Source organism: Bos mutus, chromosome 5 (genome assembly GCF_027580195.1).
Source record: "Bos mutus isolate GX-2022 chromosome 5, NWIPB_WYAK_1.1, whole genome shotgun sequence".
NCBI classification, from domain to species: Eukaryota; Metazoa; Chordata; class Mammalia; order Artiodactyla; family Bovidae; genus Bos; species Bos mutus.
In genome coordinates, this window is record NC_091621.1 from 2,694,050 (window position 1) to 3,847,482 (window position 1,153,433).

General features: G+C 44.6%; 9 protein-coding genes and 1 pseudogene across 15 annotated transcripts; 4 read left to right on the top strand and 6 right to left on the bottom strand.

Annotated features, from left to right (window-relative positions):
* Nucleotides 1–419: 419 nt before the first annotated feature.
* Nucleotides 420–500,337, top strand: SYN3 (synapsin III). The gene is made up of 14 exons (XM_070370203.1): nt 420–521; nt 35,285–35,745; nt 54,865–54,922; nt 90,547–90,638; nt 146,489–146,645; nt 148,441–148,530; nt 436,009–436,071; nt 475,982–476,124; nt 480,887–480,961; nt 483,877–483,979; nt 489,185–489,319; nt 490,278–490,365; nt 494,071–494,359; nt 497,934–500,337. Exons 2-14 carry the CDS (start codon nt 35,435–35,437, stop codon nt 498,064–498,066), a joined length of 1,737 nt encoding a protein of 578 aa, XP_070226304.1. The 5' UTR covers nt 420–521; nt 35,285–35,434; the 3' UTR covers nt 498,067–500,337.
* Nucleotides 150,652–210,752, bottom strand: TIMP3 (TIMP metallopeptidase inhibitor 3). Its single transcript, XM_005898339.3, has 5 exons — nt 210,336–210,752; nt 164,900–164,982; nt 156,806–156,917; nt 155,629–155,750; nt 150,652–154,543 (listed from the first exon to the last, which is right to left on the bottom strand). The coding sequence occupies exons 1-5, from the start codon at nt 210,454–210,456 to the stop codon at nt 154,346–154,348; spliced, it is 636 nt and encodes a 211-aa protein (XP_005898401.1). The 5' UTR covers nt 210,457–210,752; the 3' UTR covers nt 150,652–154,345.
* Nucleotides 500,338–504,746: 4,409 nt separating the features above from the next.
* FBXO7 (F-box protein 7) lies at nt 504,747–524,951 on the bottom strand. 2 transcript variants are annotated; one of them, XM_005893697.3, is made up of 9 exons: nt 524,603–524,951; nt 519,642–519,936; nt 515,702–515,929; nt 514,269–514,410; nt 513,026–513,109; nt 510,740–510,835; nt 508,800–508,976; nt 508,436–508,473; nt 504,747–506,644 (listed from the first exon to the last, which is right to left on the bottom strand). In XM_005893697.3, exons 1-9 carry the CDS (start codon nt 524,719–524,721, stop codon nt 506,255–506,257), a joined length of 1,569 nt encoding a protein of 522 aa, XP_005893759.1. In that variant the 5' UTR covers nt 524,722–524,951; the 3' UTR covers nt 504,747–506,254. The 2 variants fall into 2 exon arrangements, with proteins under 2 accessions (XP_005893759.1, XP_070226305.1); XM_070370204.1 differs by lacking the exon at nt 524,603–524,951 and adding an exon at nt 524,367–524,505 and having other exon boundaries at nt 519,642–519,784.
* Nucleotides 524,952–525,148: 197 nt separating this feature from the next.
* BPIFC (BPI fold containing family C) lies at nt 525,149–582,413 on the top strand. Of its 2 annotated transcripts, XM_070370205.1 has the most exons (20): nt 525,149–528,552; nt 528,944–529,539; nt 529,683–529,725; nt 537,098–537,232; nt 538,302–538,396; nt 546,164–546,293; nt 547,902–548,022; nt 556,023–556,151; nt 557,796–557,951; nt 558,079–558,142; nt 560,249–560,309; nt 562,972–563,063; nt 564,073–564,249; nt 565,400–565,453; nt 567,075–567,245; nt 567,875–567,942; nt 578,381–578,423; nt 580,064–580,127; nt 580,871–580,947; nt 581,812–582,413. In XM_070370205.1, the coding sequence occupies exons 6-20, from the start codon at nt 546,164–546,166 to the stop codon at nt 581,929–581,931; spliced, it is 1,527 nt and encodes a 508-aa protein (XP_070226306.1). In that variant the 5' UTR covers nt 525,149–528,552; nt 528,944–529,539; nt 529,683–529,725; nt 537,098–537,232; nt 538,302–538,396; the 3' UTR covers nt 581,932–582,413. The 2 variants fall into 2 exon arrangements, with proteins under 2 accessions (XP_070226306.1, XP_070226307.1); XM_070370206.1 differs by having other exon boundaries at nt 525,149–525,444; nt 529,683–537,232.
* A 3,441-nt stretch (nt 582,414–585,854) lies between these two features.
* On the top strand, nt 585,855–614,545 carry RTCB (RNA 2',3'-cyclic phosphate and 5'-OH ligase). The gene is made up of 12 exons (XM_005911857.3): nt 585,855–586,021; nt 588,835–588,913; nt 591,336–591,403; nt 592,600–592,699; nt 594,737–594,893; nt 596,466–596,622; nt 597,579–597,738; nt 599,002–599,177; nt 599,986–600,174; nt 600,869–600,979; nt 602,559–602,678; nt 606,144–614,545. Exons 1-12 carry the CDS (start codon nt 585,929–585,931, stop codon nt 606,249–606,251), a joined length of 1,518 nt encoding a protein of 505 aa, XP_005911919.2. The 5' UTR covers nt 585,855–585,928; the 3' UTR covers nt 606,252–614,545.
* A 2,036-nt stretch (nt 614,546–616,581) lies between these two features.
* On the bottom strand, nt 616,582–620,729 carry ASCL4 (achaete-scute family bHLH transcription factor 4). The gene has a single exon (XM_070370207.1). It carries the CDS (start codon nt 618,703–618,705, stop codon nt 618,199–618,201), a length of 507 nt encoding a protein of 168 aa, XP_070226308.1. The 5' UTR covers nt 618,706–620,729; the 3' UTR covers nt 616,582–618,198.
* Nucleotides 620,730–626,202: 5,473 nt separating this feature from the next.
* On the top strand, nt 626,203–650,769 carry PRDM4 (PR/SET domain 4). 3 transcript variants are annotated; one of them, XM_070370209.1, is made up of 12 exons: nt 626,203–626,327; nt 626,693–626,959; nt 631,359–631,492; nt 633,181–633,366; nt 634,979–635,773; nt 640,004–640,153; nt 641,124–641,263; nt 642,181–642,266; nt 643,206–643,333; nt 644,283–644,597; nt 645,718–645,886; nt 649,102–650,769. In XM_070370209.1, exons 2-12 carry the CDS (start codon nt 626,949–626,951, stop codon nt 649,409–649,411), a joined length of 2,424 nt encoding a protein of 807 aa, XP_070226310.1. In that variant the 5' UTR covers nt 626,203–626,327; nt 626,693–626,948; the 3' UTR covers nt 649,412–650,769. The 3 variants fall into 3 exon arrangements, with proteins under 3 accessions (XP_070226310.1, XP_070226309.1, XP_070226311.1); XM_070370208.1 differs by lacking the exon at nt 626,203–626,327 and adding an exon at nt 626,354–626,512; XM_070370210.1 differs by lacking the exon at nt 626,203–626,327 and adding an exon at nt 626,355–626,512 and having other exon boundaries at nt 641,145–641,263.
* Nucleotides 650,770–673,885: 23,116 nt separating this feature from the next.
* On the bottom strand, nt 673,886–694,368 carry PWP1 (PWP1 homolog, endonuclein). The gene is made up of 15 exons (XM_005893694.3): nt 694,149–694,368; nt 691,964–692,022; nt 691,642–691,826; nt 690,016–690,101; nt 689,822–689,918; nt 688,146–688,256; nt 687,198–687,328; nt 686,495–686,556; nt 682,768–682,864; nt 682,031–682,092; nt 679,161–679,272; nt 677,115–677,205; nt 676,896–677,017; nt 675,040–675,145; nt 673,886–674,233 (listed from the first exon to the last, which is right to left on the bottom strand). The coding sequence occupies exons 1-15, from the start codon at nt 694,218–694,220 to the stop codon at nt 674,124–674,126; spliced, it is 1,503 nt and encodes a 500-aa protein (XP_005893756.2). The 5' UTR covers nt 694,221–694,368; the 3' UTR covers nt 673,886–674,123.
* A 21,987-nt stretch (nt 694,369–716,355) lies between these two features.
* ABTB3 (ankyrin repeat and BTB domain containing 3) lies at nt 716,356–1,050,761 on the bottom strand. Of its 3 annotated transcripts, XM_070370211.1 has the most exons (17): nt 1,049,071–1,050,761; nt 844,027–844,176; nt 830,708–830,912; nt 790,946–791,098; nt 768,670–768,835; nt 766,281–766,370; nt 764,235–764,336; nt 762,176–762,269; nt 761,924–762,059; nt 761,053–761,273; nt 759,148–759,326; nt 743,346–743,451; nt 738,989–739,091; nt 735,768–735,849; nt 727,301–727,369; nt 724,923–725,036; nt 716,356–718,520 (listed from the first exon to the last, which is right to left on the bottom strand). In XM_070370211.1, exons 1-17 carry the CDS (start codon nt 1,050,215–1,050,217, stop codon nt 718,311–718,313), a joined length of 3,327 nt encoding a protein of 1,108 aa, XP_070226312.1. In that variant the 5' UTR covers nt 1,050,218–1,050,761; the 3' UTR covers nt 716,356–718,310. The 3 variants fall into 3 exon arrangements, with proteins under 3 accessions (XP_070226312.1, XP_070226313.1, XP_070226314.1); XM_070370212.1 differs by lacking the exons at nt 830,708–830,912; nt 844,027–844,176; nt 1,049,071–1,050,761 and adding exons at nt 791,247–791,320; nt 791,420–791,603; XM_070370213.1 differs by lacking the exons at nt 830,708–830,912; nt 844,027–844,176; nt 1,049,071–1,050,761 and adding an exon at nt 791,247–791,606.
* Nucleotides 1,050,762–1,062,146: 11,385 nt separating this feature from the next.
* On the bottom strand, nt 1,062,147–1,063,349 carry LOC102287702 (voltage-dependent anion-selective channel protein 2 pseudogene; annotated as a pseudogene).
* Nucleotides 1,063,350–1,153,433: the final 90,084 nt, after the last annotated feature.

Sequence of the window (1,153,433 nt, forward strand, 5' to 3'; positions counted from 1 at the left end):
GTGCAAAATCCGTGAGGGTGACAAACTTTGTGTGGTTCCCCGAGGCACGCCTGGCTCTAAGTGCCTAGCACAGGGCCTGAGACATCTGCTGTGGGATTTCTGGAGTCTCCCAAAGGCCAGGGAGGGTCAGGTGACTTTCTCAAAGCTGGTTTCCAGGGACTCTGCACTCTTCACACTCCCCGAGGGGCGTCTAGACGCTCTTGGGATGGAGAATTATTACCTTTCTCGGTTGCCTGAGCTTGGTGAGAGCTGAGTCTAGAAGCACCTCACCACTTGAAGGGGCCGAGAGCCGGGTAGCCGGGAGGCAAAAGGGGCGCGAGGGGCGCGAGGGGCGGGGCCTCCAGTGGACGGAGCCTCCCGTGGGCGGGGCCTGGCTGCCCGAGCCAATGGGGCCCCGCGGCGAGGGGAGACGCTCGCGCGCCACGGGGTGCGGAGGCTGAGCTCCGGGACCCCAGTGGATCTGCAGGCGGGCGCCGCGGCCAAGGCACACCCCCGGCTCCGGGTTCCTGGCGGCTCGCAAGGTAAGCAGAACCCGCAGCGAAGTTAAGACTTTGTGAGGTTTCTGGTAACAGGGAGTCCCCGCCACCTCCCGCCGAGGCTGCTGGTGGCGTCCCGGCGCCAGGCTGCGTTCCCAGGCGCTCCGGCTCTGTGCCTGCGGGATGCGGGAGCGCGGAGGGGCCCGACAGTGGGCGGAGGAGCCGGCGCGGCAAGCTGCCTCCTCGAGTGCTGCTGCCAGCTCGCCGGGCCGACCCTGGGACGGACAGGTGTGCGTGCGGGGCACGCCTGAGGGGCCGGGGAGCCAGAGGGGCTTCGGATAGTGGCTTCGAAGAGAATCTCCACCCAGCGACGGGGCCCGGGGAAGAGCTTGCGGGGAACTGGCGACCGCAGAGGCCGGACGTCTGCTCTGCCTAGATCTGCAGACGCCTCCTGACCTGTTGCCCCCGGAGCCAGGGGTCAGATTCATCATGCCATTTCTTATTTCTAGGTCTCTTGGAGCTCAGAGAGGGGGGAAAAAAAAAAAAACTCAGAGTGGTTCCATGGCCAAGCTAGGACAGAGAAATTAGTGCTTTATGGAGCGCCTCGTGTATTTATTCTGCGTTTATCGGGTTCCTATTGTGTGCCAGACAATGTGCTAAACCCTAGAGTCAGGAAGAAGGGTGTTGGAGGAGTCCCTGGGACTAAGAAGGAGAACAGGAGAAACAGTTATAATGCAGTGTTGTACAGGGGATGTTACCTGGAGAGGAGGACCATGAGCAAGCCAGGAAGGCTTTCAAGAGGAGGTGACTATTGAATGGGGACTAGAGGAGTAGGAGGGTTTGCCAGGGTGAAAGCTGTGTGGGCTGGGTGTGTGTGTGTGATGGGATAGCAGACTGGGGTGTGTGTGTGTGTGTGTGATTGGATACCAAGACTGGGGTAGGGGGTCTGTATGCGTGTGTGTGTGTGTGTGTGATAGGATAGCAGGAATTCCAGAGATGTTCCTGTGCAAAGATGAAAAAGTCCAGTATCCTAACTTAGACCATCAGTTAATCCTATGTCAGCTAATCAAATAGGACTGGGGCTTTTGTGGGGAGGAAATGAGCTGTCAACATGGCAGGAGCTAAAACATGCACAGACCTTAAAATGCAGTCTTAGACTCTATAGATTTTTGTCCTGTGATCAAGGAGGGCAGTGGAAGAATTCTGGCAGCTCTATGGAAATGGATAGAGATTCGAGCAATAGAAAGCTGGTAAGTTGCAGTTAATATTTTGGATGTGGTTGTAAATATTCTGGCCCCTAAAGGCAGAAGTGTCTGCCCCAGAGCCCTGCTCCCTGGCTTCCAGGCATGGATCATTCAGGCATGGAGACGTTGCTCATGTGATGCTTTCCTCTGCAACCTACAGGTCATTTTCATATTGTTTCTGGAGGTTTTGACCTGGACCTTGTTGTCAGGGGTGCCCCCTGGAGGATAGTGAAGGGAACCTCTGCCAGTCGTTTCTGATCTTCTGGTTTTCTCTCTATGGGCTCTTTCTGTCTCATGGAGACACAGCCTCAGCTATTAGAGGCTGTGGTGAAGAGAAAAGTCTTGACAGGGAGTCACACCAGAAAGTCACTTTAGCCATGTGCCTTGGGGACATTATTAACCTTTCTGAATCTCAGTTTTCTTATTTAAAAAAGAAGTCATCATCCCCACCTGTCATAGGTTGGATTCTAAGGGAAGAGACTCAGAGGCTCTGAGAATTGGGTGTAAGTGGATTCTTGGGGAATGGTCTCACTCTCCAAGGGATGGATGGTGAGGAAATCAGGATGGGGGCAGAGGGAGAAGTTGGTCAATGATGGAAAGCAAGAGAGGCCTCAGGTGATCTGAGGCTGGGGGCCAGGCCTTTGAAACCCCATGTTGATCAATTAGTGGGGGCAGACTGCCTCCAGGGAAGGGGGCATAACTTTGGGTGTCCCTTCAGCAGGATGGTTCCTGAAGAGGAGCTCAACTGTGAGCTGTGTGCAGCCAGCACTCCCAGAAACCGGCATGGGGAGTGAGAGGTGCCCTCTTCTTAGAGGGGGTTGCTGAGAGCTGTGCCTGGGCAGCTGCTTCCCAGGGTGGGCTTGGGAAGTGGCCGAGATACCAGAGAGAAGGTGCTTTGCGCTGTGCCTGGTGAAGAACAGAAGCATTTCTTTCTCTCACCTTTAAACTCTTGACTGCACTTGAAAATGGATTTTGGAGTTTGAATTGAGTCGATCAGCTTCCACAAGGAAAGAATCTTTCCTGATAATGACTACAATGACTACTATCCAGTGTCTCTTACGCATATGCATTCTCATTTTACAGTCAGCCCATTGTTTTCTAAAACCCAACAGAGTAGGTGTCCTTCTGCTATAAAGTAATGACCACAGCAAAAAACACAGAACTTGTTTCAGTCTGTGGAATGATTTCATTGGTGAATTGATTAACTAATTGATCAGTAATTAATTCATCAATGTGCACTGAATACCTCCTAAATGGTTGGTACTGTCCTCGGTGCTGGGAATACAGTTTAGTCTATTAGGGGAGGCAGAGACTGACATTAAATGCTTTGATTCCTTCAAAGCAAATACTGAAGAATGGACTGTTGCAATACATAGCCAGGGTGTGATGGAAAGTAATAGGCCATCTTCCCGCTGGAGTCTTTCTCACCATTCAGTTTCAATATAACCTCCTCAGAGAGGCCTTTTGGATCATCCGGTATAAAGCAGATATCCTCCCTTTTATGCCCCCTTCACCACACTTGCTGATTCATTGTATTTACTTCCCTGTAATTGGTCCTCCTTGCTACACTGAGGGCTCCAGGAGGTCATACCTCACTTTATCCCAGCACAGTGTTCAGCACATATTTCTTGCATGAGTGAAGTTAATGAAGGGTAGATCCACTTAGAGGAGTAGTATCACCAAGAAGTGATATTTACACTGAGATCTGAGGGATGCGGAAGGTCCAGCAATGCCAAGGTCAAGAGGCAGAGAGAACAACTTGTTCAAGGACCTTGAGGTGGAGGAATGGAATCCAGCATGACTGGAGAGCAGCCTGAGATGAGTTTGGAGAAATAGATGGGGTCATGGAAGGCCATGCTGAGCTTGGATTTTACTCAAGGTGCAATGAAAACTCAGTGAAGGATCTTAATGACCTAGTAACAACCTGGTGTTACATAATTGCTTGTTGTCTGTCATGCCTCTTGGAGACAAACTCCATAAAGAAAAGTGCCCAGTAAATATTGCTGAAGTGAATGGATGATGTGGTTTATGCAGCTCGCGGGTAAAAAAAGGACTAGGAAGAAGAATGGGATCTTGGCACAAATGAGGAGTTTGGTGAGAGAGGTGTTGGTGTCCTGGCTGCAGGGGAGCAGTGATACTGGAAAAGCAGAAGGAGCTGTATTGGGGGTGTTAAATGGACAAGACTTGCTGATACATTCGATGTCAGGATTATGGGAAAGGGAAGGATCAAGGGTGACCCCCCCCCCCGAGGTTTATGGCTCAAGATTGGATGCCAGCTGTCCATAAACAGGGGAATGGATGAATAAAAATGTGGTATGTACTTACAATGAAATCTTACTCAGCCATAAAAAGGAAGGATGTCCTGATACATGCTGGGCTTCCCAGATGGCATAGTGGTAAAGAATCCGCCTGCCAGTGCAGGAGATACAAGAGATTCTGGTTCCATCCCCGAGTCAGGAAGATCCCCTGGAGGAGGAAATGGCAACCCACTCCGGTATTCTTGCCTGAAAAAGTCCACGGACAGAGGAGCCTGGAGGGCTATAGTCCATGAGGTCATAAAGAGTCAGACATGACTTAGTGATTGAGTATGCACTGATACTTGCTACCATGTGAATGAACCTTGGAAACATGTTAAGTTTAAGAAGCCAGACACAAAAAGTCACATATTATATGATTCCACTTATATGAAATAGTCCAAGTAGCCTAATCCATAGAGGCAGAAGGCAGATTGGTGTTGGCCAGAGTTTTGTGTGGAGAGGGGAAGAAAGGTAGACAGGGCGTGACTGCTAAGTGGTTTCCTTTTTGGATGGTGAAAATATTTTGGAACTGGATGGAAGTTCTGTTTGAACTATACTATGAGTATACTAAATGCTACTGAAATGTATACTTTAAAATGGTTAATTTTATGTTATATAAATTTCATCTCAATTACCAAAAAAATAAAAGATCAATAGATAGGAGCACCAGTCAAAGAGTGGTGGTGAAGATCAGGGGGAGAAAATGTAAATGCTGTCTTGGAGATGTCCAAGACACCCACACAGGGACGAGGGGGACCTCCGGCTATTAAGAGGGGTGTCAGCACTTTGATGCCAGCTGATAATATGGATGAGATCGAGGGAGAAAGTGCAGAGGAGTGCATCCAAACTCCTATCATTCTTTAAGTTGATCCTCATAACTACCTACAAGGAAGTTCTTGTAGGTAGTTATGTAATTCTTGTAGCTTCTGTTCTTATTTTCAGATGGGGAAACCAAGGCCCCCTGAGAATGGGCTTGCCCAAGGTCAGACAGTTTTGTACCTGTGGTTCCCCTGGCTTCCAGTCCTTTGCCTTTCCCGCATCAGGGTGATGCTGTTTAGAATTTGAGTAAGGACCTTCCCTACCTCCCTCCCTCCCTCCCTCCCTCCCTCTTTCCTTCTCTCCACCCCTCCCTCCCTCCCCTCTTTCCACAGTCAAGACTGAGTGCTCACATGTGGCAGGTACTGTGCTGGGTCTATGTTGGTGAAGGTACAAATGGCTGTAATTAATCTTGTGGAATTTACCTGGTAAGCAAGCAGTGAGGCCACTGATGCAGAGGACATAGGAGCCTGGACCAGGGGCATCTCTCCCAGATTTGGAGGTAGGAGGAGGCTTCCCAGAGAAAGTGACAGCTAAGCAGAGATTTGTAGCAGAAGCAGAAGAACTGAGCCTAAGAAAGAGAAGGGTTCTCTGGAAGGTTCATGATCCCTGAACACCTGGTATGGGAATTCCCTTTCTCTTCACTCCCTAGTTCTTCATGCGTCACATGTTACTGGCATTTTCCAGCTTATCCAGGAGGTCTATTGTTTCTATAACCCTGGAGTCAATGAGTAGGCAAATAGCTTGATTTGATTTTGGAAGTTTCAAAAGAGGAGTAAGATAGGGTACAAACAGTCTGACTTTCAAAGCCGGGCTCTGTCTCTGAGCAAATGACTTAGTCTCTCTTTTTATACCTATGAAATGGAGCCAGTCACATCACTGCTCAGCGCAGGAAATAAGTGAGATGATATAGTAATGCATTGGGCATGTAACAAATGATCAGAAAAATCTCATCTCATTCCTTCAGAGAGGAAGCGTTTCTGAATAGGCCAGTGGTTTCCGCACTCTGAACACTGTTTAAGACACAGAAATCCATGCGGGCTTCCCTGCCAGCTCAGATGGTAAAGAATCTGCCTGCAATGTGGGAGGCCAGGGTTTGGTCCCTGGGTCAGGAAGATCCCCTGGAGAAGGAAGTGGCAACCCACTCCAGTATTCTTGCCTGAGAAATCCCGTGGACTATAACCCTCTAGACAGAGGAGACAGGTGGGCTTCAGTCCATGAGGTCGCAAGAGTCGGACCTGACTTAGCCACTAAACCATCACATACTTCTCAAGAATCTGATTTGGATGATTTGGGATGGAACCTAGCAATCTGTATGTTTAGAAAGCACCCCAGATCATCCTGGTAAAAGCATGTCCAGGACCCATAGGCTTGGACCAAATGCTTGAGTCTTTGCTGTGATGTTCACGAAAGGGTTAAGCACCTAGAAGTAGATAATGCCTTCTAGGAATTATTAGCCAATGGTAGTGCTGACTGGTGATGTAATGTCTTTGGCTGGCACTCCATTGGTTAAGTGTATTGTTTCTCTTGCTTCAGCTGTGTGAGGAGCAAAGCTGGAGCCCAAGGGTTAATAATTCTGTGGCAGCACACAGAGCTATTTTTCTCCCAGTCCGCTTCTGCTGGTTGTGAGCGTGGAGCATGGCTCAGCTGGCTGTTGCCCTTCTTCCAGTAAATAGCTGCACCTTCCTCCCTACCTCCTCCCAAGCAGAGCACATGTCTCCATAGTACTACGGAGGGGGAGGAGGGTGATCAGAAGTGTTTAGGGAAGAGAGAGCCCTTTCAAAGTTATACAGGGCAATCTCTCCTTGCCCCTGGGCACGGGCACAGCTCCAGCTGCTCTGGCCTGCAGAGGTCCCACTGGATGAACTGCTAAATGGTCACCTGCTTCTGAGCATTGTTCAACCTGGCAGGATCCTCAGAACCAGGAGGTGAGCCCCCGGTTTTGGAAGGAAGAATGGGCCTGGAGGAGAAGAGCCTTGGGGGCAGCGGGAGGGAACAGCTCTAGAAGGCAGGTTGGCACAGGCTCCATGCAGAACTGCCCCCACATGTGGTGTGAGCTAGGCCAGGACGGTCTCCCTCTCTGTGTTTATTTGCTCAAGAACACCATGTGAGGCTTGGATTAGGGGGCCGCTTGGTGGGGAGTGTGCTGACAAGACACTGTTCACAAGCCTGCTCTTGGTGTAGCTTTCTGCCCAGTGCTTCTGGAAGAGAGATGCTTCTCTCTGTTAATCTGAGGCAGGAGGGGGCTCATCAGGTTAGCAGTATCTCCCCAGAGCCAGCTGTCACCCACGCCCCTCCTTGTCTTATTGGGGCTCCCTCTTCAGTGCTCAGTTGAGTGCCCTTGATGGACTCTGGGCTGAGGTTTCCAGGAGTACCTAAATGGCTTCAGGGATTTTTGATTGTGTCTTTCAGGGGGACCTTTGGATCGCTGGCCCTTGGGTGTGCCTTTGTGGACTGGGTCATGTTCTTAATGTCCCGTGCTGGAGCTCTCCGGGAGCAGGAGGATTCTCTTTGTATTATGACAGCACAGTTGGGGGATTGTGCCGTTTGTGTTTCAGAGGGCGTGCGTTATTGCCTGGACTTGAGACTTCTCACCTTGCTCAGATGGGAACCTAGTGCAGCATGTCTCCCTCAAGGTGTACAAAGTGAAAAAAGTCAAAATGGGGAGGGGAAAGGGGACTGGAGTAACTGGGAAGGGCTGCTAGCAAGAAACTCTGCCCTTCATCTCACAGGGAATTCAGGGAAACTTTGCATTTCATAGACAGACTGTGACTCTACATCTCTTCTGCAGCCCTTGCCAAAATTTGTAAATAAAAAATACCGTTGCTTTTAGAATTTGGTTTTATTTGGAGTGTCCCTATTTTCTTTAAGGAGAGCAGAGCCTGCAGAGGTTTCTGTCTGTGTCTTGTGTGACCCTTGGCGTCTACCACCCCGTGTTCTGGGCCGGGCTTTATTGCTGAAGAACACGTAGGTCCTTGGGCAGGTCCTTGCACCTCTCTGAGTCTGAGTTTCTTCATGTGTCAGTCACAGAGGTGGGAGGGAGTTGAACTAATTGACTTTTAGAGCCCTTCCTCTCTGGCTGTCTATGCTCTGGATCATGAAAAGCCTCAGGATCTGAGTCTGTTGATTAAGTGGATGACTGCTGAGGTGAAGGATGTTTGCACAAAGGGAAACGTAGCATGTGTCCTCTGGGTGCAGGGGGCTTTACACACATTTTAACGCGTCACCCTCCCAGTGGGCCTGGGAGGAGGTAGAATAAGCAATCTAAAGATGTGAAAATCAAGGCTGAAGGAGTTCAGTGATTTACCCAATATCATCACTCAGTGAATGTTGACACTGGCATTTGAACCTGTGCTGGGGTGGTGGTTCATGGTAGAGTAACAAAAGAACTGGAGCTGGAATCTTTGTCTACCTCTGGCTCTTTGCATGCTCTCCATTCTTTTGGAAATTACACAGTGATTTTTCAGATCAGCCAGTTCAGTCAGATTATTGTGGATTATCCACTTTACTGTCTGGGACAGCAGATGGTCCCTGGATCTGGAGAGGACCCTACAGTCCATTGGATCAGGCCCCTCAGTTTATATCTGGGAAAATGAAGGTCTAGAGAAGTTACGTTACCTGTTTTATATCACTCAGTGAGTTGATACATGGTAGAGATGGAGACCAAGACGCCTTACCTTAGGTGTGTGAAGTGATATTATTATTAAAGAGTATTTTTAAACCTTCATTGAGAACTTTGGGATCATTTCAACTGAATTATCCTTATCTCCAGGCCCCTTTGAAGTGCCAGAGAGTGGAGGAAGGCTAAATGAGCACCTCCTGTGGGCTTGACATTGAGGCAGGTCTGAGACATGGATGGGGTAGTAAGTAAACAAAGCTTGAGACCTGGTCAGTTTCCCCAGAGAGACTCAGGATGCAAGCTGTGTTTCGGGAGAGTCTAGTTCATGGGTCAGCAAGCTTTCCTGGTGGGGAGGCAGCTGCAACCCTCACCCTCTACATGTGGCCAGCACCTAATTTGTACATTGTAAGAACACTGGCCACATGACATGTGATCTCTGTTCTTTGTCTTCCTAACTAAGCTGCATATTTCCAGGGCACAGCTCCCAAAATGTAGAACCTGATCAGTGGAGCCGCCTCGTGGGGAGGTGGGTGTCAGTGTCTTGGATGTGCAGAGATGAACACCCAGAAGTAAAAACCATCACTTAGTTATTTAAAAGCGCAATGCAGATATGTGACTCTTTTCTTGATCACTATAACGTTAAGAAAGAATCATCCTAATACCAGGCTTTGAATACGCTAATGATCATCATAGGAAAGAGGGGTTATAAATATTCTGCAGGGCTAGAAAGCAAAGCTAGCAGCCGGGGGTGGATGTGGAAGGGAGTGGGTAGCAGGTAAATGGAGGAAGAGTGGCCTGAGGATGGCAGTGGTCCAGTGGGCAGGAAACTCCTCTCCTTGCCAGCGTCATCAGAAACGGCTGGTAACCGTCAGGCGTTGCTGCCCTGGCAAAGAGTAGCACTTAGTAGCCTCTCTCTGCCTTTCTCGATCTATGATCTCTCGATTATTAACCAGGCAGGAGTAAACAAGAGGATTCCAGGAGGTAGAGAAGAGTTTTGTCTTACTGATATTTAGATTCCAGAGCCATAGTATGGGGGTAGAAATCATTCATAGCCAAAATACCCTTGAAGATATTTTCATTGCCCCTCAAATTGCATTTTGCCTGGTTTCTGTGTATGCAACACTGAACAATAATTCCTGTGCTAACTAGTGGGTAAAACCCTGACCAAGACTAAAAGAACTAGCATATAAAAAAAATTTATATGCAGTTGTTTGAGTTTCACACTGCTCTGTTTTTGAGGTAAGTTCAAAATTTCTAACTGGCATGAAGTGGGGGGTAGAGAATTCTCAGGTGTTCTTGTTTGCTTGCAGGATTGGTACCTTTGTTTTTGGATAAATAGCCCTTAATGCTTCATACATGTAACCCATTTAAAATGATGATGAAAATTAAGTGAGATACTAAACGTGAGCCCAGTGACAGAGCAGATGCTCAGTACACTTTTACTGGAAGTGCTCAGCATCTTGCTTTAGCAGATTTGCTGATGCCGACCTTTGAGAAGTTTTAGTGAAGAATCTAGGTGTCCGGGCTGGCGTTTCCTGTTTGAGGTTGGCATGTCTGCTTGGTTCCTCTGGACAGTGTCCACCCTCATGAATATTGCTTCTAAAATTCAGAGTGGGAAAAGAATCGGGTTTGATGTTCCACAGGCCTGAGTTCAGAGCACCAGTCATTACCTATAGCTGTGTGACTCTGGGCATGTTACCTAACCTCTCTGTGCCTGGCTCTTTTCATGTATGAAAATGGGGCCCATAGAGTCCACCTTGAAGGGTGGATGGAGGATTAAATAGAACTTTTAGAGAGTGCCTGGAACATATAGAGTAGGTGTCCTTTAAGTGCTAATTTATTCCTTCTCCTTGGAATGGTGTTGAGGAGAGGTGGTATATTTTTTCTTTCTTCAATCTCACCTCCAACTTCTTTGCACATATTAGTAGCACTTCTAGATAGCTTTTTAGAAGCCCTGAGGAAACCCCATGTGGCATTACTCTAAGAATGAGGGTGCTTGCAGCCTTGCCCCATCCTAGCTCATCCCAAGCCAGGTACCTAACCAAGTACTGGAAGGCTGCGCTTAGTAGGGAGTTGTTGAGTTAATTCATTTTTAAAACACTGATAGCTTAATTAAATAGTCTGGGCTAAGGCTGCTTTACTTAGGCGCCAAGTGGACAGGTGATTTGAAGGATACTGCAAAGAAGTCAAAGTATGCGGCCAAGTTCAATGCATTAGGAATCTCATCACTAAATGTTCATCTCCTGGGTTTAATCACTGATCATTTAACAATTATTTGTGGAACTCTCATCTTGTGGTAGGCAAAGCCCTAGGTACTGAGGATGTATTGATGAATGGTACAGACAAGATTCCTAGCCTCGTGGATCTTATATTCTGGTGGGAAATATAAAGTGCATATAGATGTGAGTTAGTGATCATGCTATGAATTAAAATGTAAACAGTATAAGGGCAGGGGGGAATGCCATTATAGAAAATTCAGTTTAAGAAGGTCTCTCTGAGAAGTTGACAATTTGAGCAGAGGCATGGAGGAAGTTTGGAAGTGAGTTTTGGAAATATCTGTGGGAAAGAATTTCAGGCAGAGGGAACAGCAGGGGCGCCTCGGGGTAGACAGAGAGACACAGAAGCAAGAGTTTGAGAAGATGTGGCCCGAGAGGTATCTGAAATACCCGCACTGGTGGAACTCATGGGCTGTGGAGAGAAGTTTGGATTCTGTTCTAAGTTGGAGGGTTTTTTCTTTTAAGTTTTACTATTTTTCTCTATTTTCAGCTGTGCTGGGTCTTTGTTGCTACATGTGGCTTCCTCTAGTTGCAGCAAACGTGGGTTACTCTCTAGTTTGCGGTGCACAGACTTCTCATTGCTGGGACTTCTGTTGTGGAGCGTGGGCTCTAGAGCGCAGGCTCAGTAGTTCTGGCTCACAGGCTTAGTTGCTCCACAGCATGTGGAATCTTCCTGGAGCAGGGAGTGAACCCGTGTCCCCTGCATTGGCAGGCAGATTCTTAACCAATGGATTACTAGGGAAGTCCCTAAGTTGGAGATTTTGAACCAGGAGGTTACATGATTTGACTTCTTTCATTCGCTTTAACTTTTTTTAATTGCTATATGGTAAAGTAGACTTTGTGTTGGTGTACAGTTCTATGACTTTTAACAGATGTATAGATTCATGGAACTACCAGCACCTCAGTGAAAATACAAATTGTTTCTTTGTCAGAAACATCCTTCCTGTTCTCCTTTTATAACCATGAATACCCCACTTCTGACATTTGGCAACCACAGCTGTACTTTCCATCACTACCGTTTTGTCCTTTTGAGAATGTCAGCTAAGTGGAGTCATACAGTATGTAACCCTCCGAGGCTGGCTTCTTTCCCTCAGCATAAGGTCTTCATGATTCGTTCATGTTGTTGGGTATATCCAGAGTTTGTTCATTCTCATCGCTGACTAGTGTTCCATTGAATAGACATATCACAGTTTGTCCATCCATTCACCCCTTGAAGGACACTTGTTTCCTTTCCAGCTTTTGGCAATTAGGAATAGAGCTGCTATAAACATTTGTGTTCAGGTTTTTGTGTGAAAATACATTTTTGCTTCTCTAGGATAAATAAATACCTGGGAGTTGGATTGCTGGGGCAGATGGTAAATTTACATTCAGTTTTATAAGAAACTGCCAAACTATTTTCCAGCATGGTTGTAGCATTTTGGCATTTCCTTAAGCAGTGTATAAAAGTTCCCGTTGCTCTGTGTTCTTGTCCGCAGTTGGCATTTTCAGTATTTATTTTAGCCATTCTGATCATTTAGTGGTATCTCACTGTGGTTTTAATATGCCTTTCCCTAATGGCAAACGATGTTGAATATCTTTTCATTCATGTATGTTTTTTCCCTTTTTGTGTCCTTTTCGGTCAAGTATCTATTCAAGTCTCTTACCCATTTTTGGTTGCTTTTGTGTTTTTTACTCTAAAGTTTTGAGTTTAATTCTTTGTATCTTCTTGATGTCAGTGCTTGCTTTATCTGACTGCATCGGGTCTTAGTTGCAGCACTTGGGATCTTTGTTACATCACGCGGGACCTTTCCCTGTGATGCACAGACTCTAGCTGTGGTGGATGGGCTTCGGTAGTTGCAGTGCGTGGAACCCGCATCCCTTGCATTGCAAGGTGGATTGTTAACCCCTGGACCACCAGGGAAGTCCTTCAGTGCTTTCTTGAATATGTGTTTTGTAAATGCTTGCTTTGTTTTTAAGGAATTATTCTGAATGGTGTGTGAAAAGGAAGTTGTAGGGGATAGGGATCAAAATGGAAGGATCAGAGAGTGGACTGTTGCAGTAGTCCATGGGCAGAGATGGTGGTAGTTTGGACTAGGGTTATTGGGGTAGAAGAGGTGAAAAGTGGCAAAAAAAATATTTTAAAAGTAGAGCTATGGAACCCAGTGATGCATGGAATGTGAGGAAAAAGAGGAGTCCGGCATGGTAAGGTTGCTGGAGGTGCTGAGAGTTTAAATATAATTCAGGCATGTTCCCTGCCCTCAAGAACCTCACAGTCTGGTGACAGGAGATGTACTGTAAGCAGTTCGACTGGCATATGAGCAGGTATCTCTCAAAGTCACATGAAAAGGACTTGGGGAGCCCAGATGACAGGGAAGTTGCTAAGAGACAGTGGTGCAAGGCCAGCTCTCTGGGCTGTAGACTTAGTGTGTGTTGGGAGTCAGCTGGGGAGGTTGGTAACAATGCAGCTGGTTGGACTCCCACCTGCTAAAGTAGGAGGCCTATGGTCAGCAAGCACCACAAATCATTCTGTGTTGGTGATTGGCCAACTACACTGTAAGAAACTCCTGGGGGAGCTCACTGGGGTGACTTCACAGAAGTAAGTGTGTTTGAGATGGGGTGTCAGTGTTGAGTAGAAATTCTAACTTGGAGAAAGAGGGAGAAGGGGCAGACAGGCAGAAGGAAAAGCAAAAGCAGAAGCTTAGAGGTGGTAGAAAATAACTGGAGCTGAGAGGAAGTGTAGATTGGGTGATGCTGCTGCTGGTTGACCAAGAGTACATGTCTGTATAGTGATGGGTGGGAGTCCTGTGAATTCGTGTGCTCAGTGAGTCTGAGGGGATTGCAGCAACTCAGCAGCTCCCCATTTACTAATAAGGGGCCCGCCACAGTGAAAGGTACCAAGCAATCCAAGAGTTAGGTGCGCAGAGGGGCAGCTGTGCTTTCCAAGGCTCTTGTGACACAACCTTTGAGGAAAGCTATGGCTTCAGTGGGGCTTCCTAGGTGGTGCTAGTGGTAAAGAACCCGCCTTCTAGTGCAGGAGACATGAGAGATGAGGGTCCAATCCCTGGGTTAGGAAGATCCTCTGGAGGAGGAAATGGCAACTCACTCCGGTATTCTTGCCTGGAGAGTCCCATACATGGAGGAACCTGGTGGGCTACAGTCCCTAGGGTCACAGAATCGGACACAGCTGAAGCGACTTAGCATGCACACACGTGGCTCCAGTGAACGAGCTGGTGGACCGTGCAGAGGTTTGCGACAGGATGCCCTGTACCCAGTCCTACCACGGCCCTTCCTCAAAGCTCACAGACTCTGCATCTCCTTCTTGCACACCACCCTGCCTGCTTTCCAAGGATGCCAGAGCCACATCTTCCTGCAGCTGAACTACCAATTTATTGCACATTCGCTGTGTGCCAAGCTGCGTTCAAAGCACTTTATGTAAATTAACCCATTTCATTCTCACAGCAGACCTCTAGATGAGATAGAATTATTATCTCTGTTTTTGGGTGAGCGGAGTGAGATAGAAAAATGAATGGCAGGCCCAAGGTCACAGTGCTGGGAAATAGAAGAGCTGGCGGGGGTATTAACCCAGGTTGTTCTGACTTCAGAACCCAGGCTTTTAACTGTTACGCTGCATAAACCCTCCAGGGCATCTGCAGAGTATGAGGAGAAGCAGGAGTAGCAGCAATGCCATGCATATCAATAGAATAGCTACAGTTGTGTTATAGAGTAGTGTCACGGTTGTGTTAACGGTGTCGTCTCAGGGTTATTCCACATAGGGACTATTTCAGTGATAAAGTTTCAAGTTATGAAGGTTTTTCTTTTCTGATTTTGGCCTTTGGCTTAAAACTTACTATTTTTATTCTATCTTGTCTAGTTAATAAGAAACAGTATGGTATACCTTTTTTGAGGTTTGAAAGAGTACCACGTGAAACATCACAATACATGTTACCCCTAAAAGTTGCTTTGTTTGGGAATGTTCACCCTTATCCTAGATGACCCTCGATATTATGTTTTTAGAGTTCTTCTAAATCTGTCTTTCTGCTCAACTTTTCCTGCATCCAGTAGATACTCTATTGTCCTCCAGCAAAACTGTGATTTACCGTGTGTTTTTGACTGAAATCGGGGAAGGCAAATGACACTGACAAATATACATGCGTTGTTTCCTAAGCAAGAATCAATAGAATCTGACTAATCACCCCCCCACACACACACACACTTGAATGTGACCCCCATGAGGTCAGAGATTTGGGGTTTTTTCCATTGTTACATCTCCAGCACCAACTGGAAAGGGTTGGCCCATGGGAGGTGTTCAGAAGATACTTGTGAGTCAAAGAAACAGAGTGACTCCATCCCGTATTGTTTCTTCGATGTCCCTAATGTTATAAACTGTTTGAAGACAGGGATTATATCAGATTCACCTCCATACAATCCCATAACAGAGCGAAGGGTTTGTTATGGGCGTGGGAGTGAATGAAAGGGATGCTTTGCTACTCTCTTCATCTGTCTCCTTCATAGACAGACATGCACAACAATCTCCTTCATAGATCACTGTGAAACCCTCCTTCCTGGTCTCCCTGTGTCCATTAGGTTTCCTCCAAATCCCATTTCCATAGCATATAGTGTCAGAATTTTTTTTTTTTTTTAAACACAAATGTGACCACGTCACTGCCCTGCTTAAACACAGCAGCTGCTTCTTGTTGTTTGTCCAAGCTCTTCCACATGGTTCTGAGACCCTTCACGCCCAGGAGGCTGAAGCTCCAGCTTCCTCTCCCACCATGGTGCCCTTTCACGTTATCTCCACTGCTTGCCTCCCACACAGTCTCATGCCTTTGCCTCCAGCAGCTCAGGGGTCCTTCTCCATCTCAGCTACTTGAGGTAGGATCCAGAGAGGGGAGAAAGGCTGAGTTCTAGCCTGACTCCTAGCCAAGATTCCTCACTTGACTCTTCTGTAAAATGGGATGTCTCCTGCCTGGGGCGGGGTCTGGGGGGCTGTGGGATCACTGGATTCTTTCCTCCACCCCTAACCCCCTTCTGCAAGGAAGAAGATGCTGAAGCACTGGGGGCAGGGGAGCCGTGGGGGCTATTTTCATGCCATGTTCTGAGGCCTGTGAAGGTCTCCTTTCCTGAGAAGGACTCTGTCTCCAGACAGTTTCAAACCCCCCAGGAAAGAGTTTGAGAAAACCTTTTTGTGATTAAAAAAAAAAAAAGTAAGTGGAGGGGAAAGAGAGCACTGGTGGGCGTGAAGGCGAGTCCAGCATTCCAGCAACAGTTGGACCAGCGAGCGCAGCAGAAATGACTGTTCTGTGTGGGGGCTGGAGGCCCCACCATGAACATCTCCATCCACGCTGTGCAGAAACCTCCCCTGGTCTGCCAGTGCCAGCAGGAGAGAACCAGAGGGCCGAGCTCTGGAAGGAGTCACGGCGGCTGCCCGGGGATGTCTCGGTGGAAATCTGATGCCAGGATAGGAAGGCTGTGCTTCCCGTGGGCGCGTCCCCCTGCCTGTCACATGTCATCAGTCCTGGGGTATCATAGTGCCTGGCCTGCGGGGGCATTACTGCTGCTTGGCTGAGGCCAGCCGCTTCCCCAGCTCAGTTGCTCCTGAAGAGAGAGGAGTAGGGAAGAGAAACAATCAGACACAACTCGTGGTTAAAGGCCTAGACTCTGGGATCAGACCAACCTTGTTAGACTTCTTCAGCTTCTCTGCTGTGTGACCTCAGGCGAGTGACTGAACCTGTCTGAGCCTCGGGTGCTTCAGCTCTAAAATAAGGATACTAGAACCTTCCTTGTAGGATTACTAGGAGTATGGGACACAGTGAAGGTGCAGGTAAATGCTCAGCTGAGTGTCTGACATGTAGCAAGAATTTTGCCCATATTACTAATATCAGTGGAGGCTGACAAGCATTGTTAGAAATCAGGATAAGGGAAGGCAGAGAAAGAAACCACTTTTCTGTGTCTTGCATCTGAGTTCTTCAGAAAATGTGCATCTGAGTTCTTCAGATCTGAGCTCCTCCTCTTAGAAATGAGAGAAACTCTTGGGTGGAGAAGTGACGGAATGACGTGTGGGGCCACATCCTGACCCCACACTGAATCATGCTGACTACTGGGCAATTTATTGTGCCCTTCTGGCCCTCAGTTTCCTCTGTGTGAAAAATAGATAATAACGAGATTCACATTCGGACTAATTGGTTTAATATATAAATAGGGCTTAAAACAGTACCCGACACACAGACAGCATTGTATAAATACTATTTATTACAACAATATTTATAATATTGTTGCTGTTGTATTTTATTGTTACTGTGATTACTGTTAATGTTATTGCTGTGAATTGCTATTATTCTTATTATTACCATTACTGTCATTTTTATTGTTCGGGTCACACAGGGAGTCCGTGGTGGTAGCTCCCACCTCTTTTAGTGAAAATCTGTGCTAGCGTTGCCCTCACCTGCTCCTTTATGCGAGCATGAGGCTGCCGGGTTCTCTAGCCTGCGAGAGCAGGGACAGTGTCACCATAATTGCAGCTGAGCCCACTGTTCCTGGAACTTTCTGAGCCAGTGCCAGGACTCAGGCTCCCGAAGGTGAAGGACACTGCAGAGGCTGCCAGAGTGCTGCCTGGTAGGTGTCAGGCTCTCATGGAGCACTCCATTGATACCGATGTCAGGATTATTGGGAGGAGGGGGGCCAGCAAACCAGGGTATCACGTGGTTGAAGGGCTGCATCTGGAGATAGACTAGACTGATCTAGTACATGATGTCCTGCCGAGTCCTGAAATCCCTGAGCCTCGGTTTCCTACCTGTAAAATGGGGCTAAGAGTTGTATTTGCTTTACAGGGTTATGTGAGGATTAATGAAGTAATGCTTATAATTAGATTAGCTCAGTGCTTGAGTAAGCAGTCAGCCACGTAGTGGTTACTAGTATTTTTAATTTAGGAGAAAAGTGTTCCCTGGAGAGGGTGAAATGAGTAGTTGGCAAGTAGGCACTAAAAGCCCGAGAATCTTGTATTTTAATAGTGATATTGGTGGAGTCATTTAAAAAAAAAACAAACAAAAAACACCAGCTGAAGACTTGGTGACCTGGACTTGCCTGGCCACTTGAATGCACACAGGTAAGTCTCTTCCTTGTCCATACCTGCCTTCCACATCAGGCAACAGAGTCGTGAGAGCAGGGGTGTCATGGTGCGTGGTTCTGTGTGGTTTCACAGGCATCCCCACCTTCCCAGGTCCAGCCCCTCCAGATAGTTGTTTCTGTTGGGATATCGCCCACACCCTCGTTGGGGTCCTGGGATCCTGGAGTCCTTTGACAGAGGATTACCAAGTTCTCAGGGTGCCAGTCTTGCATCTGAATCTTATGTGAGGTCTCAGGAGAGGGCTGAGGGGGTCTGGTCTGGCAGGAAGTAAAACCATTCCCAAGATAAAGAAGATGCCGCAGGAGGGTGGAAGGAGATTAGGGGTCCAGGGTGAACAGGAAATGATCAGAGAAGAGCTCTGGGACAGTGGCATTGGACTTGAGAGCTGGATGACAAGGCCGAGCTGGGAAGAACATTCTGGGCAGAGGGAATGGGCAAAGGGAACAGCATGTGCAAAGGCCTGGGGGCAGGGGATGGTGCTGGGGAAGGAGGCTGGCTTGTTTGGGAAACAGGAAAGTGGGTGGTTTGATGCAGAGACTGAGTGAGGGAAGGTCCCAGACGATGTTGGCCTGCAAGCTTTGAAAGAAGCTTGAATGCCATCCACAAGGAGGGCACGATACTGGATGCTTGGGGCTAGTGTACTAGGACGACCCAGAGGGATGGTATGGGGAGGGAGGAAGGAGGAGGGTTCAGGATGGGGAGCACATGTATACCTGTGATGGATTCATTTTGATATTTGGCAAAACTAATACAATTATGTAAAGTTTAAAAATAAAATTAAAAAAAAAAAAAAAAGGAGGGCAGGAGTCAGAGCTGGGGAGCAGGTGGGGAGACAGGGAGGCCAGAGGAGAGCTTCTGGTTTGGTGCAGGAAGGCAGTTTGGTACAGGTGAGGGATGAGGGCAGCTCACACACTGATGGTGATGGTGATGGTGATGGTGGAGTTGAAAGAAGTAGATGGATTCAGAGGCTTCCTTGGGGATAAGAGCTGGTGGTGGCCTGGATGTGGGAGGCTCCACAGGGAGGAATCCTAGCATCTCCCCACATTTCTAGCTTAAACCACTGGATGGGGTATCTGCTGAAATGAGGAAGATGGAAAAGGGACAGTTTGGGTAGGGGTGAAAAGTGAAAGTGTTAGTCGCTCAGTCATGTCTGACTTTGTGATCCCAGAGACTGTACCCTGCTAGGCTCCTCTGTCCCTGGGATTCTCCAGGCAAAACTACTGGGCTGCATTGCTATTTTCTTCTCCAGGGGATCTTCCCACGGATTGAACCCAGGTCTAGCTGCATTGCAGGCAGATTCTTTATTGGGTGGGTGAGATGGCAGGAAATCAGGAGTTTGGGTTTGGACCTCATAAATTGAAGATGCCTCATAGCACGCCTTTGCTCTGCGGAGTGAACTTGCTAAATTCCTCATTAGAGCAGCACCTGGCCACCAAAAGCACCGCCAGCCTGGCCGTCTGCCCTGAGGAAGCTCGGGCGGAGGCTGTGGGAGCTGAGTGACCGTGATGAGTGCCTCAGTGGCTACTGCCTGGGCCCTCTCTGTGTCTCCCGGACTGTTTCTGTCTTAATCTCTGTCTGTGTCTTTCCCTGTCTCTCCGTCTCTGTCTCTCTCTGTATCTCTTTGTCTCTCTATCTCTCTCTCTCTCTCTCTCTCTGTGTCTCCTTTTTTAAAATCTATTATTGGAGTATAATTGCTTTGCAATGTTGTGCTAGTTTCTGCTGTGCAACAGTGTGAATCAGCTATAGGTATACACATATATGTCTTTCTGTCTCTGTTTCTCTGTCTCCCTCCTCACCTGTGAATACCTTCATCCACATGTTCCGAGTGACTGGTGTTTCCCTCCGTGTCAGCCCTTCTTTTGTATCCTCAGGTATGCTGCAGACCTGAGCAAGCTTCCCAAAGGTCTCCTTTGTCTCTAGGAAGGTTCCTTATTTAGCTCCATGAGTTTTCTGACCCAGTGCACGGGAATGTGGCAGCTGGTTCCCAGACCTTGGCCATGCTGGCGTCTCTCCTTCACTCTGGGTACCTGGAGCTGCCTGGCACCATCTCTAACGCCAGACTTGGTCCCTACCCCACACCCACAGTGATGGGTGTGTGCCAGCCTCTGCAGGGTCACAGAGCCTTAGTCCTCATCAGTTGGTGAGAATAGTCAGGAAAGCCTCCTCAGAGGAGAAGGGGATGAGCTGAGTCAGAAATAACCAGCTGGAGGACATAGGAAGGCAAAGGGAAGGTCGTGCCAAACAGAGGAGACAGGGGTGTGACACCACTGTGTGGGAGGCAGGGCAGAGAGGAGGGGGAGCCCCAAGGGCATCTGTGTAACTGAGCTAAGGTGAAGGCGCCCAGGAAGACAGATTCCAGGCTCACAGAACCCCAAGGGACCATGATGTGATAAAAAATCAGTAGATCCCAGACAGACCTGGGTTTGGATCCTGATACCGTGAAGGGGCAGTGCTGCCTAGTGGTTACCGCGGTGCCCACCAGAGCTGCATTGCCAGGGTGTGAATCTCAGCCCTGCCCCTTGTCAGCAGTGTAACTCTGAGCTTCAGCGTCCACATCTGTACAGCACGGGTGAGAATAGCACACCTGCCTCATAAGGCTGAAGGAAGGATGCGTGAGTTCATAGGGACAGGTGCTTAGAGCAGTGCCTGACAGTCTGTAATGATCATTTATAAACTGAACACATGTCTTGTTGTCATTGGACTTCAGTTTCTTCTTCTGTGAAATAGGGATGATTGTACTTCCTGGGCAGGGTGCTTGTGAGGCTTAACCACCATCTGCAGGCATCTACCTGCAGTCCTGGCTCCCCACAGGGACTCAGTCAGTGGCAGCCACCACCACCAGCGCCACCAGCACCACCACTATCATGGTCGTTATGCTTCCCTGGCGGCTCAGACGTAAAGTGTCTGTCTGCAATTCTGGAGACCATGTGCGATCCCTGGGTCAGGAAGATCCTCTGGAGAAGGCAATGGCACCCACTCCAGTACTCTTGCCTGGAAAATCCCATGGACAGAGGAGCCTGGTAGGCTACAGTCCATGGGGTCGTGAAGAGTCGGACATGACTGAGCGACTTTACTGTACTTTCACTTTCATACTTCCGTGTCGGCTGGTTTGGCACAGAATTCTGGCTCACTTACTCCCTTGCTCTGCCTTGCAAACATCACGGATCACCCAGCCTGGAGACTGGAAATGAAGTGCTGTCTAACAGGGCCACAGCAGTCCTGGAAGCCTGCCTGCCTTTTGCTGGGCAACAGTGATTCAGGTGCTCTTCTGGCCATGCTGGCAGCTGTGTTGTCTGCTTTTTCCCAAGTGATGCAAGAGGCCAACACAGGGTACTCCCTGAAGCTGGTGCAAATTAGCATCACACAGCTGACTCTGGGCCCGACCCTGACAGGGATACAGCTATGATCAGCACAAGGAGATCTCCATACCATTCCCCGCTCTGTTTTCTCCATTCACTTGGAGTTGAGACTGGAGAGGACAGGACAGGTTCCTGGGTGTCACGGTTGGGTTCCCTGTGTGGCCCTGTCTGTTTGTTATCTAGTCTTCATCTTAGGAAGGCAGCATGGGGTATTTAAAACTGGACCCAGTTTAGAATGAAAAAGCCTAGAAATGATATTGTGCAATATGTCTTCCAAACCACTTGTGGTTTTTACTTTATTTTACAATAAGTTAACATCACTAGACATTTCCTTAATTTACTTTGAAGGGCACACCATGGGCAGCAATGAGAGGGGCCAAAGATGACCATTTAGCTCCAGATTTCAGCTTGTTTGTATTTTTGACAATGACCTTCAGAGGAAAGTCTTGATAAATCAGAGACAAGCCCATGTGACTGTCAGATAATACCAAGCCTGTGTCCAGTCTTGTTTGCTAAATGTCAGTATTCACGTACATGAACATTTTTTGTGGCATTTCTCTATTTGGATATATGCCAAGGTGCGGAGGGTGATTTCTTTTTTTTTTTTAATTGATTTTTATTGGAGTATAGTTGCTTTACAATGTTGTGTTAGTTTTTTCTATACAGCAAAGTGAATCACCTGTCCATATACATATATCCCCTCCTTTTTTTAGTTCCTTCTCATTCAGGTCAACGCAGTGCTACAAGTAGAGTTAAGTAGAGTTCTCTGAGCTGTACAATATGTTCCCAATAGTCATCTGTGTTATACATAGTATCAAAAGTGTTTATGTGTCAATCTCAGTCTCGGAATTCCTCCCATTCCTGGACGCTTGTGCTCAGTCACTTCAGTGCTTGGCCACTTTGGTGGTGTGTCTGACTGAAGCACAGTGTCTGACTCTTGACAACCTTATGGACTGTAGCCTGCCAGACTCCTCTGTCCATGGGATTCTCCAGGCAGGAACAGTGGAGTGGGTTGCCACGACCTCCTCCAGGGGATCTTCCTGACCCAGGGATCGAACCCACATTGCAGGCAGATTCTTTATCCCTGAGCCCCAGGGGGAAGCCTCCTGCCCAGGTGGGTTCTAATAACCTACAAATCCTGTCTCCAAAGCCCCAATTCTTGGCTGGGGATCCACAGTGTCACACCTGTGGGAACCAGAGTGTTGCTTCTCACAGGAGATCTGGGCCCCTGTGAGTGGATATGAACTCATCAAAGACAGCACACACTTTCATGTAGCTGTGGCTGGAACAGAGCTCAGAGGATGAAAGGCCCGGCGGATCTGTTATGTGGAAATGGAGCTGTTCCCTCGGCAGATGCGTGTTTGACCTTTTTTTCAGGAAGTTAAGCATCTCTTAGCTCTGCAACTTGAGTGGCACACTCTTTGAGTTTGAAGGCTCACCCACACTGCCTGTGCTCATCAATATATGGATGAAGCTCAGCCCATGTTGTCTCCATTAATTTTTAAACTTTCTGCCCAGGCAGAAGGAGTTTTAAACAGTTGTTAATTACCCAAACTCTGGTTCCAAGTGGGGGAGGAAAAAGAAAAAATTTTCAGCACTCATTGAGCCAAAGATAGAGAGAATTTATGAGTCTTGGTATTTCTTCGTAGAGAAGGAGTTAACTAAAAAAATGAAATTGGTTATGCCTTCCTGTTACTCCAGGTGTGGCCCAACTTAGGCTTTTATGCATCCACTAGGATGGCTGCTTCCTCTTACACAACTACACATTTAGTCTTCGCAGACAAAAGATAAGGAGGGTTTAATTTTGTTCCTGTTATTTTAAGCAGGTTTACTCAACAAATATGTATCGAGCCCCTATTATGTGCTAGGCACTTTTCTAAGTGCTGGAGATACATCAGTGAACAAATCAGAAAAGAGTCTCTGTTCTTTGGGGGCGTACATTCTATCAGGGAGCAGAGAACCAACAATAAGGAAAGCAAAAAAGTAGAGTATGTAGTTTATAGAAGGTGATGCATGCTTGGGAGAAAGGAACAAGTGGAGTAGAGTAAGAGAAATCCAAAGAAACAGATGGTTTAACCTCAGGTGGTCGGGAGAGGCCTCACTGAGAAAGTGACATTTGACCAAAGATCTGAAGGAGATGAGGGAGGAGCCATGCAGGTATCTGTAGAAAGGATGCTGCAGGTGAAGGAACAATGAGTGCAAAGGCAACTGATGATCAGGAGGTTCAATTACTGGATTTTTTTCCCCCTAATGTTCTAAGAAATGTACCAGGCCTTGAATATTCCTTATCTGATACCCCATTGTCAGAGAGCCAGGTATCAGCCCATGAAACATCATGCCAGCAACATTTACAGTGCAGTTTAAAGGTTAAAAAGCAATTTCCTGTGGATCGATGGAACTGTTCTCTACCCTGGTTGAGGTGGTGGCTTCATGAATGTGTTAAAATGTACTCCCCAAAAGTCAGTTTTACCCAGCATTAACTTAAAAACATGAACATGTTGAAAACCAGTTTAGCGCATTTTATTTCAGTCTGCTTAAAGAAATGTGGAATAGGGAGGGCAGAGATTAGCACCTCCATTTTGCAGACCAAGAACCTGTGGCCAAAATATTACTAAGCTGCCAGAGACAGTCTGGGCTTCCCAGGGGGCTGAATGGATAAAAAATCGTCCTGCAATGCACGAGGTGCAGGAGATGCAAGTTTGATCCCTGGGTCAGGAAGAGCCCTTGGAGGAGGGCATGGCAACCCACTCCAGTACTCTTGCCTGGAGAATCCCATGGACAGAGGAGCCTGGCAGGCTATAATCCATAGGGTCACAAAGAGTCGGACACAACTGAAGTGACTGGGCACAAGAGGCAGACCAGGTCTCAAAGTCTGGTCCATTCAAAGCCTGTTCTCGTGTTTACAGTATCTCGTCTGATACTGCAGACCCTGACACACTGCATCCCAAACAAAAGTGGACCACGCTGCCAGACCTCCTGGCAGTGGGAAAAGAGGCAATGGAGTTCCAGAGTCCTCAAGTTTAAGCTTAAGGCTCATTGTCTCTGTCCAGCTGTGTCCAGCACCAGAGTGCTAAGGCTAGGGTCATCCCTAGTTGGGGGTCTTACACTTGAAGAATCCTTTTTTTGTTTTCAGTAAGGCATTGTTTTTTTAAGTGTGAGGTTCACAACAACTTGCCAGCAAGGTAGAAAGATTTCCTTATACTCCCTGCCCCATCACATGCACAGCCTCCCCCACTATCAACATCTCCACCAGAGTGGTACATCTGTTACAACTGAGGAATCAAAATTGACACATCTTAACCACCCAAGGTCCATAGTTTAGAGTTCACTCTTGGGCATTCTATGGGCTTGGACAAATGCCTAAGGACATGTATCCATCATTATGGCATCATAGAGAGGATTTTCACTGCTGTGAGTATTATACTGTAAGTATTTTCACAGATCTTCTGTGCTCTGTCTCTTCATCCTCCCACCAGTGTCAGATCTCATCCCCCCCCCCCACCTTCCCACCCCCTGCCATAATCCCTGAAGCCATTGACCATTTTGCTAACTCCATAATTTTGTCTTTTATAGAATGTCATATAATTGGAATCACACACAGTACATGGCCTTTGCAGATAGACTTCTTTTGCTTAGTGTGTGGTGCTCAGTGGTGTCTGATTTTTTGAAACCCCATGGACTGTAGCCCGCCAGACTCCTCTGCCCATGGAATTTTCCAGAGAAGAATACTGGAGTGGGTTGCCATTTCCTGCTGCAGGGGATCTTCCCGACCCAGGGATCCAACCTGCATCTCTTCTGTCTCCAGCATTGGCAAGTGGATTTTTTACCACCGCGCCACCTGGGAAGCCCCTTCTTTTGCTTAGTCACATGCATTTAAGGTTCCTCTATGTCTTTTCATGGCTTTTATAGCTCATTTTGTTCTGATTTTCTGGAGCTGGTCCTCAACGAGGGTCCTTCTGCTCAGTATTGTTCGAGCAGCCAGAATGAGCTCGAGTTTGGTTTAGAGGCAAAGGAAAGGTTAATCCTTAAATCAGAGGGTGGAGAGGCGCAAGCTTGTGCACTAGAATACACGCCTCTCAAACACGCCACGGGCAGGGCAGCTTTGTAGAGTTTTTGTCCACATGGAGGGAGGCGGAGTTCTTGCCTGGCGGCTGCCGCTGTACTACTCCCCACTGTTCAGATCAAAATGTGGAGCTCAGTGCTTCTGCACCTGGCCCAGTGTCACCATTTAGAAGTGAGGTGCGAGAGCAGTGCTGCTGCACACGGCCCTCTGCCGCCATCCTGAAGTGAGGTGCCGAGTGCCGCCATCTTGAAGTGAGGTGCCGAGTGCCGCCATCTTGAAGTGAGGTGCCGAGAGCAGTGCTTCTGCACACGGCCCTCTGCCGCCATCCTGAAGTGAGGTGCCGAGTGCCGCCATCTTGAAGTGAGGTGCCGAGTGCCGCCATCTTGAAGTGAGGTGCCGAGAGCAGTGCTTCGGCACGCGGCCCTCTGCCGCCATCCTGAAGTGAGGTGCTAAGTGCCACCATCTTGAAGTGGGGTGCCGAGAGCAGTGCTTCTGCATGGGGCCCTCTGCCGCCATCTTGAAATGAGGTGCCGTGTGCATTATCTCTGCACACAGCCCGCCAAGCTCTGAAGCGTAGGGTGCAGCCACTTTGTACTGGGAACCCTGGGCTGAAGTGCCGGTTAGGGGGCTTGTGCAGGCAGTTTCCTGTGAGCAAGTGAAACTAGACTAAATGCAAAGGAGAAAAAAAGGTTAGACTTGACTTTATTAGGCAGATTCTGTTTTGATTTCTCAGAAATTGTTAATGGACTTTGCCAGTGAGTTTCTTCCTAGTACTAAATATTCACTTGCCTGGATGTACCACGGTCTATTTATCACTTCTGAAGAACATTTGATTTCTTCTGAAGTTTGTGCAATTATGAATAAGCATCGTGGTGTAAACATCCTTGTGCAGATTATTTTTGTGTGTGGACATACATTTTTTAGCTCCTTTGGCTAAATACCAAGGAGCATGATTGCTGGATAGTATGGTAGGAGTTTATTAAGTTCTATAAGAAATAACCAGACTTGCTTCCAGAGTCAGTGTTACCACGCCTTCTCACTGGCCACAAGTGAGGGTTCTTGACGCTCCACATCCTCGTCAGCCTCAGCTGTTGCCGGTGTTCCAGATTTGGGCTATTCTCATAGGTGTGTAATGGTATCTCATTGTTATTTTAATTTTCATTTCCCTGCCAACTGTTGATTTGGGGCATCCTTTTGTGAGCTGATTTGCCATCTGTGTATCTTTGGTGAGGTCTCTGTTAAGGTCATTGGTCCATTTTTTACCTTAGTCTGTGAAACAGTGATAGTATTGATGGAGGGGAGGAGACAATATTAAAGATGTTTGGGGGGACAGAATTGACAGGACCCGGTGACTGAGTGGCTGAAACTGCTGAGGCATAAGGAGGAGCAAAAGGTGAGATTCAAGTTCTGGCCAAAGTGAGTCGATGGTTAGTGGTACTTCTGGGAGGAAGGGAGGCCAGGTACCAAAAATCATCTGAGAATGAGCACAGAAATGAGTCTGGGTGTCTGAGTCAGTGAGACACCGGTGCAGAGATGTCCACTCTCCTGAACAGTTCATGATCAGTTGCTTATCTTCATAATCAGTAGCTGGTGCTGCAATGGGGCAGTTCTCCCTCTATGGAGTTGTTTATGCTTTGATGCAAAACCTGCAGCCATATGATTTATACCGTATTTCTGTTGTGTGGCTCCATTAACAAGTGAGAAGTCTCCAAGCTTTTAAAACCTTCACAGAAAAGTCTTCCCACCAGCTACAGTCTCCAAGAAGTAAGCCTGCAAAGTTGCTTGATATTGTTGTTGTTGTTCAGTCACTCAGTCGTGTCTGACTCTTTGTGACTCCATAAGCTGCAGCACACTAGGCTTCCCTGTCCATCACCAACTCCAGAAGCTTGTTCAAACTCACGTCCATTGAATTGGTAATGGCATCCAACCATCTTGTCCTCTGTCCTCCCCTTCTCCTCCCGCCTTCAATCTTTCCCAGCATCAGGATCTTTTCTAATGAGTCAGTTCTTTGCATCAGGTGCCACAGTATTGGAGTTTCGGCTTTAGCATCAGTCCTTCCAGTGAATATTCAGAGTTAATTTCCTTTAAAATTGACTGGTTTGATCTCCTTGCAATCCAAGGGACTCTCAAGAGTCTTTTCCAGCACCACAGTTTGAAAGCATCAGTTCTTTGGCACTCAACTTTCTTTATGGTCAGACTCTCACATCCGTACATGACTACTGGAAAAGCCATAGCTTTGACTCTACAGACCTTTGTCAGCAAAGTGATGTCTCTGCTTTTTAGTATGCTGTCTAGGTTTGTCATAGCTTTTCTTCCAAGGAGCAAGCCTCTTTTAATTTCATGGCTGCAGTCACTGTTCACAGTGAATTTGGAGCCCAAGAAAATAAAAGTCTGTCACTGTTTCCATTTTTCCCACCATCTATTTGCCACGAAGTGATGGGACCAGATGCTATGATCTTCATTTTTTAAATGTTGAGTTTTAAGCCAGATTTTTCACTCTCCTCTTTCACCTTCATCAAGAGGCTTTTTAGTTCCTCTTCACTTTCTGCCATAAGGATGGTGTCATCTGCATATCTGAGGTTATTGATGTTTCTCCTGTCAGTCTTGATTCCAGCTTGAGTTTCATCCAGCCCACTGTTTTCACATGGTGTACTCTGCAGATAAGTTAAATAAGCAGGGTGACAATATAAAGCCTTGATGTACTCCTGTCCCAGTTTTGAATATGTTGCTTTATGACATGTTTTATTTTTCTGTCTGGTGTGCTTCCCTGGTGGCTCAGACAGTACAGAACCCGTCTGCAATGTGGGAGACCTGGGTTCGATCCCTGGGTTGGGAAGATCCCCTGGAGGAGGGCGTGGCAACCCACTCTAGTATTCTTGCCTGAAGAATCCCCATGGACAGAAGCTGCAGTCCATGGGGTCACAGAGTCGGACAGGGCTGAACAACTAAGCACATGTGGTCACTCTTGCCCTCTAGTGGCCAGTGGAGGCATAGCGTGGGGCTGAGCCCTCACTTGGCCTCTCCTGAATTCTATCCCAGAAAGATTTTATCCCAGGGTCTTCTGACCTTTTGTTCCAATTTCTTTCCTTCCAGAATCTCCCTCACTCCCACCTGGTCCCACCATCAAATTAAGTTTGTCACTGAAGAGATATCCAGTGTCTAGTGGCACAGGAAATCAGTGACTCACAAAACAGGAAGACACCTTGCAAATCATGTAATCCAACTCTCTTCTTTTATACCTAAGGACCTAAGTGATTTTAACAAGCTCCTAACTTGGCTGCTGCATCCATATATGTGCTCTTCAGTCTGTTCTCCACACAGTGGCCAGGTAGATGAGATTATGTGTGTCTCTTGCTTATAATCATCCAGTGGTTTACTTTTCACCCTTGGAATAAAATCAGAATTATTTTCAAGATGGCCCTTCATGATCTGGCTCCTTTCTAGTTCTCTAAACATTTTCTTATAAAAATCTTCTTCTTATTTTCTGATTAAGCTGGCCTTCCTTCTGTTCATCAGATGTGCCTAATACTTTCCTACCTCAGGGCCTTTGCATATGTACTTCCCTTACCCTTTATCCTTACATCTCGGCTTAAAGGTCACCTCTCAGAGAGGCCTTCTCTGTTAATCTCTATAACAGCACTCTGTGTATTGCCCCAGGCCATGAGTTTTTGTTCATTATCTGCCTCCCTTTACCAGATTATAAGCTCCCCCAGGGCCTGCAGTGACAGAAATTACAGAATGAGTCTTTAATGAACACTGGAGTTGGTCAAAAAACATAATGCTTCTAAAGGTGGTGAATTCCTGCCAGTGTAAGGTTGACCAGAGTTCCTAAAGAAGAGATTGTTAAATAATCTCTAAGGTCCCTTCATCTCTGTTTGTAAACTTTTCTATCCAGTATTTGAAAGATGGAAGATGTTCAGATCCAATAATTGCTCAGTAGCTTGTGTTGGACTAACCCTGTCACAGATGATAGTTATAAATTTTGGATAAAGTATTTGAAAGAATCTGAGATTTTTGGAGAGAAATAAAAAGTAGGTGGGATCTGGAGGAGATTTAACCCTTGAAAAAAGGCACCTTCCCCCACTAAGTGAGATTCACATTGATGTGGCTCTTCTCTGTAAAGCACTCCCCAGTCTATATGGCAGGGAGAAGCTAGAACCAGAGCAGGAAGCTGCAGTTTTATTGATTTGACAGGAAGCAGGCAGAGTCTGGGGCTTCCCAGGTGGAGCTAGTGGTAAAGAACCTGCTTGCCAGTGAGGAGATGTAGGAGACATGGGTCTATCCCTGGGTCAGAAAGATCCCCTGGACGAGGGCCTGGTAACCCCTCCAGTATTCTTGCCTGGGAAATCCCATGGACGGAGGAACCTGGCGGGCTATAGTCCACAGGGTCTCAAAGATTTGGATGGGCCTGAAGCAGCTTAGCAAGCACACATGCAGAATACAGGCTATCAGAGTGTCTAGAAAATGAGGAAATCTAAGGAGATGTCTCCCAATCCATGCTCCCAATAAGATCAGCTGAGGCCTCTGTGAAAACTGTATTCCAGTTCAACCCCTCCTTCTGCCCATTTGTGCTTGTCATGCTTGCAGTTGTTAATCATGGAAACACACTCCAGTAAACTTTCTGCTTCCAAATCATCCTGGCAGAGTCAGTTTCCAGGGGAACTTGACTTAACAACAGTCTTAATTGATGTTTATAGAATGTTGTACCCAGCGGCTACAGAATACATGTTCTTTTCAAGTGAAAATGAAGCATTCATCAAGATAGACCATGGTGAGCCATAATATTAATCTGAGTGGATGTCAAAGATGTTGAAGGATTAAACCCCTATAGACTATGTTCATTAATCATGAATGAATCATATTAAAAGCAATAACATTACAATATCTGAAAAAGCACTGGAGTTTGAAAGTTAAAGATATGTTTAAATAACACATAGATCAAAAACAATTAGAAAGAAATAATTTTAATTGAATGATAATGTAAATATAACATGTCAGATTTCTGGATTCAGCTAAAGTGGTGCATGGAGGGAAATAACATTGCTTTAACTGCTTGTATTAAAAAGAAGAAATGTTTAAAATTAATGGTATATTTACATCTTAAGAATGTAGAAAAAAGAGGAAATTAAAAATCGTAAACCCAAAGTAAGAAGAGAGGAAGTAATGAAAAGCAGATATAGGTGAAATAGAAAACAAATAATAGAGAAAATATAAAAAGCTGCAAGTTGTTTCTTTAAAAGATTAATGAAATATATAAATTCTTAACACAGATTAATCAAAAAGAGAAAAAGCAAATGACTAGTATCAGGAATATCAGGGAAAATTACTACAGATCTTGCAGAAAATGAAATGTTAAATGCTATGAACAACTTTATGCCAATAAATTATACAATTAAAATGAAATGGACCAATTGTTTGAAATCATATATTGCCAATATTGAAATAATAAGAAACAGAGAATATGAATAGATTTATAAAAGCATTTGAGGTAATTGTTAAAACCTTTCCAACAACAACAAAAAAATCAGCCCCAGATGGCTTCACTGTTGAATTCTGTCAATAAATTAAGGGGGAAAAGAACCCCAATATTACACAAACTTTCAGAAAATTAAAAAGGTAGGGACACTTCAGAATATATTGTGTAAGGTCAGCATTATGCTGGCACCAAAACCTGGCAAAGACATTGACAAAAAAGAAAATCACAGACCAGATTTCTCATGAATACGGACGTAAAAAATCTTCAACAAAATATTCTTGGCTTGAATCCAGCATTATATAAAGAGGGTAATTCACTATGACTAAGTGGGATTTATCCTAGGAATGAAAGATTGGTTTAGCATTTGAAAATCAATTAATGTAACTCACCACATTAAGCAAATACATGATTTTTAAAAACCTTGTTGTTCAGTTGCTAAGTCGTGTTTGACTTTTTGTGACCCCATGGACTGCAGCATGCCAGGCTCCCCTTCTCTTCACTATGTCCCAGAGTTTGCTCAAATTCATGTCCATTGAGTCAGTGATGCTATCTAACTGTTTATGTCATTCTCTGCCGCTTTTTTCTCCTTTTGCCTTCAGTCTTTGCCAGCATCAAGGTTTTTTCTAATGAGTCAGCTCTTCCCATCAGGTGGCCAAAGTATTGGAGCTTCAGCATCAGTCCTTTCTGTGAATATTCAGGATTGACTTTTCTTTAGAGTTGACTGGTTTGATCTCCTTGCTGTCCAGGGGACTCTCAAGAGTCTTCTTCAGCACCACAGTTTGAAAGTATCAGTTCTTCGCCACTCAGCCTTCTTTATGGTCCAACTCTCACATCCATACATGACTACTGGAAAAACCACAGCTTTGACTATCCAGACCTTTGTTGGCAAAGTGAAGTCTCTGCTTTTTAATATTCTGTCTAGGTTTTTCATAACTTTGCTTCCAAGGAGCAAGTGTCTTTTAATTTTATGGCCGCAGTCACCATCAGCAGTGATTTTGGAGCCAAGAAAATAAAATCTGTCACTGTTTCCACTTTTTCTCCTTCTATTTGCTGTGAAGTGATGGGGTCAGATGCTGTGATCTTTGTTTTTTGAATGTTGAGTTTTAAGCCAGCTTTTTCACTCTCCTCTTTTACCTTCATCCAGATGTTCTTCCCTGGTGGCTCAGAGGGTAAAGCGTCTGCCTGCAATGCAGGAGACCTGGGTTCGATCCCTGGGTCAGGAAGATCCCCTGAAGAAGGAAATGGCACCCCATTCCAGTACTCTTGCCTGGAAAATCCCATGGACAGAGAAGCCTGGTAGGCTATAGTCAATGGGATGGCAAAAGAGTCGGACACGACTGAGCGACTTCTTTCGATGCTCTTTAGTTCCTCTTCACTTTCTGCCATAAGAGTGGTATCATCTGCATATTTGAGGTTGTTGATGTTCCCCTAGCAGTCTTGATTCCAGTTTGTGATTCATTCAGCCCAGCATTTCGCATGATGTACTCTGCATATAAGTTAAACAGAGTGACAATTTACAATCTTGTATTACTCCTTTCCCAATTTTGAACCAATCCATTGTTCCATGTTCTGTTCTAATTGTTGCTTCTTAACCTGCATACAGGTTTCTTAGGAGACAGGTAAAGTGGTCTGGTTTAAGAATTTTCCACAGTTTGTTGTGATCCACACGGTCAATGAAGCAGAAGTAGATGTTTTTTTCTGGAATTTCCTTGCTTTCTCTATGATCCAACAAATGTTGGGAATTTGATCTCTGGTTCCTCTGCCTTTTCTAAATCCAGCTTGTATATCTGGAAGTTCTGAGTTTACATACTGTTGAAGCCTAGCTTGAAGGACTTTGAGCATAACTTTACTAGTATGAGAAATGAGCACAATTATACAGTAGTTTGAACATTTTTTGGCACAGCCCTTCTTTGGGATTGGAATGAAAACTGACCTTTTCCAGTTCTGTGGCCACTGCTCAGTTTTCCAAATTTGCTGGCATATTGACTACAGCATTTTAACATCATTTTTTAGGGTTTGAAATAACTCAGCTGGAATTCCATCACTTCCTCTAGCTTTGTTTGTAGTGATGCTTCCTAAAGCCCACTTGACCTCGCACTCCAGGATATCTAGTTCTAGATATGACCACACCGTCATGGTCATCTGGGTCATTAAGACTTCTTTGTATAGTTCTTCTGTGTATTCTTGCCAACTCTTCTTAATCTCTTCTGCTTCTGTTAGGTCTTTACTGCTTCGGTCCTTTATCATCCTGTCCTTGCATAAAATGTTCCCTTGGTATCTCCAATTTTCTTGAAGACATCTCTAGGCTTTCCCATTATATTGTCTTCCTCTACTTCTTTGTGGTGTTCATAGAAGAATGCCTTCTTATCTCTTCTTGCTGCTCGCTGAAACTCTGCATTTAGTTGGGTACATCTTTCCTTTTGTCCCTTGCCTTTGGCTTCTCTTCTTTCCTCAGCTATTTGTAAGGACTCCTCAGACAACCACTTTGCCGTTTTGCGTTTCTTTTTCTTTGGGATGGTTTTGGTCACTGCCTCCTGTACAGTGTGATGAACCTCCATCCATAGTTCTTCAGGCACCCTGTCTACCAGATCTGATACTTGAATCTATTTGTCACCTCCACTGTACAATCATAAGGGATTTGATTTTAGGTCATACCTGAATGGGCTAGTGGTTTTCCCTACTTTCTTCAATTTAAACCTGAATTTGCCATAAGGAGCTCAGATCTGAGCCACAATCATCTTAATTAATCTAGAAAATCACTTCACAAATTCAACATCCATTCGTGATAAAAACTCTAAGCCAACTAAGACTATAAGGCAACTGTCCCAACCACTATGGGAGGGTTTTGGACAGTTTCTTAAAAAGCAAAAACATATGCCTGCCCATGACCTAACAAATTAACTTCTAGATATTTTCCCAAAGAAAAAGTCAGTCCCTCAACCAGTCTCTCTCTCTGTCTCTTCACCCTGCTCTTTCCCCTTTCTTTGTTTCTCTCTCCACAAAATTACTTAAATAGAACATCCTTAGAGCAATTCTATTCAGAATTCCCACCCCAAACTGAAAACATTTCAGACATCCCTCAAAAAGAGAATGTAGTAACAATTTGTAGTTATTCATCTAGCAGAACACTACTCAGCGATAAAAGAGTGACTTGTTACATACAACATAGCTGAGTCTTGAAACCATTATGTTGAGGGAAAGAAGCCACGCAGAAAGGAATAAAACACAATCACATTTATATAAAGTTCAGGAATAGGTAAAATTAACATACGATGATAGACATCAGCAAAGCCTTTATCCATGAGGACACATGGATTGCTAGAAAGGGACACAGGACAACTTCCTGAGGTGACCGGAGTATAAAAAATCTTATGCCAGCATATACATATATCAAAACTCCACGAGCTGTACACTTACAGGCTGTGCATCTCTAAGTAAATTTTACCTCAGCAAAAACATAAAATAATCTTAAAAAAATAAAATATAGGTGGGGTCGAATTGCATGATTGAAACCATTTTTCTCAGTGAGAAATTTTGATCTTAAATGAATAATTTGGTTTTTTAAAACTTATTTTGCTCTGTTTGGAAAAGGACTTCATTTGTTTAGTAACCTGCTGGGCTGTCCTGACAAAATTTCACAGACTGGCTTAAACAACAGAAATTTGTTTTCTCACAGTTCCAGAGGCTGGCAGTCTGAGGTCAGGGTGCCAGAATGGATGGTTTCTGGTGAGAGCTGTCTCCCTGGCTTGCAGACGGCTGCCTCCCCGTGTGTCCTCACATGGCCGAGGAATAGCAAACTCCCTCTTGTCTTTTTTTATGAGGACATTAATGCTCTCACGAGAGCACCACCCTCATGGCCTCGTCTAACCCCATTACCTCCAAAAGAACCCATCTCCAGATACCAGCATGTTACTGGTGAGGGCTTCAACATACGGATTTGAAGGACACAATTCAGTTCGCAGCTGTATATATTCTAGAAAATGTGGAAAATACAGGTAACTGGAAAAAACAAAAGCCCGTGTAGTCTGGTGATGCAGATATAGTCACTGTTAACATCCTGATGTCTTTTTCTTTCCCAAGTTTTGTTATTTCAACTTTTATGTGGTTGTAGTCATTCTGTATCTATAATCTTATATCACGATCTTTTAAATTAAAACATGAAATTTTTTCTGCATGACTAAAATCCCTTTTTAAGTACTTCTTTTTAATAGCCACAAAAGGTTCCGCTGGATGTGCTGTAGTTTACATATTTGTTATCCTGTGGTTGAACGTTGGAAGACTTTCCAGTATTCTGCTAGTGTAAATAATGCTGTGATAAATACATTTGTCCAAGAGGCTTTTTCTGTAACTCGGATTGCTTTCTTGGGGTAGAATTCCAGAAAATGGAAATTGTAGGTTAAAAGGGTGTGCTCTAATTAGATGTTGCCAAATTCCTTGCCAAAAAGATGTCCTACTTTGCACTGTCCCCAGGAGCAGGGCAAGAACGGGCTTTATTGGTTTGCTCTTAAGAGGCTGAGGTCGTTTCCACTAATGTATTTCTTGGCCTGTTTCCACAGGTGAAAAAAAAGACCGCTGTAGCTGACTTGTGTGGGACTCCCTTGGCTCTTTTGGCCCAAGACCCTACCACTCCCTGTCCCTGGCAGCCTGTATTCTGGGCCTCACCTAGACAGCCCGAGTGGGAACAAGCCATCTCGTCTATCACAGCCATGAATTTCCTCCGGCGGCGCCTCTCTGACAGCAGCTTTGTGGCCAACCTGCCTAACGGCTACATGACGGACCTGCAGCGCCCAGACAGCTCCACCAGCTCACCTGTATCCCCCGCCATGGAGAGGAGGCACCCTCAGCCCCTGGCAGCCTCCTTCTCCTCTCCAGGATCCAGCCTTTTTAGCTCCTTCTCCAGTGCCATGAAGCAGACCTCACAGGCCCCCTCGGGGCTGATGGAGCCTCCGGGTCCCTCCACGCCTGTTGTTCAGAGGCCCAGGATCCTGCTGGTGATCGACGATGCCCACACAGACTGGTAAGCAGCAATCTGCAGTTGCCCTCACATAGGGGCAGGAGAGGAGACGGGGCTTATCTCACTCTTGAGGAAGAGAGAGGGGAAGAGCTGTGCGAGACTCTGTGGTATCAGAGACTGGCAGGAGGGAAGGACATTAATGCCAGGCACCACAGCAGCTACTTTGTGCCACACTCTGTCCAAAGGGCTTTATATTTAAGGTCTGCAGTCTCTCACTTGCAAATCCAAAACCCAAAAAGCTCACTAGAAAATATTTTATAGCCCATTTGCTAGCAAAGCGTGATCTGAAGGAAAGTTAGACTGTAATAGTCTTCATTGTACCACTCACTGTGCTTGTTCATATGATTTGCTGAAAACTTCTTAATACATTTGATATGGGCTACTGCCCAGGGCCCATAGGAAGTTTTATATAATATATGGTATATGTACTGTATTACTTTCCTAATAATAGAAAACGTTAAAAAATCTGAAATAACTGTGGTAAGTCGCTTAACCTCTTTGAGCTTCAGCCATGCTCCCTCATTGAGTGAGGTTGCCATGAGGGTAAAAGAAATCAACAAAAGTCCACAGTCCTTAATCTCAAGGGACCAGAGTACCTGAGTTTGCATTCCTACTCTTCCATTGACTGGCAGTCTGGTTCCAGAACCTGTCTTAACAGGACAGCAAAGGTGGGCAGAAATGATATCCCTTCCAGTCTCTTCCCAGGTGTGCCCCATCCTGATAGACGGGAAGCATCCTGGCTGGGGGGCAGAGACTGGACACATGTGTCAAGGTCATTGTAGCAGTAGTTCCACAGGTAGTTACTGAGCACTGATCGAGTGCAAATAACAGCCTTCAGTTCAGTTCAGTTGCTCAGTCATATCCGACTCTTTGCGACCCCATGAACCACAGCACGCCACAACCCCTGTCCATCACCAACTCCCGGAGTCCACCCAAACCCACGTCCATCACAACGGTGATGCCATCCAGCCATCTCATCCTCTGTCATCCCCTTCTCCCGCCCTCAATCTTTCCCAGCATCAGCGACTTTTCCAGTGAGTCAGCTCTCATAACAGCCTTAGGTACTCAAATGAGTAATGAACAGGCCCTGCACACAGGAAGCTGAATGCAGGTGGAAAAGAGGTCTCTCTTTGGAATTTTTGCTAGAGAAGATACATATTATCAGTCCAGTTGGAGACATAGAATTTGCAGTCCAGGAAGTAAACCTAAATATGGAGACCCGGAGGCACCCCATTTAGGGCAGTTCTGGCAATGGACCCATGGATGGCCACGGGGGCTGGAGGGCAAGGTTTCCTGTGTGTGTCTCCAAAAGCCACCATAGAGTAGGCACAGAGTCAGCATCCAGTAAGCATGTATTACATGAAGCAGTTAATATATTCAGTTCACTGAGCATGCCAGTGCTCTCTTATTCTAACATGGATGTGTGTGCTCACCTTCATTCCTTGAAAAGTGAACTCAGGCTGGGAATGGTTGAGCCTGTACTTTGGAGTGGGAGGTAATTATAGTTTATAACATATTCAATGCAGTCAACATTAAAGCATGTTCAGTAGGTTCAGACTTTCGCCTTTTATTTTCCTGCTATGGAATCACTTCATCTTAACCAGGATGGTCGGGTGCCTGGCCTCTGTTCTGATCTATTCTGAGTTGTTTTCAGTGATGCTTGAAGGGTCTTACATGAAGCATTGTTCATCTCTGCCTGTGAAGTTATGCAGAGCATCATATTTAGATTCTGAGCCAAGGGGTTGATTTCTGCAGAGGTGTTGATTTCACTCACCCCTGCCTGTGCAGTCCTGCTGCCTATCTGCCTGGTAATCAGAATGCCTACATGGCTTTTGCAGTCCTCTGTTTCTCTTTAACCCAACTTGACCTTGATTTTGAGTGTTCTCTGTTGACTGCACCATCTCTGGTTCAGTCAAGGTTTGCCATAATATGGTCTTGGGAAGCGGTATTTGTCAAAAGCTTTACTTTTTGTATGGATCCTGAGCTAATAAATGGCAGCAAGGTGAAGTGGTTAAGGATTCAGACTTCAGAACTATCTGCATTAAATCTCTACCCCATAATAGCTATATGACCTTTTAAAGTTACTGCATCTAAATGGTAAAATAGTACCTACCTGTAGAGTTAATATATGTAAGTACGCTTGAAATCTGAATTACTATAAAAGTGTTTAGGAAGTGTCTAGTAGACAGTAAGTGCTATTTAAGTGCATATTATTATTGCAGACTATTGTGACCTTTTGTGCAATATTAATCATCTTGACTGCAACCTCATAGGCATACTTATTTAATTTCTTTATGCCCAATATTAGGCAGAATAGATTAGGATTTACCCCGCTGTGCTATGGTTTTCTAATGGTCAATCTTCCCTACTAGCTCTCAGGTGATAAAGTTGAGTCTTACTAATTAATCTCTGTCTGCCCCCAACCCAGTGCCCATATGGTGTGTAGTTTAATGTAGGCGCACAGCTAATGACGCTGAAATGCCATAAATTACCTTAGCCGAGTAACATTTGAATTTTGACTTTGGTCTTCAATCTCTCTAATCCACAGGAGTGACCAGTGTGTGAATTTTAGTCTGTGCACCCTGGTGGGGGACACAGTTTTTGGCTAGAGGAATTTCTTCCGGTCTGTTTCAATCATGCTTCATGTGCCCACAGGTTAATTAGGGATTGAGAACAGCAGTCCACTTTTCTTGCCTCTCAGAGGGTTGAAAGTGGAACAGTGAGAAACTGAGCCTCATTATAATGTCACCTGGGAGTTAGCTGTGCATTCATTGGATGTTTGTGACAGAGACTTCCAACCCACACATGACAGCTTCTCATACAGAACTCATCTTAGATTCTTTAAGAACTTGAGAACCTTTGCTGGCTGCCTTAGAACCCCGATTTCTTCCCTGCCAAGTTCCGGAAGGATACCTGTCGTCCTCCCATACCAGGAGCGGCCAGCAGGTGGCGGGCTAGCCCCACTGTCCCTGGCTAGTTTTGGCAGAGTCCGGCTGCCTCTGGGTCAGCCCCCTGCCCAGCGCCTCCTTCATTGTGCAGACTGTCTCCTGAGAGGAAGAAGCTGTTGAAGAGGGAGAAGCCCGCTCACACAGTCCCTTTCTTTCTCCTTTGAGATGGTAATGAGAGGGGGAGATGATGCCCGTCTGGACTGAGCATGAACCCATTAGGAACAATGTTGCTCCCTTTTCTCCCTTGTCAGCCTTGGTTCCTTCTCTCTGTCACCCCTTTCCTGGTCCAGGACCCTGCTGCAGAATCAGGTTTCCTAGAGGGTGAGAGAGTTACAGGAACCTCCCCCTCTTGCTTCCTGACAGAGGCCAGCTTGCAGACTCTCAGAACCAGCCTGGGCCTCCCAGGGATGAATGATACCTGGCCAGTGGCCAGGGGGAAGCGAGGGAGAGGAGGACTGTCCATCTTCTGCGGAGACACACAGGATCCCAAAGCCGCCTTTACTGGAAAGGGGGACTAATGGCAGAGCATTTTGAGATCCCACGACCTTTTGGGGTTGCCCCAGAGGTCAGCCTGGCTACATCAGGGAGGTTGGGGAGCTTTGGACCAGACTCACCTGCCAATAAGATCTGGGTCAGGAGTCCCTCTGAACTCAAGCTGGCACTGTCCTCTGGGATGATGGGTGATCAGTCAGGTTTGAGAACCACAAGGGAAAGGAGAAATACAACAAATGGATTTCAGGCTCATTTTTCTTCGGCCCTCTCCACTCATTCTCTTGCCAATTTTCCAGCGCTTTGACTGGTGTCAGTCCTCTAGTCTTGACCTTGCCTCCTGTATACCTTTCATGTTACCACCAAAGTATCCTCTTTCCAAAATCCAATCTTGCAAGTTCACTCCCATGTCCCATCAGGTGTCACCTATTATAACCATTAGGTGGTACATCATTTCCCTCAAGTCCCAAGTCAGAGTGTAAGCATGTCTGCCCTCCCTCTAGGTCTGCCTCCAGCTCAGCGTCCTCTTTGCTGCTTATTCCACAGGAATAGCAAAGGTTTGTAGTTTTCAAACACACCTCTGCCTTAGCCCCTACTGTTCCCTGCTACCTGGAATGCCTTTCCCTATGTTGTTGTTCACTGGGCCAATCTCCATTCATCCTCAAAAGCCTGCTCAAGTTTCACTTCTTCTCTGAAGTCTTCCCTGACACACCTACCCTGCCAACAGTGCTAATAACTTCCTCCTTTGATAACTTAAAATACACTTCATCATGCCACCACAGCACACATCACACTGTGTTGTACTTGGCTTTAGGTAGCTGTCTCTTCTGCAAGAACAAGGCCTGTGTCTTCCTCTTTTTGTATCCCTGGAGCTCACCGTGTAATATATTTTCAGTTAGCATGTGTCATTGTCCCAAACCATTCCAACCAGAACAGCCTGTATTGGGCATCATGGGGCCTGAAATTCACCTTACTGCAAGAGTCAGCAATATAGTGCATACAGTTGAGGGCTTCCCAGTTTTACTCACCTGTGTATAAAGTCTTGGCTGTTTATTTTTCAGTATGTATGCCCCCTTCACCCCCACATCCTCCTCCCCAAGCCCATCCAGGCTCCAGAGACCTTGAAGGTAAAACTGAGATCAAAGAAGTACACCGAACCTTGTTATGAAGAATCTTTCTGGGGGTCATGATCAATGTTCTTATTTTGAAGAAATCAAACCTAGGGTTCTGGTACATTCTGTAGCAATAATTTTAAAAATTCATCTACTTGTTTTAACAATCTCGTAGAGCTGCCTTACACTGTAAAGCCGTAATCTACAGTGTAAATTATTGCCACAGAATGTACTAGAACCCAAGGTTTGATTTTTTTTTTTTTTTTTCAAAATGAGAACATTGATCATGACCCAGAAAAGGGTTCTTCATAACAAGGTTGGGTGTACTTCTTGATCTCAGTTTTACCTTCAAGGTCTCTGGAGCCTGGATGGGCTTGGGAGGGGGATCCTGGGGTGAAGGGGGCATAAGGCAGCTGAGGCTGGGCCCCCAGCCCCTCCCTCCAGGGGTCTCTGAAACCCTCCCTCCTCTTGCTTCCCATGGTCCTTGTTCCCAGAATGGCTGCTCTTCTCTTTCAACAATGATCTATTGTTGTTGTTCAGTCGCTCAGTGGTGTCTGACTCTTTGTGACTCCATGGACTGCAGCACACCAGGCTTCCCTATCCTCTACCATCTCCTGGAGTGTGCTCAAACTCATGTCCATTGAGTCGGTGACGCCATCCAAGCATCTCATCCTCTGCCACCCCCTTCTTCTTTTGCCTTCAATCTTTTCTAGCATCAGAGTCTTTTCCAGTGAGTCAGTTCTTTGCATCAGGTGGCCAAGTATTGGAGCTTCAGTCCTTCCAGTGAATGTCCAGGGTTGATCCATTGTTACCCTCCCTCTTATTCTCCACCCTTCCCTAGAATTTCCTTTTTCTTTTACTTGTTGAGGAGGAAATGAAAAGGGGATTCTTAGTTTTAAACACCCCTTAGCTACTATCCTTTCAGCCTGGAGTTTATGAGGCTGCCCCATCCTACCATATGATGGTTAATGATACTAATTAGAGCACCTTGTGCATGTCTGGATTCACTGAGAGTTGCTATGTTGTATGATAATTTGTATCCCCACTACCACCCACCCACCCATGCCTACTTGCTGTCTTTGTGTCCCAGAGCCTAGAACAGGGCAGGTAGATAGTGGGTGCTGGGAAACATCTGTTGATTGAATGAGTGATTTGGAGGTGACATTACAGGTAATGGCAAGGATGAAGGTGTGACAGTGATGCTGAGAGTGACCGTGGTGGCATTCTTTAATCCTTTTTCCCTTCTCACACCGCTCAATCTAACTGGAAGTCACACTGGCCACCATGAGAGCATTTACACCATGGAAATGGGCAAATGCTGCAAACCAGGATTTTTAGGTCTCCCTAGAGAGCTAGCCAGTATACCACTGCCAGTCACACTTTCTGATTTTCCTAGGAAGGATTTTACAGACAAGAAAGCAAGGCACGGACATACCATGCACTGCTTGAGAAACCAAAACAGGAGAGGGGTAGGCTGGGACTTTACCAGGAGTAACTTCTTTGCAGGCATATCGGATGGTGACCTACCTCCTGCTGACTGTTTCCCAGGGCTTCAGTGTTTGGCATGATGTAGGTGCTAAGAAGTCTAGGTTGGAAATGAGTGAGCACACAAATGAAGAAACCACGAGCTCTTTGGGAGTACGGTCAGGTCCTCCTCACTGTCACAGGACAAGCACCTGTGCACTTTGCACGGCCAGACACTGTGCTAAGTGGTTTTCCTGGACTCTCTGATTTAACCCTCTCAACAACTGTGTGGAGCACTAGTACTGTTCTCCTCGTGTGAAGAAGGGGACTAAAGCTCCGAGCCCAGGATGAGAGCAGGCACAGTGGCGTGTGCAGCCGGCCCAGGCCGGCCAGCTGACGAGTCTGGCATCCCTGTCCTCCTGTCATCCTTCCCTCTCACACCTGAGCACAGGCCTCGTGTGCTGTGCCCGAGGGCTCTGGAGCCTTGTGTGAGTGCACATACCACACACGCTCATGTCCAAGGGCAGGACTCCCTGTTACAGCACAGTGGCCAAGTGACCTCCTCCTCAGAGGAAAGTGCCCACCTCGAGCACCCTCTCCATCAGTGCCTTTGGGCAGCCAGAATGTTGAGGTGCCAGGGGAAGTGGGGGTTCCTATAGCCATCCAGACACTCGTGAGCTCAGGGTGTCTTGGCAGCCCCTTGAAGCCTTGCTGTGGCCTAATTGGCCTCAGGGTGGCCAGGACTTTCTGCTTCCCACTGTGCCATCTTGTCGGGGGATGGTTGCAGTGGGTGGGAAGGGGGCATTAAATTGAGAGCTGGCATCACCAGCAGAGGCTTTTGGGTAGAGTTCCTTGTTGCTTTAGCCAGTAAAAATAAGGATGTCCAATTAATAATTAGACAAACAATGAATCAGTATAAACATACCCCATTGCAATATATAGATTTGTACCACAAAATTATTTGTTGTTTATCTGGAATTCATTTTTAAGTAGATGTCTGCTAGTTTATCTTTCCACCCTACTTACGGAGAGTGGCAACAAGAGGCAGTGCCCAGCCCTGCTAACATGGGCCCAGTGAGAAGCTGGCCTTTGTGCGTCCTTGCATTCTGGTTGGGTAGCCAAACCAGCCCTCCCACCCCTTCTATTGACCTCATTCTCAGGAAGCTGCTTTCCTGGCCTGTGATGAGGACTGAACAGTCTCAGTCACCAGCAGGGCAGGAACAAAATCAAGTGGACAGTCTCGAGGCAGACTGCCTGGACCCCCGTCCTCTCTCTCACTCATGAGACCTTGGGGGAGTCTGACCTCTGGGCCTCACATTCCTCAGTTGTAAGGCAGGATCGTGGCACCTCTCATGAAGGGTCAGTAAGAGGTGGAGATGATGCCACAAGTGGGGCTGGTATTGGGCTTAGCTGTCATAACAGGCACTGAAATGGTGATGGTGTTAACAGTTGATTGCAGGGACTTCCCTGTGGTCCAGTGGCTAAGACTCCATACTCCCAGTGCAGGGGGCCTGGGTTCAATCCCTGGTCAGGGAACTAGATCCCACATGCCACAGCTAAAGATCCCATATGCTGCAGCGAGAGCTCCACATGCCACAAGGAAGACGGGAGATCCTGTGTGCTACAGCTAAGACCCTGCACAGCCAAATAAATAAAAATGTTAAAAAAAACAAACAACCAGCTAATTGTGATACTAACTGCTGGTGAACATAGTGGCACTGGCAGGCAGTGGGGAGGAGGCCACTTGGCACGTTTCTCAGTTCAGCCGGACGTGCTTGAGGGCTGCGTTCTAGAAGCCCTGGAGGAGGGGTGTCTGGGTGCTGGTGGGCTGGCACACTCTCTACTCTGAAGATGGGAAGACGGGGACCGGGCTGGTTCCCCTCCTCCTAGAGTTGGTAGGGGGGCTCAAGGCAGGATACACACCTGTCTGTTCGAGACACTAGGCTCTAGGAAACAAAATCCTTATGTCTCCCCCGACCCACCTCTTCCCCCACCCCTAAGACTCTCCTTGAAATAAGGGCAAGCCCTGCCTCTTCCCTGTGGGGTAATCCAGAGGTGGAGGGCAGGGAGCTAGGAAAGGCCTGGTGAGAGGGGTCTTGCCATCCTCTTACTCCCTTCATTCACGGATTCACACAAGCCACCCCCTGCAACCTGGGGTGGCGCTGGGCTTCTGGGCTCGTCCTCCCAATCTGGGCACCCCCCTGCCACTCCCCCTCCCTCCGCCTTGGTGCCTGGGGCGGGAGGGGCCTTGGGCATTCCCCAGCAGCCTGGCCTGTCTCCTGGACACCAGCGCCGCTTTCCCAGGCCCGGCCCCTTTTATCAGGGGGACAATGTCCGCACACAGTGAGGGCCTTGTGTGGCACCCAGGCCCCGAGCCCTTTGACTTGAGGAATTTTTCAAGTGCTGACCTCTCTCCGTGAGGTCTCCCCGCCATCCAATCCAGAGGCTCTGTGCCCCGGCCGCTTCCTCCCCTGCTCTTGCACGGCGAGAGGGAAGGGAGGGGAAAACAGTGAAGAGTTGTCTCCTGCCCTGGTAGAGTCTTCACCCTGTGAGAGTGTGGCTAGGAAATCTGGGGGAAGTGTCTTAGAGCAGAAGGTAGCACGGGGAGGAGTCTGATGGACGCTGTGTCTTCCCCAGTTCCCCCTTCCCTGCTGATGCTGTGAAATCTAGGAGCCACTGTCCTCTCCAGGCTTCAGTGCCTTCATCAATCAAGCAATGACAATAAACTGAGATCACGGTCCCCAAAGCACTGTTTCCGTCAGAATGACATTCAGATTATCAGGTACCGCTCTTCACCTTCTGTATAGATAGAGTTCTTTGTTTGCAAGAAAAAGAAATGACTTTGGCTGAGTTAGGCAAAATGGAGGGTTTATGGAACATATGCCGGAGACTCACAGAATGAAAAGAAAACAAGAAGACCCAAGTTTTGGAGAGGTTAGGAGAGGCTCTGTCTGGACCTAAGAGGCAGGAGCCTGTGAACCCTCTCTGGAGAAGTCAGCTCCTATTGTCTTCCAAGCTTTGTGCCTCTCTGCTTAAAAATAAAATTCCTGGGCAAGAACAAACCTGGGTGGTTCCATAACATGTCCTGGGGACACTTGGGGACAGTCCCATCAAGACTGTGTGCAAGAGAGAGGCTTGGTTCATGAATACAAGTGCAGATGGAGGTGCTGATAATAGAAGTCAGAATGGGTGTGGGACAGGCCACACTGAGAGGCTCTTCCAGAACTACTGAGTCAGAATATCCAGAGGAGAGTGCAGGAAACATTTTTTAAATGATGAAGAGCCAAGTTTAGAAACCGTCGTGGCTAGAGGACTGGTTTCATGTGGTTCCCAACTGGGAGAACTGAGGCCGGTAAAGCAGACAAAGAGGGAGATGTGTCAGCTCAGTGTATGTAACGGGAACATCAGCTGAAGACCACGCGGGCTGCCCAGTGAGGAGTGAGCCCCCATCACCTGCAGCTTCCAATACAACTAGGCAGGCAGCCAGGGAGGAGTAATGCAGAAGAACCCAGACTCTGAAGGGGCCAGCCTGCAAGCCCTTAAAGGAGTCTCAGACCTGAAACTTTTCATTTTCCTCTCTCTGCTTTTATGTCTTAGTCATTTTTCCTGCCATTGCCCTGCCTTTTTCTGGATAATTCCACTGTCCAACTTCTGAGTCTTCCCTCATTCTTCAAAATGTGATTTTCTTGCCTAGGTCCTCCTCTTTCAGAGAAGTCCCTCAGATGCCATGGGCTCTCTTAGCAATAGCTGTTCCTGTTCCTCCAGACTTCACCTGTCTGGCTACAGCCTTGCCCTGGGGGGGGCAGGTCACTGGGCAGACATCAGTCTCATTGCAGAATGTCTTTCCTCCTGAGGCCTGTGGAAGCCTGCATGGGATGTTTCCTCAGCAGGAGGGAGGCTGTCTGTGATGGCAAGAGAGGGGACGGTGCTTTGTATCCATTTTTCTGACCTCCAAACCTGAGTTTGGAGGAAGGGCAGTGGTGTGGGCTTCCTGAAGATTTTCACTGAGCTAATTGCCATCTTCATAATGGAATGAGTTAAATTAGGGGTTGCTTGTGCAGCTGCTCACAGAAGGCAAGGTGGTCGGTGAGTGAAGGGGCAGGTGCCAGGAAAAGGCAAAGGCACAGAGAAATATTTCCCTTCTGTAAGGAAGACAGCGGCCCAGGCTCTATGACAAATGCCTCTGCCACTTGACACTGGCTGCAGAGAGACAACAGGGAGCCATGGGGACTGTTGGGCGTGAGAACCGATGCCCCAACTGCAGGCAACAGCTGCCGTCCTCTCAGCCAGCTTTTGCCACGTGGAAATACAGGTCTCGTGATGCTCAGTTATTGATTTTCAGGGGAAGCCAGAAATCTGAATTCTTGATAAATGAATTCTCTGTTTTAAAATCAAAAGTATATAATGTAAGTCCAACAAAATAAGACCGTGGACTCCATGAGGTTTGCCAGTTAGTAATTTCTGATGAAGAGAGGAGTCAGAGTAAATATTCTTCATCTGGGCCTGTCTCCTGGCTAGACCAGGAGCACCAGGATGGCAGGGGGTTGTTTTGTTCAGTATGATTCCTAGGGACTAGCACAGTGCTAAGCACATAGTAGAGCCTGGATAGAGAGATGGAACACTTCCTGGTGGCTCAGACAGTAAAGCGTCTGCCTGCAATGCAGGAGACCTGGGTTCGATCCCTCGGTTGGGAAGATCCCCTGGAGAAGGAAATGGCAACCCATCCCAATACTCTTGCCTGAAAAATCCCATGGACAGAGGAGTCTGGTAGGTTACAGTCCATGGGGTCATAAAGAGTTGGACACGACTAGCCGACTTCACTTAGAGAGATGGAGGGATGGATGGGTAAGCAGATGGGTGGGTAATTGGTTGAATACGTGGAAGGAGGGAGGTGGAGGGAAAGTAACTTCTCTTAGGCTTCTCCTTCTGTGCCTTGCCCTTCTCACCTTGACAGGCCTCACACAAACATCAAACACTTAATATTCTCATGGTTCCCTTCTCATTCTACTCATCCCATCTAAACCCCTTTTACGGATGGTCAGCTATAAGTCACTTACACCTTGGTGTGAATTACCTTTCAGGGTATCATCTTTTTTATGGGCATTTTGCAAGGTTGAGCTCTTAGTGGTGTTGTTTAGTCCCTAAGTTGTGACTGACTCTTTGTGACCCCATGGGCTGCAGCACACCAGGCTCCTCTGTCCTTCACTGTTTCCCACGAGTTTGCTCAAATTCACGTCCATTGAGTCAGTGATGCTATCTAACCGTCTCATCCTCTGCCAACCCCTTCTCCTTCTGCCTTCAATCTTTCCCAGCATCAGGGTCTTTTCCAGTGAGTCAGCTCTTCCCATCAGGAGGCCAAAATATTGGAGCTTCAGCTTTAGCATCAGTCCTTCTAATGAATATTCAGAGTTGATTTCCTTTAGAATTGACTGGTTTGATCTCCTTCTAGTCCAAGGGACTCTCAAGAGTCTTCTCGAGCACCACAATTTGAAAGCATCTTAATAGATAAGCATCTGTTAATGAGTTCTTGATAGATGCTCTTTAAATGTTTGCTGAGGGAACAGCTTAGCCTTCTAAATGTGAACTGTTCTTGTGAAATGAAGGCTGTGGACTTTCAGAATTCTGTGGGAGTGAGGATGACACAGTGTTGTGTCTCTGGAGAGAAGAGGGCTAGGGATTGGGAGGTAACATTCTGGCATAATCTCTGCTGTCAGAGTGAGTGGGTGGCTGACGATTTTATTTGCCTTAAAGGCTGGTTCTGGGGAGAAAGAGGAGCTCCCGGAGTGTAGCCAAGGCAGGTTTCCATCATGCTTGACATGAAGCTGGAGATCCTTTTAGAGTAATGAAGATACTGCCACCTTCCCCTGAATGATTTGTCACTTCCCCAGGTACATGCCCACCTGTTGAACGACAGGAGGGAAAGAGATGAACATAACATTTGCCATGTGTCAGGGACAACATTCATGGGGCCTTATGGCAGACATAGCGATGTGCTTATTTTTGCAAATGAGACTGGTGCTTGGAAAGGTTGATGTTTGTCTGAAGCAGCGCTAGGAAGTAAATAGCAGAGCTGGAGAGGACCAGCTAGTTCCAATGCTAGCAGTGCTCACCCACCTTTTTACCTGGAGGGTGAAGTCCATACCAGCAGCTCACCAGAGAGCAACCACTTGCTGGCACATTTTTGGCAGGTTCCCAGAGGCCTTCAAATCCACATCCTCATTTTATCCTCATGACCCTGTGGGTAGAGCTTCCCATCCTCACCCTTCAGATAAGGGAGCAGAGGCTTATTCAGAGTCATGTAGCAGGTGCCAGAGCTGCCATTTCAAATCCAGGTCTTCTGCTCTGTGCCTGTTGCTCATTTTTCCTGCACGTTGAGGGACATGCCCCAGGAAGATTCATTGGCCCCCAAGTGCCACCAGTACCTGCCTAACTCTTTTGCCCTGTGTGCCTTTCACACATATACACACTCATCAGACCTTCTCAGAGCCATCTTTGCAGCCCTTGATGCTGGCAAAGGATAGGTACCAAACGGATGGATGGATGGATAGATGAATGGATGGATGGATGGATAGATTGAGGAACTGGGTCACTTTACCAGGGAAGCAGTCTTAGGCTCTTAAACTGGGCTGGGTCTCTTTCAGTGGGCTGACCTGGTCTTAGAGCTAATGTCCTTTGTGGTCATTGTACTTGATGAGTCTCTCCCTCCCATTAGATAGTAAACCCCCGGAGGCCAAGCACTGAGTTATCTTCATTGCTATTTCTTGAGAGCCTGCAGGCTCTGGCACACAGTAGATGGTTAGTACAACTGTGTTGAGTATCTTCCAAAGAAGGCTTCCTGACTTTCCTGGATCAGATCTCCCTGCTCCCCACATCCTACCCTGTACCACCTTGTTCATCGTATTCATCACTTCCTTTTCACCTGGTTAGTTTCCTGACTTTTCCAGGAGAATGTTAGCTCCACAAGAGCAGGGACTGTATCGGCCTTCCACCCCATGCCTAGTAAGGTGCCCAGTCCTTACGAGGCTCAGTGAGTAGTGAGTAAATGATGTGAATTGTGAGCAGACCTCCACAGAGGTCTCCTTCCTTATTTGCTGTCAGAAGGCATTGAGGGAACAGTCATCACATCCTTGAGGCCCTAGTGGGTCTCCTTTCCTTACCTTCACAGATCCTTGTACAGATGCAGGGGCCCTTGTCACTCTCAGAGAGCCCCTCCCCTTTCCAATTCCCTGAGGCCCTTCCACTTGCAAAGAGGTACAGTGAGGTTGCCCCATCACTGGAGGGTCCCCTCTGACAGTGGGAGGGGAGCAGGAGGGTTAGCTGTTCCTGGGAGTAAATAATGGAACTAGAATTGGCCACTTGATGCAAAGAGCCAACTCATTGGAAAAGACCCTGATGCTGGGAAAGATTGAAGGCAGGAGGGAAGAGGGTGACAGAGGATGAAATGGTTGGATGGCATCACCAACTCAATGGGCATGAGTTTGAGCAAACTCCAGGAGATAGTGAAGAACAGGGAAACCTGGCGTGCTGCTGTCCATGGGGTCACAAAGAATCAGACATGACTGAGCAACTGAGCAACAACAACGGAGTTGGGTCTCTGAGTTAGAACTCCATGTTCAAAGGCCCTGTTTTTGTCACACCTCCATCCATCCAACCTATCATGTTAGCCTCTTTATCTTGCTAACTGGAAAACCTTGAGTGTGTCCACCTTCAGGGTTCTCCTATGTGATCCGTCATCCATCTCCCCCAGTTTCTGTCCAGGCCAAAAATCAGCGACTGACATGTTTCATCAGAAATGTGAAAATCAGTTTCTAGGGCCAGATCCTGCCTTCGCTGTCCCCCCCCACTACTCCCCCAATAGGCTCCAGTGTGCCTGAGAAGTTTCCTGACCCCTCATCCCTGGAAGGGCACCGCCAGGGCCGAGCCACACCGACTTTACATCCCAGACGGATTTATTAGAAGGGCGCTGCTTGTGCACAGGTGGATCCTGTTTGTGCTAATTCTCCTCTTCCTTCTGCTGCTGCTGCAGCCATGAAAGAACTCAGTATCGCTCCCCATAAATCTCTCTCACACACACCACATCCCGCCTCCCCAAACTAGGGATTTCCCACCCCAGGCGGCACTGGTTTTATAATATTCTCCTTCCTGGTGCCTCTGATGTGGCAGTAAAATATGAGACCACCCACAGAGGTGGAAGCTTTGTAGAATCAAGAGCTTCCCCCACCTCCTCCCAAGGCCAAGGCCTTGACTGACTGGCCTGCGGACTCAGAAAACTCATTATGAGAATAAACATATTAGGGCCTTTGGAAGAGGTCTGCGTTTAGGGAGACAGAGCCCTCAGGCACAGTGGGGTCATCCATTCTACCTGAGGTCAGACAGCCGGGCAATTACACCGGCAGCAACCCCAGCCCCCAAGGCATCTAGAATTCCAGACCAGCCCTACCCCTTCCTCTGCCAGACGGAACTGTTCAGAGGCAGCTCAAGCCTGAATGAGCCCCAGGCAAGGAGGCAGCAGTCTGTGTGGCCTGTCAGGAGACAGACTTCTGACTCCCGGCCAGGCGGGGGGATGGACCGCCTGACCCTCAGCTGCAGCCTGAGTCCGTCTGGCAGGCCCAGCGGTAAACATTCCAGAGATGGGCAAAACAAGTGTTTCTCCCGAGAAGGTGAGGCCAGTGGAGGCCAGAGCTGTTTGGGTGGTGGTGGTGTAGTGCTGCGTGCTCTGGGTTCCGAGCTAAGAGTTAGAATCCTGTGCCTGTGGGATGCTAAAAGGGGACTGACTCCACGTGGTAATGGGTGGGGATTTGTGTTGTGTTACACCATTGTATCAGTAGATGGCAGCAGAGCATCTGGAGCACGAGCTGCACCTTGGGCTATCCCAGGAAACATTCATTTACCCAGTCAGCAAGCATTCCTTAAACATGTGCCTGTGCCCTGGCACGTTGTGCCGGATACGAGAGATGCAGTGAGCTTTGAGACACGGTTTCGGGTTTCCAGGAGCTCCTAGACCAGGTGTATGGGGACAGGGGATGTGTAATTCGAACAAGAATGATATGTGTCGTATGGTGGTTAAGTATAGCACCCCGTGGGGACCCAGAGGAGGGACACCTAACCCAGTCTTATTGGGAGGGTGCTTTCAAGGAAACAGTGGTCAGGGATCTTGGGACATGAGAAAGAGGTAACCAAGCAGAGAAGGAGAGAACTGCACAGGCTCAGACTCATAAAAGCACAGGAATTGCAGAAAGTTGAGCGTGTCCAAAAGGTGGGCAGAAAACCAGAGAAGAAATGGGTCATAGGTCAACAGGGTCTAGATCATGAAGGAGCCTAGAGGGTCTAGACTGAATCCTGAAACTCTTGGAGCACAAGATCTAACTCACCATTGCTGCTTGCTTAGAGGCTCTGTGTGACTGAACCTGTGGGAGCTGCTCCCAGCCCTCCCGCTTGATCTCTGGGGTCAGTACAACAGGAGGAGGGATGCGAAGGACCCACAAGCCTTCTGTATCAACATCGCCTATTGATTATCATCACCAATCTCTCATCTCACTGAGGGGGCGGATCAAAGTGAGGCGGACTGTAATTCCGTTCTATAACCCCCAAGAGGGTAAGATGATGTTTGTGGGTCCCCGCACACAGCACCCTCAGCCGCAGTGTAAACACTTGGTAGTTCTTTGTTGTCACTGATTCTGCTTTAGGCCCTGGGCTGTATACTCTGGAGCTTACTCTAAAGTGCTTTGTACGTTGTGTCACATTTAATCCTCGCAATACCCCGTGGGATAGTTACTGTGATTATCCCCATTTCCCAGATGTGGAAACTGAGGCACATGCAGGTTGAGGGAGTTTTTCAGGGTTTCAGAAAAAAAAAAGAGTGAGGGGTGGCGCTGGGATTGCATCCAGGTGTTCTGGCCCTGAGTCCACACTCTCTACTTACTGTCCTTTGAATACAGGATCAAGTGAATTTCTCACCACACCTTGGCTGGCAGATGTTATCACCCCTTAACAAGTGACCTGGAGGAAACTATGACCTGGAGGGATTAAGTACCTTGTCTTAGAACATGCAGTGAGTGAGTCATAGAGCTAAGATTTTGCCCGAGCCTCTGTGATTTGAGATCCATGCTTTATCTAGTATACCAGTGATTTCATTCATTACCATTCGGCTACCATCCTGAGGTCCCAGGATCATCCAGTACTTCTTGTAAACCCAAGCAGCAGGGACCCCTGCCCTCAGTCCTACTTAGTCCTTTACTAGCTATACTCCTTACAACAAAGGAGGACCCTGAAAGTTATACCCTTTGATCATGCAGTGGTTATCCAACCTATAGAATTCCCTGCCCATGAGGACCCAGGCCTAATTCCAGGGCCTGTGTAGGTAAGTTCCCTGATGTATCCTGCCCATACATGGCATGGGGACTGTTGATGGGTGGGCAAGGAGATAAAGTTTGGCCGCATGGGCTGAGTTATCCACAAGCATGCATAGGAAGCCCCAGGGATGCAGGACAGAGAGAAGGCTGGGAGGAGAATTAGGAAGGACGATGGGAACCAAGAGCTGTCAACCTCCAGGCCACTGTGTTCTGGGTGGATCTCTAAGAGTCCTGAGAAGTTCAAATTCTGACCCTTCCAGGTCATTATGAAATTGTATTGTTCAAGGAAGGAAGAGACGGGCATGTTTTATTTAAATGATTGCCACCTTTATCAATTTTAAATGTTAGGCATATGATACATAGACTTCCATTTGTTCTTTTGCCCCATGCTGTACAAATATTAGAGGTGAGCTTATCCCAGTGTCTGGAGTTTGCCAACATTACCTTTATTCGTGATAAAATTCACAAATAATGTGAAAAGGTTCCCTTTGCATGAGGCTGGTCGAACACACATTTTTTAGAAGACCATCCTGGGAGAAAAAAACAAAATCTTGCTTTTTAAAGTCACACTAACAACTCCTGTTCCCATAAAGTTCTATCCACTTGACGTCTGAGCCAATCATCGCCATAAGAAGAAGTGGCATTAATATTAGAGCTGTCAGTCTGAGATTCAGGCAGTCTTGAAGAGAGGTGAATTCCACTGGAGTTGGCTAAATGTAGATAGACTTCAGGAGCAGACAGACTGCAACTGGTCAGAGAATTTGCAGAAGGATTCTTTCACAAGTGGAAGGTTGAAAAGAGATGGGAACATCAATGTTCCAGAGAAAAGAATAGAAAAGAAACTAAGAAGAAGGTTCTTGGATATAACACTACTGATGAGAGCTCAAGCGTGTGGTCATACCATAAAGAAGGCTGAGCACCGAAGAACTGGTGCTTTCGAGCTGTGGTGCTGGAGAAGACTCTTGAGAGTCCCTTGGACTGCAAGGAGAGCAAATCTAAAGGAAATCAACCCTGAATATTCACTGGAAGGACTGATGCTGAAGCTGAAACTCCAATCCTTTGGCCACCTGATGTGAATGCTTACTCATTTAAAAAGACCCTAATGCTGGGAAAGATTGAAGGCTTGAAGGTGAGAGGAGAAGGGGATGGCAGAGGACGAGATGGTTGGATGGCATCACCAACTCAATGAACATGAGTTTGAGCAAGTTCTGGGGGATGGTGAAGGACAGGGAAGCCTGTCTGCTGCAGTCCATGGGGTCACAAAGAGTCAGACACGACTGACGACTGAATAACTTGTGGTCATACCTAGCTGAATGGAAAGCTGGGATATATTGATACATTTCTTGGTGCCAGTCTGTAAAAGTTGTCTCTGTGGGCAAAGAGGAGAATTGGGATTGGGAGCAAATAGCTGTCTGTGCCCCAGAGAAGGTCTATGGATATGTTCAGCACAGTGCTCAGGTTACAGCAAGTCACTAAGAGCTCTTGGTTTCATCAGACCAACAACCAAAAAGAGCCAATGTAAACTTGTATTACTTCTGCTTTGTGGGAGGTCATCTAAACCCAAGAGCACCCCAACATTTGGTCATGTTTTTCAGGGCTGAGAAAAAGCATTGATCTGGCAGTGAAAGTCCAGGATTCAAGCCACTTAGGCAAAGTATTTCATCTCTCTGGGTTTCAGTTTCCTTATTTATGGAATGGAAATAATAATACCCACCTCATGGTGGTGGTTTTAAGTGTTAAATGAGAAGGGCTGTAGGTTAAGATGATAGCACGGTTTTTGGGTACAGAGTAAGTACTCAAAAAGTATCTTTTTTCCTTCATCTATCTCTTCAATCATTTATTCATTCAGCGTATGTTAATTGAGCTCGTACTGTGTATCAAGTACTCTGGTACATGTTGGAAATAGAATGATGAGTAAGATGGATTGTTCCTAGCCTGGAGGAATTGTGTTATAATTCAGTGGGAAACAGGCGTGAACCCAGTTACTAACTATAACGAATTATAGTAAATGCTGTGATACAAAAGTAGAGCATGAAGAGAGAATTTATATGAGAAAAGAAATGACTAAGGTCAAGATTCGGGTGCTTTTAGAGAAAATGGACAAGTGGATGGATTTGAGAAATAATTAGTATGTAGAACCCATGGCGATAGAGAGAAGGAGCTGATAAGAATGAAGTCTGTGTTTTTGCTTCGAGTGATGGGCAGATGGGATGCCATTTAATGCTGATGGGAAGACAGAAGCAGGGGTGTATAGGAAAGATGATAGAAGGGTGGTTGGATGGACGAAGGGGCAGATGAGGTCTGCTTCATTGGAGAGATGGACAAATAAAGGAGTGGATGGATAGAGCAACATAATAAGTCATTTACAGGTCATATAGGGTCTACCTAATAAAATAATTCTGCATTATTTATTTGTGTAGGATTCTTTATTCCTTTTGATCCTTAAAATAATGTTTAGAAATATATTATGCAGACGTTAATATCTCCCTTTTATAGAGGATAAAGCGGAGACACAGAGATGTAAAGTGACTTGGCAGAACCGAAACCTGAGTCTCCAATCCTCACATCCTGTACTCTTTCCCTTTCCCATGTGATACATATAAATAATGAGAAAATCATCCATCTGGGTGGGAGAGAGCAAGAAAGTGGGGAATGTGTCTGGACATGCACCTCGGGGGGTAAGGCCTTTGGAAGAAGGGAGGAAAGAGTGAAGCAATTGGTATCCTTACTCAGTAGATTTCTTCCTCTCCTTCACAGGGCCAAGTATTTCCATGGAAAGAAGGTGAATGGAGAGATTGAGATCCGAGTGGAACAGGTAGGTTGGAGCTAGTCTTTAGTGCTATCACCATGATCTTTTCTATAGGCAGAGCCATTCCCAGAAGCATACTTGGCCCCCATCTTCTGAAACTATAATGAGTAAGAATTACCAGAAAAATCCTGGCTTATACCTGGAAGATGTCTTAAATTCCAGAATTATTTAGTACAATAGTTTTCAACCTTTCTGTTTTAGCAGCAGAACCTTGATTCAAGAGGAATCTCAAGTAGGGCCCATTCTAACAAATAGAGACACATAGAGCTTCTCTGATGGAAATGGGCATAGGGAGCCCAAAAGTCTGCTCCATTCTGTTCCACCTCCCTCTGTTCCCCACCATGGTCCCTGAGGTGTCTCTTTGGAAGCACAGTGTGGGCGCACAATGGGTTTGAATCCTGACTCCCTCATTTTCTAGGTATTGGGCAAGTGAGTCTGTGTCTCATTTTCCTTGGGATTAAATTATTTAACGCCTCAAAAGAGATTAGAATCTCGACTACTGGCTCTTGTTATTACCACTAGTATCCACACACTTCATTTTATAGGGAAAAAAAAGCACATACTTACCCAAGGTTATAGTGGAAGTCAGTGGTAGAATTAGGCCCAGAACTTGTGGCCTCCAGATCTAGGACTCCTCCCCTTCATTCACTGAAGACTTGCTGGGGACCAACTCAATGCCAAGCACTGTGCTTGGCCTTAGGAGAGCGCATGAGAGCATGGACTCTGGAGCTCAACTCTTGGTTCCAGTCCCAACTAACTTTGTGACATTAGTTCAACAATACTTAAGCCCCCCAAAATTCAGTTTCTTCATCTACCACTGGAGTAGAGCATCAGCTTGATAGGGTAGCCAAGAGGATCGAATGAGTTAGTCCAAGAAAAGTACTTAGACCAGCACAGGGCATACAATAACACTTAGTAGATGTTACCCATTTATCATCATCCTCATCATCAAAGGCAAGCAATAAGATGGAAAAGGCTCTTGCTGTAAGATGAACTCAGAAAAGCACCATAGAAAAATCAAAGGATGTGACTTTTCCAGCACTCTGAGTTTGATGTGTTGGAGGAACAGAAAGCTTTTTGAGCATCAAATTTGAGTTGGCTTAATATTAAAACACCTACAGCTTGAATTTCAATTTGATCCTGTGGCTTTCAAGTCAGTCCAGTGTCTACTGGTTTTCCTTCCATGGCAAAGAACGGGTTATTTTTGTTCACTTGACAAACATTTGTCAAACATCTACTATGCTAGCTAGCTCACATGTGCAGAACAAGGATAGAGAAGCAGAGGCGCTATCCCAAATAACTTGTGGTCTAGGAAGGGAGGCAGGGTAAGTCTTCACAGAACCCAACGCAGGTGGAATCCAGGAAAGAGAGATCCAAACTTAGTGCTGTGGGCAGCAGAGGCCACAGCTATTTGGAGGAGTCCAAGTGACTTCAACGAGGGGGTGGTATTTGAAATGGATTGTAAAGAGTGGCTAGGATTTCAACAAGTGATGATGGCAACAGGAAGAGTGAGGAGATTGAATCAGCGTGAGCAGAGGTGAGGAAAGTGGAAGCTCGGGGTGTGGAATGATTGAGGACACTCTTCCCCTGACCCTAACCTATTCATCCTCCCAAATCCTCTCTCTACCATCTACCTGGCATCTTAGCTAGAAACTGCACAGTCTCCTGGCTGCCTCCTTTTCCCTCCACCATTATACCTGTTCACCACATGCTATAGACGCCACAGCCCACATCCCTCTGGTCTATCCATTCTTCTCTGTTCCCATTGCCAATTCCTTGGCTGAACCATCATCAGCTCTCATCCTGTCTTCATAATCAATAGCCTCCTAACTTCGTATTTTCATCCACTTCCAATTTATTTTTTGTACTAAAACCAGGCTGATCTTTCTGAAAAATCAAAGCTTTAAAAGTGTTAAGTTTAAAATTCTTTTCTCGGACATTCTTTATTTGAGCCCTCCCACCGCAATCTAAATCAGAAAACCTGGTTATTCCCTTACCTAGCACCCCAGTTTTTCCTTTCTAGCCCTTATCTGAGTTTTTAACCACATATTTAGATGTGGTATTATTTGCATGAGGGTAGGGACCATGACTATTTGGATCTCACTCTGTTAAATAACACAGGGCCTGGCACATACTAGAGTGGAAGCAAATATTTGCAGAATGACTAACTGATGGATTCCACAGATTCCAATCTGTTTGTCAGTTTCCAACAGAGATAAATTGCTGTTCTTTAATCTTCCCTCAAAAATCTGAGTTTTCCATAAACCATCTGGTAAATGCTCAGTTGCTAGCTGTCTCACTTCATTCATGAAACCCCAGGAGCATGTTTTAATTTTGCCCTTTATCTCAATGCTGCTTCTGGCCCAACTTATGGGTGTAAATCTGTAAGCAGGAGCATCAGAGAGAGTTGTCCTAAGAATAGCTCACCCAGGACCCTGGGGACACTCAGCCAACCTCTGAAGGCTACAGCCACACTGCAAAAGTTGGCTAATTTAGAGTCATCTTGATTTCTCGTCATTTCCCTCTGTGGCAATCAGAAGGCAAATTATCCAAGAGGCCAATTAGCAGTCATTTGGGCATTTTTCCCTGGAAGATATGTCTTCCTTAACTCATCCTAGAGTCTGAATTGTTTGTCTTTTCCCATCTGGATCGATGGGTGGGTCACATAAGCAACCCCCTAGGAATCTCATATGCATCCTTTAGTACTTAGGAGAAGTCTTAGGATGGAAGCCACTGTTTAGTCTGAGCTGGCCTCACATTTTGGAATTCTGTCTCCCAAGTAAGGGCCAAATTAACCAGATAATTGCACTGTCTGGGTTTTGCTGGACAGAGCAAATGAGTTAGTTGTGGTTGGCCTAAAGGAAGCCTCCGCCCCTTCTCTCCACCCTCTTCCCCCCAGTTCAAAAACTGTTTGCCTCAGCTTTTGCAGAGCCAGGAATCAAGAAACCCTGGGGAGGCCAGTGGGGGAAACTGCCTCATGTTGCATCCCATTACCCAGAATGCCCTGCTGGCTCTGCAGGGCCTCTCAGCAGTGTCCTCGCAGGGCCTGAGAGGTTCCAGCCAGGGTGGCTGGCATGTCAAGCTCTCTTCTGTTTATATTTGAGGCAAAGGATCTCTTTCTCCACAGGTACAAGTCACCCCTCTGTGGGACTCAGCAGTGAGGTTGATGAATGGATTAATACCAAGTAGACTCAAAGTTCTGAGACTAGCTGGCTAGTACTTGGTGGAGCAGAGCCTTGGACTTCATTTTTCTTTAATAAAAAGACCAAAATTATAATAGTCTTTCCTCGGTGTTAACAGAGGTACCAAAGCCTAAGTGGCAGTGCATTGCTCCAGCAGATGGAAAGAAAGGCAGGAGAAGGTAAAGATCCTTCTCCTCTGATTTACGTAGGAATGCCCGTGGCTCCTTTGGAGTCCTGTCCTTGCATGATAGTGGAGTTGAGATGGGCTTCGGTAGATGCATATGGATCCTAGGGAAGGCTGTTGGTTGAAGTCCTGTTCATCTTCTCCTCTTTTTATATTTCCTCAACTTTGTCTGCTGGGAGCAAAGATGGAATTTCCCCCTTAAAAGAATTTAAGCATTCAAGACCATCATGTATATACATCATGTGTATATTTTTCATACCTACTTCAGCCTACCATCCACCATTCTTTCTGGGGCAGTCCTTCTTAGAGTAGATCCTAACTGTAGATATTGTCATAAAGGCTGTGTTATATTTCAAGAAATAATTGTCAGTGAGATAAAGAAGTGGAGGTTGGGTGTTAGTTAATTCAGTTTTGTGGATTGGTAGCTGGCACCCCACTCCAGTACTTTTGCCTGGAAAATCCCATGGACGGAGGAGCCTGGTAGGCTGCAGTCCATGGGGTCGCTACAGTCGGACACAATTGAGCGTCTTTACTTTCACTTTTCACTTTCATGCATTGGAGAAGGCAGTGGCAACCCACTGCAGTGTTCTTGCCTGGAGAATCCCAGGGACGGGGAAGCCTGGTGGGCTGCTGTCTATGGGGTCACACAGAGTCAAACACGACTGAAGCGACTTAGCAGCAGCAGCAGCAGGTTGGACATAACCCCCACGAGGAAATGACTACTTGATGGTAATTCACCTTGAGAGAAATACATCTAACACTTTGCCAAAGAGCTCTGCCCTTGGCTGTGTTGTACATCTCCTTCTCAACTGTGATTTATCGAATTACATTTGCTGATGACTTGAAGTTAATGGGAGAGAGTATGGTGGATTAAATTTGATATGATCCAACTGAGTAAGGATACAATATAAGATCCTATTCAAAAGCTCAGCGGAAGAGGAGCAGGACTGGGGAGACTTAACTTATTAACATCTCATGAGGAGAAAACAAGACCTAAAATTTGAGTTAAACAAATTCTTAATATTTGTGAGAAGAAGTATGGTGTGGAAGTTAGGACTGTGACTCTAGTGCAAGATATACTGGAGATGGAGTCTCAGCTCCATCATGTTTTAACAATAACTGACCTTCCACTTATAGCATCACTAAGTATTAGCTTTTTCATATGAAAAATGAGGATAATAATTTCTATCCTTGGAGTTAATGTGTGGAGTGAATTAGTCAGTATAAGTCATATGCTTGGCATAGTTTCTGACATGTTTATTAAGAGCTCAGTAACTATAGTTATGGGCTTCCCTGGTGGCTCAGTGGTAAAGCATCTGCCAGCCAATGCAAAAGATGTGGGTTTTATCCCTGGGTTGGGAAGATCCTCTGGAGAAGGAAATGACAACCCACTCCAATATTCTTGCCTGGGAAATCCCATGGACAGAGGAACCTGGAGGCTATATATAGTCCATGGGGTGACAAAAGAGTTGGACAAAACGTAGTGATTGAAACAACAACCATGGTTATCTCTGAAAACCTGATGCATTATCAGGGTGCATTATCAAAGTACAGCATTTAGAATTCAGTAAAGTGATGGCACACACACACAGCACACATACACACTCTCATTGTATTAGCCGGACTCCAGTGAGAGATCCAGTTGTACCATCACGCCGGGAGGGGATAGTAGCAGCCTGAAATGCCTCACGAAGAGAGTGGCTGCAGTGAGAAGCAAAGGAGAGCAGTGTAAGGAACTGGAGATGCTTAGTCCGGAGAAGAGAGCCTTTGGTAGAACTCACTGTACTCTGCAAATATTCACCACCTGAATGAGTGGTTGAAAAGAGTTAGAGCTACCATATGTTGAGTATTAATACTTAGAAGGTAAGGATAAATGCTTTTTGCTGTTGAGATGGGCACTGTCATTGTCTCTGTCTTACAGAAACAGGCTCAGGCGGAATAAGAGTGCTTTCTCAAGGTTGCCTGATTTGTAATTGGCAGGAACCTGTTCTTGAACCTAGACAGTCTAAATTCAGAGTCCTCTTATCCACTGCATTTTTCTGCCATTTGCTGCAGATACCAAGAACAATAACCAGATGTATTGGTTAAATGTTTTTGTATGCATAACCTTATTCCAGCCTTACCCCAACACTTTGAGGTGAGTATGAGGGCTCTCCCTATTTGGCAGATGAAGAAACTAAGGCTCGAAATGTTAAACATCCTGCTTGAAATGAGTGATGGAGGAATTCGAACCCAGGATTCATCTGCACGTGTGCTGAACCACCAGCCTGTATTGTTTCACTGGGATTAGAATTCAGGCTAACGGTACAATCATAGAAAAAGATGGACTTCAACTTGGTATAAACAGACATTGTTCAGCAATGCCGAGTAATGATGAATGGACCACATCCCTTTGGTGGGTACGGAGTCCCTGTGTTGGACATGCTTCGGCAGAAACTAGATGGTTAATTTGGGAAATATTTCGCAGGAAATGTATGTACCTAATCAGATACAACTTTCATTATTTTTTCTTATTTTTTTGCATAAAAGTAATATGTTTAAATAGTCAAAATTTTAAAAGGTAAAAAATGGTATCTGGTGAAAGATCTACCTCTAACCCTACTGCCCTTACCAATCTATTTCTCTTTTGGCTAATCATTTAACTGGTTATTGGCCAGTTCATTTAAACATTATAACTTGTTTCTTAGGCAGCTTTCCAGAGAAATTGTAAATGCCGTAATCAAATACACATTTGTGTTTGTTTTCCTTTGCTTTTCATAGATGGTTCTGTTCAGTTCAGTTGCTCAGTTATGTCCAACTCTTTGCGACCCCATGGACTACAGCATACCAGGCTTCCCTGTCTATCACCAACTCCCGGAGCTTGCTCAAACTCCATCGAGTTGGTGATGCCATCCAGCCATCTCATCCCCTGTCATCCGCTTCTCCTCCTGCCTTCAATCTTTCCCACCATCAAGGTTTTTTTCCAGTGAGTCAGTTCTTCACATCAGGTGGCCAAAGTATCGGAGCTTCAGGATCAGTCCTTCCAATAAATATTCAGGACTGATTTCCTTTAGGATGGACTTTTTGGATCTCCTTGCAGTCCAAGGGACTCTCAAGAGTCCTGTCCAACACCACAGTTTAAAAGCATCAGTTCTTCAGTGCTCAGCTTTCTTTATAGTCCAATGCTCACATCCATACATGAATACTGAAAACACTCTAACTTTGACTAGATGGACGTTTGTTGGCAAAGTAGTCTCTGCTTTTTAATATGCTGTCTAGGTTGTCATAGATATCATAGTTAGTCATAGATGGTAGTTGATCAGAAAAAAACATAAACAACTGTATTCAGAGGAGTATTGAATATGGAAGTTTGATTCCAAATGGGTCAAAGGGGGAACTCTTATTGCCCAGAGTTGCAGCAGTCCTACATTCACTGTTATCACTGCCTCGGCTAGAACTGCCACTATTGCCAGTGGGAACATGAGCCTGCATCCCCCTGAGGCTGGAGGAATTGCCACCCACCTGCTTTAACCGCTCCTGCTGTTGGCAAAGCTTTGTTGCCACCATTTGCCTAACCTCAACTCTTACCTGAATGGTAAGAAATTGGTAGAAATTAGCTGGAATTACATGTCAAAAGGGCTTCCCTGGTGGCTCAGATGGTAAAGAATCTGCCTGCAGTGCAGGAGACCTGGGTTCGATCTCTGGGTTGGAAAGAAACCCTGGAGAAGGGCATGGTAACCCACTCCCGTGTTCTTGCCTGGAGAATCCCCATGGACAGATAAGCCTGGCAGGCTACAGTCCATAGGGTTTGAAAGAGTCGGACACAACTGAGTGACTAAGCACAGCACAGTGTGTCAAAAGAACCCGGGAAGTGTAGAGATAGGCTTTCAGCCCCCGTAGTGCAGGAGAGGATAGGATGGGTGTGGGGCTGAGCGGCAGTCAACAAGTGAGCAGTGCAGTCCATCCACACGTACCCTGTGGTTCAGTGTATCTTAGAGTTTATTCCTTGAAAGTATGTGCAGAGCTGCCTCATTCTCATTAATGGTTGCTGAGGGGCTGTTATTTGAATATACCATCATTTATTTTCCTTAACTTTACTATTATAAACAATGCTAAACCTATGTCATTTGAAGCATCTGTTTGTATACGCCTAGGATTCCTATCTAGAATAGAAAAAGTGGTTATGAATGTATTGCATGTGGTGCTTGCTATAATGCACCTTGAAGAATGAAGGACTTTCCCCCAGCTGCTGGAGTTGATACCAGAAGACAGCCCTCAGTTGTCAGCCCTCACTCTGTGCCTCCCTCAGATGAAAAGGGCTGCCTTGCCCAAGGGCGCATCTCCTGTGACCTTGGCTGGCACAGGGAGTAAAGACCTAGCTCCTTTATCCCAATTTGAGACAACTCTGAAGGGCCACCCCAGCTTCAGAGTTCCCTGTGGAGTTGGTGGAAGCATCTGCTGAGACGGCAGTGCAGCCCAGCTGCTCTCTCTGCCCAGTCCTGCCTCCTTGCCTTGTCTTCCCTTCCAGTGGTGGTGATCCCCAAAGTTCTTCCTAATGAACTTCTCACGGGCTAATGTTCATCTCAGAGTCTGCCTCCCAGGACATTTATAATTCTGATAGATATTGACAAATTGCCCTCCACAGTGGTTATACAAATGATCTATAAGGCCCTTTGGGTCTGAATTTCTAGGACTTTACATGCCTCATGGGTCCTGGAGACCACCATGCACAGAATGCTCTCCTGGTTCCAGCCCAAGCATCGATGCTGAACTCTGAAGTGCTTCATCATTTGATCGTCATATTTGACCTCCTTGTGTTTGAAATTCACCAGAGCTTGGTATTTCTCTGCAGGGCTGAATCCGGCAGAACTCTACCCGCTCTGATCCACTAAGCCTTGTTTTGTTAACACAATCCTGCAAGATTTATTTGTTTGGCTTGGCTTACCCTGACCTCAGACGTTCTGTTTTGTATTATTTTTAAAAGCGTGCAGGTCTCCATGGAGGTTTTTTTTTTTTTTCCTTTTCAAATTTAAGAAACAGCTGGAGGAATAAAGAAAAAAAGCAGGTGGGACACTAGGGCTATTAACTGAAACATAACTCATTAGAGGAGCAAGTGTTTCTCTGCTTAACCATAACATTGATTGATGTAGATTTATTACCACTCTTGGTCTGCCTTTAGGCTCACCGACTTAGGAAGACAATAGAGAAATGGAGAAGCAATAATCGTGGTGATAGTAGCAAACATATTGAGCAGGGACTGTATGCTAGAGGCCATGTTACAGCCTTCCTCTGTGTTAATGCATTTACCCTGCATAATATGCCTGTCACTGAGGAAACTGAGGCTCAGAGGGTTTAAATAAAGTGCCCAAACAGAGTCACACAGCTAGTAAGAATGTGGGGATCTAGGGATTTGAAACCAGTTTCAGTCAAGTCCAGGGTCCGCATTCTTAACCAAAGTAGAATGTGTTTGTCACTCAGTCATATCCAACTCTTTGTGACCCCATGGACTTGTAGCCCACCAGGCTCCTCTGTCCATGGAATTCACCAGGCAAGAATACTGGAGTAGGTAGCCATTCCCTTCTCCAGGAGACCTTTCCGAACCAGGAATCAAACCCAGGTCTCCTGCATTGCAGGCAGATTCTTTACCAAAGTATATCCATCAGCTTAAATATGTTGGATCTTGAATTTGTCTTCTTCAGGTTCTTTGCCTTTCCTCTCTTTGCTCGGGTTCTTTGAGCATATCACTCTACCATTGTTTCCTGTCTCACCCTACTCGTTTGATCTACTGGATAAATTACAAGCTCTTATGAGATGTTCTTCCAGCAAGACTCCTCCTTTCCCGACTAACCCTGATGCTCTGACTCATCATTTGATGTTTCTGGCTTATTGCTGCATTGTTCCCCTGTTAACAATTCTGTTTGTTCTTTTCTTCCCCCCAAGGGCTACTGTTTGTCTTTAAGTGTAGCTGTATATTTATAGATTACATAAATAGTGTTAATAGCTCAGACTCTGGAACCAGACCACCTGGGTTGGAATCTCAGCCTAAGTGACCTTAAGCAAGTAATTTGACTTCTTTGTGCCTCATTTTCCTCATATGTAACATGAAAGTAATAATAACAACAACAGCAATATGTACCTATAGAGTTGTTATGAGAATGAAATAAATTATCACATGTGAAAAATGCAAAGCATATCCTGGCATCCAGAAAGTGCTGCCTAAGTGTTAGTAGTTGTTTTTACAGCCACCTTCACATCACTGATCACGTGTTGCCTGAGTAGTTTCTAGGTGTCAGTATGTGGGATTATTCAGAAATGGAAAGAATATAATCCATTCTGTAGAGAACTTAGCTGTGTAGTTGAGGAATAGACGTATATGCATGTCATGTTTATATCTGTGTTTTTATTATTTATACACACACACCACACACACACACACACACACACACACACACACACAGGCTTCCCAGGTGATGCTAGGGGTAAAAGAACTCTCCTGCCAGTGCAGGAGATGTGAGAGACACAGGCGCAGGTTCAGTCCCTGGGTCAGGAAGATCCTCTGGAGGAGAGCATGGCAACCCAATCCAGAATTCTTACCTGGAGAATCCCATGGACAGAGGAGCCTGGTGGGCTACAGTCCATTGGGTTTTCACAGAGTGGGACATGAATTAAGTGACTTAGCACGCATTCACGTGTGTGTGTGTGTGTGTATATATATATATATATATATATATATATATACAAATAATATCTCCAATATTATTTCCCATTGATACATGGCATTTAATTGACACCTGGTATAAACTTCTAGCTTTTCCTTGATAGCAGGTAGCACAGGTCCTGGTCAAAGTGTTCATCGAATGTTGAGTGTATGGGTGAGTGAATGGATGACATGATACAGTCATAGAAGGGTGGAGTCAAAAAGGGACTTTGAGATCATCTAATCCAGAGGTTCACAGAGGGCAAGTGACTATTCCTAGCATACACATCGGATTATTGTTGGAGTTCAAAATAGGGAGACCCTGGGCTTCCATCTCCCATGTCATTGTTTTTCCTACTACATTTACTTCAGTGTTGTCTTTTGTCTTACCCTTTGAAGAAACTCTTGGTCACTTCTGATGGATGTGAGAGTTGGACTGTTAAGAAAGCTGAGCACCAAAGAATTGATGCTTTTGGACTGTGGTGTTGGAGGAGACTCGTGAGAGTCCCTTGGACTGCAAGGAGATCAACCAGTCTATCCTAAAGGAAATCAGTCCTGAATGTTCATTGGAAGGACTGATGCTGAAGCTGAAACTCCAATACTTTGGCCACCTGATAATAAAGAACTACTGACGCATTGGAAAAGACCCTGATGCTGGGAAAGATAGAGGCAGGAGGAGAAGGGGACGACAGAAGATGAGATGGATGGATAGCATCACTGACTCAATGGACATGAGTTTGAGCAAGCTCCAGGAGTTGGTGATGGACAGGGAAGCCCAGCGTGCTGCAGTCCGTAGGGTTACAAAGAGTCGGACACAACTGAGCAACTGAACTGAACTGATAGTTTTAATAGCAGACAAATCTAATTTTCTAACTCTGAAGTTCATATTTTCCATGTTTACCTGTAAGAGGCTTTGTTCTTCAAGAATGGGGGGTGGGGGTGAGCAACAGCTGTTAACAGCTGATGGTCAATGAAGGAGCTGCACTAGGGGGGGTGCTGATACCATGTTGGAGAGCCGTACTGATTCTAAGTGTAACCAGGACTGCTTTGCCAGTTGGGTGATTCTTCCTGGTGTGACTATACCTTAACCAGTGATGAGAAGAAAGGAGCCATGGGCATGAAAGCAGGTCCATCTTCTGCACCGGGAATTGCTGCTCATAACTCCTTAGCCTATGCCTGCCAAGTTCTGTAATTTACCCTCCCTAACTGCCACCCACTCCATCAACATCTGTCCTGTCCCCTCTTAATATCATATTGAAAGTGAAAGTGTTAGTCACTCAGTCGTGTCTGACTCTTTGTGACCCTATGGACTGTAGCCCTCCAGACTCCACTGTCCATGAAATTTTCCAGGCAAGAATACTGGAGTGGGTTCCTATGCTCTCTTCCAGGGGATCTTTCCAGCCCAGGGATAGAACCTGTGTCTCCTGAACCTCAGGCAGATTCTCTACCATCTGAGCCACCAGGGAAGTCCAATATTGTGTTAATAGATAGATGAGACTCCAGTGGAGATCAAGTTAGAGGTTCTGTAAAAGTACAAAGTGAAGTCACTCACTTGAGTCCGACTCTACGATCCCATGGAGTGTAACCTACCAGGCTCCTCTGTCCATGGAATTTTCCAGATAAGAGTACTGGAGTGGGTTGCCATTTCCTTCTCCAGGGGATCTTCCCAACCCGGGGATCAAACCCAGGTCTGCTGCATTGCAGGCAGACGCTTTACTGTATGAGAAGGATAAAATAATAAGCCCTTTAATTTCTTGAGGAATGTGTAATAAGAAAGTAAATAAAACGCCGTATCTTAACCTGCCCCTTTGTTCAAGAAACACTTACTGAGCACATGCTTTGTATGTGGCCTTAATGACAGAGCTCACCACTCTCAAAGGGTTCTCCTTCTGGTGGAAAATAAACAGTGGGGGCTGTGGCTATTGTACACTGGGATGTGTGCTGATACAGAGATCATACAAAGCATAGTGGAGCACAGAAGAGGGAGGGATCGTCAACCTTGCCTGGGAACACTCTTAGGAGAGGCTTCACAGAGGCCTGGGGGCAAGAATTAGCCAAGTGTCAGGACAGGAAGGGTACAGTTGTGCACACAGGGTAGTGAGGTAGTCAGGTATTCAAGCCTTCCCACTAAAGAGTATGTTTGAAATTTCAATTTGTTACATGTCAGGGAAATGACCAGAGTAGAGGTTGCATGCAAAAGGGTGGTGGGAGATGAAGCTGAAAAAGAAAACAGTCTCTATCCAGGATGGGATTTGTATGGCAATGCATGCGGTTAGAAATTGAATTGTGTCCTGGGGGAGTGAGACATATTTTTTGGACTTTTTAAACCATGGAGTAATATGATCATGTTTTCATTTTAGGATGCACATGCTGATAGTGGTTTTAGAAGATAGACTGGGTGGCATGAGACTGGAGGCAGGGAAATTCCGCTCTGGATTGGGTGAAAAAAAACTTCTTATCCTGGAATATTATGCTTGGGGAGAAGGTTCATGGAAAGAACTTCATAAAATGTGTGTGTATCCCTGACTTGGTGTTCTTTAGCCCATTGAGCTTCATTCTCATACCTGTAACTTGTATTTGAGAATAGAAGGGATAACCTGTTTTCCTTAAAACAGAGAGGATGGAACCAAACCCGCAGGATGTGTTTGAGCTGGCAACGCATGAAAGTGACCACCGTCACCCTCATCTTGTTCACCAACAGTCCTGGCCACTTGCTCTGACCCATTTCACACCCACATTCCAGCTTACTCCCAACCTGCTGAATCTCTGGCCTCGTGATTTCTTCAACTACTTATGCTCTTCTCCCCATGCCATTTCTCCAGCTTTGACCTCCAGCTTTTGCTCAGCCATTCTTTATGTTTGCTGCCAGCTCTGCTGTCATCTCTACTGTTTGGGGTCTGGCTCACTCCCTGATGAGAGGAGCCCTGCTGGGTTCACCCCAGCCCTGCCAGCAGGCCCTGCCCGGATGTGCTTGCACACAGGATTTCAGTCTTTGCATTTCAGTAGGAATCAAGGGTTATTAATTAACCCAGGGTGGAACCTATTATGAAACATCCCAGAAAGCTGAAACAAACCAAAGGGACTTCTGAACTCACAGCAGGGAAAAATGCCTTTTAATTGACTTGGATGACTTCACTGCAGAAATCTGTCTAGCTGTTATGCTAAACTGGAAACTAATCTATTAGATTGTCTAAGGAATCTCCCAGCCCACCCTGACCAGAATCTCCTGAGGTGGGGAGTGTGGCCGGCACATAAACAGGACACATGCTTTGAAATGGCTTCTTTTGGATCATATCCAGTGTGGCTGCCTTTTCTAGACCCTGGGAAAGAGAGGAGAAGCTGGTATCTGAGAATGAGCTTATATGTCCTACAGTATGTATATTTAACATCACATAGGGAGCTTCCTTTAGAGTAGAATTCAACCTAAGCTGAACCTAAGAGAAGTCTTGGATCACTTCTCTCAGGGAGTTTAGAGGGTAACATGAGATAATTTCCACAGATGGTGTTGTCATGTACACGACAGCTGTGTAGTCTGGACTCAGAAGGGATTAGTGAAAATAACCAATGTCTAATCACTTGCTCACTGGGTGCTGGGCACACGCTAAGTACATCAGACAGATTAGTTTATTTATCTTCATCACTACTCTATGACGAGCAGATGCTCTACCCCCATTCTCCAGATGAGGAAACTAGGGCTAAGAGAGGTTGGGGGGCTTACTGAAGGCCACACAGCTTACCCGTGGCAGAGCTGGAATTCACAGTTTGACTCCAGATGCTCTTTTACTTGGGAAGGTGTATCTGGAGAAGTAAAAATCTGAAAAAGACTTGGTGAATTTCTTCTTCCGTGTAAGGACTGACCTGTCCATGAGACTTGTTCTGTGGGCTGCAGACTTGCCTACAGGGTCCTCTGCAAGTGAGCCCTGCCTACCTTTCCTTAAGGTTTAGCTCAGGCATTATTTCTATTCTGCTTCCCCTGAGCTGCTTCTGTCCAAGGAGGGTAAGGTGCCTCTTGACCATGCTGTCACATACCTCATGCATATTTCTATCATTCCATTTACCAGATTACTTTGAAATTAGTTGTTCACCTGCCTGTCACTCCCTCTAGTCTCTGGGCTTATAGAGAACATGGACAGTATCTTTATTCAACCTACAAATATTTACTGAGTGTCTACTATGTGGTGAGTGCTAAGACTGAAAAGGTGATTAAAAATAGACATAGTGTCTACCTGATAGAGCTTAAAGTCTAATGGGAAAGACAGATGTTAATCACATAATTGATCTCTAGCTCTCTCTCACACACACACACTGACACTTGCACACACTCGCATACATACATGCATACACCACAATTGCAAACTGATCAGGAGCCATGAGAAAAAGACACAGTGTTACAGTAGCACGATACCACTGGCTACTTATTCAGGTATTTAGTAGGTGTTTCCAGTAACCAGATACCTAATCTGTGCTCAATAAATATTTGTCTAATAATCTGAAGTAGGGGAAAATGCAAAAGCTACAGAGAAAATATCGGATCTACCGTAAGAACTTCCCAGGAAACAGATTCACCCAAATATTCTTTGGCATGGTGAGTGACATAGCTACAGCACTAATCTGACACCAGTGATACAGGTGAACATTAGGTGAACACAACAGGCCAGCCACTGTCTGAGTTTATCTGTATATGCTTAACCCTCACTGTGACCTCACCAAGGAAGTGCTGATGAAACTGAGACTCGAGAGGTCGTGTCTTACGCAAGGCCACCCAGCGGTCGGTCAGTGAAAGACCTGAGATGTGAATACTCCAGAAGCCCTGGTGCACCACTGACCCTGCATCTTAATGCCTGTTTTAATCTCTTCTCTAGAGCCAAGGCTAGTCACCAGGTATTCCTTGCCCAAGGTCATAGTGCTGGTTACAGTAAAGCCAAGCTTGTCTCCTCCTTGCCAAGTCAGGCTGTGGGAGTTCTCAAGGGAGAAACCTGGCTATGGCAGAGGGCAGTGGCAGATGGGAAGTAGAACTGAGTCCCCTTAAGGGGCACGGAGTTGCATCTAGGGGGTTCTGGGTGCATGTTAAAACCAAGAAAAAAAATTATTATTGAAGGTCAGTTGTGTGCCCTTCATGGCTCTAATGCTTCTCTCACGGTGCTAAATTTAGTCTTGTTATTGTTCAGATGACAAGACCAAGGCTGGGAGGGGTAAAGTAGGTATTTGAGGGATTAGCAACAGAATTGTGATTGGAACTTGTGCCTGCCTGCTTTCTTTGGCTCACCTGTTGCCCCGCTGGACCTGGAAAAAAGGCTTGCTTCCTCTTGCCTACAGCACTTTTTCAGATTGATTTTCTCAGGGACCTGTTTACCTGTGTTTCTGGAACTTTCTTTCCTCCCTGAGGTTCCCTTCATGAGCTTCTGGGTGGGTTCTCAGATTGTTTGAGGTGGAACTGAACCAGGTGACCTCTTCACCCACCCCACCTCAGGGCCTACATTTTGTCCAGACAGAGAGGAGACAGTCAGCCCTCCCCTCTGGCTGCCAGGAAAAGCAGGGGAAACGAAGGGGCTGAACCTCCTGTGGCTGGGCCAGCCAAGTGCCAGGAGCCCCACATTTGCATTCATTGGACAGAACCAGGTTTTGATCACGTGTCTCACTTTGCTTACTCTCATACAACCACTTTGGTCTCTCTCTCCCTTTGCTCTCTGTGGCCCAGACTCTTTAATGTCTGTGGGAAGCAGGCCAAAATCTCTCGGCAGCACCAAGGCCCCCCCTAACCAGGCACCACTGCGGCTTTCTCACTGCCTCTCTTCCTCATTCTGCTCACTGGTGCCTCTGAGGGTCTTTGGAGAGCTAATACTTAATTCAGATGATCGCTTATTTATAGTGACTTTCCCTTAGGTTCTGCATCTTGGTTCCCCCACATGTTGTTTCTATAAGCATCTATCTGTCCATTCTTCAACTATCTGTATACCTGTTTGTCCAGTTACCCATCTGTCTAAAACCTAACTCTTACCTCACTGCTTTTTTGGGGGAGGGGTTTTAAAATCAGTTTAGAACTAGGTTCCTTTCCCCCCAAATACCTTCATGAAATTTAGTATTTCATAATACCAATAATAGTAATAATAATAATAAAGTCCTAAATATTAAGCACTTGCTACACACACACACCCCTGATGCTGAGAGTAGGACCATAAAGAAAGCTGAGCATGAAAGAATTGATGCTTTTGAACTGTGGTGTTGGAGAAGACTCTTAAGAGTCCCTTGGACTGCAAGGAGGTCAAACCAGTCAATCCTAAAGGAAATCAATCGTGAATATTCATCGGAAGGAGTGATGCTGAAACTGAAGCTCAGTGCTTTGGCCACCTGATGAGAAGAGCTGACTCTGGAAAAGACCCTGATGCTGGGAAAGATTGAAGGCAGGAGAAGGACAGGACAGAGGATGAGATGGTTGGATGGCATCACTGACTCAATGAAAATGAGTTTGAGCAAGCTCTGGGAGATGGTGAAGGATGGGGAAGCCTGGTGTGCTGCAGTTTGTGGGGTCTCAAAGAGTTAGACATGACTGAGCAGCTGAACAACAGCTACCTCACTTTATCCTCATGGTGGCCTTTGGAGTTACCTGTTTCTATTACAGAAGAAACTAAAGTTCAGAGAGGTCCAGCAATGCAGGTTACAGGATTTGAACTCCTGGCTCCTGAGCAGTCCATACTCTATAAAACAGATTCTCCTGACTTTGCTAATTCACCCCTCATTTCTGGGATACACATCTGCTACCCCCACCACCCTTCTGTGTCGCTTCTGGTTTCTTCTAATCCTTACTTTAACTGTTCTTTGCTTATATTTATTGGGAAATGACATTAAGAATCTGAAAGTAAACAGGCTCATTTCACTAATTCTTACTACTGCTCTGTAGTATTTGTGTGGAGGAAACTTTGTTGCCTCAGAAGATGAGACATCTCAAGAGGGTTTGGTATGATGGACAGAGCTGTGTCTTGGATCAGAAGAGCAAGGATCAAATCCTGGCACCACCTCTTATTACCTATGGAACTTTGAGCATATGACTCCGTGTCCTTGGTTACAGTTTCTTTCTTTGCAAAATGGAGGTAGTAATAGCAATATTACTGTGTTCATCACATTGTAAGATTTGGTTCATTTTAGTTAAATCCAGGAGGACCTTGGATCTGGGTTGACTGATTTGTAAAGGAGAAACTGGCAGATGCATGGAGTGTTTTCTACCTGCCAACTCTCCCCCAACAGACACCACTGCTCGATGAAGGCAGGCTTAGCTTAGGGCAGCTTCATCATTGTCCATGCAGCAACCAGAGCTGGCAGCAAGATGAAACTCACTCGGTAGCCCCAAAGGAACTTTCAGTTCTCACATTCTGTGGGTTTGATACGAGTCTACTTAAAGAGGATAGTAAATTATGGATGAGGTGGTTGGATCGCGCTAGATGAGCTGAGTTGGTAAATACACGATGGAAATAAAACCAAGACCCACCATCAAGAGAGTGCTGAATTCTATTCTGGCAATCTCTGGAGTTGTTCACTAGAGCAACTATTTTCCAGTTGTGCCCCTAGAGCCCTGCTGTTCCACAGGGGTACCTGGGGTTGCAAACATCAAGCATTTTGGAAGAAGAGAGATGGGGAGAGAAAGGAGGAGGAGAAAGAAGAGGAAAAGGGAGAGGTGGAGAGGAGAAAAGAGAAGAAGGGAGAGAGCTTAACTCATTCCTTCTCTGTATCAATAATTCTCAACCAGGGGTGATTTTGCCCCTGGGGGCCATTTAGCAATGCCTGGAAATGTTTCTGGTTGTCCCAACAGGGGGATGCTGCTGACCTCTATGAGAAGAGGACAGGGATGCTTCTAAACATCTTAGAGTACACAAGACAGCCTTCCATAACAATGAATGAATTATCCAACTCAAAAAAGTCAATGTGCCAAGGTTGGGGAACCCTGTACTAGATTGAAGCAACTCCAAGATGATTCCTTTTGTGCAGGGAGCCCTGTGGGCCCCTAGAGACAGGAGGTGGTACTTCAGTTTATGATGATGTGGGCTTCCCAGGTGGCTCTGAAGAAACTTCACCTTCCCTTTTCCTTTTACTCATCACTAAAGGCCTCAGGACAGAGAAGGGGCAGGGACCTTCTCCTTCATTCTTACAAAAATGTCACGGCAGAGGTTTCTATGATTTCCCGAAGATCCCACAGCGAGGAAGTTGCAGAATGAAATAGACACCTCCTGCTCTTGGATCTTTGTAACACAGCCTACCTCAGTCAATGTGAGCCCTGGTTGTGCACCCAGCAACCTGCAACAGAGGCCCAAAGCCAGGTGAAACCCCAAAGGGCTGGACCAAGCCTGGTGTTGTGTAGAGACCTGCGATTTGTTATAGGCGAGTATGATAAGACATGCAGACACAGAAATGACTGTCATGAAGGAAGAATTGTCTCATACTCATAGTCCCCTAAAGCAGGAGGCACAGAATACCACGGTGTGGGGATCCCATGGGGAAGCATCATGGCCAGTCTAGAGGCAGAGGGAGCAAGGGGAAAATGTGGGCAAGAGCCTTTATTATTGTGGTTCCACTGAAAGGAAAAGGCAAGGCATGGTAAGCACATTCTAGATTGACTAATCTGAATAATTTCAGCAGGCTCTGGGGTGTAGGGGCTGTCCCTGGTTGTCTGGCACTTGGCCCTGGGTTGTTGGGGGTCGGGGGAGATAGTGGCCCAGAGTGAGAGCCTACTTGTTGCTGTTCAGTCACTAAGTCTGGTCTGACTCTTTTCCACCCTGTGAGCTGCAGCACGCCAGGCTTCCCTGTCCTTCACCATCTCCTGGAGTTTGCTCAAACTCATGTCCATTGAGTCAGTGATGTTATCTAACCGTCTCATCCTCTGCTGCCCACTTCTTCTCTTGCCCTCAACTTTTCCTAGCATCATGGCCTTTTCCAGTGGGTCATCTCTTCGCATCAGAGCCTGGTAGAGAAGGTCATTACAGTATGGGCTCTGGATGGTTGTCTCACGTTTGACAGGTACTCTCTATGGCACGTCTTTACTTTCTCCAGGTTCTGGCTAACTCTGTGAGAGGTGGTCCATCCAGGTTCAGTGAGCCTGAAAGATATGAAAGCATCAGAATACAGAAAATAAGACCTGGTTAGCACACCTCTCTAACCCCAAAGCCTCACCATACTGCTGCTTTTTAGCCATCTTTTGAAATAAACTCTTTTGTTTCTAACTAAGTCTTTTTTTTTTATTTTTAAACTTTACATAATTGTATTAGTTTTGCCAAATATCAAAATGAATCCACCACAGGTATACATGTGTTCCCCATCCTGAACCCTCTTCCCTCCCCATACCATCCCTCTGGGTCGTCCCAGTGCACTAGCCCCAAGCATCCAGTATCAGTGCATCGAACCTGGACCCAGTATTTAAGCAAATTACAAAGTAAAAATTACTCTTCTGTTTGATGCAGAACCTTTGAACCTCCAGAAAGTATCCCACTCCATAGACATCCTCTTTAGAAGAGATTCTCACTCCCTCCATCCTGCTGCTCTCCTAGCCTTGGGTTCTGCCATGGGTTGGAAGACGCCTAGGGGAGTATTTGAGAGCAGGGATCCTGTAGCCAGATGACTTGTATTTGTATTCTTGATCCATCACCTCCCAGCTGTGTGACCTTGGGGAATTATATTTAATCTCATGCCTTAGTGCTGCCAACTATAAAGTAGGCATAATGATAATATCCAGGAGATGGTGAAGGACAAGGAAGCCAGGAATGCTGCAGTCCATGGGGTTGGAAAGAGTAACACACAACTTAGTGACTGAACAACAACAACAACGATAAAAGGACCTACCTAATGGGCTACTGTCAGAATTAATACACACAAAGCCGTTAGAACAGCACCTGGCACATAGTAAGTGCTTAACCATTATATGTTGTAATCCTAATGTAAATATAATTAGTGATATTAGATTACAAACAGTCTATATTATAATGTTGCTGCCAGAGCTACCAAGGTCACACATACGCTTTTCAGTCCTCTTGCTACTAGCCGTGCTTAGTACCATCACTCCTTCTGTGTCTTCCTCTCCAAAGACCAACACCCCTGCTTCTCCTGCGTTTCTTCATTCCTGCTACTTCTACCATTGCACCCACTGGGATAACCATTGCCCCCTCTGCTGCTGGGCATTGCTGCCATCAAGTGAAAACAATGTCAACTAGATCGTGAGGGTCAAAGAAGGTGTGAAGAAGCAGAAAATGATAGGAGCCACGGATGGGCCACCATGAACATGTTCAGTCTCGTACCCTCTTTGAACTTCCCTTGCTCCTAGTTTAGGGGAGGTTAGTAATAAAGTCCCAGGCCTGTGGGGCCATTATTAATGAAGTTGTACAGTGGTTCTACAATTGTGTTGTGTTTTTCCTGAGCCTGCAGGGTCAGAAATGGCCCATTACAGCTCTTGGTGGTCCTGGATGTGTAGATACCCTCTTGACTCAGGAATGACATTGTTTCAGCAGCTCATAGGGGCTGCCTGCCTCCGGAATGTGGACAGAGAAGCCTCCTCACCTTTGCTTCCCCGCACGGGAGTGCATAGACTGCAGGGGGCTCCTCTCCCCTGACTCTGACCCTGGAAATCCCCATTTGGCAATTAGATTCACGCTGACTCTGGGCTCTATCTGGGTCACACTGTCTTGAAACTGCTATGGCCTCTTGGGAAGAAAAGGAACATCTGAGAAAGGAGAACTCGGCCTTTAAAAATATAAGTCTCTATTGAGGAAAAGGAATTGGGAAAACAGCCCTTTTGCAAGGAGGAAAATGGCTTTGGGTTCTCCTTTCCCAAGCCCAGCCTTAATTTGGAGATATTTCACAGTGGCCTTTTGAAGGGGTGACCAGTTCATACCAAGCTGCCTTAAATGCTTGGAGCAAAAGCCTGTGGGGACTTGCAAATCAACCCCGGGAAGAGAAATTAGCTGTGTCTTGTCTCAGAACTCCCGAAACCAGCTCCAAAGTAAACACATAAGCTGTGCCGGCAGGGAAAGCATGGCCCCTTTTTCTTCTTCATTTTAGAAACTCCATGTGTGCATTATTTTAAATAGGCGCCAGCACACGAGGCCCTTTTAACAAGATTGAAAACAGATGGGGCCTTAGGCTGTTCAGTAGCTCTCAGAAACTGACATGGGAAGTGCTAAGCCATCCTGTGTCCAGGCGACGTTCGTGTTCTTGAAGCACAAGTCTGGCCAGGCCTCTCATTCCCAGGGAGCAGGAGTCTGCTTCCTGCATCAGGTGTGTCAGCAGGGGAAGGAAATATCTCCTTTCACTGCATTTACCCGTGTTTGCATTTACTTAACCCTCTGGCAGCCTGAAAGAAGAGAGGCTTGTGCTAGCCTTAAGACCCCATGCTTCTGGAGCTGAGAGCATTGGGTTTTAACTTATCATTCATGGGATTGTTACTCCCCACAACCCATGGCTCTCCAGAGGCTCCCAATCTCACTGTAAGTGATGGCCAGAGTCCTTCGCATGGCTATACACCCTTCATGGTTAGACTTCCCTGGCCTTCTTCCTGCTCTTGTCTTTCTTGCTTACTCTGATCCAGTCACACTGGCCTTCTCACACTGTTCCCTAAAATCAAACACCAGGAAACAAGTATTGATGAGGATGTGGAAAGATTGGAACCCTTGTACATTGCTGGTAAGAATGTAAAATGGTATAGCTGCTACAGAATACAGTATGGTGGTTCCTCAAGAAGTCAGACAGAATCACCACATGACCCAGCAATTCCAGTCCTGGGTATATAGCAAAAGAATTGAAAGCAGGGATTCAAACATGTTTGTTAGCCCATGTTCATAGCAGCATTATTCACAGTAGCCAAAAGGTAGACCTAAAACCCAAGGTTCATTGACAAATGGGTAAACAAATGTGGTATATCCATACAATGGAATATGATTCAACCTTTACAGTGAAGGAAATTCCGACATATACTACAACATGGACAAACTTGAGGTCAAATAAGCCAGATGTAAGAGGATGAATATTGTAAGATCCCACTTGTATCAGGTACCTAGAATAGTCAAATTCAGAGAGACAGAAAGTACAGTAGCAGTTACCAGCAGTTATGGAGAACGAGTTACTGTTTCTTGGACACGAGGGTTTTGTTGGGGATGATGAAAAAGTTCTGTGGTTGGATGGTGGTGATGGTTGCACAACAAAGTGAATATATTTCATGCCACTGATTTATACACTTAGAAAACAGTTAAAATGGTAAATTTTACATTGCAGTTATTTTATCACAAAGAAACAAACTTTGAAAAACTCAGGCAATCACACCCTGCCTTGAGCTTTTGCTTTTCTGTTCTCTTTGCCTGGAACCCCCTTTCCCAAGGTATCCACATGGCTTGTTCAGATTCTTTGCAGCAGTGTCACCTTCTCAGAGGTACTCGACTGCCCTCTCTGAAATGGCACTCTCCACGCACACTTCTCAGTCACTCTGTGTCATGTCACTTGCTTCATTTTTCTTCACAGCATTTAGCACCCAGAATGCTGACACTCTGGTCCTTCTGAAGTGTCCAGCACTAAGCTCAGGCTGTAGGGGGCAGCAGGGACTCCATATTTGGGGTTTAAAACCAGCCATGTTTTCTGAGGCCCAAGCAGAGGGAGCAGCAGGCCCTCATCTTGGCGCTGGGCTTTACCCTGGTCCCTGGATGTGTGGACTGAATCAAGGGAAGGAAGGTAAGAGGAAAGACCCCTGGGAAGCAGCTCTAGGGAGAGAAGGTGAGGCCCAAGCTGTGGGTAGCAGTGGGTAGAAAAGGAGGGTTGAATGGTTTTTTCATTTCTACAGCACTGAAATGGTGTTGGACGTGTGAAATGAAAACCAAATAAAGGAAAGCATGTTAAGGTAGGATAGAACATTTTAATTTCTCAGAGCTTTGATGGATGAGATGTTCTTGTCATCACAAGTTTCCGTTTGGGAAAAAAATCTACAGAAATAAATTACATCAGCCCTACTTAAGCTCCTTCAGTATCTCTGCTCACCATACTCGACAGCATCATGCCTGCTTCATCTCTAGGCTCATCATCCCACCCCGAGCAGCTCTTCCCAGAGCTCCAGCCTCACCACCTCACCGTCAGCATCACACCCACCTGTGATACAACTGCCAAACATGGACTCTGCTTCTGCACCTCGATCTCCAAGCCCCTGAACCCATTCATCAACCATCTGGAAAAATACGGGGAGACGTTCACATGTGCTTTGTTTAATCCTATAAACACACATTTCTGAGAATTCAGCAGAATGGTACTTAAACCTGTGGAACCCAGCACAACAGTGAAGAGAAGTAGATGTCAAGGGGACACGATTCATCCTTCTTTAATACGTAGCTAAGTTGTGGTCTTAAAATCTCTGAACATTTGCCCGATCTGTCACAAGTTCGTTGCAGGTGGCAAAATTCACTCCTAGGTCTCTCAACCTTATAAAAGCTCTGGAAATGGGGAGAGATGAGGCTCTGACGATCCTACCATTCTGGGGCCATTCCCACCCCTTAAAGCTTCTTTCTCCCCCTCCCCTCCCCATCCTCCTTCCCCCATTCTCCCCCCACCTCCTCAATCCTCCTCCCCATCCTTTGTCTCCCCTTCCTCCCCCATCTCCTACCCTCCTCTTCCTCCCCCTCCTCCCTCTCTCCTTCAGCAAACACTTTCTGTCCTTCGGACATTATCAGAAGCTCTCCCTACCCTTCAAGTTTTCCCTGGCAGAGGGAAAATGACAGTGGATGTTTTACTTTGATTTTCAGATGCTGCTGTTTCAGTCTCTATTCTTGGCACAATAGTTGCTCAAAAAAAGAATTAGTTGTTAAGTTAATGAATTAATGGATGACTCGAGTTCAGGTAACTTTGTGATCTTGGCCAAGTCATTTTCTCTGTTTCTCATCCACTAATGAGAATGCTAATACCTACTCTCGTATCAGGAGGTCATTGTAATGATCAAATTAAAGAACATAAATGTGATATCTAACATTGATTATTCATTTTTCACTTAGGCACCTTGCTAAGGACTCAAGTGGATATTAATTCCATTTAATGGAATCCATTAATTGCAATGCTCACACCTGCCCTAGGAAGGTACCATTCTTTTTTTTTTTTTTTGGAAGGTACCATTCTTAACCTCATTTACAGATGAGGGACTGAGGCTTAGAAAGGCTAACTTGTCTAAAGGTGCACAACAAGTAAGGGGTAAAGCTTTGATTCAAACTCATGGGGTTCAATTCTAAAAACCTTCACATGCCAGCACTTTGTAAACTGCAAGTCACTGCTACTGATTTTTTAAAAAATAATATGGTGAACTCCAGCTAACTTTGGATATTTTATTACCTGAACATTTAGGAATGTAGGTGTTGTCATTTTATTTGTCTCTATTTTATGTGTATTTTGACATGTTTTTACCTCTCCCTTACCTGCCTTCTACACACACACGCACACACACAGAGGAATATTAAGATTTTTTTTGATGAGCATAGGTGCCTTTGCATCTGCCTCCACAGCTGGGTGTTTGGCACGGGAAGTGGGCAGTACTGCCAGGCAGCTCTCACTGACCCAGGGGCCCAGACCTTTGCTCAGATGCCTGGTACTGCTTCTGCACAATATTTCCTCCTCTGGAAAGGTCCATTGAATGAGTCTTCAGACATTCAAAGCCTGTTTTGTCTGCAAGGTGAGTCTGTACTGGTGGAAAAGAGCTCAGCCCCGAGATGCCAGCCAAGGAAGTCACTGAGCCCACCAGGCCTCAGAGCTGAAAACATGGCCTATGCGGGAAACCGACAGGAAGCAGTTCTTGCTGAGAGCAGGCTTTGGGCCGCCTGCCAAGTACTTGGTATCAGCAGGGCAGTTAGAAGGAGCGGAGCGGTGAAAGAGGGACCTGTGGGCTTCCCCAGCAGATGCTGCACACTGACGTGGGAAAGACACAGGAAGGTGTAAGAATTAGAGCTCTGCGAGTTAAGACTTGAGTCACCCCAGATAAGCCACTTGGTACAGTGTGAAGGGTGTCAGCCTGGGTTTGGACCCCAGGATGTATCTTTGGACAAAGTTACCCTGCTTCCCTGGGCCTCACCTTTGACATCTGCAAAATGGGCATCTGTTCATTCAGTGATATTCACAGAGCACCTGTGTTGTTTCCCCAGACACTGGTTTAGGTGCTGGGCTAGAGCTCTGGGCAAAACAGACAAAATCCCTGCCCCTGGAGCTTCCATTATAGTGAAAGAAATGGACGATTAAATATTCACTTGGGATGGATGTAAATATTTACGTCAGAGGGTGGTGAGTGCTGTGGGGGAGGATTAAGCAAGGAAATAGCTTGGAGCACAGCAGGTGCTTTGTAGGAAGGTGCCACTAGGGGCGCCAGGGAGCAGAGGTGTGCTGCCAGGTCTCAGAAACAAGGTTTAGCGGCTGAGGGATTGGAGGTTGGTGTCTGCTTCCTGTGCTTGATAATGGGAAAGAGGCCAGCATGGCATGGCGATGACAGAGTGAGTTGAAACAGGGGCAGACAGGGAATGGTGGAAGGAGGTGTCAAAGAACCTAAATCCTGTAGGAGTTCACAGCCTGCGTAAAGCTTGGGTTTTCTGTGTTTAATGTTTTATTATTGTTGCTGCTGTTGTTTATGCTTTTAACGAGTCTCTATAAGACCCTGTGAAAGAACTTAAGAAGTGAAGAAGAGACTCCCCTGGTGATCCAATGGTTAAGACTCCATGCTCCCAATGCAGGGGGCCCGAGTTCAATCCCTGATCAAGGAACTAGATCCCTCATGCCACAACTAAGAGATCCTCCATACCGCAGCGAAGATCCCAAGTGCTGCAACTGAGACCCAGTGCAGCCAAGTAAATTTAAAAAGAAAAAAAGAAATGAAGAAGATCACAGTGCATGCAGAATGCTGATTTATTTTAAAAGGAATTTGTTAATAACACACTTTCCTTCCCAAGAGTAAACATAACAATCTGTTAGGGATTAGGGTGGAATTTTGATGAAAACTTGTTAGAGGACTCAAGAATGCCCTAATCCTACCTTGACAGTTACTACCACCACCCCTTTTGCAGGTTCCTAGAGTAGACAAAAACACAAGGAGGAAGAGCAAATAAGTTTTAGAGGGCCTAGGCCCACCACCCCTGTGCAGGGTTGCCTGAATCAGCTCCAGACCAAAGCAGTGCAGCATCTTGCTGCTGCTGCTGCTAAGTCACTTCAGTAGTGTCCGACTCTGTGCGACCCCATAGACGGCAGCCCACCAGGCTCCCCCATCCCTGGGATTCTCCAGGCAAGAACACTGGAGTGGGTTGCCATTTCCTTCTCCAATGCATGAAAGTGAAAAGTGAAAGTGAAGTCGCTCACTCATGTCCGACTCCTAGCGACCCCATGGACTGCAGCCTACCAGGCTCCTCCGTCCATGGGATTTTCCAGGCAAGAGTACTGGAGTGGGTTGCCATTTCCTTCTCCTTGCAGCATCTTACCTGTAATGTCCCATTTATGAGTGTTACTTACTAAATGTGCTAAGTTGCTTCTATTGTGTCAGACTCTTTGTGACCCTATGGACTGTAGCCTGCCAGGTTCCTCTGTCCGTAGGATTCTCCAGACAAGAATACTGGAGTGGTTTTTCATGCCCTCCTCCAGGGGATCTTCCAACCCAAGGATCAAACCTGCACTCTTATGTCTCCTGCATTGACAGGTGGGTTCTTGACCACTAGCGCCACCTGGGAAGCCCTGTGAAAGTGAAGTCACTCAGTCGTGTCCGAGTCTTTGCAGCCCGTGGACTGTAGCCCACCAAGCTCCTCCTTTGGGATTCTCCAGGCAAGAATACTGGAGTGGGTTGCCATTTCCTTCTCCAACTTAGACTAAATACGTATTGCTAAATAATTTTGAAGTACCACAAACACAGTTAGGAAAAAAGAGCAGGACATCTGGGTCTCCTTGGAATCAGAGTTCAGTGCTGCAAACTCATGGGAGAGAGGGTGGCTGAGAGCAAAATGGATGCTGAGGGTGGCTTCTCTGAGGAGCTACAAGGCAGGAGAGAGGAAGTTAACATGAGGACCACCCAGTTCAGCAGGCACTCAGCTGGAGAGAAGCAGAATGTCGACTCCAGAATCACACATGATTGCCTGGTTTTCAACCCAGCAATGACCTTGCCCACTGTTTAAGGCAGCATTATGATGTCCTGAGCACTAGATTAACAGTTCCTCCTTATGAGGTGAGAAAGCGTAGAGAAAAGGGCAGAGGGTGAGAAGTTGTTCTAGCATTAGGAAAGGTCCTGGAGGCTGCCCACCTTCTGCCATCAGCCCAGTATCTATGTGTCTCTCTTGTCTCTCTCTTTTACCCTCCTGCAAATTACAAAGGGTGTCTAAGGCCTTGGAAAGGGGCAGACTGTAAGGGTTTAAGGGTACAGTCTGGACCAGATAGGTCTTCACTAACAAGAATTTCCAGTATCTTATCAGCCTCCCTTGGATTCCAGAACAATCTGTCTGCCAGCATCTTGTCTTTCTCAGGAACTCTGGACAACAGCTCTTTGTGTTGAAATCCCCCCTCCTTCAGTCAGGCTTCATGGTCAAGGCTGATAGCTGCTACCTCCACATTCCCACACATTTTCGGTTTCTTGTGTACATTCCAGTCACTCATCCAATTCCAAGTCCCAATTTCAATTTCTTTCGCATTGATCTGTTGGCCCAATAGCATCCTTCAACTTACTATAATAATGATGATTGCAATCACCATTTTCTACTCCATCATCAACAACATTATCATTGCAAATGCAATTATCGGTAACTAAACATGAATACCCCATGCTTTCAGTGATATTATCTGCTTGGCATCACATACTTTCTAGGTTCCACTGAGAACCCATGAAAGACTCTCAGGAAACTGAATGCATTCCATCTTGTTTGTGTGTGATGTGTGCACTCATGAGTGTGTGTGCACGTGTTTTCCTGGAGCTGGATATGTATTTAATTATAAACAGGTGCTTGTATTTCCTTGTGATAGAGGGTGCTATAGAAGAGGTCTTGTTAATGGATATGATTCCAACCATAACTAACTGAGTCTGGAACTTAGAAAGTGCTATGTAAATACTTGTGGTTAAATATTTATCACTCTCTTATAACACAGCCCTTCGTATTTCCCAGTGGTCTCCCAAAGATGACTATACCCTAATCCCTGGAATCTGTGAAAATGATACTTAGAAGGGAGATGATGATGTGATTACAATTATGGACTTTAAGAAGAGTATCTCTGATTATCCAAGTAGGCCAGTCTGACCACAGAAGCCCTTAAAAACAGAACTTTATCTGGCTAGAGAGGAAGATGTGACAAAAGGGAAGTCAGAAAACTTTGGAGAATAAGGACTTGACATGCCATGACAAGTTTGAAGATGGGGAGTACAATGTGACAAGAACTGCAGACAGCCTTAAGGAGCTCGGACAGTCTCCCAGCTGTGATCAGCAAGGAAGTAAAACCTCAGTCCTATAGCTGCAGAGAGTTCAATTCAGCAAACTTGGAAGCAGATTCTTCCCAAAACCTCCCAGAAAGAGTCCAGATGGCTGATACCTTGATTTTGGCTTTGTGAAACCTAGAACAGAAATCAGCTGAGCTAACATGGACTTCTGATGTGTATGGAGCAGTGAGACAATGCATTTGTGTTGTCTGCGGCTGTTATATTTGTGATAATTTGTTGTGGCAGCAATAGAATACTAATACCCTATAGAGTACTGTTCCTTCACAGGGAGTTCAAAATCCTCAGAATTGGCCTCCCACCCACTTTTCTAGCTCTGTTCTATTGTGTTCCTCCACATACTCCATGCTCCAACAGCAGAAGGCATCTCACTGCTTCATTGCCCCAGAGCCCTGCGGCTCAGCTGTGCTTTTGTTCATGAAAACTTAGATTGGGTCTTTCTCCTCCTTTCTACCTGGAACCACCCTCCTCCTTGCTGTGGTCTAGTGGATCTGGCAGTGGGGCAGTTTCAGAAGGTGAATTATTTAGCATATGTAGGTATTGTAGTTGTCCACTCATCTACAAAGTATAAAAATAACACTTCATTCCACAAGTACGTTTTCAGTACTTCCTGTGTACCAGGAACTGGATATAAAGCGGTAAACAGCTTTCTAATAAAAGTATGATTGCTTGGCATTTCTTTTTCATAAGGTATGCTGTGGTAATAGTATTTTCGTTCCATGATCATTGGGAGACACTGGTTAAGAAAGAGAGGTGAAAATGAAACAGACCATGGACATAATTGACTCAGTTGATGATAACTCATTTTGAAGATGAAGAGGATTAAAGTGGAGAGAGAAAGAGGGGTTTGCCTAAGGCCATACACTTGGTTGGTGCTAAATCTGAAATTTAGATCCCTTGACCCCAGACCTCAAACCAGTTTCTTTTCCACTATTCTTTGATTCCTCCATGCAAATGCTTAATAAAAGTCATGAACAGAAAAACTCGGATAGTCCAGCATTTTCAGGTATCGTTGAGATCAGTGTTGAAAACCTCCCACACCCGGTTTTAGCAAGTGTAACAAAATACAAAGACCTTACATATGCTGCTGTGAAAACCTGCCTGTCTTCACTGGTGTCCATGACCCAATAATTTCACTCCTAGGAATATACCCAAAAGAAATGAGAGTGTATGTCCTTCAAAATAGATGTAGAAGAATGGGCATAACAGCTTTTTTAATAGCCAATGACTAGAAATAGTCCAGGTGTCCATCATCAGCAGAACCAATGAATGTATTATTGTACAGGAGGGCATGGCAACCCTCTCCAGTATTCTTGCCTGGAGAATCCCATGGACAGAGGGGCCTGGCAGGGTACAGCCCATAGGGTCACAAAGAGTCATACACGACTGAAGAGACTTAGCACACACCCCTGTGCAGGCACTGAAGCCCTACACAAAAATAAAATGATTTATTCTAAGCCCAACAGCATGAGTGAATCACACAGATATAGTGATGAGTGAAAAAATGCAAATACCAAAGAGTATATACTCTGAGATTCATATGAAGTTCAAGAACATACAAAACTAAGCTATAGAAATAGAAGATACCCAAGTGGTAGCATCATGGTGTGAAAGTTGATGTCAGTTATATTGAAGTTGACAGAGTACTCAGGGAGGCTGGAATTGTTACCAATTTTCATCTTGATATTAATTGCTCATGCTAAGTTGCTTCAGTTGTGTCCAACTCTTTGCAACCCTGTGGACTGTAGCCCGCCAGGCTCCTCTGTCCATGGGCTTCTCCAGGCAAGAATAATGGAGTGGGTTGACTTTTCCTTCTCCAGGGGATCTTCCCAACTCAGGGATCAAACCCATGTCTCTTATGTCTCCTGCGTTGGCAGGTGGGTTCTTTACCGCTAGCACCATCTGGGAAGTTGATATTGATTATGCAAGCACAGATCAATTAAGATCCATCAATCTGTAAAAATTTGTGAAATTTAATTTAGCTATCCCTCTTTTTTTGAGGCATTCTTCTAAGGTTTATAATAGCTTTAATTAATCAAGATCAATGAGTTTGAGTAAACTCTCTGAGTTGGCGATGAACAGGGAAGCCTGATGTGCTGCAGTCCATGGAGTCGCAAAGAGTTGGACATGACTGAGCAACTGAACTGATCTTTAAATAATGTTATACCACTTTATATACAGTGTAAGGACCTTTTAGCAGTACATTTCCATTTCCATCTTTGTGTTCTTGTTACACATTCTACTTCTTCATGTGTGATGAACTCCCATAATTCATACTATTGTCTTGCAGTCAATTATTCACCTTGAGAAGCACTGACACAAAAGGAACAGACTTCCTTCCAAGTCCGAGAGTATTTACAAATGTACTTTTTATGGCAAAATGTAAAGTGAAAGTAAGGTGCCTACAGGCATGGCAGACTGTAACAACTTGACTCTAATTCAAATTAAGAAATCTTTGAAGAAAAAAGTCATCAGAGCACAGGCTCAGTAGTTGTGACACATGGGCTTAGTTGCTTCAAATCATGTGAGATCTTTCCAGATCAGGGATTGAACCTGTGTCTCCTGCATTGACAGGTGGATTCTTCACCATTGAGTCACCAGGGAAGCCCAGCTATAATTCTTTGCCTCTCTTGATATAAAGTATATTTTTCCCCTCTGATTGCTTTGAAGGTTTTCTGTTCATCACTGGTTTGTTAGTAAGCTGATTATTACGTACGCTGGTATGGTTTTCTTCATATTTCTTCTGCTTGGGAGTCATTAAATTTCTTAGGCCTGTAGGTTTATAGTTTTCATCAAATTTGAAAAACTGAGACTGAGGGGAGCTTCTGCAAAGTTGAGAAAGCTCTAGGTAAACTAGGACAAATTGATCATCCTAGATCCAGAGCACACTGTGATCCAGGGCTCGTTTAGCCCCACTACTAAATTTTTGAGAACTCGACTCTTGCTACAAAGTCTTTACACTTACCTGGTGAGAACACGAACTATCCCCAGCCTTGTGTGTGTTATGGAGTACGAGTCTACTCTTTTCTGATAGTTATGTTACTGGCCCTGAGAAATTTCCTTTCGTGCATGCTCATATCAGTACGCAGCCAAAGACTCACAGATCTGCCTGGAGGCCTTTTTCTGTACAGTTGTATCTTTACTCTGCCCTGCAAATTCTAGCCACCTCTGCTGCTGCTGCTGCTAAATCGCATCAGTCGTGTCTGACTCTGTGCAACCCCATAGATGGCAGCTCTCCAGGCTCCTCTGTCCCTGGGATTCTCCAGGCAAGAATACTGGAGTGGGTTGCCATTTCCTTCTCCAATGCATGAAGGTGAAAAGTGAAAGTGAAGTCGCTAAGTCATGTCCGACTCTTCGCGACCCCATGGACTGTAGCCTACCAGGCTCCTCCACCCATGGGATTTTGCAGGCAGGAGTACTGGAGACGGGTGCCATTGCCTTCTTCAGCCTCCCTGAATTCTAACATTTGTCTCTTCAGCTTAGTCAGACTACGGGCACTGACTGCGTTCTCCTACACCTGAAAACTGCCTCCAGGCAGTCAGCTAGGGCAGTCACAGGTAATTTCATGTGTTTTCTTTCTGCAAGGTCATAGTCCTACAATGCCTGTTGTTCAGTGTCTGAAAACTATTAATGTATTTTGTCTGGCTTTCCAAGTTTAAGATGAGAGTGTAAATATAGTCCCTATTACTCCATTGTGGACCTAATTAAGGAGAAATCTTTACTCTTTATATTGTATGCCTTCATATTTTAAAAATTGTTTATGTTATAAATATTTGAAAAGGTTTCCCTTTTTCTGGTTATACCCTTTTTTATGCATTTCAATTTACTCTCACTAAGACAGTTAAATATTTGAATATAATACTGATAGCTGTTTATAGACATCTTCCTCCTATGTATGTCTCAGCTCTGTGCTAGGTGTCTCATATACACTATCTTGAATCTTCACTCACCACTGATATCATTGCCTCCATTTTAGAGATGTCAAAACTGAGAGTCTAAGCAGTCAGTAACTGGACCAAAATCATCACATGTTGAGCAGTTACTTTTAAATGTAGTTGCTTTGAATATTTATTTATCTATACCAGCATGCCTAGTATATAGTAAAGAGACATCATATTAGAAATAATTGGGACCAAAATGTCTTTGAGGTCAAAAGGTTAACTTACATCAGAAAATGCAGAAACATGACTCTCATAGTGGTGCTTTATTTTGTGTGTGTGTGTATACATGCATTTAAGTATGTGTTTGCTGAAGTGGATACAGGAGCCTTACCTAAACCAGTTGACATTCTTTGAACCCTGACAGCTTTGCATGCAATACTAAAATTGGATCCAATTTCCAAAATTATTTTATTACATTCCTAGGATTATTGTAACAAATTACTACAACTTGGCGGCTTAAAATAAAATAAATTATCCTCTCAGAGGCCAGAAATTGGAATCAAGGTGTCAACAGATCTGTACTCCCTCTGAATACTGTGCTTCCTTGCTTCTTCCACCTTCTAGTAAGTCCTGTTGTTCCTTGGTTTTGGGGCAGTGTAACTCCAGTCTGTGCCTCCATCTTCATACAGCCTTCTTTCCTGGTCCCTCTGTCTCCCCTTCTCTTCTTTTATAAATACACCTTATTATATTTAGGGTCCACTCTCATCCAGTATCTGAGAGCCTTAATTATATTTGCAAAGACTCTGTTTCCATACAGTCACATTCACAGGTATCAAGGGTTGGGACTCGGACATATCTTTTAGGGGAATCCATTTAACCACTACAGTCTATGAGAGCTCTCCAGGCCCTGATATTTAGGATTCTACCAGCAGGGTCATCCTGCTGTCTTGAAGGAGAGATGGTTGGATACTTCTATGTTCATTTTCATGGTTGTTGAAATTTTTAGAAAGATAAAATTGGAAAGTGTCGTTTCTTTGCTACTCCAGCTATCTGTGCTTGATCTAGCAGAGGCTTGCTGCCCTATAACCCAGGAATCTACCTCCTAAAATTACTCATAAACTATGACTAGGAGACAACTGCAGACACTCAGATCTGAACCAGATGAACTTCTGACTTGTATATCCAAGCCCGAGGGTGTCTTCTATCCAGGTATTTCTCTTTCCATTTAAGCAGCAAGATAGCCTCTGGGTCTTTGCCATCTAATTGGAGATTTTACCATCCAAGATTCTGACTCACTCCTTTTCTTCGTATATCTTGTGCCCAGCAATTCTGTGTTGCAACTTTGTTTTTTCTCCACACAAGCAACTTTTCTCGCTAATTCTTCTTTGTAATCTTAACCAGTGAAATATCTTGAACATGATGGGCTGAATTTTTAAGGCATTAGATTTAATAACTGGGTCATTACCACTGTTTACCAACCTGGCCTCATTACAGAGGTCTTTGCTTTTCACCTTTCCACAGTATAATGAGGTTATTAATTAAAACAAGAGACACAAGCACTCTGGATTTGCTTTAATGCCATCTGGGAAGATAGCTAGGTCTTTGGTCATAATTTCTGGTAAATGATTCCAAGGGGATACATTTATATCACCATGAAATGATATTTCCCTTCAATGTAAACTTGTTTTTCTCTTTGAGTGGTTTATTTTTAGGTCCCTAAAATTCCCAGTTGCAGTCCACCTAATGCCTTATTTAGCTAAACAGTGGGGACAGTGGGGTGCTGCAGTTAAAAGACCGGCTGGAGCCAGACTGCCTGGGGTTAAATCCTGGCTCTGCTACCTACTGTGTGACAGTGTGCAAGTTATTTGATCTCTCTCTGCCTTGGTTTTTCATGTAGACAAGTATGAGGATTAAATGAACTCATACGTATAAAATGCTTAGGACAGTACCTGGCACATAGTGAGTGTTGCATGTATGTGAGCAGTTATTTTTATTCATTAAATCCAAAGAAATAGCTTTTGGTTTCTGTATAAGTCAGTGTAGTATTATGCATTTTCTAGAGTGGGGTTACAGGTTGAATTACGTCTCCTAAAATTCATGTGTTAAACTCCTAAGGCCCAGTGCCTCAGAATGTGACCTTATTTGGACACAGGTATGTGGAGATAGGATCTTTTCAGAGATAATCAAGTTAAAGTGAAGTCAGTAGGGTGGGTCCTAATCCAGTATTACTGGTAGAATGGCTACAGAGACTTGCATAGAGGAAAAACATACTGATAAGAGACAGAGAGAAGGTGACCATCTACAAGCCAATGCGAAAAACTTGGAACAGAGCCTTCTTGCACTGCCTTCAGAAAGAACCAGTGCTGCCCACATCTTGATTTGGGACTTGTAGCCTCCACAGCTGTGAGAAAGCACTATTTTCTGTGTTTAAGCCACCTAGTGGGGTACTTTGTTATTATGGCAAACCTAGGAAATGGTTATAACATCAAGTCACTACCCCCAAGAAGCATATAATCTGGTAGGAGGGATGTATTCCACAGGAAAGGGCTTCCTAGGTAGTGCTAGTGGTAAAGAACCCACCTGCCAATGCAGGAGACATGAGAAATGCAGGTTCGATCCCTAGGTTGGAAAAATCCCTTGGAGGAGGGCATGGCAACCCACTCCAGTATTCTAGCTTGAAAAATCCTGTGGACAGAGGAGCCTGGCAGGCTACAGCCCATAGAGTTGCATGGAGTCAGACATGACTGAAGCTACTTAGCATACACACATTCTATAGGAATAGCAACAGAGATTTTTAAAGCTTGCTCAACCAAATAAGCCAACAAAAAGATGAACTTAGAAGGATACAGAAATGTCTAATAAAACACAAATGTGACACTGTAGTTGGTACATAAACATGAAGAATACTCCTTAGTGGGGACCAAAAAAAATAATACTGCTTATATCTCTTGTCTCTGCCCCTCTCTTGGTAACTATGGAGTTTCTCTATACCACTACCTCCTATCTCTCTCTCCCCCTGCCTGTCCACTCCCCTAGAGTTAGAGTACCTTCTTCCACCTTCGAGGAGGTAGAAATTAGTAGCGATGTAACCATGGATGTGTCCCCATGCCTCTCTGCATCTCAGCTTCTTCATCTTTCAAAAAAGGGAAATAAATAATATTACTAATTTCACATGAGATTTAAATGTATATTTGGCACATATAAATGTTTCGAGTCATTGGCATCCCCAGTATTTTGTGAATCCTTATTGTTTTGCTTTCTCTTCTAGGCCGAATTCTCAGAGTTGAATCTAGCTGCCTATGTTACGGGGGGCTGTATGGTGGACATGCAAGTCATGAGAAATGGAACCAAGGTTGTGAGGTAAGGAAGACCAAGGTGCAGAAAACCTTCATTCCAGAGGTGTGTATGAAGTACCTTCAGAGCCAACCCCTCTGTTTGTTGCCTGCAACCTAACGCCTGTACTGCACATGCTTTCTTGTATAGAATGTATGCTTCCAAAGAGTTTAGGTGTTATTACACGTTAATGACTAATGCACAAATAATATGGGGAAGCAGCTGAGTACCCTGGAATGATCCCTGGGCTTGGGGAAAGAAGACTTGGGTTTCATTTCTGACTTTGTGGCTCTGTTCAGTAATATTATTTACTCTCTCTTGCCCTCTGATTCTCATCTGCCACATGATGATAGTGAATATGAAAGTAGAAGGCAAGTATGTGAGAACGCCCTATTGTTAATAATTATAAAGTGCTGTACAAATATAAGAGATTTTTTTAAATAGGCTGCATCCTTCTTCCAGCAGTAGGGAAGAATAAATGTTCAGAGACTCTCTTCTCAGGACTTCACACCTAAAAGTACTGGATATAATATAGTAATACTGGATATAATATTAATATATTAATGGATATATAATGGATAATAATGGGTAATTATCCATTATATTATCCAATAATACTGGATATAATAGTACTGGATATAATATTCCCACCTACCCACCCAAATCTGTAATATATGCTGAGCTAGACAGGACATGAGGGAATTCTTCAGAAGCCCAGGAATGTCAAGAAAGTATAAATCTGGAGGAGCAATAAAGAGCATATTAAAACATTTTTATCTAGTTAAGTACTGAGAGAATGATACAGACCAGGTCTTGTGAGGATTCAGATGGAGAAGAAATAGGATTCATATTTAGGAAAGTAGAGACAATAGGAATAAATTTGAGGAAAATGTGGTATTTGTTCTAATGGGCGTTCTATGTGTTTTAAGAATAGGAAATAGTTCTGATACAAACGAAAAACAAAGGGAGTATGTTTAGGAAATTGTAATTCAACTAATTCAGCTATCATTTACTGAGTACCTGCTGTGTGCCAAGGAAGACACTACATGGCTTCCTATTTCCAATAATGGTTGACCAATTCTAGATTATCTGGAAACAGCTTCAAAGCTGGTTGTAAATAATTATACCTTCAAAGCCATCAAAGAGTTGACATGGTAGTAACTTGCCAGGAAGAGAATGATGGGGAAGTGGAAATCCAGAGAGAGAAATGAGTACAAAAGCTTCATTTTTGCTGTGAGTATTGCTAAGTTCAACAAACTTGAAAATTGGTTTTGATAGTCTAGCAGGGGCAAGGGAAAAAGAAATCAATACCCAGGGTTACTTAGGATGTAATGGTAGGGCCTCCCCAAAATAAGCTGAGACCTCAAAGGACTACATCTCAAGGTAAATGTGAACCATAGGTATATGAGTCCTCACAAGTAACTGCAGCTTGCGTTGCACTTTGATTGACCTTCCAGGGAACCTCGAGCATTATTCTTAATTTATGGTAATCCCTACATGCAAGAAGTAAAAGCAAATCCTGTGTAGTGGAAGGCACTTTCATCCTCGGCTTCAAATAATTATGCAGATCATTTTTTGTATAATGTCTAGTACATAGTGAAAAATAATAAGGCACGGACATCATGGATGAGAAGAAAATGAAAGTGAAGTCGCTCAGTCATGTCCGATTCTTTGGGACCCTGTGGACTGTAGCCCACCAGGCTCCTCCATCCATGGGGTTCTCCAGGCAAGAATACTGGAGTAGGTTGCCATTTCCTTCTACAGGGGACCTTCCCAACCCAGGGGTCGAACCCAGGTCTCCCGCATTGCAGGCAGACACTTTAACCTCTCAGCCACCAGGGAAGTCCATGAATGAGAAGAAACAGGAAATATAGACAGCAGAAAGATACCCTCAAAAGACACCATATATTGGAATGATCAGACACACGTTCTTAAAAGAAAAAAATCCTACATATTAAGTTGAAAATCAGATTGGAAGATGTCTGCAATGAATAGGAAACTATAAAAAAATGACAGAACAAATTTTATTAAAATCAAAAAGAACGTCTAGAAAGGAAAACTACAATAACCAACATTATTACAAATGTTGTGTTTAATGACATATTAAACAGCATTGAAAAGGTGCTAATGAAGTGAAAGTATTTTATGAAATAAGCAAAATAAAAATATTCAGGAAGACCTCACTGAGGGAAATTGTAAAGTATGTACTTCAAGAAAAAGAAAATGATCTCATTATAACATAAAGCAGCATGAAGACGTGAAGAACAAAGAAGGTGGAAATGTTAATAAATGTTATCTCCAAAAAACAGTAGTAATAATAATATCTTACGGATTTGAAAAATATATGAAGGATTAAAATATACCACAGTAAGTAGATTCTGGGGTTAAGTAGAATTAAGATATTTTGAGGCCCTTGTATTATCAAAGAGGAAACTGAATATATTGATTATTAATAGGCTTCAAGAAGTTAAAAATGAAAATTAAAGAATAATAAAAGGTTATCTCTGTGATAATTATTAAAAATAGAAATGAAATGTAGTACTTAAAGGTGATAAGAGAAAAATAGAAATAATAAGAGAAGACAAAAGGAAAAAAGCCAATGCAGAACAGGTATTATAAATAACACCACTAATGTGATAAATTTAAATCAATATATATCAACAGGCTGATAATCTGAATGGTGTGTACAGCGGTACTGGTTATTAAAATACTGAAATTTTTCTATAGAAATTGGTAAATAGTCCCTCACCTGAGCCCACTGAATGTCTTCAGCCACCCTTAACCATAGATGGGCAGGGACATTGGACTTCTCTTTGTCCCTCAGTTCACAGCTCTTCTGTCCCCCATCTCGTATCCTTGTTTCTCCCATGGTCAGAGGATACCCAAACATTGTAGGGGAGATTCACCCTTGGAAGCAGTAGTGGATTCAAGTTGTTGTTGTGGTTCAATCACTAAATCATGTCTGACTCTGTGACCCCATGGCCTGCAGCACACCAGGCTTCCCTGTACTTTACTATCTCCCAGAGTTTGCTCAGATTCATGCCCATTGAGTTGGTGATGCTCTCTAACCATCTCATCTTCTGCTGTCCCCTTCTCCTTTTGCCTTCAGTCTTTCCCAGTGTCAAGGTCTTTTTCAATAAGTCAGTTCTTTGTATTAGGTAGCCAAAGTATTAGAGCTTCAGCTTCAGCATCAGTCCTTCTAGTGAATGTTCAGGGTTGATTTCCTTTAGGATTGACTGGTTTGAGATCCTTGCTGTCCAAGGACTCTCAAGGGTCTTCTACAGCACCACAATTTAAAAACATCAATTCTTGGGTGCTCAGCCTTACTTATGGTTCAACTCTCACATCTGTACATTACTACTGGAAAAACCATAGCTTTGGCTATATGGAGCTTTGTCTGCTAAGTGATGTCTTTGCTTTCTAATATGCTGTCTGGGTTTGTCATAGCTTTCCTTCCAAGGAGTGAACAACTTTTAATTTCGTGGCTTTAGTCACCATCTGCAGAGATTCTGGAGCCCAAGAAAATAAAATCTGTCACTGTTTCCACTTTTCCCCCATCTATTTGCTGTGAAGTGATGGGACTGGATGCCATGATCTTAGATTTTTGAATGTTGAATTTTAAGCCAACTTTTTCACTCTTTCACCCTCATCAGGGGCCTCACCAGGGCTTCCCTGGTGGCTCAGATGGTAAAGTGTCTGCCTGCAACGCAGAAGACCTGGGTTCGATCCCTGGGTCGGGAAGATCCCCTGGAGAAGTAAATGACAACCCACTCCAGTACTCTTGCTTGGAAAATCGTATGGATGGAGGAGCCTGGAAGACTCCAGTCCATGAGGTCTCAGAGTTGTACACGACTGAGTGACTTCACTCACTCATCAAGAATTCACTGTCATCAAGAACCTCTTTAGTTCCTTTTCACTTTCTGCTATTATAGTGCTATCATCTGCATCTCTGAGATTGTTGCTATTTCTCCTGGAAACCTTAATTCCAGCTTGTGATTCATCTAGCCTGGGGTTTCACATGATATACTCTGTATGTAAGTTAAATAAGCAGGGTGACAATATATATCCTTGTTTTACTCCTTTCCCAGTTTGGAACCAGTCCATTGCTCCATGTCTGGTTCTAACTGTTGCTTCTTGACCTGTATACAGGTTTCTCAGGAGACAGGTAAGGTGGTCTGGTATTCCCAGCTCTTTAAGAATTTTCCACAGTTTGTTGTGATCCACACAGTCAGAGGCTTTAGTGTAGTCAATGAAGCAGAAGTTGATGTTTCTCTGGAATTCCCTTGCTTTCTCCCTTGCCTAGAATCAGAATATCCCACTGTTTAGGAGGGAGAGCCTGGGACCCAAGCCAAGTCAATGAGAATTCATGTGAGACCTTTGCTGGAATTCTTGGGTGAGAGACATATTTGTTCTGCTGGGGCTGCTGAGCCAGTGGAATGGTCTCCTGGAGCTGCTGGTGGCCATGGCTGTTTGTCCTGGAGGGAAGGATCTGCTAAGAATGAAGCAAAAGCAAAGGAAAACACAGCAAAGATAGAGAATAAGAGTCAGTGACCTGATGATGTTTTTCAAGCCCTTGACTCCAGGCTCATCTCCAAACTAGAGCCAAAAAAAAAAGTTCTTTTTGATGAAGCCAGCTTGACTTGCACATACAGAATTCATGAATTTTTATCTACTTAACCCACACTTTATAGCATTTCCTATGTGCTAGGCACTGTCCCCAGCACTTAACATGTATTGACTCATTTCATCCTTTTCAACAGCCCTGTAAAGTGTGTACTATTACCATCCACTTTTCCCAGATGAGAAGACTGAAGTTGGGTAATGGAATCAAGGTCTCCAGCCAGTAAGGGATTCAGGCCTAGGTACTTGGTCCCGTAGTATTTGTGTCACCACTTACTGGTCTGCCTCTTTAACAAGGGGAAGACTGTTTTGTAGTTAGAGCTGCTTAAAGAGGCAGTAAGAGCTTCCCAGGTAGTGCTAGTGGTAAAGAACCTGCCTGCAGGACACATAAGATACACGGGTTTGATCTTGGGTTGGGAAAATCCCATGGAGGAGGGCCTGGCAACCCACTCCAGTATTCTTGCCCAGGGAATCTCATGGACAGAGGAGCCTGGGAGGCTGTGGTCTGTAAGGTTGCAAAAGTTGGACACAACTGAAACAACATAGCACGCGTGCACACAGAGAGGCGTTAAAGTCGTGTACATATGAGCAGTGCACGGATACCATTAGACAAGTATTGAGGTCCCAGAATCTGAATTTTAGACAGTGGGAAGGGAGCTTGGAAAAGTAAGAAGATACTCATTAGTAAAATGAAAACAAAACTGATGAAAGAAGTGAAAGCGTTAGTCCCTCAGTCATGTCTGATTCTTTGTGACCCCGTGTACTATAGCCCTCCATTCTCTTCTGTCCATGGAATTCTCCAGGCAAGATTACTGGAGTGGGTAGCCGTTCCCTTCTCTAGGGGATCTTCCCAACCCAGGGATTGACCCAGGGTCTCCTCCAATGCAGGCATTTTTTTTTTTTTTTTTTACCATCTGAGCCATCATAGAAGCCCCTATAAAACTGATAAAGGTAAGTATTTGGTCAGATAAAGACTGCGTCCCTGGTGGTTCAGATGGTAAGGAATCTGTCTGAAACGTGGGAGACCTGGGTTCAATCCCTGGGTTGGGAAAATCCCCTAGAGAAAGGAACGGCTACCCACTCCAGTATTCTTGCCTGGAGAATTCCACGGACTGTATAGTCCAGGGGGTTGCAAAGAGTCAGACATGACTGAGCAAATTGCACTTTCACTTTTTAAGAATACTCTATGCTATGCTATGCTAAGTCGCTTCAGTCGTGTCCGACTCTGTGTGACCTCATAGACGGCAGCACACCAGGCTCCCCTGTCCCTGGGATTCTCCAGGCAAGAACACTGGTGTGGGTTGCCATTTCCTTCGGATACTCTAATACTGTAGTAGTGGTGTGTAAATAACTTTTAAGTCTAGTAAAAAGGTTAAAAGGCAAAAGTGTTAAAAATAACAATAGCCACAATGATTCATTAATGAATATACAAAAAAAGATATAAATTGTGGCATCAAAAACATAGACTGTAGGGAGGGGCAAATAAAAGAGTAGTTTTTATATGCAAATAAAGTTAGGTGGTTGTCAACTTAAGATAGACTGTTGTAACTATAAAATGTTTTATGTAAGCCTCATGGTACCCATAAAGCAAAACCCTACAGGAGATACACAAAACAGAAAAACAAAGAATTCAAAGCAAACTACTACTGAAAAGTAGGCTTCCCAGGTATTGCTAGTAGTAAAGAACCTGCTTGCCAGTGCAGGTAGATATAAGAGACCCAGGGTTCGATCCCTGGGTTGGAGAGATCCCCTGGAGGAAGGCATGGCAACCCACTCCAGTATTCTTACCTGGAGAATCCCATGGACAGAGGAGCCTGAGTCCATGGGGTCACAAAGAGTTGGACACGACTGAAGCAACTTAGCATGCAGGCATAGAAAAGTATCAAGTCATGAAGAAAACCAGCAAGGGAGGAATAAAGGAACAAAGAAACTGCAAACCTGCCAAGAAACATTTAGGAAAATGGCAGGGATTTCCCTGGCAGTCCTGTGCTTAAGACTCCATGCTCCCAATGCAAGGGGTGAATGTTTAATCCGTGCTCAGGGTACTAAGATCCCACATGCCATAGAGGATGGCCTAAGAAAATAAAGCAGTAAATAAACAAAATGGCAATGATACTTTAAATAATTACTTTAAATGTAAATAGATTAAATTTTTCAATGAAAAGACATAGGATGACTGAATGAATTAAAAGAAAAAAGATGTTGCTTAAAAGAGACTCACTTTAGCTTTAAAGACATACTTAGACTGAAAGTGAAGGGATGGAAAAAGATATTCCATGCCAATAGGAACCAAAACAGAGTAGGGATAGCTGTGCTGATTTCAGAGAAAATAGGCTTTAAGTTAAAAACTGTAGTAAGAGACAAAAGTGACATCATGCAATGAAAAAGCAATCTATTTAGAGGATCCAACAATTGTAAATATATATGTGCCCAAAATTAGAGCACATAAAAATGTAAAGCAAATATTGACAAATATGAGGGGAAAAGTAGATAGCAATACCATAATAATAGAGATTTTCAAGACCCCACTTTCATCACTGGGTCATTCAGACAAGAAATCAATAAGAACATTAAGCTTGAACTATATGTTAGACCAAATGGACCCAACAGACATACACAGAACATTCCATCTAAGAGCAGCAGAATATACATTGCCAAGTGCATATCGAATGTTCTCCAGAATAAATTATATGTTAGGCACAAAACAAGTCTTAACAAATTTAAGAAGATTGAAGTCACATCAGATATTTGTTCAGACCACAGTTATATGAAACCAGAAATAAATCACAGGAAGAAAACTAATCTAAAACTAAAAATAAGTCTATATAGCAAAGGAAACATCAACAAAATGAAAAGGCAAGCCATTTTTCTAAGGGGTTAATATCCAAAATGTATAAAGAACTCATAACAACTTAATAGCAAAACCAAATAACCTAATTTCAAAAATGGGTGAAGGATCTGAACAGACTTTTTTTTCCAAATGAGATATATAAATGGCCACTGGTCTATGAACAGCTGCTGCACATCACTAATCATCAGGGACGTGCATATCAAAACCGCAGTGAGATACCGCCTCACACCTGTTAGGACGACTGATACCAAAATCGAAAGTAAGTGTGGGTGAGGATGTGGAAAAAAGAGAGTCCTTGTGGATTGTTGGCGGGAGTATAAATTAGTACAGCCATTATGGAAAACAGTATGGAGTTTCCTTGAAAAATTAAAAATAAAGCTATTGTATGACCCAGAAATCTCACTTCTGGGTCATATCCAAAGGAAATAAGATCACTATGTTGAAAAGATATCTCTACTCCTATGCTTATTGCAACATTATTCATAGTATCCAAGGTGTGGAGACAATCCACATGTCCATCAGTGGATTAATGGATTTAAAAAATTATATATATGTGTGTTTGTGTATGTGTGTATAAATGGTATCCAGCCTTAAAAAAGAATGAAGTCCTGCCATTTGCAATAACATGGATAGACCTAGAGGACGTTATGCGAAGTGAGTTAAGTCAGAGACAGATAAATATTGCATGATCTCATTTATATGTGAAATCTAAAAAACTTGCAATTATAGTAACAAAGAATAGAATGGTGGTGACTAGTGTCTGGTGAGTGGGAGGAATGGGGAGATGTTTGTCAAGGGGTTTACACCTACACTTTCAGTTATAAGATGAATAAGTTCTGAAGACCTAATGTACAGCATACCGACTATAGTATATGTATAGTATACTTGAAATCTACTGATTATATCGCAAGTGTTTTTCTAACATACAGAAAAGGGTTAAGTATGTGAAGTGATAGATATGTTAATTAACTTGATCATGGTTTTCATTTCATAATGTATGCATATATCAAACCATGTTGTACATCTTAAACACGTGACAAAATAACGCTGTACACCTTGAATATATACACGTTTTAGAAGAAAGGGGTAGCACTTGGATTTGAATCCAGGTCTCTGGTTTTATGCCAAGTGAGTTCCCAAATGTCTTTAAATCCATAAATTTTGTCCACTCCACAGCACCGGTCCTGTTGAGCCCACCCCAGGCTGACTTGAGTGGACTCTGGGTCTGTGCAGGAAACAGCAGGAAGTAGAGATTTCTCCTGGGTGCTGAGGCTGGCTTAGGCTCATCTAGGGTACAGGATGTGTGTTGCTCTCCTTCAGAAATCTGTTGCTCAGATATGAGATTCTACCTCTTTCTGCTTTTTAATCTATTAAAGTTGATTGTATTATTTTATATAGTCTCAAAAGAATTAAATGAGATGTTATATGTGAAAGTTTGTTCATTCATTCATCCCACAGGTGTTTATTAAGGGCCTATTCTATGTTCCAGGCTCCATTTCAGATATTAAGAATTGTATCAGACATGCGCTAGGCAGAAAACAGAATACACCCCCAAATAATTTAAATAAAGAGATTTTAATGAAGCAATCACTTATAGAAGAATATTGGGACTCAGGGAACATGGGGCCTCCAATAACAACAGCAAGAAGCCATTATCATCATTAGGGATGAAGGGACAAGGAGAGGAAGTAGAATAGACTCAGTCTGGAAGGTTTCATCTATACTTGGGCAGGAGAGCCGTGTAATTGAAGCAGTAGTTGTCGAGGAACTAACTACCTCCAAGGTCTTGGCACTGAAGCACGGTGGGCACTAGAAAGAAGCACCATTGCCCTCCAGTCTCCTGCTTGGGCCTCATTTTGGCCCAGTGAGCAAAAGAGCCCAATAGAACTGTCCACAGAGTTCAGTCTTCTGGGGCTCAGAGCAGGGCAGTGAAGAATGGGGTGGGGGCAGGCGGGTGCCAGAAGAGAATAACTCTCTTAGGAATCTCCGGTAAACAAAACAGCCCACGTCTCTGCTCAAGGCCAGGTTCTACTAGTGTTTTGTAAATGGCAAAGTATTACACATGAATTGGCTAAATCATGGATAATTGTAGTAATTAAATTGATAGCACCCCTTACTCTGGTTTCTGTCAAACACCCAAACTTAGAGTGGACTGCCAGCCAGCTTGAGGTGCTCAAGAGCAACTCAGACAACCCAGGTTGTCAGTAAAGTTGCGTAATTGTATTTAGAGAGCAGAGCAGGGGCCATTCCAGGGCATGTTAACATTCATGCTTTGTGGATGGCTGTGGCCATTCTGGGCCCAGATTCAAGCCTGGCTTCACAATGGAGCAATAAAAAAAAGGGCAGCCGTGTCCATACAGCCAGATGGGATTCAAAATACAGGATAGGAGAAACCAAGAATGAAAAACACCCAAGGAGGCAGACGTTAATGAGGTCCCAGCCTAATTACGCAAGCCCAGCTCTCAGTGTCCCGCATTAGGCAACACTAAATTACAGGCACCCGTTCAAACCACGGCGGCTGATAATGTGTCTCTGCTCATTAGAAGGTCAGACCTCAGAGAGGGTTGAAGAGAGGGAGCCAGCAAGCATAAGTAACACAAGAACTTGAGGAGAGGCACTGAAGACTCTCAGAAATTACCCGCCCCCGTACCCGCTCTAGCTTTAGTGTTTCCAGGGAGAATGTCTGGGGCAAGACGGAGATGTGTGGGCCTGGCCCAGAGGAGAAGTTACTTTACAGAGTCTTAGAGGTCCCGAGTTAGAAGAGTCCCTTAGAGTTTTCTGTGTGTCCTCATTTTACAGATGGGCAAGTTGTGCCCCAGGGGTCAGGGAGGAGGATGTCTTGTCTAAATCATCCTTTTGTGTCAGGATCAGCTCTCCATCCTGAACCTCTGTCCTGAGAATTCTCAGACATCTCACCAAAGAATATTATAAAATCATGTTTATTTCACACATAATTGCTCAAAGTCTTCTGAGCTTCCTGAACTTGAAGTTTCAAATTCCGGATATTCATTCATGCAACAAATATTTATTGAGCAAATTTAGAGTGCCAGGTACCCTCCAGCAAATTACAATGAGCCCAGTTTCTGCTCTCCCTTCTTGGTGCCTGTGTCTGTTTGGAAAAGTGTTTCCTTTAATTCTCTTTCCTTTAATTCTCTTAAGTGGCTACACACTCACTGAGCTTTCCTCCTTTCCTTTCTTTCACGCATTGAAGATGTGCCAGGCACAGAGGATACAATAGTGGACAAAACAGACAATAGTTTTTGTGGAGCTGAGATTTAAGCTACAGAAACTGAAAACAAATTAGACAACAAATATGCAGTCTAATGGCAGGTTGTGAGCAAAGGCTGAAGCCAAAGAAGAGTTCAAAGGTGATTGGTATTTGAGGTGAGTCATCAGGCGAGGCTTCGTGCAGGAGGAGACCTGCATAGAATAAATAATGTGAGCAGAGTGAGCCATGTGGACTTGGGAGAGGCACTACCCTCTCTCTCTCTTGACCCTGAATGGATGTGCACACAGGTGAGGGGCAGCTTTGGGGCCAGAAGAGGCCAAGGAGGAAGGCAGAGACCGCCCCCCAACCTGGTTTACTCATGTGCCTTTCTCTGCCTTCTTCTGCAAAGTTGAATTTGGCACCCCTCCTCTTTGCAAAAAAGCATCGAGGACTTGCCCAGGTAGGTGGCTTCACAGCCAAAAGTCCCCTTACCTGGGCAAAGCAGGCCGCCTGGAGTGGGTCCCAGCTCTCCCTGCTGCAAGCTGGGAGGCCTTGAGTTAGTGTTTCCACCTCCCCAGCTCTTGGTTTCCCCATCTGTGAAGTGAGAAATACCCTTAGTTCCGAGAGTTAAACACATGAGTGGGTAGGACCGTGTCTGTACCTTTCAGGGACAATCTTTGTACCTGCTCTTCCTTTCTCCTAAAGCACTCCACAAATGTCACTATATCACACACTCTTACTTCCTTTGAAGTGTCTGATCAGATGCCACCTCCTCAGAGAGACCTTGCCAGACCATGCCATTCCCACAGTCGAAGCTCAACTATGTAGTCTTTTCCTTCAAGCAGTTGTCACTGCCTGAAACTGTGGATAGGTAAATAAATAGATGGATGATATATAGATGATTGATAGCTTAATAGATTAGATATATTAATACAACATATTAATGTAATATTATTATATAATATAAACTATTATATACCAATTGTATGCTTTATGCAATTAGTTTGTGCATACATGTGCATGTGCTAAATCTCTTCAGTTGTGTCCAAGTGTTTGCAACCCCATGGACTGTAGACCTCTAGGCTCCTCTGTCCATGGGATTCCCCAGGCAGGAATACTGGAGTGGGCTGCCATGCCTTCTTCCAGGGGATCTTCCTGACCCAGGGATCAAACCCACATGTCTTATGTCTCCTGCATTGGCAGGCGGGTACTTTACCACTAGTGCCACCTGGGAAGCACATTAATAATGTTAATGTTATAATTATTATAATGTGTATCATATTAATACAATCTATCAGTATTTTTTATTGATTATATTACAAATATAGATAGAGTATGCTATTATGTAATTTATTTTATTGTGTTGTTTTCTAGAAGAGAAAACCCTGTAGGCAGGGACTTTGTTTTGCTTCCCCTGTATTCCCAGCCCCTAGAACTGTGCCTGTCGCATATCAGTTTCTCAGTAACTATTTGTTCAGTGAATGAAGGAATGAAACAGCCCTTAACTAACAGCTCCGTGTTCTTGCCTTTACTGCTCATCCCTTACAGTGATCACTTCAGGAGATTAGTAATTGCTATTTACTTCTCGTGCCTCCCACTAACTAGACCTTGAGGATCAGGTTAAGGACTGTTTTTATAAGTGGTACCCCCAGCGCCTGGCACAATGCCAAAATCTTTGCTGAAGGCATTCAAGACTGACCGACTCTTCGAATGAATAAGAATCCCACAACTTTGCAAAATAAAAAGCTCACCAGTGAGAGGACTCCAGCCAGCTTGCACCAGGCATGGACTTGCTGACCAGCACACCGCCCACCGCGTTCTCTCCCCAGGAGGGGATGGGGTCTGGGAGGCCAGAGACAATGAGGCATTGAGGGTCCCGGCGGAGCAGCCTTGGAGGGGGAAGGCCCGGTCTATCTCATCGTCCAGGGCCTTTGCCCTCAGCACTGCAGGAGAAAGCAGAATCCCTGGGGACTTGCAGAGGTGGGGCGTGGGAACGGGAAGAAAGCAGCACAAGAGAGAGACAGTGAGAGCCTGTAAAGAAATGCCAGGCTCCGCTGCCCATGCATCTCCAGCCAACAGGCCAGCTGCGGATCTGCCAACTCCCCCAGGAGAGGGAGCGGTGCACTGATGGGGAAAAACAGTGTGGCTCCTGCTTCCCAGGATCATAGAACTGGGGACGAGAGACCTGGGAGGCCCTCGGAGAGCCCCTGCCCTCCCCACACGCACCTTCCTTCCCACTTGCTGCTGCCGCTCCCAGGAATGGCTCCAGTGCTGAGTCCACTCCGCCCTCCCGGGCACCTGCTCCCAGCCTGACACCATCTGGGGGGGGAGAAATTGCCCAGTGTTCACTTCACCCTTTTGATTTGGGCATTCTGTTTTGCATTCAGAAGCAATCACCTTTTACTAACAAGCTGCTGGGTACCAGGGAACTTCTCGGTGGCAGGTAATTTGATCCCCCTTTTTAATGAAGGGATACTTTCTGAGAAGGGTAGGGCCTAGGTCTATGGTCACACAGCGAATGAGCAGGAGTGTGGGGTTCAGACTCCCATGTCTTCACATCACACTACCCTTCCATCTGCGTGGCAGAACTTGATACCAGAAGCAACACTAGCATTGGTGCTAGGTGGCCCTGGCTTTGAATCTACGTTCCCCACTTACTGTTTGTATGACTGCCCAAGTAACCTCACTTCCTGACTCCCACATTCTGCAACTGTAAAATGGAAGTATTGCCTACTTTGAGGGCCAAATGGGAAAGTCTGCTAATGCCTGAAACATTGGGTGCTCTGCTGGTATTCAGCCTGCCCCTTCCTCGCCCTCCCACCCCACGACTCATCCTGCACACTCTTCCTTTCCTGACTCCCAGGGTGAGTCTGGCAGAGGGGAAGGAGGAGACTGTCTAGGATCCCTTCCTCACCCAGACAGCATGGAGGAGCAATCCATTTACAGTTTGCTAAATGTCAGACTCTGTCTCTTCATTTAAGCATGTCTGTCTGCTTCCTGAGGGCTAATTGACCTAGCAGTTCAGTAACTTTCAGCCTTTCCCATGAAGGAGAATAATTTAAGACTCCTCTCCCCACTCCAGCTTATTTATTAAAACACAGATGCTTGTGCCCCGTTACCAGAAAGTCTCTTTCCTGGGTGTGGCCCGAGAATCTGTTGTCAAGCTCTACCTACAAGGTTTCAAGACCAGGAGTCCAAGGACTCTGCTTTAAAATCCATTGTACAGCTAGCCTGTGAAGAAGAGCTGCAAGCAGACAACTAACATGGAATGATCCTTTGATATTAATCTGTATGGTTTTAAAATAAATGTGGAAATTTTAGAACAGTCATATAAAAAAAATTGAACTTGTGTAGAGAAGTTACAGGTTCAAAGTCTAGCTCTACTGGTTACTGACTATGGGGCTATAGAATAGTAATTGCTTCCTTTCTGAGTGTGTTTCCTCATTTGTGTTTGAGGTGGTATTTCTGACTTCATAGAACAGTAGATAGAATCAAAAGAGGCAATGGGTTTGAGCATGCTTGCTAAATTATGAAGTAGAGCGTACACATTAGATGTTAGGCTAAGATGAACAGTTTTTCTGGGACATGTCTTCATTTTGCTAATAAAGAGCTTTTCTATGCTGTTAAGCCTATTTGGGGGCATTCTGGACAATATCTCTTTACCTTCTGCAGTGTTTGTCTTGATGGCAGTGAAGTTTCTAACAAGGAAGTCAGTCCTGGACAATCAACCCTTCATTGAACGAGGGAGCGGCAGAGAGAAAGCAGGCAGCACCATGCCCAGTGGGTATGGGGTCTCCAGACCCCTGAGTTGCTCCTGATGGTGATGATGGGTGTGTAACTTTTTCTCATGTCAGCACTTTTTATTCCCTATCACCATTCCTGCTTCCCTGGTGTCTCAGACAGTAAAGAATCTGCCTGCAATGCAGGAGACCCAGGTTGCATCCCTAGGTCAGGAAAATCCCCTGGAGAAGGGATAGGGTACCCACTCCAGTATTCTTGCCTGGAGATTTCTGTAGACGGAGGAGTCTGGCGGGCTACAGTCCATGGGGTCACAAAGAGTTGGACACTACTGAGTGACTCACACACACACACACACACACACACACATTCACACACACACACACACCACCATTCTTACCTTAGACCAATCGCCTCATTCCCTTACCTGGATTTCTGCAGTACCCTTCTCCCTAGCCTCCCTGCCTCTGTCTCAATTATCAGTAGCTGTGTAACAAACTGCCCCCAAACCTGATGGCTTAAAACCTCAGTCGTTTTATTTGCTTGAGGCCTGTGGGTCAGGAATCTGGGTCGGGCAGGGACGGGCAGTTCTGTGCCTGCCCTCTGGCTTGGCTGGGCTGGACAGTCCTGTCACCTTCATATGTCTCTGGTGCCTCGATGCTCGTCCACCTGTTCTCTCTTTCTCCCCGTGGCTATTGCACTTCCTCAAAGCAGTGTCGTCTCAGGATGTCAGACTTCTCATATAGCAGCTGCTTTACAGAAGGACAAGTTACAAGAGGATAGAAGGTGTAAATATTAATATCTGAAGAGGTCAGAGTTAGAAGCTCCATAGCCTCACTTCTGCCACATGCTAGTGGTCAGAGACAGGGCCAGGGGCAATTAGAGTTAATGAGACCCCACCAGTTGATGAAAGGAGCAGCAGAGAATTTGAGGACACTTTAATTCACCATGGCCCCATTCAATCCATTCTCCACACAGAAGCCAGAGTGATTCTTCTGAAATTAAATCAGATGCCAAGCCCATGAGTTCTTCGCATCTCTCTTAGAGTGGAGTTCACAGTCGTGGTTATGCTCGGTAGGCCCCTGTAGTCTAGACTTCCTCTGTCTCCCCCTTCCTTCCCATCAACCACACCAATCCTCTTTTGTGCCATTCTCTAAACAGGTCATGTGTATTCTCCCCGCCTGAGGGCCTTTGCACCTGCTATTCTCAGCCCGGGAAGGGCTTCCCAGGTGGCGCTAGTGGTAAAGAACCCATCTGCCAATGCCAGAGATATAAGAGATGCAGGTTCAATCCCTGGGTCAGGAAAATCACCTGGAGGAGAACACGGCAACCCACTCCAGTATTCTTGGCCTGGAGAATCCCATGGACAGAGGACCCTGGTGGCCCTGAAGAATCCTATGGACAGAGGAGCCTGATGGTCTATGGGGTCGCAAAGAGTCGGACACAACTGAAGAGGTTTTCTCCCAGATATAAACATGGCTCACTCCTCACGACTTTTGGCTTTGCTCAGATGCCACCACTTCCTTCTCTGACCATCCTATCTGAAATAACCTCCCTTGTGGATCTCTAAGCCACTCCCTGCTTTATATTTTAATGAACAGCAGTCAGCACTACTGCTGTGTCTGTCTGTGGTCCCTGCCTATAAGCTGTTTGAGGGGAGGGATCTTGTCTATTTTGCCAGTCACTGCATCCCTACTGGCTAGCGTGGTGACTAGCACCATTTTGTTTGAATAACTGATTCTTACATCTTGCCATTTGTTTTATTTTCTGCATTTGTACCTATCCTCCCACCCAGACTGGGAGGTCCTTGAGGGCAGAGGTCATGTTTTCGTCGTTGCCGGTCTCTAGCATGGTCTTTGATAACTGTGGGTTGGGTGCCAGGTTTGACCCCCACCCCCATTTGAAACCCCAGCCTTGCTCTTTTAGAAGTTTCTACTGTCCTTCTTTATTCTGAAACATACATTGATTAAAAACTGTATGGCCTGTTACTATTCCTATATTACAGATAAAGAAATTGAGTCACAGAGTGACTAAACAACTTGCCTGAGGTCACATGGAAAGTGGAGGAGCCAGGATTTAAATCTAGGAAGGCTAATTCAGAACTCATGGCTGTAAGGGCTCTACCATACTGCTTCCCCCATGATTGGGTCCTTGGTCACAGCTAATCTGTTTTATGTCATTTCATGACAGTTCTATGCTTACACAACCTACTTCCGCAATTAACTTGGGTTTGTATCTTTTTAATTTTTTTAATTGATTACTTTTTTTTTGTTTGTGACATGTGGCATGCAGGATCTTAGTTCCTCAACCAAGGATTGAACTTGTGTCCCCTGAAATGGAAGTGCAGAGTCCGATTCACTGGACTGCTAGGGAAATCCCCCTTCATTTTATTTTAAACCAGCTCTGTCACTTACATTGGGCAAGCTGATGGGCCTTTCTGTGCCTCAGTTTGCCCAGATACAACAGAGATAATAGTATGTCCTAGTGAGAAGCACTAATTCATAAAAGGCCTTATAATAGGACCTGCGATGTAGTTAGTTTGGTAAACTGTGAGTTTGGGTAAACTCCGGGAGTTGGTGATGGGCAGGGAGGCCTGGCGTCCTGCGGTCCATGGGGTCACGAAGAGTCGAACACAACTGAGCGACTGAACTGAACTGAACTGATGTAGTTGGTAGTCAATAAATCTTAGCTGTTACTGTAATTTATTTCCCCCAAAGCATGAAACACAGCTTTAGCCCTGGGCCATACATTCTTATAAATACTTTTGCCCCTGGCAGTAGACACTGAGACTTTTTTACCTGCTATGGAACACCATCAGAGGATACCCACTGTCCCCCCACAAAGAGCTTTGCGTCCTGACACTGTCTTCCCAGCGTCGAGCTCATTGTTTCACATCCTGCCAGAGTGAACCCAACACATGTGCTGTACCTTGTGTTGCTTTATATTCTTGTCCCTGTACCACAGACGGAGAAACTGGAGCTCTCACAGCTTATGTAACTTGTCCCCAGGGAACCCAGCAAGACAACAGAAAAACCCAGCTCTGTGGTCTCCCCTGCTGGCTTCCAGTCTATGCTCTATACCACAGCCAGACTGAGTTTTTTTCTCTTTTATGTATTTTTGAATTAATTGACTTTATATTTTTAGAGAGATTTTAGCTTCACAGCAGAATTGAAAGTACATGGAATTCCCGTATACCCCGTCCTCCCCACCACAAGTCTCCCCCATTATCCACGTCCACCACCAGAGTGGGACGTTTATTACAACTGACAAGGCTACACTGAAATATCATTATCACCCAAAGCCCATAGTTTACGCTAGTGTTCATTCTTGGTGTCATACGTTCTGTGGGTTTTGATGAATATATAACATATATCCACCATTATAGCATCATACTAGACAGTTTCACTGCCCTAATAATCCCCAGTGCTCTGCTTATTCATCCTCTCTCCTCCCTAACCCCTGGCAACTAATCTTTTTTTTTCTGTCTCTATGGTTTTGCCTTTTCTAGCGTGTCATAAAGTTGGAATCATACAGCATATACTCTTTTTAGAGTGAGCTTCTTAAAACACTGATTTGACCGTGTTGCTTCATCAGTTAAAACCCTTCAATATGTTCCTTGTACTCTTAGACCAAAATCTTGACTGTAGCTGTTGTGGTCTGTCCCTGCCCACCCTGCTAGCCTCCTCCTGCTCTCTCTGCATCAGCCTTGTCAATTCTTGCACAATTCTTCAACCTTCACCTATTCTTTCCCATCACAGGTTTTCACATATTCTGTTCCCTCTGCTTGGAAAGTTCTTTCCTCCCCATTTCACCTAGAAAACTCCTGCTCGCCCTTCAGATAGAAGTGGCACTCAGGGAAACAACCCAACCCTCCCCCATCATATTTACTGTGGCTGGTTCTCAGCAGGCTGGGAGTCAGTCTTCATTGAATAAGTGCAGGCACTATGCATATAGCTATTTAAAGCCCTTACTGTGTCTCAGGTACCATATTGGGCACTTTGCATTTATTACAGATAATTCTTATATCCTCCTTGCATGGTCAGTACATAAGTTATATTTTAGGGATGGGAAATTGGGGCTCAGAGAGGTTCAGTATCTTACCCAAAGTCTTACTGTGCATGAGGGGTGGAGTTGCCATTTGTACCAGCTCTGTCTGAATTTAAGGCCAGATTTTTACAACCATGCCACGCCCTCTTATTTCTCTTAATGCTGGAGCCAGTGTTTGGGCCTCTGTTGGTGGCAGCATACTGGGGCTTTCTGGGTGGGTGGGTGGCTATTCATTTCCAGGGATCAGGGGTCAGGGGAGAGGTTGGTGCCATTTAATAATGTGCAGCGGCAGCTCTGCAGTGGGCAGTCAGAGCATTTGTTCACCATATGATGCTCTGGCTCCCATTCAGCTACCCGGAGAGAGCCATACAGCCATCTTTTATTGCCGCCCTCTGTTCTGAGAAAGAAGGAAGCACAAAGAGATAAAGTGACTGTGTGGCTTGCATTTGCTTTGCGCGATCAGACAGAGCTTCCTGACTGCGCGGCCCCCTTGCTCCTTCGCCTCACCCAGAGCTTTCAGGGCAGGGCTGAGACTAGTCTTTATTTTTCTCATCCAGCCAAATTCAGTCTCTCCCTGAGCTGCTCTCCACCCAAAGCTGAGGCAGGGGAAGAGTGAGGGTCATTGTGTAAGCTTGTACAGCTTGTGAATTGCTCAAAGGCCTATCTGGTGCCCTCCAAGTGAGGGCTAAAAGTTAGCCAGTTCTCCGCTCTTCTTATGCTCTAGCTTGGGGCTGCCTATGTCCTTTCTCTAATAAAGACCATAAGTTAGCCCAGGGCTCTGGCAACCAAACGCCTTTTTTCTGCTTGGAATATGCATTCAGTAGGGTGTTCAGACTCTAACCTTACTGACACCAGAACTCCTGCAAGCATAAATTACTGTAGCCACCTTTAAATATACTTCCTTGTAGGCTCAGAAGTCCTTAAGCAAATTACTAGGAACAGGACCCTTACTTGTAGGGTCAAGAACCCTAGAGTTTTGGCTGAGTGTTAAGACCACAGGCTGCACAGCTGAGCAGACGTGGATTCAGGTCTTCCTTCCATCACCTATTGTGTGACCTAGGGGCACTCTCTTCACCTCTCTGAGCCTCAGTTCCTTTCATCTGTGAAACAGAGTGGTGCTTATAAAAATTAGATGTAACAATTTATTTAGTTGTGAGAAAAGTGGCTAACATAGGTTGCTTACTATGTACCTGGCACTGTTCTAAGCATTTTGTGGAGATTAATTGCTTTAATACTCAGAACAATCTATTTCCCATATGAAGAATCTGAGGCACAGAAAGATTAATGGACTTGCCCAAGGTCACACAGCTGCTAAATTGGTGAAGCTGGGATTTGAATCAGGGCTCTGAATCAGGAGTCTCTATTGACTCTCAAAGTAAATAAGGGTAGAAGTCCAGTCCAGCCCTAGCACAAAGGAAGTGCTCAATAAATAAAAGCCATTACCATTAAGACCCTGACCCTGGGGAAGATTGAGAGCAGGAGGAGACGGGGACGACAGAGGATGAGGTGATTGGATGGCATCACCGACTTGATGGACATGAGTTTGAGCAAGCTCCTAGGGATGGTGACAGACAGGGAAGCCTGGCGTGCCGCCGTCCATGGGGTCATAAAGAGTTAGACACGACTTAGTGACTTAACAACAATAACAATTACTGTTATTAGCAGTAGCAGCTGAAGCTGCCAGAATCAGAAGCTGCCAGTGCTTGAAGTTTTTATAGATCATCTATCATGGCATATGGTTCTCAAACCCACAGAGGTCCCTCCTGATCTCTTTCAGATTATTAGCAAGGCTTATTAGCAGGCAGGATTCCAGCTCCCCCTTTTTCCACTTCTGCCATCTTTATACAGAAGAATCAATCCCACTTTCATCTATTTCTATATTAAAATTCAAAGTAAAATTTTGTTTGAAAAAGAATTCTGCTGCCAGGCAAGAGTTTTAAAATGTGGCTGAGTCTAATCCATTTATCTTTAAATAAAAGTGCCACAGAAAGGGCAAGTACCTTGCTCAAAGACACACAGTGAGTGAGCTGGAGAGCTTGCCAGGGCAGAGCTCTTTCCTGCTTCCCAGAGTAGTGGCTTTTTGCTAAGCCTCGTTCAAGGTCTTGTTTTTTCCCCTCAAGTGCCAACTGGGAGAATATATTTTGTTCACATTTCCCAGACCCCCCTCATTCCACTGCGCTTTCTCCCGGTCTCCGAGCACACCACTTGTGTCTGCATCTGACCTGCGTGCACCCCCTCATGCAAAATGCTGACAGGTGCCTCCAGTCCCAGGCAGATGAACCCCAGCACCACCCTGCTTCACAGAGGCGAGCCGGGCAGGCTGGCCTTACACTGCTGGCTCCACCTCTCACTGTGCTGGTCAGACCTGAGCTCAGGGAGGAGGGAGAGCTGACCGATTCCTAGTGTTAATGGGGTACATTTGAGAAATGCTAAACCAACAGTGTTTGGAAATTCAGGCCAGCAGCCAGGCCTAGAGCCGGCCAAGTTTCAGTTGGGGTGGGAGGGGATGGTTACTCTGAGGCGGAATTAGTGTCTTTTAAAAGCTGGATGAAGACATTGTTTATTCAAGACCCTGGGAGCACAAAGATAAAACATGCATAATAGATTCGGGGTCTTTCGGCAGACAGCTCTTCTAAACTGTCTCCATCATCATCATAAAAGAATCAGGCCCATCCTCTGAGGCCTATTGTGTGGTGGGGCAGCTCTGCAGGAGTCCTCTCCCTGCAGTAAACTGTATGGCACTGATTAGGAAGCTTGCGGTTGGTTCAGAGAGGTGCAGAAACTTGCTCAGGGTCACCTGAATGATGGAGAAGCAGCCAGAATTTAACCAGCGTTCTCGAACTTAGAGATCATTCTTTTGATTAAGACTAGGTCTTAAGGCTTTAGGACCCTGATCTCTAGGGTCAAGGGCAAAGCAGTTTAGCCTGGGTTTGAGACGAACTCTTAGATGGAGGGTTTAGATGGAGACCATTGAGATACTCTAAGTTGGGATGGGCAGCATACTGGGATTAAGACATCCTCAAAACACTCTAAACCTTCAAATTAATTTAGGCTTATAGGACAGGTTATCATGGCAAGGAGACCCCTAAAGTCTTGTAATAAGTGCAACAGAAAGACTGGACATTCCCAGGTGGGGTCGACCTAATTGTTTCTCTAGACTTGACTGGCCTTACCACAGTATGATATGCTCATACTACTCACTCACTGAATATTAATGGAGTACCTTCCCTGGCCAGGCGGGAGGCATTGGCACCTATGGCAGTACAGGGTGTATACAGCCACGCAGAGCTGGAAAGTTATGCTTTATCAGAGACACATAGGGACAGAACTTCAGGTGGCTAGATATTTTCAGGAACTGATTTCGTGATCCCAATCCTTGCATCTCTTCATATCTAGAAAAGCACTAAATCCCTCGAGCACACACTGCCTCACTCCCCACCCTGAATTCCCCTCAGAGGGTGTTGAAGGTCGGCAGCTGCAGCAGCACAGGGTTCAATCTCTGCAGAGGCTGATGGCAAATGCCCTTACTGTTGTAGTTGAGTTCAGTTCAGTTTAATCCCTCAGTCGTGTTCGACTCTTTGCGACCCCATGAATCGTAGCACGCCAGGCCTCTCTGTCCATCACCAACTCCTGGAGTTCACTCAGACTCAAGTCCATCGAGTCGGTGATGCCATCCAGCCATCTCATCCTCTGTCGTCCCCTTCTCCTCCTGCCCCCAATCCTCCCAGCATCAGAGTCTTTTCCAATGAGTCAACTCTTCACATGAGGTGGCCAAAGTACTGGAGTTTCAGCTTTAGCATCATTCCTTCCAAAGAACACCCAGGGCTGATCTCCTTTAGGATGGACTGGTTGGATCTCCTTGCAGTCCAAGGGACTCTCAAGAGTCTTCTCCAACACCACAGTTCAAAAGCATCAATTCTTCGGCGCTCAGCCTTCTTCACAGTCCAACTCTCACATCCATACATGACTACTGGAAAAACCATAGCCTTGACCTTTGTTGGCAAAGTTGTTGTTCAGTCGCTGGCAAATCCTCTTGGCAAGTGCCAATTTGTGGTTGACATTTCCCTTCTAACTGTGGGCATACCTTCACACTCTGCACGCTCATGATGATCTCAGGGTATTCCACAGTGGATAAGGGCAGGGAACAGCACACTTTTTCTGTAAAGGACCAAGTATCAAATTTTTTCAGCTTTGCAGCCCATTTGGTCTCAATTCCCACTACTCAGCTCTGTTTGTGGCATGAAAGTGGACATTTGCAATACATAAATGAATGAGTGTAAGTGTGTACTGATAAAATCTTACTTACAAAAATGGGTGGTAGGCTGGATTTAGCCAGATTTGGCCTGTGGGTTGTAGTTTGCTAACCCATTTTTAGCAGGAAAAAAAAAAAAACCCACATCCAACCACAGAGGATGAGATGGTTGGATGGCATCATCAACTTGACGGACATGAGTTTGAGCAAGCTCCGGGAGTTTGTGATGGACGCAGAAGCCTGGCGTGCTGCAGTCTATGGGGTCACAAAGAATCAGACACGACTGAGCGACTAAACTGACTGAACTGAACCTCTTTTTAAGGGTGTGGCCTCTGGAATGTGGCTGCCTGGGTTCAAATACTGGCTCTGCCCTTTGCTGGCTATGTTGACCTTGGACAAATTATGAAACTTCTCTGTGCTTTAGGGTTACCATTACAAAATTGGGATGATAATCATCCTTCCATTAATAAGGAGGTTATGAGGAATAAAATAATATTTGTAAGGCACTTACATAACAGTGTCTGGCATGTTGACAGCATGCATAATCATTAGCTACCCATAGGGAGAGCAGTGGGTGTGGAAGAGCAATGATATTAATACCTGCCCTGTGGGACCTTAGGGGCTTCCCTGGTGGCTCAGACGGTAAAGAATCTGTCTGCAATGCAGGAAAACCTGGATTCAATACCTGGGTTGGGAAGATCCCTGGAGAACGGAATGGCAACCCACTCCAGTATTCTTGCCTGGAGAATCCCATGGACAGAGGAGTCTGGTGGGCTGCAGTCCATGGGGCTGTAGAGTCGGATACAACTGAGTGACTAACACACACATACAGGGTGTTTAGAAGAGTATGGTACACTTCTTGAACACTCAGTAGTTAGTAACCTCTGTATTATTTTGCTCCTGGCATTATGAGTCACTGATGGGCAAAATGGCAGAAATGAGTAGGGCATCTAAGGAAGAACTAGCTAGAACTGTTTCAGTAAAGTGGCATTTTCTCTTCTTAAACCTTACTGAGCATCAGAACTCTCTGGCGAGCTTGTCTAACATGTGGATTCCTGTTTCCCAGGATTTGGATTCATTACGTTTTTGCCTCCCAAATCCTCTTTTCCAGCTTGCCAGGTGAGTGTGATGCAGGGGTCCCAGGAGCACGTGTTGAGAAACAGCAGATCTTTGGTTTCCAGGGAACAGCGTCTCTCAGGCCTTGCAGCTTCCTGAGAACAAGCAGATCAGCCACTTCCTGTCTCCTTTCCTCCCTCTGTGTCCCTTGAGGAGGCTCTGCTTCCAGATGGGGTCAGTTAGTTTCAGCTGCCGCCAGACCTTTCCCCGGGGCCTCCAGCTGTGCAAACCTTCAGCCCTCTTGTCTCAGGGACTTCCTAGCTTGTGTATTGAGGGCTCTGCTACACCCTTCAGCTGAATGTGGGACTCTTCTGCAGAGGACGCCTTGAAAACCGAGGTGTTCCCAGGAGATCTGGTTCTGTGGTTCTTGATTGTCGAAGGCCAGGATGCCCTTAGAGGTATAACCAGCACCATTCCTTCAAGGGCAGCTGGAAGCTGGGGAGAGAGATGTGCCTGAGATGAGGGCAGAGGCGCAAGGGGAGGATTGCAGGCTCTATAGTATACAGATCATGGGGCCTTAGAGATTCAATATCCATGGACCGCTTGGATCCTGGCAGAGCTCTTGTGAGAGCTAAATGCAGTAAGGAGGCAGAGCACCTAGCTGGTATTGGCACACTGTCAGAGTGTACCTGTGTTTACAGACAAGAAGGATGTGAGGTGGGTTGGGGGAGACCAGGAGATCTCCCCTGCCTGCTCACCCCTCTTCTACCACTTGTACTGTGTATGGCCCACCCTCTAGGATGTTTCTTGGTTTTGCAGGTATGGTTCTCATCCTTCCAGCTAGATTGTAGGCTCAATGAAGTCTCAAGCTAGAACAATACTGTGTATGGGTGCCACTCACCTAAAGTATATTGACCACCACCTTTGTGGAAAGCAACTCATCTGAAAGCTTCCTACACAACATGAGAGACAGCCCAGATGTTAGCCGCGTCGAAGAAACTGCCCATTATTCATCCAAGTGCTTGGTAAAATCCAAAGACCCTACAGCCATAAGGAGGTTTGTTTGCTTGTTTGGAATGGGGTAGAAAAAACTACGAGCTGTAGAGGAGAATGTCTTTAAAACCCAAGGTCTGGTTTTTCTTTGTGTATATAAGGTGGACTGATTGTAGTGGGGAAACAAACTAGATGGCCTAATGCAAAAGAAGCCCATTCCTCACATTCAGTGAGTTACTTAGGAGGCCAGCCGGGCCCCTTCCGTCATGTGGCTCCATCATCCCTGTGTCTTCAGGATCCTCTGCAGGCATTTGCATCTGCTAACTGACAAGAAGGGAAAAAAAAAGTGGAGGACTGCTGTGAGGATTTTTGTGGGCCAGGCCTAGCAAAGCCATACGTCATTATTACCAGTGTTTCGTTTATTCCATTGGCCAGAACTCAGTCACGTCGCTGCGTCCAGACACAAGGCCTGCAGGGAAATATAGCCCAGCTGGGTACCCAAGTGAGCAAGCTTGGGAACAAGTTTGACCAAGTATCTGGCCTCTGCTACACTTCGTAATCTTGAACAGGTCTCTTCTGTTACCCATCTTTAAATGCAGGAAATGAGGCCTGTTTGTGTCATATAATTGTGCTAAAGATCAAGAGATCATAGCTGTTAGAGGACTCAGAAGAAGGGAATACAGGTGAGCTGCTACTGTTACTATCTTCGCTGCCTCCTGAATGTCTGGCCCAGGGCCAAGTCCTTAGTAGGTGTAAAACAAAACATTGTGCAGGTGATGGTCTTCCTCCCAGCCTCCTGAACGCACTCTTTGCCTGATCTAGCTGGCGTTTGGTTCACACACACATCTTTTCAACAGCTCATCCTTTGCAATCAGTCATTGCCGATGGCCCTGCCAGCTGTGAACTGGAACACAGGAAGGGTTTTATCTGAAGCCAGGGACATCCTGAAAGGATGAGGCCTCCCTTCTTGGGTCCCTGGAAGGCTGCCCATTGCACCTCACATTCTTTTCTGCCTAGAGGCCAATGGTAACCATGCTCATTGATGGGTTGCTGTGGCCAGCTCTGGAAGCTGCTGCTAATGCATGGAGCTCGTGGCATGTGTCCTGGAGATCTTGTTTATTCCTAACCCTTCCAAGAGCCCCTGTGTTGCTCAAAAGGAGGAGGAAATGGCCTCAGATACTGTCAGAAATTGATCCCTAGTGGTGTGCCCAGCTTACCATACCATATTCAAATGGACATTATGAATGTTTAAGACAAGAGTCACTCCTCAGACAGTAACAATACTAACAGCTTATACTTAGGTGATGTTTGCTGTGTGCTAGGCACATTAACTCATTTAGTCTTCACATTAACCCTATGAGACAGGCAGAATTATTATCCCAGTTTTATAGTGAAGAACACTGAGACACAAAACATTCACCAGTCTTCCCCATGATCCATCACAGGAACATTCCTTAGTTAAAGCACAGACTCTGTAGTTCACGATAGCCCCTGCCACTCCTTAATGCCACCCAGATGTAGAGGTTGAGTGTCAGTTGCCACTTTGCTGCACTTGAAGAACAGTAGAGACTTGTGTTGCTTAAGACTGGATGCTGGATCCAGATTGCCAAAGTCCTAGCTCTATCACGTTTTAGCTATGCAAGCCTGGGCAAGTTCTTAATGACTCTAAACGTCATCTGTAACATTCATCTAAAATCATTGGCTTTTTTGCCTCCAAAGGCTAAATTTAGTCCAGGCTACTGGTTTGTAGCCTCTGATTGGAGCATATTCAGATGTGTTGTATTTGCCAGTAGAAGTGAACATGATCCTACAACAGATTCCAACAGATGTGGAGATTGGAGCTCGGAAAGAGGAAGTAACTTCTCCATAGTAGATAAGGGTACCAGATCTTCTGTTCAAAGCTGGGCCTGTAAATCTGCCCACCAGCTGTGTCATCCTCTTCTTTGCATGTCTTGTAAAAGCTTCTATTCCCAGAACCTGGTGTGAATGCTTTGGAATGAACAGCTCTAATGCTTATTAGCAGAGTGACCTACATAAGGTACTTCCTGAGCCTTAATCTTTTCATCCAAAAAATGGGCTAGTAACTACTTTCCGTAAGGTTGTGATTTGCAGATATTGACCAATGTTGCATGAAAAACCTGTTTTACCACCTCGCCCCCAGAAAATATCACTGGCATGGCCAACTCCCAACCATCTTGTTGACTCTGTATTAACACTCAATCGGGTTTAGAAGCCCTCACTGGCTATGTTCCCCCCTCAACTTGGCCTAGCCTGGGATTTGGGGACTGCAGGGAGTACACTCATCATATTGTTTTTCAAATGCGCTCTGTCCTTGCTTATCTCCCAGAACTACCCTGGACTCAAGGGTTGCATGTGTCTTGCTCAAAAGTTTATCTCAAGCACTAAGCCCTATGCCCCATGCAAAATAAATGTATGTTGGGAACAGCAACAACTGGGGTAGGCCGGGGTGGGCCAATGGAATGTGCCATCATTCCCTTACCATTGGCAAGGAATTTAGAGCAGAGTTGGAGAGCTGCCAGCTCCCTTGTCATCTGTCCCGACTAAGCTGTGCAGACTCCCAGTTCTTACAGGGATCTCTAGACACCTCTTCAGAGGCAGGCTACATATTCTCTGGCTCTGGCCATTGCTCTAGTAGAGCGTACTGTCTAATAGGGAGGTCAACACGTGATTTAAAATGTAATGGTATGATTATGCAAAAAGCTGACTCATTAGAAAAGACCCTGATGCTAGGAAAGATAGAAGGCAGGAGGAGAAGGGGATGACAGAGGACAAGATGGTTGGATGGCATCACCGACTCAATGGACATGAGTTTGAGCAAGCTCCGGGAGATCTTAAAGGACAGGGAAGCCTGCTGTGCTGTAGTCCATGGGGTCGCAAAGAATCGGACACAACTGAGCGACTGAACAACAACATGGAAAGGACTGGTTGCTTAACAAATGCTGTCCCCATTCAAATGTGTAGGGCATGAATTTTGTTTTGTTCACTGTATATGCCTTAGAAGAGTGCCTGGCACGTAGTAGACAGTCAATAACTAGTCATTGAATGAACAAATTACCATGACATTGACACTGGTTTTTAAAGAATGAATGGAATGTTATGAGGAAATATGCCTAGAGATTTGGCAGTGACCAGGATGAAAGAGAGATGATCTTCTTTGATGATCTTCATCAAAGAAAGATGAAGGAAGATTTGCTCAGAACAAGGATCCATGAGATGGTCCTGGACTGAATGGCAGCTTAAGATTCTTTTTATTTCATTTCCCCCCTCTCTTGACTCAAGTCCATCTTCATGTGTTGGTCTCTCGGTTTTCATTGGAAAGTTCTATTGGAGAAAGAGCCAGAAGGGCACACTCTCTCAGAATGTTTTAGCTGGAAAAGGCCTCAGAAGTTGTCCTATTCTCCCCTCCTCATTTTACCCATAAAGGGACTAAGGCTTAATAGGGGAGTTAACTTGTCCAAGGTCTCAGACTGGTTAGTGTCAGGGCCAGGACAGGAAGCCAGGTTTTTCAACTCCAGGCCTGTGTTCTTTCCATTATATGAGGACTTTCCAAGCCATTTCAGTTTACTTATTTATTTTTGTTTTAAGCAGCAGAATCCTGTTTTTTCCAAACAGAAGCTTATATGGATAAACTCAGAGCTGCCCTGGATAAAGCCACATGAAGGGCCAGTGGTGGGTCCATAATCTCCATCATAGACTAGCTCTTCCCTTCTTATACATACGCTCTTTCTTTGATGGAGACAGTTAACATTTTCTCAGTCTTGTGAAAGTGCATATAAATGCCTCAATTCCCTAACTCCACACTTGCTTACAAAAAGATTTTTTTCTCCTAAGTCTGTTTGTGAAACCATTGCACTGTGTATGATGCTCTTAGCACAATGCCTGGCACACAGTAAGTGCTCAATAAATGTTCATGTATGTCATTTTATCGTGTATTTGGCTCAGTCAGTAGAAAGCAGAGAAGTAGGGAGGGGAGCTGCTGCTTGTGGGCCACCTATTATGTGCTGCACACAGAACTAAATGCTTAACCATAATTTACCTCATTGATCTTCCTAACTAGGTCAATATCACTGTCTCCATTTTATAGCTGAGGACACTCAGAGAGGTCAGCTACTTGCCTGTGGTCACACAGATAGTAAGGACTAAGCTGGGATACTGGTCCAGGTTGCTTGACAGCCCATATCCCTCCCTCTCAGACACACACATACAGAAAGCAAATTCAGTATTCTTTCATTTCATCCAGTCCTGACAACAGTACCATTCCTTCATTCATTGACTCTTTTGAGCACCTACTATGTGCTAGGTACTCTACTAAACCCTGCTGCAAGCATATGCTGTGTAGACAGGTGGACAAACACTGGGTGTGTAGTTACAAGAGTGATGAGTATTACCAAAGGGAGAAAAGAGAGTGACTCTGGACATGTTACTATCCCCATCCTATGAATGAGGAAATAGGCCCTTGCAGGTTCAAGACTTACTTAAAAATCACGGGGTAAATAATAAAAATAGCTGAAATTCATTGTGCGCTCACTACACACCTGGCATTTTTCATGAATTCAAATTCTCTTAATTCTATGAAGTAAGTACTGTAATTCTCTTGATTTCCCAAAAGGAACCAAAGTCATAGAGCATGAAAGTAACTGGCCTTAGTTTACAGGGCTTGAAAGTGGCTGGTTCAGGATTTGAGCCCAGAGAGGCTGGCTCCAGACCCTGTGTTCTCAACCCATTTGAATCTGCGTGTAACTGGCTTCCCTGCTGCTATTTCTGCAAGAGGGGAGAGGTGGAAGCAGGTTCCCCATCCCTGCCCTTCAAGGCATCCTGTGAAACCTCTATGTATAAACTGGATTTGTCATGATTGAGAGCTCTGTTTTAGGAAGGCCAGGATCCCTGTCCTGGGCAGAAATGACCCTAAAGCAGCATCCTGCAGTGCAGCCTGGCTCAGGAAGAAGTGCCTCCTTGAATCAATGGTGCTTCCCAAGCCTCAGATCTCAGACAATTAGAGGGAGTTTCATGCTTCAGGAATCTAGGGCCTCTGAGGAGAAGAAGGCAAGGTTCTGACTTCTGTCTCAAAGAGGCTGGAGCCAGGTCCTGGGGCTCACATTCCTCAGGGGCCCGGGTGCTCTGTGGGTGGGCAGGTGGCTTGTCAGGGTAGGGTCAGGAGTACTTCCTTCACAACCTCCCCAGCTTCAGAGATGGGTGTTTATAGAGAACCCAGAGAGGCAGAAAGAGTTCTCCGAGGGGCAGTTCCCACAGCCAAAGAAGCTGGAGAGAAGTGTGTTAAATGGGCCCATCGGAGGAATATGGGGCTCTTTCCAGGGACCTGGGGTGGAGGTAGGACACCACTGGAGAATTTATGATCTCTGAGTCTTCACATGGGGATAATCTCATGCACTTAAAAAAAAAAAAAAAACTGTTTTAGAAAAGTTAGAGAGAGACCGTGTTCCCTTGCATCATCTCGTGTGAACCTCACAATAAGCCTGTGGCCTCTCATCTGTAAAATGAGAATTATGCTCATTATTTAATGAGATGAGGAGCAAAACGGGGTCAGGTTCAGAGCAAATTTTATGTAGTATTTGCCTCTTTTTCACAAAGTTGTGTGAATTCATAAAAATGATTTAGAAACTTAAAAAAAAAACAGCTATGCAGTATTATCTTTTGCTATATTACTGGGCTTCCTTGGTGGCTCGGACAGTAAAGAATCTGCCTGCAATATGAGAGACTCAGGTTCAATCCCTGGGTCAGGGAGATCCCCTTGAAAAGGGAATGGCTACCCGCTCCAGTATTCTTGCCTGGAGAATCCCATGGACAGAGGAGCCTGGTGGGCTACAGCCATGAGGTTGCAAAGAGTCGGACACGACTGAGTGACTGACATTTTCACTTTCATGTTAGTACAATTAATTCAAATCCTGGAGTGATCCCAAAATACTGTGCTTCATTCTTTGACATATTATTATGGTTTTGTCATCCACTAATTTATGTAAATCTTCCTTGAAGGCAGCTCTTAACCTCCTATCTCTTGTGACAAGAAGGTACTCAGTTTACTTAAGTATGAAAGAAAAATTTTTCCTTTTTTCAATCATGAATGTGCATCTTTAAAGTTTGAGTCATATTCAAATGTGTATATTTCTTGATATTCAAGCTAGACTCTAAACTCCCAAGAGCTGACCAATGTCTAATTTTTAGCTATGAATAATGTTCATTGAGCATTTTTCTACATGCCAGATAATGTTCTAAGTGCCCTACATGGATTAATTCATATGATCTTTCTAGCAACTCTTATCAAACATATTGTTAGGATCTCTACTTTAAAAACAAGGAAGCTGACACATGGAGTGGCTAAGAAATGTTTGTGTGTATGTGAATGGTGAATCTGGGCTTCTGAGCCAAGTGATCTGGCCCCAGAGTCCTCGCTCTCAGGCACTAACTCTGCTGCCTGTCCTGGAGCCCCAAGCTCAGAGCCTTGCAGCCAGGAGGCACTGGGACATGCCTGTGAGTTTCACTTAAGGTCATTCCCTTCTCTGTTCTTTTTCTCATTGTGTCACCTGGGGAAATGAGGCTTAGAGATGTGAGATAATTGGGTGGGTCAGGAATGTTTTCACTGCAGGTAACTGAAAACTTGACATGTAGCAGCGCAGGCAGTAAAGACACTTCTTTTTCTCACATAATAAGGGTCTAGATGTAGGTGTTCCAGATGGAGAGAGTAAGAGAAGTTGCTGTCAAGGATTCAGGCTCTTCTTGTCTTTCTGTCACTTGTCCTTAAAATGTTGGCATTTTGTTCTCAGGTTCAATACCCCAGTGTCTGGGTTCTCCAGAGAAACAGAACCAATAGGAGGAATCCATAAATATTGAGATTCCCCTGTAAAAGGGATTGACTAATCCAGTCCAGTATTCTTGCCTGGAGAATTCTGTGGACAGAGGCGGGCTAGAGTCCATGGGGTTGCAAAGAGTCAGACACGACTGAGCGGCTAACAATTTCAAATATAATATATTTCATTTTATAATACGTACAACATATTACAAATATTGTATATATAAATATATATTGTATATAAATACATATATATACACTTACATATAAAACAAGGAATTGGCTTACATGATTATGAAATCTGGGAAGTCCAAGATCTGCAGTCATCAAGCTGGAGACCCAGGAAAGCTGACAGTATAGTTCCACCTTGATTCAAAGACTGGAAAAGTAGAAAAACTTATGGTGTAAATTCCAGCCTAAATTCAGGTCCCAAAGCAGGAAAAGATTGATGTCCCAACTCAAAGAGTCAGGCTGAGGAAGAGCAGCTTACTTCTGTTTTTCAAAGTTGAGCAAGGGCTTCATTTAGTCAAATCTGCTTTATATTCAAAATCTTAGCTCCAAGGAAGTCAGGGAAAGAAGTTCCCAGCATTCCACCCTCCACAGGACAGGAAGACACACACACTTAGAAGAGGCTGGATTTCAAGTGGTATTAGCTTCCTTTCATCCCAGGAAGTACAAAGAAGCTTTAATACATCTTACTCCAGTTGGGAGGAAGAGCCAGGAAAGTTAAAACACCTCCTGGCTACCACCACAGTTACCTTGTGGGAAAAAGCCTCCTCAGAGACATAAAAAATTTGGAGAAAATACTGAAAATATGGCAAAGGATTACTACCTCATATATAACTAGTTCTTATAAATCAACAAAGATGAATATCCCAATATAAGTAAACATATACATCTTCTTCACTAAAAAGAAGAAATGACCTGTGGACACTAGGTGAAAAGATGCTAAATTTCAATAATTACCAAAGAAAACATGGAAGAAACCAGGAGACTTTTTTTTAGAATCAGAAAGATTTAAAATATTGACTTCATGTTGTGAAGGGTAGAGGAGATTGACCTTCTAATACACTATTGATAAAAGCCAAAATTAATATAAGTTTTCTAGTGTGCATGCCAAGTTGCTTCAGTCATGTGTGACTCTTTGTGACCCTATGGAATGTAGCCCACCAGGCTCCTCTGTCCATGGGATTCTCCAGGGAAAAATATTGGAGTGGGTTGCCATGCCCTCCTCCACGGGATCTTCCCGACCCAAGGATTGAACCCGAATTCTCCCGTGGCTCCTGCATTGAAGGTAAATTCTTAACCACTGAATCACCAGGGACACAAGTTTTCTAGAGGACAGTATAATTTTAAATGTTTATAGTCTTTGACCCTCTAAGTTCCCTACTAAAGGCTTTAGGTAAGGAAAAAGTTTAAAAATTCAAAAAGATAGACATTCTTCCCAGGACTGAATGTAATCATTTTTAAAAATCTAGATAGGCACCAAGATAATATGTAATCAATAAAAAGGTCTACTTATTTACATTTTAGCCAAAAAAGATCCCTGTGGAACAGTAATTGAAAAGACTATAGGATGGCATGGATGTATAATTTCCATTTTATTTAGAAATATATGTATTTACATATTGAAAATATGGAAGGAAACTATTGGAATATAAATATTATCTCTGAACCTTAGGACTACTGCATACTTTTACCCTGTTCTTTATATGTTGCTGTGATGTTTGGTATCTTCTTTATTTAAAAAAGCACATGTCATATTGATTAACAGAAAAATCCCTATAAAACTTCTTTCTCCTTTGATGGGGGTAGAGATTTCGCCCTTAGAAACTTGCTGGACACAGTCACTGCCCTTACCCTTCTTCAGAGACTTTAGAAAATCAAGCTTTCAAGACCCCCTATAGCAAGGGTGTTTAGTACCCAGGAATGGATCTTGGGGTGAAGGTGAGAAAGTTGAGGTGATGCTGGAGGAGCAGTGAGGAGGGAGATGTGCTAATTTTAGCATTGCTGATAGAGAGTTGTTCCAGGTTTCCTATAATGTCCCCTCGCACATGCTTAGCTCTCTTTTCCAGCTCCCCGCCCCCCAGTGACTGCAGGGCTAACGAAATGCTTCAGATCTCTGCTGCTTTAAATAGAGGCGTTTGGCACCCTTTTAGATGGCAGGTCTGGCAGGGCTAGGCTCTCAGCACTCACCCTAGTTAAAAGCTCTGCAATGAAGCTACTTGGATGCCAGCTTTCCATTCAACCTCAGTATCTCTAAGGCAAAACTCCTGATCATCCCTAAACCAAGCAGTACCTCCTGCCCCTAAAGTCTTCCAGCTCAGATCCCGAGGCCTCTTGCGTTCTTGCTCCATCTTCTCTGTTCTGTTACCTCTCTCTCTTTCTCCTTCCTGCCTTCTTCAGGACAGAGATCTAGGATATATTATTTAAAGTATATTCTGTGGGCTTTTTATAGACTACTAGAATTCTGCCTCTTAAAAAGTATATAAATAATAATAACTCTTTTATTTGGTGTCTATTAAATACCAACCACATTATATATGTATTATTTTCTTTTTTTAAATTTATTTATTTTACTTTACAATATTGTATTGGTTTTGCCACACATTGACTAGAATCCGCCATGAGTTTACACGTGTTCCCCATCCTGAACTCCCCTCTCACCATCCTCCCTGTACCATTCCTCTGGGTCATCCCAGGGCACCAGCCCCGAGCACCCTGTATCATGCATCAAACCTGGACTGGAGATTTGTTTCACATATGATGTTTTACATGTTTCGATGCCATTCTTCCATATCATCCCACCCTTGCCCTCTCCCACAGAGTCCAAAAGACTGTGCTATACATCTGTGTCTGTTTTGCTGTCTGGCATACAGGGTTATCGTTACCATCTTTCTAAATTCCATATATATGCGTTAGTATACTGTATTGGTGTTTCTCTTTCTGGCTTACTTCACTCTGTGTAATAGGCTCCAGTTTCATCCACCTCATTAGAACTGATTCAAATGTATTCTTTTTAATGTCTGAGTAATATTCCATTGTGTATATGTACCACAGCTTTCTTATCCATTCATCTGCTGATGGACATCTAGGTTGCTTCCATGTCCTGGCTATTATAAATAGTGCTGCGATGTACATTGGGGTACACGTGTCTCTTTTGATTCCTCATTGTGTATGCCCAGCAGTGGGAGTGCTGGGTCATATGGCAGTTCTATTTCCAATTTTTTAAGGAATCTCCACACTGTTCTCCATAGTGGCTGTACTAGTTTGCATTCCCACCAACAATGTAATAAGAGGGTTCCCTTTTCTCCACACCCTCTCCAGCATTTATTGCTTGTAGACTTTTGGATCGCAGTTATTTTGACTGGCGTGAAATGGTACCTCATTGAAACAATCTCATGGGATGGCAGTACTCCTTAAGATTTAAACAGGCATTTGACAAAAGAAAATATATAGAAAAGAGCCAATAAGCACACGAAATGGTGCCAGACATCATTAATCATCAGGAAAATGCAGATAAAAACTATAATGAAATATCAAATTAAAAAGCCTGACAATACAAGCTGTTGGCAAGGATATGGAGAAACAGGAACTCTCAAAAACTACCAATGGGAGTGTAAAATGGTACTACCTTTTTGGAAAATAGTTTGGCTCTTTCTTACAAAGTTAAATATATATGTACCATATAATCCAACTATTCTCCTATTACATTTTTTTCTCAAGAGAAATAAAACATGTCTACTAAATGACTTGTACAAGAATTTTCATAGAAATTTCATTCATAATAGCTCGAAACTAGAGACAACCCAAATCAACTGTTGAGTGGATAAACAAAATGTAGTATACCCACAAAATGGAATGCTTTTCAGGATGAAAAGTCATGAACTACTGAGAGATATGTATTAGTTTTCTATTCTTGGTAACAAACCACCACAAACTTATTGATGTAATATAATAGGTATTTGTTATCTCACAGTCTCTGTGGGTCAGAAGTGGCAGCGTGTCGATCTTGTGTTTTCTCATTCCAAGTCAAGAGTTCTTTGTACCACTAGAGCTGCCAGACTTTGTTAAAAGCCTTATAACAGATTTTAAGAGTTATCATTGCATTTTAAAATTTATCCATATGCATCAGAGTAAATGCGCTTAACAATGTTGTTCTCTTAAAACACATAATCCTATGAGTGAGCTCTTTGAAAGAACAATGTATGGTCATCCATGAAGATGAAGGCTTCAGAAGGTGTGTGTATACTGTTCATTGCTTGCCTTCTTTCTTGCCTCGTAAATCCTGGTTTATCCAGATCTTGGCCATGTACTTCAGGGAAGCATAGGCCTCTTCTAGTCCCAGCAGATGAATCTTGATTTGTTTCAGGCAGGTATGATCATTCTGTTCCCACTGAGAGAGATGTGTTTCGGAGAGAGGCTGAGATGCAGCTTTGACCACTGAGGTCAGAGAGACACCTGCCAGGGGATGCTGAAAACTACCAAGCTTCTTAAAAGCAGCAGAGGGAAGGGTTTTTCTCAAAGGTATAAGAGTGGGAACTTGGGAGCTACAGTGACTCACTGATGATATGAAGGGACAGTATGAGTACAAAAGTCCCCAAGAATATGAAGTAGAAGGACATGAAATATGTAAGTCCTTAAGGATGACAGTGAACCTCTGATTCCCTTGCCCTGGACTGCCCATCTCAGTAATGTAAGGAATACATTTTCTTTATTGCTTTGGTCATCGCTGTGATTTGCAGCCAAATGTATGCTTATATGTTCTTGCATACATAATATATAAGTAGATAATGTCAAATACTTTTCTTGCACCCAATTCCAGGTACAAAAATTCTTATAAGCCCTTGTATGCACTACAGTACATTCAAAATTAATGGCCGTCAGTTGATGTTATACATTATGTGAATGCTAAGATTAGTTTCATTCTTAGAAATGTTTGTTAACCACTGAAGATTAGGAAAACACCTTACTGTTGTTCTGTAGGGAATTGGTTAAGTAAATTAGGGTACAGCCTTATAATGAGATACTGATCAATACCATTTGTCCTGATACGAAGTGATTTCCAAGATATGCTGAATAGAAATACAAGAGTCGTAACAGTATACAGAAGACTTTGAAGTATGCAGTCGTGGAAAAACATCTGAAGTTCATTGCTGGACGGTGGTACAGGAAAGGACTGAACAGAACTTCTGCCGTATATGGGCCTGCTGAGGACATTAAGCGATCATGGGATAAAAGAGTATGCAGAGTGGTGGTGGATCAACAACATGGCAGTGGCTACAAAGCCAGTGTCTTGGGGCAAAAGCATCAGGGATTGTGTGGGTTTTCAGCAGGGCTGCTGTATGTGGTCTCATATACATGAGATGGTCTATTTTCAAGATACTAAAGCAATTAAAAAAATATTTGTGGAAACTTTGGCCTATCTCACAAATAAAGTGCTACTTACCTGTCAGCCCCAGTGATTAGCTAATATAACTACCAATTGTCAGGGCTCACCATGTGCCAGACACTGGCATCCCTGTGTTGGTAGATTTGGTCCTCCTAGATATGAGGTACGTATCATCATCATTGTCATCCTCCTTTTTTACAGATAGGTAAACAGAGGCACAAAAATTTTGACTAGTATCCTAGGATTATCAGTTCAGTTCAGTCCAGTTGCTCAGTCATGTCCGACTCTTTGCGACCCCATGAATTGCAGTACGCCAGGCCTCCCTGTCCATCACCAACTCCCGGAGTTTACTCAAATTCATGTTCATTGAGTTGGTGATGCCATCGAGCCATCTCATCCTCTGTCATCCCTTTCTCCTGCCCCCAATCCCTCCCAGCATCAGAGTCTTTTCCAATGAGTCAACTCTTCGCACGAGGTGGCCAAAGTATTGGAGTTTCAGCTTCAGCATCAGTGCTTCCAATGAACACCCAGGACTGATCTCCTTTAGAGTGGACTAGTTGGATCTCCTTGCAGTCCAAGGGACTCTCAAGAGTCTTCTCCAACACCACAGTTCAAAAGCATCAATTCTTCGGAACTCAGCTTTCAGCACAGTCCAACTCTCACATCCATACATGACCATTGAAAAAACCATAGCCTTGACTAGACATACCTTTGTTGGCAAAGTAATGTCTCTGCTTTTGAATATGCTATCTAGGGTGGTCATAACTTTCCTTCCAAGGAGTAAGTGTCTTTTAATTTCATGGCTGCAGTCACCATCTGTAGTGATTTTGGAGCTAAGAAAAATAAAGTATGACACTGTTTCCACTGTTTCCCCATCTATTTGCCGTGAAGTGATGGGACCAGATGCCATGATCTTAGTTTTCCAAATGTTGAGCTTTAGGCCAACTTTTTCACTTTCATCAAGAGGCTGTTTACTTCCTCTTCAATTTCTGCCATAAGGGTGGTGTCATCTGCATATCTGAGGTTATTGATATTTCTCCTGGCAATCTTGATTCCAGCTTGTGCTTCCTCCAGCCCAGAGTTTCTCATGATGTACTCTGCATATAAGTTAAATAAGCAGGGTGACAATATACAGCCTCGACATACTCCTTTTCCTATTTGGAACCAGTCTGTTGTTCCATGTCCAGTTCTAATTGTTGCTTCCTGACCTGCATATAGGTTTCTCAAGAGGCAGGTCAGGTGGTCTGGTATTCCCATCTCTTTCAGAATTTTCCACAGTTTATTGTGATCCACACAGTCAAAGGCTTTGGCATAGTCAATACAGCAGAAATAGATGTTTTTCTGGAACTCTCTTGCTTTTTCCATGATCCAGCGGATGTTGGCAATTTGATCTAGGATCATACAGCTTTTAAATGTTGGAACCAGGACTTCAAACAAAGTCCATGTCCTAAACAATTTACTAATTAACTTCTGGGGCTATTGAAAGGATTAAATACATTCATCTATGCTTAACTGGTATTGGCTTTAACCAGTGGTCCCCAAACAGTAGTCCACACATCAGCAATGCTAGATATTTGTTAGAAGTGGTACTTAAATTCTTAGACACGTTTCCCAGGTTTAGATAAACCTGGTTTTACATGTTGATATGTTCCTTGGTTGACATGAATATAAGCATTTATGCTGGTGGGACTTCGCTTATATCAGTTGAAAATAAGTCCATACCAGCTGAACCTTGAGGAAAGATACCTAAGTATTGTAGATGTACTTCCCTCCTTGCTTTCTTGTCCAACAGGTGTTTATGGACTCAGCAGGAATTATCCTGTGATCTATCAATGATGTCCTACATGGACCTAATGGGTACCAAGACCCTACCATTCCCGCGCTGGCTGTGTGATCTGTGCATGCCAACACTGGCTAAGTAATTTCTCCTCCCAACACAGTTGCTTCTTAGGAAAGAGATCTCAAACTCCTTCCTTCCTAGATAACAGATGCTTAGTAATGTTCTTTCACATAGTAGATGCTCAGTAATGTCTCTTGATGATGAAGTCATCGCAGTTCACCTGCTGACAGCTGTCTTTTTAGCAAAAAGCACCTAACAGGAGCTCCAACTGTTAAAATCACCTGGAAAGCTTCTAAAAACGCCAGCCTGGGGCCAATTATATCAGAATATCCAGGGGTAGGAGAAGAAGGGGAAGGATTAGGTTTGAGTAGTTTTGCAAGCTCCCCAGGTGATTTCAAGATGCAGCCACGATGGAGAACCCCTGAGCCAGAGTGAAGACGCCACATTGCAGAGTGTTCACCTGATGCACACCAGATCAGCAGAGGGCCACAGGTGGAGACCCGGTGGGGAAAGCCCAGATAGGCTGCCTCAAAAGCTGCCCTCCACTTCTTAGATTAGGCCTGTGAGCCAAGCTGGAAGCAGCCAGAATCCTGTCTTAAGAAGTTCCTGTGCACAATGGAAGGTGCAGCTGGAAGCACTTATGCTGGAAACCCTGACTGGGTAATAGTCCTGAAAGTATTGCCATATGTCTCCAGCAGGGAGGGCAGGGCCCACGCTTGTCCCTCCACCCCCTACAGCTTCCCTTCCACCAGCAGCTCGGTCATCACCCCTGGGAGCCCCCAGTGCAGCTTCATCAAATGATTTTATGGAGCATCTAGACTTTCCTTGCAGGAAGCCGGGCCCTGGAAATGCAGGTAAAAATCCAACATCACCCCAGTGGAGTTCACAGCCTAGAAGGAGAAATGAGCAGTGAATCAACAACTAGAATGGGACGTGATAAGTGTCAGGATGGAGAAAAGCACAGAAAGATAATAATAATGTGATTGATTGTGTGAGAGCTTTGGGGAGGAGGTTTGAGGGGGCTCCAGCAGTCTTCTGAGGAGAAGTTGTAGAAACATTGAGGCTTTTTTTTTTTCCTTTTGAAATATTCATATATATTTTTTTAAGTTTGCAATAATTTTAAGCATAAAGTTGAACATACAAATTTAACAAATATTAATATTTTGCTATATTTACTTCAGATCCTTTAAGAAAACAGTTCTAAACTATTTCAAGCATAGTAGAAGTTGAGAGAATAATATAACAAACACCCATGTATTGAGGTGGTCTGGTGAGGGGCCAGGCTTCAGGGCTCTGCAGTGGGACATTGGAGAGGTGACTTAACCCTTTTGTTTCTTTGTCTTATTAAAACAAAAAAACTACCTCTACAGGTAATTGTCAGGATTAATTAAGGTAAAGCTCTTTAAAAGACAAAAGTTCCTCACACACACTATGTGCTTAATAAACATTAACTATTGTTATTTATGTACTCATGACCCTGCTTGTCAAATCCACATTCTGCTGCATTTGTTTTATAAAGTGGGCTTCCCATGCAGTGCTAGTGGTAAAGAACCTGCCTGCCAATGCAGGAGATAAAAGAGATGCAGGTTCCATCCCGGGGTTGGGAAGATCCCCTGGAGGAGGGCATGGCAACTCAGTCCAGTATTCTTGCCTGGAGAATCCCATGGACAGAGCAGCCTGGAGGGCTACAGTCCATGGGGTCACAATGAGTTGGACATCATATCGTAGCTGTTTTTAAAGACCCTTCTGTGCACACTTCCCTGTTCTAACTGCTAAGGAAGAATAAAGGTTAGCTAGGAGGTCAATGTCGAAACGTCCACTGCAGGATACAGGGCAGGGGAGAGCCTGACTTCTGAGAAAACCCTCCAGTGTGGTCAGAAAGGAAGGTGATGGAAGGAGGCAGGAGAGGTGCTCGGTGTGTCAGCGGGGGCCGGGATGAGCCCATTTCCCTCCAGAGAGGACCCACCCAACTCTTTTCTCTCTCTCAGGAAACCCCTGGGGTCCCTTTTAATGGCTCCTTTCAAAAAAACACATGGGTAAGTAACCTCACCCATGCTTGCTCCTCAGCCTGGAAAATTCCACCCTGTACAGGCTAGCTTTAAGAGAAGAGAGTCCCAGGGGAGCTGCAGGAAGGGGGCTTAGGTGCCCTAAGTACCCTGGAGGCAGGAAATGAGTGAGTGAGGGCTGTAGCCGGGCCTGAAGCACTCAGCCCCCCTTGGCCCCAAGTCTGTTTCAGTGAACAGTTAGCTTGGGGTAGAACTCCATGGGAACTATGCACCCTACCCCTACCGGTTGGACACTTTTGCTGCCTGAGCTGATGGAACCCCCTGACCCGTTGAGTAGTTAGCCTGATCAGAGGCACACATGGGGTTCATCAGGCACAGACATTTGTGGACAGGGCTTGGGGACAAGTGTGTACTCGCACCCAGTCTCAGTTGGAAATGTGCTCTCCCGTCACTCCTCAGCAACACCATCATTTTTTATCTAACAATGGGCTTTCCTCCCTGCCCCCCTCCCCTGTGCATCTCCGGCATCCGCTCCAACCCTGCTGAGGAACAGCTGCTTGGAGGCCCGTCTCTCATCAGCTGCCTTATCTCCCTGATGAATAATGTTCCCCTTCCCGCAGAGGCAGCCTGGCAGGAGGCCCACCCCCAGGGAGAAGCAGGCTGCTGACGGGCCCTGGAGCCCAGGCAGCTGTCAAAGAGTGGGGTGCTCCCCTGGGCCCTCAGATGGTAGGGACTGAATCCCTGCCTCATAGAGCCATGCCACCCGAGGCTCCACGACCGTGGAGAGCTGCACCTCACCAACCCAGCCATTCTAAGCACACCTCACACCATTTTGATGCAGTAACCAGTCTGGGTGCCAAGGAGACAGAGGTCCATGGGTCCTGCTCCACAAGGGTAGGTGCTGCTTATGGGAAATGTGATTTGTACTTCATGGTACAGAGTTCTGTGTTTCATAGTTCTGTGACCAAGAGAGTGCATTGAACCTCTCCAGGTCTCGCTTTTTCCCATCTGCAAAATGGGCTAATAATAGTGCTGTGTAGATGCTGTGGTTTTCTGAGACCCCCTTTGCCAGCTAGTGTACCAGTCCCAACGCTGTGAGTGCCATGGTAACAGATATACCTCTGGTCTTCTCCAGAGCCTTTGGCTTAAGGTATTAGCATCCCTGAGGCATCTGAAAGGCTATCTCCTTCTGCCACCCTCCCTCTCCCTCTCCCATCAGCCACGTTGGTAACTGACTAATGCTGGGGACACAGAAGGTGAACCTCTTTCCTCAAGATGGGATAACTCCATGGGACTGTGCTCCAGAAATCTCTACAAATCAAGCCAAGACTAGACCTTAGCCATGACTACATCCATCCTCAGCCCTTTCCCCTTCCTGTCCTACTTCTCTCACCCACTTACCCACTCAAGAGCACCTTCTTCCTCCTCCATGGATCATAGGCTTTGGAAGACTGTTTCAGGAACCACTTCTAGGGGACCCAACCCAAGACAAGTACCCACTTCACAGGAGCTCTGTGTGAGGATTCAATAAGATAAAGCTTAAAAATCCCTGTGTGGGTGCCTGCCACTCAGCAAGTACCAAATAGCCAGTGATTCTGATTCTTATAAACTACTGCTATGTGACAGGATGTCACAAGGAAACTCGGGCAGATACGCCAGAGAGGTGGGTGTTGAAAGCCTCAGTTCCAAGACTGGAGTTGGACGCAGGGCCCTAGGAGGTCATGTAGCCAAACTGTCCTTTACAGTGAGGAAACTGAGGCCCAGAGAGGAGAAGCTGAGGTGTCGGAGGCCCACAGCAAGTCGGGAGCAGAGCTGGTACTAGACTGCGCCACGCTTCCCACCCCTTGCCCTCCCACTCACCCTCCTTGCTCTTTTGGTGTCTTGAGATGCTGTGTCCCTGCTAGTTGTTGAAGTGCTGCTGACTTTAGATGGGCCAGGACTCTGGGAAGGGAAGTTGGAGCACACTCCCAATTCCACACACATGGCCCTGAGCACCTACTAGTACTGGACACCTGCCGGGCGCTCAGAGGCTTGGCATTACATACGGACATACCACCTCCTCGTCATTCAGAGATCTCACTGTTTTTAAAGTGTGCGTGTGTGTGTGTTGTTTAACGTTTATCCCAGGAAGTAAATAATACCAGCCTATTCTACAAGGAACATTTTATTGACAGAGCTTTGAAAGAACAGTAAGAGCAGATAGATGGGAAAGAACATTCCTGGACTCACTTTTTATCATATTAAATAAGAAGGATGTACTTAACTTTCATAATAGTCTCTTTCAATAGCCTGCTGTCCTTGTTTTCCCCAAGTATGTGTTGAATTACAAAGGTGAGACAGATTGTGGCTTCTGGATATAGCTGGAGTCCTGTGGGGTTGAAGTATAGAGTGCATATTATTATCCATGTGACCAACCCAGGCTTCCCTGGTGGCTCAGCAATAAAGAATCTGCTGCAATAGAACCAAATATTCACTATTAATTCATTTAAAAAAAATTCCTGGGGAACTTTTAATTGTCAACTTTTGCTTAGATATAAGAAGCAAATGTAAATATGAATATCAAAATCTGTAAAACTTAGAGAAAATTATGTACTGCAATAATAGTAAAGGTTCTTAAATAAAAACTGTGATATACTTAAAAAAAAAAAAAAAAAAAAGAATCTGCCTGCAATGCAGGAAACCTGGGTTCTATCCCTGAGTCGGGAAGATCCCCTGGAGGAGGGCACAGCAACCCACTCCAGTATTCTTGCCTGGAGAATTCCATGGACAGAGGAGCCTGGTGGGTTGCAGTCCATGTGGTCGTAAAGAGTTGTACAGAACTGAAAGACTGAGCATACACGTCCATGTGACCAGAGATGACCACAGTGGAACTGGAGAAGTAGACTTTTTAAAATCAAACCAGACTCAGGATACTGTGTTGGTGATACGGCAATTGGGCTTGAATCTGCACACAGGAGACAGCATCTAAAACCAGGAGAGCAACATACTCAGATGTGTGTCCCATAAAAAATGTCTCTGGGCAATGTGGAGAAGAGACTTGAAAGGCGGGGTAAGAACCCTGCCCCCAGATAGAGGCAGTGTTGGACAGGTGAAGAGTTAACTAGGAGACCACAACCTGTGAGCAGTTAGGAGATGCTGTGTGAGGAGTTTCCATGTGAGCCGAACCCCCTGAAGGTATGGGAATAGAGGATGGGGAGAAATCATGAGGAGGTAGGATTTGAATTGGAATTTTTGAGGGGCAGTTTCCTAAGCATGGGCTTCCCTTGTGACTCAGCTGTTAAAGAATCTGCCTGCAATGCGGGAGACCTGGGTTTGGTCCCTGGGTTGGGAAGATCCCCTGGAGAAGGGAAAGGCTACCCACTGCAGTATTCTGGCCTGGAGAATTCCATGTACCGTATGGTCTATGGGGTCACAAAGAGTCAGACACAACTGAGCAACTTTCACTTTCACGTGGGCTTCTCTGGTGGTTCAGATGGTAAAGAATCTGCCTGCAATGCAGGAGACACTAGTTTGATCTCTGCATTGGGAGGATCCCCTGAAGAAGGAAATGGCAACCCACTCCAGTATTTTTGCCTGGGAAATTCCATAAACAGAGGAGCCTGGTGGGCTCCAGTCCATGTGGTCACAGAGTCAGACATGACTGAGCAAGTAACACACTTCCTAGGCATAGGAAGTTGCATGGACAGAGCACAGTATGAATGGATGGAAGATGAGCGTGGGGGCAGCAGGGCCATGGACCTTGGTGTAAGGACATTCTAGGAGCAAGGAGGAGATGGAGCTAAAAGGAAGCCCAGGCCACTTACTGTAGAGCACTGAGCCGCCAGGGAAGAAGTTGGAACTCCTGCCTGTGGGCAGTGAGGCTGCCAGGGGTTTGAACAGCAGAGTGGCAGGAGGGAACCATTATTTCAAGATTAGTGCAGGAGTGGAATGTAGATGAGGGTGGTGGTGGAAGAGAGGACCCCTCCTCCCCAAGTTGGAGACCATACACTACTAGCTTTCAGGTCACATGTCTTATCTAGAAAACTTTGGTCTGCACATAGAATGTGGCCCCATGTTTTTTTAAAATGAAAGATTTTACAAAAAAAGACTTCACATAAAAGGCAGGTTTCTGGCTTCATTTGAAAACCAGAGGATTTGGTAAGACTGACCCAGTATTTCCATGTGGCCACCACATGCTGGACTTGGGTCACAGTTGTCCTCCGTAGGTGGAGCCTTGAGTCTCATTGGAGTTTTCCCCATAGCAGTTCTGCTTTATTTATTTTTGGTGTATGATTAAAAAAAAATTTTTTTTTTTTTTTGATGAGCCATCAGCCTTTAAGTTACTGAGAATTTCTTACAAATATCTAGAATTGGACTTCTTTAGAAAGTCATTAGGGCCACCTGGGACCTTGTTCCTAGGTGGGCTTAGCAGCTAGAGCAAAAGCTGTTTTCTATTTTCACCAGCGCCCACTTCCCCCAGCTCTTCACAGAGGCCTGCGTTAGCTGCCGTCTGTCATAAAGATTGTGTTCTCCTACAGGAAGATGAAATGTTTCTAGTGTTCAAGTCGTTATCGAAAGTGGGAAAATGAAAGAGTAAGGGGCATGCATGCTTCTAAAAAGAAGGAAGAAAAGTTATGACCAACCCAGACAGCATATTAAAAAGCAGAGACGTTACTTTGCCAACAAAGGTCCATCTACTCAAAGCTGTGGTTTTTACAGCAGTCATGTATGGATGTGAGTTGGAATATAAAAAAGCTGATTGTAGAAGAATTGATGCTTTTGAACTGTGGTGTTGGAGGAGACTCTTGAGAGTCCCTTGGTCTGCAAGGAGATCCAACCAGTATATTGGTGTTTTTTTTCTTTTTCCAACCAATATATTCTAAAGGAGGTCAGTCCTTAATATTTATTGGAAGGACTGATGCTGAAGCTGAAACTCCAATACTTTGGCCACCTGATGAGAAGAGCTGACTCTTTGGAAAAGACCCTGATTCTGGGAAAGATTGAAGGCGGGAGGAGAAGGGGATGACAGAAGATGAGCTGGTTGGATGGCATCACCATCACGATGGACATGAGTTTGAGTGAACTCCGGGAATTGGTGATGGACAGGGAGGCCTGGCGTACTGCAGTCCATGGAGTCACAAAGAGTCGGACACGACTGAGTGACTGAACTGAGCTGGACTGAACTGATGCTTCTAGAAAAGGTTGAAGAGAGCGTTGTAGAAATGAAGACTGTTGCTGTGTTTAATTTCAAAGAGAGTATCTGTTAGAAGAAGACCACTAAGGACACTGCTAGCAAAGACGGCTCACTCTACTGGCCTGATGTTACCTGCTTGGGCTCTGCTGGCATTTAGCTTGAGAATCCCTGGGACAGAGACCATGAGGTCACATCACACTTGGCTTTCAACAGTCTGGATTCTGAGCTTCAAAGAGGATTGAGAGGAGGAACTTGTGACTGGGATTAGGAGATAAGGAAGTGTGTTGAGGTGTGGTGAGATGTCCTGAGCCTAAGGCAATGGGAGGGAAAACCAGAGTGAGAGAGGGGAGCTGGGTACAGGAAAACACCCTAGACACTTCGGGAGTGGGGAGCGGCTCCTTACGTGGGGGGTCAGAGAGAAGACTCACAGATGACTTCAGGGTGATAGATCCTGGGTTGCTGTGGGCCTGGGGGTACTTTGACAGAAGTCAGGAGATCCTCAAAGGGGGAGCCTGATGACTTCGGGTCCAGGAAGGGTGAATTTGAGGTTATAAGGATGATGCTGGTGGCACACTGGTTATGCACATCAACTTGAAGCGCTCCGGTCCATGTGGAACTTGTTCTTACTGTGCTTAATCTCCCAGTGCCTTAGTTTCTTTTTAAAAATTATTCCTTCTCTACTTTTATTTTGGACTTCCCTGGTGGCTCAGCCGGTAAAGCGTATGTATGTCTACAATGCAGGAGACCCGGGTTCGATCCCTGGGTTGGGAAGATCCCCTGGAGAAGGAAATGGCAACCCACTCCAGTACTATTTCCTGGAAAATCCCATGGACAGAGGAGCCTGGTAAGCTACAGTCCATGGGGTCACAAAGAGTGGGACGCAACTGAGCGACTTCACTTTACTTTTATTTGTATTTATTTTTAATTAAAATATAGTTGACTTACAATATTACATCCGTTTTAGATAAAGAACTCAGTGATTTGATATTTTTATGAATTAGTGATGATTTCTTGAAAAATAAGATTATTGATAGTCTCCTTCTTATAGGATCATTGTGAGGATTAAAAAGAACATAATTTTTTTAAAAAGAACATAATTAAAGCCTACAAATGACTCCTGGGACAGAGGAGGTGCTCTATAAATCTGAGTCATTTCCACTATTGCCTGTGAGGACAAGGTGGGTGAACCAACTGAAGAGAGGTGATTTTCCAGGGCAGGGAACCAACCTTGTGCCTTGGAAAAGAGCCAGTCAGGGTAGAAGAAACAGTGAGGAGCCGGGAGGGAACAGCTGGGAAGCAAGGGGAGAGCATCTTCAGTGCAGGGCAGATGGTAATCCCGCTGCAGAGGACCAGGGTGAATTTGCCCCCAGAGAACTCTTGGCAATGCCTAGAGACATTTCTAGTTGTCACTGCTGGGCCTGGGGGTGCTATTGCATCTATTGGGTAGAGGCCAGTGATGGTCCCAACACCCTACAATGCATAGGACGGCCTCCCACAACGAAGAATCATCCAAGTCCAAGGTCAATAGTGCAGAGAGTGGGAAACCCTTCTCCAGAGCCAACAGCTTCCAGGTTTGACTCATGGTTCCAACAACAACAGCTATGGGACCTCGGCAAGTTCCTTAACCACTGTGTGCCTCAGTTTTCTTATCTGGAAAATGGAGATGAAAATAACAGCTCCTTGAATGAGTCAAGATATACGGAGGGCTTAGAATAGAGGCTCACTGAACATTAGCTGTGATCAGAAATCAGGGAAAGGGAGGGTATAGCAGAATGCATTTGATCTTGGAGTTTGGCTTTTAGGAATGACCTCAGTGTGAGTTCACTAAGGTCGAAAGGGGAGTGGCAGCTGGATGCAGAGGGTGGTGGAGATGGGTACGTGGGAACTGGGGCTGTAGGCACATACTGTAGCAATGGGAAAGAGTGGAGGCGGGGCTAGTTATGGCTGCGAGCCCTAGTGAAGGGGATTGTTTTACCTTCAGTTACTTGTTTATGCCAACTAAAATTTTGGTTAATGTCCAAACCATGGTATAACAAAAACGGAAATTTTCAAAACAAAATTACCTGTAGCCTCACCACCTTAACAAATGAGCAATGTTCCATCTTCCCTCCAGTCTTGTCATGTCTATGGTGCTTTAGTCATAACACAGATTCTCTTTTCTATTGTTTTATGTCTGGTGAAATGGTCCCATAAGCATTTTCCATAATGTTACATCATTGTTACATTTATCATTTTTTTCCAAAAATGAAGATAAACCTCATTGTTGTTTCATAGTTGTAAAAATGCTTTGTACTCTTTTTTTTTTTTAATATACAGATAGTACAAAAAAGTCTGAAGAGAATGTAAACCCCCCCCATTTCCCATCCCACCCTTCAGAGATAGCCAGCTTAGTGCTTTTGCTGAACATCCTTCCAAATAAATCTCCATACACTTATCTATGTGTTGATTTGTTAACTCTTTTACATAAAGTTCCGTAAGCATTACTTAACTGTCATTCATTTTCAGCCTTGAAGCAAAGGTTTTCTTATTGTTGGAGTCAGGGTTGTTTTTTCAGGAAGTGAGGAGGGGGCTGTGGATGGATATGCAGAAGAAGAAAGAAAGCCAGGAAGCTGCTAGAAAGAGGAAATACTGCGGGTGTGCAGAGTATTTGTTTCCTGAGGCTGCTATAACTAAGTGCCAGAGGCTGGGCAGCTTACACAACAGAAGTTTATTCTCTCCTGGTTCTGAAGCCAGGAAGTCTGCAATCAAGGTGTCAGCAGGGCCATGCTCCCTCTCAATCATCTAGCTGAGGATCCACTCCTGTGTCTTCCTCATTTCTCGTGGTTGCCAGCAATCCTTGACATTCCTTGCCATGTTGGCAGCAATCCTTGACATTCCTTGATGTGTCAACTCATCGCTCTAATCTTTGGTTCCATTGTCACATGGCGTTCTCCTCTTCCTCTCTCTGTCTGCATCTAGATTGACCTTCTCTTATAAAGATCTAGGCATTGGGTTAGGCACTCTACTCCAGTATGACCGCACCTTAACTTGATTAAATCTGCTAAGACCTGTTTCCAAATCAGGTCACACAGCCAGGAACAGGGCTCAGGACTTCGATGTATCTTTTGGGGGCTTACAGTTCAACCCATAACATGTGGGATCCTCAGGGTGATGGAGAAGAAGGATGGAGCAAGGGTGGAGTCACAAGAACTTCTCTGAAATGAAAAGGAGAAGAGACTGAGATAAAGAGACCGATATTCTGATGCTTAGAAGGGAGACGAGGAAGTCTCCTTCCTCCAGCAACTCGTGTCTATGTTTTATTAACCTCCTAGTAGTTTACAAAGAGAGCCCCGAGACTCAGAGAGAGCCTGGTTGTGTGTAAGCGCCGCCGGGCTTCCCCCTGCCGCCGTCGCGCCATGTGGCTGGCGGCTGCCATGTGGGCCCCGCCAACCCCACTGCGGCCTCCTGCTGTCCGCTCCTCGCCAGATTGCTGGTCGGCCACCACCTCGTTTCTCTTCTGCCTGGACTAATTTCTTGCAGTCCTCGGGCTGGCGGCAAGCATCGCGAATTCCTAAAGCCCTTCCATATGGCCCAGTCAAGGCTCTGCATCTGCCTAGCACACACGTCTCCTCTGTTCTGCCCTTGCTGCACAGTACTGGTCCATAGCCTTCAGGAGCGTGCATTCCCCTTTGCTTTTCCTCAGGACTCCTGTTATGGCTGGTGTGCTCAGTTCTCTTGGTTTCCTTCCCATAGATTTGGTACCTGAGGTGGTATTTTCAGAGGTGGAGGGGGATGGGGAAGGAGTGTGAGAAATGGGAGAAGTTCGGAGGACACCTGAAGTTTCTGCTGGTGGGTACAGATATCAAAAGCCCAGAGCCTTCCCAGCCATGGCTGGAGTCACGTCTGGCTTTGATGGGTCAACATGTGACCAAAGTTAGCAACACTGTCCCTTAGTCAGCCTGGGTCTTTCAGAAAAGTGACTGACAAAATAGCAGTCAGGTGGCTGAGAATAACGAGGCTTCTGCATATTAACTTAGGCCCCAGGTAAAGCCCAGTCAAAATCTTTTCTGGCCACTGCAGGCTTCTGCATATTGAGGGAATTATTAAGCTTCTCCAGTGATGAAAAGTGACTCAGCCTTTGGCCCCCCACTTCTTGACACTGCCTGGAGCACCTGGTAATCTCCCAGCAATGCATCACCTGTCCCGTCTCTACCATTTAATTGTATGTTGTCCTTGATTTACTCTCTAACATCGAATGCCGCTTCTGAGAAAAGACCTGGGGTCAGAAACCCATATAACATAGCTCATTTTAAGTCTAAGGAATAAGAAAACCCAGGTACAGCCTCTAGCCAGGATGTGCCAGCTTGTGTGGGACTGAAGGAGGCCTTCTTGCTCAGGCATGAAAGACACAGGACATGTGCCCAGAGGGCCTGTGGAAGCAGAAGAGCGGGAAGGGGTTCACGAGATTCGTTGGGAATGTTCACCCAACCATATCTCTTGCCACCACCTCATTAGACTTTATACCCCTGCCATGTAACCAATTACAGACTTTGCCACTTCCTCCCAATACCAGTCAGAGCAATAGTGAGGGCAAGCACCAGACCCAATTTAAACCAGTGTAGGCAAAATAGAATACTTAACAGCTCAAGTGGGAAGATCCCCTTGTAGCTCAGTTGGTACAGAATGTGCTTGCAATGCAGGAGACACGGGTTCGATCCCTGGGTCAGGAAGATCCCCTGGAGAAGAAAATGGCAACCCACTCCAGTATTCTTGTCTAGAGAATCCTATGGATAGAGGAGCCTGGAAGGCTACATGAGGTCACAAGAGTTGGACATGACTTAGTGACTAGACCACCACCAATAGCACGGGTAACTCAGAAGATAAGGGTGGCTCCAGTGTCAGGCTCAGGAGGATTCAGGGGCTCAGTGAGGCAGACAGGCTTGGTCTCCCTGTTACAGGTGGGGTCCTTTCATGGAGCAGGAAAACGCTGTCTGTCAGCCCAGGTGATGTCACTCAAGCTTAGCTGGCCACTCAAGGAGGATTGTGACAACCCTTTTGACATCAGCAATGCAATCCTTAGACCAGTTACTGCCAAGAGGAAGCCAGTTCTCTGATTGGAGAGAATTTTATTATGGAGTCTATTTCCCCCCAAAAGAGAAGGATACTGAGCAAATAAAACCGATCACAGACCACTATCTTCTCACTTCAGGGATCCCTGAATTCAGTTGCAGGTGCTGTTCCCTCCACCTGGAAACCCTTAAAATCCTGTCCATGTGACAAACCCCTACCTTCCTTTCTTGACCCGAGCCCTCTGGCACACACGCATCCACACCCTCCCCAGGGAGAGTTGGACCACCTTAGTGTTTTGTATTTGCCTCTGTTGTTTCACTCACTCACTCTTTCATTTGTTCTTTTAGCAAATCCTTATCCTTTAGCATTGCACCCACCTCCTCTCGGACTGTAAGTCTTGTGAAAGCAGGAATGATGTCCCAGTCATCCTAGGATTTCCAGCCTCTACAGTGGTGCTTGGCCCACTGTCAGGTCCTGAAACTGCTGACTACATCCTTGGATGGTGGGGTGACATGCAGGATGTGGCTATTCCCTGACTGGACAGAGAACCTTGGGTGCTGGGTGTGGAGGGAGGAACTGCATGCTGGTGTCTCTAATTTTTCACCTTCCATGCAAATCCCAGGCTGTGTGGAAGACAGTGTGCATTCTGTGCAGCAGACAATGGCAGAATTTGAACTGTCACACATGCTTGATTTGCTCTGATACAGTACTCATGGAGAATGTTTATTTCTCACATATTGTGTCTGAAGATCTTAAGCAGTCATGGGGTCCAACTTGCATGTCCTAGGGTTAAAAATTTCTTGGTGATGCTAACGTACCTCCAGGAACACAGGACTCATTGTAAAGCAGCCGACTGGCTATTGGGGTCCACGTGTTAATTTCCTGGCTACTTTGGCCATCAATCCTATTTCTCTTCTCTAGGACCACAATGAGAGACCATTCGTTCCTTTTTCTACTTTGCATTCACTCATTCTTTCATAATAGTAGTGTTAGTCACTCAGTTGTGTCCGACTCTTTGCAACCCCGTTGACTGTATTTGCCAGGCTCCTCGCTCCACTGAATTCTCCAGGCAAGAACACTGAAGTGGGTTGCCTTGCCCTCCTGCAGGGGATCTTCCCAACCCAGGGATCCAAGCCAGGTCTTCCTCACTGTGGGATTCTTTACTGCTCTGCCACCTGGGAGGCCCTCCTCCTTTCATGTGTTCGAGCGTGCATTAACTTCATCATTCGTTTAAAACTACTGGTAAGGACCTGGGCAGGTCCCCTGTTCTCATTGAGCTGACATCTTTAGAGGGGAGAGACAAACAATAAACAACTAAATATGTAAACTTGAGAAATACAGTTGTCGTAAGAGCTGTGAAGAAAATAGGGCAATATGAGCGTTGAAGAAAATTTCAGTAGAGCTAATAGGACAGGTGTCCTTCAGGAAATGAATTTAAGCCAATAAGTGACAAGAATGAGGCAGCCACACACCATTTGGGAAAAGAGCCTCCAGGAAAAGAAATTAAAGGGAGGAGCAGTTGTCAGCGTGGTTTTGGTGAAGGTGCTGCTGCTGCTAAGTCACTTCAGTCATGTCCGACTATGACCCTGTGGACCATAGCCCTCCAGGCCCCTCTGCTCATGGGATTCTCCAGGCAAGAATACTGGAGTGGGTTGCCGTGCCCTCCTCCAGGGCATCTTCCTGACCCAGGGATCAAACCCACCACTCTTACACCTCCTAAATTGGCAGGCAGATTCTTTATCACTTGCGCCAGCTGGGACGCCCTTGGTGGAGGTGAGGGAGGAGTAAAGTAGAAATGAGATGAAGAGGCAGGCAGGGGCTTCGCAGCCGAGGTAAGGAGGTGAGCGTTTGTCATCAGAAAGACGGAAGCCTTCTGAGGGTTTTGAGCATGGAGCTGATGTATAATTTTAAAAGAGCACTTGGAATATGGAAGCTTGAGGTAGATTCTCAAATCATGGAAGACAAAGTGGAGGTTGCTACTACTTTATTTCAAAGAGTAAGAGAGATGTGGTTTAGAGGTGAGTTCTAGGTGCTCTAGAGAGACAGCACCGTAATATCCGGGACTAGAGTTGGAGCATCCTGAGACAAGGCATCAGAGTGTGGCCATTGGAAGACTTTTACTTCCTCCCAGAGCAGAGTGGAGACCCCAGAGTGAGGCACCGAGCATGCCAGCACCGTTGTGTGGGAAGGAAACTACACTGCTGGGAAGAGGGTGTGTCGCGCTGTCGGAACCGCGGCCCTAGGGGACCCTCGGAGCTTCAAAGCAGAGAGCAAAATCAAAAGGGAAAGACTCGGGGAATGGAGAATGTGTTCATATATTTTGTTAAGATTCACAGTCATAAATAAAAAGACAACCGACTAGTAAAAACATTACCGCACATGACAGATGAAGGCACCGTCAGAGCTCATGTCAATGAGGAAACAGGGAGACCCCATTATTTTTTCCAGTGAGGAAAGATGTGAGAAGACTTCTACAGTAAAGAAAGTACATACGGTTATTAAAAGTATTCAATCTTACTAAAATCATAAAAATACAAACTGAAACAGAAATGGGGTGCAGGGTATATTTGATAATGGTTTATCAAATTGAAAATTGTATTTTGTAAAAACTGCTGAACTGGTGAGGCTGCAGTGAGACAGACACTGGCATATGCCCTGGTGTTGGGAACATTTAAAAAGGGGTGGTTTTCTGAGCACCTTTAAAAAAGTTCATACCCTTTCACCCAACAGTTCCATTTAGACATTATCTTAAAGAAATAATTTTAAATGAGGTCAATTTGTGTGCAAAGATGTGCATGTGTGAAATATTGGAAAGATGCTACTTGATAATAATAGATGATTGGTTGGCTTAATAGTATATCCATTCAGTGCACTATCAGGAAGCCATTATAAATGATACTTCTGAAGATATTTTGATAGGGAAAATATAATATGTGAAAAACAGAAAAATCATAATTAATAGAAAACATAAAATGAATTATGAGTATGAATGCATATTATATACATAAAATAGATTATTGAGTCATAATGTACACATAAGAAAACACAAATAATATGTGCTTATTATTCTAAAGTTTATTAGAATTTTCTGTGTTGAGAATTGCAGGTAATTTTGTTTCTGTTCTCCAAGGGTGGTTTGGGTTTTTTTTGTTTTTTTATTTGCACAATGAGCATATATTATTTTTAAAATCAGATAAAAGTAGAAAGTGTTTATAAGTCAGTGCTCCCTTTGGTCATCAGATCCCTGTTAGAGACACCACGTCACCCCTCCTTCCATGGCTGTTGCTGTGAGATACTGCAGAGTGCAGGGCAAAGGAGGGGCGGCAGGAGGAAATGAGGGACGTGGTACAGCCTCCTCCTGAGCCGTGGTGTTGCCGGGTGACCTGGGACACGTCACTGCCTGGCTATAGGGCTCCGTTTCCCCGTCTGTAACATGCATTGGTGGAACTTGTTCATCTCTAAGAATGCAGCAGGGATGTAGGCATAGCAGCTCCAAGGTTCTAGCCAACCCCAACCCTAACCACAGTCACATCACTGACTGTTTCTGTGAGTAAATGCCACCCACACTCAGATGTCACCGTCCACATGGCCACCTTCAGGATCAGTTACAGCTTAGCCAGGGACACTCTTGCCCTTTTCTTTGGGAATGGGATGTGATGTTTATGTACATCATTCATTCCTTCAACATGTTCTTGTAATGACCCTGATCCTGGGGGCAGGCACCATAAGGCCCAAGCTCAGAGCAATTCAAAAAGTGTCTTTCCTGGGGGCAAGTCTTTTCCCTTTGAGAGTTATTTTAATTTATATTTGAATTATTTTAAAGAACTACAGTGTATTTGAAGCTAAGTGTCTGTGTGTGGATGAGTCAGAGGGATCGCACCATTTTAAGTGTAAACCACCTACCTACTGTGAGTCTTGATTTTCTCTGAACTTAGAAGTGAGGAATCCAGGAGCAGGTGGATCCTTGGCAGTGTGAATGAAACACTGTGAATCTACCTGGATCCTTGTGACAGAGGGTAGAGCATGTGGACTTGGAGTCAGATGACCTGTGTTCAAACGTGGCTCTCCTGCTTCCCAGCTTTGTGATTTGGGGAAGTTCACACCGTCTCTGACTTGCAATGTGTTCCCATCTATAAATTGGAGAAATAGTGCTGACCTTACTCTGGTCTGCTTGTGAGCTTCAGTCAGGATCTTATCTCCAGAGGGACCTGGCAGAGCCTGGCATGTTCTCAAGCCATGGCATCACTACTCTTGCTGCTTTCCAGAGGTTGCCACTTGAAAGGGACAAGAAGCGTTGAAGACGCACTAGAAGGAAACTGCACTGCACCATCATTGTGATCCAGGGCCATGAGGCTGTACAGCCCCGGCCCTGCCATTTACCTGCAGTGTGTCTTTGTGAGCAAGTGACCTGGTCTTCCTGAGCCTCTGGTGCTCATCTGTGAGATGGAATTGACAGCAGCAGCATCCACATCCCAGGGCAATAGTGAGGACTGAGTAACTTGTGTATCCGCCATAGTGCCTAGTAAAACCACAGTATGTTCACTGAATTGTTTGATATGTTTTTTTTTTCCATTTGCCAATTAAATACTTGTTCAGTATAAAAAATCTAGAAAACAACCTTAAAAAGAAATAAAGTGTGAGTTGTTTTCAGTCCTTTTACTTTGCAGTTGCTGTGTGTTTGCATCTGGTCTTCCTCATCCCCACCCCCCCCACCCTGTCCCCGTTCTGAATGGAGGTGCCATCCCCAGCAGGCTTTGGCTTGGTGTCCTGATTGTCCCGTCAGCCCATTAAGTATGTAACACTGCTGTTGGTCCCTCTCTTGGCAGATCCTTCAAGCCGGACTTCATCCTTGTCCGCCAGCACGCCTACAGCATGGCCCTGGGCGAAGACTACCGCAGCCTGGTCATCGGCCTCCAGTATGGAGGGCTGCCTGCCGTCAACTCCCTCTACTCTGTCTACAATTTCTGCAGCAAGCCCTGGGTGGTAGGTGCAGGGCCAACCTGACTCAAAAGGAAGGGGGAAGCAGGGACTGGCCTCCTGGCCCTGAAATGGACCCATTCCCCAGCAGGGAGGCTCAGTAATGAAGGGAGTCTTTTATTTAAAGCAACCGAATAAACAACTTGGATCCCAAACCCCTTCCTGTAGTTATTACCTAACAGATGTTTTATAGCATGGGAGAAGGCAATGGCACCCCACTCCAGTACTCTTGCCTGGAAAATCCCATGGACGGAGGAGCCTGGTAGGCTGGAATCCATGGGGTTGCTAAGAGCCAGACACGACTGAGCGACTTCACTTTCACTTTTCTCTTTCATGCATTGGAGAAGGAAATGGCAACCCACTCCAGTATTCTTGCCTGGAGAATGCCAGGGATGGCGGAGCCTGGTGGGCTACTGTCTGTGGGGTCGCACAGAGTCGGACACGACTGAAGTGACTTAGCAGCAGCAGCAGCAGCATGGTACAATGTTACGTTATAATATTGTCAGTGGTAAGAGGGGGACCCTACTGCTCTCACTCTTTGAGCATGGTGACAACAAGGTCTCTGCAGAACTGGCACTCAGGATTTATTGAATGCACGTATGCATTCATTTAGTAGGTATGGATAGTCTTTAACCATTGTTACTATGGCCTTGGTCTCCTTATCGTTCTTCCCTGACTAAGCTTTTAGGCCTACAACATCCCCGGAAGGGTCCTCAGCGGTATTAGTTCACCATCCTTTTTTTCCCACATAGTCTTGGTGATGGTAGCAAGTACAATTCATTAGTACTAACTGCACTATGTTGAGCCCTTCATATGCATATTATATTTAATCTTAAAACCACCGTGATGAGTAGGTATTTCTAGTATCTCCATTGGACAGAAGAGGAAATTGAGACTTATGTCGCTAGTAGTAAATAGTGAAGCTGGACATTCTCCAAAACTCTTACTTGATTATGGAATTGCTCTCCTTCTCTGGATGTCAGTTTGCTTATCTGTAGAATGAGGGACCCTCCCTCATTTCTCATATTTCTGAGGTCCCTCAAGCCTATTAAACTGACAGCATGTTGCACCACAACGGCAGGCTGCAGCCCAAGAATCTTCCAGTCCTGGCATGATGCAGAGAGTTCCTGTTGTCTGTTCTTCCCGTGTGAGCTCTCAGTATTGAGTTTACCACAAAGTCAGTTTGGCACAAGACTTAGCTCCTCTTCCAGCCACTAGACATCCACATTAGGCCTTACGCTGCACCTGATTCCTTCTTTCTGATCAGAGTCTACCTTACTCTTCCCTGCTTTAGTTCACTGACAGCTCCCTTTGCCTGATGGGTGAATTCCCAGCTCTTTGTCCGCTGAGCATCTCTAGCACACAGCTGTCTCACTGCACACTGGAATGCCCTTCCTCCTTCTCTTATATAATCTGCTTCTGAAGTCATCCTTACCTCTCTTCCAGGTCCCACAAGCCCCTCACTTCCCTCCAGCAAGATGTTATTATCTCAGCCATCTGCCCACAGGCTGTCTTTCCTCCAGACCTGGTCTCATGTGTTCAGTGTGTTGCCCCTGAACACATATAGCTGTGTGTGCTGTCGAGCTCAGTGCTGGGCACAGAATGAGCTCCCAGGGCTGCTGAGCAAGGTGGATGACGGAGGAGACTGAGGACGAATGTCCAGTCCAGGACTCTGGCCTTTATCCTGTGGGCAAGGAGCAGCTACTGGAGCAGATAGGTGCTTGAGGCCTGGGATCCGGTGGGATATTTCTCCATACCAGGTAGCAGTGGGTGACCAATGTTCTGTCATATTCTATCCTAGTTCTCTCAGCTCATTAAGATCTTCCATTCCCTGGGTCCTGAGAAGTTCCCGCTTGTGGAGCAAACATTTTTCCCCAATCACAAGCCAATGGTGAGTACCTTTTTTCACTCTTACCATTTTTGTGGTATGGAATAAATACAGATGTCCATGTACTCAGTCCGTTTGAATGGAGGAGGTGGGCATGGGGGCTGCTCCCTGACCACCTAGGCTGTAAGGAAGAGCTGTGACATCCTGTGGGAACACCTGGCTTTCCAGGGGAAGAGTCAGGTCTCCAGGTGAAATTTCAGGTGGTAGAGTAAATGACAAAGATACACAGCATTCCGTGGGACCCTGGGAATCTTCAGCAAATCGGGACAACTTGAGCTGGCAGTTGGAAACAAAGGTGAAAGATGTTTCTAAGGTAGAATGTTATTTCATGTGAGCCCTGTGCAGGACTTGGTTTCAACTCTTATTTTAATAAAAGCAGTGACATTTTTGTTTCCATTAATCATCAAAGGGCAGTTTGCTCGTGCATCCTCTCTGCACTCAAACTTTTGAATATACCCAAGGTTGTTGCTGGGAAGTGGTTGGAGTTTAGCTTGGAATATGTGGGATAGCCTCCCATTTGGAGGGTGGGAAAGGTGAACGTCTTTTTGGGTGTGAGGTGAGGGGCTCTCCATCCCGCGGCCAGAAGAAGTTAGATGGAAGAGTTCTGGGATGCTGGAAAGAGCCCGTGACATGCCTGCTGTCATGGTCAGTGGTCTTGTTAAACTTGTCAAAGGAATGCAGGGCCATGGCCCCATGCATGCCTTGCAAAGAACACAAGTCGTGGGGTACAAGATGGTTAATAGAGTTCCAACAGTCTGCTTTTAGTCCCAAGTTTAGGCAACTGAGCTTCCAAGTCCTATTTGGAGACACTGATAGGTGTCTCCAAGTGGGGGGACAGTCTAAGCAGGCAAAAATGTTTCTCATTGATTATCTTTCCCTTGTATCTGATCTAGTGAGGTGTCATACCAGCCAGGGTGTGCTGGTTGGAATAAGAAGGGGGCATGTTCCAACAAAGTGAGAAACAGTGAAGAAAATTCAGGATTTATCCTCAAACCAGCCTGAGTTTGAATCCCAGTTCTGCCTGCTTACTAGGCTTTGGATCTCTGTGAGTCTCAGCTTCCTTGGTAGAAAACCATGAATGACAGTGGAACCACTTCATTGGGTTGTTGAGATTTAACACGATCATGTGTACAGGGTACTGTGCTTGGTATACAATGCTGCTGCTGCTGCCAAGTCACTTAAGTCGTGTCCAACTCTGTTCAACCCCCATAGATGGCAGCCCACCAGGCTCCCCTGTCCCTGGGATTCTCCAGGCAGGAACACTGGAGTGGGTTGCCATTTCCTTCTCCAATGCATGAAAGTGAAAAGTGAAAGTGAAGTCGCTCATTCATGTCTGACTCCTAGAGACCCCATGGACTCTAGCCTACCAGGCTCCTCCGTCCATGGGATTTTTCCAGGCAAGAGTACTGGAGCGGGGTGCCATTGCCTTCTCAGTGGCATACAATAGGTGCTCAAAATAGAGTAGTTTTAAAATTGGGGCAAAGCCATACCTTGAAACATTGTCAACAGTGGGATAATATTTGGGTGAAGGGTTTGCCGCCAACCCAGCCCATTGAGGGTGACAGGCCCAGCTGTAAGTTCTGAGTGGGGCCGGGGCGGTAGCGGGGAGGGTGTTGCACGGCTGTAGTGAGTTCCTGGCATTCCCAACTAGGCCAAGTCATACTTGAAATTCCAGGCAGGCATTTGGCATCAAGGACTGCTGTTTGAGCCTCCCTCTCCGACTTCCACTAGGTTGAGATTCTAAGAAAGAAAATAGGCAAGGCTAAGTCAGGGCTCCAGTAGCAGCAGCAAGTCAGGGCTCCAGTCTGGGAATACCCGAACCACTATCAGGTAATTAGATGTTGATCCAGATTCCATAGAACTGGGGCGAACCCTGGTCGTAGAATTGGGGAGGAAGGTCAGGGCTGGATTAGCCGCCGCAGGAAGTCTAGGATGCCTCTCCTGAAAATGCTCCCGCCTGGGGAAAGGGCTGGGGCAGGTGGGTCCATACTGTGGAATTGAATGGAGGGTAGGGACTATTCACAGGCCAGGGGCCAAAGCAGGCAGGACCTGATTTCTGAGAGCCTCTGTGGTCGCCATAACCCCCAACGGCGGTCAGGACACAAAGAAGCAAGAGACTGCAGGTATGTGATAGAAATAAAACCACTTTACTGTTTAGAATAAAGGACACACTATAAAAAGTGAACATTATGCAACATTACAAGACAATATACATTCTCGGAATATAAAATTCATAAATAACATGGAGGAAAACTGTAAACAGTGCTACAAAATTTAGCAACAAATACATTCCTTCCAGACAGGGTTTTCTCTAGTTGATTTCTCTCCATCACTTCTGGCTCTCAGGACAGCAGACCGGCTAAGGAGGAAGGAGGGTGGTGCCTGGGAGAATTTATGAAGCCCCTCCCCTCAGACCGTGAGCCCTTCTCGTGCCTCCCAGGAGCCCGTTTGGAAGCTGTTTATATCCGTCTCCCCAGCACGCGCCCACTGTGTTTTGTTTTTGCTGTCAGAATTTTTAAAGTGTTTTTCTTGTGTAAAACTATTTTAGTGATATTTTTACTTTCACAGCCAGGAGCCAAACGCTTGGGTGTCATTTTTGGTTAACTCATGTTGCTGGTCAGTGAACACATGATGAAGGACAGAGGCAGGAGAGGGTGTTGTCTCTTGGGGACCACAGTTTCTCTGAGACAGCTGTTCCAATAAGTCATTTTTTTTAATTGCTCAAGAACCTTCATTTTTTTGTATGAAAAATGGTGCTCATGGGCTGTAGCCTGATTGCCATTATGTGTCTGGGGCTGTGCAAGGGTAAAAAGCACAGGAGTCTCCCAGTGCTGGCCAGATGGAGCACTGGCCTGAGAGGCGAGAGCCTAGGTGTGGTGCCTCCTGCATAGGGAGGCAGAAGAGATGGCTAGAGGAGGCCAAGACATCTCAGAATCCCAGGTCCCATGGCCCTGGATTTTTAGGTGAAATCATGGCTTCTCAATGGGTTGGACAAATGGACTAGAGGGAAAAAGGAATGGGAATGACTAGCAGAGCGCCCAGGGCCAGTTGATAACAGGGCAAGGATGTGAATGTACTTGCTATTTTTTCTCTTCTCCTTTGTAGTCCAGAAAGCACTAGGATGCCAACGGGGAAGAGTCTAGAGGACTCTCCAGTGCTCGTTGCTTCTAGTTCCCCCATTTACCAATCTAGCTGCCTGCACAGTAGAAGTCTTTACCCTCCATTCCACTGTAGAATTTGATTCAGAAAAATGGTGGCATGTAGGTTTTGTTTTCTTCTTTTCTCTTAAACACAGTGTACACATATTACAGCCTACACATGACATAAGATTTAGCAAAATAAAACGTTCATGAAATGAATGAAATACGGAAGTGTCTCAGCTACATAAATGACTTTAAATTGTACAGTAAGTGAACAGGTGAAATAAACAAAGCTATAGCTTATAGAAAGCTCAAAAACCGCCCTCTGACATCACTTTGCAAAGGACCCTTCTTTGCTCAGGACCTGCTGTTCTCCTCGCCAGGGCCTGGCAGATGGGACTGTGGTTCCACCAACTTTTCAGAGGGAAACTTCAGGTGATTCGGGCTCAGGCCTCACCTCAAGTCTCTCTTTGTGTGAGTGGAGGTGACCCCACCAGGGACCAAGAATAGCCAGATGCCTCATGGAGTCACACTGATGTCCAGTTGTGGGAGGGCACCTGTGCAGATCGGGTTAGGGCTTCTACCTTGTAGGACTTTGAAGTTCAAATTAAGAAAATCTTAAAACACCAAGTCTGGGGCTTACCCCTTAAAAACCACTGGCCTGCTGAACTCAGCTCCTTCTGCTTATGCTGCCCCACTGAGAGCAAAGTCTCCTGTTTCCTGCATGCCAAATGTCCCCACCACAAGGTGAAAGGTACTAGGTAATGAGACCAGTCTGGAGGAAATCAGATGCCTTGACTGCCTTCTCGCTCTGAGGTTCTGCCAAACACCTTGCCTGGGCGTTTGTGTTTGTGAGCGAGACATTACGTTGTGTTGTCTGCTGCTTTTTTTTCTCCCGTTTAAATTGGCAGCTCTGTTTCCTAAAGTGGAATGAACTGAAGATACAAATACTAATAGAGTACAAATACCCATAATCTGAAAAAAAGAGACAGAGCCATCATGTTAAATGTAACCATCCTACCATCCTCAATTCTGTAAAATATACATTATCACCTACTCTTGGCATCTCACTTTCAACACTAAAACTTAAAATAATTTTATTTAATCAGAGAATTTATATTATAGTTTTATTTCAAAAAATACAACAAAAACCCTACAGCTGTTTGCAAAGTCAGGTTTTCCCAGTGACCACCACTTTTAATTCTATGAGGTGAGGGCCTTAGGATGTGTCATTCACTCGCCAGTAAGCTACAGGAAAAGGAGCAAGTTGTCCCCAAACCCAGAAAATGTGGCCATCTAACCAAGGCAGATACTGCAGCTTTCCTTCCTGTGCCCAGGCCCAGACCCACACTAACTCGCATCTCCCATCTGAGCCAGCCAGTAAAGGCAGTTAAATGAAGGCCCCAAACATGAAGCAGGAGAAAAGGAGGACAGAGGTCAGATGACCCCAGTTAGAGGGATGCTGAGGGTGCTCAGAAATTCAAATTTTAATTAAAATGAAAAAAAAAGATCAACTTGGAATGTCATGATTTTCTTCAAACAAGCAACAACAACAAAATAGAAGAGATTAAGCTATTGGCATATTTAACAGCATTGAACAGAATTCTGTGTCCTGTAAAAAAAAAAAAATTAGCTTATGTCCCCATGTGGGTATATGTAAATGTGTATGCAAACACACCCCCCTAGGTGAACTAAAATGCTAGTTTGGAAATAATATCCTCTACCCAAATCTACTTGTTCTCTATCTGTGGATAGTGTACGGTGTTCGTATTTCTCCGATTTATATAAAGGCAAGCTCCTGGCCAGATCTACCAAAGACGTTTCCAGGAGGAAATCTTGTGGGCAGTGAGAAGAGGAAAGACATTCATCTTAGTCTCTCACCTGAGCTTTTGTCTAAGGCACATTGCCTCCTGACCTCAGGCAGATATTTAAGTCTTCATCAACTAAGAAAATTCTGTTATTCTGGCCTGGCTGCTTGCTCCAGACTCAGAAGCATCTGGTCAACCCAAGCATCGGTGGGCTGGGGGAGCTGTGTGTGTGCTGCATCATCCAGACCCTCTTGCAGTTTCTTCCTTCCCTCCCTCAGTCTCATGTGCAGACACAGACAGACACAGTCTGGTAAGGACATGCAGTAGCATCTCCTCGGTGTATAACATCTTCTGCGTACCTTGAGTCTATCTGCTGGCTGCCCTTGACTGATTTGAAACAGTTGGCTTTTCAGCAGCTTCCTTGTCTGTGTCCTTTACGTACTGAGGAAGAGGGTAGAGAAGGGCAAAGGAAGGAGAGTCTGGGAGATGGTGAGATGGGGAAGAAGAAAGAAGGGTAGATATTACAATGCCCTAATCGGGTAGTTTTTCAATTTTTGTTTTCCTAAAAAAATATAGATTATATCATCACGAAGAAGAAGAGTACCCACTCCTCATTCTTTCTGGCATGACACCAAAAATTTCCAGGTGGAAATGGGTGATGTCAAACACCAAAAAGAAAGGGAGGGGTGGGGCCAGGAGGATGGTTCCAAATAAACTCCATATGACAGCATAGATTTTCCTCTAAGTGTTCGAAGTGCTAAATTTGCAAGAAAACAGGCACTAATTTCATTGTCATCATCTGAGAAGAGTTAGTGTCCAAGGGAAGCTCAGTGGGAAGGGAGGGAAGTGAGGTGGGGCCGGGTCTGATGCTCAGGGGTCTGTGGCATTGATGATGCTTTTGTCCGGGGGTGCCCATCCTCGGTACCAGCTACAGTAGCCACCCTTCTGCCGGATGCAAGCATAGTGTTTGGACTGGTAGCCAGGGTAGCCGAAATTGGAGAGCATGTCGGTCCAGAGACACTCGTTCTTGGAGGTTACAAAGCAAGGCAGGTAGTAGCAGGATTTGATCTGCAGTGAGATAAAAGCCAAAGGTTGGTGGGCTCTGCCAGGGTGGACTTAGGCCTGATGTGAGATCTCTGTGGTGGAGCCCAGCCACATCCCTCCCTTAGTGAGGACAATATAAATAACACTCACCAATATTTATTGAGCACCTACTATGTACCAGACATTCTGCTAAGTGCTTCCATCTTATTCTTTAATTCTCATAACTGATTTATCTCCCTTTTACAAACAATAGAGCCTCAGAGAGGTTAAGTAACTTGCCCCAAGTCACACAGCCAGAAAGTGGTAGAATTAGATATTTGGGAGAGCTTTTCCTCTCAAGTGGTAACAGGCAAGCATGGGAGTTCTTAACAGTTGTAGGGAACTGAGAAATCAAAAAGATTAAAGCATAAAAATGTAGAGTCCAGCTGCCGTAGGCTGGAAATCAGACAGTGAGCTGTGTGACTTAGGCCTAGCTACTCTCTGGGCCTTTTGCAGATGTTTCCTCATCTGCAAAATAGGGATAATTAAAACTATACTAGTAGTAATCACTGTTGTCACAATTTTGCAGAGTTGTCATGAGAATTAATTGAGAGACTGGCCCAACTGCCTCCTACAGCAGCAAGGCTGTGGGCCCTAACTCTGTGCTTGGGTCAAGAAGTTGGGCCAGGTTGAAGAGTGACCTTCTGAAGCAAGTGGTATCTGCAGTCCTGTACCAGTTAAGCCGCCTTGGGTGGGGGCCACCAGTGAGTCAGCTGCCTAAGCAAGCCCACTTGGGACTTGGCAGGACTTGCCATTAAGGATCCTGTACCTTCTACAACCTTGAGTCACAGTGCGGAGCGGGGGGTCAAGAATGCTGAAGAGCCCTCATGCCCCAGCAGCTGCCAAGTGGGCAGCACAAATTAGAGCAGAAAGGCATTCTTTCCTCTCCCTCTTTGCTGCTCAGCATAGGTGCAACATTGCTTGCCACCCCTGCTCAGACCTGCCCCTCTGCCCAGGCCTGAACCGCACACCCTTCTCAGCCCAAGGGTCCAGTGCCCAGTTCTGGAGGAGCTGGTGTTTCTAGGGCTGCCAGCCAGTAGCCGCCCCCGTCTGCTATCCCTGAGGCTTACCTTGCAGTTACAGCCCAGGTGATATCGATAGTTCAGCCCCTTGCGCTGGGAGAGGGTGAGCTGGTCCCACCTCTCTACAAAGTTACACAGTCCTGTGTACATCTTGCCATCATAGACTCGGCCTAGAGGAGGAAAGGGACAAGGGGAGAGTTATTTTGCCCAGAACCCAGCCAGAAGAGAAGGAATTCATGCCTACTGAGTAACCTCCTTAGGTCAGGAAATGTATGTACTACGTACTTTACTGTCCCATGATTTTATTTCATCTTCTCCAACACCTTTTAGGATGGATTGTATACCCATTTTCCAAATGCAGAAAATTAAGCTTGGAGAGGTTAAGCGATGTGTGGAAGGTCCACAAACCCAGTGAGCACTGGAGCTCGGGTCAGAGACCAACTGTTCTCTTCTCACATCAATGGCTTTTTGGTCTTGCTTTTGTTTTTTTCCTTTTCTCCACTGATTGCCTAAAGGTGGACAGCTTTAAAAGACAGACCTAATAGGTTGACTGAGATGTGGAGAGCAATAGGTACTAGCAATTTCTTTTTACTTACTGTAAAGCTGAGAAATTGCAAAACTAGGAGATTTTCTCCACAGTCAGTGGTAGAATGGAGACTAAAACCCAGCCTCGTAAAGCAACTGTACTCCAATAAAAATTAATTTTATTTATTTATTTTTAATATAAATTTATTTATTTTAATTGGAGGTTAACTACTTTACAATAGTGTATTGGTTTTGCCATACATCAACATGAATCCGCCCCAGGTATACACGTGTTCCCCATCCTGAACCCCACTCCCTCCTCCCTCCCCATACCATCCCTCTGGGTCATCCCAGTGCACCAGCCCCAAGCAACCAGTACCATGTATCGAACTTGGACTGGCGATTCGTTTCATATATGATATTATATATGTTTCAATGCCATTCTCCCAAATCACCCCACCCTCTCCCTCTCCCTCTCCCACAGAGTCCAAAAGAGTAAAACCCAGCCTCACGTAGAAACTTTAAGCTCCGACCAATGGCCGAGTAAGATAGACTCAACTCTAGATAACTCCTTACAATTCAGCGGGCACATCACCAGGGACCTGAGAACACTGCTGGGTCTACAACTCGTTCATCTTCTGAACTGAGGAGCAGTGGACCTTGGCCAAACCCTGACCTAGATGCCGGAGTTGGCCATTACCTGTCAGCAGGTACTGGTACTTGTTGACCTCAAGCTTAAGGCCACAGAGACTTTCAGAAGCTTCTGTGTGGATGTACTGCACATGGGGCATCTTGGTGAATCCTCGGTACATCTGTGGGCAGAAGGAATGTCATGAGAGGAGGACCAGACCTCAGAACACATGCCATCATTTGGGCTGTGGGATCGGATTTCCTTTATAGGCCACTGTGGCCAGTCACTGAACTACCTACCAAAGGGTCTTCACTCCAGAGGCAAAGACACCTGCTCCTCTCTCTTCTGAGCCACGGTTGGTGCCTTCCCCAAGAAACCTTCCCATCCAGCCAGTCACACCTCCCACTCCATGTTATAGGTGAGGAGCCCAAGGCCCAGACAGGTTACGTGGCTTGTCTAAGGGCACACGGTTGGTGTGTGGCAGAGACAGGAATGTAAGCAGGAGAACTTGTTCTTAACCATTATCCTATGCTGTCTCCCTGGCAGCCTCACAAGCTCATGGCTAAGGGCCTCTGATGCAGGCAGGTGCCATTTATAGCTATCTGCCTCCTTCATCAGCATGTGCTCAGAGCCACCAGTGTGCACATAATGGAGGCTGAAACCACTTGGCGATTCCAGGTCTAGTCCACGAGCGTTCTGCAGGCCCTGATCTGCTGAGACAACTGTTAACCTTGTGAGCTGGCAGGGGTGGGAGGGGGCACCGAGGTGCTGCCGAATCCCATTATCCCCCAGTTCTTAGCCCTGGATGGCTGGTGGTCTCTGGGATTATCCCAAGGGTTTCCAATAAGACAGTGTTTCTGCTTTAGTTCTGGTATGCGTTATTAATTTACTTAGAGTAATTAATAAAAAGCCAGACATCACCTCACTGGTGTATCATCTAAGTGTCTCCCATTCAATCTAATGGGCTGTTTTTTTTCTCCCTGTTTTCTTTTAAGTGGTGATTGCCTGGCGGGGGTAGGTGGTCCATGAGCCGCCCCCCGCCCCCCACCCCCCCAACCCCCCCCAAATCCCCCAACCCCCCCCCACCCCACCCCGCCATCGTAATGGGTTTGTTAGACTCACAGGGTTTGGGAGCTACTTCCTTTTTAAGGGGAGTACTGTTCTAATTGTGTACAACCATCAGTGCAGGTGCTTTTAATTTACCTGGCCTCCCTTTGCAACCCTCTTCTCCCTCGAGGCTCTCCAGCTAAACAAGGAAATGCAGCCAAGAGCAGGGGGTGGGGGAGACTTCTGTTTTCACTCAGTTTTCAGTTATGCCATGGGGGGCGGGGGCATGTCCCATCCTACCGCCCAGTTCCTCAGTGGTGGATGGTGCCTCTCTTGCTCTAATAAGAACCGTACCTAAGAGGGCTGCTATGTGCATGCCATCATGCGTGGCCCTGGGAGAACATCCCTTGCATTTACTCCCAGGCCCAGCAACTTCTTGTTTTGGTGTGGATTACCCTTGCCTTTTTGGCAAGTGTTCCAACTCAGTACTTGCTCTAGGTTTTACAGGACAGCCTACTGGAGCCTCAGTTTATTCCATGTTGGTGTGTTCCCTTTATCTCCTCTCTGGTTTATGAGTGAGAATCCAGCCCCTGCCCAGTAAGAACTCAACTTGTTGAAATCAGCTTAGCATCATTGCTACTTTTGAACTGAAGAACACCTTATTTTAACATGGTTTCTAGCACTTACACACAAAGTCAGAATCTTAATACATTATAAATGACTGAGTCTGACAAATACAGAGCTGCCTTTTAAGGTCAATTCTGAAAATAACAATACATTTGTAGTAAATGTATGGTAAAGTTAGGCAGATTTTTACTCATTTTGTTGTCTTTTTTTATATTAATCTAGCTTAATCTAAATATTGATCCTAAAGTATTATTATGTCTGTAGCCATAGAGACCTAGAATTGGTTTGAAAATTTTAGAAGGGTTATAATAGGTTTATAATGTCCTAAAATTAGAGAATCTCAGAATTGGAAATGTGGGTAATCTAGTCCAGCCAATGCAATGGAAGATTAATGGTAAACTCAGGTTCTATAGACAGACAGCCAGAGTCTATATCTTGTCTCTGCTATTTATTAGCTTCTTGGAAAGTTGTTTACTATCTTTGGGCCTCAGTTTCTTCATCTCTAAAATGGGGCAAATCACCTTATGCAAAGAACTGACTCATTGAAAAAACTCTGATCCTAGGAAAGATTGAGGGCAAGAGGAGAAGGGGGTGACAGAGGATGAGATGATTGGATGGCATCACTGACTCAGTGGACATGAGTTTGAGCAAACTCCAGGAGATACTGAAGGACAGGGAGGACTGGCACACTGCATCCCAGGGGGTTGCAAAGAGCTGAACATGACTTGGTGACTAAACAACAACCAACTGACTTTATAAGGTGTTTTTGAGAATTAAATGCCTTAGAATAGCACCTGGCACACATTTAGTTAAAGTTAGCTTAAAACAAGTTTTACTGAAGTTTGTCATGAGCAGACAGAAGAATTTGGTCCCCTTCTTCCTACATGTCTTGCCCAGCTTCGTCTCTTGGTACAAATAGTTAAAGCTGGTTTCAGAAGTAGGCAGGTTGCTCCTTCCCCACTCCCCACTGGCTTTATTGAGGTATGATTGACAGATAAAAGATGTATCAAAAGGGTAAGGTATGCAAGGGTTATTTTGAAATATGTATATGATGTGATTACCACAAGGAAGCTAGTTAACACATCTATAACCTCACATAGTTACCTTTTTATGTATGAGAACGCTTAACATCTCTCTCAGCAACTTTCTGGCACGTCCTACAATGTTGTCGACTATAGTCCCAATGCTGTGCGTTAGATCTCCAGAACTCACACATACCTCAGTACTGAAAGTCTGTAACCTTTCACCAACATCTCCCATTTTCTGCATCTCCTAGATCCTGATAACCACCATTCCACTCGCTGTTTCAAAGAATTCTACTTTTTTTAGATTTCACAAATAAATGAGGCTGTGTAATACTTTTCTTTCCATGTCTGGCTTATTATACTTAGCATTAATGTCCTCCAGGTTCACCTGTGTTGTCACAAATGACAAATTTCCCTTTTTTGAGGCTGAATAATATTCCATTATAATATTTCATTGCTGTATATATACACACATATATGCATACCCACACACCACACTGGACTTTACAAGCCTCTCGGCCTCGCTTCATGATAGTAAGTACATGAAGTTCCAAGAACTTCTTAACTTCCCTTGGAGTGAAGGAACAAGTAATGTGAGAAAGAAATTTCTGAGTTTGGGGAGTTTTACCCATTTCTTACGGAATGTCGTCTGGTCTTTATCCATATTCGCAGCGTGAACTGTCACCACTATGTCAGATATTTCTGGCTTGCCTGTGGAGGGTCAGCACTGTGCTGGACACTGCTTTATAGCCTGAACTCATTTAAACTCACACTGCTTCCTATAAGCAGTCGCATTTCAGAGGCAGTAGAAACCTGCCTGGAGCACCAAGTGCACGGACTTTCTCTCACAGATCGGGCTGTCTAGCTGGGGAGGCAGAGCACACGAGAGCAGAGTCACAGGCGTTGGGCTGTGGAGGGGCTCCCCCTCCCTGTGGGCTGGCCGGAGGGAGGGGGAGAGCAGGGAGGGGTGGCCAGAAAGGCTTCCAGCTGCAGCTTCAAAGGCGAGATGCTGCCATTGCTCATTTTGATTAGACAAAGCCCTGAAGGAAGGAAGTCCTGGGGGCCAGGCAATCCGATTGTCCAGCAGATCTGTCCTCCCCAGGGTCAGGATGTGCACAGCACATGACCAGCGGGCCTTCCCATGGGACTTTCCCCGAGACCAGCTGGGACATCATGTCCCCCACTTGCTCTCCCCTGTAGCCAGTCTGAGAGCGGGTTTCCTTGGCATAAACTATAGTCAAAGCAAAGCAGGTGCTTTCTCATAGTCCTGATGAGAGATAAGGTCCCCAAAGATTAGAACATCCAATTCTGGGAACTTCCACCTTTGCTCCACAGCCCAGCACCCCAGCCCCAGCTAATCTCCAAGTCTGAGCTCGCAGTAAGCTGCCTCAGCATTCTAACACCCTCCCAGTCTCTCCTGTGCACACTCAAGATATACCTGAGAGGATGACCGGAGGCTCCAGAATCAGCATATGGGAGGGGGTCTGCCTGCCTTTCATCTGGTGAGAAATTAGGGGGTGAGAGGTTGGGAACTCAGAAAAGAAAGCGGTCAGATAGTGCAGCTCAAATTCTCACGTCTTCTGAGTTCCTTTAGCCGTGCTTTAAGGGAGTCCTTGCTTTCCCCAGCGGACTCTCTGGGTAGACTCTAATCCTCTAGAACAAAGCGCCCAGGGACCCGTGCCAAAACTCCTGCAGGCTCCCCTCCCAGGCCTCTTCCCCTTTCTTCCTACAAAGATTTTTTCCATACACCCTTTGCAAGTCAAGAGCTACACTGCTGGATGCTGCTGCTGCTAACTCGCTTCAGTTGTCTGTGACTCTGTGCGACCCCATAGACGGCAGCCCACCAGGCTCCGCCATCCCTGGCATTCTCCAGGCAAGAACACTGTAGTGGGTTGCCATTTCCTTCTCCAGTGCATGAAAGTAAAAAGTGAAAGTGAAGTCGCTCAGTCGTGTCCAACTCTTCGCAACCCCATGGACTGTAGCCTACCAGGCTCCTACATTTATGGGATTTTCCAGGCAAGAGTACTGGAGTGGGGTGCCATTGCCTTCTCCAACACTGCTGGATGACAAACCCACAAACCCAAGCTAACCTCCTTTTGTTTCTAGGGGAATTAGATACAAATGGCGTGTTGCCGGGGAGCCCCCAAAGTGGGCGGGAAGGGTAAATCAGCCTGCTGCTCTGTAATCTTGTAGGCAAAAACTCTAATTTCACTCTAGTCACCAGTTTCTAACTAAATGATCTTGACAGTTGTATAAGCTTTCAAGTCTCACCTGTAAAATAGAGGGTAATGTTTATCTGTTTCATCGAGTTGTTGTGAGGACTGACCCATGCAAAGGCTTATCAGGATGCATGGTACATAGTAAATGTTCTTTCATTGTTACTTGTATGGAGCCTTGTGTTCATTATAACAATTATCTTTGTATCCTCAGCTCAGAAAAGCACAGTGCAAAGCACAGAGAGGGCAGGGAGGAAGAGAGAAAGGAAGTGAGAGAGGGGAGGAAGGCCTACTCCTGCTCCCCTGCCCTGCACCATCTCAGACTAGCCTACCGGTACCTGGAGACCAGCAGAATCCAGTGGCCTCTCTGGATAGAAGGGCAATGACCAATTCTATGGTTTATCCAATAGTGGGCTGGTAGCAGGGACAGAGTTAACAAAGGTACTGGATGGTGGCTGATGATCGAAGTAGGATTTCAGGGAGATTTTGGGGAGTCATGTAAAGAACACCCAGGGTTGGGAAGGAGTCCTGACACCTCAGCTTTGGAACTAGATTTGCCTTTAATGAAATGTGTGATTCTGGGCAACTCATTTCCCTTTGAGCCTCTGTCACAAATAAGACAGGGAATTTTATTTTCTAATGCCCAGCACTCTGATCCATGACCTGGGTGAAAGATGGTGAATGAACAGCATAAGACCAGCATCTTGGGAATGGGTTTTTTTTTCCCTGAAGCAGATAGGTGAGCAAGTATCATTTGGCCTCTAAATGACGCCCAGGGGCTGTTCTTACCCCAGTGAGGCAGGAACAGGACATTGTACCCACAGCAAGGCCTCTGGTGACCCTGGCATCCAGGCCATGAAGGAAGGAGAGGAGCTGGGCAAGCTTAGGAACTGCTGCCCCCAGCTCTTCCCCTCCCAGTGCTCTGCTAGCTGCAGAGCGTCTCTCATAATGTGAAGGGCTGTTTCAGAGCAGACAGGGATTGCATCTCCTGAACCTCTGCCTTTGTCTAATCTGCTTTTGCATCTGCTTGCCAGCTGCCAGTGGTTACACAGTGGGTTTTTGGGTTGTTACTGCTCTTGTTGGTTCCCCCTCCACCCACTCTTCTTTCCCCATGGCTGTCTGAAGACATAAGCTGGTCCCATGACCAGGCTTGGGCAGCCAAGGGCAGCCATCCAGGCCTGACTCTGGACATTACATAACCAGAAGGCTGTGGATGTTTCCAAAATTGAATCCAAAGCAACAGGTTCCGCAAACTCAGTACATCTAACCTCGGGCTTCAGGACGCAGGAATTATGAGGCCTGGAGGTCTGCCTCCGAGATGGCTGGGTACCACCCGTGGCTGTGTCTCTCCCTACTTCTCAGTCCTACCCACGGATTGTTTCCTCTGCAGGGTTTCAGGCTAGTGGGTCTCACCCTCATTCCCTCATTATGTGGACAAGAATTTACTGAGTCCCTATTGGTCCCACTCTAATTGCTGGGAATGCAAATATGAGCACTGAGTTGTACCCAGGCTGGCAGTCCACTGGGACCTGGGCACACCCCATCTCAAACTCCTGACTATAGTTCTTAAACATAGGGACCGCATCTCCCTTGTGGCCTCCAGAGTTCCTGGCACAGAGTGCTGCATGCAAGGAGGTGCTTAAAAAGTGAGGGGGAGGGATGATGGGCCAGCTGCCAAGCTGTTCAGGGTAGAGCCCCAGTCCTCTGTGCCAAAGCACCCAAACTAGCTCCTGCTTAGAAGCAACACAGTCCATGTCCCAGGGCACTTAGAATCCTGAAATGCCTAAGCCAGGAGGGCTCTTAGGAGTGCTAAGTCCAACCCCACACCATTCAGTTTAGTTCAGTTCAGTCACTCAGTCGTGTCCGACTCTTTGTGACCCCATGAATCACAGCACGCCAGGCCTCCCTGTCCATCACCAACTCCCGGAGTTCACTCAAACTCATGTCCATTGAGTTGGTGATGCCATCCAGCCATCTCATCCTCTGTCATCCCCTTCTCCTCCTGCCCCTAATCCCTCCCAGCATCAGAGTCTTTTCCAATGAGTCAACTCTTCGCATGAGGTGGCCAAAGTACTGGAGTTTCAGCTTTAGCATCATTCCTTCCAAAGAACACCCAGGGCTGGTCTCCTTCAGAATGGACTGGTTGGATTTCCTTGCAGTCCAAGGGACTCTCAAGAGTCTTCTCCTATACCACAGTTCAAAAGCATCAGTTCTTTGGTTCTCAGCTTTCTTCACAGTCCAACTTTCACATCCATACATGACCACAGGAAAAACCATAGCCTTGACTAGATGGACCTTTGTTGGCAAAGTACCATTCAGTTCAGTTCAGTTCAGTCACTCAGTCGTGTCCAACTCTTTGCGACCCCATGAATCGCAGCATGCCCGGCCTCCCTGTCCATTACCATCTCCCAGAGTTCACTCAAAGTCACGTCCATTGAGTCCATTAACAGATGGCAAAACTGAGCCCAGGAAAGGGGACAGTTCTAAAGCAAGTGAGCTCAGTGGAGGATGGAGCTGAGACTAGGAGGCGGGCTCCCTAGGTTTAGAATCTGATGTGCTTTTCCTGAAGGCATGCTTCCTGAATGTGTTTCCTAATGCTAATGTGCTCACAAATATGCTCAGTTACATGAATATGCTTAGTAGATGATGCTAACTACTGGGATGTGAGAATACAATTAAACCCAGGAAAATAGGGAAAGGGTGCAGTTCCTACTTTGGCTTGAGGTTCCTGTGATATAAGTTCAATGTAAAGTTTTAAGAGGTCAAACATAGGTTATAATCTTAGTGACTGCTTAAAAGTAGGCATTGTTTAATCCTAAAAAATCAAACCTCAGATGAACCCATAGAGACCATCTAGTCAACATTCCTACGTGCCCCCATTTTATAGATAGAAAGACTGAGGCCCAGGGAGGGGCAGTGACTTAGCCAATAGCTCATCGTAACTAGATAACAGGACTGTCTGCTGTCTGGTTTCAGAGCCCAGCTTCTTAACAGCTGCCTCTGAAGGACTCCACCTGCCCTGGCTCTGGGATGAAACAGCCACCACCACCACCACCCTTCCCCTTCTGCTGCCTCATCTACACCCTCTCCTGCCAGGTAGAGGGGCTATGGCTGGGGATCAGATACCAAGCAAACACACTCTCTAAGTCCAGTTCCAGTTGCCTCCACTGGCCAAGACTCTCTGACAGAAACCTTGCCCTCTGCCCACCCCCAAACCCTCCTGAGCCTGGAATTGGGCTATCACTCACCTTCATCTGCTTGATGGTGTAGACCATCGTGCCAAAGGGCCCCTCCTTCAGCAGTTTCTTCCCTACCACCTTGGCTCGGATCACTGGAGAAAAAGGCAAGACAAACAGGGAGGTTAGGGAGGCCTGAACCATATGAGGGACCACATCTCAGAGCAGGCATCTACCTGCCGTGTGCCTGGAATTGCTTTCTTAGTAATAGTGAGGCAACTGGAATAGATGATTGTGTTTATAAGAGCAAGAATTCAGATAAGAAACCCTGGGATGGGGGAGTAGGGGGCAGGGAGAAGTGGAGGAGAAAAGGGAAGCAGACATCTTTGGAGCTAATTTCCCTAAATGTTCATAATTGCTGTCCAGAAATTTCTAGGCTGCAGTCATCCCTGAAGGAGTGACTCTATGCTTTCACCATAATCCAAAATCTTCTCCTGTCAGTGTTTCCTGCCCTCTCCTCATTGCACCTCTGATAATCCCGTGGTCTCTCAGACCCCTTTCTGAGTTCTTGCTCATTTGGGACTTCCTTTGCATGCCTACGTTTTGCCACATCCTGGTACATCCACAGAGTTGTGATGCACCCCAGTTTCCCTCCATGCCCCAGTTGGTACTGTGATAGGGCCCTTGGTACCCTGCAGTTAGATGGCATGGGATGGCGGCTCAGTGAGGGTGTGGTAGAGGAAGAAGCAGTTGGGAGCAGGGGCTTAGGAGCCAACTGAACTTTCCCCATCCCAGCCCTATTCTTTATGGTTATTATGATTGTGGACAAGTACCTTTGTTTCTGGCCTCTGACTTCTTCTATAAAACAGGATAATAATGTTACCAGTTACCTGAATCAATTAGGCAAGTAATGCCTGTGGAACTCTGGGCACTATGTCTTGGACGGAGTGTGCATTAGGTAAATGTTATTACTGTCATCATCATTATCATCATCACTGGCAAAATGAAATAGGCTGACCATGGAAGGATTGTTACTAGAAAAAAAATAGGTCCCATTTATCACACACCTTCTATGTGCAAAAGTACATTTTACTTATTTACTCTTCACAACTGCCTTACAAGGTCAGTATTAACATCCACATTCCACAGATACAGAAACAGAGAGATGTAACCACTTCCTCTTTCTGAACTTCAGTTGTTTTATCTGTAAAGAGAATGTACCACCTATGTCAGGGAATGAGGATTGGGAATTGGAATGAGGATTAAACAAAACATTTTATGAAATTTCTTATTACAACATCTGGTTGAAGGGAGTTGCTCAGTAAATATTAGTTGATTACGAATATAAAAAGAATTAGAGAGATCCAGTATGACAGAGACTTTAAGACAGGCATTTACTATATGCAGTAAGAACACAGAGAATAGAGGGATTGTCTTGGAGATTATAAGAGGCTTCTTTTTCTATAATATGTGAAGAAGAAGCACCGAACAGTTGTCTTATAGATCTTAAAGACTGAACTCGGAAACTGCAAAGAAGTTGCATTCATTGACTCAGCCAAAGAAAAAATTGTCTAATAACGAGATCTAGCAACAAAGTCAGGGAGATCGAGGTGATGCCATCATAGCGGCAGAGAGTGTCTCCATCAAAGGGAGCTGGATTCTCTCATTGAGTTAACTGCTCAGTCATGTTTGACTCTGTGCAACCCCATGGACTGTAGCCTGTCAGGCTCCTCCGTCCATGGGATTTTCCAGGCAAGAATACTGAAGTGGGTTGCATTTCCTGCTCCAGGGTATCTTCCTGACCCAGGGATCGAACCTGTGTCTCCTGCATTGCAGGCAGACTCTTTACTCTCTGAGCTACCAGGGAAGGACCTTAACCAGAATGGAATGGATTTTTGCATTTATAGTAGCCATGTTTGAATTACAGATTGAACTCTTTCAGTTCTAGGATCTTATCACTCTTTTTTACCTCAGGTTGCATTTAGCCCAAAAAAGAGTAGATGCTCAATAAATGTTTATCAAATAAGTTACCCTTTACACACACACAGACACTCGCGCACACACACACGTACACACACGTACGCACACACACACACACACACCTGCCTACTCTGGTAAATCTGTTATCCTTCCCCATTTTGGATGTCCCAGTGTGTTTCTCAGTCCATCATCTATTCCCCTACTCCAGCTGAATCCTATCCTGTTTCTCCCCAGATGAGCTTAGAGTCTACTCTCCTAGTCAGACATGAAGTCAGGCCCCAGATGATTCAAGGGCCCCTCCAAACCTTAGCTGCCAGGGATGGCAAAACATGGAACCTATTGGCAAGTTTAGCAATTTAGCCAAGGCAGCTCGGTGTGAAAGAGGCAAGTGATTGTTTCCAAGTCTGCTGTAAAAAAAGACAGCTTGGCGAGATCCCAGGCCAAGCTCCCTAAAGATTCTGCCTCCACCTTTGTGTCCAGCTTTGAAACAGCATCCTTGGCAGGAAGCCATCCTCCCAGAGGCCCCAGGGACTATTTCCTCTACATTAACTCCCACAGGCAGGTTGTAACAGCTTAACTGTTGGGCAGAAGGCATCTTTGCCAGGACTTTCCTATTGATTCTTCCTGAATTGATTTGGCTGCATCTTCTGCTGCTTCATTAATACAGAAGGTAAACGAAGGAGTGAGCCATTGGCTTGGGAAGAAAAAAAGCAGAAGGGATTCCTTTAAATAGTAACATCTACGCTTTCCTGGCTCAAAAATGGCTTGCCTTCGTTTAGATATAACATGTCATAAGCAGACCTGTATAAAGCTCGCTACTTCTGGAAGCTTCTGCATGCACAGGGAGCCAGTTCCTTCCTTATCCCTGACATGGTCTGAGCTTAGAATCTTTCATCTGAGAATAGTTCAGGGGAAAGTAAGTTTCTGTAATCGGGAAGCCACATTTACGTTTGAGCTCCATTATGTACAGCCTCAGGCAAATCCTTGTATCCCCAGAGCTCCTTCTTCCTAAATCTGACTGTCTTGGCCCAGTGCCCCTCACATGGCTTCTAAGTGATGTACTTAATACTAGTGAAGAGCAGCATGACATAGCATTTAAGAGCCTGGTCTCTGGAACCTGACTGCCTGGCTCTGAATCCCAGCCCTGATGCTGTGTGACCTTAGGAAAGTTACTATGCCTCTCTGTGCCTTTGTTTCCTAATCTGTGACCATATCTCATAAAGTTGCTATGAAGGTTAAGTAGTACAAACACCAACGACAGTTTGTGGCTCATCCCAAACCCTATGTGTTTGCCGTCACTATTATTAGTATTTCTGCCACTATCATGACTTCTGTGATGTGACCATCCTGAGCATCTTTAGGCTTCTAACATGCACTGTAAGCTAAGGCCTGGGGCTTCTCCTTAGGACGAGGAGAAAGACAAGCTCATCAAAATACTCTAGTCTTGTAAAATTTCATTGAGAGGTGGGGGAACAGACGTTAACTGGTCAGAACAAAGCTTAACAGGTGATTTTAAGCCTGGGGCACCAACTCTATCACAGGTGCCTATCTCATCTCATCATCCATATGTAACCCAAGAGGGACCTCCCAGGATCAAACAAGATCCCATGGTCCTGGTCCAGAAAGACTGAGGCAGGGATGACCAAGCACAGAGGCCACACCAAGTGTTTTCCATACAAAAATAAAATTGCATTAAACTGAACTGAAATAACATTCTGCTCTCACAAATAGATCTGCAAAGTCCGTCCAAAGTAAAATCACTGGCCAACACCAAATCCGCCTATTTGGTCAGTGAATTAATATGTCTTTATTTGCTTCGGTTTTTCCTCTGCAATTCAAATTGTGTGCTATTTTGTACTTTCCTGTTTGGCAATCAGGATGCCCCCAAGGCATTTGTTGGCCTGGGGACCAGAGTGGACAGGGGAGGTGCAGGTCACTGTTCAGCAACAACAGAAAACAGTTTCCAAACTTGAAGTTGGCAGCAGGTCTGACCATTCCCACCACCTTGATGTGGCGGCTGGAAGCCAGCTGCACAGATGGGGTTGGCTGGACACAGGTCTTCTTATTCTCCTCCCTGCTGGGCAGCAGCCCCCACATTGTCTCCCCAGTGTCCTCCGCCAACTGAAGCTACATGGGTGTGAACTGGATAGGCATCCGGGAAAATGGGTTGGGTACTGTTGGAGTTGACAACAAGAAATAGAAGTCCCGTTTCCCACCTCCAGCAAGAACCTTCTAGCAGGAAGACAACATTAAAATTTCATGACTAACACCAGTCAGAGAAGTGGGAGTGAGGTGTAGCCTGAAATCTCAGTCTTGGGGGCCTTTTATACTCCTGGGTTTCTGAGTATATGGAGTTCAAAAGAAATAGTTTAAAAGCAGATAAGAAATTGACCAGGCTATATGTACTTATACCATTGGCATATAGATATTTAAATGTATGTGCTTGTGAGTGCTAAGTCTCTTTGCAACCGCATGGACTATAGCCCACCAGCTCCTCTGTCCATGCGATTTTCAGGCAAGAATACTAGAGTGGGTTGCCACCATTTCCTGCTCCAGGGAATCTTCCTGACCCAGGAATCGAACTCTTGTCTCTTGTGTCTCCTTCATTGTAGGTTGATTCTTTTACCCACTGAGCCATTGGGGAAGCCCAAATGTATGTGGGGCCCTCATGAATATATAATACATCTTAGGATCCAGGTACAAACATATATCTCTATAGAATTATCTTTATTTCCTTTAAATAATTTTTTTATTTATTGGGGTATGAATAATAAGCGCTTACACAAACAAGCAAAACAAGGCACATCCCTTCCAGAAATAATTGTATGCTTCCTGCTCCCACCCATCCATGGTAATATAGACCACAAGCAGCTTAAATTTTAAATGAAAACCAATTTTGATGCCAACAGGGTTCTGCTTCCAATCCAGCTTGCTGGTGTGTCCTGAAAGTGCACATCTGCTGTTCATCAGCATATTCAGAGATTCAGAAAGGGGCCATGAGCTGGCCCTACCTCCTGTCCTCTTCCTTCCACCTCCTATCCAACCATCTTCAATCAAATCCAGACCTTTCTGCCCCAAACTGTTTGGAATTTGGCTAAGTTTGAGAGCAAGGATCCCTTACCTGAATTAATATATACCAAGGGAAGACCTTAGATTCTGCCTATCTTTTAGTATCCTGTCAAGAGCAGTACAGAGCCTCTCCGTGATGTAGGAGTTGATTAAGCCATCTCGTGGTCTAGTGGGTGAGATACTACCTCTGACACACACACACATTCTGCCTCATACCTGTCTCTCAAAGGCCCTTTTGCTGGCTTAATGTACAGTCTTTAGGACAGCAGCAAGAATAACTAAGCCACATCTGGCCAGAAGACAGAATGAACTTCTGCAAAAGCAGAAATCACTATTAATGTCAACCCCAGAGAAGGGCTGTCCTGACAGCAGCAGGCAGGACCTAGGTAGGTACAAAAGCATGGACCCTGGGATCACCCATCTCTTGGGTCTGGACTTAAAGGAAGAGAGGGGTCTAGGAGTTTTAAAATGATGCCCACTCCCATGGAAGCACTCTAGAAATCAGGAAGGGGGGATGTCTGCAATCCAGCTTGTCTAATGGTCACCTGATGTTTATTTGCCAGTTGTCATTCTCAACAGGGTGACAGAGGAAAAGTCCTTTCTGAGGTCAGAGTACTCACAATAAAGGCAGTAAGCAAGAGATTCTACAGCCCACCTGGCTCAGCCACCAAGCAATTCTCACTTCCTATGCATCATGGACAGCCTGCATTTCAGCCTCTGCAAGTAGGGCAGCATCAGGCTCTCTCACTTCTCCAGCTGCCTTTCCACTAATTAACTGTCAGTTCCTTGCCTTTCTTTGCATCACATCAGTAAGTCTAGGGAAGAGGGAAGGTGACAACTACCACGCATGGAACCCCTCTGATGTGCCAAGCAGTGTGTACATGGTATCTCACTCTATCCTCATGGCAACCCTATGAGGCGACTATTATGGTCCCCATCTTCCAACAATGGAAAAGAAAATCAAACACCCTGAAAACAGTTTTGCGTCCCAGGGGGGGTACAACTTGGTAGGCCCCCAAGAAAGCAGACTGGCTCCAGTCTTTTCCACGAGATTTGTACTGACTGTAGAAGAGTTTGTACTTTTTCTGCACCTCCTCCCCACCCGCCACTGTCAGTGCTGCTAAGAATCAGAGAAGACTGTCTCTAGGAGGAGCAACCCCTTTATAATCCCCTCTGACCCCCACATCCTCTGACTGCCCGCTTCCTTTCCAATCACTGACACACATGTCCTCTGATTAGTAACAAGAATCCACAAGTAATCACTATCAGCAGTATAACAGAGTATCATCTGTTAAGCACCCTGTGCTCCCCAGCAAGGCTTTCAGGGAAAAAGAAAAAAAAAAAACTTAAAAACCACAAAACCTACTGATCCATGAGGTTTCTCACAACACTATGAGCCTGAGGTTAATCAGAGTGATTAATTAGGTGAGGCAATGCACATGTAAAGAGGCACTCTGTAACCCTGAAGCCAAACAGATGATTTAAGGCTGTGTTGCTGGTGGTAAGGGCCTGTAGATTCTCAGATGTACTAACCAGAGGGAGACAACCAGGGACCCAAAAGATTCCTTTAATTCAGCCTTTCCTCATCTACTGAGGGTCTTTAGCATCCACCTCCCGTGGCCTTTTCAAGCACCTCTTCAATTATCTGCTGCCTCTTCGGGGACACATTGATGACCCTTTGATGATGTCCTCGTTTGAGGAAAGGGCCTTAGGAATTAAGGGTGGGAGGAAGAGGCCTATGGGATCCACCCTACCTGAATCCTTCTGGTTCCCGGTCTGTTTGTCATGGCCACCCCAAACTCCAAAAGCCCCTCTGGAAAAACTCAGAAGCTGAAATGTCAGATCAGGAAAGCCCTATGGAAGTGACCATGATACACTGGAATGAACGTGCGCAGAGCACATGGCACCTGGATGAAGTTGTTGCCCTATCTCTGTGTGACCTGGGGCAGGACGCTTCCTATCCAACCTTATACATTGGTGTGATGATTACCAAGCTCAAAAAGTTCTTATGATGACCTCGTGGCCCTCCCCAACTCTACCAAAACTGCTCTCACCCATGACCTCCATGGTACTCAGTCCAATCAGCAGAGAATTCTTCACCCTCCTCTTACTCACATGCAGCCTGTGCTATTCATACCAGCTGTACAGCTGACAGCTCCCACATTTTTGCATCCTCCAACCCAGAACTCCCATGACCTTTGACTTATATATCCAATATACCTGGAAGTCTAAGACAACATCTCAAATTCATCCCATCCAAAGCTGAGCCCTAACAGCCCTCACCCACACCTCGGCCTCCCATCAGCTTCCCCATCTCAGGAAGTGGCAACTGTCTCCACACCAGCACACCACTTCCTTCCTACTTTCCTTCACGCCAAACAAGCCACCCTTCCCAGGCCGTTGCCTTTGCAGCACCACTGCTGGAGCACTTTTCCTTCAGTAGCCACATGACCCCCTCCTTCACCCTTCCTGCCCTCCCCTGACCCCCTACATCCCTCCCCCAGGCATTCCCTATATCTGCCGGCCAGCCTTACTGTGCTCAGCACACCAGCCCCCATCTGCCGCATTATAGAGACCTTGTATGTTCATTGATTGTCTCTCCCCACTAGAACGTAAGCCTCATGAGCAAGCAGGGTCTTTGTTCTATAACTACTGTAGCCCGAGCAAGCAGAAGAGAGCCTGGCAGATAGCAGGCCCCCAATATGTATTTGCTGAGCACATGAAGCTAGAAGTGCCACCCACATGGAGGACAATTTGAAAAAAAATAAAGCTCCTCTGAGCAAGTTCTGGCAAATGACCAAGTCTTTCGGAGACGTACACTATCAAAAGGGGCTAACGGCAGGCCCCAGTTCACAGGGTCAGATAAACATCTGTCCAGTAATAGTTTATGGTACTAAGTTCACAGGGATCTGGAGATAAATGAAGCCCTGGAGGAACTTGGAACCGAGTTACTGTGAAATACGAAAGACAGGAAACAAGTGAATGGTACTCAAACCTGGCAAACACAGCCAGTATGCCCCAAAGAGGGGCAAAGCCTGTCCCAGGGAAGGGCGTCAGGAGCTCCCTAGAGGTGGCATCTGATTTGGGTCTTAGCTCATTTCCTGGAGAAGAGACTCAGTTTGCTTTATCTGAATCCAGAGGAAGTATAATAGAAACCTGGACCAGACTTGGTGGGGAGAGCCTAAGAAAAACAGCTGGGAGTGAGCAGAGTCCCACCTTTCTGGGAAGAAGGCCCTGAGAACTTGAGGGGTGCGGGCAGGCAGGGCAGGCTATGTGGAAAAGAATGCTCCTCAGAGAAGTCTCACAAATAGGCTTTTCCTGTATCCTGTCCTGGCCCCCCGAGGGCACTTCTCTCTGTCTATTTCAAAGGCCCTTTTTGTTGATGTCAAAGCCAAGGCCAGACTGTTCAGATGCACTCCCAATCAAGATAGGGAGTCTCCAGTTCAAAGCCTGTCCTGACTAACTCTTTCCTTTAAGTAAAAATATTAATCTTGGTTTTATTTAAGCAGGGTTTTTTTTTTTTTTTTGGCAAGAAATAAACCCCTGCAGCTAAAAATAAACCCGAATACACACACACACACACAGTCAGAAAAATCTGGAGGGCTGCAAATCAATTCAACCCAAGTTTCCATCTCAGGGAAAGCTATTAAAACCCAGAGGATATTAAAACCTCTTTCTGCACAGACTCTTGTTTCTCAGTGCCTGCCTGTGTTCTGAGGTCTGCCCTCCACCCCAGGCAAGGCTGTCCTGTGGATGCCCTGTCCTGGGACTCTTGGCAAGGGGCGGAGGGGGCTGGCAGGGTCCTAGCTCTCCTCACCTTGTAAGCACTGGATTTCTGCATGAGCAGGCCAGGAAACACAAAGGGGCCCCTGCTGACGTCTGTTGTATGTGAGATGAAGGGGCCAGAGGAGGGAGGAAAGGAACACAGTCCCAGAAAGGTCAGGTTGCCTGGAATTTAGAAGTTACTGAAAAGGGAACACAAACAAAATCTGCATCTCACTCCTGCTTTCGTGTTTCAAATGGTGACCTCAATTTTAAACTTCTTAAAGGCAAAATTTAAGAATCACTACCTGGGCACATGCCTAGACGTGGTATCAATACATGTCATTTCTAATCCAACTACTTGTAAAGTCAGCTATTCTCAGTTTCTTCTAGTGGCCACGGCCACCTTGGGGGAAAGATAAGGATCATTTGGCCCAGGAAGAGCAAAGTCCCAGGACTGGCTGGTCCTTGAACTCACGGCTGGCTCGCCTGGAGCTTGATGGCCAACTCTGAAGGGAGATGGTGTTTGTGTGATCTGGGTTTTCTAGGAGGCCAGTAAGGCAGCTGCCCTAAAGTCCTCACCAAGCACAATTAGAGTCACAGAGGCTTTTGCTCTGAGAGTGCAATCAGGAGAGGAGTATCAGTATCCCAAAGCACGGAAAGTGGGAAAGGTTGATCCTTCACCCACAGCGCCCCCTCATTCTCCCAAGAACAAATAGCAGTGACAATCCCATCCTAAGGCTCCCTGGTTTCCCAGCATTGACAGGATTGTTTTGAGGAGCTCAACAATGTATATACTGCTTCCAGAGCTTGGACCCTACCTCAAGACCTGCCCTCTACAGCCTCTATCACCCCACATTGCATTTGCCCCACTACACTGGCCTGTCCTGTAATGCCCCTTGTCTCTGTGAGGATGACTTTCTCCCTGGGCATCTGTCCACACAATCTTTCTTCCTGCACAACTCACTCAGCTGAAATGCCACCTCCTCCTGGAAGCTTTCTGTCCATCCCAGGCCACACCAGTCCCTCTTGTCTTCTGCTCAGCTTCTTTTCTTCCCACATAGATTTCCTAATAATCAGTTTCTTGGTGCTCACTGGCCTGTGTTATTAAACAGTGGGGGCTGCATCTGGGGCTCTAGAACCGAGTACAGTGCCTAGAATGTGGCAGGGGTCCCCCAAGAATGTTTGTTGAATGAAGGAATGGATGACACTACAGGAGGGAATCAAAGGTAATACAATAAAGGGAGACAGGGATGATTTCGTGTTTAGGCTGTTGGAGTGGGGGGGTCCAGAGTCCCAACTCCTAAGGGTCACCCAGACAAGAAGAGGGGTGCAGGGAAAAGTGTGATCCAAGAAGCCAGAATGAGACTCTGAAGATTCACAGCTGAAGAGGTGAGTGACAGGGTCCTGATACAGGAGACACTGGTTAACACGTCTCTGGAGAGGGTCAGCACCCAAACTCCACCCACAGATGACAAACCCAGGGCCTGGCATCCTAACGGAGGTCAGTGGTACCCATCCCTCCTCCTTTGTCCCCCTTCTCCCTCCTCTTCCTTCTCTTCCTTTATCATGAGTGATTGGAATTAATTCATTGACTCATGCTATTCATTCAGATGTATTTGAGGGACTACATGCCTCAGGTCCTGTGCTGTGCCTTAGGGTCTGCAGTCAGCAGGTAGAGGAAGCCCTTATGTCACAGAAGCTTACTTCTATCTTGTGAGATGAGAAGCCAGGTGGTCCTAGTCAGAGAGCCATGGGGGCGTGCAGCAGACACACCCGGCCAAGCGAGGCATATTTTCCATGCTTGGGGTGCTGACAGTCCCGTCCTGACCATGCTTTGCAGAGCAAGAGCCTCAGCGATTCTAATCATGCTTGGTGAACACTTTGAGGTAGTTGACTCACTGGCCTCCTAGAAAGCCAGATCACACTAGCACCATCTCCCTTTGAAGATGGTCCTCACTCCCCAAGTGAGTCAGCCCTGAATCCAGCCCTGGTGGTGCTATGGATATGTCTGGGGAAGGCATCCTGCCTGAGCTGGGATCTAAGAAATCACCACAAGTCAGCCAAGAGAAAGAAAGGAAAAGGTCTTCAGGTAGAGATGGAACCAGAGGCAAAGGCCTGGAGGCAGGAGAGCCTAGCCCATCAGAGTGACAGGAAGCAGAGTTGAGACAAGGGGCAGGGGACAGTGAAATCCAAGAGGTAGGCAGGGATGCTTGGCTTGTGGGGAAGGGGAGCCTCGTTCCAATACATGGCAATGTCATTTCTCAGATGGGATTTCACTCTTTCAGGGCAGTGATGAAGACTTATCACTTTGTCCTGCCAGCAGACCTCATGATAACATGGGCCTAAATGAGTAGGTGCCAGAGCCTCAAGAAAGACCTAGAAAGACCAAGCCTTGCTTGCCCCACTAAGCATCAGACTCACCAGTGAGCCCATTTCAGTTCACATCCTATCTGTGATCTTCAAAGTTAAGATTTAATGAATCTGTCTGCCTCACACCCTCCTCTCCAGCCCATCAACCTCTTCCGGGAGTTTTCCAGGGTGTTTTATCAGGCTCAGCTCCAGTGTGTCCCAGAGTCCAGAGTGCATACCAGCCTCTGGAAGGTTCTATCCCACTCAGTTCAGAGGTGCTGACCTGCTCACTGTCATGCAGGCACATGGGTGAGATGGGTGTTCTGAGCACCCCTCACCCACCAAGTACTCCAGCCCTCCCCAGGGGCCCATGGGAAACTTTATCCCACACAAGAGGCTACCAGAATAGCAGCCTGGTCTTAAACTATGGCCCCTTTGAAGCAATGCCCAGAAAAATACCGTGGCGACGCATGGTTCTCAAGAACTTAGAGCTCTCAGGTCAGGTCACTTTGTGAGACCAGAACAGCTGGCAACATCTCAGGAGTTGTCTACAGTATTTATCTTACTTTCTTGCTAATTGGGATGTGTTTGCTAGGAGAACTGGGCAACTCCAGGATAGGTCCTGGAGCAAGAAAGCCAAGGGACCACCCTTGTTTGTACACCAGACCTGCAGATGGCTCTTTGCAGACAGCGAATCTGCCCCCAAAATGCATCAGAGGCTGGTAGGAGACTTTGTTGTGGTTGCAAAAAACAGCACTGACTGCTCTCTGCTCCATCTCTGGGGACTATACAGCACAGATGCCAAGAAGACCCTGGTGCTTTTATACCTTACTCGTTGAGTAGCTCGTAAAACAGTGAAGGCTTCTCCCTCCTCTCTTCAGCTTCCCAAACTTCAACCGGAAAGATTGTGGACACCAAATGGACACAGCTTGGAGGGTCGCACCGAAAGCAGGTGTTCGCTTGCCCCAGTTCACTCAGAATCTTTTCCCCGTACCCTCAGCTCACCCCAGAACCCAGGGGGAAGACCCTCAGACCAAAACAGGTGTGGGAAGGACTTGGCTATACCTCTTCACGCTCCAAGACAGTGATCAGGGACAGCTAACGCTGAGTGCATGGAAAAATGGCTAGAGATAAGATCTAAGTGCCTTTGAAGGAGGCCAATCTCAGTTTTAAGAAAAATAAGTAGAGAGTGCTAACTGCTGCCCTCTTTGGTCAAAGTGGGTAAGAGCAGAATGACACAGTCCATCCTTGGTATTTTTGAACAAACTGCCCTGGCCTAACACTGTGAATGGGAGGGCTGTCAGCGGTAAAGAATAAGAGCACCTACCCTTTGAACAGCGCTTGAGCCTCTTGTTCATTCAATAAGTATTTCTCGAGTGACTACAACTTGCCAGGCTTTGTGTCCCAGGTGGAAACACATAGGAAATAAAACCTTACAAATGTTATATCTAATCCTTGAAACTAACTTGCAAGATATACAGTATGATTTCTACTGGGTCAATAAAGAAAACATGACTCAGGAGAGATAAGAAATTTTTAAGAGGTCATATGGCTAGGAATTCAATCCACATACACCTGACAGAAAACCTCAGCCACCTTCCTACAACCTGATATTGTACAAATCTGGACATTCACCCAGGAAGTCAAGCGCATCAGAAATGCAGAGAACATGAAAATCCTTAAGACTGAATTATCAGAGAAGGACTTAGATATAAGACAAGATGTTAAGAACTTTGAGGTAGAGTTAACTTCCCCAAACAGAGTTAGCTTCCTAAAGCCTTGTGGTTTGGGGGACAGGTGCACTGGTTTGAGGACTAGGAACAGTAGGAAGGAGGAACAAGCAAACTTTTCTGGATACCTTATCGATAGCCCTGGTCTAACCCTCCTCAGCTGCAAGGCCTCAGGTAGTGTCATTCCCTTTGCATAAGACCTTCTGCTTCCCTTTATCTGGAACTCCTATCCATCTTTTATATTTCAACTATGTTTCAACTCAAAGGGCACCTTCTTGGAGAAAGCTTTCCCTGACCCCTCCCCCAACATCAGACCAAAACAGGACTCCTATTAGGTTTATCATAGTCCCTGGTTTCTGAGTACATGTTTGTGCATTCATTTGAATAATGTGTCCTTCCTCCCCCACCTCACTAAACCGTGCTGGGACCATGCCCTGTTTGGCTCACCATTGTACCCCCAACACCTCACACCATGCCTGCAACATAGTAGGTGCTCAGTAGATAGTTCCTGGGTGAATAGGTGCTTGCGTCTAGTCCTAGCTCCCACTAACCTTCCTCTGCTGTACAGCCATTCCATCCCTATAACTGGCTGTAACTTTGCAAAGTCAGTTCCTCTGCCAGGAGCTGACCAAGAAGAATGTTTGGTTTTGATAATGGAAAGAAAAGAAGAAGGGTGTTCCAGGCAGGGCAACTGTATGAGCAAGGGCACAGAGGTCAAACTGAGCCTGAAGTGTCAGAGGTCCCATGGCTAAGGGACCATGAAGACTTGGCTAGAAAGAAGCAGAGGAGTCCCCATTAGCTCATTCCAACCCCAGCAAATGTCAGGTTCTCTGGGTGACAGGAGCTTGAATGCAGGACTTCTCAGGACTGTCCACAAACTGGGCCTATAGACAATGATGCTACTTCTCTGCGCACAGGTCCTTGGTCCCCTGACCACTCCGCCCCCAGTCCTAGCTTGGTAACCTTACGCTTAACTGTATTTAAGCATATGGATGTCCTGGAGAAAGGATTTCTGAACCCAGCCCAACTCTTCCAAGCTGGGCCAGTACATAATTCTCCAAACCTCAGTTTTCTCATTCTGGAGAAAGGTGAATAGCACATTTGGGAGGATAAAAAAATAAAGATGGAAGCCACCCAAGTCCCCCACTTCCCCCACACCCATCACTTCCTGACACACAGGCTCATTCCCTCCCAGAAGAGTTGCCTGTGGACCAAGTGGGACTGATGAGTATTAGAAACACAGAGAAGCCCACAGGCACTTTCCAGATCTTCTGCAGGTCCCTATCCAGCTGCCAGAATGGCTCCCTTCACCAGACCAGACCAGTCATGTTTACTGGTTCTGTGGACCACCCAGAACGCACCTCTCCTGATGGAGCATCTGTGTTCTCCAAAAGAGGGCTAGCCCAATAAACGGTGCATGTGCTGGATCACAGCCAGCCCTGCTGCTGGATGCTGGGTGACCACGAGTACCCCCATAAAGTGACCTCCCCCCACTCCCTCTGCTGTACATCTGAGGGTGGCCAGGGCTTTGCATTCATGACACGACAACCAGAACTTCCTACTCAATCTGTCCATGGGCAACTCATACTAAAATGTTGGCTGAGATAGTCTCTGGAGCACATCCCTAGTACCTGCAGATGTTGACTCCTGGAATGACACAGAACAAATAGGGACACATTTTCCTTGATATGCCAGTGCTTTTGGAGAATAAGTAATAGGAGTCTCAGAGATGAACATGTTTGCCAGACACTGCCATAAAAAACAGCAGAATGGTCATTGGAGGCTGTGCACAGCTTTCCCTATTGAAAAGAATACTGTTGTCATCAATTATAACACTAATTATAATAGTCATTATAATAAATGCCATCATCCACCAAGCATTTGCTATGCACATTTATGCTCAATATTTGGATTATTCCATTTGAGTTTCATTAAGACTCGGTAAAGTAAGTGCTATCATTAGCCCCATTTTGTAGAAACTGAGGCTTGTAGAGAATGAATAGGATGTGATGGACAAAGCATGCCGGTCCAGGCAGCCTGACTCTGGAGCTGCTGTTTTCCACCACTGGTTCATAAGTCCCTTCCAGAAGCACGTGTGTGACTGCAGTGTAGGGGGACAGGCATATTTCTTAGGCCACAGACTCTAGATTGGTGGAACCTTCACAGTCACTCATCCTATCATCCCAGGGCTAGTCTGGCAACTATGTAACATCGCTGACCTAGGTTCCATGTTGAGCCATTTTTTGACTGTTCTAAAATTCTCTTTTACACTGCCTCTCTGTGGTTTCCTCCAACTAGCTGACATTTTGGGTGTACACAAAACAAGATATCTGAAGAGCATGGCCATGTGCCCTACATAGTCTCCAAGATAAGAATTTGCCTAGATTTTGATGGTTTTTCTCCAACTATGACATGATTCCAAGTCTCCTTGTCTGCCTCACTTGGGGCCTTGAGCTCCCCAATCGAGTTAGTGGAGGATGAATGCAGATTTCCCAGGGGCTGCTGATCAGTGTACAAAGTCAAGAGAGACCTCACCCTCCCCACTCTGTATGCTCTTCCTGATAGATCTACTTTGGTAAAGAATCTGCCTGCGAATGTAGGAGATGCAGGTTCAATCTCTGAATCAGGAAGATCCCCGGAGAAGGAAATGGCAACCCACTCCAACATGGACAGAGGAGCCTGGTGGGCTACAATCCATAGGGTCACCAAAAGTCAGACATGACTTGGTGACTGAACACACACAAATAAAGAACTCCACTTATTCTACTAATTGTTCTTTTTTGGTATGGAAGTAGAGAAATTTGGGGGGTGGCGGCGGGTGGGGAGTCTTATTACATAGAAAGTATCAAGTAGTAGAAAGAGCCCTGGGCCAGGAGTTGGGAGATGGATTCTCTTTCTGGTTCTTCCGCACATGTGCTCTGTGAGTTTGAGGAATCACTTTCTTCTCTGACAGTACTAGTTTATTATTCTGAAAAATAAAGGGCTTAGATTATTATAATAAAGGGCCCTACATGTCTTATAGGGCCCCTCACAACTTAAAGGGCTAAGGTTATTTTTCCATCACCTTGTATCTCTAATTCATTCATTTCCCCTGAGTTCTACTCTATCCATTGGTAATGGGCCAGGACGTCATGCTCTCCCTGTTTACTGGGTCTGTAATCATACTTCTGAAGAGTTGATCAAACCTGAGTAAGTAATTAGGATGCTTTAGGTGACTCTTCTGGCATTGTCGTAAAAGTCCTTGTTAACCGGTTATCTGTCTGGATGATTTGCAGTTGCCAAAACTGGGGACTGCAGCTTGGATGGAACTGGCTCCTAAGTCACCCACCCAGTCCATCAACTGCACAATCTGAGTCACCCTCACCAATCTGTTTTCTTTATGAGCCGTTATCTTATTTTTTGTAGTAACATACTATTTTCCAGGCTGACAGTCCAGTAAAGAGTTTATTTCCAAGAATGTCAATAAACCTGGGATAATTTCAGTGGTTAAAGTCATTATGGGAGCACTGTATGTTAATGCCAGGTCAGGCCTCCTCCTCTGAGTGGCCCCATATCTACCTATAGAAAGAGTCTAAAAATGCTGAGAAGAAGGCTTCTGCCTTTAACCCCCCAATTGTATATTAATCCAAGGTAAATAAAAATGATTCCAGGGTGGCATCTCCATGGGGACTGTGCTCTAATGACCTCACATGTACTAACTGGGGATATGCCACATCCATGAAGACAAAACTCAGTCACCCTTGCCCTGCTGGTTTAGTTTCACAGCAGCTAAGTTAGTGATCTAATAGATGTGTGGATTCTCCAGCCCACTCCAGTGTTCTGAGTAACCTTAAACAACTCACCTCTCCTCTGGGTCCGTCTAGTTCTCCTATAGAGTGTGATGGGGCACCATCTACCCCCATCTTCCCTGGATGGCTTATTTCAAATGCTCCTTGAGCTGCTCAGAAAAGCTGTTGTTAAAATAAGAGGGAGTTTCTTTTCTACCCAACCTGAACCCTAACCTCTTCCTGAAGGGTGTACTTTGAGGCACAGAAGCCTGCCACCTTGATGTCAACTTCAACCTCAATCCAGCCTGAACCCAGCCAAGCTCCATCCTAGCCCCAGAGGTTTCTATTTTTGAAACAGAAGGAATATTCAATATTTTTCACTCTGTCAGTATTTTTACCTTCATCTCTGTCCTCCTCCCTCCCGCTCCCACGCCCCTGGTTGTAGGGTTGGGGGGTGGGGGGGAGAGGGTTTTGTTTTTTTTTTAAAGACCAAACAAAAACAAAACCCGGTCCAGGCAAAGGCCAACAGATCATGATGTTCTGGGCGGATTTTGCTACGTGCCAGCAAAGACTGTCAGCAAGATCTACAGGAAACACCTTGCAGAATCCACTGGGAGAAGCAGAGGCCACCAAGAAGTGCAAGGCAGATATACTCTGGTCTGTGTCGCTGGCTCTTGAAGCTGGGGTACAGGAAATGGCTGTGGGACTCCAGTTCCTCATGGGGGCAAACACATAACTGTGGCAGGGGTGCTGGCAGATCCCTCTGATATTTTCAATTGGGATTTTAATTTGCATATCTCATCCCAACTGCCTGTGCATGATCTGTGCAGAGAGGACCCAATAAAAAAGGTCAAAGGCAATTTCAGAAGGGTCTGTTCCAGAGTTTAGCAGACGCTACATTTTCTGTGAAAGAGAGACATGTCATGTAGTGGTCAAGAACATGAGGACTTGAGCAACAGAGAACCTAAGGTTAACTCTCAGTTCCAGCTTCTACAAGCTGCAGACTCTCAGACAAATCATTTGCTTCTGCGGGTTGTCAGGATGAAGTGAGACCCTGAATGTAAGGAACACTGCATAGTGCCTGGCAAGCCACAAGCTTGACGAACGATGGTGGTAATGGTTGTTTCATGAGAGGCCCCCTTTCCCAAGGCAGTGAAGAGGCTGGAGGACAGCAAGAGAGAGAAAGAAGCGGTTCCAAGAAGAGAGAAAAGAAAATGTAGAATACTAGCCTGAGCCCCACATGGGGCATGGCGAGCTCACAGCCTAGCTGCCAGTCTTCCCTTTATGAGACATCGGCTGCCCCACTTACTCTTGTTCAGGGCATTGTGATTTCAGGTCAGGTTGAGCAAGGGGCAGTGACTGGTATCAGTCCAAGTGGAATGAACGCCCCACAGCCGTTCAGAGAGGCCCAGCAGGAGGCAGCGGGAGGAAGCATTGCTAGAAATGCTGATGAGTAATTAAGTCCTTCAGGGTCACATCTTGGTCCCTGTCTACCCAGAGGTGGGAGGAGTTTGGACGGGCCTGAAGTGGTTGGTCAGAGTGTGGGGGTAGCCCCCAAACCTTCCTTGCAGAGAAGCTGTGTGTATGGGAAGCCAGTCTTGCTGTGCTGAGTGAGGACTGGGAGCCATGGAGTTGGCAGGCCTGCTTGGGCTGGGGTCAGCGACCAGAGCCCGGCATTGTTCTGGCGGAGGGGGGAACAGCCCGCAGCCAGCGTTCTGTGGGGAGGCCGTGGTAGAGCAAAAGGCCAGATGCAGTCCAATTAGGGTCTGAAGGAAACCAGGGCTGTTTTCATGAAACAGGAGGCGGGTGGCCCTGCCATGGTGGGGACATTGGATGTTGGCTAGTCGGAGCACCTAGCACTCATCAGTCATCAGGTCAAGTGGCCAGCCTGAGTGTGGGTGTACAGGAAATGCCAACGCTGCCCCTGCCCCCCGCCCCCCCCCGACCCCCCATCTGTGCTGTAATGAAGTGCCAATTGGGAGCCTGCTGGGCAAAGGGAACATGTCTCCACACTCCATCCGCTGTTTGGTAACAATTACTGGTATTCTTTCAGCACCACCAGGACACAGTACACTGGGGGCAATTCTTTGAACCACTAGGCATGATCAAGAAAGGATCAGATCAAAGATGGCACCAGTTTTAATGTTCATCACAACTCCTGAATCTCTGGCTTGGGACTGGAGTCAGCAGTGGTAGGGGTGGGGGCCCACTAAGAAGTGCTGCCCAGCTGAAATGCGCAGTTCCTTTTTTATCCCTGTCCCCTATTCAGCAGTGCACTCTGGTGTGTAGAATTGGTGCCAGTTTCAGCTGGTCCCTTGTGGCAAGTGCAAGTCCACTATAGAGAGCAAACCAGTGGTCTCTTTTTACCCCTCAAGGCAACTTCTGGGGTAGTGGGGAAGTAAGGAATGATTGATCCCCCAAGATCCTTGTTTTTGTCCTGCCCTTTCCTTCCCTGAGGACCCCTAATAAGAGAAGAGTGCATTTCCTCATGTGACTATCTCCCACAGCTTGGCCCTAACACCCCCCACCTCTGCTGGCCCCAGCACTGAATCTGGAAAGGGTCAGTGCAGTGTGCTAAGGGAGCCAAACACCTGGAGTCAATGCGTGCTAGAGGGTGATGCACGCTGTCTCCCAGGGCCAGTCTGGCCAGTCTGCGGTGGGTAGACAATCAGTCCCAGCTGGGTTGCAAAACCATGGTGCCAGGCACCTGGACCACTAACCACAGGGCAGCCACGGGCAAGTCAACCCCATCCCTGGGCCTGTTTCCCCAACTGGGAAGCAAAGATTTTCCATCAGTTCAGTTCAGTCGCTCAGTCGTGTCCGACTCTTTGCAACCCCATGAATTGCAGCATGCCAGGCCTCCCTGCCCATCATCAACTCCCGGAGTTCACTCAGACCCACGTCCATCAAGTCAGTGATGCCATCCAGCCATCTCATCCTCTGTCGTCCCCTTCTCCTCCTGCCCGCAATCCCTCCCAGCATCAGAGTCTTTTCCAGTGAGTCAACTCTTCGCATGAGGTGGCCAAAGTACTGGAGTTTCGACTTTAGATTTTCCATAGTGGCCCTTAAAAAATCAATGAGTCCATATGGCCCTGCCTGTGGTCTGAGAAGTTCATCTAGGTGGGCAGGAGAGGCTTCTTTAAATTCTGGTCCTTCTTCCCAGATACTCACCAGTCGGCGAGTGGCTGGATTGCTGACCTCCTTCAGAGGCTCTACCGCAGCAGCCGACAGATGGCAGAATCTCCCAGAGGCCTGTGTCTCTGAAAGATCTGTTGCTTCACATCAACAGAAAAGAATGTTGTCCAAGAGGCTGTCTGCTCCTAAGTGGCCCTGTAAGAACCCTCTGTCTTGAGTTTTGCCCACTCTAGGCTGGAACACAGGCATTAAGTTGGAGTCCATCATTGGCCCTTGCTAGCTGTGTAACCTGGGGCAAGACTCTTCACTTGTCTGAGCCTCAGTTTCCTCATCTATCAAAAGAGCATTCATTCCTACATTTAACAAATATCAGGGTTGCAAGTATGTTCTAAGCACTGAACCAGACAAATGAGGTCTCTACTGTCTGGGTGCTTAAATAATGGTAGAGGAGACAAAACAGCAAACAACGATCCAATAAGATGTCAGGTACTAGGAGAAAAGGAGGTAGAGAATGGGAGTGGTGGGTGGTATTATAAGACAGGGTAGTCAGGCAAAGCCTCTGGGGAAGTGACGCCCAAGCTGACACCTTCATGATGTGCAGAAGCCAGCTCGTGAGAATCTAAGGATACTGTATTCCAGGGACAGGGGACAACAAGTTCAAGGGCCGTGAGACAGGGACAAATGTGGAGCACAGAGCATTCAGGGAACAGCCAGAAGGCCAATGTAGCCACAACAAGGTGAGGGGAGACAAAGGCCAGATCCCCTGGAGCATTCTAGAACTCATTGAGTTGGGAGGCCACTGGAAGGCTTTAAGCAGTGCATTACGAAGATCAAATGACACATTTAAAAGGTCAGTCTGGTGGCTTTTTGGAGAATAGAGTGGAGGGAGGACTGGAGTGAAAGCAAGGGAATTGATTATAGTCATCACCACTCCTTCCCTGCCCACTTCCCAGGGTCACTTCAGGCTCCCATGAGATTCATGCTGACACCTAGAGAAGTCCAGAGGCACGAGAAGCAGCATATATCCTCACATGTTTTAAAATCCATTTTTACAAGTAGGAGCTTGCAGGGCCTGGCACCAGCTACTTGGAACCATGTCCCTGTATGGATTTCAAGGAAACAGGGTAGGGCGGCAGATTCTGCCCTGCCTAAGCTAGGCAGCTGTCCGGTCCAGATGAGCTCACATGTTTAAGCCAGGAGCTTTGCTCTCAGCCCCGTCTGACTCCGTTTTCCCTGCTGGTGCCAGTGGGGGTAAGCTAACACCCAGCAATGGAGAGAAGCTGACACTCCATGCACACTCGCTCGCTGAACTCCTGGCAGAAGCTCCTCTCTCCTGGCCTCACTTTCAGGACTGGGAAGGAAAGAGCAGGAAAGCTCAAGGTTTGTTCACTTAGGGATTTTTAATTTCAGAGTGGATGCCTTGTAAGGATCCTTGCAAGGGTCATGATCGGCAGAGCCCCTCTCCCGAGGGAATGTCCCAGTGCTCAGAGGAAGCGAAGAGGAGGAGAGCTTGGAGGCATCCTGGCTTCCAGCCCTCTTCCTTCTGCTGGGGTTGGGAGCACTGCCTTGGAAGCTGGAGCTCTGGATTCAAGTCCCACTTCCACCTCTAGATTTCCTCAAGTATGGAGTAAGAGAGGTAGAGTGGCAGCACCTTCTCAGAGCCGTTGGGGGGCCCAGTAGCAGAGCAGACATGAAGGGGCCGGACTCCATGCCTGCCTTCATTCACTCACTCACAGGCCAGGCCTTCTGGGCTGAATGGTGGACACTGGCATTTAGTAAATGTTTGGGGAATCTGAAGATGCATAGTAAACTGTATTACAGCTAAAATGTAATAACTGTATTACAGCTAAAATGCCAGGGAGTTCAGAGAGGAGAATAATCAATAAGATGACTTGTACTGAGTATACAGTTTAAAAGAAATTATGTGTTAATATCTTGGGACCTCAGTTGCCTGTCATCTGTAGACTGGGGACACTGGAATTTCCCAAGACCTTACAGCTGGAATTTGGCAAAATGAGATCAAGGTATCTATTTTTCTGCTGTAGCTCCTGGTCCACACACTGCCTGCAAGTTTTCTGGGGTTTTACCCAGGCTTTTTATTTTCTTACATTCATTCTTTCTTACAGAAGTAATGCAGCTTTACTAAATTAAATTTGGGGGGAGAAAACAAGGAAACAAAAAGAAAACTATAAGATAATTTTTAAAACCTGCACTGCTCAGTTGCAACTATGCTTCATATTTATATGTTACCTTCAGTCTTTTTCCTCATATAAACCTATGGGTATAGGTTTCCTCCCCACCCCAGTCATAGAATCATACAGAACAAACTTGCTGGTGATCTGAGTTTCTTCTCAGTCCTAATATATCAGTCCATCTGGGTCTGCCTCATTCCTTTGAAGAGCTGTATTGTTGCAGTTATGTAGATACTGCGCTTTTATAAGCAATTCTGTGATAAACATCCTTGTGTGTTCATGCTTGTGTATACATACACATATATACATATAAATGTTTATACACATATATAAACACATATTCACATACACATACACATCTTAGCGTACTTACCTGATTATTTCCTCTGGATCTAGAAGTTCTCACCACTTTTTAAACACATCATTTTGATGCTAATTCAGTCCAAATCAGCACATCTTTCCTACTCATAAGCTAGCTACTCTGCAGACATCTAAGCCTCACACGGCATAACTAGGAGAATCAGGCACAGTTTCTCAGGTCCTGCCTCCTCCCATCCTCTCTCCCATAGCCCCTGTCTTACCTAAGCCAGCCAGTAATCAGGTTGGAAGGACATCCTAAGCTTCCTGAGTCCCATCCCTCTTCTGCCTCGTTGGGGCAGGCCTGCTATTTCAAAGCTTTTACAAGGTTTGAGTAAACATCTCAGGACAGGCAGGGCCAGGAGAAGCCTAGCTGTTTATGTCACAAAGTCAGTGGTTAAGGCCACCACCCCAAACAAGGTTCCTTCCTGCCCCTGCCTGCCCTTGTCTGTTTATGAAAGCTCTCTACTTGCAGTGGGCAATTTTAGTATGCTGCACAGGTGGGCAGCATCGCTGTGGGTCAGAGTGAATGCAAACTGCCTTCCCCGTCTCCCTGCTCAGTGTCAAAAGCAAAAGAATAATGTTGAAAGGAGACGAAACAGACCAGAAAGTTTCTTATGAAGAAACTCATGATAATAATCTGTTTAACTAATAAAAGTAACTTCCTTCTATATGTGTACAGGAAATTTGTACCATACACACACACACCTCTAACCAATCTGAACTTGGTGATTTTGTTTGGCATAAACCTATTATGCATACATGACATGCCAAGATGCTTCAGTTGCGTCTGACTCTTTGTGGCCCCGTGGACTGAAGCCTGCCAGGCTCCTCTATCCTTGGGATTCTCCAGGCAAGAATACTGGGGTGAGTTGCTGTGCCCTCCTCCAGGGGATCTTCCCAACCCGGGGATCAAACCCCCGTCTCTTGTGTCTCCTAAGTTGACAAGTGGGTTCTTTACCACTAGTGTCACCTAGGAAGCCCAACCTATGTATATTTTACAGTAATATGTATTTTCCCTCAATTTTAAAAGGTCTGGCCAGGTTCTCCTGCCTCTGGTTCCCAAGTGAGCTTCAGCCAGGGTGTTGGTGTCTCAGTCCCTGTATGACATGTGATTGTCTTAGGCTGCCCCCCCCCGCCCCTTTCCTCCTCTCCAAAAACAACTGAGCTGCTGCCCCTGGGGTTGCCCAATGAAGAAATGATGATCTGTCCCAGTGCTAAAGGAAGGCCTGGCTCAGTTATTGAGAGATGGCACTGCATTTCAGAGGAATTTAAGGGCTCTCTGACTTGCTATATATGACTTTTCATCTTTCTAGGTACTGACTTCCTAAGATACCACTCCATTACTTACTCTACAATCATCACATGACAAGGGATTGTAGGTACACCCTGTTCCATAGGTTTGAAGAGGGGGGCTCTGAGGTCAACTGACCTGCGTAAGACAGCACGGGTGACCAAGGATTCCACTCAGGTCTTTTCACTCAGAGCAGTTTCCTCCCCACCCCCGTGAGAGGCCATCAAATCTCTTTCGACCTCAGCCAGTCATTGCTGTGTCCACGGCCCAGCATTCAGGGCCCAAGTTCCTCTTGGCAACACTTTTCCTTCCCTCCAGTTGTGATTCCCACCAGTGTTGGCTCACCCAGTCCCAGGGCCAGCCAGGCTTGGAGGGATGCCTGGCGGGCCCTGTGCCAATCCACAGCACCCTGGCCACTTCTGGGCTGGGACAGGGAGGGCCCACTGCATCCTGGTTTCTCAGAGGTTACTCTTTTTGGCAACCCCCAGGTACAAATCTGTCTTATCTATTTAGAAGAGAAGCAGAGGAAACCCACCCTCCCCAGAGCCCCTAACAAGAACACCCCCTCCTATATCCCCTGTGGCAAGTGCCAGCAGGTCCCACCCACTGCAATTCCCACTGACCAGAGGCAGCCCAGCTCAGGTCCTCAGAAGCAGGACAGATGGGCAACAGGAGTTCCCAGGGAACCCACCACAAGACATAGGAGTTCACCCCACCTTGACCAGGAGCCGAAGGTGAGTGCTGGGAAAGCAGGGGGGTCACTGCTGCCTTCCCACAACCATGCTATACACCCAAATCCAGGGGATCTGCTGAGTCCTTACCTTCCCACCATTGTTCTGTTATCTGATTATGAAAATAATGTGTCACCATTGTGAAATTTCATTTTCGAGAATATAACAGTCAAAATTAAAATCACCTAAAGTCTCACAAAGCAGAGATAACTACTGCTGATGTTTTGGTATATAGACATTAAAACTTTCCTCTAAGCATTTATATAAATATTCATATCATTTTTTTTAAACAAACTGGTTTCTTATACTCAAAAGTAAATCTCTTAGGGGAATCTCTCCACATCATTAAACAGAGACTACCTCAACTGGTAGACTGGTGACCACTGTATGGATACACCACAATGAAAGCAATCTCTTTGTGATAGACATTTAGATTAACCCTTTGTGTGTGTGTAATTATAAACAAAGCAGCCATGGACTCGTTGCTTAAGTACTTTTTTGGACTAGATTTCTATAAGTGAGATTGCTGGTTAAAGTGTCTGCACAGCTTTGAGGCTCATGGTTCTTTGTGCCAGCCTATCCTCCAAAGAGGCCACACCAGTCTCTTTTCCCATCAGCAGTCCGTGAAGGTGACAGACCAGACTCCATGAGGATGGGAATGCAAGTGCCAGGATTCTCTGCACGGCTCTGGGCAGACCAGGGACATTATCTGGAAATCCCCAAAAGCATCAGCACAGGAAACAAACTAGTTGTTGGCAGTGGGGAAAGGATGCAGGGGATGGTTCTTGCTTCTCTCAGAGTGATCAAAAGTGGCAGCGTGGGGCTGTGAGTGTTGGGGCGCCCCACAGAGGTCCCTCAGCCTTTCCAAAGTGTCTCTCACCTAGAGGGCGCAGGGTGACAGGGCAGTGATAACTAGCTGGCCCAGGAATGCAGCCCCTTGGAGCTGCCTCTCCTGCTCCCCACCAGCTGTGTGACCCTGGGGAAGGCCCTCTCCCCTCTCTGGGCCTCTGTTTTTCCATCTGAGCTGACATTCTTAATTCTCTGATCCCAGAACCAGCCCTAAAACTAGAGCAGAAATCTCCATTCATCCTTCCTCCATTCACAAAGTCATAAACAAAAGACAGAGCTGAGATTCAACTTCTAGTCTGTTAAACTTAAACTCCATCTCTTTCTAACACCCTCCACTGTGTCTCCAGTCAGACCTATGGAAGGATTCTTCATGTCCAGAAATCTCCTCTAGTGCAGGGCTGAGAGATGGAAAAGCATGAAGTCACCTGGATTTCTCAGAGTGGTCATGTTTGGCTCAGGGGCCTTGAAGCCAATTAATATGTCTCTCCCTAACTTTTATCATCTATAAAATAAGCAGTGAGAGAATTAATTAGCAATGTCTGGCAAAACCTGCCGAGCTTCTTTATCATTCACACAGTACTTCTTGTCCAATAAATCTTTCCTCCTTCCAAGAACCAACATCTGTAGACTTGGATCACAAATAGATGTGAGTGAGCTTCTGTGATCCTCTACCCCAGAATATATCCCAGACTCCCAAGCCCTCCCCACCTCTTACCAGTGCTTCCTGGCATCTGGAAGTTACCAGGTCCTGGTGATGCCAGGACTGGGTTCTCCAGAGTCTGTGCCCATCACTGTAAGCATGTTGCAGAATCAAGATGTTCCAATGAAACATGAATCAGGAAAGATCTCAGACTGACTCTGAAGACTGCCCCTCATCCTAAAATTAAATGAGGTTTTAAAAAAATATACCAATGAGTTGGATGCTTATTGGTTCCTGATTCCAGGAATTGTCCCTAGGTGTAGCTTTTCCAGGTCTCCAGGTGGTGCCAGGAGCTGCAGCAGAATGGTTAGAAGGCAGAGCAAGGACCACACACCCACACCACAGTGGAAAAAGAAAGGAATACTGGGAATGACCTATAGTCATGTCCAGAAGGAATGAGGATGGTCTTAGGCACAGAGCCAGTCTCAGAGAGGGCCTGACTCGGCAAGGGGTCTGACTCCCCTCACTTGCTGAGTCAGGAACAACTCCTGTCGTGCACCTTCATGTGAATCAAAGACATCCTCTCTAGGTGCTGGCAGCCTGAGCCATACACCACACAGAAAGAGGTCCCAATGCTCTTGGGCTCCAGAAGAAAAATGAGTTTCCAAGGAAGCCCTTGTAGTAGGATGGGTACCACAAGAAACCATCACATCATGATTGTAAGAGCTTCCGTGGGCCCATGGGGAGAAAGGAGTCAGGCAGTGAATGGGTTATAAGGAAGTTATTACACTGGCCACTTCAGAACCCCCCTTTTCTGTTTTCTGAACCTTAGGAAACAAAAGATACGGTGGGAAAGGGGGCCCTTTCATGTGCTTCCCTTAAGTATTCATCTGTCCAAGTTGGAAGTGTGGGGAAGGAGCCACAGCCAAAAGAGGGACAGGCTGAGCCGTGGCCTTGACAGAGGGGCTATGGCCAGTTCTTCTCTGTGGCCTCAGTACCTTGTCCAGTGCCTGGAACATAGTAGATGTTCAATAAATCTTTGTTCGAGGAGTGAGTGCATCCATAGTGAACGTATTTGTGGACTTTTACACAGTCCTTTAAAGCTGGGCAGAGGCAGCCAGACTGGGAGATGATGGTGACTGAGGCCCAGGCCTAGTGGTCTCAATGAATGGCAGCTGAAGAAGGAAAGTGACACACAGCCTCTTGCCTGTTCATCTTTCCACATGGAACCAGATAGGGCTTCAGAAGGACACCACTGGTCCTCCCGACATGGTGCTGGGCCCTCTTAGTATCCTAAGATGCCTTCTCTCTAAGCCTCTCAGCCCCGTGGCCTCAGGGGTCTGCAGTCATCAGAGCAGCAGCTCCTCGCAGGCATAACCCAGCACTGGCCCAAGGGAGGCCAAGCCTCCTCAAGCTAACACAGATTATTTCCTCTTTCACTACCTCACTTCTTAGTGGAAAAAATAAGGAAACCAAATTCCCCTGAGCAACCTGAAACCCTGTCACCCCTGGCCAAGTGCAGATGTAGCTCCACCTTCATGCCTTCCACTTAACTCACCTATGTTTAAGCCCACAGGGCAGCCTTGGAGTTATTTATAACCGTGTCAGAGGAGAAGGAGACAGGAAATAGGAAATTATGAAGGAGGGGGTAAGGAGGAGTGACAGGGCCACATGACCCCTCTGGCTGGGAATCCACCGCCTGCCTGGCCAGTGACCTCAGAGCCCCAGGACAGGGAATCCCTCCCCAGCCCACATTCCTCCCCACCTCAGAGTCCTACCTTTTGCTCTTCACCAGCACTGTCCCCTTCCCCAGGCCAAGGTAAAAGCCGAGTCATCCTCAGGCTTTTCCTCAGTCTGGCCACAGTCACTGTGGGCTTTCTGATGGGGGCTATCAATGCAGGGGCTGGGGGCCTAACCCTCGGGGCAGGGAGAGCAAACACCCAGCCTTTTGCCTCTGCCAGCCCCACACTGCTCTTTGCTTCCCCTCTCCCTTTTAAATACCTTGAAAGCCGGGGTCAGAATGGTCAATGCTTAGGGTCCAAGACTTCTCATTAACTGTATCAAGGGTGCCCAAAGGGGAAATGAGTTACTTGGAATCAGACAGCCAGAGTGAGCAGAGCCAGGTCTAGGGCCCTATCCTTCAGGGGCACTGGCCCCCTTTTTCTACACCCCATACTGGCCCCCAGGACCTTGGCTAGTCAAGACTTATTTGGTGCCAATATGAACATACTGGGGACTTCCGTGGTGGCTCAGATGGTAAAATATCTGCCTGCAATGCGGGAGACCTGGGTTTGATCTCTGGGTTGGGAAGATCCCCTGGAGGAGGACACGGCAACCCACTCCAGTATTCTTGCCTGGAGAATCCCATGGACAGAGGATCCTGGCTCGCTACAGTCCGTGGGGTCTCAAAGAGTTGGACATGACTGAGCGACTCAGCACAGCACAGCAGCATAAAGGTACTGGACCCGCTGCAAAGGCTGGGAGTATCTATCCTTGTTTTGCCCAGAGCCACAAACTATGAAATGGAATCCCTAGTTGATCATCTCCAATCCTGTGTGGACTAAGGCAAAACATCCAATCCAGTCATTTACCAAAACATTAGAGGCAGCCACGGAATATGAAAAGCCACTAACTTTCAGATAATTTCACATTGTTAGGCTGTTATTTTTGTTGTTTTGTCTTAACACAGCATCACCAACTCAGGGATTCTCTAGACAAGTGCTCTGAATTGGGTGGGTGGAGGATTGTTTATATAGATGGCCTTAGAGAAGGTCTCTTCTGAACCTCTAGAAATGTGTAGCTTTAACCAGACTCTCAGAGATGCTGCTGTCTGTAAAATGGTAAAACCCCCATCTAAGAGAATTGCAGATCAGAGAGGTGACAGCTCAGGCTAAGACCACATGGGGACCAGGGGTGGGGACACAGATATGTCTCCCTGGCTGCTCATGACCTTCTCTCCACAGTACTTGTGCCCCAGACCTTCAAGTCATAAATGCTTCACGTGGCCACATTTTCCTTCCATCAAGCCCCTAATGGTGTATGCAAGATACTAGGGTTTACAAATCTGATATATGCCTAGGACCAGGCCAACTAAGGTTATAAAACAAGTCAGGGGCAGAGAACGGAAACTTGAATCTGGCCAGTGTTTGGCCTTGAGGGTCTCTCCTCCTTTCCTCTTTTGTCTTGCAGCCCCTATAAGGTGCCCACTAACACTGAAGCAGCCATTTCTGTTCGGCAAGTCCAGGTGAGCAACTTCCCTCAGCAATGATGTAGGTCCTTCTTGGGAAAAATTAATTCCTGGATTAGATACGTTTAGGAAACACTGGGTTCAACAGAGCTAAACAGGTTACCATGCAGCAGGACTTGTCAGAGCCTTTACCCTGCTTATGGTCATTGGGCATCTTCAAAGGAGAATACAGGAAATAGCTTTCCTAAATGTGTCGGCTGAAACAGCATTTCTTACAACTGGTATTCGGAGAATCATGCCCTGGGAAACACTGCTTTAGGCTTTCCCACAGTACAAGGAACTCCTCCCTGCCCCTATTCTCACAGCTCACCTGATAAACAGCAAGAGGTGGTAGTGCTAGGAGTTTCTGCCGGGAAGGCAACCTCAGTTCTTTGGAACCAGACAATGAAGTAACCCTCGGGAAGGACCCTGGAGTTCTGTGTTAGAAGACGGATCCAGGCCTGATGGCAAACTTGGAGGTTCCCACCTTCGGGCTCCAGGGGGACTGGCATCTGCAAAGTGCTCTAGGGAACATGAAATCTTGATGATAAGACAAAAGGAAGTAAGAGCCAGCTTTCCAGCCTGGTGGGACAGCAGGCAACAAGCCAGAAAATAACTCCCTTGTCTTTCCCTGGCGTTCTAACTGCCTGCTGTTCTTCTGGCCAAAAATAAAGACACTGGCCTTGAGACTAAAAAAGTAGACAAATAAAGCTAACAGAGGTCTCCAGCCTGAAGGAAGACTCAAATAACCTCAGTATAAATTCCTTTTTATACGGAGAACAGAGTCACTGGCTAAGGGCTCTCCCAATGACCCATTTTCAGTATTTGTTTATTTCTGTAGTTCACCGCATCGCATTTATTGAGCACCTACTAAATGGGATAGCCTGTGGTCAGGAATACCCATCAATTTCCAGGCAGCAAAGCTATTCTTAGTTTCCTGATGTCTATTTAGAGAGTGTTAATCCTCCCAGCCTCTCGGACCCCCTGCAATTAGGCGCATACCTCTTTCCAACCTGGTACACTGACCTCGCCCAACTGGGAAGGCAGAAAAGACAAGTGTTGTTCACACCCTCCTCCACTGGACCAAGCAGTTGCCCTTCATAGGCTGGAGCAGCCTGGGATCAGCCAAACCAGAGGAGATGTGCCTGTTTTTCCTGGATCCTTCAACCACTGCTGGAGTCCAGAGCCTTCCTGTTCTGATCCTTACTGGCATCAGAACGTGCTGGGAATCAAGAGGGCTGCGATGCAGGCAGTAGAGTGGGATGGTAAAGAAAGACCATGAACAGGAAACAGACATCCCAACTCAAATACCAGCTGTGCGTTTGTGTATGGCTGGGTGACCTTGGGCATAAGTTGTGATTAAAAGCTCAGACTCTGGAATCAGGCAGCTTGGGCTCAAATCTTGACTCCACTATATATGAGCTGCCTTTTAGGTCAGTTACTTAGCTTGTCTCAGCCTCAGTTTTCCCATCTGTTAAGTGGAATGATGGTGATAATAATTCCTAAGTTTATATTAAATAGTAGAATTACTATAATACACATATAAAATTCTTAGAACAGCTGTGAATACATATTAGCCACTTTAAATTTCCTCTAAACTGAGATCACTTCATCTGCAAAATATAAATAAGACTGCTTTCTCATTGGGTGGTGATGAGAGTTTATGGAAATAATGCATGAAAAGTTCTTGGAATAAATGTTTGTTGCTGTCAAATAGTAGTATTATTATCCTATTTCCAGCTTTTATATATTAGGCCAAACTCCTCCACATTTCTGGATCTCAGTTCCCCATTTGTCAAGTGAGAGCAGCAATCACGTGGCTTCCACAGTATTACAACACAGGGACCAGTGGCTGGAAAAGTCACTTGTAGCAAAACTGAGTCAGTAACCCTGATGCACCTCCAGTTTCCCCACATCTCCGTGCATAGCTCATAAAATAACTAGGAGAGAAAAAAGATGGTTCCCATTCACAAATACTGTCTTGACTTGTGCTGTCCTATAATTGAAGTGGCCATGGTTGCTACTAAGCACTTGAAATGGGACTAGTTCAAAGTGAAATGTACTGAGTGTAAAATACATACTGGGTTTCAAAAACTTAAAAAATTCAAACCCCATTGACAATGTTTTACATTGATGACATTGGAAAGATAATATTTTGGAATATTGGATTAAGAACAGTATTAAAATTAATGTCGTGGGTGTTTTTTCTTTTTTTCAAGTGTGGCTACAAGAAAACTTAAAATTACATACATGGCCTGTGTTTGTGGCTTGCAGTATTATTTCTCCCAGAAGGTGCTGGTCTAGCCTTAGTCTTTCTGCCTCCCTGCTTGTGGGTCGCCCAGTAAGAAATTCTTCTCGCAAGGATACCAAAGGAATTTGAACTATTTGGGGTTAACTTTTTTAAACAAAATAAAACACAGATGTTAACTATCCAGGTGGGGCATTAAGTTTTAAGAGCCTCTAGGAATCTCCTCTGGCTTAAAGGGGCCCTGAATAAATAAAATCCGTCAAGCTGCCAAAGTGCCCATGATGTTAAGCACCCAAGGTTCAACATATGAATTCTGGGTTCCATGCCATCTCGTCTCTTCTGTTTGGAAAAGAATGGGCAATAGCTTGGCTGTATTTCCCCAAGACAACCACCACTAGTTAGCATTCTATCTCCTATCCCTGCAGCTTAGAACAGCCTTTTTTTTTTCATTGAGCTGGTCATACCCAACATGTCAAACCTGATTTTCCTTTTTCTCTCTCTCTTTAACACACACACACACACAAGCTAAGTGTACCGTTGCCTGGAAAGGCTAGAAGGCTCTTCCTCCAATGTCTTCATTCATTCAAGACCCTCTTATCACGTGCCTACTATGCCCTGGGCAGTGGAGAGTAGGGTGTGACTCCCTGTACTGAGCAGGCTCACTGTCCAGGAGGAGAAACCAAATGGGAATAAGATAATGGCTGACGTGCATCCAGTCCTCTCAATACACGCCAGGCAGTGGGCCAAGCCGGTAATGCCCATCACCTAAATGCGTTCTCCCACCACCTTAGCAGGTTAAGAGTCCTTTACGACATCTTTCATTTTACAGATAAGAAAAAGGAGTCTGAGAGAACTGACTTGTCCAGGACTGTAGAGCTATCAGTTAATGGAGCTAAGGTTTGAGCCAGGCAGTAAGACCTGTGTTCTTAACCACATCAGAGAGTGCAAGAAGTGTGATAACAAGCATGTGAACAGTATTCTCTGCAGACACAGAGGATAGGTATATCATTTTGCCTGAGAAAGCAGTTAGTCTTATTCATTCAGAGATCCTACAACCCACAGGAGATGCGGGAAATCATCTGGATCACAAAGGTCACAAGGCTGGTGATCCATAGTCTGAAACTAGCCCAGGGATATTTTGTTTGGCTCACACGTGTGTGTGTGTGTGTGTGTGTTTCTTTTTAATTGTGCTGGCATTTAAATATAAGATTTCACGTTAAAATCTTGGATTTCTAGGTTATCTTCAGAGACTGGAAATCTGACAGCACTGGACTCATCATACTCTGATAGATTGGAGCTGATAGCAGCTGTCCCCTTCCAAAGGGAGGTGAACTATTCAGTTGTCCATGGTCAGCACGATTTTCTATCACTTCCCCACTCCCAAGCCAAAGATAAATCACTAGTTTTATCATATTTTCCCACTGTTTTGGTGTTCGTCTTGCAATAAAGAAATAATTTTACTACCCACTCATTCCTCCAAAGTGGGAAAACAAGAGGCTAGGGAGACACATGTATATCTTTTGGTAGATGTGAATAATAATCCAATATGTTTAATATGCAAACATCCAGCTTCCATTGACTGGCCTCTGTGGGCATTTGGGTTTGTGATCTGATGCAGATGAGTGCTGAGGAAACCCAGGCCAAGAGACAATCCATCAAGAAGGAACTGGAAGCCACACCTGCAGCCATTTCCTTAGAACTGCATCTCAGAGAACACGTTGGGTACTGGGGTTCTCTCACATATCTCAGTCTTTCTGCTGGACATTTGTACCAGGAAGCCATGGTTGCGAGATGTCTGGGGGTTCCTGTCCTGTTGTTGGAGAAGGGAGTTGCAGTTACCCAATAGGGCACAAGTTTGATCTGGGTCTTCCAAACCCCTTCCTCATCCATTTAAACAAAAGTATTCTCAGATGACACACTTCTTAATCTAAGCCAGTCTTTTCTTAGTTTTCTCAGATACAGATGTTTAAGGCAAGCCATGAATCAAATTCTGGAGCAAGGGGCTGCTTAGGGAGACCATGGGTCAGGAAGGCCTTGTTCCCATGAGCACTGTCTCAGTCTCACCTTCTCCCTGTCAGCTTTCAGTAGTGTATTAATGGGGTTCAAAAGCATTTTAACCAAGCCCTCCAGTGATCAATGACAGACACTGAAGTGACCTTGACTTTTAATTCTAGCCATCAACTAGTTCTGCAAGTTTGCTATCTTGTTTGGCACATCAGCTCTGCTTCAACAGGAAGTCTGGTGGTCAAATATGTCATCTGATAAAATACATCAACTCATTAGCGGCTTTGTTGAGTCCAAGCTCTCATCTACTTTCATAACCACAGAGATCCTGGCTCTTGTCTTAATAGAGCATATTTGTAAAGAAATTACCTCCTAAAAGGTGCTGTTGATGGATTTAGGTGTTCAATTATTCAGCTAGAATGAAGCGCCCCTTCCAAAGGAACTTAGAGCCAGAAATACTTGACACATAGTAGGCACATTCAGAAAAATATCAGTTACCATAAGTACATGTAGGGAGAAAGTGTACTCATGCCACATAGAGCCAATCCTGCTATTTCACAGATAACAGCCTGAAGTCCAGGAGGGTTGACATCATCCAGGTGATCCTAGGATCCGGAGGAGACCTAGAACTCGACCCCAGGTGTCCTGAATTGCAGCCAGTGCTCACTCCTGGACACTGCACACCTCCCAGCCCTGGGGTAGATGAGGTGAATGGGATAGATGGGGACAGGGCAATGGACTTGATATCCAAGTTCAGTATCACCATTTCCCAGGCCCTCCCATTGACTACCCCAGCATCTACCACCTGAGACTATCAGAGGTAGACATGTGGGAGCAGCCTGAAAAGGGATATGAGCCATCTGACCCTTGAAAAGAGTGTAGGACTTGGCCTTGAAAGACATTGTTTCCACTCCCAATTCCACGTATCAGCTGTGTGGCTGAGTTCCTGAACCATACCAGTTCTCACTGTCCAGCCTTCTGACTGTCTGGTGTGGACAATGACCCCTCACTGTCCTGCTTTTTGAAGGGGGATGTTGTGATCATCAAATAAGATCAGGTAGACTTAAGACTCTAAAATGTGGAGAGTCATGAAAATATAGAGTGGTAACTTTATTTTTCTATGCTGTAGAAGGCAATGTAACAAAGTGGAAAATCATTAGACTTGGGTGGGAAGGGGCACCAAATCATGATTTTGCATGGCAGCTCTCTGGATGTGACCCTGGAAAACAGCCCATCTCCTCTCTGAGCCCCATTTTCCTCACCAAAAATAAAGTGAGCATACCCACTCTGCCATACAACAACATGCATGTGGGTGCATACTCATTTGCTCATTCCAACTGCAGCTCACCAGGCTCCTCTGTTCATGGGATTATCCCCTCAAGAATATTGGAGTGGCTTGCCATTTTCTTCTCCAGGGGATCTTCCCAACCCAGGGATGAAACCCAAGCCTTTTGCACCTCCTGCATTGGCAGGGGGGTCTTTACCACTGTGACACCTGGGAAGCTAATATAACAACATAGCTACTAAAAGCTGGCATCTGTTGAGCTCTTGGTATGTGGCAGATTCTGCACTAAACACTTCCCCGGAATTTCTTTCACTTAATCACCAACCCAGTGTGGTACATACTACTATTCCCCCTATTTTGCAGATAAGGAAACTGAGACCAGAGAACTAACCCACACTAGGTGAGCAGAAGAGCTCACAAGAGGTACTGTGTTTCCAAATTTCAAAGACTGTGAGTCTATTCATGATGATCAAGTATAAGTCAAAGGAGGTCCATCCTGATTCATGACCCGCAAGCACCTTAACCAAACAGCGTGAGCCCTCATGTCACGAAACCACATCCTCAGGAAGTGTGCCCCAGGTTGCCAGGCTCACCTTCCCCATGCCCTACCCTGAGGATAGCAGGAGCCTGAGATTTCTGAATGCACAGTGCTTCTCTAAGGCAACTGGGCTACCTGGTGCCCAGCGCCCTTATTCTGAGATTCCTCTTTGAGGGATCTCTTTGAGGCAGAGGGGGAGGGATAATTGTCAGGCAATATTTTAGGTCTGATTCTGGAATGACTCTAGTCTGCTCTGGATTTCCCCTCCTCTGTCATCCAAGGACTCTATTTTTCTACCTGCTAAGCTTTCTCTTGAGCTCTCTGAAGCCAAATCTTTCAGATTTCCTTCCCTTCCCTACCCGTACAAAAAGCCGGTGGCCACAAACCTGGGAATACTTAAGGTCTCTACTCTCTGCATTGTGAATGCCAGTGTTAAGTGATAGGCTTTACGTGAACATAAATTAGAAGTGGGTGTTGGGCAGCACTTCTATGGCATCCGACCCATCCCAGCCACAGATGGCTTCTACAGGAATCAGGAAAAGTCCTGGCCCCTATACCCCTCCCCTGAACACTAGTTTTTTAGCAACCAAGTAAAAAAGCCTCTTAGTTCCACTACAGCTGGGATAGATACCTTGTGACCTCCCGTCAAATGCTATTTAGTGAGTTCCTTTAGCCAGAGTCAGTACTCATCTGCTCCAGCCCATAAGAGATTAACACAGGAAAACAGACAAAGAAGAGGAACCCATGTCACCTGCTCTGAAAGCCTAGGCAACTCAACCAGGACATGTTGGTTACCCACTGCCTCTGCAGCCCTGTTCCCAGTACTGGGGGGAACCTAGAAAATGGCAAGGGTGGGAGACGTGTGGACCAGTCCACAGGAGGAGAGATGGAAAACTGGTGTGAAAGAAAAGAACCATTCCCAGAGGGTGAACTGCAGTGCTCTGCAAGGGTCCATGAGCTCCTTCTGCACTTCTGTGAACCAGCCCAAATCATACCTTGCCGTCATCCAAGAGCCCATGAGAGTGCTCCCCAGGCTTAAGCAAATACCAGGTTTCTTTGCTTTGGGCAGCAATTAATTGTATTATCTGATTATATCAGAATAATGACTGGCTAGTGTCAGCAGTAACAGATACCATTTAACTAGACTTTGTGATGGAAAAATAATCAACACCCAAGACGTGACGTTGAGATGGATAATTCTTTCCAAACATGAAATCCTTTGAAGGAAAATTAATAAAAACAGTCCATGGTGTTGAAAAGGCAGGGAACCGCTGATTAAGTGGAAAGAGTACTGAGTTAGGAATTAGAAATAGGATGCAAGACTTGGTTTTGTTAGGACTATGGTGTAATAAAACTGGGGTTGGGTAGGGGGAAGCAGGGGCTGCAGAGGCTGGCTGTGGAAGAAAATCCAAGAGAAGCATACAGAGGAGACACCCAAAGTAGGGAGTCAAAAAAAAACAATGTGGGGGAAATTACAACAGGAGTAGCATCTTCTCAAATCCAAAAAGTCCTTGCCATTAGACTATGCCAATTTGGAACACGGATTTTGAAAGTGACTCAGCAAATGTCAGAGGTTCGTGATGTTGTACAGGAAGCAGTGATCAAAACCATGCCCCAAAAAGAAATGGAAAAAGGCAAAATGGTTCTGAGGAGGCCTTACAAATAGCTGAGAAAAGAAGAGAAACTAAAGGCAAAGGAAGAAAGGAAAGACATACCCAACTGAATGCAGAGTTCCAAAGAATAACAAAGAGAGATAAGAAAGCCTTCCTCAGTGATCAATGCAAAGAAACAAAAGAAAACAATAGAATGGGAAAGACTAGAGATCTCTTCAAGAAAATTAGAGATACCAAGGGAACATTTCATGCAAAGATGGGCACAATAAAGGACAGAAACAGTATGGACCTAACAGAAGCAGAAGATATTAAGAAAAGGTGGCAAGAATCCACGGAAGAACTATACAAAAAAGATCTTCATAACCCAGATAACCATGATGGTGTGATCACTCACCTAGAGCCAGACACCCTAGAGTCCCACGTCAAGCGGACCTTAGGAAGCATCACTATGAACAAAGCTAGTGGAAGTGATAGAAGTCCAGCTGAGCTATTTCATGTCCTAAAGGATGATGCTGTTAAAGTGCTGGACTCAATATGCCAGCAAATTTGGAAAACTCAGCAGTGGCCACAGGACTGGAAAAGGTCAGTTTTCATTCTAATCCCAAAGAAAAGCAATGCCAAAGAATGTTCCAACTACTGCACAACTGCACTTATCTCACATACTAGCAAAGTAATGCTCAAAATTCTCCAAGCCAGGCTTCAACAGTACGTGAACCAAGAACTTCCAGATGTTCAAGCTGGATTTAGAAAAGTCAGAGGAATCAAATTGCCAACATCTGTTGGATCATCGAAAAAGAAATAGAGTTCAGAAAAACATCTACCTCTGCTTTATTGACTATGCCAAAGCCTTTGAGTGTGTGGATCACAACAAACTGTGGAAAATTCTTCAAGAGATGGGAATTCCAGACCACTTTACCTGCCTCCTGAGAAATCTGTATGCAGGTCAAGAAGCAACAATTACAACTGGACATGGAACAATAGACTGGTTCCAGATTGGGAAAGGAGTACATCAAGACTGTATATTGTCACCCTGCTTATTTAACTTATATGCAGAGTACATCATGTGAAATGCTGGACTGGATGAAGCACAAGCTGGAATCAAGGTTGCTGGGAGAAATATCAATAACCTCAGATATGAAGATGACACCATCCTTATGGCAGAAAGTGAAGAGGAACTGAAGAGCTTCTTGAGATGAAAGTGAAAGAGGAGAGTGAAAAAGTTGGCTTAAAACTCAACATTCAAAAAACTAAGATCATGGCATCAGGTCCCATCACTTCATGGCAAATAGATGGGGAAAGAATAGAAACAAAATAAAAGGCAGACTTTCTTTTCTGGGGCTCCAAAATCACTACAGATGGTGACTGCAGCCATGAAATTAAAAGACACTTGCTCTTGGAAGAAAAGCTATCACGAACCTAGACAGCATATTAAAAAGCAGAGACATTACTTTGCCGACAAAGGTCCATCTAGTCAAAGCTATGGTTTTTCCAGTGGTCATGTATGGATGTGAGAGTTGGACTATAAAGAAAGCTGAGCACTGAAGAACTGATGCTTTTAAACTGTGGTGTTGGAGAAGACTCTTGAGAGTCTCTTGGACTGCAAGGAGATTCAACAAGTCCATCCTAAAGGAAATCAGTCCTGAATATTTATTGGAAGGACTGATGCTGAAGCTCCAATACTTTGGTCACCTGATGTGAAGAACTGACTCATTGGAAAAAACCCTAATGGTGGGAAAGATTGAAGGCAGGAGGAGAAGGGGATGACAGGGGATGAGATGGTTGCATGGCATCACCAACTCGATGGAGTTTGAGCAAGCTCTGGGAGTTGGTGATGGACAGGGAGGTCTGGTGTGCTGCAGTCCATGGGGCCGCAAAGAGTCGGACACGACTGAGTGACTGAACTGAACTGAAGCAAATGTAGCTTCCAGTTCATCTGTTTCTTCATGGTGTGATCTCAGGTGAGTGATTTCACCCCTCTGGCTTCAGATCACTCACCAGGTAGCTGGGATGGGCAGTCTCCAGCTAATAGGGTGACTGATAATGCAAAAAAGGAGTTTTTTTCTTTGGGATGGTAATGGAGTACCATGTCCAGAAGGTGGGATTGGACTTAATAAGTAATGCAGTGGCTGGTGCCTCCCCTCTTTGGAGGGTTAGATGCGTCTCTCTGGATAGTATACAGCCCTTAGGTCTGCCCAAGAATGAGCCCTTCTAGGAATTTCCCAAGCAGCTCCAAAGAGTTGTTTTTTTCCTAAAGATAATGTTTTTTGACACGTTTAAAATTTGGACAAGGTTTGATGATCCTGCAATAATCCCAAGAAGTGGGCAGGGAAAAGGCACCAAGTGAGATCCAGAGAATGAGACATTAACAAGGGGCACTCAAAATCAAGGCGAGGACAACGGGCAGAGAGAGAACATTCCCAGAGAGAGAATGGGAACAGCAGCACCTGGAAAAGCCAGTGATGTTGACAAGGTAGACAGAGGCCAGGCTGGCTATTGTTGAAGCCATTTTATGACACTTTATCCCAAGGATCCTGAAAGGTTTAAATCAGAATAGGTGAAATTCTCTTAAACCAGCCATTCTAGTTGCCATCAAATGAGACTCTAGCCTAATCTTTCTTGGCCAGGACCCGCTCTGTCCCCTCTTCACTGTCCATCTTCTTCCTATGGCTATCCCACATCCAAGCACCATCCAAATTCAATGAGGAGAAGGGAGACACAGGGCTGAATCCTCCTTCTGCCACCATGAGCCTGGCCACGCCCAGCCAAAAAGGGGACATCTTTGGGTCAGCAATAAGACCCTGTCTTTAAAACACAAGTCTTTAAAACATGAACCTGGGTTCATGCCAAACGCTGGAGACAAGCATCTTAATGTACTGAAAGGCCCATTGCTTCTTATTAAAGCAAAAAATAAAACCATCTGCAGTTGAATTAATCTAAAATGGCAACAAGTCAAAGGCCATTTGGCCCGTAGCACCACTGGTACATAGCGCCATTCTCCCTACAAAAAAATGCTCCTATCAACTTGGTCTAAGTAGCCTTAATTTTGCCCTCTTTCAAAAGGATGAAAGAATAAGCAAAAAAGGGAAAAAACTCAGTAAGTTAATAAAAGTCATAAATTGTTTTCCTGTTTGAGAGAAGTGTAGAAATGTCTCCAGAACAGGGCTAATGGTCTCTCCATCTCTGCATGTTGCATATATGAAAACAGTGGTTTCCACAGCCACTCTGGAGGGTGAATTGTCAGGAACTGTTCAAATGTAAAGTGCACATACATTATGTCTGAGAATTCCAAATTGTATATTTGCCATGGGGAAATATCCACGCATATGAACAAGAGGATGGTACAATGAATTCTTGTCATAGTGCTCTTTGTAACCATGAAAAGCTGTTAGAAACCTAAAATATCTAATAGAGGAATGGATAAATAAATCTATACCTATACCTATACCTATAAGACTCAGGTTCCATCCCTGGGTGAGGAAGATCCCCTGGAAGAGGGCTTGGCAACCCTCTTCAGTATTCTTGCCTGGAGAATCCCATGGACAGAGGAGCCTGGTGGGCTACAATCCACAGGGTCACAAAGAGTCGGATACGACTGAAGCAACTTGGCACTGGTCCTGGCATAAGGCTATTATATTATTAGAGTAATAAAATAGTATATAATGATATGTATCATATAATATTGCATATACTGTAATATATAGATAGTAGTTGACTATATTTTAGACCTAGGCTGTAAGGGTTTAAATATGGGCTCTGTAACAATCTTGAACAAGTTTCATAATTTTTCTAAGCCTCACTTTCCTCATCTGTAAATTGGAGACAGCAGTAGCACACCTGCCTCATAGAACTTTTGAGAGAATTAAGTTAAACTGAGTTGATGCATGTTAATTATTTAGAATGGTATTTGGTGCACAGTAATCATTCCATAATTATTTTTTATAATTTATAACCCAATGGAATTCTGCACATTAAAGAAAATGAAGTATATATGTGTGCATATGAACTGAGAACAACCTTGAACCTGTTGCTCATTGAAAAGAAGTTGAATGCTGTATTGGTATTCCACTGTTTATAGTATTTGCCATTCATGTTTCCAAGGGGAAGGGCTACTGTAATGAGTATTATATATGTAAATACATAGAGAAGGGAGTAGAATTAGAGGAACTGACCAAAAATGACTTTCCCCTTATCTGACTTTAGATAGATGGATAGACATGGATGGATGATGGTTGATGGATAGATGGATGGATACAGTTGAACACACAGATACATATACACATGGACATAATAGAATGTATGCAACTACTCTTGTAATTTTAGAAATGTGGATAAAAATTAAAAGGCCAAGGATGTACAGATTATTATTCCCCTTTTATAAGTGAGGAAACTAAATCTTAACGTCGGCCCATAGCATACTTAAGTGCATACAGCCAACAAGCCCCGCAGGAAGGATTTAAGCCCTGCCCTGCCCTGCCCATGCCATGGCCTTTTTACCGCCCCCCACTGCCCCTCCAGGCCACCCAGGAGTTGACTATGACAAAGGCTAGAAGAAGGGGCCTCCTTGTCCATAGTGACCAGAATGATAAAAGCTAAATAAAATGGAGAATTGTGTTGTTGTTTTTGTTTTTAATTAGTGAACCTGTTGGAATGTGCCATTCAGCAGTGGAGCTGAATGGTTCCTGCTGTTCCTGCAAAACAAACAAAAGTCCCTCCACCCAAGCCACTTCTGTGGCCACTTTTCTAGTCTTATCTATCGAGGGATTGTGACAGGGACACAGAACTGTGGGAGGGACACCTTCTCCAGCCAGCCCGGGACCCAGCCTCCTAACTCTCTGGTTTTCCTCCCATCATACTGGCAGGCTGCATAGACAGGGCACATTACCCTGGGAAGCCCTCACTCATCAGCCCAACCTCAGAAGGGTAAGAGTATTTGAGGCCAAGCTTCAGTGAGACAAACCGAGTCTTTTTTTTTTGTTTTTTAACTTTGACTTGGTTATTTTGAGGGTCTCTTCTAGTTCTAACAGCTAAAGAACATTAGAATTTTTTCTTTATTTTTCTCTATTGATAACCTGATATAATGAGGATGACAGTCATTAGTTCTTACTCTCCTATGATGATGTTTAATTATAACCTCTGGCCATTTCAGCTGTCTTCATATTTCTAAGGAAAATTCCCCAAATCCATAAGTAAGGCATTCTTCAAATGTTAACTGTCCATTCCATCCTGATCCTGGGAAGGGTTGTCTGCCTTACAATAGCAAGGATAAATGGAAGTTGAAAAGTTTGGGAAGAATGGCATAATTCAGAATGGCTTCACCTTTACCCTATAGTAGCTGAGTGAGCTTGAGCAAGCACAGTTTATCTCAAACCCACAATTTATCTTCCATCTGAGGAAAAATAGGTGTGATACCTACTCTTAAGGATACTGAGTGGATAAAAGACACAAAGAGCCTGCACCCAGTGGAAGTCTGAGAGATGTCCCCTCCTCCCTAATATAAGCAGCTCTCCTTTTTTCTGACTTGCTAAGATGTCCACAGGCTGGGTCCACTTCCCAAGTGATTGGTTCCTTTCCAAAGTTGGATCCTTTTTATTTTCCTTAAGTCACCAAGCCCAGTGTAAAGTGTTAATTTTGTGTTTGTAAGCGAGAGAGGATTGATCGGGCTTCCTTAAAAATGGCTTCTTCGCTAAAACCACAACCTCAGATCTGATACCGAAAGAATCTGCTGGCACTCGTCCCTTTCAAAACAATCTGGAGACGTCCAGAGACCGTCCTCCGGAGCTGGCAGCGGGCCCCCAGCTGAGCCTCCCTCTCGAATTCCCCACGGGCTCAAGGAGCAGGCCCCCAACACTCCATTGCGCAGCCCCATTCTTCTTTGCAAAGGAGGGGTTGGCATTCTGAAGTCAAGTTCTCTCCCTACTGCTCCCATCCCTGCAGAAACCACACACTCGCACGCAGGCACCAGAGCACACCCACTGCCCGCCCCTTCCTGAGCTGGACAGAACTGTGGAGCAGAAAGCAGGCCAAGGCTGCCTCCTCATTCCTAGTCCTCCCCTCTCCCCTCCTCCAGAGTCCAGGTTTTGTCAAGAGTTTCAGGGGCGGTGACTGGTGGGGAGGGACCATGGACATCGTGGATGCTTCCAAGTCCTTTTCTCTTCGCCATAGTATGTCTTATAAGCCAGGATGTAGTTTACTCTTCTAAACACTTCACTGGGGTGTAGGGCCTGGAGTTGCCATAGAAACACCTTTTAACTCCTCATCATCCAGAAGGCAGCACCAATTCCCAGGGCTTTGGGGGAGGGGGGGGGAAGGCAAGAAGAGACACTTGTGGATGAGGAGGAAGGAAATGGAAGGCTGTGGGGGGATTCCTTAGAGAGGGGCTTTGCCCAGCAATGTGGCACCCAGCCATGAAAAGAGCCAGGAAGGTTCTGGAAGAGGAAGCTAGTGGGCTGGAGTGAGCATCTTTTAAGGACTACAGTATTGACTGGTAGAGTCATAGGGGTCAAGGGGAATGGGAGCGTCTACACATTTCCTTCAGGGAGAGAACAGGCAGGCTGGGAACCAGAAGAGGAGCTGTGAGCTAGGAGTACTGGGAGCCACCTACTGGACGCTGGCAGGGTGCTGTAAGGCAGTGGAGGTCAACAAGCCAGCAGCTCGCATCTACACCTCCCAGAAAAAGCATTATCTCATCCCTGCCACTAGTGCAGTGCACCAACCAAGGCAGCACAGCTTTGGATCAGGGCCAGCAGTGCCGAGGTCTTTTTGTTTCTTTTTCATTTTTGCTACCACAATGTTCTTGCCTTTCGGTATTTCCTGGTAACTTCGCTTTTCTCTAGGCAGTCAATTGAGGAGGGGGTCATGGGAAGATTTCTTACTAAAATCCCGCAAAATTACAAGAAACTTTCTGTATCAGTCCCAGACACATAGCAGGAAACCTAAGCAGTGGTCAGGCAGGGCCACCATGGGAAGTGGTCTCCTTGTTCCTGTTTCCACTGTCCCCTGGCGAACTTCCAGGGTAGAAACCTAAAAGCCAAGAGCAAGGGAAGGCATGAGGTCTCCCTCTCCACACACATCAGAAATCCAGGTGAACATGCCCGAACCACTGTCAGGCAGAGGACGACGCCCTGACTCCACCTGACGCCTGGACCCAAGTACGTGCTCTTCACTGAGAGGACCAGAGCTGCCACCACCGGCAGCAGCTGCCAGCATCACTTAGGTGGGAATGACACCCACAGGGTGAGGGGGAACAGGCCAAGCAGAATTTGGGTGGGGGCAGTCAAGGGAGACGAAAACCTTGCAGGGCTCTGGCAGCCCCGAAGAATCCTTCCCAGCAATCCACAAACCCAGAGGCCAGTCAGGTTCCCCCAGGAGAAGGAACGGGGCATAGCAAGGACCCCAGGAAACCACTAATGGGGTGACCCTAGGTCACACAAAATACTCTTGCCTGCCAGCCAGACTGACCCAGTCACCACAGCCACCTCCCTCACATCTCCTAGGCTTGCCAGGCCCACCAGCAGCACCCCTCCCAGCCTCAGCTCCCTCCCCTGCCAGGTTCCTGCCTCCTCCCCCTCCTCCCCTGCAGTACACTTGTGGAGGACCTCACCCAGGACCCAGTGGAAAATTTCTTTTCCTCTTTATGACTGTGCTGAAAACACACACGCTCCATTCTTCACCTCTGAATCGACACAGGCAGAGGGTGACTAGACTGTGTTGTACCCCACCCCCAGCCTGCATTTACACACAAACAGAGCAAGGGCCACTAGACTTGCATGCTTTATGAGCTGGAAAGGAGAGGAGAGATGTTTTCCAGCTGCTACTCCCCCTCTGGCCATCGAAGCACAAGTGTCCCGAACACTCTGAAACAAGTTCTCCCAGGACTCTCAAGGCCCTTGTCTCTAATCAAGACACTCAGTCCAGTTTGGAATAGTCACCATGATGTGACCCTTGGCATCTTTGTTCTTTTGGTGACAAATCTGTTTTCCACTGCCCTGTCTCCCTCACCCCACACACATTCAAGGGGAAAAAAAAAAAAAAAGGCCTTCCTGTGAATTCTCACAGCTATGTGATAAGTGATCCCTCACACACGCCACCTCCTGCTTGCTATCAACACTCTCAAATACAGTTCCTTCGGGGAGGGTCAACCCCACAGATTCCTTCTCATTTTCCCCCTTAAATCCACCCAAACTTGGCAGTCCAAGAAGCTCAGTTTGCACTTGGCCTAGCGAGTGTGAGTCTGAGTTGGGTCTCAGTGAAAAGAATGAACATCGTGGGGAGATGGTGAAAACTCAGAAAACTACAAGTTTCTCCTGCAACTTTCCCCTGCACATGGCTGCCAACTTTCTTTCTTTTTAATTTTTTTTTAACTCTTCATCATCCCAGCACTTTAGTTCGCATTACAAGTTTTAGAAATGCTCTCCCCACCTTTCTCCCCCAGAGAGTTCTCCGGTGATAGTGAAAAGGGGAATTTTCCAGATGTCAAAAAGAACAGTAAGGACCTCACGCCCTAAGAGAGCATGGCTGCAAGGACTTCACTCGGCCTCGGTGGGTTTCTCTACGTCTACCCACCTCGGTCATGCTGAAGCATACCTCAGTATCTACCTCCATGGCCTCCCCCCAAGCCCAGGCAATGGAAAGGAGCGGAGGTTGGCGAGGCCACCCGTAGCAGCGCCAGAGTCCCGGCTGCAGCGCGCCCGCGAACGGTCACCGCGGGGGCTCCGCAGGGACACCGGGAGCGCTTACCGATGTCTGAGTTGCAGAACGCGTCCTGGGGGTGGCTAGGCGAGCATGTGCACGCCTCAGCGCCCCAGTCCCCCAGGCTCCAGCTGCCCAGGAGCACGACGAGCCCGAGCCAGGGAGTCATCGCCGCTGCCGTTGCTGGTGCTGCTGCTCGAGTCTCCAAAGTTGCCTTGCGCGCCACGGGCCGGGTCGCTGCAGCCTGCGCTCGCCCGCCCGCCTGTGGGGGGCAACTTTGGCTTGGAGCGCGCCGCTCTCCGAGTGCCCGGCGGGACGGGATGGGGTGCGACGGAGCTGCCTCGGCGCTGGCGCAGGACTGGGCGGGTGGGCAGTCTCTCCGGGCGGAGGAGCAGGAGCTGGAGGGAGCAGAAGGAGGAGAAGCTGTCCGAGCGCCCGTCCGCTGCCCGCTCTGCGCCGCAGCCCCGCGGCCGAGTGATATAGCGCGGGTCCCCCCGGGCACCCCCTCTCGAGCGCGCGGGGCCCGCCGACTCCGACCAATAGCAGAGCCGCATTACCTCATCGGCCCTCCAAAAAGTGGGCGGGGCCGGGGGCGCGGGGCGACGGGGCGGGGCCACCCGTCCAGTTCAGGTCCTTTTAGGGAATAATGCAGCTGTGGGCACGCGAGTGGGTGGGCTGAACGCGCCCCTGGTACGCGCTGGCGCAGGGGCCCTCCGAGTGGCGCCCCCTTGCCCTTCTCGCCTGCAACCCAGCCATACGCCCACCCCGCCCTCTGGGCGCCTCTGACCCAAACCAAAATCAACTACCGCCGACCCCAGCACCAACCCCTTGGCAGGTCAGAGGTGGCCTTGCCTTGGGGACCTTGACTGCGCCTGGTGGAAAGGATAAATAAAGGGTAACTGTGTCTTCTCTGGAGAGAGCCGGGTCAGAGGGGAAAGATCGAGGTTGCTGACATATCCCCTATCCCTCCGTGTATCGCTGCTCCTGACTTTCCTCCTCAGTAGGAAGTCGTTTGCCTTTTGGAACTGGTGGTAATGAAAGGTTGTTTCCCGGGCTCAGCGGGAGTAAATAGTGAGGCCATTCAACAGGCATCGTTCTGGATTCTGGGATGAGCAAAACGAACTCTTTGCTCCCATGGAAGTAGTAGGCAATGCATTAGAAGAAACATGAGTACATAGGGTGATTTACTAAGGTAATAGTGCCCTGAATGATGAATGATGGGTTAGAAATTCTGCGGAGGGCGCTGCTGTCTACGGGATAATAAGCACAATGGCTGAGAAGGTGACAGCCTGGCTGTAAACAAAAAGCCTCAGCCCTTTGGCAGCAGGGAGGAGATAACAGCAAGGGCAAAGTCCCCAGGCTTACTTGAAAAACCGTAAGTTAGGGCACGAGGAAATGGTAACCTCACCTAGGGCAGACAGGTCTCCATCCTTCAGTGAGGAATTAGGGGTGAACTAATCCCAACCGCAAATGAAACTAGATCCTGGAGAACTATCCAGGATTCAAGAATATGAGGAATTATGGATATCTGCTAAAAACTAAGACTATGACTATTTTTCTTATTCAGTAACCTCTTGAGTCTGCCTTATATTAATATTTTCCATACCTCACGTCATTACATCTCACAATGATCCTTTTAGATAGGAAAAACACAAAGTGTTATTCACACTTTCCAGATGAGGAAACTGTTGCAGAAAGGTGCCATTACTTGGCAACCAGCCAGGAACTGAATTCTCTGATTCCCGCCCCAAGAGAGGTGTTTACTTTCTTGGACTTTTTAGTGGCAGTTAGCTTTAACTGTGCAAGTCTTTTTTGGAGCTGGAATCTTGTTTCTATTCTTGCATCTTTCTCACTTTCTCTCCCAACTCATCCCGTTTGGAAAGAGACTAAAATGATTTGGCAATAAAAATGGTAAAAGTTAGGAACAAAAGGACGAGAAGTACCGCTCTGAAGTGCAAGTTCATCCTCTTTCTCAGAAATTCCTTTGTTTACACCTCAGAGAAGTGACACCAAAATGGCAGGAGCAGAAAGCTTCATTGGAAATGATATTTCGAAGAACATTTTTAAAGCTCCTTTTTCCCCCTTAAAAATTTAGCTGTAAGGAGAGGAATCTAGTATCCACAGTTTTCTGTCTTGTTTCCTTCCCAACTTTTAAGACCCTTCCCATCCTAACTTTGACTGTAGCCCCATCCAGAGAGAGCTTTCCTTCTCTCAGTGTTTACTTAGAATTTTACCCCTTGTTCCATGAACTGTAGTTGTACTATTTCCCCAACCACACTAGAAGAAACACTTTGAAGCCTAAGATATTTGAGCAGGCTACATTTTACTCCTCAGGGTATAAATTAGGTTCTCGGGGGACATGGGTATGGGTGTGGCCAGCAACCCTTCGAGTCTTGAGCTGTGGACACTTTGGAGGCCACTCCAAGGATCCAGGTTGAATGAGGGCATACTTGGTAGGATTTGAGAGTTTCATTTATCCCTGCACTGTGCCGGTCATGTGGAAGGTTTTACAGGCCTTTCCAGACCAAATCCACTTTGGATAAGCATCTTACATGTTGAAGCCTTCTCTTCACTCTCTCTCTCTCTTTTCTTTCTCACTTTAAGGTTTTGTCCAAATTACCAGTAGCTTGCCTAGAAAATGAGTGTCAGAGAAATAACTTTTGCTGAACTTCAAGCAGCAGGTTCCTTATAGAAAACATCTGACACATATGATTTTATGGCAGTTACTTATATAAATGTAAGAGTAATCTGATTGTTTTTCTAGCTGAAAGGTAGTAAAATTGCCCTTTGGTTTATTTCCTCTCACTGCCTATCCTAAACTGGGTCAGTGTGTTTGAGTTCAGCTTTTGTTTCAGTTGGAAAGTTCTCCCTAATGTCTAACCCAAGGGGACTATTTTCTGTCCATCCATCCTCAGTCCTCACTTTGAACAAGAGAAAAAGCAAGCTTCATAAATCCTCATAGAGAGGAGCACTACTTCCTGCCTCTGGGTCAAGGGCAGCAAGCAGACCTCATAGCCATCAATCCGGATGTCATTGTGTCCATGGACCTAATAATATGTAAGAATTGCTTTCTCAAGTCCACTTTAGAAGCTAGATGGAGGGGGCCTGGGGCTAATGGTAAATAAGAATGAAGATACCGGCTCCCCACTTTGTCTTGACAGCTAAGGACACTGATAGATTTATAAACCCCAGAAGAACTGAAGAAGTTTCTAAATCTGAGTGGTCCACCCCCTCTTCATATCAAGTTCCAAGATGTTAAAATCTCTGGGAAGTCTCTAATAGACATTTAGAGGACCTGAAAAATGACCTGAGATTCTGCCCATCCTCATTTTACAGGTGGAGAAAATAAGGTTCAGACAGGTGAAGAAATTTCCCCCGAAGTCTCATGGTTAGCTCATGGTAGAGCTGAGATTGTGCTGTGGCTGCCCGATTCCTTACCTGGGCTCTCTTCCTCACACTTGTGGCCCCAGTCCCCCAAACTGCAGTGCATGATCTAATGTTTAGACTCTTATGCAGCCACTCGCAGTCCTGAATCTGCATTTCAAGTCTAAAGATGAGTTTCAGAGTCCCTTTGTACAGTACCCAACAGGTAGAGAACTACACTGCCCTGACTAAATAGTTCTGTGTTATGTTAAAAATCACCTCTGAGCCAATCATAACAAATGCAGCTCTGTACTCCTCAGAGATTTCTCTCTTGTGTGTTTATTTTTCCCTTTCTAAATTATCTAATATCTTTTGAAAGCATTTCAAGTATTTTGCTGCAAAGTGACATATGAACATTTTCTTTCTGCGGGACAAAAAGAGGCTGGGATGAAAAACAGTAGCAAAAGATGTGAGATTTGTTCCAAAGGTTGCTGCAGAAACAATTGTTGAGGCAAGTCACCTCACCTGTCTAGACTCAATTTTCTTGTTCATTGGATGAAGGTTGTAACTCAGCGATCTTCAAGAACCCCCCTGGCTGAAAAGTCTCAGGATCCATGGAAAAGTCTCAAGGACAAGGTGAATGTCTCTGAAGGGAAGATAGATCTTACCATTAAACAAGTTTGAGAACAATTAAATGTGACTAAGACTAAAGCATGTCCATCAATTTCTCAATCAACACTGAGTTCCTATTCTGCTTTCTGCTCTCTCCTCCAAGACTCAGGCTGAAACCAAAGATTTTGATGGTGAAAGTATAGAAGAGATTGAGGGTCTTATGCCTGATAGAGCCCCATTGTAATTACTTGTTTCTCTGTCTTTTTGCCTCTTGCATCATAAGCACTAAAAGATAAAGAAATAAGCCTTTTTTTATCTCCATACCTTATTTCTAAAATTCATTGAACTCCTGTATTGCTTTCAGATCACAGTTTAAATGTCACCTCCTCTAGAAAGCCTTCTCTGATTCCCATCTCCAGTCTTTGTCGACCCCCTCCCATGTTATCCTGTGCTTCTTTCTTTCACACTACTTGTCTGACTGTAATCTGATTGTTTACCTTCCTGGATGGTAAGTTCCTTGAGCACAGTGTTCGTAATAGAGTGTTGGTAACAAAGACGTCAATAAGGATTAGCTGAATGGATAGAATTAATTGGCTCCACCAACCAGTACTGAGATAGGTAGGTGGGTAGCTCCTTGGAGAGCTCACAGGGCTCTATCCCTCTGACCAATGCTAGGGGGCGCTGTAAGCCAGAGAACACCCATTCCCTCAGCCTGAAGCCTCAGCTGGTCTCACTGAGAAGGGGGGAAAGGCACAGTTCCACACTAGTCAGTGGGGTGTGGGTGCCTTTGAGTGGGTGAAACTAACCCCTCCCGTCTGCAGTGGCCACAGAGCTCTCAGTCAGCATCCCGTCTGGGTCCGCAGCTGCCCAGCTTCTCCACCCCCAGGCCGGCCACGTGTCAACCCAAGGGGAGCCGTGCTCTCAAGAAGCTACATACTTGTGAATCATGGATTTGAGGGGTACTGGGGAGACCTGGGAATACAACAGAGGATTCCATGGTCCTTCTCTTTCAGGGCAGAGCTGGCCTCTGAAAACTGAAACTGGAGAAGGTCCTAAGATGTGTGTCATCTCTGTGGCTGTGTAGGGAAACACCTCTCCTCTTTTTTGTCCCTTCTCCTCCAGACCCCAGCCGCCCTGCCTTCCCCCAAACCCACAGTCCATCTGAAAGTCATTGCATTTAAAAATAGTCTCTTCTGAGCAACAGACAGCTCCGGTCCACCCTGCACCGTGAGCCCTGACCGGGCCTTCAGCAGGGCTGCCACCCGGCACTGGGGGATTATGGACCTAAGGTGGCAGGCACTGCAGGTTCTCTCTGTGTCTGGCACCAGCAGGGAGCGAACACCTTGCCTTGCTTCCATCTGGAGCCAATTTTACGGGAGTAAAATTGCAGGGCGTCTCTTTCCCCGGCTCTGCCCCATCCCTGCCAGGGAGTGAAGACCCCTTAGTGTGAGTCTCTGGCTGAATTCACCTGAATCCTGGGGTGTTGGCATTTCTTTTTGCAGGGAGCTACTCTCAGAGATTTTAAACTAGAAAACACATGTGCTCAGTGGAGACATTTTGTGCTCCTTTTTACTGGAGTGGTGGGAGATGGGAAACAGAGCTAAGATTCCAGCACTTGCTCTTTTTTGTTTTTAAGTGACTGTGTACTCAGTTGGTTGACTGTTTCTATGAAGGGTAATATGAAGTGGAAGCAGAACTTCTCCTCCTCGACCCTGTCTTAATGTCTTCCTTATGCCCATGGAGTCCGTGTGTTTTCCTTTAAAAATGAGCAGCTCCTTTGTGGTTTCTTTGAAGGTTGCATGCTCAGCTTTGCACAGAAGACACCCATGAGTGTCTCTGCCTGCCACTCTGTGGCTTGGGAGGGAATGGGACGGTCAGACAGATATAGGATTGCTCTGCTGTCAGACTGGGCTAGAGATCCTGTTTCTGCCAAGGTGCTCGAGCCCTTTTTGGTGGAACCTGCTGGAATTGAATGGAGAAGGCAATGGCACCCCACTCCAGTATTCTTGCCTGGAAAATCCCATGGATGGAGGAGCCTGGTAGGCTGTAGTCCATGGGGTCGCTAAGAGTCAGACACGACTGAGCGACTTCCCTTTCATTTTTCACTTTCATGCATTGGAGAAGGAAGTGGCAACCCACTCCAGTGTTCTTGCCTGGAGAATCCCAGGGACTGGGAAGCCTGGTGGGCTGCTGTCTATAGGGTCGCACAGAGTCAGACACGACTGAAGCGACTTGGCAGCAGCAGCAGCTGGAATTGAAACTGACATGTCCTATGCAATGCGGATACCATTAAACACATCCTTCCTTAAACTTGACTCCTGAGCCTCCGCTCTCTCTGGTTTTTTGCTTTCTACCTCTCCAACTGGGTACAACTGTACCTTCTCAGTCTTCTTTGCAGACTCTTAAGGCTCTTCCTGCCACTAAAATATAGGTGTTTCCCAATTTTGTCCAAGGATCCCTTTTCATCCCTTCCCTTCCTTCCTAGCTTCCACACTCCCCCTAGCTAATCCCACTGTCTCCCCTGGACCCACCTCCCACTCTGGTCTGTCCACTGCTGTAAGCAGCAGTATCCCTCTGAGCTCTTATCTAGACCCAATTTCCCCTGGACAGTTGCATTTGGAGGTCACATGGGCTCCTCAGATCCCTAAGAGTCCAAACTCACTGTCTTCCTCTCAGTCCTTTCTGGTGAGGTCTGAGGATGGCAGGCCATCCCTGCCACTGGCAGGTCTGAGGATGGGAGGCCATCCTTGCCAGTGGCACCATCATTTACCAAGTCCTGTAGATTCTCACTCCATGCATCTCTTCTAACCTCCACTTCCTCCCTCTTTCCACCATGTCTGCCTTGGATTAGCCCCCTATAGTCTTTCCTGACAATTTCAGTTGTCGCATAATTATCCACTCTGTCCAGGGTCTTTCTCTATAAAAGTCAACTTTTGTACTGCTGCTCATGTTAAGTTTTTCAAATATAAATCTGAAGTCATTCTGTCTTTGGCTTATAATGATTCACTTGTTCTCCGTGGCTTTCTGAACAAAGTCTTAAGCTCCCAAGAAAGGCGTACAAGGCTCTGTGTGCTCTGGCTCATCCTGCGGTCCCCAGAGGAGCACCATTTGAGCAGAATACATTGTGACTGCTATCCCTGCAGTTACACAACAGCATGTCCTGTCGTATTTCCCCATTCAACCTATGCTTCCAACCTATGTCCCCATTCTCATCTTCAAGCCTTTTGTGTTCCAGCTCTCAGTTCCTGCCTCTGAGGCTTGTTCACACTGCACTGTTTGCCTGGAATCCACCTTCCACCACTATATTCCTGACCCTCCTCTGGCTCATCGGTCAGGATCTTTATCGTTCCGCATTCAACTTGAATTACCTCATGGATATTTTCCCTGACCCTGTCTCTGCCTTAGCAGATCTGACCGCTTCTCCGAGGCCTCTCCTTCTTCAGTCCCCTCCCACTCACACAGTATCCCCCAGATTCACACCAGGTTCCTCCCATAGTCTGCTAGTGGTTGATATGTCTTTCTCTCCCTTAGACAGCAAGGAAATCCAGCCCCTTCCTCAGCCTTTAGCACAGCATCTGCACTTCATACTCATAGGCACTTTCCAAATATTGAGAAAATAAACTAACCAATGAATAGCAGAGAAAATGGGGGGAGGGATTGTCAATGTATCAGCTTCACAAGTTCATCATAACAGAGGTTCTGGAATCCAGCTTCTCGAGTCCAGAAAGTCAACTGGATACAGCTCCGAGCTGATCAGTCCCAGGAACACTAGGACTCATAGGAGACCAGCAACCCAAGCAAACTGCATTATTTTTGTTTCCCATGAGAGAGATAATTGTCATGTAGAATAGGATACATGTGTCAACATGACCCTCATATTTTTTCCTGATAACCATAGAGAGCTTCACATGAAGCTAGTTTCTCATCAGAAAGAGCTGGAATAGAGGGAAGGAGATCAGAAGGGTATTTCAGCTGAGATACTGTAGAATTCTCCTTCTCACTGAGAGGAATCCTTGGCCACAAGGGTGACAGTGCCCACAACTGCTGGCTAGAGTCCCTCTACCTGTATATTGACAAGGTCATACACATATTGCCAACTTTGGCTCCCTTGGTCTTTCCATTTTTATTCTCCAAACTTGCCTAGACTTTTTCTATACTAGGAATATTATGATCCATTTGGTTTCTATATTTTAGATTATAAGTCACCATCCTATAATGACCCTCAAATTAACAAGTTTGAAAAAAAAATTAACAAGTTTGAGTTTTGGATTTTGAATTCTCCTCTTACCATGTTTTGATTTACTGTGAAGCACTTGCATAGCATGTGGATTTATAGCTTCAGTGCTCAGAAGACAGACAGCCTTCTTTCCACTGCTCTACTGTGAGGCAGTCACTAGCAATCAGACACGGCAGTCTATGTATGCCTCACAGCTTGTATGTCACAGTGTGATCATCAGCTCTTTTATGGAAAGTATATGGTTCTCACCTTCCTGCCCTCCTTCCTTCCAGTTTCCTTAGACACTGACTGGGTATGCAACAGGCACACTAGGGATCCAAGTGAACAAGGCACAGACCACCCTCAAGGAGTTCCAGTCTAGCAGGAGAGAAAGACTTGAAAACAATAGTGGGCGGCATGATCTACAGCAGGAGGGTCAGAGGTGCCAGGAGTTGGGCCACCCAACCAGGGAACGGGGAGATGTTTGGAAGCCCATATTAGAATAAGACAGAGAACCAGAGGTGGGAGAGAATTGTGGGTCATCAAATCCAACCCCTATGGAAAAAGGCCCCAGAGATGTGGGCTTCTTTATGGTCACACAGGATTGCTAGAAAAGACAAGGCAAGGAATCAGACCCCTTAGTATCTCATCATCTTCCCATCACTCCAGATTTCTCTAATTTGTGGCTGGGTACATAATAAATATGCAGTAAATAATTATTTTCCTGTCCTGTAATGTTCATCCACCTTGGGATGATAAACTGGAAAGGTTTCTAAGACCAGAGAAAGGAAAGGGAACTTGCATTAATGGAGTAGCTGCTACATACAAGGCTTTTTCAATACAGTGTTTCCTCCAATACTCACAACGTTAAAAAAGAGGTATTATTTTATGTCCATTTTATAGTCAAGAAAACTGAGGTTCAAAAATTAAACTGCACGTCCAATTTCTTACAAGGAAGGGAGTGGCAGAACTGTGATTCAGACCTAGAGTCCTCTTTCCTAATAAGCACTCTTTCTGGAGACTGAAAAGTCACTGTATCCATAGGTTCATGGCCTGCAGGTGACTTCCTCTTCCTCTTTTGGGTTCCCATTGAGTACTCAGAGCTCTTGATCATTGTGTGATGCAACCAAGCAGGAGACATGGTACCTTTCAAAGGAGGGCCAGTGAGGGAGCGTTTAAGCATCATCTCTTCTTTGACCTGGTTTGCAGGGGAGATGACAGGAGAAATCACAGAGCAGGCAGTATCTGGTGTAAGATCATGGCTTTCATGACTGAGTGAATGATACTGGAAAATTACATTTGTATTACCAAAGAAGGGCCCAGAATCCAGAGGCAAGCTGATAAAATATTGGTCAGTATTTTTTAACAGCTAATGAATATGACTTCATTTCCTTCTGAACTTTTAAGCATAAGATTGAGGCAGTATACCAGGTTTTATCTCAGTTCTGCCATACACAATAGTTGAGTGACAATGAGTAAATCAATAAACCCACTTTCTTTAAATGTAAAACCAGTGGTTTAGATTTTATGACCTCTCATAACTTTCCAGTGGAATATTCTGGAAGGCAGACTGATGAGCAGCTTTGGCACCAAGATTTATAATGTCTATAAACCTGTGTTGTGATCTTTTTTGACTTTTTCACATTGTGACCTTGTACAAGTTCCTTAACTTCTCTGAGCCTCAGATCAGTTCAGTTCAGTCGCTCAGTCATATCCGACTGTTTGCAACACCCTGGACTGCAGCATGCCAGACCTCCCTGTCTATCACAAACTCCCAGAGTTTACTCAAACTCATGTCCTCAGATATCTAATGGTAAAACAGAGGAGCAACTCATAGGATCTTCATGAGGATCAAACAAGGTGCAGAGAATAAGGCTCTGGCACCGTGAGAACCTGTGTGGACCAGGGTGTGGCCCTCCAGGTACAAAGACGAATGAGATCCCTGCGGTTAAGTAGCCTGCTGTCTGATGATCTTTGTTTATTAATGAAGACCATGTTCCCATGTCATATCCCCTTTGACCATATCCGTAATACCCAGAGAAGGATGGGGGAAAGGAGGAAGCAAACAAAAGCAATCCTTGATAGTAATAGCTAATTCCTATAGTGTGCCTATGAAATGCAGGGCATTCTTCTTCTAGGCAGTTTTCATATATTAATTCATACTAATCTTATAGAGAAAGCTGTGAGGTAGATGAGCTTATCCTCACCATCCGGTTTTTCTTCAGGTGTAGAAACAAAGCTACAGAGAGATTATGTAACTTGCTCAAGATCACACGGGAAGGATGCTGCAGTGCTTGGATTAGAATCTAGAGCAGCCTGGCCCAAGAGTCAATACTCTTAACCACCCTGCCAGCCTTCCTCTTCAGGGTGAAGGTGAACATGCAGAAAACAGGAAGGATACAAGGGGCCAATGCCCAATGTCTGTCACTGGGTGGGTCTTCCTTCCCAGAATGCCTTGCACCCATCAATCCAAGTATTGAGGATCAGCCATGGTCCCTATCAGTAGGACAATTAGTAGGCCAGAGAGTACATCAGCAGGCCTACTGAAGAGTAATACTTATGGAGTCAGTGTGATTTCTGCCTTGGGTTGAGCACAGAATCTAGAATCAGAACAGTTACTAAAATTCTCTCTCTTCTATCTATTGAGTTTATCTCTAAACTTATATTTATTCCCTATAAAATGGGGAAAAACATTCAATTCACAGAGGAAGTTTTAAGGATAAAAGTAATAAATACCTAATACTGGCTGAGGATTTATTATGTACCAGGTCCTCTTTTATATGTACTTTACAAGTATCAGTTCAGTTCAGTCGCTCAGTCGTGTCCGACTCTTTGCGACCCCGTGAATCACAGCATGCCAGGCTTCCCTGTCCATCACCAACTCCTGGAGTTCACTCAAACTCATGTCCAACAAGTCCGTGATGCCATCCAGCTATCTCATCCTCTGTCATCATCTTCTCCTCCTGCCCCCAATCCCTCCCAGCATCAGGGTCTTTTCCAATGAGTGAATTTTTCACATGAAGTAGCCAAAGTATTGGAGTTTCAGCTTCAACATCAGTCCTTCCAATGAACACCCAGGACTGATCTCCTCTAGGATGGACTGGGTGGATCTCCTTGCAGTCCAAGGGACTCTCAAGAGTCTTCTCCAACATTACAGTTCAAAAGCATCAATTCTTTGGCGCTCAGCTTTCTTCACAGTCCAACTCTCACATCGATACATGACCATTGGAAAAACCATAGCCTTGACTAGACGGACCTTTGTTGGCAAAGTAATGTCTCTGCTTTTGAGTATGCTATCTAGGTTGCTCATAACTTTTCTTCCAAGGAGTAGGCATCTTTTAATTTCATGGCTGCAGTCACCATCTGCAGTGATTTTGGAGCCCCAAAAAATAAAGTCTGACATTGTTTACACTGTTTCCCCATTTTTTGCCATGAAGTGATGGGACCGGATGCCGTGATCTTTTTTTCTGAATGTTGAGCTTTAAGCCAACTTTTTAACTCTCCTCTTTGACTTCATCAAGAGGCTTTTTAGTTCCTCTTCACTTTGTGCCGTAAGGGTGGTGTCATCTGCATATCTGAGGTCATTGATATTTCTCCCGGCAGTCTTGATTCCAGCTTGTGCTTCTTCCAGCCCAGCGTTTCTCATGATGTACTCTGCTTGGAAGTTAAATAAGCAGGGTGACAATATACAGCCTTGATGTACTCCTTTTCCAATTTGGAACCAGTCTGTTGTTCCATGTCCAGTTCTAACTGTTGCTTCCTGACCTGCATATAGGTTTCTCAAGAGGCAGGTCAGGTGGTCTGGTATTCCCATCTCTTTCAGAATTTTCCATAGTTTCTTGTGATCCACACAGTCAAAGGCTTTGGATAAAGCAGAAATATAAATGTATTTAATTCTCAAAACCATAAGATGTAGCAACTGTTATTATCATACCCATTTTACAGAAAAGAAAGTTGAGGCATAAAGAGTTTCAGAAACGTGGTCAAGATCACACAGTTAATAAGTGGTAGTACCAGAATTGGAAGTTCACCATCAAGCTCTGTGCTTCTTACCATCTCCCTGTACTCCAGTGATAGGTTGAAAACATTTTGCAAACACTAAATGTCACTATTGTCTATTCTCTCATTTCCATGTCTTAAGTCTTTGTTCGCGCTATTCCCTTGACCTCGAGTGTCTTTACTCCTCTTCCGGCTACCTCTTACTTGTCTTGTGGGATAAAAAGTGAGGTTCCAGAGCCCCACATGATGTGTTAGAGCTGCCTTACTCTGGCTTATGAGTGAGAGCTGATAGTTATATTTTCTGGATTTTTGCCAGTCAGTTGTTAAACATAGGCATTATTAAAAATGCAATTGTATAAACTTACAATCAAACAAATTATATGAAAAATACAGTAATGAATATTTAAAACCCATCACTTCCTCATTATTTTATTCTGTTATATACTCTCATCTATGCTCTTGATGTTATTTCCAGCTATTGTACCTATATGACAAAAGCAGTCTTCCCAACTCTGCATTCAGTGACATCACACTGGTAATTTAAAATTGGCCATGATTGAAGAAGATCCATTAGAGCAATTGCCAGATGCTACAAACCAGGCTTTTGGTCTTGAAGAGCTAGTTGCTAAGTATTTACCACCACATCACTGCCATTAATTAACCGTGCTCTCGGACAAGTAACCTTTCTGTTAATTTTCTTATCAATAAGATGGAGACAGCATTAGTGCCTACTTCACAGAGTTGTGAAGAATAAACATGATACATGGGAAGGATTTAGCAGAACTCCTAGTACAGAGTCAGCCATGAATGAGTGGACATGGTCAATATTATTATTAAAGCAAACTTACTGTCATCATTAAGTAATCATCTTGTGCGGGTAGCCTCTCCTTCTATCCACGCTGGGTCCCACCATCAGAGATTATCTGTAACTTGATTTTCATCACAGTACACTGGGATTGTCAGTTTCTATGTCATTTCCCCTCTTTAAGAAGTGAGCTAGCTAGCAAAGTCTGAGTTTTCTCTTCTGAACACTTAGCCCAATGCCTGATGCACAGTAGGACCTCAACAAACTGTTTAGATTATTAGTGAGCAAAGTGTTTAGAAGCTTCTGAAAAACCAGAATTAGGGAACTTGAGGTTTCTTTAATCACATTACAAACTTTAAGAAATTCTTCTCCACATCCAGGCACTGCTGGAATATTATGTTTGGGGTTCATACCTTGGGAGTACCTTATCATGTGGTAATTTTGGAATTTCAGGAACCAAAAGTCCCCTGTTTTGGTGCTCAGACAGACCTACCACACACTGAACTCTTAAAACAAAGTTCTCAGTGTGTATAATATGGAGCCCCTGTGATAGTTTTAGCGTGTCTAGGAAGAATATGACCAGTAACTTTCCAAACCACTTGATCGTAGCTGGAACTGCCTCTGCCTCAAGTATTTAGAGAAAAAAAGATCTTGATGTCACATCAACAAACTCTTAAAGAGATTGCACATACCTGGAGTGCTTTTCAAGGCCTAGGAGCCAGTGATTGCAGGCTGATTTCAGGCAGAAAGGAGGGGAGAGGCCAAAGGCATGTTGAAAAATCATTTTTTGTCTGTTGTTCCTTTGTATGAACTGGTTGCTGGCTTATGCAACACCCAGTAATTAAAATGGCTGGAATGCTTTGCATTTTTACAGCAACGTGAAGGCGGCTCAGAGGCCTGGAGCTGGAGCCAGCTGGAGGCCCAGTGATCCTACCCTAGCTGCCCCTTGGCCTGGCAGAGGTGGTTTGCATCTGCCTTAGGGTGGGGGTGGTAGGGAGTAGGGAGGAAGTCAGAGGGGTCAGGAGTAGTCCCCTTCCCCAGTCAGGTGCATCCACCTCTAGCAGGAAGATACCCATCGGCCACCCACCTTCTGGAAGTCTGTAATGATGAGTGGTGCTGCCGAGAAATGGTAAACAATGAGATAGCTACTCTGTACCAGGTCCTGTACTAATAACGTTATGTATATTATCTGAATTCAAGAAAAAAACTTAGACCATATCACCCGCCTGCTCAAAGCTCTCTGGATCCCTCATGCATTTAGAGTGAATTCTGAATACCTCCTGCTTCCATCCCCAGCATGATGTAGTTCCTGGCGTCATTGCCCCTGCCTCCCCTGCTCTCCCCACTGCTCACCACATTCCCACCTTGCTGGCCTCCTTTCATCCTCTCACCAAACTCAGCTTGCTTCCGGCTCTAGGACTGCCTTCATCTCCTTCCTGGGCTTTCCTCAGTCCTGCCATGGCTGGTTCCTTCTTGTTATTCAGCATCCAGCTCAGTTGTCAACTTCTCAGAGACATATGCCCTGGTTGAAGTAGGACAACCATCCCCAGGCATTTATGCCTCCCACTGCTCTGGGTTTCAGATTTATTTCCTTTTTGCACTTATTGCTATCTGAAAAAAAAAATCTTATTTGCTTATTTTTTATTCATTGTCTTTTCCACATAGAATAGAAATTCCTTAAGGTCAGGGCCCTTGTCTGTGATTTCTCTGGTGTATGCACAGCACCTAGATCAGTTCAGTTCAGTTGCTCAGTAGTGTCCGATTCTTTGCAACCCCATGAACCACAGCACGCCAGGCCTCCCTGTCCATCACCAACTCCCAGAGTTCACTCAAACTCATGTCCATTGAGTCGGTGATGCCATCCAGCCATCTCATCCTCTGTTGTCTCCTTCTCCTGCCCTCAATCTTTCCCAGCATCAGGGTGTTTTCCAATGAGTCAGCTCTTCGCATCAGGTGGCCAAAGTATTGGAGTTTCAGCTTCAACATCAGTCCAACAAATGAACACCCAGGAATGATATCCTTTAGGATGTACTGGTTGGATCTCCTTGCAGTCCAAGGACTCTCAAGAGTCTTCTCCAACACCACAGTTCAAAAGCATCAATTCTTAGACACTCAATTTCTTTATAGTCCAACTCTCATGTCCATACATGACTACTGGAAAAACCATAACCTTGACTAGACAGACGTTTGTTGAAAAAGTAATGTCCCTGCTTTTTAATATGCTGTCTAGTTTGGTCATAACTTTCCTTCCAAGGAGTAAGAGTCTTTTAATTTCATGGCTGCAGTTACCATCTGCAGTGATTTTGGAGCTCAAAAAAATAAAGTCAGCCACTTTTTCCACGTTTCCCCATCTATTTGCCATGAAGTGGTGGGACAGGATGCCATAATCTTAGTTTTCTCAGTGTTGAGCTTTAAGCCAACTTTTTCACTCTCCTCTTTCACTTTCATCAAGAATCTCTTAAGCTCTTCTTCACTTTCTGCCGTAAGGGTGGTGTCATCTGCATATCTGAAGTTACTGATATTTCTCCCAGCAGTCTTGATTCCAGCTTGTGCTTCTTCCAGCCCAGCATTTTTCATGATGTACTCTGCATGTAAGTTAAATAAGCAGGGCGACAATATACAGCCTTGACGCACTCCTTTTCCTATTTGGAACCAGTCTGTTGTTCCATGTCCAGTTCTAACTGTTGCTTCCTGACCTGCATACAGGTTTCTCAAGAGGCAGGTCAGTTGGTATGGTATTCCCATCTCCTTCAGAATTTTCCAGTTTATTGTGATCCATACAGTCAAAGGCTTTGGCATAGTCAATAAAGCAGAAATAGATGTTTTTCTAGAACTCTCTTGCTTTTTTGATGATCCAGCACATGTTGGCAATTTGATTTAGCACTGTGGGCAGGAATACCTTAGAAGAAATGGAGTAGCCATCGTAGTCAACAAAGGAGTCCAAAATGCAGTACTTGGATGCAATCTCAAAAATGATAGAATGATCTCTATTTATTTCCAAGGCAAACCATTAAATATCACGGTAATCCAAGTGTATTTGCCGACCAGTAATGCTGAAGAAGCTGAATTTGAACAGTTTTATGAAGACCTACAAGACCTTTTAGAACTAACACCCAAAAAAGATGTCCTTTTCATTATAGGGGACTGGAATGCAAAAGTAGGAAGTCAAGAAACACCTGGAGTAACAGGCAAATTTGGCCTTGGCATACAGAATGGAGCAGGGCAATGGACCATAGAGTTTTGCCAAGAGAATGCAGTGGTCATAGCAAACATACTTTTCCAACAATACAAGAGAAGACTCTACACATGGACATCACCAGATGGCCAACATCGAAATCAGATTGATAATATTCTTTGCAGCCAAAGATGGAGAAGCTCTACACAGTCAGCAAAATTAAGACCGGGAGCTGACTATAGCTCAGATCATGAACTCCTTATTGCCAAATTCAGACTTACATTTAAGAAAGTGGGCAAAACCAGTAGACCATTCAGGTATGACCTAAATCAAATCTCTTATGACTGTAGAGGGGAAGTGAGAAATGGATTTAAGGGACTAGATCTGATAGACAAAGTGCCTGATGAAGTATGATCAGAGGTTCATGACATTGTACAGGAGACAGGGATCAAGACCATCCCCAAGAAAAAGAAATGCAAACAAGCAAAATGGCTGCCTGAGGAGGCCTTAAAAAGAGCTGTGAAAAGAAGAGAAGTGAAAAGCAAAGGAGAAAAGGAAAGATGTAAGCATCTGAATGCAGAGTTCCAAAGAATAGCAAGGAGAGATAAGAAAACCTTCCTCAGTGATCAATGTAAAGAAATAGAGGAAAACAATAGAATGGGAAAGACTAGAGACCTTTTCAAGAAAACTGCGGATACCAAGGGAACATTTCATGCAAAGATGGGCTCAATCAAGGACAGAAATGGTATGGACCTAACAGAAGCAGAAGATATTAAGAAGAGGTGGGAAAAATACACAGAAGAACTGTACAAAAAAGATCTTCAAGACCCATATAATCATGATGGTTTGATCACTCACCTAGAGCCAGACATCCTGGAATGTGAAGTCAAATGGGCCTTAGGAAGCATCACTACAAAGAAAGCACCTAGATCAGTATTCAATACATATATGTCAAGATAAGTTTTTGCAGCAACCAGGAAAGCTAGACATCATTGTCTTCACCTTCCAGGTGAGAAAGCTGAACCTCAGGGCGGTTAAATAACTTGCTCAAGGTCATCCCATAGGAGGGGATGTCCCCAAGGTCTGTCTGATTCCTAAGCCCATGATTTAGGATCGGTATGCATTTACCTTCCCCCTTGCACAGGTGACTGCATTTCAAGGGAAGGAATCAGGACTGAAGGCTAACTGTCAGTGCTTTCATAATATAATGATGATAAGATCAAGAAATTAGAATGTAAACACGTAATGGTACCCACCCCACTAGTGGTCTATCCAAGTTCTGCCACCTTGATATCTTGGATGAGTTAATTGCCCTCTCTGAGCATTTTTTTTTTTTTAAATGTGCAGTGGGTGTCTGCTTTCAACTCCTCAAGGCAATTATATAACAGTGTGTGAAGTCCCACACACTGAAGTCCCACAAGTGTGGAGAGACTGGTATATTGCATGGAACACTAGGGTGGAAGCCACACCCCAGGGGAACAGTGCTCTTCTGTCTATGTGGATAACCTCGGCACTGAGCAGCTGAATTTAGAAGTTGGCCTTTAAAATCCTTTGGGCTGTTTGAGGAAGGGCAGACTTGGTTAAAATAAGGAACATTATCACTACCTTGCCTCCATGATAGAAACTTCTTACTCCAGAGTCTGACCCGGCCTCACCCCCATCTGCAGGCTTCCTCCTAGCCAGGGAGGATCTGTGTCCTTACTCACCATGACAGATCTGTATCTTTCCCCCACTATTGGCTTTTTAAAAAGTGTTTTATTTTGATGTAATTTCTATCTATAGAAAAGTTGAAAGAATAGTTCAAAGAAATACCAGATACTTCTTGCCCTTAGAGCTTGATTTATTAGTACATTTTCTCTTTCCTCCCTCTCTCTCCCTCTCTCTCTCATACACACACACACACACAGCTGTTTAGGAGGTAGCTATAGACATGATGCCTCTTTATCCTTAAGTATTTCAGTATTCATTTCCCAAAAACAGGCCTCCATCAGCTCCTGCAGTGTGGAGCAACTTAGGAAATGCGGTTTGCATTCCAAACCCCAAGTCTGCATCTTACTAACCATCTGCTGTTGTGCAGGTTTCACTCTTCTGGACCTCAGTTTCCTCATCTGTACACTGGGGGCACTAAGCACACCTACATCATAGGGTCACTGTGAGAAGTAAATGAGATATCCCACGTTTAGCGGTTGGCACTGTGCTTGGGTTGTGAAAAGTATGTAATAAATAAATGGGAGTGTTTTTCCAGAATGCTATGGTTTTTTTCTTCTTTGAAATGGTTCGACTTCTTGAATTTCTTGTCATCCTTCTTCAGGCCAATTTTCATAGGAGAAAGCAAGAAAGGTTCTTTCCTTCATTCCCCTGTCCTTGCCTACTGAACGCTGATGCCAGCTCTAGGGCTCTGCTTTGAGTACTGAGATAGAGCAGCTAACAAGGCAGTCGCAGTTCCTGTTCTTAGCGTTTGTGTTTGCATGGTGGGGAAAGACAGTAAACATGAGAACAAATAGATGGACCATTTCAGCAGGTCATAAGTGCAATGAAGAAGAGAAGACCAAGTGACTCTAGGGCCCCGGAGCGTATAGGGGATTCCTTTGATTAGGGTAACCAGAGAAGACTTCTCAGATGAGATCAAAGTTCTAGTAGATCATTTTAATCTGAGAAAAATGCCTTCTGGGAACATGTCAGGCACAATTTGGTTGCTCAATAAATGTTTTTTTCATGATTGTGTGCACAGTGGGACGCATGATAATTTTAAATCCTCCGGAAAGAATGTAATCATGGGAACAACACTTCTCTACCACTTGCTTGGAGCTGTGCACTTCACATCGGTTGTCCTGTCAGCCTTCTTGCCCTCCCTCTCAAGTAGGTGTCATTGGCCTCATTTTATAGATAAGGAGACTGAGGTTTGCAGAAGCAAGTTCATTTGCCCAAGAACAAAGAGTCAAATGTTCTCTGACTGCATCTTGCACCAACAATGAGTGTCAGCTTCTTACTGTTTACAGGGACAAAGCAGCAGGTTTTCATTTGAGGAAAGAGGGTTGTGCTGGATGTCAGAGGCACTTTTCTAACCCCAGCTCTGTGGCTTGTGAGCCTTGAGTTTCTGTGTAAACCTCCTTGACACTGGATGGTTCCTCACAATGTCTGCAGCTGAATCAGGTGAGTTCACCTGGTTTGTTACTTTCTCTGCCTCCTCTCAGATAGAGAAACGTAATGCAAAGAGGGAAGAGAATTAGGAAAACAAATGAGCTTGTGGGTACCACCTGTGCCAAGGTGTCACACCGCAAGAGAGTGGGTCTGCTGAGAGGGGCACGAAGGGGAGAGATGACTGCCCTGCCTCACAGCATCCAGCCTAGTGCCCTGTGCACAGTAGGAGCTCAAGCCAGCTCTCGTATGGACACGTGTTCTCTTAGGCCAGTTAGAAAAGCAATGCCACTGCTGCTGGCTGCCCCTCATGCAGTGTGAAGATGTTGCCAGGTATGATTTGCTGCTCTGTTCTAGGATTCCTGTTTTAAGCAGGCCAATGACATATTAGGGAGTTTCCAAAGTAGGGTAGATAGGGGCAAGTTACCATTGTGGTTAATTGACTATATTAGTTATCTATTCCCGCTCGACAATATTACCACACCCTCAGTGGCTTAAAACAACATTCATTTGATATCTCATCGTTTCTATGGGTCAGGAATCCAGGCCTGACTTAACTGGGTCCTCTGCAAGGCCACAATAAAGATGTTGACCAGGGCTGTGGCTTTATCTTCTTTACTCAGTGTTTATGGCCTCGTTGCATTTCCTGTGGACTCAGTTTCTCACTGGCTGCAGGCAGAAGTTCACCCTTAGCTCCTTGCCTTGCGATTCTCGGTAGGAGTTCACTTTATGGCACTGGCTTCTTCAATGCCAGCAGAGAAGAGTACCTCCTTCCCAGATGGACACTGCAGTCCTATGTAATGTGATCATGTACACTCGTATATGTATAATCATATCCATCCCATCTCTTTTGCTGTATTATTCTGGTGGAAAGCATGTCATGGTCCTGCCCACACTCAGGAAGGGAACTATGTAAAGATGTAGATACCAAGAGGAGGGTATAACAGGGACCACTTTCACTTACCTTCCAAAAAGAGTGATAAGAATGTTGAAAACGCCAGCAAGCATCATGTGTGGAAAACAGTCAAAAGTACTTGAAAATTTTTACCTGGGAAAAAGGAAAATAATAATAATAATCAACCCTTATATTGCTTTAACTGAGGACTTTCCATATATTACCTCACTTAACTGTCATAGAACCCTGTGTGGTACTTACCGTTATCATCCCCATTTTACAGATAAGGAAACTAGGTCAAGATATGCCAGGCGTGATACAGCTATTGAGTAGTACTGCTGGGAGTTCGACCCAGGCAGTCTGCCTCCAGGGTTCATGCCTGGCAAAAATTATCAGTCATTAGAAGACAAAGTTGTTTCTCCTAAAAAATACTAGGACCAAAGGAGAAAAGCTACCAGGTGGTAGGTTTGGGGTTTACCAGAAGCTCCAAATCCACATTGCCAGGGCAGAATTAGCCGGCACTTAGGAGCAGCTCTCCAGGTTAGACTAGGAAGTGTGCTTCTGCCTACCGGCGTCTCCACCATGCCCTGTTGTCTCTTCATTGGAAGACATAGGTTGGTTACTTCTCATACTGCTGTTTCAAGGCCCCTTGGCCAGGCATTCAGCTAGTCTAAAACTGTGGTCATGGGAGGAGGCAAAGGAGGAGCTGGTCCTCAGTGAACATGCACAAGGCTCAGCAATTGTAGGAAGAGAGCCTTAAGACAAGTATACAAGTATAAAGCAGGTCAGCCTCCACCATGAACTGAGAATAAGGCCCTCCCCTCCCTAGGTCTTAACTCCCTTACCTGTTTAATGGTAGTGGTAGTTCTGGTCCTTGGGAGGATCCAGTGCAATCCTGGAGAACAAACTAACTCCTACATATCCTTCAAGGCCCAGATCCATAGTCTAAAAGAAGCCAGATTCCTGGTATTAGATCTACAAGACTTGAAAACCCATGAGTTTTCCTTCTTACTGTGGAGTTTCTGTTCAGAGATAGTTTTCAAGGGGGAAAGAGCCCAACCCTTTGAGAAAATAGAAAGGGGAGGATGCATGAAGAGAAAGCACCACTGTGAGGTCCGGAGTTCTTTGTGAATACCTTTTTGTTCTATTTTTTAAAGAAAGATATTCTTCAAGAGAGTGAAAAGAAAGAGTAAGGAGAGAAGTATATTCTGCTGTGAGTCTGCTCTGCCCAAGAATCCCAAAGCATCTCCTGGAGAAAGGAAAATGCATCCAAAAAAAAAATGATCATGGAAAACCTTAAACAGCAATTGTGCTTTGGCCCTACCTCAGCCAGTAACAGTAATAATAGTTGACGATTAAATAGTGCATTTATTTTTATTTACACTTTAGCATATATTTATTATGTACCAGGCAAGGATATAAGTACTTTATTATTGATTCCTGTAAGTCTCAGCTCAGCCCTGTGGGGCAAACATATTACCATAATTCCATTTGACAGGTGGGAACTGAAACCCAGAAAGTTTAGGTAACTCAGCCAAGGCCACATAGCTCATCAGAGGCAGAGCCAGGATTCATGCCCTTACAGTCTTGCTCTAAGACTTGAACTTTTATGTTGATATTATATCCTGCAACTTTACTGTATTCACTGATTAGCTCTAATAATTTTCTGGTGGAGTCTTTAGGGTTTTCTATGTAGAGGATCATGTTATCTGCAAACAGTGAGAGTTTTACTTCTTTTCAAATCTGGATTCCTTTTATTTCTTTTTCTGCTCTGATTGCTGTGACCAAAACTTCCAAAACTATGTTGAATAGTAGTGGTGAGAGGGGGGCACCCTTGTCTTGTTCCTGACTTTAGGGGAAATGCTTTCAATTTTTCACCATTGAGGATAATGTTTGCTGTGGGTTTGTCATATATAGCTTTTATTATGTTGAGGTATGTTCCTTCTATTCCTGCTTTCTTTAGGGGTTTTATCATAAATGGATGTTGAATTTTGTCAACACACAGAAATCCCTTGCATTCCTATACACTAACAATAAAAAAACAGAAAGAGAAATTAAGGAAATAATTGTATTCACCATTGCAATGAAAAGAATAAAATACTTAGGAATATATCTACCTAAAGAAACTAAAGACCTATATATAGAAAACTATAAAACAAGGTGAAAGAAATCAAAGAGGACACTAATACATGGAGAAATATATGTGTTCATGAATCAGAAGAATCAATATAGTGAAAATGAATATACTACCCAAAGCAATCTATAGATTCAATGCAATCCCTATCATGCTATCAATGGTATTTTTCAGAGAACTAGAACAAATAATTTCACAATTTGTATGGAAATACAAAAAACCTCGAATAGCCAAAGCAGTCTTGAGAAAGAAGAAGGAACTGGAGGAATCAACCTGCCTGACTTCAGTCTCTACTACCAAGCCACAGTCATGAAGACAGTATGGTACTGGCACAAAGACAGAAATATAGATCAATGGAACAAAATAGAAAACCCAGAGATAAATCCACGCACCTATGGACACCTTATGTTTGACAAAGTAGGCAAGAATATACAATAGAGAAAAGAAAATCTCTTTAAAAAGTGGTGCTGGGAAAACTGGTCAACCACTTGTAAAAGAATGAATCTAGATCAGTTTCTAACACCATACACAAAAATAAATTCCAAATGGATTAAAGATCTAAACGTAAGACCAGAAAGTATAAAACTCCCAGAGGAAAACATAGGCAAAACACTCTCCAACATAAACCACAGCAGGATCCTCTATGACCCACCTCCCAGAATATTGGAAATAAAAGCAAAAATAAACAAATGGGACCTAATTAAAATTAAGAGCTTCTGCACAACAAAGGAAACTATAAGCAAGGTGAAAAGACAGCCTTCAGAATGGGAGAAAATAATAGCCAATGAAGCATTGGACAAATAATTAATTTCAAAAATATACAAGCAACTCCTGCAGCTCAATTCCAGAAAAATAAAAGACCCAGTCAGAAAGTGGGCCAAAGACCTAAACAGACATTTCTCCAAAGAAGGCATACAGACATATGAAAAGATGCTCAACATCACTAATTATCAAAGAAATATAAATGAAAACCACAATGATGTACCATTTCACACCAGTCAGAATGGCTGCTATCCAAAAGTCTACAAGCAATAAATGCTGGAGAGAGTGTGGAGAAAAGGGAACCCTCTTACACTGTTGGTGGGAATGCAAACTAGTACAGCCACTATGGAGAAGTGTGGAGATTCCTTAAAAAATTGGAAATAGAATTGCCATATGACCCAGGAATCCCACTGCTGGGCATACACACCAAGGAAACCAGAATTAAAGGAGACACGTGTACACCAATGGTTATCGCAGCACTGTTTAAAATAGCCAGGATATGGAAGCAACCTGGATGTCCATCAGCAGGCAAATGGATAAGAAAGCTGTGGTATATATACACAATGGAATGTTACTCTGCCATTAAAAAGAATACATTTGAATCAGTTCTAATGAAGTGGGTGAAACTGTAGCCTATTATACAGAGTGAAGTAAGCCAGAAAGCAAATCACCAATACAGTATGCTAATGCATATATATGGAATTTAGAAAGATGGCAAAAATAACCCTGTATGTGAGACAGCAGAAGAGACACAGATGTATAGAACAGTCTTTTGGACTCTGTGGGAGAGGGCCAGGGCAGGATGATATGGCAGAATGGCATCAAAACATGTAAATTATCACATGTGAAATGAATTGCCAGTCTGGGTTGAATGCATGATACAGGGTGCTTGGGGCTGGTCCACTGGAATGACCCAGAGGGATGGGACAGGGAGGGAGGTGGGAGGGGGGTTCAGGATAGGGAACACATGTACACCCGTGGCAGATTCATGTCACTGTATTGCAAAACCAATGCAATATTGTAAAGTAAAAAAATAATTAATTAATTAAAAAAAAAAAAGACTTGAACCTTTGCTGCTGCTAAGTCACTTAAGTCGTGTCCGACTCTGTGCGATCCCATAGACGGCAGCCCATCAGGCTCCTCCATCCCTGGGATTCTCCAGGCAAGAACACTGGAGTGGGTTGCCATTTCCTTCTCCAATGCATGAAAGTGAAAAGTGAAAGTGAAGTCACTCAGTCTTGTCCAACTCTTCACGACCCCAAGGACTGCAGCCTATCAGGCTCTTCCACGCATGGGATTTTCCAGGCAAGAGTACTGGAGTGGGGTGCCATTGCCTTGAACCTTTAACTGCTGTCTATTCAGACCCTCCAGGATTGATTGAACATGGATAAGGCACCATGCTGAGTGCCAAGGAATGAGAGGTAGGAGGAAGGAGGTATGAGGAAAGAGCAAGATCCTAAAAGCTGAGTCTACCAAGCTAAGTCCGCTTTCAGGCTGTGCGACCACAGGCAGGACTCTAAGCAACTGAGTGTTTCAGGTCCTGGTAGTTCCAGTGCCTTATACAGTTAAAAAACAATCGATGGAAGTCGGGAGAAAAGGAGAGACAGAGGGACGGGTAGAGGGAGATAGTGAGGAAGGAAGGGAGAAAAGAAATAGAAGTAACAATATTTATAATAGTAGCCTGCTCTTAGTAAGTGTTTATTTTGTCAGGTACTCCTCAGTGCTTTACCGACATTATATTATTTAATCTCACAGTGACAACCCTATGACATGGTTAATACTACTATCTCCTTCTGAAGGATAAAGAAACCGAGGCATGAGAATTTCATTAGCTTGTTGGAGGTCACGTGGCTGATGAGTTGGGGGAGCCAGAATTCCGACCAGGCAGTGTCATTTTTGTGCCCAGACTCAGTAAAAAACAGTAAATATTTGAGGTCAAGGTGTAATCCCACCCGTATGCAGGGTATTTGGTGGATTATAAAACTCTTTGTGGTGAGGTTTCCAAGGGTGGAGATGGGGACAGAAATTTCCGGGGTTCTCAGCCAGCGATTCTCAGCTAACACTTGGGTGGAAAATGCCAAGGTGATCGGAGACGGAAAATAGAAACCCAGGGCAGCTGACCACGGCATGAGGCTCAGAGGCTCCTTGGTGGCCTGGTCCACTCAGGGGTGGCTCAGTCTCATGCAGTTCTACTCTGGTCACCTGTAATCTTACTCCCCAGGACACACTCCTGTGATACCCTTATCATTTATCTCCCCTTCCCCCCAAGGCCACCTGCAGCCACGAAATCCCAATCCAGTTCAGCAAAACACAAACCAGATGCACTGTCCCATACCCATGACCTGACACCTGTTTAATTGGTGTTCAGGCAGGTAGGCAAAAGAAGAGCGAAATAAGGGAACACATATCGAGGGGCTCATTAAGGGCACATAGGGTTCCAGGTAGATTTGGTGATGCCAGGGACAGAACACAGAAGTTTGCTCAGCCTTGACGAGAGAGGAAGCTCTTTGTTCTGTCTCCCTCTGCCATGTTTTGCTTTTCTGCTCCCATTATCCTATTGCAGAATGGGGCCACCAGTACCTGCTCAACCTTTGTCGAAGCTGGTGTGTGTGTGTGTGTGTGTGTGTGTGTGTGTGTGTGTGTGTGTGTTAGTCACTCAGTCGTGTCCGACTCTTTGCAACCACATGGACTGTGTGTGTGTGTGTGTGTGTTAGTCACTCAGTCGTGTCTGACTCTTTGCAACCACATGGACTGTAGCCGTCCAGGCTTCTCTGTCTGTGGAATACTCTAGGCAAGTATACTGGTGTGGGTAGCCATTCCCTTCTCCAGGGAATCTTCCCAACCCAGGGACTGAACCCAGGTCTCCCACATTGCAGGAAGATTCTTTACCATCTGAGTCACCAGGGAAGCTCATCATAGCTGCTACTGAGGATTGAAGGAATTGATATGGATAGTATCACCGTTGTAATCTGCAAAGTGTGTGCAGCTGATAGCCACATTCTTCCTATTTATGCGTTTCTGGGAGAGGCAGTGTGTTGTGAGGGAAAGCACATTGTGAGAATCACGCAGACCTGGGTTTGCTTCCCAGCTGTGCTACAGACCAGCTGTGTGCACTTGAGTCACTCAGTGTACTCCACTGTGCTAGGATTTCCTAGCAGCAGTAATGTCCACATCAGAGGGTCTCAGGGGAGATGAAATGAGCTGCACCTGATTCCTGGAAGGACCTTGCTAAAGAGGGACGAGTAGTTTGGTGCCTTACATCCACAGTTTTGCACCATTGTCATTCCCTCAAGGCAGCCTTCTCCGACCTCTGGGACCAGATAAGAATCCGCTGTTGCAAGCCGGAACTTGTAGCAATTCTTTGCGGTATACATCACATTTACATTTATTTGGATGATTATTCGATTCCTATCAGCCTTCCTCACCAGCAATATATGGAGCAATATATGGACACCAGCAATGTCTGTCTTGGACCATCACTGTCACCCCAGTGCCTAAGATAAACCTGGCACATAATAGGTAGTCAATAAATGCATGTGGGGTAAATTAATGAAGGAAGTGAGTCGGAACCTAATATGCTGGTGTATTCCACTTTTTTGGGAAAAAAGAGTTACAAATAGGTTTTTGTTATTGGTAGTGAAAGTTCCGGGGTTCATTTTGTTCCAAAGAAATAATTAAGGCATCTTCAAGATTTTATTTAAAATAGTGTCATTATTGTTAACAGAAGGTTTAGCAGGAGCAATGGTGCAGGTGATCAGGGCCTTGTTGGATTAGTCAGGTTCACTTGACAAACAGAACCAGCCACCAGACACCTGCTTTGAGCCCCACAGCTGACACCACCCTTAGGATAAGATAAGGAGAGGGAGGCATTGCATCAGCTGGGGTTGAGGCCACCCAGAACGGAACCTCCAGGCATGTGGAGCTGCCCTGGCATTGTCAGATGGCTCAGGTGTCCTTCCTGGTGTTCCTTCACAGCCAACACACACTCCAAAGCCCAGCTCTTTCCTCTGGTCCCCTCCTGCTGTCTGCCCTTTCCTCCTCCCTGTGCTTTCGCTGCAAATCCCAGCCTCAAGAGCTGCCCCTGGAAAGAGGGTTGGAGCCTCAACTTCCCGGGTTAGCAGATGGGCCTAGAATTCCACCTGAGTAGGCTAGGCAGGGCCAAACGGTCCATAACTGCCTGAAACTAGCGTTCACCTCAGCCAAAACTGAACTTTACTCACTGTCAGAAATCTCCCTAAACCTTTCACAAATCATCTGGGCCCTGATAAGTGCCAAGGTCAACATTTAGCCTTTCTTGTTTTCTCTGCCTCTTGGCTTCGATCTCTTTCCTGAGACAGTGGAGACAGAAGTAGTTTGCAAGGGCGAGGCACAGCCAGACAAACAAAAGGATTTCTTTCCCTTTCTGCATTTGATTTTGGTGGGGAGGGCAGAGAGGGGCCCGACTGCACTCTGGCAAGAGTGGAATCTCCTCCTGGAAGCACAGGTCCCAAACAAGGGGAAACAAAATGCTCTCAGGTCAAACATTGTATGCATAATAATTCTTAAAAACTGTAGGAAACTTTAACATTATTTTTTAAAAAATGAAAAAATAAAAGTGAAATTATAATAATGTTATCCTGTTTTGCTTGCTTTTTAATATGCTTTCTTCGGTGGAGCTACAGTTCAATGCAAACCTTGGGGATTGCGCTCCACCCATTGTAATCCCATGAGAATGTCTCCTATTCAAATATCCTCCAGTCTTTGGGGTCTTGCTGGAATCAGAAGGTTGAAAAATGTGGTCTTATATGGCAGATCCCCTTTGCCTATTGCCTCAGGCCCAGAAAACTGGAAATGAGAGTGTCCTTGTCTTTCAGATGACGTGAACATTGAAAAGTTAATGTTTCTAAGAACCAAGGGTAAAAGCACAGAGTTATCTGCTTCTTGCCATATAACTTCCTGCCTTGAGATGCTGTTTATCAGTTCTTTAACCCTTCTTCACCAGCCAGGACCTGATAGGAGAAAAGCATTTTCTTCTTGGTGTAGAGCCTTTACATTTCTCTATTCCAGCAATAATTTAGTGTTGTTCACAGGTTTTAGGTAGTATCCCCATCAACTTTTTACTGTAATAGTTAACTTTCTAGTGAAGTAAAAAAACTTATTTGAAAAAAATTATAAAAAATATAACTAGCAAATCAGATCCACAAATTCATGGATATTATTGTTTAGATAAACCCAAAACTGACACATTAAAAGGGGAGAAAAAGAGTCAATCCAAGGAAAATACTAAGTATTAATAGTAAACCGTTAGGAGAAAATGGCAAAAATGAATGTGGAAAACTAATGTATGAGCTTTAAGAATGCTGCCATTATTTACTTTCTTTTCTCTCCATTAATTTGTGAGTTCTGTTAGGATAGAGACTCCCTTTTATTCTTTATATCCCAAGCACTAGCATAGTACCTGACACAAAGGAGCCCAGTATTCAGTGAAGGTGGGATGTACGAATACAAAAATGGTGAATGGAGAGATGGGCTTGACATCTTGGGCTGTGACAAACCCACCAAGGGTGTGGTCTTCCCAGAAGTGCCTTGGTAACAAAGTACTTGGCAGGACTTTCCTTCCTAAACGTGCTTCTGTGAGATAACAGTTGGTAAACTGAGGGTCAGGAAGGCTGCAGGCTGTGAAATCTAACGTGCCCAAATGCTAGCTTCCCCCATCTCAGATTGTCCCCACAGAAAGAATGTTTAGCTGCTTGGAGTAAAGCAGGAGCTGAGAATATCGGAATCCACAGTGAGGGCACTTCTGATGGGACACACTGGCTGTGAGGCCTCGAATAGGTCACTTCTTGTCTCCTTCCCTGCAGAGTAAATTCATTACAGTGAAAGAAATTCTATGACTCTGGGAGGGGTTGGTTCTGACCTTGAAACCTACAGGAAAGGCAGAGGGGAGGAGGTATTGATAAGCTGGTGCAAGACCAGATTCAAGCTTGAAGAACTGACACCTTGGCGTTCAGCAATCATCTGTGCAGTCAGCATCATGGGTTGCCCTGGGTGGTGACATCTGTCACTTCCAGCTTCAGGAGTTTTCCTATTTGCCTGTGTAGGGGACGGGGGTGGCTTCTACTGCCGGGCCCCACTACCTCAGAGCAGTGAGGGCAGCCTCTCCATGCCTTTTAGGCAAGCATGTTTGCTTCCACTTGGAATTCTTATGCCTCCCCTAGGACCACACTTCACAGTTTATTAAACACTATTCATGTCTTCTATTACATCTGATCCCCATTGGATCCCAGAGGAGGCCACTCAGGGTAGTACAGAGGGAGGTGGTATCTAGGTTCTCTGAGCCATGTGTTATGTAGAAAGAATACCTCCGGTGGGTCAGAGAGCTCACCTCAAGATGGCCCAGGGCCACCTGTGTTCAAAGTCCAGCTCTACCATGTACCAGCTGTGTACCCTCAGGATCGCCAGATCTCTTCTCTGGGCCACAGTTTCCTCATCTGTAAAACTGGACTATAAGAATATCTATCTACCTTATACAGGGTTGTTGTGAATATTGAATGAATGTTATCTGGCACTTAGTAAGTGATCTATTTCATTATTAATTCCTCAGGTTACTTTGATGATTTAGTGAGATAATGGGTGTATTTATTTCCCAGGGCTGTCTTAACAAAGTACCACAATCTGGGTGGCTTTAAACAACAGAAATTTATTCCCTCACATTTCTGGAGGCCAGAAGTCAGTTTCATTGGGCTGCATTCAAGGCGTCAGAAGGGCTGTGCATTCTCTGCAGGCTCTGGTAGAGAATCCCTTCCTTGCCTCTTCCAGTTTCTGGTGGTAGCCAGCATTCCTTTGCTTGTGGCTCTTCGTCCTCTGTCTTCACATGGCCTTCTCCTCTGTGAGTGTGTGTGTGTGTGTGTGTGAGAGAGAGAGAGAGAGAGAGAGAGGGAGAGAAATCTCTCTCTGCCTACAAGGATACTTGTAATGGCATTAAGTGTGTATTGTTAGTAACTCAGTTGTGTCCAATTCTTTGTGAGCCCATGAACTGTAGCCCACCAGGCTCCTCTGTCCATGGAGTTCTCCAGTCAAGAATACTGGAGTGGGTAACCATTCCCTTATCTACTAAATGATGACATTTAGGGCCCACCCAACACCGCAGTTCAAAAGCATCAATACTTCCGCGCTCAGCTTTCTTTATAGTCCAACTCTCACATTCATACATGACTATTGGAAAAACCACAGCTTTGACTAGGTAGACCCTTGTTGGTAAAGTAATGTCTCTGCTTTTTAATATACTCTCTAGGTTGGTCATAGCTTTTCTTCCAAGGAGCAATCGTCTTTTAATTTTATGGCTGAAGTCACCATCCGTAGTGATTTGGAGCCGAAAGAAATAAAGTCTGTCAGTGTTTCCATTGCTTCCCCATCTATTTGCCATGAAGTGATGGGACCGGATGCCATGAACTTAGTTTTCTGAATGTTGAGTTTTAGGCCAAATTTTTCACTGTCCTCTCTAACTTTCTTCAAGAGCCTCTTCAGTTCTTCTTCACTTTCTGCCATTAGGGTGATATCATCTGCATATCTGAGGTTACTGATATTTCTCCTGGAAATCTTGATTCCAGCTTGTGCTTCATCCAGCCTGGCATTTTACATGATGTACTATGCATATAAGTTAAATAAGCAGAGTGACAATATACAGCCTTGACATACTCCTTTTCTTATTTGGAACCAGTCTATTGTTTCATGTCCAGTTCTAACTGTTGCTTCTTGAACTGTATACAGATTTCTCAGAAGGCAGGTCAAGAACTGTGGTATTGGAGAAGACTCTTGAGAGTCTCTTGGACTGCAAGGAAATCCAACCAGTCCATCCTAAAGGAAATCAGTCCTGAATATTCATTGGAAGGACTGATGCTGAAGCTGAAACTCCAATACTTTGGCCACCTGATGCGAAGAATTGACTCTTGGAAAGCACTCTGGTTCTGGGAAATATTGAAGGCATGAGGAGAAGGGGATGACAGAGGATGAGATGGTTGGATGGCGTCACCAACGTGATGGACATGAGTCTGAGTAGGCTTCTGGAGTTGGTAATGGACAGGAAGCCTGAGGGCTGCAATTAATGGGGTCGCAAAGAGTTGGACACTACTGAATGACTGAACTGAACTGAACTGACGGCCCACCCAAATAATCCAGGTTAATTTCCCCATCTCAAAGTCCTTAATCACATCTACAAATATTCTTTTCCCATTTCAGATGATATTTATAGGTTTCAGGAATTAGGATGTGGTTATCTTTGGGAGCCATTTTCAGAGTAGCACATGCATGGCCTTTTACAAAGTTTGCTGACCCCTGTTGTAGAAGGATAGGGAAGTCACCCCAGACTGGTCAGCTCCCACCCTCTGAGGCTGCCTTCCAGAGGCCCCCTTGACTCATTTACATCTGGCCCACACCAGGGTCTCCATTTTGTCAATCACTTCCTAGGACTATGTATGGTTTTCCTCACTTCTGCCCTGAGGAAAAAAAAAAAGTCAAATTACAGTAACATCTGCACCATATCTGAGTTTCTGTTCCCACTTTTATCTCCCCCATGGCCTAGCACTGTCCTCAGGTACAAAAAGGATGGGAAATTTTTAGCAGACAAGTTCTGTTTTCCAGAGCAGGACTCTTTCTTCGCCTTATTTTACAGGCTTGATGGCTTTTTCTGTTGTCCTAGGCGGGTTTTACCTCATCCCCTCTGGCTAAAACTGCTCTCCTGATAACATATTCCATTCTTATGCAAGCAACCATCCTTCCCACGGTGAACTGTTCTGCTCCCCAAGCCTTGTACAAACCTGGCACCAAGCAGCAGCTCCCGAAGAAATATACTTTCCCTCCCCTTTCCAAGTTTGATCATGCAAATAGACCTATGTTAGTTTCCAGGTTAGTAAAAACTAGCACGAACATAGTGATAAATGAATGTTTACTGTGGGAATGAATGTACACCACACAAACACAGGTAATCCAGTCCATGTAGAGTGTGCATCTTTTTGTACAAGCCACAGCTTGAAAATAAACACAGGACAGTGTTCATGTTTTGGTGGGGTAATTGAAGCGCCAGTTGTGTACACTGAGTCTGGACATCACAGTTCTGGGCGCCATTATGTCCCTGTGTTCCTCCCGTGCAGAAGGCAGACAGGTGTTATTATCTCCATGTTAAAGAAGGAAACTGGAATTCCATGGCAGTCCAGTGGTTAAGACTCTGTCCTCTCAATGCGAAGCCCTGGACCCAATCTCTGGTCAGGGAACTAAGGTTCCAGAAGGCGTGAGGTGGCCAAATAATAAAATAAGATGGGAAACTGGGGTTCAGAATTGCCAGGTAGGCAACTGGCCTATTATTAGAAAGATAGCAGGCAGCAGACTTGGTCCTGGAGCCCATCCCCACCTAGTGTTTCCACTGGCCTGGGTGAAGGCCACTGTGTAACAGAGGCAACGTGGAGGCGCCAAGAGCCTGTCCTGGGAGTTAGGAAATTGTTCTGTGTGTCTTCTCTGCACTGTCTGTCAGTGAACTTTTTCCTCTCTGGTTATTCAGTTTTCAGAATTTTATCATCTGTGTCACGGACAACTCAGGAGGCCAGCATGATTACATAAAATAGTTTTTAAAAATAATAGTAACGGCTACCATTTCACGGGCACTTGCTATGAGCCAGGTACTTTTCTGTGTGCTTTACGTGGGTTAATTTGTTTAATCCTCGTAGCATCCTTATGAGTGCTCTTACTGTAGCCGCTTTATAGAGGAGAAAACTGAGACAGAACTGTTCTGAACATTGATTCGGGCCACACACCTATTGGTTGGGAATATGTAGTGACAGGAATCCATGAGAATGTCTCCTATTCAAATATCCTCCAGTCTTTGGGGTCTTGCTGGAATCAGAAGGTTGAAAAATGTGGTCTTATATGGCAGATCCCCTTTGCCTATTGCCTCAGGCCCAGAAAACTGGAAATGAGAGTGTCCTTGTCTTTCAGATGACGTGAACATTGAAAAGTTAATGTTTCTAAGAACCAAGGGTAAAAGCACAGAGTTATCTGCTTCTTGCCATATAACTTCCTGCCTTGAGATGCTGTTTATCAGTTCTTTAACCCTTCTTCACCAGCCAGGACCTGATAGGAGAAAAGCATTTTCTTCTTGGTGTAGAGCCTTTACATTTCTCTATTCCAGCAATAATTTAGTGTTGTTCACAGGTTTTAGGTAGTATCCCCATCAACTTTTTACTGTAATAGTTAACTTTCTAGTGAAGTAAAAAAACTTATTTGAAAAAAATTATAAAAAATATAACTAGCAAATCAGATCCACAAATTCATGGATATTATTGTTTAGATAAACCCAAAACTGACACATTAAAAAGAGGGGAGAAAAAAGAGTCAATCCAAGGAAAATACTAAGTATTAATAGTAAACCGTTAGGAGAAAATGGCAAAAATGAATGTGGAAAACTAATGTATGAGCTTTAAGAATGCTGCCATTATTTACTTTCTTTTCTCTCCATTAATTTGTGAGTTCTGTTAGGATAGAGACTCCCTTTTATTCTTTATATCCCAAGCACTAGCATAGTACCTGACACAAAGGAGCCCAGTATTCAGTGAAGGTGGGATGTACGAATACAAAAATGGTGAATGGAGAGATGGGCTTGACATCTTGGGCTGTGACAAACCCACCAAGGGTGTGGTCTTCCCAGAAGTGCCTTGGTAACAAAGTACTTGGCAGGACTTTCCTTCCTAAACGTGCTTCTGTGAGATAACAGTTGGTAAACTGAGGGTCAGGAAGGCTGCAGGCTGTGAAATCTAACGTGCCCAAATGCTAGCTTCCCCCATCTCAGATTGTCCCCACAGAAAGAATGTTTAGCTGCTTGGAGTAAAGCAGGAGCTGAGAATATCGGAATCCACAGTGAGGGCACTTCTGATGGGACACACTGGCTGTGAGGCCTCGAATAGGTCACTTCTTGTCTCCTTCCCTGCAGAGTAAATTCATTACAGTGAAAGAAATTCTATGACTCTGGGAGGGGTTGGTTCTGACCTTGAAACCTACAGGAAAGGCAGAGGGGAGGAGGTATTGATAAGCTGGTGCAAGACCAGATTCAAGCTTGAAGAACTGACACCTTGGCGTTCAGCAATCATCTGTGCAGTCAGCATCATGGGTTGCCCTGGGTGGTGACATCTGTCACTTCCAGCTTCAGGAGTTTTCCTATTTGCCTGTGTAGGGGACGGGGGTGGCTTCTACTGCCGGGGCCCCCCACTACCTCAGAGCAGTGAGGGCAGCCTCTCCATGCCTTTTAGGCAAGCATGTTTGCTTCCACTTGGAATTCTTATGCCTCCCCTAGGACCACACTTCACAGTTTATTAAACACTATTCATGTCTTCTATTACATCTGATCCCCATTGGATCCCAGAGGAGGCCACTCAGGGTAGTACAGAGGGAGGTGGTATCTAGGTTCTCTGAGCCATGTGTTATGTAGAAAGAATACCTCCGGTGGGTCAGAGAGCTCACCTCAAGATGGCCCAGGGCCACCTGTGTTCAAAGTCCAGCTCTACCATGTACCAGCTGTGTACCCTCAGGATCGCCAGATCTCTTCTCTGGGCCACAGTTTCTCATCTGTAAAACTGGACTATAAGAATATCTATCTACCTTATACAGGGTTGTTGTGAATATTGAATGAATGTTATCTGGCACTTAGTAAGTGATCTATTTCATTATTAATTCCTCAGGTTACTTTGATGATTTAGTGAGATAATGGGTGTATTTATTTCCCAGGGCTGTCTTAACAAAGTACCACAATCTGGGTGGCTTTAAACAACAGAAATTTATTCCCTCACATTTCTGGAGGCCAGAAGTCAGTTTCATTGGGCTGCATTCAAGGCGTCAGAAGGGCTGTGCATTCTCTGCAGGCTCTGGTAGAGAATCCCTTCCTTGCCTCTTCCAGTTTCTGGTGGTAGCCAGCATTCCTTTGCTTGTGGCTCTTCGTCCTCTGTCTTCACATGGCCTTCTCCTCTGTGAGTGTGTGTGTGTGTGTGTGTGAGAGAGAGAGAGAGAGAGAGAGAGAGAGAGGGAGAGAAATCTCTCTCTGCCTACAAGGATACTTGTAATGGCATTAAGTGTGTATTGTTAGTAACTCAGTTGTGTCCAATTCTTTGTGAGCCCATGAACTGTAGCCCACCAGGCTCCTCTGTCCATGGAGTTCTCCAGTCAAGAATACTGGAGTGGGTAACCATTCCCTTATCTACTAAATGATGACATTTAGGGCCCACCCAACACCGCAGTTCAAAAGCATCAATACTTCCGCGCTCAGCTTTCTTTATAGTCCAACTCTCACATTCATACATGACTATTGGAAAAACCACAGCTTTGACTAGGTAGACCCTTGTTGGTAAAGTAATGTCTCTGCTTTTTAATATACTCTAGGTTGGTCATAGCTTTTCTTCCAAGGAGCAATCGTCTTTTAATTTTATGGCTGAAGTCACCATCCGTAGTGATTTGGAGCCGAAAGAAATAAAGTCTGTCAGTGTTTCCATTGCTTCCCATCTATTTGCCATGAAGTGATGGGACCGGATGCCATGAACTTAGTTTTCTGAATGTTGAGTTTTAGGCCAAATTTTTCACTGTCCTCTCTAACTTTCTTCAAGAGCCTCTTCAGTTCTTCTTCACTTTCTGCCATTAGGGTGATATCATCTGCATATCTGAGGTTACTGATATTTCTCCTGGAAATCTTGATTCCAGCTTGTGCTTCATCCAGCCTGGCATTTTACATGATGTACTATGCATATAAGTTAAATAAGCAGAGTGACAATATACAGCCTTGACATACTCCTTTTCTTATTTGGAACCAGTCTATTGTTTCATGTCCAGTTCTAACTGTTGCTTCTTGAACTGTATACAGATTTCTCAGAAGGCAGGTCAAGAACTGTGGTATTGGAGAAGACTCTTGAGAGTCTCTTGGACTGCAAGGAAATCCAACCAGTCCATCCTAAAGGAAATCAGTCCTGAATATTCATTGGAAGGACTGATGCTGAAGCTGAAACTCCAATACTTTGGCCACCTGATGCGAAGAATTGACTCTTGGAAAGCACTCTGGTTCTGGGAAATATTGAAGGCATGAGGAGAAGGGGATGACAGAGGATGAGATGGTTGGATGGCGTCACCAACGTGATGGACATGAGTCTGAGTAGGCTTCTGGAGTTGGTAATGGACAGGGAAGCCTGAGGGCTGCAATTAATGGGGTCGCAAAGAGTTGGACACTACTGAATGACTGAACTGAACTGAACTGACGGCCCACCCAAATAATCCAGGTTAATTTCCCCATCTCAAAGTCCTTAATCACATCTACAAATATTCTTTTCCCATTTCAGATGATATTTATAGGTTTCAGGAATTAGGATGTGGTTATCTTTGGGGAGCCATTTTTCAGAGTAGCACATGCATGGCCTTTTACAAAGTTTGCTGACCCCTGTTGTAGAAGGATAGGGAAGTCACCCCCAGACTGGTCAGCTCCCACCCTCTGAGGCTGCCTTCCAGAGGCCCCTTGACTCATTTTACATCTGGCCCACACCAGGGGTCTCCATTTTGTCAATCACTTCCTAGGACTATGTATGGTTTTCCTCACTTCTGCCCTGAGGAAAAAAAAAAAGTCAAATTACAGTAACATCTGCACCATATCTGAGTTTCTGTTCCCACTTTTATCTCCCCCATGGCCTAGCACTGTCCTCAGGTACAAAAAGGATGGGAAATTTTTAGCAGACAAGTTCTGTTTTCCAGAGCAGGACTCTTTCTTCGCCTTATTTTACAGGCTTGATGGCTTTTTCTGTTGTCCTAGGCGGGTTTTACCTCATCCCCTCTGGCTAAAACTGCTCTCCTGATAACATATTCCATTCTTATGCAAGCAACCATCCTTCCCACGGTGAACTGTTCTGCTCCCCAAGCCTTGTACAAACCTGGCACCAAGCAGCAGCTCCCGAAGAAATATACTTTCCCTCCCCTTTCCAAGTTTGATCATGCAAATAGACCTATGTTAGTTTCCAGGTTAGTAAAAACTAGCACGAACATAGTGATAAATGAATGTTTACTGTGGGAATGAATGTACACCACACAAACACAGGTAATCCAGTCCATGTAGAGTGTGCATCTTTTTGTACAAGCCACAGCTTGAAAATAAACACAGGACAGTGTTCATGTTTTGGTGGGGTAATTGAAACGGCCAGTTGTGTACACTGAGTACGGACATCACAGTTCTGGGCGCCATTATGTCCTGTGTTCCTCCCCCGTGCAGAAGGCAGACAGGTGTTATTATCTCCATGTTAAAGAAGGGAAACTGGAATTCCATGGCAGTCCAGTGGTTAAGACTCTGTCCTCTCAATGCCGAAGCCCTGGACCCAATCTCTGGTCAGGGAACTAAGGTTCCAGAAGACGTGAGGTGGCCAAATAATAAAATAAGATGGGAAACTGGGGTTCAGAATTGCCAGGTAGGCAACTGGCCTATTATTAGAAAGATAGCAGGCAGCAGACTTGGTCCTGGAGCCCATCCCCCACCTAGTGTTTCCACTGGCCTGGGTGAAGGCCACTGTGTAACAGAGGCAACGTGGAGGGCGCCAAGAGCCTGTCCTGGGAGTTAGGAAATTGTTCTGTGTGTCTTCTCTGCACTGTCTGTCAGTGAACTTTTTCCTCTCTGGTTATTCAGTTTTCAGAATTTTATCATCTGTGTCACGGACAACTTCAGGAGGCCAGCATGATTACATAAAATAGTTTTTAAAAATAATAGTAACGGCTACCATTTCACCGGGCACTTGCTATGAGCCAGGTACTTTTCTGTGTGCTTTACGTGGGTTAATTTGTTTAATCCTCGTAGCATCCTTATGAGTGCTCTTACTGTAGCCGCTTTATAGAGGAGAAAACTGAGACAGAACTGTTACGAACATTGATTCGGGCCACACACCTATTGGTTGGGGAATATGTAGTGACAGGAATAAGGATGTTGCTATAGTATGTGGGTAGATAAGGAGAGGTTTCTCCAATGGAGTGGACACATGAATAAAGATGAGAGAGAACCATATGGCTATATGGGAGAAGAGTTTTTAAACCAAGGGAATATCGAGTGGAAAGGACTGAGATGGGAGCATCCTTGGTGTGTCCAAGGAGCAGCCAGTGAGCAGTGGCGGTGGGAGGAGATGAGGTCAGAGCTGGGTTAGGTGGGGGAGGGGCAGACTGTGTCGGACCTTATAGCTTATGGAATTTTGCTTTAGTTCAGAGTGATTTGGAAGTCACTGCTGGGCCCTGAGCAGAAGAGTGCCACTTGATTCACATTTGAAAGAATTATTTTGTCTGCCATGAGGAAAAGCAGAAGGGAGGCAAGAGCAGAAAGAATGAGTAGATGGAGGAGACTGCAATAATCCAGAAGGAAAATGATGATAACTTGGACCAAGGTAGACATGGTAAAATGTGGTCAGCTCTAATTTTGTTATGAAGGTGTGGGTGGTAGAATTTGTCAATAGATTGAATGTGGAGTATAAGAGAAAGAGGAAAGTCAAGGGTAACACTAAGACTCTGGGGCTGATCAAATAAAAGGAGTTGCCATTAACTAAGATGGGAAAGTCTGCAGATGAATCAGTGAGCGTTTGGCTGTCAGCATATTTAACTAGCAGTGCCTGTTAGGCATCCTAGTGGAGATGTTGAAGAGGCCACTGAATCTGCAGTAGAGAGTGAGGGAGAGATCTGGGCATATAAATTTTGGGAATCATCAGTACATAGATGATGTTTAAAGTTGTGAAAATAAGATCACCATGGGAGGGAGTGTGGATACAGAAAAGCCGAGACCAGAGTGCTTCAAAATAATCCACATGCAATGCAGGAGACGCTGGTTCGATTCCTGGTTAGGGAAGCCACAGCTTCCCTTGTGGCTCAAGTTGTAAAGAATCCACCTGCAAAGTGGAAGACCTGGGTTCGATCCCTTGGTTGGGAAGATCCCCTGGAAAAGGGAAAGGCTACCCACTCCAGTATTCTGGCCTGGAGAATTCCATGAACTGTATAGTCCTTGGGGTTGCAGAGAGTTGGATACAACTGAGTGACTTTCACTTTTCAGAGTGTTTCAAAATTTACAGGTCAGGACAATGAAGAGGAATCAGTGAAGTTGACTGAGATCAAACCGTTGGTGAAAATCAAGAAGAGTGTCCCAGACACCAGATGAGGGGAAAGTTTTTCAAAGAGGGGGCATGAACAACTATATCAAGTACAGCTGATTGATAAAGTAAAATGAGAGCTAAAATTTAATCATTGTGTTTAGCAATATGGAGCTCATACAACACCTTGGCAAGTGGAGAGGTGGAAGCGAGTTCATGAACGAGTGGAAGAGAAGTTGAGCTCAGAAGTGTAGACTTTTTGCAGTAAAGATGATTAGAACAATTGGAGGTAAGTGGAGGATAATATGGAGTCAAGAAAGGTTTTCTTAAGGTAGATAGTGCAATAATGTTTGAATGATAAGGAGAATGATCCAATAGTTAAATAAAAGATGTAGGAAAGAAAGGAAAACTTGGTAAGGCAGTATCCTAAAATTGGTGGGGAAAAGGTGATAGCTATACAAAATGGAAGGGTTCCCATGGGTAGAAGCAGAGTTCATTCAAAGGAACAAGAGGGAAGGCATAGTTGATGTGCTAGAAGGTGCTGGAAGGTGGTAAATGTGATGGTGGGAGCTTGGGCATATCTCTTTTGATTGCTTCTGATATTTTTCATAAAATATGAAGCAAGGTTTTTATCACTGAGAATCTAGAGGGGCAGGAAATATCAAACGTGTTAGCATAAAGGATAAAGTATTAAATACTTGCCTAGAAGAATGAGAGAGTGAGTAGATTGGGGAAGTGTAGTATGATGACAGAACTTCAGATGCGTCTTGAGGTTAACAGTCATATTTTTCTGCAGTCATGTTCAGATGTGGTATGTTCTGACCACCTTTGCAGCTGAGAGCAAGATAAGGTGAGATAGGGTGACTTTTGTAGTGGGAAGGCAAGATCAATTTTGAACATGTGTTAGCGGTGAATAAATTAGTTTTCTACAGACACCAAAGCATCTATCAGGGTCACATACCTAAATCATGGGTTTTAGTGTAAGTATATTTACTTCTGTGATCTGGGAACATAGCCCAGTCAGCACATCATTTGACTGGAAGCTGTCTATTGTTACCAATTGTCAACTAGAGTAGACCTCTGAAGAAAGGGGTCTGATAAGACTAATGAGTTTTTTTGAGGAAGAATAAATTAAAGCATATCTGGGAGTCTTAATCTGGGCAACTAGAGGAAAGCCTCATGACAAAAGTGTGAAAGCCCCATGGAAGCAGGGATAGAAACCCAGGACAGAATCAGGTAACTTTACAGAACAATATTGCATAAGGGTGGGACCGGCAGTGCTTCACACTGGGCATGGCCTTCTGAGCTGCAGAGACCTTGGCTCAAATCTTGCTCAGACCTTGGCTCTCAATCACTGTGAGACCTGAGAAAATGATTCCACTTCTCAAAGCATCAGCTTCGTCATCTGTAAATGAGAATGATACCACAGCCCTTGCAGAGCTTCTGTGAATATCATGTGCGTTCAGCAGGTTGTTGCGGAGGGTCCACTGGATACCTGGCTTTGTTCCCAAGGATGGGGGTTCCTTGGTAAAGAAAACATTCGTGTTTTTCCCTTCTGGAGCTTCCCCTCTAGATGATCTCGACCAAGGATATTGTAAGCACAGAGCTTTGGGCATGAGAAGCACAAGTGCTCAGTAGATGTCGCTTCCACCCTGTCCCTTCCTCAAGTGGCTTCCACAAGGGCTCCTCACCCACTCCACTTTCCCAGCCTCCATCCCCATGGTCTCCGAAACTGGGTGGCTCTGAGTAGCTCCCTTCACTCCAGTCTCCACACCACAAAAGTACAACCTTCCTCAACTTTCAGCAAAAATCCTTGAAAATCAAGGTCTCTCATCTGCATACAAAGCTGGCAGAACCAAGTGCTTGGACCCCCGGGTTCCGGGACAGGAGTCCAGCCCAGCTCTTAATGGGTCATCACTTGAGGTCCTCTGCCCCTCAGGACATTCTTCTCTGGCTTGTGTTGGATGCATGGGCTCAAACTTGGAAATACAGGATCACAAACTCAGTAGTGTGTGAGCCACCCAATCTTTGTATCTGTGCAAAGGGGTGCAGAACCCTCCAGGGTTCCCCTATACCCCTTCCCCAAGCCCTTTTCCAGGTGTTTCCCCTCATCAGAAAACCTTTGCTCCCTCTCACATGTTGGTGCTCCCTCTCACATGTTGGTGCTCCCTCTCACATGTTGGTGCTCCCTCTCACATGTTGGTGCTCCCAGGAGGCCTTTCCCACCTGTGGGGCTCCCTCATCACCATGTGACCCCCCCTCCGCTGTCACCCTTTTGCCTGGATAGGCCTGTCATTTTCTCATTATCATCATCACCCCAGACCCACATTTGTCCGCTGCTTTCCTGTTTCCAGTTAAACCATGTGCTATCAGGAATCCCAGGTCACACTGTTCTGTGGTCTCCAGAGAGGAAAATGACAGCATTGGGGGGAGGGGGGATTCCCACTGAGCAGCCTCGTGGACTTGGCCAGAGATATTCTGGGGGTGGGTTGAAAGCTCTGGAGACCCTGAGGGCAGATGGCGTGGGCGGGCGACGTTTGTGGCGGGTGCATTTTCCTTCCTTGCCTTGTGCTTTCCTTTCACAGCTGCAGTTCCTTAGAGCCCTAACATTCCAGAGCTAATTTTAGGTTCTTGGGACTGGCTTGTTCTAAGTGACCCCGGCCCCCGCCTTTCCCCTCCGCCCAGCATATTCATTCCAGCCTCTGGCTCACACAATCCACACTCACTCGGGGGCTCTCTGGCTTTCATCAGAGAGGAGTAATTGTGACCCAGGTCCCCCCACCAGCTTAAAGACCCTCAGTAAGCAGGAAACTGAATAGAGGGGGCGTGGGATGGGAATCCTGCAAAGACAAAAGAGGGTGGGAGGCGGGGAGCCACTTCCTGCCTCCCGGATAAGGAGATAGCGTTTATGGCATCAGTTGAGAGCTCACAACCTTCTCAGAGCCTTGGAGAGAAGGACTAGAAGGAAGGATGAAGGAGCAGGAATGTGAATGAAGACAGATTGGTGGATGCCTGCAGTCTCTCCACTCTCCCCAACACCCGACTCAATATTTGTACAGCTCGTGAACCTGAGCCTACCTACAAGAGTGGCCAAGGTCAGAGTCTCATTGGCCTCTCCAGTCACAAAGTAGATCTGTAAGTCGCAAGAGACAGATGTCATTTTCTCCATGTTTCTAACTCCACAGCAGGGAGAACCAAGGCCCAGAGACAGAAGTGTCTTCCCCATGGTTGGATCTGAATTCGAGGTTATGCGCAGCCAGAGCTGGACTGAGACTAGACTAGAATTGGGCCTTCTGGCCTTCAACTCAGAGTTCCTTCAGCTAGGGTTCTGGTTTGTTTCTTGTCATTTGAGAGCAGGTTGCCACATCTTTCATCACCATCAGCACCATCATGTGCCTCCCTCCCAAACGTGCTCCCTCACACAGCCTTACCTGCTCTTTACAGAGGTGAAGTGGAAACTCAGAGAGGAAGTGAGCTCCATGGGGAATGATCAGCTACCTGCCTTGGTCCGGGACGGGGAGCCATGAGCGACTTACAGAGAAAAAGGGAAATTGTTTCTGTCCTCACTTCTTGTCTCTGCCAGTTTATCAGGAAAGGTGATTAAGAACTGAGTCTTAATAGGCTCCAGTTTCATCCACCTCATTAGAACTGATTCAAATGTATTCTTTTTAATGGCTGAGTAATACTCCATTGTGTATATGTAGCACAGCTTTCTTATCCTATTATACAGAATGAATTAAGCCAGAAAGAAAACACCAATACAGTATCAGTTCAGTGCAGTCGCTCAGTTGTGTCTGACTCTTTGCGACCCCATGAATGGCAGCACGCCAGGCCTCCCTGTCCATCACCAACTCCCGGAGTTCACCCACACCCATGTCCATCGAGTCAGTGATGCCATCCAGCCATCTCATCCTCTGTCGTCCCCTTCTCTTCCTGCCCCCAATCCCTCCCAACATCAGAGTCTTTTCCAATGAGTCAACTCTTTGCATCAGGTGGCCAAAGTACTGGAGTTTCAGCTTTAGCGTCATTCCTTCCAAAGAAATCCCAGGGCTGATCTCCTTCAGAATGGACTGGTTGGATCTCCTTGCAGTCCAAGGGACTCTCAAGAGTCTTCTCCAACACCACAGTTCAAAAGCATCAATTCTTCGGCACTCAGCCATCTTCACAGTCCAACTCTCACATCCATACATGACCACAGGAAAATCCATAGCCTTGACTAGACGAAGCTTTGTTGGCAAAGTAATGTCTCTGCTTTTGAATATGCTGTCTAGGTTGGTCATAACTTTCCTTCCAAGGAGTAAGCGTCTTTTAATTTCATGGCTGCAGTCACCATCTGCAGTGATTTTGGAGCCCAAAAAATAAAGTCGACACTGTTTCCACCGTTTCCCCATCTATTTCCCATGAAGTGATGGGACTGGATGCCATGATCTTCGTTTTCGGAATGTTGAGCTTTAAGCCAACTTTTTCCCCATATATATGGAATTTAGAAAGATGGTAACGATAACCCTGTATGCGAGACAGCAAAAGAGACACAAATGTATAGAACAGTCTTTTGGACTCTGTGGGAGAGGGAGAGGGTGGGATGATTTGGGAGAATGGCATTGAAACATGTATAATATCATATAAGAAATGAATCACCAGTCCAGGTTTGATGCAGGATACAGGATGCTTGGGGCTGGAGCACTGGGATGACCCAGAGGAATGGTACGGGGAGCGAGGTGGGAGCGGGGTTCAGGATGGAGAACATGTGTATACCCATAGCGGATTCATGTTGATGTATGGCAAAACCAATACAATATTGTAAAGTAATTAGCATCCAATTAAAATAAGTTAATTTCAATTAAAATAAATAAATAAAATAAAAAAGAACTGAGTCTTCTAAAAGATTTCCACTGGGGAAGAACCTTCCAGTGGTTTCATGAGGACCTCCCAGTCTCCCAGCCACTGGTGACTCCAGTCACTTCTCCTGATGTCCTGGATCTTCAGGCAGTACCACATGGCTAACAGCCTGCAGACAGACTGCCTGGATTTGAGTCCCTGATCAGTTTCCACACCTGAAAAATGGGAGTAAAGAGTATAGGGCTCTCGTGAAAATTAAATGAGTTCACATGATCTGTGCAATGTAAAAATTGGTCAAACATACTCATAAGGTTAGAAGACTTTATTAATTTACTGTATGTATGTTATATATGAAGTGAAGTGAAGTTGCTCAGTCGTGTCCAACTCTTTGCGACCCCATGTACAGTAGCCTGCACCAGGCTCCTCCATCCATGGGATTTTCTAGGCCAGAGTACTGGAGTGCGTTGCCATTTCCTTCTCCAGGGAATCTTCCTGACCCAGGGATCGAACCCAGGTCTCCTGCACTGTAGACAGATGCTTTACCGTCTGAGCCACCAGGGAAAGATTAAATAAGTTCATACATGTAAATTAGTACATAATTTAAAACTCTTAGTGTCTAGCACATGATACTTACTGTTACTGTAACTATTATTATTTAACTCTGGTTTCTCTAAGGACCAACCTTGCTCAGGTTCTGTTCCAGACTGTGTCAATAAAGTGACTGTGGAATAAAGCAAGTCACACGAATTTTTTAGTTTAAACTAAACTAGTTTAGTGCATATAAGAGTTATATTTATAGTATACTGTAGTCTACAATGGGCAATAATGGCATTATATCTAAAAAAAAGCTCTGTACTTACCTTAATTAAAAAAATATTTTATTGCTGAAAAATGCTAACTGTTATCTCAGCCTCCATCAGGTCATAATGTTTTTGCTGCTGGAGGGTCTTGCCTCAGTGGTGGCTGCAGACGATAAAGGTGGTGGTTCCTGAAGTGACAGCAACTTCTTAAAATAAGACTACAAAGAAATTTTCCCCATCCATTGACTCTTCCTTTACTTGAACACTTAAGAGGCCATTGCAGGGTTATTAACTGGCCTAATTTCAGTAGTATTGTGTCTCGGAATAGGGAGGCTCAGCGGGGAAGGACAGAGATGAGGGAATGGCTGGTCAGTGGAGCAGTCAGAATAAACCCGCAGCGTTTATTAAGTTCACCATCTTATATGGTTAAATATTCGTGTGTGCATGCGTGCTCAGGTGCTTCAGCTGTATCTGACTCTTTGCAACCCTATAGACTGTAGCCTGCTAAGTTCCTCTGTCCATGGGATTCTCCAGAGAAAAATACTGGAGTGGATTGCCATGCCTTCCTCCAGGGGACCTTCCTGACCCCGGGATTAAACCCTCGTCTCCTGCATTGCAGGAGAATTCTTTGCCCACTTAGACTCCTGGGAAGCCCATGGTTGCAATATGCAGTGTCCCAAAACACTTACAATAATAACATCGAAGATCACCAATCACAGATCACCATAATAGATATAATAATTGTGGAAAAGTACAAATATTGTATGGATTACCAAATGTGACACAGAAGCATAAAATGCTTAAGTGGAAAAAATGGGGCTGATAGATCTGCTCAACCCAGAGTTGCCACAAACCTTCAATTTGTAGAAGGCACTCTATCTGGAAGTGGAATAATCGAGGTGTGCCTGTAATGATAATCTCTCCTGTTTAACTGATGTTTTCCAGTTTACCAGGCACTTTCCCACACTTTCTCTCCATTTCAGTTATTACAGCAATGCTTTAAGATGGCGGTTGTTCTCTCCCACTTTATGGATGGGGAAGCTGAGACAGAGTTGACCTACTCTAGGTCAGCCGGTACGTGCAGAACTGGGACATGCCCCATGTGACTCTCAGGCAAGGGCTTTTACCCTACCTTGATCTGCCCGTCACCAACTGCGTTCTCATATCCTACCCGACTTCCTAGTTAGACAGCAGGTCCCTGACCTTGGTGCTGTCTCTGTCCTTAGGGAAGTGACCTCTGCAAGGTCCCACGGCTTAACACGCCAAAAGCAAAACAGAATCCACATCTCCTGAATTTCCAGTCTGACACTATTTCCTCCACAACCTTTTATCTTACTGGGCTGTTTCCCATTTAGATGCATTATTACATAGAGAAAGCGTTTAGTGTTTGTTTTCCCCACTGAATTAAAAGATCCAAATCCGTTGCATCAGGAATTGTAATATATCACAGCCTGAGGACACAGGGCATGAAGGTTCAATCCATATTCCACCGCTGCCACCAGAGAGCCACGTCATCTCTCTTCCACCGTAGAGTTCAAACCCCTGCCTCATTTCTTCCTCAGAAAGATGGCTCGCCGCAATGAGATGGGGGGAAACTGATGCTGAGATACCCATCCAGGCCCTCCCTACAGAGAACAGGCGTGGGGGCAGCTGCTGAGTCCATACTCCAGCTGTGTGCATCCTTCAGAAGCCCCGCAGGACTCTGCGTCCTGGTCCTCCTCTCCCCTCACTCCTGCCCTGAGAGTCACCTAATACAGTTATTTTAAGGAAAGTTCCACAAGGCAAAACCTCACAGGGACTCTGATGTTTGAGGGTTTGGTTCTTCCTGCCTCCCACTGGAGACAGGTTTTGAGGTTGTTTCGCTGAATCACTTGGCAAAAAGTAAATAAATAAATGGAGGAAGGAAACCCTGCTTAAAAGGAATTCTGTTGCCTCCCAAAAAACAAAGCAGCTGTCATCACCAAAGGAATCTGCAGGACTTGACCTTTCTGGGACTCTGCTTCAGTTCATTCTGGGGTGCCCTCCCCCCAACCCCTGCCCAGAAAGGAGCCCATCGAGCTCTCTGCAGCGTGCTCAAAACTAGGCTGCCCACCCTCCCAGGCAAATTAGCTGTGTACCGCAGGCTCTGATGGCCCAATCTGGCTGCTGTTCTCTGCCCTTCTCCCCTCAAGGTCGAAGAAGAACCAAGGAGTGACCTCTCCCTGTGGCTTGACATCCTGTGAATGTCCTGGCTTCCTTTGGGGTCCCTGCCACCGTCGGTTACTTGTTAACCCGGCTGCCACCAGCCACCCCTTGCCTCTCATTCACATTCAATTACTCTCCTGGGCTTCTGCCCTCCATAAAAATAAAAAGAAACAGCGCTGTAGACCATCAGCTAGTCTAATCCTCTTATCTTACCCTCATGTAGACTGAGGCCAGGAGAGCATCAGCAACCGATCCTGGGTCACATGGCACCTCTGTAAAACGTCAAGGCTAGCACTGAGTACCGAGATTCTGTGGCCCCAACTTCCAGAACCTGGCAGCAGCCAACGTCCTGTGGATGGTAGAGCTGGCTGAGCCTCCTTGTGCCCTGGGAGCTCCCTCATCTACAGTGAAAGGGCAGGGAAATAGGAAATTGGGAGAAACATTCAGGGAGACCCCTGGCAGCCACTTGACCAATTTGAAGTCTGGTCCATCACTGTGGGTTAGGGTCTTCTTTAAGCATCTCATAGAGCATCTCTCCTGTCCTGCCTCAAATCCTTCCGTCACCCCAGGCCTTGTCCACTCCCAGTGTCCCTGGCATTCGAGGCCTCTGACATTTTTCCCATCTTCTCTCCCTGCCTCTGTTAACCCTGCCCTCTGAATTGTGGTGAGGAGTAGAGAAGCCACACCCTGTGCCTGGTGAATGCCCGGAGCCTAAGGGGTGGGGGGTTTGGGTGGATATGCCCATGGGTGCCCAACTCATGACTCTGTCAGCCTCCCCATCTGTAGTAGAAGGAAGGCCCAGCCGGAGAGGCTCTGTCCCACACTTCCTCCAAGACCCTGGACAAAGTGCTCACTGCCTCTGAAACCCCATTCCCTCCCCTCACCTGGCATAGTTCAGCGAAGAGTAAAGCTCTGGCTCATAGGAGGTATCCAGTAGATATTCACTCTTCTCCCTCACCTGGGGCAGGCAGAAGAGCAGGATGTAGGTAGAGAGAGCTCTCTCCTGGGATGCTTAGACTCTAGTGCAAGACTCAGGGCTGTGTGAGGTGCTGGAAGGTGGCAGGCAGACAAGCCAGGCCAGCTAGGGCTGAGCATCCCTCCACCACCAGCCGTCTAGACAAGGGCCTCAGAATTGCCTAGTCTCCAGGTTGGGAGGAACCACCTGTCTGAAAGTTCAAGTAGTCTCATCAGAGGCTGATTTGAAAACACTCTTCTGTTAGTCTTTCCATGAAACAGAGTTTCATCCCAGCCCCTTCGCCCAGGATGGCCACTTCCACTGTCTGCTTCATTGGTGAGTTCACTCTGTGTGTCCCCGGCTCTTCCATATTTAGTCTCACTGAATCCTCCCAAGAGCCCTATGAAGTTACCACCACTTTGCTGTGAGGCAATAGAGGATTGAGAAGGTTAAGTCATTTCCCCCAGGCCATCCTGTGATAATTTCAGCTCACAGCTATTTGCTGAGCACCTACTCTATGCCAGGTCGGCTTTGAAACACTGCAGTAAGCAAAGCAACCTGGATTCCCAGCTGACTCCAGGCCTCTCCTGCTTCCTCTTAGTGTTGCCTCTTCCATCTAGAAGCCACGACTAAATACAGGGCTTGAATAACTTAGAATGATATTGAGAAGTTAGGATATAATCTTTTTGAGTAAAGCTTAAAATATCTCAGTCCTGGTGACTCAGTCGGTAAAGAATCCACCTGCAATGCAGGAGACCTGGGTTTGAACCCTGGTGGGAAGATCCCCTGGAGAAAGCTACCCAATCCAGTATTCTGGCCTGGAGAATTCCATGGAGAGAGGAGACTGGTGGGCTATGTCCCTGGGGCCACAAAGAGTCGGACATGACTGAGTGAGTTTCGCTTTTTAGAATTTCTACCAGTGGTTCCTCGTGGGAGCAGTACTGCCCCTCGGGGTGCATGTTGGAAACTGATGGGAAGACTTCTGGTTGTCATCACAAGCACTGGGCACTGTGAGTACTTAGTGGGAGGTTCAGGGATGTGCACAGGAAGATTCTGCATGGCTGAGCACTGTCCCCACCACCAGGCACTAGAGAGGTGAAAGCCCAGTTATAATTAGCCAAAGAAAGAACCTAACTGCACATTCAGTTCACACATGAAGCATTTAAATGAGGAGCAGTTTTAACAAATACCTCCCCTCCTCTCTTACTCACTCACCACCTCCCATCTCTTTAGGGCTTCCCTGGTGGCTCAGGTGGTTAAGAATCTGCCTGCAGCGCCGGAGACCTGGGTTCGATCTCTGGGTTGGAAAGATCCCCTGGGGAAGGGAAAGGCTACCCACTCCAGTATTCTGGCCTGAAGAGTTCCCTGGACTGTATGTATGGGGTCATAAAGAGTCAAACTCGACTGAGCGACTTTCACTTACTTACTCACTTACTCCCCTCAAAAGGCACTCAACCATATAAATTAAGGGAAGACTGCAGTTTGTTTTTTTCTGAATCTTACCAAGAATAGTTTCAGGAACTTATGTCGGCTTCCCTGGTGGCTCAGTGGTAAAGAATCTGCCTGCCAGTGCAGGAAACATGGGTTCAATCCCTTGTCCAGGAAGATCCCGCATGCCACGGGACAGCTAAGCCCTTGTGCCATACCTGTTGAGCCTGTGTTCTCGAGCAGCGAACCACAGCTATTGAGCCCATACTCTGCAAGTGCTGAAGATCGCACATCCTGGAGCCTCCGCTCTAGAGCAGGGAACCACAGCTCCTGAGCCCATACTCTGCAAGTGCTGAAGACCACACATCCTGGAGCCTCCGCTCAAGATCAGGGAACCACAGCTCCTGAGCCCATACTCTGCAAGTGCTGAAGTCCACACATCCTCGAGCCTCCACTCTAGAGCTGGGAATCACAGCTCCTGAGCCCATACTCTGCAAGTGCTGAAGACCGCACATCCTGGAGTCTGTGCTCCGCAGCAAGAGAAGCCATTGCAGTGAGAAGCCTGCACACTGCAACTAGAGGGTAGCCCGACTCGCCGTCACTAGAGAAAAGCCCTCCCATCAACGAAGTCCCAGAACAGCCAAAATATAAATAATAATGGAAGTTATTAAAAAAATGAAATCATGTCACCCATGGCGACCTTACTCCTGACCTTTGTGTTGCTAATGAAACATCGGAATCAATCCACATTTGTAACTTGAGTTCATGGTGATTCTGTGCAAGCATCAGAGTGTTTCGTTGTATCTCTTGATGTAGTCATGAGTGAATACTTACAAATGAGTGAATACTTACAAATGAAAATACATTATTTTATTATAAATTATTTTTATTTACTTTTATTATAAATTTGATTTCTTTTTTACATTTCATTTAGGGCACCCTGTTAATTTTTTGGAATTGTGTATGTAGGTTAACTGTGAATTTTATTTCGACATGATACAAAGGGCACTATAGGATATGTGTTATGGAAAGGGGCATTGGATATGAGAAGGTGGGAGTGGTGTGGGGTCACTGCCATAGGTGAAAGGTCATCAGCAGCAGAAAGGGAGAGAGCTCTTCCTTGTCGCTGTGCTCAAACAGAGTGGAAGCTGTGCTTGTAGGACTTGGAGAAGAGGTGGAGCATGATTTCCTGGGCCAAAGAGCAGTTTGTCACTAGACTAGATAGTTGATTGGAAAGAGCACTGAGGTTGGCATCAAAAAATGTGAATATGAATCTTGGTCCTGCGACTTCCTGACACTGAAGCCAGGCTCCCTGGCCTTTGTTTCTTCATCGTAAACAGAGCACCTTGACTCAGAAAGAGGTGATCTTGTGGTGTAACGTCCCACGGTGGAAGCGTCAGTCTCCAGGGTTCTCAAGATTCCTTGTGCTGCTCAACCAGCCAATGCAATGAGTCTGGAGGCAGGAGGGCAGAAGTGATAAGAACATCCACCTTGTTTGAACCTGGGTGTGCCACCTAGGAAAGGTCATTTTCCTTCTCCGAGCCTTAGTTTTAGTTTCAGCAAAGTGGTAGTTAGAACAGTCCTACCTTGATAAACGTTATGGTAGCATTTGGGATTTAACAAGATACCATCTGTAAAATGTACTGGAACTCAGTAAGTATCCATAAATGTTAGAGGGTAGTTCTCTTCCTCCAAAACTCCACCTCCCCCCAACTCCTCAGACCAGTTCCTGACCTTTGTCCCTTGATTCCAGAGCCAGGCTCTGGGAAGGAAGGAAGTGGAGTCGTGCTCCAACTTGTCCTGGAACAGCGAGCAGAGGTTACAAGTCCTCCTACACTGGGGAGTTTCCACCTCCTTCTCTGGCCAGCTATAGGGTCTCTGGGGAGCAAAGTGACTAAGATGGGGAGAATTTCTGGAGTCCTCCCTGTCCCTGGCCTTAGGCCTCACCACTGGGAAAAGCAGAGAAAAGTGGTGTCTCAGCCTGGAGATTCTGCACAAGGACCTGGCTTATGGTCCATGGAGTCTCACCTTCCCTTTCAGCATCAGGGTGTGGAACTGTATGGTATGTTCAGGAGCATTTGAGAACTCACTGCAATTCATAATGAGGATCCCAGTGAAGGGCAGGGGGGAGCCAATGGAAAAGCCTGTTTGCCTTACTTGGCCCAGATCTTCAGGTAGCAGATGGTCCGCAGCTGCAGAGGATGGCCTGAGTGGCCTTGGGAATGTTCAGTAGCAAGGACCAGGTGGACATCCCCGGTATGGGGAACTGAGAGGAGGCACAGGCACCTGCCGCAGGACAGCTTCTCCCACAGCGCCCCTACAGGGGGCCTTTGGCAGCAAGGCCACGGGACGCAAGCTCCGCCATATCCAGACATTTCTAGAAGTCTTGTTCACACTAAGATGCGAGTGATTCAGGCTCTTTCAGAAGCCATTTCCAACAGGCATCAGATCTTTCCTGCAGGGGAGTGGTTTGCCAATGATGCGCACTGAGGTTGGCATCATGAGCATCTCAGGGCAAGGGGAGGTTCAGCAGACAGGCTGTGGACCACTCAGAGCAGCACTATGCTGGATAACAGCCACTCGGACCTGGAGACACACAGTCTCACCGGGACCCATCTCCTAGTGAAGACCAATAGTCAGAGAGTGGCATGAGCCACTCCATCCATGGACATGAACCAAGGTGTCTGGGGTGAAAGAGGGTGGCGAGCAGGAAAGGCCTTCCAGAGGATGGGAGGCTTCAGAAGAGTCTTGAGCATGGAAAGAGGATCAGCTGGAGAAGAGGGTAGAGGGCCTTCCAGGCTGGGCGAGCAGTTCCTGCAATGCCTCAGAGGTGTGGACTGTGACCACAGCCCAGGGGCTTCAGGAGCTTGTGGCAAAGTAGAAAGATGAACAGAAGTGCTTTGGAGTCAGACACACCTGTGTTCAAATCACCGCTCTGCCCCCTGCAGCCCATCACCCCAGCTTCGGTTTTTCATTTGTAAAATGAGGGTAATTCCTCACTAGAACGTCAACTTCGTCACAGCAGGCACCCTGTGTCTCTTGTTTTTTTTCCTACAAGCCAAAGTCTGGAACAATGCCAAGCCCAGGTCATCCCCTGGTCTGGATTTCCTGAATGGATGGTTGGATGAAGAACAGTGTATGTGAAGTGTCTGGCAGAAAGCAGATGCTCCTGAATCAAGATGCTTTAGAAGCACAGGGTTCATAGTTCAGGGGGTTCTGTAGACAAGAACGGGATGGTGAGGACGTTGGATGTCAGAAGTTAAGGCTTTTTCTGTAAGCAGTGGGGAGCAATGAAGGCCTCTGATGAGCCCATGAGGCACTACATATAAACCCCTGCTGGCAAGTCAGTTTGTCCTGCCCCCCCTGCCCCCCGATCCCCTGTGCCGGAGCCAGCCCTCCTGAGACCCCTCCCTGGGAAGCTCCCTGCATGTTGTTGTCACAGGGCATTTAGGGTCTTCCCATGAGCCCCCTGGAGACAGTGTGAGTCAGAAATTGCGAATTTCTGGAGATGACCAGATGTCAACCCTTGGGGCTGGTTCTGGGGTTGGGAAATAGCACCTGCCTGACTTGAAGTCATGGGGTCAGCATCCACAGAACCGCAAGACTCATGACCATTGACCCTTCCCTGCACCCTGGCCTCTTCATCCAGCCAGGCCCTAGTAACTGCTTCGCTCTGAGGAGAGGAGGGCTCAGGCTGACGTGGGGCATGGCAGTGCTCTATCTCGCGGGTCTTACTCAGGGGCCCCGAGGCTCCTCTTGGCCTCTTGGTAGTAGTCGTTGCAGTGGTGCTCGTTAGTAGTTATTGTACTGACAGTAACAGTGACAATATTAGTTATAGAGTTTTCTGTGATTTACTGAGGTAGATGGTTGGATGGCAGTACCAACTCGGTGGACATGAGTTTGAGCAAGCTATGAGAATTGGTGCTGGACAGGGAAGCCTGGCGTGCTGCAGTCCATGGGGTCGCAAAGAGTCAGACATGACTGAGTGACTGAACTGAACCGAACTGAGAGATTCTAGGGAAAGAAAAATGTAGGGACATAAAAAACCTAAACAACTGCAATCAGGCAGTTCAGACCTGCACCCTTGTCCTGAGGGGACCAGAGGGAGCCTGGGGCCAGGCTAGCCTTCTACAAGCAAGGCTTTAGTGGTGAGGAAGACAGCTGTGTGTGAAGAGGAGAAAAAAGGATGCTCCAAACTCTGTCAGTAGCCCAGAAAGAGCAGCCACTGGGTGGTTGGGAGACATGAACCTATATTTAGAGAGCATAGGTCTGGTACCTAGTATACAGTCAGTGTATAATAAAGGCTACTGATGCTCCTGGAGTTCCCCTCAGGAATCATCAAGTCCAATACCTAGGGTCCCGCATTCATGTACTCTTCGAACAAGTATTTATTGAGCACCTAGTAATCTTTTTAAGGCTTCCATGGTGGCTCAGATAGTAAAGCATCTGCCTGCAATGTGAGAGACCTGCGTTTGATCCCTGGTTTGGGAAGATCTTTTTAAAGACTATTATCTTTTTAGATAAAGCCACTTTAGGTCCACATCAAATTTAGGAGAAAGGTACAGAGATTTTTGCGTAACTCTTGTCCCCCACACAGGCACAGCCTCCCGCGTTGTCAACATCCCCCACCAGAGTGGCACATGTACTAACAGCACCAAGGAGGAACTTACACCGATATATCACATCAGTCACCCACCCAAAGCCTGTGCTTTATATTAGGGTTCACTCTTGGTGACATACATTCTGTAGGTTTGGACAAATGTACAGTGGCATATATCCATCATTAGAGTATCATACAGAGCATTTTCATTGCCTTACATATCCTCTCTATTTTGCCTATTCCTCTCCCCTCTCCCACATCACACCCCACCCCTGCAACCACCGATCTGTATATTGTCTCCATTATTTTGATTTTTCCAGAATGTCACATAGTTGAAACCATACAGTATGTAGCCTTTTTAGACTGACTTGTTTCACTGACTGATATACACTTAGAGTTCCTCCACATCTTTTCATGAGCTGCTAGCTCATTTCTTTCTAGCACTGAATAATATTCCATTGTCTGGATGTACCACAATTTGCTTATCCATTCACCTACTGACAGACATCTTAGTTGCTTCCAACTTTTGGCAATTATAAATAAAGCTGCTGTAAACATTGGTGTGCAGATTTTTAGGTATGCATGCGTTTTCAACCTTGGGTAGAAACCAAGGAGCGTAGTTCCTGGATTGTACAGTAAAAGATTTTTTAGTTTTGTAAAACACTGCCAAACTGCCTTCAAGAGTAGCTGTACCATTTTGCGTTCCCAACAGCGACGAATGAGAACTCTTGTTGCCCCACATCCTTGCCAGCATTTGGTGTCACCAGTGTTCCAGATTGTGACCATTCTAATAGGTGCAGAGTGGTATCTCACTGTCATTTTAATTTGCATTTTCCTGATGACAATTGGAAAGTTTTGACCAACCTATTGTTTTAGAAGGAAAGTTATGACCAACCTAGACAGTATATTAAAAAGCAGAGACATTACTTTGTCAACAAAGGTCCATCTAGTCAAGGCTATGGTTTTTCCAGTGGTCATGTATGGATGTGAGAGTTGGACTATCAAGAAATCTGAGTGCCAAAACATTGATGCTTTTGAACTGTGGTGTTGGAGAAGACTCTTGAGAGTCCCTTGGACTGCAAGGAGATCCAACTAGTCCATCCTGAAGGAGATCAGTCCTGGGTGTTCATTGGAAGGACTGATGTTGAAGCTGAAACTCCAGTACTTTGGCCACCTGATGCGAAGAGCTGACTCATTTGAAAAGACCCTGATGCTAGGAAAGATTGAGTACAGGAGGAGAAGAGGACGACAGAGGTTAAGATGGTTGGATGGCATCATTGATTCGATGGACATGAGTTTGAGTATACTCCGGGCGTTGGTGATGCACAGGGCGGCCTGGGGTGCTGTGGTTCGTGGGGTCGCAGAGTCAGACACGACTGAGCAACTGAACTGAACTGACGACAGTTGATGTGGAACACCTTTTCATGTATTTACTTGCCATCTGTTTATCTTTTTTGGTGACGTGTCTATAAACGTCTTTGGCCCATTTTTTAATCAGGTTATTTGTATTCTTATTGTTGAGTTTTTAGAGTTCTTTATATATATTGAATAGTCCTTTATCAGATATTTCTCTTGCAAATATTTTCTCCCAGTCTGTTACTTGTCTTATTCTTTTGACTAGTGTTTTACAGAGGAGGAGTTTTTCATTTTAATGAAGGTCAGTTTATCACTTATTTCTTTTGTGGATTGTGCCTTTAGTGGTATATCTTGAAGGTCATCATTATACTCAAGGTCATCCAGGTTTTCTTCTGTGGTATCTTCTAGGACTTTATAGATTTGCATTTTACATCTAGGTCTGTGATCATCTCGTGTTCCTCATTGAGAAGGGTGTAAGATCTGTGTCTAAATTCGTTTGTTCCCATGTGAGTGCCCAGGTGTTGTAGCACCGTTTGTTGAAGAGACTAAGTTTGCTCCACTGTATCTCCTTTGCTCCACTGTCAAACGTTGATTGACTCTACCTGTTGGGGAGAAGCTATTTCTGAGCTCTCTATGCTGTTTCACTGATCTTTTATCTATTCTTTCACCATTGTCATACTGCTTTGATTACTGTAGCTTTGTAATAAGTCTTCCAGCATTGTTCTTCTCCTTCGGTGCTGTGTTGGCTATTTTGGGTCTTTTTTCTCCCCATATAAACCTTAGAATCAGTTTGTCAATAAAAAAAAAAAAATAGCTGTGAGCTGGGATTTTAATTGGGATTGTATTGAATGTACAAGTCAAGTTAGGAACTGGCATCTTGAAAATATTCAGTCTTCCTATCTATGAATGCGGCTAACTCTACATTTACTCATCTTTATGCGTGTGTGTGTGTGTGTGTGTGTTAAATCGCTTCAGTTGTATCTGGCTCTTTGTAACCCTATGGACCATAGCCCACCAGGCTCCTCTGTCCATGGGTTCTCCAGGCATGAACACTAAAAGAGGCTTGTCATGCCCTCCTCCAGTGGATCTTCCCAACCCAGGGCTCCAACCAGAGTCTCTTATGTCTCCTGCATTGGCAGGCAGGTTCTTTACCGATAGTGCCAGCTGGGAAGCCCAACCTACTAAATTTCAAACACTTTTCTAGGAGTAGGACATACAACCATAAACACATCTGGTCCTCAAGGAGCTTACTATCTGTTGGAGGAGAGAGCTGATAAGGAAACAACCTAAAAATATATAGAATACTTTGGTTTTCCATGAAAGTGAAAGTGAAGTCATTCAGTCGTGTCCGACTCTTTGCGACCCCATGGACTGTAGCCTACCAGGCTCCTCTGTCCATGGGAATTTTCAGGCAATAGTACTGGAGCGGATTGCCATTTCCTTCTCCAGGGGCTCTTCCCAACCCAGGGATCGAACCCTGGTCTCCTACATTGTAGACAGACACTTTACCATCTGAGCCACCAGGGAAGTCTAGTGTATTTCCTTAGGGAAGGACTGTTTATACTTAAGAAAGATCAGAACATTCATAACGTACTTAGGCAGTGCCTGTCTTCATGGTAAGTGCTCAATAAATGTTTCCTATTATTTTAGCTAGTTCTGCTGCTGCTGCTGCTGCTGCTAAATTGCTTCAGTCGTGTCCATCTCTGTGCGACCCCGTAGACAACAGCCCACCAGGCTCCCCCGTCCCTGGCATTCTCCAGGCAAGAACACTGGAGTGGGTTGCCATTTCCTTTTCCAATGCATGAAAGTGAAAAGTGAACATGAAGTCGCTCAGTCATGTCTGACTCTTTGTGACCCCATGGACTGCAGCCTTCCAGGCTCCTCCGTCCATGGGATTTTCCAGGCAAGAGTACTGGAGTAGCTAGGTTTAGCCATACCAGTCTAGGACTCAGTAATCACTCCGAAAAACATAGAGCAGGATTTCATTGTTGAAGCATTTTAGCCCCTGTCTAGGAGGACTTGTCATGTGGGCTCCCAGAATTTGTCCTCTTTGCAAACATCTTCAACTCTGATTCAAGATGATGATATCCCGCTGCTATTAATATCCTCTTTTAAGGTAAGCACCAGAAACTGCCCAGTTCTGCCTAGCATCCACTGAGGCCCATGTGCTGCCTGACAAGGGTAAGTCAAGGGTGCAGACCCTGAGAGAGTGCTATCCCTGCCCCCCATCTGCCATCATCCGGACTCCTCCAATCCCAGGGAACATTGGATGCACAAATCTTGTTTTTATTTCTTTTTCCCATCTATTATTTTTAAAATGGGGGTTCCCTGGTGGCTTGCTTGGATCATGAAGAATCTGCCTGCAGTGCAGAAGACCTGGGTTTGATCCCTGGCCTGGAAGATCCCCTGGAGAAGGGAATGGCAACCCACTCCAGTATTTTACCTTCTCCCTGGAACACTGAGTTAAATTCTCAGGGCCAGGAGAGGGGACATTCTGAGTGGGCCTGACCACGTTCTGGTCATTCATTACTCCACTGCAGATGCTCCTCTCAAGATCACAGTGACTTCCAGTGGTTGCTCCTCAGTCTTATCTCATTTGACCTACGGTTGATCCATTCTCCTCCTTGAAACACTTCCTTCACTGGGTTCCTGGGTACCTCACTCTCCACATTCTCCCCTTGCCTCCCTGACTGTTCTTTCTGCATCTCTCTTCTTGTCCCTGATCATCTCTGCACCTCCTTGCACTGGTTGGGGTCTGAGGTCAGGCTCAGCGATGTCCTTTTCTCTTCTCTACCTACACCCAAACTTTTGCTCCTGTGTTGATCCCACCCAGCGTCATGGTTTTTTTGAAAGTCAGAACTTCAGACACATGTATCCAAGACAGCTATCCTGTGTCTCCTGAGGACATCTAATAGATATTCAAGTTCATGTGTCCAAAATGGAACTCTCAGTCTTTCCCTCCAAACTTGCTTCTCTCTCAGCTTTCCCACCCAAGTTAACATAGGCAACTCTGTCTTCCATCCCAAACCTTAGCGTCTCCCTAGACAGCTCTGTCCCTCCTCACCCTAAATTTAACCCACCAGCAATCATGTAATCCTTACTGTCAAATTCTATCCAGAATCCAGCTAGCTCTTTCCTGGCTGTGTCAGTCACCTTCTAAATGATTTTCTAGCATCTGCCCCTGCCCAGTGTCAGTATATTCTCACAGAGCAGAATGAGACTGAAAAACGTGGGTACACCCTTCCACTGCTCCAGACTGTCCCGTGGCTCCCATCTCAAGAATCAGAGTCACTGCTAGGTCCTTCGACCACATGAAAGGAATTTAGAGCAAAGAAGTCCAGGTCCCAGCTGCGGTTTAACATGACCGAGGTGCTCAAACTGCAGGGCCAATGCCCCCACTCCCCCCTGCCTGAGAGGAGCCCCTTCCAGGTATCCACATGGCTCTGTCCCTCACCTAGTCAAGATTTTTACTCAAATGTCACTTTCTCCAGGCCTTCCTGGCCACACTCTTTAAACTTGAACCCATTCCAATGCATAGCATTTTTTATCCCCTTCTCCTGCTTTTCCCCCTGTAGTTCATATCCCAGCTAAGGCACTCAATTATGACATATTTGTATGTCTGTCGTCTGTTCCTATTCCTCATCTGCCTTATTGAATCACTGTATCTCCACCACCTGGAACAGGGCCAGCACACAGACGTATTTAAATAATTTGTGAAAGACACCACTCCCATCCAATCCTGGCTCATTGCCTTGAACTTCATGTGTGAGAGTTGATTCTCATTGCACTGAGGAAAGTTCTCACACTATCTTCCAAATTCTCATGTTCCACCTGAGTTGACCCATGCCATCTGGGGGCTGCTTCCTTACCGGTGGAGGAGCCGGCAAAGATGTGCTTGCCCATAACTCCTCTTCCCAGCTTGGCAAGGACACATAACTCAATCTAAGCACCTTCCACGTTGAGTCATGGTTATCTGCATGGCAATCAGTCTCGTCCTTAAAGACAGTGAGCCCCAGGCACTCATCTTGGTTGTTGTTCAGTTGCTAAGTCGTATCTGACTCTTTGCACCCCAGGGACTGCAACATGCCAGGATTCCATGTCCTTCACTATCTCCCAGAGTTTGCTTAGATCCATATCCACTGAGTCAGCAATGCTGTCTAACCATCTCATTCTCTCTGTCATCCCCTTCTCCTCTTGCCCTCACTCTTTCCTAGTATCAGGGTCTTTTTCAGTGAGTTGACTTTTCAAATCAGGTGGCCACAGTATTGGAGCTTCAGCTCCAGCATCAGTCCTTCCAATGAATATTCAGGGTTGATTTCCTTTAGGAATGACTGGTTTGATAATCTTGCTGTTCAAACGATTCTCAAGAGTCTTCTCCAGCACCACCATTCAAAGGCATCAATTCTTCAGTGCTCACCCTTCTTTATGGTCCATGTCTCAGATCTCTGCATAAGGAGTGTAAAAACCATAGCTTTGATCACATTCGCCTTTGTTGGCAAAGTGATGCTTATAAGGTCATTAATCAGATTAAATGAGATAATGTTGATCATGTGCTTGTAACAACACACTCACCAGGGTTTATCATTGGCAGCCATAATTACAATCAATTTGTAATCCACATGGGTTATAAAGATTGGGCAATTCATTAAGCCACCAGTAAATGGGGAAAATAATCCAGAGCTCGTGGACACCACCTCCCACTTCTTTTCTTGTTCTTGGAAGAAGAGCACAGGACGTGGAGTCCAAAGATCCAACTTTGGCGTGGATATGTCCAGCTGGTCTAAAAAAGAGAAGCGTTGATACTGGAACCTGTCCTACTTAGCTCCTGGATTCCCACGAAACTTGACAAAATAGTAGATGTAGAAATGTTATATAAAGCATAAAATTCTGGAGAAATATTAGTTAATATGTTATGATGGTTCCCCTTTCTTCTCCTCCACCCTACCCAGGCTCTCTCTAGCCAACTAGTCTACCTCCCACCCTTTCTGGCTCTCAGCTGCCCTGGAATCAGCTCCCACAAAGGGTTCAGAGCACAGCACAAAGTGTCCAAAGGTTGCTTCCAAAGCCTGGCTGCAGCCCTTCCTCCTTGAAAATGTCTGGCCTAATGGGAAAGAATTTGGGCTGGCAGTCCAGTCCTGTTGGAGTCCACTGGCATCCATTGGACTCCTCCTCTGTGCCAGGCCCTGGGCACTGAGGATCTGGGGATGAGCTCGATGGTCCCTGCCCTCAGAAGCTTAAAATCTAGTGAAGAAATAGTCACATCATAGGCAACGATAACATGATGCAATACAATTGGGTAGAACTGTGAGCGAGAGCCCAGAGGAAGTCGCTGTACACAGCATGGGGAAATAAGAGAAGGCTTCCTGGAGGACGGGATGTTTTAGAGGAGACACGTCCCAGTCACGTCAAAATATGAAAGCTTTCACCCCTTGGTGAAGCCTTCATCACACTAGCACCTCCTTATCCCAGTGGTCATAGGTTTGTCCACATTCTAGGCTGGAATTTTAACTATTATTGCATCCAGGTGTCATTTTAATAAGGCCTAGAGAACTCACGTGTCTTCCGGAAACACTAGGCAACTTTTATGTGAAGATCGGTGTTTCCTCCTGGGTATCCATTTCCAATCAGAAGTGGAAAGGACCCCAACTGGTCCTGAAAACAAATCCAGAGGGAGATTCTTAAAGCTCCCTCTTCCTATGCCCAGTGTCCTTGCACAGCCCTTTACAATTTACACAAGCTATTATATCCCTCCCAGCAAACTGTGAAGCCACCATCATTTAACAAATTTTCACTTAAGGAAACTGAGCCTGGACAGACTCTTTAAGACGTGATTATGAAATTGAGAAATTGGTTTCAGAAGTCACGGAGCCCTGACTCAACATCATGATTCGAGTTCAAACTGGAACATCCATTTTAATATTTAAATCAATTTTTTGAGAGTTGCTTGAAGTGTTAATTGCTCAGTCATGTCCTGCTGTTTGCAACCACATGGATTGTAGCCCGCCAAGCTCCTCTGTCCTTGGACTTTTCCAAGCAAGAATATTGGGGTGGGAAGCCATTCCCTTCTCCAAGGGATCTTCCTGACCCAGGGATGAAACCTGGGTATGCCGCACTGCAGACAGATTCTTTACCATCTGAGCCATCAGGAAGCTCCTTTTTATTAGTTAGGAGCATGTTACTATATAACTATTTCCTAGCCCTTGCCTCTCTTCTCCTTCTTTCTTATTCTTTTATAAAATTAGCTTCTAAGAGGCAGGCGTTCCTGGTTGGCACCTGGCTGAGTGTGGTGTCTGGATTGGCTCTCCCTTTTCTGCCTTTTGGTTCTGCCTGTCATCTCTCTCTTCACAGCTCACCGTCCTCCTTTCTCTCTGGCTTTCTGTCTCTGTTGCCAGTACTTCTCTGTCTGCCTCTCTCTGTCTTTCCATCATTCCCGTTTCCCTCCTCCATCCAGTCTCTGTTGTGCTGTGTGTGTATGTCTCCTCTCTCTCTCCCTCTTCCTCCCGCTCTCTCTCTGTTTTTTCCTGCCCTGTGTATCTTTCTGTCTTTGTCTTCTCTCTGCTCTTTCTGCCTCCCCTTCCCAGGAAGGCTGTGCAGGTACTCAGAGGTGCTACATAGCTTTGCTCTCACCCGCCCAGGGTTGTGCTGTGGCTGCTTTCTCAGACTCTCGGGGTTCCCAGCCTCCAGTTCCTCAGACAGTGGGAGGGGGAACTGCCAAGAAATCTGACCAGGCCCCTGCCCAAGCTCCTCATTCCCTTGGCAAGAAAGGAAAGAGGAATTGAAAAGAAAAACAGGAGGCATTGGTCAGTGAGAGTCCCCTCCCAGGTCTCCACCCCCGAACATCTGGTCTGAAGAAGGGTGGAGTCTCACCCTCCAGATGTGTGGCCTGAGGCTGGAGCACTTGTGGGAGAAATGGGCGGTGACTTCACAGTCAGCCTAAGCAGAGGGGGCAGAGGGCATGGATGGGAAAACGTAGTAAGTTTAAATGAAAAACAAAATCCACACTCTCTGCCTGCTGTGGATGGGGAGGTGGTTGCTATGAGCTCAGGATTTAGAGGGAGAAGAATAGAAATCCAACATGCCCCTTGTCCCCATTGGCTGGGTTCTAGTCCTGGCCCCTCTTGCTTGTCACAACATGCCTCTGGATCACTGGGTTTCCTTTCCTCGCCTCTAATTCCTTACCTGTAAGGTAAGAACCATGATTCTTCCTTCCTAGAGTGACTGTAATAGTCACTTTTCAAAGGTGCCTGGCCCAGAGGTTAGCAATGCACGTCAATCCCTTCCTTCCCTCTTCCAGAAAGTCTTATTGGACAAGCCCAGCTCCCACTGATTTCCCAACCTCTACTTCCTACAGGTCTTTATTGGTCTTCATCCACCTGCAGGTCTTCCCTCCAGACTGCCTTACTTCTTGGGCAATAGCTGCACCATTACTGTTACTGCTGTTGCTGTTGTTAGTTCTCAGACTGATTTCTGCTGACACCTGTCTCCTTGCTGACACAGCAAGCCTACTTTTTGCCAACAGTATCTCAAACTAAAGGGGAGGTGTTCACATTGAATTTTGGGTGAAAGTGCAGACTTTAGGGTCTGCTAGACCCAGATTGAGGGATTTGACCTTTTCTGCTTATTAGTTTTGTTCATGGGCAATGACTTAACCTTTAAGATGGGGATAATACGGGCCAGGCTGGATTCTGAAGATTGAATGTGATGAAGAGCTTTGCCCACTGAGAAGCCCTTCTTGAATCAGGGGTCTAACTTCCAGCTGTTATGATGGAATCTTAACACCCTTAGCACCTAGTACAGGGCTGGGGGTAACGAGCTGGACATTCAGGGTCAATATGGGATAGAATGAAACAGTTGTCAAAGATCAATTGTTTCCCTTGGTGACTTTCTGTTACATTCAGCTTGGGCAGGGTCTCCTGGGGATGTCAAGCCTCCCAGACTCAGAAGGACTTCAGGAACCATAGGTCTGCCAGCCTATTTCACATTTAGAAGGAAATGATGAGTCCCCAAAGAAGGAAAGAAATTTGCTTAAACTTCTGATAAACATGTTCTGATTTGTTTATTCTCTAGTAATCCAAGGAAGATATAGCATCTCGATTTTATTGATTCCTAACTCCTGAGAATAGGGCGGTGATATACAGATCACTCTCTGACAGCAAGTTTGCACAGTGAAGGGAGAGCAAGGAGCGGCCTGGAATGGCATGGAGTGGGTCGCTCCATTCTTCATCCCTTCATGAAACTGGGAAAGTTCATTCTGTTCTCTCCAATAAGTTCACATGTTCAAGATTACACAGCTAGAGGTGCTCAGAGTTGGGATTCCAGCATAGGTCTGTCTGACCCCAGAGCTGGGCTGCCTCTGAACGAGACCAAGAGGAAAGTACCCCAAAGAGGAGGCTGGGTCCCAGGAAGACCAGCTCACTGCCTCCCTTGGGTGCCTCAGGTTGCCCAAGAGGAAAGGGAAGGTGCCATGGGGCAGCAGTGCTTGATAGCCCAGGTCGACCTTGAAGCTCACCTGTGCTAACTAGAGCCCATGGTGAGTAACAGCTGAAGACTCCTATCACTTTACCCCATGGATACCAACAGCAGATTCTGTCTGCCTGGGATGGGAAAGTGGCTGATCTCTGCTGCTTTCATTTTCAAACATGTAGCCACTTTGGTGAAATTCGTGGAAACCATGAGACTTATATCTTCAACAGCAGGTTGGCACAGCCAGCCAGGAAAGCTGGTCCAGCCATCAGCCTCCCTCTTCTGTTCCTCTCTTCCCTTGAGGATCCCTCCCTCTCCTTTGCCTTCAGTCTTCCCCTGTGCACTCCAGCCATGGAGTGAAGGAGGAGGAGGAGGCAGCCTGGAGGAGATCCAGGTTACCAGCTGGCTCAGGGCACCAGGATGGCTCACAGTTGTCTGCAGTGGCCAACCAAGGATTTTTCTTTAAGTCCTGCTCAGCTGGTGAAGCATTGTGTGTTCAAAATCAGAGCTGGAGTGTTTGGCCTTAGACGACTGTGACTTCGAACAGGGGCGCTCCCCCTCCACCAGTCCTTCGGAATCCAGTTGTAATTTCCTATGTTTCCCAAAGCCACTTGTGAATCATACTTTCATACTCATGCAAAGGGTTACAGAAGGAGCCAGCATGAGAAATTCTGGTCGTCTCAGATTGATCAACTGATTGATACCTGTAGAGGTCTTCGGTTAATCCAAAGGGATTGACTTAATATAATTATTCATTATTATTTAGCAGACAAAATGTTATCATACTTTGTATGGTTTCTTACCATCTCTGTTGCCTCCTTTATAAATGAAAGTTCTGATAATCCACAGGGTCCTAATGAGGATTACATGAGCTAATATGTATAGAATGATTGTAGAGACCTGGGTAACTTATAACTGTTAGCTGTTTCTGCTGTTACTGTTTCTGTTAATCTCATGAGTAGATGTACTATCTGAAAGCACATGGCACATTGTAGGAGAGCTGGCAATATATAACTCTCATTTTGCAGGTTAGAAAATCAGCACAAGGAGGAGAAATAGGCTTTGCACTCACACAGAGCTGCATTCAAATCACAGCTCACCTGCTTCCTCGCTGGGTGGCTTTGGGTAACTTGCTTTTCTTCTTTGAGTCTCTGTTTCCCTACCTCTAAACTGACTTAACACATGTCTCTCTTGCCCAGAGTAGACATTCAGACAACGGCTTCCACAGTGGTGATTATCATGTCACGTCCTGTCCCTCTAGACCTTTCTCTTCTTCCCTCAGCTGCCAAGCCAGCAAGAATCAAACCTTTGATTTGAGCCAGGTCTTCTGTCCTTCTGTGTTCCACTTTTCCAGAAGTTTCTGCAAAACCTCATGATAGCCCAGCCAAGGCCAGAAGCCATCTGGCCTGTGTAGACAAATGCCTGGTGCTTTAACTTCCTGTCTGGCAAAATGTAAAGTTGTGAACTAGAAGGGTAAATATCTGGGTTTTAAAAACTAGTTTCTTATGTACTTTGTCTCATTTATCAGTACAAGTCTGGAGCACTTTGGCTTAGGACACTTGTTATAATCTGGTCAATAACAGACCTCCGGGATACCCTGTGAGAAATCCACCCATATAGTGAAATCTGTCTCCACTAATTTATCTGTTGGCAAATAAAGGGTTGTACTAATGTTCAGCGTTCTGTTGAATAATTTTTTTAAAAGCATGTTCCACAAGAGAAAGGCACACACTTACACAGTGTAATGTTCAAGTACTGGGCTCAACGGACTTCCCTGGTGGTCCAGTGATGAGGACTCTACACTTCCACTGCAGGAGATACGAGTTTGATCCGTGGTCAGGGAACATAAGATCATGCATGCTGTATGGCATAGCCAGAGTCGGAATGTAGGGGAGTAACTGGGCTTAAGAGTCGGAATTCTCAGGTTTGAGTCCCAGCTCTGGCACTTTGAGTAAATTGCACAACCTCTCTGTGCCTCAGTTTTCTTACATATAAAATACGGACAATAATAGAATTGCACGTGGTTGTGTGGGGACCAAATGAGGAACCAATGCAAAGTGCTCAGAGCAGTTCCTGTGTAAGTACTAGCCCATGAGTATCAACTCTGCATCGCTCCCTTCCATCCCATTGCTTCAGTGGAAAACATCTAGAACCTATTCTTGATGCCCAGCAACTAAGCCACCTAGAAATAAAAATAGCTGAATCTGTGGGAATTCCCTGGTGGCCCAGTGGCTAAGACTCCCCACTCAATGCAAGGGGCCTGGGTTCGATCCCTGGTTAGGAAAAGTGTATTAGTCACTCAGTCGTGTCTGACTCTTTGCAACTCCATAGACGGTAGGCTGCCAGGCTCCTCTATCCATGGAATTCTCCAGGCACAAATATTGGAATGGGTTGCCATTCCCTTCTCCAGGGATCTTCCTGACCTAGGGATCGAACCTGGGTCTCCTGCATTGGCAGGCAGGTTCTTTACCACTGAGCCACCAGGGAAGCCCAGATTAGGAAACTAGACCCCATAGGCTGCAGCTAAGAGTTCACATGCTGCGTCTAAAGATCCTGCATGCCACAGCAAGGTTTGGAGATCCCACATGCCGCACTGAGACCTGCTGCAGCCAAATAAATAAATGAGGAAAAAACTAGCTGAAGCCCAAATGGGAAAGCTTTAATGGGTCCCAAATCGTTTCCTTCCATCTGTTTGCCTGCCACCCTCCCTGCATCTCCATCATAGGGCTGTTATATTTAGCTCTCAGAAAAGCCCAAGTTTGCAATGGACCATCAAGGTCATCTCATCTGACCACACTTTGGATATTGGGGTCTGTTTGCTCATTTCCCTTCAAACTGCCCTCCCACCTGCGCTCTAGTGCTTCCAGTGATCAGCACTCATCACACCCTGTTCTGTCCTCTCTGGCTCCCCTGTTATGTCCAAACTCTTAAGACCCTCTCACATGCAAGAACCCTCACGTCATCTCCAGCTGCACCTCTACCCACAGGCCTTCTCCAGCCACACTCCAGGTCTCACCTGTTTGTAGGTGGTGTTGCTCCATTATTTTGCATATGCTGTTCCCACCCTCTTCCCTTCTCTGACTGACAGTTTCCTACCCATTCTCTAAGACTCTGAGCAAAACCCACCTCTGCCAGGAGCCTTGACAGCTCCCCAGAGGGTTTCAAAGTTTCAGTGTCCCATTCTCCAAACTTCTCCAGCATTTCTCATTTTGCACCACTGTCATCTGTTTATGCGTCTGTCTCCCTCACTAGTGACAGCACTTAATGTCCACATTGTGTCCCCTGGGCCTAGTTTTACACCTGCAAATAGTTGTTGTTGCTGCTGTTGTTGTTCAGTTCCTCAGGTGTGTCTGACTCCTTGTGACCCTATGCACTGTGGTGCGCCAAGCTTTCCTGTCTTTCACCATTTCCCAGAGTTTGCTCAAACTCATGTCCATTGAGTTGGTGATGCCATCCAACCATCTCATCATCTGTCTCCCCCTTCTCCTCCTGACTTCGATCTTTCCCAGCTTTAGGGTCTTTTTCAGTGAGTCAGGTGTTCGCATCACATGGCCAAGGGCTTGGAGTTTCAGCTTCAGCATCAGTCCTTCCAATGAATATTCAGAGTTGATTTCCTTTAGGATTGACGGGTTTGACCTCCTTGCTGGCCAAGGAACTCTCAAAAATCTTCTCCAGCACCACAGTTTGAGAGCTTTAGTTCTTTGGTGCTCAGACTTCTTTATTGTCCAACTCACATGTCTGTACATGACTACTGGGAAAACTAAGAAAAACCTGCAAAGTGTATGTTTCCAGAAATTATTTACCCAGTGAACACTTGAGGACTAAATTGGCTTGTAATTCCACCCACTGATACAAGTTCCCTCTTCACACAGCTACCCCTCAGATATGTGACGACCATCTTTATGTTTCCTGGAAACCTCTCTTCTCCAAGTTAACATCTCGAGCTCTACCAGCTATTCCTATATAATGTTGTTTCAAGTCCCCCTTCAGCTCCATCACTCTCCTCTGACAAATTACAGGTCTTTTGTCCATCTCAGTGTTTGTTTCCCAAAGCTACAGCCTGAGCTCCCACGGTGGCCTGGCACTTACAGGGGCAAGATCGTGCTAATTTGTTCAGAAAAGGAAGTGGCTCATCGCATGGAAAGAAGACTTGTCATACAACCAGCTGGACATGTGTTCAAACTCTTAACTGTGTATCCATCAGCCATTTAACTGGGGGTGATACTCAAAATATTTAACAACTGGCCTGGCCCAGGAGTTGGCTGGTCAACTATAGCTTTACAGCAGGGTCAGAAAGCCCCTTCTATGCCTAGTGTTATTCCTTTAGTTTTGAGGGTCACTGGATGAGACTGGTGAGGAAGTAGTCAGGACAGTCACTAATTAGCAAACAGTACAGAAATATCTGGTTATTTTAACAGCTGGAACAGCCATAATTATGTGTACCAGGGAGATATGAGCCCTGGATATAAGTGCATTCAAGTGTCTTCAGTGTTCTGAGCTTCAGTTTCCTCATCTATGATATGGAGTTGAAAGTCGTACCTACTGTTGGGGTCTTTGAAGGGACACCAAAAGTAATGCCCCTCTTCTCTGCCAAAATTCAGAATTAATTAAGGAGTAAGTGAAGAGAAAGGGTAGATTAGAATGACAATATCACCTGGATTCCGGTTTGGCTTGTATCTGCAGGTGAGTGGGCTCCTAACTGAACCCAGGGTTAGACCTACTCACCTTCGAAGTCAAGGCAGCACTGGGCTAGCATTGGCCTCCCCTGTACTGTGGGACCATCTAAGTGTCCAGCCTCACCTGTGTCACACCTTGTGTCCCAGCCACACTGAGCTTCTTGGCAGTTTTTAAACACACCACGTCCTCAGATAACTGCCCCCCTCCCTCGCCTGCTGTTCTCTTTCCCTGGAATGCTTCGTCTTTCCTTCTCTGGCTGACAAACTGTTTCTCATTCACTGAGGCTGGCTTACGTGTCCCTCCTCCAAAGCCTAACCCTATCTCTGAACTTACCTGGGGGCTCTGGGAGTCACACTGAATCCTGAGGGCGAGAGGGAGTCAACTACCCAGAATAACCTGATGGGGTTCATTTTTACGGGAAATCAGACTTCAGGAAGGACTTTATTTTATGCACACACAGAGCTTCATTTTGGCATTCTGCGTCTACCAGAGTCCGGGGAAGAGGGAGTCCACCTATGAAGTGCTTTTCTTTCCCATCCCATGTATTCAAAAGCCATTCAATTCCTGTTTCCCTTTTGAGCCCTGTGTTTCTTCTCCTTGATGAAGTACCATGTGGGTTCTACTTAGTGCCACAGTGTCCACACTTGTGGCGGCAGGCATTTTTCAGACTTGTGCAATTTCAGTACTATTGCTGGTAAGGGAGTTGCTAAGGCCCCAGAATTCTGCCTCCCAGGGAATGTCTTTCCATCACAGATCACTAACAAATTCAGAGCTCACTGGAGACCACCTGTCTCTTATATCTGTAGGTAAGCTTGGAAGGTTAAGAAGAAATTCAGGGAATTAACAGATGCAGAGTATTTAGCACACAATCCCTGGTACAGGGTTAACCTTAGATGAGAGGCAGTAATTGTGGTTATTACTAGTGTGTTAGTCAGGATAATTAATGCTCAGCTGCTGCAACACACAAACCCCTAAAATCCTGATGGCTTACCACAATAAAGACTAATTTCTTGCTTATGTAATATCTGATGTGGATCAGGCAGTCCTCTCCCTTCTGATAACTATACCATCTAGATCACGTAGCCTCCTGGGACACAAACAGCCAGAAAGAAGGGAAAGATAAAGGAAGAAGATCAACACTTAATTGCTGCCTCCTGGAAGTGATACCCCAACCCCTTCATTCAGGCTGTTGGCTAGGACTCGACCACAAGCCCAAGCCTACCTCCACGGCAGGATGGGAAAGATAGGAAGGTAGGGGATACCGGGAATTTGGTGATTAATACCATCTCTACCACAACTATTAGGTGTTTAGGAGTAGATTTGCTCCCTCACCTCATTTCAGGTAAGATTTGGGAGCGATGAGGCTGTTTACAGGGAAGATTCATAAGAATGGTTCACTGACATTATTTAGCCCCACCAATCTTGTTTCCTCTTTGGCAAAAACGAGATACTGAGAATACCTACCTCAAAAGGTTGTTTTGAGGTTTGGATGATGAATATGACAGTACATAGGGCCAGGCTGACCTCTTTTGACCATTCTAGAAAAATACTGGTTTGGCCAAAATTCATTTGGGTTTTTTCGGTAATGCTGTGTGCTAAACCACTTCAGTTGTGTCCAGCTCTGCCACCCGATGGACTTGTAGCCCGCCAGGCTCCTCTGTCAATGGGATTCTCCAGGCAAGAATACTGGAGTGGGTTGTCATGCCCTCCTTTGGTGGAACTTCCCCACCCAAAGATGAAACTCACATCTCTTATGTCTCCTGCATTGACAGGAAGGTTCTTTACCACTAGCGCCACCTACAAATATCTTACCCAAAAAAATCCAAGCTAACTTTTTGGCTAATCCAATATTATTTGTATCAGAAGCTCAAATCAAACTGGCTCATTGGGTCTGTAACATCATTGAACGTACTGAATTTCACATACTCAAACCCTGAACTGTTATTTGCAGGTCTCCCTGTTTTTATTCTTCTGTAGCTGGTTTTTTGGACTTTTTTTCTCCTCAGGGAGCTGTGTCTGCTTGTTTACTGGTGTGTCTAGCACCTTGCCTGGCCCTATCATGTCAGTACATGTTTGGTGAATAACCAATAGGGTAGCATTTGAGTTTGATTTGGAAAGATATGCAGGCTTCAAACAAGTGAAGAAAGGGCCAGCAAGGGCTTTGAGCCCCCTCTGAAGGAGGCTGTGTGATACTCTGGGAATCTGGGCTCTTGGATTCTCAGCATACTAAAAGTTCTGCCTCTGACTTACAATGTAATGTTGATCAGATTCCTTTAATCCCTGCCTCTATTTCTCCATCTGTAAAGTGGGAGACAGTAGAGCATTATTCTTATGGATATAGATTCTGGAGTCAGACAGGCTTTGTTCAAACATTGGTTTCAACTTTCATCTATCGTATCAGTTTAGCTCAGTTGCTCACTTGTGTCTGACTCTTTGCAACCCCATGGACTGCTGCACACCAGGCCTCCCTCCCTGTTCATCACCAACTCCCAGAGTTTACTCAAACTCATGTCCTTTGTGTCAGTGATGCCATCCAGCCTTCTCATCCTCTGTTGTCCCCTTCTCCTCCCACCTTCCATCTTTCCCAGCATCAGTCTTTTCAAATGAGTCAGTTCTTCACATCAGGTGGCCAAAGTATCAGAGTTTCTGCTTCAGCATTAGTCCTTCAGGACTAATTTCCTTTAGGATGGACTGGTTGGATCTCCTTGCAGTCCAGGGGACTCTCAAGAGTCTTCTCCAACACCACAGTTCAGACTTGTATTTTGGGACAATTAGTTTGTCTCTCTCTTTAGCCTTTCCCTATTCATGAAAAGGGCATATTTATAGTACCTACCTAACGAAGTTGTAAAAACTCAGGGAGAAAATCTGTACAGAACATTAATGCTATGCTTGTCTGACATGAATCCAATAATTTGGAGTAACATGTAAATAAAAGTGTGTATTCTTTATGATGGAATACTATTCAGTAACCAAAGAGAATGAACTATTGATACAAGGAACAGTATAAATGAGTCTCAAAAACTGTGCCAAGCAAAATTCGCCGGATGTAAAAGTACATTCTATATAATTTTATTTTTCTGGAAAACAGAAAGAGAAATTAAGGAAACAATTCCATTCACCATTGCAACGGAGAGAATAAAATACTTAGGAATATATCTACCTAGAGAAACTAAAGACCTATATATAGAAAACTATAAAACTCTGGTGAAAGAAATCAAAGAGGACACTAATAGATGGAGAAATATACCATGTTCATGGATTGGAAGAATCAATAGAGTGAAAATGAGTATACTACCCAAAGCAATTTATAGATTCAATGCAGTCCCTATCAAGCTACCAATGGTATTCTTCACAGAGCTAGAACAAATAATTTCACAATTTGTATGGAAATACAAAAAACTTCGAATAGCCAAAGCTATCTTGAGAAAGAAGAATGGAAATGGAGGAATCAACCTACCTGACTTCAGGCTCTACTACAAAGTCACAGTTATCAAGACAGTATGGTACTGGCACAAAGACAGAAATATAGATCAATGGAACAAAGTAGAAAGCCCAGAGATAATTCCATGCACATATGGACACCTTATCTTTGACAAAGGAGGCAAGAATATACAATGGATTAAAGACAATCTCTTTAACAAGTGGTGCTGGGAAATCTGTTCAACCACTTGTAAAAGAATGAAACTAGAACATTTTCTAACACTGTACACAAAAATAAACTCAAAATGGATTAAAGATCTCAACGTAAGACCAGAAACTATAAAACTCCTAGAGGAGAACATAGGCAAAACACTCTCTGACATACATCACAGCCCAATCCTCTATGACCCACCTCCCAGAATATTGGAAATAAAAGCAAAAATAAACAAATGGGACCTAATTAAACTTAAAAGCTTCTGCACATCAAAGGAAACTATTAGCAAGGTGAAAAGACAGCCTTCAGAATGGGAGAAAATAATAGCAAATGAAGCAACTGACAAACAACTAACCTCAAAAATATACAAGCAACTTCTACAGCTCAACTCCAGAAAAATAAATGACCCAATCAAAAAATGGGCCAAAGAACTAAATAGACATTTCTCCAAAGAAGACATACAGATGGCTAACAAACACATGAAAAGATGCTCAACATCACTCATTATCAGAGAAATGCAAATCAAAACCACTATGAGATACCATCTCACACCAGTCAGAATGGCTGCGATCGAAAAGTCTACAAGCAATAAATTCTGGAGAGAGTGTGGAGAAAAGGGAACCCTCTTACTCTCTTGGTGGGAATACAAACTAGTACAGCCACTATGGAGAACAGTGTGGAGATTCCTTAAAAAACTGGAAATAGAACTGCCTTATGATCCAGCAATCCCACTGCTGGGCATACACACTGAGGAAACCAGAAGGGAAAGAGACACGTGTACCCCAGTGTTCATCACAGCACTGTTTATAATAGCCAGGACATGGAAGCAACCTAGATGTTCATCAGCAGATGAATGGATAAGAAAGCAGTGGTACATATACACAATGGAGTATTACTCAGCCATTAAAAAGAATACATTTGAATCAGTTCTAATGAGGTGGATGAAACTGGAACCTATTATACAGAGTGAAGTAAGTCAGAAAGAAAAACACCAATACAGTATACTAACGCATATATATGGAATTTAGAAAGATGGTAACAATAACCCTGAATAAGAGACAGCAAAAGAGACACTGACGTATAGAACAGTCTAATGGACTTTGTTGCAGAGGGAGAGGGTGGGAAGATTTGGGAAAATGGCATTGAAACATGTATAATATCATATATGAAATGAGTTGCCAGTCCAGGTCGATGCACGATACTGGATGCTTGGGGCTAGTGCACTGGGACGACACAGAGGGATGGTATGGGGAGGGAGGAGGGAGGAGGGTTCAGGATGGGGAACACATGTATACCTGTGGCAGATTCATTTTGATATTTGGCAAAACTAATACAATTTGTAAAGTTTAAAAATAAATTTTATTTTTATGAAACAGTAGGAACCTATAGTGATCAACAGATAAGTGGTTGCCTGTAACCTAGTAAGAATGTGTATGTGATATTCCTTTTTTAAAAATATAGTTGACTTGCAATATTTCAAGTAGATGTGATGGTTAATTGTATGTGTCAACTTGGCTGGACTAGAGATGTCCAAATAACTGGTATAACATTCTTTCTGCATGTGTCTGTGAGGGTGTTCTCCAGAAGAGATTAGCCTTTGAATCTGTAGACTGCGGAGAGTAAGTAGCCTTCACTGATGCAGTGGATAACATCATCCAACCCATTCAGGGCCTCGAGAGCACAGAAAGGCAGACGAAGGACAAATTTGCTCTGTTCTCCTGCCCTGGAAACAACAGCAGTGCTCCTAGTTCTTGGACTTTTGAACTCAGACTGGGGAATCATCCTAACAGCTCCCCTGGTTCTCAGGCCTTTGGACTCAGACCGAATTACACCACTGGCTGTCCTAAGTCTCTGGCTTACAGATGGAAGAAGGTGGGCGTTCTTGCCTCCCTAAGTATGTGAGTCAATTCCTACAATAATAATTCCTAATTGTGTGTGTGCTATGTAGTGTCTGAGTCTTTGTGACCCTATGGACCGTAGCCCACCAGACTCCTTTGTCCGTGGGATTCTCCAGGCCAGAATACCAGAGTGGGTTGCCATTTCCTTCTCCAGGGGATATTCCTGACCCAGGCAGGGATCAAACCCGGTCTCTTATGCTTCCTGCATTGGGAGGCACGTCACTATCTATAAAGAATCTCCTTATTTACTGGGGTGGCCAAAAAGTTTGTTCAGTATTTTCCATACGATCTTACGGAAAAACCCAAACAAACTTTTTGGCCAACCCAATATATCCTATTGGCTCTGTTTCTCTGGAGAACTAAAACACGGTCTCACTGTCAAAAGGGCACCGTCGATTTGGGGAGTGATGGAAATATTCTGTATCTTGATTGTGAGAATGGCCACATGAATGTATCCATTTATCAACACTCAAGGGCTTGAACACTTACATTCAAGGCTTTTTATCATATGTAAATTATAGTACAGTAAAATAGATTTTGAACATTAGTGAAACAGTGAAAAGATTAGAGGCTTAGTCTATATGAGTTCTAACCCTGATTCTAGGAGACCCTACCAGGTCTGGCCACCTGCTCTGCCCACCACATAGGGCTTGCTAGCCGGAAGCCCTTATTCTGCAGCCCTCCCTCTGGGCTCACCCTGGTTCCATTCTCTGCCCTTAGGCCAGCCAACCACAGTACTCTTCTTTGTCTGTAAACCAAGATAAGGATGCAGGCTGGAGCAGTATGAGGTCCTAGACATGAGTGGGAGCCCCAGTTAACAGTCACAATGGGATGGAAATGTCGGCAGCCCCACCCTCACCCCCTCTGGGTTTGGGGATACCGTGACCCCTGGGCCTTTCGAGTCTGCTGACCATGATTCTCGAGCCAGTGTGGGAGGCAGCAAGGGAATCAGCTGATGGTGACGCTTCAAGGTCTAGCCATCTTTTTTCTAGTTATGAGCAACTATGTCAGGGATAAATAACTCAGACACCCCCTACGCCATTTTAGGTAATCAGAACTCCCAGGGTCACCGAATTCCCAGGTTAGATATGGAGGGAACCTGGAAAGGGGACAGAATGATATTCTTGTCTATGCTAGGTGACTGACACAGATTCATTTGCTTCCCACTGCAAAATTATGGGTTAGAACTGCTAATAGTAGTAATAGTGATAATAACAGCTAGCATTAATTGAGATTTTACTATGGGTGGGCACTTCCCCAAATACTTTACCTCCGCTAACACTTTTAAGTACTCTATGACACAGATACCATCATTATCCTTATTTGGTTGATGGGGAAATTAAGGTACAGTGAGCTTAAGTAACTTGCCCAAGGTCTCACAGCTGGCAGTTGCAGAGTTGGGGTTAGATCCCAGCGATTCTGATGCCAGAGGTTGCAGAAATCGGTAGCCTCACATCCTGCTCCCTAGCCCACACAGAGTTAATGGCCAGAGCCTCTGGAAACCCTTTTGTGAAACAGCTCACTGGCAGAGCAGATGCAGCAGTAGTGACCTTTCCCTCCTCTCCCAGATCCTGTACCTGACCAGGGAAACAATATTCCCCACCCAGAGCACTAGTTCCAGAGACATCTAGAAATGAAGTCTCTTTAGCTTTTCTTGATTCTTTCAGAGCCAGGTAGGCACATTAGAAGGAAAGTGCAATATATGCTGAGGGCCATGGCTATCCTGAGAAGCAACTGTGATCTGGAGGAATCAAGGCCACGGAGCAGGTGCACGGGGCATTAGGTGAGTCTCCTGGATAAGAAGTAGCAGCAGTTAATGCAAGTAACAGGCTTCATCAGGGATTTAGCCGAGACATATGAGAAATGTCTCATGGACTCGAAAGGCGACAATAAGTTAGGAACAGTCTGGAACCAGGAGATACTGTCAAACCTTCTCTTCATCACTGGTCTCATCCTCACTCTGTGCATTCACTGGAAGTGAGGGTTCTTCTGCTTCTCAAATTAACAAAGCAGGAAGCATATCTGCCCTTCCAGGGCCAGACTCATAGATTCATGATCTGTCTGTCTGCCTGTCAATCTCTTTCTCTTTTCCTGCACTACTTCCAAGTGCCCGGGTAGAGACCTGGATGAAGTTGGTCTGGTGCCCACCCCTGGTCACACCTGTGAAAGCTTGAACAGCCTGGGATGTGTTATACAGAACAGCAGCTGCCTCTCATTTTCTCCCACCCATCCCTACCACTGGAGGTAAAGGCAGGCAGTTAAGATGGTGTGGGGGTAGGAGTTGTCAGTCCGTAGACTCAGAACACTTCCCAAGATATGTCCTACAGATGTCTGTCTACTACATACCATCACCAATGGCATAATCAAGGATCGGGGACTTTTCAGATTTCTCCCATGTGCAGAGGTGCTGCCAAGCTGTCAACACTTAGACCTCAGATGAGGAATTGCATCTGTTCACCCAACCCAGACCCCTAAGGCAGCAAATTCTCTTGATACACCCAGAGATGATGGCAGCATCAGCCCCAGACAGCCTTCTTTCATCTCTGGACCTTTTCTCATTCAGATGCCATCTCCTCTAGAGTCTTGGCTCTTGGTTTGGTGTAATCCTGTCTGCTAGCCCTTTAGATTAATTGTCAGTTCTTGGTTTCTACCTTGTAAATTTCTGTTCTCTCAACCAGGCTTTGGCTAAGAGTGGCCCCATGGTCCTGTAGTGTTCCTCCACCTGCCTAGTGTCATTGGGAAGGCCCCTGTCCACTGCCTTAAAGCTCAGCCTCCACCTCTCGTTGGCCAGCAGCCTGGCTGGGCCAATCTGAGATTCTCATGTTGGAGACTTCAAGAACATCACATGGGCTTTAGTCATTTGTCCTTGGCCAAACTCTTGGGCTTTGGTTCAACATTCTGTGAGTTTGGACTCTACACCAAGCCCTATGCCAGGCAATGGGAAAAAGAAATCAAGAACATAAGGCTGTTGCCTTTGAGCATACCATAGATAAGGCCATAGTAGAACTCAAGCAGACACTGGCCATAGTAAATGTTGGATAGCAAGCAAGAGCCAGCCATAGGCAAAGGCGCTCCTGGCCACAGATAACCGGAGGGGAATTCACAGCAGCCCAGAATGTCAGAGATAATTCTGATCCTGGCATAGGAAGCTGGAAGATAAGAAGTCTTTGTTAGTCCCTCCTCCATGGGTACAATGAGGTATTCATGCTGTTCCCCTCGGGACTTGGGAAGCATTTTAGGCCCAAGAAAGGTCTGTGCGTCATCATAATTGTGTAATATGGCTACCCTCATGCCGCCCCACCCCTTGAAACATCCTGGTCAGGCAAGATAAAGTTCTGTTGATGCTTTAGCTGCTGTGGCCACCATCAATCAAGCATCCTTCAGTGGCCTTGATTGGCCTTTGAAAGAGCTAGGACTCTGGAGACCACTTCTTTTCGTTGATCTCAACCCTTATTTTCTGCTGCCATGTAGAGCGATCAGTTTACCAAGTGAATTGGTACAGACTCTATCAAAAGGCATTGTGGTGTGAAGAGAAGGCATAGCCTCTGAAGTTTGACAGCCCTGAGTTTGAAACATTTACCAGCTATGAAGGCTTGGATGGTTTTCTTGAACTCTCTGAACATTTTTGGGTTTTTTGTTCTTGTTTTTGTCCACTATGTAAATAAAGACTTACGGAAAGTTGTAGAGTTGATGTCAGGATTAAATTAAACCAGTGAATGTAAAGTCCCTAGCACTTTTCCTGACATATCTATATAGATAGATGCCCAATAAGTATGGTCCCCATCTGTTCAGTTCAGTTCAGTTCAGTCGCTCAGTCGTGTCTGACTGTTTGCGACCCCATGAACTGCAGCACACCAGGCCTCCCTGTCCATCACCAACTCCCCGCGTTTACTGAAACTCATGTCCATTGAGTCGGTGATGCCATCCAACTTCCTCATCCTCTGTCGTCCCCTTCTACTCCCACCTTCAGTCGTTCCCAGCATCAGGGTCTTTTCAAATGAGTCAGTTCTTCACATCAGGTGGCCAAAGTATTGGAGTTTCAGCTTCAACATCAGTCCTTGCAGTGAATATTCAGGACTGATTTCCTTTAGGATGGACTGGCTGGATCTCCTTGCAGTCCAAGGGACTCTCAAGAGTCTTCTCCATCACCACAGTTCAAAAGCATCAATTATTCCGTGCTCAGCTTTCTTTATAGTCCAACTCTCACATCCATACTTGACTACTGGAAAAACCATAGCCTTTATTAGACAGACCTTTGTTGCTAAAGTAATGTCTCTGCTTTTAAATATGCTGTCTGGGTAGGTCATAACTTTCCTTCCAAGGAGTAAGCATCTTTTAATTTCATGGCTGCAATCAACATCTGCAGTGATTTTGGAGCCCCTCAAAATAAAGTCAGCCACTGTTTCCACTGTTTCCCCATCTATTTGCCATGAAGTGATGGGACTGGTTGCCATGATCTTACTTTTCTGAATGATGAGCTTTAAGACAACTTTTTCACTTTTCTCTTTCACTTTCATCAAGAGGCTTTTTAGTTCCTCTTCACTTTCCACCATAACAGTGGTGTCATCTGAATATCTGAGGTTATTGATATTTTCCCGGCAATCTTGATTCCAACTTGTGCTTCTTCCAGCCTAGTGTTTCTCATGATGTACTCTGCATATAAGTTAAATAAGCCTTGACGTACTCCTTTTCCTATTTGGAACCAGTCTGTTGTTCCCATCTGTACAGTCCCATCTGTAGGTTCTAAGCAAATTTTGTGAAGTACATGGACATGGTCCCCACCTGCAAGAAATGTATTAACTTTATCATAAAGATAGGGGCTTCTTTATTATAAAGCTGAGTGATTAGACCCACATGTGCAAACAGCCCTATTTGTGGGAGCAATAAGATCTACCCATTAGGATGTATAGGCACAGTTAATCCCCACTTCACTGATTAAAAAAAGGAAACACAGAAAGACTGAGTGATTCATGCATGGCCACAGAGCTGGGAAGTAGTGTAGCTGAGATTCGAACCTCCCCTTTTGGCTCCAGAGCCTGTGCTCTTGCCACTTCACTCTGCTGCCTGCAGCATCTTGACAGGCTAAGTGAGTGTAAGGAGACTCCAGGAAGCAGAAGGTGATGGGAAGAGGGTCAGATTTGGAGTCAGGTAAGTTGGAATCTGACTTTACAATCATGGTGACTATGAGCACGTCACTCTGTTTCCTCATTTGCAAAATTACACCAATAATAACCTCTGCCTCAGGACTTTTCTTTAGAGCCCTTTAGATACGTTGATTCAGCAAGTGAGTGCTGGAAGCCTGCAGTGTGCCAGGCACTGTCCTAGGTATTGGTGATGGAGCCATGAGCAAGAGACATGAGCTGGTCTTGGCATGGGTCTCTGCCTTACTGTCTAATGAGAGAATATGATCATGTACTTAGAAGTACTTCCCAGAGGCTTGTCATTAGTATTAAGCAAGTGAAAGTGCTCTCTGCTCTACAGGGACTTAATAAAACAACAACAAGAATAATAATAACAGTTAGCACGTGTTAAGCATTTTCACTGTGCCAGGCACTATACTAAGCTTTTCACACTGATTTTCTTGTAATCCCCTCAGAACATTGAAGATAGGCATCATAATTCTCTTCATTTTACACATAAGAAAACTAAAGCCCAGAGACGCAGTTAATTAACAGCCAGTTGAACGGTGGAGATGGTTTTCAAACGTAGGCGGTCTGCTTTCAGAGCCTCTCTCTATTCCTAAATATCACACCATATGGTTTCTTTTGCATCTTACTACTGCCTCTGGTTACTCGTGTGCCAGGAACTTGTATCTCAGGAACATATTTAGAAACATCTGGAAGGCTTGTAAAGGCTTTATTGTTTTGTGTTGGGAATGTAGCCCATAAGCCTCCGTCATCTGGTCAAGTATGGTCTTAATTCTACACCTCTTTAGACATAAAGACAGATGCTTACTGCAGGCCTGGAGAGCAGAGCACCCAGGGCACTGACTGGCGAGGCTGCCCAGCCTTGGCAGTTACCTCACCACTGGCCTTTACATCACTGCTGGCAAAGCCAAGAGCCTGGTTTGTGTTCTGAATCTAAAAGCCTGACCATAGGCTTTTATGAAGCCGTATCTTTCTGAGAACTTCCTGGGCATTAGCTCAGTTGTCCTCTATCAACTTCCCCAGAAACTGTGGCTGGCATCCTCATCCCAGATTTATAGATTGTGGAGCTGGAGGCTCCAGAAAGAAGACGTGCCCTTCCTAAGGTCACCTAGAAGAGTTGGATACAGAGATGCCTCCAAACCTTGGGTTTCCTGAATCCCAGTTCCAAGATGTCATCTGAAGTACATTGACTAGAGACTTCAAGTCACACAGCTAGAAGGTTGCCAAGGAAAGAGAGAAAGTCTGTGTCCTTGACTTTTAACAAATATTTATCCATTTGGCTGTGTTGGGCCTTAATTGTGGCACATGGGCTCTGCGTTGCATAATGCAGGGCCTTTTATTGCAGTGCACGGGGTCTCTAGTTCAGATGCATGGGCTAAGTAGTTACAACACACAGGCTTTGTTGCCCCATGGCACGTGGGATCTTAGTTCCTTGACCAGGAATTGAACCCAGATCTCTTGCATTTGAAGTAGGATTCTTAACCACTGGAGCAACAGGGAAGTCCCTGTGTTTTTGATTCTTAATCTAAGACCCTTTCCTCTGCACAGCACTGTGTTCATTCTTCCACCTAACAGGTATTGATTGCTCACCTAGCCTGTGGTGCTGCCAGCACTGGGGATACCATAGTGGATGAGGTTCCTGCCATGGCAGAGCTCCTAGCTCAACACGGAAGATGACACGTTAACAAGGCATCACAACTGTGATGAATGTTAACAAGGGGAAGAAACCACAGGTGCCATGACATATCTTGTCCAGGAGACCAGAAAAAGGCCATCCTAGAAAGGAATGGTTATAGTGACCATAAAGATGATGAAGAGTTTTTCAGGTGAAAGGGAGAAAGGGGTACTCCAGGCAGAGGTACTGCATGTGCAACCGGGGCGGGGGCTTGTTCAAGGGTGAAAGGAGAGTGGAAGAGATGTTGCTGCTGGGTAGGCAAAGGCAATGTGAGGTAGGTTTTGAGATTTGAATTTATTTTCTGTGCTATGTAACATGTTACCACAAATTTATCAGCTTAAGACAACACCCACTTATTGCATCAGAGTTACTGCGGATCAGGAGGTGCCAAAACCCAAATTTACCAGTAAATTCTGAGCAAATACATCATTTAGTGGTAGATACATTTAACCAGACTGACAAGATTATTATATAAAAGTGAAATTAAAACTATCAGAACACCCTTGAAGACTCTTCCAGTTCATCTTCTTCCATAAAGATCTCTAGGAAATCGAACTGATATCAGAATGCCCAAGTATTAATTTATGATGAGAAAATAAGCTCAGATGAGAAAATCCTGGAATCTGCATGTCTATCCCATTGTCTCTCTGAAAGAAGAAACACACGGAAGCACAGCATAATGTTACATGTATGTCTTGCAAGTGTCGGGATGAAGGAAATCCATCCAATGGAATGTTTAACAGTAGTACCAGACTAAGACATCCCAATGCAACCACCTTGCAATAGGTTCATTTGGGCCACTGAGATGGAAAAGAACTGATGTATGCACTCAGAAAATGGTAGCCACAATGAGTTCTTTTTTTAGACACTATCACTCTCTAAGGGCACTAGACTGTGTAACGTTCAAATTCTCTTATGATGCTGATGTGTGGTGATTCCAAGGGCAACTTTTGCTCATCCTGGAGTATCATCTGGAGCCTGAGCACACTGCCCACATCATCAACATCATCATCATCAGTAGCAGTATTGTGGAAAGCAGTCATTTTCTATGGACTACTGCCTATGTTTAGGACACACTGTCAGACACTGGGGCTTCCCTGATTGCTGAGCGGTAAAGAATCCACCTGAAATTCAGGAGACCCTGCTTCGATGTCTGGGTTGGGAAGAACCCCGTAGAAGGGATAAGCTACCTACTCCAGTATTCTTGGACTTCCCTGGTTGCTGACATGGTAAAGAATCCACCTGCAATGTGGGAGACCTGGGTTTGATCCCTGGGATGGGAAGATCTGCTGGAGGAGAGCATGGCAACCCACTCCAGCGTTCTTGCCTAGAGAATCCCCAGGGACAGAGGAGCCTGGTGGGCTACAGTCCATGCGGTCACAAGAGTCAGACACAACTGAGCGAGTAAGCGCAGCACACAGCATTAGGCACTACTGACATTATCTCATTAAATCTCAACAGTAACCTATTGAATAGTTGTTCTCACTCTCAACTTGCAGATGAGTAATGGAGAAACTGAGGTTCAAAGAGGTAGTGTAGTTTCCCCAGGATCACTCCCCAAGACAAAAGAGAGAAAAAGAAGGGACCTCATTACATTCAACACTCTGGCCCTCTGCAGCTTGAATAGGATGGATCATGCTTTGCATGCCTGTCGAGATAGTGCATGTTGTAAATTCAGCCCCTTCTCTCCCACTCAGGAGAGTGGCTCGGATTGTGAGTCAGTGAGAATGATGTCATTATCGGGTAACCTTGAACCCACTTTAATTTAATGAAAGAGGAAGTATTTGTACACTTACTAATTTTTATTCTTAGTAATAGGGATGACTGCTGGCTTTAAAGTTTCCAAACATGTGGTCTTAGGACTTTAGTCCCAATCCATGTAGCCCCCCACTACTTTGGAGTGTCCCCCACAAGGTGCCTCATGTCTGTGCATTAGACAGCCTGTCAGCTGTAATCATCTTTTTTCTCTCAGTCACATTTTTCTCTCTCTTTGTTTGTCTTTCACTTGATTATATGTATCATCCACATGCTGTCTGGAGTCTATGGCCCACAAAATTGGGACCGTGCTTTTGTGCCTGGGTCATGAAGCATAACATTGCTTCATTCATTCAATTAATATTTACTGATGATTTACTTTGTACCTGACACTGTTCTCAGGCCTGGGGAGAAAATGGTGAACAAGACTGATAGGTCCTTGCTCTTATGACTGATGTTCTAGTGGGACGTGAGGAATAGAAAGTTAGCCTTGGGTATCTGAATAAATAAATAAGAAAATTTCAGGTAGAGATGAGAAATACAAAGAGAAGAAATATCCTTGCCTGGGCAAAGAAGTGCTAACTAGGATGGTACAGTAGATGCTGTTGGGGCCCTGTCCCATGTCTCCTTGGTCTACCTGTGAGTTCTCTGGTACCTGCAATGGCCAGTTCCCAGGCACATAGACTTCACCCCACCTGCATCTCTCCACCTTTCCTTCTGAGGGCTTTCTCTGGTGCCATAAGAGTGTGCTCTGGCTATACTCAGAGACTGACCACCCTCAGGTCAGCCTTCCACCAAGAAGGGCAAGAGCCAGTGGATAAAAATGCCAACTTCTTCATATCTGGTGGGACAATTCTGAAGCATGTTCTACATGTTACCTTAGAGGTCCCCAGCAGCACCGAAACAGTTTCCTTCAGGTGTAACCAACTCAGTAACACACCCTGTTAACATACCCATCTTTCTTAACATTTTTCTGACTCCCTCACTTGTGCTTCCTGGGATCACCTTGCAAATAAGCTACCTACACCAGGTATCTTCTAGTATCTGGTTGGGGGGAACCCAAACAAATACAACGTCAAAGACAGCCTCGCTGAGAAAGTTATACTTGAGCTGTGACACAAATTATGTGAAGCAACCAAGATGCAAAGATCTGGATGGGAGGACGTTCTAGGTAAAAAGAAGAGCAGGAGCCTAAAGCCTAAATGAACTGGTATGCTCGGGGAAAAGAGAGCTGGTGTGGCCGGAGCAGGGGGACAGAGAGGAGTTGGTGGAGTGAAATCGGAGAGGTGCATAAATGCAGGCCAGGAGCGGGAGTTTGGATTTCAAGTTTAATGGAAGCTTTGAAGGGTGGTAAGCAGAGGAGGGACCTCATCTGATTTACATTTTTAGGAGATCACTCTGAGTGCTTTCGGAGAAGGCAATGGCAACTCATTCCAGTACTCTTGCCTGGGACATCCCATGGATGGAGGAGCCTCGTGGGCTACAGTCCATGGGATCGTGAGGAGTAGGACACTACTGAGTGACTTCACTTTCATGCACTGGAGAAGGAAATGGCAACCCACTCCAGTATTCTTTCCTGTAGAATCCCAGGGATGGAGGAGCCTGGTGGGCTGCCATCTATGGGGCCCACAGAGTCAGACACAACTGTTGTGACTTAGCAGCAGCAGCTGAGTGCTTTAGTGAGAAGAGGCTGTGGGATGTTAAGAGTAGAAGCTGGGGCACCACTTAAGATACTAATTCTGCTGTGCCCTGAGTCTCATGGTTGCCCTTAAGCAGATCTATCAAGTTTTGCTTCTAATGCCCCCTCTCCTTTGAGGATCTAATCCAGAAAAGCCCAGATGCCATTCTATAGTCTTTATAGCTCCTGTTCTCCTAACCATGCCCTCCCCTCAACATCCTCCACCTTGTACAACATCAGCTCACATATGTGAAAATGGAGATGGATACAGGCATATATGATTCGGGAGAGAAATGGAAGCTGTATCAACAACAGTCAAAACACAGTGCCACATTGTCAACCTGGGGCCCCTACCTTTCTTCCACGTCCTGTGTCACACTCTCTGCTTTCACTGCTGCCCATTCGTGAGCACTCGACAGCAAAGGCTGCATCTCCTGGGCGTGACATAGATACAGAATGCAGAAACCCTCCCAGTACTCCCAAAGAATCGACACTGGGCTTTTTGTGGGAAATCTAGATTTTATCTCATATTTCACCAAGATCCTATCCTAGGATGAGAGAGATGTGGAAAGGAGACTCCTGCCAGGAAGGAACCAGGTCAAGTAGAGCTTTTTATGTCATGCTTAGGGGCACCTGTTCCTATTTGGAGGTTGTGCAAATAATAATAAGGCCCAAACTACCCGTATCCAAGGGTAGGGCTGAGGCAGTCAAGGTCAGATTAAAGCAGTGTCAGGCCAAACATTGACTGCATGTATGAGTTTCTATAACAAAGACACTGCATGTATGGCTTCCACAGCAAATAACAGCAAACTTGGTGGTTTGACACAGTTTAAGCCAGTCTTGTGGTTTTGGAGGCGAGACATCTCAAATGGGTCAGCAGGGTGGTTCTTTCTGAAAGCTCCAGGGGAGAATCCCTCTCGTTGTCTTTTCCAGCCTCTGGAGGCCACCTTCATTCCTTGACTTCTTCCAATTACTCCAACCTCTACTTCCATCATCACATTATCTGTCCCTGAATCCCTCTTTTGAGGACCCTTATTACATTTATCCCACCCACATAATCTGAGATAATCTCCCCATCTCAAGATTCTTAACCATATCTGCACAGTCCCTGTTGGCGTGCAAGAACATACTAGGGGTTAGGGTGGACATCTTTGGAAGGAGCAATTGTTCTGTCTATCACATTCAGTAAGCACATTTTTAGATACAGGAATTAGAAGCTAAATTTTATGTTGAGCTTTATAATAAATAGTTAGATTCTCTTTTGTGGCCTCAGATGGCATGCTAGCACTAGCCAGACAGTCCAGGTGGCAGGAAAAGAGTGTGGAGATGGCTCTATGCAGTGTGTCCCCCTCCTAGAAAATCAAGCCATGTTCTACTGGCAGCAGTCCTCAAAAGCGACAAAACGTAATGCAGTGGAAGATACCCCTTGCAACTGAGTTCTAATCTCCATGCACAACAGGTGTTTGAGGAATGTTTGGCCCACCCAGTCCTCTCAGGGTCTGTCTCCTCACCAGGTCAAGCCCTTTGCCTGGGTTATGACATCCTTGCTTCCCACTATCCTGGCATTTTTAGCAATAAATCAGTTTTCACTTGTTGTCTCCTGCACTTGACTGAGCTCTTTAGGGGGCAAAGTAGCTGGCATTTACTGGCCATTTAATACATTAAAAAGTAAAAACTTTACTGAGCTCTTAACTATTTGTCAGGCACCGTATGTAGAACTGCATATGTATTATCACTTTGACTTCTAATAGCAATCCTATTAGGCAGTAGTCATATTATTCCACATTTTATTAAAAACAGTACAAACAAAAAAAAAAAAACACTGTGCACAGAGAGGTTAAGCAACTTACTTAAGATCATCCAGCTAGGAAAGGCAGAACCTAGGATAAACTCTGATCTTCTGACCCAGTGCTTATGCTCTGGAACAGAAGGGGTGAGTATGTTAAAGAGCTTTGTATTAGGTACAAAATGATGTAAGTTTTTTCCCAGCTTCACCAACTCTGCGCTGGGCAACTTAGGAAAGTTGCTTCCCCATCTCTGGGCATCTGTTTCAACAAATCACAACATGAGGGCCTCACACAGAAAAGAGCGAGTCTGCTCTGACACTAGCTTTCTGTGCTTCTAACACTGGTAGCCTGTGTGGCCACCTCACCTTGCTTTGACCTGAAAACATCATGCCCATGAGATGTGGCGTTTGCTGTCACATGGCTGTGGATGGTCAGCAGCACCAGGGATAGGCTCCTGAGGCCCCTTCACGTGGCGTGGCCAACAGCTCCCGGATCCCCGGGGCCTCCGGTGGGATACAGCAGCAGCCGGCAGCCACAGGCAATGCTGTTTCTGTGGTTTCTACTTAGAATAGTTTCCTATTTCAACCTGCCAGTTCCTTAAAAGCATTAGGTTGAGGTTTTGCTGAATGACTCCGCTCTATTTTCATAAAGGGGTGGAGGGGCTTCTCCTGGGAGCTGAGCCCAGTGCAGAAATTCCACATGAATTAAGAGTATAGAGAGCTTGGAAGTCTGTCTCCTGGAGAAATAATAGTCTGGCGGGTGGTGACTTTCAGGGGGCAGAGAGCCTCTATCAGCCAGATTTAGGGGCCTACCTTGCTTAAGAAGCTGCCCCACTGACTTTCTTGGGGCCTCAGTTTTGCCAGCTGTTACAAGAGGGCATTGGATCCTCCCTCTAGGTTCCAGACACCCCTGGGTCCCTGGGTGAGACCGCTCAGCGCATATTAAGACAATTTCTACAGTAGTAGCTAACACATGTATAGCACTTTCTGTGCTGTTCTAAGCTCTGCATAAAAATTAATATCAATTCTCTTAACACTGGAAAAATCCCCATTTTATAGATGGGAAACAGAAGTGAGACTGACTCATTTGCTTTGCCCATTTTATATGACCTGGAAGTGGCCCAGTCACCATCTGAACCCCAGGAAGTTTGCCTCCAGAACTTACCCTGCTAGCTCTCTCAAAATAAGACCTTCCGGGGAGCAGACAGATGAAAATTGCTCAGAGTGCAGTCAAATTGGACTTGGAGACCAATATAAAATGGGACTGTTGGAACCAGGCTGCTAATCTCTCACAGCCCGTGGGGAATTTGAGGTGATGATGGTCCTGAAGAAGCTCAGAAGCATGATTAACAGTCTGCTAACAGAGGGGTATTTTTATTGTTATTATTATTGTCATTATCCCCACAGAAGTCTGATCTCAATACTTCTACCCGCCTTGCGTCTACTCCCACTATTACCTAGTTCTGCCTTTGTGAGAGAGGAACTCCCAGAGCAAGGCCCAGTGAATCCTGACAGTCTCAAAGCCCCCTCCTGGCCTGGAGTGGGGAGGGTGGGCAGTGCCTTCTTGGCAGCCTTGAGTCAGAGCAGATGGCCCTCTGAGCCTGGTTGCCTCCCCCACAACTCTGAGTTTGTGTGCAGGCCTGTGTGCATGGGTCCCTGTATGACCAGCCTTGGCCACTGCTTCCAGACTTGTATCCATCTGCTTTGTTGGCACTGTCTTGAGTTTCTCAGAGGCATCTCCAATTTAATCTACCCAAATAGAACTCTTGATTTCCCTCCAGAAACCTGCTCCTCCCAGGCTTTCCCATCTTATTAAGTGCCATGACCATCTACCAGACTGTTCAGACTAAAACCTTCCATCTCTCTTCTTTTCTTCACAGTCCATATCCAACCCATGAGCAAATTATGTGGGCTTATTGACTCTGTTCCCCAAATGCTCCCCAATTCTGCCCTTTTCTGTCCCCTTGCTCCCACCTTTATGGGCCAGTGGGGTGGGGGTCCACCACTGTGTTGTACGTGGTCTACCTCAGGTGGCCTCCAACCAGCCTCTCCGTGTGAGCCTTACTCCCTGCCTCCCTTAAGTCTGTTCTCGACACAGCCGAGGACTCCTTTTGAGAACACAAAACCCTTCATGTCAGCCCCTTGCTTGGAACCCCCCATGGCTTCTCTGTGGACAAAAATTAAACTCCTCCCATGATTTCTTGCAGAAGGAAATGGCCACCCACTCCAGTATTCTTGCCTGGAGAATCCCCTGGCAGAAGATCCAGGTGGGCTACAGTCCATGGGGTTGCAAGAGTCGGACACAACTTAGTGACTAAACCACCACCACCGTCATTTCTAGGCCCTTTGCTGCTGCTTCTAAGTCACTTCAGTCATGTCAGACTCTGTGCGACCCCATAGTCGGCAGCCCACCAGGCTCCCCTGTCCCTGGGATTCTCCAGGCCACGAACACTGGAGTGGGTTGCCACTTCCTTCTCCAATGCTTGAAAGTGAAAAGTGAAAGTGAAGTTGCTCAGTCATGTCCAACTCTTTGCAACCCCTTGGACTGCAGCCCACCAGGCTCTTCCGCCCATGGGATTTTCCAGGCAAAAGTACTGGAGTGGGTTGCCATTGCCTTCTCCGCTAGGCCCTTTGAGAGATACTTAATTATGTGGTGTCATGTTGTAGCAATCTCCCCCTTCTTGCTCATTTGCTTCTGCCACACTGGCCTTCTTTCTGCTCCTCAGAGAAGCCTGACTCTTTCTCACCTGAGGATCTTTGCTCCAGCATCCCCTTGCCTGTTCACATTCTACTTTCACATGTTCCTTTGGCTGGCCCTTTGTCATCACTCAGGCTTTAGTTCAGATTATTACCTTCTCAGAGAGACCTCCCCACCCACCTTTTAAAAATGTATTCCCTGCTCCCCAAGCACTCCTCTTAAAGAGATGCCTCTCTTGGTTTTGTTAGAGCACTTACCATCATTTGACATTATCATGTTTATTTATTTGTTCACTTGTGTACCCTCTGCCCCCATTGCTAGAATGAACTTGAAGGCTGAAACATGTGCATGCTTTTTCATCTCTATCTACAGCGTGGAGAGTGGGAGTGGATATCCGGCTCATGAAAAACATTCAAACAATATTTTCCCAGTGTATCCAGGAATACGTTAACTCTCTCATTTCAGTTTCTCCATCAGTAAAATGAAGGAGCAAAAGAAACGTGATAGGATTCTCTTGGTTCTGACTTTGGATTTTCAAGTTCTCATTAGGATGAATGGATGGTAGGTGGATGGATGGATGAACAAATGGGCAGACAGATGAATGATTTCTGAAGGTTTCATTGAAGTCATTCAGGATAAAGGAATATCAGGAGGAATATGGGGACAGGGAAAGAGGGCAGGTAACTCTAGTTTTCTTCTCCTAACTCTACTGAGAGATAGGCATGTTCCTCTCCTATGTCTTCTGCTCACCCCACAGATCACCTTTCCTCATGGCCCCACCAGGGAGATGGCAGCAGCAGCTGCCTGCCAAGAGCTCCACCCAGGAGATAAAAGGAACCAAAGGAATGTGCTGGCAAGACTGGCATCCCTGTCCTCTCAGGGGTGTAAATGGCTTTCCTGCTCCCCCAGGTTCAAAGAGCACTTCATTTCACAGCAAAAGTACAGCTAATGAGGAACAGATTCTCTGGCTCCAGCCACAGCTCCGAGAGCCCAGGAGGCAAAGGAACACCCCCAAAAGCCTGGATGTGAATGTCTGCAGTGTAGGGCCTTCTCCACCCCACCCCCTACCTCTCTGGGGCCACAGCTGCCTCAGCCACATAGAAAAGGGGTTTTTGAGAGGTAGGGATCGGGGCAAGAGCAGAGTCCACATAGTAGTTGAGAGGAGCCTTGGGTAGGGGACTTCTGAGCTGTGGGCCTTCTAACCACACTGAATCTTTTCTTTTTAGGCCTGAACACTAAGTTAGGCAACACATAATAATAATAACAACCTCCTCCTTGTTCTGGGGTCTGGGAAGTACCACCTGTGGGTTGGCACAGTGGGATGGCCACTGGCTTTGAGGCCATAAGATCTAGTTTGTGGACTCTGGGCCTCAGTCTTCTCATTGTCCAGTGAGTACACTAACGGTGATCACTGAGAGTCCCAACACTGCTATCCATCATTCAATGAAACTAATACCAAGGTGAGGCCTAGAGGACCTGGGCTCTAGCCTTGGTTCTCCTGGGTGTGTGACTTTGGGCAGTGAAGGCTGGGGCAGTGAGCCTTGGATAACAAAAAGACTTAAGTCCTAGCTCTTCTCACTTTGCTGGTACTGCTTGGGTTAGTCACTTGGCATCTTAGAACCTCTGTTTCCTCATCTGTAACCAGCACCAATACAGTCAACCTCATGGACATAAGGAGAGGGTAAATGAGAAGAGACACATGAACTACTAGCACTTAGTAGGTACTTGAGGACAGTATCGGAACCTGCTTTGCCCAAAGGTTTGTGACTAAACCAGAAGACAAATCCAGGCTAGATCCATGGTCAAACAATATAAGAAAGGTAACAGTAGTCAAGTGTTTGCGGTGTCCCATGTTCTGTGCTCACAATCTCCGTCTGTCCTCACCAAAAACATGTGGGACAAGTACTCCTGTTTTCCTTAAATAGTTAGAACCAAGATCCAGGAAGAGAAAGTTGGATTGCAGAAGATGTGCTAAGTCACTCATCCCTTCTGCAGAACATCTCCTTGTAGCCTTCTCCCCTCATCTCTAATTGCCTGCCTGCCTGCCTGCTGGAATCCAACCTGTGTTCAGTCTTCAGTGGTCTCAAAGTGCCAGAACAGATGTGTATAGAGGGTTTCCTGGAAATAATAAGCAAAATTATGCACAGCATGTTTTAGAACACAGAGTACTCATTCCTATGTAAGTGAAGAAAAGGGTGAATGTAGGGGAGAGACGAGACTGGAGAGTGTAGTAGGAACTCTGGTGCTATCGGGTAAGTAATGAAGGGTAAAGGAGATCTCTAAGTAAGAGTGTGACACAGTCACATGTGTATTTTACTTTTCTATCTTCGTCTTCACTGATCCTTTCTTCACCTGTATCTAAAACAACATTAGACCTATCTTTTGGGTACTTAAAATGAGTTATTTCATCTTATGGTTCTGGAATTTCCATTTGATTTTTGTCAGTTTTATTTTTACATAAAACTTTTCAAGCTTCTTTTCCATCAGTATTTTATTGAACATATTAATCAGTTCTTTCCGCCTATGTTTCACCTGTGAATCTGTTTATATTGTCTGCCTTTTCTTTTGTGTTTTCAGTACTTTGGTCTTGTCTCCTTGTATGCTTGGATGCCTTTGGGTAAAGTGTCCACCAGTGACCATGTCTTGCCCCAAAAATATCCTAGAATCTTTTCTGTGGCAGAGCATTGAGGGCAGGACAGTGTTCCTCCAAAGAGCATGGGAGACACAGCAGATACCATCATTGGCTTCTTGGGTGGGGCAAAATACAGAGAGACTCTGATGGAGAGTGCAGGATAGCAAGGAGGGCTTCAGAAAGAGGCTCTGAATGAAGTGGCCGACAGGGGTGTGGACTCTCCCGGCTGGGCCCCTCTGCAGTAATTGCCTACTAGCCGGAGCAGGAGCAGCACAGAATCAATCACTTTCCACTCCACCCTGCTCCAGCTGGAAAAGACATCCTGGCTGTGTAAACTAACCTTATGAGTCTAATTCCAAGAAGGCCAATGAATTTGACAGGAAACAACACAAGCTAGTCGCCTTAGATCTTTGTCTGGGCTTGACATGATTGGGCCTGAAATAGCTACAGAGAGCCTCATTATTAGACTTTTAAACCCACAGAAATATACACACACATTTGCTTGTGCAAACAGGAAAGTTTAAGATGAGGCCACCAAAAGGGTGAGACCATACAGGCCCCCACACAGGAACTGAGACCAAGGGTTCAATTTCAAGTCAGATCCCCAGGTCTGGCGAGTATTTGACAGGCCTTGTCACTCATATTCCAGAAATCTGTCTCTACAGCCAAGAATCCTTCATATCTGTTCCCCACTGTCCATCTTGTGTGCTTTGGGAGGCTCTGAGGTGGCTGTTTCAAATGCCGAGTGAACCATCTCTGCCAAGACCTTGTCTTACCAATCACTTCCTTGGCCCCAGCCCTCAGCTTGCCCAAGTCTGACATCACCCTTAGCCCCCCCATCGATACCTCCAGAATAAAGAGCCGCCTGAGAGGCTGTGACTGCCAGACCTGGTCATACTCTGTCTCCATGTTTCTAGCTGACAACTCTCAGGGAAGCAGAATACCCTTCCCAGCCCCATACACAGCTTTTGCTGCTTAGTGGTCTAGCAACCCCAGTTCTCCTCTGATAGGGGTCTGATCATCTGGTATGGGAGGGACAGATGATATCAGGTCCTGGCTCCTCAACGGACAAGGGGGCTCTATCCCTCATGTACCTGGGAGCCTCAAGCAGCCTCACAGGGAAATCTTTCCCCTTGCTGAGTGTCGCATGGATCCAGTTTTGGCCCTGAGGAAGAGAGAAGATATGGAATCATGGGTTCAGGGATCAGATCCGACTGAGTTCACATACCACCTCTGCTGCTCTTAGCGCTATGTCCTTGGGCAAGTTGTTTAACCTACACTTCTTCATCTTTCCATTCATTATGTGAAGTGGAGATACTTATATCCCAGGGTTATATTAGGATTAAATGTATTGATACTTGCAAATTTCTTAAAACAGGGTCTACGACCTGAGGAGTAGTCAGTGGGTAATAGCAGGAGGGGTGAATGGGGAGTTCGTAACTAATGAACCCAGAGCTGCAATCTGGGGAGATAGAAGGCTCTAAAGATGTATGGTGGTGAGGATTTCACAACTTCATGCTATTTAACTATATACTTAAAAGTGGTAACAAATGGTAAATTTTATGTATATATTACCATATTTTTTTTAAAAAGTAGCAATAATGTTAGTATTACTCCACAGGACCACCTGTAGGTCCTCATGGAGCTCTAGGGTCAATGATGTGGCATTGTGGCCAGCTGGAAGGAGGACAGGCCTCCTTCAGTATGGAGTTCAGGTTCCATGCTGGGCTCCAGCACCTTCTCCCTCTGAAGAGAGTTTGGCTCTCAATTCCTCCAGGACTGATACCCAGGAACCTGGTTACCTGGGGAGCCCTCCAAATCATAGACAGACACACAGATGTGTCAAAGAGATGGACACACAGAAACACGCCCAAGGAGGCAGACAGGAAGAGCCACCGAAGGGCTGATCTAGGAGAGAACCTTGGTCTCTGGAGATGGGTGCTCCAGCTGCTCAGATATGACCTTGAAGAAAACTGGGTGGGGTGGGTGCTGAGTGACCTACCACAGGCTCATTATCTCGTCCAGGTCTTGGCCCTGCCCACTTCCAGTAGCCTCTCTCTCCAAAACCTTAGGAGCCCTCCCATGCTCTCAGGCTTGGCTCACAACCACCTCCTGCAGAGGGCTCTCCCTGTTTCTCCAGCCCCCTCTCTAGACTCTGCCCTGAGCATCACAGCCTCAATGTGTTAGTTCTAGCTCAGCTGTGATTCACCAATCACTTTGTGTCTCCTCCTTAAAGATGGGAGTTGTGGATTTTCTTGTCTGCAGTCCTCAGCTGGTACACTGCTTCTAATTGTGCAGACCATACTTCCGTTTTTTAAATGATGGCATGTTGATAAATGTTTAAAAAAAATACATATATATGAGCTATTTCTCATCAGTAGTTCCTAAAGAATGTTTCCAAGAGCACCAGTTCCATTGAATATCAAGAGGTTTTATGAGAATAGAGGGTTCCATGGTCTAAGATATTTGAGAAACACTGAGTTAAGTAAGGTCTTCCCTGGTGGCTCAGCAGTAAAGAATCTGTCTGCAATGCAGGAGACGCAGTTTTGGTCCCTAGGTCAGGAACAACCCCTGGGGGAAGGGCATGACAACCCACTCCAGTATTCTTTCTGGGAAAATCCCATGGAAAGAGAAGCCTGGCGGGCGACAGTCCATGTGGTCACAAAGAGTTGGATATGACTGAAGTGACTGAGTATGCATGCATGCATGAGCTAAGTAAAACTAAACAGGCTTATTTATTAATATCACAGGACATATCAGAGATTATGATGTGCTAACAGTTACTTTGGTGGTGTGCTGGCACCAGCTCTGACCAGCTCAAGAATGCCTATTCTGCACATCTCTTCCCAACTCACACTCATTTAGGCAACATTGGTAACTTGAAATTGACCACAGAGGGAGAATTTACACCACGGAAATCAGCAAATACTACAAATCTGGGGTATATTTTTTTAAGGAACTCATTTACCTACACATACTAAATATAACTTCAAGAAGAGACTGTGGCATGCAGGCTTTCCTAATGTATTTTGCCAGAACATTCCTTTCTTACCTTGAGGGACGTGTTTTGAAGGAAGTAGAATTCTACAAAACGTCCTAAGGGGGAAATTGTTCTATGTGAACATACTTTAACTAAATACCAAAGAGAAGGAGTGATGGACAGGGAAGCCTGGCGTGCTGCAGTCTGTGGGGCTGCAAAGAGTTGGACATGACTTAGCAACTGAACTGCACTGAAAGAGAACTCATGAGTAATTGAGTGTTTGCTGTGTGCTCTGCAAGATGTTGGCACTGCACGTACATTATTTCAATTTTCACAATGACATAGGAATGAGATATAAATAGTACCCAGATTTTACAAATGAAGAAAAAAAAGATCAAAGAATTTTCCCAACTACATATATCTAGGAAGTGGCAGCAAAAAGTTTATTTCAGTCAGGGCTTACAGTGTCTAATGGGACAATATTTGCAACAAGGTTTCGGTAATAGTTTTAGACAAGTTTGTTAAATGATCAGTAGACAGGTCATGAGCTATATTTAGAATCTAGTCATCTAGACTTGGGGCTTCCCAGGTGACTCAGTGCATAAAAAATCCACCTGCAATGCAGGAGACACAGGGGACTTGGGTTCAATCCCTCAGGAAGATCCTGTGGAGGAGGGCATTGCAACCCACTACCGTTTTCTTTCCTGGAGAATCCCATGCTAAAGACTACAGTATATGGGGTTACAAAGAGTCAGACATGACTGAAGCGACAACACCTGCTCTAGAGTTGCCAGAAATACTTCTAGAAAGTAATGAAAAAAGTGACCTGAAATCTCAACTGGCCTGCATCTTCCCTGCTTCCTACTTATTATCTCCTATCGGCAGAATATCCGTGATTTCAGAATCTCCTTGGCACCTTTAAAAAAGTGCTGGTACCTGAACTTGACCTCTTCCAAGATTCAGAACCACTGAAACTGATAGAGAAGGACCCTTACAGACCAGGCAGACTGACTCTTATTATTCTACAGATGGGGAAACTGAAGCCCGAACAGGGGCAATGGCCTGTCTAGAGTCACACAGAAGTCAGTTGCAGAACATCAGACTAGACATTGGGCCTCTTGGTACTTTGATGATCTTTCCTCATAGCATAAAGATTTTTCAGAATTCATTGCCTCAAAGAGAGTATTTCACAGGAAATACAAACTCATTTTGGATAAGGAAGGGTAGGTCACTTTTCCACCAAGTAAAAGCTAACTGTATCAGCTAAGGGTGTTCAGGGAGACACGCTCTTCCTTGCATGTGCTGTCACACGATTCAAACAGAATGAGGCCACGCAGTCTTCCAGTGCTCCCTGCTCTCATCTTGGAGGAAGCCTCCATTCCAGCCTCAAATGACTGGGTTACTGGGAAGGTTGGCTCAAGAGGAATTGTCCAGCAGCATCTGACTTCTGTGATCTGGTCTCCCTTGATATTAACGAAGATTTTGGTTGCTTCTGGGGTTCCCTAATAGCTCAGTTGGTAAAGAATCCACCTGCAATGCAGGAGACCCCGGTTCAATCCCTGGGTTGGAAAGATGCCCTGGAGAAGGAAAAGGCTACCCACTCCAGTATTCTGACCTGGAGAATTCCATGGACTGTATAGTCCATGGGGTCCAAAGAGTCGGACACAACTGAGAAAGTTTCACTTTCACTCACTTGGTTGCTTCCCTGGAACATTTGTTTGCTGAGACACACTGTTAAGTCTGAATGGAAGCAGACTTCCTCCCCACCTGGGCAAGAAGGGTCAAGCATTTTAAAGACAAGGCCTAGGTTATCTCTAAAAATACGCTGGAGCCTGCTGAAGGCAGGAAAAGCAAAACAGGGCTCTGAAAGTGCTCCCTCCAGAACATGGAAACTGGGGAGTGGGGAGATATCTTTTGAATTTGGACAAACTTTTAAGCACCTAAAACATTTTATGTAAAGTATGCCATATTTAAAACTTGAGCATATAACTTTTCAGTCATACTTTTGAAGATGATTTGAGAGTAGAAATTATCTGGTGACTGCATGAGTTAAGCCAGTGTCCAGAAGTATTGACTAAGTCAGTTAAAGGTTGGAGATGGTCTATTACAGTGGTTGGTTTTGACTTTAAAATCACTCATTCATCCATTCATTCAGCCACTCAATAAATATTTACCAAGCATCTGTCTGAGTTTGTGGATATAGTGATAGATAAAAAGAAAGAGAGTCTCTAAACTCATGAAGTTTAAAACCCATGGAGATGGCAGCAGGGTGTTCTCACATAATACAATGGCAAGTGAGCAAATGAATAAGAAATAAACTAGTGGACTCATGTTGTAAAGGATGTGAGCAGGTGGAAGTGATGGAGGCCAAGCTAGGGTGGGGGATATTTTGATGAGAGGGTCATAGGAAGCTTCTCTGGACTACAAAGAAGATAAAATAAGGGGAAGGAGGGACTTCCCTGGTGGTCCAGGGGTTAAAGAGTCTGGCTTCCAATGCAGGGGACGTAAGTTCAGTCTCTGGTCAGGGCACTAAGATCCCACATACTATGGGGCAGCTAAGCCTCTCTGCTACAACTACTGAGCCCACGTGCCACAAGTAGAGAGAAGCCCACTTCCCGCAATGAAGAGCCCACATACGGCAACAAAGATCCAGCATGCTACAGCTGGGACCCAACATGGCCAAATAAATAGATATAAACAAGGGTAAGGCAGAGGAAATGGTGTATGTAAAGGCCCAGGACACAGCTTGACTCGAGGAACATAAAGAAGGGCTGGTAGGGCTGCAGCAGAATGAGAATGGGGCAAAGGGAAGGAGATGATGTTGGGTTGATGAGCAGAGGCCTGGCCCTGAAGGCCTCCTTATTCCAAGTACAGTGTGAAGCTGCTGGAGGCTTTCAAGCTGACAAACACACCAGATTTCCTGAGAAATATATCGGGACCCCAAAATCACACAGCACATAAGCTCATCAGCCATCCCCCACCCCCAGACAGAGCACATGATAAGGGAGCCAATGCACCTTTGCTGTAACAAATTTTCTTCCTCTGCCATTAATTAATTAACTCATTCCTCAGTACCTGCATTCTGTTCTCAAACTCTGCGAATAATAAGCAGTATGTATTAGATTAATCCCAAGGAACTTATATTTAGTGGAGGAAGTAAGCAATAAAATTAATCATTTAGTATGAAATTGTGATAAGTTCTAGATGGAAGATAAAGGCTATGAAGAGTACACAGGGAGATGGGGAGAGGAGGAAACCTCAATAGGTGAGTTAGTCCAGGTCGGCTTCTCTGAGGAGCTAATACTTGAGCTGAAGCCTATATGAAAAGATGCCCCTGGCCATGGGATAACTGGAGATCACTTCTGGCCAAAGAGAGAGCAAGTACAAAGACAGCCTTGACTGAAGGTCAGGGTGAAGTTCTTCCTACTTGACTATAGAGATGGGCTTAAGAAGGACCATGAATTAAAGCAAGAGGCCAAGTGACTTCAGTCAGGTTACCAGGCCTGAGTCAGTGCTGGAAAGGTTGCCATGCTGAAGAGTAGGTGTCAGACACCCCATCGAGGACCCAGCACGTCTTGTCCTGTACCTCACTCATCTGACTCTTTCAATGAATTAAGTCCCGGAAGCATGAATTTCCAGAAGGATGTTCAGATTTATTCAAGATATGCAGGTTTTAAAAAAATTACATGAGAAGTCCATTTTCGCCATTCAGATTTATTGGCAAAAGGAAAATTATGGGTAATATCCAGGAGTGTTGAATAGACTTCTTGGCTTAAAAGGAACTGAGATTCAGTCGTGTGCTGGCAAGTTAATGAGAAGGAGAGGGCATAAGCATTTATTTTGAGGGCACTTGCACAAGAATCCTGAAGAGAACTAGAAAGCCCTTAGGAAGTGCAGGGATGCTGAAGAATCTTGCTTCTCTGTTAAGACAGTTACTCTGCTCCTCTGTCCATCTCTTACAACCATCCCCTCTTCTTTATTCCTACTTTTTTCTCCCATAGTACTGTAGCTGGTGTTTAGCTATCGGACCCCTTTGTCCACTCTTCAGCTTATGAACTTTAGACCTATTTCCCATTGCTCACTGATAAATTCTTTTCTTGTTTCCCAAAGAAGAAATGCGATTGGCTGAGACCATCTCTGCATGCCGCGTGATTAGCTGTCCTTGACCCACTGCTGGGTCAATCAGCTGTCACAACACTCAGTGCTGGAGCGTGTGCAGTTCTCATAACAGTCCTGGCTGCGTGACTATTACGGAGGTTGTATAGGATGACCTACTCATCTTATGTGCTTGGGACTTCCCAGGTTTCAAAACTGAGAATCTCATGTTCCAGGACCCTCCTCATTTCTGGACGAATGGGACAGTTAGTCACCCTGTGGCTGTGGGTGGGGCAGTTCCCTGTGGAGTCCTGGAAGAACAGACAGAGTGACGGACACATTTGGCATCTCAGTGGTAGCCAGCGTTTGGGAAAATCAGCATTTTTATCCACTGATGGTGGGAGTGAAAATTGTTATGACCTTTCTAGGGGAGAAACCTGGAAATATGTGTAAAAAGTTGTTAAAATATATGTGCATTTTTGACTTAGAAACACTTGGGTAATTTATGCAAAATAATCAGCCCAGGGTGCAAAGATTCATGTGCAAAGCTGTTCCCTGAAGCATTATTTGCAAAACTGAAATAATGAAAGTAACCTAAATAACTGCCAGTAGAGAATTAGTGAAATGAACCCGAATGTATCCAGTGAGTAGTTTTCAACCATTAAAAATAATGATGTAGCTTTCTAAATATCAATATGGAACTTTGCCATGAGATATTCTTAACAAGACAAGGAAATATTTATTATTACATGAATAATCACAGTTATGTAAAATGGTGAGGAAGAGCACATCAAAAAATGTTATGGAAATATCCCAGGATGAGATTGCAAATGACATTCATTTTTAAACTATTTCAGTTTTTCTGAGTATTTTGCAATGAGTAATTAGTGTTTCCATATTTGGATTTTTTCCCATTTTTTTAAAAGATATAAAAGATTCCTGGCCCAACAAACCCAGTGAAATAGTGTTTTCATTGAAAAGATGTTTTTATTTTCCAATTTTGTTCTGGTCCATTAATTTTAGAACACATAGGGTTTTGACTCAGGTTCCAACTGATCCACACGGGTTTGGTCTGATTTGAAAACAAAAACAACGTTGACTCCATCTGAATTGCATTTATAGAAAATTAATATTGGGATTTGGTTTAGGATTAGGCCAGTTAAGTGGTTGGTTCCTATTCTTGGTTCATGGTTTGATGCAGTTCAAGTCGTTCCTCAGAATTCCCACAGTAACCCTAAATAGTTGGAATGAAGGCCAAGAGGTTTGGAGCCTGAATTATCCAGAAAATTGCTGTGTCTTTCAGCCTGGAAGGGCCTGCAAACAGCCATTCCCCCAGGGCACAGAGTAAAGCCACAACTGGGACATTTCCAGAAGGCCTGTTGACCCTGACCATGGTGTAACCAGAGCAGTGCTTCCCTGACCTTGGCTCCACTGTAGCTCTTTAAGCTCTGCTTGCCATCACGAGACTGGGGCCAGCCCCACATACAGCCAGCTGGGCTTAGGGGCTTCCCTCGTGCATGCCAGACCTGGGCATGGTCACCCAAAGCAGCTTGATCAGGTCTGTACAACTCTTGGTAGAATTCCTGCAGCCTGTAATGATTCAAATAAAGCTGCCATGCCAGAAAATGGCTGGCTTGAGGATGGTGTGAGTGGTGACCAGAGCTCATTACCCACAAAACATGCATTTTGCTCCTTTTTAATGTCTTTAAAGGTGTGTCCTCTGGCTGTATGGAGGACTTGGTATCCTTCTTTTAGAAGGAGAGGTAAAGATTAAAGGGAGGCAAGTCTGATGAAGTTTAGTTCCTGCCTTAGACAAGTGCTTCTGAGCTTCCTAGGTGGCGGTAGTGATAAAGAATGCAGGAGACATAAGAGAATAGGGTTTGATCCCTGGGTTACAAAGATCCCCTGGAGGAGGGCATGCCAACCCATTCCAGTATCCTTGCCTGGAGAATCCCTTGGACAGAGGAGCCTGGCAGATTACAGTCCATGGGGTTGCAAAGAATCAGATACGACTGAAGCGACTTATCACGCACTTGTGCCCTGTGAAGTGAGCTGGGGGAGGACACTCACTGAGCCACCAGACATGGCCCCCAAAGAGTGCTGGAGGACTACTCACTGATACTTTCCCAGAGACCATCTAAGCCTCAGCCAGGGTGGTTTTACAGCTTGTGTTCTGAAATCACTAGATGGGTACCTCAGTTTCCTCATTTGTGAACCAGAGGAAAAGCACACCTCCCTCCCAATGTTGGCATGAATATTAAATGAAATGATCTCTCTGAAATTGTCTACTGCATCACCTGCCGCCAGTGGCATCTTAAGGGCAGTAGGAATGATATGCCTGGGATACAGGCAGGTGGGGGATGCATCACCTGTAGATATTTAAGACTGTTATAAAGCTCACTAAATCCATTGTCTATGATCCCCACCCATCAGCATTTCTAAATGAGTCAGTAATAAATACCCTTCATCTTTTATGTTGACCCCTCCAACCATCCCTGACCTGGACATGACATTGCCTGCCACTGACTTCACATCATCAATGAGAGATTCTGCTCTTGTATTATTAGATGTTATATGATGATAACACGTAATCTGATGCTCTGCACACAGATGAGAAGCACTGTGGTTTCTCATCTGTGTGCAGGCACTGGCAATTTACAGAATGTTTTCACAGGCATATTCCTTCCTAGTTCTTATACTGGACCTACAGTATATATACAATTGTGCCCATTTTACAGATGAGGAGATAGGGGCTCTGTCGGGTAAAGTACCCTGGGGGCATTTATGAAAATTAGATACAGTGCCTCCAAGCCCCTTTTCCACCAGTCCAGGGCTTAAAGCATTATCTCTAGAGATTATCAGGAGGGAGAAAACAGACCAAACGATTGATTAGTGCTTGGATCTCATTGGTACAGAAAGGAGATTGGAAATGCTCCTAATTCATACTAGGCACTCTCACTTCTTATTGTGTTTGGGCTTCCTATTTAATAGAAACCTCCAGAGGCAGGTACTAGCTTAGCCTCAGTTCACAGGAAAGGATACCATGGCTCAGGAAGATAAAGTTTCCTCACCTGGAGGCACACTTACAAATAAGAGGCAGAGCCTAAAAGTGAATGCTGGTCACTTTGATGCTAATGCCCCTCACCTCCCTTTTGTCCCAGTGGCCTGAGCAGTCGGATGGCTTGACAGCATGGCTGACTGGGAAGGAGGTTAGGATTCTGAGCTTCTGAGCAGGGGTGTTTGGGAAAAGGAATGCTGAGTCCCATGCTTCTCAGAATCACTAGTGGTTCCAAGTTGAGGTTTAGGGGTGAATGAGGTGACTCAAGTATTACCCACATGGCCTGGGTTTTTCCTGACTTACACTAACATGAGTCCCTGATCAGTTGTGTGGCAAGCGCCCACAGCTCCTGGGGTGGCGAATGAACGTATCCGCATCCATTCACGGATTCTGAGCTTGCATCATTGAAGAGGGTCTGGGACTGGGAATCCTTATTCATTCTTTCATCTGTTACCCGTCATGAGTTTTTATCAATATTATCATTTTTATTATTATAGTAATATATGCTCATGTTGCAAATTCAAAAGATGCTGAAGGGAGAGCAGAAAAAAAAAAACCAGAGATCACAGAAAAAGATCACCTTAAAAGGAGAGTGACATTCAGATGTGGGCGGGATGACATAGGAGGCAACAGGATGAAGTTAGTCTCTTACAAAATTGAGTCAGAGAGGCCAGGTGTCCAGCCCTCTGGAGACTGACAAGAACCAAGGAGGAAGAGGAAGGGCCACTGGAGTTGAGATAAGTGATTTGGGAACAAAGAGCAGAAGAGGGAACAGGTCTGGGAAAAGATGCCGGACTCTATTGAAGAAAGGGCATGAGCAGAGCACACAGTGCTGATGGGAATGACGCTGGTCAGACGTCAAAGAGGGCCTCAGCACCATCAGGCTGTATAGTCAATGACGTGAACATCAGTTTGCTGTGAAGGAATTCCTTTTCTACTCTCCCCTCAGATCCTCCATCAGCCCCTCAGTTGTCCCCTCCCTTCCCCTTCATCTCTGCTTTCTGCCCCTCAGCCTCCTCCTTCTGCCAGAATTCCCCTTAACATTTATTTTTGTGAAGATCTGCTGGTCCTGAATTATCTCAGCTTTTGTTGATGTTTACAAGTCTTCCTGCTGCCTTAATTTTTTTTCTTTCTTTTTTTTTTTTAACTTTACAATATTGTATTGGTTTTGCCATACATCAACATGCATAAAGATACTTTCCAGAGTACAGAATCCTCATTGTGACTCTCCTCTGTTTCTGCACTTTATAAATACTTTATTCCATTTTTCTTCTGGCCTTATTGGTTTCTGTGAGAAGCCTGCTGTCATTCTTATCTTTGTTCCTCTTACTTAAGGTGTCTTTAATTTCTCTGGTTTCTTTTATTTATTCATTTAAAATTTGTTTTTATTGAAGTATACTTGATTTACAGAAGGGCTTGTGTCATGTCAACTTAAGTCTCATGCCCTATCTTAAGCAGGGGGTACATCCCTTCCAGGGTGCCTGCTGTTCAAGGCTCGGACTGCTTGGGGGAAATCTGCAGGATCCCCAAGGGATATGCACGTTTGGGATATCACAGATTTTACATAAGCCTAAGACTGTCCTAGTCTGTATGGTAAATCCCTAAGCTAACCCTGAAAGTTGCCCAAAGGAAGGAAGAGGCAAGCCTGTTTTAAAAGGCAAAGCATCTGAAAGCCTTGGAATTCAGAACCCTTATATGAAATTTCAGGCATAAAATTTTAATTATGAGAAGGATCTTTTCTTCTAAAGATCAGAGAACCTAAGTTCTTGGCCTGAGGTTCACTGAAGAGTGTCAGAAAATATCGTCCAATCTGTGGTCTCTACTTTCTGTATCTAAAACTGAGATTGGCATTTATGACATCCCTAAAAATTCTGTATGCTGGGCCCTGGCTCAAGGTGCTTAAAGTCCTAGAATCGAAGTGAAGGGTGGACTGTCCTTCTGATATCCCAGTAAGATATTTTATTTCTTGCAAATATGCTTATACAGAAATCTGAAGAGGACTTTTAGATTAAAAACAAAAATCCCAGCTTGGACTAAACAATGGAAATATCTCTTAGAATCTTAGAACTTTATTCTGAGATGAATCTTATATTATCAGTCTTTCCTCATCTTTTGAAAATGGAAGAAATGGGGTCCCAGAGGGAAGGTGTCTTGTCCAAGGTGACACAGAGAGTTCATGGTTGAACCTAACCCCAGTTTCCCCTCAACACACCACTCTGGATCCCACAAATCTGTTTCTTCACCACCTCCTCCTCTTTGGCACCACCGTCTGTCTCTGCAAGCTCTACTGTCTCTGCAGTGGAACATTCCTACACAGAGGGGATTAAAAGAGCAGGAGTGGAATGCTGAATCTCCCTGCCCATTGGCAGTGGCCTCTCTCTGAACTAAGCCCAGCAGTCCTTGGCTCAGAAGCCAGTAGCCCTGGGTTGTCAGAACCAACTTCAATCCACATGCCAAGGGCCATCCTCACATTGTTCTCTGTCAGGTAAGTCCCCAATCCAAGCGCTCTGAGGTGAGGGCACTGCTGAGTTTGGGTGTTATCCTGGAGCCTTTCTTGGCCAATTCTGTCAGTGTTCCTCGCCAAGCTCAGTGGAGCCTTTGGAGACCCTGGGCCAAGCTTTGTGTAAAGCCAGGCCAAGTTTCAGTGTCCAGCGCCAAGGCTCAATGTCTGATTCAGTGGAGAAAGTAAGAGGTCCAGATGCTTGTCTCCAGTCAACTTCTTATTGGCTTTCTGAGCTTGGATCTAGATGACCTGTTGGAGCCTCGTGATCCTGTGCGGGTAAAATGGAGACAATGTCACCTCCCCATCTGGGAGCACATTATCTAATTTCTCCATCTCATGCAATGAGGGGGTGGTGAAGAAACAGATTTGTGGGATCCAGAATGGTGTGTTGAGGGCAAACTGATATACCATATCTTCCTTGGGTATGGAGAGGATACATAATATTTACTCTCTAGTTGGCTCTCAGTTACCCATTAAAGAGTGATACTAAGAGTATGGATGTTCTAAAATTCTTCCAATGAGCAATGGATATTTCCAAACCCATTCACTAACAACCTAAAGTTCAGTAGCCAACCTAAATGGCTTCCTTGGGTTGGGAAGAGCCTCTGGAGAAGGAAATGGCAACCTGCTCCAGTGTTTGCACCTAGAGAATCCCATGGACAGAGGAACTTATGGGCTACAGTCCATGGGGTTGCAAAGAGACAGGACTGAAAGACTAACACTTTCACTTTCAAAGATAACAGAATTAACAGTGCACCATCTTTGCCCTCAAAGGACTTTTTAATGATGAAGGAAAATAAATGAGGATTACTATTATTTATAAACCACTGGCTTCTACAGAAAGGAGATCCTACAGATAGAAGGACTTTATGAGTACTTGGGCCTGGAATATCTGCAACAGGGTTGATTTGCTCTCTGGAAGAAAGACTGAGACATATTACAGAGGGGATGAAGAAACAGGGACTAGAGTAGATATACACTGGCAAAATAGTGTCCCGTGTAGTAACAGTAAATGAACATTCCTCATTAGCATCTGAGCCAAAGAAATAGGGGAGAAAAGTCATGCTAAGTGGAAATTTATAAAGTTACATGATGTCATACCCCTTTTGACTCCCCACCACCAGAAGTCTTCAGTAAAGTTATCCATATCTTTTTATTTTTCTGAGTAATATAAAGAGATACCAAGTCCTATGTTCCAGAGAGCATGAAGCCAGGACAGAGTATATCCATTGCCACAATAATGGTGTGTAACAAACAACCCTCAAACTTTAATATACAATAGTAATTCTTGTGCTCGCTTCGGCAGCACATATACTAAAATTGGAACGATACAGTGAAGTAGATTCAATGCAATCCCTATCAAGCTACCAAAGGTATCCTTCACAGAGATAGAACAAATAATTTCACAATTTGTATGGAAATACAAAAAACCTCGAATAGCCAAAGGTATCTTGAGAAAGAAGAATGGAACTGGAGGAATCAACCTGCCTAACTTCAGGCTCTACTACAAAGCCACAGTATCAAGACAGTATGATACTGGCATAAAGACAGAAATATAGACCAATGGAACAAAATAGAAAGCCCAGAGATAAATCCACGCACATATGGACACCTTATCTTTGACAAAGGAGGCAAGAATATACGATGGATTAAAGACAATCTCTTTAACAAGTGGTGCTAGGACAACTGGTCAACCACTTGTAAAAGAATGAAACTAGAGCACTTTCTAACACCATACACACAAAAAAACTCAGAATGGATCAAAGATTTAAACATAAGACCAGAAACTATAAAACTCCTAGAGGAGAACATAGGCAAAACACTCTCCGACATACATCACAGCAGGATCCTCTATGGCCCACCTCCTGGAATATTGGAAATAAAAGCAAAAATAAACAAATGGGACCTAATTAAACTTAAACGCTTCTGCACAACAAAGGAAACTATAAGCAAGGTGAAAAGACAGCCTTCAGAATGGGAGAAAATAATAGCAAATGAAGCAACAGAAAAACAACTAATCTCAAAAATATACAAGCAACTCCTACAGCTCAACTCCAGAAAAATAAATGACCCAATCAAAAAACGGGCCAAAGAGCTAAATAGACATTTCTCCAAAGAAGACATACAGATGGCTAACAAACACATGAAAAGATGCTCAACATCACTCATTATCAGAGAAATGCAAATCAAAACCACTATGAGATACCATTTCACACCAGTCAGAATGGCTGCGATCCAAAAGTCTACAAATAATAAATGCTGGAGAGGGTGTGGAGAAAAGGGAACCCTCTTACACTGTTGGTGGGAATGCAAACTAGTACAGCCACTATGGAGAACAGTGTGGAGATTCCTTAAAAAACTGGAAATAGAACTGCCTTATGATCCAGCAATCCCACTGCTGGGCATACACACTGAGGAAACCAGAAGGGAAAGAGACACGTGTACCCCAATATTCATCGCAGCACTGTTTATAATAGCCAAGACATGGAAGCAACCTAGATGTTCATCAGCAGATGAATGGATAAGAAAGCTGTGTACATATACACAATGGAGTATTACTCAGCCATTAAAAAGAATACATTTGAATCAGTTCTAATTAGGTGGATGAAACTGGAGCCGATTATACAGAGTGAAGTAAGCCAGAAAGAAAAACAGCAATACAGTATACTAATGCATATATATGGAATTTACAAAGATGGCAACAATAACCCTGAATAAGAGACAGCAAAAGAGACACTGATGTATAGAACAGTCTTTTGGACTCTTTGGGAGAGGGAGAGGATGGGATGATTTTGGAGAATGGCATTGAAATATGTATAATATCATATATGAAATGAGTCACCAGTCCAGGTTCGATGCACGATACTGGATGATTGGGGCTGGTAGACTGGGATGACCCAGAGGGATGGTATGGGGAGGAACGAGGGAGGAGGGTTCAGGATGGGGAACACATGTATACCTGTGGAAGATTAATTTTGATATATGGCAAAACCAATACAATATTGTAAATTTAAATAAAATTTTAAAAAAGTAAAAATTAACAAATAAATATTTGCTGCATTACAAAAATAATAGTAATTATTTTTTATGAATCTGGGGTCCTCTGGGATTAGCTAAGAGGCCCTTCTGATCTCGACTACTCTTGCTAACATGTCTGGGTCAGCTAGGTGTGGGCTGATTAAGGATAGTCTTGACTGAGTGACTCGGGCATCTTGGCTCTGCTCCATATATCTCTTTTGCTCCAGCCCACTAGCTCAGGCATGTTCTCATGTTGATGGCAGACTTACACGAACTCAAGTGCAAGTGCTTCTTCAAGTCTCTACTTGCTTCAACTCTCTTAACATCCCACTGGCCAGAGTTAAGTCAGATGACATAACCAAACTCACAATCAAGGAGTGGAAAATATACTTTGCCTGTTAATGGACAGTGATTGATAGCATTCCAGGTGGTGGCTGTTCTTGCAGCCTGAGGATTACTTAGAGCAGAGTCCCCACCTGACCCTCCGAGGACATGTAGCATGAGCAAGAAATAAGCTCTCTTTGTTTTAAGATACGAGATTTGGGGATTTTGTTGCTGCAGTAAACCTAGCAAACATACCCTGTCATTACTGGTATAACCATCTTATATTGACTGCTTATAACACGCCAGGTACCATGGTAAGAACTTTATGTACTTTTGTATTTATTCATGTAAGATTACATGTTGACTGTCTCTGTCATGTCCTAGATTAAATTTAATTCATCCTCATAACAACCCAGCAGGGTACATACTATTATCTCAATGTTATAGGTGAAGAAGCTGAAGCTCAAGTTGCTTACATAATAAAGGGCAGTAAGGGGCAGAGCAGGACTTAAACTCAGGTCTGTTGGATTCCAAGGATTTAGCTACTTTATCCTACTATTTTCTATCAATGTGCCTTCCTGGGGACTGTCATGGGAAAAGTAACTTGCCATTAGAAGTGGATTTGAATAGAGTGGTCCACTTAGTTCAGGGTGTTTAAAGTAGGAAAGAGTTTTCTACTTGGTCAGGCTCCCTCACAAATGTTTGACCCACATTCTAGTCCCACTTAATGTCCATGACTTTTAACACCAGCTTGAGTGGCACCAAACCTGGCGTCCCCCCATTGAGTTATGTTTCCCCAGACAGAGATTTTCTTTCCCCAGTGTCAAATCTTACAGCCAGGCTACAAGGAGACACGTCGTTAAATGTTGGCGTGGCAGCAATAACCCTGCTGAGCCACGGGCAAGATTCTAACCAGATCTCTTCCAGGGGAGGGTTGAATAAATGTAGAGAAACGAGATACAAGTCTTGAGCCAGACCGTGATGGGAAGGAAAGTAGAGAGGAGACGATGCAGCAGCCCTGACAATTCTTCTCCTCACCTTTCTCCTAAAGAGAGAAGAGAGATATTCAGTTGAGACGAAGATGATGGGAAGTGGAGGTTTTACCCACTCAGGACAGGAATTCACTCATCTTTTCATTTAAGAAACATTTATTCAGTATCTACTATGCCGGCCATGACGCTGGGCCTGGAACATATCAGACAGTTAAATCTTGGATCCCTTTTAAAGACAATCACAAATTGGTAGGAGGGAGATTGGTAAACAAGTTAAAAGATGTTTACTGTACTCCCTTCTCTGAATCCCACTGAAAACAACACAAGGAATAAAAATAGTAAAGAAAAGTCCATCTTCAATAAAACTAGGAAATTGCTATTAGGCTGAGGTGATTAACTCGTTATCAGAGTTCATTCTTGTCTTTTTTATAACAGAGAGGAGTAGGTAGGGAACAAAAGCTCAGGCAGGGGCCACATTTTCTAGCCTCCCCATTGCATTTTGTTTTGTAACTAGTTCTCATAGTAGGAATGTGAGCAGAAGTGAGCAGGGCCACTTCTGAGCCAAGGTGGTTAAGAGATGCGTGTGCCTTTCCCCTCCTCCTCCTCTTCCTCCCCTTCTTCTTCCTCCTCCTCCATTCCCTTCTTCTCCTCCTTCTCCTTCTCCCTCCTCTTCTTCTCTCTTCCCCCTATCTCTTTCCTGTTGTACTCAGTCACTCAGTCATGTCCAACTCTTTGTGACCCCATGGAGTGTTGCGTTCCAGCCTCCTCTGTCTATGGGGATTCTCCTGGCAAGAATACTCAAATCGGTTGCCATGCCCTATTCCAGGGGATCTTCCCAAGCCAGGGATCAAACCCAGGTCTCCCTATCTCTCTCCAGTTCCTCATGCAAAATACAGAGGTCTCTAAGACTCTACAGATTAGAAAGAGCCGAGGCCCCTGAATCACCATGTGCCTGACCCCTGACCAGGAACATTGGCCTTGCACTCTTATGCGAAGGAGGAATGAATTTGCATCATGCTAAACCATTGAAAGTTAGAAGTGGGGTTGTATGTTACAGAGCTAATGTTACACTAAATAAAATGAGTTAAAACCTGTATCTGCCACATTCAGTGAAACTTGGACTTTATCAAAGAAAGACAACAAATTGCCAGGTTTGCCTAAAACTAAGAAAGGATTTTTAAAGGCCAAATAAATTGCTACTTGCTGTTGAGAGTAGGTATGAATGGGCCATGGAAAAGTGAGATTCTTTGTAGTAACTCAGTTCCACGAGGTGGGTAGGCAAGAGAAAGAGGGCCAAAGGAGGCACTGTGTGGGTGACTGGCATTATTTTTTCAACATCAACTCCTATTCCTTAAATGTCTTTGAGGTGAGGTAAAAGAGAAAGGGAAATAACCATTAGACTTGTAGCTTGTGACCAGAAGAGAGATACACATAAATGCTAAGTGACCAATCAGAGAGATATTGATCTATGCATCCTCCTTGTGACCCACACTGATGTCTTCCCTGGGGAAATGCTTGGAAACCCAATCGGAGCATATTTGATAACAGATTCTGAGACTAGAAACTCAAGGGAAAATCTGCTGGCAGTCCTAGCTCACTGCCTCATCCCACCCCATTACATCGCTGAGAAAATAACAGACCAGAGTAAAGCATATAATGCAGATAGGCTCTTACATAGAATAACAAAAATTGAAAATAGTAGTAAAACTCTTATAGAGGGAAAACTTAGCATCAGCAAGATATAAAATTTATTCAGTTGAGAGGAGAGCCAGTAATACAGAGATAAAAAAATTGGAAATCGATGGGAAATAATAAATACAATGAACTAAGATAGAAGGCAATACTCATGAAATACAAAGGATATGCATACTGGGCATTCCTGAAGAAAAGAAGAGAACAAAGGGATGCAAATATATTCAATGATATTATAGAAGAAAACTTTTTCTGAACTAATGAAATGATGAAATCTACAGAATTAAAAAAAAATAACCTTAATATATTGTGGCACTTTGATGGGCAATATTCAGGTAGTAAAATCAGGAAATATTCTAAGGAAAAAATCAGGCTGGCCTGTGACTTTATCCTTTAACGCTAAAAGACATTGTAGCTTTGCCAAAAATCGAAATGAATCTGCCACAGGTATACTTGTGTTCCCCATCCTGAACCCTAATACAATATTGTAAAGTTTAAAAAATAAAATAAAAAAAAAAAGATAAAAAAAAAATAAAAGACATGGTAGAAATGGGTTCAAAATGCTAAAGGTAGTAAGTGTGTTCTCAAATGTGATAGCCAGTCTGATTATCTCTCATGTATTAAAGTCGCAGAAAGACATTTACCAGCACACAGACGCAGAGAAAATAGCACACAACCCTCATAAGTTAATGGTAGATGTGGGAGGAATCGGGGACTCAATAATGAAATTTAGTCTCCCAAAGCATATATCAAAATTACTAATTTAGGAATGGAAAAGCTAGGAAATGTATGAGTTGCTGGTAAACATTATATTCATTTAAATTTAGAACTAAGGCTAAGCAGCACTGGGGATTATGGTTACAGAACAGAATGTAAATATTCTAAACCACAGCTGTGTATAAAAAGAAATTGCTTAACCAACAACAATGCAGAGGAAAGGATGTGGGGAGACTTATACATGCCTTGATTTTTACATCTTATATGGTGGAGAATTTGTGGATTTTATATGGAATAAATGATGTTTGGTATCAACCTGTATGTGCGTGCATGCTCAGTCACTTAAGTCGTGTCCAACTTTTTGCAGTCCTATGGACTGTAGCCTCCTGGACTCCTCTGTCCTTGGGATTCTCCAGGCAGGAATATTGGAGTGGGTTGCCGTGCCCTACTCCAGGGGATCTTCCCAACCCAGAGATCGAACCTGTGTCCCCTGCATTGCGGGCAGATTCTTTACCTACTGAGCTGGGAAGCTCATCAGCCTGTACACTCTGCTATATTTAAAATGGATAACCAAGCAAGTCCTACTGTAGAGCACAGGGAACTCTGCTTAATGTTATGCGGCAGCCTGAATGGGAGGGGAGTTTGGAGGAGAATGGATACATGTATATGTATGGCTGAGTCCCTTTGCTGTCCACCTGAAACTACCACAACATTTTAAAAGTTTTTACAAGAAAGAAATAGATCTTCAGGTATACCGTTTAAAGCTGTAAGAGTGACAATTTCAAGGACTAAAACAGACTATAAACCTTCCAAACCATTTGAAGAAGAGAGTGGGAGAAAAGAAACCTCATCAATGAGAGAGAGAGAGAGAGAAGAAGATGGGGCAGAAAAGGGAGAGATGGGGAGAAGGAAGGAAGGTAATGAGAAGGGGAAGAAGGGAGACAAGGAGGGAGAAACCACGTAAAATATAGAACACAAAGGAAACATTTTATTTTTTTAATAAAGTAAAATGACAGATTCTAGGCCAAGTCTAGTCAAGTCTATGGTTTTTTTCAGTAGTCATGTATGGATGTAAGAGTTGGACTGTAAAGAAAGCTGAGTGCCGAAAAACTGATGCTTTTGAACTGTGGTGTTGGAGAAGACTCTTGAGAGTCCCTTGGACTATAGGGAGATCCAACCAGGCCATCCTAAAGGAGATCAGTCCTGAGTGTTTATTGGAAGGACTGATGTTGAAGCTGAAACTCCAATCCTTTGGCCACCTGATGCAAAGAGCTGACTCATTTGAAAAGACCCTGATGCTGGGAAAGATTGAGGGCATGAGGAGAAGGGGATGACAGATGATGAGATGGTTGGATGGCATCACCGATTCAATGGACATGAGTTTGAGTAAACTCCGGGAGTTGGTGATGGACAGGGAGGCCTGGCGTGCTGCGGTTCATGGGGTCGCAAAGAGTCAGACACAACTGAACGACTGAACTGAACTGGTCCTCCGTATTTATTGACAGAATTAACACAAACAGAGTATAGTTTTCTACAAATATATAAAGGGAAAAGTGCAGGTTGCGTAGCAATAGCTTTATGTGACTCATTTTCGATCGGACAACTAACTCTACCTACCCACACCCTCATATATGCTTACTTACACATACAAATTTCTGGAAGTTCTCCAACGAAACTGCTAGTAATGATTAGCTTTGGAGGATTCTAGGGGAGAGAGAGAGAGAGAATTTTATTCTTTATAAAGAAAACCTGTGGTTACATCTGTAATTTAAAATGTAACTTAAATAAGGCAGTATAGTACAGAATGCGAAATGCCACAGTGGCAGAACATACAAAGGGTTTTGGAAGGTGACAGGAGGAAGAGCTAATTATGCTGAAGGAGTTAGAAAAGGCTTCAGAAAGTAGATGACATGTGAGCTGGGCCTTAAAAAATAACTGTCATTTTGTGAGGTATGGATCAAGCAGACAAGGTAGAGGCAACAGAGGCAGAAAAGAGCATGTATTTTTCACAAATGATGAGCATTCCTGGGGTGATGGGAGCATGCGGCATGTGTGTGTGCTGGAATCTAGGGTCTGCTCCTCCCTGGGACTGAATACAGGCTAATTGGAAAGACATGCAGAAGGACACAACAGATAGAAGAGGATGATTTTAGGGGGACGACCAAGGCTGTCCATCCTCTGAGCCCCAATAGAAAGACAGGGAGGCAGAGGTAGATTCTCAGGACTTCCTGCACTCCCACTAAGCTCAGCTCAGTTTCCCATGCTCCCCTAGGGCTGCACTGACCCCCACCTTGCCCCCATCCCCACCCTCAGGAGCAGGCAAGGGCTGTTTGGCAGCAGTTTCTGAATCCAAGGATCTTCCAGCTTGTGTGTTTGGCAGAGGCTGTTTTGGTTGTATGTCTGTTTCATTCTTTTATCTCTCTGTAGACCACCTTTTTATTATTTTTATTTATTTATTTGTTCTATCGTACCAATGGTAAAAAAAAAAAAGACTTCTCCAGCTCTAAGGTAATATCATTTCCCTGCTGCATGGCTGCCAATCATCCCACTAGTTTTACTGTTTTTACTCCAAATTCTTAAAGGAGATTGTCTGATTGGCTCAAGGATGAGTATAAGCCAAGGATCCAACGTGGTCCAGTTGGCGCCAGTCAAGGGTCTGAAGTCTAAAGAATAGAAATATGGCCCCGGGAGCTTCCTTTATGCATGTAGGTGAAGGGCAGTTTTTGGAGAATCTCAATCAGCTCAGTCACTCAGTCGTGTCCGACTCTTTGCGACCCGTTGGACCGCAGCACACCAGGCTTCCCTGTCCATCACCAACCACCAGAGCTTACTCAAACTTATGTCCATCGAGTTGTTGATGCCATCTAATGATCTCATCCTCTGTTATCCCCTTCTCCTCTTGCCCTCTATCTTTCCCAGCAGCAGGGTCTTTTCCAATGAGTCAGTTCTTTGCATCAGATGGCCAAAGTAGTGGGGGCCTAAAGATGTCTTGTATGATGAACAGGGAGCCCTGGCGTGCTGTGATTCATGCGGTTGCAAAGAGTCAGACACGACTGAGCAAGTGAACTGAACTGAAAGATGTTTCGTGGAGAAGGAAATGGCAACCAACTCCAGTATTCTTGCTTGGAAAATCCCTTGGACAGAGGAGCCTCTCAGGCTACCATCCATAGGGCTGCAAAGAGTCAGACATGACTGAGTGACTTAGCAAAGATATCTTGTAGCCTCTGTCCCCATCGGTGGGCATGGTAACAAGTGGCTGTGTCCCTTCTATTTGTCCCTCTCTTTCTGACCCAGGCTCCACTTGTGCTTAGCACTCCCTCTCCCCTCTCAAACCTGAGCCTGGGTCACAGCATCCAGATAGCAGCTTAAGCCAAGGGTTCTTCCCCATAACTACCTTCCTTTCTCTTTTCCGTCAAGTCTAAAGTGCTCTTTCTATCTGCATCTCCACCATCACTGGTTTCACTGAGATTGTGTCAGGGTAGATGTAGAAATGCCCACACTTTCCCAGAATGCAAAAATCTATTTCTTTTCTGTTAAGTATGACCTTTCCTAAACCTTGGCAGACACATCAGCACCATACTATTAGGTGGCAGAAATGGGATTTGAACCAGCTCTGCCTGGCTCCATGGCCCAGAGGCCATTCACTTTCCACCTTGACTAACATTCATACTATCACCCAACAAAGGTGCTTTGACAACTTCCTTAGACTGGGCTTTGCAGCTATCATTCTAAGCAGAAACCTCCCCTTCCCTAACCCCCTATGCCTATGATCTTGTAATCCATCCCCACCCCTACCACTCCTAACCCTACCAAAAGCCAGAAAAAGAAAGAATTTTCTTAGTGCTGATTATTTGCTGGGTGTTCCCACCATTAAGCCTAAAGATGTGTTATTATTACTGTTTTACAGTTAAGGAGATGGAGGCATAGGGGCTTAAGTCCGCTTCCCAAGGTCCCAGCATGGAAGAGCAAGGGTTCAAACCTGGCTTTGCTCACTCCTGGCTGTTGTCCAAGACTGCTTCTCACAGGACAGCAGCCCAGGTGTTTACCTGCCAAGGGCTGCCTGAGGACAGCCCAGGACTGCAAACACATCGCAGCACTGGCGGCAAAGAGGTGCTTCCATCCAGGGAGTATATTGGAAAACAAACATGGCTAGACAACCCCCACGTGGGCAGTTTGGGAGGAATGGGTGCCGTGGCAGATGGGACTTTGCCTGAGAGTGAAGTATAAAAATCTTTCTGAAAATCTGGGTTCAGAGACTTGGAGATGAAACATGGGCTACCATCCAAGCCTCAGGATTTAGGAGCTGTTTTCCAAATTCCTATCAGAAATCCCATCATTAAAAAGGATTGAAAGCAGGTCATTACGTCTCAGGCAGCAGACAGTGGGGATAAATAGTTTTCAGGCTGCCCAGCACCGGCTAACAAAGGGGGAAATATTTTTCTTTCCCCAGATGCTAACCAAGTAGCATTCCCTTGGGCAAGACTTCCTACCACTGAAAAAAATATATGAATACCAGTTCTGAGTCAGAAAACAGCAGAAGTCAGATGTCCACCCAGCCATCAGAGACAGAAGCAAAGACAGGACCCCAGGCTAAGGGCTTGAGGATAGGGGCTTATGCTTTCAATTGCTACGAACCTACAGAGTTACTTAATACCCCACTTAACCCTGCTTCTTCATCTGTAAAATGGCCAACATGGAAGTGTTTTTGAGGGCTTCATTGGATGTTCTGATAGAGGTATATAGATATTAGCAAGCATTTACTCAACATCAGTCAAATACTCATAGAGTGCTGTAATATGCACCCTGACAGTCACTGGGGATATAAAGAATTGACACAGTCTTTATTCTGAAAGTGTCCTGACGTCTCATAGAGGCAGTAGATAATGAAACAAATAAAAGCAGTTTGTTGTTGAACTATGATAATTCCAGGTATTATGAAGGTGAATCACAGAATGACCTGACCTCAGAAGGATTCCTCAAAAAGATGACATTTGAGCTGAGATGATAGGAATAAAAAATCACAATAGCTAACACTCATATAGCACTTAGGATGGACCAGCACTGTTCTGAGACCTCGAAGACTGGTTGAGATTAACACTAAGAAGAGACATGGAGAGAGAATTCCAAACAAGTGGGATGGTATAGAAAAGGTCCTTTCGACAGGAGGAAAATGGCAGGTTGGAGGAATTGCAAGCTAGACTGAGGAGGAGAGAGGTACCAAATGGGGTCAACAAGGGAAGTGGGGCTGTGCGGGGTCTTAGAGATTTTGGAGACTGGGCCTTAAGCAGAGAAGTGATGAGATCAGAGAGTAATTAGGAAGCCATTGCAGTGGAAGTTAGGTGGTAGCAGTGAAAAGAAAGAGAAACAGATGAGGGCCGAATATATATACGAGATAGTCTGAATGGATCTTCATGCTTGATCAGTGCTAAGGATGACACACAGCCTTCTGGTCTGGGCACCTCATGGGAAGGTAGTGCCACTTCTCTGAAACAGGGAATGTTGGAGGAGGGGGATGCTGGAGGATGGCAAGGATGGTAAGTAAAGTCCCATTTCAACAGTGGCATGGCAGAAAACTGCTCCGACTTCAGAGTTGGAATCCCTTTGCTGTAGTCTGTCCCTGCTGATATTCAGTTGCATGGCCCCAGATGAGTCATTTCACCACATTAAAGTCAAATGCAGCAATTTGACTAGATTACCTGCAACTCCCCTTCCAGCTCTAAAGTTACATTGGTCTAGGGCAGGCATTTCAAAACAGGTGACGTGGGGGCTGGGTTCAAGACACATGAGAGTTCTAGTTGACGCACACAGAATTTGAAATTGAAAATGTTAGTCATTCAGTCATCTCCAATTCTGTGTGACCCTATAGACAGTAGCCCTCCAGGATCCTCTGTCCATGTAATTCTCCAGGCAGGAATACTGGAGTGGGTAGCCATTCCCTTCTCCAGGGGGTCTTCCCCAACCCAGAAATTGAAAGCCAGTCCGCTGCATTGCAGGGAGATTCTTTACTCTCTGAGACAAATTTTAATCACTGGTAAATTCCCAGCACAATCCCGATTTCTGACTTTTCTTGGAAAAAAAAAAAAAAGATGCACAACATGGAGTCTGAATCACATCCCTAAATGGTGATGGCTAGCGGGAGCTAAGTAAACACTGCTGCTTGGAAAGGAGCTCTGCCTCTAACCCTAGTGCCTGATCCCTCACCCCTCACCCAAGTATATGCCCTGTCCAGGGGATCACCCCTTTTCTAGGGAATGGTAAGGTAATAGATCTAGTCATCAGCTATCTCTCAAGCTTATCCAACCTTAATTGTGTCGTTGTTGTTCAGGCACTCAGTGGTGTCTAATTATTTGCAACTCCATGGACTGCAGCACACCAGGCTTCCCTGTCCATCGCCAACTCCCAGAGCTTGCTCAAACTCATGGCCATTGAGTCTGATGTCATCCAACCATTTCTTCCTCTGTCGCCCCCTTCTCTTCCTGCCCTCAGTCTTTCCCAGCATCAGGGTCTTTTCCAGTGAGTCAGCTCTTTACATCAGGTGGCCAAAGTATTGGAGCTTTAGCATTTGTCTTTCCAATGAATATTCAGGGTTGATTTCTTTTAGGATTGACTGGTTTCATCTCCTTGCAGTCTAAGGGACTCACTCTCAAATCTTCTCCAGTGCCACAGTTTGAAAGCATCGATTCTTCGGCTCTCAGCCTTCTTTATGGTCTAACTTTCACATCCGTGCATGAAATAACCAAATACCATCCACTAAATTATTTTTTTCTGATTAAAAAAATAATTCTTGAAACAAAAAAGAAAAATAAAGCTAGCAATATAAAAGCCTCTAGTGACTTCACTGCCCAGAAGGAAAAATTAACTTTAGGTGTTTTTCCTGCAAGCCTTGTTTTATAAAATTGGGATGATATGATAGATAACATTTCTTTATGATGCTATTTTTTACTATATCAAAACGGACCATTTTTGTACAGTATTAAAGGTTCTTTGGAAACAAGATTTTGAATGTATAATATGATGGATAATTTAAGAAATTATTCCACCAGCATTTCTTAACTTTAAATGTATCTCAACTCTAATATTTCTTTTTTTTCACATTTTTTTAAACTTTACAATATTGTATTGGTTTTGCCATATATCAACATGAATCTGCCACAGGTATACACGTGTTCCCCATCCTGAACCCTCCTCCCTCCCCGTACCATCCCTCTGGGTCGTCCCAATGCACCAGCCCCAAGCATCCAGTATTATGCATTGAACCTGGACTGGCGACTCGTTTAATATATGATATTATACATGTTTCAATTACATTCTCCCAAATCATCCCATCCTCTCTAATATTTCTTTTTTTAAAAATTTTTTTTTTATTTTTTAAATTTTACTTTATTTTTAAACTTTACAATATTGTATTAGTTTTGCCAAATATCAAAATGAATCCACCACAGGTATACATGTGTTCCCCATCCTGAACCCTCCTCCCTCCTTCCTCCCCATACCATCCCTCTGGGTCATCCCAGTGCACCAGCCCCAAGCAGCCAGTATTATGCATTGAACCTGGACTGGCGACTCGTTTCATATATGATATTATACATGTCTCAATGACATTCTCCCAAATCATCCCATCCTCTCCCTCTAATATTTCTTAAGACAACTTCTTAAAAAGGTCAAGAGTAATGGTAGTCCCATGCTATCCATGGAGGATACATTCCAAGACCCCTAGTAGATGCCTGAAATTGCAGATAGTACTGAACCATATATATACATACATATGTATGTATATATATATGTATACTATGTTTTTTCCTATGCATATATACCTATGGTAAAGTTTAATTTATAAAGTAGGCACAGTCAGAGATTAACAACAATAGCTAATAATAAAATAGAACAGTTATAACAATATACTTTAGTTAAACTTGTATGTATGTGGTCTCTCTCACTCCTTCAGAATATTTTATTGTAAAATTTTAATGCCTTTTTCATCTTAACTAAGCACTTACCACACACTATGGCTGTAACTTTTGCAGTTTTGGATGCAAAAAAAAACTAGCATGAATTTCTTCTTCCCTCTTCACAATTTTATGAATAGAAGGTTCTTTCTTACCAAAGATCTTACAACCTCAGCATATAATTTTTTTTTTCTTTCCATATTACATCAAAAACTTGCACCTTCTCACTAAAAGGAAGCACTTTACAGATGCTCTTTGGCATATCCGAATTGCCAGCATCACTACTCTTGTGCTCTAGGACCATTGTTAGGTAAAATAAGGGTTATTTTAACATGAGGACTGTAAACCTGTGGACCAAAAGGGAGTATTATATCCTTAAAGCTTTAAAAGAGTTGTCAAGATGCCTTCCAGAAACTTTTGTCTCCATTATCATCATCCATCACATCTTTCCAATACTGGATGTTACCGCTTTACAAACATTCCCTCAAGCTTTCCAGGTGGAAAATAGGAGACCCATGAGAAAACTCTTTGTCACTACAAACTATGCCTTGTGTAGAACAGAGATTTGCAGGTTTCTACTAGAAAGCCCCAGGTAGAATAGGAAAATGCCCCTCAAAATGTTAGTTTTCTGCTTTTGTGCCATTAAGTCTTTGTGGAAATTACTCAACTCTGGTGAGAAAGCAGTTGTAGACGATATGTAAATGAAGGGCGTGGCTGTGTCCCCAAGTAACTGTATTCACAGAAACCATGAGCCCTGCCATAGTCTGGAGTTAGCCTTTAGCCATAGTCTGCCAACCTCTGCTTTATCTATTCCATTTTCTTTATCATCTTGAGAAGTAGGTGGGACAGCAATGAGTGTGCCTTTTATACAAAGAGACTAAAGCTCAGAGAAATCAATTAACTTGTTCATAGCCAAGTAGCTAGTAATTAGAAAAGCTGAAAATTTGAATCCAGATTTCCTGACTCCTAATCTAGGGCTCTCTCTACTGCATAATGAACCCCTTTTCATTAATGCATAGCAATGTGAGTTAAATAACCATAATGCCAAAAAAAAAAAAAAGATGTCAAAGACATAAGATATTCTTCACAGTGATGTTTGATGATGTAGTTGCTGTTTCTGAAAAGAGCTTAACATTGGTGCAAGGCAGCTGAATTAATAAACTTTTTCCATTGAAAGTAACAGAAGTGATTAAGAGATAAAGGAAATTCTTTGGGTTCGGTGTCTCAGATGAAGCTTCCCTGGTGGCTCAGCTGTAAAGAATCCTCCTAAAATGTAGGAGGCATGGGTTCAATCACTGGGTTGGGAAGACCCCCTGGAGAAGGAAATGGCAACGCACTCCAGTATTCCTACTTGGAAAATCGCATAGAGAGAGGAGCCTGGCGGGCTACAGTCCATGGGGTTGTAAAGAGTCAGAAACAACTGAGGGACTAAATAACCGACAGCATCTCATAGACCCAAGGGCATCGGCTCCAGGCATAGCTGGATCCAGGATCTGAAATGATGGCATCAGGATACCGTCACTCTCTCCTCTCTCTTCTTTGCTTGTCCTTGCACCAGTCTTTATGCAGAAGACAGTAAGTCCTTCACCAGCTCTAACTGTGTTCAAAAGAAATGGCTGCTCATCCCCTTGACACCATATTTCAAAATTTCACAGAAGGAATCTGATTGTCTCTTCTTGGGCCATGTGCCCACCACTGGATCAATTATTATGCCCAGAGCCATGTAGCACTATTACCACTGTTGTCAGGGAACCTACCATCATATGTTTGGTACTGCATTAGGATCACATGGGGTAAGGGAGGGGTTGTTCCCCTTCAGATCAGATCAGATCAGTCGCTCAGTCATGTCAGACTCTGCAACCCCATGAATTGCAGCACGCCAGGCCTCTCTGTCCATCACCAACTCCCAGAGTTCACTGAGACTCACGTCCATTGAGTCAGTGATGCTATGCAGCCATCTCATCCTCTGTCATCCCCTTCTCCTCCTGCCCCCAATCCCTCCCAGCATCAGAGTCTTTTCCAATGAGTCAACTCTTCGCATGAGGTGGCCAAAGTACTGGAGTTTCAGCTTCAGCATCATTCCTTCCAAAGAAATCCCAGGGCTGATCTCCTTTAGAATGGACTGGTTGGATCTCCTTGCAGTCCAAGGGACTCTCAAGAGTCTTCTCCAACACCACAGTTCAAAAGCATCAATTTTTTAGCGCTCAGCCTTCTTCACAGTCCAGCTCTCACATCCATACATGACCACTGGAAAAACAATAGCCTTGACTAGAGGAACATTTGTTGGCAAAGTAATGTCTCTGCTTTTGAATATGCTATCTAGGTTGATGATAACTTTCCTTCTAAGGAGTAAGCATCTTTTAATTTCATGGCTGCAATCACCATCTGCAGTGATTTTGGAGCCCCCAAAAATAAAGTCTGACACTGTTTCCCCATCTATTTCCCATGAAGTGATGGGACCGGATGCCATGATCTTCAGTTTCTGAATGTTGAGTTTAAGCCAACTTTTTCACTCTCCACTTTCACTTTCATCAAGAGGCTTTTTAGTTCGTCTTCACTTTCTGCCATAAGGGTGGTGTCATCTGCGTATCTGAGGTTATTGATATTTCTCCCGGCAATCTTGATTCCAGCTTGTGTTTCTTCCAGTCCAGCGTTTCTCATGATGTACTCTGTATATAAGTTAAATAAACAGGGTGACAATATACAGCCTTGACGAACTCCTTTTCCTATTTGGAACCAGTCTGTTGTTCCATGTCCAGTTGTAACTTTTGCTTCCTGACCTGCATACAAATTTCTCAAGAGGCAGATCAGGTGGTCTGTTATTCCCATCTCTTTCAGAATTTCCCACAGTTTATTGTGATCGACACAGTCAAAGGCTTTGGCATAGTCAATAAAGCAGAAATAGATGTATTTCTGGAACTCTCTTGCTTTTTCCTTGATCCAGCGCATGTTGGCAATTTGATCTCTGGTTCCTCTGCCTTTTCTAAAACAAGCTTGAACATCTGGAAGTTCATGGTTCACATATTGCTGAAGCCTGGCTTGGAGAATTTTGAGCATTACTTTACTAGCGTGTGAGGTGAGTGCAATTGTGCAGTAGTTTGAGCATTCTTTGGCATTGCCTTTCTTTGGGATTGGAATGAAAACTGTCCTTTTCCAGTCCTGTGGCCACTGTTGAGTTTTCCAAATTTGCTGGCATATTGAGTGCAGCACTTTCACAGCATCTTCTTTCAGGATTTGGAACAGCTCAACTGGAATCCATCACCTCCACTAGCTTTGTTCGTAGTGATGCTTTCTAAGGCCCACTTGACTTCACATTCCAGGATGTCTGGCTCTAGGTCAGTGATCACTCTATCGTGATTATCTGGGTCGTGAAGATCTTTTTTGTATAGTTCTTTTGTGTATTCTTGCCATTTCTTCTTAATATCTTCTGCTTCTGTTAAGTCCATACCATTTCTGTCCTTTATCGAGCCCATCTTTGCATGAAATGTTCCTTTGGTATCTCTGATTTTCTTGAAGAGATCCCTAGTCTTTCCCATTCTATTGTTTTCCTCTATTTCTTTGCATTGATCGCTGAAGAAAGCTTTCTTATCTCTTCCTGCTATTCTTTGGAACTCTGCATTCAGATGTTTATATCTTTCCTTTTCTCCTTTGCTTTTCACTTCTCTTCTTTTCACAGCTATTTGTAAGGCCTCTGAGACAACCATTTTGCTTTTTGCATTTCTTTTCCATGGGGATGGTCTTGATCCCTGTCTCCTGCACAGTGTCACTAACCTCATTCCTTAGTTCATCAGGCACTCTATCAATCAGATCTAGGCCCTTAAACCTATTTCTCACTTCCACTGTATAATCATAAAGGATTTGATTTAGGTCATATCTGAATGGTCTAGTGGTTTTCTCTACTTTCTTCAATTTAAGTCTGAATTTGGCAATAAGGAGTTCATGGTCTGAGCCACAGTCAGCTCCTGGTCTTGTTTTTGCTGACTGTATAGAGCTTCTCCATCTTTGGCTGCAAAGAATATAATCAATCTGATTTCGGTGTTGACCATCTGGTGATACCCATGTATAGAGTCTTCTCTTGTGTTGTTGGAAGAGGGTGTTTGTTATGACCAGTGCATTTTCTTGGCAAAACTCTATTAGTCTTTACCCTGCTTCATTCCGTATTCCAAGCCCAAATTTGCCTGTTATTCCAGGTGTTTCTTGACTTCCTACTTTTGCATCCCTTAGGAGTTAATAATAGCTTCCAAGACCACTAATGCAACAAAATAATTTTAAGAGATCTGCATCCACCTCTTCTGTGAAGATGTATCTATTCAGAGAGCCTAAGACTTTCACCAGTGCCTTCTAGACTTGCTCCTGTACTTCCAGCTGAGAGGAAAAAGTGGAAAAGGTCACTTTGTACTCCGTATAAAAGCTATGTTGAAGTGCTAACTCCCAGGACTTCAGAATGTGAAATTATACTTGGAAATAGTGTTGCTGCAGATTAATTACTTAAGTTAGCATGAGGTCCTACTGAAATAGGGCAGATTTCACATCCAGTATGACTGATATCATTATAAGAATAAGGCCATGTGAAAACAGAGACACAGGAATATTGCCTTATGATGATAAAAGCAGAGATTGCAGTGATTTGGATGCAATACAAGGAATTCCCAGGATGGCTGATAAACCACCAGAAACTAGGAAGAAGCCAAGCAAGATTCTCCTGCAAGTTTCAGAGAACATATGGCCCTGTCGATGTTTAATTTGAAGATTCTAGCTTCCAGAACTGTGAGACAATACATTTCTGCTCTTTTAAGTCACCCAGTCTGTCACAGTGGCCCTAGGAAATTAATGTAGGCATTATAGGCAAAATAAATGGTGTAAGTAAGGGTTAAGGTGATAAAAGGAGAAGACGGCCGCAGAGTATGAGATGATTATATAGCATCACCAACTCAAAAAATAAAAATTTGAGCAAACTTCAGAAGATAGTAAAGATCAGGGAAGCCTGGCATGCTGCAGTCCATGGGGTCATAAAGAGTTGGACACTTGGCCACTGAACAACAATAAGATATAAAGTATAGTAGTGGGAGCCTCAAGAAGAGAGGTTCCAAAAAGGAAGGGCTTGTAGAGCTCGCTCACCTACCTAGGAATGTGGATGGCAGTAGAGGTGGAGGTAAGGTACACCAAGGGCATCTGCTTCACTTGTCCTGTCCCTGACAGAGGCAGAGCGGGACCATAGTATTGATGTGGCCATCAGTTCCTGCACTAGCATGACCGAGACAAGTTCACTTTCCATCACGACTTGCTATCAGTCACCGTTCTGGGATTTTACTGGTTGAGCTTTTGCTCTCCTGCAGCCCTCCCCCCACATCTAATTGTTTGCTCTTGAATAAATGACCTTCCTGCTGTTGGAGGAAAGGCCCTAATACAGATGTTTTCAAAGGCTTGGCTCCATCAGTAAAAATGACAACTCCCTGTCACCAGATGCCCAGCAGGAGTCTGTTCTTAACAGAATGTGTAACAGACAACCTCATCACGGTACTTCCCAAAGGCATATTTGCTTAATGATGGCATAGGGGAGTATAGGAGACCTCTACCTGGGCACCTCTAAGAGCTTTCTTCATGTGCCTCTAGAAGGACATGTGCTATATTGGTGTAGAAATAGCACCATCCAGAAAAACACAGAATGACCAGAAATTATGAAACAGAAACACTCTTCTTTCTACTCAAAGCCTTGTTTTCATTCAGGGTTATGGTTACTACTTAAGTAATCAAACTCCAATCTAATGTTGAGGCTAATAAAGATTAGGTACAGTCTAAAAGAAAGGAATGTGAAAGCCTGGCTCCCTCTAGATACTCAGCAATGCCGCTTTCCTTCCTACCTGACTTCACAGGCTTTTTATTAAAGAGATGAATGAGTCACCCTATATCTCATGCCCCGGTTCCAGCAGTTACTTACAGGCTGGTATCCCTACTTCCTCCCTTGCACCTTCCCCACATTCTGTTTATTCTCAAAACAGTAGCCAGGGTCTCCTTTCAAAATATAAATCAGAGTATGTCACTCCTCTATTCAGGATCCCCAAAGGTGTTCCGTATTACTCACAGCAAAAGTCAAAGTCCTGTAAATTTCTACAGCAGAATTTCTCCCTCTCAACATTATTAATATTTGGAGCTGGATAATTCTCAGCATTGGCCACAGGACTGGAAAAGGTTAGTTTTCATTCCAATCCCAAAGAAAGGCAACGTCAAAGAATGCTCAAACTACTGAACAATTGCACTCATCTCACACACTAGTAAAGAAATGCTCAAAATTTTCCAAGCCTGGCTTCAGCTATACATGAACCATGAACTTCCTGATGTTCAAGCTGGTTTTTGAAAAGGTAGAGGAACCAGAGATCAAATTGCTGACATCCACTGGATCATGGAAAAAGCAAAAGAGTTCCAGAAAAACATCTATTTCTGCTTTATTGACTATGCCAAAGCCTTTGACTGTGTCGATCACAATAAACTGTGGGAAATTCTGAAAGAGATGGGAATCCCAGACCACCTGACCTGCCTCTTGAGAAATTTGTATGCAAGTCAGGAAGCAACAGTTACAACTGGACATGGAACAACAGACTGGTTCCAAATAGGAAAAGGAGTTCGTCAAGGCTGTATATTGTCACCCTGCTTATTTAACTTATATACAGAGTACATCATGAGAAACGCTGGGCTGGAAGAAGCACAAGTTGGAATCAAGATTGCTGGGAGAAATATCAATAACCTCAGATATGCAGATGACACCACCCTTATGGCAGAAAGTGAAGATGAACTAAAAAGCGTCTTGATGAAAGTGAAAGAGGAGAGTGAAAAAGTTGTCTTAAAGCTCATCATTCAGAAAACGAAGATCATGGCATCTGGTTCCATGACTTCATGGGAAATAGATGGGAAACAGTGGAAACAGTGTCAGACTTTATTTTTGGGGGCTCCAAAATCACTGCAGATGGTGATTGCAGCCATGAAATTAAAAGACGCATACTCCTTGGAAGGAAAGTTATGACCAACCTAGATAGCATATTCAAAAGCAGAGACATTACTTTGCCAACAAAGGTCCATGTAGTCAAGGCTATGGTTTTTCCTGTGGTCATGTATGGATGTGAGAGTTGGACTGTGAAGAAGGCTGAGTGCTGAGGAATTGATGCTTTTGAACTGTGGTGTTGGAGAAGACTCTTGAGAGTCCCTTGGACTGCAAGGAGATCCAACCAGTTCATTCTAAAGGAGATCAGTCCTGGGTCTTCTTTTGAAGGAATGATGCTAAAGCTGAAACTCCAGTACTTTGGCCACCTCATGCGAAGAGTTGACTCATTGGAAAAGACTCTGATGCTGGGAGGGACTGGGGGCAGGAGGAGAAGGGGACGACAGAGGATGAGATGGCTGGACGGCATCACTGACTCGATGGACATGAGTCTGAGTGAACTCCGGGAGTTGGTGATGGACAGGGAGGCCTTGCATGCTGCGATTCATGGGGTTACAAAGAGTCAGAGACAATTGCCTGACTGAACTCAACTGAACTGAATTCTCTTTTTTCCAGAGGGCTGTCCTATACATTGTTGGATATTTAGCAGCATCTTTGTCGATAGCTCAGTTGGTAAAGAATTCACCTGCAGTACAGGGGACCCTGGTTTGATTCCTGGATAGGGAAGATCCATTGAAGAAGGGATAGGCTACCCACTCCAGCATTCTAGGGCTTCCCTTGTGGCTCAGCTGGTAAAGAATCCACTTGCAATGCAGGAGACCTGGGTTCTATCCCTGGTTGGAAAGATACCCTGGAGAAAGGAAAAGACTACCCACTCCAGTATTCTGTCCTGGAGAATTCCATGGACTCTATAGTCCTTGGGGTACAAAGAGTTGGATACGACTGAGCGACTTTCACATTGTCCTTTATTCACCTGATGCCCATGGCATCCCCTCCTAAAGTTGTGACAAAAAACAGTGTCTCCAAATACTGACATTTATCCCCTGGAGTAAAAACTCTTGTTGAGAACCACTTTTTGAGAACCACTTCCATACACCATCCCAACCCCTGTTACCTCTGTGATCTCATCTCTTACACCCTCTCACCCCTCAGTCCACCATGTTACACTAGCCTTTTGGACATTCCTTGATCCTGCCAAAATAGCTTCTGCATCAGAGCCTTTCTATCAGCTGCCTGCTTGGGAAGTTCTTTGCCTACACCGAACTCCCCAGACTCTTTCCCCAATACTCTGTGACTCTCTTATCTCTTTCACATCTCTGATCTAACATCACCGTCTGAATGTGACTCTGAACAACTGTATTAGAAACTGCATTTATCACCCAGACCCTTAAGACACTCCATTCCCATCACTCAGCTGTCTTTTTCCATGTCACTTATTATTTTCTAGCACTTCATAACTTTTTAAAAATTCTTTTCATTGTTTTCAAGTATCTCCCTTCACTGGAATGTAACCTCTACAGAGGCAGGAGCTTTTGTTTGCTATATCCACCATATGGATCCTAGGGCTTAGAATAATTCCTGGCACGTATGAGGTGTTTGATAAATATTTATTAAATAAAGTGATGTGCCACTGAGAATAGTGGACTAAGTCAGCAACTGTGACACCTCAATACAATGAAGAAAACACAGACTTTCCAGTCAGACAGAGTTGGATACCAGTCTTACCCTGGTCACACACTAGCTGGGTATCTGTGGTCAAACACCTCTACTTCTCTGAGTCTTGGTTTTCTCATATGGTAAATGGGATAATATGTATGCCCAAGGTTGTTGAGAAGTTTAAATGTTGTCTGTGTAAAATATTTAGGACACATCCAGCCACATAGTAGTTGCTCAATAAATCCTAAGATTATTATGTGAAAAGTGAAACATGGAGAGGATCCTCATCAAGGAATGAGTAGAATTTAACAAGTAAAGATGTGTGAAGATAAGAAGGAACCACGTTTTGCTGAACTTCACAACTTTCTTCTGGAAATGGAATAATTTTGTCCAGCCTACATTTCCATGGCTTGGATACTTGACATCAGCAATAGCCTAGACATATGGAAGCAACCTCAGAAGACAGGGAAAAAATAAGTTAGGGAATCCATTGATCCTTGACTTCAGTTGTTAATTTTGAAATATGCTGTGAGCATACGAGACAGAATAATGAAGAGAATCAGACTTGTAGCTTCGCCATTGAAATGTATGACTCTGAACAGATAGAAAAATCTGAATCCAAAAGGATGAAACCCATTTGGCAAGTTGAGTAGAGAGGATTGCCTTCTGGAATAGGGAATCAACCTCGACTTAAGATGGCTTTTTTGGGCAAAGAAGGTAAACCAGTTGGCCAGTCTATGCAAGCAATGCTACGGGATTATTGTCAGCCAGATTACATCCCATTGAACAAGATACACTGAAGTATAGGACATGCTGAGCTAGGTGCTGGGGGCAAACAGAGAAAAGTAGATCATGACCTCTGCTCTGAAGGAGATTACAATCTGATGAGAGAGACAAAGAAGCAGCAAACTCTACTATAATGCAGAATTAAATAATTGTAAGAATTCATGCAGTCACAGTGATCAGAGGGCAGTGAGCAATTTTGACATTAAGAATTAAAGAAGAATGTACAGAAGATTTCTCTTGAGCTCACACAACAGAAAATCAGGAGAAATACGTAAGGACTTGACTAAAATGAGAGATTTATTCGAGGAACCACAGGGAAATGTAGTTTAAAAGTAAATAATCTTAACAGCTTGGGCAACCAAGGACCCTTTACCTTCAGGGATCAGGATCATGTGTTCATTAATTCAGTTACAAAATAATGTAGGTATTCACGTGCTGAGGATATAGTGACAAATATACCTGCCTTCATGTAGCTTATAATATCGTGGGCAAAACAGAAATGAAAGATGTAGACAAACAGACAAGATAATTTTGGGGAACAGTAAGCACAACGAAAACTATAGTGGAGGCTTGGTTTTCCTCCCAAGCTCACCAAGTAGCATACTTCATCTGGGTAGGACATAGAGAGCAAGGAGTATGACAAAAGACTCTTGATTTTCTGGAAAATTTTCTCCTCATTGCAACAGTGGAATAAAGAAGGAATACAATTAGGTCCTCCTCCCACAAGGCTATGTGGAATCTCCTAGGGAGAGGACTCAGGATCACATCTAGACAAGCAGCTTTAAGCTTTCAGCTAAAGAAAAGGAAGTCAGCAAAGAAGATCAAAAAAAGTGGTCTGAAAGTGAGACCAAGCACCAGGACCACGTGTCCTGTCACACAAGTCAGGAGTGAAGAACATTTCTATAAAGCAAGGCACACCCTGAATCAAACACTTGAGAGAAGAAGTAAGAAAAGGTCTCTTGGTGACCTTGATGCTTCACTGTTGTTTAGTCGATAAGTTGTGTCCGACTCTGTACAACCCCATGAACTGCAGCACTCCTCCACTGTGTCCCGGATTTTCCTCAAAGTCATGTCCATTGAGTTGGCGATGCTGTCTAACCATCTCATCCTCTGCTGCCTCCTTCTCCTTTTGCCTTCAATCTTTGCCAGCCTCAGGGTCTTTTCCAGTGAGTCAGCTCTTTGCATTACATGGCCAAAGTATTGGCGCTTCAGCATCAGTCCTTCCAATGAATATTCAGGGTTAATTTCCTTTAGGATTAACTGGTTTGATCTCCTTGCAGTCCAAGGGAGTCTCAAGAGTCTTCTCCAACACCACAGTTCAAAAGCAGCAATACTTTGGCACTCAGCCTGCCTTGTGGTCCAGTTCTCACATCTGTACATGGCTTCTAGAACAACCATAGCTTTGACTATATGGACCTTTGTCAGCAAAGTGATATCTCTGCTTTTTAATACACTGGTAGGACACTTATGCTAGTAGGGCATCTTCAGTGGAATGGTGGGGAAGAAGCGATGGTTGGAGCTCATCTTGCCTGAGCTGATTTTTTTTTTTTTCTTCATCTGGTCTTATTCGTCACATGTAGGAGCTTTAGTTGCATCATGTGGGCTCTCTGTGGGCAGCATATGGGATCTAGTTCCCTGACCAGGGATTGAACCCAGGCCCCCTGCATTGGGAGTGCAAGGTCTTAACCACTGGAATGCAGGGAAGTCTGGTGGCAGATTATTAAAGGATCTTGCCTGTGTGTGGCTAGGATGTCATGTGGGATATGACACCCCACACTTTAAAAGAGCTGGGAGTAGATGAGAAAGGTCTAGAGAGGCGAAGGGACTCTAAGAGCTCCCGGTGAGTTCATGGTTGACTGGCCTGGGCCATCGATGTCTGGACTCACCCAGCACTCCTCTTCCTTTACCTCCTCTGTCTCCCAGTATCAATTCAAAGTCAGTTCTGACACCCTCTTTGTGGTTTTGACCATTGCAACACCAAATCCCTGTATGGAAACCAGACTTATGTCTCCCCATCCGAGGACCACACCCGAGATGCTTATCCAATTGCCAAATCAAAGCCTCTCTCCAAAATCCAACCACACCTGCTTTTCAACCCCTGGGAATCTCCTCCTTCCCTCTGAGGGTTTGCGTTCCTTGTGACACTGCAGCAGAAATGAGCTTCCCAGACAGTGGTGTACATCTCCTGACTTTGTCTACACTGTGTCTTTCACACGGAATCTCTTTCTCTGAGTTCATATCAGCATTTATAGATGTTTGTGTGTGTATGTGTGCACAGATATACATATGAAGAATACTTTTCTGCAACTTTTTTGTCACTCAACAAAGCTTACATGCTTTTGATATGACTCCAGTTCAGTTCAGTCGCTCAGTCATGTCCAACTCTTTGTGATCCCATGAATTGCAGCACACCAGGCCTCCCTGTTCATCACCAACTCCAGGAGGTCACTCAGACTCATGTCCATTGAGTTGGTGATACCATCCAGCCACCTCATCCTCTGTCGTCCCTTTCTCCTCCTGTCCCCAATCCCTCCAGCATCAGAGTCTTTTCCAATGAGTCAGCTCTTTGCATGAGGTGGCCAAAGTATTGGAGTTTCAGCTTTAGCATCAGTCCTTCCAAAGAACACCCAGGACTGATCTCCTTTAGTATGGACTGGTTGGATCTCCTTGCATTCGAAGGGACTCTCAAGAGTCTTCTCCAACACCACAGTTGAAAAGCATCAATTCTTCGGTGTTCAGCTTTCTTCACAGTCCAACTCTCATATCCATAAATGACCGCTGGAAAAACCATAGCCTTGACTAGACGGACATTTGTTGGCAAAGTAATGTCTCTACTTTTGAATATGCTATCTAGCTTGGCCATAACTTTCCTTCCAAGGAGTAAGCATCTTTTAATTTCATGGCTGCAGTCACCATCTGCAGTGATTTTGGAGCCCCAAAAAATAAAGTCTGATACTGTTTCCACTGTTTCTCCATCTATTTCCTATGAAGTGATGGGACCAGATGCCATGATCTTCGTTTTCTGAATGATGAGCTTTAAGCCAACTTATTCACTCTCCTCTTTCACTTTCATCAAGAGGCTCTTTAGTTCCTCTTTGCTTCTGCCATAAGGGTGGTATCATCTGCATATCTGAGATTATTGATATTTGTCCCAGCAATCTTGATTCCAGCCTGTGCTTCTTCCAGCCCAGCGTTTCTCATGATGTACTCTGAACAGAAGTTAAATAAGCAGGGTGACAACATACAGCCTTGACGTACTCCTTTTCTTATTTGGAACCAGTATGTTGTTCCGTGTCCAGTTGTAAATGTTGCTTCCTGACCTGAATACAGGTTTCTCAAGAGGCAGATCAGGTGGTCTGGTATTCCCATCTCTTCCAGAATTTTCCACAGTTTATTGTGATCCACACAGTCCGTGGCTTTGGCATAGTCAATAAAGCAGAAATAGATGTTTTTCTGTAACTCTCATGCTTTTTCCATGATCCAGCGGATGTTGGCAATTTGATCTCTGGTTCCTCTGCCTTTTCTAAAACCATATCTAAAGTCATATTAGAGATATGACTGTAATCCATTCCTTTTAATTATTTCAGGATATTTGTTGGTGCGGATGAAGCACAGTTTTTTCAGCCATTCTCCTACCAATGATCTCCCAATTCTCTTGTGAACAGTCATGCAGGAAACATCCTGTAACGTAGTTTTACTTAGCAGTGCATGGAAGGTTCTTATTCCCCTGGTGCATTCCTACTTAAGAGCTTTAAAGTCAGTTCAAGGATCTTTGCTTCCAAAAGAAAAAATAAAAAAGCATCTCTGAATACCCCCAAGGAGTGAGTCCCACCCAATGCCCCTGAGTCCTATGCGCTGCGTCTCTGTTATAGCCTTTTCAAGGATGTGTTGAAATTTCTCAAAAAAGTCTATTAGCCAGTCAGCCCTTTGAGGGCTGGGACTGTGCTGCTCGTCTCTGCGCCCTCCCAGTACAGCATAAAGCTTGCCGCAAAGTATGTGTCCACTGGGTATTTGTTTACCTGAACAGCAGAAAATTTGGGCTTTGAAACTGAACAGGCTGGAGTTCAAATCATCATGGTTCTGTCACATACTGTGTCACTTAGTCTCTGAACTTAGTCTTCTCATCTGTGTAAAGGGGAAGAAAAATCCCCAACTATGTGTTGTTGAAAGGATGGGATGAGACCCTGTAGTGCTAGGAGTGGCATGAGGATGGTGTTTGAGGATGGACACTATTGTGGTTGGCATGTGCTTGAAGAAGGAGACTAGACTGAGACTTTGGCTTGGCACTGGGCCCCTTCTATGCACCTTTGGGCTTCACAGATAGGGAAACACCCTGGAACCAGCAGGCAATTCCCTAACAAATGCCCAGATAAATCTTGCTGGTTCCAAGATGTCTGGGACCTATTGCCTCTACCTGGATCCTCCTAAATACCCAAGCCCTTTCCACATGGAAATGACTGGCTTCCATTCCCTGTGACATAACTTCATGCGTAAGCCTTGTAGAAGTCACCCAAAACTTCTCTCCAAGTTGATTCGCTGTGTTGTGAAGGTGCAAGACTTGATGAAGGGTGTTCAGTATTGTTTTTGATATGGGTGCCATTGGGGCAACGGTTGGGGAGGGTCTTTGGGGGAGATGTTGGGCTGGAATCATCTGAGGTATGTGCTAGATATTGATCCTGGTGGGGCTGTCCTTTTGCCTTTTTACTCCACCATGCCTTCCTGAGAGTCTATTCTGGGAGCTTAGAAGTGTCTTGGACCACTGGGTAGGAACTGATGATACAATAGCAACCTGAATAAGAGGTGGACAATGCCTTGGCGACAAATATTAGTTCCTGCTGGCCAAGCCACCTTTGGTCCTCCTGGAATACCAACACCTGAGCACTGGTAGTAATCATTCTGCTTCTAACCAATGATGGGGCTCCCAGGGCAGAGGTGACAATCTGTTCGCCTCAGCTCATCCCTGTCTGTGGTCTCACCTCCCCCTTCACCACCAGATCAGGGAGGTTTTCATCAGGTCTGCAGTAAGAGCAAGCAAAATACAATCAGGCAATTAATCTGTCAGCCTTAATTTGGCTCAGCTGACTTTTCGCTTAATGCTCATAAATGTGGTGCCTTCAATTCTGGGTTCCATAGTAACGTCCTTCTCCCAAAGCAATGACTCATCTCTGTAGAGGTTGCCCTTCGGAGCCAGAGAAGAAATCCAGTGCTCTGGGAATGCGATGGGTGTCCAGAGTTGCATGAAACATGCTGTTTATAGCATCTTCAGTGTCAACCGAGTTCCCAGACACCAGCCATCGCCTCGTCCCCAAATCACCCCGCCTATGCTGCCATATCTGAGACAACTGGACAACAGACGCAAGTGTCCGCCTTGTGGTCACTGCCTGACATCACAGCCTCCTGACCCCAGCTCTCCCCAGTGAAGCCCTGAGTTGGGCATGCTTTCAGAAAGAGAGTCTGCAGGAGACAGCATTCTGTTAGGTGTTGTGTGAGGTCTCGAAGCTGAACACCTAGGCTTGGGGGCAGGTGACAAAGAAACAAACCCACAATACGTACTTCCTCCTGAGTTCCCAGCCAGAGCAGGTCACGAAGAGTTCTCCAGCCCATTCAGACTCTGACAAACCCAGAGGCCTCCTGAGACATCAGAGTTTTCTCTCAACCCCGTAGTCTCTGTTTCGATCACATTTTTGTTACTTACCTGAGACAAGATTCTTGAATACGGGAAGGTGGCCTTAGAGTCAGAGAGACCTGTGTTGACGACAGGATCTGCTCCGTAAGGTGTGGTGACAATTAAGTGAGATAATGTGTACAAAGCACTATGAGTTTGGTTCCTTGTGTGTGTGAAGGTCTTAGACTTGTGATGATAATCACACTGTTGATGACAGTGAAACCAGTGTGATGAGATTATCACTGTGTCTGTGGGTGTTCACACGTGTGTGTGCACACGCACACTTATCTGTTATGTAGATGTATATTTCATACAGTCTCGTGTGCCTAGATATGCTATCAGCCTTCTGCCCATCCTGGTCATTTCCACCATCCTGGTCACCCTGTGATAAAGGGGAGTGTTGAAACCAGAGACATTTCTGTAACATCTTCAAAATGTCCAGTCATTCCATCCCACTGATTGGAATGGCAAATCCCCCCATCCTGTGTTTGTAGCCTTCTTTGTTTTTGCACTCAACAAATATTTTTGTGAGTCTCTGGTGTTCAGGCTTTTGTCTAATAACTGTGGCATAAATAGAAAATAACATCAAAAGTTTCTACCCTCATAGCATGAACATTCTAGTGAGGAAGACAATAAATATGCCCACCATGGTCTGGTCTTTCTGTCCAGGCCATTCTTTTTATTGGAACATCCCTTCCCCTCTCCCTCCATCCCTGACCATGACTCAGGGACAGATAAGGGTTACAGAATTGCCTTCTTCTGAACCCCAAGAGTTTTCAACTTGGAAAACCTCAGTCTCTGCTAAGCTAGAAACCTGGTACCTGTGCAGCAGCCTCCCAGCTTTCAGTCTTAGCCACTGCAAATCCAGTGTCCACTGGGGAGGTTTCCAAATCTCACTTATACTCTTGCTCAGTACTCATCAGGGGGCCTCTTTGAGCCCAGGACAAAGTTCAGCTCCTCAGCCACATCCTGAGTGATCAGGCTGGCTCACTTCTCTGGTATCATCTCATCTCTCCTCAACCTATGTGCAGTGAGATCTTCAGTCATATTCAACTCCGGGAGCTCATCATCTTTCTCTCATGCCTATAGGCAGGGTTTTGCATGTATGATTCCTTCTGTCTTGGAGAAGGAAATAGCAACCCATTCCAGTACTCTTGCCTGGAAGATTCCATGGACTGAGGAGCCTGGTAGGCTACAGTCCATGGGCTCGCAAAGAGTTGGACATGACTGAGTGACTTCACTTTCTTTCTTTCTTTCTTTTTCCTTGTGTTTAGAATACCACTCCACACACATGCCCTTTCGAATCCCAACTCATCCTTGAACTCTCAGCTTGAACATCGCTTCCTCCAGGAAGCCTCCCAGGCTCTACAGGTCCTGTTGAGTCTCCCCTGCTGGGCACTCCATAGCACCCAGTACTCCTCTCTCATGGTGATGGATCCTATTCACTTGTTGGCTCATCTGCCTTCCCTAATACAAAGAGAATTCCTTGAGGTCAGGGGAAATCTCTTGTGTGTTGTATCTGGAACATGGAAGACAGGTTCAGTCATTTCACCCATGTGACGCCAGTGCTTTGCATCAAGGCCCATGGTGGTGAGTGTCCTGTGTGGCTGTGATGGGTGGGTAACTCTTGATTCTGCTGCTGGGTCCCATTCAAGAGGAAGGGACAGTTTTCGAGGAGAAGCCATCTGGCTCCGTCCTCCCTGTCCATTGCTGACACAGCATCCTATGTATGGCTCTCTCCCCCACCAACTACCCACTGAGGAACCCCCTTTCTAAAGCCTGACCCCCTCTTTGCCAGACAACGTCCCACCCACCCTCAATCACATGACACTGAGTTTGTTTTGTAAATCTACTCTACAAACAAAAGCTAAGGGTTTTGTTTTGTTTTGTTACATTACCCAGAAGGGGACCTACATCAGCATCCTCATGGAGGTCCAGTCTCCACCACTTAGCTACCATCTGGGGCCATTGAAAGGTGGCTGGGCCCCAGTTTAGCCAAGGGCAAGCCCTGATAAACAGCCAGCCTCGTTTCTCAGCCCACATCCATGTCAGTGGCCAACCCAGCCATGGCCGGATGGGTGGGGACTATCTCCACAAAGCTGTCTTTCTCTGGCCATCTCTGCATTATATGGAATTCCCAGGGAGGGACCTAGGTCTGGATGCCTGACCACGGTCAAAGGGTTCCCCAGGCCCCACCCAATTTCTCAATGTGAGAACCACCCAACTGGCTCCCTCCCCCGTTCTCAGCTGCAGAGAGAAAGAAAGGGCTGTTGAGAGTGGCTTTGAGTTCCCACAAGGAACATGCCAGCTCCAGACAGCACAGCTTTGTGCTTGGGAGAATCTGTCTTCCCAACAGGCAGAGGGGAATCTGTTCTGTAGAGGATCAGAGGGAGCTCCAAGCCTGGCATGGCCATCCCTGCCCCAAGCATTAGCCAGGAGACACCCACCTGCCCTTGGGGAGAGGACTTCTGACCAAGAACTCAACCTTGGAAACAGCCGTTCCCCAACTTCTCTGAAATAATCAGAATTCCTGTCCAACTCACACATCAGAATTTCTCTACTTTAGTAATTCTTAATTCAGAAAATGGCCCCAAACAAAAAGATACCATACATCTTAATCTACATATGTTTAAAGATAGAGATATATATTCCCATAGATTGGCAAGATGTTCTGTATAAACAGGGCTTGTACACATCTTTTTTCATAAGTACAGCTCCTCAAGGGGCTACAGTGTATCGTGTTGACCAGAAAGTTCTTTCGGGTGTTTCTATACCATCTTATGGAAAACCCGAACCAACTTTTTGGCCAACCCAATATTTTGTCTTCTACCACTAATGAAGGAAAAAACCTCATCAGTGGCTACAGTAGATGGACGAGTAAAAGCAAATGAGAGTAGAAATTCCTAGTCATTTGTCTGGACCTTCATAACTATGACCTTTCTCTATATCCGCTGCTGTTCTCTAGAATTTAAGGCTCAAAGCACCCAACAGTTCCCAGTTTGTATAGACCCGTGGTCTTTAGGGATTTGTAAGGGACACTTGAAGTCATCCAATTCAGCGAACTCTGAAGGACATACCCATATGTTTTTGTAGGGAATAAAAGATTTAATGGGGATCCCTAACACCCTAGCCAATACAAGAAGAAACCAAAGATCTTCCCTAACTCAAAAAACTTGGAAAACAACTGAGCAAATTCAAGTTAATATATCGTTTTTGCTTTACAGATGTGGAAAATGTGAGTCACTGGAGAAAGAGATGTACCAAATAGCTTTATGCTGCCAGGGCTAGAAATCAGATCTCCTAACTTCTACTTGGTCCATCACACTTTGCTCTGTTGCCGATAGAATTGTCTTCAACATTCCTGAACATCTGCAGTGGTCACCAAAGAAGTGTGCTGTCCAGCCTCAGCTTTCCAGAAAGTGCATACACACACTTATGCCTTCCTATTCCATGCTCCCTATACTTATCTCATTTATCCATCTATCTCATTATTCATTATGATGGTAACACATACTCATTGTATAAAATTCAATCTCCTCGTGGTATGAGATCCTCATATACATGTTGTCTTACACAGCATGGTTCCTGGCATGACTGACTGGTTTCCAGAGAGAGCAGCTGCACAAAAATAGGCCAATCAGAGTTCTTCCCTGAGAATGGTGACTACAGAATGGAGAAAGAGAGTCATCCCTTTACAATGGCTAAAGCTGTTAAGATGTGAAACCTGCCTAGTGTTGGAACAAAGTCTACAGCAATAAAAACTGAGTATGAAATACAGATAGTAGAGTTAAGAGATGTAGAGAATCCCTGTTTCAAACTTCTTTAGGACCCAACTTCATCTCTGGACTTACTGTAGTTTGAATGTTTAATTTTCCCTTGGATTTTGTACACTCTCCTCTGCTCTTAAATTAGTTGATTAAAGTGGAGTCTCTTCCCCTTGGTAACTCAAAGCCAAAGAACAACAGTGTAACCATATCCTTTCAACTTTTTCGCCATCTACTTCCCAAATATCTGTTCTTTTTTTTAATTAAATATAGTTTACTATATTTAGTTCTAACTTCTAGATTAGGAAGAATAGAATTTAGAATCATATAATAAGTTAGAGGCAAAAGCAGAAACGAAACAAGTCTTACTATCAAGTCTAGACTCCTTCAAAGAAACCATGATGATGTATACTAATTGTTATAACAGAGACTCAAACTAATATGAGTCTCAACAGAGACTCAAAATAATATGCCATCAATATGGTGGAAGTTTAATTTTTTGTACATCGAGGCCCGAAAGAAGGCATTTCAGGATGAGTATGGTGGCTTTGTTCCATGAAGATCTCAAGGACTCAAACTCCTTCTAACTTGTTGTCCTTATTCCTTTCTTGGTTTCCTTATCTGCAAAATATAGATATAGATAAACATGCCTCATGGCACAAGATGGCTACAGACTAATGGTTTGCAGAACCAAAGAGAGTAGAATGAAACTCAGTTGGAGTGGAGATTCAGGCCAAGTGGCTCTGATCGAGAATTCTTGAACAGACCCGTGATTCAGTTGTGTGTTCCCCAGAGACTTTTGTCCCTAAACTTAGCAGCCTACCAATTTGTAAGGGATGACAAGCTAGAAAGTGTGAATGACTCAGTTCTTACACACACTACTCCCACCTCCATTTTATTACAGAAATATCTTCTGGTGGGACCTTCATAAGGGCAAGTCTGATGCACTCATCATTCATTTATTTATTTGACACATAGTTTTCAGAGGCAGGCTAAAAGGACTAGCCCTAGATTCTAAAAGCCTCATTGCAAACCCCAGACCTACAAGTCTAGGAAATTATTTCACCTGTTTATGGCTCTGTTTCCTTATATGTAAAATACAGATTTATCTATCTGCCTCATAGGATTATTGAAAGTTTATGTCAGGTAATCCAGGTGTGATATATAATAGTAAAAATCTATAAATGCTAGCTCTAGCTAGACCTGCTGTGTTCCAAGAGTGTAGGAAGTACAAGGGTGAATCCTTGGAATTATGTGATTTCTAGAAACATCGAGTGCCATAAGCTAGATCCCATGCTGTGATCAACAGCAGCCTCTAAACACTGAGGCCTTTCTTGGAGCAGACACGGAGATCCTAGAGGGCAGAGAGGCATGGGAAGTGGAAAACCATGCTCTCTGTCTCTTCCTTTCCCTCATCTCCACAGAGGCTCACCTAAAGCATTTTGTGTACTCGGCTTTGTGTTTGGATGGTCCTAATCCCATGCCTTTTTTCTATCCAATTTCTATCAGTTACCTCCTTGAAACTAGCAGCTCCCGAAAACAATAGCAACAACAACAAACCACACAGAAATGGAAGGAAGGAAGGAGGGAGAAGAGAAAACAACAAACAAAAATTGTCATTTTTGTTAAAAAGACAGTAACAATTTAATTTCCACAGTCTCATATTTTGTTATTGAGGTGTGGTGGTCGTTTAGTTGCTAAGTCATGTCCAACTCTTGCAACCCCATGGACTGTAGCCCTCCAGGCTCCTCTGTCCATGGGATTCTCCAGGCAAGAATACTGGAGTGGGTTGCCACTACCTGGATCTTCCTGGAACATCCAGGGGATCTTCCTGACCCAGGAATTGAGCCCAGGCAGATTCTTTACCAACTGAGTTACAAGGGAAGCACTATTGAGTTATGGCTAATTTACAATATTATATTAGTTTCAGGTGTGCAGTGTAGTGATTCAAAAATTTTATAGATTATGCTCCATTTATAGTTATTGGAAGATATTGGCTATATTTCCTGTATAATATATCTTTGGAACTTATTTATTTTATACCTAGTGGTTTGTACCCTTAATCCCCTCCACAGTCTCTTTTTAACACTTCTAAACAACTGGTTACTTTCAAAAATTAAAATAAGAATCTTGATGTATACTTTATATTTCTACATCTTTGCAGTGACTTTTTTTCAGACATTTATCTCATTACTCATTATAAAAGTAATACACACTTGTATAAAATTCAAGCACTGGAAAGGAATGTAAGTTAAAAAGCAAGTGGCACATGCATGTATACAGTAGAGCCACATAGTTAATATGCTCAGACGAAAAGGCAGAATGAAAAGACAATGATAAGCAATTTGAAACTGTGCAAGAAGTTCTTCCTTCCTTTCTCTTGGATGAACATATTCTCTAGGAGGCTTCATCTGATAGCCCCCTGAGGGGCAGGCTAGTGTTTTATAATGCAGCGGGTATTTTTCATGCAGCAGGACCCCAAGGTACAGTATAGTAATTACTTTGTCTAGTGCTAAATGAAAACAGTATAAGTTTCTTCCAATTTGGAAGGAAAACATTGAGAAATTGTGGCATTTTTTAAATTTATTTTTTAATTGGAAGATAATTGCTTTACAGTGTTGTGTTGGTTTCTGCCATATAACAACACCAATCAGCAAAAAGCATATATGTGGTTCCCATTCCAACCCTCTGAGTCGTGACAGATGCCAGGCTGGCGCCCTGTGTTACAGCAGCTTCCCAGTAGCTGTCTATTTCACACGGGGCAGTGTAGGTATGTCAGTGCTACTTTTGCAGTTCATCCCTCCCTCTCCTTCCGCTGCTGTGTTCACAAGTCCTTTCTCTATGTCTGCATCTCCATGCCTTCCCTTTAGGTTCTCCAGGCAAGAATACTGGAATGGGTTGCCATTTGCTCCTTTAAGGGATATTCCCTACCCAGGGATCGAACCTTGGTCTCCTGCCTTGCAGGTGGTTTCTTTACTGTCTGAGCCACCTGGGAACCCCCCTTCCTGCAAGGGCTGCATTAATAATATATGATATTTGTTTTTCTCTTTCTGACTTTCTTCGCTCTATATAACAGGCTACAGGGTCAGGTCTGAGAGAAAACCCAACAGGGTACGAAGACAAAAGAACTTAAAATCCAGGAAATGACAAAAACAAAATGAGAATCCATCAGAGTTTCTAGAAAGGATTTATTAAGTTTGTAGACACTACATGGATACAGATCCTGAAGTCCCTGAGAATGTAAGGATGATAAATAGGATATTTATCAGGCATAGCACCCCCAGAGACTAAAAAGTTACAGAAATTGGATGATGCATTTGTTCTCAATTAGCAGATGTTGTTTTTAATGTATTCAATAACAGGTAACAATGACAGAAGCCAAGAGATGCAAAGCAAAATGCATTTTGATATCAGTATTGAAAGCAAGTGAACTGAAGAGGGCTTCCCAGGTGGCTCCGTGGTAAAGAATCCACTGCCAATGCAGGAGATGCAGGTTTGATCCCTGCATGGGGAGGATCCCCTGGAGGAGAAAGTGGCTACCCACTCCCATATTTTTGCTGGGTAAATCCCATGGTCAGAGGAGCCTGGTGGGCTACAGTCCATGGGGTCACAGAAGAGTCAGACACGACTGAGCACACAGCAGCGTGCATAGGGTTCATCCAAGAGATGGTGGGATTTTGTACCGTCTTCTTGATTGGTATTAGAGGTTTTCAAGCATAATTTTTGCTATATGCATTGTTTTCTTTGTGTTATTCTCATACTTTAGAACCAAAATACCAGGATAACATACAATCCCTTCCTTCTTTCCCTCCTCCCTTCCTTTCTCCTTTCTATCCTTCCTTTCTTCTTACCTTCCATCAGTTTTTTTAGAATAGAGTAATACTTTACAAACTATTTGGCAGTTAGTTTTCACTTAACATCTTGACACACTTTTCCATCAGCATGGAATAGTCTGTAGAATTAAATTTTTATTAAACCAGCTTCTGCTGACAGTACAAAAGTACTGCAGAGTCTTGGCGCACATACCTTTGTACACTTTCATGGGTTTTTTCCTTTTTTTGTCAGATAAGTTCCTTGAAGTAGATTGCTGAGTCAAGCATATGCACATTTTAATTTGCTAAATTGCCTTCCAAATATATACCAGTGTGTACTTTGGAGTGTATTCATTTTCATTTCCATGAGCAGTCACAGAGAGGGTCTTACCTGTTTTGTATTTAGCTTAGTTTTCTGATAGAGTGAAGGTCAATCAAGGTCCTGGAAGATGAGAGTCAGGGAAGCCTTCCACGAGGAAGCCCCTGTTAAACTAGACCTTGAAGGATGGCATAATTTTCAACCCAGTTTAACAGGCAAAGGCCATGCCAAGTTTAGGCTGGAATATGAAGTCAAAGAAGCTCCTGGGGCATGGCTAAGTGGGGAGGGTAGTCTAGCCCTGGCAAATTATTGGCGGTAGGATAGTCTAGGCCCCAACCGTCAGCATGACAGGTTCAGTCGCTTAAATAAAATGCACAAAAAGACAAAGGAGCAATTTCATTCTAATAGGGACAAAACAATCAACAGAACCTAAAATCAACTATATGGCATGTTAGATGGTGCTAAGTGATATAGGGAATGAAAATCAGAGAAAGGGGACAAAAAAAAAAAAAATGTGCACCGGAAGGGCAGTAGGTGGACGTTTTCAATAAGGTGATTGGGGGTGGCTTCATGAGACACTGATATTTAATATGGTCTATAGGGAATGAGCCTTGTAGATTTCTGTGAATAGTCTTCCAGCAAAGGGTCAGCAAGGCCCTAAGGTGGGAAGGAGAATGTCTGGAGTGTTGAAGGAGGAGCACAGAGGCCACGTGCCTGGAGCAGAGCAGACAAGAGAGGGGCATGCATGAGACCTGAGGTCCCAGAGGCCTGGGACTGGATGCTATAAAGCTCTGTGGTCCTTGTAAGGTTTGAGCTGCTTTGTAGAGGAAGATGAGAAATCTTTGAGAGGATTTGAACAGAGTGGTGACACAGCTGCCTTATAGTGTAAGGAGATCATTCTGGCTTAAAAATGTGGGCCCAAATGAGGAGATGGGTTTAGAGGTTATGAAAATGATCCAGGTGAGTGATGACAGGGACATGGACCTAGGCAAGGAAGTGATGGTGGTCAGAATTGGTCAGACTATGATATATTTTGAAGGTAGAGCCTTTAAGACTTACCCATAGATTTGATATGAGTTGTGAAAAAGAAGAAAGAATCAGAACAACACTAAGATTTTGTCTGAGAAACTAGAGGGAAGAGCTGCCATTAACCAAGGCAGCTAGCAGTTTGAGGCTAGGGGATATGCAAGGGCTCAGATCTGGATTTTAAACATGTGATTTCTATCAGACATCAGAATGGAGATGTCAAATATGCAATTGGATATGTTAGAAGGAATTCAGGGAGAGGCCGGGGCTAGAAATATAAATAGGTGAGTCATCAGCATGTAGATGGTTGTCAGAGTCATTAAAGTAGATGAGATCACACAGGAATGAACATAGACAGAAAAAGAGATCAGAGAACTGACTCCTGGGGCCCTTGAATGTTACAAAGTCAGGATGGTGGCAGTGGGTGCAGGGGAGAAACCTACAGTGGAGACAGAGTGGGGTAGAACAGAAGAAGGTCAAGCAAAACAAGTGTTCAAAGGAAGAGGGAGAGATTAGGTACTGTGCCAAATCAAAGAAGATAAGGACTAAAATCCCAACTGCATGTTTTTCCCCTAAAGACAATATATTACTTTTAATCTAGTGCTGGTCATGCCTCCCTGGCCTTGGGTAGAAACTATAGCACTTTGCATATCATTCCCCCATATATTGTTTGGATGGTTTAACTTGCAAGGAATATTTTATTTCCAAGTCCTAAAATGGGATTCTTAATAGGAGGGAGAACAGTATTACATGTGAAACTCTGCACAAGGAAGCAGTGTTGTCAGGCAACCTGGGTTGCAGTGGTGGCTTTTCCACTGTGTCTTGGGTGACCTTGAGACCCCCTCTAGTTCTCAGTTTCTTCACAGGCAGTCCGATGTGTGATGAACAGGGAAGCCTTGGCCAAAGAACCACTGTGATACTTTTCATCTCTTCTACTCAAGTCTAAAATTCAGACACTTCCCTCTCTTACACTGAGAACTAGCTACATAATTTGCAGAGTCTCTTTGTTCAAAATGCAAGGAAAAAGTGAGTGGTTTTATAGGTACTAAGATAGAAAGCATTTTAATTTCTTCTACCATCTCTTTCTCAACTTGTCATGGTGTTTTTTATTTGCTACTTAATGTCATTATTAAGTACAAAACTTAAAGAAATAAAATTTTAAATTTGTAAGAATGAATCTTTCCATTTACTTTTTTTTTTCTTTTTGGCCCTGCTACACAGCTTGTGGGAACTTAGTTCCCCAACCAGAGATAGAACCCAGACCCCCATCTGTGGAAGTGTGTTGTTCTAACTACTGGACTGCCAGGGAATTCCCACCATTTATTTTTTTAAAAAACTTTTAATTTTATATTGGAATATAACTGATAAACACTGTTGTGAGAGTTTCAAGGGAACAGCTAAGTGATTCAGCCATACATGTACATGTATCCATTCTCCCCCAGACTCCCCTCCCATCCAGGCTACCACGTAACATTGAGCAGAGTTCCCTGTAGTATACAGTAGATTACCCATTTTAAATACAGCAGAGTGTACATGTCCATGCCAAAGGAGCCTCATTTTAAATAGTGGAAAAGTAATACAAAGCTTAAATTTACTATCTTAACCATTTTTAAGTGTACAATTCGGTTGTATTAATTATATTCATATTATTGTGCAACCAAACTTCACAACTTTTTCATTTTGTAAAAGGAAGCTCTATATCCATTAAACAGCTACCTATTTTCCCCTCCCCAGTCCCTGACAACCACCATTCTACCTTCTTTGTCTACATTTAACTACTCTAAAAACCTCATGTAACTGGAACCCTACAGTATTTACCTTTTGTGGCTGCTTCACCATTTACTTTTATATCACATAATGCCAACTTTAGAGTTAATATGCATTTAAATCATAAGCAGAGTAAATGAAATCATATTTCATAGCTAACACATGCATATATATTTCCTTCTTACAAGAGTAGTGGAAATACAGCTCAAAACTAACACAGCTGTTTTATTTCCCTTCTTGATATGCATGCATTCTCTACTTTTGGCTTATTGATGAGTAAGAAAGGACTGGAAGAAGTAACTACAGGTTGCCTTATCTTTCGCTTTCCTTCTCTGTCATCATTTTCAGCGTAAGTTATTGACTAGTGAGGAAGAATATGAGAGGGTTTCTTGGTTGTTTGTTTCTCTTAGAACATCGTTGCCTTCTTTCTGCATTTGAAGCAAAGCAAGTTCTGGTTCAAACAGAAAGCATTATGTCTCAAGGCTGTCAGCATCCACTGCTTACTTGGCTCTAGATGTCACACATTTACCTGTGCTCACTTTGAGTTTCACCGAATCCCCCTGCATCACAGATATTTGCAGATCCTGGGCTCATGGGGCATCAGTGAGGCTGTTTGCCTTTGGGACAACAAGGAACAGCAGCGGATGTGCATATTTTGACGTCTCCTTTGCTCACACACGTACTCCACTGTCCCATTAGTCATCACGTACAAACCACAAGTTTAAAGGTTCAAATTATTAAGAATTTCAAGATAGTAACACACAGAGAATTAGACCAAGTGAGACCCTTTTGAGTATGAGGCCCTGTGCCACTGACCAGGTCCAGTGCTCAGGAAGCTGGCTCTATTGTCAGTCCCCCGCTGCAAACACCATCCTGGCACTGAGCACACTGCTCCGTGAGACTTGGTTATCCTTGAATGTCCTCCACAGTAGACTGTGAGGAGTCTCATTCAGTCATAGCACCAGTGCATGTTGCATGGTATATATTAGTTGTGGTTTACTCTCTCGGTCATGTCTAACTCTTTCGTGACCCCATCCTTGGACGGTAGCCTGCCAGGCTCCTCTGTCCATGGGATTTCTCAGGCAAGAATACTGGAGTGGGTTGCCATTTTCTTCTCCAGAGGATCTTCCCAACTCAGGGGTCGAACCTGTATCTCCTGCTTGGTAGGTGGATTCTTTACAACTGAGCCTCCTGGGAAGCCCATGGATGGTATAGTAGGGACTTACTAAATGTTGAGGGGATGAACTTACTGTAAGAGCAAGTCACTGTCTAATGCTAACCCAAGGCCACTGGTGGATATTTTCCTTGACCGGTCCCATCTCCTCCTATTTTATTCATTCATTCCTCATCTTCAGTACACCCTCAAGAAGCTCACTGTCTAGGGAGAGAATGAAATAGACAGTGAAACAGTAAATTCATTCTCCCACTCGTGCAATTCACTACCAAGCACAGTGGCTAGTACGATCACATGTAATCTGTGAATATTTGTTATGGGTAAGACACAGTAAAGTATAATGGAGAAGACAGATAATTTAGCATTGAAAACAGATTACAGTGCTTGTATCATGGAAGTTCATTGATGATACTATGGAGGCATAAAGAAAGCGCAGCTAACCCAGCCTCAGGCTTCTAGGCAAGTTTTTCAGAGGAAGTATCTTCTTAGAGGATGACGTATCCTGAAAAGAAAGACTTCCAAAGCAGAGTGAGCAGCATATGGAAAGGCATCAACATATGTAAGAACAGGACTACGTGGGGCAGTTGTCTGCCCCTGGACCTGAGTGTTATGGGAGAAGCAGTGAGAGATATAGCAAGATGTAGGTATTATTATTAGGACTCTGTGACAAATGTGATGGCGGTGGTATAAACAACGAATAAGAACAAAGGAAGGAGCTGTTAACTTCTCGTGAGGGCAATGGCAGTTGGACTCAGTCTGAAAGGTGAATCGGAGTTAGCCTGAGAGAGGCGTATGAAGAGCATCCTCAACCAGCACAATGGCCCTTAGTTTTAAAAGGCCCTGTTGTTGTTAAGAAATGATAAGAATTCAGCGTGGTTCAGTGGGGAGGATACTGAGATGCATTATAAAAATAACAGCTCAGTGCTTAACAGCATGTACTTCGTGACAGGCATTGTGCTAACGCTATTGTTTCAACTCATTTTCCTCTTAATGACAGCCTCATGAGGTAGGTATTTTTATCATGCCCATTTTACAGATGAGGAAATTGGAAAGTTAAGCAATTTTTCCAGGGCCCCATAGCTAGTAAAATGGCATATCTGCAAGTCAAGCCCAGGCCTTTGAGCTTCCAAAGTTCATGCTTCAGAATACTAACTGTACTGGTCCCATAGTTACTTGACAGTAAAGTTAAAATAGTCAAAGAGGGACATCTCTGGTGGTCCCCGTGCACGGGGCCCAGGTTGGATCCCTGGTGAGGGGACTAGATCCCACATGCTGCAACTAAGACCCAGCACAGCCAAATAAATATTTTTTAAGAAAATAGTCCAAGAGCTTTGGAGGAAAATGATGGACTCAGTTTTGGCATCCAAAGAAGGTGCTGAGAATACAGCTGCATATATACATCTGTAGCTAAGAAAATAAGAATGGGCTATAGATAAGATCTGGGAGCCATCAGCTAATAGGTCATTGCTAATACCATGAACATGGGTGTGAATAAAAAAAGAAGGCCTAGGACAGAGCCATATACCACTTTGACGTTTGAGAGCCAGTGGTGGGTAGGTGGGTGGAGGAGCAAAGGCTGCTGAAAATAAGCAGCTACAGGGTTAGGAAAGAAAAACAGAGCGGTGGTGTCAATGGGCACCAATGTCACGTGCTACGGAGTTGGATGAGGATTGCAAAATGGCCTGTAGAATTTGCAGATGACCTAAGTGACCTAGTGCTGACCTATTTCCTAAGACTGAGAGACAGGGGGAAAGGGACCATTGATAGATTTATAACAAAACTTAGTATGACTTCTCATTTTTCACTTGTTGCTGTCCAGTTGCTAAGTTGTGTCCAACTCTGCAAAGCCATGGACTGTAGCACACCAGGCCTCTCTTTCCCTATCTCCTGGAGTTTGCCCAAGTTCATGAAAATCACCCTTTATCAAACTACATTTCCTCACCTGGCATACAGAAAAATGCAGCTGCTGCAGCATAATACAAGATGTAATGAGGCTGTAGGGTATTTATCCAGGAGTTGGTGATGGGCAGGGAAGCCTGGCGTGCTGCAGTCCATAGGGTCGCAAAGAGTTGGACACGACTGAGCGACTGAACTGAACTGAGGATATTTAGCAAGCCACTTCTCTTCTCGGGGCCTCAGTTTCCCCATCTAGAAAAAGAAGGAGAGACAGACTGGTTTTCTCCCTGACCCAAAATTCTATTTTCTGCCATCCCAGATGCTTTTGGAGCATGGTGGTGTTGATGGGGATGGTGAAAAAGGACTCAGGTGTGGTAAAAGCCCCACTTTAACTGCTGCAGTTCCCTTTGTGGTCTCTTCACTCTCAGCCTTGTTTTCTCCCCAGTCCTCCAAGGTGGCTATTGGAGCCAGTGATGAGAAACACATGTTTCTGGGCAGCTCTGGTGTTGCGCAATGCCGCCAAGGGGGGGGCGGGAAAGAAAAAGAAAAAAAAGGAAAAGAAAGGCAGGAAAGAAAAGAGCTTTGGTATTCTCAGCCTCCACAGACAATTCCTCCATTGATGTGTAGTGAGTCACGGCGGGCCGCCAGGCCATCGTGGTTTCTGAATCACTTCCTCCAAGAGAGGCTCTCCACTTGTTCCTGGGCTGGCTTCAGCCAGGGCTGGAATGCGAGGAGGTTGAGCCCTTCAGAATGCCTCTGACTGCTTTCTTCTTTTCTGGAGCTCCAACCACAGAGGTGGAAAGGCCTGGCTAGAAGGAGATGGGAAGCAGGTTGAACCTGCTTATTCCAAGGAGTGGACCCTGCCCCCAGCCACATAATTGAAACTCATGCCCCCTACCTGGTCAGAGCTGGAAGTCCAGTGAAAACCTAGATTAAGGGCCATAGTATTCTCCAGTGGGCGCCAGACTCAGATCTGAATTTTCCATCTCCTCCACCTTTATTCTCTGGCTGATTTGGACAAGGCTGACACCTTTTGGGCAGAGTTAGATGTAAAGTGGATCCTGGTCATTCCTCCAGTGAGTAACATCAGGGTATCTTGGACTGCATCTCTCGGTCTCCCATCTTGCAATTTCCATCTTTGAAGACAAGGATATTAATGGCCTGAGACACCCTCTCCAGGATGATGGTACTCAAGTGAGACTGTTTTAAGTTCTTGCTTAGAATAAACTTCATTCATTCAAGAAAGAGCTTTAACCCTCCCTCTGGGTCACATTTTGTGTAGGCGCCAGGCATTGTAAGAGGAAAGGGATGTGGTCCTATCCATATGAAAGAAAAATGGGAAAGCAGTGATGCAAATTCAGTGTGGCAAGTGCTCAGGTGGAGGGACCCAAAGATCCTACACATACTTGGGGTCAGGGTAACTTAGGGAGGGCATCCAGGAAGGTTTGCTGGATTGGATAAGGCATCATTAGCACCATTTTCCTCTGTTCAGCACCATCGCCCTCTCCCCTCAATCCTGGCTGCAGCACTTTCCAGGTTTGTACTTTGAACACTGGAGATGAAACCCACGCTCAGCCCCTGTAAGACAGTAAGTGGTTCCTCCCCTCCATGCCAACAGAAGGCGCTATTTCCCAATAACCCCAGCAGTTGGGAACGTGCTAGAATGCCGCCACCTTGTGGGCACACTGGGCCTTTCCCACTTCTTTGAGGTGGATTGACCTGGAAGCCATCCTCCCAAGAAACAGGGTCTCTGGCTTGGTTACTTACCTGATCGCAGTTACAGGTGAAGGGTGAAAGGAGCACATTTTAGAAACTCCCCTGAGCACGTTGGCCTGCTGAAGTCTCCCTTAAGGAGATAGATCTGGATTAATGAGCTTTCTTAGAGCAGGCACCATATCTTAACATTCTCTATGTCTTTCATGGATCTACCAGGAGGTCAGGCAGGTAAGAGGTGCTCAACACATAGATGTTAGATGGAATCAATTTATGTCAATAATCAGCCCAAATTATAGCCAGGGCTAGACACTCTTTACCATTTTATTCAACACACTAGCTAGGAGTCCTAGTTTCCCTAGGAGAACCAGTATGTATTGCACCAATATGTCCCCAGTACCTGGCCATGCAAATACGTGTTGACCAAGTGAATGAAATCAGACACTTAAAAGTAAAGTTGTAGAAACAGCAAATGTTGTTTGCTGAAGAGGAGTATGTGTGTGTGTATATATATATTTTTTTCCTTCTGTATTGTCCAGTGGAGCCTCCTTTTTCTTGGGTACATCCCAGAAAGATACAGTGACTATCTGTGGTCACACAGCTGGGGACCTGAAGGCATGTCAGCTGATTCACCACTGTGCTTGCCAGGCAGAGTCAGCTCACACTTACAGGAGAGAAAGCAAGACAGGAGTTGTCTAGAGTTGTGTAGAATTATACCTGGTGGAAGAGTTTTCCACCAAGGATTTCTGAAACACCTTTTCAAAAACTCTAAGACCAGACTGTTATGTGTTAGTTGCTCAGTCATGTCCGACTCTTTGTGACCCCATGGACTGCAGCCCACCAAACTCCTCTGTCCGTGTATTCCTCCAGGCAAGAATACTGCAGTGGGTATCCATCCCCTCCTCCGGGGGATCTTCTCAACCAAGAGATCAAACCCAGGTCTTCTGCATCGCAGGCAGATTCTTTACCGTCTGAGCCACCAGGGAAAAGACAAGACTGGCCTATGCCCCTAGGGAAATGAGGGGTCCTAGCTAGTGTGTTGAATAAAAAGATAAAGAATGTCTCACAATCCAAGGACTATAGAAGGAGCTGAAACACAGGCACTGGGCACACAGCAAGTGATGCAGGAAGTGCCACAGTCATGCTTTGGGGTCATGTGGAGCTTCTGTCTCCCAGGAAAAGCTTGTGAAATAGTGCGACCCGTGTCTTGATGGTGTGTGGACTTGAGTTCCAGGATGGATGATGATTATGTGAAGGGAAAGCAGTCTGGCCCACATGTGAGAACAAAGTGTCTGGCCATCTCCCCAGCGTACCCCCCAGAGACCCCATTCTGTCTGATTCAGCCTCTGCCCTGTGCCACACTCCTCCGCTTAGACCATCGGGGACTTATAGTGCCCGCTGGATAGAATCCATATGCCTTTATCCTCTTTACCAACTGACCACTCTCCACCTCTCTAGTCACATGGTCCATACATTAACACCTTGATCACACTGTCTGCCAGTCTGAAGTGGCTTCCAGTTCTGGCCACACAACTTAGAATCATTGTGACCTTAAGAAAGTCATTTAAACTGTCAGTGCCTTTGTTTCTTCATCTGTGCAGTGGAGATCCCCTTAGCATTTCCGAGAATGGGTCATGGTGAGAATCTACTGAGCTCAGCGTGGGAGGCCCTCTGAACTGTCCCTGGCACGTGTATGCTCTTAGCATGTGGAGCCATAGTCACTGTGACTATCACTGAATCCCCCATCCTTCCTCATGCTCCCACCCCTTCAGATATTCTGTTCCCTGTGCCTGAAATATCCATCTTTACCTTTTCCAGCAGTGGACAACATCTTTCTTCAAGATGCAACTCAATGTCCCCTGCAGCCACAGGGAAAGTTAACTGTGCTCTCATCTTCACCCACACTCCTACTCCATGTCCATCAGAAGTCCCTGAGCCTCCTTGCATGGGGGTAATGGCATCTGTTGATCATGATGCTACATGGATCAGATGGGCAACTCCATAGTCATCCCCCAGGCTGTGCAAGTTACACAGCCCTTGACAAGCTTGAGACGTGTTATTTTTTTAGTTACAGAAGGGATGTCAGCTGCCTAGCTTATGACCTGCCAGGGCAGGGTCAGTCTCTCCCCTGAGCCCCAGCCTCCAGCAGGGGAGACCCCGTCGCATATACACAAGCTTTCTCTGCAGCCCTGCTTGCCCACACTTGCTTCCCAGGTGCTTGGCCCTTGGCCAACCCACTAGGGCCCAGGGAAGTCATGAGCTGACTCTTAGCACACAGAGCACAGGCTTCACTGCCAGTACAGCCAGCCCAGGAGCCCCCACCCTCTCCTCACCCACCACCTTCCTCCAGTTTCTCCTGGACTCTGGGGCCTCCCAGACTGCCTTCCTTTCCACCCCCTCTGCCTTGCTTGGATTCTGTTTACAGTAAAAGTAGAAAGGTCCCCTCCTGTCTCCCCACCCACTTTCTCTTGTTCCTTTGACCCCCGCAGCTCTCTTTAATGTCCTCAATCCATCCTAGGGGGTTTAACAAGCTTTTCTTCGAGCACTCATCAAGCATTGTGTGAAACACTCTCTGCAATGCATTGTGGGATATTCAGCAATGAATAAGATGCATACACTGAGCTCGTGAGGGGAGGGGAAGACATACATTTTTGAGAGTCTGCTCTGTGCCTGCACAATGGCAAATACTTAGGTTATTCCTTTGAATTTGTACCTCTTGGGTAGGTTCTATTATATAACCCCCACTTCACTGCAGACATAGCTGAGATTAGGAAAGTCGCCTGAAGTTACTACTCTGTGGCAAAGATAAAATTTTAAACTTCATCATTTACCTAAACCATACCCTCACGCAGCACATGGCACAGTAAGACAGATGCATGTAATACAGAGATAAGTGGGATTCAGAACCTAGTAATGAGCATTCTAAAGGCAATTTCTAGTCAGATGTCTGTGTTGACTGTCATCACTCATGCCCAAGATTGCTGAATTCCTCCGAATATATTCTTCATCCTGAAAATTGTTGGGGTGAACTACAGAGCTATCATTTTAGTTAGACCCACGGGACTGGGGAGTGGCAAGAATGCCAACAAAAACTTATTAAAAGAATGACTTATATGTGAGAGTTTTCACCTAATGGTTTATGTGTACTCAATTAATACAGCAAGACAATGAACTGGGTTCTGTTATCACCATTTTAGTGATAAACTGAGACACACCAAGGTAAAGAAACTGAGACACACCAAGGTGAAGAAACTTGCCCAAGATCACAGAGCTGGAAGTGGCTAAGTTGAGGTTCGAGCCTGGAGAAGGTGGCTCTGGAGTTTGGCCTCTGGGTAACTTTACTATATTGTATTTAATGCAGCTACTTCATGGATTGGGTTCTTAGGTGGTACTAGTGGTAAAGAATCTGCCTGCCAATGCAGGAGATGCAGGTTCAGTCCCTGGGTCAGGAACATCCCCTGGAGGAGGAAACGGCAGCCCACTCTAATATCCTTGCCTGAAAAATCCCATGGACAAAGTAGTCTGGCGGGCTACAGTCCATGGAGTTGCAAAGAGTCAGGCACAACTTAGAGACGGAGTGCACAGGTGCTCTAGGGATGGGATGCTTGCTGTGTGCTGGTCACTATGCTGGTGCCAGAGATTCAATGGTTAAACAATTATGCATGAAGTTGCCCAAGACATAAAGGGGAAATCAGCTATAAATGAGTGATTTCAATACCATACCATCAGCGCCCCAGAGGCCGCAGGTTTCAGGGTTAGGAGTGGGCTGTGGAATCTGTCTGGATTAATATCTCTGTTCCTCCACTTCCAAGCTGTGTGATCTTCAGCATTTTAACTTACCTTTCTGTGCCTCTGTGATACCAGTACCTACACTTGAGAGCATCAGTATAAGGATTACATAAGGGAATATGGAGTGGTGGTTACCATAGTGTGATATACTGCTTAGGTTTGATTCCCAGTTTTGTCACATCCTAGCTTTGTGGCCTGGAACAGATTACTTTCCGTGCCCCAGTTTCCTCATTCATAGATTGGCAATTATAGTATCTACCTTGCAGAGTCATCATCAAAGAATGGGTTAATACATGTAAAGGGCTTCTCAAGTGGCTCAGGGGGTAAAGAACCTGCCTGCCAACGTAGGAGACACAGGCAGTCGCAGGTTCAATCTTCGGATCAAGAAGATCTCCTGGATGAAGAAATGGCAACCCACTCCAGTATTCTTGCCTGGAGAATCCCATGTACTGAGGAACTAGTAGGCTACAGTCCATAGGGTTGCAAAGAGTCAGACATGACTGAAGTGACTGAGCTTGCACGCATGCAGTGGATGTAACGCCCTTGATTTACGAACATTCGTTGTGTAATAACAGGCAGTGTTAGTTGGGTCTGTCTTCCTGGACATCACCACGTGTTATCCCTGAACACACCGTGCTCCCTCGTGCTTCCTTTGCATGTACTGTTCTCTGCACCTGAAATGCCCTTCCCTCCCTTCTCCCTTGGATAGATGACAGCTCATTCTTCAAGGTCTAACTCAGTGTCCCCTGTGAGCCCCTTCTGTCTTCTGCAGGGAAATTATGCCTTCCTCTTTGCACATAGCTCTAGTTTCTAACACCCACCCTTGTCCCTGACAGAGATATTGGGGCTAAGTTCTAAGAGGAACATAACACTTTTTTCCTATTTGCTCATGGCACTGTATTGCTTGGGATCACAGAGGACTGTGAGTAGCCTCTGCAATTAGTAATTTAAATACTAGATGTCATATAAGGGCGTTGTCAGAAACTGCCACAAAACATAATAGCTGTCTATTACTGAATATGCACTTAATCCACATTTAATATCACTATTAATCTACTAGCTCATGCTACATATTGGCTGATGCTCTAGTGCATGCTGTTTTCTAATACAAGTCATTTGTATTCTGATTGAGTGTGTTTTGTTTGTTTGCTTCTGAGACCCTGAGGAAAGTATAATACAGGTATTCAGCAGGCATTACGAAACCACCTTACAGTCAATTGTACTTTCTCTCACATTTGCGTGCTTATTATCCATTTGTTCACAGGGATTTATTATGCATCTATTAAACAATTATGTATCAGAGAGTCAGGCTTATGCCTACACTCAGATGTGCAAAGAAAATGTCATTGCTTTATTTTCTCGAATTCCATAAGCATCCTTACCCCACAGATGGTGGAGAAACTTGGATATATCAGTAATGTTATCTTGGCCTTTTGTGGTTTGAACAGCCACTGGTTGGTTTAGAAATTCAGTCTATCCCAGTTTTAATTCCCCAGCAGAGCTGGGTGAAGTTGTCTCTTTGTGATGACTTGATCCCTTTAGAGAAATACTCAGTTCTTCCAATTTTCACCCTCCCCAGCCTCTCCTCCCCACAGTGGTATTTGGGTTTATAGAGACCAAGTCTGTCTTTGAGGCACTGGGGGTAGCAAAGAGAGGGAGGGCGCAGGCCTCCCGGCCTCAATGTGGTCTTTGGCTGGTCTCCACCAGGGGCTGCAGGCCTGCCTTTGGCTGCGACTGGCTACCAAGCTTAAGGAGTGGTCAACCTGATCTTGTCCTGGGCATTCAGCTGATGAGCGACACTGGAGCATTACTCTGGCTGTCTATGCTCTCAGCACAGTCAAGGCCCCCAAGGAGCATGGACAGCCACCCTTGCTGACCAAGTGCCGCCTCACTCTTGCTGATGTTTCCAAACCCCTGAGGTATGCCTGCGTTCTTGAGTTGTTTCCAGCCTGGCAGCCTGAATGTGAGTGGCCCCTGGCTAAAGTGTCACTTGGCTGGATGACAGCAAGAGCCCTGCCTCTGGTTCTGTTCCTGGTCACTCTAGAATTGAAAATGTTTCTGGAGAGAAAACTCAGGCTCTCTCGGGCTGAGGCTGACAGAGTATGTGGAAGGGCTTCTGCAAGGAGGTCTATGCCCAGAATTCCAAATAAGGATGCGACAAAAGCCCCCTCCCTCTTCATCAGCTTCTCCTCAACCCAGCAAGGGCCCCTGCCCTGACACTGCCTCTCAGAGGTGATGTCGGCAAACCCCACTTCTCACTGGGCCCTCACCCTGCATTTCTCTCTGTCCTTGACTTCCTCCCATGGGTGCCCTGAGGTAGAGAAGGTGACATTGTTCTCCATCCTCTCCGGCATGGATATCCCTACATCATGTCTTCCTCCTATGGACAGTCACCTTGTGGTTCAGCCTTAAAAGCAAAAGAGATAACCCACCCTGTCCTTTCAAAGAAACCCTACACCCCACTCCAAATCTGTCAATAACATCAAAAATAATTTAGAAAAGTCTGTTTTTACTTGACACTATGACCCTACATCAAGCTCAGAAATTCCTCCAAACGTTAAAAGCTGAATAATGATCCCCTGTCATCCTCATGTGCTTGCTTTTAAACTCTAGACTAAGAAAGTCTGATTTGCTCATCTGGAAAATGGGGAAATAATAGAACCCATCTCATGGGCTCTGGAGAGGGTTAAATTAGACGATGTAGATTTCATGCTCAGCCCCTGATTGATGCTTGGTAAGTGTTTCCTGCTGTTACACTCCTCATCCCTCCCCAGGAGGACCACATACCAGGCAGGTCACAGGGAGGCTCCAGCCAAGGAAATGCAAACAAGAGGACATTCTTCATTGTGCTCAGTCACTCAGTCACTTCCAAATCTTTGCAATGCCATGGACTGTAGCCTGCCAGACTCCTCTGTCCATGGGGATTCTCTAGGCAAGAAAACTGGAGTGGGTTGCCATGACCTCTTCCAGGGGATCTTCCTGACCCAGGGATTGAACCCAGGTCTCCTGCATTGCAGGCAGATTCTTTACCATCTGAGCTGCCAGGGACACCCAAGAATATTGGAATGGGTAGCCTATCCCTTCTCTAGAGGATCTTCCCTACCCAAGAATTGAACCAGGGTCTCCTGCATTGCATGCAGATTCTTTATCAGCTGAGCTACCAAAAAACATTTTGATGGTTCATTGTCCTTGTTCATGGAATAGGTATATCACTTGTTATATTCAATGGACCAGAAATCAAGATGGATGGGAAGGGAAACAGGGAGCACTCCCTCTACTCCTCAGTAACCCAATGAGCACAGGATTTCAAGATTTAAAATCAAGGCTCAGAGATGTTGAGCAATTTTCTCAAAGTTACGAAGCTAGTAAAAGATAGTCAGAATTTTTACCCAAGGCTTTCTCACCACATTCAGTCAACTCACTATCTTCTCCAACCACACTTCCCATCTCCCCACCCGCAAGCTTTCACTTCCTATGTCTCCTGATCGATTAGAAGCTGTCTTTCATCTATGGGCAAACTAAAACTGTTCCTATTGCAAGCCTCCCCATAAAACATAGTACCAGCCTGGTCCCAGCAGACCTTCCAGGGACACTGAGTCTGGTTGGAAGGAGGGTCCCAATATTTTTTTCCTAACTTGTTTTCTTAACTTTTTCTTACTTTTTCTTACCTTGTTTTTTTGTTTTTTAAAAGGGAAGACGGGGAAATGTATCCGGGATGGGAAAATCAGTGGCGGGAAGGCAACTTGATAACTGATGATTTTCTGAGTGCTTCAGCCTGAAGGAAGCCAACAGCTGCAACATATTGGTTACATGGAAATCATTAAGTCATTCTGGGAAGGAATGACAAATGTGTGTGCTTGTGTGTGTATGGTAGACATGTGTTTATGTATGGAGCTTGGTGCCCACAGAGGGAATTGCTTCAATATTGCCTCCAGGCCAAGAGGAGGGGGAAAAAAAAATCGGAAAAAAAAAAAGAAAGAAAAAAAACACAGTGCAGAAGATTCTGAAAATTAAATTCTTGGTTAAGAGTGAAGCTTGAGCTTAAAATTTAGGGGGAAATCATCCGTTCCTTGGCATCCAATCTGAGAGGGACTACCCTTGGCAAGAGGCAGCACAGTGGGGTGGAGCCATCCTGGACAGGGTGTCAGGAACCCCTGGTCTAATTCTTCTCTGTCAGTAACCAGGGTGTGACCCCAAGGAAGTGTCTCCTCCCTTTCAGGCTCAGTTTCTTGAATATAAAATGAGGGATTTGAGAAGGTGGTCTCTGACATCACTTCCTGTTCTGACATTCTGTCAATGTACAATAAATTTTTGTAGCATAAATCCTGTGACTGAACTTCTTACTTCTTAGAATAGAGCTGCCTGTTCCCTTAACCACCACCAAAATGTGTTTCCTTTAGTAAAACCAAAATTTTTAATCTAAATATCAATTTGCCTAGTTGCATATAATCATTCACATTCATGTTTTTGTTATGGCCCCAAGCTAACTCCGCAGAGTATAAAACAATTAAAAGAAAAAATAATTTTAAGTTAAAGTCAGTGCCAGCAAAGGTGCTCACATCACAGACTTGGGTGCACGGAAGGGCTGAATCATGTCATGGCTCATGGGACAGAGAACTAACTTCTCTAAGCTTGGCCTCTGAACTAGTATCACATGGACCTTGAGGTACCACATACTGTCCCTAGTCCATGGCGGTTCTGGCTGTCTGTTCTACATTGAGGGTATGTGTTGGGGTGGGGAGTGAGGGGAGGAGGAGGCAGGAGCCAGTTGTTGGTCAGACCCCGTTTGATCATCCTGTTGACCTTAAAGGTAGATAGAGTTTTCATCTCCGTCTAGAAGTAAGTGGCAGAGTCAGGACCCAAACCAGGTCTTTTACATTCCAGTGTGCTTTTAACCAGATACTGTAATGCAGAACCTCTCAACCACAGCACATTAACCTTCAGACTGGTTAACTCTTTGTTTGGGGTGTGTTATGTGCTGAGTGTTTGTGTCTCCCCAAAACTCACATGTTGAAGCCCTAACCTCCAATATGATGGTATTCGAAAGTGGGGACTTTGGGAGTTAGGTTAGATGAGATCAAGAGGGGGAGACCTCATGATGGGATTAGTGCCATTTTAAAGAAGAGGAACAGAGTGTGAGATTTCTCTCTGCACACTCACATACCCAGGAGTGGCCACGAGTCCACAGTAAGAAAGCAACTGTCTACAAACCAGGAAAAAGACTCTCACAGGGGACCAAATGTGCCAGCACCTTGATCTTGGACTTCCCACCCTTCAGAACTATGAGAAATAACTGTCTACTGCTTAAGCCGCCCAGTCTATGGTAGTTAGTCACATAGCAGCTGACGAAGACCAGGAGGAGGGCTGTCACATGCACTGTAGGCTATGTGGAAGCATCCATGGCCTCTCCCCACTAGATTCAGTAGCGCTCTTCCCCAGTTATGACAAATATGTCTGGATATTGCCAAATGCTTACTGAAGGGGAAATTGTTCCTGGCTGAGAGTCACTGCTCTAATGTCACTTCAAGGGAGGAGGAGAAGATGGCAGCAACAAGGTCTGTACAACATGATGCTCAAATTCAGGTCTAAAAAATGAGCTTCAGAGATGGAGTTAGGTTGGCATCAGTGGCAGTTAGGGAAGCATGGAGCAGGTCAGGAAGGTGGCATGCAGTTCCATGACTTGAGATGTAAACAACCTAAGGAGTCTAAAGCACCTTCTTGGGATGAGATTCCAAGAATGACCAAGTTGGCATTCATGCAATCAGGCCCCAGTGATCCTTAGTTCTGAGACTTTCATTCACTCACTCAAGAAACATGTGTCCAAGGCCTGCTGAGTTCCAAGGACAGAGCTGGCCCTGGGGAGCCAAGATGAATGAGCAGGCATTCTAAGGAGAGAGATAGGCATGTTGACCATGGTACACGTATTAACAACTTCACCCACATGTCAGCTGCAGACCTCCTGACCCTTTAGGATCCAAGGCAGATTCCTTGGCCTCCCTCACATGTTGCTAATCCCTCAGATGGACTCATCTTCTTCAGAACTCACAGCCCACCCATGACTGTTGTCTTCCAGCACATCAACTGCAGCATAAGCTCAACTGCTTCCCCTTCTCCCATCACAGGCAATAATCTGCCACCTAGATGGTGTCTTAAGTGGGCTCTCTGACCTGCTTAGTGAGGTCCCAAGGGGGAGTCTCATCTCACAAGGCATGGCCTTCATCTTCTTGGTCTTCTCTGCTCTCTCATCTCTGCTCCTCAGCCCTCTCCCAGTTCACCAGCATCTCCAGTTTCTTCTACTCTTCTATTCAGGGCATTCCCTACTACCTATAAGGCCCTGGCTCCAGCTGATCCCAGGACCTTAGAAAGATTTCTTTCTATCCTAATCAGTTACCAAAGTATTTTTGCCACAAAAAATTTCCCTCCCTAAGTAAAACTATGGAAGCAGTCATTATAAAGTTATAAAATAAATTCGTATCAGAGTAGTAATTCTTGGTGTTATAATAATATTTTTATTCTCTCTAATATTAAGCATTGAACTAAGTGCTTAACATGCATCTATCCACTTTAGTGATAGGATCAGATCATTACAATGCTGTGCAAAAAACACACACACAGCAAAGTGCTTCCGACTACACTCACAAGGCATCCCCCAACCTTTTTGGCACCAGGGACCAGTATCGTGGAATAGGGGATGGTTTGGGGGTAATTCAGGAGTATCATATTTATTGTGAACTTTATTTCTATTATTATTACATCAGCTCCACTTCATATCATCAGGTATTAGACCCGAGAGGCTGAGAACCCCTGCCTAGAGTTCCGGTCCCAGAACTATGTCTTTCTTTTGTTTCTTTAATTTTATTTATTTGTCTGTATCAGGTCTTAGTATGACACACTGGATCCTTAGTTGCAGCATCTGGGATTTAGTCCCCTGACCAGGGGTTGACCCCAGGTCCACTGCATTGGGAGTATAGAGTCCTAGCCACTGGATCACCAGGGAAGTCCCAACATTGTCTCTTAATAGCTGTATTAGTTTGGGTTTTTCACTTCAGTCCTCTAAGCCTCTGTTTTCTCCTTCATTTATAAAAGGGGGATAATGAAATATCTTCCACTTCAGGTTGTTATCAGGATTGAGAGGGTAAATTAAAGTGGAAAGTGCTCCAAACTCAGTAAACATTGGTTGTTATTGTAATCACTAAAGAATAGAGAGATTTGGGATTGAGTCTGCAACAACTCACAGGGCAGGGGAATTAGAGGAAGAGATCTATAGCCAGAGTTTGCCCCCCTGAATATCTGATGCCCTGAATTTTATGCAGTCAGGTCCTGCTGACCATGCTTTCCCAACACTATCAGCCTTCCCACTTGGCTTTCCCCATTGATTTTTTTCACTCCCACAAGGCTCAGTGAGACACTTGGGAAAATATTTTCCAAAATAAATTTCAAGTCATTATTTGACCCAAACCACCCAATTCTGTGGCCCAACCCTGTCTACTAATGTTACCGCCCTGTTCCTATTTAGACTGAGGTTTATACTGACCAGCCCTTCACCAGGGCTTCCCTGTCCTGCCACCTCCTGCCTGAGTCATCCCATGATGTCACAATCTTAGATTTATGATATTGGCCAGCGTGGTCTCAGGGATGACTATAGACGGGCCCAGACTGAAGCACAGCTGTGAGGCCAGTCACATGGCATTCCACCACCTCCCACCCCTTTCTTTCATGATGTAATGGAAAGAGATGTTCTGGGAATCAGACAGAACAGGGTTGCTTCCAAGCTCTGCTTTTTTCTTTCTGTGTGATCTTGGACCAGAAGGGCTTATGAAGTCTCAGTTTCCTCATTAGTAAATGGGGATGTTGGAGAATCAAATTAAAAAGCCTAAGTAAAAGCACTTGAGCTGGTACATAACACGGGTCATCAGCATCTTAGTGCCACAACTATGATGCCTAACAAAACAGCCCAAAACTCAGTGGCTTTAAAGATAACCATTAATCTTGCTCTTGCTTCTGGGTGGGAATTGGCTGGTCTGGTCCGGGCCTTAGAGAAGGAAATGGCAATCCACTCGAGTAAATTTGTCCAGAAAATCCTGTGGACCAAGGAGCCTGGCAGGCTACAGTCCATGGGGTTGCAACAGATTCGGACACGCCTGAGCAACTAAACAAGACTTGGCCGAGCTAGACTTGGCTCCACATGGACCAGCAAGCTAACCAGGGCACATTGTCAGCATGGCAAGTGCAGAGGTACAGGAGCCCATGCCCAAGCACACAAGCTCTTGTTAAGCCTCTACCAGATATCTACTGGTATCCTGTTTGCCAAAGCAAGTCAGGCGACCAAGCCCAAAATTAAGCACAGGGTACATATACTTCTCCTTTAATGGGAGAAATTACAAAGTTACCTGCCAACAGGTATTGGTTCAGAGAAGCATGGAAAATTAGGAACAGTGATGCAAAATAGTACAGGAGATGGTCAGAAATCTTTGTTTCCTTATTTCTAACTTTTCTCCATACCCAGGGCCTCTTGGTTTCACTTCATGCTCTTAAAACTCACCATGAAAAAGGAATGTAAAATTCACGGCCGTTGTATACACGACCATTGACTGTCGGACAAGCATCTCAGCATTTAAAGAGTGCTTTTCTAACAACAAAAAACCTAATTGCCCACTTTAGTGGTTCCTGTGCAGCAGGCTCTGTGTTCAGCCTCTACTTTGTGTACATTATATCATTCAATCCATGCAGCAACCCCACAAGGCAGGTGGAAGGACATTCTCATTTTATTGCTAAAGAAACCAAGGCTTTGAAATCAGCTCAAGGTCATTTAACTAATAAGTCCCTAAGAGGGCCTTACAAAGTCAGGTTTCCAATGCAGATATATCACACCACTCCATTAAAACCCTGAGGGCAGGGTTCTCACTGGGACCAAAATTTTCAGTCTACGTTTCCTCAAACTTCAATCATCAGTCACCAACTTTACAATTTTTACCATATTTATGTGTTATCTATACTATATATGTATGGAGTAGGAAATGGCAACCCACTCCAGTGTACTTGCCTGGAGAATTCCACGGACAGAGAAGCCTGGTGGGCTATACTCCATGGAGTTGCAAATAGTTGGACTCGACTGAGCTCGTGAACACATACTGTATATAATTCATATAGTTGCTGATTATTCTTTATGATACATTTTAACTTAAATTTGTTCTAGGATAAACTCAGTATGACTACTGTAAGTGAAAAATCAGTGTCTTCTGCCATAAACAAAGGACGGTAACTACTAAAAGATTTACAAAAACAAAGCAACGTTATGATATTCATGCCAGAAACTCTTGCCTGCTGTGAGCACCAAGAGAAAGATACAGGTTTGCAGGTATGGAGAACAAACACTTAAAGAGCACCAAACGAAGACTCTCCTTGATGGAATCTGAAGGCTTGAAAATTGTTTGAAAAGGAAATGACCTTCTCACCATGTGCTTCAGTCTATTCGATACATAGATTAGTTGGTAAAGAATCTGCCTGCGATGCGGGAGACCCTGGTTCGATTCCTGGGTTGGGAAGATCCCCTGGAGAAGGGATAAGCTACCCACTCCAGTATTCTTGGGCTTCCCTTGTGGCTCAACTGGTTAAGAATCTGCCTGCAGTGTGGGAGACCTGGGTTGGGAAGATACCCTGGAGAAGGGAAAGGATACCCACTCCCGTATTCTGGCCTGCAGAATTCCATGAACTAAGTCCATGGGGTCGCAAGGAGTCAGACATGACTGAGAGATTTTCACTCACTTCACTCACTAATCCAAGCATCACCAAAAGTCATTACAGGAACTCCAGCCCAGCTTCATATGTCTAAAGACTTAGAGGAAGAATCCTCAGTAGGTGCTGAGAAAATACCTTCTAGGGACCTTCCTAGAAGTCCTTCAATCCCTCCCCTGCTCACCACTTGGATTTGGTCTTCATAGACCTGAAGGAGAGTTTTCTTGATGGCATCTTCCAAGGGCAAAGGCCAGTATTCTAGTGACATAGAGAATAAGTGGAAGAGAGAAAACTCAGACATGCCAAACAGCTGATCAGACCAGTCCCAAGCCTTTGGCAATGACAAGGGTATACAGACCTGGGCTGATTCCAGTCCAAAGATGTTTCATTAATTCCCCAGCCAAGCAGGAGAAGGGACCTCAGGAGAGTCAGCCCTCATCTTTCATCCTGATGACTTCTTACTGTCCATGCAGATTTGCTCACCAAAAATCTCTCCCACAAGCACAACAGGTCTCCACACACACTTGCTGTTCTCCTGAAATATCCACCATTATCATGTCTCCTCCAACACAGAACCAGAGAGGGGACATTGTTATGTACCATTACTGTTTTCCTACAATATCTGCCTCCATCCTTCCCACCATTTCTTTGTTTCTCAGACTCTGCTCACAAAGGCCATCCTACCAGAAGTGCCTCAATCCTTCACTCATACCTCAGAAAATCTTGCCCAGAGTCTGCGAGGACTGGGAGGCCTTCTCAAGGCCTTCCTGCTTCTGCAGCACTGCCTTTGCAACCTTCCTGTAGCACCTCTTGTAGTACATTCTGTTCTGTCTTTATTCATATATTATCCCTGAAAGATCTAGTGCAGAGAGGTCCTCAAGAAATGTTGAAACCTCAAATATAAACCTCTATTAAAATTGCTAGCATTAAACGAGCATGTGAGTAGGAATCTCAGTCCACCACCATCTCAGGAAGACTCAGATGCAAGAATTGGAACTGGATTTTTCTAAGGTTCAACTTACTTCCTATTTCAACCATCAGCACGGATGTAACTCAGCAATCTGGGGATCTCTCCCCTTCTCCCAAATTTATCCCAAAGATTTGGAGCTTAAGTTAGTTTTGAAGGTTTAGGAGGCAAGAGTCAATGTCAGTGTCATTGAGCCAAGAGATGTGCATTGCTCATGGTCCTCAGTTGATGGTCCGCACAGTTCAAACCTAGTCCACTTCACCTCTGGGTTCCTTTCAGGTCTCTCTGTTGCGTCTGTGCCCTCCTGGATGCACAGGAATCTTTCTGCTCTTCTGAGACCTCATTAGCCACAGGAAATACTGTTGGAGGCTCTGTCCACCTTGGCGTTTCATGTAGAAATCTCTTCTCTATAGTCCTGCTCCCTCCCCCATGATATAGTTCTGCCAGAAAACAGTGCACTTGTCCTCTGGGCACCTGAACGTCATGAGTCCTACTTGGGGATCGCCACCTACCTAGGGCCCATGCTCTGGAAGTAGGTACACCGCCCCCCATCTCCTTCCCCGGACAATGTCCACCTTTGCAGTTTCACCTCCTCATCTCCCCTCTCCCCATGGCCTGGAGAATCCTTCTTCTCATCTGAGGTGAGAGGCCTTGCTCTCACTCAGCGTATTTCTCCCAAGTGTCTCTCAAATCTGTGGTCCAGGGTCGTTTCAGTTTTCCTAAGGACTTGGGTTTTTGAACTCAGAAACCAGGAGGTGCTTCCTCTCCTCTCTGTATTCTGTGGTCACATCCCTTTCCTGAGGCAGTGACCACAGCACAGACTAGCTCCTCAATGGGGGAGGGTCTCAAGAGACAAAAGGACAAACCAGAGTAAAAAAAAGTTACTACTTTTCAGAAATATCATCCAGCCTCACAAACATTAAAGAAACATGAAAGCACATGTTACTTTTAGAGAAATAAGTTAATACAGACAGGTTTAAGATACAAGGGTGTATTTTTCTACCATTCCTAGACCCTTAATGAATGAATAATGTTAGTCTCTCAGTCATGTCTGACTCTGTGTGACCCTATGGACTGCAGCTCGCCCGGCTCCTCTGTCCATGGGATTCTCCAGGCAAGAATAGTGAAGTGGGTTGCCATGCCCTCCTCCAGAATACTGGAATAGGTTTCCATGCTCTCCACCAGGGGATCTTCCCAACCCAGGGATCGAACCCATGTCTCCTGCGTTTCCTGCATTGCAGGCAGATTCTTTACCATCTGAACCACCAAGTTTAGCTCTCTGTTAATTATTCTTTGACTTTAGGAAGGATACTGGTGCCTGCTTAACTTTTAAGAAAAGTATTCTGAAGGAAAGAATGAAAAGTGAAAGAAAGAAAGAAAGTGAAGTCGCTCAGTCATGTCCAACTCTTTGCTACCCTGTGGACTGTAGCCCACCAGGCTCCTCTGTCCATGGGATTTTCCAGGCAAGAACACTGGAGTGGGTTGCCATTTCCTTCTCCAGGGGATCTTCCCAACCCAGGGATGAACTCAGGTCTCCCGCATTGCAGGCAGATGCTTTAACCTCTGATCGGAATGTCACTGTCAAAACTCCCATTTTTACCCTGAGCTTTCTCCTGATCATGCTCCTTCTGTATTTTCTCAAACTTAGTAACTGCTCCTCTCCTCCGCAGTGTCCCTGTCGCCATCCTCTTCCTCCCTAACTGCTTCACACAGTGAGGTTTAAAATCATTCTCAAGAACTGAGCTGGGGACAGAGGTGAGAGAGGCCTGGGAGGTACAGAGGCTCGGTGATTCCAAAAAGAGACCTGTCCCAAGTTTCCCTCCCATTACCTCCCCTTTCCGGGAACAGCCAGAGAAAGAGGAGAAAGTCATCCAGGCTTCGACACCGGGAGGCCCCCACGCAGCCTCCCCAGGAGTGCAAGGAGGGAGCAGGCAGGAGGTGGAGAGAGGCTGCTTGTGCTATTCCAGCGGGGATTTCTTCACTTCCTGGCAGGCTCCAGCACACAAGCCTGTTTGTTTAGGAGGGAAAGGAATGTCATTGATTGCCTCGGTGGTGGTGGTGGTGAGGGGAAAACAAAAATAATCTGCCCAGAGATTCGCTCTGTTTCCTGTGCATGTGTCTGTGTGTGTGAGTGTCTGTCTACAAGACTAGTGAAGCTCCCTGCTTGTTTGGGCCATTAAAGATACCTTTGGAAGAGGTAGATGGAGCCAGAGCTGCTGAAAAGACACGCAAGGGCCCCCCGCACTCACCTGGCAGAACAGCTGCTACCTGGCACCCAGAAGAAGGACCTTTATCCTCAGTTGTAGCTCCTGGGAGTGCCAGGGAGCACCTCCTCCCTCCTCCCCCTGCTCCTCTGCTCTCTCTGCCAAGCCCTCTCCACTGCCACTGTCTAGTCTTCTGGATGTGTGGCTTGCAGCACCCTCCCTTTCTGTCTCTTGTCTCCCGGGTAAACTGGGCGCCTCCCTGAAGGGTAGTAACTCAATCCAGTTACTCTCTTGTTTGCTCTGCCTAGCACAGTCTGTGCACACAGGAGGTATTTGCTATATTTGTGGAGTGAACTCTGCCTTCTATCTTTCTCCTTTAATATTTCTTTCCTCCCACCATCTGTCTTATCTCTTCTTTGAGCATATTCTCTCAGTTAATGCTCTGAGCAAATAAGCACTGTTATCCCCATTTTACAAATGAGAAGGCTCAGCTCAAGGTCAGTTCATTCAGCTAGTGAAATATTGGAACTTTGAAATATTAGGATGTGAACATGGGCCCTTCTGATCTCTTCCCACTACAGCTCTCTCCCCCGAGCCTTTCCTCTGTTCTTCATTTGCCTTCCGTTTCCGAGCCTGCTCTTGCCGACCCACACACAGCTACCAGTTCCTAGAGACTTTTCTCAATGATTTCAAGGACTCTCTGGGTCTCCAGTAGAGGACATAAGAATACCCTTGAGGAATAAGGCTCGGTGGCAAGAAGAAAGAGTGAGAATAAACTTCTCACCGATCTCTACTCAAATCTCAAACCTTCAAAGAGGGTCTTCCTGTTCCTTTTTTTAAAACTCACCTTTTAAAATGCAAATTGTATGCATATTTTATCATGTTCATAATGAATCCACATAATCACACTAGTATAATTTTTAAATAGATAGAAAAATCACAAATAACTAATGATATATTGAGATGCATCTTAAAATGTTTTGACAGGACCCATCACAGTTTTGTGCCTCAGATTATACTTATGGAGTATGGAGTGAGTCCTTCCTATGTGAGATTGTTCACAGGAACTGCTCTGGGAGTGGGGATTCCCACCTCTGGGGGCCTGGGAGGGGCCGTCTGCAGCCCGGTGAATCCTGCAGAGTTTAACATGGAAAAACCAGAAACAGATTCCTCAAAAGTGGGGTCCCCCACCTCCATCAGAGGGACTTGTTTGTGCATGCATGCTGAGTTGCTCCAGTCATGTCCGATTCTTTGTGACTCTATGGACTGTAGCTCACCGGGCTCTTCTGTCTATGGGGTTCTTCAGGCAAGAATACTGGAGTAGGTTGCCACGCCCTCCTCCAGGGGATCTTCCCTATCCAGGGATTGAACCCACAGGTCCTATGTCTCCTGCATTGGCAGGCGGGTTCTTTACCACTAGTGCCACCTGGGAAGCCCCAGGGACTTATTAAGGGTATCTTAATAACAGCTTTTTTGAGTTTTAATTCACATGCCATAAAGTTCACCCATTGAAAAAATCTAATTGACTGCTGTGAGGGGGTACCTTGTAGTTTTGGTTTGCATTTCTCAAGTAATTAATACTGTTGAGCATCTTTTCATGTGTTTGTTGGCCATCTGTATGTCTTCTTTGGAGAAATGTCTATTTAGATCTTCCCCCCATTTTTTGATTGAGAAACCCCGTATCTTTTAAGAAGTCACTTCTCATTCCCTTCTCTTCCTCCTCCTCCCAGCCCTAAGCAGTCACCAATTTGCTTTCTGCCCCTGTGGATTTGCCTTTTCTGGACAGTTCATAAGAATGGAATCATGCAGTATGTGTCTGGCTTTTTTTTTTTTTCATTTAGCATAATTTTTCAAGGTTCATTCATATTGTAGCATGTATCAGTACTTCATTCCTTTTCATGGTTGAATAATATTCTTTTGTCTGGATATGCCATATTTTGCTTATTTGTTTATCCATGAATGAACATTTAGGTTATTTCTACCTTCTGACTAATATGAATAAGGCTGCTATGAACCCCCTTTCACAGCTTTTGGGGTGGATGTAGATATCTAGGGGTGGAATTGCTGGGTCAAGGGCACTTGTTTAAAATGCAAATTTCTGGACCTACAGACCTTCTAAATCTGCCCCTCTGGGAAGAGGCTGAAATAGGCATGTTAGCAAACTCTCAAGGGATTCTGAAGTAGGCTTGAGCATTAGAACCTCTGGGCTCAAGGAGGCCCATGTTCATTTTAATCACATACCAGATGACCAGTTAGAGGGAGGCCAGATGGCTAGATAGCATCACCAACTCAGTGGACATGAATTTGAGTCAACTCCGGAAGATTGTAAAGGACATGAGAGCCTGGCATGCTGCAGTCCATGGGGGTCGCAAAGTCATACACAACTTCATGACCGAAGAGCAGCAGCAACAAGCCCTGGCTGACTGCCTGTAATTTAATAACTATCAGTTGATATTTGTGCATAATTTTGTTAGGCTTTTCTCCTATGTGATATGATGCCATGGAACCACATTTAGTCTACACAACCAGTTTGAGAGGCCAGTATGATTGCACGCATAAAATTGCAAAGAGGCAGAGGTAAGCCAACACCCAGGCGTACCCAGCTTCAGGGCAAAACAGGGCCTCCTGCCTTCGTGAAGGTTCCTCTACACTTCCCCATAATATCTCTTCTGACTCTCTTTTCTAAATCAAAGATCCATCCATGTATGTATAAGAACTGGTCACAGTCTCACAGCATCTGTGTGAAAATGGAGCTATTGCTATCCTTATTTCACAGATGAGGAACCTGAGGCACAGAGAGGTTAGGAGACTCGTGCCAGGTCACACAGCAAGCAGGAGTATCGGGATATAAACCAAGCCGTCTGGCCCTAGAAATCTTGCTTTAACCCAACACTCCATTTTACCTCTGATATAATTTAGAACCTCAAACTCCCCAGGCAGAAGAAAATGGTGTTCTATAAATGTTAATTAATTGTTGCTTTTAATTCAGTTTTCTCAGACTGCATACTTCAACCTCTGCACAGGGTGACTCAGGCTTATGGTGGGGGCTAGACAGGGAAGAATAGCTCCATTTTTATCTGTTTTATAAACTGGGATACTGAGTACAGTTCAATTCTGTCTCCAAAAGGGAACCTCTACTTTAAAAAAAAAAAAATGTAAAACTGCCTGTCTGATCCAATCATCTCATTTTTTAGCTAAAGAAGTTGAGGCCCAGAAATAATGAGCAACTAGTCCAGAGTCACACAGCAAATCAGGGATAGAATTGAGCCATGGTCTGGGTTTCCTAACACCCATTCAAAGAGCCCTGTTGCTCTTTTTAGGGATTCCAGATATCCAAGGGAAAAAAAAAGATGGAAGAAATCAAAGATCCTAAGCGAAGTTTTTTGTCCAGTCCCAAATATATTATTTGGCCATGGTTGCCCACCCATGGTCAAATTCACCATTACTGAACCTCACTGGAAAAGAAGGGAGGTCAAGGTGTCAAGTCCATTCATCAATGGCCTGTCTCAGGGGCACCCACTTTTAAATTGGATCTTCTCTCTCACCAGTGACTGGAGTAGGTGGTAACACCAGGCCCAGCAAAATAATGTTGACTTTCTAACAGGGCTTGTCAGGTTCTCAGCAGGCTCCCTCAGAATGAAAAGATGGCTTATTTTTTCATTAGGAAGATATTCAGAATTCCAGATTCCTCCTATATCAGTACTTTTATGGAAAAAAAATTATGTATGTAGAGTTTCAAGTTCAAAAACACTTGTATTGAGCCAAGATGGCGGAGGAGTAGGACGGGGAGAACACTTTCTCCCCCACAAATTCATCAAAAGAGCATTTAAACGTCGAGTAAATTCCACAAAACAACTTCTGAATGCCGGCCGAGGACATCAGGCACCCAGAAAAGCAACCCAACTCTTCGAAAGGAGGTAGGAAAAAATATTAAAAATAAAAGAAAAGAGACAAAAGAGGGAGGCACAGAGTTCCGTCCCGGGAAGGGAATCTTAAAAAGACAGAAGTTTCCAAACACCAGGAAACCTTCTCACTGCCGAATCTGTGCCGAGCTTTGGAAGCACAGAGGGCAACATAACAGGGAGAAAAAATAAATAATTAAAACTCGCAGATTGCGAGCCCTACGGTAACTCCCCAGCGGAGAAGCAGCGCAGACGCCTGCATCCGCCATTAGCAGGCCGGGACTGGGCAGGGAGGCGCGGCGCGGGCTGCGTCACTGAGAGTAGGAATCTGGCCTGAATACCCTGAGCGCTATCTGAGCAAAATAATTTGGGCTAGCAAACCAGACTGTGGGATATCTACCCCGCGAAAAGCCAGCCCTAACCTAAGACCGCCAGGCCCGCGCACGGAACAAAGGACTGAACAGAGATAGCCGGCTGCAGATCTTCCCCCTCCGTGACAGGCAGCCAGAGCCGGAAGGGGGCAATCGCAGCCCCAGAGAGACATTATCTATAAAACTGTAAGCAGGCTTCTTTGCTAACTAAAACTTCTTGGGGGTCTGGACGGTCAAATCTGCCTGAGAAGGTGCGCCGGTTTTACACCCAGATAATCGAGTGGCGGGGAGGCGATAAGTCGCAGCATTGGCGCTCGCCAAACACCTCATCACCTGAGCTGCTCGGACCTGGGAAGAGCACAAAACGCAGGCCCAACTGAGTCTGCGCCTCTGAGGACTACCCGAGTGCCTGAACCTGAGCGGCTTGGACCTGGGAGGTGCATGCAGCCCAGGGCCAGCCTCGGATTGTTCCCGGCGGAACAACCTAGAGTCCGAGTACTGTGGACAGGAGGCTACACGCACGCGCCCGTGAGCGGGGCAGACCCAGGGTGGCTGAGGCACTGCGAGCGCTCGCCAGTGTTATTTGTTTGCAGCATCCCTCCCTCCCTCCCCACAGCGCGACTGAACAAGTAAGCCTAAAAAAAAAAAAAAAGTGTCCTCCACCGTGCCCTTTGTGTCAGGGTGAAAACTAGATACTGAAGAGACTAGCAAACAGAAGAAGATTTAACAGAGGGAAACGCCTTGGAAGCTACAGGCAATAGATCAAAACCCTGTGGTTACTACGGACTACATAGGAAGGGGCGTATAGATCTTGAGAAATATAAATCTGACCAAGGAACTAGCCAAAAATGAACTGAACCCACAACACCCACAAAAAAATATTAAAAAAAAGTCCTAGATATATTTTTATTATTTTTACGATCATTCTTTTTCTTTCTTTTTCTTTTTTTTTTAATTAAAAAAATTTTTAAGTCCTCTATTGTTCCTTTAATTTTCACTTTTATAACCTATTACTTTGCAAAAAAAAAAAAAAGACCTATTTTTTCTTCTTCAGCAAACTTCATATATATATATTTTATAATTTTTTGACCTTTTTTTTTTGTTTGTTTTTTTTCTTCTTTTCTTTAACATTGTATTTTTGAAATTCCAAACTCTACTCTAGATTTTTAATTTTTGCTCTCTGGTATTAGTTATCAATTTTGTACCTGTACTTTCTTTATAATTTTCGCGACCTTGTTTGTTTTTGTTTGTTCGTTTTTTTTCTCTTTCTTTTCCTTCTTCTTTTCTTTAACATCGTATTTTTGAAATTCCAAACTCTACTCTAGATTTTTAATTTTTGCTTTCTCGTATTATTTATCAATTTTGTAGCTGTACTTTCCTTATAATTTTCGCGACCTTGTTTGTTTTTGCTTGTTCGTTTTTTCTCTCTTTCTTTTCCTTCTTCTTTTCTTTAACATCGTATTTTTGAAATTCCAAACTCTACTCTAGATTTTTAATTTTTGCTTTTATGTATTTGTTACCAATTTTGTACCTTTAAGGACCCAATCTTCAGTACCCATTTTTCACTAGGGAGTGAGGTTACTGGCTTGACTGCTCTCTCTCCCTTTGGGCTCTCCTTTTTCTCCACCAGGTCGCCTGTGTCTCCTCCCTAACCCCTCTCTACTCTACCCAACTCTGTGAATTTCTGTGTGTTCCAGACGGTGGCTAACACTTAGGGAACTGATTCCTGGCTGGATCTGTCTCCCTCCTTTTCATTCCCCCCTTTTATCCTTCTGGCCACCTCTGTTACCTTACTCCTTCTTCTCTTCTCTGTATAACCCCGTGAACATCGCTGAGTGGTCCAGTTGTGGAGTGCACATAAGGAAGTGACTACTGGCTAGCCCACTCTCTCCACTATTGATTCACCTCATCTCATTTGGGTCACCTCTAACTCCCTCCTCCTTCTTCTCTTCTCCATGTAACCCTGTGAACCTCTCTGAGTGACCCTCACTGTAGAGAAACTTTTCATCTTTAATGTAGATGTTTTATCAATAGTGCTGTATAGAAGGAGAAGTTTTGAAACTACTGTAAAAATAAGACCGATAACCGGAAGCAGGAGACTTAAGTCCAAACCCTGACTCCAGGGAACTTCTGACTCCAAGGAACATTTATTGACAGGAGCTCATCAAATGCCTCCATACCGACACTGAAACCAAGCACCACACAAGGGCCAATAAGTTCCAGGGCAAGACATACCAAGCAAATTCTCCAGCAACAAAGGAACACAGCCCTGAGCTTCGAGATACAGGCTGCCCAAAGTCACCCCAAAACTATAGACATCTCATAACTCATTACTGGACATTTCATTGCACTCCAGAGAGAAGAAATACAGCTCCACCCACCAGAACACCGACACAAGCTTCCCTAACCAGGAAACCTTGACAAGCCACCTGTACAAACCCACACACAGTGAGGAAACGCCACAATAAAGAGAACTCCACAAACTGCCAGAATACAGAAAGGACACCCCAAACTCAGCAATTTGAACAAGATGAAGAGACAGAGGAATACTCAGCAGATAAAGGAACAGGATAAATGCCCACCAAACCAAACAAAAGAGGAAGAGATAGGGAATCTACCTGATAAAGAATTCGAATAATGATAGTGAAATTGATCCAAAATCTTGAAACTAAAATGGAATCACAGATAAATAGCCTGGAGACAAGGATTGAGAAGATGCAAGAAAGGTTTAACAAGGACCTAGAAGAAATAAAAAAGAGTCAATATATAATGAACAATGCAATAAGTGAAATTAAAAACACTCTGGAGGCAACAAATAGTAGAATAACAGAGGCAGAAGACAGGATTAGTGAATTAGAAGATAGAATGGTAGAAATAAATGAATCAGAGAGGATAAAAGAAAAACGAATTAAAAGAAATGAGGACAATCTCAGAGACCTCCAGGACAATATTAAATGCTACAACATTCGAATCATAGGGGTTCCAGAAGAAGAAGACAAAATGAAAGACCATGAGAAAATACTTGAGGTGATAATAGTGGAAAACTTCCCTAAAATGAGGAAGGAAATAATCACCCAAGTACAAGAAACCCACAGAGTCCCAAACAGGATAAACCCAAGGAGAAACACCCCAAGACACATATTAATCAAATTAACAAAGATCAAACACAAAGAACAAATATTAAAAGCAGCAAGGGAAAAACAACAAATAACACACAAGGGAATTCCCATTAGGATAACAGCTGATCTTTCAATAGAAACTCTTCACGCCAGGAGGGAATGGCAAGACATACTTAAAGTGATGAAGGAAAATAACCTACAGCCCAGATTATTGTACCCAGCAAGGATCTCATTCAAGTATGAAGGAGGAATCAAAAGCTTTTCAGACAAGCAAAAGCTAGGAGAATTCTGCACCACCAAACCAGCTCTCCAACAAATACTAAAGGATATTCTCTAGACAGGAAACACAAAAACGGTGTATAAACTCGAACCCAAAACAATACAGTAAATGGCAACGGGATCATACTTATCAGTAATTACCTTAAACGTAAATGGGTTGAATGCCCCAACCAAAAGACAAAGACAGGCTGAATGGATACAAAAACAAGACCCCTACATATGTTGTCTACAAGAGACCCACCTGAAAACAGGGGACACATACAGACTGAAAGTGAAGGGCTGGAAAAAGATTTTCCATGCAAATAGGGACCAAAAGAAAGCAGGAGTAGCAATACTCATATCAGATAAAATAGACTTTAAAACAAAGGCTGTGAAAAGAGACAAAGAAGGTCACTACATAATGATCAAAGGTTCAATCCAAGAAGAAGATATAACAATTATAAATATATATGCACCCAACACGGGAGCACCACAGTACGTAAGACAAATGCTAACAAGTATGAAAGGAGAAATTAACAATAACACAATAATAGTGGGAGACTTTAATACCCCACTTACACCTATGGATAGATCAACTAAACAGAAAATTAACAAGGAAACACAAACTTTAAACGATACAATAGACCAGTTAGACCTAATTGATATCTATAGGACATTTCATCCCAAAACAATGAATTTCACCTTTTTCTCAAGCGCACATGGAACCTTCTCCAGGATAGATCACTTCCTGGGCCATAAAGCTAGCCTTGGTAAATTCAAAAAAATAGAAATCATTCCAAGCATCTTTTCTGACCACAATGCAGTAAGATTAGATCTCAATTACAGGAGAAAAACTATTAAAAATTCCAGCATATGGAGGTTGAACAACACACTGCTGAATAACCAACAAATCAGAGAAGAAATCAAAAAAGAAATCAAAATTTGCATAGAAACGAATGAAAATGAAAACACAACAACCCAAAACCTGTGGGACACGGTAAAAGCATTCCTAAGGGGAAAGTTCATAGCAATACAGGCACACCTCAAGAAACAAGAAAAAAGTCAAATAAATAACCTAACTCTACACCTAAAGCAACTAGAAAAGGAAGAAATGAAGAACCCCAGGGTTAGTAGAAGGAAAGAAATCTTAAAAATTAGAGCAGAAAGAAATGCAAAAGAAACAAAAGAGACCATAGCAAAAATCAACAAAACCAAAAGCTGGTTCTCTGAAAGGATAAATAAAATTGACAAACCATTAGCCAGACTCATCAAGAAACAAAGGGAGAAAAATCAAATCAACAAAATTAGAAACGAAAATGGAGAGATCACAACAGACAACACAGAAATACAAAGGATCATAAGAGACTACTATCAACAATTATATGCCAATAAAATGGACAACGTGGAAGAAATGGACAAATTCTTAGAAAAGTACAACTTTCCAAAACTGGACCAGGAAGAAATAGAAAATCTTAACAGACCCATCACAAGCATGGAAATTGAAACTGTAATCAAAAATCTTCCAGCAAACAAAAGCCCGGTCCAGACGGCTTCACAGCTGAATTCTACCAAAAATTTAGAGAAGAGCTAACACCTATCCTGCTCAAACTCTTCCAGAAAATTGCAGAGGAAGGTAAACTTCCAAACTCATTCTATGAGGCCACCATCACCCTAATACCAAAACCTGACAAAGATGCCACAAAAAAAGAAAACTACAGGCCAATATCACTGATGAACATAGATGCAAAAATCCTTAACAAAATTCTAGCAATCAGAATCCAGCAACACATTAAAAAGATCATACACCATGATCAAGTGGGCTTTATCCCAGGGATGCAAGGATTCTTCAATATCCACAAATCAATGTAATACACCACATTAACAAATTGAAAAATAAAAACCATATGATTATCTCAATAGATGCAGAGAAAGCCTTTGACAAAATTCAACATCCATTTATGATAAAACCTCTCCAGAAAGCAGGAATAGAAGGAACATACCTCAACATAATAAAAGCTGTATATGACAAACCCACAGCAAACATTATCCTCAATGGTGAAAAATTGAAAGCATTTCCTCTAAAGTCAGGAACAAGACAAGGGTGCCCACTTTCACCATTACTATTGAACATAGTTTTGGAAGTTTTGGCCACAGCAATCAGAGCAGAAAAAGAAATAAAAGGAATCCAAATTGGAAAAGAAGAAGTAAAACTCTATTTGCAGATGACATGATCCTCTACATAGAAAACCCTAAAGATTCCACCAAAATTACTAGAAGTAATCAATGACTATAGTAAAGTTGCAGGATATAAAATCAACACACAGAAATCCCTTGCATTCCTATACACTAATAATGAGAAAATAGAAAGAGAAATTAAGGAAACAATTCCATTCACCATTGCAACCTAGGAATATATCTACCTAAAGAAACTAAAGACCTATATATAGAAAACTATAAAACAGTGGTGAAAGAAATCAAAGAGGACACTAATAGATGGAGAAATATACCATGTTCATGGATTGGAAGAATCAATATAGTGAAAATGAGTATACTACCCAAAGCAATTTATAGATTCAACGCAATCCCTATCAAGCTACCAATGGTATTCTTCACAGAGCTAGAACAAATAATTTCACAATTTGTATGGAAATACAAAAAGCCTCGAATAGCCAAAGCGATCTTGAGAAAGAAGAATGGAACTGGAGAAATCAACCTTCCTGACTTCAGGCTCTACTACAAAGCCACAGTTATCAAGACAACATGGTACTGGCACAAAGACAGAAATATTGATTAATGGAATAAAACAGAAAGCCCAGAGACAAATCCACGCACATATGGACACCTTATCTTTGACAAAGGAGGCAAGAATATACAATGGATTAAAGACAATCTCTTTAACAAGTGGTGCTGGGAAATCTGGTCAACCACTTGTAAAAGAATGAAACTGGACCACTTTCTAACACCATACACAAAAATAAACTCAAAATGGATTAAAGATCTAAACGTAAGACCAGAAACTATAAAACTCCTAGAGGAGAACATAGGCAAAACACTCTCTGACATACATCACAGCAGGATCCTCTATGACCCACCTCCCAGAATATTGGAAATAAAAGCAAAAATAAACAAATGGGACCTAATTAACCTTAAAAGCTTCTGCACATCAAAGGAAACTATTAGCAAGGTGAAAAGACAGCCTTCAGAATGGGAGAAAATAATAGCAAATGAAGCAACCGACAAACAACTAATCTCAAAAATATACAAGCAACTCCTACAGCTCAACTCCAGAAAAATAAACGACCCAATCAAAAAATGGGCCAAAGAACTAAATAGACATTTCTCCAAAGAAGACATACAGATGGCTAACAAACACATGAAAAGATGCTCAACATCACTCATTATCAGAGAAATGCAAATCAAAACCACTATGAGGTACCATCTCACACCAGTCAGAATGGCTGCGATCCAAAAGTCTACAAATAATAAATGCTGGAGAGGGTGTGGAGAAAAGGGAACCCTCTTACACTGTTGGTGGGAATGCAAACTAGTACAGCCACTATGGAGAACAGTGTGGAGATTCCTTAAAAAACTGGAAATAGAACTGCCTTATGATCCAGCAACCCCACTGCTGGGCATACACACTGAGGAAACCAGAAGGGAAAGAGACACGTGTACCCCAATATTCATCGCAGCACTGTTTATAATAGCCAAGACATGGAAGCAACCTAGATGTTCATCAGCAGATGAATGGATAAGAAAGCAGTGGTACATATACACAATGGAGTATTACTCAGCCATTAAAAAGAATACATTTGAATCAGTTCTAATGAGGTGGATGAAACTGGAGCCTATTATACAGAGTGAAGTAAGCCAGAAGGACAAACACCAATAGAGTATACTAACGCATATATATGGAATTTAGAAAGATGGTAACAATAACCCGGTGTACGAGACAGCAAAAGAGACACTGATGTATAGAACAGTCTTATGGACTCTGTGGGAGAGGGAGAGGGTGGGAAGATTTGGGAGAATGGCAATGAAACATGTAAAATATCGTGTAGGAAACGAGTTGCCAGTCCAGGTTCGATGCATGATGCTGGATGCTTGGGGCTGGTGCACTGGGACGGCCCAGAGGGATCGTATGGGGATGGAGGAGGGAGGAGGGTTCGGGATGGGGAATACATGTATACCTGTGGCGGATTCATTTTGATATTTGGCAAAACTAATACAATTATGTAAAGTTTAAAAATAAAATTAGGAAAAAAAAAACCAAAAAACACTTGTATTTCTGGAGGCATTGAGGGGCTCCTAATACTTTAAAGCAGGGGACTAAACAGTAGGGGTTTTTCTTTTTTTCTTTTTTTTCTCATTTCTTAAATTAAAAAAAAAAAGTAACTCAATTATAACAAAAGTATTAATAAACTTTGGGTTCAGTTCAGGTGATTCAGGAAATTCCTGGACTTGTTTGGGCATCTGCCAAAGTCCATCATATCCCCCTGGTTCTAGAGAGCAGATTCCTAGAGGATAACCCCCAAGCAGTGGGTTTCTGCATAAAGTGACTCAGTCCTCCATTCAGCACGTACCTGCTGAGCACCTGTGATGAGCCAGCCACCAAGCTAGGGGCCAGGAAATTCACCATCAGCCGAAACCCAGGACTTTACCAGGAACCTGTAAAGTTTCTGGCAAACATTTGCTCTGCTTTCCCTAGACAGCCTTCCTTCAAATCTTTGGCCCCACTGTCTCTAAGGATATGCCCTGATTTGGGTTGAAAGGATAAAGGCAGTGGGTTGATGCCGTATCATCTACAAATAAATGCCCCACTCTGTCAAATTCACTTGAGATTAGGAGCCATTTATTTTGACTAATACCTACTGAGCCCTCCAAATATATGCCAAATACAGTATTGGATTTTGAAGATGAAAATTAAAAATATGGAAGATAGTGAATTGAGATAAATAGATAGCTAGATAGATAATTGATTGATAACTAAGGAGCACAGAATGAGTGTTCCTGATAGACATCATTTCTGTCAAGGGTGGAAAGGTAGAGGTGGGAAGAGGGGTCAGAGTCAGTACAGAGGCGGCCATGGAACCTAGCCAGGGGAAACCAAGGAGTGCTTCCCAGAGAGGAGGCGATGCCTGGGGGCAGTCCTAAAGGATGAATTGGGGTTAGATGAGGAAGAGGGTACAAGTGAGCAAAAGGAGAACAGGTGAGCAAAAGCCTGGGAAGCCATGAAATCCCTCGAGGTAGATAGGGAACCAAACACTTGTGATGGTGGAGACTGGCCGGCTGACTTCACGATGCAGTGCAGTGGTCAGACATGCACTTAATCTTGTAGCTGAAAGTCCTTTTCACGGACTGCGATGCCTTTCCATTTCCTTCCACCACGGATGTCCAAATCTCTTGTCTACACCGTCCCACCCAAGGCTAAAGGCTTTCCCCAGCCACCATGATGCCCCCCTTTTTTCCTAATGCCTAAGCACTTGGGAACTGCCTTGCTTTGAGGGCCTTTCTTCATACTGCCTTAGGATTCCACAGAGAAGTCAAGTGCTTGGGCGATAGTGGAAGATGGCCTCACCTTGGTTTCAGAAATTCTGGGGTAGAAACCAGGGACACTGCCATATACTAATTGTGTACCCTGCCCTCTGAGCCTGTTTCCTCAGCTAAACCTTAGGGGCAACAAAATCATTCCAGCCTGACAGAATCAATAGATATGTCAAATCAGAAAATTAATACAAAGTGCTCCATAAAAATAATAGCTAGTGCATTAATTATTACTCTGGACCTAATACTAAGTGCATCGTATGATGTTAAATCTATTAATCCTTGCAACAGCCCTATAGGGCAAAATGCCATCATTTCTCCATTTGATATATGAGGAAACCGAGGTACAGTGTGGAAGAAGTTATTTGCAAAGTCTATATGAATGAGCTGGGATAGAACCTGAGGATTAGAGCTCCTCAGCCAACACTGTGGACACCAGATAAACTCTCAAATGCTAGCCAAAGGCCATGTATTATATTAGTGTCCACAACTGTTCAGTGAACAAATGGAAGTGAGGGCCAAAGACATCCACAGCAGTCCTGGGTCTTACAAAACCTGAGTGCATTACATGAATAGAAAATGAGGCTAAGAAAACACAGCAAAGCAATGATAGCCTTGGCGATTTGGTTTATTTCTCTGCCAATAATATATCATTCCTTGAGTCAAGCTGAAAATAAATAGAAGGTTAACGAGGACTTACCAAAGAGATGCCTGAATGGCTTCTGCCCCAGCATGGAGTCAGTCAGTTCAGTCGCTCAGTCGTGTCCAACTCTTTATAACCCCATGTATTGCAGCATGCCAGGCTTCCCTATCCATCATCAACTCCTGGAGCTTGCTCAAACTCATGTCCATCGAGTCGATGATGCCATCCAAGCATCTCACCCTCGGTGGTCCCCTTCTCCTCCTGCCTTCAATCTTTCCCAGCATCAGGGTCTTTTCGAATGAGTCAGTTTTCACATCAGGTGGTCAAAGTATTGGAGTTTCAGCTTTAGCATCAGTCCTTCCAATGAATATTCAGGACTGATTTCCTTAGAATTGATTGGTTTGATGAGTATCTTGTCCGAAATCCTTGAGAACCAGCTACAGGTACGCAGTCACAGAATCTGAGGGCAGGAAGGAACTGCGGAGACCATCTGGCCCATTCCTGATAGCTGACACACAAACAGCTAAGGCTCCAAAGGAAGGTATCTTGCCCAAGGTCATACTGCTGCTGCTGCTGCTCCTAAGTCGCTTCAGTCGTGTCCGACTCTGTGCGACCCCAGAGAAGGCAGCCCACCAGCCTCCCCCATCCCTGGGATTCTCCAAGCAAGAACACTGGAGTGGGTTGCCATTTCCTTTTCCAATGCATGAAAGTGAAAAGTGAAAGTGAAGTCGCTCAGTCGTGTCTGACTTAGCGACCCGGTGGACTGTAGCCTACCAGGCTCTTCTGTCCATGGGATTTTCCAGGCCAGAGTACTGGAGTCGGGTGCCATTGCCTCCCATTAATTTAGGACTTACAAATACTTCATACTTACAAACACAGTCTTGTTTATGGATGAAAGTGTTAGTCATTTTCCTGAGGTCACAGAGCTATCAGATGTGAGCTCTGGCATTCTAAAAGGCCAGGTAAGGGCTCCAACAGCCATAGGATGCTGCCCAAAAGGGAGACTATCCCCATGTCCAAGTTGCCAGCTCAAGTCTCTTTTCTTAACACCAAGCTGCCACCTCCTGTGTCCTGGGAAATTCATCACCCACTTCTTCTTCCACATCCTAGCTGCCAGTGCTGGGACACCCATGGCTCTGTGATGTGCCTGGTGACATGGGAGCACAGCCATTCACACATTCCAGTACTACTGCATTGTTCAACAAAGCCACTAGTCCAAGAGTTGCTGTAACACCTTTATCTACAAAGGCGGCCCCCATCTGCCAATCTGCAGCGACAGTCTGGCGCCTGGTAAACCAACAGAAGGGGCAATGAGATCCTGGCCCTGCACTATCTGATTTGTTTTTGTAGGAGGTAAAATTAAGAGCCAAAAGCAAGTTCCTCACCTCATAGGCAAATCATTTCCTGCCTTCAGTGACATAAAAAGGGCTCTGACTTGGGCAAAGCAGACTTTAAGGTAAAGGATCTAAAGTCTGATTACTCCAGTGTCAGATATTAGATTGCAACTTATGGCTGTGTGATCTTGGGCAAGTGACTTACCTTTTCTGGGCCTCTGTAACTTCATCTATTAAGCAAAAGTCTTAACAGTACCCACTTCATACAGTGGTAGGAAGAATAAAGAGGTAACCAGTGAAGATGCGTAGCACTTGGTCGCTGTTCATAAAAAAAATGTAATTCCTGCTGAGACCTTAGGAAAGACCCAGCACTTCTGCTGCCCATCTTTGAAAACCCAACGTTGTATCACGTAGTTTCCAAAGGTCTTTCCTGCTCTGAGGATCTGTGAGTTACTTGACTCTGGGTGAATTGTGATTCCCTTTTACTTGTCACTGAAGGAGCTTCAGGCTCCGCAGTCATAAGCTTTAAACAAAGCTGTGCTGATATGCGGGAGAAGGCAATGGCACCCCACTCCAGTACTCCTGCCTGGAAAATCCCATGGATGGAGGAGCCTGGACGGCTGCAGTCCATGGGTTCCCTGAGGGTCGGCCTCGACTGAGCGAGTTTACTTTCACTTTTCACTTGCATGCATTGGAGAAGGAAATGGCAACCCACTCCAGTGTTCTTGCCTGGAGAATCCCAGGGACAGGGGAGCCTGGTGGGTTGCTGTCTATGGGGTCAAACAGAGTCGGACACAACTGAAGTGACTTAGCAGTAGCAGTAGCAGTGCATATGCTCAGATGACTTAACGGCCTGTCAGTAAGTCAGTTAGTTCAGTTGCTCATTCGTGTCCGACTCTTTGCAACCCCATGAATCGCAGCACGCCAGGCCTCCCTGTCCATCACCAACTCCCGGAGTTTACCGAAACTCATGTCCATGAAGTCGGTGATGCCATCCAGCCATCTCATCCTCTTTCATCCCCTTCTCCTCTTGCCCCCAATCCCTCCCAGCATCAGGGTCTTTTCCAATGAATCAACTCTTTACATGAGGTGGCCAAAGTATTGGAGTTTCAGCTTTAGCATTAGTCCTTCTCATGAACACCCAGGACTAATCTCCTTTAGAATGGACTGGTTAGGTCTCCTTGCAGTCCAAGGGACTCTCAAGAGTCTTCTCCAACACCACAGTTCAAAAGCATCAATTCTTCGGTGCTCAGCTTTCTTCACAGTCTAACTCTCACATCCATACATGACCACTGGCAAATCCATAGCCTTGACTATACAGACCTTTGTTGGCAAAGTAATGTCTCTGCTTTTTAATATGCTATCCAGGTTGCTCCTAACTTTCCTTCCAAGGAGTAAGCATGTTTTAATTTCATGGCTGCAATCACCATCTGCAGTGAGTTTTGGAGCCCCCAAAAATAAAGTCTGACAGTGTTTCCACTGTTTCCCCATCTATTTGCCATCAAGTGATGGGACCAGATACCATGATCTTAGTTTTCTGAATGTTGTGCTTTAAGCCAACATTTTCTCTTTCCTCTTTCACTTTCATCACGACGCTTTTTAGTTCCTCTTCACTTTGTGCCATAAGGGTGGTGTCATTTGCATATCTGAGGTTATTGATTTTTCTCCCGGCAGTCTTGATTCCAGCTTGTGCTTCTTCCAGCCCAACGTTTCTCATGATGTACTCTGCACATAAGTCAAATAAACAGGGTGACAGCCGTGACGTACTGTAGAGCTGAAGATTTCAATAAATTAAAAAAATGACACTTCAAGTATCATCTGACTTTTGAAGGCATCTCAAAATGCCTCGTGGTCCAGAGTTAGCGTTTGTGTTGGTGTCAGCATTGCTGTTGAATTCATGGTCAAGTTTGGCCTCCAGAGGCTGGGCAGTGTGATGTGTTAGACATACAAGTTTTCAGGTGAAACATACCTGTATCTGGCTTCCCATTGAAAATTAGGACATGCACTTCACCCCGGGAAGGAGCCAGCACAAATGGGTCTGATCTTTCTTTTGACAGCAGGAAAATCTCATTGAAAGATTTTAAGCAAGAAAAGGTGCCTACGAGGGAATTTTCTGGAGTCATGGAAATGTGTTCTATTTGATCAAGTGGTGGTCTTAAAGCTGTGCATGTTTACAAACAGTTATAGTCAGGAATATCCTATGGAGGAAGGCATGGCAGTCTACTCCAATATTCTTGCCTGGAGAATCTCATGGACAGAGGAGACTGGTTGGCTACAATCCATAGGGTTACAGAGAGTCAGATATGACTGAAGCAACTTAATCATGAATGCATGGAACCATACTCTTTAGAGGTATTTATTTTACTGTATGTAAACTATACCTCAATTTTTTAAAAGAGAAAAATGTGCCCTGACTAATAATAAGAGACAGAGTGGAGACCCAGATCCGCAAAAGGCCAGTATTAGGGTGAAGCAAGTGAGACAAGAATATGCAAGCACACAGTCAGAGCCTGCCTTTATTGTACATGTTGGTATGTTGTCTATCATGAACTTAATTGCAGTGATTTTTATTTTAAAAAACATGGTACTCCAAAATGTATTTTGATTACTGAGTTTGAAACTCCCCCTTAAATTTTGTATCTGAGGCAAGTGCCTTCCTCTCCTCACCCTAGTCCCAGCCCAGGCGATCCAGCCCTAGTCCTCTCCAGGGCACATGCTTTTAACCACTGCATATGTGGCTTCCCTCTTCCATTCAGCAGCCCCATTATGGTTTCAGGAGCTTTGAACAAGAAGGAATATGTAGAGAGATACTTAAACAAGGAGGGGCAGTCCTAAGATGGTGGAGGAATAGGATGGGAGACCACTTTCTCCCCCACAAATTCGTCAAAAGAACATGTAAACGCTGAGTAAATTCCACAAAACAACTTCTGAATGCTGGCAGAAGACATCAGGCACCCAGAAAAGCAGCCCATTGTCTTTGAAATGAGGTAGGAAAAAATATAAAAGACAAATAATGAGACAAAAGAGGTAGGAATGGAGCTCCATCCCCGGAAGGGAGTCTTAAAAAGAGAGGAGTTTCCAAACACCAGGAAACACTCTCACTGCCGAGTCTCTGGCGAGCCTTGGAAGCACAGAGGACAATATAACAGGGAGGAAAAATAAATAAATAAAACCCATAGATTTCGAGCCCGACGGTAACTCCCCCAGTGGAGAAGCCCCGCAGACGCCTGTACCCACCACTAGCAAGCGGGGGCTGGGCAGGGAGGCGCGGGCTGCATTGCTTAGAGTAAGGAACGAGCCTGAATGCCCCGAGGGCAATCTGAGGGAACTAACTTGGGCTAGCAATCCAGACTGTGGGATAGCTACCATGCGAAAAGCTATCAAACATAACAAAATAATAAAAATAACATAAGACACCGCCAGGCCTGTGCACAGAACAAAGGACTGAACAGAGATGGCCAGCTGCAGACCATCCCCATCCTGTGACAGGCAACCAGAGTGGGAAGGGGGCAATCACAGCCCCAGAGAGACATTATCTACCAAACTACAAGCAGTAGTCTTTGCTAACTAAGACTTCTTGGGTTTCTGGATGGTCAACATCTGCCTGAGAAGGTGCGCCGGTTGTACACCCAGACAACCGCTTGGTAGGGATGGGGGAGGCATTAAGTCACATTGACTGCGCTCGCCAAACACCTCATGATCTGAGCTGCTCGGACCTGGGAAGGGCACAAAACGCAGGCCCAACCGAGTCTGCGCCTCTGAGGACTACCTGAGTGCCTGAACCTGAGCAGCTTAGACCTGGGAGATGCAGGCAGCCCAGGGCCAGCCTCGGATGGTTCCCAGTGGAGCAACCTAGTGTCTGAGCAGGGTGGGCAGGGAGGCACTCGCGCTGTGAGCGGGGGCAGGCCCAGTGTGTCTCAGACACTGCGAGCACACACTAGTGTTATTTGTTTGCAGCGTCTCTCCCTCCCCACAGTGCGACTGAACAAGTGAGCCTAAAAAAAGTGTCCTTGAGCGGACGCCTTGTGTTAGGGTGGAAATCACACACTGAAGAGACCGGCAAACAGAAGAAGCTAAAACAGAGGGAACTGCCTTGGAAGTGACAGGTGCAATAGATTAAAACCCTGTCATTAGTACTGACTACATGGGAAGGGGTTTATAGATCTTGAGAAATATAAGCTGGACCAAGGAACTGTCTGAAAATGAACTGACCCCACACTGCCCACAAGAACAGCAGAGAAAGTTCTACGTATATTTTTACTATCTTTATGATTATTTGTGTTTTTTTAATTTTTAAAAATTTTAAGTCCTCTATTATTCCTTTAATTTTCCTTTTTATAACCTAGGATTACTTTGCAAAAAAAAAAAAAAAAAGACCCTATTTTTTGAAAGTAAACTTCATATATATACATATTTTTTTAATATACTTTTCGTGACTTTGTTATTTTTTTTTCTTTCCTTTTTTTTTATTTTCTTCTCTTCTTTAATATTGTATTTTTGAAAATCCAACCTCTACTCTAGATTTTTAATCTTTGCTTTTTGGTATTTGTTATCAGTTTTTTACCTTTAAGAACCCAATCTTCAGTACCCATTTTTACTTGGGAGCGAGATTAATGGCTTGACTGCTTTTTCCCGCTTTGGACTCTCCTTTTTGTCTACCAGGTCGTTTGTCTCCTCCCTCCCCTTTCTCTTCTCTTCCCAACTCTGTGAATCTCTGTGTGTTCCAGACAGTGGAGAACACTTAGGGAACTGATTACTGGCTGGATCTGTCTCTCTCCTTTTGTTTCCCCACTTTCATCCTCCTGGCCAGTTCTGTCTCCTTCTTCCCTCTTCTCTCCTCTGTATAACTCCGTGAGAATCTCTGAGCAGTCCAGTCTGTGGAGCGCACATAAGCAAGTGATTACTGGTTAGCTTGCTCTCCTCTTTTGATTCCACCTCATCTCATTTGGGTCACTTCTAACTCCCTCCTCCCTTTTCTCTTCTCAATGTAACTCTTTGAACCTCTCTGGCTGTCTCTCACTGTGGAGAAACTTTTCACCGTTAACCTAGACGTTTTATCTATGGTGCTGTATAGAAGGAAAAGTCTTGAGCCTATTTTAAAAATAAGACAAAACCAGAACCAGGAGGCGTAAGTCCAAATCCTGAGAACACCAGAGAACTCCTGACTCCAGTGAACATTAATCGACAGGAGCTCATCAAACGCCTCCATACCTACACTGAAACCAAGCACCACCCAAGGGCCAACAAGTTCCAGAGCAAGACATACCATAGGAACACAGCTCTGAGTTTCAATATACAGGCTGCCCAAAGTTATTCCAAACCCACTGACATCTCATAACTCATTTTGGGACACTTCATTTCACTCCAGAGAGACGAAATCCAACTCCACCCACCAGAACACCGACATAAGTTTCCCTAACCAAGAAACCCTGACAAGCCACCCGTACAACCCCACCCACAGTGGGGAAAGTCCACAATAAAGCGAACTCCACAAACTGCCAGAATACAGAAAGGCCACCCCAAACTCAGCAATATAAACAAGTTGAAGAGACAGAGGAATACCCAGCAGGTAAAGGGACAGAATAAATGCCCATCAAACCAAACAAAAGAGGAAGAGATAGGGAATCTACCTGATAAAGAATTCCAAATAATGATAGTGAAAATGATCCAAAATCTTGAAATAAAGATGGAATCACAGATAAATAGCCTGGAAACAAGGATTGAGAAAATGCAAGAAAGGTTTAACCTAGAAGAAATAAAAAAGAGTAAATATACAATGAATAATGCAATAAATGAGATCAAAAACACTCTGGATGCAACAAGGAGTAGAATAATGGAGGCAGAAAATAGGATTAGTAAACTAGATAGAATGGTAGAAATAAATGAATTAGAGAAGAAAAAAGAAAAACGAATTAAAAGAAATGAGGACAATCTCAGAGACCTCCAGGACAATATTAAATGCCCCAACATTTGAATCAAAGGAGTCCCAGAAGAAAACAAAAAGAAAGACCATGAGAAAATACTTGAGGACATAATCATTGAAAACTTTCCTCAAATGGGGAAGGAAATAATCACCCAAGTCCAAGAAACCCACAGAGTCCCAAACAGGATAAACCCAAGGCGAAACACCCAAAGACACATATTAATCATATTAACAAAGATCAAACACAAAGAACAAATATTAAAAGCAGCAAGGGAAAAACAACAAATAACACACAAGGGGATTCCCATAAGGATAACAGCTGATCTTTCAATAGAAGCTCTTCAGGCCAGGAGGGAATGGCAAGACATACTTAAAATGATGAAAGAAAATAACCTATAGCCCTGATTACTGTACCCAGCAAGGATCTCATTCAAATATGAAGGAGAAATCGAAAGCTTTACAGACAAGCAAAAGCTGAGGGAATTCAGCACCACCGAACCAGCTCTCCAATAAATGCTAAAGGATCGTCTCTAGACAGGAAACACAAAATGGTGTATAAATTCGAACCCAAAACAATAAAGTAAATGGCATTGGGATCATACTTATCAATAATTAACTTAAACGTAAATGGGTTGAATTCCCCAACCAAAAGACAAAGACAGGCTGAATGGATACAAAAACAAGACCCCTATATATGTTGTCTGCAACAGACCCACCTCAAAACAGGGGACACATACAGACTGAAAGTGAAGGGCTGGAAAAAGATATTCCATGCAAATAGGGACCAAAAGAAAGCAGGAGTAGCAATACTCATATCAGATAAAACAGACTTTAAAATAAAGGCTGTGAAAAGAGATAAAGAAGGACACTACATAATAATCAAAGGATCAATCTGAGAAGAAGATATAACAATTATCAATATATATGCACCCAACATAGGAACAGCGCAATATGTAAGACAAATGCTAAGAAGTATGAAAGGGGAAATTAACAATAACACAATAATAGTGGGAGACTTTAATACCCCACTCACACCTATGGATAGATCAACTAAACATAAAATTAACAAGGAAACACAAACTTTAAATGATACAAAAGAACTGTTAGACCTAATTGATATCTATAGGACATTTCACCCCAAAACAATGAATTTCACCTTTTTCTCAATCGCACTCGGAACCTTCTTCAGGATAGATCACTTCCTGGGCCATAAATCTAGCCTTGGTAAATTCAAAAAAAATTGAAATCATTCCAAGCATCTTTTCTGACCACAGTGCAATAAGATTAGATCTCAATTACAGGAGAAAAACTATTAAAAATTCCAACATATGGAGGCTGCACAACACGTTGCTGAATAACCAACAAATCACAGAAGAAATTGAAAAAGAAATCAAAATATGCACAGAAATGAATGAAAATGAAAACACTACAACCCAAAACATGTGGGACACTGTAAAAGCAGTGCTAAGGGGAATGTTCATAGAAATACAGGCATACTTCAAGAAACAAGAAGAAAGTCAAATAAATAACCTAAATCTACACCTAAAGCAAGTAGAAAAGGAAGAAATGAAGAACCCCAGGGTTAGTAGAAGGAAAGAAATCTTAAAAATTAGGGAGGAAATAAATGCAAAAGAAACAAAAGAGACCATAGCAAAAATAAACAAAGCCAAAAGCTGGTTCTTTGAACGGATAAATAAAATTGACAAACCATTAGCCAGACTCATCAAGAAACAAAGGGAGAAACATCAAATCAATAAAATTAGAGATGAAAATGGAGAGATCACAACAGACAACACGAACTCAAGCTCTTCCAGAAAATTGTAGAGGAAGGTAAACTTCCAAACTCATTCTATGAGGCCACCATCACCCTAATACCAAAACCTGACAAAGATGCCACAAAAAAAGAAAATTACAGGCCAATATCACTGATGAACATAGATGCAAAAATCCTTAACAAAATTCTAGCAATCAGAATCCAACAACACCTTAGAAAGATCATACACCATGACCAATTGGGCTTTATCCCAGGGATGCAAGGTTTCTTCAATATCCACAAATCAATCAATGTAATACACCACATTAACAAATTGAAAAATAAAAGCTATATGATTATCTCAATAGATGCAGAGAAAGCCTTTGACAAAATTCAACATCCATTTATGATTAAAAAAAAAAAAATTCCCTGAAAGCAGGAATAGAAGGAACATACGTCGACATAATAAAAGCTATATATGACAAACCCCCAGCAAACATTATCCTCAGTGGTCAAAAATTGAAAGCATTTCTCCTAAAGTCAGGAACAAGACAATGGTGCCCACTCTCACCACTACTATTCACCATAGTTTTGGAAGTTTTGACCACAGCAATCAGAGCAGAAAAAGAAATAAAAGGAATCCAAATTGGAAAAGAAGAAGTAAAACTCTCACTGTTTGCAGATGACATGATCTTCTACATAGAAAACCCTAAAGACTCCACCATAAAATTACTAGAGCTAATCAATGAATATCGTAAAGTTGCAGGATATAAAATCAACACACAGAAATCCCTTGCATTCCTATACACTAATAATAAGAAAATAGAGAAATTAAGGAAACAATTCCATTCTCCATTGCAACAAAAAGAATAAAATACTTAGGAATATATCTACCTAAAGAAACTAAAGACCTATACATAGAAAACTATAAAACATTAGTGAAATAAATCAAAGAGGACACTAATAGATGGAGACATATACCATGTTCATGGATCGGAAGAATCAATATAGTGAAATTAAGTATACTACCCAAAGCAATCTATAGATTCAATGCAATCCCTATCAAGCTACCAACGGTATTTTTCACAGAGCTAGGGCAAATAATTTCATAATTCGTATGGAAATACAAGAAACCTCGAATAGCCAAAGCAATCTTGAGAAAGAAGAATGGAACTGGAGGAATCAGCCTGCCTGACTTCAGGCTCTACTACAAAGCCACAGTCATCAATACAGTATGGTACTGGCACAAAACAGAAATCCAGATCAATGGAACCAAATATAAAGCCCAGAGATAATTCCACACACCTATGGACCCCTTGTCTTTGACAAGGGAGACAAGAATATACAATGGATTGAAGACAATTTCTTTGGTCAACCACTTGTAAAAGAATGAAACTAGAACACTTTCTAACACCATACACAGAAATAAACTCAAAATGGCTTAAAGATCTAAACATAAGACCAGTAACTATAAATCTCCTAGAGGAGAACATAGGCAAAACACTCTCTGACATACATCACAGCAGGATCCTCTATGGCTCACCTCCTAGAATATTGGAAATAAAAGCAAAAATAAACAAATGGGACCTAATTAAACTTAAAAGCTTCTGCACAACAAAGGAAACTATAAGCAAGGTGAAAAGGCAGCTTTCAGAATGGTAGAAAATAATAGGAAATGAAGCAACTGATAAACAACTAATCTCAAAAATATACAAGCAACTCCTGCAGCTCAATTCCAGAAAAATAAATGACCCAATCAAGAAATGGGCAAAAGAACTAAAAAGACATTTCTCCAAAGAAGACATATAGATGGCTAACAAACACATAAAAAGATGGTCAACATCACTCATAATTAGAGAAATGCAAATCAAAACCACAATGAGGTACCATTTCACGCCAGTCAGAATGGCTGCCATCCAAAAGTCTACAAGCAATAAATGCTGGAGAGGGTGTGGAGAAAAGGGAACCCTCTTACACTGTTGGTGGGAATGCAAACTAGTACAGCCACTATGGAGAACAGTGTGGAGATTCCTTAAAAAACTGGAAATAGAACTGCCTTATGGAGGAGGGAGGAGCCAAGATGGCGGAGGAGTAGGACGGGGAGAACACTTTCTCCCCCACAAATTCATCAAAAGAGCATTTAAACGTCGAGTAAATTCCACAAAACAACTTCTGAATGCCTGCAGAGGACATCAGGCACCCAGAAAAGCAATCCAACTCTTCAAAAGGAGGTAGGAAAAAATATAAAAGACAAAAAAAGAGACAAAAGAGGGAGGGACGGAGTTCCATCCCGGGAAGGGAGTCTTAAAAAGAGAGAAGTTTCCAAACACCAGGAAACCTTCTCACTGCCGAATCTGTGCCGAGCTTTGGAAGCACAGAGGGCAACATAACAGGAAGAAAAAATAAATAAACAATTAAAACTCGAAGATTGCGAGTCCTTCGGTAACTCCCCCAGCGGCGAAGCCGCGCAGACGCCAGTTCGCGCCATTAGCAAGCGGGGGCTGGGCAGGGAGGCGCAGCTCGGGCTGCATCGCTTAGAGTAAGAATCTGGCCTGAATACCCTGAGCACTATCTGAGCAAAACAATTTGGGCTAGCAAACCAGACTGTGGGATATCTACCTCGCGAAAAGCCAGCCCCAACCTAAGACACCGCCAGGCCTGCGCACGGAACAAAGAATTGAACAGAGATAGCCGGCTGCAGACATTCCCCCTCCAGTGACAGGCAGCCAGAGCCGGAAGGGGGTAATCGCAGCCCCAGAGAGACATTATCTATAAAACTGTAAGCAGGCTTCTTTGTTAACTAAAACGTTTTGGGGGTCTGGACGGTTAACATCTGCCTGAGAAGTTGTGCCGGTTTTACACCCAGATAACCGAGTGGCGGGGAGGCGATAAGTCGCAGCATTGGCGCTCGCCAAACACCTCATCACTTGAGCTGCTCGGACCTGGGAAGAGCACAAAACTCCGGCCAAACTGAGTCTGCGCCTCTGAGGACTACCCGAGTGCCTGAACCTGAGCGGCTTGGACCTGGGAGGTACATGCAACCCAGGGCCAGCCTCAGATTGTTCCCGGCGGAACAACCTAGAGCCCGAGCAGTGTGGGCAGGGAGGCTACACGCGCTGTGAGCGGGGGCAGACCCAGTGGGGCTGAGGCACTACGAGCGCAAGCCAGTGTTATTTGTTTGCAGCATCCCTCCCTCCCTCCCCACAGCGCGACTGAACAAAGAGAAGAAATACAGCTCCACCCATCAGAACACCGACACAAGCTTCCCTAACCAGGAAACCTTGACAAGCCACCTGTACAAACCCACACACAGCGAGGAAAAGCCACAATAAATAGAACTCCACAAATTGCCAGAATACAGAAAGGACACCCCAAACTCAGCAATTTAAACAAGATGAAGAGACAGAGGAATACCCAGCAGATAAAGGAACAGGATAAATGCCCACCAAACCAAACAAAAGAGGAAGAGATAGGGAATCTACCTGGTAAAGAATTCCGAATAATGATAGTGAAATTGATCCAAAATCTTGAAATTTAAATGGAATCACAGATAAATAGCCTGGAGACAAGGATTGAGAAGATGCAAGAAAGGTTTAACAAGGACCTAGAAGAAATAAAAAAGAGTCAATATATAATGAATAATGCAATAAATGAAATAAAAAACACTCTGGAGGCAACAAATAGTAGAATAACAGAGGCAGAAGATAGGATTAGTGAATTAGAAGATAGAATTGTAGAAATAAATGAATCAGAGAGAATAAAAGAAAAACGAATTAAAAGAAATGAGGACAATCTCAGAGACCTCCAGGACAATATTAAACGCTACAACATTCGAATCATAGGGGTTCCAGAAGAAGAAGACAAAAAGAAAGACCATGAGAAAATACTTGAGGAGATAATAGTGGAAAAATTCCCTAAACTGGGGAAGGAAATAATCACCCAAGTCCAAGAAACCCAGAGAATCCCAAACAGGATAAACCCAAGGCGAAACACCCCAAGACACATATTAATCATATTAACAAAGATCAAACACAAAGAACAAATATTAAAAGCAGCAAGGGAAAAACAACAAATAACACACAAGGGAATTCCCATAAGGATAACAGCTGATCTTTCAATAGAAACTCTTCAGGCCAGGAGGGAATGGCAAGACATACTTAAAATGATGAAAGAAAATAACCTACAGCCCAGATTATTGTACCCAGCAAGGATTTCATTCAAGTATGAAGGAGAAATCAAAAGCTTCTCAGACAAGCACAAGCTGAGAGAATTCTGCACCACCAAACCAGCTCTCCAACAAATACTAAAGGATATTCTCTAGACTGGAAACACAAAAATGGTGTATAAATTCGAACCCCAAACAATACAGTAAATGGCAACGGGATCATACTTATCAGTAATTACCTTAAACGTAAATGGGTTGAATGCCCCAACCAAAAGACAAAGACTGGCTGAATGGATATGAAAACAAGACCCCTACATATGTTGTCTACAGGAGACCCACCTCAAAACAGGGGACACATACAGACTGAAAGTGAAGGGTGGAAAAAGATTTTCCATGCAAATAGGGACCAAAAGAAAGCAGGAGTAGCAATACTCATATCAGATAAAATAGACTTTAAAACAAAGGCTGTAAAAAGAGACAAAGAAGGTCACCACATAATGATCAAAGGTTCAATCCAAGAAGAAGATATAACAATTATAAATATATATGCACCCAACACGGGAGCACCGCAGTATGTAAGACAAATGCTAACAAGTATGAAAGGAGAAATTAACAATAACACAATAATAGTGGGAGACTTTAATACCCCACTCACACCTATGGATAGATCAACTAAACAGAAAATTAACAAGGAAACACAAACTTTAAACGATACAATAGACCAGTTAGACCTAATTGATATCTATAGGACATTTCATCCCAAAACAATGAATTTCACCTTTTTCTCAAGCGCACATGGAACCTTCTCCAGGATAGATCACATGCTGGGCCATAAAGCTAGCCTTGGTAAATTCAAAAAAATAGAAATCATTCCAAGCATCTTTTCTGACCACAATGCAGTAAGATTAGATCTCAATTACAGGAGAAAAACTATTAAAAATTCCAACATATGGAGGATGAACAACACCCTGCTGAATAACCAACAAATCACAGAAGAAATCAAAAAAGAAATCAAAATTTGCATAGAAATGAATGAAAATGAAAACACAGCAACCCAAAACCTGTGGGACACAGTAAAAGCAGTCCTAAGGAGAAAGTTCATAGCAATACAGGCACACCTCAAGAAACAAGAAAAAAGTCAAATAAATAATCTAACTCTACACTTAAAGAAACTAGAAAAGGAAGAAATGAAGAACCCCAGGGTTAGTAGAAGGAAAGAAATCTTAAAAATTAGAGCAGAAAGAAATGCAAAAGAAACAAAAGAGACCGTAGCAAAAATCAACAAAGCCAAAAGCTGGTTCTTTGAAAGGATAAATAAAATTGATAAACCATTAGCCAGACTCATCAAGAAACAAAGGGAGAAAAATCAAATCAATAAAATTAGAAATGAAAATGGAGAGATCACAACAGACAACACAGAAATACAAAGGATCATAAGAGACTATTATCAACAAGTATATGCCAATAAAATGGACAACGAGGAAGAAATGGACAAATTCTTAGAAAAGTATAACTTTCCAAAACTCGACCAGGAAGAAATAGAAAACCTTAACAGACCCATCACAAGCACGGAAATTGAAACTGTAATCAAAAATCTTCCAGCAAACAAAAGCCCCGGTCCAGACGGCTTCACAGCTGAATTCTACCAAAAATTTAGAGAAGAGCTAACACGTATCCTGCTCAAACTTTTCCAGAAAATTGCAGAGGAAGGTAAACTTCCAAACTCATTCTATGAGGCCACCATCACCCTAATACCAAAACCTGACAAAGATCCCACAAAAAAAGAAAACTACAGGCCAATATCACTGATGAACATAGATGCAAAAATCCTAAACAAAATTCTAGGAATCAGAATCCAACAACACATTTAAAACATCATACACCATGACCAAGTGGGCTTTATCCCAGGGATGCAAGGATTCTTCAATATCCGCAAATCAATCAATGTAATACACCACATTAACAAATTGAAAAACAAAAACCATATGATTATCTCAATAGATGCAGAGAAAGCCTTTGACAAAATTCAACACCCATTTATGATAAAAACTCTCCAGAAAGCAGCAATAGAAGGAACATACCTCAACATAATAAAAGCTGTATATGACAAACCCACAGCAAACATTATCCTCAATGGTGAAAAATTGAAAGCATTTCCTCTAAAGTCAGGAACAAGACAAGGGTGCCCACTTTCACCATTCCTATTCAACATAGTTTTGGAAGTTTTGGCCACAGCAATAAGAGCAGAAAAAGAAATAAAAGGAATCCAAATTGGAAAAGAAGAAGTAAAACTCTCACTATTTGCAGATGACATGATCCTCTACATAGAAAACCCTAAAGACTCTACCAGAAAATTACTAGAACTAATCAATGACTATAGTAAAGTTGCAGGATATAAAATCAACACACAGAAATCCCTTGCATTCCTATACACTAATAATGAGAAAACAGAAAGAGAAATTAAGGAAACAATTCCATTCACCATTGCAACGGAAAGAATAAAATACCTAGGAATATATCTACCTAAAGAAACTAAAAACCTATATATAGAAAACAATAAAACACTGGTGAAAGAAATCAAAGAGGACACTAATAGATGGAGAAATATACCATGTTCATGGATTGGAAGAATCAATATAGTGAAAATGAGTATACTACCCAAAGCAATTTATAGATTCAATGCAATCCCTATCAAGCTACCAACAGTATTCTTCACAGAGCTAGAACAAATAATTTCACAATTTGTATGGAAATACAAAAAACCTCGAATAGCCAAGGCGATCTTGAGAAAGAAAAAAAATGGAACTGGAGGAATCAACCTACCTGACTTCGGCTCTACTACAAAGCCACAGTTATCAAGACAGTATGGTACTGGCACAAAGACAGAAATATAGATCAATGGAACAAAATAGAAAGCCCAGAGATAAATCCACGCACATATGGACACCTTATCTTTGACAAAGGAGGCAAGAATATACAATGGATTAAAGACAATCTCTTTAACAAGTGGTGCTGGGAAATCTGGTCAACCACTTGTAAAAGAATGAAACTAGAACACTTTCTAACACCATATACAAAAATAAACTCAAAATGGATTAAAGATCTAAACGTAAGACCAGAAACTATAAAACTCCTAGAGGAGAACATAGGCAAAACACTCTCTGACATACATCACAGCAGGATCCTCTATGACCCACCTCCCAGAATATTGAAAATAAAAGCAAAAATAAACAAATGGGACCTAATTAACCTTAAAAGCTTCTGCACATCAAAGGAAACTATTAGCAAGGTGAAAAGACAGCCTTCAGAATGGGAGAAAATAATAGCAAATGAATCAACCGACAAACAACTAATCTCAAAAATATACAAGCAACTCCTACAGCTCAACTCCAGAAAAATAAACGACCCAATCAAAAAATGGGCCAAAGATCTAAATAGACATTTCTCCAAAGAAGACATACAGATGGCTAACAAACACATGAAAAGATGCTCAACATCACTCATTATCAGAGAAATGCAAATCAAAACCACTATGAGATACCATTTCACACCAGTCAGAATGGCTGCGATCCAAAAGTCTACAAATAATATATGCTGGAGAGGGTGTGGAGAAAAGGGAACCCTCTTACACTGTTGGTGGGAATGCAAACTAGTACAGCCACTATGGAGAACAGTGTGGAGATTCCTTAAAAAAACTGGAAATAGAACTGCCTTATGATCCAACAATCCCACTGCTGGGCATACACACTGAGGAAACCAGAAGGGAAAGAGACACGTGTACCCCAATATTCATCGCAGCACTGTTTATAATAGCCAGGACATGGAAGCAACCTAGATGTCCATCAGCAGATGAATGGATAAGAAAGCAGTGGTTCATATACACAATGGAGTATTACTCAGCCATTAAAAAGAATACATTTGAATCAGTTCTAATGAGGTGGATGAAACTGGAGCTGATTATACAGAGTGAAGTAAGCCAGAAGGACAAACACCAATACAGTATACTAACGCATATATATGGAATTTAGAAAGATGGTAACGATAACCCTGTATACTGAGACAGCAAAAGAGACACTGATGTATAGAACAGGCTTATGGACTCTGTGGGAGAGGGAGAGGGTGGGAAGATTTGGGAGAATGGCATTGAAACATGTGAAATGTCATGTATGAAACGAGATGCCAGTCCAGGTTCAATGCACGATGCTGGATGCTTGGGGCTGGTGCACTGGGACGACCCAGAGGGATGGTATGGGGAGAGAGGAGGGAGGAGGGTTCAGGATGGGGAACACATGTATACCTGTGGTGGATTCATTTTGATATTTGGTTTTAAATTATTTAAATAAAAGAACAATAAATAAATTAAAAAAATTAAAAAAAAAAAAGAAAAATAGAAATAAAAAAAAAATCCAGAAGCAATCTTCGAATACCTATAGGATATGTTCTAGGAACCACATGAGACACTGTACAGGGCCCCCGAGGTGAAAAAAAAAAAAAAAAGAACTGCCTTATGACTCAGCAATCCCATTCCTGGGCATACACACCAAGGAAATCAGAATTGAAAGAGATATGTGTAACCCAGTGGTCATCGCAGCACTGTTTATAATACCCAGGACATGGAAGCAACCTAGATGTCCATCAGCAGATGAATGGATAAGAAAGCTGTGGTACATATACACAATGGAGTATTACTCAGCCATTAAAAAGAATACATTTGAATCAGTTCTAATGAGGTGGATGAAACTGGAGCCTATTATACAGAGTGAAGTAAGCCAGAAAGAAAAACACCAATACAGTATACTAACGCATAAATATGGAGTTTAGAAAGACGGTAATGATAACTGTGTATGCGAGACAGCAAAAGAGGCACAGATGTATAGAACAGTCTTTTGAACTCTGTGGGAGAGGGAGAGGGTGGGATGATTTGGGAAATTGGCATTGAAACATGTATAATATCATATAAGAAACGAATCACCATTCAAGGTTCGATGGAGGATACAGGATGCTTGGGGCTAGTGCACTGTATTGACCCAGAGCGATGGTACAGGAAGGGAGGTGGGAGGTGGGTTCAGGATGGGGAGCATGTGTACACCCCTGGTGGATTCATGTTGATGTATGGCAAAACCAATACAATATTAAAAAATAATAATAATAAATAAATAACAAACAAAAAAGATTATAACAGAATCCCAGGGATCGGCTCTGGCAAAATATAAAGAAAAACTTTTAGAAAGTATTTAAATAAATCTGTGCATGACACTAAAAATAGTGAGAGAAGCAGGAGCTGGTGGGGCCTGATCGTTAGAGGGAGGTTAGCTACTCTTGGAAAAAAGGACTTCCCACTAGCCAACATCCCCCCACCCGGTGCTGCCTACTGGACAAAGCCTGAGTTGGCTGTCCCAGGGCTCTGTCCCAGGGAGTCAGCCTCTTTATTAGCTATGTTTGTAATTTTCAGCCACTCAACACAAACATTTTGATGATGTTTTATATATATTGATATTATAACAAGGACAGCAAATGACTATGCATTGCACAGTGCTTCAGAGTTTGTAAATGCTTTTACATATGTTTCCCAGATGTTAGCTGGGCCCCTCTCCTTCCCTTTCAGAGATCTAAATGTAGTTTTCTTGGCTCCTTACCCACTTCACGATCTCCTGGGATATCTATGCAGTGCCGGGAAACCTCCACTTGTACTTCCAGAGGTACTATTCTGCCATCACTGACCCGGGCCCTAACTCGAACCTAAAAGATTCCTGACTATACTTGGTTTCACTAGGATTTGGGGTATACACAGGAAGGGTAGCATCTGGAGACTTCCTGTTGCATCTTACAGGGTCTGAGCTCCTCAACCTCCCCAGATTTCTTGGAGAGCTACAGCTTGTCCAGTGGGCAAAGCAACGCCAGAGTCCCCAAGTACCAGGTCCAGCTGGGTCTAAGTCCCTTCCTAAAGGGCCCTAAAGCCCACCTGGGCCTCTCCTGGGGGAGAAAGGCGCTTCTTCCTCCAAGAAAAGTACCCCCTCCTCGTTTCCATTTCAATTAGAGAAATTAAATGCACACCAAAGAAAACATTCCCAGTAATAGCACTGGTTACAGGATGGAGAAGCAGGTCTCTCTCAGCTTTACCTAAAGATTCCAGTGACTTTTTATCTTCCTTTCTTGTTTTGTTGTCAGAGGAATTGTGGAGCCCCCCTCTCTCAGAACTTCTTTTCCAACTCCTTTTATTCAGCCCCTTTGGGGCACCAACTTGGAAACGTACAGAAACCTCCAGGGTGGGCAGATGACATGGCTACTCCAACCAACCCCAGGCGCTTCCTCCTTGGCCTGTTTCCCTGCCTCTCTCTCCTCACTTCTCCTTAGTTGTGAAGGGCTTACTTTCCAAAAGAAGAATTCAAGCTTTCGAAGTAAAGGAGAACACTATGTGGAACATTTTAGAAACACCAACGCCCCAGGGAAAAGGGGAAAGGCAAAAGGACTGTCCTCGGCACCGCGGAGCCTTTGGAACCTTTGTCTTGCCCACCCACTCTCCAGAGAGCTAAGGGCCTGAGCCTATTGGGCAGCAGGCTGAAGGGTGTGTGCAGACACGAGCTGCATGTCTCATTTAACGTTGTAGAGTCCCCAGGGGCCAGCTGACTCCTTGGCCTCTTGGAGAAATACTCCCTTGTGTTTGTACAGGTGAATTCAGGGATAAGAAAAAGAGACTAGAGTTCATTGCACGCATGTGTTTTCAATATGCGAATCCTATGCAAATGGCTGTCTCAGAGTCTCCCCGTGTCTCCGTGTGTGTTTGTTTGTCTGCATGTCTTTGGTGTGGTGGTGTGCCCCTCGGTCCTCAGATGTGTGTCTGCATAGGGATCTGCATGTTTCTGTTTTCATTTGCCGTCTGCAAACGTGGCTGTCCCTCTGTTGTTAGCAGGGTGTGTCTGTGTGCACAGAAGCCTTGGTTTTCTCTTCTCTGGGTGCCTGAGGAAGGTGCAGGTAAAGGCTGTCTGTGTATCTGGATGTGTAGGTGTGCATGTGTGGACAGCGTCAGGGGTACATTAGGACTCACAGAGCAGCAGCAAATGTACACACTGTCTTTGCAAAGGCAAGTCATCTGTTTTCCTGGTTTTGTTTTTCTCCTCCCTGTGGGCTCTGGACCCTCCTTGCAAACAAAGGGAGCTTAAAAAACGTGGCCCTTCCTGTGTTCCCAAATGTTCAGAATGCTGCGGTGAACTTGAATGGTGCCAGCTCGGATATCCCGCCCTGCCGCTCTTGCAGGAAGCCACCAGCCAGCCGGGCTACCAACACCCACTTACATAATATGACGGGCAGGGTGGGCAGGAAGGGGAGCCACCCGACTCACTGTACGCCAACTCCTGAGCTAGCAGGGGGCCCTACGTGGGAACTGAAAGCCCATGTTGGGGTTTAAAGTGTAGCATCTGGAGGCTTCCCCCACAGAGGAGGGCTCCCTGGGAGTGGTGGGAGGGGAGGCAAGAAAGGAAACCTTCCCATGGAAATTATTACCAACCAGTCAACCTCACTTTCCATTTTCCCAGGTCATTTCTAAGCAGAAGTCAACATTTTATCTTTTTCAACACAAGTTTCTGAATACTATATGTTAGACACTGTGAAAGATAAAACAACTAGGCACTACCTTGCCCAGGATCCATGTCCCCCAGCCCCACTCATGGTCTGTCAGTGTTCTCCAAAGCAACACAAGGAGGTTAGGCTGGATATCTCCAAAGCCTCACCTAGACTGGAAATTCCATGATTCATAGTCTGGCAAGTTGATTACTCCAGACCGCCGCCATACTTCTCACTTCTCCACCAGCCCTGGTTTAAGCAGATAAACAGTGTTCCCTTCCCTCCTGCCTCTGCCCAAATGCTCATGTGCTTTCTTCCCTTTCTTCCTTCCCTCTGCAAAACAAGCTGTCAGTCCTCCTTCACTTGAAGATAAAAATTACTGATAACTCTGCTCCCTTTTTTGCACATCACTGGGGTTCTCACCTCCTACTCAGGAAATCAAAGCTCATGGCTCCACCCATCTTTCCAACCCCGGGGGCCTACACCACCCCCTACCTGCCTCTTTGTGCCAGTCACACCTGCTACACACACCCCCTCCCCACCCTTGTCTGCATGCTCAGTCGATCAGTTATGTCCAACTCTTTGCAACCCCATGGACTGTTACCCGCCAGGCTCCTCAGTCCTCGGGATTTTCCAGGAAAGAATGCTGGAGTGGGTTGCCATTTCCTCCTCCAGGGGATCTTCCTGATCCAGGAAGTGAACTTGTGTCTCCTGTATCTCCTGCCTTGGCAGGCAGATTCTGTACCAGAGCCACTTAACCTCTTCTTTAGCCCTTCCCTCTGCCTGCCTGGATCCTTCTTTCCTTCTCTCACCCCAACCAGTGCCCATCACTTGACATCCTAGTCATCCTTCAAAGCCCATCTCAAAAGCTTACTCCTTCATCAAGTCTTTCCTGATCCCTTCATCCCTTCCCCGATGGATATGAACTGTTTTTTTTGAAAACTTTCATATGAGGCAGCGTATTTGGCTTTTGCTTCCAGTCATTCCTATCTTTGTTCCCTACATAAGATCCTTAAAACAAAGTCAGAAATGTGTCTCTTGTGCTTGAATCCGCATGCTTGACCTTTTGTCGTGGGTGTTCTGCAAATGTCTATAAGATGCCATGAGGGTGCAGCTCTCAGCTATGGCTCAGCAGTAAAGAATTCCTGCTGATGCAGGAGACATAGGAGATGCGGGTTCAGTCCCTGGGTCAGAAAGATCCCCTGGGGGAGGCAATGGCAACCGACTCCAGTATTCTTGCCTGCGAAATCTCATGGACAGAGGAGCCTGGTGGAGGTGTCACAAAGAGTAGAACACAACTGAGGACACACACACACACACACATAGGGGTTGGGTAGCTTGGATGGAATGAATGACCCTGCTGGGCAGCGAGGCAGGCATAGAAGAAGGGAGCAACCTCAGTACCTACAGCACTGGTCAGCGAGGACAACCAACCCTGAGACCCTTATATCCCCCCTACCCAAAAGGGCCTGAGCCTGGGGAGAAAGATCACGAATGCTAAAGTCGTCTCCTTATTCTGTCCAGAGCATAGCTTTTCCCAGAAATAAAAAGCAAGATAGTACAATGGAGCAAGAAGTCTCTGGGCCAAGGATGACAGATTCAAGGGCCCCTAGACTATCAAATGACTGAAGCAGCAGGGAGATAAGTGGGTAGGGTGGGCAGCAAACAGGAGTACACACTGCATCTACAAGGAGCTGGTTCTCCCTGCAGAAACACGGGCACACGAGTGACCCGTTCCCTAAGAATTATTCAGGAAAAGCCTCATGTCTAAGTTTTTATATGTCATCTCCCATTGGCCACTTACTCAGTTTTAAAAAGATGAGCAGCACTGGGTAGTCCCAGTGAAACTGGTCTGCAGGCCACACTCAGCCCCTGCCCTGCCAGACTGATATCTCTGCTTAAATACCTGCCAGGTGACTGGGTAATATGATTGTGACTGATGAGGGCTGCGTTTGAAATTCACTCAAACTAGAGAAAATGACAGTTGTTGTGCTAAAATTGACCTGGTGCAGAAAGGGAGCCAATAAGAGTAAGAGAAACATGTCAAATGACTTCATGGTCTTTGCTCACCTCCTACCCTATCTCCTTGGCATCAGCCATTCGTTGGTCACTCTGAGCACTCAAGGTTGCCACCCCCGTCCAGAGTTTTCCTACTGCAACCTGACACTGCTTTATTCTACTCTAGGGGGAAATTTGTGCTCTAGATGGAATAGACAGATGCCTTCAATACTCTTGATCAAGCACTTTTGGGTATGGGAGATGTTCCCTGGTATATCATGACCTAAAGGAGAGTCAGAAGGCTTGGATGGGTCACCAACTTGCTGTGACTTGAACCAATGACTGCCCTTCTGTGCTGCAGGTTCTCCTCTGTGCAAAGAGTGGGCTGGACTAGAGCACCTCTCAGATGCCTTCCAACCCCTGGCATAGGAAGTGTTAACCCTTGATTAGGCAAGGACTGTGCCTCACAGTGACTGGAGAGAATTCCTTTTAGTAGATCCCAGGCCTGGGAGCCCAAGAAGCAGACTTTGATCCTAACCTACATGGCAGTGGTTTCCTACAGGCAACTGGCCAACAAGCCATGCCTAATTTCTCACATCTCTCTGTGAGGAGCAGTAACCATGCTTTAGCCATACTACAGTACAGGCATCAACTATCAGAAGACTACCAGATAGGTCCTAGAGGTACTGTAGGAATTACGGGATGTTGGCCCAGAAAGAGGCCAGGGCACCCCAGGTGTCCAGAAGGCACCCCACCCCAGCAAATGATTATCAATGAGGATGAATGTATTTCAATATTTTAACAACTGGGGATAGCCCGGCAGGTGTGTATCCACTGAATGTCAGCTCAGCCCTCTTCAGAATGCTGTCCTTCCTTTGTAGAGCAAGGCAGACCAAGATGCCAGCAACAAAGTAGAAAATGAATGCCCCCACCCCCGCAGCCCATGGGGACCTCATGGCGCCCACCCCTCCCTCACAAGTTTGCTTCACTCCCGGGCCCCCACCCCAGGCCTCCCAGGGCATTGGCAAAGAGCAGGCACCATTCCAAACCCTGACTTCATGCTGACCATCAAATCCCCAAGCCAGGGAGGGAGCAATGATGTCATTGTCCCTGTGTTTCAGAAAAGCAATAATCAGACCCAGAAGAGGATCAACTTTCAAGGCAGAAGGCCAAACAGTTTATCTTGGCAAAGGCCTCTGAGGATTGCCTCATAGAAATAAAGGGCTGGCATGCCCGTGAACATCATTTGTTATGAGCTGGGAATCTGCAGTGTCCTTGGACTCAGGAAAACCTCGGGGATCCTGTTGAGATGGAGGATGTCAAATCCAAAACAAATGAGTGTTAGTATCATCTCTTCCTGTCACAAGCCCCTCTTCTGGGCAGAGAGTGGGAGGAGCCTCTTCCAACAACATTATGCCACTCCACCCTGGACCCAAGTCTCCTCTTATAGAAGTATCACCAGTTTCCTCAATTTGAATAAGTTCCATGACAGCAGGGACTTTTTTCACTACCTTGTCCAAGCATCTGGTATAGACTTGTGGTGGTTTAGTCACTAAGTCATGTCCAATTCTTACAACCCCATAGACTGTAGCCCACCAGGCTCTTCTGCCCATGGAATTATCCAGGCAAGAATACTGGAGTGGGTTGCCGTTTCCTCCTCCAGGGGATCTTCCCAACCCATGGATTCAACCTAGGTTACTGCATTGCAGGTGGATTCTTTACCAACTTAGCTACCAGGGAAGCCCTGGTATGGACTTGAGAAATCAATAAATACTGGCTGACTGAATGGCTAGGAAGAAAGAGCAAGGATTGAGAAGTACCCTTCTGGATTCCAGGGATCCCCTGGCATATCTTGTTCTGCCAGCTGGGCTTAGGTAGGCAGGTTGGGATGGTGTGCAACTGTCATTGGTCAGTGCAGATGTGTGTTATATATTTAAAACCTTAAACTACCTTCTCCCTATGGTTCACAGTCTTGTCTTCATGCTTCTGCCAAGCCTTTAATCTTACCCTTAATAAGCTTACTCGTAATGGCCACCTGGTCAATCTTTGATTGTAAATGCTGTTGAAAAAGTCCTACTTGGGGGAAATGTGTTCAGGAGGAACAGGTCTCCCTGCTACCAGCTCTGCTGTACTCTAACCTAAGCTGGATCACATCAGTGACCTTGAGGGTGACATTTCCCCTCTATGGCCTCCATTTCCCCTTCTACATAAAAGGCAAGACAAACTAGAAGTATCCACTGTGCTTAGCTTTTAGGGGTAAGTGTTTGAGCTCTCTTTCAAAAACAAAAAGCTCTCAGAACCTAAAAAAATACAATTCCTCGCATGCACAGAGGAGCATTTTTGCATCCGGTGTCTGGAAGTCCACAGCCTCCTTGCAGCTCGGCAAGGGACCCCAGGGTCAGAACCTTTTAGACTTGCTGATTCGTAAGTTCCCTCCAGCTCTGACTTTCTGGAATGTTAACCAAAGTGTTACTGCGAGAAAACACGTTCCATTCGCCCTCCTCTGAGTCTGTGCCCTCCCACACCTTCTCTCAACTGCCCCTCGGGAACGAAGGAGCTTGGACTTCACTAATGGCCCCAAATACAGCCCCCAGTTTCCTCCAGACCCGACCTCAAGTCAATAAAGGTAGCCCTCACGGAAATGAGGTGGGAAGCAAAAGGAAATCCAGGCAACTCAGCCTAAAAGGAATTTCCTCCTCTCTGCTTCTCCTTCCAATTTGGTCTTTCAAGAGTTTGACAAAGGTGGCGATGGGGGTTGGAAAAATGCTAGGAGATTTTTTTTATTGAGGCCCAGAGAGGGAGGTGGAGATGGATCACAAAATAGAGAGGTCAGGCACAGGAGGCCGAGGAGGGGACACTGAGGAGGCGACACTGAGGAGTGTGGGCGGGGCCTGCGTGCATTCTCTGGGACAAATTGGGCTTTTCCAGCCTGCTGGTTTTCAGATAGCTATTTACGAAGCTGGGCTAATCCAGCCCAGCTGCGAGACTATAAGTAAACAGTGCCTTTAGTGGAGGGTCAGAAGCACCACTTTGCTCCCTGCCGCCTGTACTTAGAAAGCTTACTTCATCTTTTCTGTAGAGGTGGTGGTGAGATGTCAAGATCAGGCAGGTGAAGCTGAATATGCGTCCAGGACTCATTCCTATCTGTTGTTACTCTCAACCGTGACAAGTCTCACCTGGGCATCAGAGGGTCAATCAGAGCCAAGTCAGGATGTTTGTTCCCAACTTCTGAGCTGGGTAATCTTGGGTATGCTTCTTCATCTTCCTGAGCCTCAGTTTTCCCCATCTGAAAAATGGCCGTGATAGTGCTTAACTTGAAGACCTACTGGGCGGAATCAATGAGGAAATGAACGTAAAAGTGCTGCAGACTGTGCTCATCACAGTTGATCCCCAAGACATACTGCAAGCAAGCCCCTTTTAGCCACTCTTTGCCCCTTTGTCCTTTTCCCTGCAGTAGAGATTAACATATATGAATTAGGAAAGAGTGACCCACAAGGATTGTGACTTGGAAAAGACAGCACTACCTTTAAGCTAAAAGCAGTCCCCACCCTAGATACATGGCTCAGCAAATGAAGCATGGACTGGCCTGAGTCCCCAGTCTCACCCTGTCAGTGGGACACTCTAGTAGAGATCACCACCCACACAGATATATGCCAACAGTGACCACAAAACCCAAGCTGTACTGCCCATCCTTGGACTGAGTTTCTTTTTTTTTCTATTAAAACTCCAATCTTTTATCAAAGTCATTGATCTCCTTTGAAAATGTTTCAGTTTATTTCAGTTCACTCGCTCAGTCATGTCCGACTGTTTGCGACCCCGTGAACCGCAGCACGCCAGGCCTCCCTTGTCCATACCAACTTCCGGAGTTTACCCAAACTCATGTTCATTGAGTCGGTGATACCATCCAACCATCTCATCTTGTGTCGTTCCCTTCTCCTCCTGCCTTCAATCTTTCCCAGCATCAGGGTCTTTTCAAATAAGTCAGCTCTTCCCATCAGGTGGCCAAAGTATTAGAGTTTCAGCTTCAATATCAGTCCTTCCAATGAACACCCAGGACTGATCTCCTTTCGGATGGACTGGTTGGATCTCCTTGCAGTCCAAGGGACTCTCAAGAGTCTTCTCCAACACCACAGTTCAAAAGGATCAATTCTTCAGCGCTCAGCTTTCTTTATAGTCCAACTCTCACATCCATACATGACTACTGGAAAAACCCTAAGGGTTAAAACTGGAGAGTCATTTCACTTTGGTATAAATGACTTTCTGGTTCATTCCTTCCCTAAGAAAGAGACACAAAAAGACAAAGGTAACCGAATCCCCACCTTCCCTGACCCTCAGGACATTGTGTGCTGCCTCTTCTCCCTAAAGCAGCAGCTCCCATCCTTTAACGCAGGTGGCCACCAAACAGCCATCCCTGTGCTTTCCTGCCTCACCCATGTGCACTAGGTTAAGAACTTGGTCATCACTTCTGCTGCAGTTTTGACCAAAGAAAGGCCCAAGGCCATCCATCCCAGATTCAAGGAGTACGAAATGAACTTCATCCCTTCTTGGCGGGATCTGTGAAATCACATTGTAAAGGATCTGGCTGCAGGGGAGCCATTAATTGGGACCATCAATGCAATCAGCCTACCAGGAATTGGGACTGTGTCTAATGCTGGTGAAGCCTATATTTTCCAAAACTAAATTTAGGACTAAAGAGTTGTTTGTCTAACATTTTATATAAAGATCAAACAAATCTCATAATTATTTAATATTTGAAAAGCTTCCATATACTAGTGCAAAAAATGCTCCAGTGAGGTTAATATTACCTTGGGAACTAGACAAGAGTTTCAGTCATTCCATTTTTTTTCAGAACATTAACAGAGAAATATATTTAATACTATTTGGAAAAATTATTAATTTCTATAAAACAGTTTTAAATGAAATTAATATTTATTTTTTGAAAGGAGTCTTTACATTTGGGAATTGTGAAAATGTTTATAGATATAACTGCAAGATCATTTTTAAACAAAAATGAATTCTATTTTTAAATGTAGTAAAAAGTTCACGTTGATCGAGGCATCCTCTTAGGTTACGTGATTTCCCCAAATGTTAATAAAATGTGTTTTGTGCTACCTGAGAATTTATATTCTATTGAGGAGTGGATATGTAATAAATAAATGCTACATATAAGACAAAAAGGACTAAAGGGTTGATTATGTGACACGAGGTTTTCAAATGAGGCTGTATTAGAAACTCTGGGATGCATGGTCATAATTATACCTCCACATCACCCTAGTGTGGGGATGGCACTAGTAAAGAACCCACCTCCAGTGCAGGAGACATGGGTCGGAAAGATCCTCTGGAGGAGGGCATGGCAATCCACTCCAGTATTCTTGCCTGGACAGAGGAGCCTGATGGGCTACAGGCCGTAGGGTCGCAAAGAGTAGGACATGACTGAAGTGACTTAGCACACACACAGCCCCACTCAGTGACCTCCCCTGAATCACATACTCAGTGATTATCTGACCAATTCAAAACCTGGTATTTCAGAACAGGGATGGAACTTCCATGTACATTTTGGGATCAAAGGCTAGTATGTTTTAGCAGGCCTTTAATTTTATAGGGCTTCAGACCTAGAAGCCATTTAAAGTCATATCTTTCACTTTATAAAGAATAAAATAAAATCGAGAGATAAAATGACTCAGCCAAGATGATATGGTTAGGAAGACTGGTGTTTCTCAAACTAAGAGACACATGAATCCCCTGAGTACCTTGTTAAAATGCAGAGTCTGAGCAGCAGGTCTGGAGTGGGGCTCGAGATTTAGCCTTTCTAACAAGAGCCCAGGTGACACTGATGCAGCTGAATCTAGAACCACAGTTCTGAACATTGAGCTCTAGACCTTGCAGATTCTAGAGAGGAGATGGTAGGCAGACACCTGCATTTAGATCTTCTCTCTTTTTTTGAAGTCCTTCACCAACAGCACCAATTTTGTTGTTGTTCAGTCGCTCAGTCGAGTCCAACTCTTTGCAACCCCATGGACTGAAGCACACCAGGCTCCCCTGTCCTTCACCATCTCCCGGAGCTAGATAAAACTCATGTCCATGGAGTCGGTGATGCTGCCCAACCATCTCATCCTCTGTCTTCCCCTTCTCCTCCTGCCTTGGTCTTTCCACACCCATTTTATCAATGAGTAAACTGAAATTCAGAAAGAAGGTATTGGCATTGGATGAACTCCCTGAAATTTTACAGAAGGGGCCCACTTCCCTACACCTCGAGGCAGCTCACCAAGAGGTGAGCTCAAGGAGCTATGGGCCGCTGTGAACCTCTGGTTCCTCGAGCTGAGCATCCCCTTCCTTAAGGGACTGCACCGGACTCATGGTGCTGGCCCGAGGGTCTCTATGTCCCCAGGGCTGAGATTGTCCTGTCTAGTTAGTGATTTAGGAGCTTGGCAGCCTCACTTGTTCTATTGTGTGGCCTCTGAACATTCTGTCCAAATGCCTTTTGGCATGCCACGCGTTTTCAAAATGAAAGGGGAGTGGAAAAAATGAACATTGCCCTTGCTCATTTGCCTAATTCAAAAGCATCTAGAAGCTTTTTTCAGAAGTGCGGGTCGGGGGGTGTGGGTTGGGAGTCACCATCATCTGAAATGGAGGAAGCACCTCATCAAGGGTCCAAGAGAGAAATGGAGACATAAGTTTCAAGGGCTGACATTTTAATGGACAGACCTTGGGCCTGGTTTGTTTTTCCCATCCCCTTTCGGGTTAGAAACCACTGCCTTTTTGGAAGCTCTTGTGCTGAGAGGAAATTGCTTTTTCCTAAAGGAGGATCTGAATCTTCCTCGCCCTGCTAGGATCCTGCACTTTCACATCAGTTCAGTCCCACCCACAGACGTTTATTGAGGGTCTGATATGTGTTGGGTGCTATGCAACAGAGATTTAGTGATCAGGGAAATCCCTGTGCTGTACATTCATCCATTCATTCAGCAGCTGACTATTGCTGGGCATCAATCCAGCTCCGGGAATAAGGAGGGAGGAAGATAGCCATGGTTTGGCTACACCTAGTCTAACCAGAGACACAGTCAGTAAGTAATCTCTCTTGACAGATTGCACTAAGTAATTACTTGCTGTGACAAGGAACCACAAGAGAGCGTAATGCTGGGAAGACAAAGATGAAAGAGGTCCTACTCAGATCCATCTTTCCATTCTGCTCCCTGGTCCCTCTCTTAGGTTGGGTCCTCCCTGGAGGCACTGTCTAGGGGAAGCGTGGAGGGGAAGGCAGGTGCTCCCAGTCCTTGGGCTGGGCCCTCCACGTGACCCCAACCCTCACTCCCCAAACACTTACACACACCTCTACTGTTTTCCAGATGCCAGCTACAAGCGTTCTTTCCCAAATGCAACCCTAATGGTGTCATTCCCCTACAAAAATTCTTTCCTGGCCTTCCCATCATTTGAGGGATTAAGTCCAAACCTCTCAGTAGAGTTTACAGGGGTTTTCACTGTTTGGCCCCAATTCATTTTTCAGCCGGTGATCCCGCCTTCCCCATCATTCCTCCTTCTTTCTTACCAGAAGGAACATCCTAGGACTCCCCAGGACCACTTAGAGTGAAGCGGGGCCTTTCTAAAAAATTCTTTTATTATAGAAATGTTCAAACATACACTGAGGCAGAGAGAGTAAAATGATGAAACTTCGTGTACCATCACCCAGCTTCAATACATTCTCAGTCTTGTGCTCTACATGCCCACCCCACCTTGGATTATTTTAAAGCAAATCTAGACTAAATATATTTTTAATCTGAAAATACTTCAGCATGTATTTCTGAAAGATGAGGACAGGGGTTCTTTTTGAGATTCCAGGTTTGTTTTTTAAATTGCAAAATAGGACAACCAAATTTGTAGTACAGTTTTAATTTGTACATTTAACAAACCAGAGCTCTTAACACGTACACACACACAGGAAAATGACTGTATTATATCCTTATTTTGGGGAGCATTAAAGAGCCCAGATTTGAGGTCCTTGAATGTGAAAGCCTGCTCTCCCAGGATCACCCTCTCCTGACCTTCTACCCCTGTGGCTGGCCCTGACATTTTCTGAGTCCTCCGGGAACTTTCACTCCTTTCTGCATTTTCCCTTGTGGATTCTTGAGCATGGAAAGTCCTTTCCTCTGCTTGCTCAGTTGCTTCAGTCATGTCTGACTCTTTGCCACCCTATGGACTGTAGCCCACTAGGCTCCTCTGTCCATGGGATTCTCCAGGCAAGAATACTGGAGTAGGTTGCTGTACCCCGCTCCAGGAGATCTTCCCAATCCAGAGATCAAACCCGTATCTCTTACATCTGTCTATATTGGCAGGTGGGTTCTTTGCCACTAGTGCCACCTAGGAAGACCAACAGTAACAGCACCAGCATTTATGAGGTTCCTTGGTGGCTCAGAGGTTAAAGCGTCGGCCTCCAATGCAGGAGAGTTGGGTTTGATCCCTGGGTCGGCAAGATCCCCTGGAGAAGGAAATGGTAACCCACTCCAGTATTCTTGCCTGGAGGATCCCATGGATGGAGAATCCTGGTGGGCTACAGTCCACGGGGTCTCAAAGGGTCGGACACGACTGAGCAATTTCACTTTCCCTTTCCCTTTTCAGCACTCTGCTCTTTTCTACTCATTCAGAAAGTTCAGTCAACAGATCCTGAACACTTGCTATGTGTTAGGTAAACCGTGAACAAAATAAATACCAGCCTTGCCCTCGTGGAGCTCAAATGAATAGATGTGGAAGTCAACGTATATGAGCAATCACAGCCTTAGCTTTGCTCATAGATTTGTGAAACCCGCACCTCAAAGCTTCCTCTCTGAATGGCTTCAAAGTTAGCCATGAGGGCTTGGAAAGTTAAGGTGAGTTTCAAAAGGAAAGAGGCAGTGGTCTTATGAGTGGGAGGGAGCACCAAAGGTTACTTTCTCTCTTGCTCTGCTCATGGGTTCCCTGTACCAGTATTTCTTGATACTTCCTTGTTTGGACTAGACATGTTTCCCTCTCAGCCCTTCTCTTTATCAACTTGTTGCTGGGATGACAAATTTAGTAAGAATGTGCCAGAAGCAGAAATCCTGCTTGCTCCAATAATTGGACTAACAATCTGGCTTGGGCAAGGGCTGAAGAGCCTGTGGGAAATGAGACAGATAAGGTCTGACACACACAGGAGGCATGTACCTGCAAGCCAGTGTCAGTTTTCCAGTAAAAAAAAGTCCTCTTTCCCAAGTATTATAAATTCATAAGATGCCCAACTATATATTATAATTTTTTAAGATCAATACTTTTGGCATTGCCAAAATATTATCCTTGTTTATTGAAACTTGCTAAGAATTTCATTTGCCTTCATGGTTTGTAGTTATGCAAGCTATGTGCTAGATATACACATATAGCCGATTCCAAGGTGTGCTTAAAATCTGCTTAAAATTTAAAAAATTTCATACAATGGAATATTATTGTTGTTTAGTCACTAAGTCGTGTCCAGCTCTTTGTTACCCCTTGGATTCCAGCACGCCAGGGTTCCCTGTCCTTCCCTATCTCCTGGAGTTTACTCAAATTCGTGTCCATTGAGTCAATGATGCCATCCAACCATCTCATCCTCTGTTGCCCTCCTTCTCCTCCTGACTTCAGTCTTTCCCAGCATCAGGGTCTTTTCTAGTGAGTCGGCTTTTCGAATTAGTTAGCCAGGTTTTAGAATTGCAGCTTCAGGATCACTTTCCAGTGAGTTATTCGGGGTCAATTTCCTTCAGGATTGACTGATTTGATCTTCTTGCAGTCCACGGGACTCTGAAGAGTCTCCTTCAACACCACATTTCAAAAGCTTCAATTCTTCAGCACTCACCCTTCTTTATGGTCCAACTCTCACATCCATATATGACTACTGGAAAAACCATGGTTCAGATTATCCCCAGAGAATTTCTGGTGAAGATCCAGCTATATGTAGCATGTGATTTACACACAAACTCAAATCTTCACAATAACCTTCCTTGCTGGTGTATCTATTCCCATTTACAGAAAACGAACCTGGGAACTAAGTTGCCCAAGAGTGCTCCGATAGGAAGTGACACAACAGTATTTAATCTGCTGTGTCTGGCTTCAAAGCCTATGCTCACTCTTACTCCTCATTCTACAGCATTCCATGAATAGCGCTTCCCTGAACCAGACAGAGGAAATGACATGTCCCTTTGCTTATAGCCCCAAGTAAGCAAGTTCTGTGCAACACCAACGAGTGTCTTTAGCCAAAATATCACATTTATCTTGAATCTTAAGGCATCACACTGTGAACATAAACTGAAGCAAAGCAATGCAGATGCTGAAGGAGTGCAGTTACTGTTTAGCTAATTTCTGAAGTGACTAAGAAAAAACAATACTTTCCCATGTTAGGGATCATCTGATTATAAAGAGGGCTTTTTCCCACTGAGACATGGAGTTGCAACAAGATTGTGAATAGAAATTAATGACAACGGAAAACCTAGGGAACTTAAAATCACATGGCTGTGTCTCTCCATTCAGGGTGGTCTTGATCACCTTGGTCATTCAGACCCTTCCCAGAGCCACCGTTTTGCTGGGATGCTGTCCAAATTGTGAACAAACCCAAGAATCCTCACAGGAGGAGAGCTGGCAGCCCAAGCCTGTTCAGTGCCATTAACCTCACTGGGGTGAAAACAAGAAAAGTGTATTCGCAAATATTGCCATCCTATCGGTGTGTTTATTTTTGACTGTTCCGTTTCTCAGGGAAACAGGAAATGTAAGAAAAAGGAATGTTTGTGTTTTCATAGGGCAGGTTTAATTTAATTTTTCTAAAAATGCTACCGGTATTTTTCCAAGACACTCTAAAAGTAGGAAGAGGTGATGCAGAGAGTTCAGAGGTGGGGTTCTAAGGGCAGAAAGCATTAAGCTTGGCCATGAGGCCAGAGACCTCATTTAGCCAACATTTTCTGGGCCACTCCTATATGCCAGACCTGGTCGAGGGCAGATACAAAAAGAGGGAAAGCTGGTGGGACCTCTGACACCTGGGTGAGTAGTGGGACCTTTAACTGAGATCAGGATATAGGAAAAGGAGATAGCATTTCCAATGGGACATTTACGAGGTTGCTTGGAAACCTCATGTGTATCCTTGGTTGGGTTGGAGGTGCCTGTGGGACCATCTGGGGCTGGGTTTTTGAGGCAGGTCGGTAACTCAGGAGAGGCCTGAAGGTTCAGTGATGAGCAGTAGCAGACACAGACCTGAAACTTCTTATGGAGGTAACAGACTAGTGAGGGAATCAGACGATTGTTCAGCAATCTCATAGGTGAATTTAAAACGGCCAAGTGCTAAGGAAGAGAAAGAGTTCAGCGGGCTGTTAGCTAGGCAAGAAGCTGAGTGCCAGCTTCTTGAGGAAGCAGCAGTGGAGATGTGATCTGATGTGGGGATAGGAGGAGCAGGAAGAGTGTTCCAGGTAATGAGAGCAGCATGTGTAAAGGCCCTGTGGCTAGAAGGAGCAAAGCCAGTATCAGGTCAGAAAGAAAGCCAGAAAGACTGGGATAGAGAAGGTGATGGGGGAGCGTGCGTAAGATGGGGTGGGGGTTGGGGAAAGGCTGGAGCCAGATCTCGGAGCCATGTAGGCTGCGGTCAGTTTTGTCATGACATGTTCTGTCTTGTCTTTCAATCACCTTGGTAATTTGTAGATTTGTCACAGCATTAAAGGATTGGAAAGGATTGCCCCAGGTCATCTTGTCCATTCTACTCCCTCTAGACAGGACTTTCTTAGCATGCAGTACTTAAACTCCAAGAAGATTCTGTCAGATATTACACACCAAGGTTAAGGTTTATCAAGCAGCTTTCAGGATGTTTCTGTTTTCTCTTTTTAATGAATCTTTTTAAATGTCTGTAACAAGCCCTGTTTCTGCACCTCCCCATATCTGTCAAATCTTCATTGAGTCCCCTGCGGACAACGTGGCATCAGGCTTCCTTGCCCTCTTCTCTCTCTTTGTGTCCCAGGAATGACTGAATTCTGTCCATCGGGCCTTGACATCCCCCTCCACACTCCATGCCCCTAAGATCACAGATGTGAAAGAAATGAGAACTAGGATGGACTGCTGTCCCACTGGCTTCCCAGGTGGCGCTAGCGGTAAAGAGCTGGCCTGTCAATGCAGGAGACCTGAAAGACATGGGTTCAATCCCTGATTCAGGAGGAGTCCCTGGAGGAGGGCATGGCATCCCACTGCAGTATTCTTCTTGCCTGGAGAATCCCATGGACAGAGGAGCCTGGGAGGCTACAATCCTTGGGGTCTCAAAGAGTCAGTCATGACTGAGCAACTTAGCACATAGCATGCATGCTGTCTGACTACATGCCAGGCCTTGGACATCCTCTAACTCAATTTAAGCCTCTTCACCAGCAGTGACCATTTAGTGACAGACACCTATTATAATGTCACTTCATCAAGTGATCTTCCTAGGGGTATGAGAAGACTGAGTCACAAGAGTAGCCAATGAGTTGCCCACAGGCTCATAACCATAGGTGTCAGCTGGATGTGAACCCTAGGGGCCTTCTGGCTCCACAGTTGATGCTGCCCCCACTGGCCCCCAAGCTGCTTGGTCATCACAGTAGCCAGTCTTGTCCTAATGAGTCTGCTGGCCTCCACCCACCCTCTTCAACCAAATCCACAAATATACACAGTTCTGAACACATGGAAGTCCTTAATGATGAATAGCGTAATTATCCAGAAGCAGCAGCAGGACAGTGGGCTCAGGCCAAATCCTATTTACTCCACTTTCTTGATGAGTAATACTAGGCAACCATCTTCACCTCTCTCAGCCTTCACTTCCTTCATATGTAGTAGTGTAGCATGCATGCTCAGTCCTGTCTGACTCTTTGTGACCGCGTGGACTGTAGCTCGCCAGGCTCCTCTGTCCATGAAATTTCCCGGCTAAGAATACTGGAGTGGGTTGCCATTTCCCACTCCAGGAGATCTTTCTGACTCAGGGATTGAACCTGTGTCCCCAGCATCTTTTGCACTGCAAGCAGCTTCTTTACCACTGAGCCATAGGAGATGGGGCTAAAAATCATCATCTCATAGATGTGTCAAGAGATTTAAAAGAGACGATATTGGTAAAGTGTTTAGCACCATTCCTGGTACACTGTAAGTGCTCCAAAATGGGAGCTGTTGTTAACACAGCTCCCAGAAGTCTTCCTGAACCTGCTTTGTCTATAGGTACACTCTGCACCCAAACCCTCAGTGGCTGCCCAGTGTTCACAGAAACCATCCTAAATCCCTTCCTTGTGTCTAAGGCCCCCTCAAGCTTGCCACTGCCCACATTTTCACCCTAATTCCCACTGCGTCCCCAGCAAGCCTCTACTCACACCAACCTTTACTAACAAGTTTTCCCCAAATTCTGTCCAACTCTGCCCATATACATATGACGTCATTCCTTGTCATGGAAGCCTTTGTCTAACGCCCATCCAACATATACACTTCCTGCACAGTCACTATATGCCACCCCTTGGATGGAGCCTGGGGATACACCTGTAAATGAAACATGCAGAGCACCTTGTTCTCTCAGCGCACCTACCTTGGATTTGACAGAGGGACAACAAAGAAAATAAACGTGCAATTACAAATAGTGGCTAACTCTATGAAGGGAGAGTTCATGGTGTGATAAAGAAGATTCAAGAAGCACTTATTTTTTTAGACCAATATCCAGGGAAGTGCACTCTGGAGACAGAGCATATCAACTGAACTGTGAAGTATGTAAAGGGGTGGCCTAGAAAACAGTGTTAGGTAGCATCTTTCAGAGAAAAGGAGCAGCGGATGCAGAGGCCGGAGGTAATGAGGCTCATTCAGTAAAGATCTGAAAGGCCCATGTGTTGGAACATGTAGACAGAAGCTGGGGTGGTAAGGAGGGGAAACACAGGATGAAACAACAGGTAGTGAGAACTAGTTCAGGCCGAGCCTCAGAGGCTTGGATGGAGACCCAGCTTCTCCTTGAAACCTTCCAAGGTGTTTTTGGTCCTTGTTTTCCTCCCCCAGATTCTTCCAAGCCTTGCTTTCTCCATCACTTAACCAGGACCAAACACTGTGTTTTTAAATCTCCAGAGAGTCGTGAATATACAGAGAGCTGCCTCCTTCAGTGGGGAGCTGCCTCAGACCACTCAGGTCACAGCTCTCTAATTCCTTGGCTTGACGTTGAGGTTGGTACAACTCTGATCTGGCCTCACACTGCTCTGACTCCAACCCCCCAAGAGAATGCCTAGCAGGAGCCCTGGGCCACCCCCACTTACTTGGTTTTCTTGGGAGCCTTCTGAATAGGGCCCTTATCAGCCTGGGGATCTCTGGTTTCAAAAATGGATTTGCCCCTTCTAACAGGAAGTCAGGCCTCTTGCGCCACTGGGCAGTGCTGAACTCTGGAGCCCCGGGGCATGTGAGCGGGGACAGGGGGTCTGTGAGAGACTGATGCAGGCCTGCCGTCCCCAGGGGAACTAAATAAAGCTATTGTTGGGAAGGGAAGAGAGAAAATAGCCGACAAGATGTTTTTTGTCCTTCATGACCTGTCTGTGTTTGGGGAGGGGCTGGCATGTTACAAATGAGTGGAAATAAGAGTGGCCTTTGAAACCCAATTGAATGGCTTGGGAAGGGAAAGGGGAAGCTTGGGGAGAAGACCTGGGTGGCAGTGGAGGAGCTCCATCGTTTCCTAACTGCCTGACCTTGACAGATGGCTTGCCCCCGATTTCTTATCTATCGCATCAGGAAAGGGCAGAATGCTAACAAATCTGAGTGCCTAGAACCATCCCTGGCCCTTATGAGACACTCAATAAGTGTGGCTGTCATTAACCTGGGAGAGCATATGGTTGGGGGATCCATCCAGGGTGCAGTATGTTAGCATCCTTGTTCTTTCTCGAGCTTTTACGTAGCAGGATGTCTCCAGAACCATCCCTGGCCCTTATGAGACACTCAATAAGTGTGGCTGTCATTAACCTGGGAGATCATATGGTTGGGGGATCCATCCAGGGTGCAGTATGATAGCATCCTTGTTCTTTCTCGAGCTTTTACATAGCAGGATGTCTCCAAATACTGCTGATTCTCCCCTTGAGAAGCTCTTGACTAGGATTTATGACACTAGCGTACAAGCTCAGGTGTACAAAGATATTTAGTGGTATTGATCATAGCAGCAGAGAGAGAGAGAAAATGGCACAAATGGCCATTATAGGAAAATGGCCAAGAATTGCAATCCACGTGCCCTGTGGGATATTGTGAAGCTATTAAAACTATTGTATTAGGAATGTAGCTACTGACATGGGGAAGGGAGTGCAAATGGTGAGCTGTGAAGTGAAAAGAGCCATTTTGGAAAAAATTGATCTCATTCATACATATGTATAAATATTTGCAAAGATGGAGCATAACAGGTATTGGGCAGAAATCACCAGGACAATGAGATCAGTCACCTGGGCTGGAAAGTGGGTTGTTGTTGTTGCTGAGTCACTAAGTCATGTCCAACTCTTTGCAACTGCATAGACTACAGCACATCAGGTTCCCCTGTCCCTCACTATCTCCTGGAGTTCAGATTGATGTCCATTGAGTCAGTAATGCTATCTAACCATCTCATCCTCACCTGGCAGAGGATCAGATGGAAAGTAGGGGAGGGATATAAAGGAAAAAAAAATATTGTGGTAAAAATAGGGAAAAAACTAATGGTTTAATGGTAAGTGAATAAATATAAAATTATTTCTCTAATATTGCAGAATATCCCTTTTTTTAATTGAACATATAAATGAGGACTATAAAGTAGGGTGGACCAAAGCAAACACTGATTTGATTAGAGGATAAAGTTGTAGACAATCCTAGTCTTGAATTTCTATGGTCATTTGAAGATGATATTTCCATTTTTTTAAGTGTCATTTAAAAAACTTTTTGGGAGTGTCCCCACTCTCTCCATCACCACCATCCTACTTCAAGCCCAACCAGTAGCCCTTCAAGTCGGTCGTAACCAATTCCAAATTGCTCTCTGGTCCTTCAGTTCAGTTCAGTCCCTCAGTCCTGTCCAACTTTTCTTGACCCTATGGACTGCAGCATGCGCCAGGCTTCCCTGTTCATCACCAACTCCCGGAGTTTACTCAGACTCATATCCATCAAGTCGGTGATGCCATCCAGCCATCTCATCCTCTTGCATCTCCTTCTCCTCCTGCCTTCAGTCTTTCCCAGAATCAGGGTCTTTTCTGTTGAGTCAGTTCTTCACATCAGGTGGCCAAAGTATTGGGAGTTTTCAGCTTTAGCATCTGTCCTTCTAATGAATATTCAGGACTGATTTCCTTTAGGATTGACTGGTTTGATCTCCTAGCAGTCCAAGGGACTCTCAAGAGTCTTCTCCAACACCACAGTTCAAAGACATCAATTCTTCACTGCTCAGATTTCTTTATAGTCCAACTCTCACATTCGTACATGACTACTAGAAAAACTATAGCTTTGACTAGACAGATCTTTGTCACCAAAGTTATGTGTGTGCTTTTTAATAAGCTGTCTAGGTTATCAGAGCTTTTCTTCCATGGAGCAAGCATCTTTTACGTTTGTGACTGCAGTCCCCATCTGCAGTGATTTTGGAGCCCAGAAAAATAGTCTTTCACTGTTTCCATTGTTTTCCCATCTATTTGCCATGAAGTGATGGGACTGGATGCCATGATCTTCGTTTTCTGAATGTTGAGTTTTAAGCCAGCATTTTTACTCTCCGCTTTCATTTTCATCAAGAGGCTCTTTAGTTCCTCTTCACTTTCTGCCATAAGGGTGGTGTCATCTGCATATCTGAGGTTATTGATATTTCTCCCGCCAATCTTGATTCCAGCTTGTGCTGCATCCAGCCTGGTATTTCACATGATGTACTCTGCATGTAAGTTAAATAAGCAGGGTGACAATATACAGCCTTGACGTACTCCATTCCCAACTTGGAACCAGTCTGTTGTTCCATGTTCGTTTTTAACTGTTTCTTCTTGATCTGCATACAGGTTTCTCAGGAGGCAAGCAAGGTGGTCTGGTATTCCCATTTCTTGAAGAATTTTCCACAATTTGTTGTGATATACACAGTCAAAGGATTTGGCATAATCAATAAAGCAGAAGTAGATGCTTTTCTGCTATTCTCTTGCTTTTTCGATGATCCAGCAGATATTGGCAATTTGATCTTTGATTCCTTTGCCTTTTCTAAATCCAGCTTGAACATCCAGAAGTTCGCAGTTCACATACTGTTGAACCCTGGCCCTTCAGCCTCTCCCAATACAATTTAACCTGCTCTCAGCTGACAGGTCATGCTCCTGTCCCAGAACTGAGCTATTTCTCCAGCCCATCCAAGCAACCTAAATTCTTCCCTTCAGATTTGAAGGCCCCTAGCAATCGGGCCCCAAATTGCCTCTTCCTTCTCAGATCACCAGCTCAGAGACTTGCAAGCTGGTTCTGAAAAGAATGCTTTTCTCAATCAAAGTAAAAAATGGCAAAGGAAAATTTCTCCTAGTATCAGGAAAGTTCATTGTTTTAAACACATTTTCAAAATACTTTTTTTGAAATATCCTACTGTAAATTCTCAGATTTCCCTTGATTGACTTTCTGTGTCAATTTCTACTCCCACTATTTTTGACCATTAATATGTTCCTCTAGTCTCATTTAAGAGTGTTGGAGAAGGGCACTCCGTTTAAATATTTAATTCCACTTAGAAATTATGTCCAAAATCACTTTATTGATGATAAACTCATATTAAGTTTCATAAGATAAATCCTCCCTTCCTTTGAGTCTTCATTCATTAAAGCTCATGAAGAATCTAAACACCCTTCATGGGAAGACCATAGCACTCTGAGCTATTCAGCTCTTGAGGGATGCTAAGCCTTCCCTCCACCCACCCACAAAGCTATTCATCCTTCAGAATCCTTCTCTGAGTCTTCCTTTTCTATGGGACTTGCTCATGACACCACCCACTCAGACTCACCCACTGTACTGCTGGGTCTGCTCTTTTATTGCATCGTTCATCTCTCTGGGAAACCCTGTCTCAATCTTCTGTGTGTCCTACACAACATAAAACAGAGAGCCAGCCATGTAATAGTTCTTATTTCAATTAGTGCACACTGAATTGATTTGATCTTATACTGTTTTATTCATCCTTATGTTTAGGGAAGAGTATTTATTGCACCTCAGAGATGCATATGGTCCCCAGGAAAGTGTGCCTTGGTAGAGAGAGGACTTGATTAAGACTCAAAACACATGAGCTTGACTGGTTCTGTTATTATATGTTGTGAAAACAATCACTTCACTCTGGTCTTCAGTATCTAGGAGGACACATGTATTAGTTTCCTATTACTTCTCTAACAATTTAGCAGCTTAAAAGAATACCTCTTTATTAGCTCACAGTTACGTACATCGGGTAGAATGGCATGCCAAGGTTCTCTGCTTAGGGTCTCATCCAACTGAAATCAAGATGCTGGCATGCCACATTCTCCAGAGCTCAAGTTTCTCCCCCAAGCTCATTCTTTTTTCCCACATAATTCAGTTCTTTGCAGCTATGGGTCTGAGGTCCCCAGTTCCCTGCTGGCTTTCAGCCAGGGGCTGCCTTCATCTCCTGGCATAGGAATGATATATTAAGTCTTTCTCATGCTTCGAATCTCACCTCCTTCCTCTTCTGCCACCAGTCTGAGAAAGTTCTCTGCTTTTAAGAGCTCGTGTGACTTAATTAAGATAATCTCCCTGTTTTAAGGTCAGCTGTGCATATAACAGACCAATCATTGTATGACAATCTCATCACATTCACGGACTCCAGAGATTAGAGTGGGACACCTTGGGGAGTATTCCTAGAAACTCTACCTGCCTTAACATGTTAATATAGGGAATAGGCAAGATGATTCCTAAGTTAATCATCTCTGATGACTCCCTGTGGTGTAGTCTCCTGATTTTCCTTCATTGGGCTTCACTTCACTCCCTCCCCTGCTCTTAACCAGATACTGCCAGGTTGGAGCCTCTGGTCTCTTTCTTCCATCATCCAGCCTCCCTCTTTATCTCTCTCTTTGCCCCACAAAACCAGAGTCATCTCCTTCCTCCCTTCAACTCTACTTCACACTTTGATTTTGAACCTCTATGTGGTGCCAGTTTTACATTCTTTATGTCATTTCTTCTTCCCCCAACTAACCTGTGAGTTGGGCATTATTGTCCCCATTTTGCAGATTCAGTTCAGTCAGCTCAGTTCAGTCTCTCAGTTGTGTCCAACTCTTTGTGACTCCATGGACTGCAGCATGCCAGGCCTCCCTGTCCATTGCCAACTCCCGGAATTTACTGAAACTCATGTCCATTGAGTCAGTGATGCCATTCAACCATCTTATCCTCTGTTGTCCCCTTCTCCTCCTGCCTTCAATCTTTCCCAGCAACAGGGTCTTTTCAAGTGAGTCAGTTCTTCGCATCAGGTGGCCAAAGTATTGGAGTTTCAGCTTAAGCATCAGTCCTTTCAATGAATATTCAGGACTGGTTTCCTTTAGGATGGACTGGTTGGATCTCCTTGCAGTCCAAGGGACTCTCAAGAGTCTTCTCCAACACCTCAGTTCAAAAGCATCAGTTCTTTGGTGCTCAGCATTCTTTATAGTCCAACTCTCACATCCATACAGGACTACTGGAAAAACCATAGCTTTGACTAAATGGACCTTTGTTGGTAAAGTAATGTCTCTGCTTTTTAATATGCTGTCTAGGTTGGTCATAACTTTTCTTCCAAGGAGCAAGCGTCTTTTTATTTATTTATTTATTTATTTTAATTGAAGGCTAATTACTTTACAATATTGTAGTGGTTTTGCTATACACTGACATGAATCAGCCATGGGTGTCCCACCCTCGCCTTCTCCCACAGAGTCCAAAAGACTGTTCTATACATCTGTGTCTCTTTTGCTGTCTCACATATAGGGTTATCGTTACCATCTTTCTAAATTCCATATATACATGTTAGTATACTATATTGGTGTTTTTCTTTCTGGCTTACTTCACTCTGTGTAATAGGCCCCAGTTTCATCCACCTCATTAGAACTGATTCAAATGTATTCTTTTTAATATCTGAGTAATATTCCATTGTGTATATGTACCACAGCTTTCTTATCCATTCATCTGCTGATGGACATCTAGGTTGCCTCCATATCCTGGTTATTATAAACAGTGCTGTGATAAACACATCTTTTAATTTCATGGCTGCAGTCACCATTTGTAGTAATTTTGGAGCTCCCAAAAATAAAGTCTGTCTTTGTTTCTACTGTTTCCCCATCTGTTTGCCATGAAGTCATGGGACCAGATGCCATGATCTTCATTTTCTGAATGTTGAGTTTTAAGCCAACTTTTTCACTCGTCTTTCACTAAAGGCTCTTTAGCTCTTCTTTTCTTTCTGCCATAAGGGTGGTGTCACCTGCATATCTGAGGTTATTGCTATTTCTCCTGGAAATCTTAATTCCAGCTTGTGCTTTATTTGTAATTTTGCAGATGAGAGCAAATTTTTTACCCATTTTGCAGATTAGAGCACATTATTGTGTTCATTTTGCAGATTAGAGCACTAGGGTTCAGAGAAGTTAAATATCTAATCTAAGATTAAACAGAAGGGAAGGTTAAATCTGAGCACAGTTCTTTCCAGTACCTGCCGGCATGCAGGGAAACAATCAATTTGAGAGGGATGGAGAGGAAGAGAGAGCGCAACGTTGCCCCTCACCTCAAGTTCCACCCTAAAATAAGATGGAGATGAAGCCCCAGTAGTGATCTGGGCAGTTTGCGGACTGCAGAGGGTGTCTAGGGTATGTGAGTGAATGGCTGGGGGTGACGATTTTGCTGGGGAACAAGAGCACTTGGTGAAAATGCACCCATGCATTTCACTGTATGCCCCTTGAGTTGGTAAAATTTCAGTCTTTCAGCCTCAAGTGTCGGGATCTCTTTTCCTGCCTATGAGAGCATAGGTGGGTACATCCACTTTGCAGAGCAATTTGGCTACATCTAGCAAATCTGACAGAGAAGGCAATGGCACCCCACTCCAGTACTCTTGCCTGGAAAATCCCATGGATGGAGGAGCCTGGAAGGCTGCAGTCCATGGGATCGCTGAGGGTCAGCCACGACTGAGCAACTTCACTTTCACTTTTCACTTTCATGCATTGGAGAAGGAAATGGCAACCCACTCCAGTGTTCTTTCCTGGAGAATCCCAGGGACGAGGGAGCCTGGTGGGCTGCCGTCTATGGGGTCACACAGAGTCGGACATGACTGAAGCGACTTAGCAGCAGCAGCAGCAAAGCTGAGGCAAGCACTGCCCCACCACAGCAATTCCATACCTGTGCCTGTGTCTTGGTGAAGCTCCCTTACTAGTATTGTTTATAATTGGAAAAATAGAAGTCACCTAAGTGTTCATTAGCAGGAAATGGGCAAATGGTAATGTGCTCATCAAATGGAATACTTGGCAGCAGTTAAACGGGAATCTGAGCTATATGTATCAACATACATGAATCTCACGAACACAATGTACCCCCAAAATTCATAAGAGTAGATTCTTTTGATGCTACTTACATAAGGTTTTTAAATGTGTAATGTCTATTATTGGGAATCCTTTGTAGTAGTTAAATATGAATAAACACAAGGGAATAATAAACACATAATTTATATGACGGTTACATCTGAGATAGGAAGGAAGGAAATGTGATGAGATAGGAGGGAAGGAAATGTGATGAGAAAGGACATCAGGGGCTTCAACTGTATGGACAATTGTTTATTGCTAAAGCTAAGTGATATTCACAGTATTGCTTTTAAAGTCTTTTTTCATGTGAAATATTCCATAATAACTCTTACACTGACAAATATTACCACCAGGAACATGCTTACCACTTATAACATGAAGTGGAAAGAGCAATAAGCAGAATTGGGTATGCATTATACTCCCAACTTTGTAAGAACAGAATAAATCAAAATAAAAATTTAGATTAAAAAAAGAAAAAGGGAAACCGATAATACACCAAAACCATTAAATTTCAAGGGTGATTTTTATTGTGCTCTTTGTACATAATGACATAGTACTTTTTTATAGTTTACAAAATTTTATAGTGAGTACACATTGCTTTTGGAATCAAAAACAAATATTGCCTTTTCTAAAATCTGCATTTGTTAACTCTAGACACTAGGATATTATACATTTTAGCCTGAAATGAGGAAGAAATTTCTTATTCAGCCTCTACTACAGGAAGCCCTTGCTTAGGTCTTAGAGCAAACAAGTCACATCGAGCTTGGAGTCTAACAGACCCATGTCCCAGCTCCACCCCTTCCCAGCAGCTGCCTGAGTCTCGACTTTTTGTGAAGTGTTACAAGAATACCTTTCCTGCTTGCCTCACGTGACCTTGGTGGGGGAAAATGAAATTGGGTCCGGGCCATGGCTTTGGGACCCACAACAGACCCTCTGTGGCAGTTACAGTCGTTCCTGTGTGTCAGACCAGGTGCTGGGCACCACAAGGGAAGACCTGGTTCCTCCTCCCAGAGCATCCAGGGTGTCAGGGGACAGCCCAGGGTTGAGGGACAGGCACCAGAATAGAAACCTGTACGGCACAGAGGGTGGGACATGATTACCTCTTCTGGAGTTGACCAAGTTGTGAAATTGTTACTAAATAATGAGGAGGGATAACCTCTGCCCTTAAGCAACTCCAAGTATACTTCTAGACACCGAACAAGCCTATTTCAAACAACATACAGACAGCATGAGCAGGAGATGCGTAGGTTCAGTCCCTGTCCCCTCACTTCCTAGCTGAGTAAGCATGGCCAAGACAAGCATCTGACCATCTGAGCCCCTCTCTTCCTCTGTATCACAGGGAGAGACATGCATGCCTTACAAGTCTTACCCAGACCCAGACTGTACCACAGATTCTGTGTCAGCCCCTTCCCTGGGTCAGGCCATGTTCTGGTTGCTGGGGTTATGACAGGGAACTAACCAGGCCAGGCTGCTGCCCCATCAGTCTTTAAAGGTGGGACTCCAGGACAGTAGCTCAACACAGCACCCATGCAGTGCAGCCCATAAATGCTTGTTCTCATCTTGATGTGACCACTATTATTTTTCTTCATTGGAAGGTAATTGCTTTACAATGTTGTATTGGTTTCTGTCGTACAACATCGTGAAATCAGTCAGAACTGTATATATGCATATATAAGGGCTTCCCAGGTGGCACTAGTGACCAGAGTGTCGGCGGTGATGCTCTGGGATGCTAATGAGTGGTTTTCTCTTGTCTCTTTCAGCTCACAGCCCCTCACTTCCCCGTGGTGGTTAAGCTGGGACATGCCCACGCCGGAATGGGAAAGGTATGAGAAGCAGCTCTTCCTTCCACTTACGTTAATACTCACGCGGCTCCCCCGGACCACCTGCTCCCCTCTCTCTGTATCCCCCAACACCCCCACCTTAGCCTAGCCTCCCAGAACAGAGAGTTAGAGGAACCCCACATTCCCTCCCTCCCCCCATAACACACCTTCCTCTGCACTCTCATGGATCACCTCTCCAGCTCGGTCCATACTTGCCAAACCCTCCCTGGCTAATCAGTTCCCGTGATTGTAGATTCAGAGAAATGTATGTACAGCACCTTGTAGATGGTTCTTATCATCTCCACAGCTGCGTGTAAGCACGTGTCTTACTCATCGCTTTATCACCTGCAGAGTTAGAACCTAGAAGGTGGTGAATGCATATGGCTCCATGGAGAAGCCCCTGGAGTCAGTCAGTTTCCACAAAAGTCAAAAACATATCCTCCACAGTCACAGCTGACACTGTTACAGAACCAAACTTGGGTCCACTCGCCCACATGCTATAAAGCCAGTCTCCTGACACCAGGTTGTGGTCAAAGAGAGCACAGCATTTATTGTCAAGGAGGACTGGGGGCTCCTGCTTTAAAACCTTGAACTTCCTAAAGGGTTTCAGCTGAGCATTCTTAAAGGCCAGGTGAGGGAGGGGGTCTCAGGGTATGTGATCAGTTTGCACAATTCTCTGATTGGTTGATGGTGAAGTCATAGAGTGGTTAATATGATCAATCCTTAGGCACCAGTAGGTCTGGAGACTCATGATCATCAAGTAGTTTTAATTTCTTCCATTCAGTGATGGTTTTAGCATCTGCAAAAACAACTCAGGAAGTGTGCATCGGATACTGTTATCTAAATACTTCAGAGAGGAGCTACAGCAGAAGATGAGGGGGAGGGGTCTGTCCCAGGAAGGCCCAAGAGGGTCCTGCTCGGTTACAACATATTGTGACACTGTACTGGTCAGATTTTTGCAGTTGCAAGTATAGAAACACAGCTCACGTTAGAGTGCAAAAGACAATTCGTTGATTCAAGCGTCAGAAAGTCTCGGATAGTTCCTGATAGATTCAGGCAGAGCTGGATCCAGGAGCTCAAATGATACTAGACCTATTGGCCCTGTTAATCTCTGCCTGGTGTTTTCTTCGCTTGGTTGAGTTAGACAGCTGTGGATGGCCCGCTCTGGTCCCTAAGCTCACCATCCCAGAGGAAGAAAGACCCTGTCTCTTTCTGGTGCCTCTATAAATCTCATGGAGGAATATTGATCAGTGCCTGCGCTTCTAGAGATTTACTCCTAAATAAGGGGGATGGGGATGGGGAAGTTGGGGTGGAGGGGAACAACAGGCTACCTCTCAAGCTTCTGGCTCAAACAGGACCGTGTGAGAACAGGTAGATTTCAGTGCCTGCGGTCCCCAGTGGAGGAACCTGAGGCCACATGCGAGGCCCAGCACAGCTGTGCGCCAGCAGGGGCCGGTAGAAACCTTGCTTTGTGTAGGCACAGTCCAACCATGAATAACCCTGCACCCTGCACCTCTGTTCTTCCCGTTCTTCCCATGCCGTATGCCTTCTGTGTAACCTCTTCCCACCTAAACTCCATCCCCTTCAAGCAGCAAAGGATGGAAAGGGTCGGACAGGTCAGGGCATGACCTCAGCTCTGACTTTGATGTTAACTGGAGCAAGTTGCCATCTAACTTCTTTTGGCCTCCTCATCTGGCAAATGATGATACTTCTTACAAACATCTTTAAAATGAATCCTTATCAATTATGTCGCAGTAAAACTGGAAGAAAAAAGTAAAATTTTTTTAAAGTCCTCCCTCCCTACTTCCTCTCCCTAAAAAGTACACATTGTGAGGGCAGAGCTTTTTACCTGTTTGCTCCCTACTGTTCCCACTGCCCACAGTGGCCCCAGCTGCACCCTGGCCCCTCAGGTTGCTGGGTGGTTGACTGACTCCCTCTTCACCCTGAGTCTGTTCCCCACTGCCTGTTCTCCCTACCTCTCCTCCCTCCCCTGTCATCTGACTACAGCTCTCTGCCCTCCTAAGGCTGCCCTCCCCGTGGTCCTCAATGACCCTCTGCTGCTAATTCAGTGATCATATCTCTGTTCATATGTGAACTGACCTGTCTACATCATTTGAAGCTGCTGGCCCTCCTTTCTGTCCTGAGATCCATGCCCCTCTCCTGGATCTCTGGCTCTCTCTCTGACCATTCCTTCACCGTCTCCTTCAAGAGATTTCCTTCCTGCCCCATCTTTAGCCTCATCTGTTCCATCAGCACACACTGTCTGAGTTCTCGTCTGCGGTTTCCACTGCAGCTCCCGTCTACACGCCAGCAGCCCTCCAGTCACCCTTGCTGTGCAGCGTCTCGGGCTCTTCTATCTAGTTACGTCCTCTGCATCTCCACTGGTCCGCCCGGGAAACCTCAGACTCTCAAAATCCCAGACCACACCCATTTTCTTTTCAGAGAGCCCACTCTCCTTCCTTGTCTTCATCCTCCTCCTCTTCCTGGGACTGTCTTTACAACAGGAATCCCCAGTCCCTCCATTGTCTTCAAACAGAAATCTGGGAATCACCTCCCCTCTTCTGTGTACACATGGTCATCATGTCCTGTCACTTACCCTTTATTAATGTTTCTCAAAAATGTCCTTTTCTTCTTGCCCCCCTGCCACCATCTTGGACAGTTTTGATAAAGCTAGAAGTTTCCCAAGAATTAAATTCTGTTTCTAAAGCTTAAAATAATCCCAGACAGGAAATAAAAAGAAGGAAATACTTAAAGAGACTGACGCAATGTCGGAGGAGGGGATGCCTCCCAGAGACGCAGGCCCCAGAGGAACTCCCAGAACATGGAAAGGAGGGCTCATCTCCAAGGATGAAAAGTGTCACTGGCTGGAATAAACTGAGGTTTGCAAAAAATGCTGAGATCAAGGGAAAGGGGCTTTTCTCCTTCTGTTTGGAATAAGAAAAGTATCAGAAACGGTCTGGACATGCCAACTGAGAAGATGATGTCATATTCATGGCTGAACAGGAGAAAAACAGGACAGTACCTTTTACAGGACTTTCACCTTCTCTCCAGAAGAAAGATTGTCTGCCTGGAGAGAAGCAAGGAGAACATTTCCAGGAAGAAACTGGTGAAGAGGCTGTTGAATTAACTCAGTCTTCCTGGAAATTCACCCAGGATCCCATGATTGAAGTTCCTGACCCTCCTCAAGTCTGTTTTTCCCCTTTGTTTGTATTGATCGGTGCCTACTCCATGCTGACGATAAGAGGATGAATAGGACCCAGTCCTTGCTCTCAAAAAACTGAGACAATTGCTTAGATAAATAAGTATAACACATGCTGGGGATCTGATGGAAGGCTGTGCAGGGTGTGTAGAGATGATTGAAGGAAGGAGCTTAATTCCACTTGCAGGGTGGAAGGATGAAAAGAGGTTCCACATCAAGGAAACCACAGGGTTTCGTGTGCCTGGAGATCTAAGGAATTCTAACAAACAAGAGAGACTCCAAGTCAAGAGATGGACTCTCTTATACTAAAACAAAGAATAGTGGATGCCACAGGGCAGAGAGATCAAAATAGAGTGAAGTGCTGTGCAGCTTGGGGAGCACTTAGACAGTTAGGAGGTAATCAGGAGGCACAACAGGAGTTCTCAAGAAACCAGAACGGCCAGATCAATGGTTCTTAAGGGGGAGGGTAGTCTTCCCCCAGGGAGCATTTGGTTACATCTGGAGGCAGTTTTGGTTGTCACAACTGGGGGTGGGGGGATGTTAGTGACACCTGGCATCTACCCTGCAGAAACCAAGGATGCTGCTGAACACCCTGAAATGCCTAAGACTGCCCTCCGACACACAACAGAGAATTATCCAGTCCAAGATGTCAATAGCATCAAAGTTGAAAAACCCAGGACAAAACTAATATTGTTTCCTTTGTTGAAAGTTTTACCAGGTTAGAAATCAAAGGAAGTAATGGTTATTATGGGCTTCCCTGGTGGCTCAGACGGTAAAGAATCCACCTGTAATGCGGGAGACCTGGATTCAACCCCTGGGTTGGGAAGATCCCTGGAGGAGAGCATGGCAACCCACTCCAGTATTCTTGCCTGGAGAAGCCCCGTGGACAGAGGAGCCTGGCAGGCAGCAGTCCATAGGGTCACAAAGAGTTGGACAGGACTGAAGAACTAAGCACAGCACAGTGGTTACTACAGAGTTCACCAGTCTGTTCCAAAGGATTGTAATTCATCAGGATGCTAAAGGCTATTTTGTTAAATATGAAAATTCCATGTTAAAGTAAATTTCTAGTGCAAAACTTCTCAGACTCATTAAGTTTGCTCATATACCTCCTGAGGGTAGAAGAACATAAAAACTTGTGCAGAATTTTCCAGATTTATAGGACCAATGAAACGTTTGACCAGTTTTTGAGATGCGTGTCCTTTCATTAACTTGTAAAAACTCTTTGCACATTATGACCATTCACCCTGTGTCATACTTTGCAATGATTTTTCTCCATTTGACAGCTACATGTCCATTTTATTATTCAGCTTTTAATCATTGTAAAGGTTTTTTTTTTTAATTGTAGTCATGTGTTTTGGGAGTTTGTTATAGTAACTAAAGGTGGTGATTTGATCTACTTGTTAGTTATGAGATCTTAGGTTAAGTTACTACCCTAGTATTATCTCATGTAAAAAGAGGATAATAATAGTATCAACCTAATAAGTTGGTTGTGAGGATTAAGAGACACTATGTATGTCAAACATAGCTCAGTGCTTGGAATGCAGTAGACACTCGATAAGTATTAGCTGTCATTATTACTAAGAATATTTGGGCCTGCTTTCAGAACCCCAAATCCAGCTGAAATCAATAAGGGAGTTATGACTAAACAGCATCCTCTGTCAGAAACCATTTCATTTGGCTACAGGTTCAATATGAATCAAATTGTTAAGGAGTTGCCAAAAGCTCTAATCCATAAACACCTAATAAATAGGTGAAAATGGGCTCAACTTTGTTCACCACTAGGGAAATGCAAATGAAAACCACAATGAGATGCCACTATAAAACCACAAGACTAGCTCAAGTTAAAAAGATTAGTAATTCTAAGTGTTGGCAAGAGCTTGGAACATTTGGAACATACCCACAGAGCTAGTGAAATTGTCAGTTTGTTTGATTTTATTTTTCATTAGAGGTTAATTACTTTACAATATTGTGATGGTTTCTGCCATACATAAACATGAGTCAGCCACAGGTATATGTGTGTCCTCTCCCTCTTGGACCGCCCTCCCACGCCCCTCCTCATCCCACCCCTCTAGGCTATCACAGAGCACCGGCTTTGGATTCCCTGCATCATACAACAAATTCCCACCAACTGTCTATTCAAAGTGTCAACTGATATAACTACTTTGGAATATGTGTTGCTATTATCTGCTGATCTGAAATTACAAAGAGTTGCTTTTTAGGTAAAGTGAAGTTGCTCAGTCGTGTCCGACTCTTTGCTACCCTGTGGACTGTAGCCCACCAGGCTCCTCTGTCCATGGGATTTTCCAGGCAAGAATACTAGAGTGGGTTGCCATTGCCTTCTCCAGGGGATCTTCCCAACCCAGGGATCGAACCCAGGTCTGCCACATTGCAGGCAGATGCTTTAACCTCTGAGCCAACAGGGAAGCCCATTTTTTAACTATACCCAACCTGAATGCATGTGTGTGAGTACTCCAGTGTTTATAGACGCTTGTTCATAGTTACCAAAATCTGGACACAGTCCATGTGTCCATTAAGAATAAAATATTAGTAGATAAATAAATTGCAGCAAATTCAGGCAAATGGGAATTTTCCAGAAATGAAAATGAATAAATTACAACTAAATATACAACAACATGCCTGAATCTCACAAACACACCAATGAATGAATTGTCAGATTTAAAAGGATGCCAATGTATATGATTCCATGTATATAAAATTCAAAGCCAGGGAAACTAATCTATAGTGCTATGTGGCATACGTATAAGATTATAAAACTTACGAAAGCAAGAAGATTACTACCTTAAAGAATGAAGTGAAGTAAAGTGAAAGTCACTCGGTCATGTCCAACTCTTGTGACCCCATGTAGCCTGCCAGGTTCCTCTGTCCATGGGGATTCTCCAGGCAAAAATACCGGAGTGGATTGCCATTTCCTTCTCCAGGGGATCTTCCCAACCCAGGAATCGAACCCGAGTTTCCTGCATTGCAGGCAGATTCTTCATCCACTGAGAAATGAGGGAAGCCCATTAAATAATAGAAGTTGCCTTTGTGGAGGAGGGAGGCGTGGTCATGGGGTACAGCCGGAGTGGTTCAAGCCTAGTTGTTGACGTGGGCGGTGCTTATGTGGATGTTTGCTCTGTGATTGGTAGCTCACTGAACTGTCACTTTCTACCAGGCAAGTCTTTCTGTGTGTGTTATATTTCAAGATAAAATAAGGTGTTTTTTTACCTTTATTAGGGCATATTAATGAAGATCTGATTTCCAAAGTAAAGTGAGAATCCTGCACTGCACTGGTCCCTGCATGGCTAGAACATTGTATTACGTTCTGGACTGTAAACAGGCTCTGGATGTTTGAATCATTGATAAATGAATGTGTTCAGGAGAAAATGAGCTGAGTAGTGGAGGGCAGAGCCTTCCAGCCTGGGAGGGCTAGAGACAGTGTGGCTGGCATCCTCAGAAACATGGAGAATTGTCCTGGGAAGGTCGGCTGGATATTTCTGTGTATTAGTAACAGGTAGGAGCCAAAAATGGGACCAAGGTCCGGGAGAAAGGCATGTCAGTTGTGTTGAAAGAGCAACTTTCTAACAATCAGAGGTGAACATTAATGGAATGAACAGCTGCTTTGTGTAGAAAGTTCTCATCAATGCAGAACTGGAGCAAAAATAAATATGTACTAGAGAGTTTCAAGAGAGTTTAAGCATTATTTGAGATTTTCTGCCTGAGATGTTTGAACTTGGTGAAATTGAGACACTTCTGTTTATGTTTTTATGTGGATATGTGAACTTTTTTTGCAACGGAAAGGGTCCATAGCTTCTTTCACCTTTTCACAGGGGCCATGATCCTTCCAAAGTTTAACACACCCTGAAGATGACTGCTACAGTATCTTCCAATGATGAGAATCTGTGGTTTTGATCAATACTATGAGCAGCCTATTGAATGGGATGGTGTATCTGTTATCATCATAGAACTTGAGTTCGTGGCCAACTGCCTATGGGGTAGCATTTGTAGAAAGCAGGGATTCTGATTTTAATCTGGATTTACCATTTACCAGTTGTGTGTTGTTCACTAAGCTGCATAATCTCTCTGTGCCTAGATTTCCTCATGTCTAATATGGGGACAATAATTTCCCTCCTGCAGTTGTAATGATGATAGAATCAATCAGCCCAGGCTTGGGAAGATGCTGGGTCAACACTCAGGGAATGGGAGCTTTAAAAACCCACTGCTAATATAAACTGTTCATCTGATGACTTAACTGCTTATCTCAACTAAGATGAGATAAGCAGTTGCTCATAATAGACCAAAAGGGGAGAAAAATTAAATTCTGGGCAAATTCTTAAAGTAAGCAAAATGGGCTTCTGGCATCCCCAAGAGAGGGCAAGATAACAAACAAACCCCAGCCTGGGAGACGCCTTCTCCTTATTTTGTAAATTCAGACTTTCAGGGCTTGAGTCCCAGCACCTCACTTAGAAGATAAGAACCTGGGGCCCCAGAGAGGAAAAGGGTCTTGCCCAAGGCCACCCAGTGAGGAAGCACCCCACCCCTAGGATCAGAACAGGAAGGGAAAGAAAGTCTTCTGAGATGATTCCACCCCATTACATACTTGAGAGATTAAGAATAGTAGTAATAATAATAGCCAGAGTGATAGTAAAAGCTAATTCTCTACAGAGTTTACTCTGTGCAGGCATTGTTCTAAGTGCTTTATAAATTAGTCATTACTATCTATAAATTACTATCCTCATAACCACCCTATGAGGAAGATATTAATCCTTTCAGTATCCCCACTTGACAGATGGGGAAACTGAGACACCAGGAGTAGGAGGCAGAGTTGGGGTTCAACCCCAGGCAGTCTGGTTCTGGCTTCTAAGTTCTGATAGATAAAGGGCGTTGCCATGATCACAGTTTAGTAAGCCCAGACATGGGTATCCTAACACTCCCCCTTGCCCAGGGTTTGTTGTTCTACTAAGAGTAGCCTGGAGTGATGAGGTGCAGGGTTGAGCTGACCTGTGTATTCTGAGGGGTCAAAGTGACAGCTCCCAATGCACTGTCTCCAGCAGCATCTTGCACACCCTGGCGTCTTGCACACCCCGGCGTCTTGCACACCCCTGCATCTTACACACCCCGGCGTCTTGCACACCCTCACATCTTGCACATCCTGGCTCGACCAGGACCGCTGCTGTCCTCAGCTCCCAGCGACCTGGACTCCATCTCTTCTTTCGCGCTGACTCTCCCAGTGAGATTTCCCAGCACTGTCTGCTTCTTTAAGTGGGAGTAGATAGTCAGCTGACACAGTCATGGAGAGAAAGGACTAGAAAACGAGCAAATGAGCAAACGGAACCCAGGGGAACACTTAAGACATAGAGTGCTCCCCCAGCACCTGGGTGACGACCTGGGAGGAAAGTCGCTCTGTGTTTCATGCTCAGCAGAAACCAAGTCAGGTGAGAACAGGAGAGGCTTCACCCTGCAAGGTGTTCAGGGAAGGAGTGTTCAAGGCCCTGCCGGGCTGTGAGGGGAAGAAGGGAGAGGGACCCATACTCTGTACCCCCGCTCACCCTCCCTCTCAACTCCACCGTCCACCAAATCCCCCTCCCCCTGGATGACCACTGCCTCCTTTACTCTCTGCTTCTCTCCAATAACATGGGCCCTGAAGGCAGTTCCATCCACTCTTTACCCCTTAGAGAAAATTGTAAACACCGTACTCTGCTTCTCAGAGCCTCTGGCACGAGGTTACTCTCTCTCTAAGCACGATATACACCGCGGGTCCTCATTATTCACAGATACTGCATTTATGAGTTTACCTACTCACTAAAAATGTATTCATCACCCTGAAATCAATTCTCGCAGCCTTTTCAGTGGCCATTCACAGACACGTGCAGAGCGGTGAATAATTTGCATGTTCCTTCCCAATTGAGGTCAGCTCTGCCTTCTTGTTTCAGCCTGTAATCAAGTATCCTCTTCTTGAGGTGTTTAATGCCACACTTTTGCATTTTTGTACCTTTTTTTTTGGTGATTTCATTGTTAAAATGGCTCCCCAGCATAGGGCTGGGATGCTGTGTTCCTAATCCCAAGCAGGCTGTGATGTTTCTTATAGGAAAAAAAAAAAAAGCCTGTGTTAGATACGCTTTGTTCAGGTATGAGTCTTGGTGCTTGTGGTTGCCGTTGGCTATGAATTCAATGTTAATGAATCAACTATGTATATTAAAAATTTGTCTTTAAAAGGAAGCACACGTAACAAGGTTATATATTGATGAGTTGATGAAAATGTAGCCATAAGCTTGCAGGAACCAAATCCTGTTTTCCTCTAGGAGCAGTAGTTCAGGATTCACTAATTCAGTGCTTGTTACAATGTTACAGAATGTAACTACTGTGAATAATGAGAACGGACTCGTGTGTGTGTGTGTGTGTGTGTGTGTACATATGTGTATATACCACACACACAAACACATATTCTGTAAAGAGTTCTAAGGGTCTCTTTCTTCCTTTGGATGCCAAAATGCCACCATTCTAAGGACAAACAGAAGCAACTAAAACAGTTATTTCAGTCTGACACTTGCCATGTTGAAGGTGACATCACCTGGATCATCAACTTGTTTTCCTTACAAGGGTTTAAGGCTGAGATATCTACTGCTGAAACTCACTCCTCTAATCCTCACATCTTTCCACCATCCTTGGTTGGCCTGGGCTCAGGAAACCTGGGTCCTCCTGCCAGCCTCATACTCCCTGGGGCCCACAGCATCCCCTTGGGCAAGTCATTTAAACACATGAGTGCAGGGTGTCAAATACATCAAATATACATGATGTTCCTCACCAAGCACTTGGAAAAGCTAGTGAATCGAATTGTGTTAAAAAGCATGAAGCGGCTCATGACTGTGAGATGGGGAGGTAAGCAGAGGAGGATGTGGACTTTTGACTTAGACCTCACTGGACTCTGATCTGGACTCTGCCATCTGCTAGCATTGTGACCTGGAGCAAATCCCTTGCCTTCTCTGGGGTAATTCAGAGCAGATGAGATGGGATGAGCAAAGGCACACCAGCTGTTGCAGAAGCATCAGTGCCTTCAGCATCTCCTCTAACCCTCAGAGACACTCTGACAGCTCTTCCTGATTGCAGCTTTGCAGAGGTTCCAAGAGCTGTTTTGCTTAAACTCACAGGTAAGTGACAGAAGCAGAATTCGAACTAAGGTTGTCAGGTCCCTCAGCCCGCTTCTTCCTGCTGCCTGGGACCCGCAGGAACGCCCTGGTGGAATCATCGCTTCCTGTTTTAAGGCCACCAGCCAACTTAATAAGAGAGTTGATTTATAAAGAATTTCACAGGGTTCCACCCAAGAAACATGTGAGTACCTTGGAGGCCAGCACTGACCTTTGCCTATGAACCACTCTTGTCTGCTGAACTGACTTCATCCCAGGCCTAAAGCCAAGAATAAGCACACTCATGCAAGAGAATGAGAAGAAGAGAAAGAAGACTATCAGCCCCTGGCACAGTGCTTTACAATCAGGGTACACCCCAGCCACCTAAAAGGCCCCATTTTGTCAAGAGGGACAGAGACATAGAAACAGTCTCCTCTGGAAAGATATGCTACCTGCTCAGTGTGCACTGACCGCACCACTCCTCCATGGAAAACAGAATATTTCTGAGCTGACAAACACTGAAAAACAGTAGGATTTCCTCTTTCTTTTTTCTGCTTTCCTGGCAGTGTCTGTTGACCCATCTTGGCTTTGTATTCAAGAAAGGTCAGAGAAGTCATGCCTTAAGAGGCTCCCAGAAGGAGGAGGGGGCGCACGCTGCCTGTTAGAGTGAGACACTGTAATTTCCCACAATCTGATGAGCAGCTCCGTACTTCTACCCCAGCTTGACAGTCAATTTGCAAAGTATTTCCACACTGGGAGCCTGCTTAGGCTCAAGCCATCTTTTGATGAGAGTATTGTTATCATGACACCCATTTAACAGATGAGACCAGCAGAAATCAAGGAGGCAAAATGATTGGGTGTATGGTCACACACTGCATTCTGTGAAGGCTGTTCATTCTTTCCTCTGGTCCCGGAACCCATGCCAGAGGAGGGAAGCCTCCAGAGAGCTCGCCAGCCCATCCAGAACACAGCCTGTGTGTCCACTGAGGTCTTCCTCAGCCAAAATATGCAGGCGCAGCCCATTGTTGCTATTAGTGGGCTAGAGAAGTGATGGCCTGAAACAAGCAGGTGCCCCCATGCTCACTGCGGCCGTGGCCCAGGGCAGCCTCCCACCACGCTTCCTGCAACTGAGAACAGCCACTCCTCTGGCTTTTTGGAAGTGAGTCCACTTAGAGGCAGCTGGCACTGTGGCTGACAGAGGGAAGTGGCAAGGTTGTTTGTGGGAGAAGGATGTAAACAGTGGGCTCACTATGTTTTGGGGTATGTGTGTTGGGGTTGCAGGGGGGCTGGGTGAGCAGAAGATGTCTTATGCACAGTTATCAGTACCTCTACTAAAGCCTCTGAACAAATGAACTGTTGGCAGAGTCTGTACTCTTACCTCGACTCCTCACCCCCAGCCCCAAGGATCCTTCATACACCAACACTCAATCCTCCAGTAGTGAGATCAGAAGACCCAAGGAGGGGCCGCGTGGGACAGCAGATGCTGTCATGACACATCATGACACTCTTGGAAAATGGTTGAAACGAGGATTGAGTGGATCAGTGGAGAAGGCTCCCTGCAGTTGACAAGAAGAGCCTGAGGCTCCCAGCCACCCTGAGGGATCAGAGAGCAGCAGCAAGAGCACCTTATTAGGATGCTCTGGCTGATGAGTGAGGTGAGTGTAGCCCCTGAGTCAGACAGGCCTGAGATCCTTGACGTGGATCCTTGACAGGCCTTGCTCTTCAACATGGGAACTTTGTAGAAAGATGAGTTAGAAGGATTTAGTTAGAGTTAGAAAAGGCAGAGGAACCAGAGATCAAATTGCCAACATATGCTGGATCATAGAAAAAGCAAGGGAATTCCCAAAAAGTCATCTACTTCTGCTTCATTGAGTATGCTAAAGCCTTTGACTATGTGGATCACAACGAACTGTGGAATATTCTTAATAAAGTGGGAACACCAGACCACATTACCTGCCTCCTGAGAAACCTGTATGCAGGACAAGAAGCAACAGTTAGAACTGGAACCCTGAATATTCATTGGAAGAACTGATGCTGAAGCTGAAACTCCAATACTTTGGCCACCTGATGTGAAGAGCTGACTCACTGGGAACGACCCTGATGCTCGGAAAGATTGAGGGCAGGAGGAGAAGGGGATGACAGAGGATGAGATGGTTGGATGGCATCACCACCTCGATGGACATCAGTTTGAGAAAGCTCCAGGAGTTAGTGCCGGATGGGGAAGCCTGGCATGCTGCAGTCCATGGGGTTGCAAAGAGTAAGACACGACTGAGTGACTGAACAGCAACAACAACAATAATGGGTGAAGAGTTACTCTGCAGATTGACTGACATAAAGTACTTTAAAAATTTGTGGATCATTAAAGAGATGCAGTGAAAGTAGTGACAGCTTTTCTCTTCTTGGGCTCCAAAATCACTGCAGATGGTTACTGCAGCCATGAAATTGGAACATGTTTGCTTTTTGGAAGGAAAGCTATGACAAACCTAGACAGCATATTGAAAAGCAAAGACATCACTTTGCTGACAAAGGTCCGTAAAGTCAAAGCCATGGTCTTTCCAATAGTCATGTATGGATGTGAGAGTTGGACCATAAAGAAGGCTGAGCACCAAAGAATTGATGCTTTTGAACTGTGGTGCTGGAGAAGACTCTTAAAAGTCCCTTGGCCTGCAAGGAGATTGAAGCAGTCAATCCTAAAGGAAATCAGTCCTGAATATTCATTGGAAGAACTGATGTTGAAGTTGAAGCTCCAATGTTTGGCCACGTGATATGAAGAACCAACTCACTGGAAAAGACCCTGATGCTGGGAAAGATTGAAGGCAAAAGGAGAAGAAGGCAGCAGAGGATGAGATGGTTGGATAGCATCACTGACTCAATAGACATGAGATTGAGCAAACTCCAGGAGATAGTGAAGGACAGAGAAGCCTGGTGTGCTGCAGTCCATGGGGTCAGAAAATGTCAGACATGACTTAGCGGCTGAACAAAGAGATTTTGATTCACTTGCTCTGGGCCTAAGTGCTCCCTGTATTTTTAAGTCTTTACAGATCACTGGGGAATCTCCTTAAGATGCAGATTCTGATTCACTAGGCCTGAGTGAGGCTTGCCTGGGAATCTGCCTTTCTAACAAGCTGCCAGGTGATGTCAGTGGTTCTAGTCCCTGGCATCTAGTCATACTAGTCAGGGGTCAGCAAACTTTTTCATTATAGAGCCAGATGGTAAACATCTTAACCTTTCAGGCTAAATGGTTTGTTGCAACTACTGGACTCCACACCGAACTAGCCCTAGACAAGAGGTAAATGAATGTGCATGGCCATGTTCCACTGTAAATTTGTGAACACTGAAATCTCAGTTTCATATGATTTTTACATGTTGTGGGATATTGTTCTTCTTTTGATTTTTTTTCCCCAGCCATTTAAAAACCATTCTTAACACATGGGCCTCACAAAAACCCTCAGTCACCCTTCCCATACTGGGCTGTAAACCCCTGGGTACCCTAGCTGCACCCGCTGACTCCATCTCCCCCCTAGCCTGGCCAGGGCCCTGAACAGTGGGAAGCCCTTCCTTCACCCTGCACAATGGAGGGGCCCTGGGAAGTTGAGGTGTTGCCTTTCAGAGCTGACACTTGTCAGGTGCCTCCCTTCCCTTCCATTCAATCTCACGGTCACACTGTAACTCTATAAACATCCGGGCAAAAGAATCAGTGACCCAGAGCTCAATACCAACAGAAGGAGTTCTGATTTATTAAAGAGAAGAGCAAAGGAAAGGAACCAAAAAACTGATAAGCAGGATAATTAGGCAGTTCCCTAAACAGTCCATCAAGCCCTCTGTTGTTCCCATCACTTCCCACCACCCCTTCCGACCCCTGGCAGCACGTGACCCAGGCTGCCAGGGCGCGGACATCCTTTGGACTCTGGGTCTCAGTCTTCAGAAGGATTGGAGGAGGGGCAAAGGCTTTTGAGAACTTGAGGCCAGGACTCTTGTGTTCATTCAACCAACGTTAATGGAGTTGGTGCCTAGCTGTTCTGAGTTAAGGACTCAGTAAATGTTTATTGAATATTTTGGCAAAAATTTATGAGCATTTGTTATATGCAAAGGATGGGCTAGGCCCTGAGGTGAAGGACCCTTGGTTAAGATCGAGACATGAAAAAGACATGGCTCCTGAATGCAGGAAATTTACACATGAAAGACACAGGCTCTCACTAGACTACACTCTAATGCAGGACTTGGCAGATTACCCCCCACAGGTCAAATTTAGTCCTGGACCTGGTTTTGTTAATAAAGATTTTGTAACACAGCCCTGCCTGTTTGTGTACATATCGTCTATGGCTGCTTCTACACTACAACATCAGAGTTTAATCATTTTCATGGCCTGCAAATCCTAAAATATTTACCACCGTACTCTTCACAGAAAAAGTTTGCTGATCTATAGTCTAGAGCAGTGGTTTTCCAAAAATTTGTATAGCAAATCACGATAAGCAATACATCTTATAGGAGGCGGCAAAGATAAAAGAATAAATAAATTACACTGCAGTATGTCAGGTGAGGAGAAGGATTCTGAAGGCAGAAACAGGATAAGAGGAACAGATCGTGAGGAGGGCAGGGGAGTGATCAGGGAAGCCTTTCTGTGCCGTGGCATATGAAGGAAGGAGAGAGTGAGCTGTGTGGACCCTGAGGAAGAGCCTGACGGTAGAGGGAAGAGCATGCGCAAAGCTCCTGGGGTAGGAGTAGGTGCTTGAGGTGAACAGGGATGGAAGTAAGACTGGTGAGCTGGGGAGAGGTGACAGAAGAAGATCGTGTAGACAGCTGACTACAATCAGGGCATAATGTAGTCAACCTTGCAGCAGAAATGCAAGCCAAGGACTGAGAAGAGAGTTTAGGTAAAACCGGACCACAAGGGCTTTCCTGGTGGGTTAAGAATCCATCTGCCAATGCAGGGGATGCGGGTTCGATCTCTGGTCCGTGAAGATTCCACATGCTGCCGAGCAACTAAGCCTGTGCGCCACAACTACTGAGCCCACGTGCCTAGAGCCCACAAGAGAAGCTCCACAAGAGAAGCTACCACAGTGAGCTCAAGCCTGCTCACTGCAAGGAGAGAAAACCCTTGCAGCAGCCAAGACCCAGCACAGCCAAAACAATGAATAACTTTATTTTTTAAAAAACTGAACCATGAGTAGATACACATATATGTATAATTGAATAACTTTGCTGTACACCTAAAAATATCCCAACATTGTCAATCAACTGTACTCCAATATAAAATTAAAAGTTAAAAAAAAAAAACTGAACCACGATGGAGGGTGTATTCATTTGTCCAGAAATTTTGTCCTGTAAGTGTGTGCAGGGATTGTGATGAGACAACTAATAATCACGAGCCCTCCTTCAAGGAGTTCCCTCCCTTATAGTGTCAGAGGCGGTGCAGCCAAATACATTGTAACAGAGGGACATGTCAGACCAGCAGGAGCACCTCTATGGACCAGAGATTTCCACATGACAGGAAGACTCAGCTACATCTCAAAGGATGAGAGACATACTTCAGGTTGATAAAGCTGGGGAAAACATTCTAAGTGGTGGGATCTGCCCACACAAACACGTAAAGGCCCAAGGGAGCATTGCAAGCTGCCAGGTGCAGTGGGAGCAGGGCTTCTCAAGTCCAACAATGTGTTGGAAGCACCCAGAACGCTTTGAAATTATACTGCTCCCTGGGGCCCACCCCCAGACTTTGCCGTGATTGGCTGGAGGAGGGCCCAGGCATTGGCATTTTTTTTCTCCCCAGGAGATGCTAGGTGAAAGAACTTCCCTGGTGGCTCAGATAGTAAAGCGTCTGCCTACAATACGGGAGACCTGGGTTTGATCCCTGGGTTGGGAAGATCCCCTGGAGAAGGAAATGGCAACCCACTCCAGTTCTGTTGCCTGAAAATCCCGTGGACGGAGGAGCCTGGTAGGTTACAGTCTATGGGGTCGCAAAGAGTCGGACACGACTGAGCAACTTCATTTTCACTTTCAGGCAATACTAATGTGATGCCAGTATTCAGAGCCATGAGCTGCAGGGAGACCTGGACGAGTAGGTGAGACTAGGCAGGGGTCAGGAGCAGATTGTAGGTGCATTTTATTCTGTCCTCTACAATGTGGGCTTTATCTTCTAGGTAAGAGACAGACCCAATGGCAGGGTTTGAACAATGATGGGCGTGGTTAGATTTCTAAGGTGGAGAAAGCTCTCTGGCAGCAATGTGAGAGCAGAGGAGACCAGTGGGGGCAAGGAAGGGGAAGATTAGAGTCCCTGGGAGTTATTAGGGAAACACTGTAGCAGTTCAGAGAAGAAACAAGGGTTTGCACCCAGTCAGGAGCCCAGACAGTGGGACAGAGATAAGGATGCAGTCAAGAGATAAGGGAAAAGCAGAACTGTAAGAACTCAGTGACTGCCTGAATGAGAAGAAAACTGAGACTGTAATGATCCCATTGACTGAAATATGAGATAGAAGAGAATAGGCCTGAGGGGGAAGAGAATGAGTCCAGTTTTAAGCATTTTTATTTGGAGGCACCAGTGGAAAATAACAATAATAATAATCACAAGCCATTTATTGAGCACTTACTAGGTGCTGGGCCCCCTGTACTCCATTCATTGTCTTACTTGATTGTCACAACAGCTCAATGAAGTAGATAATCCCATCGTCCCCGTTTTACAGCTAAAGCTCAGAGAAGCTCGGTAAGTGTGAAGAATGATAACTGTTACTGTATATGTACATGCCACTTTGCAGAGTGGGGCACATCGTGAGTGCTCAGAAAATGGCAGTAATATTAATTATTACTATCTTCTCTCCATCACAGGCAGGAAACACAGGTCAAGTCTGCAGGGAGAGGAACCAGTCATATTTGGAAACCCCATGTCTATATAGATGTATATATACTTAGTATATATGTTTGTATATACTAAGAGATGTATACTTAAATGCCTTAATGTGTATTTATGCCATCAAACTCATACTCCATCTGTTGCTGCTTTTTCTTTTTGGCTTTTTTTTTTTTTTTTCAAATTTTTTATTTATTTTATTTTGGGCTCTGCTGGGTCTTCACTGCTGCACACGGGCTTTCTCTGGTTGTGGCAAACAGACTTCTCATTGCGGAGGTTTTTCTTGTTGCAGAGCACAGGCTCTGGGACACAGGGTTTCAGGAGTTGCGTGCTCAGGCTCAGCAGTTGCGGCACACAGGCTTAGTTGCCTCAAGGCATGTGGGATCTTCCTAAACCAGGGATCGAACTCCTGTCTCCTGCATTGGCAGGCAGATTCTTAACCACTGGACTACCAGGGAAACACCTCTTTTTGGCTTTTTAATTAAGCATCTTAAATGCCTCTTGATCTTACCTCTTCTCCAGTCCTACCCACTCCGGCTCCATAATTATTTTATTTCTTTAAATTTTTTTTTTCCCAAAGCTAATCTCATTCTACTCGCATTTGTTCTGTTCTGTGAGCAAACCTGTGTTGCTGGCTGTGCAGCCAGATTAGGTCTTTTTCTTGTGGAAAGAAAGAAAACTTCATTTTTTAAAACATAGCTCCTCTTGCCTGTTCCAATACCAAACAAACAAAGCTGCTATTCATTTCAGCATCTCCCCATCTCTATCATGCCCAGAGTCATTTTATCAGCAGAGCCTCTCGGGCTGTCTCTCCAAGAGCCTGGAACAGCAAATAAGAATGTTCTAAAAGTGAGTGCTATGAAAATATAATCCCATTTAATGAGGCCACCAAGAGCAAGGCTGTTGCTCTCTTGGTGAGTGCAGAAGCAAACGTTCTGTTTAAAGTCATGGTTAGAAAATGCCAGCTTCTCAGCGAAAAGCATCAGCTGGCCCATCACTAGTTAGCGACTCAGGGGCAAGGAGCTGAGGCAGCTGGAAGGAAACCTTAGAAGCCAGCCACCAGTCTCCCGAAGACCCTCTCCTCATAGCTGGAGAGCCCTGCCCCACCATGATATGTCTGCCGTGACCCTGCTCTTCTTGCCGCCTCCCCTCAGTGTCAGAGCTTACTCCATGCTGTCCCGTTCATGGGCTCCTCCGTATCCAGTCGGAGGTGTGCAGCCCAATTTCCTATCCAGCACTTCCTTAGCAATGACCTGGCCTGGCTCTTTGGTCTCTGAGTCCTCTGTCCAGTGAACAATAAAACTGAAACTCTCCATATTTATAGGCAGATCCATGCGGACTCAACTGTGGTCTCCTTGTAGGAGTCTGTGCCCACAAAGAAGGAACCCCCAAGCTTCTCCAGGGTACCTCAAGACTCCGTGGTGTCCAGGTTGAAAACCACTCCTTAGGTCAAAAGAGTGCCCAGAGGTCATGTTCAGCATCTGTTGTTCATTTATTTGTTAAAAAAAAAAAAAGATCCCACTAAGATCCCACTATCCATCCCACTGTATGGATACATATATGTTTATTGGAGAATGCAATGGCACCCCACTCCAGTACTCTTGCCTGGAAAATCCCATAGATGGAGGAGCCCGGAAGGCTGCAGTCCGTGGGGTCGCTGCGGGTCGGACACGACTGAGCAACTTCACTTTCACTCTTCACTTTCATGCATTGGAGAAGGAAATGGCAACCCACTCCAGTATATATGTATATATACATGTGTATATATGGCTGAGTCCCTTTGCTGTCCACCTGAAACCATCACAACATTGTTAAATGGATATACTTCAATATAAAATAAAAAGTTGAAAACATCCCAAATATCTGCTACGTACAAGGAGCAAAGTATACAGCAGTGAATCTAACAGACAAGTCCTGGCTCTCACAGAACTTATGTTCTTGTTGGGGGTATAGACAAGTATAAGACAATGTGAAACCATGATCGTGCAAGAAAGAACGCGCAACAGGTGATGTCACAGAATGCCATAGGGAAGTGAAAGAGCCACTTTACCTTGGATTAGGAGAGGCCTCTCCAAGGAGGACAGAGCAATAGGACAAAGACAATGAGGAGTCAGCTGTGAGACTGTCTGCATTAGGAGCTTCTCTGGAAGAAGGAATGAATACAGAGGCCCTGAGGCAGCATTGCGCTTGGCAGATTCTAGGAACTGAAAGAGTGGAGGGGCAGATGGAAAGGAATGAGGTCAGAGAGATCAGCCAGGCCAAGACACATTGGCCCTTGTGGGTACACACTGACTAAACCCTAGGTTGAGTCTGAACCTGGGTTGAGTTCAGACATTTTGGGCACGTATTACTATGGTGATTTTGTTCCCTGCTCAAAATACAATCTCTGACTTAGGATGGTTCGACTTATAATTTTTTGACTTTACAATCGTGTGAAAGTGATATGCCTTCAGCAGGAACCATACTTGGAAATAATTGGTGAATTTTGATCTTTTCATGGCTAGTGGTATGTGGTTTGATACCCCTTTATGATGCTGGGGAGCAGCTCCAAGTCAGCACACAACCACAAGAGTGAACAACAGACACACTTACAACCGTCCTGTCCCCAGACACCCATTCTGCCTTTCACTTTCAGTACAGTATTTGACAAATCATATGAGACATTCAGCACTTGATTACAGGCTTTGTGATCCTGCCCAGCTGTAGGTTGGTGTAGGTGCTGAGCGCATGGAAGGTGGGCTAGGCTCAGCGATGATGTTCACTAGGTGAGGTGCATTGAATGCATTTTCAACCTAACAGTATTTTCAACTTAGTGTGGGTTTATCGGACGTCACTCCATTGAAAGTCAAGGAAGGTTTGTGATGAAATTTGGACATGTTCCTCCTTCATTCGGGAAAGGGCACTAGGTGGGGGTGCCAGGAGTTCTGACTTTCAGAAAGTCCTCTTCCTTCCTTCCAGGTTTCCTCCCTTCCCTTCCCGGAAGCTGCACCATCAGAAGCAAAGTAACCTTGTCCCTCTAAGATTCCTCTTCTGCAAAATAAGTTGACTGGGCAAAAAAAAAAAAAATTCCTTTTCCAGTGAAATACTACAGAACTTGAAATTATAATGAGTATAAAAGTAGTATTATATTAGCTGTCATTTCATTCTATAACTTTTACGACTCCACCAGAAGAGCATTGAGGCTACTCTGATGAACTTGATCAGCCTCGGCACCCAGCCTCCCTTTATATTTTGTGTCCTTGGAGAGCATGGTTTTGAGAAAATCACTAGTGATTTCTTGCTCCGCAGTATCAGGTTATTCTCTAAATAAACCAAGTTGGAAGGAGAAGCCTTATTCTGCAGACTGCACAAAAAAGGATTGCCCAGGAATCCCAAGTTAATGCATATGAGTGTGCTCTTTGGGTGCTTGAAAAATCAAGCTCTTAAGTATTTTGCTTTAACAAAACAGTAATCCAATTTTTATTGTAACACTTCAAATCCTTCCATGGAACACTGAAAGAGAGTCAGCAAAAGTAGTTTTCCAACCACTGGTGTTCTGGCAAACTGACTCTCTGGGGGAATAAAAATGCCCAAATTTGTAGTGTTTGCCAATTTCTACGGTGTAAGTCCTTCCTTTGGTGACAGCTTGAAGCTAACAATGTTTAATAACTGGCTCACAAATTTTCTAAATATTTAACAATTGCATCCTTGGGAGTTCCTTGATCAGCAAGAAGATCAAACCAGTCAATCCTAAATGAAATCAACCCTGAATATTCATTGGAAGAACTGATGCTGAAGCTGAAGCTCCAATACTTTGGCAACATGATGCAAAGAGCCGGCTCGTTGGAAAAGACCCTGATGCTGGGAAAGATTGAGAGCAGGATGAGATTGTTGGATGGCATCACCGACTCAATAAATGAGTTTGAGCAAACTTTAGGAGATGGTGAAGGATAGGGAAGCCTGGCATGCTGCGGTCCATGAGGTTGCAAAGAGTCAGACACGACTGAGTGACTGAATAACAACTTGTAAGTCAGTATGAGCCAGTTCTAGGATGCTGTCACTTCCAGCCCGCAAGCATGGTCGGTGCTTCTGGATAGAGCCCCCTTGAAGGCCATCATCTGAAACCTGACACCTGCAGTGGCACACAAGGCCCCGAGACCTTGGGCTGGATCCAGGGAAGGGCAGTTAGAATGGGGTGGAGAGAGGGGGAGCTGGTGTCCTTAAGTTCAGGACCTGGTTTGTTGTCAGAAATGGCCAGAGTGTGACCCCAGGAACAGGCAAGCTTAGTCCTTAAGCTAAGTCCTCCCAAACCTACCTGCACTTCACACACCTCAAATCATACTTCCAGATGTCACTCCCTCAGAACTCCTTCTGGACCCAGCTGAAGCAGCCTCTCCCCTTTAAAGCCTTCTATCCTCTCTGCCTTCCTTTGAGCCACCACTGGACCTAGCCCAGCTCCCTCTTACTGTACCGTCTTACTGTTCTGTCATTCTGCATCAGCTTGTCAGTGTTTCAGACTCCTAGAGCAGAAACATGATTGGAGCCCCAGTGCCTAGCATAGACCCTGATATTTTTGTTAATTTCTCAACAAATGTTAATAATGGGATTTCCTTGGCATTCCAGTTAAGCACAGTTGAGACACTGTGCTTCTACCGCAGAGGACGCAGTTTCAATCCCTGGGTGGGGAACTAAGGTCCCGCATACCACAGGATGCAGCCAAAAAATAGAAAAAAAAAACAGACATTAATTGAGCCCCTACTAAGTGCCAGGCAGTGTTCTGGTGACTGAGAATACAGTGGAGATCAAATCAGAATCCCTGCTTTCATGAGAATTTTGATGCTAGAAGGCACTCGATCCATGGTAATTTATTATCTCATGGACACTCCTCTATGATCACTACTCTTAAGACTAGGAGACGAGACCTTTCATTTATTTTATCTTAACCCTAGCATAGAACCCACCCACCCTTGGGTTCTTGGGTTCACAAACATGGCCACCCTTCATAGTCCTTTTTTTCTAAATAGAATTTATTTTTTAGAGCATTTTTAGATTCTCAGCCAAATTGAACAGAAGGTAAAGAGATTCCCATATTCCCACGCCCCCCTTACCTGCACAGCCTCCCCCATTATCAACATCCCCCACTGGAGTGGTATCTTTTTTACAATTGGTGAATTTTATTCAATGCTGAAAAGAAATGAACTATGAAGCCATGAAAAGAAATATGAATGCATATTACTAAGAGAAAGAATCCTATCTGAAAAGGCTGCATTGTATGATCCCAAATATATGTAAAAGGGAAAACTGTGGAGAAAATACAAAGATCAGTGATTACCAAAGGCTAAAGGGGAGGACAGAGCAGGCAGAGAACAGAGGAGTTTTCCGGCATTGGAAGAATCTTGTATGATTCTGTGATGGTGGATGCGTGTCATTATATGTTTGTTAAAACCCATAGAGTGACGCTAATGTAAACTGTAGACTTTGAGTGATAATGATGTGTCATTGTAGCTTCTTTTGATTTTGTATTTTGTATTTTAGTTATGATTTAGGGATATCCCAAGGCCTATTAATGTACCATTGTCATAGACCAGGGGTTGTAGGAGGGGGCTGCTGGTGAGGTATTTATCCACTGTTAACCATTAATATTTTAAGCTGAGGTTTTTTTTTTTTTTTTTACAGGTAGGCAGCTCTGGGAAGAAGGCAAATAGATACAGTAAGCTTGAAATTTCCTGGAGACAGGATGAGAAAAAAACCCAGACTCTGGCCCCCAGCAGCCAGGGTCCTGTATGAACCCCAGCTCCTGGGATGGGGAGCTCACAGATCCGCGTAGGAAAGCCATTCCTCCTGCCTCGTGGCTATTCTGGGTGTGGGGAGCAGAAGGACACAAAGGGAAGGGAGAAACCACAAAGTAGAATTAAAGTACGAGGTGAAGGAAAGGGGACTCTGGGGATTGAGGGGGCAGCCTTCTCAGGCTGAAAATGCCCAATTCTAGGAGAGCCTAGAAAGGCCTCCCCAGGCTTCACCCTGCAGCACCATAAGCCCGAAAGGTGGGGTGAACTGTGGTCATAATTTATAACAAGCCTACAGGTCACCTATTCTGTTATTTCCCAACATTTTAAAAACAATACACAAACATACATACAAACATGCTACCTTTCTGTTTGCTTAAATAAATGTATTTTTAAATGACATTCTATATCCCATCATAGATTATGAGTTTCATGGACAGGACAGTTTTTCCTAACACACATTGAAATAAATAACTAAGTGTTAAAAGTTAAATGTTAGCATCACTGACTCAATGAACATGAACTTGAGCAAACTCGGAGATAGTGGAGGATAGGGATGGTCCTCAGCATGTCCTCCTGACATGCTACAGTCCATGAAGTCGCAGAGTCAGACACGACTTAGCGACTGAACAACACGTAGGTCATCCCTTGGACAGCCAATGCCAGGCACACCTCACTGTGGTGCACTGGTGGAGAGGAGTTGGCAGTCTCAGTCCTTGATTTGTGAGCAACTGTGGGCAAGTCATCTGCCCCTCCCTGTATGTCAACTGCCTCATCTGCAAAATGAGAGGGTTGACCAGATGCCCTCTCAGACCCCTTCACACATTGAGGTTCTGAGTTGCTTGTTGAATAAATGTAGAGTTATTGCAGGCAGTATACCCAGGACAGAACTTCTTAGCACTCTGCCCTCTCTCCTTCCACCAAGGCTTTCCCCCACCACCCTGTTAACACCCGCTTCCCTAATTCAAGGCACATCCTCCTGGGAGAGAAGCCTGCACAGATCCAGCCCCAACAGGAAAACTAAGTGTTTGATTTAGAAGAAAAACATCTCAGCTTTTCCAAACCTCAGCACAGTGCTCTTACTTCTTTAACTTTGGTGAAGTGAGTAATACCCCTTGCCAGGGAGTTACCTCCCAACCCACACAAAAGAAATGTCTCTTTTGTTTTTTGAAAAATGTTTATAGTGGCCTTTAATATCTCAATGTGTCCCAAGGGAGCCAAACAGACAAGGAGTCTAACCATCCCCTGGCAGGATCCCTGCACTCAGCGTCCTCCTCCACTGTCTGGCTGGAGATAGACAACACCCAAGTCCTTCAGGAAAGTCAGCAGATTTGCAAACCCTCCCTAAAAGGGCAGAGTGTGGAGACAGGGGTTAAATACCATGTTTAATGGGCTGCAGAATTGCCCATTAAAGATCAGCAAGATTAGGTATGGCATTGATATACCTAACCCTTCTTCAGCATTGCCCATATTAAAACCACTCCACAGACAACGGGGAGAGAGGCCTCTACACCCAGAAAGTATAAGCCACCAGGGCCACAAAAGTAAAGGAAATAGCTTGAATTCTATTTGTATATGTTGACTTTACAAAATGTCTGGATACCTTGTCCATAAAGGTCCTTATAGTTAAGCACAAGCATTCATAATTTTTATAATGAGGTTACACATGGAAATGATAAATATTTTTAGATATTGAGTTAAACAAAACATGTCCTTAATTCTTTCTTTTTTACCTTTACCTTGTTTAATGTGGCTACTGGAAAATTTAGAATTTACACATGTGCTCTCAGGACAGCAATGCCTTCGACAATCACATCCACTTGCATCCACTCCTGTGGTCTCACCTGAATCAGAGTGACACCCGAGATATTTCAATATAGTGATAAGAAATCTAAGTTCGAATCACAACTCTGCCAATTTGTAGCTGGGTGACCTTGGGCAGGTGACTTAGGGCAAGGCCTGGCGCATAGGAAAGTGAAAGTGTTAGTCGCTCACTCGTGTCCGACTGTTTGCGACTCCATGGTCTGTAGCCCTCCAGGCTCCTCTCTCCATGGGATTCTCCAGGCAAGAATACCGGAGTGAGCTGCCATGCCCTTCTCCAGGGGATCTTCCCAACCCAGGCATGGAACCCAGATCTCCCGCATTGCAGGCACATGGAAGGAGCTGGATAAAAGTCATTCCCATAGAGAGGCAGTCATGTGCAGTAGTCACAGCCAGGAGCTCTGAATCCAGACTGTGGATAGGCATCCTTCTCTGCTCACCAGCTGTGTGACCTTGAAGCTATTCCACCCTCCTCACTGCAGCACGGCCATTGTGCCGGTGTAGAAGCGCCCAGCAATGGCCACCATGTGGTCAGCACTCTGCACACAGAGCTATGGTGGTTCTCTTGCTTGGCCCCCATGACTCCCACATCCACCGCACACATTCCCTGCCTTTCTCTTCCTTCTATCTCAGGTCAGTTCTGTACCACTTCTGGCTTCAGCTGCAGCAATCACTGCTTAAAGTTCACCAGGCCCCCTGGATGGTCCCTCCTATCCATTTTCCAACGTCTGCTGACCTTGGGTCTTAAAACCCAGAACTGTTACATCCCTCCTCTGCTTAAAACCCAGCAGTGGCTCCATGTTATCCATGAATAAAGGCTCCAAGATCCCCAGGACCTACTAAACCCTCTAGGGTCCTCTCTCCCCTCACACCCAGGGCTCGTCACACCCACTCCCTCTCCAGTCCCCAAACATGCAGCCAGTTTTACTCTCTTCTGCCTTTCCCTCCCTCTTTTATCTTCCACGACCACCCGCACCATGTCAGCCTCATCAACGCTAGATTCAGCTCAAGTTCAAGAGTTCCCTGAACTTCTCCCCGAGCCCTCAGTGGGCCTGACCCCAACTATGTGCCTGTACTGTGCCTGTGCAGAATTCCACTGCTCCACTGGCAACTCTAGTGCACTTTCAGCTGCACGCCTGACTCCCCTTACAGACTGAGCATCTTAGAAGTGAGCAGAGTGATGAGGAATTGTTGAGGGCATGCTACGAGCCAGCACTGCCTGAGGACTGGACACAGATTCGTTTCTTCCCCTTACCTAGAGGGCATCTGAGTCAGGTACTGATAACCACTTTACAGCTGAGGGAGCTGGAAGAGAGAGGTTTTTGATATTTGACATTTGGTGAGCCAGAGTTCAAAGCCAGGAGGTCTGGCTTCAGAGATCTCACTCTTAACCTCAATTTACATCTTTAAAATTAGCATATAATTGACACATAACATTGTGTAAGTTTAAGGTGTACATGTTGACTTGATACACTCATGTATTGCAGTATGCTTACCATCACAGCATAGCTAAAACCTTCCTTTTTCCCATCACATAGTTATCATTTCTGTTTTTGTGGTAATAAAAACTTTACCACCTGCTCCTAGCGACTTTGAAATATAGAATACAGTACTGTTGACTGTAGTCACTCTACCATGCACCAGACCTCCAGAGTTCCTTCATCTTCTAGTTGTCTACTTATACCCTTCAACAGTATTTCCCCAATTTCCCCTACCCCCAGCCCCGGTAAGGACCATTCTATAGTCTGTTTCTCTGAGACTGGCTTTCTTAGATCCACATATAAATGAGATCATATAGTATTTGTCTTTCTCTGCCTGATTTGTCTCATTAGCATAATGCCCTCAATGTCCATCCATGTTGTCACAAATGGCAGGGTATCCTTCTTTCATGTGGCTCAATTACATATATATGTATATGTGTGTGTATATATATATATGTATATGTATATACATATACTGGAGAAGGCAATGTCACCCCACTCCAATACTCTTGCCTGGAAAATCCCATGGACGGAGGAGCCTGGTAGGCTGCAGCCCATGGGGTCACTAAGAGTTGGGAACGACTGAGCAACTTCACTTTCACTTTTCACTTTCATGCATTGGAGAAGGAAATGGCAACCCACTTCAGTATTCTTGCCTGGAGAATCCCAGGGACAGAGGAGCCTAGTGGGCTGCAGTCTATGGGGTCGCACAGAGTCGGACACGACTGAAGCGACTTAGCAGCAGCATATACATATATATGGAGAAGGCAATGGCAACCCACTCCAGTACTCTTGCCTGGAAAATCACATGAACGGAGGAGCCTGGTAGGCTGCAGTCCATGGGGTTGCTAGGAGTTGGACACGACTAAGCGACTTCACTTTCACTTTTCACTTTCATGCATTGGAGAAGGAAATGGCAACCCACTCCAGTGTTCTTGCCTGGAGAATCCCAGGGACGGGGGAGCCTGGTGGGCTGCCATCTATGGGGTCGCACAGAGTCGGACACGACTGAAGTGACTTAGCAGCATACCATGCATATGTACGTACGTGTATAATATACACACACATATATCCCCAAATTTTGTTTATCCATTCATACACTGACAGACACCACTTAAGCTGTTTCCATATCTTGGCTATTGTGGAGAATGCTGCCCTCAATTGACTTTTATCTCCTAAGCTAGCATGGTTAATTTTGAAGCCAGGAGTTCAGAGAAGGAAGGCAACTTGCTGGAACTGGAGTCCAGGCCTCTTGGCTCTCAGTGGTCTTTTCTTTGGTTTGGTTGGTCATGTGCCTCTGCCATGAAAGCCCAGGCTGCTGGCCTGGATGGGGAGGCGGGACCCTGGGCGACTGGCAGGCAGACATGGCCTGAAGCAGTGAGACGTCCACAGAGAGGTTGAAATAATAAGCCTGGCTGAGGGAGCATCTGCTTTGTTTGCTTGGCTTGGTGTGTTTTCATTACACAGATCTGGAATCTGATCCTGCCTGGGAGGCTCTGAGGCTCCCTTTATTCTCCTGTTGGGCAGAAAAGAGAGTGGGGTGGAGCAGCTTAGCCAAGAAGTGCTGACAGGGAGGCAAAGCCGGTCAAGTCCAGGGTCGAGACACTCCCTTGTGAAAGCCCAGACAAAGCAGAGTGCTAGACAGGGACCTAGGGGAGACGGGCTCACTGTCAGGCCCCGTCGCACAGAGGGGTGATCATGTCATGGTGAGTCATGCCTCTCCAAGCCAACCAGTGCGGTGCCTTGCCTGAAGGTCACATTCTCAAACCCCAAGAGAAGGCTTACTATGGATGGCTTCAGGCAAGGAAAAGGCAGATGTTAATGAGCCCTGCAAGGAGCCTGCTGCCCTCTCTTCAGCCCACAAAGATCACACAAGGAAGGGGGAAAAGGCAGGAGAGAGGTTCCAGTTGGGTCAAGGGAAGATTCTGGCAACTTTGATAAAACCACGAGTAATGGCATTATTTTGCTATTCATTGTGGAAGGTCTCTTATGAGGAACCACTGATGAATGCCTTTTCAAATTAAGTGTTAAGGGACAAAAAAGTTGACTCTTCAACACAACTGGGGCACTTTGTCAGATAATAGCACCCCTGGGTCTGGATTGAAAGAAGCATGAAAGGTCCTCAACCAGCCTCATGCCTGACTTTACTGCTAGAATACCCTTTTCCAACCAGTCAGTCATGTTTCAGGCACTGTGGGAGGTGTTGTGGTATAGTAAGAGTAAGGAGTTTGAAAAATCAAATGCATTTGTTCGAATAAAGATGTTAAAAAACGTGACTTAGTTGTGCAGGCAAATGGGTTTCCAGAATTAGACAGACTTGTCCATCAGATGCACACATTGCTGGGCTGCCTCAGGCTTCCCTGTGTTGGGCTTGACTCAGAAAACTTACAATCTGAGAAGCGGAGCGGACTAGTGCTGTTTGTGGGAAGACGGCTCCCAAAGACAAAGGAGAGGAGAATGGGTGAGTCTTCTTCGTTTGCCCCATTTTTCTTTCAGACCCTCTGATCTGAATCTGTCACTTCTGAGGAGGAGGAGTGAGCGGCGGGGGCAGACAGGCCAGCAATGTCGCTCCCTCCGTGTAGAAAGAAACTACAGGAGTTTGGAAATAGGAGACTCCCCTAATAGCTTTCCTCCAACCTAAAGGTGCCCTGCTGCTGAGGACAAGGACCTAGAGCCCCCAGGGCCCAGGGAAAAAGGCTGTCTGCAACAACAGCCTTAGCGAGAACACCTTCCCGCAGACAGCCTCATGGCCAGCCAAGCAGGCTTAGACAGCCAGTAGCCAGTAAACGCATCGACCCTGCAAGAAACGGAAAATTCCACCCCAAACTGGCTTAAACCCTCTGAAAGCCCAAGGATTAGTGTCTCAGTGTCACTGAGGTCCTGGGCGCATTCTGTCTCTGCCGGCTGGCCCCAGTCCCAGCTTCAATGTTGGGCAGCTTCCTCGGTCTTACCCCTGCTGCTAGTGGCATTCTGGGATGTTCTCTTCCGTCTCACTGAGCTGATCTATTCATGAGTCCTGCCCTGGGCCATTGAGACAAGAGTGCCATGTTCTGGTTGACTGAACATAGTCTGGATTCACCTCTTGTGTGGGGAATAACTTCAGTTCCCCCTGAAGCCCACGGTCAGGTGGAGGTGGGTAGACAGCTAAACAGAACTGGAGTTCTGTTAGGATTGAGGACATGGGGAATAAGTTTTGAGTAGATCCTGAGATGGCAGCTTGCTTCAAGATGCACATTGGGTTTTGAGCTTGAAAGCACTGCCTTGGGAAGTGAGGGAAGCAGGATTAGGCGGGGGAGAAGTTGAACTGCAGTGCAGTTACAGTAGGGACCTCAGCTGACTCCGTAAGGAGTTCCAGGGCTGAGGTGGCCCTTCAGAATCATCCCAAATCATGGCAAGGGGCTGTGCCATTGAACCCCTGCCCCAGTCCGTCATCACGTGTGGGCCGTATCAGATGTGGGCTGCCCTAGGAGTGTGGGGTAGGCTTGTTGGGCAAGGCATCTCCCCTACCTAAAAAGTCGCATATATGTTTGTTTCCTAACTCCTCATCCAGCCCCATCAGTGCATTCCCTGGTGCCCACAACAGTGCCTGGCTTACAGTAGGGGCTCAATATTTATCAAATGAATGGCTGGATTTGGGAGCCAGACGAACTTTAGCTGGAATCTCAGCATTTCCATATGCCAGCTCTAGGTTCTGCAGCCAATAATATAACCTTGCTAGGCCACAGTCTTTTCATGTGTGAAATGGGGAAGTCACAGTACTTACTATATAGGATTGTCATAAAGGCTATGTGAATTAATACCCAGCTGTTAAAGTAGCACATTAAGAGTAGCCATCATGGTCCATCGTTATTCTTGTTACAGCCATTATTATTGTTTATTCACCAGATGAGTCAATCAGTCCCTGCCCAGTGGCCCCCTCAGCCCCCAGCCTCTTCTTTCCACCCAGAGGTAGAGGGGTGATTCAGGTGGTGGCAGCCTGCCCAGTGAGTCAACTCTGAGCCTCAGCCATGCCAGGATCCCTGGCACAGGCTACCCTGTCCAAGAGGCCCTGGGGTTGAGTCATCTGGGCTACAATTCCAGCTGGGGACACCTCAGCTGTGGAGTTTGGCTGGCAGAGTTTGTCCTCCCCAAGACCTTCCAGGAAGAGACTGGGCACCTGCCCCATTGTACTCCCAGGGGCTACCCTTTGCCAGCTCAAGTCTATCTGTCAGGAGAGTTTGCAAAAGGTCCAAGTGAGGATCTGGGGTGGGGCTGGGAAGGAAAAGTGTTGCCTCCATCCTTTGCTTTCAAAGCAGGGCGGTGTCGTGAACAGATCATGGGGTTCTGATCTCAGCAGACTAGTTTCGAGTCTCCATCCCTCCACTTACTAGCTGGGGCACCTTGGACAAGTCCTTTGCTTCTCTGAGTCTCACTGGTGAAGTGGGAGGTTAAAGGGAGGCTTGACCGAGTGGTCATGTTGTCTGCAAGTCCTGCATCTTCCAAGAAGAGGTCTCAGATTTGATCTCTGTGGTCTCTGAGCTTCAGTGACTCTTATAAAAGGGGAGGAGGAATTCTCTGTCTCCACATTTCCCCCACCTCCCATGGGAAGAGGTAGGGCCAATCTGATATACCATTCCTTCCTTCCTTCATTCAGCAGCTCTCTGTTGAGCACCTGTAGCATGCCAGGTGCTGTCCTAGCATGGGGTGTAGGAATCATGGGCTAGTGGGAGAGGCAGATTCAGTATAAATCAGCAAACAAATACACTTATAAACTTTATTCAGTACAGGCAGAAGAACAACAGGTTGTTAAGAGAGAAAAACATGGTAGAGCTGTTGGAGAAACTTCTGAGGTGGTGGCCCGTGAGCACAGACTTGAGGAAAGAGAATGAGCCAGCCTTGCAAAAGCAAGAGTGAAGACCCTTCCAGAGAGAAGCACATATGCAAAAGCCCAAAGGCAGGAAAGAGCTGGGGTGGTTGAAGAAGTGCCAGGGGACCAGTGTGTGGGAGCATTGCGGACACATGCAGAGAGTCTGAGAGGAGACTAGGAAAGGGGCTGGGCACACGGGGGGCCCACCTCCCGATGCCCCTCATCTCAGGCATCAGCCTTGCACGGCCTGTTCCCACTGCCTTAACACAGTTGCCTAGTTATTTTTTTTTCCAGTTTTATAGTCGTTTACAGAGACACGGCTCATGAGGGTATACCATGGCTGGATTCCCCTAGGGTTGTTTGTGAAGAGTAAATGAGATGCTGGAGATAAACTGTGTAGTACAGTTCCTGGCATAGTTAGTCCTCAAGGAGAAATAGGTATCTTGAAAAAATACATGTAAAAATAATGAGAATATTTACAGCCCCATGCCAACACCCACTTCGAACTGTTACTCTGAGATTTAAAAGAGAAGAGAAGCCTTGGGTTTCAAGTCATCCTCTTTTCCATAATCACAACGAAGAAAGTCGGAGTAGAATCCGTCACCTCATCTGGGAAACCTGCCCTGGCTCCCACCGCAGGGTGCATCAGGGTCCCTGTGTCGCAGCATCTGTCACCCTCTATTGAATTGTCTGGTCACCGGTCTTTCCCATGGACTATGAACTCCTCAATGACAGGGACTGTTCCTTGATTCTCCATTTAATATAGTAGTTAAACAACATTTTATTTCAGATAGGTTTAAGGACTAGTCCAAATTGCTTACTCTCATTAACTAGCCCACATTTAAGCTAAGAGACTGGTCTTGATGAATCAATCCAGAATAGAATTTATGTCATTTAAAAAGCACAGTATCCTTGTAACTTTCCTAAGCTGGGGACTGGTTTAAAGTACAGACCGGTTTATTGGCTATCCCACCCCCGCGGGTTTCTCAAACCCACGTTTCACAGGAGGAGCAGACAGGCTCTTCTCCAGGGACGTTGCACCAGAGGCTTGCGTTATTCACTGCTGGGGGAGGGTGCCTGAAGTAATAACATTAGGCCCACAGTTCCCAAACTGCACCCAAGGCCCTAGGGGAGCAGAGTGTATTTTAAATTTTCAGGGGGACACACAGCAGTTCTCGGCATCAGTCAATCACCATGCAAATTACTAGCCGAGGTGGTTCACAGTTTCAACATTAGATCACAGCGTATTTCTTTCAGTGACATCACATTTTTGCAAAACTGGGGTTTTGGTGGTGGTTGTGCTAAAAGGCAAGTACTGTATGAGAATCGGCATGGAACAGGAAGTGGGGGTGAAGCGTCTGCTCTGATTCTAAGGTCCGGAAATGTATGCAGTGCCCAGCAAGCACGCACGGCTCGTTTGTAAGTGATTGTAGTTATTTATGAACAAAATAATATTATGTACGTTGTTTATTTCAGTGACTAAGCTGGTAGGACATAAACAGTTGGCACTTCTTTTGTCCTTGGCGTGCCGTGAAATCATTCCTTAGATGGGCATCATACATCCAGAAAGTGGGGACTCGTGCATTAGGTTCTTTGTAACTCCCATTTAACTCTTTTAAGCTTTTGGTGCTGAACTCAGGAATGATTTTGAGCTAAATTCTGTGAGCGTGGCTTAATGATGTATGCATGGAACCTACCCTTGAGAGTCAAGGAGCTACAAGGCTGGGAAATATTTACTGGGAGGGAAAACAGATATTTAGCTCATCTCTCTCACTCCATCTGACTAGCTTCTTAATGAGCGTAGACCACTTTGGTATGAGCTGGAAGCGCGCCTTCCTGTTATAAAAAACAGAAAAACAAGCATGCGCTTGTGTGCCAGGGATATGGTTTTATTATCTCGAACTAGAAGTGGCCTGAATATCCAGCTGGCTCAACCAGCTAATTATTGCCGGAAAGAGAGACTACAGAGCAAGTGTTCTGAAGCTACAGTTATTATTTTTGGTAGATCCCCCTGCTTAGCTTTTAGCTTATTCATAAATAAATCAGCCAGTTCAGTAAATTGCCTCATATAGTTAGTTATCGTTGAAAAAAACAAGCTTGCCCCGGTCATCACAGCAGATGGAGCCTGCTCCAAACTGGGCCTTCGACAGAAACCTGATGGAGATGGATTTGGCTGGGGTGAGCTGCTGGTCAAACTCGCCTGAAACATTTTCTAGGCTATTGAAATAGGGCAATGGGCTTGAATGGCTCATGTGTATTTCTATCCATGTTGATTCTGAACCATCTTCTAAGAAGGATCTTGGCCCCATTCCCAGCGTTCACCGCTGAGGGCGAGTGGGATTGCCCTTCCTCCAGCCATGAATCCCTCTTAGCCCTCAGCTTCCACAAAGAAACTTCAAGGCTCTGTTTTCTGCTGATACTTGTGAGTCTCTTCTCTCAGACAGCATCAACCCCAGGGCCACTATACCACCTTTCTCCTTTGCCTGGATTATCTTCACCCAGCTCTTCCCATGACTGGCCTCTTCATTCATTCTTTCAGCAAATATTGAGCCATCTGCTGTGTGCCAAACACTATGGTGGGTTTCAAGGTATAAAAAGGAATGATAATAATAGTTAACATTTGTTGAAAGCCTGTAATGAATGAAGAGTTCTTCTAAACCATTTACATGTATCTCATTTGATGCTGAACAGCAATCAAGTCATCCACATCGGAGATTAACAAGTTACCCACATTTTGCTAATAAAGTAAGACACAGAGAAGCTAAGTACCTTCCCCAAGGTCACACAGCTAACAAGTGAGGGAGCTGGGCTTTGAGCTTGCATTCTTCAACATTTTGTTGTATAGTCTCCTTAGAAAGACACAGGAGGCTCTGGTTTTATTCAGTATTTGGCTTACATTTTAATGGAGGAGAGAGACAATAATCACATTAGCAAATAAGTCATTTCAGCTAGTCAAAGATGATAAGAAAAAAAAATAGTAATATTTCAGTAGAGACTTCTCAGAGTGGCAGGAAGGAGTAGCTACTTGATATCAAGTAGCTGGAAAAGCCTCTGAAAAAAACAGCCATGGGAAGGTGCCCAGGAAAATGATTTCAAGCAGAGAGAATAGCAAATGCAAAAGCAGCAAGGCAGGGACAAGTCGGCCCGAGTGCAAAAGAAAGAGATGACCAGGAACCAGATCGTTAGAAGCTTTTTTACCTGAGCTGCACACATTTTCCTGGGGAGCTTACAAAAATACTGATGCCTTGGCCCATGCCCAGAGATTCTGAGGAAATCAGTCTGAGGTTTTGGCTCAGGCAAGAGGAATTCTAAATGAGACGAGTGCAGCAGTCCAGTGCAAGATGGTGGTGGCGTGGACCAGGGCAGTGGTGGTGGAAAGGCAGCATCTCTTCATCAGCCCTGCTCCCTCCACACCACCCACCTGTGGTCCATGGGAAGCGTTCACATCCTTAGCCTGGATAAACCAAAAGCAGGATGCTCACCTGCGGATAGCCTGGGAAGGATTCAGCACCAGAGACTATCAGTCTTGGTGGGTGACCCACTGAAGTCCCTACTGGACAGAGCACAGCAGAGAGTGGTAGGCAGACATAACCTTTTCCTAAGAAATCACCGTCTCACAGTCTCTAATCTCTGACAGCCCAACCTTATTATGTCAACGTGGGTGAAACTATCAGTTCTTGGCCATAGTGGTGTCTGTCACAGCTCGCTCTGGGAGGTGGCATCTTTGTCTTCTTGCTACAGCAATAGCTGAGACAGAGTGTTCATCGGGGTTGTCCAAAGAAATGGAAACCATAAGAAGGGTATACATAAGGCATTGGTTTATGTGATTAATTTGGTGGTGCTAGTGGTAAAGAATCCACCTGCCAATGTAGGAGACATAAGAGATGCGGGTTCAGTCCCTGGGTTGGGAAGATCCCCTGGAGGAGGGCATGGCCACCCACTCTGAAATTCTTGCCTGGAGAATCCCCTGGACAGAGGAGCCTGGTGGGCTACAGTCCATGGGGTCACAAAGAGTTGGACATGACTGAGATTTTTCTCGCATGTTGGGATGGGTTAAGAAGAGAGTGACTTGGGCATACCTGGATGGCTCGCATCCAGTGGATGAAAACCAGACTCAAGTCAAAGAGCCGATTCTTACCCTGTATGATCAGTCATTGGAACCATTCGTGCACTCTTGGTCTAATACACAGTAGGACAAGTCCCCTGACATGGTATGAGCTGCCTTGCCCCGTAGTGAGCTCCCTGTTATTGCTTGAGGTGTTCAAGCAAAGAGCGCACAGTCTGCTGAGGCTGTAAGGTGACTTTCCCATCCCAGGCCTGGATGAAGCCCACTGAGGAGAATCGGAATTGTCTCTTGGCTCCTCTCTGCAGTTTATCTCCCTCTGCACATGTATGTGCCCATGCAAGCACACACACACTCACACGAGGGAGGTGAATGCCAGAGAGGAGGAGAGTGGGAGAAACCACACAGGGATCCAGCGAGGAAAACAAAGAGGAGAGATGGGAAGGCAGGGGGATGGAGACAGCACTGAGAGGGGTGGGCAAAGCGGGGAAGGGGAGAAGCAGGGAGAGGAAGAGATGGAAAAAGGTGGGAGAAGGGACAGGCGACCGCGGGAGATGCAGAGGGAAAGGGGGCAGAGAGGAGACAGGCGGTACTAAAAGCAGGAGGGAAAGGGAGAAGGCAGTGGACTTGGGAGAGAGGAAGCATGGGGCCCAGGAGGAGGGAGGTGGGCAAGGCGGAGGAAGCAGGGCACAAGAGACAGGGCTGGGCCTCAGAGTGGGTAGGGAGGTGGGTGAGGATGTGAGTCTTCAGAGTCAAGGAGTTCACTGGGCACAAGTCCCCAGAGCAGCAAATGGGTAATCTTGAGTCACAGCTCATTTAGAGCTTCCTGTTTTCAGCTTGTCTCTGTGAACAGTTGGAGGGGTTTCCAGCTAGTAAATACATCGGAGTGCCAAGACTCCCTCCCCTGGCTGTGGCCGTTCCATGGCTGCCCGTCCCCAGAACCTTCTCATGCCACCTCCCTTTATGCCCTGAGCACCAGCCCAGCAGCTCCTCCAGCACCACCCAACAGACCACCTGCTCCCCTCTGCAAGGCCCCTGACTTCACCAGGTTCTCAAGGCTCCTGAAGGAAGCCGTAAGCCTCTTCCAACTACTGCACTCACATTCACCGATTGCACCACTGGCGCTCCACTAGGAAGCTGTAAACCTTTTAAGTGTGGAATCCAGCCCAAGCATTTACAGAGAAATTTACTTTATAAAACAAGTTTCCCTGAAACACAGTTTCTTTGCCTTTTTCCAAGACCCCATATTTTTCCTTCCATCCCCTTGCACTCTTCCCAGTTACAAGCACATCTTTATCCATCCTTCTTCAACTCAACCCAGCAGACGTGTCTGGGCCATCCACAGCATTCCAGACAGCAGGGTTACATCTGGAAACAAGACTCCTTGTCTGCCCTCACGAAGCTTGTGTCTAATGGGGAAACAGACATGGAGCCAGGGGTGGAGTCGGATTTTATGGGGCTCAGACAGCACACAACTTGAGAATAAAATTACCAGCCCATGTATAAGAAACCTGGGTTACGTGTTCAGTCCTGGAGAGGACAGGATGAGTGCCCAACCCAAACACCCAACTCTAGGAGAGAAGGGTTCACAAAGGAAGGTTGAGATAACCATTAATTAATTAAACCACTGCATCTATACTTTCTCTCTTTGCTCTCTTTTGCCTATCCTGTGAATAAATGAATGCATACATGATGCATTCTACAGACATTTACTTAAGGATGAAGTTTAGCTTCTGTAACAAAAACCTAAGATGGCTTAAACAAGCTAGGACCTTCCCTCTCACATAACTGGCTCCTTCCATCCTTCCTGGGGTGTTGCCTTTCAGATACAAAGTCTATGATGGTGCCCTTCCAGCCAGTCAGATGAGGCAAGAAAGAACTGTGAAGCACTCCCTCTTCCGCCTCACACACACACTTCTCTTTTAAGGCAGACCTGGGAATTCAAACCCAACTTCTGCTCAAGTCCCATTGACCAAAACGTGATCACCCAGCTTTGAGGACATGAGCACACACAGGTCCCAGGGAGATGAGGAGGTATAATGTTTATTCTGGATGGCCATGCACCCCCAGATTAAGGCATTTCACAGCTATATAAAAAGAGAATGGATGCTGTGGACAACTAGAAATCGCCGAGACAGCCTGTGGCGTATGTTGTGCTTACTAGGAAACTGAGGTGCGGAAGTAGCTGTGGTCCTTTCCAGGTCCATCCACTGACAAAACTGAATTAAACAAGCTGTCCCTGCAAGCTCCCAGCCCCGTTCTTTAATTTCAGTAACTGACGCTCTTTACCAGATCTCAAATGTTGGCCGAGAATGAAATACTGTGACCACCCAAGGGGTAGTTGAAGGAAGAGGAAGCAATATAGACTGTGAAGAAGTTGCCAGGGAAAAAAGGAAGAGAACCAGAAGAGAACAGTGAAACTAAATTTCAAGAAGTTTAGCGATTTCCTATACCATGGAGTGTCAATGCAGCAAGAGGACCCAAAGAAACTCGATTGGATTCACCAATGAGGAGGTCAGAACTGACCTTTGCCAAGTCATTTTGTGTGGAGTGGTGGGGAATGGCATCCAAAGAGAGTTGGTTTGGGAGTGAGTGGAAGATGAGGATGCTGAGATAGAGTAGTGGTAACTGAGGTACGGAAAGGCAGGAACAACCTGAGATTAGTGCATCCGTGATCATGTTGATTCAAAAGATAAAAAATCAACGAAGAGCAAGAGCTAGAAAACGCATGGCCAACACAGAGTTTGACTGCTTTAACAAAGACCAAAATAACAGTGGCTTAAAGAAGATTAAGGTTCACTTCACTCTCATGTAGGAGTCTGAGCATACACAGTCAAGGGCAGACTAGGGACAATGGTGTGGGAAATCCAGCTCCTTCCACCGTATTAGCCAGTCATGCTCAACGTGCAGCCTCCATCTTGTGGCCCACGAAGGCTGCACCAGCTCCCACCGTCATGTAAACATCCCAGCCAGGCAGAAGGAGGAGAGGGAAGGGGAAGTTTTCTTTCATCTTAAAGGCACCATGCAGAGGTTGCTCACATCACATCTCCTCACATTTTCACTAGCTGGACTTGGACACTTGGCTACATCTACCGAGATAAGGGAGACAGACAAAGTCATCTTTAGCTGAGAGGCCAAATCCCCAGAGAAAACTTAAGGGTCCTATTACGAGGAAGGAGGGAACAGCAAGCAGTCAGAGCCTTAGGGGACCTAGAACAAAGGGTGGTCTCGGCCTTTGGTGGGAGGATGCTTGCTGTCTCCGGGGCGAGGACACACAGAGAGCGGAGAGGAGGTCTACCAAGCTGTTTACGACCTGTTGGGTGGGAGAGCGGATGTGCACTCATAAATACCCTGGGATGGTTCAGAGAACGCTGTGCTTTTGGAGTCCTAGGTTTCATTCTCAGCTCTGTGCTTAGCTGCTCTCTGGCCTTGGACAAGGAGAGAGATCTCCGTTTCCACATCTGTTAAATGGTCATAATAATGCCCACCCTGCCTGCCTCACAATCTTATTTTGAGTCCCAGAAGAGAACTGAGAAGATGTTCTGTAAGTGTGAGGTCAGGGCAGATGTGGGCAGCATCGTTATGGGGGGATGGAGTGGTCTAGGCACTGCTGAGCCTGAAGGGCAGGTGGGAAAGGGCTGGAAGAGGCTGGAAGGACAGCACCACCCCACACACAAGCTCCACACACCCATCCCCAAGGATCTGGCCTCTGCCCACTGCTGGCCAACGAACCCCTCTGTTGTCCAAGTGAGGATGACAGGGGAGGGGGCCCGCAGCCATCCACAGGGGCTGGAGTCAGCCTCTGGTGTGTCTTGAGATCGCCCTCCCAGAGCCTTGGCCTCGTCCCCTGCCCTTGGCCCTGGAAGCTCTCCTGAGACCTCTCGCTGACCCCAGGGCACACCCTGTGTCCCTGGCCTCAGCCCAGTAAACAGCATGAGTGAGTTTCTCCCCCAGGCCTCTGGCCTAGCAGAGCTAGCTGTGTCCAGAGCATGCACACTCCCAACACACTCCCTCCACACACATACATGCCCACACTGCCTGCACACTCAGAAGCACCACACCATGTGCATCACACATGCAAACACCGCACACATATGCCACGAACTGCACATTCCACACACACTTTACATGTCCCCCGCAAACTTCACACACACAGCCCACATGCACGCACCTGCCCATGCACACCACACACACACACACACTTACACTGATCTCTCTCTGTCCCATATCACACCCCCTACCCGGCTCTCCACACTGCTGCAGGAGTGCAGGAGACACAAATGTGGCTACTTTCTTGTTTAAACTCCTCCTCTTCAACTGGCTATCCAGAGCTTCAGGCTAGCATTCTAGCCCCTGCCAAAGCTGTTGAGGCCCACCATGGTCTATTCCCTGAAGACCCTCTTCAGGTATATCCACCCTCCTGCCCCCTCGGCCAGTGTAGACCACTGGCCCACCCCTCTCCCCCCAGCTCCTCCTGCCCCTGGCTTGTCCATCCTCCATCCTCTCCAGAGAATGTACCTGTGTCATAGCCCATGTGAGAATCGCATTCCCTCTCCTGACCCCTGTTCAGAGCCCACCCCTCCTATAAAGACTCCCTCGACTTCCCCAGGTGGAATGCTGCCTTTGGGGAGCAACTTGCATCCTGTGTCTGCCTCCCCTGCCAGGCAGATGACCTTCTCACGGTCACTATATATGCAGCCCTGGGTCCCAGCACAGGGTATGTGCTCAATGAACACCGGGTATGTGGTGCTCATCCCCTCATCCTCCCAACAGATCAAAGTAGAAAACCAGCACGACTACCAGGACGTCACCAGCATGGTGGCTATGGCCAAAACCTATGCCACCACCGAGGCCTTCATCGACTCCAAGTATGACATCCGCATCCAGAAGATCGGGTCCAACTACAAGGCCTACATGTGAGTCCCTGGGCAGGGGCAGGGGCTGGGCGGCCGGGAGGAGGGTAGGAGCAGAGTGTGAGAGGAACCGAGACTAAACCCCATGGCAGAGACCCCACAGGGATATCTTATCTTCCCTTTCTGTCTCCTTTAGTTTCCTTCACCTCTAGTTGTCACACAGGAAGGCTGCTGTTCCATCATGGCTTATTCCAGGGCAAAAAATCTGTCTACCTAAATGAAGGCTATTTCCCCCAGAGAAATAAAGACTGTTGGCCTCTTTGCAAGCATATAGGGGATGTATGTCACAGGAGACATACATGGAAGGGACACTTGGGGACACATCACTTGGGGACACACACTCAAGGATGGCCTTGAGTGCCTTGCTGAGGATTTTGGATTTTCTTCTCTTCCTTTCTGAGCAGAGAAGTGTCATGATCTGACCTGTAACCATGAAAGGAAGGCTTTGGGGCTATGGGCTGCAAAAGGGTTTCCCTGGGACTAATAAGATCAGGTAGGAGATTACACCAGATTTCTTCACCTGCAAGCAGTAAAAACCACATCTGACTAATATGGTGGAATTTTTTAAAGGGAATTTATTAGAAACCCATGGATGATCAGAAACTTAAAAAAACTAACTAACCCCAAATTACCAATTTCAGAAACATTGGGATTCAGGGAAGCCCCAGGAATCTGGGTAGCCAGAAGTAGTAGACAATCTTCGTGGCACCCCATTAGGAAGGGAATCTACCATAATCATTTTCAGGGCTTAACGCAAGATTACAATTCCACGGAAACAGTGCTGATTAGTCCAACGGTGGTCACATGATTATCAGAAGAAGGCAGACAATCCGTATAGAGAGTCCCACCAAGACAGCATGCACCACAGGCAGGGTCATTATCCAGTGGAGATAGAGGTTATGTGACTAAAAGAAAAGGGACGAATGCCAGAAAATTCATCACACATTCAATCCAGGGGTGGTTCATCAGATGATGACTCATGCTGGAGCTGTGGTTACAAGGATGAGTGGGAGCTCTTGACTGCGTGGAGAGCTCTGTCTTTTCTGCTCCAAGGCCTCTCTGTCTTACTTTGGAAAGTGCTGGTTCCACTTGAAATGATGAGACTCCAGAGAGGCAATAAGTGCCTGGTCTCCAAGCCTGGATGGAGTGCTGATTGCATGGTTCCCCCTTTGAAGACTGCAACAGATGGTTCTGGACAGTTGGACAATCTCTCTATGTGCTTCTGTGTGGTGGAGCTGTGCTCTAGGTCAGGGTCAGCAAACCACAGCCCACAGGCCAAGTCTAGCTCCCACCTGTCTCATAAGTAAGGTTGCATTGATCACATACATCTCCATTTCTGTATTATCTAGGGTTACTTTTGCTCTACCTGGATTGCTTAGACTGTAGATTGGCAACTTTTTTCTGTAAGTGGCCAGATGGTCATTTTAGGCTCTGCAGGCCTCCCAGTTTCAGTTGCAACCACTCCACTCTGCCACTGCCTGGAAAACTGGAGAAAATGCAGTCCTTTGACCTGCAAGGAAATATGCCCAGGAAAGGGATGGAGCCAAGGAATACTTCTGGCCTGTCTTGCCAACTGTTCTCCCACCCATGAGCCAGGCCAGACCTGTCACTGCTCTCAGATGCCTTCAGGGCGATAAAGTCACCTCCACACCCATAACCCCTCTGAGTCGGAGAACATTCTAGTGCATGGTCCAACACATTCCTGAGGCCTCCACCATCCCTCATGATATCATTTCCCTCCTCTCCTCATTGTTAGCGTTTCCACTTGACATTGACGACACCTTGTCCCAGTTTCTCTTCTTGAGGATTACCTCATTGCCGCATTCTTTATGCTGAGCCTTTCTGTCCCGACAGCTCCAATTTGTCATTAGTTATGGCGTTTCCTGGACCCTGCATTGGCCCACGTCCGAGGGAAGGGGTTCGTGTCAGACCTCAGTGTAGAACGCCCTCTCCTCCCATGACCGTTCAACGTCCTTTCTGGCCCACTTCCTGCCCTGCACTCAGGCCTTTGTGCTTGTTGCTACTGAGTGTCATTGTGTCTAAGTCCTCTCAGCAGACAGAGCTGGGAAATAAATGTGTGTATCTCAACCCGTGTATACACACGTCTGTAATTATTTCTCTCTGTATATATCCGTCTATAGCTAAAGCTAAACAGCTCCTATTGATGTGTCAGACTTTCAACTAGGGCTCGGTTTTCAACATGATTCACTTTAGCCTTCCCAAGTTGCTTATCTGTAACTTTCCACTCCCAACAGTGAAAAAACCTGGCTTCCCCCATCCTCCCTCCACGTACTTCTTTGTTCAATCCCAGCACATGTGTACAGTTGCAGAACTGTCAGGCTGTAGCCCCATGAGGAACAACTTTGGCAACTACGGTGCAGGACTTACATATGGCTTCTTCTGTTCTTAGGCATCCAGTCTCCACTAATCTCCAAAGGTAGTTAGGTCGGCACCTTTCCACTCACCCCTGCCCTCTTCAACCAGGGGGTCAGCATCAAACCTGTGTCATAAACGTAGGTTCCATTGTCACAGCCTACGTTCCATCCTTCATTCAAGCGGCTGCATCATATTTGGGCCAATCAACTTTTTTCCCCAGACCTGTGTTCGGCTCTGCCATGGAGAGTCATGGTTAAGAGCACAGAGTTTCTCAGATATGGTTTCGTGGCTTCTGTCATTCAATGGGACTGATGATAATAATAATGTCCATCTCATTAGGTTTTGTGAGACTGAAGCCTGTGTTTATAAAGCTTTTAGACCCAAGTCTCAGACATAGAAGGCACTCACTATCAGCTCTCTCTATCATTATCTTCTTGGAAGAAGACCAATCTAGCTTGTGCTCCTGCTGTTGCTGGCATAGAATGCTTTCTTTTCTCATCTACACTTACTGAAAAATAATAGTAGCACCCACTGTACTAAGAGATTTATGAGAATCTTTCCTTTAATCCACATGATGCCCTATAAGCATGGTACTAAAATGGTTCCTATTTACTAATAAGAAAATATTCAGAAATGTTGTCCATGGTTAAACTAGGAAACACTACAACCAAGATTCAAACTCGTACCTGACTCAAGTCAGTTCTTACCTTCCCTTGTCACCATACAGATCCCACTCTACCCTATCCTACTCATCCCTCCAGGTACCTCTCAGTCACTACCTTCTGGGGTCACATAAAGTATCTAAAACGTTGTTTCCCCAGAATGCCTCACACCTCACGTGTACTGCTAACCCTACCATGCCTCTGTTCTGGTTTTAGGCTAGTCTACCCTTTAAGGTAGTAAACAGCTGGAGGAGGGGGGTCATCTCTGCACACTCAGATTAGTCCTGTAGTCAAGACATAGGGTGGCCTGATGATTGTTTGCCAAATTGAATTTAATTGCATTGAGTTGAACTGAACTGAACCAACTGAAGCTTATCAATGTGACTGCAACATTTAACCATTTAAATGTTAAATGCGACACTTTAACCATTATGGCTCCTGTTGGCCACCTGTTCTCAGCATCTGCTATTCTCAGATACATTGTATTTTCTCTTTTAGAAAGACATTGGATAGCACTGGTTCACCCTTGAAGCTCAATCACATGCCTTTCCTTGGACATGAAACAGATCACATTATCACTTCCATTTTGCTTAAAGCCATTCAGTCTTTGCTGAATCCAGATATGCCACTGGATATACTTTTTCTGTATTTCTCTTCAGCAAACACAACCCCTTACCTAGTGAGTTGTTACCTGGAACCTACTACCTGCCAGGAACCCTTGGACACTAGAGGTACAGAGGGATGAGTCAAACATGCTCCCTGCCCTCAGGGAAGTCAGCACACTAAAGCGGTCATTGCAACTGAAAGGAGCTTTTCTAAACATTGGTAGAATGTAGTATAGGGGGTTCTTATTGGGGAAGTGTCATGTCAGAAAGTCACATTTTCAGATGAAACTTGAAAGATGAGTAGGACTTAGGGAGACAAGGATGGAGATGAAGACTCTATCAGGCAAAGGGGAAAAGTATATGGAGGCCTATACACTGGAAAAAATCCATGGGCTTTGGAGCACCCGAAGGGATGTCAGTTGTTGCTGGAGCAGAAAAAGCAAAGGAACTGAGAGGGTGATGAGGCAGGCAGAGGCAGAGGCCTTCCTGCTCTTCACCGTGAAAAGGCAGTCACTTCTCGCCATTGGTTATTTTTCCTACATTTTAGTGCTCAAAAAAGATTCCAGAGTCACAAGGGGCTATACTACCCTAGTTCTTCTAAAAAAAACAGGAGGTCATTTGAAGGATTTAATCTGATAGTGTAGGCATTCATTAAATTCAATTTTACATTTCAAACGTGGCTTAGGAAAAGATACATAAGACCCAAGAAATAAGACAATCAATATAAAGGGAAATAAAAACACACACACAAAAATCTGAAGACAGGATGTGTATCTAAGAATGCACATCATAGTGGGCTTCCCAGGTGACGCTCATGGTAAGGAACCCACCTGCCAATGCAGGAGGCATAAGAGACAAGGGTTCGATCCCTGGGTCAGGAAGATCCCTTGGAGAGGGCATGGAAACCCACTCTAGTATTCTTGCCTGTAGAATCCCAGGGACATAGGAGTCTGGTAGGCTACAGTGCATAGGATTGCAAAGAGTCCAACATGACTGAAGCGACTTAGAACAATGTAAGCTAGATATTTGAATCAGAGCCACCAAACAGCCAAAGCAAAAAAGGAAAGCAGATCAATGACAAGCATCCCTACTTCCCTCACTGTGTCGTTTGTTCTGGTACAGGAGAACCTCCATCTCTGGAAACTGGAAGGCCAACACAGGCTCTGCCATGCTGGAGCAGGTGGCCATGACCGAGAGGTAAGAGGTAACGGAGGCGCTTCGGGAAGGGTACCGACCACAGGGGGAGGTAGACAGGGATACAGCAAGGATCCTGTCATGAATGCTGTCTCGCACTTTGGCCAGCGTCTCACCACCCACAGAGCACTTTCCTAGGCATGATCCGCTTTATTGCCCATAATAGCCTTCAGGGAATGTTTTACAATAACCCCATTTTACAGATGGGAAAGATGGTTCAGAGGGGGATCATGGCTTGTCCAAGTCACAGAACTGATCAATGGCAGAGATAAGACTAAAACCTTGACATCTTGACTTCGTCCAGGGGTCTTTGTGGCCCTGCCAGTTGCTGCAGGAAGAGAGCAGGATGTCCTCACCAGTCTTTTCTGCTCTTGACAGCTGTATGGAAGCATCCCGTTAGGGTACCACAGCTCCCACCTGGAGTGTCCACTCCTCTCTCAGTGTCCACTCCTCTCTCAGCATGAGGAGGGAGAGGTCAATTTCCTGTGAATCATGAATGCAGTAGAAAGGCACACTGGCTGAAAGTCCCTCCCTTTAAACAACACCTGTGAGCCATCTTCACCTGAAGAAGGTCCAGCCACCTGCTTTTGAGGCCAGCAGCACACACACATCCCTTGCTGAGTGCCCAGTGATCTCTGCTTGCAAGCCTTCAGTGACACTGGCAAGGCATGGGCTTTAGGGTCAGAAAGGTCTGTTCAGTGAACATGTATTGAGTACCTACTGCATGTTATGTATGCTAAGCACTAAAGAGGTCCAGACGAAAAGACCCCACCCTTCCCTTTAAGAACTCTGTATCAGTTGCCAGTTTCAGAAAATGGATTAGTTGGAGCCAAAGGGGATTTACTGGCTTGTGGCAATGAAAACTTCAAGGTGCAGCTCCAGGTAGGCCTGTAGAACTTATTCTACCCACCCACTCCAGTATTCTTGCCTAGAGAATTCCATGGACAGAGGAGCCTGGTGGGCTACAGTCCATGGGGTCACAAAGAGTTGGGCACAACTGAGTGACTTTCACTTTCACTGCCAACTTCAGTTCAGCTTTCTTCCATGTTGGCTTCATTCCAGAAGGCCAGCTCACTCATATAGTGATCCAAAGTGGCTCCAGGCTTACATCTTAACTGCGTCAAGTCTAGCAGAAAGATGTCTTTCCCAACTATTTCAATCAAAGCCTGGAATTGAGCCTTATTCACTGATAGGCCTGACTTAAGTCACATGACTATCATGGACCCCATCACGAAGACCCAGAAAGCAGCAGCACTGTAATTAGATACTCCTGTGTCACATCTCTGCCCCAAGAGAATGAAGTGGGACCACCGTGCTGCAGCAACATGGACTGAGACTTAGGGGAGGGATGTAACGCGGGTCCTGCCCTTGTGGAACTCGTTCAGGGCTCTATGCTGAGGAAACAGCATGAACTAAAGTGAGTGGTCCTGCCCCCTTCAGATCTGTGTTACACAGGTTAAGTACCCTTTCTGAACTCCTTCAGCTGTAGGCTGGAGGTAATGCACCCAAGCCAGAGGGCTGATGAGAAAGGGATCTTCAGTGGCAGGAGTGCACTGGAAATAGCAGTCTCCTTCCCTTCCCGCCAGTCCCAGGTGCTACCCCAAGGTGGGTGCCCACCTGTGCTCTCCAGTCTCAGGGGTCCCTGGCATAACTGCACCACCTGCTCTGGGGGAGTGACAGCCTTCCCCCAGTGGGCATTCAAGGGGCAGTCGTGGCCCTTTTCTCCACCAGCTTTCCAGAACGTAAGCCCAGCCTTTCCCCGGGCCTCGCAGGCTGCTCACAGGTGTCTCCAGCAGGTCATTATCTCCCTGGCTCTGCTCAGTCCCAGGCCCCATGGGCCATTCCTGGAGGAGCCTGCTATGGGAGTGGGGCTGCTCAGGCCTGGAATCCACTTTCCCTTCTGCAAATTCATGGTCAGTAGCCTAAGTGCCTCAAGGAAACTTAGCAGAGGAGATGAGAGAGCCAGCTCTGAGAGCACTTCAGCTCATTCCAGGCCTTATGGCTCAGAGACACAAATAGATCTCCAAGCAGGCGTGCCCCATGTGACCCTGGAGAGTGGGGAGAAAAGCAAGAACATTGACACAAAGTCCCCTGTGACTCCAAATCCAGCCACCACGAGGGAAGCCAAGCACAAGGCCAGGAAGATACAACCATCCCCTTGTTGCAGGGTCAGAGTCCAGCACTGAGATCTTCTCCTGCAAAGCAAACGGACCCTGCAGCCATCAAGTGGCTGGAAAGGGAACAAAAGCAGCGGGTCCAGAGGGCCAGGCCCCCGGGCCAGGCTGGAGAGGCCTGCCAGGCTCCTCTGCCTGCGTGCCTCAGGCCAGGGGGAGAATACACCCTTTGTCCCCGCAGGCTGGGCCTGGGAGGGACTTCTGGGGCCCTTCAAGAAGTTTTCCCAAGGGAAAAAGACTTCAGGGGCAGCTGGGGTCCAGGACAGATCCAGCTGGGGGCAGGACAAGCTCCCCAGTACTGGGGGCCAGCAAAGTCCTGGGGAGGGGAAGGAGATCAGGTCTCTGAGATCCCCCCCAACTCCCCTCACTCCTCCCCCTCATCCTGCTTGTCGCCTGCCTGCCTGGCTCCCTCTCTAAACTCTCTCCCTCTGTGTGTCTCTCACTGCCCATCTATATCTCTGCCTTTCTTTTTACCCATTCTGTCTCTCCCACTCCCTCTGTTTCTCTCTGTGTCTGTTTCTCTGCCTTTCTGTGTCTCTCGTGCATCTCTGTCTCTTATGTCTTCCTGTCTCTCTCCATCTCTGAATGGATGTGTTTATGTGTATGTCACTGTCTGTCTCCTAGCCTGTTTTTTCTGTGGGTGTCTCTTGGGGTCTCTCCTTCCCCCTGTCTCTGCATCTCTCGCTGTCTGCTTCCCGCCCCTGCCCCCTGTCCTGCATACTCACTGTCTGTCCGTCCCTGCAGGTACAGGCTGTGGGTGGACAGCTGCTCGGAGATGTTTGGTGGCCTGGACATCTGTGCTGTCAAGGCTGTCCACAGCAAAGATGGCAGAGATTACATCATAGAGGTGAGCAATGGAGTAGGAGTTCCTCCTGGCCGGAACCAGGCCCCTGGGCAGGCATTCCAGAGGGAAGGAGTCCAGGTGTGACCTCCAGAGTGGTCAGCTGTGTCTTAGGTCAGGGCTGGGGCACAAGCAGCCTAGGCCTCAGGGAGCAGCTCCAGAGGCTTCTCACCCACTGCTCTCATGTACCCCCACCCACCCCCTCGGCTGCATCTAAAGCCTTTGTGCCCAGGGGTCCTGCCCTGGACTTTGATGACTTTGGGCATGAGGTTTGATAACCTTCCAACACCTGTGGCCCTAACGGTAGGGGAAGGGCACTGGGCCAAGAGTTGGCAAGATTCTGTCCCCTCTAGTCTGTTAAATTTTCTTAGTATCTAAGCGGGTAAAGAGGACCCACTTCCACAGTCACCGTGCAGAGAGTCCCTCACTGTTCAATCAACAAACATGTATTAGGGGCTCCCATGGGCCTGGTGTGGGGCAGTTCTGGAGATAGAGCGCTGAACAAGACACGTATGGAGTGTGCCGGCTGGCACGGAGGATGGTGCACTAGTCACTGCGGGGCACTGATGGTTAGGAACGGGGTGAGAATAAAGGGAAATGTATGAGAGAGGCTCAGAGGGGCTCAGAGTCCCAGAATCTCTCCCTCAACCTTCCTGCATCTCACAGGCCAACGCGCCCCTGCTGCCCTCCAGAGCTGTCGCCTGTGGGTCCCTGTGGGCCTCCCATTCCCCTGCCCACCCCCATGACTTCCTCCCCAGGCCCCAATCCCACAGTCCTCCTCCCAGGCCATGGCTCCCCTGTGTCTCTCCTGACCTCACAGCCCCCCTCCCCTCCTAACCCTTTCCCGGCCCCCGCCAGAGCCCATGGCTCTCCGTGGCTTCCCCTGAAAAGGCTGCGCTGGCTCAGAGTTCTCTCCCCAGCGTCACGTCTCTCTGCTCACACACCACCACCACCCCCACCAGTCCCTCCGGTACTTCCCTTCTGCGGCCTTCTCCTCACACCACAGCAGAGGGGCGGTGCTGACACACGGCCAAGACACGTGAGGGAGCGCCCTGCGGCTGCCCCCTCCCCTGGGTGTGGGCAGTTAATGGGAAGCACATGGCTGGGATGACCGCGAGAGCCAGCTAATGCTCCAGCCCAGCGTGTCTGCACCACTCCCAGGACCCACAGTGAGCCAGGACCAGTGACCGGAGGGGTGGGAGCCCCGCTGGTCTCCTCCTGCCATGCCAGGAAGGCATTCCTCCCACCCTGAGCCCCTAGACTGACCAGCTCGGAGGTGGAGGGGAGGGAGGCCAGGGTGGGCACAGCCCTTCTGCCCACTCTTGGCTCAAGGAAGGCCCGGTAACTTCCAGGGATGAGTTACCATCTATATTAGCAAGTTCAGTCTTACTCTAGAAAACAACTCTCAGGAGTTCCTGCAGTCCAGTGGTTAAGACTCCATGCTTGAATGCACAGAATGTGGGTTTGATCCCTGGTCAGGGAACTAAGATCCCACATGCCATGTGGCACAGTCAAAAAAAAAAACTCTCCCCTCAAGTCCAGTGGCCACCATACCTGAAATCCCCCCAGCAGCCCCTTCTCAGGGGACACTGTAGGGGCCAGGAGCGGAGCCACCATCCCGCACACTTGCTTCCGAGTCAGACCCAGGCTGCTCCCTGGAGGAATGAGGTGCCCAGCTTCCTGAGGACGCCTGAGTGCTTCAGATCCATGCCCAGGGCGCTGCATCTCCGGAATCCCTCCCTGGCCCTCCTGCCTCTGCGTCTCCTCATGGGACCACCAGACATGAACTCAGCTTTAACACACACGTGGTCACTGATCCATTCACCCATTCATTCACCCATTCATTCACCCATTCATTCATTCACTGTTGAGGTCCTCCTCTGGGCACCAGCCCTCCATTCAGGCGATGGGGATACGGCAGGGTAGCAGGGACTCTGCTCTGGAGCTTCCATTCAGAGAGGGGCCTGCAGTCAGCAGATGAAGGACTCCGGGGCTGCTTCCCCCTCTCTTCTGTGAGTTTAGTTCCTTCTCTCTCACTTGAGCATTATCTCTGCCCCTGAGAGCTCCTGCCTCTCTGAGTTTCCTCAACTTTCACTCATAGGAAACAAAAGTTTGTACCCGTGGGCCCAGGCTCCCTGCCTCCAGACATTCAGAGGGTCAGGGATGAAAGACCTTCCACATTTGAAAAGAAAATCGTGGGTTTGGACTTTTAAAAAACAAGAAAACAACTTCTCAAAAATGTATCAGGAGGGAAAGAATGGCTTTTCAGACTTTTTCTTTTTCTCTCAGAAACGTTACAGAGTGGTTTCCCTTGCTTTTTGGTTTAGAGTAGGGGAAGGGAGATAGGGAGCTTTTTACCAGGAAGATAAAAGGTATTTTAAAAAACAAAGACAGGATCCAAAAATACTGATTTCCTTAGCCACCTCTGTGGTGAGAACATAACATTTGTGGGACATGTTTTGTGAAGATCCTCACAGTGAAATACTCAGGGGAAAGACCCTTGAACTTGTCCTCCATGACTTGTCCAGGGAATGACATTGCTCACTGGAAAAATGCTTCCCTGGGGAGACCCGAATGTCCACTTCCTTTAGCTGTGTCCACCGTGGGGACCGCAAAGTGCTCTGACCTCAGGTTCATTGTGGCGGCTGTTTTCCACTGTAGCAAACGTAGGAAACAGAAACCAGAACAAAAAAAGAGTGGGCAGGCAGGGCCAGGAAGAGAAAGGCCAGAGCTGTGCACACTGAGGCACCACAGCCATCGCTCAGCTCAGCCCATGCTGACTGAGAGACTGTCCACGTGCCGGGCAATGGGATCCAGGAAGCCAAGGACCCAGGCCCAACCCACAGGGAGCTCAGTTTGCTAATACAATCTGCATTCACATCCTTGAGTTTGCTTTTCAGCTTCCCAACCATAGTAGGGCTTCCCTGGTGGCTCAGTGGTAAAGAATCCACCTGCAATGCAGGAGACACGGGTATGATCCCTGGATCAGGAAGATCCCCTGCAGAAGGAAATGGCTGCTGCTGCGGCTGCTGCTAAGTCGCTTCAGTCGTGTCCAACTCTGTGCGACCCCATAGATGGCAGCCCACCAGGCTCCCCCGTCCCTGGGGTTCTCCAGGCAAGAACACTGGAGTGGGTTGCCATTTCCTTCTCCAATTCATGAAAGTGAAAAGTGAAAAGTGAAAGTGAAGTCGCTCGGTCGTGTCTGACTCCTAGCGACCCCATGGACTGCAGCCCACCAGGCCCCTCCATCCATGGGATTTTCCAGGCAAGAGTACTGGGTGGGTTGCCATTGCCTTCGGAGAAGGCAATGGCAACCCACTCCAATATTCTTGCTTGGCAAATCCCATGGACAGAGGAGCCCGGCAGGCTACAGTCCCTGGGGTCGCAAAGAATTGGACATGACTTAGCTACTAAACAGCAACAACTATAGTAGGTGCTTTAGATTAATGCACTCCTAAAAGTCCCAGATGCAAGGGTCTTCGCAGCTGCCCAACCCCCTCAGGTTATAGTTGAGGAAAACAACAGGCCCACAGATGAGAAGTGAGCTACCACGATCATACCACGAGTCCCTAGGAGAACCAGAGCCTGGAAGCCAGGTCTCCCATTCCTAGTTCTTACTCAGAGCTGTTCGGTGATTGTTGAGATGTAGAAGGAGTGCTCCCAATCTGTCCTGGGACTTGCTACTTCTTTGACCCTCAGCTTTCCCATTGTGATAAGGGCAGTAACGGTACCTATCTCAAAGAGATACTCTGAGATTTATGTGAGCTCTCCACCCAGTGCTTCGAACAGCACCTGGCACCTAGTAAAGCCATACAGCTCTTACTAGTATCCTTATCGATATGAGCAGGACTTGTCCTTCCATTCAGCAGGTACTTACCAAGGGCACACCTGTCTGGACACAGGGCCCATCCCCAAGCCAGGGGCTCATGGTCGGGTTGGGGAGACACAAACAGGAGATGGTGAGACAACCAAAGCAAGGATGGCAGGAGTGCCAAGAAGGCGTCGCAGAGGAAGGACCAGCTAGATGTTCCTGACAGATGAGAAGGGCTAGCCAGGTAGAGAGTGGGCAGAGTCAATGGCCTACCTGCCCAAGGACCTGGATGGGAGACAGAACCTGCTGAGTCCAGAGCTTGGGAAAAGGGGAAACCAGATGGAGAATTAGATGGCGGTGAGCTGGGGAACAGGCTGGGTTCCTATAGCTGGGGAGGAGACAGAGAGCCCACCAAGGCCCCACCCTCCACCAACCCACCCAAGACCTTCTACCTCTGTCCATGCCTAGGGAACCACCTGGATCACTGGCCTACATGCCTTTGGGCAAGCCCTTCCCATCTCTGGGCCTTGGTTTCTCCATCTGCCAAAAGAGTGGATGCACAAATATGATCACTCAGCATGCATGCATGCCAAGTCACTTCTGCCGTGTCTGACTCTTTGCGACCCCATGGACTGTAACCCACAAGGCTCTTCTGTCCATGGGATTCTCCAGGCAAGAATACTGGAGTGGGTTGCCATGCCCTCCTCCAGGGGATCTTCCCCACCCAGGGATCGAACTCGCATCTCTTACATCCCCTGCATTGGCAGGCAGGTTCTTCACCACCAGCACCACCTGGGAAGCCCCTGATCTCTCAGGGCCCCTCCCATTACAAGTGTGCCTCCTTTGAGAAGCAGCCTTCTCCCTGTGGAAGAAATTTCTCTGCAGTTTATTCTGCTAGAGTTCCAGAGAACAGGCCTCGCTTCTTCCCTCTTCTCTCCGAATCTTGAGTTGACTGCAACCCGTGTCATTTTTTGATCATAATTGAGCCCCTTCCTTCACTGCTTCCGGCTTTGTGGAAAACCTTGACCTTGGGCCAAAGTTCAGGAAGCTGGCCCCAATCCTGGGTAGGGGCCGAGGTGGGAAAGGAGGGGGCAGAGACCGGCTCCCCAAAGAAAAGAGCAGAAAAGGTCAGCAAAGGCTCCCTGCCCTTGGTCGCATGTCTAAGGCCCAGCAAATGCAGACTGAATTGAACTGAGTCCAGGGAGTTGATTTAGACTGAACTGCGGGAAATCGGCTGTCTCCACGGGGGTCATTTCCAGCCGAGGCGCTGGGCTGGAGATTTGCATGGAGAACACTGCCATCTAGTGTTCACTTCTGTCCTGAGGTCTGAGCCCACCCTCCTGGGATGCGCTGCTCAGCTGCCAAGCTCCCCTCCTTCAGGACTCCTTTCTCGCCCACAGGTGATGGACAGCTCAATGCCTCTGATTGGAGAGCACGTGGAAGAGGACAAGCAGCTGATGGCCGACCTTGTCATCTCCAAAATGAGCCAACTCCTGATGCCAGGGGGCACGGTGCCCTCGCCCCTGAGGCCTTGGGTGAGAGAGTGTATAGTCATGAGAGATGCTTGGCCGTCTGGGAGGGGGTGCCCTGATCCAGAGGAGATGCACCCAGGGAGGAACCGACCTGGAGAGAAAGAAATGGGGTGTGGGTGGGGCTGGGCTTGGGGGAGAGTTTGTACCCCTGCTCCTGACAGGGACATTTGGGAGGCTCTGAGGGGCCTTTCTTCTCTCTGCCACCCTGGAGAGAAAAATGTGGTCTCAACTTGGCTTTGAGTGTCTGCAGGCAGAGATTATTATCATAGAAAACCAGATGTCCCCTCTGTGCCCTCCCTCCCAGGCCTGAATGGTGAGCAGGGTGTGTGTGTGTGCGCGCGTGCACACGCACTTATGCCCACATGTACACACATGCCCTTTGTGTGCTCCCAGGGCACTGGTCAGCAGGGACTCTTGTGTCTTCCATTTGCTCATCTTCCAACCTCTTCACGCTAACACAGAGCTCCTGTCTTCCCTGATCCTCACCATGGGTTACCAGATGATTCTCCAAAGAATTTGCTAGATCTCCAGCTTTCTGGAAAAGCAAGTCTCAAAACCTGATCCCCTTTTTTCCCCCTCAAAACAAATCTGTTATAACAGATGTCAGAAAGATGCTTGTTCTCAAGAAGGCCACTGGCTTGGAGAGGGCGTGGGGCAGCCTTCTCCACTGGAAATGTTCTGTCTTGACCTGCTTGGTGATTACACAGGTGTCTCCACGTGTAGAAACTATTTGTGCTGTGCACATTATGTAAGTTTTACCTCAGTAACGATGGAGAAGGAAATGGCAACCCACTCCAGTATTCTTGCCTGGAGAATCCCATAGACAGAGGAGCCTGGCGGGCTATAGTCCATTACACAACTGAGCACCTCAATAACAAACATGTTTACAAATCCTGCCCTCCCACCCAGGAAGTGAATGGCTGTAGTGGCCACAGCAGTCTTCTTTTCTCTTCTGCTTTAGGCTCCTCAGACTAAACCAGCAAAATCCCCTGGGCAAGCCCAACTGGGTCCTCCGCTTGGACAACCCCAGCCACGGCCACCCACACAAGGTAGGACCCACGACGAGCCACCCACCAAGAGAAACCATCCAGGCAAGGATGCTGAAATGCACTGAGGGATCCACATGTGACTTCCAAAAAGGCACTCTGAAAAACTCCATGTTAATACTTAATTACCAGACTTATTCCCTTGCTCTGTGTGCAGAATGAATGAGACCATGAGGTTGTCACTCCCTTAAAGTCAGGAAAGGAGGGAAGAAAGACCGAAAGTAAATGTATTAAGTACCTAATATGTGCCAGGCCCTATGCTAGGGACTTTCCCATTTATGGTCTCATTTTCAGCTTCCTAACATGTCAGCAATGAAAACAGGGGTATTTCCTTTTTACAGAGGTAGCTGTTGAGGCTTTGTGCAAGGAAGCACAAGAAAATGGCATGTTTACAAGTCTGGTCTTTCAGATCTAGAAAGTGCCTGCTTCCTAGCCGCTAGCAGTGCCTGATTATAGATTTATGAGCCAACCAGCAAGAGTGAGAAAGAAAAATGGAACATTACATAGAACCTTGTCAATTCGAATCATTCCTCAAAAATATCCCAGTATTACTAAGTAAATGCCACCATTTATCAGAGAATGTATGAACTGTTGATGACAAGATGAAAGGAGACTGTGGCAGTAACTAACCCCTTCTCTTGGGCTGCCAGCTGCTCGCGTGTTCTCACGCTCAGGCCTGGGGCAAAAGTCACCCATGTCCTCTCTCGATGTCAGAACCTTCCAGGCACCCTCATGGCTCTAGTGCCAGCTTAGGGCCTCAGGTCAGCTTCACCCCAAGATGCCAGGCCAGGCATTTTCACGGTGATTTTTTAAGGACCTGCTTTAAGACCCATCGGAAAGAAAGCACTGCTATCACACTGGGACCTTCCCAGGCGCCTTTATCAAAGTAATGGATTCATTGCTTCTTGGGAAAATGAGCCTTGGGCAGCAAAGGGCTTCCTCTTCCACAGGTCTTATATAAAACACCCATTCATCCTTCTCGTCTGTGCTTCTCTTCCTGGAAAAGCAGAAAGCGTTTAAGAAAAGGGAAATTGCAGGACTTACACAACTGCGTGCCAGTGAACACTGGGTTCTTCTTCAGGCAGATGAACACGTTTGAATCTACTTACAGTGTCTCCCTCTGGCAGACTTAGGCAAGCTACCTCACTTCTCAGAGGCTCAGTTTCCACAGTGATGAAGGAGGAAATGACATCTGCCTGTTTAGTAAGGGGGAGCTGCCTGTGAGATAATGCAAGAGAAGCAGTTCTAACTAGCAAGGTGTCCCATTGTGGAGGTAGTGCTTAGTAGATGCTAGTAATTTACTGCTAATAACCATCAGTCATGTCCGACTCTTTGGGACGCCATGGACTATAACCCACCAGGCTCCTCTGTCCATGGAATTCTCCAGGCAAGAATACTGGAAGGGGTTGCCATTCCCTCCTCCAGGGTATCTTCCCTAACTCAAGAGTCAAACCCAGGTCTCTTGCATTGCAGGCAGATTCTTTACTGCCTGAGCCATCAGGGACTTTAACTGTTAAAAGCTCACTATTAGAGACTTCCTACGCAATCCAGAGGATTGCACTCCACCTCAGGGAGTGCAGTGGAACTAAGATCCCACGTGCCACACAGTGTGCCAAAAAAAAGAAAATCTGGGTCCAAAGAGATGTCAAGTAGATGGAGAAACAGGATAGGGACCTCAAAAGGAGACAAAAGGGATTATCAAAACCTTTGAGGCCAGCAAGGATGCCAAGAACTTTATTCTTACTGGATTTTTCTGTAAGGAAAGCAGTTATGCTGATAGAAAGAGACACTGCCAGAATAAACTCTTATATTTTTTAAAACTCACTATTAATAATTTGTGTCTTACTAAGCTTCCCTGCTGACTCAGTGGTAAAGAATCCAACTGTCAATACAGGAAACATGAGCTCGATCGCTGGGTCAGGAAGATCCCCTGGAGAAGGCAATGGCAACCCACTCTAGTACTCTTGCCTGGGAAAATCCCATGGACAGAGGAGCCCGGTGGGCTACAGTCCATGAGGGTCACAAAGAGTTGACCACAACTTAGTGACTAAACAACAACTACAAACAACACAACGATGATAATATACACGTTGTTCTTAATGACGTCATCGTTAAGAATACTTAGGACCACCGCAGCCCACTGTCCTCCTGCCAGGCGATAATTCTTTGCTTATAGAATGTTCAAAAATGACTGATTCATCACCCCGCCAGGCTCTGGCTGTGCCTCTGCCCTACCGTCTCCTTTCCCACTCTGCCCCAGGACTTACTTTTTCAGCCACATTTGCACAGAGCGCTTCTAAAACAGAGAGCTACTGTATTCTTGCTTCCTCTACGGCTCAGAGTAGAGACACGCTCGATAAATAAAGAGATATTATTTTAAGGGACAGGAGGCTAAACATACTTTTAGTGAGTTGAAAAACAATCAATTAAAAACAAATTAGGATAATTAAAGAAAATACTCATTGAATTAACATTTAGAGTAAAAATAACAGGGCTAATTAAAACACAATGCTTTCATTGAGTTCCCAAATTAACAAGATCACATTATTAACTTGTTTTTTGAACTCACTACTCATTTTCAACTCAGTGAAAGTGAAGTTCTCTTCTAAGGAACCTCATCATCTTTTAGCACTGATCCTGTGCTAAAGCAAATACTAAGCAAATACTATCTACATATAAGTTAATTTTTTTTCTATGTGCTCAAACAAAAAGTATTATTATTATTTTTTTTTTTTTTTGCTTTGCCAAGAAGCTGAAAGAAAATTACTAGTCTCCTGGTGAATCTCATCTGTATAATAGGGACTAAATGAATAGTTAATAAATGAATGAATAAGAGTCCAGATTTTCTAAGATACTAATCAGCCTTGAGGGGCAGAGTGTTGGGGAAAGAGGGGAGATTTAAGATAAAACTAGAAAACATATTTTTTTGGACCTATGGTGAGTTTAACAAAACAAAAAAGCAAACCAACATTTAAAAATGAGAAGCTTTTACATAAAATCCAGATTTCCAGCTCCTGTGACGGAGTAGGAGCTCTAGAAACAGTGGGCAGCTATGTGGCAAATGCCACTGACGCTTAGTAACACCTGCTCCCTTAGTGACACTGGCTTCCCGGAGGGTGCTAGCAATAACAAGCCCACCTTCCAGTAAAGGAGAAGTAAGAGATGCGGTTTCCATCCCTGAGTCAGATCGCCTGGAGGAGGGCATGACAACCCACTCCAGTATTCTTGCAGGATACTGGGAATCCCATGGACAGAGGAGCCTGGCGGGCTACAGTCCATGGGATCGCAGAGTCAGACACAACTGAGTGACTTAGCACGCATAGCCTGCTCCCTTGGACAGGGCAAGGACTCCTTCCTTTGCCTCAGGCATGTATTTTTATACATGTCAAAATGTAATTAACCCACAAATACTGTTCTATAAGCTGCTTTCTGTCTAGTAGTCTATATTAATATTTAGCATATATTATCAACAGCATCCCATGGCATTTAATATTGTTCTGCCACATCATACATGATGACCATAGCGCATTCCATTACATGAATGTATCTTAACGCTCCAGTCAGTTCCCCTACAGTTGCGCATTTGTATTGTTTTCAGTTTTTCACTGGCAGGAAGAACCCTGTAATGAACGTCCTCAAAGTGACACCTTTGCACAGCCTTATTTATCCTAAAAGAATTTGAATGGAATCATTTTTTTCTCCCTGTAGGGGGCCCTCGCCCAGCTCAGTCTCCTCAGCCCCCAAGATCTGGGAGCCCCTCCCAGCAGAGGCTCTCCCCACAAGGCCAGCAACCCCTGAGCCCTCAGTCTGGATCGCCACAGCAGAGATCGCCAGGGTCTCCCCAGCTCTCCCGTGCATCTGGAGGCAGCTCTCCAAACCAGGCCCCCAAGTCGAGCGCACCCCTTACCTCGCAGCCCCGGCCTCCTGTGCAGGGCCGCAGCGCCTCCCAACAGGGCGAAGAGGCCAAGAAGCCAACATCACCCCATCCCCATCTCAAGTAAGTGCTTTGGGACCCGGGAAGGGCTGAGAGTGGACTTGCGGTGTGGGTGGAGCTGGGCCGGCTCAGGGTTGGGGACTCAGAGCAAGACCCACTAAGGCCTCACCCCAGCTTTGAATGGGCAAAAGGAGGCCTAGAGGATGGAATCTGGGGGGCAGGCAGGACCTAGCAAGGCCCGAGCATAGGTTAGGCCCCACTGTGATCCTCCATGTGTACCTGCATCAGGTACTCCTTGCTGCATAACAAACCACCCTGAAACTTAGTGGCTTAAGAAAGCAGCCATTTTCTTTGTTCATAGTTTTTTTTCATTTAGTCACTTGTACTGAGTTTGGTTTAGCTGGGAGGATCTCCCGATGGTCTCTCCTGGAGAGTTACCAAATAAAATGCAGGATGCCCAATTAGATTTGAATTTCAGACAATGAATAATTTGGAGTGTATGCCTTCAAATATTGCATGTGCTTAATTGCTCAGTCATGTCTGACTCTTTGCTACCCCATGGACTGTAGCCTGCCAGGCTCCACTGTTCATGGGATTCTCTAGGCAAGAACACTGGAGTGGGTTGCCATGCCCTCCTCCAGGGGATCTTCCCAACCCAGGGATCAAACCCAGATCTCCCGCACTGCAGGCACATTCTTTACTGTCTGAGCCACCAGGGAAGCCAAATATTGCACGGGTTAGACCTATATTCAAAAAGTTTTTTTTTAATCTGAATTTCAAACTTAACTGGGTGTCACGTATGCTTACTAAATCTAGCAACCCTGCTCTCCTGGGATTGCTCATAGGGCTGTAGTTATCTGCCACTTACCTGCGGCTGGACAGTCCAAGAGGGCTTCTGCACACATCTGGATATTGGTGTCACCTGTCAGCCGAGCCTCTCTCTCTCCTGGGGCCTCATCCTCCAGCAGGCTGGACCCAGCTCCCTTATGTGGTAGAATTACTTTCCAAAACGGCAAAAGTAGAAGCTTCGAGGCCTCTCAAGGTTCAGCCTTAGAAGCTGCACGATGTCATTTCATCCCATCATAGGCTTTTGATAAAAACAAGTCACATGGTCAAGCCCAGATTAAAAAGGTGGGAAAATAGACTCCTTTTTAAAACCATATTTATCGGGCTGTGTCGGGCCTTATTTGCAGCATGCGGGATCTTTGTTGTGTCACGCAGGCTCAGGAGTTATGGCGCATAGGCTTAAGTTGCTCCTCGGCATGTGGGATCTTAGTTTCCTGACCAGGGATCGAACCCATGTCTCCTGCATTGCAGGACGGATTCTTAACCACTGGACACCAGAGAAGTCCTGGAAATAGACTCGTAATACAAGGACCTGCAAAGTCACCCTGTGAAGGCTAGATGACTGGGATGGGAGGGAAGCTTCCATCCCAGGGCACACATCTGTTCTCTCTCTTGTTTCCTCTCAAGCCCATCTCTTGGTTTGAGGTCAGAGAGAGAGATCCCAATTGTATTTTCTTTGGAAAGTTTTTCCTTTCCTTCAATTCCAAACAAGCTAACCATAAGTTTTCAGAAGAGGTAATATATTCACCTGGTTCAAAGATCTAAAAAATATTGGTGTTTTTATTGAAAACCCTACCCCATCTCATTCTCATCCAATGCTTTCCTGCCCCCTGCTCCCCAAAGGTAAGCACTTTTGTTAGTTCTAGCATGTTCCTCCAGTATTCCCTTATGCATATACGGAAATATATGTTCTGTTTCCTCCTCCCACTTATTTACACAATCAGCAGTGTTCACTATCCACGCCATTCGCTCCTTGCTTTTACATTTAGCAATGCATTCTGGAGCTCTTCCACGCAGGTCATTAACATTTTATCCTTTTCACAGCTGTATAATTATTCCACTGTGTAATTATACTGCAATTTATCTAACTAATCCACTGTAAATGGAAATTTGGTTTTCTCTTACGAAGAAGGCAGCAGTGAATGGCCTTAAAAACAAGCTTTTTCTTACATGTGCAGGATCAACTGTATAGAAAATACCTGAAATGGTGTTGTTGGATCAAAGGATAAAAGCATTTTTAGCTTAGTAATATTAGCAAGTGGTCCTCCAGCAGCAGGCATAGAGGTTGACAGCACAGACTCTAGAGTCAGACCACCTTTGGGTTCAGTTTGAAGTCTGCCACTTAAAAGCTGCCTGACCTCAGAAAAAAGTTACTTAACCTCTCTGTGCCTAAACTTCTTCACATGCAAAAGGGCAATAGTATTTACCCCACACGGTTATTATAAGAATTAAAATGAGTGTTTGCACATTTGGTGCTCAGAATGCTGCTGGCTCCATACACGTATATCTTTGGCTGCCTCTCACATGTCAAAAGATGCAGCCCAGCTAACCATAGCACAGACAAAGGCTCCGGAACTTGAGCCAGGTTTGAGCTCTAACCTTGTAGTAGCCTAGCTGTGTGGGTGTGTTACTCAGTCACGTCTGACTCTTTGAGACCCCATGAACTGTAGCCCCCAGCCTCCTCTGTCCATGGAATTCTCCAGGCAAGAATACTGGAGTGGGTTGCCATGCCCTCCTCCAATGGATCTTCCTGACCAGAGAGCGAACTTGAGTCTCCTGCATTGCAGGCAGATTCTTTACCATCTGAGCCATCAGGGAAGCCCAGCAATCTAGCTAACAACACTTGAATCTCCTGGTTGATGCTCTAAAGTATTATTTGGTTCAATTCAGGTCAACAGGTACCAAACGCCTTAGCAAACACCTACTCTGAACTAGTCTTGAATAATACCCTGGGTGGAAAAAGCAAGGGGTAAAAGATAGCCCTGCTCTGAAGAAGACTTGAGTCACTTAATGTGGTGATAAGAGCCTGTGTGGATCTCTCCTGTCTTTCACCCCCACTAGACTGTGAGCCCCTTGAGGTCAGGGCCTGAATCTCATTCATGTTTGGAGCCCTGTCGCCTGGCATTCGGCTGGCACAAAGAGTCAAACACTGCCTTTCAGATAGGAGGCACTGTGAGAACTCCGAAGCTCATCGGGATGGCCATAAGAGCTTCAGGCAGGGCTGGAGTTGAAGCCCATGGTGTCCGAGCTGCAAGAGGCCTGAGGCTGGGCTGGACCAACCCTCTGTCTCACAGATGAGGGAAAAGAGGCCCCGCTCAGTGACTTTTTTGCCCACAGCTGGAGGAACAGATGGCAGAAAGGGTCTGGAACACAGACCCTCTGATCCCCAAACTGGCGCTGGAACGTATAGGAGGAACAAGCCTAGCCTGCTGCTACCGCACCTTACAGCTTGCCAGGCGGGCGTGTGCACTGAGGCAGGAGAGTGGGCGAGCAGCTCTCCAGCTGTGCCTGACGTCTGAGCAATCTGTTTTTGTGGGAAGAATTTGAGCCTTGGATGCTCCCTGTTCCTTGCTATGAGCCTCAGTTTCTGCACCTTTAAAAAAGGAGGGTCCCAGTAGCCACCTGGGGGGTTAATTGTGTGTGTGGTACAAGTGTGGGGATGCCTGGCTGCTGGGCTCAGTATCCTTGCGGTGATGGGGTTCATCCAGCCGGCTCCCAGGCAGGCCCCAGGACTCATTTCCTGGGGAATCCAGCCATGTCACCCCCAACTTCCTTTGCCTTTCTGTTTCAGCAAATCCCAGTCCCTGACTAACAGCCTCAGCACATCTGACACCTCCCAGCGAGGGACCCCCAGTGAGGACGAGGCTAAGGCCGAGACCATCCGCAACCTGAGGAAGTCTTTCGCCAGCCTGTTCTCTGACTAACCATGGTCAGGCCTCTCCTGCCCCACCCTCCATCTCAGCCTTGGTTCCTGCTGGGAACAGAATGGAGGGCCTGAGAATATCCTTTCCAAATGCCTTTGATCCAGGAACTGAGTTCATGTGTACCCATTTCCCTTTGCCGTGGCGTTCCAGCGTCATCCAGCCAAGCGGTGGGCATTTGAGAGCCTCCAGATTCCTCAAAATGGGCCTTACAGATGGGTGTCACATCCACCTTCCTGCCCAGACGCTTGCTCCCTTGCCTCGTTAACCAAGCGAGACATCAGTGTGACTGGTTCCACATTGCTTGTTAGTGTTTTGCTTGCCTTGGGGAAGGGCCCCCTCTGACCCTTGCCCCCATTTCCATCAAATGCAGATGCTGAAGTCAGACCTCAGCAATGTAGGAGGCAATAACCTTTTGACAGTGTTCTACAAACAAAAGGAGAAAAGCCCAGCCAAGGGAACTTAGCACCCACCCGTGTCAGTTCCATCCAAGCTCAAGAGACGGGCCTGCAGACCAGGCAGGCCCAGGCCCCATCACCCCCGCCATCAGTGGGTCTTGAGGACCCCAGAATGCATTCAGACCATGTGACACGTTGAGCCTTTCAGAACACAACAGAAACAGCGGGGAGGCTTTGCAAGGCCACTCCCACCCAGCATGCTATCCTAAATTGGACAGCCAAGAGTAGACCCCGGGTTCTTTTAGGAATCACTACTAGTTCCCAGAGGGAGAAGATGTCCTCAACTAATCAAGGCCCCTCCACCCATTCTGTGTTACACCACCGTTCAGTCTCTCTGAATTCCCACCGGGAATGCTGTTTCCCCCTCAGGGACACACAAGGAACCATAGACAATGAGCAGACAGATGACACAGGATCAGAAAGTGCGATGACAGTAACTTCTAGCTCAGTGCTTCAGACTGAGCAGCAAGGCATTGGTAGGTTACTCAGTTACAAAAGGGTTCACTGGTCAAATGTGCTTAGGAGATACTGTTTTGGGTTTGTTTTCTGAGCTTGATAGTACCTATATCAAAGGTGTTTGGAATTCCTGTAGTAAAGAAATTAGCTTTAACTTTGTTTAAGCCACATTTATTTGACTAAAAAAGTTAACTGCAGAGCTGGAAAATGTAGCCCTGACTGTCTTCCCAATGCTCTTTCTCCTGCATCAGACTCCTCTGGGGAGGGGGAGGGTTGGGGAGGGGTGTCCTGATCACCAAGCACCTGGTGCTAGAAACATCATTGGTGTCAGAACCAGCCTCCTGGTTCTAGAAAGCACTGAGGGTATTAGAACATAGCCACACTGTCCCCTTACATCCCACTTAGCAACTTGAGGGGCTTCCCTGATAGCTCAGTTGGTAAAGAATCCACCTGCAATGCGGGAGCCCTGGGTTCAATCCCTGGAGAAGGGAAAGGCTACCCACTCCAGTATTCTGGCCTGGAGAATTCCATGGACTGCAGTCCATGGGGTCGCAAAGAGCTGGACACAACTGAGCGACTTTCACTTTCACTTGCAACTTGAGACACAGCTTCCCCTTACTGCTCACAGGGAAAGGAGAGAGGGAGGTGAAAATGAAAGCGTCCTTGGCCTGGAGCTGCAATCTGAATAAAAGAATGCAGAGAACTTGTCAGGCAGGTGTAACACCACGGAGCCATGTGTTTTAGGAGATTAAGAAGACAGGAAATACACGAGGCAGTCGTCACTCTCCCACTCTGGAAGTAAGACCAGAAGAAGAAATCAAACTGTCTCACCCAATTCTCACTTGGCAATAAAACACAGCCCAAAATACACAACGATGTGGTGACAGGCTAGACAAGGTTCCTCAAAGCATAGGACATGGCCATGGGCACAAGTCACTTCATTTCAGGCCAGAGGGCCCAGAACTTCTGCTCATCAGGCCTTGAACCTGTGTCTCTGTCAACCTAAGTGTTTGGAATGCCCCTTGAAGTCAGACCTGCCCTGAGCTGTGTGGGAACACTGCTGCTTGAATGGTGTTGGGGTGGAAGCGTCACACCCAGTGGCCCCATAAACAGTGGTGACATGGCTTACATTGTCCCACTTTCCTGTATGCTGTCCCCTGTCCCTGAAAACATCGGAACATTCAAACACCAGATATTCCAGTACAGTAGCACACTCATTTCTCAGGCTAGGCATCCTTGTTTTTATAGCCGTGCATGGACAACCCCCGGACATGAGACAAAGGGTATAACCAACACTGAAACAAATTCTCCCACTGGTCTGCGTGTGAATGCAGAGACCATGCGTGGTCCTTTGTGACAGTCCCCAAAATGGACTGGTTTCTCATGTAAACTAGCACATGTTCCCTCCACACATTTTACCTTTAATAATTGTGATATTTCTAAATGAGAAAGAACAAAATGAAAGGGGCAGAAGAGTCACTCTGGAGAGATTCCGGAAGGTCGTGTTTGTTCGTTTTTGCTTGGTTTCACAACTCCAAAGAAAAGCTAGCATCTCCTGTCCACACTGACTTGGTGAGGCCGAACCAGGACAAAGATCCATTTGGTTTGTGCTGACATGTAGCACAGTGAATAGAGAGTTTAAAATGCAGCCCCGCTGGACACCTCCACCAGCTGCAGAAAATACCTTCTTCCAGATCTTCCTCCTAACAGCCTGGTTAAAAAAGGGCACTGTGACTTAATTGTCACATCAGCTTTCGAGGGACACTGGAATCTACACGTCCTTTCTCTTCCATTCATCCTCTGTCCCCTGGTTCAGTCCCTGCTGATGGGGCAGTTAGTTCTACCTTTCCAGAATTTCAGGGTGATAGGCCTTCACGCCCACGGTAACAAACACAGGAGTAAATCCCGTGAGCCTGAACATCAGTGACCTTCTGGAAGTTCTCATCTGAATTTGCAATGAAAGGAGCTTGAGGGGAAAGCACGTTGGTGCCGGCAGCTCGTGAACAAGCTGCGTGGGCACAGCACAGCGCCTGCCGTCGGCACACAGTTGGTGTGCGGGATGTGTGTTAGACTGGCCCTTCTAGAAAACTGTGAAGTCAACAAAATGCAAACAAAGTGTTAAAAGTACAGAAAAGGTTTGTTTTTTCTGAGAGTATCAATGTGAGGAAGTCACTTGCCCAGGAAAAGAATTAAACCAATAGAGAGATCAATGAGCTAAGAAGCTGAAGAAAACCTGTGCTCCACGGGAACAAGCAGAGCAGGGGCTGTGGTGAGCGTGGACCCCTCAGGTGAACTCTCTGCAGGGCCACCACAGCTGGGAGCAGAAGGGACACGGTGCCACTGTCAGAATCGGTCAGGCGGCATGGTGAGCAGACCAGGATAATACCAAAGCCTGTCCAACTTTTCCAGACCCAGGACCCAGGGGTCCCTCCAGATCACCCAATACACAGCAGAGCCCTACTCTGGCCATCCCGCCCCTCCCAGCTCTGTGCTTCATGTTCAACTTTGTAGAACAGGTTGGTGGCTCAGTTGCTTTTGTGTGTTCAAAATTGGTGAAAGGATGCAGGTTAGGGTACAGTGTAAGCATGTGAAGTCAGCCTCGCAGATACAAGCTGTAACTCAATTATGCTGGAGGATTAAATAGCTCTGAGAGCACTTGCATATGCGTGGTTTTCTTTGTCCGAGCGAGCGCGGGGACTGGTGCTCCCCTGTCCCTGGGATTCTACAGGCAAGAACACTGGAGTGGGTTGCCATTTCCTTCTCCAATACTAATTATCCCCACTAAGTGTCAAAAGTTGTCCTGGACTCCAGGGCAGTCACAGATTAAACCCTGTTCCAGTCTACTATGTAGACTTTAATAGCAGGTGGCATTTTGGGTTTGCTTGCAGACAAACTGGAAGGTTGTGCGATAAGCAAGTCAAACCAGCCCATTAACCAAACACAATGCATAAAGGCCACAGAGGCTCCCTTGTGTTTCCACAAACGAAACATGGAGCCGCAAGAGAGGAGACTCATAGATTCTGTTCAGAACCCTCTCAACGGGCAGGCCAGGAAGAAAAGAAGAAAAATATTTTTTGAAATTTTAGTGTGTCATAAAACCAATCTAAACATTCCTTCTACAGTTGTATAAGAGAAGAGAGAGAGAAAATTCTTTAAAGTCCCAAGTATCTTTCATTATTTCTATTCTGATTGGTCCTGCTGCTGCTGCTAAGTCGCTTCAGTCGTGTCCAACTCTGTGCGACCCCATAGACGGCAGCCCACCAGGCTCCCCCGTCCCTGGGATTCTCCAGGCAAGAACACTGGAGTGGGTTGCCATTTCCTTCTCCAGTGCATGAAAGTGAAAAGTGAAAGTGAAGTCGCTCAGTCATGTCTGACGCTTCGCGACCCCATGGACTGGTGCCCACCAGGCTCCTCCGTCCATGGGATTTTCCAGGCAAGAGTACTGGAGTGGGGTGCCATTGCCTTCTCCACTGATTGGTCCTACTACTTGTAATTTCAATTTCCAGCCTATCATATTTAAGTATCTGCTGTCTCTGGTCTTTTGTTGAATCTAGAGCAGAAGCAAATTAACATCTCCTTCCCTCTTAATTAACATTTCACCTGGTTTGCTCTGGGACAGCAGAAACTTCAGTGCTATAACCTGTTCGCGAATCCCAAAGAGGGCCATTTAATTAAGATGAAACCTTGTCATGTGACCTAATACTTCCATGTTTTATCCACTCCACATTTTCTGCAGTCAACTGGAGGCTGTCCAAAGGAGTGTTAACCCTGCCTGGCTCCTCCCGGAGCACTGTAATTTGGCAGGGTAGGAGAAAAACAAACCTTGGTTCAGGGTCCCAAGTATAGAAAGCGAAGGGGAGTGTCAGAATCACAGAGATATTTAGCTAAGCAGTGATCTCAGGAATTGGAGAGGCAAGCTAGAGTGAGACAGAATTCAATTTTTTGTACCTAAGGAATCACAAAATCTACATTGTTGAGAGGCTACCTGCCATGATTTGATTCCAACCATGCCAAACCAGAGCTTTGTTTTAATAAATGGTGGGGCAGAGGTGGTGGTTGGCAAGCTTCTGTTAATAAAAATAACTAAAGGGGAAAATGAGGGGCCAGGAAAGTCCTTAAGGCTACAAGCCAGCAAGGTGGAGCTTCACCTACCACGGCGCTCATCCATCGCATCAGTGACGTCAGAAAGTCATGCAGCAAACAGGCCACACCCACACCATGACTTCATCCCCATCGTTCACCAGCAACATACAGCTTAACAGTCTCAGTCTAAGGAGAAGAATGTGGATTTTATAAGCTTCTAACTATGAGCTAGTTAAGAGGAAAAGCTTTGATGGTGGTTTTAAGAACTCAGAATAAACTATTATGAGAGGACTGCAAGTTTAGGTGTGTGACACACTGCTGGTATCCTAAGCTGAGCGGGATCTGTCCCATGGGCCAGTAAGTCTGAGATAAGTTTGGGAAGTAGCATCTGTTTCCTTGGGACACCAGCACGGCTCACGAACCTCTCCGAGACCACTCAAAAAGGACCGCATTTTGGAAACTGTTTTATAGTACATGGTGCTTCTGGTTATGACTATGTCCTTCCATCCCCACTACACACACATACACACACACACACACCACAGCGCACCCAAACAATGCACACACACACCACACACGGCGCATCCCAACATTATAAGGCCATGAAGAGGGGTGCTGGAGAACCAGTTTTGGACTCATCGAAGTTTCAGGGTGACTCTTTCAACCTAGACCCAATTAAAGCCATATGGCCTCTGGTGGACACTTTGTTAAAAGCTAATCTATAGCTCAGATATTACAAAATTCCACAGGGAAAAGAAAGTGTCAACAGCCCTAATCCTTTACCTGTACATTAAGCCACTAAAGGTGACATGGCCTCTGGAAAATATTATTGGCTGAACTTTCTTCACTGTGATGGGGAAAAAAAAGAATACACATGTGTAGCCCAAAAAGACAAAAATTCACATGTATGTAGGACTCTAACATTCTTGCATCACACAGCATTCCAAGCCATTTCCTTATATGCAAAACCGATTTTTAAAAAAGCAGGACGACGCTGGCAATGTTCCTGTTTTCTGCAGACACCAGCAGAGTTTTACTCCTGCTTTGTGACTCAGACTGATCTGTCACTGTAGCATGCTTCTATGGTTGTTTGTATGCTGAGATATTTGTGTTTGACCTTTTTCTTGTTGTAGGCAAAATAAAACTTGAATTTTGTGTACTTTAAGTCTCAAAAGCAAAATATTCTACAAATGACGAGGCTTTCTTTGCAGAACAAGTACCTGAGCAGCACTCAAAGCACTGTACTTTGTTGTTGGAAGACGTCGTCTACTTACAGGTTAGGCTCCAAGGATTCAAAACCCAAGGAAAAAGAACCCAAGCTCCACTCCAGAAGAAGCCAGAAACAGGAGTCCCTAACAACCCAATGGTGGCCAAAAAGCACTGTTTTGGAGCCCAGAAGTTTCGGCACAGAGCCTGAGGAGCAGCTGCAGAGAGGGGGGTAGGGGCTGAGCTGGCAGGGGTCCATTCACCTCACATCCAGTTCAACCAAACTGCCTCTGCTTGTGTTCATTCCATAAATCAGGCTTTTGCAAATAATTTCACGTGAAGAAAGGGTGCCACTACACAATAAAAATAATCCCCTGCAGCAATCTGATGACAATGAATAGCTTCTCTGATCATTTTCAAATGTCCAAGTAATATTGTAATATTACATATCTTTCTGTAATAAAAGTCAAGACTGCCATGTAATTTATTTAATATTTTATTCTGGTGTGGAACATTATCAATGTGTAACCTGCATTCTAGACGGTAACTGAGAGAGGGGATGTCAGGAACCATATTCCCAAGGCCAACCGTCGAGCAAGTAACCTGTGAGCCATACCACTCCTGGAGCTTTAACAACTAGCTTGGTGCAAAAGTAATTACAGTTTTGCATTGTTAAACATTGCTGTTTGATATTGGAATATTCTTAAATAAATGTGGTAATGCTGTACATCATTTTAATGTGCATTTCTCACTTTATATTTTTTTGCTAATGACTTATTTTATATTTTAGAATAGGGAAATGATGTTAGATGAAAAGCTAATTTGAGTGATTTTCTTATTCAAGATGGGTTGAAAATGGGTCATCAGGCAGCAAGAACAACTTGCAACATGGACAACACATTTGGCCTAGGAACTGCTAACAGTGCAGTGGTGGTTCAAGAAGTTTTGCAAAGGACACAAGAGCCTTGAGGATGAGGAGCACAGTGGCCAGCCATGGGAAGTTGACAACAACCAATTGAGATGAACATCTAAGCTAATCCTCTTACAACTACAGGAGGAGTTGCTGAAGAACTCAACATCAACCATTCTATGGTCATTCAGCATTTGAAGCAAATTGGAAAGGTGAAAAAGCTCCATAAGTGGGTGCCTCATGAGCTGACCAAAAATCAAAAACATCGTCATTTATTGTAGCAACAACAAACCATTTCTTGATCAGATTGTGACGTGATGAACAGTGGGTTTTATACAACTGGCGACAACTAGCTTAGTGGTTGGGCTGAGAAGAAGCTCCAAAGCACTTCTCAAAGCCAAACTTGCACCAAAAAAATGATCATGGTCACTGTTAGGTGGTCTGCTGCCCATCTGATCCACCACCAAATTTCTGAATCCTGACGAAACCATTACATCTGAGATGTATGCTCAGCAAGCCGATGAGATGCCCTGAGAACTGCAACGCCTGCAGCTGGTACTGGTCAAGCATGGGCCCAATTCTCTATGATGACACCTGACCACATGTAGCACAACCAACACTTCAAAAGTTGAAGGAATTGGGTTAGGAAAGTTTTGCCTCATCTGCCACATTCACCTGACCTCTTGTCAACCACCACTTCTTCAAGGATCTGAACAACTTTCTGCAGGAGAAACGCTTCCACAATCAGCAGGAGGCAGAAAATGGTTTCCAAGAGTTCATTGAATCCCAAAGCATGGATTTTTATGCTACAGGACTTCTCATTTGCAAAAATTTGTTGATTGTAATGGTCCTATTTTGATTAATAAAGATGTGTTTGAGCCTAGTTATGATTTAAAATTCATGGTCCGAAACCGCAATTATGTTTGCACCAACCTTAATATGTCTATAAAAGGTTTCTGTGAGTCCATGTCCCACCATCGCAATCAGAAAACAATAGAGGTAGCACCCCAGCAAAATGACATCTGTAGTTTTAAAGAAATAAAACCAAAACAAGCTCCAGAGTGAGGTAACAAATCAATCACATGAATGGTAGCCGGCTGTCAGTTGGCCAACCCCTGCTGGGTCTTAGGGGAAATCTGTCGCTAGGGCCACCTCGCCCTGGCAAAATGGGGTTAGGACCTGGAAGTGGGCCCACTGGGTCAAAACGTGGTCTGAGTGGAGGGAACTGGCTGGGTGTCTCCCCAGGCCCAGGGATGAGTGAATTGATTGGGTCCCCAACATAGGGAAGGGTTAGTCTTTGATCATATTCACCACCGATAATTCCTGGAGGGAGGAGAGAACTGGGAGGAAAAGGTCTGGGGTGCAAGGGGCTGGGGTAGAATGGAATGGGGTGGGGTGATGACGGCAGGAACATCACATGCCGCCCTCTCTGGGCTTCTTTCCTTTGTTTGTACCTCTTCTTGTACAGCTGCAGACAGATAAGAACAAGACATAATGAGTGAGGTGGACACTTCCCCAAAGTTCCAGTTGGCTTTCATTGTACACATGTATATATACTTTTCTTTTCCCACAGTACGGAGGCAGACAAAGAAGCTAGTGCACTGAAGGGAACTTTTACCAGTTCTACCTGCATGAGTAAGGTAGCAGCTGTGAACACAATGCCAAAGGAACTCTAGTCCTTAACCACACTGCAACTCCGCAATTGTGCCAATCTGGAGTAACAACACATCCAGACAAGGGATAAATGAGTGACATGGACTCTCAGGACTGCAATCTAGCACTCTCAAGCTGATAGGAATTTCACATCAGCCTTTGCTGAAAATGGAAAATCTTAATATTTGTTGAAAATATCATGCCATAGAATATAAAAAGTTACGGTATCGGCAGGGAAGGGTGGGGGCGGTCAGTACTTAAGTTCCCTTTCTCACCTAAATTATGTCCCTAATAGACCTCAATTTAAATAACAAAATAGATGACATTTTCGGAGGGTGGAACATATTCCTATCTGCAAATAAAACAATATAACTTATTTTTTTCATAACTTACTATTCTAACTAGCCCAACAGCTGAAGACTGCGGCTGCTGCTAAGTCACTTCAGTCACGTCCGATCTGTGTGACCCCATAGACGGCAGCCCACCAGGCTCCCCTGTCCCTGGGATTCTCCAGGCAAGAACACTGGAGTGGGTTGCCATTTCCTTCTCCAGTGCATGAAAGTGAAAAGTGAAAGTGAAGTCGCTCAGTCGTGTCCGATCCTCAGCAACCCCATGGACTGCAGCCTACCAGGCTCCTCCATCTATGGGATTTTCCAGGCAAGAGTACTGGAGTGGAGTGCAAAGACTACTCCAGCACAAAAACAACTCAGTTTTGTTTTGTTTTGTTTGACTACGAACAGGGAGCCTATATTAAGTAAAGGTGAAAATAATCATTGTGCTAAGATTTTCTCCTGTGTAATTACTAAGGAAAACAGTGGAAACAGTGGCTGACTTTATTTTTCTGGGCTCCAAAATTACTGCAGATAGTGACTGCAGCCATGAAATTAAAAGACACTTACTCCTTGGAAGGAAAGTTATGACCAACCTAGACAGCATATTAAAAAGCAGAGACATTACTTTGTCAAAAAAGGTCCGTCTAGTCAAGGCTATGGTTTTTCCAGTGGTCATGTATGGATGTGAGAGTTGGACTGTCAAGAAAGCTGAGTGCCGAAGAATTGATGCTTTTGAACTGTGATGTTGGAGAAGACTCTTGAGAGTCCCTTGGACTGCAAGGAGATCCAACCAGTCCATTCTAAAGGATCAGTCCTGGGTGTTCTTTGGATGGACTGATGTTGAAGCTGAAACTCCAATACTCTGGCCACCTGATGCCAAGATCTGACTCATTTGCAAAGACCCTGATGCTAGGAAAGATTGAGAGCAGGAGGAGAAGGGGACGACAGAGGATGAGATGGTTGGATGGCATCACCAACTCAATGGACATGGGTTTGGCTGGACTCCGGGAGTTGGTGATGGACAGGGAGGCCTGGCGTGCTGTGATTCATGGGGTCGCAAAGAGTAGGACACAACTGAGTGACTGAACTAAACTGAACTGAAGGACAAAATCTAAGGTAAAAGTTGAAAACATTTTCATTTACTAAAAATTAGCAATAGACTCGAAACAGATTGTATTATATTATAATAAAAGTTGAAAATATGCCCTTAACATATTAATTCACTCATTATTTCCATGCTACAGACATCAGCCTTGGTATTTACAAATACCTACTTCTTTCCAATCTGTGTCTCGACCTCTGATACTACCATCTACAAAGAAAAAAGAAAACATAAGGATTTTAAAACGTTTCATTCATCCAGCATTAAACCTGTCTTACCTCAATTTTCTATACTAAAAGAATCCACTTGGTCTAAAGGACTGTTTATTCTTGCAGAGAACACAAACATGAATGGGGAGAGCTTTGTGGCACAGGCAGAGATAATAAGGCTTAGAATCTCTTTATAATAAGGCTATCCTATGACTATTTCCTACTCTTTTAAAAAAGCCCACAACTTAAAACTTCTGGCCAGCTGAGTAATTAAGCCCTCAGTAACAAAGAACACTTTTCTTGTTAGCATGCCATCATGGAAATCACCTCGAAAATCCCGCAGATACAAACACCTCCACAGAAGTTGATCATTTGAAGTAATACAGAGGTCACGACAAACTGCAGACAGAGACAGGACAGAACGAACGTCCAAAAGTCGGAAGATCCGCAGTTTCAGCTCCAACGGGAGGACTACCAACCCGAATACATCCGGTAGGTTCAGTGCTAGAAGGAAAAAGAGAATAGATCTCACTGAGTAAAGAACATCCAGTTTTCCTCACATCAACCAAAGTGGCCAACTTTGTAGAGAGATTATAAATTAGATGGTATTCTCCAGTTATCCAGGCATAAGTCATCTTTTATCCCCTGGTTGACTATATTACTACTACTAACTCTAAGCCCCTTATTCTGTTTATGTTTTACTATAGAGACAAATTACTTTGTAATACAGATCAAATGAATAACTATAATTTTTAAATACTAGTCAGTGGCCTCCTTTGTTTCAAGATATATTCAGTACAACAAAAAATTCTCTACTCAACTACAGAAAATGGATAATTCATTGGCTTTTACAATTGGTTCCCAATGCTACCACTTACTGTGTGCCTTTGGACAAGTTATTTAAGCTCCAACTCAATTTCTCATCTGTAAAATGGGTTAATACTATACCTCCCTCACTGAGTTGAGAATTAAATGTGTAAATACATATAGAGTGCTCAGAACAATATCCGGCAAGCAATAAGCACTTGAGTGTTAGATTACTATTATTTGATATCTAGCAGGCTATAAAAGAAACGAGGGAGACAAATTCAGAAGCAAAACCAAGAAAGGAAAAGAATAATATATTCCAAAGTCAAGTGACAATTATTTTTTGATTATTAGCTACTTTGCATATAGGGATACTATTCTCCACTAGCAAAGATAACCAAAATCCAATACAAGGTTTTAAAATTCACATTATTCTTTTCCCTCACCATCAACCGAAGAAGAAAACTATGGTTGTAACAGCCTTGGCACCATGCCACTTGAGACCTAAAATACTATTTTTCTACATACAGACAGCAGATAAAAGTCACAGATCTATCTCTAAAAACCTGAAATTATTTATCAGCCAAAGACTGTGGTAGATTATGACTCCACCATATTATTTTCTACCCTGTGTTTCCCCATCCCACTCTCACTAGGTTTGTCCACTGAAAGGAGAGTGCAAGCAGCACACTATTTCTGAATTAAAGCTTTAAGCACCAACACACGGTCACTGGTCCTCTCTCCCCTGTGCTACAGAAGAGCGAGTCCTAGATAAGGACCTCTCACCACTTTTTCAGCTAAACCTAACCCACACACAACATGTACCTGAGTGAGAAATAAATGTTCAATTTAAGTCACTAAGATTTTATAATATTTTTTACTACTGAGAAAACACAAAAAGAAAGCTTATTAATACAAGGATTTTGAGTGAATTATAAACCTAGCTGAATTACAGTTTCATCACCTATAAAATGAGAATAAAATCCACTTCAAAGTTGTTAGCAGTAAGTAAGAATGCATGTCAAATATCCAAAGTACCTAGGCACAGAGTCCCAATAAATAGCTTTTTAAAAAGTAGACCTAATTTACAGGCTATAGATTATTTATATATGTATTTATCGAACACCAATTATGGGCCAGGCCCTGTGCTAGGCCATGAGAATACAAAAGTGAGTAAGACATATTTCCCTGCTTTCAGGGTAATTCATAACCTTAGGTGAAAAGAAATCATGTGAAAAATTATGATACAGTGGAAAAAGGGCTATAATAAAGATACATATAAAATGCAGTGAAGATACAAAGAGGACGTGAATAGCAATTAAGGAATTAGCATTTAAGCTTAAAAGAGCAGAATTTCACTAGGAGCACAAAAGAGGGAAGAGTCATATGTCATCCTTGAACACATGCGAACCTCCGATTCTTCCCAGCCCTTCAGCCTGTGATAATTTATCATTTCTCACCTTGCCGGGTAAAAGCCAGAAGAGGATACACCAGCTGGTCTTTGAAGAGGCGAGAGAGTTTCTGAAGATCTTTGTATATCATGGCTACATTTTCCCCTAGAATATTTTTTAAATGAAAAGTCAAAACACAATAGCAAATGGAAAAACTTGAAATGGTGTCCTCTACTTCTGCCAAACCAAATCAAAGTGGTAAGTTAGTTTTCACAAATAATTCCTACATAAAGAGAAATGAACTAAAGTCTCCAGTAGACGAGGAAGTAGACACTGTGTAACTCTGAAGGCTGAATTCTCTTCAAACAAAATCTTTCTTTAATGGACCTACTAAAAAGTGATTAGGAATTTATAAATAAAAGGATAAATAATAGTACAGAGTATATACTAGGTACTATAAGCCACAGTAAAAATTATTTAAATGACTTGTCAAATGAGCAGCATACTCCTACCCAACATACAAAGTACCTACTGAAAATACTAAATTAATATAATCCGTAAACTGGTGGCTTCCCTGATGGCTCAGGCGATAAAGAATCCTCCTGCAATGCAGGAGACACAGGAGACGTGGGTTCAATACCTGGGTCAGGAAGATCCCCTGGAGGAGGAAAATGGCAACCCACTCCAGTATTCTTGCCTGAAAAATGCCATGGACAAAGGAGCCCGGTGGGCTACAGTCCAAAGGGTCACAAAGAGTCGGACGCAACTGAAGTGACTTAACATGCATTCACATAAACTTGTAATCTAACGGTATTACTTTTCTTCCTCCTTTTTCACTTCCTTATTCCTTACTTAACATAAATCAAATCATCTGAGCGACATTAAACACTGTTCTTAAAAAATAGGCTCAGGAGCCAAATCTACTCCAATCCTAAATTCTACTATTTATTAACTCTGTGTCCTTGAAGTAATTTAACCTCCTCTAGACCTGTTTCCTGAACTAGAAAATGGGCGTAGAAGTGTCTACTGCTGTAATGTAGAGCATTTCTACTCCCCACAGTAAGGACCTCCAGAGTACAGAGATGAATACACAGTGTTGTAGCCAAGGAATCTCAAGTTTTTCTGGTCTTAATGGTAAGACCATCCGTACAGATTCATCAGTCTAGTTCATGCATTCTCAAAAGAAACAATACCGCCTCCAACCAAGCAAAAATCCTAGCTATTACATTGGTTTGTGACCTCAAAAGGGCCATAGTATACAAACATATAGTATATCTATGAAATTAAAATTTCATCAGGGAGAATGATTTGGGAGTTGGGGTGGGGGATTGTGTACAAAGCCTCCTTAGGGGATTGATAATGAAAAAATGGTTGAGCAACACTGGCCTGGTATGACATTAATTGTTCACAGACCATTAAAAATACATATTCTGAGGTCTCCCTTTCTTCATCAACTTCAGTTCATATAAGTTAAGTCTCTCAGAGTCTGATCTCCCCTGGGAACTGACAAAAATAAGTCTCAAGGCCTTCAAAGCAAAGATCTAGATCTAGGTAGCCTACCCTAAAAGACACTGCTGTAAATGCCATTTCCCTGCTATATCACACCAGTCCCCATCCCCCACCCCCGATTTTAAAACCCACCTGAATTTACTATGAGGACAAAATGAAAAATACATCCATAAAGGCACATGTCCAGCAAAAAACAAATACTCCAAAAGATGTTAATTCCCTTACCACCTCATCTCTTTTTCAACTGCCTACCTGTCAGTTACACTTGGGGTTTAACTGAAAAAAGAAAAACTATCTTCTTTGCATCTATTAGTATTATAGAATACAAGCAAAATCACACCTAGAATAAAAACTTTTGAAGTTCCACTCTGTATAAAACAGTAACCAAATTTATTTAAGTTTAAGCAAACATTTTGAGTACAGTTTTTCTTTTAATGATCTTCCATAATGAAGTTGTATTGTATGGTTTCCACAAAACACAGTTCCTCTCCATACTGGTTAAATGCAATGCTAGAAAACTCCAAAGATTTAGTTCAGAAATTATGAAGCATCAATCCTGTGTAATGCATTATATAATAGCATCATTCCATAATGATGCTAAATATAATTTGGTGGTACACTTTTATATTTATATGGCATAATGGCAGTGTAACTATAATTTAGCATCCAAGACCCTAAGAGAAACAGGAAAGAAACTGAAACTCTGTAACACTGTCTTGTATTTGCTTTAGGCTCATCCAGAAATTTTAAGTCTTTGAACATTATCTTTCTGTTGTTCTGTTTTTTTTGTTTTTTGCGTGAACCTCTTAAACTTTTATCCCAAAAGCTAAATCACTGTTACAATACCTGATTCCTCTTTGCAAATAAAAGATTCTGGCAGCAGCTGCAGTCTTTTCACACTTCTAACCTCACTGTTGATTTTTAGGGTAGCTGAAATAGCAAAAGAAAGATGATGAAAAAGTTTTGTCATTTCATCAACTGCTTCACTTTTCGTATGGACTTGCATTCATTCCCTTGCCCCCAATATACAGACACATTATACAAACAAACTGCTCTCCGCTTAATTCCTTCCCTCACAGCAAAGTCCAAAGTGCAAACCTGCAATCACATCAAGTAAAACACCATTTTTAAAAACTACAGTAGACACCTTTATATGAAACCCAGTTAAGTACTACCAATAGCAGCTTATTAATAATTGAAAGATATGCAACAAGGTTAAAAGACAGTTAAACACAATACAATCATTATTTGTAACGAGGTCACTAAAAACTCCATTTATTTTTTATTTAACCCTTGGCAATGAGTCTTCCCTTGTTTATTAAAAGAATCCTGCTAGCTTTCACAGTAATCATCTCTCTCTAGACCCAGAGGACCAATATTCTCGACATCACCAGAAGGTTCATTTTTTAATCCTGTACACAAAGGCGCACTTCATCTCATTCTATGAAAGAACCACTGATGTGCTCGTGCACATGTGCACTGAGCAGGATGTCTTGGGTAAAGGAAAGATTTAAGGACACACTGCTCCTTTTCAAAGAACTAGGCCTGGAATGCTTCTGGAATGGCTGTCTGCCACTAAGTCCACAAACAGCTGATTTATCAAGAATTAGTAAAGGAACAAAACATCAGAAACTAACACATTTAGCAGCTATTCTCTATATTAAGTATCTTAAGACTAGTACATAAAGGTTAATAAATTGCTGAAGTGTTGTTGAGCTGTTTTTATAAGAAACTGAAGCAAAAATTACAACCTCACATTCACTATTTGATAGCTGTGACCTTGCAAGTTAGGCTGTGACGTAATAGCATGATTAGCCCTGTATTCTGTAACCTTTTGGCCCCCGTGTGATTAGTGGTCTGGGGATCAAACAAATTTGAGAAAGATTCCTAGCTGTATTGTGACAGCCAATCACTGAAGTGGCTGTGAAGCATTTGGAGAGAAACATGAAAAGATCCATAAACTAACAAGCCTGACTCTGCCAGCTAGTTACCTATCACGACAGCCCATCACTGAAGTGGCTGTGAAGTGTTGGGAGAGAAACATGTAAAGACTCATAAACTAACAAGCGTGACTCCTCCAGCTAGTTACCATTTATGACGATGAGGTTTCCCAAAGGCACACAGGTGAGCGCAGCAGAGCCACCCTCACAGAGAGGGTGCGTGTACTGCAGCTTATACACGCCTCCCAACCTCCAGTTCTGCGGCATGGACACAGCTTTGGCTTCAGTCCCCTGGGCAATGACATGAAATAGAGGGAAACAGACAATGAAGGACAGTGCACTACTCTCAAAAAGATGAAAAGCACAAGAGGCCCCTAACCTGTCTGCAGATAAGCATTCCATTCAGTCCCTTTAATAAAGTTTATCAAATCATTAATAAAACTGTGATAGAAAAAAAATGTTACATTATCCACCATCAAAAGTTTGGTCCAAATAGATAAAATATCAGAGTTAGAGACTGAGTTCTCACTTCAAAATTTCAATTCTCTGCCTAGCAGAGCCATATCATTATTCAAGAGCCCACTCAAATGCCACTTCTTTTGTGAAGCCTTTTTCAAAACAAATCCACCCTCTGACCCTCTAACATTCTGCTCATATTTCCATTGCAATGCTTCTATTATTTATCATAATACATTATAATTTGCTTTTTACTTGTTTCTTTCATCCCACTTACAGACTCCTTGAGGATAAAGATTGTCCCAGTATCTATATATTCTAAATCCTGACTCAGTGCATGGCATGGTCCCTGTGTTCGCCAATCACTGAATCACTCTACATCTGTTACTCATAACATGGCCCACAGATCAGCAGCATTGTTACTATGTGGAGAAAGCTCACTACTATCTCAGGCTCCACCCTAGACTTATTCAATCAGAATCAGCATTTAATAAGATCCCTTAGGTATTCTTATGCACATTAAAGTTTGAAAAACTTCTAAAGGTTCTCCTTTGTGAATCTCTGGCATGGCATCCTCTACACATATACGTTTCTCCTACACTTTAGCCAATCCAACGTACCAGTCTGTTACTCGTCTTTCTCCTGCATTTGGCCAGTGAGCAAGCTGAGAGCAGAGACAAAGCACTGCACCTGATGCTGGCAGGTATGTGCTGACTGGCTAAGGACTGAATGAATGTGAGCAACAACAACGTAAGAACAAGTCCCTCTTCCTACCTGAATCGTATCAAGGTTCGTGGCGATGCACAGAACCACCAACATAAAAACATAACGTGGTGAGCCATCTATCTAGCCATACACAATCCACATGCACTGACCACGTATTATCATATATGATCTTTTGGGTTCTTTTAAACCATAGATGTCATCAATTCTGTAATACTAACTAAAAGTTGACAAGGAAATAAAGGAGGGAAAAAGGAAAGCGGGAAGGGAACATTGACTGCCTACTGGTATGCTCAGCATTGTCTTTGACAGTTTACATTAATACCCAGACACATTTAAGAAAGAAATCTAGAACACGACCCCTTTTCTAACAGGAAACTTTTGTTCTCAGCCGTAATCTCACCTGAGGTATGTAACCCGACTCCAACATGAGAAGATGTATGGATACTATCAGGGCATCGCAGGGGTTCAAACAGTCAGCTGACTGATACAGGATCTCCAATGAATGTGGCACTTGCCCTTCCACTGATTCACTGCAGAGCATTGGCTCTGCGAGATAGTAACCTGTGCCCTCCTCCACATCCACAACATCTGGAACTGCTTCAGCTTCAAAATGCTGACCAGGCCCCGACTGAAAAGGGTAACAAAAACAATGAATTCATTAAACAGCTAAAGCACATTACTAAGCTCAGAAATGGTACACATTTTCTGTGAGGGCTCCTAAACCATGAATAAGCCTGCAATCTGCTCCTCCCTTCTGAGTATCTTGTGTGCATGCTCAGTCAGTCGTGTCTGACTCTTTGTGACCTCAGGAACTGTAGCCCACCAGGTTCCTCTGTCCATAGGACTTCTTTTTGATCTCCATTAATTTTGGAAGGAAAGTTATGACCAACCTAGATAGCATATTAAAAAGCAGAGACATTACTTTGCCAACAAAGGTCCATCTAGTCAAGGCTATGGTTTTTTTCCAGTAGTCATGTATGGATGTGAGAGCTGGACTATAAAGAAAGCTGAGCGCCGAAGAATTGATGCTTTTGAACTGTGGTGTTGGAGAAGATTCTTGAGAGTCCCTTGGACTGCAAGGAGTTCCAACCAGTCCATCCTAAAGGAGATCAGTCCTGGGTGTTCATTGGAAGGACTGATGTTGAAGCTGAAACTCCAGTACTTTGGCCACCTGATGCGAAGAGATGACTCATTTGAAAAGACCCTGATGCTGGAAAAGATTGAGGGCAGGAGGAGAAGGGGACAACAGAGGATGAGATGGTTGGATGGCATCACTGACTCAATGGGCATGAGTTTGGGTAAACTCCGGGAATTGGTGATGGACAGGGAGGCCTGGTGTGCTGCAGTTCATGGGGTCATAAAAAGTCAGACACAACTGAGCGACTGAACTGAACTGAATTTTGGTTGATATGCCAAAAACCTGAAAATCATCCTAGACTTTCCCCTCAACCTTATAAGCCCCACCTCAACATAAGTAGTCATCCAAGTTCCACTGAATCTATCTCCTAAATCTCTCCAAAATCTGCCCCTTTCTACCCCAGTGGTACTTCAGACTCATTTATCTCCTAACCTCCAGCAACAGCCTCCCCAGGTATCCCTGGACTCCACTTTCTTGTCTCCCAAGACACTCCACCCACTGCTGCCAGAGTTTTCTGACAACTGAGAATCCAGTTATGTCCGATATCCCAGCTTAAACTTGCCAGTACTTCCCCTAGGCAGACAGCACTACTGGGCCTATATTGTGCCTTGGAACATGATCCTAAATATTCTTAAGAAAAAAGAGGTCTACAATCAAATGAGTATGGAAAATGCTACATGTCACAGCCACCTAACCTCACCCTCCATATCCACAAAATACATTCCAGCATTATAAAGCTCTGAGAAGTCCAGGAATTACAGAAAGCATGCCCAACATTTAACCAAGAAACACTATCCTCCTTCCTCAACACTCAGCATCCCCATAACACTTACTTTTAATCTCATGAGACAAGTTTTCCATAGAGGACATGCTGAGAAATGCAGGTGTACAAAATAAAGTCCAAACTCCTAAACCCCTTAGCGTACAAGGCCCTTCATCACCTGACCCCTGACTCTGTATCAAGTTCACGTTCTGCAGTCCCTCCCTCTCCATTCCCCCACCTCTTCAAGTATTACAATAGACTATCTTTCTACCTTGCAAAGGCCTTGATTATTGCACTTCACCACCCTGTACTGCAATTTTCTGATTTCATGTCTATATCCTACCATGACAAAAAGCTTAGAAAGGAATAGACATGTCACCCACTGTTGTACAACAGGAATAGTACCTGGCACACAGTAGGTACAATAAATGCTTGCTGAACAAATGATGAAAGATAATATCTTACAATTTCATGTTTTTCAGTGTTTTCTAATTTACCCCAAATAAAAATAGGGAAGACAGATGAGGCAAGACACCTTTTTATACTTGCTATAATTTTGATTCAGATTAAATAAAATATAACCAAGGTTACCAGCTAATAAAAATTTGAAATGATCTAAGATCTCCAGACTCATAGTTTGGAACTTTTTGACATAATACACTGCTTCAGTAAGACTGAGTTACCTACATTAATTTTACTCATAAAGACTACTTCTTAGGTATGTGCTCAACTCTTAATGCAAAGCACATGTTTCTTCTTTTTAAGTTTATTTCCATTAGAAAAAGAGCAGAAGAAAGTATAGTTACATTTTATGAGTGAAATAGTGGAAGAATATAAGGGACCAAGAGGCTGTTCTTTCAAAATCCTTGAGGATCTGAGCCCTGATGGCTTGTAGAGAAGACCCACATTCACCTGTTAAAAACCCAGGGGACAAGGGGTTTAGACAATCCACACTACCCACAATAAGGCTCCTTCCTTTGAGAAAGGAGAAAATACTCATTAAAACCACTTACCTGACGAAATTATGAATTACAGGCATACCTAGAAATGTTGCAGGCTGGGTTCCAGACTATTGCAAGAAAGCAAATATTGCAATAAAGTAGGTCACACATTTTTTTGGTTCCCCAGTGCATATAAGAGCTATGTTACACTATATGGCGCTTATTAAGTGTGCAGTAGCATTATGTCTGGAGAAGGCAGTGGCACCCCACTCCAGTACTCTCGCCTGGAAAATCCCATGAACAGAGGAGCCTGGTAGGCTGCAGTCCATGAGGTCGCTAAGAGTCGGACATGATTTCACTTTCACTTTCACTTTTCACATTCATGCACTGGAGAAGAAAATAGCAACTCGCTCCAGTGTTCTTGCCTGGAGAATCCCAGGGACGGTGGAGCCTGATGGGCTGCCGTCTATGGGGTCACACAGAGTCGGACACGACTGAAGCAACTTAGCAGCAGCAGCATTATGTCTAAACAATGCAGACACCCTTAATTAAAAAACACTTTATTGCTAAAAAATGCTAACCATCATATGAGTCTTCACTGAGTTATAACCTTTTTGCAATAATAACATCAAAGATCACAGATCACAAGTCATAAAAAAATATAAATGTCAAAATATTTTTAAAATGACAAAAATATAATTTAAAAGGTATAAAAATATAATGACAAAAATGTTTAAACTATTATGAGAATTACTAAATGTGACAGAGATAGAAGCGAGCAAATGCTGTTGGAAAAATGACACCAACAGACTTGCTTGACACAGTTTCCACAGACCTTCGGTTTGTAAAAAACACAGTGTCTGCAAAGCACAGTAAAACTGAGGTATGTCTGTATATACGCTCTTTGCTTCTTATGCCTAACTTTTGGCCATTTATTACTTACTGACAGATGTGTGGGAGAGAATATACGTGAGAAGAATGTTTTTAAAGGTTACCCTAGGCTAATAATGACATGGGAGGAAGATATCAAAACCCTCTGGTGAGCTTATCAAACTTTACACCCACTCCATGAGAACCACAGGCACTCTCTGAGCCATCCTGATATACATACTTATCATATTCCTCATGCATGTGGAAACGAGAAAAAATGTTTAGCACCACCTCTCTAAACAGATCATTTGTCACATGTCATTGACAAGTGAGTGGACAAGTGACTGTAATGCAATTTAGAGCTAGTATTAGCATCTGATACCATACTCTCCCTGTTTCTCTTTAAAGATTCAATCAGTACTAGATGAATTCCCAAATACAATGAAATAAGGAATGTGTAAATCAACTATACTTAATAAATAAGATTAATTAAAATTAAAAAAAATTTCTATAAGAATATAATCTTTAGTCTACTGATGGTAATCATCCTGACTGGTACAGAATCCAGTTGAGCTATTCAGTAAGATTTATCAACTACTCTGTTTCCTGTTTTGATATTAATACCCACCACACTGTCGTCATTCCAGACTTCAGATTGGGCTGCCTGTCCCTGGAGCGAGTCATGCAGTTGTGCATCCTGTATGTTGGACTGACTGGAGCTGGCGGCCAAAGAGGGTTGGTCATTATTCTGGACTGAGGAATGCTCTGAAACTGTGGATGAAGGTAAGTTAGGTGCTGCAATGGCATCTTCAAGAATCAAACATAGCAAGTCCCCAGAAACAATCCCATATGAAGCCAAGGTCTCTTCATCTCCAGTGAGGGCATCCTTGTTGTTCAATGTAATTGCAAACCGGGCATCGGAACTGCCAAGAAAGACGAATAAGGACAGTAAGAGCTACCTATTTCGTCAGCCCCGGTAAAATACATTTGAAACATATGCAGAGTACACAGTATGGCCCAGCAACACCAATGAAAACAAAACAAAACAGAGATAAAAAGAAAGCCAAAGTCTAGGAAACTGTCAAAATTATTTGTTCTTCTCACTAAATGTCTACGTTACAGATTCCAGCCTGAGGGACAGGATCAGTAATTCTCTATCATTAATCCATGTTTTCATCAATTCTAAGATACATACTTTTTAATACTTTGTCATCTTTGGAAAAGGGATGCGTCTTAAAATTGATGACATATCACAACTTAATGGACAGCATTTTTTCATATAGTGTGACTTAAGAATGCGCATCTGAGGGCTGATGGCAACTGAGAGTCAATGAAATATATTCTTTTCAAAATACATATTGTATCACATCATTCCTGTGCTGAGAACCCTCCAATGGCTTCTATTTGACCTTGGAATTGGCCTTAAAATGGCCTCCAAAGCCCAACATCTGACCTACCCCTCATCCTCTCACTCACTGTTCTCCATCTACATGAGCTTTCCACTCCTTCCTCTAAAACAGATCAACCTCAGTGCAGCCTCTGGGCCTGTGCATCTGCTCTTCCAGTTCTTCAAATCTTTCTCATCACCCAGGTCTCAACCCAAACGTCATCTCTTGAGAGATGCCTTCTACCCAACCTCCATCACTCTATTCCATTCTTGTGCTTTACTTTTATTGGAACATCACTAATGGAAACTATCATTTATTTGCTTATCATCTCTTCCACACCCATACCACTAGAATTTAAGTTTCATGAGATTGAGGACCTTGTCTGTCTAGTTCAAAATTTCATCTCCAGCACTTGGCAAATAAAAAGTATTTATGGAACAGAAGTAACCAACAAACATTAGATGAAAAGATCAAGATGAGGCTAAAATCAGGGCTAACTATCCAATATCCTTCCACAATAGTTAGCTTATGAAGGTTCCAAAATACTAGACCCATGTCCTAATGAATATTCATAATCACAAAAAGTTAGATGAGTGCACATAGATGACTGAGTATAAATTCATCCCTCTTAACTCAGTAACAGGTTCACCCTTCTCACTGAGGTCTTACTTAAAGTCTTTTATGTGGAAAAAGTGAACTCGCTCCATCGTGTCCAACTCTCTGCGACCGCATGGACTGTAGCCTACCAGGGTCCTCCATCCATGGGATTTTCCAGGTAAGAATACTAGAGTGGGTTGCCATTTCCTTCTCCAGGGATCTTCCCGACCCAGGGATCAAACCCAGGTCTCCCGCATTGCAGGCAGACACTTTACAGTCTGAGCCACCAGGGAAGTCCCTTCTATGTGGAAGACTGCACAAATCCAAAGACCCAGTGCTAAGCAAGTTAAGAGTTCAAATTAAGCTGAAGTAATGAACTCCCATCCTTTCTGCATCACAGATTATCTGATCATAAGCAAGCTAAGAGTTCAAATTAGGCTGAAGTAATGAACTCCCATCCTTTCTTCATCACAGATTATCTATCTTCAGAGAATAATCATTTCATTACACACTGGTGAGGAATAATTAACACCACTGTAGAACATTTTATAAGACATTTATACTTAGCAATACTAACTTCATTAACTTTTTGAGAGGTTAACAAAGGATGAAGTCCTTTGAAAACTGTGCTCTGTTTATTCATTTTTACAATGCTTCATTTTCAAAAGTGCTCCCAGTAATTCATTTATGTTTTTCTTTCACGTGTAAATACATATTTTCTTACCAATTAAAGTGTCTTTGGTACAGAAATTATTGAAGCTTTCAAAACAACTCCTGCTTATGAGAAAATAAGTAGCTATGCCTCTGCTTTCAAATGTTTTGATAAATGTTGAAAATCAGCCAAATGCCCAGAAAAACAATATCCCATTTTTAGCAGGAAAAAAAGAAAAACACCTCAAATGAATTGTGTTTATGGATGATTTGTCACAGCATAAGGTTGGTTTTTTAAAATGATTATCTAGCACAATATTCGTTCAAATATTGATTTGTAAAAAAGGTAAAGAATTGTCTACTTAATAAAACGTTGGCCTCCCCTCCCCTTTAGTAAAAGACCTACTTCTAAAGTAACATATGGTTTTCCAGGAGAATGGTTAAAAAACAATCCTGTTTTCTGACACTGTGGGTGAGGGGAAAAAATTAACTTCATCAGGAAATGCCATCCTAGAAACTCCAGGCCTTTGAGAATTATTTTATGGCAATCTCAGATCCACTTGCTCAGCAAGGACACTTTAAAAGTAATAAAGTCTCATGGACACATTTTTAAACTGCCCATTTATTATAAAATGAACGTACTGTCAGAAGAATGAATTCACTTTCGCAAGCTGAAGCTTACATTCTTTCCGGTTAATCAGCCTCAACTGTAAAAACAAACTTGAAAGAGAAACTAACTTGGGCTCTTGAGTAAACAAAGCTAGTCATATTGGGTTTCACATCCTTTCCAGACTGTCCCATCTAATTAAAAAGTAATATGTATACATATATACAAGCTATTTTTAAAAGGGAAGTTAATTTTGATAATTTGTGGTGGGGTAATGATACCAGCAGGAGAAGGCAATGGCACCCCACTCCAGTACTCTTGCCTGGAAAATCCCATGAACGGAGGAGGCTGCAGTCCATGGGGTTGCTAAAAGTCTAGACACGACTGAGCGACTTCACTTTCACTTTTCACTTTCATGCATTGGAGAAGGAAATGGCAACCCACTCCAGTGTTCTTGCCTGGAGAATCCCAGGGACAGTGGAGCCTGGTAGGCTGCTGTTTATGGGGTCACACAAAGTCGGACATGACTGAAGCAACTTAGCAGCAGCAGCAGCAATGATACCAGCATGCAAAACACTTAGGCTTAACATCAAGAAAAAACAATCAGATCAGATCAGATCATTCGCTCAGTCGTGTCTGACTCTGCGACCCCATGAATCACAGCAGGCCAGGCCTCCCTGTCCATCACCAACTCCCGGAGTTCACTCAGACTCACGTCCATCGAGTCAGTGATGCCATCCAGCCATCTCATCCTCTGTCGTCCCCTTCTCCTCTTGCCCCCAATCCCTCCCAGCATCACAGTCTTGTCCAATGAGTCAACTCTTCGCATGAGGTGGCCAAAGTACTGGTTTAGCATCATTCCTTCCAAAGAAATCCCAGGGCTGATCTCCTTCAGAATGGACTGGTTGGATCTCCTTGCAGTCCAAGGGACTCTCCTTGTCTAACTCAATGAAACTAAGCCATGCCCGTGGGGCAACCCAAGACGGGCGGGTCATGGTGGAGAGATCTGACAGAATGTGGTCCACTGGAGAAGGGAATGGCAAACCACCTCAGTATTCTTGCCTTGAGAACCCCATGAACAGTATGAAAAGGCAAAATGATAGGATACTGAACGAGAAACTCCCCAGGTCAGTAGGTGCCCAATATGCTACTGGAGATCAGTGGAGAAATAACTCCAGAAAGAAAAAACAATAGAGGTGTCAATTACTATAACACTTAAAAGGAAGTTTGTCGGTATCTCATTTTCTGTATTTATGTTTTTAATTTGGAGGGAAAAAGGCTTACTTTGAATGTAACGTCCTAAACTGAGAAATGAAAGGGTGAGAAGTTCATAATAAAACCTCATTTTACTGAATTTCCTAAAAATAAAATGTAAGTTTATAAAAGTCTTCTGAAAGGAGTCAGTTAACAGGTTTTCTTTTGAAGAATTCACCTAAAAAGCCCCAGTGAACACCTCTTGTATTTTTTCTCAGCACAAATTCCAAATTCGCTAGCTCAGTATTTGAAGAGGACCACCCTCACTTTTGTCCCTCTACTCCCAGGTTATGGTCTCCAGGATACCCAGGACAGCCTCATCTGCAACCCCATAAATTCAGAATTTGATCCATTATTTCTCAACGTCACTGTCCCCAAACTGCAAGCTCTCCAGGGTCATCATAAGGCCAACGTTTACCATAGATTGCATTAAAAAAAAAAAAAGCAACATCTTGCCCAGGAAAATATTATTATTTGAAACAGACCGAAATGCTGCACTTTGCAAAACTTTCCAGCGGGGAAGTCAAAGTGCCCACAGCGGCGCCTGGCAGGTAAACACTTAACGGAGTTTTTAAGCGGACTGCAGGCTGGCAGTCTGAAAGCGGTACAGGTTACAGGTGGCCTCTTATCTCCATACGAGATACGAAGCAGGTTTTTAACTCCTAACACTTTACAAACTTTTTCACTGAAATATTCCGACAGCTGGAGATGGTGAACTTAAATCCCTGGAAGCCTGAAGAGGTTTAACCTAAGCCTAACCCGTAATTTCCCAGCTCACATCTCAAAAGACTCGAGAATTTTGCATCTTAGCCTCTCCCTGGGTTAGTTTACTGCAAACACGGAAGCGAAGGCTCACCCTGGATGAGCTCGGAGCCCTCGGGACGCCGGGCCATGACCTCTGGGAGCCGGGACCCCGCGAGCGGCAACCCTCGTTCCCGCTTCCCGCCTGGCCCGCGCGCATCACAGTCCCGGGGCGCGGGCCCCGCCCGCTAGCCGCCCCGCCTCACGTGACCGCCCGGCGCGGGCCCGCGCCACTGGGCGCTCCTCCCCGCCCCACCGCGCCCCCCCACCCCGCCTCTCCGCGGCGCCTACCTGTACCCCCAGGTGGGCAGGGCCTGGCTCAGGTACGCGCGCAGCTGCCCCAGAGTCGGCTCCACTTCTGGCATATCCAGCGGCCAGGTCCGCTTCTGAAGCCGGACCCGCAGCTTCATGGCGGCCGCGAGAGGACTCAGCGGCCCGGACCCCCGAGGCGGTGACGGTAACTGCGGAGCGGCCGGGGACCTCCCGCCTACAGCGGCCACTACCGTAGCTATGGAGATACTGAGGTGTAACCGACCGAGGACCCCGCCGAGCTGGTCTCTGGAACAGGAGCGCTCCGCCCCTTCTCTTGAGGGCGCCCCCTGGAGCCCACCGGCGAGCAGACCGCTGGAGGCCAACACGGGTCCAGGCCGCTTGGGAACTCACCATCGATGACTCGGCGCGCAACGGCGCCACCTGAGAGCGCGCTATGAGTTCTGCGCAGGCGTGGAGGCTGCCGCGGAGCGCCGGGGTCGCGGCGCTCGAGCAATGGTGTCACTTGTCTCCGCCTTTCCTAGAGAACGTTAACGCTGGAAGGGATACTGCTGCTGCTACTGCTGATAAGTCGCTTCAGTCGTGTCCGACTCTGTGCGACCCCTGAGACGGCAGCCCACCAGGCTCTCCCGTCCCTGGGATTCTCCAGGCAAGAACACTGGAGTGGGTTGCCATTTCCTTCTCCAATGCATGAAAGTGAAAGTGAAGTCGCTCAGTCGTGTCCGACTCTTCGCGACCCCATGGACTGCAGCCTACCAGGCTCTTTCGTCCATGGGATTTTCCACTCAAGAGTACTGGAGTGGGGTGCCATTGCCTTCTCCGGAAAGGGATGCTACAGATCAAATTACTCGCCACTCCGCAAGGTCAGGTGTCCTGGTTCTTACTCCAGTTCCTCCGTGGCTCCAGCACCGTTCGCACCCATCAGCACCTTAGGTTGAACCCAGATTCTTATAGTTTCCCACGTTACAGCAAACTTAAAACAATTTGTAGGGACTTCCTGGTGGGCCAGTGGCTAAGACTCCGCGCTCCCAAAACGGGGGCCCGGTTCAATCCATGGTAAGGGAACTAGATTCCACATGCGGCCCAGACCCAGGGCGGCCAAATAAATATTTATTTAAAAAAAAAAAAAAAACATTGTAGCCGGTGATCTATGTCGGAGAGTATATTGGCAACCTGTCGCTGCCTAATAATCACCCCAAAGCTTAACCGCTTAGGACAACTGACATTTTTCACACAGGTTCTGTAGATCGAAAACTTGGTCATGACTTGGCTGTTTGGTTCTGTCTTGGTCTCTTGTGAGATTACAGTCAAGATGTAGGTCAAGCAGCCTTGACCTGCAGTTATCTGAAATCTTGACTCGGGCTGGAGGATCTCAATCGCATGACTGTTGACCTTGGTTTTTTCTGTTGACGCCTTAGTTTTTCACGCCGTGGGCCTCCCCATTGGGCCGCTTGAGTGTCCCAAGGGCATGGTGTCAGTGTCCCTCACTTCCCTCAGAGCCAGTGATCCCAGAGAGACCAAGGCAGAAGCCACAGTGTCTTTTATGATCTCATCTCAGAAGTCACATACCATCACTTCACTCGTTCAACCAAGACTTCAGTGTGGGAGAATCAACCCGAAGGCATGAATACCAATAGACAGGGATCACTGGGGTCCATCTGGAAGTCTAGCTACCACAGAGGGCCTGGCAATAATGACGATGATCACTTAGATGAGGAAAAGAGTATTGTCGCTTTTCATCCTTGTAAAGATAGCCTTTTTCCAAATCCTAAAAAAAGAGTTGAATAACATTTCTTCCAATAGGTGGCAGCACTGGTCCACATTCTGACCCTCATTCACTCGATAAATATATACTGATCACCTCCTTTGTGCCGGAGTATCCTAGGTCCTGAGAAGACAAGTTCCTACCCATGCAGAGCTTACAGAGAAGTGAATCAACTTTTGTGGTAGAGTGTAAAAAGTGTCTTGTTTATGATGGAGATAAGAACAATCCTGGGGACTGGGGTACATAGGCAAGGGTGGTTGGCCAGGAAGGTTCTTGAGTGGCAAGCGATATGAAATTGAGGAAGGAAGGATGACAGTGCCAGGGTGGCTTGATGTGGCCAGAGTGGACACTGGCTCAATGTGGACAGAGTGGGTATATCCCAGATAAAGAAGAGCCTCAAGCTAAGCAAAGGATTTGGGACACATCCTAGAACGCATAGGAAGCCACTGAAGAGTTTTAAGCAAGGGAGGCTCCATCTATCAGAGTTCTTAGCTCTAAGGAATAGAGACTGACTCTGACCAAACAGAAAGGCAGCAAATGAAAAGGATAATGGATAGTTTTGGGATTCTGGGATGGCCTGAAGAAGTGACTCCAGGTTAAGCTTCTAGGAGGATGCTCAGAACCACACTGAAGAACTGGCCTGATGAGGAAACTGTCTTGACTGGTAGCCACCCCACCCCATCCTGGATGGAAGCTGCTGTCACCGCTGCCAGGAACTGCTGGAGAATGGCTGCCACCTCTAAATGCCACATGATTTTACACCAACGAAATGCCAAGCTTCCAGAAGAACCTATATCCTCACCTCACTCACTTTGAAATTGAAACTTCAATGTATCTGGGATGTGTCTGCTTGAGGGAAACTGAGGCCTGGAAACTGAGGGAAACTCCCGACTGGAGGAGACTGGAATTTAGAGTCTGATCTCTTTCCTTGGGGAAGCAAGACTTACAATATTTTAATTTCCTCAAATGGAGGAAGGCAGTTCAAAAGATGACAGGAGGCTGTGAGTCTGACAGATGGGTCAGATCTGAGATATGAATCTGTCCCTGGTAGAGTATGGGTGAGATCAGGGTTTCTCAAGTTCTGCACTGCTGACACTTGGGCCTCACAAGCCTTTGTTGTGCAGAACTATTATATCTTATACCTTGTAGATACTGCTATTTAGCAGTATCCCTGATCCCTATCTGCAGAATGCCAAGAGAACCCCCCTCCCTCAGTTGTGAGAACCAAAGATGTCTCCAAACTCTGCCAAATATCCCCTAGGAGGAAAATTGCCTTGGAAACCACTGGATTAGAGACCAGCTAAGTTAGACCAGCCGATTCCAGTGGGTTGGAATGACAGTGGGAATGGAAACAGTGGGATGGTCTGGGAAGACGTGTCAGAGGTAGAAATTATAGAACCTGAGAAATGGCTATGTTTAGAGACTGTGGATATGAATTTGAGCAAACTCCAGGAGATAGTGAAGGACAGGAAAGCCTGGAGTGCTGCAGTCCACGAGGTTGCAAAGAGTCAGACACAACTTAGAGACTGAAAAACAGCAAATCAGGGTATAGCTTCAGCTACTTGAACAGAGGTCTGAAATCATAGTGACCTAAGCAGGATATTACTTTGCCAACAAAGGTCCGTCTAGTCAAGGCTATGGTTTTTCCAGTGATCGTGTATGGATGTGAGACTTGGAATGTGAAGAAAGCTGAGTGCTGAAGAATTGATGCTTTTGAACTGTGGTGTTGGAGAAGACTCTTGAGAGTGCCTTGGACTGCAGGGAGATCCAACCAGTCCATTCTGAAGGAAATCAGCCCTGGGATTTCTTTGGAAGGAATGATGCTAAGGCTGAAACTCCAGTACTTTGGCCACCTCGTGCAAAGAGTTGATTCATTGGAAAAGACTGATGCTGGGAGGGATTGGGGGCAGGAGAAGAAGGGGATGACAGAGGATGAGATGGCTGGATGGCATCACTGACTCGATGGACGTGAGTCTGAGTGAACTCCGGGAGTTTGTGATGGACAGGGAGGCCTGGCGTGCTGCAATTCATGGGGTCACAGAGAGTCGGACACGACTGAGCGACTGAACTGAACTGAACTGAAGCAGGATATAAGTTTATTTCTCTCTGAAATAATGTTCTTGAAGAAAGAAGTGTGAGGCTAATATGGTGTCCATCTTTGGAGACTACGTACCACAGTCTGCCTCTTACTATTTTATAAACCTAGGTAAGTTACTGTCTGTAAAAATGAAAATAGTAACAAAAATATATCAAATGAGTATGCTGTAAAGATTCAGTGAGATGATACCTTTTGGTTTTTGTTCTAATCTATGAAGCTTGTGCTGATTTCTTAAGACAACAACAGCAAACTAATCCACATGAGATCTTTGCCTCAATCCTTTGCACAATAGAGTGTAATCACTGGAAGTAATCCAACCACAGGAGTGTAGGAGGGGCCTACAGAGCACCAGGGCACAACCAGAGCACCTCCAGGGCACAACCAAGATGTACAGTACTCTAGAGGACAATCCTCCAAAACCTCAAAAGTCCATGAGAATATTATATACCCCTTCTCTCAACTATCTTCCTCACTGAGAATTTGTTTTTCTCTTTTGCAGGACATCACCTTAATGCCTGCAAGAAACAGTCACTGCAGTTTTCAAAGAGTTCCGAAATTTACATTTTTTAAAATGGGCCATTTTATAGAATATTACAAAAGGATGATGTCACTATTCCATGGGAATTCATTCATTGGCTCCCTGTAAGCTTTTTTTTTTTTGGAGTATAGTTGATTTACAATACTGTGTCACCTCTGCTGTACAGCAAAGTGACTTAGTTATACACATATAGACATTCTTTTACATTCTAGGCTTTTTTTAAATAAATTTTTTATTTCAGAACAGTTTTAGATTTATAGAATTATTTTGAAGACTTACCCAATTTTCCTTTTATTAACATCTTGCTGCTGCTGCTGCTAAGTCTCTTCAGTTGTGTCCAACTCTGTGTGACCCCTGAGACAGCAGCCCACCAGGCTCCCCCGTCCCTGGGATTCTCCAGGCAAGAACACTGGAGTGGGTTGCCATTTCCTTCTCCAATGCGTGAAAGTGAAAAGTGAAAGTGAAGTCGCTCAGTCGTGTCCGACTCTTCGAGACCCCGTGGACTGCAGTCTACCAGGCTCCTCTGTCCATGGGATTTTTCAGGCAAGAGTACTGGAGTGAGTTATTAACATCTTAGATTAGTATAATAGATTTGTCACAATTAATGGACCAGTATAGATATCTATTAACTAAAATTCATACTTTATTCAGATTTCTCATTTTTTTCCTCTTCTATTTTTTCTCATTCTTTCTGTTCCAGGATCCTGTCCAGGGTGTCACCTTACATTTAGTGGTCGTGCCTCGTAAGCTCCTCTCATTTGTGATGCTTTCTTAGATTTTCCTTGTTTTTTATGACCTTGACAGTTTTGAGGATTACTAATCAGCTATCTGGAAGAGTGTCCATCAATGACAATTTGTCTGGTATCTTCTTATGAAAACACCATGACTGAGGTAATGTGTTTCTAGGAAGAAGACCATTGAGGTAAAGCACACTCATCATATCAAGATGACGTTTGGTGTTACATTCTGACCACATGGCTTCTCCACCATAGAGTCATTTCTTTTTTCTTCTAGGTTTAGTTTTATAAGTGCCAAACTTTTCCAAAGTGGAAAACATGTTTCATTCCCATCGGCAATGAATGAGACTTCCTATTGCTTTGTATTCTCACCATCAGTTTGTATTGACAATTGTTTGCTTTTTTCATCTTAGCCGTCCTAAAAGGTGCATAGTTGTATCTCACTGTTTTAATCTGCAGTTTCCAATGACAATGCTGAGCATCTTTTTATATGCTTATATGCCATCTATATATCTTCTCTAGTGAGGGTATGTTCTTGCCTGGAGAATCCCAGGGACGGGGGAGCCTGGTGGGCTGCCGTTTCTGGGGTTGCACAGAGTCGGACACGACTGAAGCAACTTAGCAGCAGCAGCAGCAGCAGTGAGGATATCTGTTCAGATCTTCTGCCCACTTCTAATTGGGCTGTTTGTTTTCTTGAGTTTCCTTTAGTTTTCTGGACATAACTCAAATTTCTGTGCTTAACAAAAACCCTTTATAATCTAGGTAGAAACCCCTTTCTTCTATCTGCCCAGTGACCCCTAAAGAATACCCACACTGCCCTATTCCAAAAAGCCTCCTCCACTTCCCTTGACCCCGTCTCCCACGAAGTCAGTTTGCCTCTGAGCTTTTACACATGCTGATTGTGGTACCTAGAATACCTTTCCTATCCTCCTTTTAAGCAAAGTGTGTTGCCCCTTCCTTTTGCTCCAGAAGCACTTGGAACATCCTTTTTAATGTTGTCCATCCCATTGTAGTGCAATTATTTGTGTACCAGGCTTTCTCTAGTCTGAGGCTGTGAGTTTCTCAGGGGGAAAAGGCAGGTCTTATCCATCTTCAACAACACTCAGCCCCCACCTCCAATGTGAGGGCTGGTTAAGCAAGATTCAAAATATGACATAAGGATATCCATGCTTATCTCAGAGGTCTTGATATATTTATTGGAAAAGTAAGATCTGCATTCTGTCTCTACAAGAAAAAGTCTGGTTGGCCTTAGTTTCGATATTTCCTTACAAATCTAATCCATTTTCCTGAATCTTGAGCTTTAATCTACATATTGATAGTTCTCACCCTTTAGAGTGTCTCATAAAACTTATATGAATTACAAGACTTTCCTGGCAGACCAGTTGTTAAGACTCTGCACTTCCAATGCAGGATGTGCTGAGTCAATCCCTGGTCAGGGAGCTAAGATCTCACATGCTGTGCAGTGTGACCAAAAAATAATAAATATTTAAAGAGTTATATGAATGTACATTTAAATTTTAGCATGAAGTTAAATTCATTTTGAACTGCAAAAATAAAAATAAAAAGTAACTCCCTTTTAAATAAACAATAAGTAAGGGTTATTGGGTGAGTGGGTTTGTTTATTTTTCAAAACCAGCAGGAAGTCACTGCCATAAACCATTCCAAAGTGTGATTGGTGGGAGAGACCATGTCTGAGTCAATCATCAGTGTCCACCCAGAAATGTTATCACATGGTCAACAGGGGAATGTGGCCTGGGACTGAGCTGGGAAGGGAGGGAGATGTGCTCTCAGGCAATTGGGTGGTTCTGCTAGATGTCTCCCTAGCCCTTCCAGAGCCACGCTAATTCCAGGCAGCTTCCTCTGGTTAGAAGTAAACTAGCAATTTCAAACAAACACATATATCTGTGTTACTCACACAGATTCAATTAGCAGCTCAAAAAACCAGATGTGCTGCCTAGCAACAGCATCCTCTCCTTACCTTCCACATCCGCTAGACTATGGCTTGTCCTTTTGTGACCTTCCTAAAAAAGGCAGCTTAGCACAGGGGTTAAGAGCCTCCCAGATGCAACTTAACCACAGAAGTAAACTTAACCATAGTGGTTCAGAGACTCCCAAAAGCAGAACACCTGGGTCCTGAATCCTGGCTCCACAAACTAGCTGTGATGCCTAAGACTAGGCAAAATTACTTAAACTCTCAGTCTCCTCGTCTATAAAATGGAGATAATATTATTACCTCAAATAGCTTTGGTGGGAATTTAATGAGTTCATATATAAATGGTGCCTGTATGTGCATGCTTATTTGCTTCAGTCGTATCCGACTCTGTGCGACCCGACGGCCTGCAGCCTGCCAGGCTCCTCTGTCCATGGGATTCTCCAGGCAAGAATACTGGACTGGGTTCCCATGCCCTCCTCCAAGGGATTGTCCCAACCTAGGAATAGAACTCATGTCTCTTATGTCTCCTGCATTAGCAGGCAGGTTCTTTACCACTATTATCACCTGGGAAGCCCCATAGAGTACCAAGCATTCAATAAATGTTAACTCTCATTTTTCTCTACCTCTTATGTCGCTCTTCAGGGTTTCCTTTTAACCAGATTTTACCAACACAAAATGTTGGGGAATGGGGAAGTCAAAGTGTCCTTTGTCCTAAAACTGCTTTATCTGGTTCATCCCCACCCCCGCCAACACACACAAAGAATCCCTGTTTCCTCCCACTTTTGTCTCCTACAAAATATAACATAATTTGTTTCCAAGCTCAAAAACAGTCTTATATTCAAATAACTTCTTTCTGTATGGGAATAGCCCGGACATTCTAGAAACCAAGAGCTAGGATGGTCCACTCTTATATCTGACATCTTTCTCTTTTTTGGACACCTTTCTTTAATGAAGATTCTAGCTAGTTGATTTTTATTTTTCTTTTGGAGTGTTAATTAAAGTCTCTCTTGATCTGCAGAGACTAATATACTGTCAGCCATTAATAAGTGAAATAACAGTAGGCAGTGACCAAAACCATCCCAAAGAAAAAGAAATAGAGAAAGGCAAAGTGGTTGTCTGAGGATGCTTTACAAATAGCTGAGGAAAGAGAGAAGCAAAAGGCAAGGGAGAAAGGAAAACATACACCCAACTGAATGCAGAGTTCCAGAAAATAGCAAGGAGAGATAAGAAGGTCTCCTTAAATGAATGCAAAGAAACAGAAGAATGGAAAAGACTAACAATCTCTTCAAGAAAATTAGAGATGTCAAGGGAAGATTTCATGCAAGGATGGGCACAATAGAGAACAGAAATGGTAAGGACCTAACAGAAACAGAAGAGATTAAGAAGAAGTGGCAAGAATGCACAGAAGAGCTATGTAAGAAAAGTCTTAATGACCCGGATAACCACAGTGGTGTGTTCATTCACCTAGAGCCACACATCCTAGAGTGTGAAGTCAAATGGGCCTTAGGAAGCATTACTATGAACAAAGCTAGTGGAGGTGACAGAATTCCAGAATTCCTGTGTTATTAAAAATCCTAAAAGATGTTGCTGTTAAAGTGCTGAACTCAATATGCCAGCAAATTAAAAAACTCAGCAGTAGTCACAGGACTGGAAAATTTCAGTTTTCAGTCCAATCCCAAAGAAAAGTGAAAAGTGAAAGTGAAGTCCCTCAGTCGTGTCCAACTCTTTTCGACCCCATGGACTGTAGCCCACCAGGCTCCTCCATCCATGGAATTTTCCAGGCAAGAGTACTGGAGTGGGTTGCCATTTCCTTCTGCAAATCCCAAAGAAGGGCAGTGCCAAAGAATGTCAAACTACCGCACAATTGCACTCATTTCACATGCTAACAAGGTTATGCTCAAAATCCTTCAAGCTAGGCTTCAGCAGTATGTGAACTGAGGACTTTCATATGTATAAACTGGGTTTAGAAAAGGCACAGGAACCAGAGATCAAATTCCTAACATCTGCTGGGTCATAGAAAAAGCAAGGGAATTCCAGAAAAGCATATACTTCTGCTTCATTGACTACATTAAAGCCTTTAACTGGGTGGATCAAAACAACTGTGGAACATTCTTAAAGAGATGGGACTACCAGACCACCTTACCTGTCTCCTGAGAAACCTGTATGCAGGTCAAGAAGCAACAATTAGAATCAGACATAGAATAATGGACTGGTTCAAAATTGGGAAAAGAGTACGACCAGGCTGTATATTGTCACCTTGCTTATTTAACTTATATGCAGAGTACATCATGCCAAATGCCAGGCTGGATGAATCACAAGCTGGAATGAAGATTTCCAGGAGAAATATCAACAACCTCAGATACTCAGATGACACCACTCTAATGGAAGAAGGTGAAGAAGAACTGAAGAGCCTCTTGATGAAGGTGAAAGGAGAGTGAAAAAGCTGGCTTGAAACTCAGTATTCAAAAAACTAAAATACGGCATCCAGTCCCATCACTTCATGACAAATAGAAGGAGAAAAAGTGGAAGCAGTGACAGTTTTTATTTTCTTGGGTTCCCAAATCACTGTGGATGGTGACTGCAGCTATGAAATTAAAGGACTTTTGCTCCTTGGAAGGAAAGCTATGAAAACCTAGACAACATATTAAAAAAGCAAAAACATCACTTTGCCAACAAAATTCCATATGGTAAAAACTATGGTTTTTCCAGTAGTCATGTACAGATGTGACAGTTGGACCATAAAGAGAGCTGAACACTGAAGAATTGATCCTTTCGAACTGTGGGGTTGGAGAAAACCCTTGAGAGTCCCTTGAACTGCAAGAAGATCAAACCAGTCAATCCTAAAGGAAATCAATCCTGCATATTCATTGGAAGGACTGATACTGAAGCTGAAGCTCCAATATTTTGGCCATCTGATGCAAAGAGCCAACTAGTTGGAAAAGACCCTGATGCTAGGAAAGTTAGAAGGCAGGAGGAGAAAGGCACGACAGAATGAGATGGTTAGATAGCATCACTGACTCAGTGGACTATCTGAGAGACAGTGGAGGATGGAGGAACCTGACATGATGCAGTCCCTGGGATTGCAAAGAGTTAGACATTACTTATCGACTGAAAACCAACCAAATTAGTCTTGCATTCTCAGTTGTCATCATAGGTAGGCTGGATAAGTAGGAATTCCCAGCAAATCCTTAGTTAAATCTGGAAGACTAAAATAAATAATGAAACTGGATATCTGGATATCATGTTGCTGGCTTTTGTTGTTTTTAATGATGAATTTTGCAAATTACTAGAAAATGATTCTTCCAACAGAAAGGAAGGCTTGAGGTAATGTCTAATACCCTTTACAAATAAAACAAAAACAGACCAGCTGTACTCTCTTTTATCTTCGTGTCTTAAACTCCAAGTATCTGAGGCTGTTTTTCCAAAATTATTCCACATCATGCATGAGCTGTACTATTATTTACTTCATAAATAAACCCAATTCTTAAAGTGTATATAAATTTGTTTAAAAGGGGAAGCTATCTAAAGGGGAAATTTTATTAATTTCCTAATAGAGGATAAACATACAAAATAAATATAAATATCATGAACATTAAACTCTGTACAGTACTTCAAAGTAAAACTTGTTTAAAACATCTTTTAAATTATTAATTGAAAATAATAGAGAAAATACAAGTAATAGGGCATCTAAATTATTGACAGTGAAGGAAAAACTTAACATATGCTATCTCACTTAGTTTAATTCTCATAATGACTTTCAAAGTAAATGTGATAACCACTTTTATAGAAGATTCTCTGAGACCCAAAGGAAATAAGTAAATTGCCCAAGTTCCCAGAGTTGGGGTGGGCAGGGCAAGTCTGTGTGAGGCCAGAACCACAAGGACTGCAGGATGGGGTTCCTCCTCCACCCATTTCACATCCTGTCTCCTCTCCTTCATCCAGGCCACACTTCCCAAGACTTCTCTCCAAATCCTGTGCCCAAAATCCCAGGATTCACAACACTGACTTGGGTTAGAGTTTCAGTATTTTGTGCCAAAAATAAAAATTAGTATTTGCATCAGAAAATATACAATTATTTGTATTTTACAGTCTTCAGCTTGCTTTTAAGTGGAGCAGATTCTTATGCAGCTGGTTAATGGGTCTGACGATGCAAATAGGAGGCTAATCAAGGTCTAAGTCTCCCTGACAGAAACAAGGAATGAGGATGGGAAAGATGGGATTGGGGGTGGGGGAAGCAGGAGGTGGAGGTAGAGGCAGAAGCTGCTGGGGAGGTGGGGGAGAGAGAGATCAGAGAGAGAGAAGGGGGATGGAGGAAGAGAGACAGCAGTGCTGCCTCCGAGGGAAGATTCAGAGGGAAGGAAAGAAATATTCACAGGTGCTTGATAAACTATTCCCCATATAATGTATTATGTCATTCATCTTCTTCCATGTCTGGTTCTTGGCTTTTTATAGTACACTAAAATAAATACAATACAATACAATTTCACGTGTTTATCTGTGTAGCACCTGAAATGACCCCATCCTCCTCCTGTAGGACATGTACCATGGGGAACTGCCTCGGATGACCTCACCACTTCTACAGATTTAATTCCATCTCAAGGATAATGACTCGGAAATTCATATTTCTAGTCGACCTCTCCTGGGAACTCCAACTACCCACCTGATGTAGCCATTTAGATGTTTAATATCATCATTTCTGCCCTTACTGCATTCCAGACACACCGGCCCACCTTGGCTATTCCCTCCACCCAATCCCTTCAGGGCTTTTTTGGTCTGGCTTCTAATGATCAGATCTCAACTCAGATACACCTCCTCTGAGAAGCCTTCCTGAGCCGTCCTAACAGAGGAAGCACTTCTCCCCTCAGTTGCATCACCTTGCCAATTACAAGACCACACCCCCCCAGCCCCGCTCCACAATCAACTACTTTCCTTTATTTCCTCCCTAGCACATCACAGTCTACACATTTTGGTTTGTCTTGTTTGCCTGTTTGTTTTGCATCTCCATCCACTAGAATTTAAATTCCATGTGGACATGAATTCTGTCTGTTTTACTGAAAGGAACTTGTACATAGTAGGTGTCCAATATTTGTGGATTTAATGAATGAACTAGTCTATGATAACTGGCAATAACTGATTCTATGAAGAGAGTATCTTCAGGCTCCTATCACCATTGATATGACTGACCACATACCAATGAATAAAGATTTTACAGCACTTTACAATTCAAAAGCACTTTACAGCACAAAAATTTTTCAGCATTTTACAGTTCAAACGTTCTCCTAGGTCACTTAGGATACTGCTATGGTCTGAATGTTTGTGTCCCTCCAAAATTCATATGCTGAAATCTTAACCCAAAAGGTGATGTTATTAGTAGGTAGCACTTAGGGAATTCATTTCTTCTAAAAGAGGCTCCAACACTATTCTTAACTCTTTCCACCCTGTGAGAATACAGCCAAAAGAATCTAGCTGTGAACCAGATCTTAAACCACAACAGTGACCTGGATCCTGCTGAGCAACAGAGTCCTAATCAAGACATAACTATGCTGGCTCCTTGATTGTGGACTTCTCATTTCCAGAACAGTAAGCAACAAATTTGTTGTTTATAAGCTATGTCTTAGCTTATACATTTAGCTGAGCTTAGACTGGCTTGTGAAACTTAGTTATAGCAGCCTGAACAGACTAAGACAGCTATCAACATCTTTTTTTCACCAGTACCTTTTAAAGTAGATGCTATTTTTATTCCCACTTTACTCCTAAGAAAACTGAAGTTAAACAGGTACCTATAACTGGAGCTGTGCTAGATGAGAAATTTAAAAGCTATCAGAAGTACAGACAATGCCAAGCAAACATGCCTGTTGTTCTTCCTAGTTTTCCTGAACTGACCTGGTTTTAGTACTGAAAATCCTGTGTCCTGGGTAAACCAGAACAGTGGATCACCCCATCTTAAATTGTAAACTTAAGACCTTTGATGCTTCATGTAATCAGATTCCTGGCCATCTAAAGTGCAATGATTAAAACATGGGGAATGGGGTTTAGAGACTATAGATACCAAGTTCCAAAATAGATGAACCCACCTAAACTGACTTTAGAGGAATGCTGGGAGTGAAAGTCATTAAAAATCTGAAAAACAAGCTGATAGTTAGAGATACTTTCTGTGATCCTACCCTGAAAGATAAAGATGGTAACTAGGTTGGCCTGGTTATCAAGATGCTTTCAGAATGAATCTGATCCACCGAAAGTCCAAAAGGTATCCTTGGCAGTAGTGGCAACATTCAGTACAGGCAGCCTGACCGAGGGAAACCAGCTTACTCTCCCAGAAAGGAAAAGTCTTCCTCTTCCAATTCAATACAACTTAACACCTTTTTTTAATACACTGGAATTCTGAAGCTTTCTGGTAAAGTAGGCATAATAATTTCTCAGGATGTGTGTGTGTGCACGCACGTGCATGTATGTGTGTGTGTGTGTGTGTTAGGGAGATAATTATTGCATAGGTGGCATTGTCTGCTCATCTAGGTAGAGACTGAAGTGTTCATTCATGTCTTCATGTTGTTGGGTAACTGAAGTGAAGCAATTATGTGTCACATTTTGAAAGAGGCTTTTTAAAAAGATTCACCACTAGATGATTCAGACTTAATTATCATCTTTGCAGCAGATGAGTTCAAGGCTCCAGTGGAGAACACATCGACTTCAAAGGCAGAGGGAACTGAAGGCGCTCCCTGGCTTTGGATACTTCCTCTTCTTGAGGTAAGAATCTTGAACCAAGATTGAATCAACTTGAAGCTTGAACCACCTTCAAGTCTCTGCCAGTGCACAGCGTCCCAACGGGAACTACCCTCTTGCTGGAGATGACCCAGATCTGGTAGGGCACCTTGAACAGCCGGCTGTCACACATCCTGAATTATTTTGGTCTGCCTAGCCTTTTCTATGCTTTATTTCTTTACATCACTCAGCCCACCCAGAAAACTGTGAACAGCCCTAAGATAAAAATGAGAGTTGGTTTAGACTACATATTTTAGTTCTGCATCCTTCAAAAGTGGGACTCAATAGTTTGGACTTCTACTTTTGCCTCCATTCCAGTGGGGAACCCAGCACAGTGGCAGGAAATTCTAACTTGTCTCTCGACTGGTGTGGCCAAGACTAAGGAACTTCAGTGATCTCTGTGCTTTGGGATCAGGTCTTAAACCACAACAGTGACCTGGATCCTGCTGAGCAAACAGCCTTCCCATCGACCTGAATTTTGTAACTCTTATGTGTTAAGTATGGAGTTTTGGGGGATGGGGGTGGGGAGACTTGGGGTAAATTTTCAAGGCCCTTGTTATTAGAGATCTTGGTATAAAATCAAATGTGTGGGCTGAATCCCTTGAAATATTCTTCAAGTCTGCCTATATTCCATACCTGTTGATTTAAACTTCTTACCAATTTTATTATCTGTCTTAACCATTAGGTTGGAATATTCTTATAGACTAGGCTTCTTTAAACCAATTGAACTTAATTTCTCAAACTTTGCCTTTATTTTAAAGGCTACACATTTCATTCACTCAACACACCTTTTAATTTTTCCAGAGTCTGCCAAAGCTCTCCTTCAGGAGCAGTAATGGTACACTGATATTTCTCAGGACTTTCCTAAGTCGTATGTGAGTTTTCTTATTTCTAGTCAACAGAATGGCTCAGGCAAAAGCCATTTAATTTAGAAGTATTATTCTGTCTGGATATTGGTATGGAAATGTAATGCCTTTTGAGGCTTTGAGTATTGGAAAGAAGAATTCCTCAGAAGCAACAAAACACGTAACTCGCTAGCAGGTTTTTAAATCATCCTGATCCCTTCTTTTAACAGGCAACTCACCCTGTCCTTACTTGTCAGCCAAATTACCTAAACTTTTAGGAGTCATCTCCTTGTTTGACAAGATTCTGTTCCTCCCCTGCCCATAAATTATCATCCTAACCAAACAATTCAACTGAAAGTTACATACAATATATTCCTTTATAGCCCAGTAATTTTACTCACTCATAAAATTTAGAGAAGAAAAATATGTGTTTTCTATATGCAGCTTTGAGTTCCTAAATCTCCATCAAAGTAGACCACTTCAGAAACTTCCTTGAACCAAGAAGTGAAAACAGGTTTTTTGGCTGCTGGAAGGAAATTTAAAACTCCACTTGTGCCCAAGAGAATACAAATGGATTTGCACTTTGATACTTGAACATTTCCAGACACTTAATGAATCTTTCCACATAAAAGATGGCATCAAGCAACTCCTATTTAAAATTCCCAGATAAAAATGAAAAGTGTAGTACTGTCAAGTCATCAAATGAAAAAAAAAAATCATAAACACTAGAATTAGGAGCCAGAAGAACAGGTTTGATTCCCAAGAGTCTGACTTACTCTGGGATCTTGGACAGGTCATTTGAACTCTCTAAGCCTCTGTATCCATATGTCTAAAATGGCAGAAATATACTAGTGTTGTGAGTTTTGTGAATTGTGAAGAAATATAAATGTATCATTTTAATTGCTCTTCCATTCATAAGTAATATCTCTGCTTTGGTTTATTGTGGTTTTTCACTGTAGAAATGAAGAACTATTTATATGATAGTTTGGTTTTCTCATTGTTTTCAACCTTTTCTAGAACTTTCCTTAGCTAACAAGAATCTTGTAAGCCAGTTGGTTAGTAAGTTAGCAAATATTTATTGAGATCCTACTATATACCAGGCAGAGATAATTTCTACCTTACTTTGCATACATCTAATGGGTATAGACTTTTTGGTCTAACATTCATTTCTTTCCACTATTATGAAATCTTTTCCTCATTTAAAAAAATCCCTCTCTGAGAGGGGATATATGTATACCTAAGGCTGATTCATGTTGATGTTTGGCAAAAAAACAACAAAATTTTGTGAAGCAATTATCATCCTTCAATTAAAAAATTAATTTTAAAAATCCCTCTCTTATAATAACCTATAATAGAAAATAACCATATACATATATGCTCATGCTCAGTTCCTAAGTCGTATCTGACTCTTTGTGACCCTATGGATTATAGTCTGCCGGGGTCCTCTGTCCATGGGATTTTCCTGGCAAGAATACTGGAGTGGGTAGTCATGCCCTCCTCCAGAGGATCTTCCCGACCCAGAGTTCGAACCTGCATCTCCTGCATTGGCACAGCACACACACGTATATATGTGTGTGAATCTATGTGTGTGTGTGTGTGTCTCTGTATGATATATATATCATATATATATACACACACATATATACAGTACATGGGGTTACAGAAAGTTGGACACAATTGAAGTGGCTGAGCAGACATATATATATACATATATATGCACATACATATATATATCTATATATATATATGAGTTGCTTTGCATACAATATTATAAATCAACTATACTTCAATTAAAAAAAAACTCTCTTATGCCTGCCTAGCCATGACTCACCCATTTACAGTTCTTTGCCTACAGTGATATCAACATAACTACACATCAGTTTGGCCTCATCCTTTGTTAAAATGTGGAACTACTTCTATACCAGTTGGTAAATAGCCACTAATCTAAGCCCCAGGAGTGTTCCTCTTACTCCCATTGTCCCATCCATCTCTACCTATCCCTCTCTCAAGGACCCCTGGACCACTCCCAGGATAGCTAAAGGATCGAGGAAGGCCTAGGATAGATGGCATGCTATGCATGTTCAGTCGCTCAGTAGTGTCCAACTGGACCTAACTCCTGCATCCACCCTGAGTATAAAATGCTGTTGATATCATCCTGTCTCCCAGAACATGGAGAGCCTCACACTCATTTATCCTGCTCCTCATATTTCCCCCAACCCTCAGATCACTCATTGCTTGACCAGAGAGACCTCTTCTCCTACCGGAATTCTTTCTCCTCGGCTCTCGCTCTCGCTCCTCTGTGCTTTCCTTAGTGTTGTCTTCACCTTATCTTCCTCAAGCTGCACCCCGGGCCTGCCCCCTGCACTGTCCAGTTTCTTTCTGTAGCTTGTCCTTTACTACCAAGACCAAGTCCATACAGCTGAGACACCACACTGTGACCCTATAGACGGTAGCCCACCAGGCTCCCCCATCCCTGGGATTCTCCAGGCAAGAACACTGGAGTGGGTTGCCATTTCCTTCTCCAATGCATGAAAGTGAAAAGTGAAAGTGAAGTCACTCAGTCGTGTCCTACTCTTCACGACCCCATGGACTGCAGCCTACCAGGCTCCTCCGTCCATGGGATTTCCTAGGCAGGAGTACTGGAGTGAGGTGCCATTGCCTTCTCCGGGCATAAGGTCATAGCAGTTTTAAAATATTGAAATACCTCAGTATCTATTAGCAAACAGTCACTGCTCTGGGTTCCCCACCCCACCCCCCAGTATACCCACAATGGCCACTCCTCCAAGACTTCCTCTGTCCCACCCATGATCCAAGACCTAATCTCCCCAGCCCTGCTCTAGAACTGTGGCCACCATCTGTTCTAATGGATGAATATGCTCTGCTAGTGTGTAAATGCTTTAACCACCTCTGCAAAGAGCTATAATAAAATGTAGGGTGAAATAAATCCTATTCCTTTTAGTTGTGTGAGGCTAGAGGTATCCATCTTCACTGCTGTATAATATTCCACCGTGCGCATAAACCTCCGTGTATGTGCATTCTGCTGGGAATGTCTATGTTGTGTTCAACTCTCTGCTGGGCTCACTTTGCTCTTTTGGACATTTTGGCACCTGGCTCACGTGGGCAGGGGGTTCTCTTGAGTGTGTTCCTAGAAGAATAAGGTATGTTATATTCAAGGGAAAAATAAAGGCCATTTCTTTGCTTATGATTCATTGATTCCCTCTATCAGTACTTATCAGTCACTCACCGCGTCCAAGACACTGAGGGATTCAGGCTCTGAAACCTCCAAGCCAGACAAGGCCTTTGGCCTCACAGCACTTATATTCTGGTAGAGGAGACAGACAATAAGTAAAAAAAAAGGAAATACAGGCACATGAATAAATATATATTTTGACTGAGGGTTCAGAAGGAAATGAGATTAGCTTAGGGAAGTCATAAATGGCTTCAGAAGGAGAACTATGTTTACAGTGAACCTTGAGGATGCACAGACTTTCTGTAGGCTAAGTGAAGGGCAACAGCCTAAGTGCGGGTATTAATCAGGAAGCATGGGGTGAGTTTGGGCTTCCTCAGTGGCTCAATGGTAAAGAATCCACCTGCAATGAAGGAGATACAGGTTAGATCCCTGGGTTGGGGAGATCCCCTGGAGAAGAAAACAGCAACCCAGTCCAGTGTTCTTGCCTGGAGAATCCCATGGACAGAGGAGCCTGGCGGGATACAGTCCATGGGGTCACAAAGAGTCGGACGTGACTTAGTGACTAAACAATAACAATAGTGGGATGAGTTTGGGGACTTCTCTGGACAAGGGATATACAGATCCACTGACAAATGTAAGCAGGTTGACTGAACCAGCCTCTTCTCATACCTGAAGGTGGATTTATGCAATACAGGACAAATCAAGACTCTACTTCTCGATCTCATGGCCCTCTAGCAAAATGCCCCTATGAGTACTCACCAGTCTGAGCATACACCCATAGCATGAGTGGGGAAGCTTGTGCACTGGACAGAATGCCAGCCCCAGGGGTGAGAGGGGCAGCCCTTTCTCTGCCACCAAGCTGGATACACTCGTGTGGGGTTTTCCTGGGACATTCTCTGCTGGTCCCACAGAGGCTGGTATATCTCCAGAGGGCATCCTTTCTCATTTCACACAAAAGCCCACCATAAGCCAGCAGTAGCCCTACTCGGACACTCCCTCCCCTGGTCAGACTGCTGTGCTCCTTTCAGATAAATTCTCTGGAACTCCCCTTTGTCTACTTCGTAGCATTCCCATTTCTATGGGCTTACCCAAGGGCACACAAAAATGTTTGTTTTCTCTGTTGTTGTTCAGTCACCAAGTCATGTCCGACTCTTTGCAACCCCATGAACTATAGCCCACCAGGCTTCTCTGTCCATGGAATTCTCCAGGCAAGAATACTAGAGTGGATTGCCATTTCCTTCTCCAGAGGATCTTCCTGACCCAAGTCTTGAACCCTGGTCTCCTGCATCACAGACAGATTCTTTACCACTTGAGCTATAGGGAAGTCCTTTGTTTATCTTGGCCAAGCACAGAGATACTCTCTCTTTCTCTCTCTCTGTCACACACACACACACACCTCTTACAGTGACCTTCCCCTTCATCTGGACTGCTCCTGAATCCCAGCCCCTCTGGGGTCCTTCCCTGCCCCAACTGGCCTGACTCCTCCCTCTGTCTAAATACACAGCTCCTACAACTCCCTCTTCCCTGACCACTCCCTCAAGTGCTCCCCTAACTAGTTTCACGTTTGTGTGTTAACTCCGTGGGTAATACAGGAATGACAGGTCCCCCAGCTTGTAAACTCCCAGAACTAGAAACAAGGCCTGTAAATGCATTACCAACTCTACTGTCATTAGAAGAAACCTGTATCACTGATGTTGCTGCTACCTCTGCTTCATTCATCAAGAAAATGGAGTGACATTAATTCATTGAATCCATTAATTCAGTAAGTGTACATTGAACATTTGGTATATGTCAAGCACTAGCAAGATAACAGTGAATAAGATGCGGTCTTTCTCCTTGGAGAAGATGTTTAGTAAGTTTTTTCATGTGTCTTCTATGTGCCAGGTATTGTACTAGGCTCTGGAATCATAGTAGTAAGTCAGACAAGACAATCACAATGCAGGACTGTACATATGAAAATCAAGGACTGTTCCGAGTACTGTGGGACCTCCAAAGTCATGCCTGGCCCACTTCATAGTCTCAAAGAAGAGACAAGCCATTCATTCATTCAATCAATATTTGCCTACTGGATGCCAGTCAGTGTTCAAGGTGCTGAAGTGATGAAGTCCTTCTCCGTGAAGCCTTAAAATTCTAGTAGGAGAGATAGAAAATAAACAAGTAACTAGAAACCATGCTAGGTGATGACTAGTGCTTTGGAGAAAAAATACAGCAAGGGAGGCATGGGGAATATCGAGGTCATGGGGAGTGTGTTTCGTTTAGACAGGTTAGGAAAGGCTTCACTGAGATATCTCTCAAAATACCTGAAGAAAGTGAAAGGCCCAGCCACGTGGTTTCCGGAAGCTGTCTCTGCCAGGCAGAGGGAACAACAAGTGTAAAGACCTGAGATCCAGGCTGCTTAGAGTGATCAAGGAAGATCAAGTCAGCCAATGAGACTGGGTCCAGATGAGCCAGGTATGTCTATGAAGGAAAGTCAAGGAGGAAGTAGAGGTGTGAGCAGGGCAGGGCCTTGCAGTTGGTAGAAGGGCTTTGGATTTTTTGCTGAGTAAGATAAGGAACCACTGGAGGGCTTTAACAGGACGGGGGCAGAAGTGACAGACCTGACTTGAGAAGTTTTACCAGAAGAAGAACACTTGAGAAGTTTTCCCAGAAGGAACTGTGCAGCTGGCCCTGGAGGATGCATTCACCAGACAGATGTGGGCATGCGACGCAAAAATAGAGAGACAGAAAGAGATGTACATGCATGTATGTTTATATTGCGAGAGTTAAAGACAAAGCCCTCAACTGTGAGAGAACTGACAAACCGAAGGACAGTAAAGAGCTCAGTGTGGACAGCTCAGAGCTCTACCCTCACTGAGATAGGAGAGGAGGGTCAGGAGCATGGGAGAAGTCCGGAGCCAGTTATGAAAGGCCTTGATTGCCATGCTAAGAGCTTAAACCTGTTTGTCCTGTGGGCAAAGGAGAGTCAACAAGGATCTTAAAGCAGATAAGTGGTTGTCTCACATCCACTGAGGCCACCTTTCCAAACTCCTGACTCATTTGTTCTAGAACTCAAGAATTCCTCCATCCCACTTTCATATCCAAAGCATATCCTTCCCAAGATATATCCAAGTTGTTACATTTATTGTAAGACTCTTGTATTGCATTGCACTATATCTTACTGTGTTACAATTATCTGTATGTTTATGTCTGCTAAGTCACTTCAGTTGTGTCCGACTCTGTGCAACCCCATAGATGGCAACCCACTAGGCTCCCCCGTCCCTGGGATTCTCCAGGCAAGAACACTGGAGTGGGTTGCCATTTCCTTCTCCAATGCATGAAAGTGAAAAGTGAAAGTGAAGTCACTCAGTGGTATCCGACCCTCAGCGACCCCATGGACTGCAGCCTTCCAGGCTCCTCCATCCATGGGATTTTCCAGGCAAGAGTACTGGAGTGGGGTGCCATGGTTTATGTCTAATTCACCCACTATTCTGTGGAAAGCAAAGGTCAGAGGTCACACATGGGTCATCTCTACATCTTCAGCACCTGGAACACATTCTGATGTGTTCAATAAATGATCACTGGATGGATGTTTAGATGGATGGTTGGATGGATGGATGGATGGAGTGAGTGAGTGAGTTCTGGAAGTAAGCAATGAAAATAAGAAAACCTAGAAATGTTAGGTTGGATTGGGCAATGAGAAAGCATAATAAAGGAACTCTAAATGTTGGCTAATTGCAGATGTGTACAAAGATGGCCCAAGTCCAAGTCCTCTGGGGATGTTTCCTCCTGTGGAATCTCTACATCTCATCTGCTCAGGCCATTTACCCTGGAATCAAGGCGAGGGCTACTCAGCGGGCCCTGGACTATGGTGAGTTGGATGCTTTCAGAAGCCAGGCTGTACTCACCTCCCAAGTGGAGTCTTTGACCCAAATCCAGAAGCTCATATTGGGGTATCTCATGACTGAGACAAGCTCGGCAGTGGGCTGATCCAGAGATGTTAAGAAGGCTGAGGGGAAAGTGTTTGCTTGAAAAATAATCCTCTTGACAACAGACATATCTAAATACAGCCACAGACTCATATTCCACTCCCCACCTCTCTTTCCCCTGTACATGCATACACAGTGAACATCTTGGACATAAAAAGCACTTGGAACAGAATCTTGCAATAGCAAATTCCCAATGAAGATTACCTACATTATTTTCACATGTGTCAACAGATACCTCCACAGTTGCTAACATCCCATGTTATAGATGAGAAAAGTGAAGGACAGGGAGATTTTGTAACTTGCAGAGTCACACAAGCTAGTGAGCCAAAGTGTTGAGATTCAAACCCAAGCTGTCTGTGAGTGCTTTGGATTCCATCTTTCTATCCTTTACCTCTGTCTTTATATCTCCATATTACTATGCTATTCACAGTATTATAGAGGATAAATCTGCTCTCCTTAATTTCCAACAAGAATAGGAAAGTGGAAATGAGCTTAAGCTAAAAGGAAAGGAGTGAAAACAAAGCTTCCTCCTTGAGAAGGTTAAAATGAAAAGATTGTTCTTCGTTATTGTGTGAATTACTTTTCTCAAGCGTTCTGATGGGCAGGAGAGCTCTATTTCCCGTCAAGCTCAGAGAAGCGTGTTCTGTGGTGCTATTATATAAAGATGGGCTTATTTCAGAATTAAACAAAATCAGTGGTTACTCAATTCTGGGGGGTGCTGGTATCCTGAGAATAAGATGAAAATGTGAACCCTCTCCCCTGAAAAATTAGATGGACAAACACACACACACACATCACAATATTTTATTAGAATTTTAGGTGTTGAAGAGTTACTAATAGTCCAAGGACCTCAGATCCAAAATTCCTGAATTTAAAGAATCTGGGAGAGAAAGAGGACAGTGTAATATAATTTTCTGGAATAGGCACAAACTCTGGAGTCAAATTGCCCAGATTTGACTATGGTCTCCCCCAGTTCTTAGCTGTGTGACTTAGGCAAGAATTAACCTCTTTGAGGCTCAGTTTCTTCATCTGCAAAACAAGATAATAATGATACTTTACATTTTTCCTAACACTGTCCTGTGTTAACATATTCTCATGCTGTTAGCTCTGGGGTCTCGGACAATTTCAGTAGCCTTTCTGAGGACTAGCATTTTCTTCTACAAAGTGGGGACAGTAACATCCACCTTGTAAGAATCTTGTTTTCTAAGTATGTAGGAGTATGATTTTACTTAATAAATTTCACATATGTATTTAATGATATTATGCCATCATCATCTTGTTTTGATCAATAAACATTTTCTGGGGCTTCCCTGGCAATCCAGTGGTTAAGGCTCTGTACTTCCGATGCAGAGGACTTAGGTTTGATCCCTAGTTGGGGAACTAAGATCTCACATGCCACATGGCGTGACCAAAAAAACAAATAAACAGTTTAAAAAGTCAAATTAAAAATTTTAATTAAAAAATAATCATTTTCTTTGGTTGCTTCACAGCTGTTCAAGCTGGAATGGAGATGATTGAACAAATGGCCAAGGAAAGAAAGCTCCCAGATTTAAAAGGTTCTGAGTCTCTTGAATTTGTGAAAATCGAATATGTGAACTACAATTTTACCAAGTAAGTAAAAGAGAAGAGCATTTTTAGCAGTGAAATTAATCTTTAAAATCTCAGGGTTGTGGCTATGCCACCATGAGTCCTGGTGTAACACCAGGACAGAGGAGAAGTTAACCAACCTTTGGTGACAGGCTTATCAGATGACTCACCCAAGCGAGAAGGGTCATGGAGTTGACCGAGTGTGTGGTATTTGGGTCAGAACACGTGGGGCCAAGTCACATCTCTGCTGCATGCTCGTTGTGTGCCCCTGACACATCTGCTCAGAGTCTCAATGTCCTCTCCTCATCCCTAAAATGAAAATTGTAACTGAATGTAGATGCCAGCTGTGGCTACCTTGTCCCCAAGATTCTAAACGAAATTCTTGTTTGTTCCATTGCTTACCCCCATAAACCTGGATGCAGGGTTCAATCTCAGTTTCATAATCTACTCTCATCAAGTCTTATCTTACTTTAGTAAAGTTTAGTCAAGACTTCAGAGGTCATAGGAATGGGTTACAAGGCACATGGCCTTCTGCCCTCTTGCTCTCTAGACCTCCCCTCCTTCTCTGAAGCAATGTAAGTTTCTTCCCCTGACTTCATGTGTAGCAGTTCCACCCACTCCTGAGTACCAAAGGATCTTCCTAAATGCTTTTCCAAGTAATTTTCTCTCCAATAAACCGCTTTTCCTAAGAAGAATTCTGGTGGCAGGTACAATCTTTTCTACCACATTACAGCAATTAAATCAAATGTCAAAATCAGTAAACAGTAAAAGTCAGATATTATAACAAATGTGAAGATACTTCATAGAATCTGAAGCTGCTGAACACGAATTAGTTTGATAGACTTAATGATAGTGTAAGACCGTCAATGTAAGAACAACAAAATTGCCACATTGATCCAGATCCTTGTTTCACCCAGCATAGAGTTTTGAGGTTATACTGTTACCCTCCCTCTTACACTGAGGGGCCCCCAACTGGGTCCTTCTCTTGCCCAGTGCTGCTCATGTCAGCTGAGACCAGGTTCAACAAAGAAGAGCAGAAATTTTATTCATCAATCAAAGAATGGAGGAGGAGAGCCTGCACTCTGAAGACACATTCTCCCCATGGGAGGAAAGTGAGGGACTCTTAAGGGGTAGGTAGGAGGCAGGTGCAACATCAGAAACTGGGGGAAAGGGCAGAGATTTTCAGGAATAGTGCTGCTCACACAGGGCCTTGCACCCAGCACTATTTGTGCCTAGTGAGGTACAAGTCCACATGCTGCGGGCAGACATCCTAACATGGCAATGAGGCAGAGGCAACTTTCGGACACATCTAGATTTCCTTGACACAGACGCTGCTCTTGCACTTAGGCTGCAACCAGTTCAAGGCGTTGACTGGCGAGTTTCCTTTGAGATATAACTGATAATCTTTAACAATCATCAAATGTTTTGGAACGAGACTAGAAATAGTTTAAAGCAGAGATCTTTCAGTTCCCTGGTGTGTCTATGTGTGATAGCACAAATTAGGAGTAAGGTTTGGCTGTATATAACAGAAATTGAGAGCGACTTAGATGAACTAGGGGTTCATTTTTGTCTCACAAATAATAAGCTCTAATGAGGCAGTGGAAGAATCCTGTTGAAGCCCCACAGTTTCATTGGAATACAACTGTCTTATATTTTTCTCCTCCGCCATCCTTAACTCTGCCTCTGGCCTCAGTGGCCTCGTGGTCTAATGTGGCAGATGCTCTACAGTTAGTCCTTCAGTGGCAACCCACTCCAGTATTCTTGCCTGGAGAATCCCATGGACAGAGAAGCTTGGCCAGCTACAGTCCTTGGGGTCGCAAGAGTCAGACACTACTTAGGGACTAAACCACTACCACAGCACCACAGCCATCCAACAGGGGTTTGTTGGGCACCTACAGTGTACTAAGGCTTTGTTCTAGGCATAGGATATACTGCAGAGAATGACACAGATATGCTTAGTGTTCAGTGAGAGAGATGAGCATTAAATACGTATTTACAAAATTAATGATTTAATTACACTGATGATAATGCCACAGCAGAAAAATCCAGGGTGATTCCCATAATATAAAGTGAAGTTAAACGTGAGGAGAAACAGGTATTCTCATGCATTGCTACTGGGACCAGATAAACTGGGACAAAAATTTCAGATCTGGCTGTCCAAACAGGAGCTGCTGGCCTCATTTGACTATTGAGCCCTTGAGATATGGCTGGTACAACTGAGAACTGTATTTTTTAATGTTTTCAGCTGAAAAGTTTATAAACTCTAAATACAGCCAAGTATTTTTGATGAAGGGCTTCCCTGGTGGCTCAAACAGTAAAGAATCCACTTGCAATGCATGAGACCCAGGTCCGATTCCTGGGTCAGGAAGATCCCCTGGAGAAGGGAATGGCAACCCACTCCAGTATTGTTGCCTGGAGAAATCCATGGACGGAGGAGCCTGGTGGGCTACAGTCCACGGGGTTGCAAAGAGTTGGACACGACTTAGCGACTAAACAACAACAAAAAATTTTTGATGAAAATTCAGTATCTAGATTGAAGTATATCATTAGTATAGAGCATGTCATATTTTGAAGGCTTATTTTCTAAAAAGGAAAATAAGGTATCTCATATGTTGGTTACATGTTGAAATAATAATATTTCCCTTTTTAATACTACTAGATAATGTTAAACTACATATATGGCTCACACTGTATTTCTATCAGGCAGTGCTATTTTAGGAGATGATTTGCAAGCATATTTTTAGGTGTGCTCTTTGATCCAACAATTCCACATCTCCTCTCTAGAGAAGCATGTACACAAACAGCATGAATGAGGATGTTCACTGTGGCATTGTCTATAATACAGAGATACGTAAACATCCTAGATGTCCAAACACAAAGCAATGATTTTTTTTTTTAATCCACAGCTTGGATTACTCTGTAGCAATTACAAAGAATGAGTTAGACCTATATGTATCAAAATTAAAATATTTCCAAGATACTATAGTCTCTACCATTGTCTTCCCACAGTGATACTCAGGACATTTGACAGAGAATATAGGAAAAGATGCCAAAAAGAGGAAGTAGTGAATAATCATTTCTTTTCAACTGTCACATTTTAAAACTTTCCCTAATCTTAGTTCATAACAACGCTTTCTCCTGTGCAACAGTTATATACAGATGATCTTATTAGTCTTCCCAACCTTCCCATGACACTCTTCTTTTAAGTGATTGACTGGAAGAGTTTAGTCTTCACTAAAGCCATACAGCTAGCAGAAAACTTGGCTCCAAGCTGAGTGTCCTTTGCATGATACCTGTAGTGCTATAGCTTCGTGGTTAAGAGGCCTCACCACAGATGGAGGCTTCCAGGTCTGGTTCTACTACTTATATATGACTTCAACCAAGTTTCTCATCTTTTCATCACTGAATGGCAGATCACAAAATCAGCAGTGGCCTCCTAGGATTATGGAGAGGGTGAAGATGAGCTAATGCATGTAAAGTGCTTACTCCAGTGCCTAAGCAGATAGCAATTGCTCAATCAGTGGTCATAATCATAACTCATAGTAAGGCACATGGCCATCGAACTATGTCTGTTGCATGCCACCTCGGTTCAGTTCAGTTCAGTTGCTCAGTCGTGTCTGACTCTTTGCGACCCCATGAATCGCAGCATGCCAGGCCTCCCTCTCCATCACCAACTCCCGGAGTTCATGCAAACTCATGTCCATCGAGTCGGTGATGCCATCCAACCATCTCTTCCTCTGCCGTCCCCTTCTCCTCCTGCCCCCAATCCCTCCCAGCATCAGGGACTTTTCCAATGAGTCAACTCTTCCCATGAGGTGGCCAAAGTAATGGAGTTTCAGCTTCAACATCAGTCCTTCCAATGAACACCCAGGACTGATCTCCTTTAGAATGGACTGGTTGGACCTCCTTGCAGTCCAAGGGACTCTCAAGAGTCTTCTCCAACATTACAGTTCAAAAGCATCAATTCTTTGGCGCTCAGCTTTCTTCACAGTCCAATTCTCACATCCACACATGACCACTGGAAAAATCATAGCCTTGACTAGACAGACCTTTGTTGGCAAAGTAATGTCTCTGCTTTTGAATATGCTATCTAGGTTGGTCATAACTTTCCTTCCAAGGAGTAAGCGTCTTTTAATTTCATGGCTGCAGTCACCATCTTCAGTGATTTTGGAGCCCAGAAAAATAGTCTGACACTGTTTCCACTGTTTCCCCATCTATTTCCCATGAAGTGATGGGACCGGATGCCATGATCTTCGTTTTCTGAATGTTGAGCTTTAAGCCAACTTTTTCACTCTCCACTTTCACTTTCATCAAGAGGCTTTTTAGTTCCTCTTCACTTTCTGCCATAAGGGTGGTGTCATTTGCATATCTGAGGTTATTGAGATTTCTCCTGGCAATCTTGATTCCAGCTTGTGCTTCTTCCAGCCCAGCGTTTCTTATGATGTACTCTGCATATAAGTTAAATAAGCAGGGTGACAATATACAGCCTTGACATACTCCTTTTCCTATTTGGAACCAGTCTGTTGTTCCATGTCCAGTTCTAACTGTTGCTTCCTGACCTGCATATAGGTTTCTCAAGAGGCAGGTCAAGTGGTCTGGTATTCCCATCTCTTTCAGAATTTCCCACAGTTTATTGTGATCCACACAGTCAAAGGCTTTGGCATAGTCAATAAAGCAGAAATAGATGTTTTTCTGGAACTCTCTTGCTTTTTCGATGATCCAGTGGATGTTGGCAATTTGATCTCCAGTTCCTCTGCCTTTTCTAAAACCAGCTTGAACATCTGGAAGTTCACAGTTCATGTATTGCTGAAGCCTGGCTTGGAGAATTTTGAGCATTACTTTACTAGCATGTGAGATGAGTGCAATTGTGCGGTAATTTGAGCATTCTTTGGCATTGCCTTTCTTTGGGATTGGAATGAAAACTGACCTTTTCCAGTCCTGTGGCCACTGCTGAGTTTCCCAAATTTGCTGGCATATTGAGTGCAGCACTTCCATAGCATCATGTTTCAGGATTTGAAATAGCTCAACTGGAATTCCATCACCTCCACTAGCTTTGTTCATAGTGATACTTTCTAAGGCCCACTTGACTTCACATTCCAGGATGTCTGGCTCTAGGTCAGTGATCACACCATCACGATTATCTTGGTCATGAAGATCTTTTTTGTACAGTTCTTCTGTGTATTCTTGCCACCTCTTCTTGATATCTTCTGCTTCTGTTAGGTCCGTACCATTTCTGTCCTTTATCGAGTCCATCTTTGCATGAAATGTTCCCTTAGTATCTCTAATTTTCTTGAAGAGATCTCTAGTCTTGCCCATTCTGTTTTTTCCTCTATTTCTTTGCACTAATCGCTGAGGAAGGCTTTCGTATCTCTCCTTGCTATTCTTTGGAACTCTGCATTCAGATGCTTATATCTTTCCTTTTGTCCTTTGCTTTTTGCTTCTCTTCTTTTCACATCTATTTGTAAGACCTCCTGAGACAGCCATTTTGGTTTTTTGCATTTCTTTTCCATGGGGATGGTCTTGATCCCTGTCTCCTGTACAATGTCACAAACCTCCGTCCATAGTTTGTCAGGCACTCTGTCCATCAGATCTAGTCCCTTAAATCTATTTCTCACTTCCACTGTATATAATCATAAGGGATTTGATTTAGGTCATATCTGAATGGTCTAGTGGTTTTCCCTACTTTCTTCAATTTAAGTCTGAATTTGGCAATAAGGAGTTCATGATCTGAGCCACAGTCAGCTCCCGGTCTTGTTTTTGCTGACTGTATAGAGCTTCTCCATCTTTGGCTGCAAAGAATATAATCAATCTGATTTTGATGTTGATGTTGACCATCTGGTGATGTCCATGTGTAGAGTCTTCTCTTGTGTTGTTGGACAACAACACAACAACAACACTATGACCAGTGTGTTCTCTTGGCAAAACTCTATTAGCCTTTGCCCTGCTTCATTCCGTACTCCAAGGCCAAATTTGCCTGTTACTCCTGTTTCTTGACTTCCTACTTTTGCATTCCAGTCCCCTATAATGAAAAGGACATCTTTCTTGGATGTTAGTTCTAAAAGGTCTTGTAGGTCTTCGTAGAACCATTCACTTTCAGCTTCTTCAGCATTACTGGTTGGGGCATAGGCTTGGATTACTGTGATATTGAATGGTTTGCCTTGGGAATGAACAGAGATCATTCTGTCGTTTTTGAGATTGCATCCAAGTACTGCATTTCGGACTCTTTTGTCGATCACGATGGCTACTCTATTTCTTCTGAGGGATTCCTGCCCGCAGTAGTAGATATAATGGTCATCTGACTTAAATTCACCCATTCCAGTCCATTTTAGTTCACTGATTCCTAGAATGTTGATGTTCACTCTTGCCATCTCCTGTTTGACCACTTCCAATTTGCCTTGATTCATGGACCTGACATTCCAGGTTCCTATGCAATATTGCTCTTTACAGCATCGGACCTTGCTTCCATCACCAGTCACATCCACAACTGGGTATTGTTTTTGCTTTGGCTCCATCCCTTCATTCTTTCTGGAGTTATTTCTCCACTGATCTCCAGTAGCATATTGGGCACCTACTGACCTGGGGAGTTCCTCTTTCAGTATCCTATCATTTTGCCTTTTCATACTGTTCATGGGGTTCTCAAGGCAGGAATACTGAAGTGGTTTGCCATTCCCTTCTCCAGTGGACCACATTCTGTCAGACCTCTCCACCATGACCTGGCTGTCTTGGGTGGCCCCACACAGCATGGCTTAGTTTCATTGAGTTAGACAAGGCTGTGGTCCATGTGATCAGATTGGCTAGTTTTCTGTGATTATGGTTTCAGTGTGTTTGCCCTCTGATGCCCTCTGGCAACACCTACCGTCTTACTTGGGTTTCTCTTACCTTGGTCGTGGGGTATCTCTTCACGGCTGCTCCAGCAAAGCATAGCCACTGCTCCTTACCTTGGACGAGGGGCATCTCCTCATGGCCACCCCTCCTGACCTTGAGCATGGAGTAGCTCCTCTTGGCCCTCCTCGCCCACGCAGCCACCGCTCCTTCGAGGTGGGGTTGCTCTTCTCAGCCACCGCCCCTGACCTCAGACGTGGGGTAGCTCCTCTCGGCCACCTCCCCTGACATCAGACATGGGTAGCTCCTCTCGCTGCTGCCCCTGACCTCGGGCAGGGGGTGGCTCCTCTAGGCCACTCCTGTGCTGTTGCAGCCTGGCACACCTACTGCCTCTAATTACCTGTGTGACCAGTGACCACTCAGAGAATCCTTAGGAGGAGTTCATGCTGTAAAGTAAGTTTCTCAACTAGGGAAAATACTGTCCACATAAGAGGGCATTTGGAAGGAAGGCAGGCTGTTTACTGTCCTGATGATTGTGAGGGAGGGGGAACTATTGGCATTTAGTTGGTACACATGCCAAATATCCTGCCAACAGTCCTCTATAAAAAATAATTGTCCCATCCAAAATATGAATGTTCCCCCCATTGAGAAATACTGAAACAGCTGAGGGGAAAGATCCTGATGGCAATATTCTGTCTTTAGAGAAACTAAAGAAGGAGACTGATTACTTGAAAATTTGCTTCTAAACCTGCTCATTTCTCCCCTCCACTAGATACAAGGGGCTTCCTGCCAAGGGTCTGAAGGGAATTAGGAAGCAGTCCCCTGAGGCTGCAGTGCAGACCTGAGGGTCCTTTCTCTACCTTCAAGCAAGCCTTAGTCACTCAGTCGTGTCTGACCCTTTGTGACCCCATAGACTGTAGCCCACCAGGTTCCTCAGTCCGTGGGATTTTCCAGGCAAGAGTACTGGAGTGGGTTGCCAGTCACTTATCCAGGGGAATCTTCCAGACCCAGGGATTGAACTGGGGTCTCCTGCATTGCAAGTGGATTCTTGACCATCTGAGCCACCAGGGAAGCCCCCTTCCTCTATAGGAATTCACAATTGCCTGTTCCTTTCAAGAGTTCTACAACTGCATTTTGGGTTTTGCTTTACTGAAATATGTGCTACGGGAGTTGCACTAATTTTTCTGTTTCTTGTTTTATAGCATAAAAATCAATGCCTTTTCATTTCCAAATACTTCACTCTCCTTTGTTCCTGGTGTCGGAATCAAGGCTCTGACCAACCATGGAACTACCAACATCAGCACAGACTGGGAAGTCAAGTCTCCACTTTTGTGAGTATTCCACTGAAAAGTCTGCTGCTATTTTGGGGGGAAGTGGAGAAAAAAATCAAAACTGCACATGTTTGCCAATGTATTTGACATTAGGGTTCTTTCCCTCAGTCGTTAACTGTCGGGGGAGTGTGTAATTTCCTCGGTTCTGTCTCGCCACAGCAAAAATTTGAAGCGATGGATGGACCAGTGTTACAGCTTGGTTACAGCTCAGTTTTATTTGGCAAGCAAAGGAAAATACACCCTTGAGGTGTGAGGGTGGGACAACCCAAAAGAAGCAAAGAGAAGAGAAGAGAGAGGCTCAATTTTGGCTCCTCTTTTCATGTTTTTTCTCCTCCTCCTGAGCCTGCGCTGTGTAAATTGGGCTAGCCAGGAGGGCTGTTTGTTTCACTTGATGTTTTCACTCTGGTCCTCAGACCTTACTCTGTTCTGTTTTTGCAGGCTTTTTCCTTTCTTTGTCTTTTAATCACCACTATTTTGGACTCCTTTTTCCTAGTCTAACTACCTGACATTAACCATCTTTCTCAAGTGCATTCTTCAAGGAGAGATTTAAAACAGAATATCTTTTCTGGGGACAAGGGAGAGGGGCCTGAAAAGCATCAGTGGCAGAGCCGCTGATCAATGTGCCATTTAAGATTTCCTAAGAGCTAGAAGTCCCTGATTGTTAGAGGCATTGACATGAGCTTAACATTTCAGAGTCCCAGTGAATCGCCATCTGACCTTGAGCTAGTCTTTGAACATGTTTCCCTAACTGTAAGGACAACTGCTTGTAAATAAGCCTTCCTACCTCATAAGGAGGTTGGAGGAGGGTAGTCAGCTTGAGCCCAATCCTCCCTCTACCAAAAGGCCTTTGCACTCTTCTGTAGAAAGAAAGGATCAAGTTCAAGGTGCACTTATAAACTGCCTACTATGTGCAAGTCACTATCCTGAGTGAAATGTTTAGGTCTGCCTTGGTTGATTCCCCTAGGATAACACATTCATTCACCCATTTGGTCGTTCAACATCCATTTATTGAGTGCCTACTGCATCCATTTACAAATGGTACTGAATACCACTCATCTCCCTCTCAAGAACTCTAGTCTTATAGACAGTAGAAAAATAACACTTTCCCTCATAAGAAGCAGAGAGTCATGTATTATTCATTTCCTTGCTGACTTATCAACCATAGATTGAGTGCTTATTCTGTGTCAAGCCACAAGGTAAATCCTGGGGCCTGGAGATGAACACCATCAAGGAGTTCACATACGACATCTAAGTGTCACCTTCCCATCTAGATGCCCGTCCTAAATAAGCTGTGGCCACTTTACCCCTATGTTCTCCCTCCAAACAAGCTTCATATATCAATTGTGGTTAATATTAAAACATGCCCAACCACGATGGAGGCCAGAGCACTCAGGATGAAATACCTACAAGGTGCCTAGAGCTGTCACCATTCGCACATTTGTTACTTCATTTGTTCAGTAAATATCCATTCAGCTCCACCCCTATCTGTTGTTAAGTACCAGGAATCCAGAGGTGATGAGGTTCCTGCCCTCCTGGGGCTTACAGCCTATGGGTAAGCCCTCCTATGGGCGTAGATTCAGAGGAACAAGATCCATCTCCACCCCTGCCCAGGCTTGGGTAACCTTGCACTTTTTCTCTCAACAGCCAAGACACAGGAGCAGCTGACCTGTTTCTCTCTGGGGTCTATTTCACTGGTATAGTTGTCCTGTCCCGAAATGACTTTGGTCACCCTATCCTGAAGCTCCAAGACTGCTATGCTCAAGTGAGCCATGCTGACGTCTCGTTTTCTGGAGAGCTCAGGTGAGCAAGGGCACCCTGGTGGGCAGTGGCCAGGCTGTGGCTGGATTCTCAGGCGGCTCCTAGGGGTGGTTATCAACTGGCAGATATGATTCTGTATAAGCCTTAAAAAAAAATTTTTTTTCCCTAGTGTCCTATATAACTCCTTCGCTGAGCCCATGGAGAAACCCATTTTAAAGAAATTAAATGAAATGGTAAGTCCTTAAAGATTATCCAGCCACAGTGACATGCTGTCAGCAGCAGTTCTACCATGCTTTGATGAACTCTAAGTCAATAAACCTTGCCTGAGCACCAGCTGTGTGCTAAGCACTCCCCAAGGCACTTTCACAAACATTACCCTTTGCAGCTTAATAGTTTCTCAAGTGCCTGCTATGTGCCAAATACTATGGTTGGTGCTAGAGATATAGAGATACATAAAACAGCACTCCTTCCCTCAAATCCTGACCTCAGGGTGGGCAAACAATCAAAAAGATTTGGATTATTGTGTGCCTACTGTATGCCCAGCACTAGGCTATAGTCTGTTGGGGATATGCAAAAGGAATACGCTCCTCTGTTTAGGAAAACCCAGTTCAGACTTGGGAAACTAACTGAATATGTATTTGAATCTTGTACATACCTATGTTGTCCTTAGATTGAACTGAAGGGGTTCAGAGAAATGGAAAAATTAAATAAATAGATCCTGGAAGTATCCTGGGGGATACTTTTGGAGGGTGCAGGTCTTGAACTTGGCCTTGAATTACAGGTAGGATTTGAATAGGTAAGGAATGGGAGAAAAGAATGGATATTTCCAGCCAAGTGAAATAGTGTAAGTTAAGGTGACTTCCTGATTCCAGAAGTCAGCATTTGGAGAAGGAAAAGATGGAATTGGTGGTGAGCCCTCTTTCTAATCCTGACAGTATCTTCCCTGAACACTTCACATGTTTCTGGAGAGACAAGGAGACGGGTGAGGAGGACAGGGAAAAGAAAGGAGATTCATCTCTGGAAAAGAGGAGCAAGGATGGTGTCTGGCTGTCTCCATCCTCCTTGTGTTGAATTCAATGCTCAGAAGGCAGGAGGTAGATAATGAACTTGATGAGCAAATTGACACACAGAAACATTAAGCAGCTTGTCCAACAAGGTTGCCCGGCTTGCCCAAGGATGCTGAAGCTTTCCTATCTTTCTCCATCCTGACCTGGAATTTGCTGAGTGCCAGCGAATGTGCATATTAAAGAGTGGCTGGGAAAGAGTGCTGTCACCTTAAGAGACCCCACCCTTGCTCATCCATCGTTCAAAACGAGTCATGGTCCTTTGGCCTCCAAAAAGAAGCCGATAGTTAAGCTTGCCTGGAGTTTATATATGACATGGAGCTCATAGATGCTTTGCTTCTAGGGTTCCCTCTGTGTCACTGGAAAAGGACAGGAATGCTCCGACCACAGTGGTCTAGCCATGTCAGACCAGATTTCAAATCCTGCTGATCTACTTGATCACCTTCTCTAAGCTTCAGTTTTCCCATCTGTAAATAAAGGACAGTAGTGCCTGCCCCTCAGGACTGTAGTGAAGACAGAATGAGGTTAACAATCGGTAACATTCATTGAATGCTTATGACATAGCAGATGCAATTATCATCCACGTGTTGCAGATGAGGGGGGTGAGGCAAAAGAGTACAAGGAACTTGCCAAGGCATCCAAGGCCAGGCAGTCAGGCTCCTGAGCCTCTGCTTGTAACCCCCACACTGAGTGTTCAGCGTATGCTTAGCACATGGCACCCACCTCGGTACTTTTCCTCCTTCCTACAGATGTGCTTGGGAGTGATTCAAGATTGCTTTTCTGATTCCAAAAGGGGTTCTGATCTAAGTAGATGTTTGATCAAATGAGCTCTCAAAGCAGCCCAGCAAGGAAGTCAAGTCCCTGATCTAACTCTCCCAGGGCAGGGCCTGGCACGCTAGCAGTGGAGGCAAGAGGCAGGGGCATCCCTGCCATCAGGAGAGGCTCAGCAGGTTCCCCAGGTGTCATAGCACATGGACTGGGCACACGTCCTTTCGTGCCGCAGGAAGGAAAGCCAAGAGCTCGTTCTTTGATGGGGCAAGCTGGGTGTAGTCCCAGTTGCTCTGAAGATGAGCCAGCATTCAGTGGCACACCACCCACTCACTAGGAACTTGAGGCCCATGGACATCAATTCATTTAAGGGAAACATTTAAGGGAAAGTCCAAAGGGAGAAAGTCTTCTCACTGAAAGGCCTTTGTGGGCGCGGTCTAGGCCCTGAAACAGAGATGTCCAGTACAATGTGATAACTTGCATTTTTTTTTTTCCTTTTATGGCCAGCTCTGTCCCATTATCACAGGTGAGGTGGAGGCACTGAATGCCAATCTCAGCATGCTGGAGGGTGAGTCCTAGAGCCGTCTCTTCCGGGTGCTTCTTCTCCCACCCTGCACTCAGGTGCTCTCCAGGTGGGCTTTGCTCCAGCTCTCCGGTCTGCTTTCCCCTCTGCAAACTAGTGCCGCTGCAGGGAGGAGCACGCAGGGACTGACCCGAGTGTGTAGGGCCTGCTCTTTTCTGCTGGTTAGCTAGCTTCACTGCAGGAGGAGATGGCTTCAGGAGACAAGATGCAAGGCAGAGGATTAAACTCTCGTGAGCTTGAATCCCAGCTCTGGTACTAAACCCATCCTCTTCAGAATGATGGATGCTCATCCTGATCAGTTACCCCTGGTTCTAATCCCTTTGGTGGTTCCTATAGCTGCCTTCAGGATCAAGTCCAAATCCCTTAACATGGACTACAAGACCTGCCTGTCATGGTCCGGCTCCTCCTCACCTCTCTGAACTTCATCTTCCACCTCTAGCTGCTCCAGCCATCAAACTGCTTCTCCTTCCTCACACCCTTGCCTCCCACCTTGCTGTCCTCTCTGTCTAGAAAAGCCTTCTCTCCTCTTCATCCATTTATTCACTTAAGAGATATTTACTGAGTACCTGTCTCTCTGCCAGCACTGTGCTAAGCACAGCTCCTTCTGCTTCCTGTCCTCAGCCATTTCTTGTCCATTCCCTCCGCTCAGGCATAGTTCCAGTTCCTCAATGCTCACCTGATACTTTGGGTGTTTCTATCTCTTTGCACTCCATCCACTCATCCCCCAATGATGTGCTGAGCCCCTGGAATAGGCTGGGTGCTATTCTTGGTGCTGGAGATGCAGCAGTGAGCCTAGGAGACAGAAATACCTGCCCTTATGGGGCTAGTGAGAGGAGACAGCCAGCCAGCAAGATAATTAGTAACATCTACAGTATCATTGCAATAAATGGTAAGACGAAAACTAAAGCAGGGAAGGAACTTGCTGGCAGTGGGGCGGGGGCGGGAGTGGGGGCTGTTTAAAATAGCCTGGCCGGGAAAGGCACCCCTGAACAAGTGGCATTAGAGTAAGGACCTGAATGAAGTAGGGAGCTGCTGCTGCTGCTGCTGCTAAGTCGCTTCAGTCGTGTCCGACTCTGTGCGACCCCTGAGACGGCAGCCCACCAGGCTCCCTCGTCCCTGGGATTCTCCAGGCAAGAACACTGGAGTGGGTTGCCATTTCCTTCTCCAATGTATGAAAGTGAAAAGTGAAAGTGAAGTCGCTCAGTCGTGTCTGACTCGTAGCGACCCCATGGACTGCAGCCTACCAGGCTCCTCCGTCCATGGGATTTTCCAGGCAAGAGTACTGGAGTGGGATACCGTTGCCTTCTCCATAGTAGGGAGCAGCTGCTCCTAAATCTGGATGAAGGACTTTCCAGTCAGAGGAAAACTCAAGCTCAAAGGCCCCTGTGGGAACATGCTGAGTGCCTTGGAGGAACTGTTAGGAGACCATACTGGAAACAGAAGGAACGAGGGGGAAGTATCAGGAAACAAGGTCAAAGAGGGGAAAGCAGATGGTTAGAGCTTCAGAGTTCTATAGGTCATCACGAAGGCTGGCTCTTAGTCTGAGATGAGAAGTTGTTGGAGAGTCCTGGTGGCACCTTGCATGTCCTGACTTATATTTTAAGGAGATCACTCTGGCTTCTATTAATTATAGGACAGGGTCAAAGGTGGAGGCAGGGAGACCACTTAAGAGATTGCCACAGTGACCCATATGAGCAAGGAAGGGAGGGGCCTGGATGAAGTGAGGAAGATGGTGAGAGGCGTTCAGGTTCCAGATGTACCTGGAGGGTAGAGACAGTGGTACTTGCTGACACATTGAATGTGGATCATGAAAAGAATCAGGGATGGATGACCCCAGGGTTTATGTTGAGCATCTGAAAAACTGGAAGAAATGGATTTATTGATACCAAGGTGGGGAAGACTATAAGACTCAGTTTGTAGCTGGACCATCCAGAGCTCAGCTATAGATCTGCTCTTATTACATTGTGTTAATTTCCTGTTCCACCTTGAGTTCCTTGAGGGGAGGAACTTTGACTCTTCTGTGTCCCTAACACCAAGCACAGTGCCTAACTCATAGTAGTTTAATAAACAAGGGATGAAAGGAGATGGTGTCTGGACAGATGGATTGATGAGTGGATGCAGATAGATGAATAAAAAGTAACAGATTGGCGAGGTAGGGAAAGAGTCAGAAGGTGTAGAAAAGATGAGGAAAGAACCAGTAGAAGAGTCCCGCGCCCTAGCTTGCTGTGGGCAAATTTCTTCACTTTGGGAGCATGTATAACAGGATATGGACGAAAATTTGGTGTACCAATGGACATGAATTTGAGCAAACTCCAGGACATGGTGAAGGACAGGGAAGCCTGGGGTGCTGTAATCCATGGGTTCACAAAAAGTCAAGACACAGCTTAGTGACTAAACAACAACAGCCAAAACTTTATTGATGTTTCTCTCAGGGCAATGTGACAAATGAAAGTTTTTATTTTCTTCTTTTGATTTATCTACTTTTCCTGAGTTTTGAAAAGTGAGCAAGTGTTATGTAAGAAATGGGGTAATAGTTAATTTTGTTTTAAATAACAGAGGATTCAGAATTATATTGTTCTGGATAAACATTAATCGTGTTATACTATACCTGTATGAATGTAAATTTTCTTTTTTCTTTGTTTTTTAGTTTTAAGAAAGATTGACAACTATACTCTGCTGGATTATTCCCTAATCAGTTCCCCAGAAATTACTGAGAATTACTTTGACCTCAATTTGAAGGTAATTTTGTCATCATCAGAGTTCTGATTTTGGCCATTAACAGCCAATATTCGAGGAACAAACATTATGTGCAGAAGGAAATATAACTACGTTCTCTTCCAATAATTTAATTTTCTTTCAAGGAATTCTCTCATGTTTATGTTCCTTTAAAAGACTCTTGAACACTTTCTTGATTGGTAAATGATTGTTTGGATTACATAACATATGTCTGCCTTCTTCAAGAAAAGTATCATGTTGTCTTTACCTCTGGGAGTAAGGTTTGAGGCTAAGAGGCAGCAAGTAAGATAGTCTGCATTTATTAGAACTCAACAGATCCATATATTATAAATATTGATACTTCTATTTATTCCTAACTCTCAGGTTAGTGAATTTAACTGAGGGCTGCTGATCTTGGTCAGGGCCATTAGCACATGATAATGGTGTGTGCTGATTCTAGAAAAGTGATTAACTGTGGTTACGTTATTTTGCTCCAAAGTTAATATCATTGTTTTTTTAAATGCATACAGACTTATGTTTCAAGGACTCAGAGTCATTCAAATCAGTTAAACGTTACATGAGACACCATTTTGTAATAACAACCTATAGCTAATGAGGTCAGCATTTAAAATGTCACAAAAATGCTTTAAGCCACGTAGCGTCCTGGGTCCTTTTGTGTCTATGATGCCCCAGATGCTCAGAAGTCATGGGTTTTGTAGATCAGAGGTTTGACATCTTTAATTTTGGGAACTATCCAGAGCTGTCCCCTCCAGATACAGGCACTTGCCTTCCTTTCTCTGAGAAGAGGACCAACAAGGACGCTCTCGCCAGATTACACCCCAGGGTGGATCTGCTCAAGAAGTCATCAAAGCGTTGAAACATAGCCCGTAGTCAAGCAGTCAGAGGACTCACGGTTTTCTCATCCCTACTGAGTTTCTGCAATTTTCCGTATTCTGACTTGAGTGGGTCCACGTCCTTTTAACCCTACACAGCTGTCTTCCCCTAATACACTGGTCTTTCTATTTCCCCACAGGGCGTTTTCTACCCGTTGAAAAGTCTCCGATATCCCCCCTTCCCATCAGTTCCTTTTGTGCTCCCGGAACGCAGTGACTCTATGCTCTACATTGGAATCTCCGAGTATTTCTTTAAATCTGCATCCTATGCTTATTTTACAGCTGGGGCTTTCAGCTTCACTCTCACCACAAAAGAGGTGAGGAATGTTGATGGATGATAACAATCGACACCAACATTTAATCTTATTTTAAGTATCCCATTACAGGGGTTGTTATGTTCTTATTCCTGGGCCTTTGCAGACACTATCACTTCTAGCAGGACAATGAATAAAGGGATTGCAGAATGAATGTTGATATGAATTGGAGAGTTGCTGGGTTTCCAGTTCTGCCAATTTCAGCTTTTTATGTTCTTCTAGACTGATCTTAAATAATACTAAGACCCCCCTTCACTACTTATTCCCTGTGATGAATACCTGTGAAATTTTGGCAATTTCAATGTACCTAACATCTCTATGCCAGATTTTCATCATTTGGAAAATAGGAATAATAATAAATCCATACACATGGGGTTGTTTTGGGCATTAAAGAGGTTTACATATATGTAAAGTATTCAGGCCAGTACCTAACACAGAATACATGCTCCATACATGTTTATTATTATTGTTTGTGTTATGCCAACATAAAGATTTCTCCTATTGGTAATTACAATTGACATCTACAATGATCAGTAAATAGCACAGATATTCACTGACCTCTTTGTCATGCCCCTCCCTTTTATAATGAGAACACTCTCTCCAGCCAGTCAGCTAACAACTTTCATTGAGTATCCCTTATGACTCTTTCCATTCTCTAGTTCCCAATTATACATGTAGTTATAAATCTTATGTTCAAAATGCTGGTGGCAACACTGGCTCCCAGACACCGCTGAGAATGAGATATTTCTAGTATCAGACCTGAAAACCATTCATCTGTGAAGATAAATTGCTTATGCATTGTTTATCTCAGTAATCTCTGAAAATGAGGACAATAAAACAAGACTTCTTGTTAACCACTGTAAAACATTTACATATGGGTCATACCTATATGATGTACACTGTGTTCTCAAGGTTAAAAGGTACTTCTCAAAGCAATGTAGCTTCCTGTGTGACCTAAGGGCAAGTGACTTTACTTCTGTGGGCCTCTGAGTTCCTGTGTCTGGGCTATGAATCGATAGATCACCTTCAAACCCTAGGCATTTCTGGTGCAACAGCTTCACGATTCATAAAAATTATAAAGAATGCTGCATTTTCCCTGAAAATACAACCCAGGTGTAAACCTTCCAGTGACATGATGTTCTTGATTTTCCAGATTTCCAACCATTTGCTTCACAACTCTCAAGCCCATGGCAACATGCTCTCCCGGGTGAGTGCTCAGGGTTTGACTCCTTAATGGTGTATTTGCTTTCATTGCAGTTATTTCTGGAAGACTTTGTATTCCTTTTTGGTTCAAGCTTGCATCTATATTTCCCTTCTTAAGAGGTTTTTTTTTTCTTTTTATTTATTTATTTATTTTTTTACTTTACAATATTGTATTGGTTTCACCATACATCAACATGCATCCACCACGGGTGTATACATGTTCCCCATCCTGAATGCCCCTCCCACCTCCCTCCCCATACCATCCCTCTGGGTCATCCCAGTGCACCAGCCCCAAGCTTCCTGTATCCTGCATCGAACCTGGACTGGCGATTCGTTTCTTATATGATATTATACATGTTTTAATGCCATTCTCCCAAATCATCCCCCCTCCCTCCGCACAGAGTCCAAAAGACTGTTCTATACATCTGTGTCTTTTTGCTGTCTTGCATACAGGGTTGTCGTTACCATCTTTCTAAATTCCATATATATGCATTAGTATACTGTTTTGGTGTTTTTCTTTCTGGCTTACTTCACTCTGGTGGTCCAGTGGCTAAGACTCCATGCTCCCAATGTAGGGGGCCTGGGTAAAGTACTTATTTATTTATAGTGCCACATGCGGGATCTTCAGCTGTGGCATGTGAGGTCTATATCATTCCCTGACCTAGGACTGAACCCAGGCCCCCTACATTGGGAGCATGGAGTCTTAGCCACTGGACCACCAGGGAAGTCCCAAGAGTTTTGTCTTTTAATCAAATTTCTACAAATACTAACTGAACAATACAAGTTTCTAGTGAAGACATTGTACATTCACAGAATAAATCCTCTCTTCCTTCTATAAGTTCCACCGCTCTTGAAATAATTACTTTAAATGGGAAAGGAAGGAACAGGGCTTCCATTTGTAACCTTAGTAGTAGTAGTGTTAGCCGCTCAGTTGTGTCCAACTCTTTGCGACCCCATGGGCTATAGCTTGCCAGGCTCCTCTGTCCATGGAATTCTCCAGGCAACAATACTGGAGTGGGCTGCCATTCCCTTCTCCAGGGGATCTTCCCGACCCAGGGATCGAATCTGGGTCTCTCGCATTCCAGGTAGATTCTCTACCATCGAAGCAACCAGGAACCCATTTGAAACCCTAGTCAAGCAACTACTAAGATTATGGTGGCGTGGCACCTGAGTACTGGGCACAGTGTACTGAAAGGGTCAGGTTTGCCCTGGAGGCCCCAGAGGTGCTCGTGTAGCTTCCTGGGTTTAGAGCAAGGATTGTAAGTCAGATAGACCTAGACTTGAACCCTAGTTCTACAACTTACCTGCCTGAAACCTTGAGAAAATTACTTAATCTCTCTAAGGCTCATTCTCTTTAGTTGTGAAATGGGAATCCTGATAGAACCTGCTTCACAAGGATTTTGTGGACATTGAATGAAATAATACTGAAAGTCCTAACATGTGCCTGACACACAGTATGTGTTCAGTAAATGCCAGCTGTTCTTAATCCTATGTTGTTATTGGTATTATTATTAAAGAGCTTTTTTCTAACTGTGATGATGTAAGATTAATCACCACAGGCCACCCCAGATTTGTGATATCTCCTCCTCATCTCATGATCTCTCTCTTTCCCTGAATGTGGGCAGATTGCAGAACTCTACATCTTGTCCAAGCCCTTCATGGTACAGGTCATGGCAACAGAGCCTCCTGTGATCAGTTTACTACCAGGTAACTTCACCCTGGACATCCCCGCCTCCATCATGATACTCACCCAGCCCAAGAACTCGACTGCGGAAACCATCGTTTCCATGGACTTTGTAAGTCTGTGGGGACAGGAGGGCAGCCTATGGATACCAATCCTGTCTGTGCAATAGACCACTGACCTGCAGGCTCTACCAAATGTTTGGAGGGATGGGATGAGCTCCATCAATTAGGGGAGGGGGCAAGGTTGAGACAGGTAGAGGAAGGTATGGAGGCCAGTTCTCATTCAATGGCTCCCAACCCTTCCCCACATGCTGTGTGCCCTTTCCTCTGCTTCATTTACATTAATAACCAATTTTTTTAATAAGTCCATCAAGGTGGAGTTCAAGTTTATTTGAGTAGATGAAGGCCAAATGCAATCTGAGAGAAAACGACTGAACAATGAACCTAAGTGAGATGCTACACGCACACACACACATACACACACACACACAAACATACACACATACTTACACATACATGGAAAATAGAGATTAGAAGAAAATGAAAAATAATTTAAAGGAGATCTGCAAACAGAAAGTCTTTATAGTCTCCCTACCTGCAAGACAGTATTTTCAAGAGCTCTTTCTTTTCAATATTTTTTAAGATGAAAGTAAAGTTTATGTTTCTGCTATGGTTAGTTATATTTGTGGCCAAAATAGACAAATTCACTCATCTTACTAATGAATGCCTTTGTTCTCTGCAGGTTGCTAGTACCAATGTTGCCCTGGCTATTTTGGGACAAAGACTGATCTGCTCTTTATCTCTGAACAGGTAAGCTCAGTTGATATGACTATTGGATGGTAGTAACAAGTGAATCAACAGGCCAAGAGACAAGTGAACATTCACAACACAGGTGAAGTTATCATCCAATAGACATGAATCATCAAGCATTTCTCCTGTAACAGTCCAGATAATTTCAAAGTATGGATCTAACTGAAAATTGCATTATGAATTTTTTTATCTTCCCAGTAAACAATATTCAGATAAACCTGGCAACAAAATTAGCATAAGTTTAATTCTACAATGTAAATTCTCATTCTAATGGTACAGCAATAAAAAATGAATTTCCTTTTCAACAAATTTAAAATAGATGCTATTGGAGAAAGAGAATGAAACTTTGAGGTCAAGGAATGAAGTTTCAAAACCCTGCTCCCTGGTTCCAGAACCATGATCAAGTCTTTTAACCTCTTTGAACCTCAGCTGTCTTATCTGTAAAATAATGAAGTCATAAAGAATCACCTCTGAGTTACCTTCAGTCCCTAACATTCAGAGCCCATTACTAGAGTTTAACTAGAATAGAGTTTAACTAGACCATGCCCCATGGCCTGGCTGGCTCTCAAACACAAGCCATGCAGTGTGAAAGAGCTGGAGCAGGTCATGTACACAGATCACTGAACACTAATTGCCACTGGGAAGGATCATCTTCAAAGCTCATTCTCTTCAGCCCTTATAAAGCCCATAGTGAAAGTCATGAATCAGACAAACTAGGAGTGAGGATATACAGAATAATCAGATGGCACAGATTAAATCCATGAAAGGAGGAAGAGGAAGCAATAAAATAGACAAATCAGAATCTGAAAAGACTGGGAAACCAACAGAGGAGAAAAGTCAATCACTGTAAGTCAACTTGATGGCTAGGAAGACTATTGTAGGAACATGGAAAATATGTTCAGTAAAATAATACAAAATGAAATAAGCAGAATATAGAACTGCATAAACACAACAATCAACCATGTAAAATAGCTTTCCATCTGGATTAGAAAGTGAATTACAAATGGAGCATTTTGTTAGGATATGAGATTATGAGTCAGCTGTTTTCTTAAAAATTTTTTTATAACTATGTTGCTTTTCCAATAAAAGGAATGATAAAAGCAAAAAGTAGTGTGGTTTCCCAGAGATAAAAGATTTCATGAAGGCTTTCTCCTCAACTTTACCCAGGTTTTCAAAGAAGGACTTATTTCTCCATTAAATTCAATAGGCATGGTGCCCAGAGCCTATGAAACTTCAGGGACTCATGAAAATGTTTTAATATATTTTAAAATAAGAAATTTAAAATTAATTCAATCCAGACTAGACTATACCATGACTTTATAACACCTCAGTCTTCGGAGATCAGTTTTAATGTTTGTTTGTTTTTTTGTTTGTTTGTTTTTTTAATGGAGGAAGAATTCCCAAAGGCTTCAGGCCACCAGATGTCATGATGTAGCCTTGTTTAGAAGATCAAGGCTGATGAATTTCTTAACCTTGATGGGTGATCTTTGAGATGGCAGTTTTAATGGTTGAAAGGGTAGAAGCCAGAGAGCAGAAAGAGAGAGGGGAAAGGGATGGAAGGTGAGGAGCTGGCAGTATCTGAGCTAGGCCATGAGAAAGGACAATTTGGAAGTTGGTTTGCCTGAGTCACAGTACTGTGAGTACAGGTGAGACCTCCATCTGATGGCTGAGAGGAAAGGGGAGCTGGAAGTCTGGAGTGATGGGAGATCCCTGGGGCAGGGCTGCCAACTGAGGCAGCAAGCACTGGGAAGGTAGAAATAATATTTACCCTTAAGCCAGGGTCTGGTTTCCTGGCAGGATGAGAAGGAAGGATTTAACAAGAACAGGACTTCAGGCTGTGGCAAGCAGGTAACAAAGACCTTGAGTTTCAGAGAGACCAAGGTGCTTTCCTGCTGACCCTCAACTCCAACATTCCTACCAGTAAGAAACTGCAGGTACAGTGGGCATTATGTTTCTTTACAGAAAAGTGAAAGTGTTTGTCGCTCAGCCATGTCCAACTCTTTGCCACCCCATGGACTGTAGCCCACCAGGCAACTTTGTCTATGGAATTCTCCAGGCAAGAGTACTGGAGTGTTCAGCCATTCCCTTCTCCAGGGGATCTTCCTGACCCAGGGATGGAACCTTGGTCTTCTTGCATGCAGATTCTTTATCATCTGAGCCACCAGGAATAATTAGGAAAACTGATGGTAACCTGTTAAATTCACATCATCCAAAGAAATGTTTGAATTCATTCTCCAGCTTCCTGAGATCCACAAATCAGCTTTGACCCTGCAAACACAAATCTGAAAGTAGGACTCTTGCCTTCCCAAAGTCTCCTCAGACTCCCCTGTGACCTCCTTTAGATTCAGGTCACTGGGCAGGCTTCCAGTACCCTGAGGCCTTGGTGGGCTCTGAACAGGACTACCTACATAATTTGTGAGGCTTGGTGCAAAATGAAAGCGCAGAGCCCCCTGTTCAAAAATCATGAAGAACTGCAAGATGGAGACAGCAGGGCATTAAACTGAGCACAGAGTCCTTCTGAGCACTGCACAGGTCACATGCACTGAGCCTGAGGGTGGCTACTGCCACAGTACAACAGCAAACCTCAGGCAGTGAGCAGACTGGGGGCAAGGCTGGTGGGCCTGGCATCACTCAGCTCCAAGGAACAGAGGCTGTGCTGACAGAATGCTTTAATCTTTGGCAACAAGAATGGTAACCCTGTCTCCCACACGCCCACGCCTCTGCTCCTGGGCTCTGGGAGAGAGGCTTTTCAGGGGAGCTGGTTTGCCGTTAGGTGACATCATAGAGGGGCTTCCCAGGTGGCACTAGTAGTAAAGAACCTGCCTGCCCCAATGCAGGAGATATGAGATGTGGGTTTGAGCCCTGGGTGGGGAAGATCCCCTGGAGGAGGGCATGGCAACCCACTCCAGTATTTTTGCCTGGAGAATCCCATGGACAGAGGAGTCTGGTGGGCTACAGTCCATAGGGTTGCAAAAAGTCAGACACAACTGAAGCCACTTAGCATTCAGGCACACACACACAACGTCATAGAGACACAGCAGGAAGAGGTGTAAAGAAGACGGGGATCAGTGAAACATCCCTGAGAAGAACCAGGGAACCAGGGTCTCTGAATACATCCCCCCAGAACACCATAGCCTTCCTAACCATCCTCTGCCTGAGGGTGGCTCTCTGGAGCTGCTCAGGGCTGGCTCCCTAGATATAAGATATAGAAATCAGAGGCTAATCCAAGGTGGAGAGTTTAGAGAGGAGGTGAAATCACAGGTTCAGAATAGCTGGTTCAGGTCCCAGCCCAGATATCATTAGCTGTGGGATCTCAAGCAAGTTTCCTAATGTCTCTGGGCCTACATTTTGTCCTCTATTAAATTATATAGTAAAACCTACTTTAAGGACTTGTAAGAACACTGGAGTGGGTTGCCATTTCCTTCTCCAATGCATGGAAGTGAAAAGTGAAAGTGAAGTCACTCAGTCGTGTCCAGCTCTTCGAGACCCCATGGACTGCAGCCTACCAGGCTCCTCCGTCCATGGGATTTTCCAGGCAAGAGTACTGGAGTGGGGTGCCATTGCCTTCTCCAAAGTGCATGTTAAGTGTCTTAAAAAAAAAAAAAAAAAAGATGGCAATTTAAAACTTGGATGCTGGCTTCAGTCAGGGGAAGCCAATTATTTTTGAATTCAAGAGTATGTCAAGAGTTTCATTCAGAAAATACTTCATTCCTCTGCCTCCTGCCCAGTGATGGGTACTAGACAAATAGCCTTTTGCTCTATTATTTATAACTACTCTTCATTATTGAGCCTTTACTATCTGCTGGTCCTGTGCCAAGCACTACATGTATATTATTTAAACCTCACAGCCTGTATCTCCAGAACCCAGTACCATGTCGGCAGATTGAATGATTAATCCTAGAGGAAGCTTATTATCCCCATTTTATGGTTTATATGGGTCAATTAACTAAGTGTTGACCAACATAAATGGACTGCCAGATATTTCTCCAGCAAAGATGGTTTAATTTGGGACAAGCAGAGAACTGCATTTTGGGGTCTATAACCATGGGGAGACTTGTACAAGCCCCCACATGGCAAAGGAAGGAGAACCCTTTTACAGAGGGGACAAGGAAGTCAAGAGGGCTGTAATAAAAAGTCCGTGACTTTTCTTTAACTGAGTCCTTGCTAGAAAAGAAGAGGAGGCTTCCTTCTTCCTATTGGGCTCTGCTGTTGTCCCAGGGTGTAAGAGCTCCCCCTTCTGGTTTCCTGACTCTATTTAATCAAGCCTTCTGTTTACTAATAGTTTTTTACATGAGTCACAGAGCTATTGAATGGCAGAGCCAGAACTTGAATCTAAGTGAGTCTTCAAAGCCATGCGTGTTTGTTTCCTTGCTACATTATACTGTATTTGATGTGGTTAATAGCTAAGACTTAGAAAATGACACTTAGACCTTCAACTTATAAAATAAATATCCTTGCCTGGAGGAGGAAACCAAGAGCATGGAGTCAGGTTAAACTGAAATAGGCAGCATGTCCTTTCTCAGTTTTAAATACTGATAGAAAAAAGAGAAGACACTGGCATTCTGTGTCCTAAAACGGTAAAAGCACACAGCCCTTTTCTCACTGCATTAAATGAAACTCGGCCAGGGAAAGCTAAAGAAAGCCAAAGCTGGGAGTATTAGTAACAAAGTTGACTTCTTTGGTATGTCCAATTAGAAGCACAGGCTCTGGAGTCACGCGTGTCTCATTGTGAATTCGACCTCAGTCATTTGCTGACTTGTGACCTTGTACAAGTCCACTGATCCCTCTAAGAATCAGTTTCTTCCTCAGCATAACAGAGCCCCTGTTTAGAGTGTTGTATTGGAAGAGATGAGAATGTAGGAAAAGCACAGCTCCCAGCACATAATCAGTGCTCAAGAAACTTTGTTGCAGCTAGTAGTAGGGCTTTATTCTTTCCCATTCTGGGATCAAAGTTGGGCCAAATAAGACAGGAGAAATTGGTCCCAAGAGACATGACAAGTCAGGAGGGTCTTAAAAGCTGTGGAGTTGGCCTTCGGGTTACAGCTCTTTCTACAGTTGAGTCTTTTTTTCAAACACAGTTCTACTTGGAGGTAACTCCGATCCAGATTGGTCTTGTAGTAGGTGTTTTTGAGACTAATTCAGAGACTAAATTAAACAACACTTCCCCTTTTATGGCCTTCATACAGATTACTTAATTCTAACCCTTTTTCTTAATCACGTGTAAAACTCAAGGCAATCCAGTGCACATGACTGCTCAACCAATTAGAGTGTGGAACATTTTTTTGACATTCCCATAATCAAGAATTTGGATGCTCCCAAACTGCACCCCACCCCACTACCATACACACAGGTGCATGTGCGCGTGCACGCGCGCATACACACGCACACACACACACACACACACACACAGTTGCCCTACTACCTCTCCCACGCAGCACTGTCAGAGAATGCAAATACAGCTGCCTACAGCAGATAGTATCACACCCAACTCTACTTCTCACAGTTGGGCAGATAAACTTTTCCCAGCGTGAGCCATCTGGTGAGAAACAGAAAGGAAAACAGGTCTGGGAAGAATGGATTCAGTTTCTGTTGGAACGGTGCTCGGACAGGTCAGCAGAGCTCAGGCTTGGCAACTGGGCTGATTTCCATCTCCACCCTCCCATTGAGCTATGGTTGAGGCCAGCGGAAAGGAAGGCCACAGTGGGGGCCCCTATTGGAGAAGCAACCCCCAATGACTTCTTCCCTTTCTCCCAGACTCATTGGTGGGAGGGTGGATTTCTAAACTGCAGAAGGCAATGGAGTTAAAATACCGGAAACTTCCTCAGCGAGAGAATCCTTTGCTTCTGGAGGAGGCTCAACATATGCCTCCCCTCAAAAGTGTTCATCATTGGATTAAATCCACAGCCTAGAGTTTTCAAGATCTTCAGCATCTGGTCCTACCTTTCAAACTAGCCAGTCTTCCCTCCCTAAAGTGAACATACTGCTCCAGCTGCCTCACCCTCGAGATGACCTCAGTCCAACAGACCAGCGGTCCCCAACCTTTTTAGCACCACAGACTGATTTTGTGTAAGACAATTTTTCCATGGACCAGGTAGGGGTGGGGGGATGGGGAGAGATGGTTCAGGCAGTATTACCAGCAATGGGGAGCAATGGGGAACAAACGGCATTGATCGCCCACCCACGGCTCACCTCCTGCTGCACGGCCCAGTTCCTAACAAGTACCAGTCCGTGGCCCAGGGGTTGGGGACCCTGCAATATACACTTTCCCATCCATCTTTTATCTGCTCATTTATCCATACGTCCACTCGGTAAGAATTTATAGAGCACCAAGTATATGTTCTGCCCTGTTCTTGATACAGAGCGCTGAGAGAAAAACAATAGTTTCTACCTTCTGGGTCCTCAGCTTAGTGAGGGTAATACTCAGATTAAGAAGCAATTACAGTACTGGGTGCTAAGGGACAGGTGCTTGTACGTGGTAGTATACAGAGTGCTTCTCTCAAAGGACAATTTATTTTCCCCCCATATTACACACACACACACACACAATCCACTCTGGTCCTATCACCTTTTCACACCTTCCCAGAATTCCTGCAACAAGTAGTGTGTAAACCCATAAAACAGCACCTGAATACAAGCTGCTTTGTAATATCCTACAATTGTTTCCTGCACATACAGCTTCTCCCCATCCCTCAAAAATACAGATATCAATAAAATTCTTCACATTGCCTAGCACATTACTGAGCATAGAAGAAGCACCTGGGAATCTCACCCTGCCAATCTTTTCTCCATAGTGCAACTAGAGTGATCTTTACAGAGCACTGACATTCCCTGCCCCTCCTTAGAAACATTCCATAGATTCCTTTCCAGATAAACATAAAATTTCTAACATGGCCTGAATAGCCTAGCCTGGTCAGACAGACAGCCACTATCTGTCTGTCTAGCATCATACTGCAGCTCTCTCCCTAGCTTTCTGTTCTCTCTACACAGACCTTTGCAACCTCTGCGCAGACCCCTTCCCCCTTCCTTCCCCATTTTGCCTTTTTAATCCTGCTCACTCCACTCCAGTACTCTTGCCTGGAGAGTCCCATGGATGGAGGAGTCTGGTGGGCTGTAATCCACGGGGTCGCTAAGAGTCGGATACGACTGAGCGACTTCACTTTCACTTTTCACTTTCATTCATTGGAGAAGGAAATGGCAACCCACTCCAGTGTTCTTGCCTGGAGAATCCCAGGGATGGGGGAGCCTGGTGGGCTTCCGTCTATGGGGTCGCATGGAGTCGGACACAACTGAAGCAACTTAGCAGCAGCAGCAGCAGGATCCTTCTTATGTCAACTCTAAGACACAGCTCTTCCTTGGAGACCTTACCGAATCCACCAAGTTAGATCAGGTTCTTTTGTCATTTACCTCAATGAACGTATTTCTTTCCTTCAGAGTTTTTATCTAACCTTTAATTAAGCCTTCATCAGTGCGATTGTTTGGCTAAAGTCTGCCTTCCCACTGGGCTGTAAACTACAAGGGATAGTGACTGTGTTTGGTTTTTACTCATATTTCTATCTCTGGTACCAGTTCCAGGCCTGACATATACTAGGTTTTCAATAAATACCTGCTAGAAGAGTCAACGAGTGAATGAGGGAAAACTATGTGTGATATATGTCATGCTCTGTACTCAGTCCTAGGAATACAAAGGGAATTAAGGCTGGATCTCAACCCACAGGGAACTTATAGTGAGAGGGCAAAGAGAGAAGCAATTATTTTAGGGACTGCATACAAGGACTCATTAGCAATGTCTGCCATGGCCATAGGGTTGCAGGAAAGGCATTGTGAGTGTCTGTGCTTTGGTCCACTTGGCCTTCATTATGTCACACTTGCTACATTAACTCAGAATATGAAGAAACTTTGTCTTTTGCTGTGTTTTAAAATTTGAACTTTAGCTCTGGTTTTCGATCAGAGCAGTAAACCTTCTCCAAAATGTTCCTTTCTTTTTCTCTTCTCTTCCTTCTTTCTTTCTTTCTGCCATGTGGCATGCAGGATCTTAGTTCCCTGACCAGGGTTCAAACCCATACCCTCTACAGTGAAAGAGTGGAGTCTTAACCACCAGACAGCCATGGAAGCCCCCAAACCCTTAAAAATAGGCTTTACTTGGACTATCAAGTCTAGTGGTTAAGACTCCACGTTTTCAATACAAGGGATGCAAGTTCAATCCCTGATGGGGGGACTAAGATCCTGCATGCCATGTGGCATAGCCAAAATTAAGTAAAATAGGTTATACTTTTATATGCCTGCAACATAGAACTATTTGAGCTCCCTTTCTCTCCAGCTACTCTGTGTTTCTCTAATAAAAATTAGCTGCTAGTAGCAGGACTTCCCTGGTGCCTCAGACTGTAAAAAAATCCATCAGCAATGCCAGAGACCTGGGCTCGATTCCTGGGTTAGGAAGATCCCCTGGAGGAGGGCATGGCAACTCACTCCGGTATTCTTGGCTAGAGAATCCTCATGGACAGAGGAGCCTGGTGGGTTACAGTCCATGGGGTCAAAAAGAGTCAGACATGACTGAGCAACTAAACACAGCCCAGCACAGCAGGGCTTGAAGTAACAGATTAGGGGCCAAGAGGAGAATACAAAGTCAAAGGAGTGAAGTTGGTTGCCACCTAGTGGTCTGAGTTGAGCTTTTGTGTTTTTCAGAGCCAGGACAGGAAGAGTTTAGCCAGTGAGACTTGTCCATTAAATGGCAACCTACTCCAGTACTCTTGCCTGGAAAATCCCATAGACTGAGAAGCCTGGTAGGCTACAGTCCATGGGGTCGCAAAGAGTCGGACACAACTGAGCAACTTCACTTCGCTTCACTTCAAACTAACGGGGTAAATTGAGAACTAGGAAACAGAAGTAATCCCAGGTGGCTCAGTGGTGAAGAATCCGCCTGCCAACTCAGGAGACACAGTAGACACACAGGTTCCATCCCTGGGTCGGGTAGATCCCCTGGAGCAGGAAATGGCAACTGGCTCCAGTATTTTTGCCGGGATAATCCCATGGACAGAAGAGCCTGGTGGGCTACAGTCCACAGGGTCTCAAAAGAGTCACACACAACTTAGCAACTGAGCACACGTGCACAAGGAAAGGAGAGTTTGGTTTGTAGGAACCTCAGATGGTACCCAGTCATGGTTTGGGGATGTAATGAAAGATCAGAAAGGAGATTCACAAGTGTGTTCCTCTTTCGTGTAGGCCGAATTTCTAGACTGCTCTAGATTGTTCCTCATAAGAAGCAGGTTGACCAGGGGGAGGCATTCCCCTCACATTTCCCCAGCAGTATCTTCAAGTGATGTTCAACTGCTCAGCTTCCTTCCTTCAAGGATGCCCTAAAAATTCTGGTCTTCACTTTCTAGTAAGATCAGTCTGAGCCACAGGGCCTCTGATATCATCATCTCTTTCCTTTTTTTTTTTTTTTTTTAAATTTTTTGTGGGGGGATCTTAATCCCTCAACCAGGGACTGAACCTGCGCCCCCTGAGATGGAAACACTCTATCGGGAAAGTTCCCTCTGGCACCATTTCTGATCCTTGTCAGAATTAACAGTCTTTCTAGTTTTTGCTCTTAGCTGTCACCTTAAAGAAACCTCAAAGCCTAATTCATACTAACATGATATTGGCTGATAATAAGCAAACTTACCTCTTCCATGCACATTTGTTTCTTAAATGTTAGAGCAGAAATATTCTTGGGAGAGGCACAGCTGAGTAAAGTGGCTACACCTTATTGAAGAGGGGCATAGATAGGGAGACACTTAGACGTTTATGAACTCCTTGATCATCAGTTTTCTTGTCTGCCAAAGGGACAGTGATAGGAGCATCACTCACAGAGTCATTGGGAAGATTACATTCTAAATGTTTATATAGCTTCTAGGAGAGTCCGTGTCGCCACCACTGTCATCATCACTGTCATTGTCGTGTTTATTAATAAGGGACCAGTCTAACTCGGGGAAGTTGCAAGGTTGAGTTTAGGGCAAGAAGACATAAAAACTGCTTCTTAAGAATGTTCTGGGAAGTTCCCTGGTGGTCCAATGGTTAGGACTGGTTACTGTCACTGCCAGGGCCTGGGTTTGATTCCTGGTAGGAGGACTAAGATTTCAAACACCACGTATCTCAGCCCAAACAAAAATGTTCTGTGTTTCAAGTTGGCAACAGTAAGTCCCTTATAGCAAATGCAGTTGGGCAACCTGTCTTGTTTCCGTTTTTCCTGCCCTGCTTCTTCAGCAGCAAATACAGGGGGAAAGATGCACTAGAACTCGATGTTCTCACAAGTTTGTGTGGCTTTTAAATAATGACTTATTGAACTGAAAAAATTGTATCTTTTTCCTTTTGTTTCTTTCTACTGATGTGGTTGTTTTTAAGCCTTCCCTCCTTGAACTCCTTCCTACTGTTTTTTGTTGTTGCTTTGTTTCATTTTCAGATTCCGCCTTTCTTTGCCAGAGTCCAATCGCGGCAATATTGAGGTAAGAATCAGTGCTCTCCAAGTTCCCACCTAGGGAAAAATAAGAAATCTATATGGTAGCTGGATAATTGTTTTCTTTGCCTCTGAGTGTAGGCTTTGATTTTAAAATTCTTTATGTAGCTACACATCCACCAAGCCCATTAACCATTAAGCAAGAGAGGAATTCCCTTGTATATATTCAAAAAGACTTTAAAAAGAATTCAAAAGATTGTTAAGACTATGTAATGCTGGGGGAGGAAACAGACATTCTCAGGAACATGTCATTTTTTGGATAAAATAATCCTCTAGAGTTTACGATTCAGACTACCAAAGGATGATGCTCTAAATGAATTGTTAGGCATGGTTCAGTTTGTTTTTCAAAGGTTTTCTACCCATCTCCTAAAATTAAGTTAAGGCTGGTTGCGTAGATGCCTCTTTGGAGGGGTCTAGCTTGGTGACCTCCTAATTGGAAGAGGTCATCCCAACATACAACATGGAAACCCTATGCCCCAAGCCTCAGGAAGATCAGCCGAATCAACAATTTGTGTCTCTACCCTATCTCTACAAGTCACTTATGTTATAGAGAAATGATTCTCAGTTAGGGTCAATTTTCCCCTTCAGGAGCATTTAGCGATGTTTGTAGACATCTCTGAAAAAAAATGACAATGGTGTAGATAAGGAATTTTATATCATATTAACTTGTTTAATCCTGGCAAAACCCCAAGGGATTAGTATTATTATCTTCACTTTATGGTTGAGGAAACTGAGGCACAGAGAGGTTAAGGAACTTCCCCAACATCACACAGTAAGGTGGTCAAAACAAGAGATACACCTAGGAAGTCTGCTTCAGAGCCATCCTTGCTAAGCTGCAAAAAGGTTCTTTTCTTATTATTGCTAAGCATATAGGATGCTTAAAAAACATTCATTGAACGAACTGAAGTTCATCATAGTCTATTTGTTTTTAATACCTGAGTCTTCCCAAGAACCAGCAGTTTGCTAAAGTGAAAGTCGTTCAGTCATGTCCAGCTCTTTGTGACTCCATGGACTATACAGTATATGGAATTCTCCAGGCCAGAATACTGGAGTGGGTAGTCTTTCCCTTCTCCAGCGGATCTTCCTAACCCAGGAATAGAACCAAGGTCTCCTGCATTGCAGGTGGATTCTTTACCAACTGAACTATGAGGGAAGCATTTTGCTAAGATTATACAACTACTTAGTTTATTAAAGATAAATTGCATGTTCTGGTGGTGCCATTGACTATAGAGCATAACATAGGGAAACTCCTGTGACTGGAGTTCCCAATAAATTAATGAAAGACCACTAACTGGAATATCTATTGGCCATTCTAGATTGTCTTACTTGATATCTAAGCTGCCACGTTTACTGCCACTGTGTGGTCCCTCTGCATTTGCTGTCACCATGATCCAGTGTAGAAAGGGAAGAAATGCCCATCCTCAATAAGGAAAAAGATTAGGAAACCTGGGAAAATGGTTTTCCATAAAATAGCTTTCCGTGTCTGGAAACCTAGAATATGTCTGTGGGGAGATGCTGATTATTGCTGCCCATTCTGATAAGGTCTGGGAGAGTGCATGTCCAAACCAGGCATCATACTTTCAAAATACCCTCATTTAACAACTGATCCAGTTTCCCCTTTCATTTTAGGTCTTGAGGTTTGAGAACATTCTGTCCTCCATTCTCCACTTTGGAGTCCTCCCACTAGCCAACGGTAAGGGAATCTGGGGAAACAATGTAACTCGGACACTGGTTACATGTTGGGGATTGGCCGGGATTTTCCATCCTGAAGCTTGTACTTGCTAATATGTTATTATGAATCCAGGCCAGGGCCAGAATTGACAGAGTTGATACCATCAACTATATGGCTTCTAAATTAGATATTCCAGCTTCAAGCCTTGTAGCAACCCTACTTGCAAGCAAGAACTGCTAACTCTGGTTGAGCTAAGGAAATTAAAACCATTCTCCTTAGGCAGTCAAGAATCTCCTTTGGGTCAGCCAGAAATGAGATGAAGCTCTCTTGAGGGTGTCTCTGTGGTTCTTATGCAAAGATCACCACTGGAATAGACAGTGGAATGACAATCCCAGACCTACACTGCAATTGTTCACAAATGGTAGCATCTTGAGTGCGGCTTGGTTAAAATATGTTTTGTATTGGAGATCAAAATATTCTCAGGACCCACTGATTAAGGTATTTTCAAAATATAAATTGGATGAATTGCTATCTTTTTTTTCTGCCATCCATATACACATAGTTGCAAGAACATTTTTATTAAGCACAGACTAACCATTCTTTCAGGAAAATGCTAGGGATATATCAGAGAGAATTGAAGGCACAGAACCAGGAAGAGTGGAAGGATAAATTATCAAAAAGTTTTTTGTTAGTCTCTTACTAAAAAGTTTACCAAATCTTCCATTCCGGTGCCCAATTATTTCACACCTTATTCTGTATTTTAGCAAAATTACAGCAAGGATTTCCTCTACCCAACCCACACAAAATCTCACTCGTCAATTCAGATATTGAAGTTCTTGAGGTAAGAATTATCAGTATTAATTGCGCCATTTCTTTTCATCGTAGAATGCACCTCTTCCTATTTTTCTTACTTTTTGTTTTATTTTGTTCTGCTTTGTTTTTTCCCAGCCCAAGGAATTTTATAAACAAGATATTTAGCTCTTAAAGCTCATAATTAGTAATGAAAAGCCCTTAAACTTGAGTTTAAAAATCACACCAGAAAAAAAAAAAAACACATCAGACCAAATCTGATTTCCCTGTGAAGCCAAGGTTATTCACACCACAGTACAAGAAGATGCACCTGTGCACTTTATTTTATTTGTTCCACAAGATATGCTGTAAGGCTGGGATTGTGAATCCCATTTTATAGATGAGGACAGGAAGACTCAGAGAGGTGAAAAGGTTTATGTAGCTGGAAAGGGCATATTTGAGACCAGATTGGCTCTTCTGATTCCCTTAGTAAGTAAACTTTGGCCTGAACCAAAGACACTCCTCTGGGTTCAGGGATCTGCTGTAAGTCGTTTCCTGGTTAATCATTATTCACAAACTTCAGAATACCTTATTTCTTCCCTTCTGGGGCTTTTTGGTTTAGGGAGGTAGATGTTAGAATCCGACAGAATTCTCCAATCCTATATACTACTCTGCACCCCCTGTTCCCTCCCCATGTCCCCTTCTATAATTGCTTAAGTCGCACAAGGTGACAAGAATCCAAAATAGCCTGTTCCCCTGTCTGAGACCTTGACAAGGAGGTGGGGGTAGAGGAGGGTATGATATAGTAGGACCCGGTAAAGAAGCCCCGTCCCCCTCACCCTTCAGGCAGACTTAGACATCCTATGGCAGCACACCCCCAAGTTTGACATCGTCTTCGTTGTTGCATCCTTTTCAGGGTTTCCTTTTGATCTCCACCGACCTGAAGTATAAAACATCAAAGCAGCAGCCAGGTTTCCATGGTTGGGAAGATCTGCACCTGATAAGTGGACAGTGGAGCGGGAAGCCAACCCCATGATTGCCTGTTTAGAGTCCACTCCAGGAAGCAAATGGCCCTTAATCCCACAGCTCCTATAAACCCAGGGCTGGAAGACAGTACACATTGGAATTGTAAAGCCCTTGTGGAACGCCGGAAGTTTTCTTTCTCAAGGCCTCAGGAATATAGAGGGAGGCAAACTGGGTGAAAGGGTTAAACCAGGCTGTGTGTGTCCCCACGGGCGTGGAGGGGTAGCTGTTGGAATGTGCGTTCGTGTTTGCGTGCCTGTTGTGTGCTCCTGTGTCAGTGAGATTCTGTGGCCAAGAACAAGGTATGTATTACTTCTAAGGTCTGTGAGAAGGTCTCAAATACAGACTTGCATCAGTTGTTATCAGCGGAGATCCCTTCAGCCTCTTCAGCTTTCTAGGGTTCCCTCCTCCCTGCATACTGGATTTTATGTTTTATATTTACTGCTACTGTCTCCTGTATTTAATTAAAATTGTTTTCTATCAAAGTAAATTTTGCCTTTTCATTTGCAAAGTTTCTTGTCCCTGATTTTTTTTTTTTTGTAATAAAATAAGACAGGTAAGAAGAGAATATAGTGTCCTTAAGGGTTTTTTGTTTGTTTGTTTGTTTTTCTCTCCTACGCTGCACGGCCTTCTGGCTTGTGGGACCTTAGTTCCCTAATGAGGGATGGAATCTGGGACCTCTTGGAAATGCAGAGTTCTAACCACTGGACCATCAGGAAATTCCCTAGTGTTTTTAATACTACCACAAACTGAGCTTGTACAGATTTCAAAACTTGATTTAAAAAGGGAATATGTTCTCTCTTTGGAGAAGGCAATGGCACCCCACTCCAGTACTCTTGCCTAGAAAATCCATGGACAGAGGAGCCTGGTAGGCTGCAGTCCATGGGGTTGCTAAGAGTTGGGCACAACTGAGCGACTTCACTTTCACTTTTCACTTTCATGCATTGGAGAAGGAAATGGCAACCCACTCCAGTGTTCTTGCCTGGAGAATCCCAGGGGTGGGGAAGTCTGGTGGGCTGCCGTCTATGGGGTCGCACAAAGTCGGACATGACTGAAGCGACTTAGCAGCAGCAACAGCATGTTCTCTCTTAGATGTGTCTGGAGAGAAACAGTGATTACAGGAAACTCTACAAATTGTATCACTTTAAGTTTTAGGCTGCTTTCTCTCTCAAATTAAATGAAATGGCAATGCAGAGTACTAGATAAATCATAGATAGATTAATGTTGTTGGAGCAACAAATCAATGGGGTAAAATTGGGGCAGAAGAGGAGGAAAGGGGAACTAAATAGAATCCACACTTTGCTTTTGTGATGCTGACAATCCAGTGGGGGAACAGAAGACAGCTGTTTACTGGAGGGCTTACCCAGTATTTAATCTTCACGATCACTTGTGAAGAATTATGATCCCATTTTATAGAAAAGGAAACAAAAATTATTAAAAAGAGATTTATCATACAAAGCTAGTAAACAGCAACAGTAAAAATTCAATCCAAGCCTTTCTGATTCCAACGTCACTGTTCTTTACATGAGGTAGGATTAGAAATAGAAAACACTTAAGGCTCATTTATTATTGTGAAGAAGAGGCAGTGTGTATAAAAGCAGGTTCATAGAGTACTTAGTCATCAGAGAAGACTAGGCTGGGAAGCCCTAGACATCCATAACAACTGCCATTTACTCATCTTTGTATTGCTCATCTGACCTCAATAGATGTCCTTGTCAGTGTTGTTGGAATAAATGATAAACTGTCATGTTTCGTTCTTCGGAATGCTCTTTTCTGACTTAAGTATTTAATGTGTTCACAAATTCGTTTTGAAACATTACAAAATTTCCATTGTGGTATCTGTTTAAATGTTTCTCTTTCTCAGCTACAGACATCTCTTTCTCCCTCACTCAGTTCAGTTCAGTTCAGTCGCTCAGTCATGTCCGACTCTTTGTGACCCCATGAATCACAGCACGCCAGGCCTCCCTGTCCATCACCAACTCCCGGAGTCCACCCAAACCCATGTCCATCAAGTCGGTGATGCCATCCAACCATCTCATCCTCTGTTGTGCCCTTCTCCTCCTGCCCTCAATCTTTCCCAGCATCAGGGTCTTTTCAAATGAGTCAGCTCTTTGCATCAGGTGGCCAAAGTATTGGAGTTTCAGCTTCAACATCAGTCCATCCAATGAACCCCCAGAACTGATCTCCTTTAGAATGGACTGGTTGGATCTTGCAGTCCAAGGGACTCTCAAGAGTCTTCTCCAACACCACAGTTCAAAAGCATCAATTCTTCGGCGCTCAACTTTCTTTGTAGTCCAACTCTCACATCCATACATGACTACTGGAAAAACCATAGCTTTGACTAGATGGATCTTTGCTGGAAAAGTAATGTCTCTGCTTTTGTGGGGTGTAAACTCCAAGTTGTTCATGGGGTTCTCAAGAATACTGAAGTGGTTTGCCATTCCCTTCTCCAGTGGACCACATTCTGTCAGATCTCTCCACTATGACCTGCCCATCTTGGGTTGCCCCACGGGCATGGTTTAGTTTCATTGAGTTAGACAAGGCTGTGGTCCTAGTGTGATTAGACCGACTAGTTTTCTGTGAGTATGGTTTCAGTGTGTCTGCCCTCTGATGCCCTCTTGGAACACCTACCATCTTACTTGGGTTTCTCTTACCTTGGGCGTGGGGTATCTCTTCACGGCTGTTCCAGCAAAGCACAGCCACTGCTCCTTACCTTGGTCGAGGGGTATCTCCACTTTGGCCACCTCATGCGAAGAGTTGACTCATTGGAAAAGACTCTGATGCTGGGAGGGATTGGGGCAGGAGGAGAAGGGGACGACAGAGGATGAGATGGCTGGATGGCATCACTGACTCAATGGACGTGAGTCTGAGTGAACTCCGGGAGTTTGTGATGGACAGGGAGGCCTGGTGTGCTGCGATTCATGGGGTTGCAAAGAGTCGGACACGACTGAGCGACTGAACTGAACTGAACTGAAACTCCAAGCTCAAAAGAATTGTTGCTTTTGAACTGTGGTGTTGGGGAAGACTCTTGAGAGTCCCTTGAGCTGCAAGGAGATCCAATCAGTTCATCCTAAAGGAAATCAGTCCTGACCCAGAGGGATGGGTTGGGGAGGGAGGTGGGAGGGCAGTTCAGGATGGGGAACAGGTGTACACCCGTGGCCAATTCATGTCGATGTATGGCAAAACCAATACAACATTGTAAAGTAATTAGCCTCCAATTAAAATAAATAAATTTGTATTACAAAAAAAAGGAAATCAGTCCTGAATATTCATTGGAAGGACTGATGCTGAAGCTGAAACTCCAATACTTTGGTCACCTAATGGGAAGAACTGACTCATTTGAGAAGACCCTTATGCTGGGAATGATTGAAGGCAGGAGGAGAAGGGGACGACAGAGAATGAGATGGTTGGATGACATCACCGACTGGATGGACGTGAGTTTGAATAAGCTCCGGGAGTTGGTGATGGACAGGGAATCCTGGCGTGCTGCAGTCTATGGGGTCGCAAAGAGTTGGACATGATTGAGCGACTGAACTGAACTGAAACTCCAAGCAGATGATTCCTTGGAACAACTGGACCTGATCCAGATTCAGTGCGTTTTTCAATGCTGAATGTGAATGTGAGGTTTGCTCAGTTATGTCCAACTCTTTGCCACCCTATGGACTGTAGCCTACCAGGCTCCTCTGTCCAATGCTGAAAAGCACTTCCAAAACGAAAGATAACTAGATCATACTAAAAAGTACTGGATTTAGCTTAGCTTTAGCGTGGAAGAGACTGACTAGTTAACATCCACAAAGATAAATGCTAGAGGATGGTCTATCTTAACTAGTAAAGGAAAAAGAGAGAGAGCGCGCGCGATTGATACAAGTTTTGAACCTCGGCGCTTGCCGTCGCCCACCCTGCTGCGGAACCGGCCGCGCCTGCGCGCTGAGTGCCGGAAGGCGGTGTTTAAGTCAGCGGGACAACGCGGCCAGTGGATTCTCAAAGGGAAGCCGTGAGTTTTCGCCACCATGAGTCGCAGTTATAATGATGAGCTGCAGTTCTTGGAAAAGATCAGTAAGAACTGCTGGAGAATCAAGAAGGGCTTCGTGCCCAACATGCAGGTGAGGCGGGGGAGCAGGGCCCGTGGCTGGGGTCCGTGGCGCCTCCCTGCCCACCCGGCTGGGCCTCCTCCAACCCCTCCAGACCCCTAGCGCGCGGGGGCCGCCCTCGTCCCGCCGCCAGCGGATTTCCTCTGGCGTCCACCCCAAGTTCCCCTCCGTCCCATGAGTGCTTCCTCCGTGCCGACCCAACGTCTCCGGTGGAGACGTCCCAGCACGGTGAGGGGGAAGAAAGCGGAATGCGTCCAGCGCATCCACATAAATAAGAAACTGGCCTTTGCGAAGCGTTTTCACACAGAAGTCTCATAAATGGACCGTTGCTGAGCCTTGGAGACAGCAGCGGTCTTCCACTAGGTGCTCAGCAAGTCCGGAGTGGAGTTGCTTGGGCCAAACTCCGCTCCTCTGAGTCATGCTGGTCATTCATGTAACGTTTACGGACCTGTATTCACTGTACCGAGTTTTTAGTTCACTGTACTGTTCTTTGTGGGTTTTTTTTTTTTTTTTTTAATTTACAGGCAAAGTTTTAATAGAACAGTCTTTCTTCTCGAAACAGACGAGAAAGGTCACAGGGCGGGGTGTTTTCTTTTTCACAGGCACTTGTCAGTAGGGCCTGGAGGGTCAGTCGATTGCACAACTTCTTTTACTCACCTAGTAGAAGCTCAGCTAAGACATGGTGTCCAGTTCATGTCTTCGTCTGACAGGATGATGTATTCCCGACGAAGACTTGGGACCCTGATACTAGAGAGTTTGAAAACCTGGTCTCTGTTATTTTGGGGCTTCCTTGCCATTTGTGTTTACTGTCTTTCATTAAAGTGAAGAAAGAAGGCATTTGTGAGGTTTTGGCGCATATGTTCTTAAATGGCTTTTGAAATCCCTTTAGATACCCTGCAAGTGTACTGAAGGTTTGTGATTCTGCGTCTTGGTAAAAGTTCCTGAGAGCCACTCCACTGTTTTACTCAGTATTATTATTGAGTGTCCCCTATGAACAAAGCACTTAGCTAGACGCCGAGGGGAGGAAAAACCCATAGCGGTAAACCTCCTTTTTGCTCTGTTTTTTCCCCTTGGTAGCGACTTCACTTTCACTTTTCACTTTCATGCATTGGAGAAGGAAATGGCAACCCACTCCAGTATTCTTGCCTGGAGAATCCCAGGGACAGAGGAGCTTAGTGGGCTGCCGTCTATGGGGTCGCACAGAGTCGGACACGACTGAAGCGACTTAGCAGTAGCAGCAGGAGCAGTTTCTTTTTATGGAATCCGGTTCTCTGAATGGAGTAGAAAATAAAAAATCATACGATCATCCTAAGAGGATTGTGACACACATTGTCATGTTTTGACAGCAGTCCTAGCTTAACTTTTAATTCACACTCTCCTGCTAATTCTGCATGGGAGCAAGTCTGATTTTGCTCAGCACTTTCCATTAACTATTGAAACAACACTTTGCTACCACCTCTCCCTTGGGAATGGAAAGTTGAAACATTGATATATTGCTCTTAAAAAGTTACTGACCTTTATGCTAGGCTTGTGTTGAATTCCCATTCTCTTAAGAGTAGAGAATTTAACGCTTGAATTCTCATCTCTCTCTTAATCTCCATTCCTCTCACAAGAACCATGTGCTACACTAAAAATTTCTCTTTGTTCCTTAAAAACATTTCTCTCCCATCTTTATGTCATCTTTCCATTCAGCTCCTAAATATGTTGCTGTTCCAGTAATGTCTTTTGTCTTTAAAGAGCCAGCTCAGTGTTAACAAAGGGAACAAACTGTGAAGCCCCCCCACGCCCCCACCCTAGACTGTTGAGCCCCTTCTACATCAGATTTTTCTGTAGAACTCTGCTTCTATTACAGCACTGGCGTCATTGCACGCTCTGCATGTTCTAGTCGACCACATCCTAGACTGGAAGCTGCACAAAGGGACAACCCTGCATCGTTTCTGTCTCTCCCCTACTGTGCAGTACAGTCCTGACACATAATGAGTCCTCAGTAAGCGGTGAATAATAAATGCGACCCTTTAGAAAAGTGTGCTGGAGATATTCTCCATCAACTGGTATTGTTAGTCTCCCAGTGGTACGATGCAGAAGTTTTCCTTCTGATAAATCAATTTCCTTGTCCAGATGATTATTAAGTCTTTGGTTCTTCACTGCTTGGCAGATCCTTCATAATATTTGATCTCTGATTAACCTGTTCTCACCTTTGGTGTTACATAAGTATATCTTCCATTGTCTTGTGTGTGCCTCTATCATCAAGCTTTTTTATTCTCTTAGAATTACACAGATTGTAAAACTAAGCTTTTTTTTTATTCACTGTTTACATAAGTACAGATTTGTACTTATCAAATCAAAACAGAGGACAGTAAAGTGTAGTGTGCTATTGTCTTAGACATGGAAAAAGTATGCTTAGGTCAGATGATTGCATTTGTATGTTTAGATCTGAGCTTTTGATTCTTTTTTTTTTCCAAAACCTACTGATGTTTTAGAAGCACAAGAATACTGAGACCTTTGGCCTTAGTGAGAGCATTGTTGGAAGACTTTTCTTAATCCCACATGCACACAAAATATTTTACCTGTTGAACTTTTAAATGTGGCTTATGAGAGTAGAAGAATAAACAAAATGATTTGTGGAACATTGTAAAATACATTTCAAAGGTATATTTAAAGATGGGAACATCTTGTAAGAAGTTTTCTGCTATTTAAGGTAGTGTGAGAGTATTTTATGAAGAGTAAAGCAAAATAAATATTGTCTGCAGTGTTTGTATTCTATCCAGTACTTGTATATCAGGTCCGTGTGCTCTGACATAATTTTTCCCTTTCTTTGATACCAGGTTGAAGGAGTTTTCTATGTGAATGATTCTCTGGAAAAATTAATGTTTGAAGAATTAAGGAATGCCTGTCGAGGTGGTGGTACGTAAATTATAGAGTTTTACATGTGGCAGTACAACTAGTGTATACCTTGTGGCGTGAAAATGGTAACTCAAATAATTATAATTTAAAAATACAAAAGTATTGTCGAGGAATGATCAAGACTTGAAGTGAGACAAAAGCCTGTTACTTATTCGTGATCACATTTTTGGCCGCCTGAGCTTGTAAAGCACTTTAGCTGGATGGACCTGGTTGGTTTTGCAGCCAACCTCTGACAGTTACAATAAGAACAACCATTTACTGTGCACTTACTATGTAAATGTACAGGCATTTACATAGCTTATGGCATATAATTCTTGGACTAACTCTAAGAGGAAGATAACTCCATTTTACAGATGTTTAAGTCAAGGCTCGGTGAGGTTAAGTCATTTTAGTTCATCCAAGGCTATAGTTTCTCAGTAACAGAACCAGAATTCAGAACCAGTTGTGTCTAATTACAAAGTCAGTATGCCTTTAGTCTCACTAAACTTCAGTTATCTCATCCATAAAAAAGAGTTTATCACACCTATCTTGCAAGACTACGGGCAGATATAGAGATAAATGTATAACATTCTGATGATGATGGTGAAATAGAAATCTAGTTTTAACCCTCTTATTTTTTAGGTCAACAAACCTAAAATAAATTTCACCACTGTCTCACCAGGGCATGCTGACTTGTCTAAAAAGATGTGCTGATATTACAACCCCAGATCCCCTGACTCCATGCAGTTTCACAACACTTCCTAATTGCCCTTTTTTGTCATTTAGAGTAAAACTGTTTTGTTTTTGTTTTAATAAATATTATGAACAGTTAATGCTTTTTTTATATTGACAACATAATGTGTAATGATTATGTTGCAGGCAACCATCATAGTCTGCACAGAATACTGACGGCGTGTTTGTAATTAGTGTGGTTGCCCTCACTGCTTTCCTGTGTGTGTGCTGCCTTCTTTCCCACTTATTCTCAAAAACACTTATGAAAACTTTGTTTTTGTAGTCCTAACCACTACCCCTTCATTTAATCCAGTCTAGAAAAGTGACTATATTTCTGCCAAAAATCCCAAAGAAAGGCAATGCCAAAGAATGCTCAAACTACCGCACAATTGCACTCATCTCACATGCTAGTAAAGTAATGCTTAAAATACTCCAAGCCAAGCTTCAGCAATATGTGAACCATGAACTTCCATATGTTCAAACTGGTTTTAGAAAAGGCAGAGGAACCAGAGATCAAATTGCCAACATCCACTCGATCATCGAAAAAGCAAGAGCGTTCCAGAAAAACATCTATTTCTGCTTTATTGACTATGCCAAAGCCTTTGACTGTGTGGATCGCAATAAACTGTGGAAAATTCTGAAAGTGATGGGAATACCAGATCACCTGACTTGCCTCTTGAGAAACCTGTATGCAGGACAGGAAGCAACAGTTAGAACTGGACATGGAACAACAGACTAGTTCCAAATAGGAAAAGGAGTCCATCAAGGCTGTATATTGTCCCCCTGCTTATTTAACTTATATGCAGAGTACATCATGAGAAATGCTGGGGTGGAGGAAGCACAAGCTGGAATCAAGATTGCCGGGAGAAATATCAATAATCTCAGATATGCAGATGACACCACCCTTATGGCAGAAAGTGAAGAAGAACTAAAGAGCCTCTTGTTGAAAGTGAAAGAGGAGAGTGAAAAAGTTGGCTTAAAGCTCAACATTCAGAAAACTAAGATCATGGCATCCAGTCCCATCACTTCATGGGAAACAGATGGGGAAACAGTGGCTGACTTTATTTTTCAGGGCTCCAGAATCACTGCAGATGGTGATTGCAGCCATGAAATTAAAAGATGCTTACTCCTTGAAAGGAAAGTTATGACCAACCTAGACAGCATATTAAAAAGCAGACACATTACTTTGCCAACAAAGATGCGTCTAGTCAAGGCTATGGTTTTTCCTGTGGTCATGTATGGATGTGAGAGTTGGACTGTGAAGAAGGCTGAGCGCCGAAGAATTGATGCTTTTGAACTGTAGTGTTAGAAAAGACTCTTGAGAGTCCCTTGGACTGCAAGGAGATCCAACCAGTCCATCCTAAAGGAGATCAGTCCTGGGTGTTCATTGGAAGGACTGATGTTGAAGCTCAAACTCCAATACTTTGGCCACCTGATGCAAAGAGCTAACTCATTTGAAAAGACCCTGATGCTGGGAATGATTGAGGGCAGGAGGAGAAGGGCACAACAGAGGATGAGATGGTTGGATGGCATCACCGACTTGATGGACACGGGTTTGGGTGGACTCTGGGAGTTGGTGATGGACAGGGAGGCCTGGCATGTTATGATTCATGGGATCGCAAAGAGTCAGACACGACTGAGTGAGTGAATTGAACTAAACTACCAAAAATCAAATGTGTTCACTTTTTTCATATTGAAATTTTGTTTTCAGGTGTTGGTGGCTTCCTGCCAGCCATGAAACAAATTGGCAATGTGGCCGCCCTGCCTGGGATTGTTCATGTGAGTCCATATTCAGAGCTTTAGTCACTTATATTTTCTTTTAGTCTAAAAGTTTGTTGAATAGGTGAATGGCCATGCCTAGCTGATAGTGGTATCATCTAGACAGTGGCCCTCAAACATCTAGAAATAACTGTGGAATTTAAAGAAATAATTGAATCTGGGTATATCTCAGTTTCTGGTTGCATTTGGCCAGAATCTGTAAGTGTTTGAGAACCTTTGGAGTAGACTTTATTCTCTTGTTTCTTGTTGTTGTACACATTACTCTTGTATTAGTGTACCACCAGGGAAAGTTTCAGTGTGGCCGCATTCAAGAGGAGGACTGGAGGAAGATTGGAAAGAAGTATAAGGGTTAGGACTGAGGGAAGGGAGAGAGGTGCACAATATAACTGTTAAGGATATAAGTGGAAAAAGAGGCTGGTGGTGATGCTGGGGATAGAAATGGATGGTACAAGTGGGGACCCCACCCAAGTCTGCATTTCAGATTCCACCATTAGGGGTAGATGTTAAATCCAGCAGACGTGTTTTGAGGTCCTGATGCAGGTTACTATGTTCAGCACTTGGGGGAAGAAATGAAGAGACGTGGCTTGTACATTTAAGGAAGTGTTCAGGTGTCTGCATATATCCCTACCATGTTGTGATCTCCATTCTTTCTGAGTCAGGATACTTCCCTAGGCCCCGGATGTAGACAGTGCACAGTTTTCACTCCATCTGATGTGTTACATTTGTCTTATTTCTTAAACACTGAGGACCTTTGTAAATCTGGCATTTCTCTCCTGTCAACCTGACATGACCACAATTTGTCAATGTCTAAGCATCATCTTTAAAATGTGATAGTATTAAAATTAGCGTATGGTTGTCCTATATCATGTTGTACTGAGGCATTTCTCTTTTCAGTTTTCTTAGTTAATGGTCAGGATTTGAGGGGGTGGGGAATGTTGTGGATTTTTTTGTCTTTTGGCTGAACTGCAAGTGGGAAAATCCCAGTGGTCAAACTTTGTAAAAAGTCTTTCCTGCCATATCTAGCTTTATGATTAGGAATTTTTATACCCAATTTCCACCAATAGAGAAGATTTCATGAAAACAGAATCTTGATTTGGGGAAGGTTTTAATTCCCAGTCTGTTTTAGAGTAAGATCTGTCAGGCAGCCAGAGTGCCAGGTGGAGAAAGCTGTATTTCTTTTTCTGATTTTCTTTCAGCGATCCATCGGTCTTCCTGATGTCCATTCAGGTTATGGGTTTGCTATTGGAAATATGGCAGCCTTTGATATGAACGACCCTGAAGCAGTGGTATCCCCAGGTAAGGTCACTGTACACGTCTGCTGTCAGGCGTGTAGCTTCTCAGAATCATAGCCTTTCTAGAATAGATTGTGGCTGCTTTTTGTGTGTGCATGTCAGCTTCATCATGTTCTATCATTTCTGTTCTTCATTTTCTAAGAGGATTAATTGTGGACACTTGGAGGCTATTAAAATATCAAATAAAAGCATATATTTATTTAAAACTATTTGAGCTCCTACTTTGTGCCAGGCATTATTCAGACATTGGCTACAAACCAAACCAAAAGACTTCCCTGGCTAGTGTATCTTCTTTGTGTCACAGTTACCTCTTAGACAAATTGGAGCTAATGATATTACTTAACGACATAATATTTTTGTGAAGATTAAATGCATTAAGCTGTGCTAAAGTACTTAGTACAATGCTAGACACTTAGGAAGTACTTGATAAACGTTTGCTCGTATTATCATCGTTATTATCCACTTCTAGTTGTACACTTCTTTTCTGCTGTGGTATGCTTTCACTGAAAATATTTCACACCAGAAGTAGTATCTTTGCTCTAGAGTCTGAAAAAAAAGATGAAAGTACAAATTATATGTTGAGAGTTTTGGTGGACAGGATCATTTTAGAGCAATCCTCTGCCAAGAATAATGAGAAAAGCTGTGTAAAAATTTCAAAACAAAGCCAAAACACATCTGTTGAAACCATAAGAAAACTGTTGAGACAGTAAGAATTTGTGAGGCTAAGATCCAGAGGAAAAAGTGCAAGTACATGCGCCCAATATTTAGCACTTTTAGCTTTTCTTTTGAGGTCATGGCAGATTTGTCCTTAAGGACGCAGATGATGCGAATAACCCTGTTACAGACTTGACACCTTCACCTCTAAGATATGTATGTGATTGTACATGCACCCACATTATAGTGCACCCAAGAATTGTAGAATACACGTTCTTTTCAAGCGCACATAGAATGTTCACCAAAACTAGACCATGTACTGAGCCACGAAGATGATCTCAGATTTCAAAGCATTGAAATCAGAGTAGCAGTTCTCAAACTTTAGACTTGAGACCTTTTTACATTCTTAAAATTATTGAAGGTTGGTCTCAAAGGCTTTTATTGATGTTTACCTTACTGGAAATTAAAACTGAAAAAGTTTAAAACAGTAACATGTAAGGACACATTCCATGTTTCATTATGCCTCACAGCAAACATGTTATCACATGTCATGTAGCCTTTGGAAAACTTCACTGTGCAGTAGAGAGAATGCATTTAGAAGGCTAATGAATGTCTTAGCATTGTTATACAGTTAATCCTAAAGACATGAAATGATCTCTGGGCCATACGTAAGAACCACTGTTACAAAGAGTAGTATCCTACCACAGTGGAGTTAAGTTAGAAATCATGAACAATAAAAACTAAGGGGAAGAAACCCCATATGTTTGTAAATTGAGCAGTATGCATTTAAATAACCCATGGGTCAAGAAAATCATAATGGAAACTACAAATAATTTTAATGATAATTTTTTAAATAACCTGTCTAAAAATTGTTACTATTAATACCATCCTTGAATAGAAATACACAGCCTTCAGTGCACAGATTACAAAGGAAGAAAGGCTACAGTATTAATGATATAAGCATCCATCTCAAAAAGTTAACAAAAAGCACAACAAATTAAACCCAGGAAAGATAGAAAGATGGAAATAAGAGCAAGATTAATGAAACAATATACAATGGAAAGGATCAACAAAGTCAAAAGTTGGTTCTTTGAAAGGACTAATAGAATTCATGAACCCCTGATAAGAGTGACCGAGAAAAAAAGAGAAGCACATAATTCACATTTTAATCTCTAGTCTAAATGTTACTTATGGTTATTTTTGCCTCCTTGGCCCACAGTATGTGTTTAAATTATGTTGTTGTTAGCTACTTTGTCAGCCACTTTAAAACATAATCTTTAAGAGTGGCTATCTTTTAAACCCTTTATTCATAGTGGGTAACCACTGGTAACAATGCTTAACCACCTGGTTTTGCTAATATTTGACTTAATTTTTCTCTATTTTGTAGGTGGTGTTGGGTTTGACATTAACTGTGGTGTCCGCTTGCTGAGAACCAATTTAGATGAAAGTGATGTTCAGCCTGTGAAAGAGCAACTTGCCCAAGCTATGTTTGACCACATTCCTGTGGGAGTGGGGTCAAAAGGTGTCATCCCAATGAATGCCAAGTAAGAACAAAAGTTTCCAATATATGGAATGAGAGATAATAACCACGTGATCCTCATTTTCAGTGTAGGACATTTAGGAGATAGGGATTGTTCAGTCACTTTTCAGGAAGTGTAATGAACTGTTTTTTTAAGCATGAGGTCCATAACGTTTGTTAGAAACACTAGTCAATTCATGTTCATTGTGACAGCCTTTGACATACAGTTCTAAATAGAATAATATCCATTAATGTTTACTGAGCATTTCCTATGTGCAAAGCATTGTGTGGTGGTGGATGTGTATATCATTTTGTGTAGGTAATAATGCTAATATTATCCGTGGTTTACAAGAAAGGAAACTGAGGTGTAAAGAGATAATAGTAAATAAGCTAGTAAAGTCAGGATTCACATCAAGGATCCTTTGGCTTCAGAGGTTATATTCTGAAGAGCACTGTCCTTTGTCAGTGAAGATGTATTTATTGATGACCTTCCTTTTTGGGTGATAGCCCTGAGTTTGTTCTTCACTTACAATATCATGTATTTCCAAAGTAGAGAATTCCATGTAAGACTACCCTGCAGTGGCCTTTTAGTGGCCATCGGTGTACTGTGTCATATCTTGTGTAAAGCTGTACACCTTACACTTTGCAGGGTGTGCTTAATAAGTGTACCTCTTTAATATCTTCTGTTTTATCTTTAAAATTTGTATGAATTTCGTGTTCTATTCAGATACGTGTACAGACATTAATATTAAAACATTTTAGCTATTTCCTGTTATATACAACTCCTATTTACCAAAAAGCAAAACACAACCCCCCAAAAAACACTTAGAGTAAAACTGATACATTTGGAAGATGCTTATTCTGTGATTTTATGTGGTCCCTGACATGCAGTTCCACTTTGAAAAGCATACTTGGAACATCTAATAAATTCCAAGCATCTTTACAAATATTTTTGATAGGAATTTTGTCCTAATAGGTAATGTTTGAAATGAGCTGTTGTGGGGAGAGCACATTGATCATTGTAATTGCTCCTGATAATATTTTGAAAAGGGGCTGGACCTTAGGTGAAGATGAGAGCTTTTTCCTTCTAGGGGTTTAATGTGTATACACCTCAACTTCAAAATGCAGATACAGTAAAGCTAGGTAGTACTTCTGTTGCCTGAGGACATTGAGATAGCTTTATTTATTATTTGTAATTTTTCATACATTACTATGAAAAGTTAGTGTTAACTGTGGTAAAGTTGGTGGTAGATAATGACTGTTGGTTATAGTTACAAATTTTCTGTGGCTGCTTAATCACTGCATCATAGAATTCAGGATCAGAGAGGTAAATAAAATTTGAAAAGTATGAGGGGCTGTAAAAATGTGAAGAACTATAATCATCTCCAATGTGGTGTTTAGTACTTCAGTATTCAATTATTTATGAAACTGCTTTCCTCAAAAAACTAAAATTGCTAATAGCATGAACTGTGTCCCACACGATGCCTGAGGCACAGGCAATAAATGGAGTGCTTTCCTCTGCCCTTTGAGATGTGGTCATTCTTAGGTTTTGATCTGCCTTGGCTGTGAAGTGACCTTCACCTTGTTACTCACTCAGAGACTTGGAGGAGGCCTTGGAGATGGGTGTGGACTGGTCCCTGAGAGAAGGCTATGCCTGGGCAGAGGACAAGGAGCACTGTGAGGAGTATGGAAGGATGCTGCAAGCTGATCCCAATAAAGTCTCAGCCAGGGCTAAAAAAAGAGGCCTTCCCCAGGTAACACTCACTTTGGAGGGGAGACGTTCATTTTTTTCATGGTTTTTTTTTGGTGGGGCGAGGGGGGGAGTCTGTCTGCCATGTGTGGAGAGTATATCCCCAGCGTTTTTCAGAGTACATTGAGAGGAACACAGTTTTATTTATGCTTCATTCTTACTCTTAAAAAGCTGTCAGGAGTTTTCACATATTCATAAAATAAAACAAGGTGTCATGAATTAGAAGTGGATGGGAAGAAAATGAAATATGATTATAAGACTTAAAATGTATACCAAAATTGCTTATGTATAAACTTTGCCAATCTACAGATTTGGCTGAAAGTTTTCTAGCATCTAGGTTGAAAACAGATACCTTGTCAGTTCGTGGTGTCCATGAGATTAAAAATATACCAGATGTTTGAAATTTACACTAATTGTAATGGCTTTGCCACTAATTCACTATGACTTTAGGCAAGTCTCTTGCCTTCTGGGTCTTGTTTTCTTAGCTGAGAATTGAGATAAAAGTTAAAACTAGGCAACCTCTGAAGACTCTTGTTGCACTGCCATTTTCTGGGTCCCTAAATCATCTATTAGCTCCAATTATGGGATATATCCTTCCAGTGATGTGTAAGAGTCAGCATTCATCAGAGTTCATCCCAAAATTTGACCATTCTCTCCATGATGTTTAAATTGTCCTGTGAGCCCTTTGATGGTCTGAGTTTTGGTTGATGAAGCTTTTAATGTGTTGTACCTCAAGCAGATAATGAACAGTAAACTGCAGGAACTGCTGTACACTATTTTAGTTGTGTGGAATACTACTTGAAATAAATGAAACTTTTCTAAGCTTAGAAGTTTCTTTATTACATAAAACACTATTTGTGTGGTTATCTTTTTGTTGATTGTTCCTACCAATTTGCTTTTTAAATGGATTTTTTCAAACCAGAGTAGCTGCTGTTTTATCAAACATTCTTACTTTTGTAGTTGGGGACTCTGGGAGCAGGCAACCACTATGCAGAAATCCAGGTTGTGGATGAGATTTTCAACGAGTATGCTGCTAAGAAAATGGGCATTGACCATAAGGGACAGGTGTGTGTGATGATCCACAGTGGAAGCAGAGGCTTGGGCCACCAAGTCGCCACAGGTATATTCTGGACCTAAGTTTTGGCTTGGTGCTAAAAAGTACGTTTTATGGGGAACCATATAGAAGTTTAAGGGAGAAAGTGCTGAAAGTTTACTTGTAGTTTTTTACCCTTGTTCTCCTCACTGGCAATGCGTCTTTGAACAAATTAACTTCACTAGGCTTTAATTTCCTTGTTGGAAAAAAATGAGAATAATTATTTTGTACAGTGTTGTAAAAGCTCCACTTTTTATGTTTACTCTACAGATTACTGTTACTAGCTGACCAAGAAAGAGCAATAAAAATCTTAAATTGTAGAATTTATGATAGATGCAGATTTATCAAGATTGGGTGTTATGATGGATTCAGTGATAAAATAGTAAGGCAAGGACTCTGCTGTCAGATTATCTCATGAGAAAGATGTCATGTTTATTAAAAAGAAAAACTAAAGGCAAAAGATAGTAATTGATAAAATAATATGGAAGAGACAGAATGTTTGGGTAAAAGATTTTAGAGGTGACTTCATAGACACACAACATTTGAACAATCATATGTGCAGGACATTCATGACCAGAAGACAGCATAAACAAAAGCAGGAGGCAGGGAAATAAAGGTCATTTTGGATGGTTCGTAGGATGTGTGAAAGGGTTTATGGATATAGGATAACTTATATGGACACATGGAAATTATAAACTCTGAGTTACAATTATGGTTCATCCTTGTATGTATGTTTCATTCTGTGGGAATTTAATGATCTGTCCCAACATGGCCTGTTTAGGGTATTTTGTCTAGCAGGAGTATGGAGCACTGGCTAACATTTCTGAACTTTCTACTGAGTACTTCTCTACAGTTTATCACGAATTCGAGTTGCATGCAGAAGATCTAGCAACTTATCTCCAGTTCTTTTAGGTTAAGTCACTGAAAATTATTTTCAAAAGCCGTGATAGTAATACATGTTTTACTACTTCTCATTCACATGCCAGGAAAAGAGTAACTCAGACCATGATGTTGTTAATTCTCTATATCTCCATTCCCCTTACAAGTCCTAGAGAGCAAGTGTTCTCTTTGGGGTCCACATACATTGTGTCAGACAGCTCTGACAGAAGATTCTCCATAAATACATCTTAACCAACAAGTAGATGAGCTCAGAAACAATTTAAAGGGAAAAATGTATTTTACTTGTTTCTTTTTAGAATGGTTTTGAATATAGTCTACCTTTCTGCAGTAAATCTGAATTATAAAGGGAAAGCCGGCTGACTTGGACTTGGTTGCTCTCTCTCCTTTCAGATGCACTTGTAGCTATGGAAAAAGCCATGAAGAGAGACAAGATTATAGTCAATGACCGTCAGTTGGCTTGTGCTCGAATTGCTTCCCCAGAGGGTCAGGACTACCTGAAGGGAATGGCAGCGGCTGGGAACTATGCCTGGGTCAACCGCTCTTCCATGACCTTCTTAACCCGTCAGGTACAATTGAAGCTGCTTGTCTGTTCCTAGTTATACATGATGAACTTAAATGATTTAAAACAGTGTAATCAAGTCAAAGCCTATATAATTTGGTTTTGGTGTAATAGATATTCAAAATATTGGCAAAGAGTCCAAGCTTTTGTCGTGTCCTTAAGCTCACTCAGTAGGGTATCAGGAGTGGGGAGAAGAGAAACTAAAATTATTCCTAGAATTTGCCTTGAGCAGTGGAGAGGGTGGAAGTCCTGTTCCCTGAAATTCAGGAGGCTGAGGAAGAAGCACTTCTGAAGAGTGAGATCAAGAGTAGTTGTAATCTTTTTTTCCTCCCCAAAGGGTTTCTTTAAAAAAGAATTTGGCTTTGCTGGGTCTTTGTTGCTACTTTCAGGCTTTCTCTGGTTGCAGGGAGCAGTGGCTACTCCAGTTACGGTTCTTGGGCTTCTCCTTGCAGGGGCTTCTCTGGTTGCAGAGCACGGGCTTTAGGCATGTGGGCTCAATAGTTGTGGCTTGTGGGCTTAGTTGCCCTATGGCATGTGGGATCTTCCTGGACCAGGGATCTAACCCGTGTCCCCTGCACTGGCCAGTGGATTCTCAACCGTTGGACCACCAGGGAAGTCCCAAGAGTAGTTGCAATTTATTCGGTGACACTTGCTCTGTGGTCTAAAGACAGTTTTTGTCCTTTACATGAAGATTAATAATTTTGCTAATTTTGAACTCTTAGATCCCTCACTCCCTTCAGGAACAGAGCTTTCAGAATCAATAAGTTCTGAAGAGCTAGTTCTGGCCGCTATTAACATTATGCTTTCTCTCTTAGGCTTTTGCCAAGGTCTTCAACACAACCCCTGATGACTTGGACCTGCATGTGATCTATGATGTTTCTCACAATATTGCCAAAGTAGAACAGCATGTGGTGGACGGGAAGGAGCGGACTCTGTTAGTACACAGGAAGGGGTCCACCCGAGCCTTCCCTCCTCACCATCCCCTCATTGCGGTTGATTACCAAGTACGTACTGAGCCATTTGTGGTTTTAAGCAGTGGGGGCATGACTTGGACAGTTCTAAATATGGACGAATTTAAACAGGAAAGCAGCAATTGTGAAAAGAAAACAGTCTGTCATCCATGAGAACAGTGATTTCCAGTCTTCTCTGAAGTACGACTTCACCCTTCATCGGTGCTTGCAGTGTGCTGTCTAAACAATGCTGCATAGAGAATATTCTGCTCCATTAAGATACATTAAGATTCTCTTTTAAGGCCTTTGAATGATTAGAAGACAGGATTAAGACTAAACTCAGTCTGTTTCATTCCTCTTCTCCTTTCGATATCTGGCTGTGATCAAGTTAGAAGGACCCTTAACCAGCCATTTCACAGATCAGGAAACAAGCCTGAGAGGGCAAGTGCCACGCTTGCTCAGGATGGTTCTTCCTAAAAACTCTTCCCTACACATTTGAGTTTTGTTTTGCTCTTACTTTTGGTCTGTCTTCTATTTTTCTGGTCCTCACATTTTCCCTCCCATCCTCTACCCTTACCTTTCAGTTATCAAAGAATCAAAATACTGTCTTGATGTAGTTGTGAGAGCAGTGCATTTAGAGGCCCAGGCTTCTCCACAGTCCTTTAGTGCAAGAGGAAATTTAAATCTCAGGCATGGAAAGTTCATGCACTCCTGAATGTTAACATGTTTGATTTGTGTGCTTCCTCAGCTTACCGGACAACCAGTGCTCATTGGTGGCACCATGGGAACCTGTAGCTATGTTCTTACTGGTACTGAGCAGGGCATGACTGAAACCTTTGGAACAACTTGTCATGGAGCGGTGAGTTATGAAAACAGAAGCTCACTTAGAAAGACTATCTTCAGTGTAGTCATTGCTTTGCATTTTGATGGGCAAATATACTAGAAAGTGAAAGCGAAGTCGCTCAGTCATGTACAACTCTTTGTGATTCCATGGGCCGTAGCCTGCAAGGCTCCTCTGTCCATGGGATTTTCCAGGCAAGAACACTGGAGTGGGTTGCCATTTCCTTCTCCAGGGGATCTTCCAGAGCCAGGGATTGAACCCAGGTCTCCTGCACTGCAGGCAGACTCTTTACCGTCTGAGCCACCAGGGAAGCCCTTGGTTGAACATTAACAAAGTTGAGGTTTGGATCTGTCTTGTCTTCTACAAGAGTTTATCCCCAGAATATATACTGTCTAGTAATATATACTGAGGTCACCAAGTATCTCAACCTTGGTGAGTTCATTGTATGGCTAGGAACTATTCCTCAACTCTGAATCCACAAAATGTGGATTGAGAAATTGTCAGACTAGCATAACTGATAAAACTTAACCTGATACAAGTTTACTGCACAGTGTTTCTCAGTGATTTACAGACGAGCCGTTAGCACAGTTTGTTCCTTACTGAGTAGATCCACCCAAGATTTGGAGGAAACGCCCTGTTTTACAAATCAGGACCCATGTGCAGACTGCTTACCTATTTCAGTGTATTGCTTCTTCTAAGCCAGGCGTTGGCAAACTTTCTATAAAGCACCAGACAGTGAACATTTTAGGCTTTTTGGGCCAGAAGATCTCTGTAGGAGCCATTCCATTTTGCGATCATAGTAGAAAGCAACTGTACATAAACAAGTGGGTTTGCTGTGTCTAATAAAACTTTATTTACAAAAACAGGTAGTAGGCCCCCAGACCAGTTTTCTTACTGCTTTTCTAAGCCATCAACGTTCTTAGCTGGTGATGGAGTGGAAAATAGAAACTGTCTAGGATATCTTTTCAACCGGACAGGCCCTCGCATATATATCTCTCTCTATATATATGAACCGTACTATTTTTTCCTGACCCTTTCTTGTTTCCAGTTGCCTTCAACTCCTAATTTTTAACCCAGTGATCAAAATCATCTTCCCTCACACATGTCAACAATGTTTCAGGGCATTTTTTATTGTCACAGTCAGGGAGAGGAGTTTTGCTGTTGGCATGTAGTGAGTAGAGGCCAAAGATTCTGCTAAATGTCTTAGAGTATGTATGACAGTTACCTAATCCAGGATGTCAGTAAGTGCTAAGGCTGAGAAACTGTTTTAAATCACAAACAGCACAAAGTTTTTGTGATGATAGACTTATCATTTACAATTTTAAATGAACATATTTGTATTTACTTGATAATAGCAATCAGAAACACAAAACTGAATCTTAAAATGCTTTGTAAATGCGAATTTGTTTTCCACAAAGATGATGAATCTTACAACAAAAGGTATATTATAAGCTTGATGAAATAGGAAAAGATTGTTTTTAATTCTTTTTATAGTTTAAAAAGAAGTCAAGGAAAAAGCATATAATCCTAAGGGTTTAAATTAATCACTGGGATTGAACATAATTTATAAATGAAGTTCACTCCTTTCCCAACCTAGGGCCGTGCACTGTCCCGAGCAAAGTCAAGACGTAATTTAGATTTCCAGGATGTCCTCGACAAATTGGCAGACATGGGAATTGCAATCCGTGTTGCCTCACCCAAGCTGGTAATGGAAGAGGTAAGTGAAATTTTGAAAAGTATGCAGCATAAAACTGTTCATAATGTATGCCAGTATACAGAGACAGCAGTTGTTACTATTGCTAATAGAAATATCCTTGAGGAAATGAAAATTAGAAAATTAGAGATACCAAGGGAATCTTGCAAAGATGGGCTCAATAAAGGACAGAAATTGAGCTCATCTTTTCATGCAAAGGTGGGCTCAATAAAGGACAGAAATGGTAGGGACCTAACAGAAGCAGAAGATATTAAGAAGAGGTGGCAAGAATACACAGGAGAACTGTACAAAAAAGATCTTCAGGACCCAGATGATCATGATGGTGTGATCACTCACCTAGAGCCAGACATCCTGGAATGTGAAGTTAAGTGGGCCTTAGGAAGCATCACTACGAACAAAGCTAGTGGAGGTGATGGAATTCCAGTTGAGCTATTTCAAATCCTGAAAGATGATGCTGTGAAAGTGTTGCACTCAGTATGCCAGCAAATTTGGAAACCTCAGCAGTGTCCACAGGACTGGAAAAGGTCAGTTTTCATTCCAATCCCAAAGAAAGGCAATGCCAAAGAATGCTCAAACTACCACACAATTGCACTCATCTCACACGCTAGTAAAGTAATGCTCAAAATTCTCCAAGCCAGGCTTCAGCAATACGTGAACAGTGAACTTGCAGATGTTCAAGCTGGTTTTAGAAAAGGCAGAGGAACCAGAAATCAAATTGCCAACATCCACTGGATCATCAAAAAAGCAAGAGCATTCCAGAAAAACATCTATTTCTGTTTTATTGACTATGCCAAAGCCTTTGACTGTGTGGATCACAATTAACTGTGGAAAATTCTGAAAGAGATGGGAATACCAGACTACCTGACCTGCCTCTTGAGAAACCTGTTTGCAGGACAGGAAGCAACAGAACTGGACATGGAACAACAGACTGGTTCCAGATAGGAAAAGGAGTCCGTCAAGGCTGTATATGTCACCTTGCTTATTTAACTTATATGCAGAGTACATCATGAGAAATGCTGGGCTGGAAAAAGCACAAGCTGGAATCAAGATTGCGGGGAGAAATATCAATAACCTCAGATATACAGATGACATCACCCTTATGGCAGAAAGTGAAGAAGAACTAAAGAGCCTCTTGATGAAAGTGAAAGAGGAGAGTGAAGAAGTTGGCTTAAAGCTCAACATTCAGAAAACAAAGATCATGGCATCTGGTCCCATCACTTCATGGGAAATAGATGGGGAAACAGTGGAAACAATGGCTGACTTTATTTTTCAGGGCTCCAGAATCACTGCAGATGGTGATTGCAGCCATGCAATTAAAAGACACTTACTCCTTGGAAGGAAAGTTATGACCAACCTAGACAGCATATTAAAAAGCAGAGACATTACTTTGTCAAAAAAGGTCCATCTAGTCAAGGCTGTGGTTTTTCCAGTGGTCATGTGTGGATGTGAGAGCTGGACTATAAAGAAAGCTGAGCGCCGAAGGATTGATGCTTTTGAACTGTGGTGTTGGAGAAGACTCCTGAGAGTCCCTTGGACTACAAGGAGATCCAACCAGTCCGTCCTAAAGGAGATCAGTCCTGGGTGTTCATTGGAAGGACTGATGTTGAAGCTGAAACTCCAGTACTTTGGCCACTTGATGCAAAGAGCTGACTCATTTGAAAAGACCCTGATGCTGGGAGGGATTGAGGGCAGGAGGAGAAGGGGACGACAGAGGATGAAATGGTTGGAGGGGATCACCGACTTGATGGACATGGGTTTGGGTGGACTCTGGGAGTTGGTGATGGACAAGGAGGCCTGGCGTGCTGCGGTTCATGGGATCGCAGAGTTGGACACAACTGAGCAACTTAACTGAGGAGGTGAAAGGAGGTGAGATCTCATGGGATTTGTCTTTGTTAGGAGCTCAGGTATGAAATCATCATTTAAGAGAGAGTGATTGGCTTAGTGAAATTTAGGTGATTGGCAGGACAGTGTCAGGGATCCACTTGAACTTAAATTTATTGGTTGGGTGTTTTTCAGCTACGTTCAACTCTATGGATGGAGGCGTGAAATAGATGTTGAGTTTCCTTTAGTCAGGGTTGCAAGTACAGCTCAGTGAATGGTAATCAAGGTTGTTGATGGGTTGAATAAAGATTGTGGGTCTCGTGAAGTTTAAAGGATTGTTGGAGGTGAAAACCTAGGCTGTGTTCACCAGCCTGGGATGTTGGGAGCAGAGACTGGGGGAGTTGTAAGCATTGGTGATGACCAGTTCTGGGGTATGACTCTGGGAGTGAATGGCTGAGGTAAGCATTGAAGGAGTAGCAATCAAGGAACTAGGAAACCAGGTACTGAAAGGATCCTCTTCCTGGATATTGAAATTGTTGAAATTATAGGTGGAGAGGCTGAGGGTGACCCAGGAGCTGGAAATCTTCCAGTAATAACAGGAACGGATTCTAGCAGATGATTGCAGCAAGAAGAGTAGTAGGTGGTATAGATGATGATTGCAAAATTCAGAGCTGGGAGAAAGGAGGGAAAACGATCTGAAAGGAACCATCAAGAGCAGGGACACCTGTCCCTCCTCTCAACTTAATGGCATGACCCAGTTTGGGAGAGAGAACAGCTGCCACTTCAGAAAGTTGGAGGCAGAAGTAACATCCTCAGGGTAGATCCAGGTTTCAGGAAGAACAAGAAGGCAAAGGGAATGTTTAAACAAGAAGGGAAGAAGTTCTTTCCCTTTGACTCAGTGAAAAGGAGTTCAGGGGTTGCAGTGGAAACATTTCAGAAACTGGAAGGGAATGAGAGACGGGCTTTCAGAAAGGGGTGTGTACACAGCCCCATGGGGTTCAGTGAGAGTTCTAAGTTTGCTGTGCTGACAGGCGGGAGATGAAAGGTGTGTGTGAAGAGGTTTGTTCTGTTGGTGGCGAGACTGAAGGAAGGTGGGGAGGTCTTACTAGAAACCACAAACTGTGTGTATGTGTATGTATAAATACACACGTACACCTGCGTAAATACAGAGTTAGTTATATATGTGAATGTAATAACCTTTCCTTATTGTGAAGGTATTATATGTTCATTCCAGGAATTTTGAAAACTATAGAAACATATAATAAGAGAAAATCAAAATTGTTAATAACTCTACCATCCAAAGACAGTTACCACTAAAATAACGATTTGGTACATTTCCTTTCAGTTGGATATTGGTGTATGTGCTTTATTCAGTTACATTTACTGCTTTTCCTACTATGTAAATGATATACGTTCTTTGGGGAAATTTAGAGAAATACAGAAAAAATATAAAACAAGATGAGAACGTTTATCATACTTCCCCCTTACCCACACTGAACTTAATAAATCTTTGCTTATTTTATAGGCGAAAAAAAACAAACCCAACTCAGTGCTGTTTGTGCATTTCTCTAATTACAAGTGGAGATTAATACTTTGAAAGATTCCATTTTAAGTAGACTTTTGCAATGTTTAACTCCACCCCTACAGGCCCCTGAGTCCTATAAGAACGTGACGGATGTGGTGAACACCTGCCATGATGCCGGAATCAGCAAGAAGGCCATTAAACTGAGGCCAATTGCTGTTATCAAAGGATAGAACCCTGACCACGGCCACCGGACACCACTGACCCTCCGTGAAGTGGAAGTGGACAAAAACACTCTTCAGACATCAGACTCGATACCTGACAGGTTCCAGGGTGTGCAGCTCTAGCTGCCTGTTCCAAAATGATGGTGGGGCGGCTTCCAATTCTGGAGTCAATGTTGTAAACTTTCCTTCTGGGAGGAGTCATGTTGCCCCCACTTGGAAAGAAATGCATATGCTTCCTCCCTGATTATCCCACAGATTTTTAGAAAAATCTAAAAATTTTTTAGATGGTGAGGCTAAGTCAAGAAACTGCCTTACTCAGTCACACAAGTCTTTCTTCATCAGAATGAAGTTCTTTACACCAGCCTCTGTTTCCAGCCTGTGAGGTACTGTGAAGAACATTCTATTAAATAGGAAGGTTTTGGAATGTCTTTTTTCCCTCTGTCACTTGGTCCACTTATCCACTCTTACACCGCCTTGTCCTGCACTGAGCAAAACCCTAAATGCTGTTCTTACTTGGTGCATACAAATGGGTCAAAGGAGGACATTGAACAGGTGGATAATGGGACAAGTTATAGAGGGGGAGTGTGTGTGGAAGTGTAGGGATGGGCCCCCAAAAGAAGATATCTCTTCATAGACTTGTTACCTTTGTTGTTCTAAATATAAGGCAGAGTTTTGACTACCTGTAAAAATGGCATCAGCTGCTGTCTGTCATTAATTAGGCCTGGTCAGGTAGACTTTTCTTGAATAATAACTTACAAGGCAGCATCAGACAACCCCCACAAAATACTGAGTATCTTTACATTTGCGATTGAATTATTATAAAACATGAAATGGCCACAGCTGTGATGCTAATGGTTATTCTTCGTTGACAGGTTGACTAGTCTTGTGCCACCTAATCAGATGAGGTGCTATGTACTATGACACCCGAAGATGTTAAAGTTACAGGTTACTAAGGCCACAGCTGAGTCCAGACACTAAATAGAAAAATCTAATAAAGTTGTAGTATGTTGTTTATATTTCACGCTTAATGTTTCATAGCTTAGGACGGTTAGTATTTCTACTTGATTCACTTTGGTCAATGTTGCTGTTTTCTGATTTTCTTCTGGTTGCTTTCAGAGATGCACCTTAAAGATACTCTTTTCTAACACTTATCCCTCAATTTATAATAAAATCCCCCATTGGAGTATCTTCTAAATGCTAGCTAGAGAAAAGCAGACTTCCTCTGAAAAAATGTGACATGAAACAGCATGTCTTTACTTTGAGCATTCAGTAATGTAAATGGGTTTAGAGTTTGAAAGTTACCAATAAGTTAGTCATCTTAATGCAGTAATTATATATTACTTGTGCCTCTGGGTTGGACCAGTGATCATTGTGCACAGATGAGTTAAGGATGCAGGTTACCTGTGGACACTGGAGGGCATTTGAGGATGAGGAACAGGCTTCAGGCAGGTGCTAGGTTCTCATCTCTAGAGATGAGGCAACAGTGAGTATGTGTGTGGACTCCCTCTAACTGGGCTTTCCCAGTGATGTCATTTAGCAAAATCTGCTTCCAGAACTGTGATGTCAGTGCAGGAAATGCTGCCGATAATCCAAGATACATATGTTACATCCTCTTGGACACTTTGAAAGTCACTCTGGGGAGGGGCTGCTGCTGCTAAGTCACTTCAGTCGTGTCCAACTCTGTGTGACCCCATAGACAGCAGCCACCAGGCTCCCCTGTCCCTGGGATTCTCCAGGCAAGAACACTGGAGTGGGTTGCCATTTCCTTCTCCGATGCATGAAAGTGAAAAGTGAAAGTGAAGTCACTCAGTCGTGTCCGACCCTCAGCGACCCCGTGGACTGCAGCCTACCAGGCTCCTCCGTCCATGAGATTTTCCAGGCAAGAGTACTGGAGTCGGGTGCCATTGCCTTCTCCACTGGGGAAGGGAGAGGGGAGCAGATGAGGTAGAGAAATAGAAATGGTTTGTGCCATGGCATTTCTGTATTATAAGCTTTTCTTATATGTAGCATTTCTCCAAACTTGGCCCTATTAATGACCTTGGGAAGTAATAGTTAATATTTTGAGTTCAAAAAGAAAACTACAAACATTGTTTTCCTTGTTCTAAAGATGTCATTTTCTCATTTCAGGCAAAAACCATTTTAAAATGAATGTTCAAACAAAGTTGAAGTAACCAGCTGTTTTTATTGCTCTAAATGTTCCCCATGCCTGGGCACATGGACACAGCTGGGAATGCACTTTGATAAGGGACTGTCTGGTTTCACCAGGCATGAAATGAGTCTTATTACTGTGCACATCTTTTTCAGGCCTTTAAAGTCAGTAGGTTTATCAGTAATATTTTGAAAAGCACTGACATTCACACATTGATGATGGACTGTGTCATTCCTGTCATCAACATGTGTCTGCAAAAACCAATTTATTAGACATAAAATATGAACACTCACTAATTTTCTAATTTTGTGAAATGTTTTGTGGAGCAACAAGGAACTGAAGATTCAAATATTGAAGTAAAACCTTGCAGATCTTAAGATGCTCCCATTTTGATCTTCATATAACCTTTAAAAGCTTACATACAAGATAACTTTTTTTTTTTAGGTTTTCCTATTTTGTTCTTGTTTTTTTTAAGTTACTTTCTCCTATTTCTGAAAATTGCTTTTAGCATCATCTGTATTGCTGAAATGTTTACAACTCCCTGTGCCTAATATTTCAATACACAACTCACATTATCCCTTCTGTCCTTACTTCTCATTTATGTCCTTATTTTTGCATCTGCTCCATTGCTTGACTACATAGGATTTTCACATTGTCCAGAGAGCATGATTTGGGTCCATCTGGATCAGCTGAGTATGAAGATGCTATTAATTATTAATCAAGCACCTTGGAGTGTGCCAAGTTATTAATAGTTTCTGATCTTTAAAGGCTCTTGCTTTGAAACTAGTATCTGAAGTACCAGTGATCTGAAGATCACTGGTATTTGTTGTAAGGAGGACATATCATAGAGAAGTGAGTGGTGATTGAAGTTATACCTTGCAGATAGACATGTAGTAAATGAAAAAAATACCAAGCATATAGTAGGTGCTTTACACATTAAAAATCACCATTCCTGCTTTGCAGTGTAGCCAACGTTTTTACCTATGGTTTTAGTCCTTAATGAATGAGGGAGGGCTAGGCAGGATTGATGCCCTTACTCAGCCTTGAAGTAATTTCAGAAGACTGACCTTCTTCCCTCTGCTTCCCATTAGAATATGGGAGTAAAATCTCTGAGGAGGGAATGAAACTCTAGGGAAGGGGGCATTCCCCTTTAAACAACCATTAAAAGAATGACAGCCATCAGTTCAGTTCAGTTCAGCCTCTCAGTCATGTCCAACTCTGCAACCCCATGAATTGCAGCATTCCAGGCCTCCCTGTCCATCACCAACTCCCGGAGTTCACTCAAATTCATGGCCATCGAGTTGGTGATGCCATCCAGCCATCTCATCCTCTGTCGTCCCCTTCTCCTCCTGCCCCCAATCCCTCCCAGCATCAGGGTCTTTTCCAATGAGTCAACTCTTTGGCATGAGGTGGCCAAAGTATTGGAGTTTCAGCTTTAGCATCAGTCCTTCCAATGAACACCCAGGACTGATCAGATGTGACAAAGACTGGTTAGAACCAACTATCAACTAGATCCAAGATGGCAAAAGATTCAACTTCCAGTGGGCCTTGAGCCTCCATATATGCTTATTGTAATACATTAGCATATGCAAAATGACACCTACCAGTGCCATGACAGTTCCAGGACCAACCACTGAAAGGCCAAAAGTTGGGCAGTGGCCCAGTTCCTGGACATCACCGCCTCTTCCCTATAATAATTGGGATAATCCTCCCACTCATTAGCCTGTGAAATTACCCAGCCTGTGAAAACTAACCATTCCATATTTCAGGGCCTTGGCTTTTCAAATGGACTGTATTCTGTCTATGGAATGTGCATCTCTCTAAATTTGTTTGTTACCTATAAATAAGCAAGCCAACAAACAAATGAGGGAGGGCGGGAGAAAGGATTATGTGAGCCATTCACTTGAATTTAATTAGGTTTGCATGGTAGGTATTCCTTCATTACAAATTGGAATGTAGCCTGAAACATCAAGTAGTTTGCCGAAGGGCACCAACTAATGACAAAGCCAGGCATGGAGAACCAGGTATTTTGACTCCCAAGTTTAATTTTCTTGCTTTGACTGCTCCAAATGGCTGTTCTGATTGAGACTTGTCTAGTTATTTGAATCCGCATAGGGCTACTTTAGAATAGTAAAAGGAGAAGAGATGTTGGTTGAAAATCAGAGTGAAAAGTCATTGAATTACAAAAATCCTTGCTTTATTTTTCTTGGCCATTATTGCCACCTGAAAACATATTTATGCTTGTTTATTGACTCTTCCTCTTCCAAAATTAAGCTCCGTGTAGGCAACTAGTAAATATTTTCTGATTGAATGGATGGATGTACAGATGGATGGATGAAGACCATCCATAGACGGTTTACTACCACTGATCTGTATGATACATTAACTCCCTAAATTTTAGTTCTTCGTCTGTAAAATGAAAGCGGCATGTAATACGTGCTTCGTTGGATGGTTATGAAGATCAAATGAGAATAATACATAGAAGGGCCAACCTGCTATCAGGTAGGCCCTCAGGAAATGTCAGCTGACGGAGAATTTCTGTTACTAGAGGTCTTTTAAGAGAGAACAGGTATGCTTTTGCCCTGCATGGGTTAATCCTTCATTTCACTAAAACTCCTGGGGTTGAATCGGGTCATTTCCCAAGGCCCTTTCTAGTCCTGAGATTCTGAGATCTGATTCCTTTTTCAGAGGTGTTTCTACTGTTGGGGATATAAAAAATGTCTTCAGTGCCCCCCTCAAGGCTCGCTTTGCAGGCAAAAACCAGTTTGATTGTCTGGGCACACTTCATCTGCCACTTCTTAAGTTCCATTTTGACCATGGTTAATGACAGTGAATAACCCAACAAGAAAAGGCTGCTGACAGGTTTTCGGCAAAGGATGCAGCTAAAGAGCTACAAACAGATTAAAAATCATTCTCACCACCCAGAGAGCCTGTGCATAAAAACAAACACAACTCATCGATGATGATCAAAGAGCTGGGAATGGTTCTGCAGTTTCATGGACTAATAAAGCAGCGTCAGGCCCTCTGCCCTCTCCCAGAAGCCTGTCTGCATGATGGACATGAAAGGCTGGCAGTGACTGAAAGCGAAGGGTCACCAAGTGATCATTCTGTAAAGGATTCCACTGATGGACGTTTCCATCGAAAGTCTCATTCCCAAGGTGACAAGTGGGATTGTTACCCATTTTGGGAGAAGACAATGATAACTTTGGGAGCTTTGAAGAAAACCTTTGTCTAGACAAACAGCTTGGAAAGCTTGTGAAATGCACCATCTGAAACGTGGCTGACTTGGTTATAGCTAGGTAATGCTGACTCATCCTATGAAACACCTTCCCCGACCTGATGGGACTTTGGTCTCAAATTCAATTAAGGTTTATAGCACTTGGAGTCAGAGGATGAGTGTTAAGTTCAAGTGTCCTGAGTTGAAGGTATGTTGTTTGGTTGCTAAGTCATGCCTGACTCGCAACCCCATGGACTGAAGCCCACCAGGCTCTTCTGTTCATGGTGTTTCTCAGGCAAGAATACTGGAGTGGGTTGCCATTTCCTTCTCCAGGAGATCTTCCTGACCCAAGGATCGAACCCACATCTGCATTCTCCTGCATTGCAGGTAGATTCTTTTTTACCACTGAGGCACCAGGGAAGCCCTTTGAAGTTATGTTACCCACAGATCAGAAATGGCTAGGCCAAAGAAGCAGACAACATCTCTCCAAATCTAAACAGCCCAAGGGCATCTCAATTCTACTCCCCTCCAAACCCTGTTCATTTTTCCTAAGTTATTTTTTCTTCCCTATGTCCAGACATTTCCACAAAGGGAAGAAAATAACAACTGTTTTTTTCTTTCTCACTAACCCTTGATACATTGCATCTCCTTTATACCGGTTCTGTAGAAGTTAGTCTCTCTGAGAATTTTATTTTTAGCCCTAGAAGCTACAGAGAAAAAATAAATTATTGAGCATCTGTTATTTGCTGCCTGACTCAGGCAAGGTGTGTTGTGTATATTATCATTATCTCATATAATAAACACTGGTGAACTTTCATAGTTAATTATAATCACAAAATTATAAAATATTAAATACAAATATCATTTTAAGTTTCTGTATCATCACAGGAGTTTGTGCAACTTTTTAACGAAGTCATTAAAAACTGAATTCCATGCTTTTGAAGGCAGACAGTTCTGTGGGACACTATTAAACTCGTAGTCATACTTCTCACACAGCCCTTTTCTCATTGTCATCGCCGTTCCTACAAATGGCAGGCATTTGCAGACATTGCTTCATCTTCTTCAGTGATTTAAAACACCCACCTTAGTCTCAACTGGTTACCTTCTAATCTGGTGCCCTCCCAGTTCTTTAATATTGCCAGTTTCTAGGACCTTCACCTCCAGACTTCAGACTCCTTGAAAAACTTTGTCATCCATGAGCTTCTGTGTTGACTTGAACTGTTTGTAAGACCTCAAGCTCAGAACTGTCTTTGATGTGCCATGTTCTCCTCCAACTGGTCCCCTTTATATCATCCCAGCTGTCCTACTCTTTTCACTGTGAAGCATCTTGAAAGGGCAGTCTTTAGCCTTCCCTCTGCTTTGTCACCCCACTCCTTTCACAAAGGTCTCTGGAAATCTTTTAATGGCTAAATCTAATGGATCCCTCTCACATTTAAATCCCCTGACAGCTCTGACTCATATGATGCTGTCCACTCCCTCCTTCTTGCACAATGACATCTGCATTTAATTACCATGATCTCACACAGCCTGTTTCTCCTTCCAGCTTCTTGGTCCTCTTCAGAGACATTTTTATTGTGCCACTCCTTCAGAGTAGGCCTTCTTTCCCTGGGAAATCTCATCTGCTTCCTGTTCAGTCACTAAGTCTGTATGCGTGTGCCTCTCAGCCTACAGCTGTCCTTGATTTCCCTCCTGACTGCACTGCCAGCATTTTCAACTGCTTGTGGACAGGAGTAACCTGTTACTAGAAACCCAGCATCTCCCAAAACAAGCCGTGTCTCTTTTCAACCTGCTTTCTCCTTTGTGTTTTTTACTTCAGTTGGTGAGAACTCACTAGACACATCTCTTAACTTCTTCCTCTTCCTCATCCACAACCCCATCCTCTATGAGTAGCCAAGACCTATCAATGCTGCTCCCACTTTATCTCCCAGTCCATCCCTTCCCATTCCCACCGCCACTGCCTTTGTTTAAGCCCTCACTTCCTCTTTCTTCATGATTGCAATAACCCTGTTGGTCTGCCGCTTCCTACCACCAGAGTGATTCTCAGCCACAGCGCTGAACAGTTTACCCTCTCTCCAAGCCAAAAAAAACCCTTTTTTTTTTTCAATAGTTTGCCATTGTCTACAAAATAAAGTTCAAGTTATTTTCACCTGGCTCTCAGTGCCTCCTAGAACCTTTTCTCAACCATCATTTCTAATCTCCTATTACTCAGGTTCTGTTCTCCAAATACAGTTCCTTGCTTAAGGCTACATCCCCCAATGCCTTTCCTCCTAGTCCTCACCTCACTTGAAGCTAGAATAAGCCCCTCTTTTCTTTGTATCATAACATTTTTCATTTTGAACACCAGTTATAACACACAACCTTTTTTCTTCATACTGAGGTAAAATGGGTTCATTTTTCTTCCAGATCGTAAGATTCTTCAAAGTCTACTCCACAAAAGATTATGAAGCTTGCCTTTTTAAAATGAAGTGTTGTAGTAGCAATTAGGATTCAGTAAAGTGTAAAAGGCTGCTCTGGGACTGGATCTTTCCAGTAGGAAGAGATGACACAGAAGCACAGAGCCACTGAGCTGTGTGGCAGGAAGTGGGCATGTCTCACCAACATCTGTTTCCCCTAGTCTAGGATTTCACATGTATCAGAAGAAAGGCATCTTCCAGCTTGAAGGCCTAAAAGATCATGCAGTCCAATCTTCATGTGCTCTAGCATGGGGAAGTGAGATCCCTGAAGTTAGGGACTCGCCCAAGGTTACCAGATTGGTGAGAGACTAAGCCGGAGGGCAAACTCCCACACCCCAGGACAGCCCCTCTGCCTTTGCGCCCTCAGGGTGGGTGTAAGGTGTCACAGTTGTTAATCAGTGTTATGAATATTCCAAAAGCAATACAGTGTAATTAATTACTATATTTGGGCTGAGTATCCAAATAAACAAGATCTTGAACGACATCAACGTTTCTCCTTTCCTGAAGGCATCATTTCCCTAAAACTCCCATTCACTCCATTGCTTTTATGTCACTTGTTGGTAGTTGATTTTGTCCTTTTTGAGTCTTTTTTTTTTTTTTTTTTTTTGAGTTTGCCACACAGCTGCAGGATCCTAGTTCCCTGATCAGGGAATGAACATGGATCCTCTGAGCAGTGAAAGCTCAGAGTCCTAACTACTGGCCCACTGGGGAATTCCTGAAAATCAAATTGTTCTATGGTTAGTTAGATGTTCAATCATAGAAAAGGGGAAGATGGAGCATTTTAAGAGGTCTTATTCCTGGATTGGCATGCCTCCCTATGGCATTAGGAAAGTTGCAGAAAAACTGCCTGATTTTTCTTTCCCCCTTTAAAAAAAGTTACATGATTGACATGGGATTTTATTATTATTATTCCAAAAGGTTTCTCAAAATCATTGCTTTATTCTCAATAGGACTGAAAACAAAAGTCTCACCAGATGTCTCTCAAGGCATTTTATCCAGAAAGAAAGTTCTCTTAAAACTGCTTTGTCCCCTCTCTCTCTTTTTTTTTTTTTTAAATTTATTTATTTGGCCCCATCAGGTCTTAGCTGCAGCACTCGGGATCTTTAGTTGCAGCACATGGGACCTACTTCCCTGACCAGGGATTGAACCTGCATTGGGAGCTTGAAGTCTTAGCCATTGGACCACTAGAGAAGCCCCTGTTCTCTCTGTAAACTCATGTCTGCAAGGTGTAGTATATTTATTCATACATTTCATAACACATATTTTGAAGAAGTAAATGGAAAAAAAATCTTTATTTCTTTTTTCCTGCATTGAAAGCAACCACATAACCTGTACAGATTAAGAAAATATACTTTAAAAAAAATTATTACTACTTTAGAAAAGAGAATGTCAAGGTGCCTGCCCATTAGCTGGAGCAGAAAAAAGGAATGAAGAGTGTTATTACCACCTATACAAGGCTCCTGAGAAAAGTCTCTCAAGGTTCTCCAATGAACAGCGTGGTTAGTTTGCCTCTCCTGCAACTCAGCCAGGAAGGTATTATAATAACATGAGTGTTTTCTCTTTTTTCTTTTTTTCTTGATTAGAAAATATATCTCACCTATACATACTTGCTTCACTGAAACTCCCACTGGAGTAAGAACCAGCTTGGAGAACAAAATGGACACATTACAGGAGTTTGTGAGAATGTAACTAAGTAATGGGTAAGAAAATAGCTGTTTCTTGCTCATTCAAACCACAAATCTCCACTTGCTTCTTAAGAAAAAGTAAAGCTTGGTGGTAGATCATGGCACAGCATTTATCTGAGCAGCCAGAAACAATAGAATCCCATAATTCATCATGATAAATATCAATAATACATTTTAACATGGATTCAGCATTCCACCGGTCATGTCTCCTGCTGCTGCTGCTAAGTCGCTTCAGTCATGTCCAACTCTGAGCGACCCCATAGACGGCAGCCCACCAGGCTCCCCCATCCCTGGGATTCTCCAGGCAAGAACACCAGAGTGGGTTGCCATTTCCCTCTCCAATGCATGAAAGTGAAAAGTGAAAGTGAAGTTGCTCAGTTGCATCTGACTCTTAGTGACCCCATGGACTGCAGCCTACCAGGCTCCTCTGTCCATGGGATTTTCCAGGCAAGAGTACTGGAGTGGGTTGCCATTGCCTTCTCCGTCATGTCTCCTAGAATCTTAAAATAGAAGATAGAATGCTAGTGAAGAGTGGTTTACTCTACCCTGCTTCTGAAACACTGAGGAAATCACACTCCATCTAGAGATCATTTTTAACCAGGCCTACTCTCTGTAGAGCTAATAAATAACACTACTAACTAAATCATTGGATTGTAGCTTGCAGATTACCAAGGTCTTTAATTTACGCTTCTGTGAAATAATAGGACAAGGAAGCTGAGTTGCAGAGAGTTTAAGGAGCATTTGCTCAGTCACCCAGTTAGCAGATGACAGGGCAAGGGAGAGCATGGTCAGAGAGAAAGCAAGCCTGGGCTTTGGGGTTAGGCCAACTTTGGACTAGATCTCAGCTCAGCTAATTCTTGAAACACTAACTACTGGGCAGGGCATGTAATCTCTCCCAGTCTTTTTTTTTCTTCTTTTTTAAACTCCAAATACGTATAATACCCACCTCACAGATTTATGAGAATAAATTGGACAAAATGTGAAAAGCAGCAAAATTTCTGAAAAGACGTTCATTGCTTGTTAGCATCCCTTCATTCATATATCTGAAGAAAGGGGGTAATAAAACCTACCTCAGTGTGGAACTTCAGTGAATACCTGGAAAAGGCTCACCCTTGTTAGTTTCCTCTTTTCATCCTTTTCCTGGTTCCTCCACCCCTCCCTACCCCCTTATTAGCACAGCTGTCTCTGTGGAAAGGGGAATGCAGCACATTAGAAAACTGGAGAGGAAGCTTATCTTCACGTGTCAACAAGCATTTGACTTACCTACTGAATTTATAATTGTTTCTCAGGAAAAAAAAAAAAAGACCAGAATTAAGTATTTTTAAAAGACTGCCAAAGTCTTTCATTTCAATATAGTTGAAAGCCCTCAAGGTGATAGAAGTTTGAGAATGCACCAGTCTCCATCCCTCCCTCCCCTTCAACCTGGTTGAAAGGAGCAGGTCCTTTTCCTTTTCCTATTTTACAGTCACAGTGTTACTTTAACTGAAGGTTAGGTGGAGTGAGAACAAGGGGAGATGAAAGGAAAATGGACAAAACAACTAAGAGGAGAAATAAGTTTTCATACAAATCTGAGTTCTCTTCCAAAAAGATCATTGATACTAACATATGTTATTCACTAAATACTATGAAGTTTCCACATGGCCACTTTCTGATAAAACAGGATGTTTCAAATATGTAATGTATTTTCTAGTACCAGCGTTCAACATGCTCAGTCAACAGCACAGGCTGGTCTTGCAGGCTCTGGCAAATGTGTTTTCAAGTGTCAGCTTAGGATCACCTTCATCCAAAGCATGGTGTCATTGCATTTCTCATCAGTTCCCAAAGGCAGGAAAACCGTTCCTCTCATCTTAGGACTGTCATTTAGTTAGCTAGTTCGGAAAGTTCTTTGGTTATTGGTTGAATTTGTTTCAGTATTTACATCCCTAATTTACCCACCCCTGCTGACTGTGGCAAATTTCCGTTTTGAGCAGTTCAGAGTCTGCTACGTGCATAGTTGCTCAGTCTCCTCTGTCCATGGGATTTTTCAGGCAAGAATACTGGAGTGGGTTGCCATTTTCCTCCTCCAGGGGATCTTCCGGACCCAGGGATCAAACTGGCATCTCCGGCATTGCAGGCCGATTCTTTACCCGCTGATCCATCAGGGAAGCCCTTGAGTGTGGTACAGCTTTTATTTGATATCGGCAGAGTTTCATTAGCATCTTTAAGTTGCAGGCACATAACAAATAAGGGGTGGTGATGGTGGAGTGTGGATGGAAACAAATAGAGTGTCAAAATCTTTTTCTCCCTAGAGCACTCATTTCTATTTACTAAGATTTATTTCTGGAGAGCAGGATGGGAGTGGGGTGGGGTGGGGGGGTAGATAGCAAATGCAAACTACCTCCGAAGGGAACCTTAGAGCAGACGCCAAACGCGCGCAGAGCCGCGGGAGGGGGCTGGGCCGGGGGGGCGCTCGCTAGCTGGCCCCGTCCTCGGGCTCGCTGCTGGGCGAAGGCGCCGATGAGGCCTTGGACTCGCCATCGCTGTTGCATTCGGCCCTGCGCGAGGAGCCGGCACCGGCCGCACCCTCCTGTCCCGGTGCGTGGCGCTCCAGCACCTCCTGGAGCTGCTTGATGTAGCCGATGGCGGCGCGGAGAGTCTCCACTTTGCTGAGGCGCCTGTCCGCCACCTCTCGGGGCAGGTGGTCTCGGAGGCGCGCGTACCCCTCGTTCACGCAGCGCACCCGCTGCCGCTCGCGCTCGTTGCGCTTGCGGAGGAAGGCGGGCTCGAAGGCGCCGTCCAGTCGTAGGGGCAGGTAGGGCCGCCTCGGGGCGCCGCCGCCGCCGAGCGCCCGCTCCCAACTCACGGAGACTCTGAAGGAGTCCCGCATGAGGAGGCGGGGCAGGGACCTCGGCATGCCCAGAGGCACCTGGCTCAGGTGATGCGGTAGGGTCAGCAGTCCGTCCTGTGGACGTTTCTCCATGATTCGCCAAAAAGAAAACCAATCACCCCAGAGATGAATCTCCCAGCAGAAGATGAGACTGAAAATCTTCAAAGCGGATATCCTGGTCCATTCAGACTGCCTGATACTGCTGGTCAGCTTTTGGAGAAGTTTCTGGGTCCGGAAGCTAGGTTTCAGAACAAGCTTCAAGAAAACGTTGCAGGATTCCCTTCCCTAAGTTCATTGCACTCCTCGATCTTTTTATAATGATCCAGGAGGAGGTGATAGGCAAAGATTTAGGAACCCCTAATCCACACTTCAAACCCTCTCTTCCCTTCTGATCTTCTTATTTCAAAAGATAACAAAAGGGGTTCCTCTCCTCGGTCCCGTGGCCTGGAAATGAGAATGCACACCAAACACTGAGTAATCTTCCAAAGCCACCAAAAGCTTTGCAATTACTGTAATCCACCGCTCTGGGTCTTCATGAGCACAGGAATCTTCAAGGTTTCAGAAGAGCTCCTCCCAGGAACCAACAGATCTACTGGCGGCTGAGCGAAAGTTTACCAGAGGCTTTCTCCTTGAAAATCAAAACTTGACTGCCCTTTGTGGTTTCCGGCGTCCAGGGCTAATGGAAGGAGCTTTTAGACTGTTTGCAAACTTACACTTGCCCTTTCATTTCTGGAGAGTTGGAGAGACCTCATCAAAGGGAAGACTGCTCCCTTGTGGTTAAAAAATGTGTCAAGTCAGGGAGGACCTCGGGGAAAGTTCGAGGGTTTTCTTCTCCAAAAGTTTGAGCGTTTTCGTCTCCAAAACTTTTAAAAACCCAAGTAGACATTTTTTGAAGGGAACAGAAAAGAAATACACTTTAGCAACAAATATATGTGTCTGCCTATTATTATGTTGAAGACTGGGCGGTGATGTATTTGTGCTACTTTTTAAGAGCACATCAAAAGGCTGAGCAGTAACAAACACTTTTAGCCAAAGTTATTTCTCAGTGCTTACTGTAAACACAGCTTAAACACTGCTTCCAGACCTCTTCTAATCCCACCCAGGATATAAGGACATCATCTCTCCACAGTGTAAAGAGTATATTTCTATTGTATTCTTTTTGTTTAAAAGAGAGATGCAATTTATTTTCACCCTTGAGGGTGAGAAAGCAACATTTGAAAGGGGGAGAGCCTCATTTCCAAGGAGAAAAGATGATGGCTTTGAAGACTGTCTTTTTAAAACATAACTAAAAATGAATAATTAAACCACCGTGTTGATGAAGAGCTTTGAAGATGAAAGTGTCATTAAAAATCCAACTGTACTGGTTAATGTCAAAGAATGTGTTATCACACTGAAAATCAGATTTCCTGTTCTACAAACCAGCACATTAAAGGCAGCTTCTACTTTAAAAGTCCAACTTAAAAACAAGAGAAGCAAACCTCCCTACATTTATAATCAGACTCTCTGCCTGTTCCTCAGGAGCCAAGGTGTCGCCCTAACATGCTTTTTTGACAAGTCCTATGCGTCCCTGTTTACTCTAAATGATCAGCCCGAAGCAATTGGAAAAGTGCTTCCATCAAGGCAAATAAAATAGAAATAATTATTCCTTTCAGGCATAAGTTGTCACATTTTAAAAGGTGTAGCTTCCTCTGAGACTTATACCAGCAAACAAACTAATATGTCATCTTGATTTCTCAGGAGAGTAGAGACCCATTGGGAAAGCTCTACTGAGCAAAAAGCTCACCAGAGAGGCAGAAATTAGACCACAAGTTGCTTTTTGGCTGTGTCAAAACGTGACTCTTAGCCATTATTCTAAGAGTGATGGGAAATAAATAAGGCCTTTTGAGCAGAGAGATGACGTGGTAAAGTTTTTTTTGTTTTTGTTTTAAAGAGCACTGCCAAATAGAGAATAGATTGGAGGGGAACAAAAGAGAAAATGCTTACAGATACCATTTTTCATCTTCAGATTGGCAAAAAATTAAAAGATTGCTAACATCCAGGACAGGCAAGGATTTGGTAAGTGGCAGAACATACATTTCTACAAGCTTTGGGAAAAGTAACTGCTAACATTAATAGTACACATCACATATCTTATGACTCAAGATCCCTGCAGTTTTATCCTGCAAAAATAAATGCACCAGTGTGGATTTACATATAATAATATTTATTGCAGCATTGTTTACAGTGATTAAAACAAGAAAACAAATGGAAATAGGCTAGATGTCCATCAATAGGGAAAGGGCTAATACTGTTAGGATATTATGCTATTAAAAATAATGGATTAGATCTATACATAAGAAATTGCAGAGATGTCCACCATAACGTGTTAATTGAGAAAAAAAAGCAAATGGTAGAGTTAACACACAGCATGAACTTAAAACAAACTGGATGATGCATTTGTCTTTATATGTGTGTGAGCACAGAGGAAAAAGGTAGAAAGACACATACTAAACTTTTGTCATTGGCTGCCTAAATTGGATCGGGGATGGGAGGGTGGTTCATTTTACTTTATGGATATTTCTACTATTTAAATTATTACAGAAAACAAATATTACTTTTGCTTTTCTCTGATCTAGTGAAGCTTAAAATACTAAGATAAAATATATAAAAAACTCAAATGATAGTCTGCTGCTGCTGCTGCTAAATTGCTTCAGTAGCGTCCGACTCCATTCGACCCCAGAGACGGCAGCCCACCAGGATCCCCCGTCCCTGGGATTCTCCAGGCAAGAACACTGGAGTGGGTTGCCATTTCCTTCTCCAATGCATCAAAGTGAAAAGTGAAAGTGAAGTTGCTCAGTCATGTCCGACTCTTCTCGACCCCATGGACTGCAGGCTACGAGGCTCCTCCGTCTGGTTTGACGCAAATCAACAGATTTATAACATAATTTAAAGTGCTTGAGCCAGGTTTTCTGGCTTCTTAAAAATTCTCTCTCTGAGGAATAAATATCTACAGGATTTTTTTCCCCACTATAATTTGTTGTTATTTAGTGTCAGACTTTTGTGACCCCAATGGACTGTAGCCTGATAGGCACATTTGTTCATGGGATTTCCCGGGCAAGAATACTAGAGTGGGTTGCCATTTCCTTCTCCAGGGCATCTTCCCAACCCAGGGATTGAACCCTTGTCTCCTGCATTGCAGGCAGTTCCCTTACACTGAGTTACCAGGGAAGCTCTTTCCACAACTACTACCACAATCAAAAATAGTCAGATCCTGATCCCATAGTGGTGTTTTCATAGGGTGTAGTAATATTATGATTACTACATGGTCTACATGGTAGACAAAGAATGCTGACACTCTTTCTTACACTTTTTGAAGGTGCAAGTGCTTTGGAAATAAGTGGCTTTTCCAAAGAAAGAAGCACTGTTTTACTCGCATGATGTATGTATATGTGGTGGGGGTAGGGTGTCTTGGTTTGGGGAAGGAGCTGCCTTCTTTTTTACATAAGAAATCAAAAGAATAGCTTCTGACTTCCAGTCACTCCCCAGTCACTCCTCAGTCAGTTTTGATCCAGACAAATGTTCTCTCCAACTTTAAAAATGTCTTTCTTAAGACTGGCTAGATCAAGTTACAAATATGCAAAACTGCCAAGAATGCTTAGGACTAGGTTTGTGTAGTCCAATTTAGATCTGCTTGTAAAAGGGGGAATAGGATTCCCCCAAACGTCAGGCTCCGTAGATTTAAAGATATCTCTAAGGCCAAGGAAACTAACTTTCCACCCCTAAAACTCAGATGGGTCCCTTATCACCTGCTTTAAGCATGTGGGGTTAAGAGACCTAGATGGGCTCTTTTTATGAAGTATTTGATATCATATTGTAGATTTTGGTTTCCTAAACCAATGGCACAGAGGGATGCATATCTTTCTGGCACCATACCTGCAGTTTGCACCAGCTGCCACAGGGGGAACAGGGAAACATATTTTATTACCTCGTCATATAAATAAGATTTAGGCTTCCCTGGTGGCTCAGTGGTAAAGAATCTGCCTGCCGATGCAGGAGATGTGGGTTTGATCCCTGGGTGGGGAATATTGCCTGGAGTAGGAATGGCAGCCCACTCTAGTATTCTTGTCTGGGAAATCCCATGAACAAAGGTGCCTGGTGGACTATAGTCCATGGGGTCAAAAAAGGGTTGGACACAATGACTAAACGACAATAAAGGATAAATTAAAACCTAAAGCTTAAATAACCTTACCTTATAGATTTAAATTCAAAAATATCAACATCAACATTTCTTTGGTTAAACTCCACAGATTATTCCCTGCTGCCGGTGTCTGCTGCCAAGTCGATTCAGTCGTGTCCGACTCTGCTACCCCATAGACGGCAGCCCGTCAGACTCCCCCGTCCCTGGTATTCTCCAGGCAAGAACGCTGGAGTGGGTTGCCATTTCCTTCTCCAAGATTATTGGAGATTATTCTCGCCCCCTCACCCAATTTCTGATTCTACTCAGTCTCAAATAGAGGTGGTGTACTGCCAAGACTGAGCAAAGTCAGGCTCCTTCAGCAGTTTTAGCCTAGGTGATCAGCCACTGAAATTCGTGTAGCTTCTTAAAATCTGAGGAATGGAATTAGTTCAGCCACACGCATGTTCTGCTTTTTTAAGTCCATACAGCACACAAAATTATCCCAGTTCTAGTCCCATACCCACTACATTTTGAAAACAAGCCATTCTGCAGCCCTTAGAAAAGTTAAACCGAATACTTGGAACTTGTTATTGTTCTTCAGTTGTCCAGTCATCCCACTCTTTGCAACTTCATGGACTGCAGCATCCCAGGCCTCCCTGTCCCTCAACATCTCCTGGAGGTTGCTCAAGTTCATGTTCATTGCATGCATGTTCCAAACACCAGTGCTTACTCTTTTATACCCATGTAACGGTTTCCAAAGTTCAAAGCAGGAAATCAGTGGTATCCAAGAAAAGGCAGGCAGCCTCTCAGAATGGCCATCAAATAAACCATCCTAAGAATCAGTAGCTTAAGACAATAAACAACATTTAATTCTTGAGCCTGAGGGGCAAAGATTTAGGCTGAATTCTAGTATATGTCTAACATGCAAACTCAGAATCAAGGAGCAGAAAACAGCTTTTTCTCTTTTTCCTAGGATGATTGAACTATGAAGTCTCTTTGCAAAGGGCTTGGTTACAAGAGGAGTGAAGAACTGGGGCCAGTAACATAATCATTAGAGATAAAATGACACAATTTAAAATTATACAGTTGTAACTAGGGACACTTCAGGGGCTCATTAACCACATGTGGTTAGTGGCTCCCATACTGCACCATCCAGTGCTAGTCACTGGCCTCCTTGCAGTTCCTCACACTTATCAGGGATTTTCTTGCCTCTGGGACTTTGTACTTGACGTTCCCTCTGAGTGAAACATTCTTCCAAACATGCACATGGGTCACTCCCTCATTTCCTTTGGTTCAAATGTCACCTTTTCAATGACAATTTTCCTGTCTACTGTATTTAAAGTTCCTGCTGCTATCCCTGAGCACTTTCTAGCTATATTCCTTGCCATATTTTTATGGTATTTATTGTTATCTGGTATATTTTATATTTAATTACTTGTTTATTGTCCATCTTTCTTTGCTATAATGTAAGCTCCATTGTTGTGGTGGTTTGTTGTTTAGTCACTCAGTCGCCTCCAATTCTGGACTGCAGTGTGCCAGGCTTCCCTGTCCTTCACCATCTTCTGGACAAGTTTGTTCAGACTCATGTCCATTGAGTCGGTGATGCCATCCAACCATCTTGGCCTCTGTCACCTGCTTCTCCTTCTGTCACCTGCTTCTCCTTCTGTCCTCAATCTCTCCCAACATCAGAATCTTTTCCGGTGAACCAGCTCTTTGCATCAGGTGGCCAAAGTATTGGAGCTTCAGCATCAGTCCTTCCAATGAATATTCTGGGTTGATTTCCTTTAGGATGGACTGGTTTGATCTCCTTGTAGTCCAAAGACCTCTCAAGAGTCTTCTCCAGCACAACAATTTGTTAGCTTCAATTCTTTTCTTCTTTATGGTCCAGGTCTCACATCCGTACATGACTGCTGGATATTTGTTTTGCAAATATTTTCTCCTTATCTCTGGCTTGATGTATCATTTTGTCAGCAGTGTCTTTTCAAGATCAAAAGTTTTAATTTTAATGAAGTTGAATTTGTCAAATTTTTAGTGGTTCCTGATTTTTGTTCCTATCAAGATTGTAAAGGTTTTCTCCTGTATCTCCTTCTGTCAGTAACATAGTTTTAGCTTTCATATTTGTCTGGTCTGATACTTACATTGTTGTTGTTGTTCAGTTGCCAAATCATGTCTGACTCTTCACTACCCCGTGGACTGCAGCATGCCAGTCTTCCCTGTCCTTCACCATCTCCCAGAGTTTGCCCAAACTCATGTCCATCGAGTCAGTGATGCCATCCAACCATCTCGTCCTCTGTTGCCCTCTTCTCCTTCTGCCTTCCATCTTTCCCAGCATCAGGGTCTTTTCCAATGAGTCAGCTGGCCAAAGTTGGCCAAAGTATTGGAGCTTCAGCTTCAGTATATGTTTACATACACTTCTGAAATTAAATAATTATTCAAAAAGAATAGGCAGAATGGAAAGCCAGAATGAAATTATTTAGCTTTTATAAGACATCATCATTCCCTAGGCCCCAGGTTTGATGTGACATTTTAGGGAAAAGTGTCTCTCTCTTGTGATATAAAGACTTTCTTGATTTAGGTTTCTATTTGTTCTCAACAAGTGAGCAGAACCAATGGGACCTGCCAAATGTTCAGTAATTAGTTCCCTCAACTTCTCCTTCTGAGAAGGAAGGGAAATATTGTTAGTTGACTCCTGTCTAGGCTCTCCTACAAAACTGTATATGCCTCTGTTTTCACATGAGACTGAATTTTCAAAACTCATCAGTCCCCACTACATTGCAAGCTGTTGAAATGTATGTTTGAGATGTAATTCAATAAGTGTATTCTGAATGAAAGGAGGAATTCCTGGGTCTCTTTTATTCCGCTGGTGAAAGGAGGCTACCAGGTAGTGTGTTATAGACAATATCCAATCCTTGCAAATTTGGGACCATTTTCCTTTAAAGCCATCTCAGTATCCCTAGGGTTTAGCAAAGCGCTTGGCTTGCAGTAGGGAAAGAATGGCAAAGAGCGAATGGAAAGGTAATCTGTACAAAAATCCCCCAAACCACCCTTTATGACTTCAAGCAGGGAAATTGAGAGACCTTCAGGTGTAACTTGTGGTGACAAATATTTTGGATACAATCCCAATTCCTCCTGGACAACACCGCCAACATAGCTGGTTAAGTCCCTTATTTCAAATCTTGTAGGCTTGCGTGAACCCACGCTTTTCTAACTGAAGGATGCCACGAAGACCGAAACCCGAAGTCTGGGGGATTTTTGCGACTCAGAATCGGCTCCCAGGGCTCAGGCCAGCCCCGGTTGCTTAGCAACGGGGTCGATTGCTCGGCGATCGATTCCACCCGTCCGGACTGAGACGCGGCGCTCCAGGCCGAGCCTCTCACGGCCCGCCCCCTCCGGCCAGGGTCCTCGCCGCGCGCAAGCGCGGGAGTGGGGGGATGGGCCAGGGGAGGAGAAGTGAGCGCGCGGACGCCGCTTGCGGGCCGTAGCGGGGAGGGGCGCACGCAGGAGGGGCGGAGCGGCGGGCGCCGAGAGTGGCTGAGGAGCCGGAAACGCGCCTTGGAGGGTGCGGCCCGGAGGCGATCGCGGGCTGGGTCGGGCTGGGTCGGGCAGGGCCGGGCGGGAAACGTTAGGCGAGCGGCCCCCGGGGCGCGGGGGTCGTGCGGGCGGGGAGGGCCCCGAGGCGAGCTCTGCCCGGATGAGGAACAAAGCGGCGGGGCAGGCGCGCGCGCCCCCCCGCGCGACCGGCAGGTGGGCTGCGCGCGGGCCCTGCCGGGGCGGGGCGAGGGCGGCCTGCGAGCTCCAGGCCGGCGGGCGGGTGACTTGGCCGCCCTTGGGAGGCGGTGTCCGCAGGCCCAGGCTCTCCGGCGGCGGAGGACGGGGGCTGCATCCTCCTTACGTTTGGGTGACCGCCCTTGTCCTCTCCCTCAGATCGGGCAGCCCCCCTCCCGAAGCTTCTGGAGGAAAGGCCCCGGGTGTCCCCTGGCATGCCCCATCTCGCGGCAGGGTGCGCGGCCGCCGACCCTCGGGAGAAGTTGGGCGGTCCCGGGCGGCCCCGGGGACGAGTGGCCGCGTTTGTGCAGCGGTTGTAAGCAAGATGCGGTAGCACGTGACCTTGGAACGCAAACCCTGATGCCGGTTCCCCGCCACCCGTGTGCGCTTTTCTCTGACCCTTGGCCCCCAGCAGATGCATCACAGGTGAGTAGCTTAGTGGGCCGAGCGCTGGTGACATGTTTGGAAAACATGTAGCAAATAAGACTTCAGAATGCCTTTGTTTGTGGTGCCGTTGGGCAGGTTACAGGTGCGATTTGCAAATGGATTTGTCCGAAAGGGAACAGGAAATCCAGAAACCAGTATTGGGTTGAATATACTCTGATTAGGCTTGATTTGCGCCACATGTGAGTAGTTATTCCGAATAGCCACAGGTTGATTGTTGGCTTGTTGTGCATCCTCATCCTTGCCTTTGAGTTATTTGCGCCTTTAATTACATATTTGAATCTGAGTTTCGAGGTGTATTTTTAGCTCATTACCATGTTTCACCTTGAATTTTGCTGGTTACCAGCTGGCTTGGCTGGTAATGGAGAGAAATTAAGTTCTTAATTCTTCAGACTTAATGTTGAAAGTACTATACTCTACAGTATAGAAATGTGCCAAAGAGTTACATTTGACTGTTCTTTAAAGGGCCCTTTCATAGGCTGTTGAGGATAAGGAAGATTTTAAAAATTCACTCGAATTACTGAAAATTGTCCATTGCATTTGCAAAGTGGCTGCATTTCAGTTAGGTTCTTACATGTCATTCTGACAAAAAGTTAGTAAGATGAGCGAATGGTTCGTACTTGTGTGTGTGCTCAGTTGTGTCGGACTCTCTGCAACCCCATGGACTGTAGCCCGCCAGGCTCCCCTGTCAATGGAATTCTCTAGACAAGAAGCGGGTAGCCATTTCCTTCTCCAGGGGATCTTCCCCACCCAGTGATTGAACCCAGGTCTCATGTATTGGAGGCAGATAGATTCTTTACTGTCTGAGCCACCAGGGAAGCCCCATGGGTCATACATAGGTCATGTAAACTAGAGAAGATGAAGGGAATGATTCTACAACGAATATACGTAGGGAAGAATTTCGAGCTTAGTACAGTATCTTGATTCTGGCCCTTCTCCCAGCATTGCTTCCTAGAATCCTGTATGAAAAGTAGCTAGGATAGAATTGCACTTTGGAATGAGAGTGTCTTAGGAGGATCGTATTGTAAATTCCCTTCATTTGCTTTGTCTCTGTGGGATACTAGTTACCTTTGGTTTATGGCTGCTGAGATCATCACATTTTGGTGACTCACAACAAAGCAGAAATCTGCTGAGCCTCACATTAACTCTGGTTTGAACTGGTTTGAGAAGGTCTAAGAGTCAGCCTAGAAACACCATTTTGATTTTTATCTTGAGATTATTTGCACAGATGAATACTCAGGAATTTTCAGTATAGAGTTTGAAGCTACAGACTTTTAATTCTATGTATGTGCAAGTGGCTCAGTTGTGTCCAACTCTTTGCGACCATATGGACTGTAGCCTGCCAGGCAACTCTGTTCATGGGATTTTCACCGCAAGAATGCTGGGAGTGGCTTGCCATTTCTTTCTCCAGGGGATCTTCCCGACCCAGGGATTGAACCCGGGTCTCCCGAATTGCAGGCAGACTCTTTACCGTCAAAGCCACCAGGGAAGCTTTTAATTGTACTTCAAAGAATTACTGTAATCGTTTTCTGTAGGTCATTCCTGCTCTACTGACTGTAAAGTTTTAATGTTTGTAGCTATAAAAAGTTACAGGAGAATCAAACCCAGAAACTTTGAAATTTATGGTAGCTATGGCGTCTTTAGGTTGTACGGAGTTTTGCACTTTTTTAAAATTATTTTTTTAATTGAAGGATAATTGCTTTACAGAATTTTGTTGTTTTCTGTCAAGCCACTTCTTTTATTTTGAATTTTTGAATTTTTTTTGCCTCTCCTCGTGGCATGCAGAATCTTGGTTCTGACCAGGAATCAAACCCATGGCCCTTGCGGTAGAAGCACAGAGCCCCAACCTCTGGACCACCAGGGAATTCCTACATTCCTTTCCTTTCCCTTCCTTCCTGTGCTGGGTCTTGGTTGCTGCATGCAGGCTTTCTCTAGTTGCAGTGAGCGGGAGCTACTCTGGTTGTGGTGCACGGGCTTCTTATTGCCGGAGCTGCTCTTGTTGCGGAGCACGGGCTATAAAGTGTGCGGGCTCGGTGGTTGAGATAGGTTCAGTTGCCCAACAGCATGTGGGATCTTCCTTGTATAGCATAATTAAATACAGTTATTAATGTGCCGTCCCTCATAAGGTGCACCTCATTTGCTAATGTGATTCTAGTTGTCTTTCTAGTAAGAATGAGTTTGCATTGCTTCATCCAAATCAGAGTGCCTACTCTGTACAGGGTACTGTCCTCAGTTAGCTTTGTACACTTAATTAATGTCTGGGAGCTGAGGTTTATGAGATACCTGGCCTGGGGTAAGGTTGAAGTCTGTAAATATGGAATAATGCAGGAATACGTTTATGTCTGGAGAAGGCAATGGCACCCCACTCCAGTACTCTTGCCTGGAGAATCCCATGGACAGAGGAGCCTGGTGGGCTACAGTCCATGGGGTCACAAAGAGTCAGACACGACTGAGCCACTTCACTTTCACGCACTGGGGAAGGAAATGGCAACCCACTCCAGTGTTCTTGCCTGGAGAGTCCCAGGGACGGGGCAGCCTGGTGGGCTGCCGTCTATGGGGTTGCACAGTTTATGTCAGACATTAAGCATACTCCACTGTGTAAACACACAGATCCTGAGTGTTGGAACTGACTGTCAAAGGCAAAACAGTTCTTTTATTGTAATTATCTTAGTTAAGAGCTTGGCTGTCTTAAATTAGGTGAACCTGGATTTAAATGCCAGTTCTGTGACTTCTGTAAATTAGGCAGATCTGGAGTTAAATCTGCCCCTTACTAGTTAATGTAATTTTGGGTTTCTTGGTCTGAGTCCCAGTTTCCTCATCTCTAAAATGGATTAAGAATAATACCTACTCACAGTAGTTATAAGGATTGCTGTTACTGTTGTTTTAGTCCCTCAGTCCTGTCCAACTCTTTTGAGACCCCATGGACTGTAGCCTGCCAGCCTCCTCTGTCCATGGAATTTCCCATATAGAATACTGACTGGCGTGGGTTGCCATTTCCTTCTCCAGGGGATCTTCCCAACCCAGGGATAGAGCCCCCGTCTCCTACATTGCTAGGTGGATTAATCACCACTGAGCCACCAGGGAAGCCCAGTTATAAGGATTAGGTGAGATCATTACATGTTATCACAGCCCAGTGTCTAATACCTATAGTAAGGGAGTAATCAGTGTTAGTAATTACTATTTTCATGTTGATTCATAGCTGATGTAGCCATTTTTCAGGTTAAAAACCTATTAAGTTTTGTTTTCACTGCTAAGGAGTGTGTAGATCCATTTGTCCCCTTCCTATTCTTCACTTCTCCCATGTACTTAGGCACACACATAAGACCTTGCATCACTGTGATATTCGATACAAGGACTGGAGGTTCCTGGTGACCTTCTTTGGATAACCTGTTGGCTGGACTCTTGAAATTGTTTATGATATGGCCGTCTCTAAAATTTTTTTTTTTGGACAGTCTTTAAATTCTGACATAGGAACTAATACTTCCTGATAACCTCCAGTAGGGTCTTACGAGTGTTCCTGTTACTCTAATGATACTGCTAATGGCAGTGCAAGATAGATTGCATAGAAAAGGCAGTTCTCAGATTCTCAGCTTGCTGAAAATGGTCTGTAGATTTTAAAAAGTTTGATGTATTGAAAAGCTTTTTGACAGTGTTTTGCAGCATGATCTGTGTTCTTCCGTTTAATTGCTCTGTGATTTGGGGTGCATGATAAGCCCTCTTTGAGACTCAGTTTCCTCGATTCCCTTATTTTGAAGAATTAGTGAGCTAATATGAAGTAATTTTTTTATAAAGTATCTAGCTTACCTAATGAACCTTGTTATGCGGAGGATTTTACTAAGATTATTGATTAATTATTAAGGTATCTATACAGAGTTTTAATAAAATGCTGATCCATGGAGAAGATACCGTGCTTCTTCACACTGTTTGCAGTCTAATTCAGACCTAGTATCACTTTTAACCTCTGGTGAAAAGAATTAGTAAAAATTCTTTGAGTAAGTTAAAACAAGTCCTGGTTTCAGGTAATAAACCAGTTGGAGAAACGAGATACTGTGAAAGAAAACAGGTGAATTAAAAACACAAAAACGCCTCATTGCGGGTGTACTCTAAGGATTGCAAACTTTGCTTTAAATAGCATGCTTAATATTTGGAACAAGGCACACCTGAGTTAAATCCTGTTTCTGCTATATGACAGCCAAGTTAACATCTCTGAATCCTAATTTCCTTATCAGTAGAAAGACTATCGGAGAGCTGTGTGCATAGAAATGAAGTTGTAGTTGATCAAATTGTATCTCTGCACCACCATTGTTTTAGGTTCTTCAGTACCTTAAACAGAGTCACTGAGGCAATTTTTGCATAACTGGTTGTGTCTAATCTTTCTTAGGATGAATGAAATGAACCTGAGTCCTGTGGGGATGGAGCAGCTGACTTCATCTTCTGTGAGCAATGCCTTGCCGGTCTCAGGGAGTCACCTGGGGTTGGCTGCCTCACCCACTCACAATGCCATCCCTGCTCCAGGTGAGTGGTAAGGGAGAGGGACTGGATTCCAACACTTAATTGCCTTAACCCTTCTAAATGGAATGGGTCAGAGCCCCTTTCAGAGTGGATGGGAGTAGCCCAGCAGGTCAATGGCAGTTTCACCTGTGGTAGCCATTTTTGTAGAGTACTGAAGTTCTAGTGGGTAGGATAGGGGTAGCAGCTTTTCCTGGTAGTACTCTTCTTGAGTTAGTGCCCTTTTGTCTAGAGCTGTAGTTGACTTGGTGTTTTATCTAAGATTACCCATTCATCTATCCTTGCCCTTGACATTCTGTCCCTGGGTTATTAGGAGAGAATTACTGTACTAACTCTTCCTAGAACACATGAGAAATTCAGCTTTGTTCTCTATCATACCTGAAACTTGCACCAGCCACAAATGTGCCAGACCTAGAATTATGGTCAAAGAAGAGGTCTCAGAGAGGGAGCTCCTACATGAACTCCCCCTGAGCCTCAGTACTCGGACAGAATAACAGTGTACGGAAAGCTCATTTTCCCCCAGCACTGTACATTTAAAACCTTTTTATCTGCCCAGTTGAATTTTTTCTTTCTATTGAAATAGAAAAGAAGTAAGCTCTTGAGTCTTATAGCAGTAAGCTAGTGATTCTTGCGGGTCTCTGACATTGTAATGTATTGGACTCTGTTTATCAAAATAAGAGTTAATGCTTAAGAGTATTTTAAATCTGCAAGTTTAAATAGTTCTCTCTAGAGAATTACCTGCTTAATTACTAAAATGTAGAATCCCAGGAATGGGGGAGCCTGGTGGGCTGCCGTCTATGGGGTCGCACAGAGTCGGACACGACTGAAGCGACTTAGCAGCAGCAGCAGTTAAATAAGATTCATCTAAATTAGGGTCTCTTCACATTCCTTTTAGTGTCCACAAAAGAAATTTTTAAAAAATGTATTAGTTCTTAACTCATTTGTTTATTTCTTAGGCATTCCGTTTAGTAGACACTCTTATTAAGGAGGAAAAACCTGTTTAAAAATACTTCCAGTGGCAAAAATAGTGCAAATCTGCACTGCCCAAGTTGGTGAGTTCATTATGATGGGAAGCCACAGGGTCACTTCAGCATTGTGTGGATAGATGTAGTCCAAGGTGGATATTGTGTGTAAATTTTTAAAAATCAGGAAGTATAGCATATATGCAAAAGATTATATCAAGAAATACATGTAGTTTTACATCTGACTTTAGGTTTTTTCCCCAAGTAGAAGCATATCTATGAAATTTTTAAAAGTGATACATTCTCACCATATAAAATGGAAAGTATAATAAAAAATATTTTTTAAAAATCTGTACTGTCACTACTTAGAGACCACTCTGAAGTTTGATATATTTCTTTGAAATTCGGTGTATATTTCTTTCCATTCTTTTTATGTCTAAATAAATTGTTTTCTTAAATTGTATTTAAACTAGGTTTTAAATTGTAGTTAAATGTTTTGGTACCCAAGAGCAATACAGATAACTGAACGATCAAGTTGGCATTTTAAAACTGACTTGCAGACTAAATTTAGGGCTTGTCTGTGGATGTCTGCCAGTACTGTCTGTCTGGGGATGTAAAGGGCTACTGGGTGAGATTTTTGCCTGTTGCAAAAATCTTTGTAAGAGTTGAGCCAGTGATTACAGAATTTTAAAGTACTTACTTTTAATTGAGGAAAACAATTTTTTTTTGTAGGCCTGCCAGTGGCGATTCCAAACCTGGGTCCCTCCCTGAGCTCTCTACCTTCTGCTTTGTCTCTGATGCTCCCAATGGGTATTGGGGATCGAGGGGTGATGTGTGGGTTACCTGAAAGAAACTACACCCTACCTCCACCACCTTACCCCCACCTTGAGAGCAGTTACTTCAGAACCATTTTACCTGGTAAGTGTTACAGTTATTTGGAAATTTACAAGAAATAATACATCCGACCCTTTTTTGTTTTGTTTTAGTTAGTTATTTAGATGCCCCGGGTCTTAGTTGTGGCACTTGGGATCTTCGATCTTTGTCAAGACATGTGGGATCTTCAGGTGTGGTGTGCAAAATCTTAGCTGCAGCATGTGGGATTAGTTCCCTGACCAGGGATCCAACCCAGGCCCCCCTGCATTGGGAGTATGGGGTCTTAGCCACAGGACCATCCGGGAAGTCCTTATAGCAGCCGACTGTTAACTTCAGTTCTCAAAGACTTGAATGATGCTTTTTTCTCTTTGTCACTGTTAGATATGTGGGGGGGAAATTGTATTTATGTACTTCTCCTCTTAGAACATATAGATAACATTATTAATATAGCAATTTGACAAAGGTTAATTTCTTAATGGCACATAAACAATTCTTCCCTTGTCTCTTCTAGGTTCAGTTTTTATAATTGGTTCAGTTTTTATAATTCTCCTTAGTTCAGTTTTTATAATTCTCCAATTCTAATTCCTACCAACCACATGTCCTGCTGTAGTGTCATGGTTTATTATAAAGTTTACTGAATTTTTATTCTAAAATATTATATACTCATATCAGAAAATTTAGCAAATAGGGAGGGGAATTATTCATAGTCCCATCATCCATCTTTCTGGTGTACTTCCATCCTACCTTTTTTTTTTGTGTAGCGGTTTTTACTGTTTTCCATAATGAAAACTGTAGTACTTGCAATACAATTATATACCCTTTTTTTTCCACTTAATGTTTTTCTCTATTTTTACATAGTTATTTTCCCCAGCTGTTACATGGTTTTCATAATCATCCTTTTTAATGACATATTACATTCTACTGATGGTTTATTCCATGGTTTATTATATCAGTCTTTATTGATGGACACTTTTTACCAGTTTGTTTATTACTGTTATGTAAATATTTTGGGGTATATTATTTACAAAATGCATTTTGGGCAGTTTACCGTAAGGAGTTTCTTATGCAAGAGGGTATGAATATTTTTGAGGTTTTTATTATATATACTCAATACTTTGCAAAGACATTTTAGAAATTTGGGCTTCTATTGGAGATACAGCATGTACCATTTCACCATATACTCATTAACAGGAATGTTCAAATATTTTTTCTGTTTTAATAAAGCAAGTATAATTGTGACTTATTTTGAATAGAGCCTAATGTTTCTTGATAGTTTAATAAAAACTTAGTTATATTTAATTAAATTTTATTTTTCATATGGAATATCTGCTTTTAAATGATTTGACCTTTTAGCTCTTATAGAGCAAATTTCAGCATCTTGGGACTCAGGAAGTCCAACCATGTATATGTTATTAATGGCAGAAATGATTAATTTCTAGTGACTTCAAAGGAACATTAATTTTTATGATTTCTGAGTTTCACAAAACTGAATTATGGTGTATTATGTTGCTATTTATAAAATATATATATATCAAACCAAAGAAATAGATAGGAGCTTATTTTACTTGAGTTGCATTTGTAAGAAAAATAGCTTTTAGCATTTGGAATTGTTAATATACTGAAAAGTTACTGATATCTCATCTTTTCCTTTTCCCAGGCATTTTGTCTTATTTAGCTGACAGACCACCTCCTCAGTATATTCACCCTAACTCCATAAATGTTGATGGTAATACAGCATTATCTATCGCCAATAACCCTTCAGCGCTAGATCCCTATCAGTCCAATGGAAATGTTGGATTAGAACCAGGCATTGTTTCAATAGACTCTCGCTCTGTGAACACACATGGTGCCCAAAGTCTTCATCCCACTGATGGTCATGAGGTGGCCTTGGACACAACAATCACCATGGAGAACGTCTCTAGGGTCACCAGCCCGATCTCTACAGATGGAATGGCAGAAGAGCTGACGATGGATGGTGTTGCAGGCGAGCATACCCAAATCCCAAATGGCTCCAGAAGTCATGAACCTCTGTCTGTGGACTCTGTGAGCAGCAACCTTGCAGCAGAAACTGTAGGACATGGTGGTGTGATACCCATGCATGGGAACGGCCTGGAGCTCCCTGTGGTCATGGAGACAGACCACATTGCAAGTCGGGTCAACGGGATGTCTGACAGTGCCCTCAGTGACTCCATCCACACCGTGGCCATGAGCACCAACTCTGTAAGCGTGGCACTCTCTACCTCACACAACCTCGCCTCCCTAGAGTCTGTTTCCCTCCATGAAGTTGGCCTAAGCCTAGAACCTGTGGCTGTCTCCTCCATCACCCAGGAGGTTGCTATGGGGACAGGTCATGTAGATGTTTCTTCAGACAGTCTTTCTTTTGTACCACCTTCACTGCAAATGGAAGACTCCAATTCAAACAAGGAAAATATGGCAACCTTGTTTACAATTTGTGAGTGTGCTTAGCCTTTTTCTTTTGGAGATATTGATAGAAAGGGTCATCATCCTTAACAGGTTTAGTCGCAAAGTCAGGTGTTAATTACGGGAGTGTAGAAAGTAACTAGACTTTGAAACTTCTATTTGCCTGTGTATTGTCCTTTGTGTTAATGTGGTGCCTTTTTCTCACATAAGCCAAGTGATATATAGACATTCTGTTGGTTCTTAAAAAATCTTCCTGAAGTAAGGAAACAGTCATTTCTGTATTTTACAGATAAGTTTAGCCTAGTAATACTTATTTCCCAAGGTTTCACAGAGTTAATTATATAAGTAAATTTCAGTAAGGTATTCTGTGTGACCTGCCATGCTCTTTTTCTACATAAGACGAATTTATTAGATCATGTGTAATTTTTCATCCCTGTGGAAAAATGTAAGTGGATACAAGTAAAATTTTGGGGTTTTTTTTTGCTCAGAATGCATATAAATTACCATAGTTTGGCAGGTAAAAGTTCTTTTTATGGGGCAACAGTAACAAAAGCAATATAAAAAGTCGAGTTGTTGGTGTCACTACCGCTTCATTCACGCAGTAAACATGCTGAGTGCTAGCAGGCACCAGCCTCTGTACTAGATGCAGCATAAAAATAATCTGCGAGAGGCTTTAAGTAACCTACAGTCTGAAGGGAAGCACAGGCTAGTGAACAGGCTATTGCGTTATGGTATACTGAGTGGAAAGGTGGCATTAAGTGTATGGTGCTAAAGGAGCCTGAGCTGGGAGCGTCTCACCAGACTGTGGAAAGTGCAGGGAAGACTACATATGTGTTAACACAGACCTGAAGAGCAGACATGTCCAAAGTGGAGAATCAGGAGGAACAGTGTGCCCCGTGGGAACTGGCACCTGTAGTTTGAAAGAATTGTGAGTGGTTCAGGATTGCTGAAGCATAAAACAGGTGGAGAGGGACTTCCCTGGTGGTCCAGTGGTTGGGACTCTGAGCTTCCACTGCAGGGGGCACAAGTTCGATCCCTGATCGGGGGCTAGAATCCTACATGTGGTGCGGTACAACCAAAAAAATACAACCCTCCCCGCCTCAAAAAAAAAAAAAACAAACAGAGGTGGGGAGAGGGATATGTGATGAGAGAAGTAGGGGCCAGCACACAGAGGGTCTTCAAAGAGCAGACAGGGATTTTGAGGAGGGAGGGTTGGGATAGGGGTTCTGCTGTGGTGTGAGGGTAGCAGGCTTGTTAGTGGCAGAGAGGTAAAGATGCCATGGTTTAAGTGCAAGGTCATGGTATTCCAATCTAGAATATAGATAATGATGGAAAAAGTGGAAAATATTAACAGAAAACTGAATAGATCTTGTTGATTGGGTGAAGTTGGAGGAGAGAAGGTTTAAGGAGAAATTACTGGTTTCTGGCTGGGAAACTAGGTGGATAGTGACCATTCCTTAGGATGATGAACGATGGAGGTGGAGTGGTTTTTTTTTGGCTGCCCTTGATCTTCCTTACTCCGTGAGGTCTTTCTAGCTGTGGGCAGTGAAGGCCACTCTTGGTTGCGGTGTGTGGGCTGCTCACTGTGGCTTCTCTTGTTGTGAGGCACGGGTCCTAGAGCGTGGGCCTCAGTCTTTGAGGCCCATGGACTTAGGTGCTCCGAGGCATGTGGAATCTTCCTGGATCAGGGATCAAAGCCATGTCCCCTGCACTGGTAGGCAGGTTCCTCCTCCGGGCCACCAGGAAGTCCCTTGTTTTGTTTTTGATGCGTGTAGGTGAGTCCAGTGTCAGACATGTTGATTTCAGTATCCAGTGATACCTAGAGGTGTCGGGTGAGAACTTGAGTCTGGAGCTCAGAGATCTATCCGGAAATATTCAGGAATCCTCAGCATTAAGGTGTTAATCATAGCCATGGAAGTGAGGTGAGATCCTATCCTAGTTAAGTGTGTGGAATGACAAGGCTAGGTATGCTAAGGTACAGTGGCAGAGGAAGAGCTTCTAAAGTAAGTTGAACAGGATGGTCAGAAAAGTAGGAGGCTTCTGGTGCTACTGAAGCCAAACCGTGGGGAGACCTTTCGTGTTAACCCTTTAAAGGCTCAAATTTATAATTTTAAAATAATTCAGGATTGTAATTAATGTATAGTCATTAATTGAGGAGAAGGTAAGAGGTGGTTTAAGTCAGTCTATTTATCCTTCATGGGAGGGTCTACATCTAGCGTCGTGTGGGATCCTCGTCCCCTGACCAGGGATCAGACTTGTGCCCCCTGCAGTCAAAACCTGTCGTCTTACCCACTGGACTGCCAGGGACGTCTCCTGTTGATCCTTTTTCAAGTGGGCAAGTGGAACCTCTTGCTTCTGAGTGTTTTTCAGAAGAAATGTAATTCACATACACATTTTAGTGTATGGTTTTTAGTATAATGGTGGTTTTTAGTATAATGACAAGGTTGTAGTGACAACAATCACTACTATCTAATTCAAAAATTTTTGTTACTTCATAAAGAAACCTTGTTAGCAGTTGCTCTTACCTCCACTCCCCATTCTCAGGTAACCACTAAACTGCTTTATCTATGGATTCGCCTAGTCTAGACATGTCGTATAAATGGAATCCTACTGTATATGGCTGTGCCTGGCTTCTTTCCCTTAGCATAATGTTGTGATGGCTTATCCACGTTATAGCATGTATCAGAATAATATTCCATTGTATGGATATACCACATTTTGTTCATCCATTTATTTTTCATGAACATTTTGTTGTTTCTCCTTTTTGACTATTCAGTGCTGGTATGAACATTCACATACAGGTTTTTGAATGAACGTATGTTTTTAATTCTTGGATATATATGGGATTGAAATTCCTCTTTTTGAGGAATCGCCAGACTGTTTTCGAAAGTAGCTGCACCATTTTATATTCCCAGCATCAGTGTATGAAGGTTCCAGTTTCTCTACATCTTTGCCAAGATTTCCTTTTTTTTTTCTAGTAATAAGATTTTCCTAGTAATAATTGAATTTTATTTGTAAAAAAAAAAAAATGTGTGTGTATAGCAATCATAGTAGGTGTGAAATGGCATCTCATTGTTTTAATTTGCATTTCCTTAATAACTAATGATGTTCAGCATCTTACATGACTTATTCACCATTGGTATTCTCTTTGAAGGAAGCCTATGACCCTTTTTTTGTCATATGATATCTGAATCTCTTTTGTTTGAAGAGTTAACATGGTTTATAATTAGGAGCATTGGAGAATAAGTCCTCATAGAGTGTAGGGGATCTCTAGTCTGATTTTAAAGAATTTTAAATCAAGTAGTACTTGAAGAAGTAACGTATTATTACTACTTTGGCTAAATATGAAAACTTTAACTGATATTTTACGCCATTTAACTGGTAATTTCTAATAGGTTGTTTAGGGGAATAAAGGTGCCTAGAAGACTGTGGTTCTACATATTTCAGCTGTTTTGTGAATGAATTTGGAAAATTTGAACAGTCATTGACGAAATAGGGTCATGAATACTACTCCTTATCAAGGAGAAAGGAAAGTAAAGAGCAAAAGATTTGTGGAGGAGGACACTCCTGAGCTTGTAAACGTGAAGTTACAATAAGCATAGAACAATGTATGAAGTCAGCATTGTTTTTTTGACAATACAAAAAGAAAGACCATATGAACAATAAGAAATTAAGAATGTTAAGCAAACATGTCTGCAAGAGTATGATCTTACCTGCTGTCCTGAAGAGCAGACTGCATATTTTCTTTGTCTTAAGAACCTGTCATCCAAACGTGGTCAGCCAGTTTGTTAACAGTGAAGCAGGAGCGAGCGGTGGTGTCAGCGTCTCTGACTGCGTTGTGCTGTGTTGTCACTGCATCACCGACAGCGTTTCAGCTCAGTTTCCTCTCAGAGTTTGGTAGACTCTGAATCTTTTCGACTTCAGAACATCATATCTGAAGGAATTACTTGTCCACTTAATGTAAGAAATGACACACTTGATTCTTGAAGTAATGTGTTATTTTTTGATCAGTGTTTTTCTTATGCACTGAATAGGAAACTTGTCCATTTGTAGTAAAAAAAAAAAATCGAATCTTGCTGAAGAAGGATATGAGTGGGTATACATGTACGTGTAATAAAGTGGCCCTTTGATCAGAGCATTTCTCCTAGAACCTTGCTTCATACTGGTTACATTTTAATAATTCACATTTAAATAAAGCAGGTGGTCTTTGATCTGTCTGCTGGAACTGACCCCATTTATGTCTCACATTTGTCATCTGCAGGGTGCACTCTCTGTGACCGAGCCTATCCCTCAGACTGCCCTGATCATGGACCGGTGACTTTTGTTCCTGACACTCCAATAGAGAGCAGAGCCAGGCTTTCTCTCCCAAAGCAGCTTGTTCTCCGCCAGTCAATTGTGGGAGCAGATGTTGGTAAGACCCTGGGAACCATAAAACTTGATCAAAGTCTCTTCTTCCTTTGTAGGGTACAGTTGTAAAAGTGGATGTGTATAATTTAGAGATTACTTGCTTGATCCAGAAGTCAGTGTATGGCTGAATATTTATCCTTTTATGGAATACTTGTCCAGTGGTGATAGCACTAAATCAGGTTGAACACTTTATTGGAAAAGTTCCCCTTTCTTAGGATCAGGATTGAATAGAGGAGAGAATCCTCCTCAAAGGCTGAATCTTTGAAGACTTGGCTTGTATTTTCAGCTGTATCATCCACTGTCCATTATCGTGACAAATCACTCCTTGAAACTTAGTTTCTTTTATAAAACCTGGAAAATTTACCATTTATAACTTACTATCACCAAAAATACTTTCTGTCAATGTTTATAAATTGCTTAATACTCCTTAGGAAAAGAGAGTAAGAAATACAGACTGCCACGGTATGCTTATCCATACTGGAATGTAACGTGGTATCTGAATCTTTGTGCCATTCTTTGAAAATACGATACTAGACTCATTGTTCTTTCAGGTGTAGCTTAGGCATCAGTCAGTTGAAAGCATTAAACCACCTAGGTAATAAAGAGCAGTGCTTTAAGCACAAATGATCTTAGAAGTTTGATTTATTTTGTAGTAATTGCTTTACTTTTTTATAATAGAGTAGTGTTGTCTGATCCTTTTTATGTATCAACTTTGAGGGACATGGTTCCTTGTGTATAAACATTGGTTCAGGAATTTCTGATACTGCTTCTTAATCTGCATGTTTCTCCTGAGCCCAGTCTAATCTGTTCATTACTTTTTCCTTATTTATAGAATAGAACCCATAAGACGTACCTACCTTTCAGGAGTGCTAGAATATCAGCAGTTCATAGATTCATGGAAAATAAGACTCTTGGCATGAGTTAAGCTACTGTCTTCTCTATCCTATTAGACGTTTAAATCACTGATTGTGTAGTTGGTGTCCTTCCACTGATAGGTGTGTGGACTGGAGAAACCATCCCTGTTCGGACTTGCTTCGGGCCTCTCATTGGCCAGCAAAGTCACTCCATGGAAGTAGCAGAATGGACAGACAAGGCGGTTAATCATATCTGGAAGGTCAGTGTTTTGGAAATTTTCTGTGACTTTTGGATGCTTTTAGAGTAATGAAGTAGTTAAAAGCGATGTAAAAGTCAAACTTAGCCAAGATTCATACAGTGCCAGTCATCCATCAGTCATTGAATACTACTTTCTGTTCTTGGTAGCCAAATTATAATACATAGCAAAATGTCAGATATTGAATGTAGAAGATAAACTGTTTTAGTCTCCATTTTGTTAGTAACCCAATGACTGCTCATTTTTATTACTTGTGGCAGCTCAGGCTTTGGACTTTGTTTATATGTTGAAAGTCTTATTTTGTAATCAGCTAAAGCATTCAAATATTTAGCTAGGGAAACAATTCTAGACTTGGAAGCTAAGATTATTTCTCTAGTTTTCTAATGAAAGGGGCTGAAAACTTAAGTTTCTGATATACACACCTGTTCCTATAACATGTTTATATAGAATCTTAGTAGTTTGGGAATGATGCTTGTTAACATTGAATTAAGGCAGAAATGGGTCTTGTGATAGTTGGAGAGGTGAAGTGCCACTGGCATTGGGGACTTTAGTTGTGTTGTCCAGACGAGAACACAGGAATGCTAGGTTGACTGGAGAAAAAAATAAGAGGTGGTTCTCTGACCTTAATGTCCATTTGTGTGGTGGGTGATGAAGACAACTAGAGTTTTTTATGTCTATTCCAGTCAAGCCAAAATGTGACTAATCAAGAGCAACATGATTCTGTATACAGAGCACTAACTGTAGATCTCTAGTGGTCTTTATTGCTGGAAATAGGGTGACTGGTGAAATGACAGACACGTGAGAGGACAGCCATGTGTTTTCACACTGGCTAGGAAAGCTGGTACCTACTGCAAAGTAAATGAGATTATTGCAAGAACTTGTCAGTTCATTTGATGTGTATGTTTGCCTTCTGTTGGCAGATATACCACAATGGTGTCCTAGAATTCTGCATCATTACAACTGACGAAAATGAATGTAATTGGATGATGTTTGTGCGCAAAGCCAGGTGAGATGCAATAAATAGTTATGATTTGGATATTTTTCAGTAGGAAACTTTGAATGCAATAGGAAAGAATTGAAGAATCCAATGACAGTGATATCTGAACATAGCTTAAAGCCTAAGGCTTTTAATTTTCTTCACTCCAGTAGTTGTTGACTAATGGTGATTATAAATTAAAATATAAGAAATTATCCCTTTTTTATGAGCAGCTTGTTCAATTTACCAGTGCCATAAAAAATGATACAGTTACCATTGAATTTTTGAGTAGGTTCCTTTTCTTTATATTGGCTATTGGTCAACCCCTTGGGCTTCTCAGGCAGCGCTAGTGGTAAAGAACCTACCTGCCGGTACAGGCGACGTAAGAGATGCCAGTTTGATCCCTAGATCAGAAAGATCCCCTGGAGGAGGGCGTGACAACCCCCTCCAGTATTCTTGCCTGGAGAATCCCCATGGACAGAGGGGCCTGGAGGGCTACTGTCTGTAGGGTTGCACAGAGTCAGACACAACTGAAGTGACTTAGCATGCACACATGCAATCAACCCCTTAGGCTGCTGTGTTAATTCTGTCTATTTCTGTGTCTTTGTCATAGTGTTTTAAGGCTTCATTTTACTTACTTTTCTTCTAGCAGTAGACTAGAGTGTTTTCTGACTATAAAGAGCAATGAGGTGATATACTGAAGTAAGAGTTCTGTTTCTAAACAAGTTAACCCTAACACGTAGTGTAGGTAATTAGAGAAATCACCTAGAGAAATAGTACATCTAAGTTTTCATGTAAGATTTCACTATAGGGATATGATATATTTAGTATATATTTCAAACTTAATATGCTTGATGGTCATTCCCTGGATTGGGAACTGAGATTCTACAAGCTATGCAGTGTGGCCCCCAAAAAATTTTTTAAGTAAATAAATAATAAGATAAAATTAATATGTTTGATTTGTTAAAGGAATCGGGAAGAACAGAATTTGGTGGCTTATCCCCATGATGGAAAAATCTACTTCTGTACTTCCCAAGATATCCCTCCTGAAAATGAACTGCTTTTTTATTACAGCCGGGATTATGCTCAGCAGATTGGTAAGTTTATATATAAGATTTGTTTGTCATGAATCTAACACAGTAAAAATACCAAGGATCAGTAGTATAGTTTTGGTAATGATTTATGTGTAAGCAGAACACCCCACTCCAGCATTCTTGCCTGGAAAATCCCGTGGATGGAGGAGCCTGGTGGGCTAAAGTCCATGGGGTCGCTAAGAGTCCACGACTGAGCGACTTCACTTTTCACTTTCATTCATTGGAGAAGGAAATGGCAACCCACTCCAGTGTTCTTGCCTGGAGAATCCCAGGGACAGGGGAGCCTGGTAGGCTGCCGTCTATGGGGTCGCACAGAGTCGGACACGACTGAAGTGACTTAGCAGCAACAAAAGCAAACCACATACCTTTGTGTATGTAAAAGCAAAATATTAACCTTACGATAGAAGTGTTAAGATCTGTGAAATTCTTCATATGCTGAAGAACCAGGCAGCCATACCAGCCAGGCAGCATGAACTTTGTGTTAGGACTTTGGGGAATTTGCAGTTCCTGGGTTCCTTTTCGAACCGTTAGTTTTAAGGTCATAAAGGACATGCTGTGAGTTGATTTAACCTTCATAGTCTCTTTCTTTGCACTGTGTCATAATGACAAGTGATGACACTCCGTCCCCTTTCTGATGTCTGTGTCAGAAGCGTTCTCTGTCCTTTTCACTGTAATAAAACTTCTGCCCCGCCCCCCCACACACACAAGAGTTCGTGTGTAACAAAATCTTCAGTTTATTGCCTAGGAAGATGCCTTAAAGTTTAGTATTTACCAGGTCTTCCCTATGTGCCCGACACACTATTTGAGATGCTGGGACTAGAGCATTGAACAAGATTTGTTTAATTCTACAGGTAGTGGGCAAGCTGGAAATTTTGATAGAAGGGAAAATTAGAAGCAACAATCACTAAGTTTTAAAATTGAAGTAAGTACATTGAGTAATTTTATTTTTAAGGTGTTCCTGAACACCCAGATGTGCATCTCTGTAACTGTGGCAAGGAGTGCAGTTCCTATACTGAGTTCAAAGCCCACCTGAGCAGCCACATCCATAACCACCTTCCTAGCCACGGCCACAGCAGCAGCCATGGGCCGAGCCATAGCAAAGAGAGGAAGTGGAAGTGCTCCATGTGCCCCCAGGCTTTTATCTCTCCTTCCAAACTTCACGTCCACTTTATGGGTCACATGGGTATGAAGCCCCACAAGTGCGATTTCTGTAGCAAGGCTTTCAGTGATCCCAGCAACCTGCGGACCCATCTTAAGATACACACAGGTAAGCTGTCCTGGACCATGAAGTGGGATTTTGAAAAATTAGAAATTGGTAAGGGCGTGGCAGCAAGACAAGTTTTCCAAATAGGGTTGAGATTAGATGTTAGAGAATTGGCTGGCTGACAGGAGGACTTCATTGGGTCATGAATTGTGTGGAATAACTGCCTCCTCAGAGAATATTACTAAGTTGCTCCATCTTCCAGGTGGCCTAGTCATAGTTTGAAGGTGACTGGGAAAATGCAGTTAATAATCAGGGAGTTCATCTATGTGTTTGGAACTGAAGGTAATTCTTCAGAAACAGCTAGAGCGTACTATTAGAGGTCACCCCTGTCACTAGCCAGAGCCAGTTTCTGTCCTTTGAATATTGTTTGTTGAATACCACCAGAATTTATTGAGTTTCTATTTTCTAAACTCCATGCACACCAAACCCTTTCTCTTAGCTGTAAGGTTTTATCATATGCACTGTAACAATAACTGGTTTAGTTTGGTTTTCTTGGTTGGGTCATTTTCTCCAAAGCTTTGAAGGTAAAATTCTTCCTTATCCTTTTCCATTAAGACTGAGTAGTTCCAGCAGAGCGTGTGTGGCCCACAAACCTTAAGATTCGGAATGGCTTATAAGAAAAGGTTTGCTAACCCCTGACTTAGAGTAACTTTTTTTCTGCATTCTTAAAAAGATTTTATTTCATCCTTGGTTTATGAAGACATGTATTTTATTTAAAAAAGAAAACTAAAATTTAGGTTGTAAAAATATGTTTGCTTATGGACAAGTACTAGAATTCTTGAGGTCTTTTTTTTTTAAAAAAAAAAAAAGATTGAATTAAGTTAGGCACTAGGGTTATAAGTGATTTTTTTCCCCCAGAACTTGTATCGTGTGTTAGCTGTAAAGAGTAAAGAGTGTGTGTGTAGATAAGCAGTCATAGGTCAGGTTTGTTAGCTTCACTAGCTTTAGTCGCAGCATATAATTCAGTGGCTCTAGGTAGACAGTCCTAGAATGTGAGGTTCCAGGTACCAGTCAATTCTGTTTTATTCCTGCCTCTGCCACATACCTGTACAATGTGTCTCTCCATGCCGAGAGTGCTCTTGGCACTTTGATTCACAGTGTGATCATTCGGGTTAATATGCAGGTCAGAAGAACTACAGGTGTACTTTGTGTGACAAGTCTTTCACCCAGAAGGCTCACCTGGAATCCCACATGGTCATCCACACGGGGGAGAAGAACCTCAAGTGTGACTACTGTGACAAGTTGTTCATGCGGAGGCAAGACCTCAAGCAGCACGTGCTCATCCACACGCAGTGAGTGACCTGTAGCTGACCGTTGCTCAGGCGATGAATGGGGGCTTGTGTGTGCCTGCTCACTGTCTCTCTCCCGCCGTGGCGCCTGTAGCTGTCTCCTGTGTTCCACACAGCCTGTGTTCTCTGACCACACAGATTGTGTTCCGACCACATAGGTCACAAAGCTAAGGTTCTCGTTTATCCTGGAAGAGTTTATGTGCTTGCTTTGTTTTCTTATTTTCACTTCTACTCTATTTCCTTTTTTCTTTTATATTTTTGAAACATACTTTCATTTGATTAACAAATTTTTAAGTACCTCCTTGAAGTTCAGCAATTTGCTAAATGGTGAAAATACAAAGATGAGAATGGTCCTTGGATTTAAAGAGCTCAGAGGCCATTAAGAGAAACAGAAGAGTAAATACTTGCCATGCTGTGTTGCAGATGTTAGAGTAAGTGTAGGATCCTGAAAGACTATAGAAGAGGGTTACCTCGCCCAGTCTGTGAGTATCCTGAGAAAGCTTCCTGGTAGTTGGAGCTAAGTGTTAAGGTAAATTAGAGTTATTCAGGGAATAGTCTGCTAGACAGACGAAACGGGGTATGTAGAAACATGAATGTGAAAAGGACTATGAAATGAAAGTGGTTCTCTATAGTGAGAGCACCCCATGTATGTGAGAGCAGTAGCGGGAGGCAGCAGCCAGTAATGAAGAGCCTTTTATCCAGTTCAAAATTAAATTTCATTCTGGGAATAATGGAGAGTCATAGGGGCATTTTTCCTCCCCATGTACCAGGAATTACCCTGCTTTGTGCGTGTGTGTGCATGTGCGTATTTTCGTTATGGTATATAACACATAAATTTTTCTGTCTTAACCCTTTTTAAGTGTGTAGCTCAGTGATGTTAAATGTATTCACATTCTTGCACAAGCATTGAAGGATTTTAAGGGAAAGAATGTCATGGTGAGATGTCTGTTTTATAGAGACTACTCTGGCAGCAGGCCAAGGGGGTGGAAGGAGGAGAAGGCCAAATATTGGACAGCTCGTTAGGAATTTATTGCATGAATCCAACTGTAATTAATTGTCCTGCCTGTGTTATAGTTACAGTGACAAATAGAAGAGAGCAGGTTCTGTGGTCCTTCGCTTTTAGCAAGTGTTAGAAGAGGGAGAAAACATTAGCTTGTATTTTATTTAGAAATACATCAAAAATGGAACCTTTATTCTTTTTTTTTAAATTTTATTTTATTTTTAAACTTTAAAATATTGTATTAGTTTTGCCAAATATCGAAATGAATCCGCCACAGGTATACATGTGTTCCCCATCCTGAACCCTCCTCCCTCCCCCTCTCCCTCCCCATACCATCCCTCTGGGTCGTCCCAGTGCACCAGCCCCAAGCATCCAGTATCGTGCATCGAACCTGGACTGGCGACTCATTTCATACGTGATATTATACATATTTCAATGCCATTCTTCCAAATCTTCCCACCCTCTCCCTCTCCCACAGAGTCCATAAGACTGTTCTATACATCACTGTCTGTTTTGCTGTCTCGTACACAGGGTTATTGTTACCATCTTTCTAAATTCCATATATATGCGTTAGTATACTGTATCGGTGTTCTTATCATGGGTTTTAGATAAATATTTTGTTTTTGTATCAGCTCTTTTATCTGATTTGTAATCACAGTGCAACCTGAAACACTAAAATACCAAAGGAGTCTGGATCTACATTCCTGACTCTCAGAATGACTTTTTAAAACAAAGTTTTCATTAAGTGGTTTCATTATTAGTATGAAATTTTAGAAATTAGATACATTAATTATCAAATTTTATATATAGTTTTACATAGTTGGAACTGAAAGAGCTCTCTGGGGTCATTTAGTCTAGCTGCTTATATTAGCTTGAGCTGCCACATCAAAATACCATAGACTGAGTGGCGGCTTAAACAAAAGAAATTTATATTCTTAAACTTCTGGAATCTGAAAGTTGAGACCAGGGTGCCAGCATGGTTGGGCTCTGATGAGGGCCTTCTTCCTGGCTTCCTTCTTGTTATGTGCTCAGGTGGAGGAGAGAGTGGACAAGCTCTGATCTCTCTTTCTCTTCTTCTGAGGATATAACCCCATCATTGGGGTCCCATCCTCATAACCTCATCTAAACCGTAGGTCCCCACCTCCAGCTCCCATCGCGTTATGAGCTGAAGCATCAGCATACCAGTTTAGGTATTCAGCCCCTAGCACTGCTCGTGATAGTCACTTGGGAAATGTGAGAAACAATGATTGGTCCAAGGCCCCACCTCCAAGGATTCTGATTTAGCTGATCAGGGGCAGAGCCCTGGCCTTGGTATTTTTAAAAAGCTCGCCAAGTGGGTCTAAGGTTCAGTCAGGGTTGAGTGCCCCATTTTATCTGTTTAACATGTTGGATTTTCATTAAGAAACAGGGTTCAGATGCTCAAAAAAAGTTAAAAAATTTGTACTCTGTATGATCCCCAAGTTTCTTGTCAGCTCTAAGATGTCTGGGCCAGGGTTATTACTCCAGCCTTGACGCTGCTGACGTCTTGAATTGGATACTTCTAGGGGCTACTGTTAACACTATAGTTAGATACCATTATGTTGGTCAGTTGGCAAACATTTTCAAATTTGAGTCTTCCAGTTAGTAAGAATGTGGGGCAACAGGAGCTCTGAAATGGCTGTTGATGGACGTGTATATTGATACAACAGCGTTGGAAAATAGCGTAGCATCATTGTGGTAAAATTGAAGGTGTGCATATCCTTGGATCCAGCTGTGCCTCACCTGAGTATATGCCCTAGAGGAACAGACCCACATACCAGTGTAGAAATGTTCACATAGCAGTCTTGCCTGTGGTGTTAAAAAACAAAACCCCCAGAGTACCCATTAACAACAGAGCCAGCGCCACAACCAAGTTGTGGTATATTGGTAAGTAGCCTCCTGCCATGGAAGCAACTTGACTGAATTTCAAAAAGAAGCAAAAACACAAAAGAGATACATACAGTACAATCCCATTTACCTAGAATTCTAAAACAGGCAAAATCAGTCTGTGCTGTTTAAACTGCACACATGTCTTATGGCTGTTCTATATGATACATCTCCTATAGAGAAGTTTGATTCTAGTTGGGTAGAGCTTCTCAGACAAAGGTCTTGAGGTTGTGCAGAGTAAGTGTGTGCCTCAGTTGTTTTTGTAACCCCAAATCAAATGTTTTGTTTTGTTTTTTCCTTGTGTTCCTCTTAGAGAACGCCAGATCAAGTGTCCCAAGTGTGACAAGTTGTTCTTGAGGACAAATCACTTAAAGAAACATCTCAATTCACATGAAGGAAAACGGGATTATGTCTGTGAAAAATGTACAAAGGCTTATCTAACCAAATATCATCTCACCCGACACCTAAAAACCTGCAAAGGGCCCACCTCCAGTTCATCAGCACAGGAGGAGGAGGAGGATGACTCAGAGGAGGAAGAGCTGGTGGACTCGGTGGGGACAGAGGACTGTCGCATCGGCAGTGCTGTGTATTCAGCAGATGACTCTCTCTCTGCACATAAATAGAAAGAAGCTGACTATTCTGGATGGAAAATGCAAAAGGGAAAAACACATAACCAGTTATTCACTACAGTGGTTTTTATATAAAATAGTTTGATTCCTTCCAGCCAACAGTCAAAACAGACTAAATGGGAATGGATAAAGCACTTATAGAAGAGTATCCTAATGAAAACACTTTTAAAAATATTGAGAATAGAGCGTGTGTCCTCTTTTTAAGTGGTGTATGGGGAGGCAGGTGTCAGGTTTTGGAATCTGTTCTTTATTTACATGATAATCTGGGTGATAACATGCCCAACAAATCAGATTTATTTTAAATTCTTTCATTATTTCGTTTTTCTCCCAACCCATTGATTTGGTAGCAACCGTTGATTTGGTCCCTGCGTCACAGTCGTCCTGATTGTGGTTCTGGTGTTACGTTTTATGCAGACTTGTGACTTAAACTCATCCCAGAATGGATTGAAACGTAACAGTGTAAGCTTGTTACTCTGACGGCGGTTCACAGATTTAAAGCACCACCTGCCTTCATCTCTCCTGGCCGCTGGGGAGTTTAGGGTAGATCTTGCTTCCCAGAATTTCACAGGTACCTAGAGGGCAGGTGAGAAAGGAACAGCCAGGCAGCAGGCACTAATGGAGAGAAGAAAAGGAGAGGCGCCTGGGCCACTGTCCAGAGTGCTTCTGTCGCGTGCTCTGATGGAAGCTGGGGTGAGAGACCTGATTGCTGTTCCTTAGAGGTCTTTGAAGGTTTCGACACATCTCTCTCTCCAGTGAAGCCTCCAGCACCCGGGCAGAGTATCTGGAGGTCTAACAAGCCAAGTAACGCCTGTTGCGTTGTCTCCTGATAGCAAGGACATGTGGACCAACTGACAGAGAGGTACCTTGGCCCATGGAAAGAAGGAGGGAGTGATCCTTTCTATCTGGCTGATTCTCTGAAAAGGATCAAGACACTGTTAAAATGTTGCCAGCTCAGAATGAGAAGACATGTTGGTGTGTTTGCAAGGTTAGGCGCTCCCAGTTGTCTGTGGTGAAGGACCTCATCAGTTAAACACTGTGGATTCCAGAGGATTTGGAAGGTGCAGAAGGTCAAATGGTCACCACGTGGATGTATTTTCAGGGTTCCAGCTTAATTCACCTACCCATCTGATCTGTCATCTGGTTTTTCTCATGTATAGCCTGCTTTCAGCAAGAAGCAAACATCCTGAAGTCAACGGTTGATGGAACATGCTCTCCTGCTCTAAGGCACAACCTCTGGGCTGGAGTGGAGAGGACACTGGTGGGAAGGTTTTGCTGCTAATGTATTTATGGAATGAATGTATTTCATTCAAATCTGTATTCCTCTAGGAAGGATTAAAATAAAACCTTTTTAAAAAATACCTCTTGTAATCTCATTTTGTGGAAGGAGAAGATTGAAGCTTTTACAGGAAAATGAGGTCCAGCTTGAGTTTTTCTAAGGTCAGAAGCTGGAGAAAGTATTTCCTAAGTACCTTAGCTTTGAAATTAAATTTTAGAATGCTTGTGCAAAACAGTGCTTAGATAAATCGTGCTTCCTGCATCTCCAGCTCTTGTCCCTGCCCTCTTCCTTCCTTAGGTAGTGCCTTTTCTTTGCTGCCTCCATGGAGAAGTACAGGTCTGCAGTTGAGGGAGTGGGTGAGGTGGTGTTGGTTAGAGGTGGCTGTCAACATGAGGTCATGAGCTGCCGTTAGGGAGCTCTGGTGGGGCTGAGACAACGCCACGTTCAGCTTCCAAGCTGGGAAAGGTGTCCTAGCGGCAGCCACTCCTGTCCCCAGGAAGCCACTGGTGCTGGAGCTCCAAGTGCCCTTTCTCTCTTTGACTCCTGCTGAGTTAAACTTCATCATCTCCAGATGCTGGTTGGAATGCTGCCCAAGATAGTTAAAAGTGTTGATCAGTCACATCTGACTCTTTGTGACCCCATTGATGGTAGCCTGCCAGGTTCCTCTGTCCATGGACCTCTTCAGGCAAGAATACTGGAGTTGGTACACATTCCCTCTTCCAGGGGATCTTCTGGAGCCAGGAATTGATCCTGGGTCTCCATTGCAGGTGGATTCTTTACTGTCTGAGCCACCAGGGAAGCCCAAGATAGTTATTAAAGCAAACAAAAACAGGAGAGGATTTCTGAAAAATAGTTTAAGTGAGAATGAAGATGTTATTTCTTGCTAATGACTGTCTTTTTTTTTTTTTTTTTAACCTCTTAGACTTAAATAGCACGTTCTAAGTCTTTCTCACAAGATGAGGAAATAAGTAGCTGCCCCTTTACAAGATTTTACTCTGAGCCTTTTCTGCTCGTCACATGTCTCCTCGTCTCTTGCCGCTGTTGGGATCCAGCTGCTGTTGGGTGAATGGTCTCATGCAGAGGCAGGGTATTAAAAGGGTGGGCTCCCGAGCCTGGCTGATTGTTCTCTCATCTGGGCTTTGCTGCATGATGGTCTGGAAGCATGGTCAAGTTGTGTAACCTCCCTGTGCCTCTGTTTACTTAACTGTAAGCAGAGACTACTCATAATAGTTCGAATTTCATAGCATTGTTTGATGTTCATGCAAAGGGCTGGCGCAGTGTTGCAGTTCAGTCGCTCAGTTGTGTCCGACTCTTTGTGACCCCATGAATCACAGCACGCCAGGCCTCCCTGTCCATCACCAACTCCCGGAGTTCACTCAGACTCAGGTCCATTGAGTCGGTGATGCCATCCAGCCATCTCAACCTCTCTCGTCCCCTTCTGTCCCCCCAATCCCTCCCATCATCAGAGTCTTCTCCAGTGAGTCAACTCTTCACATGAGGTGGCCAAAGTACTGGAGTTTCAGCTTCAGCATCAGTCCCTCCAATGAACACCCAGGACTGATCTCCTTTAGGATAGACTGGTTGGATCTCCTTGCAGTCCAAGGGACTCTCAAGAGTCTTCTCCAACACCACAGTTCAAAAGCATCAGTTCTTTGGCGCTCAGCTTTCTTCACAGTCCAACTCTCACATCCATACATGACCACTAGAAAAACCATAGCCTTGACTAGACGGACCTTTGTTGGCAAAGTAATGTCTCTGCTTTCAAGATGCTGTCTAGGTTGGTCATAACTTTCCTTCCAAGGAGTAAGCGTCTTTTAATTTCATGGTTGCAGTCACCATCTGCAGTGATTTTGGAGCCCAGAAAAATAAAGTCTGACACTGTTTCCACGGTTTCTCCATCTATTTCCCATGAAGTGATGGGACCGGATGCCATGATCTTTGTTTTCTGAATGTGAGCTTTAGGCCAACTTTTTCACTCTCCTCTTTCACTTTCATCACAAGGCTTTTTAGTTCCTCTTCAGTTTCTGCCATAAGGGTGGTGTCATCTGCATATCTGAGGTTATTGATATTTCTCCCGGCAATCTTGATTCTAGCTTGTGCTTCTTCCAGCCCAGCGTTTGTCATGATGTACTCTGCATATAAGTTAAATAAGCAGGGTGACAATACACAGCCTTGACATACTCCTTTTCCTATTTGGAACCAGCCTGTTCTTCCATGTCCAGTTCTAACTGTTGCTTCCTGACCTGCATATAGGCTTCTCAAGAGGCAGGTCAGGTGGTCTGGTATTCCCATCTCAGAATTTTCCACAGTTGATTGTGATCCACACAGTCAAAGGCTTTGGCATAGTCAATAAAGCAGAAATAGATGTTTTTCTGGAACTCTCTTGTTTTTTCCATGATCCAGCGGATGTTGGCAATTTGATCTCTGGTTCCTCTGCCTTTTCTAAATCCAGCTTGAACATCTGGAAGTTCACGGTTCATGTACTGCTGAAGCCTGGCTTGCAGAATTTTGAGCATTACTTTACTAGGGGGTGAGATGAGTGCCGTTGTGCTATAGTTTGAGCATTCTTTAGCATTGCCTTTCTTTGGGATTGGAATGAAAACTGACCGCTTCCAGTCCTGTGGCCACTGCTGAGTTTCCCAAATTTGCTGGCATATTGAGTGCAGCACTGTCACCGCATCATCTTTCAGGATTTGAAATAGCTCGACTGGAATTCCATCACCTCCATCCACTAGCTTTGTTCATAGTGATGCTTTCTAAGGCCTACTTGACTTCACATTCCAGGATGTCTGGTTCTAGGTGAGTGATCACACCATTGTGATTATCTGGGTCGTGAAGATCTTTTTTGTATAGTTCTACTGTGTATTCTTGCCACCTCTTCTTAATATCTTCTGCTTCTGTTAGGTCCATACCATTTCTGTCCTTTATCGAGCCCATCTTTGCATGAAATGTTCCCTTGGTGTCTCTAATTTTCTTGAGATCTCTAGTCTTTTCCATTCTGTTGTTTTCCTCTATTTCTTTGCATTGATCACTGAGGAAATCTTTTTTTATCTCTGCTTGCTATTCTTTGGAACTCTGCATTCAGATGCTTATATCTTTCCTTTTCTCCTTTGCTTTTTGCTTCTCTTCTTTTCACAGCTATTTGTAAGGCCTCCCCAGACAGCCATTTTGATTTTTTGCATTTCTTTTCCATGGGGATGGTCTTGATCCCTGTCTCCTGTACAATGTCACGAACCTCCGTCCATAGTTCATCAGGCACTCTGTTTATCAGATCTAGTCCCTTAAATCTATTTCTCACTTTCACTGTATAATCATAAGGAATTTGATTTAGGTCATACCTGAATGGCCTAGTGGTTTCCCCCACTTTCTTCAATTTAAGTCTGAATTTGGCAATAAGGAGTTCATGATCTGAGCCACAATCTGCTCCCATCAGAAGGGGGTAGAAAGAGTACCCCCTTGCTAGTGTTAGCAGTGGAGTTATATAGTCTCCAATGAATGAACGTCTGGAGGTTGTAAAGACCTCACCACACTTATTCCCATAATTTGCATTTTAAGATAACAGAATTAGAACGTTTAATCCAGAGACTGTCCTCAGGCAGGATACATTATTGTTATATAATCAGGAGCAGCTGAGAGGAGCTACCCCGTGTCCGAGGCCAGGGGCGGCGACCAAGAGGAGCTACCCAACGTCCTTCGGAGGTTAGGGGCGGCGGCTGAGACAAACTACCGCATGCCTGAGGTCCAGGCGGCGGCCGGGAGGAGCTACCCCATGCCTGAGGTCAGGGGAGGCGGCCCAGAGGAGCAACCCCATGTCCAAGAGCGCGGCTGCACAGGCAAGGAGGGCTGAGAGGAGCTACTCCACGTTCAAGGTCAGGAGGGGCAGCCGTGAGGAGATACCCCTTGTCCAAGGTAAGGAGCAGCAGCTGCGCTTTGCTGGAGCAGCCGTGAAGAGATAACCCATGTCCAAGGTAAGAGAAACCCAAGTAAGACGGTAGGTGTCACGAGAGGGCATCAGAGGGCAGACACACTGAAACCATAATCACAGAAAACTAGCCAATCTGATCACACGGACCACAGCCTTGTCTAACTCAATGAAACTAAGCCATGCTCTGTGGGGCCACCCAAGATGGGCAGGTCATGGTGGAGAGGTCTGACAGAATGTGGTCCACTGGAGAAGGGAATGGCAAACCACTTCAGTTTTCTTGCCTTGAGAACCCCATGAACAGTATGAAAAGGCAAAATGATAGGATACTGAAAGAGGAACTCCCCGGGTTGGTAGGTGCCCAATATGCTACAGGAGATCAGTGGAGAAATAACTTCAAAAGGAATGAAGGGATAGAGCCAAAACAAAAACAATACCCAGTTGTGGATGTGACTGGTGATAGAACTAAGGTCCGATGCTATAAAGAGCAATACTGCATAGGAACCTGGAATGTCAGGTCCATGAATCAAGGCAAATTGGAAGTGGTCAAACAGATGGCAAGAGTGAACGTACGTCAACATTCTAGGAATCAGTGAACTAAAATGGACTGGAATGGGTGAATTTAACGTCAATGACCATTATATCTACTACTGTGGGCGGGAATCCCTTAGAAGAAATGAAGTAGCCATCATGGTCAACAAAAGAGTCCAAAATGCAGTACTTGGTTGTAATCTCAAAAACAGAATGATCTCTGTTCGTTTCCAAGGCAAACCATTCAGTATCACGGTAATCCAAGTCTATGCCCCTACCAGTAATGCTGAAGAGGCTGAAGTTGAACAGTTCTATGAAGACCTACAAGACCTTTTAGAACTAACACCCAAAAAAGCTGTCCTTTTCATTATAGGGGACTGGAATGCAAAAGTAGGAAGTCAAGAAACACCTGGAGTAACAGGCAAATTTGGCCTTGGAATACGGAATGAAGCAGGGCAAAGGCTAATAGAGTTCTGCCAAGAGAACGCACTGGCGCAGTGTTTACCATATGGCAAACACTGGCTGGTATCCCTTAGTTTTAGATTTACCAGCATAGATTTCTGTCCTAAAAATATGGCTGTTTATGACCCAAGAAGTGCTGGATTTTAGTAAGACAAGTAAAACTGGCATGAATTGAGTTTTCAAGACTAAAGTCTAGAAGTTACTGACCTATCTACACACTTGCCAGTAAGCACCCTTTTAACTGTGCCTTGAGGAACATAAACGTTGCTAGAGCTATCAGCCTCTTATCAAGTATGTAAACATGTATTACCTGATCACCGAGCTGCCTCTTAGAGTCAAACACTTGAAAACATATCTTCAGGAACATAAATGATATCTGTTGTGGGCAGAATTGTGTTCCTTCAAAGTTTGTGTTTTGAAGTTCTAACCCCAGTACCTCAGAATGTGAGAATATTTGGAGATAAGGTCTTCAAAAGAGTGATTAAATTAAAATGAGGTCCTCAGGGCACACCTTTGGAGAAGGCAATGGCAACCCACTCCAGTTCTCTTGCCTGGAAAATCCCATGGGCGGAGGAGCCTGGTAGGCTGCAGTCCATGGGGTCGCAAAGAGTCAGACATGACTGAGCGACTTCACTTTCACTTTTCACTTTCATGCATTGGAGAAGGAAATGGGAACCCACTCCAGTGTTCTTGCCTGGAGAATCCCAGGGATGGCAGAGCCTGGTGGGCTGCCATCTATGGAGTCACACAGAATCGGACACGACTGATGTGACTTAGCAGCAGCAGGGCACACCTTTATCCAGTGTGACTTGGTCTCCTTATAGAAGAGGAAATTTGAACAGACTGCCGTGGAGGGAAGACCCAGGGCGCCCTGTGTCTGCAAGCCGAGGAGAAAGGTCTCGGAAGAAACAGCTCTGCTGGCATCTGGACCTCCGACTTTTGGCCTCCACAACTGTGAGAAGAATTTCGCTCGTTTGGGCCTCCCAGTCTTAGTTCTTTGTTGTGGCAGCCCTGGCAAAGGAAATACTGTCCACCTGAACACGTCATCGTTAGGAAGATAGCTTATGGAGGAGCAGCTGCCTGGGGAGTGATTGCAGTTTTACCACAGTTTGACAAGTCATGAGCTGCATCATGGCTGTGACAATCTGCAGTGGTGTGTTGCTGAAGCGATAGAATTGTTCCTTAGTTATTCCTTGTTTCTCTTGCGTATACACACTTGACAGTCTTGCAGCCCCCAGGCCTGTGTAGTCCTCCAACAAGGACAAGTTTCTTTTCAAAACCATCTATTGGCAAACAAAACAAAACCAAAATATTTATTTATCAAGTTCTGGCCCAGATTAAAGGCATTGGAGGAGAACAGGAAAATGACCAGAATTTATGCCTTTGTCCAGAAACTCAAAGATTTGCAGAGATGTGGATGCTTCGCTAGATCACCGGAGGAAATGAGAACAGTCAGGCGTCAGGGTAGCTCCAGGCTACTAATGAGCCTCCTGGGCTCGGCAGGTGATCCTGAAGCCGTCTGAGGGAGTCTTCTGTTGGAGACCACGCAAGAGACTGATGCAGACACCTACACCTAAGGTGAGCCAGAGATGGCAAGTGTTTCAGGTACGAGAGGTCTTAAGATCTAGGGGCAGAAGTGAAAAGTGCCATACTAAGAAAAGAACAGTAAGGAAAAGTGGGTGACACAGCCTGCATGCAGGCTACACGTCTTTAAAGGCAGTCACACAAAACATTTAAGTTATTCTGTTTAAACAGAGCATATTTATATACATGAATTAGGGAGCTTGTGGAAAGCATGCTTTGCTCTTTGTATTCTCCTCTGTGTTGAACGCCCCCACTACCCATCCCCTCCCCGTGTTTTGTCCTGAGGCATAGACTGGAGTTGGGCTTTAGGGTGGGACAAACGTCAAGATCTGCTGATGGCCAGAATGAGGAGAGAAGATCACTATGGGATAAAGTACTAACTTTGGGAAAGTCTGCTTCTGGACTGAGCTATCGCTGGTCAGTAGACAACTTCCAGCCCTTCTTGGCTACCACGTTACAGGACGTTTGAGACACATTTATCTGTGGCTGTCCTCTGTGACAGCAGGAGTATATTTTAGTTTCGCATTTGTTGAGTCCTCATCAGTTCAGCTGCTTGGTTGTGTCTGACTCTTTGCAACCCCATATTATAAAAGTAGATTTTACCCTCATTTTATGGTTATTGAAAATGAAATTCAGAGAAAATTAAGATTTTCCACATTTCATATTCATTGCTTTGCTGCCTGGGAGCACTTTTTAAAAAGCACATTTTAAAATGTATGTATTTCTCCTGCAGGGATCTCTTCCATGTGAATCCACATGCTGCCATTCCCACAGCTCATGTCGGGGTGCACCACACTGCTACCTGTACTAGTTGTGTGTTTGTGCTGGGGTTGTGAAATGCACTTTTATAAGCAGAGGACACCATTATGGACCATTGCATTTAATTGGTTAGAGACATTTGGCACTCAGCTATGAAAAGTGAATTAGTCTAGAGCATTGCGATAACATAATATTCTGTCAGGGACTTTTTCAAGATGCCTGACCCAGATAGGCTGTAGCAAAAAAAGCGAATAAGGCTATTTTGCATCTGAAATTCACAAATGCAAATAATACTTTGAGGCAAAAGAATAACAGGATGATCCATTCATTCAATATATATTTGTTTTCTTTGAGAAAGGAACATTTTAGACTTTAAGGGGGTAGGGGAGGGAGATAAAAACAATGGCTCGTGACCAGGAAATCCAGTCCCCAGTTTTTTGTACACACATGTGGAAAAGTATATTCAGGATCCTAGTCCTTTCTTATGTGTGTGGTTAGGATGAAGGATACATCAGTGTTTTTAACAGCAATGACAAGAAACCTAAGTGTCCTCCAGAAAGGAAATGTTTAAATGATGGTGCATTCATAGTGAGCAATACAGTGCTGCTGTGAAAAAGGATGACTGCTTCCCAGACTCCTTTAGAGCTAAGATTCTGAACAAAACCAAAGTTCCTCTGATCAGATGCACTTGTGTGAGACTTTTGTTTCAGAACTGAGTTATGGGGGAGCAGAAGCAGGGAGGGCCTGAGGCATCTATTTATTATGTAGGCTTGGATCTTAACAAGAGTGACCTGGTTTTGGCGCTGGTGGCTCTGTGGATGGAAGCTTTCTGGTGTGACAGGTAGCTTCTTGATTGTAGAAGCAGCTCCATACCTTGCAAACTCACTTCTATGGTAAGGGATTAGGAGTCATTCTTATAATTCAGCTTATACTCCATTTCTAAGAGCTATCTCTACTGCTTCCCTGGTGGCTCAGCTGGTAAAGAATCCACCTGCAATGTGGGAGACCTGGGTTCAATCCCTGGGTTGGGAAGATCCCCTGGAGGAGGGCATGGCAACCCACTCTGGTATTCTTGCCTGGAGAATCCCCATGGACAGAGGAGCCTGGCGGGCTGCAGTCCATAGGGTTGCAAAGAGTTGGGAATGACCGAGCAACTAAGCACAGCACATACTGCTTAGTAAATTCCTTTTGCTTAGCTTGAGAGGATTCTATTTTCTGAAAATAAGAAAGCTGATCACATAATTGGTATTCAGAAAGAGTATAGGAAGTAGATCCTCAAGGAAATAAGATCTTGCATTAGTTGTCTGACCTGGCTGGGTTTCAAGGCATTGAGGATCCAGCTACTGTTAGAGTATGGGGTACAAAACTGTACCTCTTCCCCCGGCTGAAACATGAGTTAGATCACCAGTGACCACTTATATTGAAATGTGCCCAAAACAACACATTCAGCTTCATCGAAATTATGTTTCTCCTTCCCAGTTTGGCATCCTTTGGACACATTCCTCAAGCATTAGGAAAGCCTTGTAATTCTGTTACTACATAACCTTTCTTTTCCAAATTTTGAAATTATAGAGAATTTGAGGGTTTGGTTTAGTCATAGGTTAGAGGCAGTAGGAGGCCCTAGGAGTGGTAAATGAAAGGAATTGGAATTTTATTTTGGTGTGGTCATTACAGGGTATTCAAGACAGTCAAAACCATTCTCATTAGGGGAGAAGCTGCTTCTATTGACAAGGGGAAATCTTAGGGCATTAGTAGTGAGTGGAGTTATTACGATTCTCTTAAATCTCACCGTTCCATTTTTCAGGTGTACTCCCTCCCCACCAGTATTATAGTTTCCACTCAAGAAATCTGCTGAAGCTCTGAATTCAACCTGTGTTGTAGACAGTACTCTACAGGATCAAACTCTGCTTCTGGTTTGTCATGTGTCAGCCTTATAGCTGCAAGAAGGAAGAAATTCTTTCAGGGCAGTCATGGACAACTCCATGGTTCCCTCACTTAGCTTATGTGTCGTCTATCAGGCAGTTAGATACGAATGTTAAGTGTGCTTCAGTATTCTGATTTTTTATTTTTATCACTTCTGATAAGTTATATATTTCTAGGAACTTTTACATCTTATTATACAGGTTTAAATTTCATCATATAAAGTTCCCATCTTATTAATGTCTTTTGGATCTGTAACAATCTCCCCCTTTTTGTTCCGGGTGTTGATAATGTGTGTTTGTATTTTATGATCAGTATTACTCATGGCTTTATCAACTTCCAGCGTTTTATGTTATTGTCAGGCATTTTAATTTTACAGACATCTTAAGTCCTACACAAATTTTTTGTTATTGCTTTATAAAGTAATACTTACTGAAATTTACCTATATTGATCATTATTCTTTCTTGCATTTCCATGTTCCCATCTGAGATCATTCTTCACTCTTAAGTTTAATGTAGGTCTAAAGATAATGTATTTTCTCAGTTTCAAGATACTTTGTCTTAAAATGTCTTTATTTCATCTTTAAAAAAAAATACCTTTAGGGATTCTCTGGTGGTTCACTGGTTAGGATTTGGTGCTTTCATTGCTAAGGCCTGACTTCAATTCCTGGTTGGAGAACTAAGATCTTGCAAAGTGCATGGTGCAGCAAAAAAAAAAAAACCTTTTTCTGAGGGTAATTTACTTACCATAAAATTCATTAATTTAAAATGGTTGAATAGGCAAAGAATCCACCTGCAGTGCAGGGTTCGATCCCCTAGGTTGGGAAGATCCCCTGGAGGAGGAAATGGCAATCTACTCCAGTATTGTTGCCTGGAGAATACCTCAAGGACAGAGGAGCCTGGCAGATTATAGTCCAAAGAGTTGCAAAGAGTCAGACGTGACTTCACACACAGGCACAGCACAGTGTTCAGAGATGTGCAACCGTTGTCACAATCTTATTTTAAAATGTATTCATCACCCCAGAAAGAGCCATTGTGCCTGTTGCAGTCACTCCCATTCTCTCATCCCAGGAAATCATTAATCTCCTGTCTATACAGATTTCCTTTTTCTGATAAATAATATAAATGGAATCATACAGTCTGTGAGCTCTTGTGTCTGTCTTATTTCATTTAGTGTGTTTTAAAGGCCCATGTATGTTGCAGTGTGTGTCAGGAGTTCATTCTTGCTTATCACAGAATAGAATTCCATTGTATGGATGTAGCGCATCTTGTCTATTCACCAGTTGATAGACATTTGGCTTATTTCCACTTTATGGCTATTATGCATAATGCTGCTGAACGTTTGTATACAAGTCTTTGTGTGGACATGTTTACATTTCTCTTGTGTATATAGAGTAGATTTACATTTTTGCATGGTAGATGTATGTTTTACTGTTTTCCAAAGTGGCTGCATGTCTTTACATTCCTGACTTGTATCTGAATCCCCATGTTCCACAATCCCTTGGGTCTGACCACCTCTGTTGCCTGTCTAATCCCTTGAATGTATTTGTCACTTCTACTGTAAAATCATAAGGGATTTGATTTAGGTCATACCTGAATGGCCTAGTGGTTTTTCCTACTTTCTTCAATTTAAGTCTGAATTTGGCAATAAGGAGTTCATGGTCTGAGTCACAATCAGCTCCTGGTCTTGTTTTTGCCGACTGTATAGAGCTTCTTCATCTTTGGCTTCAAAGAATATAATCAGTCTGATTTAGGTATTGACCGTCTGGTGATGTCCATGTGTAAAGTCTTCTCTTATGTTGTTGGAAGAGAGGGTGTTTGCTATGACCAGTGCTTTCTCTTGGCAAAACTCTATTAGCCTTTGCCCTGCTTCATTCTGTACTCCAAGACCAAATTTGCCTGTTACTATAGTTATTTCTTGACTTCCTATGTTTGCACTCCAGTCCCCTATAATGAAAAGGACATCTTGTTTGGGTGTTAGTTCTAGAAGTTCTTGTAGGTCTTCATAGAACCATTCAACTTCAGCTTCTTCAGCATTACTGGTTGGGGCATAGACTTGAATTACTGTGATATTGAATGGTTTGCCTTGGAAACGAACAGAGATCTTTCTGTCGTTTTTGAGATTGCATCCAAGTACTGTATTTTGGAGTCTTGTTGACTGGGATGGCTATTCCATTTCTTCTAAGGGATTCTTGCCCACAGTAGTAGATATAATGGTCATCTGATTTAAATTCACCCATTCCAGTCCATTTTATTTTGCTGATTCCTAAAATGTCAGTATTCACTCTTGCCATCTGTTTGACCACTTCCAATTTGCCTTGATTCATGGACCTAACATTCCAGGTTCCTATGCAATATTGCTCTTTCCATCACTGGTCTCAGGATTCCCTTGGACTGCAAGGAGATCCAACCAGTCCATCCTAAAGGAAATCAGTCCTGAATATTCATTGGAAAGACTGATGCTGAAGCTGAAACTCCAATACTTGGCGACCTGATGCGAAGAGCTGACTCATTTGAAAAGACCCTGATGCTGGGGAAGATTGAAGGCAGGAGGAGAAGTGGACGACAGAGGATGAGATGGTTGGATGGCATCACCGACTCAATGGACATGAGTTTGAGTAAACTCTGGGAGTCGGTGATGGACAGGGAAGCCTGGTGTGTTGCAGTCCCCGGTGTTGCAAAGAGTTGGACACGACTGAGCGACTGAACTGAACTGTTGCCTGTCTGCTCAGTCACCATGGCCTGTGCTGGCTTTTGGCAGTAGCTGCAAGCCTAGACCTGTTCTTTTTTTGCGACTTTTATTTTTTTTAATTGAAGGATAATCACTTTACAGAATTTTGTGGTTTTCTGTCATACATAAATAAGAATCAACCATAGGTACAGCCATGTCCCCTAGACCCATTCTTTGATCCCAGGTGTCCAGATCTGCTCTAAGGGGTACCTCCCTGCTTAGCGTTCATCACACCTAGTAGTTTCAAGCTGTAAATAGGAATGTCAGTCCTGTTTCGCCATTTAAAATGTTTATTATATGTGTTAAATAAGAATCCTTATGCATATTATACATATGTTTAGGCAGAGCCATACGTCTATATAAAATAGTGAAATATCTTTAATTTTTATACCTAACTTTTCCTGAGATATCCAGGAAAGATGCATTTTTGGGTAGCTATTCTTTAGGAGAATACAAAATTTGAAAGAGAATTAACTATTGAGTTTAAATGCCAAGTCAGCCTCCAGCTGTCCCTAGTCCGGGGACGGTCATAAAGCCAAATCAAAACAAAACTAAAATAGTTACTCCATCCTTCAGTCTGCAGTCCTTTCTAGAGAGATTTAGTGAACCCAAGTTGCTGTACCTTTATACCAGTATCTAATTTGGAATGACACTCTGTAGGTGTTGTTCAGTTGCTCAGTCATGTCCGACTCTTTGTAACCCCATGGACTGCGACACGTTTGGCTCCTCTGTCCTTCACTATCTCCTGGAGTTTGCTCAAACTCATGTCCATTGAGTTGGTGATGCCATCCAACCATCTCATCTTCTGCTGCCCCTTCTCTTCCTGCCCTCAATCTTTCCCAGCATCAGGGTCTTTTCCAATGAGTCGGCTCTGCGTATCAGGTGGCCAAAGTATTGAAGCTTCAGCGTAAGTCCTTCTAATGAAGACTGAGGGTTGATTTCCTTTGGGATTGACTGGTTTGATCTCTTTGTTGTCCAAAGGACTCTCAAGAGTCTTCTCCAGCACAATTCGAAAGTATCAGTTCTTCGGTGCTCAACCTTCTTTTATGATCCAACTCTCACATGACTAGTGGAAAGACCATAGCTTTGACTATACGGATCTTTGTCAACAAAGTGATAGCTCTGCTTTTTAATATGTTGTCTAGGTTTGTCATAGTCTTCCTTCCAAGGAGCAAGTGTCTTTTAGCAGGATTCACATTAAAATGACTGAAGTCATGTTCATGAATTACACAGGAAATATTAATAGTTCATGAACTGATGATAGCTTTTATTTTATCGTTAAGTTTGGGTTTCATAAGCTAATTTTTACTGCTTGCTAAAATTCACTTTTAATAGGACTTAATAATTAGAATTGTCCCATTAGGAGTTTTGTTTTCTTATTCACATTGAATTTCCACATGTCTGTATGGCACTAGGTACAGAATAGGCATTCAGTATTTGAAAATGATTGAACAGTCTGCCTTTTCTCTCTTACTTTTTAATGTCCATTTATGTGTTGTCTGTGGCTACTTTTGTGCTACAACTGAGTTAAGTGTTGTGGCAGATGCAACTAGCTAGAAAGTTTACCACCTGGCTATTTTTTTGAAAACTTGCCAGCCCCCATTTTAGGTTATAGTGGTCAGAAAACTCTGTGGTTCTTGAAGGATATTTTTTGCTTCAAGAAACAGAATGCAATTCAAGCTTGGCTACTGACTTCTTTCAGAATTTTCTAGTGTCTGTTTTTTTCAGTTTTCAATTATGTTTTATTGTTTCTTTCTTTACCTGATTATTTTTATGCCCTGATTATTGCATATCAAAAATTTTAATAAAACTGTATTGACCAGTACTTTTCTTGGGACTTTGATTCTTTAGATTTCTCTTTGTCACAGAATTATCTTTTGTGTATTTTATTTTATTTTATTTTTAATAAGGGCTGACCCCTGCTCGACTTCCTAGCAGCTTTTCGTGGCTCTTAACAAGAGACGGTGGTGAGAAGAGCGCCTTCCTGAGCCTTGTGGAGCTGGGTATCCAGGCAGGAGAACACTCAGGATGAGCTTCTTCCATTCCCGACCTGCTCCCGCACAGAGAGGTGCCAGTGGCTGAGCGGACACCACCTGGAGATTCCCTTTTGTGTATTTTAATATTTGCCTCTTCCATTTATTCTAGTGTAGGTCTCCTGACAGGAAGTTCTGTTTTTCATTTGAATGTAACTTTCACTTTTGTTCTTGAAGAATAATTCTGCTAGATACAGAACTGAAATTTGGCTGCTGTTTTCTTTCAGTACCTTAAATATACACTTCTATGATCTTCCAGCTTCCATTATTCTTGTTAAGAATTCATTGTATGTTGAATTGTTGCTCCTTTAAATTCTCCTCAAAAAAAAAAAAAAATTCTCCTCTCTGCCTCACTGTGGCTGTGTCTTAGCTTTTGCTACAGTTTTCAGCAGTTTTCCATTGTGTACTTAAATAGGGTTTTCTTTGGTATATTCTGTAGTGGGGCTACGGTGCCTTCAAATCTGCCATTTGTTTAGTCATTAATTTGATGACTAAGTAGTCATGGAAACCTACTAGCCAGTAATTTTGCACGTATTGCTTCTGTCCTAATCACTCTTTTTCTTCTAGAGAACCTCTTTTCGGTTACATCTGATCTGTTGTTAAGGCCATTTATGGAGTTTGTCATGTCTGTTATTAAGTCTTTCAGTTATAAACTTTACATCTTAAATAGAATTACTAGTTCTTGGCCAAAATTGTCCATTTTTAAGTTTCTTTGATCATGTTAAAGATAGTTATTGCAAAATCTGTTTCCTTTTTTTAAAAAAAATATGTAATTTTATTTATTTTTGGCAGTGCTGGGCTTTTCTCTGGTTGCAGAGAGCCTTGGGCTACTCTTCGTTTCAGTGTGTGGGCTTCTCATTGTGATGGCCTCTTTTGTTGAGGAGCAGGGGCTCTAGGGGACAGGGCTGCAGTCGTTGTGGCACGTGGGCTCAACTGTTGTGGTTCCTAGGTGCACAGGCCTAACTGCTCTGCGGCATGTGGGATCTTCCCAGACCAGGGATTGAACCTGTGTCTCCTGCATTGGCAGGCAGATTCTTTACCAGGGACGCCCCAAGATCTGTTTCTGATAACCCCTTTGTTTGGAAGTCTTGTGTGTTTCTATTATCTTTTTTTTGTTTTCTGTTTTCAATTATGTTTTGTTTCCTTCTATACCTGGTTATTTTTATGCCCTGATTTCATCACATATCAAATAATAATAAAAATGTATGGCCCAATATGATGCTATCTTCCTCTAGAGAGAACTTGTGGTTTTGGTAGGTGGCTCAGACGGTAACACAAGCTGGAATCAAGATTGCCGGGAGAAATATCAATAACCTCAGATATGCAGATGACACCACCCTTATGGCAGAAAGTGAAGAGGAACTCAAAAGCCTCTTGATGAAGGTGAAAGTGGAGAGTGAAAAAGTTGGCTTAAAGCTCAACATTCAGAAAACGAAGATCATGGCATCCGGTCCCATCACTTCATGGGAAATAGATGGGGAAACAGTGGAAACAGTGTCAGACTTTATTTTTCTGGGCTCCAAAATCACTGCAGATGGTGACTGCAGCCATGAAATTAAAAGATGCTTACTCCTCGGAGGGAAATTTATGACCAACCTAGATAGCATATTCAAAAGCAGAGACATTACTTTGCCAACAAAGGTTCGTCTAGTCAAGGCTATGGTTTTTCCTGTGGTCATGTATGGATATGAGAGTTGGACTGTGAAGAAGGCTGAGCGCCGAAGAATTGATGCTTTTGAACTGTGGTGTTGGAGAAGACTCTTGAGAGTCCCCTGGACTGCAAGGAGATCCAACCAGTCCGTTCTAAAGGAGATCAGCCCTGGGATTTCTTTGGAAGGAATGATGCTAAAGCTGAAACTCCAGTACTTTGGCCACCTCATGCGAAGAGTTGACTCATTGGAAAAGACTCTGATGCTGGGAGGGATTGGGGGAAAGAGGAGAAGGGGACGACAGAAGATGAGTTGGCTGATGGCATCACTGACTCGATGAACATGAGTCTGAGTGAACTCCGGGAGTTGGTGATGGACAGAGAGGCCTGGCGTGCTGTGATTCATGGGGTCGCAAAGAGTCGGACACGACTGAGTGACTGATCTGATCTGATCAGACGGTAAAGTGTCTGTCTAGAATGCGGGAGACCCAGGTTCAAGCCCTGAGTTGGGAATATCCCCTGGAGAAGGAAATGGCAATCCACTCCAGTACTATTGCCTGGAAAATCCCATGGACAGAGGGGCCTGGTAGGCTACAGTCTATGGGGTCACAAAGAGTCGGACACTAATGAGTGATTTCACAAGGGTATTAGCAGTCCTGGATTACATTAACTCAGATGGTTCAAAACTTGCCTTCAGTCTGTCTGTGGGAGGTACAGTTTCTGGCTAGTCATTACTTCTAGGCCAACCCAAAGCCCTGGGAAGTTATTCAGGTAGCACCTACTTGACGCCTCTCAATACCAATTGTTTCCTACTCTTGCCTGGAAAATCCCATGTACGGAGGAGCCTGGTAGGCTGCAGTCCATGGGGTTGCTAAGAGTCGGACACGACTGAGCGACTTCACTTTCACTTTTCACTTTCATGCATTGGAGAAGGAAATGGCAACCCACTTCAGTGTTCTTGCCTGGAGAATCCCAGGGACGGCGGGGCCTGGTGGGCTGCCGTCTATGGGGTCGCACAGAGTCGGACACGACTGAAACGGCAGTGTGAAAAAAAAAAAAGCTCAGCTTCTCAGGCCCTTTGCTAGGTTTCTATAATCCACATGTTCCTAAGGAGCAAAAAATAGTCCCAAAATTCTGGTACAATTTTCTCAGTCTGTTTTCTCCTGGCTGTTGGTGCTGTAGTTCCTCAATGACTTAGTTCCTTGGGATTTCCTATGATCTGTATTTCTTAGTCCTGCATTTGTGCAAATAGATGTTGGACTGTGTAGTGGATGTTGGGCTGGACCGCCTAGAATCCTTTTCATGAACCTCTTTCCAGAGGTGCTGGCCTATGACTGCTCACAACTGAATTTTTCTCTGGAGATGGCTCTCAGCCTACGGCAGCTGCCTTGCTCGGGGAGACCGCTCATCCCTGTGGGCACCTAAACCAAATGACTGGCTGGTGTACAGGTAAAGGCTCAGTGACAGTTTAGGGCTTCGGGAGGGTCATTTCAGCATTAGGGCTAGAGATTTGAATGGGACATCTGTGGAAAGTTCCTATCAGGTTCACCTTACCACCGCATAATTCTGTTCCCTGTTTATTACAGATGTTTCAGAGAGTACTCCCAGTTACCCTGTCACAGAGTTCTAGGGCACTCTGAGTCTTCACTTTTAATATAGTTGTATCATTGCTTTTTTGTTATATTTAACTTATACTGGAAGAGAGAAAGTTCTTTTAGGAGAAATAGAAAGTTTGGGTGAAGTAATACACTTTGTCTACTGACAGAGGCAGTTAAGATACATTTTGTCTTTTGCTTGAGGGTGCACATCCTTACTGTTTTACATTCTTTCCTTTTTTTTATTGACATATAACATTAGTTTCAGATGTAAAACATAATGATTAATTTTGCATATATTGTGAAATTATTACCACAGTAAGTCCTAGTTAACATCATTCAACACAATTTTTATGATGAGAACTTTAAAAATTTACTCTTGCAACTTTCAAATATATAACACGGTGTTATGAACTATTGTCACCAAGCTGTATATCACATCCCCAGAACTTGATTTTGTAACTGGGAATTTATACCTTTGACCCACTTCACCCACTTCACCCACTCCCCATCTCTGGCAACAACCAGTGTCTTCTCTGTAGCTGAGCTTGAGTGGTAGTGTTTTGGTGTTTTTTTTTTTAGATTCCACATAGAAGTGAAATCATACAGTTCAATATTTGTCTGTCTCTGACTTGACTTCACTGAACATAATGCCCTCAAGGGACATCCATGTCACGAACGGCAGGATTTCCTTCTTTTTTTATGACTAGTTTGTGTGTGTGTATGTGTTTGTGTGTATACGTTTTCCTTATTCATCCACCCATAACATGTTTCTTTGTCTTGGCTATTGTACGTAACACTGCAGTGAACATTGGTGTTACATGTATCTGTTCGAGGTAAGTGTTTTCATTTTCTTTGGTTGAATACATAGATGTAGAATTTCTGGATCATTCATTACTGCTATTTTTAATTTTCTGAGTAGCTGCATCCATTTTCTGTAGTAGTTGTGCCAATTTACACTCCTTTTCCCCAGATTCTTTGCCAAAACTTATTATTTCTGTTTTGATTAATAGTCATTCCAACAGGTATGAGGTGGTATCCAATTGTAGTTCTGATTTGCACTTACTGGATGATTAGTAATGTTGAATTTCTTTTCATGTACCTGTGGCTTCTGTATGTCTTTGGAAAACTATCTATTCAGATTCTCTGTCCATTTTTAAACTGGATTTTTTTTGCTCTTGAGTTGTATACGAGTTTTTGATATATTCTGGATCTTAGCTCCTTATCAAATATATAATTGCAAATATTTTCTCCCATTCTATAGATTGCCTTTTCATTGTTTGGTTTCATTTGCTGCATAGATGCTTTTTAGTTTGATGTAGTTCAACATATTTATTTTACTTTTGTTCCTTTTGCTTTTTTAACCAATGGCAAGGAAATTAGTGTGTAGGTTTCCAATAGTCATGTATGGATATGAGAGTTGTACTATAAAGAAATCTGAGTGCCCAAGAATGGATGCTTTTGAACTGTGGTGTTGGAGAAGACTCTAGAGAGTCCCTTGAACTGCAAGGAGATCCAACCATTCAATCCTAAAGGAAATCAGTCCTGAATATTCACTGGAAGGACTGATGCTGAAGCTGAAGCTCCAATACTTTGGCCACCTGATTGGAAGAACTGATTCATTTGAAAAGACCCTGATGCTGGGAAAGATTGAAGGCGGGAGGAGAAGGGGATGACAGAGGATGAGTTGGTTGGGTGGCATCACCAACTCGATGGACATGAGTTTGAGCAAGCTCCAGGAGTTGGTGATGGACAGGGAAGCCTGGTGTGCTGCAGTCCATGGGGTCGCAAAACAGTCGGACACAACTGAGCGACTGAACTGAGAGGTTTATGGTCTCAGGTCTACTGGTCAGGTCTTAGAGTTAATTTTAATTTTTGTGTATAGTCCAGTGGTCCAGTAAGACAGTGGTCCAGTTTCCCAACAGCTTTTATAGAAGAGATTGCCCTTTCCCACTGTATGTTCTTGCTTTTTGTAAATTAACCACGTGTGGGTTTATTTCTGGGCTTAATATTCTATTCCATGGGGCTATGTATGTTTTTATGCCAGTATTTTGATTACTATAGCTTTGTAATATAGTTTGAAATCAAGAAGCATGTGCCTTTAGCTTTTTCTCTCAAGATTTGACTATTTAGGATCTTTTCTGGTTCCCCACAAATTTTAGGATTATTTATTCAATTTTCATGAAAAGTGCCATTTGAATTTAAACAAGAGTTGCACCGAAGATGTAGACTGCTCTGGTTAGTTTATGCATTTCAGTAGTATTCATCTAATCCATGGGCACTGACTATCTTTCCACTTATTTGTGTCTTTGGTTTCTTTCCTCAGTGTCTTAGTTTTAAATGTATAGATTTTTTTACCTCCTTGGTTGAATTTATTCTTAGGTAGTTTATTCTTTTTAATGCAATTGTGAATGGGATCGCCTTAATTTTTTCTGATAGTTTGTTATTGGTGTATAGAACTGCAACAGACTTCTTCTGTGTATTGATTTTGTATCCTGCAACTTTACTGAATTTATTAGTTCTAAGTTTTTTTTTTTTTTTTAGCATCTTTAGGGTTTTCTATACATGTCGTCTGTAAACAGTGATAATTTTACTACTTTCTGATTTGGATGCTTTTTATTTTTCCTGCTCTGGCTAAGGGTTCCAATACTGCACTGAATAAAAGTGGTAAGTTGAGGGCATCCTTGTCTTCTTCCGGATCTTCAAGGAAAAGCTTTCAATTTTTCACCACTCAATATGTTAGCTGTGGGCTTGTCACATATGGCCTTTATGTTGAGGTACATTCCCTTTGTACCACTTTATCATAAATGGATGTTGAATTGTCAGGTGTGTGTGTGTGTTTTTTTCATCTATTGAGATGATCCTGACTTTTTTGTTAATGTCTCATTAATTGATGTGGTGTCATATTAATTGATGTCATGTTGATGTGCTGTCATATTAGTTGAGGTGGCGTCATTGGTTGGTTTGAGGATGTTGAACCACTCCTGCATCCCTGAGATAAATCTTAACCACGGAGTATGATCCTTTTAATGTGTTGTTGAATTCAGTTTGCTAATACTTTGTAGATTTTTTGTATCTATATTCATAAGGGATATTAAAATTAGCCTTTAATTTTCTTGTGGCATCCTTACCTGGTTTTGGTATCAGGGTAATGCTGGCCTTCTAAAATGAGTTTGGAAGCATTCCCTTCTCTTACATTTTATGGAAGTCTGAGGACCAAAAGAACATTTCATGCAAAGATGGGCTCAAAAAAGGACAGAAATGGTATGGACCTAACAGAAGCAGAAGATATTAAGAAGAGATGGCAAGAATACACAGAAGAACTGTACAAAAAAGATCTTCACGACCCAGATAATCACGATGGTGTGATCACTGACCTAGAGCCAGACATCCTGCAATGTGAAGTCAAGTGGGCCTTAGAAAGCATCACTACGAACAAAGCTAGTGGAGGTGATAGAATTCCAGTTGAGCTATTCCAAATCCTGAAAGTACTGCACTCAATATGCCAGCAAATTTGGAAAACTCAGCAGTGGCCACAGGACTGGAAAAGGTCAGTTTTCGTTCCAATCCCAAAGAAAGGCAATGCCAAAGAATGCTCAAACTACCGCACAATTGCACTCATCTCACACGCTAGTAATGCTCAAAATTCTCCAAGCCAGGCTTCAGCTATATGTGAACCATGAACTTCCTGATGTTCAAGCTGGTTTTAGAAAAGGCAGAGGTACCAGAGATCAAATTGCCAACATCCACTGGATCACAGAAAAAGCAAGAGAGTTCCAGAAAAACATCTATTTCTGCTTTATTGACTATGCCAAAGCCTTTGACTGTGTGGATCACAATCAACTGTGGAAAATTCTGAAAGAGATGGGAATACCAGACCACCTGACCTGCCTCTTGAGAAACCTGTATGCAGGTCAGGAAGCAACAGTTAGAACTGGACATGGAACAACAGACTGGTTCCAAATAGGAAAAGGAGTACATCAAAGCTGTATATTGTCACCCTGTTTATTTAACTTATATACAGAGTACATCATGAGAAACGCTGGACTGGAAGAAACACAAGCTGGAATCAAGATTGCCAGGAGAAATATCAATAACCTCAGATATGCAGATGACACCACCCTTATGGCAGAAAGTGAAGAGGAACTCAAAAGCCTCTTGATGAAAGTGAAAGTGGAGAGTGAAAAAGTTGGCTTAAAGCTCAACATTCAGAAAACGAAGATTATGGCATCCGGTCCCATCACTTCATGGGAAATAGATGGGGAAACAGTGTCAGACTTTATTTTTCTGGGCTCCAAAATCACTGCAGATGGTGACTGCAGCCATGAAATTAAAAGACGCTTACTCCTTGGAAAGAAAGTTATGACCAACCTAGATAGCATATTCAAAAGCAGAGACATTACTTTGCCAACAAAGGTTCGTCTAGTCAAGGCTATGGTTTTTCCTGTGGTTATGTATGGATGTGAGAGTTGGACTGTGAAGAAGGCTGAGCGCCGAAGAATTGATGCTTTTGAACTGTGGTGTTGGAGAAGATTCTTGAGAGTCCCTTGGATTGCAAGGAGATCCAACCAGTCCATTCTGAAGGAGACCAGCCCTGGGATTTCTTTGGAAGGAATGATGCTAAAGCTGAAACTCCAGTACTTTGGCCATCTCATGCGAAGAGTTGACTCATTGGAAAAGACTCTGATGCTGGGAGGGATTGGGGGCAAGAGGAGGGGACGACAGAGGATGATATGGCTGGATGGCATCACTGACTCGAGGGACGTGAGTCTCAGTGAACTCTGGGAGTTGGTGATGGACAGGGAGGCCTAGCGTGCTGCGATTCACGGGGTTGCAGAGTCGGACACAACTGAGCGACTGATCTGATCTGAGGATTGGTTTAAAATTTAACTTGTTTAGTATACATAATTCACCAGTGAAGCCATCTGGTCCTGGACTTCGGTGGGAGGTTTTTGATTAGTGATTCAACATTCTTACTAGTAATTGGTATGTTCAGATTTTCTATTTCTTCATGATTCAGTCTTGGTATTTGTTGGTACACAGTTGCTCATAGAAGTCTCTTATTAACCTGTGTATTTCTGGGGTATCAAGGTATATAACATTTTCCCTTCAGTTCTAAGTCCTTATCTCTTTTTTCCTTACTGAGTCAATAAAGGTTGGTCAGTTTTACCTTTCCAAGAAAACAGCTCTTGGTTTCATTTTTTTATATTTTTTCTATTGTTTTTTTGGTCTCTATTTCCTTTCCCATGTTGACCTTTTCCCTTCCTTTTACTAAGTTTGGGCTTTTTTTTTTTTTTTCTAGTTCCTTGAGATGTAAAGTGAGGTGGTTTGAAATTTTTTTTCTTGATTGTAGGCATTTATTGCTAGGAACTTTCCTTAACTACTCTTGCTGTAGCCCATAAATTATGATATGTTGTATTTTCATTTTCATTGCTCGATTTCTTCTGACACATTAGTTGTTTAATCTCCACATTTGTAAAATTTTCCAATTTTTTTCTTGTAACTGATTTCAATGTTTTATAAGATTTTAAATTTATTGACTTGTTTTTGTGGTGTAACATCCTATGATCTGTGTATTCTGTTGCTTTTGGATGGAATATTCTATGTATTATCTGAGTCCATTTGGTCTAATGAGTCTCTTACCATTTGCTTTATTTACAAATATTATATCCACTTGTGGACTGAGCCCTTTATCACTATATCTCTTTTGTTTGGTAACAATACCATGCTGTGGACAGAAAAGGCATGCCACCTATAGACGAGCAGCACTAAGACTTCTAAACCTGAGCATTCACTGGAGAACAGTTGGTCAGGAAAAGTGTAGTCCCCCATGGACCTACCTCTATTCATGGTCTACTCTGGATTCTTGGCCTGATCACCACCTTCCCAAGGCCTAGGTTTACCCATCTCTTAAGATTACAGGATTTTCTCCTTTTAAAATTCCATGAAGTATTACTTATTTTACATCCTAGACTACCTGTGACAGATGGCACATTTAAGGAATGAATTTCTAAAAACCTTTTTATTATTCCTTTCAAGAATGCAAGTGGAGCCCTGTATACCACACGCTTGAAAGCTAAGCACAAAGACCAGCCCCGTTTGTGCTGCCACCGTAGCTGCAAGGAGGAATGTCGGGCAGTTTTGGTTCCGTCATTTTGATGGCTGCAGCTACACAGGGAGCATCTTTAGGCCAGCTTTTAAAAACTGAGTTAGGATAAATAAAACAGGAAACTGTATGATCTTCATTAAGACTCCATTGGTGTTTCTGAGCTCCTGTTCCCAAAGGGGCCACTAATAGACGAAGTTCTTGCATTGCCGAGAACAAGCCTCTCTCGTCTTCCAAATGCTTCATTTACTAAAACATAAAATAAATGGTTAAGCAACTACCAGATCAGAAAATTGAGAACCTATAATATAAAAAAAGAGACTAAAATGCAGAAATGAACAATGAGGTTCTCTGCCCTGTGGTGGGAGATTTTGTTTTGAAAAACATGTTTAGCGCTTTATAAATAGGAAAGTAACCAACTCAAAGTCTAAAATGTTCTGAATGAGATTAACTGTTTTATACTGGTCTATTTTTTTTTATTTTATTTTTTTTACCTTGTGCTAGATTTATTGAATCCACCTTGATAACAAATGCCCAATCCCTCATGACAGTGACTCTGTCTTTTCCTTATTATACTTATTTCTGATTATTTCCTGCCTTCATCTTTCTCTGTATCATGACCACAATAGAACTGTTTTGGATTTGGGACTTGTTTTCTTCAGGGAATTGAAGATTCAGGAATCAGAGTGGGGCTACAGCATTCCAAATTACATCAAAGTAGTACAAGGGAACCTGGCCCCTTCAGGAAAGCTGGATTTTGGGAATATGGGAGGGGAGATCATGCTATATACCCTTCCAGCTTTCCAATAAAATCTTTCACTTTTAAAATTCAAATTTTGTCATAGATATTTTAAAATTAAAGTATGAAGACAAGCTTATTTGTGAATATGAACATTTCCAAATTACAATTTGATCTTGTCTGTTTCCTAAGCTGACTGTACTGGACGATGAACACTGGATCTGCCTTTGCTATCTCCTTGATGTATTCAAGCTACACATTCTATGTTAGCTCCTACAGAACTTATCCAGAAAAAGCAGAAAATGAAGATTCTTACCTGAAGAGACTGTGCTTATATCCCAGACCCGAAGCCCTTCCTTCTGACCTCCAAAAGCATAAATAAATGGCAAATCAGGGCAACAGGAAGAACAGAAGAGAACTCCCTGAGAAGAGAATACAAAGTCAGTGATTTCAGTCTTCCCAGAAAGTGCTAATCTCGATTTCCTACTCCTGTCGATTCCCTACTGCTGTCTACAAGACCCTACGATTGAATGTCACTGAAAACCAACCCACCAGAATCTCCTTGGGGCACCTGTAAAGGTACTTCACAGTCAAGTTGGCGGGATTATCTCTGTGAGAATGGGTGCAGTTCTGACCACTCAGGCTCACATCGCTATTATCATCTAACAGGGATTTCCTAGTAAATCTAATCTGCTTAATACTCCCAGAAACTAATTCTCCTTTTTAAGTTATAATGCTATAGTACAATCATTTAAAAGTTTAATGTTTTATTTTTTATTACTAGATAATAAAAAGTAATTTTTTGTTACTAGATAACACATGCATCATAGCCTTTCCCTTCTCCAGGGGATCTTCCCAACTCAGGGACTGAACCCAGGTCTCCGGCATTGCAGGCAGATTTTTTACCAGCTGAGCCACAAGGGAAGCCCAAGAAGACTGGAATGGCTAGCCTATCCCTTCTCCAGGGAATCTTCCTGATCCAGAAATCGAACCAGGGTCTCCTGCATTGCAAGCAGATTCTTTACCAACTGAGCTGTGAGGGAAGCCTACATGCATCATAGAAAATATAAACAAGAAGTATAAAAATAACTGAGATAATCAGCTGTTCATGTTTTGGGATAGGGTCTTCTAGATTTACATATAAGCATTCAACACTTAAGTACTTAAAATATATGCATCGGATACTACTATAAAAACTGCTCTGTAGGGTGGGGAGGGACGTTCAGGATCAGGGGGCATGTATACCTATGGCCAATTCATACTGATATACGGCAAAAACCATCACAATATTGTAAAGTAATTATCCTCCAATTAAGATAAATACTTGAAAAAAATGCTTTACAAAACTAGCTACCCACATTTTAAAATACAAACATTCATGTATACAGTTTTAAACAGCTGTATAGTGTTCTATGTCTACAGTTGAATTTTTATGATGCCTGGTATACACTATATGTTCAATAAATATTTGATGAATTGTTGAATTCTAATCATTTCTAAAACTTTTACTACTATGTAGTAATTTCAGTATAGTAAGAACTATTTAAATAGTTATACAAAGATGTAGGTGATAAACTGACCTCAACAGCTGTGGTACCCAAAAGGTTCATGATTTTCAGAGATGGGCTTGATTTTAAGGTTAAAAAACTGGAGCATACAGTTACCAGCAGGGAATGGGGGCGGGGGTGGGAGTTAGGAAGTGACGTGCACACTGCTGTATTTAAATGGATAACCAACAAGGACCTACTGTAATGCACAGGGAAGTCAGCTTAATATTATGTAACAATCTTAATGGGAAAATAACTTGAAAAAGAATAGATACATGTGTAAGTATAACTGAATCACTTTGCTGACACCCGCAATAACATTGTTCATCAACCATACTCCAATGTAAAGTTGATAAAAAAAATTGTAGCCATTCCACTTCTGTCCTAGAAGACCACCTCCTCCTCATCCTGGTTTTCCACAAGCATTTGTTAATCATGAAAGTTGGAAAAGGAAGCAGACAGTCATTGATTTCTCCCCAAACTGCCCTAAATTAGAAAACTTCCAGAAGTTGACTAAGCCCCAGATTAACTTGCCAACAAATCCATATTCTTTTGTGCAGGGATTCCTAGAGAAAAACAATAGATCAGAAACAGAAAGAACCAAGATGCCCACAAGTATTCTTACCATTTTCATATCCCGAGAGTGAACCAGACTTGGCCTGTCTCCTAATATGTCCCAGATCTTCACATACTTGTCTGCTGATGCAGTCACAAGACAGCCCTTGATTTGACTGCTTAGATCAAGACCTAGAGGAAGATAAGACTTGTTCAGGGACTCTCACTTTGAAATAAATTTACTTCATCATAGGTTAATAGAAATGAAAGAAACCATATTCTTGCTCACCAGAAATTTCATCATTGTGTGCGTTAAGTGTAAAAATTGGCTTATCTGAACGTGCATCCAAATTATATACAAAGCCATCATCTGTACTGGCCTGGAAAGAGTAAAAGAGCACAGCAATGTTACATGACAATAAAATTTAGCAATGGGTAAATAGTATAAATCCTTGTGAAAATCATCTATGGATCTGACATACCTGAGACACTTATTAAAAATTAACATGGACATAAAGAATTCACTTGTGGAACACTGAGTTGGCTCTTACAAGGACTAGTTTAGCTGACATGTCTATTAGGCAGTTGGATATGAGTATGGAGCAATGGTAGTTGATACAGACTGGGGTCAGAAATATGGCGGCACAGAGGCAGAAGTTACATCCATGAGAAGAGAAGGGATTTGCTCTGTGAGTGCAGAATTTAGAGCACCGTGTTAAGGACAGAGACCTGGAGAGCACACCACTTAGGGTAAAGGCTGAGGAGGAGCTCACAGAAGTCAGAATCAAAGAGGGAGGAGAAAATAACAACCCAAGGAAGCAGGGCTTCTAAAGAAAGTAACAATGCTGTCAGTATTTTGGCAAAGAGGTTTAATTAGAAAAGGACTGAAAGGCAGATTACAGTTCCACTTTCAAGAAAGGAAGAGAAAACTTTGAAGGGAGTAAGAGACAGACCTGGTCTCTGATGGGAGACAGACTTGAGCCTATATACAGGCCAAGGGCAAGAGTCAGGCAAGAGTGGCAAAAAAAGGGACAACTGATGCAGTTTTATAGGTGGGGCTATAATGGGCACAAAAAAGGAAAAGGAGGGGCATTTCATCTTTTGAGACTTGAGGAATGGAGTATACCATTTTATTTTGATTACTTTCCATTTCCTTAAATATTTGTGATTTAAGGACCGATAACCATTTGGCAGCACATAAGCTAGGAAATGTGCGCGCCTGCCTGCTGAAAGCCAGCATTCAAATGTAACTGGGACTTCGCTTGAGAGAACTGCAAGATGGAATCTGGCTTGAGGTGGCTCAGGCTGGGAACTGCATGTGCCTCTGCACAAGGTTGAGATGATATGCCCCCAGAATCACAACTGCAGGAACCTTACTGAAACTTCACATATTCAAAGAAAGCTTTTTTTTTCCCCCCAAAGAATTCTGTCCCTCTTTTACAAAGCACTAGATATTTGCTTTAGGAAAATTAGGAAATACATGATACCTTCTCTTCTGGATAAAAGCTGGGATTTTATTTTTCCATGAACTTAAATATCAGTGGCATCTTTGGATGCAACATGGAAAACTGTTCTCCTGCAGATATTATGGGTATTCATAAAATGATCATAAACTTTCTTCCCATCTGGGAGACAGTGGTACATTAGTAAGTAAGTGTTAAGTCACTCAGTCGTTTCTGACTCTTTGTGACCCTATGGACTATAGCCCACCAGGCTTCTCTGTCCATGGAATTCTCCAGGCAAGAATACTGGAGTGGGTTGCCATTTCCTTCTCCACGGGATCTTCCCAACTCAGGAATCGAACCTGGGTTTCCTACACTGCAGGCAAATTCTTTACTGTCTGGACCACCAGAGAAGGTATATTAAGTGCTATATTAATTAAACATGTTAGCATTAGCATCACTGGAGCTCCATTTAAGTAGTAATATTTAAATAAAGGAAAATTTTCTTCAACTGATTTAATCACTGGAAACAAAATGAATTTTTGTGATTTTAGTACTGATAACCATGTTAGCAAATAACCTAGAAAATATGTGTGCCTGCTTAGTATTTGTCATGCTATTACAAAATAATTTTACAATGATCAACTAATTATTACAACCAAAAAATGTGGCATGCTTTGGAATGGTTGGAAATTAGCAAAATTATTTACATGTTTACCATTTTTTTTTTGTGGTAAATTCACTGTTCTCTTGTTAAAGGGATCTTTAAAAAAAAATAATAAACCCCAAATGCAAATACTTCACACTGCTGATATAGAAAAAGCTTTTCTATAATGGAAGTAAAGAAAATAAGTGATTAATAATCTATTAAACAGTAATATGCGTATTCTTACCAAAAAATGACAAGGTGAAAAGTGATTCCAAGTCACTCTCTCAATCTGCCCACTGAAACGCCACATTCGATGGCTCTCCTCCGGACTCCGGCAGTCATACAGAGCCACGGACCTGGGCGTGTTCAGGCAAAGTTAGGAGTTCAATAAACACCACCATGAAATCAAGATCCAATTATTTACAGCCTATTTTAAGGTTCTAAAAGAACAGATGAATTGATTTTTACTAATTGGTGAACTCTGGTCCTGTCACTTGAAGACACTGGTGGCTCCGGATGTCACAGTGGCTTTGACCTCCCCCAGATTGAATCCTCTACTTTCAAGATGAATCGTCCCTATTTCCCAAAGAACAGGACAATTTCTAATTTGTCGTTCCTCAATACTGCTCAGAGCCAGTCTTAGCCACATTTACTTTTTATAAGCAGGCTACCGTGTTGGGGGAACAGATGAATGAAGTGAAGTGAAAGTTGCTCAGTCGTGTCCAACTCTTTACGACCCCATGGACTATACAGTCCATGGAATTCTCTAGGCCAGAATACTGAACTAGGTAGCCTTTCCCTTCTCCATGGGATCTTCCCAACTCAGGGGTCGAACCCCAGGCTCCCGCATTGTAGGCAGATTCTTTACCAGCTGAGCCACAAGGGAAGCCCAAGAAAACTGGAGTGGGTAGCCTATCCCTTCTCCAGTGGATCTTCCCAACCCAGGAATCAAACCAGGGTCTCCTGCATTGCAGGTGGATTCTTTACCAACTGAGCTATCAGGAAAGCCAGGTAACACGTCTCAATCACATTTACTCTCTACAAGCAGGTTACTGTGTTGGGGGAACAGATGAATAGTCTTGTGTAGTTTTGCATGAATCCCAACTACAAAAGGACAAGGATACAAAATAAAAGACCGCATCTTAGTTTCTGTGTTTACTAGCTACCTCTCCCATCTCCAATCTGTAAAGAGCACACATGTGATTTGGAAACCCCCTGTGATGACTGCAGTGGTCCAGGTCTTCATCTCTCCCCACATCCATGCCCTCTGTCAGTGATCTAGGAGTTCCTCCCCTAAAGGCAGATCTCATTTTCTACTCCGTGTGATGTCTGTTTCGGCCTACAGTAAGACAGATATGTAGTAGGTCTGAGCCCATGTCTAAGAGGCCTTGGTGTCTCTGCTTGTACTCCTGACCTTGCTGTGGCAACGTACGTGGACTAGCCTGCTAGTTTTAAAAGGATGTAAAACAGGAGAGTCTCTGGGCCTAAACAAGTCAAGATTAGTAGAGCTATCAGTTGAATCTAGCCTCGATTAGTTCAACCTTGCAGAGGTCAAGAAGCAAATATTCATCGCTTAAGACACTGAATTTTGAGATGGCTTGCTTCAGAGCAATGTCTAACTCACACACCCTCTAAAAACTGAAGGAGTAGTTGGGAATTACAACAGAACCATATTCCCTTGCAGACCAAGAGGATCAAGCTGAAAGGACATATAAGTACTACTAAAGATTTAAACACATAAAAGCCATAGTAATAAATTCTATCTGTTTCCAGTTTTTTAGGGAATCTCCGCACTGTTCTCCATAGTGGCTGTTCTAGTTTGCATTCCCACCAACAGTGCAAGAGAGTTCCCTTCTCTCCACACCCTCTCCAGCATTTATTGCTTGTAGACTTTTGGATCGCAGCCATTCTGACTGGCGTGAAATGGTACCTCATAGTGGTTTTGATTTGCATTTCTCTGATAATGAGTGATGTTGAGCATCTTTTCATGTGTTTGTTAGCCATCTGTATGTCTTCTTTGGAGAAATGTCTATTTAGTTCTTTGGCCCATTTTTTGATTGGGTCATTTATTTTTCTGGAGTTGAGGTGTAGGAGTTGCTTGTATATTTTTGAGATTAGTTGTTTGTCTGTTGCTTCATTTGCTATTATTTTCTCCCATTCTGAAGGCTGCCTTTTCACCTTGCTAATAGTTTCCTTTGTTGTGCAGAAGCTTTTAAGTTTAATTAGGTCCCATTTGTTTATTTTTGCTTTTATTTCCAATATTCTGGGAGGTGGGTCATAGAGGATCCTGCTGTGATGTATGTCGGAGAGTGTTTTGCCTATGTTCTCCCCTAGGAGTTTTAGAACTGCCTTATGATCCAGCAATCCCACTGCTGGGCATACACACTGAGGAAACCAGAAGGGAAAGAGATACGTGTACCCCAATGTTCATCGCAGCACTGTTTATAATAGCCAGGACATGGAAGCAACCTAGATGCCCATCAGCAGATGAATGGATAAGAAAGCTGTGGTACATATACACAATGGAGTATTACTCAGCCATTAAAAAGAATATATTTGAATCAGTTCTAATGAGATGGATGAAACTGGAACCTATTATTCAGAGTGAAGTAAGCCAGAAAGAAAAACACCAATACAGTATACTAACGCATATATATGGAATTTAGAAAGATGGTAACAATAACCCTGTGTACGAGACAGCAAAAGAGACACTGATGTATAGCTCAGTCTTATGGACTCTGTGGGAGAGGGAGAGGGTGGGGAGATTTGGGAGAATAGCATTGAAACATATATAATATCATGTATGAAACGAGTCGCCAGTCCAGGTTCGTGCACGGTACTGGATGCTTGGGGCTGGTGCACTGGGACGACCCAGAGGGAGGGGAGGAGAGGGAGGAGGGAAGAGGGTTCAGGATGGGGAATGCGGGTATACCTGTGGCGGATTCATTTCGATATTTTGGCAAAACTAATACAATATTGTAAAGTTTAAAAATAAAATTAAATTAAAAAAAAAAAAAAAGCAAAAGTAAATTCTATCTGAACACTGATACTTTCTGAATTAGTTCAAGAGGAAAAGAAAAAAGACAACAATTAATTCCTAAAATGCTTTCTTACTTATCATATGATCCAGAAATCAGAGTCTGTGCTTCAAATGGGTGAAACTGGAGAGTCTGGACCTAAGAGGAAGAAACATAAATTAATAGATAAATGTTTGTTTGGTTTTGGTAAAACTGCCTAATACGTGATGGGAATCAACTTAGCAGTGTTCCTACAAATTCTTTCCTTTGAAATGTATTATATGAAGAAGCATAAATGTATTACATAATTAAAAGGACAAAACATACTTCTAAATAAAGGCTGATACTTAAAAGACCCAATGCAGCATTCCCCAAATTGTGCTAGGCAGAATACATATGTCCCTCAGATGTTAAAGTATAGTCAGAAGAAATAGGGGAGTGGTCAAACTTACTGGGCAACGCTACACGTTCTCAAAGTTTCACAACATGCATTAATTAGCACATTAGATTCCTGGGTTCTGCGGTATCATCCGTTAAAATTCTTTAACTCCATTAAGTGACTGAAACCTGTCATCCCTTTCTAGGAGCCTCTGTAAAAATGCTGTAAAGCACTGATGTTCCTAGTCACTTTACCTTTCTGCATCTATTTCTGCAAAGCTCAAGAGGATCATAATTATAACTATCGCAAAAGGCCCTGTGAAGATCCAGTGGGCTAGCACATCAAAGCACTGTGTAATTCACAAAAAGTCATATATAAATGTTTGGGATCATTTGTTGTACTTCATACACGTCCCAGCTTTTTTAGAATGCCCTTTATCCACGAAATCACCATACCTTGTCTGTGTGAACGGCAAGGCTAGCTGCTGGCTTCCCCAAGGACATATCCCACAGAATAACAGTGTTATCAGCTGATGCACTGGCCAGCACATTTCTGAGAAAGGGAGGAAACAAATCAGGTAATCTTTTAAAAATCAAGAGCATTACATGTAAGAATTCTGCTTATAACTCTACCAAAAAATAAAATACCTAGGAGTAAACTTAACAAAAGAAATGCAAGATTTTCAATATTCTGAGAGGTTACCCAGAGGTTCCAATTTGCAGCTAAGTTTGGGAAATACTAACCTAAACAACATTCTCAAGTCCATTTGCCCAAACAATTGTAACTCTGTAGAGGTCCAAACACAAATGAGAAGACAGGACATCCTTCAGTAAGCTAGCACTCTGGGACCTTCCTAAGAATGCTCAAATTATGAAGTGTCCAGTGTAACAGAAATGCTTTTAAAAAGCTGTCTTGGGTATTCAAGTTTGTTCTTCCCCTCTAAGTAAGTTGTACTCAATGCTTACCTTCCTTGCCTCAATAGCCCCTCAAACCAACTGTATTATTAGGAAAATGGCCCTTTTGAGATAATAAGTATAAAAAAATACATGGATGACATGCAAAAGAATTAAGTTGAACTCTTACCTTACAGAGTATACAAAAATTAACTCAAAATATATCAAAGACTTAAACCTAAGAGCTAAAACTATAAAACTTTAAGGGGAAAATCTTCGTGACAGTGGATTTGCCAATGATTCCTTTGCTGTTACACTAAAAGCATAAGCAACAAAAGTGAAAATGAACTGCACCACATCAAAGTGAAAAACTTCTGTGCTTTGAAGGACACGTAACAGAGTTAAAGTCAATCCACTGAATGGGGGAAAATACTGCCAAATCACAAATCTCATAAGAGATTAATTTTCAGAATATATAAAGAACTCCTACAACTTAACAGCAAAGGGGATCTTCCCAACTTAGTGATCTAACCTGGGTCCCCTGCATTGCAGGTGGATTCCTTACCATCTGAGCCACCAAGGAAACCACATTTCATTCATTTATGACAGCAAAAAACCAAACAACTAAAAAAATGGACAGAAGGATTTGGATAGACATTTCCCCAAAGAAGGTATACAATGGCCAACAAGTACTTGAAAAGGTGACTGACATCACTAGTCACCAGGGAAATGCAACCCAAAGCTACAATGAGGTACCACTTCACACCAGTTACGATGGCTACTACGAAGACAACAATAACGAAAACAGCAAGTATCAAGTGTTCAAAAGGATGTGGAGAAACTGGAGCCCTTGTGCACTGCTGGTTAGAAGGTAAATGGTGCAACTGCTGTAGAAAACAGTATGGTGGTTTTTCAAGAAGTTAAATTTAGAAATACCATCAGCTCCAGCAATTTTAGCTGTATATTGAAAAGAACTCAAAGGAGGGACTCCAACAGATACATGTAAACCCATGTTATTATATGTACGTGAATAACACCAGCATTATTCACAAGAGCCAAGAAGTGGAAACAGACCAGGTGTCCATTCAGTTTAGTTCAGTCACTCAGTCGTGTCTGACTCTTTGCGACCCCATCGCCAGGCCTCCAGGTCCATCACCAACTCCCGGAGTTCACTCAAACTCACCTCCATCGAGTCTGTGATGTCATCCAACCATCTCATCCTCTGTCGTCCCCTTCTCCTCCTGCCCCCAATCCCTCCCAGCATCAGAGTCTTTTCCAATGAGTCAACTCTTCACATGAGGTGGCCAAAGTATTGGAGCTTCAGCATCAGTCCTTCCAATGAACCACCAGGACTGATCTCCTTCAGAATGGACTGGTTGGATCTCCTTGCAGTCCAAGGGACTCTCAAGAGTCTTCTCCAACACCACAGTTTAAAAGCATCAATTCTTCAATGCTCAGCTTTCTTCACAGTCCAACTCTCACATCCATACACAACCACTAGAAAAACCATAGCCTTGACTAGATGGACCTTTGTTGGCAAAGTAATGTCTCTGCTTTGCAATATGCTATCTAGGTTGGTCATAACTTTCCTTCCAAGTAGTAAGTGTCTTTTAATTTCATGGCTGCAGTCACCATCTTCAGTGATTTTGGAGCCCCAAAAAATAAAGTCTGACACTGTTTCCACGGTTTCTCCATCTATTTCCCATGAAGTGATGGGGCCAGATGCCATAATTTTCGTTTCTTTGTCACTCTCCTTTTTCACTTTCATCAAGAGGCTTTTTAGTTCCTCTTCACTTTCTGCCATAAGGGTGGTGTCATTTGCATATGTGAGGTTATTGATATTTCTCCCGGCAATCTTGATTCCAGCTTGTGCTTCTTCCAGCCCAGCGTTTCTCATGATGTACTCTGCATATAAGTTAAATAAACAGGGTGACAGTATACAGCTTTGACGTACTCCTTTTCCTATTTGGAACCAGTCTGTTGTTCCATGTCCAGTTCTAACTGTTGCTTCCTGACCTGCATACAAATTTCTCAAGAGGCAAGTCAGGTGGTCTGGTATTCCCATCTCTTTCAGAATTTTCCACAGTTGATTGTGATCCACACAGTCAAAGGCTTTGGCATAGTCAATAAAGCAGAAATAGACGTTTTTCTGGAACTCTCTTGCTTTTTCCATGATCTAGCGGATGTTGGCAATTTGATCTCTGGTTCCTCTGCTTTCTCTAAAACCAGCTTGAACACCAGGAAGTTGACAGTTCACATACTGCTGAATCCTGGCTTAGAGAATTTTGAGCATTATTTTACTAGTGTGTGAGATGAGTGCAATTGTGCGATAGTTTGAGCATTCTTTGGCACTGCCTTTCTTTGAGATTGGAATGAAAACTGACCCTTTCCAGTCCTGTGGCCACTGCTGAGTTTTCCAAATTTGCTGGCATATTGAGTGCAGCACTTTCACAGCATCATCTTTCAGGATGTGAAATAGCTCAACTGGAATTCCATTACCTCCACTAGCTTTGTTCGTAGTGTCCATAACAGATGGATAAACAAAATATGGCAAATATGTACAATGGAGTATCATTTGGTCTTAAAAAGGAAGGAAATCCTGCTATATGCTACAACATGGATGAACCTTTTCTAAGTGAAATAAGCCAGTCACAAGAAGACAAATACTATGATTCCACTTATAAGAGGTACCTGGAGGAGTCAACTCATAGAGATAGAAACTAGAATGCTGGGTACTAAGACGTGGGTGGGCAGGAAATGGGGAGTTGCTGTTTATTGGACATATAGTTTCAGTTTTGGAAGCAGAAAAACTTCTGGAGTTGAATGGTGGTAATGGTTGCACAACAATGTGTGAGATGTCCAGAAAAACTGTGTCCAAAAAACTATATACCTAAACATGGTTAAAATGATATTTTACAAAAAAAGAACATGTGGACAAGATGTTGTCAAAACTAAATGAAGTGAGAACATGTCTTCCGTGCAGTAACGACTCTGCACCACTGGAACTGCGACCGCAGCACGTGCTGCTTTTCCCAGCGGTGCTGGAAGAAGGGCCTTGGTCCCCAAACATGTAGTGAGCATCTACTAAGTGAGGAGACAGCAGGCGGGGTGGGGGTTGCAAGGATACAGACAGCGGCGTTCCTGCCTCCAGCAATGTGTACTGCAGGGAGAGAGAAGAAAGCAAGGACACAAGGACGCGAAACACAGTGCAGAGAGAGTAAATGGAGGCGGGAGGTAAAAAGCACAGCGGTTAGTCTTTAGCAAGCCTTCAAAGAGTATCTCTTCTTACCTGACCAGCTTATTCCAAGAAAGGTCAAGGACAGCATCTGTATGCCCATCTGCTGAGGAATTCTGTAATAATTGTTTAATTACTTTTGGTATTAAAGCATACCCCCAATAAAATTGGTTTATTAATTTGAAAGATTCTTTAAAACATTAAGATTATTCTGATCTTAAGTAAACTTGCTCCAAGATCTAGGGAAAGAAACACCTTGTCTCCCTCTTACTTCAGAGATATGATAAATGTTCTTTACAGGGAAGAAACTACAGTAGTTCTTAACCTGTTATAATTCTATAAATCAACCCCCAACCCATCTCTCCCTCACCAAAAATGTAACAATTTTAAAAGCTATAGGAATACAAGGATATTTAGAATTCAACATACTCAAGGCTAAAGAGAAACATTTTAAAAGTTCAAAAACAGCACATTAGTGTGAATAGCTACTATACATAAAGGAGGCTCATAACCTAAGAGTAACTTGTCTTGTGCAAGGATGAATAATGTGCCAGTGTAGGTTTTATGTAATCAGAAATCAATGTTTCCTTGGATGGGCTTTTTGAACCTAGAAACTACAGTAACTTTGTAACTGCCTTATCTTATTCCACCAAAACCGTCTGGCTGAAACACTGTACGTTCTCAGCCCCTGTTCCCCCACCCCCTCAAACCTATTTCTAGTTATCATTAGAGTTTAAATATCTATTAGCTTGTTTACCTTCTTTCCTTTCTTTTTCTTCTTTTTTGACAGCTTACTTCCAAGTGTGAAGACTGGCTCTAGAGAGTCCACTATATCCAGGTCCCACACTTCAATAACAGGGGTCATGTTTCCCACAGCAATGTAATTTCCTACAAGAGGAAATGATACATTTGTGATTTAAAAAATAATTCTAATGAAATACATTATACTGCAGACTGACTGAGCCATGGCTTAGAGCAAGTTCTCTCAAACTTTCATGTGCGTGTACATCACCTGGATGTTGTTAAAATGCAGACTGTTTCAAGAGGTCTTGAGTGGGCCTTAAAGCTGCATTTGTAACCGGCTCCCAGATGCTGCAGTGCTGTGCTTCTGGTCCTCAGATCACAGCGTGAGTAACAAGGGCTCCGTCTCCTGGTCCAGGGTCTTCACTGATACAATGACAGACCCTTCCTACCTTCATGGCTGTGGTGAGGATGAGGATTTGCCTAGATCGTGAATGTGAACAAGCTTTGCAAACAAGACGTGAGGTGTGTTAACAATTTTTACCCTAATTATTACGTGTGATGGGGCAATGAACAGTGTGCCAAAGGGACTAAGCGAAGGTTCCAATTCTCTCTTCATTCTGGTTCTACTTGATGTTTTCTGAAAAGGGCCGTGCACTAAACTCTACCTGATGACACTGGACACAGCATGCCAGCTTATGCTGGGTTTTCAGGAGACGGCCTCACAGTTCTGAGCCCTCACCAGGCCCTGTCCTTCTGCCTAGTGAGCAGCTACCTCTTTAGCCCGTTGAAAGTCTGGAGACATACAGACTCCAAGCAATTAAGTGGCTGTGGTCTGAAAACTATGTAACTTCATGAAACATCAACCATTCTGGCAACACTCATACAAAATAGATGACGTGTGTAGCTAGGAAAAACACACAGGAGTAGAACCACTGAGCAATCTTTTAAGTTTTCTAATTACCAGTTGAGTCATCTGGGCTAGGATCAAAATTTAGCCATTCCACACTCAAAGGGTATGCAGACAACAGGATATCATGGTGGACATAAAAAGAATCTTCTTCTTGATTATAAACTGAAAAGATTGGGAAGAGAGATTTTATTACATCAGAGTAAGAAATCATATCCCACTCAAAAGAAGAGAGACTCCCTTTTAAACCTATGGCAGTCACTTGCTCAAAGTCATACATTTAATACACTTAAAATGATGACATTAAAGAAATTCCAAAGTAGGTACTGCTAGGCAAAAGTTTTTCATGTCTAATATATTCCTAGTACCTGGTGAGCCCCAAAGGGGAACAGAAACACTGACAGAGAATTTTCATCAGGCTGCATGCTCCATCTGCATGTTCCCTGGCTAAAACGGTCTGACCTTTTGGATCACCAAGGACAGAAAACGTTCATAACGTCTCCATTAGAAGTGCTTCATCACTATTTTATCTTTTAAAGATCTATTTGGTAATAAGTCAGAACAAATCAGTACTGGAGAGAAATAACTCATAGTTTCAGAAATTTAAATGCTTATCAAAAATTGCTTCTTTAATATTATTAAAATCAGTAAGAAATCTTAAAAATTATATAATGAAACACTGATGAACAGAGAGCCTAAGTAACCAGAAATTCTCCCCTAATATGCTTTTTACTAGAAAGAAGCAATTTAAGATGAGCTAAGGATTTTTAAAAAATTCTTCAGACCATGGTATCTGGGGTAGATCTTGGGACTAGCTGATTCCATGTAATGTTCTGGCATATCACTTTATGATGAGAATGTGTGTTCAAAAGCAACAGCTTGTGGTCCTGTAAGAACCTCAACCATGGTCAATGTGCTCAGCTTACATTTTAAAGAAAGATGACAATGAAGCCTTAACATAATCTTCTTTTGACCATGTCTTTTTATTATTCAGATTTAGAGAGTAATTTTGAAATTATTCCTGAAGAGATACACCACGTAACTTGGAGATTCACACCAAATCCAAATAAAGCATATCATTAATGACCTAACTTAGAATGAAACAGGAATTCAATTACTTTACTTCAACTTCTCAGCTCCTGTGTGATAACTCACAAGATTCAAAGGAATGACTAGTGTAAACTTTCAAATGAGAATGTATAAAAATCAGTGATGACTAACTGTAATAGCTCCAATTTTTTGAAACTGGAATTGGTCTTTAAAAAATTCCACCAATATGGTTTACGTTTAAAATATGTAAAAAGTTCAAAGATAATTAGAAGAATAACTTCACATTGAAATAATTGCTATTTAAAGCCTTTTTGATTGTATAAATAGATCACAATGGGCCATGGGATAAAAATGGCCTAATTGATAGGCTTCCTATAGGCAAACTTAAAGGCTGTAAAAAAATCCAAGTTAATAAATAGAGTATGAGTAATCTAGAAGGTGCCAATAAACATTAAGCCCAAGGGATTTAATTTTCATACTATGTAACTGTGTTTCCTATTAAAAAAAGGTATTAACCTAATAATCTCTTTAAGCTTCAAAATTTTAAGACAGATGAATAGAATCAACTAAAATGAGATACAACAGGACTTGGTGCCTAGAAATCCATAGTAGTTACTATGGTGTTTATTTTAATATCACTTAAGTACAGAACCTTTTAGTAAGAGATGTATTCCACTTACCATGAACCTCTAAATTGCATTGGTCCTGTTCAGCTCTGCCACAAACTATGAGATTGTCACTGGGCTTAATCAAGAAATCTTCACGTTCATATTGCTCCTAAGTGGAGACAGGAAAAGTCATTGATTAGACTCAGCTATTTGGGAAGGTTTTTCAAACACTTGAGGATAATTAGAAAAACCACATAGGTATTTACCGTATCTTTCAGAGTGACGTAAGGATCTTGATCATTACTCCCATAGACTGTAAGACCCAAGAGAGATTCACCAAGAGTTTCAGCATCTATAAGAATTCATACAATGAAATGAATAAGCCAGTCCTTTTGACTAAAGCATTCTTCCTAAGACATGGGCTTCCCTGGTGGCTCAGACAGTAAAGAATCTGCCTGCAATGCAGGAGACCTGGGTTTGATCCCTGGGTCAGGAAGATCCCCTGGAGACAGAAATGGCTTCCCACTCCAGTATTCTTCCCTGAAGAATTCCATGCACAGAGGAGCCAAGCAGGCTACAGTCCATGGGGTCTCAAAGAGCTGGACACAACTGAGTGAGTCAAATACACACACACATCCCATCTTTAAACTTAGACCCTACTGTCTATTTCATAACTGAATCATTTATAATTGGGAAAGGAAATAGTAGATAATAATAAATAGGAATTTAAAAGCCATTTACTTTTGGCCCTGGAATGCACATCTAATAGTCTTGAAATATACACTCTTCCAATACAAGAATCAACTCAAACCAAGAAACTCCCTTTTAGAAAATATCAGAACTCTACTCAGATCCTCTAGCTTGCTCCTTGTAATCATTCAAAAGTGCTACAGAGAGGTGGCCTTGTAGACCTGGAAAGAAACAGGTCCCTAAAACACTGGTATCAACACATTAAGTGTTGCCTGGTCAAAGAAAACTGTAAACTGATGAGCCTCATACAGTTAAGTGCGCTTCTTTATTGCAAGATATCTCATAATTGCTGACAGGCTAACTTGCCCAGTGAATCTGAAAGAGGAGCTACTACCCTTTACACCAAGTCTACCTCAAAGTGGCATTCTTTCAGGGCATGCCTACAAAGCTGACAGAGTGGACCCCGAGTAACAGAAAACTCAGGAGAAGGAAGGTACTCTCAATTTCCAGGAGAAGCTCCTTAAAGGAGGCAGGGCTCCTAGGCCTTAAACATCTGACAGGTAACAGACGGGAATTTCTATGGGACAAGGCAGACAGAGTCAGCAGGGAATGGAGTGTATGAGGAAGCAGTGTCTGAATGGCTTTTCTCTGGGCTGATTAGCTCTTCCTTCTCCGTATTTCAATGGTACTCTGTCCTAACAGGATGGAAGCAACCCAGAGCGGGGCCTACAACCCAGAGTCCAATGGAAAAAAAGTATCCTCTGCATCTGAGGAAGTACACTGAAAAGCATGAAGGTTTTAGAGTCAGAGGATATTCAAACCTCAGCTCCATTATTCACCAGCTGTGTGACACTGGTAAAGTTATTTCATCTCTGTAAGCCAGTATTTTTTCTGTAAAATGGAGGTAATAATTTCTCTCTCATAATTGCAGATAAAGAAAAACGAATTACAGATTAACCACTACTTGCAATAAAATATACAATACTATTTTTTTGTTTTGTATTTTAGATCTTAGATAAGTGGGTTGAACTGATTTTTTTAAACCAGTTTAGGAAACATGCTGTCTGCCTTGAGCCTTGACCCAGATTATCTGACTGACATAAAGGACAACGGGATTTCAGAGTAAAGCTTTGGAACCCTAGTAACATGATCTAATGCACTGAGCTTGGAATAAAAACCAGTGTAAGTGACTAAATTCTAACCTGGGTTGCCTTCCTCGTCATATTTATCCAAGTCGTACTCAGCCAGCTCGTCATCATCCAGCGTCCTGTCATCTTCTGGGTCGCCATCCTCCAGGGGCTCCCGTGGTCGGGCCTGGGTACGTGCACTCTGCATGCCATCCTCTGAAGGATTGCCCGTTTCCTCTTCATCACTGCCACCTTCTTCTCTACGCCACAGAAAAAAAGAAGTAGTAAAAAGATCAGCCAAAAGACACTGTTCAATAATAAGACCACCCTGTTATCACTGTTTAGGATTTACAGTTCATCTAGACTTGACTACAGGAATCAACATCCCCAAACTTACTGTAATTTTTCCTTTGCTTCAGCAATGAGACGTTTCACTTCTTCTTTACTAAGTTCTACCTATAAGAGAGCAAACATTTCATTATGATATATTTAAGGAAACCATTTTTAAGTCTCTGAATTAAAAAGATTGCAAATTAATCTAAAATATGGTTTTAAGAGACATTCAAAATATCAATCCAAAGTCTCTAAATTTAATATAAATGGACTTCTGACATGTCCTTATAAATTAAGATCCCTCCTCACCCAGAACTGTTAAAAAATCATGTTCTCTCCAGACTTTTTTTTAAAAAAGATGGACTTGTATAAACTGCCTTCTAGGATAGCTCATCTCATTTTCTTCTGATTACCTCCGCTCGTTGGCCATTTCTCCCCATGTTCCCTGTGGATATTCCTAAACAAACCACTTTTGCCTTCATCCCCCACTCTGTTCCCTGGTATCACTGCCAAGTATTCACTCACTGTGCTGTCAACACCTTGCAAAGCTCATTCTCTCTGAATGGATTACTCCAAACTTTCCTTGCTCTATCCCTACACTGCAGTTTCATTTTTCTGACTGTCTATAAGACTCTCCACTTGGACATCCGGTTCAAAACTGGTCATCCTCTTTAGTGCCAAACTGTAAGCTCCTGGTTACTGTGTTCCACCATTCTTGATAGATGATGAACCAATCAATCACCCAGTTTGTACCAAAATGCCTTTAATAATATAGAAATCCTATTGGATAGGATTTCTATCCAGAAACTAAAGGGTCTTAAAATTTTAATTAGGAGATACTTATTTTTCTAATTTCTCTTTCTGGGACTTTGTAGAACAAATCCAATTTCTTCTTCCTACAAACTCTTATGCAATGGTTCCCAAATCTGTCTCACATTAGAATCACCTGAAGGACTCTTTAATCTCAGACTATACTCCAAACTAAATAAATCACAATACCTGGGAGCTGGTAGTTTTCGAAGCTCCCCAGGTGGTTTCAATGTGTGGACATATTTGGAAATCAGTGTCCTCAAGTATTTGAAGTCTCTGGTCCCCTTTTAACAACTCTTGCTTCCTTCAATAATTTTTAATATATTATTTCCTGTCCCCATTCTATATGCATGCTCAGTCGTGTCCGACTCTTTGCAATCGGATGGACTGTCCTCTGCCAGACTCCTATGTTCATGGGATTCTCTAGGCAAGAATACTGGAGTGGGTTGCCATGCCCTCCAGGGGGATCTTCCCACCCAGGGATAGAACCCGCCTCTCTTACGTCTCCTGCATTGGCAGGTGGGTTCTTTACCATTAGCGCCACACTGAATGCCTACCATGTGCCAAATGCTGGGGAAACTGGAGAATAAAACAGTCTATGTCCTGGTGGAACTGGCTCAATAACCTGAAACAAACACTACCCCGCCCGTTTTTTTCCTTAACATTTATTCCCACTGACAAAGTATTATATATGCACATGTCAACTCCATAAAGGCAGGGAGGGACTTATCCTGTTTTGTTCATGCCTATCCCAGGACCCTGAACAATACTGGGAACGAGAAAGCACTTCGTTAAGTATCTGTTGAATAACGTAGGTAATCTCCTCGGCTACAGACTCAGTCTCTCTTGTAGGCTTTTCCCCTTCATAAAGTGTCACCGTTTACCTCTACCCCACCGCCCGCGGCCTCATCAACACTTCATTTGCACTACTGCGAGAACTCCTAATTCAATTCTCGAGCTCACGACACCGTAGTCTCCACACCAGTTTTTCTACACCACGGTTTTCATCCAGTTCATTCCTCCCCGCCGAGGGGAGGAGGGGAAAGTGGAGTTTCACCCCTTTTCCCGGTTTGCCTGAAAACGCACTAGGGTGATGGGAGACTATGTGGCGTCGTCAAGAGGTCTCGATGGAAGTTCTCAGCAAGCACCATCCCTCCTCCTTCCACGAGGTCCACATGCGTGCGAATCGCGGGGTGTGGGGTGGGTCGGGCTCGGGTGGGAAGGGACGGCGAGGAGGCGGGGCCCAAAGGGCCAGGAGTCCCAGACCCTCGTAACCACAGCCCTAGCCACGACAAACAGGCCACAGCCGGCCCCACCCCACGTCATTCCCACCAGCGGCGCCAGGGCCGCGCGTTCCGGGTCCAGGTTCCCAGGCGGCGCTGACCCAGGATGCTGCAGAGAGGCTGCTCCCCCTATACCACGGAGCGACCGGGCCTCACCTTGTCTGGCGTCTCTTTGGCCACGCCGCAGCGGACCCAAGCCACGCACGTCACCTGGCGGCTGCGGTTCATGGTCCTCGGCGCAGCGACGCCTCACGCTACAGACTTGGCCCCGGCGGGTCTGGAAACCCCCTCCGCCCTTCGGCCAGCAAGCTCCGTGAAGGCCTCCCGGCCGCAGCTTGGGGAAGAGCGCAGGCGCCGGCCACCTGGTCCTCAGGGGTCGGCGCCCGCTTCTGACGTCATTCGAAAGCGGCGAACGGGAAAGGGGTGGGGAAAGATTTGGTATCCGAGGCAGCGGGGTTAGGAGTCCACGAGGGCTAGACTGCGGTGTACGGTGGTGTGAATGGGTTTTACAAGACATCCGTGACGATGTCTGCGGGCTTCGTGGGAGTAATGAATAAATAAATTGGAACTGTAAAGGTCAGAGCCAGATTTACACCAACCTTTATTTTGCCTCCATATTCTCAGAGCTGACAATGGTAGAGGTTTTAGGTTTGTTTTTAAAAGCTTTCTCCAAAATGAACTTTTTTTTTTTTTTTCCTTCTCTGGCCAGGCGGTAGGGCTTGTGGAATCTTGGTTCCCCAAGCTCAGCAGAGCAGTGAAAGCCCCAGCCTTACACAGGATGACCAGGGAATTCTAAATGAATTATTTCGAGGAGATAGTTCAGCCATTACATTTCATTACATTCTTGCATGTTACTTATGTACTAAGTACAAGGTAGTGGTTGTAGCAGCAGCAAACACAGAGTGCTTGATATATACAGGAGGCACCATTTTAAGTGCCTTATGTAAACTTGGTAACTTCTTAACCCTTTGTGGGAGATCTTAGGGGGAATACTATCCTTCCCAAGGCCACACAGCTAGCAAGTAGCTAGGATACTGTCAACTACAAATTGGCACTTACCATGGGCACTTGCTTCCCTGGTGGCTCAGACAGTAAAGAATCTGCCTACCATTCGAGAGACCTGGGTCTGATCCCTGGGTTGGGAAGATCCCCTAGAGGAGGAAATGGCAACCCACTCCAGTATTCTTGCCTGGAAAATCCCATGAACAGAGGAGCCTGGTGGGCTACAGTCCATGGGGTTGCAGAGAGACACGACTGACCAACTAACACTTTCACACACTATGGACACTTGCCATCTACCTCTACAAGAATTAAATCATGATGGGCTTCTGGAGCTGCTGACCTTCAATGCACCGTGAGACTAGTTCAGGGTGGGGAGCAGAAATGAGGCTGTGTGCTGGGGAAAAACTGGCAGGACAGTCATCAGGTAGGTAGATATTTTCAAGAGCTGATTTTCTTGGCTGTGTGACCCTGTCTTGGTCACTTGCCCTCTCTGAGTTTTCATCTCTCTTCCCTACATCTGAGACTGGCAAGCAAAACAGGAGGGTGATTGCTATGGAGAGAGTGGTGGCAAAGAAAACCGGCAGCATATGCTCTGCCCCATTTTTATTGTCAGAATGGGCTGTCCACATATGGGGTCAATTTGTGGGCAGTTTGCAACACATTTTCCTCACATACTATAGTTTGCTTGGTTTTGCAACAATATTGATTAAACATGATGAAAAATTACCTCCATTTAATTTTTTCCAATATTTTGGCTGCACCATGTGCCTTGCAGCATCTCAGTTCCCTGACCAGGGATTGAACCCTGGCTGCAGGAGTGAAAGCCCCGAATCCTAACCCCTAGGTCAACAGGGAACTCCCCGTCTATTTTAAAGGTGAGGAAATTCAGCAATGAATTACTAGCCTTACTACCATGAGATCACACTCAGTTAGGGACTGGCAGAACTACAACTAGACACCAGCAACTCTGTACACTCAGCTGGATCCCCTTGGAACTTGCCCAGCCTGGGGAGAGATCCTCTCAGGCGTGAACTGCTAATCCCTAGGGTAGGCTGAGTATGTGTTCATCTCTAACAGGACTGTTTCTCTAAACCGATTCCTCTGTAGCTTCTTTGCTTTTGGTCCATTTTATTAAAAAACCCAAAACTTTTATTTATATTTATTTACTTATCTGGCTGTGCCTGGTCCTGGTTGTGACACGTGGGATTTTTAGTTGCATTCGAACACTTAGTTGCAGAATGTGGGATCAAGTTCACTGACCAGGGATTGAACCCAGGCTTCCTGCATTGGGTGCACAGAGTCTTAGCTGCTGGATCACCAGGAAAGGGCCCTACTTTTGGCCCATTTTCAAAGGTGGTATGACAGGCTGTAGTTTTTCAGAAATGACTGCAACAATATGTTCCTTCAGACGTGTTTTCCCACTATGTGTTCTTGATGCTCCCCCATGAAAACCTGGGGTCTAGCTCTACCCACCCCAGCCTTGAGTTTGGATAGGCTTATGACTGGTTTGACCAATATACAGCATGCCAGAAGTTCCAAGGTTAGGTCATAAATAGGATGCAAGTTCTGCCTTTTCTCCCCCCATGAGACACTTATGTTTGGAGTTCTGAGCTGCCATATAAAAAGTCTGACTACCCTGAGGCCACTGTGTTGTGAGGAAGCCAAACCACATGGAGAGGCCACATGTGGGTGCCCCAGTAGACAGTCCTAGATTTTGAGTCAAGCCAGACACAGAAATGAAAGAGCCTTCAGATGGTTTCAGCACACAGACACTAACCCCTCCTCTCAGCCTTTGAGTTTTTCCACCTGAGACCCAGACCTTGTGGAGCAGAGATGAGCCCTCCCCACTGTGCCTTGCCCCCGATTCTGACCCCTCTCCCCTGAATCTGTGAGCGTAGTTAAATGTTTGCTTCAAACCCTTAAGTTTTTTTTTTAATCCTTCCATAATTTATTGTGGTTAAATATACTATAAAATTTACCATTTTAACCATTTTTAAGTGTACAGTTCAGTAGCATTCAGTACCCAACTACTAAGCTTTGAGGTCATTTTAAAATGCAGCAATAATTATGGGAACAGGCAAGAACCTGGGCTATATTTAGACCAGAGCACATGAGCTGATTTATTAGTAAAGACTGACTTATTAACATCTGGCTGTGCTTAGGTGTACACACCTGGTATGCAAGAGTGGGCTCATATTTGAGTAGTTGCCTCTGGATTCATTCACTCTGGGGCTGCCCTATCATGAGACAGCTGCTGCTCCATGATGGTGCTGGTTCAGAGTGGGTATTTGATAAGTATTTGTTAAATGAGTAAATAAAGAATAGAAGGTAGAGTATGGCTCTAGCTACCTTGGGCCTGCTGAACTGACATTTTTTTTTTTTTACTGGTTTTAGATCTGACATTTTGCCACTTCAACCCAAGCTGTGAATTCCCTTTAGGATTGAAAATCCAACTGCAGTTTGGCATTATTAGTTCCTTATAACAAGAATTGAAAGAGATCATGCTTAAGTAGTTCCGTTTCTAAGCTTGATTCTTGGGAACACTGGTGAGCATATTTAACTCAGAAAAGCCTCTTTGCCAGAGGCCAGAACAAAATACACTTGGTAGCATGTTGGCTATTCTTAGAGCTAAAAGGCCCAGAAGATTGGACTCAAGCCCATGCAAGGCTGTCATTACACCTTTTAGCTCAGTGCTGGGTATAATTAGGCTCATAAACATGATTTCTGATTGGTCCTAAGCCAGAGAAGGAAGTGAAGTGCATGGTACCCCTACACCCATTACACTAGGCTCTACTTCTTGCCCCTTCTATAGCTAACCCTACAATATTAGTTACCTGACAAGGAGTGGAAGGATAATAGCTACCAGTTGCTAAGTGCTAGAGACTTCTACTTCAAACAGATTTTGCCATGACACAATCAATTTTATTTTTTCTAGAACTGAACTTTTCATTTTCATGAAAATAGGAACCATCAGGGCTTTGTTACTACAGTAGAGCCAATCAATACCTAGCATGGTGCCTGGCACAATAAATGCTGTTAATATTTGTTGAATCAATGAATGATTTGCTGGCTTGCTCAGTTGCTTCAGTCATGTCCAACTCTTTGGACCCCATGGACTATAGCCTGCCAGGCTCCTCTGTCTATGGGGATTCTCCAGGCAAGAATCCTGGAGTGGGTTGCCATTTCCTCCTCCAGGGGATCTTCCCAACCCAGGGATCGAACCCAGGTATCCTGCATTGCAGGCAGCTTCTTTACCATTGAACCACCGGGGAAGTCCCAAGTGAATGATTATCAGAGTTCTAAACTGAAGTCCACAGACATCAGGCAACTTGCCTAGAGTCACATAATTAGTAAACAGCAGCATACCATCCTGACTTTTAGCACAGAATCTTTTCCTCTATGCCTCAAGTTTTCTGGTAGATTTTTCATTCATTCATTTATCTGTCAGAACTCTTCCAGATGCAAGTGACAGATAATCAAACTCTAATTGACTTGGGCAAGAAATGGAATTTACATACTCTGACGACTCAAGGATGCAATGGCTTCAGACCTGAGCTGGATCCAGGGGCTTAACCCATATTATCAGGATTTGACCTCTCTCCTATTTTCTGTCTCTGTTTTGCAATGCATTTAACTAATTCCAGGCCTTCAGCAGTTTCCAGGTTGTACTACTTGCTGTCTTAACAGAAAAGCACTTGCCTTTATAAACTCTGCTTCTCTGTCTCATTTGTCTTCTTGGTTCTGAAATGGTCACTTGCCCACTCCTAAACCAGTCACTGTAGTCAGGAGAAGGTGATGTTTTGTTTAGCAGAGACATTACTTTGCCAACAAAGGTCTGTCTAGTCAAGGCTATGGTTTTTCCTGTGGTCATGTATGGATGTGAGAGTTGGACTGTGAAGAAAGCTGAGCGCCGAAGAATTGATGCTTTTGAACTGTGGTGTTGGAGAAGACTCTTGAGAGTCCCTTGGACTGCAAGGAGATCCAACCAGTCCATTCTGAAGGAGATCAGCCCTGGGAGTTCTTTGGAAGGAATGATGCTAAAGCTGAAACTCCAGTACTTTGGCCATCTCATGCAAAGAGTTGACTCATTGGAAAAGGCTCTGATGCTGGGAGGGATTGGGGGTAGGAGGAAAAGGGGACGACAGAGGATGAGATGGCTGGATGGCATCACTGACTTGATGGACGTGAGTCTAAGTGAACTCCAGGAGTTGGTGATGGACAGGGAGGCCTGGCGTGCTGCGATTCATGGGGTCGCAGGGAGTTGGATGAGACTGAGCGACTGAACTGAACTGAAGCATGTGTCCAGCTCTGGAGCCAGGGAGGGAGTCAGCTCTTACGTGGAGCATGTGGGTGAGAGCGGGGAAAAAGAGAGTTCTTTAGAAGAGAAACTGAGACACTGCTCCCAGCAGTGGGCTGGCAGGAAGAACTGATGCTCATGACATTCATAAAATATTTTCTCTGAGATTTCCATGGTGGTCCAGTGGCTAAGACTCTATTCTCCCAACGCAGGGGGCCCCATTTTGATCCCTAGTCAAGGAACTAGATCCCACAGGCTGTAACCAGGAGTCCACACGTTGCAACTAAAGATCCCACATGCCACAACGAAGAACGAAGATCCCCTGTGTGGCAACTAATACCCGATGCAGCCAGATAAATAAACAAATAGCTTAGAATTTTTTTTTTTTTAAAAACCATTTTCTCTGACATCTTTGTGCAGAGCTCTGAGAGACAGGAAGCTACAAAGAGGAATATACCATAGTCCTCCCCCCAAGAGGAGTTGACACCCTAATGGAGGACCAGAGGTGCAGTTTCTCAAGGGGAAACTGAGAAGTGCAAGTGAATGTGGTTGTGGCGGCCTGATTCCGACTCACTTACCTGGTTCCCCGTCCAGATGCTGTGGGACAGCTGAAGTTTCTGACCACTTAGCCTGCACCGAAACTCTGCATTTTCCCAAACTCTCCCTTCTGGATGCCACCACCATCTCTACCTCTTAGGAAAGAAAACCCTTTCCCCAAGTTCAAGGAAGGTCCTGGGTAAGACCTCACTGTTTGTCTTAAGTCGAAACTTCAATCCCATAAGCTTGCTAACTCCAGTCCTACCTTGGTTTTCTGCTCTCTCCAGGTGACCAGCCGTGCGGTACTGAGGTTCCAACCCCAGACGTGAGGCTGGAGCAGAGTGGACAGGAGGAGACAGGTGGAGAGGTGGGGGCAGCCTGATGGCGACTGTCTTGGCAGCTGGTGGTAAGGGAGGCTGGGGGCCGTCATGGGGCATACGACAGACAAAGGGTGCATGTAACTTAATGTTTTCATGTCATCTGGTCTCCGGTGTGTAGAATGTGTGCTGGGGGACCAAGTGAATGTGGGGAAACCATCAGGAGGCCACCATATGGCTAACCTAGGGAGAGATGATGCCATTTGGATTACAGCAAGGCCGAGGAGGGATGGAGGGAAGTGGGAAAAGCCACCATCTGCTGATGGGAGGGTCTGTAAAGAATTGGTGGCTGTGTTTAATTTACCACAGATGAGAAGACTGAGACCCAGAAGAAGGATGTGACTGATCTAAGATATCGGGTCAGGGCCTGAGTCTTCCAACTTCATTCTTAGTGGCTCCCTTCACACCCGCACGGCCCCTTCTGGAAGGGAAGGCAGGAATGTGCACCCTGGGAAGACAGAAGCCCCACCAAAGCCCCGGGTGAAAGAAATCAGTCACATCCCCGCCATCTCAAGTCCCACCTGGTGGCATTCAGACAGGTTTCTGAGGAGACAGAACCCTATTTCCATTGTCACAAGAACAAGGACTGGGAAACGGATCCAGTTGCTCACAAGAAGCAGAGAAAGGATGGGCGGGGCAAAGGTTTTGATATCCCTGCTTCAGGATGCCAACAAACAACCGACTTGACGCTAAAGGGTCCTGGAGACATTTAAAGGCAAGTTCTGGGCTCCTCTGGCCAGCCTCTGGCAAACATCAGCCATCACACAGGTCAAGTTGAACGCCCGTGTTTGACTTGTTCACCAGAGAGTGATCCATCTTATGACTCCCAGAGCTTGGAGGAGAAGACAAGCCCAGTGAATATCTGAATAAGAAGGGGAAGCATGACATCTCTGGAGCCCTCTTAAGGATGGAGTGAGTAGAATGATGTAGTTGTTGCCTAGTTATGAGACATTAAAACAGAGTTATCAGATTCTAATTACAGGGTTTGTTAGTGCAGTGTTCACTGCTGTATCACCCTGCCTAGCACAGAGTAGGTACTGAGTTAATATTTACTGAGTGAATGAGTGAGTGAGTGAACGCATGAGACTCCTCAGTCACTCCTCTGGAGACAGTTTGAGAGCCCCCTGAATGTGGAAGTGTGGCTCCACCTAGTGGCCACTCAAGGATTGTGCCTGGAGCTTGAGCATTCTTTGCCCCGACTTGTTCTTGAACTGAAGCATCTCTAATTGCGATCCCTAATTTCCCATTGGAAAAGACCCTGATGCTGGGAAAGATTGAGGGCAAGAGGAGAAGGGGGTGACAGAGGATGAGATGGTTAGATAACATCACTGACTCAATGGACATGAATTTGAGCAAACTCTGGGAGATAGTGAAGGAGTTGGACACGATTTAGCAACTGAACAACAACTCCACCCAGTTTGGCATGAACCACCACATAGGACAGCCCAGACTTGCAGGTGAGCAGAGTCTATCTGCAGCCCTGAAATGGGAAGCTTCAGAACGACACTATTTGGGGATGGGGGGACCGGCTATGTGAAATAACTGAGAATTGCTGATGTGTCAAGAATGCTGGACCAGGTGTCCAGAGGCCTGTCACTAGACTGCTGTGTGACCTTGGGCAACCAACTTGCTCTCTCTGAGCTTCAGTTTACCATCACACAGCTGTGCACCCTGTTGTACCCCTGTGCTAATTCTCAGATCCCAACACAGCTTCACTGGACACATGGGGACCACTTTGCCTATGTTCCAGCAGAGGAAACCAGCTTTAAATGAAGAAACCCATGGCCGCGTGGCTAACAAGGATCAGAATCAGGATTTGAGTTCAGATCTGTCTGACTCCAGCACCTGTACTGCTAGCATCAGTCACACTGATGCTAGAATTTCTAAAGCCATTCAGTGCTTCTGCACATCTTCTTGAGCCCCTGTCTTTCCTTTTGAGAGGCTGTGTATCACAAGACTTAAGGGTGTGGCCTCCAGAGTCCACCTCCCTCGGCCTGAATCCTGGGTTTACTTATATACCTGATTCTACGAACATACCTAAAGTTCTAAAGTATGTGACCTTTGGCAAATCACTTGATTTCACTCCATTTCAGTTTTCCCTTCTGTAAAATGGAATTGAAAACAACATAGGATATTCATTTATTATTGATTTAACTCAGAATACTACCTAGGCCATCCAGTACTTATATGCATTGACCATAAATATATAGTTACACAGATACATACATACATAGGTAAGCTTTTATATGTTTTAACTATTACTTTCTGTCTTTGAACTTTTGCTGCTAATGACATAGCCTCAAAGAGCTGTACATTTAGATCTTTAATATTTTTCCAAGTAAAGTATATTTAGAGCTACAGACCAACAAGACTGAAGAAAAGACTTTCACTGTCCACCTATAAGGTTGTGTCCTATTATGGGACAACCTTGTTTGCAGGGCACTCTGAAATAACATTTGAATTTTATAAACATTGTAGTTATATTGCGAAGAGCACAAGTATATTGCATTCTATTATTCAGGGGTAGAAATATTAATTCCTTATATGCAAGTATTTAAAATTAATTGGTATTTTTGTAATCTTGTTTCTGCCTTTCTTTATTTTTATACTTGGAGCTTCCAAAATGGATATGACCTGGATTTCTCTTGACCTCCCAGAGGCCTCCATCTATGCCAAGATACCAGGATTGGAAGAAGCTAAACCTCAGAAATCCCCTTGGAGACTACAATGTAAATGAGGGGGCTTTGCCCTCCCATGAGGCCCTGTGGTAACATAGCTGAGGTGGCCAAACCTGGTGGTAGGGTCTGGAGCCATCTTGGCCCATCGCTAGAGTCTGTTCATGCAGACTTGCCTGTGACCCAAGAAACTATGGGAGGAAGTTCTGACCCAGATTCCTTCAACACCGCCGTGCTGAGCAGCGAATAAAAACACAAACCCATCTTCCCAGAACAGAGCTTCTCAACCTCAACACTGAAGACATTTAGGGTCCGATGATTCTGCCATGGAGCCTGTCCTGTGCCTCGTAGGAGGTTTAGCAGCATCCCAGCTCTGCCACTAGATGCCAGCAGCACCCCCTCCCTCGGCTGTGACACCAAAAATATTTCCAGACCTTGCCAAATCCCCAGGGGGGAAGCTCACAGCCCCCTCCCCTCGCTGAGAACCTCCATCATAGAGTAAGTGGAGGGTGTCACAGGCAGGTGGTTTGCTAAACCAAGTCCCAGTCACATGCACGGCTGGTGCCCGGGTCAGATAGTTTTGGAGAAGTCTGCGATGATGGTTTGTGTACACAGGTAGTTGGGGTGGGAGGTTGGCTTTGCTTATCTGGTTCATTGACCAATACTCCTTCTCCACACTGCCTTTTAGGCAGGGCCTTGATCTCCTTTGGATGAAAAGACTTGCTTTTTGCAAAAAAGCAAAAAGATCATGTTTCATTAACAGGTATATAGAGACATAATCTAAAGGCTGAAATTGTAGGAGTTTGGGGCTGTCGGTAAACACCATAGTTTCTTGTTCTAATTTTTATGCTCTCAAAGGACGTTTCTAAGGAAGATGTTTCAGACAGTCAGCCCCACTCCCTCTGCCCATGTACCCTTGAAACATCCTCTTTCAAGCCATTCACACTTCTTTCCCTTAATCCCCTTCTCTGCTCCTGCCCATTGAGTGGCCTCTCTGTCCCACTTGGAACACAAGCTGCTTTTGGCCAATCTGACACATGCGTATGTGGTTTTAAAAAATGCCCTTAGCTTTCTGTGTCATCTCTCCCCAGAATGGACTGACTTATATCTAATGCTTGCTAAAGAAACTAATTCCTACATTGTCATCAGAAACAGGTGACTGGAAAGGGTGACTGCTTATATTTAATAATATATGTGGTGTTTCAAAGCTCTCTTCACAGTGTCCCCTGGTGAGACACAGCAGGAAATAAAAGCCACTCAGCAGGGAAGGCAATTTACCAGACATTTGCAGCGGGCTTGAAAAACATCTCACACCTCTAGTCAGGGAGAAGTGACTGGCAGCGAAAGGATGCACAAGTGACTATTAGAAAACGTCTCCGAGAACACGGAGGTCTTAGAACAACTTGTAACAGCTGAACAAAGAAAACATTACGAAAAGTCTTCTCCCACGTCCCGCCCTGGTCTGCCCCCCAAGTCCTGACATCTATAGATGGTCTTCTCAGGCATGTTTTGGGGTATCCTTTGCGAGATGCCTGATGCAGTCACAACGGCTTGGGAGGACAGAGCAGTATCTCAGACCCCAGAGTACTCAGCAGTTGCTGCTGCTGCTGCTGCTAAGTCGCTTCAGTCATGTCCGACTCTGTGCGACCCCATAGACGGCAGCCCACCAGGCTCTGCCATCCCTGGGATTCTCCAGGCAAGAACACTGGAGTGGGTTGCCATTTCCTTCTCCAACTCAGCAGTTACCTGGGTACAATGCACAGTCCAGGGCTGTAGGTCTGGGGTGGTGGTGAGATTCTGCACTTCCTGCAAACTCCCAGTGGAGCTGATGCTACTGTCTGAGAAGCCCACTCAGAGAAGCAAGGAAGTCAAGCTGAGCACGTCTTTTAGAGAAAGCTACCTATCCTTGCACAGACAGAGAAGCAGGGGTCAAGCAGAGAGCCCTCTGACTTGCCCACAGTTGCCAATAATGGCCAGAGGGAGTGGAGTGTAGGGCTGGGTGGAGCCAGTGGTGTCTACTTCTCTCCTGTGCTCTTTCCCTCATTCCAAGCAGAAGCAGCAGTGGAAGCAGAAGGAGCCAGACTGTACCTTCCTCACTGGACAATTAAAGGATTTTACCCAACCCTGGGCTTCCCAGTTAGTGTTAGTGGTAAAGAACTTGCTTGCCGATGCAGGAGATAGAAGGGATACAAGGTCAGTCCCTGGGTGGAGAAGATCCCCTGGAGGAGGGAATGGCTACCCACTCTAGTATTCTTGCCTGGAGAATCCCATGGACAGAGGAGCCCCAAGGGCTGCAGTCCATGGGGTTGCAAAGAGTCAGACACGACTGAAGTGACTGAGTTCCCACCCAACGATACACAACCTCAGCTCATGCTGCATCCTGCCTGCATCCATGACCCTCCATCAACACAATCGATCAAGTAGTGAGGTGACCCCCATACATTAAGTCACAAACAAAGGCCAGTCCGTCTAACCCCAGGCTGCCACTGAGGACCCTTCCCTGTAGTTCAACCCTGAACCACTGATTTGATGTTGTCCAACGTCCTGACTTTCTGCTGCCTGGACATCACAGTTATTTACTTATTTCCCTATTTCACTTTAAAAAAAATCACTTGCTGGGCTTTCTCAGTCTGCTCTTGTTCCCCCAAACACAGATATTTTGAAGATGAAGATGCTGTATGTACAGTAGGAAATGGGACAAACAGAATGATGTTTCAGTTCCAGCTGCTACTGCTGCTGCTGCTAAGTCGCTTCAGTCGTGTCCGACTCTGTGCAACCCCATAGGCGGCAGCCCACCAGGCTCCTCTGTCCCTGGGATACTCCAGGCAAGAATACTGGAGTGGGTTACCATTTCCTTCTCCAATGCATGCATGCATGCAAAGTCGCTTCAGTTGTATCTGACTGTGTGCGACCCAATGGACAGCAGCCTACCAGGCTCCTCTGTCCACGGGATTCTCTAGGCAAGAATACTGGAGTGGGTTGCCATTTCCTTCTCCTCGGTTCCAGCTGGTCTATTACAAAAACAAAACAAAGAACAGCCATGAAAAACCTCGGGTGCCTGTGGAAGTGTGAGGAGCTTCTGGTGGTTTATTCTTGAGGTGCTTCTGAAAGGTTGCAGCCAAAAGCAAAATTCATGTTCAAGGTGGTCTTAGCAATTGGGAGCAAACAAGCCTCTTGTCCTCCAGGTGGAAGTCAGATAAAGAGTCTAGTTGCTGCGCTGCACTGGGCCGTGGAGGGAATAAAGGGGGCCTTCAGCCGCAGGCTCTGTGAGCCTTTCCTCGTTTAGAAAGCTCTAGGGGCTTCCCTGGTGGTCCAGTGGCTAAAACTCCAAGCTCCCAATGCAGGGGGCCTGGGTTCAATCCCTGGTCTGGGAACTAGATCCATATACTGCAATTAGGGTTGAAGATCCCAAGTGCTGCGACTAAGACCCAGCACAGCCAAATAAGACAACAACAACCGAAAAACCATTAAGAAGCAGTGGAGTCTTTGAAGCCTTTCTCAGCTTTAACAAGAGACTCAAACCCCAAACTCCCAAGTTTAGATTGTTCCCTGTGTAGGGAAAGAGGAATAAATCCAATTCTGTGTTAACACAACCACATTCTGCTCCCCACGTCCTGCGGTAACAGAGTCTTGGAAGCCAGGAGATGCTTCATAGGTATGTGCCCTGGGGAAGTGATGGGAAGTTACTCCATCACTGAGTAACTCTTTGGGGGTGAAGTCAGCCTTCAAGAAACTTCCCTCTGATGCTTTTTCTATTTATCCACAAGGCTAGAGACTTAGGTCAGTGGGACCTTGGCCCAATAAAAGTCATATTTCTGAATTGGGAAAGGGGCGGGCTCAGAGGCATAAATGGGCCAATCACGTCTCCTGTTTGACCCATTGCCTGGCAAAGCATGATCACAACTGGTGACCCATCTGCCAAAGAGACATGGGGTTGATCCTGGGGTAGTGGGTCCCTGGAGGCTGTCTGCCCACCTCTCACCACCTTACTTTGCACGGAATCGGCCAGGCAGTAACTTGGTGCCCAGGCTGTGCCTGTGCGTCAGGGAGCACCTTGAGGGACCCATCATACTCCTCTCTGTCCCCAGTGAAATCAATACCCATGAAATATTGGCTGATCTGATCAAAACCCTGATAGCACTCAACACTCCTTTCTCCACCAAACAAAACTCACAACAAAACTACATCCCGAAGCAGCTGACCTTGGACTAATAGCTCACCATAGATATACACGATTAACCTCTGTCTTAGCCCATAAGGCTTTTTCTTCCTCTTCTGAATAGTTATCTGAATGGTCATTTTTAAAGCACTGGGGAGAAGAGAAGCATCATGCTTTCCCCAGCTCTCTTTATAGAAGGCAATGAATGAAGAGGTATGGGTTTGCTTAGAAGTCAGATCAGCCCTGGTCCACAGCCCAGCTCTGCACTTACCTTTTATTTATTTATTTTTAGAAATATTTATTTATTTATTTGGCTGCACCAGGTTTTAGCTGTGGCATGTAGGATGTAGTGCCCTGACCAGGGATCAAACCCAAGCCCCCTGCATTGGGAGCGTGATGTCCTGGACACTGGACCACCAAGGAGTTCCCTGCACTTGCCTTTCAGCTTTGCTCTCTGTGCCTCAGTTTTCCCACGTGTAAGATGGAAACCCAGATCCTTATCAGGTAGGGTTCATGGTGAGGACTGAGATAGTGCATATAAAGTACTTGGTATAGTATCTGCCACATGATGAAAGCTGAATAAGGGTTTGATCTTACTATAATGTCCAAGTCAGAGCAGTGCTGGATTTTACCTGTTTTCATGTTTATATACATGCAGAATGTCTTTCCATGGTAGGAATGTAAGTGATTTGCTGTGGTGATTGTTTACCTGTCAAAAAACCATTCTCTAAAACCAACACCATCCTGTCATGCCAATTTCTGCAAAGATATAAAAGAAGAACATGAAATATAAAGGAATGGGGAAAGGCCACTCTCCCACGCACTGAAAATGATATTTCGGTCACATAGAAGCATCTCTGATGCAGTAAACAGAGGTTTCAAACTTGGGTGCCACTACCACCACCACTCGGATGAAATGTGACAGCGACTGACACTCACAGAGTAAGGTTCCTTACCTGAGAGCTCAGAGCAGGAGTCCCCGGAGGCTCCGGGGAGTGAGGCTGTCAAGAGGGTGTCCAACTGGAATCTGGTGGGTGACTCCTCAAACTCAACAGTGTAGTAAGGGGGAGCTGTCAGGCTGCCCAGGGCTGGATGACAGACAGAGCCACTGCTGGCCTTTGGGGACCCGAGCCTGTGTGGGAGCTGGATTTAACTGATCAGAGAGTGATAAGACCGGAGGCAACCAGCGCCAGGGTAGACAAACCCCAGTTTACCTCCTGATCTCCCTGTTTGCCCAGCCCTTGGTGAACACTGCATTCTGCATTTTGACAGAACCTTCCTCCTCACTGCCCCCACTGCTGCAAAAGTGCCTCTGCACCTCTGGCTTCATCAATGCAGTGACAGTCCCATTCTTCCTTTTCTTAATTTTAATTTTTTTGGCCATGCCATGCAGCTTGCAGGATCTTAGCTCCCCAACCAGAGACTGAACCTAGGTGCACAGCAGTGAAAGCACTGAGTCCTAACCACTGGACTACCAGGGAATTCCCCTGATGTTCCCATTTTGCAGGTGAGAAGACTGAGGCTGGCAGGGGACTCACTCACCAGGACTCGTGGCCAAACTAATGCACCACTCATGGTTTTTCTCTGAGTCTGCCTTTAAAAACGCATAAGAGTTGCGGCGTTAACACACATGATTTCACACACCTGGATATCTTTCTACTTTAAAAAATGGCCCTCCCTAACTTGATTGCTTTACTGAAATCTATTCTTTACCCCTTATAAAAAGAAGTCCCATTTTTCAGCGACTGAACTGCTTCTAGCTACTTTTTCTCTTTCCGGCTGGTGAGGCTTGGTAGAACATTTCTCTTCCTTCTGTATTTGATAAGTAAGACTAATGAATAGATCTGCCACCTCACTAACTGTATAAGGATAAATAAGGTGGCAGATTTTAATAAAATGAAGCTCTGGCAAAAGGTAAAGGCCGGGAGATCAAATTCTATGTAAGATCTATGAAGATTGATTTCTTTCTTAAGGCCAAATTGATGATTACTATCAGAAGGAAAGAACTAATTAGGACAAAATCCCCGACTTGTAAGAGACCTCTAAATTCTACCCTGCTCCTGTTTACTGCTTGAATCTCTAGCAAGTGGTGGACCAGGATTTTCTTGAGTGCTTCTGGTGATGGGGAATTCACTACCTCATGAGAGAAGTCATTCATCTTGAGAAGGCTTTGTTCTGACTTCTAAAATTTCTTTTTTGTGCTTAGGTGAAATGCTTGAAGAGTCCATCATTGGAACAGCTCTAATCCCTGTGGCCATACTGAATGTGGCTAATTCCTTTTATGTATGAAATCTCTTGGAGAAGGCAATGGCACCCCACTCCAGCACTCTTGCCTGGAAAATCCCATGGACGGAAGAGCCTGGTGGGCCACAGTCCATGGGGTCATTAAGAGTCGGACAAGACTCAGCGACTTCACTTTCACTTTTCACTTTCATGCATTGGAGAAGGAAATGGCAACCCACTCCAGTGTTCTTGCCTGGAGAATCCCAGGGACGGGGGAGCCTCATGGGCTGCCGTCTATGGGGTCGCACAGAGTCAGACACGACTGAAGCGACTTAGCAGCAGCAGCAGCATGAAATCTCTCCCTCAGAAGATGACCACGATGGTCACCCAAGTCCTCTCTTCTATGGAGAGAAGCAGCCCCACTTCTTCAGCTGTTCTGTCACTGTCCGATTATTTCCTTCTGATGAGGCTGCAGTTTCTCTGTGGCTTTTGTTACGTGCAGGGGACACCTGTTGTTTCATGGGCACCCATCATCTTTCTCTATTTGTAGAAATCCACAGTTTAGGTCCTGTCTCCCTAATGCGGCAGTAAGAACTGAAATTCCCAGCCTCCCCTGTACCGCAGACACAGTCCCATGTCTCAGGTTCCAGCAGTGGGCTTCACTGAGCTGAAACACTGTTCTCGCAGATGGAGGCAGAAGCACTGAGCATCTCAGGGAGGCTGAGTTCCTGCTGCAGGAATGGTACAGGTGCTTGTGGGTGTAGTAGTCACAGAAATCAAGCCCCTGGTAACTGCAGACCTGCTGTTGTCAATTCCTGCCTTCGCAGTATCTGCTGGCAGCCCTGACAGCAATGGCTTCATCAGGACTTTTCTGTGTCACGGTTTGTAAGTTATTCCTAAAAGCCTCATCTTTCTCTAACCCTCTCAACAATTGCATGAATCATCTATGGGAGCATATTCACTACCATGCGTAAAGTAGGTAACAAATGGGAATTTGATGCATGACTCAAGGAACTCAAAGCTGGGCTCTGTAACAACTAAAGCAGTGGGAGCGGGTGGGACGCGGGAGGGAGGTTAAGGAGAGAGAGGTCATATGTGCACCTGTGGCTGATTCATGTTGATGGATGGCCGAGGCCAATACAGTATTGTGAAGCAATTTTCCTTCAATTAAAAAAATAAGTTTGGGAAAAAAAAATAATATCTTTGAATAAATTCCTTTTTTGTCTTAAATTAGCTGGAGTTGCTTGCTGCTGGGAACCCTGATTCATCCAGGCCCTCAATGGACACACAGCTCCAGCAGGGATCCCTCCAGAGCACAGAGAACCATCCCAGCCATCCTGCTTCTACTGACGAAGCCTGGACCCAGATTAACTCTCCTGAGTGACCATGCCACACACCTGACTCACATTAAATTTAACGGTCAACTGAAACCCTCACACTTCTGGGGCAGGGACTCACTCCCTGGTCCAGGGAATTTCTAGGAAAACAGACTTTATGTAGTTCCTTATTACTTGTTCAATGGAAAATGGTGTCTGAGCTTCCCCCCACCCCCAACCAAGATATTTAATGTATGAGAGTGATGCCTTTGAAGTGCTGAAAAAGTGCAGTCATTCCCTTGACAAGGAAAGGGAGGAATTATGGATGAAATCCTGCCCCCTCCCTCCCCTGCAGCACATGCTGTCGGAATCTCAAGGTCACCCGGCAGCCGTCTCAGGCAGATGCTTCTCTCTTCCCTCTTCACTATCAAAGTGTTTTCAAGGGAACCACAGAAGGGACAGCTGCCTTTGATTGTTCCCTTCTTGATCCTCCTGGGTCCCTAACCACTCCCAGGGGTCTCCGTGAGTGCAGAAAGAGGCCTCATAAAACAGCCTTAAAATAAACAAGAATTTTCTCCTTTTCTTCTACTGCCTGCCCTGAAGGAAAAAGGGAAAGGAAAAGCGAGGGAGAGGGTGGGTGTTTGATGGCAGAGAGGAGAGTCCCTTATGCATCTTACAACATCAGTAAACACCTGTGAGATAAATACATTTGATTTAGACCCAACGTAGATCAGGAAAAAGGGAGGGTAGTATGAAGTTCTGTGCAAATAATTCCTTAGGGATAATTCTGAAACCACCTAGAAAAACAGAATTTGAAATGATTTCCCCAGATGTACTAAATGTCTTCAGGGTCTGGGTCAGAAAGACAGGCTCATAATAATCCACCTGGCCTTTCTAAAGGCCAGGTGATAGAACAAAAGCCCCAGGTTGGTCTGGCAGCAGGAAATGTTGGAGATGAATCTCCACACTCTACACCTTTGCTACTCAAAGTGCGGTCCCTGGACCAGCAGCATCGGCATCACCTGGATGCTTGTTCAAGATGCTGAATCTCAAGCTCGACCTAGCCCCACTGAATCAGAACCTGCATTTCAATGAGATGCCCCGTGATGTATATACAAAGTGAATGTGAGAAACCTTTTCCAATACCGTCAATGAGATGTTTGGGAAAAGTCAGTCAGTCTTAGAAGGACCTTTCTGCAGAGCTGAAAGACCCAAGTGAGCCCAAGTGAGAGCAGTGGCTCTCAGTGATTCATCACCCACACGGAACTGTAGGACTAACATCATGGACAGCCTCCCCTCAGTGCTGTGGGGTGGGGCAGTCGTGTCCTGCTCTCAGGAGACACCGTTGTCTGGGAGCTCTGACCAGAGAGGCAGCTGCCACAGCCAAGCTGTCTCACTGCCATACTTCCTGACACGCTTGTGCTTTTGGTAAAAAGGAGATGGGACACTGGGGAATACTACTGAGCAACACAAAAGGAACAAACCCTTGACACACGCAATATTAATTCTTGGATGGATCTCAAGGGCATTGTGTCTGAGTGAAGAAAGCCACTTATTATATGGTTCCACTTATAGGACATTCTCAAGATGACAACACTACAGAGGAAAACAGATGAGTGGTTTCCAGGGGTTCGGGATGGTGTGTGTGCAGGAAGCGGGTAGGAGTGACTATAAAGGGGCAGCACGAGGGGGAATCTTTGTGTGGATGGAATAATGATTGTGGTGGCAGTTAAACACACGTACCACGTCATAAATGGCTTAGGGCCATAAACTCACATTGTGCCCATGGCCGTTCTCAGGTCTGATACTATACTGGAGGCCCTTGAGATGTTCCCAATGGGGGAACTGGGTGAAGGGCACACAGAACCTCTCTGGACTCTCCTTGCAACTTCCTGTGAATCTATATTGAAAAACAAAAAGTTAAGAAAACAAAGGGAGATGGCAGTCATGAGGCCATGATCTGGTGAGACGCATCCTTATAGTGACATATCCTGGGGGCCTTGTTTGTGCTTGTGCTCAGTCGCTAAGTCGTGTCTGACTCTTTGAGACCTCATGGACTGTAGTCCGCCAGGCTCCTCTGTCCATGGGATTCTCCAGGCGAGAATACTAGAGTGGGCTGCCATTTCCTTCTCCAGGGGTCTTGCCAACCCAGGGATCGAACTTGTGTCTCCTGCTTGGCAGGTGGATTCTTTGCCATTGAGTCACCTGGGAATCCTGGGAGCCTTGTTGCAAGGCTTCTTTACTTTCCTGCCTGTTTTAACAGAAGACATCAACATCATACTCTGAGGTCCCTTTTCCTAAGTTCTCCTGCATGCAGTCCAGAACGTTCTATCACACTTAAACAGCATCACGACCATTCTGAGATATCTATCTAATGTGTAAATGTAGTAAGAGGAGTGTGTGTGACATGTCCCAGCAGAACATCAGCTCAGAAAGACTCTCATTTTGAGTTGAGGAAACAGGTTTAGAATGGAGAAGAGGCCCTGCCAAGCTCACCCAAGCAGCTGACGGCAGCGATGGGCCCAGAGGTGCAATCTGGTGGCCAGCCTGGAGCCCCTATGTTGTACCACCTGCCTCCTGTCTTTGCAGCTGAGTACCAGAGATTTGCAATGGCATTAAAATTCAGAATGCATCCAAAGGTTAACTCCGAAAAGCAACATCCAAAGAACGTATCAGCGACATCAGGGCATCTCTTTTAATTGCCTATTCACGCAGGCAGATAGTCTTTTCATATTCAGAGCTAAACTTAGAGATGTGTCCTTTTGCGGGGCTCTGTTATCTGACTGCCTCATCAGGAATGGGAACTAATGTGCAATGTGATTGCTGAGTTTGAGTTCTATTTTTTTTTCCCTATGAAGCAGGAAGTTTAAAATGTGCTGGGTTATTTTTAAAGAGGGTGAAAAAATAGGCATCCTACCAGCTTCTGTAACGGCCCTGTCGAAAGGCACGTGCTGCTTTATTCAGGCACTGGCCAGCTGGGAGGAACAGGAGTGGCTTGAAGTCTCACTGGGGAGGTTTCCTGGTGGACGGATTGGGGATGAGTGTCCCTACACTCAAGTGGCGGCAGAGGACATGGGCTTAGTTGCTGACTTGATGCGGACAGAGATCTTGGGGTTTTTTTTTGGCAGTGATATCTAGTAGTTTGTTTCCTTCAGGAATTTCATGCTCGTGATCAGTCGTATCAGACACTTTGTGACCGCGTGGAGTGTAGCCTGCCAGGCTCCTCTGTCCTTGGGATTTGCTAGGCAAGAATACTGGAGTGGGTTGCCATTTTCTGCTCCAGGGGATCTTCCCGACACAGGGACCGAACCCCATGTCCCCTGCGACTCCTGCCCTGTCAGGTGGATTCTTTACCACTGCGCTGCCTGGGAATGACCGCCCACTCCAGTATTCTTGCCTGGAAAATCCCATAGACAGAGGAGCTCACTGACTCGATGGACGGGAGTCTGAGTGAACTCCGGGAGATGGTGATGGACAGGGAGGCCTGGCGTGCTGGGATTCATGGGGTCGCAGAGTTGGACACTACTGAGCGACTGAACTGAACTGAAGCAACCTAGTGTGCAGGCATGAAAGAAAATCTAGTTGAACTTGGTTTCATTAAGTTAAACATTTCTTGCTCACCGACATTGCATAGGGTACTGTCCTAGGAACAAGATTTGCAACACAATTGTTTTGGTGCAATTTTCTCACAGCCCCTGGAAGAGCAGCAAAACCCTAGAGAATCATAAACCACCATGGGGGAACACTGCAGCAGAAAGTTCCAGAAATGAATGGCAAACAGGTCAATCTTCCTTGTATGAGTTATCAGTTTCCTCTTCTCTCTGCCCAGTCTCAGAAGTTCAGAACGCCTTTTCTCTGCTACTGCAAGTGGAAGCCCTGTCAAAATACCTTCTCTAATATCCTCCCAACAACCCTGTTAACTAGCTATTTTTTTTTAATGCAGTTTAAAAAAGATGAAAATGAGAACTAGATGGTGCAGTAACTTGTCCATCAGTTCAAAATGAATCAGGGGCTGAATCAGCTGAGACCACGAAGGTTTCAGGTTTCAGACCTGCTTTGGATCCTGGTGCTGTGGAGAAGCTGGGAAATTTCTCCCTGACTTGAGCCCTGAGGCCAACAAGCCCAGGAAACGCTCCCCCAGTTGGGGAGGGTGTCCACCTGGGGCCGGTGGGAAAGGGAGTCAGGAGTGGGAGGATGTGAATACATCTCTGACCACTCAGCTGGGACTGAGGCTGGCGTATGTAAGGCGAGGGGCAGGGGGAGGTGAGTTGGGACCCCAGGATGATTGAAACAGATTTTTTTTCTCAAAGACTCACCTAGGATCCTTACCCTATATCCATGCCCAGAGCACACAGCCTGAGGTTAGTAAATGCTGTGTGTTAACAGCCTACATGAGACAACCCTGAGTGAAACATCACCCAGCTGGAGTTAAAACTTTTTGCCTGAGGCTTCCCAGGAAATCTCAGGGGTGGAGAGGCTCGCAGATCTCCTCCAATCCTTACCTGTGGCCTGACCGCACTTTCTTCCAGCTTCTGCCTTCTTGTGTTGGGAGCTCACACCTTTATCTTGGTGTGATTTGGGTGAAGAATCCTTCTTCAGGGGAGAATGGGTGGCACTCAAACCTGGTGTATATAAGAACCATTGTAAGCTAAGAGGGAGGGGGCAGCAGAAGCCAAGTAGAGCCGTTTGTATTGATACTTGTGGCTGCAGGCGCAGGAGTCATGTGATTTCTCACTGCAAACGGAAGGGGTGCACGGAGCTGAGTGGCCGGTGGGGAGGCTCCCCTGCCTCCCCCAGATACTAAGGGGCCCTTGTACAGTGGCTAAGAACTGAGTGAAAAAGCCCCCTGCCGGACAAGTGAAAGGCAAATGTTGCAGACACTTTAGCTTCCAAAAGGAACACATTAAATGCCTTCTTCACACTGATGCTACACAGAGGGTGATGCACAGTTAAAAATAAACCGACCTTCTGTTCTCCTGGCCTGACTCAGAATTCTGGTCCCTGGCACTCAGTTGCTTGGGTTGCTTCCTAAAGAAGAAACAGATGTCGAGTGCTAAGCAGGGGTGACCAGCCCTTGCCAGAGGTGCTTGTGACATCTGCTGTGTACTGGGCCTCACTGTCCCAGGCTCCAGGGGACTGCCTGGGCCTCTCCCCAGCTCCCCAGAGGTCTCAGTGGGTACAGCAAGAGTCCTCTTCTCCACCAGACCTGGGCTGGGTCAGGAGCCAGAGGGGATCAGCTGGAGACTTGGTTTGACCTCCCAAGGGTGAACTTTGACCCTCCATGACCCTCACCCCAATCCCAGAATGCTACCCCCATCCATAAACATCATTTCATGCTGGCCCTTGGGGCAGGGCATGCCAGGTTGAGACAACCTGTTTTCCTCCACTTCCCACCCCTCCCCTCCCAAATCTTGGTCAAGGCACGCAAGTGACACTCAGAACTCCACTCTCTGCGGACGTGTTCACTGCAGGAGGCAAAAGTGCTTCCAAGCGGCACCTATATGTCCTCTGCCTGACGGGAAGGAAATCCAAGGGTAGCACCCAGAGGTGTCTGCAGTCCCAGGGGGCTAGAGCTTGGTTAGCCAAGTTCTAGTTGGCAGAGCAGAAGGTGCTCAGCGACACGAGCACCTATCTTGTGCCTTCTAGATAGCGCCTTCATTTCCCTTGACTTTTTTCCTGCCGGGTCATCTTTTCCAATTTCTTAACCGAGTGACTTTCTTAGGCTACAGCTGGGTACGAGTTCACAGGTACCATAAAAACAATGCGCGGCTTGGGAAAATCATTTCTTTTAATGACAGAGAAAGCACACCAAACTATAACAGAAGCCCATCAGGAGTTGCCACTGTACATAATCAATGCCCAAAGGCCCTGAGCTAGCATCAGACATTCACAGGGAAGTCAGGCGCAGTTAAGGAAACATCCAGGCAGCATCTCTGAGGACAGGAGGAGGTGAGAGACAGCGAAGACTCAGGACATGCTGTGTATCTGTAACTTGGATTCCTCTGTAGACAGTTTGTTTTTTCCCCCTTCCTCATTGGATGGTAGGGGCTGGGGAGGTTTGCAAATGACCAAGTGGAAGATAAGCCTTGCATCAGCATCAGAGAAGAGCCAATACTGTAGACGGACGTGGCCCGCGTACGCCATGGGTCATACCCAAGAAACAGGACTTGACCTTGGTCCTCTGAACAACGGCTCAGGGGCTAGTACAACGTTTGAACAGCAGCTCCTTTAGACTCTGGGGTCTGTGCACAAGTTCCCAAAGGCATGCTAGGAAATATGTTTATCAACAAAACTTTGCCATCCCAAAGGGTAAGAGTCATTCTCCTAGTTTTTAACCGCATGTTATCTAGGTTTCAAATGAAAGGACAAGAAAGAAAAGGCAGCAACTCAGAGATTGTTTGGAATATTGTGGCACTTCACTAATCTCTTCTGCTTATAATATATGGCAGAGCAAACGGAACCCTGTCGATATAAACTTTCATTATAGATAACCCTATACTGTACACTCTTGGAATACAGAGAGAATCCATCCTATCATACATCTTTCATCTTTAAAAATAATCTAACATAGTCATATTCTCTGGCTAGTAACAAACTATTAACATCTTCTGAGAATACAGAGAGAACTCTGGGATTAATAGTAAATTCTCCAACGTGCTCCGCCCCCCATCCCCTATGCAGCATCATCTATGAACACATTTCTGCAACAGCATCTCAGGGATATTCATAACTATGGAAGGGAATGGATATGTTAGTTTCACCAAATGGACTTTTAGCAAGAAGTGATGGGACATTTTTACCTTGGCAAAAATGAAGCACAAACATAACAGTTTACAGGTTCGGGCCATGCAAATGCATGTGTGAATTTTTTAATGTGGGGGGATTTTATTCTCACCCCGAAACCACAATCAGCATGCAGGTTTTTTTTTTTCAACTATTGAGTTAGAGATAATTGTTGGCAGTGCAGCTCTTTTGTGTAACCATGATCACTAAGGCAAGGTTATTATTTCACCTTGTGTAGAATATCAGCAATATCTTGTCAGATGCATGTTTATACAGTACAGATCTGCTACTTACTGTTTTTTTCTTCAAAAAAGAAAAGAAATCTCAAAACACAGATCCCTAAACACAATTCAGTTGAAAATGAACTGTTAAGCTTTTAGAAATATATTTTAAACTACAAGGCTGCCCTGTTTTGGGGGTTTTTTATATGAACATTTTAAAAAGTTCCCACCCCTAAAAATTTGTCTTCGTTATTGGTAACAGTCTCACCAATTTGCTATCATGTTGACTCTTACGGAACTGCAGCTACTAAGGTCCTTAATGTGTAATAAATATAATGCTATTCAGGGTCAGTACGGTGAAGTTCTCCAACTGTCAGCCTGGAACCTGAATGACCTTTAGTCCTCAGTCCACCCACTGGGCAGAGGCCCTTGGCAAGGGGTGTCCAACTGCCGCAGGGGGGCTTTCAGATGAGGCCAGTGTGGCTGCCCCCCGGCCTTCTACCTCTGGATCCGGGTGCACTCGGATCTGTAGGCCAGTGACATGTCCTTTGTTTCTCAACAGGAGCTCACGAGAGCTGCATTTGCTTTGTCAAGAGCAGCTGAGGCAGTAGAGGCAGCTCCTTGGCTCAGCCAAAAACAGATGCCAGGTGAGATTTGCAGGTTCGTGTGAAGCCAACGCAGCAGCAGAACTGGCAAGTCCCCGGGGAACATTCCCTGGACCGGACGTCTCATACAACAGAACCTTTGGAAGATGACAAGTGGATTGACTGAATCCTGATGGCCAACGTCCTCTGTAAGTCCTGCAGCACATCCTGGCCCGTGCCCTCGCCATTTTTGTCATATAGGAGCTGCTTGAAGGCTTCATTTTCGATAAGGACCATCATGTTTTTGAGAAAGTAGCCTTCGCAATATGCTGACAGCTCTGTGACTCCAAGAAACTGTGGAGAGGAAGCACGAGATGGTTACGTTTCTGAAAGCACCTGTTTTCATCTATATTCTGGTGAATACCTATTAAGGTAGCTTGACCGCGACAGTGGCCCTGATTCTGCGTCCTTTATTGTATTCACCCCAGTGGACATGACCTTGTAGCTCCTCCCATCGGAGGGCTGAGTTCATTTCTCCACGCCTTGGCCTTGTGAGTTGCTCTGGCTAAGAGGATGTAGCTGTGTGAGAGGTACCAGTTTGGAGCTGGCTTGAAGTGTCTGTCTGTGCTTCTGCAAGCCCTCTCCCTGCCTGCAGACACAGTTCTAATCTCTTTACATGATGCATGCATGCTAAGTTGCTTCAGTTGTGTCCGATTCTCTGCAACCCTATGGGCCACACCCCTCCAGGCTCCCTGTCCATGGGATTCTCCAGGCAAGAATACTGGAGTGGGTTGCCATGCCCTCCTCCAGGGGATCTTTCTGACCCAGGGATCAAACTCGCATCTCTTACATCTCCTGTATTGGCGGGCAGGTTCTTTTCCAGTAGCGCCACCTGGGAAGCCCCCATAGAAGCTGCTAAATATCTTACCATGCAGATAACAGACCCCTCGGCAGACAATTACGTAGCTCACATTATCAATAGTGCTAATGCTGAGAAACTGATGGAGAGACATAGTTCCTGACAGACTAAACCAATACAGCAGGGCTGACATCAACCTGCCTCATGTTACAACCCCAAGCAGAAGACTTGGCAGACGGCAGACACCGTACGGATTTGCTGAATGTGTGAATGAGCAGTTCACTCTCACAGTTACAGTACCAGCAGCAAATATGTATTGAGAGCATCATGCTTAGACACTTTATGTGCATCATCTCATTTAATCTTCAAATTTCCTTGAGGCAGGTACTGTTACCACCTCTGACTTATAGATGAGGAAACTGAGACAAGAGAGTAGCTGACAAAAATTCAGACAACATGTCAAAGGCAGAACCAGGAGGTGAACCCTGTAACTCAAGTCTTGAAGGCTGTGTGTTTAACCATTAGGATGCACTGCCTCTAGCCTGATACCATTAAATCTTGGAAACGTGCTTGCTAGAGGAATTCATGTTTGAGATGAAGAAACAAATGTGGGTATGAGGGCTGGCTGTCTGTCTTCAGGCCTTTTCTTTGGTTTTCAAAGCTTGCAAGTCTCTCTCTTGCCATGAGCTGCATGCTCAGAAGTTAGTTATGTGCTCCCTGAGATGATATCCTGCTGCTTTATTTAGATGCTGAATTATCTAAATTATCTGAATGTGGAATTCTTTGTTCTGAACTCCCTGATATTCGGTCCATTAAGCCACAGATGCATTTCCAGCTGCTTGCTGTGGATGGTGGAATGATAATGAGGCAGTGCCAACAGGGCAATGGAGGAATGAGTGGGAGACTTGGATTCAAATCAGGGCTCCCCCATTCTGAATTTGTACCAAAGCTGCTTTATTTGGCCTTTGGCTTTAGGTTCCTTATTTTCAAACTGGAAATTATGTCCTCGCATCATGGACCTGTTGGGGGTACTGAGTGGAACGTAACTGATGGTGGGACTCTGTCATCTGCACACTTAGGGAAGGCAGGATAGCAAGGGCACTGAGGGAGGGGGCTCTGGAATTTACTCCAGACTGTACCATTCCAGCCATCTGCTGCTGGGTGAGCTATTGAACCTCTGTGTCCCAGTATTCCTATCTCTAAAATGGGGGCAAATAATAATACCCACCTAATAAGCTGTTGCTGGCCTTAGGTGAGGTGATACATGGCACATTCGGAACAGTGGCTGTTTGCAGTCAGCATCAGCACTCACTCAATATTAGCTGTCATGCTAAATGTACACTATTTATAATTATTACTCTCATCTCACTCATTTATATCCAGGGTCCCACGTGGACAAAGTAGTGGCTAGGTTAGGATAAGGGGAATTGGCTGTATCTACAGAACCTAGTTCAGCTAACTGGCCCATAGTAGGACCAAGCCTGTAACCTTGAACTCACTGACCCCATGTGATAATTCAGTGAGCCAATGACCTGTCTTCATAAAAATCATATGCAACTTTGGGCAGGTCAAATCACTTCTCTGGGCCTCAGTTTCCCAAACCACAAAATGTGGGGGCTTGGACTAGTGAGTACCATGCTCTTGAGTATTTAAGACATGGACATACCAGCTTATTCTGTGAGAGGCTTAGGGAGCTTATTGAGGTTTATCAAGTGAGTAGGTTTGTTATTACCCAAATGTTACACAGATGCATAGTATCCTGGAGCTGGAAGAGTTCTTGCTGCTGCTGCTGCTAAGTCGCTTCAGTTGTGTCCGATTCTGTGCAACCCCATAGATGGCAGCCCACCAGGCTCCTCCATCCCTGGGATTCTCCAGGCAAGAATACTGGAGTGGGTTGCCATTTAGGAATGTTTTAATTCTTTCAAGATGAATCCAGTTTTTTGAGTTACAGAGAAAAGGCCTCATTGTACATGTGGGGAAACTGAGGCTCAGAGTTGCCTATCTCTGATTCTGGGGACACAGAGAGTCCCCTTCTCTTACCACTCCTAGCTACTTGCTTTGTATAGGAGCGTTTCTTATTGTAAGCTAGTGTAATTAGAGAATAATAAGTACTTTCATGCGAAGAGTTGACTCATTGGAAAAGACTCTGATGCTGGGAGGGACTGGGGGCAAGAGGAGAAGGGGACGACAGAGGATGAGATGGCTGGATGGCATAACTGACTTGATGGACGTGTCTCAGTGAACTCCGGGAGTTGGTGATGGACAGGGAGGCCTGGCGTGCTGTGATTCACAGGGTTGCAAAGAGTCAGACACGACTGAGCGACTGAACTGATCTGATCTAAGTTTATACATGGTGATATTTACTGAATGGTGACTATACATCATATGCTTGCCTACTTTTACATATCTAATTACAGACAGAACTGGGACTGGAACTCTCACCATCTAGACCAACAGTTGACAAACTACAGGCCTCAGTGCCAAATGTGGCCCACTATCTGGTTTTATAAATAAAGTTTTATTAGGACACAGCCACACCCATTCATTTGTATATTGTCTCTGGCTGCTTTTGCGCTACAAAGGCAGAGCTGAGGAGGATCAAAGTGACCACATGGCCTCTGTGAATATATTTACCTGGATCGTCACAGAAGAATTTTGCTGACTCCTGTCCTAGACAAAATTTTTTCAAGTGCAGAGACCATGTCTTACCAGATGTGTATTACACATCTGAATACACACATTCAAATATGTATACAATTCCTGGTAAATAGTGGGCACTCAATAAATACTAGGGAACAAATCCCTTGGTTTCCAAACCCATGTTCTTCTCATCACAGTGCCCCATTGAGTTTACTGCCTTAGCTTAGATTCAATTTGATGAACAGGCTTGTTCTTTTTCTCAAGCTGAAAGACACCCTGCAAGAGCCATCAGAGGCTCCAGAGCCTCTTCTTCATGACTGAATAGTTTGGGACAGCTTTGCTAGGAAAACAAAGATGATGAAGCCATGCATTTATGGGCTGGACTTCTCTTCTCAATAAAACTCCACAGATGTCGCCAATGGTTATGTGCACAACAGAAGTAATGCTGCCAAGAACTTGCTGATATTTGAAACATGGTTGTTAGTACCTAAATGCCTGTATTTCTGAGGGTTCCAAACCAAGTGTTGGTTTCTTTCTTTTCTGGCTCTTTTACTAAACCAGCCTCAGTCTGCAGCACAATCTGCCAGTAACAGAATCCACATGGCAGGTGACTGTCAATGCTGCAGGATCCACAGCACAGGGGAAGCAGCGCATAGAGGGGGCACGGGGTCATGAAGGGCAGGTGTTGACCTTGGAATGTCCCAGGATGAGGCTGAGAGGGTAGGCAGAGGCTGGCGTCTGCAAAAGGCCAAGCTCTGGCTGCAGAGGCACATACATGAAAGAGGCAGTTCTTTGCCATAGGTGCTGTAAGCCTGTAGCACAAACGTATTCCCAGTCCGGGCTCACGTTGCGTTGGCTATGTTATTAAATAGCAAGAGAGCTACAGAAGCTGCCTGCCAAGGAGGCTGAAGTGATTAAAATGGGGCTGTGGCGTGCAGGCCTTGCTGCATTCCCAAGGACACAGGCCACGGCAAAGCCACTGTGGATGTGGGGTTCACAGGGCAATTTGGGCATCCATGGCCAGGGGACGGGGCAGAGGAAGGTGAAACTAATCAGGCCCTCTTCCTGGGTAGAGAGTTTTCTCTGGATGCTTTTTCTGCAAAGTAACCAGTTTAAGATAAAAAAATTTTTTTGTTGTGTCCCAGGAAACCAGGTTTTGGTAAAAGCCTCATTTAACCAAAACACCCACTGCTAGTGGGGAGCAAGTAGCCTCCCTGTATCTGTTGATTTACTAATGACCAATCAGAAAATCTTTTGAGTATCAAGAATTATCACAAATATTTCAAACATGTATTAGGCCAGACTGTAAACACAAGGAAGAACCTGTGCTCTGAAGTGAGGTTTACCCTTCTAGGCATATACACCCAAAGAACCGAAAGCAGAGACTGTAATGGATATTTGCACACCCCTGTTCACAGCAGCATTATTCACAGTAGCCAAGAGAAACTAAATTCTGACACATGCTACATCATGGATGAACCTTAAAGACATTGTGCTAAATGAAAGAAGCCAGCCACAAAATAAGCCAAACAAATACTGTATGATTCCACTTAATATGAGGTACCCAGAGCAGTAGAACTCATAGAGACAGAGGGTAGGATGATGGCTGCCAGGGGCCATGGAGGAGGGGGGAATGGGGAGCTTGTATTTAATGGGTATAGAGTTTCAGTTTAGGAAGATGAAAAGTACTGGAGATGGATATTGATGATGGTTGTACAACAATGTGAATGTACTTAATGCCGCTGAGTTAGACACTTAGAAATGGTAAGTTTCATGGTAAACGGTAAGTTTCACATTGCATATATTTTACCACAGTGGAAAAAAAATCTCAGTCACAGTCGTGTGACCTTAAGCAAGTTACTTCACCTCTCTGAGCCTCTGCTTCCTTATTACAACATGGATTAATGAAAGGATTGTGGTGAGCATTAAAAAAGGTAATGCAACAAGGCTCTAAGCACAGGGGCTGTACATGAAAAGGGCTTAGAGAATGTTGACTTAAGACAAAATAGTATCTCAACCACGACTTGTTTTTTTTTTTAACAACAAGCAGAATAACTGTTATTCACATCAGTGGTTCCTCTACAGACTGTGGATGTGGGAGGCATATGTGCTGAGCTCCAGTTCTATCAAAGAGGCATGCTTTGTTTTAAATGAACTCCTAATTCATCTCATTGTTTCTTTCTAGCAGATGCTAATCCCCCTGTCCTGAGCACATGAACCAAAATGAAGTGGCACCTGGCCACATGATTTTAATCTCCACTTGTGAAATAAATTGGATGAAATTGGTGGTTCACTGATTTTACTCCAAAAACTGGAGTGAGGATTGGTCTTAGGGCTGAAATCACAACTGTCGCCCTAGGAGCCTGCTTAAAATATAGATTCCTGGATTCCCCAGCAGAGATCTGGGATGAAAGGCCAAATAGAGATTCCAAATGTCTCCCCAGGTGTTGGGTCCACCTGAGTAGGAGGACTCCTTGGACTTCTTTAGCATTGACAACCTGTTCTCAACCTTGGCACATCTGAGAGTCACCCAGGAAGTTATGAAAAAAAATATCTCTTTTTCCCAGGTTCCACCCCCAGATACTGATGAATTGGTCTGTGAGAGGTCCCAGACATGGGGATTTTAAGTGAGTGCCCAGCTGATTCTTCGATGCAGCTAGTGTTGGGAACCTCAGTTCCAGAATAATGGTTCTCCCCCATGAACAACCCCAGAATCACCTGGAGGGCTTGCGAAGCTGCACACGACCAGGCCTCACCCCCCAGTTTCTGACTCAGTAGGTCTGAGTGGGGCCTCTAATGTGCATTTCCGACAAGCTCCCGGATGATGCTGGTGCTGCCGGATTGAAGACCGCTTGGAGAACCACTGTTCCAGAACTTTGCTGCTTAAGTGTGTGGCCTGTGGACTAGACCAGGTGCAGAGGCTTCACCTGAGAGCTTATAAGAAATGCAGAACCAGGGCCCAGCCTGGGCCTGCTGAAGCAGAGCCTACAATGTGATTCATGCACACGCTGGAATTTGAGGATGTCTATGCTTTTAAAACTTCTGGCTTTCTGCTCCATTGTATTCTGGAGGGGCGTAAGAAGGGAAAGACATCTCTCTTAGAGCAGGAAGCAGACCTTAGGAAGAACGAGGTCAGCTCGGCCTGAATGCACAGACCCAGCATCCACCCTCTGCCCAGACTCAGAGCATCTGCAGAGAAAGCCTCTCCCACAAAAGTGCATGGGGCATGCTTGGACAACGAGAATGGGATTGATTACCTTGGCATGGTTGTAAATATCCACACAGTTGTCGGTATTGATGCTTTTTGCACAGATAATCTCACAGTGTCGCTGCAAAGCCTCCAGCTGGAAAAATTTAGCGGCAGACAGGAGCTAAAAAGCATAAAAAGAGCCTGTTAGAGGTTGGGAGGTGGAAGGAAAGCAAAGACTGTGGTGAGAAAACCCTTCATCTCCTACAGTGGAACCCAAGGTGCAGGCACTGAGAATAAAGGGTTGATACATCACTTTAAGGCACAAAGGTTACACAGGCGGCCTAGGACCCGGCAACAGAACTCGACTGTGGGGGCAGATGGCAGAGGGGAGGCGTGGGGTCGAAGTGAATCAGATTTGCATCTATTGCAGCAGGAAGTCAATCAAAGATGCTTAAAATTGTTACGTCCAGAAATAAGGGTCAACGTTTTTATTTGTGTGTGTGCTCAGTTGAGTCAGACTCTTTGTGACCCCACGGACTGTAGCCCACCAGGCTCCTCTGTCCATGGAATTTTCTAGGCAAGAATACTGGAGCCAGTTACCATTTCCTCTTCTAGGGGATCCTCCTGACCCAGGGATCCAATCTGTGTTTCTTGTACCTCCTGCATTGGCAGGCAGATTCTTCACCACTGAGCCACCTGGGAAGCCTGAATGCTCTTAGTTAGCAGGATGGATATCGAGGTGACTCACTTCCTCTGTTCATTCAGGTCTCAACACAGATATCACCTCAGGTCTCCTCGCTCCATCACTGTCTGTCTCCCTTAACCTGTCTTAGTCTTCTTCGCAGCCCTTCTCACACCAGACATGATGTCATGCCCATCACCTTCCCCAGAGACCGGGAGGGCAGGGATCTCTGCCCCTCTGCATCACAGTCATATCCCAGCCCTGAGCACGGTACCTGGCCTCGGAAGATGCTGAACAGAGGAAGGGGAAGAAAAGGACTGAAGCAAGAATTCAAAGGGATTGCCTTTGGGGAAAAGACTGAGGGATGGAAGGGAGATGGCTGGATGAGGGGCTTTTTAAGTATTACAAAGTTCTTCTGTATTATTTACATGATTGAAATGTATGTTCATTATTCTAATTTGAAAATAGCTTTTTAAAAGGTTTATAAAAGAGTCTGAGTCCTCAGAGTGCAGTCTAAGTTCTGAGGCTATGATTTGTCAGAGGAGTGGTCCAGAGGGACAAGAGAGGAACTTTGGGGGGTGGAGGAGTGACCACGGAAGTTTCACAGAATAAGAACAAAGGGATAAAGGGCTCCACAGTGAACACACAGCCCCTGTGGTAAGCATCTTACAAACAGAAACTCTTAAGATCTTCAAAACCCAGTGGGGTAGATATCGTCGACCCCATTCTGTAAGTATGAAAGCTGAGGATGAGAGAGGTTAAATTACTGGTCCAAGATCACAGAAGGGGCAGAGCCTGGATTTGAAGCCAGTCTGGCCCAGAGTCCATGTGTGAACCACCATGAGGGGTCACTTCTTGAACGACTCCTCATGTTTTAACATCTCTCATCAGGCCCCCTGGACTTCTGGCACCTGAATGGGGTCCTGGCTCTTTCTCTCAGGACTAGCAGAGTCATTTTGGCTTCTGGTTTAAAGCTACCCTGGTGGCTCAGCTGGTAAAGAATCCGCCTGCAATGCAGGAGACCTGGGTTCAATCCCTGGGTTGGGAAGATCCCTTGGAGAAGGGAATGGCTACCCACTCCAGTATTCTGGCCTGGAAAATTCCATGGACTGTATAGTTCATGGGGTTGCAAAGAGTTGGACATGAGCGACTTTCACTCACTTAAAGCTACCACCTTTGACACAAGAGTCCCACTCCTAGGAAGGAGCAGGGGAAATCTTGGCTTTGGACAGATGGGAGCAGAAACAAGGCCCGAGGAGCAAGGAGGGGGAGAACACAGAGTTACAAGAGGTGGACAGGAGATGGGGAGAGCCAGGGAGCTGCTGAGTGAAGCCGGGAGAGCTTGCAATTGCCTCTTAGCTTCTGCCTCAATGGACACGCTGAGATTTGAGGAAAGCTTTCAGATGAAATGTTTTTCCTACAAATGACAAGGGAGAAATCGTCAAGGATAGTTTCTGATGATGCTATTTGAGCCCCAGCTGTGCCTGGAACTAGAGGTAGCCTCAGACTCTTCAGTAAATTTCCTTTCCTCCACACCCAGGGCCAGATAAAATTAGGCTTCACTCAGCTGCTGTTGAAAGAGATCGGACTAGCACATCCAGCACCCCAGCCTTCCAGGGATGGGCTCTAGGGAGAAGTCCTTGAGAGATCTAAGGGAGGCAGGCAGGACCCCCAAGCCTGCATCCAAATGAAAACCAGACACAGGCTGCCCCCAGACACCACCCATGTAAGCCACCCACTCAGGACCACGGCAGGCTGCTCACCTCCATTATCTCGTTGTTTTTAATGAGAAGCGACTCTGGGCCACCGTAGTAGAGATACTGCATAACCAGCTGGAAAACAGAACATGGTGAGCAAAGAGCACATGGCACACAGACACGGTCATCTTACAGCCACCCAGTCGAAGCCTCAGAGTGGCTCTGAGTCCCTGCGTGGCATCCCTTCACAGGGGTGGCCATTCCCCCTGGATTGCTGCCTTTCAGGAAGAAGTTCCATTCACAAGTTTTATAGGCCGGATATGTTTTCTTACACCATGCTGTAAATCTGTTGCCCTGTGGTTCACCCTCAGGGCCAAATTAAACAATTCTAAGCTCTGCTCCCCAGGACAGTTTTCCCCCATCTATGGGTGACAATCATGGGTTGTCTTTTCACCCCCACCCTCACTGAGCTGCCCAGAACTGCAGCACACGTGGCATGACTTAAAGACCCTGAACCAGCCGTAGTTCTCCTGGGACATGACCCGGTTTGACCGGAAACCTCTGGTTTCAGCTTCAGAGGGTGACTCTGGGCCACCACAAGACCACCTTCTCCTTATTATAGCTGGATAAGGGCCAAGATGAAGTCATTAAGGGTCCAGGGTCTCAGTGTTTTATTGATGGTGTGAACTGTCCAAGCCAGGCTTCATACACATGACTGGATGGTGTGTAAAGTCCCAGAGCTTTGGAAAGTGGTGTCTCTTGGGCAGAATGAAGCCCAAGGCTGCGATAGTATTGGCCGTCACCACCTCCCATGAAGCTAGTGTTAAAACTTTAGGTGGTGTGTACCCTTCCCACTGGCCACAGTCTCCACATTCTCTAGTGTTTTTTGCCTGCCTAGGTGACACACTGACTTCAGCTGCCTGACCCGAAGCCGCTGTGCTGGAAAAGCCTGCAGACTGTTTACATCCCATCCCTGGGCCTCTGGACAATGAGGTGACTGGACTGGGTTGCCCTCTGTGGTCCCTTTCGGCTCTGACGGTCAGTGACCAATTCAGAACAGTGGTTAAGAACAAGGTCCTGGAGTTGAACTGCTTCGGTTTCTGACTTGGCTCTGCCACTTAAGAGCTGTGAGAGGTGAATTAAGTTAGGCCCTCTATGCCTCAGTTTCATCATCTGTAAAGTGGGGATAATATTACCCACCTCATGGGGTTGTGATGAAAATTAAATGAGTTAATACATGTAACAGGCCTAATAGGGACCTGGCAGATACATGGCAAGAACTCAGTAAATGTTAGCTTTTTAATTTTCTCTGAGGGTGAAAAATCTTTTTCTAGTATGAATGACCTTCCATTTTCTTTCTCAGGTCATTCAACATCGTTTGTGACTGATCTCAATCTACATTTTGCAAGTGGGTTTAAAGTAATCACTTCTAATGTAACTCAATGACAAAAAACAAATAACCCAACCAAAAACTGGGCAGACGACCTAAATCAACATTTCTTCAAAGAAAACATACGCATGGTCAATAGGCATATGAAAAGATGCTCAGCATGGCCAATTATTAGATAAATGCAAATCAAAACTATAACAAAGTTGTACCTCACACAGGCCAGAATGGCCATGATTAAAAAATCTACAAATAATAAATGCTGGAAAGGGTGTGGAGGAAAGGGAATGCCACCACACTGCTGGTGGAAATGTAAATGGGTGCAGCCACTGAGGAAAAGAGCATGGAGGCTCCTTAAAAAAACCTAAAAATAGTCTTGCTACGTGATCCAGCAATCCCAAATCCTGGGCATGTATCCAGACAAAACTGCAATTTGAAATGATACATGCACCCCAATGCTCACAGCAGCACTATTTACAATGGCTAAGACATGAAAACAACCTAAATGTCCACTGACAGATGAATGGATACAGAAGATGTGTGTGTGTACCTATATCTATCTATGAATACATATATATATATACACACAATGGAATATTAGTCATAAAAAAAGACTGAAATGATGCCATTTGCAGCAACATGGATAGACCTAGAGATCATCATTCTAAGTGAAGTAAATCAGAAAGAAAAAGACCATATGATATCACCGATATGTGGAATCTAAAAATGTTTTGATTTAAAGTACAGAGTTCGGACTTTTCTGGTGGTACAGTGGTTAAAAACCCGCCTGCCAATGCAGGGGACCAGGTTTGATCCCTGGTCCAGGAAGATTCCACATGTCCTGGAGCAACTAAGCCTGTGAGCCACAACTATGAGCCCACGTGATGCAGCTACTGAAGTCCACATGCCTAGAGCCTGTGCCCTGCAACGAGAGGAGCCCCTGCAACGAGAAGCCGGTGCACCACACTAGAAAGTGGCCCCTGCTCATCTCAGCTAGAGAAAGCCTGTGCACAGCAGTGAAGACCCAGTGCAACAAAAATCAAAGCACCCAGTTCAGTGGTTTTTAGTGTATTCAAAATGTACAACCACCACCACAAGCTAATTTTACTTTATTTTGGCCACATCACTTGGCATGCAGAATCTTAGTTCCCATGCCAGGGATCCAACCTGTGCCCCCTGCAGTGGCAGTGTGATCTTAACCACTGGACTGCCAGGGAAGTCCCACCACAATCTAACTTTAGAACATTTTCAACTCCCCCCTGGAGAAACCTCGTGCCCATTAGCAGTCTCACCCATTTCCTCCTTGGGTCAGTCATGACATCTACTATGATTTGCCTGTTCTGGACATTTCATATACATGAAATTGTACAACATGTGCTCTTTTGCATCTAGTTTTGTTCACTTGGTGTGGTATTTTCAAGGTCACACATATCACACTCCTTCACTTCTTCTTTACTGCTCAACAACATCCCATTGTATGGATGTCCTACAGTTTGTATATCCATTCATCAATTGATGGACATGTGGGTTGTTTCTGTTTTTTCACTGTTGCTGAAATGAATGCTGTTGCTTTGGATTGATTTACTTTTTCAGATCTCACCTGCCACTCCTCCCTCCTCTCCTTCTAATCTCAACTGTTGTTGTTCAGTCACTAAGCTGTGTCCGACTTTTTGCAAGCCCATGGAGTGAAGCACTCCAGGCTTCCCTGACCTTCACTATCTTCCACAGTTTTCTTAAACTCATGTCCATTGATGCCATCCAACCATCTCATCCTCTGTTGCCCTCTTCTTCTCCTGCCCTCTATCTTTCCCAGCATCAGGGTCTTTTCCAATGAGTCGGCTCTTTGCATCAGGTGGCCAAAGGATTGGAGCTTCAGCTTGAGTAGCAGTCCTTCCAGTGAGTATTCAGGGTTGATTTCCTTTAGGATTGACTGCTTTGGTTTCCCGCTCCCAACCACTTGCCTTTATCAGAACCTACTACCGTCTTTTTCACTCTGCTTTTGCCCACGCTCTTCCCTCTGCTTGGATGCCCTTCCCTTCTTCTCCACCTGTTGATCTCTGGCCCCTCTTTCAGGATCTGGCTCAGTAGTCACCTCTGCGAAGCTTCCGCAGATCTGCTTAGATCTCTTAGCTGCCTCCCACCCCGTGCTGGGCGGCACACTGCCCACGACTGCAGCGTTATTTCCCACTGGGGTCTGAGGGTACAGAGTGGGTCTTACCCACCTCTGCATCCCTAGTGCCTGCCAGCGGCAAGGACACTTCAACCAGAAACACAATTCCTCCCCTTCCTCTTTTGTATCTGAGTCTCCCACTGGCCAGCTGCCTGTGGCAGAGTGGGGCTTTAGTGTTGATGATTGAGGCTTTGTGAAATGATAACATAACACTGTTTACTCTTCCCCTGGACCCAGACAGGTCATAAACATCTAATCTTTGGCAAATGTTGAGACACTGGCTTTATTAAAATCCATTTATTCCCCAAGGACCTCTCTTTTATAAAGGCCAAATCAATAATAGTGATGGTAAGAGCCATAATAATAACTGTCCTGAAAACAGGGTCTCTCCAGTTACAAAGCACTTCTCCAGCATGCTATCTCATTTCCTCAAGGTTGCGTTGTTGACTGGAAATGTTGCTTTCAGGAGCAGGCATGGAGCCCCATTAACCATGGGGCTAATGGAATTAAATTGGGCTGTGCTGTGGCACCTTCAGACTCAGCCAGCACGAGCCTTTTCTGCAAGGGAGTGAAACGGACCCTGATTAGGCCAAAGGGTCTGTTTATGGAGTTGTTTTTCTTGGCAGCTGCCAACCTGCATGAAGCAGGATGTAAATCGCATCCACAGCCTGGTGGAGGCCCTGCTCCCGGGTGCAGCCTCAGTTGCAAGGGGCTCTTGCCCGCGTGTGATGTTAAACAGTCTTGCAGGGAGGAAACTCAAAGCCATCTCATTTACTAAAATTCTTCTGTTCAGCATGGAAGGGAAGTGAGCTGGCCCCTGGGAGCCTCCTTCTGGGTCAGATTCAGCCTGACTTGGCCTATTTTGAGCCACGAATGAGGCTTTTCTTCTTTTATGGGGAAGGGGCAGGCACGTGGAGAATTCCCCAGGGTCTGCTCAATCTTCTCTGCCAATTATAGTAACTCAAGGCTAACGTGGCTGGGAAGCTTTCCCTAGCCAAAAGTAAATACAGGCGTTCGATTCCTCTGGGGCTGTGCCTTCCTGTGTAGGTCTCTCATTCAACTAGCCCCCACAGCAAACATTTATTGAGTGCCTACCACAAGTCAGGTTCTGATGACAAGAACCCCTCCAATTAGTCCTAGGCTTGATGGCATAAGTGCCCTTCCATGAGCACTTGGAAAGCTGGGGAGGGGGGTGCACGGTTTTCAGCATTGGGCTCATGCTCCAAACACTAATGGGCCTTTCCTTGGGGCTGGGTGATTTTTAGGGAGGACCCAAGGCCCCATAGCAGGGAGACAGTTAAGAGATCAGGTCTGGAAGTCAGCCAGGCCTGGGTCTGAAGTTCAGCTTGGCCACTTCCTCTACCTGTTTGTCCAGGGGGGAGAAGAGCCACCTGGAGAGGGAGCTGGGAGGCCTGAACTGAATTAGATGACACGGGGCATGGTTCTCAGAGTGGGTCCCTGGACCAGCAGCATCAGCATCACCTATGTTCTCATAAGAAATATGAATTTTCGGGCCCCATCCCAGGCCTATAGAATCAGGAACTCTGGGGGTGGGGCCCAGGAATCTGCATTTTAGCAAGTTTTGTGGCTTAACGGCAACTCTATTCACCCCCACTGCTTCCCCTGGAGATTCTGATGCTTCCTAAAATTCGAGAAACACTGTAACTTAGAGCACTGGTTCTCCACCTTGGCTGCACATGACTCTGGATGATGGCATAGGGTGGAGACTTAAAAATGCTGATGCCTGAGCTGCAGCCCAGATCCTGAATGACAGCCTGGACACTGGGAATCGTCAAAGCTCCTCAAATGATTCCACTGCACAGCTGAGCCTGAGCACTGCTGCTTTTGAGCCCTGCACATAGCTGCTGCACAAGAAACAGAGCTTCTATTATTATTGTTTCTCTTTGTGTTCGAACTGTGGTGCTGGAGAAGGAGAGTCCCTTGGACTGCAACGAAATCAAACCAGTCAATCCTAAAGGAAATCAATCCTTAATCTTTATCAGAAGGATTGATTCTGAAGCTGAAGCTCCAATACTTTGGCCACCTAATGCGAAGAGCCAACTCACTAGAAAAGACCCTGATGCTGGGAAAGATTGAGAGCAGGAGGAGAAGGGAGCAACAGAGAATGAGATAGTTGGAGGGCATCACCGACTCAATGAACATGAGCTTTAGCAAACTCTGGGAGATAGTGAAGGACAGGGAAGCCTGGCGTGCTGCAGTCTATGCGGTCACAGAGTTGGACACGACTTAGCGACTGAATAGCAACAACAAAGACCAGACTGGGTTCAAATAATGGCTCTGTCATTGACTGGCACCAAGGTCTCTGGACCTGTTTCCCTACCTCTAAAAGTGGCAAGATTTATCCAGATAACTACATGCAAGCAAAGGCCAGTGCCTCATTCATAGTTGGAGTTAAAAATGGGGAAAATGAGGTTCAGGGAAGAGAATGTCTTGCCCATGCTTATTCTATAAGGATTCTTTAGTTTGAAGTTTCAACATAACCAAAGGAATGCATCTCTAATGGTGGAAATATAGGCACCTGAACGGGATTTAGGGCTTACTGTGAGGGCATGGTGGATTCCTGGTAGCACTCTGAATTACAGGATCTGGGGGACCAAGGTTAGTAAATGGAGGGAAGAACCATCATCTGGCCACTGGCATTTGGCATCTACTATGTTGAACTGTGGTGTTGGAGAAGACTCTTGAGAGTCCCTTGGACTGCAAGGAGATCCAACCATTCCATTCTGAAGGAGATCAGCCCTGGGATTTCTGTGGAAGGAATGATGCTAAGGCTGAAACTCCAGTACTTTGGCCACCTCATGAGAAGAGTTGACTCATTGGAAAAGACTCTGATGCTGGGAGGGATTGGGGGCAGGAGGAGAAGGGGACGACAGAGGATGAGATGGCTGGATGGCATCACTGACTCGATGGACGTGAGTCTCAGTGAACTCCGGGAGTTGGTGATGGACAGGGAGGCCAGGCGGGCTGCAATTCATGGGGTCACAAAGAGTCGGACACGACTGAGTGACTGATCTGATCTGATCTGATGTGGTTCCAATGTATCTTTTCAGTGTCCAGTCTACCTTAAGACACAGCCGAATGGACTATAATCACTTTCCCTCTAACACACACCAGGACTTCCCACTTTTGTGCCTTTGTTTGTGCTCTTTCTCCCTCTGGAATACCCTTTCCCTCCTATTCACCAGATAAGGAAACTGAGGCTCAGAAAAGCTGGGTAGTTTTTTCAAGGTCACATGAAGGATAATGATTTTAAACAGGGGGATGCTGCTGTTTAAACCCAGAGGTGTAGCATTTAGATCCTGAAATGCAGCTCTGTCCTTCACAGCCCAGACCAGGACCTCTGCCCCGAGACCCTGGCCAGCCCTGACACCTGCTTATCTCTGTGTGGTCTCCTCAACCCTCCTGGAATGTGAGTCTCCCGAGGGCCAGGCTGTGTCTTCCCCACTTCTTCCCAGGGCTTTCCTTCTGGAACTGAACTGGAGGAATCAGGTAGTGATCAGAATGCTATAAACTCCATCCCCAGGTCACCCACATTGGCCTACTAGCCCTGGCTATAGGAGGACAGCAGGGAGGAGCCACAGTCTCCCCTGCAGGCTCCTTGATGATGTAAGCAGCCCACCAGCCTTCACATCCCTGATGAGATGCAGAACTCCAGAAATAGGGCTGTGAGGCTAGCTAGGGGTGTGAATTTCTATTAGCTGTGAGATGTCACTGAGGGGCTGGATTTATGAATCAGGCACGAAATCCAGGAGCATATGGCTTCACAGGTGTATTCTACCGAACAAAGAAGAACATACACCGGCCCTTCTCAAACTCTTCCAAAAGACTGAAGAGGAAGGACCACTCCCAAAGATCTTCTATGAAGCCACCATCAACCTGATACCAAAACCAGACAAAGACACCACCATACACACAAAACAATCGCCAATGAATCAGACATGAAGGATGGAGGAAAAGGAAGAATGTTGCTGTGCTCCCTTCAAAGGTGCCCGATAAACCAAACAGTATCGCCGTCAATCAAACAGAGATATGGCCATGTCATCTGGCCTCTGACAAGCCTTCCTTCCTATTTACATTAGGTTCAGGCCTATTAACCAGAACCTATTAATATTAACTATTAACCTATTGATATCAACTATTAATTAGCCTATTAATGTTAACATGACACTGGATTCCCTAAAGTCTACTGGTTCCTGATCACACTGGGCTCAATCTTCTTTGGGGACTTCATACCTCCTGTTCCCTGCCTGCAGTGTTCTAACTGGCCCCATCCCCGTTTTAAATTTATGTATTTGGCTGCACTGGGTCTTAGTTGCAGCATGTGGGATCTTCAATCTTCATTTCAGCATGCAGGATCTTTAGTTGTGGCATGTGAGATTTTTTTAGTCACGGCGTGTAAACTCTTTGTTGCATTATGTGGGATCTAGTTCCCTAACCAGGGATTGAACCCAGGCCCTCTGCATTGGAAACTCAGAGTCTTAACCACTAGACCACCAATGAAGTCTGTCTAACTCCCTTTCTTAAGCCCCAAGCCTCCCCACAGTTCACCAGGTTCTCTTCAGCTGCAATATTCCAGCTGGCACCCCATCAGGGGCCTTCCCCAGTCTCCCTGCTCTGAGTTGTCACAGCACATTGGTTCTCTGACGCTCACTCCAACTTTATATTGTAACTGACTAATTACTCAGAGTTATCCATTCTGGATTGTGAGGCCCCCGGAGGAGAATGTCCTTTATCCTTGTGTCTCCAGGCCCCAGCACAGTGTTGGGCACAGAGCAGGTGCTCAATTAACGCTGTGGGCTTGCATGGATGGTAAGAGGGACGGGCAGTGTGAAGACAAGGGCCAGAAGTGCAGGAGCTGAAGACAGTGCAGTGGCTGATCCACAGGTGGAGGCTCGGAGGGACCCACTGGCGCCCCGCACCCACAGGCAGACTCCCGGGTCACAGCAGGGGCTCACCTGGAAGATGGGGTACTTCACGTAGCCGATCTCTATGCAGGTGCTGTCGTTCGTTGGTTTGCTGGAGAGGAGGGCTTTGAACCTGAGCAAGAACATAAAAAGGGAGATAAGAAGACTCACAGAGACATCCACAGCTTGCAAGACTCAGCTCTCTGACGACAGAAACATGCAATATATCCCCCCAACTCGGAAATACGATGACATATCCATAGATTGTCTAATATAATGTCCACTGATATGATATCATAATCAAATTTGAAGTTAAAACGCTAAAGTTAAAAACAGTTCGATGCACGATACTGGATGCTTGGGGCTGGTGCACTGGGATGACCCAGAGGGATGGTATGGGGAGGGAGGAGGGAGCAGGGTTCAGGATGGGGAACACATGTATACCTGTGGCGGATTCATTTTGATATATGGCAAAACCAATACAATATTGTAAAGTTAAAAAATAAAATAAAATTAAAAACAAAAACAAAACAGCATCTGCTGCTACTGCTGCTGCTGCTACGTCGCTTTAGTCGTGTCCGACTCTGTGCGACCCCATAGACGGCAGCCCACCAGGCTTCCCGTCCCTGGGATTCTCCAGGCAAGAACACCGGAGTGGGTCTAGAACTGTTAAATTACTTCTCAAGCAGGTGATTTGAAAAGAACAAATGCCTTTTAAAATGCTGTCCAGGGGAGGGTATGGGGAGGGAGGAGGGAGGAGGGTTCAGGATGGGGAACACAGGTATACCTGTGGCGGATTCATTTCGATATTTGGCAAAACTAATACAATATTGTAAAGTTTAAAAATAAAATAAAATTAAAAAAATAAAATAAAAAAACAAAACAAAACAAAAATGCTGTCCAGGGAATTGCAGCTAGTGGTCCAGTGGTTAGGACTCAGAGCTTCCACTGCAGGGGACCCAGGTTTGATCCCCAGCTGGGTAACCAGGATTCCTCCCGTGAGGCCAAAAGAATAAATGAAGTAAGAAACAGAAAACCCCTTCCACCCTGCAGGCCCTCACAAAGGCTGCCTCCTTCCTGGAGTCCTTCCTGCCTCAAATTTCAAGTTCCTCAGGTGCCCATGGAGCTCTCCAACTCACTCCTTCCTCCTCCCACACAACCTTTGTTCCAAGAGGGGAGGGACTGCTGCTGACTCTAGCCTCTGCTGCATCCTCAGAGCCTGAGCCAGGCTGGCCCTGATGCATGGTGGGTATTTAACGTCATAGGCATCAACATCTGTTGATTACCCATCTCCCTAAATGAATACCTTCTGTTGAGAGTTTTAGATGCATTTTCCTGCCACTGGCTAAACTAGGTTCCTCGTGGGTAGAGACCCAGTCAGTGGATCACATTGATACTCCGTTTATTTACTTATTTGGCTGCATCGGGTCTTAGTTGCAGCATGTGGGATTTTCACTGCATCATGCGGGATCTTTCAAAATGGCACATAAACTCTCTCATAGTGGCGCTTATGCCCAGTGGCTGCAGTGTGGGCTCGTTGCCCCATAGCATGTAAGATCTTAGTGCCCTGACTAGGGATTGAACCCTCGTCCCCTGCAGTGCAGGGGATTCTAGCAACTGAACCACCAGGCAAGTCTCCCATACTCAATACATTTAGAAATAAGCTAAGACGTGTCTCTTTTTATAAATTAAACTTTAAATTTGAAATACTTTCAGATTTATAGAAGAGTTGCAAACATAGCACAGAAAGTTCCAGTGTGCCCTTCACCAGTTTGCCCCAATGTTATCATTCGACATAGTCATGGTGCCTTGTTAAAACTAAGAAGTTATCATTGGTACAAGCTATAGTTCATGGGGTCGCAAAGAGTCGGACACAACTGAGCAAATGAACACACACACACAGAGTATTGATATAGCTCTTCCATGATGTCACAACAGAACCATGCAAAGGATAGTGTATTTTTCTTCCCTGTCCTTCACTATCTCCTGGAGTTTGCAGGGATGATGTTTTATTGTTGTCAACTCCAGGGTTCAGGAAAAGTAAGATTCAGGACCTGTGTATTTTGAGCGCCTCATGCCAAAGTTCCCTGATATTTGGAGAGCAGGCATTGCAAGGCTGCAGTGTGAGTTTTCAGGTTGCGTGAGGACACCTGGCTGAGGAAGCTACAATCCAATCCATTCTCCACTCATGAAGCTCTGTGCTCAGTATGTGCTCCATCTGCCCAGAGGAACAGTATCTTGTCTAAGCCACACAAAGACTGCTGATTATGCTAGAGACTGCCTGTATTCTTCTTCCAAATTGTGGTTAAAAAACACATAACATAAAATTTACTGTCTTAACCAGTTTTGAGTGTTTACTAATATTTACATGGAGTACATTCACATCATTGTGTGATCGATCTCCAAGACTTACCCTGTCCTCAAAAAACAACTCCTACTCCCCCTCCCCTAGCCCCAGTTCCCAGCCTACTGTTTACTGTCTCTATGAACTTGACCTTCCCTGGTAGCTCAGCTGGTAAAGAATCCGCCTGCAATGCGGAAGACCTATGTTCGATCCTTGGATTGGGAAGATCCCTTGGAGAAGGGAACAGCTACCCACTCCAGTATTCTGGCTTGGAGAAAAGAGTTGGACATAACTGAGCCGCTTTCACGTTCATGAACTTGATTATTGATGGTTCATATAAAAGGAATCATATAGTATAATGTCTTTTTATGACAGGCATATTTCACTTCATATAATGTCCCCATTCATATTGTGACATGTGTCGGAACTGGCTTCATTTTTAAGGCTGAATAATGTATGTATATGTGTGTGTGTGCTGTTGCTTCAGTCGTGTTTGACTCTTTGCAATCCCATGGACTGTAGCCCGCCAGGCTCCTCTGTCCATGGGATTCTCCACGCAAGGATACTGGAGTTGGTTGCCATGACCTCCTCCAGGGGATCTTCCCGACCCAGGGATTGAACCTGCATCTCTTATGTCTCTTGCATTGGCAGGCAGGTTCTTTACTACTAGCGCTACCTGGGAAGCCCAAGGTATGTATATACTACATTTTAAAATCTAGTCCTCCATGGATGGACTCCTGGGTGCTTCTTCCTTTTGTCTTTGTGAATCATGCTGCCTGAACAAGGTATACAAATGCCCTATAGTCTTGGAACCTTGATTTTGAGAAGAAAATCTGCCCGTTCAGTGATGACACCACCCAAACTGAATTTTAGAGAATAGTAATAACCACCCTTATAATTCAGTGCTTTCAAAACTGATGATACATACCTTGGAGATGCTGTAAATAACAGCACTTTGTGAGCATAAAATGGTCTTCCTTCTACCAGAAAGGTGACATCTGACATTTCTTTGTTGTTCAGGAAATGAGGATCTGGAACAGGAAAGGGAGAGAGGGTAGCTTTAGAGGAGAGAAGGATTATGTTTGGATTCCTCTTTGGGAAAAGCGCCCGTAAGAGCTGACAGGGAGGCCATGGTGATAAAATACTCGCTGGAGAGACCGTGACCAAACAGGAAACAGGATCAGTTACAGGAACGTGCAATTAACTGGAATTCAATATTTCACAGGGACTCTTCACAGCTTACTTGTGATTAAAAGTAGCATTTCCCCTTAGAAGATTCACCCCCAGCCACAGTTCAGATGACTGTCAGCTGCAGAGGGTGACCATCTACCCACCTGGCCTCTAAGGAGGCCACCCACCCCACCTCACTCCTCCTTCTCCAGCTCAGCTCCCTCCTTTCCTGATGGAAGTGGTTCCTGCCTGCTTGCTGCTATGTTTCAGGTGATTCGAAATCCAAGCCTTCTCTCAGGATCAGAGGCAAATGAGCCAGGCTCCTGCCCGCATCTCCAAGAAAAAAGAAGCTGTGTAACTAGTTGTACAGCGAGTACTCTAGTACTCACTGAGCATTCACGATGTGCCAGGCACCATGCAAGCTGGCACCTGCAGCCCTGGGAGAGAGGGACCACTGTCAGGCGAATGACAGGGACATGATGCCAGGAGTCACAGTGACTTGGTCAAGCGAGTGGCTGGTGGAGAAGCCAGGATGTGAACGTGGACATTCTGACTCCAGGGCCTGCATTGCTAAGCACTGGAATCCTCCGATTTGCCTGGCATCTTAGCCATTTCTCCTGGGGCTACAAAAGGCGCCAGTCCGTCCTTAGCTCAGCACTTTGGTCTCTCTGGGAAAATCCACCAACTGGCCCATGCGTCTCTACCCCTACCAGACTCCACCATGCTCCGTTTCTAAGTCAGACCCCTGGTCTGGCCCCTTTCACAGACCCTGCTGTAACTTAGAACCAGAATTTGCCTTTTTGGCTGATTCTCCTCCTGGTTGATTCACCCTAGGTGGTGGTCCTGGGTATCCTCCACTCATATATCTCTGTCAGGACCTATAGCCTCTTGACCTCTTCCCAATAAAAAAGATTTAATCTAAAACATATTTAAAAAGGCACAAAAATGTCAAATCATCTGTAATTATACTCTTAAAAATTTTTTTATTAAAAAATGCAACAAAACCCAAACTTCTAAAACTTTTCAGGTAAAGGGAAGAGATTGGAGGAGGAAATGGCAACCCAATCCAGTATACTTGCCCAGGAAGTCCCATGAACAGAGGAGCCTGACAGAGGGTCCACGGGGTCAGAAAAGAGTTGGACATGGCTTAGCAACTAAACAACAACAAAGAGAAGAAAGGCCACAGAGGAAGGCCAGAGAGCTGACTAACACTCGCCTCTCCACTTGCTTTAAAGACTGTTAGCAGGTCGGAGTGACATTCTCCCTCTTCTCAGCAACCCACCTCCCCTGCTCGGACTCTCACTCCCACTGTCCACCTTCAACTAGCTCCCACTTCCACTTCCCAAACTGCTGACATCTCCTACCTTTAGCTCTTTTTACCATTCTCCCCCAGAATTCACTGGGAGGGCAGAGGACAACACACTATAAAAAAAATCAGGCATGGGCTCTCCAGTTAGCCACAGTCCCCACCACTCCCTATTGTAACACAGCAAACCCATTTCATTCATTTACATGACCTTCCTGGCCTTTTGGAGATGCCACTTCGGGACTTTTGTCACTACTCACTCTTCTCTTTCCTTATAAGCAGGTCCCTAAGGAACAACTATTTGGCCACCTTTAGTTATCTGAGCTTGGAATGTTATACTGAAGATGCAAAACACTATATGCTTTGTGTTCCACTTATTAATTATTATATTATGTCCTTTTGCTTTCATCTGTGAGCTTTGAACTTCTCAGGCCTGCCTTCTTTCTCTTGGTGCTAATAACCTTTGGAATTCCAATGCTTGGCCTGAAAACCAGGCCCTTTTAATTGCTAGTGAAAGAAATCTCAGCAAATTCAGGAGGAAAAAAAAATGTTCTCTCCTCTCCTATAGCTACAGGAGAGCAGATTTTATGCTGTGTCACTGAAACAGCCCTTGCAAATGTTTGCTCTAACAGGGGTGTCTTGTAAAGCACCAGATGTCAGAAATTATTGCTATGCCCTAGCAGTGTAACCCTCACTCTCTGAAGTCTGTAAATTTGATGGATCTTTATGATTTGTTGCCCTGGTAATATTTTAATTAACACCTGCTTTCTACAAGGTAGAACTACTTGCAGTTTTAGTACATTTTGGATTGCCTACATGCTTAAAACATTCAGAAAACTACGATCATGGCATCCGGTCCCATCACTTTATGGGAAATAGATGGGGAAACAATGGAAACAGTGTCAGATTTTATTTTTTTGGGCTCCAAAATCATTGCAGGTGGTGACTGACTGAAGCCATGAAACTAAAAGATGCTTGTTCCTTGGAAGAAAAGCTATGACCAACCTAGACAGCATATTAAAAAGCAGAGACAATACTTTGCTGACCAGGGTCCATCTAGTCAAAGCTATGTTTTTTCCAGTAGTCATGTATGGATGTGAGAGTTGGACTACAAAGAAAGCTGAGCACCGAAGAATAGATGCTTTTGAACTGGGATGTTGGAGAAGACTCTTGAGAGTCCCTTGGACTGCAAGGAGACCAAATCAGTCAATCCTAAAGGAAATCAGTCCTGAATATTCATTGGAAGGACTGATGAAGCTGAAGCTCCAATACTTTGGCCACCTGATGCAAAGAATTGACTCATTTGAACAGACCCTGATGCTTGGAAAGATTGAAGGCAGGAGGAGAAAGGGCTGACAGAGGATAAGATGGTTGGATGGCATCACCGACTCAATGGACATGAGTCTGAGGAGGCTCTGGGAATTGGTGATGGATAGGGAAGCCTGGCGTGCTGCAGTCCATTTGGTCGCAAAGAGTCAGACACAACTGAGCTACTGAACTGACTGACATGAATGGGCATAAAGAAAACCAGGCAATCTTTGACTCAGCTGCTAAGTTTTCTACTTTAGCAAAAATTTGTGCCATTTAAATTAATAGGTTATTTGTGACAGGAACAAACATACTTAAAAGCATTTCCATGAATTCAGCCTTTTCACTAATTTAAACTAGCTCACCTATTTCAAAAGTAGGGGCTTTGCTAAAGGATAGCATTTTTCAGCTGCTTCCATTTCTCCAGAGTTTCCTGGTCTTTATAGGAAAAGGAAACAGGAAGTAGGAAAGTCCCCAACCTTAATGGGAAGGGGAGTCCTTTATCTGTAATATTTTATCAGTCCCCAGGCAGTGAGAGACAAGCCTTTGCAAAAGAAGATTCGTGGTTCAGGCTTAAAGGCAGTCAGATATTTGCCTTTCCCCCTGGTTGATTCACCAGTTTGCCAGCAGCCCCAGGATCTTCTGAATGAAACTGGTGCCTGATGGAAAGGTTTCTTCTGGAAAATCCAAGAGGTCAACTGGAGAAAGATGGGATTGTGGCTTTGGTGGGGGACTGGGTTCATGCTCCAGCTCCACCTGAACTGATGCTGAAGCCTCTGCAGAGCCTCCCTGTCTTCTTCAGCTGTAACCCAGATAATACTGCCTGTCCTACCTGTCTCCCGGGTAGCCCAGGGATTGTTTGAGAGAGGGTAGGGAGGGGCTTGGCTAGGGCGAGCTCAAAGCAAGTGTCCAAAAAGGGTGAAGAGTGATTACAGTTAACCTGATGGGAGTTCAGGGCATCCTGTCTCCTCAGTTCAGAGCCATTCCCCTCGTGTGTGTGTGTGTGTGTGTGTGTGTGTGTGTGTGTGTTTGTCTAGAGGGTGACGCTTGCTCATCTCTCCTTCCAGTTCCTTGCAGGACTTCCATTAGCAGCATCCTACCGGCCTGTCACTGTACCCTGCTCGTTCCATCTCAAGGAAGAGGAACTTCTTAGAGGAGAGGATGGGGGAGAGTGGCTATGCAGATCTCAGCCTTCTCTGGACTCTACCCGGCTACTGGAAGGGTGTGGGCAGTCATGACTGTCGGTGATGTGCAGAAGAAAGATGCTCAGTGGAGGGATGAGGTACTGGTGAGTCCTCTTGTCCATATCCCCAACATATGGTCTCCAAACAGTTTAATCATGTAACAAAGGTGATACCCCGATCTCCACCTGCCTCACTCTTGTATCCGCCCTGTTTGCCCTCCAACATGTCCAGTCTCTTCTTTGGCTGCGTTTGCTTCCTTCCTGTCCTCAAATCACAAAGCAACAGTTCAGGGCTGGACCCAGGAAGCCCCCACTCACCCAGGCGTGAGGTCTGCTTCCGTTTGATCTCTGTGAGCTTGGGGATGGGGTAGGGCCCATAGCAGTGAGTGAAGATGACACACAGCTGCTGGCTGATCACTTCATTCTGTGGAAAGGAAAGAACAGCTCACATTGATGGGGGCTGTGTGAGACCTCATCCAAGCCCCTGTGTAAGAATGGGCCCCGTGCCCCCGCCGTGGGCCAGAGGAGCCCACAGACTGACTGCAGGTTCCGAGAGAAATTCCCTGGACATCACACCTTTGCTTTGCTTAATAGGCCCTGGGTTTGCTTGTTCAGTCTGTCCACCATTTCTAGCAGGTTTATGGTGGAAGTTTAATTTGTAATTAAATCTTTTCTTGCTCCAATCATTTTTTAAAAATTGGAATATAATTGCTTTACAATGTTATGTTAGTTTCTGATGTACAACAAAGTGAATCAGCTATATGTATACATATATTCCCTCCCTCTTGGGCCTCCATCCCATCCCCTTCCCAATCCCAACGCTCTAGGTCATCACAGAGCACTGAGCTGAGCTTCCTGTGCTTTATAGCTCTCCATTTTACACATGGAGGTGTATGTATGTCAGTCTCAATCTCCCAGTTTATCCCACCCTCCTCATCGCCCCACTGGGTCCACATGTCCATTCTCCATGTCTGCATCTCTATTCTGGCCTTGGAAATAGGTTCATCTGTACCATTTTTCTAGATTCCACCTATATCCGTTAATATACAATATTTGTTTTTCTCTGACTTTACTCTGTATGACAGATTCTGGATCCACCCATATCTCTAAAAATGACCTTATTTCATTCCTTTTAGTGGCTGGGTAATATTCCATTGTGTATATATATCACATCTTCTTTAACCATTCATCTGTCATTGGACAACAGTCCCACTACTGGTATCAGTTCAGTTCAGTCGCTTAGTCGTGTCTGACTCTTTGCAACCCCATGAATCACAGCATGCCAGGCCTCCCTGTCCATCACCAACTCCCAGAGCTCACCCAAACCCATGTCCATCAAGTCGGTGATGCCATCCAGCCATCTCATCCTCTGTTGTCCCCTTCTCCTGCCCCCAATCCCTCCCAGCATCAGAGTCTTTTCTAATGAGTCAACTCTTTGCATGAGGTGGCCAAAGTATTGGAGTTTCAGCTTTAGCATCATTCCTTCCAATGAACACCCAGCACTGATCTCCTTTAGGATGGACTGGTTGGATCTCTTTGCAGTCCAAGGGACTCTCAAGAGTCTTCTCCAACACCACAGTTCAAAAGCATCAATTCTTTGGCACTCAGCTTTCTTCACAGTCCAACTCTCACATCCATACATGACCACTGGAAAAACCATAGCCTTGACTAGACAGACCTTTGCTGGCAAAGTAATGTTTCTGCTTTTGAATATGCTATCTAGGTTGGTCATAACTTTCCTTCCAAGGAGTAAGTGTCTTTTAATTTCATGGCTGCAATCACCATCTGCAGTGATTTTGGAGCCCCCAAAAAGAAAGTCTGACATTGTTTGCACTGTTTCCGCATCTATTTCCCATGAAGTGATGGGGCCAGATGCCATGATCTTAGGGTATATGCTGCTGCTGCTGCTGCTAAGTCGCTTCAGTCATGTCTGACTCTGTGCGACCCCATGGACTGCAGCCCACCAGGCTCCCCCATCCCTGGGATTCTCCAGCCAAGAACACTGGAGTGGGTTGCCATTTCCTTCTCCAATGCATGAAAGTGAAAAGTGAAAGGGAAGTCGCTCAGTCGTATCCGACTCTTAGCGACCCCATGGACTACAGCCTACCAGGCTCCTCTGTCCATGGGATTTTCCAGGCAAGAGTACTGGAGTGGGGTGCCATTGCCTTCTCCGGTAGCAGATAATTAGCCTAAAAATGGCAGCAGGAAGCCCTCTGGTCCTGTGCCCGCACTCTCCACCATCAAGACACAAATGCTCCTGATTTAGCTTTCCTGTGTACTTGATTATGGTGCTGAGGCATTTCTGGATCCAGAAGTGCTCAGCTGAATCACTTTCTCCTAAAAAAAAGTATGTGTGTGTTTTGGAGGAATAGTTCTGCGATGCAAAACTACGGCTGTTCCAGTACTCTGGGAGCCTGTTTCTGATCAACTTCCGTCCTTCACATCCTTCCCTCCTGTCCTACTGGGCCCACGCTGGTCCATTAATCTCCCTCCAACTGCAGGTGTGCAGGAGGGAAGCCAGGAATCATAGCATATTTTGGATGCTTTTTATTGGGTGAACGGGGTTGAAACCAGGGGCTAAAAACAGTGGTTAGATAGCTCGATATTTACAATATATTAAGAAAAGTAGGTTACAACACAGTTTGTACCATGTAGTTTTGGAAATAAAAGCCTACATATATATTTGGATTGATAGGTATAGAAAAAGGTCTGGAAAATAGAGTAGCTACCTTTGGGTGGGACGATGATGTTTTCTTTTTTATATATATATATATATATATCTTTTTACAATAAACAAGTGTTGCTTTGTACATAAATGCAATAAATGCTATTTTTTATTTTAAAAAGATAGGTTTGGGACTACTAATGATGTTATCGGTTCAAGCTATGCTTGAATCTACTTCACTGTGTTCCTGAAAGAGAGGGATTGCAGTTCAACAAATGAAAAGAAATCCAACCCTTTGATCCTACAAGACACCATGTTACCTCAGATGGGGTGCACAGAGGTGCCCAAGAGGAGGCAATTATATTGGATAGAAAAAGGGATTTTGCTTTCAAAGATGAAGGCCTTCTGACAGAAGGTGTTACCTGCTCCTCTCACTTAACCCTCACAAAGCAACTGGCTCATGGTTCCAGCGGTGGTTCTCAAAGTGTGGTCCCCAGACCGCCTAAGCTTGTTAGAAATGCATGCCCTCAGATCCCATCTCATACCTCTGACTCAGAAACACTGGGGGTGGGGCCCAGCAATCAGCATTTTAACAAGTTTTCTGCTGATTCTAATGCCCATTAGGTTTGAGAACCACAAGTGTAATGTCCTGAAATTCTGTCTTAGGTTTGACCTCAGCTGGCAACTGTAAATTTCCTCTGGTTTAAAGCCTAGCCATGGGCTTGCCTGGTGGCTCAGTGGTAAAGAATCTGCCTGCCAATACAGGGGACGCAGGAGACTTGGGTGTAATCCTGGGTCGGGAAGATCCCCTGGAGAAGGAAATGGCAACCCACTCCAGTGTTCTTTCCCGGACAATCCCATGGAGAGAGAAGCCTGGAAGGTTATAGTCCATGGGGCTGCAAAGAGTTGAACACAACTTAGCGACTAAACAACAAAGCCTGATCACAGAAATATGCTTCACTGACCAGCATGCGAGCTTTCGAGAAACGGACTCTCACCCTAGGCCCACTGAATCAGATCCTCGTTAACATGCTCTGCAGGTGACTCCCATGCACACTGATGTTGCAGAAGCACCGGGTGGTAGGCAAAATTGTGGTCCCCAGTCCCCCACCTCCGGGATCTAATGACTGATGATCTGAGGTGGAGCCAACGTAATAGAAATAAAGTGTACAATGATTGTAATGTGCTCGAATCATCCTGAAACATTCCCTCCCGCTTCCCAGTCCATGGAAAAACTGTCTCCCATGAAACCGGCTCCTGATGCCAAAAACGGCTGGGAACCACTGCCCTAGAAGACGGTATGCCCTAACCCCTGGGACTAGGAACATGATGAGATACCATGCCCGTCAATCTGTTCTCTTTCAGGGCAAAAGGGACTTGGCAGCAGTAATTAAGGTCACTAAGTAGTTGCCCTTAAAAGAGGGAGATTACTTTGTATTATCTGTGTGGGCCCAGTGTAATCACGTAAGCACTTAAAATGCATGAAAAATTCAGAAGGGATGGAGGAGAAGAGGAAGTCAGAGGGACTGGAAGCCTGAGAAGGACTTGATGAACTGTTGCTTGAAGACAGCAGGGGCCACATGATAAGCTTGAGAGGGAATGCAGGCCTTGACACTGGGAAAAAATATGACCCCCTAGCTGATCCTCAACAAAGAAATGCAACCATGAGGAACTGAATTCCACCCAAACCCGAATAAGGTTGCAAGTGGATTCTTCCCGAGTGTCTAGGAAGGAACCCAGCTGCTGACACCTCGATATTGGTCTTGTGTGACCCTAAACAGAGAGCCTAGCTGAGACCCTGTGCCTGGACTTCTGACCCGTGGAAACCACGGGTGTTGTCTTCAGCCTCTAAATCATAGTCACTGTTATTGTGGCAGTGGAAACTAATATAGTTCAACTAGCGTTTGCCTCAGGTGGACTCTATTTTGTCATCCCTATGACCCCAGGGAGTCTGACACATTAGGGATGCCCAGTGAGTACTTGCACGTCACGTGAAAGAGGAGATGGTGACCTGCAAAATGCTCTGTGCAAGCTGTGTTGACAAATGGTGCTGGACTCACTACCTGTGCCCAGGGTTGTCTCAGGAGCCTTGCTGGCGAGTCAGCCCCTGTCTCATCAACTCTAGGAAGGAATGAAGACGCCCTTCCTGGACTTGATGACCCTTAGGAGAAGCCTGGGGCTTCCTGGTGCCCCAGTGGTTAAGAATCCACTTGCCAATGCAGGGGACACAAGTTCAATCCCTGGTCTGGGAACTCAGATCCCACAAGCCACAGGGCGACTAAGTCTGTGCCCACAACTACTGGACCCATAAGCCTAGAGCCTGTGCTCCACAACAAAGAAGTCACTGCAATGAGAAGCCCGTGCACCGCAGCTAGAGAATAGCCCCCACCCTATCCACAGCTAGAGAAAGCTTGCGAGCAGCGATGCAGACCCAGAACAGCCAAAAATAAATAAATGAGTAAATAAGTAAAAATATTTAAAAAGGGAGAAGCCCGAGCAACCGGGCCCTTCATAGGGCTTTCTTGGTAGTGGTGGTGGTTGTTTAATTCAATTCAATAGGTACTTATTCAGCATCTTAAGAGGTGACCTGCACTGTGAAAGGAGACATATTAGGGGCAACAAAGCAAGATCCCGTCTCTCCAGGACCTCACAGCTTGCCCTTGCTTCTTCACTTCAGTATGTGTTGTATCACCCGAGAAAGTAAAGACAAAGGCCGCCTGTTCTGAAGGGACAATCCTCAAACACTTGGACATTATCTAGGAGGCACATAGCTCCCCACTCCGATGTCAGGGCTGCACATAGTGATTTGGTCCCAAAGAGCACAGTCTGGAAAGTGAGAGGAAGGGGAGAGTAAGTTTGCAGTGGAGAAATTTGGCAAACACAGCGTCAGCCAGGTGATCAAGGTCATCTTCTCCAGTGATGAGTCACACTGATAACATGTACCCTTGATGTGATAAGAAAGGCACTTTACCTCTGAGGTCATCCTCCCCAAACTCATGACCTCAGTCTAAATCATGAGACAATCAATGCCTATTCCACTAGAGGGGCAGCCTATAAAATAGTGACCAACACTTCCCAAAAAGGGTCATCAAAAACAAGGAAAGTCTGGGACTTCCCTGGAGGCCCAGTGGTTAAGAGTTCACCTTCCAGCGCAGGGGGTGCAGGGGATCCCTGGTCAGGGAGCTGAGATTCCCACATGCCTTAGGGCCAAAAAACCAAAACATAAAACAGAAGCAATACTGTAACAAATCCAATAGAGACTTAAATTATCCACACAAAAAAATCTTAAAAAACCAACACACACAAGGAAAAAACAAGGAAAGGCTGGGATACTGTCTCAGCCAAGAGTGGCCTAAAGAGGTATGACAACTAAATGTAACACGGTGTCCTGGATGGGGTCCCAGAGCAGAAAAAGACACTGGATACGGAGAAAATAGCAATAAAGTATGGGGTTTAGCTAACAATTGGAGAAGGAAATGGCAACCCACTCCAGTATTCTTCCATGGACAGAGGAGCCTGGAGGTCTATAGTCCGTGGGGTCGCAAAGAGTCAGACGCTACTGAGTGACTAACACTGAGCTAACAATAACAAATCCATGTTGGTTCACTGTTACAATGAACATACCACACTAACACAGGATGTTAATAATAGGAAGCAGGTGAGGACTTCTATGGGAACTCTCTGTGCTATCTTCTCTATTTTCCTGTTAATCTAAAGTCATTCCAAAAATGAAGTATACTATTAAAAGAATCTGCTCCAGTGAGGAAATGGGGAAATGATGAAAGCGCTATACGTTCAGGAAAGAAAGGGAAAGAAGACAGTTCACCAACAGTTCCGTAGGCTTGACTTATTCATCCCCCAAAGTTTTCACAAATGTACCCCTTCCCCCATGCACTAAGCCATGCGTTCATCCATTCATAAATTCTTTCTTCAAATACTCATTGAGCATCTGCTAAGTGCCAGGTGCTGCCTAGGTCCCGAGGGATGGGCACTGTGTGAGGGATGATGGTGATGCCAGCTCCAAAGATGCTGCCGTTTCCAAGACTTTCTGGCTGCTTCTCTTTCAGAGACAAGAGCCTTCAGAGAAGACCCATCACTATGTCTTTGAACTCATCTGTTTGTCAAGGTGTCTGCTATGCATGCTTCTCTGTGCCTCCTCCAATCAGTGAGGTTGTTGGGATAATTCCCTTTGCTTCCCTGGCATGCTGTCATCAGTCTCAGTTAACAGCTCTGGTGAGGTGAGATGGTCAGTTTCAGGCAGTGAACTGGGTTAACCTATGGGTTTGGTTAACTCTGGACCCAAACCTGAAGACAGCAGATGGAATTAACCAAGCCTGAGGCTCACCGTTTTCTGGAGCAGGAGAGGGCGGGGTGGCTGTGCTGGGACAGATGGGGACACTCTCCTCTGAGTGACACATTTAAACTTGGAGCTTTTAGCTCAAAGGGCCACAAGGCTCAAGCCTCCAGGGCAGCAGGGGATTTTAAAATGTTCACGTAGTCCACAGGAAGGCAGAAAAAGAAAAGACAGAGAGACCAAACAGAAAACAAAAAGTAAGATGGCAGATATAAGCCCTAAAGTAGTGATAATTGAATAAAATATAAAAGGTCTCAATATACCAATTAAAAGAGATTGGAAGAGTGGATGAAAAGCCCAACTATATGCTTGTTATAAGAAAGTCACTTCAAATCTAATAAAACAGGGAAGTTGAGAATAAAGGATGGAAAAATATATATCGCATGAACATTAATCAAAGGAAAGCAGGAGAGGCTATATTAATATTAGATAATGTAGATTTCAGAGCAAAAAAACTAGCAGAAGAGAGAAAGGCATTATAAAATGATAAAAGCGTTAATTTACGGAGAAGATGTTGCAGTCCTAAATGTGCATGCACTGAACAACAGATTTGCAAAATATGTGAATCAAAAATTGATAGAACCAAAAGAAGAAACAGACAAATCCACAATCATGGTTGGAGATTTTACTATTCCTCTCTCAACTGATGGAATAAATAATGAGACAGAAAATCTGTAGGATATGGAAGAACTCACCATCATCATCAACCAACAGGGTCTTATCAACAGTTACAGAACACTCCAGTTAACAATGGCAGAAAACAGTCCTTTTTCCTTTGGCCATGCTGCACAGCTTTTGGGATTTAAGTTCCCTGAGGGATCCGACGCCCAAAACCAGGTCCTGCCAGTGAAAGCACTGAATCCTAACCACTGGACCACCAGGGAATTCCCAAAACCAGTCTTTTTAAGTGCCCATGAAACATATACCTAGATAGACTATATCCTGGTTCATAAAACCACCCTCAACATTTTAAAAGGATTGAAATAATACAGAATGTTCTCTGACCACAATGGAATCAACCTAGGAATCAATAACAGAAAGATAAGAGAAAAATCTCCAAACAATTGGAAACTAAATAACACATTTCTAAATAATTCCTAAGTCAAAAAGGAAGTTCCAAGGGAAGTAAAAAACACACTGAACTGAATGAAAATGAGAATAAAACATATCAAATTCGATGGTACACAGCCAGAGTAGTGCTGAGAAAGATATGTATAGTATCAAATGTACATAAAAAAAAAAGGAAAATCTCAAGCTTCTACCCAAAAAATCTGGAAAAAAAAAAAAGTCAGAAAAAAAAAATCAGAAAAAAAACCCCAAAGAAACAAATAATAAAGATAACTTAAGACAGAAGAGTAGTAGAGAGAGAAGACACAAACTAACAAATTTGTTCTAAAATTTACATAGAAGGCAAAGAATATGAATTCATTTCATAAAAGAATAACACGGGAGGAAACAATTTACCCAATTTTAAGATTTATTTTTTAGCTACAGTAATCAAGACCGTGCGTGGGGACTTCCCCGACAGTCCAGGGGTAAAGACTCTGAGCTTCTACTGCAGAGGGCACGGGTTTGATCCCTGGTCTGGGAACTAAGCTACAGCCACATGGCACGGATCAAAAAAAAAAAAAAAAAAAGCTGTGGTAATGGTGGAGTGACAGACACACAGATCAACGGAACAGAATGGAAATCCCAGGAACAGACCCACACAAATATGCCCAACTGACTTGACAAAGGTGTAAAAGTAATTGATGAAAGAGTCTTTTCAACAAAGATGCTGGAGCAAGTGAACCTCCACTGGCAAAGCAAAAACAAAACAGCAACTTTGATCAAAGTCCCACACCTCACGAAAAAATTAACTCAAGATGAAATGAACCACAGCCTTAAATGTAAAACATGAAACTATAAAGCTTCTAGAAAAAAAAATGAGGAGGAGACCTTCAAGATTTGGGCTAGGCAAAGCAGCTGGATGAATCACAAGTTGGAATCTAGATTGCTGAGAGAAATATCAACAACTTTGTAGTTGCAGATGATACCACTCTAATGGCAGAAAATGAAGAGGAACTAAAGAGCCTCTTGATGAGGGTGAAAGAGGAGAGTGAAAAATCTGGCTTAAAACTCAACATTCAAAAAATGAAGATCATGGCATCCAGTCCCATCACTTCATGGCAAATAGATGAAGAAACAATGGAAACAGTGAGATATTTTATTTTCTTGGGCTCCAAAATCACTGCAGATGGTGACTGCAGCCACAAAATTAAAAAGATGCTTGCTCCTTGGAAGAAAAGCTATGACAAATCTAGACAGTATATTAAAAAGCAGAGACATCACTTTGCTTACAAAGGTACATACAGTTAACGCTATGGTTTTTCCAGTAGTCATGTATGGATGTGAGAGTTGGACGATAAAGAAGGCTGAGAGCCAAAGAATTGATGTTTTTGAATTGTGGTGTCAGAGAAGACTCTTGAGAGTCCCTTGGACAGCAAGGAGATCAAATCAGTCGATCCTAAAGGAAATCGACCCTGAATATTCATTGGAAGGACTGATGCTGAAGCTCCAATACTTTGGCTACTTGATGCGAAGAGCTGACTCACTGGAAAAGATCCTGATGCTGGGAAAGATTGAGGGCAGGAGGAGAAGGGGGCGACAGAGGATGAGATGATTGGATGGATTCACTGACTCCAATGGACATGAGTTTGAGCAAGCCCTGAGAGTTAGTGAAGGACAGAGAAGCCTGGCGCATTGCAGTCCACGGGGTTGCAAAGAGTCAGTCACAACTTAGCAACTGAATGACAATAAAGCGTTCTGATACTTGATACCAAAAGCAGAATCTCCACAGAAGGAAAAACTAAAATTGGACTTCCTTAAAATTAAAAGCTCTATAAAAGACCCTGTTAAGAGGATAAAAAGATAAGCTACTGAGTGGGAGAAAGAAAGTATTTGCAAACCATATATCTGACAAGAGATTATTTTCTAGAATTTACAAAGAACTTTCAACATTCAACAGTGAAAAACCAGTTTAATTAGAACATAGGCAAAGGACACAGACATTTCACTGAAGAGCATATACAGATGGCAAAAAAAAAAAAAAAAAAAACACATGAAAATATGTTCAACATCATTAGCCATTTAGGGAAATGCAAATTAAAACCACAATGAGATACCACTTACACATCTAACAGAATGGCTAAAATAAAAAGATAGCAATAGCACCAAACATCGAGACTGTGGAGAAACTTCATTACTCATATTTTGCTGGTGGGAATGTAAAATGGTGCAGCCTGTCTCAAAAACAGTTCAGCAGCGTCTTTAGAAACTAAATATGCAACTACCATACAACCCAGAAATTGCACTCCTGAGCATTTATCCCAGAGAAATGAAGACATATTCACATCAAACACCTGTGCTGGAATGTTATAGCAGCTTTATTTGTAATAGCTCAAAACTGGAAACAACTCAGATGTCCTTCAGTGGGTGAGTGGTTAATAAACTGCGATCAGGCCACACCATAGAGTCCTAGGCAGCAACAGGAAGAAACAAACTACCAACACATGCGATGACCTGGGAGAATCTTCAGAGAATTATACTGAGTGAGAAAAATCCAGTCCTAAAAAGTTACCTACTGTATGATTCCATTCAAATCACATTCTTGAAATGACAAGATTAGAGAAATGGAGACCAGATTAGTGGTTGCTGCTGCTGCTGCTACTGCTGCTAAGTCGCTTCAGACGTGTTTGACTCTGTGCGACCCCCTAAACGGCAGCCCACCAGGCTCCCCCGTCCCTGGGATTCTCCAGGCAAGAACACTGGAGTGGGTTGCCATTTCTTCTCCAATGCAGGAAAGTGAAAAGTGAAAGGGAAGTCGCTCAGTCGTGTCTGACTCTTAGTGACCCCATGGACTGCAGCCCACCAGGCTCCTCTGTCCATGGGATTTCCCAGGCAAGAGTACTGGAGTGGGGTGCCATTGCCTTCTCCGAGATTAGTGGTTACCGGAGCGTAAAGAGGGAGTTGGGGCAGAAGGATATGGGGGTAGCTAGAAAAGAGCAACATGAAAAAAAAAAAAAAAAAAGAAGGACTTCCTTGGCAGTCCAGTGGTTAAGACTCTGCACTTCCACTGCAAGGGACCTGGGCTTGATTCCTGGTCAGGGAACTAAGATCCCCAAGCCAAAAAAAAAAAAGAGCAATTCGAGGGAGCCTTAGGGTGATGGAAATTTTCTGCATGTTGACAGTACCATGTTAGTATCTTGGTTGTGACATTTAACTGTCATTTTGCAAGATACTGTCAGTGGGGGAAGCAAAGTAATCTCTCTGTATGTTTTCTTACAACTGCATGAGAATCTACAACTGTCTCAAAATAAAAAGTTTAATTTACACAAGGTAAATTTTTAAAAAGTGGGGAAATAAAACTTAAAAAGTGTACAAGTCACAAGGGAAAAAAAAAAAGCTGCATAGTTCACATCTCGCCCTTGGCTAAAGTCCCCAGTGGTGTTCTATTCAGTGCACGTGGAGGAAAACCCAAGTGCACCCTGGAGAAAGGCCCGCAGTCTGACTTCACCTCTCACACTTCCTCCTGCGTCCCTCCACTTCCAGGCGCTCCCGCACATCAGGCACATTCCCACCAGTAACTTCGCTCCTCCAGGTTCCCGATCCCCCCGAGTGGAGTGCTTTTGCTCCAGGCCTGTGTGTGGCTGGCAGCTTTTCCTCACTTAGGTGGTTGCTCACACACTACCTCCTCTGGGAGACTTTTCTTATCATCCTGTCTAGATTAGACCTTGCCTGCCCCACCCCCCGGAGACTACCTCATTGTCCAAGATCATTTTTTTTTTCATAGCATTTATCTTGCTTTCACCCTCTTTTGCTGATTTATGTCCTTGCTTTCTGTGGGTCTGCCCCTTCCCTGGACACAGTAAGCTCCAGGAGGGTGAAGAACATCCCACCACTGCTGTAGCCTAGTGGGCACTCATGACTATGGAATGGATAAATGTCCAGAAGAATTATGTATGCGAGAAATGGCCAGAAGCTCTCTTTGAACAGACCTATTTTTAAACAATGACTGCATTGTTCTACTCCTAGGGAAATCTAGAGAAACTGAATTCTTTAGATACTTAAAGATAAAATTTAGAAGTGGGGATGGGACTTCTTTGGTGGTCCAGTGGCTAAGACTCCATGCTCCTAATGCAGGGGTCCCCTGGTTGATCCCTGGTCAGGGAAGTAGATCCCATATGCCACAACGAAGATCGAAGATCCTGTGTGCAGCCACTAAGACCTGGTGCAGCCAAATAAATAAATGAATAGAAGTGGGAGCAAAAAAGCACATCTGCAACCAGATGTCAAGTAACATCTGACCAAGCACGCGTCAAAGATGGGGAGAAAGCATCCGCTTCACTTGACCGGATGGCTATGATTCTCCGAGTTGACTGCAAAGTGGATTTATTAATATTTACAGGAATTCTATATTCTTGTTCACTACTCTGATAGAACCAGATGTTTGTTCACACAGAGCAGCAGACATGATCTGAACACGAATTTATTAGTGGAGAGAGCAGGAACAATGCATTGCTACTCATGCCTTCCAAGAGGATACTTTCTGAGGGCAGAGCTTTGCAGCACCTTCTCAACTCTCTGCCATCATCTCTCTCCAGACATCTTCTGACCACAGGAATATCACTGTGCTTGGAGAATGCTTGACTTCACCCTGTAGCCACCAGAAACTGATCACCTCTTTTTTGCCCTCTGTAGAACTGTGGTGTTGGAGAAGACTCTTGAGAGTCCCTTGGACTGCAAGGAGATCACACCAGTCAATTGTAAAGGAAATCAGTCCTAAATATTAATTGGAAGGACTGATGCTGAAGCTCCAATACTTTGACCACCTGATGCAAAGAACTGAATCATTGGAAAAGACCCTGATGCTGGGAAAGACTGAAGGCAGGAGGAGAAGGGGATGATGGAGGATGAGATGGTTGGATGGCATCACTGACTCGATGGACATGAGTTTGAGTAGGCTCCAGGAGTTGGTGCTGGACAGGAAAGCCTGGCATGCTGTAGTTCATGGGGTTGCAAAGTGCTGGACATGACTGAGTGACTGAACTGAACTGAGTCAGTATTAATACCACATCTCCCAAAGTCCCTAACAGTCTGTGAGTCTCCTTCTGTTTTGTCAGTTCATTTGTGTAATTTCTTCTTAGAGTCCACATACAGGGGATGTAATATGGTATTTCTCCTTCTCTGAGTTACTTCACTCACTATGACACTCTTTAGGCCCATCCATGTTGCCACAAATGGCATTATTTCACTCTTTTTAATGGCTGAATAATACTCCATTGTATATATGTACCACATCTTCTTTATTCATTCGTCTGTCAATGGACATTTAGGTTGCTTCCATTTTGGGAAGGTCATGTACACACTGCTAGATTTAAAATGGATAACCAACAAAGACCTATTGTATAGCATATGGAACTCTGCTCAATGTTATGTGGTAGCCTGGATGGGAGGGAGGTTTGGGGGATAATGGATACATGTACACGTATGGCTGAGTCCCTCCGCTATTCACCTGAAAGCGAATTGTTATTGTTAATTGGTTATACCTCAATGTGAAATGTTTTTGGTGTTAAAAAAATACCACAATTCACCAGTAGGGGTTGCCATTGACCACCCCCATTCCCACCTCTCCCCCGTTAGGGAAAACCTGACTTTAAAAAAAACAAAACATTTTTGTTTATTATTTCATGCAGTGAATATACTGGAGGAGGGCATGGCAACCCACTCCAGCATCCTTGCCTGCAGAATCCCATGAACAGAGGAGTCTGGTGGACTACAGTCCATAGGCGTGTAAAGAGTCAGACACGGCTGAAACGACTTAGTACCAAGCATGCTGTGAATTTACAATTTATTTGCCCATTCTACGTTAATGGGTATTGGAGGTGTTCCCAATTTTTTCCTATCACAGGTAACATTGCTATGGACACCCTTGTTGTGCATATGTGCTCAGTCATGTCTGACTGTCTGTGATCTCATGGACTGTAGCCTGCTAGGCTCTTCTGTTTGTGGGATTATCCCAGCAAGAATACTGGAGTGGGTTTTCCTTCTCTAGGGGATCTTTGCAACCCAAGGATCGAACCTGCATCTCCTGCATTGACAGGTGGACTCTTTACAACTGAGCCACCTATTTAATATGGACACTCATATATATATGTTACAGACATAGATGGGCTTTCCTGTTGGTCATATAGGGCAAACCTGACTCTTGAATGTGCCTTTTCCCAGACTATTGTCTCCTGACCATGAGTGCTCCTGCCCCATCCCTGGCTCCCCATCCCCTCCAAGATCAGGACAGCTGGACGGAGCAGGCTCTAGTACACGTGCATGTGTGTGGGTTAAGTCACTTCAGTCGTGTCCAACTCCGTGCGACCCCACGGATCGTAGCCTGCTGGGCTCTTTCATCCATGGGAATCTCCAGGCAAGAATACTGGAGTGGGTTGCCATGCCCTCCTCCAGGGGATCTTCCCAACCCAGGAACTGAACCCCCGTCTCTTAAGTCTCTTGCATTGGCAGGCAGGTTCTTTACCACTAGTGCCACCTGGGAAGCCCGCTCCAGTCCATGTCTCCTGCCAAAGGCCCCTCCCTCCTTTCTTTTAGGCCTCTAGCTACTGCCATCAGCTGCTGCTGGGTGCTCGTTGCGGGGGTGGGTAGTGGTTGAGTGGGACCCAAGGCACCTGCGGGAGTGCTAGCAGTGTTCTATTTCTTGGTCCGGAAGCTGATCACACAGGTAAGTTTGCCTTGTGAAAATTCATTAGACTCCACAGCTATGACCTGGGCACTTTCCTGATGTATGCCATACTTCAAAATAAATTTACTTTAAAAATCCATAGAGTAGGTCTCCTTAATACACAGCAGGCCTTAGTAATTTCTGGAATTCCCATTACAGCCCATAGAAGGAAAAAAAAAAACAACAAAACCAAACCAAAAACCAATTACAACACCAGACCCTGGGAACAGACCCAGCAATGTTTTTCACTAAGGTGGCCTCTTAGGTAATTTCAGGGCTTATCTATTTATTTCTTTTCAAGCTGGGGGGATGGGTGAGGACTGAGGGGCAGGGAGAGTTTGGTTTTGAAATGCTTCCAGTGGGTTCTGCTCTTAGTGGAATCGCTGAGGCTCATTACCTGAGGCCTGGCACACCTGCTCCCATTCTGGGTCTAAGTGGGGCTTGACATCAGGCACATATCCAGCCCACAGGGGCCCCTAAGTCTCTGGTGCTAATGAGAATAACTGAAGGGACCCACACTGGACTCTGGGCCAGGTGCTCCGAGGCTCAGAAATCAGCAGGACATGTTGCCGGGGCTTTGCTGTGGGCCGTCCCCCACACCCTACAGAGCAGGCTGCTCCACACTCCCCTCCCGCCTCTGGCAGGGAAATCCATGCAGCCCTTTTGGTTCAGAGGCCTAATTCCCTGACACTTCACAGCCTCCACTGTCTTAGAAGGACCTGTTGTGCAGGGGTTGCAGCATTTTCCCGATGCTGGGAACGAAGTGTCAACAGAAACGCAGGGGCCCTTGAAGAATGGGTGAGTGAGCCTTAAGGGCTAGGCACGTGCTGTCCTCAGACCTGAAAAGCCTTCTTGGGGCCTGGCTTTCCAGGGACCCCTGTGGGGTCTGCATCCAAGGCAGTTACACCCATTTCCCTCTTCCCCTTGAATTTCCAATGTCCTATGTCCTACTGTCTGTCCAGGCCCGCCCTGGTCTCAGCATCTCAGTGACACCTTCCCCCAACCTTCCCACACTCCTCAGAGTCTTTGCCACCCAATTTAACACTGTTTCACAAGCCACCTCAGGTACCCTTGGGCTGTACCACCCCCACTTTTGTGCAAGTTCCCTGGCTGCAAGGTATCCTTTACTTTGTCCCATGTGCCCAAGTGCCTGGGACGGAACATGTGCTCAGCAGAGCAGGTGCCTTGCAAGTGGCCGCACAAGCAGCTGTAAGCAGCCAGGGTACCAGACCAGTGCACCAGAGCAGTGACTGCAGGGTTCCCACCCGAGGGGCAGGAAGGCCAAGATCAGAACCCCCCGGCTGTGCTCTCTGCCCACAGGAGCCCCTCATACCTTGCTGGCCTTCAAGATCTCAAACATCAGGGGCAGGCCCTGGGTGACCAGCTCCTCCGTGTACTCTTCCTCCTGAATGGTCTTGAACTCCTTCAACAGGCACTGAATGAGAGGTCTGCGGTGCTGCTGGAAGGCGATCCGCAAAGACTCCAGCCACGTGTGCAGGGTCCACGGGACACCTGGAAAGGGGGAGGGCGGGGTGAGGGAGGAGGGCAGACAACAACCAGAGGAGAAGGCGTGTTTTTATGTGGAAGCTGGCCTTTCCTGAGGACATTACCAGATCATGAGACCAAGAGACTGCCTTTCATTGCATAGAGTCAGAGCTGTTTTGTTTCTTCTTTCCCAAAGACTTGCAGAAGTTAAAATTAAAGGTCATAATTTGAGTCCGTTAACTATGGGTATCTAGTTGTACACACTCCTCGTGTTATTAGGGGCTGCTGCTGCTGCTGCTGCTAAGTCGCTTCAGTCGTGTCCGACTCTGTGCAACCCCATACACGGCAGCCCACCAGGCTGCCCCGTCCCTGAGATTCTCCAGGCAAGAACACTGGAGTGGGTTGCTGTTTCCTTCTCCAATGCATGAAAGTGAAAAGTGAAAGAGAAGTCGCTCAGTCGTTGTCTGACTGTTAGCGACCCCATGGACTGCAGCCTACCAGGCTCCTCCGTCCATGGGATTTTCCAGGCAAGAGTACTGGAGTGGGGCGCCATTGCCTTCTCCATATTAGGGGCTACATAGTTTACAAAGTATAATCACCATGTAGAATATTGAAACTGTAATGCAGACTGCAGCCTTCTGAGTTCTGACCTCTTCCTTCCCCATCCCCTCTGCCTCCATGCCCAGAGCTTCAAGCTGGTGAAACCCACAGTGGATCTCACTGTCAGCTGCTCTGGCCAGGGAGGGCATTTCCATTTGAATATGAAGACACAGGAGGATACCGCTGCCGTGTGCAAAACATTTCCATCTGCAGGCACTTCATCAGGTCTTCCTCCCTTAATAGAAATCTCTCCAGCAGCTGATGGCTGTGACTCGCTTCTCCCCCCACCGTGAGGCTGGGGCACCTGGTACTGCTTATAAATGCACCATTCAGAGTCTTGAGCCTCAGAATCCAGCTACACAGGCTGCCAGGGGAATGGCATAATATCCCCCATACTCAACAGCCACTCTCCGAGAGAGACAAGTTTCCAGAATAGCACTGGAGGCCTCAGCCTGCCTGACCTGCTACACCCTGTGCTTGCAGCCCTTGCTCCGCCCTGCTGTTTCTGGGCAGGGCTGGTGCCATTAGCTGGGTGAGGGCTGGGCTAGCCCATTCCCCAGATGCATGGAAGAGATGCCCCTGGGCTAGCCTGCTCAAGGGAGAGACACCCAACTTTTCCTTTGGCATGGCTTTGCTCCTGTAGTCGGGGGAGTCCCACTAGGGACCGGATGCCCTCATCCTAGCTGATGCTAGCAGCTGCTTCATGGATCTGAGTGCTCTCAGGCAGCGATTCTCCAACCACTGGGAACCACCTGGGATGATTGTTAAATATAAAGATTTCCAGCCTTTATCCATCCAGACCCTCGACAGCAGAGCCTCTGGGTGTAGGGCCTGGCAATCTGTATTCAGACAAGCTCCCCAGGTGATTCGGATTCCTAACTCAGGGTCCAGGGTTTGGGAATCGTGGAAGGGTGCCTTGAGGATGGGTTTCTGGGGCCGGCAGAATGCTGCTGTCTATGGGGACCATGTGGGGCCTTAGCCCAGAAGTGCTCCAACCAGCAAACGAGAAGTTCCCTGAGCTGCAAGGGGTGTGTGCACAGGGGTGTGTGCATGTATGTGCGTGCATATGTGTGTGTGTGCATGCGCATGTGGGTATGTGACCTGGAGCTGGGTGGATGCACCGTGCCCAGTGGTGGAAGGCCCCCAGACTGACCTATGCTCCTGATATCAATTGTGACATCCACGTAGCCATGCTCAGCGCTGTGATACATGGCCTCCCTCAGGGCTCTGAGTTTCGCCTTGCTGTTGCGGCTGGCGCACAGGGGGGGCGGGGCTGTCTCTGCCAGGTCAGTCCCCTCAGCCAGAATCTCCTCCAGGGACAGGATATCACTCTTCTCCTTCTCTGGCTGAGCGAGCAGTTTGCGGAACACATTCCTGTCAATCATAAACCCAGAGAGGAAGACACTCAGAGATGCAAGGGCTGTGCCAGGGTGGGGGCGGGGCGGGGCGGGGGATGTGGGGAACCCTCTCAACGTGGGACAAAAGAAGAACGGGACAACTCTGGGGTGGTGGTTTCAGAGGTGTGACCAGGGCACTACTGGTTGTGGCTGGAGGAGATGGTGGGGTGGGACTGGCTGCGTTTCCTTGAGGATGACTTGGGCTAAGTGCTTTCCCCAAATATCTAGAAGGTTCTAGAACTCTGCCTTTTTAACAGTCTGCCTGCACTCCCCCCATGGTGAATTTGCTTCATTTGGGGTTGCGCGTAGTAAAATCTGATGGGGTAAATCCTGAAGGAAATGTAGATGGGAAGTAACCAAACATGAGAGGTTTTATTATTCTTTAAATGGATTCTTCTCACTTCGTAACAGGTGATGTGATGAACTCTGACCAACACTGGCAAAGAGTGACATCTGTGAGATGAAAGCCGGTTGGGGAAGGACCCGTGGACGTGCAATGTGTGAAGTTGGCCAGGCCTGGACTGCCTCTGGGCCCCACATCCAGAGATGCAGTGAGTCTGGGGTAGGCCTGGGAATCTGCATTTTTAACAAGCACCACTTGGGACCTCATGGCCCATCCTAGCCTACCTGTGTCCATGGGCTGCGGCCTGGCTGAAAGAGTTCATATCACCCTGGGGGGTGGTAGAAATTCCATTCCTGTACATGGTTCCTATCAGGGGGTCCGCGCCTCGCTCCAACAGCAAACTAACCAGTTCAAAATTTCCTGCAAGCCCAGAGAAGGGGGTTTGATAAGAGAATCAAGCAAACACACAGTCACAGACACATCAAGGGACAGGGTGCTGGAGCCCCTTGGCTGGGACGAGCATCAGAGACTCTTACCTACGGCGGCTGCAAGCTGGAGGGGCGTTTCTGAATAGTTCTCCTCGCCGTGCTCCACAGAGCCCTCCACCTTGGCCCCAGCGTCTAGGAGGAGCTGTGGAGGAAGAGTGGCCATTGAGATGTTTAAAGGACATGCCAGGAAAAGCTGGTGGAAATCAGTGTGGTGCCAATGTTCCTGCTGTCCTCTGGGTCCATGACCACGTGCACAGGGGGAGGGCAACTGCACCTCAGAGGGTGAACTGAGAGCCTCTCACATCTCCTAGGGCCTCAGACCACTCAAATCGCTCAAATTGTGGTCCATGGACAGTAGCATCAGCATCCCCTGGGAGTTTGTTTGAAATGCGGGTTCTCAGGCTCCACCCCAGAACAACTGATTAGAATCTGCATTTCAACAAGCTCTCCAGGTGATTTCTATGTACATTAACGTTTCTAGAAGCACTGAGCTAGAAGTTCGTGGCGCCACACTGCTAGAGAACTTCCTCTGGGGATCAGTGACAAAAAGCCTCAGAGTATTAGAGAGGTCTCTTAGAACCATAGAATCTTAAGAGTTCTGAAGGACTTTGGGGATCACTGGGCCAACCAGGACAAGAATGCCTTCTGGAACATCCTAGAAACTCAGCTCAGCAAATGCTGAGCTTCCTGGCCAGCAAGATCAGTGAATAAAGTGGCAGAATGAGCTTCCAGGAGTGCTGCTGCGTATGACTCCATTCTGTGCATTCTTTAGGATATCTGGGCTTCCTAAAAATGGAGATTCTGTCCATGCCGGGTCTCACAGTGATGTGCTGTCAGCACTGCTGATGTAAAATGAGGGGGAAATGCCTGTTTTACCTGCACAGGACTACCTGAGGGCATAGTCAGGAGGGGCTGCCTACTTGGCGCTCCATCATGTGTGCACCTGCAGCAGAGAGGTGACCTGACTTCCGTTTGGCTTTGTGTGGCTGCCCGCTGCTCTTATTCCTGATTTAAAGGCTGGGGATGCCACTGCACGTTAAGGGATGTTATTCGTATCCGTTAGGCCACCCTCCAACCCCTTCTTTCTTAGATTCCTCTACTAGGACTGGGCTGGTCATGATGTTCTACAGGCAGAAGTCAGCTCTTGGTGTGACACGTCACACACTCAACCTCCTGAAACATGCCTTTGATGTGTGTTAAGGATTCCCATGACCTAGGAAACAATAAAGGATTCCTATGGAACTCCAAGATTGCCAAGGGGTCCCTGACATACTATTTTCTGCTCTGTGTAATTCTAAGAGGCTTGGACCACATAAAAGGAGGGGAGTTCCTGATGTACCTGAAACTCAGCATTCACTATGGGGCCAGATGTGGTCAGGGAACTGGGGGGTGCTGATCTCTTTTTTCCAATGAAGTAAAGTTTTAAGATCTAGAGTGAACCAAGTTTAAGATCTAGAATATACTGGATGGCTGTCCATTGAATACCAACTCTACAACAACTGGAAATGGTGAGGGCAAAACAACTTATGTGCCCAAAGGATCTTGGATGAGGACATCTCTCCATATTCGGGTATCTGTTTCAGAAGACACACAAGAAAACCCTACCCTAGACCTCTTATGTGGGATTCTCCATAAGTGGGATCCAAGCAAGTGTCATTTGGAACCACTTCCTTGGTGGCTCGGCTGCTTCTTTCCACTGGTTGGAAACCCCTAGACTCTATGCAAGCACTGGGGTCACACCTAAGGGAAGTTTCTAAGGTCTCACACCAGCCACGTCTTAGGTTCACGTTATGACAAGTATAAACAAAAAAATCCACAAAATCATAGCTCAGGCCCCACCCTTGAGCCATTGGGAACAACTTGGTAGGTTTGCCACTCTGTGTGTAAGGCTGCATGTAGGTATGTGATAAGTTCATATTGGTTAAAGCCAGGCCATATAGATCATTCCATATAGTATTTTCATTCATATGATATGAATGTGCTGCATTTCATTGCAATTAACCAATATGAATCTCTGGGGGAATAGGCATGCCGGGAGAGGTACAGATTTGCATAATGAAAGAGGTACAATTAAATGTCAGATGTGGATAGGGAAATACGTTAATACCTGAACTACAGGAATATGTCCATGCAACACAGCAAAAGTCAGAGCCGTCCAATGGCGGGTCTCAGGGTGGACGGATGGATATTTATGAGGAGTACTGACAACCTATAAACAAATTGAAATTATTTTCAAAATGTAACCTTCACAATACTTAGACTAGCAAATCTGACCTATCTGTGGCTGGGCACGCGGGCTAGAGATGTACAGAGGATGTCCTGGAAGGCGCCTTGGGCAATGCTGGAGACATACAGGGTAGTGACTTTATATCCTCTGTGCACAACAAAAACTCCTTTGCTGCTCATTAGAAGAGAGTTAAATGGGTGACTGCTGACCACCTCGAAGGAGTCTTGAAAAAATTGTAATGGTGGCTACAGTGAACCAGCTCACCTGCCTGTCTCCTCTTCCTGCTTAAGGGAGGGCAGGCGTCTGAGAGCTATAGGATGTCAGGTGAGGCCGCCACCATCACATCCACATCTTTAGGGGAAATTCTTGGCAGTGGCAAACCCCACACCAGGGGAGGTCTGCTTCAAGCTTCCAAGTCAAGCAAGACCATCTCCCATCTGATGGAGAAAGATCACTGCCTGGTCACAGCTCCTCCCACACTGTCCTAATTTCATATTTCTGCTGGCTTCCTGGTTGACAAGGACGCTCATGCTACTGGAAACCTAGGCACAAACCTTCCTTGGGCACGAATGAAAAATCTGATATTGGTCTTCCCACATGGGGACCTCAAAACACCCCAGACCAAGATACAGGCTGCAGGACAGACAGGTTAGGGCCCCGTGGGATTGCCTGTCACCCATCCATGGCTTTTCTTCCAAACATCCCCGGGGCCATACAGCTGTGATGTCTGCTGCTTTCAGAAGAGTCGAGTTCACTAATCACTGGCTAGGCAAGGACCTTGAGCTGGGAGCTATGGGATGGGCTAGAGGACCAGAGACCCAAAACTGAGGAGCTCTTGCAGGGATCTGCACGGTGCTTGGGGATTCATAGCAGGGAACAAAAATCCCCAATACTTGAAAACCTATAAGATCCCACATGGTTTTGGATCCAAAACCATATCTACTGCCTGTTTTCCTCAGATGAATATAAAGCATTTTTTTTTTTTTTGAAAGCACAGTACTAAGACTACAAGAGCATCTAATTTTGAACTAAAAAAAAGTTTTCTGGAGTGGCTGAGTTAGCACTTCAGCAAGTCCATCAATCTTCCCAACCTCTGAACTGCTAGAAGAGAGTCGGTTGTTTTATGTCTCTTTTTAGTGAGAGTGGGTCCTAAGACAGCATAGAATATGATCAAGAAGTATAATTTCACCTATCATAAGCCCTGAGGGAGGAACCAATATTAACTGAATTCCAAACTGATGCTCCTCTATATTTATTTCTTCCAACAACTGTCTGAGATGGGTGTAATTATTCTCCCATTTCACAAAGGGAAACACTGTGGCTCAGGAAGGTGAAACTACTCGCCCAAGCAGAAAAGCAAGTTACTAAGATGCGGCAGTTTCAGAATTTGAACCCACGTATCAAATTCTGAAGCCTGTGGGGGCATGCTTTCCACTATGTCACACGGCCTTGAGGAAGCTCTGCAATTAGCTTTAAGACCCGTGGCTTCAGCAGGCCAACCAAGTGGGCCAATCAGGATTCGGTGAGGGAGGGTGGAAGATCTGGGGGTCACAGGGGACGTGGATCAGCTTTGTATTTGGCAGTGGGAAGGGCTGGTGGTTCGGGAGAGCTCTCTCTGCCGGATCCCAGGAGGAATGGATCAGTGGGAAGGATCAGAGACTCGGTATTGCTGAGCCAAGGGAAAAGTTAGAGCTCTGTGCAGCCGCATGGGTTGTTTTAAAATGAAAAATGCTTGCAGGCAGCTCCTTGGAGTCTGGTTGGGCTGGGGCCTCAGGATGGATGGAGGAAATCCAACAGCTGGTCTGACCTATTTGCTGGACTGAGCACCCTCAGTGGTGGCTCTTAAGAGAGAAAGCCCCCCTCTCTTTGCTCGCCTTTCCCGGGGACTGCCAGGCCCAGGGGCCCTGCAGCCCTCTGTACCCTCACCTCCACATTCAGGTCAGCTCCGGCATCCAGCAGCATCTGAACCATCGCCTCGTCCCCACGGACACAGGCGTACATCAGGGGGGTCATGCCCTGCGGTGAGTTAAAAACCAGAGAACGGAGAAGGTTTACAAGGTGGCTGTGTCACTCGACAATAACAAACGGAAAATCTTACTCATGTGAAAGAGACTACACTTGTTCTCCGAATCCAGCATTCTAAAGTAAATGTACAGCCCTACAATCCTCCATATTTTGAAAACCAATATGAAAGCAAGAAGAGAAACATAAATTGTCTTTTTTTTTTCATTTATCTGGGCTTAAGTTGGAGGATTTTGTTTGTTTGTGTGTCTTAGGGTGCAACAGATCTAAGAGTGTTTGCTAAAACAAGTGGCTGGTTTAACTGAAACCTCTTAGGAACTTTCTGGATTCTGTAATATCAGCCCTAAGCTATCTGATCGGTAAATACTGTTTCCATGGCATTTTCTCTGTCAGGATTTAACAAGTGTCGTCTTTGCTCTGTACGGCCTGCTGGTCAGTGTCAAATGAAATTGGTGCCTCTGAATATGACCTCAGCACTCATCTGCTTTGACATTATCATTTACAAGCAAAAGGCAAGAGAATGAGGAATGATTTTCAGGAATTCCATATTTGCCCATGATTCCTGCTTAGTACAAAGTACCATAACCAACAGGAAGTAAGGGGTGGATTTTTCAATAAACAGTGCTGTGAAGAAAGCTATGTGGGAAAGTGTTAAAGTTAGAGCCTTATCTCATACCATACACCAAATCATTTACAGTTTGATTAGAAATGTAGAGAAAAAAATTAAAACCATAAAAGACATGTAACTGAATCTGTTTCTAAAAGGTATAAAAGTAATGGAAGAAAGCACAAAAGAAAGTCTTGACAGCATTGAGGATGTGAGATTGAAAACATAAACAAAATTAAGAGGTAAACAATAAATTGAGACATATGTGTCACATTATCACAAAGGGTTATATGCCTAATATGTAAAGAGCACTTTGAAATAAAGAAGAAAACCAATTAAACTCTAATGAAAAACAAGCAAAAGAGAGTAAAAGATTAACAGGGTACACATAAATAGTTGGAGAGTGTGTACAAGGAAACAGTCCCTGAGGAAGTAATTTGAGATTGAAGACCTTAAGATAAATTGATGCATTTGAGCAACTATTTCCACTTTAAAAAATTTCTCTAATGAAATAATCAGATTTGAGCAAAGACTTGAGTAGTGAGTATATCTCTCTCAGTACTATTGATTTAAGTAATTTGAAACAATCCAACAACTGAACTATGTTTAACTGAACAAATAATATGACCACTTTGTTAGTTGCTCATTCGTGTCTGACTCTTTGCGATCCCATGGACTGTAGCCCCCCAGGCTTCTCTGTCCATGGAATTCTCCGGGCAAGAATACTGGAGTGCCTTGGCATTTTCTTCTCCACGGGATCTTCCCGACCCAGGGATCGAACCCAGTTGGCCCACATTGCAGGCAGATTCTTTACCATCTGAGCCAATGTATCCATTTGAAGTGATTTTAAAGAGAATATTTAATGATATTATGAAGTATCTTAAATACAAAATACTGAAAAAAAGAAAAAATATAATAAATCCCTGTTTTTTAAAAAAATAATGTGTGTGTGTGTATTAGGGCTCCATTGGTGTTGCTCAAAAAAAATTACTAGCTAATATCCCATCTCTGGAACTTGCTGCATGAGCTGCTCATGTGAGAAACAGCTCCATCTGTCTTGTGATTTTCCATCTGGGGCTAACATTGAAAGCTGCTGTTTGTTTTCTCCACGCATGACATCTTTCACCCACACGGGGACATCTCCCCAATAGACACACAAGCTCTCTGGACGTCACTTTTAGGGGTTTGGGAGGTGGCTGACTAATTCTGAGGCATCTCCTAGGGTCCTTCAGAATGACTTTTGTGTATCTTAAACATATCCTGAAAGTTTGGTGAAAATCTGCTTGGATTAGTTCCATGATGCACTAAGAGGCCGGCAGAGAACTAATTTTAACCATGCCGGAAAAAGGACTTGAAGGATACATGCTAAATATAAATGATAGTTATTTGGATGATGGCATTATTTCCTTTCTGGAATAAGTCTATTTTTCTCTATTTTCCATTTCAGCTGCAATGATCACGTGAAACTTCTATAAGGATGAACAAGGATACTTTTGTAAGATATTTTAAAAACTTAAAAAATAAAAACTAAGGGAAAAAAACCAATAGGAACAACAACAACAAAAAAATCACTTTTCATCACCAGTAGAGGGAGCCTCTATTCAGTGCCTGCTGTTTCCCTCTTGCCCTAGGGCGGGGCATATGGTGGAGGCGGGGTGGCTATTCAGACATTGGGAGGGCCCATACCTGTTCGCTCATGGTGTTGATCCCATCGGGCCCCAGGAGAGACACTGCCTGCTTCACCAGGTCTGTCCGCCCACAGTTCAGCATCCGGAAACCCAGGTCCTGCTTAAACTTGGCTTCGATGGCCACTGCGTCCAGCTTCCGAGAAGCGCAAAAGCAGTCGTCGGCCCTAAGGAAGGAAGAGATTGTCAGTTGGGTGCTGTGGCTTCATCAGGGTTGTTCCTTGGAGAGCACAGAGTTAGGAACCACCAAGGAGACTTTTCATTTGCTGTTCATGTCAATTGCTCATTTCTAGGCTCCAGTTCCTGGATAAGGGCATGGCAACTCACTCCTGTATTCTTGCTTGGAGAAACCCATGGACAGAAGAGCCTGGTGGGCTACAGTGGTGGGCTACAGTCCACAGGGTTGCAAAGAGTCAGACACAACTGAAGCGACTTAGCACACACACACAGGCTCCATTTAGAATACGGATATCTCTTGATCCTTCCTGCTTTGTAACTGATGCTTAGCCTTGTCTCTCCTCTGCTCCCACAGCATACTGAGCTAAGAATAATCATGGCTAATATTTACCGATTGTATACTCTAGGCTAGGCTCTCTAGTATTGGAGAAGGCAATGGCACCCCACTCCAGTACTCTTGCCTGGAAAACCCTATAGACAGAGGAGCCTGGTAGGCTGCAGTCCATGGGGTCTCGAAGAGTCTGACACGACTGAGCGACTTCCCTTTCACTTTTCACTTTCATGCATTGGAGAAGGAAATGGCAACCCACTCCAGTGTTCTTACCTGGAGAATCCCAGGGACAGGGGAGCCTGGTGGGCTACCGTCTATGGGGTCACACAGAGTTGGACACGACTGAAGTGACTTAGCAGCAGGCTCTCTGGTATAGTCTTTACATGAGTTAATTCGTTTACTCCCCACATAACCCCAAAAGGGAAGCACCTGCGCCTTTAACCATGGGAAACAGACACAGATATAGGACTCACCCAAGGCTACAGAGCCGATAAGCAGTGGAGCTGGGATGCGAGCCCAGGGCAGTCTGTGGAGAGCTGGCCTGGGTACCTGCTGTGTCACCCTGTCCCCTCACCACAACTCATACTATTTGCCTCTTTCCTTGTTTAAATTCTCCTCCAGCCTGGGGACTTTTGAGAGCAGATACCCTGTCTAACAAGTCTCTGCATCTGGTCCAGACAGCACACAGTATGTGGAGGTATTAAAAATGTTAGCTGAATGGACACGGAAGGCCTGGAGTCTCTACTTCCAAAGTGGAAGCATGGCAGAAATCTGGCAAGATGAAATAAGAGTCCTAGTGGCAATATGCACCAGAAAGTAATCGAGCCAGTGAGGCACGGGGAGCCAGCTTAGGGAAGTGTAGGGAGGAGAGTCAGGGATTCGAGAAAGGCGTACAAATTCTACTTGTAAAGGATGTCACCTTCTTCTCATGGTGAATTATCAAATCAAATGACCAAGCATTTACTGAGTGCCTGTTTGCAAGAGGTGCACAAGGTCCGGAAGGGCAGAGGGCACAGGCCCTGGTCACCGGGGTGCCTCGTGGTGACTGCGGTGACAGGTGATCAGAGACACGCACCAAACAGAACCGAGGGGATCCAGCAAGGCTTCCTGGGGGGTGCCTTGAGATGTGTTTTAAATAAGGAGAGAGATGTGTTTAAATAAGGAGAGAGAAGGACAGAGTGTAGGAGAACCTGGAGCAGGTCTTGTCTGAGTAAAGGTGTAGACATGAGATGTGGTGGGCTACAGGAGCTAACTGGAGCCCAGGAGCTGAGGGAGGGGCACTTTACTTAATCCTAAGACTATCCTTAAGAGCCACTGAAGGTTTCTAAGCAAGCACGGGAGTGATATGGTTGGAGGGCCAACTCTGGGAGAGAGTGGAGGATGAATTTGAGGGGAGCTGGCCCTAGAGGTGGAGAGATGTGTTAGTGCTAAAAGAACCAGCTGGATGGGAAGAAGTCACTGCTCAAGCAGGAAGTGACAAAGGCTGAGTGCAGGCTGGGAGGAGCAGAGGACGAGGGTTTTGTCTTCTCTATGAGCAGGCACCCATTTCTCAGATGATGGCCCTTGTCCCGAGGCTGGTGAATTCCATGCCCTGCATCAGCGGGAGTCAGCGCTGGCACGGACCCCTTCATATTCCTGCTCCTTGCTGATTCTGGGGGCGGATACTCAGGAAAGGAGCCAGGGGTTTAGAATTCCTGGTTCTAGTCCTGCCTCTAACTAACCCACTTTGTGGCAAGAGGAATGGTTAAGTTTGCCAGGGAACTTTGGTTTTTATCTTTGGGGGAAATGAGAGGAAGTATTGTTCTGAGAGTTTGTGGCACTAAGGCTCCTCAGTAGGGCTAGGACCTGGGGGAAAGAACCTGGGGGATGAAGAGCAGAGGGAGTCCTAGGAATCGACCGAGATGGGTGTGCCCTTGGCCTTTCACCGGGTTCCTGATCTATCCCTCATTTCAGCTGGCAAAGGAACCTTGGAGGAAGGCTGTCCTGAAATAGGAACCCAGTCATAGGTGATGGTAGGGATCTTAGAGGACACTAGGAGTTTGCTTCTGGCCACCAGAGGGAGCTGATGCAGTGAAGATGGAGTCCAGAGAAAGGAAGCTAGATTAGACCTGGGGTAATTTGCACACAGGCCTCAGGGACTGGGCGTCACGCCAGGCCTCCAAGGGCCTATTTGTACAAGAGCCCTGGGAAGAACTAAGAAAGGTATTGGACTTGGACCCAGACTCTGGACTCCAAGATTAAGACTTTTTCACCGCAGGTAGGGGAGCCAAGACCACCCTGGTTGGAAGACTTTCCAGGGAAGCCCGAGAGCTCCCCAGGTGTGGGTGGGGAAGGGCTGAAGATGCCAAGTCTGACTTTAGGCCATGGCATCAGCACCCATGATGAGAAATTCTAGGGCACAGAATGTGGCTGTGCGCTAGGGTGTCTTAGTCCAGTTCATGGGAATTTGGACCTGGGATTCTTATAGCTAACGTGGCCAGAGTCAGCAAATAAAAATACTCTTGCAAATACTGAGCAAATTGAACTTTAAAAAGAAATCTGGGCAAGGGTAGAGCCACGTGCCATGACTTGAAAAGAACAGGAAATGAGATCATGGACCCCACCAAAGTGTAGACAGAGGGAGGGGTGGTGCTTGGTGTGGTAGTGGGCTTTATTTAAGGGACACATGTTCTCCACACACTGATTAAGGCAGACACTTTGGCCAAAATGAACAGGACAGAGAGAAGAGGGCTAGATCCTGGGGCACACATCACAGAAGCCTCCAGAAAGGGAGAGGTGGGGCCTGCAGGTGCTATACTGAGGTATCTGGAGCCCTGAGGGGGATGTGTGTGCATATCTCAGGGAGGGGGTATCTGATCTGACTAGTGGTAAGGAAATCTTTCTTGTAACAGACCACTGTCCAACTCTGGAAGAGGTTGCATTGTGAAATCTTGGGGAGCAAAGATGCTGTGAATTGTCACCATCACTGAATTTGCAATTTCCTCTCCTGTCTGTATCTGAGGCCCTTCTGCTCTCCTCAATGCCTGATTGCCTTTCTTAAATAAGCATCGTTTTTTGTTTTTGGAATCAAGCTAAGTTCTACGAGACTGGATGAAGGTTACTGAGGTGCGTCCTGTGAGTGGGCACCGGGAGGGGCGCTTATGGAAAGACACAGACACCACCCCATGTTCAGGGAGCTCCCAGGCTGGTAAAGCAATAATTCCAGGAACATTAGGAGAAGTGTTTACCAGCTACAGAGGTCCTTGATTTTAATTAGAAAGAGAGAAATGGCAAGCAAATTACTGTCACTAAGATGATGAGGAGGATAATTGTTATTACAGGGAGCCAACATTTATTGAATACTTACTATTGAAATCTAAGCTCTTTCCATGTATTAACTCATACAACCAGCATGACAATGAAGGTCCTCTTGGGGGCCCTGTTCCAGAGATGAGGAAACTGCCCAAGTCATAGAGCTGGTAAGTGACAAGTCGGGAGTTGACCAGGCTGATCTGTGAGCCCTCACCCCGACGCTGGCACTTCTCTGTCATGCTGGCATGCTCACACATACAACTGCCTACTGGACCAAACAGCTTCAGTGGCTTTCAGACCCTCAAATTGAGCATGTCCCAGATGGAACTTTGTATGAACATTTGTCCACACCCACTCTCCATCCTCGTCCTCCTGTCATCCCACCTCCATAAAAGGCACCATTGCCCACCCCAGCGCTCTGGCTGGAACCTCCTCTCATTCCCATATCCATCCCATCAGCTGTTAATGCTGCCACTCAAATCTCAGACCCCAAATCCGCTCACTTCCCTCCACCTCCACGGCTCATACCCTGGTTCTAAACACCAGCATCTCTTGCTTAGAGGTCGTAACTTCAGTTCTAGGAAAGTGCTTGTAAGACAGAGTCTTTTCAGGTCTGGGCATATTTTAAAATCTCAGGTCTGTGATATTCTAGACACTTGCTGACAAACAAGGACTGTCGAGCACCAAGCACAGACGTAAGAATTCATCTTTCAGGCTCAGAATATGACAGAACTTTGGCTTGGGTCATTAGCACGGGAGGACTGGAAAGGGACAGTTATTTAGGTTTTTATATTTTGGAAAGTCGTCTTTTGAAATATTTTAGTAAAAGTTTTCCATGTGATTTAATTTGTCACACACACACAAAAGCACTTTCATTCTTCTCTTTATCTGAACCAGTTTCTCACACAAGTTGAGAGTGAGCTTAAAACCTCTATGGGGCAATTCCTTGGTGGGCCAGTGGTTAGGATTCTGGCATTTTCATTGCCAAGGGTACGGATTCAATGCCTGGTTAGGGAACTCAGATCCCACAAGCTGCAGGGTGGGGCCAAAAAATTAATTAAAAAAATGTCTAAAGGACCATGTTCTGCCTCTGCTTAACATCTTTCAATGCCTTCCCATGTACTGAGAATAGACTCCAGCTCTCCGTGCACGGCCTGCCAGGCTATGGGGTACTGGCCTTGACCTGCTCTCCAACACTCCCCTTCTGCCTTCACTCTCACTAGCAACTCATCTCTCTCGTCTGTCCCTTCAACTGGCCAAGGTCCTTCCCACCTCGAGGACATTACTTGCATAGTTCCCTCTCGCTAGAATGCCCTTCCCCTGGCTCTTTGCAGGCCTGGATCCTTCTTGCTCCTCAAGTGTGAGCTTGGATGTCCTGTCCAAAGGACATCTTCATTGACCATCTAAAGGAAGGCAAATTTCTCTCCTATCTTTATATACCTCAGCTCCAGGCCAGTTTCATCTGTCTCCTTGTTAGCACTTTTCACAGCCTCTGACTATTTTATTGATTTACTTTTTCACTTTTTAAAAAGCTTTTTTTTTTTGGCACACTTTTTAAATTAATTTTTTTGGCCACCCTGTGCGGCATGTGGGATCTTCCGACCAGAGATCAAACCCATGCCCCCTGCATTAGAAGTGGAGTCTTAACCACTGGACCTCCAGAAGAGTCCCTGGCACACTTTTTAAAAAAACTTTTTATTTTATAATGGAGAATAGATGCTATGGACTTTCCTGGTGGCTCAGGGGTAAAAGAATCCGCCTGCCAATGCAGGAGACATGGGTTCCATCCTTGGCTCAGGAAGATGCCTTGGAGAAGGAAATGACAACCCACTCCAGTATTCTTGCCTGGGAAATTCCATGGACAGAGGAGCCTGGGGGGCTATAGTCCATAGGGTCGCAAAAGAGTTGAACATGACTCAGTGACTAAACAACAACAACAATAGCTGATTAACAAAGTTGTGATAGTTTCAGGTGGACAGCAAAGGGACCCAGTCATACATATACATATATCCATTCTTCCCCAAGGGCTTCCCTGGTGGTTCAGTTGGTAAAGAATCCCCCTGCAGTGCAGGAGACTCAGGCTGGGGAAGATCCCTTGAAGAAGGAAATGGCAGTCCACTCCAGTATTCTTGCCTGGAAAATCTCATGGACAGAGGAGCCTGGTGGGCTACAGTCCATGGGGTCTCAGAGTTGGACAGGACTTAGAGGCTAAATCGCCACCACCACCACCATTCTCCCTCAAATTCCCCTCTCATCTGGGCTGCCACATAACATTGAGCAGAGTTCCCTGTACTATACAGGAGGTCCTTGTTGGTTATCCATTTTAAATACAGCAGTGTGTACCTGTCCATCCCAAACTCCCTAACTATCCATTCCCCTGTGAGCAGGTCAACTTCCTGAGGGTAGGACCGCATTTATCCTGTTATCTGTTGTATCCCCAACAGTGCCTGAAGCCTCATGGCACTAACTGATGGGTGATCCATGCATGAACCACCATTCGTTCTTGAGAACAGACTCCAGGAACCGCCTGTTCATCAAGAATCCCTTGGTCATGCAAAATAAGTAATTGTTTTGGTTACTGAATTCTGCTAGCCCATGCAGGCAGGCAAACTGAAGCAGGTAAGAAACAATTGCCATAAAGGTCTATGAAAACACGACTTTCTGTTCAACTGGGTTTGTTAGAAAATTTAACTCTGCAAAATCTTAGTTCCTGCAGCATTCCTGTACACATGACTCAGAGCTCCATTTACTCTTTCTGGAAAGTCTTGAGGGATTGGTCTTAGAAGGACCAGCAGGTCCCCCTGTGGCCTGGACAAATGTGCGTGCCTGTCCACGAGCAGAATTTATTTTCGCAGAAGTCTACTAAGCCAGTCGCCTGGGGCTTTACCAGAAGGTAATCAACCCTGTGGTTTTCCCTTTGAGTGACTTTCAGTGATGCCGTACAAAATCTGATCAGTTTAAGTAAGAGGTCAGCTACCAAGGTGGTCAATTTCTCTGATTTCTCAAGGCCCCGGCCCCAAGAGACTATTTTCGGTATTTCCTACCACTTCAGAAACATGACTTTAGAAAGATGTTTTCCAGGAGGCCTGCAGGCCTGAGGACTGCAGTTAATTGCACTGCCTTTTCTCCTCTGGGAAGGAGGCGGTATTGAGGCCAGAGCTGATACATTCTGCTGATATCTTTTTTTTTTCCCCTTGATGCACTCCAACTGACAGATTCAAGCTGGTGAAGCCTCAGACACATTTTATTCATTTATTAGTTTTAACGCTAGCATAGAGGTTCCGAGCATGACCTCTGGTTTTTCCCAGCTCTACTATTTAGCAGCTTCTTGATCACAGGGCAAGTTATTTAACCTCTGTGTTGTTCAGTTTTCTCATCTGTAAAATGAGCTTTTAGTAATAATACATTCCTTGTAGGATTTTGGGTGGGGATTAAATGAGATAATCCATGTACAGTGTGTGGAAGAGAACAGAGCTTAGCACACAGCACTCATTAAATGTGAGAGATCTCATAATCATTATTACAAATCACAAAGCGAGGTGTAGACTACAGAAAACACACTATATTTCAAAGAAGCAGATTCACAGACATGGAGACTAAAGAACGTTTTAGGAATAGCACTTCTTAAGGCCTCACATTAGACACTGTATCTAACAAACTCTACCAGAATAAAGGCAGCCCTTTTCCTAGTGGGGAAACCTGCCCCAAGAAGGGCTGCCATTCCTGTCCTGTGTGCTTCTGCAGGCAAACTGGAAGTGATGACAACGGCTGGGCAGGGAGGAGGGATGGGAGTCACATTCGACGAAAGCACAGTTTCTGGAACAGTTCAATAGCAAGAAAAGGCAGAACCTCTCAGGATGCGGTCAGCCTACCCAGCCAGGCTCCCAGACCCCTTCACCTCCTCCATCCCTAGGACCAATCCGGTATCCGGCAGCCTCCAGGTTCCCTGAGCTCCAGTGGAACGCTGCTAAATTCCCTAGGCTGTGGGCTCAGAAGCCAGACTGCCTGGGTTTACCGCTTGGCTCTGCCCTCACTCACTGGTAACGCTGCACAAGTGACTTAATCTCCTTTGTGTTTCTCCTGCGTAAAATAGGGACACTAACATTACATGCTTTACTCATCTAACAAAGACTTAGAAAGCAACGACCATGGACCAGGCATATCATAAATTTTTTTTACAAATATTCACTTGTTTAACTCTCATGATAACCCTATGATTGAAGTCGCTTAGTCATGTCTGACTCTTTGTGACCCCATGGACTATAGCTTGCCAGGTTCCTCCGTCCATGAGATTTTCCAGGCAAGAACACTGGAGTGGCTTGCCATTTCCTTCTCCAGGGGATCTTCCCAACCCAGGGATCAAACCCGGGTCTCCCGCACTGCAGGCAGACTCTTTACAGTCTGAGCCACCTGGGAAGCCTCAATAAACCCTATGAGAAAGGCATTACTGTTATCATGAACCTGTCTTACAGATGAGGAAAATGAGGCACAGAGTGGTTAATTGACTTGTTCATTGTCACACAGCTGACAAGGCGGAGTCAGGGTTTGAACTCAAGCAGTCTGGATCCAGAGTTGGTCCTACTGACTAGTCTTACACTGTCCAGTTCTTAGTGATGTGCTGGCAACCACTGGGTTTCCAAAGGGACTCCCCATAACCCTGGGACCTGTACCCCCAAAGGCCTACACAGTTCTCACAACCATGACCTCCTCATCAGTGATAATTAAAAAGAAGCTACGCTTCCTGCATGCTTATTATGTACCAGGTGCTGTGCGAAGTACAGCACCCACCACTTCAAAGGAGTCTCTTCTTGAAGGAACTGTTGCTATCATTATTCCCGTAATACTGGCAAGGAAACTGAGGCTCAAGTCTGAGCGACCGACGCCAAACCTCTGAGCCAAACCTCTGAAACAACGCAGGAAGCGGAGCCCAGGGCCCAGCACCAGACTCCACATCCCTGTCTGGCTTCTTCCTTGCTACCGGGGGTGGGGAGCTTAACCTCCCTCAGCCTCTGTCCATTACAGCCTCTGTCTGTTACACTCTGCAAAGCAGGCGTGACAGCAACAGTACTCACTGTCTCTATCTTCAAGGAGGATTAAACATGATACTTCTGAACTGCTCAGCACAGTGTGTGACCATAATTGCCCAATACATGGGATGCATACTTAATACGACACTATTATGTTATAATTGCAGGTCCTCTTTCTAGGGATTTAATCAGGCCATCTGGAATCTCGGTCCCCCTTCCCCATCCTCCAACTGAACAATCCTCCAGTCCCAAGGCAGGTCTTTCCTCGCCCCCACTGACAGCTTCAGTTTCCTTGTGTATAAAATGGGGGTGTTGAGTTAGTCAAGCTCTTGTGCCTCCAAGCATGGACATTCTTTGAGTTTTTGATGGGTTTTCTGGTGCTCATATACCACTATTTACTGGGCGACAGCTTTTCTCCCTGACTCCATCCTGACATTTTAATTCTCAGTTTTTGCTTTTATTTCATGCAAATACTTATTACTGCAGCCAAGAGGGTCTCCTGGGAGAGAAACGCATCTAGTTTCCCAGCTTACTGGGCGCTGGATGAGGCCAACCTGGGAGGAAACAAGTCCAAGAATTTGCCAGTTTACACTTTTATTCAAAAACAGCCCAGTGGTCCTCGAAGAGCCACAAGGAAAGCCACCCTCTGTCTCTGCCTGGAAGGGAATTTTAGGAAGGAGGGAGAGATGCCTGGCCTAGGAGCAGAGGGGCAAACTATAGGTCAGTGCATTCCTAACACCCATGTTGCTCACCAGCACAAGGTTTGAAAACAGCTGGAAAACTTTGATGTGAGGCATATACATGCCTCGTTCTTGTCTCATTTCCAGTCGAGTCCACTTATTGGTGTTCCTTGCCTGGTTCTGGGATGTCTGAGTTTGGACTATGGACTAGGGAAGGTTGGTATGGAATAAATTCTAGTATCATAGATGGGTATGAAGAAGCCAATATTTTACAAAATCTTGGTTAATTCATTCATTCAGAATGAATTATAATCACCTATTATATTTCAAGCAGTATGCCAGGCATACTAAAAATATTTTATTGGTTTTCAAACAATAATAGTGATATAATAATAACAAACTCATACAGTACTTATTGTGTATAAGGAATTGTTCTAATTTTAATATATATATTTTATTATATATATATGCTTTCAATAAACATATTTTGTTACATGCATATGTGTGTATGTGCTCAGTCATGTCTGACTCTTTGTGATCCCATGGATGGCATCCCGCCAGGATCCATGGGATTTTTCAGGCAAGAATACTAGAGCAGGTTGCCCTTTCCTCCTCCAGGGAATCTTCCTGACCCAGGGATCTAACCTGAGTCTCCTGCATTGCAGGCAGATTCTTTACCATTGAGCCACCAGGGAAACCCCGTTATATACATATACACACATATATATGTGCATGCACACATCCACAAATATACTCATTCACAAATATGAACTTATCTAATCCTTACTTTAACCCTAGAAAATTTATCTTTGTTGTTCAGAAGAAGAAACTGCAGCACAGAGAGGCTAAGAAAATTGCCCCAGGTCACAGAGCCTGAAAGTAGTAAGCGGAACTGAGATTTGAACCAGGCAGGCTGTTGCTGGAGCCCTGCTCTTACCACCATACTCCCCTGTCTCTCTGTGCTACCAAAGGCCTCCCAAGTTCTTTTGATTCTATTCAAATGCTGCCTGGGTACCTACTAGATGCCAAGTCCTGGGCTGGGTGCCAAAGAAATATAAATTCCTAATCACAGCCTTCAAATTCAAGGTTGTGCTGTGGCTGTCCCTCTGGAACGTTCCCCACCTCCCAATCATTTCTTCCTTCTCACTGTCCCAGCCACGAGGCCTGCTTCCCACTCCATACACACATTTCCCTACCTCTTTCTTGCCTGCATGCATGCTGTGTCCCTCACTGAAAATTCTCCCCCCAAATTGTTCTTTCCTTCAAGTCAAATTCTAGACCCAAGGTTATAGCTTCTGACCTACGGAATCCCAGAAGGTCAGTGCTAAAGGACAGCACTCAGCTCAATACCTTATCTTCCTAAGGAAACTGGAAGCCTGAGGAGATTTCACTAATTTCTAGGGGTCATAGGGAGATTGCTTGGAGAAGGGAAAGGTAACCCACTCCAGTATTCTTGTCTGGGAAATCGCATGGACAGAGGAGCTCGGCGGGGTCCACCGGGTCGCAGAGAGTCAGACACGTCTAAACGACTAACATTTTCACTTTCACACTAGATGTATTTAGGAGCAGAATTCATGTATTCTAAGGTCATTTAGCAAGTCTTCCTATGGATACCTTTAGGTGTTGCAGGTACCTCAAACAAGGGTGATTTTGTCTCCCAGGGGACATCTGGCAATGTCTGGAAACATTTCTGGCTGTCCCAACTAGGAAGGTGCTACTGGCATCTAGCAAGTAGAAGTGAAAGATGCCACTAAACATTCTACAATACACAGGATGATGCCCCAACAGTGATTCAGCCCAAGATGTTAACAGTGCTGAGGCTGAGAAACCCTGGTGGAGGGAAATACAATTTTTTTTTTTGCATCATCTCATGTATCAGGCAGTTCTCATTACAGGATTCTGTAAGCGTGACAATAAAATGGTACCTTCAGAAATGAATCGTGAAATGGCAAATCAGAGAACTAGGCCTCACTTGGATAGAGGCCCTCAGGCCCCCTCCTCAACACATTTTCCCAAGGAAGCCAAAGTCCTTTTCAGAGCCTTCAAGTCCCCTCAGTAAGGAGTTTTTCCTTTTCTTTTGGGTAGCAAAAAGACGAACAAATTGAGACTGTTTTGTGCTGAAGTAAGTCACACTGAGATCTCTGTGCACCTTTCTGAGAAAAAAATTACATGATTGCAGCAAATGGAACATATAATGCTTGCAAAGTTCGGAGAAATCTTTGTCCAAAAGTTGTGCCCACTTGCTGTTTAATGCTGCTATTGAAGTACTCTGTACTTTAAAGAGCCAGCTCATTAAACCTGTCGTGGATAATGTAACAAAAGTGTGATTCCATATTATCCTCCTCCCAGCCCATCTTTTCTGCCTTGTGAGATGTAGCAAGGGGCCTGAAAACTTTCTCCTCCTTAGAAGTAAATGCTCAGTTAGTGGCAAAACCCACTTTGCCAAAATAGAAATTCTAGGTCTGTTCAAATATGTGAAAAAAGACATCTCAAACACCAGGTGTAGGTAAACCAAACTGGTGTGTTCATATCTGAACATGTTGTCATGTTACTTTGAGTAGAAAATAATGAACCGTAGTTACATGTCTCTTGCTCTGGCAGCATGGCTTATTTTATTCTATTATCTGGAGGGTAATTGCTTTACAATACTGTGTTGGCTTCTGCTGTACAACAACTGTGAATCAGCCATGAAAAAAAAAAGTGAAAGTGTTAGCTGCTCAGTCATATCCTGACTCTTTGCCACCCTATGGACTGTAGTCCACCAGGCTCCTCTGTCCATGGAATTCTCCAGGTAAGAATAGTGGAGCAGGTTGCCATTTCCTTCTCCAGGGGATCTTCTCAATCCAGGGATCAGACCCAGGTTTCCTGCATTGCAGGCAGATTCTTTATATACCCCCTCCCTCTTGAGCCTTCCTTCCTCCCACTCACGGCTTAAGAGTTGAAAATAAGGCCTTTCCTTACAGAAAGGAGTCACTCTTGATTTTGGCAAGCCCTTAATGTATCTTTTTTTTGGGCAGAGATTCACTGCTGTCCTCCAGAATCCTTTACCTTTTTTTTATGTATGAATTGTAGAACCTGAATTTTTAGCTGGGCACATGTCTGCCCAGATAAAGACTACATTTCCCAGGTTCCCTTGCAGCTAAGTGCTGACCAATAGGGAGTGAGGGGAAGTGATGTGTGCAATCTCTGGAGCAGGCCCTATCCTACGTTCCCTCTTCCCACCCGACAGCCATAGCCCTGGTGGGTGGGGTCAGCCATGTTGGGCTATGCAGAGAAAGGTATCACCTAAGGGATCACAGAGCAACAAGAGGGAGGGTGCCTGGGTCTCTGACCTGGAGCTGCCATAACACCCCAGACTGCCCAAGCCTTGATTGTTAGATGAGGAAAACGTTAAGCTCCTGTTTTATCCAAGCCACAAGCATTTCATATGTATGTTACAGCTAATGAATCTGTATCCTAATTAATCCATTCCACAAATGGATCTTTAACTTAAATCAATTCAGTGAAGCACTAATATATAGTGGCTGTTGCACTGGGTGCTGAAGATCAAAGATGAAACACCACCTTCTAAGGGATTCTAGAAAGAATGGATAGTCTTCTTCATAAAAAATTTCACAAATAAATGAACCAATTCCTGAGATGTAAAGGGCAAAGTTCTATTGTTACAATCCCCAAATTAATTCCTAGTAACACCAATCCCATAAACAGATCTGCACATTGAAAACATTTTTTTTCCCTCTATTTTTTGGCCATGCCATGTGGCATACAGGATCTCAGTTCCCTAACCAGGGATCAAAATTGTGCCCTCTGCAGTGGAAGCATGGAGTCTTAAGCACTAGACTGCCAGGGAAGTAAGTCTCCAGATCTGCACATTTTTTTTTCTGTAAAGGGCCAAAGAGTAAATATTTTAGGCTTCATGGGCCATTTGGTCTCTGCCACAAATACTCAGCTCTGCCTTGGTAGTGAAAGTAGTCATAAACAATGATAAACAAATGGGCATGCCTATTTCCCAATACAACTTCTTATACAAAAATAGGTGGCAGGCAGCTCTAGCTTGCTGACTCCTGATCTATGGTAAAATAATTTAATAGGACGACCTTCTTTTGGGGATTGACAAGAAACATGGGGTGTTAAAGACAGAATTTTTTTTAAAAATGTTAAATTTTATTTAATCCAGTGTCTTCCAAATTTATTGAACCACTTCAAATTTTAAAATAATACTTATTAGTATCCCAGGACCAGCCTTCGAGGGTGCTGTTCCAAACACTGGCTAAGTAATTTTTACTGTTAGTGGGTTATTTTAGGCATACATAAAATATATAGTAGTACAATGACCCCGACATGTCCACTACCCAACCCAACTGAAAAAATAAAGCGTTTTAAATACAAAGACCTCTGTACACCTATCTTGATTCCATCATCTCTTCTACCCTCCTGAGATTACCACCTCCCCTGAATTTGACATTTATCATAGCTATCTTGCTTTATATATATACGCTTTTACTATTTTATGAATTCCTACTAATATGTAGACTATTTTGCATGTTGGTAGGCTTTATGTAAATGTTAGCATTAAACCCAAATCCTGCCTCAACTTGCTTTTTTTGCACAATATTGTCTCTGAGATTTATATAATAATATGTAGCTCTAGTTCATTTATTTTCTTTGCTAGTTGGCATTCCTGTGAATGAACATAGCAGCATTTATTCATCTGTTCTCCAGTAGAAAGCTCGTTCCTTTCTCTTTTCTGTATTTTGTTATTACAAACACTGCATCTATAAACATCTTTGTACACAGGGGAGAGTTTCTCCAGGGTATAGACCTAGGAGTAGCATTATGTGTTTTCAAGTTTACTTGAAAGTGGATTCAGAGTCCCCTCTGGTGCTGTTTAAGAGTCCGTGCTCTTCTATAGCTTTTCTCAAATCCGCCAGTCTAATGGGAATGAAATACACAGTAGGGTGTGGTTCCAGATCTCATTTCCAGGGTTACTAGGAAGGCTGAGCCTCTTTTCATACATTTCTTGGACTATTTTTATGTTACTTTTCAGGGATCTTTGGCCTTGGATGATGCTGACAGGGTAGATTGACACAGGAGACTGACAGGCATAAAAATTTCTAAGGAGAACTAAGGCTGGAGGCTGATCCTTCCAAGATGAACCAGTGTGCCTCGTTCAAAAGTCTGCTTCCCATTTCCCAATGCTGATTCTTTGACTGAAGTTACCTTAAAAACTAATTTTTATGGGAGTATAGTTGCCTTACAATGTTGTATTAGTTTCTTCTGTATAGCAAAGTGAATCAGCTAAACGTATACATATATCCCCCCTTTTTTGGATTTCCTTCCCATTTAGGTCACCACAGAGCACTGAATAGAGTTCCCTGAGCTATACAGTGGGTTCTTGTTAGTTATCTATTTTATAACTAATATCAATAGTGTATATATGTCAACCTCGATCTCCCAATTCATCCCACCCTCCCTTCCTCCCTTGGTGTCCATGCATTTGTTCTCTATGTCTGTGTCTCTATTTCTGTTTTGCAAATAAGATCATCTATACCATTTTTTTAGATTCCACATACATGCATTAATATATGATATTTGTTTTTGAAATTACTGTTTTAGTGGAGAGAACTTGGGCTTTGGAGTCAGACAGGCCTGGTTCTAATCCAAGATGAGGCTCTTTCTACATGTGATGGTAGCCAGATTTCCCAGCCTCCTGGAGCCCCAGTTCCCTCAGGTGTGAAGAGGAAAATAGTCTTGCATGCAGACAGGGGAGACTGAACAATGTGAGAAGCACCCAGGACAGTGTCTGGTCTACAACTCACGATCGTTCCCTCTGTCATCCTGTGCAATACAGGAGATGTGAGCTGAAGCTCCGCTCATTCTTTCACCCTCGGAACACCTCAGTTTCCCCCACAGGGAAAAGTGTCACACCATTTACACACAGAAAATCAGACCACAAAACTGAATAACCCACAGAGCTCGAAAATACTTTGGAGATCACCCAGTCTGGTGGTTCTTCATCTGTCATAGGGTGATTCCATGAGCTTGTAAAAGACAAGTTCACTTTGGAAAAAATGGCACATATGCTCTAATCGCTGGGTTGACTACAAACTTTCTGAAGGATGGGACCTGCTCCTTCATCGTTACCCAGAGCACCACTGTCATGACCTTATATGAAGGACTTTGTATAAGGATATGGCTGTATGGTAAGTACTGGTTGGCTGGCTTATTGCTAAGGGAAGTTAACACTTCTGTGTAACTAACATTTTCACCTAGAGTTTGGGAGGTTTGCTCGCAGATGAGAAAATAAGCATCTTGGACAGAAATTTGACTCAAGAGGGGACCCCCTCCCCCCAAAAAAAAACCTGTTCCCAGGAAGTCAAATCTCATGTGGCAAACTACATACTCTCAAACTTCCGGACTGAATCTGAAGCCCCAGTCGGAAGTGAGCCCCAAATACCATTTAAGATTTAGTTTTCTGCCTTTCTGTAAGCACCAAATGTGTTTGTTTTACTTTCAACACTTTGGAAGCTCAGAACAAATTCCAAGTGTTGGCAAACTGTGTGCGGGTACAATCTGGTTTCTGCCCACGCTGGGCTGTTGAAACTGCTGCTTCGGGCCCTGGTGTCTCCCGCACTGCCAAGCCGAGGCGCCTCCTGTTGGTCTGCATCTTCTCTGCCTGTGGATAGCCTCAGATGCTGGCAACCCCTCCCCATCTCAGTTTCCTACATCTGCTACCTCACTTTCCTCAGGCTTTTCTCGGACCTGGGAGCCCTCGCCTTCTGTCTCATGATGACGCCTCTTCATTGGTCCTTTTCCTGGGCTTCAGGCCTACCCATGACTTCAGTGGCCACCAGTCTGCCAGCGTGCCTCCCCAAAGCATCTCAGTTAAGACCTTTCTTCTGAGTTCCCTGCCTGAACCTCACCTGCCTACCACTGTCTCCATGTTGCTTTGCATCTGAATTAGGTAGGAAAAGTCTTGTCTGTCACGTCTAGTATCAGCAACACACTTGGTAACAGCCCTTTGTATCATTCATTCATTCAACAAGTATTTACTGGGCTCCAACTATGTGCCCAGTAAACGTGGGCCTGCCCATGTTCTGTGGCAGGCCCCGCAATCAAGGAAACAGATTTCTGGCCCAGCCCTAAAGAGAGAAAGAAGCTACTCTTTGAGATAAAGGCTGAGCTATGACTCTTTCTTCTGGAGTATTCTATGCCCCCTCCCTAACCTCTGACCACTTGGGACAAGCCCCCATCAATGAAAGGCCGTATCTGTTGTCTATACATCTTCCTTTCTGTTGTTGTTTCCTGCTAGTGACTTCATCTAAGGTTGCAAGTACAGCTGGTAACAGACAATCAACGACTTTGGTCAAAGTTCCAGGATGCCATCCAATGATGGTCTTCAAAAATCCCACACTTCAGAGAAAATATAAAACCTGAGTATCCCGAGGAACTCGGAAATCACTGAGGTGGGGACAGTGGCCCCCAAGCCAGTCAGCCCCAATCAATTTTCTTCCTGCACTTGGAGGGGGTACTGAGCCACCAGAGAAGAAGGGCCAGGACACACCTGCCTTCAGCCTGGGCTACAAACCACATCCCTTGTTAGCACACTAGCACATCGCTTCAAGATATTTATTCCTCGTCCCTCTTAGAGGAAGTTGAGGCTATTGTTTTTGGTAATCAGGAGAAGCTGACCTCCTTGGTCCCCAATGGGGGAGCAAGGATATTTGCTAATATTTAATGTGCATCTTCTGTGACACGAGTATGCTACATGATTTACCTGCTGTGTGTGTGTTCAGTCACTCAGCCATGTCTGACTCGTTGCGATTCTATGGACTGTAACCCACCAGGCTCCTCTGTCCATGGGATTTTCATAGCAAGAATACTGGAGTGGGTTGCCATTTCCTTCTCCAGGGAATCTTCCAGACCCAGGAATTGAACCATGTCTCCCACGTCTCCTGCATTGCAGGCAGATTCTTTACTGCTGAGCCACCAGGGAAGCCCAGTTTACTTCCTACGTGGTGTTAAATGGTTTAATTATATCATTTTACTTAATCCTTCTGATAAAGAGTGGGAATATTATGGTTCCTATTTTATAGATACAGAAATTGAACCCCAGAGAAGTGCATAACTTGCCTAAGGTCACACAGAGAGTAAGTAGTCAAGCCAGGATTTGAACCCAGGCAGTCCGGCTATAGGCCTGCACTCCTAGGCACTCTGCTTGGCTCCTTCTCTAATTAGATGACAACATGAGCCCTTAATTCTCTGGCAATCTTCCTCTGATGGAGGAGCCTGACACAGACTCTCTCATTTCCATGGACAACCAAGTGGGCAGCATCTGGCACTCAACATTTTCAAAATTGAACCCACTGTTACTTCTCTGACATTGTCTGTGTCCTGTATTTGTTAATAGCGTCCTTAGCTACACACTCCCCAGAAACCTGAGTCAAACTCTAATATAAAAGTTTTTGGAGGGGAAAGGGTTATCACATGCACATGCTACCACATACAACAGGGGAATAAATTTCCCTCCCATTTCTGGCTCCCCCATATGATGGCTGAATTAGGTCTCCCCCACCCCCAAGAGATATGCTGAAGTCCTAAGCACCTAACCCACAACTATGAAGTGAAGGTAACTTTATTTAGAAATAGAGTCTTTGCAGATACAGTCAAGTTAGATGAGGTCATTGTTGTTGTTTAGTAACTAAGTCATGTCCTTGTGACCCCATGGACTATAGCCCACCAGGCTCATCTGTCCAGGGGATTCTCCAGGCAAGAACACTGGAGTGGGTTGCCATTTCCTTCTCCAGGGCATCTTCCTGACCCAGGGATCAAACCCTCATCTCTTGCATGGCAGGTGGATTCTTTACCACTGAGCCACTGGCAAAGCCCCACATGAAGTCATTGGGGGTGGGCCCTAATCCAGTTTAACTGGTGTCCTTTACAGGAAGGTGGAGGTTTAGACACAGAAACAGAGAGAAGACAGCCATGTGAAGGAGGAGGGCAAGACTGGAGTGATGCTAGCACAAGCCAAGGAACACGGGGCTACTAGAAGCTGGAAGGGAACAGAAAGGATCCCCCTCCAGGTACTTCGGAGGGAGCATGGCCCTGCTGACACCTTGATTTTGGACTCTAGTCTTCAGAACTGTGAGACAGTAAATGTCTGTTGTTTTAAGTCACCAAGTCTGTGGTGCTTTGTTTCAGGAGCCATAGAAAATGGATATGCTGCTGCTGCTGCTGCTGCTGCTGCTGCTGCTGCTGCTGCTGCTGCTAAGTCGCTTCAGTCATGTCTGACTCTTGTGACCCCATGGACTGCAGCCTACCAGGCTCCTCTGTCCATGGGATTTTCATAGCAAGAATACTGGAGTGGGTTGCCATTTCTTCTCCAGGGCATCTTCCTGACCCAGGGATCAAACCCTCATCTCTTGCATGGCAGGTGGATTCTTTACCACTGAGCCACTGGCAAAGCCCCACATGAAGTCATTGGGGTGGCCCTAATCCAGTTTAACTGGTGTCCTTTACAGGAAGGTGGGTTTAGACACAGAAACAGAGAGAAGACAGCCATGTGAAGGAGGAGGCAAGACTGGAGTGATGCTAGCACAAGCCAAGGAACACGGGCTACTAGAAGCTGGAAGGGAACAAAGATCCTCCAGGTGCCGGAGGGAGCATGGCCCTGCTGACACCTTGATTTTGGACTCTAGTCTTCAGAACTGTGAGACAGTAAATGTCTGTTGCTCTTAAGTCACCAAGTCTGTGGTGCTTTGTTTCAGGAGCCATAGAAAATGGATATGCTGCTGCTGCTGCTGCTGCTGCTGCTGCTGCTGCTGCTGCTGCTGCTGCTAAGTCGCTTCAGTCATGTCTGACTCTTGTGACCCCATGGACTGCAGCCTACCAGGCTCCTCTGTCCATGGGATTTTCATAGCAAGAATACTGGGTAGGTTGCCATTTCCTTCTCCAGGGCATCTTCCTGACCCAGGGATCAAACCCTCATCTCTTGCATGGCAGGTGGATTCTTTACCACTGAGCCACTGGCAAAGCCCCACATGAAGTCATTGGGGTGGCCCTAATCCAGTTTAACTGGTGTCCTTTACAGGAAGGTGGGTTTAGACACAGAAACAGAGAGAAGACAGCCATGTGAAGGAGGAGGGCAAGACTGGAGTGATGCTAGCACAAGCCAAGGAACAGGCTACTAGAAGCTGGAAGGAACAGAAAGGATCCCCTCCAGGTACTTGGAGGAACATGGCCTGCTGACACCTTGATTTTGGACTCTAGTCTTCAGAACTGTGAGACAGTAAATGTCTGTTGTTTTAAGTCACCAAGTCTGTGGTGCTTTGTTTCAGGAGCCATAGAAAATGGATATGCTGCTGCTGCTGCTGCTGCTGCTGCTGCTGCTAAAGTCTTCAGTCATGTCTGACTCTTGTGACCCCATGGACTGCAGCCTACCAGGCTCCTCTGTCCATGGGATTTTCATAGCAAGAATACTGGAGTGGGTTGCCATTTCTTTCTCCAATGCATGAAAGTGAAAAGGAAAGGAAGTCGCTCAGTCATGTCTGACTCTTGTGACCCCATGGACTGCAGCCTACCAGGCTCCTCTGTCCATGGGATTTTCATAGCAAGAATACTGGAGTGGGTTGCCATTTCCTTCTCCAGGGCATCTTCCTGACCCAGGGATCAAACCCTCATCTCTTGCATGGCAGGTGGATTCTTTACCACTGAGCCACTGGCAAAGACTTATAATGCTCACTAAAAATGACCGTGTCATGAATACTTACTTCCTCTTAGGCATTGTCAGTGTGGTCCTTTATGTTTGTGATCCTGCTTTGTGCTTGCACCAATATCTGAAGGGGTTGCTATTACTATGTCCATGTTACAGGTGGGAAATGAAGGTCCAGAGAGGTTAACTAGCTTGCCCAAGTTTGCACAGCTAATTAGTCATGTTGGTGGAATGTGGACTCAGGCAACCGGACTCGAGCCCAGGTGCCTACCCTTTAGGCTGTGAGGTTTCCTGAGAGCATGACAAACAACAAGTTCTTTATCAGCAAAAGTTAAGGAAGTATCCTACTTTCCCCGCCACCCAGCGGCCTCAGGTTTGCTTCAAGGAGGAGAGCTGGCGTCTCAAGGTCATCCCAGCCCAGAGCTGGGGACTGTGAGCAGCAGCAGCAGGAGTGAGCCTGCAGGTAGGGTGCCACACCCATGAAACAGGAGGCAGGAGAGTCTCATGGGCACAGGATGGGCTTCGGAGCAAGAGTCACAAGGATCGCCACCTTGACATCTACACTATCAGCTGTCCCACCAACAACTTCCCAGTCTGTAAAATGGGAAGTTTACACTACCCTCAGGAGGCTGCTTCAGGGATCAGAGTAATGAATGCAAATCTCCTGTTGCACTTAATACCCGCCACACAGCGGGTGCTCAGTAAATGGCTGCTCCTGTGTCTCTCTCCCTGAGACCCGTGGTTATTCTAGGTGATAAAATGTAAGGGATGGTGGCACTGACAGATTCTCTCTGGACAGAAACCTCCTGAGGAGAGTACAAATCAGGGCTTAGAACTATGGGGTCTGGGAGTATGGGCTGCCTGAATTCACATTCTGGTTCCACCACTTACAAATCTTGTGACCTTAGGCACGTTACTTAATCTATCTGTGCCTCAGTCTCCTTGTCTGTAAAGTGGGCATAATAACAATACCCACTTCATTCATTATTAATTAGTCTGTGTAAAGCAGTTATGACAGTGCTCACTTTGTGGCAAGCTTTCAGTAAATGCTTGCTGACTTGCATCAGGGCCCTGCATGTCCCTGGGTGGTGGGGCATTTATGAGCCTTCAGTGGGCTATGCTGTTTTCTGCAAACCCTCCCCTTCTTTGCAGACTTCCAATCAGATCTTGGAAGGGTGGAAATCTCTGAAGCCTGGCCACATGACAGGCTACCCTAACCTGGTGGGCAATGGGGATTTGAAAATGGTGTCCATGACACCTAGACAACAGACCTGGGAGTCGGGAAAGCACCCACACTCATGCACACACACCTATGTCTGAGTTTCTGTATCGTCTGCATTTACAGCAGGTTTTGACTCAAATGAGTGGTTTCATTTCTTTCACTTTGGATAAAAGTGAGTCTCTCCCTACCCCTGCATGGGGTCCCTGAGTGGTGCATGAATAATTCCCACCTTGATGCAGTAGATACCTGGATGCAGGGGTGAGAAATGGAGGGCGAGCCAGTTCATTCCATGCAAGTGAAAAAGCACAGGCGCTCTCAGACCCAACCAGAAATTCTACTCTGCACGGTTTAGTTAGAAAACTACAGGGAGACAATAATTTACTTCTAGTAGAGAGAGGGAGAGAGGGAAGACGAGGGCGGGAGGGGGAGAGGGAAGGAGAGAAGGAGAGGGAAGGAAGAGAAGGAGAGAAGAGGGGCAGGATGAGAGGGAGAGAGAACATAATCGAAAGAATACGCCTAGAATCAAGATCAAGGCACACGGATATCTTGTAATCTAAGAATCAGGAGCATTCCCATATAGCCTTGCTCCCAGCCCTCCTGCGTCCCTGCAACTCGAGGGACCTGCTTATTGTCAAGCCTGCGTCTCTCCTTTAAACCAGAGGAGCCTCGATCTTCGTGACAGCGAGGCTGCCCGCGCACACCGCCCAGGGCGCAAACCAGCCCAAAGCCCCCGCGCGCTGCGGCCGCGCTCCCCGCACCGGGGACGCGGGCTGGGTGTGAGAGGAAGGGCGCCCTCCCAGAGCCCCGCCGCCCCGGGATCTCCAGCCCGCCACCCTACCTGAGCTGGCGCGGCTCGCAGTCCACGCCGGGCAGCAGCAGCCGGGCGGCCTGGCGGACGTCGTCGCTGTCCATGGAGAAGCTGCGGCGGTGGCCGGCGTGCGCCACGGCCACCCGGATCCACTCCATCAGCGGCGGCAGCACGAGGAAGGGCCTGCGGCGAGGGAGGGACCGAGACGCGTTAGGGCGGCAGTAGCAGGGGCTCCCTGCTCAGCCCCACCCCCTGCTCATCGCCGACTTCCCCACCACCCGCCTCCCCCTTTTCCCTGGAGACACTGTCTCTCAATTCAAAGTGAGAGAACCTTTGGAGACATCCGGACCGCACCGGTGACCTCGGGGCAGGCTCTCTGGAGTCTTTGGGCCTCAGTTTCCTCATCTGCAAATGGGGGATAATGTGACTGAAAGGATACGACGTGACTCTTCTGTGAGTGTAATCTCCTTCGGCGATCAAATGAACATTAACGAAATGACTCACTTAAAGCACCAAGCACAGGGTCAGGTGCTTAGTAGAGAATCCAATCCACTCCTGGGGTTATTAGGACTTGGGGCTCCCCACGGTGAGCCCAATCTTAAAGTGCCCTCCAACACTCCCTTCCCACGGCTAGGCTGCTTCCTGTCATCATCCTTCCTAAGTTCTCCCAGGCCTCAGCTCTTCTCAAGGACCAGACTGCTGGCAGACTTCAGCATCTGGGAAGAAGCAGTCTTCTGGGAGAACCTGGAGGGGCAGCCCAGAGCTGCCAGCGATGTGCGATGTGCGGGGGAGTAGGGGGCGGTGCTCTGGGGCCTTAGCCACACCCCCGAGCTGTGGGAAGTCTCGGCTCCCCACTAGCTAAAGGGGTCACAGCAGGGGTCCAACTCGCTGCATGAATTAACCGAGATCTTGCTTCTGGCTGAACTTTCTAGGTGTAATACATTTGTGCTATCTTCCTGTTCCTGAAAGTGATTATTATAAATTCCATCTTCTCATTAGGGCTGAGGACAGGGAGCTTTTGCAAAATCCTGATACCCGAGTCCTATGCCAGGGATTCTAATTTAATTTATCTAGGATGAGGCTGGACATTGATAGCTTTTAAAACCTCCCCCAGGTGAACACAACACGGCTCAGAATTCTCTGGAGAGTTTCTTAAAATGCAGATTGCTGGGCTCCACCCCCATAGTGTCCGATTCAGGAGATCAGGGGATGTGGCCAAGACTTTGCATTTCTAATGAGTTCTGGGTCTATGCTAAGGCTGATGCTACTGGTTAGAGGTGGGTGCGTGTTCAGTCTTGTCCAACTCTTTGAGACCCTAGGGGCTATAGCTCACCAGGCTCCTCTGTCCATGGAATTTCCCAGGCAAGAATCCTGGAGTGGGTTGCCATTGCCTACTTCAGGGGATCTTCCTCACCCAGGGACAGAACTCCCATTTCCTGTGTCTCCTGCATTGGTAGGCCGATTCTTTACCACCTTGCCATCTGGAAGCCCTAGAGGGGCACACTCAAAGAGCTTCTGCTCTAAAGTATGGTATAGGGCCTGGGGATCACCTGGTTGTGTGTGTGTATGTGTAAATGCAGATTTCCTGGCCTTATCTCCAGTAATGCTGATTGCACAGGGCTCATGAATATATTTTAATAAGCAGCCCCTATGATATTGATTTAGGTAGACCAGGGGCCACACTTTGAGAAATGCATGGTGCAGGTCAAAAAGATTTCCTATTCATGCGTTATGGCTACAGTTGGGTTGAGGCATGCGGGGCATGTGGGTGTAAAATTTAGGAAGGCCAGATCATGTCAACATGTTCCAGCAGCTTTCTTGCTTCACCCTAGCCCTGGAGCTGCTGTTCAATCCAGCATGGCTGCCATGGGTGGGAGAAGAAAGTGGTAAGTAAAGGGTTTATTTACCCAAGGCAGGAGCACCTTCACTGTATGCAGTTGTCTCCCCATTTTGGTGGCAGGTTCCAGTTTTTCTAGAATGCTTTCTGGTTATCCAATGTTAAGACTTAACAGCTGTTACATTCATCTCAGTTAATCCCATTCATGATCTCAGCTAAATGCTTAGGACAACCTACAAGCTAGTCATGATTATGCCTATTTTCTAGATCAGGAGAATAAAGTGTACTGAGGTTAAGTAACATGCCCTGGCTCACAAGGTTGGCAAATATGAGAGCTGGGAATCAGACCCAAGACATTTGACTTCACAGCCCATGTGCAGTAACCCCATGTGGTACTTGTCCAACTTCCCAGCATGCACCTGTTACCCCAAGGGGGCCCATCTGGTCATGGACCTTTGATGGCAGGTCATTTTCATTCCTGCTCACTCAGCTCCATTCTCTCTCTATAATATAAGGTTTCCAATCCTTTGAAAATCCACACCCTACTTAACCTTCCGACCACAATTCAAATCCCACCTCTCCCTAAATATTTCTCCTGGGGACTCCTCCCAAAACAGACCCTTCCCACAGTGGCCCCCACCCCAGTGGCCTGACCTACCAGTCTTGCAGATGCCACATGAGAATGTGAACTCCATGAGATGGGGACCTGGGACTGCTGGATTCACCGACCCAGCCCCATCCCCAGTCATGGGACAGTGCCCGGCAGGCTGTGAGCACTTAATAAATGACGTGTTCATGAAACGGACTAAGATTTATCAATTCCTCACTGGGAGAAACAGATAAAATCGAGTTTCTGAACCGGTGGACCTGTGGGGCAGGTTCCCAGGGAATTTCTGCCTGGATCAGCCTGCTGCTTAGGCTGTCGTCCTCATTCTCTCATTCTCTCCATCACCTAAACCGAATCAGGCACTCAATAAACACACACTGACTTGAAATTGAATTGGATTCTACAGTCTCAGGTGAGCAGAACTTATTTTTGTCACCATGACTCCATCACTGCTGAAGCCAAACCGGGACGCCCCTCTGAGCTATTTCCGCAGAGGCAGCACCCCCAGCCCCTGGCCTGCCTTTGCTTTGCACGGTCCCAGCCCCTCAAGCACAGCCCACAACTCCCAACCCCTCAGGGTCCTCTGGAACACTGCCCTTCAGCAGCTGTCTTTCATGTTAGATGCTGAGGCCTGGGGCACACAGTCAACTCCTGATGAATACAGAAGAGGAGAAAAAGACGCTCTACTGCGCCTTCGAAATAACACTTTTACCAAGACGAGCATTCGAATGAGAAACCTTGAACCCCAGATTCCACCGCCTCTGGAATTTTCTATGGACTTTTCTCCCCTTTCAATATTGCCTTCTTTTCGTCAGTCTGACCTCAATAGTTTATAAGCTCATGAATTCTTTGCCAGCAACTCATTTAAAAATCTTCTTATCTTGTCTACTCAGAGGGAAAGAAAAATAGTATTATTTGTGAAGTTTCTTTTGGAGGAGGTTGGAGATGGGAAAGAATGCTGGGGTCTTGAGTTAAGGAGAGGGTGGAGAATGCTAAGAGGGAAAAAGACTGCATTCTCCTGATACATTTTTTAAGAAAACACTTTGTTGGTGAAGTTGTCTGTAGTGACTAAAACCTAGAGGAGGCCCAAGGAACTCATGGTTTAGTGAAGCAGATTCAACCTAAGAATCAAGGCCCAGTGTGGGAGATGGGTAGGGAGGGGGGTGGTAGATGGATGGGTAGGGTGTGGAGGGTGGGAGGGCAGCAAGGAGTGTGTGAAAATTGCCAAGGCTCTGATTTCACCCCCAGAGTTTTGGTTCAATAGGTCTTGGGTGGGGCCTGGGCACCTGCATTTTTAATAAAATCCCCTGGGAATTCAGGAGCAACCCAGATCTAATAACCTCTGACTAGGTGGCCTGAGGTGAACAGAGGAGTGGGGGAACACAATCAATTCAAACAGGGCAGTGCCATTAAAATTGTCATTATGGCCTTAAAATACTGAAAACAGAGTTACCTACCATATGATCCAGTGATCCCACTCCTGGGCATAAATAACGACAAAATGCCAATTCAAAAAGATATATACATCCCAATGTTCATAGAAGTCCTACTTACAACAGTTAAGAAACGAAAGCAACCTAAATGTCTGTTGACAGATACATAGATAAAGAAGACGGTGATGGAATATTACTAAGCCATGAAAAAGAGCGAAATATTGTCATTTGCTGCAACATAGACAGACCTAGAGATTATCATACTAAGTGAAGGAAGTCAGATAGAGGAAGACAAATATTAATATGCTATTCTTTATATGTGGAACCTAAAAAATTATACAAATGAACTTGTTTACAAACAGAAACAGATCCACAGTTGTAGAAAACAAACTTATGGTTATCAAAGGGGAAAGGCAGGGAGGGATAAATTAGGGGTTTAGGATTAAAATGGTATTTCCAGAAGCTAGTGGTAAAGAGCCTGCCTGCTAATGCAGGAGACATAAGAGATGGGAGTTTGATCCCTGGGTCACGAAGATTCCCTGGAAGAGGGCATGGCACCCACTCCAGTATTCTTGCCTGGAGAATCCTGTGAACAGAGGAGCCTGGCAGGCTACAATTACACCCTACTATATACAAAACATGGAGAAGGCAATGGCACCCCACTCCAGTACTCTTGCCTGGAAAATCCCATGGGCGGAGGAGCCTGGTGGGCTGCAGTCCATGGGGTCGCTGAGGGTTGGACACGACTGAGCGACTTCACTTTCACTTTTCACTTTCATGCGTTGGAGAGGGAAATGGCAACCCACTCCAGTGTTCTTGCCTGGAGAATCCCAGGGACGGGGAAGCCTGGTGGGCTGCCATCTATGGGGTCACACAGAGTCAGACATGACTGAAGTGACTTAGCAATAGCAATATACAAAACAGCCAACAAGGTCCTACTGTCTGGTGGAGGGAACTATACTCAATGTGTTGTAGACTGTAGTGTGCCTAGAACTAGCACAACACTGTAAATCAACTATATTTCAATAAAATTTAAAAAGTAAACCCTAAAAATTCTTTAGGTTGCACTCATATTGCAGGTATGCTTCCAGGGGCTGGAGATAGAGTGGACAGCAAGACACATCTATGTTCTCATAGAGCTAATGGTCTAACAGGAAGACAGACATATAAGAAACCTGTAAACCAACCAAGTAATAAAGCAATTGCAAACTGTGATTGGTGCCAGGTTGCTGGGATAGAGAATAAATAGGTTGAGGTGGGATGGTGGGAAGGCCTCTCTGAAGAGGAGACAAAACCTCAAATATGGGAAGGAACTGACCCTATGCGAATGTGTAGAGAGATGGGTATTTTAGAGAGCAGTAATAGACTGCGCAAAGGCCTCGAGGCAGAAAAGACTTAGAGCTCAACCAAGGGACCTTCACGTGAATCATGTCCTATTTGGCCCTCCAGGACAGATGCGGGGGCCAGGACACATGTGAGGAAGAGTCACTGTGGTTGGCTGGATAATGGCCCTCAAAGATATCAGGTCATATTCCCACAGCCTGTGAATACTGATGGCACAAGTGAGTCTGAAGATATGGTCCAGTTAGGGAACTTGAGAAGATTAGCCTGGCTATCCAGGTAGGTCCTAAATACAATCGCACGGGTCCTTAGAAGAGGGAAATAGGGAGATTCAGTACAGGTGATACTGAAGCAAGATGCTCTGCTTTTGGGTTGAGCTGAAAGGAACCACAAGCCAAGGAATACAAGGAGTGCAGCTTTAGAAGCAGGAAAAGGTGAGGAAATGGTCTTCTCTCAGAGACTCCAGAATTTAGCAGACCTGCTGACAATTTGGTTTTGGCCAGTGAAATTGATTTTGGACTACTGACCTCTGGAACTGTACGAGAATGCGTGTGTGTTGTTTTAACCCACCAGGTTTGTGGTAATTTGTCCCAGCAGCCCCAGGAGACTAAACCAGGGTATTGACAGGGTAACTGCAGGTGAGTTTGGAGACCAGAGAGTGGAGAATGTGAACCAAATATTAAAGCTGGGAGTGAGGGCATCCAGAGGGCTCTGGAATCATCTCCGAGATCTGAGCTGCCTTGTTCCTGAGGTCAGAGCAGTTCTTGTTGTTATGGGCTGAATGATATCAACCCCAAATTCATGCATCAAAGCCCTACATGCCAGAACCTCAAAATGTAATGGTATTAAAATAAGGCCATTGGAGTGGGCCCTAATTCAGCGTGACTTATAAGTGTCCTTATAAGACGAGGAGACTGGGACACATGGAGAGACACAAAGAGCCAGCTATGCGAAAGATGCAGAGAGAGGGCAGCGGTCTATCAGCCAAGGAGAGAGGTCTTGGAAAAAACCGCACCTCTGACAAGTCTCTAGCACTGTAAAAAGATAAACTTCTTTTGTTCAAGCCACCCAGTTTGGGTTAATTTGTTATAGAAGCCCCAGCAGATGAAAATGCCTGTGGTTTGACTTAAATTTTGCTCACCCCTCAATATTTTAGTCTGTGGTAGAGGAACTTCCATTGGAAGCTGATTCTTTAGAGAGCTGCTGGTTTTCGTTCATTTCCTAGTGACAACGGAAGATGAATTCAAAGCCATTTGAAGGCTGTACCGTGCAGAGGTCAGAAGTTTGGGCTTTGGAGACAGGCTGAGTAAGAGCTGGATTCCAGCTCCACCCTCAAACTGTGTGACCTTGAACAAAGTATAGTTGTCCCTTGGTATCCACGGGGAATTGGTTTCAGGAACCTCATTGGTACCAAAATTCTCAAATCCTTTATATAAAATGGGATAGAACAGTACTCTGCATCTGCAGATTCAACCAAGTGTGGATGTGGACCCTACAGATGGAGGACCCACTGTATTCCAATGGTCATGCCTTGGTCCTCTCACTGGGAAAGTGGGGATAATAACAGTATCTACTTCAAGGGGTGTGGTTGGCCTAATAATGTCACCCCACTGAATGTCCACATCCTAATCCCCAGAACCTGCCAAGGTTATTTGGTAAAACAGAGTCTGCACATGAGATTAAGTTAAGGATTTTGAGCGGGAAAGACTAGCCTCAACTACCAAGGGGGGCCTGAAATGAAATCACAAGGGAACTTAGAAGAGGGAGGTGAGACAGTCAAAGGTGAGACTTTCCTGGTGGTTCAGTGGCTAAGACTCTGCACTCCCAATGCAGGGGGCTTGGGACTGATCCCTGGTCAGAGAACCAGATCTCACATGTTACAGCTAAGAGTTTGAATGCCAAAGTTAAAAGATCCCACGTGCTGCAACTAATACCTGGGAACAGTCCAGGGGAAAAAAAAAAAAAAAAGGTCAAAGGAGGGAGTAGATGTGACGACAGAAGCAAAAAGGTGGACTAATATAGGAAAGGGACCAGGAGTTAAGGAACACAGGTGGCCTCCAGATGCTGGAAAAAGCAAGGAAACGGATTTTCCCCTGGAGACTCCAGAAGGAGGCAGCCCTGCCGACACTTTAAATTTAGCGAAACCAATTTTGTATTTGTGACCCCTAGACTGTAAGATAATCAATCTGTGTTGTTTTGAACCTCCACGTTTATACCAGTTTTTTTTTTTTTTTTTTTTAAACATCAGCCACGGGAAACTAGCACAGAGGGTTACTGTAAGAACTGCATGGGATGATGTGCATGTAGCCCGGCGCCTGGTACCAAAAAGTGCTCATAAGCAGTAGCTGTCATAATCGTCATCATAATCAGCATTGTTTTTAGCATCACTCAGCCTTCTCCCTCCTGGATGGAGGAAAAGGCCTTGCTACACAGAGCGATGCTCCCGTCTTTCTTCAAATTGAAGCAAATCTCTGCAGTTTCTATGCCTTTCTTTATAAATCATGTGGCCCTGACTTTTCATGTTTGTTATTTGTTGAGTCTTTCTTAGGCTGGAGAAGAATTTAGATGTTTGACTGTGGTTTGGGAGGCTCATAATTTCAGGGACACAGGGAGTGAAGGACAAGCAGCACAACTAGACAATATCCAGGGCTGGTTTCTATAGCAATATTCACTGCGATCTCACTGTAGTGGTGAGACCAAAGATAGGAAGATGATGGCAGAGGTCAGAGGTGGTCATGGCTGGTTACTGTAGTGACAGCAAAGTACGGTGGGCTTGCCCAAGGGGGTGGTTCCTGCAGACAGCCTAGAGAGGGAGGAGCCAAGGGTGTGGGCTACAGCAGAGCTTCTTGAATATTAACATGCATATGAATATCTAGGATCATTTTAAAATGAAGATTCTGATTCAGTAGGTCTAGGGTAGGGTCCAAGATTCTGCATATCTACCAAACTCTCTGGCAGTGATTCAGCCACCAATCCATGGACCACACTTAAATAACCAGGCCCTAGAGAGTATATATATGTGTGTGAGTGTGTGTGTGTGTATAATGAAAACTGGGGTATCTTTTTGATTTATGGTTTCTCCAAATATATGCCCAGGAAATCAGAAATGGTGAATTGTGTTATCATGTTTAAGGGGGAGAAGGTGAGGCCAGGAGGGTGAGCGCTGTAAGAGGGTGAGAGGCCCAGGAGACAACAAAACAGAAGGAGGTGTTTGTACCTGGATCTCCTGATTAAAGCTGGGGGGTGGTGGTATGCTATACTGGATTGGCTAAACCTGGGTCACAAGCCTGCACCAAGCTGTAGGGGAGGTCGGGAGAGCAAGTTTCAGCCTTTATCAGGGGAGGTGGGTTCCACCTCCCACCAGGATTCTCCTTCAGTTTCCCAACAATCTTACAAAATATAATCTTTCAGTCTTGGGGAGTTTACTCTGAACCAAGCACGCATCTTATTGTCTGATAGGTATTTTATATTCATGACTGTGTTTAGCATCATCTTGAGAAAGTAAATACTCAAAAAATACACTTGGCAATGGTTATATCTAAGTAGACATTATCTCCAAAGATACCTAAATAGACATTTATCCAAAGAAGACACACAGATGGCCAAAAAAGCACATGAAAATATGTTCAACATCATTGATTATCAGAGAAATGCAAATCAAAACTACAGTGAAGAATCAACTCAGTGGTCAGAATGGCCATCATCAAAAAAATCTACCAACAGTAAATGCTACAGAGTGTATAGAGAAAAGGGGAGCTTCCTACACTGTTTGTGAGAATGTAAACTGGTGTAGCCACTATGGAGAACAGTACGGAGGTTCCTAAAAATCTAAAAATGGAACTACTATATGATCCAGCAATCCCACTCCTGGGCATATATTCGGAGAAACCATAAATCAAAAAGATACCCCAGTGTTCATTATACACACACACACACACACACACACACTCACACACACATATATATATAATGGAATATTACTCAGCCATAAAAAGAATGACATAATGCCTTTTGCAGCAACACGGATGGACCTAGAGATTATCATACTGAAGTCAGATAGAGAAAGACAAATAGCTGTGAAATCTAAAGAAATGAAACAAATGCACTTATTTACAAAACAGGAATAGACTCACGGACACAGAAAACAAACTTATGTTTACCAAAGGAGAAATGTCGGGGGGTAGGAATAAATCAGGAGCACGGGATTAACATATGCACTACTATATATAGGATATGTAACTAACAAGGACCTATTGTACAGCACAGGACACTCTACTCAATATTCTGATAACCTTTATGAGAAAAGAATCTGAAAAAGAATGAATATATGTATATGTATAATTGAGTATCTTCACTGAAATTAACACAACATTGTAAATCAACTGTACTCCAATAAAACTTAAAAATATATATATACTTTGTGGTGGTTAATTTTATATGTCAGCTTGGCTGGGTCACAGGTACCCAGACATATGGTCAAACACATATTACCAGATATATAGTCTGGATGTTGCTGGATATTGAAAGTATTTTTTAGATGAGATTAACAATTAAATCAGGGAACTTAAAGCAATTTATCTTCCACAAGGTAAAAGACATTTGTTCTTAAGAAAAGCTATAACAAACCTAGACAGAGTATTAAAAAACAGAGACACCACTTTGACCTCAAAGGTTCTTATTGTCAAAGCTATGTTTTTTTTTAGTGGTCCTGTACAGATGCAAGAGTTGGACCATAAAGAAGGCTGAGCACCAAAGAATTGATGCTTTCAAACTGTTGTGCTAGAGAAGACTCTTGAGAGTCCCTTGGACTGCAAGGAGATCAAACCAGTCAATCGTAAAGGAAATCAACCCTCGAATCTTCATTGGAAGTATTGATGTTAGAGCTGAAGCTCCAATCCTTTGGCCACTTGATGTGAAGAGCCGACTCATTTGAAAAGACCCTGATGCTGGGAAAGGCTGAGGGCAAGAGAAGAAGGGGTCCACAGAAGATGAGATGCTTGGATGGCATCATCAACTCAATGAACATGAGTCTGAGCAAACTCTGGGGTATAGTGAAGGATGGGGAAGCCTGGTGTGCTGCAGTCCATGGGGTCACAAAAAGTCGGACGTAGCTTAGTGACTAAATAATAATAACAACAAGATGGGTAGGCCTCATCAATCAGTTAGAGGCCTGAAGAAAAAGAAAGACTGATCTCTTCCAAAGAATAAGGACTCTGCCAGCTCACTGCCTTCAGATCTGAGCTGCAGCATTGACTCTTCCCTGAGTGGATCATACACACATCCTGCTGGTTCTGTTTCTCTGGAAAACTCTGCCTAATACACACCTGCAATGGGTGCCATGGGACTTAACTGTCTGCAGAGAGGTAGCCTCCTCTTTCTACATGGATCCCGCCCCCTTCAGCCTCATGCACAACTGGCAGGGGCAGGGAGGAAGCCGAGGCCTGGATCACAGAGGACCACTTCCTAGCATCCCAAGTGTGCCCACAACTCTTGGGAAATGAGACAAAGGAATCATGGGTAGGGTAAGGCCAATGCTTTTAGGAAAGAGCAAGCCATTAGGTACCAAAGCACAAGTCCTTTGCTCTGTGAAAGTCCATATAATTACATAAATGCCCTGAAATGGGGCAAGTGCCAAGGGGCACTGGTGAGGAGGTGATTTCTGCTAATAATGCCAGCAGGTACATGTGAGTGATCACCCGACCTTCTTTGTCTTTCCTGTCACACATTCTGAAGAAGGTGATATAGAGGGCTGGGGGTTCATGAATGCAGTACTGAGGTTCAAGCAGGTTCAGGCAGAGCAAAAATGGTACACAAATTATAATAATCTCCTCATCTCCCGGCTGCCAACAAACAGCTGCACCTCCCCTAGCTTCATCTTCCCTCCCACCCTGGAGAGGAGGGACTCCTCCAGTCCTACCCACCCCCCACTTCCCTGGGCACATGACTCCATCACTTCTCTCCCTACAGTCCCACAGCTCAACCTCCACCTCCTCTCTGGACTTTCTCATCAGCATTTAAGCGCTCAACATGTCTCTAACAATTTGAACCGGAGAGCAAGAATGCTGGCGAGTGCAAAATTCACAGTTCCCCTGAATTTCAATCTAGGTCCTCGGTCTAGTTTTCCGTCTATGGCAGAGGGAGCTCAAAATCATCTGGGAACTGAATGAAATGCATATTCCTGTGTTTCCTGTGGCTGCTTAACAAACCACCACAAACTTGGTGGCTTGAAACAACATAAATTAAGGGCCCATTTTATGCTAAGCATGGGTCTGAGCATGAAAGGAAGCAGAGAGGTTATATAACTTGCCTAAGGGCACATAGTTATATGCAGCAGCACAGGCAGACAGACCTGGAGTTGAGGCTAGTAACTGCATTCTGTCATCTGCAGGCAGTGGCTACAGTATACACAGGCTGGAGCTGACGAGGAGGGGAGAGAGTGGTGGAGTGAGGTGGACGGGCAGGAGGCAACCCTGGAGAGAGACGAGGAAGAACCACCCAGGGCCTTGTAACTTCTGGACTAAAACTGTAAACTCCTAATACTTGAATTGCAGTTGAAAAACACAAAATCAGAGAAACATTTGAAAAGAAATATTAAAAATGGGTTGACAAAAATATTCACTCTGAGCATGCAAAACAATGGGTTCACCATAACTGTTTGTTTAGAAAGAGAGCGGGGAGTTTTTTATATTCTGGCTGAGATTGCTGGCTCTCACCTTATATGTGTCTTCTTTCTGCTTTGTAATAAGACACCCAATCTTCACATGGGCTCATGACCACCTCGCTTACATTTTTCAGCCTCCCTTTCAGCTAGGAGACTGGTTCTTGCAAAGATATAAACAGAAGTTTCTTGTGATACTTTTAGGAAAGTTCCTAAATAGAAGAGGCCCAACTTTCTCTGGTCTTTTTCCATTCTGCTAGCAAGAATGTAGACAGAATGGCTGGTGCTCAAGCAGCCAAACTGAACTATGTGGTAGAAGCCACACAGCACAGCACAATGATAGAAGAAGGATGATTGGTTAGGTGGCCATACCTGCCCTGGATTCTTAATTCCAGACTTGGTTTATATGAGAAATGAATGTCTATCTTGTTTGAGTTTTCTGTCACTGACAGCCAAATCTAATTCTAAGTGACACTCACATCAATTCCCATAACATGTACATTAAATCTCTATTTTTCCTTTATTTTTGTCACCATGGATTTGAGTTTCTTTCTGTTTAGCAAAAAAAGATAAACATTTTTTCATAGTTATCTTCTAGAGACTATGAATCTGTAACCTTGAGATTGTATTAACATTTGTTCCTAGAAACTACATTTACTCAAGTATTTGTTACAGTGAATTGTTTATTCATTTCAAAGTGTAAACTACGTCATAGGAAGTTGATTTTGTTCATCAGCCTCAGGAAATTTTACTGACAGTGGCTTGGAGCTCGTCATAATTAACCCACAAAAATCACAATACAGATACTCTTGGAGACAGAAACGTATCTCAAAGACTTCATCCTTGCAAAAGTTCTCTTATAAGGGATTTTAGCTATTTTCCCTCAACGTTATTGAGGTAGAGTTGACGCATACCAGAGTGTAAGTGTGGGGTGTACAGGATGACACTCTGATGCACATATATTATGATCACCATGGTAGGGTTAGTTAACACCTCCCTCACCTCACATAATTACCATTCTGTCTTTGTGGTGAGAACTTTTAAAATCTACTCACTTAGCAACTTTCAAGTGCATAATAAAATATTATTAACTACAGTCACCGTGCTGTATATTATTAGATCCTCAGAACTTATTCCTCTTATGACTGGAGGTTTGGATCCTTTGGCCAACATCTATCCCCAATTCCCCTACCTCTTGCCACTGGCAGCCACCTCTCTACTCTGTTTCTCTGAGTTCAGGTTTTTCAGATTCCACTTATAAGTGAGATCATACAGCATTTGTCTTTGTCTGACTTATTTCAGTTTGCATAACGTCCTCAAGGTCCATCCACGCTGTCACTTATGTCAGGATTTTCTTTTTATTTTCTCTTAGCGGAATAATATTCCATTAACAGATCACTTTTTAAAACACCACGTAGAATCTCTTTTTTTAATACAACAAAAGAGGAGCTGAAGGTGAGGCTGGGCATAGTCTGGAGGTTCCCCTGTGTGTCCCTGGCGTCCTTGCCACTGGGCTGCAGCTTTGAGAAAATGATATTCCAGCTCTCTTGAGATAAACCCCTTGAACTCACATTACCCTGCACTTGGCAGTCTGACAGGATGGATTAAATTCATACGCCAGCCCTGATCAATCAAAACCCTACTCATCAAATCACAGACTGAAGACAGCTGATTCCCCAGGTCTCCGTGGAATGACTCATGCCCTGAGTTAGGAACATGTTTTAGAGCAGGCTCTGCCACTAACTGACCACGTGACTTGTGTGTCCTTGGGGCTTTGTGGGCCTTGAGTGTACTCACAGTAGAGTTAAGGGACCAGAGAACTAGAGTAACAGTATAATATTTTGAAATAAATAAATAAATCAATAACATACTGCCACAAGGAAGTTGGGGGGAAAAAAGCCACGAAGGCAGCTTCCAACAGAAGTTTTTGCTATGATGGAAGTGCTTTGAATCTGTGCTGTCCAACACAATGGCCACAAGCTGCTGTGGCTACTGAACACTTGAAATGTGGCTAGTGCGACTGAGTAGCTAAATTCTAATTTTATTCAAGTTTAATTGATTTAACTTTGCGTGGTTTAGTCAGTAAGTCCTGTCCAACTCTTGCGACCCTATGGACTTTTAGCCTGCCAGACTTATCTGTTCATGGAATTTTCCAGGCAAGAATACTGGAGTGGGTTGCCATTTCCTTCTCCAGGAGATCTTCCTGACCCAGGGATTAAACTCAGGTCTCCTGCACTGCAGGTGGATTCTTTACCAACTGAACCACCACCCGCTAGTCACAAGTGGTTAGCGCCCACCTTACCGGATGGCGCAGTTCTAAGGAATATCCTTCAGTTCAGTATAGTTCCAGACAGGAATCCTGGTGAATGGGGAGGTGGAAAAAGGGCTACAGCAGATATCAAGCAACCTAATTTTGGACTCAGTTTTTCTTCCCATTATCATGGTCTACATCATTATCATCATTATTAGGATTTTATAGCATCTACTGGAGTGCTTACAATGGGCCAGACTCTGTGCAAAAAGCTTAAATGTATATTATTTCATTGAATTACAGTAACAACCTTGGAAGGTAATTATGATTATCATCCCTATTTACAGATAAGCAAACTGAGGCTTTGCTTTGCAAGAGTCAGTAACCTATAGGATACCACAAGTATTGGCACAGAGCTGGGATTTGATCCCATGTCTGCCAGAATCCAAACTCCTCCTACTTGGCCATTCTTATATGGCTCCTCCAAAGACCAGTGTGGCATTGACTGAGTCACCGAACATTGAGGCATTTCGGTTCATCATCTGTGGAGGAAGAGACTGGGCTACATGCAGTCTGTGACCCACTCACGTAAGAAAGCGTTGTGATTCCTATACTCTACTCTACCCCCTACCCAGGGGGCCACTTTTATATAATGAATGCTATTGTTTACAGATGGGACCGTGTGCCTCCAAAAGTACCTGACCGCTCTGAGCACAGATCAATAATTTCCCTTAGTGGAACCCATGACCTGGTTACAGATTGTTTTTAAGAGCTTCTCTGTATTGTTGGGCTTCCCCTGTGGCTCAGCTGGTAAAGAATCCATCTACAAAGCAGGAGACCTGGGTTCAATCCCTGGGTTGGGAAGATCCCCTGAAGAAGGGAAAGGCTACCCACTCCAGTATTCTGGCCTGGAGAATTCCATGGATTGTATAGTCCATGGGGGTCACAAAGCGTCAGACATGACTGAGCAACTTTCACTAAACACTTCTGGTGATTCAGATCACCAGGAGGACCCAAGTATCAGCCCTGGACTGATCTTGCTAAAGTCAGAAAAGATTCTTTTTAAGTTATATGATGAGTGCTTTATAATGCATGTTTCTCTTTTTGCCTTGGAGGCCAGGAAACTCAAAGCTAAATCTTGTTCTCAATTTTAATAATAAACCTTGGGGGAGATTTTTCTGGTACAGTGGTCTTCCTTAGTGTTAATGACATGAGGTTTTGGGGTTTTTTTTTTTGTATTGTTTATCCTTGTTTTGTGGTTCTGATAGGGACGAAGTAAAAGGACAAAGTAGCTGATTAATAGTTAACCCCACTAAGGGATTAACTTAGCGAGTAAGTAAAGGAAATATATGGGAGACCTCTGCAAGTTAATGATCACTCAAGAAAGCAGTTTGCTTACCTGCAAAACCAAGCAGGCTTGCTTAGCAACAAAACCCATGTAGCAGAAGCATGAAACACACCCCCAAACAATGAAACAATGGTGAAATGAGACCCACACCTTGGCCAGTAATGTCAGTAATTTAATGATTCCTAGGACATACTCCTTTGCATACACTAAAAAAAATAAGGACATTATACTGAAACCGAGATGATTTACCGTATTTTAGTATATGTTGCCATCTTTTTGCTCATTTCCATTGTACCATGACAGTCCCAGTTTGACCCTATAGGAACAAGAAAACTGTCCTGCTCTACATGGAGGAGGAGTTGATGCTGGAAGTTTGACATTTACTAAAAATGAAGAAGAAGGTGGTCTTCTGCCCCTCCCCACTTTTCCTTTGATTATAAAACTGCAGTCCATAAGTTCTCACTGTGGCACTCCCGGGTCTGCCCGCTTCTATCTCTCAGAAGCATCCTATACTAATAAACTCTTTCCTACCTGTACGCTGTTTCTCGCTGAATTTTTTCTGAGCCAGGACAGAAGAATCCACGTTTTATCAAGGCCAGAGACATGTCCTGCGATTTCAGTTCTATCTAACTCATATTGTGAGTCTAGCTCAAGTCTTTTTCAGAGTTAGTTATAAATGATGAGTGGATAACATCATCTGTCTCAGACTGTGCCAAGGCCCCAAGATTACCTGGGATAATAAAATAAAAAAGAGAATGTCACTATGTAGCATGTGGGCGGGGGGTCCTTTGGAAACATAGAGGATGGAAATGGGATAGAATTTCCCTGTAAAAAGGAAAATAAAGAAGGGATATGGAGAAAGGAAGGAAAGAAAAGAAAAATCCTGAGACTTAATAATCAAGGAAGGGACTAGAGCAGGAGGAGAGACAATTCTGATGCCTACACAAAGCAACCATTTGGCCATGGAGCAGATTTATGGACTCTCCATATGCATGAGAAGAAAACATATGCACAATTTACTTCTTTGACTAAATGTTAACAATTTTACACTTTGTTGAATCTGAAAGTGAGAGATGACAGAAACCAGGAAGGATTTAATTAAAGGAAAACCAAAAGGGCTATTTGTTAAGCTGGACTTTGGTGCTATCTTGGAAAGGATTCCTTGTCTAGGTCAGCACTCCCGGTGACCCTCTCCAGCCACATAAGTGAAATAATCAGGGCTGATTAGCTGATGAGATGGAAAGGTCTGGGTGTTCCCTACCCACCTGCCACGACCTGTCCAATCCTCTCAGGAGCATTCCTGCTGCCTCTCCTAGTGAAGGGGTCAAGCTTTGGGGCCAGTCTCAGGGGAGGCAGTGTAACGAGATCCCATCCAGGGATGAGCCTAGGTCAGGGAGGGGGACTGGGCCAGGTCAGGAGCAGTACTTCTCTGAGATGGAGGAATGGACTGGCAAGCAGGGTGGGGGTGGGATGTGTGTGTGGTCAGATGGGGTGCGGGCATTGGTTCTGAATGGAAGCTGAGTGTGTGGTGAGTAGATAAAGCAAAGGTGTCATGAATCCCTTAGATTCCTCTCTCGCCTGAAGACGAGGATAATGTTCACTGGCCCTTCTTCACAAGGCCACTGAGACGATGAGGTAATAGGTATGGAAGTACAATTAAAGATTTACATTTAGGCATCTTCATGTACACCAGGCACCTAACACACTTGGGCTAAGTTGCTATCAACTTAAACATCAGATTAAGATAAACACTTTTTTTCCAATAGTCATGTACGGATCTGAGAGTTGGACCATAAAGGAAGAGTGCCAAAGAACTGATACTTTTGAACTGTGATTCTTGAGAGTCCCTTGGACTGCAAGGAGATCAAAACAATCAATCCTAAAGGAAATCAACCCTGAATATTCATTGGAAGAACTAATGCTGAAGCTGAAGCTCCCATACTCTGGCCACCTGATGCAAAGAGGCAACTCACTGGAAAAGACCCCAATGTTGGGAAAGATTGAGGGCAGGAGGAGAAGGGGCGGGGGGCAGAGGATAAGATGGTTGGATGGCATCATTGACTCAATGGACATGAACTTGAGCAAACTCCAGGAGACACTGAAGGACAGGGAAGCCTGGCATGCTGCAGTCCATAGGGTGGCAAAGAGGTGGACATGACTGAGTGGCTGAACAACAACAACAACAAGGAAGGTAACTCTGATAACCAAAACCTCATCTTGTCAGCAGGAGAAGGCAATAGCACCCCACTCCAGTATTCTTGCCTGGAAAATCCCATGGATGGAGGAGCCTGGTAGGCTGCAGTCCATGGGGTCTCGAAGAGTCGGACACGATTGGGCGACTTCACTTTCCCTTTTCCCTTTAATGCATTGGAGACGGAAATGGCAACCCACTCCAGTGTTCTTGCCTGGAGAATCCCAGGGACGGGGGAGCCTGGTGGGCTGCACAGAGTCGGACATGACTGAAGCGGTTTAGCAGCAGCAGCATCTTGTCAGCGTCTTTCAGCCACAACTGTAGCAATACAACACACTGCCGAAAGAGGGAGCTCCTGCACACTTGCTCAGCACACAGACTGGGTTCTCGTGGACTTTGCTATCAGTTCCTCACTCCTGTTCTCCTTCCGCTTCCAGCTTTCCAGCCTCTTAGTCTTGCTGTATTCCCCTTTCCTTATTACTGGAGCAGTCCACCTTTCTAGGTACATCTCTCTGCTACATCCTCCTAGAGATCTTCTTTTCCAGACATGGCTCCTGCACTGGGCTGGCCTCAGCGCTACCCGCAGGAAGCAGGCTCATGACACGTGCCAAATATGAATCACTTATCTCCTGGAAAACTCAGACGGCAGGCCAAAGTCAAGTACACATTATCACAATGCCAGGGTATTAACTCCACTATTCAAATGACTAGAGTGTGGAGCGCTGGATTTCATTATCCATGCTTATTTATCTTCAGTTTTCCCCTTCTGTGATACCCAAGGCAAGGGGTTCAAAGGAGTAAGTGCTAAAAAGTGTTTGTCAAGTTAAACTGATAACTGTTTCTATGAGTTCAGGGTCTGGTGTCAGATGGTCGTGAGTTTTGGTCCTGGTGCTGCCAGTTAACTGAGTCAGTGACCAAATCTCAGCAAGTCACATGGCCAGGAGCCTCAGAATCTAATTGGGAAATGCGGAAATAGGGAAATACGTGCCCTCCAAACTTTCCCGGCACACAGAAAATAAATTTCAGTAAATGGCAATTGCTTTGAACAGCAAAATGGTGTGTCTGAATTAGAAATTGGACTGGTGTGTTCTGGAAATCTCAGGGAGCAAATGAAGAAGTAGTGGTGGAAGCTCCAGGGAGCAGATCTCATCTCCACTTAAGTAAGACCTCAGAGGAGTCTTGGCTGTCTGGAGCTAGGATGGGAAGGAAGCCTCAAGGGCTGCTGCCTTGGCAGGGCAGTCCCTTGGGTAGGACCTTAGGAAGGAAGTTGAAACATTGAATAGGCAGTTGGTCTAGATGGCTATTTGGAATCCCTCTTCATCCTAAGGGTCCAACATTCCACATTTAACTGGTTGCCCACTGATGTAAGACTCTTTCTAGGACTGGACCATTGCATTATTTTCTAGTTTTTCTCTTGTATCTTTTCACATTGCTGTCACGATGAATGTGCTGAGACATAAATGGGGTCATCTGATAAAAGTATAAATTCCTCGGCCTGCCCATTTGTTAACTGGCTTCAACCCATGTCTTCACTCCATTCCCTTCTCGCTGGTCCAGCACCACTGTGCTCCAGCCACATGAAACAACCAGCCGTTTCTGGAACACACATGTGCGCTCGCACCTCCCTGCCTCGCTCTTGCTGTTGTTCCCTCTCTCTATCCTCTCCATCCAGTTAAGTTCTACGCATCCTTTGAGAAACAGATCAAATCACTTCCTCTGGGAAGTATTCCCCAAGAGCCCCCCGCCCCATACTCATAATATAGTTAGTCCTTTGTTTCCCTCTGCCTCGATAAGCATTGTGTATGTAATTCCATAATACCATATATATCATATTATTATTGCAATTTATGTCTTTACTACTATCCCAGCTAACTGTAGGGGCATGAACTATTCAGCTTTGTATCCCCCAAACTTGAACATCATAGTGCTTGCCACTCAGGATGACATTTGATATTAGTGTCCTGATTTATTCTGTCTCCTCCACTAGACTGTCAGCTTCATGAGAGCAGGGATTTATCCTGTGCTCTGCTTTATCCCAAACACTTCTGTGGTGCCTGGAACTTCGTAGGTCCTCAACCAACATTCTTTGAGTGAATGAAAGAATGACTGTTGAATGAATCAATAAATGTTTGTTAAATGAATCACTGAATGTGTGATTAAATCCTGTGAATTTGCTTAGCTTAATTCTGGTGGCTTTCTCACCTTACCGTGGGTGATGGGTCACTGGAGTGGTTTTTATAAGGACTAGGTAAAATGATAAAGATAGTCACATGTTGTTTATTTTCAGTTGTGTTAAGAGTAGGAATGCACATAATTAAAATTCAATGAGAACCAGGCTTGGGTAAAAACTCTATAAAAAGTTAGGTTCAGGAACTTGGCCAAGTGTCCCAAATAAATCCCAGTGACCCTCAAAGACTTTAGACTCTGGGAAAGTCAGACATGAAACATAAATGGTGGGCAGGCTTTGGGGCCACATTTCTCTTGTGTTGAGATGTTCCCTGTACCTGATTTACCACCACAATAAAACTAGGGAATGAGGGGAGGCTGGCAAATTGTCACCAGCAACAAGTTCTCTGGAATAATCTACAAGGCTGTGCCAGTTCCAGAACCGGTTTTAAAATTGCTAACTGGTTTTAAAATTGCTACTTCTAGTGCTTTTCCATTTGTAGATAACAAGGGCCAGCTTGTTAGGGATTTTGCATGTTTCAAACATTGTATGTGGTCTATATACCAAGAAAAGACACAGTTCTGTTCACTTCAGTGAACCAATTCAGTTCAGTTCAACTCAAATAATTCAGATTAACAAATATTTACTGAGTGTCTCATTGTACATGGACTAGAAATCAAACTCCTCTATATACTCAAAAAGTTCTGCAAGATCTAACACTGTCCACCTTGGACTTCATTTCCTACCATGCTCACTCATTCTGTTCCAGCCTCACTGAACTCCTCGCTACTCCTTGCATGTTCCAAGAATGTTCCTGTACCAGGGCCTTGGCACTTGCTGTTCTCTTTGCCTGGCAAGATCTTTGCTCAGATAGCCACCTAGTTTCCTGTCTTGATTCCTTTATTTCTCTGCTCAAATTCTATTTCCTTGGAGGAAACTTCCCTGACTATCCTGGATAAAATTGTACCTCTCATCACTGTACTTGGTTCAGGTACCAGTTTTATTTCTGTTTATGTCACTTATCTGTGCCTGATACTTTACTATTTATGCATTTGTTCTTCCTCTGCACCCCCTAGTAGAAAGTAAGCTCCGTGAAGACAGATATTTCGCCTGGCATAGAATACATGTGCTATACATACAGTCAAATAGATGAATGAATAAAATGAGCTCCTACTATGCATCAGCTTCTATACTTGATGATATTGAAAAGACTTTAGTCTTCAACCAACTCATGATCTAATGTGAAAAACATGAGAAAAGTGGCTTATCTGAAAAGCCTTTTGATAAAGGAAGGTACAAAGTCTTATGGCAGAATGAATCAGAATCAGCTGGAGCTGAAGAGGGTAGGAGTATGTTGCAAAATGCCGTCCTGAGCCTGCAAGTGGGAGAGAGAAGGACTCAGAAGAGGAATCCAGGCAGAGGAAGTCAGATGAGGAACTGCAGAGCCAGCTTGGGGGGCTCTGTGTGGACCGGAGTTGCTGAAGGGATAAGTGGACGGGAGGTACTGGCGTGGATGAATCTGAGAGATGATAAAGGTGTGAACAGGGAGGACTATTCATGGAGCAGGCCAATCACTTAAAACCTGTTCCTTATTTACTGACTCTCTCCTTAGAGCGAGGGTCCATGTTGAGTTTTGTGGAAGACACAAGGATTTAAAACCTGAACCCCGGTGTTCAGTCTAGCAAGGGAGGTTAGTGTGGCCACATAACCCCAGTTTCCCAGGGCGTCCCTAATGGTGATGTCTGTTTGCCCTTAATTATCCTGTAAACTTGTTAGATCATGACTTTCAATTGGGGGATTGGAGCAGAAAGTGGCCATCAAAGAAGGAAGGGCAGATAACCATGATGCAAGGCTGATAATAAGTGCCTTGTGGGATGTTCCTGTAAAGTGCTCTGGGGTCTGGAAGGGGCAGCGCCTCCAGGGATGGATTTTTGGAGGCCGTAGAATCTGCAGTCAGTGTGAGTGTTTTCAGTAGGTTGGTCCTGGATTTTGACTATTTATTGGTTCCCTTTTTCCTTCATAACAATATTCTTTCCACACCATGCTGCCATAAGGGGCTGGAGAATGGCCATATGAGGGGTGGAATTCTATGTAATGAATTCATAGAGAGCAGCGTGACAAAGGACTGCCAAAGGACCAGCTCCAGCCTTGGAGTTTGAACTCTTCAGTGAGAACAAAGCCTGGGAAAATATGAACCTTCTTTTGCCAGCATGTTCTGCCCAAATTCCTGGGCAGGCCTGAACCTGACCTGCTGAATCTTGACCGAACTCCTCACACCAATTTGCAAGAACTGAGGAAGTCTTCCCTGGGAATGTTTCTTATCTACAGGGTGAAAACAGAGCGAAGACTTTAAATCCAGAGTTATAAACAAACACAGCCAACAAACAAACAATTCCTGGAATACTGCAAACTTCATTCTCTACAGACATGGCCAAGTACATGTGCAATGAACTCTGTACACTGTACAAGCTCAGAACTTGCTTGATGATGATGCTGGAATTCTCTTCTCTGTTCTAGAAACTACATGGGAAGGAGGGTGGGGAATTCCAGGGATCCCTAGAGCAGCTCCCTGGTTTCTTTTTATTTCTTTTTTTTAAAAGTTTAATTAATTAATTTAGCTGCACTGGGTCTTAGTTGGGCTTCCCTCGTGGCTCAGATGGTAAAAGAAATCCCCTGCAATGTGGGAGACCTGGGTTCGATCCCTGGGTCAGGAAGATTCCCTGGCAACCCACTCCAGTATCCTTGTCTGGAGAATCCCCCTGGACAGAGGAACATGGTATGCTGCAGTCCATGGGATCTCAAAGAGTAGGACATGATGAGGCATGTGGGATACTTCTTTTTGTAGTTCGGCAGCGTGTGGGATCTAGTTCCCTGACCAGAAATCAAACCCAGGCCCCCTGCGCTGGAGTGCAGAGTCATAGCCACTGGACCACCAGGGAATTCCCCGCCCTCTGGTTTTATCTGACTACTCACTGTATGGCTTTGGGCAAATCTCATGCTTTTCCTAGACTTTCCTTCCAGTCTCATAAGTTGTGAAAAGCAGCTCTGGCTGGTCTTTCCACTTTTGGAATCCAGGGAGGTTGCAAGTGTGGGCGATCCCCGGAAACCAAGAAGCACTCGCTCCAGGAGATTTTGATAATGACTGTGGTTAGAAGCGTTACAGACAGGGTGTTGCCCCTCCTGATATTTCCCACATGGCATTTCTTCCTGGAAAAAGCAGCAGGAGACAGGGCTGGGGAAGCCCACATTCCTCTCAGGGCTCTCCTCCTCCTGCAATTTCTCCCTCACATGGGCCATCAGAGACATGTGAATTAACCCCTCAGTTGCTCCAGGCAGACTACTCTTTTTATATCCATTCCCTCTACATTGGTGTTTTTATCACACCACTGTGGGCAGTTTTAAAAGAACAGCAATTCACAGATTGGAAACAAGTCAAATGCCCAGCAACCTGGGAACCGTTAGGCAAATTATGGTGCCTTCACAAGACGGAATATTTTGTAGTCATTAAAAATGATGTTTATGAATGCTCTGTAGTAGTGCTAGGATAATGCTTATGGCATACTAGTAAGTGAAATAAAAAAGATATAAAATTGTATATACACCATACAGTTATTTTAATTTGTATTAAAAAAAGGAAAAAATATGTGAAACAATCATTTTGGCTACCTCTGGGTAGTAGAATTGTGGATAACTTTAATTTTCTTTCTTATATTTTTATGTATTTTCCAAAGTTGAAAAAAATGAGCATATACAACTTTTCAGTAAAAAGACAGATCTGTATAAAAATCTGTATTTATAGCACCTGTATTGCAGTTGTAAACATATGCAGTCCATGAGGACAGCAGAATGGTTGGAGGGGAGAATGTGATTAAATCAATAAACATAGCAAAACTGTAGACTGGGGTACATGGAGACATGTATAGGCTTTGTTTGGGAAGTCAAACTTTGAGGAATGAAAAGGCAACCCAGATGCTCTGTTGCTCAGGGCAAATGACCAGATTTACTGCCTGGACTCTTTCCTGTAACACGTGAAACCCAGGTCTGTCCTGGCAGCTGTCAATATCACTATTTCTGAAAGGATAAAAAAGGAGTGAAAACTTGGCACAGGAGCAGGTGGATTGAAAGCAGGCTGAGCCCAGAGAATGCCCTCCTCCTTCCCTCTCTTTCTCTTTCTCCAGGCCTTGCTGGTACCAGGCGCTCTGGCTCCCACTGCCTTTGCCACCCTGGGGCAGCCCACAGTTTACACCAGGCAGTTTCAAAGGCTCATTTGTGTTGCTGTTCTTTACAAAAATGCTTTCCTGCTTGTTCAGAACATTCACGTACGGTTCCTGAGGCCCTGGAAACAGGGCAGGCAAAGGGTTCTGGGCAAATGAGAAAGAGCCAAAAATCCAAGGAAGCTAATATAGCTTTCCTCTGGACCATTCAGCAGAGGGAGGAGGCCACTGGTGACCCCTCTCACTGGGGGACTCTGCCACTCCGCCAAGCCATCCTTGTGGGACTTTTGCAGGAACATTCTAACTGGTCCTTCCATCACCCCCTGCTCCATCCTCCCGCTGCCATGCACTCAGATCATCTTCATATCCCCCTCTACTCTGTGCCAGGCTTGGCTGGCTGCCAGAGAGAGCAAGAGATGATCAAAGCCCAGTCCCTGCCAGCGAGGAGCTCAAAGTCTGGCAGCGAAGACAGACATTTGGAAGCAAATAAGGCCATAGTGGTGACTGGGGCCACACAGGAGCAGGTCAAGGGGACACAGGCTCTGGAATCACAGTGCAAGGATCAGCCTCCAGCCCAGGCACTTACTAGCTTAGCTGTGTGACCTTGGGCCAGTCCTTAGACTTCTCCACTCCTCCCCATCTGTATGTAGGCAGCGTTACAGTATCTCAGAGGCTTCCCTGGTGGCTCAGCGGTAAAGAAGCTGCCTGCAATCCAGGAGCTGCAGGAGACGTTGGTTTGATCACTGGGTCGGGAAGATCCGCTGGAGGAGGGCACGGCAACCCAATTCAGTTTTCTTGCCTGGAGAATCCCATGGACAGAGGAGCCTGGCAGGCTACAGTCCATGGGGTAGCAAAGAGTTGGACATGACTGAAGCGACTTAGCATGCACGCACAGTATCTCAGAGAGAGACTGGGGCATTTAAGAGGGATAACCTGGAAAAGCTCATCACAGGGCCTGGCTCAGATTGGCATTCAAGAGTTGTTATAATCATTCACAGAGGCCTTCATGGGCACCAGGGGTGAGGGGCACAAAGGTTTCACAGCAGAGGTGAGGATGCAGTTGTCTTGAAAGATGAGCAGTTATTTGTACCTTGCTCAGGCATTTCCCTTGTCCAAACCTTCACCCTAACTCCACCATTGAAGGAACAGAGGCCCATCAACACCTACAGGATGTATTTTTCTTCCATAGACTTTCAACTCAGTGTGTATTTTCTAAATCCTTGACTGTGGGGGAGGCCCAGGCACCACCTGACTCCTATGGTCTTAATGCAGACAGGACCTTCTATGGGCCAGACACCCTGCTGCAGCAGCTGGACAGCAGGACACAGGCAGGGTGGGAAGAGGACAGGTGGGGCAGCAGCTTTTTATCAACCTCTACAGAAATATTTCAGCATTTTAACAACTGGCTGAACATCTGCACTTCTGCCAACCTGCTGAAGGTCAGTCTGGCCTCTGGTCTATGGCATGTGCTTCCCCGCCTGCCCCCACCTCCCCCCCCGGCCCCACCCAACATGTATCTTGTGATTTCCTTTCTTGGAGCCTTTGCCAGCAGCTCCTCCCACCTAGAATGCCTGATCTCATCTGTCTTTCAAAGTCTGACTCAAAACCACCTTCCCTGAGCCTCCCAGCAGTTTATCTGCATCTCGCTTCTCACCCTTGGCACTTCCTATCTTTGATGATAAATGAGCTGCTCAGGGTAGAGCCTAGAGGTCTCTGGGCTTCCTCGCCTCCCCCCTCCCCCCAGCACGGGGCCACTTCTGAGCCCTGTGAACTTGGACAAGTTGCTGAACCTCTCTGCCTCACTTTCCACATCTATAAACGGGGGATGACGATAACAATACTTCCCTTCTGGGGTTCTCGTGAGGGATAAGTGAGTTAATTCATGCCAAGTGCTTATAATGGTTTCCAGCAAGCAGCTCTTCCAATTACTATGCTTGAAAGAGGCACTTGAGGGACTTCCCTGGTGGTTCAGTGACTGGGAGTCCACCTGCCAATGCAAGGGACATGGGTTCAATTCCTGGTCCAGGAAGATCCCACATGACATGCAGCAACTAAGCCCATGTGCCACAATTACTGAGCCTGTGCCCTGAAATAAGAGAAGCCACCACAATGAGAAGCTCACACACTACAATGAAGGACAGCCCCCCACTCATCGCAACCAGAGAAAGCCCTCCCATAGTAACAAAGACCCAGAACAGCCAAAAGTAAGTAATTTAATTAAATTAAAAAGAGGCACTGGATGTATGTTCAATGAATGAATGAAGAATGAACAACTGAATAAGAAGTCCATTAGTAAATAAAACAAGTAATTAAGAACATCGAAAAGTACAATAAGAAATGAAAAGCTCAAGCAGCACTGAGGTAAAGATTTAAGAGGCAGGGTCTGTATTTACATAGCCAGCTATTTGTTTCAGGAGGTTAACATTCTTCTCAAAGATTTTTTTTTTTGCTATTCTCTAACCAGATGAAGGCAATTGCACCCCACTCCAGTACTCTTGCCTAGTGTCCATGGGGTCACTAGGAGTCGGATACGACTGAGCAACTTCACTTTCCCTTTTCACTTTCATGCATTGGAGAAGGAAGTGGCAACCCACTCCAGTGTTCTTGCCTGGAGAATCCTAGGGATGGGGGAGCCTGGTGGGCTGCCGTCTGTGGGGTCGCATAGAGTCGGACACGACTGAAGCGACTTAGCAGCAGCAGCAGCAGCAACCAGATGAAGTGATTTGATTATTATTATTCCACTTACATTAGTGATACTTACTGAAGCCTAAGCTGGGGGAAATATTAGCAGGAAAAGGGAAGAGGTGGGGGAAACATATTAAAACAAGAATCTCCTATTGGCCTTTACCCTTTCCAGGGAATCCTGTGCTCCCTGCTTTATGCCTGATATCCTGCCCATCCCAGTGGCAGGGCACCTGGTTAATGGAGCAAACTCTGGACTCTACCCTGACTTGCTGTGTGACCCAGGCAAGCTGCACAATCTCTCTGAGCCTGAAGTTCCTCAGAAGAAGGCAGACTGTGATAGTGTAAGATATGCTACTATACTCTTAGGATGCTAGTGAAGACCCAATGACTAATGCACTTAGTAGAGTCTGTGTGTGTGTTAGCTGCTCAGTTGTGTCCGAGTCTTTGCGACCCAATGGACTGTAGCCTGCCAGGCTCCTCTGTCCATGGGGATTCTCCAGGCAAGAATACTGGAGTGGGTTGCCATTTTCTTCTCCAGGTAGAGAGTCTAGTATGTCATAAATACGTGGTGATATTTGTCGGTGATGATGATGATGATGGCTGCTTTGAAAAACTTTGCTCTAAGATGATCAAAACACAGAAACAAGAAAAATGCCTCCACAGTGGAGCTGGTCCCTACACTTCTTACTTTATTGCTTCAGGTGTGTGAGTCTCATGGACTGTTTTTCCTTTAAGAGGGACACTATGTGCATTGAGTCTCTAGTTCAGTCTCTAGTTTTCTGTGATGTTGGTAATGTTTCATATCTGGGGATCCAATACAGGAACCACTAGCCACATCTAGTTATTGAGCATTTGAAAAGAGGTAAGTGGTCCTAAGGAACCAAAGCTATAGTTTTAGTCAACTGAAGTTCATTTAAACAGTTTCACATGGCTACTGGTTACCATACTGGACACAGCAATGCTAGTTCCTTTATCTTTGTCATGAAGGTAAGGTTTTCCTTCCTTGTCCCATAAAATAAGGAGAAGCTGGTGTCAGACCAGACCAGATGGTTAACTGGGATTCAGAAAAGACTTGGATACTGAAATGAACAAGTGACATGCACGTGTTTGATCAGACTAACTCCCCAAGTTGGGAGAGGGGGCTGTTTTTAAACTTGAACCACCCAGCTTGTTACCTGTGGTCAGGAGCAATCACTCCCCCATAGGCTGGGAAAAAACTCCAGGGTAACGGTATAAGTTGTTGGACTAGCCCTGAGGGCTGGAGGCGTTTAACAGCCCTGAAGCTGACATGGTTTAGGATCTGCCCTGCTGCCTCTCCCTGGGGAGGACACCTGTCAGATCCTGCCTCACCCTTCTCCTGCACGCTGTGGCTAATTTGCTATTTCCGAGCCTCTGCTGGCCACCTTGTTAACTGGACGATGATCATTATATTTGGATGCCCAGTGCTTTCCCTTGGTCACTGCTCCAAAGCCTGAGAGTTCTGCAGGTTGGTCACATCTGACCTCTGGAATCCATTCATTTTGGCAAACTGCAGCAGGATCCAGCATCTCCATGAATTAAGGGGAATTTGTCATTGTTGTTTAGTTGCTAAGTTGTGTCCGACTCTTTTGTAACCTCATGGACCATAGCCTGTGAGGTCCCTCTGTCCATGGGATTTTCCAGACAAGAATACTGGAGTAGGTTTCATTTCCTTCTTCAGGGGTTCTTCCTGACCCAGGGATCAAACTTGTATCTCCTACATAGGCACACGGATTCTTTACCACTGAGCCACCAAGGAAGCCTGTGAATGGGAATGGAGGCCTTGCAGAGCTCAATCTGGTCCCCCCAACTGGGGAAATATTTCTTGGACACCTATTACGTGTTGAACTCTGCCAGAGAGATGAAAATACCAAAAAAGGTTCATTCTTGCCTTTGTTGTTCAGTTGCTAAGTTGTGTCAAACTCTTGGACTGCAGCACATCAGGCTTCCCTGTCTTTCACTATTTCCCGGAGTTTGCCCAAACTCACATTCATGGCTATCTAACCATCTCATCCTCTGTTGCCCTCTTCTCCTCTTGCCCTCAATCTTTCCCCGCATCAGGGTCTTTCCCAATGAGTCAGCTCTTCGCATCAAGTGGCCAAAGTACTGGAGTTTATGAAACTTGAAATGGGGGTAGGAGGAGGTTGGGGGAATGAATGACAAACACACAAATCCACAATACTGTTATTCACATGATGCTCTGTGGAGCACTGGCACTACCCGGCAGCCTGCTAGAAATGAAGCACTTCAGGAACTTCCGTGGTGATCCAGTGGTTAAGAATCTGCCTTCCAATGCAGGGGACACAGGTTCGATCCCTGATTGAACAACAAGATAACACGGGCCCCAGGACAACTAAGCCCCTGCCAAGACTAGAGAAAGCCTGAGCTCCACAACGAAGAGCCTGGGTGTGGCAGAGAAGACAGCGCAGCCAAAATTTTTTAAAAAAAGAAGCACTTCAGGCCCTACCCCAGATATAATGAATAGAATCTGCATTTTAATGAGATCCCAGGGGATTCAAATGCACTTTAAAATTTGAGGAGCCCTCCTACAGTATACCTCTAGGTTATAAGCACTGTGACTGTGAGACTAATAATGGCCGTTGTCTATAAAGAGCCTAATGCATGCTGGATTTTAAGTGCTTTCTATATATTAACACATAATAGCTTCACACTAGCCCTCTGAAGCAGATTCTATGACAGCTCCCACTTTACAGATAAGAAAACTGAGGCTCAGAGTGGTTAAGTGGTTGAGTTAAGGTCACAGAGATAGGAAGTGTCAGAACCTAGATATAAACTCAGGCATTATGGCGCCAGAATAAAAAATGTCCAGAGGTATAATTAATGCGCTATGAAGGTCCTTAGCATTACCTAAAGAGCTTCCAAACGGCATTTTCCTACTAGTAGTGACTAGACTTAACCATCTCACAGGTAGATGAAGGCATTTTTACCTCACAAGGTGGAGTGTAGTGGTTCGGTTAAACTCTGTAAGTAAAATAGCCCACGTAGCACACGGCACAATAATAGCTGCTTATCAAATGTTCATCACCTTTCTTTAGGCACACGTATGCCTCCATCAAGAGAGGGCTTACGAAGTACCAGATGGAGTTCTGGTCTCTCACCTTCCTTCTCGCTCCTCATTTCTTATAGGAGAAAGTGCTGATAGCCTGGCGGTTCTCTCAACCTTCTTTACTGCCTAATTTGTTCTTCCACCCAACAGCTCTTTAGAACAAGGTCTTGTTTTCTGTTCTTTCGCCTTCCTTTCCCCCACCCCGTGGTATGCATTCCATTCCCTTAACAGAGAGAAACAGAGAGAGAGAGAGAGAGAGGGCTTCCTTCCCTCTGGCCACACAGCATTCATTTGATGTTTCTGATACTCTCAGACCTGCCCAGGGCTTCCCAGGTGGCACTGGTGGTACGCTGGTGGCAAAGAACCCGCCTGCCAATGCATGAGACATAAGAGATGTGGGTTCAATCCTTGGGTAGTCCCAGTGCACCAGCCCCAAGCAACCAGTATCATGCATCGAACTTGGACTGGCGAGGAGGGAGGGGGGTTCGGGATGGGGAACACGTGTATACCTGTGGCGGATTCATGTTGATGTATGGCAAAACCAATACAATGTTGTAAAGTAATTAGCCTCCAATTAAAATAAATAAATTTATATTAAAAAAAAATCCTTGGGTAGGCAAGATCCTCTGGAGAAGGGCATGGCAACCCACTTCAGTATTCTCGCCTGGAGAATCCCACAAACAGAGGAGCCTAGTGGGCTACAGTCCATAGGGTTGTAAAGAGTCAGACATGACTGAGGTGACTTAGCACGCACGCACATAGACTTGCCCAAGTGTATAACTTTTTTATTTAACCTCACCGCACCTCAGTTTCCTCATCTGTGAAATGGGGAGACGTGAGGCTAGCTCCTGCCTCAAGGGGTATTCCAAGGACTGAATTAGTTAATAACATAAAGAATGTAGAGCAGGATCTGCCATATACTAAGTGCTGGTCAAAATCTCTTATAATATCTAAGAAGACATCAATCTGGATTAAGGAAGTAAATAATAACCCATGGTCATTTATGGATCACCTGTTAAATGTCAGTGATTACTTTTGGGGATAGCTAGGGAAATAAGCCTGGAGCATGCGAGCAGTACAGCCAGTGCCAATCCGAGGGCTGCCAGCTGGCAATGGCCACATGGCTCTCTGGATGAGAGATAGAACATGCAGGTTTCAGACCCAGCTCTATTCAGTTCTGCAAACATTTACTGAGCACTTACTAAATGCTATCCACTGAGCTATGCCCTGGACACTCAGTGCATCCTCAGACAATAGGGAAGGATTTTTGGAGGAAGAGATGCTTAAAATGAATCTTGAAGGATGAAGTGAGATGACGGAGCAGAGGGGACAGTGGTCCAAGAAGAGGGCAAAGCATGTGCAAAGGCACTGAGGCACTGCCTTTGCAAATCCACTGAAAATACGCTTATGACTCCAGACAAGTACACTCATCCCTCTGGGCCTCAGTTTTATCATCTTCAACATGAAGCGTGTTCAACGTGCCTGTGCCCAGCTGTCTTGACTTTAAATTCCATATCCAATGATGGGACAGTCCATTGGAAAAATAATAATAATAATCCACGTCAATTCAATGACATGGATCAACTGCATTTACCATTGGGTCCTTATTTTGTGAAACAACCAAAAAACTTTTGCACATACACAGAAAACTAAGATTGGAAGGAAATTCCCTATAAGGTCTTAGTGCTCATTCCTGGATGCAGAGACTCTGGGTGACTCAAAGTTTCTCCTTCAAAGTTTTTGTATATTTATATTTTATTTAATAAGTATATTCATTTTATATCCTGTAAACATTCATAAAGATTATAAAAGATTCTAGAGATTAGGGATGAGGCTTTCAAATATTTCTTTCAAACCATAATCCAGGGACAGCAAAACAGACTAGCAAAGACAAACACTGAGTAGGGCCTGATGCCAAGAGTTCAAAGACTAGTTCTGCAATGTTAGCTGCATGACTTTGGCAAGATTATCAACTCCAGTGAAGTTAATGTAAAAAAAAAAAAAGAAGTTTCAAGAAATATAGTTACCTTCCTCCAGGCAAGAGACTCTTTTTTTTTTCTATTAAATTTTACTTAATTTCTAAAAAATGCAAGTCAACAACCACAGCATCAGGAACTAGCATCTTTTTTAAGAAAGGGCTAAATAGTATTTTCAGCCTGGTAGGTCATTTGGTCTCTGTCAGAACTAGCCACAAGTGCCAAAGAAGCTATAAATAATATGTAAACAAGTGAGTTTGGCTGTGTTCCAATAAAACTTTATAAAAACAGGCAGTGGGCCAAGCTTGGCCTGAGGGGTATCGTTTGCCAATCTCTGCACTGCGTTGATTTAATGGCTCATTAATGGGCTGTAACCTGCAGTTTGAAAAATATTGGGATTAGAGTTGCTTTTACCCTGGCCAGATGAAGTAAATTGCAGTGACACTCATGTCACACATAGATCATGTTTTAAAACTTTGTTTCTTAAGGTAATTATTTAGAATTCAACACGCATTTTTTTCATTAGAACTGTTTATACAATGGTTGGAATTGCAGGCAAGCCCACAAATAGCCCTGCAGAAAACAGGTCTAAAAACATGGTTCTCCCACTCTGGGTTGTCCCTATTCATCCACTGGTTCTGAATTTCTCCAGGACCCACTAGCACTGGGGTACATTTTAGAGGACTTTTGTGCCAGATGTGATCATGGCCCTTAGGAAGATGAGAAAGTAGCATTCTTCCTCTGGGAAAAGGCATCCTGCATTGCTGCTTAGAATGCCAGGAAAAAAATAGTTCTCCTGTCTCTTCCTTCTTGCTGTCGAGGTTCCTAGGGTGTCAGCCGAAGGAGTCCATATGTTGGGGAGTATTCCCTGTGGTATATAAGCCAATCAGTTGTGAGCTGTGTGGCTAATCATGGTCAAAAGTACTGAACTGTGCAAATGATCCACTTATGTGTTATTTATTTTTTAAAAAGTAAAGTAGAAGAGTGTAGTGACCCTCTGTCAAGCTTTTGGGAGCCTGGAACCACTGATAACCTTACTGTTTGGAGAATTTCCCGTATCATAAGTTCATGGTTCAGTAAGGTAGAAATTCATGTTCCCAGTTACCCCTCCTGCTTTGTGCAGGGATGTGGCCCAGGCTCCACTGATTTAGAAGCAAGTGGTGTGACATAAATGGAACATGACAAAGGAGGTAGCAGAGACATTTAGCTTTCAAGGGTAATGGTGACAGAGGTCCTCTGGGAGTGACCATTGTCCAGCGTTAGTTGCAGCATGTGAACTCTTAGTTGCAACATATGGGATCTAGTTCCCTGACCAGGGATCGAACCTGAGTCTCCTGCATTGGGAATGCAGAGTCTTAGCCACTGGACCATAAGGGAAGTCCCACACCAGAAGTCTTCTTAAGCTCTACTAAACATATAGACTTATGGGACCATCATAGCCACTCTTGTCCTGTGTGACAACATCAGACGTTCCCTTTACTGGGAGGCCTTGTAACAATTCACCCAGCCATCTCAGAGCTATCTTCTACCCAGGTGATGCTCAGGTGCAAGAAGATAAGATCCACTTGGGTGGTTGTGAGAATTGCCCTGATTTATGAATCCAAGCATCTCCTGTAACAACTCCACAGAAATAGCTTCCAAGGTCCTTGAAAGGAACATCACTATTATAGGGATCAGTGAATTCAAGGAAGCCCAAATCTCTGGATATTTACCAAGTATTTATAGTACTATAAGGCCAGATATAATGTACCAATCTAGGGTCATTTTGACCATAAGCAATGTTGCTTAGTAACACAATTGATATTGCAAATTTTATCATGTTTCCAGGGCAACAGAGCTAGAGAATTAACCCAAGGTCAAATTCTCATGCAGGAAGGGGAAGGATTTGTTAACCCTCTGCTTACGCTGGGCCTCTCAGAGGTTTTCTTTCTGCTAAGCAGGTTCAGCTTTTGCAACTAAACATTCCTATTAGTAGTGTTGCTTGTATCAAGGATACTCTCCTCACTTGTGTTCTGATATACATACCTTGATGGGAAAGAATGGGGAAGAGTTACAATCAGGCCAGAAATTTTGCATAACCTTGGGTGTTTCCACTGGAATATGTTAACATTTGGATATCATTTGTCATGTACTGATGTGTTCTGATGATTTTCTGGTAAGGTTTCTTGGAAGATGTATTTGAATATTGTTAGCTTCTAATGTCTGTTGCTTGGTTAACTCTATTTCCTCAAGTGTAAATTTTTCCATTTGTTAAGACTGTTCTGTTTCTCCCATTCATTTTCCTCAAATTCTTGGTGATTGGAGGCTCATGTTCGTGGCTGAGATTTCCCTGGTAGACAGTCTGCCACATCTGTTTGCACAGCTCTGCTTACAAGAGGGGTGAGAACTGCCACTGCCTGGGTGTAAAATTTGGTTGGTTTCCTCAAGAGACTGGGGTACAGTAAAAGTACCTAATGCCTAGTCTTCTATGTGAAGCTGATCACTGTTCGTCTCAGGCATTACCGGCTAACCCAGGCAACAAAACACTCGTATTTATCCTCCTCTTTTTAATTTTATGGTGACAAATGACTGAAATCATTCATGTCCAAACACATCTAGGAATCACTAGTATTTCTAGTAATGATGTTGTTGTTGTTCAGTCACTAAGTCATGTCCAATTCATTGTGACCCATGGACTGCAGCATACTTGGCATCTCTGTGTTTCACTATGTCCTGGAGTTTGCTCAAATTCATGTCCATTGAGTCGGTGATGCCATTCAACCATCTCATCCTCTGTTGTCCCCTTCTCCTCCTGCCCTCAATCTTTCCCAGCATCAGGGTCTTTTCCAATGAGTCAGCTTTTTGCATCAGGTAGCCAAAATATTGGACCTTCAGCTTCAGCATAAGTCCTTCCAATGAGCATTCAGTGTTAATTTCCTTAAGGATTGACTACTTTGATCTCTTTGCAGTCCAAGAGACTCTCAAGAGTCTTCTCCAGCACCACACTTTGAAAGCATCAATTCTTTATTGAAAGCATCAATTCTTTGGCTCTCAGCCTTCTTTATAGTTCAGTTTTCATATCTGTACATGACTACTGGAAAAACCATAGGTTTGACTATATGGACTTTTGTTGGTAAAGTGAAGTCTCTGCTGTCTAGGTTTGTCATAGCTTTCCTTCTGAGGAGCAAGTGTCTCTTCCTGACCCAGGGATTGAACCCAGGTCTCCTGCATTGCAGGCAGATTCTTTACCATCTGAGCCTCTAGGGAAGCCCCAGTAATGATATAAGGCAGGAAAATCTTGTCATAGATTTAAGATGATTCTATTAAAAAACAGTAGTAGCCACACGTGACCCCTAACCTCAGAACTGAGGTGTTTACATTTATCATTACTGTTTGGGAAATACATATAGCTTAATCATAATCTTACAAAATTTATCTGAGTTTTTTTTTAACATAAAGTGAGAGATTTCAGAAGCTCAAAAAATAGTAGCCAAAGTTCTGGAACAACTTAAACTACAGAAATTTTATGCTGGCACTGAGCTTCTTCAAAACCCCACAATGAAAAATGAAACTATTCAAAACAAATGTAGCAACTCGAAAGCTATGCCCACATGAAAGAGGAAAATGGTAAACGGAGACCTAGTTCCAGATACTCCAGCCAAGAAAGGCTCTTCTGACAAGCAGAGATGGTTTGAGGCACAGAACAATCTTTATTTCAGTCAACAAATATGTCTCAGACTTTCTGTTGGGTATGGATGAAAAGCACACAATATTCAGCTCCTGTTCTTGAAGAGTCTGTGATAAACATATAAGCACTGTAACCTTACCTGACTTTGCCAGCATAGATAATGAAAGCAATGTTGTTTGATTTTGGGGAAAAGGATACAGGAAGAAAGATAAAAAACAGCTCCAAATTAGGATGCTCCCTCCCACTGGAAACGTCTTGTTAGTAAGTTTTGGTATGAAGTGGCTGTAAATGTTTTACTGGAAACAGAGCCCTCTCTCCTCTGAAGCCCTTCCCTGCGTGTTTTCAGATGCTAGTAAATACCAAGCTCTATTCTAGCTCAGAATGGGAAGAAACAGCTTTTTGTCTAGAAGGAATCATACACAGGCTTCTTTAGGGACAACGACAACAGCATTTTAGAGCTAAAAAATAAAAAGATGTATATCAGCTACTCTCGCAGGATAAGGGGAGCTCTCCTCCTATTAAGCACGGCACTGGATGTCTTAGTTACAATATCTAATCTATGGCTTACACCAGTCCCAAGAGGCTGGTCTTATTCTCATTTTACAGTGGAAGAGAAGAGTTTCAATAGGGATGAGATGACTTGTTCAAGGTCCCAGAACTGGAAGAAGCAGAGCCGGGATCTGATTCCAAAGTTGTTCTGACTTCCAAATCCATATACTTTCCCAAAGACCAAAGTGAACAGAACTCAAAAAATGGTAAGTTCTTTCTGTTTTGTGTCATCCCCTGAAAGTTCAACCAAGGAGGAATGGAAATATTGACATAAAGGACTCCGACAAACTATAGAACATGTTCTCTTTACTGGGCTCTCCCTCACAGCTCATTCCTCTTTAAAACTTGTTCCAGAAAGTTTGCAACCCTTAGATGGTCTCCCTAGACTAACAGTCACTTCAACTACACTCTGAATTCTGAAAACAGATTCCAGAAGGGAAGATGGAAACTACATAACTGAAAATACAATGGGAGCCACGCAATGCTTGGGGAGTTGGGGACAGGGATAGGTCACAGGATGAGATATGTATTTTAGAGTTTCAGTTTGGTGGCCGTGAGGATGGAGCTGGTCAGAGAATATTAAGCTTCACACCCAGGGAGACCATTTAGAAATGAAATGCAGTGTCAGGTGTGACTTAGCGACTGAACAACGGCAGCAGTAAAGGGAACGAGGGGCTGGGCCGTGCAGTGTGGCAGCAATCTGGGGAGGAAGGGTTAGAATAGCAGTCCCCAACCTTTTTGGAACCAGGGACTAGTTTCATGGAAGACGAGTTTTCCACAGACCAAGGGTGGGGGATGGTTTCAGGACGATTCTTGTAAGGAGTGTGCACCCTAGGTCCCTTGCATGCACAGTTCACAGTGGGGTTTGTGCTCCTGTGAGAATCTACTGTGCCGCTCACCTGACAAGAGGTGGAGCTCAGGCAGTAACGTGAGCAATGAGGATATCCATCTGAGTAAATACAGATGACACTTCGTTCGCTTATCCACCGCTCACTTCTTGCTGTACAACCCAGTTTTTAAAAGGCCATGAATGTGGGAGGGGGGGCAGGGTTGGGGACCCCTGGACTAGAGGAATGGGAGATGGCACAGATATTGCCTCAGTAAGATCTACTGACTAGCTGGCTATAGGAAGGAGGGAAGGAAAGGAAGGAGTGTGGGGTGAGGCCCGGTTTTCTGACTGGTTTGACTAGGTTGATGGCGATGCCATTCTTGGAGACTGGGAGAAAGGAGGAACAGTTGGTTTGAGGGGCAAGATGTTGGCCTTAGTTTTGAGGTGGTTGTGAACACTCCTGATGGAAATGTTCCATAGGCAGCTGGATCAATAGATTTGTCCATTCTTTCACCCTACAAATAATTATCGACTTTGTGATATATACCAGATGTTGAGTTTGGCATTAGGTACGGAGCGACAACCAAAACAGATGTGTTCTGTGTCCTCACAAAGCTCACAGGCAACACACACACACACACACACACACACACACACACACACACACTTGCTGTGTTGGGCAGAAAAGAATAGGGTATCCTGAGAAGATCCAGCCTGAGAGTGTGAGACTTGACAGTGAAACTGGAAGGCTGAGTTGCATAAGGTTCTGGCGCTCAGTGGTGATGAGGTCTAACTGGAGATACAAGGGGGTCATCTACAAAGAGGCAGGAATTGAAGGGTGTGGGGAGGAGATGAATCAGAGGAACTACCCCATTCTACAGGCTTTTGGGTGGGGCTGAAGAACTAGATACCCCAAAGCTGAGACCAGTGGCTTCCATCCTCCCAGCCATCATGATTCATACTCAGAACACAAAGTCTTGGTGTGTCTGACTGAGGTTGTTTTCTGCCTGGTGACCATGTGCACGTTGCCACCTCTCCACTTTGGGTATGTTTGGCACATGAAAATATACACAGGGCACCACTGATTTGGCCTGGATACTGGCAGACGTGACTAATCCCCTGATTAAGTTAATTCCAGACTGGCTTGAAATATTGATGCTAACTTGGGATTCTTAAAAAAAAAAAAAAAGAGGCAATTTCTGTCTCACCCATGCTCCATCCTCTTCTTTAACTGAAAGCCAAGAGACATGGTTTAGGAGCTCAATTAAATCCAATCCATTCTGGCAGAATTAGAGCATCCAATGAACATTTCAAAACCACTTGGAATCATTTAATAGAGAAAAAGTGCATTGAGCCCAAACTGGGAGCTGTTTAGCTATGTGTGGTAAGCTCTCCAACAACATTTATAAAAGGGAATGTTTTTTAAGCATTTACTACATGCTGGGCACTGTTCAACGCATTCAGTCTTCAAACAGCCCTATGAAGGATTTATTCTTATTTTATAGATTTTATAGATGAAGAAACTGAGGCACAGGGAGGTTAAAGGCACTTTTCCAAGATACCCTAGCTTTTAATTGGAAGAGCCTGGATTCGAACCTACAAGTCTGGGTCACAGAGCCAGCTCTTTTAACCACTCAATAAACAGGGTCATTACTGTAGTAGTTACAGTGAACAAGCCTGTGTATATTGGAAGATGGGCCTGATTTGTGAGATGCTGGGGGAGATGAGGGGCTTCCTGGGTGGCTCAGTGGGTAAAGAATCTGCCTACAATGCAGGAGACGCAGATAGATGCAGTTTGATCCCCTGGTTGGGAAGATCCCTTGGAGGAGGGCATGGCAGCTCTCTTTAGTATTCTTGCCTGAAGAATCCCATGGACAGAAGAGCCTGGTGGGCCACAGTCCACGGTGTCACAAAGAGTCAGACATGAATGAAGCAACTGAGCACCCACGCATAGGGGAGATGAGCTTTGTGGACCTGTCCGCATGGAAAGAGGGGACGCCTCCAGGCAGCCTTCTGGACTGATGGCAGTTTGGATGCCTTGCCTCTGACAGGGTGAAGTCATCCTCAGAAAATCCTGGGGTTTTCCAGGCAGAAGGGAACCTGGAAACCACTTAGTGTTGCTGCTGGTTTATGGACGAGGAGGTTGAGGACAGGGGAGTAGATGGATGGTGCTGAGGAGCAGCAGAAGCTGGGTCAGAGGGAGCTTCCTCTTCCAGGAAGCCCTCCCTTCCTTCTCTGCCATGAGGACTCTGCCTCATGGAACCTGCTATGCTGTCCCCCATGCACCCGAGAAGCCCACTTCTGGGTGAGCAGGTGTGACAGTTTCCCCTTGAAGTGCCCAGGACAGCCAGGATGAAATGAAGACAGACATCTCCCACCCATAGGGCTAGCATCCCCCAAAGGTGCCTTCACAAGGAAGCCCACTGGCACTGCAGAAACCCTCATCTCTCCGGAATGTGAAGACCCACTCTTCTGACCCAGGCCACTTTTATCCCAAATTGGACCGGCCCTATGCAAACGCATTTCAAAGATCCCACTCAGGTCTCAGGGCTTCCCAGGTGGTGCTAGTGGTAAAGAACCCGCCTACCATTGCAGGAGACATAAGAGATGTTGGTTCAATCCCTGAGTCAGGAAGATCCCCTGGAGGAGGGCATGGCAATCCACTCCAGTATTTTTGTCTGGAGAATCCCCACAGACAGAGGAGCCTGGTGGGCTACAGTCCATAGGGTCACAAAGAGTTAGACGTGACTGAAGCACTTAGCACGCCCGAAGTCTCAGATACTCCTCAGGGCACAAGATTCAACCTCCAGTGAGTTTCTGGAAACTGGGCAGCTCTGGCCCCTCCCCTGCCCCACCCTTGCACCACCTCAGAGGCAATACCCACCCACCACAAAGTGGTGTCGACCCGAAGGGAGCTTCTCTCTCTGGTCATCCAAAGCCAACACATGTCTTACCTTTCCACCTGGAGGTTGACTTTGGACGGCTCCACGTTGGGATTTTCCCATTCCATCTGCGGGCAGTGCATGAAATAGCAAAGGGTATACAGGGCCTCGGGCTCCCAGTAGAGCGCCCCCTGCTTGTGGTGCAGGGGGGTGCCATTGCCATGGTGCTTGGCATTGAGCGGCTGCAGGTGATGCATTGCTCGGGACACCAGGTCACCTGTGGACAGAAGTAAGATTTCAGATCCTTCAAGCAGCCAAGACTCACAGAGAAGGGGTGTAGAGATTCTCGAGATTCCCTCATTCAATGGAAATGGTCTCATCAGGCAGAGAGGGAAGCGTTTGTTCATTCACCACATGCCAGTCCACGACTTACCAGGTTTGGGGTGCTGCTTCAAGCAGAGCGGGCTGCTACGATAACTCCAGTCCTGCTCTTTGGAACCCACAATTTCTAACAAGGCACAGAAAGCCCTTTTGTACGTGTCTACTTCCAGCCTTCTTCATCTGGGACACACCCCTCTGTCACATCCTCTGCTGTAACCAGTACTGCCTCCCTTGCAATCACAAGAATGGACTATACTGTGTCTTTCCTCTGAGCCTGGGCATAAACTGTTATTCCCTCTATCTAGAACATTCTCTCTCTCCTCTTTTCCAGGCTAACTCCTGCTGATCATCCAGGTGTCGGCTTATATATTATATTCCAGGACACCATTCTGGAATTTCCCCCACTTCCCTGTGTCAGATGCCACACTGTACTTTCTTTATTACAGCACTTAGTACACTGTGACACAGTATTCTTTTTGTCCATCATTCCAAACGATAGCAACTCAGTCTGAAATGACACCTATTTGTGACAGCACAGTTAGAGCACTTTAACATTGAATTCTTATAACACCCTATGAAGTAGGCACCTTTATAAACCCATTTTACAGATGAGGACACAGAGGCCCAAAGAGGTGAAATAACTTCTCAGCAGGGCAGAGCCACTAACAGCAGAAGGAGGATTTGAACCCCAGCACTCCGGCTCCAGAGTCTATGCACTTAACCATGCTCCTTGAGGGCATGTTTTACTATTCTCAGCACTGGCAAACTCTGAAAACACTCTGGTTTTTCTCATGCTTTCTTAGAAGAAAACTAGCTTTCTCCTTCATCAAACCAGACCTGCACGTTCCCAGGTTGGCCGTGGAGAGAATATCTTCTTACGGGAGACTGGTTGGGCCTGAAGCTCTGACTTTCCTTGACTAAGACTGTGTTTCTCAAATGTGGTTAGCTTGTAAGCAACCTTCAGGAATGTAGTTGTATCCAAGCACCACCTGTATCATTATATACTTAATCTTCGATGGACTCATTTTATTTTTTAAATACATATATCTAAAAAAGAAACATTATGTCACTGCCATAAATGGGAAATCAGTATCCCTTGCTGTAAACAGAAGGTCATTGTGAAAGTTAATTCAATAAAAAGAGTGTGATTAATTTATACCTGAATTCTGGTTCTGTTTTCTTTTGTTACAAAGGGCAAGTGAAAGAGTTGTTAGGGGCACATATCAAGTGGAGCCTTTCCTCTGAAAGCAATTAGAATGGAAATAGAATTGAAAAGCATCACTCCCATGACCAGTGTTATCTAAGGCACTGCCCCTGTCCCTCTGGAAATCATCTCTTGCACAGTGGGAGGTGTTGCACATCTGGGGAGATGTTCCTCGAAGATATTCATGATGGTGAATTTGTGTGTCAACTGGGCTAGGCTATGGTGCCCGGTTGTCAGTCTAAATGTTGCTGTGATGCTATTTTTTTTTAAGTTTTTTTAACTTATTTAAATATATATTTAAAATTTTTTCGATATTGTGTTGGTTTCTGCCATACAGCAATGCAAATCAGCTGTAATTATACATATATCCCCTCCCTCCTAACCCTCCCTCCTCTCCCCCCATCCTGTCCCTCCAGGTCATCATCAAGGAGAGCTAGAATGGGCTCTCTCAGGCTACATAGCAAATTCTCACCAGCCATTCCTCTTACACTTGCTAGTGTATGTATGTTGCTGCCACCTCCTCCGTTCATCCCACTCTCTCCCTCCCACACTGTGCCTACAAGTCCATTGTCTACACTTGCATCTCCATTTTCCCCCTGCAAATAGGTTCATTAATATCCTTTTTCTAGATTACATATATATGCATTAATAGACTATATTTGTTTTTCTCTTTCTGACTTACTTGTGAAGCTATTTTTTACATATGATTAATATTTATATCAGTATATTGTGAGTAAAGCAGATTACCCTCCAGAATGTGGGTGGGCCTCATCCAATCAGTTGAAGGGAAAAAATAGAGGAGAAAAGAGAGAAGCCCTTGAATAAGAAGGCATTCTGTCTTCAGACTCATGACTGAAACATTAACTCCTTCTAGAATTTAACCCTCCCTCTCCAACCTAGCTCCCTGTGGGGGTCAGGGACTGTCTCCCCCATTCCCAACCCCTCATTACCCAGCTGAAACCAAGCCTGCAGAGCCCACCAGTTCTCTGCCATCCAGCTGTACCTTTTCATAAGACACTTGTACCTAAAATCCAAACAGCTCAGTGAAAGGCAGGAGTTTCTCCTCTACAGGCCCAAGGCCTACCTTCTAGGTTCCCATTTCTTGTCTGAGGGAGGGGCTACTTCCTCAAAAGGAGATTGACAAGAGGGCTATTCATCCCCTTTGTGGGAGCCGGCCTATGGAGGTGAGGTCTCAGCTGAGGGTGAAAACGGCAAATATTCCCCTTTCTCTTCCACGTCCATGGCAGACATGCTTAACCGATCACAGAACTCCTATCCACTGAGTGGAGATGCAGCCTTAAAGTCCTTCTTGAGACAAAAGTCCAAGTGGTCACTATTTACTCTGATTGTCAAAGGACAGAAAACTCCATATCCTAAAGCCAGAGCCCTAAGGTGTCATCAAGACAACCTAACCAGAGTACAATCCACTAAGCTTAATATCTGGACAATGATGCAGGGGTTAAACAGACAGTAGTGAGGGGTTAAACTTCCCTACACCCCTCTGCCTTCTACTAAGCCTTAACCTAGAGTCTGACCCTCCTTCTCTCCATTTCCCACAGCAGGAGAATATATGCAAGAAACTCAAAAAAGAATCAGAGAAGGAAATTCTCTTTTAGGGGTAGGTGGGCAGGAAAGATCTTAAGAGGACCTGTAGATGGAAGCTGTGGCATCCCATGATTCTATGTGAGCAACAGTCCAGCTGTTGTTCACTGAGCATCTACTCTGTGCCAGGCACTGTGAAAAAGCACCTCACATGCATTGTCTCTAGGACTCACAAGGCTCTATAGGGTACTAGACCATTCAGGTATGAGCTAAATCAAATCCCTTATGATTATACAGTGAAAGTGACAAGTAGATTTAAGGGAACAGATCTGACAGACAGAGAGCCTGAAGAACTATGGATGGAGGTTCATGACATTGTACAAAAGGCAGTGATCAAGACCATCCCCAAGAAAAACAAATGCAAAAAGGCAAAATGGTTGTCTGAGGAGGGCTTACAAATAGCTATGAAAAGAAGAGACACAAAAGGCAAAGGAGAAAAGGAAAGATATACCCATTTGAATGCAGAGTTCCAAACAATAGCAAGGAGAGATAAGAAATCTTTCCTCAGGGATCAATGCGAAGAAATAGAGGAAAACAATAGAATGAGAAAGACTAGAGATCTCTTCAAGAAAATTAGAGATACCAAGGGAACATTTCATGCAAAAATGGGCTCAATAAAGGACGGAAATGGTATGGACCTAACAGAAGCAGAAGATATTAAGAAAAGGTGGCAAGAATACACAGAAGAACTATACAAAAAAGGTCTTTATGACCCAAATAACCATGATGGTGTCATCACTCACCTAGAGCCACACATCCTGGAATGCGAAGTCAAATGGGCCTCAGGAAGCATCACTAAGAACAAAGCTAGTGGAGGTGATAGAATTCCAGTTGAGCTATTTCAAATCCTAAAAGATGATGCTGTGAAAGTGCTGCACTCAATATGCCAGCAAATTTGGAAAACTCAGCAGTGTCCACAGGAATGGAAAAGGTCAGTTTTCATTCCAATCCCAAAGAAAGACAATGCCAAAATACTGCATAATGGCACTCATCTCACATGCTAGCAAAGTAATGCTCAAAATTCTCCAAGCCAGGCTTCAACAGTACATGAACCATGAACTTCCAGATGTTCAAGCTGGATTTAGAAAAGGCAGAGGAACCAGAGATCAAATTGCCAACATCCATTGGATCATCCAAAAGGCAAGAGAGTTCAAGAAAAACATCTACTTCTGCTTTATTGACTACGCCAAAGCCTTTGACTGTGTGGATCACAACAAACTGTGGAAAATTCTGAAAGAGATGGGAATACCAGACCACCTGACCTGCCTCCTGAGAAATCTGTATGCAGGTCAAGAAGCAACAGTTAGAACTGGATGTGGAACAACAGACTGGTTCCAAACTGGGAAAGGAGTATGTCATGGCTGTATATTGTCACCCTGCTTATGTAACTTATATGCAGAGTACAACAAGAGAAATGCTGGGCTGGAAGAAGCACAAACTGGAATCAAGATTGCTAGGAGAAATATCAATAACCTCAGATATGCAGATGACACCACCCTTATGGCAGAAAGCAAAGAAGAACTAAAGAGCTTCTTGATGAAAGTGAAAGAGGAGAGTGAAAAAGTTGGCTTAAAACTCAACATTCAGAAAACTAAGATCATGGCATCTGGTCCCATCACTTCATGGCAAATAGATTGGGAAACAGTGGAAACAGTGACAGACTTAATTTTTGGGGCTCCAAAATCACTGCAGATGGTGACTGCAGGCACGGAATTAAAAGACGCCTGTTCCCTGGAAGAAAAGCTATGACCAACTTAGACAGCATATTAAAAAGCAGAGGCATTACTTTGCCAACAAAGGTCCATCTGGTGAAAGCTATGGTTTTTCCGGTAGTCATGTATGGATGTGAGAGTTGGACTATAAAGAAAGCTGAGTGCTGAAGAATTGATGTTTTTGAACTGTGGTATTGGAGAAGACTCTTGAGAGTCCCTTGCACTGCAAGGAGATCCAACCAGTCCATTCTAAAGGAAATCAGTGAATTTCCTTGGACTGATGCTGAAGCTGAAACTCCAATACTTGGGCCGCATGATGCAAAGAATGGACTCATTTGAAAAGACCCTGATGCTGGGAAAGATTAAAGGCGGGAGGAGAAGGGGGCGACAGAGGATGAGATGGTTGGATTGCATCACCGACTCAATGGACATGAGTTTGAGTAAACTCTGAGAATTGGTGATGGACAGGGAGACCTGACGTGTTGCAGTCCATGGGGTCTCAAAGAGTCAGACACGACTGAGCGACTGAACTGTACTACATTATTTTAGTTTTACAGCAGTGATCCACAAGCGGGGTGATTTTGCCTCCCAGGGGACACGTGGTAATATCTGGAGACATTTCTTGTGTCACATCCCAGGGACTGTTACTCTACCTAGTGGGTAGAGGCTCGAGATGTTGCTAAACATCCTACAATATACAAATCAGTCCCCATAAGAAAGAGTTTTGCCCAGGAGTCAATAATGCCCAGGATGAGAAATTCTGTTTTACAGATAAGGAAACCAAGGCTCGAGGTCACAAGGCAGAGAAGATTGGAAACCTGGGTCTGCCTGATTCTAATGTCTGTGCTCGTCACCCTACACTGACCTAAGTCCTTTTTACAGAGACAGCACACCGCAGCCGTGGCCAGCTCCAAGTCCATGATGGGGCAGTTTGGCATTGTGTAGCCAAGGTGTTAACAAATGCTACTTTCCTTTGATTCAGTAATTCCATTTCTGGGACTCTGTCCCAAGGTTGGAATCCAAAATGCAGCAAAATCTTCATGCACAAGGATTTTTATCCAAAACCTTATTTATAGAATCCAAAATTTGACAAAGAAACAAATGTTTGAAAATCAGAGCATGGTTAAATAAACTCTGGTATGTGATAAAACTTATGCAGTTACTAAAAATGTTTACAGAAAGCTGCAATAAATGAAAAAAAAATCTTTGTGTTAAAATGGTAAGTGGCAAAAAAGTGAAATTCAAAATTGCATACAGTGATCAGGATTATGTTATTAAAAATATGCACTGAGTAAATAACAGGGGGAAAAAAGCAAAATGTTGACCAAGGATTTCTCTGCCTAGAGGGATTGTGGGGGACATTCCCTTCCAACCTTTCTTGTTATTTCTGAATTTTGAATTATGGCATATGCTTCTTGGGTTTATCAGAGTAATAAGCTTAGCGAGGTGGTGTTTACTTTCTAGTGCCTCCTATGTAGGGCCAGGTTGGGGCACATTCATCTTTCCCTCTGTCTTTCTTGAAAGCACTCATAAAAAAGCTCAAAATAAGAAAAATCAAAATTGGGTGGAGAAGAGAAGAGGATCCATGTTTTGAGGCCACACGTCACCCCTCCAGGTCCCCAAGACCCTGGGAAGGCTTTGGTGTTGGTTGGACTAACCGTGTCCTCAGAGCATCATTCAGTTCGCCCTGCACTTCTAGGCTCTCCGCTTTTTCTCTTGCTGTTTTCTCACCTTATAGGAACCTTCCCTTCATCTTCTCATCTACTGAAGACTCTCAAGGCTGTGATCAAATGCCACTTCTTCCAGGGAGCCCTCCAGGATGCCCCCATTCAGAATCAATTGCCCTTTACTCTGTGTACCTACAACACCTGATGATAAAGTCTAACATGTTACGTGTTTAATTCAGACATGCTTTAGATGCCCATACATCTGCTTCCCCTACTGACTTTAATGGATAGAGACATGACTCATTCATTGCCCTGTTCCTGGAGGAGCAGTGTGTTTGGTGGTTAGGGACAAGTTTTCTGGAGTCAGACTCTCTGAGTCTGAGTTTCCAACCTGCCACTGACCAGCTGTATTATCTTGGGTGAGTTAACGTCTCTGTATTTGGGGATAATTATGTCCTTTGTGAACTTGTTGTGTGGATTAAACTGCTAACATGTAGAAAGTACCTAGCATTGGTTTCTTCATTTGGAAAATGGAGATAATAATAGTTCCTAATGAAGCGATCATATAAATCACTTAAAGCACTTGAAATACGGTTGGGCACATTCTAAACGTATAATAAGTATTCAGCATATATCTTTTACTTTGTATTGTCACTACCATCATCATCTTCATCACCAGCACCATTTTTTCCATCATCTTGGCCACCATTATCATCTTCATCATCATACTATCTACATCACCATCAGTGTCATCACTGTCATCAGCCCAGTCTCTGGATCACAGGCCTAAAGGATGTCTCTGATGAGGGTTGGTCATGGGAGATGAAATCGGCATGGGGATTCTACAATCACTAGCTCCACTTCAAATCCCACTCTATGTGTGTGCTATCTGCTGCTTCCCGGTCAGCTTCATTCATGAACCCAAAGCAACAAACCCACTGTCACTAGCTACACTGAGTTTGGGTGGCTAGAGTTTGGTTCTAGGAACCTACTTGAGAATCTGCTTATAATCAGGTTTCCCAAATGTCAGTCATTTGAAAATCAGCATCATGAATTCTCACATATCTGTGTGCCATAGGTCCGATTTATTTGCTTAATATTTTTCTTTAAATTGGCTCCTTCTTTCACACAATACATTCATTGAAAAAAGAAACTTTATATCAGTGCCATAAAAGGAAAACCAATATTTTTCTAGCACCCATAAAAAATTCATGGCAATTAAAAATAGAAAGTGTTTTGTGTATTGCCTGCAATCTCCTTTGCTACCCTTTGGGAAATGGAGCTCTGCCTTCCAGACTCAGGTTATCAGTGCAATTCCCTTTAAGCTGTCTTCCTGCATGCCACTGTGATCACCCTGAGACAAAGGATTGCATATTCCAACATGGGTTCCTTTCCCCAAAACCTGTACTGTGACAGCACCTTCAATTCCTTCCCTGCTGTTCATCCACAGTCAGCTACCACTTTCTATGTACATTTTCAAAATTTCCCACAACCCTGGGGTAGGAGGTATCATCACTCTCTTTTCAGAGATGGTAAAGCTGGGAATCAGAGTGATCAAGTTACTTGACCTAGGTCACACAGCACAGATGAGGAAATCAAGGCACTCTCCAGCATCATAAACCATGGTTTAACTTGCCTCCCAAATTTTATTGGGCTCCAAAATCACTGCAAATGGTGACTGCAGTCATAAAATTAAAAGATGCTTGCTCCTTGCTTCTGAAGAATTGATGCTTTTGAACTGTGGTGTTGAAGAAGATTCTTGAGAGTCCTTGGACTGCAAGGAGATCCAACTAGTCAATCCTAAAGGAAATCAGTCCTGAATATTCATTGGAAGGACTGATGCCGAAGCTGAAACTCCAATACTTTGGCCACCTGATGCAAAGAACTGACTTATTGGAAAAGATCCTGATGCTGGAAGGATTGAAGGCAGCAGGAGAAAGGGACAACAGAGGGTGAGATGATTGAATGGGCACCACCAACTCGATGGACATGAGTTTGAGCAAGCTCTGGGAGTTGGTGATGGACAGGGAAGCCTGGCGTGCCGCAGTGGGTTGCAAAGAGTTGGACGTGACTGAGCGACTGAACAAAGACAACTCATTCCCTATTTTATACATGAGAAGATTGAGTCACAGAAGGGTTAAGACCAGTGACACTTTACCATTGAAAAGGGTCACAGGTACATTCTAGTGGCTAGAGGCAGCAGGACCTTATGAAAAGACCCCATTTCCCCATTTACATTTGAGAGGCTCCTTGTCCAAGCAGAGGGCTTTTTTTTTTTTTTTTTCCTGGTGACACTGAGGAGAGACAACCCAGAAACCCTTTTTATGCACAGTTGTAAATTAATGGTCCTGTTTCGAGTAACACATTGAGTGGGAACTGCAAGTTCACAGTTTAGTGTAAAAAGAAAACAGAAAGAGGCATTTTCAATGAAGCCCTCATTTTTTTCCCCTTTAAATAACAGAAAGCAATTACTCTACTTAATGGCTGTCCAATGCAGGTTAATTGGGAGCTTGGGGGCAAGGCAAGGAACATTGGGCAGAAGAGCTGCAACAAGGTCTCAGAGGACACAAATATGGGATGGATGGGACCAAATGAAGAGTCGAGTTGATTCAAAAATGAGCACAGCCAGGGCCTCTGCTTTCCCTGGAGATGGGGATCTTACCTAGATCAGGTAAGGAGGCCTGCCTGGTCTGCTCACTGGACTCTAAGTACTGTCTTGCTAATTTCCTGGTTCTCACGGTTAAGAATCACCAGCCTGTGTCAGTTTGGGGACCTTTGTGAGTTAGCTTCTCACTCAAATAACGTGAGTGGCTCAGCTCAGCTAGTAAAGAATCTGCCTGTAATGTGGGAGACCTGGGTTCGATCCCTCGGTTAGGAAGATCCCCTGGAGAAGGGAAAGGCTACCCACTCCAGTATTGTGGCCTGGAGAATTCCAAGGACTACAGTCCATGGGGTCGCAAAGACTGAGCGACTTTCACTTTCACTTTCAAATAATTTGACATACAGAGATTCCAGTTCTAGCCCTCTGAGTTCAAAATTCAGTTCAATAGAACACTAAATATTTGACAAGAATTTCATTGAGTTCCCCTCCCCTGTAGCATTTTCTTCAGCTTTTGTTTCACAGACTAGTTCACTATGGGTCATTCGTGTATTCATTGGACATTCAACAGGTATTTCCCAAGCTAAGGGCAATGTGTTAGGTGCTTAGAATGCAGAACTCAACTGGACACAGCACAGTTAAGCAGAAAAAGAAAAGATGATTTGAAATGGGACTCTGCCACTTAGGAGTTGTGTGGCTTTCGGTAAAACATTTATCCTTTTAAGTCTTAGTTTTCTTATCTATAAAATGAGAATAATAATACCTTTCATGTGCTTAAAGCATTTGGCACACAGCAGGTGGTCTGGAAATAGTGGATGTATTTTTGCCCCAAGCCATAACATCACTATACATCACCACTGAAGGCAGTTTGGGGTTTTAATATGATGCCCTGAGGATAGAAGCAGGGTGTATACAGAAGTTTCAGTGGGCAGGGGCAGGGTGAGGCGGGTGGGAGAGTGGGGGTGGGTCTGTCATCTACCTGTTGGTGAAATACTGGGTAACCTTTGTGAATTCTCACATCTCCAATTTAGTTTTGAGGACAGCATTCACAATACCTGGTACAGAGCAAACTGTAGATCCTCAGACCTGGAAGGAACAAAGGTCTGACTAACGTTCTGATATTATAGAGGCAGATACAGTCTACCCATATCATCTAGAAATACCCAGGCTTCCTCCAGAGACAGGGAGTCAAGTCTAGTGATGAGAGCTCTGCCTGGAGAACTGGATTCAATTTCAACTCATCAACTCACAGGTGTGGTTGATCTTAGACAAGTTATTTATCCCTTCTTACCTTCATTCCCACATCTATGTGGATAATAATGGTTACATTGGAAGTAGCTCATGTAGATTTTTCATAGTTCCCTAGATTAACATCTATTATTGTTGGCTATTAAGAAGGCTATAGTCAGGGGCTCTGCCCTCAACCCCGAGCAGCCTGGTTCAAGAAGAACAGGGACAGCTGGGAACAAACTCTCTCCATCCCGCCATTGCTGGAACAACAGTGGTTTCTGGAATCCGCACGGGCAGAGTAACCTTTGAATATGAAGAACAGCTCTCTATGTACACAGACAGGGCAAGGCTGTATTGATTCAGACCATAGAGCAAGTCAGTCTAAATTACAGTCAGATCAGAAAAGAAGGCAATTTTATTACTTTCCATCACCGACGTGGCTTATCAACATGCCTCTGCACACACATTCTACGGGGCTGACTTAATGAATGGAGGGAACCTATTCATAATTAGCAGCACCTATTTGTGTGCCAACAATTCATATGCGAAAGTCAATATTCAACAGCAACGACAGCATTTAATTTACAGAACAAATTGTCCTTAAAAACAATTTACGTGGCAAGCTGCTCCTGCGGACTGCCTGCTTAGGTAAAATGCAGATTTGTTTAGCAAATCCTTTTCTTCAAGAGAAGCACTGGAATTGAGCGGAGCTCCAGCCCAGGTGCTAGGAGGGGCCCTTAAAATACTTCAGGACATACCTTTGAGACCCCAGAGGAGAACGTGTGGGGGCCTCTTCCAAGGTGGCACCCATGTAGACATGATCCAACCCTGTAGCCAGAATCGGCCTTTCCAAGGTCATGGGCATGTCTTGGAAATTGGTGGAGTTCCAAACAACATGGCATTTCTTCTTTGAGATGTTTCCCCAAGGGATCTGCTTGGACCAGCTACATCTGAATCTCTGGGGGGGCTGTTAAAATGTAGACCTTTCCTTTTCCCGTTCCAACTGTTGCAGATATCTCAAAATATCATTCACACACATCACCACCTCAAAATAATAGGTCATCAGAGTTGCTGCTAGATCTTGTTTTATAATGTTCTAATAAAAACATATAATGACTATATCACAGTTTAGCTAAGATATATTGATAACTGTCTTTTAATATAATTAGCTTCCTTTACAAACTGGTACACTTTATTTCATGCATTTAAAAATACTGTTCTAAGGCAGGGTCCACAGGCTTAATCAGGCTGCCAAAGGGGTCCACAGAATCCTTAAGTTTAAGAACAATCATACAGCTGACCAGTGGCTGGAAGACCCTGTAATCAAAGGCATCTCATGACTTTGGGGATTTGATGGGAATTTCCAAATTCAGGTGCCAAGAAAGTAGCTCTAGTGAACATAAGGAGCCCCTTCAGCTCGAATCAGCGACTGCTTCCCTTTGCAGAGGTGCAAGCCATGTACTCAAGGTAGGATGACTGTCCTGGGTATACAGGGAATTCTTGGGAAGAGGTACAAGTTGCTTTATGAGTCCTTAAGTCTTTTATAGTTCAGAATTTTCTAAAATTTCACACTACCTCATACTTTAACATACTCTAGCATTTCTGTGATCATTACTCTAGTTCCATCTGGAGCTAACACACAGCTGTGTCATTTGACAATCAATTGGATCATAAGTAAATACAGATTTATATTCCTCTGGTTGGCCAGACTCAGCCCAGACCTAAATTAGGAGGTGTAGAAGCACAGCAATCGTTACTCAAACTTGGGACACCCCAGCCTTCTTCTCTCCACCTTTCTGCCCCTTCTCTCCCTCTCTTCCCATCCCTCTCTTTGTCTCTGTCTCTCCCTTTTTTCATATTTTCCAAGGACTGACTATGTGCCAAGCAGTATTCATGGTGCTGAGGTTACAACAGTGAACAAAACAAATATCTCTTCTCTCTGTGAGAACATATTCTAATAGCAGGAAACAGATAGTTAAAAAAAATGAGTCAACTATTGAGGGTGTCTGGGGGAAGGAGGGAGGGGAATGATTGCTAATGGCTATCAGGTTTCTTGTTGGGGTGATGAAAATGTCCTAAAATTGATTGTGGTTATGGTTGCATAACTTGGAATTACACTAAAAGCCATTGAATGATGATATACTTTAAGTAGGTGAACAGGATATAAATTATATCTCAGTGGACTTGTTACTGAAAAACAAAAAGAAATATTGAGCATGTCATAGGGTAATAGCTGAGAAGAAAGGTAAAGCAGTGAAGAGGGAACAGAGTTCTTAGGGTGTTATAATTTTACATAGGGTGGTCAGGGAAAACTTCATTAAGGGACAACATTTGGGTGAGGACTTGAAGGTAATGAGGAAATAAGCTATGTGGATATCTGGAGGATGAGAGTGGTTTATACAGAGGGAACAGTATGTGCAAAGGCCCTGAGGTATGTCTGCTATGTTCAAGGAACAAGAGGTACCAGTGTGACTGAGTTCAGCAGGCCTGGGGAGGAAGTGGAGGAAGATGTCTGAGGGATACAGGTGGGGAGCCTGGATGAAATTTTGAGGATTTGGGCTTTTCCTGTGGATCAGATGGTAAGCCAGTGGAGGATTCTGAACAGACGTGGTCCCGTTGTGGAAATCAACAGTCTTTACAGCATTTACCGTAAATGTAGTGCTAGGGACTAGGGTGCGAGGGACTGCAGAGACCTCCCTGGTGGGTGTCAGCTTGTTGAATTACCACAACTACATTCTAAGTGAAGTATTACCATATTCTCTGTTTTATAAAAAAGGAAATGGAGGCTTAGAAAAGGGTAGGAGGCTGACCTCCATCAGAGGCAGTCTTTACCAGTCTACCTGACTCCAGAGCCCTCGCCTTCACCACGGCCATCACTGACCTGTGTACGTAGCGGGTGCTTAATAAAAGGAGCCACCAGATAGGTTACAGAACACTGCCCTGAGCACAGTCAGCCCCTTGGGCACAGAGTAGGCAGAGAACCAGCATCCACTTACTCAGTTCTGCGATGCTGCCGACGCGGGTGGCCAGCAAGGACTGCTCGATGGTCCTCAGCTCGGACTGGCTAAACATGGGCAGCTCTCCCGGCTTGCTGGTCCGCTGCGGGTCCCGGTGAAGGTTCAGGCTGTCTGGCAGGCAGAGCACTCCTGCAGGTGGTGGGAACAGAGGGTGAAAGGAAAACAGATTGTCATTTTTCTGCTACCCAAAGGAGGGGTGCAAAACCCCTCAAACCCCATGCACAGCCTCAAACCACACCAGAGTTGGTAATGCAAAGGAAACATGGGAACCAAGGCTCTGCATCCTCTTGGAAATGATGTCTAGGTCTTTCCAAAGGTCTCCTGATTTAACAAACATCCTTCTGTATGTGCACATGCCCAAAGGACACAGAAGAAAATCATTTCCTCAGAACTGGCAGGGACCCCACCTGTGCAGAGACTCAGTGGGGTCTCAGAGACTCAGACCACCTCTTGAGAACTCAGTGGTCATGGTCCCACCAGCCTTCCTGAGGCAGCTGCCACCCCAAGCGCCCTGGAAGACATCTCTCCTGGCAGTCCTCTGAGGGCTCGCTTTACTTCCCCAGCAAATTCCACTCTGGGTGGTTGGGCTGTTATCTGTCAGACAAAGCTCTGACTTTCTCCATAGAGCTGTATTTCAGGAGCTAAAAAGTCCCCACGGGCTTTTGTAGCTTGTATGGTGAATACCCATGGGAGATCCCTGGAGTCCAATTATTTTTATCCCGTCCTTTCCATTCCATGATCATTTAGTGAGAACCTGAGAACTTACTTCGATTAACTACTCAGAAATATTCACTGTTCCTGTCATCACCACAGCCTCCATAGGCAGAGTGTGCTTTCTTGCTCCTTGACTTTTGGTTTCACAAACTTTGGCTAAAGGTATGTTAAGAGATATGATGGAACCAAACGTCTGAAAAGCACCTGTGCAGTTGAACTTGCTCTTTTGCGCTTTTGCATTGTCATGAGAAAAACACACCCTGCTTAGCCTGCTGGTGTAAGGAAGGTGAGAGACCCACAGAGCCGATCCAGTATAATCTGTAGCTTGGAGCTGCCCCACAAAAGCAAGTGTTAATTTAATATGCCATTGAGATACCCAGGGTTGTTTGTTACTCAGTATCATTATGGTGATGACTAACAGATACACCTGCTGTATGTCAATCACAGAGGAGACAACGAATGAGGCAGGCATGTGTTGTCCTGCATTAGGGACTGAGGATATGGTGATAGACAGGCTACACCTACTCCAGTTCTCAATGGGCTCACAGTCTAAGTGAAGGAGATGGACTATTATACACATAACCACAAAGCCATACCATACATGCTCTATGGTAAGAGAAGATGAGAAGATTAGCAGGGACCTGAACAAAAGTAGTTGTCAATAAGTTGGAAGCATTTATTGAGTGCCAACAGTAGTCCCAATTCTGCTAGGCATTTTGGAAATGCAAAAGAAGCAGAAGATGTATTCAAGAATAAACTCACTGGAGAAACAAGACTGCCAATGACAAAACAGCTGGAGTACAATGAAGCAGTATCAACACACAGGTGCGGAATTATTTAAACCAACTGTCAGGGCGAGGGGACAGACAGAAGGCAAAGGTCAAAACTCAAGTCTACTCCTCGCCCTGTTTGAACCACAAATGCCCAGCAAACAAAGACTCCTCCTCTTCTGCCCCCTGCTGCATAATTAGTGGCTCCAGCCACACTGACCTAGTCACTCGTCTTGAATATTTTACTTTCATACCTAACAAGCTGACACAGTGGAGAAGGCAACCATAACAGATTTTTTTGAGTAATAAATAAATGGATAAAGAGTACAAATGACCATTAGAGTTTAATGTTCTTATAATTAGGAAACTGGTCAAATGAGTTTCTGAGATTGTTTTCTAACTATTGTTTTTCAAAAATCTTAGACTCAATAAGAATATATTTTATATCACAACCCAGTACACACAGCCTTCCCAGGTGGCTCCGTGGTAAAGAATCTGCCTGCTAAGCAGGAGACGTGGGTTCAATCTCTGGGTCAGGAAGATCCCCTGGAGAAGGAAATGGCAACCCATTCCAGTATTCTTGCTTGAAAATCCCAAGAACAGAGGAGCTTGGCGGGCTACAGTCCATGGGGTCATAAAAGGGTCAGATACAACTCAGCATCTACACCACCACCACCAATACACACACACAAACACACACGCACCATCACCACCACCACTACTACACCCAATTCTCTTGTTTTCCATGAAGAAAAATCACGGAAATAATATTAATCCTTACTATGTATGAGGCATGCCCCATTTTTTTTCTTTTCACTTCGTTTCTATCTTACCAATAAAAAATCCTGAGTGTAGCACCAAAAGTGATCTCATGGCCCGCTAGTGGGTCGTGACTAGCAATTTGAAAAACTCTGTGAGCCAGGCTGGTTCACACCTTGACATTAACTGGACAATACAGATTGCTGATTTATTGGATACTACTTAGCACTGGGCTGGGCTCCACATCGGCGACTATAGAGAAGGTTGAGAGGTGATCCCCACACTTCAGGGACCCCCATCTTTTCAGGAAAGGCAAAATCTTCACAGAAATGCCCGTCATGTAAGGCTGGCCTCCTGCCTGTCCTTTTCCTTTAACACCTGAGTCATCCCCCAATCACCCCAGGCAGGGACGCCCTGAGTCATCCTCGGTTCCTCCTGTTTGCTCACCTGCCCAGACATTTGGTCAGAGGTCAAGTAGCCATTGCCATGGCAACGAATGCTGGGCCAACCCTTCATCTGATGCCTCTGAAGTTCCTGACTCTAATTCAGAGATTTACCACTCTTAAAAGTGCATATGGCAAATGATAGCAGGTGACCATGACCCAGTGGGACAAGTGACCCAAGTTTCAGGGGATGAGGCCCTCTGTTGGGGAGGGGTAGTAGTCAGGGAGCTTCACAGTAAAGGAGACCTGGGAGTGAGCCTTGACTGTCAGGGAGGATGACATTCTCTAATGAACAATACAAAAGGCCCTGACATGTACTCACAGGTTTGCTTTCTTGGTAATAGCATTATACACAGCAAGTTCTTATCCCAGGCTGGCATCTGAAACATTGCTTCACACATGGGTTGATGTACAAGCAAATGTGCCTCAAATGTGACTCCAGACTTGGAATCTGGAACCCAGGGCATCAGTCTTGGCTCTACCACTTCCTACCCATGTTTAACTTTGGGCAGGTCAGAGAACCTCTCTGGACCTCAGTTTCCTCTTCTGTGAAATGGGAGTCATAAGAATGCTGAGGGTGGGAGATGAAATGAGACCATGTGTAGTAAAGTACTTTGCACGTGCTGAGCAATAGTACATGCTTGACATATGTTAACTGAGATGAAAATTGGTCAACGTGTATAAACGCAACTTTGAACTGCCTTATGCTTCATCATGAGAATAAATAATTTCCCTCAGAATTATTCATCCTTCCTTTAGAGCATTATGAAATTTAAATGTGAAAATATAATTATTCAAAGAAGCTTTGAAAGCTAGAGTACTAGGACTTGAGAAATCTATAATTGATCTATTATGCAAAGATTATATACCAGGGTTTTCCTTTTTTTCTTTTGTTTTGACGACTCTGTATGGGGTACACACATAAACTAGAGTTATTTTTTTGTGTATAAAAATCAACTAGGTCATTAAGAAGGTCCCAGCTGCATATTTTAGTTCCAGATACAGGCTTGAGTGTTTTGGAATACTCATCAATTTCTGTTATTGGAGTCAAGGACAGTCGCAGCCTGGTGACTGACCCAAGTTTCAAAACAGGGGAGACCTAAGGTTCAAATATGACTTTGGATCTAAAGGAATATGGTCACCTTGGAGAGCAGGTGACCATTGGGGAGTGGCTACTATGTTGAAGGGGTCACCGTCTTACTGAAATCTATCACTGTGGAGTGGGTTATACATTTGTCTAAGGGGAAATCCATTCACATTTTCAAAGGGGTTGGCAAGTGCTAAAAGATGATTAACCAGTGTCTTTGAATGTCCACATTTCCAGCCATAACCAACCTGGGACTGACTAACCATGGGGAGGCCAGAGGCCAGAGACAGGCTTCAGTCCTGCCCCAGTCCCCTGGGCAACCTGGACAAAGCACTTCCCAGACCTTCAGTCAGCTTCCATGTCTGCAAAGAGGGGTTAAAGTAGCCACATCATCAGTTTATTGTGTTGATTCAAGAAAAGAAGTATTTAAGGCCTCCAACCTATAGTAAGTGCCTAACTGAATGGCCTCTTCCCCCAATGTGCAGCTTTGTTTATCTAATGTCTGGATTCAAATAGTCCTGCAGATCATCCTTCCACAATCCTGTGTGACTGGAGACAGACAACTTTTTGGTTAGGTCATTTAGGATAGAAAATATGAGAACCACTCCTCTGGGTGGGCCCCTGGACCAACCACTGATCTGGCATTCTGTCTCCGCTGGCGGCGATCCAGGCAGTTCTGCCTCCCTAAATGCCTACCTCTATAGGATGGTATAGAGGTATACATACCAGGCAAATACAACACCCTGCCATCCTTTCCCTCCACTCAGCTCTTCTCTGTGTCTCCATTCTATCATTGGATCAGGATGCTATTTACCCACCAAGAGAAAACCAAATAAGACAACCATCAGCACTCATCCAATCTCCCCTTGATGTGATGATGGTGATGGGAGACAAGGGGGCTACACAAGGTCTTGGCATCCTGGACCCAGGCTTGGGTTCTGCCTTGTCTGTCTCTGGCTGTGAGAAGGAGACAGACTGTCCTGTGTTCTGCCTGCCAAGCTAAGCCTTGTTTTCTGCTAGGTTGTCCCCAGAATTTAAAGTGGAGGGTCCTGGCACCAGTCCCAGCTTTAAAAAATGGGAAGGAAGCAGCTGGGGTGCAGCACACCAGCCCTCAAACTGGCATTGGACAGACCTGGCTGGGTTCAGATTCCTGCCTCACCGTCTCCCAGCTGTGAGGCCTGGGACTTGTGACCCGGCCCCTCTGAGCCTCTGTTTCTCTCTCTGAAACTTGTTTGATGCTATCTACCTCCTAGTGTGCTTGGGAGGCCGTAATGGGATAATCTACATGGACAACCTGTCACAGAAAAAGGGGTCGATAAATGTTTGTTAATAATCCAAGTGAAGTTCTTTGAAGGGAAAGATTTAGGAATTCAATAACACGCTGCTAGAGGGCTTTCTTCTACTGTTTAATTTATTAAGAAATAAGGTAGGAAGTTATCAGATTTTTAAAAATGTTTGCACAATAGGCTTGGAAACTCCTTTTTATTTTAAGAAATTTGGCAGTGGGAAACAAATTCATGGCTGGCTTGGTGAGCACATACATCTGTGAGAGGCATGCCATATTCCAATTAGGATACACCCAGACCACAGTTTATTTTTCCCCCATTATGAATTACATTCAGTGGGAAAAGCTCTTAGGAAGTCTGAAGCTAAACCATCAAAAGAAACAAGAGGTAGAAAACACAAAGATGGAGAATTTTCAGAAATGAGTTCAATAACATGCTGGTCCTTGGCAGCTGAAGTGCCCAGGGGGAATAAGCATGCTGACCTTAAAAGAACATGAAGATATCTATAGAACTACCATATGACCCAGAAATCCCACTACTGGACATACACCCTGAAAGTGAAAGTGTTAGTCGCTCAGTCATGTCCCACTCTTTGCAGCCTCATGGACTGCAGCCCACAAGGTTCCTCTATCCATGGGATTTTCCAGGCATGAATACTGGAGTGGGTTGCCATTTCCTTCTCCAGAGGATCTTCCTGACCCAGGGTTCAAACTCGCATCTCCTGTGTCTCCTGTGTTGCAGGCAGATTCTTTACCCACTAAGCCATTGAAAATCATAATTCAAAAGGACACATGTACGTCAGTGTTCATTGTAGCACTATTTACAATAGTCAGACATAGAGACAACCTAAATAACCAAAGACAGATGAATGGATAAAAAAGATGTGGTACATAGATACACTGGAATATAACTCAGTCATTGAAAGGAATGAAATTGGGTCATCTGCAGAAATGTGGATGGACCTAGGGTTTGTCATACAAAGTGAAATAAGTCAGAAAGAGAAAAACAAATATCGTATATTAAAGCATATATGTGGACTCTAGAAACATGGTACAGATGAACCTACTTGCAGGGCAGGAATAGAGACAGACGTAGAGATGGACATGTGGACACTGTGGGGAAGGGGAGGGAGGGATAAACTGAGAGGTTAGAATTTATATATATATGTGTGTGTGTGTGTGTGTGTGTGTGTGTGTGTGTGTGTGTGTGTGTATAGTGATTCCCTGGTGGCTCAGACGGTAAAGCGTCTGCCCACAATGCGGGAGACCTGGGTTCAATATCTGGGTTGGGAAGATCCCCTGGAGAAGGAAATGGCACCCCACTCCAGTACTCTTGCCTAGAAAATTTCATGGATGGAGGAGCGTGGTGGGCTACAGTCCATGGGGTCACAAAGAGTCGGACACGACTGAGCAACTTCACGAGATACACACACACACATACACACTACTGCTGCTGCTGCTGCTAAGTCGCTTCAGTAGTGTCCGACTCTGTGCGACCCCATAGACGGCAGCCCACCAGGCTCCCCTGTCCCTGGGATTCTCCAGGCAAGAATACTGGAGTGGGTTGCCATTTCCTTCTCCAATGCATGAAAGTGAAAAGTGAAAGGGAAGTCGCTCAGTCGTGTCCGACTCTTCGCGACCCCATGGACTGCAGCCTACCAGGCTCCTCCGTCCATGGGATTTTCCAGGCAAGAGTACTGGAGTGGGGTGCCATCGCCTTCTCCGATATACATACTACTGTGCATAAAATATGTAACTAGTGGGAATCTGCTGTATAACACAGAGAGCTCAGCTCAATGCTCTGTGAAGACCTAGATGGGTGGGATGGGGGTGGGTAGGAGTCAAGTACAAGAGAGAGGGGATATATGTACACATATAGCTGATTCACTTCATTGTACAGCAGAAACTAATACAACATTGTAAAGCAATTATACTCCAATAAGAAACAAAATAAAAATAAATAAAATAAAACAAAAAAAACTAAAAGACTATGAAGGTATCTATGGATCATTTATTCATTCACCAACACTAAGCACCACAGACAGCAGGACACATTTCTGTTCTCAAAGGCTCCTGGTGGGCAAGGGAGACAGACCCCTCCACCAACTGAATCACTATGGGAGAAACAGCAGAGCAGAGGCGTGCATGAGGTCCTCATGGATCACGGTGGGTGAGTCAAGTTGGCCTGGAAGTGTCAGGGCAACTTCCCAGGGCAGCTTAGGAGACCTGAGGAAGCAGACATCTTATGGCAAAGTTGAAAGAGTGTGGATTCTGGAGCCTGAATGAATGCTCAGGTTGAATTGCACCAGTGGTACTTCAGAGCAACGTCACCTAGGGATGCTATTTAGCTTTCCTGTATCTCCATTTCCTTGTGAATAATATGGGAATGGTCACTGTATAATATGCTCCTAAGGCCACTGGAAGATCAAATGAGTTAATGCATGTAAATCTTGGACCCTATACATAGCTCAACAAAGGTGATGATGATGATGAAGATAATGTTGGTGATTAGAGAAGGACATTCCAAGGAAGCGCAAAGGCCCAGGGTATGTGCTCTGCCCACAAGAGTGGTTGGAACAGAGGGTACATGATTGGCACAGAGGGTGCAGAAGTTGGGGGAAGGAGCAGGATCGGGTAGTAGGGGCAGACCATGGAGGGCACTGGGCCAAAAAAAGTTTGTTCTTAAAAACTAAACTTTTACCTTCCAGCTAGCCTGTTTCTCTCTCTTTGCTTTTCTCAGCCAAAATTCTAGGAAGAGTGGTCAATACCCACTATGCCCACTTCTTCCTCTCCCTTATTATCTCTACACCTACTACCTACCTTTTGATGGATGCCCAGCAAATTCATGTTCGTCCTTCAAGGCCTAATTCAGATGTCACTTCTGAGACCCCAAGACTAAAGAAGTTTCTATTCTTAGGAAGCTCTTAGCCCAGAGAGGAAGATCTGTGAGCTGTGGAAAGGTCCAGATTTAGGAGACAATCTGGCTCCTGGGACCACAGACTGTGGCCATTTGGAAGTTCTCTGAAAAGCATCTGTCTTCTTTGTTCCCCTACACAGCAGTGACACATGTGGGCACAGAGTCATGTGGTGGTAATAACCCAGCAAGGTAATACCCCAGTGGGTAATAACCCAGTCCTGGGTGCGACAGACAGGGAACTTGTGTGTTAGAGTGTTTTGAGTTAAAAACTAGTCTTTGACATTTCAATTAACACATGGCAACAGACCAGAGTAAAATAATGAGGAGGCAGCTTTGTGGACAAGGGAGGCTTTCCTGCTGTACATCAAGGTGGCCATTCTGCTTCCTCTTGAATACTTATAATTCAAATGCATTCATCAATCATTCATTTATCCATCCATCCATCCAAACTTCCACTTTGATTATGGATCATCCTTTAATTAATTAAAGGGTAATTAATTAATTATTTTTTGAGCATCTACTATCCAATGCATTGTGTATTGGACGTATCCAATACAACGAATACAATGGGGATACAGAAGGAAACAATACGGAGTAGTTGCTCTCCATTGATCTATGTACTTATCCAGCCACCTAACCTCCCTCTCTCCCATCCATCTATCCATTTCCCCACCCCTCCATTCCTCCATTCATCCATCCCACATAATGTGTCAGACTGAGGCTATAATGAAAAGACACAGATCCTCTCCTTAAGAAATTCATAATCTAGTGGGATAAGTACACACGCTTATGAGTGTACTTATGTACAGGAGCGGTAAGAGAAGCTCGTACACGCTACACTAATGGCACACATAGAAATTGGGTAGTCTACCTGAGTGGCGTTGACAGGAAAGGATTCACGGATGAACTGTCCTAGGATCAGTACCAAAAGATGAGGCGAGGTTTACTAGGTGAATGGGATGGGCTGTGGGGAAGAGAAAGGTGTAGGAAAGGGCAAAACAGAGGGAGCAGCGAAAGCCAAAGCACAGAGGCGAGAAAACTGATGTGTTGAAGGGACTGTAATATGCTCTTTTTATACATTACTGGATCTGATGTGCAAATATTTTGTTCAAGATTGTTGCATCTACGTTCACAAGAGATACGCATCTGTAGTTTTCTTGTAGTATTGTTGTCTGGTTTTGGTATTTAGAGTAATGCAGACTCATCAAATGCACAGAACGAGTTAGGAAGGATTCCTTTTGCTTTCGTTTTCTGAAAGTGGTTGTTTTGTTGTGGTCAGTCGCTCAGTCATGTCTGACTCTTTGCCACCTCGTGGACTGCAGCCCACCAGGCTCCTCTGCCCATGGAACTTTCCAGGCAAGAGTGCTAGAGTGGGTTGCCATTTCTTCCTCCAGGGGATCTTCCTACCCAGGGATCGAACCCAAGTCTTCCACACCGCAGGTGGATGGGGGCTCTTTACCACTGAGCCACCAGGAAAGCCCAAAAGTGGTTGTAGAGAACTGGTAAAATTTCTTCCTTAAATGTTTGGTAGAGTTCACTTGGAGAAGGCAATGGCACCCCACTCCAGTACTCTTGCCTGGAAAATCCCATGGATGGAGGAGCCTGGTAGGCTGCAGTCCATGGGGTCTCGAAGAGTCGGACATGACTGAGCGACTTCGCTTTCACTTTCATGCATTGGAGAAGGAAATGGCAACCTAAGAACCCAAGAACACTCCAGTGTTCTTGCCTGGAGAATCCCAGGGACGGGGGAGCCTGGTGGGCTGCCGTCTATGGGGTTGCACAGAGTCGGACACGACTGAAGCGACTTAGCAGCCGCAGCAGCAGCAGAGTTCACTACCTGGGCCTGATGCTTTCTGTTTTTAAAGGTTATCAGTTGTTGATTCAATTTCTTTAATAGACATAGGCCTCTTCAGAGTGTCTATTGCTTTTTTTTGGCTGTGCTGCATGGCTTGTGGGATCTTAGTTCCCTGACCAGAGATTGAACCCGAGCCCTTGGCAGCGAGAAACGTTAACTCCTGGACCACCAGGGAATTCCCCAGATTGTTGATTTCTTCTTGTTGTGAGCCTTGGGAGATTAAGTCTCTCAAGGAATTGGTACATTTCACCTAAGTTATCAAATTCGTGAGCACCAAGTTTTTCACAGTATTTCTTAAATGACCATGAGATTTATAGTGATGCTTCCTTCTTCATTTCAGTCATTTCTCTTTTTATTCTTAGTTAGTCTGGCTAGCGGCTCATCAATTTTATCAATCTTTTCAAAGAACCAGCTTTGGTTTCATTGATTTTCTCTATTGATTTCCTGTTTTTAATTGATTTCTGCTCTAATTCTTACTATTTCTGTTTGCTTTTGATTTAATTTGCTCTTCTCTTTTTAGTTTTCTAACACAAAACTTAGACTCTTGATTTTACATCTTTTTTTTAAATAATTTTTTTTAATTGGAGGATAATTGCTTTATAATATTGGGTTGTTTTCTGCCATATATCTTCTTTTTTAATACATGAATTTACTGCTATAAACGTCCCTGTAAGCACTGCTTTTTCTGCATCCCATAAATTTTTATGTTGTGTTTTCACTTATTATTAGTTAAAAATATTTTTAAAACTTCTCTCGAGATTTTTTTCCTTTGGCCCAAGTGATATTCAGAAGTGTGTTGCTTAACCTCCAAGTGTTTGGAATTTTCCAGCTATCTTTCTCCTATTGTTGTCTAGTTTAATCCTGTTGAGGTCTGAGAACAGACAGTGTATAATTTCTATTCTTTTGAAGTTGTTAAGGTGTGCTTCATGCCTCAGAATGTGGTCTATCTTGGTGAATGTTCCATGTGAGCTTGAGAAGGATTCTGTTGACGTTGAATGAAGTAGTCTATAGATGTCCATTATGTCCAGTTGATTGAAGGTGCTGAGTTCAACTCTGTCCTTACTGATTTTCTACCTGTTGGATCTGTCATTTCTGATAGAGGAATGTTAGTCTCCAACAATCAAAGTGGATTTATCTATTTCTCCTTTCAGTCCTATCAGTTTTTGCCTTTTCTTATTACAAGGTATGTTGAAGTTATTTCAAGCTGCTGCTTTCCCAGATTAATTTAAATTCGGAATCATTAAGTATCTGAAAATGGTTTAGTTAGTGCAGGTGATGACATTAGAAAAAGAAGGAAGGAACTGATAGGCAGCAGGAGTGGTAAGGCAGTATATATCCATTTAAGAGACCTCCTAGATTTATTTTCAGAGAAGGCAATGGCACCCCACTCCAGTACTCTTGCCTGGAAAATCCCATGGACGGGGGAGCCTGGTGGGCTGCAGTCCATGGGGTCGCTAAGAGTTGGACACGACTGAGCGACTTCACTTTCACACATCGGAGAAGGAAATGGCAACCCACTCCAGTGTTCTTGCCTGCAGAATCCCACGGACAGAGGAGCCTCGTGGGCTGCAGTCCATGGGGTCTCACAGAGTCGGACACGAATGAAGCAACTTAGCACCAGCAGCAGCAGCAGCAGATTTATTTTGAATATACAGCATGTGCCCAGCTGTGCCTTTCTCTGTTGCCAACTCTTCTGTTTTACTCTTTTTCACTGAGATTTCCTTAAAAAACATAAGTTGAATTAATGAATGAGGCCTGGGTAGAGTTCTTGATGGAAAAGAAAGATTAGTATGTTTTAAAGAAAGGTGTTAATGATACATTAGCACCCCACTGAGAATTTCTCCCTATTAGAGAAAGAACAGGGGCTGGAAAATGGATTTCACAGCAGCTGTCAGAACATTTTTATGCCAAGGACAAATATTCACAGGTTTGTCTTCCCCAGGATGTCTAGGAACCATTTCCAGGTAATTGCGAGGGTACCTTCTACAGTAGAAGTCTGTGCATTGGGCAAAATTCCAACTGGAAATCTCTTTCCAATGGAACTTCTGCAGAGTAAGAGCATGAAGATCATTTATATTCATAACAAAGGCCTCCAAGGCCTGTGAGATCCTGAATCACCCAAGAAAGATTAAATCATGTTCAACCGAGCTTTAGTGTTAAGTATATTTAATTGTATTCTAACTCTTCAAAGACTGATTATCTTTAATTAAATAGCCTGGTGACTACAGACTTATCACTTATTTGATATGATATAGTGAGGAACTATTCACTAGGATATTTAATAAGTTGAAATACCCTATGGCTGACCACACAGAATGACAGAGGTGTGTGTGTGTGTGTGTGTGTGTGTGTGTGTGTGTGTGTGTGTCTACAGGCATGGAAGAGATTAGGCCAACATTTTGAGAGCTGGCTAAATGGTGCTGTTAACATAGTGTAGATGTTAATGGCACATAAAAGCATAAATCTGCCATTTGCAGCCACGCATGTGTACGGTGATATAAATAACTAATAGGGCTTTCACAATCCATTGAAAATATAAAGATTACTAAATTGGCTTTTAAAAACATTAGAATCCCATTAGGCCAGAAACTCAGCAGCTGATTACAGAGCAAAATCAACCTCAAGAGGACTCTAAATTCTCATTTGTTGCTGCTGTTAAAGGTACTGCACTTTCAACAAGGCCATGGGCCCCTGGGGAAGAAAGCTCACAGTCCTTGCTGGCGAAAAAGGGCCCTATCCAGCTATGCATCTGGTTAAGGATGCTTATGGGGAGACTCTTTCTCCTAGCACCTGTCCTGGGAGTTCCATCAAGAAATATTAATATATGATGTAGCCCAAATATAAGTCAATGTTTCTGAACTTAAAAAACTTATGGCTCCCTCCCTATAAGACTTTTTGGACATTTTCTTCCCTCCCCACCCCCACCTCTACTATATTCACCACGTCTTTTAGAACTGTCTACTCAGTTGGTGATTTTAAATGTTTTGTACTGCCTAGAGCAGTCTTTAGCCCATGGCTACCCTTCTCCACTCCAACAACCTTCAGAGGCTCCCATTGCCTAGAGGATAAGATGGGAACTTCTTCACTTTTGCGATCTTTACCTAACCTAGCTGTCCAATCGAATTTCATACCACTCCCCAAGTGACAGAGGGACTCACTCTCCTCGGTATGACGCCGCCCCGCCCCCACACCTCTGCTTCCACAGCTCCTCCCATCCAGAACGCCCCTCGCTCGGCTTTCACAGGCAGCGAGTCCCCCTTCCTTCAAGGCACAAGGTAAATGCCACTTCCTTCAGCAGCTGCCTCAGATCTCCTCGAGGGGCTGGGACCCCTCCTCTTTCCACAGCAGGGTGACGTATGGAACTTCCACATCCTTTCAGGGCTGTGGCAAAGACTCATGATGCTGATGAGAAACAGTAGTTTAGATTTTATACGGCACTTGCTATGAGCCAGCCACTATTTTAAGTGCTTTGTGTGTATTAACTATTGTAATCCTTACAGCAGTTCTCCACAGTTGATATTATTATTGTTGTTATAGTTTACAGGTGACAAAACTGAGCTGTGCACACACACACACACACTCTCTCTCTCCCTCTGTGCGTGTATATATACATGCATATGTATATATACACATACATGTACATACACACATTCAGTTGTCCATCCTTCCATTTATTGTGTGCGTGCATGTGTGTGCATGCATGTGTGTGTAATTGAGTGCCTTCTCATACAAGGATATGTGTCACAGAGAAAAATGACACAAATGCTCGGGAGGAGTTCTCTTGACAGATGTGAATATCCATTTTGAAAACTTGTGTTTTGTTTTATTACTTAGAACCATGAGTAGTGAAACCATTTTAAAGTGGTGAAGCCTTTGACACCACTAAATCCAGTGCCCCCAGTCAGTACACATGTTTTCTGAGTGTCTATTATGTGCCAGGCCCTGGGCATGAGATAGTGAAGCCATAGTTGCTCATTAGGAGAGTTTACTGCTCAACTCTTTATTTTAGAGATGAGAAAACAAAGGTTTAACCAGAGAGGTTAAGTAACTCTCCTGAGGTCACACTAACTTAGTTTAATCCAATTTCTGAATCATAAAAAACCACTTCCAGAAATAAATTATCAATTAAAAAATTTTAAATTGCAGTATAGCTGATTTACAATGTTGTATTAATTTCAGGTATAGAGCAAAGTGATTCAATTACGTACACACATACACACATACATATATATTCTTTCTCAGATTCTTTTCTATTATAGGTTATTATAAGACATTGAATACAGTTCCCTGTTTCCCTGTGTTATACAATAGTTCCCTGTTATTTATCGGTTTTATATATGGTAGTGTATATCTGTTAATCCTAAACTTCCAGTTTATCCCTTCCCCTATTCCTCTTTGGTAATCATATATTTGCTTCTATGTCTGTAAATCTATTTCTTATTTCATAAGTAAGTTCATTTGTATCATTTTTTAGATTCCACATATAACTGATATCATGTGATAGCTGTCTCTGTCTGATTTACTTCACTTAGCATAGTAATCTCCAGGTCCATGCATATTGCTGCAAATGGCATTATTTCATCCTTTTTTTTAATGACTGAGTAATAGTCCAGATGGATTACCAATTTTGAAAGAATCATCATATAATCCTAAATCTGTAATACCATGTGGTAGGCCACATCATGGTCCCCAAAGATGTGCGCGTTCTAATCCCTTGAACCTGTGAATAAGTTGCCTGGCAAGGGTGGAAGGAATTAAGGTGGCAGAAAGAATTAAGGTTGCTAATCAAGTGATTTTAAGATTAGGAGGCTGTCTCGGATTATCTGGGTGGGCCCAGTGTAATCAGAAGGGTCCTTCAAATAGGGAAGAGAGAAGCAGAAGAGCCCATGTCAGAGTGATTCAGTGGGAGAAAGACTGGACTGGCTATAGATGGAAAGCGACCATGAGCTGAAGAGCGTGGGCAGGCCTAGAAGCTGGAAAAGGCAAGGAAAGGGGTTTCCCCCTAGAACCTCCAGAAGGGAACATAGTCCTGCTGACATCTTAGTTCTGGCTCAGGGAAACTCATTTTGAACTCTGACCTCCAAAACTGTAAGAGAATCCATTTATGTTACTTCAGGCCCCCCAGTTGGTAGTAATTTGTTACAGCAGACATAGGAGACCTATGCCTCCTATCAGGAGACAGCCTTACAAAAGTCCTCAGGGCGCCGGGGACCTGACAGCGCCATTCTGAAATGAACATCACGTGTCTTTCTAGAAGTCCAGACATCTAATTTCACTTTAAAACTCAGTACTATCTATCCTCAGTCTGGACACCTTCTCAGCCTTTGCCTTTTTCTCCTCTGGGTAAATTCCAGTGGTTAATGCAGAAATAGAGATACCAAAGAATGCCATTTTTCATAACTTTCTTCCTCAGTTCTTCCAGACACTTCTCTCTCTACTTTTAGATCATTATCTCTGGCATTTTATTTTCAGAAGTGCTCTTGGTATTCATTCCTTGGAGCCCACTGAAGAAGTGACCTTGAGGGCCGAGGTTTCCCGCCCCGTGCCCCCCACCTTCCTTTCATTTTTCAGTTTCTGTTTGGAGACTGTCTTCCGCGTTGGGGATGTGCTTATGATTCAAGGTCCTCCTAATGCAGAGGGAAGGGAAAGGGGCTCACAGAGTGGGGCCAGGCTCTGTGTTCTGGTGTAAGAAGGAGGAATCACTTCTGCCCACTGGAGTCAGAGAGGTGATGTGGGACCGAGCCACTCCCAGGAGAAGGAAGGATGCATCCATGACCTCGAGGAGGGGAGATGGGCAGCAAATGGCTCCTCTGGGGACTCAGAATAAGAGCATCAGTTTTCCTGACACTGAAAAGCTGTCCCTTTCTGGGAATGTGAGTGATTGTGAGAAATGCCTCACCATCCAGCTTTCAATAAAACATTCGCTGAAAATCTTAGTGCCAGGTTTTGTGCGGGGGGGGAGGTGGGGTCTAGATGATGAAGGGGATGATTATGGTGTTGCTGCTGCTGCTAACACCCACAATGTACCAGGCACTGTTCTAAGTACTTCTCAAATATACTCACGTTTTATATCTTCAGGTGGCGCATATGAAATATGTGCTGAATTAATGAATAGAGAATGACTTGGTCCCTACCTCCCTAAGCTCACAGCCAGGGGTAGGGAGTGACAGAACAGACTGAAGGGAAGATGGGTGAGGGGAAATAGAAACAATAATTGTGATAGGAAAAGAGCTGTGGTTACGCACACGGGCTCCAGAGTCAGACAGCCGGGGTTTAGATTCAGCTCTATTTCCTACTACCTTGCTAGCCAAATGGATGAATCTATCTGTGCCTCAGTTTCCTCATTTGTAAAGGGGCAGTGATCAGAAGAGCATTTACCTCGTAGGGTTGTTTTGCACGCACCCATACCTGAACAGTACCTGGCTCACAGCACAGTAACTGTTTCTTGTTATTACAAGGTGCTCAGCAGAATTCCTCTAAGCCACTCAAGGCAGGTTTGGTTGCTTCAGATTCCTACTTTGGCTTCTCTCCTAGACTAGTTCTCAGCATCTAATTGGGAGTCTTTGCTGCCTCCATTCTCATTGCCATTCTGGCCAATAAAATCCCCACACCTGATCTCCTGTTTGCATCTTTATTTCTCTCCAGCCGAGGAAGACTTCAAGGAACAGATGACATCTGAGCTGAGTCTTTAGGAAGGTGTAATTTTAAAAAGAGAGGAAGTTAATTAAAAAAAAAGAAGAAGAAGGAGCTGATCTAGCTAGAGGGGGAAGGCAGGGGAGAGAGGGGACTCCTGGGGAAAGGTGGGGCAGCAGGCAGAGCCGAGGGATAAGGAGGTGGCAAGAGGCAGAACTACAGGATGAAAACCCTTGACCAGCAAATTCACATTTTACAGGTTCAGTGGGAGCCACTAAAATTTCCAAAGCTTTATAAACCCGTAATTGTTATAGAGGACGGTGCTTACCCTGGGGGTAGCATTATTACCAGCTCAAATGGCAGTTGTAGTAGTAATAATGATGTTAATAGTCACAGCAGTGATCATAGTGGTGGGAGTAACAGCAGCATCATTGTGAACACTCAGAGCACCATCACCATCATCTTTCTTACAGTTCCGTTTTTTTTTTTTTTTTTGGCTGAGCTGGGTATTCGTTGCTGCTCTGGACTTTTCTTTAGTTGCAGTGAGTGGGGGCTACTCTAGTCGCAGTGCGTGGGCTTCCATTGCGGTGGCTTCTTTTGTTGTGGAGCATGGGCTCTAGGGTGTGCAGGCTTCCATAGCTGTGGCTCTTGGGGTCTAGAACACAGGCTTAGTAGCTGTGGTACGTGGGCTTAGTTGGTTTGAGGCATGTGGGATCTTTCCGGACCAGGGATCGAACACGTGTCTCCTGCATTAATAGGTGGATTCCTCACCCCTGAGCTACCAGGGAAGCCGCTTATAGTTACTTGTATTTAGTACTTACTATGTGCCATTCCAAATACTTTTGAGTCTTATCATACTTAATCCTCACAGTAACCATATGCGGCAGCAACCATTATCATCCCCGTTTACAGATGACAAACCAGGGGCAGGATAGAGTTATCTGACCTGAGTAAAGCTGCAATTGGAACCCAGGACCCAGGACCCAGATGCTTGTTAAAGACTGCATAAAGTACACTGAGGAGCTGCCCTGACTGGCTGACCCCTGGGAAATGGACATCGGAACTGATACCTTAAGGGGCACTGGTATCTTTGGCAGTTCCAGCTGAGGACAGGAAGGCCCTCCCTAAAGTTCAGGGAGCACTCAGGGAGGGGAGCCCCTTAGAGGTGATTGTGGAGTGCTGGCTGAGCCTTGGAGGTGGTAATTGAGGGGGGCACCCAGTCCCAAACTCTGATGTCCCTCTGGCCCCAGTCAGAGATGGTGTCCTGGATGGCTGTGCCCCGTTGTAGCCATACACAGGCCAGGGTCTAGGATTAGCACACAGGGGCAGCCAGGAGCCCCCTCTGCAGGCCCCCATCCCCTAGGGGTGCCTCGCCTGGCCATCTCCCCCAGGGTATGGGGGTTGGGCTGTGACTCTGAGCCCCTCTGCCACCTGCCTCAGGTCTGGTCTACCTGCAGAGCACATGGAAAGAGGACCATTCACACCACAGAGTGGCTGAGCCCCTGCAAGTGGGCCTGGCTCCGCCCCACCCTATGCCTAGGTTGGATGCCCGCCAAGTGGTCCAGCAGGAGGTGGACCCCAAGTGCAGTTTGGCTCTGCTGCCTGCAAAACATGTCATACCCCCTTCTACTCCCCCTTCCTAGTCACCAAGGAGAGGGGGTGGGGGGTCCCAAGGACGGCTGAAGGTGCAGGCGGCCTTACTCACAAACACCCCTGGAAGGGGACCCTCAGGCAGCTGGGGGTCCCGGCTGCCCCCCGCCTTCCCCTGGGTCCTGAGAAGTGACTGTCAGTCTGCACCTTATCTCTGCATCTCTCTGACTCTGTTAGTGACAACTCTCCTGTGGTCCCTATGGTCTCCTGCCAGGAGATGAAGCTTGAAAGGCCTATTTTGCAGGCTCCAGGGGGACTGCGGTGCCATCTTTCTGTTCCTTGATTAAGAATGATTCTGGGGCCCTTCTGAGGGAGAGGCTGAGCTCTCCTAACTGCAGGATACAGGAAAGGAGGGCCACTGCAGAGCCCTCCACAGCAGGGAAGGGAGGCGCTGCCTGGGGACGGCTGCTCCAGCCTGAGGGAGATGGCAGGGGGATGAGGGAGGCCTTTGGGGAATAACTTGTTCTGGAGCAGCAGGGAGAGGCCCAGGCTTTGAAGGCTTGCAGGAGAAGAGCACTGAAGACGCAAAAGGCAGATATGCCTAGGACACCTCGATGACCTCTTGGGTCCTGACTCCGGTGAAGCAGAGTCTCATAGCTGGGGCCGCTCGGCTCTCTGACAGTACCTGGCCTCGTCCAGGGAAGCCCCTGACCTTCAAGCAGCTGGCTGAGGGCTCTGTCAGCTTTTTGTCAGCTCCTCACCCCTGACTGCCCCAGACTTCTCACCAGTGACTCAGTTCCACACCCTCTAGGCTTGTCCTGGCTTTTCTTTCCCAGCCTGCTTACTGTGGGAGGGTGGAGGTCTTGGTGGGACTCATTCTGCGGGCCAGGAATTCCACGCTGCCGAGTGACCCCCTGGGATCTCGCAGTGCTCCTCAGATCTCCTTTGCTTCCAACCAAGACCCAGGATTCAGCGTTCAAGTGTGTCTACCACAGTCTGTGTGCTTGGAGCTAAACAGAGCTAGGCTCATACCTGTCCTCTTTCTTACTTGCTCTGTGGCTTTGGACAAGTGACTTGACCCCTCTGATCCTCTGTTCCTATGTTTGTAAAGTGTGGATAATAATATCTCCCTTTGCAGGCTTGTTGTGAGGTTTAAGAAGGTAACTCACAGTTCTGGTTTGCTAGGGCTGTCATAACAAAATACCACAAGCTCAGTGGCTTAAACAAAGACATTCATTATGTCACAGTTCTAGAGGTTGGACATCTGAGAACAAAGTATTGGGAGGACTGGTCTCTTCTAAGGGCTGTGACAGAGAATCTGTTCCATGCCTCTCCCCTATATCCTGGGGCTTCACTGGCATTCCTTGACGTGAAGAAGCATCGCCCTCATCTGGGCTTTCACCTTCACGTGCTGTTCTCTCTTTGTGCATCGTGTCTGTGTCTACATTTCCCTTTTTTAACAAGGCCATCAGTCATATTGGATTAAGGGTCCATCCTACTCCAGCATGACCTCATCTTTACCCACATCTGCAATGAACTTATTTCCAGGAAAAGTCACATGCTCAAGTGCTGGGGGATGAGACTTTCGGGAGGACACAATTCAAACCGTAACACATAGGGGAAGCCACAAAGCACAGGATGGATTCTCAAAAAAAAAAAAAAAAAAAAAAAAAAAGCCAGACCCTTTGGCTTCCCCATGAAAGGGGAGCTGGCTTCAGAGGCTGAGAGAAGGTTCTAGCACTCTGACGGTGCTTTGCTCATGGAGGCAGGCTCTGCTTGCTGCTACCGGCAAGTGCTATCAGAGGGCCACCTTCATGCTCCAGCCAGACTTTCCCATCGGGGTGTCCTGCCCCAGAGAGGACCTCCCTGCCCCACACCCAGGGCATCTTCTGCATGGTGGTTCCCGCTGCCTGTGATGGGGGAGGGAGGGGTCAACTCACTCTCCATCTTTCCTGCCCACCCTTCCCTGCAGGGACCCTGAGTTGGGAGGCCCCATGAACCACCTCAGTCCCCAGGTGACTCCTCTGGGCTGGATTTGGTTCCCCGTATATTTTCTATTATGGAAGAAAATTCTTTTCTCTGTGGCTTGGCCCTGGGGAAGCTTAGCTCACCTCTCCAGCCCCGGGCGCTACTGTGCCTCCTGTTTGTCTAATGTCATTCTGATCCTCACAGCAGCCCTGGGAAAATAATGCCTTATAAACACTGAGGCCGGGTGGCACTCATTAGCACAAAGCTCCTTCTCTGCCCTCTGTTCCTGCACGGCAGCTGCCCATCGGGTTACCTCTGGGAAGGCGAGTGGCTGCCCAAGGGCAGAAAGCTAATAAGTAAGCAGAGAAGTCAGCACAGGTTCTTCCCCGCGGCGATCCCTGCGTGTGCTGGCTTGAACAGCGACACTGCTTTCTTTGGTTGTGTGGAGTGCGGTTGGTTGGCCTCTTCTAGGGGGTCTGGGAGAGTCCCAGGGGAGGCGGGAGGAGGGCCTGCAATGGAGGGAGGCTGAAGCGAGGAGAGGAGAGGCAGGGGCAGTGCGAGGGCCTGGGGCACAGGACACCAAAGTGCCACTGGTGTTACGAGCATGCTGGGGTGAGGGCGGGAAATTGTCCAGCTTTGGAGCTGGGAAGAGCCAAGTGCACACCCTTTCTCTGCCTTTCTGAGGGGCACCCTGGACAGGGCACTCCAAGGACTCCGGTCCTCCGCATCCCTGGGAGCCTGGCTTTAATCTCTCTCCTCCAGAAGTATTTCTGCCCTGACCCAGCCAACCCAAAGGCAGGCTCCCCCTCCCTGGATGCCCACCACCTTGTTATCTGTGTCACACTTTGCTCATTGCTCAAATAAATACTCAGCTGATGGTAATCAAATACTGTTTGTTTGTTTTTTAAACCTGTCCTTTCCCTGTAATAAACCAAGTGACCCCTGAGGGTCTTTCTAGCAATGACTGTGGTTTTGTGACTGTAAAAATGTAGCTTGGGTCTTTGTCAATCAACAGGTTTCCTCAAAGATCAGGTTCACTGGAATGAAAAGGGGTAATTTTTTTTTTTTAATTTTTGCTGAAATATTTGCCGGTGCTGGCAGAATTTATGCTGACTTACTCCTTAAGTAAGCTCCAATACTTTGGCTACATGAGTATTGGAAAAGACCTTGTTGCTGGGAAAGATTGAAGGCAAAAGGAGAAGAGGGTGGCAGAGGATGAGATGGTTAGATAGCATCACTGACCCAACGGACATGAATTTGAGCAAACTCTGGGAGATAGTGAAGGACAGGGAAGCCTGGAGTGTCTGTGGGGTCACAAAGAGTTGGACATGACTTAGCAACTGAACAACTCCTTAAGTGTAATCATTGAAAAGGTGGCCAAGTGGTCAGGTCACATTAAACACCAGTAAACATGGCAGGTAACATCCTTTCCTTCTCCGAAGATGCTCCTGGCAAAGTTAAACAGACACTTTTCCTAGTGGCCATCAGTCCAGAAGGCAGAGGCCTCAGGTCTCAGGCGCCAACACCCATGTACAATGTAAATGATGAGCTTAAAGGAACAAAGAAATGGAAAAGCACAGGCAGTCAAACAAGAGAGCTTCCTATTCCCAGAAAAACTCCTTCTTTCTTGTCCATTTGCTGAGCACACTTCTATGAGGCAGGCACAGCACTGGACACTGGGGATCTGGTGATAAATGACACAACCTCTCTGGCTCTGAGGGGCTCACAGTCTGGAAAGTGACCCCACTTAAGCCTTTGGCCACTAAGCATATGCTGTGTGCCATGCATTAGGGTTTGGAGAGAGGAAGAGTGTTTCTGCCCTCGATGAAATCCTGTGAAGATGCAGACACAGATGTACCTTATTATAACACGATGGAATATGCACTGTGTAACTGTTGTTTCCATCTGTAAAACGGGGGATAGTACTGGTATCTATGACACGTGGTGATCAACCTGGTCTCTACAGAAACTTCCTGGGTTTCCTGCTCATCTTTTTACCAGCTGTGTGAATGTGCAAAAGTTAGTTAATGTCTCTGGGCTTTAGTCCCCTCATTTGTAAAACGGCGATAATAGAGGCACCTACTGGTCTTCCTAAAGGAAATCAGTCTTGAATATTCATTGGAAGGACTGATGCTGATGTTGAAACTCCAATACTTTGGCCACCTGATGTGAAGAACTGACTCATTTGAAAAGACCCTGATGCTGGGAAAGATTGAAGGCAGGAGGAAAGGGGATGACAGAGGATGAGATGGTTGGATGGCATCACCAATTCAACGGACATGAGTTTGAGTAAACTCTAGGAGTTGGTGATGGACAGGGAGGTCTGGTGTGCTGCAGTCCATGGGGTTGCAAAGAGTCGGACACGACTGAGCGACTGAACTGAGCTGAACTGGCCTTCCCTGGTGGTCCAGTGGTTAAGAATCCACCTGCCAATGCAGGGGAACACAGGTTCAGTCCCTGGTCTGGGAAGATTCCACACACCACAGAGCAACTAAGCCCATGCACCGCAACTACTGAGCCTGTGCTCTGCAAAAAGAGAAGTCACCATAGTGAGAAGCTCACACACTGCAACCAGATGGTAGCCGATGCTTGCAGCAACTAGAGAAAATCTGTGCACAGCAACGAAGACCAGAGCAGCCAAAAATAAATAAATACATTTTTTTTAAAAAGTACCTACTACTTAGAGTTGCAGTGAAAGTTAAGACAGTCTGTGTGACATGCTCAGAACAGTGGCTGGCACGTGATGTTCTATGAACATCCATGATTATTTGCTTATTCAAAATCCTTTGGGAGCCTGAGGAGGATGTGGTTCTTTGTTTTGGGCTAGGCTGGCTATAGAAGTTTCTCAGTAGAGGATAAACCTAAGTTGGACCTTGCAGGATACATAGGAGTTTGCTAGATAAAATTCATGTGTGTGTGTGTGTGTGTGTGTGTGTGTGTGTGTGTGTGTTGGAGCACAGGTTATCCAATTTTTCCTATAAAAGGCCAGACAGTAAATGTTTTCAGTTTTATGGGTCATATAATCTCTGTGGTAACTACTCAATTCTGCTGTTGAATAAGAGTGGCTATGCTCCAATAAAATTTGATTTACAAAAATAGGCCCTTAGGCATAGTTTGCCAATCCCTGAATTAGAGGACTAAGGGGACACAAACCCAGATTTATGGTAAAACTAGACCCAGCCAGGCCCATTGAGATTAATGGTGTTTTTTGCAGAATTGATCCTCAGGCATGGCTCTTTCCCACAGCTGAGTTGTAAACATTTGTTTTAAAATTCTTAAAACCAACTAGAGGGGAAATTAATGCTCAGATAAACATCACTGTGCTGTGTGTGTATATTTGAGAGAGAGAGGGCTGCATCCTGGGCCATGCCAGGGAATACATCCCAATGTCTGTCCTCCCTGACATCATTCCTGGCAACCAAGGAGTTTTGAAATGGTAGCTTTGGATGGCATGACAGCCACTTCTTCCAGAAGTCCTCAATACATGACCCCTCGAGGAGGGGTGTTTCATGGGAAGGGTGGGCTTGGGGGTTAATGTACATGTCTGCCCATGTCAGGGCCACTCACTGTGACCCCTGACCCACATTGGGTAGAATTTTCAAATGACATCCAGAGAGCCCCAACTTACAAATGTGTTGTACCATAGAAAAATCCAAGGCTTTGGCATCAGATTCAAATTCTAGCCTCACCAGGTACCAGGTCAGTAACCCAGGGCTTCCCTATAAACCTCAGTTTCTTACCTGTAAAATGAGTTGTTATGAGAATTTAATGAGGTAATGGACACCAAGTAACAACGTCAAACACATTACTGAAAATCCAAGAACCTCAGTTATTTTTATGCTCTAGGTATACACCTTCCAACCAGTTATTTTCATGCCCCAGCCTTGGGTATCTTCCCTGCACTGCTCAAGTATTCTGTTACTAGGAACCTAGAATCAGAAAAATCCCTGCCACCTCAGCAAGCTTCAGAGAAACATTTAACAGAATAAAATAGATTCATAAAGTCATTTCTTCAGATTAACCAGAGAGACAATATATTTTCTTTCATGTTCCAGCCTTGGAAACATTGCTTTCCAGAGAAAGTTATGTTGTATGTCAAGAGAGTATTGAAAAAAAGGAAGAAGGAGAAGAAAACAATGAACTCATTTCTTGCCCAACAGGTGTAATCCCTCTTGAGCTGGTAGACTAGCTGATTTATTTGCAAGGTTGGGTTATTCATTTCCCAAGTTCAAGCATTCTGCTATTTTCACCATTCCAACCTCTAGTGTACAAAAACAGATACAGAAACACAGACAGACAAACTCAGAGTCCCCAGAAGAGCTTTCTTGTCAAGAAGCAAGTGGCAGGGAGCCAGAAGAAAGAGGCATTAACAGAAGAGCATTCACGTGAATGAAACATCCCAATACTCTCATCTTGGGAATGGTATCTGTGCCCTTGTCACCCACAACCCAGACAGCCCTGGGCACGGCAGGAGCCAGGGAGGCCTGCAGTCTTGAGGTGCAGCTGGGGTTTCTGTTCTCAGCCCGAGATGACGACAACATTCACTGGTTATACTTTTCCCCACTGGTTATATTTTTAAAGATTTTTTTTTTTAATGTGGACCATTTTTAAAAGGTCTTTATTGAATTTGTTACAATATTGCTTCTGTCTTATGTTTTGTTTTTTTGGCTCCCAGGCATGTGGTAACTTAGCTCCCCAACCAGGGATTGAATCCACGCTCCCTGATTGGAAGGTGAAGTCTTAACCACTGGACTCCAGGGAAGTCTTTCCCCATCAATTTTTAAAATATCTTGGAACCCAGTATGACAAAGAGGAAAGAGGAAATGGAGTTGAAATCAGAGGAGTCTGACCTATTTTGTCACATAGGCATTCTGTGACCTCTGATTAGTTATTTGCCCCATATGATCCTCAGTTTATTCATCTCCAAAATGGGTATAATCTGATCTACCAGTCCATGACTCTTATCCACATTAAAAGAAAGAACTTGTATGAAGGTCCTTTTGTAAACACCAGAGCATGCCGCCAGCAGCCTTCTCCATCTTAGCAGATGCCTACTGGACATCTTCCCACGATGTCACAGGGCATCTCACACATAATACATCCCACACTGACCATTGATCAATGCCCATCCCCCAGCCTGCTCCTCAGCATCTTCCTCATCTCAGGAAACAACCACTCCATCCTTTGATGCTCAGGACAAAAGCCTGGGAGTCAGCCTTGACTCCTTCATTCTCTTACACACCACGTTCAGTCCCTTAGCAAATCCTGTGACCTCCTTCAGAATAAGCTCAGAATCCAACTGCTTCTTCTCAATATCCCTACTGCTACCCCCAGTCCCGCCATCTCATCTCTGAGGGGTTATTGCTTGACATCAGGAGTGGTCTCCCTGTCTTGAAACAGCAGCCAGAGTGATTCGGACAGAAAAAGTCAGACCAGGTCCCTCCTCCACTCAAAACCCTTCAGTGGCTGCCACCTCCCTGGGGGAAAGGCTGAATTCTTACAATCCCTTTGGGAATGGGGTCCATTCACCTCTGGGGCTCAGCTGCCACTTCCATGACCTGCCCTCGCCCTGTGACGTGGACTCATCACTTCCTGGAGCCTCTCCCCAGACATCCCAGGGCTCTCTCCCTCCCCTCCATCAGGTGTGTGTGCAAATGTCACCTTCTCAGAGGCTCTGGAACTCCCTGTCTGAACTCGCAGCTTCTATCTTCTATCCTCAGCCCACTCTATTTTTCTCCACTGAGCCTTTCCAATCTGACGTACTATCTACCTGACAACTTATATGTTCACGGGCAGCTCTGCAAAGGCATGGAGGGCTATCTTGTGTTTCCGTCACCATCCCCAGATCCCAAAATAATGTCCGGCACAGAGTAAAGACTCAGTGGACACACACAGAAGGACTTACAGCTGTTTATTTAAGAGGCAGAAGCACCCTCGATATGCCTGGTTTGTACTGGATTATAAGCAAACAACCTGGACCGTCTCACCAATGCCGGCTCCTCTACATCAGGAAAGAGCTCAGGCAGGCATTTCCAAATCAGAGCAACCGAGTTCATCCTGCTTCTAGCTGATGCCAGTCAGGTAGCTGCCAGAGGCTGCTGGGGAAGGGGAGGAGGCTGCAGGACGGAGGCTGGGAGCCTGGCACCTGGCAGGGTGCCCGGGAATGGGCGGGGAGTGCCTGTAATGCCAGAGGGTCTGACCACCCACAGGTCCCGGGAAGAGCAGGGAAACCACAGGTGGGAGCCATCCTCTCCGACATGCCTGACACATGAAAGGGGATTAAAGTCAGCATCAAAGTGAGCTCTGGAGGGGCCAGGAAGAGGAGGAGATCTCCTACAACAGACCCTCGGCCTGGAGGGGAAGATAAGGGAGCAGACAGTAGGCGTGCAAGTCCTGTTTACTGGGAGGAAGGCAGTCAATGACTGTGAAGTCATTGACTTCCTAAGTGCTGAACCCAGGCCCCTCTTGTCCTCTTTCTTCCTGAGTCATTGCCTCATCAGTCATTGGCCTCTATCCCCTTAGCACAAGTCCGAGCCTTGAAGAGAGCAGGGTCCAATCTCAGACTCCACTAGGCTGAGCTCTCAGCCCTGGCCCACCCTCTCCCCCATCTCCTCCACCTCCACTCCCTGGGGCCAAGCCTCAGCACCATGAGTGGGACCTTGGGAGGCAACCACTCTGCCTGCCTTAGGAGGCTATGGCAGAGATGAAAGATCATGCTGATAACAGGACACCTGGGCTGAGTGTCTGCTTGACCACTTACTAGCTGGGTTTGATGACCATGTGTCATTTGGTTCATGAGTGTCCATTCTCCTTGCTTTGGTAGCAGCACCCCCAAACTTCCTCTGGAGTACTCCCCCACCCCACCTCCAGCCCCTGAGCAGGCACTGTGGCTCCTCCTGTCTGCTTTGACTGGTCATTCAGAACACCCTTCCCCTCCAGCTACAAGACCTGGATCAGGGGTGGACATATCCCCTAATTCAGACCCAAAATGTGCATGCAGGGGCCATTGAGAGAGAGGCACATTACTTACTCCTCACGGGGGCTGTGAACAGATAGCCTGGAAACCCAGCAACTCTCTTACCTCACAGGAGAACAAGACTCAGAATGGCAAGGAGAGAGAAGAGCTGAGGACTGAAGAAGTGACATGGCCAGGGTTCCTGCATCCAGCTGTGGCTGAAGCTGGAACCCTGGATGTTTAGATTACTGGATGAAGATGCTTGAATTAATCCAACCTGAGCAGGCTTCCTCTGGACAAAGGAGTCTGTGTGGCTGCATAGTCACAGGCTAGGGCAAGTCAGATCACTTCCCAGGGATTCAGCTCCTTCCTCTCTCAATACTGGGTAGGCGGGGCTGTGGGGGAACAAGTCCTAAATTACCAAAAATGAGGGGGAGGTTCATCCTAGTGTCCAGAGGGAACCAGGCCAAGTGGACACTGGTCAGGGCCTCCTGAGTCAGGTCTGGGTCCTACACAGTCCCCTTTTTAAGGAGGGTTAATGGATATCACAAAGTCATCTAAGTACCTGCATCTGATATAAGTCTGTCACTCCATAGGAGGTCAGTTAGTCCTCAGCCTCTCCTGGAAGCTTACAGTGGAAGGCACAAACCCAGTGGTCCTGCTGAGCCTCTATGCATACTTATAAGGCAAGACTTCTTTTTTTCTCTAAAGTAGGTTTCTCATCCTCAGCGCTACTGACATGGGTTGGAAAATTCTTTGTTGTGGGGGCTGCTCTGTGCAATTTTAGGATGATCAGCACATCTCAGGTCTCTAACAGTGACACACGGATAGCACAATCTCCCTTACTTGTGACAGCCTGATGTGTCTTCAGATGTTGCCTTGGAAAGCAAAATCACCCCGTAGAGAATCACTGTTCTACGGAATGTTGACGAGCCAGAGGACAACTCTTGGTTCCTAGGCCTGGAGCACTCATTTCACCTCTAACTGTCCTTCTTCCTCCAGAACCTTTCTGTCTATCTACTTATCTATCACCTTTTTTCCATTTATCCTTGCTTTTAGACTTCAGGAATTGTTCCTACGGAATCCTGGGCTTCACCTTCGAGTGTGACCCCTGATGAATCTCAGCGGTTCATCACTGTTTTTGTGGCTGTGAATTCCCCTAAGAAGCTGATGCAGGGGACCATCTCCTGACTCAAGTGACAACTGTGTGCACATTCCTAGGAAAGACACACACACACACAATCATTCTTCCTACAGTGTCAGGTAGTCTTCAGACCCCTTATTCCAAGAGCCATGTTGGATGGCATCACCGACTCGATGGACATGAGTTTGAGTAAGCTCCAGGAATTGGTGATGGACAGGGAAGCCTGGCGTGCTGCAGTCCATGGGGTCACAAAGAGTCAGACATGACTGAGCGACTGAACTGAATTGACCTTTTAAAACCTTCTAACAGGTTCAGCCATGACTTAGCCTGAGGAGCAATAAACCCAGAATTTATAGTCAGAAGGCCTGACTGGAGTTTGGGCTCTGACCTCAGTTCTAGAAAATTCGGAATGTATCTTTGCTTTCAAGTTGCAAGGAAATAACAGACATCATCATGTCCAGTAATCTCCCAGTGTCCATTCTCCCCACCTTTCATTCCACCTGACATTCCTCTGCCAGGTTAATCTTCCTGGAGCACAGCTGTGGGGATGTCCTCCTCTGCTCAAAAGTGCTCCATGGCTCCCTACTTCCTAGAGGCTAACATCCAATCTTGTCATCCAATGCCCTCCACCGTCGGGTCTGTGTTTGCTTTCCACCTGCCTAAACTCCAGTTAGAGCTAGCTATTTCTGTTTCAACATTTTCTGGGGTTTTACCTTTATATCTTTGCTCATGATGCTTCCTCACCTGGTGTTTTCTCTGTCTATCCTTTTAAGGCCACCTCCTCTGTAGGTAGCTTATTCCTACCCCCAAGTTCCTATAGCACTTGGCATCACTCGTTTTGCCTAATACCACACCAGTGCTTCTTACCTAAGGACTTTCCTTTGTGTAGTAGTGGAGAACACAGGATTTGGGGTTGACTCTCTGGGATCAAGTCCTGGATACCACTTGCTTCCTCAATCAGCCTTCTTTTACTCAGCCAAAAAATGGAGCTAATAACAGTGACTACTTCAGAGAATTATTGTGTGCATTAAACTCTGTCAGGCATGGAGCCAAAGTACAGGATCTCAGATGGGATATATATGTCAAGTAAGTATATACAAAATGCTTATATCACAGTTCCTGGCACAGAGAAAGCACTCATAAATTTCAGTACAATCAGAGCCATCATTATCATGCCCTGGGGAGAGATTAGGAAAAAAGATTGTTCTATAGGACTAAAGTGATAACTACCAATTAAAGGACAGGACCAAGTTTTAATTCCTAAGTGGCCCCAGAGAAGGAGGAAATCGGAAATAATAACACCTACTTTGTGCTGAGTATGGGTCAGGCATTGTCAGCCCTATAAGGTGTAGACCATGAGCTCTGTTTAAGAGATGTGAACATTGTAACACAGAGAGGGCAAATAACTTGCTTGAGATCACACAGTTGAGCTGGGAGTCAAAACCAGGTCACATGACTGTCCTAGCAGAGTACACCCTGCTGCTGCTCATTTGTGATGTCTCTTGGGACAGAGACCTTGGGAAGTTCTTCTCCTATATCTGGAGAAGACAGTGGCAAAGACCACCCAGGAATCTGAAAGGTGCCTTTATGCAGGGCTAGCTGCTGTTTAGTCTGAGCTCCGTGCATAACCACTTGTGACTAGCTACTACTTTGCAGGGCTGGAAAACATTTGAGGCCCAGATGTGTCCATCATTCCCTGAGCTGAGTAAATGTGTGCACAACTTTCAAAACCTGCTGCTTCTCAAAGCATTTTAAATACTTTGTAGGAAGGAGGGAGAAGGTGGGTGGGGAGTAGAGTTAGAAAGAACATCCTGGGGAGACTCTCAAAGAAATCCCATTTCTCTTATTAGTTTCAAAATTCTGAAGGATCAGGCAGTTCAAAGGTTGCTCCTGGTTCAGTGTGTCTGAGAGCAAACCTAGAAGCTGGCTGAGCTCAAGGCTGTTCTGAAGGGTCAGAGGCTGAGACAGTGGGAATCCAAGCAGTTAAGACAGGAAACCTAGAAGCTAGCTGGGCTCAAGGCTGTTCTGCAGGGTCAGAGGCTGAGACGGTGGGAATCCAAGCAGTTAAGACAGGAAACCTAGAAGCTGGCTGAGCTCAAGGCTGTTCTGCAGGGTCAGAGGCTGAGACAGTGGGAATCCACCCAGTTAAGACAGGAAACTACTCCTGGATTCTAGATAATGATGCAACTAGGGTCCTTTCATCAAGAGGTGAGATAAGAGGGGATTTGAGGCATTCAGAGGGCCACGTTATGATTCAGATGACCAACTCTGCTGCTCCTGCTAAATGAGTCGGGCTGGTTTAGCACAGGAATCCTTGCGGAAACTATTGGTGTTTGAAAGTGAAAGTCGCTCAGTCATGTCCCACTCTTTGCAACCCAGGCCAGAGTACTGGAGTGGGTAGTCTTTCCCTTCTCCAGGGGATCTTCAACCCAGGAATCAAACTGGGATCTCCTGCATTGCAGGTGGATTCTTTACCAGCTGAGCCACAAGGGCTGCCCAAGAATACTGGAGTGGGTAGCCTATCCCTTCTCCAGCAGATCTTCCCAGCCCAGGAATCAAACCAGGGTCTCCTGCACTGCAGGCAGATTCTTTACAAACTGAACTATGAGTTTAGGTATATGTTATAAGATGATGCTGTGAAAGTGCTACACTCAATATACCAGCAAATTTGGAAAACTCAGTAGTGGCCACAGGACTGGAAAAGGTCAGTTTTCATTCCAATCCCAAAGCAAGGCAATGCCAAAGAATGCTCAAACTACCACACAATTGCACTCATCTCACACGCTAGTAAAGTAATGCTCAAAATTCTCCAAGCCAGGCTTCAGCAATATGTGAACTGTGAACTTCCAGATGTTCAAGCTGGTTTTAGAAAAGGCAGAGGAACCAGAGATCAAATTGCCAACATCTGCTGGATCATGGAAAAAGCAAGAGAGTTCCAGAAAAACATCTATTTCTGCTTTATTGACTATTCCAAAGCCTTTGACTGTGTGGATCACAATAAACTGTGGAAAATACTGAAAGAGATGGGAATACCAGATCACCTGACCTGTCTCTTGAGAAACCTATATACAGGTCACAAAACAACTGTTAGAACTGGACATGGAACAACAGACTGGTTCCAAATAGGAAAAGGAGTCCATCAAGGCTGTATATTGTCACCCTGCTTATTTAACTTATATGCAGAGTACATCATGAGAAACGCTGGGCTGGAAGAAGCACAAGCTGGAATCAAGATTGCCGGGAGAAATATCAATAACCACAGATATGCAGATGACACCACCCTTATGGCAGAAAGTGAAGAGGAACTAAAGAGCCTCTTGATAAAAATGAAAGAGGAGAGTGAAAAAGTTGGCTTAAAGTCCAACATTCAGAAAACGAAGATCATGGCATATGGTCCCATCACTTCATGGGAAATAGATGGGGAAACAGTGAGAGACTTTATTTTCTTGGGTTCCAAAATCACTGCAGATGGTGACTGCAGCCATGAAATTAAAAGACGCTTGCTCCTTGGAAGAAAATTATGACCAACCTAGACAGCATATTAAAAAGCAGAGACATTACTTTGCCAACAAAGGTCCGTCTAGTCAAGGCTATGGTTTTTCCAGTACTCATGGATGGATGTGAGAGTTGGATGTGAAGAAAGCTGAGCACCGAAGAATTGATACTTTTGAACTGTGGTGTTGGAGAAGACTCTTGAGAGTCCCTTGGACTTCAAGGAGATCCAACTAGTCCATCCTAAAGAAGATCAGTTCTGGATGTTCACTGGAAGGACTGATGCTGAAGCTGAAACTCCAATACTGTGGTCACCTCATGCAAAGAGTTGACTCTTTGGGAAAGAGCCTGATGCTGGGAGGGATTGGGGGCAGGAGGAGAAGGGGACGACAGAGGATGAGATGGCTGGATGGCATCACCGACTCGATGGACATAAGTTTGGGTTAATGCCAGGAGTTGGTGATGGACAGGGAGGCCTGGCATGCTGCAATTCATGGGGTCACAAAGAGTCGGACATGACTGAGCAACTGAACTGAACTGATACATTTTTTAAAGAAGACATGGAGATCCAACCAGTCCATCCTAAAGGAGATCAGTCCTGAGTGTTCATTGGAAGGACTGATTTTGAAGCTGAAACTCCAATACTTTGGCCACCTGATGTCAAGAACTGACTCATTGGAAAAGACCCTGATGCCGGGAAAGACTGAAGGTGGGAGGAGAAGGGGACAACAGAATGAGATGTTTGGATGGCATCACTGACTCAATGGACATGAGTTTGGGCAAACTCCGGGAGTTGGTTTTGAGTTTGAAATTTTGAAAAATTACAGACCTACCTTAACACTAACCTCTAGAATTCACACTAAAATTCAGAGCATATTCTAGTATCTTCTTTCTAAAGGCCTGTCTGTACTGATAGGTATATATTCCCATCTCAACTGATGTATTTGGCAGGAGCAAGTTTTAGTGTCAATGTGTCTGCTAACCCACATGACATTCCCAATTAAAAAAAAAGCTTTCATCACCGTTTTCCCACTAACAAGCATTAAGAGGGAGTTGGCCTTCTGGTCCTTTGTTTTTCACAGTGATGTCTGTTGACCTCCCCATTGAACTCTGCATCATGCACACGTGACAGAGACAACAGCAGGAGAGAGGCCACAGGCCCCTTGACTGTACTTCAGAGGCAGAGATACAAGCGGCTTTTTGCAATCTTTCAAGGCCTGAGCACCAGTGCCTGGCTTTTTTTTTAAGCACAAAGGCCCAGACACAGTTTTATTTAAATGTTCCTGCATTACCAGTGCTGAGCACTAGCAGTTCTGTGGACACTGCTGTTGTGGATTTCTTCCAAAAGCTGGATCCCCAACTGGAAAACATAGTAGCTTTTTAAAAAACATATATTTATTTATTTGGCTGGGCTGGGTCTTAGTTGCAGCATGTGGGATCTAGTTCCCTGACCAAGGATAAGGGCATGCTGACTTCGGAGCACAGAGTCTTCGCCACTGGACCTCCAGGGAAGTCCCCCAAATTGCTTTTCTCCAGTCAATGCAACAAATATTTCTTGAGCACCGACTATGTAAACATCCTATTATATACAAGCATACAGACATGAAATGAACAATGAGTACAGATGTGTGTGTGTGTATGCACAAATAGTGAGTTAGCAAGTAGATCCAAGCATGCATACCTCATCCCTATACATTCTCTTGCCTTCAAGCAACTCACCAACCAGCTGGGGATAGGGGGACAGACACCTGCCTACAATCTTGGCTCTCTATATTTCACTAATTTCTACAGAGACTTTAGAAGGTAGCTTAAGCCTTATCTCCTCCAGGAAGCCTGTTCTGATACCTCTACCGTGCCTCCCCCACCCAAGGCAGGTCAGGTGTCTCTTGGGTCTGGTGACAGTACTGGGATTACAGGGTACACCTGACATGCAATTTGTGCCTAATAAATATCTGCAGAATGAGGGAGTGAATGAGTGAGTGAATGAATAAATGCTGTTTCCATAGCAACACAGAACTAGAACTATCCTTTCTGAGCAGTTATTGTGCATGGTGGGAAATTCTTTTCAGCTCTTATCTTATTTAATTTTTATCCACAAGTGCCTTACAAGCTGGAAACTATTACTATCTCCATTTAGTGAAGTGAAAGTTGCTTAGTCATGTCCCACTCTTTGCGACCTCATGGACTATATAGTCCATGGAATTCTCCATGCCAGAATACTGGCCTTTCCCTTCTCCAGGAGATCTTCCCAACCCAGCGATTGAACATAGGTTTCCACATTGCAGGCGGATTCTTTACCAGCTGAACCACAAGGGAAGCCCAGGAAGCCCAGGTGCAGATGGCAAAGAGAGGTGCAGATGAGACCCTAGGAGACTGACATGTCCAGGTTTCACCTCCAAGCAAAGCAGGAACTGGGACTGAATCCAGGGCCCCTGACACCCAGAGGTTAAAATGAGGGATTCAATGATTAGATGATTCTTCAGGAAACTGAAATCTCAGCTCACAATTTAGAAGGAGGATGTGCGGATGATGGATACCAAGCTGGGTAGCTCCCTGCTTCCATTTGACATCTCTCTGTGCCCCAGAAGTCTCACCAGGGATGGGCAGGCAGTGGGCCCAGCAGCCTGAGTCAGCTCTGAACACCTTCTGTTGGGCCTGGCCAGCCAGCTCCCTCTGCCTTACCTCTACCTGGCATGGGCCCCTCCTTTGCTAATCTCTCTCTCTAGCCTACTGGAGGAAGTGGTGGTTTGACTGCAAAATAGGCAAATCAGGCCTGCAGCTGCTGGGGGAATGTTTTCATCTTGCCCTGTCCTATAGAAATGCCAGCTATCACTCTAATCCTGAGTCACCTAGAAATGATATCTCAGATGGCAACACGAGACTGGGGGCTATAAGATGTTCTCTGGCCAGGCCAGGCGGTCCTATCCTGAGTTATCTGACTACCTTGAGCTAGGGTGGCATGTGCTGCTGTCAACATTCACCCGCAGTGGCTGGAGTACCCAGAAAGGCCTGAGAGCCAACTGGAGAGAACGTGGGCTTCAGTGTCAGGAGCCTTGGGTGCAAGACCCATGTTTATTGCTGACCTGTCTGTACCTCTGCTTCCTTGTTTTTAACAATGGAGAGAACAATTATACTGTCTGGAGAGGTTTGCTGTGAAGAGGAAATGTGATAATCCACGTTAAAGTCTTTATACCACAGGGTCTGGCATGGAGACACTGTAGGATTCACCTTAGTTCCCTTGCTCCTGAGGGGCTGCCATGCAGGAAGAGTCCAGGTCAGAACTGGGTTCTACTGGGATCCCACCAGGAGCTGTGTGGAGAAAGACTAGAAGGGACGAGACTGAACACAGGGTTACCAGGCAGGAGGCTGGTGAGACAGGAAATTACTCTTGGGTTCTGTCTTCTTCTGGCTGCTCTGAGGACCTAACTGGTTATATAAACCATGCTCAGCAACTATATCTATTGGAAATCATGACAACTTGCTGATCTAGGTCTTATTTGTCTACAGATGATGAAACTGAGGCTGAAGAAGATCAAGATCAAGTCAGATGTCCATTCAGAACCCCACCATATGTGGAGAATTACTCCTGACCTTGCACCCAGGAAGATACTGCCCTTTAAAAGGTACCAGAGAGAGGTCAACATGAAGGGGTGTTGTTACTTAAAAGTGCAGCCACTACACAAAACAGTACTAGGTTTCTCAAAAAACTAAAAATAGAACTAGCATAGGAGCTAGAAATTCCACCCCTGAGTATTCATCCAAAAAACCCCCGAAAACACTAATTTGAAGACATACTTGCATCCCAATCTTCATAGTAGGGTTATTTACAATTGTCAAGATATGGAAGGAACCTAAGTGTCCATCAACAAATGAAAAGATAAAGAAAATGTAGAATACTATTCAGTCATAAAAAAAAGAATGAACTTTTGCTGTTTGCAACAAGATGGATGGACTTGTTTTACTTTATGCCAAGTGAAATAAGTCATATCAGTTCAGTTCAGTTCAGTTGCTCAGTCATGTCCGACTTCTTGTTACCCCATGAATCACAGCACGCCAGGCCTCCCTGTCCATCACCAACTCCCGGAGTTCACTCAGACTCATGTCTATCGAGTCAGTGATGCCATCCAGCCATCTCATCCTCTGTTGTCCCCTTCTCCTCCTGCCCCCAATCCCTCCTAGCATCAGAGTCTTTTCCAATGAGTCAACTCTTCACATGAGGTGGCCAAAGTACTGGAGTTTCAGCTTTAGCATCATTCCTTCCAAAGAAATTTCAGGGCTGATCTCCTTCAGAATGGACTGGTTGGAGCTCCTTGCAGTCCAAGGGACTCTCAAGAGTCTTCTCCAACACCACAGTTCAAAAACATCAATTCTTTGGTGCTCAGCTTTCTTCACAGTCTAACTCTCACATCCATACATGACCATTGGAAAAACCATAGCCTTGACTAGATGGACCTTTCTTGGCAAAGTAATGTCTCTGCTTTTCAATATGCTATCTAGGTTGGTCATAACTTTTCTTCCAAGGAATAAATGTCTTTTAATTTCATGGCTGCAGTCACCATCTGCAGTGATTTTGGAGCCCCCAAAAATAAAGTCTGACACTGTTTCCACTGTTTCCCCATCTATTTCCCATGAAGTGATGGGACCGGATGCCATGATCTTAGTTTTCTGAATGTTGAGTTTTAAGCCAACTTTTTCACTCTCCTCTTTCATCTTCATCAAGAGGCTTTTTAGTTCCTCTTCACTTTCTGCCATAAGGGTGGTGTCATCTGCATATCTGATGTTATTGATATTTCTCCTGGAAATCTTGATTCCAACTTGTGCTTCCTCCATCCCAGCATTTCTCATGATGTACTCTGCATATAAGTTAAATAAGCAGAGTGACAATATACAGCCTTGATGGACTCCTTTTCCTATTTGGAACCAGTCTGTTGTTCCAAGTCATATAGAGAAGGACAAATACCATTTGACATCACTTATACATAGAATCTAAAAAATACAATAAACCAGTGAATATGACAAAAAAACAAACAGACTCGCAGATACAGAGAACAAACTAGTGCTTACTAGTGGGGAGTGGGAAGGGGGAGGGGCAAGATAGGAGTAGGAGATTAAGAGGCACAAAGTACTATGTACAAAATAACTAAGTTGCAAAGATATATTGCACAGCACAGGGACTACAGCCAATATTTTATAACTGTAAATGGAATATAACCTTTAAAAATTGTGACTCACTGTGTTGTACACCTGAAACATTTAATATTATACATCAACTATACCTCAATAAAAAATTGTGGTATAATCAGACTATGAGATACTACTCAACAATAAAACAAAAATAAACTTTTGTTACAAGTGTAGGGGAGAAAAGCAGCCTCAAGAAGCTAATCTGGGATGGACTTACATGCAAAGTTGAGCTAAAGCTACAGTCAGATAGGGTGCATGGTAAAAAGTCTTCCTGAGAGCAAAGGGTACACTTGGAGTTGGGGGGAGCTGAGCAAGTCAGGAAGTGAGCTGAGGTTGTGAATGGTGAGTCAGGAAAGCTGAGTCCCTTTGCTATGGGGCCCAGTGTGGGCCAAAGAGACTGGTCCCTTAAAACAGTAGCTTTCAGATCTATTATCGGAATCACTACTGGGACTTGTACAAAAATATTGCACCTCTGGCCCCAGCCTGGGAGAATATGATTCAGTGGGAGGTGGTGGACCAGATGTCTGTTTTAACCTCAATTTTGGGGTGGAGGACAGACTTCTGCTGCCCTGGGAGACTGGGAACCATGCACTGAGTGAAAGGTGGGTAAATGGTGGTAAAAAGTGGAGGTTCATTGTATTAGTCTCTAATTCATTATATGTTTGGCCATCTCCTCCTTACCCATCCCTCCAGGGCCAAGAGCATCCTAACCTTTAATCTTTCTGAATTTCTCTAGAATGCCCCACCCCTGTTGTGTGACTGACCATTACCCTTCTCAGCCTCACTGGTCCAGCTACAGGTCTGAGGTTTCAGCCTGCTTGCCCCAGGGCTGAGCCCATTAAGAAAACAGGCTCTGATGCCTTTGCTCAACCATCCCTGTTTCCCATGACTTTTAATCATTTGTAAAGTGTCTGCTGTTTGGAGCAGTGCTCCCTTAAATGTGTCGATATCTCGTTATAAATCTTTTATGCTGCTCCATTCCAGGGGTTTGACTCAGGGTCACACCCTCATTAGAGAAGGTAACTTTCAGCTGTGGTGGATGGATGGCTGGGAGCCTGCAAAGGGTTTAGCTTAGAATCTGTGTCCAATAAATGTGGGCTGAAGGGCTCCTTTCGAGCCCTATGCTGGAGGTCAAGTACAGAGGAATCAGCCATCCCACTCCCAGAAATAGACCCAGCAGGACACAGGCAAACCGCCTCTAGAAACACATTTTAGAATGTTCACAGAAGCACTGTCCATGGGAGCCCCAATCTGAAACCACCTTATGTCCACAACAGTAGAATGGATAAATCCGAGTGTGGTTTCTTCATCCCATGCAATCAAATACAGCTACACCTAACAACATGGGTGAATCAAACAAACATAATATTGAACAAAAGAAGCTAGACACAAAAGAGTACATACCGTGTGATTCCATTTATGGGATGTTCACAGAGCGGTGAGACTAATCTATGCTGTAGGAGTCAGCAGTCACACAGGTCTGCTCAGGTGGAGAAAATTCACTGAGCTGTACACTTTTGATGTGTGCATTTTCTGAATATCTGTTACACTTCAAGTGAAAAAACCTCACCCCGGAGATATTCATGAATGAAAAAAAAGGTACAAAGGGTCCAAAAAGTTCCATGTGACATTTCTCTGTCCCTCTTTGGCTACTGCTTTGCTGGGGCCTCACCTTGGTCCCTGGGCCTCCCATTTCCTGAGTGTCATCCTTCATTTATAGAACAGAGGCACTGGGATGGGAGACCTCTGTGGTCTGGAGAAGACTGTCTCTGCTGATGGTGCTGAGAGAGGTCAAAAGGCCAAGGTCACACGACAGAGACATCTGACTTCTTCTAACACTCCCAGAGACCATCTCTGAAGTCTGCTAATCCTTATGGGATTCTCGATGCTCGATTTTGTCATTATGTCTTGTCCCACCAGCCTATGAGTTCCTCCAAAGCTCATTCATCTTTGTACCAGAAGGGCCCAGTTCTAAGTACAGGATCAGATACACTTGTGTTGAACTGCTGATGTCCCACTAGGTGCAGTGGTGGTAACAGTAACAGCCCACGCACATACAGTCCTTACTGTGCTTGCGCCAGGCACTGTTCTAAGCCCTTTCCAGGCAGGTTTTATCTACCAGCCCATTTTACACTCATAAACTGAAAAACAGAAGGGCTGACTGTACTGCCTAAGGTCACACAGCTAGGAAATGGCAGGGTGGGGTTTCAAACTGAAGAAGTCTGGCTCCAGAGTCTGTGTGTTTCACAATCTCCTTAAAGCTGGCTGGCCATTGATTTACCACTATCCTGTGTGCTCCATTCATGCTTTTCCTTCCACCTTGAATAGGCTTCCATCATTGCCCCTTTTGGCCTTTATCCTTCTAGACTGAAGAGGCCTTTAAGGTTCACCTGTCCATACCCAGTTTACCTGTCCATAGCCACTCAGAGCCTTTCATCATTGTAACTGCCTTGATGTGTCCCTGAAATAATAGAGATGGATGGAGAGGCTGTGTTCTGGGCTTCATCACATGAGATATGTTCAGAGGCCCCTTGGTGTTTTCTCTTTGGTGCCAATATCCCTCCTCGTGCATGCATGCTCAGCTGTGTCTGACTCTTTTGTGACCCCAAGGACTGTAGCCTGCCAGGCTCTTCTATCCATGGGACTCTCTAGGCAAGAACACTGGAGTGAGCTGTCATGCCCTTCTCCAGGGGATCTTCCAGACACAGGGATCGAACCTGCAGCTTAGTCTCCTACACTGGCAGGCAGGTTCTTTACCACTAGCACCACCTGGTAATGGCCAGCTATTCTGTCTTTAGGTTCAAGAGATGTATTTCTTTAATATTTATTTCTTTACCCAGCTGCACTGGTTCTTAGTTGCTGCATGTGAGATCTTTAGTTACAGCATTCGGACTCTTAGTTGTGGCATGTGGGATCTAGTTCCCCGACCAGTGATCAAACCCAGGTCCCCTGCGTTGGGAGCAGGACCACCAGGGAAGTCCTGGTTCAAGAGATATTGAGGAGCCTTGGGTTCCAGTCACCCCCTGAGTCTCAGTTTCTGCCTCTGAAAAGTGGGGAGATTATGTCTGCTATGTCTATTGCAGGGGGACAGGGTGATTATCAGGTCCAAGAGGAAAAGTCCAGGAGCTCAATGGCTGGGGTCAATGTTGCAATTGGACAGAAAGCTCTAAGGCAAGGGAACCAACTCTTGACAACTCAAGGTACTAGGATGAATTAGTGCCACTGTGTCATTGAACCTCAGTCTTTGAGAGAGAGGCATTCTTGGGTCCACTTCAGAGATGAAGATACTGAGACACAGAGAAATCACCCACTGTGGCGTCAGGACAGATGAGCCCAGGGAGCCCCAGTGGTCTGTCTTATAGCCTGACCCACTGGACTGAAGAAGAAGGAGCTGCTGCTCTTTTCCAGGGTCTCCAGGGCCATCTGCCATGCATCCTATTTGTAAAAGCTACACCACACACTGGGGACAGAACTCACACCAACTCAAAGTATTGCTGCTCTAAGGATTAAATAAGGTGAACCAGCTCAAGGGCTTGGTATAGAACTCAGGACACAGAAAGGGCTCAATATCTCCCAGGCACTTTTGAAAATAAAAATACAACTACTTCCTCTCCTCTATTCTTTTTTTTTGTCTTCTCTCTTTAAATTGCACTGGGAGCCTCTATTTCTATTACCAACCCTAAGATTCTAGGTAAATGAAGAACAGATTCTGGAAGAAGATTAAGTTCACTCAGAGAATCCCTACAGATCTCCAAATTTTGTGATCTCTTATCCCTAATACTTCTTAGTTGTATATTACAATGGTTACTGAACTTCTCTCTGTGCTTTAGTTTCCTCATCTATAAAATGGGGTAATAATAACTTCCATTGAGTTCTCATGAGAATACAGAGTAGGTAAATAAGTATGTAGGTTAGTAAACAAATAAATACATGCTTAGATTAACACTTGATTGAAAGCACTATATAAGTTTGCTTTTATAATTTACGCTGAAAACACTTACAGAGAACGGTTGTGTACTTATAGCCCCTCCATCCACACATCAAGCCATTCAACGACTTATTATTTATTAAACGCCTCCTCGATGGCTGGCACATTAGGTACTTCACATCTGTTCTCTCTGACAGCAACAATTCCCAACAACTGTTCTAAGGTGCTGGAGATCCGAATGGGAATAAGATGCCCACATGCCAGCCTCCCACCCCTGTCACTCCCGGTTTAGACTAAGATCTCATTTCACCCAGGTGGCCAGTGAGGCATCAGGCAGGCCACAGCTTTCCAGATGGCTTGGTGCTTCCTCCCCCGAGTCTCCATTCTGGGTGGGTTTCCTTCTCTCTGGCCACCATCCCAAGTAGCACAAGCAGCCCCTCCCAGCTGGGGCCCAGCCAGCCAGAGCCAGGCACTGGGAGAGGTGCCACAAGACCAGGGTTGGTTAATCTTGCCTTTAATTAGCAGACATGCTAAGTGATGAGGCCCAGGGGTGACCCCACAGATGGCTGCCCACTCAGCTTTGAGTGATAAATTGGAAGCATCCAGGTCTGCAAAGGTCCATGTTCACACTGGTTCCTGTGACTGTGCTTCTCATACCTGCTGTTCAGTGGGTGAGGGTGGGGGATGGTGGGGCCATCCTTGGGGCCAAGGTCCCAAAGGTAACACAGAACAACAACACTCAGATCACACAGTGACTGTGAGAGTTAGATGTTATATATCATAATTTCAAGACTCCTTGAAAACTTTGATGCAATGTGTGCGTGTGTGCTAATTCCCTTAATTTGTGTCCAATTCTTTGAGATCCAATGTACTGTAGCCTGCCAGGCTCCTCTGTCCATGGGATTCTCCAGGCCAGAATACTGAAGTGGGTTGCCACGCCCTCCTCTAGGGGATCTTCTCCCAGAGATTGAGCTTGCAGCTTCTGCATTGCAGGTGGATTCTTTACCACTGAACCACTGGGGAAGCCCCGTTTGATGCAATAGTTAATGCTAAATGTCAGAGAGGAGGGAAATAGGAAGAACACCCACCCCTCCTCCGACCCACCATCCTGTTCTACCTTTTTTCCACAGAACACATAGTGTTTATGGATTTACTTAGTTACTTATCTTCCTCCCACCAAAATGTAAGCCCCACAAAGCAGGGCCCTCTGTTCATTTCTCTACCCACCTAAAAGAATGCCTAAAAGAATGCCTAATACATAGTAGGTACTCAACAAATACTCATTGTATATTAGGAAACAACCAAGTCGTTCCCTTCATCGGGTATGAAGCATCACTCAGCTCACAAACCACCCCGAGCAGCTCATCTTTATACATCATCCCTTCCCACCCGGCCCCATCCACAGTGTGTCTTTGAAGAGGCGCTGTTTATTTTCAAGGTCACCCTTCAAGGACCCCTGCCCATCCCTGCAGGCCCTCACAGTATGTTGCTCACATGAGATTTCCTTGCCATCTGTAATTCCTATGGCCCTGGGCAGGGGCCTGCCACAAGCCAGAGGCCCCTTAAACTCGGCCCACTCACGAGGTCACTGTCTGGCCAGCTTCCCTCTCTCCCAGTGAGTCGGGTTGGGAGCGCCTTTCCCCTGCCAGGCCCACAGAAGTGAAGAATAAATAGCCCACGCTGGCTGGCTCCAGCTCCACCTTCACGGCTGCCAGGGAGGACTTGCTCTTCAGATTTTCCCCTTTTTTGCTTGATTAATACAAGGTTAATTCCCCAATGCTCAGCTTTTCTGAGGGGCGCGGTTTTGTTTTCAATTCAGCTGACCTCAGCTCCTGCGAGAAGGGATCCTATGTAAAAATGCAGGGGCAGAGGAGAGATTTGGCATGTCCCAGTTGTAAAAAGCCTGGACAGGTTTTAGCAGAGCTCAAGAATCTCTCAAGTCAAGGCAAAGACAAGGGGGTTAAGGGTCTCTGCAGGCGCCTCCTTTTGCTTTGGCAAGTGGTGAGGGCGGGCACTTTCGGCCTGGTCAGGCAGATCCCATCTGGAGGGAAGGTTGGTGACCACACCTGGAGCCCCTGCAGCCAGCCATGCCTCTGCTCTTTGTACTGGTGGGCAGCAGGCAGCAAGGCGGCTCCAGAAATCATAAACCAAAGCAGGGAATGACCTTTGACGTAAAACAAAGCCTGTTCTCCTGGTCCTTTCTCCAAAGTCTCCAATAAAGAAAAGCAGGAGGAAAAAGAGCATTGCTTCAAGAAACTGGTTTCTCTGGAGCCCTGAGTGGGTCAAAATATAGGTTGGGTCTTGAGGTGTGTGTGGGGGGTGTGTGTGCATGTGTGTATGCCTGTGTGCGTGTCTCTTGGGCTGGAGAATAACGTAGCTTTCCAAGCAAGACTTGACTTAGCTGCTTCTAGAGTCAATAGATGGATTCAATTCAGTGAACAATTATCGAATGTCCCAGCTGGTGCTGAGGACAAGAGAATGACAAGACAGCCTCGGGCTGCCAGGAGCTTGCAGGCTGTCTGCCACATGCCAGGCCAGGCCGAGCTTGCTGCAGACACAGGGTGCCCACTGGGAGCACTGGCCAGAGTGGGCAAGCCTGCTGGTCTCTGAAACAGCACACACAAAGGCCTGCTTTCATGTGGCCCCCGAGAAGCTCAGGCCAATGTCTGCGCAGTTGGCTCTCTTCCCTCCTGGTTGCTCACTGCACCCCAACTCTGCAGACAGGGGATGTTAGAGTTTGATAGTTCATCCAACTAATGACACAGGGAGCTCCCGTCTATTGTCACCCACGTGCTGTCTGGCACTGTTCTTAGCACTCCACTTGAATAAACTGATTTTTATCCCTCTTGGCAATCCCATGAGATAGATGCCACAGATACACAATCCGTTTTCCACAGTCCTGGGGCCCAGATGTGTTTGAGAATTAACGAATTTTTAAATTTTAGAAAGATGATATTGCGGGTAGATTACTAACACTCAAAGGATCCATCACCTTAATGCTCCTGCAGACACTCCTAGGACTGTCCCCACTTGGAATAAGAAGGCTGCAGACAGCCTCCCGCCCGCTGGGCCAGGTTCAGCTGCCAGATGACTTTGTGCCAGGTTCATGAAAAAAAAAAAAAATCCTCTGGTTTCCAGACCTCTGGGGCTTTTGCAATTACAGATAATGGAGTATGAAGCCTTGTTTGCAGAGCAGGGTGAAACGTGAGGAGTGAAGCTGATGAGTGCAGAGGCAAGCTTCACACCCAGGAAAACCGACTCTGGAACCGGGTTCTCAGCCCTGCACACTGCACAGCCTCCCGTACATACATGTGAGCACTGCAAAAGAGTCATCTTCACAGATGCAAAGGTCCTGGTCCCATAGTACCTCCCCAGACCAACAGCTCTTCATACACTTCCATTCCCACCTGAGGAGCACGTCATACAGGATTTGGAACACACCAGTATCTTTCACTCCTTTTGGCTTTCGCAGATTTTTCCTACTGCCTTGAATAGCCCAAGCTTCTCTCACTGTTTCAGTTTAGTTCAGTTCAGTCACTCAGTCTTGTCCGACTCTTTGAGACGCCATGAACTGCAGCATGCCAGGCCTCCCTGTCCATCACTAACTCCCAGTGTTTGCTCAAACTCATGTCCATCGAGTCGGTGATGCCATCCAACCACCTCATCCTCTGTCATCCCCTTCTCCTCCCGCCTTCAATCTTTCCCAGCATCAAGGTCTTTTCCAAGGAGTCAGTTTTTCACATCAGGTGGCCAAAGTTTTGGAGTTTCAACTTCAGCATCAGTCCTTTCAATGAATATTCAGGACTAATTTTCTTTAGGATGGACTGGTTGGATCGCCTTGCAGTCCAAGGGACTGTCAAGAGTCTTCTCCAACACCACAGTTCAAAAGCATCAATTCTTTGGTGCTCATCTTTCTTTATAGTCCAACTCTCACATCCATACATGACCACTGGAAAAACCATAGCTTTGACTAGACAGACCTTTGTTGGCAAAGTAATGTCTCTGCTTTTTAACATGCTGTCTAGGTGGTCATAGCTTTCCTTCCAAGGATCAAGTGTCTTTTAATCTCATGGCTGCAGTTACCATCTGCAGTGATTTTGGAGCCCCCCAAAATAAAGTCTCTCAATATTTCCATTGTTTCCCCATCTATTTGCCATGAAGTGATGGGACCAGGTGCCATGATCTTAGTTTTCTGAGTGCTGAGTTTTAAGCCACGTTTTTCACTTTCTTTTCACTTTCATCAAGAGTTCTCCCTGTTTGGCCAACTCCTATTCATCCTTCAAAACCCACTCAAATGTCCCTTCCTTAGTGAGACACATGCAGATCCCACTTGGCCCAGAATGAACTGCTGTGTACTTCTTGACCCTGCCCAGAGGCTTCATGGTTCCCTGTTAACTCACCAGGAGCCCTTTCTGCTAAGCATTAACCAGATGCCAGGGGACCCCATCTGCTCTTTGGAATCTGGACAAGCAAGGAACCAAGGCCCAGTTCCACACCCCTCGGAAGTCAAAAGACACTTCCTCAAATTGTCCAAAGATTCCCAGGGGTGGGTCTTATGTGTGCTCACTGCAGTCCCCAGCTGCTTTCCCACTGAGTTTCATTCACAGGATAACTAGACCCTTCTGTGATGCCCACCTGAATCCACTCCACAAAGCTTGTGTCAGAAGTCTTTGCTGGACATTTGTGTTGGGGTGTAGTCATGTATGGATGTGAGAGTTGGACTATAAAGAAAGCTGAGCGCTGAAGAATTGATGCTTTTGAACTGTGGTGTTGGAGAAGACTCCTGAGAGTCCCTTGGACTGCAAGGAGATCCAACCAGTCCATCCTAAAGGAAATCAGTCCTGAATATTCACTGGAAGGACTGATGCTGAAGCTAAACTCCAATACTTTGGCCACCTGATGCGAAGAACTGACTCATTTGAAAAGACCCTGATGCTGGGAAAGATTGGAGGTGGGAGGAGAAGGGACAACGGAGGATGAGATGGTTGGATGGTATCACTAACTCAATGGACATGAGTTTGAGTAAGCTCTGGGAGTTGGTGATGGACAGGGAAGCCTGGTGTGCTACAGTCTATGGGGTCGCAAAAAGTTGGACACGACTGAGCGACTGAACTGAACTGTTGGAGAAAAGGGATCGTTCACAACCCAACCGAATGTGGGGTCCTCTTCTTAAATGCTCCCAAAGTTTCCTGGCCCTCCACCCCACCCCCAGCTCTCCATGTCTCAAGCCTCTTCGTCTCACTGGTCCTTGCCTTCCCCTTCCCTCCCCTCCTCCTTTACTCTGCTCTCTTCTTGTCTTTGCTGCACCCTCTTAGGAGCAGGTCCAACTCCTGTTTCCTCCTTAGAGAGGTAACTGACCAGCTTTTTCTTTGCTAGGCCCTCCTAATTCCCTCACACCCCATCCCCTGGGCCTCAAGCTCCAATTTCTATCACAAGCCTCTCATCAAGGCTTTTCCTCAAAGTAAGCAGCATCTGCCCAGAGGATGCTAAAGGCAGAAGCTAAAATTATAAATATGGTTCAGCTTATTACAGTTGTTTACTTGTCTATCTTCCCCACACTGATTTGCTTTGTTCAGCTCAGTGTCCTCCGTCTCTAGCAAATACTGGGGACACGTAATAGAGTTTCAATACATGATTGAGAAATGAATGAATGAATGATGAACAGCCCTGAGAGGCAGAAGTTCAGAGAAGATTTGTTTCATACAAGAACACAAAAGACATAAACATTCCTCCTGAGTCCCCTCAGGGTGCACCAAGAGGGGCAGCTACAGTGGCTGATGGCTTGATGGAGCAGGGTGAGGCTGGCCTGTGCACTGTAGGAAGTTTTAATAGCATCCTTGGGTTCTAGACACCAGAAGTATTGCCCCACAAGTTGTGTCATCGAAAAATGTTTCCAGACATTGTCAAATATCCCTTGAGCAGGTAAAAAGGACTTGAGTTGAGAATCACTGCTCTAGACACACTGTTTCTCAAATAAATAATACCACCCAGAGCCCTGGATCTCGGCATCTGTGGTTCCGTCTACCTGGGGTTCTCCTCCCCCAGATAACCAGGTCACCTTGTAACGATGAAATGAGCTCATGTGTGAAAAGTGCTTAGCAGGTGGCCAGGACATGGCCAGTCATGAGAGGTGATGATCACCATTATCATCATGACCGTGATCTTGAGCATCACTAACACCACAATCATCCCCATCCCCATTCCCATCCCCCCAATCACCATTGTCACCATCACTGTTATCACCACAATCATTATCACGCCCGTCACCCATACCTCCATCATCACCATCACCATCAACTTCATTATCACCATTCTCATCATTCTATCTTGCCATGAAGCTCCAGCAGAGTGTCAGGCCCTCAGAAGGGTCCACAAATCTACTTGTTGACTGACTTTCAAGTCCTACCCATTGATTCCCAGGAAAGCTTTGGCTCTTCCCCAAACGTTTGCTTAGAGGATTTCTCAACTCTCAAGAAAAAAAAACAAAAACAAAAAACCGTTCCAAACACAAGAGAGATCAAGAGGAGGGCTGAAAGATGCACTCAAGATAATATTATTCATTGAATATTAGACCAATATTAAAATCTCACCTCTTTTTAAAGGCATCAATAAAAATAAGACATTTTTTTTAAACTTTACATAATTGTATTAGTTTTGCCAAATATCAAAATGAATCCGCCACAGGTATACATGTGTTCCCCATCCTGAACCCTCCTCCCTCCTCCCTCCCCATACCATCCCTCTGGGTCGTCCAGTGCACTAGCCCCAAGCATCCAGTATCGTGCATCGAACCTGGACTGGCAAGACATTTTTTAATAATAAATTTTCTGCAAATAAAAAGTCAGTGCAAAAAAGATCCCCAGGACTTTTAAGCCCTGCTCTGTCCTCTACTAAAGGGATTTCTAAACTGAGGCTGATTTCAATCTCAGGAAATCCCCAGGAGCCCCAAAGAGAAACAATCAACCAGGACGGACTCAGAGTTTTTTCCCCACAGTCTTCTCCCAGGACACCCTCTTCTCTGTCCCCACCTGCTATGCAAAATCAATGAAACTCTCCAGAGAAACCTTGGCTCGGGTTGGCTCTCCTTATTTATTCATTAGCACATTTTAAGTCTAGCTGACTTTGGAATATCGCCAGGGGGAACACTTGATTACGCCTGGAGCGCCACACTCTAGGCTCCCGGCTCCAGGCCTGGTTTATTTTCTTTCTCTGGAAGCTTGCTGTGAACCTCTAATGTTTGGGTTTCTTACTCTAGGCTAATCCATGCCCTTTTCCTCCCTCACTTCCCCATCCACAAAACGTCTTTCTTTTTCTGTGCAGATCTGCCAGAGAAAGCCCAAGTAGGAAGTTGATTATTCAGAAGCCATAGAATCAAGGATCTGAAAACCAAGGAGAGCTGGCCTATCTGTTTCCCAGGACTGTCCTCACAAATTGCCACCAACTGGGAGGCTTAAATAACAGAAATCTCCTTCTTCCTGGTCTGGAGGCCAGAAGTCTGAGATCAAGGTGTCAACAGGGTTGGCTCCTTTCTGAGACTGGGAAGGATAATCTGCCCAGGCCCCTCCCAGCGTATGGGGGCTCCCGGCAGCCCTGGCACTCATTCCTCTGCTGAGAACTGCATCTTTCCCATCTTTGCCTCTGCCTTCACGTGGCCTTCTCCCATCTGTGTCTGTCCTCTGTGTGCCTACTCTTCTTATCAGGACACCAGTTATATCAGATTAGAAGCCCATCCTAGTTCAGTATGGCCTCATCTTAACTCATAACATCTGTAATGACACTGTTTCCAAATAAGATCACATTCTGAGGCTCCCTGGTGGCTCAGATGGTAAAGAATCTGCCTGCAATGCAGGAAACCTGGGTATGATCCCTGGATCAGGAAGATCCCCTGGAAAAGATCCCCTGGATCCCTAGGGTCCCCAGGGAATGGCAACCCATTCCAGGATTCTTGCCTAGAGAATTCCATGGACAGAGGAGACTGGCAGGGGGTCCATGGGGTCAAAAAGAGTCAGACATGACTGAGCAACTAACACCTTCATTTTCTGAGGTTCCAGGTAGACATGAATTTTCAGGGATATTACTCAACCCAGGAGAGGGGGCAAGAGTTTAAACAAATGGTTTAGTACCCTGCCCACACTAGGACCCTCTCTCTGAGTGCCTTGAGTAGCCCTAAAGTAAGATGGCAAAGCAGATGCCAAGTGAGCAACAGAAGCAATGCTGTGGCCCCTCTGAGGGAACCCATGGAGTTTTCAAACTATTTTCCCCCATCAGTATGCCAGTATAACCTCATAATGACCATAGAGGGACCGTGGACTTTCTCATTGCCCAATGAAGAAACAACTCAGAGAGGTTAGGTCACTTGCCTGAAGTCACAAAGCTGCGAGGTGAAAAGCTGAGCCTAGAACCCAGGCCTTCTCTCCCCAGTCCAAAGCTCTTTCTCTCTCCTCATTTTCTTACCAAGGAAAGAACAGGGTTGGTGAGTTTGTACCAGAAAACAGTTGACTTGGAAACCTGTTGAGGGTCTGGGGAGAAACTGTCACTTTCCAGACACAGCAGCAGAGCTCTGGCAGGGTAGAGGGGGCCAGCTCATCTTCCATTAAAAACTCAAGAGAAGCCAGATGTTGCTGGGTCCCCTTTCCCATCGATTCCTCAGATTGGCTCTCCTCAAATCCTGCTACAGGTTCACTGTGCTAATTCCTTTTTATGCCCTTCCCCCCACGAGTGCAGCTTTAATCTTGGAAGAGATGACAGTTAGGGGCTGATGTGTGTCTGGAGGGTAGGAGCACTGTGCTCACCCAGCCAGGTTGCAGGGGGTGCTCTGGTGGGTCAGCTTTGTCCCTTCAACACTGCATCACACAGGCTGGACCACCAAGGGCCATGAATGTCAGCCTGCAAGCCTGGGTTTCCCTCTGAAAAAAGAGCAGGCATTATCCTGTGGTTTAATGAATGCCTAATAACCTAGAGCATGAAAACTGGCCTCTCTGCCCCCACCTGCCTCATGGCGACTGCACCTGCTGTTCCCCTTGCCTGGAAAATTCTTTCCCTAGACAGGTATACGGGCACTTCTTCACCTGCTTCAAGGCTCTGCTCAAAATCACCTCATCATGGGGGCCACCTCTGATCAGTCTTCTAAAAATTGACCCTAGCCATCCCTAGCTCCCTTCTTGTATTTTTCTCTAACATCTTATGTATCTTAGTTTTAATTTTGTTTATAGCCTATCCCTCCAGATTGTCAGGTCCATGAGAGCAGGGATTTTTGTCCATTTTATTCACTGCTGAATCTCTAGTGTCTGTCATATTACCTGGCGCTCAGTTAACATTTGTTAAATAAATCAATACATGGATGAAAACATTTACAACAGGATTCAGTGCAGCAATGCAAGGTTCTGGCAGATTCTCTAGAACCAAAGCTAACTCCTCACAGCCTGGCATGGGAGCTTGGGCAAATCACTTACTGTCTCTGGGCCTCAGTTTCCCTATCTGTAAAAAGTGGATAATAGCACTGTTATCACAGGGTTATGAGGAGAATCAACGAGATGAATCTAAAATGCCCGGCGTGGTGCTACTCCCCACATATATACATCGGCTATTTTTATTCCTGCTGGGTTTTTCTTATCATTTGGGGCAGAACACTGCAAAGTTCTGCAGGAGAGGATGAGAGAGCAGAGACTGACCTCATCCTCAGTGCAGTTAGCACTTCAAGGCATCCACCACTATCCCAGGGCCTGGCACAGAGTGGGCATGAAGAAGGCGGCAAAAGAACAAAAAGAAGGGCCTCATCCCAGGGCTCCTGACACAGGACGGTTCCCCGTTCTGTGGCCTCATTCGTGCAAGGCAGCTGATAACTCGGTGGTGAGAGGAGCTGGGGAGGGTGTGTCCAGATGGAGTGAGTTGTCTGTCAGCTCACCCTCACCCTAATGGGCCCTTCTGGCCACAAAAATCCCTGAGACATCTGGGCTTAAGTCCTGGCCCTGCCCCCAACTGGCTGCGTGTCTCTGGAACAAGTCCCTTGACCATGTGAGGAAGTAGAGCCCCCTTTGAGCTAGGACACTCTTGGGTCCTTGGTGGTCTCCATCAGCCTGACCATGCTGAGTTTCTACCTTTGGAGACTTTCAGGAGGACCATCCCACCAGATTCTGCCCTGTCTCATTAAACAAGTATCGGTGAGGTTGCTGATCTGGGTTGAGTCCTACTGCCAACTGCGCAAAGGGTGTGGACCTTGGTCTCAGCACGAACTGGGCTTCAGAGCAGGCTCTGCTCCTGCTTGCTCAATGACCTGACAAAAGTCGGTTAATTTCTCTGATCCCATTCTCTTTACCTGTCAAATCACAATAAAATCCCTTTATCCCACAGGGAATTGTGACAGTGAAATAAAAGAGCCTGCATGAAATAGTGCCTGGCACACAGCAGGGACCCGGTACCTATTACTTCCCTTCTCCTCCAGCCTGGGAGGAGCAGACAGCCTCAGTCTCAGTGAGGAGGTGGAAGAAAATGAAGCCGGCAGCAGAGAAATTATCAAGTTCTTACACCCAACCTTTGCAAAGTTAAATATATCACCCATTTCAATCTTCACAGCACTTTTAGTCTCATTTTACAGAGGAAAAAACTGAAGCTTGGCAAGGTCAAGCAAGCTGCCCAAGGTCACATAGCCACTAGTGGACATAGCAGGAACCCAACCTCATTGCTTTCTGTTGCCAAAGCCTTCACTGTAACTGTCAACGTTCTGACTGCCTCTGGGGTGAACACTTGAGCCACTGGTTCTCTCGGTCCACTCGACCAAGCAGGAGGTACAGAAGGAGGGACAGGGTGTGGGGCGTGGCATGCACCAGGCATCTTAGGCCATGTCTCCAGGGTTTCGGGTGACACTGCTGATTGTCATCAAGCTGAAGAGGGCCATGTTACTGCCATCTGCCCAAAAGGACTCTGGTTATGGGTTGGGAGCTGGGATGGCTCTGTGGTTGCAGAATTCTTTCTGCTCTAACAAGATTGAATGCTGGGAATCTGTACCTGGAGACCCTGTCCATTAGTTGATTAAAAGCCATAGATCAGCATGCCTGGGACCTGCCAGTGCCATTATGAATAAGAAGTGTCAGGAAATCTTTCGGCATAACCAATGTCTTTGAAATCGCCATGGTGACAGTTAATAAAACTTCCGAGTCTATCTTTGGACAAGCCGGCTCTGCTGCCAGGCAGTAAAATTTGGGACAGCTTTTGAAGCAGTTTGTATTTAGATGAGCCGTGAGTGCCATATCTCAAAGTCCCACACCCTCAGATTAAAAGGCACCATAGCCATCAACAACGACCTTGTCAAACAGCTATTCCAGGCTAATAGAAGGGGTTGTGAACAATATTAAGGTCTTCCCAGGATTATGGAGAGAGAGAGGCGATAAGACTACCTTTCTGGCTATTTACATGGTCTCTGCAGCCAAATGACTGTCCATGTTCAAATCCAGGTTCTATCACCTCCTGGCTGTGTGATATTGGGCTACTTACACAAACTCTATGTTTCTGTTCTTCATCTCTAAAGGGGATAAAACTTAGTAACTACTTCAGGATGTTGTTGTCAGGATCAGATGTGTTAATATGGATGTCTTAACCCATTTGGGGTGCTAAGACAAAATACCATAGACTAGGTGGCATATAAACAGAAAATTAAATCTCACAATTCTGGAGGCTGTTAGCTCAAGGTACCGGCAGAGTCAGTGTCTGGCAGGGACTGGTCTCCTGCTTCATAAATGGCCATCTTTCTGCCATAACCTCACATGGCAGAAGGTGCAGGGGAGCTTTCCTGGGTCTCTTTAGAAAAGTGGAAGTTTTACTCATGTCTGACTCTTTGCGACCCTGTGGACTGCAGCCCGCCAGGCTCCTCTGTCCATGGTATTCTCCAGGCAAGAATACTGGAGTGGGTAGCCATTCCCTTCTTCAGGGAACCTTCCCTACCCAGGGTTTGAACCTAGGACTCCTGCATTGCAGGTAGATTCATTACCAACTGAACCACCAGGGAAGCCTTTTATAAGAGCACTGCTGCTGCTGCTGCTGCTAAAGTCGTTTCAGTCGTGTCTGACTCTGTGTGACCCCATAGACGACAGCCCACCAGGCTCCCCTGTCCCTGGGATTCTCCAGGCAAGAATACTGGAGTGGGTTGCCATTTCCTTCTCCAATGCATGAAAGTGAAAAGTGAAAGGGAAGTTGCTCAGTTGTGTCCGACTCCTAGCGACCTCATGGACTGCAGCCTACCAGGCTCCTCCGTCCATGGGATTTTCCAGGCAAGAGTACTGGAGTGGGGTGCCATTGCCTTCTCCATAAGAGCACTAATCCCATTCAAAAGGGCTCCATCCCCATGACCTAAGCACCTCCCAAAGGCCCCACCTCCAAATACCATCATCACATTATGAGTTTAGGTTTTACCGTGTAAATTTTATGGGGGACACAAACATTCACCTACAGCAATGGAAAAGGCTTAGAATGGTCCCCATAAGGATGTGCATATATGTTTACTTAATAAATATTTATTGTGCATTGTATCTCTAATTTTTCACATTTCTGATCCATACTCTCTGGGAGTACCCTTCCCTACTGATTCTGAGCTGGACCTTGTGATATCATCATAGAATACAGAAGATGTGACAGTGCCCCAATTCTGAGCCTAGATCTAAAGAAATCCTGTTCAATTCCATTCCCTCTCCTGGAGCCCCAGTGTAGCCATGTGAATGAACCTAGGCTAGCCTGCTGCAGGAGGAGTGCCTGTGAGGAGAGCCCAGACAGGGCTCTGGGCCATCAGATGTGCCATCTGAGGCCATCCGAGACCTGCCTGCAGCCAGCCAACTCCCAAACCTGTGAGAGGGCCCAGCCCAGAAAGCAGAGCTGATGCAGCAAATGACAACCGACTCTGAGGATGCTGAGACCAGAAGAACGGTCCTGCACTCTCTCCAGACTTGTGAGCATTAAGAGATGCTTATTGTTTAAGTCATTTAGAGTATGGGGGTGATTTGCTATGCAGCAGAATCTAACCGGTACAGTATGGAGTACAGAGAACTCTCAAAGTGCTGCTCTTCAATATGCCAGCAAATTTGGAAAACTCAGCAATGGCCACAGGACTGGAAGAGGAAACAGCGGTGAATGAGATGTTGCTCACACCTTCAGTGGTTTGCTGTCTAGTTGGGGAAACAACACCAAATGAAAAGAATCCCATCACAACTGGCTCTTAGAGGATCCCTCTCAAGAAGGAGAAGGGTCAGTCCAGGCAGGAAGACCAGCATGAAAGAAGGCACAGAGGCATAAAGCATATCTCTCCCACCTAAGGCCATCCTCCAATCAGCAGGGAATCTGAGCATCCCATCCCTCAACAGTGAAGGAATAGGGAGGAAAAACAAATACCAAGTAACCTTCTCTGAGTAAACAAGAGCTCAGCACTTTAGACAGAGTCAAGTAATCATCTCAACAACTTGGGTGGTAAGATTTTTCAGAAATTAGGAGACTTGCCTAAAATCACAGAGTTAAGAGTTGGCATGGGTCATCTCCCACCAATATGGAATCGTGCCCCAGCTTTGGAAACAGAGAGACAGGGGTTTAAATCCCCACTATTTTTTTTTTTTTTTTTGGTCCCTTACTAGGTTCATGACCTGCAGGTAAGGTGACACATATCAAGCTATTTGTTATTATTATTTATAATAGCAACTAGCAGCTGTTTGTTATTTATTACTTTCATATTACTATTGATAATTTATTACTATTTATAACAACAAATAATTATAATTCAAAGCAACCTGACTGAACAGATACAAAGATTACAGGAAAAAGAGAGTAAAGGAAAGGAGTGAAAATATTTCCCCTCCCCACCCAGCACGGGGGCTCTGGGGTCTTCATGCCTTTGGGGCCTGGAGTTCAGAGAGCAGGAGCCAACTGCCACGCCAGCCACACCCTCACGAGCTCTGCCTTCCCACCTCCAATGTGGCTATTGCCGGCTGCACCAGGGCTGCCCCACGAGGCAGGGAGGACACATCTTCAAGGAGACATGCACGTCTGAACTGCTCCCCAGGATTTGCAGGCTGCACACAGTCTGTCCCCACTGGACTCCTTGAACATCTGGGCTCCTTCTGCTGCCTCTAGGAAAGTTCTGCATCAGGCTTTATCTCAAAATCCCTGGATGAACCCATGTTTGTGCTCAAGAATTTGGCTGGCTACTTAGGAGCAAGGTCAGCTCCATGGGCGTGTGACCTGTGCGTTTGCACAGCACCTCGGGCTTGGTTTAATGCTATCCCGTCACTAGATTGAATTTCTTAATTTTGGACAAGGGGCCTACATTCTCATGTGGCAGTAGGCCCTGGGAGCCTTATAGCCTGTCTGTGTTGGGCCTATTCAAGTGTGGCCTCTCTGGGTATCCCAGGGCAGATCTACAGCTCCAAGGACCAAAGCTGTAGTCCCACTAGTTAGGTAGACTTGAGTATGTATTCATTCAACAAGCATTTAGGAGCGCTGGGCATAGGGCTAAGAGCTGGACTTCTCAGGTGGAACTAGTGGTAAAGAATCTACCTGTCAGTGCAGGAGATGCAAGAGACAGCTTCAATCCCTCGGTTGGGAAGATCCCTTGGAGAAGAAAATGGCAACCCATTCCAGTATCCTTGCCTGGGAAATCCCACAGACAGAGGTACCTGGAGAGCTACAGTCCGTGGGTCATGTAGAGTGGACACGACTGAGTGACTGAGCACACACATCGTATCCTGGACACGGGGCTAAGAGCTGGGGTATGTACAGTGAATAACACATAGGGGTTTGTGTTACAAGAACTTTGCACACTCCAGTTGCACACTTAATTTCCCTCAAACCTGTTCCCTTCTTCTTGCCCTGAACCTCTCCCATTCAGTAAGTGGTTCCACTGTGCTCCCAGTCCCTCCAATCAGAAACTAAAGTGTCACCTGGATTCCACTCTCTCCTACTATGTTCAGAACAGTTGCAAAGTTCTGTTTTATCCTCCAAATTTAGCTCCCATCCCCATTTCTCTTTATTTCTAATGGTACCTCTCCTCCAGGCCACATCCTCTCGTCTGGGGGTTCCCACTTCTATTCTTGCCCCAACCCATTCATTCTCTCTTCAGTTCAGTTCAGTTGCTCAGTCGTGTCTGACTCTTTGAGACCCCATGGACTGCAGCACACCAGGCTTCCCTGTCCATCACCAACTCCTGGAGCATACTCAAACTCATGTCCATTGAGTTGGCAATGCCATCCAACCATTTCATCCTCTGTCATCCCCTTCTCTTCCGTCAATCTTTCCCAGGATCAGGGTCTTTTCCAAGGAGTCAGTTCTTCATATCAGGTGACCAGAGTACTGGAGTTTTGGCCTCAGCATCAGTCCTTCCAAAGAATATTCAGAACTGATTTCCTTTAGGATGGACTGGTTGGATCTCCTTGTTGTCCAAGGGACTCTCAAGAATCTTCTCCAACACCACAGTTCAAAAGCATCAATACTTCAGCACTCAGCTTTCTTTATAGTCCAACTCTCACATCCATACATGACTACTGGAAAAACCATAGCTTTGACTAGACAGACCTTGGTTGGCAAAGTAATGTCTCTGCTTTTTAATATGCTGTCTAGGTTGGTCATAACTTTTCTTCCAAGGAGGAAGCGTCTTTTAATTCTCTTTTAGCAGGAATTAAAATATAAATAAGATATCACTCCCTTGTTTAAAGCCCTCTAATCACTTACTCCTGCTCCCAGCAGAAAATCTCGGCTCATAACCTTATCTTCAAGCCCCAGGATCTAGTTTTCCAACTCCTCTTGCTCACAACTATCCAGACAACCTGTTCTCCTTTCAGTTCTCCGAGTACAGCAAACTCATTCCCATCTATAGGTCTTTGTACATGCTGTTCCTTAGACCTAGATCACATTCCCCTTGCTGCTCCATATGAGGTAGTACTTTCTGAACAGAAATGTAACAGCCTTTCCTGACTACCATGTATAAATGTGTTTCAGCCCAGTCCCAGTGTCCCATATCACATCTTATCCTTTTTAATCCATCACTCATTGCAATTGGTAATTACTTGATTGATGCATCTTTCTAAATTTTTAAGAATCTCCCTTCCACGGTCTACCCCTGGAGACTGTCAGCTCTATGAGGGCAGAGCCCTTTTGATCTGTCTGTGTCATTCTCAACCTTGGTAGCAATACAGTGCCTGGCACATAGTTTGTGTTCACTGCTTGTCTGCTTCCCTGGTGGCTCAGAGGGTAAAGCGTCTGCCTGCAATGCAGGAGACCCTGGGTTCAATCCCTGGATTGGGAAGATCCCCTGGAGAAGGAAATGACAACCCACTCCAATATTCTTGCCTGGAAAATCCCATGGACAGTGGAGCCTGGTGGCCTACACCCCACGGGGTCGCAAAAAGTTGGACACGACTGAGCAACTTCACTTTCACTTGTTTGCTAAATGAATGAATGAATAGGTGGAAAAGCAGAAAGGCAGGAAGAAGCACATGTGTCCGACTGTTTGGAAGCAGCCCTGGTTGGGTAGAGGGAAAGCAGTAAGGGAGGGGGCTGGGGAAGCAGGGAGGAGGCTGGGGAAGCAGGCAGGGGTCCAATCCCAAGCCTTGTCAGCCATGATAAGGGGTCTGGACTCTGAGAGCAGTGGGAAACCTACAGAGAATTTAAAGCAAGACATGTTCTGTGTTTAATAGTGCGTTGTGGCGGGTGTGTGGAGGATGAATTAGAAGGGGCATGCGAAGACAGTTATTTATAGGCTCCAGGGAGCGAGCACATGTGTCCATTTCACACAACCCTTAGGAGTGTTCAGGACCACAGAAGGTGGAGAGAGGGTGGCGGGTGTCACAGACAATCCTGCCTTCAACATGCTCGAAACAAGTTCACCTTCAGAGTCTCAACACTCAGCTGAAAAAGAAATGAGGTTTCCACCTTGCACACTGCAAGGAAGAGAGCAAAAAGAGCCATCATAGCACACCAATCTCATCTCAAGTTATGTTGTGAGCAAGAGGAAGAAAACCCATCCTCTATGGTGCCATATTTTTCTCTCTTTAATGTCACTCCTTTCAAACCTATCAAAGCCAGATGTGCTGTTGCATAACATCTCAGGAGCTCCTATATGGGGTCCATCTGCTCTGAAAAAGGGCACCATTTCCAACGTTAAGTTCCTTGACCTGAGACACCATAAAAAAAATTCCAGATTTAAAAAATACTCCATTAAAAAAAATTTCTTAATCCAGAGTGGTAATTAGATTTTTCTTCCACTCTATTATGGGAAGAGAAGAAAATGGAAAGAAAGAAAGAGGGAGGGAAGGAGGGAAGGCAAGGCAGGGAGGGAGGGAGGGACGGAGAGAGAGAGAGAGAGAAAGAGAGAGAGAGAGAGAGAGAGAATCAGTAAGCATAATATAGACCAGAGACAAGTGAGCCAGCCCCAAGAAATCACTCAAATCATTTCCTCCCTGTCCCCATGGACTGTTCAGAACTAAGAGTTCTAGCAACCACACATTAATCATTTGTACAGCGAAGATCTACTATTAAGGGAAGAAGAGCACTGACATTTATTGAGCACTTACTGCACACCAGGCACTGTGCTAAACTCATCAATTCAGTGAACCCTCACATCTTTCCTTTAGAAATGAAGAGGTCTTAATACCCTTATCTTCAGATGCGAAAACAGAGGCCTGAAAAATGAGGTGATGTGGCTTAGGTACGCAGACTGTACGGGACCGTGGGTGTTATCATGCCCCATGGTCAACACAGTGCACTGCTTGGAGGGATCCCAAAGGAGTGGAAGGTGGGGCTCCTTCCTCCAGAAGCTTGGCACCCTGTGGGCTGGGAAGAAAATGAAATGGCAGTGAAGTAAGGAGGGGAAAAGTTCCCTGCAGCCTTACATGTCTATGTTTTGGGATGTCCATTTATGTTAGTGGTCTCACATGCCCTCTGGAGATAAAGTGCTGATGTAGGCAGTTTAGACTTAAGAGTTCTGCTTCATCAAGCAACCTAAACGTCCATTAACAGAGAAATGAATGTGGTACATATAAATGATGGAACATTACTCAGCCATTAAAAAGAATGAAATAATGCCATTTGCAGAACATGAATGAACCTAGAGATTGTCATACTGAGTGAAGTAAGTTGGACAGAGAAGGACAAATATCATATGTGGAATCTAAAAAGAAATGATACAAATGAACTTATAAAACAGAAATAGCCTTAGAGAACAAACTTATGGTTGCCAGGGGGAAGGATTGGGGGGAAGGGACAGTTAGGGAGCTTGGGGTGGACACATACACACTGCTATATTTAAAATGAATAACCAACAAGGACCTACTATATTAGCACAGGGAACTCTGCTCAATGTTATGTGGCAGCCTGGATGGGAGGGGAATTTGGATACATGGGTTCCCTGGTAGCTCAGATGGTAAAGTGTCTGCCGGCAATGCAGGAGACCTGGGTTCGTTCACTGGGTGGGGAAGATCCTCTGGAGAAGGAAATGGCAACCTACTCCAGTACTCGTGCTTGGAAAATTCCATGGACGGAGGAGCCTGGTAGGCTACAGTACATGGGGTCACAAAGAGTCAGACACGACTGAGCGACTTCACCTCCTTTCTTTTTATATGTTTGGATGAGTCCTTTCCCTGTTCATCTGAAACTATCACTACATTGTTAATCGGGTATAGTGTTAGTCGCTCATCAGTGTTTCTGACTGTCTGCAATCCCATGGGCTGTAGCCCGCAAGGTTCCTCTGTCCATGGGATTCTCCAGGCAAGAATACTGGAGTGGGTAGCCATTCTCTTCTCCAGGGGATCTTCCTGACCCAGGGATCAAACCCGGGTCTCCTGCATCGCAGGCAGATTCTTTACTGTCTGAGCCACCAGGGAAGATTTAATCATCTATACCCCTACCCCAACACAAAATAAAAAGTATATGAAAAAGAGTCTGCCTCATCAGAGTGATGCAGCCTGTCTGTGCTCTGGAAACAGACCCATCACAGGATGCAGAGAAGTCTCACTGCAGAGGTTCTCCCTATGGTGCTGTTGGGGCCTCCTGGACCCAGACACTGGGTGCCAAAGTGCTGGAGTCTAGACTGCCCCCACCTACGATTTTACAAGCAGGAAACCTAAGGGCCCAGACACATGACTGCATCATCTGAGGTCACCCAACTGGCAGGTGGCAACACAAGGTTGGCCCAGGGTCACCTGGCCAAAGCCTCCTTCTCCATGCCTCTTACTTCTCAGTACTGGGCTTCCTCATGCTTCTCCAGACACTGCTTGAGTTCATTCATCTATTATTCAAGAATCCCACTGAACCACTACCCTGTGAGATCCTAAGGCCCCACAGCAAGCAAACTGTAGGCTCTGCCCCAGCCCTAGTGCTCCTCTCAGAGGTAGCTGATGGAGTGTGCTAAGAAGGCCTTGCTTTGGGCTCAGTTTGGAGTTTCACTTTAAATTATTTTGCTCCAGTCTCTTCTAATTTCTTTGGAAACTCCCTTTCTGGGAGCCTTTTTAGAGAGACAGGAGTGGGTGTTGGAGAGCAGACTCTGAATGGCGCCCCCTTGGGGCAGAGCATGGAAAAGTGAAAGTGAAATTCCCTCAGTCATGTCTGACTCTTTGCCACCCCATGGACTATGCAGTCTATGGAATTCTCCAGGCCAGAATATTGGAGTGAGCAGACTTTCCTTTCTCCAGGGGATCTTCCCAACCCAGGGATCGAACCCAGGCCAAAGATAAGGGCCCCACAGAATCACCAGACTCAGGTAAATCCATTGCATAGCTGCTGCTCATGGAGTTCCTACCTGTAATTTACACACTTTCATTCATTTATTTCTCACAGAAGCCCCTCAAGTCAGTAAACAATCCCCATTTTTGCGGATGAATAAACCAAAACTGAGAGGATCAGTATATGGTGAAAATCACACACTCATCTTGAGAGATGGGACCTGGTTTGGGAGATGGATTTCTAACTCAGGTCAGTCTGACTCCATTTCCATCTGGGCCTTATTCTTCCAGCCTCTAAAATGGGAATTATAGAACCTGATTTCACAGGGTTGCTCTGAAGTGCGCTGGAGATAGTTATGGAGAAGCACTTAGCCCATGCTCGGCACATCAATCCCTTGGTATATATTTGGGAGGAGGGGACAATACCCTGAACCTGTGCTGAGCACGGGGCCCCTGGGACCTGCCCTGGCCAAGAACATTGGGCCTACCTGGCTGTGGGTCAGAGGTTGAGACTCAAGTTCTCTCTGGGTTTGAATAAGCAAGTTCAAAATTGTGCTTTTAGTTTGTAGGAGGCCTTAACAAAGAGGCTGTGCCTGGTGCCTCTGATCCTCTCCCCTACTCTCTCAGCAGAATAGACCCAAGATGGGCTCCATAGACAAAACCATTACATGGTCGACCTGCGAGTTCTGTCAGGAGCCTTTCTCCTTAATAATCATGGAAGTTAATACAGTGCAGGAAGTGCTGCAGCTATTTGAATTTCAAATATGGCCAAGCTGTTGGAAGCATTCCCGTGTGTAGGAGAGAGTATATTTCACTGTCTTGCTACACTGACCACCCGCCTCCAGCCACCAACTTGGGGTGCAGGTGCGGGGGACCTGGATTCTCAGGTAACCACCAACATGAAGAAGCAGGCAGGGCGCAGAGAGAGGGAGAAAAGGTCAATCTTAAGGGCCTCCACCTCCTCTTAGCCAGGGCACAGATGCCTGGGACCATACATTCTGTTTCCCCATAATGTTCTGGAACAGTCTGCTCTGGAAAACAGTGTTTTCTGGTTAACTGAGAGGGGCTATGGGATTCTAAGAGGATGACCACCTTCCAAGCTAGAATCTGCTTCCCAAAACTCAACACTTAAAAAATTATAAAGCTCTTTATTTGGAAGGCACTTTCCAAGCATGATGTCATCAAATCTTCTCAACAGCCCTGTGGAGTAGAAGTTATTAACCATACTTTCCAGATGAGGAAATTGAGACTCTGAGAGGTTAAGTAATGCCCAGGTCTGCATCGTCTGCCAGCAAGACGGCTGAGATCTGCATACATCTTCAGAATTTGGATCCAGCCTCTTCCTATGATCCCATGTCTACTGGACACTCCATGTGACAGAGGCATTTCTTTTCTCTGGGGTTAGGAACTTTGTCGGCATTGGTGGTCACTCTGGGGACAGACACAGAGGCAGCAGGAGCCCAAGCCATAGCTCTGCTGACCTGAGAAGGGACCCAGGAGCTGCTCTGCCCTTCTTGTGGTCACCTAGGGTTCACCTCCCCACCAAGATGGTTCGGGACAGAGGAGGAAGTGACCCTGGATTCTGGGGTGTCTCATTTACAGTGTCCATGCTCTAGCAGACAGTGGATTTATAGTCTCTATAATTTATAAAACTGACCATGGGGTACCCGTTGCCCCTCCCAGTCAGCATGGTGTTAGGCCTTTCCCAGTCTCTAAACCACTCCTCCCCCTACAAGCCTCCACAAACAAACACATCGTTTAAGTAAAGACGGTGTGCTCATCACACAATATGGCAGCTTCAGAACACACCCCTGGCCTACCATTCTACTCAGACTAACCCCTGGCCCCTCCTATGTCAGACCCCAGAACCGAAAACCACTTCTCACCTAGCAGGAGGGCCCGAAAGGCTCTAATTTTTCTTCCTGTGCACTCACATAGCACATGGCACTACGTTTATCATGGTTTGTTTAAGCGGTTTCTCCTGCCTGAGACGCTCTTCCATCTGTGCTGGGCAGAATTATCACCCCCGAAGATGGGGCCAGAGCCCGTGAATATGTTCCCCGTGTGGCAAAAGGGACTTTGCAGATGTGATTACAGGAAGGACCTTGAGAAGGGGAGATTATCCTGGATTCTCTGGGTGGGTCCAATGTGACTACAGGTTCCTTATAAGAGGGAGGCAGGAGAGTCAGAGACAGAGAAGGAGATGGAGTGACAGAAGCAGAAGTCAGAGAGAGATTTGAAAATACTATGCTATTGGTCTTAAAGGTGAAGGAAGAGGCCATAAGCCAAGGAATTCAGGTGGTGTCTAGAAACTGGAAAAGGAAGTAGATTCTCCCTAAGGCATCTAGAAGTCACATAGCTCTACTGATACCTTGAATTTAGAACTTCTGATGTCCAGAACTGTAAAATAATACATTCATGTTATTTAAACATTACTAAATTTGTGACCATTCTCTATGAATCTCATAGTTGGCTTCCCAGGAACCTAATCTCCTACAGGGTCTTTGCTCAAATGACACCTTCTCAAGGAGAACTTTTGTGGATTGCCCTAGTAAAATGTCTACTTGCTCCGCCCCAGAAACTCTCTGCTTCCCCACTTCTTGCTTTTTCTTCATAGAACTCATCACCATCCAATAGTCTGCAATTTATTTGCTTAATTAAAAAAAAAAATGCACGTATATATATTCTTTCTCCTCGACTAGAATATAAGCTCCAAGAGGGCAGGGACTTTGTTATGTTCACGGTTGTATTCTTTTCTAGGCGCTGAGGCTACAGCAATGAACAAAACATAGTGGAGTGGAATAAACAACTGTGGAATGAATGATTGAACGAGTGCTCATCCTCCTGGTCTCACGCTTCCTGAGTTGACTCTTCTAGTATGTGACTTCCCTGATGGGCAGTGTGGGGCATCCTAGTCCCTCCACCCTGCCTGCTGCTCAGTCCTCCCAAGTGTCTCCTTTGCTTTTGAGAAACCTAAGAAGACAAGCCATGCCATTTCATTTTCTCCAACTCCTCCTGACCAAATGCACCCCCAGCCTTGCAGATTTTTAATAACAATGTGGCCGCCCTGGGGAGTATGTACACCAAGTCAAGGAGAGAAGATCCAGGATGGTGAGCAGGCCCAGTGACTCCGCCCCTCCTCCACGCTCTTTACCTAAGAGTCCTCCTGGGCCCCCAGGAAGCATGGTTCTCTCCCAGGGTTTACATGCTTTAAGCATTTCATGAGTCCCTTATCACCTATCCTGGAACCATGACTGGCTGGGAGGAAAAGAAAGGAAGGAAAAAAGCGGGACCTATTTATCTGCTACTCCATTTCCTAAAATTTTGGAGCCTTGAGAAGAAAAGCTGGCAGATGTTAGGATATTTGGCCAAATAAATAATATCAAATAAGCCATCAAAATCAATCCTTCACCATTAGTATGACACAATTCAACAGCAACAACAACAAATGTTTGGCTTCCAGTGGGCAAAAAAGGAAATGAAATCTACAGTCTTCTCTACTTTTCAAACACAGTTAGGTTACAGTCCAGAGAGGAGGAAAGTGATTAGAGTTAACACCCTATTAAATTCCAATACGACCTGAATTATTCTCAAAATTTGTCTTACTTGGGGGAAAAAATGATCCAAAATGAAAACATTCACTCATTCATTCATTCAGTCATCTATCTGTTGAGATAATGCTTACCAAACACCAGCTCTGTACCCCATACTGGATCTTGGAAATGTAAAGGTAGGAAGATCCCTGGTCATCCTCAAGAGCAAGAAGAAGAAAAAAAAAAGCCTGTACAGAGGATACTGAAAAGATGACTCTAGGGCCCCCCATCCAAGGCCTACTGAAGCAAACTTCTGGCATGAAATCGAAATTCTCCATTTTAAGTAAACACTACAGGTGATTCTTAAGCACTTAAGAATCTTAACAGTTTGAGAACCACTGACCCATCATGGTTGAGGCTGGTTTGTCTCTTCCTCCAGCGTCCAGCTAAGGGTGCAAGCAGCAGGCAGGCCGGCCAGCTCCAGACTGAACTCTATCTTCTGCACTGCCTAGCTGTGGATTTGGGCAAGTGAGTGAGTTGATCAGTTGTGTCCAACTCTTTGTGACCCCGTAGACTATACAATCCATGGAATTCTCCAGGCTAGAATACTGGAGTGGGTAGTCTTTCCCTTCTCCAGGGGATCTTCCCAACCCAGGGCTCAAACCCAGGTCTCCCACATTGCAGGCAGATTCTTTACCAGCTGAGCCACCAGGCAAGCCCAAGAATACTGGAGTGGGTAGCCTATCCCTTCTCCATTGGATCTTCCCAACCCAGGAATTGGACCGGGGTCTAGAAGGCAATGGGCAGTGTGGGGCATATGAGATGCCCCACTCCAGAGTGGGGAGATGCCCCACTCCAGTACTCTTGCCTGGAAAATCCCATGGATGGAGGAGCCTGGTAGGCTGCAGTCCATGGGGTCGCTAAGAGTCTGACAAGACTGAGCGACTTCACTTTTGCTTTTCATGCATTGGAGAAGGAAACGGCAACCCATTCCAGTGTTCTTGCCTGGAGAATCCCAGGGATGGGGGAGCCTGGTGGGCTGCCGTCTATGGGATTGCACTCAGACACGACTGAAGCGACTGAGCAACTACTGCGTTGTAGGTGCATTCTGCCACTTTCAATTTGGAGCCTCATTCTCCTCATTCACAATATAGGAGAAATAGTAAAAACTTGCTAAGGTCATGGTGGGGCTTCCTGGGTTGCTCAGCTGGTAAAGAATCCACCTGCAATGCAGGAGACCCTGGTTCAATTCCTGGGTCAGGAAGTTCCCCTGGAAAACGGACAGGCTACCCACTGCATTCAAGATGGCAGAGTAGAAGGACATGCACTCATTTTCTTCTGCAAGAACTCCAAAATTACAACTCACTGCTGAACAACCATTGATAGGAGAATGTTAGATCCCACCAAAAAAAGATACCCCATGTCTAAGGGCAAAGGAGAAGCCCCAGCAAGATGGTAGGAGGGGTGGAATCACATTTAGAATCAAACCCCATACCAACCAGAGATGCTCGGAAGGCTCAAACAAACCTTGCGTGCATCAGGATCCAGAGACCCCACAAAGACTGAGCCAGACCTGTGTTTGAGTGTCTCCTGTGGAGGTACAGGTCAGCAGGGGCAGGGGCTCTGGTTGAAGCAGACCTGGGTATGGCATAAGCTCTCTTGGAGGAGGTTACGATTAAGCTCACCATACAGCCTCCAGAACTTACACAGGACTGGGAAAACAGGCTCTTGAAGGATACAAACAAAACCTTGTATGCACCAGGACCCAGGAAAAATGAGCAGTGACCCCACAAGAGACTGACCCAGACTTGCCTGTGAGTGTCCTCTGGCAGAGGCGTGGGTCAGTGGTGGCATGCTGCAGGATTGGGGGCACTGGGTGCAGCAGTGTATGCATGGAACCTTTTGAAGAAGGTCGCCATTATCTTCATTACCTCCACCATAGTTTGGCCTCAGGTCAAATAACAGGGAGGGAACACAGCCCCGCCCATCAACAGAAAATTGGATTAAAGATTTACTAAGCATGGCTCTGCCCATCAGAACAAGACCCAGTTTCCCCCCCAGTCAGTCTCTCCCATCAGGAAGCTTCCATAAGCTTCTTGTCCTTATCCATCAGAGGGCAGGCAGACTGAAAACTACAATCACAGAAAACTAACCAAACAGATCACATGAACCACAGCCTTGTCTAACTCAATGAAACTATGAGCCATGCTGTTTAGGGCCACCCAAGACGGACGGGTCATGGTGGAGAGTTCTGACAAAATGTGGTCCACTGGAGAAGGGAATGGCAAACCACTTCAGTATTCTTGCCTTAAGAACCGCATGAACAGTATGAAAAGGCAAAAAGATAGGACACTGAAAGATGAACTCCCCAGGTCGGTAGGTGCCCAATATGCTACTGGAGATCAGTGGAGAAATAACTCCAGAAAGAATGAAGAGATGGAGCAAAAGTAAAAACAACTCCCAGTTGTGGATATGACTGGTGATGGAAGTAAAGTCAGATTCTGTAAAGAGCAATATTGCATAAGAACCTGGAATGTTAGGTCCATGAATCAAGGCAAATTGGAAGTGGTCAAACAGGAGATGGCAAGAGTGAACATCGACATTCTAGGAATCAGTGAACTAAAATGGACTGGAATAGATGAATTTAACTCAAATGATCATTATATCTACTACTCTGGGCAAGAATCCCTTAGAAGAAATGGAGTACCCATCATAGTTAACAAGAGTCTGAAATGCAGTACTTGGATGCAATCTTCAAAATGACAGAATGATTTCTGTTAGTTTCCAAGGGAAACCATTCAATATCACAGTAATCCAAGTCTGTGCCCTGACCAGTAACGCTGAAGAAGCTGAAGTTGAATGGTTCTATGCAGACCCACAAGACTTTCTAGAACTAACACCCAGAAAAGATGTCCTTTTCATTATAGGGGAATGGAATGCAAAAGTAGGAAATCAAGAGACACCTGGAGTAACAGGCAAATCTGGCCTTGGAGTACAAAATGAAGCAGGTCAAAGGCTAACAGAATTTTGCCAAGAGAACGCACTGGTGGTAGCAAACAGCCTCTTCTAACAATACAAGATAAGACTCTACACATGGACATCACCAGATGGTCAATACCGAAATCAGATTGATTATATTCTTTGCAGCCAAAGATGGAGAAGCTCTATACAGTCAGCAAAAACAAGACCGGGAGCTGACTGTGGCTCAGATCATGAACTCCTTATTGCCAAATTCAGACTTGAATTGAAGAAAGTAGGGAAAACCACTAGACCATTCAAGTATGACCTAAATCAAATCCTTTACAATTATACAGTGGAAGTGACAAATAGACTTAAGGGTTTAGATCTGGTAGACAGAGGGCCTAAAGAACTATGGATGGAGGTTTGTTACATTGTACAAGAGGCAGTGATCAAGACCATCCCCAAGAAAAAGAAATGCAAAAATGCAAAATGGTTGTCTGAGGATGCCTTACAAATAACTGAGAAAAGAAGAGAAGCTAAAGGCAAGGGAGAAAAGGAAAGATATACCCATTTGATGCAGAGTTCCAAAGACTAGCAAGGAGAGATAAGAAAGGCTTCCTCAGTGATCAATGCAAAGAAGTAGAGGAAAACTACAGAATGGGAAAGACTAGAGATCTCTTCAAGAAAATCAGAGATACCAAGGGAATATTTCATGTAAAGATGGGCACAATAAAGGACAGAAATGGTATGGACCTAACAGAAGCAGAAGAGATTAAGAAGAGGTGGCAACAATACAAAGAAGAACTATACAAAAAAGGTCTTTATGACCCAAATAACCACAATGGTGTCATCACTCACCTAGAGACAGACATCCTGGAATGCAAAGTCAAGTGGGCCTTAGGAAGCATCACTATGAACAAAGCAAGTGGAGGTGAGGAATTCCAGTTGAGCTATTTCAAATCCTAAAAGATGATGCTGTGAAAGTGCTGCACTCAATATGCCAGCAAATTTGGAAAACTCAGCAGTGGCCACAGGGCTTGAAAAGGTCAGTTTTCATTCCAATCCCAAAGAAAGGCAATGCCAAAGAATGCTCAAACTACTACACAATTGCACTCATCTCACATGCTAGCAAAGTAATGCTCAAAATTCTCCAAGCCAGGCTTCAACAGCATGTGAACCATGGACTTCCAGATGTCCAAGCTGGATTTAGAAAAAGCAGAGGAACCAGAGATCAAATTGCCAACATCCGTTGGGTCATCCAAAAAGCAAGAGAGTCAAGAAAAACATCTAGTTCTGCTTTATTGACTATGCTAAAGCTTTTGACTGTGTGGATCACAACAAACTGTGGAAAATTCCGAAAGAGATGGGAATACCAGACCACCTGACCTGCCTCCTGAGAAATCTGTATGTAGGTCAAGAAGCAACAGTTAGAACTGGACATGGAACAACAGACTGGTTCCAAATAGGAAAAGGAGTATGTCAAGGCTGTATGTTGTCACCCTGCTTGCTTAACTTATATGCAGAGTACATCGTATGAAATGCCAGGCTGGATGAAGCGTAAGCTGGAATCAAGATTGTCTGTAGAAATATCAACAACCTCAGATATGCAGATGACACCACCTTTATGGCAGAAAGCAAAGAAGAACCAAAGAGCTTCTTGATGAAAGTGAAAGAGGAGAGTGAAAAAGTTGGCTTAAAACTCAACATTCAGAAAACTAAGATCAGGGCATCTGGTCCCATCACTTCATGGCAAATAGATGGGTAAACAATGGAAACAGTGTCAAACTTTATTTTTTTGGGCTCCAAAATCACTGCAGATGGTGACTGCAGGCATGAAATTAAAAGATGCCTGCTCCTTGGAAGAAAAGCTATGACCAACCTAGACAGCATATTAAAAAGCAGAGACATTACTTTGCCAACAAAGGTCCATCTAGTCAAAGCTATGGTTTTTCCAGTAGTCATGTACAGATGTGAGAGTTGGACCGTAAAGAAAGCTGAGCGTCAAAGAATTGATGCTTTTGAACTGTGATGTTGGAGAAGACTCATGAGAGTCCCTTGGACAACAAGGAGATCCAACCAGTCCATCCTAAAGGAAATCAGTCCTGAATATTCATTGGAAGGACTGATGCTGAAGCTGAAACTTCAATACCCTGGCCAACTTCTTCGAGGAACTGACTCATTTGAAAAGACCCTGATGCTGGGAAAGATTGAAGGCAGGAAGAGAAGGGTATGACAGAGGATGAGATGGTTGGATGGCATCACCTACTCAATGGACATGAGTTTGTGTAAGCTCCGGGAATTGGTGATGGACAAGGAAGACTCGTGTGCTGCAGTCCATGGCGTCACAAAGAGTTGGACACGACTGAGTGACTGAACTGACCCACTCCAGTATTCTTGGACTTCCCTGGTGACTCAGACCATAAAGAATATGCTTGCAATGTGGGAGACCTGGGTTCGATCCCTGGGTTGGAAAGATCCCCTGGAGGAGGGCATAGCAACCTACTCCAGTATTCTTGCCTGGAGAATCCCCATCGCCAGAGGAGCCTGGCGGGCTATAGTCCATGGGGTCACAAAGAGTTGGACATGACTGAGTGACTAAGCACACACACACAAGGTCATGGTTAGAGTTTAAGGGCTGTGGTCATCATGCCCTCAGCCCAGGGTCTAGCATGGTGCAAGCACTCACTCTGTGTAGCTGTCATCTTCCTGTCTTCCTGTCTGGTGGGCCTCACCCTCTCCACTCACTCCCACTGTCTTTTCCTGCACCTTCCTTTCTGTGTCTTCCTTCTTCTATTTAAGAGACTCATCCTCTGACCTGTAAGTTCTTGGCATGGTGTTAGGTCACCGAAGAGTTCAAAAGTGATCATCACAGACAAGGTTCCAGTCCGGGTGGAACATACATTCTCACAGGGAAGAGTTTATAATAACATGTGAGTAAACCAGATAATCAAGGCTGGGCTGACTTCTATGAATGAAATAAAGACAGCACAGAGGCAGAGCATGAGGGAGGGACCCTGAGGAGGATGCAGGGTAAAAGAATACCTCTCTAAAGAAGCAACAGCCAAATGGAGGCTGGAAGGATAAAAAGGGCTTGAAGATGAGAACATTCTAGGCAGAGGGCACAGCTGGCGAATGCTCTGAAAAGCAGGCATGAGCTTAGGGTGTTCAGGAAGCTGAAAGGGGTCAGTGTGGCCAGATGAAGAAGACAAAGGTGTAAACCCGGGGATGGGAAGCTGAGATCAGATGTAGAATCTTATTAGCTGCATGATGGTGGAATATTTAGCAACAGCCATAGCATCGGAAGGGATGCTGACCACACTGCTGAAGCCCAGCCAGAGGCCCCAAGGTGCCAGGTGTTAACCTTTCACTGATGGATTATGTGAAGCTGTGGAAGGAGGGAGGAGTCCCTAGGCAATAAGCCAGACAAGACTTCTAATAGCCCGTATCAACCAACGGACACCAGATGAATATCAGGCCATCAAATAAGTCACATGAAGGCATTTAGATTTTATTTCAGGCACAACAGGAAGTGACCGACAGGCAGAGCAATGGGAATAATGCCAGTAGGATGATGTTTTTAAAAGCCCACCCTGGTTGCTGTGTGCGCAAGAAAGGCAGGGGCTGGAGTGGGAGGGGAGGCAGGGAGAAGGCCTCTGTGCTGGTCCAGGGGAAATAGGGGGCCAGGGAGGGGGCAGTGGAGGAGGACAGGCGGGGCCATTGGGTAGTCTCAGCCCTGCCTGTGTGGTACCCAAGGTGCACTGGAGCTCTACCCTACAGATGGGCTCCCAGGCAGCCATAAGGGCTCACCAGAGGAGGTGTGGCCTGGGCATCCCAGCCAGCAAGCAGACAGATGGGTAGAGGTGCGATTTCCGACCTGCAGATGTCTCCCCAGAAGTAAGAGGCCTAGGGTGAGAAGTGAGAGGCTAATTGATCTGAATGCCTCTTGCCTCATTCAAACATTTTTTGAGCCAAAGTTCAGACCTGCCTCTTGTCAGAACGAGAGAGTCAACCTTATTATTAAGCCAGGCATGTCTGTCTAAGGTTAAATCCTGGAAGAAGAAAACACACAGACATTTGAAGAGCTGTTATCTGCAAATTACAGCACTATTAAAGACTTGCAATTATTAGCACTTCACGTGTGGGTGACGGTCTTTATGTTCAAGCCACAAACAAGCTGTTTGTTCTTCAAGGGACAAACATTAGCTACACTTCCACAGCTGTTAACAACCAAAAGAATAAAATAAAATGAAGGATGCTTTGTGTTTGCAAAACACATTCCCATTTGCTAATTGCCTAATATTGGTACAAGCAAGGGTGCATTCTTCAGCTAAACAGATATTAAAGAAGACTTTTTTGAAAGGTGGAGCCATGGCTTGTCATTCAAAGTTATTTTTCCTGGAGCAACTGCTTTCTGAGAGGCAAGCAGCTGTGGCCTTCTGAGGATGGAATTTATTTTTCCATCGAGATAATCAACTACAAAGTATCCGATGCTAATGTGTCATTTTGTCCCATCTTTGGTGAGAACTTTGGGTTACTAAATGGATTGTCTCTAAGAACTCACTGGATGAGTGGGGCAATCACAGCAGTTTACTGGTTAAAAAAGAGAGACCTAGAGGGAGAAGTTCTCAGAGGGCTGATGCCTTTTATCTGCTAGAAGATGTTTTTCCAGAAAGCATGGATATTTGCATTTCCTGAGGACAAAGCATTGAGCATGTAAAGAATATTCTAACATCTCTCAAAGCTGCAGCACTCAAGTTTTCAACAGAGCAGAGAAGCTGGAAAAGGGCAGGCTTCATCTGAGAATTCATTCATTCACACAGCTCCACTGGAGTTCAGTACCACACCCCCACCTAAAGGAATCCATCACAAGGTTCACCAGAGTTGATATAACACAATGTAAAAAAGGCAATCTTGTTTCTGTGGCCTCAAAACACAAGACTCGATGACGCCCCATCCTCAGGAGGATGGCCTGCAGACAGTCCCATCCATGCTTGCCAAGCATGAAAAGGGGGTGCTATACGAGCCCCCAGCTCAATCTCCTTTCATGTTTCTGAAAAATAACATCACACAGAGTGTTTGCAGAAACTGTAACCCAGAGCAGAATCAGGGATTCAAGAGCAACCCAGTGCCTTGGGCCTGGCTGTACCACTTTAGAGCTGAGCCTGGCTCAGCTTGGGGTCTCTTTGTCACCCCTGAATGGCCTCCCCATTAGAGAATATCCTCAGACAAGACTCCCTGGCGCCAGAAGAAACAGGAAAAATGCAAACCGGTCCCTGTGGTTCTGACTAAAACACCTTCAGTCAAGGTCAAGGCCGTTTGGAGGTAGCACTCGGACAACAGTAAGAAAAGGCAAACAAACCCCCATACTCACTATAACAGGTTTAATAGTCCCTCACCCTCCAAACATACATCCACATCCTAATTCCCAGACCTGTGAATGTGACCTTTGGGAAAAGGTTCTTTGCAGATGTAATTAAGTTAAGGATCTTGAGATGAGGAATCTTCTTGGATTATCCAGGCAGGCCCTAAATCCAATGACAAGCACCCTGATAAGAGAAAAGCAGAGGGAGGCTGAAGACAGACAAAGGGGGAAGAAGTAATGTGACCAGGGAGGCAGAAATTGGAGCTATGCAGCCATGAGAGAAAGAGTGCCAACAGCCACCAGAAGCAGGAAGAGGCAAAGAACTGAGGGTTCTGCCCTGGAGCTCCAAATGAGAGCTGCCTGGCCGACACCTTGATTTTGAACTTCTGGCCTCCAGAAGTGGGAAAGAACATACTTTGACTGTTTTAAGCCACTCAGGTGGGGGTAAGGTGTTATAGCAGCTACTGGAAACTAATACACACAATCAGATGATGTAACCCAAAGGAGCTTGTGTGTGTGTATGTGTGTGTGTTCAGTCACTCAGTTGTGTCCATCTCTTGCAAACCTATGGACTGTAGCCCGCCAGGCTGCTCTGTCCATGGGATTTCCCAGGCAAGAATACTGGAGTGGGTAGCCATTCCTTTCTCCAGGGGATCTTCCTGGCCCAGGGATCAAATCTGTGTTTCTTGTGTCTCCTGGTTTGGCAGGTGGGTTCTTTACTGTCTGAGCCACCAGGGAAGCCCACCCAAAGGAGCTTAGCATTACTTAAAGCCCAGGCTTTCCCAGGAAGGACCTGTGGACCTCTAGGAGCTCACAAGGGCTTTCTACCCATGAAGTCATATACAAACTCTGTCTAAGTAAACAGTCACACAGAAAGTGGGAAACTGTCCACAGATTGTCAAATGGGACCAGGACCCAGAGAGTACCAAACAACACGGATCTCCCTGCAGGCCCGGAGCTGTGCAGGGTCACAGAGCTCATCACTTATTCCCTCACATGTTCTAGAAATCATCCTGCAGAGGCTTATAAGTGCTCAGTGTGCCAGGTGCACAGCTGTGCACTCAACAGGCAGAGCAGGGAGACGTCCTACTGCATGCTGGGAGAACACAGACACAGAGAGAGCTCAACATCTGGATTTTCTGCCTGAATTCCTTTAGGCCTGGACTCACTGCATCTGGAAGAGTGTGGCAGGCAGGATGAGCCTCCCGGATACTCTGAGTCAGTCATAGACTTGACTGTTGCTATGCAAAAGCCTGCACACCCTCCCAAGGCTCCTGAAACTCCACTATGGCCACCACACTCGAGACTGCCTGCCTTACCCAGAAGTGGCCCCCTGATCCTTGTTTAGACAATGTGACCCAATTTATGGGGCAAAAAACACAGTCCCAGAGCTGACTGTGGGCCACACTCAGATCCCCAAGCCCAGTTCATCCATCCCTCCTCAGTACCCCCATCAGTCTTTGATTAAGCCTCTCTTGTGTCTGTCCCATATTTCCTAAAGGGAAGGTGGTGACTCATGGATAAGCTGCTTGAGGGAGGGGAGGGGTGTCAGCTCTGAATTCTCCCAGCACCATATATGGCACCTTGGAGAGCATTCAGTAGATGTCTTCTGAATGAAGAGATGAGCCAGTGAACTGCTCCTGTTGCCATTCCTTCCACCTTGGCTTAGGAAGAACCATCCACTCTCCATGTGGGCAGAGGTAGGGACGCGGGTGCCCAGTGGGTTGGTTGCATTTTTGAGGAGGATGCTCTGCAAATGCAGGAAGAGTTAAACACAGATTGTACCTGCACTGTCCAGTGTGGCACCCACTAGCTACGTGGGCTAGTTCGAGTTAAATGAATTAAAATTTTAAAAAGTTAAAAATTCAATGTCTCAGTCACACTAGCCACACTTTAAGTACTTAATAGCCACATATGGCAAAAGGCGGTTGCACTGGCAGCACAATTACAGAACATTTCCGTCACTGCAGAAGGCTTTATTGGCCAGCACAGGGCTATGCCCTCCAGGCCCCACAGTTCCACTTCAGGAATTACATCCTGGGGAAACATTAAAGGAAGAGCAACGTATCCTGTACAGAGGGCACCGCCTAAAACAAAGGGAAACTGGAAACATCCCAAATGCTTCCATGTAGGACATTGCGGAAGCAAACTGAATTATCACGAAGGAAACAATAATGACCCTCATATTTGCACTTGTTCACTCAATCAGCAAATATCTATTGAGGACCTACTGTGCACCAGACCCTGTGTCAAGCAGGAGATGGATGCCAAAGTCCTTGCAGTCTTTTTATTCCAGCCAAAGCAGAAGAGCCAGATGATAAACAAGTCAATGAATGAACTAAGAAGATTATTTAAAGATGTATTAAGTACATCAAAGATATAAAAAGCATAAAGCCACAGAGAGTGATGAGGACTGAGAGAAAGGTGCTATTGACAAATGGTTCTCATAAGTATTACTTCCCTCCCCCTGCAAAGATGCAGCGGCTTCTCCCAGAGAATGTGGGTTATAGTCAGGGCCTGGGAATGTGGGCCCACAATGTCACGTGTAAGCACAGGAGGAGTGGCCAGTGTGCATGGACTAAACTCCCAGAGAAACATGTGTGTGTGAAGCAACAACACGTGAAGAGAATTCAGAGGCACTTACGTTTAATTAATATTCAGCAAGCATGGTTCTGGGCTTCCCTGGTGGCTCCGTGATAAAGAATCTGCCTGCCATGCAGGACACGCGAGTTCAATCCCTGGGTCGGGAAGTTCCCCTGGAGAAGAAATGGCAACCCACTCCAGGATTCTTGCAAAAGGGTCAGATGTGACTTAGTGACTAAACAACAAAGCATGGTTTTGGTCTGTGTTTCGGTAATGCTGTTGAAGTTCACAGTGTCAAAGAAGAAACATCAGCCAAGTATAAAGAGCTCCAAAATTAGGAGCATGCCAGTATGTCCACGGGCACATGGTGGTCATGTAGGGGTAGCTCTGGTCACATTCCAGAGCCCAGTTGCCACTTCCTAGGCTGCCCGTCCTGAGCACAATGAATTCTTTCCTCCTCCATGTTCCCATCAGCTTTTCTTTCCTAACACTCATTTGGTTCTTGGACATTGAATTAGAGTTAGCGTCTGTCTCCTGGGTCTGCCTTAATTATTTGGATGCAGCAATTGAGCCTGACAGAAGCTGGTGTATAAATACCCCAGCAGTCTTTCCCCACAGCAAGGAGAATTCTGAGATATATGTTCTGACCAACTGCCAGTCAGCCTGGTGGGAATAAGCCCCAGGCACCCACCATGGTAGCTGGCTTGCTAACATACCCTTTGGTGGTGGTCTTCCCATCCTTGAGTCAGTCTTCACTCTTCTACTTTCATCTCTCATATAATTTTCTAGCACTCAAATCCTCACTTAGGATCTGCTTCTGGAGGAAACTCAACCTAAGACAAGGTTAGGTTAGAAACCTATCCTATAGAAGGCTGCTATGAGCATTCAGAGAGAATAGCTATCACACAGCCAGAGTACACCCAGTAGGCACTTGAGAAGATCAGCCCTCCCTTCCTTGCAGGTGGCTCCCCTGACTCCAGTTCTATCTCCTCCCCACATCATCTTGTCCACTGAGCCCTGAAAAGCCTTCCTGGGCGGCCCCTGACATGCTCCACTATGTCCCCAGCAGCTGATGGGTAATTACAGACTCTAATTATAACTCATCTTCATGATTTGGATAAACTCATTCAGAGCCACCTCTGACAAACCTCCATTGCTCATCTTGTCGTGAATGTGTTCACCACGCTCCACTGTGAAAAAGAGGCAGAAAGAGGTGTGATTGTTAATGAGTGGGCTGTGAACAGGAAGCTTTTCACAACATAGTCTCATTAAGGAAGATCACCTGGTGCATGGATGACAAAGTGAAGGGTGTGTCAGAACCTCTCAAGGCAACCTTATTACAAATGCGTAATCCTGGGTCCCTCTGTAGAGACTCTGATACAGAGCATCGAATCTGCATTTTAGCAACTTTCCCAAGGTTTTCTGAAGCAGGAGGAGCCTCCACCCCTTCCAGGACACACTTGGAGAAACGTGCTCCTTTTTTCCTTTCTGGGCACTAGTGTCAAGTGGCCCAGTGACTGGATCAGAGTTTACTCTGATCCATCCACTCATCCATCATCCATCCAACATCTCTCACTGGACACCTCCCCTGTCTCAGCCACGAAGCTGTGCACTGGGACTACCGTAATATCGGCCAACTGAGAACAGGGTCCATAGCTGCTGCTTTCAACACATAGGGAACCGGCATTAAACACACTCAGTGAAGACTCAAGGACTGCTGGGACCTTCTCAGGGTAAAGAAAGGCATTTGGGAGCCTGCCTCCCTGAGGACTCAATAGTTTTATGTGTCTCTGAGAGGCCACCTGATGCAAAGAGTCAACTCATTGGAAAAGACCCTGATGCTGGGAAAGACTGAGGGCAAGAGAAGGGGGCGACAGAGTGTGAGATGATTGGATGGCATCACCAATGGCATCAGTGGACATGAGTTTCAGCAAACTCTGGGGGATGGTGAAGGACAGGGAAGACTGGCATGCTGCAGCCCACAGGGTTGCAAAGAGTTGGGCACGACTGAGTGACTGAACACAACAATGAGGTTAAAATGTATCAGAGGGTCTTCTACACAAAATCAGCTCATAACCCACTTTCTTTACATCCTTTACCATTCTCTTACAAACAAAAATGGCTCTTCCTTCTCTCTCAACACCCATCAGCTCCCTCCAGCCTCAGAATGACTTTGTCTTCTAGGGCTTTCCATCCTCAGGACCACCTCTGGCTACATAAGGGAAGGAGAATCGAGTTGGAGGGAGGTGATCCAACTTGGATGTATCTGGACACAGGGACATGACTTAACTACTTGGTGCTCAGGAAAAGGTCATCATTTACAGCTCTTTGTGTTGACTTTTTAAAAGTACCTACTACATGCCACAACTCCCAGGGGTACAGAGGTAACTAAGCCAGGCCTGCTTATGGGATGGAATGAACGTTTATGCAATCCTTTGTGCATTGGCACCCAGTGGTCAGCCAGGAACAGGAGCAGAAATCGAATCAAATGAGTCATTTTTTTTTCCTGCACAGAAGCACAGCACCCGCCTTCCCCTACTCCTGGGGTCTGCCAGGCTTTGCCTGTCACTCATCCAGGTCAAGTAGACCCTGATTCATTTACTGGGAGGAGCACAAGCGCTCATGCGTTCACATGTTCCTGGTGTTTATAAGAGTGGACAGCCAGGAAGCTTTTGCATTTATTTTATAAAGTTAATTGAACATCACCTTAAAAACCCTATGCAGTGGTATGTTCTAAAGAGCGTAATAATATGTCTTGACTCAGAAGAGCTTATCCCACTAATAACATGTAGTTTAATGTTAGGAAGATAATGTGGCTCAATCACACCAATTGATTCAAAGAGACACACAATCAATTTTCTCTGTGAGATGAAAGTGTTAGTCGCTCAGTCATGTCTGACTCTTTGTGGCCCCTTGGACCCACCAGGCTCCTCTGTCCATGGAATTCTCCAGGCAAGAATACTGGAGTGGGTAGCCATTCCCTTCCCCAGCGGATCTTCCTGACCCAGGGTTGAACCCAGGTCTCCTGCATTGTAGGTAGATTCTTTACTCTGAGCCACCAATAAAAGATATCTCACTCTCTGCTTTAAGATTTGACAAACTAAGAGCACAGGACATTCTTTTACTGTTATGGGAAATGGCTGTAATACTATCATACCACACGATGAAACACTAGAGATTCCTACTAAATTCAGAAACAAGAATAAGCGACATTTCAGTGTAGCTTTTTATTTTAGAAATTGTAGCCGACTGGCTACAGTTGAGGAAAGGATGGGCAGAAGGATAGAGGGAAGAAAGACAAACATTAGAAAGCAGGGCACAGGTCATGACTACACGCAAGTATGGTGACTGATGATACAGAAAGTCAAAAGTGTGGGGAAGCGGGTACTTAACACTGATCATGAGAGTATAAATTTGTAAAATTTTCAAGTATAATATTAAACCAATAATCAAAAGCAAAAGTCTTTTTTATACCTTTTAAAATAGACATTTTTCTTCAGGAAAAAAATCTGAGATGCATGGGTAAATTTATGTTCAAAGATGCTCAACATTTATACTATTTATAAAAGCACAAAAGTAGGAACAACCCAAATGTCCAACAAAAAGGGACTGAATAAATAAATTATGGTTTCCCCAGGAGATAAATGGAATATAAAGCAGTACTTTAAAATTATATTTTAGGAGAGCAATACTTATTGTGAGAAAGAGGTCATGCTATATCACTAAATGAAAAAGGCATAATACAAACAGTAGACTTTGGATAATCTGATTCTGTAAATTACAGCGAATAGAAAACAGATTAGAGAGACTCCCAGGCAAATGTGAAAACTGATTATCTTGGTTTTGTTTACCCTTTCTTTGTGTTTGTTAGTAAGTAATTAGAAAAGAAAACGTGCTTTTTAAGAAATAAGTACTGTCTGCCATGCTCTATTTCAGAAGGTCACACACACAGTGGGAACCCAAAGACATGGCAACCCATACCCCTGGTCAGTGACAAGCCAACAGCCTTTTCTGCAATATGGCTGACTCAGACCCCATAAATCTGTGAAGAAAAAACAGTATACACAATCATAAACAGACTGTCTTGTGTGCTGAGCCCTGAAGAAAACCTAGCCGAATGACCAAATCTCTCATAAACAGCCATTCACCAAGTGGAAGCTCATGGAGTTATAAGAAATCAGCAGTTCCCACTGAGCTGACCTTGCAATTTGAACCTGGCTGCTGCTGCTGCTGCTAAGTCACTTCAGTCGTGCCCGACTCTGTGCGATCCCACAGACAGCAGCCCAACAGGCTTCCCTGTCCCTGGGATTCTCCAGGCAAGAACACTGGAGTGGGTTGCCATTTCCTTCTCCAAAGCATGAGAGTGAAAAGTGAAAGTGAAGTCGCTCAGTCGTGTCCGACTCTGTGCGACCCCACGGACTGCCGCCTACCAGGCTCCTCCGTCCCTGGGATTTTCCAGGCAAGAGTACTGGAGTGGGGTGCCATTGCCTTCTCCAATGCATGAAAATGAAAAGTGAAAGTGAAGTCACTCAGTCATGTCCGACCCTCAGCGACCCCATGGACTGCAGCCTTCCAGGCTCTTCCGTCCATGGGATTTTCCAGGCAAGAGTACTGGAGTGGGGTGCCACTGCCTTCTCCACTGAACCTGGCAGGTGAGGACAAATGCCAGAACTTCCTAGAACCCAGCCTGCAGGGTTGGGAACTGTTTGGCCCAGGTGAGAGGATGAGACAGCTGTGATTCACTGCACACTTCACTTCTCAGCCTCCCGGTAAGGAGGGCAGACCAGACAAGAGAATGAAAACCTTTAAAGGGCTGAGTGGGCTAAGAAGTGTGGTCGACCTGTTGTCCAGGCAGACGGCAGTAGAGGGTCTTATCTCAAACACAGAGGAAGGAAGAGACCCAGAGGCCTCCTGACCTGGGCACCCAAATCTGAAAGGAGGGGACGATAGTGTAGGCCTTGGGAGAGATGTAGTCAAGAGTCAGCTGGTCCCATCCCCTTGGACAGACACCACCCAGGCTCAGTAAGGCTGACTCAACTCAGACACAGAGTAGAGACTGAAGGAGTGGACACCTACCTGCTGAAGCTAAAAGAAGATCAGCACTTTCTATGCTTTAAACCAGAAGAACAACCCCATAATCCCTTCCCCCTGGCAACAAGTCCTCCTTGAAGGATGGTTCCCTCCTCACCCCATCCCCTTTCTCTGGACCTCCCTGCTCTGGATGCTGAGACTGGAGGTTAAGTGAAGAAACATGCCAGCTACGTGACTTTGAACAAGTCTAATCACCTCTCTCAGCCTCCATTTTCTCATCTATAAAATAGGACTACTAATAAGGACCATATAGCACAAGGAACTCTGCTCAATACTCTGTAACGACCTATATGCAAAAAGAATGTAAAAAAGAGTGGATATTTGTATAAGTGATTCACTTTACTGTACAGAAGAAACTAACACAACAGTGTAAATGAAATACACTCCAATAAAAATTTAAAGAAGAAAAAAGAGGACAACAGTGTCCACCTTGCAGGGTTGCTGTGAGGATCAAGTGATATGACTGCTGGTGGCTTATCACAGTACCTGGCACCTAATGTTAGGTTTTATTATTTTAACCTGATGCTGCCTCCTCACAGTATAGTATTTTCATCTGGAGCTCCCCCCACAGCAGACCCTGAGACAAGACTTTGTTTGATTTGGGAGGTGAATGGGGGCAATTCTGGAAGTGGGGAGGAAAGGTTGCTCTAATGAGAGGGTTACACTATAGGGAAATGGGGCTCAGCCTTGCTGAGGACCCTCTGAGATGCTGTGAATGCACCCAGAATTGTCCCACCAAGGAGGGGGGGGTGAGGACGCTGCAGGGGGTATCCACTAATTCCCATCCTTCACTGATGAAGGGTCACTCCTGGGCATTAACTTCCCATATTTCCTGCTGGGTTGAACACACCCCAGAGGCCAGAGGATACACAGGAAAGACACGCAGTATTCAAGATGGGGCTGAGGACACAGGTAGGGTGTTGACAGCACGTGTTAAGGTGGGGAAGTGTGTTGGCCAACGCAGTCCCTGAATGTCAATTATGCTGAAATCTGCAAGTCACTTTGGGGCTTAGCCAGTTATAATGGTCTTCCTACTCCATTTATATATTTTGTTCATTTCTTCTAGCCTTCATCCACCCATTCACAAAGCACCTAATGAGTACCTACTGACTGCTGTGCCAGACACACCACGAGAGTTAGAGGAAGGAGGTAGGTTTTGAAAGGCAGAGGAGTGGGAAAGTCATTTCACATAGAGGCGCCAGCCCAGCGAAGACTGAGAGGAGAAGCCTCCATGGTACGGAGGAGGGAGCAAGTGGTTTAGTCTGGCTGGACCTGGGACATATCAAAAAATGAGGTGGTGACAAGGAGGGCAAGGGGCTTAAGGCTGTTCTGGAGGATTCTGACTCTTGTGAGAAGAAGCTAATGGGCTGGGGACACGCCAGGCATACAGTGAACACTCCATCCATCCAGCTGTCAGAATGAACCTTTGATCTGTAAGCAACAGAGAGCCACCACAGACTCTAAGAAGAGAAAGGTGGGTATTTTAGGAAGACGGGTGGGCTGTGGTGGGCTGAATCACTGTTCACCTTCCATCCCCTGCCTCAAAGGACACCCACATCTTAGTCTCTGGAACCTGTCAATATGTTACCTCATGGGCTTCCCTGGTGTCTCAGATGGTAAAGAATCTGCCTGCAATGCAGGAGACCTGGGTTCAATCCCTGGATGGGGAAGATACCCTGGAGAAGGGAATGGCTATCCACTCCAATATTCTTGCCTGGAAAATCCCATGGACAGAAGAGCCAGGCTACAATCCATGGGGTTGCGAAGAGTAGGACACTACTGAGCAACTAACACTTTACATGGTAAAAGGGACTTCACAGATACGATTAAATTCAGAATCTGGAAATGGGGAAGATTGTCCTGGGTTTTCTAGGTGGACCTAATGTGATCACAAGGGTTCTTATAAGAGGGATACAGGAGGGTCAGAGGTCAGAGAGGCCATGCGATGAGGGAAGCAGAGGATGGAGTGATGTAGCTGCAAGCCAAGGAATGTCAACAGCCTCTAGAAACTGGAAGAGGCAAAGGACAGTGCCCCCTGAAGAATCTCCAGGAGGAACCAGTACTGCTGACACCTTGACTTTGGGCCCATAGACCTGTTTTGGACTGCTGATCTCATAACTGTAAGAGAATACATCTGTGCTGCTTTAAGCCACAAAGTTGGGCTTCCCTGGTGGTCCAGTGATTAAGAATCCACCTGCTGATGCAGGGGACACAGGTTCGATCTCTGTTCTGGAAGAGTCCACATGTGCAGGGCAACTAAGCCTGTGTGCCACAAGAGAACTACCACAATGAGAAGCCTGTGCAACTAGAGATGAGCCCCCATTCACTGCAACTAGAGAAGGTCCACAGGTAGCAAGAGAGACCCAGTACAGCCAAATTAATTAATTAATTGATTTTTAAAAAGCCATAAAGTTTGTCATAATTCATTACAACAGCAGCAAAAAACTGATACAAAGGCTCTGGGGGCAGTGGGGGAGATAGATGAAATTGAGAAGAGAGTGAGAGAGTAAGGGGGCCACAGACAGGTCTTAGAAGATGGTGACCTAAGAAGATGGTAAAACCACAGCAGACACAGGGAGAGTGGGTGACTGGAAAGAAATAAGAAGGACAGGACCCCCAGGGCTTGACAGAGGTGGGAGAGTAGGGGGATGGTGGAGGCAAAGTCAGGCCCAGGTTTTTGGTTTGGGTGAACGAGCAGAAAGTGGTGAAGCGGATGAAGAGAAGGTTGAGGTCTGCCAGGGGGAGACACTCGAGTTCCAGCCCTCTTGCTCCCTTGGGTCAAGGCAGTGCTGACCCTCCCTCTCCATAGAGGCTGCCTCTCTTTGCCCTGACCCTCAGCAAGGTCTCCGCATGCCAGGGAGCTAATCCAGAAAACCAACCTAGTCAAATTATGCAAGATACCCTAGTGGGAGACTGCAGGAGTGCCTCTGGATGGTTCCTGGGTGACCAGGGAAGGAGACAGAGAGGATCTGGGTGGGGAGAGCAGGAAGAGAGGCCAGCAGCACCCCTGGATCCAAGCTCTGGAGCTGACCCTGCACAGCAGGTCAGGAGTCCACGCCAGGCCTCTAGCTGGAATCAGTCCACACATGGATTTGCAGACTGGGTCCTCTCAGGGATGGGGAGAGCGGCCCGGAGGGATGTGCACTGAGTCACAGCAAGCTCACAGCCACCACTGCAGGCACGGAGTCTCCCCTCCCATTTGCCTGTCCCCATCCATCTACCTTCAGCCTGTCCAGACACAATGGGGCCAGCGGGCCACTACTTGGCCCTAGTTCTGTCCTAATCAGTTTAAACTGCTCCAGAAAGAGGGAGGGAGCTCTGCTGTGAAGTGCTGATGGCACAAAATTGGAGAGAATAGTAAATAAAAAAGAAACACCCAGGAGAGGAGGTAAAACAGAGATGCCAGCATTTATGCAACTAGGCCAGAGCTCTGTGAATCCCCCTCCCAGAGGATGGGTGGGAGGGGGCTGGGAAGACAGACAGCGTGGGAGATGCAAATGCCTTCTCCGTGCAGGAGATCCTCAGAAGGCTGTATTCTGGACATCTCTTAAGGCTGTGATGGATGGTCCGACCCAAGAGGGCAAAGGGGGGCTTCCTCTCTCCAGAACAGGAGGACTCGAAAGGTTACAACCTTCTAGGAAGACAAAGTGGGTGGGAAGGTCAACATGGGAGCATCACCTGGGATCTGGCCCTGTGCTAGAGCAGAGGATGCAGACTGGATGGAGCTGGACAGATGCCCTCAAGATGCTCACAGGCCGCTGGGGGCACAAACAGGGAAATAAACGAGTGCAGTGAAGTCCTGGGGGGAGGCGGTCTGATAAAAATCTAATAGACAGCATATGATGGACAGAAGAGCCAGCCTGGAAAGAGGGGTCTATTCCACCTGGGTGATTCAGAGAGTTTTTAAAGAAGATTCTTTTTAATTGAGATGAAATGCACACAACACAAAATGAACCATTTTAAAGTGAATGATTCAATGGCATTTAGTAACATTCATAATATTGCACAACCACAACGTTTACGAGGCTCTCAAACATCTCCGTCACCCCCGAAGGAAACCCTATACCCATTAAGGAGATCCCGTTCCCCTTATCCCCATCCCCAGCCTGGGCAGCCACCCATCTGCTTTCTGTCCCTACGGAATTTTTTTTTTTTATAACCTTTTCTGGTTTATGTAAATGGAATTAAACAATTGATGACCTTTTGTGTCTGGCTTTTCCCACCGCAGCATAATGTTTTCAAGGTTTATCCATGTTGTAAAATATATCAATACTTGACTCCTTTCCGTGGCTGAAAAATAGAGGAGGTGATTCTGATTCTTGAGCTGATCTTGAAAGATGAGTAGCTGTAAGCACGTCAGGGAGACCAAGGGGGAACAGCATTCGTGGTGGGGGAGGGGATATCCACAAAATCACAGAGGCATGAAACAACATTTTAGAAGGTATGCAGGGCCTAGCAGGCTAAGGGGCTTTCTGCTGGGGCGATGGGGGCCTTGGAAGGCAACCGGGCTGTGACATGCCCAGGCTTGCATTTTAGAAAAGAAGTCTCGGCTGCAGCATGGACCACAGAGGCGGATAGGCTAGTTGGGCGGCTCCCGGGAGGTGATGGGGCCAGGGCTAAGGCAGGAGCTGTGGGGGCACAAAGGAGGGACCAGTTGCAGGTGTGTTAAACCTAGCAGACTTGGCCCACGCACTTTGGACATGGGATGCAGGAGTCTCAGATGAGTTCTAGGAGGAGACATCCTGAGGGTGTAAATGAGAGGAGCTGAGGCAATCTGCTGTGAGCGAGTTGGGTTTCAGGGTTCTGTGGGTCGTCCAGGTGGACCCTTCTAGCAGCAATTGGTGGCACCTAGGTCTGAGTCAGGAGAGGAGGAAGGCTGAAGAGAAAGGTTCATGAATCTCTCACTCTATTGATTCCTTATTGAAGCCTGCATTTTAGAATAGACATGATTCCCATTCTATAGATGGGTAAAAGGAGACTCAGAGAGATTAAGCCACATACCCAAAGCCACAGAGCTAATAAGTGGGGGTTGGATTTTTTTTTTTAATAGCAGAGGTGGGGTGTGAACCCCTATTTGGCTGATCATAAAACCTCTGAGAATCACATGGACAGAAGAGCCTGGCAGGCTACAGTCTATGTGGTCACAGAGTTGGACACAACTGAGTGAAAAATGCTTTCACTTTTACATTCTTTTCAAAACCTCTGAACTTTCCATTAAGCCCAGCTGCCTTTTAATCCTTTTCCTACAGCCCCTACTCCTTTCCCCAAGCTCTAAATCCACTCAGCACATCCATGGGAGATGGAATATCAGCCTGACCATACCACAGAGCAGCAATTCTGCCATCTTGATACTACTTGATGTTCATCAAGTGCAGTGGGTAGGAACTGGAAAAGGGAAAGACAAGGAGAAAGACAGTGCTTTTCCAGTAAACACTTAAAATTCCCAAGGATGCACTGGAGATACTGCTGAATCTGAATTAGACCCCAGTGTCTGAAGACAAAGCAGCCTCAGATAAGGTAACCAGGGAGACGCCCCCAGGCTGAGAGGCAGAACCGTTGTGTTTTTTTTACACCATTTAAGTGCCCACTCTGGCCTCTCAAAGTAATGGTATTAGCTGATTCCCTCCCCCTGTCACGTGGCTCAGCTTATGATGCCATGGTGGGGAGGAAGATGCAAGTTAACAATTTCATGGGCAAATCTGGGGCTTTGGGGAGCTTCTTAACTGACACGAATAAAGCAGCCCTAGAGGCAAACAAAACCTAGGCAAGAACAAAACTATCCAAAGAAGACAACGCAGGGATGTGATCAGGTATCATTCAAAGCAAGAAAGGTAATGGAGGAACCATTATTTTAATGAAGCAAGAACAGCATCTTCTTGGAGTGTTTCTTTAAACGAGCCCAGCTTGTATTCTCAAGGCCAAACAGCCCAGGCCGCCTAGGGCCAGGCTTGGAATTGTTATCTGGCTGTCACTGAACTTGCATTTGAATAATTCAAATTTACTCAGCCATCTTTTTTTAAAAAAGAAAGAAACTGAAAACCTGATGTCCAGGAGTCATTAGGCATCACAGGCTACAAAATCTGGACCTCTGTGCCACGGTCCCCACCACTGTCTGAGTCAGTTCCTCTCCTGCGCCACCGCCCCCACCACATCCCACCTCATTGCTGATATGATTCTCCACTCTGCCTACACAATACAGGGCTCTATCCCTTCTGAATGCACGAAATACTGGGCTTCTTTCTGCTCTCACTGGGCTCATCAGGTGGCTAGAGAACATGTGACTGTCAGCTTTTCAGGCTCAAGCTCCTTTTCTTGGCATGGAGCTAACCTGCTCTGCAGCTGGATCATGTATGGGGAAGCTCTTTGAAAACTGGTATCCAGCATATTGTAGTTCTCATTGCTACAATTACTTTTTTGTGTCTCCAGGAAAGCATATTGTGTGACACAAGAAAAACGAGAGGGCAGAATTCTCATTTATTTAAAAAAAAATCTTATTATGCCCGGGTAGTGTAAATCGGTTATTTTTGCCTACACGGCATCCATTTTTCCTTCTTCTATTGATGCACAATTATTTTCTGTGGGGAAGGGGAAGTAGTCTTTCTGCCACCACCCCTGATTCTAGGTTGAGAACATGACACAGGGCACCAATCGATATATTTCATTTCCTTGGACAGAGTGATGCACAGATGACTTATGGTGAGTGAACTGTCAATTTTATTGAAACCAATAAGCCCTGCTTACTCTTATTCCCTTGCCTGACTTTATTCTGTAGCACTTTCTACTACCCAATGTCATGTTTTTCCACTTGTATACTGCTTGTCTTCTCCATTGGAATGGAGGTACCATTTAGGCAGGGACTTAGTCTGTCCTATGCACCGCTGTAGCCTGGGGCCCAGAACAATGCCTGGCACATTGCAAGCACTCAATAAATCTTTGTCAGGAGCCTGAGTAAGTGCTAAACGTGTGCCGAATAACCTTGGGTGATTAACAGCCTCTCTGGTCCATCAATTTTCCGTATGTGAAGGAAGAGATCAGATGAGATCTACGGCTTTCAAAGTATAGTTCACTTTTAGACTCAGGAGGGTGGGGGGCACTCTCGGGCCACTTCCGGCTTTGATGGAGCAGCTCAATTTTTATTTTTACATATATTGTTCCGCGGAAGAAATGAAAGTGTGCCGCTGTTACAAGGGGGCTGGGATGGTCTTTCAGATGATTTCAGTGCTAGGCCTGCAAGCCCACGGTTCCCATTTCTCTAAGTCATTTCAGCACTTTTTACATTTTCTCTGAGCAGTAGAGCTTTGCAGGCTTTTTCTCTTTGCCTTAAATTCTGAGAAAGTTTAAGCAGATTCTCTTTATTAAAGAAGCACAGAGGGGTTACTGGCTTCAGGTGCCGATATATTATCTGATGGCTACTTGCCAACCAACCTCTTCTGCTATGGAAGGTCCCAGTAGAGGAGTCCTCGTGCTTCAGGTGTTTAAGGGAAATCCCTTCCCTCACTTGGGGACAAATCTCTCCTTTTTCTTTTATCGCATGCAATTTAGAGAAATTGGCAAACTTCTCTAAAACTACAGAGATGTTAGGTTTAAATAGGAAAGGCAAATCGATCTGTGGATGAGGCTAATTAAAAAGCCTCTCAGTAGGACTGTGCTTCTTGCCTATTCTTGCACCTTCTCTCGGAGGCAACATTCTCCTCCACAGACTCAGCACATTAAGAGATGCACATGAAAAAAAAAAAATCTCAGAGTGAACTTCAGGCAATAACCCTTCAGTGGCCTTCTCCCAGGAAAGGGGCTCTGAGACCTCACTCCTCTTTTATAATAGCTTAAAAAGTTGGCAGAGAAGACAAGCCCAATTGGGAACCAAGGCTTATGTAATTTGAACAGTATTGATTCAGGCAGCTCTCTTGGAGAATACCTACATTTGGGGGCAGGAAGAGAAAGGAGGAGATAGAAGAGAAAAGGATGCCAGGGAATGACCTCTATTTACTTCCTGTTAATCCCCAGGCAATTCTTTTCATCTCTGAGGATGAAGAAGCTTCTGAAGGAGAGAGGAGAGGGATTTGCCTGAGTCCCACAGCAGAGACAGGGGTGGGGCTGTGATTTTGAGGACAAAGGTCAGGGTTCTCTCTCCATCACCCTGCACTGCCCCCCCCCACCCCACCCCACCCTAGGGAAACCTAAGAACAGGTCAGGGACATCAAAGATGTGGAAGGCTTAGGGGTGGTGTGGTCAACTATCAAGTGTGATAGAAAGATCAAGAAGGACATCACTGAAAACCCAAAACTGGATTAGCAAACTGGGGTACCAGAGAGAGCAGTGAAGTCATGGGGATCCTGATCTTGGATTTCATCTCTGTGTGGGGAAAATGGTTCAGGGCCATCATTCCTGACACAAATCTGGCCTCAACATTCCCTGCTGAAAACCCTTCACTGGTACCCTACAGCCAACATCCTGACTTAGCTAACAAGGGCTTCTGTGACTCCCCAACCCTCACTTCCCTTTTCCCTCCTCAAGCACTGCACACTCTTAATACCACTCAGCTGGACTCGCTCAGCTGCCAATGCTGCATCTTGTCTTTGCTCATACTGTTGATTCTGCCCCAAGACGATGGTCTGAGGGTTCTGCCTTCAATAAGCTCACATTCTGCCAAGGGAGCAAGACCATATACAAAGAACCATAATAGAAGGCAAGTATGTCCTCTAACAGAATGATATCCAAATGCCATGGATTGAAAAAAAGATGAAGAGTAATTCTGTCGAGGAAACAGGAGATGCTATAGTCAGGAGGGAACATCTGAAATGCCCCTAAGGGCTATTTCAACAGACAGAATAGGTGCATGGGGTAGTATAGCAATGCCCCCCAAGGATGCCCATGCCCTAAGTCCTGAAACTTGGGACTGTGTTCCCTTACAGGGCAAAAGGGACTTTGCAGATGTGATTAAATTAAGGATCCTGAGATACGGAGATCATCCTCTGAGCAAATTCAATGCAATCCATAAGAGGAAGGCAGAAGAGTCAGAGTCAGAGAAAGAGACACGATGATAGAAGCAGAGGTTACAGAGCTGTCACGTGAGAAAGACTAGATGGGCCCTTGCGGCTTTGAAGATGGAGGAAGGGACCATCAGCCAAGGAGTGCAGGAGCCTCGGAAACCTGGAAAAGGCAAAAGACAGAGTGTCCCCAAAAGTCTCCAAAAGGAGCACAGCCTAGATGGTGCCTTTATGTTAGCCCAGTAAGACCCACCTGGGATGTCTGAGCCCCAGAACTGTAAGATCATACATACAGTGTGTTATTTTAAGCCTCGGAGTCCATGGTGATATGTTACAGAAGCAACAGGAAACTAGTGCAGTAGGGAAGGGCATTCCCAGGCAGAGGACCAGCACATACAGAGGCACAGGGAGCTAAAAGGCACAGCTGGGTTTGGAAAACCAAGAGGAAGGGGGACTTCCCTGGTGGTCCAGTGTTAACAATCCACCTTCCAATGCAGGGGACACGGGTTTGATCCCTGGTTGGGAATTAAGATCCCACATGCCCCAGGGCAACTAAGCCTATGTGCCACAACTACTGAGACTATAAGCCACAGCTAGAGAGAAGTCTGTGTGCCAAAACAAAACATCTTGCATGCCACAACGAAGATCCTGTGTGCCACAACTGAGACCCAGTGCAGGCATAAATAAATAAATAGGTATTTAAAAAAAGAAAACCAAGAGGGGTCTTGGCCTTAGGGTACATGCAGAGATTGGCTGGAGGTGACACTGAAAAGTATTTGAAGCTGGGGATTCCGGACCTTTGATGCCATGTCTGCAACTTGGGAAAATCTCTGTGGGCACTAGGGAATGCCAGGAGATGTTTAAGCCTGATAAGGTGGGGAAGTGAGCTGATCAGGTCAGTACTCGGGAAAGAACTCTAATAACAGTAGTGAAAATGGTGTGAAGGAAAAAATGAGGAGAAAGGAGGTAAAGCACAAGGAACCCCAAGATCCATAACTTGGGGCTCATGGCCCATAACAAGGAGAACTCTTCCTGACAAGCTCTGGAGGCCAACTTGCAGCCCTGCAGTGTGTCCCCACTCCAGTCCCCATCCTCCCAGTCATGGGAGGGCAGAGAGGGTTTATCTGAAGGGCCAGCTCCAGGACCGCCTGGAGGGTTGTGTTCACATCCAGCCTCCGTGGGAAGAAGTTCTGTGATGGATTCGTCATGACTGCTCCGGGCCTGCTAGTGGGGATAGTGCATGGGTGGAGTTGCCCTGAGGGGGCCACAGAAGGAGTGTGGTAGTTCCCTTAGTAGTGGAGTGGTAGCAGGTATTGGGAGTGGAGATGGTGAGGGGGTGTTGAGACAGGGGGTGATGGGAGGGCATTGAGACAGAAAGCAGAGAGAGGAAACGGTAAGGGTGAGGCATTTGGAGGGTGCCAGTCTAGCTCGGGTTGGGAAGTGACTCCTCCTCAGGGCCCTAATACACATTCAATAAAGTCCATAGAAACTGGAGTGAGGGGAGTGCTTGTGAGAGGGGAAGTGGGGTGAATTCTGCGTTCTGATACCAAGGGAGGTACTTGAAAATAAGGAAGCCAGTGTGGACAATTGAAAAAAAAAATCATCGGGAAGGCAATGGACTCTCACAGGGGGTAGGACTGAGGCCAGGGAGCCCTGAGTGACATCTGGTGACACAAATTGGGACTCTGAAAAGCTTTTAAAGCAGCTTTATGTTTTTGTTTTGAAAAGCAGGAGAACTACCTGCTCTGAATCAGCCCCATTGAACTCTAGCTGAGTATCTGGGCTTTAGAAGTTCAGAATCTTGCCCAATGTCATACAAGGAAATTGCCAAGCAGAGATGAACACTTCTGCCAGCTCTCCATCAGGCTAACTCTCCTTCTTCTCTGTCCAGTTTTAGGAGATAACATGCCCCTCCTGTTCTTGGAGTGTTCCCAGCCCTGTCATCTGTGCCATACCCACCATGTGGTGGATGAGAAATGTCCTTATCAATGCCAAACACAGCAAAGTCCCTGGGGAACAGGGTGAGTGGGAGGGGTGGGGGGACAGGATGCAGGGCTGGAGCAATTTCTGTAAGTCAGGTGCTGGTTTTCTCTGTCCTGGCAATCCTCTGGAAGGTATCCTAGGATAAGTTGAGGACTTTTCTCGAACTGCCCCTTACAAGTGGGTCATTCCACACACATATAGGAAAACTGGGTTTTGCAAAGTTCCTGGGCACTCACATAGTTAGGAATGCACATAGAAATTATACACAGGTTTTCCAGGTTGTATCAGAAAGGGTATCAGGGGACACCGTGTGAGCCCAGCATACAACGGACACTCCATAAGTAAGAGCAATTGCTATCAATGGAGTATGAGCTCTGAATGGGCACTGAAAAAGCTTTCCATATCTTATCACTACTAGGTATAGAGCAAGGGCACCTCCATTTCACAGCTATAGTTATTGAGGCTCAGGAAGGTCGAATAACCTGTCTAAGGTTGTACGTGGAGTGAATGGTGGGACCTATGAATGTGATCTTTTTTTTGAAAAAGAGTCATTGCAGAGGTAATGAAGTTAAGGATCTTGAGATGAGATCCTTGAGGTGAGATCCTGGACTTTCTGCATGCGTGCTAAATTGCTTCAGTCATGCCTGACTCTTTGTGACCCTATGGACCATAGCCCACCAGGCTCCTCTGTCCATGAGATTCTCCAGACAAGAATATTGGAGTGGGTTGCCATGCCCCCCTCCAGGGGATCTTCCTGACCCAAGGACTGGACTTGGTCTCTTATGTCTTCTGCATTGGCAGGCAGGTTCTTTACCACCAGTGCCACTTGGGAAGCCCCTAGACTTTCTGGGAGGTGCAAAATGCAATGACAAGTGTCCTTTTAAGAGACAGAAGATAAGAAGAGGAAGGGATTGCAGAGATGTGGCTACAAGCCAAGAACACTTGGAGCTGCCTGAAGCTGGAGGAGGCAGGGAAGGATTCTCCCCCAGAGCCTTCAGGGGGAGTTCGGCGCTGCAACGACACCTTAATCTTGGATGTCTAGACTCCAGAACTGGGAGAATATATCTTTATTGTTTTAAGGCACCAAGATTGTGGTAATTGGTCACAGCAGCCCTAGGATACTTATGCAGATTACAAAACTAGTGGGTGGAAGGAGTGGACCTGTTCAACTTCAATTACTGTGCTCTTTACTGTGAATAAACGCCATACTTGAATGAATGAAGGAAGGAAGGAAGGAATAAAGAAAACCCATTACAGCAGAGGACCAATATTATTTCCATGACAGGATGGAGCGGAGGGAGACTCAGGCCAAAATAAAAGAAAAAAATTCAATTGCATCATTTCTTTGCTTTCAGGTGTCACATTTGACACTCTTAATGCTGCCTGTTCATTTATCATTAGGAAAGAAGAGAACAGCAGGCTTTGCATGAAGATACCATGGAGTGAAACAAGATGAACACTGGCCTGGGCCAGGCAATAAACTGCTTTTCAGCTCAAATGTGACCAGGTCATCCCTGGAAGGAGAGAAAGAGGCCATGCAGAGAAGTGACAGGTTTCCCATCACAAAGAATCATTCATTCTTCCATCAGGAGCTCATCCTTTTTTTCACTGTCTCCTTCTTCAGGCCTAAGGGATGGATGGGGAGGCTCTGGGTTACAGAAAGGGCCAGTCAACTGGATTTCCAGAAGCTGGTACATGTTCTCAAGCTGCAGGTGTTCAAGAAAAGGAAGGAATGACGTTTTGAGGGCTCAGATCTTGGCATCATGTTTCAGAACTGCACAAGAGGGACTTCCCTGAAAGTCCAATGGTTAAGAATCCATGCCTCCATTGCAGGGTGCCTGGACTTGATCCCCGGTTGGGAAATTAAAATTCCATATGCTGTGTGGCCAAAACAAAACCACAAAACTGCACAAGAAACAGAAGGGAAGATGGAGGGATTTTCTTCTCACTGCGTCAAATACATGGACCCCGGCGCCCCTCCTCGCATTCTGGGCTTCACAGGACACACAGGTCAGACATTTATTCAAGCTGCATTTACCTACTGTTTCTGACCACAGTCTTTTCCGATTTGCAGCTGGGCCTGCCTGAATTCTTTCAGACTCTGGAATTTTTTCCAAACTCCCATTACTGGCTGGCTGTGAAACAGAGCATAACATGCCAATCATTCTTTTTTTTCCCCTCTGTCTCTCTCACATTCCACAGTCATCTGACATCATAACAGATTTCAGACTCACACTGTCAGAATCTGGGCTCAGATACTTCTCAGCCAGCCTCTGAAGGACAAGAGACCGCTTGGCGCGATGCAAAGAACCTTGGACTTGGGGTCACACAGGCTGGAGTTCAAACCCTAATTCCAGCACTTACTGATGGCAGAGCCTATACCAGTGTTCCAACCTCTGAGTCTCAGTTGTGTGTTTACTCAGCAGTTACTGAGCTCTCACCCAGTGGCCAGCTCCTCTCTGCTGAAGGAGGCAGGTCAGAAACAAACATAAGAAAACTACCAGATGGTTATAAGCGTTACTCTGAGAATTAAAACGGGCAGGAGCAGGGAGAGTGGCTGGATTGCAGCTTTAGATGGCTATGAAGGGCCTCTAGGAGGGGGTGACATTGGAAATAAGATCCAAGGGACAAGAAGCAGCCAGTTACACAAAAAGGAAGGAAGGAAGAATTCCAAGAAAGGGAAATAGTGCAGAGGCCTGAAGGCTGTGTCACGCTTGGAAATTCAGATAGAAGCTGTGCGCTTGGGGTACAGGGGGCAAGAGTAAAAGGGTTAAAGATGATGCTGAAAAAAGGAAGGGACCAGATCACATGGGGGCTTCAAAATGGGGTGCACGCTCTGATATCCAAAGTGCAGGAAAAAATGAGAACATCTAACTACGTTGATTTGTGAGTCTAAAGTTCTAAGAGGGAAATTAAACTCAACGAGTTTCACTATGTATCAGCAGCACATGTATTTAATTTCTAAAGAATAGGCATATAATGAAGGTGTATGCTCAAATTTTTTGGGTGGGCGTATGTAAAAACAGTTTTGGAATGATTTCTATTTTTTTGAATTTACCAAGGCTAGCTTTATGGCCCAGCATGTGATCTATCCTGGAGAAGGTTCCATGTGCGCTTGAGAAAAAGGTGAAATTCATTGTTTTGGGATGAAATGATCTATAGATATCAATTAGGTCTAACTGGTCTATTGTATCGTTTAAAGTTTGTGTTTCCTTGTTAATTTTCTGTTTAGTTGATCTATCCATAGGTGTAAGTGGGGTATTAAAGTCTCCCACTATTATTGTGTTATTGTTAATTTCTCCTTTCATACTTGTTAGCATTTGTCTTACATACTGCGGTGCTCCCGTGTTGGGTGCATATATATTTATAATTGTTATATCTTCTTCTTGGATTGATCCTTTGATCATTATGTAGTGACCTTCTTTGTCTTTTTTCACAGCCTTTGTTTTAAAGTCTATTTTATCTGATATGAGTATTGCTACTCCTGCTTTCTTTTGGTCCCTATTTGCATGGAAAATCTTTTTCCAGCCCTTCACTTTCAGTCTGTATGTGTCCCCTGTTTTGAGGTGGGTCTCTTGTAGACAACATATGTAGGGGTCTTGTTTTTGTATCCATTCAGCCAGTCTTTGTCTTTTGGTTGCTGGTGCACTGGGACGGCCCAGAGGGATGGTATGGGGAGGGAGGAGGGAGGAGGGTTCGGGATGGGGAACACATGTATACCTGTGGCGGATTCATTTTGATATTTGGCAAAACTAATACAATTATGTAAAGTTTAAAAATAAAATAAAATTAGAGAAAAAAAAAAAAATAAAATTTTTTTCTAAAAATACAAACCAATGAAGAATGTTTGGATTAGAACAATTGCATAATTAATATTCAATGTAAAATGAAGTGATGATATATTTCTAGTGGAAAATTAAAAGCAGTTATATAGCATAAAAAAAAAAAAAAACAGTTTTGGACATCACTAATGGAGGGCTCTGTAAAAGAGAGTGGGATGGTGAGCCTTTCAAGAGTTTTAAAGGAGAATGAGAACAGCTGGTGGATATTTTAAAAGCATCATTCTTTATAGAATGGAGCAAATTTCCTGGTCCATATGACCAACCCAGTGTGTTTGGGTCCCCCAGGTAACACTAGACTTATTGCTTACAGAAAAGCTAGTCTGGATAGCCTAACAGGTATTAGAACTATTACCAGTTACCAAATTATGCCCATTACACAAAAACAGTCTAACAAAAAACATTCACGCTCATTTGAGCTTAAAAATTCCATTGACCTCTAAAGTTTCACGTGACCTACCATCACCTCCTCTTACCAACACAAATTCTCTCCATACCGAAAATGGTCCTTCTTTTCCCAGTCATGCCTTTTTTTCTCTATTATGTTCCTGATCACCAGATCAGAAAATCATCCGTTTATTTTTCTTTTTGGAGATCCACAATGCACATTGGGTATTAAAGGCCCTGAGAAGTTCTGCAGTTATAAAAACCTCCACTTAACTTTGTCTAGCCTAGTGGCTAGGGAACCTTATAAAACCTTCATGCCTGAGTCCTGCCTCTAAAGAGGGACTCAAGGGTTCAGCCTGAACAGAAGCAGATGTCAGAGGTTTTCCGGGTGGTTCCAATGTGCAGCCACAGTTGGGAATAACTCTTCTAACTTAACCGTTTCCAGACTTAACTTGCTTGGAAGTGTTTGTTTGTTTTATATATACCTATTCATCTCCCCATGGAACTGAGCTGGTGTTCTATGGAACACATTTCGGGAAGAGCTGGACTAAGGCAGCAGTTTCCAAGTTTGACTGCATGTTAGAATCACCAGGGTGATCTCCCTGGTGGTGCAGTGGTTAAGAATCCACCTTCCAATGCAGGAGACCCAGGTTCAATCCCTGGTCGGGGAACTAAGATCCCACATGCCACAGGGCAACTAAGCCCATGCACCACAACTAGAGAGAAGCCACCATGAAGAACCTGTGCACCCCACTGGAGACACAGCACAGCCAGAAATAAATTTATAGGTCCCCTGTGTGAGTCTAATGATCTCATGACTTTGAGGGCCATCCATCTAGGTAATTCAGGCACCAGAGGGGAGGGTGGAAGATGGAGGCCACCACGTGAGGGTGAAGTCCCTTAATTCAGAGCTTCTCCAAAACGGGGGCTTCTGACCTTCCTTCCACCTCGACCCCATGCTGCTGCCCCCAGCAAGAGCACCCTAACTGAGTGGGGGACCAGGCTGCAAGTTTGACCATACAGTCAGGGTAGGGTCTTCATTATCCATGTATCACCTTGGAGTCCTTCATCAACTGGGGCCCCGGTTTTTTCATTTGAAAAATAACAAAAGGATCTCTGAGGTCCTGTGCAGATCTCCTACATTTCCGAGTTCCTCTGTTAATGCATTTTCATGAAGGCACCAGTCTTCGGAAGATGCCAAGTACAAGCGGCTCCCCTTTACGGTCTCTTACAACCTTGAGAGACTGATGCATCCTGCTTGGATGAGTAATATCCAACAGGAAGTGTGTGGGCTCAGGCATGTGAACCAGGTTCTGACCATGAGCTGTGTGTAACCACGAGTTACTTGGAGCAGGTAACTTGAACTTGCCAAACCTCAGCTTCTGCATCTACAAAATGGAGACAGGTGTATTATGCACACCACACGGGCTGTTGCCAGAAAATAAGGAGGGGTTATATACACAGTGTTATTAGCAGGGAGCCTGGCAAACATTAAGAGCTTAATAAATGTCTGCTGGTGATGATGGCAATGAAGTAGAGGAATAGAGGGTTGCCCTCTAAACACATTTGACAGCGGTCATAAGGCCCACAATTTCCAAACAACACTGAAGCTGCTGTCTCTCCCAGTGAGTCAGGGTTTGCTAGGGCCCTGGCATCCTTGACTCAGGAACAAATGCTCCCAACACCAAGTGAGTCACTGCTCTGTGGCTCCCAGGGCTTCAGGCCATGCTAGGACTCTCTCATTCTCAGCTGCCAGAATCACCAGTTTAACACGGCTGGTTGGAGCTCAGGTCATAAACTACGTCATCCACTTGTCAGTCAGTTAAAATGCACCCCACTGGGCACCACTGGTCATTCCTGCAGGGCCGAGGGCCTAGGTGAAGGGGAGCCATGGGCATAAATCTGTCAGCATCCTGGAGCCGAAAGACCATGGTATCAGAGGTGGTGGCCCAGCAGCTGAAAATCTGCCTGCGGATGGGAAAACTGAGGACCAGAGGGGTAACAAGACTCACCAAGACATCAGAGCTTGCCTTCTGGAAGTTCTGAGGGAAAGTGAAAGAAGGGGATGCCAATGTGCGTTGAGTGCCTACCGAGTGAATATTCCAGTCACTCAGGCAATATTTAAGAACAGCCAGGCACTTACTTCCCAGGGCTTCCCACATGGCAGTAGTGGTAAAGAACCTGCCTGCCAATGCAGGAGACGTACGGTACATGAGTTCAATTCCTGGGTCAGGAAGATCCCCTCGAGAAGGGCATGGCAACCCACTCCAGTGTTCTTGCCTGGAGAATCCCATGGGCATAAAAACCTGGTGGGCTACAGTCCATGGGGTCACAAAGAGCTGGATACGACTGAAGTGACTTAGCACAGCATGGGCACATACTAGGGTTACAAGAGAGTCAGACATGACTTAGCAACTAAACAACAATGCATGTAGTAGGTGCCTTACATACATGGCATTCGATGCAATTAATCTACCCACTAGGTAGGTATTGATGTCTACACAGAGGGAAAAACTAATACTAAGGCAGGGAAAGGACTGGAGTGACTGGTTTCAATGCCAGCCCTGCCACTTAGAAGCTGTGAGACCTTGGGGAAGTTATTTAACCTTCCATTGGCCTCATCTGCAAAATGGAAATTAGATTAAAATAAAATATAATACAATGAGTAGAACACTTAGAGCAATGTCTGACACTAAGTGCTCAGTAAGTGTTAGCTATTCCCAAGTCCCCTAAATCCAGCCCAGCATCTCCATCCATCTTTCTCGAGGTGCTCTCCTCACTAACAGAGTTCCCCAACTCTGCTGCATGTTTAAACCATTTCCTGACAATCTTTAAATGTGCAAATTAGAAATGTCAACATGTGCCTCCAACGAGCTAGATAAGGGTGGGACAGCAGACCGCAGGACTCTGGGTTTTTAATAAAAGAAAAATAACCAACAATATCAATTTTTCAAAAGCACCTGCTGTACAATTTCCAAATTACCACTCTTTGCATTTCTTTCCTTTGTGCACATTGCAGTTAAATTACCTTTCTCAGAAAATCTCGGCCACACAGAGCACGCCTGTCTCCTCACAAAGCTGCATGCATTTTTAGCATCCGTTGGGGTTTTATTGTGGAGAGTACAATACACAGCAAGAGACAGTTTATCATATTTGGTCGGCTGGCCCCTCATTTTTCCAGCTGATAGTTTTATTTATTTCATGGTAAAGACAGGTTTGATGGAGAGGGGGGTCAGGAGAGAGGCATTCCAGGGCTTTGCACTCCAGCCTTCTGCACCCTCCTCCACCTCTGGCACAACATTCCTAGGAAGAAAAATCCCAGGCTACAATCCCAGGCAATCTGGGTATAAGATGGGAGCAACCTTCTGTAGCAATGATCCAGTGAGTGTTTCAGGGCTAGTGTCCCCATGTAGAATTGAAAATATAAAGGACGCCTCAGATCACTGACTCTCACTGGCAGTTCTTACACTAGTCCTCTCCTGTGGGTTCTTGGGAGGCACAGCAGGGCCCATTAATGTCCTGAGATCCTTCATTCCTGCTGCTGCTCACACCCACTACTTGCCATATGACTACAGTTCCTTCCACTAAAGGATGGGAATCTATTTCTCCAGGCAAGAATACTGGAGTGCGTTGCCATGCCCTCCTCCAGGGATCTTCCTGACCACAGATGGAACACGCATCTCTTGGTCTCCTTCATTGGCAAGCGGGTTCTTTACCACTAGTGCCACCTGGGAAGCCTACATAGATATATATATCTCATATCTTTGCCATGTGACTGCAGTTCCTTCCACCAAAGGATGGGAATCTATTTCTCTAACTCTTGACATTGATTTTGACCCTGTGGTTGCTTTTACCTACAGAATGAGGTGGGAGGGACAGTATTGCCCCAGCCCGAGCCTTCGGAGGCCTTGCATGTTTGCCCTCTGGCATCTCTGCATCGCAGTGAAAAGCGTATGTATTCCATGGGTAGCTCCTACTCTCTGAGACCAGCCCCAAGATAGACTGACCACATGTGGAGCAGACCTGAGCCCAAACTTCAGTGAAAAGACATGTCCGGCTAGATCTGTGCCTCAAAGCACAGCAACCCAGTCTAGCCTAGAATATTTCAGCTGCCTTATCTCACCCACAGACACGGAAGCAATTATAAATAGTTGTTATAAGCCATCCAGTTTCAGAGTGATTGGTTATGCAGTGATAATGAATCAATACAGGAGAGGAGGAGGAGCTACCACTCTGTGCTAAGCCAAATGTTTTATGTACACGGTCACATCTAAGCCCTCCACGGTGATCAGGGAGCTATTTTACACCCATTTTACAGATGAAATTGAGGTTCAAAGAGTAACTTGCCCAAGGTCATACAGGGCAAGCGATGTTCTAAATGTTTTATGTGTATTAACTCCTTGAATCCTCCAGACAGTCCTAGAATGTGAGCATTGTTATTTTAAAGATGAGGAAACAGGAATGAAAAGGTCAGGTGACTTGCCCATGGTAAAGCAGCCAGGGAGGGGCAGAACTAGGACTCAAAGCCCAGGCCCATCCAACTCCAGAGCCCATGCTCAGGGGGAATAATGGAGTGAGGGCCTAGTCTGGAGGAGGGTGGCTCAGAATCCCCAGAGGAATACAGTAGGGCCTTCTACTGATAGAGCAGTGAATCTCAACTGGAAATGGGGATGGTAGAAATCAGAAAGTCACCTACAGTTTCCCCAAAGCAAAACCTGGAGACTTCTGCTTATATTTTACTCACTTACTTGCTGGGGTCTGTTATCCCCCATGAGACTGGAAGCTCCATAAGGACAGGGGTTTCTGCCTGTATTGGTCACAAACACATCTCCAGTACCTAGAACAGGATCTGCCACACCCCACTAAGGCCTGCGACGCCTGCTCACTAAGCAGCGCTGAACGAGTGCTTGGTGAATAGAGACCGTGGCTGCATGAGACCACCTGGGCATGGTTTAAGTCTGGGCTTAATGGCAATTAGGCTATGAGACCTGGGATGGTGGGACTAACTCAAGTGGTAAAAACCAGGGCATCTTTAAGGAGCAGCTTGAGAGTAGCTAGCTCCAATGGTGTAGTGCTGCTGGTGCCAGGCATTATCTAGGTATCCTGTGTGTATGAGCACTTAATCCTCACAACAATCTCTGGGACAGGTACTGTCATAACCACATCGCTAGCCCATTTTACAGGTGAGGAGACTGATACCCAGAGAGGCAAAGTAACTTGTCTTCCAACTAAGTGGCAAAACCAGAATTAGAAACCAGGAGTATGTATGATTCCACTCCACTTAACCACTACACTGTGCTGCCCCTCAAACAAACCAGAGTGCAGAAAGAAGAGCATTTCCCAGGTCATCTGGACCATGCCCTCATTTACCGCTGGAGAAACTGAGGACTAAGAGTGGGAGCATCCTGCCCAAGACAGGGTGCTGGTCAGAAGCAGGGCAGGGATTGGCACTGGGTTTCTAGCGGCCCAGCTCAACCCCCTTTCATGGACCTGTGGACGATGGGCCCCAGAAGGGCAGTGAAACAGAGAAGCCAGCTCCCCCAACTCCAGGCAGGGAGAACTTCCTTGGCCAGTGTCCATGCCAGGCCTGTGTCTATTTACAGCACAGCCCCCCAGGGACTGGCCTCCCCTTCCAGCACGAGCTGGCGGGTCAAACAACCGCTGTGGCTCCAGCCCAGACTCGTGGATCTCTGTATCTGCTGTTTTGCCAGGCAGGACAACCCTGGGCACCCATCCCAGCACTGACCACTCGCCTGTCCCCACTGCTCAGAAGGTGGTTGCCTTTAAGACAGGATGAGGCAGGGATTTTCCTGACAGACCACTGGTTAGGATGTCACCTTCCGGTGTTGAGGGTGTAGGTTCAGTCTCTGGTTGGGGAGCTAAGATCCACATGCCTTGGGACCAAAAAAAACAAAACATAAAATCTAAAGCAATACTGTAACAAATTCAATAAAGACTTTTAGAAAAATGGCCCACATCCAAGCAAAAGTCTTTTTAAAAAAGGAAGAAAAAGAAGAGGCTAAACAAAGAAGATGTGCATAGATTTAAAAAAATACAATAAAAATAATGACCATTTCAGCCATTTGATGATGACTTACTGTTTGATCCTGACAATGATCTGATAGTTTGCTTGCATCATTACTTCCATTTAATAGCTGTAGAAACTGAAGTAAAGAGCCAGGTCACCCTGCTTCAGTAAGAATCAGCACTTAGAGTGGGCTGGGTACTGTGCCAAATGGTCTGCAGGTATAAATCATGACAACACTACAGACAGGTCCTGCTATCATTCCCGTTGTACAGAGAAGGAAGCTGAGACTCAGAGATTAAGTACCTTGCCCAAGGCAGCAGAGAGTGAGTAGACGACCCAGGGAGCCTCGTTCCTAACCATCAGGCCATATAACCTCTTTTTCATAGATGCAGCAAAAGTCACAGCTTAGTGTTCAAATAACTGGAACTTGGGAAACACTGTCCTGGTTCCCTGTGGCCACTCAGGTGACTCCACTTCCTTGTGGTCACCCTAAGATCTGTTCCATTCATTGCTGGCCTCCTTGGGGATGCCCCACCCCTATCCCAATGTAGCCCCTCTGAACGGGACAGCCCAGCAGACAGGTCCAGTCTCCCTTGGGGCTTGCTGGTGGGGCATTCAGAGCTGCTTCTCTGAATCTTAGGTAGTCAAATTCCTTTGTATCTAGTTGGGAGGTTTTTAAATGTTTGCTTATTCGTTTATTTGTAACTACTGGCAACCTTTAATCAAAGTCTCCCTCAAAAATCTGATAAAACAAATAGCAAGGCCACTTCTCTGGTGTCAGCAGCCTCTGAGTTCCCACAGAATCCTTGAAGGTTGGGGAACCCACTTTGAAAACCATTGCTCCAGCCTAACCCCTCACTTTACAGATGAGAAAACTAAGGTTCAGAGAGGAGAAGTGATTAGCCCAAGGTCACACAGCAAATTAGTAACCAAACTAGGACCAGACCCAGGTAACTTCTAGTCAGCTGGGCCAAGAGCAGGTTGGCAAAGCATTGGGCATGGCCAGGGTGGGTGGGGGACTGGAGGGGGTAATAGTTAAGGGGCTGGGGTAGGGCACCTCACAGCCTGGGTTGGGATCACAGCACCATTGCTTCTGCTGCCTTAGAGGATCTGTTCCCAGGGGCTCGTTTTTCTTAGTTGTAAAATAAAATGAATGTAAACACCACATAGGGTTGTTTGTAGGAAATAAATGAGGTGGTGTCATTCCTAAGACGTGTTACACAGTGGGTGTCCAACCAACGTCAGCCATTATGACGGCTTCTGAGCCGCAGCCTGAGCCCTCTCTAGAGCCCATGTGCATTCACTAAAAGCTTTAGGGTCTGTCTGGCTCTGGCTCTGTCTCTCTCTCTCTCTCTCACACACACACACACACACACCTGTGGGCCTGTCTACCCACCCTCTGGGGAACAGATCTCCTTCCCTTTACAACCTCGAATGGATCCTTTGGAGCGGTGATCCTAAGCTTTTCCTGGGCCAAGAAGCTTAGTACCGGCCTAGAGGACTCACAGGGATTCTAGAAAGGCCTGCTGTCCTCCCCCCATCGGTGGAAGACTGGGCCTCAGCGTGTCTGTGTCTTTTCACACAGGCCTCTGACATCCCTGATGTAGGCAACTGTCCGTTTTTCAAGACCCCACCTTGCCCTCCTCTGGATCCTGATGGCCCTTACTGCACTATGCTACCAACCCTCAGCCTCTGGCCTCCAGTATCCCCTCCTTTAAACAGAAGAGAAAAGGGAGCCCCTTTCAGATGCTCAATTAATGAAACCACTTGCCAAAACAGAGAATAACCACCATCAGTGCCGAACACCCAGTAGTTTTCTCTGCAGCCTGTGTTGGTCTTCAGAAGGTTAAGCCATACAAACTTGTCATCATGGTGCCTGCTGCACATGGTGGGTGCCTTCCCTCCCCAGAGCTCCTGATGGCAGAGCTGTGCATCTTCATTGCTTGCTGGGTCACAGCTGGCATTCCTGGCTGGGACAGACACTTGGTTTCTTCCACCCTACGCCAGTCATTAGGAAGCTGGCAGAAAGCAGCCTTGCAGAGGCATCTGCGGCCTGAATGTTGGGCTTTAGGTGGCCCAAGCCTGAGAGGCCCAGGATACCGGCTGGGGTGGCCCAGGACAAACAGGGGAAGAGCATCCCATTTGAGATTGCCTGGGGAAGACTGGAAAGGCATGAGTTCTCTGGAAAGAGGAGAGGGGAATCTTTCATTAGGTGGATTCACTCACTTCACAGAGGCAGCCATGGCCAGGCAGTGGCATGGACATAGCTTCAAAGTCACAGAAGTGTGGGTTTGAATCCTACCCATGACACATCCCTAAGCATGGCACTCAGCCTCTCTGAGATCCTCACTGAGCTTTGTGAAGATGAAAGGAGAGAGGTGATAGCTGATAACTAGCACCCAGAACAGAACCTGGCACTTGGGAGGCCATCTCAATCAAAGCTTCCTCCTTCTCACCAATCTCTGCAACAACTCCTTTCAAGTTTTTGTCCTGAACATGTAGAGATGTTGGGGCAGTATGACAAAGAGAAAAAGGCACATAGAAATTTGCATGTAAATATTCATAGTGGTGCTATTCACAATTGCCAAAAAGTGGAAACAACCCAAATGTCCATCAAATAAGGAAAGAATAACCAAAATGTAGCCCATCTATCCAAGGGGATATTGTCTGACCATAAAAAGGAATGAAGTTCTCATGCATGCTGCAATCTCATGCATACATGGATTAACTCTGAACAGTGCCAAGGGACAAAAGTCAAACACAAGAGGCAACATACTGTGTGAGTCCACTCATATGAAAAGTCCAGTAAAGGGAAATCCATAGAGACAGATGTAGATTAGCAGTTGCCAGAGGCTGGAGGGTGTGGGGAGGTGAAGATGGACTGCTAATGAGAATGGGATTTCTTCCTGAGGTTATGAACTGGTCTAGAATGAGACAGTGAGTGCTGCTCAACTTTGTGACTATATAAAAACAACTTAATTTTACACTTAAAAAATTAAAAAGAAATTCAAAAAGAGAAATGAGATGAGGTCAAATAAATGACAACTGTTTATATTTTGGACTTCCCTTGTGGCTCAGCTGGTGAAGAATCTGCCTGCAATGCAGGAGATGGGGGTTTGATCCCTGAGTTGGGAAGATCCCCTGGAGAAGGAAAAAGCTCCCCTCTCCAGTATTCTGGCCTAGAGAATTCCAAGGGGGTTGCAATGAGTTGGACACAACTGAGCAAGGAGAGTGAAAAAATTGGCTTAAAACTCAACATTCAAAAAACTAAGATCTTGGCATCTGGTCCCATCACTTCATAGCAAACAGATGAGGAAACAATGGAAACTGAGATACTTAATTTTGGAGGACTCCAAAATCACTGCAGATGGTGACTGTAGCCATGAAATCAAAAGACGCTTGCTCCTTTGAAGAAAAGCTATGACCAACCTAGACTGCATGTTAAAAAGCAGAGACATTACTTTGCTGACAAAGGTCCATCTAGTCAAAGCTATGGTTTTTCCAGTAGTCATGTATGGATGTGAGAGTTGGACTCTAAAGAAAGCTGATCTTTTTTGTTTATATTTTAATACAAATAGGAAAAGATATATGGTTGTGAGCGTGTGCTGTGCATGCATGCTCAGTCACTTCAGTTGTGTCCAATTTTTTGCAACCCACCTGGCTCCTCTGTCCATGGGAGTCTCCAGGCAAAAATACTGAAGTGGGTTGTTGTGACCTTCTCCAGTAGGTTGCCATTAGGGGGATATTAATCTATTCATTCAACTAAAACTGCAGACCATTTATTAAAGATCTACTACATGTCAAGCCCTGGACAAAGCACTGCGGGGGCACTAAGATGTATGGCCAGATCAACTGGTCATCTCCTCAACCAGCTCAAAGCCTAGTGGGGGAGACACCTCACACAGGGTCATAGCTGTGATGTCAGTGCTGTCAGAGACACACAAACTGTGTGATAAGAAAGATTAGATGAAGGGAGAAGAGTTCAGGGAAGCCTTCACAGAAGAGGTTGCACCCTAGCTAAACCTTGACAGTAGAATTTGGACACAATAAGAATGAGGGATGGCATTCTACATAAGGCAGATAACAAGGTAGGAGGCACCGAGGCAGGAAAGTATGGAGAAATTCATTTGTGCTGGAAGGTGGGTAGAGAAAGGGGTGATGGTGAGTAAAGTTGTGCAGATTATAAAAACAACAGCAGGGACTTCCCTGATGGTCCCATGGCTAAGACTCTGTGCTCTGGAGCCCAGGTTCAATCCCTGGTCAGAGAACTGGATCTCACATGCTGCAACTCAAAATCTTGCATGCTGCAATGAAGACTGAAGATCCCAAGTGCTGTAACTAAGATCTGGCACAGTCAAAATATATATATACATATATATAATATATTATGATATAATGCATATATTTTATTTTTTTAATTTAAATTTACTTAATTGGAGGATAATTACTTTACAACATTGTATTGGTTCTGCCACACATCAACATGAATCCGCCACAGGCGTACACGTGTTCCCCATCCTGAACCCTCCTCCCACCTCCCTCTTTGTACCATTCCTCCATATATATTTAAAAAAAAAACAGTAAACAGGAACAGCCAATGTTCATGGGGCATTTAGTATGGGCCAGGATTGTCCCAATCACTGTACATGGATTAACTCATGCAATCCTCACATCAACCTTTGGAGAAAGGCAGTGCTCTCATTCTCTTTTCATACTGTTCATGGGGTTCTCCTTGGAGGAAAATCTATGACAAACCGAGACAGCATATTAAAAAGCAGAGACATCATTTTGCCTACAAAGGTCCATACAGTCAAAGCTATGGTTTTTCCAGTAGTCATGTATGGATGTGAGAGTTGTACCATAAAGAAAGCTGAGGGCCAAAGGATTGATGCTTTTGAACTGTGGAGTTGGAAAAGGCTCTTGAGAGTTCCTTGCACTGCAAGGAGATCAAAACAGTCAATTCTGAAGAAAATCAATCCTAAAAATTCATTGGTAGAACTGACGCTGAAGCTGAAGCTTCAATATTTTGGCCACCTGATGCAAAGAGCCGACTCATTGAAAAAGATCCTGATGCTGGGAAAGATTGAAGGCAGGAGAAGAAGGGGATGACAGAGGACGAAATGGTTGGATGACATCACTGACTCAGTGGACACGAATTTGAGCAAGCTCCAGGAGATGGTGAAGGACAGGAAGGCCTGGCGTGCTATAGGCCATGGGATCACAAAGAGTCAGACACAACTGAGTGGCTGAACAACAAAAACTCATTCCCATTTTATAGATGAGAAAACTGAGGAACAGGAGGCTTAAAGAACTTTCTCTAGGTCACCCAAGTGGAAGCAGAGCAACAACTGTCAAACCTAGAGATGATGGGATTGTGTACATTTTCCTGAGCCCTGCCATGCGTAAACAGCTGAAAACAGAATTCCAGGGCTGTCATTTTGGTTGTGCATCTTGCACACTGCACAATTCTAGAGGGTGCCATTCATAAAAAACGACACTGTGGTTAATATACCCTCTGTGGTTGTGCAGTGCACAACCTCGCCAGTTCTATGCCATGGCCCAGACAGCAGTGCCTCCTAAGGCTACCAAATTGAACCAGCACTTTGTCTATATCACTCCCAGTTTCTGCTCACCAAATCAGAGTGTTGCAGCAAAATATCATGGCTGTGGGCTTGTACCAACATGAGTTTGTATCCTGGATCTGCCACATTATACTGACACAAGACCTGCGGGAGGCCCTGAACCTCACCAGATCTTACTATCCTCAACTACAAAATGGACAACAATAATAGTGCTTTCCCTATGGGTGATTATGAAGTTTACAGGAGCAAAGACCCTTAAAGAGTGCCTCAAACACAGCCTGCATTTGGGGCATAGTAGCTACTGTGATGAAAAATGCTTGGAGTAGGGAGAGGGATCTCTGATCGAAGCTGCCCCAGCCAGGGAAGAGGCTGTGCCATTCATCAAGCCAGCTATGGCAGTGAAAAAGCACCTGCCTCCAAAGAGCATCACAGTAACATTAATCAGTGCTCCCCAAGCTGGGAGGAAAACTAGGTATGCATTATTCCTAGAAGCCAGAGGACGTCCCAGGAGAGCCAAATCCAGCAAGTAGTTCACAAAATATTCCGTCTTTTGGGGTGCTACATGAGATGCTGGAGCTGTTTCCAAAGGCAACCTTGAGCAGATCTGTCTCCACGACACGTTTTAAAGAGACAGGAGAGGCAATGGAGAGATGACACAGCCACCACTCTGCCTATCTTGAGTAGAGATCATGTCTTCATGGAGTCAATTTCCCAAACTGCAGTTTCACTGGCCCCTCTTGCTCTGCTCAAGAGAGCATAGATTTTGCTGTGGAAACAAGTTCTTTCCAACAGATGGGACATGGATCATTAGAATAAAATCTGGTTGCCATTGACTTTGATTTCTCCCTAAATCCCAAAGACTTTCATGCATTTTAGTAGGTCTCTCTATCTGTGCACTTCTGATTTGGGGAGGAGGCCAGGAAAGGAGGTCCTCTCACTGGGATCCTCAGAGTTTCAAGTGAAAAAATTGGCAGCCTTTGGACAGGTGTGTTCCTGGCACTGCCTCAGACTTTTGGAATCTGTGATCACAAAGGACTCCCTGACCACCCAGTCCAGCCTGTGCCCTCAGAGAGCTGTATGCTTTTTTTAAACAAAAATGTTGCTGTATTGAGGGGGATTTAATCAAGAATAAAGAGAATAACATTTACTAAGTGTCTACATTTTGCAGACAGGATCTCTCTTTATTTTCCCTGCAATCCTAGGAGGTGTTATTAAGTATTTGTAGACCCACCTGAGAGATGAGAAAAACCAACGTTCATTGGAGAGGTAAAGGCACAGCCTGGGCAGATAGAGTTGGTAGGGAGCTGGGTCCCCCCATCCCTCAAGCTTTCTTATGGATTCTGGAGATTGAGGGAGCCCAGTTAAACACCTGCTTCATTCTGGCCTGTGTCACATGAGACATGCATATTTAGACTGTGCAAATGTAGATCTGTCACTAATGGTCTGGGTGATTTGCAAATCTCTCTGCCTTCATGAGGCCTCAGCGTGCTCATCTGTCAAATTGGAGACCCATCTCACAAGCAGTCGGGAGGACTCACATATGTGATCTACAGACCACGTCTAGGGCATCACAGGTGCCATGTTAAAGGGCATCCACACAAACAGATAGATGCATGACTTGGACCCAAGGCCTGCAGGAGCCCTCTGGGCAACACACAGCAAAGTGGGGAGAAGAAGGAGCTAGGATTGTGCCTAAGGCCTGCTGTGGCGGGGGAACACCCCTCCCCAACCCCTAACAGCACAGTTTGGGAAGCAGACAAACACAGGAACTGCAGTTACTATCCTGGACTATCCTGGCCACATGGATTTCCAACCCTCTAGGCCAGACACAGAGACACAAACCCAGGAAGAAGAGGAATTTAGGTGTTAGCAGAAGTTCAAGGATGTCATTAGGTAAAAATTTTATTTTCAAGATCTAGTGTTGGGTAAAGCTGGAGAAGGCAATGGCACCCCACTCCAGTACTCTTGCCTGGAAAATCCCATGGACAGAGGAGCCTGGTAGGATGCAGTCCATGTGGTTATGAAGAGTCGGACATGACTGAGCGACTTCACTTTCACTTTTCACTTTCATGCATTGGTGAAGGAAATGGCAACCCACTCCAGTGTTCTTGCCTGGAGAATCCCAGGGATGGGGGAGCCTGGTGGGCTGCCATCTATGGGGTCGCACAGAGTTGGGACACGACTGAAGTGACATAGCAGCAGCAGTGTTGGGTAAAGCAGGGTTGGGGGCCACTAGAAACAAGACAGGAGGAGCCAACTAGGGATCAATCCCTACACAATTGTTACTTATTGTGTAAAAAGCAGAGATCAGGGCTAAAAATACTATGCACTTAAAAAAAAGAGAGAGGTTGCTTTTCTACTTTATTGTTTTGCCTTGTTTTCTATGCTATTCCTTTATATGTAAAGCAGTGAGTCTCAGAATTAAGGATTTCATAGATCTAGAATTTCTCTCTGAGTGGACCAACTTTGTGTCCTATCAAAATAACAGAGGCAACCATTAATTATTACCAGCGTCATTTTTGATTTCTTAAAGGACATTTTGACATCAGCTCAAGATCAAGCATCAGCCTTTAAACTGTACATACTTTGAAGTTTTTTGGGGAAAACCTGCTACTCTGCCCTTATTTCCGTGTCATTCTGCCACAGACGGTGGAGACTGTCCCCTACTCAAGGATAGGGGACCAGAATACAGAACAGTGATCGGCTGTTCCTGGTATTCAATCTCCGCCATCCCGCCACTTGGGAATGCTGGTGACTGGAGAGGTGTCTATTTCCTATAATTACTGAGTCTTAATGTAATCACCGAAGCAGAGAGCCAGCTGGAAAGGATGGAGTCTGACATCCCGCAAAGACAGACAGCTAAATAAGTCATACGGCTTGCAGACAGCCTGGCTGCTGGCTTATGTAATCACCTCCCCTTGGCTCCCTTTCCGTTGGTCCGTTTCTCCGTTTGGCCTTTTCGTGCTTTTGCTTTCTGAGGCTGAGCCTCTACAATAGGCAGGGAAAATATTGGACATGAAAGAGAACTCATTTGGGAACATGGTACAGACAGCCACCTCATTTGTCTCCAGGCTCAGAACCAAACCCCAGGTTTCCATGGGAGCCAGGATACAGCCACAAGAAAAGTGCTGGAGCTGCTGGTCCTGCATGTGAATGCGGATGGTCGGCGGCCTGGCACAGGCAGGCAGGAGGCAGGGCATGGGCCTTCCCAGATGGCCGGTGGCTCCTTGACAAACACAGTCTATGCATTTTGATTTTGACAGGGGCCTTTTGAAACAGGACTGCTGAGGGAGTCAGGAAGTAATCAATTCTCTGCCAATCCATTTCCCTCTGGGCGCTGAATCTACATGTGAGAACCAGTGAAGGGAGATTAGCTTGGGTATATCCCAGCAGTAAACTGGGTAAAGACCACTCTGTTTGGTAGCACTGATGCAGGGTGTGAGTCCTCTTTGGGCTCCTGTGTCTCTAAATAATAGGAGTAACAATTGTAGTGTCTGTCACTTAACCAAGTACCAAACCTCATGCTTTGAATGCTTCATCTTCCTGAATTCTCACATGCTCTGGGCAGTAGATCCTATTACCACTCCTTTTTCACAGAAGAGGAAACTCTGGTTGAGGAAGGCTCAGTTCAGGGTCCTCCCTGGTGGTCCAGTGGCCAAGAATCCATGCTCCCAGTGCAGGGGGCCTGGGTTCGATCCCTGGTCGGGGAATTACATCTTGTGTGCTGCAACTAAGACTCAGTATAACCAAATAAAATAAATAATAGATAAATATTTTTAAAAGAGAGCGAGAGAGAGGCTCAGTTCAGGGGAATAGCCATATGCATGGAAACTGACACAAACTTCACAGTGCCAGCAAAGCAAACAAATAAGGACAGAGGGAAATAAGTCTGCACTTCTGAAACCAGGCTGCATACAAGCATTACCTGGAGTAGTTGTTAAAAACACAGATTCCTGGGCCCTGACCCAGATCTTCCCAATCAGATATCCCAGCAGAGAGGCCTGGCAAGCTGTCTGGGGAAGGAACGCCTCAGGTGATCTTATCACGGAGCACACTGCAATGTTTATTACATACATAATACCAAGTAAGTTAATCAGAGACTGCATTTAGAACAGTGCTGGGCATGTAGCATGAGCACTATGGTATGATTTTATCATCATTTTGGGGGCAGGTGATTCCACCCAGTCATCCAGGTGAGCTCATGCCCCGTGTTTCCTGGGGAGGTGGGGGTCTTGAGTCTCCTGCTTCCTCCAGGGCTCCCAGCCTCCTGAATGGGCTCCCCTCTTGGCCCTGAGTATCAGCCCAGGGTTCAAAAACAGAGGTAAAGCCAGGTTCTAACAGTAGAGGGAACAGGTTTGGGAATGGAAAGCTGTGCCCTTGCTGGGGAAGCTTCATGGGGTCTTGTTTCCACACTGCTCCTTTGTTCATGGTCTTAACAACCATCATGCTGCTATGTTACATAAATATTGTCAAAAGGAGTCACTCTTAAGAGAAGATGCTTGGTGGGCCCCTTTGCATTCCCTAGCCAACTGTACTTCTGCTTAAAGAAAGTTTAAAGGCTTTCAAACACATCCCCTAAACTCACTAGCCACCTACTTCAGCTGGGGCTCCACCAAAGAAGTGGTGATCTGCTCCAATGGTAGAGGAAAAACTAGCTGCAGTAGACCTGTTTTGTGAATGGATGTCTATAGGTCACACTTTATAGACAACGTAAGGGATTTTTTCCAGCATAGCATAGACTCTCACTTAATGCACTGATGTTAGACTTAGTCCCCTGCTCCCACCCCATGCAAGATGGGACTTCACTGTAGCTTGTTTAGGATAACACAGAACTCAACCCTAGTCTGATCTCCAGAGTCCAGACACAATGTTTTACTGATTGTACTGATTCTTAGAAGGTACAGAGAAGCTAGAAGGCACCCCGTGAATTGTACAGAGCTTCCTGGAACGCCCTGCAAAGTAAATCCTCTGCTTTATGAGTTAGACCCTCTGTGTAAAATTTAAACAATCACCTTCCCCCACAACTCCGAGTTTCCTTCAGCCCCAGTGTAGCAGTCTCCTAAGCTGCATACACGGGGCTGTAAAGTGAGATTGAGCTGCATGAGAATTATGTGCTGATGCAGCACTCTGGATGCAAGAACCAGAAGTGGGAAATGAAGAGACGTTTCTGAATGCCCCGAGGCCCAGGCCAACGCTGCAGCAGGGCCATGGCACATGAAATGCAGCCTCCAACTGGCCAAGGCAGCCAGCATGCTTGCTTCTCAATTGATGGGCTCCGCTCTGGGGAACAGATGGGAGAACCCATCCTGGGAATTTACCTCCGGCCTCCTTTCTCAGTTGGAAGATCCCCACTTGTCCTGCCAATGAGCTCACAGACTTTAAATATTTTTTCTGGGAGCCAACTTGTGCAGTCATTCATCGGTGTTATCTAATCTCTGTGGGGACAGGCCCGTGGCCATGGTTAAATTGCACTGAAAAATGACTCTATAGCGGTGAGGACAGGCGTGCATAAACACCGGGCTTCTGCAAACAAACTTGGGCCTCGCCTGCACATGGCCACCCAGGGTGGAGTGGTATCTGACACTGCTCAATGTGTCAGGCTTTCTTCGCCCAGCTGGTGCCCACCCCAGCCCCATCCCAGTGCTAGGACGGACAATTTTACATAAGATGGCTAGGCTGTGCAATGAAAAGGTCCATTACTTTTACAAAAGCTAAGAAAGCAAAAGAATAGAGCAAAGGAATGAAAGGCCTGCCAGTTTCCCTTCGGTATGTTCTCATAGCATCCTGAGCTTTACTCTGATGGCATTTGCCACAATTATGATTAAGTAATACTTTATATCTAGATAGAGGGGACAAAATAGTGAGCCTAGAAAAAGACCACATAAACATATTAGTTCAGCATAGAACAGTGGTGGTGCAGACTAGTGTTGGGACAAATGGCTTTCCTTAGAAGGAGAAAATTAAATTAGATCCCTATCTCACACTACATACAAATATAAGTTCCCAATGGATTAACCACCCATACGTGAAACTAAAACAACAAACATCAAAATTATGAGAAGGAAACTTGGGAGAGTAACTTTACAATCTTAATCAAGACAAGAAAGCTGTAATCCTAAAAGACTGACCAATCTGATCATAACAAACTAAAATCTTCTGCACGAGAAAAAGTCTAATAAATAAGGCTCAATGATAAGCAACACATTGGGAAAAGGCATTTGCAATATATACAATAGATAAAGAATCAGTCCCCAAGATGAGTCAAGAACTCCCACAGAAAAAAAGTGGGTAAAGAAAATGAACAGGTTTTTCATTGAATGGGCTTTCCTGGTGACTCAGTCGGTAACGAAACCGCCTGCAAGGCAGGAGACCCAGGTTTGACACCTGAGTCAGGAAGATCCCGTGGAAGAGGAAATGGCAACCCACTGCAATATTCTTGCCTGGAGAATCCCATGGACAGAGGAGCCTGGAGGGCTATAGTCCATGGGGTCGCAAAGAGTCAGACATGACTGAGCAACTAACATTTTCACTTTTTATTCCATTGAATACCTGAAAGTTCAGAAAGCTTAGAATCATGTCCAGCTCACTAGTGATCAGAGATACACAGATGAAGACAAGGAGGAGATGCCATTCCACATCCAATCAGATTGGCACAAATTAAAAAGTCTAATAATACCAAGCACTGGTGAGAATGTGGAGAAACAAGAACTCTCATATGTCGCCACGGTAAATCGGTACAAACACTGTGGAAAGCAAGTTGGCACTAGCTAGCCAAGCTGCAAACGCGCACACCCTATGATTCAGCAATTCCACCTTTAGGAATACCTCCCATGGGAGCTGGAAGAGAGGCACACCAGCCTGATGACAGCGGCCCTGGGAGAGAGCAAAGGTGAGCAACTGACAGAACAGCATGTAGCAATCGAATGAATGTGCAAACTCGGTGTTTTAACATGAATCTATCTAAAGAACAACTCTGGGTGAAAACATTGAATTGCAGAGTATCACCCACAGTTGATGTTATGTTTGAAATGTAACACAAAAAAGACCATCCATGATTTATGAACAGATTGAGAGACAGCAAAATATGAAGACAGATTGGAAGACTTGCCCCAAATTCAAGATCACAGTTGTCTCTAGGGAAGGGGGAAAGACTGAGGGTGTGGCTAACATGAGGGATTTCAACTCTTACTAAAACGCTTTCCTCCTTTTATTTGAGAAAATCATGCTAATATGAGAAATTCTTAACTATTATTAATTCTACTGGGTAGTTTTTATACACTCTACATTTTTAATTATTGAAAATTTCAGAACATGAATCTCAAAGCAAGTAAAATTAAAATTCATCGAGTTAAAAAAAATTATCCACGTCACTATTTATTTCAGGTTCACCTCCCCAGAGGGCACAGCTTGGGACCTGGTGTTTTGCTATAAATGCAGAGCTCAGCAGAGTGTTGGCCACAGTCTGGGGTGCTGGCTGAATGGACCTTTTTAATGCATCACTTCATTTAGTCCTCACAACAGTCTTAGAAGTACACCCATTGTAGAGATGAGAAAGCTGCAGTTTGGGAAGATATAATAATTTGCCCAAGCTCACAAGGCTATTGGATTTTGAACTTGGCTCTAACTCCACATGAGTGGGCAAAGTTCAGGGCATCCATGCTACAGGGGAAGCAGTGGCTGGGGAGAAGGTATGGCAGAGCACACGAGCTGCAGGCCTTGTTCTAAATTCTTCATATGCAACAACTTATTAAAACAAAACAACGGCCCTACGAGGAAAGTATTATAAACATGCAGAGGACAATGAAGGGAAGAGGGAGGTTGAGTTGGGTTGTAAAGGGTCTGAAACGCAAAGGCCAGGCATGCTTGGCCCAGGACCTCCCGGGTTTGGGCAGGAGGAGATTCTGCTGGAGCCACCTCTGCGTACTCATGGCTCCCTGTCCACTGCAGGATGGCACCCAGGTCCCGGCCCCCGGCATTCCTCCCAGTGCAGCCTCCTGGGGCACAACACACGGTGCTCTGAGATTCTCTGGTCTCCATCCATCTGCCCCACACATGATTTCCATGCTGCCTTTTGTGAATGACTTATGCTCTCTGTGCCTTAGCTCTCCCTTCTGGGAAAAAAAACACGGGAACTGAAAGGACAATGGGTACAAGAGGGAAGACACCTGGGAACGGACAGCCTGGAGTGAGGGGAGTGGCCAGGGCAGGTCCTGCCATGGGTGGGTGGCTATCCTGCAGCACCTGGGAGTCTGGCCAATTTGGGAGGCCATAAGCATACACAGAAGGTCCTCTGATGGGTGAGTGGCAGCACCTACCTGAGTGGGGTTGTGCCTGCACCTGGGGAAATGCTTGAACACTTGGACTTGGACAGTTGGCACAGACAGTTGGTGGTTAACAGCACAGTGTAGGTGTTCAATAAACATGCTTAATGAAACTAGTTTGGAGCTACTGGCTAGGGTTACAAACAGCACAGGTGAATGCCCAGCGGGGTGTGTGTGGGGAGAGGGTGGGTGTTAAGGCCACAGGCAAATAGACCAGTTGGTGATGGACAGGGAAACCTGGCGTGCTGCAGTCCATGGCGTCACAAAGAGTCGGACATGAACTGAGCGACTGCACTGAACTGAGTGGCTCAGATGGTAAAGAATCTGCCTGCAATGCAAGAGACCTGAGTTGGGAAGATCCCCTGGAGAAGGAAACGGCAACCCACTCCAGTATTCTTGCCTGGAGAATTCCACAGACAGAGGAGTCTGACAGGCTACAGTCCACGGGGTCACACAGAGTCAGACACAGCTGAAGCGACTTAGCGTGCACACATATGGACAGCTTTAGCAGGTGACCTAAAGGCCACACCCAGAAGCCTCAGGATATGAAACAGGTAAACCAGTGGGGCAGGGACTAAAGCTCGATGCAGATGCAGGTGGGTGTTAGAATTCATTCCACAGATGAGGACAACAGGAGCACTTCCAGATGCCACCTGCTGATGGGGGTGGGCTGCAAAGGCAAAGACCTGGGACAGAGACTGGGCTGGGCCACGTGTGCAGAGCTCAGAGCTGCACAGACAGGCTGGAGGAGAGTAAAACATAAGGGTAAGACAAGAGCCTGGTAAAAGTCCCCAGCCCTTTGTATAGAACACCCTCCAAGGCTGACTGCAGGGCATACTGACTCTGCTGGGGGCCTTCATGCTACCCCAAGGGAAGCCCCGGCATGCCTCTATTTTAAGGAATAATCATGTTCTTGATGATTATTATGATGGAGAAGATGATAAGAGCCACCACCTACCGAGAGTGCGCTGTGCCGGGCATTGTTCTAAATGCTTTTTGTGCATTAACTTATTTCAACAGCACAACAAACCCATGAGGAAAGTATCATCATGCAGAGGAAGAAACTGAGATACAGAGAGGTTAAGTTAGACCGCTGGGATTTATTAACAGCTGGGATCCCATCATTTGGCTCGAAAGCCCATTTCCCAAGAGTTGGGCTGTAAAAACCAGCTAGCATTTGAACAGCACCTAAGTGCTAACAAAAGCACATATGTATTCATGTCCTCATTTGAGCCTCAAGTGGTCTTAATGGCATGGGGCTGTACCCACCATGAGCTGGCTGGATAGGGTCAGGATGGATAGAAATTTGGGTCAAGGAAGAAGAACCAAGTTAATAGGAGGCACACTTCCCTCATGAAGTGTCTATAAGTCTTAGTTTGACTCTGGAACTCTATCACCTCTTACTCTGTGACTCGGGTAAGTGGATTACCTCTCTCTAAGCTCTAGCTTTCTGCTCTGGAAAAAATGAGCCACTGTGGGCTCTGTCCAACACCTACTGGAAGAATTACATAAGATGATATATACAAATTGCCTGAAGAAATCCTAGTTTGGGGGGGTTATTTGTGGGGCTTCAAGAAGCAACAGTGTGGAAGTTCCTTGCAGAAGGGAGTGATGGAGCAACGGTTATGAACGCTGCTTTGAAGTCAGGTGGTCCTGGGTGGGAATCTGAACCTTGTTTGCTGTGCAACCTGAGGAAGTGAATTCACCCTCTCTTTTCCTTGGTTTTATCATTCATTCCTTTGCATTTACTGAGTACTTACTATGACCCAGACACATGACAGATGTGATTCTGTAAAGCGAGGTGGAGTGCGGAAATGATTAAATGACACAGGGGCTTCCCTGGTGGTCCACTGGTAAGACTCCCAATGCAGGGGGCCTGGGTTCCACCCCTGGTCAGGGAACTAGGTCCCACATGCTGCAAATGCCTACCAAAACTAAAGATCCCCAGTGCCACAACTAAGACCTGGCACAGCCAAAAATAGATAAATAAAAATAAATATTAAAAAAATTAAATGGAGGCATCACACCATGCCTGGCCACAGTCGACATCACTGGGGAAGATGTCTAGCACTGTAAATGCTAGAGTCCAGGGTCTGAGTTATCACTTGGAACTCGTTGTCTCCTGCTCCCATTGCAATGTAGCACAAAAGCTGAGGACAGGCTCTGGATGCTTCAGGATTTCCACCTTCCTGGCCCGCCTGATCCCCAGTGTGCCTCTGCCTGAGATGTGAAATGAGACTCAGAGATCTCCTTTCCTGCCCTGCTCACCCTTCCTACTAGAAAGTGCACTCTTCCCGTGACCTCATTAGAAAACCATAGAAAATTTATTTTTAAGACAAGGAGCAATGACTGCATTTTGCAGAGCAGGAACTCCCATGGCTCCCCAGTCGCCCCTAGGGCCCCTCAAGGAAGTATTTTCTGAGTCCCCTACATGTCAATCACCAGTTTCCTCAATGGCTGCTACAGAGACACCCACAGAGGCCAGAGATGGGCACATCTAGCACCCACTGGCACCGAGTGGGTGCTTCAAGGTACTGTTGAACAAAAGAATGGATGGACTCAAAAACAAGGCACCTACCCTGTCGTCTTTCTTTACAGCACCTGGAACATTGGATACCGAATCACCATCACATCTGGTGATTCGTTTAACATCTGTGTTCCCACTGAATCAAAGTGCAAGTGTTAGTAGCTTAGTCATGTCCAACTCTTTGTGACCCCTGGATTGTAGTCCACCAGGCTCCTCTGTCCATGGGATTCTCCAGGCAAGAATACTGGAGTGGATAGCCATTCCCTTCTCCAGGGGATCTTCCCAACTCAGGAACCGAACCTGGGTCTCCCACATTGCAGGTAGATTCTTTACTGTCTGAGCCATAAGGGAAGCTTCCCACTAAATAGCCCCCTGCAAGTTGGCAGGGATCCTGCTTGTATTGTCACCAGAGTCCTCTGCACCCAGTCAGGCACCTGACACACGGTACTCACGGATACTCACAGACTTAGGGACAGAGACTGCCTAATATCAAGAGGGGTGGGAGAGCCCTGTCTGCGGGAGCAATTTTGCAAGGATGTGAGGTTTAATATGGGTTTGGAATGTAGCTGCCTGTCTTATTCACGCCATACACACACGTGTGCACACACACACTTTCCATTTCCTTCTACTTCTCCCCCACCCGGAAGGTCCAGGCCGCTGTGGCACACCAAGGATATCACTGTGACATGACACAATTAGAAAGCTGTGTGTGGTAGCTGCAGTCAAAGGATGGAGCAGGGCAAGGCTGAGCAAGCCAATCTGCCAGGACCCCAGGAACTCCTCCCCTTGCCTGGTCCGCAACAAAGGCCAAGGGATGATGGGTCAGTATTGTCAGCTCACTGGGCACAGGCTGACACAGGACAGACTTGGACAAGTGTCCTTTGAGATTCTAGAAGAATTATCCGAATTCCTGAAGATACTGAGATGCTTCTTCCAGGTCGATGTTACAATCCTGTTGATAAAAACACATTTCCCTTTTGCTTAGTGTTTTTCACTGACAAAGTCGTCACTTACATAATCTTATCAGAATAGGTGCTCAGCAACAGACACTTATTGGGCATCGACCATCTACTGTATGCCAAGCATTCTGCTATATGCTAAAGGTATAGCCATGGATAAGACAGCAAGGTGCCTGCCTTCACTGGGATCAATAAAGATGTCACTGGCCCAAGAATCCTACAAACAAATGCCAGCTGACAACACTGACCAAGGGAAAGAAGGCAGCTCTGTGCAGGCCCATGAGAGGGATAATGGGGAGCTGACCTGGTTAGGTAGGTGTGATGATTGACTGAGACCTGATGGAGGAATGGGCTTCATTAGATAAAAGGGAAAGAGATAAGGAAGAGCATTCTAGCAGAGGGAAGAGCCTGTGCAAAGGTCCTGACACAGAAGAGAATAACCTTGAGAGGCTGGCAAGGCTCTGTTCACCTTATCCCCATTTCACAGATGAGGGATTAAAACCCAAAGAACCACACAGCAGAATCAGGATCAGAACTCAGACTTCTGACTCAAAACCTGGTTTTGTGAAACTCCATGGATCTTCAAAGCCTCCAGCTTGCCTTTTCTGGGGCCTTCCATGGTCCTGGCTCAGGCTGGGTTGGGTGAGCTGATGGGGATGGGAGGAAGGTGGGGGCAGGACTGTTCTCACAAGGCATTTCTGTTCCAGATCAGCCAGAAGCAGGAAATGGCAGAGAACGCTCATTCTCACAAGACTGCCCAACTTGTGTCTAGGCTTGGAGGAGGGGTGGGGGGAGTAGGGAGGGTTTGTGCAGCCCCACAAACTCTCATCATGGCAGAGCTGCTCTGATCCCTACTTCCGGGGTAGGCAGGCAAGGATCCAGGTGGGAGGCTTTCCAAGGGACATCTCAGCCCTGCCAGACAGAGGACAGCTGAGTCAGCGGGCATCACACCCTCCCCCAGAGCAGTTTCCTAGAACCCTACCCTAGCTGGCAGGAAGGAAATACAGGCTTCCCAACCTTGACAATGACAGTTAAGCCAACCTGGCATTCAGTTACACTCAAATGACTAATATTTGTCGTGTACGGGAAGACTGCAGTAGGCAGAAGGGAATGATATGCAAGCCACCAACTTGTCTCTGTCGTCGAGAGGCCCTCCAGTCACTATCCCAATATCTTGCTTTATTTTCATCACAGCACTATCACTGCTGGAAATTATCCCATGTGTTCACTTGTCTGTTGTCCGTTTTCCCAGGAGAAGGTGAATGCCATGAAGATAGCCCATCTTGCCCGCCTTCTCGCCGCTGTATCCCAGAACCTGGCACTGACTCAAAAGAGCTGTGGGATGAGCGAACAATAGAAAGGAAGGAAGGAAGAGAAAGGGAGGGAGGGAGGGAGGGAGAGAAAAAGGAAGACAGAAGAAAAAAGGAAAGGAAAGAAAGGGATAGAGAGAGGGAGAAGAAGGAAGGAAGAAAGAAGGAAAACTTAAAGAAAGAAAGAGAAAGGGATGGCGAGAGAGAGGAAGGAAGGAAGAGAAAGGAAGAAAGAGGAAAAAAGGAAAGGAAAGAAAAGGATGGAGAGAGGAAGAAAGAAAGGAAGGAAGAGAAAGAGAGGGAGGGAGAAAGAAGGGAAGGATGGAAGGAAAGAAGGTTGCTTTCAAGGAAGGAAGACAACTCATGTGGAGTTTGTCCATTTGCCAGAAATTGGATTGGAAACTTTATACTTTATCCCACTAACTCTCATCACGCTGCTGAAAGGCTGGGTTTGTTCCCATTGCCCAGGGAGTGAGCAGACCACATCTAGTCCAGGGAGAAGCACTGAGCCCAGCCTGAGGATGCTGATGGGGTGAGAAGGTGAGAAGGTGAGAAGGGATGTGATGCAGGAGAACCAGCATGGCGTGGTGATGCAACACAGGGCTGAGAAAGACACAAAGTCCAAGCTACTCTCTTGGTTTCTGGTTAGGACCCCTGATTCCAGAGTGACTCCACAGTGACTCCAGAGTGAATAACAGATACAAAATTGGTCAGAGTCAGTAATGCCTCATGTAGCACATGGAGTCTGCAGGGCTTCCTCCCAACACACCCTTTTCAAGTTCAAGGCACTCAGCCCCTGTCTGCTGAAATTCTTTCTAGGAACTGCTGAGCATAAAGAAGGACCTTGCCCAAGGTCATGTCGCATCTTAGGACAGCTGTGTCTAATGATGGATACATGTGGAGGTACAATGGCTTGGCCCCCTTCCCCAAACTGGAGGCAGCTCTGAAGGGACATTCCAGCTTCAGAGCTCCCCAGGGCACTAGCAGAGACCTCTGCTGCAGTTCAACCTCCCCGTCTGTCCATTTCTGCTCCCCTGTGTTGATCACAGGAGCACTCCCCACCCATCCTCCTGCACTCGAATCTGAATCTCCTCCAGGAGAACCAACCTAAGACACCTCCTAAGATGCACTCTGGAAACCAAGGAAACCCAACCAGGACCTCAACTTGGGGTCAGTGCCACTGACTTCCAGTCAGTGAGACTTGGGGGCTTTTTGTTTCTGGATAGAAATGCTCCCATGCTAGCTAAGGACGTGGTTGCCTCTGAACTCAGGCTGCCTGAGTTCGAAACTCAGCTTCATGTTTTCTGGCTACATGAGCCTACGCAAGTCTTTTCTGTTTTCTCCTTTATAAAACAGAATTCTCTGTCATGAGACACTGAAGATCACACACATCAATACATAGGAAATCTTCAGAATAGTGCCCATCATTCTGCAAGTGCCCCAGACACAATAGCTCTTAGTTATGGCCAATTTTGGAGAAGGAAATGGCAACCCACTCCAGTATTCTTGCCTGAGAAATCCCATGGACAGAGGAGCCTGGTGGGCTACAGTCCATGGGGTCACAAAGAGTCGGACAAAACTGAGGGACTGAACAGCAGCAGCATGGCTGATTTGATTATTCAAAGTGTATGCTCGTCTCCTCTCTCCTGGAAGGACTGCAGGTGTGTAGGTCAGCAGCCCAGCAAGACCAGCACGGCCAGGTCTGTGTTTAGCCTGATACTAAACACAAGGCCGATGGTAAATGGTGCATGCCTGGATGCTGGATGCTGGGAGTGATGCCTGGATGCTAGTGAGGCTGGCAAGGGTGTTCTCTTGCTGTTCCTCGTTACCAGTCTTCCAGAAGCTTTCAGAAGGAAAGACCCTGAGCAGATGGAAGATATTGTTATTATCTGAACTGTCTGAAATTTGCTTATCACTAATTCAGATCAACTAGGGACATGCCATTTCCATAAATCAACCAAACCACACAATCGGCCCGCCTGCAAAGCATAAAGATGACAATAATAATCCTGTGTATTTATGCAGTGTCTTTGTTCTGGAAAGCTCCAAACAGTCGACAATCATTATCTCATTAATTCTACAGCCATCTCTGAAAGGTAGGCAGAGAACAGGCACTTCTCCCCTTGAATAGGCAGGAAAATAATGCTGAGAGTAATAGTAAATACTTACCAACTGCTTATTGGGGGCTGGGCCCTATTTCAAGTTCTTTATGAATTTTAACTCACTTATAACTCTGTGAGGTGGTTACTATTGTTGTCCTCATTTTACAGAGCCAACTAGGACCCAGAGAGGTTCAGGAATTTGCCAAGGTCACCCAGTCAGCAGGAATGAAAGCAGTGTTCCACCCTAGGCGGCCTGACCCGGGGGCCCTACTCACTCACTTCCTGCAGCCAGTGGCCTCCAAAACCCAGGAGGCAACGTGGCACCAGGGACAAATGCAAGTCAGGGCTGTGGATAGAAGACACCCCAGAGACGGTGACGGTCTCAGGCCAGCTATACACGCAGGGGAGGGGAAGACCCACAGACCCGGCTTCAGAAGTGGATCTGAGCCTCAAATGTGGCATTTACTTGCTGGCCAAACTTGTCCCCAAACCAAGAGCCACTCAGTAAGCTATTTCTGTCACTGGGACCTTTGCCTGAATGAGCATCAGTGCATGACAGGCAGGGAAGGGGGACGACACAGTGGCACTGGTAGTCACTCGAGTGAGGGGCAAAATGTCATCAGAAGAGGGACACACTCTACTTACTGCCCTGCGGTGACCTGAACGAGAAGGAAGTCCAAAAGGGAGGGCATATATGTTTATGTGGACTTCGCAGGTGGCGCTAGTGGTAAAGAACCTGCCTGCCAATGCAGGAGATATGAGACATGGGTTCGATCCCTGGGTTGGGAAGATTCCCTGGAGGAGGACACGGCAACCCACTCCAGGTCCTTGCCTGGAGAATCCCCTGGACAGAATAGCCTGCTGGGCTACAGTCCATGGGATGGCCAAGAGTCGGACACAACTGAAGCGAATAACATGCACACACAATGTGTTTATGTGGGCTGATTCATTTTGCTGTACAGTAGAAACTAATACAACCATGTAAACAACGATCAGTTCAGTTGCTCAGTCGTGTCCAAGTAATTGTGACCCCATGGAATGCAACATGACAGGCTTCCCTGTCCAACACCAAATCCTGGAGCTTGCTTAAACTCATGTCCATCGAGTCGGTGATGCCATCCAACCATCTCATCCTCTGTCTCCAATAAAAATTAATTTAAAAAAAAAAGAAGGACACAGATGAACACATCTTTTTCTCTCACTTTTGCTTCTCACTATGTGATGAGTTCAGGCACCAGCCACAGGATCTTTTGTTGTTATTGTTGGTTAGTCGCTCAGCTGTGTCTGACTCTTTTGCAACCCCATGGACTGTAGCCCACCAGGCTTTTCTGTCCATGTGATTTCCCAGGCAAGAATACTGGAGTGGGTTGCTATTTCCTTCTCCAGGAGATCTTTCTGCCCCAGGAATTGAATCTGCATCTCCTGCATTGGCAGGCAGATTCTTTACCACTGAGCCACGTGAGAGGAGCTAAATTTCATCACCTCCTAAGCCCTCCAGTGCCTTTCCACCAGAACGCTTTACCTTTGCAGACCAGGTCCTGGCCTCCTCTTCCCCCACTTCATCCCAGACATTCTGATTCTCCTGGACCCTCGCACATACCCAATCTCACTGCAGATAAGTCACCGCCTCAGGGAGGCCCTTCTGGGGGAAGTCACCTCCTCAGGGACACCCAACTCAAGGGAGCCCTGGGCACCTCTGTATATCCCTGCTCTAACTGTCCCCTTAGTCTTATCACTGACTGATTTGTTCTTGTTATTTATTCATGTATTATTTTTCTCCCCTAATTAGAATGCAAACTCCATGCCAGGGTGGTTTGGTCACAATGTAACCCCAGCCTGGAGAACAGTAGGTTTTGCAGTTAATATTTGTTAAATGAATTATAAAAAGACTTGCAGAGCACTTATTCCATGCCAGGAATGAGTTCTGTGATTAACATGAATTAGCTCATTTAATCCTCACATCACCCTGATGCAGCTGGTCCTAATTATCATCCCCATTTTACAGATGAGCGAACAAAGGCAGAAAGGGTTAACTATCCTGCCTACATGACATCCAGGATAAGTATCCAGGCAGTCTGGCTGTCCAGTCTTAGCTCCACACCACACGGAGGTCCAGTAGCTGTGGTTTGCCCTCAGGCTATAGCCTCAACTCCCTTACACAATGAGATCAAATCTAATCTCCTTTCCAGCCTCATTCTGGCCATTCCCTGATGCACACACTAAGTTCCAGTCCCATGGAAACTTCTGGAAGACCCTGCCCTTTGTTGTCTCCACCATTTACCTTTGCTGTTCTCCACCCGGCATGCTCATCTTTCTTGACCAACTGCTTTCTTGCCCTGAAGGTTCCAGTTCAGGGTTTCAGCTCAGTAGGCTTCCCTGAAGGCTTGGGTCAGGCGCCCCCACAGCGTCCTCCTAGGACCCTGTACTTCCCCAATCCCTGTGTGTAGTCCACCCTGGTGCACATGTGTGTTCCCCCATCTGCAGTGGCTCCCCACTCATTCATTTGTCTTAGCAGATATTTACTGCATGCCCAGCCTTGCAGGTGCTAGGGAGACAGCCCTGTGCAAACCACAATCTCCAACCATGAAGACCTAACATCCTAGTGAAGGGGATACACAAGAAAGAAACAAAAATATAAAGTCAGGGAAAATGATGCAGGCAAAGGCAGAAGAGAGGGAGAGAGAGTAACGGGGTAGGGTTATATTAAAGGGCTCAGGAATGGCTGTGCATTCACTACACCAGTGGTCTCCAAATTGTTTTGATCATATACCCTGTAATTCTTGAGGGTACCTCCCCAGTATATGAACATATATTTGAAACAGTATATGAACATATATATGAAAAATCACAGGCTCCCCTAATCACTGCTGTACTACTCTATCACAGTTCATTATAAAATAGACATAAAATATAGAAATATCTTCCCTGGTGGCTCAGACGGTAAAGCGTCTGCCTACAATGCCTACCACGTGGGAGACCTGGGTTCAATCCCTGGGTCAGGAAGATCTCCTGGAGAAGGAAATGGCAACCCACTCCAGTATTCTTGCCTGGAAAATCCCATGGATGGTGGAACCTGGTAGGCTACAGTCCATGGGGTCGCAAAGAGTCGGACACGACTGAGCGACTTCACTTTCATAGAAATACCTTAAAGATGAGTAAAAAAAATGACTTAGGAAGAGACGTTCTGGAATGTTCCTCTTGCCTCTTGGTGCAGCATCCTGCACGTTTGTGCGTGTACCCTGACTTAAAGACCCCCGTGCCAGAACTGCAGCTCGGCTTAGTGTTAAAAAGGAAAAACACAAACAGAGAAACAAGGCTACTCCTGATCCTGGCAAATTACATGTAGCAGACACCCCAAAATAATCTGTCAGGTGACTCAGGGAATGGGGCTCATTAGACACCAGGTAAGTCAGCCTCAGACAGTCACATCCTAATCCTTGGTCTCAGTTTCTCCGTCTATAAACACAGGGTGTGGTCTCCATCCCCAAGGGCCTCGGTGAGTCTACACGGGCCCAGAGACCCAGGCTCGGGTTCCCTCTGCCTGAACCAACCACTGTTCCCCAACCTAGAAGGAAGCCCACTTGGTCCTGCAGCAACACACAGCAAGCTCTGGTGTGGGCAGGGCTTTCATTTGCTGGCCGTTTATTGATTTTTACTGGTTCACACAGAAAGGAAAAAAATGCAAACAAAGAAACAAAGGCACTCCATCTCTAACCCCAGCAAATTATGCAGAGATTCAAGAGAGTAATGAAAACCATAAAGCATCTGCTGAAATAAGAGCTCCCAATCTTCTATAATCTTTGGTGATAAAACGCAACTCAGCAGGCCAGTGACACCCATTCATAAATCCTGGGTCCATTTACCCGTGCTAAGAACACTTTTGCCAGTGCTGAGAACCCATCCTGTTGTTCTGCACACCTGCCGGGGTTAAAGGCCAGTCCTTTAAATGCCACGGGTGGTTCTCAGCATTGTCAAAGCCAGGGATGCCAGGGGCCTGGGACTTCCGTTGCTGCAGAGTGTGTAGACGGTAGAGATTCGCTGGCTCTCTGGACAGTGGCCAGACAGCCCTGTGAGGGGTTAGGGTAGATGTGAGTAAAGTCCATTGTTAGGCTCAGGAATCTGGGGCTCCGAGAAATCAGTTTGTCCCAGAGTTACACAGAGAGGAGTGGAGGCAAGATTCAAGGTGAGACTCAAGGCCAAGGCTACCCAACAGCCTGACCCATGAATACTCGTTCTTCTGGAAGTTTCTGTAAGCTCAAGGCTGGGTCAGTCTTTGTCATCTGTTTCCCACTCCCTAGGACAGGGCTTTGCAGGTAGGAGTAGGTGACTAACATGGGGGAAGGAATGGAGGGAGAAGAGAGAGGGGGATTCAGTTTATGGCTTGTCTGCTGATACTGAGAACAGTGCTAAAAACAACCATTCACAGAGCCTTACCTCACATCAGCTGCTGCAACCAGTGCTTTAAATACAGCGTCTCAGCTACTCTTTCCAACAACCTCTGGGGAGGTCAATGTTGCAGTCCCCATTGTTTAGAAAGGGAAGGGGAAACAGAGGCACAGAGAAGTTCAGTAACTTGCCCAAGGTCACTCAGCAAGTAGGTGGTCAACCTGGAACATCAGTTCTGACGGCTCCGATGCTTGACCACCTGCCTGTCACTGGGAGCAGAACCTGAGCCATTATTTCCGGCACCTCTGCTAGTCTGCACTGTAGGAGTGGGGGCAGCTCTCATATCAGGAGGAGGCAGCATCCAGTGACTCCTGTGACACAGCCTCCTGGGGACCCTGATGTCTGTCCACAGGGTGGGACATGCAGCCAAAGCCCCGTCAGGGAACATTTGCATAAGTGACAGAAGATCCATTCTCATTCCCCAAAGCAAAAGGTGTCAGAAGTTGTAGATTTGGACATGAAGAGTCCGGACACAGATGAGAAAGGAAAGACAGAGAAGATAGGCTGGTGTGGAGCTGGAACCAGGAGGTTCAAGGGATGAAGAAGCACCAAGAGAATGGGCTGCACTGACTGGACTGCACTTGCTCTGAGACCCTGGGCCTCCCAGAGCTTCAGGCTCTCATTTATTAATACAAAACGGGGATAATAATGGTACCTACCTTATAGGATTCTTATAAGGATTAAATAGTGTAGGTAAAAAAATAAAATAAAAAATAAATAAATAGTGTAGGTAAACTGCTTTAAGCACAGTGGTTGGCATATGGGAAGTGCTCAACAAGTAACGGTGGTGGTGGTAATGGTCCAGTCATATAACTGATGTGAAACATAAGGGGAGGAAAAAGCTTGGGCAGGTAAGATGTGAGGAGGGAGCAATCATATCACCCCCAAGCTTTAAGTGACAGGAGGTTAAGAGACTGTATCTGAATACAGCCAAGGCAAAGACCGTCATCAAGGGACATGCCCAAGGCTGAGTCACAGCATTTTCTGGGCAGGGACTGTGGCTGAATCATCCGATATTTCTAGCCCTGACATCGGCTTTGCAGAGTGTGCACTCCACTGAGGTTTGAGAAATATCCAAGTGGCGGGTCTCCCAAAAATAATGATGAGATTATGTTTCCTACTTTCTCCCTTGGCTTGATCTCCCATTACTTCCCTCACTGCTGATTCATTGATCCTCTTCTTCCTTCACTTTTTGAGCATCTGTTGTATGTCATAGTCCTGCTGGAAACTAGAAGAGTATTAAAAGGAGTCTGGGACAGGGCTGTAATTGCAGTAACCAGACGTAAGCTCTAACAACCAGAAGGTGAATTATATATTACACCTGGCCACATCCCACTGCCCACCCCAAACCAGGTCTTTCCCTTTCCTGTTTGGGCTCTGTGTGAAATTTTAAAAGAACAATCTCATTTCTGCCTCTCTTATTTCCAGTTCTCAACAGGCATTTCCTAAGAAGATCACAGCATGCGCTCACAGCAGCTCAGCAAAAAGTTGTTCATCTCATCAGTGGGCCATCACAACTCAGAATCACAAGGAGAAACCATGCTGAGTCTCACACTCAACCGTCCCCTCCCGCTGGTCACCACTACCAATGAATAGTCCCAAGTCTTCATGCTGCACAAGCTGGCCCTCCAAGACCCAAGACACCTCTCCAAGGGCATGTAGAGGGGATCCATGCAGCAAGGTGGGTTCCCAGATAAGCTGAAGAGCAGGTGGAGGTTTACCTATAGGACTTATACACAGAGACAAAGGAGTGCTCCAGGGCTTGGCCCCTGTGTGAGGGAAGGTAAGAAGCAAGACTGGGCAGAAGGAGAAGATGGGCTGTAAGTCAGTCTCAGCAGAGGCCTCAGCCCAGCCCACTAAGTGCTGAGAAGCTGGGGTGACCTTCAGAGCTGTCCTGAACTTCTGAATGGGGGCCCAGCTTTTATATCCCCAATCTAAAACAAAAAAGAAGCAGGCTCACAGTCACTGAGAGAGGGCTGTCTACAGAGGGATATGACTTCAGCCCAGATATTCTTTTCTTTTCAGTTGAATGAAAGATTCTTTAAATTCTTTAGTGCTCTACAATTTTCAAAAGTTTCACACACATGATTTCATATATTCCCATAATAACCCTTTTTCTTCCCACCTCTGAATTCCCTCCCCACTTCCTTCTCTCCACTAGTAACCACTAGCTTGTTCTCTATACCTGTGAGTCTGCTTTTTTAAAATTTTATTCACTAGTTTGCTGCATTTTTTAGATTCTACATATAAGTAATAGCATACAAGCCCGGATGCTCTTTGAACAGAGGCAGTTTTCAAAGAGAGCTGCAAGCCCAGGGCTGTACCAGCAATGCTTCAAACAGTGAGGAGGGGCCTTCAGTCCTGAAAGGGTACTCAGTGGCACACCTCTGTGTCAGGGTGCTCTGGTGACAGCCACTGACTTTTTTTCCCATTGAAAAGCAGAAGAACAGGGAAGTGGTTGATATGTTGGATTCTGGAGTCAGACAGGCCTGGGCTCCAATGAAGGACCTGTCCCTTCTACCTCTAAGCTCTTCACCTGTAAACTGGGGCCACTAACAGTATCCCCACATTCAGCTACTGTAGGGCTGGATAAGACAACACACACGCCTTGACACAGTAGTCATTCCATATAAGGCAGATCTGGTCGTTATCACAAACCCACAGTAAAGGCATACACTGCTTACTCCTGGCCGTAGCAGTCATATTTTCTCATTCTTAGCCTCACAGAGTCTGCAGCACACATGTAAATCCATCAGAAATGTATTCAGGGCCTACAAATATATACAGGGAATAATCCCAGGTCCCAGAAGGACTGGTGATCCATGGAGAAAGCCTGGCCCTAGTGGATTTGAGTGGAACAAGAGAACAAATGTGTTCTTGGCTCTAAGAAGGAACATACAGGTCCAGCAAGAGGACAGAGGGGGCTGGCAGGGGTTGGGATGGTGGAGAAAGGGGAGGGTTGTTTGGACAGAATGAATGCCCAAGGAATCATCTCTGGAAGCAATAAGCAAACTCCAGATGGAAGTGAGGAAGGAGCACTGGGTGCCTGGGGGACACCATCCTGGTGGTTGGGAGCTGCCTGTCATATTTGGAGAATGGCAAAAAGGGGCCTGAGATTAGAAAACCATGTACAAGCAGAAAGGCCCTGGGGCTGAAGAGGCAGCCAGGCTGGACCATACAGAGCCTCAGGTCAGGTGAGAATTCTGGATTCTCCTCCAAGGGTGATGGGAAGGAAGGCCTTGGCAAGTTTTTGAGCAGGAGAGGAACACTGCTGGGGTTCGTGAGATACTAACACACAAGAGGAGACGTCCATAAACAAAAATGGCCCAGCTGAGTCTATGTCAGTGGAGGAAGAAGGGAGAGGATCCAAGACCCCAGAGTGGTAAGGAGTCTCCTGAGAGTATCTGGCCCAGCTCTTTGCCTTCTGGAAACTAAGGATGAATATCGCCACACTGTGGATGAGGAATCTGAGCCCAGAGACGTCAGGAGACCTGCTGAGGGTCCCACGGTCAGTGAGAGACAGAACAGGGACCAGGACACTCTGTTCTCTCTGGAAGTGCTCCACCAGCCCATGCCAGGGATCGAACGGGCTTTGGTTTCTGCTGCTGCTGTTCTGTTCTAAGGCAATCCCTGGCACTAATGTGGGTTGTAAAAAGAAACATTTCAGAGAGGTTCCTCAGTTGCAGCAGCTGAGGTGCCAGTTCAATGGTTTCTCTACATCCTCTGACCAGACTCTCTCTGTTCCAAACACTGGAGGAGGCCAGAAAGACTTAAGCCTTCCCTGTAGCCACCTACTTCCTCCATCCTTGAGTCCAGCCCAGGACCCAAGAAAGAAAACATCCCAGTTCTCAGATAAGCATGAACTCCAGAGAGTCTCCAGTGTGTGAATCAGATCATTCATCACAGAGGGACTCTGCATGGTGCCTGCAGAAAAAGCATGAGAAGATTCAGGACCACAAGCCAAGAAGCCTCTAGCTTGAGCCCATCTTCCTCTGCCAAGGCCCAGGAAGCAAACAGGCTCCTGAGGATCACTTTCTGTACATTAAGCATCACTTGCAAGCAGGGCAGCCAAGAATCCCCATCCTGGCATCAGAGGAGGAGCTACGATGTCCAGGACCAGGAACACAGCCCGTTTAGATAGAAGAGGAAGGAGGGCGTGAGGAAAGTCCCCTCAGACCCACCTGCCTCTCCCCACCTGGCCCACCAACACGCAAAGATTTGAAAGCCCAATCTTGGTCTCAGTGTGAGGAGGGTCTCAGCCTCGGAGGGTAAGGAGTGGGGAGAGGACATGAGTGAGGTCTTGGAATCTACCCACCCACTGTAGGACAGGGCAGAAGTCACTCATAGCTCCAGGAGGGGCCTGACAGGTGCAAGCAGCAGGGGGAGGAAATGTAGGTTAGGCATGTAGGGCAGTTCTGAAGCTGGGGCCTGTCTGTTGGGAAGTTAGGCAGGGGCCATCAGAGACAGGAAGTAGAACAGGCAAAGGACCAAGCGGACCTCAAAGCCTCCCATTTGGAAAAGGAGCAGAGGGAGGAGAAGAAAGAATTGCTCTGCTGAAGCAGAGGGAGGGGTGTCGGGGAGGCCGGCTGAGCAGAGGCAGAGCTGCCAGCAGGCCCTCCCCGGCCGACTCCCACAGATACCTGGGCCAGGTGGTACAGGAGCTGAACAGCCACCGACCTGCCATGGAGACACATGGGGACCCGAGGCTGGGCCACTGCCCAGGACACTCACTCATAATTCCACTAAAAGTCCTCTCTGCCGAACAAATGTCTCCCTTCCGCACATCCTGAGCTCCCCTCATGAACTCTGCTCCAGCATTTATCCTGTCTGACTTTTATTTGCTGGGTTGTGTGCTCAATTCTTCCACAAATATTTACTGAGCACGAATAAGGCGCTGGGCTGGGGGCTGTGAAGGATACTGAGTTACAAGATCATCCCTCTCTCAAGGACAGACAGCCCAGCACCTGGAATCCAAGTTCAGCTCCATCCCTTCCTAGCTGTGTGACCTTGGGCAAATTCCTCCAGCTGTCTCAATTTCAGTTCTTTTTCTTTTTTTTTTAAATATAACTTTATTTATTTTAATTGGAGGTTAATTACTTTACAATATTGTATTGGTTTTGCCTGTACAGAAAAAGAGATGGGGATATGGAGTGTTATGGGGATAGGGAGAACAGGGATGGGGCTATGGAGTGATAAAACCTGAAAGGGCAAAAAGGGGTCAGATCAAGGCTTCTGCATAATATCATAATTGCCATTTATCAATCTCCCACTAGTAGTGAGTGTCCAGAACTGCTTCCCATGCTTTATGGATATCATTCCTAAATCTTACCATCACCCTACAAAGTGGGAATTGCTCTACCTGTACACAGATGCAATGGTAAATGGGAGTGACCTTGCACAGTGCCTGGCATATGGTAGGAGTGGGAATAAATGTTGAGTTAATTCATTCTCTGGACACATAATTGTGTCTGAGTGCATGTGTGCTAAGTCGCTTCAGTCACGCCCAGCTCTGTGTGACCTATGGACTATCGCCCTCCAGGCTTCTATGTCCATGGGATTCTCTAGGCAAGAATACTGGAGTGAGTTACCATTTCCTTCTCCAGGGGATCTTCCCAAACCAGGGATCAAACCTGGGTCTCTTATGTCTCCTGCATTGGCAGGCAGGTGCTTTACTACAAGTGCCCCCCTGGGAAGCCCACAGTTGTGTCTGCTGCTGCTGCTAAGTCACTTCAGTCGTGTCCGACTTTGTGCGACCCCATAGACGGCAGTCCACCAAGCTCCGCCATCCCTGGGATTCTCCAGGCAAGAACACTGGAGTGGGTTGCCATCTCCTTCTCCAATGAATGAAAGTGAAAAGTGAAAGTGAAGTTGCTCAGTTTTGTCCGACTGTTCGCAACCCCATGGACTGCAGCCTACCAGGCTCCTTCATCCATGGGATTTTCCAGACGAGGGTATTGGAGTGGGGTGCCATTGCCTTCTCCGACAGTTGTGTCTACTAAGCACTAAATGTTTCTAGGCCAGTGTTTCTCAACCAGAGGCAATTTTGCCTCTCCCCCGGGGAACAATCAGCAACACCTGGAGACATTCTTAATTGTCACAACTTGGAAATGGGCAGTGATGCCGGCATCTAGTGGGCAGAGGCCAGGGATGCTGCTTGAAGTCTCACAAAGCACGGGGCAGTGCCCCACCAAGGGGGGTTATCTTATCCAAACTGTCGACAGTGCTGAGGCTGAGAAACCCTGCTCTAGCGCACCAAACAGACGAGCGTTCCTGGAGCGTACCTCCAAAAGAATGGACAGAAAATGGACAAATAGCAAGTTAACATGGCGGGGTCTGCTGAGGAGAAAAATACAGCAGAACAAGAAGGAAGAGTGATTGAGTCAGAAGGGGACAGAAGAGGACACTGAGCAGAGACCAGAAGGAAGTGAGGAATGAACTGGTAGCTGCTGGGTGTGATGGACCAAAGCCCCGTGGCAGGGCACACAAGCATCCTCAGGTGAAGGAGGAGGTCCGTGCAGGTGGACTGCAGTGAGTCGGGAGCCTGTGGTGGAGATCGGGTCAGAAAGTGACTGGGACAGTTTAGTTAGTCATGGACATCTTCTGGCCCCCAGGGCCGGTGCACTCGTTGAGGACATAGGTCATGCCTTTGTACATAACCTCTCAGTACCACATGCTTGATGGAACCAAGCTGAGGAAGACACCAAGCTGACTTATATTTTGGCTCAGGGCAGGCAGTTTCCTGTATTATGAAATTTGCACAAGACACATTGTCACTACTTTGTTCTGGTTTGGGGCAGGAAATGGGTTTAAATGTGCTTTCATCTTTCATGTTTAAGTTGTTAGTTGGCTTTCAATCATTTCAGGAGAGAGAATATAATGATAAGTATCACTGAAGAGGGAATCACAAGTCCTAGAGCTGGTTGTGAATAGAATTTTTACACTGGCCTCTTAGTCCAAATGAGAAAAGGTATCCATTCATGGATCCAACACATAGTTACTGGAGATAACCATAGGGCAGAACTCGGGTGATGCAAAAATGAATCAAGCACAGATTCTTCTCTCCAGCAGCTTACATAGGGGAGGGGTAGAAAAGTTAAAATGTATATATAGTTAATAATATAAGGTACAAAGTGGTGCCTAGAATGATGTTAAGAAGGATTCTGATACCCCATGTGAACTCGGTGAGAAAAAATGCTGTGATCAATTATCTGGGTCTGCCACCAACAGGGAAGACAGGTAGCTGACATTCCTAGTATTTTTGCTTAAGTGGAGACCAAATAAGTGGAAATGTAGCTTTAAGAGTGAATTATGTCCTTCCTTTTTAATGATTAACACAGAAATATAATTAATATGCAACACTATTGAAGTGGAAATGGAGGAGCAGCAAGAAACTCAATTTCATAACATCAAGTGCATGTTTACTGATCTCTTCAACTCTAGGAGTATTTAAGAAATAAGAGAAAGAGTAAGGAGCTCTCTGCTTTTAAATGGCTAATTACAAGCAAGACTCAGCCAAGGTTTACCATTTAAAACCAGGGCGCAAGGGACTTTCCTGGCAGTCCAGGGGTTAAGATTTGTGCTACTACTGCAAGGGATGCAGGTTTGAGCCCTGGTTGAGGACCTAAGTCCCTTGGACTACAAGGAGATTCAACCAGTCCATCCTAAAGGAAATCAGTCCTGAATATTCATTGGAAGGACTGATGTTGAAGCTGAAACTCCAATACTTTGGCCACCTCATGTGAAGAGCTGACTCATCTGAAAAGACCCTGATGCTGGGAAAGATTGAGGGTGGGAGGAGAAGGGGATGACAGAGGATAAGATGGTTGGATGGCATCACCGACTCAATGGACATGAGTTTGAGTAAACTCCGGGAGTTGGTGATGGATAGGGAGGCCTGGCGAGATATGGTCCATGGGGTCAGAAAGAGTCGAACCCAACTGAGCGACTGAACTGAACTGAACTGGGGACCTAAGATCCCTCATGCTTCGTGGTGCAGCCAAAACACAAAAAAAATCTATACTTCAATTAAAAAAATTTTAAAAAACTGATTAAAATCAGGAGGTGAGCTCTGGACTGCAGGCCCCTCCCCAGCCCACCTCTACCAGGAGGTGGACTTGAGGAGTGTGGCAGGAGAAAGTGAAATCTCTTCTGGGAACTGGATTTGCCAGTCAAATCCTTCCCTGCCAGGCCCTGGACAGACAGGACAAGATATCCTGTGACTGCCCGGACCTTTGCAAGCTTGTGCAGTGACAGTTCGGGGGCTGACTTCCCAAGTCACCTTTCTTTGGGATTCTATCCACTGCCCTTTTGTTCACGCTGTTGAAGAACTCTGCCTGGCCGAAGCAGCCTATAGATGGGACTAAGTTTAGCTCTGACATAACAAAGCTCCAGAATGATCTTCCCACTTGCTAGTTAATCTGGGATTGAGGTAAAGGCAGTGCACAGGTTTCAGGATCCAGAGAGAGATGGAATTGCTTCATCAGTATCACAAAGTGAAGGCACGTGGGGAGAGAGTGTTCTGGCTCTGCTGTGCCAGCAGTACTTCAAGACACAAACAATGGGAAGGGAGCGGGGGAGGAGCGAGGTAAGGGGAATCCCTCAAAGATGCACCCTTCACCCTTCACCCTCAGAGGGCTGCTGTGTTGGGAGGAGGTGGTCAACCTTGCTGGCCAGTGTGTCCTCTCAGAGGGACAGCCCTCCAAGGCTCAGGAAAGAAGGAGACAGAACAGAGCTGCAACCAAGAGATCAAAAGCTTAAGTCACAAAAGTGTGTGTGTGTTTTTTTTTAAAGTCCTTTTTTGAAAGACAACCTAAAAAAGTGCCTTCACATAGCCAGCTTTATGCCACCTTTAAACTAAACTGTTTTCAGAGTCAGAGGCCGAACAGCCCAGAGCCCATTTGTGAAGCCTTCAAACCTGCAGCCCAAAGACCTTGCTTTATTTTGTTTCTATTTTCATTTCTGGAGAAAGGGCTGAAAGGGGAAGGGGAGCCAAGCAGAAATACTACATGTTCCAGAAGCCCACGTGCAGAAATAGTCAGGCAAGATGAGCATTCAGATGGCTTCTTCAGCATCCCCAGCTAAGCATCTGCCACATGCCAGGCCCTTGTCTCAGAGCCTTGAGGGGCTGGACAGAGCAGGTGCTCCATGGGGACCTTGGTGGTGATCACAAATGTGCTGGTGAGAAGGCCAGTGGAAGCTTTCATGAGTCCACATGGGATACCACGGGAACACCAGAAATAATTGAGTGGAAGCTGTGGAAGAGTGGGGGCAAGAGACAATGACATTTAGGGGGTTGGAGTAACATGTTCCCTCACTTAAACCCACACTTTGATGAGGCCTGGGGAAATAGCTCAGAGCACCCTTAAAGGTGTTGTCTGAGATGAATGGATAAAGAATACGTGGTAAATATATGCAACAGAATACTACTCAGCCATAAAAAAAGAATGAAATAATGCCATTTGCAGCAACACGGATGGACCTAGAGATTACCATACTAAGTAAATCAAAGATAAATATTGTATGAGATCACTTATATGTGGAGTCTTTAAAAAATGATATAGATGAACTTACTTATAAATAGAAATAAGCTTACGGACATAGAAAACAAACTTATGGTTACCAAAGGTGATAATGAGAGGCATACTGGGATTTATAGATACACTCTACTATATATAAAATAAACAACAAGAATCTACTGTATAGCATAAGGAACTATATTCAATATCTTATGCTGCTGCTGAGAAGTCGCTTCAGTCATGTCCAACTCTGTGCGACCCCATAGACGGCAGCCCACCAGGCTCCCCCATCCCTGGGATTCTCCAGGCAAGAACACTGGAGTGGGTTGCCATTTCCTTCTCCAATGCATGAAAGTGAAAAGTGAAAGTGAAGTCATTCAGTCGTGTCTGACTCTTAGCGACCCCATGGACTATAATAACCTATAATAGAAAAGAATCTGAAAAAGAATATATATATGTGTACATGCATACATACATATCCAACTGAATCACTTTGCTGTACACTTGGAACTAACACAACATTGTAAATCAATTACACTTCAATTAAAAAAAAATATTTCAAAGTCATTGTCTGCTGCTGATCATCTGAGGGGAAATAACATTCATTGAGGATTATGCATTTCCATATATTGTAGCATTTAACTCTTACAACAATCCTGCTGCTGAGAAGTCGCTTCAGTCGTGTCCGACTCTGTGCGACCCCATGGACTGCAGCCTACCAGGCTTCTCCATCCATGGGATTCTCCAGGCAAGAACACTGGAGTGAGTTGCCATTTCCTTCTCCAGTGCATGAAAGTGGAAAGTGAAAGTGAAGTCAGTCAGTCGTGTCTGACTCTTAGCGACCCCATGGACTGCAGCTTACCAGGCTCCTCCATCCATGGGATTTTCCGGGCAACAGTACTGGAGTGGGGTGCTATTGCCTTCTCCTACAACAATCCTAGGAGGTGCATATTATCATCTGTTTTACAGATGAAGAAACAGAGGCTCAGATGGGTTGAGGAAGTTGCTTAAGTTCACATGACTGGGAAGTGGTGGAGCCAGGACTGAGCACAGGTTCTTCTGACCTCAAGAACAACATTCATTTCATTATGCCTCACCACTTCTCAGCATTACAGGAAACTGTCAAGGCTGACTTGCTCAGAATGCAACATACCGATTGTGCAAAACAAAAACCTCGTTCTGCTTGTTTTCGGATGGTAAGGTTCAGAGAACTCAGAAGAGAAGAAAAAGCTCAGAAACAAACCTATGCATACAAGAACCTGATTTATGATAAAGGTTGCCTCTTATGTCAGTGGAGAAAGGACTGACTCTTTAATAATGCTGAGAAAACTGGCTCACTAAATGAATTTGGATCCCTCCCATACTTCACACATATAAAGGTAGATTCCAAATGAATTAAAAAACATAAATGTGGAAAAAGAAATCTATAAGCTAGCAGAATAAAGTGGGAGACATTATCTTCATGAACTCAGGGTATGGAAGAACCTCTTAAATAAGTTCCCCAAAGCACAATCCATAAAAAAAAGTACTTGATTAAATCAAAATAAAAGGCTTCCATTCAACAAAAGGCACTATGGACAAAGTTAACAGAGAAGTGGCATAGTGGAAAAAGATATAGATTGTGCAATTTCTAAGCACAATGAAGGATTAATATTTAGCCCACCCTAGGAACACCAATAAATCAATAGGAAATAACAGAAAAAATGGTCTGTGAATATGAATTGGCAGTTCAAAAAAGTGGAAACTAGAATGCTAGCATGCTCAAAAGATATATAGAAAATTCCCAAAGTCATTATTAATGAAAGAAATGAAGAAATTCCTCACTATACCCAATGAATTGTCAAAATTAGAATGCTTAATATTGAGTGTTGGAGAGGATATGGGTAAGTGAGAACCCACACATCACTAATGGGAGTCTAGATTGGTGTAGCCATTCTAGAGACTCATCTGGTAGTGATTATTGAAACCAAATGCCTGTAAACCCTATGACCCAACAAACACATGCTTGGGTACAGAGCTCAGAGAGACACCTGCACAGGTCTATAAGGGGATAAGCAAAGGATATTTGTGACTGTACTGCTCATGGTGATGGGGAACTGGAAGCAACTAGCTGCCTATGGCTAAAGAAGGGATAAATGCAAAAATGGTGGGCACCTACTATGTGGTAGTTTTAGGACATTTCACAATCATTTCCAGCTTTCCTCCTAAAATTCATGGAAGGATTATATTTTCTATCCCTTACAACACTGGGAATAGCTACGTGACTTGTTTTGGCCACCTGTGGATCAGTATGCACTCTGCCTCCTTTGGAGCCTTTACATTAAGCCAGTGTGTGATTTGCCACTTTCTCCTCTCCCTGCCATGGTGAATGGTGGAGGCTCCATCAGACTATGACCTGAGTGAGATGTGAAGCAAAGTTTCCACTGACCTGATGGACCTGTAGTATGGCCAAGCAGTAAACGTTTATCATTTCAAGTCATTAAAAATCTGGTGTTGTTACTGTACCATAACTTAGCTTACCTTGATTGATATAACTATGCAGATGTTAGAAGCAATAAACTAGATGTACAGCCAAACACATGGATAGATTTTAAAACCACAGTGAGAACAAGAGTGAAAATGGTAAGAACAGAGGAAGCTTGTTGGCACAATATCTTTCCTATAAATCATTAATACACACACACACTGTATTTTTTACAAACATATGCCCGCTCCAGGGCATGTAATAGACACCTTACATGGGTACTGACAGGGAAGTGGAGATCACAGATGATGAGAAAAAAATTAAGAAGATGAGAGAAAACCTGGCGATGCTCATGATGATACTTCCATAAACTTATGAGTATGAATTACTCAACTCTTCTTATATCTGAGAACCAAAAAGAAAAGGCAAGGGAAAGAGGTCGAAATAACTTTCCTTAGTTGATTTCAGAATGCGTTTTATGCCAATCAGTCTTTACACCAACCAGACTTGTAAGCACAGAGTTTCCCTTTCCCCACCAAGTTTTAATTGGCCCAGACTGACATTTACTTCACAACCTTCATAGTCACCACACTTCCTTAGTACAAAGATGACAGCCACAGCAGCTACTGCCCATACTGCACTTCGCTATGATCTAAGAAGATGTGCCCCCATGAGGGAACAAAGCAGCAAACAAGCTGACTGGAGAGGCAAGATCCGAATAGCACCAACCGATGGCATTGATGGGCTGCAGCCCTCCATGTGGGGAGTGATCCCAGCTCCTGAGAGAATCTCAGATGAGAACAAATGGCCAGCCAGTGGGCGAGCCAGCAAGGCATGCTCAGGCCTGCAACTGCAGGAGATGATGCAAGGCTTTTAGCCTGAATTTGCTGTGTCTCAGGAGGATGTGGGGTTCAGGAGTAGGCTGGCTTGGAAATCCACTACATAGACACATTAGAGCAATGACTATGCAACAAACACAGCTCAGCCCAAACAGTTCACCAGAGAAGGTCCCTGCCATTTTTCCTTTCCTTGGGGTTCCATAAAGGGGTTGGACCTGGAGTCAGGCAGACCTGAGTCTGAATTTAGGGTGTGCCCCAAGGAGAAACTGTGAGTCTCTACCAGACTGTTGGCTCTCTGGGGGCAGGGATCAGGGATTAAAAGACACTTGTTCCTTGAAAGAAAAGCTACACCAAACCTAGGCAGCATATTAAAAAGCAGAGACATCACTTTGCCTACAAAGGCCTGTCTAATCAAAGCTATGGTTTTTCCAGTAGTCATGTATGGATGTGAGAGTTGGACCATTAAGAAGGCTGAGTGCTGAAGAATCAATGCTTTCAAATTGTGGGGCTAGACAAGTCTCTTGAGAGTTCCTTGGACTGCAAGGAGATTAAGCCAGTCAATCCTAAAGGATCAACCTTGAATATTGAACCCTGAATAATCAACCCTGAATATTCGTTGGAAGGACTGATGCTGAATCTGAAGCTCCAATACTTTGACCACCTGATGCAAAGAGCGGACTCATTAGAAAAAACCCTGATCTGGGAAAGACTGAGGGCAGGAGGAGATGCGGGTGACAGAGGATGAGATGGTTGGATGGCATCACCAACTCAATGGACACGAGTTTGAGCAAACTCTGGCAGATAGTGAAGGACAGGGAAGTCTGGCATGCTGCAGTTCATGGAGTTGCAAAGAGTAGGATATGACTTAGCAACTGAACAACAACAAATCCCCAGCACCTCCTTAGATGTTTATTGAATGAATAAAATTATGAATGAATGACTTAATTAACTGATTAACAAATTAATTTTTCTTTCAATGATCTTTATTTTACACACCTTCTTCCCCCGAGGCATCTAGAGCATTAAGGTATTTATCTCCATGCTGAGCACTGTTCAGGCACACAGCAGAAGCTTATAAATATTTGCTGAATTGAACTGAACTGTTTATATGCTTCTCATTATTTTTATTTTAGAAACCACTAACTTAAATTTACTCATTTTATTTGAGCCACCCCACTTCCAACTCCTAGAATGTAAATAATAGTAATTCCTCTCAACTGTCAAACATCTGATACGAGGTTCTTTTGTATTCACTGTCAAGATTAACCCTTATATCAATACTCTTTTATTATGCTCTTTATATAGATAAGTAGGATAAAGCTCAAAGAGGATAAGCAATCAACCCACAGTTTTCTGGAATGCAAGCTAATCATTGTGGAAGGAACAATAGAACTAGAAAAATCACCATTTTGCAATCTTTAGTAAGTGACTCAGGTGAAGATCATCAACGGAGGCTAAGACTTCTGAGAGGAAGACTGTTGGAGAATAGGATATTCATGTGCTGTCAAAATATCACTCACTTAACCTGTGAGTTAAAAAGGAAATCTGTGTCTTTACAATGATGAGCTCTTGCTGTCACTTCCTTTAACCAAGAAATCAAACTTTGTGTCTCCAGCTGTGGGACAGCCTGATGTTACGTGCTCCAAAAGGGAGAATGCTATAACAAATATAAAGTCATACCTGTGGGCATTCCTGCCAAATGTGTTTCATTTTACCATAACCGGGAGGAAACCATCAGACAAATCCAGAATAAGGGGACATCTGCAAGACACATGGCCTGTTTTTCTTCAAAAACATTATCATGAAAACACAAAAAGGCAGGGGAGCTGTTCTATATTTAAAAAGGACTAAAGAAATTTAGCAATCAGAGGTAATGCATTGGTTGCAGGTCTGTTAAAAGCTATCAAAGTCACTCTTGGTCCATTTCAGGAAAATTAAATAAGAATCGACTAGCAGATGATATTACTGAATTAATATTAATATTCTGAGGTGTGGTAATATTATTGTATTAATGTTACAGCTCTTGATTGCAATAATGGTCTTATAATTATGCAGGAGAATGTCCATGTTGTTAGGAAAGGCAGCTGAAGCATTTGGGGTAGATGAGGGATGAAGTGTCATGATACCTGAAATTTACTTTTAAATGGTTTGGCAAGAGAGAAATGTCTGTGTGTGTTTATGTGTAAAGAGAGAGAAAGGGAAAGGGAGCATACAAATGTGACAAAATGCTAACAGTTGGTGAAACAAGGTAAGGATAAAGGGTATGAAGGTATTCATCATACTAGTTCTTCAGGTTTTCCACAGGTTTGAAAAATCTTAATTTAAAAAAAGTGGTGGCTCCTGGAGCTGGGAGGGACTCTCCTGGACAGTCTCTGGCCACCCCAGGTCCTTGGGCTTCATTGAGGAATATATGACAAGTAAAATTATAATATATTTAAAGTGTGCAATGTGGGAAGAAGCAAGATGGCAGAGGAGTAGGTGGATGTGGAACACATCTCTACATTACATGAGATGGATCTCACTGATATCTTCAGGACAGTCCATCCAAATGCAGAATACACCTTCTTCTTAAGTGCACATGGAACATTCTCCAGGATAGACCACATCTTGGGTCACAAATCAAACCTCAGTAAATTTAAAAAAACTGAAATGGTATCAAGCATCTTCTCTGACACAACGCTATGAGACTAGATATCAATTACAAGAAAAAGAATCATAAACACATTGAGATTAAACAACACGTTTCTAAATAACTAAAAGGTTACTGAAGAAATCAAAAGGGAAATCAAAAATTTCTAGAAACAAATGACAATGAAAACACAATGACTCAAAACCTATGGGATGCAGCAAAAGCTAAGACGGAAGTTCATAGCAATTCTACCTCAAGAAACAAGAAAAACATTTACTAGACAGCCTAACTTTACACCTAAAACAACTGGAAAGAAAAAGAACAAAAAACTCCCAAAATTAGTAGAAGGAAAGAAATCATAAAGGTCTGAGCAATAATAAAAGAAACAATAGTAAACCTTAATAAAACTAAAAGCTGGTTCTTTGAGAAGATAAACAAAATTGACAAACCTTTAGCCAGACTCATCAAGAAAAAAAGAGAAGAATCAAATTAACAAAATCAGAAATGAAAAAGGAGAGGTTACAACAGACAACGCAGAAATACAAAGGATTATAAGAGACTATTATGAACAACTATATGGCAATAAAATGGATAACCTGGAAGAAATGGACAGATTCTTAGAAAAGTTCAGTCTTCCAAGACTGAACCAGGAAGAAATAGAAATTATGAACAACCCAATTACAAGCACTGAAATTGAAGCTGTGATCAAAAATCTCCCAAAAAACAAAAGTCCAGGACCAGATGGCTTGACAGGAGAATTCTATCAAATATTTGGAAAAGAAATAATGCCTATCCTTCTGAAACTCTTTCAAAAAATTGCAGAGGAAGGAACACTTCCAAACTCACACTACGAGGCCACCATCTCCCTGAGATCAAAACCAGACAAAGACAACACAAAAAAAGAAAACTACAGGCCAATATCACTGGTGAACATAGATGCAAAAATCCTCAACAAAATTTTAGCAAACAGAATTCAACAACACATCAAAAAGCTCATACACCGTGATCAAGTTGGGTTTATTTCAGGAATGCAAGGATTCTTCAATATATGCAAATCAATCAATGTGATACATATTAACAAACTGAAAGATAAAAACAATATGATAATAGATACAGAAAAGGCCTTTGACAAAATTCAGTACCCATTTATGATTGAAACTCTTCAAAAAGTGGGCATAGAAGGAACCTACCTCAACATAGTAAAGGCCATATAAGATAAGCCTACAGCAAACATTATTCTCAATGGTGAGAAACTGAAAGCATTCCCCCTAAGATCAGGAACAAGACAAGGGTGTCCACTTTTGCCACTATTATTCAACATAGTTCTGGAAGTCCTAGCCACAGCAATCAGAGAAGAAAAAGAAATAAAAGGAATCCAGATTGGAAAAGAAGAAGTAAAGCTCTCACTGTTTGCAGATGACATGATACTGTACATAGAAAACCCTAAAGATAGTATCAGAAAATTACTAGAGCTAATCAGTGAATTTAGCAAAGTTGCAGGATACAAAATCAATACACAGAAATCACTTTCATTTCTATATACTAACAATGAAAAATCAGAAAGAGAAATTAAGAAATCAATCCCACTCACCATTGCAACAAAAAAAATTAAATATCTAGGAATAAACTTACCTAAGAAAATGAAAGAACTGTACACAGAAAATTATAAGACACTAATGAAAGAAATCAAAGATGACATAAACAGATGGAGAGATATTCCATGTTCCTGGGTAGGAAGAATCAATATTGTGAAAATGACTATACTACCAAACGCAATCTACAGATTCAATGCAATCCCTATCAAATTACTGATGGCATTTTTCACAGAACTAGAAGAAAAAAATTCACAATTCATATGGAAACACAAAAGACCCTGAATAGCCAAAGCAGTCTTGAGAAAGAAGAATGGAGCTGGAGGAATCAACCCTCCTGGCTTCAGATTATACTACAAAGCTATAGTCATCAAGACAGTATGGTACTATCACAAAAACATAAATATAGACCAATGGAACAAGATAGTAAGCCCAGAAATAAACCCATGCACCCATGGGTACCTTATTTTTGACAAAGGAGGCAACAATATACAGTGGGGCAAAGACAGCCTCTTCAATAAATGGTGCTGGGAAAACTGGACATCTACATGTAAAAGAATGAAATTAGAACACTTCCTAACACCATACACAAAGATAAACTCAAAATGGATTAAAGACCTAAATGTAAGACCACAAAATATAAAACTCTTAGAGGAAAACATAGGCAGAACACTCAATGACATAAATCAAAGCAAGATCCTCTATGACCCACCTCCTAAAGTAATGGGACCTGATTAAACTTAAAAGCTTTTGCACAACAAAGGAAACTATAAGCAAAGTGAAAAGACAACCCTCAGAATGGGAGAAAATAACAGCAAATGAAACAACTGACAAAAGATTAATTTCCAAAACATACAGGCAGCTCATACAACTCAATACCAGGAAAACAAACAACCCAATCAAAAAGTGGGGAAAAGACCTAAACAGACATTTCTCCAAAGAAGACACACAGATGGCTAACAAACACATGAAAAGATGCTCAACATGACTCATTAGAGAAATGCAAATCAAAACTACAATGAGATATCACCTCACACCGGTCAGAATGGCCATCATCAAAAAGTCTACAAACAATAAATGCTGGAGAGGGTGTGGAGAAAAGGGAACGCTCTTGCACTGTTGCACTCTTGGTGAGAATTGATACAGCCACTACGGAAGATGGTATGGAGATTCCTTAAAAAAACTAGGAATAAAACCACCATATGACCCAGCAATCCCACTCCTAGGCATAAACCCTGAGGAAACCAGGGTTGAAAAAGACACATGTATCCCATTGTTCATTGCAGCACTATTTACAATAGCTAGAACATGGAAGCAACCTAGATGCCCATCGACAGATGAATGGATAAAGAAGTTGTGGTACATATACACAATGGAATATTACTCAGCCATAAAAAGGAATGGGTGTCCCTCATAGCTCAGTTGGTAAAGAATCTACCTACAATGCAGGAGACCTGGGTTCAATCCCTGGGTTGGGAATATCCCCTGGAGAAGGGAAAGGCTACCCACTCCAGTGTTCTGGCCTGGAGAATTCCATGGGGTCGCAAAGAGTCAGACACAACTGAGTGACTTGCACTTCACTTCATTTCATAAAAAGGAACACATTTGAGTCAGTTCTGATGAGGTGGATGAACCTAGAACCTATTATACAGAGTGAAGTGAGTCAGAAAGAGAAAGATAAATATCGTATTCTAACGCACATATACAGAATCTGGACAAATGGTTCTGAAGAGTTTATTTACAGGGCAGCAATGGAGAAACAGACATAAAGAATAGACTTATGGACAGGGGGAGAGGGGAGAAGAGGGTGAGATGTACGGAAAGAGTAACATGGAAACTTACATTACCATATATAAAATAGATAGCCAATGGGAATTTGCTGTATGACTCAGGAAACTGAAACAGGGGCTCTGTATCAACCTAGAGGGGTGGGATGGGGAGGGAGATGGGAGGAAGGTTTGAAAGGGAGGGGATATATGTATACCTATGGCTGATTCATGTTGAGGTTTAACAGAAAACAATAAAATTCTGTAAAGCAGTTATCCTTCAATAAAAGAATAAATTTAAAAAAAGTTGTGAGAAAAATACAGATGTTCTGATTTTAAGGCCAAGGATAACCCAGGATACTGACCCCTCACCCCTAGACGTGGCCCCTGATATACAAGGAATGTCCCTCCTCTCTGTCTTTGGGACTATCATTGGATCCCTTAATAGGCAGAAAGAATAATTCAGATAATTCAGATACAGGGGTTACATTCCTTCTTATTCACTAAAAGGATCTTTTCTGTTGATAAGGTACAAATATATAGTCATTATGGATAAGATGAAGTCTATTTTCCACCCCATTTTCATTTTAATAGTAAAACATATTTACTAAATATCTCTATTAAAGATTAAAAAAAAGGCCATACTTCACTGAATAAGCTTCATTTTCACTAATTTGGTCGCTAGTTAGAGGTTTAAGAGAGATGGCAGCTGTCAGGCATAAGTGCTGCTCTCTTCTCTGCCCTCTCCCCAGCAGGCATGACTAATCAATCACTGAACATTTTCCATAGCCTCAAATGGTACCCTGCAGAGTTTCCTGGTGGTAAGGTTTATCATCTTTACTTTCTTAAAAAAAAAAAAAAAAAAGACATGCAATGAGAAGGAAAATACCCACTCTACTCTTCCCAGGAGACTCATTATATTCAAAGAGCTTATGTAACATGTTTTCCCTGGAAAATAGGTGTTTTCAAGGTCTCTGATTTCCTCCTGCAATTATTCATTCAATAATCGCCTGTTAACTGCCTACTGTGTGCTAGTGTCTGGAGTGCCAAGATGAATGAGATCTAATTTCCCTTTGGAAGGCTCACTGATGGATACTGATCATGCGTTCAAGTAGGACACACAGCAAGGAAGGGGAAGAAAGGGCTTCAGAGAAGAAGCAGCACATTCTCAGAAGCCTTCCAGAAGACCAAGTGTGGAAAGGTGCTGGTGGCTGCACTCTCATCAGCCATGTGTGATGTGTCCTCCTGATGCCTTACTCTCACTCTGGCTTCATCAGCTCCCATGGGTACCCACAGGCACCTGAGCCAACTATTGGTCAATCTTAGTGTGAGGTCATTCTTCCAGAGTATAAGCTAGATTTAGAAAAGGCAGAGGAACCAGAGATCCAATTGCCAACATCAGCTGGATCACAGGGAAAGCAAGAGAATTCCAGGGAAAAAAATCTACTTCTGCTTCATTGACTTCCTTGGTGGCTCAGATGGTAAAGCGTCTGCCTACAGTGTGGGAGACCCGGGTTCAATCCTTGGGTCAGGAAGATCTCCTGGAGAAGGAAATGGCAACCCACTGCAGTATTCTTGCCTGGAAAATCCCATGGATGGAGGATCCTGGTAGGCTATAGTCCATGGGGTTGCAAAGAGTTGGACATGACTGAGCGACTTCACTTCTTCACTTCAAAGCCTTTGACTATGTGGATCACAACAAACTGTGGAAAATTCTTAAAGAGACAGCAATACCAGACCACCTTACCTGACTCCTAAGAAATCTGTATGCAGATCAAGAAGCAACAGTTAGAATCGGACATGGAATTGGTTCAAAATTGGGAATGGTGTACCCCAAGGCCCTCTGCTTATTGTCACCCTGCTTATTTAACTTATACACAAAATACATCATGCAAAATGCCAGGTGGGATGAAGCATAAGCTGGAATCAAGATTGCCAGGAGAAATATCAATAACCTCAGACTGGCAGATGACACCACCTTTATGGCAGAAAGCAAAGAGGAACTAAAGAGCATCTTGATGAAGGTGAAAGAGGAGAGTGAAAAATCTGGCTTAAAACTCAACATTCAAAAAACAAAGATCATGGCATTTGGTCTCATCACTTCATGACAAATAGATGCGGAAACAATGGAAATCGTGACAGACTTTACTTTCTTGGGCTCCAAAATCACTGTGAATGGTGACTGCAGCCATGAAATTAGAGGATGCTTGCTCCTTGGAAGAAAAGCTATGACAAACTTAGATAGCATATTAAAAAACAGACACGTTACTTTGCCAACAAAGGCCCATATAGTCAAAGCTATGGTCTTTCCAGTAGTTATGTATGGATGTGAGAGTTAGACCATAAGAAGTCTGAGTGCCAAACAATTGATGCCTTTGAACTGTGGTGTTGGAGAAGAACTCTTGAGAGTCCCTTGGACTGCAACGAGATCAAACCAGTCAATCCTAAAGGAAATCAACCCTGAATATTCATTGGAAAAACTGATGCTGAAGCTGAAGCTCCAATACTTTGGCCACCTGATGCAAAGATCTGACTCACTGGAAAAGACCCTGATGCTGGGAAAAATTGAAGGCAGGAGGAGAAGGGGATGACAGAGGATGAGATGGTTGGATGGCATCATTGACTCTGGAGCAAGCTCTGGGAGTTGGTGATGGTCAGGGAAGCCTGGCATGTAGCAGTCCATGGGGTCACAAAGAGTCAGACATGGCTGATCAACTGAACAACAACAAGTGTGAAGTGGTTGCTTCAGAGGCTGTTCAATATTCCTTCAGAGGCTAATTCCATGAATGCTCCCCATTTGTGAGTGAAGTCTAACCTTTTACATTGTGGTGGGTCAGTTCACTGCAGCAGGTGGAATGGGCAGTTGTCTGTTGAGATGTATGCAGTGCCAAGCTGGACCCACCCAAGGTCATGAATCATCTCTCTGCCCAATGTCCATAATTCCATCCCATCGTGGGAAGAGCCCCATAGTAAGAGAACATGGTAGGATGGGGGAGGGTGATGGAAACCAACATTTACTGAGCAGCTGCCATGCACCCACATTGGTAAATGTTTATATCAGCTCGTTTACCTGGCAACAACCTTGGGAGGCAGAGAAGAGTTGAAGATGTCCCAAACGGCTACCCTACAGCCAGATCAGGATCACAGTCTGACATAATTATGAAGCAGGTGGAGACAAAAGGGAAAAATTGTTTTTGGTGTTTACTCTGTGTATTAAGTATCTATGCATATGACCTACAAAGCTCTAGATTCCACATATATGAGTTAATGTATGGCATTTTGTTTTTCTTTTTGACTTATTTCACTCTATATGACAGATTCTAGGTCCATCCACACCTCTTTGTGGAATCTAGAAAAATGGTACAGATGAACCTATTTTCAGGGCAGAAATAGAGGTGCAGATATAGAGAATAGATATGTGGACAAGGGGCCGGGGGAGGAGAGGTTGGGAGGAACTGAACATTGGGACTGACGTATATACACTACCATGTGTAAAATAGCTAGCTAGTGGGAACCTGCTATAAAGCACAGCGAGCTCAGCTCAGTGCTCCGTGAGGACATACAGAGGTGGGATACAGGGCATGAGGGCATAGGATACAAGAGGTAGGGGGTGAAGGAAGGCTCAAGAGGGAGGGGATACATGTATACATACAGCTGATTCACTTCATTGTACAGCAGAGACTAACACAACATTGTAAAGTAATTATACTCCAGTTGAATAAAAAGATAAAAAGCTCTAAAATGTTAGTATTATTATTCCCACTTTGCAGATGAGCAAGCTGAGGGTTCAGAAAGCTGTGTCCCATATTATCTCTGTAAGTTTCATTGCTGTAAACATCTTTGCTGCCAACAATTTTGGCCCCCATTTTCACTGCGTAACTAATTGGCTGTAAGGCAATTTTGCCATAAAAGATAAAATAATGAAAAATGAAAAATAAAAGTGGGGTATTAAAAAGGACATAATGAAAAATGAATAACAAAATTAGAAAGATGATCCCATGATAACTGTGAAGTCACTGAGTCCAGGAAAGGTTAAATCACCTCATCAAGATCACATTCAGTAGGTGTTAGTTCTGAGATTCAAATGCAAGTCCACCTGACTCTAAGCCCATGTTCTCAAACACAACTGATGCTACCATTCAAATATGTGATACCTACTAAGTGACAGGGCACTAAAGCAACTATTGTGACAGAAGCTTACCACCTCCCAGGGGCATCCATTTGGGCCTCTTTGAGTATGTGGGAGTTATTCTTTAGACCAAATCTAAAAAGAAAGTAAAAATAGCCTCGATAAAAATTAAAATTGTATTTTGGCATGCTGCGGTTCATGGGGTGACAAGAGTGGGACACGACTGAGCAACTGAACTGAACTGAACCATCAGCAATGAGAGCTTACTCTTACTTCACGCTTATTTTTAACAAGCGCTATGCACACGGTGGTGGACGTACCTCTTGCTCACCCATGTCCCCAGTTTCCCTCTGCTTCTGGTCTTTTCTGCCACCTTGAATTTATGCATCCCTATGCAATTTGCTTTCCCCAGTGAAACACAAGCAAAAGTGATTTGTGTCACTGCCTGTCGAAGCCTTTGGGAGCCAGTATGTAATTCCCCAGCATACCTTCTCTGCTGTAGCAAGCATGGAAGTATGTTGATATGAAGGGGCTGTGAAACTGGAGCAGCCTGGAATATGTTGAGCCGACACATAGTGGGCAACTGCACTGGGAATCATGCAGATCTTTGGGGGACTTTGCATGAGTGAGAAATAAACTTTGGTTGCATCAAACTTCTGAGATTTGGGATTTAATGGTAACCCGCTCCAGTTTTCTTGCCTGGAGAATTCCATGGGTTGAGGAGCCTGGTAGGCTACAGGTCACGGGGTCGCAAAGAGTCGGACACGACTGAGCGACTTCACTTCACTTCACTGCAGTGTAACATGGCCCGTCTTGACTATCTTGAACCCTTGTAACAATTATGATGGGGGTGCTGCTGTTAAGCCCATTTTATAGACAAGAAACTAAAGCACAGAGAAGTTAGGCAACTTGCCAAAGATTACACAACTAGTAAAAGATAGCACAACTGTGAACCTCGGGAATGGAAACTCCAGAATCTATGTTTTTAATCAGTACCCTTCATTTCCTCACTAACGGTTTTACCAGTCAGATATTAGTGCATAAATATCAAGGTCTATAAGTTTCTTGGTAAATCTTAGCCAATGTTTAAAGAGTAAAAGAATTATAATAACATACAATTAAAGGAACACCAAAATTGCTTGCTTTAAAAAAGAAGGGGAAAAAAAGTCTAGCTTCTGCTTGTAAAGCAATTAAAACTGAAAATGGGTTACAACAGAGGCGACTATTCTTTGGGAAATTGCCTGGAACAGCAGAAAATCTCTTAAAGAAAAACTCAGTTTCTCTTTCTTTACCCACTTCCTTAGAGTTTACCCTAAAGGGCAAGAGACACAATTAAAAGTATAATTAGTGTTCTCACCCCATCTTCCCAATTACATGTTTCCTTTCTAACTGAAACAAAATATTTAACAGATTCATTATTTTCTCCCTAAATCCAAGCAAATTCTTAATGAGTGGCTGAGATCCTTAAGATGAAATGGAACCATCAGAAACCTCACGCTGTGAACTGGAGGGTGTCTGAGTCCTCTGTGAAGTAAGGACACTTGTCAAGGTCCTCTCTATCCTGTGCGGTCTGGCATAATCGCTGCTCGTCGTAATTCAGGACACTTGGTCAAGTGGTTCTCTCAAAAGCAATTAATGAATTTTATGGGAACAGGGCTGGTCAGAAGGTCTGCCAGTGAGGGGCATGCCATCTCAACCTGGGGACACTCACAAGCTGGCAGGTATGGCTCTTAGCTGACTCTTCCTCTAAGTTTAGGGGTTGTCAGCCTTTCAAAAGTCAGATGATGCTGACGGTGGGAAGCAGATTCCTAACGGTCTCTGGAGTCAGGCTGCCTGGGTTTGAATCCCAGTTCTTCTGCATACCAGCTAGGAGATTGGGGATGTACTACTTAATTCTCTAAGCCTGTTTCCTCATTTGCATGACAGACAGGGACAGAATGTCTATTTCATTGTGCAAAGAATCAAAGAAGTTGCATGCACAAAGCCCAGCACAGTACTCAATACAAATTAGCTATCATTTTCATAATTATCACTAGAGAAAGCTTATTGCCCTCTCTTGCTGTTTACCTGCCTTGTGGAGAGACATGTATTTGTATAGCAGTCTAGGCTTTTCTTCACATACTTTACTTACTCTTCTCTGGGGAGGTGGAATGACTCATCTGGTTAGTGAATTGGGGAGGAGGAGCTGGGCAGGCATAGCCCTGCCCCTTTTCCCACCTTCTCCCTGGAAGTCAGCTGCCTACAGGAAGGGAGAGGTCCTCTGAACTGCTCTGCCATAGTTTTTCAGGGTGAGGTCTGCAATTTTCCAGTACAGTCCACGAGTAGGTGTCTACCCCTGATTAGTGGCAGGGTCTAGTATTAAGAAGCCCATTGTAGATGCATATCTAAGCCATGTTCTCCTAACTAGTCTTTATTAGTAATAAAAGCAGTGTTTTCATCTCCATCTTCCGATCTCCTATGTCTCTCTCAGCTATATCAGAACTGGTGTAGAGAAAGAGGTGCTGTTTATTGGATTACCTTCAACCTCAGTGATGGTCACTGCGATATTTCTGGTGGGCATTCATGGCCTTTTATGAGTTGGCTGGTTCCTACATTTAGGAATTTAACCTTAGGATATAATCAATCACATGTGACATTACAGGGCAATTCACAACAGAGTTGATTATAAAAGCGAAAAATGGGCAACAACCTAAATGTCCAATATCAGGGAACTCACTGTAAGATAGCACATCATACAGCCGTTTAAAGCGATGCTGCCAAGAGTGTGTAACGACATGGAAAGATGTTCATAACCTAAGTGAACAAAACCAATACAGAACAATATCTACAAGATGATTCTATCTCGTAAGGAAAACATGAAATGCAGAAAAACATTTGGATAGGATATACAAGCTATTAACACTATCTCTAGAGGGTGAAATGGAGGGTCATCTAAATTTTTTTATTGCTTATGGAAATGTTCCATTTTTCCCTAATGTACATGAATTTCCTGAAAAATAAGAAAAGAAGGTATTGAATACTTTTCATTTTTCAAAAGCCAAGTGTGCAGTGGCTGATGGAGAGAACTCCTGCAGAGCGCTCAACCTGTACTTCTCAGCCTCAGATGGTCCTGCCCTCCAACCCTTGGAAACAGCCACAAGGCAAACAGGACTGTGTTCACACCCTTCAGGGTCTCCCCTGACTTATCAGTTGAGGTCTGGTTGCTCTGACTCTCTTCTGATAAAAGTCAGGGTAGGGTTCTGTAGGAGCCCTGTGGAACAGTCAGTACTGGCCAGGGAGGGCAGATGGTGACCCAAGCAAGGAGTTTAGAAAAGTCTGGAAACAGTTATCAGGAAATGGGCACCTGGACTTTGGGGCCTTCACTGCCAAAGGTTTAAGTCCCAGCCACTTAACACAGCATTCAAGGCTTTTGAATCAGGTCCTCATGCTTAGCCTGCTGGCTCAGATCCAGACACAGAAAGCTCCCACCACTCCTCAAATTGTCCAGACCCTGGTCCCTCAGAGCACCTGATGGGATGTTTCTTCTCTTCATTATCCTCCCCTTTTTTCTGATCCTGCAGCACCTGCATCCCCCACACAGTTACCTACAGCACTAATGCCTCCTACACCTACACAACACAGCTGACATCTCCTACATCCATCCAGCAGCAATGTTGTCTGGGTGCCACCAAGCCTACAGTCTTTGTGCTCAGAGCCTAGAAGAACAATGAAACAGAGAAGGTGCCTTCAAGTCCAGAGGACCCACAGGAACCTCACGTGTATCCAATTAGCAGCTCTTTCCCCGCTCTAGGCTTCAGTCTTTTCTGATCAATTTGGGGACAAGATTGATGTCCTCAAGGTCTCTCCACACTGGCAGTCAATGATCCCAGCCCTGAAACACTGGCCCACTCATCCCTGCCTCCTACCTTCTGTCCCTCAAAGTCACCTGACATCAGTTTGAGCATGGACACAGCATCTAACTTTTCAATTAGTCTGAATGTCAATGTCCAGACACCAAGATGATGGCGCTTCTTGGGGTGAGGAGGTTAGGTCAATGATGATCACCCCCCTGTTTTATATCACACACTGGAGGGAGTAGCAGACCCTGTAGAAATGGTCAGGCACGGCTTAGGTGTTTGCTATCAGGGGTTCTCACATTTTAGTGGCATCAGAATCCCTCTGGAGGGTTTGTTTAAACAAATATTGTGGACCCTACTCCCAGAGATTCTAATTCAGTGGATCTGGGGTGGTTCAGAGACTACATTTCAAGAATCATCATTTTGGATCCCAACCCAGAGACTGAACCTGGGTCTCCTGCATTGCAGGCAGATTCTTTACCATCTGAGCCATCAGGAAAGTGTGCTTATTTTGGTCAGAATTCTCAGACTCTTTTGAGGTCCGGCCATCATCCCTCATTACCTGCCTGAAGTCATCTTCTACACTTTCCCCTTGTTTGACCCACGCTAGCCACTCCTTCACTCTTCTTCAAACATTTTGGGCACATGTCTACCTCTGGGCCTCTGCATGTGTCCCGCTGCCTAGAAGGCCTTTCCTCAGTTATCTAACTGTAGCATTTCCCAGGTGGCGAGAGTGGTAAAGAATCCACCTGCCAAGGCAGGAGATGTAGGAGACGCAGGTTCGATCCTTGGGAAGATCCCCTGGAGAAGGGCATGGCAACCCACTCCAGTATTCTTGCCTGGAGAATCCCATGGACAGAGGAGTCTGGTGGGCTACAGTTCATGGCGTTGCAAAGAGTTGGACACAACTGAAGTGACAGCTTGCACACACAGTTATCTGTAGAGCTCATGCCCTCACCTCTTTGAAGGTCTATACTAAAATGTCACTGTCTCAGTGATGCTTTCTCCTGCTCCCTATCTAAAACCACTATCTCCCATCCCCATTCCCTACCTTTTCTCTGTAGCATTTACCCCCACATAATATACTATATATTTTATATCATTAATTTCATTTATTTTTGGTTTAAATATTTCATTTTCTAAATTAAAACGTTTTCCATTGATTTTTTTTTTTTTTACTTTCTGTCTTCCCCACAAGACTGTGGGCTCCATGAAGGCAAAGGGGTTTGTCCGTTCTGTTTACTGCTAAATCCCAGAATATGCTGGTATATTGTAGATTATCTAGTATTTGTGGAAGGAAAAGAGAGAAAGGCAAAGGGAGTGAGGGAAGGGAAGGAGAGAAGGGAGAGAAGGAAGGAAAGGGAAAGGATGCAAAGAAGGAAGAAAGAATTTCACAGATAAGTAATATTCTTGTAATAGTTTCAGATCAACAATAGGGGTGCCAACTTTATTTTGCAGAGTAAGTGCTTTAAAAGCCCAGAAACATCAATTACCATCTCCTATACCTTCAGGGCCCCACGGGGTGGACCAGAGGCCACTGAACACATGGTAGCCTAAGTGAAAGGTGCCCCAGGGGTTATCTTTACCAATACACAGCACATGTCGTACCCTGCAGCACTCTAAGCATCAGTGTCTCATGAAATAAACAACATTTTAGCACCAGTGCCTTTCAAGTAACAGAGAAAGGGCTGTGGATTTCACTTCAAATACCAGCACTGAATGCCTAGGGCACCAAAGGATGCTGAAGGAGGCCATCTCCAGGGCCCCTACCGTGGGGCAGGTGATGAGAATGGGAGCACACGTGAGCCATGAACTTGCCACCCTTGCACAAGATGCCCCATAAATGTTGGCTGAATTAATGAATGACGTATGCCCGTCCAATGTGCTCATAATATTCTGGTTGTCTAAGGGTACAAGTATGGTGACATTCCAAGACCCTGTCCTACACACATGCAACCTCCCAAGCTGTAATTCAACAAGATTCCTCAGGGTCCACTGAGCTTCTTGAGGGCAGGAAGCTTTGTTTTCTCAAGGCTGAGTTCAGCCTTCCCTCTGTCCCCATACAGTTATACACTGTGTGTTCAGTCATGTCTGACTCTTTGCGAACCCAGGGACTGCAGCCCACCATGCTCCTCTGTCCATGGGATTTCCCAGGCAAGAATACTGGAGTATATTGCCATTTCCTTCTCCAAGGGATCTTCCTGACCCAGGGATCGAACCCACATCTCTTTTGTCCCCTACGTTGCAGGTGGGTTCTTAACCACTAGCACCACTTGGGAAGCTTCCCACATAGTTGGGCTACAATAAATAATTGTTGAGCTGAGTTTTTTCCATTTAAACTCAGAAATCAAGTTCTCTCTTCAATGTCTATGCCTAGATGGTCTGATTCTAAAGTAAGAAGAAACTTCAGGTGCCCTTAGCCCAGTGTTTGGCACATAGTAGGTCCTCAATAAATGTTGGCTGTTAAGTTCACTGCTACTAACTAGGACTGTGGTCGCGACAGCTCCCAGGCTTGTTACTGCTGCATTTTCCGCTAGAGGAGATGGTGCAGAATCTGCCTGGTACGCTGTTGGACCATTTGAAGAGGCTTGAGAAGAAATGAAAGTGGCCACTGGGTCACAGGGTGGGGACTCTTTTGGCAAGAGAAACCACCAGAGATGGGCTGACCCTTCCACATCCAGGAATCAAAGAGGCTGGATGAACTAGAGTAAGATGACAATGTCTACAGTCCCACAAACCAAAAGCTTGAGAGGGCTAGAAGGACTTCACAGGGAGAAAGTGAGCCTCCCAACATCTCCGTGGTGACCACAGCCATCACACCGTCTAAGCACTCTTGTCCCCCTGGTGCTAAGGCCCCAATGGCCAGAGGTTTCCTTCTAGTCTTCTCATTAAGGAAGGGGAAACACCACTCACTCTTTCCCTTTCTCACTCCATTCATTCTGTCATTTATCCATTAATCACATAGCAAGTCCCTATAATGGGTCCATTATGGTGCTGGATGCTGAAGATGCTGAGATGAATAAACCACAGGCACAGCCTACCTGTCACTCCCCATCAAAGGGGAAAGATAGACCTGCAGGCAAATCACTGCACATCATGAGTTTCCTTCCCCAAAGTGTGATCCATATACTGAGCTGGTCTTAAGTGACATATAGATGAACATTTTTGAGTTATGTGTTTATTTTCATATATAGTCAAAAATTACAACTAGCACATCAAACACTGTGTCATGCGCACTTGTGCTCTGGACTTGTTTTTGATGAACAAAAACTGTTCTTGTAAAGTTGATGATAGTAAAGAAAAGTTAAACAACTAAAGTTCAGGTGGCAGAAGGGCTTAAGAATGTGGTGTGCAGATGACTGAGGTCCAAGACCCACTGGAAGTGAATGAAAGTGCAGATGGCAGGTTCAAATCCCAAGCCTGATGCAAATTCCAAGCCGGGTAACTTTGAACGAGTTATCTACCAGCCTGGGATCTTGATTTCTTCCTGCATAAAGTGATTATGTCTACCTCGTGGATTCTGCTGTACATAATAAACTTGGTAGGTACAAATTCATTATTAGTTTATTATCATTACATCCTGTTCTCCGTGCACATATAATAGAGATGGAAAACTGCTACACTTGGGGTAGGGTGGAGAGGGGTGGGGAGGTGGCAAATGCTCAAAGTTGCCAGCCAGCCATGAAAGCAGATAAGGGAATGAGAAATGGCTTTATTTATGAGCCCAAGACAGCATCTTAAAAAGCACAGCCATTACTTTACCAACAAAGGTCCATCTAGTCAAAGCTATGGTTGTTCCAGTGGTCATGTATGGATGTGAGAGTTGGACTATAAAGAAAGCTGAGTGCCAAAGAATTGATGCTTTTGAACTGTGGTGTTGGAGAAGAGTCTTGAGAGTCCCTTGGACTTCAAGGAGATCCAACCAGTCCATCCTAAAGGAAGTCAGTCCTGAATATTCATTGGAAGGACTGATGCTGAAGTTATAACTCGAATACTTTGGCCACCTGATGCGAAGAACCAACTCACTGGAAAAGACCCTGATGCTGGGAAAGATTGAAGGCAGGAGAAGGGGACGACAGAAGATGAGATGGTTGGATGTCATCACCGACCTGATGGACATGAGTTTGAGTAAGCTCTGGGAGTTAGTGACGGACAGGGAAGCCTGGCATGCTGCAGTCCACGGGGTAGCAAAGAGTCGGACACGACTGAGCGACTGAACTGAACTGAACTGAATGAGCCCAAGGAGCTTTTGGGACTCCCTGATGAGAAGGGAGACAGCCGGGCAGCGGGAGGTGCTGGCTCCCTGTCAGCAGCTGCCCCAGTGGTCCAGGGCCCATCTGTCTCAATGGGCTTCAGCCCTCTCACCACAAATGGTATGTCAGAGCCACAACACAGAAATTCTAACGCTGGTGGGTTCCTAGGCACTGCAGCTCACAGGACTCAGCTCTACAGCTCAGAGGAACCTAAAAGAGGAGCAGGCTGGGTGTCCTGCAACACTGGCAGCCCAGGGAGGCTCAAAAAAGGCCTCCAAAACTATAAAAAGTCCTGACAAGGGATAAGGCTTAGTATTTGATTCCCTGGGCAAAGTGTCCACTTTACTGTGCAGACAAGCACAGGCACCTAGGGTACATCCATCCAAGGGAGGGAATGCAACTCAGCCAAGAAAAGGAGTGCAACCACACGGGTGGATCTCCAGTGCCTTATGCTGGAGGAAAGAAGAGAGTCAGAGGCTGCATCATGTATGATGACTACAGCTATCACCTTCCGGGAAAGGCAGAGCGAGAGGGCCAGAGAGTGAATCAGTGGTTGCCAGGAATGAAGGGTACATATAGAAGACTATACATTGAGACACCACTTCATACCCACTGGGATGGCTGGAATCAAAAATACAGATAATCATAAGTATCGGCAAGGATGTGGAGAGACTGGAGCTCTCATACACTGCTTGTGAGATAGCAAAATGGTGCAGCTACTATGGGAAACAGCCTGGCAGCTCCTCTAAAACGTTACACATACTTACCCTATGACCCAGCAATTCCACGGGAAAACATATACCCACATAAAAACCTGTACACCAACGTTCATAGCAGCATTATTTATGATGGCCAAAAAGCAGAAACAACCCAAATGTCCACCAACTGAAACATGGATAAACAAAATGCAATATATATAAAATAGATTATCATTCAGCAATGAAAAGGAATGAAATACCGACACATGCTACAACACGGATGAGCCTTGAAAATATTCTGCTCAGTGAGAGAAGCCAGTCATGAAAGACCAGATAGTGTGTAATTCCATTTAGACTAAGTATCCAGAATAGGCAAATCCATAGAAAGTAGATTAGTGTTTTTCAGGGGCTGGGGCAGGGGAAGAAGGAATAAGACCAGGGAATTTGGGGGTAGGTAGTAGAATAGTGTGTATCTTGTTTGTGGTACTGGTTACAACTCATAACTGGTTCTGTCAAAACTTAGAACTGTACACCAAAGATTCAAAAAAAGATGCCTGTCCTAATAATATTAAAAATGGTTTAAATTATTAAAAATTTTAATCTAGTAGACACTCTGCTAAACACTTTATATACCTTGAACTATTTAATCCTTAAACCACTCAGGTATTACTATACCCATTTTATAGATGGGCAAACTGAAGCTCCGAGAGGCTATGTGATGGGCCTAGGGTCACAACTAGAAAGTGTTTTTGAAAGCCAGATTTTAATCTCAGTTCTGATTCCAGATCCCATGCCAATACCCATAGTGCTCTGCCTCCCTCCACTCTGATAATCTGGAACATTCCTTGAGCACCTCTCAGAAGTCTTTGATGGGGGACTGTCCACTCATGACTGCCCCACTGGTGAGTTCCTTGAGGGCCAAGGTGGTGCCTCTGGGCTCTGTATCCCCCACTGCACTTGGCACAGAGCCAGGCACTTAGCAGGCAGTCTACAAATGTTTGGGTATGATCAGGGGGCAAAGAAAAAGAGGCAGGGAGAATGCCATCGGGAAATGTAGAAGAGCAGCCTACGATGAAGTTCATGCCTGGGTCTCTTGGCTCTCGGCCTTGAGTCTGTCCATTAGACCACACAGTCACCATCTGATGGGCCTCCTACAGCGGGATCAAATAGCTGAGCATGAGCTGGAGAGCAGGGTGCCACACTGAACTCTGGCTCTCTCAGGAGCCTGGGGGCAAAACACTAATCCCATAGGCTGTGTTCCTCCATGATTTAGTATTTCTGTCCCGGAAAGAAAGTCTTCAGCTGAGTAAGTCACAGGAAGCAATGAGAACCAGGTGGTTTGTACAGGCCATGACTTCTGAGACTCATATCCGTTCACCGGTCTCCATTCAAACTGCCTCCCCAGGCTGCCACTCTCTCTTTCATGCCGACCCCTCCCCAGCCCATTCTTCACTTTCCTCCTGATCCTTCATCCAGCAAATCCTACAACCAGAGAACAGGCTCAAAAACACAAATCTGATCACATCATTCTCCTGATATGAAGGAAGGCACCAGCCCTTAAAGCTCCTCGATTATTTTAGAAGGAGACAAAGTGGCCCTGCACTGAGACCCATGGCCTGGGAGGTGGAGGGGCTCCCCTTAGCTGGCACCCTTGTGCAGGACACGACCTGGGAAATCACCCAGGGCAGCTCTGACCTTCAGTGTCTGCCTGTTGCTCTGAGAACAAACACCAAACTCCTCCGGGGAGGCCCTGAGGTCCTGCGCAGTGTGCTGTTGCTGTCTGACTCTTTTGTGACTCTGTGGACAGTAACCCACCAGGTTCCTCTGCCCAGGCAAGAATACTGGAGTGGGTTGCCATTTCCTTCTGCAGGGGATCTTCTTAATCCAGGGTCAAACCCATGTCTCCTGCATTGGCAAGCGGATTCTTTACTACTGAGTTAACAATGTCGCCTCTATTTCCTGCAAGTTCTTCCTGCTCCCGTCTGTTCCCTCCCCACTGCATGCCATCCTCCATCCAGTCAGCACAGTTCTCAATGCCCAAACAATTCTGTGTGTGCGCCCCCTTTTGAACAAACTGTTCCCTCCAAGCCCGGCCAACTCCTGCACATCCCTCAGCCATTACCTTAGATGTCCCTCCCTTCACCAGAGCCTAGAAGGGTGACCCCAGGCTACCTGGCACCTCCCTCCTACAGCTCTTTTCACCCTGTGCCATGATCGTCTGTTTACTCTGCTGTCTCTTCCCAGAACCTTCCCTCTGCAAGGGCAGGAACCAGATGCTTATTCATCAATTTGCCATTGTATCTGGGGCACGTACTTGGCACAAAGGAGATATTTATTGAATAAATGAATATATCAGCTAATGACGAGTAAGTAAATGAAACAAAATGGCTCGTCATTGGTAGGACACACAGGGTTTTGGATCAGGAGAAGATGCCTACTAACTCAGCCTGACCCATCACTTTATGGAGAAGGAAGCTGACACCTCAGGAAGGTCCCACGACTTTCCTCAGGTCACACACATGTGGTCCATTGGAAGAGGGTATTAGAAGCCAGGCCAATCCTCCTCCCACCATAACAGATGGAGAGGGCAGAAGTGCCTAAACCCGTGGGACACTACTATAGAGAAAATCTGATAGCAAAACGCAGTAGAACACAATGGTTAAGCACAAGGGCATAATTAGAGTGCCCAGGGCTACTTATTAGCTGTGTTTCCTTGGGCAACTAATTCGAACAGTGGGTCTCCAATCTGTAAAATGGAATTCAGGCACCTACTGCACAAGGTATGGGTGGGGTCAATGAAATGTTGTGTGACAAGCATTGAGCACACTGCTGGGCACTTATCAGTCTATTAAAATTACCTATGAATCCTGTAATTGAATAATGCTTTTTATAACCCCGTGATACACACTGGACTCAACCCCAGCCCTGTTTTGCCAATCAATCCCATGAGCACAAATCCTATCTATGACTCCCTCCCAAGCTTCACTGGGCTTCCCAGGTGGCGCTAGTAGTGAAGAGCCCGCCTGCCGATGCAAGAGACTCAAGAGACGCAGGTTTGATCCCTGGGTCAGGAAGATCCCCTGGAGTAGAAAATGGCACCCTGCTCAAGTATTCTTGCCTGGAAAATTTCATGGACAGAGGAGCCTGGAAGCCTACAGTCCATGAGGCCACAAAGAGTCGGACACGAATGAGTACACACACATCCTTCACCACGGTGCAATGGAAAACAACCCTCAAGGGGACTGGGTTTCTAGAACTGGCTGCAAGCAGCTAATGGGACTCCAAGATAGCATTGAGGTTCCCAGGGTTTTCCAAAAAACCCCTCAATCTAACATCCCCTACCACATCTGGGAAAGAAGAGGGAGCCTTCAGTAATGCTGATCAGACCATGCTTCATACCAGGCCACATATCTCCTAGGGAAGACAAGAATGCGTCTGGCAGATGTTACCTTCTACAAAACATTCCCAGACTCTCCTCCCAGTATTTTGATGCTTGCAGCTTTGCCCAAAGAGAGGCTTTGGATAGACTGTAGTTTGGAGCTGAAGACTCCCATTGTGTCTCTCTTATTACATCCCTGGTGGTGCATGGCAAATTTACCTCTAGATCTCCAGGGAAGCAGAATAATGAATTATTAGCATTTTATCCAAGAGATGCACATACCATAAAGTCAGGGAACAATTTTTTCCCCTGAATTAATTTCATTTTATTTTTGAATAGCCTATAGAAAAAAATAAGTATAAGTAATGGATTGTCTGTTTCCTGATCAACAGAGATCACTCTTTGCTTTGAGAGGGAAGAAAACAGAGGTCATCTTCCTGATTGCTCAATAGAAAAGCAAACTTCAATTGTCTGTTTCACTTAATGTGTTCGCACTCTGATTTCATGGCGTCAGTCCCACAGTACTGGGGATGCTCAACAAGCAAGAGTGAGCCTGGATTTCTTAAGAGCCCGAAGGGTGATGTCTGTTTCCACAGAACTCTATCCCTCTGACCTGACTTACATCACCCAGAGAATGGCAATTGCATTCTTCATGCCTGTCTGACCACTATCACATGCTCCTCAAAGTCAGGCATTTTTTTCCCCTCATCTTTATTCCCAGATAGCATAGCCGGTTAAAATACTGGATGCACAGTTAAAACTAAATGTCAGATAAGCATGCAACATTCAGGACATAACTTATACTAAAAAAATACCTCTTCTTTATCTGACATTCAAATTTCATTGGCATCCCATCCTTTCTATTTGCCAAATCTGGCAATCTAATCTCTAGAGTTTCATCTCATCTAATCCTCACAACTCTGAAAAATAGGTATTATACCATTTTATAGTTAAAGAAACAATGGCTTAGAGAGGCTGAGATGACATGGCTCATAGGTGGGAGAGCTGAATTTGAACCTCTACCTTTCCATCTATGTGCTCAGTACATGTGTGGGGAATGAATGAATGAATGCACACCTGCAGAAGATGAGTAGCCAGGGAACCTGTTACGCGCCTACCTCTGAGTCATCATTGCCTCTCTGGAATCCCAGCCACATTTCCTCATTAGTGAGATTGCTCACTGAGAGGATACTGCCCCACTTTCCTCCTCTTGGGAAAGGGCCAACTTCCTGAGAACAACACCGATGCAGTGGGTGATGAGGACAGGTTTTCCCTAAGTGAAAACAAATCTCCTGGTCCCAGAACAGTGGGGGGCGGGGAAGGGGAAAGAGGGAGATGTCTGGACAGAACAGGCTGCTCACCACCCTGGGCAGCCATCGCCCTGGAAGCTGACCATCCTCCACCTTCAGCTGCCCTCCTCAGGCTCAGATCCAGCACCCTGGATGGGGTATCGCCCTGGCTCTAGCCTGTGACCTCAGAATGCCAGAGGTCACACAGGCTCTGCTGTTCTCTCTGCCTGGAATTCTCCGCCCAAGATCACCCCCACGTCTGCTTAAGTGTCACCTCCCAAGAGAGGCTTTCCAGCTGCTCTGTCTCAAACAGGTAAGGTCTCCACCTTACCGCTCAGCACTACCCAAAATCACATCACATATTAAGATGTCCATTTGCTGACTGTTGGTCTCCAGCATAAAATAAAAGCTCCAAAAACAGCCTCTTGTTCACTACCTTTGTTTTCCTCACCACCATTCTAGAATAGCACATAGAACACTGTTTGACATACACTAGACACTCAGGACATGTTTGCCAAGTGAAAGACTGAATAGAGTCTTGGTTTAAAAAATATATACATATTACATACATATATACACATACACACATATGGATATGTATATATGTATACATATATTTATATACACATATGTAAATATACACACATATTTATATACAGCCATATCTACACACACACACACACACACACACACACATACATACACACAAAATATTAAATTAAATACAAGTAATGAAGTGTTGGGGGAGTTTCCAGGTAGACTCTTCATGAGGACCCCACCACACCTTCACACAGGCTATGCCCTCTCCCTGAAATGCACAGTCCAAGTCATCTTTCAAAACCTGATTCAGTTCCCTCTTTCTCCTGGAAGACTTCACAGACCCTCTCCCTAACCCCAGCCCATTAAAGACCCTGCTACTCTATCTCTGGGCTCCTCTTTCAACTTGCTGGTGCTCCTTGTAGTGGCTATTAACCTACATTGCTGCTGCTGCTGCTGCTAAGTCCCATCAGTCGTGTCCGACTCTGTGTGACCCCATAGATGGCAGCCCACCAGGCTCCCCCGTCCCTGGGATTCTCCAGGCAAGAACACTGGAGTGGGTTCCCATTTCCTTCTCCAATGCATGAAAGTGAAAAGTGAAAGTGAAGTCGCTTGGTTGTGTCCAACTCTTCGTGACCCCATGGATTGCCGCCCACCAGGCTCCTCCGTCCATGGGATTTTCCAGGCAAGAGGACTGGAGTGGGGTGCCATCGCCTTCTCGTTAACCTACATTATACTCCACTAAATGGCACATCTAGTTGTCCTTTGTGGCAGACCGTACTTGACCAAAGATGGCTGGGACAATCCCTCTCATCGCACATGTTCTTCTGCAGTGCGACCTTGCCAATAACTCCCCCATCCAAAGGTGGAATTCTTCCTACTCCTTTGGAAGTGAGTCCTGCTTTGTGCTTTGAGACTGCTTAAGCCAATGGCAAAGTGTTGCTGTGCCACTTTTGGGGACAGCCATGAATTGATCTGGAAGCTTTCACTTTCCTCCTCTTGGAAGCCAAGCATCACAGAAGAAGGGCAATGACCCTAAGACCTCCAAGTCATGTGGAGGGGCTCTGGAAGATGGGATGCTATGAAAAGAGAGATGGGTAAGCAGAGGTACCAAATATGTGAGTAAGGAAACCATCTTGGGCATCCAATCCCACCTACCCCAGAGATGTACAACAGAGATGAACTGCCCAGCTGAGCCCTTGCCAGCTCCCTGACACACAAAGTTGAGAGCAAAATAAAATAGGTGTTTTAAGTCATAAATTTTGCAGTGGTTTATTATGCTGCAACAGTTAATTGAAACATCCTTGAAGGTAGAGATTCTATTATATGTAACATTATATCTCCTAGCTGAGAACAGTGTGAGGCTTATAGTCAGCTCAATAAAATTTGCCTAAATTGAACTGGCTCAGACTGAATTAAATTTTCCCCAGGTTAGGAGGACTACTTCAATAAATAAAGTCAAACTGTCCTCAGTGATCAGCTGAAGATACGACCTGGTCCATGCAAAAAATGAATGGGCAGAGTTTACATGGAGATTTACAGGATATTATTCGCTGCTGTAAACAAAGGACTTTTATAGGGATGAAATAAAACTATGATTACCTCTGGTAAGTTTTAGGAATATTGCTGGTTATGACAGTTACTATAAAAACATCGCATAAAAATACACAATTTCTATGTCTGGTGCTAGGAAACCCTGACAAATGTCTTCATTCTCTGCAGAACCAGAATGGAGGTGTGGTGTTATGGGTGCTAAGTGGCTTTAGTAATGTCCAATTCTTTGTGGCTCCATGGACTGTAGCCTGCCAGTCTCCTCTGTCTATGGGGATTCTCCAGGCAAGAATACTGGAGTGAGTTGCCACGCACTCCTCCAGGGGATCTTCCCAACCCAGGGATCGAACCCACATCTCCTGCGACTCCTGCATTGCAGGTGGATTCTTTACTGCTGAGCCGCCAGGGAAGCCCATGAGGTGTTATTGCCTTGGCTATTTACTCCTGGACATTCAGAGACAGAGTCTGGCAAGCCAGGGTCTCTGCCTCCAGGAAAATTGCATTTTCTTTTTATCAGTCAAAATTAGGGCTTCCTGTCATGGGAGTCTCCTATAGCTGAGAGATCTGCCTCTAGGATGCCTTCATTGTGAGAGAGTCATTTCCTAGGCAGGTTGATAAGAAGTCTAGGGGACCCAAGGAGAGAGGGGTCTGGAATTCTCAAGGAGGAAGAAAGGACTAACTTTTTTTTTTCTTCCTCTACACTCCTTAGGATTATATAACAATAAAGTATCCTGCCTGAGGACAGTCTCTGGATTAAACCTTCTGGCTAATCCTGTTATCTTAAAATGTAAATTATGGGAGTGGGTCTGGTGAGGTCTTTACAAGGATTCAGTTCAGTTCAGTGCAGTGGCTCAGTCCTGTCCGACTCTTTGCGACCCCATGAATTGCAGCATGCCAGGCCTCCCTATCCATCACCATCTCCCAGAGTTCACTCAGACTCACGTCCATCGAGTCGGTGATGCCATCCAGCCATCTCATCCTCTGTCGTTCCCTTTTCCTCCTGCCCCCAATCCCTCCCAGCATCAGAGTCTTTTCCAATGAGTCAACTCTTCGCATGAGATGGCCAAAGTACTGGAGTTTCAGCTTTAGCATCATTCCTTCCAAAGAACAACCAGGGCTGATCTCCTTTAGAGTGGACTGGTTGGATCTCCTTGCAGTCCAAGGGACTCTCAAGAGTCTTCTCCAACACCACAGCTCAAAAGCATCAATTCTTCCCCACTCAGCTTTCTTCACAGGCCAACTCTCGCATCCATAAATGATCACTGGAAAAACAACGGACCTTTGTTGGCAAAGGAATGTCTCTGCTTTTCAATATGCTATCTAGGTTGGTCATAACTTTCCTTCCAAGGAGTAAGCGTCTTTTAATTTCATGACTGCAGTCACCATCTGCAGTGATTTTGGAGCCCAAAAAGATAAAGTCTGACACTATTTCTACTGTTTCCCCATGTACTTCCCATGAAGTGATGGGACCAGATGCCATGATCTTCATTTTCTGAATGTTGAGCTTTAAACCAACTTTTTCAATCTCCTCTTTCACTTTCATCAAGAGGCTTTTTAGTTCCTCTTCACTTTCTGCCATAAGGGTGGTGTCATCTGCACATCTGAGGTTATTGATATTTCTCCCGGCAATCTTGATTCCAGCTTGTGCTTCTTCCAGCCCAGCATTTCTCATGATGTACTCTGCATATAAGTTAAATAAGCAAGGTGACAATATACAGCCTTGACGTACTCCTTTTCCTATTTGGAACCGGTCTGTTGTTCCATGTCCAGTTCTAACTGTTGCTTCCTGACCTGCACACAGGTTTCTCAAGAGGCAGGTCAGGTGGTCTGGTATTCCCATCTCTTTCAGAATTTTCCACAGTTTGTTGTGATCCACACAGTCAAAGGCTTTGGCATAGTCAATAAAGCAGAAATAGATGTTTTTCTGGAACTCTCTTGCTTTTTCCATGATCCAGCGGATGTTGGCCATTTGATCTCTGGTTCCTCTGTCTTTTCTAAAACCAGCTTGAACATCAGGAAGTTCCCAGTTCACGTATTATTTGAAGCCTGGCTTGGAGAATTTTGAGCATTATTTTACTAGCGTGTGAGATGAGTACAATTGTGTGCGGTAGTTTGAGCATTCTTTGGCATTGCCTTGCTTTGGGATTGGAATGAAAACTGATCTTTTCCAGTCCTGTGGCCACTGCTGAGTTTTCCAAATGTGCTGGCATATTGAGTGCAGCACTTTCACAGCATCATCTTTCAGGATTTGAAATAGCTCAACTGGAATGCCATCACCTCCACTAGCTTTGTTCGTAGTGATGCTTTCTAAGGCCCACTTGACTTCACATTCCAGGATATCTGGTAAGGTGAGTGATCAGACCGTCGTGATTATCTGGGTTATGAAGATCTTTTTTGTACAGTTCTTCTGTGTATTCTTGCCACCTCTTTTTAATATCTTCTGCTTCTGTTAGGTCCATACCATTTCTGTCCTTTATCGAGCCCATCTTTGCATGAAATGTTCCCTTGGTATCTCTTATTTTCTTGAAGAGATCTCTAGTCTTTCCCGTTCTGTTGTTTTCCTCTATTTCTTTGCATTGATCGCTGAGGAAGGCTTTCTTATCTCTTCTTGCTATTCTTTGGAATTCTGCATTCAGATGCTAATTTCTTTCCTTTTCTCCTTTGCTTTTCACTTCCCTTCTTTTCACAGCTATTTGTAAGGCCTCCCCAGGCAGCCATTTTGCTTTTTCTCATTTCTTTTCCATGGGGATGGTATTGATCCCCATCTCCTGTACAATGTCAGGAACCTCAGTCCATAGTTCATCAGGCACTCTATCTATCAGATCTAGCCCTTTAAATATATTTCTCACTTCCACTGTATAATCATAAGGGATTTGATTTAGGTCATACCTGAATGGTCTAGTGGTTTTCCCTACTTTCTTCAATTTAAGTCTGAATTTGGCAATAAGGAGCTCATGATCTGAGCCACAGTCAGCTCCCGGTCTTGTTTTTGCTGACTGTATAGAGCTTCTCCATCTTTGGCTGCAAAGAATATAATCAATCTGATTTCGGTGTTGACCATCTGGTGATGTCCACGTGTAGAGTCTTCTCTTGTATTGTTGGAAGAGGGTGTTTGCTATGACCAGTGTGTTCTCTTGGCAAAACTCTATTAGCCTTTGCCCTGCTTCATTCTGTATTCCAAGGCCAAATTTGCCTGTTACTGCAGGTGTTTCTTGACGTCCTACTTTTGCATTCCAGTCCCCTATAATGAAAAGGACATCTTTTTTGGGTGTTAGTTCTAAAAGGTCTTGTAGGGCTTCATAGAACTGTTCAACTTCAGCTTCTTCAGCATTACTGGTTGGGGCATAGACTTGGATTACTGTGATACTGAATGGTTTGCCTGGAAATGAACAGAGATCATTCTGTCATTTTTGAGATTGCATCCAAGTACTACATTTCGGATTCTTTTGTTGACCATGATGGCTACTCCATTTCTTCTCAGGGATTCCTGCCTGCAGTAGTAGATACAATGGTCATCTGAGTTAAATTCACCCATTCCAGTCCATTTTAGTTCACTGATTCCTAGAATGTCAACGTTCACTCTTGCCATCTCCTGTTTGACCACTTCCAATTTGCCTTGATTCATGGACCTAACATTCCAAGTTCCTATGCGATATTGCTCTTTACAGCATCGGATCTTACTTCTATCACCAGTCACATCCACAATTGGCTATTGTTTTTGCTTTGCCTCCATCCCTTCATTCTTCCTGGAGTTATTTCTCCACTGATCATTATTGTTATATAATTACACGGATTATATAACAATAATGTATCCTGCTTGAGGACAGTCTCTGGATTAAACCTTCTGTCTAAAATGCAAATTATGGAAGTAGGTCTGGTGAGGTCTTTACAACCTGCAGACAGTCTTTTGATTCATTGGAGAGTATATAACTCCATTGCTAACACTAGCAAGGGGGTACTCTTTCTGCCCCCTTCTGATGTCTATGTCAGAAGCTTTCTCTATCTCCTTTATATTTTAATAAAACTTTATTACACAAAAGCTCTGAGCAATTAAGCCTCGTCTCTAGCCCCGGATTGAATTCTTCTCCTCCAGAGGCCAAGAATCCCGGCATCTTTTTTCGTGGTTCAGCAACAACCTTTCAATTGGACCATCACAAAGGCCATGCTCTGGACCAGGATGCCTCTCAAGTCCTCTCACTTCAGCCCCACCCATATCCAGACCATCGGAGCCACCAGAGAAGCCCCCAGACCTTCCAACTTTCCCCAAATCATAAACTCAGCACCAAAAGGGATCTCAGGGCCACCTATGCCAGGGCCTGGCCAAAAACCTACTCAGGAGCCTCAGTCCTTTTCAACCAGACCTTTCTGTGTGCAAGGCTTTGGAGGGAACAGGTACAAACTCCATCTCAGCAGCCCTGGATATGAATCCCGATTCTGCTACTTAGAAACAATGGGACCTGAGACAAGTCACATGACCTCACTGGGTCCACAGAGGCCAAGGACAGCTCATACCTCAGGGGGTTACTGTGAAGACTGAGTTAGATAATGCCTTGTGAAACTCTTAGACGGTAGTAAATAGTCAATGAAAGACACAGATCAGCAGTGGGGGACCATCTCCCCACTTACAGGTAGCCTCTCTAGCTCACCCTTCATTTTCTTCTCCCCACCGTTTCGTCTTTGTTCCATCTGCACTTTGTCCCATCCCTTCAAGACCCACCCCCAACACCTGCCCAAAGTCGATTCAAATCTGGGAGGAGAACATACCTCTGCCCTTTTGCTTCCATCCTCAAGCCTGATCGGTCTAATACAGAACTTCCTTTATCCCCCCACCCCTACCTCCCAACCTCCCTGTGCTCTAATCCCCACATTCAAGTCTCTTATGCTTGCCTAAGTGTCCTGTCTGTCTCCTTTGCTTGGCTGTGAGTTTTCAGAGTCAGGAAATGAATGTTTCATCTTCACATCCCATAGCCTAGCCCAGGGTCTGGCTTGAACAGGGGCTCAGTAGATTTGTGTGGGGTAGGTGGGGAATGTATTATCAAACAATTGAATAAATGAGTGAGTGAATGAACATGCTGGTGAGAACAGAGCACAGGATACCCTGAAAGATCAACTTTCTTGCTGAAGGCTCAGGGGCTCCACAAAGCATCCTCTCTTTCCCATTCCAGACCCCAATTCCATCTTCTGGAATTCCTGGATGTTGGAACTGTTTGGTCTCCAGGTCTCTTGGGCCACTCTCCTTTCAGGGGAAATTTCATTCCAGCATGGGTAACTCCTGTACCACACTGACTGGGTTGGGGATGGGCCCAACCAACACTTGTTCAGAACCAGTGAGCACCAGATGTTTACGGGGATACCTGGAAGGGGATGGTCATTCTCTCCTCCTGATATACTATGAGGAAGTCCAGTCTAGGGTAGTGACAGCCTCTCATCTGGCTAGCACATGAGAAGATGAACTGAAGATAAAGTTACACAGGGAGGAAGGTGCAGTGGAAAGGTACCAAGGGCAGCTGAGGCACAAGGACCTGACAGAGTGATCCAGCAGCCCTGTCCCTGGACCTCTCATTTACATGAACTATATCTCCCTCTTGTGAATGTTTGGGTTGGATGTTTCATCACATGCATTGGAAAGAATCCAAAGACAAGGACAAGACCAAATCTCCCTCCAATTTTCTTTGCTGGACAAATCCTATAAAACGCTAAAACCAGGAAATGAAGCATCTACTTCTCTCACAAGTGGCCTCAGAGATAGGTTTTTCAGGCCCACTGAAGTATCTGCTTGTTTATAAAGGATCTCTTGCTTCCATCATACTTGATTTTGCCCACCTTTTCAACCTTGAGACAATCCATTGTAATCCACAAACAAGACACTCTACTCTCATTTCTAAACAATAAATGCCCTACAAACAAAGGTGGGTAAAAAAGGACTCTCCTTCTAGGCAGAGAACATCATAAGCAATGGTAAAAACTGGGGTGGTATTCAGTAGAAGGTATATTCAGTGAGCTGGGATGAGTGACCATGCTGGAAGATCTCTACATTCCTTTGGAAGTAAACAAGGCCCAACCATAAAATCACGTGGTGGAGTGCTTTCTGGTCCAAAGCTAATTTCTTTCAGAGTCCCTTTACCCACCAAAATGAATTTAAAAGCAAATTGATCATTTAAAAAAATCACAATTTACTCTTATTATTCAGGTAGTTAAACAAAAACCTACATAAATAATAAATTAAATCTGTGTTGAAGCTGAAAGTTGTGTGGAATCAAGATTATGCTCATCATCAAATACTAGAGACAATGAATTTAACGCAGAGGCTGTGACCTGGCTTTAGCAGATCTTTAAAATGATCCAGAACCCCAGGACCATTCCTCAGTGCTAAAGGCTGAGCTGGCAATGATAAGGATGTCAGCCATTGCTCTTAATGGGGCTAGTTACTGTTCAATGACTTTGGGGGCTCAAGGTGAATCATTCAAGAAACACTCATCTGAGGATGAGGTTTTGGAAAAACCCAACGTTAAAGTCTTTGGATTCACTGGCAGAAAATTGCAATGCACAGACTGGAAAAATCCATGACCTTCTTTGACAAGCACCTACTCAGCTTCCCTGGTAGCTCAGATGGTAAAGAATCTGCCTGCAATGCAGGAGACCCGGGTTCGATCCCTGGGTTGGGTAGATCCCCTTGGAGAAGGGAATGGCTACCCATTCCAGTATTCTTGCCTGGAGAATTCCATGGACAGAGGAGTCATGAGAGCTACAGTTCATAGGATCTCAAAGAGTCAAACACAACTGAGTGACTAACACACTCAGCCTGAAACACAAGAGTGTTATTAACCAGCTACAACAGCTGGCTGCCAACCCAATCAATATCCCTTCCTGCCCTCTTGCTTATTAAAAGAACTCTGATTGGGTAGTAGTGGTGAGAAAATATGTCCAGCTAAATAACTAAATTTCTTAGCCTCCCTTGGAAAAATGGTGACTGAGGATTAATTGTTGGTTAAAGAGATAAAAACAGGATTATTGGGTGAAGCATCAGTGAAGCTCCTTAATATTACAGGAAGGCTGACTCACTGGCAGGTACCCTTCCCCTATTCTTCCATCATTCTTCACCATGCTTAAGATGTAGAAGTGATGACTGGTGCTGGAGCAGCCATCTTAGGACCATGAGGGTATCTTTAGAATGCAAACCATATGCTAAGGATGGCAGAGCAGAAAGAGGTATAGAACTACTTTCCCGACCTTGGACAGCCTACCTGCCTTGACTGTTATAAGATGGAAAACCAACTCCCTGTCATGTTTAAGTCACTGTTGGTTTGATCTCTGCCTCCAGGAAAATTGCATTTTCTTTTATCAGTCAAAATTAGGGCTTCCTGTCATGGGAGTCTCCTATAGCTGAGAGATCTGCCTCTAGGATGCCTTCATTGTGAGAGAGTCATTTCCTAGGCAGGTTGATAAGAAGTCTAGGGGACCCAAGGAGAGAGGGGTCTGGAATTCTCAAGGAGGAAGAAAGGACTAACTTTTTTTTTTCTTCCTCTACACTCCTTAGGATTATATAACAATAAAGTATCCTGCCTGAGGACAGTCTCTGGATTAAACCTTCTGGCTAATCCTGTTATCTTAAAATGTAAATTATGGGAGTGGGTCTGGTGAGGTCTTTACAAGGATTCAGTTCAGTTCAGTGCAGTGGCTCAGTCCTGTCCGACTCTTTGCGACCCCATGAATTGCAGCATGCCAGGCCTCCCTATCCATCACCATCTCCCAGAGTTCACTCAGACTCACGTCCATCGAGTCGGTGATGCCATCCAGCCATCTCATCCTCTGTCGTTCCCTTTTCCTCCTGCCCCCAATCCCTCCCAGCATCAGAGTCTTTCCAATGAGTCAACTCTTCGCATGAGATGGCCAAAGTACTGGAGTTTCAGCTTTAGCATCATTCCTTCCAAAGAACAACCAGGGCTGATCTCCTTTAGAGTGGACTGGTTGGATCTCCTTGCAGTCCAAGGGACTCTCAAGAGTCTTCTCCAACACCACAGCTCAAAAGCATCAATTCTTCCCCACTCAGCTTTCTTCACAGGCCAACTCTCGCATCCATAAATGATCACTGGAAAAACAACGGACCTTTGTTGGCAAAGGAATGTCTCTGCTTTTCAATATGCTATCTAGGTTGGTCATAACTTTCCTTCCAAGGAGTAAGCGTCTTTTAATTTCATGACTGCAGTCACCATCTGCAGTGATTTTGGAGCCCAAAAAGATAAAGTCTGACACTATTTCTACTGTTTCCCCATGTACTTCCCATGAAGTGATGGGACCAGATGCCATGATCTTCATTTTCTGAATGTTGAGCTTTAAACCAACTTTTTCAATCTCCTCTTTCACTTTCATCAAGAGGCTTTTTAGTTCCTCTTCACTTTCTGCCATAAGGGTGGTGTCATCTGCACATCTGAGGTTATTGATATTTCTCCCAGCAATCTTGATTCCAGCTTGTGCTTCTTCCAGCCCAGCATTTCTCAAGATGTACTCTGCATATAAGTTAAATAAGCAAGGTGACAATATACAGCCTTGACGTACTCCTTTTCCTATTTGGAACCGGTCTGTTGTTCCATGTCCAGTTCTAACTGTTGCTTCCTGACCTGCACACAGGTTTCTCAAGAGGCAGGTCAGGTGGTCTGGTATTCCCATCTCTTTCAGAATTTTCCACAGTTTGTTGTGATCCACACAGTCAAAGGCTTTGGCATAGTCAATAAAGCAGAAATAGATGTTTTTCTGGAACTCTCTTGCTTTTTCCATGATCCAGCGGATGTTGGCCATTTGATCTCTGGTTCCTCTGTCTTTTCTAAAACCAGCTTGAACATCAGGAAGTTCCCAGTTCACGTATTGTTGAAGCCTGGCTTGGAGAATTTTGAGCATTATTTTACTAGCGTGTGAGATGAGTACAATTGTGCGGTAGTTTGAGCATTCTTTGGCATTGCCTTGCTTTGGGATTGGAATGAAAACTGATCTTTTCCAGTCCTGTGGCCACTGCTGAGTTTTCCAAATGTGCTGGCATATTGAGTGCAGCACTTTCACAGCATCATCTTTCAGGATTTGAAATAGCTCAACTGGAATGCCATCACCTCCACTAGCTTTGTTCGTAGTGATGCTTTCTAAGGCCCACTTGACTTCACATTCCAGGATATCTGGTAAGGTGAGTGATCAGACCGTCGTGATTATCTGGGTTATGAAGATCTTTTTTGTACAGTTCTTCTGTGTATTCTTGCCACCTCTTTTTAATATCTTCTGCTTCTGTTAGGTCCATACCATTTCTGTCCTTTATCAGGCCCATCTTTGCATGAAATGTTCCTTGGTATCTCTTATTTTCTTGAAGAGATCTCTAGTCTTTCCGTTCTGTTGTTTTCCTCTATTTCTTTGCATTGATCGCTGAGGAAGGCTTTCTTATCTCTTCTTGCTATTCTTTGGAATTCTGCATTCAGATGCTAATTTCTTTCCTTTTCTCCTTTGCTTTTCACTTCCCTTCTTTTCACAGCTATTTGTAAGGCCTCCCCAGGCAGCCATTTTGCTTTTTCTCATTTCTTTTCCATGGGGATGGTCTTGATCCCCATCTCCTGTCTAATGTCAGGAACCTCAGTCCATAGTTCATCAGGCACTCTATCTATCAGATCTAGCCCTTTAAATATATTTCTCACTTCCACTGTATAATCATAAGGGATTTGATTTAGGTCATACCTGAATGGTCTAGTGGTTTTCCCTACTTTCTTCAATTTAAGTCTGAATTTGGCAATAAGGAGCTCATGATCTGAGCCACAGTCAGCTCCCGGTCTTGTTTTTGCTGACTGTATAGAGCTTCTCCATCTTTGGCTGCAAAGAATATAATCAATCTGATTTCGGTGTTGACCATCTGGTGATGTCCACGTGTAGAGTCTTCTCTTGTATTGTTGGAAGAGGGTGTTTGCTATGACCAGTGTGTTCTCTTGGCAAAACTCTATTAGCCTTTGCCCTGCTTCATTCTGTATTCCAAGGCCAAATTTGCCTGTTACTGCAGGTGTTTCTTGACGTCCTACTTTTGCATTCCAGTCCCCTATAATGAAAAGGACATCTTTTTTGGGTGTTAGTTCTAAAAGGTCTTGTAGGGCTTCATAGAACTGTTCAACTTCAGCTTCTTCAGCATTACTGGTTGGGGCATAGACTTGGATTACTGTGATACTGAATGGTTTGCCTGGAAATGAACAGAGATCATTCTGTCATTTTTGAGATTGCATCCAAGTACTACATTTCGGATTCTTTTGTTGACCATGATGGCTACTCCATTTCTTCTCAGGGATTCCTGCCTGCAGTAGTAGATACAATGGTCATCTGAGTTAAATTCACCCATTCCAGTCCATTTTAGTTCACTGATTCCTAGAATGTCAACGTTCACTCTTGCCATCTCCTGTTTGACCACTTCCAATTTGCCTTGATTCATGGACCTAACATTCCAAGTTCCTATGCGATATTGCTCTTTACAGCATCGGATCTTACTTCTATCACCAGTCACATCCACAATTGGCTATTGTTTTTGCTTTGCCTCCATCCCTTCATTCTTCCTGGAGTTATTTCTCCACTGATCATTATTGTTATATAATTACACGGATTATATAACAATAATGTATCCTGCTTGAGGACAGTCTCTGGATTAAACCTTCTGTCTAAAATGCAAATTATGGAAGTAGGTCTGGTGAGGTCTTTACAACCTGCAGACAGTCTTTTGATTCATTGGAGAGTATATAACTCCATTGCTAACACTAGCAAGGGGGTACTCTTTCTGCCCCCTTCTGATGTCTATGTCAGAAGCTTTCTCTATCTCCTTTATATTTTAATAAAACTTTATTACACAAAAGCTCTGAGCAATTAAGCCTCGTCTCTAGCCCCGGATTGAATTCTTCTCCTCCAGAGGCCAAGAATCCCGGCATCTTTTCGTGGTTCAGCAACAACCTTTCAATTGGACCATCACAAAGGCCATGCTCTGGACCAGGATGCCTCTCAAGTCCTCTCACTTCAGCCCCACCCATATCCAGACCATCGGAGCCACCAGAGAAGCCCCCAGACCTTCCAACTTTCCCCAAATCATAAACTCAGCACCAAAAGGGATCTCAGGGCCACCTATGCCAGGGCCTGGCCAAAAACCTACTCAGGAGCCTCAGTCCTTTTCAACCAGACCTTTCTGTGTGCAAGGCTTTGGAGGGAACAGGTACAAACTCCATCTCAGCAGCCCTGGATATGAATCCCGATTCTGCTACTTAGAAACAATGGGACCTGAGACAAGTCACATGACCTCACTGGGTCCACAGAGGCCAAGGACAGCTCATACCTCAGGGGGTTACTGTGAAGACTGAGTTAGATAATGCCTTGTGAAACTCTTAGACGGTAGTAAATAGTCAATGAAAGACACAGATCAGCAGTGGGGGACCATCTCCCCACTTACAGGCAGCCTCTCTAGCTCACCCTTCATTTTCTTCTCCCCACCGTTTCGTCTTTGTTCCATCTGCACTTTGTCCCATCCCTTCAAGACCCACCCCCAACACCTGCCCAAAGTCGATTCAAATCTGGGAGGAGAACATACCTCTGCCCTTTTGCTTCCATCCTCAAGCCTGATCGGTCTAATACAGAACTTCCTTTATCCCCCACCCTACCTCCCAACCTCCTGTGCTCTAATCCCCACATTCAAGTCTCTTATGCTTGCCTAAGTGTCCTGTCTGTCTCCTTTGCTTGGCTGTGAGTTTTCAGAGTCAGGAAATGAATGTTTCATCTTCACATCCCATAGCCTAGCCCAGGGTCTGGCTTGAACAGGGCTCAGTAGATTTGTGTGGGGGTGGGGGAATGTATTATCAAACAATTGAATAAATGAGTGAGTGAATGAACATGCTGGTGAGAACAGAGCACAGGATACCCTGAAAGATCAACTTTCTTGCTGAAGGCTCAGGGCTCCACAAAGCATCCTCTCTTTCCCATTCCAGACCCCAATTCCATCTTCTGGAATTCCTGGATGTTGGAACTGTTTGGTCTCCAGGTCTCTTGGGCCACTCTCCTTTCAGGGGAAATTTCATTCCAGCATGGGTAACTCCTGTACCACACTGACTGGGTTGGGGATGGGCCCAACCAACACTTGTTCAGAACCAGTGAGCACCAGATGTTTACGGGGATACCTGGAAGGGGATGGTCATTCTCTCCTCCTGATATACTATGAGGAAGTCCAGTCTAGGGTAGTGACAGCCTCTCATCTGGCTAGCACATGAGAAGATGAACTGAAGATAAAGTTACACAGGGAGGAAGGTGCAGTGGAAAGGTACCAAGGGCAGCTGAGGCACAAGGACCTGACAGAGTGATCCAGCAGCCCTGTCCCTGGACCTCTCATTTACATGAACTATATCTCCCTCTTGTGAATGTTTGGGTTGGATGTTTCATCACATGCATTGGAAAGAATCCAAAGACAAGGACAAGACCAAATCTCCTCCAATTTTCTTTGCTGGACAAACCTATAAAACGCTAAAACCAGGAAATGAAGCATCTACTTCTCTCACAAGTGGCCTCAGAGATAGGTTTTTCAGGCCCACTGAAGTATCTGCTTGTTTATAAAGGATCTCTTGCTTCCATCATACTTGATTTTGCCCACCTTTTCAACCTTGAGACAATCCATTGTAATCCACAAACAAGACACTCTACTCTCATTTCTAAACAATAAATGCCCTACAAACAAAGGTGGGTAAAAAAGGACTCTCCTTCTAGGCAGAGAACATCATAAGCAATGGTAAAAACTGGGGTGGTATTCAGTAGAAGGTATATTCAGTGAGCTGGGATGAGTGACCATGCTGGAAGATCTCTACATTCCTTTGGAAGTAAACAAGGCCCAACCATAAAATCACGTGGTGGAGTGCTTTCTGGTCCAAAGCTAATTTCTTTCAGAGTCCCTTTACCCACCAAAATGAATTTAAAAGCAAATTGATCATTTAAAAAAATCACAATTTACTCTTATTATTCAGGTAGTTAAACAAAAACCTACATAAATAATAAATTAAATCTGTGTTGAAGCTGAAAGTTGTGTGGAATCAAGATTATGCTCATCATCAAATACTAGAGACAATGAATTTAACGCAGAGGCTGTGACCTGGCTTTAGCAGATCTTTAAAATGATCCAGAACCCCAGGACCATTCCTCAGTGCTAAAGGCTGAGCTGGCAATGATAAGGATGTCAGCCATTGCTCTTAATGGGGCTAGTTACTGTTCAATGACTTTGGGGGCTCAAGGTGAATCATTCAAGAAACACTCATCTGAGGATGAGGTTTTGGAAAAACCCAACGTTAAAGTCTTTGGATTCACTGGCAGAAAATTGCAATGCACAGACTGGAAAAATCCATGACCTTCTTTGACAAGCACCTACTCAGCTTCCCTGGTAGCTCAGATGGTAAAGAATCTGCCTGCAATGCAGGAGACCCGGGTTCGATCCCTGGGTTGGGTAGATCCCCTTGGAGAAGGGAATGGCTACCCATTCCAGTATTCTTGCCTGGAGAATTCCATGGACAGAGGAGTCATGAGAGCTACAGTTCATAGGATCTCAAAGAGTCAAACACAACTGAGTGACTAACACACTCAGCCTGAAACACAAGAGTGTTATTAACCAGCTACAACAGCTGGCTGCCAACCCAATCAATATCCCTTCCTGCCCTCTTGCTTATTAAAAGAACTCTGATTGGGTAGTAGTGGTGAGAAAAATATGTCCAGCTAAATAACTAAATTTCTTAGCCTCCCTTGGAAAAATGGCGACTGAGGGATTAATTGTTGGTTAAAGAGATAAAAACAGGATTATTGGGTGAAGCATCAGTGAAGCTCCTTAATATTACAGGAAGGCTGACTCCACTGGCAGGTACCCTTCCCCCTATTCTTCCATCATTCTTCACCATGCTTAAGATGTAGAAGTGATGACTGGTGCTGGAGCAGCCATCTTAGGACCATGAGGGTATCTTTAGAATGCAAACCATATGCTAAGGATGGCAGAGCAGAAAGAGGTATAGAACTACTTTCCCGACCTTGGACAGCCTACCTGCCTTGACTGTTATAAGATGGAAAACCAACTCCCTGTCATGTTTAAGTCACTGTTGGTTTGATCTATGATGTGTGCATGCATGCTAAGTCACTTCAGTTGTGTCTGACTCTGTATGCCCCTTTGGACCATAATCTGCCAGGTTCCTCTGTCCATGGGATTCTCCAGGCAAGAATACTGGAGTGGGATGCCAAGCCCTCCTCCAGGGGATCTTCCTGACCCAAGGATTGAATCTACATCTCTTACAACTCCTGCATTGGCAGGCAGGTTCTTTACCACTAGTGACACCTGGGAAGCCCTTGATCTATGATACAAGTGGTCAAATACAATCTGACATCAGATAGGCCAATTAAAATCAAGTATTCTTATTGATCAAAGATAGCACCTTCACCTCTGGTCACCTTTAGCAATCAGAATGCTCTAATTGAATACATTGGTTTGTGCTCCAACTCAGGAGGAGCTAATCAAGGAATGGCTTCACTGAGTACAAAAAAAAAAAAAAAAGAGAGAGACAAAAGAACTGGAAGATCCAGACTCTGCCTTCAAAGAACTTGTGGTCTAATGGGAGAGGCAGGTCACGGTCACAACAAAAGGTTTCCAGCAACATAAGGACTTATATGATCTACAGCCGAAGTGTTTCAGACAGTAAGCAAATGCTGCAGGGTTTCAAAGAAAGGGAAAACTCCAGGATGGATGCAAGGCTTGGCTTGGGGCAGTGCAGCTGAAAGCAGGGGAGGATAGGAGCCATTCCAGGCAGATAAATATCCTGTGAATAAGCTTAGAATAAGGAATGAAAGTGTTCAGGGGAAAGGTGAGGGTAGCCTGGAAGGGTAGAGAGGTTCCACTGAGGCAGGTTTAGGGGGCTAGGATAAGGAGTTTGGACTTGACCGTCCAGCCAATAGGGGAAACAATACTATCAGAGCAACTCTGATCTGAGGTGTCAGGAGGAATAGACTGAGACGAGGAGGAGGTGGAGAACACAGCTAAGGTGAGGCTCCAGTAAGGAGGCTGACTGTGGTGTGGGTTCCAGGGACATTCTGATGAGGATGGGGTTCAGTGCCTCTGGCTAGTGTGGCAGATGGGATGGCAGGAGCAACAGCACCACCACTATGGTCCTCCAGCTAAGAGTCACTCTGGACAGCCAGAGAGACAGAGGAAACTGACTCCACATCATCCCTCTTCTTCTCCTCTGCAGTCAGGCTCCTCAGATGGAAGCGTCAACATTCATGCTCCTCCAGCACCCCCCAAAGAAAAATAAAGACTATGAGTCTGGTATCCATACAGAAAGAAAGATGCTAGCCCCTACCCAACCGAAAGTTCAGGATTCCAGACACAAGATCCTGAAGGGACCTCACCTGTCAGCGAGAAGTGACAGAATTTTAGAATAGCAAGGGCTCCTGGAAGGCTCCTCAGGGACCATGTCACCTACCAGTTTTCAAAATGGGTTCCATACAGCAGTAGGGACCATTGTACATAAAGGGGATGTGGATGGGACCAAAACAACTCTGCTTTTTCATGCCTCACATATTGAATTTCCCAGAAAGGTTGTATTCCAGATCAAAGGGTCCCTACCACGTCTGAGACCACTGACAATCCAACACCCTCCTTCATCTGCTGAAGCTCACCAAACTCTGCATTCCCTTTTTGGTCACCTTCATCAATTTTATAATGACTCAGTTAACATTTATATTTCCTGGGCAGCCTCACAAGATTGCCCTCACAAGGGCAACGCTGTTCCCATTCACTTCAGGATCCCCAGATCCTGGTACAAAACGCACCACGAGGTAGGTGCTCCATTAGCATCTACTGAATAGAGCTACGACTGAAAGAGGATGGAGGTGGTTTTCAGTACGACACTGGCAGAGCCATGGTTACTCAAGCCTGGGCCACACCCAGTTGTTGCAGGCCACCGAGCTTGGGCCTGCAGTGACAGGGCATCGTTGGCTCCTCTGCTCAGAGTTCCCAGCTACCTGTGGCAGGGCTTTGAGTCTGTGCCCCAGCTTTTCCCATGCCGCTGTCTCTAGCCTGCATCCTGTGTTTGAGTAATGGTTCAGACTCATCAAGGGCACCCACTGCATCACAGCTGTCCTTGGCCAGCACCAAGCCTGGCCAAGATATATACTCAGCACTGCCCTTCTGCTTCTCTTCACCAAATTCCTGATCTTTTAAAAACATGTGGCAAGTCTTTGAAAACACAGTTGGGAACGCACAGATGGTAAAGTGACTGCACTAGAAAAATTCTCCATCCTGGGAAGTCTCTGATGAATCTCCCAGGAGTGATTTTTTTTTTTTTCTTTTTTTCCTGCTTGGTTCTCATTTCTTTTCTTCTCTCTAAAATGAGAAGGTTGGCCTCAATCAACCCCCGAGGATGGCATCAATGTTCCATGTAGTTGTAGGAAAAGGACTGCTGACGTGTATAAACAAGGAATCACATCACAGGTACCAACTGTGGTTTCATTCCGCATCTCTGAGCCCAAACACCTGTAGAACCAGACTTCCTGTCCAGATTTGCAGACATCACACAGCATCATCCAGAGTGAGCTGGAGATGCAGGAGAGGGCTCACTGTTGATTTTGCATGAGATTCCAGTGATTTCAACAACTATAAAAAGTGTGTGTGTGTGTGTGAAATGACTCATTTGAGCAGTGAAACTCTCAGAATGACCTTTCTGAGGCCAGTCTCAACCCAGTTTCTTGATGTCACCACATAGGCCTTTTTTCCACAAGGCAACTCAGTTCCAGGACTCCTCAAAAATATCTGAAGCCTTATAAGTTAAAATTATCGGCTATAAAACATGAAAAGAAAACTGAAAAACCATAATTAATAACTATGTAATTAATCCATACCATGAAGTCAACATCATGAACTGTTGGTTTCAATTTTCATAAGAGTTTCATTATAGTTGGGGGTAGGGATAGGGAGGCCGCTTAGATTTTTCTCCTTTTGTAAGAATTCCTGAGGACACATGATAACAATAGAGAAATCAAGCCCACCATAAAACAGGTGAGATACACACACAGCAGAATAATTCCCAAAGCAAAACCAGTACAATTTTTTTCCAGCCGTAACACAAGTTTAATGGAGTATGTTTGGGTATGACATGGGATGGTCCCTCCATAGATAGGGTGGCTGGCTACACAATTTTGGAAGATGTTAAAACTACTTACATGACAGTCTAAAAAATTTTAGCTATTAAAACTCAGAAGTTACAGCAGACATTTGATTTCTGACAATTATGCTGAGCTGATGTAGGTACTTGTGCATGCACATACACATGTGTGCGTGTACATGCGTGCACACACACACAGAGTGACTGCCTGTTTCCCTGGTCTCTGTTACAGTAACAACTATTGATACTTTCCCTTGCTTCATCCAAATGCAAACAAACTGAAGGTTTCCTTGATATATGATGTACAATCAATAAACTCCTACTACTCTTTTTATAGAAAACTCATTTTACTCTAAGGCAAACATGATGAGTGATTAAGATTCATAACAGAGACACTGTGAATGGAATATATAAGGATTTCTGGTTGTGATAGTCCTTGCAATGGAAAGCTTTTGGCAAACAGAAGACCTGGCTGGGCTCATGTCTCCCACTGGTCACGCCCATTTTTTCAGGTACCCAGTGCAATACTGGGCAGCCCCTTTGGTGTGGTGACAGAATGGATTTTACAGCTAAGCTGAGGCACTCTGGCGTGTGAGCTTTTATGCTTGTGTTTTCCTTCAGAAACAGTGAGCTGAGGCTGAGCTTGAGCTTCCTCTAGAAAGACCCACTATGGGAGAGGCTCAAGTAGCCCATGATGGAAGCTTCTTCCTCTGGGGCCAGTGGGAAGCTGGCGAAGGGGCTGTCTGCAGAGCCCACAGAAGCTCTGATGATCCACAAGTCACTTCCTCCCACGGTCCCTTCTCTTCTTTCTGAGTGGATGATCCATGGACTTCCTGACCTTCAAGTAGCAGCATCTGAAGTACAAATCAAAATGGTCTTGGGGTCCCTCCTACAGCTGTAAATGGAAAGGTGGGGACCAAGGTTGGACTCAAGGTTCCACTGAGTTGTGAGAGGATGCAGTGGGGGGACAAAAAGTTCCATACATCCAAAGGTTGGGGGATCCAAAGACTGGGGTAACCTCTACATCCAGATGAGTCCTCAGATGGGGCCCCTGTATACTCTTCACACACTCCTTTGGGATATTCAATCCAAGTGCTCAAAATATTTGAGCACCAAGAATGCTCATGGAGTGGTACTGGAAAGCACAGAAGCAGTTCTGCACTAGGAGTCAGATGCTCAATGCCGCCACTTACTTGGTGATCTTGGACAAGATCCTTCACTTCTCCCATCCTCAGCTGCCCCATATACAACAGTAGGGTATGAACACCTACCCACCCTACTACACAGGGCTGTCACAAATATTAATGAAAATAGTTGATGGGGCTTTGCAAACTGTGCAAGCCTAAAGAACTGGGATACTAACAAGGCACTGGAGGATTCAAAAGTACAGCCAGTGCAGCCTGAGAAAGAGTAAAACATTCCTTCCTGTTGCCCCATGGGACCCCTCCTCAGTTCCACTCAGGTGAGTTTGTTCCCTTGGGAAAGGGGAAGAAGAGGCAGGCCTTGGCCACTCAATAGGAACATTAGGTGAAATCTGCTCAGAGAAAGTATTTGAATCGATAAGTGTCACACTGTGCTTTCTAATCACAAAACTGGACCAGACACTGGCAGTGGTGTGTGCTTTTCCTCTTATAGCAGAGCCTGACACCTAGTAGATACTGAATTATTTCCCAAAAGAAAAACTAAAGGGAAAAAGGAGAGAGATCCCCTCCCAAAGAAAAAAAAAGACATCCACAAAAAACAAGTCATAAGGGAGAGCATTAGACAAAGGTTGCAATATCTTTACAACGCCACACTGCCCATCTGATTAAATTAATTGATTGTTCACCTAGTGGCTGATTCCCCTACATCCCCTACCCTCAGAATTAACCAGACACAGTCTAGACACAGTCTTAGCGTCATCAGAATATTTAAGGAATTTTCAGTGGGTCACATGGCCTCCTTGTTATAGTCAGCCAGCTCGGTTAAGGGGCAAGCCTGTGGATAACACGCCACATGGGAATCCCACCTCCTGTACCCACCCTGCGTGGCCTTCCCTGGATTTGCAGTGGAACTAACAACACTGATCTCATCAGTGGAGCTGGAGGGATTAATGAGAGAACACCAGGAAACTGCTCAGCATAGATTCTGGCACCTGAACACCTCCATAAAGGGGACCCAGGGGTTAGTCACATCTAAGGAAAGGAAACAAAGCCAAGTTTCTTCTTTTTTTCTGGGGCAGCATAGCATCATGGAGAGACACCAATTTGGGGGGTTCAGGGAGCTGAGGCAACCCCCTGCCACCACGTGAAGTCAGAACTTTCTACCTCTAAAGCTCGGGACCTTGTCTCACCCACTAAGCTTGCTCATCTGCCAGCGGCTCTGTGGCTCCACACATCTATTCACCCCCCTGGTTCTCAGGTGTCTGGTTTGCAAAACCTGCCTGATCCCCAGGCTGAGCTGCCCCAGGAGAGCTGGGCAGGCTCCTTCCAGCTCAAAGATCCAAGAGTCTCTGCAGACACGGCTTTCAACTCTGAATTAGAGCAAGGTGCCATCTCACAGGAAGACATCGGGTATAAAGGAATAATGAACAATCATTCCCTTTCCGTTCTTCAAAGAGAAGCAAGCTTTGAAAAGGAGAGATTCTCCGAGCAGAGAATTCAGAAACAGAGGAAGATGCCCAGCCAGTTAGCCAATGGTTAGCGCCAGGTTCCTGGCTTGCCTGTTAATGCAGTTCCATGGATTTGTGGTTCATTTTACATACCACAAATATTGATTAGGTGCCCACTACGTGTTGGGTTGGAGAAGGCAATGGCACCCCACTCCAGCAGTCTTGCCTAGAAAATCCCATGGATGGAGGAGCCTGGTAGGCTGCAGTCCATGGGGTCTCTAAGAGTCGGAGATGACTGAGCGACTTCACTTTCACTTTCATACATTGGAGAAGGAAATGGCAACCCACTCCAGTGTTCTTGCCTGGAGAATCCCAGGGGCAGGAGAGCCTGGTGGGCTGACGTCTATGGGGTCACACAGAGTCGGACACGACTGAAGTGACTTAGCAGCAGCAGTATGTGTTGGGTGATGGTGGTAAACGATCACACAAATGCACTTGCTTGCGTGGAGCTTACATTCTATGACCTCCTTCATCCATTGAACAAATGTACTTAAGAGCATACAATGTGCCAGATGCAGTACCAGAGACACAAAGATGAAGAAGATAGAGCCTGATCTATAAAGATTAATAGGTGAGGAAATTATTCCATATAACCTGGGACTTCCCTGGTGATCCAGTGGCTAAGACTCTGTACTCCCAATGTAGGGGGCCTGATTCCACCCCTGGTCAGGGAACTAAATCCCACATGCTGCAACTAAGACCTGCTGCAGCCAGACAAATATAAAAAAAAAAAAAAAAACAACCTGATGAGTGCTATAATAATAGAGGTTTCAGATGACTAGAGAATGATAATACCAACAATAACAGCTGACATGCATCGAGCACCCACTATCCCAAACTAAGTGCATATAAATGTCATGTCATTTTATTTTATCCCGAAAATACTCCTATGAGGTGGGCACTCTTACAGGGGAGAAAACTGACCGAGAAGACCTTGCTCAGTTGCCAGGAGTGGATGGCACTGGGATGGGCCCAGACTTCTGGTCTCAGTGGTTACATGACATGACATAACATGTTGCGTGTGTGCTCAGCCACTCAGTCATGTCTGACTCTTTGCGACCCCATGGACTGTAACCCACCAGGCTCCTCTGTCCATGGGATTTTCCAGGCAAGAATACTGGAGTGGGTTTCCATTTCCTACTCCAGGGGATCTTCCTGACCCAGGTATCGAAACCATGTCTCTGGCGTCTCCTGCATTGGCAGGCAGACTCTCTGGCACTGAACCACTCGGGAAGCCCATACCATGTTGACTACTCTCCATAGCATCAACCAGATTAGATTTTTGGTGAGTAAATAACTTAACAACCCCTAAGTCACAATATCCCAAAGTCACTGCCTTCTACATTGGGATTTAGGAATTCAGGACTGATTCTTTCTGTTTATGTAAAATTGATTTAGCCACAAAACTCCTTAGGGGGGAAAATGCATATTTCTTTAATACAGAGGCAAGCCAGTTTAAACTTCAGACCTTTGAAGACCACGGGTGAATGTGCCGACTTCGACAAATGAAAGCAAGCACTTTGGCACGGAATGCTGGCAAGTGTCTGGCTGGACAGGATTATTTTAGGTTCAGAGGTAGCTTTGTTAGCAGAGTTCTACCTCTGCTCCCTCGTATCAGAAATGCCACCTGGGAGGTGAGGATGAGGCAGTGAAGGAGGACAAAAAAAGAGCTTTGCATCAGGCAGTGAGCAGAATTGCAAATAAGGAGGATATAGAAAGAAAAGTCACATCTAACACTGAAGTATCTGGCTGTTGGACCCTGCATTCTACCAGCTCTGCTTCTTTCCAGTATTTGTTCCTCTAGTTCCCCTTTTCTCTTTCCCATTTCTCTTGGGTCCTGGAGCTCTACAGGGTTCCAAGCACAGCACTTAGCTTCCTCCCTGCTCCCCACTCCACCTGGCTCAGTGCTTCTCCCGAGCCTCAGCAGGACACACTCTCCTGACTAGTCTCCCGGCCAAAGTCAAAGCACATTCCGTGATCCCTGCTCCCTGGGTAGCTTGAGCTTCCTGAGATGTCAGAGCAGGAGGGATTTGCTAATCCTTCAGGCCAGTGCTTTACAAACTTACTCTAGCAACAGACTCCCTTTTTCAAATGCATTTTATGCAAAAGTCCAATATAAAAACAGATGAATGGGTAGCAACTCTGAGGAAGTGTAGGGGTAGGGGATGGGAAGCCTCCCCATGTGACCCCTACAGGGTCTATAAGGCCCTCTATAGGACTCTAAGACTTAAAAAAAAAAAAAAAAAAAGGTCAAGATCCATGAGAACCCAGACTAAAGTCACTGATTTGGCCTAATTCCCACAGGTTGGATCCCTGGGTGAGGAAGACCCTCTGGAGTAGGAGATGGCAACCTGCTCCAGTAGTTTTGTCTGGAAAATTCCATGGACAGAGGAGCCTGGTGTGCTACAATCTGCTGCTGCTACTGCTAAGTCGCTTCAGTCGTGTCCGACTCTGTGCAACCCCATAGATGGCAGCCCACCAGGCTCTCCTGTCCCTGGGATTCTCCAGGCAAGAACACTGGAGTGGGTTGCCATTTCCTTCTCCTGCTACAATCTAGGAGATCACAACTGAGCATGCACGCACACACAAGCACACACAACCTCTGTCTATAGATGACATGCTGAGGCCATTTTGCCTTCATCCTCTTGAGAAAACATCCCAAACATCCTTCTGGTTCACTATGGTTAGTGTGGTTCCCATTAAGCACATTGATGCTGCTTGTTCACTGGGCCAAGAAACAGTGCCCAGGGGTACCAGGTAGAAATACCCCCACAGCCCAGGATACAATGGTGGGAACCACCTCTCATGTCACATGACACAGCTGATCACTTTCTCATAGATATTTTCTTCTGTTGACTTTCAGCATATTTCTAGCTCTTCTTCTTACTGGCTGCTCCTTCTCCATCTCCTTTGCTGGTCTTCCTCTTCTGCTCAGACCAAGGAAAGGCTCAGTTCTTGGTGCTCTGGTCTCTTCTACATTCACTCCTTAGGTGACCTGGTCCTGTCTCATGGTTTTAAAAACTACTCACAATCTCCCAGCTCCCAAGTTTGTATCCCTAAACCTTCCTCTCTCCTGAACATTAGCCATGACTGTCCAACTAACACCTGACATCTCCACCTGGATGTCTGAAAGGCATCTCAAACTTAGCAGAGCCCCATCTGGACTTCTGATCTTTCCACTGTCTCAAACCTGCTCTTTCCAAATCTTCCCCTCCTAGTATATGGCAACTCGATCCTTCCTGTTATTCAGACTAAACCCTGGAGGCACCCTTTTTTTTCCCAATTTATCCACCCCACCCGCACATCCTTTGTTTTCTATGGCTGCAACTCTGTTTGTAAATAAGTAGTTCATTTGTACTGTTTTTTAGATTTAACATATTAGTGATGTGTTATGATACTTGTCTTTCTGTATTTGACTTACTTCACTTAGTATGATCATCTCTAGGTCCATCCATGTTGCTGAAAATGGCATTATTTCATTCTTTTGAATCAGCAACACCCTACTGTATATGTACACCACATCTTTATCCATTGATCTGTTGATGGAGACTTAGGATGCTTCCACGTCTTGGCTACTGCAAATACTGCCAGTCTGAACTGCATGTATCTTTTTGAATTTGAGTTTTCATCTCTTCTGAATATATACCCAGGGGTGGGATTGCTGGATCATACAGCAACTCTGTTTTTAAAGGAACTTCCAAACTGTTTTCCACAGTGGCTGCACCAATTCACATTCCCACCAACAGTGTAGGGAGGTTCTCTTTTCTCCACACCCTCCCTGGAGGAACCCTTGTTGTTCTTTCGTTCTCTCACACTCCATACCCAATGCGGCCATGACATCTCGCTGACTCCTCCTTTCCATTATGGCCCAAATCCAAGCACCTCCACTGCTACCAGCCTGGCCCAGGCCACCATCATCTCCCGCCTGCATTGCTGTAAGAGCCTCTATACACTAGTCTCCCTGCCTCCCGCTCCTCTAGCCTCCATTCTCAACCAACAGCCAACGTGTTTCTTTTTAAATCTTCAGTCAGATCTTCAAATCCTGACTCAGTATTCTACAGTGAACTTTCTAGTTCACTAAAAACAAAAGCCAAAGTCTACGGTAGCCCATAAGGGCCTACTTAGCCTGGCTCCTCAGGACTCTCTGCTTCTCTATCTTATCCCTGGCTCACTCACTTCTCTACACTACAATGGCTTCTTTGCTATTCCTGCCTCAGGGCCTTTGCACTGGCTGTTCTCTCTGCCTGGAACACTCTCCTCACCTTCTTCACCTTTCTCTGCACCAACATCACATGGTCAGTGAGACAACCCTAACCACACTATTTATAATTATGACTCACCATCCCCAGCCCTCCAGATCCCCCTTGCTCTGATTTATTTTTTCCATGCTGCTGCTGCTGCTAAGTTGCTTCAGGCGTGTCCGACTCTGTGTGACCCCATAGACAACAGCCCACCAGGCTCCCCCGTCCCTGGGATTCTCCAGGCAAGAACACTGGAGTGGGCATGTATCAATTTCTAACATGTTTATGTTAGAAGTATGTTTATTGTTTAGGGTCTTATGTTTATTATGTTTATTGTTTAGGGTCTTATGTTTATTATATTTATTGTTTAGGGTCTTATGTTTATTGTTTAGGGTCTCCTTATGTTTATTGTTTAGGGTCTCTTTCCACTAGAATGCAAGTTCTATGAAGGCAAGAATTTTTGTCTGTTTGAACACTGATGTATGTTATGTGCCCAGAACCATGCCTCCTCCATAATAGGCTCTCAATAAATATTTGTTGAATGAATGAAAAACAAATGATTACTTTGCAGCTTATAGATCACTTTCACATCTGATGATTCCTTTGAGCCTCAAAACTCTGCTGGTTTTTTTTCAGATAAGAAAACAAGTTCAGAGAGGTTAAATAACTTGCCTGAGATCACACAGCTTGTTTTACAGTGGACCTCATACTCTCTTCTGTCCTTAAACCCTCAGATGCCTCTGATTTAACCACACTGGCAACAGTCCCTCCAAGGCCCAGGCCCCACCCAGCTCTCTCCTTCTCCCCAGACTCATACCCCGCCATGCTGGGGACCACGTTTACAGGTTTAAGGATTATTTTTCCCCCAGAGGAGCATTTTGTACACTTTCCCTCAAATGAACTCATATCTGATTTCTAGGGACCATCTGACATAGACATCAGCTTCCAAGGCCAGCTTCTAACCCCAAGACCCTCCTCCCAAACACAGGAGGGACACTGATACACTTGCCACTCCCAACCTTCTGTGACACATGTATCATCATACCTGGACATTCTGTAAGGAATGAGAGAGGAGGTGCAGACAGCAGGAGGGGAGAGAAGCACTGCAAATCAAGAAAAGGCCCTCCTAGCCCTTTCTTAACAACCAGGGGCTGAAACGCGAGGTCACTGCTGCACCACTTAAAAACCGCTTCTACTCTCCTGCTGAGAAATTTCTTTTGGGCCTGAGCCACAGGAACAGCTACAGCAGCTCGTTTATTTCTGCCTCATCCATCACACTCTGAATTGTATATCTGCTCATGATGACTCCTTTTTTTTTTTTGCACAGACTACTGGGAAGCTCGAGGCAGCAAATCATGGTTCTCAGGTCTTTGGATTCTAGTACTTACACGAGTGGCCCCCTGGTTCCCTGGTTCTCCTACTCACACATGGTAAACTGTAACATTTCTTGGCTTCCATAACCATATAAGCCAAATCCTATAACAAATCTCCTCATGTATGTGTGTGTGCACGTGTGTGTGTGTGTGTGCTCAGTCGTCTCCAATGCTGTGTGACCCCATGGACTGTAGCCCACCAGGCTCCCCTGTCCATGTAATTTTCCAGTCAAGGATATTGGAGTGGGTTGCAATTTCCTACTCCAGGGGATCTTCCCTACCCAGGGATCATACCCGCCTTACGTCTCCTGCATTAGCAGGTGGATTCTTTACCACTGCACTGCCTGGGAAGCCCATATGTATGTGTATGCTCTTCTGGTTCTGTTTCTCTGAACGGCTCTAACACTGGGGCAAACAATCCATGTTAACTTTTACCATTACTTAGTGCTGGTAATGGTTTTCCAAAGTGTTGCCTCTTTTGACACTTGCAACCTTCTATGAATACCAGAACCTGGTAGCATCATGATTTCCTGTTCTTACACAAGGAAACTGAGGCTCAGAGGGGTCACCGACTGTCCAAGGTCACACAGCATGGGCACACCCTGCGAGGCCTGAATCGAGGTCTTCCCACTCACTGGAAGGCTCATCGCCCCTCCTGCACCCCGCTATCCCCCACCCCAGGCTCCCAGCAGCCCCCAGGCATTCCACATGATACAGCCATCAGAGGCCATGAGATCACCACTTGCTCGTGGTCTGTTCCTTAATCCACAGTCCATGCTGGGAGGAAGGCAAACTTGGGGCAGCAACCAAATCAGCAACAGGAGTGGAAGCAGGTAAGAAGGGTGTGGAGGAGGTCAGGACACAGAGAGAGGTGGGGGGCCTCACACTGGCCCCTGGAACTGAGCCTTTGCTCCCTCGCCTGCACCAGCCTGCCCCAGTGATCTGAATATGAAGCAACAACAGACTCATCAACTGGCCCCCAAAATGGCAGCTGCAGGATGGAGAGACCAGGGTGGCAGGGGTTGGTGAGAAGGCTTCAAAAGACAGAGGAACAAGATACAGAATTCAGAGATGCCAACATGGGGAGGGGATGCCTGACTCTTCCCCACCCCCCCACCCTCCCTGATGGCAAACTCCAGCACCAGAAGAGAATTTCACATCTTAACCCCAACCCCACACCAGGCTCCAAATGTCTGGTGGCCCTGTGCTGGCCACAACCACTCCTGGAAGCATGAGGGAGGGGCAGCTGCACTCACCTCACATCTGAGGAGGAGGCTTTGTCCTTGGGTCACATGAACCTCTCTTAAGTATTCCATTGGCCAAAAAGTTTGGGTTTTTATTAAGCTGAGATGGCAAAACCCAAACAAACTTTTTGGCCAATCCAATAGTTCCTGCCATGGGTGCAGTTTTACTTCTGGGTGATGTTTTGTGAATAAACAAGCTTGCCTCAGGTCTTCAAGCTGCACGAGGGCAGGAACCATGTGAAGTTTTGCTCACAAGCATGGACCCAGGCCCTGAGCCTCAAAGTCAGCCAAGAAAAGGCTGAAGGGCCTGAGGGAGGAGGCCAAGGGAGGGGAAACCATGTATTCATGAATGCTCCCCAGTATTTGACATTTTAGAGGTATTCAGAGAGAGAGGAGGTGATGTGTGTGTGTGCATGCTTCTGACATGCATCCTGACCCCCTGGCTGGCACTGTGAGCTGGATTAGGAAGAAACAATGATATACACTATCCCAAACCCCCTGCTGAACCCAAGCAACCTCAGCCTCCTTCAGGTTCCACTTACCCTGTAGAGCTGCCTCTCTGATTTGCTCTCAGATGTTCATCCACTGGGGAACCACTCACTTGATCTTGCCTTCTGAACACCTGAACTGCACAGTCACTGCTTCCCTTGGCCCAGCCACAAGCTAACGGAGACCTCTGCAAGCTTCTAGACTAGCATTCCTTCTGCTGTGAGATGCACGTAGAGTAAAACCCACAGTGTTACACCCAGGCTATAAATTAACCTCAAAAACTGCTGTCTGTTGACAAGACAGCCTCTCACCCCACTCTGCCTCCCAGGAGTGATCTGGTTTGGACGAGACAATGCATCACAGTGGAGGAGAGATGAGCTAAGAATCCAGAAAGCTGGGTTACTGGTCCAGCTCTGCCATGGAACCTTGTGACCATGGGGAAGGCAGTATCAGTATCTCACTCTGGGCTTCAGTATTCCCACCTGTAAAATATGAGAGGTGAACCAGAAGCTCCCTTGGCATGAAGCATGGCATGGGTAGGAGGCAGGTGCAATGTGAAGTCCTTCAGGCTCAAGTTCAAATCCCTGCTTTGCCATTTCTTGTCTCAGCAACTCTGAGAAAGTTACTGAGTGTTTGGTAGCCTCAGATTCTTCCTGTGTAAGATGGAAGTGATAACAGTACCTCACTGGCATTACTATGTTTACCCTTCCCTTCCTGTCTGCTCCTCAAACTGCTTTTTAAAGCACAAATCTGATCCCTCCTTGAAAAGTGAAAGTGTTAGCCACTCCGTCGTGTCTGAATCTTTGTGACCCTATGGACTGTAGCCCACCAGGATCCTCTGTCCATGGAATTTTCCAGGCAATAATACTAGAGTGGATAGCCATTCCCATCTCCAGGGGATCTTCCTGACCCAGGGATTGAACCCAGATCTCCTGCATTGCAGGTGGATTCTTTACCATCTGAGCCACCTGGGGAACCCTCTCTACCTCCTTAAAAGCTTCTAAAGGCTCTCCAGTATCCTTGGAAAGACACAGACTCCTTACTCTGGAAGATGCTTACTCCAGCCTCTAACCGGCCCCCCTCACTTGCTTCTCCCATTCCAGTCACACTGGCTGCTCTCCTCTCGCCATACTCCCTTCTGCTAAAGGCCCTTTGCACACTCTGTTTGCATACATGGAATACTTTGGTACCTTTTCAACCAAATATGCCATGCTTCAACCTCACTCAGGCCTCACTTCCTCACTCCTGACTACATCTAGAGCCTCAGTAAAGACTCTTGCAGTCCCCTGTATCTCTCCTTTGTACCTACTGTCACAGTTGTAAATTTACATATGAATGATTGCTTTGGGGCTTCTTTAACAGTGACTGTTAAAGAACCCGCATGCCAATGCAGGAAACACAGGAGACACAGGTTCAATCTCTGGCCGGGAAGATCCCCTGGAGAAGGCAATGGCAATCCACTCCAGTATTCTTCCCTGGAAAATTTCATGGATAAAGGTGCCTATCGGGCTACAGTCCATGCAGTCACAAAGAGTCAGACACGACTCAGCTCACACTAGAGGAAGGAAAAGGATTGTTTGATGACAAAACTAAGTTCTGCAGTCTCCATGAGGACAGAGACCATGTTGCTTAACATCTAACACAGTGCCTGTAGAAAAAAATTTTAATGAACATAATAAAATCCAACAATGCTGACATCTATTAAGCAATTTCTATATGCCAGTCACCCCCTAAAAGACTTTATTTTTCTCTCATTTAACAAAAGGAAGACTGAGTTGCAGAGGCGTTAGGTAACTTGCCCAGTATCACACAGCTAGTAAGGTGTCAAATCATACAAGTCTGCTTACTGGAAAATTATTTAAAACCTTTCACTCAACAGAAGAAGCAGGATACAGGGAACAGATCTTCAAGCAAGGAGGCTGGCACTTCTTAAGCACTTCATCATCATCATAATTGCTAACAGACAATTGATGTATTCAGTTACGGTGTGTTCAATATTATTCTGAGGATTTTACATAAATTAACTCATCCTCCCAATGACCCTACAGGGGGAGTACTACCATTATCCTCATTTAACAGATGAGGAAACTGATGCTTAGAAAGATTAACTGGTTTGCCCACAGTTACCTGGCTTACAGGTAGTAGAGTGTGTGTGTGTGTGTTAGTTGCTCAGTCGTGTCCAACTCTTTGCAACCACATGTACTATAGCCCACTAAGCTTCTCAGTCCATGGAATTCTCTATGTAAGAATACTGGAGTGAGTAGCCATTCCCTTCTCTGGGGATCTTCCCGACCCTGGGACTGAACCTGGGTCTCCTGCATTGCAGGCAGAAGTAGAAAGTGGGTCCACCTAATTCCAGAGGATCCCAGAAACAATCCTTTTCTAGGAAAACCCAGCCTGTGATTCCCAGGGAGGACAGATTTCCCACCAAGTTTCAGGTTTCTGCCTTCAGTTCTAATAAGCAGACTGAAGCTCCTTCTAGCACTGAGCCTACCCAGCTAAACAGGGTATGGACAGGTATGGCCACAAAGCCACCCACTGCTCCAGGGCCTCAGCTGAGGAGGCTGCATAGCATCATCATAAACAGTGACTCACAGGGCAGCCATGGAAAAGGAAGACAGTGGGGGCTAAAAAAAGACCTGTGACCACATATTATAGAGAGGACGATCATCAACCATGACCACCAGGGCAAGCCCTGCCTCCACTCCACACACATCCCTCCAGCTGCACTGGAATCCTGCTCTGGGATCCTCTCAGAGGCTCCTTTGAACTGGATTTTACCACTGGGCCTCAGCTGCTCAGAGAACAGGCTCTGAAGCCCCAATTCTAACTCTACCCCTCAGTAGCAATGGCATCTCAGACCAGTCATTGAACCCATCTGAGCCTCAGTTTCCTCCCCAATAAAATGGGGATAAGAAACACCCACTTCACAAGAACAGTATGGAGATGAAATGAGTTAATGTGTGTGTGAAAGGCCTCGCACAGTACTCAGCTCAGCAACTGTTAGTTCCCCCCGTGGATGAAAGGAAGTGGGTGGCAAAGCGGAGAAGACAGGCATATAGTCCAATTTTCCTGGAGCACCCACTCTTTAGGGTTCACATATTACCTGTGCCTGAGAGCTTCACACCAATTCACTGTTCATCCACATAGCATCCCACTTCCAGAACATGATGACGATAACAAGAATAATTGACAAAGAGTAACAGTTGTTAAATATGTACCATGTAGGAGACACTGGGGAAAACACTTTGCACTCATCACATTATTATTTAATATTACTTTGATCATCATAAGCATTTCATAAGGCAGTCCAGAGCCATACTGCCCACATTCAAATCTGACACAAATGCTTACTAGTTGTGTCAGCTTAGGTAAATTCTTTAAATTTCCTATTCCTCAATTTCCTAATCTGTAAAATGGGGATAATAATAATAGCACATATTTCATAAAGTTGTGGCCAGGATTAAAACAGTTAATACATGATGGCAGAGATGTTTAGTGCCCGACCCAAAATTAATGCCCCTTTAACAGTGTAGAGTTGTGGCCAGGAGTGGCTGCCCTGATGGAAACCACAATTTCCAGTCCCTGATATCTTGTTGAGGCCAGAGTGACTAAACTCTGGTGTTTGGAATGTGGAAGGAATTAACATACCCACATCCAAGACTGTCCTATAAAAACCTCCCCATCATCCTTACTGTTGTCCCCAATCAAGGAATTTCCTGAGAGTCGCATATTCTAGATGGCAGACCCTCTATCAGATTCCATGAAACAGAGCATCTCCTTCCACTAGCTTCAACTGGACTCAACATGAATGAGAAAACAAGTTTGATTGTGTTCAGTTGCTGAAATGTTAGAATTTATCTGATGCAACAGCTTGCATTACCCTAACTAATAAAGAAACTGAAATTGACACTGGAAGTAGGGTACTTATATATGTGGCATTGGCTTAGAAGTCAGATGGTGGGTTAAGATGTTCAAGGCTTGAAAACTGGAGCCTCATGTTTTGCAGCAGTGAAATGTTTAGTTAAACTCTCACTATGATAATTTAGAAGGCAGAACTTATGCCTACTGAGCCTGTAAGCTCTAGGGAAAAAAGATTGAAAAATAATGGTAAGAGAGTTTGCTGCTTGTTCTGGGCTAAGTTTAGCAAGATATTAGGGGAAGAGAAGATCACAGGCATGAACTAGTCAGTTTGCATGTAAAATTGGGAAGGAGTAGTGCAGAAGACAGCTATTCCTAGATACTGAGCAATAAGAACAAAGATTGAGCAGACATCTAAGTGAAGCATCAGTTAGAACTGGACATGGAACAACAGACTGGTTCCAAATCGGGAAAAGAGTACGTCAAGGTTGTATATTATCACCCTGCTTATTTACCTTATATGCAGAGTACATCATGAGAAATGCTGGGCTGGATGAAGCACTAGCTGGACTCAAGATTGCCGGGAGAAATATCAATAACCTCAGATATGCAGATGACACCACCCTTACGGCAGAAAGTGAAGAAGAACTGAAGAGCCTCTTGATGAAAGTGAAAGAAGGGAGTGAAAAAGTTGGCTTAAAGCTCAACATTCAAAAAACTAAGATCATGGCATCCGGACCCATCATTTCATGGCAAATAGATGGAGAAACGGTGGAAACACTGGCAGACTTTATTTTCTGGGGGCTCCAAAATCACTGCAGATGGTGACTGCAGCCATGAAATAAAAAGATGCTTGCTCCTTGGAAGAAAAGTTATGACCAACCTAGACAGCACATTAAAAAGGAGAGACATTAACTTGCCAACAAAGGTCCATCTAGTCAAAGCTATGGTTTTTCCAGTAGTCATGTATGGATATGAGAGTTGGACTATAAAGAAAGCTGAGTGCCAAAGAATTGATGCTTTTGAACTGTGGTGTTGGAGAAGACTCTTGAGAGTCTCTTGGACTGCAAGGAGATCCAACCAGTCCATCCTAAAGGAAATCAGTCCTGAATATTCATTGGAAGGACTGATGCTGAAGCTGAAACTCCAATACTTTGGCCACCTGATGTGAAGAACAGACTCATTTGAAAAGACCATGATTCTGGAAAAGGTTGAAGGTGGGAGGAGAAGGGGATGACAGAGGATAAGATGGTTGGATGGCATTACCTACTCAATGGACGTGAGTTTGATTAAACTCTGGTAGTTGGTGATGGACTGGGAGGCCTGGCGTTGTGCAGTCCATGGGGTCGCAAAAAGTCTGACATGACTGAGCGACTGAACTGAACTGAACCTAGTGAAATAAATGTCAGATAGAGTGTATAAGGTTCCCACCTAAGCCTGATGGCCTCATTAAGTTGAGAGAGAAATAGAGGTTTGAGGTGAAGGAAGAAATAATCCAAACTGGAGAATTAGGTCTAGGAAAAAACTGGCTGCTGGTAAGCAAGATGTCATAGATGAAAATCCTACTGAGCTGTTGAGGGAATTGCATTGGCAAAATCTATGAGCCTAGATTTTAAAAATCTTTTACTGTTAAAGCATTAAAACAATCCTTGTGTTATGCAAAGTTGCTTCAGTCATGTCTGATTCTTTGCAATCCCATGGACTATATGTAGCCCACCAGGCTCCTCTGTCCACGGGATTCTCTAGGCAAGAATACTGGAGCAGGTTGCCATGCCCTCCTCCAGGGGATCTTCCCCACCCAGGGATCAAATTTGCATCTCTTATGTCTCCTGCATTGACAGATGGGTTCTTTACCACTAATGCCACCTGGGAAGCCCAAAACAACCCTTGGGCCCCTTAAAGTTCAAGGCAAAGACTAGATTACTAGATTTAGAGCCTCAAAGAGGTCATATTCCCTAAGACCCACTTCAAGGGTGGCCAAGAAGCATCAGGAACGATATTCCTCCTACAGAGCCACAAGTGTGAAGAACAATGAACCGGGAAATTGCTCTCAGAGAGGAGCAGAAGTGGGGCTTAAGCAAGGAAACCTCACCCATGGTCTGCTTGGCAGATTTCATAACTACTAGGGGCCAGTGACTTCTGTGTATCTCTCACTGCTGCCTCTTCCTAATGGGTTATCGTCCGATACAGGCACAGAGGGGAAGATAATGAGTTTCTTTTGGATCCTGGGTCCCTGAACCATGAGGAGCCACATTCAACTCCATGGATAGGACAGGAATTCACCCAAAGATCCAGAACTTCAAGTTGAAAGTAGTGACTGGATAGAACATGAGGATCTTCCCTTAGAGGAAGGGAACCATGTTTTGTGTCTGAAAAGAAGGAAACACAGAGATATTTGGTGGTCAGAGGGCCTGTGACATATCTGGCCAGTGATATACAAATATGATGATGAAGGCTCCTTTCAGGCTTAGCCCATAACACCGTTCTTAAGATGCCCACGCTCTCCTTCCTCTACCTATGGGCTGGATAAATGTCCAAAGAAGGCCCTAAAGGCCACAGGTTGAAGGTAAAGAAAGCACTCTCTCCAACAGTCTTGGTATTCAAATGACTCTCCAGTTCACTCCCACCACACTCCTCTCCCAATCAGTCTTTAGTGAGTAAGAAATGACTAGTCAGCCATTAAAAAGAATACATTTGAATCAGTTCTAATGAGGTGATGAAACTGGAGCCTGTTATACAGAGTGAAGTAAGTCAGAAAGAAAAACACCAATACAGTATACTAACGCATATATATGGAATTCAGAAAGATGGTAACGACAACCCTATATGCGAGACAGCAAAACACACACAGATGTATAGAAGTCTTTTGGACTCTGTGGGAGAAGGCAAGGGTGGGATGATCTGAGAGAATAGCATTGAAACATGTATATTATCATATGTGAAACAGATCACCAGTCCAGGTTCGATGCATGAGATGGTGCTCAGGGCTGGTGCACTGGGATGACCCAGAGGGATAGGATGGGGAGGGAAATGGGAGGGGGGTTCAGGATGGGGAACACATGTACACCCATGGCTGATTCATGTCAATGTATGGCAAAAATCACTACAATATTGTAATTAGCCTTCAATTAAAATAAATAAATTTTTTAAAAAAAGAAAGAAATGAACTTCTATTGTGTTAAGCTAAGATTTGGAGGTTGTTTTTTATAACAGCTAATGTAACTATAACAATTATAACATATAGCACTCTTCGAACGGTGCTTGGCATATAATAAACACTGCACAAGTGTAGCTATTACTATTACAAAACCCATTTTACAAATAGGGAAACTTATGGGTGTGTCTGACTCCCAAGTCAATTACTATTTTATATTTACTTCTCAGTAAATGATAGCCAGATCCATTTTATAGGTAAGTTTGGTGTCTGGCTCAAGGTCACAAATAACAACAGATCCAGAATTAGAGGCCTTTCTTAACTATTCAAAGGCCATTAGCCACCCCACCCCTTAACCCAGATCTCCAGGTTGGTCCCCTATTGTTTTATTTTGTTGTTATTTTTATGGTGTGTTTCAGGAAACACTCTACTTACAAATACTCCAGCACTGAACTGGTGAATCTGAATAGAAAACCAAGCAACCCTCCGCTGACCCAAATTTCAAGTTTTAATTTACATTGAGTTAGTTAATTAAAAACGTGCTCTGTGAGCATAGACACTGACATGGCTGGCTGCTGAAATTGCTTTTGCAGTTCTTCACAAAAAGCTGGGTTTCTTATGGTTTCGTCCCGCACAGCAACCCTGTACTATGGAATAACTCAACCAGCTCGGGAGATCTGAGGGAAGATGGGTAGGGGGGGTGGATTTGGGGGATGATGGGTGGGCCAGGAAAACAGCTGAGTAAGCATTTGATCTATGGAGCAACAGAAAAGCAAAAGACCTGAACACCAACTTACCCACCAAACCAGGGTTGGTGAGGTGAGGGCTCATGTTAATCAGTGTTTATAAAGTGATTGGGGATCCCAGAAGTGAATGAGACTATTCAAAATCCCCTTATTATTATTATCACCAGTCTGAATAATCTGTTTTTTAAGGAAGCCACTATTATCGAGTGCCTACTATGTGGCAGTTGCTTTCACACATCTGATCTAATTCTTTTAATCACCCTATGTGGTAGGTTTGGGTTTTCTTCCTTTTTTATGTCTTTTTTGGTTTTGCAATCCTCACTCTGCAGATGAGAAAAACAAATTTAGCAAAATTAAGTCACCTGCTAAAGAGTGGCAGAGCTGAAATCTGAGGTTAGACCTTTCTAAGTGTAAAGCCCTTCTCCCTTTCATCACACCACACTGCCTCTTGCAATCTTCTCTTCAAATTCTTTCTGCATTTAAAACAAAATTCCATCCAAGGATGCCTATGGCTCTTTTTATGTCTTCTTTTTTACTGAAGTGTAATTTGCAATACAGTGAAACACACATATCTTAAGTTTACAATGCAATGCATTTTGACAAAGGCACATACCTCTGAACCCACACCCCTATCAACAGAAGGATATTTCTATCACCCAGAAAGCTCCCTGGTGCCCCTTCACTAATGATGCCCTTTTTTTTTTTTTAAAGAAATACAGTCAGTAAAATGAGCTACTTTCCTTTGATCAGGCCATCTATTTGTGACCTTCGCAATGAGGCTATGCGCATGAGGTTAATCTCTGAGGTGGGCGCACTGTCTTATTTGATGCTTTGAATATCAGGAAGGAAGATTCACATAAAATTCTGCACCCTGGTGGTTCCATTCACATTGAACACGTGGATAAGACAAAGATAACAGATACCATTCTGCCTGAATTATATGACTACCATCATCATTTTGGCCCCTAAAATATGTCATGCACCAGACTGTAATATTTATACAAATAATTTCATTTAATCCTCATAATTATTACCTCTACTTTACAGCTGAGGAAATTGGGCTCAGAGTGATTAGGTATGATACATAAGAACACACAGCTAGAAAAATGTAAGCCTTGAAATTCAAATCCAGGATACCTGATTTCACAGGCTTTTACGAGTGAACTCCGGGAGTTGGTGATGGACAGGGAGGCCTGGCGTGCTGTAATTCATGGGGTCACATAGAGTCGGACATGACTGAGCAACTGAACTGAACTGAATTGATGGGTAAATTTTATATCTCAAAGGTGTAATGGGCTAGTTATGATCATTCAACAAATAGTACCCAGAATTTACTGAGTGTTAGGTGCTGTGCTGAGTGATATGGAGAAAGATACAAAGATGATAAAGATACAGTCTCAACTGTTAGTGCCACAGTGCAATGGGGAGTCACTTAGAGCAAAGTCAGGGTCAAGATTCCCACAGGATGGGGAATGGGCTGTGGAAGGCCTAGGTTTTGGGGAGGGAAAAAGGGTTGCATCAAGGAAGGCCTCACAGAGATTCCAGAAAGACAGTTTTTGAACCAAGTCTTCAGGGATGAGTGAGAACTGGCCAGCTCTGATGGGGTTTAAGGTAAATGACTGCACAGACAATGGTGTGGTGAAGCACTTCTGTCTGTTCTTTATTGAGCTTTAGCAAAATCAATCAAACCAAATTTTAAACCCCTTACTGAAATGCAACCCTCACTGAGTTGTCTTATCTATTTCCCCACATACTCTAAACAGCTGAGAGTCAATGAAAGAAAAAAACCAGCTTTGAAGAGTAAAACAGTCACCAGAGTTCACACCCTAAGCTCACACGTGTGATTCTTGAGAGCCAGCAAGCCCTCACTGACAGCCAATTCTCTTTTATTTTCTGAGTCAAGTCCCATGTGATCCATTTCCTGATTCTTCAGGTCATAGGTGCAGAAAATTAGAAAGGGGGACAGGTACAGAGATGGCAGTAAGAAGGGGCAACCAAGGTAGAAAGACTTGAAAAGATGATTCAAGGAATTCAGAATTCCACAGTTAGTTTCTGGATATCACTGCACAATATTATACAATAGCTTGCTCAACTCAACAGGCATCTAAGAAGCTGTGTACCAGGAGCTTAAATCCAGTTCTGCCCTGTACAGTTTGATAGGAACAAAAGGTGTATAAATTAAGATAGAAAGATTGTCAGGCTAAGAAGGGCCTCAGTTCAACTGCGTAGTTAATTAAGGGCAGCAAGGATGGCCTGAAGGCAGGGAATTCATCTGTCAGTAAAGAGCAAGACATTTATGTTTCCTGTGCCTCAATTTCCTCCTCTGTCTAGTGGGGATAACAGCAGTACCTTTCCAAGCGAATGCTGAGAGGTAAATGAGTCAATATACAGAGTGGTATTGAATGCACGTTAGCTGTTATTAGCTTGTACCGCTGCTTGCTCAGTGCCTAGATTAGTAACTGCTCAATAAATATTGATGAACAAATGAATTCAGGAATGAATAAATGATGCTACTGAGTTAAAGGGGGAGAAAGATTATGTACGGCCTGGGCTCCTTAATATGACTTGCAAATCAGAAAGAATGTCATGCAAAATAGTTGAAGAAACAGATTTGATGTTTAATGTATGTTTCAGATACCTAAAAAATTAATTGCTCATTTCTTACTGCTTCCTTCCATTTTTAACAAGCCCAAGGAAAAGAGATGGAGCCATCACAATGAAATTACAGTATATCTCATACTACAAGATGGTGGAAGGGGCCCTGAGACCTACGAGTTAAGCTCTGTGCTGTGGAAATGCTGCAATGGCAGCAAACCCCAACCACCACACATTCACCCTGCCCCAAACCAGCTCTGTGGTCTCCTCCTTCCTCAAATTATACTTCCTCCAAAAAGGATAAACACAAAAACTGCCTTTAAAAGATGCTAAAGATCATAAAAGTAAAACCAACTTGAAAAAATATAGAGGCTGCTAACACAGACAGACAGAGCTACAAGAGGACTTGGGAGTGTATTACAGATCCAGGCCTTCATTATATAGAAGAGGAGACTGAGGCCCAGAGAAGCAAAGTGAGTTATGACCCACAGTCACAACTTCAAGAGAATGGCCAACTCAGAGGTGAAGCAGGGCACCCAGATTCCCAAGTGAAGTGAAAGTGCAAATGGCTCAGTCCTGTCCCACTCTTTGTGATCCATGGACTGTAGTCCACTGAAGCCCGGCAGGCTCCTCTGTCCATGGAATTCTCCAGGCAAGAATATTGGAATGGGTAGCCATTCCCTTCTCCAGGGGATCTTCCCTACCCAGGGATCCAACCCGGGTCTCCTGCGCTGCAGGCAGATTCTTTACGTCTGAACCACCAGGGAAGCCAAACTGGAGTCGAAAGGGGAATCCTTTTCTTCCCAAAGGAAACGGGAGTGGGAGGAGATTCCAGTAGGAACAGCAGGTAAGAGTTGGGGGGCGGGGAGGTAAGAACAGGGGCGGTGGGCTCACGCCGGTGGGAGGAAAATTAAGTCTCTCTGTACTTTTTGTGGGGGCAGGGTTTCAAACAGAAATTATCCAGTCCAAAGCTCCTGGGTTTTACAGGTGAATCCTTATTCTCCACCAGAAGAAACGCACACAAAGACCAATGCCTTCTCCCAGGTGTTTCCATCTCATCAGGATTTCACAGGTACGGGTGGACCTGCATGGGAAGCCTTACAGGTACCCTCCCTTTAGAGGTTTCGCTCTCCAACAGGCAGCAGAGAGGGGGGGGGGGCTTTGGCGAAGATGCGGGAGGAGTCTTGATGAGCATCAGGGAGGAGTTGCCAACTTGGCCCCACCACCCACAAGCGCGCGCGCGCGCACACACACACACACTTTTTGCTTCTTCCTTCCCCTCCCCCAACGATGACCAAAGCCAGGTGAGGGGACTGACAATTGGAGATTCTGTTTCCAAAGGGCTTCTGCTGGAGCTGCTTGCTTCTGAGCACACCCACAGAAACACGCGCGGACGCGCGCACACAGACTCTCACAAATATACACACACTCCCATGCACACACTTGGCACCCCCAGAGGCCGGGCCGCGCCCGCTGCATCTCTGCTTAGGCCCGGGGAAAACGACAGGCAGCAACATGAATGAAATCTGCCCAGAAAGACTGCATTTCAGCTCCAACCAAGCAGCCTCCAGCCAAACCGCCGAATATGTAACAAAGTTTTATTTCGCTTTTGGAGTCTCCAGTTACACTTCTACCATTTCCTGTGGAAAATTGAAGCTTTGAAGTGTCTAGCTCCGGCTTTCGCAGACAGGCAGGACCGCCAGCTCGAGCTCTCAAAAACAAACGCCCCGGCCCCACCCCCTCCGCCACCAGAACTGCAGGTTCAAACCCACCCAGCTCCGGCCTTCAAAATAGGGGGTGCGGAGAGGAATGACAGAACCTACTGGAAACCACCTCTTAAACCGGCAGTCTCCCCGGAACTCCGCCCCACTCCCATTCTGACGGGATCCCTTAAGCCAAGTGGTGACAGCCGCAGCTCCCAGACAGCCAACAGCGGCAAAAGCTGGGAGGTCTCCATCAGGGGGGTTGTCCATTGCGCAGCGCCCACCAGCTGTGAGCTCTGGCCTCAAAAACTGCCCCAGAAAAATTGCCCGTTCCACCCTCTCACCACGTACACCTTTCCCCGACTGTTTCTAGGCCGAGTGAGCTCTCAGTCTGCCTTTACAGCTACGGGGCGTCTCCTTCACCAGCTCACCGACGGCGTCCCGAGGGCGCCGGGAAGCAAGCGGAATCGGGCGGCTGAGGGAGAAAAGCGTCTCCTCCCGAGTCCCAGGGAGCCAAACTCCTTCGCCCGCGTATTTGTCATCTTTAAGGTCAAAAACAAAAAACAAAAACCCCACAGGGCTCTGGCAGAAATGTATACTAGGCGCAAATGATCGCCCCCCAAAGTGGCGCTGTGTTCTGCCTGCAGGAGGCAGCCGCCGCTCCACCCGGAATCGCGGGCGGAACCGCAAGCTCTCTAGCTTGGGACGCTACCAACCGCGTAAAGTACGCGCAGCGCATCCCGAAAGCAGGAGGCACTAGGTGGGGTTTCTGGCCGTCTTCAGATCGGCGGTCCCCTCAGAGGTTTAAGAGCAGCGGGCGGCCGAAAGGACGCGGGAGGGGACCGAAGGGCCAACTTAGGAGAGAGTTGGACGCGTTGGATGGGAGGGGGCGGCACCCGCGCGACCACTTACCGCTGGCGTTCTTCCCGCAGATGAGGTGCTGGTAGGGCTGCAGCAGCCCCCAGATCTCGGAGTCGTTGTTGACCGTGTACTCCAGCGTCTCCACGGTGAACTTGGGCGCCTCGTGGAGCGCGTGGTGGTGGTGGTGGTGGTGGTTGGCGGCGGCTGCCGGTGGGGCTGCGGCGGCGGCGGCAGCAGCAGCGACGGTCGGCGGGGCGCAACAGCTGCTGCCTCCGCTGGCGCTGCTGGCTGCGCTGCAGGCGCCGCCGCTCGCCGCTCCCCCTCCGGGGACCTCCCGCTCCTTATCCGCCGCGGGGGCTGCTCCGGGGCCCGAGCCTTGGCCTGGGCCGGAGCTGGAGCCCGGGCCCAGGCCGCTGCAGCTCCTGGGCAGCCCGGAGGCCACGACCCGCGCGTAGATGTCCCGGAATAGGCTCTCCATGCAGGCCGTCAGGTAGATGGCTGCGTGCTCGTGGATGCGCAGCGCCACGCGGCTGTCCACCATCCAGCGGTACACGCGGCCCACAGAGAAGGTGAGGCCGCAGCGCGCCGATTTGCCGCGGCCCAGGCGGTCGCCACCGGCACTGCTCATGTTGTAGAGGGACAGCGCGGCCAGCGCGGCCGCCGTGCAGTGCGCCGCCAGGCCCCAGGACAGCACGATCTCCATGGCGCTCTGGATCTCATACTTGGTGCACTTGGCGAAGCGCAGGCTCAGGCGCTGTGCCTCCTTGGCGATGCGTACCAGCGCCCGGCTCACCAGCGTCGACAGCTTGGCCAGTGCGTCTTTAGGCAGGCCGCCGGGGGCCACCGGGCCTGCCCGGGGATCCCGTGAGCGCAGGAGCAACGCCTCCAGCTCCTGGAGGGTCCAGGGGACCTCGTCGAGGTCCGGCAGCAGCCGCGAGCAGTGCTGGCCGGCACAGTCCAGCCCCTCGGAGTCTTCCACCAGGGCAGTGTTGACAGTGTCAAAGCTGTTGTGCCGGCTGTGCATGGAGTCAGTTAGAGGCGGCCAGCAGCTCCCGCCATACGGGGACGCCGGGTGCGAGTCGGAACAGCACAGGGACAAGTTGGAGGAGCGCACTGAGTCCGCCGCGCCACCATAACCCGAGTCCAGCGTTAGATCCTCCAGCGTCCGCACCACCGGCTTCTTACCTCTCCTGGCCATCGCTGCGCCACTTCATGCCGCCGGGAAGCCAAGGGGAAGGAGCAGCGAGGAGCAGCGGGCGCCGGGGCGCGGGAAGAGCCGAGTCAGCGCCGCCTCGGCTCACTTTTCCACCAGCCGCTGCTACCAAGTGTGACTACTTTCGGATGCCTCCCCGAGCCGTCGCCGCTGGAATCCACAGGGCACACCAGGGAGTCATCTTCCAGAGCCCAGGCCGGATCTGGGGCGCGCTAAGGAGCGAGCCAGGCCGGGGTAGAGGCTCACGCCGGACTCGCCCCTTTCTTCCAAAATAAAATAAAAGTGTCTGATCCTCTCCCTACTGGGCCGGGCTGGGCGCAGAAGCCGCTGGACGCCGGCCTCGGTGTTCGTAGGACGGAAATTTACTCAGATGCCGCCGCGGCAGCAGCTCCGCCGGCAGCTGGCTCTTGGCTCTCGGCTCCCCGGTTCCCGGTTCCCGGGCCGGGGTTCACTCCGTGTTCGCCCGCCCGGCACGGAAGAGCAGCAGCGACCGCGGCGGCTGCAAACCCTGCCGAACCCCGCAAGCCCTGGGCAGCCAGCGGGGCGGGCGTATGTAAAGCAGGGCCGGCGGAGAGCCAATGGGATTGGAGGATGCTAATTACCTTTAAATAAATATATATATATATATTCCTCGGCTCCACGCAGCCCCGCCCCTCAAGCACGCCCCCGACCTGGGACCGAGGCTGCAGGAAGTGGTGAGCTGGGGCCTGAGAACTAGAGGTGGGTGTGTGGGGGGGGCAGTGGGAGCTTAGAAACGCGGATGATTATTAGAAAAGCAGGATGATTATCCCTGCTGTCCCTGCCCTTCAGGCTTCGGCTTTGATACCAGACCTGGAGAAGCGTAGGTTGGGTAGGTTGGACAGGTGACCCACCCACCCACCGAGTTGTGCTCCCCCCAGCGGTTCACAATGTGTCTGCTTGGGGTCGCTTTATGCGCTTGGGTTTCGGATTTCACTTTCCTTTTTCTTTCTCTAGTACACACAAAGTATGTTTTTTCTTCCTCTCCTGCCTCCTCCACCTTCGGGTCCCCAAAACAATTAATGCTACCCTCTTTCAGACCCAGTTTGCCAGAGTGGAGATAAGAAACCAGACAAGCAGAGGGATAAGGAATGGACAAGGCTGGAAGGCTGTCTCTGGACATTAGCCGACAGACACCAGGGCTCGTGAACTACATTCCTTTAGTACCCAGGAGGACCCTGAGTCCATCCTTCAAGTGCCTGGGGGTGGACTGGATGGAGGGCTTGCTGTGGTTTAGTGGCTAAGCTCTGTCGCACTCTTTTCGACCCCATGAACTGTAGCCCCCCAGGCTCCTCTGTTCACCGGATTTTCCAGGCAAGAATACCGGAGTGGGTTGCCATTCCCTTCTCCAGAGGATCTTCCTAACCCAAGGACAAAACCTGCATCTCCTGGTTGGCAGGCAAATTCTTTACCACTGAGCCACCTGGGAAGTCTCACTTTGACATTCTGGTGGGTATAGTTCCAGACAGCTCAAGAGTTGTTTTTTCTTTTTTTTTAACTAAAGAGTGATCTATATGCATGTCTTAATTGCATTTATGTCCAATAGCATTGTCCTGTTAATTGTCCCCATCCACCAGGGCAGAAACCAAATCTTATTCACCTGGGGATCACCAGTCCCACTGTCTCTGCCAGAGGGTAGGGGACTCTCCTGCTCTGGCTTGCTCTGAGTTTCTAGCTTAAAAATGCCCTTCTAGGAAGGTAGCCCAGATCCTTCATGTTACAAAACAAAATTCAAGTAAATTTTAAAGCTCTTATTGGCTTTATTCAACCATTTGCAAATCTGGCAGTTTTGCATGTAGCAGATGGAAAGGAGCTTGGAGGAGCTGTAGGAAATGAAAGACTTACATAGACAGAATGGAGAGGGAACAAGGGAGTTACACCAGGCAAAAGAGAAGGTTGGTTATTGCTAGGTTGCTTTCCTTTCGGGGATGGCAGGGGGTCTAGAAGGTAGATTACTTAACTATTGCTCTCAAGTGATTCCTGATTGACTAGTTTAAGATTCCATTTCTGGAAGAGCCAGGTGGAGCTTAGCATGCGCTAAGTCGCTTCAGTTGTATCTGACTCTTTGCACACTATGGACAGTAGCCTACCAGGCCCTTTGTCCATGAGATACTCTAGGCAAGAATACTGGAATGGGTTGCTGTGCCCTCCTCCAGGGGATCTTCCCAACCCAGGAATTGAACCTGTGTCTCTTATGTCTACATGCATTGGAAGGTGGGGTTTTGTTTGTTTGTTTTTACCACTAGTGCCATCTGGGATTCCATTTGGGGCCTGGTGTCTTTTTAACACTCGGTACTGTCTTGGGTGTTTCAACGCCTCCGCCACTTCTGAGGCTGTTGATTTCTGGGCCCTTGTAACACTAGGTTGCTGCAGTCTGGTTACTGGTTAGATTCCACACTGAACTACAGATTCCCCACGCACAGGCTTGACACAGAGGAGGCAATATTTGTTGTACATTGGTGAAGGAAGGACATGCTTTTGAATTGCTGGTTCAATTATGGATTTTCCCAGATAACCCAGTCGATTGTCTGATGTCTCTCATCTCTGTCAGCCCAAATCTACCATTACTCATCCCTTCACCCTAATAAATGACCCTTCACCCTAACAAATGACCATTACCCTGTAGCTACCATCCTAATATCTATGCCCATCATCTCTTTCTGTTGACTATTACAATATTCTACCAACTGGTCTCCTTCTCTCCTGCCTCTTCTTCACCAAACCATCAAGTCCAAGAATCTTCCAAAATCCCAGTTCTCATCTTATCTTATAAGATCTCATCTTATCTCATCTCATCTTCCTGTCTTGTAGTAAATTCAAAGGCTCTCATTTGCCTTGCAGATAAATAAAGTTTATACTGGCTAGCTGGCCTTCAGCCAATCTCATTCTGTTCTCAGACTTTTCCCATAATATTCCAAACCTTTTAAAAGAGATTGTGATAGTTAATTTTATGTGTCAGCTTGCGTGAGCCACAGGTGCCCAGATTAAACACTGTTCTGGGTATTTCTTCGAGAATGTTTCCAGGTGGGATTAGCATTTGAATTGATGGACTCAGTAAACTACTCTCTCCACTGGGGTGGTTGTTGTTCAGTCACTCAGTTGTGTCCAACTCTTTGCGATCCCATGGACTGCAGCATGCTAGGCTTCCCTGTCCTTCAACCATTGTGGCTGAGCATCATCCAGTCTGCAAAGGGACTGAGTAAAACAAAAGGTAGAGAAAGGAAGAATTCATTACTCCCCAACCTCCACCTCCCTGAGCTGGGACATTTCATCTCCTTCAGCCCTTAGGCTGGGATTTACATTACCTGCTCCCCTGGTTCTCAGGTCTTTGGACTTGGACTGAATTATACCAGCAGCTTCCCTGGGCCTCCAAGCTTGCAAATGTCAGATCATGAGACTTCTCATTCTGCACTATTACATGAACCAATTCCTCATAATAAAACTTTCCCTATATGTATTTTTTCACATACCATTGACTACAAGGATACACAGTCTTCAATGATCTGAAAACTGCTTTGTCCTCTAGGCTCTCTGTCATCACCCTAGCCTCCTGAAAACATATTCAGTCACATAGACACATGATGCACTCACACACCCACACAGATATCTGCACACACATGAACATACAGACACAAAGACACACATACACATACACACACACCTTTATTCTAACCATACTGAAATCACTTGCTGATTTTCCAACTTAACATGTTGTCCCTTGCATCTGATAAGTCTTTGCAGAGGTTCTTTCTTTTGCTCACTCTGCTCAAGGACACTTGTCTTCCTCTTCTGAATCTGGCAAGCCTCATCCTCTAAGATTCAGCTCCAAGAGTACTACCACAGCAAAGTTTTTCCTGACGCTGCCTCCTGTCTATGCAGCCCTGATTTAGGAAGATGCATCCATCTCTGTTGTTTGGGACTGGTTCTCAGAGCCCTTTCTCTTCTCCTCTGCATGTTTCCCTGGTGAGCTCATCCACTTGTATGCCTTTGACATGACATTGACATTGAAGTTGCTCAGTCGTGTCCGACTCTTTGCGACCCCATGGACTGTAGCCTACAAGGCTCCTCCATCCATGGAATTTTCCAGGCAAGAGTACTGGAGTGGGTTGCCATTTCCTTCTCCAGGAGATCTTCCCGACCCAGGGATCGAACCCAGGTCTTCCGCATTGTAGGCAGGCGCTTTACCATCTGAGCCACCAGGGAAGTGTTTCCACCTATGTGCAGATACTGCTTGAGTGATGACCACTCAGAATGTAGGCAGCAAGAACCCAAGAAGAGCTCATGCACAGGGAAGAAAAGAGATGGAAACAATAGGCTTCACATTTATTTATTTTTTTCCTATGGCACCAGGTCAACTTGGGTTCCATTAATGCCTATGCCAATTTTCCAATCAGGTACCCTGAATTGACTCATCAATTTATTTTATTCTGTCTTTCCTTGCCTGTGGAATGCACAAATAATCACACCCATCTTTTGGGGCAACTAGGGGTTAAATGAGATTTCTCCATACATAGGATTTAACACAGTGTTTCACATGTGATAATTACCCTATGTACAATGTTATTATCTTCTTCATTTCCCTACTTTTCTGCAATAAACACATTACTTATAGAGTAAAAAAAATGACAAATGTTACATATAAAATCCAAATGAGGCTTCAAGGCTGGGCTGAAATGTCACCTTGTCTAGGAGGCTTAGCCATATCTTAGTGAACCTACTGCTGCCTGTTACACTGTAGATACTCATATGCCTCCTCTCACCTTCCAGAAGACACACTCCTTGAAAGCTGGGATTTTGCCCCCAACATGGTTCAGTACTAATGAGCATGTTCCTTGTGATTAGGCATAAACCAAAGCATATGTCTATTTAGTTTACTGGAATAGATCATTAATGATAATGTTAAGTACTGAGGGCACACCACCCTAAGCACTGAGAAAAATAAACACAGCAACCAAATGTTCAGTATTAGTCCCATACTATCAGAAAAGTCAGCATCTGCAAAAAAAAAGTCTAAAGAAAGTTCAAATCTTCCCAAATTCCATCTCACAGAAATCAACACTAATGACTTGTGTTTCCTTCATATCTATTTTTTCCTCATCTTTTGCTTTTAACAGATGTATTTTGACAGAGTTGGAATTGTTCTGTAATTTTGCATTTTGATTTTTCCTTAAGAAATTTCCACCAGCTTGATATTATAATCATTTCCCCATGCTAGTAAATATTCATTCAAAATATTCTTTTTTGTGTAACTACAAAATATTCCGACATATGTTTATACCTTAACTGGTGGGTTGATTCCCCCATTTGGTTGTTTTTCTGTTTTCTAACTGGGATAAGTAATGCGGGGATGAACCTCTTTGTACATAAATAACTCTTCGTCAAAGCTAGAAGTGTTATTGATATCTATGTTATCCTTGGAGAAATGCAGATCAACAATGAACATACATTAAAGATTTTTTAGGGACTTCCCTGGTGGTCCAGTGGCTAAGATTCCATGCTCCCAATACAGGGGGTGCATGTTGATTCCCTGGTTCAGGGATCTAGATTTCTCTTAAGGATTGACATGTTGCAACTAAAAAAGATCCCACATGCTGTAACTAAGACCCGCCCAGCACAGCCAAATAAATCAATATCTTAAAAAAAAAAAAAAACAGAAATTAAATTACTGGGGTTATTTTGCCTATCAGATTAGCAAAGATTTATAAAGTCAGTCGTGATGAATGGGTGTCGTGATGGGACCTAAACTGGGGCGATATTTTGGGAGGGCAGTCTGTCGATATGTATCAAAATGTCAATGTGTACTCCCTGTGGTTTCTCAGAAATCATATCTTCTGATATTATCTAAGGTGATTCTTGTGAATTTTCCAAAAATATACAGGATGTTCTTTGTAATGCTGTTTTAACAGAGGACTTGGGGAAACAACCTAAATGTCTTTCAATAGGGCCTGATGAAATAATTATATTAATTCAGATAGGGAAATATTTAGAGGTCTTGAAGAATAATGATCTTTCTTTCCATAGCATATTGGGGAGTGAAGAAATTTTTGAAAATAGGTCTTAGAATTGCATATTTAATATGATCCCATTTATGTAAAATGTTTTATATAGAGCTAAATATGTATATAAATATGTAAACTTGCCTGAAAGGTTGGAAATAATAGCTATAACTAGTTTATTGGATTTTTGAAGATTTTTTAAAAGGAGTTTTATTGATTCTAGTTCCATTCCTGGTGTTTCCTTCTTCTTTTGTTTTTTGATTTTTAAAAAAGTTTCTGTTTATACTTCTGAAGTGTTTACAATAAACAGGTATCATTTTACCAAAGCCAGAAAGCTGTTTTCCAAAGAAAATTAAATAATTTTCTGCCCGTTATTCTGAAGCCTAGCTGTCAATCAAAGTATTAATATAATCTTTCATTCTTCAGCATTCTGGAAACCAAGCAGCAAGCATAGCAACCAACCCAACAACCATAATGTGAACCAGCCTCGTTCAGCTGGGGTCACACGTGTTGAGAGCTTTATCACATGCTTTCTATGCATCTACTGGGTAGGAACAAACAAGGCCATTTGGTTTGGAAGCCTGGCTTCATTGCTTTCTACCCATGTAATCTTGAACAAGTTCTTTAGCCTCTCTGTGCCTCACCAGGCCTCTATTCTTTGTCTTTAATTGGGGATAATAACAATACCTCGATAGGTTGACTGTGAGGACTAAATGAGGTCATTAGAACACTGTCTGGCCCGCACTGTAAATGCTCAACTAGTGTTGGTTACTTCTATTATGGGTCAGGCACAGTGCTTGTCACTGGGGGCAATAAGGACTCAGCTTTCCTTCTGAGTACTACCCTTGTTGAGCTTCTAGTGGAAACAGAGACATTAATAAGAGCTGCAAGTGCAGCGAGTTTCCAGATAGGGAAGTTCAAGAATTACACACATGAATTAACAGACTGTGTATGTTTCACTGCACTATTTCTGAGCGAGCCCCTGGCAAACATCAGCTATTTCTTGGGTACATAGTGAATGTGTATAAAGCTCAGCAATGATCCCTTTGCTGTGTGTGTCTTTGTGAGTGGAAGACTCTGTCATTAGGTAGAAGACTATTGATGAGTCCACCCCAATTTCAATCTGCTCCACATCAGTGTGAAGTGAAAGTCGCTCAGTCGTGTCTGACTCTTTGCGACCCCATGGACTATACAGTCCATGGCATTCTCCAGGCCAGAATACTGGAGTGGGTAGCCTTTCCCTTCTCCAGAGGACCTTCTCAACCCAGGGATCAAACCCAGGTCTCCCGCATTGCAGGTGGATTCCTTGCAGCTGAGCCACAAGAGAAGCTCCACATCAGAAACGGACATATATGCCTACTTCTTCTGAACTTTCTCCTGAAAGAAAGAATCACAGTCAACATAATGGCTTGCTCATTTGTCGAGTGGGAATAGGTCACATAATGCAAAGAACTTTAAAGAAGTAACTTTTCAGCAAGAGCTGTAGATGCACCTGTTAATATGAGGCAGCTCTGAGAGCAGATCCCAGGGCAATCATGGCCCTCTCAGCATTGATTCTTCATGTCTTAGGGTCATGCAGCCTTTGACAAATGGGTAGAGCTGCATGCATGTGGATAAACATTATTCATATTCAATTGATATACTATATCTGGGGTTCACTGATCTAAAGATTCCACATGTAGTTGTCAGAATTGTACATTAATATGATAATCATTACAAACCCTAACACTTTCTGAGAACGGACTTTGTGCCAGACAACTGTTTTAAGCATTTTACATGTACCTACCCCGTCAGCATCCCCACTTTATTGATGAGAAAACTGAGGTGCAAAGAAGCTGAGCAATTTACCCAAAGTTGAAGGGCTGTAAAATGTGGACACAGAATTTTAACCCAGACATTTCAACTCCAAAGTCCACTTTCTGAATCAGTGCCACAGGACTGTGTGTGCCAGGGGAGACCTGAAGAAGGGGACCCTAGCCCAAGGTGGGTGGTCAGAGATGGCTTTCTGGAAGAAGAGACTTGGATGGTCAGACTTCAAGGATGAGTAGGAACTTACCAAATAGGGGAAATATCCCCCCAAAGCAGAAACACCACATACAAGGGTACGGGATCAAAAGAAAACTGAGTTGTTTGGAGGAACTGGCAGAAGGTCATCGCTGCCTAGCTGAGAAGTAGAGGAAGGAATTTGTAAGATGAGGTGGAGGAGGGAGGCACCCACCAGCATAAAGGCCCAGAGGGCATTTTGAGGAGTTTGGACTTAATTCTGAAACATTTTTTTTTTTAACTCCTAATTTTATTTTATTTTTAAACTTTACATAATTGTATTAGTTTTACCAAATATCAAAATGAATCCGCCACAGGTATACATGTGTTCCCCATCCTGAACCCTCCTCCCTCCTCCCTCCCCATACCATCTCTCTGGGTCGTCCCAGTGCACTAGCCTCAAGCATCCAGTATCGTGCATCGAACCTGGACTGGCAACTCGTTTCTTACATGATATTTTACATGTTTCAATGCCATTCTCCCAAATCTTCCCACCCTCTCCCTCTCCCACAGAGTCCAAAAGACTGTTCTATACATCAGTGTCTCTTTTGCTGTCTCGTACACTGGGTTATTGTTACCATCTTTCTAAATTCCATATATATGCGTTAGTATACTGTATTTATGTTTTTCCTTCTGGCTTACTTCACTCTGTATAATAGGCTCCAGTTTCATCCACCTCATTAGAACTGATTCAAATGTATTCTTTTTAATGGCTGAGTAATACTCCATTGTGCATATGTACCACAGCTTTCTTATCCATTCATCTGCTGATGGACATCTAGGTTGCTTCCATGTCCTGGCTATTATAAACAGTGCTGCGATGAGCATTGGGGTACACGTGTCTCTTTCCCTTCTGGTTTCCTCAGTGTGTATGCCCAGCAGTGGGATTGCTGGATCATAAGGCAGTTCTATTTCCAGTTTTTTTAAGGAATCTCCACACTGTTCTCCATAGTGGCTGTACTAGTTTGCATTCCCACCAACAGTGTAAGAGGGTTCCCTTTTCTCCACACCCTCTCCAGCATTTATTATTTGTAGACTTTTGGATCGCAGCCATTCTGACTGGTGTGAAATGGTACCTCATAGTGGTTTTGATTTGCATTTCTCTGATAATGAGTGATGTTGAGCATCTTTTCATGTGTTTGTTAGCCATCTGTATGTCTTCTTTGGAGAAATGTCTATTTAGTTCTTTGGCCCATTTTTTGATTGGGTCATTTATTTTTCTGGAGTTGAGCTGTAGGAGTTGCTTGTATATTTTTGAGATTAGTTGTTTGTCGGTTGTTTCATTTGCTATTATTTTCTCCCATTCTGAAGGCTGTCTTTTCACCTTGCTAATAGTTTCCTTTGAGCAGAAGCTTTTAAGGTTAATTAGGTCCCATTTGTTTATTTTTGCTTTTATTTCCAATATTCTGGGAGGTGGGTCATAGAGGATCCTGCTGTGATGTATGTCGGAGAGTGTTTTGCCTATTTTCTCCTCTAGGAGTTTTATAGTTTCTGGTCTTATGTTTAGATCTTTAATCCATTTTGAGTTTATTTTTGTGTATGGTGTTAGAAAGTGGTCTAGTTTCATTCTTTTACAAGTGGTTGACCAGATTTCCCAGCACCACTTGTTAAAGAGATTGTCTTTAATCCATTGTATATTCTTGCCTCCTTTGCCAAAGATAAGGTGTCCATATGTGCGTGGATTTATCTCTGGGCTTTCTATTTTATTCCATTGATCAATATTTCTGTCTTTGTGCCAGTACCATACTGTCTTGATAACTGTGGCTTTGTAGTAGAGCCTGAAGTCAGGTAGGTTGATTCCTCCAGTTCCATTCTTCTTTTTCAAGATGGCTTTGGCTATTAGAGGTTTTTTGTATTTCCATACAAATTGTGAAATTATTTGTTCTAGCTCTGTGAAGAATACTGTTGGTAGCTTGATAGGGATTGCATTGAATCTATAAATTGCTTTGGGTAGTATACTCATTTTCACTATATTGATTCTTCCAATCCATGAACATGGTATATTTCTCCATCTATTAGTGTCCTCTTTGATTTCTTTCACCAGTGTTTTATAGTTTTCTATATATAGGTCTTTAGTTTCTTTAGGTAGATATATTCCTAAGTATTTTATTCTTTCCGTTGCAATGGTGAATGGAATTGTTTCCTTAATTTCTCTTTCTGTTTTCTCATTATTAGTGTATAGGAATGCAAGGGATTTCTGTGTGTTGATTTTATATCCTGCAACTTTACTATATTCATTGATTATTTCTAGTAATTTTCTGGTGGAATCTTTAGGGTTTTCTATGTAGAGGATCATGTCATCTGCAAATAGTGAGAGTTTTACTTCTTCTTTTCCAATTTGGATTCCTTTTATTTCTTTTTCTGCTCTGATTGCTGTGGCCAAAACTTCCAAAACTATGTTGAATAGTAATGGTGAAAGTGGGCACCCTTGTCTTGTTCCTGACTTTAGAGGAAATGCTTTCAATTTTTCCCCATTGAGGATAATGTTTGCTGTGGGTTTGTCATATATAGCTTTTATTATGTTGAGGTATGTTCCTTCTATTCCTGCTTTCTGGAGAGTTTTTATCATAAATGGATGTTGAATTTTGTCAAAGGCTTTCTCTGCATCTATTGAGATAATCATATGGTTTTATTTTTCAATTTGTTAATGTGGTGTATTACATTGATTGATTTGCGGATATTGAAGAATCCTTGCATCCCTGGGATAAAGCCCACTTGGTCATGGTGTATGATCTTTTTAATGTGTTGTTGGATTCTGATTGCTAGAATTTTGTTAAGGATTTTTGCATCTATGTTCATCAGTGATATTGGCCTGTAGTTTTCTTTTTTTTTGTGGGATCTTTGTTAGGTTTTGGTATTAGGGTGATGGTGGCCTCATAGAATGAGTTTGAAGTTTACCTTCCTCTGCAATTTTCTGGAAGAGTTTGAGCAGGATAGGTGTTAGCTCTTCTCTAAATTTTTGGTAGAATTCAGCTGTGAAAGCCGTCTGGACTGGGGCTTTTGTTTGCTGGAAGATTTTTGATTACAGTTTCAATTTCCGTGCTTGTGATGGGTCTGTTAAGATTTTCTATTTCTTCCTGGTCCAGTTTTGGAAAGTTGTACTTTTCTAAGAATTTGTCCATTTCTTCCACGTTGTCCATTTTATTGGCATATAATTGTTGATAGTAGTCTCTTATGATCCTTTGTATTTCTGTGTTGTCTGTTGTGATCTCTCCATTTTCGTTTCTAATTTTGTTGATTTGATTTTTCTCCCTTTGTTTCTTGATGAGTCTGGCTAATGGTTTGTCAATTTTATTTATCCTTTCAAAGAACCAGCTTTTGGTTTTGTTGATTTTTGCTATGGTCTCTTTTGTTTCTTTTGCATTTATTTCTGCCCTAATTTTTAAGATTTCTTTCCTTCTACTAACCCTGGGGTTCTTCATTTCTTCCATTTCTAGTTGCTTTAGGTGTAGAGTTAGGTTATTTATTTGACTTTTTCTTGTTTCTTGAGGTGTGCCTGTATTGCTATGAACTTTCCCCTTAGGACTGCTTTTACCGTGTCCCACAGGTTTTGGGTTGTTGTGTTTTCATTTTCATTCGTTTCTATGCAAATTTTGATTTCTTTTTTGATTTCTTCTGTGATTTGTTGGTTATTCAGCAGCGTGTTGTTCAGCCTCCATATGTTGGAATTTTTAATAGTTTTTCTCCTGTAATTGAGATCTAATCTTACTGCATTGTGGTCAGAAAAAATGCTTGGAATGATTTCTATTTTTTTGAATTTACCAAGGCTAGGTTTATGGCCCAGGATGTGATCTATCCTGGAGAAGGTTCCACGTGCGCTTGAGAAAAAGGTGAAATTCATTGTTTTGGGAATTGGTGGGTAGTGCATTTAACAGTTAAATACATTTAAATAATGTATAGGTGACTGCATGACTGCAGTATTGGTAACTAGATAGACAACCAATTGAACTAGAAACCAGCTAACAAGTAACTGTCTAAATATTTAAAATACAGCTCTTGTTTAGATCATCCTTTGTTTTGATCACCTTCGGGGGGTGGGGTGGGGGAAGCCTGCTGGTCACACTGGAAATATATTAAGGCCAAATCTTCTAATACCCATTGCCAGAGGTTTCTTTCACTGAATTAAGCCTCCAATTCCAGGGCAAGCCCAAGTTTGTGGCCTCCAGCATTAATGCTCTTCCCGTCTACCAGGGCAGACAGTGTAAGCTTCACACCAGGCCTCAGAGTCTGAGTATAGCCCACTCCAATTAAACTAGAGTTGTTGACTTTTGCAGAAATGGAAGCAGTGGGATCCAATTGATATTTAGCTGCAATTCCAAAGCGAGTGCAGTTGGTTCCTGATGTCCAAGCAAGGTTTACTGAAGTGTCAAGATCTTCACATACTTTCTGATAAATTGATCCTCCAAATTCTGTACCATCATTGACATTAGTGTGTAGCTGGAAGTCCCCAGTCCTGTAGCCCACTGCAAAGTTATTCCTTGTCAGCTTTGATTTGGCACTGTCAAAGGTCATCTGGTACCCAGCAAGCCAGCCCTCATAACCGAAGACAGCCGAACCATGGATTGCAGGTCCAGCAAAATCAAAGTCAACATCACAACCAAGGTTTATACATTCCCTCTTGTAAGAAGACTTGATTTTACCACTTTCCTTTCCTGTGTTTGGTGAAAAGGTGGTATCAAATGTCAGTTTCAAACCTTGGCAAATCTGGTCTTCAATAGTGATTTCTGTTCCCAGAGTGTTATCAGTGTTCCACTTTTCTGTGAAAGTCAGACCATACTCACACCATTTATATTTGGTCTCCAAGGTCCCAGTAACTTTACCAGTGTCTGTATTAGATGAACCAGATGTTGAGAATTGCATGCCGCTGCACGACTTTGTTTTCACATCCAGTTTCACCAACCCAAAACCAAATCCTTTGTTGAATATATCTCTGGCAGCTTTGCCAAGGTCAGCATATGATGGAGGAATACACATTGGCCGCGCGCAGTTCTGTCCGTAGGTCGCCATGGCGAGGCCGTGGGGAGAGGTGATCTGGTGGTCTCCGGGGAAGGGAAGGCGCCGCTGCCGCTCCACTAGCAGCTGAGGCCGTTCAGCTCGCTCGGCGTCAGGCTCAATTCTGAAACATTTTAAGACCATAGTTGTCCAATATGCCTTGCCTCCCTGAAATAAAAAAAATTAGTAGGCCTATAAGATTAACTATGAAAAGGAAAGAAGGGCCACAATCATGCAGAAACAACTTGCCCTATCCCCATCAGAACCCAGAGATTTTATAAAGAGCTGTAAATGGCATTCCCAAGCCAAAGGTCTTCCCTTTTCCCAGCTCCATAAACCTCTCTCTGTTGTTCCTTAGGAGCCGGGTGACATTGTTGGGTGAGTGGGGTAAAGTTTGCATATTATAGTTAGTCTGTCCTCTGAACAAAGCCCAGTTGCAGCCCTATCTGTGATTGTTCTTGACTTCTAGCTGCAAAACTGGGAAATAATGCTTATGTCAAATTTTCAGGTATGTAATGTGTTTGGCTTATCTAGTTTAGAGCAACTGGTTACTCATCACTGAGAAGAGGAAAAGAAAATACACAAACAATCTTGTATCAGTCAGGTTATGCTAGATAATGCTTCAGTAACAAACAATTCCCAAATTTCAACAGCCTAAAACAGCAATGCTTTCTTTCTTGTTTAGGTCCAATGTGCAACATGGGTTGATAGGTTAACTACACTACTTGTAGTGTTCACTTAGGGGCCCAGGCTCTTGGAAGTACCATCACTGCACATGCTTTCAAAATTTATGAGGCAGGAAAAGGAGTGAGAACAAAAGAACAACACTCTGACTTTTAAAGTTTTCACCTGGAAGTTATACACTCATATTTCACTGGCTAATGCCATTCATACAACTGTATCTAACTTAAAAGAACTTCAAAGCATAATCTCACATGTACTCAGAAAGGGAACTGGAATATTTGTAAACAATCATAATGGCTACCATGAATGTAGCTTCTGCTCCTCTGGGAGTGTTATTCCATAGGAGGACAATTTATTTGATTGATAGACTCTGGAGGAGCTGTTCTCTCCAAGTTCATTATTTGCAAGCAGTCTGGTCAGTTAAAAGCTGAGGATGTTGGTGACAAGCACTGAGAGAGCAGTAGAGAACAGAAAACAGTTGCTTGAGTTTCTGGACCCTCTGATGTGCGGCTTAAATGAGATAACAGATGAAAACTTCTCCAGAACACTTTCTACCACCCAACCCCCTGGACTTTCAAGGCTTAGCCAAAACTTGACTTCCTTGGAGAAGACTTAGGGGACCACCAGTACCCCTAGGCTAGGTCAAGTTCCCCTATTATCAGCTCTCATACCACATATACGTCTCTGTCAGAGCATGTACCCTAATTTTAATTTGCTTAATGTCTTTCATCCCAATTAGACGATATGATCCAAGAGTGTGTGGACCTATTTGTCTTGCTGGCTCTGTAAACCATATCACCCAGCACATAGTGTACCCAAGAAATGCTTGTTGGATTGGTTGGATAGATGTCTTAGCACAGAATCTGCCCCTCAAATGATACTACCATTATTGTTATTTTCCACCTGTAAGTCTCCATCTCCTCACCAGATTATCTGATAGGGTATCACCAGGCAGTGACTCTGTGAAAAAAATGAAGTGAAAAAAAATGAGCCAGCCCCTTCTCCTCAGTGGCTTGTTGGTGCATTAATTGTTGCTGTTCAGTTCTTAAGTCTTGTCCAACTCTTTGCAACCCCATGGACTGCAGCATGCCAGGCTCCCCTGTCCTTCACCATCTCCTGGAGTTTGCTCAAACTCATGACCATTGAATTGGTGATGCCATCCAGCCATCTCACCTTCTATCACCCCATTCTCTTCCTGCCCTCAATCTTTCACAGCATCAGGGTCTTTTCTAGCATCATCAAAGTCCTCTACTAAAATGTAAACTCCCCAAGGAAAGGATCACTGCTATATCCCCAGCACTTGCTAGGCACTCAATACATGCTTGTTGATTGAATGAATGAATGGGTGGAAATTATACTATAATTCAAGCTAAGCATGTAGAAGAAGGAATTAAAATTCATTCCCCTTTCTTCTGTGTCTTCTCTTTTCAGATCCCACATCAGTGAGCTAATGAGGATTACTAGTGGGATCCAAGGCCCGGAATCAATCAAGTATTTTCTGAGTAATTCTATCTTCCTCCTTGTGGAATTCTAAAAATGGACAGATACAGTGCCTGTCCATTAGGAAATTCTGCTTTAAGTGGGGAGTCTAGCCAGGAAACAAAAATACTGTAGGAGTTTCAATCTGAAGGAATCTAATGCAAGTTCCAGAGGGGATGGGAGAGCTAAGGCACTGAATGGAACAGAAAGGAGACAAGGGAGGAAGTAGCAGTAGCAAGAAGCCTGTGCTATGTCCAGGATGGAGGGACAGAGAGAAGATGATGATATCAGAGACCTGAAGCCAAGCCATGTGGCAAGATCTAGAGCCACAATGGAGGCCGAGCAGGAGAGGTAGCTCCATGTTGGGAGGGGCAGCCCAGCAGGATCTGGGCTCATGAATGAGACATAGCTGCTGCCAGGAACACCACCCATAGCAGGCAGAGAGGGGCAGAAAAACCCTGGACTTGCCCCTCCTCCTGCCTCCATCTTCTGCCAGTGCATCCCATTGGCCAAACCCATCAAGAAGCTGGAAGGTAAGGGAATTTGGGGAAGGTAGTTCTTACAATACAAAATAGGTGGGTATAAGCACAAACAAGCCAAGGACCAGCTCAGGAAGATAAGGTGATATTTCAAGATGTGTATTTACTATGGTATGTCCCTAAGTAATACTGCAGACTTTTAGAGGCGGAAGCTTTGATTCTGTCCCTTCTTCCTTCCCACTATTCTTACTCTGGTAAAATTGTTCATCACCTCCTGTTGAAACTGCTCCCAAAAGTCCCTCACTTTGTCTGCCCAGTGACAGTCTCAGTTTCTCATGCAGAAAACTCTGTTGCCTGGGTCATTTTTCAGAAGCAGCTCCCATCAGCATCAGAAAGAAGGAGCGCTGCTCTCTGTCCAGTCTTATTAGCTGCCATCTTCCTTGATTACCTCCCCCCTCACTCCCAGAGAACGAGTTATGGTTTCTTAAATACACTGTCTTTACTCACGCTCTTCCCTCTGTAGTGAATGCTCCACCAGCCCCTACTGTACTCCTATGGATCCTTCAAAGCCCATCTCAAATGGCACCACCTTAGTAAGAACATTCTTCCTATCTTCCTGTCCTATAAAACAAGCCTCTTTCTTTGCTTTTGCTTCTTTAAAGAGTTGCCTATGTAACTCCATTACAGCCCTTATCAATAATTATTAGCTAATCTCAACATCACTGTCAGCAGCTATAGCAGCCTCTTCTCTCTCTGCAACAGTAGTTGAGAGTGTAGACTTGAGTGAAATAAGCTAGACAAAGACATATACTGCAGGGTATGTGAAATCTGAAAAATACTCTGGTGAATAAAACAAAAAAGAAGTAGACTCACAGATATAGAGAACAAGCTAGCGATTACCAATGGGCAGAGGGAACAGGGGAGGGCAAAGATAGGGGTAGGGAAAATAAAAGGGTTATTATGGAGTTATATGAAATCATGTGCATGGATCTGTTGAAAATGGTAAAGCACTAAAGAATTTAAAGAATCTTTCATTCAATAAAAAAGAAGTGTGGACTTGTGGTCATAAAGACCCATGTTTGAGTATAAGTGGCTGGCTTTTAGTAAGTTTTTCATCTGTGTGTGTGTGTGTGTGTGTGTGGCGTGCTCAGTGGCTTCAGTCGTGTCCAACTCTTTGTGACCCTATGGACTCTAGCCTGCCAGGCCCCTCTGTCCATGGCATTCTATAGGCAAGGATATTGGAGTGGGTAGCCATTCCCTCCTCCAGGGGATCTTCCTGACTCGGGTGGAACCCAAGTCTCCTGCTTTACAGGAAGATTCTTTACCCATTAAGCCACATTGGAAGCCCCTTTTCATCTCTGAATTTCTATTATTTTTTTTGTGTAAGCAAAATCATAATGCCTCAGAATTTCATAGGGTTTTAGCAACATAAGGCAATGCACATTTAACACAGCCTGACATGTGAGGAGGCTCCAGTCAGTCAGTTCAGTTCAGTTCAGTCGTGTCCGACTCTTTGTGACCTCATGAACCTCAGCACGCCAAGCCTTCCTGTCCATCACCAACTCCCAGAGTTTACCCAAACTCATAAATACCAACTAATACTAATCTTTTAACAAAAAAAATTGAGATCATATTGTATATACTGATTTGTAAACTACTTTTTTCCTTAAAATAAATCATTTTCCTATCCTTATATATTTTTTTACATTTTCCCAGCTTTTCATTTTGAAAAATTTCATACAGACAGAAAGGTTAATAGATAAAAATAGCCATTCTATTTACCCTTCACCCAGATTCACCGTTGCTTTCTCTCTCTGTGAGATATTTATAAATATATATGATGTGTGTGTGTGGTGTTATGTTCTTTTTTCCGGAACCATTTGAAAGTAAGTTGTAAACATCAGTTCACTTTGGCATGTATTCTACATTTTCCTACAAAGCACTGTAGGAACTTTATCACACTCAAGAAACAGCACTGACACAATAACATTATCTAAGTCATATTTCAATTGTTCCCAAATGCCCTTTTAGTGGTTCTTTATGTCATTTGATGACTACATAGAATTCTACTAAATGGATGTCCAATAATGTGTTCAATGAATGTACTGTTGGACGTTTAGGTTCTTTTCAGTATTGCACAATTATACAGAGCCCTGAAAAAAAGTCTTTATAGTTGTTTTATTTATATATTTGACTTCTTATTTCCTTGGGGAAAATTCCTACCATGGACTTTGGCCCAAGGCAATGTAGCATTCTAATTCCTTAATGCATGAGGCTAAATTGCCCTCTAAGAAGACTGTGCCAAATTTATACCCCTAGCAGTGTACAAGAGTGCCTGTCTCCAGTCCTTTGACACCACTGGCTATTATCATTTTTATTATTTATCAATTTAATAAGAGAAATAACAGCAACTAGCATTTATGTACCACTCCTGATGTGCCAGGCACTATTCCAACTGTATGATATGAACTTGCCTCCCACTTACAATAACCCTATTACCTTCATTTTATAGATGAGAAAAGGGAGGCAGCAACCCAGCCAGCCTGAATCCAGAGACTGTGCCGTTACTGACTTTATGCTATTACCTTTCAATATAGATCTAACATTTACTTAATCACCCTAGAAGTTGATTTTCTTCACTTATTTTTCTTTTACACTTTTGCTCACAAGAATTCTCTGTTTATATCATTTCCTTTTTTTGGAGGGGGGAATGGGGCATCCTAAGATGTTTGTCTTTTTCCTAATGACTTTTAGGAACTACTTATAGAGTAAAAATACTAAATTTTTCTCTGTCATATACACTGCAGGTAATTTTCCATGGCTTGCTCTTTTGCCCCTTTGTAGTTATTTATTTATTAGTTTAACATAAGGTTTTAATTTTCTCATAGTTAAGACTGTCAATTCTTTTAATATTGGTAACTCTCCCATCCTCTCAAGAGGATAAGTATTATCCTATCTTATACCTTCACATTTCAATTTTACATCTTCAATCCATCCCATTTCTCCATGTCTTCGCCAACACCGGCACCACCTTATTTATAAACCATACCCCAAATGCCTACCAGAGATAGAAATGGGACATGGTTTGCTGAGAGGTTGGTCCCTGGACATCTCCTACTTCATTAAATGTCTCATGCAATCCCAAGGAGCAATGCACCAAAGACAAAATGGGGTTGCCATTTCAATGTTTCATAAATGAGGTACCTTACTCCCGCCCCCCACCGCCCGGCCTGCGTTTCACCTAAAATATGAAACACTTGACACGTTAGGCAATTAAGACAAAAGTCCTGCTACCACAGGCTTTTCTGAGGCAGGCTATTGTGTGCAGAGCGGTGGCAGTTGAGGGGAAAGCATGCCAAGAATTCATTTCAATTTGAAAGACCTTTTCAGGGCTTTATTTGTTCCAAGAGTTCTTTAAACATTTTAAATACAGTCCGATGAAGTGTTTCAGGCACTGTTTCAATACCGATTATGTCTCCTCTCCTCTTGAGGACAATGCTTTGCTTCAATACGCATTACGGTTTTCAGCAAAGCTTTGATTTTAACATTAGCCAGTCCCATTCTTTCTCGCCTTTGCTCTTTGTCCAAATATTGTGGCTGAAACCATTACTCACAAAATGAAACAATTAGTGAATTTCCAAATACACTTCAGGAGAAATACAGCAGCCCCATTGCCCGAGTACCAGTTTGGTGCTTGCAGTGCCTTGCAACACAGTGGATAATCAGTCAATGTTTGCTAAGGAAATTAGCGAAAGTGCACATGGGGTCCAGGAAAAGAGTAGCTATTAAGTCTATAATGAACAAAGGGCGGCATACTCCGAAAATTTTGCAGGGGAGCTTAAGCCTTTAAAATTGCAACTTTAATTCATTTACTCATTTAGCTACTAAGAGAATTTTCCAATGTGTGTTCCATAAAACATTAGCTCTATGAAACGCAGAGAAAAAAAAAAAAAAGGAGTTTAAAAGTTAGAGACGCATACTCCATCTCTTAGAGATTGGTGGTGCACATTTGCATATTAAAGGCTCTATCTATCCCCTCAGAATAGAAACACATCTAAATTAATTTTAACTCCATAAGGGCCGAAGTCAGGTCTGTTGTGCCCATTTATGTGTTCCAAGAGTGTCACATACTGCTCTAAGATATTTATTGAACTCTTGGTCTCCTGCTGATAAAGAATTACCCCCCAAACTTGGTGGTTTAAAACAAGAGTTATCATCTCACAGTTGTGGGTCAGGAACCCAGGCACAGTTGGAATGGGTCCTCAGCTCAGGGTCTTCCAGGCTGCAATCAAGGCATTGAGTGGGCTGCAGTCACCTCAAGTCTCATTTGGGGAGGACCCAATTTCAAGATTAGTTGTAGCTGTCGGAAGCCTGCAGGTCCTCACTTGCTGTTGGCTGGAGGCTTCAGTTCTTTGCTCACAACATGACAGCTGGCTTCTCTCTGAGCAAAAGATCAAGGGAAGATATCAGGATGGAAGCCACAGTCTTTTTATAACCTAACATTGGAATTAACATCTATCACTTCATCCATCACTTCTGTTTGTTAGATGTGAGTACATAAATCCTACCTACAACCCAAGAGGAAAGGCTTACACAAGGGTGTGACTGTTGGGAGATGTGGTCATTGACCAGCTTAGAGGCTGCCCACCACAAAGAATGACTGAAAGTAGCCAACATTTTCCATACTTACTCAACCTCCTAACCTTTTTCAAGTAATAGTTTTTAACTTAGGAGGACACTTCAGAAAACATGCAAATCTAACTGAGTGCTTGGTCCTAAGGCATAAGATTATTCTTTTAAAATATATGTGTGTGTGTGTTGACTGTCAACACTACCTCCTTGAATAACTCAGAAGTTAGCTAAATCTGAAGTGTCCTCTGAGAATGCATCATCCTAGAAGAAGCAGACTTTGTTGATCAGCAATACAGATTCCAACCAACAAAGATGGGTTAGGATTCTGCCGTGTTGTAACTTTCTGACTGACTATCCTGTGTCCTCCCTCATGCACCTTCTTAATGGAGCACTAAACATGAACTACCCTTGGCCAGTGGGATGTTACCCTCAGGATTTTGAATTTTAAATTAGTCACATTAAATGCAGAACTAGTGGGCAAGCATTCATGGAAAAACTTGTATTGGAACTGGCAGAGTCATCAAAGCTGATCACAAATATAAAAATTCTCATTTTGGGTGCTTAGTAGAATTGCAATTTCCCATCCTGTAAAAGATTAGGCTTTTGTCAGTTAGACGTGAGAGAAAGTGGTCTATATTATATTTAAAATAGAAGCTGTAAGAGCTATTAGATTGGCTAGCCTTTCCCTTTTCCAGATTCTGGGATCATGGAAGCATGAGGCCTCTACTGGCTTGGGCCCACCACTGCAGACATATAATGGGAGTGAAAAATGAACCACTGTCACCTAGGCCACTGAGACGTTGGGGCTGTTTATTACTGTAGCATAAACTCACTGATATAGTAGTCCTAGCAGCAAATGTCAGCACTCAGTGTCCAGCAGTGGTAGATTGAGTGTCCAGCAGAGGTGCCGCCAGTGGTGGTAGTGTAATCAGCCATGATTTTGGTTGTATCTTTTCTACCTAACCTCACTTCCTTCCTGTCTTTATTATGAAGCTGGTTCTGTAAGTTATATCCTTCTAATAAGTCCCTTTCCTGCATAAATCACTCAAGGCAGTTTTCCACTGCTTGCAGCCCCAAACCCTGCCTAGTAAATTCTGTTTTATCCAATAGGAATCTATTAAGCCCAGAGTGCCCATCACTGTCCTAACTTCAGGCAAGCTTATGATTGGAACTCAATAATGAATAAGACACACCTTATCTCAAGTAAGGCTTCCCTGGTGGCTCAGATGGTAAAGCATCTGCCTGCAATGGTGGGAGACCCGGGTTCAATCCCTGAGTTGGGAGGATCCCCTGGAGAAGGACATGGCAACCCCACTACAATATTCTTGCCTGGAAAATTCCATGGACGGAGGAGCCTGGTGGGCTGTAGTCCATGGGGTCGCAAAGAGTTGGACACGACTGAGCTATTTCACTTACTTTATCTCAAGCAATCTACAATCTCATTAAACAAATAATAAGCAACAAGTTGAGAACTAAAGGAAACTAGTTAAGAAATCTGAAATAAGCCATGTGAACCTGAAGTTAAATGGGTGGGTACTTTACCTAGAAATGTTCAGAAGAAACATACAGATGAAAAGAGGATGTGTGTATTTTAATCTCTTTATACTATGCTTTACTTGGCAAAATTCATCTTTCAATTAGAGTAACATTTTCTTGATGCAGGAAATATTATTACAACCATGCATGGCACACAGGAAACATTGAGTATTTATCTGTTGAATGATTCACTGAATGAATGTGATCACGGGAACCTAAGCTGTAGAATCAGTGACTAGGGTTTGAGTCTTGCCTCTGCCACTTACTAGCTGTGCGCTGCATTGCAGGTACCTTTTGGCTTGTTGTTGTTGTTCAGTTGCTAAGTTGAGTCTGACTCTTTGCTGCAACAGGCCAGGCTTTTCTATCCTTCATTATCTCCCCAAGTTTGCTCACATTCATGTCCAATGAGTTGATGATGCATCTAACTATCTCATCCTCTTCTGCCCTCTTCTCCTTTTGATTTCAATCTTTCTCAGCATCAGGATCTTTTCAAATGAGTCAGTTATTCACGTCAGGTGCCAAAGTACTGGAGTTTCAGTTTCAGCATCAGTCCTTCCAATGAATATTCAGAACTGAATTCCTTTAGGATTGACTGGTTTGATCCCCTTGCTGTCCAAGGAACTCTCAAGAGTTTTCTCCAGCACCACATTTCAAAAGCACCAATTCTTCGGCTCCTGAGTCTGAAACAGAGACTTCTACAGTCTTCATCACAAAATGGAGATGCCGCTCTTGGTTTCTCAGAATTGCTGTCAGAATTGAATATATATGACAGCATACAGGAAGCATGCAATAAATAGAATATAGGCATTTAGACACCCATGTATGTGTACCTATATGTGTACATACTGCTCAGAATTTATTTCAGTTCATTTGTTAATGCAGGTAGAAATAGTTCCTGAGTACCTACCATGTGCAACACATATTGCTGAGGAAAGGAGCAATATAGTGAGCATCACATAAACCTTAAGCGAAGTGGGATGATAAGGGAAGTTCAGCAAGCTAGGAGACTTCAGTACAGGGAATGTTTGGGATGAACACTTACAAATATCAGCAATTTTGCCCTTTGTACTTTCCAAAGTTCTGGAAATCCTCCCAAGTTCCACCCTCTAATACTTCTGCTAAGTCGCTTCAGTCGTGTCCAACTCTGTGCGACCCCATAGACGGCAGCCAACCAGGCTCCTCCATCCCTGGGACTCTCCAGGCAAGAACACCGGAGTGGGTTGCCATTTCCTTCTCCAATGCATGAAAATGAAAAGTGAAAGGGAAGTCTCTGTCGTGTCTGACTCTTCGAGACCCCGTGGACTACAGTCTACCAGGCTCCTCCGTCCATGGGATTTGCCAGGCAAGAGTAATGGAGTGGGGTGCCATTAATACTTCTACCAGCTTAAAAAAAAAAAAAAGCAAAAGGCAGATGAGGCAGATGCTGTAAGTTACTTCTTCAATACCTATTTCTCCTTTCGCATACTCTTAACATTTCCATATGGTCTTCAGGATATTCACATGTCCTGCTGTAATATACATTTCCTAACTCTCCCACAGCTTAGGGTGGCCATGAAGCTCTCGCCTACGAGACATCAGCAGAAGTATGCTAGGCATTTCTGGGAAAGCTTTCTTCCGTGACATAGGTGTTACCTCCTCCTCCCGGTCATTTCCTACTTTAACCAGCTTGGAAACATGAAGGGGAGGTCAGAGTGGAGTGAACAACCTGTGTTCAAGAGGACACCATGGGGAAAAGAAAGTCACCCACCAAAGATGGTGGGGAGGGGAGCTAGAGGAGCCAAATACCCTGATGGCATTGCGAGACGACCCTATGACCTGAATAAGCCACTACTGTTTGGGTCTTCTGTGAGGCAGCAGAATGATGAGTCTTTGATGGTATATTTATCTGCTTGACAAATATTTAATAAGCACCTACTATGTGCCAGGCACTATTCTAAGCCCTGGGGGTAGGGCAGAACAAAAAAGACAAAAATACTTATCTTCAAGGAGCTTACTTTTAGGGTTAAGGGTGTAAACAAGACAAGCAGTGAACTATGTTTTATGTTAGTGCACAGTTCTGAGGAGAAAAGTAAACCATGGAAGGATAGAGGCTTCAAGGGAGGGAAGGTTACAATTTAAATGAGGTGACCAGCAAAGTCTCTGGTGAGAAGACATATCGAATCAAGACCTGTGGGCAGTTAGGGAGCAAGTCATGAGGATACTGAAAGGAAGACTATCCCCGCAGAAGGACCAGACTTTCACAGCTGAGGTGGAAGGGGGTATCCTGAGTTATGGAAATAAACAGAGCCAAGTGTATGGATGAAGAGAGTGATCAAGAAGGAGGGTGGGAGGTCATGGGTCTTTGAGTTGACTGGAGAGTACAGATAAGATAGTCATATAGGGCAGAGGTTGCCAAGCCTTTCCAGTAAAGGGTCCTTGATTTTAGCCTTTGTAGACGCGGGTTCTCAGTAGGGACAGCTCAACTCTACAAGAAGCCTCTGAGACACTATATAAACAAATAGGTGTGGCTGTGATTCCAAACTTAATTTCTAAAAGCAGGCGGCTGGATTTGGCTGGAGGGCCAGAGTTTGCAGATCTAAGGCAGGACCATGTAGATCAGTACAAGGACTTTGGCTTTTACTAGAAGTAATTTGTTAGTGATTGGAAAGATTTGAGCATAGGAGTGACAGATCTGAATTGCATCTTACCAGGATCACTTTCTGGGTGTTGAGTAGAGAATAGAAATTAGAGAGTAGGGGTAAGAGTGAAAGCCAGGAGGCCAGTTAGGCGACAACTGCAATAACCACATAAAATATTTCCTTGGTTTCCAAATCATCATCAAGAGTATGACAATGTTACTCAAATGATTTATTCAACTCACCCTGCTGCTGCTGCTGCTAAGTCGCTTCAGTCGTGTCCGACTCTGTGTGACCCCATAGACAGCAGCCCATTAGGCTCCTCTGTCCCTGGGATTCTCCAGGCAAGAATACTGGAGTGGGTTGCCATTTCCTTCTCCAGTCAACTCACCCTACCTCATGCTTAATTAATGATACCCACCTCCCCAACAAAGGGGAGAAATGCAAGTGCTTTGAGCCCTGACTTGCCAAGCAGAACAGGAAGTCTTTATCTAATTGAAACAGTGGGGGAGATTTTAAATAGGCAACACACAGGAGCCAAATTAGAATAGACACAGGACATCAAGGCTCACAACCCCTACAAAAATCAAAAACAAAAGCAGCACAGGCCAGCTGCAAACTCAGGCGATTTGCAGAAGACCCAGAACCAAGGCTTTTTGTTGACAATAGAAGGAGTTCATCACAGATATTGAGATTTGGATAGCTAACATGGAAAGCTATTTCCCTCCCTTCTACTGAACATGATAAGCTGGCCCTGGAGTCAGGAAAGTCCCCTGATAAAGGGCAGTCATATCTGATCAGGTCTGGCTGAGAGGAACATGCTCAATGACCATCTAAGGGTACCGGAGGTTTGTTGAGGGGTGGAGATTGGCAGACACTCTTTTTTTGTTTTTAATGAAGTATATTTGATTTACATACTTGTGTTAATTTCTGCTGTACAGAAAAGTGATTCAGTTATACACACACACACACACACACACATTCTTTTTTAACATTCTTTTCCATTATGGTTTACCCCAGGACACTGGATATAGTTCCCTGTGCTATACAGTAGGACCTTGTTGTTTATCTGTTCTAAATGTAATAGTTTGGATCTACCAACCCCAAACTCCTAGTCCATCCCTCTCCCATCCCTTCTCCCCCTTGGCAACAAGTCTGGTCTCTATGGCTGAACACTCTTGTGGCCTCATCACCACACCACCCTTTTCCACTAAGAGGAACCCTCACCTTTGATCTCCCTGCTCTGAATGGCCAAGTCCCTGTGCAGACTGGGCCCTTCCCTGCCCCGGGGATGACTCTTTATTGGTCTATGCCAGCTGTGGGTTCTTGTTCTCCTTGGTAAATGTGGTGGCCATGAGAATGTACCTCTTAGATCCTCTAATGCAGGAAGTGTAACTGGACATCAGCCCACCTGCTGTGCTCACATAGCCGTCACTGGTTTGGGCACTTCTGGTTCCCATGGGCTGCTCCCAGCTGATGATAGTATGTGGCAGGGATTCTAAAACAGGCTTGTTTCTGGGAGACACAGGACTCATCAACAGGTCACTCCACCTTGTGTGCTCCCCAAAGGCTTTGCTGAACTTGCCTGAGGCTGCACTGTGGGGTAAAGTGCTTCTCTCTGCTCTTTTCTCTGGGCCAAACCTGCATCGCTATCTGAAGGTTCTCTTAGTCTTATTGGCTCCCTTCCCATTTTCTCTCACAGACATTTCCCCTAAAAATTTCTAGCATGTTTAATCCTATCTCAGCATCCACTTCTCAGAGAACCTGGACCAACACAATTAAAGAGTGGGCTTGTGATACAATTTTGGTCAATGTAATGCAAAGGAAAGTTGGTGGGAGAGCTTCCAGGAAGCTTGTCTTTGTTCTTAGAAAAGAAACCCAGGAAGGATGATTTTGTTTTTCTGCCTTAGGACCAGGGATGGGTCTAGATTTTATAGGGCATAAAGCTTACCTAATTTGAAGCAGCTTCTTTTTGTAAAATAATACATATACTTATTTCGGAAAATTTCACAAAAGTATATGGCCATTTGAGTACGTTTCTAAGCCGTGAAGGGGTCTTTGAAAGTGAGGGACCCTGAAGCTTAAGTTTCATTAGCTTCATGGAAATCTGCTGCCTCTGCTCTTGATGTTGCCATCAACATATGATGACTGGAGCTGGGGCAGCCATTCTGGGACCACGGAGGGGGCCAACTCAAGAGAATGAACATAAAGGAAGGAACACACCATTGCTGTTGTTTCTAAGCTACTTGAGTTCCCAACTCTGAAACTACCTATCTCTGGATTTAGGGTTTAGAGAGCTAACAAACTAATAAATGTCCTTATTCCTTAAGCCACATTTAGTTGGGCTTTCTTTACTTTGCAGCCCAAAGTGTTTTAAATGATACAGACATATTTCTGAAAAGGTTTCATCTGGCAACCCCATTCTCTGTTATGCATTAGATAAAGATCTATCTGGGATAAGAAGATTAAAGAGAGGCAAGGTGGCAACTGCAGAGCAGAGCAATTGAGTCTTTACAGTTGATGTTTCCTTGGACAGCCAGACATTCTTCTGAGACGAGGTAAATGAATGATTGAGTTGGAGAATTTACTTGCCTCTGGGGAAATGATCTAGACTTTGGTTGTGACACAGAGCAGTGAGTCGGTGAAGAGACAACAGGATGGTACTTAAATCACAAAATTGCTTCAGGCTGTCCCTACTGTATCACCTTGGAAGCAGCAATGAGAACCTCATCAGGGAAAAAGCACTGGCATTGAACCACAGGCCTTAATGGCACACATAAAATCCTCTACCTGGGTTGACAATAAATACAGGTATCTTGGTAACTGTCAGCTAATAATACACTGAACTTCAGCTTTATGTCAGGCACTATGCCAGTACTTTATACACAAGGTTTCACCTACTCCTTATAGAAAATTTGTGACAGAAGAATTATTATCCTTTTTTACAGATTAGGAAATTGAGGTTCATAAAAGTTGAATAACTTGCCCGAAGTCACACAGTTTTGAAATGATGGAGCCAGAATCAAATATCAACAGTTTGAATCTAGCGCTAGCTTTTTCTTGTCTCATCTTCTTCTTCAAGACCTTCCCAACTTTTCCTAAACTGTTTATATCAAAGGCCAGGTGGTAAATATTTTCAGTTTGGTGGACAAGTATCTGTTGTAACAACTCCACTTTACCACTGCAGCACAAAGTCCTCCACAACAATTAATGTGGCTGTATTCCAATAAAACTTTATTTGCAAAAACAGGAAGTGGGTCTGACCTGGTTTGTGGGCCATCTAGTCTACTGACCTCTGTACTACATAATCATTCACTTGTTTCTCCTACTAGCTCTCCTGTGGCTTCCACCAACTACTACAACCATGCCCATTCCGGGTGACATACAGAGTTCAGTTGTGACAGTGTAGGAGGATTACTGTGAAGTTATTGAAACTTCAGCAACATTGGAGCACTTATGCAGGCTTCTTCTAAGGCCCTAGGTGGGGCCCTAGCAGTGTGATTGCATAGTAAGCATATACAGATATAAGTATAGATATATTTGATTTTCATAAGAAAGATACTTTAACAGTACTTCCTCTCCCTCCTCCTGGAGGAGGAAATAGCAACCCACTCCAGTGTTCCTGCCTGGAGAATCCCATGGACAGAGAAGCCAGGTGGGCTACAGTCCATGGGGTCACCAAAAGTTAGACATGCCTGAGCAATTGAGCACAAGCACTCTCCCTCCTACTTCTCATACAGGAGGCCTTGAAATGGTCATGGGCATTTTGGGGTTCTGGCCTAGGAGGAACCCTTTAGTTTGGTTCGAGGGGGATGTTTTTGCAGCTCACAGTCGTATATGTGTATGGTTAGGCTATTGCCTGCTGCCTAGTGTGGGGACAGCTTCCAGAGCACTCCTATGACCCACTGTGGCACTCATCCATCATCGTAACCTGAAGGTGTAGGCCTAAAGATGACACAGTGCCAAGAAAGTGTCCCATAGCACCTGGCACTGGAAGCAAGTGGGTAGTGGGGAGGAACCAGGCTTGAAATGTAGGAAGGCATTACCTTGTCAGTGGAAAATTCTTTTAGGCATCAGACGTGTCAATTTCTAAGTGGAGGACTGGGTTCTCAGCCATGTCTAATCAAAGCAGAATTTCTCTCTTTTCAGGAAAACACTTGATCATGCGGCATTCGTGACTATGAATGCACTACACCATTTTTATGGGTAGTACACAAAATAGTAAGGTGCTTAATGAATGTTAGCTATTTTATTTCACTTTGCCTTCTTTGTTCTACAAAAATGACTGGAAAATAGAAAATTGATAATGTTGATATTAGTACTAAGAAATGTAGCTCTCAGGAATGTAACACAGTATTAAGAACCAAGAGGAAGAACACAGAGCAGCCAAATCAGTGGATTCTCAGCCACCTCTTGATACTAATATAAGCTGGCCAATCACATCCAGTGGTGAAGGAAAAGAACAAGATGGAAGAACATGTACAAAGTATGGGCGCCGTATCATCAAAGATGCTGCGTGACTTGAGATTCCACTGTTTTTGCAACTAGGGAGAAGCCCCTCCTTCATCCCTTACGACACTTAATGCATTTTCAGCTGGTCATTTTTTATAAAAGTTGGGCAGTGACTAAAGATACCTAATGTCCCTGAGCCTCAGTTTCTTGATCTGTAAAATGGGGATGATACTAATATGATTATTCTGAGACTTGTACTAGGAAGTATGTGTGAACATGTGTAACAGAGGGTTGCATCCCTGGTAGGGGCTCAATACATTTAATTATCTTCCTCAAACCCGGTTGTTGAACACAGAAGGACCAGCCAGACAACTTTGAAGGCCTGTTTGCCAGTATCTGCCAATGTTCACACCATTTCCTGAGTCTGTCCGTGGGCTTAGGCACGATGCTGAGTAACATCCTACGCTTGCTCAGAAATGATTTCAACAGTCTGCAGCAGGCACAGCTCCCTGATCCAACGTGAAAATGTTTGTCCTTGTGCCCCTAGGAACAGGTCCAGGGTGATGAGTGCTCCAGAGAAGGTGTAAGAAGGGAGGGAAACACTTGAAACCTTTTTGGGAAAAAAGAAATAGTGGAGACCTGATCCTTCCTGAACTGGCCCTGAACTTGATCCTTGGAGGGAGGTGCCTATGCCACATGCATTTCACCCTCAAGTCTATCCTGCAAGCTGGAGATTCTTAACCCCTTTCACAGACGGGAAAACTGAAGCACGTGCGTTCCAAAGGACTTGCCCAAGGAAACATGGCAGGACAGTGGCAGAGCAGGGCTAGAGTCCCTGTCCTCTAAATCCATCTCTAGTGCTCTGTGGCACTGACCCCTCCTCCATCACAGACGCTGTGGCTCTCCCTCCTACTCATGGCTCCCCTGGTCCTGCTTAGTCCCTGCCACCTACCCTTACCACACAAGAGGAAGGACATTCTGCAAAGTTGCTGTCTATGATAAGCCAAGCGTCTAGAAATTCTAAGGTCATGGGGGTGTCTCTGAGGATGCAGGACCTTGAATTCCAAGTCCAGAGAGCTTGGTCTCTGTTTTCAGGAGTTTATCAGCAAGAAAATATTCTTTTCAAGATCTCCACCCACTCATTCATTCATTCCAATGTGTAATGAGTGTCTGCTACATGTCAAGAGCTGTGCTGGGCATGAGGAAGCAATGGTGATCATGATAGATCTGGTTCCTGTTCTCCTAGACCTTGCACTGCAGTGGGGAAGACAGACAAAAAGATGGGCATACATATAAAAAAATATTGCTGCAAAGGGTGATGAGGGTTAAGTTGGAGTTCAAATAGGAAGCTGAGATAGGGACTAAAACTTTGAATCAGGAGGTTCAGGGTGGCCCCTCTGAGGAGGTGATATTTAAGCCTAGTCCTAAAGAATGATGAGGAAGCAGCCAAACAAGGAGTGAGGAATGGGGGTAGGGAAGGTTAAGGGAACAGCATGGCTGAGCCCTGAGACAGGGAAGCTGGGCCTGGTGGAAGAACTAAGTGCGGTTGGGAGCATACGGAGAGATGGAGGAGGTGGTCAGAGTTGAGTTTGGAGAAGTCGTCAGTCAGATAATGGAGGGCCTTGTAGTCACTGGAAGGAGCTGGTTTTTCTGAGTGCCATGAGAAGCCACCGAACTTGAAATGCATTGCTTTCTAGCTGTATTTTGATGGTACAGTAAATCTAGACAAATGTAAAAGTCTGAGTTTGAACATTCATCTCATGGTAGGCTGATTGCATTAATATCCCTAATTCTTCACCCTTCTCTATATCCATATGCTTTATCATGTGACCTTCACTTCCTTTTGGTAAAGATTCACCTGGAATCCGGACTGGACACAAGACTTATTTTGAAAGGATAGTTATCAAATGCGATGCAAGCAGAGACTTGAAAAAGCACTTGCATGTTTCTCCTTCCTCGGCTATCACCATCAAACATATCCGGTCTAGCTGGAGGGAGAAAGACACGGACCAGACTTGGAATCCAGGCATCTCATTCAAGGGCTTCCTAGACCAGCTAAACAGCCAGCCAATTCTCATACCAGAAAGAGAGATGACCAAGCAAAACACAACTGACCATAGGCACGTGAGTGAGCCCAGCCAAGATAAGCCCAGCCCAGAACACTTTGTGCAGACTTTGAGCTAATAAATGTTTACTGTCACGTGTCATAGAGGTTTTGTGGTTGTATATTACATAGCATTACAGTGGCAATAGATAACTCATATATACCTCAAACTCAAATTGCTTAAATCTCAATTTCTGAAACCTTGAAATCAATAGTTCAGATGGAGTGTCTGGATGGTTTACTCTTTTTTTTTCTTTTGTTTTATTTTTAAACTTTACAATATTGTATTGGTTTTGCCATATATCAGCATGAATCCGCCACAGGTATACACATGTTCCCCATCCTGAACTCTCCTCCCTCCTCCCTCCCTGTACCATCCCTCTGGGTTGTCCCAGTGCACCAGCCCCAAACATCCAGTATCGTGCATCAAACCTGGACTGGTGACTCGTGGTTTACTCTTTACAACATGAACTCTGGAGTCTTTGTATCCTGGATTCATATCCCAGCTCTGCTATTTATTATCTGTCAATGATTGAACAGATTTGATTCTAAAAGTGAATTCGGTTTGATTCTAAACACGAACTTGCCCCTCCTACCATCTTACTGGGGCTTCTCCTTTGCCCTTGGACGTGGGGTATCTCCTCACAGCCACTCCAGCGCCTACCATCTTTTCTCTGGCCTTGGACATGGGGTATCTCCACACAGTTGGTCCAGCGAAGTGTAGTGAAGCCTTCTTCAGTGATCAGTGCAAAGAAATAGAGGAAAATAATAGAACAGGAAAGACTAGAGATCTCTTCAAGAAAACTAGAGATACCAAGGGAACATTTCATGCAAAGATGGGCTCAATAAAGGACAGAAATGGTATGGACCTAACAGAAGCAGAAGATATTAAATAGAGGTGGCAAGAATACACAGAACTATATAAAAAAGATCTTCATGACCGAGATAATCACCATGGTGTGATCACTCACCTGGAGCCAGACATCCTGGAATGTGAAGTCAAGTGGGCCTTAGGAAGCATCACTACGAACAAAGCTAGTGGAGGGGATGGAATTCCAGTTGAGCCATTTCTAATTTCAAAAGATGATGCTGTGAAAGTGCTGCACTCAATATGCCAGCAAATTTGGAAAACTCAGCAGTAGCCACAGGACTGGAAAAGGTGTTTTCATTCCAATCCCAAAGAAAAGCAATGTCAAAGAATGCTCAAAATAATGAACAATTACACTCATCTCACACACTAGCAAAGTAATGCTCAAAATTCTCCAAGCCAGGCTTCAACAATACGTGAACCATGAACTTCCAGATGTTCAAGCTGGTTTTAGAAAAGGCAGAAGAACCAGAAATCAAATTGCCAACATCCACTGGATCATCAAAAAAGCAAGAGAGTTCCAGAAAAACATCTATTTCTGCTTTATTGACTATGCCAAAGCTTTTGACTGTGTGGATCACAGTAAACTGTGGAAAATTCTGAAAGAGATGGGAATACCAAACCATCTGAGACCTGCCTCCTGAGAAATCTGTATGCAGGTCAGGAAGCAACAGTTAGAATTGAACATGGAACAACAGACTGGTTCCAAATAGGAAAAGGAGTACATCAAGGCTGTATATTGTCACCCTGCTTATTTAACTTATATGCAGAGTACATCATGAGAAATGCTGGGCTGGAAGAAGCACAAGCTGGAATCAAGATTGCTGGAAGAAATATCAATAACCTCAGATATGCAGATGACACCAACCTTATGGCAGAAAGTGAAGAACTGAAGAGCCTCTTGATGAAAGTGAAAGAGGAGAGTGAAAAAGTTGGCTTAAAGCTCAACATTCAGAAAACTAAGATCATGGCATCCAGTCCCATCACTTCATGTCAAATAGATGGAGAAACAGTGGAAACAGTGGCTGACTTTATTTTTTGGGGGGCTCCAGAATCACTGCAGATGGTGACTGCAGCCATGAAATTAAAAGATGCTTACTCCTTGGAAGGAAAGTTATGACCAACCTAGACTGCATATTAAAAAGCAGAGACACTACTTTGCCAACAAAGGTCCATCTAGTCAAGGCTTTGGTTTTCCCAGTACTCATATATGGATGTGAGAGTTGGACTATAAAGAAAGCTGAGCACCAAATAATTGATGCTTTCAAACTGTCGTGTTGGGGAAGACTCTTGAGAGTCCTTTGGACTACAAGGAGATCCAACCAGTCCATTCTAAAGGAAATCAGTCCTGAATATTCATTGGAAAGACTGATGCTGAAGCTGAAACTCCAATACTTTGGCCACCTGATGTGCAGAATGGACTCATTTGAAAAGACCCCGATGTTGGGAAAGATTGAAGGCAGGAGGAGAAGGGGATGACAGAGGATAAGATGGTTGGATGGCATCGCCGACTCAATGGGCATGAGTTTGAGTAAACTCCGGGAGTTGGTGATGGACAGGGAAGCCTGGTGTGCTTCCATGGGGTCGCAATGAGTCGGACACGACTGAGTGACAGAACTGAACTGAACTGAATGAATGCACAAGATATTTCACTTTTCTGAGGCTCGGTTTCCTTATCTGTAGGATGGATTTAATGATTATACCCACCCCATAGGCTGTTATAAGTATCAGATGAGAAAAACACACTTTGTAGATATTAAATACTCTCTCCAACTTTTAGTTGTAATCACCAATGTATTCATGAAAGTGAAAAAGGAAGCAGCTGCTTGGAAAGCATGGCCTGGAGAAGAGATACAAGAACGTTAATGGAGCCTTGTGTTGATGGTCTGCTCTGGTTAGTCAGTTGCATCTGTTTTAGGGAATAACAGAAGAACATAACATGTTCCATGGGGCATAACATGCTTTGGTTGGAAACCACATTTCAGGTGATGGATTGAAAAGGAGAGCCAGAAGCTAAGAAACTGTCAGGATAGTGTTATCAGAGGCCCGGATGTGGCCTCCCAGGCTGGCCTCATCCACACAGCACAAGGAGGTGCTCCACACAGTGGAGTAAACTCCAAATAATTGAAAGACCCCGATGTTGGGAAAGACTGAAGGCAGGAGGAGAAGGGGACGACAGAGGATAAGATGGTTGGATGGCATCTGATTGCAAATTGATGGCAATTGATTGAAGCGTCCTGCCTGTTAGACATGGTCCTGAGGCCAACAGTGGTTGATTGGGTGAGGGTCACTCTCACCAGTCAGGCAGCTGTTGAGGGTAGTTCCTCCTCCTCCTCTCTGATCCCACTCCTGCTTCTTCAAAGGCCCTGCCTCATTGATTCCTCCCTCTTGTGTCTTGAAGCCCTGCCTCTCCCTGCATCCAAATGTGCTCAAGCCCCTTGTTCAAAACCATCTCTCCACCGGGCCATGCTCACCCGCCTTCCTTTCCTGCCACACTCCTTCAGAGAGTTGCCCACATTTCCCACTTCTTTCTAACTCTCCACATTTGCCTCCACCTCTCAGAAGCATTAGATATTAGTCATTTCTTAGACCCCAAAAACCAACTGTTTATAAAAGTCCAGCGGCTACATCTTTATTAACTCTCTCTTCCATTGTCTTGTTGTTTTGATGTCTATGACCTTGGGATTTTGATACTTTTTAAAAAGAAAGTTGCAGTAATCTCTTGGTCTGTCTACTAATCTACATTTCATATCATTTCCAGACTCCTCTCTGAATCACAGTTCTGAGCCTGGCTTTCTCCTGCAGAAAATATCTCAGTGGCTCCCCAGTGTCCACAGAAATAGTTTAAAGTCTCTAGATTATCTCAAAGACCTTCATGCTTTGGTCTCCTCCAGCTTTCCAGTTTATTTCCCAAATACGTTCATTCATGAGTCCTCTGCTCCTATCAAACTTAATCATTCTTCATTCCTTGTGCACACTGAGTACTTGAACACCTCTGTGCCTTTGTTTGTGCAGTCCCTCCTTTCTAGCAGCCCATCCCTGCAATTTCTACACACTTAAATCATATCAGATCTTCAAAGCCCAGTATCCTTCCTTCTCCATGAAGCCTTATTTTATCTTCTCAGGAGAAAGCAATCTTTCCCTTCCCCTTCCCTGGAAATGGATACTTTTGTAGCTTTTAGTATAGTTTTTGTTCATATTATATCTCCCATATTGGACTAGGACTTCTTGAGAACACAGTGCATCTTCATATCACCACAGTACTCAGCACAGTGCATTGCACATCACAACTGTCTGATCAGTATTTCTTGAACAAATAAAACACTGTTAAATATTAAAAATACAATTGGCACAAAGATGATAGCCATAAGTCATAATCGCCAACAATTATACCATATACTAAAGTCATGTTTATCATAAGAATAACCTATGGATTGCAAACTCAGGAGACTATCAAGGCCAGGCAGGTAGTACAAATGGTAAAATAAGGTTGGGTAAGTACACCTGCCTCTTGAGAAACCTGTATGCAGGACAGGAAGCAACAGTTAGAACTGGACATGGAACAGACTGGTTCCAAATAGGAAAAGGAGTACGTCAAGGGTGTATATTGTCACCCTGTTTATTTAACTTCTATGCAGAGTACATTATGAGAAATGCTGGGCTGGATGAAGCACAAGCTGGAATCAAGATTGCTGGAAAAAATATCAATAACCTCAGATATGCAGATGACACCACCCTTATGGCAGAATGTGAAGAAGAACCAAAGAGTCTCTTGATGAAAGTGAAAGAGGAAAGTGAAAAGTTGGCTTAAAACTCAACATTCAGATAAAACTCCTAGAGGAGAACATAGGCAAAACACTCTCTGACATACATCACAGCAGGATCCTCTATGACCCACCTCCCAGAATATTGGAAATAAAAGCAAAAATAAACAAATGGGACCTAATTAAAATTAAAAGCTTCTGCACAACAAAGGAAACTATAAGCAAGGTGAAAAGACAGCCTTCAGAATGGGAGAAAATAATAGCAAATGAAGCAACTGACAAACAACTAATCTCAAAAATATACAAGCAACTCCTACAGCTCAATTCCAGAAAAATAAATGACCCAATCAAAAAATGGGCCAAAGAACTAAACAGACATTTCTCCAAAGAAGACATACAGATGGCTAACAAACACATGAAAAGATGCTCAACATCACTCATTATCAGAGAAATGCAAATCAAAACCACTATGAGGTACCATTTCACACCAGTCAGAATGGCTGCGATCCAAAAGTCTACAAGCAATAAATGCTGGAGAGGATGTGGAGAAAAGGGAACCCTCTTACACTGTTGGTGGGAATGCAAACTAGTACAGCCACTATGGAGAACAGTGTGGAGATTCCTTAAGAAACTGGAAATAGAACTGCCCTATGATCCAGCAATCCCACTGCTGGGCATACACACTGAGGAAACCAGAATTGAAAGCGACATGTGTACCCCAATGTTCATCGCAGCACTGTTTATAATAGTCAGGACATGGAAGCAACCTAGATGTCCATCAGCAGATGAATGGATAAGAAAGCTGTGGTACATATACACAATGGAGTATTACTCAGCCATTAAAAAGAATACATTTCAATCAGTTCTAATGAGGTGGATGAAACTGGAGCCTATTATACAGAGTGAAGTAAGCCAGAAAGAAAAACATCAATTCAGTATACTAATGCATATATATGGAATTTAGAAAGACGGAAACAATAACCCTGTATACGAGACAGCAAAAGAGACACTGATGTATAGAACAGTCTTTTGGACTCTGTGGGAGAGGGAGAGGGTGGGATGATTTGGGAGAATGGCATTGAAATACGTATAATATCATATATGGAATGAGTCGCCAGTCCAGGTTCGATGCACGATACTGTATGCTTGGGGCTGGTGCACTGAGATGACCCAGAGGGATGGTATGGGGAGGGAGGAGGGAGGAGGGTTCAGGATGGGGAACACATGTATACCTGTGGTGGATTCATTTCGATATTTGGCAAAACCAATACAATAGTGTAAAGTTTAAAAATAAAATTAAATTATATTAAAAAAATAAAATAAAAAATAAAAAACATCCATGCAGTCAAAAAAAAAAAAAAAACTCAACATTCAGAAAACTAAGATCATGGCATCCGGTCCCATCACTTCATGGCAAATAGATGGGGAAACAGTGGAAACAGTGGCTGATTTTATTTTTCTGGGCTCCAAAATCACTGCAGATGGTGACTGCAGCCATGAAATTAAAAGACACTTACTCCTTGGAAGGAAAGTCATGACCAACCTAGACAGCGTATTAAAAGCAGAGACATTACTTTGCCAACAAATGTCTGTCTAGTCAAGGCTATGTTTTTTTCCAGTGGTCATGTATGGATGTGAGAGTTGGACTATAAAGAAAGCTGAGTGCCTAAGAATTGATGCTTTTGAGCTGTGGTGTTGGAGAAGACTCTTGAGAGTCCCTTGGACTACAAGGAGATCCAACCAGTCCATCCTAGAGGAGATCAGTCCTGGGTGTTCATTAGAAGGACTGATGCTGAAGCTGAAACTCCAGTACTTTGGCCACCTGATGCGAAGAGCTGACTCATTTGAAAAGACCCTGATGCTGGGAAAGATTGAAGGCAGGAGGAGAAGGGGACGACAGAGGATAAGATGGTTGGATGGCATCACCAACTCAATGGACATGGATTTGGGTGGACTCCGGGAGTTGGTGATGGACAGGGAGGCCTGGCATGCTGTGGTTCATGGGGTCACAAAGAGTCTGACACGACTCAGCGACTGAACTGAAGTATACTGGCTATGTTTTGTGGGCTTCCCAGGTAGCTCAGCTGGTAAAAAATCCGCCTGCAATCCAAGAGACTCTGGTTGATTTCCTGGGTCTGGAAGATCCCCTGGAAATGGGATAAGTTACCCACTCCAGTATTTTTGGGCATCCCTGGTGGCTCAGACAGTAAAGAATCCACCTGCAATGCAGGAGACCTGGGTTCGATCTCTGGGGTGGGAAGATCTCCTGGAGGAGGGCATGGCAACCCACTCTAGTATTCTTGCCTGGAGAATTCCATGGACAGAGGGGCCTGGTGGGGTCACAAAGAGTCACAGCACAGCTAGTACACTGGCCAGTGCTGTGGTGTCTGCCACATTGAATGGGAGTAGCTTCTATTCAGTAGCAGCCAATTGTTGCCAGTTTGAAATATGGGCCCAGCATTACCAGCTCATTTGATTACTAGAGAGACACTAGAAACATAAATATTTATGTGAAATCAGCCAGTTTTTAAGAGTTGGCAACTAGTCAATTTTTAAAAGTTGGACTGCCAACTTTGTAAGCATGGGGATGGAGAACACTGTATTCTGTTTAAGTAAAACATGCTAGTTAATGAACTTACAAATACCAGACTTATAGTCAGTCAAAGATGGCAGGCTCTCAGAATTAGAGCATCCTACAACACATTTAAGGCTGGCTCCAGGGTTGATTCAGAAGGCACTTTGTGGCTTAGGCATGTCTAGGCTCCCCATTTTTGCCATCAATCATCATTAGGGAAAACCAAGAAGAGCTTTCTGGGAATGGGAACCCTCTGCTTGTTGTATTCTGGAAACAATGGCAGTACTTTTTTTCTGACTACATCTATTTCTGAGGTTGTTCTCATTTCCTCTGTCTCCTGTACTGAGCAACCACTTGCTGGCTTCAGGGCAGGAGCAGAAAAGTCCAAGGCCAGGTCTCCTAGCTTCTAAAACTTTTATAATCTCAGTAGCTTGGCAGAGCTCACACTCAAGGAATTGAGGGCCAGACAGGAAACCACCATGCTTTCCCAAAGCCCCAGATCTTGGCCCCATTCTTACAGGACTTAATTATGTATTGAATACCTAAGCTAGGCATTTCACAAGCTTTCTCACAGAAATCCTGTAAAGTAGATGTTTGGATTAACCAGGAGAAGTTAATGGCTATAACAAGACAACCCCTAAAATTCCAGTGGCTGAACATGATGAAAGTTTATGTCTTGCTCACCTGAAAAGGGTTATGTGATTCAGGTTAAGAGTGGGAGCTCTGCTCTGTGCAGTCATCTGCGGACCCAGGATCCTTCCACCTTATGGCTGGACTCTCCTTTGAGTATCAGGATTCTCTCTATTCAGCGGGAAGATGGGGAAGGAGAACAGGGGTTGCACATGGAACAGTTTTATCAACCAGTCCTGGAAGGGCTCACATCATCTGCACTTATATTCTAAGGACTAGAACTCAATCGTGTGGCCAGATCTAACTTCAAGTACAGCCAGGTTGTATGCTCAGGAAGGAGCAGAAGCAGATATTGGTAAATTCTAGCAGCCTCTGCCATAATGGTCATTCCTATTTCCAGAGGGAGGAAAAATGAGGCTCAGCAGTTTTCTAAGATCACTAAGTGATCTTTGTGGGCCTCCAACTTAGCCTGGTCCAGCACTGACATCTGCTTTTCTTCACTGCCCTGGTTGACTTTTTGGCATCTACTATTTCATTATCAAGCCTTTGACTGTGTGGATCACAATAAACTGTGGAAAATTCTGAAAGAGATGGGAATACCAGACCACCTGATCTGCCTCTTGAGAAATTTGTATGCAGGTCAGGAAGCAATATTTAGAACCGGACATGGAACAACAGACTGGTTCCAAATAGGAAAAGGAGTTTGTCAAGGCTGTATATTGTCACCCTGTTTATTTAACTTATATGCAGAGTACATCATGAGAAGCGCTGGACTGGAAGAAACACAAGATTGCCGGGAGAAATATCAATAACCTCAGATATGCGGATGACACCACCCTTATGGCAGAAAGTGAAGAGGAACTCAAAAGCCTCTTGATGAAAGTGAAAGTGGAGAGTGAAAAAGTTGGCTTGAAGCTCAACATTCAGAAAACGAAGATCATGGCATCCGGTCTCACCACTTCATGGGAAATAGATGGGGAAACAGTGGAAACAGTGTCAGACTTTATTTTGGGGGCTCCAAAATCACTACAAATGGTGAATGCACCCATGAAATTAAAAGACACTTACTCCTTGGAAGAAAAGTTATGACCAACCTAGATAGCATGTTCAAAAGCAGAGACATTACTTTGCCAACAAAGGTCCGTCTAGTCAAGGCTATGGTTTTTCCTGTGGTCATGTATGGATATGAGAGTTGGACTGTGAAGAAGGCTGAGCGCTGAAGAATTGATGCCTTTGAACTGTGGTGTTGGAGAAGACTCTTGAGAGTCCCTTGGACCGCAAGGAGATCCAACCAGTCCATTCTGAAGAAGATCAGCCCTGGGATTTCTTTGGAAGGAATGATGCTAAAGCTGAAAGTCCAGTACTTTGGCCACCTCATGCGAAGAGTTGACTCATTGGAAAAGACTCTGATGCTGAGAGGGATTGGGAGCAAGAGGAGAAGGGGACGACAGAGGATGAGATGGCTGGATGGCATCACTGACTCGATGGACGTGAGTCTGAGTGAACTCCGGGAGTTGGTGATGGACAGGGAGGCCTGGCATGCTGCGATTCATGGGGTCGCAAAGAGTCGGACACGACTGAGTGACTGATCTGATATGATTTCATCTTGTACTGCAGGCATTACTGAATTTGATATACGAACTTGCATAAGGCCACCTGCATCTAGTGAATATTTTATTGGCATATCCCCATGGAATTTTGCCTAAAGAGGCTCTCAACTCTTAAAACTTTGGACACACATACTGCTTTCTCCTAGGTTAGAAAGAAGAAAGAAAAGATGCAGGACACAAGTGAGGTGCAGGTCACCCATCCACTGAGGTTTATCTGGGACATTCCAAGATTGACGGTGTGCCACTACATATGGTTGGTGAACTTGCATATTGCTTCCCCTACCTCCCGTAGCTAGAGAGCACATCAAATACCACACCACCAGAAATTTCCAGAGCTCTGCCATAGACATGTGTGCATCAGCAGTATCTATTTGTGTATTTTGGTTGTTCAATTTCTTAGGGTTAAGGTAGCTTACAAAGTGAAAGTGAAAGTCACTCAGTTGTGTCCAGCTCTTTGCAACCCCATGGACTGTAGTCCATGGAATTCTCCAGGCCAGAATACTGGAGTGGGTAGCCTTTCCATTCTCCAGGGGATCTTCCCGACCCAGGGATTGAACCAGGGTCTTCTGCGTTGCAGGTGGATTCTTTACCAACTGAGCCATCAGCGTTCATACAAACGCAACAGTGTTACCTATCTGAAGGAATTTGAGAATATGATTAGTTAGCTACAGATAGGAAACCTCAGTGTTACTCTTTCTAGAACTATCTTCACCCCTAGGGGAAAAAAAATACTTGGCTAAATGTTCCTGTCACATACTCTTCCAGCACTATGTATTCTAGTATACTTCCTTCATGACATTCATCACATTTATAATTTTAAAAATTGCTATTGTAATAATTGGTTTAATGTCTGCCTCTCCCTCTAGAGAAGGCAATGGCACCCCACTCCAGTACTCTTGCCTGGAAAATCCATGGACAGAGGAGCCTGGTGGGCTGCAGTCCATGGGGTCGCTAAGAGTTGGGAACGACTGAGCGACTTCACTTTCACTTTTCACTTTCATGCATTGGAGAAGGAAATGGCAACCCACTCCAGTGTTCTTGCCTGGAGAATCCCAGGGACGGGGAAGCCTGGTGGGCTGCCGTCTCTGGGGTCGCACAGAGTCAGACACGACTGAAGCGACTCAGCAGCTTAGCAGCTCCCTCTAGACTGTAAACTCCATGAAGGCAGAGATCATGTCTTTTTCATTCCCCGTTTGTTTTTTGTCAGTTGCTATGTCATGTCCTCGCTTGTATCAGTCAGCTAATGCTGCATAATAAACAATGCCCTAACTCAATAACTTACAACAATTATTTATTCTCACATATATATCTACAGGTTGACTGGGGTTTGATACATCTAGGCTGGCCTCTACTGAACTTAATTCCAAGCTAACAGTATGTCTTATTCTTTAGAACCACTGGCATGTTTTCCTCATGGCAACAATAGAAGCACATGAGGTAGTGAATGCAAACAAAGTGTCTTAATGCCTAGTCTTGGAACTGACTGGCACACAGGCACTTCTCTCCATGCTCCATGGGCTAAAGTGAGCCATATGGCCAAGCATGACCTCAGTAACATGAGAAAATACACTCTGCCTCTTGCAGTGGCAATTGCAGAGTTGCACAGCATGGGGCACAGGTACAGGGGTAGGTAAAGGATTGGGAGCAATAATGCAGTACATTACAAGGCTGTGCCTGCAGCAGACAGCACACTGCACTGCCCATGAGACGCTAAATAAATATTGCTTGAATAAATGTATAGGGTATTCTCTGTAAATTAATCTCTCTAGGTTGAAAAAAACCCACTGGTTGGTAAGGATTACCTAACATGGCAGGCTAATGTATTAAGAGATTAATTTGTGTTTGTTCTTCCTAAATCTTTCCCTCCCTGCGGTTACAGCAGGGAGCCAGGTAGACTTGTATGCCTGCTTACAGGGTAGAAGAGCTGAAGCAATCTGGAGCTGAGAGCTTCTCCCATCTTTTGTTGAAGCCTCAGCCATTTGAAGAGGAAATGCCAGTCTCCCCTAAAGAGAAGGGAGGGCAGAAAGACTCTGGAGAGAGAATGACCTGCCCAGCCAGGGAGGGGAGCACTGATGTGAATTCTTCATACACAGAGTCCCACACTTGGCTCTGTGGCCTAGTTTAGAAGAAGGAAGAGCTTCAGGGAGGCTGGTTGCTTGGTGTGCCTGAGGTACCATGGGCCCCTCAGTAAAGAGCCCCAAACCCTATGACTGACCCAGAAGCAGGGACTTCTGGACATCAAGAGTTCCCCCTGAGCTTGGACAGTAAGGACGCATGACCACTTCTGCCTCCCAGGTTCTATTAACTCCTTGAAACATGAAGGCATTCCTGTAAGGTCTGAAATTAAATTTTCCACATCCAAGAGAATAAGGATCTAGTGTCAGAATTAAGGTGATTTAAAGGAGATAAAGAAAATGCTATTTTCTGTACACCCGAGTTAGAGAACAGTTATTCATACCTATTAAAGTATGAAAATTGTAGCTGGGAATTGGCAAATTAAGGCTCTTTGAAAGATTAATGTAATAATAGTATTTAAATATTTCGATTGTAAGTATTTTCACGCGAAACCTTATAAATCCATACAAAGGCCTGCACACAGCACTAAGAGAAAGATGCTAATAAAAAAATAAAGCCCTTTGCTCCCCACCTTCCAGGGCTGGAGGTATCTTTTGTAAAGCCCACACAATCCTAGATTGTGAAGTTAAATGAGCAATCATGGCTAAATTATGCAGGCTCCCAGCTGTGCTGTGATGTTTGCACACTTTCTAGGAAGTGACTAATTATAATTAGTGCTTAAATACAAAAGACATACCGTCATTACAAGAAAAGGAGAAAAATAAATCTTACATGTGTAGACCTTGGTCTCCCAGCACTGGCTGCTTGCATTCACTTGTGCTGGGCTGCTAGCTGAGTGACAGGAGGGAAATGAATGTTGGTTTTCACACTTCATGTGAGAAGATGGATCTAGATGTTCATAGGTCAAATGAGGACACCAGACACAGAACAATTCCCGAGACTAAGAATGTGATGTCAGCTGGTCACCTCACTGGAAAGGCAGGGAGGAGGAACAGAAACAAGGAGCAAGCCATCAGCAGAGCCAGGACCTCCTCCTGGTCTGTCCACTGTTATTTGTGGAAGGTCATTTAGTGTCTCTGAGTCTCAGTTTCCTGGTCTGCAAAATGGATCAACAATGCCTGCCCTAAATGTTTGATAAGTTTGTGTGTGTGTGTGTAAGTGTGTGTGTGTATGTGTGTTTTCTCCCCTGCAACAATCAAATAACCACTATTATTTGAGTGTTTATGAGGTATCAGGCCCTGGGCTGGATCCTGTGGATTGGAGGGCAAAGAAGAAACACAGAACTTCTTCTCTGGTGCTCCCCAAGCCATCCTATTTGTCTTTATCATGGTGGCTTCCACATTCATCTCCCTCACTAACCCTTTACCATCACCAGGGTTCAGGTCTTGCTTGCCATCCGCAGCACTTGTCATTGTGTCTGCGTGTAGTAGACACTTGATAAATATTATTTGGAAGAAGGGAGGGAGACAACTTGACTCAAATAGCTAGAAAAGAATTTAAATGTTAATCTTGCCTCATTTGCACCATAAAGTCTTTAAAAACAAGGAATGTGTCTGACATTTCTCTTGGTATTCACTACAGTGCCCAGCAATTCTGAGCATGTAATTATTCACATATTCCCATGAATATTTATTGAGCCCCAACTTTGAGGAATGTTCTACAGCAGGTTCTGAGGGCACAGCACTAACAACACAGCCACCCATCCTGCCTCCTGGGACTTAAGCTAGAAAGAATAGTCAGATCATTAACGAATCACCATACCAATAAATACTCAGCCACAAATTGTGAACAGCAATGCCACAAACACTAGTAGCTGCCTATTGAGCTGTTCCTTCTGTCTTTTACTAACAGAAGTCTGCTTTGTTTGGGAGGCTATATGCCCAGTTCTGAGTGACTCAACATAACTTAGTTGAATTGGACTAAACTGTCATGATGCTTCCATTTCTCTCTGCCAGTCACTGGTCTGGAGTGGACATGTGACTCAGTTCTGGTGAATAGGCTGTAAGGGAGAGTCACCTGGGGGCGTCTAGGAAATATTCTCAAGGGAAAATCCCTTTTGCCCCTTTCCCCATCCTTCCTGCTCGGGATGCATTCATGTGATGTGATATTGGCAGCTGTGGCAGCCGTGTTGTGACACTAAGGGGACACATTGTTGATAGACGGATGATAGCAGAGTAGGCAGAGTGAACACACCTGGGCTGTTGATGTCATCTGCTGGAGTCTAAAGCAGCCCAATGAATAACTCCCTTTTTCCAATTCTGAGCCATTAACCAATTGAGAATTTGGATAATGGAGGCAGAGATGAAGGAGAACAATATTACCTTGGTTGCTGATAAATGCTAAATATGTGGATGTAACTTCATGGAAGAATCACTGGGCCTGACTCCCCAAGTTAGGCAGACTTAGCACTAGTTAGAGATCACACCCAGAGCAGGAGAGACCAAGGGGAGCTTGATTTTAGCCACTCCTCCCCACTAAGGACAGAGAAGGTAAAAGGGAAGAAAGAGAACAGGACTTACAGTGACTGAGTGTCGTTCACATGAAAGGAAATTTCAGGAAGGGGCACAAGGCACGCCTCCCTCATTTGACCACATCGTTGAGCCACTGCACCAGTACTGCTCGGAAATCTCTTATTTTCTAAGACTCGTAACTGCTATTATTTAAGTCACTCTTAGTCAGGTGTTCTGTTTACTGCAACCTAACTGTTCTAAGAATATTCTGATGAAGCATCCTAACTGGTCTGAGCACTATGAAGGAAAAGCAAAGGATAGAGAAAGGAACTGTACCTTCACCACAAAAGGGAATTGAAAGGGGACTTTCATTTTTATTTGGACAGAGGTGAAGGCAGTTAAAGAAAACAACTGCATACTTTGAAAACCTGCACAGGTACAAATCCAGAGGCCACCTTTACTGCCCTTTTAACCTGCTCACAAGTTGATTATTTATTTACTGGAACTTGATAAGTTCTGTGAATAAAACCAAAATCATATCTGCCAGGTCTTCCCATCTTTTTACTAAACAGGCTCATTCTCTCCCTTTCTGGCATTTTCCTTGTGTTTTTTTGGTCAAGGCTGAGTCAGCTATTGCTTTCCTTCAGAATTCTCCACCCAGCTTTAGATCCTTGAGTCAGGCCCCAACACATATTCTCTGAGTCCCTATTAGTATGCTTTATGTCAAGTTCTCCTCCTACAAAGAACTAGCCTCCCAGTGGCTTTTTCTTTTCTGAACCATTACCTCTGTGACAGGAAGGAGCTCTCAGAATTGGAAGGGATGCCTAAGAGGAGAAACACTCAGACACTGGAGACTGGATTCTGTAGTTGGCCTCTAACAAGTGTTTGGAGGTCTCCACAGCTCCCCTCTTTCAACTGATAACTGGTCCTCCCATCTTTTAAGGGACCACCTCTTGATGGAGCATACTAGTCATGTTCCATACTCTGGCCTCTGGGGTTACTGTGGTCACACAAGATGGACCAATAATAAGGTCAGTTTCTTTTGGTCACAGTGATTGGTTCAATGATGAGCATGTGACCTCAGCTGAACAAATCCCCATTCAGCTTCATTCATTCTGGTCATAGAACCTGGAGCTGCTGGTGACCTGCTGCCCTACCAGGGGAGAACAGAGCCCACACAAGGAGAGAAAGCAGAACAAGAAAGAGACATCGTAGCATTTGAGACCCTTGGGGGCAAATAACATGGACACCAGTCCATCCATCTCCTTAACTATTCAAGGCCAAAAAAAAAAAAAATTTACATATCCCTCTTCTACCCCATGTTTTTAAAATTTTCTCTTGCTGCTGCTACTGCTGCTAAGTCACTTCAGTTGTGTCTGACTCTGTGCGACCCCAGAGATGGCAGCCCACCAGGCTCCCCCATCCCTGGGATTCTGCAGGCAAGAACACTTGAGTGGGTTGCCATTTCCTTCTCCAATGCATGAAAGTGAAAAGTGAAAGTGAAGTCGCTCAGTCGTGTCTGACTCTTAGCGACCCCATGGACTGCAGCCTACTAGGCTCCTCCATCCATGGGATTTTCCAGGCAAGAGTACTGGAGTGGGGTGCCATTGCCTTCTCCACAATTTTCTCTTAAACTCATTTAAATTGAGTTTCTGTTACTTGCAGGGAAAATTTCTTGACCAACACAGATCTATTAAGCTTTGACTCTCATATCTACAGCAATATCAGATATTAGAATAGAAAGGGATAGTTATATTCATTTTTTCACATGATCATGAAGTGAATATCTATCAAGTGCCTACTAGTCCAAGCAAGTATAATAATGATTAAGGGTTTAGTTTAGGAGTCAAAACTGTAGGTTCAAATCCAGACTTCACCTCTCTGTGGCATTGGATAAGTAAACTTGCTGAGCCCTAATTTCCTCACGTCTTCAAACAGAAGTTTAAAATATCTCTACATTATCAGGTTGTACAACTTAACCTATTGTAACATGTTTACCATTTAACCTACTATAGTCTAGGTGCTTACAAAATGACAGTTCCAAATGTTTATATTGTACACCACAGGAACATAAGATTTTTCAGGTTACCTAGTTATCTAAGGACTCAATCTATCCTTAGATTTATCAGATTCCCTTAGAGAATCAAAGAGTTTAAATCTAATTCACAATACATTATTTTGAAGGGTTGTCATTGATTTAAATTTGGCCAAGTAGAAGGTAGGGTTACCGTGCTTCAAAACTCTCCTTTTAATATCAATTGGTTTACATCAGCTTAAGCAACAGAAACTCCAAGTTGTGGTAACTTAAGCACATGAGGTTTATTTTTCTCGCACAATTGAATGTTGGAAGAAGCTGATTCTGGCTGTGTGGAGACCCTACAATGCCATCAGTGATCCTGAATCTTCCTGTCTGCTCTGCTATCCATGGATGATTAGCTTTTATTCTCAGGGACACAAGATGGCTGCTTTATCTCTGGGAATCACTTCTACATTCCATCCAGGGAGAAGCAGAGGGAAGCAGGAAGAGGTGGTTATCTGTATCAGAAATATAAAAACTTTCCCAATAGAAGTTTACACATTCTATGTCCAAATACAGCTGCAGAAAATCTAGGAATTCTGTTTATCTGGGTGTGTTGCTACCCCAAAGAAAATCAGGATTCTTTAGTAAGGAAGACAGAGAATGAATATTAGACAGGAAACTCGCAGTGTTTACTATACTCTAACTTCCATTAGATAGCTAGGTTTACCTGAACCCCAAGGACTTCACTGATATTTCCTATCAAACACTTCAGTTCAGTTCAGTCGCTCAGTTGTGTCCGACTCTTTGTGACCCCATGAATCGCAGCACGCCAAGGCCTCCCTGTCCATCACCAACTCCCAGAGTTCACTCAGACTTACGTCCATCGAGTCAGTGATGCCATCCAGCCATCCCATCCTCTGTCATCCCCTTCTCCTCTTGCCCCCAATCCCTCCCAGCATTAGAGTCTTTTCCAATGAGTCAACTCTTCGCATGAGGTGGCCAAAGTACTGGACTTTCAGCTTTAGCATCATTCCTTCCAAAGAAATCCCAGGGCTGATCTCCTTCAGAATGGACTGGTTAGATCTCCTTGCAGTCCAAGGCACTCTCAAGAGTCTTCTCCAACACCACAGTTCAAAGGCATCAATTATTCAGCGCTCAGCCTTCTTCACAGTCCAACTCTCACATCCATACATGACCACAGGAAAAACCATAGCCTTGACTAGACGAACCTTTGTTGGCAAAGTAATGTCTCTGCTTTTGAATATGCTATCTAGGTTGGTCATAACTTTCCTTCCAAGGAGTAAGTGTCTTTTAATTTCATGGCTGCAGTCGACATCTGCAGTGATTTTGGAGCCCAAAAAATAGTCTGACACTGTTTCCACTGTTTCCCCATCTATTTGCCATGAAGTGATGGGACCGGATGCCATGATCTTCATTTTCTGAATCAAACACTTTGTTATAGACAAATATTAATTAGTTAATAAATTAGCTAGCTAATTTATTGTTGTTTATTCATTCCTTTACCCAGTCAACAAGTTGCCAGATATTGTGCTAAGCAATGTGAGATTACAGAAATACTAAGAGATGATTTCTGCACAGAAGGAGCTCTCAGGTTAAGAAAGAAGACAGACAAAAACAAATTGTTAATATATAAATCTGGTGAATGGGGTACTAGCTATAGGTCCATAGAACAATAGGAGCATGGTCCAGGGAGTGGTCGCTAACCCTATCTGCACAGGTGAGTCAGGGGAAGTTTCAGAGAGGAAGTGACCTTTGGCCTGGGCCTCAAAAAGGAAGTAAGTCAGGATAGGTTGTGCTGTGCTGTGGTAACAAGTAAATCCCCAAATCTAAGGGCATTAGCACAATAAAAATTTCTTCCACACTTAAAGTGGATGCAGACATAACCGGTCAGGAGGCTCTCCCGGGTACTTCTCCATCACCTGGTGACTCAAAGGATTTAGGCTGTTCCATCTAGTGGCCCTACTGTCCCCTGAGGCCTCAGAGTCCTTTCCAAATACTCTGAATCCAGTGAAGAGAAAGTGTGCACAGGATTGTGAACCCAAACAGACCACATCAGCCTGAAGTGCCACATACTTCTGCTCACATACCACTGGTGCTAGTTGCGTGGTCCCACCTCCAGGAACAACAACTCTCCAATATGGAAGGATGGTGTCATTTCTGTTAACCAGTTAATCATCTCTGCTACTGTAGGACTTTACTAGGCAGAGAAGGAGGATAAAGAGCATGCAAAGAAGAGGCAGGGACTTATGCAGACCCTGGAAGTGTGGTGTATTAGAGGTGCAGAGAGTAAGTTGCTGTGATTGAGTTTTAGGTTACAAGGGTGATGTGAGCAGTGTCTAAGGAGGAATCTGAAACAGTAAATTTGACAGACTAGGGAAGATCCGCAAGGGAGCTTGAATTTCATGCCAGGAATTTGACCTTGTTTTATAGGCAGTGATGAGACATTAGGGGTTTTATATGTAGCTGAGCCAAGGATGGATTAGAAGATTCATAGACAGGAAGCAAGGATCACATTTAAGATGAAAGCAAAAGTCCAAGTGAAAAATTTTAAAAAGCCTGATCTCTGGCAGTGGCTGGAGACCAGAGGAAAGGCCCTGGGAAACAATGCAGAGGTGAAGTTGATTGGACATGTCCAACAAGGGAGATGGTGGCTCCAGTAAAAAACTGTCTGCACCACTCAAGTAGAATTCTCTTCTGTACTCCCATCTCTCCTCCTTTGCCAACCTGCATTGGGTCTACAGTAAAACTGAGTCTATAGGAAAATTGAGACCACAGGAAAATTGAGTCTACAGGAAAAGTTACAGGAAAATCAAAGAACTCCTTTTCTTCACTTGTCAATTTGGAAAGGACCCATGCAACCTGGCATCACCCTGTCCCCCAACCTCAGAATCAGCCACCCCATCCCAGTACTCTTCTTACTCAGTAATCCAATAACAATACAAAAATGACTGGGGCAGAATAGTATAGTAAGAGTATGGCTCTATATGGAGCTGTCTAGGTTTGTTTCCCAGCTTTTGTAGTTACTGGCTATATGACTCTGAGCAAATTAAAGCCTTTCTGTGTTTTAACTTCTAATGAAATTAGGCAATTAATATTCTCTATCTTATAAGGCTGTTACAAGGGTTAAATGCCATAATCTTATATGAAGAATTTAGAACAATGTCAGGCTCTTGATAGGCACTCAAGAAACATTGGCTATTATCATTTTTGTTATCATTATTATTCAGCACCTACCATCAGGCAAGCACTGTACTAGACATCATCACACCAGAGCTGTCTCACCAAGATAAAACAAAAGAAAATGTTTCTATACCCCTTTGTACATCACCCTTCACTCCCGATTCCAGTGCTTCCATTAGACCTAGACTGGTGGGACCTCTGCCCTGGGCCCTGCTCCTTGGAAGATTTTGCTTAATACTAACATAAACAGATGCGTTTATTAAAGAGTGCACCATCACTTCCATTCCTCAGAATTAAGTCAGCAGCAAATTGGATTGTGAGCCCAGGCAGTATGAGTCTGAAGCCAACATTAAGTGTAACCATTCTGATCTGCTAACCTCATGAGTTAGGTACACTACTCCATTTAATGCTCATGATTATCCTTGGAAGTAGGAAATATTCAGTCTACAGATAAGGCATCTGAGACAGAAAGACATTAAGTCATTTGCATGAAACAGAACAGAAAGTAAGGATTGGTATTCAAATCCTACCCTGGATTATTTGGTTTCGAGTCTCCTGCAGTCGTGGTTGAGCAGTTAAGCCAGCCTTGTCAGAGTCTCTTGCTTTGTCCTGCAGTATTAATGTCAGATAGAGATGCATCGTGTGGATGGCAGTTAGACTGGCTGGACGCATAACCGGCTAGATGACTGTGCCCAGAGCATACGGATTAATGGGCTGCAGTCCCTCCTCTGAGGAAGGTCTCTAAGGCAGGGTCATAGAACTCTGGCTGCAGCACTGTCCAAGCACAGAGGCCTGTGCCATCCATACCTATTCCCGTCTCCATGTGAATCCCGTGGAGTTATATCTGGACAGGCAGGGCTAGACTCGGAAGATGGACTCCTGTGATGTATTCCTCAGCATCTGATCAATGTTGAAGACCAGTTTGTTCTGCTGGAGGAGAAGAGGATGCCAGAACCAGCTCACAGTGCTTCAGGATCTGTGACTAAGACCAAAGTGAGAGCTAGTTTGTTGTTGTTGATGTAATGGACTGCTGTGGATCCATATAAACCCAGCGTTGATAGGTTTGCAAGGGTGTTGCCTTTTCCCCCAACATCCCAGATTGATTTCTAAATGTCCTAGAAGGAAAAAAAATGGTAAGAACTAGATATTCATTCAGTTCAGTTCAGTTCAGTTGCTCAGTTATGTCCGACTCTTTGCGATCCCATGACTGCAGCACACCAGGCTTCCCTGTCCATCACCAACTCCTGGAGTTTACACAAACTCATGTCCATCGAGTCGGTGATGCCATCCAGCCATCTCATCCTCTGTCGTCCCCTTCTCCTCCTGCCCTCAATCCCTCCCAGCATCAGGGTCTTTTCCAATGAGTCAACTCTTCACATGAGGTGGCCAAAGTATTGGAGTTTCAGCTTCAGCATCAGTCCCTCCAATGAACAGCCATTACTGATCTCTGTTAGGATGGACTGGTTGGATCTCCTTGCAGTCCAAGGGACTCTCAAGAGTCTTCTCCAACACCACAGTTCAAAAGCACCAATTCTTCGGCGCTCAGCTTTCTTCACAGTCCAACTCTCACATGCATACGTGACCACTGGAAAAACCATAGCCTTGACTAGATGGACCTTTGTTGGCAAAGTAATGTCTCTGCTTTTGAATATGCTGTCTAGGTTGGTCATAACTTTTCTTCCAAGGAGCAAGCGTCTTTTAATTTCATGGCTGCAATCACTATCTGCAGTGATTTTGGAGCTCCCCAAAATAAAGTCTCTTACTGTTTACATTGTTTCCCCATCTATTTGCCATGAAGTGATGGGACTGGATGCCATGATCTTAGTTTTCTGAATGTTGAGTTTTAAGCCAACTTTTGCACTCTCTTCTTTCACTTTCATCAAGAGGCTCTTTAATTCTTCTACACTTTCTGCCATAAGGGTGGTGTCATCTGCATATCTAAGGTTATTGAGATTTCTCCCAGCAATCTTGAATCCAGCTTGTGCTTCTTCCAGCCCAGCATTTCTCATGATGTACTCTGCATATAAGGTAAATAAGCAGGGTGACAATATACAGCCTTGACGTACTCCTTTCCCAATTTGGAACCAGTTTGTTCTTTCATGTACAGTTCCAACCTGTCCAAAGAACACAAAAGAAAAAATGGAAAATATAAAGCAGTGTTCTCTTTTCTCCATAGTAACATAAAACTGAGAAAATTTCAGCCAAACGGAAACTAAAAACAAAGATTCTAGGCATCATCTTCTAGGGATCCCTCCCCCATCTAAGCTAACACCAGCCATTTTCTGTGCTATGTCTGTGCAGTGGGAGATAGGGAGTTTCCTGTCAATGACATATTCAAGTAGAGGTTGAATGGCCATTTTGCATGGATAAGATGCTATACATATTTTTAAGCATTGATGGAGAACCAGAAATTCAATGAGTTTTCAATCTTTTTTCAATCCTGACATTCTAGGGTGGAGGTTTCCATATCCTTTTGCCCATTCTGTTAGAGAATCTTCCCAATCTAATTCTGATTCTGTCCAGTTCCAGTTTGTGGAATCAGGGCATTCTGCATGGCAGCACATAGTAGGTGCTCAGTAAATGGTCAGTCAGTCAGTCAGTTCAGTCGCTCAGTCGTGTCCGACTCTTTGTGACCCCATGAATTGCAGCATGCCAGGCCTCCCTGTCCATCACCAACTCCCAGAGTTCACTCAAACTCACGTTCATCGAGTCGGTGATTCCATCCAGCCATCTCATCCTGTCATCCCCTTCTCCTGCCCCCAATCCCTCCCAGCATCAGAGTCTTTTCCAATGAGTCAACTCTTCACATGAGGTGGCCAAAGTACTGGAGTATCAGCTTTAGCATCATTCCTTCCAAAGAACACCCAGGACTGAGCTCCTTTAGGAAATGGTAGATACATGTTAAGTGGGAACTTCCTTTCCCCTTACTTCATGTTTCCAAACAGAGGGACCACCATTAGAGTAACACATCTTCCCTCTTCCCCCAGAGGAGGAGTGCCTTACTGGATTGGTGAATTTAAGACAAGGAGGTAAGCATGCTCAGTTTCATCTCTCTCTTTCTCTAGGGGCCAAATGCTCATCAGCTCTAAGCAGATCTGTCCCTGCAGGAGAGGTCTGTGTTTGGGGAATTAAGCTCAGTACTGGAAAGTGGTAGCAAGCAATGTGGCCAGATCTAAGCCATGCTTATTGTTTTATCAGCAATAAAACTGACATTTTAAGCCCCATCTGGATGACTCCTTAGGGTTTTTCTCAATTAATTAGGAACCTGGGCAGGGAACAGAGGTGTCATTTATTAGTGCCCTAAATCCCAACAGTAGAATCATCTTTACTTGCAGACAGGCCCTCCAATTTGGCTACCCACCTCATCAGCTTCATCTTACACTGCCCATTGCTCTTGGTTTATCCTTCAAGGATATCAGGGTGCTTATAGTTTCTTTCATGGTTCTTGCTATTTCATACTTTTATGTCTTTGCTTATATTATTTCTTCTGCCTGCATATCCACTCTCCCCCATCCTACTGCCTCATCTCCTAACACTTATCCAATTATCTCTCCTTAATGCCTCATTTCAGGGACACCTCATCCAGGAAGTCTTCCCTGACTGTCACCTTTCCACCACTCCAGGCTCCGTTTTGAGCTCCCGTATGAATAAGTCTCTGAAAGGAAGATGCATGGCACATTGTTTAAAAATATCTACCTCTCATCACCAGATTGAGAGTTTACTGAGGTGGGGACCAAGAGTTCTTCATCTCTGAATCCCTCAGAATTCAGAACCTTTCACAGAGGACAAGCACAGTACCTTTGTATTAAATCAATGCACAAAGTAGTGGGCAACATCCATTCCTGAGGCCAGGCTGAGCTGGAAAGGGTATTTATACCAGCCAGAGGTTAGGAGCAGAAGCAAAGTTGTAGCCAAGGAGACAGGACAAAGCATTTAGTCCCATTTAGTCCACAGGGCAAAGCAGGGCAAAAAAATGACAAAGAGAGCAGAGGGAAAGCAAACAGCAGGAAGAGGAGGCCAAAAGGAATATAGTATAAGGAACAGATCATGGCAGGTAATACAATGAATACGGTAAAGAGCAAATGAGTCTGATGCTCACCTCTTTCGTGATGCCAGGTGCATGGTTTGGTGGGGAGGATGAGAATATTTATGGCCACAGGCAATGATTTGGTGACAGTGGAGGGCAAGGGAAAATTGTAAGAGTGAGTAAAAAGAGATGGGGTCTGGCCCAAGTTCTGCCATTGAATACACACATGAGCTTGGACAAACCACTTCCTTTTCCTGAGAGTAACTGAGACATAAATTCAAGCCATTGTACAATTTTGTGCTAAATTGTATGCTCTAAACCATAAGGAACTGTCAGAAATAAGGAAGAACAAGAGGGGCTAAAGATATCAGAGAAGATTTCATGCAGGACATAGAAGGTAAAAGGAAGATAGAGATGGAGGGAGGGATGGGTGAATGGGGAGATGGAGGAGGGAGGGATGGGTGAATGGGGGAGGGAGGGATGGGTGAATGGGGGAGGGAGGGATGGATGGAGTAGGATAGCTTTAGTAAGAGGTATAGTCCAAGCAAAAGTGAAAACTTAAAATGAATCATGAATTTGTATGGGGCTCATTATGGAAACCTGCTGTGCTAGAGTAAGGAGAGGGGAAAGAGATGGAGCTAATCTCTGTAGTGTGAGATGCTTGCAGCTGAAATGTTTTAGTGTCTGCACTCCTGCAGGTCTTCTCTCTAGGAATCATCCCCATACAGAGCTGAAGGAGTGGGCTAGCGAGGGCCATGTTTGTATTTGAGTGACAATCTCATGTCCTGGTTACAGATCACTGGACCAGGGTTGGACATTGGACCTAAACTCCATCAGTCTAGTTCTGCTCCCAGAAATACAGCACTGGCCACCAGAAAACTGAACAGGACTTCTCTAGAAAGCCTAGGGTGTAGAAAGATCTAGGGAAGGAGGAAGTAGTAAGAAGTGAAATGAAACTAAGGAAAGCTGAGGACACCAGTGTGTGGAGAGCAAAGGGGAGAATGTGTGAAGAACATATGGAGACCCCATAAGACAAAGTCTGTGATTCCTGGGAGATGGAGCGTGTACCTGCATTCCAGCAATCCAGTTCTTGGTTCCTCCCTGAGAAATATTTTATTTTCTGTTCCTTTATTTCAGTTGAACTATTAATAGTTTAAGTGGTTTCCTGTTCCTTGCAGTAAAAAGAGCCTTGGTCAGGACAGTCTGCTCACAAACATTTTTCTAGGTTAATCCCTACAACAATTCAATGAGATAGGTATTCTTTTTCAGTATTAATGTGGATACCAAGGCTTAGAGGGGCAACATAACCTGCTGAAGCTCTTAGCTAGTAAGATTCAAACTAAGATTCAAACTTAGCTAGTAGGATTCAAACCCAAGCTTGTCCAGCTCCAGACTTCAGCACAACTCCCCCCCGACCACCACCACCACAGGAGACCTTGTCAGTGTTGGAATCAACAGCTGACTACAAGAATATTTTCTCTCTAACCTGCACAAGACATCTCCACTCTGAGGGTTATTCTTTATTTATACATGGGCCAACTCAATAGCTTTCAGTAATTCTGAGATTCTCCTGTGGAAGTCTGGTCCTAGAAAGTGTATTTAAAATTCACTAATTCAGAACTGATGAAAAGTCAGGCCTTATTATTTGTATCTCTGATTGAACCAAATTCAAAGCAGTCTTGTCCTTGGAGAATTATGCAGAGTCTAATTAAAACAAACAAAAAAAAAGAAGCTGGTCAAAATAGGTGGAAATTTTCCAAACCAAGATTATAAGAATTTCTTTAATTTGGGAATCAGCTAAGTAATTCATTCATCCTAAGCAATATTCGTTGAGTGGTGCCATCCCTAATTTTTCTATTTTAATAAACCATTACAAATATACTTTCTTCATGCATTTTATATTCTTACAGTCCTCTCAAATACCATATTATTCACCCTGTATGCCATAATATCTGTGAAAATTCATTTCCCTCTGCCTGTCCATCTGGAAAACTTGCATTCTTCCTTCAGATTTTGGCTAAAGAGGCACCTCCTCCATAAAGCTGCCCTTGGCCTTTCACTTTTCACCCACACAGGTCAACAGCTCTTTCTTCCACAGCCCAGCAAACCCTGACATTAACTCTCTTCACTCTGTGCTGTTGAGGTGAAATGTTCTTCTCCTTCCTCTGTGAAGTCACTCTCTTTTCCAATTCCCATCTTTCCCCATCCCATCCCCCATCTAATGGGAAAGTAACTGCTAATTTGATGCACCTAAGATATTGACTCAGTTCAGTTCAGTTCAGTCGCTCAGTCGTGTCCGACTCTTTGCAACCCCATGAATCGCAGCACGCCAGGCCTCCCTGTCCATCACCAACTCCCGGAGTTCACTCAGATGCCACATTTTATTAGTGAGTGAGGTTGCCATGGTTAAGACCACTTTGTCCTTCCTGGAGAGGGTCAAGGCTTTTTTGGACTTCCCCTAACACCAACAGAGAGTCTGGGAGGTAACTTGGTCAACTCTCTTTTTATTTCATTTCTTCTCTTTGTGCAGTTGGTAAAGTAAGAGAATATGCAGCCCTGTGTATGATGAAGACCAGGCAGCCCTGCCCTGTAAGGACCCCCTCTCTTCTCTGTGCCTGCCTCTTCACCTGCACCCACATAGGTCATCTGGGTGGGGTGAGCTCTGTAGGCTATACTGTCTTTTTCAGGGCAAAGAAATTGGAAGTCCTACTTGAGTTTCCCAGCTGAAGTCCAGCTGTTGGGCTCTGTTTACCAGAGAAGCACTAAGTTGCATGAGTGATGGTGGAGTAATGGGATACCTCCTCATCCATTAACAGAATGGAACTTTAGTTCTCATTTAGGTCTTTTTCCTTGTTATCTGAACTCTAGGTTCTCACAGTCAAAATTCTGGGAGTGGGGCATTCATAGAGCAGGGTTTGGCACTAAAATCCCACCACACCATCCCCACAACACACTTTTTAATGAAATATTTTAACCCGGTGATTCTAAACCCTGGCTGCAGGTTGGAATCAGCTTCCACACCTGAAATCACTATGGTTCTAATGTGTGGCTAAACTGGAAAACCTTTGCAAAGCAGGGCTTAATAACTCCTCCTACCCCTTTCCACATGAGGATATGAGTTCTACTATGAGGCAATAAAAAGAAACTTCAGGAGTCAGTAGATTTAAGTAGAGCTCTGACTAATCTTGAATTTCTTCACCTCCCTGTGCTACACACCTACCATCTGCAAAACAAGAGTTTTCACTGACAGTTCTGCTTTTGACATTTTGGGAGTCATGGACACTTTAGAAATTATCCTGAAAGCTCTTGACATTTCCCCAGGAAAACAAACATTAGAACACACTCACATATTTGCTTCTGGGGTGCTTGGACTCCCTGAGATGCTGATCTAACAGACCAATAAGGCCCTTTCCAGCTTTCTGGTCCATAATCCCGAACTCTCCAATCTGGGGCCAGTATACTTTACCCCCTTTTCACTGTTGTTCAAAATACTTGTGATACATCTTTAAACACCACCATCAGCAAGATGCTCACACTAGAATAGGCACGCAGCATCTGATAACAACTGAGGGAAACGCAGATCCATTTTTTGGTCAAATATTTATTGAGTCTTCTAGGCACAGGCTCTGGGTGTATATAGTAGAGAGCAAAACAAAACAAGTCCCTGCATTCATGGTATTTATACTCTGAAGGGAGATTTGTATCAGGACATACATTCATTGAGTGGAATGCCCCATTCTACTTAAAAATCTTTTTCTGCCTGTCTCCTTCTCTCCCTCTCTCTCTATGTGTGTGTGTCTGTCTGTCTCTTTCTCTCTCTCTCTTTTTTTTAATGGGAGTATGATTGCTTTACAATGTTGTGTTAGTTTCTGCTGTACAATAAAGTGAATCAGCTATATGTATACATATATCCCCTCTCTCCTGGACCTCCAGGGGGGTGGTGAGAGGAAGGTTTATTTCTTTTCTTCTTTTTTAAAAAGTATTTATTTATTTAACCTTTTGGTTCTGGTGGATCTTTATTGCTGTACATGGGCTTTCTCTAGTTGCAGAGAGCAGGGGCTACTCTTCGTTGGGATGTGTGGGCTTCTCTTGTTGCAGAGCACAGGCTTCAGTAGTTGCAGCTCCTGGGCTCTTGGCTCATGGGCAGTATTGTGGAGCGTGGGCTTAGTTGTTCTGCAGTATGTGGGATCTTCCTGGACTAAGGATCAAACTGGTGTTCCTTGCATTGCAAGGTGGATTCTTAACCACCGGACCACCAGGGAAACCTCTGTTTCTTTAATGGTTGAAAATGCATAGTTGGTTTTTATAAGAAAGTGTATATTTCCCTTACAGCTGGGCAAGAGACTCTACTCTTGGCCCACATGTTGGAGGGTTCTGCTCTGATCTTTCTCTGCCCACGTGCCTGTACACAGAGACAGCCCATGAGGCTGAGAATATACATCCACTCCAAAGCTGCATGGCACCCTCCTACACCATGCCCTTTGTACCTATGACTCTGTATCCACTGCCACAATGTTCTGGAGCCTGACCCCAGGACCTTACAGACTTCTCCAGATCTGTCTTCCTAAAGCTGGGCCACACTGCTGGCTTATGTGTCCCTGAACCTGAGGGGTAGCTATGGGGCAGATAGTTTGCTGGGAGTGTGGAAGGAGCATGCCTGGGCAGGCTGGCACGTCCACAGAAATGTACAAGCCCCTTTGCAGAGAGTCAGAGACAGGAAGAGAGGCACAGCAGGTTAGGAGGTGGGGACTAGGGGCTGCCTCTTCCTGCACTGTTACTGAGAGCTCTGAACTTGGAGGGAATTAAGAATTCTATTGCCTCAAAGAAGGCAAAGTGTATTTCCCCCCTTTGAATTTGACATCCATCACATGAGATGCCTTGACAAATGGGATATAGTACTCCTGTACTCTTTCACCGCCACAAGAACATACCCTGGGGAGCCTGAGCCATAGAATATGATGAGAGGAGCAGAGACACCTCAGCCAATCCATGGACCCATAAGTTGAATCATAGCTGCCCCAGTCAACCCTTAGATAAATGTGCAAGAAATAAGTGCTTGTTGTTTTATATCATTATTTTATGGTTGTTCATTAGTTAGCGATAGTTGGCTGATACATCTTTTATCCCTGGTTTGCTGTGGGTTTTTAATATGAATAGGTATACAGAGGCAGATTTATGGGAACTAATGAGGCCTCAGCTTCAAAATGCCTTACTTCTAAGGACCTTCTTCAGGGCTCTGAGAAAGGCCCTAGCAAAGTGTTTACATGAAGATGTATTGTGTTAAATGTGAAAAAGATATACACACTCTGATTAGTTTGGATCACTGTGGTTTTCCACTCCAGCTTGATCTCATTATACTTGGCTTTATGTCAGGTAGTCCTGAAGTGGCCGTGATCATTTGTGGGGAATGTAGGAAAGGTAGAAATTCAGTCTGGAATATACTTGGTTTGTGGGATATATTTATATAGTTTTCACTCATATCTGTGAATAGTTGAGTCATTGCTGCTGTCCTAATGTAGAAATGACTTCTGAGAATATGCCTATTGATTAATAAATGTTATCAGTTCAAAAAGTTCTTAAGAAAAGCCACTACAGAAGAAAAATTCATATGCCCTGAAATGTTAGAAATTTTATATGAAAAAGTTTTGATGGATTTTCCCCAAATTGACAACAATCCTTAGTATTTATATTTCATTACCAAAAATGATTGCTGTAATTCATGGGGTCGCAAAGAGTCAGACACAACTGAGCGACTGATCTGATCTAATCTGACCAAGAACGAGTTTTTTTTTCTGTAACATTTTTTAATTTATTGATTTTTTAATTGAAGGATAATTGCTTTACAGAATTTTGTTGTTTTCTGTCAAACCTCAACATAAATCAGCCATAGGGATACATACATCCCCTCCCTCCTGAAGCCCCCTCCTATCTCCCTCCCCATCCCACCCCTCCAGGTTGATACAGAGCCCCTGTTTGAGTTTCCTGAGCCAAACAGCAAATTCCCTTTGGCCATCTATTTTACACAAGGTAATAATGTAAGTTTCCATGTTACTCTTTCCATACATCTCACTCTCTCCTCCCCTCTCCCCATGTCCATAAGTTTATTCTCCATGTCTGTTTCTCTATTGCTGCCCTGTGAATAAATTCTTGAGTACCATTTTTCTAGATTCCATGTATATGCATTAGAATATGATATTTATCTTTCTCTTTCTGATTTACTTCACTCTGTATAATAGGTTCTAGGTTCATCCACCTTGGAACTGACACAAAGGCGATCCTTTTTATGGCTGAGTAATATTCCATTGTATATATATACTACAACTTCTTTATCCATTCATTTGCCAATGGACATCTAGGTTGCTTCCATGTTCTGGCTATTGTAAATAGTGCTGCAGTGAACAATGGGATACATGTGTCTTTTTCAATTTTGGTTTCATCAGGGTATATGCCTAGGAGTGGGATTGCTGGGTCATATGGTGGTTTTATTCCTAGTTTTTTAAGGAATCTCCATACCATCTTCCATAGTGGCTATATCAATTTACATTCCCACCAACAGTGCAAAAGCATTCCCTTTTCTTCACACCCTCTCCAGCATTTTGTAGACTTTTTTTATGATGGCCATTCTGACTGGTGTGAGGTGATATCTCATTGTAGTTTTGATTTGCATTTCTCTAATAAAGAGCAATGTTGAGCTTCTTTTCATGTGTTTGTTAGCCATTTGTGTGTCTTCTTTGGATAAATATCTGTTTAGGTCTTTTTCTCACTTTTTGATTGGGTTGTTTGTTTTTCTGGTATTGAGTTGTATGAGCAGCTTGTATATTTTGGAAATTAATCCTTTGTCAGTTGTTTCATTTCCTATTGTTTTCTCCCATTCTGAGGGTTGTCTTTTCACATTACTTATAGTTTCCTAAGCTTTTAAGTTTAATCAGGTCCCACTTGTTTACTTTGGTTTTTATTTCCGTTATTCTAGGATGTGGGTCATAGAGAATCTTCCTTTATGTCATTGAGTGTACCAAGAACAAGTTTTTAAGATAAAATATATATTTCCAAATAAGTAATAAAAATTTAAAAAATGTCATGCTAGAAAAAGACCCAATTATCTTTTTATTTTCTCTATAGAAAGTATTGCAAAAATAATCATCATAAAAAGGAGTGACCAAAGATTTATTCAGCCAAAAAGTGTACGGGAAAATATTATAGAGTTATGTCAGACAATTAAAATAATTAAAAAAAATTTTCTAGGCTCTGTAATGCTTATGATATTTGTCAGCTTTTTACTATTTGTAACTTATTGGGATTTCTTTCACTAAATAAAACTTTACTTCCATGTATTTTATATTTTGCTGATAATTTTGTATCACTTTTATTAATATTAGAAATTGTATCAGTTTCAAGCCTTGCAAAACCTTGATGTGTTCCTGGATGTTTTAGCAAATTTCCTCTGTAACTATTTCATGCTCATGATTTTTCTCCTTTATTCTGTGAGTATAATGAATTGTATTGATCACTTCTACTGTCAAATCTATTATGCATTCCTGAAGTAAATCTAACTTAGTTGTAATGCATTAAATATTATCCTTTTAATATATTGCTGAATTTGATTTGCTAATATTTAGCTTAGGGGAAAAGGCAATGGCACCCCACTCCAGCACTCTTGCCTGGAAAATCCCATGGACAGAGGAGCCTGGTGGGCTGCAGTCCATGGTGTCGCTAAGAGTCAGACACGACTGAGAGACTTCACTTTCACTTTTCACTTTCCTGCATTGGAGAAGGAAATGGCAACACACTCCAGTGTTCTTGCCTGGAGAATCCCTGGGACAGGGGAGCCTCGTGAACTGCCGTCTGTGGGGTCGCACAGAGTCGGACACGACTGAAGCGACTTAGCCGCAGCAGCAGCAGCAGCTTAGGAGTTTTTAGATCTACAATTATGAGATAAATTCATTGGTGATTTTTCTTTCTTTGTAACAAAGAAGCTAAGAGGTGTTCTTGCTTTGTCTATTCTCCTGTTGATGTAAATAGTCAACAAACAATCTATAATAAAAACAAGAAGAGAGTTTTATTCAAGTCAAACTGAGGACTAGTGTCCTGGAGATTGAAGAAGCACTTGAATTGTGTTCTGCCAGACTACAAAATGAGGGAGGCTTATCTAGGAAAAAACCTCAAAATTACCTAATTTGTTTGTCAGAAATTAGGATTGGAACTGGCAAGAAGTAAGGGTGGTTGTTAAGCTAGGACTGATTGGAGTCCTAAACAGTTGCCTGATTACAAGGGGAGACACCTTAAGACCATAAAGGTGCAGTTGGCAGCTGCTAGTAGATATTGTTTAGAAAACAGCTGGTGGTGTCCTTGAGTTTGATACAGTTCAGCAAATTCAAGTTCTCAGAGATTCAGGAATGTGTCTGAAACCACATCTGCAATGGCCCCCTGGCTCCATTTTGAATGCCTGAACCATAGTTACTCCATTTTGATTTTTAAATGCGTCCTTTTCTTTAACAGTTAAAGCAGATGTACGTGCACTCTACATGTACAGTGCGTGTTTGACAGGCCATAGGACTGCATAAAGTTCAAGCCAAGTCAGGTATATGCCAGAATGACTTCTCTATACCTCAATATGTGAAAATTTCTTCCACCACTCTCAACATTGAACTGTCTGGGCCTGAAGGCTAAAGTGTGGGAAAACTAGAAATTATTCATAATATTTCTTTTATAGATTTGATACTATTCATATCTTTCATTTCCTCACATGCCAATTTTAAGTTTTGTTTTCCTATGATTTATTCATTTCCTTTAAAACTCCAAGTCTTGAGTTGTTTAGAATGTTTTTAACACCCATAGAATCTGTAGTAACATCTCCTTTTTTATTCCTGAAATCTCTACCTTCTTTCTTCTTTTTCTTTTTGCTTCTTTCTCCAATGATTTATTGACTTCATGAGTCTTCTCAAAGAACTTTTGGTTTTCTTGACTTCCTTTTTTTATTTTTTGTTTTATTAATTGTTGCTGTTATATTTATCCCTTCTTTCCTTCTACTTTCTAGGATTTATCACTGAATATTTATAAACTTCTCAAAATGGATACTTATATAATTAAATTTCAGCCTTTCTTCTTTTCCATTATATGCATTTAATACTATATATTTCCTTTTAAGCAATTCTTTATCTGTAGCCCACAAGTTCTCATGTGCCATATTTTCATAACCATTCAGTTCTAAATATTTTCTGGTTTCCAGTCTGATTTTTATCTTTGATCTATGGATAGTTTAGAAGTGTGTTGCATAATTTCCAAATAATTAGAGATATTCTGGTTTCCCATTGTTATTTATTTTGAGCTTAATTCTGTTATGGCTAGAGAGTTTTTTTTTTTTTTTCAATCCTTTAAAATTTGTTGAGATTTGCTTTAAGGCTCAGCATCTGGCCAATTTTGGTAAATGTCCATGTGAACTTGGAGAGAAACTATTCTACAGTTTTTGGATGTAGAGTTCTAGGTGTTTCAACTAAACCAAGTTTTATAATCATGTCAAACTTTGGTCTGTTTGTTCTGTCAGTTACTGAGAAATGAATGCTAAAATCTCCCAGTATGCTTATAGATATCTATTTCTCTCTCTCTTTTAAAGATTTTTTTTTTGGTGTAGACCATTTTAAATGGGTTTATTGAATTTGTTAGAATATTGTTTCTATCTTAGGTTTTGGGGCCTTTTTAGCTTCGCTGTGTGTGGGATCCTAGTTCTCTGACCATGGACTGAGCCCGCACTACCTGCATTGGAAGGCAAAGTCTCAGCCACTGGGCCTCCAGGGAAGTCCCTGCCTGTTTCTCTTTTTAGTTATGTCATTACTGCTTCCAAACTTTTGAGGTATTGTTAATAGGTTCATACAAACAGAATATTTATTTTTCTGTGGATGGTCTCTTTCACCATCTTGAAATATTTCTCTTATCACAGTAATTCTTCTTGCCTTAAAGCCTACTTGTCTGCTGTTAGTGTAACTATGTCAGGTCTCTTTTGGTGGGCATTACCTGCTATACCTTTTCCCCACCTTTCTATTGTCCACCTTTCCCCTGTGCATATTAGTATTTAAAGTATATGTTGTAAGTGGAATATGCTTTTATTTTTCCATTTTAGTTTTTCAACCTTTGGCTTTTAATCAGAAAACTATGACTTTTTGTATTGCATGGAATTAGCCGCATACTTGGGTGAATTTTTAAACTTGACTATTAGATTGTTTTTACTGTCTCACCTGTTTTATGTTCCTTTTTCAATTTTCTTTTTTCTCTTCTGTAAAGTGTGGAGTCCTAACTACTAGGGAATTCTCTATCACCTAATTTCTTGAATGTATTAATGACAGCTATTTTAGTGCCTGTACTAATGCCAACATTTTTATTTTCTGCTAGTTTCTTTATGTTGCCTGAGTTTCTTTTCTAATGGTTTTTGAACATTTTTTCTTGCTTCCAGGTGAGTCTGGTAATTTTGGATTGGATATAAGACATGATATACAAGGATCTGGATGGTGTTATCTTCCTCCAGAGAGGATTATTTTGCTTCTGGCAAGATTGGCCCACCTTAATTAAATCAGTGAGTGAACAGATTCAGAACCAGGCTTCAGTCTTTATGAAGGTTGATGCATTTATAGTTCATCCATATTTCTGGGTTATAACCCTTGGGAGTTCTAACTGAAAGAATAGGGTAAACATGATGTTGCCTTTCCTTTGGTAGGCCCTAGACTCCATTTTTGTCTCTTCTGGTGTCGCACAGAATCAGACACGATTGAAGTGACTTAGCAAGCAAGCAAACCCCGCTAAAACTGCCAGAAGCGACACTCAGCTTTTCACCTGTCAGTCTTTGCTGTGCAGCTTCTCAGTATCTTAGGTAATGCTTGTCAACTAGCAAATGCCCTGGAGGAAAAGCAGCACAGAATGTCAGGTACATTGTTCTTTGTTTCCCTTTTTTCTGAGATCTTAGGCTCTTAAAGGACTCACTTTAGTAGTTTTCCAATATTTTTGGAATGATTTTTGAAATTTTCATCCAGCTTTTCTCATTGTCTTTGGTGGGAGAGTTGGTCTGAAACAAGATAGCTATTTTGGAAATCCTCCATATCTAACACTTATTAAGAGCTTAGTATGTGCCTGGCACTGCTCCATGTACTTCATATCTACTCATTTTCAGTCATTTCAGTTCAGTTCAGTCGCTCAGTCGTGTCCGACTCTTTGCGACCCCATGAATCACAGCACGCCAGGCCTCCCTGTCCATCACCACCTCCCGGAGTTCACTCAGACTCACGTCCTTCGAGTCAGTGATGCCATCCAGCCATCCCATCCTCTGTCGTCCCCTTATCCTCCTGCCCCCAATCCCTCCCAGCATCAGAGTCTTTTCCAATGAGTCAACTCTTCGCATGAGGTGGCCAAAGTACTGGACTTTCAGCTTTAGCATCATTCTTTCCAAAGAAATCCCAGGGCTGATCTCCTTTAGAGTGGACTGGTTAGATCTCCTTGCAGTCCAAGGGACTCTCAAGAGTCTTCTCCAACACCACAGTTCAAAAGCATCAGTTCTTTGGCGCTCAGCCTTCTTCACAGTCCAACTCTCACATCCATACATGACCACAGGAAAAACCATAGCCTTGACTAGATGGACCTTTGTTGGCAAAGTAATGTCTCTGCTTTTGAATATGCTATCTAGGTTGGTCATAACTTTTCTTCCAAGGAGTAAGTGTCTTTTAATTTCATGGCTGCAGTCACCATCTGCAGTGATTTTGGAGCCCCCAAAAATAAAGTCTGACACTGTTTCCACTGTTTCCCCATCTATTTCCCATGAAGTGATGGAACCAGATGCCATGATCTTCGTTTTCTGAATGTTGAGCTTTAAGCCAACTTTTTCACTCTCCTCTTTCACTTTCATCAAGAGGCTTTTTAGTTCCTCTTCACTTTCTGCCATAAGGGTGATGTCATCTGCATATCTGAGGTGATTGATATTTCTCCTGGCAATCTTGATTTCAGCTTGTGTTCCTTCCAGCCCAGTGTTTCTCATGATGTACTCTGCATAGAAGTTAAATAAGCAGGGTGACAATATACAGCCTTGATGTACTCCTTTTCCTATTTGGAACCAATCTGTTGTTCCATGTCCAGTTCCAACTGTTGCTTCCTGACCTGCATACAGATTTCTCAAGAGGCAGGTCAGGTGGTCTGGTATTCCCATCTCTTTCAGAATTTTCCATAGTTTATTGTGATCCACACAGTCAAAGGCTTTGGCATAGTCAATAAAGCAGAAATAGATGTTTTTCTGGAACTCTCTAGCTTTTTCCATGATCCAGCACATGTTTGCAATTTGATCTCTGGTTCTTCTGCCTTTTCTAAAACCAGCTTGAACATCTGGAAGTTCACGGTTCACGTATTGCTGAAGCCTGGCTTGGAGAATTTTGAGTATTACTTTACTAGCATGTGAGATGAGTACAATTGTGCGGTAGTTTGAGCATTCTTTGGCATTGCCTTTCTTTGGAATTGGAATGAAAACTGACCTTTTCCAGTCCTGTGGCCACTGCTGAGTTTTCCAAATGTGCTGGCATATTGAGTGCAGCACTTTCACAGCATCATCTTCCAGGATTTGAAATAGCTCAACTGGAATGCCATCACCTCCACTAGCTTTGTTCATAGTGATGCTTTCTAAGGCCCACTTGACTTCACATTCCAGGATGTCTGGCTCTAGGTCAGTGATCACACCATCGTGATTATCTGGGTCGTGAAGATCTTTTTTGTACAGTTCTTCTGTGTATTCTTGCCACCTCTTCTTAATATCTTCTGCTTCTGTTAGGTCCATACCACTTCTGTCCTTTATTGAGCCCATCTTTGCATGAAATGTTCCCTTGGTGTCTCTAATTTTCTTGAAGAGATCTCCAGTCTTTCCCATTCTGTTGTTTTCCTCTATTTCTTTGCATTGATTGCTGAGGAAGGCTTTCTTATCTCTTCTTGCTATTCTTTGGAACTCTGCATTCAGATGCTTATATCTTTCCTTTTCTCCTTTGCTTTTCGCTTCCCTTCTTTTCACAGCCATCTGTAAGGCCTCCCCAGACAGCCATTTTGCTTTTTTGCATTTCTTTTCCATGGGGATGGTCTTGATCCCTGTCTCCTGTACAATGTCACAAACCTCATCCCATAGTTCATCAGGTTCTCTATCTATCAGATCTAGGCCCTTAAATCTATTTCTCACTTCCACTGTATAATCAAAAAGGATTTGATTTAGGTCATACCTTAATGGTCTAATGGTTTTCCCTACTTTCTTCAATTTAAGTCTGAATTTGGCAATAAGGAGTTTATGATCTGAGCCATAGTCAGCTCCTGGTCTTGTTTTGTTGACTGTATAGAGCTTCTCCATCTTTGGCTGCAAAGAATATAATCAATCTGATTTTGGTGTTGACCATCTGGTGATGTCCATGTGTAGAGTCTTCTCTTGTGTTGTTGGAAGAGGGTGTTTGTTATGACCAGTGCATTTTCTTGGAAAACTCTATTAGTCTTTGCCCTGGTTCATTCCGTATTCCAAGGCCAAATTTGCCTGTTACTCCAGGTGTTTCTTGACTTCCTACTTTTGCATTCCAGTCCCCTACAGTGAAAAGGACATCTTTTTTGGGCGTTAGTTCCAAAAGGTCTTGTAGGTCTTCATAGAACCGTTCAACTTCAGCTTCTTCAGCATTACTGGTTCGGGCATAGACTTGGATTACTGTGATATTGAACGGTTGGCCTTGGAAACGAACAGAGATCATTCTGTCGTTTTTGAGATTCCATCCAAGTACTGCATTTCAGACTCTTTTGTTGACCATGATGGCTACTCCATTTCTTCTGAGGGATTCCTGCCCACAATGGTAGATATAATGGTCATCTGAGTTAAATTCACCCATTCCAGTCCATTTTAGTTCACTGATTCCTAGAATGTTGACGTTCACTCTTGTCATCTCCCGTTTGACCACTTCCAATTTGCCTTGATTCATGGACCTGACATTCCAGGTTTCTATGCAATATTGCTCTTTACAGCATCAGACCTTGCTTCTATCACCAGTCACATCCACAGCTGGGTATTGTTTTTGCTTTGGCTCCATCCCTTCGTTCTTTCTGGAGTTATTTCTCCACTGATCTCCAGTAGCATATTGGGTACCTACTGACCTGGGGAGTTCCTTTTTCAGTATCCTATCATTTTGCCTTTTCATACTTTTCATGGGGTTCTCAAGGTAAGAATACTGAAGTGGTTTGCCATTCCCTTCTCCAGTGGACCACATTCTGTCAGACCTCTCCACCATGACCTGCCCATCTTGGGTGGCCCCACGGGCATGGCTTAGTTTCATTGAGTTAGACAAGGCTGTGGTCCCAGTGTGATTAGATTGACTAGTTTTCTGTGAGTATGGTTTCAGTGTGTCTCCCCTCTGATGCCCTTTTGCAATACCTACCATCTTATTTGGGTTTCTCTTACCTTGGACATGGGGTATCTCTTCATGGCTGCTCCAGCAAAGTGCAGCCGCTGCTCCTTATCTTGGAGGAGGGGTATCTCCTCACCGCCACCCCTCCTGACCTTGACCATGGAATAGCTCCTCTAAGCCCTCCTGCACCCATGCAGCCACCTCTCCTTGGACATGGGGTTGCTCCTCTCGGCTGCTGCCCCTGACCTCACACGTGGGGTAGCTCCTCCCGGCCACCACCCCTGACCTCGGACTGGGGTAGCTCCTCTCGACCATTCCTGCGCTGTCGCAGCCTGGCACTCTTGGCCGCTGCCCCTGACCTCGGATGTGGGGTAACTCCTCTTGGCTGCCGCCCCTCGGGCATGGGGTCCTCCCGGTTTCTGCCCCTGACCTCGGCCGTGGGCTCCTCTCAGCTAATACTGGGGAATAGCAGCGCTAAGTGCGCCTCATCCAATTCTAAAATATAATTCTTATTTATTAAATTATTATTTTCCCTCACTTTACAGAGAAAAGAACTGATGCATAGAGTGATAAATTGTTTGTCCAAAACCATACAAGGTAAGTAGTAGATCTAGAATTTGAAGTCACATAACTTGACTTAGAAACTTACACTTAGCCATAGGACTATAAAATTCTTAATTCTCAGTTCTTTCTGGAATTGGAATCCATGAGGTGTACCTAATGCCTTACATTAAAACCATGTTTTACTTGAGTTAATCTGAGTGGGTTTCTGTCACTTGCAAACAGATAATCACTGACCAAGCTCTTTGGACAAGCCACTTCTCCCTCAAAAATGCTTCATAAGAATGAAATGTACTAAGATCCTTCCCCCAAATAGATACAATTTTCCTTCCTAGAGTGTCTCATTTATTAACATCCTCGTTTTTTTGGACTTCCCTGGTGGCTCAGACGGTAAAGCGTCTGTCTACAATGTGGGAGACCCGGGTTCGAGCCCTGGGTTGGGAAGATCGCCTAGAGAAGGAAATGGCAATCCACTCCAGTACTATTGCCTGGAAAATCCCATGGACAGAGGAACCTGGTAGGCTACAGTCTATGGGGTTGCAAAGAGTCGGACACGACTGAGCGACTTCATGTTCACTTTCACTTTTCCTTGTTTTTTAAAATGAAACTCCCCGGATAATTCCCTCACACCCATGTTTCCAGCAAACCTGCCTATGAGAAGTAAAGGACACGTTCAGCTACAAGTAGGCAGCCTCAGTGAGGGAACAAGTCCTCCAGCAAGGTCAGAATTCCATCAGGCTTGTGTTCCAAGGCTCAGAGCACAGCTTGAGCAGGAGAGGTAATTGAGCCAGCTGCTGGGAGACAGCAGTCACATCCCCCCAACTCATTAATCTGCCTCCCTCGGATCTGAAAGGGACCCAGGGCTTCCATTTTACCAGCATGAGGAAGCATACTATTTTCACACATCATTCCATAAAAATCCCCACCTGGAGCCCTTATCTAAGAAAACAAAGAAGTACTCAAGGGAAGATTCTCTGCAGCATCACATAGCTCATTATTTAGCTAATCTTACCGCATAAAAATTCACCCAGCTGTTTATTTTTTCCACCATCAGCCAAAAGCGATATTCATTGGTTGTTTTTTGGTTCATTATAGCCTGAACTGAGGGGCTTCCCTGGTGGCTCAGATGGTAAAGAATCCGCTCACACTGTGGGAGACCTGGGTTTGATCCCTGGGTTGGGAAGATTCCCTGGAGGAGGGCATGGCAATCCACTTCAGTATTCTTGCCTGGAGAATCCCCACGGACAACAGAAGAGCCTAGAGGGCTACTGTCCATGGAGGTTGCCAAGAGTTGGACACTACTGAATGACTAAGCACGGCCTGCACTGAAGCCTAGAATTTGGGAGAAGCCCAGAGAACGGTGTTTGCTTTGAGGGACATTGGAGGTAAGAAGCCTCCTGGGGAGAACAATCCTTCAGTTAAGGTGAAACAATCCCTCTTTGTCAAGACAGAATGTGGAAGAAGGTGGCATATATTCATCTTGTCCAATCAATCTGCTGTTCCCCAGTATCCAGAGAGAAACTCTGAGTTTCTGATCAGAAAGTAACTAAGAGGCCGCTAAGAACTTAGCAAGGGCATCAAAAAGGATTTATAGCACTTGTCTCAGAGAATTCCAACAGAAACTCTTTCCCAACTCATGTACCAGGATAATGATGATGATTGTTTGATTGGCTATTATGTGTCAGACGATCTGATATGGTGGTGGTGGTGGTTTAGTCACTAAGTCGTGTCCAACTTTTGTGACTCCATGGACTGTAGCCTGCCAGGCTCCTCTTCCATGGGATTTCCTAGGGAAGAATACTTGAGTGGGTTGCCATTTCCTTCTCCAGATGATCTGTATGCATTATCTCTAAGCAACCTGAAAGTTAGGTATTTTTATATTAGTTTACAAATAAGAAGATAAAGTTAGAAAGGTTGAGTACTTTGAGACAGTTTCTCTGTAAATGGTAAAGCTAGGATGCTAAATTAAAGCCAATGTTCTTTTCAAAAAACTACCCTATCTTCTGATTTCTATTCATTATCATATGAAATGGTAATGGATATTTTTCAATGAGAGTGAATCTACACTACAGCAGAATAACTGTTATCCCTTAGAGAAATAAAAATAAATACTGTCCAGTTATTTAAAATTATTTTGGGATTAACATATAGACACTACTATTTTTTAAAATAGGTAACCAACAAAGACATACTGTATAGCACAAGGAACTATACTCAAGTAATAACCTATAAGAGAAAAGAATCTGAAAAAGAACATATATGTATGTGTAACTCAATCACTTTGCTGTGTACCTGAAATTAACAAGTTGATTTACCACAAGAAGGACTGATGTTGAAGCTGAATCTCCAATACTTTGGCCACCTGATGCAAAGAGCTGACTCATTGGAAAAGACCCTGATGCTGGGAAAGATTGAGGGAAGGAGGAGAAGGGGATGACAGAGGAGGAAATAGTTGGATGGCATCATCGACTTGATGGACATGGGTTTGGGTGGACTCCAGGAGTTGGTGATGGACAGGGAGGCCTGGCATGCTGTGGTTCATGGGATCACAAAGAGTCGGACACGAATGAGTGACTGAACTGAACTGGAATCAACTATACTTCAATTAAAAAATAAAATACATAGACCAGTTAGACCTAATTGATATCTATAAGACATTTCACCCCAAAACAATGAATTTCACCTTTTTCTCAAGTGCACGTGGAACCTTCTCCAGGATAGATCACATCCTGGGCCATAAAGCTAGCCTTGGTAAATTCAAAAAAATTGAAATCATTCCAGGCATCTTTTCTGACCACAATGCAGTAAGATTAGATGTCAATTACAGGAGAAAAACTATTAAAAATCCCAACATATGGAGGCTGAACAACACGCTGCTGAATAACCAATAAATCACAGAAGAAATCAAGAAAGAAATCAAAATATGCATAGAAATGAATGAAAATGAAAACACAACAACTCAAAACCTATGGGACACTGTAAAAGCAGTGCTAAGGGGAAGGTTCATAGCAATACAGGCTTACCTCAAGAAATAAGAAAAAAGTCAAATAAATAACCTAACTCTACACCTAAAGCAACTAGAAATGGAAGAAATGGAGAACCCCAGGGTTAATAGAAGGAAAGAAATCTTAAAAATTAGGGTAGAAATAAATGCAAAAAAAAACCCACAAAAGAGACCATAGCAAAAATCAACAAAGCCAAAAGTTGGTTCTTTGAGAAGTTAAATAAAATTGACAAACCATTAGCCAGACTCATCAAGAAACAAAGGGAGAAAAATCAAATCAACAAAATTAGAAATGAAAATGGAAAGATCACAACAGACAACACAGAAATGCAAAGGATCATAAGAGACTACTATCAGCAACTATATGCCAATAAAATGGACAACTTGGAAGAAATGGACAAATTCTTAGAAAAGTACAACTTTCCAAAACTGAACCAGGAAGAAATGGAAAATCTTAACAGACCCATCACAAGCACGGAAATTGAAACTGTAATCAGAAATCTTCCAGCAAACAAAAGCCGAGGACCAGATGGCTTCACAGCTGAATTCTACCAAAATTTTAGAGAAGAGCTAACAACTATCCTACTCAAACTCCTCCAGGAAATTGCAGAGGAAGGTAAACTTCCAAACTCTTTCTATGAGGCCACCATCACCCTAATACCAAAACCAAAGATGCCACAAAAAAATAAAACTACAGGCCAATATCACTGATGAACATAGATGGAAAAATCCTTAACAAAATTCTAGCAAACAGAATCCAACAACATATTAAAAAGATCATACATCATGATCAAGTGGGCTTTATCCCAGGGATGCAAGGATTCTTCAATATCCACAAATCAATCAATGTAATACACCACATTAACAAATTGAAAGATAAAAACCATATGATTATCTCAATAGATGCAGAGAAAGCCTTTGACAAAATTCAATATCCATTTATGATACAAACCCTCCAGAAAGCAGGCATAGAAGGAACATACCTCAACATAATAAAAGCTATATATGACAAACCCACAGCAAACATTATCCTCAATGATGAAAAATTGAAAGCATTTCCCCTAAAGTCAGGAACAAGACAAGGGTGCCTACTCTCACCACTACTATTCAACATAGTTTTGGAAGTTTTGGCCACAGCAATCAGAGCAGAAAAAGAAATAAAAGGAATCCAGATTGGAAAAAAAGAAGTGAAACTCTCACTGTTTGCAGATGACATGATTCTCTACATGGAAAACCCTAAAGACTCTACCAGAAAATTACTAGAGCTAATCAATGAATATAGTAAAGTTTCAGGATATAAAATCAACACACAGAAATCCCTTGCATTCCTATACACTAACAATGAGAAAACAGAAAGAGAAATTAAGGAAATAATTCCATTCACCATTGCAACGGAAAGAATAAAATACTTAGGAATATATCTACCTAAAGAAACAAAAGACCTATATATAGAAAACTATAAAACACTGGTGAAAGAAATCAAAGAGGACACAAATAGATTGAGAAATATATGTTCATGGATCGGAAGAAGCAATATAGTGAAAATGAGTATACTACCCAAAGCAATCTATAGATTCAATGCAATCCCTATCAAGCTACCAATGGTATTTTTCACAGAACTAGATCAAATAATTTCACAATTTGTATGGAAATACAAAAAACCTCGAATAGCCAAAGCAATCTTGAGAAAGAAGAATGGAACTGGAGGAATCAACCTGCCTGACTTCAGGCTCTACTACAAAGCCACAGTCATCAAGACGGCATGGTACTGGCACAAAGACAGAAATATAGATCAATGGAACAAAATAGAAAGCCCAGAGATAAATCCACGCACCTATGGTCACCTTATCTTCAACAAAGGAGGCAAGAATATACAATGGAGAAAAGACAATCTCTTTAACAAGTGGTGCTAGGAAAACTGGTCAACGACTTGTAAAAAAATGAAACTAGAACACTTTCTAACACCATACACAAAAATAAACTCAAAATGGATTAAAGATCTAAGCATAAGGCCAGAAACTATAAAACTCCTAGAGAAAGACATAGGCAAAACACTCTCCGACATAAATCACAGCAGGATCCTCTATGACCCACCTCCCAGAATATTGGAAATAAAAGCAAAAATAAACAAATGGGATCTAATTAAAATTAAAAGCTTTTGCACAACAAAGGAAACTATAAGCAAGGTGAAAAGACAGCCTTCAGAATGGGAGAAAATAATAGCAAATGAAGCAACTGACAAAGAATTAATCTCAAAAATATACAAGCAACTCCTGCAGCTCAATTCAAGAAAAATAAAAGACCCAATCAAAAAATGGGCCAAAGAACTAAACAGACATTTCTCCAAAGAAGACATACAGATGGCTAACAAACACATGAAAAGATGCTCAACATCACTCATTATTAGAGAAATGCAAATCAAAACCACAATGAGGTACCATTTCATGCCAGTCAGAATGGCTGCGATCCAAAAGTCTACAAGCAATAAATGCTGGAGAGGGTCTGGAGAAAAGGGAACCCTCTTACACTGTTGGTGGGAATGCAAACTAGTACAGCCACTATGGAGAACAGTATGGAGATTCCTTAAAAAACTGGAAATAGAACTGCCATATGACCCAGCAATCCCACTGCTGGCCATACACACTGAGGAAACCAGAATTGAAAGCGACATGTGTACCCCAATGTTCACCGCAGCACTGTTTATAATAGCCAGGACATGGAAGCAACCTAGATGTCTATCAGCAGATGAATGGATAAGAAAGCTGTGGTACACATACACAATGGAATATTACTCAGCCATTAAAAAGAATACATTTCAATCAGTTCTAATGAGGTGGCTGAAACTGGAGCCTATTATACAGAGTGAAGTAAGCCAAAAAGAAAAACACCAATACAGTATACTAACGCATATATATGGAATTTAGAAAGATGGTAATGATAACCCTGTATGCGAGACAGCAAAAGAGACACAGATGTATAGAACAGTCTTTTGGACTCTGTGGGAGAGGGCGAGGGTGGAATGGTTTGGGAGAATGGCATTGAAACATGTATATTATCATATGTGAAATGGATTGTCAGTCCAGGTTCGATGCAGGATACAGGGTGCTCAGGACTGGTGCACTAGGATGACCCAGAGAGATGGGATGGGGAGGGAGTTGGGAGGGGGGATTCAAGATGGGGAATGTACACATGTGGTGGATTCATGTCAATGTATGGCAAAATCAATACAATATTGTAAAGTAATTAGCCTCCAAAAAATTAATTAATTAATTAAAAATAATAATAAAATAAAAAGTAAAAATAAATAAAACGGAAATTTTGTACTCATGATATCTCTTTAAAAACTTATTTAATAAGATATTAAGGGGAAAGTATCTTAGTTCCTGGAATTGATAACTAAGACTGAACGAAGATTCCATGCAACTAGCCTTCTAATAGGCTATAAATAACTGTGCCAGTTATCCACCCAGGACTTCAGAAGAGCAGCAGAAGGACATGTTCTATATCAGGATGAGAGGAGTTGTGGAGGTCTGGGTAGTTAGTCACAGGCCTAGTGGGTCCTACTGCATTTGGGGTCAGAGAATTTTTCTTCTATAATGGGTAGGAAGGATGCTTCCTCATTTCCTAACATAGCACTTGTCACATTTTTTAGATTCAAGACTCCTTTTCACTCTTAAAAATTATTGATGACCCTAAGGAGCTTTTATTTCTGTGAACTCTATCTATAAATATTCAGAGAATTAGAAGTTAAAACTAGAAAAATTTAAATTGTATACTTATAATTCATTTAAAAAACAATACACCTATTACCTGTTAACATAAATAACATTTTATTAAAAAATAATTCTGTTTTCCATTCACTCTGTTGTACTATGTTTGTTTGATTGAAAAATATGAAGAAATATGGATATGCAGTTGGAAAAGAGTAATATTTCATTTTATATAACTGTGGATATTCTACTCTGATATTATACCAAAACTCAACAAGTGTAATTTCTTGGGTGGAATCTGAAACCATTTCAATCTTTGTTTGTACTTTGTTATATTAAAGCCCAGTGAGTGAAATGATAAATTTGGTCAAAAGATATACTTTCCCAGTTTTAAGACAAGCCCTGGGGATAGAAATGTACAGCATGGTGACTATAGTTAACAATATTGCATTGTATATTTGAAAGTTGCTAAGAGAATAGATCTTAAAAGTTCTGATCACAAGAAAAAAATTGCAACCATGTGTGGTATGGATGTTAGCTAAACACTGTGGTAATCATTCAGCAAATATATATTTGTTAAGAGTAATTTTCAAAATTCAAAAGAATTTTGAAACTACATGTGATGGATGTTAACTAGACATAGTATGATGACAATTTTGCAATAAATACATATATCCAATCATTTTGTTGCACATCTGAAACTAATATAATGTTACATATCATTATATCTCAATTAAAAATTGCTTTAATCCATTGGTCTATCTTCTACTAGGAATGGGTCTTTTACCAATTTTTGTAACATCATTCATTGATTGGTTATTTGAAAATTTTAGTTCATGAGTTATGTTCCGTTCAGTCGCTCAGTCGTGTCTGACTCTTTGCGACCCCATGAATTGCAGCACGCCAGGCCTCCCTGTCCATCACCAACTCCTGGAGTTCACTCAAACTCATGTCCATCGAGTATCAGTGATGCCATCCAGCCATCTCATCCTCTGTCGTCCCCTTCTCCTACTACCCCCAATCCCTCCCAGCATCAGAGTCTTTTCCAGTGAGTCAACTCTTCGCATGAGGTGGCCAAAGTACTGGAGTTTCAGCTTTAGCATCATTCCCTCCAAAGAACACCCAGGACTGATCAATCTCCTTTAGAATGGACTGGTTGGATCTCCTTGCAGTCCATGGGACTCTCAAGAGTCTTCTCCAACACCACAGTTCAAAAGCATCAATTCTTCTGCGCTCAGCTTTCTTCACAGTCCAACTCTCACATCCATACATGATTACTGGAAAAACCATAGCCTTGACTAGACGAACCTTTCTTGGCAAAGTAATGTCTCTGCTTTTGAATATGCTGTCTAGGTTGGTCATAACTTTCCTTCCAAGGAGTAAGCGTCTTTTAATTTCATGGCTGCAATCACCATCTGCAGTGATTTTGGAGCCCCCAAAAATAAAGTCTGACACTGTTTCCATTGTTTCCCCATCCATGTAGATCTCTCAAATAAGAACATGACATTTACTAGTCAGAAATCAAATTAATTATCATTACCGACAGTGACATCAGAAAAATCTAAGTCCAGGAAGCTATCAAGTTCATGGTTTCAGATACAAGTTTTGGAAAATTCCAGTTACTGCTTTAAAATTCAACTTTTATCACTGGTGACAAATACTGTCAACTATTTTTTTTCTGCAACTGACAGGGTCAGTTTCCTTTTCAGGAAAATAGCTTCCAGATACCAAAGTCAGGATAGCAATAGTTTATATGTCAGTCTTTCTTCGAAGTAAAAAATGGTGTTCCATGAATGAAGAGGCTAGTTCAGTCCACAACTCAGTTGCAAGTGTTTATTTCTTAAGACAACCATCATACTTCAGCATGCAGCTAGATGTTTTTCATATATTTCCCATTCTCCCAACACAGAATATTATTATAAAGACATATACTCAAGGGCTGAGGTTAAATGTAATCATTTTTACTGCTTCATCAAGACATTCTTAAGTGACACTGGAATTTTTCCTACTGCTGAGTGCATGGTAGTGAATCCAGCACCAACTAGAACATTCAGGTGCCACTGCCTTGCTTTGAGCTAAAGGACCAGCAGTTTTACATACCAATTATTTTTGTACCAACAAATGCAAATATCAACAGAGTGAAAAGGCAATAATATTTTATTATTAAAATAATTTTTACCTTTTGGATGCCTTGAAAATTTCTTGAAGACCCCCAGGGGTCCATAGACCATGCTATAAGAACCACTGTCCTAGCAAATTGAGGGAAAGTGAAGTGCCAAGAGAATCAACTGAGCAGGAGGGGCATGTGAGAAGTGGAGACTGGCTTCTTCTTTGGATGCTTGAGGAACTGCAGTTAGTAGGTAACCCCTGGGCTGCCATCAAGGTGAAGGGATTCTTGGGAGAACCTAGTGTGTGTCCCCTAGAATTTGGGAGGGTCACGTATAGGATTGTGCATATTTGTCCTGCATTAGGTCACCTAGCTGAAGGAGTGAATAAGGGCTGAGGAGCAATGGAAAAGGGAAACTTTTTAGTAAACTTCTCCACTCAGATGGGTGCCCTTTTACAATTTGCATTAGGCAGAGTGTGTATTTAGTGGCAACTCTGTATGGGGGGCTGGCGTGCACCCAAGGGCTTCTTCCCTGGACATTTTTGAAGGCAAGAGGCTTTCTGGAGTTGCCTGTGATGGCTCAGAGAGGGGGCCATGGATAGTGAGCACCTGATAAAAATGGGGCATTCTCCACTCCAGCCCAGTTTCCTGCAGCCATCTGAGTGTCAAAGAGGAAATCAGAGATGCCCAGAGCTCCCTGTCAGACAGCAGGGGTTCGAGGAAGGAAGAGGAGATGTGGGCTGTCCAACAGCATCAAGAAAAAGGATATCCCACAAGGTGAGGCGCTCCTGGCAGGGAATGAGATGGTCATGGACAGCAGGGATCAGGATGAGACTCAGTATTGCCCCTAGGTAACCACCCATACCATCTACACAGAGCACCCCATCAGACAGAGGCCCCATGGGAGGACTTGTGATTCAGGCTTGTCCAATCGTGACACCCCCATCTCCTCCTGACAATGACTCGTGTCATGGGGTGGGGGTAGGGGGGGACACAAGACCCAAGTAGAGCCCCTCCAATTACAGACAATTCCCAACTTATGGTGATTGGACTTATAATTTTTCAACGTTATGATGGTGCTAAAGTGATACACATCCAGTAGAAACCATACTTCACATTTTGGATTTGATCTTTTCTTAGGCTAGTGATACATAATCCAATACTCTCTGGTGATGCTGGGCATTGGCATCGAGCTACAGCTAACAGCCAGCACATGACCATGAGGGTAAACAACCAGATACACTGATAACCATCCTGTATGCAGACAACCATTCTGGTTTTCACTTTCAGTACAGTATTCAATAAATTACATAAGATATTCAATACTTGATTATAAAATAGGCTTTGTGTTAGATGATTATGCCCAACTGTAAGCCAGTGTAAGTGTTTTGAGCATGCATAAGATGGTCTAGGCTGAGTGATGATTCAGTAGGTGAGGTGTATTAGGTATATTTTCAACTTACGATGTTTTTAACATACAGTATTTATGATGGGTTAATCAGGATGTAACCTCACCGTAAACTGAGGAAAATCTGAAATTCAATCTGTAATGGTAAGGAGGGGGATTTGCTTTTTCTAAAATCACGGTGCTGTAAGGATGAACTAATCCTGCTCCTGAAAGAGGCCATCTGTAGTGAACAGAGCCCAGGGAAGATCGAAAAGCTTAAAAGAAAACAGAGCTGAGGGGTGGACAGAAATGCTGTCTTTGGACCCCTGGAGCCCAGCTATACCTGGACTGAAACCCACCCCTTGGACTTCAAGTGTAGGGCCTGTTGTTCTTTGCAATTGAACTATGCTGACTTGAGGTTTTGTTGTCCCTTATTATCAAAAAGAGTCTGAATTTACTGAATTCTAGATTCAACCATTCCACTTACTAACATATGAACCTGGGCAAGTTATTAAACTTTATTCATTCTTTCATTTATTTACTCATTCTCTTATTTAACATATCTTTATTGAGGATATACTAAGTTCTATAGACTGAGCTTGGCACCGAGGCTGAAAGATGCAACTATTCCTGTCTTTAAGGAGCTCATAGTACTATTGAGAAACCAAAAAAGAAAAAAAGAAAGAAACCCCAAACAATAGAAAAATTGTTCTAAAATTCAACAGGAGCATAGAGAAAGCATAAAAGTCTGACTGGCAGATGAAATAAGTAATGCTTTGATCTTGAACCCTGCTGCTAGAGAGACAAGGGCATTCTAGAAGAGAAGAGTATCTGTAAAGGCATGAAGGTTGGAGAGGAGTTGGGGTAGGACAGCTCTGGCATAGCGTAGGAAGCTGGTAGAGGCCCCCATCAGCCAGGAGAGGTGGGTGGGGCCGGGTCACGACTATGTCACACAAAGGAGTTGGGCCTTTATTCTAAAAGTCATCATGAGTCACTGAAGAATTTTCAGTAGGGGAAAGATTGGCTAGAACTTGAAAGATTTAAAAAACCCAACCAATACACAAGTTAACAATTCTAGATGACTGAAAGGGAACAATGGGAGACACAAAGGGATGTAGAGATGGTAGGAGTGAAGGATTGGGGGAGGTGGCTGTTGCAACTGACCACAGTGAGATGGTGAGTGACTTGGATAAGATAGTAGGTGTAGTAGGGGGCTTCCCTGGTGGCTGAATGCTAAAGAATCTGCTGCTAGCTCAGGAGAAGCAGGGGATGCGGTCTGATCTTTAGGTCGGGAAGATCCCCTGGAGAAGGAAGTGGCAACCCACTCCGGTATTCTTGCCTGCAGAATCCCATAGACAGAGGAGCCTTGAGGGCTACAGTCCTTGGGGTCACAAAGAGCCAGGCACAACTTAGCGACTAAACAACAACAACAAAGTAGCTATAGTAATTGAACAGACAGCACATAGACAAGTTCTTTTAATGTGGAGAAGCAGGGTGAGGACTGCACATTACCTCATGGGTTTTTGATGAGAATAGTTCTTGCATTTCCAAGATTCTTAACTTTTTGGAAGTCATGGATCCCTCCAGAATTTCTGAAATCTATATATTCTCTTCCCAGAAATATTAGCATGTGTGGAAATAATAGCTAACATTTGTTAAACACTTACTATGTTCTAGCCATGTTATAGAAGCTTCATTTAATCATCTTAGCAAACTGTGATTTGTTACTAACTCAGAGAGATTAAGTAACTTGTTCAAGTCACTCAGTAAGCGGCAAGACCAGAATTTGAACCCAGGTCATCTGACTCACTCAGTGGTTTAATGATGATGCTTCATTGCTCCTCATACAAGAGTACCTACATTGTACATACAGTTCAGGAAAGTCACAGATTTATCCACCCAAAGCCCATCCACTGTCACTTAAAAGCCCATAGATTAGAACTAAGAACATTCGCCATACTCAAGAGCCCTTGGTAAATGCTATGGAGTAAGATCAATATAAGTGATCCTCATCATTGATTTTGGGTTCCCACAACCCCACTTCACAAAACTATGGCCAGAAGAGGCCAGTTTATGCCAGTGTTATGGCCCTACCTAAAGGAGCACCTTTTTCCTAATAGATTTCCTATGAAACGTAAATAACACAGATATACTGTCCATCTGCTTCTGTCTTCTGGTGTTCATGACCTCGTGTTCACATATTCATTTCCTCTCTTGAGTGTGGGCAGGTAGGCTTTTTTTTGCCTACCAGTTTAAAAAATGTGGTAAAATACACTTTTAAAAGTCATCATTTTAACCATTTTTAAGTGTACTATTGAGTGGCCTTATATATGTTTACATTGCCACGCAACTATCAGCACTATCCATCTCCAGAACTTTCTCATCATCCCAAACTGAAACTGCACCCATTAAACACCAACTCCCCATTCCCCACCTCTGCTCCAGCCCCTGGTAATCACTGTTCTATTTTCTTTCTGTCCCTATGAATTTGACCATTCTTGATACCTTATGTAAACAGATTCATACAGTATTTTTTCTCTGTGACTGGCTTATTTTACTTGGCATAATGTCTTGAAGGTTTATCCATGTTCTAACATACATCAGAATTTCATTCGTTTTTAAAGCTGAATAATATTCTGTTGTATGTGTACACCACATTTTGTTTATCCATTTACTTGTTAATGGATATTTGGGTTGTTTCCCCTTTTGGCTATTGTGAATAATGCTGTTTGAACATGAGTGTATAAATATGTGTTTGAGTCCCTACTTTCAATTCTTTTGTGTATATGCCCAGAAACGAAATTACTGGATCATATGGTAATTCTATTTTTCATTTTTTAAGGAACTACCACTCTGTTTTCCAAAATAACTATATCATTTTTACATTCCCAGTGCACTATTTTCCCCAGGCTTACTTACTGACTTCCTTCTAACAAATAGAATGAGGCAGAAGTAATAGGAAGTCACCTCCAATGTTAGGTTATAAAAGGCTTGTCTCTGGGTCTGCTGACTCTGAGGGAAGCAAACTGCCATGCTGTGAGGTGCCCATATGGAGAGGTCCACATGGCAAGGAACTAATGTGTACAGCCAAGAGTCAGGAAGTACCTGAGGCCTGCCAACAGCCAAGTGTGTGAGCTTGGAAGGGGGTCATTCCCCTCTTGAGCCTTGAAATGACTATAGCCCCCAAGGACATCTTGATTTCAGCCTTGAAGGAGATCTTGAGCCAGAGACATCCAAATAAGCCATGCTTGGATTCCAAGCCCAAAAGAACTTTGAGATAATAAGTGTTTGTTGTCTTAAGCTGCTAAGTTTGGGGTGTCATTTGTTAAGTAGCAACAGAGATCTAATGGAGTGGAGCTAGATAGAGGTTTCTTAAGACGAAAGAAAGAAAATAGATTTGTGTCCTGTTGTAAATGATCTTGTAGAGGGAAAAATCGAGGAGAGAGAGGAGAGAACTGGTCAAGTGATGCCCTTTGGTAGGGGGGATGAGATCTTGTGTACAGGAGGAGGGACTGACTTTAAATAGAAGCCAAAGTTCATCTACATGGTGAGAGAGTGAATTCACTAGAGAAATATCATGTGAAGTTTGTGGTCATGAATTTAAAGTGAAACCAGCAATAAGTCTGTGTATTTTACTCCATCCATGTTTATAGCTGCATGGGTTTAGACACAGAGTCAGTGGTGCTGGATTTAACCAGGGTTTCCTTCTGCCAAGAAAGGATGACTAAGCTAAAGGGGGCAAGGGATATATATACATACTACATTGTATCTATTGTAGTACACATAGTATAGTTGTAGTACATATGATAGCATATGTATGTGTATATACTATATGTAAGGTATATACAAAATACATGGTATCTGGAGATTCCTCAGTGGCTCGGCAGTAAAGAATCCACCTGAAATGCAGGAGACTTTCAGGAGATGCGGTTCTATGCCTGGGTCAGGAAGATCCCCTGGAGGAGGAAATGGCAACCCTCTCCAATATTCTTGCCATGGACAGAGGAGCCTGGTGGTTTACAGTCCATAGGGTCACAAAGAGTGGAACATGACTGAGCACACAGCACACATACATACATGCACACACACACACACACACACACGACATACTATAATACTACAGTGGTTGACCATGGATAGTGACATGGTAGAATCAATAAACTGGAGGTCCCAGTGGGGACAAAGGATTGTTGATATTGGGGAACTTTAGAGAAAGACCATAGAGGTTAGAGAAGAGACACAGAAATCAGGATTAAAGGTGGAGTGGAGTTATAGGATGTGGCTATGAGAGAGAGTGAATGAGAGGGTGGAGGAGAAAATCATTGGAGGAAAGAAGTTAAAGTGACTAAAACACCAAGGTGTCAGATGGTGGGGAGGGGGAGCTAGATCATCTATATTGAAATTGCTGAACTAGGAGGTAGTAGAAATAAATTAATAAATTATAAATTAAAGAGGTTACTAATGAAAATATATGTTTTATCAGTGAAGTCAATAAAAATTAAAAAATCTAGACCCAAATAGCAAAAAAACAAAAAAACACCAAAACTTAATCATGACAAACACTCTCTGCTTGACACTATTTTAAGTACTTTATAGAGATTAATTCATTTAATACTCATAACAATTCTATGAGATAGATATTGTTATTATCCCCAATTTATAGAGGAGGAAACTGGCAGAGAGTTAAGTTGACGGGTGGAGCAGGTGAGAGCTCCACCCTGGGCATCAAGTCTGGAGTTCTTTCTTTTTATCACTAAGCTGTACTGTTTCCCTCTGCTCCCTTTATCCATTCCCTCTTCCCTAGAGAGTTCCTAGGGTGCTTGGGGCAATTTGTCACTTAACAGTACTTTGTCTTAAAGAAATCACACTTGTGTGTTATTTTTGCCTCCACAACTCAAGAGCTCAGACAATCTATGATTCGCACTGTCCTCCTCTAATTTCACATGTAGGCATGCACACAGTCACATACACACACACACTTGCACACCCATCTGCCACACATAGAGCTGGGTACATAGTTGAGGCCTTCCCCATGGAGGTGGAATTGGGCAGTGAATAGATTCTGGAGTCATCTGTTGGGCTCAAATCCCAACAAATGGGACTACAAATCCTCTGTAGTCCTATGAGGGTTGTGTGATCTTGGGCAAGTTTCTTTGCTTTGTTGAGCCTTAATTTCCCAGTTTAAAAATGGGAGATCTAATAGCCCCTTCTTCACAGAGCAGTTGTGAAACTGAGTGTGAATCATCTAACCCTAAGCAAATATTTCATACAAATTATTATTGTTGTTGTTGTTATTCTATTACCCCTTCATTTTCTGTGATTCTTCCCTCTTTCAGGCCACTGATTTTCTTATAATTCCTTGAATATACCGAGTTCTTTCCTGCCACTGGGCCTTTCCATTTGCTGTGTTCTCCACCGAAATCATTTTTGGTCTACATTTTCATGAGAAAAGCTTCTCCGATTCAGGACTTCGCTCAAATGTCATCTCCTTAAGGAAACGGTAGCCAATTATCTTATCTAAAGCTCACAGGTACACACACACACACACACACACATACACACATTTCACTCTTTATCCTTTTACTATCTGTGTAGCACTCATCAGTATCTTAAATTATTATATGTATTAATTGCTTATTGTCTGTCTCCCTTTCTAGAACATAAGCTCCAGGAAGACAAGGACTTTGTGTTCCTTGTTCAAGGCCTGAGAAAACGTTCAATAAATCTCTGCTGAGTGAATGCTGAATGAACAACCGTGACTGCTTATAAAAAGACCACCATAAACTGAGTGTTTACTTTGTGCAAGGCATCATGCAAATTACTTGATATGAATTGCTTCATTTAATCTTCACAAATAGCCTAAGAAATCAGTGTGATGATGCCCATAGGAGGGGCAGAGCTGCTAAGTGACCTGCTCAGGGTCACCGAGTAGGTAAGTGGAGGAGCTGGGCTTCAGGTCTACCATTTTGTAAGCAAAGTCTGCAGTCAGGTGAAAGACTTGTCCCGTCTCTCCTTGCCAGAACTCTCCCTCTCACATTCCAACACCACTGCTCTATCTGGCATGCAGGCAGGCTGCCTTCAGGTCCACCAGGGAACATCTTGGAAAACACCCAACTTAGCTCCTTGGGAAGGAGCTCCAGCTGGGCTGGGAGTCCCAGGCTCTTGAGGCCACCTGCTGGCTCACACCCTGTTTGCTGGCAGCACCACATGTTGGTAAAGATTCCACAGAGAAGCCACCAGGGACAGGGAGTTGCTGAGCCAAGGGTCTCAACAGGCTCCTCATCATTCACAGCCTACCTTCACTGGCCCCCTACCTTCCAGTTGTACCAGAATATCTGGCATTTTCAGAAGGAGCCAAGTTACTTCTCTACCCCTTGCCTCAATATTCTATACCCCATCCCGCACCCTCCGCCTGGCATGCCCTTCTTGCCTTCTTGTCCTCAAACAAACTCCTGCTCCTCTTTTAAGATCCAACTAAAGAGTCACCCCTTCCATGAAGCTTTCTCTGAGCTTCCCCATGCTGATTAGACTGTTCTTCCTCTGTCTTTCCTCTCTGTGCTGTAGAGCAGAGGGATTAAGCAAGTGGACTTGGAGTTAGGCAAATGAGATTCATAAATTTGCTCCTCTGCTAGAAACCTGTGTTGGAGAAGGCAATAGCACCCCACTCCAGTACTCTTGCCTGGAAAATCCCATGGACGGAGGAGCCTTGTAGGCTGCAGTCCATGGAGTTGCTAAGAGTTGGACACGACTGAGTGACTTCATTTTCACTTTCATGCATTGGAGAAGGAAATGGCAACCCACTCCAGTGTTCTTGCCTGGAGAATCCCAGGAATGGGGGAGCCTGGTGGGCTGCCGTCTATGGGGTCGCACAGAGTCAGACATGACTGAAGCGACTTAGCAGCAGCAGCAGCAGCAGCAACCTGTGTGACCTCAATCAGTTACTTAAATGTCCTAAGCTGTGGTTTTCCCATTTGTTAAATGGGGTTGATGATAACACTACTTCGTGTATTAATGTGAAGCTTAAATGAGATAATCCATGTAAAGTGTCCAGCACATAGCTTGTGTATACTGAGCCTTCAATAAATATTAGCAATTATCCTTATTATAATTATTGTGTTTTGGCTTTACTCTTTTGGGCTGTGCTGAGTCTTGGTTGCTGCACTGGGGCTTTCTCTAGTTGTAGCGGGCAGGAGCTCCTGTTCCTTATGGTGCATGGACTTTCTCATTGCGTGTCTTCTCTTGTTGTGGAGCACCAGCTCTAGAGTGCATGGGCTTCAGTAGTCGTGGCTCACAGGCTCTAAGCGCAGGCTCAGTAGTTACGGTGCATGAACATAGTTGCCCTGTGGCATGTGGAATCTTGCAGGACCAAGGATCAAACCTGTGTCCTCTGCATTGGGGGAGTAGACTCTTAACCACAGGACCACGAGGGAAGTCCCAGCAATTATTATTATTAACTGTCTTTCTTGGTGAACCCACCAGTCAGTACTGAAACCTGCATGTCTATTTATCTCCCTCACCAGACTGTAATTTTGGCACATGCCTTGCACCCCTAGCCTTGCTCTGTGCCTGGAACATATGATGTGCTCCATTTTTGAATGAATCTGGCCACTTTTCAGGAAGAATGCATTGAGGGAAGGGAGGAGAGTGCTGTCTTTAGGCTTTAGAAGCAATGCGATCATAACTGATTTTCCTGTCTCATTGTATTAGTAGGGCCAAAGTTGTGACGAACAAGTTAGGATATGGTGGCAACTGAACTCTGCAGCCTCTGCCCACTCTCAGCCTGTAGCTTCAGTTCCCCTCCTCGCCATTACATTTACAACAGGAAACCTTTTTGGAGATGGTTGCTTCAGGCATCTCAAAAAACCTGGGGCCCAGAGAAAGTTTTTGGCCCCTCTTCGCCAGGGTCATGTGCCCAGATTATTTCCTGAGGATTTCCTGAGGATGTGTGTAACCAGATCCTTTATCGCCCTGTGCTCAGGGACAGGAATAACAGTCACCTATAGCTTAATGCTCAGCGGTCAGGTTTCTACTCCACTTCCTGTGCATTTGATGGTCATGGCTTAACTGATGACGGTCATGGCTTAACTGATGATGGTCATGGCTTTGTTGATGAATGATTCCATGATTCAAAGTGCCATAGTATGGGGGTGGGGAGTGGTCCCTGGGTTTACAAGGGGGATTCTTATTCCCTCTCCTCATCTCCCTTCCTGAAAAGGGGCCTGACTGCAATGGGGGCCCCTCCCTGCTACCATTCCTTGTTCTCTTTTTCCATTTCCCCTGCCTTTCCTTGTGTTTACTTTTACTTGAACAAAGGTTCTGCTCTGAGTCAAAGCACTTTCAAGAGAAATTATAATAAATGCCCTATGTTAATATAGTATATTAGTGCCATCCTTTTCTTTTTCAAAATTAATTTTTATTGGAATATAGTTGCTTTACAAAGTTGGATTAGCTTCTACTGTACAGAAAAATGAATCAGCCATACAGAAATACAGACACAGATGCAGAGAACAAATATATGGTTACTGAGGGGGAAAGGAGGGGAGGTGGGAGGAATTGGGAGATTGGGAGTGCCTTCCTTTCCTTTTAGAAAACAATCTCCTCATTACAAAAGTAATAAATGCTCATTATAGAAAATGTGGAAAATTCAGAAGCATTTAAAATAGAATATTTAAATCACCCATAATCTCAGCATCCTGAGGAAACCACAACCAGTATACTTGCATGTTTCCTTCCAGACTGTTATTTAAGTATGCTTATATATACATTCGTACATAATTAGTGCCAGACTACATATTAAACAGAAGTGCATGTCATACACTTTATATATATTTAGATTCTGTGACTTTCCATGACACATTCCCATCATTTCTTTATTCCCGGGCCACCATCATAAAAAGGAAAGCAGATGTTAACTGTCCTGGGATTCTGCATCCAGGAAAACTAAGATCCAAAAAAGTAAAGTCACTTTCTCAAGGTCATACAGATTTCTGGCACAGCTGAGATCGGAGCCTTGGTCTCTTGGGTCATGGCCAAGTCTTCTTTCCACTGGACTGAAAAAGAACTCTGCCCCAAGGGCACCGATGAGAAGAGTCTTAAGTACTGGTGCCAAGTTTGCAAAATCAGGAGTTCTTAGGTTGTTGACATTTTTACCCAAAATCCAAAGATAGAAAGTGCTGAAACCCTTTCATGAAACAAATTTGAAAATGTACTGTGGTCACTGAGGGAGGTGAGAGACCTCCATCAATGGCCTTGACTTTGGCACTCTCATCTCTTTTAGTCAAGGTTTTAAGTTGCAAATCAATGCATACTTACTCCTTTCATTGTACGGAGAAATTAATTTATTCAAGGACATTAGCTACATCATAGAATCTCCAGAAAGTCTAAAGAACCAAGCTTAGTAGCCACATAGCTGAGACAACCAAACCTAGGGACGACTGTCAAATATATGAGAACGGTTAGACATAGACTCCAGCTAATCAGAATAGCAGAGCATGGTAAACAACCTCTACAGCTGTTCTGGAACATACTTGCTCAATACCAGCCCTGTGCAAACCAAACGTTGGAAGCACTCCAGTAAGAGCTTTGTATTAGTCAGGTTTCTTCTATGATAATGCCACATAGCAAATTATTCTCCAATGGCAACAACATGCGTTTTAGTTTATCTTCCTGGGTCGGTTGTGGTTTGGCTCATCTTGGCTGGGTTCAGCTGAGCTGGGGTTTGGGCCCAGATTTTGGGTCAAGATCAGGTTTATTTTAAGTATCTTCATTCTAGGATCCAGGCTGAAGGGAGAGTGGCTACATGAAGCATGATTTTCTCACAGTGAGGGTGAAAACTCCAGTGGGCTAATAGAAACTCACTATGCTTCTAAAACTCTCAGCCTAAGAATTAAGACATTGTCCCTTCCATCCATTTTCCACTGCTCAAAATAGTCATATAGCCAAGCTCAAGATGAATGGGTCTGAAATGTAGACTTTGTCTACACTCATGGGAGGCACTGCAAGTCACATGTCCAAAGGCACGGATTCTATTACAGAGAGGGAGTGAAGAGTAGAGACAATTTTCTTATCTACCATACTCCCACTGTGCCACCCTTAGGCACAGCCCCCTCAGTTTATACCACGAGCAGTGGGTACTAGATGCTACTCCTGGAAACTCCGTCCCTATAGCCTCTTGTAAATGGAGGCATTTACCAGAATCCTCGTCAGAATGGATTCTGCCAGAAACTGCTTTTCTGCTTCACTAGTTTCCGATTTACTATTTACAGCAGGCGTATCCCATGGACTATATCTTGACTATCAAGGAGGCTGCAAAAACAAGTTTCTGGCTTCTATTGAGGATGGAGGTGGGGAAGTTGATTCATTAAATAGAGGATTTCTCAAGCACTGGAAGCCTGTTCAAGGTATTGGTGGCCAAATGTCCACTACACCTACCTTCACAATAGAGCCCAGGGAGCTCAGAAGATGTGAAAATCCAGCACAGCCTTTAATCTAGCCATTCACCTGTGATTTACCTTACTTTCTCTATGTTCTCACCCCTCTGACTCTCCAGTTCTCTGCATTCATATTCTTATACACTAACATCTCCTCTGCCTCCTTAATTCTGATGATTATCAGAGAGACTGTTGGATGTACCCAAAACCCATTCCTCATTTCTCCCCTCCGGGAAAGAACCCTTGAGTTATTTGCTGGGCATGTGGACAACCACCTGAAGACTACATTCCCCAGCTTCCCTTGCCGTAAGATGTGGATCTGTGCCTAAGTTCTGGCCAAAACGTGGGAGCAACCAAAATGTCCTTCAGTGGGTGAACAGATAAATAAACTGTGGTACATCCAGACAATGGAATATTTTTCAGTACTAAAAACAAATGAGCTATCCAGCCACAAAAAGATATGGAGGATATTTAAATGCACATTAACAACTATGTAAAAGCCAATTGGAGAAGGCTATATATGGTGTGATTCCAACTATATGCCATTCCAGAAAAGGCAAAATGTGGAAATGATAAAAAGATGAGTGCTTCTGGGAGGATGGTGATAGGTAGGCAGAGAACAGAGGATTTTTAGGCCACGTAAAAAAATACTCTGTAGGATATTATGATGATGGATAATTATCATACATTTGTCCAAAGTAATAGAGTATACAACATCACTAGTAAACCCTAAGGTAAACTGTAGACTTTGGGTGTTATGATGTGTCAATGTAGGTTCATCTTTTGTTTAAAAAAAAAAAATATATATATATACACACATATATATACCAATCTGATGAGTGATGTTGACATTGGGGAAGCCATGCATAGGGTTGGGGAGGAAGTCATATGGGAAATCTACCTTCCACTTGATTTTACTGTAAACCTAAACCTTCTCTTTTAAAAAAATCTCTAGAAACAAGTAATAAGATTGCCTTCAAGTATCTTATAATTTAGTGAGAAAGAAGGAAAACAGGAACAACCAACTAAACGACAACAGAATAAAAAAATATGAAAAACGAATGTAGGCTAAATACTGGGAGTGAGAAGAGATTGTACCTAAATCCAACTGAAACACAGTTACCAGATAAAAATAAAAGATACCCAGTTCAATTTTATTTTCAGATAAATAGCAAATAAAATTTTAGTGTATGTATGTTCTATGAAATATTTGAGAAATACTTTAAACAAATTTAACCGGTATCCTATATTTTTATTTGCTCAATCTGGCTAGTTTAAACTTGGGAGGATGAAGAGAGACTTCAGAGAGAAATTGGCATTTGAATTGTGCCTTGAGGGATAATGAATGGGATTTCAATAGCTGGATTATTTAAGACTATTTCAGGCTGAGAAGACAGCAGTGACAAAGGATGAGAGATTGAAAATGTCCAGTACATGTTGGCACCTAAGCATGATACTTGATGATTCATCTAAGGTGGCTATCACGTGGGTGGACCTAGCTAAGACTGAACCTAGAGGAATGTGCAAACATGTTGCAAAATTCAAAAACTAGGACCTGGAGTCCTTAGCACTGTGTCCATTTAACAGTATATGCTTTGAATTCTGAAAGTACAATTAAATCAGAAAGTGCAGAATTTATTTAACAAAGAAGGAGGGTAGTGTTAGAGCAGTGGCATTCTATTCTCAGAAGAACAAAAATTGTTACTCATCCTTTCTTTGCAAGACATTGTGCATACAATTTGCACATTCTGCTAAGCTCACAAGGATCCTATTTTGCCCCTCACCTACAGGGGTGGGCCCAGGTAGCTGTGTGTGTTCTATGAGGCCCTCTGCTACCCTAACCAAAGTTGATTGGACCAACTATGAATATGTGACTCATGTTGAGCCAATCAGAACCCATGCTCTGAGTGTTTGGGTCTGGGACTAGAAGACTCTAGTTCTTTCTGAATCAGCCTTTTGAAAGGAGGAGACTTACAGTTTATTAGCAATCACTGACTATTACAGCAAAGTCTTATTCCCACAGTGGCCTCAAGAACTCTGTTCACTGGGTGTGATGGGACTGGAAGAAGTAGTGCCTGGAGACTCTACTCCTCTGAGTTGGATGGTTATAAGCTGGGAAAGCTCTCTGCCTCGTGCTAAAAACTGATATGGTGACATGTGCAAATAGGCTGATAGCTTCTTTCTGTTCCTCACTAATTAGCTATTGTCAGGGTCAGCCCAGGCCCTTAGCCAAGGTGCTGGCTGCAGCCCGCTCTCTGGATACATGCTGGCCACCCTCTTCTCCATATTTATTCTCTGGAACAGCAGTAGGGATGTACCTGGTCCTTAGGAGTGATCTGTTCCGGCCTGCTCTAAGCTATGAGGGCTGCTCTTTGCATTGTGGATAAGACAGCAGAGACTGTGAAAGGTCATCAGCACCACGAGCCAGCCTTAAATGCCTCCTTCAAGCAAAGGCTTGTACACCACGCCTGGCCTCATGATTCTTGTTTAGTGAGTTCGGGATTTAATGAGACTCATCTTGTGATTGAACTGACTTTGGACCTTTGAAATTACCACAGAAAAGTCTCCAACAGACTTATCAGGTGAGCTCTTCTGGATAAAGTGAAAATTAATTGGCTACAGTGTCTTGCAATCATGAATAATTGTCAGGAAAAAAAATGCTCAGGAATTAAAGCTGCAGAATGGTTTCTCTAAACTTACTACTTAGGTGTGGCCTTGAGCTTTGGTGTCATTGGGAACAGAGGATGCTTTGTAAAACAGGAAAAAACCATAAAGAAAGGACTCACTAGTTTCCTGGGGCAGGGCGCAGGGGTGTGTGATGAAGGGGATGGCGTGTCTTTCTTCTGCCCTCTCTAGCATCCTGTTGAAACTGGATCCTGTTTCAAAAGTCCTCATTAAAGACTCTCATTCCAGTATTGTTTACAGTAAAAACACCAGACTGGGGAGGATGTAACCAATCTTCAAATCAGTGAAGAGAAATGATTATCATGGCTGGAGCCTAGGAAGGTGGAATTCACAAATACAGCAACCCTGTTACATAACTGGCTCAACCAGACTCACCAAGGTGACATAGACTCTCGTGAAGCCCCAAGTGATCAGCTCTCTCCAAATTTAGTCCCCAACTAACTGGCAAAATCATGATTAAAGTGGTAAAATACCTTCTCAGTAATAACAATGATATCAGTTGTAGGGAAAAGCCCCAGTTCTCTGAAACAAAGTAATCTTTCATCAGTGTCCATGTTTAATGCCTTTCTGGGATGATGGGGATTTTTAATACTTTTTACTTCATCTATGAGATTAATCTGATGTTCCATTTTTCATACTGGGCTCTAGGGAACAATAGTAATTTTCCACTTTGTAAAGCTTTCTCTCACTTTTCATCCCACTCAAAGACAGCTGTTCTAAATTTTGGGTGTCTTTTGTGTAACAGGGGCATTCCTGGAACTATTATGGATGGCTTTTTAGAAAAAGATATTGTTGTTTGATTCTAGGTGCCATGGGGGAAACAATTACCATGTGGAGTTACAGTCCTTCTGAGGGCTGATACTCTGTTTTAGAGACGTGACCACAAACCCTGTGCTTAATCAACCACCCATTACATGCCTTACATTAGACAGCAAAGTCTTCTAAATTATCAATAAATCACTAAAACAGAACAATGCAGGAAAGAACCACAGCATTTTATTCATTCGTGAGTTCTCAGGAAGAAGGGCTTCATGAGAAAATGGCCTAGAAAAACCCCCTGAAGAGAAATAACCCCATGATATCAAGAGGCACCCCTCCTCAGCTTAGGAACAGGCTAGAAAGTATAAGAAGGGGTTTTTTAAAGCACAGTGAGTGAGGAGGTGGCTGTCTTACCTAATCGTGCACATCAAGAATGAGACTGAAGACAGATACTTCTGGGTTCATATACTGGCTCCACCACTTACTAAGTACGTAACTGGGGACAAGTGACTTAACCTCCCTCTGCCTCAGTTTCCTCACCTGTACAATGAGCATAATATAGTATTCACCTGATAGAGTGATTATACAGCTAAGTGAGATACTAATATTAACATTAGCAGTTAACTCTTTCAGGAAACACAAATCACTCTAGGTCTTTCAATCAGCAGGAATTTAATACAGGAAATTAAATGATTCAGGAGACAACAGAGCTCAGACATGAAATAGATGCCCATAAAGCAACTCAGAGGTTAGAAATAGTGGGGCACAGTTAGGGCCAAAGGGACAGTAGGAGGCTGTCCTGCAGGGACTGAAACCATAGCAGGATCTGAGCTGGAACCATGGAGGAGATACCACCAGATGCAAAGAGGAGGAGGAGAAATACTCTGGCCTCTCCTCAAATCCTATCTTCCAGTTTTCTACTAAGGCCTTTCATGACTGAATTCCCCTAGGAGATATAGGGTCAAAGAGCTGAGAAAATGTCATTCCCTGAAATACAGAACAGAGCAAAAGAAGGGCAGGGAGGAATCTGAGTGCAAACAGGCAATTAACTGGCAATGGCTGACATTATTGAGCTCTTACCATAAGCCAAGCTCTGGACTGAGTGCTTTTTATGGATTAATTCATTTAAACCTGTTAGCAACTCACAGAACCAGCGTTTGAAGTGCCCGATCAATGTTAGACCTATTATTAAAGTAATTGAATATTACTGAAGCAACCCAAAGAGAATAATGGCATGCGGGTGCATCTATTAGATTGAAAATAAATTGCAAGGAGGAACCATGCCTTACTCATCTTTGTGTCCCCAACACATTGCAGGTGCCCTCCCTTAGGGATCACTCATTGTTAAGCTAAAGGACACAGGCAGCAATGAAAGTGTGAATCAGTGAAGCAGATCTGCTGTGAGTAAAGGAGTATATCCCACCTCTCTAGCAGTTTGAGTTTTGTGGTTGCTGTGTAATCTCATCACCTTCCATCAATATTTTGGCATTTTAGTTTTACAAATATAAACATTTCATAACCAATCCAGTAGTACTGAGCATCCTTCATACCTACAGTGTGGGCCCTGATCCATGAAAATAGGAACATGGCTGCTTGTAGAAAAGACTGATTCTCTGAGGCAAGAAATATATGGATGAGCCTGGAATATTTTGTTGTGCCAGAAAACAAGAAATCTATCAAAGACAACTGTGCCATGTCTAAAGGACTCAGGAGTCAACTTTAAGAGTCTCCCACTAGTCAAGGAGGGACAATTTCAGCAGCAATTAGAATAACTACAATCAATTAAAAATATATATCAAATATGCTTACATCCATGAGTTCATAATGATACTAGGTGGGGTGAGGGTGACTCTCATTGGTCACCTTTACAGAATGGCAGGGAATCAACTGTTATGGGCTGAATTGTGCCCCATAGGTTGAAATCTTAACACCCAGGATCTCAGAATATGACTGTATTTGGAGACATGCATTTAAGGAGGGACTAAGGTAAAACAATGTCTTTGGGGTGGATCCTAATCCAGTATGACTGTGTCCTTATAAGAAGAGGAGATTGGGACACAGACACACACAGAGGGACAACCATGTGAAGAAGCAGCAAGAAGACAGCCACCTACAACCAAGGAGAGAGGCTCAGAAGAAACCAACCCTGATAACACCTTGATCTCAGACTTCCAGCCTCCAGAACTGTGAGAAAATTAACTTCTGTTTTTTAAGTCACCCAGTCTGTGGCAATTGTTGTGGTGGCCCTAGTAAATTAATACATCAACTTATCACTTTGAAATTTGCTAAGTAAAGGGAAAGAATCAAGCATTTATCCTGACTTTCCTACATACCTCGGGATAATCAAACATTTGAGGAAAAGTTTCTCTTTATGGATATATTCCATCTAATGAATCAAAGTTTGTTAGTCACCCAGTCATGTCTGACTCTTTGTGACCCTATGGACTGTAGCCTGCCAGGCTCCTCTCTCCATGGAATTCTCCAGATAAGAATACTGGAGTGGGTAGCCATTCCCTTCTCCAGGGGATCTTCCCAATCCAGGGATTGAACCCGTGTCTTCCTGCATTGCAGGCCGATTCTTTACCATCTGAGCTACCAGGGAAGCCCTAATAAATCAAGAAGGGGTGAAAAAAAATTAAATAACTATTTTGCAAAGCCCTTTAGGAAGCAGTGGTTCCAGGCAATGGTCATCAACAGTAGCTGCCATCACAAGAAGATAGAGCTGACACCATGGCTCCTAATGAAAGTGTACAATGTCATCTGTAAGCTACTGTTTGCCAAAATGCAAACCTGAACCAGACAAACTCCCTCCATCTAACTACTAATTCACAGAAAATACATGGGACAGAGGAACATGTTGAACAGTAGAGGGATGCAATTAGTAAAATTCCGGATATGGGAAGTTCCATAAGGCAAGTGACCTGTTTTCTTTTTTAAAAAATGCAAAAACTAAAGAAGGCGGGGAGAAATCTATAAATTTAAAAGAGGTTTAAGATATACATCAAGGAAATTCTGCTTTAAAAAAACATTATGAGATAAGCAGGGAAACTTGAACATTGACTGGGTAATTTAATATTAAGAAATACTTTGATACTTAACATTAAATAAGATTTTAGGTGTCATAAAGGTTTTATGCTTACATTTTGTAAAAATGTTTATCTTTTAGAGATACATTCTGAAATATTTACAAGGAAAATGATATGCTGTCTGGGATTTCCTTAAAAATAATTTAATGTGGGAGGCAGAGGAAGCAGGTAATAGATGACATTCATCCATCCATGGGTTGTATGTCTTAAAGTTGGATGACGGGTACATTGAGGTTCACTACAATATTCTCTCTACTTTTCTGAATGCTTAACGTTTGCAGTTATAAAGTGTTTTTTTAAAAAGAGAATGTTTGAATGTTGTAGGCTATCAGAGCAAACATGCTCACTCTTACAGTAATTCAACAAATGTAAAGAAAGATACTTTTTGGCCTATTGAATTAGCAACAATCTTATTTTAGTAGTAATTTCCAAGGTTAGGTGAAACATTTGCATGTATTGTAGCAGCAATATAAACTGGTAGGTATTAGGTTGGTGGCTCTAGTGGTAAAGAACCCACCTGTCAATTCAGGAGATGTAAGAGCTGCTGCTGCTGCTGCTAAGTCGCTTCAGTCGTGTCCGACTCTGTGCGACCCCATAGACAGCAGCCCACCAGGCTCCCCTGTCCCAGGGATTCTCCAGGCAAGAACATTGGACTGGGTTGCCATTTCCTTCTCCAATGCATGAAAGTGAAAAGTGAAAGTGAAGTCGCTCAGTCGTGTCCGACTCTTAGCAACCCCATGGACTGCAGCCTACCAGGTTTCTCCGTCCATGGGATTTTCCAGGCAAGAGTACTGGAGTGGGTTGCCATTGCCTTCTCTGAGACGTAAGAGACTCAGCTTCAATTCCTGGGTCAGGAAGATTCTCTGGAGGAGAGCCTGGCAACCTACTTCATTAATCTTGCCTGAAGAATCCCATGGACAGAGGACCCTGGCAGTCTACAGCCCATAGGGTCTCAAAGTCAGACATAACTGAAATGACTTAGGATGCATCCATACACCAGTTGGCCAAAAAGTTCATTTGGAAAACCTGAACAGATGATTCAGTCAACCCAATAAAACACTTTTGGAAAGCAATTTGGTAGTATGTGGTTAGAATATTAAAAGAAACATTTTTATCCCTTCTATCCTACTTAGAAGAGGGAAATGTATTCTTATATTCATATTCTTTAAATCAATGATTTTATAGAACAGTTCCATATCCCCAATTGTTGAGATAAAGAATGAAAAGCTTTATAATTAACAAATAAGTTCATTACATGATTATTTATGTGCTTAGTTGCTCAGTCATGTCTGACTCTTTGTGACCCCATGGACTGTAGCCTGCCAGGCTCCTCTGTCCATGGGGACTTTTCAGACAAGAATACTGGAGTGGATTGCCATGCCTTCCTCCAGGGGATCTTCCCAACCCAGGGATTGAACCCCAGTCTCCTTCATTGCCAGTGGATTCTTTACCATCTGAGCCACCAAGGAAGCCCCATGATTATTTATAGTAATGAAAAAACACCTAGAAACCAAATATAGGTCCAGAACCAAGTAAAATTAATTATAGCAAATATCATTGGCAATTAAAATGCTTGAAAAGGTCTATAGTTTGAGGGAAAGCTTATGTTATATATTTGTTAAATATAGGAAATATTTTATAATTATAACTTATAGTCATTGTATTTTCCAAAGCTGGGGAAGGAGAGGGGGAAAGAAAGATAATGGATGGATAGACAGATAGATGATGGATGGATAGATTGTTATTTTTCTCACAATTTGACATTAACCCTCCTTCCTTGGTGGAGTTTTGTAACTACCTCTACCAGTAAAAGTGACAGAAATGCTGCTATTGCCTTCCAAAGCTAACCCATTAAGGAATCCTGTCTGGTTCTCTCTCTTGAGACAAATAGCTTTGGGAATCTGAGCTGCCATTGAGATGTCCACCTTGTCCCTGAAGCCCATGTTGAAAAGACTGTGTGGCCAGACCACAAACAGAGATGAAAAATGCCTGAGGAACCCCAGGTACTTGAGTCTTCAAGTCCAGGCACCAGACTCAAGAATATAGAAGCCACCAAGAGGAGTCTTACCCCAGCCTCAGCTCAACTGCAACTACATGCATGACCCCAGTTAGAAGTCCCAGCTGAGGTGCTCCTGAATTCCTGACCCACAGATAATACATGATTATTGCCATTTTAGGCCACCGAGTTTTGGTGTGATTTCTTATGCAGCAATAGATTACTATGTATGTATACAAAATGTGTAAATATGTAAAAGTAATAGCAAGAAATATATTTAAATAAACAAGACACCCCAAGGTATTAACAAGGACCATCTCCAGTGGAATTATGTCTATGTTTCCTTCCTTCCCGTTCCTTCTGAATTTATCAAATGATCATATATTTCCTTGAAAAACTGAAAAACAAGATTGTATGTTGAAAAGCATTTAACTGTGACTTCTTTTTGGCATCCAAGCTCCCTTAGTCACATTCAAGGGTGCCCATTAGGCTTTCCTGAGGATCATTTGCTGCTGCACGAAGCCTTGAGGGGTACTAGAGACATTCTCATCCAGTCCAGCCTCCCAATTGCTCTAAATCTCCTGTTTGCATGCCCATGAGACTGTTGCTGCCCAGCTTTTCTGTGAGTGAAAGGTCTCCATGACAGGGAACTTCACCCATCCAGAGCCAGTGCTTTCCATCTTCAATCTCAGATGACACAAAATCTTCCCTTCTAATGAACTGAAGAGTTCTCCCTGGAGCTTCTACTCACTGATACTGTTCATGAAACCAATATTCATGAAGTCTTTGTTGAAGGCCTACCATGTGCCATGCATTGTTCTAAGTCCTGGGATACAACAGAGAACAAGAGAGAGAAAGTCTTATTTCCAAGGAGCTTAGATTCTCGTGGGAGAGAAACACAGTTTACATTAAAAAATATATATATATACAGATAGTACTAAGAACTAGGAAGAAAGTAAGGCAAGGCAAGGGGATTGAAAGCGAGGAGAGTACAATTTTTAAGAAGGTGGTCAGGGCAGGCCACCCTGGGGAGGTGACCCTGGAGGCCTGACAGAAGTGAGAGAGAGGGAGCCTTATGAATATCTGAGGGAAGAACATTCCTGATGGAGCAGCATCAAGGGCAAGTTCTGAAGCAGAAGCCTGCTCAGCTTACTGAGTGACAGCAGGAAGGCCAGGATGACTGGACAATGGTGAATTCCAGACAGAAAGGCAGGAGAAAGAGGGCAGGGGAGATCATGGGGGCAGAGCAAGACAACCTTGAGGGCTGTGCTGAGGACTTTAGATTTCAGCTAAGAGTCATGGGAAACTGCCAGAGATTTTTGAGCAGAGGACTGACAGGCACTGATTGATATTTTCAAAGCATCACCCCAGCTGCTGTGTGAGAACAGAAAGGTGAAAAAGAGGGAGGAGGGGAAACCAGTGAGGAGGTTGCTCTAAGTGTCCAGGTAGCAAATGGGTTATAAGTAGTTGGACTCCAGATATATTTTATTTATTCATTTCTTAAAATGTTTACTCATTCACTCATTTCTTTAATTGCATCGGGTCTTAGTTATGGCACATGGGATCTTTGTTGCCGTATTCAAGTTTTTTAGTTGAGGCATGTGGGATCTGGGAATGCCCTGGTGGCTCAGCAATAAAGAATCCACCTACAGTGCAGGAGATATGAGTTCAATTGCTGGTTCAGGAAGAGCCCCTGGAGGAGGAAATGGCAAACCACTCCAGTATTCTTGCCTGAAGAATCCCTTGGGTAGAGGAGCCTGGGGGGCTATACTCCATAGGGTTCAAAGAGTTGGACACAACTGAAGCGACTGAGCACACACGCAAACGTGAGGGTAAGAGGAGAGTCCGAGATAATTCCAAGTTTCCTTCACACAAGCAACTTTACATCAACAAATATTCATGTAGGATGGTGGGGATACCCTACGAATAAAACATGGCTGGCTTATGTACTCCCTAGAAAGAGAGAAACACATTCCCAGATCATTTTAATATATTATTGCCTAATATATTAAAGACCCAGTTAAAAAGTTTAGGATTTTTCTTTTGAAAATTAAAAACAATAATAATAAAGAATAAATGTTATGCTAAATATTAAACTGAATATACTTGGGATCCCAGAAAACAGGCAGGAAGGACTTTCTAAGGGAGAAATAGCTATAGGAGAGTTGGATTTGTAAGCTTGGCAGATGAAGATCTTTCCAAGGGGTGGGACTAGCCTGGCTGAGGCCTGAGGACAACACCAAGCACTGGATGCGATCTGAAGTGAGTGTGAAAGGTAAGGCATTGAAGGAAATGAGGGTGGACGCACACACAGAGCCTAAGCCGAGAAGAGGCTTGCCATTCTAAGGAGGTTTTATCCTGAGGTTTTATCCTGAGGACAATGAGGGGCTGTGGGTGAGTATTAAACCAAGAAGATCTGTAGTGATGTGTGGACCTCAGAAAGACCATCCTGGCAAACAAAGTGTGAAGAAAGGAGCTGCAATCACACTGGAGATCAGTGTGGAAGTTGTAATAGTAGTTCAGGTAAAAAATGCTAAGAGACTCAAGTAACACAGTAGATAGAAGCAAAGAAACTGAGTGTGTGTGTGTGTGTGTGTGAGTCACTCAGTCGTGTACGACTCTTTGCAATCCCATGGACTGTAGTCCACCAGGTCTCTCTGTCCATGGAATTCTCCAGGCAAAAATACTGAAGTGGGTTGCCATTTCCATCTCCAGGATATCTTCCTGACCCAGGAATTGAACCTGGGTCTCCTGCATTGCAGGCAAAGGAGGATGCATTTTAAAGAAAAAGAAGGTAGGATGGACCTTGAGGGCACTGCACTAAGGCAGACAGAAAGACAAGCATTGTAGGATATCATATACATAACCAGTTTTTAAATCCTAATTTATAGATACAGAGAACAGATTGGCTGTTGCCAGAAGCAGGGATGCGAGTGAGCAAAAATGGGTGAATGGGGTCAAAAGATACAAACTTCCAATTTTAAGCCAAGTAAGTCCTAGGGATATGATATCATATATAGCATGGTGACTGTAGTTAACGAAACTTGACATTTAAAAGTCACTGAGAGTAAATCTGAAAAGTTCTCATCATGAAAAAATATTTGTAACTATATGTAGTGATGTTAACTAAACTTGTGGTAATCATTTTGCAATATCTACATATATCAACTCCTTATGATATACACCTAAAACTAATAAATGTTGAATGTCAATTATATCTCAATTTTAAAAATTAAAAAAGAAGAAACAAAAGGTAAAATGGGCAGGTCTTGAGGGCTGATGGAATGTTGGGGTGATTGGGTGTAGTCCAGGATGGTTCAAGTCCCTGAGGCGAGTGACTGAGGTGGAAAATCAGGGGAAAGTCTGTGATCATAAATGGACATATTGAGTATGAGTTGCCTGAGGGATACTTAGGGGGCTGGTCCTGCAGGCAGTTAGATATGGAAGTCTGAAGCTCAGGGGCAAGGTCGAGGATCTGCCCTTGACATCCTCAATCAGTTCAGTTCAGTTCAGCCACTCAGTCATGTCCAGCTCTTTGCAACCCCATGGACTGCAGCACACCAGGCTTCCCTGTCCATCACCAACTCCTGGAACCTACTCAAACTCATGTCCATCGAGTCAGTGATGCCATCTAACCATCTCATCCTCTGTCGTCCCATTCTCCTCCCTCCTTCAATCTTTCCCAGCATCAGGGTCTTTTCAAATGAGTTCATTCTTCAAATCAGGTGGCCAAAGTATTGGAGTTTCAGCTTCAGCATCAGTCCTTCCAATGAATATTCAGAACTGATTTCCATTAGGATGGACTGGTTGGATCTCCCTGCAATCCAAGGGACTCTTAAGAGTCTTCTTCACCACCACAGTTCAAAACCATCAATTCTTTGGTGCTCAGCTTTCTTTATAGTCCAACTCTCACATCTATACATGACTACTGGAAAAACCATACCTTTGACTAGACAGACCTTTGTTGGCAAAGTAATGTCTCTGCTTTTTAATATGCTGTCTAAGTTTGTCATAGCTTTTCTTCCAAGGAGCAAGTGTCTTTTAATTTCATGGCTGCAGTCACCATCTGCAGTGATTTTGGAGCCCCCCAAAATAAAGTTTCTCACTATTTCCACTGTTTCTCCATCTATTGCCATGAAGTGATGGGACAAGGTGCCATGATCTTTGTTTTCTGAATGTTGGGTTTTAAGCCAATTTTTCCACTCTCCTCTTTCACTTTCAACAAGAGGCTCTTTAGGTGTTCTTCACTTTCTGCCATAAGGGTGGTGTCAACCACATATTTGAGAGTGTTGATATTTTTTCCGGCAATCTTGATTCCAGCTTGTGCTTCATCCAGCCCAGTGTTACTCATGATGTACTCTGCATACAAGTTAAATAAGCAGGGTGACAATATACAGCCTTGACATACTCCTTTCCCGATTTGGAACCAGTTTGTTGTTCCGTGTCCAGTTCTAACTGCTGCTTCTTGATCTGCATACAGATTTCTCAGGAGGCAGGTCAGGTGGTCTGGGATTCCCATCTCTCTAAGAATTTTCCACAGTTTGTTGTGATCCACACAGTCAAAGGCTTTGGCGTAGTCAATAAAGCAGAAGTAGATGTTTGTCTGGAACTCTCTTGCTTTTTCAATGATCCAACAGATGTTGGCAATTTGATCTCTGGCTCCTCTGCCTTTTCTAAATCCAGCTTGAACATGGATGTTCATGATTCACATACTGTTGAAGCCTGACTTGGAGAATTTTGAGCATTACTTTGCTAGTGTGTGAGATGAGTGCAATTGTGTGGTAGTTTGAGCATTCTTTGGCATTGCCTTTCTTTGGGATTGGAATGAAAACTGACCT

What these genes read in the sequence shown, in the direction of transcription:
- PRDM4 (XM_070370209.1), top strand. An exon ending in ATGTTTGTGCGCAAAGCCAG is followed by an intron (nt 642,267 to 643,205) that starts GTGAGATGCAAT and finishes GATTTGTTAAAG; the next exon opens with GAATCGGGAAGAACAGAATT. An exon ending in GGATTATGCTCAGCAGATTG is followed by an intron (nt 643,334 to 644,282) that starts GTAAGTTTATAT and finishes TTTATTTTTAAG; the next exon opens with GTGTTCCTGAACACCCAGAT.
- BPIFC (XM_070370205.1), top strand. Translation starts at nt 546,164, where the DNA reads ATGTGTACAAAGATGGCCCAAGTCCAAGTCCTCTGGGGATGTTTCCTC. An exon ending in CAATCTCAGCATGCTGGAGG is followed by an intron (nt 560,310 to 562,971) that starts GTGAGTCCTAGA and finishes TTTGTTTTTTAG; the next exon opens with TTTTAAGAAAGATTGACAAC. An exon ending in CCAATCGCGGCAATATTGAG is followed by an intron (nt 578,424 to 580,063) that starts GTAAGAATCAGT and finishes CTTTCATTTTAG; the next exon opens with GTCTTGAGGTTTGAGAACAT.
- TIMP3 (XM_005898339.3), bottom strand. Translation starts at nt 210,456, where the DNA reads ATGACTCCCTGGCTCGGGCTCGTCGTGCTCCTGGGCAGCTGGAGCCTG. An exon ending in GTACCAGTACCTGCTGACAG is followed by an intron (nt 155,751 to 156,805) that starts GTAATGGCCAAC and finishes TTCCTCCTCTAG; the next exon opens with GCCGAGTCTATGATGGCAAG. An exon ending in ACCTGGGCTGTAACTGCAAG is followed by an intron (nt 154,544 to 155,628) that starts GTAAGCCTCAGG and finishes ATCTCACTGCAG; the next exon opens with ATCAAATCCTGCTACTACCT.
- RTCB (XM_005911857.3), top strand. Translation starts at nt 585,929, where the DNA reads ATGAGTCGCAGTTATAATGATGAGCTGCAGTTCTTGGAAAAGATCAGT. An exon ending in GAATGCCTGTCGAGGTGGTG is followed by an intron (nt 588,914 to 591,335) that starts GTACGTAAATTA and finishes TTTTGTTTTCAG; the next exon opens with GTGTTGGTGGCTTCCTGCCA. An exon ending in CCCTGCCTGGGATTGTTCAT is followed by an intron (nt 591,404 to 592,599) that starts GTGAGTCCATAT and finishes ATTTTCTTTCAG; the next exon opens with CGATCCATCGGTCTTCCTGA.
- ASCL4 (XM_070370207.1), bottom strand. Translation starts at nt 618,705, where the DNA reads ATGGAGAAACGTCCACAGGACGGACTGCTGACCCTACCGCATCACCTG.
- FBXO7 (XM_005893697.3), bottom strand. Translation starts at nt 524,721, where the DNA reads ATGAAGCTGCGGGTCCGGCTTCAGAAGCGGACCTGGCCGCTGGATATG. An exon ending in TCTGGAATGACGACAGTGTG is followed by an intron (nt 515,930 to 519,641) that starts GTGGGTATTAAT and finishes TACCCTTTTCAG; the next exon opens with TCGGGGCCTGGTCAGCATTT. An exon ending in AGTCGGGTTACATACCTCAG is followed by an intron (nt 514,411 to 515,701) that starts GTGAGATTACGG and finishes GTCATTGCCCAG; the next exon opens with GGGACTGAAGCCAAAGCTGT.
- ABTB3 (XM_070370211.1), bottom strand. Translation starts at nt 1,050,217, where the DNA reads ATGGCCAGGAGAGGTAAGAAGCCGGTGGTGCGGACGCTGGAGGATCTA. An exon ending in CGGCAGCATCGCAGAACTGA is followed by an intron (nt 830,913 to 844,026) that starts GTAAGTGGATGC and finishes TTCTGTCCACAG; the next exon opens with GTGACCTGGTGTCCCGAGCA. An exon ending in GAAGCAGACCTCACGCCTGG is followed by an intron (nt 739,092 to 743,345) that starts GTGAGTGGGGGC and finishes TTCCTGTTCCAG; the next exon opens with ATCCTCATTTCCTGAACAAC.
- SYN3 (XM_070370203.1), top strand. Translation starts at nt 35,435, where the DNA reads ATGAATTTCCTCCGGCGGCGCCTCTCTGACAGCAGCTTTGTGGCCAAC. An exon ending in TTGAGATCCGAGTGGAACAG is followed by an intron (nt 54,923 to 90,546) that starts GTAGGTTGGAGC and finishes TTTCTCTTCTAG; the next exon opens with GCCGAATTCTCAGAGTTGAA. An exon ending in TCCCCAATCACAAGCCAATG is followed by an intron (nt 148,531 to 436,008) that starts GTGAGTACCTTT and finishes TGTCTCTTTCAG; the next exon opens with CTCACAGCCCCTCACTTCCC.
- PWP1 (XM_005893694.3), bottom strand. Translation starts at nt 694,220, where the DNA reads ATGAACCGCAGCCGCCAGGTGACGTGCGTGGCTTGGGTCCGCTGCGGC. An exon ending in CCAAAGAGACGCCAGACAAG is followed by an intron (nt 692,023 to 694,148) that starts GTGAGGCCCGGT and finishes GCTCTCTTATAG; the next exon opens with GTAGAACTTAGTAAAGAAGA. An exon ending in TGACGAGGAAGGCAACCCAG is followed by an intron (nt 690,102 to 691,641) that starts GTTAGAATTTAG and finishes GAATTCTTATAG; the next exon opens with ATGCTGAAACTCTTGGTGAA.